The sequence below is a fragment of the Rhinopithecus roxellana genome, chromosome 6, assembly GCF_007565055.1.
Source record: "Rhinopithecus roxellana isolate Shanxi Qingling chromosome 6, ASM756505v1, whole genome shotgun sequence".
Lineage (NCBI taxonomy): Eukaryota > Metazoa > Chordata > Mammalia > Primates > Cercopithecidae > Rhinopithecus > Rhinopithecus roxellana.
The window spans coordinates 6,128,906-7,245,170 of NC_044554.1; the positions used below are offsets into that span (position 1 = coordinate 6,128,906).

General features: G+C 39.4%; 5 protein-coding genes, 2 long non-coding RNA genes, 1 other non-coding gene and 3 pseudogenes across 13 annotated transcripts; 2 read left to right on the forward strand and 9 right to left on the reverse strand.

Moving 5' to 3' along the window:
- Positions 1-61,653: 61,653 nt before the first annotated feature.
- On the reverse strand, positions 61,654-64,237 carry LOC104678235. Of its 2 annotated transcripts, XR_750151.1 has the most exons (3): positions 64,026-64,237; positions 63,264-63,479; positions 61,654-61,890 (listed from the first exon to the last, which is right to left on the reverse strand). It is a non-coding gene; the product is annotated as an uncharacterized LOC104678235 (long non-coding RNA). The 2 variants fall into 2 exon arrangements; XR_750150.1 differs by lacking the exon at positions 63,264-63,479.
- A 100,671-nt stretch (positions 64,238-164,908) lies between these two features.
- LOC115898539 lies at positions 164,909-165,015 on the forward strand. The gene has a single exon (XR_004058249.1). It is a non-coding gene; the product is annotated as a U6 spliceosomal RNA (small nuclear RNA).
- A 13,762-nt stretch (positions 165,016-178,777) lies between these two features.
- LOC104677427 lies at positions 178,778-180,108 on the reverse strand (annotated as a pseudogene).
- Positions 180,109-208,954: 28,846 nt separating this feature from the next.
- LSMEM1 (leucine rich single-pass membrane protein 1) lies at positions 208,955-219,794 on the reverse strand. Of its 2 annotated transcripts, XM_010382452.2 has the most exons (4): positions 218,767-219,794; positions 214,854-214,985; positions 212,813-212,941; positions 208,955-210,052 (listed from the first exon to the last, which is right to left on the reverse strand). In XM_010382452.2, the coding sequence occupies exons 2-4, from the start codon at positions 214,978-214,980 to the stop codon at positions 209,922-209,924; spliced, it is 387 nt and encodes a 128-aa protein (XP_010380754.1). In that variant the 5' UTR covers positions 214,981-214,985; positions 218,767-219,794; the 3' UTR covers positions 208,955-209,921. The 2 variants fall into 2 exon arrangements, with proteins under 2 accessions (XP_010380754.1, XP_030788224.1); XM_030932364.1 differs by lacking the exon at positions 218,767-219,794 and having other exon boundaries at positions 214,854-215,521.
- A 3,422-nt stretch (positions 219,795-223,216) lies between these two features.
- On the reverse strand, positions 223,217-278,219 carry IFRD1 (interferon related developmental regulator 1). Of its 3 annotated transcripts, XM_030932365.1 has the most exons (13): positions 277,941-278,219; positions 250,042-250,316; positions 245,012-245,116; positions 244,796-244,880; positions 243,842-243,966; positions 241,870-242,027; positions 239,028-239,078; positions 238,766-238,944; positions 238,567-238,675; positions 232,603-232,737; positions 228,102-228,230; positions 227,584-227,679; positions 223,217-224,973 (listed from the first exon to the last, which is right to left on the reverse strand). In XM_030932365.1, the coding sequence occupies exons 2-13, from the start codon at positions 250,133-250,135 to the stop codon at positions 224,884-224,886; spliced, it is 1,356 nt and encodes a 451-aa protein (XP_030788225.1). In that variant the 5' UTR covers positions 250,136-250,316; positions 277,941-278,219; the 3' UTR covers positions 223,217-224,883. The 3 variants fall into 3 exon arrangements, with proteins under 3 accessions (XP_030788225.1, XP_010380755.1, XP_030788226.1); XM_010382453.2 differs by lacking the exon at positions 277,941-278,219 and having other exon boundaries at positions 250,042-250,391; XM_030932366.1 differs by lacking the exons at positions 238,567-238,675; positions 238,766-238,944; positions 277,941-278,219 and having other exon boundaries at positions 224,210-224,973; positions 250,042-250,391.
- Positions 278,220-357,452: 79,233 nt separating this feature from the next.
- On the reverse strand, positions 357,453-494,397 carry ZNF277 (zinc finger protein 277). Of its 2 annotated transcripts, none has more exons than XM_010382454.2 (12): positions 494,180-494,397; positions 414,476-414,677; positions 405,358-405,446; positions 405,003-405,085; positions 382,605-382,696; positions 373,003-373,113; positions 370,625-370,757; positions 364,618-364,685; positions 362,965-363,061; positions 360,908-360,950; positions 359,745-359,919; positions 357,453-358,240 (listed from the first exon to the last, which is right to left on the reverse strand). In XM_010382454.2, the coding sequence occupies exons 1-12, from the start codon at positions 494,268-494,270 to the stop codon at positions 358,054-358,056; spliced, it is 1,371 nt and encodes a 456-aa protein (XP_010380756.1). In that variant the 5' UTR covers positions 494,271-494,397; the 3' UTR covers positions 357,453-358,053. The 2 variants fall into 2 exon arrangements, with proteins under 2 accessions (XP_010380756.1, XP_030789051.1); XM_030933191.1 differs by having other exon boundaries at positions 414,476-414,673; positions 494,180-494,375.
- A 183-nt stretch (positions 494,398-494,580) lies between these two features.
- Positions 494,581-972,230, forward strand: DOCK4 (dedicator of cytokinesis 4). Its single transcript, XM_010382455.2, is given in 53 exon segments — positions 494,581-494,885; positions 695,378-695,461; positions 698,976-699,016; positions 701,004-701,059; positions 705,325-705,421; positions 710,461-710,609; positions 715,275-715,359; positions 722,887-723,038; positions 749,693-749,774; positions 750,616-750,676; positions 752,898-753,030; positions 757,493-757,581; positions 776,739-776,864; positions 790,971-791,095; positions 792,253-792,415; positions 797,069-797,175; positions 817,297-817,453; positions 822,185-822,282; positions 822,397-822,480; positions 822,661-822,761; positions 825,101-825,182; positions 826,847-827,017; positions 831,723-831,915; positions 848,901-849,028; positions 851,150-851,284; positions 858,960-859,058; positions 870,875-870,969; positions 881,709-881,784; positions 884,590-884,690; positions 885,111-885,169; positions 903,958-904,106; positions 905,823-905,908; positions 910,620-910,715; positions 911,604-911,664; positions 916,158-916,251; positions 924,960-925,108; positions 927,514-927,600; positions 929,422-929,526; positions 934,312-934,453; positions 936,139-936,305; positions 939,328-939,414; positions 947,843-948,019; positions 949,139-949,222; positions 953,713-953,832; positions 954,184-954,305; positions 954,631-954,751; positions 956,667-956,748; positions 956,899-957,008; positions 960,114-960,186; positions 962,247-962,360; positions 966,044-966,105; positions 969,591-969,620; positions 969,622-972,230. Coding segments are annotated over 53 exon segments (5,913 nt in total). The 5' UTR covers positions 494,581-494,848; the 3' UTR covers positions 970,051-972,230.
- Positions 545,719-546,250, reverse strand: LOC115898288 (60S ribosomal protein L26). The gene has a single exon (XM_030932670.1). It carries the CDS (start codon positions 546,207-546,209, stop codon positions 545,772-545,774), a length of 438 nt encoding a protein of 145 aa, XP_030788530.1. The 5' UTR covers positions 546,210-546,250; the 3' UTR covers positions 545,719-545,771.
- Positions 871,591-885,486, reverse strand: LOC104677432. Its single transcript, XR_750046.2, has 2 exons — positions 885,378-885,486; positions 871,591-874,001 (listed from the first exon to the last, which is right to left on the reverse strand). It is a non-coding gene; the product is annotated as an uncharacterized LOC104677432 (long non-coding RNA).
- On the reverse strand, positions 958,000-958,920 carry LOC104677434 (annotated as a pseudogene).
- Positions 972,231-972,912: 682 nt separating the features above from the next.
- On the reverse strand, positions 972,913-973,693 carry LOC115898213 (annotated as a pseudogene).
- Positions 973,694-1,116,265: the final 142,572 nt, after the last annotated feature.

Genomic DNA, 1,116,265 nt, shown 5'->3' on the forward strand with positions numbered 1-1,116,265 from the left:
ATATAAATAAAAACAATTGAAGTGTACACTTTGGGTGAATTATATGGGATGTGAACTATGAATATAAAGAAAAACAATTGAAGTGTACACTTTGGGTGAATTATATGGGATGTGAACTGTATCTCAATAGAGGTATTTAAAAAAAAATAGTGGGAATTACGTTTCATGAATTTTGTTGCTGGTGGCACATGATCAGAAAAAGTTTGAGACTACTTATTAGATGTTCTTGATGGATGGGTATATTCCAGACATACCTTAATTCTTGACGTCTGTATCACTCTTACAAGTTCTAGTCTCATCTGTAACTATTGTTGTTCATGATGCCACACAAGTTCTGGTAAAGAAGGATGAAACTATTTCCAATTTTATTATATAGAAAAAATAGGCTGGGCTCACGCCTGTAATCTTAGCACTTTGAGAGGCCGAGGTGGGCGGATCACTTGAGGTCAGGAGTTCAAGACCAGTCTGGCCAATGTGGCAAAACCCCATCTCTACTAAAAATACAAAAATTAGCTGGGTGTGGTGGCACACACCTATAATCCCAGCTACTCGGGAGGCTGAGGCAGGAGAATCGCTTAAACCCAGGAGGCGGAGACTATAGTGAGTAGAGATCGTGCCACTGCACTCCAGCCTGGGTGACAGAATGAGGCTCTGTCTTAAAACAAAACAAAAAGTAAAACAAACTCTTCAGATACAGTCTAAGCAATAAGACGCCTACTAACCTGCATTCTAATTTTCTTCACTAAATTCCAATGTTTTTGGCCAGGCATTTACAGCCCAATAAGATAGACTTGCCAACCATCTAATTTATTTATGTTATATGAATTAACAGCTGGCCTTTTTTTTTCTTTTCTTTCTTTTCTTTTCTTTGCTTTTTTTTTTTTTTTTTTTTTTTTTTTTTTTTTTTTTTTGTCGTTTCCTTAAGTTGGATGCATAATCTGTGGACAAGACTATCTTGGAGCAGGAGTTGGCAAACTTTTTCTGTAAACAGCCAAGTGGTAAATATTTTATGCTTCGCAGTGATACCATCTCTGCCTCAACCACTCGGCTCTGGTGTCATAGCACAAAAGCCGCCATAAACAATCCATTAGTGAATGAGCGTGGCTGTGTTCCAATAACTTCAGTGTGAACTCCGAAAACTGAATTTCATATAACCTTCACATGAAAATTATTCAGGATAACTTTTTTGTTTTTAATCATTTCAAAATATAAAAGCATTCTGACCTTATAAAAACAAATGGCTGACTGAATCTGATCCTGGGCCTTAATTTGTCAACTCCTGTCTTTGACTATAACCGAAGAGAGAGATAACTAAGGAAAACTCCTAAAATAATTATTATCCTTTAAAAACTTATTCCTGACCAGTTGTGGTGGCTCCCATCAGTAATCTCAGCAATTTGGAAAGCCAAGGCGGGCAGATCACTTGAGGCCAGGAGTTCCAGACCAGCCTGGTCAACATGGTAACACCCTCGTCTCTAAAAAAAAAAAAAAAGATGAAAACTTTATCTCATTTTCTTGAATATAGGGCTCCCAGTGGGATTGGTGAGGTGGTAAAAGCTCAGAAAATCACCAAAAGCTTTGCATTTGTGGCTTTTACACTTAAAATCTCTCAAATCTCATTATATACAATTAAAGTTAATTCTGTCATTGACTGAGAACATAAATACAAACAACCCCCTAAGCTGCTTAGTAATCTGCTTGGCAAGCCTGTAAATTAAAAAATTGATTTTCATCCTCCTCAGCTGAGTGAATTTTATAGTCATTATAATCTTGAAAAATAGATGCTAGGGGAAAAAGATCATCCAGCCATTCCCAGGGACCAACATAAAAACTTTCTTCCTTCTTTTCTCTTTTGTCTCTCTCTCTGATTGGTCATTCATAACCTTATACTTCTGAGCACCGCGTTAATTTCCAATACACAGGTTGTAGCTAAGTAACACAAAAATAACCAGTTGAAGAAAAGTGAAAAAGTCAACCTACCAAATTATCATCTTCCACATTTACATAATAGTTTTACTGAATTTTCAAAAACTAGTCAGCATTGCTCTTATACTCCGTTGGGGCCCAAATTTGTGTGTGTGTGTGTGTGTGTGTGTGTGTGTGTGTCTGCCTATACTTCCAGTGGTTTTGCTTCTAGTTGGAAAAATATATTCCCTGTTTCTATTTAGTCATCATAAGTATTAATGGTTTGAAAACCAATATGGATTTTCTAATTAACATCTATCCCCAACTTTAAGTATACATGCCTAGATTGAAAGATATAATTCTGAAATATGCCTTTCTGTTAGCTTTACCACTGTGATTGTGTGAGGGACATCCAGAGACCACAATAATCTAGAAGAAAGACATTTTTAATAAACCAAATGTAACTGTTTTCTTCCTTTCTTCAACTGTTTTATTTTTGGTTAAGATACAAACTTAAATACCAATCACAATAGGAAAAATGTATTAAAACTAGAAGAAATTAGCACCTTCTCCAAGCACAATTTAATATAGCAACAAGAAAGCAAATTATATTGATAAATCACACTAGGTGGCAATTGGGTTATGAATCATGCCGTATTTGATTCTACTGTGGGACATATGTATTTGCATTCATTTGAGTGAAAATTCCTATGCCTCTTTTCCAGAGGTTTACTGAAGTGTATTTTTATTTTCCTGGCATCATCATCCTTTTCTATCTTTCCTTATTTCTTTCTCTAGGCTTTTTGGATAAATTTAGAATGTGTTGTAACCATGGTGAGTCAGGCATATAATCAACATAAAATGAGTTATCAGGATGATTTTTTAAAAATATTTTTGATAATCCCTTCAATACATTGTGACATCTTTATGAAAATGGTTAATAAAATTTTAAAGCTAAATGACCCTTGGTGGGAAGAAACATAAAACGAAAGTTTGAGGGTTGGCATATGAATTAGACTCCAGCATTTTTGGGATTCAGAAAAACTAACAGGGAATACTGAATTACGAATTTCTTCCCTAGGCAAATAAAGCTCTAACTTTAGGAATTTCTGCAAGAAAACTGCAGCTTTGCATTATTTTCAGTCTGAAGCCAAAATATTCTTCTGAATGTTGGCTTTCAAGCTTATATAATATTTGTAAAGTCATCAGATACCAAGCTTAGGGATGTTGTACACATTTAATGTAGATATATTTTAAGTCCTCCAACACTGGCGAAGATGCAAATGCACATACATTTCTTTATATCCTTTTTTCCTCCTTTTTTTTAACATCAACAAAGCAAAGGCAAACAAATGGACATACGTTTAAGAAGTTAATTGAAGGCCAGGCGCAGTGGCTCATGTCTGTAATCCCAGCACTTTGGGAGGCCGAGGCAGGTAGATCACGAGGTCAGGAGTTTGAGACCAGCCTGGCCAACATAGTGAAACTCCATCTCTACCAAAAATACAAAAAATTAGCTGGGCATGGGGGCGGGTGCCTGAATCCCAGTTACTTGGGAGGCTGAGGCAGGAAAATCACTGAACCCAGGAGGCAGAGGTTGCAGTGAGCCGAGATTGTGCCACTACACTCCAGCCCAGTGCAAGACTCCGTATCAAAAAAAAAAACAGAAGGAAGATGTTAATTGAAACAGAATCTCTAACTGTTCTAGTGATTAAGGAAAAAAACCCAGTTTTTGAGATATGGCCATCTAATATGGAAGTGCTTGAATAATCATGTTCTATATATGTTTTCTCTCAACCCATGTATTCAAGATATTTATGATTGACAGCTCTGCTATACAGTTCAAAGCTCTAACAGTAACTCAAGAGAAAAATAACCATTTGATGATGGTCTAAAATCATGATCAAGAGTTCTCAAACTTTTTTTAAAAGCCGGAAATCCTAATTTTAAACAAAATCATATACAGAATTCCCAGGATAGAAAGTATATTTTTTAAAATAAGAGCTTATTTCATAAAACACACAAGCAAGTAAGATGGATTATCTAAATCAGAGGTAACCTATTGAGACTAAAATGCCAAATCAGGCCCACCACCTGGTTTTAGACAGCCCATGAGTTAAGAATGGCTGTTACGTTTTCAACTTGTTGAAAACTATTAGAAAAAGACTACTTCTTCTTCACATGAAAGGTATATAAAATTCAGATTTCAGTGTCTATATGTAAAGTTTTATCAAAACATAGCTATAGTCATCTGTTTACCTATTATCTATGGCTGATTTTGCATAGGCCACAGGTCAAACTTGAATAGTTGTGACAAAGAGGTTATGCTTTACAAAGCAAAAATATTTATTATCAGTCCCTTTACAGAAAAAAACTGCCAACTTCTGCTGTAAACTAGGACATTTTAGCTCACTTCCCAAAAACACATTTTACAACAATTTACTTTCTTGTAACCTTTGGGTATTCTATTACTCTGCCAGCTGCACATATCATGAGTATTAGTCATCATGTCTACTTAAAGGTAGATTCCATCAATGGTCAGTTGCATATGCGCTTGCCCAGCTCTGTGCTTGGCCCTGTGGTGAGTTCTGAATGAATATAAGTTGTAACCTCTATACTCAAGTAGCTTAAAATCTAGCTCAAGAGAAAACAACGTGATTTTCTGCATTGAATCAAATGTGAAACTCAACTAACAAGAGCAAATCAAAGTGAAAATTGGAGACAATGGAGACCAGTAAAGAAAATAATTTCAAATTTGAGTACTGAAAATCCCTGTTCTTTTTTTTTTTTTTTTTTTTTATTATACTTTAGGTTCTAGGGTACATGTGCATAACGTGCAGGTTTGTTACATATGTATACTTATGCCATGTTGGTGTGCTGCACCCATCAACTCGTCAGCACCCATCAATTCATCATTTATATCATGTATAACTCCCCACTGCAATCCCTCCCTCCTCCCCCCGCCCATGATAGGCCCCAGTGTGTGATGTTCCCCTTCCCGAGTCCAAGTGATCTCATTGTTCAGTTCCCACCTATGAGTGAGAACATGCGGTGTTTGGTTTTCTGTTCTTGTGATAGTTTGCTCAGAATGATGGTTTCCAGCTGCATCCATGTCCCTACAAAGGATGCAAACTCATCCTTTTTTATGGCTGCATAGTATTCCATGGTGTATATGTGCCACATTTTCTTAATCCAGTCTGTCACAGATGGACATTTGGGTTGATTCCAAGTCTTTGCTATTGTGAATAGTGCTGCAATAAACATACGTGTGCATGTGTCTTTGTAGTAGAATAATTTATAATCCTTTGGGTATATACCCAGTAGTGGGATGGCTGGGTCATATGGTACATCTAGTTCTAGATCCTTGAGGAATTGCCATACTGTTTTCCATAATGGTTGAACTAGTTTACAGTCCCACCAACAGTGTAAAAGTGTTCCTATTTCTCCACATCCTCTCCAGCACCTGTTGTTTCCTGATTTTTAATGATTGCCATTCTAACTGGTGTGAGATGGTATCTCATTGTGGTTTTGATTTGCATCTCTCTGATGGCCAGTGATGATGAGCATTTTTTCATGTGTCTGTTGGCTGTATGCATGTCTTCTTTTGAGAAATGTCTGTTCATATACTTTGCCCACTTTTTGATGGGGTTGTTTGTTTTTTTCTTGTAAATTTGTTTGAGTTCTTTGTAGATTCTGGATATTAGCCCTTTGTCAGATGAGTAGACTGCAAAAATTTTCTCCCATTCTGTAGGTTGCCTGTTCACTCTGATGGTAGTTTCTTTTGCTGTGCAGAAGCTCTTTAGTTTAATTAGATCCCATTTGTCAATTTTGGTTTTTGCTGCCGTTGCTTTTGGTGTTTTAGACATGAAGTCCTTGCCCATGCCTATGTCCTGAATGGTACTACCTAGGTTTTCTTCTAGGGTTTTTATGGTATTAGGTCTAACATTTAAGTCTCTAATCCATCTTGAATTAATTTTCGTATAAGGAGTAAGGAAAGGATCCAGTTTCAGCTTTCTACTTATGGCTAGCCAATTTTCCCAGCACCATTTATTAAATAGGGAATCCTTTCCCCATTTCTTGTTTCTCTCAGGTTTGTCAAAGATCAGATGGCTGTAGATGTGTGGTATTATTTATGAGGACTCTGTTCTGTTCCATTGGTCTATAGCTCTGTTTTGGTACCAGTACCATGCTGTTTTGGTTACTGTAGCCTTGTAGTATAGTTTGAGGTCAGGTAGTGTGACGCCTCCAGCTTTGTCCTTTTGACTTAGGATTGTCTTGGCAATGCGGGCTCTTTTTTGGTTTCATATGAACTTTAAAGCCGTTTTTCCAATTCTGTGAAGAAACTCATTGGCAGCTTGATGGGGATGGCATTGAATCTATAAATAACCTTGGGCAGTATGGCCATTTTCACGATATTGATTCTTCCTATCCATGAGCATGGTATGTTCTTCCATTTGTTTGTGTCCTCTTTGATTTCACTGAGCAGTGGTTTGTAGTTCTCCTTGAAGAGGTCCTTGACATCCCTTGTAAGTTGGATTCCTAGGTATTTTATTCTCTTTGAAGCAATTGTGAATGGAAGTTCATTCCTGATTTGGCTCTCTGTTTGTCTGTTACTGGTGTATAAGAATGCTTGTGATTTTTGCACATTAATTTTGTATCCTGAGACTTTGCTGAAGTTGCTTATCAGCTTAAGGAGATTTTGGGCTGAGATGATGGGGTTTTCTAAATATACAATCATGTATATCTGCATGTCATCTGCAAACAGGGACAATTTGACTTCTTCTTTTCCTAACTGGATACCCTTGATTGAAAATCCCTGTTCTTAAACCATTCCACCTTGTTGCTTGACCCTTCCCTTTCTCCCCTCTCCTCTCTCATTCCCAGTTCTCTCCATCTCCATCTCTAATGCAGAGGACTTGGCTATTTTTCTTCCTTGGATGCTGCAACCCATGCCTTCAAGGTTCCACCTTTCACTCCAAGCGCACCTTATCAAGATTTGTTCCCTAAACAAACATGATTCTTTCCCTAAGAGAAACTTTTATGCCACCTGTTATGATAATGCTTAAAAAACAACAAAATGCATTTCAACTGAGCAGGGGAAGGAAGAAGATAAGCACCCTTGGTGAGAGAAACATAAGCAAAGGTTTGGAGACAGAGGCATGGGGCAGTGAAGAAACAAGCTAAAAAAGAGTGGAGTTTCAATACTAGAGGTTAAAAGAGTTAAAAGAAAGAAAGGTCAGAGAAGCAAGTACGATACAGCCAAAGGGCCAGGCAATGAAGGTAAAACTTAAGAGACAAAATCAAGAACCAAAGTACATTTTTGAGCACAGGAATGTCCTGATGAAAGTGGCACTTACTGAATATGAATATTGAGGCTGGATTCAAGGGGACACACATAAGGCCAAGAAGTCAGATGGGAGGATGTCATAATAATCTAAATGTAATATGGTAAGATCATGGACTACACAGTGAGAACAATAGGGATGAAGGGGAAAATGGCTATACAAATTTTCTAGAGAAAAAAATCTATGTGATATAGCTTTCAGGAATGAAGGGATGGAAAAAGAGAGGATTATCAGGTTTAAGCCTGAATGTCTTGAAAAATGGTAGAGATGTTATCAAACATATTACTACCTTTTAAATAAATGTGTAATGTCTTTCCTGTTTCCATAAAAGAATTTGATCTTATAGAAAAGGCACATAGTCATATACACAGGGAAATAAAGTTAAGACAGAGATCTAAGTTAATACAGAAAAAGGAAACTGAGGGTGATGTAATTCTCTAAGTATTAAATTTAGCTCTGACATTCCTTGCAGGTGACGCAGATAGCTTCACAGCTGTGTAACTTATCTATACTGTTTTCTCCAGAGACTATTACTTGCCTAACTGTAAGTCCTGAAACAAATGACAACAATCTTTACTATGCTGGGTAATGTAATAGATATGGTTTTAGTAGGGGTTGCGTAAAGATGTAGAAGATGCTCTTTATATGTCTGATCCATTGATCAACACCTCAGAAAACCTGGGAGAAGGGTGTTAAGTCAGTTTTGTAAACACTTTTCTAAAATAAATGAGGCTGATATGGATTAGGGAGGGTGAGAATTGAGACTGGTGTTTGGATTCATAATTAAGTGTCTAAAATTTTGTCCTATTAATTTTGAGTAGAGTTGCATTATTATATTAACAATAGAGAATATTTGATATTATTGTTAATATCCAATTTCCTTCTACTTCCTCTACTCTATAGTTCTTCCCAAAGCAACAGAAAATTCTTGTATTTCATGGAAATCCCTACTATCTCTCTGTCCTACATCATAAAGAAAATTAAGACAATGTGGCATTTATTGAATGCTTATCATGTGCTAGCTTCTGCCCTAAATACCTCATAAATATGATGTCATTTAAAAATCTCACCAACCCTATCAGGTATGTAGTTATTATCTTCATTTACAAAAGAAGAAAAAGAGGCAAAGAATGATTTTTAAAAGTGCCCAAGGATGAATGCTACATGTATGCCTGTGTAGATTGTGCACTGCACAACTCCAGGGTGTGCCATTCTAAACCCTACATTATATGTACCCTACAGCTGCCTGCCAAGGTTACAGAGCTTGCCTTGCCTTGCACTGTCAAGGTCACACAGCAATTGGTACAGCTAAGGTTCTAACCCAGGAACTCTAGCTGCAGACCTACTTTTTAACTTTTTTTTTTTTTTTTTTTTTTAGAGACAAGGTCTTGTTCCATCACCCAGTCAAGTGCAGTGGCAGTGAGAGGTGACAATGTGCCAGCAGCCCTTGCTTGCTCTAGGTACCTCCTCAGCCTCGCGTCCTCTCTGGCTGCGCTTGAGGAGCCCTTCAGCCCACCGCTGCACTGTGGGAGCCCCTCTCTGGGCTGGCTGAGGCCGGAGCCGGCTCCCTCTACTTGCAGGGAGGTGTGAAGGGAGAGGTGTGAAGGGAGAGGTGTGGGCGGGAAGCAGGGCTGAGCATAGCGGGGAGCCAGCCAGCGGGAGTTCCAGGTGGGCGCAGGCTCCGCGGCCCAGCGCTCAAAGCGGCTGGCCGCTGCCTCAGGCCCTGGGCAGTGAGGGGCTTAGTACCCGAACCAGCAGCTGTGGGGGGTGTACCAGGTCCCCCAGCACTGCACGCCTGCGGGCACCATGCTCAAATTCTCGCGGGGCCTCAGTCACTTCCCTGCAGAGCAGGTCTCCGGACCTGCAGCCCGCCATGCCCAAGGACTCCCACCACAGTGGGCTCCGGCACAGCCCAAGCCTCCCTGACAGGCACCGATCCATGCTCTGTGGAGCCAGATCCCATCAACCACCCAAGGGCTGAGGAGTGCAGGCATGCAGCATAGGACTGAAGAGCAGCTCCGCCAGCTCGGAGAAACAGGATCCACTAGGCAAAGCCAGCTGGGCTCCTGAGTCTGGTGGGGACTTAGAGAACTTTTATGTCTAGCTGGAGGATTGTATATATACCAATCAGCACTCTGTGTGTAGCTCCAGGTTTGTGGATGCACCAATCAGCACTCTGTATTTAGCTAATCTGATGGGGGCTTGGAGAACTTTTAGGTCTAGCTGGAGGATTGTAAATGCACCAATCAGCACCCTGTGTCTAGCTCAAGGTTTGTAAATGCACCAATCAGTGCTCTGTGTCTAGCTAATCTAGTGGGGACTTGGAGACCTTTTGTGGCTAGCTAAAGGACTGTAAATGCACCAATCAGCACTCTGTGTCTAGCTCGGGGATTGGAAACACACCAATCAGCACCCTGTCAAAATGGACCAATCAGCTCTCTGTAAAATGAACCAATCAGCTCTCTGTAAAACGGACCAATCAGCTCTCTGTAAAATGGACCAATCAGCAGGATGTGGGTGGGACCAGATAAGGGAATAAAAGAGGCTACAGCAGCGCCAACCTACTCCTGTCCCATTACACATTGTGGCAGCTTTTTTCTTTTGCTCCTTGCAATAAATCTTGTTGCTGCTGACTCTGGGTCTGCACTATCTTTATGAGTTGTAGCACTCACTGTGGAGGTCTGCAGCTTCACTCTTGAAGCCAGCGAGACCACAAACCCACCAGAAAGAGGAACTCCGAACATGTCCGAACATCAGAAGGAACAAACTCCAGACACACCATCTTTAAAGAACTGTGACACTCATTGTGAGGGTATTGTGGCTTCTTACTTGAAGTCAGTGAGACCAAAAACGCACAAATTCCAGATACAGCAGGATCATAGGATCATAGCTCATTGTAGCCTCAAACTCCTAGGCTCAAGTAAGCCTCCTGCTTCAAGCTTCCCAAGTAGCTCGGACTACAGGCACACACCTCTACACCCAGTTCTGGTAGAAGGAACTACTTCGCTAAAACTAGGCTAATTTTAAATTTTTTTTTAGAGACAGGGTCCCACTATGTTGTTCAGGCTGATCTCAAACTTCTTGCCTGAAGAAATCATCCTGCCTCAGCTTCCAAATTTTTGGAATTACAGGCATGGGCCATCATACCTGGCCCTTACTTTTAATTATACTGATCTAAGAGTATTCCCTCCATTGGGTACGAATAAGTCTTATCATACCTAATCCAAGACAATGCCCTCCATCGGGTACTAATTAGTATTATCATACTAATCCTTGACTATCCCCTTTCACATAATTCAAACCTCCATGGCAGGAATAGTCTTGGATTAGTACAATAATAGTAACCCCTCCATTCCTCGTTAGGAATGTTAGGAATACCAGTCCCTCGAAGTTCACCATTGGTAAGTTCTCAATTCTGGCAAGGTATTTTAGTATTATTTGGGGACCACTCATCATCGGTCTTATACTTCATTTAAAAACAACATTCAAATAACTAGGACTGTGACCAGCACATCACTGGTAGACGTTGAGAACAGGAGAGGGCATTCTTTAAGCTAAAGCAGAACTCCATCAAGTAAAGCAGTTGCTTTCCTTGTATATTTATAAAATGATTTTTTTATGCTAGGAGGATGTTTGAGATCTCTTTTTATCTCTTAGTGCCAAGATAGCACAGAATAAAACTGTAGGAGAAGATAAAGAAGAGGCTTATTAATAACATGTACTCATAACAATAAATATACATTATACTGCACTTGTTCTTGGCCGAAAATATTTTTATTGATACTTAAAGTGAACAAACAAAAACAATACGACTGACTTCAGCTGCTTCTGCCTTCAAATACAAGCAGAAGAATAGGGAGTTTTAATTTCTAGAAGAGAAAGATGCACTCTTTAAATAGAAATCAGCAACTGAGCTAAGGAAGCAAAGCCTCAGCAGTGTTAACATTCAAAATATCCACACAAGTATTCTTTTAGGGTGGAGACACCAGGTAGATGGTCTTTTGTTCAGAAAAACAGTTTAGAGTATTGCAATAAATGGAGTTTGTCAACCACAGCATTATTGACATTCTGGGCTGGATAATTCCTTTTTTGGGGTGGGGGACTGACTTGTGCATTGTAGGGTGTTCAGGAATATCCCTGGCCTCTCCCCAATGTGACAGTCAAAAATATCTCCAGACACTATCAAATGTGCCTTGGGGGGCAAAAATGATGCCAGTTGAGGATGCCTGGGATGGACAAAGGTAATTCAGAAATAGATCAGGATCAGAGTTGGATTGGCCCCATCTGGTGTTTCCAAAAGTCTAGTCCTTGGACCAGCAGGATTGCCAGTACCTGGGGGCTGTTGGAAAAGCAGAATCTCAGGCCCCACACCACACCCACTGCTACAAGTTTGAATGTTTGTCCCCGCCCCCAAAAGTCATGTTGAAACGAATCCCCATTGTAATAGTATTAAGAGGATGAGAAATGCAACCATGGTATTTAAGAAGCAGAACATTTGGGAGGTAATCAGGATTAGATAAGGTCATAAGAGTGGGGCATAAGTGGGTTTTATAAAAGAGAGCGAATCCTGAGCTAGCAACTCAGCCCCCTTACCATGTGATGCCCTGAGCCACCTTGGAGTCTGCAGAGAGTCCCCAGCAGCTAGACAGCCCTCACCAGATGTGTTACCACAACCTTGGATTTCCTAGCCCTCGGAACTGTAAGAAATAAATTCTTTTTCTTCATAAATCATCCATCTCAACTCTTCAGTTAGAGCAACAGAAAACAGACTAAGACCCACTGAATCAGAATCTATATTATGATATAATCTCCAGGTGATCCATATGCATATTAAGTTTGAGAAGTACTGCTCTATCTGTATTAAAACACAGTCATTTCTGAAACCCTGTATGTATAGAGAGAAAGAGTTAGCAGGATTTCAGGAAGCTCAAAGAAGTGGAGAATGACAAAGGACTGGAGAAAGAGTGAAGGGAGGAAGAATATAGTAGTGGGCAGACATTTTCTTTTTCTCTCTCTTTTTTTTTTTTTTTTTTTTTTTGAGATAGAGTCTCACTGTGTCGCCCAGGCTGGAGTGGAGTGGCACAATCTCAGCTCACTGCAACCTCCGCTTCCCAGGTTCAAGCGATTCTCCTGCCTCAGTCTCCCGAGTAGCTGGGATTACAGGTACATGCTCCACACTTGGCTAATGTTTTATACTTTTTGGTAGAAACGGGGTTTCACCAGTAGGCAGAAATTTTCTAAGGCAGGTGAAGACCTCTGGAAAAATAACGCTTAATGTTCAATTAAATTGTGTACTGTGCTGTGATGCAATCCCTACTGCACTTTCCATTTCTGCAAACCTAGATTACTACTCTGCTGCATACAAGAGCCTATATTTATACGACTTTGTGGGATTAAAGATAAATGGGCTATTCCATGTTTATGTTGATGTGGGAGGCACACACAGGAGATCAGCTACAGGAGGCAAGACACAAAGGAGATCAGGAGTACAGTGGAAGCAGGAATTTAAAGCAAGAGATGACTAGGAGAAACAAGGGCTCCAAAATCTCTAATGATATGGGAAGGGGCAGGGAGGAGGCTGGAGAATGGGAGATGCTGGCTCTCTATGTGGAATGGGAGCTACAGCTATTTTCATGTTAAAGGAAGAATGACTTGCCCTCTCCTTTCTTGTTAAAGGTAGAAAACCCCATACAGAAAGGGGAGCTTGGTACCAGTATCTGTAAGTTTGTATCGAACTCTCTATGTCCCACAGCTGGGTTATCAAACTTGGTTACTTACTGATTCTAAGGAAAGGTGTATGTACTTCCAGAAATAAATCTTCTTAGGCCCCTGTTTTCAATTAATCTGTATTTGTAACTAAGTAATCTGTATACATAACTAAATTCTCCATATAATGCAATTCCAAACATGGATATTTTAGTAATGATCTTTCCATTAACCTCAATATAAACAAGGGAAGATGCAGAACAAATGACTGACGTATTTGTGCCATGGCCTTTCAATGAAATGGATGCCTTGGATGAATAATGAGATGATATTTGGAATAATAGCATGAAATGGTTTGAAAAAAATCTATTGGTGCAAACTTTAGCATGTCAATCAAAAGTACTAAAATATTCATTAATTATTGTGAACAATCTCCCTGCTTCCTCTCACTCTGCCCCAGGAATCAACTGTTTTAAACAATGTAAGTCAAATTTCATGTTGAAGAAATGTTTGTTTTATAAACAATTTCCTTTACTCCTATTTTTGAAAACAGTTTGACAGTTTCTTTAAAAGTTAAACATATACTTACGATATGATCCAGCCATCCCACTCCTAAGTATTTACCCAAGATAAATGAAAACATATGTCCATATAAAGACTTGTACATAAATATTCCCAGCATTTGTAACAAGCCCAAAACGAAAGAAAAAGCACATTTCCATCCATAGGTTAATAGATAAACAAATTGTAGACTATTCATCCAATGGAATACCACTCACAATAAAAAAGGAGAGAACTATTACACATATTAAGAACATAGATGAATCTCAAATTAATTGTGCTGAAAGAATTCAGACCAAAAAAAAGAGCACACACTGTATTAGTCTATTTATATAAAATTCTAAAAAATGTGAACTAAGTTATAGAAAGCAGATGAGTAGTTACCTGGAGAATAGAGGAGTAGGAAGAGAATTACAGAGGAGCCTTAGAAATATTTTAGGGGTGTATTAGTCCATTTTCAACTGATATCAAGAAGTGCCTGAGAGTTCTCATGAGATCTGATGGTTTTATAAGGGGCTCTTCCACTTTTTCTCTCCAGCCATGGTGAACTGTGAGTCAATTAAATCTCTTTCCTTTATAAATTATCCAGTTTACTGAGAGTTGGATACAAATACACAGTTTATTGGGTAATTTATAAAGGAAAGAGTTTTAATTGACTCACAGTTCACCATGGCTAGGAAGACCTCAGGAAACTTAACAATCATGGCAGAAGGCAAAGGGGAAGCAAGGCACCTTCTTCACAAGGCGGCAGGAAGGAGTAATGCCGAATGAAGGGGCAAGAGCTCTTATAAAACCATCAGATGTCATGAGAACTCACTCACTATCGCAGGGACAGAATCGGGGAAACTGTCCCTGTGATTCAATTACCTCCACCTGGTCTCTCCCTTGACACATGGGGATTATGGGAATTATGGAGATTACAACTCAAGATGAGATTTGGGTGGGGACACAAAGCCTAACCATATCAGGAAGTAATGGGTATGTTATCATCTTGATTATGGTAATGGTTTCATGAGTGTACATGTATGCCAAAGCTCATCAAATTGTACACTGTAAATATATGCCATTTATTATATATCAATTAACCCTCAATACAGCTGTAAGAAAAACATTAAATCAAACTGTTTTAAATGATAATCAGCCATAAATTAATTACAAAAAGAAATATATGTGCTAAATATATTTAATGTTTTTAAAGCAAAATTGAGCTGCACTTTTCTACTTTCTGTGAATCTTTTCTTTTTTTTTTTTTTTTTTTTTTTATTATACTTTAAGTTCTAGGGTACATGTGCATAACGTGCAGGTTTGTTACATATGTATACTTATGCCATGTTGGTGTGCTGCACCCATCAACTCGTCAGCACCCATCAATTCATCATTTATATCATGTATAACTCCCCAATGCAATCCCTCCCTCCTCCCCCCTCCCCCCTCCCCATGATAGACCCCAGTGTGTGATGTTCCCCTTCCCGAGTCCAAGTGATCTCATTGTTCAGTTCCCACCTATGAGTGAGAACATGCGGTGTTTGGTTTTCTCTTCTTGTGATAGTTTGCTAAGAATGATGGTTTCCAGCTGCATCCATGTCCCTACAAAGGACGCAAACTCATCCTTTTTTATGGCTGCATAGTATTCCATGGTGTATATGTGCCACATTTTCTTAATCCAGTCTGTCACAGATGGACATTTGGGTTGATTCCAAGTCTTTGCTATTGTGAATAGTGCCGCAATAAACATACGTGTACATGTGTCTTTGTAGTAGACTAATTTATAATCCTTTGGGTATATACCCAGTAGTGGGATGGCTGGGTCATATGGTACATCTAGTTCTAGATCCTTGAGGAATTGCCATACTGTTTTCCATAATGGTTGAACTAGTTTACAATCCCACCAACAGTGTAAAAGTGTTCCTATTTCTCCACATCCTCTCCAACACCTGTTGTTTCCTGACTTCTTAATGATTGCCATTCTAACTGGTGTGAGATGGTATCTCATTGTGGTTTTGATTTGCATTTCTCTGATGGCCAGTGATGATGAGCATTTTTTCATGTGTCTGTTGGCTGTATGAATATCTTCTTTTTTACTTTTTTCTTCTGTAACAGGATTGTAATATTATTATATTATAATAATTGTAATAATACATAATAATTATAATACAATCACATAATTGTAATATAATATATATTGTATTACAATTCTGTTAGAGAAGGAAATAGTAGTGCTGGTTGCACCCATCTTGGATGTGCTCCTACAAAGAACACACATATACACACACACACACACAAACAGGTATATGTACATACACATTTGGCAACCTCAGGATTATTAAGATTATAAAGAAATAATAAAATTTTAGGTGCAAACTAGGGATTTTGTGTGTCAAATAAAACTCTAGTCAATGAGTGTCATCAACACTTAACATGAAATCAAATAACCCTCAGAAATAATAAACCCTCTCCCAATTTCCCACACATTAGAGAGTACTATCTTGAAGCAAAGATACCCCATAATCTTCTGTTCTATGGAATCCTCTGTGGCTTCCTTTTTACCACTTATATTCTACCTTCTTTTCTGTTTTGTTCCCTAACCTCCTTTATTTAATTCTCTTTAGTCTGCTGTGCTCGTGAACTACAAATCAAAAGTTCAATTTTTTCTTCCTCATTCTCTTCCCAGGCTTTTTCTTTCCTGTGAGAATTGATGTCAATCAAATGCTTATAAAACTCCTTTCACATAGTTTGTTTTCAGAGCAATGCCACACTTAAAAGCTTGCTAGGATTTGCAATAGAGTTTTTCTTGCTCATCCCGAGCACATGACAGACACAAGGATCATTGAGTGTTTGTGTATTCTCCCTTACACATTCTAAATGATTTAAAATGAAAAAATATTTTCATGTCTCTCAGCTGAGGCCTTAAAAGCCTATGTTTTATTTCTGATGCTGAAGAAGGTCTGGGATTATCTCTCTTGGGCCTGGATTTCCATTCTCAAAGTATCATATAATGGATTTTTTAAAAGATGATCATTAGATTACTAATTTAATTAGTAGAAGACTAGACACCAAAATTTATGAACTGTATGTATTGGTCAGGGTCCTCCAGAAAAACTGAACCAATGGGAGATAGTGCATATATATAGGATGGAATTTATTAAGTTGTTGTTCAGGCATTATGGAGTCTGAGAAGGTTCACAGTCTGCAATCTATAAGCTAGAGACCCAGGAAAACTGGTGATGTAGTTCCAAGGTCTGAGAGCCTGAGAGCCAACAGTATAGATTCCAGTCTGGGTCTAAAGACTTGAGAGTCAGGAGCACCAACAGAGGAAGACTGATGTCCCAGATCAAGCAGTTCAGCAGAGTCAATTAAGCTTTTCTCAGCCTTTTTGTTCTATTCAGGCCCTCAATGGACTGGATGATGCCCACTCATACTGGGGAGGGTCATGTGCTTTACTCAATCTGCCCATTCAAATGCTAATGTTTTCAAGAAACATCCTCAGAGGCACAAGAGGATGAGAAATAATGGTCAGCCAGCAGCCCATGACACTCATGACCCAATCAAGTTGACATGTAGAATTAACTATCACAATGTAATATGATGACGTAAGTGTTGGTTTGGATTTTGAATAACATGGATATTGAGATGAGGCAAAGAGTAGAATAACTGAGTCATCTGGTAGCAACTAGTAAGAACCACAATACTCCTGTTAGCCTCACAAAAAAAGGACACCCTCTCCCATTATGGGTTTGGGATAGCAGTATTCTCTTTGGCCAGCTGTGGACACTTATCTGTCTGCTGAGATAGTGACTAAAGAGGCCACAGCCTCTGACTGAAAGAAGTATAACCCAGGATCCTGGCACCCTTCAGGCTGTTTAGACTGTAGCATGGACCAAATACCACCCAGCTAGAGAGACTGCAGGATGCACCTCTTCCTGAGGAACACTCCCACTTCCTCCCAGGGCCATAGGAGGAAATAACAAGACATGCTTTTAATGTGAACATATATAGTATGACTGCTCTGTTATAAGGCACAGCCTAACAGGAAAACATCCAAAGTCACAGCCCCTGGCCACCATCAATACAATCCACAAGCCAATCTAGATCCTTCTGATTTTCCTTCAAAATAATAATTTCATTAATGCCCATTACTGTAACCAGCCCAGGCTATGGTTTTGTCATGTGTAGATTAAGTAACTATCATATCTTGAAGGCCTGCCACATGACAGGTACTTCACATACATCATTATTCTCACAGTCACATTGAACTTAATAATAAAGCTACTTTATGGATGAGGAATACAGTGGAAAGCTGTTTTTGTTAGGCTGACACACCTTCCTTTCCCACATCTTCTTTTGGGGCTTCTGCTCTGCCCCATTCCTGTGATGCCAATGACAATGCTCTCATTCCTGCTCCCAGACATATTTAGATCACCCTCTGGCCACTGAGATGTCCCGGGGTGAGACAGCAACAACAATCAATCACACAATAACAACAGCTTTGTGCTGGCAACTATTCCAAACACTTTAAATATTTTAAGTCATTTACTCCTTACAACAACCCTATGATGTAAGTCCTATTGTTTTTCCCATTTATCAGAAGAGGAGACAGAGGCACAGAGATTCAAGAAACTTGCCTAAGGTTGTAAGTTAGTCTTTTCTCAAAACTTAAGGACTTCAGTTGGGTGCAGTGGCTCATGCCTGTAATCTCAGCACTTTGGTAGGCCAAGGCGGGTGGATCATGAGATCAGGAGTTCAAGACCATCCTGGCCAACATGGTGAAACCCCCATCTCTACTAAAAATACAGAAATTAGCCGGGCATGGTGGCATGTGCCTGTAATCCCAGCTACTCGGGAAGCTGAGGCAGGAGAATCACTTGAACCAGGGAGTCAGATGTTGCAGTGAGCCAAGATTGTACCACTGCACTCCAGCCTGACAACAGAGCGAGACTCCATCTCAAAAAATTAAAATTAAATTAAAAAAAAAAACTTAAAGACTTCAATTGTGGAAAGAGCCCTTTTCTCTTTGGCAATGAAGAAGACGTAAGCACAAAGTTATGAATAGTCACATCCCTTACCCCACTGTGAAACTTTCCCCAACTTCCTTAGAGAAGAAGAGATAATTCTGGCAGGTTTCAAATCTCTAGTTCAATTTCTTGAGTTCCCCCAGCTGTCTGGGTTCATGTTTTCCCAAAGCTTGGTTGTTCAGCTTTGTGAGGCCAGTCCAGTAATTATGCAAGAAATTTCTTCTTTTGTTAAATCTAGATTGAGTTGGAATTCAATTACTTGCCATCAAAAGATTCCTGATTTATACAAGAAGTAGGCTCAGAGAGGCTAGGTAATAAAGGTAGCAGTACTACCAGGCTTTTCTGATTGGAAATGTGCTCTCTACTCCATTTGACCACATCTTCTCCTTGTAAGCCTCCTCAGCTGGCCTGTTATCACAGGATCTTGCCATTTCATTTCCTTCTGTTTATCACTGCACAATTAGCCTTTCTTTTCTTTCCTTTTCTTTTTTTTGAGACAGTCTCACTCTTGTCACCCAGGCTAGAGTGCAACAGCACGATCTCGGCTCACTGCAACCTCTGCCTCCCAGGTTCAAGTGATTCTCCTGCCTCAGCCTCCCAAGTAGCTGGGATTACAGGCAAGCACCACCATGCCCAGCTAATTTTGTATTTTTAGTAGAGATGGGGTTTCGCCATGTTGGTCAGGCTGGTCTCGAGCTCCGGACCTCAGGTGATCCGTCCACCTTGGCCTCCCAAAGTGCTGGGATTACAGGTGCGGGCCACCGCACCCAGCCACCTGTCTTAAACATTGCTTTTCAGCACTCTTAAATTTATCCAAAAGTTTTCAATGTTTTCTGATGCATCAAACCCAAACCTCTCTGCCTAGTTTTCAACACATTCCAAATCAGGCCTTATGTAAATTTGAAAACTTTTCTACCATCTTTCACCCAAAAAGAACCTAGACCAATCAATGTCATTCACATTTCTGTGATTTCTTTACTCAAGTCCTTTCAAATGACAAAAAGTGAACCCATTCAAGACTCAGTTCAGGAAATCCTGACTACTCTAATTATCATTAATTTCTTTAAAAGTATCAGAACTACTTTGAAAACTAATTTACAAGGGTAAGTGGAACCAGAATATTTATCTTCACATCTACGCATATGATATGGTTTGGCTCTGGGTACCCACCCAAATTTCATCTTGTAGCTCCCATAATTCCCATGTGTTGTGGGAGGGACCCAGTGGGAGATGACTAAATCATGGGAGTGGGTCTTTCCTGTGCTGGTCTCTTCATAGTGAAGGAGTCTCACAAGATCTGATGGTTTTAAAAATGGGAATTTCCCTGCACAAGCCCTTTTCGCCTGCTGCCATCCACGTAAGATGTGACTTGTTCCTCCTTGCCTTCCACCATGATTGTGAGGCCTCACCAGCCATGTGGAACTATGAGTGCAATTAAACCTCTTTCTTTTGTAAATTGCCGAGTTTCAGGTATATCTTTATCAGCAGTGTGAAAACGGACTAATACAATATACTTTCATTTCATTTGTTAACTTTTCATGAAAGTATTGCTAATCAGGAAATGTAAAATAAAAGTTTGTAGGAAAAATATCATAGAATCGATTCCATCTTGAGTAATTGTGAAGCTTATTTCCTTTGAAACTTTCGTCTTCTAGTTAAGTGACTCTTGTTTTATTTTCTGTTTGGTGACAAACACATCAGAAATCAGATAAAAATCCATCTGCATGGGAAAAAACAAGGACTATGATTTTCTCCAAACATATATCTCTTAACTGAGATATACTGTCTTTCCTGCGAGAATTTCAAAGGCTTTCCCCTGTGTGAAATCTGCTGCTTCCCAGTGGTGGTCTTCAGGGAAGCTGGGCTTGCATTCCTCCCATTCCAAAGCAATTCACTCTTGAGCACACTCAGGAGTTCTGCAATCCGAGTAAGTGGAAAGTCACAAAGCACACTGATGACAGGCAGAACTCTACCTCCTGTTGTTTCTAAAAATGCTATTTCTACTTTATTTTTCCTGAATCTTGGAAGATATGTTGTAATTTTTGGTTAAAGTAAAAACTGTTTGAGTCTTTGACTTCATATGGAACTTAAATGGGTTAATGCTCCTACAAGCCTTGTTTGGCTTTTTCTCTAACTCTCACAATGTCCAAATGTGATTTATAAAAGGAAAATTAATAAACATCTAGAAGACAATAAAAGAAATAGTCTCATGCCTTCAGGATGAGAAATGAATTTCTGCAACAGGACACAGAAAAAGTACTAACAATAAAAAAAAAACTGATGAGTTTGACTTTTTTAAAATCTAAAACTTACGTTCATCATATGATACAGTTAAGACAGTTAAAAACACACACACACACGCACACACACACACACACAAAACAGCCACAGACTGGGAGGAGATATTTTACATATACTATCAACAAATTAATAAGAAAAAAATAATCTGTTTTTAAAATAATGAGTAAAAGCCTTGAACAAGCACCGCACAAAATAGAAAATCCAAATAAACATCAGCTTTGTGAAAAGTAGTGAATTTCATTAGTAATCAAGGAAATGCAAATAAAGATGAAATATCGGTAATCGCCTATTTAAATAGCTAAAATTAAAAACTTGAAACACTATATTTGAAGAACTTGATCACTAGAATACAACACTGATGGAAGCATAAATCGTTACCACCATTTGGAGAAACTTCTTGGCATTATCTACAAAAGTCAAGAATATTCATCCTATGACAAAACAATCCACTTGTGAATATACAATTTAATAGAAATATGTGCACAAAAGTGTTCATAGAAGCATTATTCATAATAGCCCAAACCTAGCTATAAATGCAAATATCCATCAGCAGTAAAAGAGATAAATTATGATATGTTCTATAGTGGAATACTCTACAAAAACTAAAACAAATAGCTACACCTAACAACATAGAAGAATTTCAAAAATATTGGGTGGAGGAAAAGCCAACACACACACACAGGTGCTATGTGACTATATTTATAGGATGCTAAAAAATTAGGCAAAACTAAACCATTAAGTTAAGATAGTGGTTGCCTTTAAGAAAGAGAATACATTGAGCTGTGCAGTTACAATTTGTGCATTTTCTTCTACATGTATATTAAACTTTGATTTAAATATATTAAAAAAATTATTGGTACTGGGAATTAGAAAATCATCAGATTTCTCAGAAGATTTTCAATAGACTAATCTCACTGAAGGGCTGATTTAAAGTTTTTATGTAAAGTGGAAGTGAAAAAATGGAGGCAGTTGGTATCCAAACATTGAAAAAAATGAAGCAATCAGTATCAACTCACCCAAATATAAATTATAATAAGCATATTTGTTTATGTGTACATTAAACTTGCTTGCTCCTCAATGTTTAATTTAGCTTTAGTGCAAATCTCCACAAAGATGGTTCCTATTGTTTTAAATTAACCATAGTAATCCATAAACTCAATAATGAACATCCATACTCTATCTACAGAATTGAGAGGCATTTTCAGTTTTGTGATACAAATGGCTAATCTTGGATGACTTTGTTGGTTTTGGCTTTGAATTAATGGTGTGTCTGGCTTGAAAATTTGTTTTGTTTTTGTTTTTGTTTTTGTTTTTTTTTATTATACTTTAAGTTCTAGGGTACCTGTGCATAACGTGCAGGTTTGTTACATATGTATACTTGTGCCATGTTGGTGTGCTGCACCCATCAACTCATCAGGACCCATCAATTCATCATTTATATCAGGTATAACTCCCAATGCAATCCCTCCCTCCTCCCCCCTCCCCCCTCCCCATGATAGGCCCCGGTGTGTGATGTTCCCCTTCCCGAGTCCAAATGATCTCATTGTTCCGTTCCCACCTATGAGTGAGAACATGCGGTGTTTGGTTTTCTGTTCTTGTGATAGTTTGCTCAGAATGATGGTTTCCAGCTGCATCCATGTCCCTACAAAGGACGCAAACTCATCCTTTTTTATGGCTGCATAGTATTCCATGGTGTATATGTGCCACATTTTCTTAATCCAGTCTGTCACTGATGGACATTTGGGTTGATTCCAAGTCTTTGCTATTGTGAATAGTGCCGCAATAAACATACGTGTGCATGTGTCTTTATAGCAGCATGATTTATAATCCTTTGGGTATATATCCAGTAGTGGGATGGATGGGTCATATGGTACATCTAGTTCTAGATCCTTGAGGAATTGCCATACTGTTTTCCATAATGGTTGAACTAGTTTACAATCCCACCAACAGTGTAAAAGTGTTCCTATTTCTCCACATCCTCTCCAGCACCTGTTGTTTCCTGATTTTTTAATGATTGCCATTCTAACTGGTGTGAGATGGTATCTCATTGTGGTTTTGATTTGCATTTCTCTGATGGCCAGTGATGATGAGCATTTTTTCATGTGTCTGTTGGCTGTAAGAATGTCTTCTTTTGAGAAATGTCTGTTCATATCATTTGTCCACTTTTTGATGGGGTTGTTTGTTTTTTTCTTGTATATTTGTTTGAGTTCTTTGTAGATTCTGGATATTAGCCCTTTGTCAGATGAGTAGACTGCAAAAATTTTCTCCCGTTCTGTAGGTTGCCTGTTCACTCTGATGGTAGTTTCTTTTGCTGTGCAGAAGCTCTTTAGTTTAATTAGATCCCATTTGTCAATTTTGGCTTTTGCTGCCATTGCTTTTGGTGTTTTAGACATGAAGTCCTTGCCCATGCCTATGTCCTGAATGGTACTACCTAGGTTTTCTTCTAGGGTTTTTATGGTATTAGGTCTAACATTTAAGTCTCTAATCCATCTTGAATTAATCTTCGTATAAGGAGTAAGGAAAGGATCCAGTTTCAGTTTCTACTTATGGCTAGCCAATTTTCCCAGCACCATTTATTAAATAGGGAATCCTTTCCCCATTTCTTGTTTCTCTCAGGTTTGTCAAAGATCAGATGGCTGTAGATGTGTGGTATTATTTCTGAGGACTCTGTTCTGTTCCATTGGTCTATATCTCTGTTTTGGTATCAGTACCATGCTGTTTTGGTTACTGTAGCCTTGTAGTAGTAGTTTGAAGTCAGGTCGCGTAACACCTCCAGCTTTGTCCTTTTGACTTAGGATTGTCTTGGCAATGAGGGCTCTTTTTTGGTTCCATATGAACTTTAAAGCAGTTTTTTCCAATTCTGTGAAGAAACTCATTGGTAGCTTGATGGGGATGGCATTGAATCTATAAATAACCTTGGGCAGTATGGCCATTTTCACGATATTGATTCTTCCTATCCATGAGCATGGTATGTTCTTCCATTTGTTTGTGTCCTCTTTTATTTCACTGAGCAGTGGTTTGTTGTTCTCCTTGAAGAGGTCCTTGACATCCCTTGTAAGTTGGATTCCTAGGTATTTTATTCTCTTTGAAGCAATTGTGAATGGAAGTTCATTCCTGATTTGGCTCTCTGTTTGTCTGTTACTGTTGTATAGGAATGCTTGTGATTTTTGCACATTAATTTTGTATCCGGAGACTTTGCTGAAGTTGTTTATCAGCTTAAGGAGATTTTGGGCTGAGATGATGGGGTTTTCTAAATATACAATCATGTCATCTGCAAACAGGGACAATTTGACTTCTTCTTTTCCTAACTGGATACCCTTGATTTCTTTCTCTTGCCTGATTGCCCTAGCCAGAACTTCCAACACTATGTTGAATAGGAGTGGTGAGAGAGGGCATCCCTGTCTTGTGCCAGTTTTCAAAGGGAATTTTTCCAGTTTTTGCCCATTCAGTATGATATTAGCTGTGGGTTTGTCATAAAGAGCTCTTATTATTTTAAGGTACGTTCCCTCAATACCGAATTTATTGAGTGTTTTTAGCATGAAGGGCTGTTGAATTTTGTCAAAAGTCTTTTAGGCATCTATTGAGATAATCATGTGGTTCTTGTCTTTGGTTCTGTTTATACGCTGGATTACGTTTATTGATTTGCGAATGTTGAACCAGCCTTGCATCCCAGGGATGAAGCCCACTTGATCATGGTGGATAAGCTTTTTGATGTGCTGCTGAATCTGGTTTGCCAGTATTTTATTGAGGATTTTTGCATCGATGTTCTTCAGGGGTATTGGTCTAAAATTTTCTTTTTTTGTTGTGTCTCTGCCAGGCTTTGGTATCAGGATGATGTTGGCCTCATAAAATGAGTTAGGGAGGATTCCCTCTTTTTCTATTGATTGGAATAGTTTCAGAAGGAATGGTACCAGCTCCTCCTTGTACCTCTGGTAGATTTCAGCTGTGAATCCATCTGGTCCTGGACTTTTTTGGTTGGTAGTCTATTAATTATTGCCTCAATTTCAGAGCCTGCTATGGGTCTATTCAGGGATTAAACTTCTTCCTGGTTTAGTCTTGGGAGAGTGTAAGTGTCCAGGAAATTATCCATTTCTTCTACATTTTCTAGTTGATTTGCGTAGAGGTGTTTATAGTATTCTCTGATGGTAGTTTGTATTTCTGTGGGGTCGGTGGTGATATCCCCTTTATCATTTTTTATTGCGTCTATTTTATTCCTCTCTCTTTTCTTCTTTATTAGTCTTGCTAGCGGTCTGTCAATTTTGTTGATCTTTTCAAAAAACCAACTCCTGGATTCATTGATTTTTTGGAGGGTTTTTTGTGTCTCTATCTCCTTCAGTTCTGCTCTGATCTTAGTTATTTCTTGCCTTCTGCTAGCTTTTGAATGTGTTTGCTCTTGCCTCTCTAGTTCTTTTAATTGTGATGCTAGAGTGTCAATTTTAGATCTTTCCTGCTTTCTCTTGTGGGCATTTAGTGCTATAATTTCCCTCTACACACTGCTTTAAATGTGTCCCAGAGATTCTGGTATGTTGTGTCTTTGTTCTCATTGGTTTCAAAGAACATCTTTATTTCTGCCTTCATTTCGTTATGTACCCAGTAGTCATTCAGGAGCAGGTTGTTCAGTTTCCATGTAGTTGAGCAGTTTTGATTGGGTTTCTTAGTCCTGAGTTCTAGTTTGATTGCACTGTGGTCTGAGAGACAGTTTATTATAATTTCTGTTCTTTTACATTTGCTGAGGAGTGCTTTACTTCCAATTATGTGGTCAATTTTGGCATAAGTGCGATGTGGTGCTGAGAAGAATGTATATTCTGTTGATTTGGGGTGGAGAGTTCTATAGATGTCTATTAGGTCCGCTTGGTGCAGAGATGAGTTCAATTCCTGGATATCCTTGTTAACTTTCTGTCTCGTTGATCTGTCTAATGTTGACAGTGGAGTGTTGAAGTCTCCCATTATTATTGTATGGGAGTCTAAGTCTCTTTTAAGTCTCTAAGGACTTGCTTTATGAATCTGGGTGCTCCCATATTGGGTGCATATATATTTAGGATAGTTAGCTCTTCCTGTTGAATTGATCCCTTTACCATTATGTAATGGCCTTCTTTGTCTCTTTTGATCTTTGATGGTTTAAAGTCTATTTTATCAGAGACTAGGATTGCAACCCCTGCTTTTTTTTGTTCTCCATTTGCTTGGTAGATCTTCCTCCATCCCTTTATTTTGAGCCTATGTATGTCTCTGCATGTGAGATGGGTCTCCTGAATACAGCAGACTGATGGGTCTTGACTCTTTATCCAGTTTGCCAGTCTGTGTCTTTTAATTGGAGCATTTAGTCCATTTACATTTAAGGTTAATATTGTTATGTGTGACCTTGATCCAGCCATTAAGATATTAACTAGTTATTTTGCTAGTTAGTTGATGCAGTTTCTTCCTAGCCTCGATGGTCTTTACATTTTGGCATGTTTTTGCAATGGCTGGTACTGGTTGTTCCTTTCCATGTTTAGGGCTTCCTTCAGGGTCTCTTGTAAGGCAGGCCTGGTGGTGACAAAATCTCTAAGCATTTGCTTATCTGTAAAGGGTTTTATTTCTTCTTCACTTATGAAACTTAGTTTGGCTGGATATGAAATTCTGGGTTGGAAATTCTTTTCTTTAAGAATGTTGAATATTGGCCCCCACTCTCTTCTGGCTTGTAGAGTTTCTGCCGAGAGATCTGCTGTTAGTCTGATGGGCTTCCCTTTGTGGGTAACCCGACCTTTCTCTCTGGCTGCCCTTAAGATTTTTTCCTTCATTTCAACTTTGGTGAATCTGGCAATTATGTGTCTTGGAGTTGCTCTTCTGGAGGAGTATCTTTGTGGTGTTCTCTGTATTTCCTGAATTTAAATGTTGGCCTGCCCTACTAGGTTAGGGAAGTTCTCCTAGATGATATCCTGAAGAGTGTTTTCCAACTTGGTTCCATTTTCCCCCTCACTTTCAGGCACCCCAATCAGACGTAGATTTGGTCTTTTTACATAATCCCATACTTCTTGCAGGCTTTGTTCATTTCTTTTTCTTCTTTTTTCTTTTGGTTTCTCTTCTCGCTTCATTTCATTCATTTGATCCTCAATCGCTGATACTCTTTCTTCCAGTTGATCGAGTCGGTTACTGAAGCTTGTGCATTTGTCACGTATTTCTCGTGTCATGGTTTTCATCTCTGTCATTTCGTTTATGACCTTCTCTGCATTAATTACTCTAGCTGTCAATTCTTCCACTCTTTTTTCAAGATTTTTAGTTTCTTTGCACTGGGTACGTAATTCCTCCTTTAGCTCTGAGAAGTTTGATGGACTGAAGCCTTCTTCTCTCATTTCGTCAAAGTCATTCTCTGACCAGCTTTGATCCGTTGCTGGCGATGGGCTGCGCTCCTTTGCAGGGGGAGATGCGCTCTTATTTTTTGAATTTCCAGCTTTTCTGCCCTGCTTTTTCGTCCTTCTTTGTGGTTTTATCTGCCTCTGGTCTTTGATCATGGTGACGTACTGATGGGGTTTTGGTATAGGTGTCCTTCCTGTTTGATAGTTTTCCTTCTAACAGTCAGGACCCTCAGCTGTAGGTCTGTTGGAGATTGCTTGAGTTGCACTCCAGACCCTGTTTGCCTGGGTATCAGCAGCAGAGGTTGCAGAAGATAGAATATTGCTGTACAGCGAGTGTACCTATCTGATTCTTACTTTGGAAGCTTCCTCTCAGGGGTGTACTCCACCCTGTGAGGTGTGGGGTGTCAGACTGCCCCTAGTGGGGGATGTCTCCCAGTTAGGCTACTCAGGGGTCAGGGACCCACTTGAGCAGCCAGTCTGTCCGTTCTCAGATCTCAACCTCCATGTTGGGAGATCCACTGCTCTCTCCAAAGCTGTAAGACAGAGTTGTTTGCGTCTGCAAAGGTTTCTGCTGCTTTTGTTGTTGTTGTTGTTAACTGTGCCCTATCCCCAGAGGTGGAGTCTACAGAGACAGGCAGGTTTCCTTGAGCTGCTGTGAGCTCCACCCAGTTCCAGCTTCCCAGCGGCTTTGTTTACCTACTTAAGCCTCAGCAATGGCAGGCGCCCCTCCCCCAGCCTCGCTGCTGCCTTGCGGTTAGATCGCAGACTGCTGTGTTAGCAATGAGGGAAGCTCCGTGGCCGTGGGACCCTCCCAGCCAGGTGTGGGATATATTCTCCTGGTGTGCCCGTTTGCTTAAAGCGCAGGATTGGGGTGGGAGTTACCCGATTTTCTAGGTGTTGTGTGTCTCAGTTCCCCTGGCTAGGAAAAGGGATTCCCTTCTCCCTTGAGCTTCCCAGGTGAGGCGATGCCTCGCCCTGCTTCAGCTCTCGCTGGTCGGGCTGCAGCAGCTGACCAGCACCGATTATCCGGCACTCCCTAGTGAGATGACCCCAGTACCTCAGTTGAAAATGCAGAAATCACCAGTCTTCTGTGTCACTCGCGCTGGGAGTTGGAGACTGGAGCTATTCCTATTCGGCCATCTTGCTCGGCCCCGAAAATTTGTTTTTAAAATAATAAATATTGAAAGGTGAGTTTTAATTGTCAATGCACATACAGTTTATCTCCAGTTCTAATAGCAATAGAGCTTCAGTATTCATACTCTATTTTTCACATTCTAAGGGAGATGATCCAGCAATACCTACTGTAATTTAAAAATTAATATAAGAAATATACTCCATTGTAAAAATTAAAACAGGGAAATAGCACAAAATAAACTTTTATTCAAGAAAGTAATGAATAACTTTGCTATGTTTCTAAGTCTGGTTTTCTTATTAGAATAACTATTCAGTCTTCCATTTTGGAACTTGCTTACTTTCTCTTTATATAACAAAAAGCTATTCCCATTTAATTAAAACCTTTCCATTAAATAGGTGACCTTTCACTTCATAAGACTTGGCACTAAGTTTGATTCAGATTCCAAGTCTAAAGCACTCTCAGCTGAAGGCAAAGAAATATTTGTGAGCCTGAGCTTCAGAGAGAGGTTCCACACCACTCTCTACATTAAGGTTCTCTGCCTTAATCAGTTGGGAGGGATTATTGCAACTCTAACTCACAAATTTGTTGAAGAGTGTTAAGTCCCATGGTCATAAAGCCATCAAATAAATATTTTAAAATACTAATTAAGGTTTAAAATTCACAGAATCACAATTTCTGAAGGTATTCTCAAAGTGAAATTCAAGGTTGGATGTATTTTGAAATTTACCAAAAATGTAAACTTAACAAATAAACTTTTTCATTGCTATAGGATTAAGATTACTGGGTTAACAAAATTATAAAAACCCTGGAAGTCAACCTAGGCAACACAATTCAGGACACAGGAATTGGCAAAGACTTCATGAGGAAGATACCAAAAGTAATTGCAACAAAAGCAAAAATTGACAAATGGGATCTAATTAAATGAATGAGCTTCTGTACAGCAAGAAAACCATCAACAGAGTGAACAGACAACCTACAGAATGCAAACTATGCAAAAATTTGACAAAGGTCTAATATCCAGCATCTATAGGAAACTTAACCAAATCTACAAGAAACAAACAACCCCATTAAAAAGTGGGCAAAGGACATGAACAGACACTTTTCAAAAGAAGACACACATGTGGCCAACAGCCATATGAAAGAAAGTTTCAGCAAGGATTGCTGGCAAGATGAACAGGAACAGCTCTGGTCTGCAGCTCCCAGTGAGATCGACGCAGAAGGTGCGTGATTTCTGCATGAGGTACCCGGTTCATCTCATTGGGACTGGTTGGACAGTGAGTGCAGCCCAAGGAGGGTGAGCTGAAGCAGGGCGGGGTATCGCCTTACCCAGGAAGCACAAGGAGTCAGGGAACTCCCTCTCCCAGCCAAGGGAAGCCATTAAGAACTGTACCATGTACTACAGCCCAGTTACAGTGCTTCCCCCATGGTCTTCACAACCCACAGACCAGGAGATTCCTTCCTGTGCCTACACCACCAGGGCCCAGCACAAAACAGAATGGCCATTTGGGCAGACACTGAGCTAGCCACAGAAGTTTTTTTTTCCTACCCCAGTGGTGCCCAGAACACCAGCGAAACAGAACTGTTCACTCCCCTGGAAAGGGGACTGAAGCCAGGGAGCCAAGTGGTCTGACTCGTTGGGTCCCAACCCCACAGAGCCCAGCAGGCTAAGATCCACTGGCTTGAAACTCTCACTGCTAGCACAGCAGTCTGAGCTCAACTTGGGACGCTCAACCTTGGTGGAGGAAGGGGCGTCTACCATTGCTGAGACTGGAGTAGGCAGTTTTACTCTCACAGTGTAAACAAAGCTGCCAGGAAGTTCAAACTAGGCTGAGTCCACGGCAGCTCAGTAAGGCCACTGCAGCCAGACAGCCTCTTCAGAGTCCCTCATCTTTGAGCAGGGCATCTCTGAACAAAAGGCACCAACCCCAGTCAGGGGCTTACAGATAAAACCCCCACCTCCCTGGGACAGAGCATGTCAGGGAAGGGGTGGTTGGGGCAGAGATTCAGCAGGACTAAATGTTCCTGCTTGGCAGCTCTGAAGAGAGTAGCAGATCTCCCAGCACAGCATTCCCGCTCTGTAAGGGAGAGACTGCCTCCTCAAGTGGGTCCCTGACTCCTATGTATCCTGACTAGGAGACACCTCCTGGTAGGGGCTGACAGACACCTCATACAAGAAAGCTCTGGATGGCATCTGGCGGGTGCCCCTCTGGGACAAAGCTTCCAGAGGAAAGAACAGCCAGCAATCTTTGCTGTTCTGCAGCCTCCACTGGTGATACCCAAGAAAATAGGGTCTGGAGTGGACCTCCAGCAAACTCCAGCAGACCTGCAGCAGAGGGGCCTGACTATTAGAAGGAAAACTAACAAACAGAAAGAAATAGCATCAACATCAACAAAAAGGATGTCCACTCAGAGATGCCAGCTGAAGGTCCCCGATGTCAAAGACCAAAATTAGATAAATCCACAAAGATGGGGAGAAACCAGCACAAAAATCTGAAAACTCAAAAAACCAGAACGCCTCTTATCCTCCAAAGGATCACAACTCCACACCAGCAAGGGAACAAAACAGGATGGAGAATGAGTTTGACAAATTGACAGAAGTAGGCTTCAGAAGGTGGGTAATAACAAACTCCTCCGAGCTAAAGGAGAATGTTCTAACCCAATCCAAGGAAGCTAAGAACCTTGAAAAAAGGTTAGATGAATTGCTAACTAGAATAACCAGTTTAGAGAAGAACATAATGACCTCATTGAGCTGAACTTCGTGAAGCATACACAAGTATCAATAGCTGAATCTATCAAGTGGAAGAAAGACTATCAGAGATTGAAGATCAACTCAATGAAATAGAGTGGAGACAAGATTAAAGGAAAAATAGTGCAAAGAAAGAAACAAAGCCTTCAAGAAATATGGGACTATATGAAAAGACCAAACTACATTAGATTGGTGTACCTGTGTAGCAGGACAAGCCACAGACAAAACCCCTCAGACACCGAGTTAAAGCAGGAAGCAGTTTATTTGGCTGGGAGCATCGGCAAGACTCCCGTCGCAAAAGCTGAGCTCAGTGAGTGAGCAATTCCTGTCCCTTTTAAGGGCTCACAACTCTAAGGCAGTGCGGGTGAGAGGGTCGTGATTGATTGAGCAAGCAAGGGGTACGTGACTGGGGGCTGCATGCACGGGTAATTAGATCGGAACAAAACAGGACAGGGATTTTCACAGTGCTTTTCTATATAATGTCTGTAATCTACAGATAACATAACCAATTAGGTCAGGAGTCGATCTTTAACTACCAGGCCCAGGGTGTGGCACCAGGATGTCTGCTTGTGGATTTCATTTCTGCCTTTCAGTTTTTACTTCTTCTTTCTTTGGAGGCAGAAATTGGAAATAAGACAACATGAGGGGTGGTCTCCTCCCTAACTTGAAAGTGATGGGGAGAATGAAACAAGCTGGAAAACACTCTTCAGGATATTGTCCAGGAGAACTTCCCCAACCTAGCAAGACAGGCCAAAATTCAAATTCAGGAAATACAGAGAACACCACAAAGATCCTCCTTGAGAAGAGCAACCCCAAGACACATAATCATCAGATTCACCAAGGTTGAAATGAAGGAAACAATGTTAAGGGCAGCCAGAGAGAAAAGTCAGGTTACCCACAAAGGGAAGCCCAACAGACTAACAGCAGATCTCTCAGCAGAAACCCTACAAGCCAGAAGAGAGTGGGGGCCAATATTCAACATTCTTAAAGAAAAGAATTTTCAACCCAGAATTTCATATCCAGCCAAACTAAGCTTCATAAGTGAAGGAGAAATAAAATCATTTACAGACAAGCAAATGCTTAGAGATTTTTGTCACCACCAGACCTACCTTACAAGAGCTTCTGAAGGAAGCACTAAACATGGGAAAGGAACAATCAGTACCAGCCACTGCAAAAACAACAAATTGTAAAGACCATTGATGCTATGAAGAAACTGCATCAACTAATGGGAAAGATTACCAGCTAGCATCATAATGACAGGATCAAACTCACACATAACAATACTAAGCTTAAAAGTAAACAAGCTAAATGCCTCAATTAAAGGACACAGAGGGAAATCTGGATAAAAAGTCAAGAAACATCAGTGTGCTGTATTCAGGAGACCCATCTCATGTGCAAAGACACACGTAGGCTCAAAATAAAGGGATGAAAGAAGATTTATCAAGCAAATGGAAAGCAAAATAAAGCAGGGGTTGCAATCCTAGTCTCTTGATAAAAGAGATTTTAAACCAACAAAGATCAAAAGAGACAAAGAAGGCCATTACATAATGGTAAAGGGATCAATGCAACAAGAAGAACTAACTATCCTAAATATATATGCTTCCAATGCAGGAACACCCAGATTCACAAAGCAAGTTACTAGAGACCTACAAAGACACTTAGACTCCCACACAATAATAGTAGGAGACTTTAACACCCCACTGTCAATATTAGACAGATCATAGAGACAGAAAATTAACAAGAATATCCAGGAATTGAACTCAGCTAACCTAATAGACATCTACAAAACTCTCCACCCCAAATCAACAAAATATACATTCTTCTCAGCATCACATTGCACTTACTCTAAAATTGACCACATAATTGGAAGTAAAACACTCCTCAGCAAATGTAAAAGAACAGAAATTATAACAAACAGTCTCTCAGATCACAGTGCAATCAAATTAGAATGCAGGATTAAGAAACTTATTCAAAACTGTGCAACTACATGGAAACTGAACAACCTGTTCCTGAATGACTACTGGGTGCATAAAGAAATGAAAGCAGAAATAAAGATGTTCTTTGAAACCAATGAGAACAAAGACACAACATACCAGAATTTCTGGGACACATTTAAAGCAGTGTGTAGAGGGCAATTTTTAGCACTAAATGCTGACAAGAAAAAGCAGGAAAGATCTAAAATCGACACCCTAACATCACATTTAAAGGAACTAGAGAAGCAGGAGCAAACAAATTTAAAAGAAGGCAAGAAATAAGATCCAAGCAGAACTGAAGGAGATAAAGTCACAAAAAACCCTTCAAAAAGTCAGTGGATCCAGGAACTGGTTTTTTGAAAAGATCAACAAAATATATAGACCACTAGCAAGACCAATAAAGCAGAAAAGAGAGAAGAATTAAACAGATGGAATAAAAATGATAAAAGGGATATCACCACCCATCCCACAGAAATACAAACTACCATCAGAGAATACTATAAACACCTCTATGCAAATATGCTAGAAAATCTAGAAGAAATGGATAAGTACCTGGACACATACACCCTCCCAAGACTAAACCAGGAAGAAGTGGAATCCCCAAATAGACCAAAAATAAGTTCTAAACTTGAGGCAGCCATTAATAACCTACCAACTAAAAAAAGTCCAGGACCAGATGGATTCACAGCCAAATTATACCAGAGGTACAAAGAGGAGCTGGTAATATTCCTTCTGAAACTATTCCAGACAATAGAAAAAGAGACAATCCTCCATAACTCATTTTATGAGGCCAGCATCATCCTAATATCAAAACCTAGCAGAGACACTACAAAAAAAGAAAATTTCAGTCCAATATCCCTGATGAATATTGATGTGAAAATCCTCAGTAAAATACTGGCAAACTGAATCCAGCAGTAGATCAAAAAGCTTACCCACCACCATCAAGTCACTTCATCCTGGAAATGCAAGGCTGTTTCAACACACACAAATCAATAAATGTAATCCATCACATAAACTGAACCAATGACCAAAACCACCATTATCTCAATAGATGCAGAGAAGGCCTTCGACAAAACTCAACAACCTTTCATGCTAAAAACTCTCAATAAACTACGTATTGATGGAACATATCAAAATAACAAGAGCTATTTATGACAAACCCACAGCCAATATCATACTGAATGGGCAAAAACTGGGTGCTTTCCCTTAGAAAACTGGCACAAGACGAGGATGCCCTCTCTCACCACTCCTATTCAACATAGTATTGGAAGTTCTGGCCAGGGCAATCAGGCAAGAGAAAGAAATAAAGGGTATTCAATTAGGAAAAGAGGAAGTCAAATTGTCTCTGTTTGCAGATGACATGATTTTCTATTTAGAAAACCCCATTGTCTCAGCCCAAAATCTCCCTAAGTTGATAAGCAACTTCAGCAAAGTCTCAGGATACAAAATCAATGTGCAAAAATCACAAACATTCCTATACACCAATAACAGAGAGCCAAATAATGAGTGAACTCCCGTTCACAATTGTTACAAAGAGAATAAAATACCCAGGAATACCATTTACAAGGAATGTGAAGGACCTCTTCAAGGAGAGCTACAAACCACAGTTCAAGAAAACAAGAGAGGACACAAACAAATGGAAAAACATTCCAGGTTCATGGATAGGAAGAATCAATATCGTGAAAATGGCCATATTGCACAATGTAATTTATAGATTCAATGCTATCCCCATCAAGCTACCATTGACTTTCTTCACAGAATTGGAAAATACTACTTTAGAGTTCATACGGAACCATAAAAAAGCTTGCATAGCCAAGACAATCCTGAGCAAAAAGAACAAAGCTGGAGGCATCATGCTCCCTGACTTCAAACTATGCTACAAGGCTACAGTAACCAAAATAGCATGGTACTGGTACCAAAACAGATATATAGACCAATGGACCGGAACAGCGGGTTCAGAAATAATGCCACACATCAACAACTATCTGATCTTTGATAAACCTGACAAAAACAAGCAATAGGGAAATGATTCCCTATTTAATAAATAATTAAATTTAATAAACGGTTGGGAAAACTGGCTAGCCATGTGCAGAAAGCTGAAGCTGGATCCCTTCCTTACACCTTATACAAAAATTAACTCAAGATGAATTAAAGACTTAAACATAAGACCTAAGACCATAAAAACACTGGAAGAAAACCTAGGAAATACCATTCAGGATATAGGCATGGGCAAAGACTTCATGACTAAAACACCAAAAGCAATGGCAACAAAAGCCAAAATTGACAAATGGGATCTAATTATATTAAAGAGCTTCTCCACAGCAAAAGAAACTATCATCAGAGTGAAGAGGCAACCTACAGAATGGGAGAAAATTTTGCAATCTATCTGGTGACAAAGGGCTAATATCCATAATCTACAAAGAACTTAAACAAATTTACAAGAACAAAACAACCCCATCAAAAAGTGGGCAAAGGATATGAACAGACACTTCTCAAAAGAAGACATTTATGCAGCCAACAAACATATGGAAAACAGCTCATCAACGCTGGTCATTAGAGAAATGCAAATCAAAACCACATCGAGATACCATCTCACACCAGTTAGAATGGTGATCATTAAAAAGCCAAGAAACAACACATGCTAGAGAGGATGTGGAGAAATTGGCACGCTTTTACACTGCTGGTGGGACAGCAAATTAGTTCGACCATGGTAGAAGACAGTGTGGCGATTCCTCAAGGATCTAGAACGAGAAATACCATTTGACACAGCCATCCCATTACTGAGTATATACCCAAAGGATTATAAGTCATTCTATAAATACACATGCACACGTATGTTTATTGCAGCACTGTTCACAATAGCAAAGACTTGGAACCAACCCAAATGCCCATCAATGATAGAAATATGGAAACTGGATAAAGAAAATGTGGCACATATATACTATGTAATACTATGCAGCCATGAAAAAGGATGAGTTCATGTCCTTTGCAGGGACATGGATGAAGCTGGAAACGATCATTCTTAGCAAACTACCACAAGAACAGAAAACCAAACACTGCATGTTCTCACTCATAAGTAGTAGTTGAACAATGAGAATACATGGACACAGGGAGGGGAACATCACACACCAGGGCCTGTCAGGGGGTGAGAGGCTAGTGGAGGCATTAGGCATTAGGAGAAATACCTAATGTAGATGATGGGTTGATGGGTGCAGCAAAACCCCATGGCATGTGTATATCTATGTAACAAACCTGCATGTTCTGTACATGTACCTCAGAACTTAAAGTATAATTAAAAAAAAAAAAGAAAGAAAAAAATCTCAGCATCACTGAGCATTAGAGAAATGCAAACTAAAACCACAATGAGTTACCATCTTAGACCAGTGAGAATGGCTACTATTAAAAAGTCAAAAGATAACAGATGCTGGCGAGGTTGTGGAGAAAAGGGAATGCGGCCGGGCGCGGTGGCTCAAGCCTGTAATCCCAGCACTTTGGGAGGCCGAGACGGGCGGATCACGAGGTCAGGAGATCGAGACCATCCTGGCTAACACGGTGAAACCCCGTCTCTACTAAAAAAAAATACAAAAATCTAGCCGGGCGAGGTGGCGGGCGCCTGTAGTCCCAGCTACTGCGCAGGCTGAGGCAGGAGAATGGCGTAAACCCGGGAGGCGGAGCTTGCAGTGAGCTGAGATCCGGCCACTGCACTCCAGCCTGGGCGACAGAGCGAGACTCCGTCTCAAAAAAAAAAAAAAGAAAAGAAAAGAAAAGAAAAGGGAACGCTTACACACTGTTGGTGGGAGTGTAAATTAGTTCAACCATTGTGGAGGACACTGTGGTGATTCCTCAAAGATCTAAAAGTGGAATTACCATTCAATCCAGCAATCCCATTACTGGGTATATATCCAAAGGAATATAAACCATTCTGTCATAAAGACACATGGATGCATATGTTCAATGTAGCACTCTTCACAGTAGTGGAATTAGCAGCCTGTTTGAATGGAAAATGGATTATAATGGAAGTGGAATGGAAAAGTGCTTGTTTTAAAAACAACAATGCAGAATTTTAATTTTCTATTGCAAAAATCTTGACATTAGGAAAACAATCTTGAAAATATATTAGCTTAAAGTAAGCATAGAAATTTTTCCTGGTTTAATAAATATTAGTGTTAACTTCTTCCTTGGAACAACTAGATAAAACACATTTTAACAACTCTAGATTATACCATTTATGCTTACATCTTAGTATATATGCATCGTACTTTGCACATACAACATCCATTTTTAAAGAGCAAGGTGAAAATAAAATAGTAGCTAAAAAGCAGAAAAGACAGTTGTTAAATTCAATGAGAGTATTGCATTAGAATAGTTGGTGTGAATCTTTCATTTTAAGTGCATACTAAGGAGGCATTAAAAGATTTCTAACCACCCAATATTAGACACTTAGGTTGCCAAATATTTATGTTTTTTTTCTCTCTCTCTCTCTGAAGCCCAAAATTTTATGCAAAATTTTCATTTGCATTTCAGGCAAAATTTCAAAAACATTTTGCTTTTAAAAGACAATCAGCAGTCTGTTCCTCCAATCTGCAGGGGAATAAATGTAAAGAGTTCTCTGAACTTCCATCTCCATTATCAATAATCACCAAATTCTGCAGAATATATTGGCTATAGTTTTCATGTTTGTCTCACAAACCTTATGTTGAAATTTGATACCCAATGTTGGAAGTGAATCCCTTTTGGAAGGTGTTTGGGTCACTGGGGGCAAATCCCTCAGGAATGACTCAGTGCCTTCCTCATCATAAGGAGTGAGTTTTCATTCTATGAGTTCATGCAAGAGATGGTTGTTAAAAAGAACCTGGCACCACCCCACGCTTCTTGCTTCCTCTTGCCGTGTGATCCCCAAACATGCTGGCTCCTCTCTCCCTTCTGTCATAAGTGGAAGTAGCCTGAAGCCCTCACCAGAAACAGATGCTGGCACCATGCTTCTTGTACAGCCTTCAGAACCATGAGCCAAGTAACCTCTTTTCTTCTCTGTGGCCCAGGTTGGAGTGCAGTGGTGTAATCAAAGCTCTCTACAACCTCGAACTCTTGGGCTGACATTATCCTCCCATCTCAGCCTTCTGAGTAGCTAGGACTACAGGCATGTGCTACCATGCCTATTATTTTTTCTTTTTAATGGAGATGAGGTCTCTGGGAAAACTATGCTAAGACTTGACAACACCCTGAGAATCCATTTTCATAATCTATAAAGAGATTGTTTTCTCTGCTGAAATTAACTCTCTCAAATATGCTATAAGCAAATTAACAGGAAATATGTTCTGCCTGTTCTCGGTTATACACTAGGCAAATGCAAAGTGACTATGGGCCAAATTCTGTAATATGTCTGGCTTATTTCACTTAGCATATCTTCCAGGTCCATGCATATTGTTGTAAATGACAGAATTTCGCTTTTTGGAAGGAACAAAGGTTGAAGAGTTTTCCTTTGTGTGTGTGTGTGTGTGTGTGTGTGTGTGCTTGCATGTGTGTGTATACAAATTTTCCTTGTCCATTCAGTCATCAGTGGATACTTAGGTTGATTCCATGTCTTGGCTACTGTGGATAATGCTATAGTGAACATAGGGATGTGGATATCTCTTCCAGATACTAATTATATTTCCTTCAGATATATATCCAGAGATGGGATTGCTGGATCAAATGAATGATAGGTTAATTTTTAATTTTTTGAGGAAACTTCATACTGTTTTTTATAATGGCTGCACTAATTTACATTCCCACCAACAGTGTACAAGGGTTCCCATTTCACCACATCCTCATAAACATCTGTTATCCCTTGTATTTTTTATAATGGTCACTCTAACAGGTCTGAGACAATATCTCATTGTGGTTTGATTTGCATTTCCCTGATCACTAGTAATGCTGAGCACCTTTTCATATACCTATTGACCTCATTTGTGTATCTTCAGGTCTTTTTCCCATTTTAAAATCAGATTGTTTGTGTTTGCTATTATATTGTATGAGTTCCTTTTGTATTTTAGATATTAGCCCTTTATCAGATATATGGTTTGCAAATATTTTCTCCCATTCCCTAGGGTACCTTTTCATTTAGTTGATTGTTTCCTTTATCAAACAGAAGCTGTTTGGTTTGATGCAGATCTACTCGTTTATTTTTTCTCTTGTGGTCTGTGCTTTTGGTGTCATATCCAAACAACTCATTGCTAAGACCAAGGACAGAGAATATTTTCTCAAGTTTTCTTCTAGAAGTTTTTGGTTTGGGTTTGATATTTAAGTCTTTAATTCATTTCAAGTTATTTTTTTTGTGTGATATAAGACAGAGGTCAAGTTCATTTCTTTTTGCATATAGATATCCAGTTTTCCCAACATCATTTATTGAAGAGATTATTTTTTCTGCATTGTATGTTCTTGACACCCTTGTAAAATATTAGTTGACTACGTATAGGCATGGGTTCATTTCTGGTCTCTCTATTCTGTTCCATTGGTCAGCGTTTCTCATTTTATGCCAGTACCATACCATTTTTATTACTATAGCTTTGTAAAAAACCCTAAAATCAGAATGTCTGATGCCTCCAACTTTGCTCTTCTTTCTCAAGATTGTTTTGGCTATTTGGGGTTTTTTGTAGTTTCATATGAGTTTTAGGATTGTTTTTTCTATTTCTGTGAAAAGTGGCATTGGAATTTTGATAGGGGTTCTTCCAAAACATGGGATATTTTTCCATTTATTGGTGTCTTCTTCAATTTCTATCATCAACATCACATAGTTTTCAATATACAGATCTTTCACTCCTTGGTTAAATTTATTCATAAGGATTTTGTTGTTTTTGATGTTATTGTAAATGACATAATTTGTTTTTTTTTTTTTCAGATACTGTGTAGACATGCAACTGATTTTTATTGACTTTGTACCCTGTAGCTTTACTAAATTTCTTATTTCTGTAGTTTTCTTTGGTGGAGTCATTAGGGTTTTATATAGATAAGATCATATCATCTGCAATCAGAGGCAGTTTAACTTTTCCCTATTTGATTTGGTTGCCTTTTATTTCTTTTTCTTGCCTCTTGCAATTGCTAGGACTTTCAGTACTATGTTGAATAGAAGTAGCAAGAGTGGGTATCCTGACTTGCCCCTAATCTTAGAGAAAAAATTTCAGCTTTTCAACATTGAGTATGCTGTTAGCTGTGGGCCTGTTATATATGGTCTTTGCCATGTTTAGGTATATTGCTTCTATACCCAATTTTTAAAGTTTTTATAATGAAAGAATGTTGAATTTTGTCAAATGCTTTTTTTTGCACCTACTGAAATGATCACATGATTTTTATCCTCCATTTTGTTAAAGTGGTGTATCATACTTATTGATTTAGTATATCATACCACCCTTAGATGCCTGGAATAAATTCCATTTGATCATGGTGTATGCTCCTTTTAATGTATTGTTGAATTTTGCTAGTATTTTGTTTGCTAGTAATTGAGAATTTTTATATCTATTTTCACCACGGATATTGGCCTGTGATTTCCTTTCCTTGTAGTATCCATATCTGGCTTTGGTGTTGGGGTAATGCTGCCCTCATTGAACAGGTTTGGAAGTGTTTCCTCCTCTTCAATTTTTTGGAAGTTTGAAAAGAATTGGCATTAATTGCTCATTAAATATTTGGTGGAATCCACCAGTGATACCATTGATCCTGTTCTCTTCTTTACTGGGTAGTTTTTAATTAACAATTGAATCTCCTTACTCTTTACTGGTATGTTCAGATTTTTGTGTTTCTTTATGAGTCAGTCTTGGTAGGTCACGTGTTTCTAGAAAATTACCTATTTTCTCTAGGTTATCCAATTTGTTGATATATAATTGTTAATAGTAATCTCTTATGACCCTTTGTGGTTGGATGATATCAGTTGTAATGCCTTCTCTTTCATTCATAATTTGATTTGAATCCTCTCTTTATTTCTTGGTTATCTAGCTAAATTTGCCGATTTTGTTTGTCTTTTCAAAAACCAAAGTCTTCATTTTGTTAATCTTTTATATTGTCTTTCTAATCTGTATTTTATGTATTTTTGCTCTCATCTTTATTACTTTCTTTATTCTGCTAAGTTTCAGATTTCTTCTTCTTCTTCCTTGAGGTTTAAAGTTAGGTTATTTGAGATCTTTTATTTTTCTTGATATAGGCATTTATCACTATATTAAGAACTGGTTTTGCTGCATCCCATAAGTTTTAGTATGTTGTGTTTCCATTTTATTTGTCTCAAGGTATTTTTAAAATTTCCTTTTGGTTTCTTCTTTTTCCCATTGGTTGTTCAGAAATGTGTTGCATAACTTCCACATATTTGTGAGTTTTCCATTTTTCTCCTGTCATTGATTTCTAGTTTTATACCATTGTGGTCAGAAAAGATACTTGATATGATTGCAATCTTCTTAAAAAATTTTAAGACTTGTTTTAAGTCCTAACATTTGATCTTTATTCTGGAGAATATGTAATCTGCTGCTGTTGGATAGAATGTTCTATATTTGTCTGTTAGAGCCACTTGGTCTACAACATTGTTTAATTCCTCTATTCCCTTACTGATTTTCTGTCATTGTGGAAGGTGGGTATTGAAGTCCCCTACCACTATTGTATTGTTATCTATTTCTCCTCCCTCCAGTTCTGTTAATATTTCCTTTACATATTTAGGTACTCCAGTTTTGGGTACATGTATATTTACAATTGTTATATCCTCTTGATGATATGACCCCTTTGTCATTGTATAATGGCCCTCTTTGTCTCTTGTCACAGTTCTTGACTTAAAGTCTATTTTGTCTGATATAAGTAGCCACCCCAACTTTCTTTAGATTACCATATGCATGGGATATTATTTTCCATTCCTTCACTTCCAGCTTATGTATGTCTTTTTTTTATTTTTTAATTTTTATTTGCCAAATTACACTTGAGACCTATGTGTGTCTTTAAGCTGAAAGTGAGTCTCCTATATGCAGCATAGTTGGATCTTGGTTTTTAAAATCCATTTGGCCACTCTATGTTTCTTGATCAGATAACTTAATCCACTTATGTTTAATTATCAACAGGTAAGGACTTACTATTGCCATTTTGTTGTTTTCTGTTTTGGAGTTCCTCTCTTCCTTTCTTCTTCTTTTGTTGTTTTCCTTTGTGATTTTATGACTTTTTGTGGTGGTATGCTTCGATTGCTTTATCTTAATTTTTTGTGTATCAACTACGGATATTTCCTTTGTGGCTATAATGAGGCTTATTTGAAATATTTTATAGTTATAACATTTTATTTTAAGCTCATAATAAGTTCAATCACATCAAAAAAATTCTATACTTTTAATTCTCCCCACCAACTCACATTTCAGGTTATTAATGTTACAATTTACATCTGTTTAGTATTGTGTATTCATTAACAAATTACTGCAGTTAAAGTTACTTTTAATATTTGTCTTTAAACTTTTACACTAGAGTTGAAAGTGATTTACATAACACTATTTCAATATTAGAAAATTCTGAATTTAACTATATACACTTGCCCCTCACTGTTTGTGGGGGATTGATTCCAGAACTTTCTGTGGATACCAAAATTTGCAGATGCTCAAATCCCTGATGTAAAGTGGCATAATATTTGCATATAACCTATGCACATTTTCCCATGTTAAATCATCTCTAATATACCTATAATACCTGATAAAATGTAAATACTATATTAATAGTTTTTACACTGTATTGTTTAGGGAAGAACGACAAGAAAAATGTCTGTACATCTTCAGTACTGATGTGATTCTTTTTTTCTAATATTTTAAATCTGAGGTTAGTTGACTTCACAGATGTGAAACCCAAAGATACAGAGAGCTGACTGGATTTACCTTTCCCAGTGAGTTTTATACATTCATATGTTTTTACATTGCTAATTATAATTGTTTCATTTCAGATTGAAAAAATCCCTTAACTCCCTTTAGCATTTCTTGTAAGGCGGGTCTAGTAGTAACAAACTCCCTTAGCTTTTGTTTGGGAAAGTCTTTATCTTTCCTTCATTTCTCAATGAAGAATACACATACATGCATTGACAACTTTGCTGGGTATAGTATTCTTGGCAGTTTTACTGCTTTCAGTATTTTTAATATATGACCCTACTCTCTCCTGGCCTGCAAGGTTTCTGATGAGTAATCCAGTGACAGTCTGATGGAGGCTCCCTCATATGTGATGTCACTTTTCTCTTGCTACTTTCAAAATTCTCTCTTTGTCTTTGAATTCTGCCAATTTACTTGCTATATACCTCTTTGAGATCAACCTATTTGAGAATTTTTGGGTCTAATGAATCTCAATGTCCATTTCTCTCCCCAAATTTGGGGAGTTTACAGTCATTATTTCTTTAAAAAGACTGTCTCCCCATTCTCTCTCCCATTCTAGGACTCCCATTATATGTATATTGTTTTGCATATAGTGTCCCATAAACCCTGTAGGGTTTCTTCACTGTTTTTCATTTTTTTGATTTTTTACTCCTCTGGATAATTTCAAATGATAAGATAAAATATAATTCTCTCCCACTTTAACAATATTTTAACTGTTTGCGTAGATTGTTTGGAGATGAAAATGGAGATTATCAGGGGTTTTGGCTTCCTGCTATTGTATCAGTTATCTATTGCTGAGTAACAAATTACTACAGCACAAAGACCCTGGCCCGGCTGGATTCTCATCCGGAAGCTCAACTAAGGAAGGATACATTTCCCTGCTGATGTTATTGGAAGCATTCATTTTCTCTTTCTTGTAGCTACAAGGTCCATGAAGGCTTACTGTTTAAAAATAAAAAGGTAGAGAGAGAGACAGTATGCTAGTAAGACAGACTAACATGATATAATGAAATCATAGGAGTCATATTCCATCACCTTTGTAATATTTTATTGGTTAGAATCAAGTCAGGTTCTGCCTGCACTCAAATGGAGGTGATTACCACAGGGAGGCTCAGTTAGGGTGGGATCTGCCTACCTGCTTGTAAGTGGTTGTTGGCAGCATTCAGCTTCTTGTGGCTACAGCATGCATCGCAACTTACTTCCTCAAAACCAGCAAGAGGAGAGAGGGAGTGAGTCTGCTACCAACATTGAGTATTGCAGAATGTAGTATAATCATAGGAGTAATGTAGCATCACCCTTCCATATTCTGTTCGTTAGAATGCAGTCACTGTTTTTGCCCACACTTACAGAGAGAGAATTACATGTGAACACCAGGAGGCAAGAACCATGGGGGTCATCTTGGATCTTTCACTCTTTCCCAAAAGTCACTAATTGCTTCTATTGGTCCCTCACATCCTATCTTCACACCAAATGGAAGTATTGGAAATCCACCAAACATGGTACCCACTTTCACATCTCTGAGCCTTTGTACATTCTGTTTCTTCTAACTGAAATGTCATTTGGTCCACTTCTAGTTGTCAATGCATGTATGTGTTTGTTAAGTTTCTTAATATTCAAGAACAAAAGCCAGCCCTGCCCTCAACCCAGCTGCCTGTCAAAATACTGGGTTCTACTTCTATCAATAATACAGATTCTACTTCAGGTTCTTAGCAGAGCATGTAAATTTGGCCTATCTGCAGCAAGAAAAGCTATCTATGGGAGGTTCCAGGAAATATGAAACAGGGTCTGTGTTCCTCCAATCATATTTAATTATAGTCTTGACTTAATCTTTGATTCCTGATCTTGAATGCAGTCCCTACTTCTTTCTAGCTTTAACTCTTGTATTTCTATTTTTCACCTCTTCCTCATGCACTTCATACCTCTCTTCTTTCTAGCTTTAGTTAGAACTGCTTGTGAACATTCAGAGCCCTGCTTCCAGGTCAAGCCTGGGCCAGGTCTACAGACTCATCCCTTCCCAGCATTTCCCCACCCAAAACTCCCCACCTATGAAAACCAAAGAGTCATTTTTTTGGAGGGTCACATTAACTTAATCTGCACCCTACACTACTGGATTAATTAAATTATTTACTCAATTAATGTATCTCAAGTCTTTACCCTCTGCAGATGTTTGATATACAGTGATAAACAAGACGCAGTCTCTGTTCTGAATGACTCATAATGCAGTTAGGGAGACATATATGAGCAGATAATGTTTGTCATGTACTACAGAAAATATTTTCATACAAAGGCATGGAATCAAGCAAAGGCCTCCTGGAATTAAGGAAAGAAAACAATGGACTGTGTCTAGGTATGAAGTGCATGAGGAAGAGGTGAAAAATAGAAATACAAGAGTTAAAAAGTGGGTGACCACTTACCAATATATTTTTTTAAAAGATCAACTTTTGGGGAGACAGCAGTCACAAGATCCTCAGAGTGCAATAAAGAGTGCTATAGTTAAGCAACCCAGATTTCTTGACAAGGCTTGGAAGAGTTAGTCCCAAACATGAGAAGAAATTTACCGTTAAGCGCTAGATGAAGTCTAAGATTAGATCAGATTACAACAGCTAACTGTTGAAGTTTGGCATCATTCACTTAAAGTGTGTAGGTGATTTTAAAAGCTTTACAAAGGATGTTTATGAGTAGTAATTAGAGATAAATTTTTTTTAATTATAGTTCTGAAGAAAAATTGATTGTATTTCCTATCATCTCCATTTACACACAAGGCAAATACATATGTAGCTTGCTAAGTCACGGTTTAAGACATCACCTTTTATTTGGAGAAAAATATATGGATTACAGAAGCAATGACTAAGAAGAAATATTCAGGTACCCTTCAATTTCCAAACACATGAAGATATGCTAAATTTTGCAAAACCAAGACCACAATTTAAATCTGAAAGAGTAATGAAAAAAGTAAACAATCATTTTTATGTTTAAAGTGCACAAAAGGGCAATAAAGAACCTTTATTCAAATAAAATACTGTATCGTTCATGAAGTGGTATGCAAACCATGGCTATGATAGAAAAGGAGTATGTTTTGGAGTATGACAAGGATTTTTTGAATAATAATGTCTGTACTTAATAGCTATGTGATTTTAGACAAGTTACTGAACCATTTTTTAAAAGTTTACTTATTTTTTTCTCCAATGTTTTTATTGTAGTAAAATATACAGAACAAAATTTAGTTTCTTAACTATTTTTAAGTGTAGAGTTCAGTGGTATTAAATACATTGATAATGTTGTAACAAAAAGAAAAAGAAAAAGAAAATTGGACCTTATCCTGCAGACAGTAAAGAGCCACAAAAGATTTTTTAATATAAAAGCTTAAAAATATATATATTATTTTTTGGAGATGGAGTCTCCCTCTGTCACCTGCTGGAGTGCAGTGATGTGATCTCAACTCACTGCAACCTCCACCTCCCAGGTTCAAGTGATTCTCCTGCCTCGGCCTCCCGAGTAGCTGGGATTACAGGCTTACACCACCACACCAGGCTAATTTTTGTACTTTTAGTGGAGATGGAGTTTCACCATGTTGGCAAGGTTGGTTTTGAACTCCTGACCTCAAGTGATCTGCCCACCTCAGTCTCCCAAAGTGCTGGGATTACAGGTGTGAGCCACCGCACCCAGCCAAAAGCTAAATATTTTTAAATGTTGTTTGAAGAAGATAACTCTGGAAGAAGCTATCAAAAAGCTAATATAATATTTCAGGTGTAGAAATAGAGACTGAACTCAAGAAGCATTTTAGAGTTTCAGATGATAAAAGCTGACAGTCTCTGAATGAAGAAGAGAGAGGAGTCTGGAATAACTTCGAAGTGTTTCTCTTAGGAAAATGCCTGGAATACAGAAACATGAATCAAGATGTTTCATGTTGAAAAAGAGATGCAGGCTTAAGAAGAAAAGCTCAGAAATGTGGAATCTTACATAAGATTGGATATAGTTTGAGCTCAAGCTATTTGCATTATTCTCTGCTTAACCTACAGAAGTGGATGTCTCTCCAAGTTAGGTTTTAGAAAATCTAGGAGGTGAATGATAGAAAGTGATTTCCATCTATCTTTCAAGGCATGAAAGCCTTAGATTAAAGTACATCTCTCTTGGCACACATAACATGGCTTTCCTAAGTGGCGAAAAATCAGTGACCTTTCTTATAAACCATGCATTCTGCATTTGAACCTCTGGGTTGAATTGTCTCCCAGGCAAATGAAGATGCTGTGTCAGTGCATTTTTTAAATCCCAGTGCTTTAGTCAGGCTGATTGTTTGTGAGTTGTGAATGTATAAAAACATCTGAGTATAGGAAGCATTTGCCATTTCAAAATAATAACTCTTTGTTAACTACTGCTTATGTATAGTAAGAGTAAGATCTTTAGTGGCAACTTACTTTCATGGAGGATCAGGTTTGTTAGCTTGAAAATTATCAGCCCAGTTCAAAGAGAAATGATGCAACTTACCACACACTGCATGTGAATACGCCATTCTTGAAAATATTGGTGTATGAAAGAAAGTATCATATTTATAGCCAACATTACAGCCATTCTAGAATTAAGGAAATAGCAATAATATACTATCAATTACATTTTCATTGTTAAATCATTATAACAACATTGAAGAATATATATGGAAAGTAAAAAAAAAAAAAAATCTGTAATCCCACTATCTTTAAAATAACTTACAAACTTTTGAAATGTTTCCTTTCAGTCTTCTCTACATAATTGTATATAATGACAATAGCCTGCATTCTATTTCCTATGCTCATTTTCCACTTAAGATTCTAATTAAGGCATTTCTATTATTATCAATTCTATCAGTTGCATGATTTTCTACCCCAGAGATCCACCCTAATTTACCTAATATGATTTTATCAATTTGTTAGATTTTTTTTCTTCCAGTATTTTTCCTGTTGTAGACAATATTGCAATGAACATCTTTCCCAACAAGGGTTTTCCCTTATTTTACCTTGCTTTTAAAAAACAAATTTCTATAAATTGACTTACTAATTATAATAGCATAAGCCTTTTCACGGCTCTTGGTTCACAGTGCCAGATTGCTTTTCAAGAGGGTTGCGTCAATTTGTCTTCCCACCTGCAAGATATAAAAGTACCATTTTCATGACATTTTCTAAATCATATCCTTTAATTAATTTGAATGGAAAAATAAGTTAGTTTGTCTTAATTTACATTCTATGATTACTACCAACCACAAACATTTTTACTGTTTCCTTAATAGTTCTATTTTTTATTCTTTGATGAAATTGTATTTATGCATTTGCCAATTATACTGGGATACTACTTTTTTCCTTCTAACTAAATGTGCTTTTTGTATGTAATCTTTAGCTCTGATTATATATACTAAAATCTTTTTCTTTGTCTGCTATTTTCTTAATGGTATAATTTTTAAAGTTGTTTAATAATTAACTAGAACTGTTATATATAAAAATTCTTCCCAACAAATCTAATAATATTTTTATACCATCATGGTGTTCGCATAATTGCTTCTTTATTCTCAATCACCACCCTTATTTGTCTTGACAGGACTCTACAAGATTACTCCTAGGACTTTTGCTATTCCTTTAGGGCTGACTTATTTCATCATTCCAAATGTGTTTCCCATAATTGCACTCAGTTCTTAAAAACAACATGAAAACCCAAGTGGATGTAAAAGGAGCTGTAATATTAGTTACATATTAATGTACATTAATTCATATCCTTAGAGATTATAATTTTAAAACACATTCAATAGACACAAAATTATATTGAACAGCCAATATACTCTCAAAACACAAATACATCAAATAGGAATGTTTATAAAAATGAAAAATTAGCATTTATTTCAGGTTTACCCACTAGCAGATGTATTTTCAATGTCTATCCATTTGTACAAGTGTGATCAATACCCAGAGGAAACAACACAACTGCCAGGCAAAATGAGAAAATCACAGATCCAAGAATCAGAAAACCTGAGTTCAAATCCAAGCGTTGCCAATTGGCAGCAACTGAGTGAACTTAACCCCGTTAAACCACATCTGTCTTCTCATCTATGAAGTATAATAATAGCTTCATCTATGCTCAGCACAGGGAGTGCTGCATACTTCATTCCACATTCTTGCATTGTCACTATAAGGCAGGAATTACAGCTCTCCAAGGAGAGCTCCTCTGACCTCATTATTTAAACAATCATCTCCCCCTATACACCACACTTCCTTTCCCTCATATTTGTTGAATAAGTAAATAATCTATAGTAACTGTTGCTAACCTAGGTTTCTAATATCATTTTTCTAAGCTATTTATAATTTCTTTACAAAGTTATTTTTATGGGCAAACACATATTCTAAGTGATGACAGACCTGTTTATTTTTTCATTTGTTATTTAACTGGTAAATGAGAGAAACTTTGATCAGGAAAACTTTAGCAATATGCTTGAATTCCTCCACACAGTTAAAAAAATGCTATCTCTTTTAAGCTAGACTGTCAAATCTACTCTTGTTTATTTTAAATTGAGATTAAACGTTAAAATGTTGAGACATCAGATTATGCATTCAGTACAGTCTTGAGGCATCATGCTGAGTCTCTGGTGAAATACCCTAAGCTGGACATTAGTCCAGATTAGCATGAATCCACAGATTCATTCATTCATTGAAAAAGCCTTCAAATCCAATTTGTCCATTGTCTTGTAAAAATTTACCAAAATGGGCAATACATTTTGATCTTATGAAGTCAAGTGGGGGAAAGAGATGTAAGAGAAAAATTTTCTCATGTGGTCAAATAGAAATGACAGCTTTGGAAAGAGAGAAAGCAAAGTCATTTTTCTAGCTCCCCCACTTATCAGCTGTGTGACTTTTAATAAAATATTTAGTCCCACTAAGCCTCAGTTTCATTCCACATTTGTAAGTGGCAATAATATTATTTACCTTGTGAGGCTGTGAGAATTGAACACAATCAGCATGTGAAGTGCCCAACACAATCACTTACCTAATGGAGAATCTCAATAAATTAGCTCCTTCCCTCCATTCCTTTCACAACTAAGGTAGTGTGATGATTTCAGAGGGCTGGGGTTGAATCCTGTCTCCCACATGACCTTGGGCACATTATATAAGTACTCTGAGTCCACTAAGTGATCGGTAATTAGTTACTGGGGATAGTGCCAGGTTCCTAGATTTTTCACTAAGTGAGAGCATTTATGTGCAGTTCTTAGTATTCTGCCTGACACATGCTAAGTGCTCAGAGAGAAAGCTTATTATTAGTAATAATAACAACTATGTAAGTAAAATGACATTGAAGAACAGTTGGAAGGGCTAATTTCTCCCTAAGCTGATTCTGTTAGACACAAATTTAATGGCAAAGAAAAAGTAAAATTCAGTTTTTATCAAGAGTCTCTTTCATTTACATATTTGAGAGTGCTGTCATAGCTTTAGGAAATGCAGAAGGCACTGTGGGTAGCGGGATTTGTACTTCCTTTACTTTCCCTATTTTCAGCAATGAGTACATATGATCTCTACAGTCAGAAAAGGGTTAAAAAAGAAAAGCAGAAAGTAGCAAAAAAATATTCAGAAAAAAAATGGGTTGTGGTAATGCCTGATATAAACCAAGCAATGCATTGTTTTTTCTAGGCTGGTGTGTTTACATGATATATGTAGTCATGCACTGCCCTGGAATCATCCTACCACTTGTACATTTTTGAAAATTCTAAGCAATAGCTCCCAGGTTTACCTTTATTACAGAGGCAATCTTTGCAACACTGGTTAATTGCTGTACGGCTTTCTTGTGAAGATTCAGGTTTTGGAGAGGTACTGCTAGATGAAAATGAGTCGCATAGAGCTGAAAAATAAAAACAGTTTCAAAGTATTTAAGCTTTTTTTGATTTGTTTTTGGCTTTTAAGTAACAAGCTTTTGCCTGAAGTTTAAACTCTAAAATAGAAGTTTTTTCTACCACTTTAGTAAGGCCGCTGATGAAGTTGAGTAAGTTGCCTTATTTCCCCACAGCCATTAAGAATAGACCGGTCCAAAGACACAGACTCTGTGATCTATGAGCACATGATTCTATGATCACACTCTATATATGGGTCCTTGTATGGGACAGTCCAAACTCCCACTAGTCTAGGTGTTTAGTAGTTTGAAATGGCAGGCACATGTTTTTATGTTACAAAAGAATACAGCTCACAGTTCCCTCTAGAAATGATGACACTTCTATGGGTTCCTGGATACAGCAAAATTTTTGGTTGGTCAGCTTACTTTCCAAAATATATTAGAGCAAATCTTCTGCCCGATTAATAAAAAGATGTGTCAGCAGCCAAAAAGACAGACAGCATAGGTAGAAAATCACAGATGTAACTCCAGCAGCCTATGCTATGGTAATATGTTAAACTGCACAGAAATTACAAAATTACAAAAAACAATTAAAATCCCAACCACCATTATTTTCAGTATTTTTCAATGTTCCAAGTTATATGTCACAATTTTAAACACTTTAAAGAAAAAAGTATGTATTTTGTTCTGACACCACTGATCCTAACTATGCCCCATTACATTTAAAACAGGCATCAAGGCACCTAAAGTGTGGGACCAAACAAATTGGACACAGCTCAGTTTTCTGATTCAACAATTAAGGATTTTTAAAAACTTCTTTACTGGTCCAGGATATCCCTCCATGACGCAGTATTGGACCTGCAAGTCGAGATATATGAAAGTCAGAAGGGAGCGTAAGTCTTTTAGTTGAATGTTACCTGCTGTTTCAAAGCCACAGTGAGATACTGGAGAGCCGGGACCTGGTTTCAGATCAGACCTCCAGGCTCATCTCAAGAGCCTTCAGTATTAGAAGTCACTCAACCACTCTGAAACTCAGTTTCCCCATAAATAAAATGAAATAAACCAGGATGAACTCTTGAGGTCCTTCTCATTTTTAACGTTCTGTGATTCTCTGACTTTGCCAGTACCTAAGTTCTGGCCAGATTTCTGGGATTTGGCCCAGAAATATTTGGATAAGCAATAATAATAATTTATTCCTTCTATCTACCAAAAACAAATAAATAATAAAACACCAGACATGAAAAAAATTATAAACAAGACAAAATAAAGTGTAGTACCATCTCCTGTTATTTATACTTAATATTTGTAATAGTTTGTGGTGGAAGTTGTCAATAACCACCTTTTCTCCAGATTGATTTCTTCTTGCTCATCACCATCCTCCATTTCTCTGAAGGACACAACCCTTTTTGTTTTATGTTCATCTTTTGTGAAAGTCTTTTCTAGCTGGGATTTCAGTCCTTCTCTCATTCTCCTTCTACCTTTATGATTGTCTCTCAGACCTGAGTTTCTCTTCTTTTTCCCCCATCTTAACTTCGTATTTACCATAAAGTTCAGCCCCGTATTTTCTGCTTTTCTTTCTGTGTATTCACTTGCTTGGAGAAATCACACTTTCTTATCTAATAGCCAACCTTTTCTATGTCAAAGATTCTCCAACTCATATCCACAGTGCAAGTTTCTTTACTAACCTATATCCAACTATTATATAAATATTTACGTATCCTGACATCACATCATTCTAACATGTCCAAAACAAATTCATCATTTCCTTTCCTTCTCTGCTTGCCAAGAAAAATCCAGGCTAAGTCCTATCTCCAGTTCTTTCATTTCATTAATAACACTGATCTTCTCTCAAGAAACTAGCCTCAAAAACTTTGGACATTTCTTTGTATTTTGCTGTGGTTAAGGAGAAATAAAATTGCTTAGGTTCAAATCATAAGCTAGTCATCTACTAGCTTTGTGATCTGGGCAACTTATTCAACCTCTCTGTGTCTCAGTTACATTTGCAAACTTGAGGGTGATAATGATACCTACCTTATAGGTGTAAATTGTTAATATACTGTAAAGTGTTTAGCACAGTGTTTGTCATAAGCTAAGTGTTGAGTAAATAATAGCTAACCAAGTAAGCAAAACAAAACAAAACAAAAAAACACACCAAGGATGGTTAACTTCAGGAAAAGCAATAAGGAAATATAATAATGATACACTATGTGTGGTTCATAATAATTGTGTCATGATAATATAAACACTGTATATGGACTTGACCAAACGTTGTGAAATAGCAGGATAAAAAGAATGGAGGAGGGGAAGCATCTATGCAGTTGGGAGTGTGCGTGTGTATGTGTGTGATAGTCTGTGTCTGAGAGAGATGACATAAGAATGCTAAATCATCATCTTCCAGGATAGAAAGCCAATACGTAATACCTATAACAAAAAGGCCAGGAAGTAGCAATAAACATAAATTATTGAGAAATATAGGGGTAAGTACTAAGAGAAAACTGACTAGAAGCAGGAATCAGGGTTGGGATGGGGTATATCTGAGGGTTACTCTTCTTTCCTTGAAACACTATGTTTATGTATTACTCAACTAAAAAGAAAAGTTTAAAAAGTAATTCATTGTATCATGGAATGTGCGTTTAGAGGTCACATAAATCCTAGGAAAAATGCTGAAGCATAAAAAACCTATTATTTCTATATTTTAATTTCCTACACTATAACTTATAGTCCATGCTAAATGTATAAACTGATTTTTTAAATGCTTAGAGAAATTTGTGATAAATTTATAACCAAGGCCTAAGAAAGGTAGGAATGTCTGAGTGACAGCTTAGTCTGGGAGGTATCATGAAATGCAACCATGACCTCCGAAAAATATTATTTATCACTGTCAGGAACAGAAAATCAGGTTGCAAGACTAAATCTGACCCACAATTTAACAAGTAGGGTTTCTTCAAGTGTGAATATTTATTCAAATGGTGGTCAGGCCCAAGATGGGTTTCATAATATTATTTAAAATAATTTTGGCTAACAATCTCTTCCATTAAAGCATAACACTTGCCATTTTTTCTGCCTTAGATCTCCATCAGGTATCGGTGCCACCAACATAATTGGAACAGTACTTATAAGAACAAATTATTTGCAAAGTAAATTACATTTCACTAATTAAAACTATAGCTTCAGCACAGTTAAAAAAAAAATCTTCTAAATACGTGCTGCTTCGTAAATGTAGGTGGGTTTGTTCTTTCCTAAAAAACTGAAATCAATCGAAGTGATGATATTTTATAAGGGTAAAGAAATTCAAAACCTCCAATTAATAACTATTAGTAATTAATGGTTTAGAAAATGATTTGTTAAAATTACTTAAAACCCAATTTGATAGTAGTAGGAGCAGAAGAGTCTTAACTTCAGAATGCCTCAGGGCTAATTTCTGCTTTAAGGCCTAGTTGGTTCGGTGAGCTTTTGAATATCAGTCATATATCAGAACTATGAAAACCCCACTCTGCTGTGGAGCTCAGAATGGGTGGGGTGGCTTTTGTGAATCACTAAGATGCTAAGGGAAGTGCTGGTTGGTAAAACAAAGGGTATCATCACAGAAGATACTTAGGACCAGCTCTCAAAGTGTACATTTAAGCACTTGTAGCTTTGCTTCTATATCTGTCATATATTTAAGAGGAAAAAATAAGTTAATCAAGGAACCATAGCATCCTAATATGTGAATACATAAAAATTAATTGAACCAAAAAAAAAAAAAAAAAAAGTGAGTGCTTCTACAATCAATGCTCTAGTGCCTCCACAAGAAAGCCAACAGGCTATGGCAGGACTGCTTTTCAGGCTCAGGTTTCCAGGCATGCTGACAAGCATGTTTCTGGAGACTGCCATGAAAGAAATTTGTTTTCTCAGATGTTTCCTGCCCCCAGTCTAAGAAATTAGGCTATGAAGTATCACAGTCAATGAAGAAATTTTTACAATTGCTACACTGTCTAAAAGTCACACCATCTTGGTTCCCCATTCTTGCCCTTCTCCGTCAGTGAAACAGTATTAAAAGAACTTCAAATTTGCTTCTGTGATCCCCACATTAAAATCTGCATTTGTTCAACCATTGTGGAAAGCAGTGTGGTGATGCCTCAAAGAACTAAAAACAGAACTACCATTTGACCCAGCAATCCCTTTATTGGGTATATGCCCAAAGGAATATAAATCATTCTACCATAAAGACACATGGATGTGCACGTTCATTGCAGCACAATTCCCAATAGCAAAGACGTGGAATCAACCTAAATGTCCATCAGCAGTGGACTGAATGAAGAAAATGTGGTACATATACACCATAGAATACTATGCAGCCATAAAAAAAAGAATGAGATTAGGTCATTTGCAGGAGCATGGATGGAGCTGGAGGCCATTATCCTTAGCAAACTAACACAGAAACAGAAAACCAAATACCACATATATTCACTCATAAGTCAGAGCTAAATAATGAGAACACATGGACAGAAAGAAAGGAACAACAGACACTGGGACCTACTTGAGAGTGGAGGGTGGGAGGAGGGAGAGGTTCTGATACGGTTTGGCTCTGTGTCTCCACCCAAATCTCACCTTAAATTGTAATAATCCCCACATGTCAAGGGCAGGACCAGGTAGAGATAATTGAATCATGAGGGCAGTTTCCCCCATACCGTTCTTGTGATAGTGAGTGAGTTCTCATGAGATCTGATGGTTTTATAAGGGGCTTCCCCTTTCCTTTGGTTCTCACTTCTCTCATCTGCCACCATGTAAGATATACCTGTTTCGCCTTCCACCATGATTATAAGTTTCCTGAGGCCTCCCTAGCCATGCAGAACTGTGAGTCAATTAAACTTCTTTTCTTTATAAGTTACCCAGTCTTGGGTATGTCTTCATAGCAGCATAAAAATGGACTAATACAGGTTCAGGAAAAATAACTATTGGGTACTATGCATAGTATCTGGGTGAGAAAATAACCTGTACACTAGACCCCCAGGTCACGAGTTCACCTATATAACAAACCTGTATATATACCCCTGAATGTAAAATAAAAGTTAAAATATTTTTAAAATTAGGATAAAATCTGCATTTGTTTAAAACTCAGGCTCAGCTCTAAGGCTATGGAGGTTTAAAAGAAAGAAATTCATTAACAAAGTGATGCATTCATACTTAATTCTCCAAATTTACTGCTCACTGTAATCAACTGGGGAGCTTTTAAAAATGCACATTGTGGGCCAGACACAGTGACTCACGCCTGTTATCCCAGCACTCTGGGAGGCCAAGGTGGGCAGATCACCTGAGGTCAGGAGTTTGAGACCAGTCTGGCCAACATGGTGAAACCCTGTCTCTACTAAAAAATACAAAAATTAACTGGGTGTGGTGGCATGTGTCTGTAATCCCAGCTACTCAGGAGGCTGAGGCTGGAGAATCACTTGAGCCCAGGAGGTGGAGGTTGCAGTGAGCCAAGATCGCGCCACTGCACTCCAGTCTGGGTGACCACAAAATGCACATTGTGTGTCATACCTCCAGAGATTCTGAAGTACAGCCTGGGCATCTGAACTTGTGTTGAGGTGAGTCTAATGTGCAGCCCCTGATGAGAAGTGCTGCTCTGGAGAAGCAGTGCTCTCAACACTACAGAGTTGACTTCATGTTCATCATCTTCATAAGACTGTGTGCTCTTTGAGCAGAGTGGACTGGTTTATTTTCTGTCTACTTATTTGGCTTCTATTTTGTTCAATTATTTGCAAAGGTGACTCCAAGAGAATAATGCTGCACAAATGATTTAAGGAATGCTAATTAAATGACCCATCTATTTCTGATCCTCTACCAGTGGTTTTCCTGAGTTACAGACAAAAGAACTCTACCTTATATCCATGAGAAAATATTTCTTAGGATAAAAACTGTTGATAAAACTCAATATGAAAATCATTATACATTTTGTGCTTTTCATTCCAGAAACTCAACTCCATTTTAAGGATCACCTTTTTACTATCCATAATGAGTTCCTTTGGAAAGAAAGTTAAAAATTACCAATTGAGCTAAAAGAATGGTGGGGTCAGATATCTGGTGTATTTCTACTTGGTTTCGAATGTCTAGCAGTTTAGTATGGTATTTAACAACCTAAAGGAAGACTTTAACAAATTACCTGGCTTGGTCGTATTAATTTCTAGAATTTGATACTCACCCTTATAATTACCATGGCAGAGCCTTATTTTAAGAGCTATGGGAGGTCACTAAGTAACTTTAGTATAGTAATGACATTGTTTCCTCATAGGAACTTGGAAGCAGACCAGATAGAAAAACCTAAGTTCAATTTTGAGCTACTGAATTTGAAATGTCTTTGAGACACCCAAGTAGAAGTATCAATTTAGTTACTTGGCTGTGCTGTGAGAGGGGAGGTAAATTTGCAAGTCTTTATAGACAGAAAATAACTGACGTTATGGGCAAGATGAAGGGGCTTCAGGAAAAAAAAGAGAATGAAAAGAGTGAGGAACTACAACATATATGGCCATATACGAGAGAATTTCAACTAAAAGGGAAAAAATACAACAAATTTACCTTAATCTCTTCCATATTTCTAATGACTTCTTGTATAATACTAGCAGTGGAATTATATGGTTTGTAACATATGTAATATATGTAGATAGATATAGCTCATACGGCTTATCTATATCACTGCATCTCTTCTGCCTAGTTATTGAAAAGAATTGAGTTTTTATAGTAAAGGTGACATCTTTACTAATAAAATTGTATCATTTAAAGAACTGATCCCATGGCTACCACTGGAGCCTTTCAAAGTTCTTTGTCCCCAGACTTGCACTACCATTGCAGCCATCATGCTACATATGAGACTATGTGACTAAAAAAGGTGATTTTTTTTACTAATTAAATCTATTTAGATGGTGAAAAAAAATTAAGAGCATTTAAAGTTTCCTGATTCATACTGATGTGGTTTTAGAAACCAGCACTAAATATGATCTTTGTCAATTTGATCGATAAAACATTATCCCATTATCTCAGGCAACTATATGAAATAATTTATATTATGGAAGTGTAAATGGTATTGCTACGTAAGTGAGACCAAGAGACTCTCAAATACAGATTTGGGCTTAAACTGAGACCATGCAGAAAATACAGTAAATATCCAGTAAACTCGCTGAATTAAGTTGATATCAAAGTATGGCTACTTGTTTTCAGAGAACAAAGATTTTCAAAGAGCAAAGATTCCAATAACTGTTTTCTTGGCTGTGTGGGGGAGGTCCCAAGACTCCTTAGCTAATTAGTTCTGGTAGAGTCTCTCAGAAATCTTTCAGCTGGCAGGGACTTCCAGGATGCAGCTCAGGGAGATGGGAACTCGAAAATGGTGATTTGTTTTTTCATTTTTTGTTTGTTTTTTAAGCTGAGAATTTCAAATCCATTTTATTAATGTTCTTAACATTGCTTGTAAAATAAGCAAGCGTTGCCTAACATATATTTTGGTCAACCAATTAGTATAAATTCACAGGTAAATATATTGATATGCACTCTATTTTCTGGTTTGTTAACCCCAAGAATAAAGCATCACGTTACTGAATGTATCATGATTAAGTTCAAAGCCTTTTGGCATCACTGTCTTATCTTAATGTGGCTAGATCCAGATTCATTCCAACTGATGTCTTTCTAATAGTAATGCACATACTTTTCCTAAAAGAATTGCAGTCTCTCATAAAATATTTTTTTAACTGAGTCCACTGGAGATATTATAAACTGAAAGCATATTTGTAAATAGGGACTGTGTTTTAAAATTGGCTCCTGTTTTGTAAATTATCTTCAATTCTTGTTATTTCCTGCTCCCTACTGTCAGAGGCATTTGAACCAGAGCAACTCCATCTCTAATAGGGGTTGAGTAAAATAAAGCTGAGACCTACTGGGCTGCATTCCCAGGAGGTTAGGTATTCTTAGTTACAGGATGAAACAGGTCAGCAGGACTAGAATCACAAGATACAAGTCACAAAGACCCTGCTGGTAAAACAGGATGCAGTAAAGAAGCCAGTCAAAACCCACCAAAATCAAAATGGTGACCTCTGGTCGTCCTCACTGCTTATTATATGCCAATTAGATGGCATTAGCTAAAAGACACTCCCACCAGCACCATGACAGTTTACAAATGCCATGGCAACGTTCAAAAGTTAACCTATCTGGTCTAAAAAGGAGAGAGACCCTCAGTTCTGGAAACAGCCCATCCCTTTACCTGAAAATTCGTGAATAATACACCCCTTATTTAGAAATAATAAAGAAATAACCATAAAAATAGCCAACCAGCAGGCCTCAGTGCTGCTATGACTATGAAGTAACCATTATTTTATTTACTTACTCTCTTAATAAACTTGTTTTCACTTTATGAATTCGTCCCAAATTCTTTCTTGAGTGAGATCCAAGAAGTAAGTGGAAAGGGGTCAGGATCGGGACCCCTTTCCGGTAACACTACCACTTCACTTAAAAGGCAACACATCTACTTCTATAGAAATTAAAGAACTCCCAATTTTCGCTCAATCAAGCTTGTTGGTATTGCCTGCTATAAGCCTGCCCCAGCATTTGTCTTGATAGGTTGCCTCAAGTTTGTATCTGGTTGCTTTCTTACGTGCTTGGATTTGAATCCTAGCATCACCCTTTACAACCTGCATGATCCCAAGAAGGTTATTCAACCTCTCAGGTGCCACAGTTTCTTCATCAGTACGCAGGTGATACTAATTGTTCCTATCTCACATAGGCAATTAAGCGAGCACTGCACGTATTATGATAATCGTTTTGCCTGGTTGTTTCTGTTATTGCTGTTGTTACTGGTTGTCATTTATTTGCTTGGGTTCACATATCCATAAACACATGAATTAAAATTCAGTCCCCCTCCTTCCCTACACACACAAATAGATAAGCCATAGAATCATCTCTCTTCCCCTCTTCTTCTCACCCTCCACTTCACCCTCCTTCCTCCCCTCTTCCCTCTCTCCATCTCCCTGGTGGAAGCAAGGAGAATGAATCTGAGAGCAAGCCTGAGACTGGAAGACCAATTGGAAAACTAGACCAACCAGCCCTAGGTATTTGTGAGGGGAGGGATTACCGAGTACAGAAACAGGAAATGCATTTATAGCATGAGAAGCATCAATAGTACAGTCTACGTTTTTCATGCACCTTTGCACCTTTTAAAAAGCACATGACGTTGGGACTGGGGACTGGGGCTATAATTTCCCGATCTAAAGGTCAGGGAGGGCTTTGTGGGAACTGGGATGGCCACCTGGGAGCTGGGTCCCCTCCGCGCGGGTTACCTTAATCCGGGAGTGCGTGCGCTCACTGACCAGGGCCACGAGCCGCACCGCCAAGGCTGCTCCTTGCAGCTGGCTGTGCCTGGACCGCTTCGTCCGCTACCGCTACTTCGAGCCAGGCGACCTGCTGAACAAGGACATCTGACTTCCTCGGGTTAGGTCCCAAGACGAGGAGCGGGAAGCCGCCTACTCTGGGGTGGAAAGGACTGGGGTAGGGGGTAGGAGCGAGTCATTGTCATATCTCCCTCCTAGGCGTTTTCATCAGCATCACAAAGGGACCCAGCTCACCTGGGGAGGGGCGGGACCCAGGGAAAGTACAACGCCCTTCTAACTGGCCACCTTGACCCCAAAGGCAGAGCCTACTGCTGCCACCCTGAATTCTTAAACAGGTAAACAAAACCTCTTCCTCTATGCTCATCAGTACGAATATTTCCGTTAATAAACCTTACTGCTGCTCCTCCATCCTCTTAATAATAATAAAAGACAAACCATTGTTTTTGACTTGTGTTTTTCCCGTGCATTCTCTTATGTTCTCCTTGCTGGTGTTCCCGGCTGTGGGACTTCAGGTCGAGGAGTCAGTTGAAGCCTTTCTTCCCTTCATTGCTCCTGCCCCGGGTGCTTCCAGACCCCTCCTTCAGTGCCAGAGCCCCACCCTTATATTGTGAACTTCTTCCAATGTCTCATCAGTTTCCAGCCAGAATCCTGACTGATCCTCCTATATTTGCCTTAAATTCTTTAGTTATGTAGTCTGAAATTCACCTACCAGCAATAAGCTTCCTATTTAATGCAGGCCGGGCGCGGTGCCTCACGCCTGTAATCCCAGCTCTTTGGGAGGCCGAGGCGGGTGAATCACCTGAGGACAGGAGTTCCAGATCAGCCTGACCAAGACGGTGAGACCCAAGATGGTGTGGCCAAGATGGGCGACAAGAGTGAAACTCCATCTCAAAAAAAAAAAAAATAGAAAGAAAGAAAAAATAATACAGATACTACTGCATTGGTAGGCGGTCTTTTCTACCCAAATTAGAATTGTTCCATCATCCCATATTTTCCTAAAAATTTAACACAGTGGTTTCAGAGGGAAGCTAGCATAGTGGAATCAGGGAACTGTGGAGGAAAGGTATTGGGCTGCAGGTATCATAGGCATCATAGAAGCCAGGATCAATGGAAAGGAGTCCCAGTCTCCAAGAATCACTTTCCTACCTTTTCAGGTCTGGTCTGGGTGGAGTGTATTTGGCTTGCAAAGCTGGATAAAGTATTCACTTTAGTAATGCAAGCGCTAAAATGTTACAATCAAATATTTTAACAAAAAATAAAAATTTTAAAGCTAATTAAGTCTTTATCAAAATCTTCTGCAAAACACTGAGGGAAAACTCCATTTGTAATAGACAGTAAAACCTGATAATCTCTTTTCACATCTGCCCTTGTCAGTGTATGTCACACTATAATTGTCACCCCAGATCCTTCCCTCCCCTACTTCACACTTCCTAAAACTTTCCCCTACAACCCAAAGAGGACAGCTATTCTTTTGGTTTCTCAAGCATGTATTCTCTCATCTGCTGGAACTAAGAAAATGTTGGTTCTTGTTGTAATTCATCCTAAGCGTGAAAAGTTCCTTGATAAACTTTTGTCCAAACTGTCAATAAATAAATGTGTCACTAGAGAATAAAAGGAGAAAGAAAGCAGACTTTATCTTTTAATAAGACAAGGAAATTGATCATCCTGTCTTCCTAATTTGCTATTTCTTCATGGTTAGTCAGTCGCTTTGCAATTTTTCCAAGACGCAAGACACATAGTTCAATCTCCTTCCGATGAGAGCAGTGTCTAGTTGTATTCTGAGAATTACACAATGTTTGATTTTTACAGTCCATGATACTAACGACTTCATAAGCACCCTCAGTTCCTAAAAATAAACAGATAGATGAAGAAAAACAAGGATATACTTACTTGCAAGAGACTTCAAATATAAAGCTTTGTGGGAAAATATTGATGAGAATGGCCCATGGTAGCAAAATAGTTATTAATCAGATTAAAAAATATATTTCAGAAGGGACTGACAGGCTCTGCTGGTACACCTCACTTGGTGCAGAAAACAGTTGACCTCCCTTTGGACTACATAAGCCCAGCATTATTGGACAATCCCAAGAGAGAGCCCCATGCTGGGCTTTCTAGAAGATCAGTACTGAACATCATACATGCTGGATGTTCTGCCATTGCAGGCAGGTGAGGGCCACTGGGGCATAAATCTTAGGCACAATTTCTCAGGAGGCAACCCATACCACTCCATTCCTATCTGAAATCCACATCAAGGACTTCTACTACCTTCCACTTTCAGTGACCTCACCCAGGGCCATTTTGGAAAACAACATCATCACTCTTGCAAATTACTTTTTTCTAAGATGATTTTCCTCTGCCTGAATCGTCTTACTAATTATTTCACTTTTAAAAAACCTGTGCATTGTATGTAATTTGTAAGCTTCATTATATGTTCAGGAACAAGAAAAAAATCGAAAGGTAGAGGGGAGAAGAGTAAGGAGGGTGAGAAGAGGGAAGAGAAAAAAGGAAGAAAAGAGAGTGGATATTTTCTGTGTTGTCCTTGTCCTCCACTAATACAGACACTTATCACCACCATGTCCAGAACAGGCACAAGAGAAAGAGAAAGGAGACAGGGAGAATTGCCCTTGAGGTAGTAATTTATTCATATAGTTTCATTGTCATCCTTTTTTGGAAGGATCCCACAATGTTTATCATCAGCCACGAGCTTCTTCCTACTCTCATATCTCTACTGCATTATTTCCAGTTAGATGTCTCCCTATCACTTCAAGGTAACAATTTCTAAAATCATTTTCACTGGCTTCATCTCAATCAGCTCCCTTTCCCTGCGTTCACATTTCTATTAACGGCACCACAACTTTCTAAATCCCTCACAAACTCCTTCTGTGCCATCATGGGCTCCTCCTTCATCTTCTCTCCTTTATACCAGCAGTGTTTTTCATCTTCCTTACATTATCTCTCTCCATCATTCCTTTCTTTTTTTTTCTTTTTTTTTTTTTTTTTTTTTGTGAGACGAACTCTTGCTCTGTCGCCCAGGCTAGAGTACAGTAGCACGATCTCAAGTCACTGCAACCTCTGCCTCCTGGGTTCAAACGATTCTCCTGCCTCAGCCTCCTGAGTAGCTGGAATTACAGGCATGCGCCACCACGACTGGCTAATTTTTGTATTTTTAGTAGAGACAGGGTTTCACCATGTTGGTCAGGCTGGTCTGGAACTCCTGACCTCATGATCCGCCCACCTCGGTCTCCCAAAGTGTTGGGGTTACAGGCATGAGCCACTGTGCCCAGCCCACCATTCCTTTCTTTTGATTCTTATCCATCAGGCCCTTATCATTTTATGGTTTTAAAGGTGAATGCCAATAATTTCACAGTTTTTCTCCAGGCTCATCCTGCTTGAGGATATTCTGAACTGAAAGAAGAAATTGCTGAAGAAGATAAACTAAAAAAAAAAAAAAGTGAAAATAGTAATAATGATAATAATATGAGTTAATATTTCTTAAGCACTTTCTATTTGCCAAGTATTTCCTAAAATCCCTTGAGACGAATTACCACATTTAAGGCTCACAGCAAACTCACTATTTGCACCTTGCTTTGATCAAGCAGAGAAAAACAAGAGTGGATATTCCATTTTCATGGTGTACTGGGAGTTAGAGGACCTGCACTCAAGCTCTCAAAATCATTATTTCACAAATGAGAGGGCAGAGGATATAATCTCTAAATTCCCTTTCTTGGAAATAACCTAAGTCTATCCCAGCATTGAGACGAGAAATTTGGCATGAAATAGAAAGGGAATCATGGAATTCTTCAAATTCGATTATATTTTTTAGACTAGAAGGAGAAACTAATTCATTCATCAAAAAAATTCATCCAACAAATGTTCATTGAGCAGTTACTAATTAACACTGGCAATAGATAGTTGTTTATGCCATTTCATGCTGGCTTCTTATTCACTCAAATGTTTCCCTTACTATTACTAAAGCCTTACCTGCGGTAGACAGCAGGCCAAGGAAGAAAAGAGCAGAGAAAAGGTAATGAATCTTCATGGCAAGGTAGCTCTGAAACAACAAAGTGTCTTAAAAAGGTAAACCAATATAAATGGAGATGACTTTAGAATCAGAGCTCCTGTATTTAGAAACTTTCATGGGTGAGCAGGACTTTACATGTCTTAGTTTCTCTCAGATTTCTGGGGAGCCAACTTCCCACAAGCCTTGTATACCTCCTATTTGTTTAGATCCCATTATGACATGTGCAGCCCTTATTACATCTTCACAACACTCCTGGCTTAGCCATTTCCCTCCACAGTGTCTCAGTGACCTGCCATCAGGGCTTAACCTCTGGGCCTCTTATCCCTTAAAAGATGTCTAACTTGATGGTCCTGTTGGAAGCGATACCTCTTTACCTGACCCGATTTTCACTCCCTCCACACAGGACCAGTGCTGGCCCTTATTCTTTGTACTCCTTTCTTGGACTGCTCATCATGTTCACCAAGATCAAGGCTGCCCTTGTTAATACTGACATAAGGTCTGGAGCTGACTTGAATCTTCACAGCCCTCAACTCAACATCCGCTCCTCCTGTTCTAAGTCTGGCAAACATTGTTGAAAATCATCCTGTGACTATGCTAATGTTTCACTTTTATCTACTGTTAATTGGTTCTGTCCCATGTAGCTGCTCTCCCACTAAGTGTGATTTCCATGACGAAAGGGATTGTATCTTCTCTGATCCTGTGCCTAGCACAGTGTCTTAACATGGTACATTTTCATCAGAGTTTCTGGAACTGTTGAACTGCCTTTCTCCACGCTTCTGGGTTCTTTTGTTGTCACTCTTTTTGATTCCTCTCACCTTACAGTGGCTGTTTATATCAAGATTAACCCACCTCTCTGCTTTATTCGCACTATTACTTAAAACCTTCTCCTTCTTACTTTCCTGAAAATATTGAGCCATCACTTTTATATTTCTTCATTTCACCTTCTATTTACATTAAAATATCTGTCTTTACCTTCATTCATTTCTATCTTTTCTTTCAGAAGAGATGACACTTCTGCCTTCAAAAAACTGTCATCTTCCCAGGCTTTCTCTCTCTGATCCTTTTCTACCATTTCCCTCCATCTCAAACTTCAGAATCTCATTTTTCTCTCCAAGTTCATAATCATTAATTCTCACTGTGGTTGGAGAAAGAGAAAAAGGAAAGTCAATAAACAAAATGGAAAACAACCCTTGACCCTGCTTCCCCTCTGGATTCAGTCCAATTTCATGCCCATGTTACACTGACAAACAATCAGAGGGAATGGTTTATGTTGCATTTCATTGACCACTACCTATTCTCTCCCAACCTTCTGCCATCTAGACTCTGCTCCCTCATTCTATCAAACTTACCCTCAGGATTCAGCAGTGAATAAACAAACCAAGGAGTTCGTAGTTGTTATGCCCATTGATTAAGATGTCATCGTTACTTTTGATACTAGTAAGTCTGCACTTTTGGAACTCCAGCTTCTACCCTGATTTTCTCCTACCCTTTGTCTCAGTCTCCTTTTCAAACTCCTCCTCTTCCTGGAAAGGTTACCCCAGGCTTTGGTTTCAGAGCTGTGCTCTTCTGTTTTTACCTCTCCCTAGACATCTCCTATGCTGACTGCTAACGCTATCACCTTTGGTGTAAACTCCAAAATCTTGCTTGTACATCTCCAGGCCTCATCACTTTTCCCAGACATCTGTCCCTTGGTTCCATCTGATTATATCCCATAATCTTTTCCAGATCCATCGGATTGAATTTACACTCAATGGAACCTCAACAACTGATATATCTTAGATCACAATTGCTTCAAACATTCCTGCAGATGATGAAGTTAGGTTTAATGTTGGACATAGATGGCAAAGGCAACACTTAATACAACATTAGAATCTCTAATGCAGGAAATTAATAATGCAGCCTTTAAATTATGATTACGTTTTATCGTAGATTCTCCTAAAAAGAATTTAAGACAGCTTATTTAATAGACACACACAAGGTTAAAATGGTATTATAAAATTGGGATGGAAAAAATAAGATAAAATCACAGGTAAGCTATAGATGAACCACAAATTTTGGTTGCATTTGTTGCAGTAAAAATAGGAATGGACACTTAATAGTTACAGAAGTCTCAGAGGCATAGCATTAAAAAACATTTCCATTACTAAGAATAAATACAACTCTTTTTTTTTTTTTTTTCTGGCATGGAGATTTGAGAGAAATTTCTCCCAGGAGTTCTCTTTGAAAAGTCAGTTAGTGATATGGATCAATATAATTGCTTATGTTTTAAATAGCTACTTATTATTGCATTCATCAATGTAAACAGATGGCATAATGTCAAAAAAGCATTTCAATAAAAGGCTATGTGATATTAAATAATATAGTCCATGTTTGCAACTCACTGAGTATTTGGGTCAATCGAGAGTGACACATGGAAAACATTTAGCCTTTCATAAGGAGCAAGTAAGAAATTTAAGGGGTGAAAAGGCTGGCCAGAGCTGGGGAGTCGAACCTGAACTAAGAAGCCAGAAAGCAAGGAATCAGAAATGAGAACACTCCGTAAGACTGAGGACTAAGGCATGGCCATCAGTTAGCCCTCAGGATATCAGTTCAGACAGCCTATTATCACAACAGAAATAAAACTTTACAACCTGGCGCAGTGGCTCACATCTGTAATCCCAGCACTTTGGGAGGCCGAGGTGGATGGATTACCTGAGGTCAGGAGTTTGAGACCAGCCTGAACAACATGGAGAAACCCTGTCTCTACTAAAAATACAAAAATTAGCTAGTCGTGGTGGCGCATGCCTGTAATCCGAGCTACTTGGGAGGCTGAGGCAGGAGAATCGCTTGAACCTGGGAGGCAGACGTTGCAGTGAGCCGAGATCGCGCCATTGCACTCCAGCCTGAGCAACAAGAGCAAGACTCCATCTTAAAAAAATAAAAAATAAAAAAGACAAAAAAAATCTCTACAAGCAAAGGAGTCACAAAGTCCTCTTACCTCTCCACCCTCACTTTCTCCAAGTGGACTCTACAGTAGCCACAGTACACCAATAACTACTGTCCTTATTAATTAGAGAACCTTCCTATCCTACCCTTGTACTTCCTGCTAAGGAAGGAGCCAATTCCAGGGCACAACCATTCTGCAGCCTTGGAAACAGGTAGTGGACTGTGGTGAGAAGTCTACTGGAAGTTCAATCAGAAGGACGAATGGTGATTTGCCAGGCACGGTGGTTCACACCTGTAATCCCAGCACTGTGGGAAGCAAAGGTGGGTGGATATCTTCAACCCAGGAGGTCGAGACCAGCCTGGGAACACAGTGAAACCCCATTTCTACAAAATAAAAATTAAAAAATAGCCAGGGATTGTGGTACATGCCTATGGTCCCAGCTACTCAGGAGGCTAAGGAGGGAGGATCACTTAAGCCCGGGAAGCAGAGGTTTCAGTGAGCCAAGAATGCATCACTGCAGTCCAGCCTGGGTGACAAAGCTGACCCTGTCTTTAAAAAACCCTAAAGAAAAACAACAAAAAAAGGAAGGATTCATGGTGATTATACCATTAGTTGGGAAGGAGGAATGAGGGCAGATACATGGGTAAGTACTGCCATTAGGATAGGGTTAGCAAGTAGATTTGTGTCTACTTTTTCAGAAAAAGTACTCCATAAAGTACTCCATGCAGCCTGGAAGCAAACTATAAAGGGCAGCATGGCAGCTCCATGATCACAAGGCTCCTTTGTCTTGTTGCTCCACTGCACACAATACCTGGATACCACCTCATGGTCCTCAATGACTACTCAAGCTCCAACTATCTGCTTGCATTCCAGTCATCAGGAAGCAAGATGTGTGAGGAAGGACACACTCCTTTTTAGGGAAGCTTCCTGAGTTGCACATGACACTTTAACTTATATAATTTTGACATGGAGACATCACAGAACGCTTTTATGAAAGATTCAATGCCATGATACAGACAAACCATCTAGCTTAGGACAACCTTGTAGAATGGGGTCTTCGGTGAAACACCATGTAAAGTGCCAATTTCAAGGCCTTATTGTAGTTTCAAAGGCCTTAAATCAGAAGAGCCATCCCCCATTTTAAAATTGACATTTCTCTCCTAAGTAAAAATTCACCAAAAAATTTTTATACTAAAAAGGAAATAAAAGTATGCTGCATTAAAATTCAGAACTGGGAACATCAAGCTATTAGATATTTTAGTTCTGTACTGTATTTAATTAAGATGGAGTACCACAGATGAGAGAGAGGGAAAAAAAAGAAATCTAAGAAAAGAGGTGGATGAACATTCAGTATTCATCCTACTCTAAGGAACAGAGTTAAGCAGATTCACCAGTATTACTTTGTTATCCCTACACACAGAAAATTCAACTATTTTTGAAATGATTTTTAGTGTCCTGATTTCAAACTAAAAAAGAAACAGCCTTTACAAAATGTATGGCCCCTAAATGAAAAGCAAATTTTAATAATATTAATCACATTATTTAAGTGGTTTCCACTTGGGTACCATAAGAAAATTCTGAATAAACTTAATAAAGAACTCTGGACAAAGAAATGGCAAAGATGACAGTTGTTTTGCAAACATGATGGCAACTGAAGTTCTGCCTACACTCTATAGCAGTGTCTGAACTCTCATATTACCTTCCTTCACTCGCTTTTCTGCTATTTTTAGTATTATCCCAAATAATGCATTTTTCCCCTAGACTCATCAATATGATGATAAATCGTAAACATACAATGCATTAAGCAAAAACAACATCAATTAGCAAAAGGATGTGAAGAGTATGATCCAATTACACAAAGTTTTAAGACCTTACATAAAGTCTATATTGCTTATGGGCATACCTTAGTATGCTAAATATAAAAACATGATGAATACCTAATTTTGAATAGTAGTTATCTCTAGTGAAGGATACACCAGAGACTTAATACCAAAAAATATCTTATTTCTTAAATAAATGAAGCAAATTGGGCAAATTATTAGTACCCATCCAAGTTGTGTGTGGGGAATACAGATATATCCCTCTCTATATTTCTGTTTGTGTGATATAATTTATAATCTTAAGTACATAAATTAAAATGAATAAAACATTCTAATCAAGAGGCTACAGAAACAATAACAAAATAATTTCAGGGAAAGAAGAAAAAGGAATGTATAAAGATTTAAAAGAATGAAACAGAAGTCGAGATATTCCAAGATGGCCGAATAGGAACAGCTCCACTCTGCAGCTCCCAGTGTGAGCAACGCAGAAGACAGGTGATTTCTGCATTTCCAACTGAGGTACCAGGTTCATCTCACTAGGGCTTGTCAGACAGTGGATGCAGCCCATGGAGCAGGGCAGGACATAGCCTCACCCAGGAAGTGCAAGGGGTCCAGGAATTCCCTTTCCTAGCCAAGGGAATCCATGACAGACAGTACCTGGAAAATCGAGACACTCCCACCCTAATACTGTGGTTTTCCAACGGCCTTAACAAATGGCACACCAGGAGATTATATCCTGTGCCTGGCTCAGATGGTCCCATGACCAGGGAGCCTCACTTACTGCTAGCACAGCAGTCTGAGATTGAACAGCAAGGTGGCAGCAAGGCTGGCGGGGGGTGGGGGGGACGGGCGTCCGCCATTGCTGAGGCTTGAGTAGGTAAACAAAGCGGCCAGGAAGCTCGAACTGGGTGGAGCCCACCGTGGCTCAAGGAGGCCTGCCTGCCACTGTAGACTCCACCTCTGGGGACAGGGCATAGCTAAACAAAAGGCAGAAACTTCTGCAGATGTAAATGTCCCTGTCTGTCAGTTTGAAGAGAGTAATGGTTCTCCCAGCATGGAGTTTGATATCTGACAATGGACAGAGTGCCTCCTCAAGTGGGTCCCTGACCTCTGAGCAGCCTAACTGGGAGACACCTCCCAGTAGGGGCTAACTGACACCTCATACAGTTGGGTGCCCCTCTGAGACGAAGCTTCCAGAGAAAGGATCAGGCAGCAACATCTGCCATTCTGCAATATTTGCTGTTCTGCAGCTTCGCTTCCACTGGTGATACCCAGGCAAGCATGGTTTGGAATGGACCTCCAGCAAACTCCAACAGACCTTCAGCTGAGGGTCCTGACTGTTAGAAGGAAAACTAACAAACTGAAAAGACATCCACACCAAAACTCCATCTGTACATCACCATCATCAAAGACCAAAGGTAGATAAAACCACAAAGATGGGGAGAAACCAGAGCAGAAAAGCTGAAAATTCTGAAAATCAGAGTACCTCTTCTCCTCCAAAGGAACACAGCTCCTTGCCAGCAATGGAACAAAGCTGGACAGACAATGACTATGACAAGTTGAGAGGAGAAGGCTTCGGACGATCTGTAATAACAAACTTCTATGAACTAAAGGAGGATGTTCGAACCCATCATAAAGAAGCTAAAGTTTCTGGAGGGGGAGGAGCAAGATGGCCGAATAGGAACAGCTCCAGTCTCCAACTCCCAGCGCGAGCGACACAGAAGACCGGTGATTTCTGCATTTTCAACTGAGGTACTGGGGACATCTCACTAGGGAGTGCCGGACAATCGGTGCTGGTCAGCTGCTGCAGCCTGACCAGCGAGAGCTGAAGCAGGGCGAGGCATCGCCTCACCTGGAAGTGCAAGGGGGAAGGGAATCCGTTTTCCTAGCCAGGGGAACTGAGACACACAACACCTGGAAAATCGGGTAACTCCCACCCCAATACGGGGCTTTAAGCAAAGAGGCACACCAGGAGAATATACCCCACGCCTGGCCGGGAGGGTCCCACGCCCACGGAGCCTCCCTCACTGCTAACACAGCAGTCTGCGGCGATCTATCGGCAAGGCAGCAGCGAGGCTGGGGGAGGGGCGCCCGCCATTGCTGAGGCTTAAGTAGGTAAACAAAGCCGCTGGGAAGCTCGAATTGGGTGGAGCTCACAGCAGCTCAAGGAAGCCTGCCTGTCTCTGTAGACTCCACCTCTGGGGACAGCGCACAGCTGAAGACCAACAGGGGAAACAGCGGGGGCCGGTGCAGACGCGAACGACTCTGTCTGATAGCTTTGGGGAGAGCTGTGGATCTCCCAACTCGGAGGTTGAGATCTGAGAACAGACAGACTGCCTGCTCAGGTGTGTCCCTGACCCCTGAGTAGCCTAGCTGGGAGAAATCCCCCACTAGGGGCAGTCTGACACCCCACACCTCACAGGGTGGAGTACACCCCTGAGAGGAAACTTCCAAAGGAAGAATCAGACAGGTACACTCGCTGTTCAGCAATATTCTATCTTCGGCAACCTCTGCTGCTGATACCCAGGCAAACAGGGTCTGGAGTGGACCTCAAGCAATCTCCAACAGACCAACAGACAGTCCTTCTGACTGTCAGAAGGAAAACTATCAAACAGGAAGGACACCTATACCAAAACCCCATCAGTACGTCACCATCATCAAAGACCAGAGACAGATAAAACCACAAAGATGGGGAAGAAGCAGGGCAGAAAAGCTGGAAATTCAAAAAATAAGAGCGCATCTCCCCCTGCAAAGGAGCGCAGCCCATCGCCAGCAACGGATCAAAGCTGGTCAGAGAATGACTTGGACGAGAGGAGAGAAGAAGGCTTCAGTCCATCAAACTTATCAGAGCTAAAGGAGGAATTACGTACCCAGCGCAAAGAAACTAAAAATCTTGAAAAAAGAGTGGAAGAACTGACAGCTAGACTAATTAATGCAGAGAAGATCATAAACGAAATGACAGAGATGAAAACCATGACACGAGAAATACGTGACAAATGCACAAGCTTCAGTAACCGACTTGATCAACTGGAAGAAAGAGTATCAGCGATTGAAGATCAAATGAATGAAATGAAGCGAGAAGAGAAACCAAAAGATAAAAGAAGAAAAAGAAATGAACAAAGCCTGCAAGAAGGATGGGATTACGTAAAAAGACCAAATCTACGTCTGATTGGGGTGCCTGAAAGTGAGGGGGAAAATGTAACCAAGTTGGAAAACACTCTTCAGGATATCATCCAGGAGAACTTCCCCAACCTAGTAGGGCAGGCCAACATTCAAATTCAGGAAATACAGAGAACGCCACAAAGATACTCCTCGAGAAGAGCAACTCCAAGACACATAATTGCCAGATTCACCAAAGTTGAAATGAAGGAAAAAATCTTAAGGGCAGCCAGAGAGAAAGGTCGGGTTACCCACAAAGGGAAGCCCATCAGACTAACAGCAGATCTCTCGGCAGAAACTCTACAAGCCAGAAGAGAGTGGGGGCCAATATTCAACGTTCTTAAAGAAAAGAATTTTAAACCCAGAATTTCATATCCAGCCAAACTAAGTTTCATAAGTGAAGGAGAAATAAAATCCTTTACAGATAAGCAAATGCTTAGAGATTTTGTCACCACCAGGCCTGCCTTACAAGAGACCCTGAAGGAATCCCTAAACATGGAAAGGAACAACCGGTACCAGCCATCGCAAAAACATGCCAAAATGTAAAGACCATCGAGGCTAGGAAGAAACTGCATCAACTAACGAGCAAAATAACCAGTTAATATCATAATGGCAGGATCAAGTTCACACATAACAATATTAACCTTAAATGTTAATGGATTAAATGCTCCAATTAAAAGACACAGACTGGCAAACTGGATAAAGAGTCAAGACCCATCAGTCTGCTGTATTCAGGAGACCCATCTCACATGCAGAGACATACATAGGCTCAAAATAAAGGGATGGAGGAAGATCTACCAAGCAAATGGAGAACAAAAAAAAGCAGGGGTTGCAATCCTTGTCTCTGATAAAACAGACTTTAAACCATCAAAGATCAAAAGAGACAAAGAAGGCCATTACATAATGGTAAAGGGATCAATTCAACAGGAAGAGCTAACTCTCCTAAATATATATGCACCCAATACAGGAGCACCCAGATTCATAAAGCAAGTCCTTAGAGACTTACAAAGAGACTTAGACTCCCATACAATAATAATGGGAGACTTCAACACTCCGCTGTCAACATTAGACAGATCAACGAGACAGAAAGTTAACAAGGATATCCAGGAATTGAACTCATCTCTGCACCAAGCGGACCTAATAGACATCTGTAGAACTCTCCACCCCAAATCAACAGAATATACATTCTTCTCAGCACCACATCGCACTTATTCCAAAATTGACCACATAATTGAAAGTAAAGCACTCCTCAGCAAATGTAAAAGAACAGAAATTATAACAAACTGTCTCTCAGACCACAGTGCAATCAAACTAGAACTCAGGACTAAGAAACTCAATCAAAACCGCTCAACTACATGGAAACTGAACAACCTGCTCCTGAATGACTACTGGGTACATAACGAAATGAAAGCGGAAATAAAGATGTTCTTTGAAACCAATGAGAACAAAGATACAACATACCAGAATCTCTGGGACACATTTAAAGCAGTGTGTAGAGGGAAATTTATAGCACTAAATGCCCACAAGAGAAAGCAGGAAAGATCTAAAATTGACACTCTAACATCACAATTAAAAGAACTGGAGAGGCAAGAGCAAACACATTCAAAAGCTAGCAGAAGGCAAGAAATAACTAAGATCAGAGCAGAACTGAAGGAGATAGAGACACAAAAAACCCTCCAAAAAATCAATGAATCCAGGAGTTGGTTTTTTGAAAAGATCAACAAAATTGACAGACCGCTAGCAAGGCTAATAAAGAAGAAAAGAGAGAGGAATCAAATAGATGCAATAAAAAATGATAAAGGGGATATCACCACTGACCCCACAGAAATACAAACTACCATCAGAGAATACTATAAACGCCTCTACGCAAATCAACTAGAAAATCTAGAAGAAATGGATAATTTCCTGGACACTTACACTCTCCCAAGGCTAAACCAGGAAGAAGTTGAATCCCTGAATAGACCAATAGCAGGCTCTGAAATTGAGGCAACAATTAATAGCCTACCCACCAAAAAAAGTCCAGGACCAGATGGATTCACAGCTGAATTCTACCAGAGGTACAAGGAGGAGCTGGTACCATTCCTTCTGAAACTATTCCAATCAATAGAAAAAGAGGGAATCCTCCCTAACTCATTTTATGAGGCCAACATCATCCTGATACCAAAGCCTGGCAGAGACACAACAAAAAAAGAGAATTTTAGACCAATATCCCTGATGAACATTGATGCAAAAATTCTCAATAAAATACTGGCAAACCGGATTCAGCAGCACATCAAAAAGCTTATCCACCATGATCAAGTGGGCTTCATCCCTGGGATGCAAGGCTGGTTCAACATTCGCAAATCAATAAACGTAATCCAGCATATAAACAGAACCAAAGACAAGAACCACATGATTGTCTCAATAGATGCAGAAAAGGCTTTTGACAAAATTCAACAGCCCTTCATGCTAAAAACGCTCAATAAATTCGGTATTGATGGAACGTACCTCAAAATAATAAGAGCTATTTATGACAAACCCACAGCTAATATCATACTGAATGGGCAAAAACTGGAAAAATTCCCTTTGAAAACTGGCACAAGACAGGGATGCCCTCTCTCACCACTCCTATTCAACATAGTGTTGGAAGTTCTGGCTAGGGCAATCAGGCAAGAGAAAGAAATCAAGGGTATCCAGTTAGGAAAAGAAGAAGTCAAATTGTCCCTGTTTGCAGATGACATGATTGTATATTTAGAAAACCCCATCGTCTCAGCCCCAAATCTCCTTAAGTTGATAAGCAACTTCAGCAAAGTCTCAGGATACAAAATTAATGTGCAAAAATCACAAGCATTCTTATACACCAGTAACAGACAAGCAGAGAGCCAAATCAGGAATGAACTTCCATTCACAATTGCTTCAAAGAGAATAAAATACCTAGGAATCCAGCTTACAAGGGATGTAAAGGACCTCTTCAAGGAGAACTACAAACCACTGCTCAGTGAAATAAAAGAGGACACAAACAAATGGAAGAACATACCATGCTCATGGATAGGAAGAATCAATATCGTGAAAATGGCCATACTCCCCAAGGTTATTTATAGATTCAATGCCATCCCCATCAAGCTACCAATGAGTTTCTTCACAGAATTGGAAAAAACTGCTTTAAAGTTCATATGGAACCAAAAAAGAGCCCGCATTGCCAAGACAATCCTAAGTCAAAAGGACAAAGCTGGAGGCGTCACACTACCTGACTTCAAACTATACTACAAGGCTACAGTAACCAAAACAGCATGGTACTGGTACCAAAACAGAGATATAGACCAATGGAACAGAACAGAGTCCTCAGAAATAATACCACACATCTACAGCCATCTGATCTTTGACAAACCTGAAAGAAACAAGAAATGGGGAAAGGATTCCCTATTTAATAAATGGTGCTGGGAAAATTGGCTAGCCATAAGTAGAAAGCTGAAACTGGATCCTTTCCTTACCCCTTATATGAAGATTAATTCAAGATGGATTAGAGACTTAAATGTTAGACCTAATACCATAAAAACCCTAGAAGAAAATCTAGGTAGTACCATTCAGGACATAGGCATGGGCAAGGACTTCATGTCTAAAACACCAAAAGCAACGGCAGCAAAAGCCAAAATTGACAAATGGGATCTAATTAAACTAAAGAGCTTTTGCAGCAGCAAAAGAAACTACCATCAGAGTGAACAGGCAACCTACAGAATGGGAGAAAATTTTTGCAACCTACTCATCTGACAAAGGGCTAATATCCAGAATCTACAAAGAACTCAAACAAATATACGAGAAAAAAACAAACAACCCCATCAAAAAGTGGGGAAAGGATATGAACAGACATTTCTCAAAAGAAGATATTCATACAGCCAACAGACACATGAAAAAATGCTCATCATCACTCGCCATCAGAGAAATGCAAATCAAAACCACAATGAGATACCATCTCACGCCAGTTAGAATGGCAATCATTAAGAAGTCAGGAAACAACAGGTGTTGGAGAGGATGTGGAGAAATAGGAACACTTTTACACTGTTGGTGGGATTGTAAACTAGTTCAACCATTATGGAAAACAGTATGGCAATTCCTCAAGGATCTAGAACTAGAAGTACCATATGACCCAGCCATCCCACTACTGGGTATATACCCAAAGGATTATAAATTATTCTACTACAAAGACACATGTACATGTATGTTTATTGCGGCACTATTCACAATAGCAAAGACTTGGAATCAACCCAAATGTCCATCTGTGACAGACTGGATTAAGAAAATGTGGCACATATACACCATGGAATACTATGCAGCCATAAAAAAGGATGAGTTTGCGTCCTTTGTAGGGACATGGATGCAGCTGGAAACCATCATTCTTAGCAAACTATCACAAGAACAGAAAACCAAACACCACATGTTCTCACTCATAGGTGGGAACTGAGCAATGAGATCACTTGGACTCAGGAAGGGGAACATCACGCACTGGGGCCTATCATGGGGAGGGGGGAGGGGGAGGGGGGAGGGGGGAGGAGGGAGGGATTGCATTGGGGAGTTATACATGATATAAATGATGAATTGATGGGTGCTGACGAGTTGATGGGTGCAGCACACCAACATGGCATAAGTATACGTATGTAACAAACCTGTACGTTATGCACATGTACCCTAGAACTTAAAGTATAATAAAAAGGAAAAAAAAAAAAAAAAAAAGAAGCTAAAAACCTTGAAAAAAAAGTAGATGAATGGCTAACTAGAATATACAGTGTAGAGAAGACCTTAAATGACCTGATGGAGCTGAAAACCATGGCACGAGAACTACGTGATGCATGCACAAGCTCCAGTAGCCGATTTCATCAAGTGGAAGAAAAGGTATCAGTGATTGAAGATGAAATGAATGAAATGAAGCAAGAAGAGAAGTTTAGAGAAAATACAGTAAAAAGAAAAGAAACGAAACCTCCAAGAAATATGGGATTATGTGAAAAGACCAAATCTACATCTGATTAGTGTACCTGAAAGTGAGAAGGAGAATGGAACCAAGTTAGAAAACACTCCACAGGATATTATCCAGGAGAACTTCCCCAACCTAGTGAGGAATATTCAGGAAATACAGAGAGTACCACAAAGATACTCCTCGAGAACAGCAACTCCAAGACACATAATTGTCAGATTCACCAAAGTTGAAATGAAGGAAAAAATGTTAAGGGCAGCCAGAGAGAAAGGTCCAGTTAATCACAAAGGGAAGCCCATTAGACCAACAGCAGATCTCTCAGCAGAAACTCTACAAGCCAGAAGAGAGTGAGGGCCAATATTCAACTCTCTTAAGGAAAATAATTTTCAACCAAGAATTTCATATCCAGCCAAACTAAGCTTCATAATTGAAGGAAAAATAAAATCCTTTACCAACACTGAGAGATTTTGTCACCACCAGACTTGCCTTACAAGAGCTCCTGAAGGAAGCAGTAAACATGGAAAGGAACAACCAGTACCAGCCACTGCAAGAACATGCCAAATTGTAAAGATCATTGATGCTAGGAAGAAACTACATCAACTAACAAGCAAAATAACCAGCTAACATCATAATGACAGGATCAAATTCACACATAACAATACTAACCTTAAATGTAAATGGGCTAAATGCTCCAGTTAAAAGACACAGACTGGCAAATTGAATAAAGAGTCAAGACCCATCGGTGTGCTGTATTCAAGAGACCCATCTCATGTGCAGAGACACACATAGGCTCAAAATAAAGGGATGGAGGAAGATCTACCAAGCAAATGGAAAACAAAACAAAGTAGCGGTTGCAATCCTAGTCTCCAATAAAACAGACTTTAAACCAACAAAGATAAAAAGAGAAAAAGAAGGCCGTTACATAATGGTAAAGGGATCAGTTCAACAAGAAGAGCTAACTATTCTAAATATATATGCACCCAATACAGGAGCACCCAGATTCATAAAGCAAGTCCTTAGAGACCTACAAAGAGACTTAGATTCCCACCAAATAATAATGGGAGATTTTAACACCCCACTGTCAACATTAGACAGATCAATGAGACAGAAAGTTAACAATGATATCCAGGAATTGAACTCAGCTCTGCATCAAGCAGCCCTAATAGACATCTACAGAACGGTCCACCCCAAATCAACAGAATATACATTCTTCTCAGCACCACATCGCACTTATTCCAAAATTGAACACATAGTGGGAAGTAAAGCACTCCTCAGCAAATGTAAAAGAACAGAAATTATAACAAACTGTCTCTCAGACCACAGTGCAATCAAACTAGAACTCAGGATTAAGAAACTCACTCAAAACCGCTCAACTACATGGAAACTGAATAACCTGCTCCTGAATGACTACGGGGTACATAACAAAATGAAGGCAGAAATAAAGATGTTCTTTGAAACCAATGAGAACAAAGATACAACATACCAGAATCTCTGGGACACATTTAAAGTACTGTGTAGAGGGAAATTTATAGCACTAAATGCCTATGAGAGAGAGCAGGAAAGATCTAAAATTGACACCCTAACATCACAATTAAAAGAACTGGAGAAGCAAGAGCAAACACATTCAAAAGCTAGCAGAAGGCAAGAAATAACTAAGATCAGAGCAGAACTGAAGGAGAGAGAGACACAAAAACCCTCCAAAAAATCAATGAATCCAGGAGTTGGTTTTTTGAAAAGATCAACAAAATTGACAGACCGCTAGCAAGACTAATAAAGAAGAAAAGAGAGAAGAATCAAATACACGCAATAAAAAATGATAAAGGGGATATCACCACCAACCCCACAGAAATACACACTACCATCAGAGAATACTATAAACACCTCTACGCAAATCAACTAGAAAATCTAGAAGAAATGGATAATTTCCTGGACACTTACACTCTTCCAAGACTAAACCAGGAAGAAGTTGAATCCCTAAATAGACCAACAGCAGGCTCTGAAATTGAGGCAATAATTAATAGCCTACCCACCAAAAAAAGTCCAGGACCAGATGGATTCACAGCTGAATTCTACCAGAGGTACAAGGAGGAGCTGGTACCATTCCTTCTGAAACTATTCCAATCAATAGAAATAGAGGGAATCCTCCCTAACTCATTTTATGAGGCCAACATCATCCTGATACCAAAGCCTGGCAGAGACACAACAAAAAAAGAAAATTTTAGACCAATACCCCTGATGAACATCGATGCAAAAATCCTCAATAAAATCCTGGCAAACCAGATTCAGCAGCACATCAAACAGCTTATCCACCATGATCAAGTGGGCTTCATCCCTGGGATGCAAGGCTGGTTCAACATTCGCAAATCAATAAACGTAATCCAGCATATAAACAGAACCAAAGACAAGAACCACATGATTATCTCAATAGATGCAGAAAAGGCTTTTGACAAAATTCAACAGCCCTTCATGCTAAAAACGCTCAATAATTCGGTATTGATGGAACGTACCTCAAAATAATAAGAGCTCTTTATGACAAACCCACAGCCAATATCATACTGAATGGGCAAAAACTGGAAAAATTCCCTTTGAAAACTGGCACAAGACAGGGATGCCCTCTCTCACCACTCCTATTCAACATAGTGTTGGAAGTTCTGGCTAGGGCAATCAGACAAGAGAAAGAAATCAAGGGTATCCAGTTAGGAAAAGAAGAAGTCAAATTGTCCCTGTTTGCAGATGACATGATTGTATATTTAGAAAATCCCATTGTCTCAGCCCAAAATCTCCTTAAGCTGATAAGCAACTTCAGCAAAGTCTCAGGATACAAAATTAATGTGCAAAAATCACAAGCATTCTTATACACCAGTAACAGACAAACAGAGAGCCAAATCAAGAATGAACTTCCATTCACAATTGCTTCAAAGAGAATAAAATACCTAGGAATCCAACTTACAAGGGATGTAAAGGACCTCTTCAAGGAGAACTATAAACCACAGCTCAGTGAAATCAAAGAGGACACTAACAAATGGAAGAACATACCATGCTCATGGATAGGAAGAATCAATATCGTGAAAATGGCCATACTCCCCAAGGTTATTTATAGATTCAATGCCATCCCCATCAAGCTACCAATGAGTTTCTTCACAGAATTGGAAAAAACTGCTTTAAAGTTCATATGGAACCAAAAAAGAGCCCGCATTGCCAAGACAATCCTAAGTCATAAGAACAAAGCTGGAGGCATCATGCTACCTGACTTCAAACTATACTACAAGGCTACAGTAACCAAAACAGCATGGTACTGGTACCAAAACAGAGCTATAGACCAATGGAACAGAACAGAGTCCTCAGAAATAATACCACACATCTACAGCCATCTGATCTTTGACAAACCTGAGAGAAACAAGAAATGGGGAAAGGATTCCCTATTTAATAAATGGTGCTGGGAAAATTGGCTAGCCATAAGTAGAAAGCTGAAACTGGATCCTTTCCTTATTCCTTATACGAAAATTAATTCAAGATGGATTAGAGACTTAAATGTTAGACCTAATACCATAAAAACCCTAGAAGAAAACCTAGGTAGTACCATTCAGGACATAGGCATGGGCAAGGACTTCATGTCTAAAACACCAAAAGCAACGGCAGCAAAAACCAAAATTGACAAATGGGATCTAATTAAACTAAAGAGCTTTTGCACAGCAAAAGAAACTACCATCAGAGTGAACAGGCAACCTACAGAATGGGAGAAAATTTTTGCAGTCTACTCATCTGACAAAGGGCTAATATCCAGAATCTACAAAGAACTCAAACAAATTTACAAGAAAAAAACAAACAACCCCATCAAAAAGTGGGCAAAGTATATGAACAGACATTTCTCAAAAGAAGACATGCATACAGCCAACAGACACATGAAAAAATGCTCATCATCACTGGCCATCAGAGAGATGCAAATCAAAACCACAATGAGATACCATCTCACACCAGTTAGAATGGCAATCATTAAAAATCAGGAAACAACAGGTGCTGGAGAGGATGTGGAGAAATAGGAACACTTTTACACTGTTGGTGGGATTGTAAACTAGTTCAACCATTATGGAAAACAGTATGGCGATTCCTCAAGGATCTAGAACTAGATGTACCATATGACCCAGCCATCCCACTACTGGGTATATACCCAAAGGATTATAAATCATGCTGCTATAAAGACACATGCACAGGTATGTTTATTGCGGCACTATTCACAATAGCAAAGACTTGGAATCAACCCAAATGTCCATCTGTGACAGACTGGATTAAGAAAATGTGGCACATATACACCATGGAATACTATGCAGCCATACAATAGGATGAGTTCATGTCCTTTGAGGGACATGGAGGAAGCTGAAACCATCATTCTGCGCAAAGTATTGAAAGGACAGATAACCAAACACCGCATATCCTCACTCATAGGTGGGAATTGAACAATGAGAACACTTGGAGACAGGATGGGGAACATCACACACCAGAGCCTGTCATGGGATGAGGGGAGTGAGGAGGGATAGCATTAAGAGATATACCTAATGTAAATGACGAGTTAATGGGTGCAGCACACCAACACGGCACATGTATACACATGTAACAAACCTGCACGTTGTGCCCATGTGCCCTAGAAGTTAAAGTATAAAAAATATATATATTTAGTAAACCATACTGTAAACAGATGTGCTGTCATCTATCCAGGCTTGATTGTTCCATTTATAGAGCACAGGCAGAATAGATTTAGCATGGATTTTCAAAATGATAAACGAACATTGGCTTCAACTTAAAGTCACCAGCTGCATTAGCACCTAGTAAGAGAGGCCTCTAGTCCTTTGAAGCTTTGAAGACAGGCCTTGACTTCTCTCTAGCTAAGAAAGTACTAGAAGGCATTTTCTTCTTCCAATAGAAGGTTGTTTTGTCTACATGAAAAATCAGTTGTTTAGTGTAGCCACCTTCATGAATGATTTTAGGTAGATCTTCTGGGTAACTTGCTGCAGCTTCTACGTCAGCACTTGCTGTTTCACCTTGCAGGTTATGTTATGGGAATAGTTTCTTCTTTCCTTAAGCCTCATAACCAACCTTTGCTAGCTTCAAACTTTTCTGCAGCTTCCTCACCTTTCTCAGACTTCATTGAATTGAAGATAGTAAGGGTCTTGCTCTGAATTAGGCTTTGACTTGGAGAATGTTGGGGCTGCTTTGATTTTTTATCCAGACCACTCAAACTTTCTCCGTATCAGCAATAAGGCTGTTACACTGTCTTATCATTTGTGAGCTCACTAGAGTAGCAGTTTTAATTTTTTAAAGAACTTTTCCCTTGCTTTCCCAACTTGGCTGTTCAGCACAAGAGGCCTAGCTTTTGGCTTATCTCAGCTTTTGACATGCCTTCCTCACTAAGTCGATTGCTAGCTTTTGATTTAAAGTGAGTGATAGCAACTTTTCCTTTTACTTGAGTACTTAGAGGTCATTGTAGGATTATTAATTGGCCTAATTTCAATATTGTTGTAACTCAGGGAACAGTGAGGCCTGAGGAGAGAGCAAGAGATTGGGGAATAGCTGGTTGGTACAGCAGTCAGAACACACACAACAGTTACTGAATATGTTCACCATCTTATATGGGCGTGGTTCATGGCACCCCTAAACAATGACAACAGTACCACCAAAGACCACTGATCACAGATTATCATAACAGATATAATAATAATGTTTGAAATATTGCGAGAAATACAAAAATGTGACACAGAGACTTTAAGTGAGCACATACTGTTGGAAAAACGGCACAAGTAGACATGCTTTATACTCAGGGTTGCCACAAACTTTCAATTTGTTTTTTAAAAGCATTATCCATAAAGCACAATAAAGAAATAAAAAGAGGTATATCTTTATTATTTATATAATTAAAAAGAAAAAAAGAATTTTTTTTTTTTTTTTTTTTGAGACAGAGTTTCACTCTTGTTGCCCAGGCTGAAACCCAATGGTGCAATCTCCACTCACCGCAACCTCCACCTCCTGAGTTCAAGTGATTCTCCTACCTCAGCCACCCGAGTAGCTGGGATTACAGGACTGTGCCACCACACCCAGCTAATTTTTGTATTATTAGTAGAGACAGGGTTTCTCCATGTTGGTCAGGCTGGTCTGCAACTCTCGACCTCAGATTATCTGCCCACCACCGCCTCTCAAAGTGCTGGGATTACAGGTGTGAGTCACCATGCCTGGCCAAGAATTTTTAATGTAGGAAGTAACATCACTTTTCATCAAGATTTTCCGTATGAGGTTTTTTATTTAAATATCTCACAAGACTTCAAGGGCTACAAAAATATTGCTCCAGGTACTGCTACTTAAGTTTAAAATAATCTTAAAATGAAGTAATCGTGCACTATATGTGTTTGTTAGAATGAGGAAATCATGCATTTTGTTTGTTCCCTGTTTTAGCATTAACTAAAGAAAATAACATTGCTATTACTTCCAGTTGAGTTGAACTTACAACTTGGACTGCTTTAATGTTCTTAAACTATTATTCATAAATGATAATAAATGATTTGTAAACAGTGGTTCTATAAAAAAAGTATATCACCAAAATAACTTGGGAAGTAAATTAGTGGGTATGTCTCATCAACAGACTGCTTATGTACCATAATGACCATTTTTGCAAAAGTCATGATCTCTTTCTTCTCTGTGTGAGTTGACATGGTGGGTGATAGTTACTAAGTTAGAGTCAGATCTCAGTGTGAACTCATGCTCTATTTAATCAGTCTTTGTGCCTTAGTTTCCTCTGTAGAACTAGTTGTTCTGAGAACTGAAATAACTTTGTCAAATATAAAGCACGTACAGATGCAACCTAACAATATTAACTGGTATATGAGTATATTTTAACAGCTCAGCATTGACTGCCTCTGGCATGTTTTCCCTGATTTTCATGGGGGATTAACACAGATACAGGAATCACGTTTCATTCCAAGCAAACTTCTTGGTGACTTTGAAAAGTACTGACTCTTTTTGAGGCCCACCTCCAAATAGCATCACATTGGTGATTAGACTTTTAACATCTGAATTTTAGGGAGATATAAACATTCAGACCATGGCCCGCATGTAGAGCCGTTTTCCCATCAGGGCACCTCACGAACTAATAAAGTCTTCTAGACACCCCTGAGAGGAGCTCAACTCAGCCAGTCATTGCTTCTCTACAAATCCCAGTAACATCAGTCTTCTCTCCTAGAACTTAACATATTACTTCTATGTCACTTTCACTTCTTCACTCCAGGTACTTGGACTCATATCTGGATTGCTCATGAACAAAACCCAACCTTTAAAGGCTCAGTCTTTTTCAACAATGCATTAAGCTGAGAAACAAAACAGGCTGATATTAGGTTCCATTCCCATCTTACTGTCCACAGAATTCCCCTTGATTGTAACTCAAACAATGAGAAGAAAGGTAGGAAAAAAATGACCCACGTATATCAACTGCATGGATGAAGAGTGCTTAGTGGGGATTTGAGTAAAGGGTCTCAATATATAATTTATAGGCCCTCTGGGGGTAGGAGTAGAGTTAGGGGGAGGTTAGAGAAGGTATTCTGGAGATAATTTCACAAAGTTATGTTTTGAAAGTAGACAGTTTTCTAGATGTATAAGAGGAAGAATGGCATTCCAGGCAAATGAAATAGCACAGGGACAGAGGCTATTCTTCCTCTTGTGACATAGAGTGTTCTGGCAACAATAACAGTGTTAAAGGTATAATCACACTGTGAGGTCAGTGGGGTTGGCAGGAGATAAGACAGGTGGAATGGCAAGGGCCAGATCATGAAAGGCCACATAGGCTAAACTAGGCAGCTTGGATGTGGCTCCATAAGCAGTGTGGCACCACAGGGAAACTCTAGCTTCATAAATGGAGCTAGAGGGGAGGGAAAAGGCCACAGTCACATGACGACTTTGGAAATAGAGCCTTTAAATTTTTCCTTCTATAATCAGCTACATTACTAGATGTGTGACGAAAAAATATCAATTCCTGATAAATTGCATTGCTGTATTTAGCAAATATCTAGATAAAATATCTATCTTTAACAACTGGCACTGGGAATGTGAGTTCTTGCATCCATGGGAGTCATTGAAGGTATTAAGGACAACCACTATTAAACAGCCTTACTTCAAATCCAAGCTCTACTCATTCTTTACCAGCTGTGTTATTATGAACAAGTTACTCCATTTTCTAACCTCTAAAATGGAGGTAATAATATTATCTAACTCATAAGTTTACTGAGAGGATTAAATGAGATGGAGTATCAGTTTCCTAAGCTGCTGTAAGAAAGTACCACAAACTGGTTGGCCTAAAACAATAAAAATGCATTGTATTACAGTTCTGGATGCTAGAAGTCTAAAATTAAGGCATTGGTAGGGTCATGCCCCTTCTAAAATCTGTAGGAGAGAATCCTTCCTGCCTCTTCTAGCCTTTGGCCTTTGCTGGCAATTTTTGATGTTCTTTGGCTTGTAAATGCATCCCTCCAATCTCTGCCTTTGTCATCACAGGACCATCTTCTCCCTGTGTGTGTCTCTCTTTTTCATATAAGGACATCAGTCATATTGGGTTATACTACTCCAGTGTGACCTAATCTTAAGTAATTACGTCTGCAACTACCCTGTCTGCAAATGAATTTACATTTGAAAGGTACTGGTGCTTAGGACTTCAGTATATCTTTTTGAGGAGAAACAATTTAATCCATAAGAAATGGTATCTGAAAAGCCCTTGGCACTCAATAAACATTTACTATTATTGTTAAGGAAGAAGAGAGCAACAATTATGATCCACATTTACACTGTGATATCTTGCACTTGGCAGGTACTTTGTAAAGATCGTTGATATGGTTTTGTATGAATTTATATTTTTATTTTAGGGGTTTAAATAAGCTCAGTGTGGCTTTCCATCAAATTAGAAACAGCATCCTTAAGTACAAGGAATTATCATCGTCTACTTCTCTTGTGTGATCCAGAGTTGACAACGATATCATATAATAAGAGTTTAAATGCCAAGCAAATGAATTAACACACCTTATAACCACAGCTCTATTGTTTTTGAAGTATGCACAATGTTATTAAATTTATTAAGCTGGTTATTAAGCTTATTTAATTTATGTTTAGAGGGAAAATGTCTGAGAACCTCACTTTCCTTGAGGTGAGGATGCTTCTACTTTTTCAATAGCAGAATCTCTAACTAATATATAGAATTTAGTAAGATTTCTATGGTCCTGACAGGCTTCTCTATCAGCCATACCCTTTCCCACATTGTTATACATCTGGCATTGTTCATTTTCTATTCCCTAAAATGGAAAGGAGAAAAATGTCTTTCTTTGTTCATTTTGATAGTGATTTTGATAGTGACCTAATCATTTTGATAGTGATTTTAAAATACAAAAGATGGATGGGGACATACAAAAATTGAATGAAATCATAAGATTTATCAAGATGAAAATTTTCAATTCAGAATTAAATGGCCTTAGAGTGCTCTGAAATTTGTTGTAAGTAGAAAATCAGTTCAATTATCAGATTGGAAAGTATATATAAAAACACTTTTTATCAAATTCTTGTTATATTTTCTTAAATGTACTTTTAAAAGTTACTTCCAGGATAAACTGCAATTTTGTATCTCAAATGTCTTTCAAAATCAACTTATGGTAAAGGACAGGCTGCAAAAAATTAGGAACAGTACATTGACAAAGCAAATGTTAAATAAGTAGATTTAACCATTATATGCTAGCTTGAAGTAAATATATAATGGAAAGGCGCAAATTAGAAAGGATGGAAAAGAATGTGAAAAAGAAGAAAGTATTTGTGTCTTCTGTTTGGGAAAAAAACATAGACATGGGAATTCAAGTAGAGAATGATGACCAAGCAGGTATAGTAAAACATTTAGCTAACAAGAGAACTTCCACTGAATGGGAAGTCTAGGAATGTCTGAGGAGGAAGCTGGAGAAAGCAGCTGGAGTATGAGGAAACTGTCATCAAGAGGGGGAAATCCTGCATCAAGGAATTTATATTCACTGTTATTAGCTGTAGGTAGAATTCTAAGGTCAATTAGGAGAACCAAAGCTTAGAATAAAAATGCACTCTCTTAAAAGGTACAGGGCAGTTTATCTAAATATAATCAGATGTTTATCTTTTTTAAAACTTTGATCTCCAGTGGATTACAGACTTCGTTCTGTCTGTTAGTGTCCTCTGGTAAGCCACAGAAGCTCTCTAGATTCCAAATATTGCCATTGATCATTTGTTTCTCTTTGGATGGTTCAGGGTGCACAAATCTAAAATCTAAAATTATATTATTCTGAATGTATGAATTTGTTATTTTAATGGAGACAGATATAAATCAAAATATAGATATGTGATTCTGTGAATACATATACACTGGAGTAACATTCAAAATATTTTACAACCAGTTTAGCATCAACTAATTAGGACAGAGACTGCTACAAATGCCCAGTATGGTCATGCTAGTACATGCCTTCTGAATATCAGCTCTGCAGGGGGGAAAAAAGTAGTAGATAGATAGACAGACAGATTTGAGTGTAAATGTGGCTACTCATAACTTCCACTAAACCAAATCTATATTCACACCATAAAAATGCAATCTGTGTGTTACTTACTGTTCACCCGGTTGTAATTTTCCTTAATTGTAGACCTAGTGAATAGGAGGAAATATATAGCTTCTGGGAAGGAAAGAAGGGGAGAAAGAATGGGGCAACTGCACTTATGAATCATAATTCCTAGCTCGTAGCATAGGTCCTCATTAGACTATAGATAGAACTTGGAATTGCTTGATAAGTACATACTTAGTTTCATCCTCTGACTTATATGGGAACTAAAGACTCTCTTGGGGAAAAAAAAAATTTGAATAACAAGTTATGTTTACATGTACACAGTTCAAAGACTCAGCTGATGGACCAGGGCAAGAAGCAGGCGAACTGAGAGAATCTAGGCGTGCCCTTAAGAAATAATTCCCCCTTGGCCGGGCATGGTGGCTGCTCACGCTTGTAATCCTAGCACTTTGGGAGGTGAACACAGGCAGATCACTTGAGGGCAGGAGTTTGAAACCAGCCTGGCCAAGATGGCAAAATCCTGTCACTACTAAAAATACAGAAAAATTAGCTAGGCTTGGTGGCAGGCGCCTGCAGTCTCCGCTACTCGGGAGGCTGAGGCAGGAGAATCGCTTGAACCCAGAAGGTGGAGGCTGCAGTGAGCCGAGATTGTGCCACCACACTCCAGCCTGGGTGACAGAGAGTGACTCCATTTCAAAGGCAGGCAGGCAAGCAAACAAGCAAGCAAGAATTCCCCTTTGCGGAAGGAAGAGTCTGGCATGGGGCCATATTTAGCTGGAAGGGAAAAGTGGTCTTGGATATACACTGCAGCACCATGTAGCTGTCAGGCAGAGTCCTGGGAGAAAAAAAAAATGTAGCCTCTGGACTCTTCCAAGAGGGGTTTCTGAGCTGCATCCAGCATTACTTCCTGTGGGACCTGGCAATTACTTAAACTCTCTAGGTTTCAGCGTCTTTATCTGTAAAATGGGGATGGTAATGTTAACAGTCCCTGTCTCCTAGGGTGGTTGTAAGTACGGATGTGGGAATTGCATGTAAAGCCATTACAGAACCTAACACATGCTAACAGTTGTTACCCGGAAGCTGAGGTACACTCTGAAAAGAAAAGCTGAATTGTTTACTGGTGAAAATCTAACAACGATAAAAATAATAATAATAATAGCAACAACAATAACAACAGTCCCACTATATTACGTATTATTTAGGGATACAGCTAAGGGTGCCCCACCCCCAGTCCTCTCAGGCTTGTATTTTTGTTTCCCTCCTAAGAGAATAATTTAGGCTGAGTTTTAGGGAATTCTGGGCTTCCCTCATTCTGGGGGAGAATGTGAAGCCTTTGATTTGAAAACCAAGGGTCCCAGAGCTGAACTGTCTTGGGGACAAGAACTCCTTGCATTAAAAAAGATGAGAACAACCTACCTGAGGGAGACAAAGAACACTGGAATACACCTGTTCCCCAAATCCCACGCATCAAATTTTTAATTAAAAAGAATACACTATTATCAGGGAAGATGTCTTTGTAACAGTTTAAAGTTGCTCCATATCACTTTCTAAAACAGGTTTAAAAACATTCCAACAAAGAAAAGGCCAGGACCAGATAGGTTCATAGCTGACTTCTACCAAACATTTAAAGAAGAATTATTACGAACACTTCTTAAACTTTTCCAAAAACAAAGCTAGAGAAAACACTTCCAAACACATTTTATAAGATCAGCATCAATTTGATACTTAAACCAGACAAAAACACTGCCAGAAAAGAAAACTACAGGCCAATATTCCTGATGAACATCAAAGGAAAAGTCCTCCATAAAACATTAGCAAACTGAATTAAGCAACACGTCAAAAAGATTATTTATCATGACCAAGTGGAATTTATCTCCAGTATGCAAGGCTGGTTTAACATATGCAAATCAACCAATGTGATATATCACATAAACAGAACAAAAGATAAAAAGCACATGTTCATCATAATTGATGCAGAAAAAGCATTTGACAAAGTTTAGCATCCTTTCTTGATAACTTTTGTTTAAATTATTATACTTCAAGTTCTGGGGTACGAGTGCAGAATGTGCAGGTTTGTTACATAGGTATACAGGTGCCATGATGGTTTGCTGTGCCCATAAAACCACCATCTACATTAGGTATTTCTCCTAATGCGGTCCCTCCCCTGGCCCCACACCCCACAACAGGCCCCAGTGTGTGATGTCCCCCTCCCTGTGTCCATGTATTCTCATTGTTCAATTCCCACTTATGAGTGAGAACATGAGGTGTTTAGTTTTCTGTTCTTGTGGTAGTTTGCTGAAAATGATGGTTTCCAGCTTCATCTATGTCCCTGCCTAGGACATGAACTCATCCTTTTTTGTGGCTGCATAATATTCCATGGTGTATATGTGCCACATTTTCTTTATCCAGTCTATCATTAATGGGCATTTGGGTTGGTTCCAAGTCTTTGCTATTGTGAACAGTGCCACAATAAACATACGTGTGCATGTGTCTTTATAGTAGAATGATTTATAATCCTTTGGGTATATACCCAGTAATGGGATTGCTGGGTCAAATGGTATTTCTGGTTCTAGATCCTTGAGGAATCACCATACTGTCTTCCACAATGGTTGAACTAATTTACACTCCCCCAGTGTAAAAGCATTCCCATTTCTCCATATCCTCTCCAGTATCTGTTGTTTCCTGACTTTTTAATGATCGCCATTTTAACTGGCACAAGATGGTGGCATTGTGCTTTTGATTTGCATTTCTCTAATGACCAGTGATGATAAGCATTTTTTCATATGTTTCTTGGCCACATAAATGTCTTCTTTTGAGAAATGTCTGTTCATATCCTTTGCCCACTTTTTGATGTGTTTTTTTTTCTTGTAAATTTGTTTGAGCTCCTTGTAGATTCTGGATATTAGCCCTTTGTCAGATGGATGGAGTGCAAAAATTTTCTCCCATTCTGTAGGTTGCCTGTTCACTCTGATGATAGTTTCTTTTGCTGTGCAGAAGCTCTTTAGTTTAAGTAGATCCCATTTGTCAATTTTGGTTTTTGTTGCCATTACTTTTGGCATTTTAGTCATGAAGTATTTGCCCATGCCTACGTCCTCAATGATATTGCTAGGTTTTCTTCTAAGGTATTTATGCTTTTAGGTCTTACATTTAAGTCTTTAATCCATCTTGAGTTAATTTTTGTATAAGGTGTAAGGAAGGGGTTTTCAGTTTTCTGCATATGCCTAGCCAGTTTTCCCACCATTATTTATTAAAATATGGAATACTTTCCCCATTGCTTGCTTTTATCAAGTTTTTCAAAGGTCAGATGGTTGTAGATGTGTGGCATTTCTGAGGCCTCAGTTCTGTTCCATTGGTTTATATATCTGTTTTGGTACCAGTGCTATGCTGTTTCGGTTACCGTAGCCTTGTAGTGTAGTTTGAAGTCAGGTAACGTGATGCCTCCAGTTTTGTTCTTTTTGCTTAGGATTGTCTTGGCTATACGGCCTCTCTTTTGGTTCCATATGAAATTTAAAGTAGTTTTTTCTAAATCTGTGAAGAAAGTCAGTGTTAGGTTGATGGGGTAATCTGTAAATTACTTTGGGCAGTATGGCCATTTTCATGATACTGATTCTTCCTATCTATGAGCATGGAATGTTTTTCCATTTGTTTGTGTTTTCTCTTATTTCCTTGAACAGTGGTTTGTAGTTCTCGAAAAGGTCCTTCACATCCCTTATAAGTTGGATTCCTAGGTATTTAATTCTCTTTGTATCAAATTGTGAATGGGAGTTCACTTATGATTTGGCTGTTTGTCTATTAGTGGTGTACAGGAATGCTTGTGATTTTTGCACATTGATTTTGTATCCTGAGACTTTGCTAAAGTTGCTTATCAGCTTAAGGAGATTTTGGGCTGAGCTGATGGGGTTTTCTAAATATACAATCATGTCATCTGCAAGCAGACAATTTGACTTCCTCTCTTCCTATTTGAATACCTTTTATTTCTTTCTTTTGCCTGATTGCCCTGGCCAGAACTTCCAATACTATGTTGAATAGGAGTGGTGAGAGAGGGCATCCTCGTCTTGTGCCAGTTTTCAAAGGGAATGCTTCCAGTTTTTGCCCATTCAGTATGATATTGGCTGTGGGTTTGTCATAAATAGCTCTTATTAATTTGAGATACATCCCATGAATACCTAGTTTATTGAGAGTTTTTAGCATGAAGGGATGTTGAATTTTATCGAAGGCCTTTTCTGCATGTATTGAGATAATCAAGTGGTTTTTGTCATTAATTCTGTTATGTGATGAATTACGTTTATCATACGTATTATCATATGCATATGTTGAACCAGCCTTGCATCCCAGGGATGAAGCTGACTTGATCATGGGTGAAAAGCTTTTTGATCTTCTGCTGGATTCGATTTGTCAGTATTTTATTGAGGATTTTTGCATTGATGTTCATCAGGGATATTGGCCTGAAATATTCTTGTTTTGTTTTGTCTCTGCCAGGTTTTGGTATCAGGATGATGCTGGCTTCATAAAATGACTTAGGGAGGAGTCTCTCTTTTTCTATTGTTTGGAATAGTTTTAGAAGGAATATTACCGGCTCCACTTTGTACCTCTGGTAGAATTTGGCTGTGAATTCATTTGGTCCTGGACTTTTTTGGTTGCTAGGTTATTAATAACTGCCTCAATCTCAGAACTTGTTATTGTTCTATTCAGGGATTTGACTTCTTGGTTTAGTCTTGGGAGGGTGTATGTATCCAGGAATTTATCCATTTCTTCTAGATGTTCTAGTTTATTTGCATAGAGGTATTTATAGTATTCTCTGATGGTAGTTTGTATTTCTGTGGGATCAGTGGTGAATTCCCTTTATCGTTTTTTATTGTGTTTACTTGATTCTTCTCTCTTTTCTTCTTTATTAGACTGGCTAGCAGTCTATCTATTTTGTCAATCTTTTCAAAAAAACAGTTCCTGGATTCATTAATTTTTTGAACGGTTTTTTGAGTCTGTATCTCCTTTCATTCTGCTCTGATCTTATTTCTTGTCTTCTGTTATCTTTTGAATGTGTTTGCTCTTGCTTCTCTAGTACTTTTCATTGTGATGTCAAGGTATTGATTTTAGATCTTTCCCATTTTCTCCTGTGGGCATTTAGTGCTATAAATTTCCCTCTATCACTGCTTTAGCTGTGTCCCAGAGATTCTGGTACATTGTGTCTTTGTTCAGACCTGAATTTGAAAGTGACAGGGAGAATGGAACCAAGTTGGAAAACACTCTTCAGGATATTATCCAGGAGAACTTCCCTGGATAATATCCTGGTTTCAAAGAACTTATTTATTTCTGCCTTAATTTCATTATTTACCGTTTACCATTTACCAGTAGTCATTCAGGAGCAGGTTGTTTATTTTCCATGCAGGTGTGCAGTTCTGAGTTTCTTAATCCTGAGTTCTAATTTGATTGCACTGTGGTCTGAGAGACTGTTATGATTTCTGTTCTTTTGCATTTGCTGAGGAGTGTTTTACTTTCAATTATGTGGTCAATTTTAGAATAAGTGCAATGTAGTGATGAGAAGAATATATATTCTGTTGATTTGGGGTGGAGAGTTCTGCAGATGTCTATTAGGTCCACTTGGTCCAGAGCTGAGTTCAAATCCTGAATATCCTTGTTAATTTTCTGTCTCATTGATACATCTAATATTGATAGTGGGGTGTTAAAGTCTCCCACTATTATTACACAGGAGCTTAAGACTCTTTGTATGTCTCTAAGAACTTGCTTTATGAATCTGGGTGCTCCTGTATTGGGTGCATATATATTTAGGATAGTTAGCTCTTCTTGTTGTGTTGATCCCTTTACCATTATGTAATGGCCTTCTTTGTCTTTTTTGATCTTCATTGGTTTAAAGGCTGTTTTATCAGAGACTAGGATTGCAACCCCTGATTTTTTTTTTTTTTCTTTCCATTTGCTTCGTAAATATTACTCTATTCCTTTATCTTGAGCCTATGTGTGTCTTTGCACATGAGATGGGTCTCCTGAATACACCACACTGATGGGTCTTGATTTTTGATCCAGTTTGCCAGTCGGTGTCTTTTAATTGAGGCATTTAGCCCATTTACATTTAAGGTTAATATTGTTGTGTGAGTTTGATCCTGTCATTATGATACCAGCTGGTTATTTTGCCCATCAGTTAATGCAGTTTCTTCCTAGCATTGATGGTCTTTACAATTTGGTATGTTTTTGCAGTGGCTGGTACTGGTTTTTCCTTTCCACATTTAGAGCTTCCTTCAGGAGCTCTTGTAAGGCAGGCCTGGTGGTGACAAAATCTCTCGGCATTTGCTTGTCTATAAAGGATTTTATTTCTCCTTCACTTATGAAACTTAGTTTGGCTGGATATGAAATTCTGGTTTGAAAAGTCTTTTCTTTACGAAGGTTGAATATTGGCCCCCACTCTCTTCTGGCTTGTAGGGTTTCTGAGAGAGATCCACTGTTATTCTGATGGGCTTCTCTTTGTGGGTAACACAACTTTTCTCTCGGGCTTCCCTTAACATTTTTTCCTTCATTTCAACCTTGGTGAATCTGATTATTATGTCTCGGTGAAGCACTTCTCAAAGAGTATTTTTGTGGTGTTCTCTGTATTTCCTGAATTTGAATGTTGGCCTGCTTGCTAGGTTGGGGAAGTTCTCCTGGATGATATCCTGCAGAGTGTTTTCCAACTTGGTTCCATTCTCACCATCACTTTCAGGTACAGCAATCAAACTTAGGTTTGGTCTTTTCACATAGTCCCATATTTCTTGGAGACTTTGTTTGTTCCTTTTCACTCTTTTTTCTCTAATCTTGTCTTCACACTTTATTTTATTAAGTTGATCTTCAATCTCTGATATTCTTTCTTCTGCTTTATCGATTTGGCTATTGATACTTGTGTATGCTTCACGAAGTTCTCCTGCTGTGTTTTTCACCTCCATCAGGTCATTTATGTTCTTCTCTAAGCTGTTTATTCTAGTTAGCAATTCCTTCAACCTTTTTTGAAGGTTCTTAGCTTCCTTGCATTGGGTTAGAACATGTTCCTTTAGCTCAGAGGAGTTTGATATTACCTACCTTCTGAAGCCTACTTCCATCCATTCGTCAAATTCATTCTCCGGCCTATTTTGCTCCCTTGCTGGTAAGGAGTTGTGATCCTTTGGATGAGAAGAGGCATTCTGGTTTTTGGAATTTTCAGCCTTTTTGCACTGATTTTTCCTCATCTTCGTGGATTTATCTATCTTTGGTCTTTGATGTTGTTGACCTTTGGATAGGGTTTTTGTGTGGATGTGCTTTTTGTTGATGCTGATGCTATTCCTTTCTGTTAGTTAGTTTTCCTTCTAACAGTCAAGCCCCTCTGCTGCAGGTCTGCTGGAGTTTCCTGGAGGTCCACTCCAGACCCTGTTTGCCTGGCTATCACCAGCAGAAGCTGTAGAACAACAAAGATTTCTGCCTGTTCCTTTCTCTAGAAGCTTCTTCCCAGTGGGCCACCCACCAGATGTCAGCTGGAGCTCTCCTGTATGAGGTGTCTGTCGATCCCGGTGGGGAGCTGTCTCCCCATCAGGAGGCACTGGGGTCATGGACCTGCTTGAGGGTGCAGTCTGTCCCTAAGCAGAGCTCTAGTGCCATGCTGGGAGATCTTATTCTCTCTTCAGAGCTGGTAGGCAGGAACGTTTAAGTCTGCTGAAGCTGCACCCACAGCCACCCCTTCCCCCAGCTGCTCTGTCCCAGGGAGATGGGAGTTTTATATATAATCTCCTGATGGGGGCTGCTGCCCTTCTTTCAGAAATGCCCTGCCCAATGAGGAGGAATCTAGAGAGGCAGTCTGCTACAGAGGCTTTGCCAAGCTGCGGTGGGCTCCACCCAGTTCAAACTTCCCTGCTGCTTTGTTTAAACTGTGAAAGGGAAACCACCTACTCAAGCCTCAGTAATGGCAGACTCCCCTCTCCCTCCCCACCAAGGTTGAGCATTCCAGTTCAACCAGACTACTGTGCTGGCAGTGAGAATTTCAAGCCAGTGGATCTTAGCTTGCTGGGCTCCATGAGGGGGAATCTACTGAGCTAGACCATTTGGCTCCCTGGCTTCAGCCCCCTTACCAGGGGAGTGAACAGTTCTGTCTTGCTGGCATTCCAGGCACCACTGGGTTATAAAAAAATTCCTGAGGGGACTGGAGCAAGATGGCCAAATAGAAACACCTCCAGTCTCCAGCTCCCAGCACGAGCGACACAGAAGATGGGTGATTTCTGCATTTTCAACCGAGGTTCCAGGTTCAACTCACTGGGGAGAGCTGGGCAATCAGTGCTGTTCAGCTGGTACAGCCCGACCAGTGAGAGCTGAAGCAGGGCGAGGCATCGCCTCACCTGGGAAGCTCAAGGGGGAAGGGAATTCCCTTTCCTAGTCAAGGGAAACCGTGACACACAATACCTGGAAAATCTGGTCACTCCCACCCTAATACTGCGCTTTACCAAGGGTCTTAGCAAACGGCACACCAGGAGATTATATCCCACACCTGGCTCGGAGGGTCCCATGCCCACAGAGCCTCCCTTATTGCTAGCACAGCAGTCTGCGATCTAAGTGCAAGGCAGCAGTGAGGCTCGGGGAGGGGCACCCGCCATTGCTGAGGCTTAAGTAGGTAAACAAAGCTGTGGAGAAGCTTGACCTGGGTGGAGCCCACCCCAGCTCAAGGAGGCCTGCCTGTCTCTGTAGACTCCACCTCTGGGGACAGCGCACAGCTAAACAAAAAGCAGCAGAAACCTCTGCAGATGGAAATGACCCTGTCTGACAGCTTTGAAGAGAGCAGTGGATCTCCCAACACCAAGGTTGAGATCTGAGAACGGACAGACTGCCTGCTTAAGTGGGTCCCTGACCCCTGAGTAGCCTAACTGGGAGACATCCCCCACTAGGTGCAGACCAACGCCCCACACCTCACACAGTGGAGTACACCCCTGAGATGAAGCTTCCAGAGCAAGAATCAGACAGGAACACTCACTGTTCAGCAATATTCTATCTTCTGCAGCCTCTGCTGCTGATACCCAGGCAAACAGGGTCTAGAGTGGACCTCAAGCAATCTCCAACAGACCTACAGCTGAGGGTCCTGACTGTTAGAAGGAAAATTAACAAACAGAAAGGACACCCACACCAAAACTCGATCAGTACATCACCATCATCAAAGACCAAAGGCAGATAAAAACACAAAGATGGGGAAGAAGCAGGGCAGAAAAGCTGGAAATTCAAAAAATAAGAGTGCATCTCCCGCTCCAGAGGAACGCAGCTCATCGCCAGCAATGGATCAAAGCTGGACGGAGAATGACTTTGACAAGTTGAGAGAAGAAGGCTTCAGTCCAGCAAACTTCTCAGAGCTAAAGGAGGAATTACATACCCAGCGCAAAGAAACTAAAAATCTTGAAAAAAGAATGGAAGAATGGATAACTACAATAATCAATGCACAGAGGGCCATAAACGAACTGACAGAGATGAAAACCATGACACGAGAAATACGTAACAAATGCACAAGCTTCAGTAACCGACTCGATCAACTGGAAGAAAGAGTATCAGTGATTGAGAATCAGATGAATGAAATGAAGCGAGAAGGGAAGTCTAAAGAAAAAAGAGGAAAAAGAAACGAACAAAGCCTGCAAGAAGTATGGGACTATGTGAAAAGACCAAATCTACGCCTGATTGGGGTGCCTGAAAGTGAGGGGGAAAATGGAACCAAGTTGGAAAACACTCTTCAGGATCTCATCCAGGAGAACTTCCCCAACCTAGTAAGGCAGGCCAACATTCAAATTCAGGAAATACAGAGAATGCCACAAAGATACTCCTCGAGAACAGCAACTCCAAGACACATAATTGACAGATTCACCAAAATTGAAATGAAGGAAAAAATGTTAAGGGCAGCTAGAAAGAAAGGTCCGGTTACCTACAAAGGGAAGCCGATCAGACTAACAGCAGATCTCTCGGCAGAAACTCTCCAAGCCAGAAGAGAGTGGGAGCCGATATTCAACATAATAAAGAATTTTCAACCCAGAATTTCGTATCCAGCCAAACTAAAATTCATAAGTGAAGGAGAAATAAAATCGTTTACAGACAAGCAAATGCTTAGAGATTTTGCCACCACTAGGCCTGCCCTAAGGAGACCCTGAAGGAAGAACTAAACATGGAAAGGAACAATCGGTACCAGGCATTGCAAAAACATGCCAAAATGTAAAGACCATCAATGCTAGGAAGAAACTGCATCAACTAACGAGCAAAATAACCAGCGAATATCACAATGACAGGATCAAGTTCACACATAACAATATTAACCTTAAATATAAATAGACTAAATGGTCCAGTTAAAAGACACAGATGGCAAATTGGATAAAGAGTCAAGACCCATCAGTTTGCTGTATTCTGGAGACCCATCTCACATGCAGACACACATAGGCTCAAAATAAAGGGATGGAGGAAGATCTACCAAGCAAATGGAGAACAAAAAAAAGAAGGGGTTGCAATCCTAGTCTCTGATAAAACAGACTTTAAACCATCAAAGATCAAAGGAGACAAAGAAGGCCACTACATAATGGTAAAGGGATCAATTCAACAGGAAGAGCTAAGTATCCTAAATATATATGCACCCAATACAGGAGCACCCAGATTCATAAAGCAAGTTCTTAGAGACCTAAAAAGAGACTTAGACTCCCACACAATAATAATGGGAGACTTCAACACCCCACTGTCAACATTAGACAGATCAATGAGACAGAAAGTTAACAAGGATATCCAGGAATTGAACTCAACTCTGCACCAAGCGGACATAACAGACATCTACAGAACTCTCCACCCTAAATCAACAGAATATACATTCTTCTCAGCACCACATCGCACTTATGCCAAAATTGAACACATAGTTGGAAGTAAAGCACTCCTCAGCAAATGTACAAGAACAGAAATTATAACAAACTGTCTCTCAGACCACAGTGCAATCAAACTAGAACTCAGGACTAAGAAACTCAATCAAAACCACTCAACTACATGAAAACTGAACAACCTGCTCCTGAATGACCACTGGGTCCATAACGAAATGAAAGCAGAAATAAAGATGTTCTTTGAAACCAATGAGAACAAAGATACAACATACCAGAATCTCTGGGACACATTTAAAGCAGTTTGCAGAGGGAAATTTATAGCACTAAATGCCCACAAGAGAAAGCAGGAAAGATCGAAAATTGACACACTAACATCACAATTAAAAGAACTAGAGAAGCAAGAGCAAACACATTCAAAAGCTAGCAGAAGGCAAGAAATAACTAAAATCAGAGCAGAACTGAAGGAGATAGAGACACAAAAAACCCTTCAAAAAATCAATGAATCCAGGAGTTGGTTTTTTGAAAAGATCAACAAAATTGATAGATTGCTAGCAAGACTAATAAAGAAGAAAAGAGAGAAGAATCAAATAGACGCAATAAAAAATGATAAAGAGGATATCACCACCAACCCCACAGAAATACAAACTACCATCAGAGAATACTACAAACACCTCTATGCAAATAAACTAGAAAATCTAGAAGAAATGGATAATTACCTGGACACTTACACTCTCCCAAGACTAAACCAGGAAGAAGTTGAATCCCTGAATAGACCAATAGCAGGCTCTGAAATTGAGGCAATCATTAATAGCCTACCAACCAAAAAAAGTCCAGGACTAGACGGATTCACAGCTGAATTCTACCAGAGGTACAAGGAGGAGCTGGTACCATTCCTTCTGAAACTATTCCAATCAATAGAAAAAGAGGGAATCCTCCCTAACTCATTTTACGAGGCCAACATCATCCTGATATGAAAGCCTGGCAGAGACACAACAAAAAAAGAGAATTTTAGACCAATATCCCTGATGAGCATTGATGCAAAAATCCTCAATAAAATACTGGCAAACCGAATCCAGCAGCACATCAAAAAGCTTATCCATCATGATCAAGTGGGCTTCATCCCTGGGATGCAAGGCTGGTTCAACATACGCAAATCAGTAAACATAATCCAGCATATTAACAGAACCAAAGACAAAAACCACATGATTATCTCAATAGATGCAGAAAAGGCCTTTGACAAAATTCAACAGCCCTTCATGCTAAAAACTCTCAATAAATTCGGTATTGATGGAACGTATCTCAAAATAATAAGAGCTATTTATGACAAACCCACAGCCGATATCATACTGAATGGGCAAAAACTGGAAGCATTCCCTTTGAAAACTGGCACAAGACAGGGATGCCCTCTCTCACCATTCCTATTCAACATAGTGGTGGAAGTTCTGGCTAGGGCAATCAGGCAAGAGAAAGAAATCAAGGGTATTCAGTTAGGAAAAGAAGAAGTCAAATTGTCCCTGTTTGCAGATGACATGATTGTATATTTAGAAAACCCCATCATCTCAGCCCCAAATCTCCTTAACCTGATAAGCAACTTCAGCAAAGTCTCAGGATACAAAATTAATGTGCAAAAATCACAAGCATTCTTATACACCAGTAACAGACAAACAGAGAGCCAAATCGGGAATGAACTTCCATTCACAATTGCTTCAAAGAGAATAAAATACCTAGGAATCCAACTTACAAGGACCTCTTCAAGTAGAACTACAAACCACTGCTCAGTGAAATAAAAGAAGACACAAACAAATGGAAGAACATACCATGCTCATGGATAGGAAGAATCAATATTGTGAAAATGGCCATACTACCCAAGGTAATTTATAGATTCAATGCCATCCCCATCAAACTACCAATGAGTTTCTTCACAGAATTGGAAAAAACTGCTTTAAAGTTCATATGGAACCAAAAAAGAGCCCGCATTGCCAAGACAATCCTAAGTCAAAAGAACAAAGCTGGAGGGATCATACTACCTGACTTCAAACTATACTACAAGCCTACAGTAACCAAAACAGCATGGTACTGGTACCAAAACAGAGATATAGACCAATGGAACAGAACAGAGTCCTCAGAAATAATACCACACATCTACAGCCATCTGATCTTTGACAAACATGAGAAAAACAAGAAATGGGGAAAGGATTCCCTATTTAATAAATGGTGCTGGGAAAATTGGCTAGCCATAAGTAGAAAGCTGAAACTGGATCCTTTCCTTACTCCTTATACGAAAATTAATTTAAGATGGATTAGAGACTTAAATGTTAGACCTAATACCATAAAAACCCTAGAAGAAAACCTAGGGAATACCATTCAGGACATAGGCATGGGCAAGGACTTCATGTCTAAAACACCAAAAGCAACGGCAGCAAAAGCCAAAATTGACAAATGGGATCTAATTAAACTAAAGAGCTTCTGCACAGCAAAAGAAACTACCATCAGAGTGAACAGGCAACCTACAGAATGGGAGAAAATTTTTGCAATCTACTCATCTGACAAAGGGCTAATATCAAGAACCTACAAAGAACTCAAATAAATTTACAGGAAAAAAACAAACAACCCCATCAAAAAGTGGGCAAAGGATATCAACAGATATTTCTCAAAAGAAGACATGCATACAGCCAACAGACACATGAAAAAATGCTCGTCATCACTGGTCATCAGAGAAATGCAAATCAAAACCACAATGAGATACCATCTCACACCAGTTAGAATGGCAATCATTAAAAAGTCAGGAAACAACAGGTGCTGGAGAGGATGTGGAGAAATAGGAACACTTTTACACTGTTGGTGGGATTGTAAACTAGTTCAACCACTGTGGAAAACAGTATGGCAATTCCTCAAGGATCTAGAACTAGAAATACCATATGACACAGCCATCCCAATACTGGGTATATACCCAAAGGATTATAAATCATGCTGCTATAAAGACACATGCACACATATGCATATAAAGACATATGCACACATATGTGTATATGCACACATATAAACATGCACACATATGTTTATTGCGGCACTATTCACAATAGCAAAGACTTGGAATCAACCCAAATGTCCATCAGTGACAGACTGGATTAAGAAAATGTGGCACATATACACCATGGAATACTATGCAGCCATAAAAAAGGATGAGTTTGTGTCCTTTGTAGGGACATAGATGCAGCTGGAAACCATCATTCTCAGCAAACTGTCACAAGAACAGAAAACCAAACACGGCATGTTCTCACTCACAGGTGGGAACTGAACAATGAGATCACTTGGACTCTGGAAGGGGAACATCACACACCAGGGCCTATTATGGGGAGGGGGGAGGAGGGAGGGATGGCATTGGGAGTTATGCCTGATGTAAATGACGAGTTGATGGGTGCAGCACACCAACATGGCACAAGTATACATAATGTACCCTAGAACTTAAAGTATAATAAAAAAAAAAAAAGAAAAAGAAAAAAATTTAAAACTGAAAAAAAAAAAAAATTGCTGCAGCTAGCTTGGTGTGTGCCCAAATGGCTGCCCTGTTTTGTGCTTGAAACCCATGACCCTGGTGGTGTAGGTACCCAAGGCATCTCCTGGTCTGCAAGTTGGGAAGACCATGGGAAAAGTGTGATATCTGGGCAGTAATACATCCTTCCTAATGGCACAGTCTCTCACAGCTTCCCTCAGCTAGGGAGGGAGTTCCCCAATCCCTTGTGCTTCCCGAGTGAGGTGACACTCCACCCTGCTTCAGCTCACCTTCCATGGGCTTCACCCAGTGTCTAACCAGTCCCAGTGAGATGAGGGTACCTCAGATGGAAATGCAGAAATCACCCACCTTCTGCGTTGATCTCACTGGGAGCTGCAGACCAGAGCTCTTCCTACTCAGTCATCTTGCCAGCCACTCTTGATAAAAATTTTTAACAGTTTAGTATAGAACAAAAGTTCCTCAACATAATAAAAGCCATCTATGGAAAACCCACAGCTAACATAATCAAAAAAAAAACAAAAAACAAAAGCTTTTACATTAAGATATGGTACAAAGATTCCCATTCTCATCACTTTTATTAAACATAGTACTGGTAGTACTAGCAAGAGCAATCAGACAAAAAAAATAAATAAATAAAAGGTATCAAAAGAAGAAAGGAAGAAGTAAAATTATCTCTATTTGCAGATGACATAATCTTATATGCAGAAACCCCAAAGATTACATGCACACCCACCAATGGTTTCAACTAATAAATGAATTCAGTAAATCTACATACAGGATACAAAGGCAATATAAAAAAATCAGTAGCATTTCTATACAAAAATAATGATCTAGATGTAAAAGGAATCAAGAAAACCAACCCATTTATGATAGCATCAAAAAAATAAAATACCTAAGACTAAATTTAGTTGAGGAGGTGAAAGAGTTGTACACTAAAATAATATTAAACATTAATGAAGGAAATTAAACAAAACATCAATAAATGCTAAGATATATCACTTTCATGGATGGGAAGAATTAATATTCTTAAAATGTCCATACTACCCAAAGCAACATATTTAACACAATCCCCATCAAAATTCCAATGGCATTCTTCATAGAAATTTTTTAAATCCTAAAATTTGTATAAAATCATAAAAAAATTCCAAATAGCCAAAGCAATACTGAGAAAGAAAAGCAAAGTTGAAGGCATCACATTTCTTGATTTTAAATTATATTACAAAGCTATAGTAATTTAAAAAGCATAATACTGGCATAAAAACAAAAACATAGACCAATGGAACATAATATAGAGTACAGAAATAAACTTAAACATATAGGATGCTATGGTTTGAGTGTGTTCCCCAAAAATTTCTATGTAACAAGCCTCATCTTCAGTGTAACTGTATTGTGATGTGAGGCATACTGGGAGGTATTTATTTGGATAATGAGAGCAGATCCCTCATGAATAGACTAATGCCATATTTCAGGAGTGAGTGATTTATCATTCTTACAGAAATGGATTTGTGCCTGAGAGAGTAGATTTTGCTTGTTTGTTTGGTTTTTATTTTTTTTGAGAAAGGGTCTCTCTCTGTCTCCCAGGCTGGAGTGCAATGGCATAATCTCGGTTCACTGCAAACTCCACCTCCTGGGTTCAAGTGATTCTCCTGCCTCAGCCTCCCGGAGAGTAGGTTGTTATAAAGCAAGGTTGTCTCTAGTATTTGGCCTCTTTTGGCGTGCCTGCTTCCCCTTCTGTTTCTCTACCATGTTATGATGTGGCACAAGGCCCTCAACAGAAGTCAAGCAGATGCTGGCACCATATTCTTGGACTTTCCAGCCACCAGAATTGTGAGCTAAATAAACCTCTTTTCTTTGTAAATTAACAAGTCTCAGGTATTCTGTTACAGGAAAACTAAATGAACTAAGATATATGGACAACTAATTTTTAACAAGGGCATCAAGAAGACACTATGGGGAAAGAACGCTCTCTTCAATAAATTGTGGTGGGAAAACCAAATTAAACTGGACTCGTATCTTATACCATACTTAAAAATCTACTTGAAATGGATAAAAGACCTAAATGTAAGACCTGAAACCATAAAACTCCTAGAAGAAAACTTAGGGGGGAAGCTCCTTGACACTGACCTGCAATAATTTTTTGATCATCACATAAAAGCTTAAGCTACAAAATCAAAAATAAGGAAATGGGACTACATCAAGCTAAAAAACTTCTGCACAGTAAAGAAAACAATCAACAAAATGAAAAGGCAACATATGGATTGGGAAAAAATAATTGTAAACCACATGTTTGATAATGGTTTAATATCTAAAATTTACAAAGAACCCTTATAACTCAATAGCAGAAAAACAAATAACCCAGTGAAAATATGGGTAGAAGATCTAAACAGACAATTCTCCAAAGATGACATAAAAATGGCCAACAGGTTTATGAAAAGGTGCTTAGTATCACTAATTATACAGGAAACACACATTAAAACCACTGTGAAATATTGCCTCACACTCATAAGGATGGCTATTATCTAAAAGACAAGAGATAAATGTTGGCAAGGGTCTCGAGAAAAGTGACACTTAATACATTGTTGGTGGGAATGTGGATTGGTACAGCCATTATGGAAAACAACACGGAGGTTCCTAAAGAAATTAAAAATAGAACTATCATATGACCCAGCAACCCCCCTTCTCGATATATACCCAAAGGAGGTGACATCACCACCTTGTAAAGATATCTGCACTCCCATGTTCATTGCAGTATCATTCACAATAGCCAAGATATAGAAACAATATAAATGTCCACTGATGAATAAATGGTTAAAGAAAATGTGGCATGTGTACACACACACACACATACACACACACACACAGTGGAATATTATTCAACCTTAAAAAGAAGGAGATTCTGCCATTTGCCACAACATGCATGGACCTAAAGGACAAAATGCTGAGTGAAATAAGCCAGATACAGAAAGAAAAATATTGTATGATCTCACTCGCCTGTGGAATATGTTTTTAAAAAGAGCTCAAATACATAGAGCCAGACAATGAAACATGGGTTACCATGGGTGGGGGGAGTGGCAGGAAATGGGGAGATGTAGGACGAAGGATACAAAGTAGCAGATATGTAGAATGAAAAAGCCTAAAGAGCTAATAAACAACAGGAGGACTAAAGTTAATAAAATTGTATTGCCTTAGGGATTTTTGTTAAATAAGTAGATTTTGGCTGTTCTTGTCACAAAAAGCAACTGTGTGAGATGACAGATATGCTAATCTGCCTCACTATAGTAACCATTATACTATCTATATGTATCCCCAGATTGTCTCTTGGATAGGTTTCCAAGGGGATTAGTTCCAGGACCTCCATGGATACCAAAATCTGCAGATGCTCAAGACCCTGATATAAATGGTGTATTATTTGAATATAACCTAAGCACATCCTCCTGTATACTTTAAATCATCCCTAGATTATTTATAATACATAATACCATGTAAATACTATGTAAATAGTTGCTATGCTGTGTTGGTTTTAAATTATTTTTATTGTTGTATTGCTATTTATTATTATTATTTTTCATTTTTTTTATCAGTGGTTGGTTGAATCTGCAGATGTGAAACTCGAGAACACAAAGGGCGAACTGTATACTCAATAAAAATTTTTTAAAATACAGGTTTTAAGAACCAGCTTGGGCTTTATCACAGGGTTGAGGAAACAAGAGCGACCTAGAGAACAACTGAGGCCCCATAGCACTGCCAATGGTCTGAGTCACAAGTCAAGGATGTCACAGAACCCAAGAAGGTATGGGTTTCTTCTAGAAGTTAGAAGATGGAACTGGGATCAAAGTCAAACAAAATTGAGTTCTGTTTGATCAGCATCCAGAAACAACACAAGAGTTGGCTGACCAACCCTAGATGCATGCAGTTTGCTGGCTTCCTCAACAATGGGGCCAATAAAAATCTCGCCCTCTGAGATGGGTCACTCTCATGATATAGGGTTTAGCTTGCCTGGAAGGATTGGGAAGAAGGAAGGAGTTTGCAGAAGATCACTTTTAAAAGACCAGAGTTATAAATTGTTTAAATTATTAATCTAGAAGTTTATTATTTTGAATTTTTTCCCAATGTCATGCACTGGGAAAAAATTGGGATATAAAAAATGATGAATGCTAATAATAACTCAAAGCCACTACTTTAAATTATTTTAAATGTCATAAGCAAGTTTTCAGAATTAGTAAGTCAGAAACGTATGCATGTTTCCATCAAGAGTTAAATACATAGTTTGGAGTGAAAATGAACAGCTATGAGACGTTTAATTACAAAAACATTTTTTGTGTGAGAGGATTCACTTTTGGTCTTGAAATGTAAAATTTGGCATTTTTATTTTTAGTCTACTTGGTGTCCTTATGTGACCAGTGAGTTTATGTGTAAAAACAGTTACCATGGTGACCAGAGACCTCCCTTTCTAGTAGATGAAATGTGAGTAGCAATGTTTTAGACCCATTGTTTTCAACTATGTTGCTTTTAAATGTGTCTTCCCTCTAATATTACAGCACAAAGATGATCCACAATGTACTTAAACTCTTTCCTTTTAATATTAAGATGACTCAGCCACCCTGTCCTGTAAATAATAAGGTTGCAACATTTACAGATTACTCCTGTCAACTAAAAAGTGTTTAAAGTGAAAATTACCCAGTTCTGGCAGACATTCATGTGACCTAAGGTTTGATTTTTTTCTTAGGATTTATAACCTCGACAGTTAATTTTGCAGGTCTCTTTTAAAGCCTGTCATTGAGCACAAATTGACATTTAAGCAGCTTTTTAAAGCTCTAGTATAAAAATGTTAACACCATCTGGTTTTTTTCCTATTAACATCACCTATTATTTATTATCATAGTCAGAGAAGTGAATCATTAATATTCCCCTTTTCAACATTTTCTTGGGAATTGGAGGCAGTGGAGAAGACAGGACATCCTCAAATTTATTTCCTTCTTTAAAAAGAAAAAAGTAAACTACTTAGGTTAACATTAAAATCTTTTGTAAAAAAAAAAAAAAAAAAGACAACGCAAAATGAAGACAAGCCACCACTGGGAGTTGCAATACATTTAACAAAGGGCTAGTGTCCAGAGTATAGGGATGTTAATATATACAACTACAAATTATTAAGGAAAAGGTAAACCGCCAGTATGACAATGGGAAACGATATGAACTAGCAACTTGCAAAAGAGAGAGTTTGAATGGCCATATGAAAAAGATGCTGAATCTTTCCAGTAATTAGAAAAAATCAGATTAACACAATGAAATGCCATTTTATGCTCATCAGACTGGCAAAGATGTAAATGTCTAAGGGAGGAGGATAGTGCTTTGAATTAGTTTTGTGTGCTCAATATTTGCTGGGCTCTCACTTCCAGTCCAACAACCACAATACTGTCCAGCCAAATGGCTCCTGGGCTTGGAAGGTATGAGCTCTGGCCAGTCCTGAAGGGAAGAGATGAGCCCAAGGAGCACCCAGGGACCCAAGGAGAAAGTCCTAGGAAGAAGAGCAGACTAGTAGCTGAGACTTCTAGGGAAAAATTGGCCTGTAGAGAGAGATCTGTGGTCCCTGGGTAAGGACTGCTATTCTTTCTGTCCCCTGAGGAACTTCAGAGGAGTCATGCAGGTACCCAAATCTTCCCTGTCCTAAAAGATGGAAGAACACCCTTAACTGGCATTTGTTTTGTTTTGTTTTGTTTTGTTTATGGCTTGTATTAATTTTATTTTTTTAACTCTAAGAGCATAGTGTTTAGCTGATCTGAAGGAATGCACATTTATTACAAAGGGCCACAGAGGAATATTGCAGGGGGACATCAGTCACATCACCATAGAACCCAATCCATTTGGAAAGAAAAATGGTAAGACCTGGGTTGACAAATAGTGGGAAAGTAGACAGGAGCTCACTACACATGGTTCATACTATCTGTAGTCATATACAAAACATCATCAAAACTGGGAAACATCTTCCGTTACAAGATGAAGTCCGTGTATCCTCACTTCCCCAGCTATGTTATTATTTAGAAGAGTAGGTGTCTTGAAATCCAAAATTGGTCATGCACACACACACACACACACACACCACACACATATGTGTGTGTGTGCATATATGTGTGTGTGTATATATATATATATATATATATATATATATATATATATATATATTCACAAGTTTTGGATAAGACCAGGCCATTACTTGTTCAATATCTCAAGCCCAGAAAAATCAGTTAACTCTTGAAGGAAACAACTTTAAACTGTATTGAATTCAGCTGCTTCAATTCAACAAGCCCTGATAGTTAAGACCAAGGATATCAGAGAGGTTTTTAATAGTGTCTGTCTATAATAAAGGAACGGTTCAGCAGGCAGATGAATACCATCTGGGAGCTGCTCAGCTAAGGAAACAATGAGATGCTGAATGGTACTTAGGACCTATTTGTGGTATTTAAAGAACACAGTCGAATTCGTCTATTGAAAAACAGATGTGAAGAGAAAGTAGAGGCATTTGAGACATTTAAAATCATTTTTCTAAGTAATCCTTGCATTAAAGGAGAAGTTACATCTAAAATTACTGTTAAAAATGAGCATCAGTGAGAGGACTGCATTTCCTGTCTATGGCATGGGGCCAAAGCAATACTCAGTAGAAATGCGCAGCCTTAAGTGTATCTTTTAGAAAACAAAACAGACAGAAAATGATGTGTTAAGCTTTCAACTAATGATGATAATAAAAACAGAACAAAAATTATAAATGAATTTTAAAAGATAAAAACACAAATAGATTAAACACAAAGTAACCCCTCAAATGTAGACTGGATTAATTAAGATAAAGTTAGTTCTTTAAAAAGCCCAGTAAAACTCAGAAGCCTCTGGCAATTCTCTCCAGAGAGAGAAAGAAAGAGAGAGGGAAGACCAGAAATAAGAATGCAAACATAGCCAAGGATACAAATAATACTTGTGAAACCACAAAAGAATCTATCTAATACTTATATCAAGAAATCTAAAATTTTAGAGGAAAGAAGTATTAGGGATGCATAGATTATTAAAGGAATATTGGAGAAAATGTACAACTGAATAGCCAAATAGCTATAGAAAAGAACTGAAAACTTAATTTTAAAAAATCTACTCTACAAAAAAAGGCATCAGTCCCAGACCATTGTGTGAGTGAGTTCTACAACCTTTAAAGGAAATATTTTTTTTTTCAAGTTTTACTGAATTCGTTTCAGGGAATTGAATTGATAAAAAATTTCCTTATTTTTTCTATAAAGTTAGCACAACACCAAATTGAACAAAGACTATCCAAAATAACCTTTTTCTAAACCTCACATATGATTATAAAAGGAAAAGTCTTCTTAAAAGATTACAAATCAAAAGTAGGAATGTATTACAATAATAATATATCATAACCAAGTAGAACTTTTTATAAGAATGAAAGGGTGGTTAAATGATTAAATAAGAAATGTATTCATTTTTTTTCAATGTATTCATTTAATTTCTTATATAAATAAATGAAACCAGAAAATCTATTTGATTCATGCAATAATAGGTGCTGAAAAGGGAGTTGATAAAATCCCAAACTACTCCTGAAATAAACTCAGTATATTAGTCCGGGTTCTCTAGAGGGACAGGACTAATAGGACAGATGTATGTATGAAAGGGAGCTTATTAAGGGGTATTGACTTACATGATCACATAGTGAAGTCCCACAATAGGCTATCTGCAAGGTGAGGAGCCAGGAAGCCACGCCAAGTCCCCCAAACCTCAAAAGCTGGGAAGCCAACAGTGCAGTCTTCAACCTGTGGCTGAAGGCCCGAGAGCCCCCAGCAAACCACTGGTGTAAGTCCAAGAGTCCAAAAGCCGAAGAACTTGGAGTCTGACGTTTGAGGGCAGGAAGCATCCAGCACAGGAGAAAGATCAATGCCAGAAGACTCATCCAGTCTAGTCCTTCCACGATCCCCTGTCTGCTTTTATCCTAGCCACACTGGCAGCTGATTAGATGGTACCCACCCAGATTGAGGGTGACTCTGCCTCTCCCAGCCCACTGACTCAAATGTTAATCTCCTTTGGCAACATCCTCACAGACACACCCAGAAACAATACTTTGCATCCTTCAGTCTAAACAAGTTGACCCTAAATATTAACCATCACACTCAATAATCTAGGAATAGCATGAGAGTAGGAATAGAATGAAAATAGCATGAGAATTTTTGCACATTGATTTTACATCCTGTGATTTTGCTGAAGTCGCTTATCAGCTTAAGAAGCTTTTAGGCCGGGCTTAAGAAGTTCAACCATTGAGATAATGGGCTTTTCTAGATATAGAATCCTGTCATCTGCAAACAAAGATAGTTTGACTTCCTCTCTTCCTATTTCAATACAGTTTATTTCTTTTTCTAGCCGATTGCCCTGGCCAGAACTTTCAATACTACATTGAATAAGAGTGGTGAGAAAGGGCATCCTGTCTTGTGCTTCTAGAAGGGAAATGCTTCTAGCTTTTGCCCATTCAGTCTGGTAATATTGGCTGTAGGTTTGTCATATATGGCATATATGGTTCTTATTATTTTGAGGTATTATCCTTCAATACCTAGTTTATTGAGAGATTTTAACATGAAGGGATGTTGAATTTTATCAAAGGCCTTTTCTGCCTCTGTTGAGATACTCATGTGATTTTTGTCTTTAGTTCTGTTTATGAGATGAATCACATTTATTGATTTGCATATGTTGAACCAAGCTTACATCCTGGGATGAAGCCTACCTGATTTTGGTGGATAAGGTTTTGATGTGCTACTGTATTCAGCTTGCCAGTATTTTGTTGAGGGTTTTTGCATTGATATTCATCAAGGATATTGGCCTGAAGTTTTCTTTTTTATTGTATCTCTGCCAGGTTTTGGTATCAGGATGATGCTGGCCCCATAGAATGAGTTAAAGAGGAGTCCCTCTTCAATTGTTTGGAATAGTTTCAGTAGGAATGGTACCGGCTCTTCTTTGAACCTCGTAGAATTCAGCTGCGCATCCATCTGGACCTGGGCATTTTTTGGTTGGTAGGCTATTTATTGCTGCCTCAATTTCAGAACTCATTATTGGCCTATTCAGGGATTCCATTTCTTCCTGGTTCAGTGTTGGGAGGGTGTATGTGTCCAGGAATTTATCCATTTCTTCTAGATTTTCTACTTTATTTGCCTGGAGGTGTTTATAGTATTCTCTGGTGGTTGTATTTCTGTGGGGTCAGTGGTGATATCCTTCTTATCATTTCTAATTGTGTTTATTTTAGAGTCTTCTCTCTTTTCTTCTTTATTAGTCTAGCAGTTTATCTATTTTGTTAATTTTTTCAAAAAACCAGCTCGTGGATTCACTGATTTTTTGAAAGGATTTTTTTGTGGCTCCATCTGCTTCAGTTCAGTTCTGATCTTGGTTATTTCTTGTCTTCTGCTAGCTTCAAGGTTTGTTTGTTCTTGGTTCTCTAGTTCTTTTAGTTGAGATGTTAGGTTGTTAACTTGAGATCTCTCTAGCTTTTTGATGTAGGCATTTAGTACTATAAATTTGGCTCTTAACACTGCTTTAGCTGCATCCCAGAGATTCTGGTATATTGTATATTTGTTCTTATTAATTTCAAAGAACTTGATTTCTGCCTTAACTTCATTATTTACCCAAAAGTCATTCAAGAGCAGATTGTTCAACTTCCATGCAGTTGTGTGGTTTGGAGTAAATTGGTTTTTTTTGTTTTTTGTTTTTTGAGACAGAGTCTCGCTCTGTCACCAGGCTGGAGTGCAGTGGCATGATCTCGGCTCACTGCAATCTCCACCTCAAGTAATTCTCTGGCCTCAGCCTCCCAATTAGCTGGGACTTCAGGCACGCACCACCATGCCCAGCTAATTTTTGTGTTTTTAGTAGAGACAGGGTTTCACCATGTTGGCCAGGATAGTCCCGATCTCTCTCTTTTTTTTTTTTTTTTTTTTTTTTTGAGACAGAGTCTCGCTTTATCACCCAGGCTGGTGTGCAGTGGCGTGATCTCAGCTCACTGCAAACTCCATCTCCCAGGTTCATGCCATTCTCCTGCCTCAGCCTACTGAGTAGCTGGGACTACAGGCACCCACCACCACGTCTGGCTAATTTTTTTTGTATTTTTAGTAGTGACAGGGTTTCACCATGTTAGCCAGGATGGTCTTGATCTCCTGACCTCATCATCTGCCCCCCTCAGCCTCCCAAAGTGCTGGGATTACAGGTGTGAGCCACCATGCCTGGCCAGTCTCCATCTCTTGACCTTGTGCTCTGCCCACCTTGGCCTGCCAAAGTGCTGAAATTACAGGTGTGAGCCACTGCGCCTGGCCTGGAGTCAATTTCTTAATCTTGAGTTCTAATTTGATTACGCTGTGGTCTGAGAGACTGCTTGTTATGATTTCAGTTATTTTGCCTTTGCTGAGGAGTGTTTTACTTCCAATTACGTGATCAATTTTAGAGTAAGTGCCATGTGGCAATGAGAAAAATGTATATTCTGTTGTTTAGGGATGGAACATTCTGTATATATCTATCAGGTCCACTTGATCCTGAGCTGAGTTCAGGTCCTGAATATCTTTGTTAATTTTCTGTCTCTATGATCTGTATATTATCAATGAGGTGTTAAAGTCTCCCACTGTTATTGTGTGGGAGTCTAAGTCTCTTGAAGATCTCTAAGAACTCACTTTACGAATCCAAGTGCTCTCATATTGGATGCATATATATTTAGGATACTTAGTTATTCCTGTTTAATTAAACCCTTTACCATTATGGAATGCCCTTATTTATCTTTTTTGTGGTTTCAGGTCTGTTTTGTCAGAAACTAGAATTGTAACCCCTGCTTTTTTCTGTTTTGCTTTTGCTTGGTAAATTTTCCTCCATCCCTTTATTTTGAGCCTATTTGTGTCTTTGCATGTGAGGTGGGTCCCTTGAATACCACACACCTATGGCTCTTGGCTCTATCCAGCTTGACATTCTGTGTCTTTTAATTGGGACATTTAGCCCATTTACATTTAAGGTTAATATTGTTTTGTGTGAATTTGATCTTGTCATCATAATGCTAGCTGGTTATTTTGCAGACTTGTTTATGTGGTTGCTTCACAGTGTAACTGGACTGTGCACTTTAGTGTGTTTTTGTAGTGACTGGTAGCAGTTTTTCCTTTCCATATTTAGGGCTTCCTTCAGGAGCTCTTGCAAGGTAGGCCTGGAGGTTATGAATTCTCTTAGCATTTGCTTGTCTGAAAAGGATTTTATTTCTCCTTCACTTTTGAAGCTTAGTTTGGCTGGATATGAAATTCTGAGTTAGAAATTATTTTCTTTAAGAATGTGGAATATTGGTCCTCAATCTCTTCTGGCTTGTAGGGTTTCCACTGAGAGGTACACTGTTAGTCTGATGCACTTCCTTTTGTAAGTGACCTGGCCTTTCTGTCTGGCTGCCCTTAAGATTTTTTCTTTCATTTTGACTTTGGCGAATGTGATGATTATGTGTCTTGGGGATGGTCTTCTCATGGAGTATCTTATTGGGGTTCTACGCATTTCCTGAATTTGAATGTTGGTCTGTCTTACTAGGTTGGGAAAGTTCTGCTGGATGATATCCTAAAGTATGTTTTCCAACTTGGTTCCATTCTCCCCGTCTCTTTCAGATGCCCTAATCAGTTTTAGATTTGGTCTCTTTACATAATCCCCTATTTCTCGAAGGTTTTGTTCATTCCTTTTCATTCTCTTTTCTCTATTTTGTCTGCCTGTCTTAATTCGGAAAATCAGTCTTCAAGCTCTGAGATGTTTTGCTCTGCTTGGTCTATTCTGCTGTTAATACTTGTGATTGCACTGTGATGTTCTTGTGTGTTTTTCAGCTCCAATGGGTCCAATTCCTTTCTAAGCTGGCTATTTTGCCTGTCAGCTCCTGTATTGCTGCAATTCTTAGCTTCTTTGTGTTGGGTTACAACATGCTTCGTTAGCTCAGTGATATTTGTTATTTCCACATTCTGAAGCTTACTTCTGTCATTTCAGCCATCTCAGCCTCAGCACAGTTCTGAGCCCTTGTTGGAGAGGTGTTGTGGTCATTTGGAGGAAAAACGGGCACTCTGGCTTTTTGAGTTTTCAGCATTTTTGCATTGATTCTTTCTCATCTTTGTGGCCTTATCTATCTTTGATCTTTGAGGTTGCTGACCTTTGGATTGGGTTTTTTATGGGGTTTATGTTGCTGATGATGTTTTCTGTTCATTTGTTTTTCTTTTAATAGTCTGGCCACTCTTCCATAGTACTGCTGTGGATTTCTGGGGTCCGCTCCAGACCCTAGTTACCTAGGCTTTTCCCTTACCTGGAGGTATCAGCAGGGAAGACTGTGAAACAGCAAAGATGGTAGCCTGCCCCTTCTTCTAGAAGCTTTGTCCTGGGTGGTTCTGACCTATTGCTGGCCCAAACATGTCTATAGGATGTAGCTGGAGACCCCAGTTGAAAGGTCTCACCCAGTGAGCAGGAACAGGATCAGAGACCTGCTTAAAGAAGCACTCTGGCTGCTTTTTGTTAGAGCAGCTATGCTATGCTGGGGATCCCTTCACCCCCCAGTCAGTTTGGGCTTTCCAAGGCGCATAGGCTGGACCAGTTGAGAAGCCCAAAAAGCCACGGTGGGGCCTGCCCCACCCCTCAGGCAGTCCATCCTAGGGAGTAATTATAGCTCTGTCAGCCCCATAGAACACAGGTAGGGGTGAACCAGAGGCCATGGCTGGGAGGACCTACCCTGCAAGGAGGAGTGGATCAGGGTCCTGCTTAAAAGAAGTAGTCTGGCCACGCCTCAGCAAAATAACTGTGTCATGGTGGGGAATCGCTTCTGCCCCCTTGGCTTGGACTCTCCAAAGTCCACAGACTGGAATGACTGAATCGTACAACCAACCCAGATGGCAGCCCTCCCCTCTGCTGGGCACTCCATCCCAGGGAGAGATCAGAGCTCTGTCCATAATACATGTGGGTGTGTGTGACTGGAGGGCCCAACTGGGAGGTCCTGCCCAGTGAGGAGGAATGGATAGGGGTCCCGCTTAAAGAAGCAGTCTGGCCACAATCTAACAAAGCTGCTGTGCTGCGCTGCCTGGGGGACCCTTCCTTGTCCAGACCATCTGGACTCTCCAAAGTCAGCAGGCCAGAATGGCTGAGCTGACTAAACAGCAGAGATGGTGCCCACCTCTCTCCCTGGGGACTCTGTCCCTTTTCAGGCAGGCTCCATCCTGTTGCTGGTGGCTGGCTGAAATTCCAAGCCAGTGGGTCTTATCTTGTGAGGTGTTGTGAAAGTGGAGCCTACAGGATGACGCCACTCAGTTCCCTGGATTCTGCCCTCTTCCTGGGGTATGTGTGGACCTCCCATCTTGACTTCGTTGTAGACGCATTTGTTGGGGTTCCTGGGGCTGGAGTATGTAAAGCTCCTGGGTCTCTGTGCATGCCTGAGCAGCTGCTTGCCAAGACGCCACACAGCTCTGTGTGTTGGACCCAAGGCCCTGGTGATGTGGGCTCACAAGGGAATCTCCTGATCCTAGGGGTACAAATATCCATGAGAGAAGTGGGGCTTCCCAAGCCTTGGAATAAACAGCATAAGAAATGTGTCAGACCTATGAAAAAAAATCAAAACTTTATTAAAAATGTTTAAAGACTTGATTAAGTGGAACATCACATTATGCACAGTATGTTTCTGGATATACTATTTTTTTCCAGTTGTGTAAGTAGGGCAAATTATTTAACCTATGTCTTCTTTCCCTTGTCTGTGAAATGAAAAGGAAAACAGTATATATTTCATTGGGTTGTTATATGGATTAAATGACTTAACTTATGTAAAGTATAATGTCGTTGTCTGCTATTATCACTAATAAAAATATATCAAAAATAAAAGTACATAGTTAACTTATGTAAAGTATAATGTCATTGTTTGCTGTTATTAGTAGTAAAAACAAGTCTTCTCAATTTATAATTTCAATGCAGTTTTAAATAAAATGCCAAAAATATTTTAATGGATCATGAAAAATTAACTCTTTAGTTCATCTGCAAATATAAATGTTAAAAATTACCTATGAAAATGTATGAGTATGAGAGGGAACTTGCCCTGCATCTATTTGAAAGCATACTGTGAAAAACTTTGGTAACTCAAACAGTGTAGTATTTATTAAAACAATAAACATCATTAATGAATAAAGAATACAATAAAATAAAAAGTCTAAGCAGATTCCTTTATCTGTATATGTGGGACTTGGTGTAAGATAAATGTAACATTTCAAATCCACGGAAAAAGAATTGACTGTTTAAAGAATTTTATTGGAACTAATAACTATCTATTATATCTTTATCCAACACCAAATACAAAGATAAACTCCAGATGTAGTCTCTACTTAAATGAAAAACCACAACTATAAAAGTATTAGAAGAAAATACAGGGAAATAAGTATATAACTTTAAGAGGGAGGCATTGCAAAGTATCTTAATCAGAGTTCACTTGAAGATAACAGAAATTATTCTACCTGGCTTAAGCAGAAAACAATTTAACACAGAGAGCCTAATACCGAGAAAATTAACAGAAAGGATTGAAGGAGCATGATTTAAGTAGAACTTTCAGAAAAGATTTCCAAACATCACTTCAGATCTGGCTACCAAAATAAACATAACTCTTCTGTGATCAGAAAACTCCAACAGCAGGAAGCTGGGGAATCCACTAACACTAAGACCACTCTACCCTAGCCCTTCCATATTAGCCAGATGAATTCCCATCTAACGGATTTCTTGATAGTCATGAAAGTAAAGATAGGAACTGGGACTTCTACTACTGCTGCCTCTGAAAATCGAATGCACCACCCACTCTGCTTGCCTGTGGAAATAGCTAGAATAGCAAAGGCATAGACGTACTCTTCACTTCCACCTTCTAAATGTTGGCAGGCAGGGAATTGTCTGCTAGATATTAGCTTACATGAAAAATTCAAGCTTTGATGGATTTTGTGAAATTTAGTTTTTATACATTGTAGTCTTTCTACTTTCTAGCCTGTATTATGAAGTAAAGCATACTACAAGCCGGCTGGAAATTTACCAAGGGAGTCAATTTGCAATTCCTTGTACAATAAGAAAGAAAACTCAGAAGCTATAAAAGGGAAGATTGATGAATGAACTACATAAAATTTAAACTTTGATATATAAAATAAGTCATAAAAAAGTAAAATAAAGCAAAACAATAACAATACACAAGCAATATCCTGGGGGAACACGTTTGCAATATATAGAGCAGATGAACATCAATGCTCATAATGTATAAAGATGACTGCATCACTAAGAAAAAAACACAATAGAAGGATGAACAGAGTATCAGAACAACCCATGAATAGAAAAAGAAATATACACAAATGATAAACACATGAAAGGATTCTGAACCTAACCAGTTAAGAGTGAAATGCATATTAACACAAGGCAATATGATTTTGATCAATCAGATTAGACAAAAAATATTTAGTTGCTGACATACAGTGTTGATGGAAGTATTCATTAGTATTATCTTCTGGACAGCCATTTGTCAAAATTTCTGATATATGACAAAATTTTAAATGTACATGCCATTTAACTGAACAATTTCACTTCTAGGAATCAGATATCCAGAAATCTACTTAGTAAGGCATCATTTGTGATAGTGAAAAATGGAGACAACCTAAATGCTTTCATCAAAAGGAAATAGTGTTAAATAACTTAGGTACCACCACTCTATGAAAATAATAAGTAATCAGCTTTTGATATCTATGTCTATTCATTCCTGGAAATAGACACAAGATTTCAGTACAGGGACAGATCAATTGTTACTCACAGTAATCACATAGGTTCCCCCTTGGTTCCAATTCTTTCCCTTTCTGAGATGGTATAATGAGAGTCAGATAGATATCATCATATATAGAATAGGGTCTGTACTGTACGTGTGAGGAACTTCATAAATATGAATCTGGGAGTTTATGCAGAAGAGGGCAGCTAGTCCCCAACTTTTGTCCTGAGAAAAGAAAGGAAACCTTTGCTGCTCAATGTAAACAAATTCTCCTAGGAGCAGAAGGGAAAGAATCCTAGGTTCTTATCATTTAGAATATAGGTAAGTGTGCCCGGGGGGAAATTAAAACAAGCATCTCTCAGTTTACAACCTTTAGAATGTCTCCATAGTTTGAGGAAGATAGGTTTATTACGCTTTGAATGGAAGCAGATAGCTCCGGGTCTAATACACTTGTACACGAGGAGCAAAGAGATCTGAGGAGTTGGGGACGTGCTCAAACATGTCAGTTTCCTTTGCTCAGGAAGCCAACCAAGCAGAAACATGAAATACTCTCTTCCCGACAGTAAGTAGATGAATAAATGTAGATTTGTGATAGTACCACCCAGAGTAATAAAAATATAGAACATTCGATGAAAAGCCAAGAAATAGAACAATGTAGTAAGTATAATCTTACATATATGAAATTAGTAAGCCAAAGATTAACATGACTAGCTCTTGGGAAAGGGAATGGATGTAGTAGTTTTTAAAACGTAATTTTCACTTTAACTATTTACACTTATTATTTGATTTGGGGTAGAACTAGGGGTGATTTTTAAATTTTCTTCTTTATTTTTCAGATTTCTTATAAGAAATATATATATTTGTTCTATAATTTCAACTTTTTGATAGTCAAAAACATTTCATTCATCAAATGTTTCTTACACTTCAAAATAGCCAGGAGATTAATAAATTGTGTCTGTTATCATTTACTATGTAATTAGGTTTCTCACTTATTCCAAAAGATAATTGGTACATCATTGTTGATGGAACAAGCTTCTCTTCTGGCATCTGTTTATCAATGTTTGTTTGTTTCACAATAACTTTTTAAAACCTCATCCACTTAGCAATATTTATCAAGCATCTATTACATACTTGGGATTATAAATAGCACTGAGGTTACAAAAAATTGCAGTTGGTCCTTCCTAAAAAGCTCACAATCTTCGGAGAGTAAACATCCTGTGCTAAAACATATAATTCCCTGATTAACAATGGCATGGGAAATAAGCATGGTGTGCGCCATGCACAGGGAGGCTAAAGAGAAATAGGAAATGTTTCACAAACAGCTGTCATTTGAAATAGTTCCTGAAGATACCAATCACATCACATGGCAGCTGAAGGGAATCAGAACATCAGGCAGTTATCAATCCACTAAAGAATATTAAGAAGCAGCTTAATCTCTATTTGTTATCTGATTTTTAAACCGAATGAGATAACACAAGTTTCCAGCATATCAGAGAAAGTTAGTTCATGAGGAGATAGAATATGCATGTGATTGAAATGGGTAGGGTCTCTCAAATTGTTATTAAGTTGGGGTAGCTGTCTAGGTATATAGTATTCTTAACCAACTGGTTAGCTGCTTAAGCTGTCTAGGTATATAGTATTCTTAACCCTTAAGTCCTGTGTAACATAGATGTGTTTTTTGGGTTTTGTTTTTGTTTTTGTGACGTCTCGCAATGTCGCCCAGGCTGGAGTGCAGTGGCAAAATCTCTGCTCACTGCAACCTCCGCAAAGTTCAAGCGATTCTCCTGCCTCAGCCTCCAGAGTAGCTGGGATTACAGGCACCCAGCACCACGCCTGGCTAATTTTTGTATTTATAGTAGAGATGGGATTTTACCATGTTGATCAGGCTGGTCTTGAACTCCTGACCTCAAGTGATCTGCCCACCTTGGCCTCCCAAAGTGCTGGGATTACAGGCATGAGCCACCATGCCCAGCCAGATGTTCTTGACAAAATTAAAATAGAGAATAACTTGGTGGTTAAATTTTAAAGTTTAATTTCCTTTGGTTCAGGGAAAAGAACTGGGCTACTGCTGTGTCTACTCTTCATTACCCCAACAGAGACTCAAGTGAGGGGGACCCAGTGAGAGCAGGGGAGTCAGAAGAGAGTGAAGCTTAACTAAATCAGAATTCTCAAAATGTGCTCCTCAGACCAATAGCCTCAGCATCACCTGGGAATGGTTGGAAATGCAAATTCTCAATCCCCACTCCAGACCTACTAAATCAGAATCTCTCAGGGCGGGGCCCATCCATCTGTGTTTTACCAAGTGCTTCAGTAGTTCTGCTGCCCACTGCACACTCAAGTTTGAGAATCACTGCACTAAAGTAAGAGCTCATTCATAAACATGCCAACAGTTACTGGCTTTAATTTCACCTGCTACCTTCAACTTATGTATTAGTAAGAAGGAAACATGGCACACAGGAGAATTTAAGCAAGAAAATTTTTTTGCTATTTTTCTCAAATAAATGTATGCAAATATTTAATAGAGGGTACACGAGTAAACATACTCTTTTCATTTTAAATAAAATAGACCTGCAAGTGGTGGGATGAATGTTTCAGTCCTATTGCCTCTTGGGCATCAGAGAATCAATGGAAGCTGCAGCAGGACCAGTCTTCGCAATGATAAAGCAAACAATCCTGGACTTGTCCTGACTTGAGGAAACCAGGGTGACACTCCTTGCCCAAACACATGTCCACCATCCACAGGCCACATGATCAAAATTCCATCATGAAGACATTTTTTCCTGCTTAAACTAAGCATTCTCTGAGTATCTACACTTACTATGCAAATCCCTCCCACATTCCGCCACCCAAAGAACACCTTAAATTGTCACCAGTTTGATTCAACCACGGATTCATCAATCATAACCTCTTCTGAAATGAGAAATCCAGAAAGGAGTACACAGCCAGGTATATGGGGAGCAGAATAATGTAGCTAAGCGAGGTGGGGACATCAGTCATCGGAAATAAATTTCAACTTCTTCACCCACGTAAGACCCTGGATTCTTTGGAGTCTAATTCTGGCCTAACTTTAAATAAGCCCTCCACCCCTTCAGTGCCTCAAATTTCCAGCTGTCTAAAGTCTTTCAAGTTTAGGGTTTTAAAAATACTTGGTGGTCTTTGAATGTTAAGTAGGTAAAGAGGAAAAAAAAAACAACTAAATTTAGAGTGTGTGGGAGCTGGGCATTCTGGCTAACTTCACTCATGACTCCTATTACCAGTGCCAGTCTAAAGACCATCTAGAGTCCTGGGTGAAGTCAGGGAAGTCGTTCGTTCAACACTCAAATACGGTCTCCTGGTGACAGCTTATTTTACCACAGTGAAGGAAAAGGCTGACTAAATTGTAGTCAAATATTAATGGATGCTCAAAGCTTTGAATTATTTTTGTAAAAATAGAGATACAAATAGTCTCTATTTTTATAGAGACGAAACTGTGGGAGGAGGCAAGTGTTATTTTCAGTGACATTCACTACCTATATTGTTTATTTCAGATACTTAGCCTCCTCATATGAAATATTCTAAGACAGGAAGAAAGAGTTCCTTATATTTTATTACAGAACTGAGTTAAGTGGTTAATTAATAACTTGGGGCTTTAAACCACTTCCCCCACTGCCTAAATGAAGAAAAAGATGTCTCAAGGTTTTCTTTTTTTTTTTTTTTTTTTTTTTTATTATACTTTAAGTTCTAGGGTACATGTGCATAACGTGCAGGTTTGTTACATATGTAAACTTATGCCATGTTGGTGTGCTGCACCCATCAACTCGTCAGCACCCATCAATTCATCATTTATATCATGTATAACTCCCCAATGCAATCCCTCCCTCCTCCCCCCTCCCCCCTCCCCATGATAGACCCCAGTGTGTGATGTTCCCCTTCCCGAGTCCAAGTGATCTCATTGTTCAGTTCCCACCTATGAGTGAGAACATGCGGTGTTTGGTAAAAAAACAAACAACCCCATCAAAAAGTGGGGAAAGGATATGAACAGACATTTCTCAAAAGAAGATATTCATACAGCCAACAGACACATGAAAAAATGCTCATCATCACTGGCCATCAGAGAAATGCAAATCAAAACCACAATGAGATACCATCTCACACCAGTTAGAATGGCAATCATTAAGAAGTCAGGAAACAACAGGTGTTGGAGAGGATGTGGAGAAATAGGAACACTTTTACACTGTTGGTGGGATTGTAAACTAGTTCAACCATTATGGAAAACAGTATGGCAATTCCTCAAGGATCTAGAACTAGATGTACCATATGACCCAGCCATCCCACTACTGGGTATATACCCAAAGGATTATAAATTAGTCTACTACAAAGACACATGTACACGTATGTTTATTGCGGCACTATTCACAATAGCAAAGACTTGGAATCAACCCAAATGTCCATCTGTGACAGACTGGATTAAGAAAATGTGGCACATATACACCATGGAATACTATGCAGCCATAAAAAAGGATGAGTTTGCGTCCTTTGTAGGGACATGGATGCAGCTGGAAACCATCATTCTTAGCAAACTATCACAAGAAGGTTTTCTTTCTATTCCTGGTAGCTGAGTTCTGAAGAGATAAGCAACCAAAACTGCTAACATCAATCACTCTTAGGGAGATAAACTGCCTGACGTTTTGGGGAGCCACTTACACTTGTATAACACCAAAACCCAAGGAGCTTGAAACTCCTGTCAGAGGTTATTGTGCATATACAATCTTTAAGTATTTACTGTTGCCACTCCTTAAGAAAAGAAATAAACACAAAGAGTTACACTTTCCTGAACCTACATACTGCAGCAGGGAGAGATCAAAGGAAGCCCGTACCCCACCCCACCCCACTTTCCCCCCCACCGCCCCCCTGCAGCCTTCTCAATCCTAGCTCCATCCAGTACTCGATCTCATTGCTGATTCCCCACACCCACCCACATACCCAGAACTCCTATTCCTCAGAAAATGGCAGTACCATCCACCTGTTGCTCAGGCCTAAACCATACGAATCTTCCTGAATTCTTTTTCCCTCGCCAACCCACCACCAAATCAATCAGATCAGCCAAGTCCTGCCTTGTATGATCCATGTGTGAATGACCAATACGTACATGTCATACCCAACCACTTCTTGCCACTTCTATGACAGCCTCTCTTTCCCACCACCAACATCTCTCATGGGGACCCTGACAGGAGCCTCTTACCTGGCCCCTTAGGAACTGAGTCATCTTTTAAGATGTAAATCAGATTTTGTGACTACTCTGCTTCAAACTCTCCAGCAACTTCTGAGGATAATTAGAATAAATTTCAAATTTTCTATCATGGTCTGTAAGGCGCTGACTGTCTCTTCATCCTCACTGTGTTCTACTTGTCTGTGGTGGTTCAGTCAGGCTGGTAGGGAAAATATTAGTTATAGAGAATATACACAAACCCTTTTGGAAAGCCTGGGGTTTTTACATATAATACTTGGCTGAAGGCAGCCTTGTCCCCTTAGTTATGTGGGGAATTAATCTAACTAGCTTATTTACTCACATGGTCCTAAGATTAACCTTTGATCTACCTCAGGTGCTTAATTGGTTTCTACTCATGAAGTCCGCATTACTCTCTAATGATGTTGACTCAAGCCTTTGTCAATTAATCTTTACTGAATAAATGCGAGTCTCACTGGCTGGTCAGGCCACGGTCAGTCCCAACTGTTTTGTTTTTTTTTTTTTTGAGACAGAGTCTCGCTCTGTCGCCCAGGCTGGAGTGCGGTGGCCGGATCTCGTCCCAGCTGTTTATAGCACTCTTCTGCGAGTCTGTAAGTGGCACGGATGCTCTGCCAGACTGGCAAAGCAGAATATCTGTGTTAGCGTAATTTATTCATCCATCGTTGGGTCAGGGTCTGTGGGACAGATCCCCGCACTTGTTCACTCTGTGCAGACTCTCCAGCTTCACCAGTCTTTTGGGGTTTTTGGTCCCTCAAACCCACCTGGCTTATTACCTTCTTAGGACCCATTCCCAGAAAGCTGGTTCCCCAGGTCTTTGCACAGCAGGCATCTTCAAATCATTCAGGTCCCAGCTTACATGTCACGTTCTTAGAGAAGAATTTCCTGAAATGCCTCTCCAACCCCATCTACTGTTGCTCCCCTGACTCAACCACATTAGAACCTTATTCTTTTCATTTTTCTTTGGACCACTTACCATACATGAAATTCTCCTATTTTTTTTAAATATCTGTCACAGTAGCAAAGATATGGAATCAACCTAAGTGTCCATACACAGATGAATGAATAAAGAAAATGTGGTACAAATACACAAAGGCTATTCAGCCTTTAAAAAGAAGTATGTCCTGTCATTTGCGACTACATGGATGAAGCTGGAGAACATTGCATTAAGTTAAATAAGCCAGCACAGAAAGACAAGCCCTGTAAAATCTCACTTATATGTGCAATCTAAAAATGTCAAACTCGTAGAAGCAGAGAGCAGAATGGTGGTTACCAGAGGCTGGGCCTACGGATAGGGGATTGGGGAGATGTTAGCCAAAAGATACAAAAGTTCAGTCAGATAGGAGAAATAAGTTCAAGAGATTATTGTACAACATGGTGATTATAGTTAATAACAATGTATTACATACTGGAAAATCATTAAGAAAGTAGATTTTAAGTGTTCTCATCATAAGAAAATGATAAATATGTGAGTGAATGCATTAATTAGCTTAACTTAGCCATTCTACAGTATATACATTTAAAAACATGTCATACATCATAAATATATGCAATTTATATTTGTTTAATTAAAAATAAAAATTTTTAATATATATATAAATAAATATCTGTCTATCTATACTTGACTGTAAATTCCATGAACTCAGGGACCTTGTTGCTACACACCCTAATTCCTAGAGCAGGGCAAAGCATAGAATGGTCCTTGATAGATACTTGTTGAATTATTGAATAAATTAGAAAATTATTCTGACTAAACTCACACTATGGAAGTTTCCATCATATATGTAATGCTAAGAACAGTCAATTCAATAGGTATTTTTATGTGTCTACCAAGAGCCAGGCACTATTCTAGGCATTTCATTGGGTTGGCCTGTATTGTCCAAGTTATGTTAATAAGGACGTGTTTTTGATCACCGATATGCATTTTAAATGTTCCCTGAAGAAAAAACTCACTTCAGGTATACAGTCTGTGCCACTCACAAGTCTCAGCCTGGGCATTGCTACTGGGGCTTCCAAAGGCACTATTAGAAAGCAAAATCTTACCATCACTTCTGGAAAAATAAATCACAGAGACCTTTCTGAAGATGGAGAAATGGCATTTTCAGGTATCCAAGAGTAAGAGTCAAGTCCTAGGTCTGCCATTCACAATGCAAGTAAACTTGGATGAATTACCTTATCCCTCTGTGCCTCAGTTATGCATCATTTAAAAAGAAGAATATTAACATTTTTCCTGCCTACATTATAGAGTTATAGCAACTAAGAACACTGAATACATGTCATCTAATATTATAAACATGCACATGCTCACACACATACAGAATGAATAACAATCAAACAGTAAATAATATATGGATTATGCTTACCATTTATAATCAAGTAATTTATGTTCAATGCAAATGATTACTCTCACTAGAAGTAAGAATAGTTAGATCTTTCCAAATCCATTTGTCTAAAAGGGATTTCCCAAACACAGCTTCCCATTCATTTCTTTGGATCATGTTTTGAGATGTCCATAGGTAGTAGCTATTCTCCTTCCTAAAAAGAAACTAAACTCAAAACACAGACTACCTAGGGATGCAGTGACATGTTCAGTGGCCCCCAATTCCCAAATTATTTCTTTCTGTATCCACTGATAGTGACAGGAGCCAGGGAGAAAAACTGATACACTGGATCCCAAGTGTGAGTGCAATATGCAGACAGCTCAGGAGAGTCCACTCTGATGGAACAGTCTATGTGGATAATTCTTAGGCCTCTCTGGAGGTAGTGTAGATACACATAACCTATGGACTTCTCAACCGCGATAGTTTTTCCAGCTACAGATTTGACAACGGGAAGAAGAGAAAGTGACGTTTTAGAACTCTAACTCTAGTAACTGATATAGTTTGGATGTGTGTTCTTACCCAAATCTGACATTAAAATGTAACACCCAATGTTGAAAGTGGGACCTGGTGGGAGGTTATTGGATCATGGGGGAAGATTTCTCATGAATGGTTTAGCACCATCCCCCTTGGTACTATTCTCTCAATAGTGAGTGAGTTCTCCTGAGATCTGGTTGTTTAAAAGTGTGTAGCACCCTTCCTGTTCACTCTCTTGCTCCTGCTTTCACCATGTAATGTGCCCACTCACTTTTTGCCTTCCGTCATGATTGCAAGCTTCCTGAGGCCTCCCCAAAAGCAGATGCCAGGACTCTGCTTCCTGTACAACCTGCAGAACCATGAGCCAATTAAACCTCATTTCTTATAAATTGCCCAGCCTCAGGTATTTCTTTATAGCAATGTGAGAATGGACTAATAAAATTTTTGAGAAATATTCCTAGGCAAAATTCAAATAATATTTTCTAAATGCTGTCTCTTTACTATCTCACCTTGGAGGATAAAGCTCATGCCACTTCATCTTTCCAACTCAAAGTCATTTGTAGTTCATCAATTATTAGGGCTCTATTTCATTCAGCTCTTACTTGGGGCTCCTTCTTAATTATTTCACAACTCTGGAATATAAACTATATAAGCATATGTGAACATCAACTTAAAAAGGAGACCTTTCAACAATTTTTGCACATGGGCAAGTTTAAGCATTGTACCATAAAGGTGCCTGAAATGTGTAAGGATAATAAGAATCTTTAAAGGAAAAAATTAAAGGTAATTCTATTAAGTACCTATTAGATTTGCATGAGAATACAATCTAGATATTAGGATGTAACCTTCTTTCTGTCTTAAATACCCAAGTCAATCTTCTTTAAACTCACTTGTTAGACCACACAGGGCTACACCATGAGAATGGCTTCTGAGTGACCAGAGCATATGAAGAGGTTCTTGGTGGAAGAATGAAGATTTTTGGTGTCTGCTGCTGATTGCAGCCATAGGCTGGTTCTGCAGGTTGTTTCAGATCTGTCCTCTGAGTTCTTCGGGGTCTGCATCCAAATTCCAGAGCCTGTGTTGGGTGGCTATTAAGCTAAACATCTATCAGAATCCCAATCCCTACATGCAGAATTAAATATAATACACCATGTGTGGTTTCTTGTGTGTGTGTTTCTGAGGAAGAAGGACAATAGATTTTATTAGAAGTTAAAAACCACTTGATATGGTTTGGGTCTGTGTTCCCACTGCATGTTGAATTGTAATCCCCAGTATTGAGGAAGGGTCCTGGGTGAGGTGATTGGATTATAGGGGCAAATTTCTCCCTTGCTTTTCTGGTAATAGTGAGTGAGTTCTCACGAGATCTGGTTGTTTGAAAGTGTGTAGCACTTCCTCCTTCCCTCTCTCTCTCTCTTTCCTGCCAGCCAAGTGAAGATGTGCCTGCTTCCCCTTTGCCTTCTGCCATGATTGTAAGTTTCCTAAGGCCTCCTCAGAAGCAGAAGCCTGTGCATCCACAGAACCATGAGACAATTAAAAATGTTTTCTTTATAAGTTTCCCAGTTTCAGGTTGTTCCTTATAGCAATGCAAGAATGAACTAATATACCACTAATTTCCATTATCTATGCTAGCCTAGTTACTGAATTCTCTCTGGTTTAATCCATCACTTTGCTTTAACTCAGGCTTCAGGGTTCACAACCTCTCTGGCATGTCTGAACAGCTCATCTCCTTCCAGCTCTTAAGTTTAGCCATCATCTCTGGGCACTTTCCTGTCTCACTCCCTTCCTGTGCCTCCCCTCTTCTTTGTACACATTGCTATAAGTATTTATCCTTGGTCCCACCCAATGTCAATATGCAAATCCCTATTTCAACTAAATGTGCTGATCTTTAACCCAGTTCTTATGACTCTACTTACTATAAAACTGTTTTCTCTCACTGATTTTAAGTATACTATCCTAAATGGATCATATTCACTTGCCACTCAATGCTATTGAAGAAAAAGAGTGTGTGTGTGTGTGGGTGTGTGTGTATGTGTAATAAGAACTTTAAGTACTTCAATACAATACATTGTAGTTGGCTTGTAGAATTGGTCAGAAAAGGACTTCTTTTTGCTAAACGTTTGTGCTTTTAAACGCAACATAAACCAACCAGGAAGCGGGTTTTGTAACTGCAGTCACAGTCTGTAAATGAATTCTTGACACTGGGCAACAGATTTAGGAAAATATGGTCCCTCAGGCATAGCAGGTAACTACTAGGAAAATTCTACTAAATTTCAGTATCGGAATAAGCATGTAGATGACCTGAAAAGGTCCTATCTGCAGAAACTAGCTATTTTGTTCCAAACTCAAGAGAAAGTGTACCTTTAAATTCAGTAAAGGTCATACATAGTTGTCTCTCATTTCTGGCCTATGTATAATACACCAATGACATTCTATGTTGCCACAATGCGTATTTTTCCCAAAGATAGAAGCCATATGATCAGATGATTAAAATGGAATATAAGTATATGTATTCACAAATTGTAATAATTATCTTATCGTTTTAAATAATGTCTTTGTTTTACGCAGACATAGACCCCCGAGATTCCTGTCCTCTAGTTATTCAATCAAATACTATCCAGGTGCTGCTGTAAAGAGATTTTGAAGATGTAAAGTTCCAAACTGGTTGACCTTAAGCTACAGAGAATCACATGAGCCCTCTAAAAGCAACATTTTCTCTGGCTGCTAGCAGAGGATGAAATCAGACAGATTTGAGCCTGAAAATAATTTGATGCACAATTGCTGACTCTTAAGACAAAAGGGGTCACATGCAAGGACCCAACAGCAACTTCTAAAAGCTAAGAGAGACTCCCAGCCAACAGCCAGCAAGGAAACGGTGGCCTCAGTCTCACAATGGCAAGTAATTAAAGTCTACCAACAACCTGAATGAGTCCCCGCAAGGCCAACACCTTGATTTCCACCTTTTGAGACCCTAAACAGTGAACTCGGTCAAGCCATGTCAAATTTCTGACCTACAGAACTGTTACTTAATAAATTAATGTTGTTCAAGCCACTAACTTTGTGGTAAATTGTTGCACAGCAATAGATAACAATACACTATCCCGATGTGCCATGCTTCTTTTGTCTCTAACATTTTCATGCAGCTCTGTACAAAGATTCAAAATCTGACTCACAAAGGGAAACACTGAGGCCACTAGGTGACCATCAGAAGAGCTCTTCTGAAGATCATTTGTTGGGTTATGATGATCTGTATAGGAAAATGACTCACTCAACTTTAATAACAAGCCAAAGTAGAAGAATCAGTAGAACCGTCTAACTAAAATGACTAACAATCATTTTCTAGATGGAAATGCATATTAGGAAGTTTTAACGTAGGTCTCTGATGAAGTTAAATGCTTATTTTTATAGTACACGATTTTACAATAAAAGCAAGTGATTGTAAAAACAAAGGGACAGAACTACACTGGATGATTCTGTGAAAACCTAAGAGTGAATTCATACCTACGGGCATGCAAATTTGGTTTTACCACTGCCGCCTAGACCATCTCAACATTACTTGGCTGGGCTTACCTTTATCCGGATTTCTGCCTCCCTCTCAACAGAACAAATATAATTGGAGGATGAGAAAACTGGTAGTCCATGGGGACCACAGAGAAAGTACATTAATGAGAATTCCACTGGGAAAGCAGTACAAAGCTGTCTCTACTCATAGTCTGGAAATAGCATGATTCTCCAATTAAAAATTAATCAAGTGAATAAGACCCTGCAACACAAAACAGCAAAAGAAAATTAAACATCTCCCTAGGGGAAAGCCTACAAAGTCATAAAAAATTAAAAAATAAAACTGAATATTTGCAAATATCATTTACAAAGTTAAGGTTGTTGATGACTCACTCCCATAGCAAGATCACAAGTCCCTTATGCACCGAAACCACCACCCGGGGGATGGAGGGGGCAGATAACAAAACACAGACTCTGAGAACCCATCCTCCACGGAGGGTGCTGACTCAGAAGGCCTGGGATTCAGAAGGTCTGGTTTCAGTAATTAGGACTAGTAACTTGAAGGGATTCTGATGGGCATCTGATATGAGAAGCTCTAGCAGCAACTAGGTTCCTCACAATTGTCTAGCAAGTTAAGTGCTCTCTCAGTACAACACATTGCTTATTGTACTGCTTATTCAAGAGCTGAACTTGCATTTGTGAATTATTCAGACACTTTCCAGTTTTCTTATCCAGTTATAAATGAGATCATCCTAAGCAGAGCTAACCTTAGGATAAACACTGGTGAATAAAACTTTTCCTGTTGCTATTTCCTTCATTTACTAATGAATTTAACAGATAATGAGAAGCTATTATGTGCCAGGCACCTGACAAAGTCCTGACGATTCAATGACAAAGAAGTAAAAATAGCCCCTGCTCTTGTGGCATTCACAACCTAGAGTCTTTAATAAGCAAATATGATAAAATACAATAAGTGGCAGGTTGAGAAAAATACGAGGAGAAAGTGTTCCTGGCAGTGGAAACAGCTTGTGCAGAACCTAGAGTTAACAAGGAAGCTTAGTATGGTGGAGAGGAGTGCATCTGTCTGTGAGTGTATGTGTGTGCGAATGTGCACAAAGGTGTTGGGGAGAATAGTAAAAGATGAATCAGAGAGGAAAGCAGGGGCCAAATTATGTCCCCGTGAAGGTAATCTCACTGTGGCAAAGTGTGTTGGTAAACTTTCTCAGGGCTGTTATTCAAAGGGCTCTGACCATATCAAGACAAAAATAATAAGGCTAGCTACTGTGACAAGGTGTGTTTTAAGGACACCAAGATTTTCTAACAGCTTAACACTTCTTGATACAGCAGTTCCCGTGTAAATTCAGAAAAATATATGACTCTTTGTTTTCTCTCTTTTCCCATATAACATGAAAGAACCCATTTCTCTGATCACTTTCTGGTGAGACTGGTGCAGCAGATAGTGGTCCATAAAGACAGCTACTATGTACCTTGGCATATTGCCAATATTGTCAGGCTTCCAACTCACAATATTTATAGACTTTAGAAGTCATGCTTCAATGTTCACCCAGGGCAACAATCTCTTGTAAGTTTTACATATTCTTTTGTGGGGCAGCATCAGATAGAACCTCAACTTCCCATTAGGTGGCTTACTCCAAATTTAACAAGCCAAGCTCATCCAGTTCAAGGCAGAGCTTTTCTGGACTGAAGGTCTGAGCTATAGTTCTAGAAATTAATAATTTGGTGTGTGAAAAAGAAATGGAAGAGATAATCCAAGATACACAATAAAAAGAAAGTTTGAAAGTGACAGAAATATTTGATTTGTCAATAAGGAAGTAACAGGTGACATTCAAGGGAAGGAGTAATGTCAATATCTGGACCAATAAAAGTTAATTAACCCCTGGTGAATTGAGGAATTATATAGATATCAGTCTTAGCCTGGATACTAGATGTATTTCACTTGCTCTTCCAGAACAAATTTATTCTCCACCCTGCTCTTCTCTGCTCTGTGCCTAGGGACTGGCTTGTTGATGAATTGCATCATGAGCTGTGTTGCCGTCTGGCTTACAGCTGAGTTCAGCCAATGGGTGGCACTAGTAGATCAAAGTGAGGGAGAGGAGGTGAGACTAGGGCATCTTTTTCTCTGGCTATTGTTTGGCCCTTTTCTTGTACCAAAAGCCACAACCCCCCATCAGATCAACTCTGCTATAGCCTCTCTCTCTCTCTCTCTCTCTCTCTCTCTCTCTCTCTCTCTGTGTGTGTGTGTGTGTGTGTGTGTGTGTGTGTGTGTGTGTGTGTGTGTCTTCCATCTCTTATATATGTATATATCAGTTCTACTTCCTTCTCTTGCTGCCTCAGATCTAGGAGGTAATGACTCCCTTCTGTTGCTAGCTTTATCATTCCTTACCAGTTACTTTTGACCTTGCCTACCCTGCCTACATCTTTGTAAATGGTCCTTTCATTGAACTATTTCTGTTACTCGGTTTAAGTGGGCCATTTATTTCCTGTCTGGATCCTAACTGATACAGCCTGCCACTGACTGCATGCTTCTTACATTAGCATTGGAGAGTTAGCCTGACTTTCAGAGGTAGTTAAGACAATAACAATTGTTACTAAAAGTTAGATAGAAACTACAGTTCACTAAATGTATTCAGATGTTATCTCACTTCTCATTCTTTATCCATCACAATTAAAATGCAGATCTTACCTGCTCTAATGGAATAATAATTATAGATGATAAATGTAAATATAGATATTTACTACCAGATCCAAGTCTAAATCATATTCTTAAGAATTCAAGGCTGGGCATGGTGGCTCAGGCCTGTAATACTAGCACTTTGGGAGGCCAAGGCAGGTGGATCATCTGAGGTCGGGAGTTCAAGACCAGCATGGCCAACGTGGTGAAACCCCATCTCTACTAAAAATACAACATTAGCCAGGTGTGGTGGTGTATGCCTGTAATCCCAGCTACTTGGGAGGCTGAGGCAGGAGAACTGCTTGAACACGGGAGGTGGAGGTTGCAGTGAGCTGAGATCACACCACTGCACTCCAACCTGGGCAACAAGAGTGAAATGTGTCTCAAAAAAAAAAAAAAAAAAAAAAAAGAATTTAGGAACCCAAATTTTGTATAGTGTTAAAGTTAAATGAATTAGAACTTCATTATATGAATTGGCTCTATTTCCTTCATCTGGACTCCAGATTTTTCAATTTCACTGATACTTATTTTTGAAACTTCATTTCTAATGGCAGACTTCTAAAGGCAGGAAAGGTGGGGGTTTGAGTCAGAAATTAATTATGGTCAGGTAAATATTAAGACCATATTTTATAATGACAATTGAATCAATGAAGAGTAGAAATCTGCCAAACCAATTGTTTAGTGGCATATAGATAAATCAACCACCATAATGACTATTTTCCCTCTTTTTAACAACTTATTTCTTTTTTACATAGATATAACACAAATATCCTTATTGTGTAAGTAAGCAAAACATATGGGAAAATATTTTTAAACTTTTGTAATTCTAAACAAAAAACAGCAAAGATAAAATATTTCTATAATAAACTAGATAACGAATTTCATAGGATACTCAATTCCCAAAATAAGTAACTCCATGATGAGTGTACACAAAAGAGTTGAGAAATATGTGAATATATAAATACAAAATATCTGAGCAGTTTGTGCCTTTATATGGTAAGGATGTTGTTGAAGGCCCAGAAGAAGGATTTCTGTGTTAAAATTCAGGGAGTTTGGTGGTCTTCCCTTTAAGGTAAGAGAAGGTGGAACTGAAAAAGTTAGAATGCAACTTAGATGACTTCTGACACAGTGGGTTTCTTCCCTCATACCCAGAGAGCCAAAGGGCTTGAATCAGTGAATATCAAAAAGTGAAATATTCAGTGATTAAATGAGAAAATCCAGGTCTCCTTCTGATATATGTGTATCAAACAAAAAAATTACCCCCAAATAAATCACATACAATAAAGGTCTTATCTCCTTTTAGGAGAGAAACTCATCATTGGAAGATATATTTCAGATGTAAAATAATGAAATATATGACCTGCAGATATAACAGCATCAAAAGAACCTCAATTTCCCATTGAGTGGCTTGCCCCAAATTTAAGAAGCTCTTCCAATTCAACATAACGCTTTCCTGACCAAACTCATTCAGTTTGAAATAAAGCTTTTCTGAACTGGAATGATACTTTGAACTATAGTTCTAGAAAGAAATAATTTGAAGGTGGGAAAAGGAGGTGGAGGAGATCATTCAATATGTATAGTACAATAGAAAGAAGGGAAAGTGTGAGGGTAAAAGAAACATTTGTCAATAAGGAAATAATAGGTAACATTCAAGGGTGTAGGTTTACTAGTGGGAGAAGGCGTGTCCCAAACTATCCTAATGAGTGAACAGAAAAAAAATGAAAATGGTAATCACAGTCTACAGAATGGAAAAATAAGTGGTTGAAAGAAGGAAAACAAGCATCATGTTTGATCTGTATCAGCAGTCCCCAACCTTTTTAGCATCAGGGACCAGTTTCATGGAAAACAAAAATCCTTGAAATATTCTTTCAGGTATTTCATTTTTCATGGCCCTAGTTTGTATTGGGGGAAGGGGTGGGCGAAGGTTTGGGGATGAAACTGTTCCATTTCAGATTATCAGGCATGAGTTAGATTCTCATAAGGAGCATGCAATCTAGATCCTTCACATGCACACTTCGCAATAGGGCTCACGCTTCTGTGAGAATCTAAGAATCTAATGCTGCCACTGATCTGACAGGAGGTGGAGTTCAGGTAGTAATGCTTGCTCACCCATTGCTCAACTCCTGCTGTGCGGCCCGGTTCCTAACAGGCCACGGACCAGTACCAGGCTGGAGCCATGGGTTGGGGACCCCTGATCTATATGGCACTTTAAACAACTGATTTGGCAGATTTCTGCTTTTTTTTTTCTTTTTCTTGAGACACAGTCTCTCCGGAGTACAGTGACACAATCACAGCTCACTGAAGCCTCAACTTCCTGGGCCCAAGTAATCCTCCTGCCTCAGCCTCTAGAGTAGCTGGGACTACAGACACATGCCACAATACCCATATATATATATATATATATATATATATATATGTATTTTTAGTAGACATGGGGTTTCACCACGTTGGCCATGCTGGTCTTGAACTCCCGACCTCAGATGATCCACCTGCCTTGGCCTCCAAAGTGCTAGTATTACAGGCCTGAGCCACCATGCCCAGCCTTGAATTCTTAAGAATATGATTTAGACTTGGATCTGGTAGTAAATATCCATATTTACATTTATCATCTATAATTATTATTTCATTAGAGCAGGTGAGATCTGCATTTTAATCGTGATGGATAAAGAATATATAGATAATATATAATATATATTATATGTGATATATTATATCTATATATTATATAATCTATGTATTATCTATATAATATATAACATATAATATATAATATAGATTATATAGATATTATCTAAAAAAGAGAAGAAATGGAATCAAACCCAATATAATAATATAATATTATAGATAATATCTATAAAATCTAATATAATATATAATCTATATAATCTATAGCTATATATCTATATATAATATATAATATATATTTTATATTATCTATATAATATCCATATCATCTATATCATATATTATATATCTAAATAATCTATATATTATATATCTATATAATATCTATATAATCTATATATTATATTATATAATATCTATATAATCTATATATTATATTATATATATCTATATAATCTATATATTATATTATATATTATCTATATAATATCTATGAAATCTATATAATATAGTATATATTATCTATATAATATCTATATAATCTATATAATATAGTATATATTATCTATATAATATCTACATAATCTATATAGTATATTATATATTATCTATATAGTATATTATATATTATCTACATAATCTATATAATATATTATATATTTCATATGTAGCTAGATATATATTATAGATATATATTATATATTATATATATAATATCTATATTAGAGAGAGAGAGAGAGAGAGAGAATTTCACCATTTCACCCAGGCTGGTTTCAAACTCCTGGGCTCAAGCGATCCTCCCACCACAACCTCCCAAAGTGCTGGGATTACAAGTGTGAGCCATCATGCCCAGCCAATTTCTGCCCTTAATTGATTCAATTATTTTTAAATATGACCTTAGATATCTACCTGACCTTAGATATCTACCTGCTCATGATTAATTTCCAATCATTCAGAAAGTTTGCTTGTAAAAAGGAAAAATCCCTATTTTGTGCTCCTTTACACTCCTGGGACCTAATAGCTAATGCCTGGCAAACGGGCTCTCAGACCTTGTCTATCCAGTCAGTACTAATTCAACCAATGATAGAAAGGGCTTAAGATTGGGGAAGGTTTTTTTCATGTGAGGGATGAACTGTGTATGTTTGAAGGCAAAGAGAAGGAAGCTGGTAGAGAGGAGAAATTGATCATATTAAAAGAAAGACCTTGATTTAGAGGGAAACATGGGCAAAGGTCACCAGAAGCAATGGTCGAGGATGGCGGAAGAGCCTTCATAGGGCCTCTCCCATTATTTCTAGAAATCCTTCTTCATTCCCATCAATCCCCTTTCCTCATTCCCATCAATCTTTCTTTCCCCTCAACTTTGCAGTCTTTTCATTTCTTCTATTTCCTCTCTCCCTCACTTCACTTCTCTCCCTCCTACGCAGCCATAATATAGATGTGAAATATAAATAAATGTTAACTTTTATAAAATTACATTAAGTTTTATGACTGTTCTTAAGCTAAAATCAGGTGAATTGAATGTTCTATATTTACATCTAAAATTTTTTAATGTGGCTCTGGAATAAATATTTTTCCTTTGGTTAAAAGGCAATATTCTTAAAACTTCACCCCAGTGTAGACTCTCAGTAAAAGAATTTGCTTTTTAGTATAGAAGGGAGTCCTTTGTAGCAGAAAGCATTATGTTATAATCTATAGCACAGGTGCAGAGTCAAGCTGACCTGAGATAAATTACAAATCCACCACTGTCTGGCTGGGGGACTTTGGCAAGTTTCCCTATCTCTGAAATGGTGCTATCATTTTCCTCTATAGAGTGGCTCTAAGTTTTAAATGAGGGAATGATGGGACGTTAGCCTAGTACCCTGCACAGAGTAAACACTCAATAAATAGCAACCATTGCCATTATTAGCTGCTATATCCTGAACTCCCTGAAAAACATCAATAAATTTTTTATTAAAGATAAATTAAACCAAGAAAACATTCTTTCAGACATTTAGTTTTTTATGGTCCTAGTTTGTATTGATAAATTTACCATTACTTTTATTCTCGTTATTCTCATTTAGAATGAAAAAAAGAGAAGATATGGAATCAAACTCAGTCTCCTGCTAATACACACAGTTAACTGCCAATTGCAGCCAGCTGCCCCCAAGATGTAGCAGGGCTGAGAAAGTGAAAGGTGCCTGTGTTGACGTGACAGCTCAAGTGATAAATAAGCATATCACTTTTAATTTAACTTCCCAAGCACTCGAGCTGTCACTCAAGATCATTGTTATGCCAATTGTCTGGCATTAAATATTGTTATGATTTCTGACATCAAATCCATAATAGAACATTGTTTTAGAGTGACAGTTCAGTGGAAAATTCCCAGTAATTTCCCCCTGGCGATCTGGTCTGGTGAGGTTTAATTAAAACGGCCAAATTACAAGCTGCCTCAGAAGGTTTTATAATGAAATTGCTGGCTGGCCTTTAGTGATAATGGTGCTACAGAACATTGCTTATTGTCACATGAGCTTACTTGGATATGAAAGGATTGGTCATTGATTCAGTAATGGAAGCCAAGACTTTTTATTGCTGTCATTTCTGCTGCTTTTACTGGTAGTGAAAGTAGGAGATTTAAAGTTTCGTTTGTCCTCATAAATATGCCCAATCATGGAATAGCAAGGCAAAGGACTGGAACTTTAAAGGTCATCTACTTGAAAATCTATTGAAAGCTAGATAATGTAAAATCCTAAGGACATCAAATAATATTCCAAACACTAACAGAAAAAGACAGCTTGGTCTAGGCTCAAGCAAGTCATTTCAGAGCCCTCCTGTCCAGTTTGCCAGCTGCTCAGTCCCCAACTGCTTGTATTACAGAAGAAGAGGCCAGCCAGAGCTTCAGTTCTGTTGATGAGTAAGGTTGTAAATGGGGCATCGGGCTTCTTGCTTCAGCAACCTTTTGTTCCTCAGGGACTGCTCTGAAATTTCAGAGCTGGAAAAGCCTATCTAAGATGATGATTACTCCTTTCATCCTAGTGACATTTGCTCAACGTCTTGCTAATGTAACATATATTCTTCCATACCTTGCTTTACTCTCTTCACGCACCTTTACTGAAGTCTTTGGAGGCTTCAATCTGCTTTTTCAAAATAGTCTCAATCTTCTCTTCTCTCTTAATCTGCTCAAACTGGCTACCTAGACATCAACCAAATAGTCCAACACCACCCTTCTTCATTTCTGTAGTCGTAATGCTAGTATGTTGTTTATAGTTTTGAAACATATCTTTATAGATTAAATGAATACACAATCTCAGATTCAGATCAGAGTGTGAAAAATAAGCACATAATCAGATTTTAAACTTTGTATTATAGTAAATGGATTTAATATAACTCCTTTGAAAATATATCTGAAAACTTTTCCTCCCATTATATAATTCTTCTTACATTATATATTTACATTATATATAAAATATATAATTATATAATATAAGAAAAACTGTAATGTATAATGTACTATAGTTCTTGATACATTATATAATGTCCCTTAGACATTACTTGTCAGGAATGACATTGAGCACACATGGACATAAACACGGGAACCACAGATACTATGGACTAGTGGAGGGGGAAGGTATGGAGAGAGGTGTGGGTTGAAAAACTACTAATTGGGTACTATGCTCACTGCCTGGATGCAAAATAACCATGTAACAAACCTGCACATGTATGTAAAGTAAAAGTTGAATTTTAAAAATATATGTGTATGATGTACTAGAAGTATGCCTGGCACCAAGGAAGCACCTTCTCAGGAATGTCTAAGATGGCATTATATTCTTCAATGTACTCTTTATTGGGAGCAAAGAGTAAATTTAAATCCTTAGACTTAAACTGAAAGAAAAATATATAGGCAAACTATATTATCATACTTGTTTTAAAAAATGCAATCATGACAGTGAGAATTGTCATAGTGGAGTATAAAGAGAAAATTTAGTCTGAGAACATTATCTACTGGCACCAAAACTTTTACTTGAAATCTAGTGAGAGTCACTCAATTATTTAAGCAATACATGTGAAAAGAGCTTTGATTGACAATGGACACTAAATTACTCTAAACCTTTTACTCATTAAGAAAATAGTTGCCCATTTGTAGTTCCATCATCAAACCTTGTTCCAATTTCACTTTCTCTCATAGTCATAAACACATCATAGAGACAACTCTGGAACTGTATTTACCTAGGTTTCAACCCATCAACTTCTATTTACTGTGTGACTTTGGGCAAGTACCTTAGCCTCCCTGAGCTTCAGATTCCTTATCTGTAAAATTGGGATGGGTAAAAACAACACTTACTACACAGAGCTCTTGTGAAGATGAAATGAGTTAATATGGGTGATATTACCAATCAGAATGGCTATTATTAAAAAGTCAAAAAAACAACAGATACTGGTGAAGCTGCAGAGAAAAGGGAATGCTTATACACTGTTGGTGGAAATGTAAATTAGTTCAGCCACTGTGTAAAGCAGTTTGAAGATTTCTCAAATAATTTAACACAGAGCCACCATTCAACCCAAAATAGTTCAATATGCCAAAAAAGACACATGTGCTCATATTTTCATTGCCACGCTGTTTACAATAGGAAAAACATGGACTCAACCTAGGTACCCACCAATAGTGGATTGGGTAAAGAAAATGTGGTACATATACACCATGAAATACTACACAGCCATAAAAAAAAGAATGAAATCATGTCCTTCACAGCAACACGGATGGAGCTGAAGGCCATAACTGTGAGCAAATTAATGCAAAAAGAGAAAACCAAGTACCTCATGTTCTCACTTATAGATAAGAGCTAAACACTGAGCACACATGGACATAAACATGGGAACAACAGACGCTGTAGACTCCTAGAGCGGGGAGATATGGAGGGAGGTGCGGGTGGAAAAACTACCTATTGGGTACTATGCTCACTGCCTGGAGGCAATATACCCATGTAACAAACCTGCACATGTATTTAAAGTAAAAGTTGAATTTTAATAATATATGTGTGCGATGTACTAGAAGTATGCCTGGCACCAAGTCAGCACTCCATCAGGGCTGACTCTGCTACTCTAGGATGTGAATGCCGCAAAAGCAGGAGCTTGGTCTTCACTGTGTCTGTCTGCATCCGCAGTTCGGGGACAGTACCAAGCACAGAGTACATGCTCAATAAATATTTGCTAAATGAATGAACCAGAACATTCAAGTATAAAAATGAACCACAAAATCATTTTTCTTTATCACTTTTTTATTTTTCCATTTAGTATTAAATGCTTACTGTGTACATTTTCCGAAAACATTTCTGTTGATGAAATCCACACAAACAAGGAAAAGAAGTCATAGGAATACGGACTCTATCAACACTGGGAAATTCAAAAAATTGTAAATTCTACCAATATTAATTCTATAAGAAAATGTAGTCTTTAAGAATTGCCGGGCCGGGTGCGGTGGCTCAAGCCTGTAATCCCAGCACTTTGGGAGGCCGAGACGGGCGGATCACGAGGTCAGGAGATCGAGACCATCCTGGCTAACACAGTGAAATCCCGTCTCTACAAAAAAATACAAAAAACTAGCCGGGCGAGGTGGCAGGCGCCTGTAGTCCCAGCTACTCGGGAGGCTGAGGCAGGAGAATGGCGTAAACCTGGGAGGCGGAGCTTGCAGTGAGCTGAGATCCGGCCACTGCACTCCAGCCTGGGCGATAGAGCGAGACTCCGTCTCAAAAAAAAAAAAGAAAGAAAGAAAAAGAATTGCGTATGGCTCCAAGTTGCAGATGCAATTAATGCAAACAAGAAGAAAAATGTATTTAAGAATTTTATTCCTAATAACTAACGCCTAAATGCATTTCTTCCTTATTCTTCCTTGAAATAAACTTGTAATAGATTATTTCTATTTTTCATAAGATTTTTAGATATAAAATCCAGTTGGTGCACCATGATTTACTTCACTATTTGGTATTTCTACAACTGTATGTAAGTAAGTAAGGACTGTTATGCTAATTGCTGATCAACTACAATTGGATCAGAAAATGCACACCAACATAAAGACAAATATTGCATGTCACATTTATATGTGGGATCTATAAATCAAAGTAATTGAACTTACGGACATAGAGAGTAGAAGGATGGTTACCAGAGGCCAGGAAGGGTAATAGGAAGGTGGGGGTAAGGAAGGTGGGGATGGTTTATGGGTACCAAAAAAATAGTTAGAAAGAATGAATAAGACCTACTATTTGATAGCACAACACAGTGACTACAGTCAATAATAATTGTATATTTTTAATAACTTTAATATATTAAAACTAGATTGTTTGTAATTCAAAGGATCAATACTTGAGGCGATGGATACCCCATTCTCCATGATGTGCTTCACATTGCATGCCTGTATCAAAACACCTCATGTCCCCCATAAATATATGCAATTGCTATGTACCCACAAAAGTTTTTTAAAAAAGAATATGCATACCAGTCAGAAAGCTCTCTAATTCTATACACTGTTAATTTAAATATGTTTTTAACTACGTACTTTGAGTTACAAAAAAAAGACTTATAACCATGTTTCCCCAAACTACTACTATTTTCTATTCATCAAAAATAGGTCAATTATTTATTCTATTTTAGTCATCCACTATAGAAAATACTTGCTGAGTGCCCACAATAAGCCAGGCCCCGTGCTAGGTATTGAGGATATAGACAGATACGGCCCCCGCTGTCACCGGATTTACAGTCTAGCTCATATTACAGAGGTAGTTTCATACTTGTATTTCAGATTTTATTTTTACTTACAATATTATGTAAGTTTATTTATTTTCCATTGTTCTGAGAATAGAAAAATGAACTCTTATCTTAAAAAGTGTCTGACCTCAGCTGTTTCCACCAGTACAGTTTTTTCAGCCATCATTTAATTATTTCAAGTCACCTGAAATTATCACAAACCAAAGGAAATTACTAGTTTCAATAACTCACAAGCCTAAGTATCTGTGTTCAAATAGTCTCTGAGACTAGAATTCCTGTCTATTTTGATATCCATGGATTGGAGAGGAAAGAAAAACCTAGTATTGGATTAAATGTAAGAAATTGATGTTGACTGGCAGGAGGGCAAGTCTGAGGCTCAGAGTATGCAGACCTGCAGTCACATCGCTGATGCTGGAGAGTGAAGGAGAGTTGCAGTTCTTTGAAATTGTTCGTGAGTGAATAAATAAGAAAAAAAAAAATTCTTGAGTTCTTTAACAAATAATTCTTCATTAACATATTCATTGACATTATTCAAATACTACAAGTGTGGTTGTCCAAATGCTTGAAAATAGCTTTTTGGACTAGGGACTTCATTAGAATAAGCTATCAGCTTCCCTTATCTACAGCATTAATATCTATATCAAACACATTTTTTAATGCAAAGATAAACCCGTTCTGCAGGTCAGAATTATCACCAATTCCAATGAAGTCTGTTAATGAGGTGCTTGTTCTGTAGAGTACTATTCAAACCAGTAATGCACATTCCATGTAGTTTATAATGACTTTTTTTATTATGCAATCAAGAGTATTTGCAGGAACAGCATACACTTGTCTGTTTACCATGTCTCTGTTTATTTGTTCACCGATTTATGAAGTGCAATGCATTGCAAAGGCTCTCTTAGTAATTATGGAAAATTACTAAGGTTTCTCTGTATAGTATTTCTCATTATACTATAACAAGAATTTACAGAGAACTCAATTATGTAAACTAAAGATTAAAGTTTTTGTCCAAGTGATGATAAAAAGCTTGGGAAATCCAGTATAAATTTCAGTCAATTCAGAAAAAGAGAAATTCACCGTTCAATGGATCATGTAGACCAGTGATTGGTAATCTTTTGGGGCTCAAGGACTATTTTGAGAATTTAATGAAAGTTATTAATTTTCTCTCCAGAAAACCTAGACCAGGTGAAGAACTTCTGGTGGAGGGGGAAAAAAAGACGGTGATTTTTCACTTATCAAGCCATTATCCTACATCATTAGGTAGTCCCCAGTTGCCAATGCTTTCTCTATTTCTGGGCTCAGCTGTTTCTACCAGCACAGTTATTTTAAAGGTTCTACCTGAACTGTAAGTTCATCATTATAACTTGAATATAGGTTTGGACCCCAGAAGCTTGCTTTACTACTCCTCTCACCTGAAAGCTTCCACAATTTTAATGTTCAGAAAAGGAAAGCTCCTGAGATGCCTTATCACTAAGAAAAGTGTCCTTAGACTCTCTTGGCCTTTCTGAGTGGATACTTCATATCTTTATTCTATCTTTCATCTTTTAAGTCTGCAGCTTCTCAATGGTCATCAGTTTTCCCCACACTGGTATGTCCCTAAATCTGGTCTCAGCACTCCACCCCACCTTCCCTTCCAAATGTTCCTCTTGCATTTTCCAACATTCCTAATCAATAAATTCCACTGTATCTTTAATAGCTTCTCTGAACATTCCTTTCTCCTCTTGCCTTAAATATCTACTGAGAACACTGCTTCCTCTGCAACCTGCTCAAGTAGAGACCAGTCACTGCAACCTCCCCACCCGGCCCACACGCCCTACCCAGCATCTCACATACACATACACATGCACATACATATACACATACACATGCACATACACATACACATACACATACACATACACATACACATACACATACACATACAGGGTTAGAAGGTGAATTATCCTTCATGTTTCCCATTGCAACTTCAAATATTTCTTCTTCCTTCCTATAGAGCTTCCTGCTAAAGCTCTGAAACTCATACAGGCCAGCTATACCAGCCGCTCTACCTCCTCAATGCTACCATTTTATCTCTCAGTTACTCCCCTTCTTTCTTTGACAGGATTAGATCCTGGATTCTAAACCAGAGTCTTCCTTATCACTCCCCACTCTGTCATCATTTTTAGTGAGGACAACATCCACATGGTTGACCCATCACACACCCCAGTGTTTCAATTTCCTAGCCACCTCAATTTCAAGACTGTTCCTTTCACAGTCTCAGCCAGCCATAACCACACTGTGGGTCCTGTCATTATCACCTCCATAATCAGTTTCAAACATCCCATTTCTGGTCACCACCTTCTATTTCTTTGAGCTTGCTTATTCTATTAACCACTCACTCCACTGCTACACTTTTCCACCTAGACCACCATGTATCTTTTGCTGACATACACCCAACTCCTGTCTTTATTTACCCTTTTTTTTTTTTTTTTTTTTGAGACAGAGTCTCATTCTGTCACCCAGGCTGGAGTGCAGTGGCACGATCTTGGCTCACTGCAACCTCTGCCTCCCAGGTTCAAGCACTTCTCCAAGTACTTGGGATTACAGGAGCGTGCCACCATGTTCAGCTAATTTTTTCTATTTCTAGTAGAGATGGGGTTTCACAATGTTGGCCAGGCTGGCCTTGAACTCCTGACCTCAGGCAATCCGCCCACCTCAACCTCCCAAAGTGCTTGGATTACAGGTGTGAGCCACTGTGCCTGGTCCACTTACCTCTTTTCCAACCTTAGATGCTATGGTTCATCATTACTATCATTCCCAGGATGCTCTCTCCTTCCAGTGTACTATCCTAACAAAACCCTGGTTGAACCTGAATACTCACTTGTGTTTTGAATAATGCTAGGGAAAGTAATCTTAAAGTCACTAATACAAATCTCTAATGGGCACACAATACTTCCTGGAACATCTATTATGTTTATCTAATAAGGTCACTTTCCCACTCCCTAAGACAATTATTTCCTACCTCTCCCTCTCCAAAAAACTTCTACACCCCATCTCCTTTTCATTCATACTTGATGACCTTGACTCATACTTCCTGAGAAAAGAGATGTCATTCAATGGAAATTCCCTCACCTTCTCACTTCCATATATAAAACCTGCTTGTGTCAATACCTGTTGCAATGGAAGAAGTATCCCTCCTCCCCTCAAAAGTTAATCTTCCCGCTAGGCTCAGATCTCATCACGTCACTCTTTTGAATGAGGCAGGGTGACCCCTCACAAATGTTAATACTGATGTGGATGCCAACAGGCTCATGAATCTTAAATGTCAGAAGAGAAACTGCTCAGTCTAAACAGTAATCCAAATCTAATACACTTCCCTAAAGTATCATATCTGGCTCTTTTCATGGAGCTACCCCAAGACACAATTCATATATACCAGCCATGTGGTAAATCTGGAGTCCTGGCAGTAATTACCTCACTTTCCCCCCAACAGATGAGGCGCCCATCTTGTATAGGAATGACAACAAGCCAATATTTCCTGTCTTCTGGGGGCTGCGGCAGCAGCCTTTCCTGCTTGGAAAGGTACAGAAAGACTTGGACCAATCTTTATAATATTATATTCCTATTTTATGGAGTGCTATGGTATGAATGTTTGTGTCCTCTCAAAATTCATATGTTGAAACTTAATCCTCAATGTGACAGTATTAAGAGGTGGGGCCTTTGGGAGAAGATTAGGTCATAAGAATGGAGGTCTCATGAATGGGATTAGCGCTCTTGTAAAAGAGCCCCAAGAGACCTAGTTCATACTTTCTACCATGTGAGAACACAATGAGAAGGTGCCATCTATGAAACAGGCCCTCACCAGACATGGAATCTGCTGGTGCTTTGATCTTGGACTTCCCAGCCTCCAGAAATGTGAGAAATTACTGTTGTTTATAAGATACCTGGTTTATGGTATTTTGTTATAGCAGTCTGAACAGATTAATCATCTAGTTACTTTCTAAATTCTTCTAACATTTGTTAGAATCAAGATTTTTAGAGTCAATGAGGACATTAGAGAGTATTTGTTCAACCCCCATTTTAAAGGTTCAGCAAAACAGAGAGATTAGGACAAATCACAGGTTAGATAGTAGCGAGGTAGTGAACACAGTAGCGCACACAGTATGAATCATAATCTCTAAGACAGATGTGGTTTCCACTGGGCTATTTGAAATTGTGAGCTCCTTGTAGTACTAATACCCTAAAAGTACTATGATGTGAGCATCTGACAAAAAAGCTGAGAAACAGATTCATGGGTTCACCTTGTCAATTACATATAGATACTCAAAAGACACCCACAATACCAGACTAGAAACCATTCATTAGTGTGTCAAAGTAACATTCCAGGAGTGTACCAACCCATTAGCTATTTGTATATTACTTCTCCAGAACAGTCACCTCTATCATGGCCTTATTGTAAAAGGATACTGAATTCTAAAAGACTCTGGATTTAGAAGCTGCCTTTACACAGTTGGAGATAGCCTCAGTCTCCTGGTGTTTAAGCAAACCCAGGGAATTTTAAAAATTAATCTCATTTCATAGTTCATCAACCAGCCACCAATTAAACAAACATATACCAAGTGCCTGCTATTGTCAGGAACTGTGTGAGATGCTGGGTTTACAGTGACAAATGTGATATAACTCCAGCTGTTAGGAACTCAGAATCTGGCAAGAATGCCCTAATGACACGGTCGTGTGGTACCGCTATCTTGGAAGGCTAGCACAAGTAATTTGCTATTAATAACAAAGTACTAAAGTTGATGAAATGTTTACTTTTTAAAATTTACTATAAAAAACAGATTATTGTCCTTATAACTTTGTAGTCACTGTCATTGTGATGCACATTATTTAGTAGGATTAAAGAGCTAGAGTTACAAATCATAAACTACAAATAATCCACATACTATCTTGTCTTTGCTGCAGCTCACCATCTGGGTAAATCAATGGGGGTGTATCAGCAAATAAAAATTATCTATAACATGTCCCAGTAGGAAAAAGTTGACAAGCGTGAGTCTAGAGGCCAATGGGAGAGGGAGACACACAGATAAGCAATAATTACAAGACAGACTGTTAAGTGCTGTAATAAGCACTTGGTATATGCATAGGAAGCTGTCAGCATGCAAAGAGTATCTAATACAGTCTTAAGGGTAAAAGAGAAAACTGTGCAGCTGGGAGAGGGTGGGGTTAGGGTCAGAGGAAACCATACAAGATGTAGCTATTTTGGGATAAGACTGATTAAGGTGGGCAGAAACAGGAACTGAATTGGGACAGCTTAGGCAGATCACAGGCTGGGGACCTGGGTCTCATACATCTTAAAGCAAAGCAGAATTTGGAGTTTAAGTTCTCAAGTTAAACTGGAGAAACCCGGCAACGCTCACAGTCCAGTACACAGGCTGCAGTCAACTTTCAGAGGTACAAGGACAACAGGGGCCATTCAGGCTGCACAGCACAGCCAAAAGCATAGTGACATGGGTCAGAAGTCAATATTTGGGCTTAGCATTTGGAGAAATAATCTGGAAAGAGAGTCTCTGCAACCATTAGAATATGCAGGATCACAGAACAGCAGGGGCAGGGTGTAAGTGTGAGGCCAAGATAACCCTGTCTGACCTGTGCACTTGCCATAAGCTCTGATTTGGGTATGTGGAAGATAAGGGCTAGCAAGTGTGTACAGCTCCAGAATCAAGCAATTAGAAGATGTAGAATAAAAATAATACAGCAATATCTCCACCACTGAAAAGCTGCCTAATAAAGGAGAAAGAAACAGGTAAGCACACAGGCTCTAGAGATGCTGTGACAGAGCTTGTACAGGTGTAGAAGAGTGCAAAAGAGGAAGTGGTTGATTCAGCCTGGCAAGAAAGCCCTCATGACACATTCATGTGGTTGCATAAAGGTTTTGAAATGTAGGTGACTAGTGACTAGACTTGGAAGATGAGTAGGTGTGTGCGTGGTAGACCTCTGAAGGGCCACTGGGAAAGACATTCTGAGCAAAGGGAAGCTGCAGCATGAGCAGGAGTCAATTGCACACATAGAGCAGTCTGGATCATCAGGGACAGTGTCTTAATCCATTTGTGTTGCTACAGAAGAGTACCTGAGGCTGGGTTATTTACAAAGAAAAGAAGTATATTTGGCCTACAGTTCTGCAGGCTGCAAAAGAGGCATGGCACCAGTATCTGCTCCTGGTAAGGCCTCAGGAAGCTTCCAATCATGGCGGAAGACAAAGGGGGAGCAGATTTGTTACATGGCAAGAGAGGAGGAGGAGGAGAGGGAGAGAGATTGAAAGAGAAAAGGAAAGTGCTATGTTCTTTTTAATAATCAGATCTCATGGGAACTAACAGAGCAAGAGCTCACTCATTACCTCAAAGATGGCACCAACCCATTCATAAGGGATCTGCTCTCATGATCCAAACACCTCCCACCAGTCCCCACCTCTAACATTGGTGATCAAATTTCAACATAAGATTTGGAGGACACAAATATTCAAACTCTATCAGTTAGTATGTGGACAAAACATTGAGTCAGGATGGATTTCATAATTTGTGGAGTAGTGAGGAGATTTCTGAGCCTGAGACTCTGCACAGAGAGCAGGGTAGAGTGGGACTAGTTTAGATTTTATTGTGTAAGTCACTAAAGTTATTTTAAATTTTCATTTAACAGTTTTATTAAGATATAATTCACGTACCTTATGATTCACCTATTTAAAGTGTACAATTCAGAGAGTAGTGGTTCTCCCAGCACAGAGTTTGACATCTGAGAACGGACAGACTGCCTCCTCAGGTTTTTGAGCAGATAATAAATGCAGATTTAGTTTCAGAAGGATGACTCTGACATCAAGATGGGGAAAGAATTGAAATAAGTAGGACTAGAGGCATAAGAGTCTAATAAAGAGATTCTAGCAAAGTTAGTAATAATATACAATTGAAATTTGCCAGGAGAGTACATCTTAAATATTCTCACTGCTGAAAACAAAAACAAAAAATTAACTATATGAGGTTAAAAGAGAGAGAGAATAAACCCGTGACATAGTCTATGTTTCTGTCAGTGGTTGCTTAGGAAATATTACAAGTGAAAGAGGCCCGTCACTCCAACTACTTTGTAATATCACGGTCTTGACTTCACATTATTTCCTCTAAAAGTTGATCATAATCTTAACAACCATCAGGCCACGTTTTGAGACTCTTCCAAAGGAAGACACCTCTTCTACACCCACCAAGTTCTTTGCCTGTTCTTCCCACTTCCATCCACCCCAGTGATATTTCTGGACACAACTAGTGGCAATCCTGTTTTTAATGCATTAACAAGGATTAGGCAATTAATTGGCTCTAGAAGGTGAGAAAGCAAGAGGGGTCTAATAACTCCTGGTTTCTGGCTGGGGTGGCTGGTAAATAGTAGTTCTTCTCACTAGTTAGGGGAAAAGGAAGTGTAGTTAGGAGAAAAGGAAGTATTCAGATTTAAGCACGTTGACATTGAAGACATCCAGGAAAAGAAGTTGGCAAGTAGGTGGATAGGAGTCCCTATCGTAGCACTTCAAATTGTCTACTTCAAGTGCTTAAACTACACACCTGCAGAAAAGCTTAATTATTTGCTCATTTAAATATCTAGAACTTGCCATCCTCCTGCTCTTTGCTATAGTAAATAGAGTTTGAAATTAGGAAATTGGCCCCAATACTCAGTGAAAAGAAATTTGGAGGAAGTATCTCAGCAAATGATAAAGAATACCTATGCATTTCCCCAATTCTCTTCTGTTCTTTGCTGGTGAGATACACCATGTTTACAAAATCTAAAACCAATCAGCGACTTCCCCCGATACTTGAATTCATTTGTTCACTCAGTTATTCAACAGAAATGCATCAAGTATCAGGTACTACTCAGATGCTCAAGACGCAATTTATTAAACAATTGACATGGTTTCTGCCCATCTTATCCCCCGCCATGGAGGTGTCTCCATGATTTTTCTCACTCACAAGCTATTTTTCTGGAAAAGACAGTCATCTAGCATCTGGAAGTTGCACTAGATAGGAAGATTTTATTTTATGCATCAAACAATTTTTAATAATTATTTAAACCACCTTGGAAAAACATTTTTAAATGGTTGGTAGTTCTCCTAGAATACTAAATTTCATGAACAACATGAAAAAAAAAATGGTTACAAAATTGTTTAAATCTCCAAAGAATACAGTGTTAATTTTCTAAAGTAAGATAAGAGTTGAAAAATCCTAGTTTAAAAATGGAAACTCAAAATAAAATGTTAAATACAAAACTGTAAACACTGCAGCACTGTTTGCCTCTGGCTCAAAAAGCAAAAAAAGCAGGGCATTGAGAGGGAGACACATTGATGTTCGTAAGGCTTTTATTTAATGGTGCAGTTTCAATGATGAAAATTACTAAAACCCAGATAAGACTGTTTAATCAAAGAATAATAGCACTTTGCTAAATTCTTATTGAAGTTTAATTTACATACAAAATTTTCTCATTCTGAGCAAACAATTTGATAAGTTTTGACAAATGTATACAGCCATGTACCCCATCAACATAATAGATATAGAGCAGAGGTTAATAGAACTTTTGGTAATAATGGAAATATTCTATATCTGGCTTGTCCAATGTGGTAGTCATGAACTACATTGGCTATAGAGCACTTGAAATGTGGCTTGGGGAATTAGGGTACTGAATTGTTAATTATTTCATTTTACAGCACATAGCATTTTCTTCACCCCCAAAAGTTCCTGTTGCTATCATCTTGCAATGTTACTCTAGTGCCCTCTACTGACAAAACGTGGCGTTCCACTAGCTGGCCAATAAATAATAGGATGCAACCTCACTATTACAAAGCAGGGAATAGAAGGGTAGATTTGAATAGATGACTGGTCTGATAGGTGTGCTTAATTTTGATGAATTTCAATTTATCAATTTTCTTTGTCCTTTTTGTCTTACCTTAGAAATCTTTGACTAAATGTTTTCTCTTAGATTTTCTTTTAAAAGTTTCATAGTTTAGCTCTTACATTTAGACCTATCATCCAACTTGTGTTAAAAATTTTATATCGTGGCCAGGCATGGTGGTTCATGCCTGTAATCCCAGCACTTTGGGAGGCAAGGTGAGAGGATCACCTGGGCAACATAGGGAGACCCCATCTCTACAAAAAATACAAAAGTTAGCCAAGCATGGTGGCATACCCCTGTGGTCCTAGTTACTTAGGAGGTTGAAGCAGGAGGATCACTTGAGCCCAGGAGTTCAAGGCTGCAGTGAGCTTGATTGTGCTACTGCACTCCAGCCTGGGTGACAGAATGAGACCCTATCTCTAAAAAATAATAATAATAACAAATAAAAAAATTATATGGCTTGAGGTAATGATATTTTTCCATATGGATATCTAATAGCTTCAGCATTTGTTGAAACACATCTTTTCATTCCCCATTGAACTACAGTAGCACATTTGTCAAAAATCACTTGACTGTACACATACAGATCTATTTCTGAACTCCCTGGTTTATATATCTATCCTTACACCAATTAAAGTATTTTGATTATAGCAACTTTATAATAAATCTTGAAATCAGTTACTGTGAGTCTTCTAACTTTATTCTTTTTCAAAATTGTTTTGGCTCTTCTGGGTAGTGTGCATTTTAATATAAACTTTAGAATCAGCTTGTTAATTTCTGTTAAGGAAAATGCCTCCTGTGATATTTGAGATTTTATTAAATCTATAAATTAATGAGGTTAATTGACATTTTAATTCTATTGCATCTTCCAATTCATGAATTCAGTATATCTTTCCACTTATTGTAATTTTATAAAATGTATCTAAGCAATGCTTTATAGTTTTCCTCAGTTGTTATTCTGGAATTAGACAAACTCACAATTCTTACCCTTTCTGGTTCAGAGGTTAAACTTTCGTTTGTCTTTCATCTGCTTTTCAATACTTTCTAATATCTTTAAATAGTTTTTTTTAATTATTTAACAAGTTTTTATAATTATCTGCTTGGAATTTGTGGGATCACTTCACTCCTCCAAAAGCAAACTCCTTAAATATGTTGATAAAAACGAAGTCTAAAGCATAGATTAGAGTTCTTCTTGGCTTTAAATTCTATCAACTTTCTAGTCACATCTGGTGCTTGCATTATGATGTCTTTATTTTAGTCAGCTAAAGCCCGAAATACAAGAACAAAATAGACAAAGCAAGCTCATTTTCTATCAAGCTTCTTATATTTGTGAATTACACAGATCAGAACAGATTAACCAACCAGAAAACCTAAAGATGTCGTCATTCTCTTGAAATATTAGATTATAAAGCACATAAAAATCCTCATGGAAAGCGAAGTAGTGAGGAGAGTACAAGTAAATATTTCACAATATTATCAAATGTGTTTTATTTCTCACTTCCAGTAATTCCTTCTACTATGCAACTATTTTCCCCAATTTCTCTGTTCAGAAAACAGCAAGAGCGAGGGGGTCTCATATTCACTGCCATGTTCAGTTTTGTGTTGTTACAGAAGAAATGAAGTTGGAAAGAAATTAGTTAATACTAAGTATTTGAGAACAAATTAGACTTGAATATTCTGGCAAAAACAATATCCTTATTTAACTTAATTATTCAATTTTATTTTTTAAATATTTTACTAGTTGATACATGTACATAGTACAGCATTCATAAAGTACAAAAAAGTCTGTCATGAAAAAGTTTCCTTCACTCATTTCTCCCCACCAGCAAGTTTCTTCTCATGTTTTCTTCTGTAACTTTTATAGTTTTATTTTTTATATAAAAACACTTGAATCATCTGAAGGTATTTTTATGTAAAGTGTAAACTGTGGATCCACTTTGGTTTTGTTTCCAGGTGATTACTCAATTGTACCAATACTATTTGCTAAATAATCTACATTTCCCTTTACTAATCTGAAATGTTGCTTTCATCATCTGGATATTGAGGACTTTAAAGCAATAAAATAATTTCAAACTACATACACCTCTATTTGCCTTTTTTAGATTACTACTTAATTTTACATTGTTTTTGGTATTAGGTAGTAAGCAAAGAGAAATTTTAACTTAGAAAAAATATTTTTATAAAATTTTCTAAATGATTCATCAGTTTCCTATGATTAGTATTTATAGAATACTTACTACATAACAAGCAAGTCACTGGGTAGGAAGGAAATGGAAGTGTTTATATATTTATTTATTTTTGAGGGTCTCACTCTCTCACCCAGGCTAGAGTACAGTAGCGCTGTCACAGCTCACTGCAGCTTCAACCTCCCAGGCTGAAACAATCTTCCAACCTCACCCTCCTGAGTAGCTGGGCCACAGGCATGCAACACTACACAATTGCTTGCTTAGCTGTATGATTTTTTGCAGAGACTGGGTTTTGCTAGTCTTGGACTAGCTGGTCTTGAACTCCTGGCCTCAAGCGATCCTCCTGCCTTGGCCTCCCAAAGTGCTGGGATTACAGGTGTGAACCACTGTGCCTGGCTGAGTTGTTCATTTTGATAAAACGTTTGCTCAAAACCTATCCTATGATAGACTATCTGGAAACACAAACCATCAAGAGGTTTATCTCTGGGGAAGTGACTTAATTTTTATGGCATACCCTTTGTTCACTTTTTGAATTTTATGTCCTGTCTGTTACTTATTTTGAAAGTGTTGATTCTAAAATCCTGTGGAGGGACCAAGATGACTGACTAGAAGCCGCTGTGAACCGCTGCTCCCACTAAGAAGAATGAAACCGGTGAGTGGATCCTGCACCTTCGGCTGAGGTATGCAGGTTCTCTCATTGGGACTGACTAGGCGGTTGGCATGATCCACAGAGAACAAGGAAAAGCAAAGTGGACCAATGGCCCACCCGGGAGCTGCACAGGGCAAAGGGAACTCCCAACCCCAGCCAAGGGAGGCGGTGAGTGATTGTGCTACGTGCTTTTTCCATGGATCTGTGCAATCTGGGATCAGGAGATCCCCTCGTGAGCCCAAGCCACCAGGGCCTTGGGTCCCAAGCACAGTCCCAAGTGCAGACACGAGGTAGCCGTTCAGGTCGCGGCCAGTGGCAGCACACTGGAGACTGCCTAAGACACCCAAGTTGGTGGGGTGGGCGGTGGGGACAGCCGCCATCACTGCAGTTCCAGTCGGCCGTTTTCCCCTGCCGGTGCCAGGGAGACTGGATGATTTGGACGGGGAGGAATTCCCCACGGTACGGCTGTGGCAGACGACGGCCAGACTGCTTTCTTAGGTGAGACCCGGATCCATTTCTCCTCGCCACACAGGGACTCCTTGTGGGAATTTCAGCAACTCCAGCCAGATGTTTACAGACAGAGTGCTGATGTCCTAGGACTGAGCCCCTGCAGGGAGGAGTGGCCACAGTCCCCATGGTTCAGCGGACTTAGTCTTTCCTGCCTGCTGACTCTGAAGAATCCGGGCAGCCCAGAAAAGGGGTGTTCCCCACAGTGCAGTGCATCCACTCCGCCAAGGGGCAGCCAGAGTGCTTTATTAAGCGGGTCCTGATCGTGTGTCTCCTGACTGTGTGAGACCCGCCCCCCCCCCAACAGGGGTCACCAGACACCTTATAAAGGAGTGTTCCCACCAGCGTCAGGTGGGTGCCTCTCTGGGATGGAACTCCCAGAAAAAGAAGCAGGCAGCCATCTTTGCTGTTCTGTAGCCTCCACGGGTGACACCTCCAGGTGTGGAGTGACCTAGGTGAATAGGGTCAGGAGTGGACCCCCAGGAAACCATAGCAGCTCTATGGAAGAGGGGCCTGACTATTAAAGGAAAAATAAATAGAAAGCAACAACAACAAAATGAAAAAGATGCCACAAAAAAACCCATCCAAAGGTCGGTAGCCTCAAAGATCGAAGGTAGATAAGTTCACTAAGATGAGAAAGAATCAATGTAAAAACGCTGAAAAATCAGAAAGCCAGAGTACCTCTTCTCCTCCAAATGACTGCAATACCTCTCTAGCAAGGGCGCAAGCTGGGCTGAGGCTGAGATGGATGAACTGACAGAAGTAGACTTCAGAAGGTGGGTAATAACAAACTTCAATGAGCTGAAGAAGTATATTTTAACCCAATGCGAAGATGCTAAGAACAATGATAACACATTACAGGAGCTGTTAACCAGAATAACTAGTTTAGAGAGCAACATAAATGACCTGATGGAGCTGAAAAACACAAGACAAGAACTTCACAATGCAACCACAAGTATCAATAGCCAAATAGACCAAGAAAAGAAAAGAATCTCAGAGCTTAAATACTGTCTTGCTGAAATAAGACAGGTAGACAAGATTAGAGAAAAAAGAATGAAAAGGAATGAACAAAACCTCTGAGAAATAGGTGATTATGTAAAGACACCAAACCTACAACTGATTGGGGTACCTGAAAGAGACGAGAACCAAGTTAGAAAACCAAGTTAGAAAACATACTTTGGGATATCACCCAGGAGAATGTCCCCAACCTAGCAAGATGGGCGAACGTTCAAATTCAGGAAATCCAGAGAACCCCAGTAAGATACTCCGTGAGAAGATTATCCCCAACAAGCATAATCATCACATTCTGCAAAGTCAAAATGAAAGAAAAAATCTTAAGGGCAGCCAGACAGAAAGGCCAGGTCACCTAAAAAGGGAAGCCCATCAGACTAACAGTGGAACTCTCAGTGGAAACTTTACAAGCCAGAAGAGATTGGAGGGGTTAATATTAAACATTCTTACATGAAAGAATTTCTAACCCAGAATTTCATATCCAGCCAAACTAAACTTCATAAGTGAAGGGGAAATAAAATCCTTTTCAGACAAGCAAATGCTGAGAGAATTCATCACCACCAGGCTGCCTTGCAAAAGCTTTTGAAGGAAGCACTAAATATGGAAAGGAAAAACTGCTACCAGCCACAGCCACTACAAAAACACAATAAAGTACATAGACCAGTGACACTCTGAAGCAACCACATAAACAAGTCTGCAAAATAACCAGCTAGCATCATGATTGCAGTATCAAATTCACACATGACAATACTAACCTTAAATGTAAATGGGCTAAATGCCGCAATTAAAAGACACAGAATGTCAAGCTGGATAGAGTCAAGACCCATCAGTGTGATGTATTCAAGAGACCCATCTCACATGCAAAGACACACATAGGCTCAAAATAAAGGGATGGAGGAAAATTTACCGAGCAAATGTAAAACAGAAAAAGGCAGGGCTTGTAATCCTAGATTCTGACAAAACAGACTTTAAATCAACAAAGATCAAAAAAGACAAAGAAGGGCATTACATAATGGTAAAAGGTTCAACAAAAAGAGCTAACTATTCTAAATATATGTGACCCCAATACAAGAGCACCCAGATTCATAAGGCAAGTTCTTAGAGACCTACAAAGAGTCTTAGACCCCACACAATAACAGTGGGAGACTTTAATACCTCACTGTCAATATTAGACAGATTATAGAGACAGAAAATTAACAGAGATATTCAAGACTTGAACTCATCTCTGGATCAAGTGGACCTGATAGATATCTACAGAACTTTCCACCCAAAAACAACAGAATATACATTCTTCTCAGTGTCACATGGCACTCACTTATCTAAAATCGATCACATAAGATCACATAATTGGAAGTTAAATACTCCTCAGCAAACGCAAAAGAACTGAAATCATAACAGTGTCTCAGACACAGTGCAATTAAATTAGAACTCAAGGTTAAGAAACTCACTCAAAACCACACAGCTACATGGAAATTGAATGTTCTTGAATGACTTTTGGGTAAATAAGTAAATTAATGAAGAAATCAAGAAGTTATTTGAAACAAATGAGAACAAAGAGACAATGTACCAAAATCTCTGGAACGCAGATAAAGCAGTGTTAAGAGGGAAATTGATAGCAATAAATGCCCACAAAAAAAGCTAGAAAGATCTCAAATTGACATTCTAGCATCACAACTAAAAGAACTAGAGGACCAAGAGCAAACAAATCCCAAAGCTAGCAGAAGACAAGAAATAACCAAGATCAGAGCTGAACTGAAGTAGTTACAGACATGAAAATCCCTTCAAAAAAATTAATAAATCTAGGAACTATTTTTTTGAAAAAATTTTAAAAATAGATAGACCACTAGCTAAACTAATGAAGAAAAGAGAGAAGAATCAAATAGATACAATAAAAAAATTATAAAGGGGATATCACCACTGACCCCACAGAAATACAAACAACCATCAGAGAATACTATAAACACCTCTTTGCACATAAACTAGAAAATCTAGAAGAAATGCATTAATTCCTGGACACATATACCCTCCCAAAGCTTAACCAGAAAGAAGTTGAATCCCTGAGTAGACAAATAACAAGCTCTGAAATTGAGGCAGTAATAAATAGCCTACAAAACAAAAAAAGCCTAAGACCAGATGGATTTACAGCTGAGTTCCACCAAAGGTACAACTAGCTGGAACCATTCCTACTGAAACTATTCCAAACAATTAAAAAGGATGGACTCCTCTCTAACTTATTTTATGAGGTGAACATCATCCTGATACCAAAACCTGGCAAAGATAAAACAAGAAAACTTCAGGCCAATATCCCTGATCAATATCAATGCAAAAATCATCAAAAAAATAATAGCAAACTGAATCCAGCAGCAAATCAAAACCTTATCCACCACGATCGACTCGGCTTCATCCCTAGGATGCAAGGTTGATTCAACATATGCAAATCAATCAATGTAATTCATCACATAAACATAACTAAAGACAAAAACCACATGATTGTCTCAATAGATGCAGAAAAGGCCTTCAATAAAATTCAGCATCCCTTCATGTTAAAAACTATCAATAAACTAGGTGCTGAAGGAACATACCTCAAAATAATAAGACCCATTAATAACAAACCCACAGCCAATATCATACTGAATGGGCAAAAGCTGGAAGCATTCCCCTTGAAAACCAGCATAAGACAAGGATGCCCTCTCCCACCACTCAAGGATGCCCTCTCCCATCACTGCTATTCAACATAGTATTGGAAGTTCTGGCCAGGGCAATCAGACAAGGAAAGAAATAAAGTATATTCAAATAGGAAGAGAGAAAGTCAAACTATCTTTGTTTACAGATGACATGATCCTATATTTAAAAACCCTGTTCTTCCAACCCAAAAGCTTCTTAAGCTGATAAGCAACTTCAGCAGAGTGTGAGGATACAAAATAAATCAATGTGCAAAATCACAAGCATTTCTATACACCAACAACAGACAAGCAGAGAGCCAAATCATGAATGAACTCCCATTCACAATTGCTGCAAAGAGAATAAAATACCTAGGGATACAGCTAACAAGGGACATGAAGGACCTCTTCAAGGAGAACTACAAACCACTGCTCAAGGAAATCAGAGAGGACACAAATGAAAAAGCATGCTATGGTCATGGACAGGAAGAATCAATAATCAATATCGTGAAAATGGCCATACTGCCCAAAGCAATTTATAGATTCAATACTATTCTCATTAAACTACCATTGACATTTTTTACAGAATTAGAGAAAACTATTTAAAAATTTATCTGGAATCAACAAAAGAGCTTCTATAGCCAAGACAATCCTAAGCAAAAATAACAAAACTCTAGGCATCATGCTACCTGACTTCAAACTATACTACAAGACTACAGTAACCAAAACAGCATAGTACTGGAACAAAAACAGACACATATACCAATGGAAGAGAATAGAGAACTCAGAAGTAAGACCGCATATCTACAACCATCTAATCTTCAACAAATCTGACAAAAACAAGCAATGGGGAAAGGATTCCCCATTTAATAAACGGTGGCAGGGAGAACTGGCTAGTTATATGCAGAAAAATGCAACTAGACCCCTTCTTTACACCTATACAAAAATTAACTCAAGATGGATTAAAGACTTACAGTAAAACCCAAAACTATAAAAACCCTAGAAGAAAATCTAGGCAATACCATTCAGGACATAAACATGGGCAAAGATTTCATGATGAAAATTTCAAAAGTAATTGCAATAAAAGTAAAAATTGACAAATGGAATCTGATTAAGAGCTTCTGTACAGCAAAAGACACTATCATTGGAGTGAACAGACAACTTACAGAATGGGAGAAAATTTTTGCAATCTAACCTTCCGACAAAGTTCTAATATCCAGAATCTACAAGCACCCTAAACAAATTTATAACAAAAAAAAAAAAAAAAAAAAAAAAAAAAAAAAAAAAAACATTAAAAACTGGGCAAAGGACATGAACAGACATTTCTTAAAAGACATTTATATGGCTAAGAAACATATAAAAAACAACATCACTGATCATTTGAGAAATGCAAATCAAACCCACAATGAGATACCATCTCCTGTCATGCCAGTCGTAATGGTGATTATTAAAATGTCAAGAAACAACAGATGCTGGTGAAGCTGCACAGAGATAGGAATGCTTTCACACTGTTGGTGGGAATGTAAATTAGTTCAATCGTTGTGAAACACAGTGTGATGATTCCCCAGAGGCCTAGAACCAGAAATACCCTTTGGTCCCATAATTCATTACAGGTATTCACCCAAAGGAATATAAATAATTCTATTATAAAGATACATGCACGTGTATGTTCACTGCAACACAATTCACAACAGCAAAGATGTGGAATCTACCCAAATGCCCATCAATGATAGATTGGATAAAAAAAAATGTGGTACATATACACCATGGAATATTATGCAGCCATAAAAAGGAACAAGATCATGTCCTTTGTGGGGTCATGGATGGAACTGGAAACGATTATTCTCAGCAAAGTAAAGCAGGAACAGAAAACCAAATATCACACGTTCTCACTTATAAATGGTAGCTGAACAATGAACATATAGACACAGGAAGGGGAACAACACACACTGGGACCTGTTGGAGGATCAGTGGGAGGGAGAGCATCAGGAAAAATAGCTTAATACCTGGGTGACGGGTTGACAGGTGCAGCAAATCAGCATGGCACATGTTTACCTATGTAACAAACCTGCACATCCTGAACATGTACCCCAGAACTTAAAACTATTTTTAAAAAAGAAAGAGGGAAAAAATCCAATGTGTTTCATAAATAATTTGTAACATTTAGTGGATTTTTATATCTCATTAAAAGTCATTCCACATTGTAGCAAGTTAATAAATTCTAACACACTTTCTTGTTTATTTATCTTAATTTTTTTCAAAGAACAGAGCTTGCTGTTTGACTCAATTTGCCAACCAGCATAGATTGTTATTGGATGCAGAGGATCTTATGACCCTTCACTTCTTCTTAATTAACCATGAGAGCTCCACAGGGAGAATTCTAGCATTCATCTCTACTTGAAAATCAGTCTATTTGTACTTAGCACTAGCTTCTCCAAAGCTCTCCCATGACTCTCCACTGAGTCCTACATCCCATGTTCATGCAGCATCTCAATCCCTATGTCGACAGAGATTAGAAGACCATTTTTCATCTAATTCCCTTGCCCCATAGCACTCACCTCTGTCAATGAGAGTGTAGCTGGGAGGAACTCAGCAAGGTGCTGAGGAAAGCTGGAATGAATCCTCTGTGAATATTAAATATACTGAGATGAAGCACTGAGAGAACACCTGATTAGCTACTGTTTCAGTAGCTTAAAATGAATTAATTTTTTGTCACATTCAGGTTCTAGGATAAACGAGAAGATGAGCGAAGCATTACACAAGACATTTGCTTTGTGGTTGTGTAAAGGAGTAGCCTAACACAAGGTGTAAATGCCAAAGGCTTACTCAGTCTGTGGTCAATCTCAGAGGTGTTTGGATCATGCTGCAGCGTGGGGAGGACTGAAAAATGGCAAGACCAGAGTAGAGAGATCATTTAGAAGACTGAATTAAAGCAGTAAGTGTGGGATAGAAATGACAAGAAAACGATTAAGGAGGAAGATCTAAAACATAATAACCAGGTCGAATCAGTAGGACCTGAGGACTGATCGGCAGTTTAGAGAAATTAAGAACAGGACCCTGCAGTCTGTGACTTCTGGCTCTATTATTAAGAATTTTGGTGTAGTAAGACTAACAGAAATAGCAACTGAATTGTTAGCAATATTGGATTCGTAGTAATATTGAATTAGTAGTAATATCTGTTGGAAATAGTGAGAGATAGGGATGATTCCCTGGTTTGGAATTACATGACTGGTAAGTAGAGTTACCTTTCTCTGGTAAACAGAGAAAATACAGAAAGAAGAACAGGTTTGGGTGGGAGGAGGGAAAATGAAAAAGATGCTGAGTTAGAGGAGCTTGGGAAGCATGCCGTTAGAAACATGGCACAGGCAGATGCATAGGTGAAAACTGCAGGCAGGAGAGGAGTTGAAGTGTAGCGGTCCAGAGCTGTGAATGGTCACACATGTTAGTAGTTGACAGTATCAGTAAATGAGAAAAGAGAACCAGGAAAAATATGTAGAATGTAGGAAAGGGGGAATGGAGTGAGAGGGAAGACCAGAGGGCTTACAGGGAAACAAGGGCAGCAATAGTGACACAGAAGCAAGGGAAGGGAGAGTTCTAGAGAGAAGGATCTGATCAGACACTGCTTCCTCACCAGATCAACCCAAGCAAAGTTGTGTCCAGAAATGCATAAGATTTGAGAACTTCTCTAGGACCTCAGGCTCAGGTCTCAAAGAGGATCCCCTGGGGCACACCAGGAACCTCCCACTAGTCTTCCTGGAAGCTGCCCTGATAGCAATGGCCAGAACAGAGCAGTCCCCTTCTGCATTCATATCTCGAATCAGCCAGAAGTTTCACGGCTCCTACAAAGCAGAGAGAAGAGTTTATCCCACTGTTCATCATATGGCCCATGTCAACTTCACAGCAGCTGGAAAAAATGTAAAACTCATGGAATCATGGAAGGGTGACAAAACAACCTGCCTACTAATAAGTTAGAGATGATAGTTATATGTTGGAACTGTAAAGTTCACACTCTCGGATTCGTCTATACCATAGTGGTAGAGTAGTAATGTCTTCTTTGTAAAAGCAAATGTTCTAGATAAAGTTTACTATTTTAGAAAATAAGCATTTTATTTTAGCCATCTTTTAACATAAATCTCATCAAAATTTTTCTACATTCCCAATACATGGTACGCTGGATATAATATAGTCTTGCTTGCAAACACAAGATCATCATTATGATCATTATTTCTCATGGTAAATAATGGAAAGGATGAGAAGAAGTCACATTTATTGTTCACCTACTATGTGTCTGATATATAATACTTAACTTCCTTGAACCTATGAACTAGGCATTGTTATCTCCATTCTACAAATAAAGACCCTAAGGCTTAGAAAGATTAACTTGTCCAAAATAAGATATATTTACCCAAAATATGTATCTAGTTGTGTCTGATTTCAAAACTTTTCTATTCCTCTTCCCACAACTCTCCCCCAATTTTACCCCAACTTTTGGAAGTTGTTTTTTATAACCATTTTTTGCTACGGGGGCCTTTAAAGACTGTTTACCTCTATACCAAACAGCCCAGTTTGCCGAGATTTTAAAAGACGATTTCTCTCCCTCCTCCCTTGCTACCAATGAACACTTTCAATATATCAGCTTTAGCAGTAACCCCTCCCTTCTCCTAATATGTTTTTTTCTAAAACCTAGGCAACTTCCCAGGGAAAATCAAATTGCCTATCTTATTAAATGAATAATATAATACTTGAGAGAGAGATTCCTATCTCTTCTATGAATACTGTTTTCGTCCTTTCTTAGAGACCTTTTAATACTGTCAGATTTATGGCTGTATTCAAGAAGGTTAAAGTTCACCAAGGTCTAAATATTAAATAAATTGCTCTCTGGATTTGCCCAACAAGTCTTCACCCAATCACTAAACCATATGTGGGCCATGGTGATTAGTCCAGAGGTGGGCAGGTACCCAAACCAAACAATCAGAACTTTTCCTGGGGATTTTTCTGGCTGGACTTAGCACAAAAGAGACGCTCTTGTCACTGGAGCTATTACATTATGAGTGTAGAGCTTTTCACCACTTTATGGAACAGCCTACTGTTGTAGTGAGAATAACTACCACTCACAGAGAGAACAGAGACCAAAGACAGAGAGAAAAAGGATCTAGACAGCCTTTGTCTCTGGATCCAATTATTCCTAGCTCTACAACCACCACGGTCTTATAAGCATATAAATGTCCCTCCCTTTTATTTTTCTTAAGCTAGCTATACTTGTCTTTCTGTCACCTGTCACTGATAGATCCTTGACCAACAAATGTGGACATTAACCAAGAACAGTACTTCTCAACTTTGTCTGCAAATTACAGTCTTTAAAAAACTGGGGAGTTTTTTAAAGTCCCAATGCCCAGGCAGCATCCAAAACCAATTAAATCAGAATTTCTGAAGGTGGGAACCAGCCACAGGTATTTTTGTAAAGCTCCCCAGGGGAGTCCACTGTGCATCCAGGATAAAAATAACTGCTCTGGAACAGCTTTCACTGTTCCATAAAAAGTGGCTTATCAAAAACCAGCAAGAAAGGATGAAACTTTGGAAACACTCTTATTAAAATAATGTTTTATTTTAAAAGAAAAATTGCTAGTATTCCTTGTGCCCCTCAAGGCATATTGAAAATCATAACTGGTGCAATAATACTAAAAATGTTATATAAAGTTTAAATCTAGAAAGTGAACAAACAATACTGTCATCTTTGGGAGAAAATATGATTGTCCACACAGAAAATCCAATAAAATATGTAGACAAATCATTAGAATTACTATTAGAAAAGTGACTTGATACAAAATCAACACATGCACAAAGTGTCAATTCTCTCCAAATAAATATGTGCAATCAGTAGAAATGTCCCAGGACTTCTTAAAGAACTTGGCCAGCTCACCCTCATGTTCACTTAGAAAAATAAGGGACCAATAACAGCCAAAACAACTTTGGTACTGTTTACAACAAGTAGGGGACGTGCCTAGCAGATATAAAGTCTCTCTCTCTTTCTCTTCTTAATTATATTTTGTACACACACACACACACACACACACACACACACACACACACGTTCTTATACCATGCGTATCTACTTTGACTCCAGAGATTAAAGTAGTATGCTACCAATGCAGAAAAAAAAACTGATTAATAACAAAGAATAGAAAGTCCAGAATCAGACCAACACATATCCAAAAAGTTGGTAAGTAACAGAGATAGAATAACAAATCAGTGAGGCAAAAAAATGAACTATTTAATAGATGGCACTTTGCATGGGGGAAAAAAAGATTCCTATTTTCACAAAAGATAAATTACAGAACAGGAATTAAAGATCTAAGCTTAAAGGCAAAATTTTAAACATTTTAGACAAAAAAAATGAAGAGTATTTTTATCACCTTAGGATAGGGAAGGGATTCCTAACAAAATTTAAAAGTACAAAATACAAAGAAACACACTAATAAATGTGACACTTAAATTTAAAACTTCTACTATATAACACAACACTATAAAAAGATATAAGCCACAAACTGGGGGGAAATATTTGTACTGTAGAAAGCCAACAAAGAATTAGTATCCAGGCTATGTAAAGAACTCCTGTAAGTCAAGAAACCTAACAGAAAAATAGACAAAAATTGGTGGGAATGGGCAAATTACAGATGAAACCCCCTCAACAAATAAATAAACATATGAAAACTATAAAGTGTGATATATTTTATACTCACCAAATTAACAAAAATTTAGTAACATGACAATCACAAATTTGAGGAAGGATATGGGCAAAGGGAAACTCTGAAAAACAAGTGTAAGCATATATTGCCACAACCTGTTAGAAATGTTTGAACTTGTCCTAAAATTCAATAATTCTATCTGAAATATATGCTAGGGATACTATAGCCCATATGGACTATGAGAATGTGCAAGTATATTCACTGCAGCATCATTGGTAATAGCAAGAAAAGAAAGAAATGAAACAAAAAAAATCAACTTATGAATAAATTATGATATATTTATATTGAAACTATACAACTGTTAAAATGAACTAGAAATGCATGCATTCATATAGATAATACACAAAAGTATATTATTTATTCTTGTATTATAAAAAATATTCAACAAACTAGGAATAGAAGGAAGTTACCTCAACTTGATAAAAGGAATCTATGAAAAACCCACAACCAACCTCATACTCAGCAATACAGGAAAAGGAAACTCTCATCAGCAAGTGGAAGCGTGCATTGTCACAACCTTTTAGAATTCTTTGAACTTGTCCTAAGATTCAATAATTCTATTTACTTAATTATTAACTTGATGTTTTTCCCCTAAGATTAAGAACAAGACAGATGTCCACACTCACCACTTCTCTTCAACATTGTACTGTAAGTTCTAGCCAGAGAAATTAGGTAAGAAAAAAAAAAAGGCATCTAGATTGGAATGAAGAAGTAAAACTATCTCTCATTACAGATGACATAATCTCGTATACAGAAAATTCTAAGGAATTTATTAAAATCAAGACTAATAAACAAGTTTGGCAAGATTGCAGATAAGAGATCAATATATAAAAATCTACTGTTTTTCCATAAACTTGCAATAAACAACCAAAAATTAAATTAACATAATTCCATCTACAATCACATCAAAAATAATAAAACGCTAAGGAATAAATTTAATGAAGTACAAAGATTATAAACTGAGAACTACAAAAGTTGTTTTAAAAAATTAAAGAAGATCGTGCTCGCTTCGGCAGCACATATACTAAAATTGGAACGATACAGAGAAGATTAGCATGGCCCCTGCGCAAGGATGACACGCAAATTCTTGAAGCGTTCCATATTTTTTGCATTTTAAAGCATTTTTATAGTATACGATTTTGCCTAATAAAGTATTCTCATAGCAAAAAAAATAAATAAAATAATAAAAAATTAAAGAAGATCAAAATAATCGGAAAAATCCTATGTTTATAGACTTAAAAGCATTGTTAAAATGGCAATACTCCCAAATTAATCTACAGATTCCATACTTACCAGAATCTCAGCTGACTTCTTTGTAGAAATGGACAAGCTGATCCTAAAATTCATAAGGAATTGCAAGGAACCCAGAATGACCAAAACAATCTCAAAAAAAAGAACAGAAGTAGGAAGACTCACGTGTCCTGATTTCAAATTTTAGTACAAAGAAATAATAATCAAGACAGCATGGTACTGGCACAAGGACAGACATATAGATCAATAGGTTAGAATTGAGAGTCCAGAAATAAATCCATATATCCATGGCCAGCTGATTTTAGGCAAGGGTGACAAGATCATTCAATAGGAGAAAAAAAAATAGCCTTTTCAACAAATGATGCTGGGACAACTGGATAGCCATATGCAAAAGAATGAAGTTGGACTCTTACCTCATACCATATAAAAAAATTAATTTAAAGTAGATCAAAGATGCACATAGAAGAGCTAAAACTAGGAAACTTAGAAGAAAACAGAGATAAATTTTCATGACCTCCTTGGATTATGCGATGAATTCTTAAATATAACACCAAAGCATGAGAAAGAAAAAAAATAGTTAAACTGGACTTTATCAAAATTAAAAGTTTTTGTTATACAAAGGATATCACAAAAGTGAAAAGACAGTCTACAGAATGGAAGAAAATATTTGCAACCTATATATCTAATGACACTTGTGTCCAGAATATTTAAAGAACATTTAACAATTTAATAATAAGGCAAATAAACCAATTTAAAAATGAGCAAAAGAGCTGAATAGAAATTTCTTCAAGGTAGATATAAAAATGGCCAATAAGCACAGAAAAGATGCCTAATACTATTAGTCACCAGGAAATGCAAATCAAAACCACAAGACACTGCTTCATACCCACAAGGACAGCTAGAATTAAAAAGTCAGATAAGTACAAGTGTTGACAAACGTGGAGAAATAAGTACCCTCATACATTACTCATGGGAATGTAAAATGGCACAGCCTCTTTGGAAACAGTCTGGCAGTTCTTCAAATGATATTGGTATACAAAAGAATGGAAGCATGTCTACACAAAAACTTGTTCATGAATGTTTATAGCAACACTACTCATAATAGCCAAAGGTGGAAACAATCCCAATGTCCATCAATGAACAAATAGATAAACAAAATGTGGTATATCTACATAATGAAATATTATTTATTCATGAAAAGGAATGAAGTACTGATACATGCTACCACATGTATGAACCTTGAAAAATTATGCCAAATGTGTGCTGAGTGAAAGAAGCCCAGCACAAAAGACCACATATTACAGTACTCAGTTCCTATGAAATGCACATAATAGGAAAATCTAAAAGACATCAAGTAGATCAGTGGTTACTTCCAACTAGGAAAGGAAGGGGTGGGGAGATAAGGTGGTGATAGCTAATGGGCACAGGTTTTCTTTTTTAAGACAAAAATATTCACACTCAGTTGGGTGTGGTGGCTCACATCTGTAATCCCAGAACTTTGCAAGGCAGAGGTGGGAGGATCCCTTGAGCCCAGGAGTTGGAGACGAGCCTGGGCAATGTAGGGAGACTCCACCTCTACAAAAAATAAATAAAAATGTTAACCTGCTGTGGTGCTGCATGCCTGTGGTCCCAGCTACTCATGAGGCTGAGTTAGGAGGATTACTTGAGCCCAGAAGGTCCAGGCTGCAGTGAGTCAAGATCGTGCCATGCGCTCCAGCTTGGGCAACAGAGCAAGACCCTGTCTGTCTGTCTGTCTGTCTCTCTCTTTCTATATATATACACACACACACACACACACACACACACATATTCATATACACACATATACACAATATATACACATATTCATATTTTTTTAAATTGACCATGGAGATGGTTGCACATATCTGTGAATACACTAAAATGTTTTTAATTGTATACTTTCACTGGGTGAATAGTATGGTATGCGAATTATCAGTAAAGGTAATGAAAAACTGCCATTTAAATAACTTGTAAGATGTTATTTATGCCATAATTCCACTTATTTAGAAACACACAAATCAAATTTTTTTAATGTTTAAAGATAGAAATACAATATATGTCTTAAAATTAATTTGGGCAGAAAACAAACATTTTAAAATAATGAGTTAGCTTGAGAAAGATTTTTAAAGTGAGTAAACTGGAGAAGATGCAAAGGGAGCTTCAATCACATCTGTAATGTTATATGAAAATATTAAGCAAAAGAAAAATAATTCTGCAAAAGCATTGTGATATTCTCTAAAATTTTTAATAGATCTTTTTTGTTGGCTTTTGTTAGGGCCAATTGACATAAGCAGCAATTATACTAATTGCTAAGCCAATATTTGTCTCTTAAGCCAATACTTGTTTCAAGAGAAACCAAGTCTATGAGATCCCTCTACTTGGTATATTTTGAATAGAAATAAGGACCTGGGTCTAGAGTTAACGAGGACTTGCTGTACTTTACATCCTTTAACCTTTTTAGTCTCTTTTCCAAACTTTTTTCTCTTTCTACCCTATTTTTCTCAAGTGCTTTGACGGAAAATAGATGTAATATAACCTAACAAGTATCTGACTAATGCAAGGATTTTGTATATTATCTTCTTTTAATACAGTCTAAATTCTGACATTTTCCCCCCACAAATTACCTGGCTATAGGCTCAGTCTCAGTCTGTGTTGTTGTTGAGTCAGATAATAACCATGGGTAACCAGCATGTAAAACATTCTGACTTAGCAACTGTAAAACAAAGAATTTGGTTTGCTAGATATCTTGGTTCCTCAACATGGGAGTAACAACTCTTCCAGAGTGTATGAAATGCCTTTTTCAAACTAAGAGTTAAAATCCTCTCTAGATCTCCTATCACCCTAGACTAGTAATTTCAGCGCAAAGGCCTCCCAGATCTCCCATCTCCTCTCATTCCCTTTTCTCTCTTCCACTCTTCCACATGCTGAACATGGTTCTCATGGTTGATTTATCAACTTTAGACCATGTGTATCTATTGCCTTTCTGCCACAATAGGCAAGGATTCAGCACACACTATTATCCACCTTTCCTTCCTCTTGCCTCCTCATTTTTGATATTTACATAACTATTTTAATTCATCTATTGCTTATCTTTATAGTTTTAGTCATTAAACTATTTGAATGTATTCAACTCAATCTCGACTCCGGTTTGTAAAATGAGAATATTAACACTCTTCCTTGCCGTCCATCTCACCTTCCCCTTCTACCTCCCGTCCATTGACAGCTGCCTCTTTGCTTTTCCCTTTTCAAAGTTGATACTATTTATAGTCTGTTCTGTATTCATAATTGTGTGTTCCATAATTTTTAAATGTCAGCTTCTCAACTCAAGTGATTTCCAAAGAAAGATATTATGACAGGGTTAATTTGCAAGTATTGTTTTGGCTTAAAGGGAGATTTTAATGTAGTCATTTTGATGCAGCTTCATCAAAATGTAAAAATTCTCTATTGTTTAAAACAAGAAATAGAAATGTATGTGGTAGACTCTCCTAAGCCTTACCCCATCTCTGAACACAGGAAAGGATAGGAATGGGGTGAGGCTATTTATGATGCACAATGCTTGATCTTAAGAAAACAAATGCTTAATATGATTTGCACAGTAGGCCACCTCAAAAGTGTCATGTACATTTTGTCTTCCCCTGATATTGTGAAGGCATATAATCAGAGGAAAATATTGGAAAACTCAATTATTTCCTAAGTTTGAGGCAGACTAGACGGCCAATCTAAATGAGAATAATAGCAAAACCTTACAAGAGAATATGTCTAACTATGCAAATACCCCTATGGGGAGATGTAGCAAAATTACAAAGAACAATGCTTTATAAAAATAAAATCTTGTCTGAAATGCCAGTGCTAAATCTCTTCAATAAAATATAAGCTTAAGATAAAATACTAGAATTTCTCATTCATCTCGTCTTCTGAGAAGGCTATAAAAGAATCATTGTTCTCTTTATACACATACCAGCCCACCCACAATTTAAGTGACTCCCCTGGAGCCATAATAAGGGTGCCAGTATGTTGCCACTAGAACCCAGTCTCATAAAGTTTGAAAATTGCTGTAAGACAAAAATCAGCCTTGGATCCTGTACCACAAATTTTAATTCTCAAAAATGTCAGAATACATATTCCTGTAGCAAAACTCCCAGTCTGCATTATGGTGAGGCTTCAGAGTGTTTGACAGTTCATTCAACTGTCCTCCCACAATGTTCAGCATTCTGTTAGATAAGTTAGATTTAGTTTCCCTTCATGAAAGGAGGGAAGTGGACGCTTCCTTGTGCAGACATCCATCTGCCTATGTCTTGGCAGAGTATTTTTGAAAGAGAGAAAAAGAGAAAAAAAAGATGTTAAAAAGGAGTGCAATCGTTGTAAAAAATATTGATTCAATTGAGACTGACTTTCAGATTAACATTTGAGGCTGTAAATTTGCTTAAGACCTCTCAAACAGAGTTGGCTGCTGCTTCTGCTTAATTTTAAAAACAAGAATTCCTGCCCAAATCTCAGGTGAATTAAGAGCACTCACAGTCAGTCAAGTCAGCATGGAAGCAAAAAATCAGTCGAGTTTTAGATACCACGTCAAGCAAGAATTGCTTAGCAGAAAACCTCCATGACTGTCTGGATCTCACATTTAATACAGAACTCAAATGGGAGACCGAAGGGAGGGGTGGCATGGAAAGCTCCCGGAACTTCTACCCTGTTCAAGTAGACCAGAAATTCACACACAAGAAATGGTGAGTTTCCCAATCAGAAAGGCAGAAATGGAAATAAAGAGGAAATTGTTTTGGGGAAAGAAACATTCTAGAGTGAGTTGCACTGACACTGAACTGTCACCAGGACACTGGGGTAAAAGAAGAAACATTCCAAACATGAGAATGTCATTCATTTTTGCTGGGCTATGTAGGGGAAGTTGACCAATTCCAGTGAGCTCTTAGACAGTAGACTGAGAGGGTGAAGGAGAATCCTGTGGGTAGTCAGGGACCTTCAAAAGTACAGCTCTCTCTGCATCAGCTAAGACAGCTCAAAGAGTGAAGATCAATTGGTCTGGGAAGTAAAAGTAATCCTGTAAGGGATCTCATTAAGCTGTGACATATTAAAGTGAAGGACAAAGGTACATAGCAGGCTCTGGTGTACGCACACCTAACACACATAAACCCTTCCCATATGAATGTGGACAAACCCAAGGGGTGCCCAAGGGACCCAGAAATTTCTCATGCTATCCTGATGCCACAGCTCAGGATTTCCTTCCCCTCTCAAAGGCTGCTATGGGAATCTACCTTTCTTCCACTCTGAGTTAGATGAAATACTTAGGGTTCATTAAATAGACTTATTCTCTAATATGTAAAAGTCTTGTTTCTATCCACCGTGTTCACAGAGTAATCAGAAGCTCTTATGTGTAAATTAACCTGATATGATCTGAGGGAAAATGGAAGGTTAGGATGGAAGGAAAACATAAAGGGATGTCTTCTATTTCATCATCTATAAACCAGGAAAGATGCTCATCTACACAGCTTATTACCACCTAAAACTGGTGGGTGGGGGGCCATTCTGATCCCTCTTCCTCTAGAAGTAATGTACAAAAATATTTTAGGAAATATTCCCTTTGTAAAATTTCCACTACATAGGTTTATTCTTCGCAAACTTCAGAAATGCCATGTGCAGCTGTGGACTAAATGGGCTCCAAAAGAGTTGTGCAACATGGTGGCCCTGAATACCTTGTACCCCAGGATTCATTTTTTACTCATATGGAAAATATCTTCATTGCACATCTACTATGTGTCAGGCTTTTTTCTAGAGGCTGAGAATACAGCAACACAAATGGCAGAGTCCCTGCATTTGAAGATTTTTACATTCAACAAACAAGTAAATGATATATATATAACCTCAAGCAGCAATAAGTACTGTGAAGAAAAATAAAGGTTAAGGAAATGGGCAGGGAGGAGAGCAGGTCAGTTGCTTTAGAGAAGATAATTAGGTAAGGCCTCTCCAAGTGGTAATAGTTGAGCAAAACCTGAGTGACGTGAGAGAACAAACCAAAAGAAAAGTGTAAGTTTTATTAGAGGTGTGATGGAAAGCCATTGTAGGGCTTAGAGAAGGACAGTGAAATGACTGATGGTGTTTTATAGAGACCAGTCTAGTTGCTGTAAGAAAAATAGACTTTAGAGAATCAAGAGAGGGTACAGGGAGACCAGTTAGCAGGGAACACCAGTGAGAGATGACGATGGCTCAGACAAATGCAATCAAATAAAGGTGATGCATGACGAGAGTCAGCATATACTTTGAAAATCAAGTGTATGGCTGATGGATTGAATAGAAGGAAAAGATGAATCAAGGAAGTCTTTTAAGTATTTGGCCTAAGCAATTAGATGAAAGGATGTATCATGCACTATAGTAAGAAAGACTCCGGAGGAGCAAGTTTAGGGGAATGGAGAGCCAGGAGCTTTGTTTAGGATATTTTAAGTTTGAGATGCCATTAGACATTCAAATAGGGATGTCATAGGCCGTTGTGATGCAAGCAAACCCCAAAATTAGGGCTCCGCTAGGATGGTTCTTGGCTTTGCACCGGAAAGAATTTAAGAGTCAACCGATAAAGTGAAAGCAAAGCAAGTTTATTTGAGCAACAGGGTACAGGAAAATGGTACTCCATAGACAGAGCGGAGCTGGCCCATAGGCAGAGTAGCGCACGTGGACTGCTGGCTAGCTATATTTATAGCCACTCCTTAATTATATTCTAAATAAGGGGCAGGCTATTCATGAATTTTCTAGAAAAGGAATGGGGAGTTCCTTGAACAGAGGGTTCCTCTCCCTTTGAAACCATATGGAGTAACTTCTGGGCATTGCCATGGTACTTGTAAATTATCATGGTGCTGGTGAGAGTATCTTTTAGCATGCTAATGCTTTATAATTAGTGTATAATGAAAAATGAGGGCAACTAGAGATTGTTTTTGTTGTCATCTTGGTTTTAGCTGGTTTCAGCCAGTTTCTTGAACTCCCTACCTAGTGATCTACCCGCCTCGGCCTCCCAGAGTGCTAGGATTACAGGTGTGAGCCACCACACCCAGCCTCAGTTTCTTTACTGCATTCTGTTTAGATCAGCAGCCTCGTGACTGGGGTCATGACCAGTACCTGGAAAACAAGTCCTGCTGATCTCCCCTCTCAGTTGGATATGCAAATCCAGAGCTTAAAGTAGAAGTCAGAACTGACTGGAGATATTAATTTGGAGGTAATCAACCATGTGTAACATACCCCCTTCTACTTGACCAATAAAGCTTTGCATTCTATTTACTTTCCTGTTGAGGAAAGGTACCCATGGAAGTTTAAAGACTTTCCACAAAGAATGGAGTTTACTAACAGTGAAAGATCCTCCAATACTTTCTTATGAGCACCATCCAGAGCTTGTTCCAACTGAGCTTGTTTAGTTGGAAGTTGTTCAAGTTCCTGATATATATGTAATTTTAGAAAGGCATTTGGCACAAGGTATACATTATCAAAACATCTTGGTGCACACCATAAATATATACTATTTTTACTTGCCAATTAAAAAATTTTTAAAGAAATGCTTTTGGGAAAATTGCCCTCTACTTACCTGCTTACAGTTACCATGTCTCCCACCTGGCCACACACACAGCTATGGCTAATATGAGCTCTTATTGGTACTGTGATTCCTCATGAGAAAAATCAGCTCATTCTATTTGCCCTCCTTTCCATTTTCCTTTTAGTGTTTAATAAATCCACAGAGTGGATTTATTAAAAGGACTCAGATATCTTGCACAGAAACCAATAATGGAGATGTAGCCAAGACTCAGGAAAGACCTAGAACCAGAAATAGGAAAGTCATCAGGACTCTCTGTCCCTCCTTTCTGTTAAGTATCTGTGTCAGTCTTTTTCAAGACAGATGCACTCTCCCTATTTTGTGGTCTACATGGAGGAACATGGCCACCCACAGGTAAACCCAAGTTCACATGCATAATAGACTATATCACTGGCTTTGATTCTTCTCACCACTCACCACTCATCCCTTCAGTCATATCCATGCCCTGTGCCATATAACTGCAGCTCCATCAAGGGGGAGAGTGCATTGGGGTCAGTCATTCACTTATTTGGCCAACAGAATAGGGCAGAAGCAAAAGCGCCACTTCCAAGCCTAGCTTCTATGAGATCCGTTACATTTCCACTGGTATCCTTGTACTTTGGGCATTGCCATAAGGACTTTCCAGCGTAGGCCACTAGTGCCAGCATGAGAATAAAAGGTACATGGAATAGAGCTGCTCAGCTGGACCCAGACTAGATCAGCCAAATCCCTGGCAAGCACACACACATGAGTGTAAATAAATGATGATGGTCATGTGACCCTGAGATTTGTGGGTGTTTTGCAGCATTACTGCTCCCAGAGCTAAATGACACACGTTACAGTGATAGTCACCCCCAGAGACTATCTTATCTTCATCTGAATCCCAACTTCACTTTCTGAGGAAAGAGACTATAGTGGATTCAACTTGGATCAAGTGTCAACACCCACGGCTGGGGAAGGTATTCAAGGCTGCACATATAAACATGGCTATCAGTAGCCCATCCCTGTGGATCAAGAGAGAGTTCCCAAATGAAGGTGGAAATGTGGTGGTTATGGCGAGCTGAGCAGGCACCCAAAAGTAGTCAACTTCTACTTTATGTACAAAATGCTTCCTAGAGCAAGAACTGCCTTTAGGTAAAAATTGTTTACCATGACAAAAACTGTCTCCTGCAAGAAAATTCTGATCCCATAGGCAACTGAACTTTGAAGGGAAAAAAAAAAAAAAAAATGAAAAACAGCCATATTCTTTAAAAAGGTAAGATAGAGAGCAAGGAGAAATGTTTAACTGCAATAAATCACAAGCTTTGGGTATAATTTGATCAATGGTTTGCAAGGAAATCAAGGATGAGGTAAGTAATTTCTATTCCTTGGCACTCGTTCTTTTGTGAATCCATAAGCCTTGACTGCTACCAGCCATTCCATGCAATTGGCCATCAGGCATAGATCTGAGCCTGGCAAAGGATAGAGACTAGTCTCTTAGTGAATAAAAAAGATCACAACCATTCAAATTTAATGAGTACAACATAGGTAATATTAGACCTTTACATAATCACAACCATTTCAAATTTAATGAGTGCAACATAGGTAATATTAGACCTTTACTTGAATGGTGAATTTAAAATCAGAGAGTTATTACACTGCAAAAAATGGATTTATTCAAGTCAGGTGATTCTGTCTCCTCTAATCACCCTTTGGGAAGATATAATGAGAACTTGTAGGTTTTGAACATTCAAATTGAAAAAATGTTTATAATAATGTACATAGTTTTGTTTGCATCTACTGTTTAAATTTCTCTGATTACCAACCCATTTCTTAAAATGCTAATATGAGGGTGGAGATTATATTTTTACTTTATATGTCACTTCCAGAGAGGAAATAGCTGATTATGTTTTTACCCACTTACAAATAGAAGCATCCATATATACATATATTTAAAATACCATTATTATTACACAGACCACACGTGAAATTTAAATGGAATAATACACATAGTAAATTATAGCCAAATGGACTATGAACACTTCTTTGTTTTTTGTTTGTTTCGTTGGTGTTGTTTTGTTTTTAAGACGGAGTCTTGCTCTGTCGCCCAGGCTGGAGTTCAGTGGCACAATCTCAGCTCACTGCAACCTCCACCTCCGGGGTTCAAGCGATTCTCCTGCCACAGCCTCCTGAGTAGGATTAAAGGCACACACTACCACAACCAGCTATTATTTTTTATTTTTAGTAGATACAGAGCTTCACCATGTTGGCCAGTCTGGTCTCAAACTCCTGTCCTCAAGTTATCCACCTATCTCGACCTCCCAAAGTGCTGGGATTACAGGCATGAGCCACCGCACCCGGCCCTATGAACACTTCTTTGAACAACTGATATAATTCTGAAAGCATGATACTTGCCAAAAAATATGCTTACTGAAGGATTCTATTTGGAAGCAATTAATAATCAATAATAGTATCATAATGAGTGCATTTGTGGGGGTACATGGTGTCCTATCAAATATTTGCCAGGCAAGCAATAAAATTTTGACCAAATAATCTAATTTAAAGAGAAGGGTAAAAGAAAATTGAGATGAAATGAAAAGCTGTTCCAAATACTTTATAAGAAATCATATTGGGACCAGAGTCATCTAACAGCAGCTGCCACTCTGAATTTCGGTTTCCATGCAAAACTAGAAGAGCTAGTCTTCAGCTTGTACTTTTTCCTAGGCAAAAATCCCTGAGGCAAGTAAATTCAAAGCACTTGTGAACAACTCTAAGGGTGAGTTGGTCTTACCCTCTACCCTAGACCTACAAAATCTGATTACCCAAATGGATTAAGAATCTGTTTTTAATAGGCACCCCAGGTGATTCTGTTGTACAGCTAAATTTGGAAACCATTGCTCTGGAGAGAAAAATAGAAAGCTAATGCTGACACAATTGGTACATCTGTGATGGCACTGAAGCAGGCATTCAGAATTCTCAGGAAATGCCAAGTCAGGAATGGCCTTTTTGGCTCAATACCCCACCCTTTTGCGCCTCCCTCCTAGGAGCTAAGAATTTTCCCTTCTTTAAACATCACACTTAGGCAATGTGGTGCAGTCATGGTGCATGACTCCCGACAGTCTCTGCAGCCCCTGTGTGCCCTGAGAGCTGGGGGAAGGTTGGCACTGATGGAAACAGCATGACTGAGAGGTGGACAGGTAGAAAGTGCTGCCCTTCAATGACATAATCCTTTGAAGCTCAGGTTGCAGTTTAAATCTTTCCTTAATGTGAATAAGGTCAATTGATTTCCTTTCTTTAAACTACCTTTCTAGCATAGGATTCTAAAACTTTTTTAACATCTTAAGTGAAAACTAGATCCATCCAATGATGTGAATGATTTGGAATTAAACTGGAGTAGAGTCCAAAATGAACCTCTAAATTATTTAATCTCTAAATTGTGTATTTATTGGGGACTGAACTACAAAGAGGAGTAACTGACCACAGGCATGGTTTATCTTTAAATGTGTTTTAAATCTATGTTTGTGCTATTTTACATCTGAAAAATTAAATGCTACATTTAATTCACAAACCCTTCCTTGTGTATTGATTTTTAAATTATATCACCATAACTGCACCATGTTGCCTAAGTGACATTATGCTACATGATAAACTGCTAATAACGAAGACCTAAAAAGAGTCTCCACCTGTCCATCAGGTTTCAGAAGAGCGATCAAGGCAGCACTTGTGCTAAACTGTGCTTAAGGTGCCATGACTCTCGATAGTGTCTGCAGCCCCTGTGTGCCCTGAGTACCGAGGAAAGGTTGGCATTGATAGAAATAGCATAATTGAGGGGCAGACAGGTAGAAAGTCCTGCCCTTCCAATCATTAAAAAATCAGGAAACAACAGGTGCTGGAGAGGATGTTGAGAAATAGGAACACTTTTACACTGTTGGTGGGGCTATAAACTAGTTCAACCATTGTGGAAAACAGTGTGGCGATTCCTCAAGAATCTAGAACTAGAAATACCATTTGACCCAGCCATCCCGTTACTGGGTATATACCCAAAGGATTATAAATCATGCTGCTATAAAGACACAAGGACACGTATGTTTATTGCAGCACTATTCACAATAGCAAAGACTTGGAATCAACCCAAATGTCCATCAGTGACAGAATAGATTAAGAAAATGTGGCACATATACACCATGGAATACTATGCAGTCATAAAAAAGGATGAGTTCGTGTCCTTTGTAGGGACATGGATGCAGCTGGAAACCATCTTTCTCAGCAAACTATCGCAAGAACAGAAAACCAAACACTGCATGTTCTCACTCATAGGTGGGAATTGAACAATGAGATCACTTGGACACAGGGTGGGGAACGTCACACACCAGGGCCTGTTGTGGGGAAGGGGGAGGAGGGACGGGGGAGGGATAGCATTAGGAGATATACCTAATGTAAATGACGAGTTGATGGGTGCAGCACACCAACATGGCACATGTATACATATGTAACAAACCTGCACGTTGTGTACATGTACCCTAGAACTTAAAGTATAATAATAACAAAAAAAAGAAAGAAAAAGAAAGTCCTGCCTTTCGGTGACATGCTCCTCTGAAGCTCAGGTTGCAATTTGAACCTTTGCTTTAATGTGAATAAGGTCAATTGAGTTTAAGGAACCTATATTCAGGGATCTAATCATCTTTAGATTTCCAACATAGTTGGAAGGACAAAATCTACCTCTCTGACCTTTGTACACTGCTTTTGATGGTCACCAAGAATAATGCAGGCCACGGCAAAAAGAAGAGCCTACAGAGTAGTGGAAACAAGTAGACATATAACTTATATATAAACACACACATGTACATACACAAACACAACAGTGTATGCCAACGTGGCAGGCAGGATGCAAAGGAAGCCAGAGGCTGGGTACACTGCAGGAAGAAAACAAGAAAGGCCAGTGGGGCGGAACTTACCCAGTTCTATTTGCAGGAGGAATAAGAAGCCACTTCTTAAAAGCATTCCTAAGACAAAGGAGAATAAAGTTATACAAACGTGGTCCAAGAGCACTAGGTCAGTATGAGAAGGAAAAGGAGATTTAGGGACAGTTATTTGCCTGAGTCACAGCAAAAAAGCCTGGAATACATGAAGTGAAAAATAAAAGATTTCTTTCACTAACTTTTCAGTCAGGTACAGAGCATGAAAAACAATACTCCTCCGGCCTGTGTAACAGAATATGAAGGAGTTAATCATCACTTCTCACTTCTAGGGAATGTGGAGCTCATCAGAGCAGAGGGATACAGCAGCCTGGGCATGAAGTTGGACCTGCCTCCTACTGGAATCAGGGAGATGTGGAAGAGAATGACAGAGGGAGGAAGAGGGAGCAGTCTGGCAGAGACTGCTAGCTCCTAAGCTCATGTGAGGCATCTATGGGGCTTTCTGAACCAGCTGGAGAAATCTGAGAGCCATCTCCATTTCCACAATTACAGACAGGAACAGAGGTAGAGAAATACCTTTTTTTCTTTCTTACATTATGACCTCATAGTAACCTCCATGAACGCATGATCTGGGGAAATAGGAGTCATCCATTTTTTAAAGAATGTGGTGATATATCAAAGATGACTTACATCTTGATCTAGCATGTGGCATTATAGATGGATAAAAGGAGACACATTTATCTATGTATACATACACACATGCACGCACATGCATACATGTATTATGGTTGCGATCGTGTTTAAGTATAGACACATACACTCTTTTCTTACTTTATTAAAATACTGAGTTTACTTCACATATATATTTTTGTCTCCCCATCACTTCCATGTCTGACCCCTGCTACCATTATGTCATATCGCAACATTCCATACATACTTAAAACCAAAGGGTGGAGTTCCATCTTTAAAAACCAAAAAGGCATTTTGGACAACACATTCTTGGCAATGGAACCTGGAAAACATTTATTAAACACAGTAGGGAAAGCTCTCACTCTGCATTACAGAGAGGACAACCAGATATCAACTGTTACAGAAATGAAATGAGATGAAAGTTTTTTAACAAATTGTTTAAACTCTTTTCTTAAAGTGACTTCCTCCACTGCCAGAGATCTTGAATAGCCTCCTGGTTAGTTACCTGGAAGCAATTCTTCACATAACTGATGAGCTTAGCTTCCACTTTAGGAAGAGAACTGCCTCGTTCTATACTTGCTTGCATTTTTGCTTTAATGTCTTCTACAGGACTAGGTCCTTTTGGTGTTTCAGGAGTTTTTTTATTCCTGTTTTTTTGTTTTGTTTTGTTTTTTGAGATGGAGTCTCACTCTGTCGCCCAGGCTGGAGTGCAATGGCGCAATCTCAGCTCACTGCAAGCTCCGCCTCCCGGGTTCACACCACTCTCCTGCCTCAGCCTCCCGAGTAGCTGGGACTACAGGCGCCTGCCACCACACCCAGCTAATTTTTTGTATTTTTTAATAGAGACGGGGTTTCACCATGTTAGCCAGGATGGTCTCGATCTCCTGACCTCATGATCCATCTGCCTCGGCCTCCCAAAGTGCTGGGATTACAGGCGTGAGCCATGGTGCCCGGTCTTGACCTTTTGATCTGAGTGTTGGTGGTTTTAAGTCTTTTTCCATTCTAGTTTCATTTTTGTGCATTTTTGGCTGGTATATCTTAAATAGATTTTTTCACTGGAGATTTTTCTTCAGTTTCCTCATCATCTTCCTAATGATCATCATCGTCTTCACAGCAGGTTTTACTTTTTCCCATGAAACCCTGCTACCACCTGCAGGAGCAGATCACTTTCCAGATATACTTAAGAGTTTCACATCCTCCTCCTCCTCATCTTTTGACTCTGCGTCTTCCTCCACAGCTACTAAGTGCTGTCCACTAATATGCACTGGCCCTAAACCACACTTCAATTGTAAGACCACAGGTAGTGGTATTTCAAAGCCCCCAAGGGAAACTGTTGCCTGTACAGACATTTTCAAAGTTGCCAGTGTTACTTTAATTGGACTACCTTTGTAATTCATTGCTTCTGCTTCAACAATGTGCAATTCATACTTTGCACCAGCCCCTAAACTGATGGTTCTTAAAGATAACTGTAGCTCATTTTCATCATCATTCACGTTAAAGTGATCATCTTTGTTGGCCTTTGGTTCACAACTGAAAAGATAGTTCTGGGGCCTCAAGGGACTCATATCCCTGTTCATCGAATCCTCCATGGAGTGGTGGCATGTACTTAGGTGAGAGAGAAGGCAAACAGAGATAAATGACTACTGCTCCAGGGAACAGCCCCGCAGAACAGAATCACGCCCAACACATACATTCTTATACACTTTTTTCTTTTTTCTTTTTTTTTTTTTTGCAGAAATAACAACTATTGCTGATGGATTTGATGACAACCCAGATGGTGGGTGGTGATGCCATTTCCTGAGTAGGGAAAACCGGGAGAGGAATCAGAGTGGGTCGGAGGAATTATTAACAAGAGTTCAGTTCAGGACTCATTCAGTTTGAGATGAAAATGCTAAGTATGCAATGGATGCACTATGTGGGGTTCAGAGGAGAGACTGTAGGAGATGTCAAATGGAGCATCATCAGCATTTAAAGTCATGGCCCCAAATGAGCTCCCTATGAGGAGAGGGTAGATGGAAAACAGAAAGCAGCCTAGAACTGAGCCCATGGAACCCTAGTTTTGTGGCTGGACTGAGGAAGTGGAAGAATGAGGAAACTAAGCTTTATGTTGAATTCAGTTGAATTTCATAGAATTGTGTCTCTCCAATTATGGTCCTTGGTTTACCCTAAGGGAAAGGGTTTTATGATCAAATTATATGGGATATCTCTCATATACCGCTCCCTCTGGGAGTTTCAGAGGACCAGAGCAATACTTAACGATGAAAGATTCTGAGATATCCTTAAAGGAAAAAGTTAAATTTTAAAAGAGCATTTCTTTAAGTCAGGGGTTCTTGGAATGCGATCCCCAAACCAGCGGTATGAGCATCACCTGAGAACTTGTGAGGAATGTTCATCCTCAGCTCCCCATAGACTTACAGAATCAGAAGCTCTAAAAGTGAGACCCTGAAATCTGTATTATAATGACCTTCCACAGTGACTCTGATGTGTGATTCAAAGACCACAGTCCCAAACATTTGGCCATTTTTATTTTGTTGACAAATAAGCACTTTCCAAAATGTCCTAGTTGGAAAATATTGTTACTGCAAACCCCAGTTTTAAGATCTTTAGTTTAACAAACTTTAAAGTGCAGAATCACTATTAAGAATTAAGTTCACAGCTGGGCACAGTGGCTCACACCTATAATCCTAGCACTTTGGGAGGCTGAGTTGGGTGGGTCACCTGAGGTCAGGAGGAGTTTGGAACCAGCCTGGCCAACATGATGAAACCCCCATCTCTACTAAAGACACAAAAATTAGCTGGGTGTGGTGGCCCACACCTGCAGTCCCAGCTACTTGGGAGGCTGAAGTGGGAAGATCGCTTGAACCCAGGAGGCAGAGGTTGTAGAGAGCCAAGATTGCACCACTGCACTCAAGCCTGGGCAAAAAAGCAAGACTCCATCTAAAAAACAAACAAAAAAAAGAATTAAATTTACTATCTCACCTTTTATATATTTGTTGCTAAATCATCATGCCCCAAAATATTTCTATCCATTAAAAAGTGGCTTTTTGCCAACAAACTACACTTGGTTATGTGCCAGTCTATGATATATTTTAAAATATGTTTTATTTTGTTGTTGTTGTTTTTGAGATGGAGCCTTGCTCTGTCACCCAGGCTGGAGTGCGGGGGTGTAATCTCAGCTAACTGCAACCTCTGCCTCCTGGGTTCAAGTGATTCTCATGCCTCAGCCTCTCCAGTAGTTGGAATTAGAGGTGCAAATCACCATACCCAGTTAATTTTTGTATTTTTTAGTAGGGACGGGATTTCACCATGTTGCCCAGGCTGGTCTCAAACTCCTGACCTCTAGTGATCCACTGGTCTCAGCCTCCCAAAGTGCTGGGATTATAGATGTGAGCCACCATGACCAGCTTCAAATACGTTTTTAAATTTTACAAATATAGTGATCCCTTTTGCCTTCCTAAACAGATCAAATTATCTACACCTGCACTATCTAATAAGTTAGCCCCTGACTATATGTGGCTGTTTACATTTAAATTGCCTAAAAAAATGTTAACAGTTTCTCAATCACACTATCCACATTTCAAGTGCTTGATAGCCACGTGTAGCTCACAGTTACCACATCAGCAGTACATATCTAGAACATTCGTTGAACAGCACTGGTTTAGATTATGAAGAGTTCCTCGCTTTTGTTACCAATGAATCCCTCATAGCCAGCATTTTTTAGAAGAAAGCAATTGTGATATGTGAGTGTGATCCTTGTTTTTCCAGAGGACATCAGTCTTGATGGAGAAGATTAGGGAAGGGCAATGAAAAACTCAGCTAAGAAAATCAGTGGTCGGTTGGGTGTGGTGACTCACGGCTGTAATCCCAGCACTTTAGGAGGCTGAGGTGGGCAGATCACCTGAGGTCAGGAGTTTGAGACCAGCCTGCCAACATGGTAAAACCCCATCTCTACCCAAAATACAAAAATTAGCTGGGCGTGGTGGTGGGTGCCTGCAATCCCAGCTACTTGGGAGGCTGAGGCAGGAGAATTGCCTCAATCCAGGAGACAGAGGTTGCAGTGAACCAAGATTGTGCCACTGCACTCCAGTCTGGGCAACAGAGCAAGACTCCATCTTAAAAAAAAAAAAAAGAAAAACAGGAAAAGAAAAGAAAGAAAGAAAATCAGTAGTCTGGAACTTTAAGCTCAAATGTCTCCCTTATTTTTCTACAGAGTCTTAGGTATCTCATGCTCCAACCCCATTGAAGATCCCCTCCTGTTGCCCTTGAAATCCGCTCCTCTCACCACATAACAGCCTGGTCCAGCCATCACCCCTTTACCACCACTGCTGCTGCTGGTGTCAATTCTCACTGCCATTGTCATTCTCACCACATATTCTGGCCATTCAGCATCTTTGAAACCCCCTTTTCTGCACTTGGGCACTCCCACTTTATGAATCCATGCTTTCTTAAACTAGATGCCTTCCCCTTGCTAGTCTCCCTTGCAGTCTATGTAGAAGCCTTTGACCTAGGCTCCACCAGTCAGGTGCATCCATGGGAGATTTCGATTTGGGAGAAAGCAATACAATTAAGGCACCACTCAGGCACTATGTGATAGCATGCCGGTGAGGATGGCAGAGGGTGGCCACAGAGACATTCTGCTTTCAGCGGGAGCAGCAGCAACAGTCTGGAGGTAGTGCCCCAGGCTCAACGTCAGCAAGGCAAATTCCTGTCCTGGCTCAGCATGGCAGGAGGGCCGCCACCAGAACAACCCACTGATGTGACTTGCATCTTATTCCTGGCTATAAAACATCCAAAGCCCCATTCTGTGGCTTCTTGGAAATTCTGTGAGCTATCTTTTAATATGTTCCTTTTCAGCTCAAATTAGCAAGAGTGGGTTCTGTTGCTTGTAAATAGCATCCATAGCAGAAATTCCTACCCAAGTTGGAACGAGTTCTCTTTATAGCATTTACCCACACACATTGATTATATGGCTTGTGTCAGACTCTCTGCCAGAGACTGGAGATACAAACATATAGGGGAATTGTTCTCAAGGGGCTTAAAATTCAGGCAAAGAAACAGATCAGGACACCAATAAGGACTTTAAAATACTGTTGGTGGTCGTGACAGAAATACAAATGTGGCATCGTGGAGACCTGAAGGACAGGAAGGAGGAAAGCAAACTGGGGAAGTCTTTTTTTTTTTTTTTTTTTTTTTGAGATGGAGTCTCGCTCAGTAGCCCAGGCTGGAGTGCAGTGACGCAATCTCAGCTCACTGCAAGCTCCGCCTCCCGGGTTCATGCCATTCTCCTGCCTCAGCCTCCCAAGTAGCTGGGACTACAGGCGCCTGCCACCACGCCCGGCTAATTTTTTTGCATTTTTAGTAGAGACGGGGTTTCACCGTGTTAGCCAGGATGGTCTGAATCTCCTGACCTCGTGATCCGCCCACCTCGGCCTCCCAAAGTGCTGGGATTACAGGCATGAGCCACCACGCCCAGCCAAACTGGAGAAGTCTTTAAGGAGAAGATGGCTCTTGAACTGAGTTGTCCAAGATAAACAGGTGTTGGACAGGCAGACAATAGGGCAAAGGAAAGGAAAAAGCACGCAACAGGGGGAGCAGGCTGCTTCAGTCTTCCTTGTTCTGGAAGCAATGGTAAAAGCGCATGGTCAGATGGGGACAGGAAGGAGTCAGGGCAGCAAACAAGGCCAGAGAAACCATGAAAACAATAGTGTCATTTGAGTGCCTACTGCTTACATTGTTCTAACCATTTTACATTGCATTAACTCATTCATGCCTCATTACAACACTAGGAAGTGGATGACTCTATCAGCCCTACATTATAAAACACTAAGGCAGGCTGGGTGTGGTGGCTCACACCTGTAATCCCAGCACTTTGGGAAACTGAGGCGGGTGGATCACCTGAGGCCAGGAGTTTGAGACCAGCTTGGCCAACATGGTGAAACCCCATCTCTACTAAAAATACAAAAATCAGCCAGGTGTGGTGGCAGGTGCCTGTAGTCCCAGCTACTGTGGAGGCTGAGGCAGGAGAATCTCTTGAACCCGGGAGGCAGAGGTTGCAATGAGCCGAGATTGTGCCACTGCACTCCAGTCTGGGCAACAGAGTGAGACTCCATCTCAGAAAACATAAAATAAAAAATAAAACACTAAGGCAGAAAGGAGACTTGCCCAGGTTACACACACCTAGGGGGCAGCAAGAAGAAAGGTTTTACCCCATGACACAGCTCTAGAGTCCATACATGTGCAAGTTTGTTGTATAAATTGCGTGCCACAGGGTTTTGGTGTGCAGATTATTTTGTCACCCAGGTAATAAGCATAGTACCCAACAGGCAGTTTTTCGATCCTCACCCTCTTCCCATCCTCCACCCTCAAATAGGCCCTGGTATCTGTTGTTCCCTTATGTCCATGTGTACTCAATGTTTAGTTCCCACTTATAAGTAAGAACATGTGGTATTTGGTTTTCTGATCCTGTGTTGGCTTGCTAAGGATAGTGGTCTCCAGCTCTATCCATGTTGCTGCAAAGGACATGATCTTGCTCTTTTGTATAGTTTCATAGTATTCCTTGGTATGTATGTACCACCTTTTCTGTATCCAGTCTACCACTGATGGGCATTTAGGTTAATTCCTTGTCTTTGCTATTATGAATAGTACACTAAAAGCTTTTAAGCAGGTGAGTGGAATGATCAGACTTGTGTTTTAGGAAAAACAAGTTATTTACAGAACAAGGCAGTCTGAGTATGGGTAGCTAAGCAGAAAGACCCGACTCCACTTCCCACAATGCACACACACACATCCCTCCTCCTGGAGCCTGCCACACAAACTAGGACAAAAAAGCAAGCTTTTGGGAAAGGGATTCAAAACCAAGGAAGAAACAGCAACTCTTAGCAGAATATCTCACAACAGACTTGAGCCACAACCATGGTTCCTGACTTAGCAGCTTTGTGACCCTAGGCAAATTATTAGGTTGGTGCAAAAGTAACTGTGATTTTTGCCATTGAAAGTAATGGCAAAAAAACACAATTTTGCACCAACCTAATACTTCACTGATTTAAGCTTCATTTTTTTCTGTGAAAGTGGAGAAACAGAATGAAAATCCCTATTCCAAAACTCTGGGAAGAGGTCAGACGTGTTTTCAGAATTCAGATTTCTGGATGATAGAACAGTAACATGTTGTATATACCATGTATTATGTAACGCACCCAGCGAGCTCTGAAGCACTCCTCTGTAATCAAATTCATTAACATTTCTGCAGCAAAACATACATATTCACAAGAGGGATAAATCAAAACTAGAAAAAGTCTCACATAAGTTCTAGTTAGGTTTTTCTGTCAAAAGATTTCAGGTCAGGCTCATTTCACATTCAAATGAATTATGAAAAGCTTGAGGCTTTCAAAGATTTTTGAGTTTCCAAATTGTGAATAAGGGATTGTGCCCCTCTTATTATACTATATTGCTTTAGAGCTGTTGTAAGAATTAGGTGAGATAATGCATATAAAGCACTTAGGTTCTGTTATCCCTCCCAACTGTCAACGAATGTGACCCAGGATCCCAGCTACAGAGCCCCCATGCCTCCACTCTGCCATTTCAAAAAGAATTCAAACTGGAGCTGTTTTCATCCCCTCTTTTCACTGTGGGTTCTAATCTTTACTGCCTGCGAGCCCTACCACCAATCATAATGCTTTCTCCCGCATTTTTCTTGGAAATTCTAGCAAGTTTTCATGCAGTCGGGCCCCTCATGAAGTTCCCAAGTTCCTAAGGTGAGTGCTATAGACCAGCGCACCCCACGTGCCTCGATGCACTGGCCTGTCTGCAGGACCATTCCTGGGAGGTGTGGAGCTGTGGCGAATCACACTGTGAGGGAACTTCCTTTCATCCATGATATTTTTGAAAGCAAAATGTTGTTAAAACCAGGAAAAGGGATCATTACATTTTACTAAATATGGGAAAGATACAGCAGGGGAATCACACAGAACTTCAGCCAGGCAGTGGTCAGCAAGGAAACGTTTATTGACTGTGTTGCAGGCATGATGCTGCTAGGCCACCTGCCCCACCCTTAAGGACAGCAAAATTTCTATCCCTTCTTCTCCAACCCTCCACTATACTCCTTTATCTCTATCAGAGCTTTGCTGAAATCAGTATCACTCTCATCCTCATCATCCTTCCATGAATACAGTGCTTTAAAACTTACTTAGGACTCACACACACATCACCTTGTTCTTGCCTCACAGCTGCATGGGCTGTTATGATTAAACCTGTTTCACAGGTGAAAAAACTGGAGCTTTTGGAGTCTGAAAGTTGTTACCCATGTCTTTATCTTTCTCTTCTATGGGACACTGCCTCCTCAGCAGGCAATTTTCATAAAATGCTGCTTGCTCCAGCAGAGACCCTGGAGACAAAAACATCAAGCAATCCTGAGTAATGCATATCACACCCACAGACCAAGCCATCAATGGCATTTCATGTGTTTGACTGGACCAACTCAGGAGGCTTCCCTGGACCGGCCATTAGGCCTAGGGTGTAGAATGATCACAGTTCACCTGTCTGCAAAGAGGAGGAGAGCTCCTGAGTGTTGACATTTCCATCTTCATTACCAAGAACAGCACCTCCCACACCCTGACTGACTATCAGATTTACCCTGGGAAATGTTTTAAACTCATATATCCAGGCCAGTCCCCAGAGATGCTGAGACCATCAATCTTAGGTAAAGGCTGGGAACGTGTTCGTTCTTATGTGCCCCCAGATGACTCTGGTACAAAGGCAGTGTGGGGAACCACTGACCTAGAAAAATCAAGAGACACATATTACAGACAAACCACTTTAAACATACCAGATCCTAATTTCTGGCCACTTAAAATGTGGCCACACCAGGGACAGAAAGGAAATGACTTGGGAATATTCATGCAAACAGCTGTAATAAATATTCACTTTGGATAACTTTTGTACAAATGACATAGAGATGTTGTGAAGGAAGTATTTAAAAAATTAGGTGGAATGACAAATGAATATTGGGTATCAATAAGATGCTCTCGGGTAGATTTGCATGAAGGCCTGTTGCTCATTCTTCACCTCATTCTCTTTTTCCCCACTGCCTTGCCTTACCGTCCCCAAGTAGCAGCTTATTTCAGTTGCAGGATAACACTTCAGAAATCAAATGGAAACCGAAAAATTACTTCTCTGGTTAGCATCTGTTTGGCAACATGTTTACTGCCTCTATTCAGCCCTGAGCAACTGCCAGGAAAGCCAAAAAGAGGGCAAGAGCTCTATTCATCTAATTATTTCAGCAGAAGAAAAATGTGTTAATTAACTGACCTTAATAATTCATATATATTTGAACCAAGGGATCATTAGACTTGCACGCAGGGCCTGGCATCTGAATAAAGGATCACTGGAAAAATCTCACGGGCAGCCTCATTTTGGAGAGCTGATCTATTTTTGTTTTCTCAAGAACAGATCTACTGCCTCCAAAAATGATTGAAGAACTTTTCTGCAAATTACAGGTGTGCAGTAATACCTTGATTCCTCCAATTTCCTTAGCCCCTCAGGGGGATGCGAAATATTTTTAGAATCACAACAGCCTAACATATTAATTGGATTTTGTTATGCTGGCTGCTGATTGGAACATTATACAGTAAAGGGGAATGTGACTGTGTGTGTCCTCTATAGACTTCCAAATAAGAATGAAGAGTGACAAGAATGAGGCTTGCTTTGCTGGGGAACTGACAGAATCATTCAAATCACAGTTCCCTATCAAATATGCTACTGTGCAGAAACCAGCCCGGGAAGTATTGTGACAGGCCTCAGCTTTTGAAGACAGTCTAAGGAAGAGAAAGGATGGTGATAATTTTATTCTCAAACATAGTGGGACCCCTGGGCAGGTACGCTGTTTACATTTGCCTTCCTGGAGTTTTGGCAGGAGGAGTGCAGGCCCATTTTAAACCCACAGATAGAAAGGCAAAAGTGAATCATGGTGCATTTGCAATGGAAACAAATCATTTTCCAAAAGCATTTATGAAACAATTACACAGGCATCGTAGATGGAACAGCACATAGATGGAGGCTATGAGTCTATTTCACAGAGGACAAACAAAAAATGACAAAGAGTGGCAGGAGGTTCTCCAGAGGGTCAGCAAGACATGGCAGTGATGACAAAGACACAGCTGCCATGGCGGCCGGGCCAGAGCACCTGCCCCCTGGCAATGACTCTGGCCCATCAGGCCAAGGCTGTCACTGCAGTGTGTGCACTACAGCTGAGCCCCAGAGCCAGCTGCAGAGCAGGGGGATGCCTGTCCTTGTCAGAGGCCCCAGAGGAGGTGGGAACAGGCTAGGAGCACTGCCAACATAGGACCCCAGGTGTCCGTGGGTTCCAGGGTGTTACAGGTTGAATTATGTCCCTCCTCGCAAATTCATGTGTTGAAGTCCTAATCCCCAGTGCCTCAGAATGTGAATTTATTTGGAAATAGGGTCGTTGCAGTTAAAATTAGTTAATGAAGTCATCCTGGGGTGGGATATGCCCCTCATGCAAAATTTATCCATTTATAGAAAGAATGCCATGTGAAGAGGCAGACATACACTGGGAGAACGCCATGTGAAGGTTGGAGTTACTGCTACAAACCAAGAAACTACCAAAAGCTAGGAGAGAGCCCTGGAATAGATCCTTCTCTAGCACCTTCACAGGGAGCATGGCTCTGCTGACACCTTGATTTCAGACTTCCAACCTCCACAACTGAGAAACAATAAGTTTCTGTTGTTCCAAGCCATCCAGTTTGTGGTACTTTGATACAGCAGCCCTATGAAACTAAAACACTGGGCCATCAAGCCTATTTCTCCATCTATAAAATAGGGTTGCTTAAATAGCACCTGTTCATAGGATTGTTATGAGCATGAAATGAGACAATGCTGGTAATGTGGTTAGCTCTATCCTTGGCATATAAAGGGCATTCAATAAAAGTGAGTTAGCTACTGTTTAAGGGGCTACAGAATCAAATTAGCAAAATAGTGGTGATGGTGGACATCCATCTGTAATCTTTACCCTCCTAGGTTTTGTTTGTACATCCCATGAATTGTGATACATATTTTCTATCACAATGGCTAAAATATTTATCTGCATGGCTGATTCACAAACACCGCAACTCTCAAATTCTTCTTTCCATATCACTGCTTCACTAAATCACTCCTGGCTTTCAACTCCTCCACCAGCCCCTCTCTCTGCACCTTCCTTACTCCCTATATCTCCATCCATCTCCGCCCACATCCTTTTCCTCTTTTCCCTTTCTGTTTGCTGTGCCCACCTCCAGCTATAAATCTTCTTTGCTCTCCAGCTGCTCTGCCTGGAGCAATCTCCCATTGTGGGCCCTCTCCTCCTTTCTCTAAGCCCCCTCTTTCATCCTACTTTCTGCTCAAAAAACCCATCCACATCCAATTATAGTGAATGAAAATGGGAGGCAGGTTCCCACTCATACCTAAACATCAACTACCTTCTAACCCTAACCCACTCACAACTGTTAAAAATAAACCTTTAAAACACAGACTGAGTCATATTAATGCAACCTCTCATTGCACCACAAGGAACTGTGTCTCCACACCCTGCACAGAAACGCTGCATGTGCATGGCAGGGAGGTGTGTGTGGATGCCAGTTCAGGAGAGAGAGCTGCTGGGGAAGTGGCCTGAGCCCCCTCACCTTCCCTGCCCTGCACTGGTGTCTACTAGACACCCCCAGGGAAAGGCAGAAGTAGAGCACCCAATAATTCATCTGTAAACGCACAGAAAGAAAACCACACCACACAGGCAGTCCCTTCCTCCCTCACTACTCTAATCACCATGAGTCAACCTTTTGGGATTTTCCTCCCACCAATTTTAGAAGCAGCAGCCAAGATATGAGTTGAATCAACTACAGCAGTGCACAAGTTTGTGGTGAGAGGAGCTCTTCTACTCTTTACCAACATCTTGTTATCAACAAGTAGATAGTAGATGGTTCTTATGTTTGCCTGCCAGCACCTCCCAGTTTCTTTTGAGGAACTGTTTCTTCCCTGTTCCATATGAGTCTCATGATGCAATTAAGCACAAACATGCACACAGATACAACTGACCCAGATTGGGTCAATAATCATACCTCATTGCCCTGACCACAGTGACTGCCTAGGTCAGGGCAATGAGGTACGCCTAGGAATAGGCATGAGCTATTATGACCCAATGGAGCCCTTCTCTATGTAGGCAGAGAGTGAGAGAAGTGCCTTTTCCCACTGGGGCTGGTTGCTAAACTGGAAGGATGTTTCCATGGGATTTTCATTAACTATCTTCCTCATTGCATTAGGAGAGCTTGCCTGCAGGAAGAGGACAACCCAAAGAGGGAGGGCAGAGGAGAGACTGACAGACGCCCACACAAAGCTATAGCAGCAGCATTGGAGCCTCAGGATCCAGTCAAGCTTAAACCATAGCCACCCCCAACGCACCCTCAGTTCCAGAGTTGCAGGAGTCTTATTTAGCCTGATTGGAATAGGAGTCCTGGTACTTACAACCAGAGCTGATATTTAGCTTATTTACATCCATATGGTGGTAATGATACAGAAGGGCTGGGCTCTCCGCTAAATCTCACCCTTAAGCCTTGAACCACACCCTAAGTGAAAACAGCTGACCCTGTTTTTCATCAAAATGTTGCCTTTTTACCTGCCCCACCCCTATCCTGTGTCCATAAAAGACTTCAGCTGGCAGAGCAATACAAGTCGCTGAGTGTCGAGAATACAAGTGGCTAAGCAGTGAGAAGAGAAGCAAGTGAGTGTCAGAGACTAAGACAGATGCAGCTAACCTCAGACAGCGTGGTTCTGGAAAGGGGCCCCAGCAGAAGACGCCAGGTTTCAGAGAACAATTACCTTCCCATCCCCTTTCCAGCCCCGCTTTCTGCTGACAGCCACCCACCGCTCAATAAAGGCTTCTGCATTCATCACCTTTTAAACAGTTCACGTGATCTGATTCTTCCTGGACACCAGACGAGAACCTGGGTGCTGAGAGAGCAGGGGCCACCACCCTGACCCTCCACTGAGCTGGTTGGCACTTGGCCATCCCTAGACGGCAGAGCTGAAAGAGCACTGGTTGTAATACACTTGGATGTTGCTGCAGGGCCCGCACAGAGCCTGATCGCGCCAGAGAGGAGTGACCAGCCAGTTTCAGTGTTCATTTGCTCCAGTTCTCACACTCACTCTCACACGCTCCCGCGTGGAGTGGCCAGCAGCAGGCTGAGTGAAACAAGCCACTCCAGTTCCCACCTGCGAAGGGGGTCACGTGATCTTTCCCATCTCATCATCTACAGTTTATGGTCAGCAGCCATTTTGACTGTTATTGGTTGTTTAATATTTTGATAATCACCACAGCTTTCAGCAAAAAAGTCCTGACCCATTGGAGTAGGTGGTTAGCAGTGCTACCGGGCTGTGAGTGGGCAGCCTCCATTCCCTGCAGCCTATGGCTGCCTCTTTAGAATTTCTTCCTCCCCAAATCCCACCACAACAGGGGATGAGACCTGAAAACTCTCTTCCCATCCCTGAGATGTGAGAAGGAGAGCTGCAGGGGCAAAACTAAGCTTTTATTCCTTATCTTGACTAGTCCCTGGCTAGAGGCATCCCAAAAGACAGGACACAAGACTCCACAGGTATGTTCCATAAGGAGATCAGAGCAAAGTCAAGGAAGATGAAAAATGACTGTTCAGAGAGCAAAAGTTCAGAGAAACAGTGGGTTCTCCTCCTCCTGGGAAGATGGCGCTGCCCATAGAAGGATAAGTACAGTTTTCCCTTTATAGGAAGACTGAGCTATGAGTGGGAGGCTGGTGAGCATTCCACACGCTATGTACTGAATTGTGTCCCTGCAAAATTCACATATTGAAGCCCAAACCCCCAATATGATGGTATTTAAAGATGAGGCCTTTGGGAAGTAATTAGGTTTAGATGAAATCTTGACTGTGGGGCCCTCATGATGGGATTAGTGCCCTAATAAAAGGAGATACCAGAAAGTTCTCTCCCCCTGTCTCTCCTGCCCCTCCTCCCCTCTCTTTTTGTCTCCCCACCATGTGAGGACACAGTGAGAGGGCAGACAACTACAAACCAGGAAAGGGGTCCCCACCAGAAACTCACCACACTGGCATCTTGATCTTGGACTTCTGGCCTCCATAACTGTGAGAAAATAAGTTTCTGTTGTTTAAACCACTCAGTCGATGGTATTTTGTCATGTTAACCCAAGCTGACTAAAGCATCATGAAACCAAGAACCTGGCCGAGTATATGGGATTCTGAAAGCAATGGAGCAACCCAAAATGTTGAGAAAACAAGCCGAGAAGATGGTTCAGCCCTTCAGCCATGCAGGTGAGAGCAGGGGTACCCTCAGAATTTTGCTGAATGACCCCAGGCTGCCCCGGCTTTTGTCTACAATGATGTTCTGTTAATATTTAAGCTCAGTGTTTGCTGACTCCACAGCATCCTCCCAACCAGGCAGGAATTTCAGCCCCACAAAGATGCTCTACAAACCCTCAAGAGGAGTCCTCAAAAGCTACCCCACAGGTTCTCACAGATTGGTAGGAACAGAGCAGCCGTCCCTACACACCTGCCTCCATGGCTCCACCTTCCCCATGGCTCCTGCATGGCCTCTCCACTGTCCTGCTGACTTCATTCCCCAACGGGCCTCAGCAGTTCAGAGGCTGTTTATGTAAAGGACACAGGGCAAGAGTGGCATCTCTGTATTATGCTCAGCTGTAGAGCCTCACCAGCCCCAAGGTGTGACAGGCTTTGGGCCTGGATTAGGGCCACTTAGGCTGACTCAAAACCAACACAAAACTCTAAATCTTAGGAAGAAGAGATGAGAGTCCCATTCCATGGCTTCTTGTACAAACTGATCCATCTTCTCCCCAGATTTTAAACACCAATGCCACAATTCACCATAGCAAAAATATGGAATTAACCTAAATATGGAACTAACCTAACCCATTAAGTGTCCATCAATGGATGACTAGATAAAGAAAATGTGGTACACATACACAATGGAAAACGATTCAGCCATTTTTTTTAAAAAGAATGAAATCATGTCTCTTGCAGCAACATGGATGGAACCAGAGGCCATTGTCTTAAGAAAAAAAAGTCAGATGCAGAAAGATATCACATGTTCTCACTCATAAGTGGGAGCTAAATAATGTGTACACATGGACATAGAGTGTGGAATGGTAAACACTGGAGACTTGGAAGGGTAGGGGGCTGGGCAGGGGTAGATGATGAGAAATTACTTAGTGAGTACATTAGGTAACATACATATGTATGTTATTTGGGTGATGGATACCCTAAAAGCTCTGACTTTACCTGTATACAATCTATGCATGTAATAAAATTGCACTTTGGCTCTTCCAAGTCAGACATAAAGTCCCCTTACCTCTTTGCCCAGAGCAGGCACGCTGATGCCTTACAGCAACACATTAAAAGGAACAATTCAACTCCTCTAACTCTTCAATTAAAGATCTAGTCCCATGTGACTCTACTTACTAAGCATACAGCTGTCAGTTTCTCTCAAAAGCAAGCAAAAGGCTCAGGGAAAGTATCCTATCAGGGCACCTTGTTATACAAGTAAAGGCAAATAAATGCAGGAAGGGGAGTTGTCACTGACCCCCGTGGGCCAGATATAGCCACATCTCTGTTCTAGTCCAGGCCTTGTGACATAGACACACCGTTACCAATTCAGTTACCATTCAGGTACTTCTCAGAAAAGAGTTGAGGAAAGCCAGTGGTGCTTGGCAGAGCATAGAGCGTGGATGTTAACAGTGGCCAATTGCCTAAAGAGAGCATGCGAGAGAGACTGACTAGTGTAACATGGGAGAAAACAGTCAATCCTGGGGAGGGAATTTGACCAAGCTGCCAGCCAAGATTAACAGCACAGTTCCTCATCACCCATCAGAGGGCTATGCTTGATTTCCCAATACCCCTTCTCAATATGTTTCTCCCTCCATATAAGACTCTTACAAAGATATGGGAAGTTTCAAGAAACAGGACTTTTAGGGGACTCATCTCCTTTCCCCATTCCAGGAGACACTTGGCCAGCCCAAGCCTGCAAGGAAGGTACATTCAACAATGGGAGTAATTTGCCGTCTTTCAGGAGAATGAAATACTGGGTGCATTGTTTCCTCCAGGCCCCACCAAGAAGAGGGGAACAGAGGCCCCTTATCTCATGCCTCAGCCCATCATACTACCTCCCTGAGAGCTCATGCATGTTTGTTTTTCTGGATTCTGGAACCTCTACTTGGAGCTTTGCAGAGTTCCATTTGTATCCCTGGCTTTGGCTCTTACTTTACAGTTTTGCTGCCATCATCAGGAAGACTATGGGCAAAAGCAATGGCAGTTCACTGACTAGATAGACAAGAGGGCTCAGGGTCTTGGAAAATTTTGCTTGGTGGAGAGAAACACAGAATACAGATGCATACCCTGGAGAGGCATCTTAGCTCTGTTAATACTCAAAGCATCTTTACGAAAATACATTAAAGGTAAATTTAGACTAAAGTAAGGGCTATTACAAACAGAAAATTTTACGGGTCTGCTAGGAAAATGAACATTTGGAAGTTACTGAGAGAAGCCAGTCTGAGATATGTATTCTGTGGATACAGATAAAGACTGAATTGTCTGGCAGATACCACTGAGATAGAAGAGATTATAAATTGAAATAGGGGCAAAAATACCCTGAGTGATGTCAACCTCAATGATGATATTGATTTTATTGCTTAGAAAAGTATTAACACCGGCATGGTAAATAAGACTTTCTTACAGCATGAAGAAATTACCCCAACAGGGTGACACCCTTGTCACCTATGAAAAGTAGGTTTCCCAAAATGCCAGGTAGTGGGAGGTGGGCTGTTCAGAGGTTGTTTTCCTAATCCAAGACTTGCCAGGCAGGGTAAGTGGTGGTTCCTGGTGCCCTGCAAACTCCATCCACTCTCTCTTTTCAGCACCTCGTTTAACCCCGGCTGCCCCTCCTGCCTCTGCCACTGGCCTCACCACCTCCCATGCCACCTGTGCAGGTTTGCCTCCTCCACCACCACTGCCATTCTGAGATCAGCAAACATTCAGGATAGTAGATCATCATCTCAAACTCAGAAACTAGATCTATGATCATCCTCCCATCTTCTTGTCCTCCTATCTTCCAACTCAGATCTACCTCTTGGCTTCGTTTCTGACAACAGCACCTCTGTTCTCTCAGTCACCCAGACTTTAAACCACCAAGTTACTTTTGACTTTTTCCTTCATTAGCCCTGCCCCTAAACCCACTGTGTAGGGGAGAATTAACCTTACCCAAGGGCTTTAAAATGGCTAATGAAAAGCATCCAGCACTCGCTTCCTCCACAAAGAACAACCAAAATCGCAAGTAGATAATCACACTGCAAATAGAACATCTAAAAGAACACTGAAATTCAACAGAGAAGTGACAGGAAATACCAGAGGCATAAAAGGAGAGGGAAGTGAGGTGGTCAGCTGGGAGCCCAGAAAGGCTCCCCAGTGCAGGGAAAGGGTAAGTGAGACATCCCCAGCAGTCCACATTCCCACCACGAACTCTAGCAATCTTAACTACAGGAGAGCCCCTCAATTCTTGGGTCCCTGAGACTAGCATAGGACGCTCTCTAGAGGCCATATGGCAGCAGTACTCCAGAAAGGGAGCTCACACTGAATTCCACATGCCTGAGTGCTAAACAGCTGCAGCATGGTACCATTTTGAGAGCCCAGGCCCCATCAGACTGAATACTGCCAAATAGTCACTGCATCTCCACATCCCTGCAGCCCCACTGACATCCCCTCATGTTGCCCAGGCTGCTCTCAAACTCCTGGCCTCAAGCAATCCTCCTGCCTCAGCCTCCCAAAGTGCTGGGATTGTAAGTGTGAGCCACCATGCCTGGCTAATTTCTTTTTAAGTTAATCAATTAGCCATGTGTCCAGCCAAGACCACGTGGCAAGTGAAATATGTAATTCAGATTTGCTATTTGATCCTAAAACTCAATAGAAGTATGCAAATTAACACTGTGATATTAGAAAATCAGGAAAAGAAAATTTACCACAGTGAAATTTAATAAAGACAGAACTTGGCTGGGTCCATGCTGGCTGGTCGACTTTATACTTTCTCATAATACCAGTTTCATATATGAGCTATCACATCAAGCATGGATTCAAAACACAGATTGGAAACTTTAGACCCATATATTCAACTGCCCACTGGACATCTGCTGTTCCTCTCAGAATTTGGTCAACCTCAGATTGGAATTTATCAACTTCCTCACCCACAAAGCCTGCTTTTCAGTATTCCCTCATCTCCGTGAACAGCACTCTCATCTACCCAGAGGCCCAAGCCAGAAAACTGAGAACCATGTGTGACTCCTCCTTCTCCCTCACCCACTTATCTAATTATCACCAAGCCCAGTTGAGCCTCTAAATATCTTCTCCGTTCCCAGTCCTCCTGCTCCAAGTGGTCATCACCATCTGACAACTGGCTTATACATTTCTGCTGGCTGATCTTCTGGCTTTCAACCTCCTGCCTGCTGATCTTACTGCCTCACCTCTTAGCCCTTCTAATTCTCCACGGTGCAGCCAGAGTGATTTTTTTAAAAGCACAAGTATTACTTTGTTATTCTCCCTTAAAGCCTTTTAATAATTTCCCACTGTCCTGTGGGACCCAACTCCCACACACCATCAACACCTGACTGTCTAGCCTGATCAGGCACTACTTCCTCCTCCTACCTGATGCCCCAATTATTCTGAACTTCATCCAGTTCCTCAAATGCACTACACTTTATTTCTTAACTCCACGTTCTTATTCTATTCCTTCTACCTGAAACACTGTTCCCTCCTCTTTGCCCAGCTAATTTCTGCACATTCATTAGGTCTGCTGACTGTTCGATTCTTCTGGGAAATATTCTGTACATATTGGGTTTTCCAAAGATGGCTATATCAATATCTCTCATTCCACATGCTCTTTGGAGCTCTGAGCTTCCCATGTAAGGAATCCAACCATTCCAAGGCTGTCATGTTGTGAGGAAATCCAGGTCTCATGAAGAGGTCATGTGTGGGTCCTGCCCAGGGGCCAGATATGCAAATGAAGACACCTCCCATGATGCTAGCTCCCAGTCATTCAAGTCTTCCTGGATGAGGTCCCAGGTGGTATAGAACAGAAGAACTGCCCCACTATCCCCATCCCAAATTCCTGACCCACAAATGCTCTAAGTGTAATCAATTGGTGGTATTATGCCACTAAGCTCTGGGGAAATTTGTTGCCTAGCACTAGTAACTGATATGCTTTCTCTTACCACCCAGGCCTGGATTAGACTCCCTTTCTCTGGATTCCCAGAGCATCCTGTACTTTTCCCATCCTAAATTTCCACACTGAATTATCATTGCCGCCTTGCTCATCTCTACCCCACACTAGATATGAAGCCTGTAAAGGCAGAGACCACATTTACCTTATGTACCTATATATCCCCAGCACTCTGCACAGGGCCTGGCACAAAATAGGCAATAAATAATAGTTGTCTAGCAAATTATCAGTAAGGGAGTGCCACAGGAGCATTAGAAGGATTGCCAAAAGCATTGCCACAACAGGAGAAAGCAGTCCAGAACATGCACCCTGTAGAATGGGTGTGTCATCTTCATGTAGGAAAGCACCCCAGGTCAGTGTGAGAGTTAACAAGAGCCTGAGCCCAGTTCCACTACAAAATCAGGTTTCAATTTGTGAAATTTTCATGAAAGGAAGACAAGCTGTGTACTGGAAGAAAGACCCAGATAGCAGAAAGGTTACAAGGTCAGGGCTATGGCTCTATGTGGCAAAGTACACTGTGAGTTTAGACACAAAGGGACAGAGAGAGAAACAACGTCTGGCCGACCTTTATCTAAGGCCTGAAATTAAATATTAATCATAGAGCCTGACCCAAATCTATTGAGGCTACAGCTGAATCCTCTTTTCAACAGAGGCCTTTGTGGAGCTCAAAGGATGTAGGGAAAAGGGCCAGGGTGTCACACAGGGGAATGATAAAAGGATCAGGAAGATTCATTTATTGAATAAGGAAAAATTAAAGGAGGTTAGCATAGGAGTCAAGGTTTTATTCAGAGAAACTAGATGGAAATGTAAACACTTTAATTCCATAGTCAAAGTAAAAACCTAAAGAACAAGGAATATTTTCTAATCTTATTTCCTGGTTAGAACTATGGCAAATGAATTGAAGCATGTTTTATTATATGTAAAATAAGTATTACTAGCAACACAATCACGTTTAAATCAGCAAGGAAGGCTGAGCATTGGAATAAAAATGTCCTTAGAAGCAACTAGAAATTCAATAAATTGTTTTGACAATAAGGAAGACCTTTTGAGATTTTCCTTTTTTCAGTTCCAAGATTTTTTTTCCACAAAGGTACTAACATAAAAAAGAAGCTGTTAATTAAAAAAAAAAAAAAAAATGGCCACATGCAGTGGCTCACACCTGTAATCCCAGGACTTTGGGAGGCCGAGGTAGGCGGATCATGAGGTCAAGAGATCGAGATCATCTGGCCAATGTGGGGAAATTCCATCTCTACTAAAAATACAAAAAGTAGCTGGGTGCAGTGGTGCATGCCTGTAGTCCCAGCTACTCGGGAGGCTGAGGCAGGAGAATTGCTTGAACCCAGGAGGCAGAGGTTGCAGTGAGCCGAGATCGCACCACTGCACTCCAGCCTGGAGACAGAGCAAGACTCCATCTCAAAAAAAAAAAAAAATTCTGAGAAATGCAGACATGATGTACTTGCTAGAAGACATTCTATAAGCAGAGAGAACTGGGGTCTCACAGAGGTTTCCAACTGATTTTTTGAATTTGCAAAGCTTGTGTATGATCAAAAAAGAAATCCAACAAGTATAAACGGATATAAAATACAAACTAAGTCTCTAAAAGTGTTCTTTTAATACCCAGTTTTTTTCTGAAAATTAAAAATCCTTGAATTTATTTTGGGCCTACTTCAAGATACATTAGGAGTAAATTTCTGCGTTTGTGCCAAGAAAAAAAATCTATTTGATCAATGTGTGGTGTTATTACAGTCACTTTCTATCTTAATTTTACTCTTCTTAAGTTACTTTTCCTCCTCTCAACATTTTGAGACATGACCATGGCAAAATCCTACCACCTAGTGGAAAAACTCTCCACTCTTTACTCTAAATCCACTTCAGAATTTAGAATACATTAGCTATTAGCCATTAACTACACATGTAGATCACTTTTAAAACTTACTTTTAAGAGAATGAGCTGTTCAAACATCTTTAATCAATGAAAAAAAAAAGTGTAAATTTCAGTACCAAAAACTTCAGCAATGTTACCATTTCCAGAAAGACAGTATACTTGAACTGCAGATCGTTATTAGGACTTTTTCCATTTTTATGTTCACTTAGTGTTGAGAACATTAAGATCTAGACACAAGTGGGTGACATCAGGCACAGTTTTAATTGCCCTGTTCATATTAAGCATGATAAATTCGTATCCACACCAGTCTATGGCAGTCATTCAAACTGAGAAAAGATATCTTTTCCAACAGGTCTGTGAAGCAAGTCCCATTCTTTTAGTAGATTTTGAGGTTGCAATTTTTTTTTGATAAGGAATAAACAACAATTCTGTTTATTCATAGATACAGATTTTCCAATGCTTTGTTTAGTTTGATTACCCCATCCTAGGCAATAGTCTTGAAGGCACAAAACCTGCTTTAGAAATTATGGACTGAGGCAGTAGAGAAGAGAAGAGAAAGAGAGGGAAGTCAGAAAGTCAAAAATTAAAATACATAAACAGCTATGAGGAAGAATTTAATATCATATGCTATAGATCCATAATGTGTTTTTAATTTCTAATCACTCAGAGGAACTATGGAAAACCACCATATTCACCCATAAAATATCCTTGACCGCCAAAAGCAGAATCCTGGGTTAAATATCTGACCCAATATGGGTGGACTTTCTTTTCTTAGGTCAAAAATTAAGACCAAAGAATAAGTTGATATGGAGTCAAAGAAAATAAAGAAATAGTCAAAAATCAATCAAGATTCAACTAAAGGTGAGTGCTAAAATAATTGGTAGTAAAAACTACACCTAGGAAACTGATACAACATGGACGTAGGAAAAGCTTGAAAAAGGAAATGCCAAGTATACTGGGTCAGAAGGCAACCATGAGAAAAGAGTAGGCCTAATTTAGAGCATAACAGTCGCTGGGGGGTTAGCGAACCATCCACTTATAAGCTGGGTCTCCTAAGACCAATGCAGCCTACGCTCTGCCTTCACATCCATGGCTCCTAGATCACCATACTCCATTTTAAACACTTTATTTGCTGAGGAAAAAATGAAAATTGGAAAGCATCCAAAGAAAACTAAAATGACCATAGAAGGACAGCTTTTTAACAAAGACAATCTAAATGAGTTAAAGATGGAAAATCTGGTTAAAGGACAACAAATGCAAAGAAGAAAGAATGTAGGAATGAAAGAATGTAGTGCACATTCAAATTTCTAACAGAAAGGATGAAAGCAGGCAGACAAAAAAACTAAACCCGGAGTAGTGGCACAGCCCGGTGGCGCAGTGGCTCACACCTGTAATCCCAGCACTTTAGGACGCTGAGGCAGGAGGATCACTTGAGCCCAGGAGTTCAAGACCAGCCTGGGCAACAAAAGCAAGACCCCGTTCCTACAAAAAAAAGTTTTTTTTTAATTAGCTGGGCATGGTGTCACACACCTGTAGTCTCAGCTACTTGGGAGATTGAGGCAGAAGGATTACTTGAGCCCAGGAGGTCAAGGTTACAGTGAGCTATGATAGCACCATTTCACTCCAGCCTGGGTGACAGGTCGAGACCCTGTTTTAAAAAAACAAACAACAAGAAAATAATTAAACCTGGAGAAACCATAATGTGAAGATGTTCAGGGTCTTGGGCAAAACAAACCAAAAAGACCAAGACAGTGTAAATAACAGGGAACATAGCAGAGCTTTATGATGAAGTGAGGACTTACTGGCTGGGTATTTCTTTTTCTAAACTTCGTAAGTCAGGAATTGAGCTGAACACTGCAGAAAATGTCAGGAACACACAGACTTTCTTGTCTGCCAGTATTATTATAATCTGTAAACTAGAGCAGTTTCTTAGGTTGCCAACCTGTGCAGTTGCCGAGGACACTGTGCTTGGTTTAGTACTCTGCTACTGCCATCTTGAAATTATTAAGAATTTATAAACACGGGGCCTACACTGCATTTTCAGTTTGCACTGGGCTCCACAAATCACACAGCTGATCCTGCACTAAATTCAGACTGTAAAGAATTCCACCACAGGCCAGGCGCGGTGGTTCACGCCTGTAATCCCAGCACTTTGGGAGGCCGAGACAGGCAGATCACTTGAGGTTAGGAGTTCAAGACCAGCCTGGCCAGTGTGGTGAAACCCTGTCTCTACTAAAACTACAAAAAATTAGCCAGGCGTGGTGGCAGGTGCCTATAATCCCAGCTACTGGGGAGGCTGAGGCAGAATAGCTTGAACCCAGTAGACAGAGGTTCCAGTGAGCCGAGATCGCACCACTGCACTCCAGCCTAGGCAAAAGAGTGAGACTCCATCTCAAAAAAAAAAAAGAAAAAAGAAGAAAAAAAGAATTGCACCACTACCAGCAAAATCTCTTTTCTCCTACGTCTGAAAACAAAACAAAACGCACAAACAAAAACCAGACAAATTTGAGTAGAGAGTAAAGCAAGAAAAAGGACAATCTATTCACCCCCTTTTCCTGCAAGACCCCCTTTCTGTCTCACCTGCTGACTGAGCTCCCCCTCATCATCCTTCTCCTGGACAGCAGCTGCAAGGTCAAGGAGAGTGGACCTTGACTGGACGAGCTGCATCATCAGAGTTCACTAAGCAATGCATTCCTCCATAAAGGTCACTACAAGTTAAGAAAAGCTTTCCCTGGTCAACTTTCATCTCTAATCTTTCCAGGTTAAATCACTCTTCATGAAGAATCCACAATCCACCTTTGAGGAGTAAAGAGATGCATTTGCAAATAAGAGAAAGCCTAGGAAAATTAAAGGTTTCTTATCCCCAAGCAATTTTAATAAGGAGGAAACTGTAGGAAATACCTATGTATATAAATACATTCCTAAAAGCTACTGTTTCCTTATTCATTTATTCAAAAAGCCTTCTGTCTGCCAGACACTACTAGGCACTAAGGTTTCAAGGATGAAAAAGGGAGACATGGTCTCTTCCCTCGTGGTGGTTACAGCCCAGTGGAAGGCTATCTATAAACCACGAGTACTCTAAGTGTTTCACAAACACGTGATCCCCTTTCAAACACTATAGAGTCAATGTTATCACCCTCATTTTCAGAGAGGAAGGAACTGAGAGAGAGGTTAAGTTTCCTTCCCAGGCCACAGAGCTTTTAAGAATCAGAACTAAGATTCTAATCCAGTTCACCTGACTCCAAAGTCCATCTGGTGCCTGAAAATATCGGGGTAGGACTCCTTGAGGAAGCAAACCCAAAAACATTTTAGAGCGTCTGTTTGAGAAGAGTGGATACATACAGGAGGGATGTTGAAATGAAGGGATTAGAAAGAATATCCCAAACAGAAGGGACACTATGAACAAAGACATTGTGGAAATAGCATGCTATAAAGAACCTACAAAGCAGGATTTGAGAACTATTACACATTTTTGACTAGGGAGGGTATAGATTTACATTTTTAAGAAGATTATCCTAATGGCCTTGTGGAATAGGACTTGAAAGAGACAAACCCAGAGTCTACGAGACCAGTGGGAAGGCTGTTGTGATCATTTGGACAAAACGCAATTATGGGCTTAAGTAGAGCATAGACGGTACGGGTAGGGAGGAAGAGATGGATTTCAGAAATATTTTACAAGTTGGAAAGGGACAAATTGACTAGATAGAACATGGTCTCCGGTTAGGAATAGGAAATTGTACTAAGGACAGAAGTCAGTTCTTAAAACAAGCAGTTTACTTCAATCTGAGTCTTAAGGAATAGCTAAAAGTTAGGGTGAAGTTGTGGGTGGTTCTGTAGAGACATCCAGAGAAACTCTCCAGATGGCTCTGTTATTCTCTCTAAAGGTAGGGTGACCAACTGTCCCAGTCTGCATGGGGCTGAGGGCTTTCCTGGGATAGCAGTTAGCTTATTGTCTGCTCAAGGAGATGTCTGCCCTCCCCTGAACCATTCCAGCTCTTATTTTCTGGGTCATACATTTGGGCGCTTAACCATGTCTTCTTTCTTATTTTGCCATTGTGTGGTAACCTTGCTTCCCCACTTAGAGATAAGATCCATGAGGGATGCACGTCTACGTGATGAAAGCATCAGGAGCTTAATAAATTCCTAGTGCTTCACGGGAAGATTCTTCCCAGAAGAGGCCTGAAGATAAGGTTACCTTGTGCAGACCTTCCTAAAAGTGGGATCAGAGAGCTCCCTTCTGAGAAAAATTCCTCAAATCCAAAAGAAACATCAGCCCCTCGCTAGAGCCAGCAGAAGGTCTTGTCTGGGCCTCAGACCCTGCCTTCCCCCTTCTTTCTGCAAATAAAAACATTAGCCCCTCTCATAAATCCAGTGCTTACCAAGTGCTAGATATCATTTTGTTCAATTGTCACAGCAAGTCTGCGAGATATTATTCCCATTTTATCGAGGAGCTGATCAAGGCCCAGGGAAGGTAAATAACTTAGCCAAAGTCACACAACTTGTGAGCAGCAGAGCCAGATTCAAAGGCAGGTCCTTCAATTCCAAGTCCACAGTTTTCACCACTGTCTACGTGGCCCTCTTAGCCTGCTCATGGCCATTTCCTCCAGTTGCAGCTCCCAGTTGTTCTAGGTCAGTTGCCACCATTTGCTCTCCCTCCAATATCCCACACATACTCTATCCTCTCACTTGCCTTCTTTCTTTCAAATGGACCTCCTTCACTTCAAGTACCCAACTGCCACCAGGTGTCCCTCCTCTCCTATTAGTGAACACCACTTTGCTCTAATTGCAAATCAGAGGCAATGCAGGCAGCCTGGAAACTCCTCCTAGCTTAATTCATTTAAACAAATTCACGATAGTGAGCAATGTACTAACATGCTGGGGATGCCCAGACCAGAATCAAACAAAGGGTACAACACAAATACATAATTACAAGGCAAAATCTAAGAGGTTCGAATGAAGTTCTAGGCTCAAAAGAAGAGTGAATTGCATCAAGTTGGAGGGAAAACAATTATAAAAGATTCCTTTGTGACTTCTATCAAGTAATATGGCAAGAACCTGGGTTTTCTAGCATCTCCACGGAAGGTTTTCTTTAAAAGGTCCCAGACTGAATGTCAAAGGCTGCCTCATGTCTTTCATCAGTGTTTTCCTGAGTCTATTAAAAAACTGTTTTTGAGCCTCTATATAAGTTTACAGTAATTCAGAAGCTGACCCTGACTTACGAATATTAAAGAAATTTGCTAGGTTTGGGAAGGGGACAAAGAGTAGAGTTCTAATTTAGTCTGATTCTGGCAATATTGAAATCATTTTAGGGAATGACAAATTAGACATTTTTAGCAGTGGAGAAGCCATAATTGAATTATTAACTGGTTTTCAATTGTTTGGTCTGCTCCATTTGTTCATTAAACAATAAATGCTCTGTGGCAGCAGCACTCCACATTCAGAAAGAATGTTTCTAATGAAATAAGCCTGTTACAACTCATTTCTTTAGGGATTCATGCATGAAAAATGAATCAAGTTTCAAAATTTAAAAGGGAACAGATGAGGCCAAGAAATGAAGAATTAGGATCATGACTCTCTAAATTCAGGACTGCATTTTTCACAGATCATTCGTTCTTTATCCACTTGGGAAGACATGAAATATCTCATGCCTGCCTCCATCTGAGAAGACTTCAAACACTGCCACCTTGCAGGTGGGCTCTATATTTCATGCCATGGCTGCTTTCTCTGTTCCTATGCACCTTCACATCCTACTCCCCACACTGCTAGCCAAAAAGCAAATGTCTACAGAAGAATTCCCAGTTATGTTAATGTTAATACTAATCTTGAAGGGGAAAAAAAAAAGAGAGAAAACAAAGAAATGAAACAGAAGTAAATGCTTCTGTGAATTTCTTTCTGACCGATTACGTGACTTCTTTTGATTTCCCTGAAGTGGTGAAGGAAATTCAAGGGCAACACAAGTTTTGTCCAAATTGACTCTTTTGCAAAGACAGAAAACTCAGCTAAATTTAAGACAAATTTTATTCTTTGCTGTTTTAGGAGTTGCACTGTACTACATAACAGCCTATCACTGCTCACTTTAACATTTGGTTTTGCTCCTCAGCTCCTGAGGAATAAATCAATCACTTGTCTCAGTTCACGGCACATGACTGTCATTGGTTCCAATTGATTACTGAATATTTTAATATTGGTTGATTACATTTTTAATCCCACTAAATCTGAAGAGTAGAGTTGTTTCTAAGTCCCTTATACGGCTAGATCAAATAAGGGACATCTGCCCATCCCAGAAGGGAATGTCAATCTTCTCCTATCACAGGGTCTAGAAAATGTCTTCAGAAGAAGACTCAAGACTGGAAGTTCCCACTCAAAATGATGGGACTTGGTGGATCCTGATGTAATTGATGTGGGTGGGATCAGGCGGGGGTGAGTCTAATGTGTAGCTACTCCCTTAGGCAGAGACCGGAGCAGCACTACTTTTCTCAACCAGATCTTCCCAGGCTCTCTTGGGGCAGTATGTAGAGCAAGCCCCTTGCCTGGACTCTCCTCTGGTCCCTCACCCTTTAGGGTTCCCAGGTGCTTGCTCACACCTGCTATCAAAATAGCCCTCAACAGCCCCATAAACTGGAACCTAAGCTCTGTGCGGTTGAAGAGGTCAAGACAAGTGGGACCGGAGGTACAGGAATGGGATGGAAATAAAGAGAAAATAAAAATGAGTGAGGGAGGAAGTGACACAGGCATGTTCTGAACACATTTGGGGGTTCTTGGACAAGAGATTACTAGTGTTGCCTAAACACTGAAAATAATATCTACAGAATGGACCCCCTCTTTAATACACAATTTAAGTTCACTTAATTTTTTAGTGACTTATAAACAACACAGAGACTGAAGGGCTTTGTGCCAACTCCCTTATTCTCACCAACAGCAACACCCTCCCATGATACAGAAGAAAACGCTGAAAGTCAGGGGAATTCAGGAACATGATCAAGGCCACACTGTTACTCCTGCATAGAACCAGAATCAGAACCCAAGCTTACTCTGAATCCATTATCAGTCCAGCCACCCAAACTGAGCACCAGAATCATCACAGCAGCATTTCATAACAGGAATTCCTAGTCCCACCCCACGCCTGCTAAGTCAGAATAGCCAAGGTCACGGTCCAAGAATCAGGGTTGTTCCAGCCTCTCAAGTGATACTCGGATGGGCACACTGAGGAACTGCTATTTATGATTCATGATTACAGATCATTACTGGTTGCCTGTACATGGCTTATTTGCACGACCAGATCGGAAACCTCTTTGAAGGGTCCATGCCTTCGCCGCCGCTGAGACCCCTTGTAGTATCCAGCACAGGACAGCACAGCACGGCCCCACTGCTGGGCACAGTGTACATGCCTAGTACCCATTTATTAAATGGATTTTTGTTCTGTGTTGAATTACATTTCAGTAATGTTTTCCCTATGTAAAAAAAAAAAAAAATTACTGAGACGTCTTCATCTTCACCAAATACATGGCTGCACGGATTCCAGTAAGAACATTTTTATTTTTCCTTAAAAGAAAATACACTGCCTGACCACAGTTCTAAGGCTCTCTCTTTTCACAGCTTCTTGGGGGCAAACTCATTCACAGAGGGGATAGATTACCAGGCTTCTCTGATGATTGATCTCTTTTGCTTATCCTTCTCTCCTGAATATAAATAGGGTCATTATGTTAAGCTGGAATAAAATTATTTTTATGCCCTGACTCAAGGAGAACTTGTTTCCATTAATTTTTTTTCTAAGCAATAAAAATTTGTTATAAGATGATGGTTTGCACAATATATTACAAGATACCTCAGTTAGTCCAAATGACGTGCGCACCAAGATTCTTCCCTTTTCCCCAGGCTATTTTTACCAAGAACAAAACAGTTGTTTTGTGTTATTTTCATATCTCCTTGTTGCTTTGTTCTTGCTTTGGGATTGGTGCCCATTGACAGAGTCCTGGCCACATGATCCTGGTCTATTCCTGAGTGATAAGTACCCTGTATCCCTTAGGTTGCTGCTCAGTGGCCTTACTAGAAGCCAGGGCCTCCTAGTTCCAGGTAGCTCCAAGACCCAACAGCCTCCATGTGTCACAGTAGTGTGTGATAAGTGGTATGCAGAGCTGGGCCAGCACCTATAGGTGGTTACCAAGACAGAAAAGTTTGTGGGGCTATAAGAAGATTCTTCCGGGGTCCTCATGGCAGAATACAAAGTACACAGCTTGGACCTAGAGTCAAAAGATATGTGTGATCCTCCCATAATGGCTAGCAACATCAGGAAGGGCGTGCAGATAAAATCTGTTAGTAGAACAATCATCTCTCTCTCAGCCTTTTGTGAACACAGCCGAAGTCCAAAGAATAGTGCAAAACTCTGTTATCTTTTCCTATCAGGACATGTCTTGGTTCAGCTGTCCCTTCTATTCCTTTTGCTTCTCCTGGGCCTTACCTTTAGTGTCCCACTTCCTCCTCCCAGTGCACCCTGTGGGTCAAGCCCTTAGCCTAGGGCAGACAGACAGGTTCCTGGCTCCAGCGCAGGTAGGTGAATGTGGATCCTTATGTTCTTCAGACTAGATCATTTGGAAAACAACAAACCCTCCTGCTTATACTGATCACCTCTTATACTGTAACTTAACGAGTGATTTTGCTAAAAGACTCTCACACCATCATCCGTGGTCAGAAGAGATCAGGGTGGCTATCATCTTAAACCATGGCACAAAAACAATTTTTGGTCCTTAGTCTCACCAATAGAGGTTTAAATGTAGCCGGTTATTTCCACTATGCCACACCTACTACTTTTAACAATATCATATCATTATAATAACAACTAACATTTATTGAGTTAGTCCTTTATATTTTTAAGTCCTTTATATGTATAACCTCCAAAAAGAGGAAAAAAATGACTTATCTGACACTATTTTATGTTGTAAAAACCATAAATTTCTCGGACTAAAGGTTATCACTGAGGATGAAATATATCCACTGTTTAGACAGAAAAGGTAGAAAAGTATAATAAGAGCATACAGAAAGGAAAGAAATAAGTGATTTTTTCAAAGAACTGTTGCATCAGATCATCAGTTTCTGAAACAACTTTACAACAAATCGTGATAACAATGATTTTGGCCATACTCCATCAATAGTCAAAAAGGATTTTCCAGTAATTGCAAATTTCTCATTTTAACAATGTTCTGCATGATAGCTATCAATTTTAAGAAAAAGAGTATCAATACAAATGGTTTTTGAGTGCAAAACTGGATAAGCAAAATGTGTTGTGTTTATTTCATTAACTATTTAGTGTTATAAAGTGAATGTTTAATATCCTAGTAAACCCAAATGTTTTTGATCAACCCAAAATGATAAAATCATAATACATTCTTCAATTGACTGGTAGAATATTTTTATATTAAATAAAAGATTTTCTAAGACTCATGCTTTTTAAGCTCATTTATTTCACACTGTATCTTATGTCATATGCTGTGTGTCTTACTTTCGTTGCTGGAACTAATGCAGGTTCCCAATATTCTAACTACATAATTTCCTAGTGTAATTTAGCAAAGGCCACAAACCTGCCAGATTTCTTCCAAATCAATCAGCAGGGTACCAAAGGGGTTTTTTCATGAGAAACAAAGTAAACGAAGCTTATATAATTACATATAACTGTCCATCTCCTTTCTTTATCCTGCACTCTTATGGAAGCTCCTCTAGAGTAGAGTGATTTGCACAGAGCAGGAGCTTACTAAACATTAGTTGAATTAATTAGGCTTTCCCTTTCAACCTCCAACCCCACATAACCAGGTCCAATGCCATAACTACTGCTCATGTTTTCACCAGCAAACACTAGACAGCAACTAGCTCTGGGGCCCACCCATTGCTGTCCCTGGGGAAATAGAGTTAAATTCTAATCACCTGAGCAGAATCTGTCTTATTGAAAAGAGTAATCACCTGGTTCCCTTCAACACATAAAACTCAATGAATTTCTCAGGCTTTCCCAGGCATCTGTAAAGGTGCATGAGGTGTCATGAACTTCACTGACACAGTGAACTTGTTCTGGTAGCAAAGCTTCTTCGGTAAGAACCTGTATGTACATAGTCAAGTTCTCTTGCGTTCTGTTGATTTTCCTCCCTGCTAGCCGCCCACCCTTAACCCCATTAAAGATGAAGTGTCCTACCATAAAAGGGGGCTGAGACAAGTTCACCCCTTTTTAGTTCCTATTCCCATGCCCACTTGCCTTGGAGTTGATCCCATCTTGCTGCAGAAAGTGGGCCCCAGGGATGGGTTCCCTGACCAGATCATCTGTTGCCTGAAGAAGTGCAGTTTCTCAGTTCCTAACCCTGTACACTCCTAGGAAAGTAAGAAGCTCAAGGTGTTAGCAGTTGCTCTCAGAAAAATAATTTCTTTAGTTTTGTTCCGAGTCCAGTTGGTTGAGTCGCTTTACAATCATGTTGTTTATTCTCTTAAGATCATCTATGTCTTTTCCTTCAGCTGTTAGTCTTCTTGACACATCATCCATCTTTTTTCCAGTTTGAACTTCAAAACAGAAAACAGACTGTGTTACATTGGTTTCCACTGTGTTCCACTGAAATTCATCAGAGCCCCGCACTGGTGCTCAGCGGATGCTGAAAGACACTCTTGGCAAATCCCCTGTTCCCGTATCCATGCATGCCAGAAGCCCAGGAGAGAAACCGGTGAAGACTGAAGTTGCCTAGCCAGTGAATTGTTTTTACAACCTCTTGGTGCCAGCCTAGGCTACCTTTGGCAACTTCACACCAATTATGGCTAAGAAAGACCTTGCTGTGAGCAACCAAAGGAAACTGTCAGCATGTTTGATTGTCCTCCTAGACGCGATTGCTATGCTGCTTTATTTTGAGACCCATTCTCAGAAAAAGGTTTTCACTCCTTATTTGAGAAATTACATACTTTGGGTTCCAGCCTATTTTGACCTAAGTCTGCTTGTTCTGAATTACCAGCCCAAAATGAATGTGTAATCATTCCCCCTCAGACCACCCATTAGAATGGAAAAACAATATTTTCCAAATACACAAGACCTTTGGCAATAAGATACAGAATGGAACACTTTGAGGTTGCTTATCAGAGTTAAATTTTCTAAGATGGCTAGAGGAAGGATTTAAGGTAATAAACTTAATGTATCTAACACAGAGCAATTGTCCAATAAAAAGACACTCTTCTTTATTCACCTGATCTTTCTGTTTCTCATTTAATATGACTTTGTCCTCAATAAAAAACACTCAAGGCAAATATAAAATAAATGTTATTCATACAAGTGGAACATAGTGATGTTGATAAAGTACATAGTCTCTGATGTCAAGTGGAGTGTCCTTGAGCCCCAATTTGCCACTTACTAGCAACATGACCTTGGACACATTAATAGGTCTCTCTAAACCTCAGTTTCAGCATTCATAAAACCAAAATAATAATGGAATTGGCCGAGTGTGGTGGCTCACACCTGTAATCCCAGCACTTTGGGAGGCCAAGGCGGGAGGATCACCTGAAGTCAGGAGTTCGAGACCAGCCTGGCCAACATGGTGAAACCCCATCTCTACTAAAAGTACAAAAATTAGCTGGGCATGGTGGCTCACACCTGTAGTCCCAGCTACTTGGGAGGCCGAGGCAGGAGAATCACTTGAACCTGGGAGGTGACATTGCAGTGAGCTGAGATCACACCACTGCACTCCGGCCTGGGCAACAGAGTAAGATTTCATCTTAAAATAATAATAATAATAATGGATTCTACACTACAGAGTTGTTACAAGGTTGTGAACAAAGAGGTATCAAGGGCTTAGCACAGTGTCTGGGACAGAGTAATGACTCAATATATAGCATTTGGTATTTTTCCCTCAATCTTGCTACTTATCTCACAGAAAAAAAGAATTTGGCGCGGGGGGGAGGTGTTTACATGTCTGTAGACATACCTAAAATTTCCTAACAGTTTAACTTGGTTATTACCCCCAGGCGGGTGTGGTAGAATGACATGCCCAGCATTAATTTATGTTGGAGTAATGGTTCAGAATACTAGCCCATGTGCTCTTTCTGGCATTGCTGGTTCAGTAGCCAAGCCTCCCCTAACTGATCATCAGTTGCAAGTTTGCAACTATTGTAAAAATAGTTCACATGTTAGCTTCTAAATGCAAAAGGGCATCAGCCAGGTGCAAGAGAAGCAATTAAACATGACCCCTCCCTCCCAGTCCCTTTTTCTCCAGAGGCTAAAGACCTTCAAGCTGCAAGGAGGGAGGAATTTTTGGGGGAGGAAATGGGATTGGAAGTGGTGAAAGGGTCATCATGAACTCTGCCCACCTGTCTCCTCTCATCGTCATCACCACCTCTGCCTCCTCTAATCCTGAATGAGATTAAATTAAGCCCTTCCAAAAGCTATAAAGCACTCAGGGGTGAAAGAAATGACAGTGCAGTACACCCAGGCAAAAAGGTATCAAAGATGACACCTTCCCTTAGGCTCCATCTACTCGTAAGTCATCTGGAAGAGAATCAAAATAATTCCAGATGAGAGGGGAAACTTCTGGGCTCCGTGGAAAGAGGCAATGCTCAGCACCCCTCCCACATCCAAGGTCCACAGCACCACAGGTGGACAGCACCCCTCCCACATCCAAGGCAGAGAGGGTGGCGGCGCTGGAGGCTTGAAGGATCCTTGACTGAGAAGCTGAGGTGGGGAAGTCTGAGTCACCACTCAAGGTCACAACATGCATGACCCAGGCCAGGAGCAGACAAAGCAGGTTATATTAGGAGCAGATTGCCTGAACATGATCAAACTGGAAAGAAGCCACATTTATACATCTCCAACACTGTCTCTGGGGCCTTAAACAAGCCCTCAAGTTCTTCTCATTGATGTCTAGGATGATATGCAAGTGAGAAAACGTGGGAGCGAGTTCAGTTCAAAGCCTCAATGTGACTATGTGTTATAGATCTGAATTTAGTGGAGAAATCTAGGCATTGGATAAAGTAAAGCTAGAATCAACCAGAATAAGTTGCCTTCCATTGGGCAGCTAGAGGCTCCAAGTGAGAAATTAAAGTGCTACAGAATTATTCAACATACACATTCATGGACTTCTGGCACTGTGGGCTTCTGCGGTGGGTTTGTGCCCAAGGGACCCTGTCCTCAGCCAGCAGGGTTCACTCGAGGCATTCCTTCTTTCAATGTAAGCACTGACCACCAGGAAGCATTGACTGGAGGGTGCAAACTCTGCAGGAGCAAAGTCAACCAGCTATGAATAAATGCATACAAGTAATAAAAAAGAAACCTGTGGTGGTACTTACCTATTAGAAATATCACGAAAAAAACCAGTGCCAGGCTGACAATCAGCACAATCAGCAGCCCCACAAAAAACAGACTCCGGCTTCCATTTCCTGAGTTTGTGCCAAGGACTGGGATTTTGTCCTCTAGAGCTAATACAAAACAAACAAAAAACAAGGACAAAAACTGCTCAGCATACAACTTGTCAGCAGAACTGAACAGTACCCCACTGTTAGACCATGAGTAATGGATACACCCAGTTTCTCTCTGACAAGCCTAGAAAGTGACTTCTGTTTTAGGAATGTCTTTGGGCAGAGACAAATCTGTGAATTATTTACCTTCTTCTCTTGGTATTCAAGGAATAAGCAGGGTTAAGCTATCTCCTTAGACCTGTTTGGAAAGTTCTTTGAAGACTGTCTTAACACTGAAATAGCAGAACATGAATTTTTGTGTGTGGGGGGAGGGAATATAGATGTTAAAGGCTAAGAGTGATAGAAGTTCTATTACCCTTTCCCAAAGTAACCCAGGAGTAAAACAGAACTGGGTGTGGGACACCTATGCCGGGTGGAAGACTCAGTTGAATGCTCTGGGATATCTCCCTGGAAACTTCTTTTATTATAGGAATAATCAGTTAAGCCTACATCCATTTAAACAAAAACGGCCCTGACCTATTTTAGTTTCTTTTTTTTAAAATTTTATTTATTTATTTATTTTTATTTTACTTTAAGTTCTAGGGTACATGTGCAAAACGTGCAGGTTTGTTACGTATGTATACATGTGCCATGTTGGTCTGCTGCCCCCATTACCTTGTTGTTTACATTAGGTATATCTCCTAATGCTATCCCTCCCCTCTCCTTCCCCACAATAGGACCCGGTATGTGATGTTCCCCTTCCTGTGTCCAAGTGATCTCATTGTTCTCTTAAAGCTGTCTTCTGGATGGATATGCTCTGGAAGCAAGGTTCTTTTAAATGCTTTGCAGTTGAACTAAGAATGCAGTTACATTTTATCAACAGCTTGGTTCACTCAAACCAAGAATTGTCTGCATTTAATCACCATTTTTGCAAGGTCTACTTGCCTAATAACACCCAGATTAAATTGAATAAGCAACACAGAAACCTGGGGTAGTGGAGATCATTGGATTACTTTTTGCATACTCTCCTACGCTGAATTGGTTCCACTCACTGTGCCACGTGATTATGAACAGATGGGTGGCTAATGTCCCATGCCTTATAAGTACATCCTATGCCATACCTTTCAGTCACTTTTGCTTCCTAATCAAAGCAACAGTGTAGGCTGATACCCAACTTCTACTTCTATTGAGACCGAATGCAATAAAAACAGTTGAAAATTTGAACTTATTAAAATGAAGAAAAAAGGAGGAACTTAGAAAGGATTTAGACAGGAAATGATAGATATAACATTGGGACAATAAGTTTAGAGTGTATATGAAACAAATGGCAAGTGAGCAATTAACACTGGTGTTTGAATGTCAGCGTTTAAGCTAGAAAAGATGGCGCTCAGAGTGATCTGACAGAGCTCATTTATAATATTTAGGAGGCAAGATACACATTTAATATTTAGCAGATGTTATTTTGCTTCCCCTACCCCCTTTTTCCAACCCTTAATTGCGCAATTTGTAACTTGTAAGTAGAAAATGCTCTGGTTTGCGCATTCTCTTGGCAAATCTGCTATAAAACAACACTCTGGTGGGAAGCAGTCCCCATCGGTAACCGAGCCATGGTCACTGGGAGAGGGATGAGCGAGCCTCCAGGAGTCCAGCTTTGCAGGCTCCACCCCTTTCCAGAGATCTGAGGCCCCAGGATCTCAGAATATTTGAAGTCAAGGGTTCAAATCTCGTGTTGGAGCCAAGAAAGCCCATAATCCTGTCAAGTGTTCAGAAAACAAAAGCAAAAATTCCCTGACAACAAATAACATTTCCAGTGCCAACCTCTTCCTAATGCCCACTCCACCCCCACCACATCCACACATCCAGTCAGCAGTGGCTATTTTTAGGTAGCCTAGAAGCTAGGAAGGACCGCTCTTGCCTTCCCCAGCACACATACGGAACAGATGCTGCGATCCGGCTGGACAGAGGTTTAATTTGTTTAAGTCATTTATGGAATCCACCACATAAAGCTTTCCATCTTCCTGAATGCCACAGGTACCAGTGTCCTGGGAAGAATGAGTCATTGTCCCTGGAAGAAAATACTGATGTTAAAAACAAGAGGTTGGGCTTGTGAACTCAACTTCACAAGAAGCACAGCCATCAGGAAGCCAGACGGGCCTATGAAGAACCACCCACAAATACTACTTTCAGCTAAGGGTCTAGAGAACTTGGCTTATCCAGAAACAAAAATTTCCTTCTGTGGACCACTTTGTAATCGTTCTTTTTGCTTTGCTTGCCAGGAAGCTCACAGTCAAATGTGTGGCCCAATTTTAAGAATTGTACATCTGTGTACACCCTGCTTCTCTGCAAATGCTCTTTTCTCCTCCTCAGATTTCTCAGTTCTGCCTATACTTTCCCTGGATCTGTTTTTTGTTTTGTAACTGATTTTTAAATTTTTCTCTTTTATTACATTGTTCATATTCTGGTGAGATGCCTCAAATCCTTTACGCAAGAAGACTAGGTACATAAAATTAAGCTAGTCAGCAGTGGCCATAAAACATTCTGAAAGAAGAGAATATTACCATGAACCATTCTAATTGCAGGAGGCTTTAATAGAAAATTGCAATTTTTATAGCTTCCCTCCATATGGCATATAAGTCCTTCCCTTCACACATTTCCTTTCGCCATAAGATGCTGACTGTGAGTCCCCAGGACAACAATCTTAGCAAACTTAGATGCTATAGAGAGAAACCCTGCTAGACTTCAGGACCTCCAAGATCTCTTCCACCTGGGTTTCCCTTAGATTGAGGTCACTTATGTAATAAATAGCTTGAGGTTTATTAAATATTAAAAGTAATATTCTCTAATGACAGCACAACTGCAAGCAACACTGAAAAGCCTGGTGAGTTTAAAAGGTTTACGTGGAGATGTATCTCTAGCACAACAGACAACTTGTGGCCATTTAATTGTGTGAAAAGAAGGCTCTAGGAAGACAAATTTCAATTACTATAAAAGCTTTTCCTTTCATGGTTATCGAGTCTAATCATGCTAGAGGACTTTTCGATCTAGAAATGGTGTTAGATGTGCTTTAGCCCCCATCCTTTCTGCAAATGAGGAAATGGAAGCTCGGCGAGGTAAATGCCCAGGATCACACATTTGCCTGGTAGCAGAGCTGGAATCAGGCCTTTTGTTCAGCGTTCACTGAGTCTTGCTTTGTGCTACTTTTCTTGTCTATATCCCTTCCTAATCCTGCCTCAAGACCCAGCTCAAACATCACTTCCCCTAAGAAGACAGAACAAACCTGTCTTTCCTTTGCCTTTGTTGGATTCTTTACATTCTTCTATCAGAACATCTATAGTATTTTATTGCACTTATTTGCTTACATCTTTGATATCCCCCGATAGACTGAAAACTCCTTAGAGTAGGGACCAATCCTATTCTTCAAATTCCCAGTGCCAGGTTTAGAAGTTGGTGACCTGTAATCCCAGCACTTTGGGAGGCCGAGACAGGCGGATCACGAGGTCAGGAGATCAAGACCATCCTGGCTAACACGGTGAAACCCCGTCTCTACTAAAAAATACAAAAAACTAGCCGGGCGAGGTGGCGGGCACCTGTAGTCCCAGCTACTCGGGAGGCTGAGGCAGGAGAATGGCGTAAACCCGGAAGGCGGAGCTTGCAGTGAGCTGAGATCCGGCCACTGCACTCCAGCCTGGGCCACAGAGCGAGACTCCATCTCAAAAAAAAAAAAAAAAGAAGTTGGTGACTTACGTTAAGATGGAACACCTGAAATGTTTATTTAGGATTTAAATCTCACCATTTTCAAAAGAATTGGAAGCAGTTAATAATAAATACATGAACAGAAATAAGATTGAGGATAAAAATCCTCATGTAATGTCTATCTGGACTCTATAAAGTCAATGCGATAAATATGGTGCCTGTGCATATTTGACAACACACTGTGTACTTCCTGTTATTGCAAAAATTTCCTTTAAAACTCAACTACAGAATGAAGAGAAATATAGAGTTGGGAGAAACCAAATTCAGAAAAAAAAAAAGTATACACCTAAAGAAGATATGGGGGAAAAAGTATCAGACATTTACTGAGCAACTTAAACTATAGTCTAAAATATTAAACAAACAAGAAAAACAAAAACAAAACAAAACAAAACAAAAAAAAAAAACAGCAGTTTCCCAGTAATACCTAAAACTACTGGTACTTGTGAAAAATATGCTACCAGAACCCTAGCTAAGAAAGTGAGCTCAAAAAGTCGTGAACTAAAATATTTTTTAGAATTAAAGCTAAAAAAGTATGTTTCACTTATCCTGAAATTATAATTAATAAGAACAAACAATTCCCTGAGTTTTCAGATAAGATACTACCATAGCACTTTATTGATATTACTGAATTCCAAATATACTTCATAGAGCATTCCTATGACTTGATATGACAATTTTAAAAAATTAAAAAGCAGCAACAAATAGAGTGAAAGAGCTTTAGAATCTTATCCTTTTGCAGATAAATCCAAGGCCCCAAAATATTCACTCACGCATAGTCACAGATTTTAAAACAATTCTTTTAGATGTGTTTTATATTTTATCATTTATTTATACTAATATTTGACGAAACAGTAATATTTGACCAGGAAAAAAAGTTTTATGTGCCACATCACAGGGCCATTGTTCCACACACAGCTTCTATTTTAGGTGTGGTGACTGAAGCGTGGTTCATTTTTGGATCTCTGACTTAATAGCCTTGAGCCTTAGCTTCCCCTTCAGGAATGTATCTGCTGTTGCTTAAGTTTCATACTGAGGCTTAATTAATGTTTACAAAATAGAGACCTAGCTAAAAAATCACAGCCACAAAAACTGACTTTAAGAGTACAGCTAATAAAATCTCCAAATTACTGGCCTTGCTATCTACTCAAAAGGTGACTCCAAAAAAACTAAGACAGCAACCTAGTGAGCCATGATGTGCTCTGAAAGAAAATGTCTGCTTTAGAGTGAAGTCACAATGTAAATATATGCTATTCCAATATTTTTTTAATGAACCGCAACATGCAAGTGGAAAAATAAAGAAGTAGCACAGAAAACTGAGCTGGGTGCTGTTCCAGGGCTCCAAGAGCCTGCAAATGACTTGCAAATGACTCATGAGTCTGCTAGTAAATGGATACAAGGTCACATGGCCCTAAAACCAGGCCCCACAGCTGTTTGACACCCAGTAGTTGCTATCTTTGGCATCTCCAAATGAGGGCATCTAGGAACAACCAGCAAGCCTGGAGAAGCCAGTGTTACTAGCTATTCTTCATCACACTAACTTGACCCTCCTTTTCAACAGCAGTGTGTAAATTTCTTATTCACCAAGATTGGCTAAAGCAGAATCCCCTTAACAGAACCCTTTTTTATACTTTGACTGGAAACATGTAAGTAATTTCATTTTCCTCTGGTTTAGATCACTGCTAACAGTTGATTTTTTTGTCATTTAAGAATTATTTTGCTATTTACAAATAAATATTCCGACAAATAAAGATAATTGTCTATGAAAAATTGCCTTGTGCTTTATTTTTTAACCACAGGTGCTTGGTATCAAACCATAGAAATAACTCACACCAGTATTGTTTGCCACAAAATCAGAATAGTTATAATAGGGCATAATTCAAAGCTAATAAGCAGTTTTATTGAATAAGTCATGGTAATTTGTTCTTTAATTTCATTTACGAGTCAATGCCTCTTCATGTTCAGGAAGTAATTTTTAAAATCAAGTCTAAATCATTTCTATCAAAATTGAAAAACACAGCACATGCAACAAAAACTTCCCAGACTCAATAATACTAATTCAGTCTCAGTAGAGTAATAGCATGCAAGTTACTTACAAAAATGTGAGCTTTGACTGCTAGGTTACCAGAAAAACAAAACAAACAAACAAAAACTAATTGTTCAGAAGCAACTACAACAAAACGTTTCTACAAATTCTGTAGTTCTCTCTTTGCCTTTCTTCAGCATACAGGTGCTCCTATGAGGCCCATAAGCCCCAGCATGAAACTGTTGGTCTATATTTAGTCTTAATTTAGCCAAGCAGAGTAAGATTCCAAATCCTGACTTTTTCCATAATGTCTAAGATTTTTAGTAAACATATTACTAAAACTATGCTTTAAAAAGAAAACAACAAAAAAACACCATGCTCTGATTTAGTTGGTAACTGATGAGATTTTTATTGAACTGAAGTTACCGTCCTTATTTGGCTGAAGCAACTGTGTAAGCTGACACCACCTTTCCAGCACTCCCGCTATGGTATGTTTCCATATATAAATATCCTGTAGCAGGCAGAAGCTGCCATTATGATGACTGACTTGCAAACACTCCAGACAAACCAGAGAACTGCAATAAACAGGGACAGAATATGATTATGACATCAATAACAAGGATGATGGCAGGTCAGAGGCCTAGTGCTTCCAGTAGCTACAAAAAGCAATTGTGAGTGGGCAATTTCATGGCTACAGACCCACCGCAGGTGAAGGAAGTACTCCATCTCATCAGCTGCCTTTCCTTTACAAAGGCTTTATTCTGTGAGTGTTTGCACATCCTCCTTTCTCAGGAATATCAAACTTCCATTTATGTGGTTCCCTCACATACATGCCAAGGAGCTTCTGCCCTCTGCTGTACATAAAAGATGCTACAGTGATGAGGAGACCAACTATCCCAGCAGGATACTAACAGTGAGGTTGTACACAGCTGTGCAATCCTTTATCATCCTCACTTTCATTGCCATGGCTTGACGGACATTATTCATCTTTGAAACACTTTTCGTGTCAGTGAGAAAACGTGTTCCACAAAATTTTCTTTGAGTTGGAGTCTTGCTCTGTCACCCAGGCGGAGTGCAGGGGCATGATCCCAGCTTACTGCGACCTCTGCCTCTGGATTCTCCTGCCTCAGCCTCCCGAGTAGCTGGGATTACAGGCATGTGTCACCATGCCCGGCTAATTTTTTTTATTTTTAGTAGAGATGGGGTTTCACCATGTTGGTCAGGCTAGTCTTGAACTCCTGACTTCAAGTGATCCACCCACCTCAGCCTCCCAAAGTTCTGGGATTACAAGCATGAGCCACCACGCCCAGCCCAAAATTTTCTTTACACCTATATCCCATACGGACCTCACTCTGCTTTGGGGGGAAGAGGAATGTCATTTTTCCCCCCTTCACGCTACCTAGTCTAAGAGGGAATGTCATTTTCTCAAGCCTCATCTGTACCCAAAGACCAATTCTTGGAGGAAGACAATATAACTAGTAACTTTTCTCAGAAACATATGTTAAAAATCTATGTCATATTTCTCTGAATAATCAAAATGTTCATGTTAGCTCTTATCATGCTGATTTTAAGAAATCTCCCAACTACCTGATCTGCCTTAAGCCAGCTATCCTTCGAAGATATAATAGTAGTAACTGCCTCATTTTGGGGCATTTACTACTTTTCCTCTCTCCTGTAATCTTCTAACTTTGTGGAATATTAACCTCCTCTGAAGGGGGAAGAAAATGGAGACTAAGGAATTTAACTGTTGAGGGATACACTGATTGCAAGTGGCAGAGATGAGATGTAAACCGAAACCTCCCATTCAAGTTTGAATTCAACTATACACCAGTGAGGGGGATAAGGCTGCCTCTAGACCAGTTAGACTTCTGGAGAGCCACTTAAGAACAAAGCAAGACAACCGACTTCATTTTAACTATAATGTACCTGCAAGGCCACCTTTAAGAAGAGTTTTGGGGCCAAGCGCGGTGGCTCACGCCTGTAATCCCAGAACTTTGGGAGGCTGAGGCAGGCAGATTACCTGAGGTCGGGAGTTAGAGACCAGCCTGACCAACATGGAGAAACCCCGTCTCTACTAAAAATACAAAATTAGCTGGGTTTGGTGGCACTTGCCTGTAATCCCAGCTACTCAGGAGGCTAAGGCAGGAGATTATACCATTGGACTCCAGCCTGGGCAACAAGAATGAAACTTCATCTCAAAAAAAAGTTTTGGGTCACAAAAAGAAATATTCTCATGTGAAGTGTCTAATCTAGGGACATTCTCAAGCATTTGCTTTTTCTTTCATATATTACATCTCAGGTATCTAAATTCACTCCCAGGAAATTTAGTACCCATCAAAGAGGAGTCACAGACAATGAATACTTCAAAATGCTTGAGCCTCAAAATAATGAAAGTAGGCAAAATTAATCAAGAATCAAGCAATGGGCCGGGCGCGGTGGCTCAAGCCTGTAATCCCAGCACTTTGGGAGGCCGAGACGGGCGGATCATGAGGTCAGGAGATCGAGACCATCCTGGCTAACACGGTGAAACCCCGTCTCTACTAAAAAGTACAAAAAACTAGCCGGGCGTGGTGGCGGGCGCCTGTAGTCCCAGCTACTCAGGAGGCTGAGGCAGGAGAATGGCGGGAACCCGGGAGGCGGAGCTTGCAGTGAGCTGAGATCCGGCCACTGCACTCCAGCCTGGGCGACAGAGCAAGACTCCGTCTCAAAAAAAAAAAAAAAAAAAAAAAGAATCAAGCAATGAACAACTAGTCTATCACACAGCATTTTTCTACATTCAAAAAAACACAAGCATTCTTACACACTCAACACCCAGCCACCCTTGTCTAGCAGTTACCACAAGTTTCATAAAGTCACCTGCATATAAATTCAACACGCAGATTAACACTCTATACCTTCTTCCTCCCAAAAGCCCAGTAAAAAAGCAGGAGTACAAATTACAAAACCAGAAAAATTAAAATAGGAAGAAACAATATGGAAGAGCTCAACAAATGTATTGAACATGGTAAGAAGAGTGGTAATCTGCCTTAGCAGGGCTATCACAGATGAGTGGCAGTGGGACTGACTCTGCAGAATTCAGGGAGGCCTAGGATTTAGAGGCAAGAGTGAAGTGTGGAGCTACACAGAGACAAGTAATTTAATGCTAGCCAAAAATAAAATGCAGTACAAATTGGAAAATTGCCTTAGAGAAATATCCCAGACAGAAAAAAAAAAAAAAAAAAAAAATACAGCCTAAGATTCAATTTGGGAGCTCCAATATGTCATGGTGTTCCAGAACAAAGAAAATGAGGAGGAAGGGGAGAGATCAAGAACTTAATATTTTCCAGGTTGCCAAGCCCATCAAAGAACAGTATCATGCAATTTTAGAATGCTAGAAACAAAGAGATTCTGAAAAAACAAAGAAAAAAAAATAAAAACTGCATCAGATGTCCCAAGATTTTGCAAATTAGAATAGAGCAATGCCTTCAAAATTCTGGATTTGATTACACTTGTCAAAACTTCCAAAAATTCCAAATTTGATTTTCCACCTAGAATTTCTTATACCATGCAAACCATCTTTCAGAAATATGAAGTCACTAAATGACTGACTGATCTCTCACGCACTCATTCCCAAGTAACTACTGAAAGAAGTGTTCCATGTTAACAAAGAAGTAAATTAAGACATGGGATCCAGAAAATGAGGGATCCAATTCAAGAGAAAGAAAAACAAATCCTCACGAGAGTGCTGTCTCTGGAAAACTGCTGTACAACTGGATGAGAGAAATTAGTCTAGATTGAAACAAGTACAGAATAAAGAAAAGTTGTGACAAATTTATTTGGGACTGTTTGGGAAGAATCAATGATGTGCATAAAAAGCCAAAAAATAAGACAATTAACTCCAAGATAAAATGTTGTATGAGAATGAAAATGTAAGCACATTAAACTAGTTTATGAGTGAACATACAAGTATGATCACAGTTATGCAAACAAGTACATGATCTAATCAAAATATTAGAAGGATGTGAAAGGATAAAAGAAATTTTCACCTGTCTTAATAGTAAGTTGACAAATGCCTAAAAAATAAATGGCTGTATAATCATATTATTTAGAAAACTAAAACCAAAAACTGAAGGCTGAAAAAACCGAGTCAGAAAAAACTGAAGGCTGAGTATCTCCTGGGATGGGACTGAGGAATGGGAAAGGATGGAGCAAGGGGCTTTCCGTATTAGCCTTGAAGTACCATTAAACTATGTTCAGCCTGGGTACGGTGGCTCATGCCTGTAATCCCAACATTTTGGGAGACCAAGACAGGTGGATCACTTAAGGTCAGGAGTTCGAGACCAGCCTGGCCAACATGGTGAAACCCCATCACGACCAAAAATATAAATTAGCCAGGTGTGGGGAAACACCTGTAATCCCAGCAACTCAGGAAGCAGAGTGTATACAGTGAGCCAAGATTGCGCTACTGCACTCCAGCCTGGGCAGCAGAGTGAGACTCTGTCTCAAAAACCAACAAAAACCTATGTTCATGTAACAGTTCGATAAAAATTCATTTTTATTTATAATTACATATACATACATATATGCAATTGAATATTTAGAAGAAACTATACCATTTGCAATCTCTTTTCCATGGTTCTAACCTACTTGGAATATAACCAAGTGACAGCATACAAACAAGTTCTAGATTCTAAACCTGTTTTCCACTGTACTGTAACTGGGGGATGCAACTCAGTAACAGTGACTCCATACGACAGCAAATGATTTTCACCTAGAGGGAGCACCAGACTTCCAAGAGTTGTTGGATGTTGGAGAGGAACATTAGTTTGGAAAAAAGATCTTAAATGATTTTGATACTTCTCCCTACAGTGTATACGCTTCCCTACCCCTCACTGTGACCTACAGCAAGAGTATCAAAGAAACAAGTCTATGGATTTGAAATGGCACATTGCTTGCATTAGGTATTTCAATCTAAAGTTTATTAAATGTGAATGTGCTGTCAAAATGCTTTTCACAAAATGAAAGAAATATACCTCATGGGCAAACCAGCAGCAATATTCTTTTACCGTCTTGCTTTTGAGACAAGTTCTCACTCTTGTCACCCGGGCTGCAGCGCAGTGGCACAATCGCGGCTCACTGCAGCTTTGACCTCCTGGGCTCAAGTTACCCTCTTGCCTCAGCATCCAAGTAGATAAAAGAGTACAGGCACACACCACCACACTCACTTTTCAAATTTCTGGTAGAGACAAGGTTTCGCTGTTGCCCAGGCTGGTCTGAAACTGGGCTCACGCCATCCTCCCGCCTCAGCCTCCAAGTGCTGATTACAGGCATGAGCCACTGCACGTTGCCAAGCAGCAAGATTCTCGAAAGTCAGAAACCTTAATCCCAATTACGTATTGCTACATTCTTTTCATCTACTTTAATGTTCGCAAATATACACATAAAGTTTTGTCTCCCTGCCCACCTGGCCTAGTCATTATGGACTCTGTACCTCAAAGCCATAAATAATGTTTCTTCTATTAGAAGAGAAGCACTTTCGGTGTGAAAAAAATCTTTATTTCAAAGTAAAATGCACAAAGTCTCATACAGCAGATAAAATCAGTGTTACTGCTCTCAGACGTTAAGGTTAGCAACCTTTCTGGCATAAGCTAATTCATCGTGAACTACCAATAGCTGAACTGAATGGCTTTTAAGTACAACTGTAAGGTCTCATGGCATAATTCCTTTTGTTGATGCCAGTGACAGGATTTGAAAAGCTACACTCCATTAAAAATTAAAAATACGGCAGCTTTTCCAGGGAACTAGATCCCAAAATTGTATCCAGAACTCTTGTCTAAGATATTAAGTTAAATATCTTGTATGTATATATCATTATAGTAAATCAGTATTTTTGACAACCACAGTGTAAGAAATTAAACTTTGGCTAATAGTTTTCCCCATCATGAAATCAAAGTTTTTTGCTGTCTTCGTGAATAAATTATGACCAATTATGACATTACAAACACTTTATACATGTTTACTGATTTACAGAGAATATTTAATAATCAGAACTCACCAGTTTCAATACTGTACATTAAATTATAAGCAATATAACTCCTACTACAAAAGTTATCTAAGTTAATCCAAGATAAAAACCATCTCTAGAGTTTAAATACATTGAAATAGAAAAAAAATAGAAATTAGAAAATAGGCTTCAAGTTCTGAAAATCTAGAAGAATTCTCCAACATCTGCTCTCTTATCTCGACATTTGCTTCTAGCTTTGGTTCGAGCTTTGAAGGCTGCAGAGTTATATAAATGCTGAAATGAAGAAAAGGAAAAACATGCATCAGTAAGATTTAAGATATTCATATAAAACTGAAAAAGGGTAAAAGTCACAAAGAAATGAACTAATTTGAACCTATAAACCTTTAAATGTTTATAAAATACACACAAAGAATGAAGGAGAAAAATAAAGAGTTAATGGGGGCCAGGTGAGGTGGCTCACACCTGTAATCCCAGCACTCTGGGAGGCCAAGGTGGGTGGATCACGAGGTCAGGAGATCAAGACCATCCTGGCTAACATGGTGAATCCCCGTTTCTACTAAAAATACAAAAAATTAGCCGGGCGTGGTGGCACAAGCCTGTAGTCCCAACTACTCGGGAATCTGAGGCAGGAGAATTGTTTGAACCCGGGAGGCAAAGGTGGCAGTGAGCCGAGATCACACCACTGCACTCCAGCCTGGGAGACAGAACTACAGTTCGTCTCAAAAAAAAAAAAAACCAAAAAAAAAAGTTAATGGCTATTCCATATTCAGAAAAGCACTAATCAACTTGCAAAACACCAAGAAAATAAGACAATTTCAAAAAACAACAGTGAAATAAGAACATCAACATTTAGTTTCATCCAAGAAAAGACAAATCATGACTAATGTGGAAAACAGTCCTACTTGGCTGTCAATTAAAAAAAACAAGGAAAAAAGTGATGAGGTGCCATTTTAATACCAATTAAATTTTTTAAATTATAAAACGTGAAGGTGTCAAATCTTTGTGTAACAACTACGTGCCTTCATTCATTGCTAGAGACAATTTAAATATTGTCTCCAATATTAGAGTAACTTTGGAAGGTAATCTGGCAATACATTATGCAGGGGATTTCTTAAAAAAAATTATTCAAAAGAGAAAAGTATGTAAAAATATTAATGTTTCTTACAAAACTTAAAATGCCATACAAGAAACAACTATGTGGATATAAAACTGATAAAATATGCAGGTTCTATAACATGTAATTAAACACTTCACACCCACCAGAATGGCTATAATTAAAATAATTATTAGTGAGGATGTGGAGAAACTGGCATCTTTCTCCACTGCTGATGGGAATGTAAACTGGTGCAGCAGCTATGGAAAAGACTTTGGTGGTTTCTGAGAAAGTTAAATGTAAAACTATCATCTGAACCAGCACAATTCCACTCCTAGGTAATACCTCCCAAAATTGCAAACAGCCTTTCAAAAAAAAATTTTGTATGTGAATGTTCAGAGCAACACTATTCACAATGGCCAAAAGATGCAAACAGCCCAAATGTCCATCAACTGTTACAATGGATAAACAAAATGTGATATATATCCATACAATGGAATATTATTCTGCCACAAAAAAGAATAAAGCTCTCTGATTCATGCTACAACATGAACTTCCAAAGCATTATGATAAATGAAAAAAGTCAGACACAAAAGGTTGCATGCTATACAATTCCATTTATATGAAATCTCCAGAAAAAGTAAATCCACAGAGACAGAGAGCAGATAAGTGGCTGCCAGTTGCGGCGGGTAGCAGAAGGGAAGTGACTGCTAATGAAGAGAGGGTTTTCTTTTGAGGTGATAATGTTTTGGAACTAGAGTTGCACAGCTTCAGTGAATGTAATAAGTACCACTGAACTGTATACTTTAAAATAGTCTGTTATGTGAATTTCATCTCAACACAAAATAATATATACAAATTAAGGATTTCTGAAATGTAGGTTCGTGGTGGTGGCTCATGCCTGTAATCCCAGCACTTTGGGAGGCCAAAGTGGGTGGATCACCTGAGGTCAGGAGTTCGAGACTAGCCTAGCCAACATGGCAAAATCCCGTCTCTACTAAAAATACAAAAATTAGCTGGGTGTGGTAGTGCACACCTGTAATCCCAGCTATTCAGGAGGCTGAGGCAGGAGAATCGCTTGAACATAGGAGGCAGAGGTTGCAGTGAGCTGAGATTGCAACAAAGCAAGATCCTGTCTCCAAAAAAAAAAAAAAAAAAAAAACCAAGAAATGTTAAGTAAAAATGATACTAATTACTATTTAATGCTACAAACCCTCTTAAGTTTCCTCATTTGTAAAATGAGTCTGGTACTTCACTTAGTAGGCTATTATCTGACTATAAAAGGACTATGTAAATCCTTATTCTTGAACATAAAAACTCCATAGAATAAAAAGAAACAAAATATGAACATCATTCCTATATTAAGATAGGATTATATGTAAAATATATATATACATATTACATTTTAATGTGTTGTCAAAATATGTTTCATAAAATGAAAGAAATATACCTCATGGGCAAACAAGCTGCAATATTATTTACTCTGTTTTCCTTTTGAGACAAGGTCTCACTCCTGTCACCCAGACTGACATATATATATATGTGTGTGTACATATACAAGTGTATTATGTGTGTGCATATATTTATACACGTGTGTGTGCGTATATATATATATATACATGCGCCCCCCCACTCTAAATGCTTTCTGTATTTTTAGTACAGCTGTTCTATATGAAACATCATGAAAAACTAAAACTCCCAATATAGGCAGACACAGGTAACTTGGTGAAACCAGACAGAATCAAAGCTTTGGTGCACTTAGTTTTATTAAAAATAAAAACAAAACCTACCCTTTCAAAACGAGAAATCTTCATCGTTTTAAGTGTTGCAGCATCAAGCATCACTGGGGGTCCAAGTTCAAATACATTTCGAAGGAATTCATTTGACTTATGTGAAAGAAAAGGGGGTATAGCTCAGTATTAAACATTATAGCTCTTTTTCACCAGATAGAGTGACTCTGATTCAAACAGAAGTTATGTGGAACCTACAGATACAAATTTAGATCACTTATTTTCTGTTTCTCAATATGAGAGCAAATTGTTTTCAATGCCTTGAATCCAAGAAAGCTATGTCAAGCTATTTGCTTTCATACAGACATCGGTGACAGTCCACCCAACTTTAACAATACAAAGAAAAAAAAAGGAACAGCTTCAGATTTATTCAAGTCTACTTTCAAAAATAAGTTTACTGTTTTCTAACATGTGGAAGCACTCTGGATACCTAATTCATTTCAAAAGCCAATTAAGTGAGCTACATTCAAGACTGCTCCCTACTTTAAAAGCAAATATGTAGAAAGGATGAGACTTACCTGTAAGTGGTACTGCATCCCTGATCCAAGAACCTCCTTAAAGGTGTCATAGGTGTGTTTTTTTACCCAGCAATCAATATACATGCGTTCAGGACCAAATTTAATGGTTTCTGTTGGAAAATCCCGTTCCTAGCCAATGGAAGAACCAAAATTACCACAGGCACTAAAAAGGCCCAAAGGGATCTTATGTAAACACAATTTCTAAACAGCCATATACGCTGAGATAAATGAACAATATGGCTTAAACTGATACTGTCATACCTGAGATGTAGACAAACTATTGCTATCCTGTATGTAAGGGTATAGAATTGGTCTAATTTTGATAAACTTGAAGGCTCAACTGAGTTTCAATAACTATTAAGGCAAAAAACCACATTGTTGAGAACACCTTTAAATTTCAACATGTCTCAACAAACTTAAAAAAAGGTCAGGTGTTTTTAATGGCCTAGGATGGGAAAGGGAAGAAAGTTGCAAACAGTCAGGAAAACACAATGGCACCACAAACGGGGTGGTGAAATGATGAGCAGCAGGGATCCAGGGAAGAAAGTGAGGGTAAATAGGGTTAACTGACCAAGCAAAAAGGAAAGGTCCAGCAACCAGAGGGCTCCAAGAGGTTCAGGCTAGGTTTATAAGAAAATAAGAGGTAACACTAGAATCTAAGATTTAGTAATGGAACAATTCTGTCAGAAGACCATTTCAAAGGTATAACCAAGGGAGTGCAGCCCAAATGACACGGAAATAAAAGTTAGATGGATAAAGAAAAGTCAGCTGGAATAGTGGCAGAACTTGTTAAGAAAACTGGTTACTTAATTCTTTGGTAAATCATGACTATGTCAGAGCAACCAAGAAGGAAGAAGCTGACTGCCACAGGGAGAGGAGAAAGGAGACAGAACTTGAAGGACAAAACCACTCCACCTGCCTTCCAGACATCTACCTCAGCCCCTTCTCACTCAGCAGACAAAGTATATAATGTAATAGAAAAGACCATCAACTCTAGACAACACAGACAGGCAATTTGCGGGCTTGTGATTTCATCAAGTAACTTAACCTTGTTGAGTCTGTTCCTTTGCCCGTAAAATGGGGCCATCTTTACCTACACTGCATGAGGGTTATTACAGGTGTAAAAGAGGACATGCATGTGAGGCAAACACAGTGACCATCTGGTGCATAACATCAGCTCAAAAATAAATAAGTAACAGCACAGTTATCTTATTTTAACCTTGTTTATTTCAGAAAACATTAAGGCACCACGAAAGAACTATTTCCCACCAACCCTCTATAAAGTCATCAGCATCCTTACCTATTATTGTCTCTCCTGGTGGTAACAGAGATAGACTTCTGTCCCTCCACAATTCAAGGTTAATCCCAATCTTTTACATATATAGTCAATCCTCCATATCTGGTTGGTTCTGCATCATGGATTCAACCAACCATGGATTGAAAATATTCAGGGCCAGGCGCGGTGGCTCAAGCCTGTAATCCCAGCACTTTGGGAGGCCGAGACGGGTGGATCACAAGGTCAGGAGATCGAGACCATCCTGGCTAACACAGTGAAACCCCGTCTCTACTAAAAATTACAAAAAACTAGCCGGGCGAGGTGGCGGGCGCCTGTAGTCCCAGCTACTCGGGAGGCTGAGGCAGGAGAATGGCGGGAACCCGGGAGGCGGAGCTTGCAGTGAGCTGAGATCCGGCCACTGCACTCCAGCCCGGGCGACAGAGCGAGACTCCGTCTCAAAAAAAAAAAAAAAGAAAAAAAAGAAAATATTCAGAAAAAAATTGCAACTACACTGAACACGTACAGACTATTCTTTCTTTTCACTATTCCCTAAACAATAAAGTATAACAACTATTTACAGAGCACCTACATTGTATTAAGTATTATAAGTAATCTACAGATGATTTAAAGTATACGTGCATAGGTTATATGCAAATACTACACCATTTTATATCAGGGACTTGAATACTCAAATTTTGGTATCTGAGGGGGATCCTGGCACCAATGCCTCATGGATACTAAGAAACAGACTACATTTTCAGATGCTCCTTTCTCTACTGGTTCCTTCTCCATAAATTGTCTCTATTATCTAGAACAAAACAAAACAACAAACCTTCCCGCAATCCACCACTACATTCCAACTATCAACTCTCTTCCCCTTCCTATTACAGCCAAGGTTTTTAAAATAGTCAAGGCATACCATCTTCACTTAATCACTTCTCACTTTTCAATCCACTTCAATCTGGCTTTTCCCTCATCAGTCCACTGAAGCTGCTCTTATAAAGGTCACTAAGGACCTAATCGACAGACCTAAGTGAAACGGTTACTCTCTCACTTGACCTATCTGTATATAGGATTGGGCCACGCTCAAAGAGCACAGAACAGTGGGTTCAAATTTCAGCTCTGCTACTTAACTATTCTTTATTCCTTTGGTCCCCATTTCTCCTTTAAAAGGAGACAATTCTATTGCTTAAGAGGTATAATGAAATGAAATAAGAAAACTATGGCAAAACACCTAAAATATTAAGTGCTCACTGATTTGAGGAATGCATGAGCCTCAAGAAAGGTTTTAAATGAAAAGAAATGGTGTGGCAGCCACTACGACACCTAAGATGTTTACATCTCCTTTGTGGCAGTTGAGCAACTTTCATTTAAAAGACCCATCTGAGAAGCTGGGTACTCCAGAAAAAGTTAAGTTCCAGTGAAAAGAAAAAGAGAAACAACCCTTAGCAAGGTTCTGAGGACAGGACTTTCTCAGGCAGGTGCATCGAAGCAGAGGCTGGAGAGACAAGGGAGATCCTGAGATGAAGAAAAGAAGGTGGGCAGGTAGATCACTATGGGATAGGAATGGCTTCCATTTAACAGTGTCTGAGGAATACGCAACAAGGGGCTGTTAATACCGGTGTAGGCTGAAATGTCACTTGTGTCTTCCTCTGAATAATCAGTACTGAGTGCTATGGTTGGCCCAGTTTGAGGGCCAGTAGAGACTCTTACAATCTACTACTCAAAGGTGACGCATCAGGGCAGAAAACTTGAAATCAGGTCCATCCAGAAAATCTAGGACATGTCATCATATTTTTGAAGACTATAGTATCTCAAAAAAAAATCTAAATATAGGAATAGTTTATAGTTACTTAAAGAAAATGGCTTACTTTAGAGATACTGCCACACTAATTGTAAGACTAATTTTAATTCTTAATATGGATACTTGCTCTAGTTAGGTTTTTTGTTTTTTAGACTATAATATCCAGAGTAAATATAAAATACTACTATAATGTGATAAGTCAGCATTAACCAAAGTATTTAAATCCCAAAGGATCTAATTTGTATCCTAGATTTTACTTTTCTAAAAATAGATTAAAATTAAGAAAGTAGGGTACATGTAAGAATTCACTGGAACATATTAAAACTGGATCTGGTGTGGGGTCGCACTATCTCCAGTTTAAATTCTCATTTTAAATTTTCACACACACATCAAGTTGAATGACATTTTGAAGATACTCTTAAAATAACTGCTATATCAAATAGCAATAATCCAAGAAACACACCCTTTAAATCCAAAAAATATTTACCTGGGTTACCAAAAACAATTATTAAAGTTTTCAGTTTTCTCCAGTGAGACTATCTTTTGTCTTATAGTTCATTTTAGCCATGCATTCTAAACCAATTTATTTGTCATATAGATTGAAACAGGTTTGAGAATTATAAAAGAAATTCAAGCATCAGATAATGATTTTAAGTGGCCTTGTTAAAATGCTGGGTTTTGTTATTTCAGTTTTTAGCCTCCAGCTTTCCTAGAAAGATCATGAAGACCTCTGGCACGGTGGCTCACACCTGTAATCCCAGCACTTCAGAAGGCCGAAGCGGGTGGATCACGAGGTCAGGAGTTCAAGACCAGCCTGGCCAAGATGGTGAAACCCCGTGTCTACTAAAAATACAAAAAATTAGCCGGGCGTGGTGGTGGGCACCTGTAATCCCAGCTACTCAGAAGGCTGAGGCAAAGAATTACTTGAACCCGGGAGGCGGAGGTTGCAGTGAGCTGAGATCGTGCCACTGCACTCTAGCCTGGGCAACAGAGCGAGACTCCATCTCAAATAAATAAATAAATAAATAAACAAACAAAAGACAATGAAGCTGGGTTGGAGTCTAAGGGATAGGCAATAACTTACTAAATTCACAAAAAATACTGTACACTAAGAATGTATATGCTAAGCACCACTGTTTAAATGACAAATACACCAAGGTCAAACACATTTCTATCACTATGAGTCTTCTGATTTAAAAGAAAAAAAAAAACTAAAATAAAGTATCTTTATACATCAGCATTAATTTTCCTTTGAAAAAAACAAAAGTCTTCACTTACATTGTTAAAAACCTGCTAGGCTGTAAAATGAGATATTATTTTCAAAGGTGAAATTCAATCAACAAAACGGCCCAATTGTCAAGTTCAGCCTGAAACAATCCAATTTCAAAATGAGAAGCTATTACAGCATTTAAGAAGCCTACCTCCACTGCCCTCAGGACATCTCTGAAAACTGACCGCTGCTTTCTCTTGTCCACTTTGGCCCGATGTTTATTTCCATCTGTTGCCAAGGCCCTAAGCATTTGCGTCAAGGACTCCATGTCTTCATAAAAAAAGTCCTGGTCAAGAAAAGCAATTTTGTTTCCTTTATTGTTTTTCTTTTCTGACCTCATATAGAGCTAACAAAGAACAGTCTACCTTTGGAAAATATCTAGTTGCATAGGGCAATGTAAATCTTCATGGTGTTTGGGGACTAGGCACACATAAACACATATTTTCATGAAATAATCGAACCCAGAAATGCTGACTACAAGATGATGTACTGCAGCAAAACAATTAACATTTCTCTTCCAAGTACATGCATCCAACAAATACTTCTTGTGTTCCCACCATATATGAGACATTACTGGGATTTCAAAATCCTGTGAGAGACAGATACACCAATATAGCTTCCACCCTTGGCTTCCCAATCCCCAAACCAAATATTCACAGAATTCCAATTATTCTTATCCCAAAGGCATAAAGCTACTAGTAGTGCTTTTAAAGTACCTACCTTCTAATTTACTGCCATATTTCAAATAAGCAATAAAGCACATAATTCAGGTGATTAAATTATTTAAGGCAAGAACAAGTTTTAATCCCTTTCTGGGGCACAGCTGAAAAATGTATTGAAATTTGCTGTGACCTCAAGCAGATTACGGGCTTCCTTGTCACAGTTAACGTGGCTATGCATTTAAGAAGTCTCTTTTATTTGTGGTGTTTTTATGCCCTAACTCCATTTTACAACCACACTAAAAACTAAAAAATGAGTCAAACTTATTTAGCTAATCAAAACTAGAACAGATAACTTCTTACTAAGAAGCCAGGAGATGGGCAATCTCCAGTTCTAGTTTATTCATACATGTTTAACATTTATTGCATTAGAGGTTAAGAATCATTTAACTTATTCAATTAAAATAACAGCTCTTCTGGACCTTCTTGGTTTCTTTTAATGTCTAAAATGAAAAGGATTATTACACTGGTGAAAAATAAGCTTGAAATTAATGTGACAGATATTCTAGCTTTTAAGTACATAAATATCTTCTTGTCATATTTCCAATTACATATTCTTAACTATTCCAACAAATGTTTTCCTCTAATGTTCCAATTCAACCTCCTATATCTAAGTTAGAAACAATACCCATTAATAAGATGCAAAGTGGGTATTAAAATAGACCAAACTGTGTTTAAATTCCAAAGAATCAGCTTGCATCATAACAAGATGGGAATAATTTTATTTATAAAAAACAAGTACATTTCAGGGACTAGCAGTCTCCTACTCATTTTATTGGCTACTTGTTCTTTTACAGTATTCTAAATATATGTGTGTGTATATCTGTATATGTAAAGGGTTTTTTAATTTGTATAGAAGAATAAATCAAAATTTAAGAAAATTCTATACATTATTTTAATTTGTTCTAAGAAGTGAGAATCACTGCCAGTGATTATCAACTGGGGATGTTCTTATTTCCCACTGGACATCTGACTACATCTGAGACATTTTTGGTTGTCACAACTAGGAGAGGGGGGTGCTATCGGCACCTAGTGGGAGAGAGGCCAAGGATGCTGCAAAATATCTTTCAACGCACAAGACAGCCCCCACCCCTACAACAACAAAATATAACCCAGCCCAAAATATCAATAGTGCATGCTGCGGCTGAAAAACTCCACTGTAATATAATCTTAGCAATGGATAAAACCCAATCAAGTTTAGTTTGTGAATCACCAAGTTCAATATCCTATTAAAACTTGAAAAATTAAATGCTAAGTATTTTAGAAAAAAGGCTCTAGAGAGTACTTGGGCATTAAAAAGAAAACAAAAAGGAAGGAAGGAAATAAAATGTAACATGTAACTAAGAACAGGCCATAAACAGCTTTCAAAAGCCTATTAATTGGAGTTTAGGATAATTATATAATAGAGCTGTACCACTCTGGGGCAAATAAAAAATGAGCTCCCAGAGACATAAATAAATTATCTTAATATTCTCTTATCAATAATAAAAAAAAATAGCAGTCATTACTACACAACAGGGTCAAAAATCCTAGATTAGAATCTCAAATCTACTACTCTCCACACTAAGTTTTATAAATTACAAATCTATCTTATCATCTGAAAAAAAGATAGTATCCACCCTCTCCAACAATGGTTGTAAGCATTAAAAAGACATAAAAATAAAATCCCCAATAAATTCTGAAGCATTAACTATTATATCGATATTCTAGATTTGGAGGCATACAGAACTCACATTTTTAAAAAAATCTGTGTAGCAATCACAACTATATGAGGCAGTTTAATATCATACCTAAGACACAGGTTTTGCAGTCAGAACATCTAGGTTTGAATCACAAGCATCCGCCACGTAGATCTGTACAACCTGACAGAACTACATTAGCAATCTCAGGCTCCTCTTATGTAACAGTTATCACCACCCACATCTCATAGGTTTATTATAAGGAACTATTAGAAATATATAAAACAGGCCGGGCGCGGTGGCTCAAGCCTGTAATCCCAGCACTTTGGGAGGCCGAGACGGGCGGATCACGAGGTCAGGAGATCGAGACCATCCTGGCTAATACGGTGAAACCCTGTCTCTACTTAAAAATACAAAAAACTAGCCGGGCGACGAGGCGGGCGCCTGTAGTCCCAGCTACTTGGGAGGCTGAGACAGGAGAATGGCGTAAACCCGGGAGGCGGAGCTTGCAGTGAGCTGAGATCCGGCCACTGCACTCCAGCCTGGGTGGCAGAGCAAGACTCCGTCTCAAAAAAAAAAAAAAAAAAAAAGAAATATATAAAACATAGGACATAAACATCCATTAAGTTATAGATCTTACTGTTATAAATAGCCTGTTTGAATCTAACACAATATAAATACAACAAACTGGTCAGCCGAAGATAATTATTTCAAAGCAAAATAAGTTACCAATTAAATGGTTTCAAAAGTTGAATGGAATTAGGATGAAATGAAATCAAAGAAAATTTCGGCAAAAGTTCAGGCAGACAGGGTGAGATGCTTAAGGTCACAAAAACTAACCATTCCCCAAACTATTATTTCTATACAGAAGTCACTGGAACACTCATTATAAACAAAATAAGCTGGGTCTTGGATAGCTAAGTATTAAGAAATCAAAATCATACAAAAGCCTAATATTAAAGTAATACTTGAGGCCAGATAGTGGCTCTATATCTATAATCCCAACACTTTGGAAGGAGGAGGGAGGATTGCTTGAGGCCAGAAGTCTGAGGTTGCAGTGAGGTATGATCCTGCCACTGCACTCCAGCCTGGGCAACAGAGTGAGACCCTGTCTTTAAAAAGACTTACTTATTTCAATTCCTACTCATCAAGGCAGAATATCTTTGTCAAGGTATGGGGATATTTTTACACAGGGTCAGTTATTATACAAACAAGGGCAAAAAACAAGAAGAATGCTAAGTTGCTGCTTCCAAAGTATAAAATCTAGGTGATTTCAGATTTGGCTCCCAGGAGTATATTTGGTCTTTTATTATCTTTTTTTCTCTCTATGCTGTAGCACTTCCTCTGTCCGCCCAGCTGGGGAATGGAATGGGTGAGACTTGGAAAAGGTCTAACTAGATTTTGTTAAATTTTCCCAAGTTGGGATTGCACCAGCAATGGCTCCCAAGATCTTAATTCTGCCCACCAAATAATGTCTCTCTTATATTAAGTTACTCTCAAGTTCCCAAAAGGCCACTAGCAGACTACTGCCAAACGCAATACTCAATTCAACCAACATTCCAAGTAACAGCTACCACTTATACTGTACCTATCATGTGTTCTCAACAACTCTATGAGGTTGTGACTAATAATTTCTCCATTTAATGATAAGGACACTGAGGCATAGAGAAGTTGCCCAATATTATCCAACTAGTAAGAGAGAAAGAGATCTAAAGGTAGGCAGAACAGCTCCAGAGTCTACTATTATCTAATTGGTTATATGGCAAACATCCATTAATCTAGAACTCTCACAAAGGAGTAATAATTACTAATTTCAACTTTGAACAGTTTATTATTATTATTTAACTAACTCATTCATTAAAATCCAACCTATAAGTTAGCTCTTCGAAAGTTTTTTTCTAAGTCTCTCAGGCAGAATTCGTCACATCACTAGATTTCAAAGTTAATAACATCAGAAAGTGAGTTAGCAAAAGGACTTGAATAATTCAAAACTCATTTGCTGTATGAACCCTATTTCAAATCTGTCCATGTTTTTCACTAACACTCTAGATTTCATTTTTGAACACCCTATAACTATCTCCCAACCAGCACCCACATATAAAAAGCTTATTTAAAAAAAAAAAAAAAAGCAAATAAAAACACTAGGTTCTATTTTGTAACCCAGTTCATTTTTGCCCTTGAACAAAAATTCAAGTCAAATGAAGTATGTCTGGATGAGTTCTCCTGGTTATCTTGTGTAATTTATTAAGTTAGAGAAAAGATATGTGGGTTTGTATGTGTGTACGTATATATATATGTGTCTATACATATAATGTTTATACAAACTTAAATTCAACACGTATAATTAAAACTGCATTATGACTTCATTTTAAAAATGCATTTCCAAGGAAAAAAATGAAAAGAAACTGCCATTTCTGGCCAGTAGAAGAATGTAAGTTTAAAAATTGGGACATCTGGTTTCCATGCCTTGAGGTTAAGAAGGTATCAACTAGCTCAGTAAAATTAAATTAATTGCTAAATTTGAGTCCAATTTCTCACATAAGGAGAATTATTACCTACTGACAACATTAACTTACTTTCCATTCCTACCTACTATCCCTCCAACAAAAGGAGTGTAGGGGAGGAGAGAGTCCCTTCACACACAAAAATTTTAAGACTGTAAACTTTCTTCAATACAGGCCTAGAATGGAATGTGAATGACTGTACACGGCAGAACTGTATTAATCCTGTTTGGGACTGTTCACTGTTAAATAACTTCTTTAAATGCAAAAAAGTTTCATTCTGAAAATATACTCTTTCTCCTTAAATTAAAAAGCAGCTAGTAAGTAATTCAAGGTTGGCAATAATATCTACTATTTAGTTACCCATTTCCCAAATGTTTAGTTTTCTTATTGGATCCTTCACAGATTCAGTGTGAAGGCAGTCAAACCTGCTTCTCATTTCTAAATATCAGCACAGTATCTGAATCACGTATCTTAAGAATAAATTCTCCCTTCCAATGGTAAGATTTGAGGCATTCCTTTATCTTAGCAATCCTTAAAATAGAGATGACAAACTAAGGCTACCAAATGACCCAGTTTGCCCAAATTAAAGGATTTCCTGGAACATAAGATGGTAAGCACTAAACCAATGGGTACAAAGCAAACTGGGTCGGCTGATCAAACTATCACAAACTCAAATCCCTTCGAGAGCCAAGCCATGGTAACTAACATCCGTGAGTGAACAAGTGAATGGGTAACTGCAAAGCACATGTCCCAGTCTAATGAGCAGTGTTTCTTTCCATCTTTGGCTTAGAGAAGTTACTGAACCCATCTCATCCCAAACCTATGATGACTTAATATTTTATTCATTTGTTTGATATTAATTATGAAGTATCACACGCCTTCACTAGCTTGATATATCGGGTATCTGAGAAATCCAAGCAGTTCCATACAGATTACACTAGAAAAAACTCTCCATGAGCATCCCTAAACTGCAGTTCTACAGACAGCAGAAATTAAGTATAATGAACCACAGTCAAACACTGCTCTACCAACCCCTACTGGTTTCCGCTCTCTAAAGTATTATACCACCACTGCCAAGAAGCAGGGAAATAAATCACTGGGTTCTCAAGCTGGCCACGTTCCAAAGTTATTGTCCAATTCTCAATTGCAAGGTAATGATGGAACAATGGGCCTTGTGACACAAGCTTTTTCCTCTGGCCAGTTAGATACTTACACTCTCTATTCCTCTGGCCAATTCAAACAGAAGTGCCAAAGATTCACCAGCAGCTATTCTCATGTTTACATCATCACAAGAGAGGAGGCTTGGAAGCTTATGGAAATGCCTAAAAAACAGTTAGTCATTACTATGTGAATACAACCAATTATGTCCACTAAATGTTGCTTTTATAAAACATGAAACTAAAAATACATACATCTCAAGCTTTTTCTTCACTTCATTGATTGGGCATATGGTCAGCAGTAGTGTCCATGCAAGAAGCGAGCTGATATGAAGCACTGTATTAGGGGTGCTGCAAATAACAGTAGTGTCTTTCTCTTTGAGATAGGACTTAGTGAAGATATTTTCAAAACATTCCAGAGTTGAGTATAGTTCCTAACACATAATAATATGAAGTAAGATAACCACCTTAAATTAGAAATAACCACAGATAACTAGAATCAAAGGTTTTTACTTACAGTAATGTCATCTGTGGCAATAAAACAGCAAACACCAAAGCAAGTTGCACACTAAAAAAAAATATATATATATAGACATTAATGATTTTATTTCTTATTAATTCTACATCTTCCTGCTTTTATAATTCAACGTGAAAATGTTCTCAGCAACATGATATATTAGGTCCCAAGCATTGTATATAAAAGAGGTGAGGAGAGAAAGAATACTGAACTAAGATCAAAGGAAGTGCATTTCAGTTCAAGCTCTGCTACCAAATTCACAGCATGACTTTAACAAAGTGATTCTGTTCTTCTTCGGTCTTCTATTGATCCATAAAATCAAAAGCATGCAAAAGAATTACATAATTTCTAAAACAATTGCAGCTCCATAATCTATGATTTAAATTACTGAATTAATTTTATGAGTCTATGTCAGTAAAGCATTCTGAAAGGGTGAACTATCCCCTCGTTTCCTTTCTGTATGCTTTACAGGTGCTTACTGGATCATTTCAAACTTCAACTGTAATTCAAAGATAGAAAGCTCAGACATATGAGATAAAGAAGCCTGCCCTCTCTATTAAAAAGCCTTTAAAACACATTACAATTCCACTGGTTTTTTAGCTGTTATAACTATATTCTTTTGTCCTTATGAAGACTCTACTATGAAAACTTCTAAAAGAAATCAGCTTCCAAGAAATAAGCACACAGGAGCAGAAATTTCATAAAACGTAAATAGCTGTCTTCAAACTTCCCACCCAATTAATTAATTAATCCCATTAATTCAAATTTCACTTATTCTGGATTACGCTGAAAAAAGGCTGGGAATCATATAATTGCCTTTTGTTTGCGGAGGGGAAGGGCTAAACAAAAGTGAGCACACTATATGATTAGAAAGGTAAAGCTTATCGAATAAAACACTTAGAACACAACACTTACACAAGCCATCTACCTGCAACATAAACAGAAGCCTTCAATTCTCAGAAAATTTGTTTTAACAAATTAATCTGTATAAAAACAGAATTGGTAATCTGAGATTTTATTATTCTCCATTTCCCCTTTCTCCACATTTTGTTACTAAAATTCCCTCATATTGTTCCAAGTATTATTAAAGCTTTAAGTCTTTAAAGTCACCATTGGCATCAGGCCCAGGTTTCAGTCAGTTCTGTTCCGGTACTATGAGGATATCTGTGATATTAATCTGCTTGGTGTCACTATTTTATTTTCATTATATTATCCTGGTAAAAACTGAACACTGTTAAAATTTAAAAGTAGCCGAAGCATTAAAGGAAATTTTCAATCCATAATCCCTTCTGCTAAGTAAGCAGCAGAAGCAAGGCTACATGGTTCCTTTTGATGACTCTAAGAAAAACAGCCAATTAAAAACTAGAACTGGCTGGGTGTGGTGGCTCACACCTATAATCTCAACACTTTTGAGAGACTAAGGCAGGGGGATCACTCAAGCCCAGGAGCTCAAGGCCAGCCTGGGCAATACAGCAAGACCCATCTCTACAAAAAATTTAAAGTGAGCCAGACATGGTGGCACATGCCTATAGTCCCAGCTGCTCAGGAGGCTGAGGCAGGAGGATAACCTGAGCCCAGCAGGTGGAGGCTGCAGTGAGCCATGATTGTGCTACTGCACTCCAACCTGGGTAGGAGAGTGAGACCCTGTCAAAAAAAAAAAACAAAAAAAAAACCCTAGGATTGCCTCAATTTAATAAGGATTTCACCTGCTAAAAAGGGAGACTAACGTTTTTTAAAAATTCACAGCAACTCGGAAGTGTGAAAAAGAAAATGCCTTTAAATGAACAAAAAACTCGCATACAATCAAAATTAAGTGACTGCTCCAAAAATCTACCCAGCAGAGTGTCTTCTGTCATTCTAGTACGAAATTATACCCATAGTTCCACATGATTTAAAAGTTGCATATATTCACCCAAAAAGAAGAAAAGAAAAAGTTAAGTAGCAAAAGCTAATTAAATATTTCAGGATTACTAACTACTGGAGGGCACGGAGATTACTATGAAGTTGCCAAACTCCAATTTCTTTGCCTCCAGGGCAAACAGCTAGACTATTCCCAGCTTCCACATGGCTGGTAAGCCAAGGAACTAGATGCAAAAGTGACATGCTCTGTCTGAGTCTGTCACCTAGCTAACGTGGCTGCCATATGGAGAGAACCTAGAGGTGGGTGGAGCTGCAATGGAGGCCTGGGGTTCCAGCCAATTTGCATTGGGTGGTGATGATAAGAAGAAGAAATACATTTTTACCAAGCTACTTAGACAAAGATTAATGTCACTTAAGTAATACCAATAAGGAAGCTGATTTGGATAATCAATATTAAAAGTATTAAAATGTTTCAAGCTTAAACTGATTCACTTGTTTAAAAAAACAGTTTAGGATTACGTTATTTTTCCAAATCCACTAAGACCACATCAGACGTTTCTGCGACAAAGTAAAACATGTCCATATGATCATTTGTATCACTTACTGCCACACTAAAAACAAAATATAAAACCCCCAAAACCCAAAATCTAAAGTCAAGTGTTACAAGAGGTAAACATCCAACAATCAGAGAATGAAAGCTTTCTCAAACCACAAAATTGGAAGACTATTTCGCAAGTCAGAATTTCAAAGTTTCCTATGTCTACCCAAATCCATAAATATAAAATTAGCAGCAGTGTCTGGCTTCGTCTCCTAGGCTACAGTTCGGTGGCATGATCATAGCTCACTGCTGCCTCAAACTCCTGGACTTACAAGATCCTCTCTCTTGCCTCAGCCTCCTGAGTAGCTGGTATGGTACTATAGGCGCACCATGTCTGGTTATCATGAATAGACAGATGTACAAATGTAAATATCTTATACTTACAGTTTGCCTAGCGTGGATACTAGCCGACCCATCACAAATGATTTTCTTTAGGATTGGTCCAAGAGTTTTCAAAATCTCTTCACTTTCAATGCCAGGGCCCAGCTGAATACAAAGAACAGATGCTAATGCTGCAGCTGCGCGTTGCTCATCACTCTTACCTATAAAAGCAGCCAAGATGCAATCACGATAGTCTTTTCAGTAGACTCACTTACTAAGACAGTAATTTCCCAAATTTGATCAATGACAAAATAGCATTTACCATTTTTGAAACCCCATGCTCCAGGCTTTGATGCAAGTTACAAACTTAGGCTAAAGAGCTCAAACTATAGAGACAGACAGACCTCAGTCAAATCCTAGATTCCACTTAGTAGCCAAACGATCATCGATTAATTACTCTTATTCTCTAGGGTTCCTCATCTGTAAAATGGAGATTAATATCTATCTTAAGGGAGTATTTTAACAGTTCAACTAAATGTGTTTCAAGCCAATTTCTGTCTTCAAACTCCTTAATGTACTCATATAAACAGTGCTCAAATTGCCCTTGAATTAATCTCCTAAGTATTTCAGGTGTACACAGTCCATCAGGTAAACCTTCAGGGTTTCCCCACCAACATTTTTTTAAAATAAATACGGGATTAAAAATAACTCTTTAAGACCATAAAAAATACATTTATTAACTTTTTTTTTCTTTTTTTGAGACACAGGGTCTCACTCTGTCACTCAAACTGGAATGCAGTGGTGCAAAAAATACACTTATATAAAGGTAAATATAAATTAACTCTTGAGAACTGTATATACCACAGGTGAGGTGTGGGGCAAATACTAACCTTAAACTATTACCTGATAAATTAAAAATGTAAAAAATATGCAAGCTAAAATGGAATTTTTAAAGGTCATCTAGTCCAACAACCATTATAGCATACAGTTTGAATGTAAAACACCTTTAATAGAGCCATTGTGTTATCTTTAAAAAGTTGGGTCTGCTATCAACTATACCAATAACAAGATATATAAGCTTAGATCCATCTCAGTTTTCCTAGGCCTTTCTTTATTCTATTCAATGGAAGAGGTGAATTTGATCAAAGGTTTCACTTACAACAAAATTTTTTACTCTCAGGTAAAATGAGAAAAATAAGAATATAAAGCTTAGTTCATTCAATTTTTTAAAAGTGCATTTCTACATTTTTGGTGCTAGAATATTTTGCTAATAAAATAATGATAGTGGAAGATAATTATTTTCATAATGTTCTTACTTGGCTAAGTTGGCAGACACCAAATCTTGTTTTGTTTTATTTGTTATAATAGAAACCAAGTATTGTTTTGTTGCCCAAGTGGTCTCCAACTCCTGGCTTCCAGCGACCCTCCCACCTCCGTCTCCCAAAGTGCCAGAATTGCAGAGGTGAACCATCATGCCTGGTCACAAGTCTTTTTAAATTTGGTGGTCCTAAATCTGATAAGTCTGGTAACACTGGACTTTAAGGTCTGACAACATTATCTTTAAGATCTCTCTTTGGTCTTAAAAGTTCTATCACTGTAACAACTTGAATTCCAGAATTTCTATTACAAAGTTCTAGAATTCAAGTATTCCAAGGGATATCCTGAAAATGATGTAATTTACAGGTATAATCAATGTTTTATATAAGTGCGAGGGAAAATGAGCTAGATGTCTGACACACTTTCAAGTTTTTCTGGTAACAAGAGAAAGACCATCACCTCTACTGATACAAAAAAGGATGATGACAATCTACCCCAATCCTTCTTAGTTTCAAGCTTTTTTTTTTTTTTTTTTTACGTAAAACAAAAAGTTCTAACAAGTCTCATTTTGAACTATAACAAGATGGTGTACTCCTTAACTATTAGAAAATTTTAAGAGTGGACCAGTGTTACAGTGCTATTACTGAATGTTACCAAAAAGAAGATAACATACTTCTTATTAGTTCTATGTCTGTGACTCAAAAATAAGGGACATTACCTTTTTTCAGGCAGCGTTCAATGCTATCAGTTAAAGTCATTCTTCTTTCCAGAATAAATTCATACAGCATTTTTGAAGCCAGTGCATTTTTAATACCTTCAAGAGCTGCTTGCCTTGTCTTTGCACTATTTAACACCCAATGTAAGAGAAAGAAGATCCAGTTGGAGTATATAATAAATAACTTTTTAAAATCTTATTTCCTTCTAAACTTTATGTATAGATTTTTTAAATCTAATTCTCATCAAGTTCTAACCATTTGTCAATAATATAATTTAATTTCCATCTATGACTCACCTTATTACACAAAACACTTAAGGCCGCTTTATATCATGGCATTTTTTTTAGTTTGATTGCCACAACTTTAAATGCCTACATAATATTTTATCGTTTCAATGTATGAGTATAGTTTCAATGTATTATTTTCCTATATTACATATTTTAAGTAAATTTACACTTTTTAAAAAACTATAAACGTCTAGAATTGCATCTTCAGGGCTTTTTAATTCTATTAAGGTCAGTTCTGAAGCTATAGTGAAGAAAAACAATCTAGCTTTGACATTTTTTCATATCATAACAACATTAGTGGACAAGCAGCTTAAAGCAAGTTTTCATTATCATTTCTAGTTGAAGATTAACTTTTAATTCAACAAATTCATTTATATTATAATCAAATAGAGTTATGTATGTGCTGTTATGCTAGAACAATTACTAATCTGACTCAATCTAAACTCTAATGGCATGTTACCACACACATTAAAGTCCAATGGAACAAGAAACATGATCCAAAGTAAACAAATTAACCTTCTGGAAAAATAGATTGCTATTATCTGAGAGCTGCACAAATTATATATATGTAAGGTAGCTGATTAGAATCACACAGAATAATCCTTTCTCTTAGCTTTTGACTAAGATCAAGCGTAGAATCACACAAAATGAGTTTCCAGTATTGCCTACCTCTTATCCAGGGTCAGGTCAATTAATCCTTTCAACTTGTACTCTAGGTCTTCTTGAGTTCCTTCCTCATCAAGGACTTCTGGTCCTAAGAAATAATATAAACTAGCCATCATAATGTCAAAGAAAAAAAGGGAACAATAGTATACCTTAGCTACAAGAATTCCTCCACCTGAAACATTTTATCTAAAGTCACAAATTTAAATTTAAAACTCATACCATCTTCAGCAAAACTGGAAGGATCACTATAACCACTGCAATGGCTCATTGTTTCAATTGATGCATCTTCATCACTAAAAGGTTGAACATTTCGATGCTGGCCACCTATTAGGTAAAAGAGGAAAGAGATAAGTTATTTTATTGGCATATATCTAAATATTTAACTTTGGAATTTTTAAGTTTACTTAAGAGAAATCCAGTAATAAAACCACAGACTCATATAAAAAGAGATAATTTTATCACAAGTGAACATACTTAAATATTCTTAAACTAAGTCAGTTCACCTAATACGTATTTCAAAGCACCAATGATATATCAACTATACGCATCAGTCCTCTAACAAGAGGCATTCTTTTTTTTTTTTTTTCGGTCCCTGTCGCCCAGGCTGGAGTGCAGTGGTGCGATCTTGGTTCACTGCAACCTCCACCTCCCGGGTTCAGGCAATTCTCCTGCCCCAGCCTCCTAAGAAGCTGGGATTACAGGCAAATTTTTTGTATATTTTTAGTAGAGACAGGGTTTCACCATGTTGGTCAGGCTGGTCTCGAACTCCTGACCTCATGAACCACCCACGTGATCCACCCACCTCGGCCTCCAAAATGCTGAGATTACAGGTGTGAGTCACTGCACCCCCAGCTGAGGCACTCATTTTTTTATGACACCAAAACTGATAGGAAGGTGGGCGGTGGCTCCTGCCTGCAATCCTAGCACTTTGGGAGGCCTAGGAAGGTGGATCACCTGAGGTCAGGAATTTGAGACCTGCCTGGCCAACATGGTGAAACAGTCTCTACTAAGAATACAAAAATTAGCCCAGCATGGTGGTGCACGCCTATAGTCCCAGCAACTCGCGAGGCTGAGGCAGAAGAATCGCTTGAGCCCAGGAGGCAGACGCTGCAGTGAGCCGAGATGGTGCCACTGCACTCCAGCCTGGGCAACAGGCCAAGACCTTGTCTCAAAAAAAACTGATATGAAGATGAAAAAATTATTTCCAGACCATGATTTCAAATCATGAAGACAATGAAAACAGATCCAGAAATAGAGTGTTGTATCATAGATAATCATAAGAGTAAGACAAATACATTTTCCAATGAGAATGGCTGGGCTTAGCAAACATGAACTGGTGAATAGGTTTTTAGGTTACACATGTCTTATGTTAAGGGGAATTAAGGAGTTAAGACAGGGTAGTTTTAAAGACAACTTAAAGTGAAAGAAGAAAAAAAGGCTTAAAATAGAAGTTTTGGTATTTGATATAGTATAAAAGCCTATCAGATAAACTACCTTTAAGGGAAAGGTTCTATACAATGTGCAAGAGTTTAAAAGTACCAATGCTGGCTGGGCGAGGTGGCTCACACATATAATCCCAGCACTTTGGAAGGCTTAGGCTGGCAGATCACCTGAGGTCAGGAGTTCGAGACCAGCCTGGCCAACATGGCAAAACTCAGTCTCTACTAAAAATACAAAAATTAGCTGGGCCTGGTGGCAGGCGCCTGTAATCCCAGCTATTTGGGAGGCTGAGGCAGGAGAATCGCTTGAATCCAGGCGGCACAGATTGCAGTGAGCCAAGATAGCACTATTGCACTCCCTGCCTGGGCGACAAGAGTGAAACTCTGTCTCAAAAAAAAAAAAAAAAGTACCAATGCTGTTACTAAAAAAAATAAAATCTTTTTAAAAACTACCATCTTTCCTTCAACTTCATTAACTTCAGGAATAAATACACAGTCACTTAGGGATTTTGCATTAATAAAAGGCCTGCCAACTCATGCACTACAATCAGCACTGAGTTAAGTCCCAAATTCTGCCCTAAAAGTGACAGTGAGTCACCTGATTAACCTCTGAACCTAATTCCCTTTCAGTAAAATCAAAGTTCCTAGTTCCTATGTTCAAACGTCTCCACCCTAAGGGTTTTGTTTTTTTTTTTAATGCTCCAAATTTAAGCCTGTTACTGTTGGGCTGGATTTTTTTTTTAAAGGAGTTATCTTTTTTTAAAATCAAAACAGAGAATTTAGCAGATTTTTAAATTAACACAGCAAGCAAGTGGCCTTCAGATTTGCTTGCGTGGTGCCAAAGTAGTAAACCATAAAGATTAAGTAATGAAGCCAAAATCTCAAAATTTCTTAGAGTGCTTAGGACAGGAATAAACAAAGACCTATGACATCATACTCTATTTCTGCATCTATCTTCCTCGTGTTTATGACTGAAGTCATGGCAATAGATGAGTGTCATCTGATTAATTTTATTAACATTTATTCACAAGTCAATTCACAGTTTTTCTTTTTCATAGCCTATTTCTGAGAGTATTCCTCCTATGCAGCTCTTACTCTGGTCCCTTAACTCATCAGTATTAATGATTTCTAAGATTTGAGGGAAAGAAAAAAAATACACACATACAAATATCAAGAAAAAAAAACCCTGTATGAATGTCTGATATCTAGGTCAAACTCACCCACGCTGTGAGCCTAAGTACCGTGAAAGAGACGGCACTCTAGGTACATAAATTATTTCTAGAGGGCTAACAAGGTTTTGTTCTTTCTTGAAAACATTCTCTTTAAATTAAGTGCTATGACATACCTGTATAAAAGAAGTCAATTTTATTACCTTCCTAAAACTCTCCACTAACATAAAAAATAGTTTAAATGGAAAAGTCATTAAAGTAATAATGACAATTTGGTTATATAGTGGAGACCTCATTTGAATCCCATTTCTTCTAGATGTCATTTAAAAATACCAATTAGGTAAGTGGCTTGTAAGTAAGCAAAAGTTTGTGTAATTTTCCATCTCTTCTACTCAACTATTATTTATTAATTGTTTATTAAAGACGTAAAACATTCACATGGGACCAAGTTAAAGTTTCAAAAAGTAAATCTCACCCCATCCCTTTCCCCAGTTCCACTTCTGAGAGGCAACCACAGTTAACAAGTTCTAGCACATACTTCCAAAGATATTCAAAGCATGTATTGTGTTATAAATTAATCAAAGAATAATTTTCCATTTGTTTACATATGCTAAAATTCAGTGGCGAAATGGATCTTTTCTACTAAAATAGTGAAAAGGTAGCAGCAATAAAGTTGATGAAAGGTCACAAAAGAGCCTTGAGGCAAAATTTAAAAGGCAATCCCCGCACAGCCACCAGAGGCCTGCATAGGTACTGTAAGCACAAAAAGGGAAGGAGGCTTGCCCAGAAACTTTAGACGGGAATAAAGGTTTGTGCGTGATCTAGGCCATTACTAATATCATTACAACTTTCAAACTTTAGCTTTCAAACTTTTCCATTTCATCAACAAAAGGGTAAAAGAATAAAACAAATATCTTCTAGAAAGAATTAAAATGTTTGATTCAGATGAGGAAAAGCTGAAACACAGTGGTAAGAAATATCCTCAGACCAGGCACTGTCCCAGCATCGTGGGAGGCTGAGGCAGGAGGATCCCTGGGGACGAGGGACTTGTGACCAGCCTGGCCAACATAGACCTTGTCTCTACAAAAAATGTAAAAAATAGCCAGGAATGGTGTCACATGCCCATAGTCCTAGCAACAGAAGGCGGAGGTGGGAGAATTGCTTGAGACCAGGAGTTAAGACGTTGCAGTGAGCTATGATCACACCACAGTGCACTCCAGTCTAGGCGACACAGACAGACTCCCTTCCCCTTAAAAAAAAAAAAAGTATCCTCAATTCAAGTAAAGCAACCAGAGGCCACAATAAACTAATTACATATTTTACATCTTGATAAAGAATGAATTTCATCAACATGGAGAGCATTCAAAATAAAGAGGCACCTAAAAAAATGGAAAAGATTGCTGTTTTAAGAATCCCTCCCTATGGTCAAGTATTAAATGTTTAATACATGATCACGAGTTTTTGAGCTTTCTAAATGCCAGTTTCCAAAAACCTTTACCAACATAACCCGCATATTTACTTTTCTTGTGAACAAAGGCATATCGTTCTGAGTGGCAGCCGTGGCAGAGTGACAACTGTGTTCAAAAATACCTAACGGCTAATAGTTCCAGTGCGATAACGTCGGAGAATACTCCAATATTTAACTCCTGTTTAAATTTCTAAATAAAATATTACCCAGGTTATTTAATACTCGATTTGAGTTTATTGGGGTCTCTCCTAGAAGGGCCTTCCAATTCCAATTGGAATCCTTTTTCTTAGCCATATGGTAAGTAGAAAACCATAAATTCAGTTACGCACCTACCCATCCCACCCAGGAAAAACTTCAACTTCGTAGCGAGGGCACAATAACCTCAACTTTTAGCAAACTGTAACCTAAGCTCCCCAACACCCTGCCTCTCTGGGGCTCACTGCAGAGAACATATAGAATGCAGCACAAAGGAGAACGCGTTTCTTTCCCCCGTGAGCAGGAGGTCGCCTCGGGTGACCGCAGAGGTGCTAGAGGTTCGGGGCTTCTGCAGGTGCCAGTTAGGGGCAGGAGCACAGCCTAGGGGGCAGAAAGTGGTCCCCCCGCCTCCGAGGCCTCCGCCTGGCCAGGTGGACAGGCGGGACGGAAAACTTCCCCGAAGCCTCTGCGTCACCCCGGGCCCACAGCGCAAGGCCCACGCCGCGTGACGCAAGAGCCCGTCCAAACCTGCCGGACGTTTGGCATCCCAGGAGCTCCATACTGGAGCCGGGGCTCAAAGGCGGCCAGTGACGGCATGGACCCAACTCCCTGTTCTTCCCCACCCGTGGTCAGGGAGAGATCGGGAGAGATCGCCGCACAGAAAGGAACTGAGAATAGTTCCTTTCCCGCCCAGCTCCCGGTCAGCCCCTGTTCCCACACACTCTCAGGCCCATGGACCCATTCCTCCCCGCCCCCACAGCCGGTGCCCAAGAGTCCGGTTCGCACGCCACATCTAAATCGCGCGAGGAGCGGCTCCCAGGGCACGCTGGGAATTGTAGTTCAGTGGCCAAACCACACACCCTGGAAACGCAAACGTGTAGCGCAGAGAAAGAACTACAACTCCCACCGTGCCCAAGAATGGGAGACTCGCCAGCCCGGCCGGCAACCGGGATGCCGGCGGCGGGGATACCCCCTTACCTGCTGTCGCCGCCGTCGCTGCAGCTGCTCCTGAGCCGCCGCCGCCAGCACTGCCACCGCGGTGGGGAGTGTTCCGCTTCTTGTTCTTCGGCATCGTGGGACGCCCGGTGCCGCCTAGAGTCGGAGCTTAGCGAGGATCAGCCGATGGAGCTGCACTTTTTACTCGTGCGTCTGTGCGGCGGGCAGCTGAGAGGCGAGTCTTCGGCTAACAACAGAGGCGAGAAACGGCGGGGGTAAGAGTGGGCGGTGGCGGCAGCAGAAATCCCCGTGAAGACCTGTGATCGGAAACGATACATGTTTCTCTCTAGCGCGGGAGCTAAGGCGGGGCAGGCGAGGCCTCGACGCCTTAAGTAGCAAGACCGCCGCCTGACGTCACCATATGGGCGGGACTTGAGCTCTCCCCAGCCAATCCCTGCACACCTCCCCGCTAGACTCCTCCTTCGGGCGGGGCGCGGATCCTGCCTACAAATCCCATGCGGCCAGTCTTCCGTCCGCGCCCAGGGAGCCTGTCTTCGTGGCCTCACTGAATTCTGGGAAACGTAGTAAGGCTGGGGCCGAGGCCTCCTTCCAGCCCTCTGTTCCCTACGGGCTTTTCTGCCCACTTCCTTTTCTCCTGGTGACCCCACCCCTGCCTCCGCTCGGCCCCCGCCTTGGAACTGGGTGAGGTAGGCACCGGCGATGCGCAAGTGGGGCGAGTACGCCCGATGACGGGAGTCGGCTTCTAGCTGGCAGCTATGCAATCACCTTTGCTTCTCTTTCTCCGGAGGCTGGTGTTCTCCTTCACCTTTCCCCTACTTCCCTGCGGCACCTGCCAGGCACACAGCCCTACCTCTCCTGGGGAACATTTCCATGGTTTTAGTTTTAACTAGTTCCATGAACTAGTTCAGCCATCATCAGTACTGTACCTGTAATTGGACCATGGTTCAGGGTTATGTGCCCCCACCAACCCCCCAAAAAAGGGATGCTTTCGTCTACTTAGTTGTGGAGTTCGTGTATATCTCAGATTCTAGACTAGGAATATATGGCAATTCAGCGTTGTGGGTTTCTATACAAGAATGTGTCCCTTGATAATACTACCTGCCAGTTGGGAGGTCAACTGAGGATAAGAGTTTCTGAGAACTTCACAGCTGGTAAAACAAACATAAGTTATACATATCAATAATCGCAGTTTTGGTTTTTTTCTCAAGACTCTCCTAGATCTCTGACTTCCTTGTTAGGACATTTGTCAAGTATTTAGAGCCTGTTATTAGGTTCATATACTATGCTTATGACAGATCAAAGTCCCTGACTCACCTCAATGTAGGTGAGTCATCTGCCACTCCACCGCTCAGCTGAGCTGTATTCGTCTATTTTCAATTGCCTGTAGCACATTTCCACCAGAATGTTCCACTTGTACCTCAACCCCACATCTCTGAAACAAATACTGTATTTCCTTCTTCCTGTCTTCCCTTTGTTCACTGTACTATTTATTATCCTCCCGTATGTTAAATTCCAAAACTCAAATTCACAGTCTTTTTTCTCTTTGATACACCCCCCCCTCCCACACACACACACACAAAGCAATTAGTTTTAAAGTAACACTCTTAAATTCCTGTCCTATTCTGTGATCACATGTGACCTCAGTTCATGCCTGGGCATTTTAAGCGACCTCCCAGTCTTTTCTTCCATGTTTCATGCACAGTAATGCTGCCAGATTTATTTGTGTATCCTCTGTTTTACTAATCCACCTGCTTTAATAGTTGCTCAAAAACATTCCATGGTTCCCATGACTAATTTTTAAATGCCAACACTCTTAGCCTGGCCCTGACTCCCTTTCTAGCCTCATCTTTCACTGCTTCCTCATACAGTCCTTGTTCTTCAGCCAAACGGGATGCTTTTCATTTCCAATACACAGCTCTGTTCTCCTACCTCCATTTCCTCATTCATATTCTTTCCTCTTCTTGTAATGCCTTTCCTCCCATCTTCACCTTAAGAAATTTTATCCGCCTTTCAAGAGGTAGCTCATGCTGCCACCTTCCTGAAGCCTCCAGCCAGAATTGTTTCTTCCTCCTCACAACTCTTTAACACTCATCCTAATAATGCCCTAATGGCACTTACTACCTCCCCACAGGGCCTACTCAAAGATGCTAAAACGGGCAACATTTCAGGGTTGCTTTTACTTTGTTTAATCCTGAAGCAGCCAGTAAACTGCACAGAGCACAGAAACCAGATACAGAGGCAGGTTGCCGGGGAGGAAGCAGCTCGCACTGACTCCTTGTATCTAGAGGCACACTGCAACTCAGTGACAGGGCCTACACAGAATGAGATGTCTCAGAATTGTAGACTCAATAACTTTAATAACCCTAGGCTCTTCACCATCCAGAAACAACTTGTACTATACATAAGGCAACAGTTTTACCACTCTGGAGGCACATCACCTAGGCCTAAGGTCCAGGTTCGAGCCCTGGAAATGTGTGCTTTGCATTTGGGGCAGGGGCTTTTTTTCCAAATCCTTTCACATCCACTTAGTTTTTCTTGGGCAGGCCTGGCCATGGCCCACCACATCATATACATACTTGTTTTACATTTATTTGTGAACACATGTGTCATCTCATGAAATTATCAGCTTTCCAAGAACAAAAATCTTTTTTTATTTTAATTTGTTTTTTTTCTTTTTTCTTACTTTTCTTTCTTTTTTTTTTTTTTAAATTTGTAGACCCAAGAACTTGAAAAAATCTTGGTTTCATCATTTCTGTATCCCTCATGGCACAAAAAGAAGTGTTACATTTGAAATTGAAATTATAGTCAGTGTATATATAGTTAAATGAACATTTAAGAAATAATTGTTGACTAGATTTTTCTGGATCAAGGAAAGGCAGAAATGTATCACTACATACATACATTCTGGATCAAGGAAAGGGAGAAACTACTTATCACTACAAACGTGAAGTATAGCCTTCAGTATAATGAATTCTGAGAGATATTGTACTTTTGATAAAATTACCTTACTACAGTTTTACTTCTACAGTTTAGCTCTAGACCAATGCAAATATCACAAAGATTTAGCCCAACTCCTCATGGGACAGTGGTCTTCAGCTCCACATACTGTTTTGCATCATGTTTAAAGAAATTAGGAGACTCCAAACATCAAGTCACTAAATGATTACAAATACCAGAAAGGAAGGGGAAGCAAGAAAGGGAACAGGAAAAGGGGCTTTCTCCAGATTTTGCCTTTTTCTTCAGGAAAGATACGCTCACTAGAAACTTCCACCTACATGTTGACCAGAACTGTGTCACAAGATGATCCCTAGCTGCAAAGAAGTTTAAAACACAAGTCTTTTTGGTTGGGCTCATTGGCAAACAAAATTGAGGTTCTATTGTTAAGAATGAAGGGGAAACCATGGATATAAGGTAGACAAATAGCAATGTCTGCCTCATGTACCAGTAGGCAAAATTCTCTCATGCTCTAGTAAAAAAATATCACGTATTTGTTACCAATATGACAATATGTGCTACCTCAACATTTAAGTCATTGTAAAATATATTCTCTTATAAAACAACTTAGTTTAACATTTCATTGAACAGAAATCACCATCAGGGTACGTATACTCAAGTATTGCAAAAATAAATTTTACATTAATCAGAATTTAGGGGCACACTCGAGAAAAGTTCTAAGTTCTCACGGAGTCTGTGCGTTGATGACTTTGATTCAAGAACAAGTAATAGAGATAAGATTCATATTCATACCTTCCTTGAAGGCATAAACATGAAAGGTTTTCTTTGAATGACTTTAGTCATGGCCTCCTTGGGATTCTCTGCATGGCACTGAGCAGAAATAATGCCTCCCAGATCCTCCATGTAGGGCTTGTCAGAATCCATTTCTTGCCTATATCTCCCAAATCACTTCTCTCATCACCTAACAGTCCCTTTCCTAATGCCATATCAAACTCTTAGCAGGTCTCTGAGCTCACCACTCTCAAGCGTCCAGACCTCACCTAGGTTTGGCACCTGCCTCTCTCCGTATTGCATCTCCTGCCCCTCTTTTCACCCACTGCACTTCAGCCACGCTGGTCTTTCCCAACTCAAAAACACAAAGTTCATTCCCTGCTTAAGACTTTTGCAACAGCTCTTCCCACTGCCTGAATGATCAACCGGAGCTTCCCACAGTTGCCATTCAGATCTGAGCTTAAATGACACCTACCTGAAGAGGCCTTCCTACTCTCCCACTCTTCCACTCTCCATTCTAAGGTCACATCCTCACCCTACCTACCACCAGCACCTCCACCCTGCTTATATTCTCCCAAAGTACATCTCACTACTTAATATTTTTTTGGCCCAATCATTTTTGTCTCTCCTACTAGAATGTTAGAATTACAAGGAAGGAGATCCTGTCTGTTTTATTCACTGTTGTATCTTCAGTACTGGAACAGTACATGGCACTTAGATATTCAATTAGTATTTACTGAATGTTTATACCACTCCTGAGAAGAATAAGTGTAAGCAAAAGAAGGCGAAGCTGGCCGTCCTGAAATACTGTAAGGTGGATGAGAATGGCAACATAAGTCACCTTCATCTAGAGTGCTCTTCAGATAAATGTCGTGCTGGAGTGTTTATGGCCAGCCACTTTGGCAGACATTATTGTGACAAATGTCTCACTTATTGCTTCAGCAAACCAGAAGACAGTTACTTGTATATGAGTTAATAAAAGACATGAACTAACAAAACACATTTACTGAATGGATAAATGTATTAATAATTAAATGTCCCTCCTCTGCCTAGAACATCCTTCTCTACGATCTCCCCATCATCCTTTAAGTGACTGATCCTGGGCCGCTAATCCTGGGCCCCCCAACTTGTCTGATTTAAATGTCTTTCTTTTTTGTTCCTGTAGTGCCTTCTTTAGACTAGAGTTAATTATATGTATTGTAGTGTTTTATTTTACTTCTTTTTTTCAATATATATTGTAGTTCTTGATTACTTGTCTGTTTTCCCCTCAGACACAAGCTACAAGCTACATGTGGCCAAAGCCCAGTTTTGTCACTTCTGAAACACACATGTAGCACCTTTGTGCAAATTAGAAGCAGAACACCAAGCCTGATGAGTGTTTATGGGCTGGAATCCAGTCACCAGTCTCCCTCCAGCAGGGAACAACCTATACATCTGTACATAGTGGCCCAGTAGACAATAACTGTATATGTTTAATTAAATGAGGGAGTCAATTTCCTCTGTATTTTAGCAGTTTTCTTAAAAGCAAAGGAACTAATGTGGGGAAAAGGATGAGGCTAACATTTATTGGAAGTCCACACTGCCACTGTTCTAGACTGTTTTCACACCTCTCATGTAATCCTTACAGCAACCCTACACAGAAAAGATTCGTTTTACCATTTCGTGGATGAAAAAATGAGCTCAGAGAGGTTTTGCAACTTCCCCAAGGTCGTACCAATGGTAAACAGTGAGTCTGTGATGAAAACCTAGGTCTAATTGATTCCAAGTTTGCCCGTGGCTTGCTTTGGCCATATGGGAACCTGACTGCTTGTTCCCAGGAGTCATGGGTTTTCTTGTTTGCTTTTTTATAATTTCAACTTTTATCTTAGATTCAGGGTATACATGTACAGGTTTGTTACATGGTTATATTGCATGATGTTGAGGTTTGGGATATGAATGATCCCGTCACCTAGGTAGTGAGCATAGTACCCAGTAGTTTTTCAACTCTTTCCGCCTCCATCCCTTCCACCTCTGGTAGTCCCCAGTGTCACTGTTGCCATTTTAATGTCCAGAGTCATGGGTTTTATTTGCAATCCTGCGAAAAAGGCCCGTTGAAGCTAAATCTTGCCTTCTTCCCCCTTTTCTTAGAGTCTCTTCACCCCTAGTATCAGTATACTGGGGACATTCAATTGTTGACTGCCTGGTGATTGTTTGCCAGTGTAAGTTTTTTCTGATATTTATAAAGCTTTAGCAGAACTTTATTATTAAATAGTAATGTTATTCCATCAAATAATTTTTTACATGGATTATCACTTGTTATGTTTTAGATTGCATTGTTTTCTTAATATGTTTGCAATTTTTGTTTTATTGCCAAGAATGGTGATAATACAGCATGCTAAATTTGAGATCCCTGTTTGCTAAGAAATGATACAGTGGGCAAATTTAGTTAGAACTTTTCAAGGCTGTGGATATATTTTGTTTGCTTTTTTCTTTTTGTTGTGTAGAAGACACTTCTATGTGGTTTTCAGTTTTGAAATTACATACACTTTCTCTAATGAAATTTCTGACAAAAGACAGTAAATGTTTAATTGTCTTCTAAAACTGGGATGTTGCTTATCTCATAATACTGCAGTATTATCAATAATAAAATATGAGACTGTGTTAGCAGGGTACTGTGAGCCATAAGTACCATGATACACACAGCCAAACTAGGATAGTTATGACGCATTGTGTTGAAAGAACTTTTTATGGCAACAGCATAAGTAGGAATTATCTTTTTGTTGAACATAAAGATATCATTGGACTTTTCCATTTGGATATCCTGACTCTTCATACCAAACATAACTAAAATCAACTTGTTCTTTACCAAACCTCTCTACATTCTACAACCAGTTTTGTTTTATTGTCTGTTTGTTTTTGTTTTTGTTTTTTTGTTGGGGAAGGTGTTCGCTTTGGGGTTTTTTTTTTTTTTGAGACAGTTTTGCTCTTGTCGCCCAAGCTAGAGTGCCATAGTGCAATCTCAGTTCACTACAACCTCCACCTCCCAGGTTCAAGCAATTCTCCTGCCAAAGCCTCCCGAAGGATTACAGGCATTCACCACCATGCCCAGCTAATTCATGTATTTTTAGTAAAGATGGGGTTCACCATGTTGGCCAGGCTGGTCTCGAACTCCTGACCTCAAGTCATCCACCCACCTCAACTCCCAAAGTGCTGGGATTACAGGCATGAGCCACCACACCCGGCCGTTTTGGGGGGGGGGGTGCTATTTTTGAGATGGGTCTCCCTCTGTCATCCAGGCTGGAGTACAGTGGTACCATCACAGCTCACTGCAGCCTTGACCTCCTGGGCTCAAGCAATCCTCCCATCTCAGCCTCCTGAGTAGCTGGGATACAGATGCATGCCACCACACCCACCTAATTTACTTATTTATTTTTGTAGAAATGGGGTCTTGCTGTGTTGTGTTGCCTAGGCTGGTCTCGAACTCCTGTGCTCAAGCAGTCCTCCCACCTCAGCCTCCCAAAGTGCTGGGATTACAGGCATGAACCACCACACCCAGTCTACAACCAGTTCTTGTTCCCAGCTTTCTCTGTGTGGTAGTACTAATCTTACCGCCAACAACCAGAGAATCTTACGTAGTTGAAAATTTCTTAAGGGGTGACCTACTTCACACTCCTGCCTCATCTAGGAAACCGTTGACAACATGATTAAGATCCAAGGTTCTAACTCAGTATTACAGGGTTCAAATCCTGGCCATACTATTTGCAATGGATTCTTGAACAAGTAACTTCACTCTTCCATGCCTTGGTTTCAATGTGGTTAATGATAGAACCTATTTCATGTGGCTGGAATGAGGAATACATGAAACAATACATGTAAAGCACTTAGCCCAGTACTCAGCACATAGTAAACAATTAATGTTAGCCATGAATATTAGTAAGCAGATATTTATCCATTTTTTCTTAAACTCTGCCAGTGCTAGAACTCACACAACTCTTCAGGGCAGCTCATTCTAACAGTGGATATTTGTCATTTTTAGAAAAGTCTCAATTCCTTCAACAGACATTCCTCAGGTGTTCACTATGTATCAAGCATGTTCTAGAGCATGAGAACAAAGGGATGACTGAAAACAGTGTTTGTCCTCAGAAAGTCCCTAGTCTAGCAACAGAACTCAGTGCCAGGTGGCCTGTGGCTGTCCGTCCCTCTCAGCCCATTTGGAAGTGACTCTTGTTTCTCTCATGACAGATCAGCTTTCACTACCCACCCCCAGGGACATGACCAAGGAGGTTCCTCCTCTCTACCCCTAAGCAGCGAGTCCATAGGCTCCCTAGAGTGTTCAGTCATCTCTTCTGGGGCAAGTCACCTAGCCGCAGTGAACCTCCATTTCCTTATCTCGAAATGGGAGTCAATAATCCCTGCCCTATTGATGTCACTGGATTATCATAAAAATGACATCATTATGTAAAGGTCTTTGTAACCTCCCAAGTACTCTATAATGATGAGATACTACTTATATTAAACCAAAGAAAGAAATGACTCTCCTAAAGATGGCATTTTAGACATCAGTAAGCAAGGGAAGATCTTTTGGTTGGGAGCTGATAAAGTGGTTAAGAGGAGAAATTTACTAAGCCCCAGATCAGACTTATAAGGACAAGACTAGACTAGACTGAGTCAACCACGCCTCCAGCATTGCTCCTAAAAATCTTATTGGAGGCCATATATTGTGCTGGAGGATCACCAAGGTTTAGGTCCAGACAGACAGAACTAGAGTCAAAATGCCTTATCAACCACTTACTAGTTTGATGACTGTGTGCAAGTTCCTTAATCTAAGCTATATGAATGAGGAGTATATGAAACAGTACATGTTAGCCATTAATATTAGTAAGCAGATATTTATCCGTTTTTTTTCTTAAACTCTGCGAGTGCTAGGAATCACACAACTCTTCAGGGCTGCTAGTTTCAACACTGGATCGTCATAATTTTTAGAAAAGTCTCAGTTCCTTCAACAAACATTTCTCAGGTGTCCACTATATACCAAGCATGTTCTAGAGCATGAGAACAAAGGAATGCCTGAAAATAGAGTATTTGGCCTCATAAAGTTCCTAGTCTAGCACAGGAGCTCAGCATCATTTGTAAATCAGATTCTCTCTCCTTGGAATTCAGAATTAGAACTGAGAGACACTCGAAGAGTCTGGACTGTCTTCTGAGCAGAGAATAAAAAGTAGGTATCATCTGCCCACCACAGACATGAAAAAATAAGAAAGAAAGTTTGCAGAGAGGAGAGAATGAAACAGGAATATAGAGAGAAGCAGAGAAAGAAATGGATCTTCCCATCTAGTCATGAGCTTCCACTTCCAGGTAGGCAGAACTGCCAGAGACTCAACTGAATTCCTGCCTTAGGCTTCCAGGGGACACCCTGAACTTTTTTGTTTTGGTTTGGTTTGGTTTTTTTGAGATGGTGTCTTGCCTCTCACCCAGACTGGAGTATAGTGGTGCGATCACAGCTCACTGCAGTCAGGTGACCCTCCCACCACAGCCTCCAAACCCACTGGGACTACAGGTGTGCACCACCATGCCTGGCTAATTTTTGTTTTTTGAGATAGGATCTCACTCTGTTGCCCAGGCTGGAGTGCAGTGGCACGGTCTTGGCTCACTGCAACCTCTGTCCCCCAGGTTTAAACAATTCTCCTACCTCAGCCTCTCAAGTAGCTGGGATTACAGGCATGCACCACCATGTCCAGCTAATTTTTGTATTTTTCGTGGAGACAGGGTTTCACCATGTTGGCCAGGATGGTCTCAGATCTCTTGACCTCGTGATCCGCCCACCTTGGCCTCCCGAAGTGTCGGGATTACAGGCGTGAGCCACCCCACCTGGCCTAATTTTTGTATTTTTTGTAGAGTCGGGGTTTTGCCGGGTTTCCAAGGCTGGTCTAGAACTCCTGGACTCACAACACTGCCCACCTTGGCCTCCCAAAGTACTAGGATTACAGGGGTGAGCCATTGCACCCAGCCTGAACTTTTAAAATAAACTGTTTCTTATGCTTAAGTTAGGTCCAGTCAGTTTTTATTTCTTGCAAGCTGGGACAGTTCACAGTTTCTCCTTAGCACCCCTCTGTTTTCTTGATTAGTGTCTCTTGGAGTTCCAGAAAACTGTCCAGGCATTTGCAAGTGGGATTTTAAAAGCCTATCTTTTACACTCAGATGAAAGGCAGTAGGAAGTAGGAACAGATTCTCCAACACTTTGGAGGCATGTTAGCACCTTTCTAAATTATGGAAGAGTGAACTGCCAAATTTCATTCATCATTACTGATAATTATTGTGAACCAATCCAGCCAAAAGAATTCTGAACAGACACTTTAAAAACCTATGCCAAATTAAATTGACTGTACCAGGCTTATCACATTGAAATATTTATTTTAAATAGTCTTAAAATTATAATTATGTTAATTGTTTTATTAAAATCAAGAGAGAAAACTAACCATTTATCAAACTGCTGAGACTGCTAAAAGGTTATATAAATAAGACACACTTAGTAAATATTTTCATTCCATTCAAGAAAGGCTTTTGTGGCCGAGTACCATGGCTCACACCTGTAATCCCTGCATTTTGGGAGGCCGAGGCAGACAGATCACTTGAGGTCAGGAGTTCGAGACTAGCCTAGCCAACACCGTGAAACCCCATCTCTACTAAAAATACAAAATGAGCTTGGTGTGGTGGTGAACGCCTGGAGTCCCAGCTACTCTGGAGGCTGAGGAAGGAGAATTGCTTGAACCCAGGAGGCAGAGGTTGCAGTGAGCCGAGATTGCACCACTGCACTCTAGCCTAAGCAACAGAGCAAGACTCCATCTCAAAAAAAAAGAAAGAAAGAAAGTCTTTTGAAATTAATTTGTTGCAGACATCATTGATTTCCTGCTGCAGATCCATCTTACTCTCTTCGTTATTCTTAGAACCCCAATTTTGTTCAGATATCCAACCTCCTTCAAGTGGCCATGTGCTTCAGGGGAAGGCTAGACCTACCCCAGCTCCAGAGGTTGGGTCATAATTGATTCCTCTTATAAATGGTTTATTCTTGGGCACAGAACACAGCTCTAGCCAGTGAGGTGTAAGAGTTGAGGGCTTGAGGGAAATATTTCGCCTTCCCAAGAGAAATACAAATGAACAGATGGTCTTATCTTTTTCTGGGTGTTGTCATTTGTGACCATAAAGGCAAACAAAGCTAACACCAAGAATAGCAGAAGAGAAGGGTAAAAGAACATACATGAGGTTTTTGAGTCACCGAATTAACCAACAGGCACCACCTACTATCCCCTACCCCTAGACCACTTATGTGATCATAATAAATGCCTTTAATATTTAAAATAATTTAAACTTGAGATTTCTGTGGCTTGGGGCTGAAAAGCATCTTAACTGGTACTGTTATATCTAACAATCTCTTTAAAATGATGGTACCATTTGGCAATTTCTAACAGTCTTATATGCATTCAGAAATAAGTAAAAATAATCGTGCAACTATCCCCCTACTTCCCTTAAAAGTCCCATATGTTCCAAGAAAGAAAATGTCTTTGAAATCTTCACTCTTGTCACCTGCTGTTTTGTACATACAATGTACCAACATAGGACCCTGCCCACTTCATTCCGCCTCCACAGAATTCTGTCCAGGGACACTCTGTTAAAACTGTATTTGGAGAATTTCCTTCCTTCTATGCCCACTATTATTGTGTATGACTGCTTTTTTGGGCTTTTTTCACTCTCTTGTTCTTCTCCATCTTTGGTTTCTGAATTAAGAGTTTTCATTTCCCTTAGTGGTCCTTAATAGGGTTGTTTGTTACTGTTGTTGTTGTTGTTGTTGTTGTTGTCAATTGGCATCAGAACTTGTTTTAACCGAAACATCTTTCAACAGGAGGAATCCATTTTCCTGTCAATGTATCCCAGGTGGCTAACTTTCATTATGCTCAGGTCGATGATTCGTGAATGGTAGTTTTCCTTCTAAACAAGCGTTGCCATGATGGGTGAGTAATGGTACGTTTGCTATATTCCAAAGACTGAGGGAATAAAACAGATTCCACCCACATGATAATAAGGTTAATTTGACTTGACATATATAGATTAAAGGTTTTTTATTTGTTGGCTTGATTTCCATAGCCTAGTCTTTTTTGGCTAAGGAGGTATCTTCTAGTCCCAAGTTATTTCTATTCATGCATCCATTCAAACAAATTTGCCTTTGTCTCCAGGTTCTGTTTCTTATGATAAATTTTTAGAAACCGCAGGCTGATCAAGAAACTCTCAAAATAGGAAGTGAACCAACAACATTTATACTTATAGCTCTTTATGTGCTTGAGGCAACATTCAGGAATATTCTTTCCCTACCCTTGTTCTCTCAAACTCTACCTCTTTACCTTAATCTACCTCTCTCCTCACCCTCTGTATTTTTCTCCTCAAAGGTATGCATAGTGCTTCCGTGCCATTTTCACAGCCCTATGCGCTAGAAAACCTGCCTACACGTTTGCTTTTAAATGAGGTAGTACACTTTGCCAGCTTCACTATTTTCTTTCTTGAGCTATTATTCCTTTTTTACCCAAAAATTTGGCCCCATTTTTTATGAAATCAGTAGTTATGATTTGACACTTAGAGAGATACAAGCAATTAAGTAATGTATTCTTTTGAAGTTCTTCAAAGATGACATTCATTCAATAAAATCCCTAGCTGTGATATTTATCCCAAACTCCAGAACCGCATATCCAATTACTGTCTTCTTCATTTTCTATCCCACAGACTGGTCAAATTTAGCAAATGAAACATGTATCCACTCTACTACCCCACTCTTACCTGTTTCTTCTTTGGCATTATGCATCATGGTTAATGGCTCTACTATCCATCTCAATATGCAAACCAGAAACCTAACCTCATTCAGCATGCTAAACCATTTCACATCTAAAATATGTCTACACCCTGTCCTTTCCTCTCCTTCCCACTGATATTACCAAGTATTACTTAGCCTCTTAGTTCACTGTCCCACCTCTAGTTATGCCCTGCTCTAAGCTAACAGAATGATCTTCCTTATCCCATCCCTCATCCCATTACCATCTCCATGAAGACTTTCCAGCCCCCACTTTCATCCCTGCAGAATGGATTGCCTTATCTAGTGTGGCCCCTAGTGCTGTGGAGGGATTTCCATTATGGGGAAGTAACATAGCCCTTAGTGGTTACAAGGTACATTTTCTGAAGACAGAACATTAGCATTTGAATCCTGGCTTTACCACTTACCAGCTGCAAGTTACCAAATCTCTGTTCCTCAGTTTCCTCTTCTATAAAATAGCACTAATCAATAGTACTTCTTGGGGTCGATGGGAGAATTAAGTAAGATGATACATGCTGGCACTTAGCGCATGCCTGGCACATGGTATTGATATACACCCAATAAGTTATCATCATCATCATCGTTATTATAGAAAATCTACGACTTTCACTGCACTAACTTGTTTATATTTTTCTTTACTAGGCTTTGAGTTCCTTGTACCTAATTCATCTTTGTAACCCAGCACCTAGCACTGGCCTGAAAAGTAGGAGACACTCCATACGTATTTTTTGATTGAATCATCAGGTTACTGCTTGGCTCATAACTCCTCACTGGCTCCTGATTGCCTGCGGAATAAGATTCATACTTTTTCAGCTTGGGCAACATAGTGAGACTCCATCTCTACAAAAACATTACAAAATTAGCTGGGCATTAGCTGGGTCACACACCTGTTGTCCCAACTACTTGGGAGGCTGTGGTGAGAGGATTGTTTGGGCTCTAGAGGTTGAGAGAGACCCTGTCTCAAAACAAAACAAAACAAAACAAAACACTGTACTCTTTAGCCTGATTTATGCACCTATTCAGCTTAATCTTCTCCTATACTCTAAGCAAGATCACTTGCAGTTGCTTGGACATTTCCTTCAACCAGGAATGTCTTTCCAAGCCCTTTCCCCAAACTTGGTGAACATTTTTTTATATATAAGTCCTTAATCAAGTATCTTTTCCTTTAAAATCATTCCTGACCCTTTTATAGGTGGCCAGCAAGTCTAGAAACATAGGCACATACATAATAAATGGTTTGTTGGTTTTATACTATAATATACAATGAAATAATATATTTGCATTGCCTGATTTCATGGCCACCCTGTAGCTAGAACTGATCCCTCCTCCTCCTTCACGCCATTAGCCCCTTTTATGAAACACTGATTAGCTGGGACAGAATATAGCACACAGAGGTTCTGCTTTATTCATCTTTGTATCTCAATCACCCAGCCCCATGATTGGCACAGACAGGCACTCAACAAATATTTGTTGAATTAATAAAATGTAAGTAAATATTTATGGATCATCGTTGAATAGGCCAAGAAAAACTGCCACCCATTTAATCATTGATAGTGAATATCCCTAATCCCCCTACATTCATTTTCATCACTGCTGCTCTGGGTATTCAATGAAGCAAAATACTTGGCATGTGCCTTGGTGACCTCATTTTGCATTTGTTGCATTCAGCTTTCATTCATGGTTAAAACATGTTTCTTGAACAAATATTTTCATTTTTAAAAAAGGAAAATTTTGGCCGGGCGCGGTGGCTCAAGCCTGTAATCCCAGCACTTTGGGAGGCCGAGGCGGGCGGATCACGAGGTCAGGAGATCGAGACTATCCTGGCTAACACGGTGAAACCCCGTCTCTACTAAAAAAATACAAAAAAAAACTAGCCGGGCGAGGTGGCGGGCGCCTGTAGTCCCAGCTACTCGGGAGGCTGAGGCAGGAGAATGGCGTAAACCCGGGAGGCGGAGTTTGCAGTGAGCTGAGATCTGGCCACTGCACTCCAGCCTGGGTGACAGAGTGAGACTCCTTCTCAAAAAAAAAAAAAAAAAAAAAGGAAAATTTTAAGGAAAAGTATCTGCTTTAATCAGTCAACATTATTTGAAATTCTTTTTCTTTAAGAAGAAAAATATTCAGCCCAGCACGGTGGCTCACGCCTGTAATCATAGCACTTTGAGAGGCCAAGGTGGGCAGATACCTGGGGTCAGGAGTTCAAGACCAGCCTGGCCAACATGGTGAAACCCCGTCCCTACTAAAAATACAAAAATTAGCCAGACGTGGTGGCGCATGCCTGTAATCCCAGCTACTCGGGAGACTGAGGCAAGAGAATCACTTGAAACCAGGAGGCAGAAGTTGCAGTGAGCTGAGATCATGCCATTGCACTCCAGTCTGGGCAACAGAGAAAGACTCCATCTCAAAAAACAAAAAACAAACAAACAAAATATCGATAGAGTAATAGGCATATAAAATATTTCAAAATTAATGATATAATGAAGTATGAATGTTGAATGTTCATTTCAGTAAGAGCCAATTAAAACCTGACCAGATAAAAATATTTCTGTTAAGGTCAACTTGAATTTATACTGGCTGTTGGAGCTCATGTATGTGGTTGCAGTCAGACCATGTGGTGTTTTCTACAAGCACAGGCGCGCACACACACACTCACACACACACACCTGTAGCAGATTCCTGTGGCTCAGTTTTGGACTGGCAGAATCCAAGTCAGTCTCTTCTTAGCAAATTCTCCAGTGAAATAATATTCCTTAAAGATGACATTCAGCTAGAAAAATAAATGTTTAACGTGACGGTTTCATGACATAGTCTGTGAAATTGAAGACAGCCCCTGGCTAATGATGATACCCACGTTGTCAGATCCATGTTTTGCAGTCAAACACTAACTGATCTAATAAGGGAACCATTTAGAGGTTCTCTCTGCTTTAATAATGACTCATTGTCCTGGGAATCTTCACTCTCTATGAGAATAAGCCCTGGAGTGGCTCACAATTTAATGGTCACTATGACAACTCTGAAGCTTTCAGAGATGCTCTGGTTCTGTCGGCGGGTGGTTATGTGTTGATCTGATTTTGAAGGAGTGTTGCAGTGGAGAGGTAATACCGCCATCACTTATTGAAATCTAAAGTAAAATTATTGCCATCCAATAAAATATTACTCTGTTCACCATTAATCCAACCTATAAAAGGCATCTTGCAATATGAGCCGTAATGTTTAGTCATGGCACAATAGTATCCAGGCTAGGAGTGCCGAGTTGGCATTTGAAACCTCTCAGAAGAAGTTGTTAAATGATATAGGGTGATCAAAAAAATAATTGAACACTTCCAAAATATATTTGTCAGTAACCAGGTAATTCAGAATCATGTATGAGCCAAAGTATGAGTGACCTTTTCAAGGTCTATGGAAAGTGTTAGGTTGTGATCATGTTTATATTAATATTTGTACATGTTCAATTCTTTTTTAATCTTTCTGTACAATAGTATGAGTGTGATATTAGTATATAATCTGAGATCCAAACATCCCACAAAATGGGATTTAGTTGGTCTTTGAAACCCCTGAAGTTACGTGCAAAAATATTGTGTAGTTGAAAGTTAAAATTACTTAATTTTATCCCATATTATAATTTGTCTTTATGTAATAACATGGAATCGATAAAAATTTTCATTAACAAATTTTACGATGATGTAATTACTTAATTGCTAAGTTAATCTTTAATTTAGAGTTTAATAAACTTCTACAGTTTTTAAAGTACATAGTAGACATATTAAAAATGTGTTATCATATTAAGTACAGTTTATAACCTTGGCTGTTGTGGCACCATTATCATCACTCCTGCTGTGGGACCCAGGGCCATTCCTAGCCCATAGAAAAATCTTTCTAATTCATACAGATTTTAAGAAGTCTCCTAAATGCCCTTCTTTTGGTGGGAATGAGTCAGTCCTGCAGTGAGAAGCATTGTTTAGTATGTAGACTTGATTTCAAACTCTTTTCATGCTCTCAGCTTGGTACCTATGTTCAGTGCACAAAATAAGCAACTATACACAGCAGCCCCACTGGGACCTCAATGAAAATGGGAATAGACTATGACTCTTCAATACTTTTACTAATTAAAATACCTCAAACAGAGAGCAAGACATGCTCATCAATTAAAAAAATAAGACACTCAGCCAGGCACAGTAGCTCACACCTGTAATCCTAGCACTTTGGGAGGCCAAAGCAGGCTAATCACTTTGAGCTCAGGAGTTCAAGACCAGCCTGGGCAACATGGTGAAACCCTGTCTCTAAAAAAAGAAATACAAAAATTACCCAGGCATGGTGGCTCATGCCTGTGGTCCCAGCTACTCGGGAGGCTGAAGTGGGAGGATAGCTTGAGCTGGGAAGTGGATGTTGCAGTGAGCCAAGATCACGCCACTGCACTCCAGCCTGGGTGGCCGAGCGAGACTCTGTCTCAAAAAAAGAAACTATTTAGTTGTGAAACTGCTTTTACAAAAATTATAACTGAGAAAATTACGACAGCGAAAGATATCACCTAACTGACTCCATCTTGCTTCTAACCTCCAAGCTGTCCTAGTTAATTCCTGGGGGTAGGCAGAACTAACTTTGGGAGGAACTTAGTTTATAGTTTAACTTTGAAACAAAGGATGATAACAGCCCTTTCCCAAAACAAACCCCCTTTCTGCCTGGGGACTAGATTGCCCTTGCAGGATTAACACATTAGCCACATGATTAGAAATTATGGTTTAGGAGTATGGAGCTGGAGGCTGCAAGATTCTGAACCTCCCCAAATTGCTCCTGGAGATAACAACACTGTTGTAAAACCTAAAAGCAGTGCTTGAGGCATTTTGCAGACCCTCAGTGGATCAGTACTCAGTGGATTAGCTGGCACCACCCAGATGGATAAACTGGCTCATCTGGTCTTCTGGCCCCACCCAGGAAATGATTCAGCACAGGAGGACAGCTTCGACTCCCTGTGATTTCATCTGTGACCCAACCAATCAGCAAACCCCACTTTCCAACCCACTACCCACCAAATTGTCCTTAAAAATGCTGATGCCTGAGTTTCTGGGGAGACTGATTTGAGTAATAATAAAACTCCAGTCTCCTGTACAGCTGGCTCTGCATGAATTAAACTCTTTCTCTATTCCAATTCCCCTGTCTTGATAAATCGGCTCTGTCTGGATGGCAGGCAAGGAGAACCCATTTGGAGGTTACAGTTGATTCTATGATCCACATGTTTTAACAGTTTAATATCTCTGAAATTGAAAGGTCTTACAGTGCCATATCCATTCTGACAATCAGTAAATTGTATATAATGAATATATTCATTGAGAAAAAAAGATTAAAGAAATGAAATAATCCTTCTGTTTATATTGTGTTTTCCTCAGAATAATAGGTCATTTCCTACTTGGAAGATGATACGGTATAGGTCTACCAGAGTATTTTCCCTTGTCCTCTGTTTTCAAAGACTCCTTAGACTAAAATAATCCCTCTTCAACCCCAAAGCAGTTTGTTTACACTCTTGTGACCTTATATTCTGCTTTGCACTGTAAGTGTATTTTACTTTTCTCACCTGCTAAACCATAAGCTCCTACAGTGCTTGGCCTTTCGACTTTTCTCTTCATTACGCCATTGGCCAGCAGTGTGACCACATGGAAGCATTACAGACTCTGAAGCCAGGGTGATGTGTGTCCAGATCTAAGCCTTGCTGTCTACTAGCTTAGTGATCTTAGGCAAGTTATTTAATCTCTGAGAGTCCCAGTTCCTCATTTGTAAAATGGGAATAGTCATACTTAATCCATGGAATTGGTTCAAAGGTTTAAAAATGAGCCAAGTTGTAAAGGATTGGCACTTGGCAGGTTCTTTGTAACTGATTATCACTTTTTCAGGGACAGCATAAATTTTGGAATCAGATTCAGATCCTGGCTTGGTCACTTGATATGTCTCTAACTACAAGTTACTTCTCTAAGTCTCAGCTCTAAGTGCCATGAAGGTCAAGATCTTGTCTGTGGTGTTTACTGTTGTCTCCTTAGTATCTAACACAGATCCTGACACATGGTTGTTGAATGAACCAATACATGAATGAAAAATGAAGATAATTTCTTACCACACTATTGTGAGAATTCTAAAAAATGTACACTCTCTACCACTTACAGTTAAAATGCCCACTACACAGTAGGCCACAATAACTGATTTTTGATGCTCAAAACAAATGAATATAAGAAAATAGGATACATAAAGTCCCTGGGCATTCATGCCTCTATATTTACCATGTAATTATAGGAGTAGGCAATAAGAGGACGTGGCTAAATGGCTGGCCTGATGACTAATATCTTCTAGTATTAAATTGTGTTCATACCGCCAACACAACACTATTAAAGGCAGCAAGAATCACTTGTTTGTTTAGTAAATATGTATCGAGCACATAGGATGTGGAGGATGCCAAAATGGATGAAATATTTATGAACAAGTACATCTATGTCAAGGACAGCATGTGGAGATGCTTGCTTTCTAAGAATTGAGGCCTCAGATGACTGGAGTTTCCATTATAAAGAAGATTCCAAAAAGATCATAATGAATAGACTGAATGCTTGGTAGCCCCTTTCTTTAATTCAAATACTACTTTCATAATGGTGACATTTCTGCTTCCACTCGTTTAGGCAGAAAGAGTAATCCCAATGACCTTTGGTCATCAATGTAGATAGTAGAGAAACAGATTATGGAGGTTAGGACAAGGGAGTTTCCTACTGCCCTGGATATTTCCCTCCCAGTATTGCAATAGGATGGGAAGGAGGACTGCATAGATGTGAGGAATAGGTGGCGGGATGGTGAACTGCAGTTGTGAGTCTAAAGATAAATGATCACACCACACTTCATCCAGAACCTGGCTTCTAGGTGATTTCACCTAAAATATTCCAAACTGATGCATGTCATGCTTGTTCTCCAACATAGATAAGAGAGTAGACGCTGTAGGTAGTAGTAAAGTCCTATTTCTCAAGAGGAGAAAAAGTCCTGAACCGTTATGCTGAATTATCAAATTTGAATTTTGTTACCACATATTTATATATTGAGACCAATCAATCTTAATTCAATATACATAATATGACATATAGTTAAAACAATAGTATATGTCTTCATATAATAATTTCTAGCCAAAAGAGCTAGACAGTAACCTCCTAGCCTAGCCTTAAGCTTCCTTAGCTCCCTTTGTGCCCTGTAAAGCACTAATAGTATAAGTAGCTTTCTGGACATAACAGGAAACACAGGATACTGGTAGTAACAGCAATATAGCTTGAAAAATAATAAGCAGAAAACGTTCTAGGATCAAGGACACATGAAGAAAAGAAGGTGAAAGGGAGGGGAGGAGAAGGATGAGGCAAGAAAGAAGAAGAAAGGAAAGAAAGAATAAGTTCCATTCATCTCAAGGAGTAATTATGTAAAACCTTGAGCCAGAGGAGCTCTGAGGAATGGTCCTTCCACCTTCACTGGCCTTTGGGGAGCCTCTGTATCACTTAGCTGGGGAACATGGTGCTGACCTATATGAAACTCGACGCTGGGAGAATCTTCTACATCAGGCCCCAGGCTGTATGAGTACCCCAAGCCACTTCTGGTAGGGTAGCAAGCCGCAATAGGTGATCCTTCTGGCTCCCTAAAGGGAGGACTAAAGTCTAGTCCACCCACTTGGTCAATCCCAAAATGAACAGAACAGAAAGGGGATGAACAGTAGTTAGGAATAAACGTGTGTGGAAGGGAAGCAGGGAATTCTTCCCATTCCTGGACATGGGCTCATGAAGGTTTATTTTGGGTAGGCCAGATGTGAAAGACTTCTCTATTTTCTAGTGTTCCCAAGGCAACAAAAATCAGGACTCATGTCATTTGTGATGAAAAGGAAGTTTAGACTTTTACCAGGTTCTCCTTCCTAGGTACTTCTGAAAATCCCCAAGGAATGCTCACCTGTTCCACACATCTGCCCTCGCTACTGCTTGTCCCCTCAGCTAGGAGCAAAGAGCTAGACTGCTGCTCCAGTCTTCAGCAGACCACCCCTGGCCATCTCAGAACCACCTTCCAGGTTGCCACCAGCCTTCCCTGGCTGCTGTATTCCCAGTACCGACACACACCCATCCCTGAATCCCCGAAGTACCACAACAATCAGGAGGCTTGGGATAACAGAAAGGAATTATGATACAGAAAACAGCATTTTCCTAAAAAAGAATCGGGCTCCCAAATCCTTCACCTGCCTCAGGTTGCATCTTTTCTACGTTGCTGATTACAATTTTTTGCTATGCTTGGCTCCTAACTCCCTCTGTGGAATGATAGTGGGCAGCTCCAAGTCCTTTTATCCAAAAGAAGCCCTTGGGGCTCTGCAGGTGCTGTAAACCCCACCACACCTCTGATTTGTATCTGCCAACATGGAACAGATGTGGAGAGGATGAAGAAGTAGGAAGAAGTTGAGAAGAAGGGAGATGAGAAAGATCTGACTGAAACAGCAGCACTATGCTCTATGGCTCAGAAGTGTCTTCTAATAGCAACATTCTATATTTTATTATATAACAACTTTTCTCATGAGTTATCCTCTTATAAGAAAAACTGAGGGACTATCAATAGAAAACTTCACCAAGCTGCAATTTTTGTAACATGACGTTGCAGAGTATGTTCTTTTTTTAGGAAGGTGCTAGGCCTGCCTTATCCCAAAAGAAAAAAGAACATGGTAAGACTGCCTTGTTTATTGAGATTACTAAAATATTAAATTGATATCATGAGTCCAATTTTAGTGTGTCTAAGTGAGAATCTGTTGAAGCAGACGGGACATTATGGGAAGAAATCTTAGAAAGTAAAAATTAGATTTTTCATACACAGAGTAGCAGCTGCTTAGATAGCAGGAAAATCCTTAGAAGCCATTTATCAGGCGGCAGTGCGGTGAACAACAATGAAGACAACTCTTCTTTCAGATGAGAGAATGGTCCAACACACCTCTGTGACTGCAGATGACAGCATGCTGTGTTCCAGATATTGGAACTATCAAATAACTGATGTTCAAGGGTTTATACTTCTGAATGAACATTCTAGACTGCAAATTGCCTTTGACTTAACGTGACCAAAAGCAGAATTCTGAAGTGTAATCACATGCTGGATGTGCCCAATGACTATGATACAGAGTGATGTGTGCATATGCCAGTGGTTTCTATAGGTACAAGACGTGCCAAACACAACTGAATAGACAGGTCTGAGATTAGGCAAGTTCTTTAAAGTACAAAAAGCCACAATTGGGATAAAAACAATGCAAGAATATGGGTGATAAACAAGAAAGTACAATGGAGTAATTGCAACTAAGGGTAGATAGGTCCAAGAACCAAAGAGTTCAAACATTTGTAAATGATTTCCCTGCTTTTGGACAGACAGGTCAAAGTTACTTTTCTGAACTATAAAGATATGTTGGGAGATGAATTTTAGAGGAAGTAAAGGGCCACCCCAAAGTAAAACTGTCAAGTTGATAAAGTCTGTTGTCATGATGACAATAGCTTTTGAGAAGAGGATTGACATGATGTCAATGTTTTGTTTTTAGGAAGATTAATCTACTGGTAATAAGATGACTTGAAAGGGGATGGGCAGGGTGGATTCAGGTTTTGTGTGTCTGAAGCTAATACCAGCTTTAAAAGGGTAGGGGCTCTGTTTAAGGAAAATAATACAGATTCAAGTATACAAAGTTGCTAGAGCCCTTCCCAGAACCTTTGAATGGCTTCATGCAAGGAAGGGAGTCTGAAGGTTAAGTTTCCTTTCCTTCAATATAAACCACCTCATAAGCAGATGATAACTAAGTCACTAACGCTCTTACCCTCATCTTGCCAGCCACGCAAGTGAGAACCCCAGGAGTCATCTTTTATCCTTCATCTTATTTCCTCTTCAGTCACCAAGCCATGCCCATTTAATTTCCTAAATATTTCTCAAGTTCATTTATTTCTTCATTCTTAATGCCAGTACCTTAGATCTACCTGTTGCTGCCTCTTAACTACTCCATTGCAAATAGCTTTTCCAAACTGGTTCCCTGTTTCCACCCTGCTTACCTCCTAGAGACCTATCCTTCACCCAGCAACCCAGAATACTCTACCTGTGGGTAGGTCTGATAATCTCACACTTCTGGTTAATACTCTTCATTAAAGCTTCATCAGGAGAAGGTCCAAGCCTCCACAGCATTATAAGCAAAGCGTGTGTGATCTCGAACCCCTTTGTCAGCTCAGCTCTTGCTTTGCACTTCTCACATGTCAACACAATACTGCATTTCTGGCAAATGCCTTGAAAGTTTTTACATCTGGACTTTTGGTTCCTGACTGATCTCTTGGCTGAGAATTATCTCCCTTTTCCCTCATCCCTCCTCCTTCCAAACTCTCTTTACCGGGCTCACCTTTTCCTGGGGATCTTCATAGAGACCCACCCCTCTGCTCCAATCAAGCTAGTGACGTGCCCTCCTCTGTAATGCCACATACAGTGCTCCATCAAGGCACTCAGCACCCTGTGTTAAAAGGACCTGTTTATAGCTGCCTTTCCCTCTCCTCTCCAGTCTGTGATCTCCTTGGGAATAGGAGCCACATCTGATGCATTTTTGTATCCCCAGCACTTCGCAGAATGTGGGTCTCACTAGATATTTTTGAATGAGTGAACAAATTAATGATGAGATCGAGCACTACATGAGTTATTCTCTGTGATAGAGTATAGAAAGATAAGAGATAGTTCTGGGGTATGTCTAAGCTTGTGAGTAGGAGAAAGAAAAGAAATCAATTAAACACAGGAGACAGAATAATTAGTAAAAGGGATCAATAGCTATCGTTTATGTTGTTTTTCTATTTATCATCAAGTTAAGTTTATACAATGATGCATATTACTTTTTAAAAATGAAATAAAGGAGTTTATTAGGGTAATTTAATTGCTAAGCTACTGAGACAAAAGGACCACAAAATAGAATGATGAAAATGTAGTGTAAATGTAATTCTCTCACATGTAAAAGTCCAGTGGTGATCAGTTTAGGACTGGCAGAGGAGCATTGCTGTCCTCAACATGCTAGCCCTGCCACCTTAACAGCAAGTGCTTCTACTATGGTTCGAATGAGTCCCCCAAAGTTCATGTGTTGGAAACTTAATCCCCAATGCAACAGGATTGTGGGGTGTGGCCTAATTGGAGGTGTTTAGGTCATGAGGGCTCTGCCCTAATAAATGGATTTATGTTATTATCTTGAGAGTCAGTTTGTTATGAAAGTAAATTCAACCCCCTCTTGCCTTCTCTTGCACACTCTTTTGCCTTGTGATGCCTTCTGTCATGTTTGCAAACCAAAAGTATCTGAGACAGGTCTCGTTCAATTTAGAAAGCTTATTTTGCCAAGGTTAAGGACACACCTGTGTCACAGCCTCAGGAGGTTCTGACAACATGTACCCAAAGTGATTGGGGTACAGCTTGGTTTTATACATTTTAGGGAGACATGAGACATAAATCAGTGCATGTGAGATATACATTGGTTCAGTCCAGAAAGGCGTGACAACTCAGAGCGGGGGGCCTCTAGGTCATTGGTAAATTTAAAGGTTTTAAGGCAGTGGGTTGGAGGAGTTATTATCAATAGAAAGAAATGACTGGGTTACAATAAGAAGCTGTGGAGACTAAGGTTTTATCATGCAGATGATGCCTCCAGGTAGCAGGCTTCAGGGAGAATAGATTGTAAATAGATTGTAAATTCTTATCAGACTCAAAGAGTCTGTTCTATCAGTAATTACAAAAAGGATGAGGGCATAATGTGACATGTCTGGATCCCACTTCCCATCATGGCCTCAACTAATTTTTCAGGTTAACTTTGGAATCCCCTTGGCCAAGAGGAGGGGTCCATTCAGATGGTTGGCAGGACTTATAATTGTATTTTTGGTTTACATGATGCGGCAAGAAGGCCCTCACAAGATGCGGCCCCTCATTCTTGGATTTACCAGTCTCTGGAACTATAAGCCAAATAAACTTCTTTTTTTTTTTTTTTTTTTTTTTTTTTTTTTTTTTTTTTTTGAGACGGAGTCTTGCTCTGCCCCCGGGGCTGGAGTGCAGTGGCCGGATCTCAGCTCACTGCAAGCTCCGCCCCCCGGGTTCCGGCCATTCTCCTGCCTCAGCCTCCCGAGGAGCTGGGACCACAGGCGCCGCCACCACGCCCGGCTAGTTTTTTTTTTTTTTTTTTGTATTTTTAGTAGAGACGGGGTTTCACCGTGTTAGCCAGGATGGTCTCGATCTCCTGACCTCGTGATCCGCCCGTCTCGGCCTCCCAAAGTGCTGGGATTACAGGCTTGAGCCACCGCGCCCGGCCGCCAAATAAACTTCTAATGTTTATAAGTTACTACCCATTCTGTGCTATTCTGTTATAGCAGCACGAAACAGACTAAAAGCTTCCAACCAGTGGTGAGAACAAAAGACGAGTGACAGGACAAGTAGTCAGCTTAAGGGAAGGCATAAGTTGCCCCCACTCCTGGCCAAGTGCCCATTCTCAACTGCAAGGGAGACTGGGGAATGTAGTTTCTAGCTAAGTCTCCACAGCTAAAATATGAGACAAGTTCATTTTTATTTTTATTTTTTTAAGGACAGGTTTCACCCTGTCACCCATGCTGGAGGGCAGTAGTGTAATCATAACTCACTGTAGCCTTGAACTCCAGGCTCAAGTGTCCTCCCACCTCAGTCTCCCAAGTAGCTGGGATTACAGGAGTGAACCACCACACCTGGCTGAAAGTTTTATGCATGAAAGGAAGGAGAGAGGAATACCAAAGACAAGTGGGCTGCTGTAAAGTCTTTTGTTTCTACAAAATGAGAAAGAAAAAGAATGTTTTAGCAAAAGCCAGATTTCATGGGATTAAGAGTTTTGGGGCAGCGAACAAATGAAGATGAAAAAGTGCAGATATTTATTCAGATTTAACAGTAAACAGAGAAAATAGGATGATGACAAGAAATAACTAGAGTAATAGGTGGTGGTGTTTTTGTTTGTTTTGTTTTTCTTGAAGGTGTAGTGCCCGAGTGTATTAGTCAGGGTTCTCCAGAGAGACAGAACTAATAGGATATATGAAAGGGGATATATTAGGGGGATTTGACTCATATGATCACAGAGGTAGAGAAGTCCCACAATAGGCCGCCTATCAGCTGGAGAACCAGAGAGCTGGTAGTGTGACTCAGTCCAAATCCAGAACCCTTAAAACCAGGGAAGCCAACAGTGCAACCCTTAGTCCAAGGTCAAAGGTCCAACAGCCCCTGAGAAGCCTCTGATGCAAGTTGTAGAGTCCAAAAGCCAAATAACCTAGAATTGGATGTCCAAGGGCAGGAGGAGAAAAGGTGTCCTGCTCCAGAAGGGAGAGAGAGAGAATCTCCCCTCCTTCTACCTGTTTGTGCTAGCTAGGACCCCAGCCCACACTGGATGATGCCCACCCGCATTGAGGGCAGATCTTCCTCATTCAGTCCAGTGACTCCCAAATCAATCATCTCTGGAAAACCTCAAAAACTCAGAAGGGATGCCTTACCAGCCATCTACACATGCCTCCATTCGGTCAAGTTGGCACCTAAAATTCACCATCACACTGAGTATGTTTGAAGATGTCAGTGAAGAGAAAGATAAAAAACTGACATTTGGCTGGGCATGGTGCCACAGCTATAATCCCAGCTACTTGGGAGGCTGAGGCAGGAAGACTGCCTGAGCCCAGGAGTTTGAGTCTGCAGTGAGCTAAAATCATGCCAACACTGCAATCCGGCCTGGGCAACAGAGTGAGATGCTCTCTCAAAAAAACAAAACAAAACAAAACAAAACCTGACAATCACCCAAGTGCTGTAGAATACATATTCTTTTCATCAGTACATGGAGCATTCTCCAGAATCGACCACATCTTAGACCACAGGACAAATGTCAATACATTCAAAAAGGTAGAAGTCATATCTCATATCTTTTCTGACCACAAAGGAATAAAACGAGAAATCAATAAAACAAGAGGAACCTCAGAAAATACAGAAGGACATGAATATTAAACAACATGCTCGTGAACTACCAATGGGTCAATGAAGAAATTAAGAATTAAAAAATTTTTTTAAACAGGCCGGGCATGGTGGCTCAGGCCTGTAATCCCAGCACTTTAGGAGGCTGAGGTGGGTGGATCACCTGAGGTCAGGAGTTCGAGACCAGCCTGGCCAACATGGTGAAACCCCATCTCTACTAAAAATACAAAAATTAGCTGGCGTGGTGGCAGGCGCTTGTAATCCCAGCTACTTGGGAGGCTGAGGCAGAAGAATTGCTTGAACCTGGGAGGTGGAGGTTGCAGTGAGCCAAGATCACACCATTGCACTCCAGCCTGGGTGACGAGCGAAACTCCATCTCAAAAAAAAAAAAAAGAAAAAACAAAATACTATCATAATCTTTACCTTCCCTTCACCAGACACTCCCTACACAGCAAGCTGACTCTGTGCTGACTTAGAAGCTCCAGAGCACCAGATTACCTTAAGACAGCACAGTTAATCTACAATTTACAAGTATGCCTGCAACAGAACTCTTTCCACCTGGAGAGCATCTCTAGACAATGGCCACTTTACAACCTAGCTCTGCCTGCAATGGTGCCAGCTCGACCGCGGGGTAGATAAGACACCATAAGTGAGTCAAGTAGACCCCCACCTGCTGGCTCCCTCCCCTGCATGCTGTTCATGCCAAGTCCCCTTTTAAAAGCCCCTGCTGTCTGCCCCCAAAGCAAAGCAGTATCGTTAAAGGGAAGAACCTGTATTTCTTCTCATAAGCTAAGCTTTGGAATAAATCACTTTCTTTATACCAGATCCGTTCTTGTTAATTGGACTCTGCAAGCAGCGAGCAACTGAACCTGCATTTCAGTCACAGTATGGCAGATGCCTCTTCAGTCACACTGAATTCACACTTGTCCCCTGGTGGCTGGAAGAATCCAGATATACATGATAAATCCATGGAACACATACATGAAAAATGGAGTTAACAAAGCATGTCGATCTTGAAAAGATGTTAGATGAGCAATCCTGTAGGTGGGACCCTACATGGCCACAAAGGGCCAGAGGTTTTAACTACTTTGATTTTCTACCAAGAGCTCATGCTTCCCTCCCTCTATCCTTCCCTCCTCATCACCTTCCCGACCCACTATTTGCTTTTAATTTTCTCCATGTCCTCCTGCATATGATCACCTTCTGGTTTTTGTTTAATCTCAAAGAGACATTTCTAATCTCTGCCAAGGTACCCACCACTTACCGGGTTAAGAGCATGGGCTCTTAACTCAAAAGGCTTGAGTAGCATCTTAGTCTTTGAGCAGTGTAACATCTTTAAGCCTCTGTTTTCTCATATGCAAATGGAGATGATAATACCTACCTTGTGATCAGCTTCTGAGAATTAAATGGGAGGTCCGTGTAAAGTTCTTCGCATAATGTTGGCACCTAGTGATCACCAATAAATGTTAACTTTATGTAACAGTGCTACCAGATAAAGCAGCTGACATCAGCCCAAAGCCTGACCAGTTCAGGCTATTGGCTCAAGTAAAATAATAAAGGAACATCAAATACTGGGATGAATTACACACATCCCTCTGGAACAACCTTTAACTATGTAGACCTTGAATGAACCAGGAGCCAGAAGGAGTGCAGTCTGGTTTTAACAGCAGTCAGCCTTGGTAGGGCCTCCTGGGGTTGGCCTTCACAACAATAGGAAGTGCTGAGTCATCCTGCCCCGGGGGTAGGGTGGGGAAGCAGGCAGAAATCCTTCATGGCAGGCCTCCGAGCAAGCATTCCAGGGCCTACTCTGTCCACTCTGGTCTCCTGACCCATTTACAGCTGACCTTCTCTTTGTCACAACCCTATTTATTCTCCCATCTCTCGCCCACTGATCCAACTGGTTTTTTTCCTTCTCTGGACTCAGACCTCCTGATCCCAGTTCTTGAAGTGCAGCCAAATGGTCAGGTGTTCTTATAAACACCTGAAAATTTTCTCCTTTGAATCAGGGGATGCCCTGAGCAGGAAAAGTACTAACTTTCTTGCTGGGAACATTGCTCCCGTTCTTCTTTTAAGAGTTAAATAAGAGGGAGGAAAAAGCAAGTAAAAGATCTGCACAAAGTGGAAACATAAAAATGAAGCTAAGGGAAAAAATTAGATGTGTTTTCTAGAAGATAGATGGAGCACAACTCTGTTATTAATTTCCTAATCTTGTCTGTGCAATCCAAGGGCATTGCCAGAGTTGTACAGATGGCTCGCCATCTATTCTGTTATAAATTTTCCCCATAATAAGTATCAATTTTGGTAACTAATTGACCCTAGCTTTCTGCTATAGGACTGTGAGATGAATGGTTTGTTCTGATTGTCAGGATGCAGAGCTCTGCAGCAGACTGCAGGTGTCATTAGTTACAGAGCTGGTCAACACAGAAAAGGAGCAACACAGGAAACACATTTCAACATCTTCGGTCACTGGGGAACCTGAATTGGCAAAAACACTTGCCCTTTGAAGTCTTGAATATACCATCCCCCACCCCATGTTTCCATCTAAGCCCCCCACTTCCTGTTTCCTCCCTTGTCAAATGTGGAGTTGTTAGACGTCTCATGCAGGAGGACTGAGTGGTCATACTCAGTCCCCACTGATTCTCTTGCAACCTTGACCACAGCCCCTGCAAGCAATAGGAGGTGGGAGGGGCTGGGCAGCTCACAGAGCAGAAACCACCATCTCTGCATTTCCTTCCCCCTTAGGTACTAATCTCTGAGATTGCATTCTCCCAGCCAGTGGTCACTTTCCACCCCTCAGGTGATGCAAGCAATAGTCATCCCATTGTGGAGGCACCCACAACCTGACTATGAATCTTTCTCCACACTGATCCCTGAAAGTGGCTGTGGCATGGCTGAGGTCCCTCCAGAAGTGCCTTTGAAGAGGATGCTTTCCCAGCAGACAATGAGGGCTGCTCTCTGGTTCACAGAGGGCACACTATTGGCCCATTTCCTGATCTCGAGATTGTTCTTCTTGGCCAACATTATTCAAAGCTTGCCTTCTGTTCACCAGGTCCTGAAAGTTCCGACTTCAACATTTGTGCTGAAGATCAGGCCTCTAGTTTAAATTCTTACTCATATTTGTTTGCAGACTGATTTCTTGTTTTAGACGGTGGGTCTGTGTACTCATATTAATTCTTCTGGTTGCTAATGAAATGAACTGACATAACTTATTTTATTTAGTTAGATTTGTGTTCTTATTGAGAATCAGGACAGAATTGTGGAAGGATAATTGAGAATTTTTAAGCTACTAAGGGTTATTTAAGTTATTATTTTATTAACTTTTCTGATGATAAACTTACTGCAAAGTCATTTTACAAGATATAAAAAGCTGGGGAAAATTTAAATCACCAAGATAAAAGCACAATAATCTCACTACCCAATGGCAATGATTATTCATTTTGATGTATTTCCTTCCAATCTTTTTCCCCTACAATTTTTAGTAGGAATAGTAGGTCTATTTTTGTTCATAGCTCATTCTTCATCGAAGAATGGACACTGTACAAGGGGTATGGCATACATATTTGCTAGTATTTCCAACAACTCAGAAAAATAGGTGTTGCTAAAATTGTGGAAACTGAGTCTCAGGATGATGAATTAGTAAATTGTTCAAGCTAGGATTTAATCCACATTTGTTTTACTCCTGGGGCTAAATGCTTTAAGAAGTGAACTCTAAACCAAAGCCTTTCGGTGGATATTATGGAAACAATGAAATGCTAAGACAGGGCTGTGGAGCGGTTGATGCCATTCTTAGTGATAGTCAGATCTCTCTAGTTTATTGTTAAACCAGATCTACTGAAAGAAATTTCTTCATCTATATGTAGCCATTTTTTAAAAGAGATTTATTTCTCCATGAATCCAAACTATCATTGTAAGCCGACTAGAAAGGAATGGAGAAACTCCTCTGAAACATCCACAAAGCAGCCCAGTGGGAAGTACACTAAAAGGGAGAGGAGAGTAAATCTTTGGCAGTTTGGGCCACCTTCAACACAGCACAAGCCTGGGCAATATCATGGCTGCCGGAGACTGCCAGCTACAGATGAAGCCAGGACAGCAGGGTCCAGGGCTATTGCCCAGATATAAATAGAAGTCAGTGAAGACAGGCATGTAGTTGCAGTTCTGCTAAAAACATCTGGGCTCAGATAAAAACATATATCAGGCAATTCCTTTGCTAGTCCTGTGCTAGTTTTGGGGCATTAAAATAAGTACGCACAAAGAATGACTTCGCTTCCTTGCCCACAGGGTGTTTCATTCATTCAACAAATATTTATTGAACACCTACGGTGTGCCAGACATGTTCAGGCTATATGTATACATCCGTGAACAAAGCAGACAGAGATCCCTGCTGCGTGTAGCTGACTATTGAGTGGGAAAAGACAGACAATAGACAGTAAACACAATTGAAGCAAATTGTGCAAATTCCACAGCCTGCCGTGGTTGCAGTAGAAAGAGCAAGCTTTACTGGGGAAGCTCACAAGTCCAGGATCAACAAGAAGAGGCACATGGTCTCTCCATCTGATATTCATTTTAAGCTCATTTGTTTCCAATGTCTGTGTGTGCTCTCATTTTCTTTTTAATTTTATTATTTTTTTAATTTGTAAAATCTCTACATTGCTCAATATATTTAGAGCAGTATCACCGCCTCTACACAAAATATACAATTCTATATATGTATTTTATCTATCTATTCATCCAGTCTTTTGTGCCTAATCTTGGTTTTTGTTTTTGTTTTTGTTTTTGAGACAGGGTCTCACTCTGTTGCCTACACTGGAGTGCAGTGGCACAATCAGGGCTTACTGCAACCTTGACTCAAGCGATCCTCCCACCTTAGCCCACTCAAATAGCTGGGACTACAGGCACGCACCACCATGCTGGGCTAATAGACAAGGCTTCACTATGTTGCCCAGGCTGGTCTCAAACTCCTGGACTCAAATAATCCACCCACTTCAGCCTCCCAAAATGTTGGGATTACAGACATGAGCCACTGCACCCAGCTGAGAACTTTTCTTTTTCATAGCTGTTTCGTTCTCTATTTTTGTGGATGCACCATAATTGATTTAACAAGACCCCTGTTGATGGATATTTGTTATTGTTTTTCTCTCTTTTTTTTTCTTTTCAATTTGTATGGGTACATAGTAGGTTTATATATTTATGGGTTATGTGAGATATGTTGATACAGGCATATAAAGCCGAATAATCACTTCAGGATAAATGAAATGTTCATCACCTCAAGCGTTTCTTTGTGTTAGGAACATTCCAATTATACTCTTTTAGTTATTTTTAAATGTACAATAAATTTTTGTTGACTAGTCACCCTGTTGAGCTATCAAATACTAGATCTTATTCATTCTAACTATATTTTTGTAACCATTAACCATCCTAATTTTCCTCCCCACCCCCACTACCCTTCCCAGCCACCAATAACCATTATTCTATTTTTTATCATCATCAGTTCAATTGTTTTAATTTTTAGCCCCCACAAATGAGTGAGAACATGTGAAATTTATCCTTCTATGCCTGGCTTATTCTATTCAACATAATATCCTCCATTTCCATTCAGTTGTTGCAAATGATAAGATCTCATTTTTTATGGCTGAATAGTACTTCACTGTGTATGTACCACATTTTCTTTTTTTTATTTTACTTTAAGTTTCAGAATACATGTGCAGAACATGCAGGTTTGTTACACAGGTATACATGTGCCATGGTGGTTTGCTGTACCTATCAACCCGTCATCTAGGTTTTAAGCCCCACATGCATTAGGTTTTTGTCCTAATGCTCTCCTTCCCCTTGCCCTCCACTCCACAACAGGCCCTGGTGTGTGTTGTTTCCCTCCCTGTGTCCATGTGTTCTCATTGTTCAATTTCCACTTATGAGTGAGAACATGCGGTGTTTGATTTTCTGTTCCTGTGTTAGTTTGCTGAGGATAATGGCTTCCAACTTCGTCCATGTCCCTGCAAAGGACATGATCTCATTGTTTTTTATGGCTGTATACCATAGTATACCATGGTATATATGTACCACATTTTCTTTACCCAGTCTATCATTGATGGGCATTTGGGTTGGCTCCATGTCTTTGCTATCATAAATAGTGTCGCAATAAACATACACGTGCATGTATCTTTATAGTAGAATGATTTATATTCTTTTGCATATGGGATTGCTGGGTCAAATGGTATTTCTGGTTCTAGATCCCTGAGGAATCGCCACACTGTCTTCCGCAATGGTTATACCAATCTACATTCCCACCAATAGTATAAAAACATTCCTATTTCTCCACAGCATCACCAGCATCTATTGTTTCTTGGCTTTTTAATAATTGCCTTTCTGACTAGCATGAGATGGTATCTCATTGTGGTTTTGATTTGTATTTCTCTAATGCTCAGTGATGATGAGCTTTTTTCCATATGTTTGTTGGCTGCATAAATGTCTTTTGAGAAGTGTCTTCTATTCACGTCCTTTCCTCACTTTTTGATGTGCTTGTCTTTTTCTTGTAAATTTGTTTAAGTTTCTTGTACATTCTGGATATTAGACCTTTGTCAAGTCCGTAGATTGAAAAAATTTTCTCCCATTCTGTAGGTTATCTGTTCACTCTGATGATAGTTTCTGTTTGCAGAAGCTCTTTAGTTTAATTAGATCCCATTTATCAATTTTGGCTTTTGTTGCAATTCGCTTGGTATTTTCATCATGAAATCTTTGCTCATGCTTATGTCCTGAATGGTATTGTCTAGGTTTTCTTCTAGAGTTTTTATGATTGTGGGTTTTACATTTAAGTCCTTAATCCATCTTGAGTTAATTTTTGTATAAGGTGTAAGGAAGGGGTCCAGTTTCAGTTTTCTGCATATGGCTAGCCAGTTTTTCCAGCACCATGTATTAAATAGGAAATCCTTTCCCCATTGCTTGTTTTTGGCAGGTTTGTCCACAGATCAGATGGTTGTAGATCTGTGGTGTTATTTCTGAGGTCTCAGTTCTGTTCCATTGGTCTATATGTCTCTTTTGGTACTAGTACCATGCTGTTTTGGTTACCGTAGCCTTGTAGTATAGTTTGAAGTCAGGTAGCATGATGCCTCCAGCTTTGTTCTTTTTGCTTATGATTATCTTGGCTATACAGGCTCTTTTTTGGTTCCATATGAAATTTAAAGTAGTTTTTTCTAGCTCTGTAAAGAAAGTCAAGGGTAGCTTGATGGGAATAGTATTGAATCCCAGTGTTTTCTTTAGTAGTTTCAAAGTTTGAGGTCTTAGATTTAAGTCTTTAATCCATTTTTATTTGATTTTTATCTATAGCAAGAGATAGGGGTCCAGTTTTATCCTTCTGCATATGGACATCCAGTTTTCCCAGCGCCATTTATTAAAGAGACTGTCCTTTCCCCAGTGTATATTCTTGGCACCTTTGTCAAAAATGAGTTCACTGTCGAGTGTGTATTTATTTATTGGTTCTGTATTCTGCTCCATTGGTCTATGTGTCTGCTTTTATGCCAGTACCATGCTGTTTTGGTTACTATAGTTCTGCAGTGTAATTTCAAGTCATGTAATGTGATGCCTCCAGTTTTGTTCTTATTATTCAAGGTAGCTTGTGCTATTCTGTGTATTTTGTGGTTCTGTATAAATTTTAGTTTTTTTTTTAAATTTCTGTGAATAATGTCAGTGTTATTTTTATAGGGATTGCATTGAATCTGTAGATTGCTTTGGGTAGAATGCACATTTTAATAATATTGATCCTTCCAATCTATTAACATGGAGATGGATATTTGGATTGTTTATAATCACTTGCTATCGTTTTGAATTTGTAGAGATTCTTAAAATTAGAATTGCTCAATCAACAGGTAAATGCAAATGTAGTTTTATTAGTTAATTCCAAATTATTCCCCATAGGGCCTAAACCATAATGATGACAGTACCTATTTTTCCACAGCCCCACCAACAAAGTATATTAGCAACCTTTTTGAACTTGCCAAACAGATGAGCAGTAAGATTTTTAAATGCTTTTAATTCACTTTTTTCTTAATATAAGCTAGATTGAGTAGCTTTTCACACATTTTAGGGTCATTTTGTTTTTAAATTTTCTTTCGGCTTTAAATACCCAGTTCATTCCTTTTGTTTATAGTGCCTCTTTTTAGGAGTTTTCCTGAATATTCTGCTTGTTAATTTTTCTTATGTAGTTTAGAATCAACTTCTCTCACTCCAGAAAAAAAATAAACGGTACTTTTAATGTAATGACAATAAGTGTATATATTAACCTGGGAGAACTGGCATCCTCATGATGCTTCATTGTCTAACCCAAGAATATGACATGTCTTTCTACTTTTGTGTTTCACAGGAGTGCTTTAAGGTTTTTCTCATATCTGCTTAGCACATTTCTTTGTACTCATTTGGCAAAACCACAACAGGATGCAGCTGAACGTTGCTGGAGAAAAGCCCACGATCATGCTGACTGGTCTTACTTTAAAATTTACTACTGCTAACTGCAAGCAGTGCCTTCTTGCCGCTAGGCTGTCACACTGCCTTGTCCTTCCATCTCCAGCTCCTTCAGACAATCATTCACAGCTTCTCCCCCGACCCTTCTCCCATTCTCATTTAGCTGATTGTCTTGTTTTCTACCTCACTAACAAAACAAAACAATGCGGCCGGGCGCGGTGGCTCAAGCCTGTAATCTCAGCACTTTGGGAGGCCGAGACAGGCGGATCACGAGGTCAGGAGATCGAGACCATCCTGGCTAACACGGTGAAACCCCGTCTCTACTAAAAAATACAAAAAACTAGCCGGGCGAGGTGGCGGGCGCCTGTAGTCCCAGCTACTCGGGAGGCTGAGGCAGGAGAATGGTGTAAACCCGGGAGGTGGAGCTTGCAGTGAGCTGAGATCCGGCCACTGCACTCCAGCCTGGGTGACAGAGCGAGACTCCGTCTCAAAAAAAAGAAAAAAAAAAAAACAATGCAAAACATCAGAAGAGAACTTCTGCCATTTCCCATATGATAATAATGCCAGCCACCCAAATTCAAATCTCTCCATATACCCTCTCTCTGCACAAAAAAAGTACAGCTCAACAAAGAGAGCCAATAAAAAATAAATAAATAACATGTACCTTCAGAATAACTGGGAGACAAAATAATTGAAAAAGCTTTCAATTTAGATGTGAATGGAGGAGACATTGAAGAGCAGGAGTTGCTCCAGAGCCTACCCTAGAACAACACCAGTCTTGTGAGTATTACACGGGAGAGAGGAGAGAGCAGTGGGAGAACCTCAAGGATATCAGCTGGGGTTCACATCTCCAGGAGAGGGGAGAACACAGGTCTCAGATCATGTGTTGTTTCACCCTCTTCTGCATGGCCCACTGGGGAAGGGCTGATTTTCCCCAAGCATGTGTGCTCTACTTTGGCCACTGCAGAGGGACTAGGGGATGCCTGGGAATGTCAGGGTTCCACCAGGCACCGGGGTCCCTTCAGCAGCCCATGAAGGTCTGGGAGAGGTGTAGGGGCCTAGTTTCCATGGCCGAGGGCTCTTTGGGATCCAGTTGATGGGGTTGAATGAAAGCCTAGAGAGATGACAGTCACACTGGGGAAACAAGGCAAACAACAAGCAATTAATAAGCAAGACAGATTGTTACATCTTATGTTTACTCACTGGCATGATAATTTACTTAATTATGTAGTAGAGACAATTCAGGAATGCTATAAGATATAATAAGTTGCTAATCATAGGATGCAGGGGGTAAATACAAAAGATGCTTGAGAACAGACAAATGTTATAAAGTAGAGTCACCAGGTCATGGATATCTTGATGAGAAGCAGGGGATCTAAAGCTAGATTTTTATCTCTGGCATAAAAGTTGTTGAGGAGGCGTTTGCCAAATGGACCCAAAAACGAGAGGGATGGAGGATGTATACCTGTGACCCACAGGGTTTGTCTGATTGGCATGTTCTAAGAAAGGTCTCAATTTAGCCAGCAGAGGGCAAGAAAACAAAGAAACCATTCCAAGATTTATGACCTGAAGATTGTTTGGAATAGGATTGTGTAGGTGTCTAAGCAAAAACAAATCACGAAAACAATTACAAATCTGGCTCTTTTGAAATAACATATTTTAAAACTACATATCTAAAGAAGAGATTGACTACTGTTGGTATTGCAATAAATTCATGCTCTTTTATAAAAAGTCAGAATTTCTTTAAACAGTGCATGCCTTTATAGATCCGTAAGTGCTTGACAAAATATGGGGATCTCTTTGGAATATTTAACCTAATATTTTAAGAAGCATTTGTATTTGAAGATCCTAGGTACACTGAAACATCTATTTGTAAACATACATAGCAGTGATTTATTTTTTAAACCTCAGAAATAGGCTTTTTTAAAGAATGAGAGTCTGTCATAAAGGTAGCATGTTATGACATTTGTTAAATAGATGAATTATTCAAAACAAACATGTATGTAGTCTATCAAGTAAGAAAGAGTGAGAGAGAAGCACCTGCACTTTCCCATAGATACAGGGCAAATGCAGGGTTAGACGTCAGCAAAACCCAGAGGCCAGTGGCCATGTGTCTGCTCCCTCCGATGTCCATCAGCTCCTCCTTTTATGCCATGCCCTACACCCCAACCTCCATTGCTAAAAGTATACCAACCATTCAAATAAAGTTTCAAGCCCACAGACTCCAGACCCAGGTAGAGAAACGGCCGCAGGCTTCTATAAGGCATTCTAAATGTGCTGTTCATACACTTAATCTGGGGTGACAAGAAGATAAAAAAATCCTCTGGACTGGAAGCCTGGAAACCTGGATTATTGACATTATCTGGTAAACTATTGAAACTCTCTGGTCCACAGTTTTTGGCTTTTCTTTTAAATATACAAAATAAAGATGTGAAGTTAGATGATCTCAAAGATTTCTACGAACTCATAGGTCCTAAAATTCTATTCATTTTATTCCCAGCTTGCAGTTCTCCATCTCAGCTAACGTGGGAACTGATAAGAGTGTAGGATGCTGGTCTCCACTCAAGAAAACACATAATTTAAGAAAGAAGTCTTGAAGACTCTAGGAATAAGCTTCACAAATAGAATTTCAGACTGAAAGCAGATAATAAATTTATTTTATTTATTTTATACGCTAGATGAGAACGGCGATGTCCTTCAAACCACACATTTAAAGGCCAACTTCAGTTGTGAATACAGGCTGCTTTTACACAGCGCCGGGCTTTACTGAACTATACTCCTTAGGGCTGTTAGGGCACTGTGCAGTCGAAGTGGCAATCAAGAAGGCAGCAATTAATAGAAGGTAGGATGGCCAAATTCTAATACTCCTCCAGGCAGCAGCGTGGAGATGTGTTACCTCCTACTCAGACTTACGACCATCTGTAGCAGCTGAAACACATTCAGCTCTAACTAACAGAACATTCAAGTGCAGAGGCTTAAACCTTAAGAAACAAGAAGTTCAGAGCTAGGCTCTTCCAGGTGTGGTCAGCTCTCAGGGGTCTCATCCACAGAATTAACACCTCATGGTTACAAGATGCCTGCAGCCTCACATAACAGCTCCATAAAGCAGGAAGGGATGAGAGTGGGCAAGTGTAACTTTCTTCTCATGCAACTCTTGCTTTATCAGGAGGAAATTCTTTCCCCCAGCACACTTGCTCTTATATTTCATGAGCCAGAACTAGGTCACAGGCCTTCTCCACGGCAAGGGCACAAGACTCCTTTTCCTGGCTTTAATCAGTCCTGGGTTCATACCCTACGGCTGCAAAAGTGTATTTATTATTGCTACTCTTGGGCCCAAGAAGAAAGAATCCTGCTTCCAAAAGTGAAATGGAGGAAGGATGCTTATTCAGTGGCCAATTAATCTTTTCTTCCAAATGATTTCACAAAAAGCCTAAGGATGGTGTTTCTGTGCTAGATTACAATAATGGCCAGATTTAAGCCCAACTGTGGCACTGAGAGATTGGAAATAAGAAACAGCTGTTGGTGGAGTAGGTAATCAATGCTATTTTTGTCTCATTGAATTGAAGTCAACTAACCTGAGGTAGCTGGCATTCTTTGCACACCAGGTTTCATAGATTTCTCCAGTGCTTTTTCTGATCTTTTATGAGATAGGAATTCATAGGCTGGTAATTGATTCATTACCAACTCACTGCTGTGATTACAGGAGGGAAGAGCCTAATGATTTTCAGTGAACAAGATCCAGAGAATAAGACTACTTTTCTATAGTCTAGGAATCTTTGGAACTGAGAGAAAATTAGCATTTAAGAGTAATTTATAATGACTTTAGTAGAGAATGGAGATAATAAGGCCAAGGTCAAGGACATGAGTCTCGTTTAGACCAAATTTTGTTAAAATCAGACATCCATCACAGTCCCATCTAACCAGCAGTGGCATACTCTTGATCACATGAAATCTGAGAAAAAAAGTAAGACCATATCAGCAAAACTCCCAAATGGAGGGGAAAAAGCCAATTCTAATGTATGTACCAATGATAATATCTAAAAACCATACTGTCAGTATATATCTAAATAAATTAAATGAATTTATGTCTTTTTAACATTTGAATGTTTTCTCTCCTATTTTGCACATTTCCCTGCTTTGATGAAGTCCTAGAAGATTAAAGTGCACATTAATGCCACAACCCAAAACAACCTCTGGCATTCAAGCTTTCAAGTGCTGCCAGTCTAGTCACGCAGAACCATTGTTTGTCTCATTTTGTGTTCTAATGAAGAGCAAACATTGGCTTGTAAAGCTCTTTTTCATTATGGGAAACCAGAGAAGTCAATGGGGGAAACACACCATTGTGCTTTCCTTTTTATATCCATGCCATTGCAATACACACCCAAACTCCAAGTTAGGGCATTTGTCTATGATTGCCTGGATTTTTCTACTTGAACAAATCCAAGTTAGTTTTTGAATGTGTGAGCAACACCAACTTGCTTTTCCTGTTGTTTTCCTTTTTCTCACTTCACTTCATCTTCACTTCACTTAAACACCTTTGTCTTAATCAATTGGGGCTACTATAACAATATGCCATAGACTGGGTGACTTAAACAACAAACATTTATTTCTCACAGTTCTGGAAGCTGAGAAGTCCAAGATCAAGGTGCCAGCTGCTTGGGTTCTGGTGAGGGCCCTCTTTTGGGCTTACAGATGGCCGCCTTCTTGCGGCATCCTCATAGTGAAGAGAGAAAGAAGGCCCTGGTCTCTTCTTCCTCTTATAAAGGCACTAATCCCATTCATGAGGCTTCACCCTCATTACTTCCCAAGGGCCCCACCCACTAATACCATCACATTGGGGGTTAGGGCTTCAAGATATGAATTTTGCAGGAGACATAAACTTTCAGTCTACAGCACCCACCAGAGGACTTTTAACATATTTAATTTCTACTTTTTCCCTTTATTGCTTCATTTATTGTATTTGTTTTTTCCTTCTGTTGAAAGAAGAATCTATGTTGAGTAGGCTGCCAGATTATTCCGGAGAACTGATTGAAGATATTTCCTCGGGAAGATTTTCTTGGCAGACAGACAAAATGCATCCTGTATGTTTCTGCAGCAGCCCATAGAGTGCAGCACCGCACTACTCAGTCCCTCCCAGGACGAAAGTCTATGAGTTGTCAAATTAATTTCTTCTTTCTAAAATGCATAACACAGTTCATTCTGGGCTTCTATCTGTTCAAGAATATAGAACCAGAACTTTAGACAAAGGGATTTTAATTGCATGCTGATAAAATGTCAAAACTATTGCATAAAGTAACTGTGCCTTTTTTTTTTTTTTTTTGGTACAATGCCTCAAGGATTATGAGAGAGATTTGCCCCTGTGAGTGAAATCCATTTTGTAACTCATCAGAAAATCTTTAACCTATGAGCTAATTCTTATAAACTCCTCTATAAGCCATTAGACTGTGTCTTTCCACCTTCTGGATCGCACAGTTATACAATAAGCTAAAATGAGTGGTCTGCAAATTTGGTTAACCCATTGCTAACTTTAAGTGGTGATTTTTACCTCCCTGTGAAAATCTGAATGATGAATAAGGACTGTTACTTGTTTGGAGAAGTTGCTTATTTCACAGGACACAGCTGTTATGCCTCATGTTAAACTCTGAAGAAATGCATCAGAAGGTCACCTTCCAGATTCGTCCTTCCCACTTTAAAAAGAAAATACCCAGAGAGGACAACGAGGATGTGGCTTGACTTTCAAGGCCATCCAGTGAGATAAAAGAGTTTCTCCAGGTGATGGTGGGAATTTTCAATCAATGCATAGGTATTACCATTGGTACCCAGAATAGTTGGGGGGTGGGGGGGCCAATGCTACTGGGTTTACAGAACAATTGCTAAGGCACCAGCAGGATACCAAGAAATACACAATCATCTTCCCAAAGACAAGTTTTTACTTCTATCACAGACACAATCTCTGAGGCAGCGATTACTGAGAAGTGGAATACAAAAAAACTAAGGCATTTTTCACTATCTTTAGTATTTAAGAAAAAGGGTCCCCAAATATTTCCATTTGAGATGATAAAGTGCTCTTCAGTCACTTAGCTTACTCTTCAGTTCAGATGACTCATCATTTTGATTTCAAACAGAGTTCATATATGTCTGTTTTTAAAAACTAGTTCAAAAAGTCTGAAGTTAAAAAACTAAACCAAATACTCATTATTCTCATGTCAAATTACAAGACTCTTGGTGACTGGTTTTTTTTTCACATGTAGCCTGGAGCCCTTGAAAACCTCTAACTGCCCTGTTAGGTTCTCCAGGATACACAGACGTTGCCTCATTATTTTAGTTAATAGTGATTGCAAATAAGCCCCCCAAGTCATTTAACTATGTGCTTATTACTGCGTTGAAAGAACTCCAAGTTAGGTCCTCATGTAGGTAAAGGAGTTCCCTTCACATATATGTGTTCCTAAACTTGTCAAAGATTATAGCAAAGCAATTTAAAGCTAAGATAAGGGTAACTCTCAATACAAGATTAATTTGAAAATGCTTAAACAAGCTTTCTTATTGACGTCTAGCATACATACAGAAAAGTATAAAAATATTAAGAGTATAGTTCAATGAAGAAACACTATGAAGGAAATGGATCAAAGAAGTCTTTACTGAAGGAACTGTCAGCCTACAATGAAATGTTTTAGGGGGAAAAGGAGGCTGGTGAAGGGACTGCCATGAGACCAAAGTAAGAAACTTGTCACATGTCCCCCAGAGTTTGAAGAACACAGAGATTGTTACCTAATTCTCACCCAAAAGGGTGTGAACCGAGGGACTGTATGGAGCTGCCAGAGGAAGAACTGAGAACTGTGGCTGAGCCAGCAGCATTCCTTCCAATGGTGGAAAGGGTGTTTGCTTTCCATGGACCAAATTGACATCACAGAGGGCCATCAGACCAGAACCATCTTCAGAGGACCCTGCTCAAGAGGATGCCTACAGGGACGAGGAGACCCTAGGTGAGGACTCTGGAATAGGACTGGAGGGGAAGTCATAAGAAATCAGACACAAGGACAGTACCTGGGTCAGAAAATAGTGTAATGAGAAGATCCTTGGTGGGTGGTGGCAGGGGGAGGGCTATCCTCAGAAATACCCCAGGAGAGAAAAGAAAGCCTGGCATTTGGACATCCCTATAACAAGTGCATTTCTTTTTTGTTTGTTTGTTTTTAGAGACAAGATCTTGCTCAGTCACCCAGACTGGAGTGCAGTGGCACAGTCATGGCTCACTGTAACCTCAAACTCCTGGGCTCAAGTGATCTCCCACCTCAGCCTCCAGAGTAGCTAGGTCTACAGGCATACACTACCATGCTTGGCTAATTTTTTTTTTTTTTTTTTTTTTTTTAGCAATGAAGTCTTTCTATGTTGCCCAGGCTGGTCTCAAATTCCTTGCTCCAAGTGATCCTCCTACTGTGGCCTCCCAAAGTGCTGAGATTATAGGTGTGAGCCAGCATGCCCAGCCCACAAAGGCCATTTGATCTCTGAGAGACAACTATAAAGAGCATGAGCTAAATTAAAAGGCAGGAGCTTCTTGTCCTGCTATCCTCTTCCATGGTCAAATCCTAGAGGAGACAGAGGCAGGGAGTGAGGAAGGGAAAAGTTAGGCCCCTATGTCCCTCCCCACTGCTGCTCTGGGCAACTGCAGGTCAGATCTGCAAAGGGTAGAGGTGGGGATATGAGGTGAAGTTTTCATCTGAACTAGACTTTTAATACCTGAAAAACAAGACTGTTCTAATAACTGAAAGAGACCAGAAACAGAGGGCATGTGCCCAAGATGTCCACAGGGCAATAAAAGGAAATCCAACACAGTCTGTTTGAGAGCAGCTCATTCCATAATGTTAGTTTGAACATCCACAGGCAATCATTGAGAAAAGCCTATTGGCCATCACAAAGTTGATCTGCCACTTACGAATGTTTGGATTCTTAGGCAGAATTTGGGGTGAGATGGAGAAGCTTTTAATTAGTCAAAAGATAAGTGCAGTGTGACATCAAGTTCTTCCTGCAACTTCAAAGCAGGAAAGGTCAAAATGACAGCTTGGACATCTTAACCATCCTAAGAGTAGCCAAAAGTATTTATTAAGTGTAGTCTAGGTTCTCTCTAGGAGCTTCTTAAGTAGGAATCATCTGCTTCACAGGTTATCCCTTACCTACGTGGCCCTGTCTCACCACACCATATTTCACTCCAGGGGCCTCACTTTCAGAAGCATGTAGCCCAAGAGTAATATAAAAATTATAAACAGAAGGAGAATCAAAGTCTTGAGAAGTGAGCCAGTGGAAGGAACCTGGGATGTTGAAGTCCATTTTGTGAGCTGTGCCCCTGTCTCAAGAAAGCAGTCATTGTGTGCCTTCAGGTGGCAAGCCCAGGTACAGTGCGAATTTTGGCAAGTAGATGTGTGTTTTGTCTTTGGAGCCTTTGTATGGAAATGACTTCTAGCTGTCTTTTGGGAGACATTACCCTAAGTCTTAACAGGCTGTCATTCCAGCCTGGGAGCTCCCTCTCTTTGAAATGTCCAGTGTCAACAAGTGCATGATTCCTCAGACATTAAATTAGAACTCAAAGGTGAGCTAAGAAGCAGGCAAGAAATAGAATTGCATGTCCTAGGGCCTTGTTCTCCTAGGTCTGCCTTTCAAGGAAGAAAAATGTTCAGAATTGGCATATGGGAGTGAATGGGATTGTGGCTTCCAATGCATAGTAAGGTTGGTCAGAGCCAGAGAAACGAATCTTGGTAAATCTAAACAGATCAAATAGAGTTTAACTTAATCATTTCAAGATTTTTTTTTTTTTTAAGATCCTGAATTCCCATATTTCAGTTGACATCACCAACTTGGAATTCTACAAAAATATAGGGGTTTCTGGTCCCATGGCTTCTTGGCCTTTGCAGGGAGAATAGTCAACAGCACCAAAGCAAGGCCACTGGAGTCCCAGACAGAACCATTAGCTTTTTCTCATTAGCCATTCAGCCATCTTCAGGATGTCACAATTGAGACCTGTGGGGTACACTTATGAAATGTAGGAAAACAAGACTAAAAACTCTTTGGCAATGTTTTTGTGAAGTAATATCTTAAATCTCACATTCATCTAAGAACTTTGCCTCCCACTTCTTGTTCTTATTTTTCATAGCATCTGTAGCATTTCAAGAATAGGCATGAAAAATAAACTCCTTTTATGCCCTTTAGAAGAATCATTTCAAAGTCTGCTTGGTAGAGATACAGCAGTGATTTAAAATGGAATATCCACCCTAACTAGTCTTTTTGTGCAGGGGTGATCCACCACCATTATTAGAGGATTTTTGAGCTGATTTATTTTCCACCGGTAGTGGTGATACGTTTAGACTCATCCACTCAAGACTCCCATAATGAGCACATTTCTCAAGGCAGCCAGTTAAGCTTAGAAGTATAATAAAGCCCTGAAGAAGAGAAAATCCACATAAAGAAATAATAATTATTAATAATATTTATTGAATTATTGGTATGTGCCAGGACCTGTTCTAGTGGTTTATTTATATGCATAATTGCATTGAATCATCACAGTAGTTTAATGAGGTAGGAACTATATATCCCTCCTTGCTATGGATGAGGAACCAAAGGTACAGAGAGGTTACATGACTATTCCAAAGCCAAACAGCTTGTAAGTTTTGCCATCTGGAGGCTACCCAGCGGGGACTGTTATTTTGTATTTATTAGCACTGTGTTCCCAGTAAGAGTACTTTCTGGACACAATCAATTAGCTCAGATATGTGCAACTCTAAAATTTCCCCAAATGCCTACCCCTGCTGCCAAGCATTTAACCTTCTGAAAACAGTGTCACAGAGCCAGGTGGGTCTAAGTTAATGAAAATCTTGAGAGTGAGTTCAAGTTTTGCAGTTAATATTTCTGAATGTGCACTATCCTGTTGGACATCTTCAAGTAATAGCTAAAACTGTGTCTTAAGAGCAGGTCAGTTGTGTGATTTTCCTCTTTTAGACCACTGAAAAATTTAAATGTGTCAGTTATGGGCTGATTACAGTTCACTGTTCAGTTTCCTCTAAGTATGATGTGCTTTCCTACTTTATTACACCCACTCTTCCTTCATTGCTGGCTTCATTATTGGCAACATTCACACCAAGTACTATCCCATTCTCCTCCCGCTGCCCACCTGAGACTTCATTCCTTCCATTGACACCTTCCTCTGCTCATTTCACCCAACATGGGCCAAGGTACAGGGTCCTAACACTGTTTAAATCAATTTGGATAAAAATTGTAGGTTTGCCTTTTTTTTTTTTTTGAGACAGAGTCTTGCTCTGTCACCCAACCTGGAATGCAGTGGCACGAACATGGCTCCCTACAGCCTCGACCTCCTGGGTTCAAGCAATCCTCCCACCTCAGCCTCTGTAGTAGCTGGGACTATAAGTGTGCACCACCATGCCCAACTAATTTTTGTAATTGTTTGTAGAGACAGCTTCTCCCTACATTTCCCAAGCTGGTCTTGAACTCCTTAGCTCAAGTGATCCACCTGTCTCAGCCTCCTGGAGTGCTGGGATTACAGGCATGAGCCACCATGCTTGACCTACAAGTTATAATTTTGAATCAAGCCTATTAAAATCAGATTTCTGAAACAAGATGGGCATAAAAAGCAGGCTGTTGGGGTCAGGTTGCTATACCTTGGGCAGGGTGGTCCAGGTCTGAGAGAAACAGAAGCTCCACAGGCCTTAATATTTGTGGGGCTTAGGGCCAGAGTAAAAATTATTCTTTATGCTTGTTTCAAGATATTTTATTAAAATTCAAATGAAAATACTAATTATAATGAATGATTATAAAAATGTTTATTGTGGTAAAAACATAATGTGAGATTTACAGCTTAACCATTTTGAAGTGTACTTATACAGTAGTGTTAACTGTATGCATCTTGTTGTCCAACAGCTCCCTGGAACTTCTTCATCTTGCAAAACCAAAACTCTATATCCATTGAACAACAGCTACCCTTTTCCCCCTCCTCCAGCCCCCTGGCAACCACCATTCTACTTCCTATTTCTAACAGTCTGCCTACTTTAAATGCCTCATATCAGTGGAATCATGCAGTATTTGTCTTTTTGTGACTGGCTTATTTCATTTAGCGTAATGTTCTCAAGGTTCATCTATGTTGTGGCATGATTATCCAAATTTTAAATCAAACTTGTGAAATCAACTTGATGTTTTAATTTAGTTTTTTGAAAATATTATGAAACCTCATTAAATATATTTATAAAAGTAAAGTTACTCACAATTTTTACAAGCCATGAAAGTGGGCCCCTCAGAGCCCCCTTCAAAGAGAAAAATGGCCATGAAGTGTGCAGCTATCTACAGTCTTGAGCTACAGAGACTTTAGGATTTACCTGAGTGTTCAAGCTGAGGCTACACTCTTCCCAGGGAGCTATTGGAGGCTGCAAGGCAGGGGTAAGAGAACCAAACCATTTCTGCTCAATACAGGACTCTTCTACTGGCAGTCTTTGTGCCTGAGCTCCCTGCGGGGCTGGCCAACACTTTTTCAGAGATGTATTGCAGTCTGAGGGTCCTCCTACCCCAATTCCCCTCCTTCCCTCTCTCCATTCACAAGTGTCAGACACTTGTGGTCTGAAGGCTTCTCATGCCCACTCCTCTTCCCTCCTCCTTTTAATCTTTCATGAGCATTTCCCAGATAAATCTCTACAGTTCTGACTCTGTCTTGCCATGTGCACTCTGGAAAACCCAAACTGGTACAATGTTCTAGCATTCTGTTTCCATTTAGTTGACAATGTGAAGAATTCATATTGCACTTTGCTCATGTTACAACAGGCCTGCGTATCTACAAATTTTTTAAGTAATATGAATTAATATTACAAAATATTCCTTGGCCACCATATACAATTTTTGTGAATACTGTGCTCTGGAACCACAGATTGGAACATGAGGAAAAGTAAGAACATGGACACTTGGCTTTACTGAAAAATATTTTATTGTGCAATAATGTATTGCATTTAGGTTATCTGAGAGGAAGCATTCAACATATTAATTGATTTTATCTTCTCTTTTCTAAGCATTTCTGCTACACAAATTCTCACATCAAAGGTTCTTTTTTTTTTTTTTTTTTTTGAGGTGGAGTCTCGCTCTGTCGCCCAGGCTGGAGTGCAGTGGCGCGATCTCGGCTCACTGCAAGCTCCGCCTTCCGGGTTCACGCCATTCTCCTGCCTCAGCCTCCCGAGTAGCTGGGACTACAGGCGCCCGCCACCGCGCCCGGCTAATTTTTTGTATTTTTAGTAGAGACGGGGTTTCACCATGGTCTCGATCTCCTGACCTTGTGATCCGCCCGCCTCGGCCTCCCAAAGTGCTGGAATTACAGGCATGAGCCACCGCACCCGGCCGTCATCAAAGGTTCTTAAAAGTACAATTCTATATTTATTTTGGTTTCATCATAAAAAGTCCACTACCAGCCAAGATGGAGTAACAGAAACCATATTTACCCTCTCACCTTAAACAACTAGGAAAAAATGGACAAAATAAATGAAACTATTTTCCATACTGGAGAACAGGCAGCAGGGCCTTGCTCTCTGAGAGAAAAAAACAAAAACTAAAAAGGGAGGCCTACAGTTGTACCAGTTTACTCACTGGAGGCAGTTTCTAGGCTGCAGTACAAAAAGGGGAAACCCAAACAGACCCCAAAAGTCTTGCTGGGTTGCAAAGCAGGTATTGTCCAAGGCAAGTAGAATTTTTAAGACAAATTACCAAAAAAGAGGGAGCTTCTGAAAGAGAACAAGCAAGCTCCAGAGATCTACAGAGGAGTGTGCTCAAGTATTTGGCTGAGTACTATTCTATGTGTGTGAAAGGAAACTACCCAAGGCCAGCAAAGGAACCACTGGAAATGAGAAGGCCTAACGATTCCAAGAGCTCACACAGGGCTGAGCATGGTTTGTGTTGCACAGGCCTGAGTGGAAAAGTCCTGCATGACATGGGCATTGGATAGAGTCCTCAAAAGTATGCCACTTTAGTTGGAGGGCTAAATTATCCTAGACTGAATATAGCTATGGACCTGCCCTAACAAAGATTATAAGAAAGATTTGAAAGACTCCAACTGATTCCAAGTAACTGTGTGCCAGAAGAAAATGTTACACTATTTAAAGGAATACAGCAAAATCAGATCTTCAAAAATGTTCAATACCCAGTCATAAATTATTAGCATGCAAAGAAGCAGGAAAATATTATCAATAACCAGAAGAAAAACTATCTGTGAAGCAAAGAAAGAAAAAAGACTAAGAAATACACACAGCATCAGTGACTGTAAGCAATATTAGGGATTATAACAGATGTAACTGGGGCTTATATTACACATGTTAGAAAAAGCGTGGGGATATTTGATGACAGATGATCAATTTTTTTCCGAATTTGATGAAAACTGTAAACTCACAGAATCTCCACAAACCCCAAGCAAAACATGCATTCAGAAAACAATGCCAAGACAAATTATGGAACATTATGTACGGAGAACAAAGATAAGAATGACAGCGAACTTCTAATCAGAAATCATGTAAGCTGGAAGAGGCTGGAACAGTATCTTCAGAGTACTGACAGAATAAACTTTCAAGCTAGAATCATTTACCCAACGAGAATATCAGATAATCAAAAGCTGGGATAATTCATTGCCAGTGAATTTATAAAAGAAATATTAAGAGAAACTTTACAGGCATAAAGAAAATAATATTCATTGGTTTTATCAAAGCATATCTTCTATAAATTGATATAAACTCCTAGAGATTAAAGTCATACACACATATGTCTTACATTTTAGAAAGTATGTATAACACTTAGCCCAATTTTGCCAAATAAACAAAAAACTCAATTCTCACCTGTAAAATTTACTTTCTGTTCGTTAGTTTAAAGAATTGAGAGAAGCAGAAATTAGTTTACTATTTAATTCACTGAAAGAGAGTTTACTAGATGAAATACATTGAACCTATGAAAATAGTATGTAGATTTTATAGGCTGAGTATCTGCAAGTAGATCATAAAGCCTGACCTGATATTAAGCATTTTCTAGGATATTATCACCAAATTTCTAAACTCACAGGGTCTCACTTTGTTAACAATCTGATATTAGCTGCTATGTAAAAACAAAATAATTTATTATAACCAAGACCATCTGCCAAACGATCATTTCCAAAATATAAAACTCCAATACCATTGTTGTAGGAAGTCTTTATAATAACCCCTAATGATCCTTGCTGCGTGATATTCATGCCCTTCTGTAATACCTCCTTTGAGCGTGGGCTGGACTTAATGGCTCACTTTTAAGAAATAGAATATGGCAGAAGCCAGGCACAGTGGCTCAAGCCTGTAATCCCAGCACTTTGGGAAGCCGAGGCAGGTGGATTACCTGAGGTCAGGAGTTTGAGACCAGCCTGGCCAACATGGTGAAACCCCGTCTCTACTAAAAATACAAAAATTAGCCAGGCGTGGTGGCATGTGCCTGTAATCATGGCTACTCAGAGGCTGAAGCAGGAGAATCGCTTGAAATCCGGAGGCAGAGGCTGCAGTGAGCTGAGAGCATGCCACTGCACTCCAGCCTGGGTGACAGAGTGAGACTCTGTCTCAAAAAAATAAAAAATAAAAATAAATAAATAAATAAATAAATAAATAAATAAATAAATAAATAAAATATGGCAGAAATTATAATGTCACTTTTGAAATTAAGTCATAAAAAAGACTGGCTTCTATTTGACTCCTCTCCCCTCCTTCTCCTCTCTCTTTTTCTCTCTCTGTCTTTTTCCTCTCTTATCACTGGGTGTATGGAAAGTCAGCTGCCATGTCATGGGGCAGCCCTATGGAAAAACCCAACTGGCAAGAAATTGAGGGCTGCAAACAACCACATGAATGATCTTCAGAGCAGACCCCATATCACTACCAGTTGAGTTGTTAGATAAGACTACAGCCCCAGTTGACAGCTTGATTGTAACATTGAGAGAGACCTTGAGCCAGAGGCACTCAACTGAGCTGTGCTTGGATTCCTGATTCATAGGAATTATTTTAAGCCTCTAAGGGTTAGGATAATTTATTACACAGCAGTATATAACTGATATAGCTATTATTCAGTAATTTAAATACTTATTCATGAAGAAATATTGATGACCCTTTCCACATAATATAGGGGAAAATAATTCTACTTGCTACTTGGTGCACTACGTATTTTTATGGATCAGCCAACAGACCAACATGTGACAAGCTATTACGTGGAGATTGAAAATCTGGCACCATGAATTATTCAACCATTGTCTCCAACGAACGGTCTGACACAGAGGTTAGATTTACCAGGAACCAAAGTAACACCTGCACTATCCAATTCTTGTTACCATTTTGTAATCTTCGAGAATTATTACGTTGTTTGAAAAGTGTTCCAGAGTATCATCTTTAATTGTGGATGCCAGGTTCAAGTTAAACAACTTTCTGCCCACACAAATGGTAGAATTACATGATGACTTACTAATTCTCCCACTAAACAGAGCTGTACACAACCCTTTGACTATCTGGCTAAGATAGCTCTTTGGGGACTAATAACCTAGGGCTCCCTGGGACCTAATAATTATATCAGACTAATATATATATATAAAACTCCAAATAACATCTATGCTGAAGCCATGAGACAAAGAAGATGGTGATGAAAATAACATTGGTAGACAGTTTAAAGTTTATAATATTATACTATTTGTCATTCATAGTTTCATTTCTCACCAAAAATCTTGTGTGCTAGACATGATTACTATTACAAGCCCCTTTCACCATGCTACACTCTGCCTTGCACATAGAAGAGTTTGATAACTCTAGAACAATTTGCCTCAGAGTGGTTGTTAACCTCCCAAACTGTGAAATGCCTGCATAAAAAGTAAATCGTTCCATCATAATGAGAAAAACCCTACTATCCTACTGCCTTCCCAACCTACCCTAGGCTGGAATTTGAGATTGTTTCTATTCAACATTGCTTAAGAAATTTTTTTTTACTCTGACTTAATGAGCCACATTCTCTGAGCCAATGGCTACCTTTCCTACCAACACCATAAAAAAAATTGATCATATTTGTTAAGGGAAAAGGCAGTCCAATGATATGGTAATGAGTGCCGACTGTGGAATGTTCATCTCCTGCAGAAATTTATGGCCCCATTCACCACAGCATCATACGCCTCCTAGAGAAAGAAGCAGTAGGTAGTTTATTCCTGTCTGGAAATTGATGTGTAGCCAGGGGTAGCATGTGCACATTCACATCTGCCTAAAGCAGGATGTAAAATGTGCCCATGAATCAAACATACTCTAGTATTTTTAAATCACAGAGAGTCCGGACTAGCTGCAAGAGGCAGGCTTTTATAGCTAGGCTACACTTTGCTGAAATACTAGCCTTGATCTGTTGCTGCCCCATTCCTGGGACTAGATGGTCTTTGTGGGTCCTTTTGGCTCTAATGTTGTAAGATTTGTGGATTAGCTAAGTTGGCTTAAAGAATCCTCCTGAACTGTGTTAGCCATGTATTGGATCTTTGATATCATCTGATATTTTTCACTCACTTTGGGTTAGGAGAGATAGTGTACATGGAAGAATATTACAGATTGACTATGACCAGCAAAGAGTCATCAAAATTAGTTGGGAGAAAAAAAGAAAATGTTTGTATGAGTAAGAAAACAGATTACAAAATAATGTGTTTGGGCAAAGACCACTAATGGTGTCCCAACTTCCATTCTCTCCTATTTCCTTTATATTAGAACTCCTGCTTTTAAGCTGGATACACGACCATCTGAAACAAAACCGTATCTCAGTAGCTCACCAGCAGATATGGTTATATGTCTAAGTTCTGGCCAATGGAAAGTAAGCTAAAGTATTATGTGCAACATCTGGGGAGTGTCCTGCTAGCCAGAATTCAGACAAGATGCCTCAAGCAAAAGTAGCCATCCTGAACCATGAGGTAGAACTCATATGTTGAGGATGGCAGAGCAACAAGATAGAGGAGCCTCGATCCCTGCCACCGTGAAGTGTCATGGCAGCCAGAACTGCCTCCAAACTTCATTTACCTGACAGAAAAATTAACTGCTCTCTTGTTTAAATCACTACTATTTTGGATTTTCTGTCACTCATAGAGGAATTAACCTTGCTAACAAACCAGAGATATGTGTATCCCATTTTAATAAAATTATGTAGGTGTGTATGCTACATGTGTGTACATGTGTGCACGTGTGAGTATGTGTGTGTGTGTTGACTCTCACTCAGCATCCATTCTCCCCTTTTAATATCATTCTAATTTCCTCGTAGGGAAATTGTCTGTCTCCCACTGCGTGATGCTATTGTGGGATGGTCAATACACTTGCCTATCCTCTCTCCAGGTAATTCAAGGGGGTCTCTGGAGGTCCCTTTCATCAGGTCATTCTTCTCACTGCCCTGTTTCAGTGGGAGGTAAGTTAGAATTTCTTAGACCTTGGTCCTTAATCCTCTCCATTTCTCAGTTGTGCTCCCTCACAAAAGATTTATTATCCACACCAGCTTCTATGACATCTATAAACAGATGATTCTCAAAATGCCTTCCCAGCCAGCCTGAGCTTCTCCTCTGAATTCTGTACTCATGTATTCATTAGTACCCTGGCAGAAATGGGTGATACATTCAGACTGAAACAACTGGAGTAAGTGGACGGGAAACAGGGACATGATAAAAGGTCATGCAGTATTCTGGAACAAGCAAGAGCACATCCAGAACCTGGAGAGAAAGAGAGGTAGAGAAGTCACCTGACAAGGGCTATGGCCTATGGTTCAGAGATGCAGCCAGCCCACAGCAACCCTGCAGGGAGGAAGTCAGAGAGATAAACATCCCCCGCATTCCCTTTCCTTCTCTGATCTGCTGGAATCCCCCACTGAACCAATCCAGTATGAAGCCAGAGGCAAAGGGAGTTTGTTGATGCAGGTCAGCCTCTCAGGAACCAGAGCAGGGTGGAGGAGGGTGGAGAGTAGGTCTGGAGAGGCAGACAGAGAACGTGCAGCACACCCACCTATCCACTTGCCTACTAAAGATTTTGTGATGTCTCAAGGCACCTCAAATTCATTGTGCCCCACATCAAACCATTCATCTAACCCCTCCCTGGATTTAGCCAGCGTAGTCCTCTGTCATTGTTCCCAATCTTAGGAAATGGCACCATTACCAATTTAAGCAAGCCAGAAACCTGGAAATGATTCCTGACCCCTCTCTTTCTCCACCCACTGTCAGTCTATAGCCAAGTTCAGCTGATTTTGTGTAACCTACCTCCAGCAAAACAAAACCAAACCCACTCTCACCGGGTACTTTGATCCTTAAGAAAAGCAGGGCAAGCAAGGCAAAAAGCCAGGGCAGGCTCACTGAGTGGTCCCTCCTATCTTCTGCAGCTGCCACATCCTTGTTTCTTGTAAGCCCTGTTCCTCAGCTTCTCTTCAATCCCAAGACCACACAACATAGCCTTCTTGTAAAGCCTCTTTTTGCTTAATATAGTTAGAGTTAGTTTCTGCCGCTTGAACAAGAGCCTTAATGAGTAAAGTAAAAGATTTAATTAGGAAGCTAACTGAAAAAGTATTTTGCTCCTCAAATGTGTCATCCCTCTTCAGAACCTACAGGACATCTGAAACCATTCTCTATTTTTAAAATAACTTATCCGAAAAGAAGTAATTAAAGATAATTCTGTTAATTAAAAATGGTAAAGTACCGCTATGTATAATTCAATCATTGCCATGTGCCCATATGTTAACAATGGGCATCCCTCTGAGGGGGAATTAGAGGTGATTTGCACTTTTCTCTTTGGGTCTCTGATCCTCATGTTTTCAACTGTGGGTAACTGGGTTTTAAAAGTAAGTAAACATTATCTTAAAAGGTAAAGTGTAGTGTATCAATGCTGGAATAATAGTAAGGAAGCTTTGATACTGTATACTAAGGTAAGTAGCAAGAAAGCAGCTATTATGTAATTGCTTTTAAGTACAAAACAGGCCGGGCGCGGTGGCTCAAGCCTGTAATCCCAGCACTTTGGGAGGCCGAGACGGGCGGATCATGAGGTCAGGAGATCGAGACCATCCTGGCTAACACGATGAATCCCCGTCTCTACTAAAAAAATACAAAAAACTAGCCAGGCGTGGTGGCAGGCACCTGTAGTCCCAGCTACTCGGGAGGCTGAGGCAGGAGAATGGCATAAACCCGGGAGGCAGAGCTTGCAGTGAGCTGAGATCCGGCCACTGCACTCCAGCCTGGGCCACAGAGCGAGACTCCATCTCAGGGGAAAAAAAAAAAAAAGAACAAAACAAAGATTTGGCTTTTGCATGGGTGTTCCCACTACACACACATACACACACACACACACACACACACACACACACACACACAGGGTAGCCAAAGTCGTCATTCAATAGACATTTATTCATTTATTGAATGTCTATTTATGTCTAGGCACCTTGCACTTGCACGTCTTGGAGATACAAATGAGTGAAGCATAGCTTTCATTCTTTTTTTTTTTTTTTTTTTTTTTAAGAGGGAATCTTGCTCTGTCACCAGGCTGGAGTGCAGTGGCACGATCTCGGCTCACTGCAACCTCCAACTCCCTGGTTCAAGTGATTCTCCTGCCTCAGCCTCTCAAGTAGCTGGGATTACAGGCATGCACCACCATGCCCAGCTAATTTTTGTATTTTTAGTAGAGACGGGGTTTCACCATGTTAGCCAGGATGGTCTCAATCTCCTGACCTTGTAATCTGCCAACCTCAGCCTCCCAAAGTGCTGGGATTACAGGTGTGAGCCACCATGCCCAGCCGGCATTCATTCTTGAAATGCTTAGAGTCTTGTGTAGGGTTTATCCAAAGTGTGGCCTGTGGACCATCTACATCAGAGTCACCTGTGTTGACTGTTAAATGAAGATACCTAGGAAATTCCCCTGTGTATTTCCCCTAGGAAAGAACACAATGCAGATGACAAGCTTAATTTTTAATAATATAAGGAATTAAACTGGAAAAAAGACAAGGAACTGGGATTCCAGTCAGTGTAAGACAAAAGCATTCAATAACATAATCCTAGAGCTTCCCAACTTACTAGTTTGTAAATGATGTGTCATAATGACAATATTATAGACTTATACCATTATAAGAATATACATGCTAGAGTTAAAAGCTGAATGCTGGCAGTGTCCATAGCTTGAAGGAATAATTAACATATTTATTAATTACCCTCCTGCTAATCCTTCAAGCAGGTTCATTATTTGATCAACAGATTGTACCTCCATTGTAAGTAATCTGTGGACAATAATAAGTGAAGCTGAATTTTTTTTTTTTTTTTTTTTTTTTTTTTTTTTTTTTTTTGAGACGGAGTCTCGCTCTGTCACCCAGGCTGGAGTGCTGTGGACGGATCTCAGCTCACTGCAAGCTCCGCCTCCCGGGTTCACGCCATTCCCCTGTCTCAGCCTCCCGGGTAGCTGGGACTACAGGCGCCGCCACGTCGCCCGGCTAGTTTTTTTTTGTAGTTTTTAGTAGAGACGGGGTTTCACCGTGTTAGCCAGGATGGTCTCGATCTCCTGACCTCGTGATCCGCCCGTCTCGGCCTCCCAAAGTGCTGGGATTACAGGCTTGAGCCACCGCGCCCGGCCTGTGAAGCTGAATTTTTATGGTTATATCTGAATTAGGAATGACTTACATTTCATACTAGGGAGCCATATTCAACTGACTGTATATTAATACTGCCTTTTGGTCATAAAACATCTAGAAAACTTACATTTAAGCTTTTTAAAAAAAAGTTGCAATGGAAATGTTAACAAATTGATTATTTAAAAATTATAACTCCCTGTGCTGCTTTTACCCTGCTTTAATTGTACATAACTCATTCATCCATGCATCTATTTATTTATTTATTCATTCAGTCAATCATTCATTCAAACATTCATATACAGAGCATGGCAGATAGGTATGAGAAACTGTGGAGGTTCAAAGGTAATTAAGCTCGTCTTGCAAAAAGTTTACAGATAAGACATGTGAAAGAACAGATGTGAGAGATAGCATGTCATAAATTAAATTAAAATTTAAACATGCAAAACACTAAGGGAGCCTGGAGGTGAGAGAGATGGCTGTCATTTGGGTTCACCAAGGCTGCCTTGCCACTAACAGCTCAGATAATGAGGGATGAGACAGGCTCGGCAGCAACTTGGATATGGGAGTGAGAGAATCAGGGATGCTTGGAGTCTGGGTAGAAAATAGGTATAATGGGAAGATGGAAGTCAGGAAGAGGAATAGATTTTGAGAGAGGAAAGATGAATTCCATAAGGACTATGTATTAGTCCATTTTCACATTACTATAAAGAACTGCCCAAGACTGGGTAATTTACAAATAAAAGAAGTTTAATTGACTCACAGTTCTGCATGGTTGGTGAAGCCTCAGGAAACTTAGAATCATGGCAGAAGGGGAAGCAGGCATATCTTACATGACAGCAGGCAAGAGAAAAGCGAGCATGTGAGAGCGCAGGAAAAATCGCCATTTATAAAACCATACAATCTTGTGAAATTCACTCACTATTATGAAAACAGCATGGGGGAAACCGCCCTCATAATCCAGTCATTTCCCTCACTCGACAGAGGGGATTACAGGTCCCTTCCTTGACACATGGGGATTACAATTTGAAATGGGATTTGGGTAGGGGAACAAAGCCAAACCATATCAGGCTGAATCTGATATACTACTACAGTATTTATGGAAAAGTGACAGCAAGCACAGAAATTAGGAAAACTAGTCCTGGGCTCTGGAGAGATCACAAGACTCAAGGTAAGGTGACGTACAAGTCATGCTCAAAGCTCTACTACTAACTGGAAATGTGGCTTCAGTTGCATCATTTAGCCTCTTTGGTTCTCAGTTTCCCCTTCTACAAGGTGAAGATGCAGTGCTGAACCCAAGTCTCCCACAGTGTGGTCTGCAATATGATTTTAGGTGGTCCACATGGAAACTTCAAAATATGTTTTACCACTTGTATTTACGTTGATGTGTTTTAGAAAAAAAGATTGCCGAGGCCTGTCATAGTGGCTCACATCTATAATCCCAGCACTTTGGGGGGCTGAGATGAGAGGATCACTTGAGGCCAGGGGTTTGAGATCAGCCTGGGCAGCATAGCAAGGCCTCACCTCTGCTAAAAATTTAAAAATTAGCTAGGTGTGGTGGCTCATGTCTGTAGTTTCAGCTACTTGGAAGGCTGAGGCAGGAAGAGTGCTTGAGTCCGAGAAGTCAAGGCTGCAGTGAGCCATGATTGTGCCACTGTACTCCAGCCTGGGCAATAGAGCAAGACTCTCTATCTAAAAGAAAAATGATTGTCCAACAAACTCTTCATTTTGCTGACACTATTTCTTTGGCTAAGTGAAGTGGGAAAGCATACTGATTTTTTAAAATAGTAAATAAATAATACATGCAGTAAACTGATAGAGTGGAAATGGTGAAGTTCATTTGCCAATGATAGGGTTGAGAAACCAAAGTTCAGGTTGTCAAGAGGATACTTCATACTCAATAGTCCTAAGATCCTAGGTTTTATCGCATTGTCACAGGTAGAACAGGAATAGATAAAACCATCAAAGGGCCAGGCACGGTGGCTCACTCCTGTAATCCCAGCACTTTGGGAGGCCTAAGTGGGCAGATCACCTGATGTCAAGAGTTCGAAACCAGTTTTGCCAACATGGCGAAACCCCGTCTACTAAAAATACAAAAATTAGCTGGGCATGCAGGCGCACACCTGTAATCCCAGCTACTCGGGAGGCTGAGGCAGGAGAATCGCTTGAACCCAGGAGGCAGAGGTTGCAGTGAGCCGAGATTGTGCCACTGCGCTCCAGCCTAGGTAACAGGGCAAGACTCCATCTCAAAAAAAGAAAAAAAAAAAAAGACCATCAAAGGAAGATCATATGAGAAATGAAAGGGGCTTAGGGCAGAGCACTGAAGATTTTACATTAAGAAAGAAAGAAAGAAGGGAAGCAGGCAGGGGACCAACCAGTCCTGTCAGCAGTGTTGGATGGAGCTGGGGGTAATGTGAGCAGAGAAGGAGGAGGCAAATTGGAGGGTCAAGGAGCTGCCACCTTGGCTCTTTGCTCTCAGAGGTGGGATGCTAGAAGCTTATCCCATGTAGAGGGAGCTGAAGGTGGCGGAGATGGACCAACAGTTTCTCATTCTTCCTGAGGACTTCCACATGCCAAGCAGACATTCTCTGATCTTAGGATTCAGTAATCTGAGGGAAAGGGATGGGAATTGCATTATGCCATTCTTGCATTGCTATAAAGAAATACCCAAGGCTGGATAATTTCTAAGAAAAGAGGTTTAATTGGCTTACAGTTCTGCAGGCTGTACAGGAAGCATAGCGCCAACATCTCACAATCATGGCAGAAGATGAAGAGGGAGCAGGAGCAAGAGAGAGGTGAGGAGGTGTCACACACTTTTAAACAACCAGATCTCACGAGAACTCAGTCACTATTGCAAGAACAGCACGAAGGGGATGGCATTAAAGCATTCACGAGAAATCTATCCTCATGATCTAATCACCCTCCCACCAGCTGCCACCTCCAACATTGGGGATTATATTTCGACATGAGATTTGGGCGGAGACAAGTATCCAAACTATATCAAGGACATAACTGCACACAACAGAACAACAAACAAAATCGGTCACTGTATCTGCACCTAGTCTTTCAGGTATGGGTAATGCGTTCCAGCTGATATTTCACTGGTGCCTGCAAAGTTCCAGATGCTGTTCAGGATACTGAGGATTTAGAAATAGTTTAAATGCAGTTACTACCCCAAGGAGCCTACAGCAAGGGGAGAAAAGCAAACAGGTTTATAAATAAATTATAATTCAGTGTGATGGGTCTAACTATAAAAGCATGTGTAAGGAACAGGAGTAATAAAGAGGAGAAAGTGAGGAACTCTGCTTGGATGAGAATAGAAGGATGGGTGGTCAGGAAGAACACCCAGCTAGATGTACATGACCTCAAGTCATAAAGGAAATCTTACATTTTATATCACACACTCTGTTTAAGATTTATTCATTCAAACAATATTTAATATTCAAACAATATTTATTCATTCAAACAAGATTTATTCATTCAAGCAATATTTACCGAATGCCTATTATGTGCCAGGCACTATTCTAAAGCAGCCAACAAAACTGACAAAAATCCCTGCTCTTATGGAGCTTATAAGTTAGTGAGGGTAGACAGATAACAGGTAAATAGCTACACAGTATGTGAGGGTGGTAAAGGGCGGAGGAGCTGGGCACGGTGGCTCACACATGTGACCCCAGCATTTTGGAAGGCCAAGGTGGGTGTATTACTTGGGGCCAGGAGTTTGTGACCAGCCTGGGCAACATGGTGACACCTCGTCTATACAAAAATAAAAACAAAAATAAAAGATAACCAGGCATGATGGCACGTGTCTGTGGACCCAGCTACTTGGGAGGTTGAGAGGAGGATCACTTGAGCCCAGAAAGTTGAAGCTGCAGTGAGCTGTGATTGTGCCACCGCTCTCCAGCCTTGGCGACAGAGACAGACCCTGTCTCAGAAAAAAAAAAATTGCAATGAAGAAAAATAAGATTGGAAGAGAGGATCAGGAAGGCCTGAGGGAGAGTGATTGTTATTTTTTAAAAGATATTCAGGGGAAGCCTCACTAAAACAGAATATTTGAGCAAATCCCTGAAGGAGATGAGGAAGAAAGCCATGTGGACATAGAATAGTGTTCCAGGACGAGGGAACAGCAAATGCAAAGGTTCTGAGGTGGAAATATGGCTGCTGGTGCTGAGACAGCGCGTGCCTGGTGGTTCCAAGGTAGACGCTTGCCCGGTGTTTCTGAGGCGGACGCGTACCCGGTGGTTCTGAAGCAGCCACGTGCTCCGTATTTCTGAGGCGGACGCGTGCCCGATGGTTCTGAGGCGGACGCGTGCCCGGTGGTTCTCAGGCGGACGCGGACACGTGCCCGGTGTTTCTCAGGCAGACGCGTGCCCGGTGTTTCTGAGGCAGCCGCGTGCCCTGTGTTTCTGAGGCGGACGCGTGCCCGGTGTTTCTGAGACGGACGCGTGCCAGATGTTTCTGAGGCGGACGCGTGCCAGGTGTTTCTGAGGCCAACGCGTGCCCGGTGTTTCTGAGGCAGCCGCGTGCCCGGTGTTTCTGAGGCAGCCGCGTGCCCGGTGGTTCTGAGGCGGACGCGTGCCCGGTGTTTCTCAGCCGGACGCGTGCCCGGTGGTTCTGAGGCGGACGCGTGCCCGGTGTTTCTGAGGCGGACGCGTGCCCGGTGGTTCTGAGGCAGCCGCGTGCCAGGTGTTTCTGAGGCCGACGCGTGCCCGGTGTTTCTGAGGCGGACGCGTGCCCGGTGTTTCTGAGGCCGACGCGTGCCCGGTGGTTCTGAGGCAGCCGCGTGCCCGGTGGTTCTGAGGCAGCCGCGTGCCCGGTGGTTCTGAGGCGGACGCGTGCCCGGTGTTTCTCAGGCGGACGCGTGCCCGGTGGCTCTGAGGCAGCCGCGTGCCTGGTATATTGGGAGAACAGCACAGAACAAAGTGAGTGGGAGCAACGAGAGCAACAGGAAATAAATTAGAAAGTTAAATCAGCTAAGTTAAATAAGTAATAAGTTAGGTAAGTTAGATAACCGGTTAGAACCAGTTCCAATTGAAGATAGTATGAATGAGAAGCCTCTGAAATATCATTGGATTGAATATATCCAATGGGAGTGGGCTCTTTGAATCTGGAGTTTATTAAGCAGGTATCTCTTGAGCATGTGCTAGACATTGAAATAAGTGCTAAGGACATAGAGGTGACCCCAGACACAGTTATTCTTGTCTTCAAGGATCTCAAAATTAGACAAGTAAGCAAATACTGACAATACATACATAACTGCAATGATAGGGTAGTTATGGTGTGCTAGGGAGGGTGTCAAAGGGGCACCTAACACAGTTATCCAGAGTAGGGGGGATCAGGGAAGTTTTCCTACAGAAGTGACCTCTAAGCCAAGACTTGAAGTAGAAGCAGTTTGCTCCACAAAGGAGAAAATAGTCTGATTTCTTGACAAGTGTGAGAACCACTGTGCTCCCAAGCCATCTACATAGACCTAGGATAAGAAACAAGCTGGTCATTTACATGGGGTTGCTGCTTTTGAAGGCACTGTCCACGTATTATTTTACGAGTCCTTCACGACGATCCTGAGAAGTAAGCAGTGCAGGGTTATTATCATCATTTTACATGTGACCAGGTTGAGGTCCAAAGAAATGAAATGACTCCCCAAGGACCCAAGACCGGTACCTGCTGGAACCAGGGCCTGAATGTGGTTGATACATATGCAGCACTTACTATGTGACTGGCAATATATTAAGCACTTTACAAGCAGTAATCTATTTACTTAGGACAAAAATCGTATGCCATCCCCATTTTACAGATGAGGAGACTGAGGCACAGAGAGGTTACACCTTGCCCAAGGCCACAAAGCTAGTAGGCGTTGAAGCCAGAATTCAAACTCAGTCATCTGGCATGAGAGCACTCGATCATACCCTCCATACCATATTGCCCATAGTTAGAAGAATTTCAGTCATTACTGAGACAAAAGAGGTACACGTGTATAGGTGTGTATACGTGTGTGTATGTATATATGGGGTGGAGTGAGGTGGGACAGGTGTTCTTTCCTGGTAGTGCTGAATTACACCATTATCGCTATCATCTTATCTATATTGGGATGGCCAAATGGGCTTTATAAATGAAATGTGTGTTCATTTTGTATAATCTTGTTTAACTAGGAGAAACTTCTCTTATGAAAGGGAGGGAGGGATGGCTTGGTTTCTATGACCTGGGAATTGTCTTGAGGTTCCTCTAGTTTTGTTGCCTCCTCCACTCATAAGCTTTCCAGATCCTGCAGAGTGTGTACAGAGAAGAGTCACATACCAGATGTCACAACGCAGGGATCTGACTGCTTCAGAAATACACTGGCAGTGAGACATCCCAATGAGGGCTGTTCCCTTTAAACCCGTTTCTCGAGGTGGGCTCTGAGGCTGCCATTCCTCAAAACATTTATGTAACTCATCCACTCAGAGGTGGACCCTATGACATGTAGAGAATGTTCATCCTTACAGCAAGGAACTGTGGGAATGTCTAAGGGACATTCATAGCCAAGTCTATTAATAAGGTTTTCATTCTTACCAACTTAATTGAAGTCTAATTTCTATACCATAAAATTTGCCTATTGTACATGTACCAATCAATGACTCTTATGAATGTAGAGTTGTACAGTCATCATTGAAATCCAGTCTCAGGATGTTTCCATCACCGCATAAAGCTCCCTGGAGTCCATTTACAGTTAATCCGCACTCCCATCCTCCAGCTTTAGGCAACCACTGATCCTATTCCATCTTTATAAATTTACCTTTTCTAGATATTTTGTATGAATGGGATCATACAATATGTGGCTTCTTCCACTTTGCATTATGTTTTCAAGGTGTTATAGTATGTATCAGTACTTTGTTTTATTTTATTGTTGAATAGTATTTCATAAGGTATGTACATTTTGTTTACCCATTCACCTGTTGATGGGCATTTAGGTTGTTCCTAGTTTTTGGCTATTATGAATAGTGCTGCTATAAACATTCACATGCATGTCTCTATGTGGACATGTTTTCATTTCTGTAGAATACGAATTTTATTTTATTTTATATTTTATTTTATTTTATTTTATTTTATTGAGACTGAGTTTCACTCTTGTTGCCCAGGCTAGAGTGCAATGGAGCGATCTTGGCTCACTGCAACCTCTGCCTCCTGGGTTCAAGTGATTCTCCTGCCTCAGCCTCTCGAATAGCTGGGATTACAGGCATGTGCCACCATGCCCAGCTAATTTTGTATTTTTAGTAGAGATGGGGTTTCACTGTGTTGGTCAGTCTGGTCTTAAACTCCTGATCTCAGGAGATCTGCCTGCCTCAGCCTCCCAAAGTGCTGGGATTACAGGCATGAGCCACTGTGCCTGGCCAGAATAAGGATGTTTAAGTGTGCGATTCAGTGGCTTTTAGTATGGTCATAGAGTCATACAAACATCTTTATTATCTAACTCTAGAATATTTTCATCATCCCCAAAAGAAACCCCATACCCATTAGCAACCACGCGTTTTTTTTCTCTTCCTTCCATCCCCTGGTAACCATGAGTCTGCATTCTGTTTTAATGGATTTGCCTTTTCTTGACATCTCATATAAAAGGAGTCATGCCATGTGTGTGGCCTTTTGTGACTGAATTCTTTCACTTAGCATAATGTTTTTGAGATTCATCCATGTTGTAGCATGTGTCAGAATTTTTTTTTTTTTTTTTTTGGTCGCCCAGGCTGGAGTGCAGTGGCATGATCTTAGCTCACTGCAATCTCTGCCTCCCAGGTTCAAGTGATTCTCGTTCCTCAGCCTCCCAAGTAGCTGAGATTACAGGTGCAAACCACCACCATGCCCGGCTAATTTTTGTAGTTTTAGTAGAGACGGGATTTTGCCATGTTGACCAGGCTCATCTGGAACTCCTGACCTCAAGTGACCCGTCTACCCAGACTCCCAAAGTGCTGGGATGACCATGCCTGGCTTAGTATTTTACTCTTTTTTGTACCAGGTAACGAAGTATTTTATTCTTTTTTGTACCAAATAAAGTATGGATGTACCATACTTTTTTTTATCAGTTCATCAGTTGATGGTCATTGAGTTGTTTTTACTTTGTGGCTATTATGAATAATGCTGTTATGAACATTTGTGCACACGTTTTTGTGTGGACATGTTTTGAATCCTCAGTTCTCTTGGGTATATATCTAGGAGCAGACTTGCTGGGTCATATGCGAACTCTAAGTTTAACTTTTTGAGGAACCGCTAAACTGTTTTCCAAAGTAGTGGTATCATGTTACATTCCCATAGGCAATGTATGAGGGCTCCAATTTTTCCACATTCTCAGCGATGCTTGTTATTATCTGTATTTTTTCTTAATAGCCTTGCTAGTGGGTGTTGAATAAGGTTTTTACCAAAGTTTTGGCAAAATTAAGTAAAACTAACACCACCATCAAGAACAAGAAAAAGAATCCCAGAGGTTAATAGCAATGTAAAAAAGGAGTTCTTGTGTGGCACATAATTTGACTATTAAAAATTCCCAAATAGTTGCTCTATAAGAGGCTGGAGAAACTATAGCATTGTATATCTGAACATGGCTTTCAGTGGGACTATTTAAAGAGCAACACTAATCTCTCCCCACTTCTGTCTGATCATACAGAGACTTTGGAGATTCATAGGTGGCACATATGCAGACAAATTAGTAAGACCCCTTTGGAGGGTAATTTAGCAATAAAGTTTCAGAAGTGTTAGACCCAAAAATTTCAGCTCTCAGAATTTATCCTAAGAAATTTAGAATTTATCTCTGATTCTGATCAATCAGAATTTATCTCTAGAGACACTCAAAATTTATGCACAAGGATGTTTATTACAATATTATTTATAAAGACATTACCAAAGAGTTTAAATCCTTGAATCTTTACATCTTTATTCTTATCGACATTTTTCAAATGTTCTATGGTTGCTTTATATAATTAAAGCAATTCAGTGTAAGTGTTATTTCTTAAAAACTCTATTCCATCCTGAAGGTCTAGTTTAAAGATGCATCTTTCTTCATGCCTTCCTCAGTCATCCAGTGGTTCCTCTTCCTTGGCATTTCAGGTGCATCTAGGTCTGGGTCTAAAGCAAAATACAATAAGAGAGGGATTGCTTGTAATGTCAGAGACCTGTCACTAAAAGTGACTTACTAACCAGTTTTCTAACTATTCAAGAAACTAATTATATTTCTTTTGCATATTTAAGAGTTGTTTCTGAGATCATCAATAAGTGGGGGGAAAAATTCTTTTTCTAAATTAGGCTGTGAAGATTTGCTTTTAACCAGCTGGTATGCTGGTTAAGAGCGTAAGATAGCAACATCCCTGAGTTGAGCCTCTGGAGTTTACTGCTGGTTTACTCCTGTAACTAAGGAGAGAAGCTATTAAATGCATACAGTGATCCATGGCAAAATCTCAGAAGACTCCTCTTCTCTGTAGTGAGCTAATCAAATAATAACAACCTTGTAGTAATAGTTATGCTCCAGCAGCCATGCAGCTTCCCAGAAAATACTTATTCTGGGTGCATTATTAAACCTCAGAGCATTACACATACTTCATGAGCAGTTTCACTAACAGGTTTTAATTGATAAGTTGGAATATTTGCCTCATACAGGGAGAAAATCTGTCAAAGGAAATTAAATGTGTGTATGTGTATACATATATACATACATATATATATTTATTACTATAGAATTTGGCATCATTTTATCATTGACACTAAATGCCTAGGCAGACAGCAAAGAGCCTCAGAGCATGCTTTTTTTTGGTCCAAATAAATAATAATGGATAATTTGGAAAGTGTTAATTATGTTGAATTACAATTAGTAATATCTAAGTATGGGGTTGTTATGTGATATATTTCATTTACTGTTCAACCAACTGCTTTAATTATAACTTTGGTTATGTTTTCTGCACTAATAAAAGAAAAATATCACCTGCTCTACTGGATTATACCAATGGCACAATAATGTTAGGAAGCAATGAACCTTAGTAGAAATTCATAAAGAAAATTTACATATACCACAATCTAAGAATATTTTAGAAAATATTGTATCTATATATTTGAATGGACTTGTAATAGGCAAGTAATACCAGCAAACATTCCTCTGCTTTATAAAAATAACAATAAAATGTCATTAGCAAAGCCATCACAAAAAAACTTTATGAGAGACAGAAAATCAGAGAGAGAAAGAGAAAGAAAGAAAGGAAAAAAAAATCAGAAAGACAAAATTCCAGATGTCAGGTCCTGGAACGAAATGATGTTAGAAATGTTCTCCTTCCCAGGTAGGTCTCATGGCTCATATCTATATTAATGTATATGAATCCATATTGCTATCTTTTTATTCTTTTTGATTAATAGTTGAAATTATTAAAACTTTTTTTCTCTTAGCTATAAGCACAAACTGAGAAGTATTAGTGAAATGTTAGTAAACCCCTACCTTGGAATCTTATGTCAGGGAAATGGCCCATGGGGCTTGAGTCAGGTGACTCTGGTTAGAAAGGACAAAATGTTCTAAGGTCTTTCTTGGGCCAACAGTAATAATCTCACGTGTAGTGTACCAGAGACTTTTGATTGATAAAGATGGCAAAGGACTGGGAGGCTTGCTAAGTGCACACACACAGAGTGAAGATTTTTCAGAGGCCAGGGTTTTAAAAAACTAAACAGGAAAAGGAGCTGTCCCCACTGAGTCCCTTACAATCATCCAGACACTGGATACTGGGTTTAACCAATCTTAAAACATGCTTTTTGAAGTCAAGAAGTAGAATCGCAAAAGAACAATGCCAGGTGCACCACGTGTTGCCAGCTTAGCTGACGGGTCCCTGTCAGAGGGCTTCCTGAGGGCAGCCAGGTCAGACCTGGCTCAGCAATTCATGCTTCCTGCAACTGTGTCGAGAGATTGCTCTGCCAGGCCTGGGAGAATGACACAGAGAAAAGCATCTGCCATGCCCCCTGCCGTTTCTACTCAGACGACCCCCACCTCCACCCCCAGGTTGTAGAACAGTAGACCAGGAAAAATATCCTGCCCCCAGGTCTGAGCATAAAGAAGGGAGTGGATGGCTAGTCTAGGTCTTTGAGTTTCAACCACTGCACCCCTAGTTAGGTAGACTTCTCTTTAAGGTGCAGATGCTAAGATGACTCCATTCTGATGACTGTCTATATCAAGGCCTCCCACCCTCAGGGAAATTGGGTGAGCTGTTCCTGTTGATGAAGCTATGGGGCTCTCCTATGGGAGATACCAGTATTAGCATAGGGGACTTGGTGCCTAGATTGGGGCTGACTTTGGGGTAGGTAGAACAGAGACTTCTTGAAGCTCTCATGTAGACTAATCCAAGTCTCCTGGAAGTGGTTGCTATGTCTCAACTTCTCCCTGGCCCAGTGTGACTGCCCCTCATGGTCCTTCACACTGGGGACTTCTCCATATTATACCTTCAGCTTCCTGGCCCAGGAGGGATCCTTAACAATCTGTTACCTCAAACAGATGTAAAACCCAGCAATATAGTGATACTAAAAAGACCTCAGAGACCAAATCCTGGTGAAAATAGCTTAGCCCATGTGAAGATCCCATGATTCTAAAAGATACAAAGAATTCACTTCTGAGCTATTAATGTCCACTGACTATTTGTCCAACACTGATGAAGGTGTTGGGGATTCATCATTGCATGAAAGAGATGAAAATTCCTGCTGGGGAGAAAAATAAAGTAGGGAAGAGGAGGACAGAAGGGGGATAGAGTGGATTGCAGTAACAAATAGGGTGGCCAGAGGTTTCACTGCGGAAGTGCTGCATTTGAGCAGACTTGAAAGAGGTGAGACTGTGAGTCATGTGGTACCAAGAGGAAGAGCATTCCAGGCAGAAGGGACAGTGAGCGCAAAGGCCCTCGGCTGGGAGCATGGCTGGCTTGGGCAAGGAGTGACAGGGAGGCTAATGTGCCAGAATCAGAGTGAGCAAGAGAGAGAGCCGGGGAGAATGAGGTAAAGAGGGGAATGAAGTCATGTGGGGCCTCACAGGACCTGAAAGGACTTTGGCTTTTGCTCTGAGTGAAATGAGGAGCATTTTGAACTGAAAAGAGAAAAGTCCTGACTTTTCCTGTTAGGAGTCCTCTGCCTGTGATGGCTCAGCTCACAGCACTTGCCTGGTTTGCCTGATGATACCCACACTAAGTGTAGGTGAAGCCTCGGAGAAGGAAGAAAGAAAGTAGAAAGAGCAGCCAAGCAGGAGGAGCAGCAATGGGCACAGGAGTTGAGGGAGGTTGTGATTTGGAGCAGCAGGGGAAAACATGGAGTCCACATTTGCTGACAGTGGAGGAGTACTATTGAAGAAACAGTTTATGTGCAAGGTGTATAAGGAAAGTAAAATACACCTTTGGTAAAAGGATTATAAGGAGGCATAAGAATGTAGATTTTTACCTACATTAAAAGTTTTAAAAAATTTTTGTTTTGAAAGTTTAAGCAAGTTTTAAAACATTAATTGTAAATAAAATTCTGTGTGTAAACATATTAGCTAAAGTTAAAAAGGTATCATCCAATTTTTCTGTGAACAGGACATTAAAGTAAAAATGCAACAGGTTTTTCTTAAAGCACCAACCTGCTCTTTAACAAAAATTATAAAATGTTAAAAAGAGTCTATAAAATCTTACCTTATGGTCAAACATTAAAAATTAGATAAATATGTCTCCAAGGTTTTATTAAAATTAAGTTTAACATTAGTAACACACTAATATAAAGATAAAATTTAGCTTATCTAGTATAAAAATCATACAAAAAGCATTGTTAAATGTAAAATGGTATTTGGCTTTCTTTGGTTTAAAAACTAATAAAAATAGGTGCTAAAAGAAACATTCATTTTACTAGAAGATCATAAAAGTTAAAAACTTAAAACAAATTTTGGCAATTAAGACAGCATACCAAGATGCAAATGCCTGGTTGAAATGGATCAAATATTCCATCTGCACGTTAAACAAAAGCAATTGTTATGCTCGTGCACATGGCAGGCCAGAGGCCCTGGTTGTCCCCCTTCCACTACGGTGGTCCTCCAGTCAACCAGTCATGGGCTGCATAGTAGCTCTTTTCCAGGATTCTACAGCCTGGAGTAATAAGTCATGCCAGGCTCTCTCTGCTATATCCCAAAGTCCGGCACCCTGCAGGTCAACCCCCAAGGGCCATCCAGCCTCCGTATCCCAACACTAAGTTCACTTCATATCTCTCACGACAGGGAGTAAACTTAGCATTCCTTGGAGACCTGAAGGGATGTCATGAGTTTAAGAATTTTCAAGAGCTTATCAATCAGTCAGCCCTTGTTCATCCCCAAGAGGATGTGTGGGTGTATTGTGGTGGACCTTTACTGGGCACTCTGCCGAATAACTGGAGTGGCACTTATACTTTAGTCCAATTGGCTATCCCTTTTACCCTGGCATTTCATCAACCAGAAGGAGGAAAAATAAGACATCGTAAAGTGAGAGAAGCCCCTTATATGTCTTTTGACTCTCACATTCATTTAGATGCAATTGGAGTCCCATGAGGAATACCAGATCAATTTAAATCTTGAAATCAAATAGCTACAGGATTTAAGTCAAGATTTTAGTGGGTGACAGTTAATAAAAATGTAAATTAGATAAACTACATCTATTACAACCAACAGCAACAAGCTTTTCATGAGTTAAAAGAAAAACTCAGGTTGGCCCCAGCCCTGGGGCTATCTGACCTGACAAGACTTTTTACACTCTATGTGTCAAAAAGAAAAAAAAAATGGCAGTTGGAGTTTTAACCCAGACTATAGGGCCTTGGCCAAGACCAGTGGCCTATCTCTCAAAATAACTAGATGGGGTTTTCAAAGGTTGCCCCCATGTCTAAGGGCCCTGGCAGCAATGTCCCTGTTAGCACAAGAAGCAGACAGGCTAACTATTAGGCAAAACCTAAACATAAAGTCCCCCCGTGCTGTGGTGACTTTAATAAATACCAAAGGACATCATTAGCTAATGAATGCTAGACTAACTAGATACCAAAGCTTTCTCTGTGAAAATTCCCACATAACCATTGAAGTTTGCAGCACCCTAAACCCTGCCACCTTACTCCTGGTATCAGAGAGCCCAGTTAAACATAACTGTGTAGAGGTATTGGACTCAGTTTATTCTGGTGGGCCCAACCTCCAAGACTACCCTTAAACATCAGTAGACTGGGAGCTGTACATAGATGGGTGCAACCAAAGCATGAGGAAACTCATCACAGGACTCATTTTCCTTAAAATTTAGACTTGTACAGTAAGGACTTCAACTGACCTTCCTCAGACTGAGGACTGTTCCCAGGATATACATCAAGTCACTGAGGTAGGACAAAAGATTGCTACAGTCCTATTATTTTATGGTTATTATAAGTGTAGCAGGACTCTAAAAGAAACTTGTTTGTATAATGCTATTCTATCCAAGGTATGTAGCCCAGTCTCTAAATGTTATGTTTGTGAAAGAACTGTAATAGGAGATCAATGGCCATAAGAAGCCCAAGAATTAGTGCCTACAGACCCAGTTCCTGATGAATTCCCGGCCCTAAAGAATCACCCTGATCATTTCTAGGTTCCAAAAGTCTCAATTATTGGACGACATTGCATAGCTAGAAAAAGGAAAGAATTCACTCATTCTGTAGGATAACTTAGTTTCCTAGTACAAAAACAGTTACATGGTGGAGTTCAAACCACACAGATAAAAATCCATTCAGTAAATTTCCAAAGTTGCAGACGATTTAAGACCACCCAGAATCCCACCAGGACTAGATGGCACCCACGAGGCTATACTGGATATGTGGACATAGAACCTACGCTAAGCTGCCTGACCAGTGGACAGGTAGTTGTGTTATTGGCACTATTAAACCATCTTTCTTCCTACTGCCCATAAAAACAGGTGAGCTTCTGAGCTTCCCTGTCTATGCTTCCTGCAAAAAGAAAAGCATAGCTATAAAAAAACTGAAAAATAATGAATAGCCTCCTAAGAGAATCATACAATATTATAGGCCTGCTACTTGGGCCCAAGACGGCTCATGGGGATACCAGACCCCCGTTTACATGCGCAACCGATCATATGGTTGCAAGCTGTTTTAGAAATCATCACTAATAAAACCGGTCAAGGCTTGACTGTTCTAGCCCAGCAAGAAACTCAGATGAGGAATGCTATCTATCAAAATAGACTAGCTCTCAGCTACTTGCTAGCAGCTGAAGGAAGGGTTTGTGAAAAATTTAACCTTACTAATTGCTGTCTACACATAGATGATAAGGGGCAAGTAGTTGAAGACATAGTTACAGATATAACAAAACCGGCCCGTGTGCCCTTGCAAGTGTGGCGTGGATTTGATCCTAAGGCCATGTTTAGAAATTGGTTCCTAGCACTAGAAAGATTTAAAACTCTTATAATAGGAGTTATAATAGTAATAGGAAACTGCTTACTGTTCCCTTGTTTGCAACCTGTACTTCTTCAAATGATAAAAGTCCTCATCACTACCTTAGTTCACCAAAATGCTTCAGCACAAGTGTACTATATGAATCACTATCAGTCTATTGCACAAGAAGACATAAATAGCAAAAATAACAGTGAGAACTCCCACTAATAAAAAGTGAGAGTCTCAAAGGGGGGAAATGAGGGAAGAGAGAGACCCTCTCATATTGTTTTATATTGTTTTATACTCAGAAAAGGAAAGAGAAGTGAAACTAAAGGTAGGTAGCCTGGTGCCTAAGAACCAGACCTGAAACCAGGCCTGGGCCTGCCTGACCTAAGCCTGGTAGTTAAAATTCAACTCCTGACCTAGCAGCTGATGTTATCTGTATATTCCAGACATTGTATGGAAGGACATTGTGAAACCTCCCGTTCTGTTCTGTTTCACTCTGACCACCGGTGCTTGCAGCCCCTGTCACGTACCCCCTGGCTTGCTTAATTGATAACGACCCTCTCATGTGGACCCCCTTAGAGTTGTGAGCCCTTAAAAGGGACAGAAGTTGAGCACCTGAAGAGCTCGGATTTTAAGACTCTAGCCTGGTGATGCTACCAGCTGATTAAAGTCACTCCCTTCACTATCTCGGTGTCTGAGGGGTTTTGTCCACAGCTCATCCTGCTACAATTTGAGGCCAGGAGTTCAAGAACAGCCTGGCCAACATGGTGAAACCCCGTCTCTACAGAAAATAAATAAATAATAAAAGTTATAAATCAAGCCAACAAACAGTTAATTAAAATATGTTCTCTTCTCCTACTTTGAAAAACTTTCTTAATGACAAAATAGAAAAAAGATAAGTATAAAATGTAAAATTTGGTGAAATATCAAACATGATAAAATTAAATTATTATTGTGCATGTCTGGGTGGTTCATTGATAGTCCAGAGATGTTGAGAAGAGCAGTAAATAAAGACATTTAATTCACAGTGTATTTTATATTTTTTCCATATGTTATTTTTTCTTGTCTTCATTTCAATAAAATCACTAATTATGTAGTTATAAGCAAGATTTTCACATAATTTGACTCCTGTAGATAGTAATACCAAATTAGATAATAATTCTTGAGTAATTAAAGTTTTAGGTGTTTTTTCTTAATTAGTTTCAATTTGAGGAAACTGCTCTGCTGAGGCAAAAACAACTGGGCTTGTCCATAACTTTTCAAAGTAACATTTAGATTAGAAACAAACCATAAAATTTACATATCCTGTTCAAACTTTATAATGGGGTCTTCACTGCAGAACTTATTACAAAATACTTTAGTTTCATCCTATAGATCACTAGCACTCAATTGCCTGTCTCTCTGTCTCTCAAAGAAATATTTAGATCTATACAGCTTTTCTTAAATTTCAAAAATTTTGGGCTGGGCACAGTGGTTCACACTTGTAATCCCAGCACTTTGGGAGGCCAAGGTGGGTGGATCACTTGAGCTCAGGGGTTCGAGACCACCCTGGGCAACATGGCAAAATGCTGTCTCTAAAAAATAAAATAAAAATGTCAGTGCTTATAAATTATAAAGCAAACTAGAAGTAGCATATGTCCTTCAGTGTTCTACTCAAAGGACTCAAACTCTCAGAACTTGCCCAGGTCTTCCTGAAGTATGAATACCATTGTCTTCTTTTAAATTAGGAGACTATGTAAATCAAAATAAAATAAATTATGAAAAAGCATCTGTAATACCTAAAAACCTATTATTACAAAGATTGATTATGTGGTTTTAGAAAAAAAAGGAACTCTGAAGTAAATTGACACAGGTGAGGATGTGGTCAACATAATGCAGTCAGCAACAAACTAACTCTTCCTTCAAAATATCTCAAATCATAATAGAACTGAAGATGCAATAGCAAACAGTTTCACGGAACTGCTAAGAGCACGCAGGAAAACCCAAACCAGCCATCTAAGACAGATAGAGATGAATGCATATAGTTATACAATAAAACTTTCTCTAAAGGAGTTACTAGGGGGAGAAAAATTTCAAGTCTCTGAAGAGAAGGTAATTAATCCAATTCTTTCAATGAACTTGAGTTTCTCCTTGCTACAATGTTTCTGGAATATTTATGTGGTTGTAACCTTGACGGTGTGGTCATCTATTTATAATATAGCAGCAAGGGTCTGATACAAAATTCTAATACCCTAAAAGTACATCATTAAAATGCTTTATATAGAGTAAGAATTTGAAATTCTGATTACTCACTAAAGGGATATATCTTAAAGTTAATTCAATAAGGGAAAGTGGTTATAAGGGAGAGAGAAAAAAGAAAGAAAACTGAAGGTCAACTGTAGAAAGAGGACTAGATGAAGTGAGCACTGAGTGGATTGACTTATCAAGGGAGACCTATGTTCTTCATAACCCCTATGCTCACCTCTCCTAGCATGTAAATCACATTGTGTGACCATGGCCTTTTTATTTGACTGCCTCACCACTGTACTATAAGCTTAAGGATAAGATGATGACTATTATGTTTTCCATTATGTCTCCAGCAATTCCACAAGGTCTAATGTACAGTAGGTACTTACTGGTAGATGTTAACTGGATGGATGGATGGGTGGGTGGAAGGATAGAGAGGGATGGAGGAATGGAGGGGTGGGTGGATGGGTGGATGGGTAGACAAGTGGATAAACAGATGAACAGACAGATGGATGGATAGATAGGTGGATTATACCATACATCTGTGGTGTCAAGAAGCTGCAGATTCCTTGGCGACAATAATTGGGAGTTTCCTCATATCCATGGGAAGCTCAGCTATCAGTGTCACAGCCACAGCCACAAACATCTCTCAGATCTCAATTAGTGCTAGTTGGTTAATACTGATATAGTAGTTAAAGTGTATGCTGTGAAAAAATTCAGGGAGTAGTTTAATTAGAATTTCAGCTTTAGCTGTTGACGGTGAAGCAGGAATGCTTTCTCCCTGAGTTACCCTGGGGAGGGGATTCTCCATTTCTGGTTTATAAGACCAGTTATTGAATTGTACTACAAGGACATTTTCATTTAAGAAACTTATTTTCAATTAGGGTAGTGAGTGGTATAAGGGTGAGAATGGTAGAGAATTACATGATAGATGCTGTCTGTCCAATGGCAATGAAAGGATATTTGACTGACTGCCCTCTGATTCATGTGAGTGTAAACAGGTCAACCACTAGGATTCAGAGTAGGCATTGACTTAATGACTTATTGTGCTTTGTTGTTTAGACATGTGAAGTAATGGAATAACTGCTAGAATGAGAATGGCATATACGAGGGCCAGTATGTCTCCTAATTTGTTAGGGATAGATCCTAAGATTGCATATTCAAACAAAAAGTACCACTCTGGCTTAATGTGGAGTGGGGTATTGAGGGGGTTGGCTAAAGTGTAATTATCTGGGTTGCTCAGGAAGTCGAGCAAAAATAGTACTAGAATTATTAGAAGGAGGAGGAGAAAAATTAAACCTAGAACATCTTTGGTTGTATAGTGGAGCGGGGGAAGTGATTTTGTCAGGGTCTGATGAAATCCCTGAAGGGTTGTTAGATTCTGTTTCATGCAAGAATAAAAGGTCAACAGTTGCTAGAGCTGTAATGACGAAAGGTAAGATGAAATGGAAGGCAAAAAATTGTGTAAGGGTGGCTTTGTCAAAAGAAAATTCGCCTCAGATTCATTGTACAAAGTCAGTTCCAATATATGGGATGCCTGATAGTAGATTTGTAATTACTGTAGCGCCTCAGAATGATATTTGGCCTCATGGGAGCACGTAACCTATGAATGCTGTTGCTATAGTTGTGAATAGGAGAATAATGCCAATTTTTCAGGTTTCTAGGAATAGAAATGACCCGTGGTATAACCCTCGGCCAACCTGTAAAAAGAGGCAGATGAAAAATACTGAACCGCCATTAGCATGAAAATAGCGGACCATTCATCCATAGTTTACATCTGAGCTGATATGAGTGACTGAAGAGAAAGCAGTTGAGGTGTCTGATGAATAGTGCATGGCCAAAAATAATCCTGTGATGATCTGGAGAATTTGGCAGGCACCAAGAAGTGAGCTGAAGTTTCATCATGTAGAAATGTTGGATGCTGTGGGAAGATCAATGACTGAATAGTTAATAATTTTTATTAGCGGGTGTCTTTTGCATGTATTGGTCATTAGTATTCTTATAGTTGAAGTACAACGATGGTTTTTCATATCATTAGTCATGGTTATAGTCCATGTGGGAATAATGGTACATGCTTATTTTTATTAAGTGTTCTCTTGGTTATAGAGTTTGTAGGTTTTTCTTCTAAACCTTCTCCTATTTATGGAGGCCACTAATTATTAGTGGTGCTGTGGGTTGTGGTATTGTGTCGAATTTTGGTGGGGCTTTCGTGGGGTTAATAGTCTTTTTGATGTATTTGGGTGATATGATGGCTGTTTTAGGTTATACTGCGGCGATGGCTATTGAGGAATACCCTGAAACACAAGGGTCAAGTATAGACATTTGAGGGGCTTTATTATTAGGATTATTAATAGAGTTGATGTTGGTTTGGTGAATAGTTGAGTACAGTGGGGTGGTGATCACGATTGATTTTAAAGTGTAGAGAGTTGGATAATTTTTGAGTAAATTCTTACTCTATATAAAGCATTTTAATGACGTACTTTTAGAGTATTAGAATTTTGTACCATACCCTTGCTGCTACATTATAAATAGATGACCACACCATCAAGGTTACAACCACATAAATATTCCAGAAACATTATAGCAAGGAGAAACTCAAGTTCATTGAAATAGTTGGAATAATTACCTTCTCTTCAGAGACTTGAAATTTTTCTCCCCCTAGTAACTCTCTTTAGAGAAAGTTTTATTGTATAACTATATGCATTCATCTCTATCTGTCTTAGATGGCTGGTTTGGGTTTTCCTATGTGCTCAAATAATATTATTATTAACTGATCCCTCCTTAATTCCCCAGCCCTTATGATTTTTACTCAAAGACTTTGAGGATAGGTAAAGAGTTGGATAATTTTTGAGGGTAAGGGGGTGGGGTTGTTGTGTGAGGATTCTGTGGGTGTGGCTGCCTTGTACAGTTATGGGTATTGATTAGTGGTAGTTGCTAGTTGATCATTATTTGTTAGTATTTACATTGCAATTGAAATTACTTGGGGTAATAGATTAGATAATTAATAGTAGCATTAGAAGGGATGGGATAAAAAAGAAGAGAAAGTAGAGTTTAATTGGGCCTTTTTGAGTAGACACAGTAATGGATGCTGAAACTTGGATTTGTGAGATGGTCTTTGGTATAGACTTTTCTAGTCAAATTAGGTCTAGTATAAGTGAAGCCACATTTTGGTTTGTGAACAGGCTTCAGTTGGGGGTTGAACGGTGAGTTGTGCCTGAATAAAAACCTAGTATATTGGAGAAGCTGAATGTCTGTAATGGGTACTTTAGTTTGAGGTTATTAGTTATGAGATTAAGCTCCATTGCTAGTAAGAGGCCTAAAGTGGGTACACCTAGGGCTTTGAGCTTTAAGTGGAGTGGTATAGTTGTTTGGGGGGATGAATCAGGAATAATACTGTTGGTGATGAGGAACCCAGTAAAGATACTGCTGAGTGTTAGGCGCTTAATTGAGTTAATTAGGAAGGGGTTATTTTTGTTAATAATAATCAGAGTTGTGAAGCGAGGTTATCCTATGAGAGCGAAGAAAATAATACAGGTACTATAGACAGCTGTAAAGGAAGTGACACTAAGAAAGGGCTAAGGTGTTGGTGTATGATGTATTTGTGGTTTTGATAATAAGGTCTTTAGAGTAAAAGCACGTGAGGAAAGGCATACCTTTAAGTGCAAGGCTACCAATAATAAGGGAGGAGAAAGTGAAGGATCAAGTGTTGAATAGTCCTGCGATTTTTTGGATGTCTTGTTTGTCATTGAGGTTATGGCTGATGGAGCCTGAACATATAAATAATATAGCTTTAAAAATGGCATGGGTGCAGATGTGAAGGAATGCTAGATGTGGTTGATTCATGCCGATTGTGACTATTATAAGGCCCAGCTGACTTGAGGTGGAGAACGCTACGATTTTTTAAATATCATTTTGCGTCAGAGCGCAGATTGCTGTAAATAAGGGGGTAATGGCCCCTAGACATAATGTAAAGGTTTGGATTGATAGATTATTTTCTATTAAAGGGTAGAAGCGGATGAGCAGGAAAACTCCTGCTACAGCTATAGTGCTGTAGTGGAGTAGGGCTGAGCAAGCACAACAGCTTGCTCAATTCCCAGTGTTCACCTAAAAGGAATTCCAAATATTGGAAGAGAAATTTTGGAAGTCCACATCTAAAAAAAATAGAAAATATACCACTTTCTCATAACTAGCAACATTTTTCAGGGATAGTTCTGGTCAGGATCAATGTAATTTTGTAAATAAAATATTTTATTATTTTAACAGTGTTACTGAGAAATAACTCACATGCCATATGATTCCCCCACTTAAAGTACACAATTAAGTGGGTTTATAGTATATTCACAGAATTGTGCAACTATCACCACAATGAATTTTGGAACATTTTCATCACCCCAAAAAGAAATCTTATTAGCAGTTACTTCCCATTTGTCCAGATCCTGGAAACCACTAATCTGCTTTCTCTTTCTACAGATTCCCTATTCTGGACACTTCATATAAATAGAATCATATGACATTTGGTCTTTCTTCAATTAGTGTGTGATGTTTTCATTCATCCATATTGTAGTATATATTAGCACTTCCTTTCTTTTTATTGCCAAATAATATTCTATCATACAAATATATTACATATTGTTAATCCATTCATCAATTGACGAATGTTTGGATTGTTTCCACTTTTTGGTTATTATGAATAATGCTACTATAAACATTCATGCACAAGTTTTTGTGTGGACATATGTTTTCATTTCTGGTGGGTTATATATCTAAGAGTGGAATTGCTGGGTCATGTGGCAACTTTACGTTTAGTGTTTTGAAGTACTGCCAGACTATTTTCCAACGTGACTTTGCCATTTCACATTTCCATCAGCAAAGTTTGAAGGTTCCAATTGCTCTACATTTTCATTCACACTTGTTTTCCCCTGTTTTTTTGAACAGAAGGCAGTCTTGTAATATATGCAAAGTCTGACTACTGGGCCCTTCTATTTCCCTTTATTCTCTCTCCTTCCTAACCAGGTTTTATTTCAAGTATGCAATGCCCTCCCTGGGCAGTGTCCCTTCCCGCTCCCATATACTATTGTGACCTAAATTCTAAACCACTGATCCCTCCTTAATTCCCCAGCCCTTATGATTTTTTACTCAAAGACTTTGAGGAGCATCATATTCAAGCAGCACAGGTAAGCAAGCCAAAACAATTTCAAAATAACTCAAGTTCTTTACATGATTTCTCAACACTGAGGAAAGGGTTGGGGTATGCATGTAACAAAGTACCCCCATTTTTCTAAACAAAAGAAAACAAGTTTTCTTGAAAAGAAAATGTTGGGTTTTAAAAACATTTTTTTTCTTTTCTTTTTTCTCCATTTCTCCCTGTTCCCCACTTCCTATTTAGCCCTTTAGTAATACAATTATAATATTTTACCTCCCTTTCACCAGACACTCTCTACAGGGCAAGTTCATCTAACTATGTGCTTAGAAGTTCCAGAGTAGAGCTCTCACTCACCAGGAGGTTGCCTGGACAGTCAATCTACAATGCAAAATATGCCTGCTACGAAATTATTTCCTACTTGGAGAGTTTCAGCCACATTTACAACCTTGTTCTGCCCACAAGGACACCAATGCTCACCAGCTCGATCACCTGGTAGATAAGGCACTAAAGCAAGTTTTGTGGACCCTCACCTGATGCTTCCTCTCCTGCTTGTCATTCATGCTACACCCTCTTTTAAAAGTGCCTGCTTTCGGCCGGGCGCGGTGGCTCAAGCCTGTAATCCCAGCACTTTGGGAGGCTGAGACGGACGGATCACGAGGTCAGGAGATCCAGACCATCCTGGCTAACACGGTCTCTACTAAAAAAATATAAAAAACTAGCCGGGCGAGGTGGCGGGCGCCTGTAGTCCAGCTACTCGGTAGCCTGAGGCAGGAGAATGGCGTAAACCCGGGAGGCGGAGCTTGCAGTGAGCTGAGATCCGGCCACTGCACTCCAGCCTGGGCGACAGAGCGAGACTCCGTCTCAAAAAAAAAAAAAAAAAAAAAAAAGTGCCTGCTTTCTGCTCCAAAAGCAAAGTGGTACCCTTAAGGCAGGAAGCCTGTACTTCTTCACCCTAAGCTAACTTTGGAATAAAAACATCACTTTCTTTATACTAGACCTCACTCTTGTTAATTGGACTCTGCAAATAGCAAGCAACTGAACCTGTGTTTCAGTTACAGACACAAAGGTGGGTGGCCTAAATCCCTTTCAAAGAAGGACTGACTTCCCAGCTGGGGGTGGGTGAGATGGGGTGTGCAGTGAGCTACCTCAGAGGCCTCTTCCTTTTCAGAGCAGCCCACGTTCTATGATGAAGCCCACTGAAAGTGTGCAAGCACATTCATTCTGGCTTGGCACAGAACACTCCCTCTATAGCTCCCTGCCAAATTGGCCAAGGCTACTTTCAGCCTGTACTGCAGTTCAACTTCTTCCTTTGCCCAATCCTTGCCGTCTTCTTCCCTTCACAGGTGTTGATTCTTAATAAATACCTTGCACTTCAAACTCCATCTCAGCATTTGCTTCCACAGAATCCAAGCTATGTGAGTTGGTACCAGGAGTGGCCCAAGAAAACGGGCAATAAGATAAGGTTGTTGAGCAGTCATCAGTTGCCTCTGGGTGGCCATGAGGACTGGTAGCAGGAGGCACACACATAGCCCTGGAGCAAGGTGGCACTCCAGTTGTTAAAACTTTGTGAATTTGGAAGGTGTACTGATGGAAGGGAATGAACTAGCTGGAGTGATTCTGGGCATTTGAAGTGTATGGAGAAAAGAGCAGCTGCAAGGATAAGGGTATTGGATGGTGACTGCTAAGTGCCAGTGATGCTATACAGAGACATAATGAACATTTAAGGGCTGAGTAATAAGCTTTTGGAAGCCAGGTGTGAAAGCCAGAGGGCCTCTGTAGATGCATACACAGAAGCTCTCATTTCCTCAAGAAGGGTGGAAAAGCCAAGGAATAAGTTCGGAAGGGTTGATTCTCCAGACTCCTCAGAACTTCCTAAGCCCATTGACTACAGATGTTGCTCACCTACATTATGTGAAAGGAAAATAAAATCTTGGGACCCCAAATTCACTGTGCCAAAGGGAAAGTTAAGCTTACAAACTGAATGACATAAAAACTGCTTTACTTTTGTTCCCAAATAGATAGCTGTAATTTCACGTGCTTACTTTCTTTTATGTAAAATGTAGATCTACTAAGCACAAGATCAATGCATAATTGACTTTTCCCTCCACTTTTTCCTCTGCACATAAAATGTAGATTCACTGAGTGCTAATTAGAGCCTCAGAAGAATGTCACCACTTGCCTCGTTGCCTACCCACTCCCCTCCTTTTTTCCTTTCCTTCTTCCCCTCCTGCTCACTCTTTCCCCTTTAAATATTGAAGTCCTCAAAACCCTTTTTGGGAAAAGCACAGGAGACAGGATTCTACTGTGACTTGGGTCTCTTTTTCCTGGGCACATCCTAAACCTTGCCAAAATAAACTTCTAAATCAATTGAGTTGCCTCAGTCACTTTTTGGTTAACAATTATGAAAGTACCTTTCATCCTCCCACCCCAGAAGACAATTCAGAAGCCTCTCCCTCTTCTTCATATGATATTTACTCGGATAACTGCAATGGGAAAAGGGGAATATCTAGATATTTTGCAGACTGCTGGAAACAAAATTTGAGTAGACATCGATACCTAGAGACCTGAAGCATCACCATAACACTCTTGTTACAGTGAAGGTATTTGGGAACTAGGTAATAAATACAATTTAACCAAGTTCTGGTTTAATGGTCTACTGTGTCTGTGAATCACCCTGTGATCAGTTCCGCTGTCACCAACTGTACAACTAAAATGGACATAATTGACAGTTGGTGCAAATCCCACATAGAGCTCTTGGTCTGTGAGGTAAGAGTAGGCTATTATAGCAGGAAAGACTAAGTAAAAGACTCTGAACTTCTTCTGCCCACCCCCACACCCACCACTCTAAAATAGTGGTATTGTGAGAAAAAGCAGAGATTAATGCCAATCTTAAGGATCAAAAAGATGTAGACACAGTGATTCCTAAAATATCTCCCTTTAATTTGCCAATCTAGACCTTGAGAAACCGAATTGATCTTGGGGGATTACTATAAATCCAGAGTCAGCAAGCTTTTTTCATAAAGGGCTTGATGGTAAATATCTTAAATTTTGCAAGTCATAGAGTTTCCTGTTGCAGCTATTAAATTCTGTTGTTGTAGCATTGTATTAGGGTTTTCTAGAGGGACAGACCTAATGGAATATATATATATATATATACATAGGCCAGTCTCTCTTTTCACATTTTTCTGCTTGCTTATATTCTAGCTGCGCTGGCAGCTGATCAGATGGTGCCCACCCAGATTAAGGGTAGGTCTGCCTTTCCCAGCCCACTGACTCAAATGTTAATCCCCTTTGGCAACACTCTCACAGACACACCCAGGATCAATGCTTTGTATCCTTCAATCAAGTTGGCACTCAGCATTAGCCATCACAAGAATGGATAATTTGTAAATGTGGTTGTGTTTTTTTTGTTGTTTTCTTTTTTTTTTTGGTTTTTTTTTTTTTTGAGACGGAGTTTTGCTCTTGTTGCCCAGGCTGGAATGCAATGGCACAGTCTTGGCTCACCGCAACCTCCACCTCATAGGTTCAAGCAATTCTCCTGCCTCAGCCTCCCAAGTAGCAGGGATTACAGGCATGCACCACCACCCCCAGCTCATTTTGTATTTTCAGTAGAGACAGTTTCTCCATGTTGGTCAGGCTGGTCTAGAACTCCCAACCTCGGGCGATCCACCGCCTCAGCCTCCTAAAGTGCTGGGATTACAGGTGTGAGCCAGTGCACCCAGCCTGTGGCTGTGTTCTAATAAAATTTTGCTTACAAAAATGGGTAGAGGATTGGACTTGGCCTTCAGGCTTGAGTTTGCTGACTCCTGCTATAGACTACAACAAACACAACTAAGTAGTGTCACCAGTTATAGCCATCAGGCAATATATAGTACTATGGTTTGAATGTGTTTCCCAAATTTCATATGTTGGAAACTTAATCTTCAAATTCATATGTTGATTGGAGGTGGATCCTTTGGGAGATAATTAGGATTCAAGTTCATTGGGGTGGGGCCCTCATGATGGGCCTTCTAAGAAGAGACAGAGAGGCGTGAGCTGGCATGCATGCTCTTGCCCTCACTATGTGATGCCTTCAGTCATATTGTAACCCAGCAAGAAGGTCCTCACCAGATGCCAGCGCCATGTTCTTGGATTTCCCAGTCTCCAAAACCATAATACATAAATTTATTTTATTTATAAATTACCCAGTCTTAGGTATTCAGTTATATCAACAGAAAATGGAGTAAAATATATGATATCTTTGCTAGATAAAGTATATACTATTAGATATATGGCATGTGGTCACTGATTTGATGAATACATTCCTTTTTATCACAGTCAAAAAAGGGAATTACAAATGATTCACGTTCACATTGGATGGGCAATACTGCATATTTTTCAATTTTGCCCCAGAGCTATGTAAATGTCTTCCCTCTATCATGATGTACTATGAAGAGATCTGGTCTACTGTGCTCATGAACCACCCTGTGATTAGCTCCCCTGTCACCAACTGAACAACTCAGATGGACATAATTGGCACTTGGCACTACTCCCACATAGAGCTCTTAGTCTTGTTCTGCGACATTCCACAGAACAAGATATTAACTTATTACATGAGGCATTATGTTGACAGGACCAAGTGAGCAAGAGGTGACTAGCATGCTGGGGGCTGGTAAGACATGGGTGGTGGGAGACAAACTCTTTGAGTGTACAGGAGCCAGCTGTATCCATTAAAATGTTATGGTCCAGTGGTCAGGGACATGTGGGCACCCCCTCCTAAGGAAAAGACAAATTACTGCATGTTTTACTTCTGACCACAAAGAAAGACACACTATGCCTAGTGGATCTCTTTGGGAACTGGAGGCATCATATTCTATGGCTAAAAATATTTCTACAGTCCATATACTGAAAGAGGTGAAAAGCTGCTGGATTTGAGAGCTGCAAAACAGGAAAGGGGTCTGCAGCAGGTCCAGGCTGCAATGCATGCAACCCTCCTGCATGAGTGACACGAGTCAGCAGATCCTATGGTGTCACAAATGTCAGTGATGGGAAAAGAGACTATGTGGAGTTTGTGACAAGCCCCAGTGGAAGAATCACTATATAGATCCTGGGGTTCAGGAGCAAGGCCATGCCTTTTGAAAAACAACTTTTGGTATACTCCTGGGTCCTGGTACAGACAGAATGTCTGACCATAGGATGGTAAGTGACCAAACTTCTAGAACTGCCAGTTGTCAGTTGGGTCCCGTCAGACTCACCATGTCATGATATTAGACTGGCCCTGCAACAGTTCTTCACAAAATGAAGAGGTATATCCAAGAATGAGCATAAACAGGACCAGAAAGCACAAACAAGCAGCATGAGAGGGAAGACAGACCCCCATGGCACCCACCACTCCTGCACCAGCTTGCCTTCTTCAGCTCACACTTGTGGCTGCATGTGTGATTCTGTACAACTAACTAAAGAAGAAAACTCAAGCTTGACTTATGCATGGGTCAGTACGTGCATGCATTTTGAAAACAGACAGCAGCTGCCGTTCAGCTCCACTCAGGGTGGCCTTGAAAGACACTGGCAAAGGAAAATCCTCCCCATGGACGGAATTTTGGGTACATATGGTTATCCACTTTGTGTGGCAAGAGAAAATGGCTCAAGGGTAGAATCTTTTTTTTTTTTTTTTGAGACAGAGTCTCACTCTGTTACCCAGGCTGGAGTGTAGTGGCGCGATCGCCGCCTCCTGGGTTCAAAAGATTCTCCTGCCTCAGCCTCCCGAGTAGCTGGGAGTACAGGCACCTGCAACCACACCTGGCTAATTTTTGTATTTTTAGTAGAGACAGGGTTTTGCTGGCCAGGCTGGTCTCAAACTCCTGACCTTAAGTGATCTGCCTGCCTTGGCCTCCCAAAGTGCTGGGATTATAGGCGTGAACCACTGTACCTGGCCAGGTAGAATCTTTATGAATTTACAGATGGCATCAGATGGGCCAGCCAGCTGGTCAGAAGCCTGGACAGAAAATAATTAGAAAATCAGGGACAAAGAGGTTTAGGGGGAGCATGTGTTTAAACAAATGAGGACAAAGTGTGGAGGTGTATCAAATGTTACCATCCACCAGATAGTGTCCATTACAGAAGAGGCAATAAGACCCAAGTAGAAAAAATGCCCAGACTAGCCTCTGTCATCAGCTATCCCGATGCTGGTGCATGGATGAAGTGGCCACAGTGGCAAAGATGGAGACAATATCTGGGCAGTGCCATGGACTTTCCCTTACCAAGACTGATCTGCTGCTGGGTTCCACTTTGAGTAGAAAGAGAAATGGCCTAAGGTTGACTATCACCATGGCCGAATGTCCATTAACAGAGACCAACATGGAGCCCTTGATATGGTATAATTCCCCGAAGAGACCAACTGGCCAGTGTGGCAGCAGGGTGACTACACTGGGCCCCGTCAATCCTAGAAAAGCAGTAGTTCAGGAATATACACACTCTGGGCACAGATTTGATTTTCGTACCTGCAAGCCTCAGCCAACACTATTGTCTAGGGGCTTACAGTGTGCTTGACCCAATGGTATGAGAGCCTGCAAAACATCGCATCAGACCATGGGACCCCCTGCAGAGCAAAGGAGAAGTAGGCTGGGCCCACGATCCTGGATTCACTGGTTGCAGCACATACCACACCTCCCAGAAGCTACCAGCCTGCGGGAGCATGGAAACAGCCCACAGAGGGCACAGCTGAAGCACCAGGGCCATGGCATTCCTCTGAAAGGATGGGGTGCCAATCTCTGGGATGCAGGGTATTCACTGAATGAAAGTCCATTGTGTGCTCTAAGAGAACGGACACATAGGATCAGAAGCAAGGGTGAATCAGGGTGGGCCACCCACCATTCCTCTCGGCGACTCAGCCTCTGAGAGACTTTGTGTTTATTTAGTTCTGGGCTCTGCAGGGTTAGAAAACCTGGCACTCAAAGGAGACACACTTTTTTGTCAGGGAACATAACAAGAGTCCCTTGAATTATAAACTATGGCTTGCACCTGGGCAGTTTGGACTCCTTGTGTCCAGGACCAGCAGGAAGAGAACTTACCATCTTGGCAGGAGTGATTGTGGCTGACCATTGGAAGGAGGCAGGCCTGCTGTTACACAATGGGAATGAGACAGGGAGATCTATGGGTGGAACACAATTGTGACTGTAAACAGTCAAGTGTAGCAATGCTGGCCTGCAAAGGGCATGGTGACCAGGCGCTTAGGCCTCTTCAGGATAAAGGTCTGGGTTACAGCACTAGGTAAGCTCCTGAGTCCAGCAGCGGTGGTAGCTGAGGGTGAGGGGAATTGAGAAGAGAGAGTGAAGATGGAGCCAATGAATATTATTTACAGCCTGAGACCATCTGCAGCAGTACCGCCTTCTTCCACATTTCCTCTGAGGAACAGAAGCCCACAGAGCAATGGACAAATTGTGTCACAAATGGCCTGGGAAATGTAAATCTGAGCCCTGGCTTGGGAGAATGTGGTAGTCAGAGACATGCCTACCTTCGTTTCACCCTTGAGAGTGCAGTGAGCAGACAGCCTTCGGCCATCAGACAAGTTCGTCAGTGTCTGTCTCAACTTTGCAGAGACCCCCTTGGCCAAGGTCACACTCTTCCTGGGGAGCCCACATCTGGAGATCGAGTAAGGCAGGAGTGGAAAGGCCTAGCTCTTCTAGCCTGCTGGGCTCCCCCTTATCCTCCCACCGCTGTCTGTGAGCGGCCGACTCACTCTAGGGCCAGGGCACCACACCAGACTGCAGTTCTTCCTTCTGTTTCCTCCCTCTCCCTCCCAGCCATCACTAACCAGTCACTTGCAACCCAAACTCCACTGCAGTGTCGGCTTCTGAGGAACCCAACCTAAACAAGAAGTATATGAACCACAGCAATAATTCTTTGGAGTCCCTTTTTCTCCCCTCTCCCATCGACTTCCTTCCTAAACTTTAACTGCTCCAGTCTTCTCCTTTTAGGGATTCCTCAAAGTACTCTGACATTTTCCTCAGGCTGCGTTATTGAAAGTGAAAGTGAGTCCTCAGACTTCACACCCACCTGGCAGAGAACCATCAGGCTCCATGACAGAGCCCTGCCCCCACCTCTTTTGTGTTTCGTCTTCCATATTCACTGCCAATCTCCTGGGAAGGGGAAGCTGTGGACGCTCATAAGTTAACTTTTGTTGCAGTCACACATGTCCTACAAGTGTAAATTATTGCCAAGGGTCTAAAGAAGTATACCCCCCAAAAGGTATTTGCATATTGTTTTTAGAGACAAGGTCTCTCTGTTGCCCAGGCTAGAGTATGATTATGGTTCACTGCAGCCTTGATCTCCCAGGCTCAAGCAATCCTCCTATCTCAACCTCCTCAGTAGCTGGGATTACAGGTGTGCATCACCATGCCTGACTAATGTTTTATTTTTTGTAGAGACAAGTTCTTGCTATGTTGTCCAGGCTGGTCTTGAACTCTTAGACTCAATTAACCCTCCTGCTTCAGCCTCTGTATTTGCATTTTTTAAAAAGTTGTTAATGTAAAGAATGCCTCTCTAGCAGACCTTTACACACAATAAAGTGATAACAAGGTTGCTCCTTCCCTCTATTATTCCAAACACTCCTGTTTCTTTGCCTGCCACTTGGCTTCCTCAAATACCAAAGAGCATTAAAACAACAAAAATAACAAAAGACTGAGTCCTTGTTAAATGCTGGTCCTTGAGCTGGGCCTGTTACATTCCTCCAAACCTCTCACCAACTTCATTTTAGATAAATGGCTGAGGCTTGGAGAGCCTAAGTGGCTCCCCCGGGCACATGGCTCAGAAGTGGTAGAGTGAGAATATCCACTCAGCTGTTTTGACTCCAAGTGCCCAGCCCACTGGAAGACAAGGAAAGCCACTACCAGCTGGGCCCAGACACAGGCTGCCATTAGCAACAGCTCAACAGCACACCGCAGAAATCATCACACACTTCATTGCTGAATAATGATCAAAGGTATTGTCCACCAGTTAGGGCCTGAAAAAATATGCTGGACAGCAAAGAAAATATTCGGGTGGGATGTTCTCGGATCAAAAGGAGAATTTCTGAATTTTTAATTTTCTTACACAAGCTTTAAAGCAACAGTGAAGCCCTCTACATGTGTGAGTGCTGTGAGCTAGAACAAGGGCTCTCCATCTGGGGATGGCGTTAAGGGGTGGTGGAGAGCTGCTATTTGCTAAATGTTAGTGACTTTGGTTGTTTTAGATGTGTACTCAGGGGTAATGACAGGGATGATCCTAGTGAAGTGGCAGTTTGCTTCAGGGAATGAAAGCTGATGAAGGCAAAGCACCTAAGATCCACCTTCCCTCTAATGTAATATTGGTATTATTTGTGAATTCCAGTCCCTCTGGTGGTAGCAGTTTTAGGAAAATGTGGGAAGTGATATTTCAGTTGTTCATACAACCACCTCAGCAAGTACAGCTCCCTGGAATGTCCTCTGTGAAAGTGGCATAGATTTAAGGACAGGGTAGCATGGTTGTGACCCTGGGGATATTCAAAATATTCTAACCCTTATGGTCCACTGTAAATTCTGCAGTTCCCCAAAGAGGCCATGCAGAAGTGACTCCTGGAGGCAGGCAGCAGGAAGCTGCCACCTTGTGGTGGCCAGGGGGGCAGGGGGCAAATTTCCCTATAGTGTGACAACCCCTCCGTGCCCCCACCAGGAGTGCCAGTGTCTGCGACTGCTCTGATAGCAGTGGTGAGGGTGCGAGGTGGAGGGAGGAGAGGGTACACAGAGGACAACTTCAGGTGTAGCAATGAGTGCAAATGACATTTTGGAGATCTGCAACAGATGATTGTGATATGAATCTATCTGTGGTTTCTATCACCAAAAGCACACTAAATTCTTCCATGATTTACTGCCTCCATTCATAAAGGAAGGAAATGCTAATTTTCAGTTTGTTCATGAAAATAAAGCTGTCATTTTTTTCCTCTCATTCACAATCATAGACTCCTTGAATTCTAACCATGGACCCCTTTGGGGAGGGTGCAGGGACCTCAAGCTAAGAACCCCTAGTTGAGACTGCAGCATAGACCCAGCCACTTGTTTGTCACATTGTTCTCTAAGACATCCAAGACTGGAGTTCACTGAAGTCCTGAGTTGTGTACACCAGCAACTAATGTCTATTATTTACCTAAATGCATATCATCTCAAGTCTTCCTCGGAGGATAAGGGGGGCGTGCAAGTGTCCTGGTTTTCATCAGGGCCCAAATCATGGCCCAATTTCCAAGGAAACAGAAAACTCTTCCTGTTGTGTAAATTCCCTGGGAATCTCAGGTGTCCCTAGGGACCACGGAATTGCTTTGCAGACACCATGGATCCGGGCACTCAGCGAAGTGGCAGCTCCTTGTGGCCGTGTGTAAGTCTGGGAGCAGTCACCAACTCCCTTGGGCATGGCAGAACCGGAAGGGTGACTTTAATAGAATCCATCTGCTTTGGCATCGACCGCACATGCCATGAAGAAGAATGGCTGGCATCTGCTCCTTGACTATGTTTGTAAGAGTTGTACATTCTTACAGGTCGCTTAATGTCTAATTATCTCCTGGTAGAGAGTAGGACTGAAAACAGATTATTTTTCAGATGTGGACCTTTAAATAAAAATATGTAGAGATTTTGATGATGGCATGAGTGGAGTAAACTGGCACTAACACGTTTGGAATATAAAGTGAAAATCAAATTTGGTCGTTACCATTTACTATATTTAAATTGCAGCTATTATTTCATGGAAGGAAAAAGTAAACAGCTTCCACCTGGGACATCAAATAATGTTGCTCTGAGCAAATGTCAACCAAGAATTTTGGCATAGTCACCAGTAAACACTCAGACACTTTTCCTGGCTCTTGCTAAGTCTCTCTGAAACTCCAGAAGTAGTTGTAGCTGAAGGCAATGGAAAACACATGCCCAGGCCTTGACCTCTATGCTTCATTCCTTCAATGTTTCATTCCTTGACTTCAAGCTTGCTCTGAAATTATCTGCACAATATAGCTCCCCTTTAGGCTGTTTATTTCACCGTTTCATTCTCTTGGCAGTGAGGTGTTGAAAATATTCCGAACAGTGTGGCATGCAAGAGTACAAACCCCACTGGGACTTCCATACTCTGTAGATACTGTATAAGCATATTAACAATAGCACCTAGGAGCCCATAATTGGCTTTCTGTGAGCTGTGGCTTTGCCTATAGACTTGTTGACCACTACTGTCTGTTCAGCAACTCCCAACAGTGGAACAAGGATAAGTTCCTTCATTTCTATTCAAAATCCTGCAAGATAAAATAGACCTGAGTCTTTGGGGGCTAATAAGATTTTGGAGCCTATTATTCCACACTTAATCCCTGCTTAAATCATGTTTCTCCTTATACCTCATCAATACCCTTGCCAAACTCAAAGTCTATACAAAAGGAGAGAAATGAACCTGAACTAATATGACATCAGCATGCAATATGCAGAGAAGTAGGCTGGGAGAGAAACTGGTAATTATGTTCAGGCTTAGTGATGATTAAGATGATAATGATGATGATAATAATAGCATATTTATTAAGTGCCTGGTATATGCTGGAAACTATATTATTTCTGGGATCTCCATATTATCCCATTGGTTTATATGTCTGTCTTTATGCCAGCACTATGCTGCTTTGATTACCGTAGCTTAGTGATACACTTTGAAATCAGGAAGTATGAGATTTCCAACCTTGTTCTTCTTTTTCAAGATTGTTTTGCTGATTTGAGTCTCTTGAGAGTTCATATGAATTTTAGGATAGATTTTTCTATTTCTGCAAAAAAATGCTGTTGGGATTTTGATAGGGGTTATGTTGTGGAAACTATGTTATACACTTTGAAAGATATCCAATCTATTTCTTATGACAGCCTATGACATAGATACTATTATTTTTTTCCAAAATACGCAGAAAACTGAGTCACACAGATGTTAAGTAACTTGCCCAAGGGTACACAGTGAGCTAGAGAACTAAGTTTGCACCTAGGCAGACAGATTCCAAATACCATCTACTTAACCATGATCCTGCACAGGCTCCCAACTGATGATTTGAGAAATCTAAAAACTTTCTGCCCTTCTACTGTACAAGGGTGCATAAAGCAGATGCAGCTAGTTGTTCAACAATATCCATTCTCTCTTTAATAATGAAACTACTGAATTTGGGTTGGCCATATAACCACCCAGCTGGTGACCACATGTCCCAGCATACTCTGCAGTTAAGGATGGCTTTGTGATTAAGTTCTGTCCGATGGGGTATGAGCAGAAGTGATTTGTGCAGTTACATGATGTACACCTATAAAGAAACAGGCATGCACTCCTGTGGCTCCTTCCCCATTTCCAGTAATTGGGTTGGAAGTCCCATGCAGTGATGGCCTGGCAGCCCTACTGCCATGGACTATCAAGACTGTGATGGAAAATACAAATAGACTCTTGGTTAAGTCATATGTCCTTGGGTCTTTTTGTTACAGCAGCTTAGCCTAAAACTGATTCATTCTGTGGCAATTCTAATTCTATTAGAATTAGATTTTGGGGGAAGGTTCACTTGGAATTTTTCCATTGGGAATACAGCATAACGAAGTTTTCAAACACTTATCCAAAAATAAGAGTATCACTTTGTGTATATACTATTCAATGCTTGCTGGTAGTTGCTTTTTTAACTTTCTTAGTGATTTTTAGGTTATACGTTCCAATCTATTAATAGTATCTTTTTATAAAGACATTGGCACTGAGTTGTGGAAATCAGGGCATGTGCTTTGAATTTCTTTCCCAGTAATAGTAATGAATGTTCTTTCTGTCTACGTTTTTCTTTTACCTGTTCCTATGATCATCTGCTTTTGTTGGTGGGAGTGCCTGTCTGGAGCTGGGGATTTGACCCCAGTATTGAGTACAGGGCCTGGCCAACTGGATTATCGCAGCAGCAAGATCATGGTTGGGCTGGAAACACCACCTGCAACAGCTCTGACAAACTGCTACTTCTACATATTGGCATGGTTGATGAGCTTCACACAGAATGCATGCTAGGTCCATGAATAAAGCTCAGACTTTATTCATATTGGTGACATCAGAAACTCTCCCAGTGACTCACACATGGCAGAAGTTGGAGAGATCATTCCTCAAATTCATTGCCCAGGTGTAAAGTCACGTGATATTAGAGTCATCCTTAGGAAGAATATGTTTGGTGCAGTTCATGTGAATACAGACTTTTAAAAACTTTTTTATTAGGAAAATTTTCAAACATATTCATCAGTAGAGAGATAGGTGTGATGATATTCATGTCCACGAATATCTTCCTATAGACAAAACCAAGTTAAAAAGAACATCAAGAGCAGCTTTGAAGAGGAAAAGAATTTGAGAAAGGGCAGACAAAGGAGGGTGTGATACAAGAAAGGGGCTGTGCTCAGTCGAAGGTTCTTTGTAAGGTGGACGACAAGGGCCACCGCTTAGCTTGCCTGCAACATCCCTGATACTGCCCACAGGGTTTAAGGATGAATTAATCATAATAAAAAATTAATATTTATTGAGCCTTTCCTATGTGCTGAGCACTGTTTTACAAACTTATGAGGTAGTCATTATTATTATGCTCATTTTACATATTAGAATATTAGGAGTTTGAACCGTTTAACTTTCTCAAAGTCCCATGGTTGGGGATCAGAGTCAACATTTGAACCCAGGACTTTTTGACTCAAGAGCCTGCACTCTTAACAACATACCTGTGTTTATTAAGTCTAGTCCGCAGACTTTTGGACTCAAAATCAATTGGGGCACTTGTTAAAAAGGCAGATTTCTCACCCTCACCCTAGACCACATGCATCAGAATACCATGGTGTAATATCTAGAAATATGCATTTAAAATAAGTGTTTTTTTTTAGTCCATCAGAGTTTAAGAACCATTGTTCCATGATATTCTGGAGGTGTAGTCTCCATAAGAGGTACTCTGAACTCCCTTGATGAATATATAGACACCATTATTCTAATGGATTACGTATACTATAAATATACACAAATAAAAATATTAAAGTATCCCCTGGGTGTGTGAACTCCACCCTACATTGGGAACACTGGTTTATAGTCAATACAGTATGAATTTGTTATTCTATTTTATCATGTCACAAATATCAGAAGTCATAAATTAGAATTAGTTCTCACACAGGAATTAAAAGTCAGGAAATCTCATATAAACATCAGGATTTCTGATTTCTTTGAAAGCCAGAAGATTTGGCCACCTGGGCCCGTGTTTCTGCTATAGCAACTGGCAGGGCTGCTTAGGGAAATGGGCTAGAGCTGAGGAGCCAGTCCCTTGCGGGGGGCACACACGTATGCCTCTGGGGTCGCTGTAGTCCCTGCCTAGCTCACCTCACTTACTCGTATTAATTATGATGGTGGGCACTTCAGGCTTTGAAGTCAGATCTACTGCCTAGACATGAGGATTTCTAATTCTAGCCTAACATGAAGTTTAGATAATCTTCATCTCGGCGTGTTGTGTGCTGCCAGGTCATTTTTACCCCCTCAACTTTGAAAGTTAATCATCTTAGTTGACTCATATACATTTGATGTTTTTGTAGGCTTCAAATGCTAAAAATAAAGTAATTTTACAGAGGCCAACCCGAGCACAAGCCCACGATTATTGTGTGCAGCATCGTGGTAACTTGTTTTAATAACTTAACCTGGGTTGTTTCAGGAGCTGAGGATAATAATATGCTATTGAAAGAAGGAATTTCACTAACCAAGACATTTAAAAAACAAGATTGGCCGGGCGCGGTGGCTCAAGCCTGTAATCCCAGCACTTTGGGAGGCCGAGACGGGCGGATCACGAGGTCAGGAGATCGAGACCATCCTGGCTAACACAGTGAAACCCCGTCTCTACTAAAAATACAAAAAACTAGCCGGGCGAGGTGGTGGGCGCCTGTAGTCCCAGCTACTCGGGAGGCTGAGGCAGGAGAATGGCGTAAACCCGGGAGGCGGACCTTGCAGTGAGCTGAGATCCGGCCACTGCACTCCAGCCTGGGCGACAGAGCGAGACTCCGTCTCAAAAAAAAAAAAAAAAACAAAACCAAGATTAACATTGTCATTGGTTTCAAGGGAGATTTAAAAAAAACCTATGTTGTCACTTTCCAAGGAAAGGAAGAGTGTGCAAAGATAAAGCTATCCTTGAAATTAATGAGCCAGACTTCTCTCCAGAGCTTAAGCCATTCCTTGATTGTAAGACAAAAATAACTATTTCATTAGTGTTTTTGAATTTCACTGGTAAAGGAGATACTAAGTTTCACCCTGAGGTTTGTGTTTATCCATTTGTTACTGGATTACCACTAAACTCTATTGTGGCCTGCCTCTTCACGGCACATCCAAAAAGAACACAGAGTTAACTACAGAAGCCTCAACAACAGATTTTTATTGAGGAACTTTTTTTCTTAGTCGCAATGAATTTTATTAGAACGAATAATCTCCTAAAAATAAATTAATATGGTTAAAATTTCACACTGAACAATTATTAGAGATTTTATAAAAGATCAAATTGTTTTGATAAAATTTAGACCTACAAATATATGTCCAGAAAAATTGGATTTGATAGAAACAATGTTCACAATAGAAAATTTGCAATGGCAGAAGTTTTATAATGGATGCAATTTGGTACATGTATTAAATCCTTCCTGTATAATATATACAAAATAAAATTACATTTTTTTGGGAAAAAGTAAAATAAAAATAAAAGTAAAAAGTATTAGAAACACATTTACTAGACAGGAAAGGAAACTGATCAGGGAGTTAAACTGGCTTAATGGAACTCACTTCAGAAAATTTATTACATCTGCATTCATAAACATGGAGTCCAAGGAGACCATGACTGAAACACCCCTGTAGGATGGGTCAAGTCCATACTCTGGGAACAGAATGCCTCTGCTTCCCACTAGGAGGAAGTATCCTGAATCCATTAGAACTCAGGCACAGGTGTGGAGACTCCCTGGCTGAATCTACCCAGACTCCACCGCCTACCATTTGAGAGAGCCATGCCTGGGCACCGCCCACTTTTCTAGGTGTCCTTGCAATTCCCTTCAAAGTGGGTGACTCCCCAGCCCAGGTTCCTTTGTTTACACAACTTTCCCTGCCTAGCAGGTCTTCCCATGTTCTGATTCCTCCCCTTCCTTCAAGACTCAGGTTCTGTGACCCCTCGTCGCCTCCCATGTGGCCTCCATTCCCTACAACACAGACCTTCCTCTCCTCATAAACTCCTCTGGCCAAAGTCACCCATGAACTCCTTGTAGCTCCTTTCAGCCAAGGGCAATCCCCATAAAGAAACACAGCTAGTGGCCATTATCAGCCTATATCAGCCAGCTAGGGAAAGAGTGCCTCATTCCTGAAGGAGGGAGCTGGGCAGTTTCCACCATTTGCCTCAAACTCAGCAGGACCAAAACCAAACTCATTCGGTCCTGACCATTCTTCATACAAATTTTTTCCTGATGGCACTGCCTCAGTTGAAATTCTCATGACCTCCTGACCAGATTAATCTACCAACCTTCTTGTTGATCACCCTGGCCTACCCCAGTTCATCCTTCACACTATCACCAGTTAGCTAATTGTTTCTTTTCCCCCATGTGTGTATTTTTTTAAATTGTGGTAAAATATACATAGCGTAACATTTACATTTTGAATAGGCAAATGATCTGAACAGATATTTCTCAAAGAAGGTATACCAATGGTCAACAAATATATGAACAAAGCTTAACATTACATCATCAGAGAAATGCAAATCAAAACCACAGTGCAGTATCATCTCATCCTGTTAGGATAGCTGTTACCAAAAAGACAAAAAATAACAAACGCTGGCAAAGATGCAGAGAAAAGAGAACATGTACACATTGTTGGTAGCAATGTAAACTAGCACAGCCACAATGGGGAGCAGTATGGAATCTTCTCAAAAAAATGACAAATAAAACTACTATATGGGCCAGGTGCAGTGGTGGCCCATGCTTGTTATCTCAGCACTTTGGTCACAATGAATTTTATTAGAATGAATAATCTCCTAAAAATAAACTAACGCAGGCGGATCACTTGAGGTCAGGAGTTCAAGACCAGCCTGGTCAACATGGTGAAACTCTATTTCTACTAAAAATACAAAAATTAAGGCCGGGTGCGGTGACTCAAGCCTGTAATCCCAGCACTTTGGGAGGCCGAGACGGGCGGATCACGAGGTCAGGAGATCGAGACCATCCTGGCTAACACGGTGAAACCCCGTCTCTACTAAAAAATGCAAAAAAACTAGCTGGGCGATGTGGCGGGCGCCTGTAGTCCCAGCTACTTGGGAGGCTGAGGCAGGAGAATGGCGTAAACCCGGGAGGCGGAGCTTGAAGTGAGCCGAGATCCGGCCACTGCACTCCAGCCTGGGCGACAGAGCGAGACTCCGTCTCAAAACAAAACAAAACAAAACAAAAATTAGCCAGGCGTGGTGGCAGGCGCCTGTAATCCCAGCTACTGGGGAGGCTGAGGTAGGAGAATGGCTTGAACCCGGGAGGCAGAGGCTGCAGTGAGCTGAGATTGTGCCCCTGCACTCCAGCCTGGGCGACAGAGTGAGACTCTATCTCAAAAACACAAACAAACAAACAACTATATGATCCAGCAATTGCACAACTAAGAATTTATCCAAAGGGAAGGATATCATTCTACTGAAGAGACATCTGCACCCCCATGTTTACTGCAGCACTATTCAGAACAGCCAAGATATGGAATCGACCTAGGTGTCCAACAACAGATGAATGAAGAAAATGTGGTGTATATACTCAATGGGATACTATTCAGTCATAAAAAAGAATGAAATCCTGTTATTGTGGCAACATGGATGGCACTGGAGGATATTATGTTAAGGAAAATAAGCCAGGCATAGAAAGTTAAACACCTAATGTTCTCACTCATATATGGAAGCAAAAAAAGTTGATCTTATAAAGTGTAGAACAGGCTGGGCTTTGTGGATCATGCCTGTAATCCCAGCACTTTGGGAGGCCAAGGCTGGTGGATCACCTGAGGTCAGGAGTTCAAGACCAGCCTGGCCAACATGGTGAAACTCCGTCTCTACTAAAAATACAAAAAATTAGCCAGGCATGGTGGCGGGCAACTGTAATCCCAGCTACTCAGGAAGTTGAGGCAGGAAGATCACTGGAACCCAAGAGGTGGAGGCTGCAGTGAGCTGAGATTGTGCTACTCCACTCCAGCCTGGGTGACAGAGCGAGACAAAAACAAAACAAAACACAACCCAAAAACCAAAACACAAGCAAACAAAAAAATAAAAAGGAAATAAAATGTAGAACAGAGAACAGTAGTGGGTGGGAAGAGTATAGGAAAGGGAGGGATAAACAGGTTCGTTAAAGTATAATTATAGCTAGATAGGAATAAGTACTAGTGTTCTATACCACTGTAGGATAACTATAGGTAACAATAACTACAGTTTCAAATAGCTAGCATATTCAACATTCCCAACACAAAGAAATGATACACGTTTGAGACGATGGGTATGCTAATTACCCTGATCTGATCACATTATATGTATTGAAACATCACTATGTACCCCATGAATATGTAGAATTATCATACATCAAATAAAAAATTAAATAAAAAAACGCTTTTAAAACTTACCATTTTGATCAGTTTTGAATGTGTAACTCACTGGTATTTTTTTTTTTAATTAATTGAGACGGAGTCTCGCTCTGTTGCCCAGGCTGGAGTGCAGTGGCGTGATCTTGGCTCACTGCAAGCTCCACCTCCCGGGTTCACGCCATTCTCCTGCCTCAGCCTCCCGAGTAGCTGGGACTACAGGCGCCCACCACCTCGCCCGGCTAATTTTTTGTATTTTTTTAGTAGAGACGATGTTTCACCGTGTTAGCCAGGATGGTCTCGATCTCCTGACCTCGTGATCCACCTGCCTCGGCCTCCCAAAGTGCTGGGATTACAGGCATGAGCCATCACACCCGGCCAACTCACTGCTACTAATTGCATTCACAATGTTATGTATCCATCACTACAATCTATTTCCAGAATGTTTTCATTAGCCTAAACAGAAACTCTGTAACCATTAAGCATTAACTCCTCATTCCCCATCCCCCATCCCCTGGTAATCATCTATTTTCTGCTTCCAGAGGAATGTTTTTAAGGAAGTCACCTGCACACCATGCCTTGTTCAACAAAATATCCTCAAAGTCCTCTTTGCCTCTCCCATGCTGAATGCTCTGCCCTCTCTGACCCCTTCAGTCTCTGTCCAGTCTCTTCACTGCCTTGCTGGTCTCTCTCACTCCCACCTTGTCCCCACGTATCACTCAGCACCAGCTTCCAGCATGCCACCTTCTAGATCCCACACAGCAAAGTGCAGTCTGGCTCCTTACCTGGCTTTTGATTCACAGGCAGTACCCTTCCGGGACTCTTGTGAATCAAATTCTCCCAACCCCATGAGATGGCCCACAAATCTATTGTATAATAGAGGGGAGATGAAGAAGAGACCAAATGCAGTATTTGCTTATGGCACCCAAGACTATTTCCAGCTGACAGCCTGACATTCCCGTCTTCTTTTCTTTGGGCTTGCTAAATTTGAAACTGCATTGGCAGCAGACCCATTAGTTTAGACATATACATTGGACTGGGTAAGTATGGGGTGATAAGTTAAGCTGAGGCCTGGATGATAGGAAGACATTACTGTAAAGAGGAGGGGCAAGAATATACGGAGAGAAAAACATGCAAAAACACTGAGGCAGAGAACAGTGCAGTTTCCTGTCCAAGGAGTGGAAGGAGGCCTGGTTGCCTGGGGAATAGTGGACACTCCAGAAGATGGCATGGGACAAAGTGGAAGATACATGGTAATGTAGAGGCTGGGCATAGCGGTTCACACCTGTAATCCCAGCACTTCGGGAGGCCGAGATGGGTGGATCACTTGAGGCCAGGAGTTTGAGACCAGCCTGGCCAACATGGCGAAATCCTGTCTCTACCAAAATTATAAAAATTAGCTCAGCATGGTTGCACATGCCTGTAATCCCAGCTTCTCAGGAGGCTGAGGTGGGAGAATTGCTTGAATCAGGGAGATGGAGGTTGCAGGGAGCCGAGATCGCGCCACTGTACTCCAGCCTGGGTAACATAGCGAGACTCTGTCTCAAAAAAAAAAGAAAGTTTGGACTTGATTCCATGTTCTCCGGGAAGCCATTTGTATCAGTTGAGAAGCTTTTATTGCAAGTAATAGAAACTCCACTTAAAAAGTTCAAGTAATACAGGGGAGTTTATAGCCCGACTAAATGAGAAGTCCAGAGGAGGACAGCTCTCAGGTGAGGGCTCTGGCTCCTTCCTCAGAAATTATCTTGATTTTGCTCTTCTCTAAAAGTTCTTGGGCTAGTTTCTCTCAATAGCACTTGATGGCTTTGGCAGCAACTAGGGTACATGTTTCTTTTTTCATAAGGAAAGGGAGTCTTAGTTTCTCTAAGTCATTTAACAGAAATCTTCAGCTTCTCCCAGATTGGAGCAATGTGGACTGGCCACAGTGACCCAGGTTTGCTATGCACCTTTGTCTTGGGTTTAGTTACTGCCCATCTCTAATCCCATAAGCCAGTCTGCAGGAAGGGTGAAGTTATTACTCTAGTCAGCATTCTCCTCCCCCTGGAGGTAGGGCTGGGGTCAATTCCAAATGGCATGGCTGTTACTTAATGAGGACAGAGTGGCTCCCCAAAGAATTGGAAACTAGAAAGAAAGGAGAATTGATGCTGGGTAAGTAACCTAGAAGGTCCATTACACCACGGGAGGATTTTTTTTTTTTTTCAGATGGAGTCTCGCTCTGTCTCCCAGGCTGGAGTGCAGTGGCATAATCTCAACTCACTGCAGCCTCCACCTCTGGGGTTCAAGTGATCCTCCCACCTCTGCCTCTCAAGTAGCTGGGATTACAAGTGTGCAAATTTTTGGACTTTTAATAGAGACCGGGTTTCACCATGTTAACCAGGCTGGTCTCAAACTCCATGGGAGGACTTTTAAAAATCCACTCTAGCTGTTACGAAGGAACACACTGGAGGGTCCAGAGACGAAGGAGGGAGGCCAGTTAGGAAACTGTTATAGTAGTTCAGGTAACAGACCATGGTGGCAGGGACTGAGATGTGTTTTGGAGATAGAATTGACAGGACTTGGTGATGGATGTGACGAGGGAGGAGGCAGTTTTGGCAGACTGTGAGGAGTCTCAAACGCCAGTCTTTGGAGTTTATCTTTTAGGCAATGATGGAGGTGTAGGAGTGGGTTGTTTTTTTGTGACAGTAAGAGATTAATAATGTTTGCTTTTTACTTTCACTTTCTTCCCCTCTAGAATTAAAAAGAATTTATGAACAATTTACTACAGCATATTCTTTTGCTCTTGTTTTCCAAATGAATAAAACACCAGTAACTATGATCTTACTAGAGTGATTTCCTGCTCACCAAGTCAATTGACTGAGAATATCCTCAAAAATTGTTTTTTTTGCAGTCTAATTTTACAAGGCAAAAAGAGCATAGCTTCACTTAAATCTTAGAACATTGTGAAGTCAATATGAACTTTGCTGAATGTTTTCAGTTTGAATTTAACATGCAGACTGTTGTCGTCAGGAATCGAACATGCTTTAGCCTTTCAATATATCAATTATAAGGCGTAAGAGTTCAACTGCAGCAGTTTAATCCTTTAAGTACCCATCATCTAAAACATAGTGAGGGAGTTGAATTAAGCTTCAAGAATGTAGGGTAGCTATTTTTGCAGACAAAGCAAACAATATCTGAAATTTGATGCCCTTGATGGAAGTGGATGGAGTGTGTCAATTCTGCATATACATGTAGCAAAGTACTGACATTAAAACACTTATTCTTGTCCTGATTGCATGTTCTAATCCATCCTCTCAAAGAATTGCTTTTCCTCCATTCATTAAAAAAGGTCAGGACTTGGCTTTGTCTCATTGTAAATTCTCATGTATTGTATTGTTGGAAGTCACTTTGTTGTGCTTTTTTCTTTTGGCAGGTCCTCATCTCTCTGATCCTGTTTCCCATCCTCTCTTTAGCCTTGATGAAAATTCCTGGCTAGATACCTTGTAAGATTGTATCTTCATTGTCAAGTGAGATGACACATAGAAAAGCTGTGAGGACCACTGAGCCTTACATAAAATATTTTCTTCTGTGGTGACGCAACACCTAGAGTTGTAGCAGTTACTGTCATGATCTGCCAGATCTTTTTTGCGTTAGTTTCCTCAGTCTTTGTGTGAGGCCCTTCCCCTACCTTCAGAGGATGCTGAATCAATGTGTGAGGCAGGCTGGAAGTGCCAGGGAATTAATAATGCCCCTGGGAACAGCCCTCAATTCATGACCAATGGGAATGGGTGAATAGCCTAGCTTTTTTGCCCCTTGGTGGCAGTGGTGGTGGGCGGTGTTGCAGGGCAACAGTAAGAATAGTGTTCTGTGCAATCTCCCAGAGGTCCTCAGTGAGGTTGAGCCCTAGTTCCCATACCAGCAACTTTTTCCTTAATGTACAGTTTCATGGTTTGGTTTTTTTTTCATTTTTCACTCTCCTATTTCCTGAACTGGTATATTCTGGGTTTACCTCTTAAAAAAATGACTTGCACTAAAATTCTTTCTCAAGGCTGTTTGTGGGACTCAACAAGTGAAGACCCTAGTACTGATGGGTTTTCAGAAAGTCTATGTCTAACTAGCTCACAGTGATATCCAAGCCATCAGCTCTCTGGCTTCATTTTGTCCAGCCTTAGTTCCATGTGAAACATGTCTACTCTGCCTCCTGAGTGGAATTAGTGTATTTAGTGGTAACTTTCCAAGAGGTAGTTTCATGGTAATCCTGGCCACATCCACCATTTGCTAAGAGGCTGTGTACCTTCCAGAAGAGCCAGCTGATAAACGGCCAAGCAGATGGAGATGAAATATCACCTTTATTGCTAATGAAGATGATATTGCAGAACATGGCTTACTGCTGTGGGCAAGCGAGCTTCTTAATACTGAGCCCCCAAATTAGGCACTTATGTATATACATAGTCAGACAGTGTTGGACAATTCCAGCCTTCCAACTGCATGGGGAAGACCCTTCCATCTGATGTTTGTACAACGGTGGGGCAGAACAGGCAAATCCCAAAGAAATAAAGAAGGAAGGGACCGAAGCACAGATGCCTAGTTCCTGTCCTTCAAATTTCTAGTCAGAAAATTCACTCCTTCTGTCTTGTAGAAGTGAAAGAGGGAGCAGAGAGAAACCAAGAATGTTATGTAATGGATTCTCTTTCTCGTAGAAGCAAAATACTGTGGAAAATGAGTTTCCCCTTTTCCAACACTCCTCAGGTTTTTGTTCTCTTTGCTCATTGGGCTTACCCACTAAGCTAAGGCCAACCAAGAGTGTGACCACTTCCTTTGCAGGAGGTCTATCAGGACAGTGCTGCTCCCACCTTCAGGAGTGCATCTCCCACCGCCCCCACCTGAATGACAACTACTCTGTGTACTCTCCCAGGACTGGTGGTGAAGAATGTAGCTATTGCTCTCAGAAGGCAATTCACTGATGGAAGTAATTCCAGGGCCACGCTGAACCCCAGCTGAAAGTTCCCAATTTCATCTTCCATTCCTAATTATGTCTAAACATGTTCACAACAGTATATCAGAAGTTCTGCAAAGAGATAATATGGCAATGTAAAGTTGCTTCAATAAAAAACATTCCAGTAAAATGTTGATGTTTCAAATTTAAAAACAATATTGACCATTGTGAATCTCTCAGGGAGAAATTAAAGTACAAAGATTGGATTCTCTTGTCCGAGTTAAAGTTAGAAGGCATTAGAGTCTAAAATTCATCCTTCCCAATTTCTGATTCTGCTCATTCTGAACTAGATTCTTGATGCTGGAATACCACTGTGGTTTCTTCCAGCAGCCTGGACAGTGTCTCATTAGAATCGCTAGTGTGGCTTTCTTCTGGAATTGGAACTTGAAGTTAAACACCAAGTTTCTGGTATATCTCACTTTTAAAAGAGTATCATGAAAGCACTAACCGCCAACAAAATTAAACAAAAGAAAACGAATCAATTCCAAGATCTTCTGTAATGATGCTCCCAGAGCCCTGCATTTTCCACAACAGAGACTTAGTGGCATCCTGATTTTGGATTCCCCAGGATGCTAGTGTTACCTGATCTCCTTGATCTCTGAACTTAAACCTGATTGGGGGGAATCCTCCTGAAGACGTTAACATGCTTTATCTTTCCTAGAGGAAGAATCCACAGATATTTATCTCAGGGTAACATATGAGACATTTGCATTCTTGCCGAGTTGAGAAATAGGTCTGTTTTGACTTTTTCTTTCCCATTCTGTATTTTCATTTTGAGCCCTTTCTCTTCAACATCCCCTGACCCAGGGAGTTTGTGCTCTAAATAATGATGGCATGGTTTCCACACTCTCCTGTGTGCTCACTTCCCAGTTCTTTGCCACAGTGGCTCCTGTTGTTGCCTTGGTCTTTGGAACTGCCTTGGCTTGTGAAGGCTGGCTTCTAAGAACAGTTTTCTCTTCATTCCTTCACTTGTTTCAGCTGGAAAACATCCTCAGCCTATTCCTGAACTAAAACTGCTCTTGATGTTTCTGCAGCTTGAATCCCTAGGCATACTGGTTGGAATAAGGCTCGGCTATGAATGATAGAAAACCTTAAATAACTGTGGGAAGGTAGAACTTTATTTCCTTCATATAAATGTGTATTTCAGCATTCCAGGGCTGTAGAGTCCTCCACAGTGTCAGGGATCCAGATTCTTTTGACATTGATGTCTCACCATGCATGACTTCGACTTCACTGTCCCATATGCAGATATCTACATCCTAGGCTACAGGAGGTAGGAAGGGATGAAAAGCATAGCAGAGGGTGCTTATGGCCAGTATCTTAAGGAAGACTCCTGGAAGCTGTCATATGAGACCTCCTGCTTATATCTTGTTAGCCGCAATTTAGACAGGCGTACCCTGAGCTGCAAAAGAAGTGCAATTCAGGATAACTGAACCTGGAAATGTAATTTTCATTTTAGTTAGCTTTATATTCAACCACACTTTATTTTATTGAAGAAAAGGAGGATGGATATTGTGAGCAACTGGACTAGACTAGTTGCACTGGGACCTGGTGAGGACAGACCTCTGCTGAGCCCTCAGCATACAGCCATCCCTTGCTTTCAATCTGTCCAGGTTCCAGCAGTACTTCTGCTTTTTTGGCAGTAGTGGATGTGTCCTAGTGCTTGGTTTCTCTCTAGGCCTTTTAGGGAGAAATAGTTGAACTTGTTACAGTATAACTTACTTTTTACATTGATCCCTTTCCTTCCCTAATGTAAATAGGTCTAATGCTAGTTGTAGTTTCTGATTTTTTTTTTTAACTTTCTCTTCTTTCTGGGCCAGACATGTGCTTATGTAACATTTGGTTCTAGATTTATTTAATGTGGACTTCAGTTGTGATAGATAAGTCAGTAGGTTTTGGTCTGCCAAAAGCAACCATTGTCCAAAAAATCTTGGCCGCCCTCACCTTTCTGAGTTAGATAATCTTAACTGGCATGCATTTTCTGATTGGATTAATAGCTAATCTGAGTTTGGATTCCATTTATCACTGTCCTGCTTGGCTCTCTTCTGTTATCTTTCATCTTGTTGCCTTAATTCTGTCTTAATTCTAAAAATTTCTCAGGCATGTTTCCTTTGGGGCACAAAAAGCTCTTGTATTCCTATCTATAATTACAGTAACATCTGGAAATTCATCCAATAATTCCTTGAATGTTTTGCTTTCATCTGATATTTCCTCTCAAACTGTCCTGACTTTCCTGGTACACTTGGTATCACTGTCCCAGTCTTTAAAGAGCGGTTCCCAGTGGTTTTTATCAAGGAGTCTCTATCTTAGAGCTACATAAAGAGTCCTTCGCCAATAGTGGCCTATATTCTTGCTCCATCTAAGAGTCAGTACAGTTTGCTGAGATTTTGCTTCTATTCTTGTTAGATTTCTTTGGGTCCCAGTTGCCATTTCTGTCCCCAGATAAACCTGAAAATGTTTAGCCACTTAAAAAAACAACTGCCAATATGAATTAAACCCTAAGGACAACATCTTTTCCATTTTATGTGTTGGTCTGTTCTTCAATTTCATTTTTCCTTTTATATCTATTTGACTTGTTCTCTATCGACTTTTTCTCCAAAAAAGCTTTCTCCTTCCCAAGTTTAATTACTCTTAGTTTATTGTGTTCTCATTCTTCCATTGCTCCTGTCCTAACACTGAAGCATGCTCTAAAAACCTCTTCAGACATTCCTTGATGTCCTGAACAAGAACTGATTCCTAGAGACAGACTGTGGTAGGCACAGTCTAATTGCCTAGACTAATTGCCTCTTTAATCTTTGGTTTTAAAACATTTAACTTAATTGAATCTTTAACTTAGGCATTTTTCATTATAATACAGGCTCCTATATCTTTGTTTGCTTAGTTTTCAATGAAAGCCTTCCATGGTATCTGCAGAGAGGGAGGGGTAGAAATCTAGAGGTGTGGTCAGAGTCTATGTAATTAACAAACACAGTTGAGTTAGGACCACATGGTGGGAGGAGGCTGGCTCTTAAGTCTCTGGACAGGCAATATGACTCCAAGATTAGTTTTGGGGTATTACCTACACAGACTAGCATTAATAATTGAAAACCAGAGCCTCAGACTCTAGCATTCCATAGCACATATGCTGCATAAAGAACACACTGTAGGACTGGGCGTGGTGGCTCACTTGAGATCAGGAGTTTCAGACCAGCCTGGCCAACATGGTGAAACCCCATCTCTACTAAAAATACAAAAATTAGCAGGGCTTGGTGGCAGGTGCCTGCAGTCCCAGCTACTCAGAAGGCTGAGGCGGGAGAATCGCTTGAGCCCGGGAGGCAGAGGTTGCAGTGAGGCAAGACTGCACCATTGCACTCCAGCCTGGGAGACAGAGTGAGACTCCATCTCAAAAATAAAATAAAATAAAAATAAAAACCCACTGTAACGAAAGGTCAGAAAGGCCTTTAGGAGGGTGATTAGGCCATGAGGGCAGCCCTCATGGATGGGATTAATGACCTTACAAAAGGGTTTGCTATAATTTCAATGTTTTGATGTTCCCTCCAAAATTCCTGTTGAAACTTAATTCCTGCTGCAACAGTGTTAAGAAATGCGGCCTTCAGAAGGGTGATCAGGCCATGAGGGCAGAGGCCTCATCACTGGGATTAATGACCTTACAAAAGGGCTGGAGGGAACTAGCTAGGCCCTTTTGTCCTTCCATCCTTTTGTCCTGTGAGGACACAGCCTTTGTCCCCTCTGGAGGATGCAGTATTCAAGGTGCCATCTTGGAAGTAGAGACTGGGCTCTCGAATTGGACACTAAACTAAGATCATGGACCTCCCAGCCTCCAGAACTGTGAGAAAAAAAATCTAATTGTTTATAAATTACCCAGTCTCAGGTATTCTGTTATAGTAGCCGAAATGGATGGAGACAGTGGATGATAATGGAACATGTTAAATAATATACAGAAGATACAATCATCCAAATCCAGAAAGCAAGACAAATAATCCAATTGCTTTAACAAATAAGTGGCATTTAAAAAAAAAATTGTGAATCATTATATATTAAAAGACCCTTAAGAACCATACCAACCAAATACAGTGCATGGATCTCACTTGGAACCTGATTAAACAAACCAACTGAAAAAAGACTTTTTTTTTTTTTTTTTGAGATGGAGTCTTGCTCTGTCACCCAGGCTGGAGTGCAGTGGTGCAATCTCAACTCACTGCAACCTCCACCTCCCACCAGGTTCAAGCAATTCTCCTGCCTTAGCCTCCCGAGTAGCTGGGATTACAGATGCCCGCCACCACACCCAGCTACTTTTTGTATTTTTAGTAGAGACGGGGTGTCACCATGTTGGCCAGGTTGGTCTCAAACTCCTGACCTCGTGGTCCGCCCACCTCAGCCTCCCAAAGTGCTGGGATTACAGGCGTGAGCCACTGTGCCTGGCTGAAAAAAGACATTTTTAAAAACTTTTCATTTTGAAATAATTTCAGACTTTCAGAAAAGTTGCCGTAGTACAAAGAATCTCCACATACTTTTACCTAGATTCCCTAAATGTTAACATTTTGCCAAGTTCACTTCATTATTCTCTATATACCCATGTTAATTTTTTGGGAGTAAGTTGCAAACAAAATGCTCTTTTACCCCTAAATACTTCAGTGTGTATTAATATTTCCTGAAAACAAAGACATTCTCATTCCACAGTACAGCTATCAAAATCTGGAAATTAACAATACCATAACATTTACTACAAATCTTATTCAAATTTTGCCAATTGTCCTGCTAATGTCTTTTGTAGCAGAACAAAAACTTTTTTTTTCTTGGTCTAGCATCCAATCCAGGATCATGCTATGCTATCTTTAGTTACCTTTAATCTCAAATAATTTTTCAATCTTTGTTTTTTATGATCTTAAGATTTTTAAGAGTAAAGGCCAATTATTTTGTAGAATGTACTTCAAACTTGGATTTCTTTTTTTGTTATTTTTCCTTTTTTGAGACAGAGTCTCGGTCTGTTGCCCAGGTTGAACTGCAGTGGTGCGATCTTGGCTCACTGCAACTTTTGCCTCCTGGATTCAAGCGATACTTGTGCTTCAGCCTCTTGAGTAGCTGGGACTATAGGTGCGTGCCACCATGCCTGGCTAATCTGTGTATTTTTGGTAGAGATGGGGTTTCGCCATGTTGGCCAGGCTGATCTTGAACTCCTGATCTCAGGTGATCCTCCGCCTTGGCCTCCCAAAGTGCTGGGATTACAGATATGAGCTATCATACCACTCAAACTTGGATTTGACTGTTTCTTCATTATATCCAAGTTATGTATTTTTGGTATAAATCTACAAAAGTGATATTCTGCCCTCCTCAGTGCATCTTATCAGGAGGCACACAATATTTATCAGTAATGAAACTGATAATATTGTAAACACATATTTTGAGACAAGTGGGAAAAACTGAAAACAGATGATATTAAGTTAATGTTAATTTTTTTTAGGTGTCATAATGGTATTGTGGTTATGTCTTTAGAAAGTAGTATTTAAATGTTAGTGATAGACATGTTGCAGGGAAAAGTGAAGTTAACTGGCTTGATGTTTATTTCTAGAGAATTTGGCCACCCTAGGCAGAAAGCAGTAATGATAATACAGTCAGCTCTTGATTGTTCTAATATAATGGCCAATTTGCATATACAGGTCTTTGACCATTTCTTCTTTCTTCTGTGGCCTTTCGTTTGGTCATTACATTTACAGGTCACTCAACATAGTACAGAAAGGACATTCAAATTTTATAACTTGTTGGATGAAGAAGGTCCTTGGGGAGGAGACTGAAACTACTGATAGAAAAATCAGGTTTATAAATAATATGAACTTTTCATTTCTTTGTAATTGGCATATCCTTCTATAGATAATTATGAATTTAATGAAATGAGCTCATTTAAGATGATCACACAATAAAACTTGATAGCCAAAATACAAAGTCTTCATCTTATTTTCCTACTTCATTTTCTTTCATGTTCTTAGTAAGTGCATTTTCCTACTTTAGTTTTTGAAAAGAACATTCATTTTTGAAAAGTTTATTTCACCAAGGACTAATCCTTTGCTGATGTCCAAATTTAAATTATTCTTTCATGTCTGTCTTATAGGAGAAAAACATGAAAAATTGCTTCTGTGGTAGTTTCTTCTAGTTTTTCAAGCACTCTTGTAGTAGCAACTGGTTCAAAATACTGCTTTGTTTCAAGGCATACAGTTTAGATGTATCTTCACTGATGATGGGAACATTTTCATTTTGTTCCTGAACTGTCAGGTCACTTTCACTGTCAGATAGTGTACACAGGAGAGTGTCATTTTCATAGGTTGGAAAATAATACCTGAAAACAACCACAGATACAAAGTATTAAATTCCAGACTAATACATTGTTCAGGTGGCTGAATGTACACATTTACTATAATTTTGCCAAGTATCCTTGCCAACAATTTCATAGCATTTTGCAAAGGCTATATTGGAGACAACTTCTGATTGCTTTCACTTTGACTTTTACTGGCTGACATCAACCTTACAAAATCTACTATCTAGATTTGGTAAACCAAGATCGTGGACCTCCCAGCCTCCAGAGCTGCCTCTGGAGATGCCCGCTGGCCACTTAGCCTCTGCTTGATCATCTATCATGGTAAGAAACACACGATCTTCGGAGGGAGCTGACCCCAGTAGTGGGTAGCTCTAGTTGTTTGATACACCTCCTATGAAGCTAAAAATGACATCTCTCTTATTTCTACTCAAAGGTCCTAGTTCTTCCTTATAAGTTAACAAACTTCAAATATAGTTATTTTTTCAAACACAAATTCTTCAAATACTTGAGAATAAAAAGCTCTCCCTTGTGTTTTGTTTTCCAGCCTAATCATTCCTTCTTTCTAGGTAATCACAAAAGGAAACACTTACGGAATATAAAGTTTGTTATTCTGGTTTCTTCTCTGAATACACTTTGAAGTTACTTTTGGAATACTACAAATTTTAATTTATATAAGAAGGATTATAAGAACAGGATACCCTCACAAGTGTGGGATTTTCTGAAGGAGAAAAACTAGAACTTTCTGGTTAAAGTTCTGGGGGAACTGACTTATTCCCTAAGAGCAGAAGGAGCTCTGGGCAGCTAGAACCCCACTAGCCTCTCAGAGGAGCCCTTGACTGAGGTTATCCAGAATGATGTGAGAACCAGTCCAGAAGGTTCTTGGCAAAGGATACTTGGGAACCAGTCCAGAAGGTTCTGGCAAAGAATACTTGGGAATCCAACAACAGATGACCAAGTGCTTGATTTTTTCAAGTGCCAATATACAAAATATATACCAAAAGTCCTAGCAGTGTACAAACTCTGACACAGTAATTTTATTTCTAGTAGTTCAGCTTAATTCAATAATTAGATACGTGTGCTAACATGTAGGCATATAGGTATTTACTGTATCATAATAGCAAAAAGTAAGAAACAACCTAAGTATCTAACAGAACAGATTATATCCATACAATGGGTATTTAGCAACCATTAGAAAGGATGCAACAGATGGATACTGGCTAGAGAAATATATTTACAATATTTTGTTAATAAAATATACTTTAAAAAATCTGTATCTACTTCATCTCTCTACGTATGTATCTATTACCATATCACAAATACTGAAAAATACTTGGTTTCATTTGTAAGAGGGGGATTATTTTAAAAATAAGCATTTTGAAGATTTTTACATTTTCCCTACACTATACTGATGTATACTTTTTATAATAAACATGTATTCCTTTTTTTCTGTAAGTTTAAAGAAATTAAATAAAGGGACAAAATCAAAGGGAGTAAAGAAGTGCACATGTGGTTTTGCAGTACGTACTCCAGTTGATCCCATGTCTTTCTATCAGGGAGCAGCGAAGTGTGTTTAGTTTCTTCCATGTGAGTTCTTAAGTCTGCTTTGGATTTGAACTTCACATGGCAGCCATAACATCTGCATTGGTGAACTTGCCTCCGAATAAAATTGACCAGTTTCACTTGCTGATAGAAATTTAATCCTGAAAATGACAAAATACAGAATCATTAGACAACTGTTCAGACCCATTTTTTGCACTGTTATAATTTCTTAAAGGAGCCACTTATTTTCATTAATCAACCTGAAGAGGTAGTACAATTATAAAGCATAAGAGATACCAAATAATAACAGCCCATATTTACATAGGACTTATGAGCTAGGCACTATTCTAATAATTTTCTGTGTATTAATACATTTAATCTTCATAAAACTCTATCAGATAGGTAGTCTCATACCTACATTACATATTAGGAAACTGCCCAGGGTCGCATAGATAGCTGTCAGCTGCAAAGCCCATGTGCTTGACTACTAAGCTAATTATATATACAATGTATATACATGTCTATAAGAGCAGCAAAGTAACACATCCAAGGACCCAGGAAAACAGTGATGGAGCTGAGATGTGAGAAATAGGTTTTTTACTGTCTTAGATCTATTAGCAAGTCAGTACTTTATTTATTTCGTAATGCCCCAAATCCTTCTATTGTTGTGATACTGAGAATGATACATTTGGGTACACCTACAACAAACAATCCTAGCTATACTGCTAAGCAGTGCAGTAGGCATTTACCATACATTACTCACTCCTCGTAACATTTTTCTGACCCGAGGCCCAATGTCAGATAGCCAGTAAATGCCAGAGCTGGAATCTGAACTCTAGTTTGACTTAAAAATCCATATTCTACTAGCCCCTTCCAATTTATGATATATTATTAACCACTAATTTATATTCCATTTGAAGCACTTGTATATGTAGGAAAGAGGAAGAAGGAGTATATGAAACAAAAAACCATATTTGACTATTATGGTTGAGCATCACTGCTTCACAGAGAGTTCTGTCAAGACCATATACAGAGAGACATGTTTTGGTGGTGCACTCTCCAATCGTAGCTACTGAACACAGGCATAGTTTACAGGATGGTTTATAAAAAATGAAGCATCACAGAAAAAAACTTCTGAATCAAACTTACCAAGTTCTGACTTTATCTTGAGAAGATCAAATTCGTGTGCATCCTAAAAAAAGGAATGAATACATCTGTAAGCAAATGAATTATTTAATCTTTCAGGCTGAAGTTATAAACAACTTACTCATATGAGTTTAGAAACTCAGTCTGAGTTCAGTGTCTTCTACTTTTAAAGTCTTCTAAGTCTAACTACTTCCCTCCATACCCAACTTCTTTTTACAGCATAGTGCAAACAAGTCATGTCAATCAGTTAAACCATTGTAATTGGGCTGGGCATGGTGGCTCACACCTATAATCCCAGCAGTGTGGGAGACCGAGGCGGGAGGATCACCTGAGGTCAGGAGTTTGAGACCAGCCTGGCCAACATGGCAAAACCCTGTTGCTACCAAAAATACAAAAATTGTCTGGGTGTGGTGGTGGGTGCCTGTAATTCCAGCTACTCAGGAGGCTGAGGCACGAGAATCGCTTGAACCTAGCAGGCAGAGGTTGCAGTAAACTGAGATCATGACACTGCACACCAGCCTGTCACAGCAAGAGTGACACAGCAAGACTCCATCTCAAACAACAACAACAACATTATAATTGCTCATAGCTTATATCTATAGTTTTTATAATTTACAATGTATCTGTTTTGTAGTCTTCTAAAAATGTAGAAGTCTATGTATGAATTCTACAGTGTGATAAAAGTGTAGGTAAGATATGTTTCTATTGTACTGTGCATTTGGACTAGAATTATGGATATAGGTTCTTTGCCCCACATAGGTAATTTTTACAAATTCTGCTTTTCATTTTATGCTGTCAAATACACTGTTTAAACCTGAAAGTTTCTCTTCACTCACACCTTCCTATAAATCACACTTTCTTGTTATTTTTACAATGCAGACTTATTTTTTGCTTGTTTGACACCTGCAATTGTCTGTGTAAATGTTTTCACCTACAATCTCACAGAGGATAAAGACCATTTAACACATTGGGATGGCATTTAGTGTAGCACCATATGCAGGATAATTAGGAATTGGTGATGTTATCACTGAAAGTGACCCAGCAGAGGTTAAGGACACCTGTCAAGGATGCCGAAAAGGTAATCCCTACACAAGATAGGCATGCTAAGGCTGCCTTCAATACAAAGACATTAAGATATTATGAATTACATCTAAACACAGGAAATTATACACACATACTAGTGGGAACCTTTTTCAGAGAAACTAAAATCAGGGAAAAAGGTTATGGTCTTTTGTGCACTTTCTAGGTCCTTATTTTACTAAACTAAGAACAGTATTTCTGAATAAGGGTGAGGTTAAAGTGGGTGAAAGTAGAGAATATGGTCCACTATTGGCAGAGGTGGCTGCAGGGAGGGGAGAGAGAGATACCAGAACCATCCATAATATTTTTCTATTATAATCACCCCTTTGCCCACAAGCTGTGATACTGTCATGAATCATTAGATGTTCCTCTTCCCTATCCGCCTTGTGCAGCTAAGGATCAGAGTGTAGGGTGTGTGTCCTCTCTCAGGTATACTGGGGTGAAAAAGGTTTAGAACTGCTAGCTCCAAGCTTCACTATAACATACAAATGGCATCTAGAAGGGAAAGCCCACACTAGGAATGCTCCCTAATTTATTCTCTCCAAATGCTGGCACCTGAAGGAACTATAGGATCATGCCCTAGACCCTCTCTACCTACCCTCCTTTTTTCCCATTCCTCCGGGGGCTTTTAAATGGCAATGTTCTCCCTTCTTGCTCTCCTATTCACCAGCACAAGAAGCACTGGAAAAAAGACTCAGAACCTGTTCCACCTGCTGAGCTAGAATGATCTTGTAAGCATCTCAAAGGTGAGATGGCATCAGTGGTCTGAGAAATCTCACACTAACAAACAGCTCACTCAGGTCCGGTCAACTGTACTAACTAAATTGCGCTGAGCTCTGGTTCTCCCCGACAGCCCTGGCCTGTCTCTTCTGTTTGGAATAATGATTGAGAAACTAAAGTATAAGCAGATGAGGGTGCAACAACTACCAGCTTTCTCCTGTCAGAATAAAACAAAATTCAAATAAATACAGGTATCTTACCTCCATGTGGACATACAATTTCTCAATTGTTTCTGCTTGCTTTTCACAAAATAAGCAGACGGCAGAGGCAGGGTGTTCTTCCCAATCAGACCAGTCGCTGAATTAAAAAAGAAAAGAGAAAATACAGAGATTCCCTTCATTAAGAGAGTATACTACACAGTGACTTGTTATTACTTTCTCCTTACTAAGAAACCCTGCCAATCTCTTTCAACTCTGACATTTTGGTAAAGACTGTCACATCATATTATGACTCTCTGATATAGCTTTTGAAATTCAAAGCAGCATCATGAAATTAATATAAATAGCGAACAGGTGCTGCTCCATTTTCTCCTATTTGCCATTCTTCTGAGTAGCTATCTCAGTCTAGAGTCAGAGGAATGTCATCCTGAGACAATGAGGTTTAATTTGCAAAGGAGACATTTCAGCAAATGTGATGCTCTCTCTCATTAACCACAGCCACTGAGTGCACACGCTGTGAGGTGTGATGCTGGGAATGTGTGTCTGCACGAAAAATAGTGTATTTTACAAAGGCAAACCGTGTCTCTTTCATGAAGGAAATACTGATTATTTAAAACCGGGCAAGTGTTATATCTGGTGGTAGACAGCGAACTCGAACAGGATACAAGATCCCTTTTACCACTTTGCCTGCTCCTTGCATTTACCTTGTTGAAATACTACCAACTTCTTACCATTCCCAAACCAGGAAAACTGCCAGGAGGGAAGAGTTGTGGAGATGAGGAACACCCATGCAAACTCAGATGAGAGAATTTCTCATGGCAAGCCCAGAAATGATCACTGATAAGACTCTCAAGAACAACCTAACCCAATTTGCACAGAAGCTTCCTGATTAGAAAATAGGAAACATTTTCCTTAACTCTATCCATCCAGGAGGGAGCCACCAGTCTTGGCCCAGGTCATAACTTACTATTTATAACCTTTCGTGTCATTAAAACTTCAACATTCACCCATTAAATACTCCAACTAGTATGTTTTAATGGGAAAGATGTTTTTATTTCAGTCTGGAAGACTCTCTGCCTGAATCTCTATGCATCAAGAAAATTCAGCAAATGGCAGCTCTCTACCTTTCAGCTTTACTTCACTATTAAAATAATAATAATTTAAAATCCTGAGAGAGAAAAAAGGCCAAAAAGCTTTGACTGGAAAGAAGATGAAAAATAAGAAACCCTTTTAGGTTGAAAAGAACATTTCTCAAGCTTATAATTTCAAGCAAAGAAGCTGTGAATGTTTAAAGTTAGTCATCAATGGCCTGAACACAGAACAGGATTAACTTCAATGCAGTTACATTCTCTATTCCAATGACAGTAACATGGAAAGTTCAAAGATCGTATCACTTCAAGGTCTGAGCACCAACTGAGCAGGCAAAGCATTTCGGAATGCATTTTTCTCTGAATTATATATTACTTGTGTGTTCAATCAATAGCTTTAATTTAGTTGGAATAACAGTGTCTTTAGGAATTTTTATGTCAAAGTTATTTTGAATTCAAGTTTCTGCCACATTACATGAAGGGATGCATGGCTCAGAGAAAGTATTTTTTCTTCTTAGGTTCCCTCTTCATAATTTAAACCAAACTAAAGCATTGTCTTCTTACTCCTGGAACACTGCAATTAACTAGCAGCAATAACAAGTCTTACTCTTCCTGATGGTCCAGCAACTCCCGATCGTCTTCCAACTGAACTTCTTCCCATGATTTTCCAAGTTCCTTTGTAGGAAGAACAGAGGGATGAGACAGATTGGGGGAAAGAGAAGGGACAGAGTATGCAGAACTTCGAAAAAAAATCAAAACCAAAAAAATAAACAAACCACCCATGTTTACATGGTTTTGAAACAGTACAAGTAGGATATACAGATGGTCCCCAACTTATGATGGTTTGATTCAACACTTTTTTTTTGACTTAATGACAGTGCAAAAGCAATACGAAGTTGAAACCTTAATGTGATAATTTTTTAGAGAAGTAGCAATATCCTTTCAATCAAGTTCTGTTCCCTTAAATTTGAACTAGTGTTTCTCAACCCTCAAAGTGTATTAGAATCTCTGGGATTCTAATGGCCTTGTTCACTGTTACATTTCCAGAGCCTGGCATATAGTGGGTACTATTACTATAAACTATTTTTTGAGTTGCATTAGAAAGTAGAATTCAATTTGTTAGAACTAAAAAATAAAAAAATACATTTGAGGTCAATTTAGATTATACCTCAAAAGGTTTTTTAAAGGTGATTAAATGAGTGAGTTACTGTCTATAAAGAAATAGTACTAAGCATGAGTAGGTGCTCTAGTACCTACTCAAATCCCTTTTATCCCTTACCATCAGTGGAAAAGTTCCACTCTTTTTGGGGCTATGTCTGGCAAGCCTAGTCACAGTGCTAGCAAAACTTTATGGAGTGATGAGTAGGAATGATTTATTTTGGCCCAATCATTTCTTTTGTTCCCCTTGGGCCATTTCTTCCTCTCTTCTTGCCCTGTCTTCTTTCTATCCAGTCTTCCCATTGTGCCACGCAAAAGCAGACAAGTGTCACAAAGAGAGAGGTAGGAACACTCATGGATATGTTTTCAAGCAGCTAAGCTACGGTTAGAATCAAGCCCACCTGACCTGCTACAAGCACAGATAGCTTTGTTGTTCAATATCCTTCTTTTGGAAAAACACAACCAAAATTCCCTCAATTATGGACTCTTTTTCCCTCAAATAAAGGTATTCATCTAGCTAAAAACAAAGAACTATGAGTGCCATTATGATTTAGGGGGAGAAAGAAAATCCATAATTTATCAACTTAATGAGAGGTTTCGAAGCTGTCATTATCTATCAGCTAAATGATGCGTACATTTAAATATACAGAGATCTATCATAACGTCATTAGAGAGGGTTAATTTGGACTCTATAATGTGCTTCCCAGAGTCATCATGAAGTGTCTGAACCTCATTACAGAACACCAAAAATGGCCTCAACACTACCAACAGGATGCTTGTTAGAAAGTTGGGCAATGAATTAAATCTTTCATGCCTTACTTGGTTTTTCTGTACTTGGACTTAAGGTCATGGTTTTACTGATGCAAGGTATTACTAAATTATGGGCCTTCTGTGATTTGATCATTCTGAATGATAAGGGCAAATGTTGCTTGTCAATGAGTATTTTGAGCCAAAAGTAACAAAAAATATCTTCCACTGTTAAACTTCTAAACTCAAAGCATTATTTTGCAACTTCCTCAGTGTTAGGTATAATATGTAGAGATTTATCTAGGCCATACAGCATTAACCACTATCCCACCTGAGAGGAAAATGAATGTCCATGTTTACTAGTATATTCGAAAAGAAGTAATTTGCACATGACAGTGGCCCAGTTTCCTAGAGTGCTCTGCTTTGGTACAGTTAAAGATATGATTTATTACAGAAACAAGACCCAAAGCAAAAACAAAAAACAAACAAAAAAAAAACCCATGTAACTCTCTAATTAAGACACTGTGCCTGCTAATGAATCATGTCAGGAAAGCAAAGAATGTAAGAAAAACAAAGTTTGGAAGGCATATCAGTAAAGATGTTCAGACACCCCCTCAAAGCCCTGCATCAGATGGCTCATGAACAATGAGAGGGTGGAAAAAAACATGGAAGAAAAAGATCCCCTTCACCCATCACACTTCTGCCCTAATACATAGTCACTTACGGGTGCTTACACAAAACTCCAGAAACAGAAAATGTTTTAAGCGTAAATAACTTCACTAGGGAGAACTACGAAAAACTATGAAAAATTAGTTAAAAGCCTACTTTTGTTATAAGTGGTTTTGTATACTTTAAGAATAAAAAAATTTAAATCAAAGAATGATAAAAATCATGGCAAAACCAATTCTCTTTAGAAAAACTCAGGGTTTGAAACATGAGCATCGTAGGAATACGTAGCTGAAGCCTTGATGTTAAGCAGTCTGTTGCCCTCTGAGGAAAAGGTTATCTGAATATGAAACTAACTGGCACCTTACCCCCAACCCATCCTCACTACCTGCTGAACTCTTTTGTTTGTGAGAAAAGAAAGCAAGAATTTGAAGTAGATAATTCAGACTATGCAAACGACTTTTAATGTTTTTGCAAGTCTGTTATTATTCAGAAACTGATATGAATGATTAAGCACAGAAATTATCTCATCTAAGAAGGAAAACGGAACTTGTCAATTTGCTGAGCTCAGAAAGCCAAAAGCAGCCCCTCTGTCCACTGGCTCTCCTACTTCTGCTGCCTATTAGAGTGTATCTTGCCACGGATATCCTGGATGCTCCCATCACTGTTGCACTGGCAGTGTCTACGGCGTTTGAAGTGGAGTGAGGAGCTCTGTGTGTGAATGACTCAATGACTGCATATATTTGCTATAGGACAGGTCAAACGCTGACTTTTGATATACCATCACAAAGAGTTCAAACTAACATGCTTACGTGGTGGTCTTCCATACCGACTTCTGAACTCTTTGAAAGTAGTGACTCAAATCAGCCTTTCTATCTACAATATTTTTTCTTTCTCTTCTAGCATCTGGTACCTGGAAGGCACTCAAATGTATGTAGAATGTATGATGTCAATAAAATAGATGTATAAATACTGATTACTAATATAAACAATTCTATCTTTTGCTCACACTCATGTCAGCCTTTTCCCTCAGAGGGATAACAAGGGAATATACATATTTTTTAAATAAAATATTGTCATTATTGTTTAAGTAAAATTTTAGAATTTATTCTTCATATCGATTTATTATTCATGTTGTTTGCGTTAAATATTATTCTTTAATGAGGTCTGGAATAATACTAAAATGATACTGAGAAGACATTGGCATTTATTTTTCTCTACCTCTACTCTTAGTATTTGGGACAGTTTTTTATACACTTATTCTATATATTATTATACTTTTAATTTATAACAGTATTCCTTCAAATATTCCTAGAATGTTACTACGGCTGATAGCTCTGGTAAGCACCCCTCTAGTTTAGCGCATGGGTATGTCTTTAGTGAAGCCGATAGGCTTCTTCCCTCCTTTTCAAAGGTGTTTACATCATTTCCACAATGCTAAGGCATCATAACACATTTTAGGGTTTCTTTTTTTGTTAATCATTCTTAGAGTTTTTGGTTATTTACCTCAGCAAGAATTTCACATAGGAATAGGGAATAGAAAACAGGGAACAGGAACAAGAATCAGAGTCGGGCTAGGAAGACTAAGATTGTGGAGCAGAGCCTTAAAGTGCTGATTAAAGTCAGCTTTACTTTGACCTTGGCTCACTTTTCAGTTTATTACAAAAGAGAATAGGCAAGGGTGGATGAACAGATCATTATGAACTCATCACCATTACTTGGCCAAAATACCCAACCCAAAGCATCAGATGTAGGTACTAGTCTTGTCTCAATTGTAAAAATGAAGGAAACTGATGCCCGGGATAAGTAATTTGCCCTAGCCATGTGACCTTCGGAAAATTAGCCTCTCTGTGCCCAGTCCCCTTACCTATAAGAGGCTTAATGACAATACCTGTGTCATAAAAATATGATTCAAATTAAATAATTCAATATAAATACCTAGGATAGTGCCTGCAGATTATAAGTAGTCAAATAGCTGCTAGTTAAAAAAAGGACTTCTATCAATATGACTCTAAAGTTGTAATTTAATTGTCATTTTGTACATTGTTAAAATTGTACATTGTTACTTTCTCTTGAAACACTTCTCTAAATCTGTGGTCCATGCCACATCAAATCCTTGCCCTGTGTGAGCAGCACAATCTAGCACGCTCATCTAGAGATGGCTGGCCCTGGCAGATGATGTCAGTTTTGACAGCTACCCTACTTGATGCCCAGGAAATGAAGTATCATACTTTTCTAAAAGTGCTGGCAGAATAAGAGTGAGCAAATCCTTTGAAGTCTCCTCTAAAAGGTAAAAACCTCCAGCTATATAATGTTCTGCTAGTCTCAAGCTCTTCAACATTAGTTTTAAAAGAGCCCCAGAAGGAAGAACTATTAAATTGCTCCTATAGCTAGATGCAGTAGCTGAATATTTCTTAGAGCTAGCACTGAAGTCCACTCCCTATTAGACTGGGCTGGGTCCTGAAGCAGCATTTGCTCTAGGAAGTAATGACTGAGTGATTTCAAGAAAAGATTGAAGGGCCCAAAGGGTACATTTGCCTTTAGCTGGTTGTAAAACATTTGTAGAAAACCACGGCAACTTCTTAGAGTCAATCTTCAAACACATGTTAAACTTGCTTCTCAAGGGGAATTTTAACACTACAAGGATTAGTTAGAACTGACAAAATTCCACCCTAAAACAGAGATTTCCAGCATAATTCAGGATATGCTTGTTTCTATCTAATAGATAAAATGGCTGATTATATTCAATTAGCCTTTTGTGACCAGTGGGTTTGGGTTTTAATTCATTTACATTGAGAGAAAAAAAAATTTCCATTTGCTTAAGAAAAATGCCCATTCAAAACAGAACTCTCCATTTTTCTTCCAGTTCCTCTGGAAAGTTACATAACCTCTTCTTTTATATGAGTAGTCACACACATTTGTCATATATAAAAAATACATAAAAATGTATGACAAATATATATATTTTAAAAATCAGTAGATTGAAGGCAGGCCCAGTAAGACTCCCCAGTCATTGTTGTGTATCATAAATACCCTCCCATATTTCCAAATGCCTCTCCCCCAACCCCCACTGTCTCCATTTGAATGCCTCTTCTTGAAATCTACAGAGGCCAGCAAATGGCATTGAGGTTTCTGGGGAAGGAGAGCTATCAATACATTTAAAATCCTTGGCATGGTAACCTGGTTAGTCTACCCCATAAGCCAACAAATAAAAATCCCATTTCATGGTAAAATGGTTTGGTTTCCTTGAAACTTCCCTTAAAAATAAGCTGACTGAAGAGAATGATAAAGATACACACCCATAGGGGTGAAAGGGAAAGAGCAAAGAGATTGTTTTTAAAGAATTATTTTGCATAGCACCTCACACATCCAGTACTCAACAGTTTCTTTTGAACAGAATACAGAAGTCTCTCTGGCCAGTGTGGTAGCTCACACCTATAATCCCAGCACTTTGGGAGGGCGAGGCAGGTGAATCACTTGAGGCCAGGAGTTTGAGACCAGCCTGGCCAACATGGAGAAACCCTGTCTCTACTAAAAATCCAAAAATTAGCCAGGTGTAGTGGTACGCACCTGCAATATCAGCTACTGGAGAGGCCGAGACAGAATTGCTTGATCCCAGGAGGCAGAGGTTGCCGTGAGCCGAGATCATGCCACTGCACTCCAGCCTGGCCGACAGAGCAAGACTCCGTCTCAAGAAAAAAAGAAAAAAAAAAAGGAGTCTCTGGTCCCAAGTTAAAATATATTACATAAATGGGGGATGGTATGTGGATATCCAAATACTGTATTTTTTTTTTTTTTTGGTCAAGATGACTGTGAGTTCTAGAGACATGACATTTTTACTACATAAACACTGTCAAATAAAAGACAAATCAAATCTAATGTCTTGTACTCTAACCATTTTAAAGCTAATCACTACTTGAATGTGCCCCTCAATTACATTTTGACCTTTGCATTAATTGCTTATTCAAATATTAGTTGGTCCTCAGAAAGATTTTGTTTGCAGTACTGCAATCAAATTTTAAGTTATGAAAAGAAAGCCTTACCAAATAATTGATGACATAAAATCGGTCATATTCTCTGTTCTTAGGATTAATCTTACGATGCTGTTTTTTCCTCATGTGATCTTTAAGTGTATTTTTGTCCCTGAAGGTCTTCTCACAGTACAAGCACTGTAAACTACAAGAAATACACAAACACTGATAAACAAGTCTCTTGCATAGTTGCTGCAATAGTCCTTCACTGAGTTTTGCATTTATTCATTTTAGGTCACACAGAATCTTCAAATGGGATATACCATCCTTGTCAGAAGCCCCCCTCACTTTATTCATTTGGCTTTGTAGAGTGCATACTATGGTGTATTTTTTAGTTAGCTAAGCTGACCAACTTGGCTCTTTAGTTAAGACTGTGACAAAGATAGGTCCTATCCAAAAATCATTTTGGTTCTTTACTAACCGAATTACCAATTCTAAAGTAAGTATGTAGGTATGTTCTTCATATAATTATAATGACTTGCACTGACTGCACCCAGTGTATATAATAATTACTGCATGGTTTGGGATATCCTGTGAGCTGATTTGCAGGGTTTAATTCCTTGCTGCAGTGCCAGCCAGCTGGGGGACTTGGTAAAGTTACTTGCCTTCTCTGTTGCCATTTTCTGATTTCTAAACTGAATACCAACATTTTAGAGATTTTGAAATGACAATTTCATATATAAATTTATTGAGCACTCACTGTGCACTATGAACTGTGCTAGGTATTTATTCATGTATGTGAATAAGATAAATAGTAGCTGTTACTACCATATAATTCTCATATACCTTCTGCTCGAATATTTCCACTGACTGGGCATTCATTACCTAATAAAGCAGCAATTACCAGTTTTGAGCAGATTATTAACAAAATGTCTTTCTCATACTAAGCCTGACAGTTGATACAACATGTATGATAACTGCTATTCAGTAAAAAGTAGAGAGCTCTGCTTTCTGGAGCCACACAGTGTCTAAGTATAAATATCTTTTACATGGGAAACTCTCAAATGATTGCAATCTGTTATTGTTTCAATTTTGAATTTGTTTTTATCTCTACTAAATACCTTTTCATCAATTTCTTATGCCAAAGAATATATTCCAGGGCATAATAATATTCTTTTGTAGTATATTCTGTTATGGTTGACAATTTATGGGTGATAAGCTGATTACAGATATTCATTATTGCTAATCCTGCTAGAAGGCACATTTGGTGTTATGTTATAAATAGTCATTTAACAAAAGGGTGAAGGGACTCGATTTAACATAGTGCTGACATCAGAATTTGAATTTAAAACTTTTTATAATTAATCTGTATTACTTGCTACCTCTTATTTATTTATTTTTTTGAGACAGAGTTTTGCTATTGTTGCCCAGGCTGGAGTGCAATGGCGCAATCTCTGCTCATCACAACCTCTGCCTCCCGGGTTCAAGCGATTCTCCTGCCTCAGCCTCCCGAGTAGCTGGAATTACAGGCATGTAACACCACGCCTGGCTAATTCTGTATTTTTAGTAGAGATGGGGTTTCTCCATGTTGGTCAGGCTGGTCTCCAAATTCTGACCTCAGGTGATCTGCTCACCTCGGCCTCCCAACGTGCTGGGATTACAGTTGTGAGCTACTGTGCTTGGGTCTTATTTTATCTTTAATGTTGTTGCTCTCAATGCTGTGGGTTGAAGCACCACACGTGTTAGTATTTTATTTAAATAAAAAAAAACTGGGTTCTCAGAGAAAAAATTTTGGGCTCTTTTCCTAGAAAAAAAAGTGGATACATTTTTGAAAGTCATTTTGGTGACCTAAATAGAATTTTCTTCCCTATTTCAACAGGCTAAGCTCTGGATATAGTTGCCAGAATATGACCTTGAGAAAATGAAGTATTATATACAAATGTGAACGAAAACCAAAAGGGAGAAGAATACATACAGTACGCTATGTTTCACACAAAATTAAACACCATGCCATACTTTGACAATATATTTACCTTACTAAATACGTAGACGAGTTACAGTGAAAAGTAAAGGAATTACAATTCCAAAATTAAGAATAGTGGTTTCTGGGGAAATACTAATGAGGAAAGGCACACAGGGAGATTCAAAGGAATTAACAATGCTCTATTTCTTAGGTTAGACAGTGAGTATATTCTTCATATCCTATATAGCATATGTTGTATGATATGTATATTGTTTGGTATATATGACATAGTGTATTTGAAAAATTCAAAAAACAACAAAGGGCAATATGATCTAGACAAAATAAGGACTGTTGTATAAAATGAGAACTCCTCCAACATGGGAAACTCCTGCTTCTTTAATTGCTCTATTAAATTAATTTAAAAAAATTCACAACAGAGTCCAAGATTAAAAGAGCTTTAGGCAGTGTTCCATAAATCAGTACCTACTTGTCAAGCTTTTTCTGTAATGTACACAAAAATTCATTGCAGTTTACAATGTTGTCTGGCAATCCAATGTTGAAAGCATGTTCTCTGGCCATGTGGTTCAAAATAACAGATCTAGGAAGAAATTTGAGCAATTAGGATTATTCACAAATCATCTAAGAACACATTTGGGTTGGAATAGCATTCACATAATAAAAACACTAATTAGAAGTATAAGCAAGTGCTAAGCACAAACGTTTCAGCTACTAAAGAGTGACATTATAAAGTATGTAAGTGTACAGTCACATCAGTTCTGTAAAGGGAAACCAAAGTGTTCCACTATCTGCTGCTTGGCTACACTCTATAGAAGAATCAGGTTCTGTCCTTTAAACCAGGGGTATTGGTCCATGGCCTGTTAGGAACCAGGCGGCACAGAAAGAGGTGGGAGGCGGGCAAGTGAGCATTACCACCTGCACTCCTGCCTCCTGTCAGATCAGTGGTGGCATCAGATTCTCACAGGAGCGCGAAGCCTATTGTAAACTGTGCATGCGAGGGATCTAGGTTGTGCACTCCTTACGACAATGAGAATCTAACGCCTGATGATCTGAGATAAAACAGTTTCATTCTGAAACGGGTCCCTGGTGCCAAAAAGGTTGGGGATCACTGCTTTAAACTATTAAATTAACTGTGCTGCTTCTACTTTTCCAGTTCATCATGGAGAAGAGTAAGAGGCAACTGCCTAACAGAAATACAATCTGCTCTGACCTAAGATCACAGGCATTTAGCCAGTGGATCATCAGACAATGACCGGGAGCCCACAGTTAACAGGTCCAGTGTATCACTGGACAATGACCCGCAGCCCACAGTTAACAGGTCCAGTGTATCACTGGACAATGACCCAGAGCCCACAGTTAACAGGTCTATTAAATGCAAGGGCTGTGATAACCTGCAACACAATGACCAACTTCTTGATTAACTTACACAGAAAAGGACAAATGTAATTACGTAACTTTTACATAGCAAAAAAGTGTACGTGTACAATATATTCTACAGAGTTTTTCTCACAACTTTAGTTCATAAAATAAAGGTGACTGTCTTGGAAAGCCTCATCAGTATAAGCACTATTGATAGACTCTGCATAGTGAGATATTATATGGTTTTATCTAGATTATTTAGACACTTACATGGTCCCCCCCCAAAAAAATGCTTTTAGTGTTTTTTTTTCCCCTTGAGAAAGTGAAATAAAACAAACATTTCTATAAAAATGTTTGTTGACTTTTTTTTTTTTTTTTTTTTTTTTTACTATGTAAGGGATACATTTATTAGCCTTGTGGTTAGTATGCTCATTTGTCTCACTGCCTATTACTGATAACTTTGACTAAAACTACTTGTTGGCGTAGTTCACTGTACCTTTCGGGCCCACAAAAGTTTTCCCAGGGGCAGCCCAGACAGAGCTAGATCTTGCCAGGGGTTCCAGGCCTGAGGCTCAGGCTGTGGAACAGTTCAGGTGAAAGCGGAGCTGGGAGCCTCTTGTAGGCAGTGTGGTAGGTATGTGTGTGTTTTGGGGTGGGGAGAGGGTGTCAGGCAGAGGGTCGGAAAGTTCCCCCTATCCCCAAGGCCATGTTGGGGTAAAGTACAGTGCCTCTGGATCCAGGCAGGCTCTCCTAGAGTGGCCAAGTCATAGTTAACATCTGCCTAGAACTTCCAGATGAAGATCCAGAGTCTAGATTGTGCCTGGGTGCTGTCAGAAATAATATCTGACTCAAGGCGTATAGGTGGGTTGGGAGGTTTCCCTCACCCTCAGGTTCTCTAGGATCAAAATGTCTTGCCATTAAGAGTCACACTGAATGTACTCAGGGGAGCCTAATCCTGCTCTCAACCTCTTTGGGGCCCAAGAATCTGGCATCTAGAGTCTGAGTTATGAGATGAGAGGCCAGTGGTTGGCTCATGGGGTAAATGAGTTTGGAGGCTTGGCCAGTCTCGAAGGGTCTGTTCAGGTAAGCCACAGTGGCTTCTGGGATCTAAAAGGATTGGTTTAGCATGGCTTTTGGCTGCAGCCGGCAGCTTGCTGGGAGGGATGTGGGTGGAACTGATTGACAGTCCTTAGAACTTGTTTCCAGGCTTAGCTAGGCCAGGCCTTCTTGACTTCAAAGTGTTCCCCCAACAGCAACCAAGCCTGTCAGGTCTACCCAGGGCTTTCAGGCCTGACACCCAAGCCTTGGAATGGACCAAGATACAGTAGCTGGCTCAGGAGGTATAAGTGTACTAGGAAGGTCCCCGTGATCCCAGGCTATGTTGCCCCACTGAGAACAAGCCCATGTGAGCCTAGGCTTGCTCTGAACTTTTTGGGGGCTTGCCAGCCAGGAATACAGACATTGAAAGTGAGGGAATGAGGGCTAACCAGCTATCTCAAAGCAAATAGGAGTGTTGGGAGGCTACCCTGGCCACATACTTAATTGCTACCATCCCTAATGCCTTCTGGATCCAGGACAGTTCTACCACAGTGGGCCAAAATTGAGCCAGGTTTACCAAGGGTTCTATGACTGACATCTAAGAGTTGGAAGGGGACTGAGTGAAGGCAAAGTCAGTGTTAGGAAGAGAGTTGGTTGGGTTAACAGTCTTCAATTGGTCCTATGCTCTGATCTGGTGGTCCTTGATGTCCTCTCGTTTTAGGGGAGGTTCCCCTAGGAGTGGCCTATCCTTAGCCAGGACTACCCAGGGTTCTAAGCCTGATATCGAGGCTCTGAAAGGGGGGCCAGGTACAGATGGAGCTGGCAGCAGGCTCAAGAAGGGGCTGGCTGTCCTCTCCAATACTATGGTGGTTTATTTTACATGTCAATTTGACCTGGTTAAAGGATGCCCAGATAGCTGGTAAAAACAGTATTTCTAGGTGTGTCTGTGAGGGTGTTTCTGGAAGAGATTAGCATTTGAATCAGCAGACTGAGTAAAGAAGATAGCCCATACCAATGAGGTGAGGCATCATCCAAGCCTTGGGGGCCCAGATAGTTGAGGTGGGAAATTCATCTTCTCTTGTCCCTAGATACTCAACTTCATGGTTCTAAGGCCTTTGGACTCAGACTGAACTTACCATTGGCTTTCTTGGATCTCCAACTCGCAGATGGCATATTGTGACACTTCTTGGACTCCATAACTGTGTGAGCCAATTTCCATAATAAGTCTCCTCTTATATATCTATATATACTATTGGTCTTGTTTCTCTGGAGAACGCCGACTAATACAAGTACCTAAGTGGTTTGCTAGCTAATTCGAAATTAGCTTGATTCAGCCTACTAGTCTGAGGTAAGAAGGGAGGGAAGGCTTCACCCTTCTAGCCACAGTTGCTGGTTGGTAAAGGCCCAAGAAAATCTTTGGGGCTTTGGAGTAGAGATGGCACCTTATGTGATCTGCTTCATATCAGATTTTGAAGTCCTTTAATTCTTGATTAGCCAAGATGATTCCTCAAATTGCCGAATTATTTCTTTAATTTTTAAATTAATTCCTAAAGTCAATTTGCTTTAATTTCTGGGAAATTAAATGTATAACAGTTTAAATTATTATTTCAACTCCTTTCTTTATAAGCTTAATTTTATTATTAATGACCTAATTGTACTTTGACAACCATTTTGTTTTTTACTTTCAGTGCAATATTCAATAAATTACATGAGATATTCAAAACTTTATTATAAACTACGGCTTGTGTTAGGCAATTTTGCCTACCTGTAGGCTAATGTAAGTGTTCAAAGCATGCCTAAGGTAGGTTAGGTATATTAAATGTTTTTTGACTTATGATATTTTAAATGTACAATGACTTTATTGAGATGTAACCCCACTGTAAATCAAGGAGCACTGGTATTATATTTTTTCACATTCATAATGGTCCTCAAAAGCATGTAATAACTATAAATACATAATATCTTTTGGGCTGAGGTGAAGTTTTACTTAAAAAATTATTTCATGTACTTTTCCTTTTCAAATATTCTTTCCCTATACTTTAGGAATAAATATTTCCCTACATAGTGCTCTCTGATCTCATTTTTTTCCTGGTTTAATACTGTTTGTTATCAGTTTTCACTAAACTTATAAATGTGATTTGGGCAAACAGGATTAAATTAAAGAAATAGCTTTGAGAGAAGCACTTCTGGAACAGTGGGGCACGGACCTCCGAAAATCTGCTCCTCTATTAAAGCAACAGTAGCACTGGTGAAAATGGTCAAAATCAACTTTTTAAGGACTCTGGAATTAACAGGAGGCATGCAACAATCCAACGAACATTTATTTAAGAAACATGGCTCAACTGTGGTAAGAATGGTGAGCTCTGTGATGTTTTAATTTGCCTCATCTCATTCTATTCTCCTCCCCTTAGCTCCACAATAGCCTTGACAACAGCAGGCTGAGAGCCACTGGAGGAGGCAGAATACAAGTGGGCTATTCTGAAAGAAATGTTATAAGAACTGTTACTATTCAGCCTATATGGCAGATGATGGGAAAAGGTCCATTCACAGGGTTTGTCTTTATTTGACAAGATTCAGTCCACCCATTGAAAAAATTCTCACCCCTAGAGCATTTGCCAGAAACAATCAGTGACAATTTTGTAACATCACAGCTCCCTGAGGCAATACTAATTGGAGCAAACAATAGGCCAAAAAATTTAGAAGGAAAATCTGGGTAATGTGGTGTCTATAGAGGACTTTGAAAGTTGACATTTTCCTGGGGATCTAGAAGGCCATGCACATGTGCCGGTCTATATATGCCCCAGAAAAACCTGTGAAGATCCTAATCTCTCACCTCTGGTTAACCTTGAAACTCTACACAAGCAAGAAGTGGAGGCTAAAGCAGAAATGTAAACTGATGAAGTGTTGAAGGTGTGTCCCAACCCACATACAAAGCCCCTTGACAAAGGGCAGAAGATATAATGGTTTAAGGAATTTAATGAAATCTCGGTCTGATCATTAGCTGAACACTAAGCTAACTCTGCAGAGACTTCAGAGGCTACACATTAGCAATAATATGCACTTTGCAGAATTAGTCCAAGAAAGTCACTAAACACACTAAAAGTAACAAAAACCCTGGTGGGGTGGAGGTGGAATCCGATTTCCAGAGTTGCCACATTATATTACTTAAATGTTGAGTTTGCAACAAAAAAATTACAAGACATGTAAAAAAATGAGAAACTTTGGTCTATATACACGGGGGAAGAAAGCAGAAACAGAAATCGCCCCTGAGAAGGTCCAGATGTTGGACACAGTAGACAAAGACTTTAAGTTAGCTAATATGAATATGTTCAAAAGAACTAAAGAAACCCCTGTCTAAACAATCAAAGGAAATTATGAAAATGATATCTTACCAAACAGAATACCAATAAAAAGATATAAATTATTATGTATTTTATTTTATTTTATTTTATTTTTTTTTTGAGACGGAGTCTCACTCTGTCGCCCAGGCTGGAGTGCAGTGGCCTGATCTCGGCTCACTGCAAGCTCCGCCTCCCGGGTTCACGCCATTCTCCCGCCTCAGCCTCCGAGTAGCTGGGATTACAGGCGCCCGCCACCTCGCCCGGCTAGTTTTTTGTATTTTTAGTAGAGACGGGGTTTCACCGTGTTAGCCAGGAGGGTCTCGATCTCCTGACCTCGTGATCCACCCGCCTCGGCCTCCCAAAGTGCTGGGATTACAGGCTTGAGCCACCGCGCCCGGCTTGTATTTTATTTTTTTTAAAATGCTGCTCCATAGACATAGCAGAGACGTATCATAGGCAGAGTGGCCAAGAGTAAGCCAGAAAGTTTTTTTTAAAAGACAACCAATAGAAATTTTGGATTTGAAAAGTACAATAACTGAAATAAAAAACTAACTAGAGGGGCTCAAAAAACTTAAGCTGGAAGTAAGAATCAATGAATTTGAAGATTGGTCAAATGGGATTTTCCAGTCTTAGAAACAAAAGAAAAAAACAAAACAAAAAAATACAGAGCTACAGAGATCAAGCTTACCAACATATGTATAACAGGATTTCCAAAAGGCGAGCGAAGAGAGACAGAGAAACAGAGAGACAGAGAGAAAGGGGACAGAAACAAAATTTAAATAAATAATGTCTGAAAAACTTTTCAAAGTTGATGGAATACATTAATTTAAACATCTAAGAAACCCAATAAACTTCAAGTAGGACAAATCAAGATAATTAATCCAAGAAAATCACTAAACACACAAACAGGAACACAAATTATGGTGGGGCAGGGTAAGAATCTGATTGATGATCTCTGTAGCTGTTTATTTATTTTTTGTTGTTCTTTTTTCCTTCTGTTCTGAAGACTAGAAAATCTCAATTGAACAATCTTCAAATTCACTAATTCTTACCAAGAGCTAAGAGATCCTTATCAACACATGAACTGTCAACAGGCAAAGACAGAGAGATCTTGAAAGATGTAAGAAAAAAGTCAACTTCTTACATACAGGCAGGTGGTGCTCAGTAAGTGATTTCTCGCCAGAAATCAGAAATTATGGAAACTAGAAGGCAGTAGAATGTCATATTCAAAGTGCTAAAGAAAAAAGACTGCTAATCAATAATTCTGTATCCTGTAAAACTATTCCTCAAAAAAAATGGAAGAAAAAAAATGAAGGAGAAATCAAGACATTCCCAGATAAACAGAAACTGAGAATTCATTGCTAGCAAATCTCTCCAACAAGAAACTGAAGAAAGTTCTTTAGGTTAAAAGGAAGGGACATTAGACAATAACTCAAATCTACATAAAGAAATCAAGATCACCAGTAAAGGTAATTATGTAAGTAAATATAAAATACAGTATAATTGCATTTTTAGGACCCTTTCTTCTCATATCTGATATGAAAGATAACTGTATAAAGCACTAACTAGAAAACATGTTCATGAGCTGGTAATATATAAAGGGATAATTTGTATGACAACAATAGCACAAAGGAGTGAGGAGGAAACAAATTACATTGGAGTAAAGTTTTTGCATATTATTGAAATTAAGTTGTTATTAATCTGAAACAGATTGTTTTCAAGTGAAATGTTAATTACAATCCCCAGGGCAACCACTAAGAAAAAGAGTTCAAACTCCATGGTATAAGAAACAAGGGAACTAAAATCATACACTAGAAAATACCTATTCAACACAAAAGAAGGCAACAATAGAGGAGAATAATGAGAAGACCTAAAACATATTGAAAACCAATAGCAAAATGGTAGAAGTAAATGTGATCTTATTAATAATGACATTAAACACAAATGAATTAAGTACTACAATGAAAAGGTGAAGACTGGCAGAATGGATAAAAAATGACCCAACTGTATACTGTCTATAAGAGACATACTTTAGATTCAAAGACACAAACAGGTTAAAACAAATAATGAAGTGTGTGGAGGAGAGGAGAAAAATTAGATGTATGGTAACAAGAAAGTACTCATTACTCTATCCTTGTCTGTTATCCACCTCCTTCTTCCTTTCTATTTTTATGTCCCAATGCTGGGAGGACACAAATGTATGCCTGCAACACTGCTAATACAGTGCATAAGTGGAATCAGGTTGTGTCTTTAATCTTACAGGCTGAGCTTTTCATAAATAAAAAGAACCGATGAAGGAAAGGTGAAGTTTTATAAGAACTAGACACTATTTATCTTTCTCACTGGTTATTTTAAAAAAAATATACATTTACTTATGCCAGAACAATGGCATAAGTCAAGACTACTGAGGAGCTCACGTAATTCCTATGTGACCCTACTCAATAGAGAATGCAGATAAATTAGACTAGAAGAACAGGAGGATTATATTAGGAACTAGAGAAACACCAATATTTAATATGTTCAAATATGAATACTGTAAGAATTTAACATTATATGGATATTTCAAATCACATCAATATCCACATTCATCACTAGAACTTTACAGAAAACAAAAATATCATTTGTAGCTTCCCACATGCCAATACGAGAGATCTCTGACAATAATCACATGCCTTCTCACTAGGTCAATAATTACCTTAACATAAAATCAGAAATATCTTGTTAAAACATTGTCAGTAGTAATGTTTGGTAATTTTTCTGATGGTGGCATGGGTTTTCACTGGTACTTTTAAGTTAACTTTTAAGACTGGCCTTTATTGTTATGCCCATAAAGTCCTTTGAAATAGAAGAACAAAGTTAGAAGTAGAATCAGTGGCTGGGGCACAGATTTTTCTCTATGCTAACTGATCCGAGAATCAAACCTTTACCACTGGTGTTTTGAACATTAATGCCTCAACTAAACTCTTTCATAAATTCCAATAAGTAGCTACCTTCTCCTTTCCAAGGTTTTTCACATAACAATGTCAGTTACTGTGCTGGTCTATGTTTTCACTAAAGACTGCTTTCTTTCAAGTTAGCAGAGAATGATATTTTTCTGATTGTCCACTGTATGCTGAATCAGTGAAATCATCCTAAGTTCCTAGAGGTTACAACTTCATAACTTGTACTTAAGTGAATGTACATTTATAAACATTACTGATGCATAATAATAAATGTATCTGGTCTTTGTCTCTTGTTCCTAGCACAAAGTTTCTAGCAATTTTTCTAGTGATAGGAGTATATTTATTATTATGCAACTGAGGAGACTCCTGGTAGGACCCTACATAGCTTCCAGATGGGGAATGGTCACCATAAAGACCAACCATATGATTAGAGGGTTAGGACTTTGAGCCAGTCAGTCCTCCAGAGAGGGGAGGGGGCTGCTGCTGGAGTTCAATAATTTAATCAATCATACCTATATAATGAAGTTCTAATAAAAACTCGGGATACCAAAACTCAGAGTGGGTTACGGGTTGGTGAATTCCTTAATGTGCTAGGAGGGTGACAGGTCCTAATTCCTTGGGAAGAGCAATCAGAAACTCCTCATTCAGGACCCTCTCAAACCCTGCCCAATTTGTCTCTTCATTTGGCTGTTTCTCATCTGTATCCTTTATAGTAAAACTGTAATCATAAGTACAGTGCTTTCCTGAGTTCTGTAAGTAATTCTAGCAAATTATCAAACCCATGAAATTATCAGTGGTAACCTCTGACTTTATAACCAGTGGTCAAAACTTTGGGTAGTCTTGGGACCACATGAGTTTATGGTGGGTGTCTAATGTGAAGGCAGTCTTGTTTGAGCCTGTGCCCTTAAATATGCAAAACTTGATGCTAATCCCAGGTGATTAGTGCCAGAATTGAATTGTACTGAACCAGCTGGTTTTGGACCAGCTGGGATTGGTGATAGAATCACCAGTGCCCCCACTTCTTTTTTATGTCTTTATTTTTAATAATCAAAAGTGAAAAGTTACCAGTGATTTAGAGGAAACGAGTTAGTATATGGAGGTGCATCTGCACTAGTTTGCTGCATATGGTCTTGCCAGTCAGCCAATTTTAAAAGCCCTATAATATTAAATATAAATCTGCTTCTGTCATTTTAAGAATTTATACCCCTCTGCTGCTTAGAGCAACTACAGTCCATCTTTGATGTTGGGCATATTTTTAAAAAGTACTGCTTATAAACTAAAGGGTCCTGAGCCAACACATATAACTTAATTTATATAACCAACAGTTAAGGATGTTTTGATGGGTTTCCAGATTAAAAAACAGTAACATTTAAAGATGCATAATGGCAAACCTGTTTCCAAGGAATTCTTCATTGCAAAACATACAAATGCCATGAAAATTGGTATCATTTCGTTCTTGCTGCTGTTGTTCCAGAATTTCTTTCTGGAAAGTAGAAACAGATTTATGATATTACCTTAATGCACAACTGGTTAATAAAAAATGTCAAAGTCTGGATGGGAGGAAACTGGGCTGCAAGCATAAAGGGAGTATATAAAAGTTGTCAACATTTCAAATTTCTCCATTCCTGTTTTTGCATTAAACTCCAAGTCTGTCCCATAAAATGCTTACAGAACACTCCACTTGAACAGCTATGTGGAAATTAAAATCAACAAGGTTTTACCACCTTTGCTACTCTGTCTTTTCCAGTGTTTTCCCATCCCCATCCTCTTCCAAAACCAAAACTGTGGTGGGATCACTGACTTGCTCTTTTTCCTAATTCTCAGTTTGATTTGTAATCAGGTTCTGATCAATTTTTCACTTGAGCTATCTTCCATATAACTTTTCTCCACTATTCCCAAGGTCACTCCCCGGAGTTCAGTTTTTATTCAGTCATTGTGGGTTACTATAAATAAAGTCTCCTAAAGGGTCTACCTGATTTCAATCCCTTGTCTATCATAATCATCCTCTTTTTGCTGCTAGAATTTTTCTTAATATTTTCATGCATAATTAACTTGTTGCACCTCAACTCAAATAATTTAAAATATGCTCTGACAATATCCTGCTCTAATCAAGGTGGTTCCATATGTTATTTTTCCTGAGGTCACTTCCTTTTTCTTTTTCACTTTCACAAATCTTATCTGCTAATCAAGATCCTACTTGATTCCTGTTTCTATAATGCAACCATTTCTGGCCACAGTACAACAGTTAAGAGCTCAGGCTCTGAAACATGGAGCAGATTTGGATTTGAAATATGGCTCTCACGTATAATTGATATTTAACCTCTTTAATCCTCAGTTTTCTCTTTTTTTCATTTTTTATTTTACTTTAAGTTCTGGGATACATGTGCAGATCGTGCAGGTTTGTTACATAGGTATACATGTGCCATGGTGGTTTGCTGCACCCATCAACCCATCATCTACATTAGGTATTTCTCCTAATGCTATCCCTTCCATAGCCCCTCAACCCCTGATAGGCCTTGGTGTATGATGTTCCCCTCCCTGTGTCCATGTGTTCTCATTGTTCAACTCCTACTTATGAGTGAGAACATGTGGTGTTTGGTTTTCTGTTCCTGTGTTAGTTTGCTGAGAATGATGATTTCCAGCTTCATCCATGTCTTTGCAAAGCACATGAACTCATCCTTTTTTATGACTGCATAGTATTCCAGGGTGTATATGTGTCACATTTTCTTTATCCAGTCTATCACAGATGGGCATTTGGGTTGGTTCCAAGTCTTCGCTGTTGTGAATGGTGCTGCAATAAATACACGTGTGCATATGTCTTTATAGTAGAATGATTTATAATCCTTTGGGTATATACCCAGTAATGGGATTGCTGGGTCAAATGGTATTTCTGGTTCTAGATCCTTGAGGAATTGCCACACTGTCTTCCACAATGGTTGAACTAATTTATACACCCACCAACGGTCTAAAGGCATAAAAACCCTAGAAGAAAACCTAGGCAATACCATTCAGGACATAGGCATGGGCAAAGACTTCATGACTAAAACACCAAAAGCAATGGCAACAAAAGCCAAAATTGACAAATGGGATCTAATTAAACTAAAGAGCTTCTGCAAGCAAAAGAAACCATCATCAGAATGAACAGGCAACATACAGAATGGGATAAAATTTTTGCAATCTAGCCATCTGACAAAGGGCTAATATCCAGAATCTATAAGGAACTTAAACAAATTTACAAGATAAAAACGAACAACCCCATCAAAAAGTGGGCAAAGGATATGAACAGACACTTCTCAAAAGAGGACATTTATACAGCCAAGAAATATATGAAAAAACCAAACAACCCCATCAAAAAGTGAGCGAAGGATATGAACAGACACTTCTTAAGACGATTTTTCCAGTGTTCCCCATTAATATATTCTATTTCTACTAACTACATGTAGCCTTTCTACTCTAGTAAGATTTTCTTTCTGACCAATATTGTGTAGAACTGGTTTTTTACAACACGACAGCTGAAAGGGATCTCATGAAACTATCTACTGACTCCCTATAAGAGATGTTAGGGGATTTGTTTAAAGCTACATAGCTACTTGGTACCATATTTGGTGCTATTTTCATGATACCACATTTACTTTTTCCTCAGAAGGTACCCACTGTAGCATATGTAGATACAGAGCTTAGAACAATGACCTTTTTATTTAGTGAACAAACAGCTTCAGAAGCCAGGGGACAGTGATCTGGAGAGGTAGGGCAGCATTAAAATCTTTCTTACAAAATACCCACATGGAAGCCTCATTAAGATGAGTTCAATATCAATAAGCTGCTCAGCATTTGGGGCTTAGAACACTCTAAAGTAACAGAAGAGATAATATATGCAAATATAATTATTCCTTATTTCTAGTTTAATTAGAAAAAGAGGAATTCTAGGATTTCCAGGTGACAGACATTTTAACTTGATATTTGAAGTTGGTTAAGTTTTGCACAAGATCGTTTCTAAGATAATTCTCATGCTTTTTCTGCATTCCAAATTCAAGACACAATTGAACCTGTTCTATATGACACAGGGTCTTTGCTGTGAACAATTACTACCATACTGTATCGTAATGCAAAAGTACTATATTTTCAGGATCACTTTGCAAATTACTCTAAATTGTTGTGCTCTTTTGGTTTAATTTTATTCTCTTTCTTTTATGGCCATCTATGTTTGTCTCCCGTCATTCACTGTAGCTTTTTCATCCCTGTTAGTGGGTCTACTTCTATACCCACCAACTGGCTCCCCCATCTATACCTCCTCGCCATTAACTCTCCTCTGTTTAGAACTTCTGTTCTTCCTTTTAACCTAGAACAAAACTATAGGGACTCAGGGACTCCCAAAACTCAGCTAAGGAAAAACAGATAATCAAATTCTAACAATAAAATTAACTCAAATATGTTTGGTACCTAAGAAATATGTAGCTTCCAGTATCTTCCTCAGATGAGCTTCAGGGCAGTTATTTTCATCTGGTAGGGTTTGTCTCTTACTATTGAGCTCTCTACAATTTGGATCTACGGAGCTTACCAAATACCAGATGGATGGATTTATAGGAAAGACTTCCCCTGTATATATATTTTTAAAGTATGTTTATACAATGCATGCCTAGAGGGATGGAAGACAAAACTGACTGTAAATGCATCTTTAAAAAATTAGTCTGGAAATATGTAATGACACTATCTGGAAGTAAAACTAAAACTGGTAATCAATAAAATCTTTAGTAACACCTTAACGGAGCCTTGTTTTTCTATTGAATAAAATCCACAATATTTAGCACGGCATTCACAATACTTTGTACCTGATTCCAACCTAGATTTTTTGTTTTTGTTTTTTGAGACAGGGTCTCGCTCTGTCACCCAGGCTGGAGTGCAGTGGCACGATCATGGCTCACTGTAGCCTGGACTTCCTGGGCTCAAGTGATCTTCCCACCTCAGCATCCCGAGTAGCTGGGACTACAGGTGCACACAACTATGCCCGGTTAACTTTCTGTATTTTTTTTGTAGAGGCAGGGTTTCTCCATCTTGCCCAGGCTAGCGTCGAACTCCTATGGTCAAGTGATCCTCCTCCCTCAGCCTCCCAAAGTGCTGGGCTTTATAGGTGGGAGTCTCTGTGCCTGGCCTCTAACCTAGGTTTTTAAAAGTCTTCTCTCACATTTCTTCCCCATACAACCTACATTATAGGGAAAAGCAAGAACACATGTCATTATTTACTTGTGTATTATTCTCAGTAGCAGTTCTCAACTACCTACTATGATTTCTGAAGCCACTCAGTGGCCTGGAGTAATCATTCCCTCTTTTGCCCATCTTTGCCTATTCAAGGGTCAGTTCAAACGCTGTATCTTTGTGGTGAGTGGAAAGAACAACAGCCTGACACTTAGGAGTTCTGTAGTCTTGTCTGTTTTTGTGTCAAAGTAGCTCTTAATGTGGCCTTGGGCATACCACTTCTCTAGGACTCAGTTTCAGCTGATCTCTAAATTGCCTGTGAAACATTCTACAGATCATTAAAGTGACTTTCCCAGACCATTTTTGTATTAGAAATGATACTTCCTTTTTTTTTTTTTTTTTTTTTTTTTTTACCAGTTTTAGAGCATTCAGTAGGCATCCACATTGCTTGGTCTTCAGGAAAACTGTGTCCCAACCATCTCTACTCATAGAAAATGAGCTCCTCTATGCCATATGCACACAATTTCGTATAGTAGATTCTCAATAAATACATGATGACTACATTTATACCTGAGGTGCAACAACATACACACTACAAATGTATGTGCTCTATTGAAAATCAAAATGACTTTCTCAAAGGAAAGGGGGTTTATAACACACTTGATTATCCCCTACTGACATATGGTTGGCACTTACTATTTAGTTTTATAAGTAAAATGAAGAGCTTCCCACAGCAACAGTAAGTTGATAATTTGTTTAAACAGAGAATGGTCTACTACATATGTAAACTATTCCAAGAAATTTACCATTGATTATGATTTTTAAAAATCCTAAAGTTTTCTTTTAAACTTACAACACACAATTTTTACAAAATATATACAGAAATACATAGAATTTTACTTGCTATAGGACTAGGGACTTGGGGATAGGTTTTTACTTTTAAAAAATCGTTTTTTACTTTTAATACTATAAACACAGCCTGGGCAACATAGAGAGACCTCCATCTTTACTAAAAATAAAACAATTGGCCAGGCATGGTGGTGCCTGCCTGTAGTCCAGCTATCCAGGAGGCGGAGGTGGGATGATTGCTTGAGCCCAGAAGCTTGAGGCTTCAGTGAGCTGTGATCATACCACTGCACTCCAGCCTGGGCAAGAGGCCTGGGCCCTGCCTGAAAAAAAAAAAAAAAAAAAAAAAAAAAAAAAAAAAAAAAATTAAAAACATACTTTTTAAGGGCACAAATACAGTTTGTTACTAACATGACATTTTGAGCAAAATAGAAGATGCAAGTCATAGGGAAATGAACTAGAGTGATAATTATAAAGCCCAACAGCTAAGGAAAATGAAGTACATTGGTATAGAACATAATTACTTTTGCTTCATTTATAAAAAAAAATTAAGAATTAAAATAATGATATCAAGGTTTTCCTCATTTCCACTCTAATAAAGTTTAGTCTACAAAGTGCTTTTGCCTTATAAATTTCTTAAAATAACACCAAAGATATAATATATACTTTTGACCATTTTTCACTTACACATAAAATATGAAAATAAAAAATATTTTAAACATGCAACTATTATGTCTGGAACAGTTTTCATTATTGCATTGTAATCAATTCAATAAATTAAGGAGAAGAAAGCTCTCCTTTATTTGTTGAAATTGGCTTTGCTGACATAGCTATGTCATGCCATTCTAAATGAATTAGTAAACCAGGAAGCTAAATAAGACAGGTAGCTATCCCTAAATTTTGCTACTCTTCTATTTTTAAAAATTTTTTATTATGAAAAATTTCACCAACACAGAAAAGTTAAATGAACAGTACAATTAACATTCCTATACTCAATATTTACATTCAGTAACTCTGAACATTTTGCCTGTTTCTTTCTCTCTCTTCACATGCACATGTACATTTGTATGTTATATACTTTGTTTTGGCTGCAGTATTTGAAAATAAGTTGCAGACATGACGATACTTTACTCTTAAATACTTCAGCATGCCTCTCCTAAGAGTAAGGACATTCACCTATGTATAACCACAAAACCATTATCATCACAAGTAAGAAAATCAACAGTAATTTTAAAATAGCTGGAAGTATCCAGATAATACTTAGATTTCTTCAATTACCCCAAGAATGTCTTTTAATGTTTCTCCCTAACCTCTACTCAAGACCATCCTAGGTTCACACATTTCATTTGGTTGTTAGGTACTCTACCTCTAAATCTTAAATTACAAAACAATCCATCTGCCTAGGACTCAGGCTCTGATGCATAGACAATTTTTTTTTCCAAACTAATAGTCTTCCAAAGTATATGAACGACTCATAGGAAAACCTTGTTAATGTTATTATCTCTATGTAATCAATTCAAAATGTATTCTACCAGATAATAAGCTCACTGATGGCAGAACTGTTTTATTCATCTTTGTAATCTCCCCTGTGCATTATAGACAGGGTGCACAATAACTGTTGAATGGAGTTGCTGTGTTTCCCATGGCTTCTATTTCTTCAAAACTTCAAGTGGTTAAAAGGAGTCTAGGTAGAAGATAGTCACATTATCACTATGCCCTAGCACCTTTAATCCTATTGCTGTTACCTTACTAGGATGTGAGAAAACAAGACAGTTTTACATTCTGTGCATCATTCTTCTGTGGTAAACATACTGACAACTACTGATCAGGCAAAAAAACTGAGTAGAAGCTACTTGCGCAATGAAGAAAAGTATTTTTTTTCTATTTCCTTCTCTCCTTCTTCCCTTCCTCCTTTTCTCCCTCTTTTTTTTTCTTTCCCTTACTTTTTCTTTCCTTCATAAAGCTTAGCATCAGATAGACTTAGCTGTGGCATACGTTTGAAGTCAATTATGAATAAAAAAAAATCAGGAGACACTCCATAAAAAGCACCACAAAGATGTGCAAATCGAAGATGTGCCCATCTACTTTGTGGTTTTATGTTTTCTAAAAAAAATTCATGCTGGCTATATATCAAGTTTTATTCATTTAGGTTTATTCTGGGCTATATACTAGGAAAAGGGAGATGAAGAGCATGGTGCAAACGTTATATGTTTGAGCCTCTCAAAGAAGCTGATAAAAATCAGATAAAATTTTCATTACAAATATGCTTAGATAAAACCATAGTAGTAAGAATATAAGATCAACTTATGTGCTAGGCAAAGAGTCATAATAACAAGCTATATATGTTTTTCTAATTAGTGTAAAATGTCAAGTGTGACAGCAAAGGGGTCAATGCCTAGTCTTTCATCTTTATTCATAAGCTAAAAGCAGAGAAAACATTAATAAAACAGCAGATATAGCAGATGGTACTCAACATAGTCATAGGGGATTGACACGAAGGTAGAAAAAGAAAATGTGAGTTAGGTTGAAAATTATAAAAACCAGTCAATTTATGAAAGAGCAATTTAAAAAATGTTTATTTAGGTAAGAATTTATACACAGCAAAGTAAAAAACTGATGCTTAAAGTGACAAATCCAATGGAAATAACCTGCATTAACACACGAAAGTAAAACCAAGACTGATGTTATCAGCTATGGTTATCATAAACATTTTATGGATACTCACAAGTAATTGATCTACAATAGTTTCTTGGCTAAATGGATATATGAGTGGCTATGAGAGAAAAAGGCACACTCCTCAGGTTCCTTCCCAAACCAGCTTTAAAGGCAGCAGCATGGCAGAACCAGCTAGACATTCTCAGCCTAGGAGTCCAGTGGCACTCCTCCAATAGAGAACACAACAAATTTCCCCATGAAAACTATAGCAGTGGCCCAAAGGCTCCATGGCAAGGCAGCAGAATTTCCTATTTCTCCTGCTTTTTATTTTAAGAATAATGGATTAACTCTGAGGTATATGGGATTATTTCACTTACACCTCCACTTTGTTTTAATAAATGTTTCAGGCTGCTACAGAACAAAACAGAAATTGGAATAAAAGAAGAAAGAAAAAAATATGGTGGGCACCTCAATTGCAAACAAAAAATAAAATACACACACACACACACACACACACACTCTCAAACCTAACCTAAAGGTAGGCCCTAATGTGGCCCTCAGCTTTGGCAGACAAGGGAAACACACCAGATAAAGGGCTTGTGTGGAGAATTTGGATGGCCTTTGTTGTCTGTTCCTAAGAGGTAACTTATTAATCCTTTGAATTTCCTGAGTGACTGGAGGGTCTGTATTTATGGTGGGCCCTTTAACCACACCTGATAGTTTACATGACATAACTCAGGATGGGAACTGGCCATGCCAGAAAGACCAACCATGCGATTAGTGGGTTGGGCTCTGAGTCACATAAGATCAGCCTCATCTCCTGGAAGGGGAGGGGAGCTGGAGATCTAGCTCAATCATGTGACCAATGATTTAATCAATTACACCTACTCAATGAAGCCACAATAAAAACTCTGGACACCAAAGCTCCAGTAAACTTTCTCGGTTGGGATTACTCTGGGTATTGTTACGTACTGATGTGCCAGGAGGACAATGCATTCCTAGGAATGATGGCAGCTTTGTATTTGGGAATCTCCCAGATCTCACCCTATGCGTCTCTCTGTTTGACTTGTTCTGATTTGTATCCTATTGCTATGACTGAACTGTAATCACAAGTATAGTGCTTTTCTGAGTTCTGTGAGTCATTATAGCAAACTATTGAACCTGACAGAGTTGTGGGGACCTCTGAATTTGTAGCCAGATGGTCAGAAGTAAAAGTATCCTGAGAAACCCCCAATTTGTGGCTGGTGTTTGAAGTGAGGATAGTCTGTGGAGGGCTGTGCCCTTAACTTGTGAAGTCTGGCCTGTCTAGGTAACTAGTGTCAGAGTCATTGTGGGTACATAATAAGTGTATGTATCATGGACAATATACTCAAGATTAATAGAAAAAACAACATAGGGCTATTTCCAATATTAAGCCTAAAAAAAGCTAACTCTCATTACAAAGCACACCCTCAAACTCAGTGAAAAGAGTACAGAGGGGTGGGGTATGGGTTGTCATGATGCAGTACAGACACTTGTTGTCTCCTGACTGTTTAAGACTATATAGAGAAATTTCATAATTTCATAATTATGAAATTTCTCTATATAGTCTTAAACTGTCGGTCTCCAGTCTTCCTCAATCGTCCCTGAGCACAGTTTTTGTAAGTATTGGGTGGTTATAATCTCGAATCTGTCTTTCTTCCATTCCAATATCTGGAATGTTGCTTTCATAGACTCTCACATGGATACAGAGGCACAGGCTTCAGGAGATCATCAGGAGGAGATATTTGGGTTGACTCTTATAAAAACTGCATAGTCAGTGATGGGGTTCAGAACATGTCACTCCAAAATATGGCACCTTGGAATAGCAGAAGCAGGAAGCTCACTTTTACCTCCTCCTTCCCCTTTCCCCCTAAAGTAGATCATAAAGCCTTCATTCAAAAGGTACCCTCTCTTATACCTGAGGGAAAGGAACAACATCCTTCTCTCTGAAGACACAAGGATAAAGAGAAGAATCTGAACAAATAGGTTTTACTAAGTCCTCTCCAGTTTCTTACCAGATCATATCCCCCTTGTCTAATCATACTTCCCCACAATGATCCACTTCTTCATCAAATTTAGCATAAAAATGCACAGATTTCCATTTCTTTGGGTCTTCATTTCCTTATGAAGGCTCTTGAGTCGAGTAAAACATACTAAATACATTTGTACGCTTTTCCTTCGTTAATCTGTCTTTTGTTTTACAGGTCTCAGCCACGAAACTAGAGGTGAGTGAGAGAAAACATCTTTCCTCTTCTACATCCTAAGCACAGACTAGAACTTGCATGAAAAGTCATTTAACCGTTACTCAAAAATCACTGAAGAGAATAGACACACACTAGACCACAGTCCACTAATCCTCATCCACCCTCCTAACACCAACTACTGGCTTCCAAAGTTGTACCTCTTACATATCATGATCATAATTTTTCAATTTTTTTTTTTTTTAAAGACACAGTCTTGCTCTGTTGTCCAGGTTGGAGTACAGTGATGCGATCTCGACTCACTGCAGCCTCCACGTCCTGGGTTCAAGTGGTTCTCGTGCTTCAGTCTCCCAAGTATCTGGGATTACAGGCATGTGCCATGACACCTGGCTAATCTGTAAATTTATTTAGTAGAGAAGTGGTTTCGCTATGTTGGTCAGGCTGGTCTCCAACTCCTGGCCTCAAGCGATCCGCCCGCCTCACCTCCCACAGTGCTGGGATTACAGGAGTGAGCCACCTACATCCAGCCATAGTCACAATTTTTAACAGATTAAATTTTAAGTTAAGTGTTACCAGATGCCTAGCCCTTATTGGGTGGGTATCAGAAAACTATCCAAAGAACATCTGGCAGTGAGTGACATAATTTGCTGGCATATACTCCAAAGACAAACTTCTGGCAAAATGGATATGAAGATAACCAAATATAGCAATTTATTGATACAATAATTGATAGGTAAGTCAATACCAAGATTAAATATCAAGCCATATTAACAGGTTTTAGAATTTATGACAACTAGCTGACAGGGTCAATAGTCTCTTGAAGCTATACCTCATTTAGTAGACAAATACATATATATGTATTTGGACATATGTATACATACTAAATACATACATATGTATGTATTTATCTTTTAGAACTCTATAAAAGGAAAAAGAAAGCATCTACCTCAGCGCTTAACCACTAAGATACTAATTAAAATCAAGCAGGGGGAGGAGGAGTTCAATTTCTGCTTAGGAAATAGATACAAGAGAACATCCTATCAATGAGAAAAAGCTTAATAATCAAAAAAATTCAACTGGGAGGCTGAGGCGGGTAGATCACTTGAGGTCAGGAGTTGGAGACCAGCCTGGCCAACATGGTGAAACCCCATCTCTATTAAAAATACAAAAAAATTAGCCAGGCGTGGTGGTGCGCACTTGTAATCCCAGGTACTCGGTAGACTGAGGCAGGAGAATCCCTTGAATCCAGGAGGCGGAGGTTGCAGTGAGCCGAGATCATGCCACTGCACTCCGGCCTGGTGACAGAGTGAGACTGTCTCAATAAATAAATAAATAAATAAATAAATAAATAAATAAATAAATAAATTCATAACTTATTTTGAGTCTGAAGAGCTGAAGTCACAAGGCAACTAGACAAATTGACTTCTAACAGACAGCCTCTCTGAAGAGAGACATGAACACATGAACTACTTCTTTCACCTTTGGCAGAGCATGGGAGGAAAAGGGAAGTAGGAAGACAAAAGCTTGTATTTTAAATAATTCCTAAAGGCAAAATCCCTGGGAGTCCTAGACACAAGGGGTCCAACTCCCCCCATGGGCTTCCTCCAAGTTCTCAGGAGAAAGACTAGAAACAGGGCAAAGAGACATGAACAAAAGCCCTTTGATGGTGAACAGGCACACACCTCAGCTTGCTTCTGGGGACCATTCTTTAGCACACAAAGGCTATAAGCTGCTGGGAGAAGGACCCAAATCCTGCACTGCAAAGTAGATGTTGGCTACTGCTGGGGATGGGGTAAAAAATGTTGAGAAATAATATAATTATTCCTGAGTTTTTCTTCTCGATGGTATCTGAATGTGTATTAGCGTTCTGGGGTATAAGAGCTGGATGTAAGGACAGGCCTAAGAGAATCTAACATGCAAGTTCTGCAATGCACTTTCCTTAGAACATTAAAAAAAAAAGTTAAAGGCATTTATTTGGTGTTAAAATATTTAAATATTTAAAAATATTAAATAGTAAAAAATTAAATATTCAAAATACTTAAAATTTATGAAAATGAAGGTCTTTTCTTTTAAAAGACAGGGTAGGTCAGGTCTGGAAACAACCTGATAGAAAGGTGGCTGGAAAAGAAGGTAGATGAGGAGACCTACAGTACCACCCCTTGGTCATTGTGCTCCTTTACCTAGGGACCAGTAAAGATCTAGAGTGCATTCCCTTTTTGCTTACATGCTGGGATTATAAAAGAGCCTCTCTAGAAAAGGGAAAAAAACATGAACATTGGCTGGGGGCGGTAGCTCACGCCTATAATCCCAGCACTTTGGGAGGCTGAGGCAGGTGGATCACCTGAGGTCAGGAGTTCAAGACCAGCCTGGCCAACGTGGTGAAACCCTATCTCTACTAAAAATATAAAAATTAGCTGGATGTGGTGGTGCATGCCTGTAACCCCCGCTACTCAGGAGGCCAAGGCAGGAGAATCACTTGAACTTGGAAGGCGGAGGCTGCAGTGAGCCGAAATCACGCCACTGCACTCCAGCCCAGGCAGCAGAGTGAGACTCCATCTCAAAACAAAACAAAACAAAACAAAAATACATGAACATGCAGAAATACCAGAGGAGAGAAAATCTTAAAGAGCAAGCAGTTCTAAAACAGTTTAGAATTTAGGATCAAAGTTTTCAGCCATTAATTAAAGTTCAGGATAGAAAATAAATAGTACATAGTCAACAAAATGGAAACTTGAAAGTAATAAAAGTTACAATTCTCATTAATCAGATGCAGAAAAAGGTCTGTCCTGTTGTTACAAAGGTGTCACAAAGTACTAGCTTTCTTTTGAAGTGACTTATTTACAATACCAGGACCCAGACTGCAGGTCAAATGGCAGAGGTCCCTAATACATACAGAATGCTGATGAGCCTCTTCTCTTGAAGAGTGTGAGCACTCAGAGTCTGTTAGTACAAGCACTGCAGACACTGGACAGGCATTCCTTTGAGGACTGACATCAAGGCATGCAGAGTGGTATATCAGTCATCAGTAATTAAAAAGAGGGACCAGGCTGAGGCAGGAGAATGGTGTGAATCCAGGAGGCAGAGCTTGCAGTGAGCCGAGATCGTGCCACTGCACTCCAGCCTGGGTGACAGAGCGAGACTCCATCTCAGAAGACAAAAAAAGACAAAAAAAAAAAAAAAAAGGGACCAGAGATGCTTCTTTACTATCTAGTACCTATATTCCATCAGAGTAAATACATACAAAATATAAAGCAAAGAAGGTTTTTTGGTTTGTTTTTTGGTGAAAACAGTTGACTTGGATACTTCAGTTAAAACAAATTTTATTCAGTAAAAACTTCCTAAAGGCTGATTAAAAGTTTAGTATTATATTGCGCACCGTAGTCTATGACTTCTATTTGGTCATAACCTCAAATTCAGAATAGGTTTAAATCTTTCCTACCCCCAAGAAAGGAATTTCCGACAAATTAAACAATCAATATAACTTTTCAGTATCTACTTTCCAAAACATTGTAGCTGATAGCTAAAGTTAATCCTCCACAGAAGGCAATTTTTCCCAAATCATTTCAGCTATATAAATTACTCTATATGTCTTTAGCTTCCCAAAGTACTTCCAAAGCATTCATTTGCCTGTAGTACCATTCCAGAGGCTTGTCTTCTCTAAAAACTCTTCCCTTCCCCTTCAAAAAAGCCATGAGCTTATTATTATTATTATTATTATTATTTTTAAGGAATGGAGTCTGCTTTGTTGCCCAGGCTGGTCTCCTGAGTTCAAGTGATTCTCTCGCCTTGGCCTCCTAAAGTGCTGGGATTACAGGCATGAGTCACTGCGTCCAGCTCCTGAGATTCTAGAGAAGAGCATTCCAAGCAGAGCAAACAGCAAGTACAAAGGCCTTAAAGCTGGAAACAGCTTGGTGTGTTTGAGGAACACAGACATAGCCAGTGTAGCTGGAGTACAGTGAGCACAGGAGAAAGTGGGTGAGAGAGATGTGGGAGAGTGGCTCAGAGAGGCATGTGCCAGATCCTTTGAGATCTTGGTAAAGAGTCTGAATTTTTATTCTAAGTAAATTTGAAAGTATTGGATAATTTTAATTACTAGTTACATGATGTGAATAAGTGAACACTGTCTAAGTTACTGAGTTTTCAAATTGTTTCAAACTGAGGCTGGCTAAAGACCTAATACCATCTTCTCTTGTTCTGTCTGCCATTTCTTATCTTTTCTGACAGTAAGATGGCATTTTCATTTTAATCCCACTCAGTATTATGGTGAAATTATTTTTTTCTATCACATCTTTTATTCTATCTGATGTAACATTCAATATGAGGAAATTAAAAGTATAAAAAGTTCAGTAAATTTCCACTAACTTAAGGATTAAAAGACAAGTTTGGTTAATAAAGTAAAATGGAAACATGAATAAATTTTTTGTACAGATAATGATGTGCAGCTTCAACAGCTTTCAGAATGGAGTCTGCCTACGACTGAGTTAAATATTTTGGAAGCCCTCACACCAAGGGTCAAATAAAAAGCTACTTTTTCCCACCCCCAAAATTCTTTTTTAAGTATCAAAAGGGTCACTGAATAGCATTGGGAATGACTGATCTGTTTGCCAGAGTCTGATCACTTGAGCATTTGAATTTATGTCAGCAATATACTCAAATCATGTATTAAATAATACTTAATATACTTAAACACACACCTCTGCATGTAGAAGGCAGGGATAATTGTACTAAAACAAAAGTTATTAATGGCAAAATACAGTTTCTTTAAAAATAATCAATAAAATCCACCTTTCTCAGCATTTTATGAGAGATGATAGAAAGTTAACCTTGTGACATTAGAATCTTAATACATAAACGAGGAAAAGCCATCCATGTCAATGACTGAAATAAGACAGTGAAATATAAAATATAGAGAGAAATTTCTTAACTGGAAGATGATATACACCCCCAAATCCATGAGATTTGATCTGACTAATATTTCACCTTCTTGAAAGATATCAGTACCTCCCACCGTTTCTGAATCTGCAATGATAAAGACAACAGCCATCTGCTTGCTATACAGCATAGAAATACAGTATTTTTCTCCTACTTTGAGTCTCACTGAGATAGCTTTTGAAGAGTATCTTCAAAACAGGACAGAACATCTAAAAAAATGAACTAGGAGATTAAAAAATGAGATGAATTTAATCATTCACATGGAATATATCATCACAATGAAAAAAGGTAGACGTGCAAGATAAAATGAAAATGCAAGAGTTTAACACACAAGAAACTAGAAAAGCCAAATTCCTGTTTGTATTAAATGTATAAGAGAATTTCGCTTAGGTGGGAAGAGAAGGACTTCAAAAAATTCAATAGGTGGACATGGGAGATTACAAAATACCCATCTTTTAGATGAAAAAGGAAAAAGAAAGCTATCAGCATGGCATGACTCAGTATAGTATTAGCAGCCTGAGGAAGTACTTCCTGTATACTTTCCTGTATTTCCAAGGTCAGGTAGAGTTTTAAAAGAAAATATAAGAAGCTTAGGCCCAAGGGAATAAGAAATTCCTACCTACTACTGAACTAAGATAATAGGAAATCAGATTTTATTTAAAAAATTATTTACAATGAAAACAGAATATTATTATTTATTTGTCCTGTTCAGCCATTTTCATTAATTCTAACAAATGTCAATTTAGAAAATGTCACATTTGGCTGGACAGAGTGGCTCACACCTGTAATCCCAGCACTTTGGGAGGCCAAGGTGGGTGGATCACCTGAGGTCAGGAGTTTGAGATCAGCCTGGTCAACATGGTAAAACCCCGTCTCTACTAAAAATATAAAAATTAGCTGGGTGTGGTGGCACACACTTGTGATCCCAGCTACCCCTCGGGAGGCTGAGGCATGAGAATTGCTTGAACCTGGGAGGTGGAGGTTGCAGTGAGCCAAGATTGTGCCACTGCACTCTAGCCTGGGTGACAGAGTGACACTGTCAAAAAAAAAAGCCACATTTGCTTAAATAAAGATCAAATGTGATAAAGTATCCTGGTGCAATTAGAAAGAGAATGGTGGTTGCGGTTGGAAATTTAGGAGTTTGAGTTGCTTCCCTTTGTATTTCACACAGTGTATAACGATGGTTGTGTGCATGTTTCTTACTGTCCTTGACCTTGCATTTCCTGTTAAACGGGTAATATTTCCTGCCTGATCTCACTCAACCAGTATATATACAAAATGTCACGTAAATTTTAAGTCCTTGTTGAAGATGCTCAAAGTGGTAAACCTTAGCACTCAAAATAATATTGTTTCAGATTGTGATTACTATTTGTTTCCCAAAGAAAGCAGTCATCAATCTGAAGGTTAAACTTACTCAATGGTCATTGCAGTTAAACTGATCTCTGTTGCACTGTTAATAACAATGTTACATTCAATGGGAAATATCATCTTATATTTAAGAAAATGTTATTCTAGATGCAGTTTTAGAAATTGTATGTATTGTGCCTGAAAGATAGGAATTATGCAAGAAAGGTATAAATATAAATTGATTTTTTTACTTCGAGTTTGTTGGCATACAGTAATTTGATCCTTTACTGAAAGTCTCTAAAATCTATATTTAAAAAAGTGGCATGAGGAAGAACAATCTTCTCAGTGGCAGATATGTAATTTCATTTTGTTGTGGCTTGATTGTGGGGAGAGGTGAGACACATGAAGCAGAATTAAAAACAGAAAAAACTGTTTCTCTCCTGAAGATAAATTTGTTATATACGTTAAAACTTTTATAAAAATTTGTAGTTGTCATGAATGATATCTCTGACATTTGAAATAGTGATTAAAAAAACACCTTCATACAGTTACCTTTCCCGTTTTCCCAATTTAGTTAAGTTACATCTTGCTACTGAGAGCTTATGAATACCACACATTTTCTCCTGTAGACAAAGGAAAAACTGAGGACTTTTTTATGTTGAAGTGCAAAGTGTAACGCAGTAATTATAGATGTCTGCCTTAGCTATATTGTATCCTTGTTAATTAGGGATATTTGACTATATGGCTTTATAGAAATACAAGCCAATACTTCAGGATTAAATTTCAGTTCATACTTAAAGAGCAAGCCTCAGAGAAGATACAAAAGTTAATACAACAGTCTGAACTGCTAAGAGGCAGCTTAGTAAGGAGTAAGGAAGACAGATTTTAAAATAACTAACTATAATTGAAAAGTCAAATAAAATAGTGTGTTAATAGAACTAGAAGAGGTTATTAATTTTGACAGGTGGCATACAGGAAACTTTTGGAAAATGTGGCAGTTGAGCAATGCCTTGAGGGATATGTATCTACACAGGTGGGGGTTGCCATTCCTAGTTCATGAAGTAGAATCCTGAAAGTACCTAACATACTTGATAAATGTGAGAAAAGTAATGTTTATACTACAGTGTAAACTTCACAAGGGCAGGGACCATTGCCTGTTTTATCCACTGCCATATCAATAATATTTATAAAATATCTAGTGCAAGATAAATATTTGTTGAATAAACAAATTAATTGGACACTGGACAATTTAGGGAAAAGACACTGGAAAGGCAGTTTGAGCCCAGAAAACCTTGAGAACATGAAGATAATAAAGAACAGTGCAGGTTTTTGAAGAAGAGAATAGGGCCAGGCACAATGGATTGCTCTTGTAATTCCAGCACTTTGGGAGGCTGAGGCGGGAGGATCCCTTGAGCCCAGGAGTTCGAGACCAACCTGGGCAATATAGTGAGATGCCATTGCTACAAAAGGATCACTTGACCCCAGGAAGTAGAGGTTGCAGTGAGCCACTGCACTCCAGCCTGGGTGACAGAGGGAGATCTTGTCAGAAAAAAAAAAGAATAAAGTGACTTACGTTATTTATTAATATTAATATTAACAGATAATCAATTACTATTAATCAATTAATAGCAATATTAATTAATTTTAATAATCATTTACTATTAACATTCTGGAGGCAGTGTCAATTGCCTGAAGAGGTAAGTCTATAGACAAGGTAAGTATGAGTATGGATGTGGGACTTGGGACTCAGCTGGACCTGGTAGGATTTGACAAATGACTTAGCTATAGGAGTGAGAAAAAAAAGAATCAATTAAACATGCTTCTAGAGATTTCCAAACTGAGTGACCAGGAGAATGGTGGTGTCATTATGTAATAAAAGGAGAACAGGCAAATAGCAAGTTTTGGGGGAGGAAAAAAATAAGTTCTGTTTTTAGGCATATTAAAGTGCGGACTGGAAATCCAAATGGAAAAGTTTCATATGAGGAAATATAGATTTGGGGTTCAGAAGTGAGCCAGGATGAAAGCTATGGATGAACTCTATTAATGAATATTTACTCTGACTGCCTGCTCTGCACCAGCACTAACATTTAAGCCACAGGCATAACAGTGGTAGCTACATGGATGTGCATGCCCTGAACTGGGGATAAGATCTTGGGAAACATACGTATGCATATTTAAGAGAAAAGAGGGAAAAGAACCACTGGATGAGACTAAGCTAGATTGATGAGAAATAAGAGAATGATGCACCAAGATCAAGGGAGAATTTTTAAAGGAAGCCAAAGGGAAGTAGGTGTACAAGCTATTGAAATCCTTGAGAATCTTCCTAATTCTGTAGTTTCCTTCAGAATACGGATGAAAATGTTCAAAGAAGTGTCAAGTAGGAATCAAGCTCTTCAAAAAGAAAACTGGGAACACATACAAATCTTGTAAATGTCAAGAAACCAGTGAAATCTCAAAGAAAGTGGAAAAAGAAATATGGTTCTAGCATAAAATCTGCTACTGTAACTTTCAGTGAATCATTTAAACTCTATATACCTCCAGCCACTCACATAGAAAACAGAGTTTTGTTTGTTTGTTTAAAATGAGGTTTGGGGAAAAATAACAATATGAACTTAGGAGTATAGGGGGGACTAGGAAGGATGTTTACACGTACGACACAGTTTCTGCCCTGAAGTTACAAAGTCATTTTGAACTAAGAGCAAACCATACAAAGGTACTTAAACTATATACCTTTTACTTAGAGTTCCACATGAAAGAATAAATACTGAAGAACAATACATATGCAAATCATCATTAATGCAAATCAAGTCAGCAAATGCCCTACTAATACTCTAGTTTGAGGGTTCTTCCTCGTGGACTTGAGTTGAGATCCTCAAGTTGAGATTCTCAAGATCCTCAATTCAAGGTCCTTGAGTTGAAATATTGAGCTGGGGTCACTCAAACACTGACTACATTATACATCCATTATCATAAAGAAGTTTGATTAGTTTAAATTACATGTTTTAGAAACTAGACTGAAATTCTCATTGATAAAAAGTTGTTTGATAAAGTATAAGTAGTAGCAACATAAGGAAACCACCACCAAGCTGTGGTAGAGTGAGGGACTTCAAAACCCTCTGGCTGTATAATCTTCCTAGGATGAGTTCTTGCACACTATGGGTCAAGGGCATAAACATCTTCAAGAGCTCCAATGCATGATGAGAAAGCGCCTCTCAGAAATGGTATACCAGTTTACATTCTTAAAAGCAGCTGAAAAAGTACTTGTCTCTTAACATTCTTGCCACCATTTAGTATTATTATTTTCAAATCCTGTTAACTTGACAGAAGAAGAAAAAGTATCCTGTTACTTTTGTTTCATTTAATGATTTAGGCTTCTTTCTGGACATGCTTCTTACTGATTTGTAAAGTTCTTTCTATATAAAAGAGAGAGATCCTATAATCATTGCTAACACCCACAGAAGAATCACCCACACTAACCTCATGCTTCCATGCTAGGTAGCATAAAATTGTGATGAACTGGCTGATGGCAAATTCAGCCTGTCTTCCTGCTGCTTGGCAAGCCTTTTTTACTTTCTGTTGATCCTCTAATCAGAATTCCAGTGGCGGGCTATTGTAAACTGCCTCTGCTTTTCCTAAACTTCAATCCAAGCCTGCATCCCCTCCCTACACATACTTGTCAGACCATTAGCACCCAGGACAGAGAGATTCCCAGAGCCTAGAATAATAGTACCAGACACATGAGAGGCCAAATAATTACTATGCTGGCATGGCATGGCTTAAAAGGCATGTATCTAGAACATTTGGTTTGAAACTCTAGCTCTGCACCTCATTCACTATGTGTTCCTAGGCAAATTAAGCTTCCTATGCCACATTTTACTCATAAATAGAACGGCATTTAATAGCCACCTCACAGGGTGCTATGAAGCAAGAACCAAATACAAGGCATGGCTTGTGGCTGATCATCAGTCATTGTTAGCTTACTTCCAATCCCCAAGTTGGTCTGATCTTTCTCAGGGTTTGACAGCTTGAAATGGATTTATACACAGTTACATTTACTCTTTTCTTCATGCCACTGATGGGCAATGAGGGTACATTAATGGGTCTTTATTACTACAAAATCAAGTTTCTGGCACTGAAGGATTTCCACAATTTAGCTCCATTTTACCTCTTCAAATTTATCTCATACTACTCCCCATAAAAAATGTTCCACCTAAGCCAGAGTAGACTTTTACTCGATTTTTCTGAATACACCTTGAACATTTAGATGCATATGTGTCTGTCTTCCCTTCTCTACAACTCTCTTAACTATCCAAATCCTTCTCATTGTTAAGACACAGTATTATTACTGTTATTTTTATTGGCTAATATTTGTTAAGTGCCTTCTATGCGCCAGGTAGTGTTCTAAGTGTATTACATGTCACTTAATCTTCATAAGCCCGGCAAGATATTTTATCATTATCTCTACTACCAAGATAAGAATACATATTTATCTTTCTTCTCCAGACTGTACACTCTTGTATGATATGGACTATGCCTTGTACTCTTGTACTTCTTTGTACAGGCATCTACTTAAGCAGAAATTCAATGAACATGTATGGATTAATTGCTTTTTTATTCTTATTTTGCTTCTGTAAGCTGGCATAATGCTCACTTTTATTAAATGTATCACTTTATCAAACTGTAAAGTAAAAAAGGTAACTTAAATGCAGTATATGTAGGTATTTTTTTTTTTTTTTTTTTTTTTGAGACGGAGTCTGGCTTTGTCGCCCAGGCTGGAGTGCAGTGGCCGGATCTCAGCTCACTGCAAGCTCCGCCTCCCGGGTTTACGCCATTCTCCTGCCTCAGCCTCCCGAGTAGCTGGGATTACAGGCGCCCGCCACCTCGCCCGGCTAGTTTTTTGTATTTTTTAGTAGAGACGGGGTTTCACCGTGTTAGCCAGGATGGTCTCGATCTCCTGACCTCAGTGATCCACCTGTCTCGGCCTCCCAAAGTGCTGGGATTACAGGCTTGAGCCACCGCGCCTGGCCATGTAGGTATTTTTAGAGACCTAAGTCCATCTACAGACATATGGTAAAGATTCTGCATGCTAAAGAACAAGAATGGCTGAAGTAGTAGGGTTTGAGTTCTTATAAATAAATCCTTGATGGCTTTTGATCATTCTTAAGGCCATGGTTAGCAACAGTGAGAAAATTCATGTAAATTGAAAATTATGAATAAGTGCACACAAATAACATTCATAAGACATGATAGTACATTTACCCTTGTTTTGCATATTTCATAAGACACTGCTGTAAGGAGAGAAGAGAAACTCAGGAAGTCCCATTTCTTTACTGCTGTTGTTGTACAGGAAAAGCATAACTTTATCACCTTCCCATACTGAAAGAAAAAATCATTTGGGATGTCTACAAAATAAAACGTGCTTCCAGGGACTTTCTTAAATTATATGACTATGGTAAATAGTATTTATTTTTCTCCTAGATCTCTTGAGGATATAGCACAAATATTTAAATCATCTCTCTCTTATAACATATTTAGCCAAGTCCAAAGATACAAGAAAGATTTATGAGAAATCACTGAAGGAACAGCAAGTCAACCTCAAGTAATAGTCGAGATTAAATCACAAATGATGAGAACCCATGTGCTTTTAAACAAAATTAACAATTAAAAAAATTATTTTCTGATGAACTAATGCAAATAAAAATTTTTGGCTGGGCATGGTGGCTCACGCCCGTAATCCCAGCACTTTGGGAGGCTGAGGCGGGCAGATCACGAGGTCAGGAGATCGAGACCATCCTTGCTAACATGGTGAAATCCCGTTTCTACTGAAAATACAAAAAATTAGCCGGGCGTGGTGGTGGATGCCTGTAGTCCCAACTACTCGGGAGGCTGAGGCAGAAGAATGGCATGAGCCCATGAGGCGGAGCTTGCAGTGAGCCGAGATCGCGCCACCGCACTCCAGCCTGGGCAACATAGTGAGACTCCATCTCAAAAACAAATAAATAAAAAATAAATAAATAAATAAATAAAATAAAATAAAAATTTTCATGCTTGTATGTGCTATCATCTTTTTTAAAGGTTAAAGATGCTGAGGTTTTCAAATGCTTATGGTTAAGGCTGAAAACCAGAAAGGCTACTATGTAGATTAAACCATATGCTTAATTCATAAAGGGAAATTAAAAAAATGTTAGTGCATAGCACATTCCAGTGAAGGGGAGAAAAAAAGGTTAATCAATTCAACTCAATTTTAGCTGAGGGCATTTTTCCACGACTACTGAACCCTAGCATGTGTCAGGCAGCTAAAATTACACTAAAATGTGTAAGTTCTGTTGTTATTTTAGAGATAATCCAGGAAGCAAAACAAAGCCAAAAATTCTCTCTGCATTTTCAACATAAAATGCTTTAATTTTCAGTCAAGTGTATATACTTTTTTCTGTTTTAAGACCTTTTTGTATTGTCTCCTCTTTTACCTATGTGTGAAAGTTTCCATAACAAAAAGTAAAAAAAAAAAAAAAAAAAGAAGAAAAATAAATATGATTTTATATGTATTTATATGTATTTTCAAGACACTATTCACCCTTTAAAAACAATTCTTACCAGTCTCTGCTTCTGAAGCTCTTCTCTAAGAATTCTATCTTCTGGTAAAACATCACATAACAAAAAATAATTCTCTTGTTCTTCTGTTGAGAGATCAGGAAAACAAATCAGAAAAAAGATATTTACCATTTTTTTCCCAGAAGGACTTATTTCTTAAAAAAATACAGATGTGTGTGTCTATTAGGATCTCTTTGGCAAAGAACTGTTTTAGCTTTATTCGAGTTAGGCAAAATAAACACATCAATTTAATTTTATCTATCATGAAAGTAAAAGCAATTCTAATATAAGACAGTAAGATTATTCCTTTGAATTTTTATACTGAAGGGAAGAGATGGTAGCCAGGATGTACACTTACCAAATGGAGCCGTGGAATTAATTCTTATCACACTGCAAAAATCTGTGATAGGCTGTTCAGTGAACCTTTTCCTCCAATATAAAATGTACCTTAGAACAATACAAAATAAGGAATGATGAGAAGATTCAATACACTATTTGCTTTAGAATGACAGGAATCTATAAGCACATTCAATTATCCCAAAGCATCAAATCAAATGTTAACTTAAAACAGCTTTTCTAGCAGTTTTTTGTGAATACAAAGGCAGTGGAGCATTATAGAAGTATCAAATAAAGATTTAATGAAAAGGAATTACCATGTAAGGGCATGAAAACAACTAAACTTTACTATCCCCAAATTCAATAAACAGACATATAGGAAAGTTAAAATGAAATATTTTTATGTGATAATGAATTTTTCTGAAATAGCATCTAAATTTATATGTCTTTAAAATGCAATAATGATTAAATAGGCTATGACACACACTCTGCAATAAAGAGAAAACTGAGTGGTTATCTTATATATCCAAAGAACAGAGGTCAGAAGAAGAATACAATAAGAAATCAGTCTAAAATCAATATCAATATAACATAAGATAGAAAAGTTCCATATGTCCACACTGAGTCTGACATGAGGCAAATTTAGACTTTGGAAAAATAGCCCAACTTACAATTCTTGTATCTAATGAGCAGAGTTAGAAGCAGCATACCAGCTAAATTAAAAACCAAAGCCTAACACCCAGACCTACATATGTGATGAAAGAGGGAGTAAGATGACAAGATTTAACAAGTGGTTCATCTTTCCATTTATCTAACAAGATTTATATTGGCAAATGCAGTCTTATTTATTGAATGGTACCAGGAAGAGAGTGTTATTTTCATAGAGAGAAAGGAAAAGGAAAGGTTGACTCTATAGCTCCCAATTTATCAGGTCACACAACTGAGGGATAAAACAAGTAACTTACACCAAAGAACCAAAAAAAAAAAAAAAAAAAAAAAAAAAAAAAAAAAAAGAAAAAGAAAAAAGAAAAAAAAAAGAAATGGGACTTATTGAAATAGATGAAGAATATGGAAAGAGTAGAAATGTGGACATTTTAAATGGCTTGACGTAGCACATCTAGGAATGTTCTCGATATAGTAGGTTCACAGTAAATGTTTTAAAGAAGTAGAGAATTTGAAGATTCCTGTAAAGTTCTCTAAGTAGTCCCCAATTCCCAATATTTTGTCTCCTTTTTATTATTAATTTTTTTCTTAACATTAATTTTCCAATACCATAGTGCTCTATGGAAAGGGCATTTGTGTATTAGAAGTCTGTGCTAGAGAGCAGTCTGGGAGAAAGAGAGAAACATGACATGAGCTGACATCAAATAAAAATACACTGAACGAATATAGAATATGTAAGAAAACAAAGTCAATGAATAGTGTATAAAAATAGAATCCCATGTTTAAGCTTTTCTTCTCCTGTACAACCATACTGTTAACTTTGATGGGTAAGGGGTGAACCCTTTTCTTATAAAACAGTGCTAACTTTTATTCTAAGAGACCTTAAAATGGCAATCTTAAGCTCCCATTGAGCCTTAAACCACAAATACATAAATGATGCACCCTAATCTTTGGCTAACTCACAGGCTTCCATATTAGAAATCTCAGAAGAAGGCAAGTGTATATCGGATCCATCACAGCAGATAAATAGAGAAAAAGTACCTACAAAAGGCTGGGACATTATTTCCTTAGCCATCCTGGGCCAGCTTCAACACCTTGTACTCCTCAGTCTCCTACATAGCTACTCCTAGTCTCTATCTTTCCATTCCTTACTAGTTGCTTTCCCCACCACCCCATGGTAGAGAGGAAAAAAGGGGAAAGAGAAGACAAGAGGAGGCTTAAGAGAATAAAAATGAAATTCCTAGTCCTTTTCTTATTCCCCCCTCAGCACATTTTCCATTACAAAGTGGTGACAGGGATGAAGGAACACAGTATAACCTGTATTAGAGATGCCAGGAAGAGAAGATGGATTATTCTTCTAAATTGAAATATAGACATCTATTTTCACGATTAATCAAATTTATACATGGTAGAACCAGGTGCTAAGATAACTGTCTTCAAAAGACAGGAAGGCCAAGTTCCCTCTGGAGGTTCCTTATGGCTATTGCTAGAATACACCAAGGAGAGGATCGTCAGTCCTGGTTGCCACTCCACTGAGGACTATCTGGATGGTATCCTCTAGACAAAATGGAGAATAGTGGTCAGTCCTATATAATTGGTTCCATTTTGGGTCTAGAGGCTGTTGTTGAAAGGCAGTGATAATTCCTTGAATACACAGACTACTTTACTTTGGAAAATGTTCACAGTCTTAAAAGTGTCTGTGTAAACCATGTGGAACAGATGACCAGGTAAGAGCTTGGATCCTCGTGAACAGACTGCTCTTTGAATTATTAAAGACTTTTTTTTTTTTTGAGGTAAGATCTGGCTCTATTGCCCAGGCTGGAATGCAATAGAGTGATCTCAGCTCTCTGCAACCTCTGCCTCCTGGGATCAAGACATCCTCCCACCTCAGCCTCCCCAGTAGCTGGGACTATAGGCACGCACCACGACACCCAACTAATTTTCCTTTTTGTAGAGATGGGGCTTTGCCATGTTGCCCAGGCGAGTCTTGAACTCATGAGCTCAAGCAATCTGCCCGCCTTGGCCTCCCAAAGTGCTGGGATTACAGGTGAGAGACACCGTGCCTGGCCAATGACTTTTTTTTTTTTTCTTAATGGACAATCAATACTGTTCCTTGCTTATCTGCACAGATCTTATGCTAGACGCAGTTTTGCTTTTTAAATTAAGACAGTGGTCAAAGTGTCATAGTTGATGTATTAATTACCACCCCAGAGGCAATGGTGAATAGAGAAGCAAGGACTTTGAATTCAAAGGTATGAACCTGAATTTAAAGTTATTTAATCTTTCTGAAACTCAGTTTATTCATGTGCAAAATAAATTGTTGATAATTAAATAGAATAATGCATGTAAAGCACATTGTCCAAAATTCTGGGTGTTTAATATATGACAATTATTACTATAAGAAAAAATAACATATTTAAATAAGACTAAGGTAGTGAAGAATTTATGTTTATCCCAGCGAAATAATGAAACACACAACAAAAACAATAACATTTTAGCAAACATTGGATGAAAAAGACAAAATAGTTATATTAATAGTGTCAGAGGGCACATATAGGTGGCTAAAGTGGTAGAAGAGAAGAATGATGATAGTGACAATAATGACAATTATTAGCAGCTACTATTTAATGAGTCCTTACTTGCCCAAGGTCAATTAAAATGTTAGAATTGAGATGTGAACTTTGTCTCTCTGACTCCAAGGCCAAACTCAGTCTTCTACAACACAGCTCCTCGAGTGTCATGTCGGGACAAATCAGTACAAGAAATGCAGAAAAGGGAAGGCAGGGACAGGAAAGAGCCCCTACAATTAAAGTTGTAATAGAGACTTGAAGCATTTTTTCCCCTCAGAGACCAATGAGGTCACGTAGAATGCTTTTCGACAAGGCAGAACCAGAAGTACAGAAATGAAGTCTGAAGAGAAAGAGAATATTTTCCCTTTCCGAAAGGCATACTACTTAACAGCAGCCCTCAGTCTGAACTGCTCCTAAATTGCTACCTAAAGGCTGAAAATTGACGCCAGCTGTTTGGGGCTGTTTTGGAATTGCTTAACTAGGTAGGAAAGGGAGCAGAGAAGTTCCACTACAGAGGTAACAGAAGCCTGATTCCAATAGTCAGTGGGTCTCAGTCTCCAAAAACTTCTATGTTTGAATACTGTCTCTTTGATGTCTGAAGAGAAGAATCACATGACATACTTATTTTCCATCAGAGTTTACTTCAAGGTGATATGCACAAGGGAAGAAATTACTGACATCAACGCCTTAAAATCACGGGGAGATTCTGTCTAGCAGAACCTCAGTTGCCCTCCTCAAATAGGAAGTGTTTCCCATGGGATAAAGCAGGTAATAGGTTGGTACAAGAGGAACAAAGTTGTCATTTGAGTGGTCTCTTCCTAACCAAAACTTGGGTGACAACAACATCAGAAAAAAAAAAATCTGTTACAAAGTCAAATATAACCATAAACCACCATACAACTTAAAATTAGGCATCATATCTTACTGTGGTATACTATAGACATCAACAACATATATTTTGACCTACGTCTAAATTTGAGTAAAGAAACATCCTAGTCATTAAACACATAATAGTGGTTTTTAAGCTTATAATTAAGAGGTGTCAATATATACGTTTCCTTTCGGATGGTATGGGCATTCAGATAAATTGTAATCAACTGAGTGATAGCATAAAGATAGCAGATCTTCAGTGCATGCTTCTTGTGGCATTTTTTTCCCACTCACTAGAACATATTGTTCAAATTTAAGAGATCACTTAGTACTTCTCTTCTGTATTTTTCCTACTTCTCTAGTTTACTGAAAGCTACAATTGCAGCTACTCAATATATAAAGGCCACTAAGAAATAACATGTGGTAGGAACTCTATTTGGATGAGTTATCAAAGTATTTCACACTTCATTAAAAATCCATAAAAATAATTACTAGGCCATCAGCAAATACTTTTTTCTTCCAAAGGAACTTCAAATCACATCTCATGGAATTGTCTCACAAAAAATTCTGTTGCAATAGCTTGCCTGCCCAGCCCCACTGTAATTGGTATGGTTATTGACATAGGCATAAAGGTTTGAAATATGGTTGTTAATTAAGTAGCAGTGAATGTGTGGAATTTAATATAAAAAGCATAAGAAATAAGAAGTTAACATTTATTTTCCAGAGCAATTTTATCTACTGAATAAAGCTAGCAAATAGCTCAGTATAAATAACTATGTTAAATGGACTCAATGGAAAGATTTTTATTTTTGTTTTTATTTCTAATGCCCCAGGAATTTTTATTGTTATTTAATAAATAAATATAGTATGAAAACTTACAGCTTACTTCTTGTAAACCACAAGGTAAGTCCATCTCTTATTATCACCTTTATTACTTACTGTACTCAGAAGTCACAATTCCTCTTGAGTTCTGAGTGAATGTGTTCATGCCAATTGAACCTCTCATGTTCCCTCCTCCCAACCCTGTATCTTATATCTTGTCTTCTAAAATTAGAAACAAGTTACATGATATTGAGAAGATTTCAACTTAATTTTGATTGTAACAATCAATACTTGGATTGTTTGGGAGAGGAATTTTTAGTTTCCTTAAGTAGTAGGAGGTTATTATCTAAAGAAGACTAGATATAGTCAAAGGTATTTAAAAGCAACAGAGTTTACTCAGATATATGCCTGATCAATTAGAATTAATCACATTTTTACTTGCTGAGAGTGCAAATTTTACTTAATTAGAAGGAGAGTTGACAAGGAAAATCTAGGTATCCATATTTCAAATACATGTTAATGATATGCTTTAGAAAGTACTTATATCAGATATGCATCCTTTTCTTTTTAATTAAAGCATCCATTTTACTCTATATCTGCATTTAAAGCATGAATAATCCAACACTCAATTACTGACTCCTAAGTCCCGAGACCTAGTAAATAATTCAATTTTCCTGCCCACGTATGGATAATAGAACAATGACATTAGTAACAATGATACAAATAGACAGATTGATTAGTACAAATAGAGCTACTCAACTATGATACATAAGCACAATGGAGAATACAAACTCTGATTCAGACATTCCTCACATACTTCAGTGGCAGAGGAGAAAGAAAAATCTTAAACTATTCAATTACCACTGGTAGTTAATCACATTCTTCTGCAATTCCTGAAGGAAAATTTGTGTTTATATGATAAAAGGGAATAAAAGAATAGTTTCATGGCCAGGCACGATGGCTCACACCTGTAATCCCAATAGTTTGGGAGGGTGAGGTGGGTGGATTACTTCAGCCCAGGAGTTCTAGACCAGCCTGGGCAACATGGTGAAGCCACAAAAATTTAAAAACATAAAAAATTAGCCAGGGGTAGTGGTGCAGGCCTGTAGTCCCAGCTACTTGGGAGGCTGAGGTGGGAGGATTGCTTGAGCCAGGGAGGTGGAGGTTGTACTGAGCTGAGGTTGTGGCACTGCACTCCAGCCAGGACTCAAAAAGAAAAATAAAGATTTCGCATTAAAGAAAAGCTGACTAATAGAAGCCTTGGGAAAGAATAACCCATGTAGTATTTCTTTCAATGGTTGAGTATGAATTAGAAGATCTCTACCCTAAGAAGTGTCTCAAACAAAATCAACAGATCTAACTACATATAACTGGGTTGCATATATAACAAAGCTCCCAGAATACTCCGAGAATGAAGACATATACACACATATATTTTAATTGCGAATAAAGAATAACAAATGATAATGAGGAGCAGAGAGTATGTCCTATGAAAGCATGTAAGGAATCAGTTTATTTTACCAGTTGGCAACATATATCATTCAATTAACTCTCCTCCTATCTCTGCTCCCTGATAAGGCAACACCAAAATGTATTCAAAAATAGTAGTGCTGAGTCGATATAAGGCAACATACACAGAAGGCACACAGTAAATATTCAGTATTGGTGCTAGGCAGGGGGAAGAACATAAGGACAGAGATGAAGGCTAGAGAACAGTTATCATTACTTCTGTGGGTATGCTGGCTATCAACTTAAACCATCTTCCAAAAGTTTAGATTATGTAGAACCTTGAATGAAATTTTCTCAAAAGCTACATTTTACAAATGATAATTGGATTTTTAGATTAGCATGAATACAAACGGAAGACTCAAACGATAGTTGCAGAAAACTAAGATTTCAAATATACCCTTGGTATACAAATAAAATTTTGCATTTTATCTAATACTTATCAGGTACACATTATGTCTCAGGCACTAGCAGATGCTACACATACTCTTATTCTTCTTTTTCTTTCTTTTTTTTTTAAAGAAAGGCAGACTGCCACATGCAGCACCTCATTTGGATGTGTCTGGAATCTTGGAAGCTTGATTACCCTATGTTCTCCTACAAATGGACTTGAGAGCTTGTCTGGAGGTTCCAGCAGGGAAGCGCAGCTACTCGTGTACCTTGACCAAAGACTGGTCCTCTTGCAGCGGAGATGGTTGTCCTCTTTGAGAACACAGCTTTGAGAAGCATGAACACGGAGTGGTGAGGGAGGAAGGGGACAGCCACTTAGCCAGCCAGATCAGTCGAATCAACCCTAGCAATTAATGGGGTGACAGATGTCGCAGCCAGATCGCCCTCATATTCCATACTTTGTTTTATGTAATATTCAATAACCGTGAGGGCTGGTGTTACCCTCATTTTATAGATGAAAAAAACCAATGCTTAGAGTAGCTAGGCAGCTTGCAGGAAATCACAAGATTAGGAAGTGTGAAAGCCTGCACTCAACCCCAGGCTTGCCTACTTTCATAGTCAGCTCTTAATAATACAGCTTGCTGTTCTGCAAGACCTATCATGAGAAAGAAGTTGTTTGCTAGGAGTGTTTTATATGGCCTGGGAGAAACAGAGTTTAGATGCAGGGGTATTGAATGTCTGGGCTACTACAATGTTTTATGGGGAAATCAGGACAGAATACCTCAAAATGGGATGCTACCAGATACACCAAATTTAATGCTTTCAGTAACTGTATAGGGAAGGTATTTCTCTTGGACAACTACTTCCAGAAATTATAAATTGGGAAAAAAGGAATCAACCTCATCACAACACTTAAACTGAGATTTGTTTGGGCAGTATCCTTTCGACTTGAAAGGATCCAAGGATCCCATTCCCAAACACTGCCTTTTCCGTGTCCTGTTGCCAAGCCTATTCTGGAATTACTGGAAGGACCCACTCAGAGAATGTCTATGGCCTAAAACATGAGACATAATCTGGGAGACATCAATAAGATCTACAATGTCATGGAATGCTGCAAAGGGGGTATTATCTACTCTTTGGAAAGTTCATCTCTTTAGAGAAAATAAATTAGTGGCCGGGCGCAGTGGCTCAAGCCTGTAATCCCAGCACTTTGGGAGGCCGAGATGGGCGGATCACGAGGTCAGGAGATCGAGACCATCCTGGCTAACATGGTGAAACCCCGTCTCTACTAAAAAAAATACAAAAAAAAAAAAAAAAAAACCAGCCAGGCGAGGTGACGGATGCCTGTAGTCCCAGCTACTCAGGAGACTGAGGCAGGAGAATGGTGTAAACCCGGGAGGCAGAGCTTGCAGTGAGCCGAGATCTGGCCACTGCACTCCAGCCTGGGTGACAGAGCGAGATTCCGTCTCAAAAAAAAAAAAAAAAAATTAGTATGTGACATTCTCAAACTTACAGACTCAAGAAAAATAATGCAAAGATTTTTTTAAAGTCTAAGAAGTTGGCTGGGCACAGTGGCTCATGACTAATCCCAGCACTGTGGGAGGCCGAGGCGGGCAGATCACCTGAGCTCAAGAGTTCGAGACAGGCCTGGCCAACATGGTGAAACTCTATCTCTACTAAAAACACAAAAATTAGCTGGGCATGGTGGCAGGTGCCTGTAATCCCAGCTACTTGGGAGGCTGAGGCAGGAGAATCATTTGAACACGGGAGGCAGAGGTTGCAATGAGCTGAGATCGTGCCACTGCACTCTGGTCTGGGTGACAAGAGCGAAACTCTGTCTCAAAACAAAAACAAAAACAAAAACAAAAAAGTCTCAGAAGTACAAAAGAGTTGTAAAGTTCTTTTTTAAGTGTAAGGAGAAACCTAAAAATGAATATGAATTTTCATATTTGTATAGGAATTATTTTATATATAGATTATGCCACTCCTTTAATAAACAATACATTTAATTCTCTTTCTTAAGAGACAGGGTCTCATTCTGTCACCTAGTCTGGAGCGCAATGGTATAACCATAACTCACTGCAGCCTCGAACTCCCGGGTGCAAGCAGCCCTCCTGCCTCAACCTCCCAAGTAGCTGGAACTACAGGTGCATGCCATTGAGCCTAGCTAATTTAAAAAAATTTTTTTTAGAGCTGGCATCTTGAACTCCTGGTCTCAGGTGATCCTTCCACCTTGGCCTCCCAAAGTACTAGGATTACAGGCATGAGCCACCACACCTGGTCAAATTTAATTCTTTTAAGGACAAAAACAGAACTTACCTTTGGAAATCAGCAACCAACTTGATATCAGCTATGACAATCTTATGCTCAATAATCATATGCTTCAGAAGTTTGTCTTGTTCAGCCACAGGAAAATGTTCTTCACAGAAAATACAAGGCACAGATGGAGAACCTTCTAAAGTGGTGGTGCCACCTGGACTTTCTGGCAGGGAAAGCGGCTCCAGGATACAATCCTTACTGTCTGGAAGAGACCAAAAGAAAAAAAAAAAGAAAGAAAAGCTGAAACCAACTCTTCATATGGATGATTTCCCACCTCCTGCATTAAAAACATCCTAAAGATATTTACATGTCTCCAAAAGGAAAAATACATAGTGCTAGAGAGTAGGATACTTTATTATTATTTTAAACAGCGTTTGCAGCCCAGAGGCGGGGAGTATTGCAAAGCAGCTCAAACTCCTCATTTGCTTGCTTGAATAGGGGAAACCCATTTGTCAGGGCAGCTGTTCAAGACTTCTTCTTGGACACTGGCCAATGGCAGCAATTCCTGGGGTACTTGCAAGGGGGAAGGCTGCAACACTCTGGGTTAAGGTTCTAAGGCTCAATTGTGACCTACGGCTGAGAATCATCACACCAAGGGAAGTAAATGGTATACATTAAGGCTACAGATGATGCCAGGCCTGTCTTTTAAGCTGCTCCCGTCGCACCTGCAAACTCTTTCCTGTTTCTTGATTATTTGTCACAAAGAAGAACAAAGCTCTCACACTGGGTAGACACAGTATGTGCTGGGTGGCCCTCATGGCAATTTTCTATGTTGATTTATGTTTATCATTTGCCTATTATACAAGTATGTATTCAGGCTTCTGTGAACATAGATGACTGCTCAATCACTAGACATATGTGATGTGGTAAACATTTTTCCTGGCTATATTATTCCTCTTCCTAATATTATCTACAGTATCTTTAAGAGCTAAAGTGTGTAAAGTCTGTGTCTCTCATTTCAGGGCCTAAAACCACAGCCAGTTGTGACAGTAGCCCCCTTTAGTCTGCCAGAGTGGATGTCTAGACCTGTCACCTTATACAGGCTATTTAGTAGTTAGCAATCAGGAAACTGGGGTAAACAAACTAGGGTAAGGCCTCTGGCATTTGCAGAAGGGCAGGCAACCTTCAGAAAGAAAAGAACTTTCTTCAGAAAGAAAGACCCAAAAACTATGCCACAGACAAGTTTTTAGAATTAGGTTAATATTAGTTCTCCCATTAAAGTTTCCTATTCTTTTCTTTCTTTGTCTTCTTTTTAAAGGTATTCTTAATTTATGAATTAATTGAATCAGTCACTGGCACACTGGTGACCATGGCTTAAGAATTATGTCAGTATGGTGGCTCACGCCTATAATCCCAGCACTTTGGGAGGCAGAGGCGGGTGGATCACGAGGTCAAGAGATGGAGACCATCCTGGCCAGCATGGTGAAACCCCGTGTCTACTAAAAAAAATACAAAAATAAGCTGGGTGTGGTGGTGCACACCTGTAGTTCTAGCTACTCAGGAGGCTGAAGCAGGAGATCGCTTGAACCCAGGAGGTGGAGGTTTCAGTGAGCAGAGATCACGCCACTGCACTCCAGCCTGGTGACAGAGCAAGACTCTGTCTCAAAAACAAAAAACAAAAAACAAAAAAACAAAAAAAGGGATTATATGAGCAATGTAAGAGGGCAGCATTCATTCATTAACTCAACAAAAATCAACTGACTATCTACTGGGATGCTCAATGTTGTATGATATGGTCATTGCCACCAAGGTTAAACTGCTCATAGTCTGTTTGAAGGTACAAGTAAGTTAAAAATATAAAGAGATGGAGAATGTACAGGGTTTACAGGAGCAGGGGTTGGGGGGTCACTCAACTGAGGTGGAGAAGGAAGATGTCCCATAGAAGAGGGCTTCTAATACATCACTCAAACATACTCTAGTCACATTAAAGTATGCTAAATCAAACTGTTTGTCCTTGTTCACAAAATTAATATCAGAGAAGGTGAGAATACATAGGATATACATGACAGCAGGGAGACTATTTAAAATACATTAGCCCTTTAGAAGCACTATTAACAAAACCGGTGTTATCAATTACCATATTTATTAAATTAGGTAATGAAATCAAGGAGTTCTGGAATTTCTAGAGTTCTTCAGTTGTAGGTAATATTTTTTAGTAGTAGGTTAACTTTCGTAGGAATTTAAACTCAAATGTGAAAAACAGAATGGGGGAAAGAGAGATAAGTATTATACTTATGAAACTCTATGATAGTATTTTACATTCACTAGTATATAGCTACAAAAGGCAGCATATTCTAAATAAAGGTAATATTAGTAAATATTACCTGCCATGTAGGAAATAACAAGTACTATATTACATCCTTTCCACAAATTTAATTGAGATATATAGAAATTTATTGGTTTGACTGCTGAAAACAAGCCTATGGTATTTATAATCATCATCAACAGCACAACTAACATTTATCAGCTACTTGCTATTTGCAAATTACCTGCAAAGTGTGTTAGGACATTTTCCTAATTAATTCTAATTATCTTATTATCCAATCTTCCAGATGAGAGAATTAAGATTTAGAAAACTTAACTAAGTTTTCAAAGTCAAAATGTTAGTCAGTAGCCTAAACATTATGAGTTGAGCCTAAACTCAAACACTATGCTATTCTGCTCCCTGTACCAAATGGCATTTCTCCAACTCTGTTTCTTCTTTAGTATGTATGTTTGGTGCTGTGAATTTATATATATACATTTATAAGCTACTTTGTATTTATATGTACTCTGCCAATGTCCTCCAGTCTCCCTGATACCCCATAGTAATTCTTATACAAATCTCAATGGCCCACACTGTCTAAAAATCACTAGAGTACAGTTCATGTCCATAATTTTCCTTATTTTTTCCCAAGGCTTTATTGCAATCTCTCTATTATTCCTCTGTGGTTCATCTGTTTTTCCCTTTTGTATGTCTAATGCTCAGTTTATCTTTTTTCAAATTATTCCTAAGAGAATGGACCTAAATATTCACACATACCAGAACCAAACTGCCTGTGGTTACTGCAAAGGTCTAGAAACAAAATCATGAATATGCAAATTTCATGCATGAGAAACTTGTGGTTTGGGAGGTATTAAGTTGTCTTTCCCGGCTTGAGTTACTATGTAACAGAGTCTCACTCTGTTGCCCATGCTGGAATGCAGGGCATCCCAGCATTTTAGGAGGCTGAGGCGGGCAGATCACGAGGTCAGGAGTTTGAGACTACCCTGGCCAACACGGTGAAATCCCGTCTCTACTAAAAATACAAACATTAGCAGGACATGGTGGCGCAAGCCTGTAATCCCAGCTACTCAGGAGGCTGAGGCAGGAGAACTGCTTGAACCCAGGAGGTGGAGGTTGCAGTGAGCCGACATCATGCCATTGCACTCCAGCCTGGGTGACAGAGCAAGACTCCGTCTTCAAAGAAAGAAAAAAAGATAATAAAATAAGAATAAATAAAAAAAGAATCCAGTGGCCTGGAATAGCTGAAATAGCTATCGAATGGCTGGTATTTTATAAATATTTGCTGAATGAAGACATGAAAGAATAAATAATAGACCACAGGTACTCAGTTTCTAGGAAAGTCCTGTTTCAGGGAACACCTGTGGCTGTCTTTAGGGGAACTTTTTCTGCCTGATATTGAGGGTAGTCCAACTATATTTACAGCCAGATGTTTAGCGCTATGGGCCTTGGTGTAACAGGCCCACTAGTAAATAATAAGCAATGATGTAAAAATTACATTGAATTCTAAGATAACAATAAATATTGCTGAGAGTAATAAAAGTATGTTACATTTAATTTGAAAATTTTGAATTCTTTTTTCACTCTTCATGTAAGTATACTCCCTAGTAAGCAAGGAACAAGTGGCATTTGGAATTCAGAGTAAGTAATACCACTCTACCAGAGGATGTTTATGTGAGATAGACCTGAATCCTGAATACATTTTAGCTTAGAGAAGTGGTTTCCAAATTTGAGTTTTATCACCTGGAGAGCTTTTTTAAAAATACTGACTTCAAGACCTTACTGTAGACTTAGAAAAGGTAATTTTTACCAAGGAGTAGTCCCTAGACCACTGCCTGGAAATCAGTGGTTCAGAGGATGATCACACGAGGATTGTGTGAATATCTTGATCATGTAACAGTGTGGGTATTTTAAACCTAAGGATAAGTCCATAACTAGGTGACATGGCCTTGTTTCAAGGCTTATTTGATAGTCTATTCTGTCCAACAGAGAATCTCTAAATTACTAAGCAATGGACCAGCAAACATAATTCAGTAAGATTTGTCTGACAGATTACTTCCAGCTGTCACTGCAAGTGTCACATTTATATCTTACTCCATGTTAAAGACAATAGAAGCTGGGTGCAGTGGCTCATGCCTGTAATCCCAGCACTTTGGGAGGCCGAGGTGGGCGGATTACTTGAGGTCAGGAGTTCAAGACCAGCCCAGCCAACATGGTGAAACCCCGTCTCCACTACAAACACAAAAAAATTAGCCGGGCGTGGTGGTGGGCGCCTGCAGTCCCAGCTACTCGGGAAGCTGAGGCAGGAGAATCGCTTGAACCCAGGAAGCAGAAGTTGCAGTGAGCCGAGACTGTGTCACTGCACTCCAGTCTGGGTGACAGTGAGACTTGGCATCAAAAAAAAAAAAAAAAAAATCCAACAAAAACCAAAAGACAATAGATACAGAAATATATAATCCTCTGCCACAGGGACCTTGAACCCTAAAATACAAAAGGAAGTAAATCACTTCTATCCTATCTCCTTTTAGCAAAGAGGCAAACATTTTGGAAATTCTGCTTTGGTCCCAAATCCACTTTGCACATGTGTTACACATTAACAACAAATTATCTGCTCTAGTTCTCACTTTGAACAGCAACTCTGTTCAAATGAACTGTAAAAAACACCATTCCAAGGAAGTTGAATTTTTGAGGAGATTCTATGCTGATTACTAACATTTTTATTGATTCTGGGGAAGACCCTCAAAGTGTCAAATTATTATTCTAGGGAAGCGCTTCTCAAAGTTCTTCAGTGAGCACATAAATCACTTGGAGGTTTTGTTAAAATGCAGATCCTGATTCAGTAGGTGTAACGACCATGGAAATGCGCCATTCAAAGCTCCTGCTGCCATGAGCATAATTGACAAGAGGACCTCAGGTGTGGTGCCCTGAAATCCCATTTACACTGAAGCTAAGCCTCCCACAGGCTGCTCTGAGTCAATGAAAAGGGATTAATATCCAGCATACAGCTGACCCTCGAAAAACACGAATTTGAACTACGCACATCCACTTAGGAATTTATTTCAGTAGAAGTTTTTATCTAGTGTGCCCATCTCTCCTGCCTCCCCTTCCACCTTGTCCATATCTTCAGCCTCAGCCACCCCTGAAACAGCACAACCAATCCATCCTCCTCCTCAGCCTCCTCAAATTGGAAGACAATGAGGATGAAGACCTTTATGATGATGTACTTCCACTTCATGGGTAGTAAATATATTTTCTCTTCCTTATGTTTTAAAAAAATATTTCTTTTCTCTAGCTTATTTTATTGTTAGAAATATGGTATATATTCTATACGGTACATAGAAATACGTATAAAATACATGTGAATTGACTGTTACATTCCAGTCAACAGTAGGCTCCAAGTAGTTACATTTTGAGGGAGTAAAAAGTTAAATACAAGATTTTCGACTGGGCAGGGAGCTGGTGACCCTAATCCCTGAATTGTTCAAGGGTCAACTGCATATTAAAACCTACAACTCAATAGCAAAAAGCCCAAATAAACCAGATTAAAAAATAAGCAAAGAACTGGAATGGACATTTCTTCAAAGAAGACATACGAACATCCAACAGGTATATGAAAAGGTGCTAATCACTAGGGAAATGGAAATCAAAACCACAATGAGATATCATCTTGTACCTCCCAAGATGGCTATTATTTAAAAAAAACCCAGAAAATCACATGTGTTGGCAAGGATGTAGAGACACTGACAACCTTGTGTACTGTTGGTGGGAATGTAAAGTGATGCACCTTATGCTATCAAAACCAATTTGGAGGTTCTTCAAAAAATTAAAAATAGAACTATAATATGAGCCAGCCATCCCACTTCTGGTTATTTATCCAAAAGAACTGAAAACAAGATCTCAAAGAAATATTTGTACTTTTATGTTCATTGAAGCATTACTCAGAATAGCCAAGAGGTAGAAATAATAGATGTATGGACAAAGAAAATATAGTATTTAAATACAATGAATAGTATTCAGCCTTAAAAAGGAATGAACCTTGAAGATATCATAAGAGAAATAAGCCAGTCACAGCAGGAAAATGACCTACATGATTCTACTTATATGAGGTATGTAGTCAAACTTACTGAAGCAGAAAGTAGAATGGTGGTTGCCAGGGCTGGGGAGAGTGGGGAAAAGGGGAATTACTGTTTGATGAGTATGGAATTTCAGTAATGGAAGATGAAAAAGTTCTAGAGATCTGTCGTACAATAATGTATATACACTTAATAGTAGTGTACATTTAAAAATTTGTGAAGAGGATAGATTTCATGTTATGTATTTTTTTAACCATAATTTTAAAAAATGGAGAGGAGGAGAGAAAAGTCAGATGACTTTAGTCAAGGCTGGAGGAATCATGGTCCCATTACTTTCCATTAACCAACCCTGACCAAGCTATTTAACCTCTCTTAGCCTGTTTCCACAACATAAAATGAATTAATCAAAATGTCCACCCGATAGAGTGTTCCACCCAACAGAGTTGTTGTTCTAAATGTTAAACAAGGAAATCAATGTAAAGCACATGAGTGTCTGACACACATGCTCAATTATAGGTTAGTTCCTATTACTAATCCTGGTAATAATGAGAATGGTTTTATGTTTGAGGATGAAGAGAGATGGGCATCATATGCACTGATATCTATTAGCAATTCCTATGGATTAATTCAAAATACACACTCTAGGGCCCCAACACAGATATAAATAATTAAATTACATAAGAGTGAAGCCCAGGTTAGGTTGTGCACAAGTAATTGCGGTTTTTGCCATCCCTTTCAAAAAACAGAATAAGCCTACTTCCCAACTATCTACTTTTAGGTCCTGACTATACTGTTGAAATTCTAAGGCTTTTGCATTCTGTTCATCACTTTGCCATTTCTGCAGAACATTAAATTAAGAGAAAAGGGAGAAAACACAAGGAAATTTTTGATAATAGACATAAAGGAAAGTGAGGGGATTTATATGGATAGCCTCAGTTTTCTGAGCATATGAGATAAGCTCCATCCATATTTAACCCAAGACAAGGGTTAAGAAAAGGGGGAAAGATGTGGAACTACCACTATGGAGAATGCAACTGAGACAAAAGATAAAAAACAAATGATCCTACAACAGTCCTGAAGGCCTAGCTAAGTTAGCCTGTTGCGTTACTTTTAGTCAAACATATGTTTTAGCAATAGATTTGTATTTGGTGCCTAAAAGACTGATTTTTTTTTTTTTTTTTTTTTTTTTTTTTACAATATCTGTACTGGGTTTTCAAACTATGTAGTTCTATATAAACACATACACATAAATAAATATAATGATGAGACAAACAGGCTATTTTAAAATCATCTAACCTGATGCTGCTCAACATAACTTTCTGTGATGAAGAAAATGCTCTATATCTACTCTGTCCAACAATGGTAGCTATTAAGCACATGTGGCGGTTCAGCATTTAAAACGTGAATAGTGAGACTTGGGAATTGAATTTTAATTTAGTTTTAATTTAAATTTAAATAGCCACATGTGGCTATTGACTCGTCTATTAGACAAGACAGATGGAATTTATGCAGATGTTCTTAACCTGAGGTCAGTGGGTACTTGATTCAGAGACTGGGGTTTCGGGAGTTCAGTGGGAAACTATATCAATACCGTGTGTAGTGAATTTTTTTCTGGGAAGAAAGTCTCTTGATTTAATATTAATGGATTCTTCACTGGGCGCAGTGTCTCAGGCCTGTAATCCCAGCACTTTGGAAGGCTGAGGTGGGCAGATCATGAGGTCAGGAGATCAAGACCATCCTGGCTAACATGTCTCTACTAAAAATACAAAAAATTAGCCAGGTATGGTGGCAGGTGCCTGTAGTCCCAGCTACTTGGGAGGCTGAGGCAGGAGAATGGCGTGAACCTGGGAGGTGGAGCTTTCAGTGAGTGGAGATCACGCCAGCTGCACTCCAGCCTGGGAGACACGGCGAGACACTGTCTCAAAAATAAAATAAAATAAATAAAATAAAATAAAATAAAAATTAATAGATTCTTAAAGGGTTCTGGGGACCCATAAAAATGGAAAAATCATGTATCCTGTTACTTATACTATATTATTCTATCATTTGACCTACCATTTTTATTTATAATGTCTAAATGAATAGTGTCATTCAGTTGGGATTTCAAACAACAAAATAACTTACTAAAATAACCATCATTCTAGTTATTCTCATTTTGCAGTCAGAGCAGAAAGAGACAGCCTGAAGACAGAACAGGCAATAGTTAATACACGGCATAATATGGAAACTATAGATAAATACCCTTGGTAAACATAATTCTTAATATCTGGTTATCACAGTGCCTGAAATCTCCACCATTAAAGTTAACCCTTTGGACGACTGTTTCTGGAAGTAACATGTTACCTTTATATAAACACAGCAATTTACTAATAATAATTGCTATAATTAATTTTCTATAATTTAATTAATAGGAGTGGGTTCTAAAATTATGGGGTTATGTATTCTGGAAAGTCTCTAATAGGGCTAGATAATTGCATTCTGTCTACAACAAAAATTTATTTGAGAAAAGGCAACAAATTTTTCCAGAGACTCAGGAAAAACAACTCTTTTGCTTCCCCCTCTGCTCAAATTTTTATTTTTACACTCTCATTCTATAAAGAAAACTCTGCTTTAGGTGTTAAACTTTGTAGCATCTTTTATCATCTGATAGTTTCTAGGGAAGCCCATTTGTTCAATTTATAAGCAAGTATAAGCAATAGCAAAGATGAGACAAGTAAGGGCTGAGTAAGAACATTTGGCAACTATCCTACCATAATATTACAGCTATTAACATGTCCAACCTTTCTAGAAATACCCACACATTTCTTTCTTATACATTCCTAAGATACTATCCATCCATCCATCCATCAGATTGCCCCATGATAGGCTGGTTATTTCCAAATCTATTCTTTTTGTCTAGAAAACTCTCAATGAGTTCAGGAGCTACTAAACAATTGACTCAGCAACAAACCATTTGGTAGACTTCAGGTGGACCTCTTGTAGAAATGGCTTGATTTCCCATCCACATTATGGGTGAACTGCAGGTTTAACAAGACAATACTGATGAAGCTCCTTTCCCTCTTACGTCAGCAAATCACTGCAGATTCCAAGATTTTAACTGCTGCCCCATTTCCATGTGGCATTTCTTAGTTTCAAACTACCTAATGATGAAAATGTGGTCAAACTTCCTTTCTCAAGCAACTTGGTTAAAAAGTGGGAAACTAATGGTGCACTGGTTAAATTTCTTGGCTACAGATTATGTATGTTTCTGGTTTATACATGATACCTTCTTACCTTAATCAATTTCACAAAGAGGAATCAGTGATGTGTACATTAATAATGCAACAGTAACAATGATGTGGAAACAGCTTTTTGAAATATTATAAATTCATCATAGAAATAAATACTAGGAAAAGAAAATAAATGGATAAAAACAAATCCCTCTTTATTAATATAAATTATTGACGCATTTGTAGATTTAAATCAGACGAGATTTCTAGTGTTAAAAAATATGGTTTAAAACATATGGTTAAGTATGTTCAGTTCTGTAGAAATACTTTCTATAACTCTACTGTTTAATGCCAATGAGATTTAGAATCTAAAAGGAAATGAAGGATGAAGGGCCATACTATATGTTATATGCTTACTTTACATACTCTTTCACATCAAAGACATTTCATTTTCACTACTGCTTTCACTCTGCACTACTGAAGACACTTCAGAGCATTCAAATTAAGATGACTATGAGTTCTTACTTTGATAGGGCCAGGACTAGGGATGCTGCGGCTCTAAGTAGAATTCAAGGCTGGGTGTATATTGTGTTCTAAGAGGCGAATACTAAAGGAACTAAATTCTTCATGTTATTTCCTTTCTAGCAGTAGAAGGAGCAGACATTAGGGATTTGGGAATATAAATGTAGAATGACTTTTCAACAGTAAAGGGGAAAATAAGCAAAAAAGACATAAAATCCTAACCTTGGTTCTGGTAAATCGAATTAATCAGAATAACCTACAAGTTAGTGATCCGAACAGGAGGGCCAATGTAACAAAAGCCACTGATAACCAAAAGGCTTTTTGGCAAGACCAGGGAAACAAAGTGACTGGTGAGTGCTTTTATTTATTCAATTCTATAGAGGAAAAGATAGAAAAGAAGGGAAGGTAAACTCTGACACAGCTAGATTTGACTGGTTATCGGCCTGTGTTATACTTTCTAAATAAGTGATGCCCAGTGGAAATTTCACAGTACATTAACAGAGGTTGGATTTAACCTAATTTAATTCATTTGATTTGACAGAGCATTACTTTGGAAATAGTAGTCCTAGTTAATACTTTAATGAAATGAGTTGGCAACTAGAAAATTGTAAATCACCTATCTGATGCCCCCTATTATAATTAATGTTTTTAATAGAATCATACATTTCTGAGTTATGGGGCTAAGATTATCTCTATTTACAAAATTAAGTAGCTATGACACATTTTTATTTTACTGTTTTATGTCTTAATTCATTAACATGACCAACATTTTAATACAATAGTTTTGTTTTTACGGAACAGGTAAAGAATGATTTTTTTTAGGTCTATAAAAGTTAATAAAGGCAGGGTGCTGTGGCTCATGCCTCTAATCACAGCATGTTGAAAGGCTGATGTAGGAGGATCTGCTCAAGACCAGCTTGGGCAACACAGCAAGACCCAGTCTTTACCAAAAAATAAAAAATTATCTGGGCATGGTGGCACACACCTGTGGTCTCAGCTACTTGGGAGGCTGAGGTGCGAGGATTGCTTGGGCCTGGGAGGTTGAGGCTTCAGTGATCTGTGATCATGTCACCTCACTCCAGCCTGGGTGACAGAGCAAAACCCTATCTCAAAAAACAAAAGCAAAATGAAAATTAATACAAAATAAACTTTTGAAAGTACCATATAACCAGTGATTTAAATTCTTATTTTTGAACATGTGAATTTCTCAAACTTTTCTAATTATATATATTTCTCATACTATATATTAATATATATAATTGCTATAGAGCAAGACTCAATGATTTGAAAATGAAAACTAATAGTCTTTTAGTTCTAGCATACGAGACAGAAACTTTCTTAAGTTAGGCAAGTCTTAGCTGACGCTCATTTTATCACAATTTTATGAACATATTTCCCTAGAAAGTAATTCTCCCTTCTAGTTCACTTTCAGGCAAAAGGCTGTGCTAGGTACTGAGGAGCAAGCAATTGAAGAACAAAAATAGAGCTACCCTACCCTCAAAGAACCCACATCTTTTTTTTTTTTGAGATGGAGTCTCGCTCTGTTGCCCAGGCTGGAGTGCAGAAGAACCTACATCTTTTCCATCAGAGAGGCTGGTCATGTTCACAGACACACCTAACACAACTTTATAATGTCAGGGAGCAAGATGGTCGAATAGAAGCCTTGACCGGTAATCCTCCTGGCAGGAACACCAAATTGACAAACTACCCACACACAAAAAAATGCACCTTCATAAGAACCAAAAATCAGGTGAGCAATCACAGTACCTGGTTTTAACTTCATATCCCTGAAAGAGGCACTGAAGAAGGTAGGAAAGATAGTCTTGAATTGCTCATGTCACCCTTCCCCTATCCCCCAGCAGTGGCCATGTGGCCTGGAGAGAGAATCTGTATGTTTGGTGGAGGCAGAGTGCAGTGATTGTGGGACTTCGCATTGGAACTCAGTGTTGCCCTGTCAAAGCAGAAAGCAACACCAGGCAGAACTCGGCAGGTGCACATGGAGGGCGCATTCAAACCACCCCTAGTCAGAGGGGAATCACCCATACCAGCGGTCACAACCTGAGTTCCAGCAAGTCACGGGCTAAAGTGTGTTTGGGTCCCAAATAAATTTGAAAGGCACTAGGCCACAAGGACTGCAATTACCGGGCAAGTCTCTGTGCTGTACTGGGCTCAGAGCCAGTGGATGCGGGGTGCATGTGACCCAGTGAGACACCAGCTATGGTGTCTAAGGAAGTGCTTGTGCCACCCCTCCCCCAACCCCAGGTAGTACAGCTCGCAGCTCTGGAGACCCTCTCCCTCCACTTGAGAGGAGAGGGGACAGCAAAGAGGACTTTGCCTTGCAACTTAGATACAAGCTCATCCACAGTACTACAGGGAACCGGGCAGAGTCCTGAGGCCCCCATTCTAGGCCCCAGCTCCTGGACCACATTTCTAGACACACCCTGGGCCAGAATGGAATCCACTGCCCTGGAAGGAAGGACCTAGTCCTGTCAGAATTCAGGTGACTAAAGAGCCCTTGGGCCCTGAATACTTAGCAGAGTACCCAGGCAATACTTGCTGTGGGCCTTGGGTGAGACTCAGAGATGTGTGAGCTTCAGGTGTGACCCTGCACATTCCCAGCTGTGGTGGCTATAGGAAGACTCTTTCTGCTGAAGAAAAGGAGAGGGAAGAAGAGCAAAGGGGGATCTGGTCTTGTAGCCTAGTTACCACCTTAGCCACAGTGGGGTAGAGCACCAAGCAGACTCTAGGTTCCTTGATTCCAGGCCTTGGCTCTTGGACAACATTTCTGGACCTGCCTTGGAGCAGCAGGGAGCCCACTGCCCTGAAGAGAGAGTCTCATGCCGGGCAGCATTCACCACAAGCTGACTGAAGAGCCCTTGGGCCTTGAGTGAACACAGGTGGTAGCCAGGACAGTACTTGCCACAGGCCTGGGGTGGTGGTGGCCATGGGGAGAGATTTCTCTACTTTTGGAAAGGGAGTAGAGAGGGGAAAAGACATTGACTTGTGGCTTGGGTGCTAGCTCAGCCACAGTAGAACAGAGCACTAGGTAGATTCCTACAGTTTCTGACTCTAGGCCCTGGCTCCTGGATGGCACCTTTGGACCCACCCGAGGGTGAGGGGAATTCACCATCCTCAAACCCAGAAACAAATCCATACATCTATAGTGAGCTCATTTTTGACAAAGGTGTCAAGAACATACATTGGAAAAGGCCAGTTGTCTCTTCAATAAATGGTGCTGGGAAAATCGTATATCTATATGCAGAAGAATGAAACTAGGCCCCTATCTCTTGCTACATACAAAAATAAAATTAAAATTGATTAAAGACTTAAATCTAAGACCTCAAACTATGAAACTACTGAAAGAAAAACATTGGGGAAACTCTCCAGGACGCTGGACTAAGCAAAGATTTCTTGAGTAATACCTCGTAAGCACAGGTAGCCAAAGCAAAAATGAACAAATGGAATCACATAAAGTTCAAAAGCTTCTGTACAGCAAAGGAAACAATCAACAAAGTGAAGAAACAACTCACAGAATGAGAGGAAATGTTTGCAAACTCTCCATCTGACAAGGGATTAATAACCAGAATATAATCAACTCAAACAACTCTATAAGAAAAAAAAAATCGAATGATCTAATTTTAAAATGGGCAAAAGACCGAAATAGGCTTTTCTCAAAAGACACACAAATGGCAAACAGGCTGGGCGCGGTGGCTCAAGCCTGTAATCCCAGCACTTTGGGAGGCCGAGACGGGCGGATCACGAGGTCAGGAGATCCAGACCATCCTGGCTAACCCGGTGAAACCCCGTCTCTACTAAAAACACAAAAAACTAGCCGGGCGAGGTGGTGGGCACCTGTAGTCCCAGCTACTCCAGAGGCTGAGTCAGGAGAATGGCGTGAACCTGGGAGGTGGAGTTTGCAGTGAGCTGAGATCCGGCCACTGCACTCCAGCCTGGGCGACAGAGCAAGACTCAGTCTCAAAAAAAAAAAAAAAAAAAAAAAAAAAAAAAAAAAAAAAAAAAAAAAAAAAAAACAACAAACAAAAAAAACAAATGGCAAACAGGCATATGAAAAGGTGCTCAACATCACTGATAATCAGAGAAATGCAAATCAAAACTACAGTGAATATCATCCCACCCCAGTTAAAATGGCTTTTATCTAAAAGACAGAAAATAACAAATCCCAGTGGAAATGTGGAGAAAAGGGAAACCTCGTACACTGTTGGTGGGAACATAAATTAGTATAGCCACTATGGAAAACAGTATGAAGGTTTCTCAAAAAACTAAAAATAAGGCCGGGTACGGTGGCTCAAGCCTGTTATCCGAGCACTTCAGAAGGCCGAGGCGGGCGGATCACCTGAGGTCAGGAGTTTGAGACCAGCCTGGTGAACATGGCGAAACCCTGACTCTACTAAAGATACAAAAATTAGCCAGGTGTGGTGGTGTGCGCCTGTAATCCCAGGTACTCAGGAGGCTGAGGCAGGAAAATCGCTTGAACCCGGGAGGCAGAGGCTGCAGTGAACCAAGATGGCCCCATTGCACTCCAGCCTGGGTGGTCTCAACAAACAAACAAACAAACAACTATAAATAGAACTACTATGTGATCCAGCAATCCCACTGCTAAGTATATACCCAAAAGAATGGGAATCAGTATATCGAAGAGATATCTGCACTCCTGTTTGTTGCAGCACTGTTCACGATAGTTAAAATTTGGAAGCCACCTAAGTGTCCATCAATGAAGGAATAAAGAAAATGTGGTATATACAGTAGAGTACTATTCTGCCATTAAAAAGTGAGATCTTGTCATCTGCAACAACATGGATGGAACTGGAGGTTATTATGTTAAACGAAATCAGCCAGGAACAGAACGACAAATTTTGCATCTTCTCACTTATTTGTGGAAGCTAAAAATTAAAACATTGAGCTCATGGAGATAGAAAATAGGATAGTTACCAGAGGCTGGCTAGTAGGGGGTAGGGGGAAGGAAGTATGGTCAATGGGTAAAATCATAGTTAAATTAAATAAATAAGATCTAGTATTTCATAGTACAAAAAAGTGACAATACTCTATAATAATGTATTGTACATTTAAAAATCACTAAAATAGTAAAATTAGAATTTTTGTAAGACAAAGGATAAATTCTTGAGGTAATGGATATTCCATTTATCCTGATGTGATTATTATGCATTGTATATGTGTATCCAAATATCTCATGTATCCCATAAATACATAAACCTAGTATGTACCCACAAAAACTTTTTAAAAATAATCAAAAAAGAATGTCAGAAGCATCAGAGGAGAAAAAAGAGCCAAGTATAATTTTAAGATAGCCCATATATAGCAAGTAAGATACTAAAGCACTGGATTCATGTTCTCCATTTCCAGTTACATGCCTGCCTGCTAAGGCAGGTGGTTTGGCCTTACTTTCTTCAAGTTGCTTGGACCCATCAGGATTTGGGCTGCTTTCAAAAAATATAGCTATAAGCAGTCTTTAAAAGGTCCTGTGAAACACCTGAGATTCAGTCATGTTCCGGACACTTAAAAAATATAATTCTCCAATTTATTTGTCTACTGACAATTACTCTTATGTTCTCAGTGACATTAAGTATCATAAATCCCATCTCCATGATGCAACGGAATCCTCTACAAATATGTGACCACATCAGAAAAATCACTTGACTTCAAAGAGGAAGGATGAGGGAATAAAATGATGCTGGACAATAAAACAAGACACAACAGATTTTATTCTTAGCATTTCGGATACAGTATTAAATAAATCCAAAAAGTGACAGCAATCTTGTATCTCTGAAAGAATAGGTGGTCTAGTTTACACAAATGGTACATGTTGCAAATTACTTGTAACAATTAACAATGAATTCTGCCAGCATTTAATCTGATTAGAACTGGCTTCAATGGAACGTCTAAATGGAACTTTACTGAAAATGATATCCTAATGAATACCATTATTTTTATTTTCAGGCAACAATTTTCAATTCTAACAGTATGTATGAATCATCTTGAGAGCTTTTAAAATATGCTGATATTTTTTACACAGAGATTCTAATGTAATTTCTTGATGGTGGCTGGGATACGTTTTGTATTTTATTTTATTTTTTACTACTCCCAGCTGCTTAGACAGAGATATGCTTTATGTGAAGGCACAAACCACTGTTCTAATGAAAACTTGATATGATCAATTTCATAACTTTGTAAGTTAGTATAAGAAGATAAACACTATGTGGAATAAGAGTTAAAAATGGTTTCTGTTTTTAGGGAAACATATTACCTTTTCTACAGGTTTTGGAAGAAGAAATATTTTGTGATAGATATTATATTTTGTAGACAGCTGATAAAAAAATAAATGATATTTATGAAGTGTAATTAGACTACAGTCTTTATTAATATATGTTCCTTTGAGTCTGCTCATATATATTTCATAAATTGAAGAATAGTGTCATAATACAATAGAAGTTGTATTGGTTCATATGTATTTTTGTCAGCACAATAATGGTTTGAATCAATCAGGGTCAAGCTTTCTCATTATTTAAACCAAGCCTGAGCAATACATACAGATCTTTAACACAACTCCTGAAAATTCTAAGTCCTTCCTTACAGCAAATAGGGACATTTTCAAGAAAGTCAAGAATGAGGATGAAGACCCCTCAAAGGCATTTCTTCCTGGGTTTTAAAAACACCTGACTGACAGAGGTCTATACCCAGGGTTAGAGATTTAATTTTGATGAAACTGACCTCAACTCGACGTAAGTGCCCCCAAGGACCTAAATTTTGAAGAAAGAAGCATGAATCCTAAAATTCAAGGATGCAAAGAATCAACTGGACTATGATTGTGGATGCAAAGCCAGTGAAGAATTAACCATATTACTCTTTTTATTGGGATTACTTAACTGGACTGATTCTGGATGCAAATCCAGTGGAGATTTAACCATGTTGCTCTTTTTATTAGGATTGCTCTGGTTCCAAAGTTCCATTGGTTTTGAATGATCTGTCCCTAGCCCTCTCCTCCATATGATCTCTATTATTCTTATTGTGTGATTTTTGTAGAATGCAAAGTTTTTCAGCAACACAGATATGGTATTACAGTAGAAGTACCTGAACATAACAAAGTATTTTTAGGGTAGAATAATACACTAGGACAGACAAAGGTATCTACTGGCCAAGTCTGATAATACAGCTTAGCTTCTAGACTTTGATAAACCCTTGGTAAAGAGGGTGGGATTAGGGAACAAAGGCATCCCACATATTGAAAAAGTGCTTCTGGTACAGTGTATCACGGCTTACAGCTAGGAAGGACCTAGAATCAAAAACCCACTTTAGAGATAAGCAAGCTATGACCCAAAACCTTTTTCTCTACCAAGCCATCCTCTTTAGTGAAGTGCTACAAGTCTTCTTGCATATGCCAATGTCCACTATGATAAATGACTGGCTATCTTAGCTGTTTCTGCCTCACGTTAACAACCAAGTCAACAATGAGGCTTTGTACCTCCCTGATGCAGTTCCAGTGTTTTTTCCTGCAAAACAATAAGAAAATAGTGTTTGGTTTACCAAAACATGCTTTACAACTAATTGTACTAGAATAATTTATTTCCCCCCAAATCCAGACACATAAATGCCATACAGTGAGATAAACATATCAAATGGAGAAAGGTAATATAGTATCACTCAAGATTCCCAGTCTTGTGATTTGGGGTATTCACTCATGGAAAAAAAAGACACTGATATCAAAGAGATGTAGTCTTTTATTTACAGCACATTGTAAAAAAAAAAAAAATCCATTGTATTTTAAAATTTAATTTGATAACACATCCTAGGAGTAAGATCATGAACACATTCAAGGTCTTGCCATTCATTGTACATATGGTTCTATATTAATGACTAGCAAGAGTCAATTATATTTGAATACTGACAAATCAAGGTTTATCAGTCAGGTATTGTCATATTAATGCCAGATAACAAACTGTCCCAATACACAGAAGCTTAAAACAGCAAGTGGTTGTTTAGCTTACACTTCTGTGGGTTGACTTCATTGTATAAAGATGTAGTCTTAAAAATGAGAAACCCCTCAAAAAATCTAGATTAAAACAAAATGCCCAACTGACTGTTTATCTAAAGTTATTAAGTGGCAATCAATGAAACCAAACCAGATGTTTATACAAAACACATAAACCAGATAATCAGTAATCTTAATAAAACTGAGAGTAAATCAAAATAAGCAAGCCAAGGAACAATTATATGCATTGAAAAAACACCATGGTTTTGGTATATTTTACTTTAATCCGAAGGTAAGTAGTTATCATGATTCTAAAATATTTTCTACTTTGTGCTTTTAATTTTAAATACGCAAAAAAAGTTTCAGGAACAATAATCTATACACTTTTTTTTTGCACTTCTTGTGTTATAAAATCATTCCAAATTTCTAGTGTTTACCAAATGATCCTATGTGGGATAATGATCTAGTGTTTACCAAATGATCTCATACGCAAACAGAGAAAGACAAAAAGCAACACATTGTAAGTTCTTAAGGAAGATATAGATAATACTAATTAGGAATTCCAAGCTCCTAAGAAAAACTGTTCTTTACCTGATGGTAAGTCCTATTCAAACTAAACAAATTAAAAAAAAAATTAAGCCCTACAGCTTTTCATTTCAAAACCTGATTCAAAATACTCAGTCACTAAGCTGTGTTTTGTGTGTGTGTGTGTGTCTGCATGCACGTGCACGCAGGCATATGGTATATTTTCCCCCTACATCTAAAATGAGTTTTTCTTTCCTGAAGGTCAACTCCGCTTCCTTTCCATTTTTGTACTTTCACACATAGTCACTTTGTCTGGACACTAGGTGAAAAGCTGTGTCTCACTGAGAGGTATTTTCCTTGATGGATTTGATTTATAGGAAAATTAAACTCACTTTCATAGCAAATTGTCATGAAGTACCTTTGACTTTCTAGAAAAGACACACAAAATCATTCAGATTCATTTGAACGGGTCTTAACTGGGCCAGAGTTAACAAAAATGCATAGCTGTCTCTATAAAAGAAAAGGGTTAGTTCCTGATGCTTGAGAATTTCACTCGTCTGTGGGAGCATCCAGGGAAATCTTGGTGAAGGTCTCGGCTGGGGCAAGCTGCCACCCCTGCTGTTTTGAAAGGTCAGTAGGCTCACATTATCTTTCTGGAAAAAGGAAATATCAATACTAGAGAAAACTTTCTTTCCCTCCACGTCTCTCAGCTCCAAAGGCTCAAACCTTCTACTATTTTCCTAGTCAGTCAATATTCCCTATCAGTGAAAGGCGCATTAACAAAAAGGAATGGATAAAATGGAAAAGAGAAGAAAATGAAGGACACTTTTAGAAGTAGGCAAGAGAAAGAAAAAAAAGGCAGCAAAAGCTAACCACGTTAGCAATTATTAAAGGGTTGTTCATTGTCCTTTTTGTATTCCCACTTTATTCTCCAATCTTTTCTCATTCTTAATTCTGATTCTATACAGCCTAAAGCATTTAAGAAATAATACCTTTCAAATAGAATGTGATAATTTTCAGTAAGATAACTAAAGTTAAAACATATCAGGAAAATGTTTGATTGCTGAAACTGATAAAGATGAGATCGGCATCAAAAGATACTAGCTTTACCAAATCCCAGCAGTCCAATGAACACTGATTATTGATCATATATGATAGCCACTAAATAAAATACAGAAATGTAAAATAAGTTATTTCAGTTGTATAAAATAAGCTAAGGGAACAATAATTCTATTTAACATATCCAATATACTTAAGAATACATTAAGAGACTATAGTAGTGGTTAGAGTCTTTCAGAGCAGAAAGATGCTTTGCTCTGAATCTCACTGCAAGCTGCCATTTCTGCTGCGTTCTAAACCAGTGATTCACAATTAGGGAGAGGATATTGTTATAATAATTTGGGAAGCATTGTTACCACTCCCACTCACCTTCCTGTGAAAACCACTGGAATGAACAAACTCTTACTCAAAAAGGAATAAAGAACAGAAAGTTTATGAATATCAAAGAGATGATTCCTACGGTTATTAGAATATAAGTGTGCATTTTTTGATGCATTCAAGTATTATTTATGAACTTCAGGAATGATTTATTTAAAATTTAACATTTACGTGACACTGATAATTCTGTAAGAGAAGACCCAGAACTATAAATAGCCCAGGGATATTTCAAAACCAAAAAAACCATAACATTGCTGGTATTACTAGTTTTTGGTGAAGAAATTGTTTTAGTAGTACAAGAAAACTTCAAAGGTTTCAATAGGATTTTCTGTGCTCCACATACCTAAATTTTATAATTATTTTCAAAAGTCAGTTTGGTTGTTATGGTATGCTGGTGAGGTCTTCGAGTATCCTATCTGAAATCTCAGAAGCTATTGCAGCTCTTACCCCACTATCGAAAAAAATAAAAAATAAAAAGTCTTCATTTCTTGGTTTTTGAATTTATATTTAGTGATAATCCTGGACCAATGTTAGTAACCTGATGGCCAGATAGTAACTATACTGCAATCTTAAGAATGAAAAAGTAGGCTGGGCACTGTGGCTCTTGCCTGTAATCCCAGCACTTTGACAGGCTGAGGCAGATGGATTGTTTGAGGCCAGGAGTTCGAGACCAGCCTGGCCAACATGGCGAAACGCTGTCTCTAATAAAAATACAAAAATTAGCTGGGTGTGGTGGCCGGTGCCTGTAATCCTAGCTAGTAAGGAGGCTGAGGGAGCAGAATCGCTTGAACCCAGGAGATGGAGGCTGCAGTGAGCCGAGATTGTGCCACTACACTCCAGCCTGGATGACAGTGAATGAGACTCTGTCAAAAAAAAAAAAAAAAGAATTAAAATGTAAATGTAAAAATGTTATTCATAGGAATCAGTTCCCTCTTTCTGCAGTAAGATCAAAATACTACTCACAGCTTCTATTTGTCCTTATTATTTAAAAGCACAGCAGAGCCAACAAAGTATCTGCCTCCAGTAGTTTCTTTCTGGACCCTTCTTTCCTACAGAGAGGCACCCAGTACTGTTCTCGGTCTTTTACCATCCTCTCTTATTCAAAATGTAAAGGAACAGCTCTCAGTGAACTTCTGTACTTTTTGGTTGACCAATGTAATACTTTGATTAAAACTCTTACTAAATTATTTTGACTAACGCGTATAGTGTTTTGAAACAATTTTCTGAATAAAAAAACTGAACACATAGTTCACTGTAAAACTTTCAAGTAAAGCGAAAAGAAAAAATACCCATAATCTCACCATTCAGAAATAATCACCATTAACATTAAGATGATGATTCTTCACATGCAGGCATACTTCACTTTATTGTGCTTTTTACAAATCGAAGGTTTGTGGCAACCCTGCACACAGCAAGTCTACTGATGCCATTTTTCCCCAACAGCATGTGCTCACTTTGTATCTCTCCGTCCAATTTTGGTAATTTAGGCAACATTTCCAACTTTTTCATATTATTATATCTGTTATGGTGATCTGTGATCAGTGATATTTGATGTTACTAATTGTTACGTAATAGTTTTGGGAAGCCATTGTACCCATATAAGATGGTGGGCTTTAAGATAAACGTGCCTTCTTACTGCTCCACTGACTGCCATTCTCCCCTTTCTCCTCCCCATTCCCTGAGACACAACGATATTCAAATTAGGGCAATGAATAATCCTACAATGGCCTTTAAGTGTTCAAGTGAAGAGTCTCAAGTCTCTCACTTTAAATCAAAAGCTAGAGATGATTAAGGTTAGTGGAAAAGGCATGTAGAAAGCCAAGACAGATTCAAAGTTAGGCCTTTTGTGCTAGCTGGCCAACTTGGGAATGCAAAGGAAAAATTGTTGAAGGGGGCTGAAAGTGCTACTCCACTGAATGCACAAATGATAAAAAAGCAAATCAACTTATATGGAGAACGTTTTGATGAAGGGAGAAGTCAATAAACGCAACAAACTTCATGGTTGTCTTTTGTTAAAAAATTGCCACAGCCACCCCAACCTTCAGCAACCGCTACCCTGACCAGTCAGCAGACAAACACTGAGCAGACAAACACAAGACTCTGCATCAGCAAAAAGATGACAACTCACTGAAGGCTCAGATGAGTGTAGGCATTTTTGAGCAATTAAGTATCTTTTAATTAAGGTATGGACATTATTTTTTGACATAATACCATTATTACACACTTAATATGTGCAAACATAACTTTTATATGTACTAGGAAGCCAAAAAAAATCCTCGCTTTATTGTGATATTGTCTTTATTGTGGTGACCTGAAACCAAACCCTTAATATCTCTGAGGTATACCTGTATATTTCAACATATATTTTTATTAAAATTCTAAAAAATACTTTCTTGATACATGTTTTTTTCTCCATTTAATATGCTACAAATAACTTTCCACACCACTGAATATCCTTCTATAAAATTACTTGCAAGAACCAAATATTCTAACATTGAAACATAACACAATTTGTTTAACCGATTCTCCAGGTTAGATGCTTAGGTTGCATACATTTCTTGTTACCATAAATAAAGTTGCAGTGAAAACACCTGTACTTAATTTTTTGCCATTTTTAAATAATTTTCTTGAGATAAATTATTAGAATTAGAATTTCTAGGTCAAAGAGTATGGACATTTTAATGTGGATTACTTATATATTATGTTGTGGCCAAAGAAAGTTTGGGCCTTAGCATTTAGGAGGTATGATTAGTAGAGGGGACCAGATATCTTAATGGTTGACTTTGAACATAAACATAATTTCATTCTCTCATTCTGATACAAAGAGAGTCAGAAAACACGTTCAACAATCTCTCCAGCCTCAAGAGCTCCTTATTTCCTTCTAGGGCAGAATAGCCTTAATAGAGCTGTATTACAAGTGTGACCTATTCCTGGGTGGGGATGCAGTCTCTTCTCAAAAGCTTCTTTCAGCAAAGAGGCAGGTTAGAGCTGAGAGGAAACAAACTGTTTTACTAAGGGCTGTTTTTATTTTTTTATTTGTGGAATAATTTGTTTAAAACACCTTTTCTTCCCTTGTCCCATCCTCTTAAGCTTAAAGACATTTCTGCAGTACTTTTTATTAGACAGTAACAAAGGGCAGTTCTCCTTTTAAAGTAATCTACAGTGATTATAAATAATTCCATAATACAAGTTAAATTCCTGAGCTTGAGTAGCTGGTATAAATAAATAATCCACTGTTTTTGACAAGTGGTAAATGGGTCCGTAGGACCAATGACGAATCAAGGACTCCAGTGGTAGTTCTCAAAGTGTGGATCCCAAACCAGAGCATCAGCATCACCTGGGAACTCTAATTAGATATGCAAATTACTGGGCCCTAGCCCTGGACCTAGTGAATCAGAAACCCTTGGATGGAGTCCAGAAATCTGCATTTAAAAAAGTTAACCAGGTGAGTCTGATGCAGTTTAAGAACCAATGGTGTAATGACCTGAGACAAGATCTTGAAAAACTCTTAAATTATTTCATAGGATTTGAAAGGTGCAAGACAGACAGATGTCAAAAATGTGACTAGAGGGGAAGACTGGTCAGGGGTAACTTGCTATATTATAACAATGTCTGGACTTTATAAAAAGTATTTCAGCTTTCCCCAAAGAGTGGTTAGGACCAGAATTACTCGGGGCAAGACCTAATTAATTGAATTCTAGGGGTAGGGCCCACAGCAGGACCCCAAGGTGGAGAAGTAAAATTTCTAGGTCAAAGAGTATGGACATTTTAATAGGGTTTACTTATATATTATGTTGTGGATTATGTTGTGGCTAAAGGAAGTTTGGGTATTAGCATTTAGGAGTTGCATTCTAGGCAAAAGTATAGGCCAGGGCAATGGGTTTTGAATATTAGTGTACATAAGCCAATGAATATTAGTGTACATAATCCATTGGCTTATGCACACTAATATTCAAAACCCACACTGCCGTGGCCTACACTTTTGCCTAGAAAAGGTCACTGTGGCTCCAAGGAGCTGGCACCCTCCTATCTAGTCAATGTCAACCTTTGCTTTGAAATTCCAAGATACATTTTATGTTTTCTAAGTTGTTGTTTTCATTTATATTGTTCAGTATTTTACAACTGAAACCTATGTTTCTAGAGGTGAAGATTCTGACAGAGAATTTATCCTTTTGAATAGAGGTAGCTCTGAAGAGCAGGGCCTGAACTTTCATGAAGCCTGAGAACCCAAGACGCTGTAACACAAAAATGTGTATACGTATATATACATTTTTCAGGGGACAGTGTTCACAGCTTTCAACAGGTTCTCACAGAGATATGTGATGCTCATGAAAGTTTAACAAAGCCAAACCCACAAAAAGCCCACTGGCATAGAAAGCAAATGATATCTGCTTACAATGGAGACAAATACTGCAGAAAATGCTGACATTGCAGAGCTGTGTATTAACTACACACACAAATGCAAATGAACAGCATGTACTGTATAAATCTGAGGAGTGAGACAAATCTGAGAGGCCACGCTGCCCAGTGTGATGATCTGGAGCTCCAAAAGCTGGGGCTTTCATAGTTGAGAGGCTTTACTCTCTTTAAGGTCAGACTGATAAAGAAGAAGGCCTGTTTGTATTAGGTATTATGCTAGGAAGTTTACATGTAGTCTCTGATTTAATTATCAGAAATGTCCTATGAGGAAGGTAGTTTTATTATTGTTAAGTAGTAAGAATCATAAACAGTTTTAAACTCATCCCAACGGGTCAGTGAGAATTTAATTCCATTACCACATTTCTGAATCATTAGCAACAGCCTAATTTAATGACTATACTGCCATAGCTAATGGGCCCCAAGCCCCACACACCCTCCTGCTTCTGACAGTCGGCCGGTCCCTAACCTCTACTAGTCTCAAAACCCTGAACAAGATCAGCAGTCTGCTTTATTCAGAAAAACTGTGCCTCACAAGTACATATCTCCACTGTCCAACAGTAAATCCAGCTTTCTATTTCACATACTGAGTAGTGGCCTTTCCTTGACAAAAAGGTTACACAAGGTTACACAGCCAGTAAGAAATGGAGAGGACTGGAATCCAGTCTGACTTTGATGGAATCCATCAAAGTCTGACTCCAGAGCCCAAGTTCATTGTAGCTCATAATACACTCCCTGAGCAAATATCTTAACATTTGCATTATGATGGAGAAACCTCGGTTTTCCCCTCCTCCTCTTGACAGCAGGAATGTTGTTAATGAAATATAATATATATTTTATTACTGCTCTGTACTATTTTTATTATTTTTTTATGGACACTGTGACTAAGTCCCTATGAAGTTAGGCAGTATTATATATCAACTTTTATAACCAAAAGTATCCATATTTCTAATTGGAACAAATATAAAATATAAATTCTTAAATGCTATGCTTTGAAGAGTTTCTAAATAGGAAAAATGGCACATTTTTATACTATCAAGACAAAATATTTTTCTTAAAGATACATAGCCCTCTATAGTGTTTATAAAATATCCTGAGAGGCAATCCTACAGAACAAGCTTTTTGTCATAAATTATCTTTATTTATATACTTAACTTATTAGCCTTTAATATATCAAAACAGAAAATAAATCATGTAAATCATGTACTTTTTTCATAAATAAATAACTATAGCAAACAGACAAATAATCCCTATAAAAATTGAATCTAAAAATACTGTTTGCTATGGGAACTTAAAGTACCAAGTTCTTTTTGTAATGACAATATCCCATACAGTGCTCTCTTTCTGGCTTGCATGCTGAGATTTAACATAAAGCTGAAAATTCCTGGCTAGCAGCTTGGCCATTTTAAGATCCATTAATCTGGGCAAGCAGTCTATACACGTGGCTCAATAATCTTCTTTTTTTTCTATTGCTTTTTTAAATGTCTCAGTAATTTGGAAGACAGGGCATGAAGAAAGATGAAATCTACAGAGGCTACAAAACTAGAAGGGCAGATTGTAGGAAGGAGGAGAGCTATTAAATGCAGGCTGGGTGAGAGTAGTGTAAAGAACTCATTGTAGATAAATAGAAAGTAATGAGTTAAGGAACACCAATTTCTATAGAAAATGAGTACACCCTAGGTACTCATATGCTACAAGACACAGAACAGAAGAATCAATGCTTAGTAGAGGATAATACTCTAAACCTTTGGCACAGTGCTTCAAAAACTAAACCATTCTGAAATGTTTAGTGCCTTGGTATAAGTCAAAAGATGCTATTTAAAAACCAAATAATAAACTTTATTTGGAACAAATGGTAGTTCAGGTCACCTTGCTTTAAAAATGTTTTCTATTATAGAATATTTAAGTGAAAGTGAGCTGAATGACATAAGAGCTTTGACTAGAGGCTTTGATATTCAAGAGGATTAAGCAAATGAGCAATGGTATCTTTTAATGGAGACAAGATTATGAATAAATTCATAGAAACAGATACACTCCTAAATGGATCACAAAGGTTAAAAAATTTAAGAATTTGGGGTGAAACGTTATGTGGCAGCATTTAGGGAAGAAGCATGAAAATAAATTAGGGAAGAAGTTAACACTAAAAAGGGAGTATTTTTTCCATCATCAATTCCAGAGTTATCATTCTTTCCTCCCAGAAAAAGCCAGAAATGATTGTCAATACAGGCTCAAATAAAATAATAGCTTTTCTTAATCTGAAAAACAAAAAACATAACCAGAAAGTAGATAGAACTAGGCATATGAAATGCCATCCATTGCATTTATGGGATGTAGCAAATTTATTTCTGAAAGAAATAAGCTGAAAACCAAATTGTTGTACGTTTGATAAAACAGACTTTAGAAAAGGTAAAAGGATGGACAGTCTTGAAGTATGTACTTTACTATTGAAACTTCATTCCCATCACTTATGCATCTGGTCGAAGCTGATGACACCAGATAACCGATAGAACAAGGGAAGCCAAGTAAGGAATTAAAAGAATCTAATGCAGAGAATGATGGAGATCTATAGAATTTATGAACTGACCAACGGCTGAAGTTTTTATGGTGGCTGGGATCTTCCCAAGCTGTCTGAGCAAACCCATAAACAGAACCACTGAAGCAAGATCTAATAGAAACGAATTAAGGGTTAGGGGACCTATTGTCATGAGTTCTGATCTTTCTCACATACATTTCTGTGATTGGCTTTGAATGACATTAACAAATCTATCAAATCTTGAAATAACTGTTAAGACTAAAAGAAAAAAACCATAAATTTGTAAGAAGTGAACCTCAGATGAAAAACACAATCACTCAATGTTTTATTCATCTCGAAAGTCAGAAAAGGTAGCAGAAACACTAGAATAGGCCCAACTATTTCTATCACTTGTGCTCTCCGCCTAGCCCACCTCCCACTCCTGATTTCATTCCCATTTTGCCCTAGATTTAGGAAATTAACACGTTCCTTACACTCTGAAATGGAATTTGAAAATTAAAGTTTAACTGGTAACTAAGGCTTATCCCTTCCTAGAAATAACACCCTATAAGAGCAAAACTGAGGGGTTTATTCAAGAATATACATTGATGTTACATCATGCTAGGAAAAAATTAGAAATGACTCAATACCCAACAATAATTAAATGAATTATAGAAATTAAGCAAGTTATTAAAATGTGTTTTGAGAGATGGAGTAGTATGGGAAAATACTCAGAACATATTGTTAAATGAAAAAATATAGAAAACCGTATTTATAATATGATATCTATTTTTTAAAAATATGTGACACATTTTTAAACAAAAGGAACTACCAAACAAAGCAATGAAAGTTAAACTGGAGAGGGTAAAGGAATCACTTTTGTCTTCTTCCTCCTTTTAATCTTTCTGGTGCTGTAGAAGCATTTTTTTGAGACAGGGTCTCACTCCTATCACCCGGGTGGAGTGCAGTGGTGTGATCACGGCTCACTGCAGCCTCAACTTCCTGGGCTCAGGAGATTCTCCCATCTCAGCCTCCTGAGTAGCTGGGACCATAGGCGCACACCACCATGCTGGCTAATTTTTGTATTTTTAGTAGAGACAGGGTTTTCTCATGTTGCCCAGGCTGGTCTTGAACTCCTGGACTCAAGCAGTCCACCCACGTTGACCTCTCAAAGTGCTGAGATTACGGGCATGAGCCACTGTGCTGCCTGTAGCTTTTATACTCATATCTCAGGATGTTTACCTGATAGATGAACTTACCTACTTGGTAAATCTTCTAACAGTTTTTCTCTCCTAATGTATTTGTATGTCAGAGATTGCTTAATTCATGTATCTATTGATAAAGTACCTGGGACACTACACAAAATCCTTTTATTCCTTTCTAGAAAGAGCATGCTAGAGGCTGAAAGTCCAAAATAAGGACTGCTCAGTTTGTATGAGCTGTTACTTTTGTGCATGCATTAACACATTTGTAACTTTTCATCCTAATTTCTCTAGTAAAGCCTTGAACATTAAAAATCTCTCCTAAAGCTGCCTTTTTCATTTTTATTTTTTTAAATAAAAGTCTTTCGGACACTGCAAACAAAACTACGAAAAGAAAACAGTTAATAAAATAAAGTCACTGGACGTGTCTCTGAAATTAAGAGTTCTTAAGTAACCTGTTTAGTGGTTAATTTAGATAAGGCATCCTCTGTTAAAGTAATAAAAAGAAATCTTTGGGAAGTATCTGTGGCTTAGGTTCTTTTCTATAGATTTGGGGTCATGGCATTCTTTACTACCATGTAATTTTTATCCCTAGATTTTACTCTTATGCTAATTAGAGTTAGGTGAGTGTTTTAAAGAGAAAACTGACTTTCCTTCTAATATTTGGAATATACTAGTAACAAAACCTCCATCAGTTAGTCTTTTATAAAATACAACAGAGTAATAAATCTTGACTCAGTTTAATTCATGCAAAAATATAAAAATTCATTGTGTTTTATTTTATTATATTTGGGGGTAATGAAACAAAATCAGAACATCTGCTGGTATGTTAAATATCTTTCTAATTAAATCCAGCACTGAATGAATCAATTCATTAGCAACAAGCCTGGTTTATTATCTCATTAATACAGATGGTTAATATCAGTAAGGGAAGAGAAGAGAACTTCAAAAAGTACAAAAACAATTGCAAAGTGACATGGGTATCAGGGAGAATACTATTTGAAGTAAAGTATTAATAATTTAGCTTTTCAAAGATTAAAATGAAATCAATTCGCTAACATGGAAAGGGGGATATTTATAAAGATACTTTTTTTTTTATGTCACCAAGGCAGATGATAGCATAAGGGTAAATACGTAGACAAAAATGTTCATTGGAACTACAGAAAGAATTCTCTTGGTGCCAAAGTAATAAAGCATGTTAAGAACAATTTAGAAGTCTGTATATAAATGTTAAATAAGAAATTTTCCCCATAGATAAGATTATTTTAAACTTCCTATTTGTAGGCTTGCCCATCTTGACACACAGCAATTAGCCAATAAAAAAGTAAATTTTTAATTGCTTAAAATTAACATTAATACATAGGAAAAATGATTAAAACATTTCATTTATCCACAGGCCACTTATTTGGAGAACTTAAATCATAATAGCAGCACAGCACTAGCAACAGGGGTGCAGATAGAATACAGCATGCCCAATTAAATCTGAATTCTACATAACCAAAGAATACTTTTTTTTTAGCATAAGTACATTCAAATACTATACGGCTTTGAGTACAAGTGTATCCTGTGTAGTAGTTAAGACATATACAAGGTGTGTACTAAAAAAAAGAAGCATTGTTTATTTGAAATTCAAATATAACTTGACATCATCCCTTATTATCATTTGCTTAATCCAGTAATCCTAACTAGGAAGAAAGCAAAAAAAAAAAAAAAAAGGCTTCTGTGTACTCAAATTAGATGCTAAAATTCATGCACTTACCTCACAGAAGGCTCACTCTCTCAGGACCTACAAACTGGCAACTCTCATGCCAAATTTACCTCACTGATATATTTTATTTGCTATGCAAAGTATTTTGATTTCAATTAGTTACCATCATTAAAATGAAAAAAGTAGACATAAAAAAGCGATTTCATATTCGGCTTAAAATATTTGGCAGCCTGGGCAACATAGCAAGATCCTGTCTCTACAAAGAAGAAAAACATTAGCCAGGCCTGCAGCCCTAGCTACTTGGAAGGCTAAGGCAGGAAGACCACTTGAGCCTAGGAGTTCAGGGTTGCTGTGACTTACAGCTGGGCCACTACACTCCAGCCTGGGCAACAAAGCAAGACTCTGACTCTTAAAAAAATAAATAAATAAATAAAGTAAAATAAAATAATAAAAATTAAAAATTTGAAAATTGTGATAACACTGGGAGTGATTTTCCACTTTTTAATAATCGGATCTAAATGGCTGCCTCCTTAGAAAAGGTATGTTATTGTTTGCCATGACCCTTACCACTCCCTATTACTCTAACATCAAGCTGAAGGTAGTAATAAATTTAAAGTGGTCACAATTAAATAAAGTCTAATAACAACAGGTATTACTAATACCTAAAATCTGCTAATGAAGTGTAATACCCGTTGTTTTTAGACATCATCTAATCTTATTTTCTATTCCACTTCCCTCATTTCTGTTACCTGGCAGGTCCCTTGTAGGCTCTGAGTTCATGATCTGACTTCTGCTATAAACATCCATTTTATACCCAGTTCTCTCTTGCACCCATTAAGATATGGAGAGAAGCTGAAATACTGCTAAAGTCTATTTCTCCTGACAGTTTTTAAGTTTGATGAAGGCAGGAAGCCTGTCTGTTTTGTTTACTCTTCTGGTTCTACCACCTAGCACAGTGCCCTGCACAAAGTAAATGGTGGGTAAATATTTGTTCGATTAATTGTCACCAGGCAAGGAGAATCAATAACTATGGAAACAAAAACCAAAAATATAGAGCAATTTAGAAATATCTGGTGTGGCGTCAGCAAGTAATACTGTATGGATTATGTTGATAGTCATCAATACACAATGTTTGTAGTCAGTGAAGTATGTAATCCCACTGAAAAATAACTACTTAGCATAATAATCTTCAGAAATCTGGTAAACTCCTTATACAAAACTTCATAATGTTTTCTGAGATGTTTCCAAATAAATTAAAAGTCATTATAATCCATTCCCCATGGAACAAACCTAGAACTGTTTTGTATTTCCCAATTCTAGCCACATTTCCCCAGTGTGTTGAATTTTGGATGGGTATGAAAATGCAAAGAGAAGAAAGAAAAGAACAGATTTTCTATATGGTCTATTTCTAACAATTCTGAACAAAAATTATGGTACTAAACCTCCCAAGCATGCACAGAAACATTCTATCCCATCCCCTAGCTTTAAACTTTATTAATGTGGCCAGCACACTGGTTTACCCCTATAATTCCAGCACTCTGGGAGGCTGAGGTGGGCATATCACCTGAGGTCAGGAGTTCGAGACCAGCCTGGCCAACGTGGTGAAACCCCATCTCTATTAAAAATACAAAAGTTAGCCAAGCATAGTGGTACACATCTGTAATCTCAGCGACTCGCTAGGCTGAGGCAAGGGAATCAATCACTTGAACCTGGGAGGTGGAGGTGAGCCACTTACAGAGCAAAAGTGAGCTGAGATGGTGCCACTGCACTCTAGTCTGGGTGACAGACTCTGTCTCAAAAAAACAAAAACAAAAACACAAACAAAAAACAAAACCCCAAAAAACTTAATTAATGGACTTCCCTGGAGATGTTCTTAAATGGCTGACATTAGTCTTCCTCTTTCTAGGTCCCTGGTAGGTGGTAACTTTAAGGGATTTTTGTTATTTCTATGTATAAGACATTCAGGAAACAAATTTGGGACACAGAAATTGCTGAATTTCAAAATAACTGATAGTTGAAAGAAAAGGACTAAATATTTCAAATCAAAATTATTTAGGAAAATCCATGATTTATGTTTGCCATGCCTATTATATGTAGAAATCTCTTACACAACCATTCAAAAAATATTTATTGAAAACCTATGGTATGCTAAGCACCAAGCTAGGAGAGAGGACTAGAGAGGTGAAGACATAGATTCTAGTCTCAAAGAATGGGTAGCAATACAAGCAATTATAATACATGACATTTGTTATAAATAATGGTATGTGCAAGGTCGAGGGAAAATCCAGGGTGAGGAAAGCACCTAAATCACAAGTCAATTATGTGAACCAAGACTTAGGGACAAGTACAAATACATAAAAGGAGCAAGCCCAGTGTGGAAGCACAGGGCACTTCAAGGGGCATACGGAAGGAAGGCAGAGACAGCATATTCACAAAACTGAATGTTGTTAGTATTGCGTGATTTGACTCCAATAAGGAAGCACTTGCAACAGCCCAGGTGAGATACAGTGAGGGTCTGAATTAGGGCAGTGATCCTCAAGAGGACGGGGCACATGCCAGGTGCTTATTATATCAGGCTTACATGGGTAATGGGAATTACTGCATTGCTACTGATTCCTTGGAATAACTGACATCTGGATTCCTGATCAAAGGATTCTTGCTTATCTTGATTTCTGAATCCTGTTTAGCTATTTATATTAAAGTCTGACAGGTGGGATTTCAGGTCTGGCCAGACCACCAACAATGTAACTTCTTCAGGCTCTTTTCCCACATCCTAGCATAGAGGTGGTCCAGCTTTTGTGATGAAAAGCAATTCTTATACTTAACTTTAAAGACTGTCTCAGAGACTTAAATTTCTGCCTGGATCTTCAACTTCTGGATCCTACCTGCCTCTTAAAACTTTATGTGATAAAGTTAACTTGTGTCCTTTTTGCAATTCTCTATTATATTAGCTTCCTATTTTTTGCTAAGTCATAGTTTCCAAAAAATCATTTTTTTACTGTATGAGTTTGATGTGTTTAAGCATAAAAAGAATGAATTATTAACCACAAACAGAAAAAGCACTATTTAAAAGACTTCTTTCAAAAAGGTGAATACTTGTCAGCATCCACACAATTGAAATATATTAGCTTTCCATTTAAGAAACAAAAATAGAAGAAAAAATACACACTTTTATAGTTGAAGTCATTACCTACTACTATAGAGTAAATGGCAACCACTTGTTTTTTTTTTTGTTTTTGTTTTGTTTCTTTGAGACAGGGTCTGGCTCTGTGTCCGAGGCTGGAGTACAGCAGCGCGATCTCAGCTCATTGAAGCCTCAAATTCCCCTAGGCTCAAGCAATCCTCCCTTTGGAGCAGCTGGGACTACAAGCCCATGCCACTGTGCCTGGCTAATTTTCAAACATTTTTTGTACAGGCGAGTTCCCATTGCCCAGGCTGGTCTTGAACCCCTGGGCTCAAGCAATCTTCCCGCCTTGGCCTCCCAAAGTGCTGTGATTACAGCCATGAGCCACTGCACCTGACCTTAACTTGGCTTTTTCTTACACTTGTTAATAACAGATAAATAAGGATTAGGAAACACTTCTTTTCATTAGCTAATCTGACATTCTGTAATGCCATATTTATTTTAACACAAATTGTTATTCAGCTAATATTTCATAGCATAAATAAATTTAAAGGCTATAAAAAACAAACAGCACAGTAATTTCCAATCATGTCAATACAACCCCAGACACACACACAAACTGGATGTGATGTTGTTGCCCACTACAGCACTGCCTATCCTGTACACCAGTGGTTCCTGAATTGTATCACGCATTTGAATCACCTGGAGAGGACTTGTTTAAACAGAGTATTGGGCTCCATTCCCAGAGTTGCTGATTCAGTAGGTTAGGAGTATGGCATGTCAATTAGCATCCCTAACAAGTTCCCAGGTGATGCTGATGCTGCTGAGGAACCATATTCTGAGAACCATGGCTGTATACCAACATGTGATATGTATGTGGGGAAGGCGATGGTGTCGCAAATGTGGTTTATTGCTTTCTAAAAAGCTTCTCTAAATTAAAGATTCAATGCTAGTTAGACAGTTTAGAAAGTTAAGTCTTGATCATGGGAGAGATTCCAAAACACTGATTTCTTTTAAGGAAAGAAAATAGTGTTTCATGGCTATTTTAACAGAGATGCTCTGTGGGAGAGCTTAAGATGTTGTAGTTTCATTAGCATTATCCAGTGTTGCTATGGGGACAAACTAGAGAGGAGTCATCAGTACACAAGTGAATGAAAAGAGGGGAATTGATGAATAATAATAATGATGATAAAAGAACTTTAGCATTTCTGAAGAAATAAAGCAAAGTCACATTGTACAATTTCTGGTATTTCTATAAATTAAGGTACAAATTCTCATTTAATAATAAGATATGATCATATATAGATCTCTCCATCTTTAGAAGATGCATAATCTCTTTACAATTCAGGGAAGAAAACAAAAACAACATCTTTTTGAAAGGATGAGAAGGAAAAGTGGCAGAAATAACATTGTGGGATTTTATTATGTACAATAAGGCATGATGGCCCTGAGGCTGGGGGCTACATGGGAAGGATGAGCTATTTGCCCAACTGGATATGGGGGACAGAAGGCTCAAGTAGGTAAAAAAAAAAAAAAAAAACAAAAAAAACAAACAAACATAGTTCAGGAGATGAGGAAGGGAGAAAGATAGGTGGATGGCCTGCTCTCAGTTTTTCAAATAATGAAATTAAGAAGAGTGAGAGAGAGAAAAAAAGAACATGAGAGGTAGATTTAAACGGGCTGGGGAGCAAGCATCATTAGAAACTGCTTTTAGTGACACGTGGTTGTATGCATCGGTTTGCTTATGGTTTGGAATGATACTTGTATTAGAATTTTAGACTCAATTTTAGCAAAAGAAAATGCTATCTCCATGGAAGTTTCTCCACATTTTCATTTCAAATTTCAGCTCTTTGATTTTAGAAGAAAATCTAACAGTAAAATTCTTAAATTATTATATTTAGACAACAGAGGACCAAGATTCACCATACCTGATAGTTGATGTTGAATGCCTAGCAATACAGTCTTCAAAATAACTCCCTTTTGAAGCCTTTTCCATTACAACCTCATCTTTGAAGATGTCAAAATCCTATTTACCTTTTCCCTGGGCATTCCTTGTTAAACATACCTGCTTATCAAATCCATTCACAAGATACTACTTATCAAACCATATTGTGATTTGCCTGTTTACAGGCCTGCTTCCTCTCTGTGACTTTCTCAAGGACAAAAGCCATGTTTTATTCATCGTTCTATCCCCACTAGGTGGCCCAGTTCCTAAAACACTACATCTAGGTTCTTAGGGAATACTCTTTTGTTTGTTTCTTTGTTTATATACCCATTGACTATACAAAGTCTGAAATGCTGAGTCTCTTTTGTTTCTTTTACTGGATCTCATGGTCAGGATTTTCACCATATGTTGTCACTGCACTTCAATACAAAGGTCTAATTACTCTTTCATCTGAGGAGGGTACTTCATTACTACTTTTCAGATAAGGAAACAGAAGCAGGGAGCTATCAAATGTTTAGTGTCAGGTCCAAGGGTATCACTGGTAAAGAACATTGTAGGTCCCCAGATTCCAGGTTTGTTGATTCTACCCCATAGAATTCCTTTCCAGGAACTGGGCAAAGTTATTTTTATCCTAGAGACATTATGGGCATATTATGTATAAGTACCTTTTAGCCAGAAAAAGAGTTTTACTTGTTTCTTTTGAAGTTTTTCTTCTTTCTGTCTCAGTGACTCAAGAAAACCACAGCTCTACCCTTGTACTGGACGCAGAAAAAATATTATGTTATCCTGCTCCATTCATTCACTCTTTTAAGAATATGCTTAAAGAACAACGGGGCTCTATGGTGACAAAGGCACTTTATTCTCAGTTCAGTATTCCACTCAGCAGCCTTGTTTTTCTACTTCTTAATTGCAATAAGCTACCCTCTTGCATCTCAAATGTAGTTGAAATCCAAAGGAAATAAGCAAATCAATGGAACTTTCATTAACTGTATACTTCTTAAATAACATAGTAAGAAAAATATAAATAATGGGGCTTTGCTATACATGTAGTTCAGGAAAATGTACCAGTTCACATATTGTGCATCAGCGTAAAAAAGTTAGGCCAAAAGGCATAAATGGAATTGAGAAGTTATGGCACAAGACTGGGTCAGTCTCACAAAAAACTGATAATTGAAGTGGCATTCCTGAAAAATCTATCCTCCTTACTTGCTGCTGATGCATGAAATCATATCTTTATCAATCCATTTCTTTGGGTTATGTACAACCCTCTCTTATAAGCTGTCTTTAAAAATGAGATATTACTGAGAGAGGCAGTGCTTGTGTCACTTAAAATCTCAGTATGAATTTCATAGATCTACAAAATGAAACTTAAAAATGAATCAATCAACAGAATACATCCCCTTTGCTTGGCACTGCACTTCAATACAAAGGCCTAATCCCTCCTTCATCTGCAGAATTTAATATCTCATTACTACTTTTCAGATAAGGACACAGAAGAAGGGAGCTATCAAATATTTAGTGTCAGGTCCAAGGGTACCACTAGTAAAGAACATTGTATGTCCCCAGATTCTAGGTTTGTTGATTCTACCTAGAATCCTTCCCCATTGGGGAAAAGAAAGATAACTAATTTCAAGGAGCTTCCAGTGTAATTTATGAGACAAAACATATACATACAAAACAAAAACGCAAGTAATAGTATTTCATTGACTGAGTAACAAATGAGTTGGTATTATTATTAGAGAGCAACATTTCCCAAATACTTGTTTAAGTTATGGAACTCTCTTCCAAGTTATCTCACACAAAATCCCATTATATAAAATCTATATGAGCAGAAACATTTTGGTTAAAGAGGGTACAGGGAGGCTTCAGCGTGCCATCTGTGCCAATTGTCCTTCATCCCCAATGAGGCTCCTTGGATCTGAGGCATCTCTGGGATTAGAGTTAAAAATCATTAAATTTAGCACATAAACATGCAGCAAACTGAAAAGAAAAAAATTCACTGCGGGTCTGACAAGTAGAGGAAAGCTCCAAGTGTGGATTCTTCCTCAAGTCAGTTTTTGAAGGCTAGGCAGGATTTATATGATTGGAAGAGAGGAAGAAACAAGAAATGTAAAGAAAAAGGACCTGAGCAATATGAAGGTTAGTGAGAAATAAAGGTGGGTGGAAATTATAAGCTAGAAAAGTAGGCATAAAAGCTTATATTTGTTGAGAAAGAAAATAGGAGGCTCTAGGTTTTAAAACTTGGGAATGATGTGATGCCTCTTCAAGGCAACTTGAAGAAGGGAGACTGGTAGAAGATGCAAAATGATTTGGATACAAATTAATGTTTAGTGGTGAGAGGGGCACTCATTTTGCAACTCACACCAACATTCTTAGCAACACTTTCATCAATTGGGAGGGTTGGGGAGGAAGCTTTTCTATCTCTTTGTTCACCTCTCCCCACAGGAGGAGCAGGTTAAAAAATAAAATATTATCAGGGCAGGTTGCCTGAAAAACACTACTCTCAACTCTGTCTCCTGTTTCCTTCACTTTGACCACTTGTGCTTGAACACATTATCCAGGTCCCTCTTTTTCAGGATTCTCTCCGGCTTTCTACTATCAACTAAGTTTGCAAAGCTATTCTTATACAGCTATCTGGTTTAAGTATCTACTAAGCAGACCTCTCTCTTCCAATCCCCGAGGCATGAAAGAGATCAAATGGCTCATTTAACACAGTACAAAGTCACACCTACTAACATAGTTTAAGAGGGAACCCCTAATTTTGAGTATTAAAGCCAATATTTTATTACTCATTTTGTTCATTGGACCTATGTATTTATTGGTTAAAACACAAAAAGCAAAACATCAGTAATAAAGAGCCCTCCTGCCTCAGCCCATCCTAGCAACATAAAATTGCTTTAGACAGAAAACTGTGGAGACTCCAAGGCTTTAGCTGGAAGGACTCAAAGCAGCTCAGAACAGTTGAACCTCTGGTCTGTGAATGTTAGGGTGACAGTTTTTGGACCACAACTAGTATTACCCATGAGTGAGAAAAGAATGTGAAGTCCAGTCTAGACATGCAGAATTTGGAGTTAACAGTACAGGCTAGTGAACACACAAAAGAATCAGCAGGATGGAAGTAACAGGCAGAACCAAGAGCACAGATAACTTAGTAAGAAAAGATACATCAATCCAGATTGTGTTTTATAAGGCAAATTTCTTCCATGAAGAGAAGTTCCTGGAGAGAAAAAGTATGAAGGTGTCCCATGTACAAGATGGAAAAGAAGAGCTAAGAATTCAGGGAACATTACATAGTCACCAAAAATGATGACTATCATTTTTGAATGTATAGTTAAATGTACCAAGATATATGACATTAAACCTAAAACAATCAGACTAGGAAATAGAATTTATGGAATGATCCCACTAAAAGAATGTATATATATATACATATAAACATCATACATGTTTATACATATACACACAGAAAAGTCTGGAAGAATTAGATACTAAAAGATTAATAGTGATTATCTCTCGGTGGTAGATTTATAATTTTCTTTCCTTTTCCTTTATACTTTTTGGTGTTATGTAATTTCATTTATTGATGTGTTTGTTATTAGAAATGTATTATTATAATTGGAAAAAATAAAGCTCTGTTTTTTTTTTTTTTTTTGAGATGGAGTCTTGTGCTGTCGCCCAGGCTGGCGTGCACTGGCGTTATCTCGGTTCACTGCAAGCTCCGCCTCCCGGGTTCACACCATTCTCCTGCCTCAGCCTCCCGAGCAGCTGGAACTACAGGCACAAGCTACCACGCCCAGCTAATTTTTTGTATTTTTTTTAGTAGAGACGGGGTTTCACCGTGTTAGCCAGGATGGTCTCAATCTCCTGACCTCGTGATCCGCCCGCCTGGGCCTCCCAAAGTGCTGGGATTACAGGCTTGAGCCACCGCGCCGGATCAAAGCTGTTTTTTAAATGTTTTTAAAGCTCTCCTATTTTAGTTGTTTTATGATTCTGTTTTCTCCCCCTTTGTTTTAGCACTTGTTCATTCTTCTGACCCTTAATTGAGCTTCCTGAGATTTTAATGCTTGTTTTTCTCTTTATGAAGAACAAAAATAAGTAAAACCAACCAAATATAAGACCTGCCCCCCTCAACCCCCACCCCCTAGTCAGAGCCACATCCACTCTCCTAGATGAGCCAGTCTATCTCCAGTCATGATCAACAGGCATATTCTAAGACTACCTGCATGTACTGCAGTCATCTTGGAAACATATTAAATTTTCTTATTTCCCTGACAACTTGAAGCACAGGCTCTTGACTTCACACTTTTCATAAAATACAAATCATTACCCGACTCTCCAAGGTGGAAATTAAACTTCTACATTTACCTTCTTCTGTATTTGTCCATTGACACCTATTGAGTACCCAAAAAGTATAAGGCCTAATTTGAGGCTAAAGTCTTTTTCTTTTTGAGACAGAGTTTCACTCTTATTGCCCAGGCTGAAGTGCAATGGCATGGTCTTGGCTCACTGCGACCTCCACCTCCTGGGTTCAAGTGACTCTCCTGCCTCAGCCCCCCAAGTAGCTGAGATTACAGGCACCCGCAACCACGCCTGGCTAATTTTTGTATTTTTAGTAGAGATGGGGTCTCACCACATTGGCCAGGCTGGTCTCAAACTCCTGACCTCGGGTGATCCACCCGCCTCCACTTCCCAAAGTGGTAGGATTACAGGCACGAGCATCTGTGCCTAGAAACATAAAGTCTTACTATGTTACAATGATTGTCCCACCTCAGCCTTCTGAGTAGCTGGGACTACAGGTGTGCACCACCATGCCTGGATAATTTTTTTTGTATCTTTTGTAGGGATGGAGTGTTGTCATGTTGCCAGGCTGGTCTCAAACTCCTGGGCTCAAGCAATCCTCCCACCTCAGCCTTCCAAAATGGTGAGATTACAGGCATAAGCCACTGTACCTGCCCTTACCTTTTATACCAATGTAGTCCCTGGACCATTATATTTTTGAGAACAACCTGTACATTATTTAGTCACAGCATAAGGGGCAAAGAAGGAAAAGAGAAGACTTTCCCTTCCTTCAGTTGTGGAACCATGCTTATCAAAGGAAGAAGGTGTGTGTCCCAGTTTTGGATACTCTGACATTGGCTATTATAAGATGTCCAGTGATATGCGCTGAATTGTGTCTCCCTAAAAAGATAGCATGTCCCAACCCACTGTATTCAGAATATGTCCTTATTTGGAAACAAGGTCTTTACAGAGGTAATCAAGTAAAAATGAAGTCATTAGAGGTAATAATCCAGTATGACTGATATCCTTACAAAAAGGAAAAATTTGGACACAGAGACACACACATAAAGGAGAACACCATGTAAAGGTCACAGCAGAGGTTGGGATAATACACTATAAGGAATGCCAAAGGTTGCCAGCAAATCACCAGAAGGTAAGAGAGGGGCATTGAACTCATTCTCCCTCACAGCCGAGAAGAAACCAATTCTGCTGACACCTTGATCTCAGACTACCAGCCTCCAGAATTGTGAGGCTAGATCACAAAACTTTTGCGTTTAAGGCACTCAGTTTCTGATAATATGCAATGACAGCCCTAGAAAACGAACATATCCACAACAACCAGGGAACAATGGAGCTTCTCCCTTGCAATGGCCTAGAAAGGACATGAGAAGAGGATCTAAGAGGTCACAATAATATAGAGCCATGGTAAGAGAGAAGGGTGGTTGCAGCTTCAACTGGCATTCTCTGTCACCTTTACCCAGTTGCCCTGGCACTCAGAATCTATGGATTGATCCCAAAACAATGTATGAGCTGACTGCTGTCACTGTCTTAGGGTAGTGGTAAAGGAATAACTGAAAGGAAGAAATGATGACTTGAGGGTCCATGAGCCAAAATGTCCAGGAGAAGAGTAGTTACTAAGAAATCAGAAAGCCAAGCACAAGAAGTTTCTGAGGGGAAGGCTAGAAAAGAAGAGTAGACGTGAGAAAAAATATTATTTTGGACACTGTAAACCAACATTTATTCAAAAGATATATAATTTGATCTTTTCTGTACCACTAAACTGGGTATTCAAAGTAGAAAAAAACCACAGGATTTGTGCTACTTTTCCTAGTTAACAGAAGGTGGAACACATTACATTTCATTTTTGAAAACTGTTCATAATTACTTGATGAATTTTTTCCTAATTATATAAATAACTGTATATTATGAGGCTTTAAAGTACTAAATTACAAAAAATTATGTTTAATGCATATATCAAGGTTATAAACAGAAAGTGTACGTTACTGCATGTCAACAAATCACATGATCATAAATTCTAATGTAAGTTAATAAAATAGGCAATAGGTGACATGAACAGATGTCTTCAGGTATTGTAAAAGAAAGAGGTAATAGAGAAATCTATATAAGTATATGATACTTAAAAAAAAACTGGTTAGGGAAAATACATCTAACTTTTTTTTTGCTCTTTTTATTTCTGTGTATATTTAAATTTATGTCTACTAACTTCTCTGCTTTAATTTTAAAGAAGTAAAAATCACTGAGATCCAGAATGTCAAGGTCTACTTTAGTGAACAGAAGTATATGCAATTTAAATTATAATAAAAAAAATTGTGCTTAAAACCTCAGTAGGTTACATAAGTAGAGAACCTACAGGTGAGAACTGCTTATTCTGAGAAATATGGGTAAAATATTTAGAAATATATTTTCATTAGGCTTAATAGCTCACTGTCATAGGAAGTGCATCTTATTTGCACAGAAAGACTATTACAGTATACATATTTCTTACTTTAAAAAATATATTTAGTGAGTACAAGTGCAGTTTTGTTATGTGGATATATCTCACAGCAGTAAAGCTTTTAGTTACATTATCTGAATAGTGTACATTGTACTCATTAGGTAGTTCCTCATCCCACTCACCCACCTGAGTCTCCAATGTCCATTATTCCACTCTCTATGTCCATGTGTATATATCATTTAGCTCCCACTCATAAGTGAGAACGTGTGGTATTTGACTTTCTGTTTCTGAGTTATTTCAATTAAGATAATGGCCTCCAGTTCCATCCATGTTGCTGCAAAATAAATGACTGCATTCTTTTTTATGGCTGACTAGTATTCCATGGTATATAACACTATATTTTCTTTATCCAATCATCCATTGATGGACACGTAGGTTGATTTCAATGCTTTGCTATTCTAAAGAGTATTGTGATAAACATATGAATGCAGGTCTCTTTATACATGATTTCTTTTCCTTTGGGTAAATATCCAGTAGTGGGACTGCTATATAAAATGATAGCTCTATTTTTAATTCTTTGACAAATGTTCAAATGTTCCCCATAATGGTTGTACTAACTTACATTCCCATTTTCTCTGCATTCTTACCAACACCTGTAATTTTTTGACTTTTTAATTATAGCCATCCTGACTCATATAAAATGGTATTGCATTTTGGTTTTCATCTTCACATCTCTGATGATTAGAGAACTTTTTTTTTTTATACGCTTTTTGGCCATTTGTATGTCTTCTTTTGAAAAATGTCTATGTCCTTTGTTTGCTTTTTAAATGGTTTTTTTTTTTTTTTTTTTTTTTTTTTTTCTTGTTTAGGTGTTTGAGTTCCTTGTGGATTCTGGTATCAGTCCTTTGTCAGATACACTGTTTGCAAGTATTTTCTCCCATTCCATAGGTTGTCTATTCATTCTGTTAATTATTTCTCTTGCTATACAGAAACTTTTTAGTTCAATCAAGTTCCACTTGTCTATCTTTGTTTTTGTTGCATTTGCTTTTGAGGTCTTAGTCATGAATTCTTTGCCTAGACCAATGTCCAAAAGATTTTTTCCGAGGTTTTCTTCTAGAATTTTTGTAGTTTCAGGTTCTTATATTTAAGTCTTTAATCCATATTGGGTTAATTTTTGCATATGGTGATAGATATGGGTCCAGTTTCACCTTCTGGATATGGCTGTATAATTTTCACAGCATTGTTACCTATTGATCAAAAAGGGTATCCTTTTGTAGTGTATATTTTTGTCAACTTTGTCAAAGATCAGTTGAATGTAGGTATCTGGCTTTATTTCTGGGTTCTCTATTCTGTTCTATTGATCTATGTGTCTATTTTTATACCAGTAGCATTCTTTTTTGGTACTGGTATAAAAAAGAGTGGTACTTAGTGGCCTTGCATTATAATTTGAAATTAGGTAATGTGATGTTTCCAGCTTTGTCCTTTTTGCTTAGGATTGCTTTGGCTATTCAGGCTCTTTTGTGGTTCCATGTGAATTTTAAAATCCTTTTTTACAATTTTGTGAAAAATGACATTGATATTTTGATAGGAACTGCACTGAATCTGTAGATTGCCTTAGGCAGTATGGTCAATTTAATGATACGGATTCTTTTAATTCATGAGCATGGGATGTTTTTCCATTCATGTGTGTCATCTACAATTTCTTTCATCAGTGTTTTATAGTTTTCCTTGTAGAGATCTTTCTCCTCCTTGGTTAAATATATTCCATGTATTTTATTTTATTTTGTTTTTTGGTAGCTATTATAAATGGGGTTGACTTCTTGATTTGGTTCTCAGCTTGACTGTTATTGATGTACAGAAATGCTATTAATTTTTGTATGTTACGTACATCCTGCAACTGTACTGAATTCATTTATAAAATCTAGGCATCTTTAGCACCTATCACAAGCAAGCAGAAATAATTTAACTTCCTCTTTCCCAATTTGGATGCCTTTTATTTCTTCTGATTCCTGATAGCTACAACTAGAACTTACAGTAGTATGTTGAATAACAGTGGTGAAAGTGGGGATACTTGTTCTATTTCTTAGGGGGAATGCTGTTAATTTTTTCCTGTTCGATGTAACACTGGCTGTGGGTTTGTCATATACTGCATTTATTATTTTGAGGCATATTTCTTCTATGCCTAGTTTGTTGAGAGCTTTTATCATGAAGGATGCTGAATTATACTGTATACTCTTTCAGCACCTATCGAGATTATCTTTTATAAAATTTTAAATTTTTATGGGTAAACAATATATGTGTATATTTATGGGGTACATAAGATATTTTGATACATGCATATGGTACATAAGAACCACATTAAGGGAAATTGGATATCCATTCACCTCAAGTATTTATAATTTCCGTTACAAATATTCCAATTATACTATTTATTTTTTAAATGTACAATAGATTTCTGTTGACTGTAGTCAACCTATTGTGCTATCAAACACTAGATCTTATTCACTCTATCTAACTATATTTTTGCACTCTTTAACTATCCTCACCTCTCTGCCACCACTACCCTTCTCAGTCTCTGGTAACCATCACTCTATTCTCTATCTTCATGAGTTTGCTTGTTTTAATTTTTAGTTTCCACAAATGAGTGAGAACATGTGGTTTGTCTTTCTGTGCTAGCTTATTTCACTTAACATAATGTCCTCCAATTTCATCCATGGTGTTGCAAATGACAGGATCTCATTCTTTTTATGGCTGAATAGTACTCCATTGTATGTATGTATCACACTTTCTCTAGCTAGTTGTCTGTTGATGGACACTTAGATTACTTCCAAATCTTGGCTATTGTCAGCAGTGCTGCAACAAACATGGAAGTGAAGATTATCTCTTTGATATACTGATTTCCTTTATTTTGGGTATACACCTAGGAGTAGGATTGCTGGATTGCATGTTTTTAGTTTTTTGAACAACCTCCAAACTGTTTTCCATAGTGGTTGCACTAATGTATGTTCCCACAGTGTATGAGAATTCCCCTTTCTCCACATCCTTGCCAGGATTTGTTATTGCTTGCCTTTTGCATAAAAGCCATTTTAACTGAGGTGAGATAATATCTTATTGTAGTTTTTATTTGCATTTCTCTGATGATCAGTTACATCGAGCACCTTTTCATACACCTGGTTCAGCATTTGTATGTCTTCCTTTGAGAAATGTCTCTTTACGTCTTTTGCTCATTTTTTAATAAGATTATTAGATTTTTTTTTTCTTTCCCCAATAAAGTTGTTTTAACTCCTTGTATATTCTGGTTATCAATCCCTTTTCAGATGATAGTTTGCAAATACGTTCTCCCATACTGTGGGTTTTCTCCTGACTTTGTTGATTGTTTCCTTCACTGTACAGAAGGTTTTTAATTTGACATGATCCCATCTGTCCATTTTTGCTTTGGTTGCCTGAGCTTTTGGGATATACTCAAGAAATCTTTGCCCAGACCAATGCTCTAGATAGAGTTTCCCCAATGTTTTCTTCTAGAAGGTTTATAGTTTAAGGTCTTAGATTTAAGTCTTTAATTCATTTTGATTTGATTTTTGTTTATGGTAAGAGATAGGGGTCTAGTTTCATGCTTCTGCATATGAATATCCAGTTTTCCCAGAATCATTTGTTGAAGAAACTATCCTTTCTGCAATGTATGTTTTTGGCACCTTTGTCAAAAATGAGTTCACTGTAGACGTATGGATTTATTTCTGGGTTCTCTATTCTGTTCCATTCCATTTCTGGGTTCTCTATTCTGTTTCATTCTGTTTTTATGCCAGTACTATACTGTTTTGGCTACTATAGCTCAGTAGCATTTGTTCTTGTTTTCTTAAATTTTTTTTTTGTGGGTACATAGTATGTGTATATATTTTTGGGGTACATACTTTGATACAGGCATACAACGTATAATAGTGACATCAGGGCAAATGGAATATTCAACACCTCAAGCATTTATCTCTTCTTTGTGTTTCAAACAATCCTATTACATCTTTTATTTTAAAAGGTACAATTATTGTTGACTGTATCACTCAGTTGTGCTATCAAACACTACATCTTATTCAATCTTACTGTATTTTCGTATCCATTAACCACCCCTTTGCTGTGTAAAAGCTTTTTTAACTTGATGTAACATTGGAGTACAGAAATCTCTTTGATATCCTGTCATTTTGTTACTTGTTTTCTGATTGTAGTCTTATTTGTAGTCTTCCCTTCATTCTTTCCTTTCTTCTAGTCTTCCTGTTCATAAAGGTGATTTTCCCTGGTGGCACATTTTAATTTCTGGCTCTTCATTTTTCGTTTATCTGTTGTAGGCTTTATGATTTGAGGTTATCATGAGGCTTGCAAATAACATCTTACAACCCACTATTTTAAACTGATAAGCTAACACTATGGTTGTACAAACACACTAACAAAGAAGCAAAGAGAAAACCAATAAAACTCTACACTGTAACTTCTTCCCACTTTTAAACATTTTGTTGTTTCTATTTAGATCTTATTGTACTATCTATGTCTTAAAAGTGGTTATAGCACTTATTTTTGATTGGTTCATCTTTTAGTCCTTCTACTCAAAACACTCAAAATATGAGTAATTTACATACCACAATTACGGTTTTATAATATTCTGTACTTGTCTGTGTACTTACTATTACCAATGACTTTTGCATCTTCAGATGATTTCTTATAGTTCATTAACATCCTTTTATTTCAGACTGAATAACTCCCTTTAGCATGTCTTGTAGGACAGATCTGGTGTTGACAAAAATCCCTTAGCTTTTGTTTGTCGAATTCAGAATTCTCTGGATTAACAGGCAGAGCCTCTTGTTCTCTTTTCTTACCTTTCCCCAAACAGAATCTCTCTCTCCATGCTGAGCTCTCTGGAACTGGGGGAGGGGGTCACAAACACTCCTGTGGTCACCACCACAGGGACTGTGCTGAATCAGACCTGAAACCAGCACAGTACTGGGTGTCACCGGACGCCTGTGGCAACTATTGCCTGGCCACCACTGAGTTTTACTCAAGGCCCTAGGGCTCCTAGTCAGCAGTAATAAATCCAGCTAGACTTGTGTTTTTCCCTTCAGGGCGAGGGGGTTTTCTTCTGGTCAAGGGTGGGTCTAGAAATACTGTCCAGGAGCTAGGGCTTGGAACTGGAAACTTTAGGAGTCTACTGGTGCTTTCTTTTCCTGTGGCTGAGCTGTTACCCAAGTTGCAAGAGAAAGTCCTTTTTACTCTTCCCTCTCCTTTCCTCATGCAGGACGAGTCTTCCTCTGTGGACACCATAGCTGGGAATGTGCTGGGTCACACCTGATGCCAGCACAGTACTAGGTCTCGCCCAAGGTTCACTGGTGAGTAGTGCCTGGCTATTGCTGATGTTTATTCAAGGGTTCTTTAGTCAGCAGGTGATTAATCCTGCCTAGACTAGGTTGTTCCCTTCAGACAGTGGGTTCCCTTCTGGTCCAGTATGTGCCTAAAAACGTCATCTGGATGAGATCGGGCACGTTCAGGGTGGTATGCACCAAAATCTCAGAAACCACCACTAAATAACTTATTTATGTAACTTAACACCACCCGCTCTCTAAAAATCTATTGAAATTAAAAAAAACAATTAAGTAAAAAATGTCATCCAGGAGCCAGGGCCTGGAGTGGGGGCTTTAGGACTCAGCATGATGCTTTATTTTACTGTGGCTGAGCTGTATCCAAATTGCAAGACAAAGTCTTCTTCACTCTCCCATTCTTCTCCCCTCAGACCAAGGAAGGAGTCTCTGTGGGAGCTGCAAGCTGTGATGCCTAGGGTTGGGGGAGGGGTGACATAAACACCTCCCTGGCCACCACAGCTGGTGTCTCAGTGGGTCGCATGTACCTCAAGTTCACTGACTCCAAGTCCAGCACAACACAAGGATTTGTCCAGGAATCACAGTCCTTGTGGCCTAGACTGCCTTTCTGATTTCTTTAGGACCTCAAAGCACTGTAGCCTTGCTGGTGGGGCTAGCTGGAACTCAGGTTCCAAAGGCTGGAATGGATGGTTCCCCCTGGCTACAGGTCTGAATGTTCCTTCCATGGGTGCTGGCTGAATTCTGCCCTGTGTTGCTTTCCACTGTGACAGGGCAGCACAGAGCTCCAATGCAATGTCCCACAATTACTGTGCTCTCCCTCCCGTAAACACTCTCTGTGCTAAGCTGCCATTGCTGAGAGATGGGGAGAGACAGATTAGACAATGCAAGACTGTCTTTCCTACTCTATTCCGTGCCTTTTTCGTTGATAGGATGTTAAAACCAGGTACTGTGATTCGCTCACCTAACTTCTGGTTCTTATGAAGGTGCTTTCTTGTGTGGATAGTTGTTCAATTTGGTGTTTGTATAGGTGGGGATGATTGCTGGAGGGTTCTATTCATCCATCTTCCTCAGCCTCTTCTGCAAGTGGTATTATTTATTTTTGATGTGTCGTTGGATTCTGTTTCATAGTATTTTGTTGAAGATTTCTGCATCTATGTTCATCAAAGATATTGGTCTATAGTTTTCTTTTTTTGTTGTGTCCTTGCCTGGTTTTGATATCAGGGTGTTACGGGCTTTGCAGAATACGTTAGGGAGGATTCCCTCCTCCTTGGTTTTTTGTAACAGTTTTGGTAAGCTAGGTACCAGTTCTTCTTTGTATATTTGGTGGAATTTAGCTGTGAAACCATCTGGTCCTGGGCTTTTTTTGTTGCTTTTAGGAGATTTTTATTACTGTTCTGGATTTCTGTTTTTTCCTGGTTCAATCTTGGGAGGTTGTATGTTTTTAGAAATTTATCCATTTCCTCTAGGTTTTCTAGTTTGTGAGCATAATGTTGTTTATAGTAGTCTCTGATGATCTTTTGTATTTCTGTGGCATCAGCTGTAATTTCTCTTGTTTCATTTCTGATTGTGTTTATTTGAATTTCTCTCTTCTTGGTTAGCCTATTGAGCAGTCTATGAATTTTATCTTTTTTAATAGAACTTTTTGTTTCATTGATTTTTTTTTTTTTTTTGGTTTCAATTTATTTTAGTTCTGTACTGACTTGTTACTTCTTTTCTTCTGCGAGCTTTGGGTTTGGTTTATTCTTGTTTTTGTGGTTCCTTTACATGAAACATTAGGTTATTAATTTGTGATCTATTCTTTTGATGTGGGCATTTAATGCTATAAACTTTCTTCTTAGCACTGCTTTTGCTGTGTCCCAGAGGTTTTGGTATGTTGTGTCTTCATGTTCATTTGTTTCAAAATTGTTTTAAATTTCCATCTTAATTTTGTCATACTGATCATTCAGGAACAGGTTGTTTAATTCCCATATATTTGTGTAGTTTTGAGAATTCCTTTTGGAATTGATTTCTGGTTTTATTCCACTCTGCTCAAAGAGGATACTTGATGTGATTTTGATTTTAAAAATTTACTGAGACTTCTTTTGTAGCCTAACATATGGTCTACCTTGAAGAATGTTCTATACACTAATGAGAATAATGTATATTTTGTGGTTTTGAGGTTGAAAGCTCTGTAAATGTCTGCTAGGTCCATGTGGTCTAAAGTCCAATTTAAGCCCAGGGTTTCTTTGTTGATTTTCTGTCTGGATGATCTGTCTAGTGTTGTCAGTTGTGTGTTGAAATCCCTCACTTTACAGCATAAATGTTTCTAAAATTGCCTTTTGGGTTGTAATTTGAAAGATTAGATTGTGTTTAATTTCTAATATGGAAAGTAAACAGTGAAGGAGGACTTGTAGAATTTTATGAGTTACCAAAATTCAAGCCATTTGCCATAGCATTCACAATCATTCTAGCATTCCATTTTAAAACTTACTGTGAATTGTACAACATGGGTGTTTCATTAATACCAACTAATGAGGACATTTTTCCTCTCCTATACTTACATGTTCAACTATAATAGGATGAAAGGAGGAATTATTGACCCAAATTTTTAGAAGCGATATTAGGGACTTTGGCTATCTAACTGATTCAACCTCTAAATATAAGAAAAAAACTAAAGCCCATAAATCTTCAGACTCTACCTGACCAGAGTAATACCTAAGGTCTAATGTAATCAAGGGATAGTACCTGAAAAATAATCCATTAGGACCAAATTTCAAGAGACTATTTACATTACATATGTGCTAAAACAAAGGGCTACTGGTCCTATTTGTATTTCTTTTGATGTGCTGTGATTTTGGAAAAATCAGCAGGTAAGTCAAAGAAATCTTGAAAAAGGAGAACAAAGTTAAAGCTCTCACACTTACCTGATTTCCAAACTTACTAAAACGCTACAGTACTTAAGATAGTGTGGTACTAGCATCAGAAAAGACCAATATAGATCAGTGGTAGAGAATTCAGAGTCCAGATATAAACCCTCACATATATGGTCAATTGATACAGTAGCTTTTTCAACAAATGGTGCTGAAACTGGATATCCATATGCAAAATAATAAAGCTGGATTACTTTCTTAAACCATACACAAAAATTAACTCAAAACTGATCACAAACCTACATGTAAGAGCAAAACTATAAAACTCTTGGGACAAAAACAGGGGTCAATATTAATGACCTTGGATTAGGCACAGCTTTTTTGGTTAGGAAATGAAGAATACAAGTGATTAAAGAAAAAAAAAAAAGACACATTTGATATAATTAAAATGAAGAACAAAAGAAAAACTTTTGTACTTCAAAGGACACCATCAAGAACATGGAAAGACAGCCCACAGAATGGGAGAAAATATCTGAAAATCATAGAACTGATAAGGGACTTATCCAGAATATATAAAGAACTCTTACAAACAATAAAAAAGATAAATAACCCAATTTAAAAATGGGTAAAGGATTTAAATAGACATTTTCCTTCAAAAGTTATATAAATAGGCAATAAGAACATGAAAAGATGCTTAATATCATTAGTTACTAGAGAAGGGCAATTCAATACTATAATAAGATACTACTGCATACCCACTTGGGTGGCTATAGTAAAAAACTAATAACAAGTGTCGGTGAAGATGTGGAGAATTAGAGCCTCAGACACTGCTGGTAGAAATGTAAAGTGGTACAGCTGTTTTATAACAGTTTGACAGTTCAAAATGTCAAACATAGTTACTATATGACAACAGGAATTCTACTCCTAGAGAAGTGAAAACATGTCCACCCAAAAACTTCCTTATTCCTCTATTTACCACAAAATAAATTTCAGGCAGACTAAAGACCTAAACAAAATATCAAAATATAAAAGTACATTAAAATAAAATAATGAAAAGTTTAAAAATAATATTGGAGCAAAAAATTTTTTTCTAACTATGACATAAAACACAGTAGTACACAAAAGATTGATCAATTTCGCAAAAAGAAGAAAATAAATTTCTGCAGGCAAAAAATAGACAGCTATCATTAACAATGTCAAACAATAATTAACAAACAACAAACAGAATAAATTATTTCCTTACTATATAAGACACTCCTTCAAATCAATGTTTACAACTTAATAGAAAATGGACAGAGGATATGGACAAATTGGTTATAAAAAAGAAAATACAAATGGCTCTTATATATAAGATGCTCAGCTTTCCTTACAACAAACATGAAAATTAGATATAAGTGGATATTAGGATGCAAATATATACTATGTAAAATAAATACAAGTAAAAAGTAAATACAAATAAAAATTATAATAATATGAATTTTATAATATAAATAATAGTCATGTAGGATATTATTTTTCTACCACTGGACAGACATACATGAAAAACTTTGTTAATATGCTGCATTCTCAAGGACAGGCATCTCTACAAATTGCTGGCAGTGTAAATTAGTACAGTTATGAATAATGAAAATTTGGCAACTGCTATGGTCTGAATGGTTCCCTTAAAATTCATACGTAGAAACATAATCACCAATGTGCTGACAGTAGGATGTAGGACCTTTGGGAGGTATTTAGGTCATGAGGATGGAGCTTTCATGAATGTGACAGTGCTCTTTAAAAAGAGTCCCCACAGAGCTGCCTTGTCCCTTCTGCCATGTAAAGACACAGCTAGAATGAACTATGCCCTCATCGGACATCAAATTTGTTGGTACCTTGATCTTGGACTTACCAGCCCCTAGAACTGTGAGAAATAAATTCCTGTTGTTTACAAGCCACCCAGTTTACGGTGCTTTGCTACATGAGCATAAATGAACAAAGACAGAAAACATTTGTCAAAATTTAAAAGGCACATATAATTTAACCCAGAAATTCTACTTTTAAGAAATACAAGGACGGTTACTGCAGCATTCTTTTAAACTTCAAAAGGAAGCACAATAATGTGAATGCCTATTAATAATGAACTGGCTAAATAAAGCACGGTAAAGTAGAAAAAAAAATTTTAATCAGCAGGCAGATTTTGAAAGATATTAAATATTTCAAACTACCAGTGAGGTGATTCTAAAAAATCCTGTACTTAAATTACCTAAGTAACTGAAATAGAGGAAAGCAAAAGAGCAGTTAGCATAATTGAAAAAAAAAAAAGTAGCCAGAAAAGCAGTAAGAACTTTAATTTACACTTTCATATAACAGACCTAGTACCAAAAAATTCCAAAAAATTTTGAAAAGAATACAACTAGAAAAGTTGTATTAATAACAAGTTGTTCTCAGTTTTCAATTAGGTTCTCAATTTTCAAATGAGAATACTGGAACCTGTGATTTAATATTTAGAGTCTCAGAATATTCTGTGCATAAAACTGTTAATCAAAATATAATAACCATGTAGTCAATTTGAAAACCAAAACCAACTACTCTAACAATTTTAAGTGCCTCTGCTTTGAAAAAAGAGCACTACCAATATGCTGGTAAGGGAGTAATATTATTGTATAACGATAACATGCTAAGAGTAAATAGATCTAGGAGTTCCCATGACAGTGCTGCTGCTAGAAACTAGTTGTATGCCCTGTGGCTTTTGCTTTATATGCTAAAAGTAGTTGAGGTGATAAAATGAGATCAACCATGCAATGATGCTCCGAAAACTATGACTTGCTAACAATGTGGGTAGGACTGTGGAGGAAAGCCAATGTAGCACTGGCCCTGCAAGGACAGTATCTTGCAATGGTCAACAGGCAGAGAAGAATAAGATGGAATCAGAGATGACTCAGCTTCTGCACTGGACATATAGCAGGCAGATGTCTAATCTCATCCAAGTGCCAATCAGAAGTAACACTGACATTTACTGGGCATCTGAACATAAAACACAAGAGCAAAGTGCATCACAATCACAATCCCAATCCCAATAGGATTGTGAAATCCATATTTCTGAGCTGAAATCAGAAACTGATAATGAAAATGAAGCATTAACAAGATAAAACAAGAAAATTCTGGGTGGAAGTTTACCTTTTGGGTGGAGGAAAGGAGTCAGCAAGAACATTTCACAGAAAAGTTGAAGGTGAAATCTAAATGAAATCTTAAGGAATGAGCAGGAGTTGGTGAGGTAGGCAGGCAGGGAAGAGATTACTTTAGGCAGAGAGAATATACGAATTAGGGTTAGACTGGTCAGGAAGATAATAAATATAAACTTTTTCAAAATATGCAGAGATAACGAGAGTAGATCATTCAGAAAACCTTAGGCTTTTAGAATTACTGGCCATCACTCTGAAGAGTACAAAGTACTCCACTGACGACAGATAAAACTTCAGCATAGTGAGGTAAATGGGATAGGACCTGCACCACCATATTCTTGACTTAGACACTGCAAAAAACATTTGATACACAACTGCTCTAATGCAAAACTGATATTAAATTGCCATCCAAATATACAACTCAAGGGGATCTTGAGGAAAGTGCATCCCAGGGACCAGACCGTTTCAACCCTTGCTCATCCCTTTCTTTTTATCTTTTTGAGACAAGTCTCACTCTGTCGCCCAGGTTGGAGTGCAGTGGTGCGATCTCGGCTCACTGCAAACTCCGTCTCCCGGGTTCACACCATTCTCCTGCCTCAGGCTCCCGAGTAGCTGGGACTACAGGCGCCCGCCACCACGCCTGGCTAATTTTTTTGTATTTTTAGTAGAGACGGGGTTTCACCATGTGAGCCAGGATGGTCTTGATCTCCTGACCTTGTGATCCGCCCGCCTCGGCCTCCCAAAGTGCTGCAATTACAGGCGTGAGACACCGCACCCGGCCGCTCATCCCTTTCAACGCCTAGATTATCATCAACTGTAATGTGTGTTATTGTTTGGGTATAGACATATGCTTGCACTTCCAGTAACCTCAGAGAAGTGGCCTCAATTCTTATTACTTCATTTGTAATCTAGCTTTCAAATTAATTCAAAGTAGGTATATCATCAACTCAGAACAGGTACTGGAGAGGACACAAACCATATGAAGTGTTAATGTTCAAGTGATCTCAGACATACTACTTGATTAGAATTCTTCAAATAGACACATCTTGCCCATTTCACAAGGTTTCTTTGGTTGTCTAGCTGGTATCTTGCTTTTTTTCCTTGCAATTCACTTTCTGTTTGTCTTCTCCTGAAACTTTAATCTCAATTAGACTGACTCCCAATCCCTATTTTAATTCCTCAGATCTCATTATCTACTTTTAAAATAATCTGTTCAGTCTTTCACATATGATACTTATGAGAGAAGGGCTCTGAGATAACTTTCAGTTAAGGGAATATATATATATATATTAGGGGCACTTCCCAATACTGTTGCTGTTTTCGCCAAGGGAGGTAATTGGAGAAAATAAAAAATTTTAAATAGATACTTCTTTCCTCATGAAGTAGAAAATACTATTTTGTCTGTTTCTGAAATAACAGGCTAGATTTTTCACTGAAAATGAACTATTTCAAGTTAATATGCTTGCTAGTCAGAAAGAATACATAAACTGTAAAATGATCAATGGAAAGATTCTTTGAATTAAGAAAGTTCTGTGATTGTGTTGATAATAGTACTTGATGTAAAATAGTACTATGCTGGTACCCTCTCTTGTTTTCAGAAATAAAAGGGAGACATCATGTTAACGAAAACTTAAAGAATGTCAGTAAAAGCACTCAGAGGCAATAGAGTATCTATTATAATAAAAAGTTATCAAAAAAAAAAAAAAAAAAAGGGAGGATGGGGAGATGGAAGGAGCCAAAAAACAACCTGAAAAATTGCAACCCAGCATTAGGACCAGATGGCATTCATCAGAGACTTCAGAGATAACGGAGTTACTCATAAAACATGCAGTTTATCATGAAAAAGCACTCCAGTGGAAGACTAAGTATTACCAAAATTTTGATAAGGGTGACCTTGGATTTATCAGTTGCACAGAATAAAGAATTTGCAGTAGATATAAATGTAAGTTTTCAATAAGAGAAAAATTATAGGACAAACCAGCATTTCCCCTTTCTGGTTTATCACACTAAACTTTACTCCAATTAACACATTGACATTTTAAGAGTTTCTTTTTAAAAAAATTTTACACACACACATCATATACAAACACACAATTTTTTTTTGAGACGGAGTCTCGCACTGTTGCCGGGCTGGAGTGCAATGGCACTATCTCAGCTCACTGCAACCTCTGACTCCAGGGTTCAAGCGATTCTCCTGCCTCAGTCTCCTGAGTCACTGGGATTACAGGTGCCTGTCACCAGGCCTGGCAAATTTTTTGTATTTTCAGTAGAGACGGGGTTTCACTCTGCTGATCGGGCTGGTCTTGAACTCCTGACCTTGTGATCTGCCTGCCTTGGCCTCTCAAAGTGCTGGGATTACAGGTGTGAGCCACCGTGCCTGGTCACAAACACATGATTTTAAAGACACAATCACTCCTCTATCCCAAATCCCAAATGAGGAGAGGTCTTGTTTAAAAATTCTTTTAAGTTTTGTATAAAATCTGGAGCTTAATTAGGAATATCTGGTAAAAATAGGCATGGATCAAAACAAAAATACAGAATTGCAGGAGTATTAATATATGGCCATTTTTAATCATGGAAAAGCTATGAGCTGTAAAATTCCTTAGAAATAAGAAAAGCACGACTTTGAAAAATGTACTCTCATTTAGAAAATAAAGCAAATTTAAAAGTGCAGATTTCCACACAAAGTCAAGTGTGCACTCAACAATGAGGTTTAATTACTTGATCTGTGACTCTTAGACGATTCTTCTAGTGTGAAAGTCACACTTCAGAAGTGGTTATAAGTAAGGGAGAAAAATAAAATCCTCAGTTATTTCTGTTCTCTGGTTGAGAAGCGGCAAGAGATTAAAGTAGCAGGGCCAATTCTGGGAGACTTGCATGAGACATACTTTCATTTTGGGCTTTTTCCTTTAACATAAGGAAAATCATAGCTGATTTTTAGCTGGGCATCCGGTTTGGACTACACAAGGAACATGTCCAGTTAACAAGTCTCCTAACTATCCTGCCCTGCCCCTATATCCATTCTCACATTAGTATGGCCACAGGCTATTTCTAGTAGAGATGAGATTTCACCTTGTTGGCCAGGCTGGTCTCAAATTCCTGACTTCAGGTGATCCACCCACCTCGGCCTCCCAGAGTGCTGAGATTACAGGCGTGAGCCACTGCGCCCGGCCAGCCACAGGCTGTTTCTATACAGCAAATCTGATTCATATTACTTACCCACTTAAAGCACTCTCCTCATCATGTAGGAGAAAATCCAAGTTCTTTCGCATGGCCCACAAGGCCCTTTATAATGCAGTCCTTGCTCCCTTCTCTAGCCTTGTCTCCTACTCCATTGCTCCATTTTAGGTTTTGGTAAAAAGCAGGTGTAGGGCATCCCAAGCCCTTCCTTAAGTACCTCACTCTATCAAGAAGGCATCCCCATCCTTGGCCACCTGGCAAAGACTTATGCCTAGGAATCATCTCTTTGTGAAGCCTACCCTAACCGCCCAGACAGGTGAATAACACAGAAATCTGGGATAAGTTAACTTGCTGCTTCAGTGCTGACTCTTTTACCGCACTTCTGCATTACTTTCCTCTACTAGACAAGTGGCTCCTTCAGGACAGGAACTTGTCTTGTTCTTTTTGGTGGCTTTAGGGCCTAGCATATAAGTAGTGCTTAATAAATGCTTGTTGAGACTCAGAGCTTGAGAATATCAAAGGTGTCATTTTTTCTAGGGAAAATTGTCTGTGTGACAATAACTGGAGAGATTCTACTAAATGCTTTTGGAGAGCACTTGGCCTCCTGGAGAACAAAGACCCACATGGCCATATAAATAAGGGCTTAGCTGATTGGACAATTTCTTATAAGTTGGTTATGAGATGCAGTATTTTGTTTCATTTTATCTACCACTGCTTCTCTCTGGAGTCTGCAGCTTTAAGAAGAGTTTCTGAAATGTCCTTGTATAGCATCTGACTCTTCTTTGCAGTGTTGTATGCAAGCTGCTACTCTAGACTATGCTACTCTGTATCCATCTACCTGCCTGTTAGTATTTCCTGGTCCTCTGGTCTCTCTCACTTCTTCCATGAGGCCAACCATAATTACTTATTTCAAACAAATATGTTCTCTACCCCTTCCTCAGAGCTTAACCTAGTTACTGGTACTAGTTACTCTTCGCCAATTAGACTATAAGCTCAAAGAATACACAACTATATCTTGTCCTTTTAAAACATTTCCCAAATTGACTTCTTTCCATGTCACTAGCAAACACTCTATATTTAGATTAAATGGTATAAACACAAAAAGCATCCTTTCATGCAGGATGTTAATACAGCACTGCTTAATTTATATAACCCTTTAAATTTTGTAAAATAACCTCCTAAACACTTCATACCTCACCAAAACTCTGTGAGGTAAGATTATTTGTTTTAGTTGTAAGAAAACAGAAGTTCAGGGAGTGTGATTTATCTAAGGTCACACAATGAATATGTCAACCTGATTCTTTTGTCCACAAGTTCAATGTTCTTTATACCCCACTGTGCTCTCAATCTTTGGATAAGACAAATTTCAGGGGAACAAAGAACAAATTTATAGTGATCTGTCAACTATATAAGCAAAAGAACTTAGCATATACTATGTACAATTTGATTACCTGAAACAATAAAAGGATGGTAAAGAAATAAGAGTGTTAGAAAAGCCCGGCATAAAAGACCATGCATATTTAATATGCTCCACTCAAAACGTCTGGGGTGACTTTCTAGGAGGAGTTTAATATTTATGGGAATGACAAGGTCAATGCGTAAGGCCTAACATCCATAAAGTCAAGCAATGCATGTGCTCACCAGCTTAAAAAAAAAAAAGGCCTCTCCTCTTCCAGAAAGAACATGCATTCACCTGTGCATATACCTGTTAGCCAAATGGAACAGAAGACTATATAGAAATATGGGTGATATATTCAATAGAAGTAGTTGGTTGAATGATAACTCACAAAATATGTTTACCTGGAACCTCAAAATGTGATTTTATTTGGAAATAGGGTCTTTGCAGATGTAAGTGAGGATCCTGAGAGCATCCTGAATTAGGGTGGGTCCTCAATCTAATTCCTTGTTAGAGACAGACAGGGGGAAGACAAAGAGATGCAGGAAAGGAGGCCATGTGAAGAATGAGGCAGAGACTGGAGTCATGCTGCCAGAAGCCAAGAACACTTGGTACCACCAGAAGCTGGAAGAGGAAAGGAAGGATTCTCCCCTAGAACCTTCAAAGAGAGCGTAGCCCTGTTGACATCTTGATTTTGGACTTCTGGCCTTCAAAACTGTGAGATAATAAATTTCTTTTATATTAAGATGTGGTTCATGGTAATTTGTTACAGGCAACCCCAAGAAACAAATACAGTATATGACAGATGAACTATTAGAATTAAAATTTCTCTCTCTACAAGCTGATAATGAGATTTCCCCAGATAACTAAATAGGATAATATGATTAAAGCTACAAAGACGTATGTAGCTAATTCAGCTACACAATAATATAGCCATTCAGGAACGGCTTCACATTTAAAAAACTTAAGATTTGAAGTATGAATATGACTTTACCAGAAAGAGAAATTATATATATTTATAATGAGGGTTACAATATTACAAAGTATAACTTATAAAGAATATAACTGTTAAATTAAGTTTAGCCTAAAGCTGCCTCCTTACATAGGTTTGGTCAAGTTTTCTCCCTACATGGTGAACTGTAACCTAACTAGATGTGTAAATAGACAGTAATCTACTCTTGTGCCAATCATGCAGTTTTGGCCAATCACAGGACAAAAACTGTTTAAATTGCATTTAGGCAAAGGCTGATAGCTAATCCAGCTGTTTCTGTACCTCGCTTCTATTTTCTGTCTATAAATCTCCTTTGACCATGAGGTAGCATGGTCAAAGATTTTTTTCTCAGAATCTGCTGTAATTCTGAGGAGTGCCCAATTCAATTGTTCTTTGCCAAATTAAACTGTTAAATTTAATTTGTCTAAGGTTTTTCTTTTTACATAATTTAAAAAAACAAAAACACGTAGCCTGCAAGCATATGAAAATGTGTTTGAATTTCTGATGTATGAGTGAATTTCACAGCAGGATCAACTAATTTCATGCAAGGATCAACTAATGTTGACCTGGCGATAATTTTGATAACTATCCATAAATAAGATGCATTCAAAGTCTGATGTACTAACGTATTGCCACAAGAAATATTAGCAAATGTAATTTCAGAAAAAAGTAACAAGCAAAGAGGGCAATGCAGCTGTGTCATTTAAACTCTGCTTGCCTAAATTGGTCTACTTTGAAACTACATTCAATGTACGTGAGAATCCGGAAGAAATGGAAATTTGCCAGTTGGCTCTGAATATTGCTAACAGGAGTGAATAACAATGGGTCCTATGAATCATTTTGAAGCTGTCTCAAAAAAAAGCTTTCACTAAAAAATTCCTCTATATCATACTAGTTTTGGATTTTACATCAAAGAGATGCCTAGATTCATCATTTAATTAATAAACAGTAATTCAGAAACTGACATTTCTGACAATGACACCACACACAGACAATATAAAAAAATGCAACTAACCTACATTCTTCAAGTCAATGAAAGCTGATAGAGGAATGTGAATTAAATTTTCATAACCTTAAATAATGCATTTAAAAGCTATGGTTACCTGACTTAATAAGAAGCACAGGCTTGAGTACTCTGGAACAGTAGGTCAGAAAATGGTTACTTAGGAAACTTTTTTGTTGTTTTTCAATATTCAAACCCTAATTCAAATGTACTATCAAAGGAACACTAGAGAAACAAAGACATTCATCTGAAGAGTAAATGTTCTCATATTGTGCTAAAGTGATAGGTTTTGTTTATATAAATATTAATTTCAATGATACATGGAACATTTTCAAAACAACTCTGGCTTCTTGTATATAATGGAGAAAATGCTCCTTAAAGGATGCTACTTCTCCCTGAGGCAGAAAAAATACCTGTTTCTTGTATTTATCCTGTGATTTAGCATCCCATATTTATTTTCTTACTCCTAGGGCATAAATAGGAAACATATAAAGATGAATGACAGTGATTACTATTACAGACACAGGATGAAGGATCTTTTCTGTAGATATTTACAGATGGAACTGTTTGGGATTGCAAAATTCTTAATAAATAAGGGGGAGGTAACTCTGATTAGCATTTCCCAAATTAAATTCCATGGAACACTAGAAACCCATGAAATGTTAATAGATGTTATTTGAGAAAAAAGTAGTGATAGTCAACTATCTGGGAAGCAGGATTTAATATTTATCTCTTGGACAGTCACAAAAATTAGCACACTAAAGTCCTAAAGTAAAACAGTCAGGTAACTTTAAAGCAGTATTTGCAAATTATTTGCTCAAAAAATTTTCTTCATGTAATAAGATATCATAATACTTTTCTCCCTTATAATTCTATGGAGTCCTGGAATACTGTCCCTAAAAACATAAATAGTATACTAAATTTACAATGGCCTTGCCTAATTCAATAGCATAGTGAAAAAAACAAGAGAACATGAATTTCTATTAAAATATCTTAAAAGCATGAAATGAATTTCTTTTCAGTCCATTATCTAAAGGTCTTAGTTCGTCTTTAATTTTTAATTCATTTAGGCTCCATGAACATGTAAATATGCAAGGTTGGATGTACTCTGGGATTCACACAAAGGAAAGAAAAACAGAATTGTGCCCTATTTGTAGACAACTATAACTACTGACATCTAAAAATATAAACGGGAAAATTATTAACATTATAATTGAATGTGTTCTATCAATAGATGCTAAGATATTTCACAAGGAAAAATAATCAAGAACAGGGATCTTTCTCTGCAGCAAATCCCTTGTACTTTAGAGGTCATGAAAAATAAAGGGTATTATTACCTTATACTTGAGAATTATATTACAACTGGCTGATTATTCAGGATAAATGAGCTGAGGGTTAGAAGTTCAGTGGCCATATGGGCAACTGTAATGACTTGCCTGGCACTAAGCCCCTGCCAATACCACTAATCAGCATGGCAGAAGTCCCTAAGCCCACCATTGGTTTGGCTCTGTTCCAGCCTCAAGCCAATGGCTCTGCATCAACCCAGTTTTCTTGGCCTCATCTCTACCTGGTTCTAGGATGCTAGTCACTGGACACATGACTGACTTCTTGAAACCAAACCTCAACTTTAATTCCTTTTCCAGTAATAGAGCTCTTAATCTGTTGCCCCGATTCTATCACTTCTTGACTTGATGCCTCAACCAGAATCCATCTTCCTCTATATTTGTTGGTTTTATAATTTTCTTTTTTAGGGACAGGGTCTAGCTGTGTTGCCCAAGATGGTCTTGAACTCCTGACCTCAAGCAATCCTCCTGCCTCGGCCTCCCATAGTGTTCGGATTGCAGGTGTGAGCCACCACCGTACCCAGCCCTAATTTTTTTTCAGGACTTTTAATGACTTGAGTCCTCTCCCTAACATCCAGTTTACTTGTAGCTGTGTCCTTGCTACTGAACAAAGACTCATTGACCATATTTTAGTCATGTTCCTCTGAACCCTTTTCCTGACTAGGCCCTGTCCTTGCCAGACCTGTACAGTTCAGTTTTATCAAGAATCCTGCTAAATCAGTTTACAGAGAATCCCCATCCTCAATATCTCACCACCCTCAATAGCTGACAAAATTCATCATCTCTCACCATCCCCCAGGTGATATCTGATTACCCTGGCCTGCCTTCAGCAAGAGTCCTCCTTTATCCCTGATGTTTCCTCTTAGTGATTTTCCATCTCCCAAACCCTCCAACCTATTTCTTGGGTATAAATTCCCACTTTTCCATGTTGTATTAGGAATTGAGCCCAGTTCTATACTGAAGTGTCTTTTCCTCACAAGCTTGTCCAATCCCTGGCCCGTGGGCCACACACAGGGTCCAGGGTGGCTTTGAATGCAGTCCAACACAAATTTGTAAACTTTCTTAAAACACTATGAGTTTTTTACAGTTTTTTAAAGCTCATTATCTATTGTAAGTGTTAGTGTATTTTATGTGTGGTCCAAGACAATTCTTCTTCCAATGTGGTCCAGGGAAGCCAAAAGATAGGACACCCCTGCTCTACTGTTAAGAGTTCCTGAAGAAAATATTTTTTCTACCAGTTCACTGTCCAGCTCTAGTTTTTCTTTAATACTACCTGCTACCAGATCTCTCTACTTGTCTATATTCTAATTGATGCCTGTCTAATCTCTATGGCGTACTCTGCCTGCAGTCATCTGGGCATTCTAAATGACAGTGCCCAAGCAGAGCCCAACTTATTAAAGTAGACAGAATCTTCACACACAACTCGCTCTGTCCCAGCACATTTTTCTAATCTCAGAAATTTCCTTACAGGACTCAGCTATCCTCTGACTTTATTAACAAGGGCAGAGCTCTTTCCTTTTGAATGTGACAAGGAAGATTGCAACCCTAATTGCTTCTGAAAGCCTTCCTATGACTACGGTTGTCCATAATACCTAGTTTAAAAAATTCTAACCAGAGAATTCTGGGTCAGCAAGACAGTGGAACAGGAGGTCCCCTGCTTGTATCCCTGCTGCTCTCAAAAAATTTTGCAGCCATCCCTGGACAAACGCGCCTTTGTGGGAGCCTTGGGATTTAGGCAGGAGTTTCTAAAACCCCAGTGGAGCCTAAAAACCTAGAAGGGTCATTATGAGAGGGCAAACCTACAACCAGGTGGCAGACTCATGAACTGTGATCTTGGCTCTGGACTTGGAAATGACCCTGTCTCCCTATGGGCTTGGCTACAGCCCCATTTGGATTTGGGCCTCTTCCAAAACTATCCACCAGGGAGTCTGGAAAAAGTCACACATACTAGTGTCTAGGGAGACGGACCTGTTAACCTCAGTCTCTGCTGTGGACCCTAAAAGGACCCTTTAACTTGGCTCCAGGCCCTCTCAGCTACAGTCCTAGATCAGTGTTCCTGGAACAAAGACACAGAGGGAGACACACCATTCTGAGTCCCCTGGGCCAGCTTGCACACCTCAGTCCGACAGCAGATCCTGAAATGGCCCCGAATCTCATCTTCAAGCCTCAGCTGTGGAATGAGAGCAGTGCTGCCTAGCCAGGGATCAGCTGGGAGACACGTTGCATTAGTCAGGGTTCTCTAGAGGGACAGAACTAATGAAATATACATATATATAAGTTTATTAACTATTAACTCACACAATCACAAGGTCCCACAATAGGCCATCGACAGGCTGAAGAGCAAGGAGAACCAGTTCGAGTTGCAAAACTGAACTTGGGAATCCAATGTTCGAGGGCAGGAAGCATCCAGCACGGCTTAAAGATGTAGGCTGGGAGGCTAGGCCAGTCTCTGTTTTCACATTTTTCTGCCTGTTTATATTCTAGCCCTGCTGGCAGCTGATCAGATGGTGCCCACACAGATTAAGGGTGGGTCTGCCTTTCCCAGTCCACTGACTCAAATGTTAATCCCTTTGGCAACACCCTCACAGACACACCCAGGATCAATACTTTGTATCCTTCAGTCCAATCAAGTTGACACTCAGTATTAACCATCACACAAGCCTATTCACATCGCAAGGGCAGGCTTGCAGTACTCAGTTCCACAGCAACAACTAGAAAAATAATAGAAAGGATCAACAGAACTGAAAGTTGATTTCTGAAAAAGATACACAAAATTGACAAACCCTTAACTAAGCTAACCAAGAAAAAAAGAGAGAAGCCTCAAATACATAAAATCATAAATGAACGAGATATCACAACTGATACCACAGAAATACAAAAGATCGTGAGGGTACTATGAGCAATTATATGGCAGTAAATTGGATAACCCAGAAGAAATGGATAAATTGTACGCACATAGAACCTAGCAAGACTGAATTATGAAGAAAGGGAAAATGTGAACAGCTCAATAACAGGTAAGGAGATCAATTCAGTAACAAAAACTTTCCCACGAAAGAAAAGCCCAAGACCTAACGATGTCACCGCTGAGCCGGACATTAAAGATGAACTAACACCGATGCTTCTCAAACTCTTCCAAAACACTGAAGAGGAGGAACCCTTCCAAACTCATTTTACAAGGTCTGCATCACCCTAATACCAAAGCCAGACAAGGACACTTCAAGAGAACAAAATACAGGGCAATATCCCTCATGGATAAAACACTCAACAAAATAGTTGCAAACTGAATTCAACAGCACACTGAAAAAATCATTCACCAGAATCAAGTGGAATTCATCTCAGGGATATAAAGATGGTTAAAAATACATGAATCTATAAATGTGATAAACCATGTTAATAGAATGAAGGACAAAAAAAAAAAAAAAAAATGACTATCTCCACAGATGTGGAGAAAGGATTTTAACAAAATTCAACATCTCTTCATGATTAAAAGTATAGAAGGAATGTACCTCAACACAGTAAAGGCCATTTATCAGGAGTCCCCAACCAGTACTGGTTTGTGGCCTGTTAGGAACTGGGCCACACAGCCGGAGGTGAGCTGCATGTGAGTGAAGCTGAGCTCTGCCTCCCATCAGATTAGTGGTAGCATTAGACTCTCATAGGAGTGTGAACCCTATTGTGAACTGCGCACGCAAGGGATCTAGGTTGCACACTCCTTATAAGAATCTAATGCCTGATGGTCTGTCGCTGTCTCCCATCACCCCCAGATGGGACTGTCTAGTGGCAGGAAAAGAAGCTCAGGGCTCACACTGATTCTTTATTATGGGAAGTATTAATAATAATAGAAATAAAGTACATAATAAATGTAATGTGCTTGAATCATCCCAAAACCCAGTCTGTGGAAAAATTGTCTTGGACGAAACCAGTCCCTGGTGCCAAGAAGGTTGGGGACCACTGCCATATATGATAATGCTACCAGGGGTCCTTCCTCCCAGAACTCCCAATATGGTGGCAGGCTGTTTCCAAGATGGTGGCAAGCCTCTTGTTCTCTGACCTGGGGTTCTTGGCCTCACGGATTCCAAGGAATGGAATCTTGGGGCATGTGGTGAGTGTTATAGCTCTATTAGAAGCCATGGTCATGGAAGAGAACTGTGGAACCCAGCAACTAGTGTTCAGCTTGATTAGGATGAACGCAGGCACTTAGCCATGCAGGACAATGGCAAGCCTTTAGCCTGATCGGGAGTGGCAGTGGGTGCCTCAGGAGCACAGCAGACACCCTGCTGGATCCGGAGGGGTGGAAGTCAGCGGCGGGTCTGCGACAGTGGGAAACAGCAGTAGTGGATGGCGAGCGAAAGCTCAGCTTGAGCCATAACAAACACGGACCAGAAGAATGTGCAGTTGCTAGATTTAATAGAGTGAAAACAGAGCTCCCATACAAAGGGAGGGGACCCAAAGAGGGTAGTTGTTGCTGGCTCCAATGCCTGGGTTTATATTCTGATAATTGTCCCTTCCTCTGTGCTCTCAGGCGATAGATGATTGGCTATTTCTTTATCTCCTGTTTTTGCCTAATTAGCATTTTAGTGAGCTCTCTTTACTACCTGATTGGTCAGGTGTGAGCTAAGCTGCAAGCCCTGTGTTTAAAGGTGGATGCGGTCACCTTCCCAGCTAGGCTTAGGGATTCTTAGTTGGCCTAGGAAATCCAGCTAGTCCTGTCTCTCAATAAGGCCTTGCTAACATACTCAGCAGTGAAAAGTTAAAAGCTCTTTCTCTAAAATAGGGAACAAGACAAGGATGCCCATGCTCACCACCTCTATTCACCACAGTATTGAAGCCCTAGCCAGAACAGTTAGACAAGAATAAGCCATCAAAATCAAATGTTAAATTTTTTTGGTTTACAAACAATATACTCTTATATACAGAAAACCCTAAAGACTCTACCAAAAAACTGTTAGAACTCATAAATGAATTCAGTAAAGTTGCAGGATACAAAATCAACAGGCAAAAATCATTAGCATTTCTATACACTAACATACTAATTGAAAAAGAAATACCATTACAATAGTGCCAAAAAAAAAATTTTAGGAATAATTAACCAAAGAGTTGTAAGATCTGTATAGTGAAAACTATAAAACACTGATGAGAGAAATTGAAGAGGAAACAAATAAATGGAAAGATATGCCATGCTTATGGATTAGAATAAAATTAAAATGTCCACAGTACCCAAAGTGATCTACAGGTTCAATGAAATCTCTAACAAAATTTCAATGACATTTTTCACAGAAACAGAATAAACAATCCTAAAATTCATATGGAACCACAGAAGACCAGGAAACACCAAAGCAATTTTGTGCAAAAAGAACAAAACTGGAGGCAACACTCTACCTGATCTCAAAATCTGCTACCAAACCATAGTAATCTAAACAGCATAGCAGCTGGGTTTGGTGGGTTACACCTGTAATCTCAAGACTTTCGGAGGTCAAGGCAGGAGGACTGCTTGAACCCAGGAGTTGGAGACCAGACTGGGCTAACATAGTGAGACCTCCCTCTACAAAAAATTTTAAAAATTAGCCGGGTGTGATAGTGCACACCTGGTAATCCCAGCTTCTCGGGAGGCTGAGGTGGGAGGATTGCTTGAGCCCAATAGATCAAGGCTGCAGTGAGCCATGATTGTGCCACTGCACTCTAGCCTGGGAGACAGAGCACTCTAGCCTGAACAACAGAGTGAGACTCTATCTCAAAATGAAAACTAAAATCCAAAAACCCAGGTACTGGCATAAAAATAGACACACGGACCAATGAAACAGAACAGAGAACCCCGAAATTAATCTGTGCATATATGGTCAACTGATCTTTGATAAGGGTGCCAAGAATACATAATGGGGGAAAGGACAATCTCTTCAATAAATGGTGTAAGGAAAACTGGATATCCACATAAAGAAGAATGAAATTGGACCCTTATTTCACCGCCTAACAATCAACTCAAAGTAGATTCAAGGCTTAAACCTAAGACCTGAAACTGTAAAACTCCTAGAAGGAAAAACAGGGTAAAAGTTTCTTGACATTAGTCTGGTCAAAGATTTTTTTGTACATGACCCCGAAAGTACAAGCAACTAAAGGAAAAAGCTAACAGGTATATAAAGAAATGTTCGACGTCACTAATCATTAGAGAAATGCAAATTAAAATCACAAAGAGATATCCCCCGTTAGGATGACTATTACCAAAAAGACAAGAGATAAACATTGGAGAGAGCGTGGAGAAAAGGCAACTCTGTACACTGTTGGTGGGAATGTAAAGTAACACAGCCATTATGGAAAACAGCATGGAGGTTCCTCAAAAAAGTAAACATAGAATTACCATATGATTCAATGAATCTAATTCTGGGTACATATCTGAAGGAAATGAAATCAGTGTGCCTATGAGATATCTGCACTCCCATGTTCATTGCAGCATTATTTACAACAGCCAAGACAAAGAATCAAGCTAAATGTCCATCAGTGGATGAACAGATAAAATGTGATGCATATATATACACAATACAATATCATTCAGCCTTATAAGAGAAGGAAATCCTGCCATTTGTGATAACATGAATGAACCTGGAAAATGCGAAGTTAAACAAGACAGACAGAAAAAGATACATACTGGGCGATCTCATTTGTATGTGAAATCTAAAATGGTCACATGAATGATGATGGGTACCAGGGGCTGGGGGAGGGGAAGATTGGAGAGATGTTGGTTGAAAGATACAAAATTTCAGTCAGGAAAAAGTTCAGGAGATCTGCTGTATAACATGGTAACTATTATTAATAACACTGTACTGTATACTTGAAAATTGCTACGAGTAGATCTTAAATGTTCTCACCACAAAAAAATGGTAAGTATGCAAGGTTAATTAGCTTATTTTAGCCGTTCCACAGTGTATATTGATACATATATCAAAACATCATGCTGTACATAATACATACTTTTAGTTGTCAATTAAAAAATTCTAAAATACAAAACAAAAAACATGGGCAAGTTACTGAAGTCTAGTGTGGTTCTTCATTATCGCTTCCTTTGGCAAGGGCTCCTGACTTAACTTTCCCTCTCCAGTATATTGTTACCTGATTAAACTTTGATCTTGTCATCCCTTTTCTTCAAACTTGCAAGACCCAATAGGTTCATTTTGCCCACTGCCCAGAGTCGATTTATCAAGACAGGGGAACTGAAAGGGAGAAAGAGTTTAATTCATGCAGAGTCAGCTGTACAGGAGACCGGAGTTTTATTATTACTCAAATCAATCTCCCCAAATCTGGGGATCGGAATTTTTAAGGATAATTTGGTAGACAGGGAGTCGGAAAGTGGTAAGAGCTGATTGGTCAGGTCAGAAATGAAATCACAGGGAGTCGAACTTGTCTTCTTGTGCTAAGTCAGTTTCTGGGTGGTGGCCATAAGACCGGATGACCCAGTTTATTGATACGGTGGTGCCAGCTGAGCCACTGAGTGCAAGGTCTGGAAAATATCTCAAGCACTAATCTTAGGTTTTACAATAGTGATGTTATCCTTAGGAACAATTGAGGAGGTTTAGAACCTTGTGGCCTCTAGCTGCATAACTCCTAAACCACAATTTTTAATCTGGTGGTTAGCTAGTCCTGCAAAATGCAGTCTACTTGCCAGGCAAGAAGGGGGTTTGTTTTGGGAAAGGGCTGTTATCATCATTGTTTCAAAGTTAAACTATAAACTAAGCTCCTCCCAAAGTTAGTTCAGCCCACATCCAGGAATGAACATGGGCAGCTTGGAGGTTAGAAGCAAGATGGAGTTGGTTAGGTCAGACGTCTCTCACTGCAATAATTTTGTTATAATTTTTGCAAAGGCAGTTTCAGTCTGCATAATCAAGTTCTAACATCTGAAACAGTACGATCTACTTTCAATTTACATTTCCAAACCTCTTTTCCATTGCTGCCATTTACTTATTTTCTCTAGGCAAAATGAATTGACTTCATACTTCTTGTATATGCCCTTAGTTTTTCTATTGCTCCCTCCCTTTGTATAGGCCTGTAACTCTTTTTCCTTGTTTCTGCATGTCCAAATATTATTAAACTTCAAGGCCCAGTACCACCTGTTGGGAATAATCTCTTTTTTGCAAAACTCTGTCTATATCGCTCTAATGTTCCCCAGCACTTTCTGCCTTCTTATATCCTCCCTATTAGGTCATAAGATCCTTGATAGCAAGACCAATGTTATTCTCATCTTTGTATTCTACAGCATTCAGAATAAAGAAGTTTGCACATAGCAGTTGCTGAATAAAATTTTTGAATGAATGAAGCCTCAGTTCTATCAATAGCTCTTTCAGATTTGCACTGTTCGTTATAAATGCAAAGGAGAATGAGACAGGATGCATCCTAATAATCAATCTATATTGTCTCAGAGTAAAGGATCCAAGAAGACATCTACTGCAGTGGTTCTCAGCCAATTTTCTCAACTGATACACCTGATCAATAACACACACATGTGCAACTAATTCTTCAGGACATATCCAGATTTTTCATTTTCTTTTTACAGACGCTAGGATTGAATTATGTGGGCTCTCTAGCTATAAACCTACCTCCTCTTTCTTTTACTGATATTTGGAAGATGGAGTTGAAACGATGCTAACATAATCTCACTCCCTCATTTACAAACCAGGAAATCTTAACCAGGAGTGCTAATGATTTCTCTAAAATCACAGTCAAGTCGGAAGGAGAAGTGAGATTAAAATCCTAGCGCTTTATGAGGCTGAGGCGGGTGGATCACTGAGCTCAGAAATTCGAGACCAGCCTTGGCAACACGGTGAACCCCATCTCTACAAAAACACAAAAATCAGCCGAGCATGGTGGCACACACCTATAGTATCAGCTACTCAGGAGGCTGAGGTGGGAGGATGGCTTGAGCCCGGGAGGCAGAGGTTGTAGTGAGCTTAGATCATGCCACTGCACTCCAGCCTGGGCAAAAGAGTGAGACCTTGTCTAAAAAACAAACAAACAAACAAACAAACAAAAAAACTACTTCTTTTGATTCCTTGTCCAGTGAGTTTTTTGCAAAACTGTACTACAACCACTGCTGCTGGAAAAATAGCTCAATGTCCCAGTACATTATTAGCATTACTTTCCTTCGTGAGTGGGTGCATATTTAAAAGGCATTCAAAAGTCATTCATAAACTGGCTTGAAAGAAATTCAAATAAGCCTGCAGACTCTCACCTTCCTTTCTTTCCCCTCCCCTCCTTCATTTGAGAAAATCAGTTGTATGGTGCCTTGGCAAAGACAGCTTGATTGATGTTATGTTACAGTTCAGCAACAGTTCCTGCTATTAATTGCTTTATAATGGTAATTACGATTAGCGGGTACAGGATATTTTCTTTTCTAATTGGCTATTACTGGTGAATAGAAGCTTATTACATAACAGAAGACTGTGTTAAATAAATAACCACAATTACAATTCTGAGGTCTTTACTAGTAAAAAAAACCCACGAATCTCTCTATTTGGATAAAAGCACTAAAAAAAGTTTTTTAAAGGCAGGGCCTCCGTGATTACTTGGGGGGAGGGGAGAGTTCTTCTTTCAGTTAAGAAAAAACATGAAATGAGGACAGTATTAGAGAAACAAGGAGGCAACACAAGAATTTCCTTTCTTTTTTTTTTTTTTTGAGACGGAGTCTCGCTCTGTCGCCCAGGCTGGAGTGCAGTGGCCGGATCTCAGCTCACTGCAAGCTCCGCCTCCCGGGTTCACGCCATTCTCCTGCCTCAGCCTCCTGAGTAGCTGGGACTACAGGCGCCCGCCACCTCGCCTGGCTAGCTTTTTGTATTTTTTCGTAGAGACGGGGTTTCACCGTGTTAGCCAGGATGGTCTCGATCTCCTGACCTCGTGATCCGCCCGTCTCGGCCTCCCAAAGTGCTGGGATTACAGGCTTGAGCCACCGCGCCCGGCCTCCTTTCTTTTAAAAATAAACACATGTAAAAGCTTTAGTGTGCTCAGCGCCTCTGGCAAGGCATGCATATCACAGATTCGAAAGTGTCTACTTCTTCCCACAGTGCTATATGGAATTAGAAGGGACTCTCTGATTAGCTCTGGTGAGACAGGGATGCAGAGCCCACCAATTACACTGAGATGTCCACATGGATAAGGCTAGGGGTTCTTCATTTGTATTCCATATAGAACCCAGCAAGGGGCTGATTCACAGTTGCCAAACACCACCAAATGCCATCACAACATGACACTGTCCCAGAGGATGAGGTTAAAGGTATATTTAACAGTTCCTGTCCTTACAGTTTATATATTGTATAATGTGGGATTTGTCTTGATTTCAGCTTTAACGTTCTTTGATTAGTTTGTAATCATTTTAAAGTTACATCCAAGCTTTTGTAGTAGCAGCAGCAGTAGCAGCAGCAACAGCAGCCATAATAGTAATAACAAGGTCCTATTATTTGCTCAAGGTCATACAGCTTTTAGCTGACAGCTCCTTTTGACTCCAGTTTATCCAAGTCTAAAGCTTGGACTTGTACCCGCTACTGCCTCTTGAGACAGACCTTTATCAGTAGCATCATTTGTCCCTATATTTTCATAGTGCCTCAAGATTAATAGAGCACTTTAATGTACACTGCCCTCAGCAAACCTCCCAATAATATCAATATCATTCTTTTTTTCCTGATGAAACTGAGGCTCAGAGAGGTTAAAGGATTTTTGCCAAGTTCACATTGCTAAAAAGCTACAAATTCACATTCAGAATCCAGGTCTTCTGACTCTTATTCCAGTTTTTCCTTCTATACATTTTACTGATTCAATACTGTACATTGATTATTTTAAATATTCTACTCATGGAGAAAGCTTAATAGTATCCCACATTATCCTATAAAACTTTAAATATTTTACCACTTGTCAATTGTTGACTCCCTCTTTCCCATACTCCTTTCACCCCATGAAGCAAACGTTTAAATCCTGTTTAGCTCTAGAAAACTTTACTTGGTTCCTACAGCCAAAGATATCATCCAACCCCAGCTGCCTATGTTGCAGATAAATGCCACTAGTCACAAAGATGATCAGTGAGATATAAAGAAAAACAGAAGACTGATCAGTCAAATCTATCACCACTTCTGAAAAAGCTGCTCTGTTCACCTTTGGGTCAAGTTGGTCAGTCGAATATACTTGTTTCAGCATGAGGCAGCAAGTCTTTAAGGTACTGTCAATGAAATGCCAACTCACTCAGCGTCTGAGAAGTTTATCAAATAAGTCAAAACTGAACCCTAAGTTTGTGGCAAAATTCTCTAAGAAGAGCTAATAGAAACATTTAAAGATTTAATCACTGGAGATAGCAGTTTATACACACTGCTTGTTTCTATATACTCGTGATTTATATTTAGAAGAGAGTATGATTTCTATTATATGAATATGATCGACATCCTCTTTACAGTTTTTCCAAACGGAAGTGTATGAGTGTGTGTTGTAAAGGGCAGCACCATTATTTTGCACGAATGGGAAGGTCAAGGTCAACACAATAAGTGAATGTAATTCGGTATCTGACCCATCAAATCCCTCAATAATAACCTGCTCTTCAAGTGCAAAAGACATATTAAAATCACTTGTATCACTTCTGGCACATATGCCAAAGATGTGCCTATACCTATGACTGAAATAACAGTCTTAATTGAAGACCAGACTATTATATCATCTCACCTAATCATTTCCACATCCCAGCAATATAGCTACAGTATTACTCATTTTACAGAAGAGAAACTAAAGTTCAGAGGTTTACCAGAATCTGATCCTAAGTTGGCCTGATTTTAAAATCTTTTCACTATTCCATACTGCCTTTCTAAAGTAATATTGGCTTTAGAGCATATTTATGTGTGAGAAAAGTCTGTTTCAAACCTCATTCAATGGAATTTAGTTACTATGAGACATCATGACAACCGTGCATAGGATAAAAGTCTTTTTTCAGTTATTGTGTGACCTTGGGCAAGCTACTCTTTTCATCAGTTTCCTCATTTGTAAATAAAAAGCATAATATGACTACCTAGGGGTTGCTGTGAAGATGAAATGAGACGATACCTATAAAAGCATTTGAAACAGTACCTGGCACAGTTAGTGCTCAAAAAAATGTCAGCTGTCATATGCATCATCATTATTATAATATCCCTTTTAATAAGAGCTCTTCTCTAAATATCCTACAAGTTGGGTCCCATTGATTTGTCATAGGAAAATGAAAGAATGCTTTAAAGAAGGCCTCTTCAGAACCTTATACCAAATGTATTAGTCAGTTTTCATGCTGCTGATAAAGACATACCCAAGACTGGGCAATTTACAAAAGAAAGAGGTTTAATTGGATTTACAGCTTCACGTGGCTGGGGAAGCCTCACGATGACGGAAGGCAAGGAAGAGCAAGTCATGTCTCACATGGATAGCAGCAAAGAGAGCGCTTGTACAGGAAAACTCTTCTTTTTAAAACCATCAGCTCTCATGAGACTTGTTCACTATCATAAGAACAGCACGGGAAAGACCTGCCACTGTGATTCAATTATCTCCCACCGGGTCCCTCCCACAACACATGGGAATTCAAGATGAGAGTTGGGTGGGGACACAGCTAAACCATATCACCAAACAAGACCTACGAGAGTAGTTTCTATAATTCTTATCTTCTCTGACATCCCTCGGCCTATACCTCACAAGGCAATCCCAGTATACAATGTTACTTGAGTTTCTTGATGACTTTGAGTGTCAGTGCATGTGTGAGGGTGGGGAGCTGGGTGTGAGTAGAGTAGCACTGTATAGAAGTGAGAAAAGATACAGAAGATAATATAAAGGCTTGCAGAGCACACAGTTGTAATACTAGTATGTAGCACTGACAGACACACTGACAACCCCCAAATTCCAGGAAAGCATTGACAGCATAAGCAGTTTTATCACCAACACATTCCTAAGCTTCCTCAGGGTTACTCCACAATTTAGATTGCTTCCTAAGTGAATGCAGTCTCAAAGAGCAGGCAGTTCTTGATAGGCATATCTTTATAATGAAAGCAACTAATACTTACTGAGGTCTGACTTTACAACAGGAAATATGCTGGGCTTTCATAAATATATAAATATGAAATAATCACAATAACTGCAAGACAGGTATATACGGATATTTTCATAAATGTGGCAGCACATATAATAAACCTGTTACACAACTATTAAATGTCAGAATTGCAATTTAAATACAGTTTTGCCAAAATAAGATCTAGTCCTCTTTCCACTGTCATGTCAAATATATGAGACTGTACTTAATGGTTTATAGAAATAGAATGACAGCCTGTAGAAAATTGGTAACAACCATATAGATAATGAAAGACAGAATTCAAGGTCCTTATGGTAGGTCATTCAGTTACAGGCTTAAAGTTATAAAGGCCAGATCTAAAGTATTCTTTTAAAAAATGTAATTATTATTTAAACAACATTAAAACTTCATTAAAAAAAACTGAAAAACTACCCTTAAATGCTAACTATGATCACCTTGACAGAATATCATCTTCCTGATATTTTGCATTTTAGCTGGTATGCATACCTTTCACAAGCATAAAACATCTACTTAGTTTTTTATTCTATTTCAGTTCCTCTGCTTAAAATAGTTGCCAATCTAAATGCCTTGAATAAATTTCAAGCATATTCTAACATTAGACTGTTACACAATGTTTACCGTATGCAGCTTTGATAAACACTGGATGTACAAAAGTGAAATAAGACAAGTCTTGACCTCAAGAAGTTCACTGTCCACTGGGGTAGACAAAGTTGCCAAAAAATAACTACAGTGTGACATGGTAAGTGGATAATGGAGATATGGGAAAGGAAGCAGGGTGACTGAAGATGAGGCTAGACAAGTAAATTAGAATCTTAAATGCCATACAGAGAACTTGGACCTAATTATACATGCAGCAGAATTACACTGAAGCTTTAAAGTGGAGATCCATAAATATATTTGTTTTACAATGTGGACTGAAGGAGGTAAAGTCAAGAGTCAGCGAGATCAACAGGAAGGTTTTGCAATCGTGCAGGCTAGAATGCCATTCTGGTCAAACATTTATTAAACATTAACAATAAGCCAAGAACAGAATCAGGCTGACAAACACACATACAACTGGTTCTCAAGAGCACTTTCTGGGGTATGGGAGATGCAGGTAGGTAATTCAGCAGTAATGGTGAGGGTTAGTAATGGAATTAGAATAGTGGCTATAGCAATGAATAGAGGGAACAGGTTCAAAAGATACTTCAGGCACAGAAAAATAAGGCTTGCTAACTGATCAAATTCAGTACCTGAGGGCGAGTTAGGAATCAAGGATGCTTCCTAGGTTTCTAGCTTAGACTTGATGCCATTTATTAAAATAGGAAATACAAGTATGAGGAGTTTACATCACCTGCTACCCTTCCCCCTTTCTTCCAGAGACATGACACATGAGATAGTAAGTTCTCTAGAAGATAAACATTACCAAAATCATCAGATAATATGGTCTCCAGAATCCAAGCATTACCCAAATCATCAACTACTAAACATGCATTCCGAGGGAAAAAAGTTGACTTTCACAGAATATTACAATATGGAGATACAGATTAATACTGTCAGAAGATACAGCCTCAGTCACAAAAGCCTCCTAAATGTATTATTATTAAATTGTGCTATCTTGCTGACTTTTAACTAAAAACAGCAAAAGAACAAATGCCAATAACACCGCGTGAGGGATGCTGAATCTATTTATTATCTGTTCTTAATTTTAGGAGACAAATTGAAACCTTGGTTACTCTTCAAATGTATGTAAAGCAGTGTCCTTTAACCCTTGACCTAGTCGGCTGGGCATGGTAGCTCACGCCTGTAATCCCAGTACTTTGGGAGGCTGAGGCAGGTGGATCACCTGCGGTTAGGAGTTCGAGACCAGCCTGGCCAACATGACAAAACCCCGTCTCTACTAAAAATATAAAAACTAGCTGGACATGGTGGCAACCGCCCGTAATCCCAGGTACTCGGGAGGCTGTGGTAGGAGAATCACTTGAACCAGGGAGGCGGAGGTTGCAGTGAGCCAAGATCGCGCCACTCCACTCCAGCTTGGGTTACAGAGCAAGACTCTGTCTCAAAACAAAAAACAAAAAACAAAAATAAAAACAAGCACAAAAGAGACTTGACCTCGTCAATTTGGGGACCTTCTTGGAGAAGGATGGAGCCGCAGAAATGTGGCAACACAGTGGTCTCAGTGAAAGTGTTGCACCTGCCTACACCCCACCCACTGACTCACTCTAGCAGAGATTTTGAGGAACTGCAAGGATTTCTATAAAAAGTCTTCCTAGGCCTCACTGTCCCAGGGTATTAAATGCACAGACTAACATTTTAATCAGAGCAAGAGGAAAATCTCTTAAAAGAAGCAGTTTTCAAGAAGTCAAAAAGGTGTATGACTTTTTTTTTTTTTTTTGGAGACAGAGTCTCGCTCTGTCGCCCAGGCTGGAGTGCAGTGGCAGGATCTCAGCTTACTGCGAGCTCCGCCTCCCGGGTTTACGTCATTCTCCTGCCTCAGCCTCCGGAGTAGCTGGGACCACAGGCGCCCGCCACCTCGACCGGCTAGTTTTTTGTATTTTTAGTAGAGACGGGGTTTCACCGTGTTAGCCAGACTTTTTAAAATTTTATTTTTTATTATACTTTAAGTTCTAGGTTACATGTGCACAACGTGCAGGTTTGTTACATATATATACATGTGCCACGTTGGTTTGCTGCACCCATTAACTCGTCATTTACATTAGGTATTTCTCCTAATGCTATCCCTCCTCCATCCCCCAGCCCCACCACAGGGCCCGGTGTGTGGTGTTCCCCATCCTATGTCCAAGTGTTCTCATTGTTCAATTCCCATCTATGAGTGAGAACATGCGGTGTTTGGTTTTCTGTCCTTGGGACAGTTTGCTCAGAATGATGGTTTTCAGCTTCATCCATGTCCCTACAAAGGTCATGAACTCATCCAAAAAGGTGTATAATTTTTACAGGGCAAGACATACTTGATAACCTAAACCACTGCCTAACAAAAAATATACTTTTAATATAAATATTTACACCTAAAATTTATAACACACTTTGTTGGCTTTGAAAAGATTTTGTAAAAAGTAACAGAATGATACATAAAAGTTATTAAGCAGAATTTTTAAAAATTTTTTTGTATTTTTAGTAGAGACGGGGTTTCACCATCTTGGCCAGGCTGGTCTTCAACTCCGGACCTCGTAATCCACCCGCGTCGGGCCTACTTAGCAGAATTTTTAATGATAATTTTATAAGAATGACATAAAAATATCAACCATTAATTTCTCCTATTGACTGCTACAAGACAATGAGAATACTGGGTAGTTCTCACCCAGGATGAGAAATGTTTTTATGTTATAGATACTGCAAATTCACTACTACTCAACACTTTTGTTGAAAACAAACTGGAACCAAAAACTAAGCTTTCTATCAGTTACTTAATCCACTCGTCATTGAAACATTGGTCCTGGATTAATTATTTCCTCAAAGTTTGTGACAATATGGGGGAAAGAACACTCATATACTTCAGGTGGCAATGTATGCTGAATATATTTTAAGAGGAAAGTCTGACATTTATCAAAATTTTAAACTTGCATAACCTTTGATCCAGCAATTTTCCTCCAAAATATACACCCAGTGGGCAAGAATATATGTACATAAAGCTGTTCATTGCAACATTACTGAAAAACTAAAGTCCCAGTACATGTTCATTTTTAAGGGAATGGCTAAAGCATGGCACATTCATATTTTGGAATATGATGGGCACAGTCCTTAAAAAAGAAAAAGGAAACAAATGTACTGACGTGGAAGGGTTTCTATGATAGACTGCTGAAAGAAAAAAGAAGGTTGGAGATCTTTTAGTTTACCTAGATTTATCCTTTTTATTAAAAAAAATCAAACTGTACAGATGGGTGTCATATAAGTATAGGTTGGTAACAGAATACGGATTGTAGGATTAAAAGAAAAAAAAAGATTATGTTGGAAAGATTAGGTACCAAACTCTTACCATTTTATACTCGGGAAGTGGTACTGCAAGGTGAAGGGATTTTCTTTTTTTTTTTACTTCATACACTTCTGAATAGTTTGAAATGTTTTAAAAACGTTTAAACGTTTAAAATTTAAAAATAAATACTTTTAAATATTTTACATTTTTGAAAGGCATACCTTTTTTTTTTTTTTTTTGAGACAGAGTCTTGCGCTGGAGCGCAGTGGCGCAATTGCGGCTGACTGTAACCTCTGCCTCCCGGGTTCAAGCGATTCTCCTGCCTCAGCCTCCCGAGTAGCTGGGACTACAGGCGTCCGCCACCACGCCCGGCTAATTTTTGTATTTTTATTAGAGACGGGGTTTCACCATATTGGTCAGGCTGGTCTCGAATTCCTGACCTTGTGATCCGCCCGCCTCAGTCTCCCAAAGTGCTGGGATTACAGGCATGAGCCACCGCGCCCAGCCAGTTTTTAAAATAAGTTAGACTGTGAGATAAATTCACCAAAGAGTGTATCTTTTGATCTCAAACTGGTAGCCCTCTGGAACTTTGAGAATCTAGGAAACCTTAATAATTTGTTACCATCCAATAGCCCAATATATAACCAACTCAATAATAAACCATTAGGGTGTTAAACTCAATATTTAACTCAGGAGACTACCAAAGATTTGTTTGGTAGAGGTACTAAAATAATTTCAGAGTAGGGAGTTCCACAGTTGGGAAGTGGGAAAAAACTGCACTTCATCTCTGTGCCGCTGAGGTAAATATTTAAGATGATATCAATTTAACTGTGAAAGCAAAAACAAATAAACCGAAAAACAAAGTCTCAACAATCTGAGAACCATATTTAAGCCCCAAACCATGTTCATCAGAAAAAGACAACTTGTGCTAAATTACACACCAAGGCAAAAATGGGGTGGGGGGAATGGGGGAGGGATAGACTAAAGGTAAAAGAGTCCTAAACACAATCCCCCTGCAGCTTTCAAAATTTGGTTTTTTATTCCTACAGTGGATCAGAGGACAACTTGAAAGTCAGGTACAGCCAAAGTTGTGATGATTTTCATAACCCTTTTCAAATGTTCTTTGAAGCCACGAGTGCGAATTATCTTATCACTTTCCTTTTCTTTCTCTAAGGACCCAGAGACTGGGAAGATCTCTCAGGCTCCACATCCAAATCTGGAGAACACCCAGAGCAGTTAACTATCGACAGGGAGGTTGTGAGATACTTTCCCTTCAGAGGACACTTCAGTCACAAACTGGGCAAATGTGTAGAGTGGAGAGCACTGACCACCAGTCTGCGACTGGAGAGTCTACGGAAGTCTAAATAAAACACATCTGCAAGGTCAAACCAAGCAAACCGAGGCAGTGTACTGGTGAGGAAAAAGAGCTGCTAATCCCAAAGTTATAAACACACGCGCGCAAACCAGACCTGAACCAAACCCACTCAGCAGGTAGCGCAAAGCTGGGAGCTCCAAACCAGAAGACAAACGGTCAGGGAGCTTCCCCGGCGGAGAGGAAGGCCATTCCAAGGCATTTTCTCCGCCCTCCCCGGGCAGCCCCAACAAAGTAGCCGCTCCCGGCTCCACCCCATCCCGCTGGACCACCACCCGTGGGGCCCTGTTGAACCCAGGCGGCCCAGAGCTAAAGGGCTCCTAGGGTCAGACCAGAGGTCCGTTGCACTCCCGGTCATACAGAAAGGAAGACATATCAGCCGCACCTCCGGAGCACCGTACTCACCCCCATAACCTACACCCCCGACTGTGCTGCAGCTCCCATCACGGTCTTCCTCCATTCGGACGACAGCCCCCTGGGTCTTGGAAGCAGCCATTACCCGGCAGAGAAAAAAAGGGAGGGCCGCAGGGCGGGGCAGAGGCGGGGTGGCACCAATAGAAACGCGACTGGAGGTGAACTCCCCGTCGACGCGGTGTTTTCTCCACACCTACGCCGCCCTCTGGGCCAATAGGACGTAACGAGTAAAACTGAATCCCCGCCTCGAACCGCAATTGCCGCTCCCACTTCCGGGATGGGGAGGCCCAGAACTACAATTCCCAGCGTGCCGCGGGGCCCCGGGACGGGAGGGCTGGACTAGGCGCTGACGGGCGGGGGTGCGCCCGAGAGTGCCCCGGCGTGTTCGCTTAGTTCAGTGAATCAGAACAATGACTGCGCCGCCGGGTCCCCAGGAGCGCATCGGAGGACTGTGAGCAGCCGCCGCCGGGAGAGCTGCGGGCGGCGCAGTGTCAACGCTGGGCTCAGGAGCCTTCAGCGCAGATCCTGCCCAGCGCCCGTAGCCCGCGCGAAGCCCCCGGGCTCCGGCGCTGCAGCGCTGCTCGGGGACTGTGCATTGTTGTGAACCGGAGAAGGGGCGCGGGGATTACAAAGCCTGAAGACCCCGGAGCCCCTTCAGCCATGTGGATACCTACGGAGCACGAGAAATACGGCGTGGGTGAGTCTCCGCGGGGCGAACTTTTATTCTGCTCTGGCCCGAGCGAGTGCGCATTTCTCGTCCTTGTCCCCGCGCCCCTCTCGCTCCGCCCGGCTGAAAATGCCTAATCCTGGCATCGCGCAGCGGGTACGGGGCTTTGCCGAGCCAGCTCCAGGCAGAGGGCTGCGCACCAGGCTCTCGCCCCGCACCGCCTGCTCGGCGCGCCCCGCACAGATTCCCAGAGCGCCGGGACAGCTTAGGGGAGTGCGCGGCCGGCCCGCTCGCTTCGGGCTCTGCCTGCGGAGTTTGGAGTGGCGACTCGGCGTGTGTGTGTGTGTGTGTGTGTGTGTGTGTGTGTGTGTGTGTGTGTCCTGTCTCTGTGTGTGTATGTGTGTGTCAAGTTGGAAGAGGAGGCGAACAGGGTTTCTCTCCTTCCTAACCCTTCTTCCCCAAAGCGACAGGGAGCTGCAACGGTTCCCCAGGGTGGAGAGGGAGACAACAACACTTGGACAGAGAGAACACCCCCAAAACAGTAGGGAGGCGCAAACCCTTCCCTCTGGCTCGGATCGACATTCCCGGAGTGTGGAATGTGGCAGGGTCCTGGAGAGAGCCGCTCTGACAGGCTGAGCCCTCTCTGACCCTCCTCCCTCCCTGCGATCCCGGGTTTATGGGGTGTGTATGTTGCGGGGCGGGGGCATTGGTAAATTTCAACATCTGCGCCGCTCGGTTCTTTGGTCTTTGGAGGAGAACGGGTATTTCAGCAGTGTTTTTACTTCTGGCCACCCTCTCGACCCTGGGTGAGCGCAGTGGGGGCGGTGTGGCGATACCGGGCTGCTGAGTGATAATGGGGAGGGGGATAGGAAAGCCTGGTTCTTGGGGGCAGGGAGATAGCTTTTAGGAAAGCGTACCCTGACACTGGCGTTCGGAGAAAAAGGAACAGGATAGCGCTCGCTGTTCTGTGTAAAGGTGAACAACAAAGGACATTAATGTTGACTGATGAATACAGGAGTCTCCCTTCCTTTTCCTCCTCCCATTTCAGGCGGGTTACAGTTCCCGTTTTTGTTGTTTGATTTCAGCTGGGTCGCCCCTTGACAGTTACCCCTTTTAGGGTTGAGACTATTAAGAAACCAGGCTCTCCCCGACAAGCCTGCAGCCGGCCAAATGCAATTATAACCTCCCAGAAGGTCTAACAGAGAGAAAGCATTATGGATTTTACTAACACTCTTTATTTCCTATAATGCCCTGTTCTGCCGACTGGTGTACTTTGTGTGTGTGTGTGTGTGTGTGTGTGTGTGTGTTAAAATTGAGGACAGATCTAGTGATTTAGATGATGTGTAGGTATCTGTTTATGTTCTAAATTCGTTTTCCTGCAATTTAAAGAATCTGGAAAGCCTTCCCAGGGAGTCGTAGTCCGAGGGGATTTTTGTTTTTTTTCCCAACTTTGCCTGGGGATAGGACTTTGGGGTCCATTGAAAGGACTGTAGGATTCACCAAAGTCATTCCCACATTTCACATTAGCTTCCATTCTGTATTGTGACTGATTAGCAAGACAATAGTTTGACCTGAACCCACCTTTGGGAAAGGTTTCCAGCTTTCCCTCCTTCAAAGTGTCAGGGGAGTCTTTGCCAGCCTCTTTACTGGCAAGGAGTAGATGTTAGTGGTTATTATTTTCCTTTTCCTCACTCCCCTTTTTTTTGGGGAGGTAGATTAACCCTTGCTAGGAAAATGATATTCCCTTTGCTGGACTGGTGAGGGACCAGAGGGCATCGCCTCCTAAGCGGCTTTAACACTCAGTGCAGGAAGCTCAGATCCATCCAGGCAAAACTGTCCTGCTTGGAGTCGATCCCAGATGTTGCTCTCTTCCAAGTGTTAAATTATACAGATTATGGATGGGATTTATTTTCTTGATTTCTTCATGTGCCAGGTCACAGCTGGGGTGCTGGTATCGATTAGTTCCTCTCTTGCCTTTCTTTATAAGCTGTGGGCAGAGGCTTAAAAACCGCTGTGGGATTTCCTGGAATGGCAAACCGGATATTATCAGTCAAATGTTTTGGGCTGCAGCAGACACCTCGGTTTTGGGTGGTTGTGATTTGATTGCAGAGTAGGGGAGGCAGAAGGGTGTGCTCACAATTGAGAAAAAGAGGTTGAATGAGATGAAGGGCGAGAGCAGAGAGAGGGTCTTCTGCCCCAAATTACTGCTGTTGTTCTCAATATCACATGTGCCAGAATGTTAATTAACCTTTATTACTAATTTTTGAGCATTTGGATTGTGGAATCCTTAGCTGTTTTTTTAGAATCCATCTGTTAGGCGTGTGTGTGTAGTGAAATTTTTGCTAGGATACTTATGTGTGGACTTTATTTTTCAACATGGAGAGCACTGTTTGTAGCTGCTTATGTTGCAAGTTGTTTGTTTTTTTCTTTTAACCTTAGTTAATGTTTGTATTTTTCTCAGTAGTACTTACAGATGTTAAAGAAAAGATCTTATGGGCACAGATCTTTTGTTACCAGGTGTAGTAGTAATTCAGTTTCTTCATTCTTTGAAATAAATCAGTCTTTGTAACAGAATATGTGAAGTTTTAGTATAAATTATATATTTCTGCAAAGGTACGTTTCATATACTCTCATGTATGAGATAATTATGTTTTTATATACTTATGATTAAATTTCAAGCAGCATACTGTAAACATGGGTAAAATTGCTTAAATTGTATGCCTGTAATAAAATGTATCAGAGATGGAAATTCTTTTTCATATCTGATGTATGGGCCTGCCCCATTTAATGAATGATTAAATTCATTAAAACAATGAATACTCAGTCATGTTTTGATTTTATGAAAAGGTATAGTGATGAAGTTATAGTTCTGAGGAACAAGGAACCTTGTCTTTTAGAAAACATATTAAGACGCACAGTGATAGGCAATTTCACCTTAGGAGATTCTAGTTAGCTCTTGATTCTGGGCTAGACACTGCTGCCAGCTGTGTAACCTTAGGTAAAATCTCTTAGCCTCTCTGGGTCCCAGCGTCTGGGGCACGTATTAACTAAAGCCTTTCCTGGTACTAATTTTGTAGAGCTCTTCCAACTAACTGTGTCTTTTGGTTAGAAAAACATCTTCATTGTATTGAGACTGCTATGACAGAGACACTTTTGTTGTAACATATCTCACATGGTTTTTAAGTAAGATCAGAGGTAAGCAAACGCTACCTGGCAAGCTGCCAGAACTGAGGTGCTGGTTACTCTCTTTCTCAATTTGATTCTCTCTCTAGCAGGAGCTCCATGGGCAGTGACTGAAGCATTCTGCTTTTTGTTGTTGTTGTTGTTGTTTGTTTGTTTGTTTTTTAAATATATTGTCCTTGACAAATAATAATTATATATTTTTTAAGTTTCCTTTTTTTTTCTAGTTTAGAGACACGGTCCTGCTCTGTTGCCCAGGCTGGAGTGCAGTGGCTATTCCTAGGCGCCATCATAGTGCACTGTAACCTATAGCCTCAAGCTCCTGGTTGATAGCCTCAAGCTCCTGGCTGATCACCTCAAACAATATTCCCACCTCAGCCTCCTGAGTGACTGGGATTACTGACATGCACCTTCTTACCCAGCTGTATATATTTATGGCGTATGGTGTGATATTTTCATATATGTTTACAGTTGGAATGATTAAATCAGGCTAATTAACAAATTACACCTCATATAATTACCATTTTTTGTGGTGTAAAAACCATTTAAAATCCATGCTAGCACTTTTGAAGTATACAATGCATTGTTATTTATTATATCTCCATTCTGTGGATATCACCTCACATCTTTTAGAATGACTGTATAAAAACAATGAAAGGTAACAAGTATTGGTGAGAGTGCGGAGAAAAGGGAACCCTTGTGCACTTGTTAGTGGGCATGTAAATTAATACAGCTGTTATGTAAAACAGCATGGAGGACCTTCAACAAACTAAAAATAGAATTGCCATGTGATCCAGCAATTCCCTACTTGGTATATATCCACAGGAATTGAAATCAGTATGCTGAAGAAATATCTGCTATCCCATGTTCACTGAAGCAGTTCTCAAAATGTCTGAGATACGAAAGCAACCTAAGTGTGTGTCATCAGATGAATGGGTAAAGAGAATGTCATATCTATACACAATGGAATATTATATAGTCTTGAAAAAGGGGGAAATCCTGTCATTTTCAGTAATGTGGAGGATATTAAGTGAAGTAAGTGTAAGCTGGCACAGAAAGATAAACACTGCATGATCTTGCTTACATACGGAATCTAAAGAAGTTTACTTCATAAATATAGAGATTAAAGTGATGGTTGCCAGAATCTGGGGGTAGAGGGTGGTTGGGAAAAGTGGAGATGATGATCAAAGTGTACAAAGTTTCAGTGAGACTGGAGGAACATGCTTTAGTGATCTGTTGCACAAAATGCTGACTAAAGCATTCTTGATTGCATACTCACTAATTTCCTCAGATTACCTCTACCTTCTGCATGCCCTCATCTGTTAGCACACCCCGTATTCCTCCCCCCGCCCTACCCCACCTTAAAGTGGTGGGAATTATTCATGGAGGAAGCTAAGACCTTTGCAGATACGTTTTTGCGTTCATTTGTCCAATAGGCTTTTATGCATAGATTCACAGGTGAGTCATGGCATCTTCCTGAGCTGAAGGCTGCACCCCTCAAACCTAGCCAGATGTTTTACATGTGTGAGCTTAGTTAAGCTTGACAGGAGAACATGGGCTGGATTGATCGGTGCAGAAAATCCATGAACCTTTATAAGAAGCAAAACTCAGAACAAGCTGATCTGAAGTCACAAGTGTCATTTAAAAAATAAATTGTATGGTGTGAGTATCACTCAGTTATCAGATAAATTCCTGTCTTCTATTTCTCTTGAAGGGGTTTTCGAACTCATCTGGGTGGGAATCATGTTCCTTTTTAAAGCCCCTTCTATGTTGGTGGAAGATGCACCTTCTCTTATTCATACAGGATTGTTAAGTGTCATTCACCTCAGAAGGGTGTATTAATGGTAGCATATATGTGAGAGAGAGCGTAATGAGGATGTATTTCCATTACTCTTAGTTTTTTGCAGTTTCTTAGCTAACAGTTTCTTAAAATGTTTTCTATTAGTGATCCCATGATGTATCTACATAGCACGTAGAGCTAAATAATGATCTGCTGCTTGGGATTGTTTGTGACATTTAGAGCGTGACACAGGATTCTAAACTTTAAGTGGGACTAGAAGAGGAATGATATATACTTCCCAGTAAAATACCACTGAAGGGCCATGCAGACAGTGGGATGGCAGCTCATGTTCTTGATCTGGCCTCCTATGGGAATGGCCTATAAAAATGTTCCCCTCTTTTGCTTATTCTCCTAAGTAACAGTTCTTCACAAGGCCCCTGAAGCCACATAGAGATGCTACCCTTCTTCTATGGTCTTGTTGTTTTGTGTGTGTGTGTGTGTGTGTGTGTTTAGAGGCTGTTATGGTAGATACCACAAGGGAGATTATAAAAATTTCAAGAAATTTAGGTTTTCCTATCTCTAGCTCTATTCCTTTCCAAAAGGAGATAACATTTTCTGAGTTATGTTTGATCCAATATGTCTAAGTTTCTATCATAGTGACTTCATGCTCTGAGTATATATGTCAGAGGAACATTAAACGCTAATGAAACCCTACTAAAATGCTGTAACTGTAACATAGTAATACAATGTTTTACTTAAAAAGGGAAATTGTTTTATCTGAGTCTACCCTTTGAAGTTGAATAGTAATTTCTATTTAAGAGATGAGAAAACAGTTTCATAAAGGTTAAGTGACTTACTCTAAATTAGTAGCTTTTAATCTTGTTTAACTATTATCCATAAGAAATATAGTTAATTTCCTGACCTAGTATATATACAACTATCCCCCAGTACCACCCCACACACATATAATTGAAACAGCACTTGCTCATACTCTGTAATGTTCTATTCTTTTTCATGAAAAAAAATGCTGGTCACTAAATTGTCTTATTAATGGGTCCTGACCCACAGTTTGAAAAACACTGCTTTAAATGCTAATTTGTGATACCAGAAGGACTGCAACTCAAATCTTACTGGGTTTCTGTGGAGTTTGTTTCATGACATTGGCAAGGAGTCGAAAATGGTGGTTGTTGTTGTCTCTGATAGTCAGATATGTGTGTTTATTTTAACAAAGAATTTAATTATACTTTTTTCCTTCAATGTAAGTCAAAGTCTGTAGTATTTCTTACTAAAGATGGAACAAATGTTTAAAGCCATCACATACATTGCATACGTTTTCTCTTTTAGTACTTGTATGTCTTCCTACTAGGACCTTTCTGACAAGGATTGTATAATGACCAATATTGGGCTTTTCTATATCATGTCCTTTAACAACACTCTCTGGTCACTATAACAGAAGAATAAAGATAATGGATTTACTGAGGTACTTTGCCAGTTGTAGGATTACCACTCACTATTCTTTTGTACCATTTTTTATGTTGCTGATCATTATTAGAAAGACAAGGCAACTTGTATAACTTATTTTACTAAAAAACTGAACTGTATGCTTATTTGGCTACAGGATATAAGACAAAAAATAAGGAATTAAAGTTCCCCAAGTCTAGCTTCATTTAAGCAACTTAAACTTACTTAAGGAACAACTCTTGGACTCTGGCATTTAAAAAAATTGTGCCAAGATGACATTGGGTAACTACTAAGTAAATAAAAATCACCAAAAAAGTGGAATGCCTTTGGTAACGTAATTGCAGTAAAACGGATATGCAGTTCCCTGAGAAATGTATGGTAATCATGATCCTTTTGGAAACTTTTGTATAACTTTTATTGGAAACTACAATATAAAATAGCATTTACGGAGCACTTGCTACATGTAAAGCACAGTTCTAAGAGTTTGTCCTATATTGTCATTTAATCCTCATGATACCTCATGAGGGAGGATTCAGTTATCACTCATATTTCACAGGAAATTGAGTCATAGAGGGATTAAATAACTTGTTTAAGGTCACACTGTAAATGGTGGAGCTAGGATTGGAACCTAAGTTGTCTTGCCTAGAAACTGTTCTCTTAGCCATTATGCCACATTACCTAGTATAACAGTGGTTAGCAGAAGTTTGAATCAGTAATCCCATCCTTAAAGTTTACATGACAAAAAAAATCAATAGCAACAAAAAGCTTTATGCACAGAGTTGTCCCTTGCCATGTTGTCTGTGAAACAACTTACATGACCATGTAGTCTTTAAATCAGTTTTGGTTGTGAGCACATTGGAGCATCAGACAATCATGAAATGAAATATTTTCATAAATAACACTATTTCAAAAATATATTCCAGGTATCTAGTGTTAAATGACAAAAGAAAAGTATAGACTATGATTAGAGCTACATAAAATGTGTAGCATATAGAGAAGAGGCAGTCAATGCACAGATGAGAGCAATGTTTTTGTTAGAATATAGAGATTATCAGTAAATTCTTTTTTAAAAAAACTTTGTTTGGAAATAGCAGTATTGAATTTTAAATTACACATTGTTATTTATGAAGGAAGAGGTGGCATAAAAATGAGTAAAGAGAGGCATTGCAGTAACTGAGGTGAGAGATAAGTCCCTGAATCAGGTTAGCAGTCATTGTCATGGTGAAGTGTGGATAGATCTGAGAGATATTTAGGAAATGAAAGCAACATGGTTGGTCATCACATATAATGAATTAAAGAAAGGAAGAAGTTTAGGATGTTGTCTTAGCTCAGGATACTATAACAAGTATATCATGGACTGGATAGTTTAAACAAAAGAAATTTATTTTTCACAGTTCTGCAGGCTGGGAAGTCCAAGATCAAGGTGTTGGCTGAGTCACTTCCTGGTGAGGGCCTTCTTCCTGGTTTTCAGGTGGACATATTCTTGCTGTATCTTCACATCGGTAGGGGAAGGGGGTCATGGGGAGGAAAGGAAGCAAGCTTTCTGTCATCTCTTCATATTAAGGGCACTAATCCCGTCATGAAGTCTCCTCCTCATGGCCTAATTACCTCCCAAAGGCCCCCATCTCCAAATACCATCACATTGAGGATTACAGTTTCAATATGTGAATTTCGGGGGGATATAAATGTGATTTATAGCAGATGTCTTCCTGTTTCTGGCTTGGGCACCTAGATGAATACAGGTGCCATTCAACAAAAGAGCCAATTTTTTTTTTTTCTGGGCAGGTCAGGCTTATGTAAGATGAAGACTTTTGTTTGGCCACCTTGAGTTTGAGATACCTGCAATTTTTGAGATATCTGCAAAACATTCAGGTGATGAGATCTAGTAGAAATTGAGTCTGCAGCAAAAAAGAGAAGTTCTGTGCTGAAGAGTGATTAGAGATTATTTGGCTTATGAGTGAAGGCCGAAGTAATGGGTCTAAATGAGACTTTGCTAATTGCTTTGACTTTGATTCTGTATAGTCTGCCTGTTCATTCTAAGTTTTAATGTTACAGACCCCAAATTTCAAAGAGCAGTCATCTCGAGGCATTTTATTAATATGGGTACAAAGGATTCTAAAGTAAGAAATATTAGCTGTCCATTTAGAGTTGGTAGTAAACTATGTTTTATGGTCTTTTCTTGCTTCCCTCTAGGGCATTGCCTGGCTAAGGCGTTAGTTATTTCTATGTCTGTGACAGTTTTCTCCCAAATAAATATTTCATGCCAGATTGTGCACGTTTGTGAGATTTCTCAGTAAGGATGTTGAAAAACAGTGCACGAATAATATTTCAATGAACAAGATTTATACATCCCTGAAACAGCATTTAAGAACACCGACACATCTAAAAATGGAAAAGATTCTTCAATATATAAAGCAATAGATTTGTACATGCAGTTTTTTTTTTTGTTGTTGTTAGATATATAATACCTCTTAGGAACTGCAAGAATTCTTAAAGTTATACTATGGTACTCCTGAAAAATCAGTGATTTAAAGGAAGGAATTCTAGCTTATGATGGCACTAGGTTCCCTTCCCCTCCTGTAGACTTTCCTAACTAATCAGTGAAATAACAATAAACTCACAGAAAGAGGCAAACATTAATGATATTAAAAACTAAATCTCACAGAAAGTCTGTTGGCAAAATTCACGTGAAATTTCCCTAAGGCAGGTGGAACTGGATGAAGAAAACCAATGTTTTCTTGGTTTTCAGTGATACAGCGTGGTGATTGTAGTTAATAATAATATATATTTGAAATTTGCTAAGAGAATAGATTTAAGTATTCTCACCACAGGAAAAAAAGAAAGGGAACTGTGTGAGGTGCTAGATATGTTAATCTGATTGTAGTTATCATTTCACAATGTATGTATGTATATTTAAGGTGATGTAAATATCAGTTTGTACAACTTAAATATATGCAATTTGTATTAGTTAACAATACCTCGATAAAGCTAGATTAAAAAAGAGAAAAAAAACCTGTTTTTTTTGGCTTTCCCTTGTTAAGCAGAGAGGCCTCAATGACTGGAAAGATGACAGGAAGACCCATTGCCCCTTCCCCACTCTCTGTCACCAGCTTAGAGACCAGGTCAATACATCCAACTTGGAACACCCCATTTACTGCCAGAAGCATCTGTAATCTTGTCTTTTCACCCCATCTTTTTACTTCCATTGAGAGATGACCACTCTCAGAAATGAGCGGGACAGGAAGATGGGTAGGTGGGTGGAAAAGGATCTATAGAAGATGCCACTTCACCATTGAGAAGTGTACTGTGGTCTTCATAAGGACAGTGATTTCCTGGGTGCCTTCAAAGTATTGCAATAACAAAGCTTACTGGATAGTGTAGTTTTTCTGGCAGAGTATTGGGGACAGAGAAAGAGGTGGGGGATAAGAGATGATTTCATCTGAATTGCCCTAAAACCATGGTACATGGCATATAATAACTTACAACTGGGAACCTGGCTTGGAGCTGTACACATCAACTAGCCTTGAATGCAGATCTGAAAGTGGAATTGAACCCATACCTTTATTTTTAGCTCAGCCTTAGCACTGTAGAGAGGTTCGAGATCCAGGTTGCCTTAATCAGTGATCACATTTGCATCTCTGTGGAAGAGGGAAAGCCACTAAATCTGGACAGGCATCTGTCACTTAGCAATGGACAAAAACATGGCTGTTTCTCAAGAAAACAGGAGAGTGAGGAAGAGGGGAGAGCATGACATTTACATGGGAGGCTTTTGGAAACCACTAACACATGTGTATTTGTTCTCCTCCCCCATTCGTGTCCCCTCTGAGTGTGCCAGAGAGAGAAGGTTGGTGGGAGGGTGGTTGGTGGGAACCCTTCTGGATATGAAATTTGAAAGTTTTTCTGTTTGAATTTGCTAACAACTTACCTCCCAAGTTGTGAAACATTTTCCTAAACCAAGAAATTTGCTGTTTATTAGACTATCAATTGGACATTAACCAAAAATTTCTCCCTGAAGGCTTTAAGCAGAAATGTGGAGATTTGGTTCTATGTCTTATTTTTTTTTTTCTCCAAAATGGAATCATCTCATCTGTTGTTGGCAACCAGAAGTAGGCAGGTTTTGGGAACATGGGGATGCATGTACATAAGGCAACTGAAAATAGCCCCAACTGAGATCCTGCATGAAACATTATTCACTATCCTGGGGAGAGGAGAGAACCTGTTCTCCATTCTCCTCTGGTAGCCAAAGTAGGTTGAGGAGCTTGTGAAGCTGCCTTGATAACAGGCTCAGGGGTTAGCCAGGGTCTCAAAGAAATAGGAAAACCCAAAATTTCAACAGGCAGTCCTATAAAGTATGAAGAGTAAAGAAACCTCTCAGGTTTTCTCCAGTAGTCTGGATGAGACATTAAGCATAAGATTTGAGGATTCCTAAAAAATCACACACATAGTAAAGGTTTGCTCCAGTTTGTTTGCTAGTTTATTTTTTGAGATGGAGTCTTACTCTGTCGCCCAGGCTGGAGTGCAGTGGTACAATTTTGGCTCACTGCAACCTCTGCCTCCCAGGTTCAAGCGATTCTCCTTTCTCAGCCTCCTGAGTAGCTGGGATTATAGGTGCCCACCACTGTGCCCAGCAAAATTTTGTATTTTTAGTAGAGATGGGGTTTCACCATGTTGACCAGGCTGGTCTCGAACTCCTGACCTCAGGTGATCTGCCTACCTCGGCCTCCCAAAGCACTGGAATTACAAGCGTGAGCCACTGCGCCCGGCCTCCAGTTTGTTTTTTTAGGAGAACTGTATTTGCATTAATTGTATGTAAAATCTCCTTTAATACTGTCATCCATAGTTATGGAAATTGATTCTGAGGACTAAATATTTATGTTCTTTGCCCCAGGTTAGGAGATATCATATGTATACCATGTAGAAATTATTGTAATGAATTTTAAAATGGGAAAATACTTGTGACAGGTGAAGAATTGCCATACACATTACCTGTAATGTTCTTACAACCAATTGTTATAATTGAGGAGATGGCTTATTTTTAATTTCATACTTTCTAGTGATTTCTTAAATTAGCATGCATTTCTTTTATAATCAGAAAAGAATTATGTAAGTTCTTCTGTAAGCCGAACGTTATTTCCTTTGTGGGGTTTCTTTTCAGGATTAGAGGTTGGACTGGTAGAAGTTGCATCGGGACAGCCTGAATTTAGTTTGTCATTTATGTACAGAAAGTACTCTTTCAAAATTTTAAAGTAGCTTTCCTTGTTATACTAGTTTGACTGCCTGTGATGTCACTGCTGTGTTCCTTTTCCAGTAACCGCAGTGAAGATGTGCTTTCATATAGCTGTGGGGCACAAGTCTTTGAAAGAGAACTCTAATCGCTCTTTTAATTTGTTGAAACAGCTTCAAATGAGTTCACCTAAGGTAAAAATTCTGTTCTCTCCATGAAATGTTTGCTTAGAAGACTGATGTTGGTGTCACTGCTCACTTTTCCTTTGTTCTATAAACTCTGCCCTGTTGGACTGTGGGCCCAGGGATAATTTATGCAGGACAGACCTTTGAACATATAAAGTCAACAATTTGAAGAAGTTTTATTCAACAATTACAGAATAATAAAAATAATTGCTTATTTATGGGTGCTATAAACTGAATGTTTATATTCCTCCAAAATTCTTAAGTTGAAGCCCTAAATCCCAATATGGGTATATATGGAGTAAGGAGGTATATATGGATTAAATGAGGTTGTAAGGGTGGGTCCCTGATCTGATAGGATTTGTGTCTTTATAAGAAGAGATCCTAGAGAGCTCACATGCTCTCTTCATAGGTAGCATGAGAAAGGGCCACGTGAGGGTGCAGCAAGAAGGTGGCAATCTGCAAGCCAGGAAGAGAGTCCTCACCAGGAGCTAGTCCTGCCAGACCTTGATTTGGGACTTCATCCTTCAGAACACCGAGCCTGTGGTACTTTGTATGCCAGCCCAAGCAGAAGGGTTAAAGATATTTTAGGCATTGTAGGAAGAGGGATATAAAAAAATAGAAGCAGAATTCTCAACCTCAGTGTAATTAATGTAGTTAGTGTTGGCCCTCTCTGTGGTTTGAGATCTGACTCCCCAGGCCCACCTCTGGAGGCACAGACTTAATTGAGCTAGACTTTTTTTTTTTTTAAAGACATGGTCTGTCTCTGTCGCTCAGGCCGGAATGCAGTGGTGTGATCATGGCTCACTGCAGCCTTGATCTCTCAGGCTGAAGTGATCCTCCTGCCTTAGCCTTCTGAGTAGTTGGGGACTATAGGCATGCACTACCACACCTGGCTATTATTATTTTCACTTTTTGTAGAGACAGGGTCTCACTATTTTGCTCAGGCTGGTCTTGAACTCCTGGGCTCAAGTGATCCTCCTGCCTTGGCCTCTTAAAGTGCTAGGATTACAAGTGTAGATGACTGCTCCCATTTGAGTTAGATTTTTTGATGGTAGATATTGACTAATAACTCTAGGTATATGTTTATTTGAATAATGGCATTTTTGCAAAGTTGCTCACATTGTCTTGAGTTGTCACATCACTTTGGGTACCTTCAAAGCAACCAAAAGAGGTAGAGTCTTCAGATGCTTCATTTCTTTTTGCTACAGTTATTTATAAAAACCTAGGGTGACAGGTTTAATCATGTAGGTTAGCATTTTTAAAAAGTAGATGGAAGTTTTATTATATGAAACTTTGGTTTGGGGCAGTTGGGTTAGGGGTACTTTGTTTTTGCAAGTCCTGGCTGTTGAATGTCAGGTCCCTGAAGAGAATGAAGCAATATTTGGTTCATTTTTTTTTTCTCTTTCTACTACCCTTAAATATGTGTTTCCTGAGAGTAGCTAGTACATTCCTCTAAAGATTTACTTGTTGCATTTTTTTTTCTTAGTGACAAGCATAAGGGCATATTTTATGACATGTTGGTAGAAAAACTTCTGTTGGATGATTATTTATGGGATATGCCTATGATGTATAAGGCAATGTGGTAGCTTGATAAGCATCCAGAGAGATATAGAAGTGGATGACTGGACAAGGGAAGGAGCTAGATGGTTTTCTAGAAGGAGCTAGAAGGATAGTTTTATCTCATTTACTTTGAACAACCACTTCTTCAAGATAGACATTACCCTGATTTTTTTTTTTTTTAATACACAGTAAGGGAGTGCATAAAGTATCACAGATAAATCAGTATGAAAGTTAAGACAGATATTTCCCCTTCAAGCTTTAAAATGAAGATAAGAACTTGGGATGGTGATGATATTATTCACTTGTGCACCTGAAGAAACAGCCCTGAGGATGAAAGGGTGTCTCATATCCTGGAAGACTCAGAACTTCTACAAAAGAATAGAAGTTGCATATTGAGATACTTCCCATAGGAGTGAGTCACCGGCTGCTAAGATTGCCCAAGATAAACAGCTGAGTGGAATCACATTTTAAATATCTGGAAAACCTTTTTCCTCTTCCTTCTGGGTAATTTCCCCCTCCTCTCCTTCCCCTCCCCCTTGTCCCCTCTTATTCCTGTCACCTGACTGATGTTAAGTATCTTGGAAAATGATTTATCTTTTTGTGTGTGTGATTCTTTCTAAGACTGGGCAGAGGAAGAAGGATGGATTTAGGATTGATTCTTCTGCTTCGAGAGATTTTGGGAAGGATAAATAGAAACTATAGTATATAATTATATATATATGCACACTATATATACACACACACAAACACTGTATATATACTATACTTACTTAAATTATACTATGTTTAAGTTATATACTATATACTATATAATATTAAAGTATACATATATAATTATATATATTATGTAAGTATATATAGTATGTAATATTATATAGTATATAAACATATTCATATTTAAATTACAGAAAAATAAGAGTGGACAGGCAGAGGAAAACCCGACTTTAAGATGAATGCTAACCAAGGGCTGAGCCTATGTGATTGGCCCCGTGCACACACTCCAGCCTTACAGCAAACATAGAGAGGGCCAGTAATTTGTTGCAGGGGACCCACCTGTGAAGGGCTGCGATTCAGGCACTCATCTGTCTCAGCCTGAAGCATGTGGTCCCTTCATGGTATCAAACATGTTTGTACATAAGACCTAGGGCCAGAATCTGGAGGCACAGCCCTAGGCTTTGGGGTTCTATGGACAGTGCTGAAGAAATTGCTCACTATACTTTACTTTTTAAATAAGATACTAGTGTTAATACCAGTATTGTGTGAAATAAGTCCCCATGTTGTCTTTTTACTCTAACATTAGTCTCTGGTAGTGATGGTCAGTCAGTGTGCTGACTGCTGGTGGGTGGGGGTGTGGGGCACAGTGGTGACAGAGGGACCACTAGGTGCCTCAGGAGATAGGGATGGGTGCTAGAGGGGTGGGGAGAAATAGGGAAATAAGAGCCAAGGACCAAACAGTGCTGAGTTACGTGAAGGGAATAAATGTGTACGTCTTTGAGTGAGGATGGACCAGGAGCAGGGAGGAACCCTGAAGTGAAAATAAAATTCATGGCTGGTGTGATGGCTCACACTTGTCCCAGCTACTTGGGAGGCTGAGGCAGGAGGGTCACTTGAGCCCTGGAGTTTGAGGCTGCAGTGAGCTATGATTCCACCTGTGACTAGCTACTGCACTCTAGTCTGGGCAACATAGTGAGGCCCTGTCTCAAACAAATAAACAAAACAAGAAACCTGCAGTAACAGGGATACCTAGAAGGTACGGGGCTAGAAAAAAGGGAGGATTCCCATTCATTGGAGGAGCAAGAGAAACCCTGAGCTCTGAGGCTTGTGGTTCTGATATTGGAAGCCCTTGCTGTACTGGGACCTAGGGCTTCACATTCTGCTCCATCTGTGCTCAGAGAAGCCCTGTCCTGCCAGTCCAAGGAACTGGTATGCTCCTTGGTGTGCTGAATAGGTGCGTCTTTGGTCTGAATTATTGCTGTAGTCTTCTGATCGTTCTCCTTTCTGCATTCTCCTTTCTCTAGTACATGCTTTGGACTTAAGCCACAAGTGACCTTTTTCATAAAGCAGATTTGTTGATGTAGTTCACTTGTAAAACTCAAAATCTTTAGTTTTTTTTTTTTTTTTTCCAGTCAGGGTAGAGTCCAAAGTCATTTTATGGTACACAAGTTCCCTCCTAAATCGGCCCGTCTGCAGTCTCATCCTGTGCTGGGCAGTTCTTTCTCTCATACTCTGTCCTCCATCCTACGGAACCACTGACTCCTCAGAGATGCCAGGCTACTTGAGGACTGTTGCCTCTGCACCTGCTGAAATGCTTCCTGGGCTGACCATCCACCTTCCCGCTTCTTTACCTGAAAAACCTAACTGCAATGTGTCTTCTTTAAGAGTGTCTGTTTCTGACTCCTCCTGGTAGACGACTGCTCTACCTCTGTTCCTGTTCTGTGCCCTGCAGCTGCCTCTCTTAGGGCCTTTGCTACTGCTATTTTGAAACTGTCTGCCTTTGCTTACAGTCTAGGGAAGCCCTTGAGGCCAGAGATGCTGTATTGTTCAGCTTTGATTTCTCTAGAGAGTAACACAGAGCTAACCTGTAGTAAGTTCAGTAAGTGTTAAATCAATGAATGAATGGGTTCCTTGGATGAGGGAGAAAGCCCAAAGCTCACTGTCTTGTAGTTATTTGTTACATTTATATATAATTTTTTATACATTATACATTTTTATACAGGATGTATAAACCAGGCTTTGTTGAGTAGATGAGGGTATCCTGACCGGGGCCTGGCAACCCCCTGACATCCCAAAGTATTGACACAGAGGAAAGCAAGTATTTGTGAGGAAAGTGATAGAATTTATCAGAAGTATATGAAATGAATTACATAAAATCTGAAACATACATTGTGGTTCTGTTTGTCCTGTGACCATGTAAAATTGCCGTTGAAAAAACACAGAAAGCCGTGCATGGTGACTCATGCCTGTAATCCCAGCACTTTGGGAGGCTGAGGCAGGTGGATTGCTCGAGCCCAGGAGCCCAGGAGTTTGAGACCAGTCTGGGCAACATAGAGATGCTATCTCTAAAAAAATAAATAAATAAATAAAAAAGAAAAAAGAGAGAAAGAAAGACAGAAAGAATGAAAGAAAGTAAAAAGAAGAAGGCTAGGCTGCTATGTCATGAAGAGACCTACCGCCAACCACTGAACTTCAGCCTAAATAGGACTGTATTGTTTTGATTGTATCCTCTGTTCTTGGTATAACATTTGCTACATAATAAATTACATAACATATAATAAAAATATGCATGTTATTTGAGTCAGTGTGTGCAAGTGTAAATTTTTAATAGGGTGTTTACACCTGAAGTCTCTACAAGAGCATATGACTGCCAGACTCCGTTTAAATGCCAGAAGATGCTCAGATACATCTGCCTGTCATATCTTCTGGCCACCATGTAAAGGTCAGTTGTAGAAAATCTTCTGTCCGATACTGGATCTTAGACATTTTTACTGTTTTCTGTAAGTTTTGGGTGTTTTTCCAGCCTTTTAGTGATTGCAATTTGTAACAAAAATTTCCTACCACTGTTTTTTTTTTTTTCCAGAATAAGAGTATCCTGAGATAGCAAGGCAAGCTGTTATCCAAAGACAGAAACAAAACTCCTACCAAATATGCAATTAGCCGTTGCTGAGAAAGAGCATTTTCACTCCACAGCATAACCAACACAAAATACAGAAATATATGGCATGCTGAAGAAATAGACTACAGTTGTTATTTATAGCTTCCCATTTTAAATTTTTGTTTTCATTAGAATAGGCTTATTCACTAGAACATTGTGTTGGCAGTGATCTGTCACACACGTGTGTGGTATGCTCTGCGTATGGTGGCTGGTTTTGGGATGTCTCATCTGGGAAGCAAGATACCCTCTTTCTCATTTACAGTGGTGTGACATGGGCTACCAGGAACCCTCATCATTGTTCTTACTGACTTGATACTGAGCAAATATGAATTCAGAAAGATAAAATAAGTTTAGTAGGATAAAATGCTTCGTTTATATGATGAGGCTGTATGTAAGTGTTTATTTGAAGAACAACAACAACAAAACCCTTTACTGTGAAAACCAAGGTTTGAAAACCACTGACTTACAAGGCTGGAGTATTGCATGTAAATTCTGTTACAACAAGGTCTGAAGTTACTACCTAGATTTTCCTAATGAGCTGACATCTTTCTACTTTAAGTGGTGGTGGGGAAATCTTCTGGATTGGGGGTTATGAATTGTCAAGGAATTATTGTATGTTCCAGACACGTATGCCATGCAGCACAGTTTGCACCATTGATGTAATAAAGCTCTTCATATCTGAAAAACAGTTGATATCATCATTCTATAAAGTGCCTCGTTGAAAGGGTTAACTCCAGTTTATCTTATGAAAGAGGCCAGGATTCTAATTTTGGTTCTTTCACAACTGTATGAACTCAGGCAAAGCATTTATCTTCTTAGGGCCTCAGCTGTGAAAAGACAGTTGGATGAGGTGATTTCCAAGTTTCCTTGAAATTATAGAATTCATTGTAAGCTCGAGAGTCTCTTGGGCACTGTGACTAGATGTCAGTGGAACTGTCTGAAATATTCTCTGAAATGTTTTGGTTTGTGTTCAGGTAACTGAAGGTGAAATGTATGAGATGTTTACTGTTTGTGCTGGTCTCTTCTACCAGGCAGTTTTACTACATTTGCAACATTATGTGTTATCTTGAAGCTCTTGGGCAATTCCCTGTAGTATTTGGTTCTGTGAATTTTGGTAAGTAGTTGATAGCTATTGTATAAAACCACTCTGCTTCCCTAAGTCTTTCTGTCCTTAACAGAGAATTGCCAGAGCTATTAAGTTATTTAAATAAGTTAACTAAACCCTATATTTGATTTTTGAGTCACATGGTACCAATTCAAAGAAAACATTGGTTAAAGGGGTCCATTTGGAAATAACTTATTTTTTCTGAAAGACTTCTTTCCTTTTTTAGTTGTGAAAAAAAGGGATGAAAATACAATATTACACTTAGCTGTCAAATGGAAAGTGATCATTTTAGATCTCATTTTACATCCAAATTATAGCACTCACTGACCATACTGTGCAAAATTGGTCAGATTCCATTGACTGGTTGCGTTTACTCCCCTAATTGGAAAAAATGACAACTATTAATCATTGTGACACAAGGCAGAATATCATCATGGCGTGACATTCTTATTTTCCACCTGAGAGATGGTGGCTTCTGAGTGCAAAAGCAAACTCTTCTTTCCTACTTTCGCTTGCCACTTCTTTTTTGGTTTTGGTTATAGTTCTCTGGAGTAAATCAGACAAAGACTTGTAAAAAGTGGAGGATGCAGAGGCAGAGCAAGAAAGTGTTCCTTCATTTTTATTCCCCAGACACAGCTGTGAAAATGAAAATGGGACAGGGAGAGAAGAAAAATGTCATAAGAGAAGGAAATGTGGCTATTGCACAGACAAAGACATTTGAAATTATTTGCATGTAGACAATTGATGGAGATAATGTCTTCTTAGGCATAAGGACTTCAAAATGACTGAACTCTGAAGTTTTATTTTTTTTCCCTCCTAGATTAACTCAAAAGAGAAGTGTTTTCAGCAATTTGCCAGGATTTCCTATGATAATAATTTTCTAGTTATAGAAGTAATTATGGTTGTAACACATGAGTTATTTTGGTATCGAGCTTTGTAATTTCTTAGTTTTTTGGTATACTTAAGATTTATTTGGGCGATTGCATTTTTTAAGGAGAATTGAAAAGAAAAAGGTAACTGATAAATGCCAGTCTATCTCATGCTTGGCTTTTGAAAATATTTCTGGTTTTTATTTTTCTCTCTAGATATCAATACTAATGGCTTTTAAAAAGAGAGAGAGAAACAAAAGTGTTTAATTAGTGGTTTATTCTTCCTCCCTGGACCATCTATTTTTAGTAGCCATGGCATATTTGCTGGATGACTTTTGTTTGTCTAATAAATAAGCAACTTCTTTTATATGTCCCTGAAATTTTGTTACCCTCCAAATACAGTTCTTATAGTACTCTAAAGGAGAACTGACATGTTTTGTTTTAGTGCTTCCCAGTAGGAAAATTATGTGGCATATCTGGTGAACCTTAGGTCCAAATGCAGTGGTTTCTCTGTGGCTTTCTCAGTAAGGACAATGAGAAGATTCTTTAATTTCCATTTCTACCTCAGTACTAATGTTAATTTATTTCAAGTTGTTAATGCTACCATATTTTGTGATGATACAGACTACTATAAGCAGTACCTTGTTTTATAATAATAGTAAACCTTTATTGAACTCTTACTGGGTGTCAGGCCCTATGCCAAAGTCATACATGCATCATTCATTCCGTGCTCATGACAACTACATGATATGGGTACTATTCTTATTCACCTTCTTACTAGTGAGAAATTTAGGAACAGAAGTGTTCTAGAACCTGTGCAGGATCCCAAGGAAGTTGAGTTGTGGAACTCTGATTTGCTTTCAGATTCTGAAGCCTGGTTTCTTAATCACTGTGTTATAGTGTCTTCCCAGTCATGTTTTCATTGCTCTTTGTTTTGTTTGGGGTGTTGGTAAAGCTCTTTGTTTTGTAAGGGGTGTCTGTTACCATAAAGCTAAGCAACTGACAAAATTCATAGAAAGTATTGAAGTACAGATTCCCTCTTCTGAGACCAAGTAACTCCACTGGGATGCAGGGGTGCAAGGTGGCTGTTGGTGCAGAGCCAGGGCTAAAGGTTGGTCAGCCTGTGATCTTGAAACCTCTGCTAGGTCTACTCCCAGTGGAGATCCCCAAGGATGTCCCAGTGAAGTTGCCCCCTGGCCTAGCCCAGCATTGTTGCAGGACTCATCAGAAGGTAGCGTGAGCTGAGACTCAGCCAAGCATGGTGTGCTTCCAGAAGCCTGGGGCTTCAGCCGTCAGCCCTAAGTGTGCAGCTGTGATGGTCCTGCCACCAAAGTGACCCCTACCCTCAGCTGCAGCCAGTGATGGCAGGCACCTTCCCACCTGGCAGTAGTTCCCAGCTGATCTATAAAAGACTGGATTCCGCTTAGGAAAGGCAGTTTAGGACTGTGCATTCATTGATGTGGGAAGGAGCAGATAGTGAGAATGGAACACGTTAAGTAGAGACCTTCCTATCCTTTAGAGATGGACCTGTGGCAGTACAAGGGAGAGCTAATTATAACACCATTGTGTCACTCAAATGTTGTGGTCAGACTGTTGAAGGTGTCTTTTATTTCAAGTGAACTTCTTTCTTTTTTCTTTTTTTTAAACTGAGGGTGACCCACGTTCTGACTTCCTTTTGAAGTCATCAGGCCTTATAAACAAAATCAGACTTGAATGCTTAAGTCATCCCTTTCCTGTTTGTAGACTACTACCCTATTCCACTTTTTCCTGTTTGGATGCTTTCTTACTTGTTCTGTTTGATCCTTTTAACTCTTATGAGGTAGACAGAGAGGGTTGTTCCTGTATTCATGATGAAACAGTTAAGACACAGCAAATTAAGTGACCAGTGCTGTTTGTTTAAAGAACTTAGTTTATTCTTCTGGGTACTTATTTTCCACATCTGCAGAACTGTGACCATCCTCCACATGATTTATAGTCCATACCGAGTAGTGGATCAAACGAACTCCTGCCAGGCAGTCACCAGCTTCTGATGAGAACAGCAGCACGCAGCCTGCACTTCAATGCTGCACTCCCAAGATCAGCTGTGGCCCCCACACTGCCATTGCTATGTGTACCGGCTGCTCTGTGGTTCAGTATTATTGGTTTCCTATAGATTCCTTATTTTTTAAATAGCCCATGTCAGTTTCTTTCTTTTAAGTCTGGGAAGGGTCCTAAGCTTTAGTTTCCTGTTCTGTAAACAGGGATGATACTACTTGCCTTGTTTATCTACCATGTGATTATTATGATCAAGTGAGATTATTTTTGTGAAGCCATATAAACTATAAAGTGCTTTCCAAGCATAAGGAATGACTGTGGATGACCTTGAGTTTCAGATGGAGGTCAGGAGCAGTTAAAGTAATTGGTTGTGATACCATCCATAATCTCTTTTCTCAATACCCTCTGCTAGCTCTAGCGGGGGGGGGGGGGGGGGGAGTGAAACTGTAGGAGTCACACAGGTGTTATTGCTAGAAACTACAAGAGCGGAAAGGCTTCTCAAGCACCCTGGGAAGGACTTAGCTCACACTTCTGGGAACCAGTGTCCAAGGCGTGTGACCATAGGAACAGAGACTCTCTGTCAGGAAGGAGTCACCAGCTGATTCCAAGGGCTGGGGTTTTTATGAGGAGAGTCAGTGCCATCCTGCTTGGAATCAGTCAAAAGGAGGTTAGTAGCTTGTGCCTTTTGCTCCAAAAGGAAAAAAAAGAAAAATGAATGACAAGTTGCAGAGTATGCACTGTTAAACCTCAGATAAGTTAGTTAGCCAAGGACTAGACTGTAATGCTCCTGGGTGAGGGCGGGGCGGAGACTACAGCTCTGTACTGTGAAGAAGTTGCCCAAAGCAGCACCTACGAGAGGTGCCTGCAGATCATACAGAGGGGTGCGTTTGGGAAAACCTGACCCTGCCCACTTATATTACAAGTGGTATTCACCTGTGTGGCTGTGTGTGTATGAGTTCCTCCTTTGTGCCAGACACTGTGCTAGGTGCTAGGTCTACATTGGTGTGTGGAGGGTTTTCAGCTCTCACAAAGCTGAGAAACTCATGCATCTGTTAAATACAGGTCCGTACATTAGGCTTGTGCAGTGTGCTGTGGGCACAGAGATGAAGAGTGAATTCCAAAGAACTCAAACCTGTGTAGAGAAGTCAGAGAAAGGGTCACTGATAATGGTCCTAGGAGAGGCAGGGTGGTGTGGTAAAGGTCTGCACAGAGGAAAGGGCCCTCAGACCTGGGCAGGTGTGTCCACCCTGGAGAAGGTGATACCTGAATTGAGTTGAGAAGGTACGGTAGGAATTAACTAGGTGAAAGAAATAGGAGAGGGCATTCCTGAATAAAGAAACAGCAAAAGCAAAGGCAAGGAAGCCTAAAGGCTTGCAGGAGTGGCTGGGGAACCCACATGGATTACTCCCATAAACGTTGCCATTATCAAAACACTGCTACCTGTAGCTGACACATCACCTCACTCCAAGTTAAATCAGTGGTTCTCAATCTGATTGAACTACCCAACCCTCACCCCCACTCCCAGGGGTGTTTGGAAATGTGTTGCTTTTGATAAATGAGTGATTGGACAGCCCTCCTGGCATTTGTTGGACAAGACCAGGTATGCTACATGGCCGTCAGAAGGAAGAACTGCCCTGTCCCACATGCCCATGTCATCCTTTTTGAGAAACCCAGGTTTAAATCCTGGCAGACATAATCCTGTGAAGTGATGAGACAGTGAGTGTGTTTACTGTTTTCAGCTAAGGCATGAAAGCCAAGGTCACATAGTTTTTAGGCTGTCAGTAGAGGCTGGAATGCTTTTCTCATCAATACCTTTTGTTTGAAATTTCTTTCGCCCTTTCGGTTTCCATGTTTTATTGATGTCCTGTTTTATAAAATTATAGGTAATGCCTTATGTTGATAGTATCTTTATTAAGAGCTAACAGTTCTCCTTCTCCTGTTCCCAAATGGAGGACCTTCCATTAAGACATAGTTATGGCCTTTCTTTGCCCTTTCTCTCCTTCCCTTTTCTACCCAATTGGCAATTGACTGGTGAATTTGCAAGATGAGACTGAGCTGGCCTTGCTCATTCCCTCCTTTCTATGGAGTTCTTCCCTCTGTAGAGAGACTGCCTTCTGATTTGTAAGGTTAGTGGCAGTATGGGAGGCCTACATGTTTATGACCTAAACTTAGTCTAGTGGAGTGTAGCTGGGCCCTGTGTACAGTGATGCTGTTTGTGTCCTGCACGAAGGGAGCAAGTGGCAGCTGGAAGCCAGCCAGAATTCCACTGGGCCCAGCCAGCTGTGCTGGGGCCCAGGCAGTTCCTTTTGCTCATTTGAACAAGTGCATTGTATAGTCCTGTGGCCACCCTGTTGCATAGCTCCAGAGGCCACTATTGTGTTCTCATTGTATTCTGTGTCTCGTGGTTTAGGTCTTGATAGTGAGCCACATGTCTGCACACATAGCCGTGTGCTTTCATGCAGAGTTTATTGGCCATAAAGCTGACTTCAGTTTGACCTGCTTCTTCTGTCTCTCCAGTGGGTGAAAGGGATGGTATTTATTACTTTTTCTGGACCTGTAGTTTCCTTAGTGACAAGAGGCTTTGCTCCTTTGTAATCTAATTTTGTTTCTCTCATACACATACAGTTAATACATGCTTGTGACTAAAAGTTCACACAGTATAGACAAATGTAGCATAAGAAACTGAGATCTTCCTTCACCTCCTTCTCCCACTCTTCTTCCTGAAATCGATCATTAGCCAATGCAATGCTAAGGCCCCTCTCAGATCCTTTCATATTCTGTTGGTGTATGTAATTTTAAAAATGCGATCACATTATTTGTGTTCTATAACTTGCTGTTTTTAAAAATATTTCATCATGGAGAGATCATTCCATATAAGTACATTATAAATCTAGCTGTCTTTTAAAAATTAATTTGTTTCAAAATTTATTTGAAAAATTGTATATAAAAACAATAATAACTGTAAGACTTAAATTTGACTGCTTCTGCATGCCAGGCACTATTCTAAGTCCTTTACAGGTGTCACAACAACTCTATGGGGTAGGCAGTGTTAATACCATTTTTCAGCTCAAGAAACTGAGGAATAAAGATCAGGTAACTTGTCTAAGATCATCCTGGACAAGTATGTAAAACTGGTATCTGAAGGCAGGTAGTGTGACTCTAGAATGCACAGTCTTAAATGTTATACTTGACAGCATTTGGTATCAAATTCAAAAGGTAAAAAAGGTTAGTGATACGGTGATTGTCGAGGTTCCTGGCCCTGTGCTCCAGTGCCTGGAGTTCTCACCCTAGAGGCAGATCCCTTTGGGTATAGGTTCTCAGGCTGTCCTGTGGACTTACTAGCACAGAATCCTCAGGAAGTTGTATATGCTCGCTGAAAATGATTTTACTTTATTCTGTGAGATGCAAGTGCAGGTACTGTTCAATCCATTTCAATCCTGTGATCCTGCTTCCTGTTACTCTTTCTTGTTAGGAGTTGCATACTATTCCACAGTGGGAATGTATCTTCTGGTTTTCAGTATCATGCTTTTTTTTTTTTTTTTTTGAGACAGTGTCTTACTCTGTTGCCCAGACTGAAGTGCAATGACACAATTTTGGCTCACTGCAGTCTGGAACTCCTGGACTCAAGTAGTCCTGCTGCCTCAGCCTACAGGCACAAACCACTGTGCCTGGCTAATTTTTAAATTTGTTTATAGAGATGGAGCCTCAATATGTTTCCCAGGCTGGTCCCAAACTGCTGGCCTCAAGCTATCCTTCTGCCTTAGCCTCCCAAAGTGCTGGGATTGTAGGTGTGAACCACTGGACCCAGCCCCAGTATCATGCTATTCCAAACAATGCTACCTCAAAGTATTTTGCACTTATATTATATGTAAATATATACAATCATATAATTACACATGGGTTCATATCTGTGTAGAACATAGTCTTCAGTGTGGAATTTCTGGGTCAAATGGGATGCACACTTACTATTTTTATAGATCATGGCAAATTATCTTCTCAAAAGGCTGTATCATTTTATATTCCCACCAACGTACTTGTTTCTTCTTTCTTGCCAACATTGGATATTATCTCTAATATTTTACAAGTCTGTAAACAAGTCTGTGATGTTAGTATACCAAATGAGCAAAATTAACAACATTTGAAGTTATTTTTAGCCTATCCAGTCTTGCGAATATTCACTTGCTCAAGAAGAAAAGTCATGTGTAAGCCATTCTGCAGTTACTACCTCCCGTTTTTACTAAGAAATGTCTTCCATACTTTTGCCTTAAAAATGCAACTATTGTGAGCCATTTTCATCAACTTCAGGAAAATGACTGCCACGTCACCAACATGGGGATGCTTCCTAGAGGGGCAGGTAGTTACGAATTGGGAGTCTACTTTTAGCCCTTTAATACCTAAAGCAGCCTGCTTTGCCAACCCCTGCCCCTAAGGTGGTGGAGCAGTGCACAGCCACAAAATGCTGTTGGCACTGTAGGGACCCCAGCTACTCAAAAGAAGGATGCCATCATTGGGACAGTGCCTCATTCAAACGTACATATCTACAGGCAGGGAGCTCATGCTGTCGTCATGGCACTGGCACAGCTCCTTAAGTGACTCTCAGGCTGTACTTTTATCATGGGCACCCTTCTCTGAGATGATTTTCTAAGGAGAAGCCAGTGCCTTTAAGTCCATGCCCACAGATTCCATTTCTGAGTACTTTGGCTCCAGAGAACCAACTCACACTTCCTTCCAAATTTGGAAAAGGAGGATCTCAGCCTAATCTCCCTGGCAGGTGGCAGGTTGTGCTGTGTGGACCTGTCGGGGTAAAGGTTGTCTGCAGAAGTGAAGAGGATATTTTTACGTATAAAGGAGCACTGTGCTTCTGTTTTTCTGAAATCTTTGGTCCTCTTATGCTTGTTGGGTTGTTTGGGAGAGCAAGGTTCTCCTGAGTCGTTTTGCAGCTGCTGGGGGTTTCTGGGTTGAGGGGGGCTAGCTCCTTTTTTGTCTGGTTCTGCCTCTGCCCTACCGTGTGCTTAGTGAATGCCATTTCTCTTTTATGGTCTGTTTTCTGAATGATGAACTATGCCTACATGGCACTGACAGCTGCACCATAATTGACTTTGAAGCTATTAATTTTTAGTTTTTGCTTTGGAATTTTGTTTTCCATTTACGTTCTATTTTAGACTTTTGGACTTAGTATCCGGTGGAATAAGAAACTGGTGCTATGTGTGCACCCAGCCCCACTCCACCCCATTTTAAAACTAGATTGACAACTTGTCAGTTTATTAACAACATGTCAGAAGTTGGCATAATATGAAGATTCAAAATGGAAAAGTGCTTATGCTAAAGTGATATGACCCTAAGTTTAATATTCATCATACCTCTGAAGAGTCTGTTTCACTGTGTATTTCTGATTTTGAGGGGTTTTAAATAAAGCTGTACTAATCTCCTACATCTTGACAGTATAACTACCATTTTTATTTCCATATTTCTAATTAAGCTGGGTTTTTCTAGGGTGTGAAAGAAAGGGTTTTGAGGTGACCTTATGTGTCAGAAAAATCACATAGTGATTCTAGAAAAACTTCCTTTTGAAGCAGCTGTGTTCTCCTTGAAGGAATTCTTTGAACGCCAGGCATGTTTAATTCACTTCTGGGTTTTTGTGTGCATGTAGCTGGGTTAAAAAAAAAAAAAGTCTTTTGTGCTGGATGCTTTGCTGAAACTCCCGTAACAAATAATGATATGTTACTATTGTATTTTTCTATAAGACAATGCTACTAGAGAGTTCACTTAGAAGATTTTTTCCTGTGGTCACTTTTTTTCTTTTAAGGTACAGGCCCTGTTCCCCAGGCTGGGGTGCAGTGAATGATCACCACTCACTGCAGCCTCAACCTTCCAGGCACAAGTGATCCTCCCACCTCCGTTCCCAGAGTAGCTAGGATTACAGGCATGTGCCACCACACCAGGCAAATTTTTATTTTTTGTAGAGACAGGGGTCTCCTTATGTTACCCAGGCTGGTCTTGAGCTCCTGGTCTCAAGAGATCCTCCTGCCTCAGCCTCCCAAAGTGCTGAGATATTAGGTGTGAGCCAAGTGCATCCAGCCTCCATTTCTATTTCTGTTAAATAAATAAGCATCTTAAGTAGCTTTTTGAGTTCGTCACAACTTTTGAGGAATTGGCTAAGCTCAAACACAGTTTTTTAAAATGTTCATTCTGTGTCCCGTCATAGGTTCATTTTATATCTGAAGTTGCTGTGTCTTTCAGGAAACCTTTGTAATAGGTATTGTCCTGGTTTCTCATGGCTTGGTTAGCCTATGAGGATATGCACAAAAGCTTCTGATTTGGCAGCCTGCATCATGTGCACATTTATTCTGTATCTGAGCTCATCTTCTCTGGTTCTGAATAGAGGATGAACGAGAGGAATGAAGGGAAGTATGATGAATGAGGCATAGAAAAAATATTTTTATTTTTTGGATCCCTTTTTAAAAAAGTGTGCAAAACCAGTCATTTCCATGTAACTAGCTGCTATCGGAAACCAAAAAAAAAAAGTGCTTGTCATCACAGTTGAGGCAGCTTCTCTGTCGGATTGGAACTCAGGTTATGTTGGTGTGTGACTGGTTTTGACGAGTGATGTGAGGAAACCATGTGTTTTCAGTTCAGCTCTTTTCCTAGCACTGTTATTTCATGGTGGGTATTTCCTGGCTACATTGCAGGGGTGGGAAGCAGATACGAAGGTATAGTATTTGACAAAGCAAGTCTTTTGAGCAGGTGTGGCTGGGAGAGAGAGGGGCTATTACTGATGATTTTTTTGATTTCTCATAGCTCCCCACCCCCTTTTAGCTCCCCACTCCTCTTTTTTTCTCCTTAACTCTCTTATAGCAAAAACAGTTGATTCATTTAAAGTATAAAATTACTTGAGACCATTAAAAATTGAATAAGAAGAAAGGCATACTGTAAGCCTCACTTCAGAAGTACAAAATGAGTGATACAGCCAAAGTCCTTCTTAGATCTTGAAGCAAGAACATGACAACTCTCTTAGTGCATGCACTGCTGTCACAGGACATTGCATTTCACCTGTAACTGTGATGAAAGAAAATGAGACCAGAACAACCTTCAGAAAGGTCTCAGGGAATGAGAGAGTGATACTGATGTTAGTAAGCATTTTGGGATTCTTCTACATCTGGATGCTGGGGACTTAATACAATTTGTTTATTGGATTGATTATGGTCCCACAGCCATGGTACTAGCATCAAGAAAGTCCCAGGGGATGGGTATAGGTGTGTAGCCTGTGCTAAGCAGATGAGAGCTGGTGGCCAGTCATGCCCATGAGATTTCCCATGGTGCCCATATAGCATGAAGAAGAACAGCCTTTCTGCAAAGCAGGTGTCTTTTCCTTTAAGCAAACCTAATGCTGTGTGGATAAAGATCTAGACTTCCTATAAAGATTGACTCTTTTTTTTTTAACCTTATAAAAGGGCTTATTTCAGATTTCTCTTAAAAAATCAGTAGTCTCCTATAGCATTTGACATATCAACTATGAATTCACAGAAATTGGTTTGCAAATCCATAAAGATATTTTAACAACAGCTACCATTAAACGAACAGTTCTGTTTGCCAGGTATCAGGCTAAGTGCTTTTAAATGCATTATTAGCTTCTCCACTCATCACAATAGCCTTGGTAAGTAGGTGCTATCATTACCATCTATGTATTTCAGAAGAGCTATCTAAGATTCAGAAAGGTTACTTGCCTAAGATCACACAGGTATAGTAAGGGGTGATAGCACACTTTGAGCCCAGGGCTGTCTGATTCCTGCGAATTAACTCTTAACAAATACCTCAGCCTAGTCTGCTGTCTGTAACAGCAGGGACAGGCACCACTCTGCAAGGATTATATAGATTTCCAATGTCTTTCCCCAACTACTTGTTCTGGCTATATTTTGTGCTCTGGAGCTTGAGTTTTGGAAGTGATGACTAGAATTAGAAGTTGGTTGGCAGGAGAATTATTTTCTTCCTACCCTCATTCTACCTCATTATCCTTGTAACCTAGGGAACTTATGTCACTAGAGGACACCATGGCCAAGATCTTGAAAATGGCATGTAAGGCTGCTCACATGTCAGTGATCAACATCTGTGCAGTGATTTCATTAAAAACAACACCACACCAAACTTGTTTTTATATTATATGCAATTTCAACACTAAATACAGTACTTTCACAGCAAATGCAGTTGGTTGAAAGAAATAAGCACTCAAGAGACAGCTTACTGTAATGAGTCAGTTTCCATATTGTTACTGAGCAGGACTTGGTGTTAGTAGACTCTAGGGGGTAAAAATTAATGTAATTAAAATATAGTAATTGGCAGATTTGTGCAAACTACAGGTTTTTCTGTTTTGATCCTGAAGAAGCCAAATAAGGGCATTGTGCTTGTAGTTTTTTTCCAATACATTTTTCTGTGCCAAGAAATGGGCCACTAAAAATTTTATATTGTTATTAATAATGAGAGGTCACACAGACAAGAGCTACATTACTGTAGGAGGGAAGAACAAAGCTCCCAGTTCTATGTTGTCTTTGGAATCACAACCAAATAGAGCATTGTAAAGTCAAGTGGAGACCTGCAGACAGGTTCAAGGACCCAGAGGCTTTCTAATGGGTACACATTGGATGAGGGTGATAATAAGAGGTATGGGTGGATTTAAGGAATTCTGTTTCCAGATCTCAACTTTCCTATGTTCTTTTTCTTTAGTACCTGTTCTCTCCTTTCCCAATAGATCTTCTTTCACTCAGTAAGAGAAAGGTCAGTCTTCCACACACCCGTACTTAGTAGGGTGCTTTTTGGATTGTGGGGTAGAAAAACATCTGCGCTCCAAACAAAGGAATGATTGAAATAATGGTGTCGGTTGATAAAAATTAATGACTCTAATGACAGGATAACAAATACTTTTGCAATTCAGGTGGCATCCAATTCTTTATTTTCCACAAAATTGAGAAAGGACTTAATTGACTTGTCAGTTGATCATTAAAAATAATTTTGATGATAGATCACCCTGAGTTTTTTTGGCATTTGTCCCAGAATGAAATCAAACTATAAAGGAAAATTATTATAGCACACTTAAATTTCCATGTAGTTATTTGTGTGAATAAGTTTTGTTAGCCTTTAGATTAAAAAAGGGGATGGGGGCAGATAGGAATAAAATTGATGCACATTTTAGCAGTGTTCATCTGCAAATGCATAAGCTAATTGGAAAAAGAATCTCATCTGTCTCATTAAGAGAGAGATTTTAAAAACTAATTTTCTTAATCATTTATAAAGATGTAATATTTATGTTTTTATCAATTGTATACAATAAATAACAAATATAAATCAATCCAGCTGAAAAAAATATGAGAGTTTTATGGCCACAAAACCTTCTGAAAATTCACATTTGTGTACATATGTCAATTTCTAGTAAGTTAGGCTTATATATGATGTATACTTAATTTAGAGATATATAATAGGATGATTAATACAACCTTCAAACATAAAAATATTTTACCTTAAGATAAAATTTTGTGAGGATAGTGAAATGGAAATACAAAGGCAGGGCAAATCAGGGAAAAATTTCTGTTACACAAGAGCTTTTTCAGGTTTTTTAAAACATGTATAATGGTAGAGAGCAAACAGCTTGGTATTTTGATTCAGTGGATACATTTTAGAGACTCATAGTTTAATTTTCAAATGTCATAATAGGACACTTTGGATATCCGTTTTTACTGTTTAAACTTCAGATGAAGAAATGATTAAGATGTCACATTAAAAATGTCCCAGGGGAAACATAGTGGCCATAATTATTTTAGTAAGCATGCAAAAAAAAAAAAAAAAAACTAAATAAATAAAACAAAAACAAACAAACCAAAAACCCACTTTTTAAAACATTGAGATAAAACATCATCTAGTGAGAATGAGAGATCAGTCGTCTGGGAGTAGAATATGGAAGTGAGAGCTCTAAAATCAGATGGTATTACAGGTTTCTGGAGCCATTTGGGGTCATAATGAAGGGGAGGGTTTTGGGAAGAACATCTTTCATTATCCTAAGGTGGTGATGAGAACTTTTAATTAAAATAGTAACAATAATACTTACTGTTATTATTTAAAATCCTGCCTTTATTCCTTGTAATCATGATTTCTTCCATATACATACATGGTGGTGTGTATATGTGGGGTGTGTATCCGTGTGTGTTTGTGTATGTGCATGTGTAATTACGATGTGATGATAAAGAGGAGATTTTTGGTCCTTTTATTAGATAAAGGCAGAAAATCAGTAAGCTTGTGATTTTGTGCAAGATTACTCCACATACCTTTTTTTTTTTTTTTTTTTTTTTTTTTTTGAGACGGAGTCTCTCTCTGCCGCCCAGGCTGGAGTGCAATGGCCGATCTCAGCTCATTGCAAGCCCCGCCTCCTGGGTTTACGCCATTCTCCGCCCGGCTAGTTTTTTGTATTTTTTTTTTTAGTAGAGACGGGGTTTCACCGTGTTAGCCAGGATGGTCTCGATCTCCTGACCTCGTGATCCGCCCGTCTTGGCCTCCCAAAGTGCTGGGATTACAGGCTTGAGCCACCGCGCCCGGCCGCTACTCCACATACCTTTTCATGAAAGAATGTCAGCAACTGACCCTTGAATTAAGTAGTGAGTTGGATGAGTTGAATGAATTAAAGCCCTTAAGAGAAAAAAGCTCAAGCTAGAAAAGGCAGAGTGTGTTTTGAGGATTGTGTCAGTTTTTTTCAGATTGTGCGTGTGAGAGAACGATTTCTGGTTTTGGATGATAGGAGCTACCTCAGGTTGTGTACTAACATCTGATGGGATACCACAGACTCTCATAGCCAGCCGAAGAGTTGAAGGTCCGCAGCTGGTCCAGGTGGAAGTCAGCAGATGGAATGGTTCATACCTGGGTAGACCAGGACAGAACAGGACGCAGGTGGAGACTCAGGAGGGAATTGCTGCAGAGATGGGGAGGTGGGGAAAGGCAATGAGGAAGGAAAACCCTGCATGGGAAGGCTGGAGTGGTCATCTCTAAGCGCTCCTTGTGGGCTACCTGCCCGGGGCTGATCCGCCCGTCCAGGTCCTGTCAGTGCCTCGCTGTTTTCAGGCCACACAGGTACTCTGCTTTCTCTCTTATGTATTTTGGTCACTGCATTGTTGGACATAATGCTGCTTAGGTAGCCTTTCTTGCGGGCTATTTTCCACATAGAATTGCCAATGAAAATGTTTGGCTGTGGGGTTTGCTGGGCTAGCACCTGCCCTTGGGCATTTCCAGGTTTTTCCTCAGCTGGCGTAGCTGTGACTACAGCCTCCTGCAGGTCTTCATGCTGTTTTCAATGTGTGTCCTCGTCTTTGGGAGCAGATGATTCCTAAATATTACCCAACTAATACCTACTTGGAAAGCCACACTAGATCCCAGTGGAACCCTTTTGAACTAGCTGCTGACTGCCTTTAAAAGAGCAGCGCAGGCCTCAAAGCCACTTCTGTTTGGCTCTGTTATTAATCTCTTCAGGAAATGATTCCTTAGGGAACCAGGGTAAGAGGGCCTGCTGCCTGTAAAACAGCTGCCTCGCCACTAAGTCTTTAGAAAGAGACAATGGAAAATAATTTAGTACAGCAAGGGCTATTGTCTGGAAGTGACATTTCTCTCCTTCCATTGAGTTGAAACAGTTGTGTTGAAACATGGAAAAATAATTATAAATTGGGGAGGGGTTGGGGAGTCATCCCTTTTGCTGTTTCTTTCTCATACAATGCACGAGGGAAATCATGCTTTTTAGCGGTTTGTTTTCTCCCTGGTGTTTGGATAGAATGTCTGTAAAATCTGACGCTAAAGTAATAAGGCAAATGTATAGAATGTTAGAGGGATTACACTGGATTCTGGGTATCATTGGGTGGCTTTTGAGCTGTTGACATGCCAGATGTCTTTGGTACCAGTGAAATGATAAATGTCTGTGTGAACAGACTGGCAGTCATGAAGGGCTCACACGAGGTGATTAAGCTTATTTCTGGTTTGTTCAGATCTGAGACTGTATCCTGTGGGTTCTGGTCTAGTCACGGGGTCTTTCATTACATAAGGTTGTCATTTTTACCTGTGCATCTATATAGCAGAAAATAAGATTTAATACTTTTTGTTTGAAAATTTGGAAATAACAAAAAGTGTAAAGAAAAAGTATCAAAATCTATCTAGAACCCACTGCCAGAAATAACCTACTATTCTTCCTGGCTTTACATTTTTTACTTATGTATTTGATATATCCTTACAGTAACAGGATTATATAATGTTTACCATTTGGCATTATGGTTTTTCCACATAATGACATATTGCTCATGAATTTATTTCTACTGCAGAAGATAAATACTTGAAGATGTGAATTACTATAATTTTAATTAATTAGTGTCATCTGGTTCTGGAGGGAACAATTGCCCTCATTTTTACCTCTGTTTTTAATACTGGCAGTAAGTATCTAAAAGTCACTGGTTCTCTTGATATGAAGGAAGTGGAGATTACCTGGCTTGTATCTGAAGTCAGATATTTTCTAATAGTTCACTTCCCATTGGAAGTAGAGAACAAGTTTTTTGAGAGATATGGCCCAAATTCCTTTCTCATGGGGAGATAAAATAGGACCCTACAAGAAGAGATAAAACTTCTGGTTTTCTTATTCGAGAAGTATTCTTATTTTTGTGGGCATTCCCTCTGGCCAAATAGTTGTTAGCCTTCTAGGTAGAGGATATTTCCCCAGATTGCTATAAAGGATCCCAAAATGCACAGCACAGGGAACGTAGTGGAATATTCGCTTTAAATTACATCTGGGCATTGTTATGGACTGAATTGTCTCTCCACCCCTAATTCATATGAATCGTAACCAAGCACTTCAGAATGTGACTAACAGCCCCTTTAAACAGGTGGTTAAGTTAAAATGAGGCCTTTAGGGTGGGCCCTAATCTATTCTGACTGGGTCTGTATAAGACGAGGAAATTGGACACACAGGGAGACACCAGGGATGCGTGTGCACAGAGGGGAGGACCATGTGAGGACACAGCAGGAGGCCAGCCATCTGCAAGCCAAGGAGAGAAGCCTCAGAGGTAACCAGCCCTGCCAGCACCTTGATCTTGGACTTCCAGCCTCCAAAACTGTGAGAAAATAAATTTCTGTTGCGTAAGCCACCCAGTCTGGTATTTTGTTATGGCAGCCCTAGCAAACTAATAAGACAGCTAGAAGAATTGTTTGAAATATTTGGGAATATATTTTCTAGCTGTAATTAATAATGTGGAGAAAATGTTAATGTGGATATGAAGAAAACACCTTAGCAAACAGAGATGCAATAGGGGGGCAGGGTACCTGGGTATGTGCAGGTTTATGGTAAAACTTTAGTTCCCATATCATGTGGTTGGTTCACCATGTTCCATTACATTATTATGCTGTATAACATACACCTATGTAACATTATGTGATTTTTCCATGGATCAAATATTATATTAAAGATAAAGTGAGCTTCAAATCCCTGACAAGTAAAAAAAAGATAAAGGAAAAAAGTTAGATATAAAAAAGAAAAAAAAACGTTTTTTACATGGATTATATTTAATGAAATAAAATATGACATGGTTAGAATTCTTATTACAATTCATTTAAATATTGCTTTTCCTTTCAATAGCCATTCTATTCTGTGAAGCAGATTGTAATTGTATTCATTAGTTATTTCTTTATGGAAAATAGGTTAATTATTTTTCCATTTAAAAGGAAAATTAATATCAGAAGTGAGCCATTCAGCCTTGGCAATGAGATATGAAAATGTGGAAGCTTAAGCTATTGAAGCGTGATGCTGAAATATTTAAGCTTTGAAGAAGGGTTGGGACTGTTTGTGAAAGTTTTTCTAACATTTAGAATTGGAAATATTTATTGTGTCCTGGAAAATAAGTTGTGGATGTTTGGTGGAAGCAGGTCTGATCCATGTTCATGTTAGTTTAGCCTTCCTTGTGTGTGTGTGTGTGTGTGTGTGTGTGTGTGTTGTGATTTGAGAGATTTTTCACATTGCTGAATTATATTTGAAATGCATGGCAGTGGTTATAAGGTCTGACTGGAATCATTGCGCTAAAAGAGCAATTTTTTTTTTTTAGCATGTATGGTGCTACTTCTGAGTGTATACTAGCCTCTGAGGCAATAGCTAACCATATTTCTGTGTATAGTATCTCAGTATCTTCATAATTGTTCATAGGCAGTCATTTTGTCTTTAAAATTTCTTAGATTGCTTAAGTACTATGTCAAGTTTTGTGGATACGTACAACTCTCCTTAGCATCCTAATTAAAAATATTTTTAAAGAAAATTTTAATAAAATATGTTAAATAATCCTTTCCCTCTTAGAGTATTCTGAATATAGCTTGACCATTTCTGTAGCTAATGAAGGCCATCATTATGAATGTAATTCTTGTTCTGCCTATAATGATGTCTTTGGAGCTATGGAGATAAGTATGGTCTGCTCCTATAGTAAGTAACTGTAAATATATATACCCTTTCTGTTTTTGTAGACAGGGTAATCTGTCACCCAGACTGGAGTGCAGTGGCGTGATCATAGCTCACTGCAGCCTCACCTTCTTGATCTCAAGTGATCCTTCCATCTCAGCCTCCTGAGTAGCTGGGATTATAGGCGTGTGCCACTATGCCTGTCTAATTTTTTTTTTAATTTTTAATTTTTTTGTAGAGATGGGGTCTTACCATATTGCCCAGGCTGATTTTGAACTCCTGGGCTCAAGCCATCTTTATGTCTTAGCCTCCCAAAGTGCTGGGATTACCGATGGTCACTGTGCCCGACCATATATGCTCTTTCAATATTTTTCTTGCCTTTTATTTTTTTCTCTCTTCTCTTTTGTCATAAGACCATCACTTATAATTGTGTTTGCTGCTTTTTGCAGCCTCATTCCTCTTTCAAATTTTGCTTTTACTCTGCTTGTGAGAATGGAGATAACAGTTGAACTTATAGGGGTTGTATAAAAATCAGGAACCTGAGAGGCCCAAGAAATTCTGTTTCAAGAAAAAGTGTTGGTGGAGTGTGTAGTAACTAGTTGAAGTTGCACAACTGTTCAGATGAATATAACTTCTCTTGGGTGCCTATTGTAGGCAAGCTCCACCCCAGTGGCAGGACTGCTCGGCTCCCTGAATTTGAACTGGTGAAGCACAAAGGTGATTTGTCACCCTCCTCCCTTATCAGCCATGACATTTAGATTTTGCAGTTAATAAAAATGTCTGCTTCTCTTAGTCTTGATATGTATGCTGGAATCGAGGGCAGAATTCTCACTAAAGGCTACACGAGAAAGGTGGAGTGGAACAAGAAGGCCTTGGATGGTCCACAGATGCATAATTGGGATTCATCTGCCAAATTCTTCATCCCTTAACTAGTGGCATGATGTTTCTCAGAACTTTCTTTGTGAGTCAACCACAGAATAATTTATAATTCCCCCACCCTCATAGAAAACGCTTCCTTTGAAACATCAGATATTTGGGTCACAAAATTCTCAATTTAATCCCTCAAAGAATTAAATGATTCTTTTCTGAGTGGCATTTCAGTTTTTGTCTTTAAAGTTTCATTTTTCAAGCTGTATTGCCACCAGTTTTGCTTGGACAGGTATAGCTTTGGAGCAATGGCGTATTAGTCCATTCATGTACTACTATAAAGGAATACCTGAGACTGGGTAATTTATGAAGAAAAGAGATTTAATGGACTCACAGTTCCACAGGCTGGACTAGAAGCATGGCTGGGGAGACCTCAGGAAGCTTTCAGTCATGGCAGAAGGTGAAGGGGAAGCAGACACAACTTACGTGGCTGGAACAGGAGAAAGAGAGTGAAGGGAAAGATGGACTTTAAACAACTAGATCTCATGAGAACTCACTATCATGAGAACAGCAAGGGGGAAATTCACCCCCATGATCTAATCACCTCTCACCAGGCCCCTCCTCCAACATTGGGGATTACAATTCCACATGAGATTTGGGCAGGGACATAAATCCAAATCGTATCAAATAGTGCTAATACACATATATGTGTATTTTCCTAAAAGGACCACCCAGGGTGCTGATACTGTTGTTAAGTTGGCCATGCTTAAAATGTAATTTTACATGGACTTCTGATCCAAACTGGGACAACAGATGTACCTGATTTTCCCCTTCAGTGATTGACAAATATAGCTGTAAGTAGAATTCAAAATTATTCTCTTCATCCACTATGGTCAGCATTTACCTGGCCTAAGTCCTTATATTACTCCTTATATTACTTACTTTATGTGTTTTGAGACAGAGTCTCACTGTGTCACTCAGGCTGGAGTGCAGTGACATGATCTTGGCATCTTGACTCACTGAAGCCTTGACCTCCCAGGTTCAAGTGATTCTCTTACCTCAGCTTCCCGGGTGGCTGGGACCCCAGGCATGGGCCACCATGCCTGGCTACTTTTTAAATTTTTTGTAGAGATGGGGGGTTCTGCCTATGTGGCTCAGGCCAGTCTTGAACTCCTGGCTTCAAGCAATCCTCCCACTTTGGCATCCCAGAGTGCTGGGATTTACCAGTGTGCCTGACTCGTTAACTATGGTTTTAAAGGAACTCTTTGTATGTGTGCTGGCAGGTTACCCAAAAGGAGTGACTTTGAGACTTTAATTTACATAGCTCCAAACAACATATCCAGGTGAAAGCACAGATATCAGAATAGGTATGACGGATCTAAGAGCCAAAGCATTTCATTCTCATTCATTGTAGTCCAAATGAAAGACATTTGAATCATTCAGCATTTTGAAGAATTTTTAAAACATGCTTTTAGATTGTTTTACAACAAAATTAATGATGTAGAGGTAGTCTAAAAGTGATGAATACCTGATTTTTACTAGTTAAGTACCAGAGAGCCTTTATTTCAAACTGGGAAATTATTTTAAATACTTACATGCCAGAAATTGTGACATGTGGTAGATTCAATGATTCAAAAAAATGGATACAGTTTTCAAATTTTAATTTAGATGTAATTGTGATTATCACTGTATTTGTATATTGAAGTGAATACATTTTAAGTTGTAGACAATTGTTATTTAGAGGTATGAAGGATAAGAGGGAGCTGGTGGGAAGTTTGCTAGCATAGGAGAAAGTAAAAAGAAGCTTCAATTTTATAATGATAAAATCAAAAGTCTTAAAAAAAGTCTTAGAGATTATTTAGTATAGTACTTTATTTTTTTCTGAAGAAACAATCAAGACACATACTAGTTAATTGAGTTACTTGAGTTTACTCAGGTTGGCTTGAATTAGCAATTAAGGAAATAGTACAAAGGCCCAAAGCATAAACTCTAAAGGATGATGATAAGAATGAGGGATGGGCAGTTTTGATTATCAGTGTCTTAAAGTAAGTTCCTTGAATACGTATGACACCATCCGCACCAAATGTGAGTGTGTGTCTTTGCTGCTCCTCCTTCTGCCATGAGCATTTTAAAGTAATGGACAGAATTCCTAATATTCTTCATGGCATTCACAGATTCTGTAATCAAGTGAGTATTTTCATGGCTTTTTCCTGTCTTTTACAAACTTTTTTTTTTTGTAAAGGTGGGACTGACCACTATACAGCTGTGCATTGGGGAGTCACTGGTGACGTCAGCCAAGAATGAATTCAGGCCATCTGGCTACAGGCCAGAAGCTTTGCCAGCTTAGCTACTTGACCACCTGCTTCTGTTTTTCTGTTCCACTTGCAAATGGAGGGTGTTTGTTCTTTTCCTGGCATCAACATCAATTTAAAAACATTCTTTGGAAGAAGTTGGAAAGGGGAGGCAAGAAGTTGATCGGTGTTATTAGTTTTGTTCCCTGAAGAATAGCATCTCTTAATTGAGATGCTGGGACATTGGTCCAGCCATAGGCCACTGGCTGAGAGGAATTTTCTCCACTAATGAATTCTTTTGTACTTCAGAACTATTGGAGATGTGTCTGATGGCAACCTTGAAAATTACAAACCATTTATTTTACTTTTCCTTCACTATACAGCCCCAACAAATACACAGTGGATTTCATCAAAGTAATGAAAATTTAAGCTGGGCACGGTAGTGTGCACCTGTATTCTGAGGTACTCTGAAGGCTGGGGCAGGAGGATCACTTGAACCCAGAAGTTCAAGTCCATCCTGGGCAACATGGCGAGACTCTGTCTCTTAAAAAAAAAAGTAATAAGAATTGAAAACAGATATAGTTACCAGAATTTATTCTTCTATGCAACTATTATTATCCACTTTAACCATTTAACTGGTTTTCAGTGATACCACCATTATCAAGTAAAAACGTTAGGAATTTCTTTTAGTCCAACGAGGTCAGGCTCTTTAAAAAAAAAAAAAAAAAAAAAAACTTTAATAGTTCTAGCTGGGTTGTTATATCCAATTCCCTTGGGAGAATTGAGGTTTAAATTTAAAATAAAGGCTGGGCTCATGCCTGTAATCCCAGCACTTTGGGAGGTTGAGATGGGTGGATCACGAGGTCAGGAGATCGAGACCATCCTGGCTAACACGGTGAAACCTCGTCTCTATTAAAAATACAAAACATTAGTTGGGCATGGTGGCGGGCGCCTCTAGTCCCAGCTACTCAGGAGGCTGAGGCAGGAGAATGGCGTGAACCTGGGAGGCGGAGTTTGCAGTGAGCGGAGATCGTGCCACTGCACTCAGCCTGGGTGATAGAGCGAGACTCCGTCTCAAAAAAAAAAAAAAAAAAAAAAAAAAAATTTAAAATCAATCCTCTATGAAATGATTAGATTTGAAATTCACTGTAGGCTCTGAAGGTACCTCCTGTGACATGATACGGGCAAAGTAAATGTGTAAGTCTTCCAAAGCGATTACTTAGAATAACATACACACATACACAGAAAATAGTAATGAGAATAATAGAGGACAGGAGGAATCTTTTGGAGGTGGTGGATATGCTTATGGCATAGATTGTAGTGAGGGTTTCATGGGTGTATACTTACCTCCAAATTTACCAAGTTCTATACATTAAATATGTACAGCTTTTTTTTTTTTTGTCAGTCATACCCCAAGAGCATGTTTTTTCTTTTCTTTTCTTTTCTTTTTAAAAGAACAAAACACTTATTCTTGGCGTTTTTTTCTTTATTCTTTAATGGCATAGTTCTAGGTTATTTCATACTTAAAATATGCCTTTTAGTTTCCCAAGAAACCTAGTTCAGATTGTATAGTGGACATTGATGTTTAAAAGCTCCTCACTTTCTTTGCCTCTTATAGATATGGCATTAAAAAGAAGCAGCAGCAGTTAGCATGGGATTTTCCTCTTAGAAGATGAGAAAAGATGTGACAGAAATGGTTGGGGACGATGGCCTGTTCCCGTCACTCCTCAGTAGCAGCAGTGGTGCTTGTAGGATCATGATAGTGCTAGAGATACAGAAAGTGGCAGTTATTTGGAGGGGGCGAGGGATGTCAAAGGGGTCCCAAGGCTTGACACAGGATGGGAAACGTGACGAGGAAGTTTAAGCAGTAGGGTTCTTTGATCAACTTTGTGTTACTGAATGATTCCTAGGTATTCTCATTTACCTTGATCTACTCTAACAGAATTTATCCTTATGTTTTATTCAGTTTCTTAGCAAAAGTTAAGTACTTCTTGATTTTTTTCCCCTTACATTACTGTAAGAAATGTACTTGATATTTAAATATCAAGATAAAAGAAGGGAGTAATAGTTATCATCTTGGCATTTGTAACCCAGGGAAATAAATATGTAAAACATGGAATCACCCTAAGTGTCCAAAGAGATGGGATACACAACACACACACACACACACACACACAGACACACACACACGTATACTGTTCCACCATGAACAACAATAAAATCATATCATTTGCAGTAACATGAATGGAGCTGTAGGTCATTATCTTAAGTGAAATAAGCCAGGCACAGAAAGCCAGATATACCGCATGTTCTCATATGTGGGAGCTAGAAAATCTGATCACATGGACATAGAGCATGGAAAGATAGATAGGAGAGATTGGGAAGGATGAGTGGAAGGGAGAGGGGAGAATGAAGAGAAGTAGGTTAAAGGTTACAAACATGCACAAATATAGAACAAATAAATTCAGTGTTTGATAGCAGAGTAGGGTGACTGTACTTCACAAAAATGTACTCTGGTGATGGACACCTTAAATACCCTGGCTTGATCACTACATGTTATATACATGTAACAAAATTTCTCATATACCCCATAAATTTGTACACATAAAAATAATTTTTAAAGAGATTAACTTTGTACATGTGTAGTGGGCAATTTTTTCCTTCTAGCCATAGATTGAGGCCCAAACTTGATATTCTAAATAATATTAATATTAACTAGGCATTTTCTGCTGGTGCTAGTTCTTATAAAGATAACAAACTTTTACTCCTTAATGGGTAGTTCTCTGTTTCACCAGGTTGTAATAACATGTCCATTACCAGTAAGAGACATTTTCCCAGTACTCTGCAGTGGAGCTCAAATGGAGCGTAGTTTATATTCTGGCTTTGCCACTTACTAGGTATTTAAGCCTTAGCTTCCTCATCTATGTAATGAAATAACAGTACTCACTTCAGGATGGTCATGAAGATTCAATAAGTAAGGTATGCAATGCATTTAGCATGATGTCTGGCATACTCAATGCCTCAGAAAGGTTTTTAAAAATTATTGTGTATTGAGTGTAAAACAGGCTCTCTGACTAATTCTAAGATTGGTGAGATGACAGACTTTTCCTTCTGTTGAATTTTAGATAGAACACAAAGTCGTGTGTGTGTGTATAGAGTGCATAAATGAAGCAGTACATACTTAGGATAGTTCCTGACACAGAGTAAGTAATCCAGATAGATTAGAGAATAACAGCTATGAGTATTATTATTAATTCAGTTTTTAAACATGTACAAAATGTGTACTTTATTACTATGGTTATGTGCAGACTTTAAGGCAATTTTATATATGTATATATATTTAAAGAACACTAAGCTTGCTATATAACCAATAAAGATGTGCAGGGTGATACTAATATGATTAGAATACAAATGCCTTCAAGACAAGGTCTATTTTTTTTTTTTTTTTTTTTTTTTTTGAGAGATAGGGTCTTACTCTGTCACCCAAGCTGGAGTATAGTGTATGATCATAGCTCACTCCACCTTCAGACTTCTGGGCTCAAGCAATTCTCACACCTCAGCCTCCTAGAGGCATGTACCACCACACCCAGTTAATTAAAAAATTTTTTTTGTAGTGATGGTGTCTCTCTATGTTGTCCAGGCTGGTTTTGAACTCCTGACCTCAAGCGGTTCTCCATCTTGGTCTTCCAAAGTGTTGGGGATTATAGGCATGAGCCTCTGGGCCTGGCCAAGACTGGGTCTTTGTGTGTTTTGTTTACTGCTGTCTTCTCAGGGACTAAATGTGTGGTACATAATAAATGCTCAAAACACTGGAATGAAAGGATGGATGAATATGTACTAGACACATATCAATGTGTGTGCTTGCTTAGCCCCTTGCAGTTCTAACTGATCATGAATTTTTCCGTGGCATAAAGGTTGACAGTATAACTTCTGTCACCAGACAGTTCAAATTTACTTACTGGCTATGGGTCTGGGGCAATTTACTTACCTCTCTAAGCCTTAGTTTCTTCATCTGCAAAATGGGGTAATAATTATTTCATTGATTTATTATGACTCTTAAATTAATGAATATTTGTAAATCACTGAGAAGAATATCTGCTTTGCCTATACTATGCTCTATGTAATTGTTAAATAAATAATTAAATAAATGATAAGTCAATAAATGCTAATTGTGCCAGGAATGTGCACACAACCGGAAGACAACCATTCATTTGCTGACATTGGCATGATTTTGGCTTAGGTCATAAAGAGCTAGGCCAAATTTCTCTTCTAGGAAGTTATACCTGCAAAGTTGGAGATTAAGTCAGTTCGCTATGAGAAAGGAGATTTATAGCCCAGGGAAGAGGGTAGTCATTAGAGGATGCAGGCAACAAAGATGCCTTGTTGGCCAGGGCATTGATGAGAGTGGAACATGTTGTGCACAGAGGAAGGGAGAAAATGGGGAGGGAACGGAGGAAGGTAGGATGCTGGGGTATGGGGGTTAGGCCATGTCAGAGTGGTTGCCCCAAATCCATTCTTTTTGTTGGTTTGTCTTATAAATTGAGTGAAACTCTGTCCTTGTAAGACAAAGGACATGATGTGATTAGTCATTCCTAGTAACTAGCTTGCCATGTCTTAATTTATTCCTTTTTGGTATGTGGTTAATTGTTTAGGAAAAACCCACCTGTTGTTGTAGGATATGGCAGTAGAGGCAGTAGCAGCTACAAAGGAGGATAAGTTGACGTCTGGCCCCCCATACTCAGGCAGTGTTATGTTGCATACAGTATAATGAACAAAGAAATCTGTTACAAAGAAGTGTCTGCCTGTTTAGTGGAAAGTCAAGTATCTTTGGATAGTTCAATAGTGTTTGAGAACATTATATGTTAGGGTTTAAGTAGGTGACTAGATAGAAAAGATAAAATCGTGTTTACTGTGGCTTCATTTTTCAAGGTAGAGAAGGATGCAGTTCATTTTGAGAAGGTTTCCTTTAACATCAGGTAAAGTTTAGCCAGATGAACTTTGGACATTGTGTGAACCAGTATTCTTTTAGTTGAAAGTGATAAAAACCCTCCTCACAGTAGTCCAGGGGCAGAGGTTATGTGGAGTTTCTTAGGAGTCCGTTGCTTTTGCTCCACGTTTACATGGTTAGGATTTTGGATAAAAAAAGAGAGAAGGAAGTGTGGGTGGGGGTGTGGGGGAGGAGAGAGAGAGAGAGAAAGAGACAGACAGACACCCTCTTCCTCCCAACATCTATACACAAAACTAAGTGAAAGGGCACAGGTCCTGCTTGGGTCACATTCCTACTTCTGGATGTACTACTGTATCCAGGGGGATGATGAGAGATTGGTCCAGTCCCAGTCATGTGTTTCCTCTGAGGCAAGGGGGCTGGGGTACCATGGGTGACAGCCCAGCCCAGGCCCTGCAGAGTGGAGGAGGGGAGGCTCTGCAGGGGAGGAGTGCTGGCAGGCAGAGACAACACTTCCACTCCAGGCAAATGAATGGCAGAGTGTTTGTTATTCAGGAAACCACTCCTCCAGAGCTCTGCTCTCTTGATGCCAGATAAATGAGGTTTCACACTATTTGGAATTACTTTCTTTGGGAACACGCAAAATAAAACTTGTGACACATTTTTAAAAATTACATTATCATTTTTTAAATCATTTTTTTTTTTTGTACTTATACTATCATACAAAGGGAACCTTTTCTACAAGCTTTTATACAAACACAGTAGTAACAGTGCACTCCCATTTTTATCCTCCAAATCTTAAGATCTTGGGAAGTTGAAACCAATCTGGATGGGGAGTAGTGAGTTCAGAATTCTCTGTAGTTAGGATGCTCAGGATGTAGGCTTTTTGTTATCCTTTACTTACAGTCACAGTGGAAAAAATTACCTCGACATAAAGGTTCTCCAGTTTTGTTATGCCACATTAACCAAGATGTGTAAATGTCGTAAGTGAACTGTTGATATTGTTTAAGTGGTCCAGAGAGACTGTACCAGAGCTCAAGTCATCTCCAGGAGAGCTTAACCTACCTTCCTTCCATAAATAAAGCATCTCTGACATCACATAAATCAGCCCAACCTCTCTAGTCAGTACAGACTGCCTTTTTTTCCACCCTAAAATACTTTGCTGCTTGACATTGGAATGTAGAAAGAATATGCTGCTTTTGTGCTTCACAGGTTGATACAATGATAAAGACAGATCCCAGGATCAAAGCAAAATTCTCTGGTTACCCTTTCTAGTCTAATTAAAATTTTTAGGAAGTGTAGCTTTCTATTAGGTTTTTCATGCCAAACATGGAAAATCTATGTATCTTTCCTTCCGGTTACTATGTGCCTGGCCAGATTGTTTCATGCTGTTAGCATCCAGGTTGCTGGTACAGTGTATGAAATTTTCTTGCATGGATTTTGCAGTGGGCATACATCCTATTCAGTTTTTAAAACAAGTGCAGCAAGTTTTAAAGCAAGTCCACAGACTTTTTTTTCTCCACCTTTTCTTTTATATTGGACTTATATAGGTAGTAACAAATATGTTCAGTGTTCTAGAAATATTTGTATATGGGGTCTATTTGAAGACTGACTAGCTGTTGCTAGGTAGACATAACAGGAAAGGAATCAGTAGGAAATTTGCCACTTACAAACCTTATCTGTGCATGTCTGCTTTAAAGGCTAACTTAATTATTAAAGGCCTGTGACTCACTTGAGTTAAGTCTTTCTGCCCCCCTGCAAATAGTAGTTAAATGTCTATACCGGAGAACAAGAGGTACAGGGCCACAATGGTGATCCTGATGGGGGACCTCGAGTCCTGCTTGATAGAGCTCAGAGTCGATGTTGGTCCGTGAAAATATTTGCTCAGTCTTCATTCTCAGGAAAAAGTGATGAAATGTAAACTGATGAATGCAGTGATAGGATCTTTAATAGAGGCTATAGCCAAGTACAAGTAAGTCGTTTAGAAAGATAAGTGTATAGAAAGCTAAAGTTTGACAAATTAATTGTTGTTCCCTGCTGAAGGAACATTCTGTTTTCTTTCCTGCAGTGGCCACTGACCTCTGGCTATGTCTATGGGGGTGCCTGCTTAAGCAGACAACCCAGGGCTGTTCAGATTTCTGGGTAACCTCTGACTGCCATGTTCAGAGTCTTGCTGATTTACTGAATAGATTAAGATGCTTTCCAGAGATTGGGCCAGCTTGATAGGCTTTCTTTGTCTTAGTTGCTCCTCCCTCAGAGCTTGCCTCAAATCATCCTCTTCAGGGAAAATTTCCCCCAATAATCCCATGGAACCTGGTGTGGTCTGTACTGTCTTTGAATTCCTGTGGCATTCTAATACTGTTAAGAGCTAGATATCATACTGTTCTCTTATTTGGTTCTCTGGCATTGTGTGAGTGTACATTTGCCTTCCCAATTAAATTATCCCACCAATTCAATTTGCAGAGTGTTTTCAAAAGAAATATTTTATCATCTCATTTGATATTCACAAAAGTCCTCTGAGAGAGGTACAGCAGGAGCCTCTGTCTACAGATGAGCTGAGTCACAGAGTCAGATATACATGAAGCCTTTGCTTCGACTGCAGTGCACTGAGATGGACAGAGGGGAATACAGGTTGAGTAGTGTTTATCTGAAATGCTTGAGACCAGAAGTGTTTCATATTTCAGATTTTTTTAAATTTTTAAATATTTGCATTATATTTACTGGTTGAGCATCCCAAATCTGTAAGCCTGAAATGCTCATTGGAGTGTCATGTTGGTGCTCCTGAAATTTTGGATTTGGGAGCATTTTGGATTTCAGGTTTTGGGATTTGGGATGTTCAACCTGTAATAAGTATAATACACAATGCTTGTTGTAGAAGCTTACATCCTGGCTACAGAGGGAAGGTGTATATAGTTACCCCAAATTGTGACTTTATTTAGTGGAAATATGGGAAAACAGAATTGTTATTGGGATAGGGAAAGCGTCTGGGGTAGAAGGATCATATAAGTGCTAGATCCCAACAGATGGGTAAGACTTGGACAGAATGTGACACATCCTTGTCAGGGAGACAACTGTCAGAGCAAAAGAAATATGGAAGTATGAACTGTGTTTTGACAGGAGGAAGTAGGGCCGTTTGTCTGTAGTTGAGGAGTGTGTTTAGAGAAATAGGAAAAACAGGTCAGAAACTCAGGATGGAATCAAATAATGGAGGACTTATGCCAGACCACGTTGGGCTATGAATGCATTTAAGGATGGGAGTGATGGTGATAAAGGTGGTGGACGTGCACCAGTGAGTGATGAGGATGAGAAGGGTTGAGGGACTGCTGCAGACGCTACCTGATAGGGGCCTGAACAGGGATGATTAGGGCGGGAGGAAGAAGAGATGCAGATGTGAGAAAGATTGTGAAAGGACAAAAGGCAGCCCCAGTCAAATAATGGGATGGTGGTAGGGTTTTGTAGAGTGGTAGAGACTTGAAAAGATGCTAGAACATCATTTTATGAAACGATAACGTATTTCTAGAAGGGCATATTTGCAGTGATATACTGATAGGGAGGATACAGAAGGCATTTGGTTACATTCACAAGTATACATTGTGACCGACTCTTTGGCTTCTGTTACGTCCTTCATAGCAATCAACACAGGCCACTTGGTAAATACTGCTGGCTTCAGTAATGGGATTCTTTTAGTTGGCTTGTAATAACTTAGATGAAGGTAGGCTGAACCTTACCTGCCGTGTAAACCTTAAACTGTGGTAATAGTAAAAGACAATGGGCAAGGAATATTTAAAATACTTATGGAAACAAATGGTTTTTAAGTACTGTCAGGAGCTTGAGAAACATCCATTTATAACCAAACAATTGAGAAGCTCATTAAAAATAGTTTTTAGCCATTTATTGCAAAGCTTCTCTAACTACTTTTATTGAAATACCCTTTGAAATTTGCTAAGTATATTAAAAGTGATCGTTTCTTTGAAATTTTCAGTATTTGACACTGATAACATTAGTAAAAGAGATTTCTTATATATGAATAAAGAGGATTTCGTATTTTAACAGCATTGATTGCCCAAGTATTATTTTGAAAAGTAAATGCAATGCTATACGTATATAACTGGTATCTTGAAGATTGTTTTATGAACCTTATCAATTCTTATATTTGATCAAAATTCATTGTGTTTAGGAATTCCAAGGACTATTTAAAAAAGCACAACAAAAACCAAACAAAGGTATAACTTTTCCACACAGATTCAGTGCTAGATTTACTCTTGTGTCTATATTCGTACTTCATTTGTTCAAAAAGTATTTATTGAAAATTTCATACTATGTACAAGCAGTAGATGCTAGGGATACAGAGATGAGTAAGACTGTGAGTAGTACCAAGTCCATATAGGTTTCTAGCTAGAAACCTGAGCATCACCCTAGTAAATGGTTCCTAAGTGTATTATTCCCAAGACCAGAAGCATCAGCACGATCTGAGAACATGGAGGTGCGGCTCAGCAATCTGTTCCTGCAAGTTCTCCTAAGTGATTCTGATACAAGTTTAAAGGTTGAAAGCCACAGAATTTTAACGTGGGCTTCCATGGAGATAACTGCATTTCAGTATTATTATAATCAGTATTGTATTATATGCTGCATTTCAGGTATATATATAGTTTCTATATATTTTATGCATTTAAAAACATTTTGAGGAGAATGTATAGGCCTTACTAGACTCATCCTCTCCACTGTAGCCAAAGAGACCATCCTTATGTGCTAATCATTTAAATCCTTAAAATCATTGTCATTGGTCACACGGGATCAAGTCCAAATCCTTTAGGATGGCTTGCAAGGTGTTTTCATGGCCTGGCCCTTGTTTGCTTTTCCAAGATCTCCTCCTATGCTTTTCAGACATGCCCTGTGCTGTAGCCTTAGTGGAAGTCATGCCACACTTCCTTGATTATACCAGGACACCCAAATCTGTGCATTGACAGCTCTCTCCATCTGAAGTATCACTCTGTTTCTGCCTTCCCTGGTAAACTTCTGTTCATGCTTTTGGTCTGTAACCAGATGTTCATCAGCATCCCAGGGGAGAGTTAGGGTGCTCTAATCCCTGAACTGTCAGTTTCCCTTACATTATCTCCAAATAATTATTATAAAAATTATTTGACTATAGATTTCCTATTTTAAAAATCTTTGATACTAAATGAAGATCTTGCAAATGGATTACATAGGTATATAGTTGCTACAGAGTGGTGCTTTTTTTTTTTTTAAACCCTTAAAATGTTCATACCTCTGGAGAGGAAGCCAATAGCTGGCATAGAATCTGGCCAACAGTGTACCATGTCCAGGGCAGGAAGGGGAAAATGACGTCTCCCATGGCCGCTACAAGGTGGGTATTGGATAAGCACTCTGTAATTATTCTCATTGCTTGGTTGCCAGGCCGTTGGAGGCCAAAACACATTTGAGGTTTTGTGGTTTGAGCTGTTATCCTCCCACAATACTGTGAGCTGCTCTCAAATGACGGGAAAGAAAGATGACTAGGGCTCAACCACAGTGAATAACTTAAAAAAAATTTGAGCCTCACCTCCCAATATAAAAGTCATACATACTCATAGAAATCTAGGAAGATAGGAAGAAGTATGAAGGAGAAAAATTACATGTTTCCCTGTCTGCTAATGAAGATAACATTAAAAGAACTTTTTTTCATGTATGTTTTTAACTTTTAAAATCAAGCTATATGTAATTTTACAATCTGATTTCCTTTTTATACTATAAACTTGTCTCATAAATTCTCAATACATATTTTAGTAGTTACATGATATTTTATTGAATTAATTTGTCTTTGCTTATATATTCTGATATGAAAGGTTAAGGTGGTTGTCCATTTTCTTTCTTTGTAAATAAAACTACCTTGAATACATAGTGAATAATTTGTGTGGGTGTGGTTTTTTGTTAGTCTTTTAGCCAAGTATATAATTAAGTATGTCAGTAATTTCTCCTGAACTTCATTTATTTAACATTAATCAAATATTTATTGAGCACTAGAATAATGCTGGGTAGCACATCCTTACACAAGAATGTAGAGAGTCTCCAGATCTGCTATTTGTGAATACTACATCATAGAAAGTAGCATTTGAACAATTTTATGTGGCTTTTGTCTCTGTTATAGAATGTCATCTTGGTAAGATAAGAAAAGAGCAGACTTTAGCTTTCTGGTTCACTAACCAAGTGTTTAAACATGAATACAGTTTATAATTCTTCAATTCCATACCATTTTTAGCAAATTATAATATAACCCCAATGTGATATTTTTCTTTTCATTACTTCTAAGAAATGCAAACATTTTTATAGATTGTTCATGAAATTACATCTCATAATTGGCCGCTAACTTTCACATATGTAGTTCTTTTAGACTGAGAAGGATGAAGGAGGACTGAAGAGAGAACTAATTTTTACAGTGTCTGTGTGCTGAACAGAGTGCGAGGGAGGCCATCCTGAGAGTTTGGTGTTGAGATTCCCGTTATAGAGATGAAGAAGCTGAGGCTCAGCAAAGTACAATTTCAAGGTTGAGTAGGTTGGGTAAGAGACTCTAGTGTGTCAGCCTCCAAAGCCCATGCTCTGTTACATCTAGGGGTCTCGAGGTCTGCGAGCCCCGTGAAAACAAACTGGGCTATGATTCCTGTGTGGAATGATGTCATAATTCTAGAATTTTGCTGTCCACATATGGCTCTTTATTTTTAAATTTAAACTAATTAAGTGTAAATAAAATTAAAAACTTAATAGTTTCTCTACTGCACTATATACACTGTTCAGTGCTCGGTTGTCACATGTAGCAAGTGGCTGTAGCAAGTGGCTGTCACATTGGATCGTGCAGATTTAGAGCATCTCCATTATCACAGAAAGTTCTTTTGGATGATGACAGGCTGCCTCTGGAAAAGTCCTTAAATACTACTCTCCTTTACCTTCATTAGCAGAATCACTGACAAACTCAAATACTTCCCTGGGACTCTGACTCACATCTTTTGAACTCTGGGGTCCACACTGTCCACAGTCTGGGACTCCTGACTGAAGGAGGGGAGGAGAATTTGAATAACCCACTGGTTGGTGATTGCAGCAGAACCATATACTAGTTTATATGGAATATTACCCAAAAACATTTCTTTGACTATGACAGGCCTTGAGAAAAGTAGTGATTTCTGTTTCTTTACATGAGAATGCTATGAACTCTGTATTTCCAGGTGCAAGTTACTTTTTTCACATATTCTTAATATTTACTCAACACCCATTTTTTTTTTTCTTTGTTTCAAGTTTTAATCAAAGCTTTTATATAAGATTACTTTATTCCTGCATCTTCTCAATAGTTTCTTCCTTGTATTTGCCCTTTTCCTTTCCTACTTGGCGAGACTTGGCTTTCCGTTCAAGGATCTTTTTGCGGTCTTTGTCCAGTTTTAGCCTAGTGATAACTACCTTGCTGGGGTGGATGCCTACATGGACAGTTGTGCCATTAGCCTTTTCCCGCTGCACCCGTTCAATGTAGATAACATATTTCTTCCTGTAAACCTGGACTACTTTGCCAATTTGCTGACCTTTATAGTGTCCTCGTACAACCTGAACTTCATCATCCTTTCGGATGGGCATAGATCGCACGTTGTACTTCTGTCTCAGCTCTTTGGAAAGAGGGGAAGACATAATCTTCCTGCGAATGTGGGAAGGTGCATTGAAATGCCTTTTGCGATTCTTGCTTCGGTCGGAAGTCACAAAGGGATTAAATTTCATTTTGGCCGCTCCCGCTTCGGTGATGGCCGCAAAAGGGAAAAGAAGCTCAACACCCATTTTTAATTCAGTTGTGGAAGGGTAAACCAAAATGGGGAGGAATTAGTGGGAATCAAAATTCAGGGTATATATACTCTGATGCATTTTGAACATATTAAACTAATCCTTAGTAGTCTCCTCAGGAAATTTTAATGATACAGGGAATAGACTAAGGACTTCTTTTGGGGATACATAAAAGAGATTTTAACCTACTGTGTATATATTTGGTTATGGCTTTTAAAAGTAGTTGTGGAAAACAGGTCACTTTGATGGGTTAAACAGTATCACGTAAAAGAAAAAGCACTATGCTGCTGATCTCTAAAAAGCCATTTAACCTCTCTGAGCTTTATCAATTTTCTTGTCAGTTTCTTCATCAATAAATTCGAATAATAACATCTTCCTTGCTTGTCAAAGTCAATAGAGACTCAATGATATCATGAATATGGAAGTGTTTGGGAAACTACCAGTGAGTCATGTGCTGTGCATATGTCGATGTGATGTTGTTTTGTTGATCCTCTCTTTTCTGTACCTGTTTTAAATCTGAAGAACAGCAAGGTATTGTGTCAGGCCAGAGCTCCTGAAGAATGCTCCCTGCTATTGCATGCCTATGGCCTGGCTGAAGTTGCAGTGCAGGATCTTGTTCTTTCTAAAGGGGCAGTAGTAATGAGATTGACGTAATGAAAAATACCTTGAGTAGGAGAAGTTCTTGATGCCATGGGCTGCATGAACTGTCTTCCCTTTGTCAACCCCAAGCCAGTGTTCCTGGGAGATGAAAGAGTCTTTATCTCATGGAGGAAAACATATCAGTGTCTGTCTTGGTAGATCTGTAGCAGAGGACAGTTGTCTTGATATATTGTAGACTGTACTGTAGGTATCAGCTGCCATCCTGATTCAACAAGGGAGAAGGAAGTTGTCTAATACCTGTGAAGCGTGGAAGGACATTGTGACAAATGTAAAACATCACTGTAGAACTTCACATTAATCTGTATTTCAGAAAGCAAGTGCCAAGAAAAAGGAGTCAAACAATGTCTAAGTAGCATGGAGTCGTGCTCTTAGTTGTGAAAGCAGCAGTCTCTTGTTCAGTGGTTATTGTAATTCTCAGACCTATGCTTTCTTCAAGTATGTTGTTTAAAGGTTATTTATTCTTTTCACCTAAAAACGTATTTTTAAAAACCAACAGTACAGTAGCTTATGCCTGTAGTCCCAGTACTTTGAGAGGCCAATAAGAAATAAAAATATGAGCTGGACATGGTGGCAAATACTCGTGGTCCCAGCTACTCAGGAGACCGAAGTGGGAGGATCGCTTAAGCCTGGGAGGTCAAGGTTGCAGTGAGCCCACATCAAGCCACTGTACTCTAGCCTGGGTAACAGAGTTAGACCCTGTCCAACAATAACAACAACAAAAATTGCTACATCATTGTTTGTACAAGAAGTTTGCCATTCTGTCGTAGTTGTCCATTTTTTATGATTGCTAGCTTTTTTTTTTTTTTTTTTTTGAGACGGAGTCTCGCTCTGTCGCCCAGGCTGGAGTGCAGTGGCCGGATCTTGGCTCACTGCAAGCTCCGCCTCCCAGGTTTACACCATTCTCCTGCCTCAGCCTCCCCAGTAGCTGGGACTACAGGCGCCCGCCACCTCACCCGGCTAGTTTTTTTGTATTTTTTAGTAGAGACGGGGTTTCACCGTGTTAGCCAGGATGGTCTCGATCTCCTGACCTGGTGATCCGCCCGTCTCGGCCTCCCAAAGTGCTGGGATTACAGGCTTGAGCCACTGCGCCCGGCCTGATTGCTAGCTTTTAACTTAGAGGCTGACGTTGCGGAAATATTGCTACTTTCTATCCTCTGAAGTACCTGGTGTGATGCCTTGCACACATTGCTTGCTTGTTCAATAACTGGGCTTGGTAGAAATTGGAGGGTGATCCTTTTGTTTCGCTAGGACAATGTGTCCTTCTTACACATCCCACATTCTATATTGGAATTGGCAATTAATTTTCTAGTTGGAATAATGTTATAAATAATGGGTTGGTTCCCAGAATGGTCCACCAAATTAACCCATAATATGGCTTAGCTCATGAAGAAATATACATGATGGAGAAACAAACAACTGACTTAGAGCTAAATTTTACACAGCTAAAAACTTAAATTGATAAGCTGGGAACTGCCTATCATTTTAAAAATATAATTTCAGATTATTATTATATTTGTCCAATTTAAAGTTATTTCTTACATCTCCAAGTATGAGCCTCCTCCCTTCATAGGAACATTAACCTTAAATCTAAAGTGTAGCAGCTGGTGGACGTGGAACTAAATTTAATTTTGTCTACTTATATGTCAAAGTTGTGCCGACTATTAAAAACACTGAGATTTTAGTATTTTCCTTCCACTTAAATGTATTTTTTAAATGGCTATTTAAAAAGGTTCAATATGCATTTTAAATTACCATTTACAATGGTGTTCTTTGATTCATTTACACTGGTTTTTCTTTGTCATAAAGAGAATTACTTAAAAACTCAGCAAGTCAGTACATCATGGTGGTAACAAAGGCTTAAGTCTAAGAATTTATTGTGCTGCATTCTGCAAAGGTAAATACAATTTGTTGTAAAATAATATTGAGATATGAGACTATGATATATTACTCATTTGCCATTCCAAACTTTGTCGTCTGCAATTTACTTTTGAAAGTGACAGTGCCATTCTGTGTGACCACTGATCCTATTTGTTACATGTATTTGAAATGGTTAAACACAAAAATATGTTTAAATTTTTATTACATGATAGATTATACCTTTACTCTTACAGGCTCTTAGTTTGAAGAAATGTTCATTTTTTTTTTCACATTTTACTACTTAAGATATGTTTGTTGGCTTAGTGTGTGGAAATTATAAATGTACTCTTAATAATCAAGACTTTAGACTGTATGCGGTGGCTCAAGCCTATAATCTCAGTGCTTTGGGAGGCTGAGGCAGGAGGATTACTTGAGACCAGGAGTTTGAAACCAGCATCAGCAACATAGAGAGACCCCCATCTCTACAAAAACAAACAAACAAACAAACAAACAAAAAAGTCAAGAAATCCAGACTTTAGTATGTTTTGAGTGGTGGATGAGTTTATTTTTGGGATTTAAAATCTATGGCAGAGACATTTTACTGCATATACCCTTTTTGTTCATTTTCAGTTGAATCAAGGAAATAGAAACCTTCTCAGTGCTGCAAGCTAAGAATTGCTGTGCACATTGCCTGCCTGTTGGACTCTGTGACTTGTACCCCATCACACCACAGAGCTGTATCTTTAGGAGGCGTGCTGTGTGGCATGTGGGTCCAATTATCATCACCATGACTATTTCATTTGATGGGAAATCTGTAGTAAATCAAGAATATTAAGTCTGTTTGTTAATATTGAAGTCCTTAGCAGCCAGCTGTGCTGAAACTGTTTGTTGCTTATATTTATAGATGAGTTGAATGCTAATACTCTCTGTCGTGGAATGGTCTTATTGTCCATTTTCTGAGCTTGTTACATAGTAAATGGAAGAATTATTTTTTCTTCAGCTTCTCTAAAATTAAAGTTGAGCATGTGCCTTTATGTAAGTATTCTTTTATGAATAGAGCATTTGAGAAAACAGCATTCATTATTCATTTGTATGTCTTTTAATGAATTTTAGGTTTTTTTTTCTCTCTGTCTCAAATGCAACTAAGCATCAAGTTATTGCGTATTAGCTTCAGTGAGCTAGAATTAGTGTGTGTGTGTGTGTGTGTGTGTGTATGTGTGTTTAAATAGCAGTTTGGTGCTTTAGTTAAAGATACATGGTTCTACATTCTGCTTTTGTGTGGCTGCTCTTCCTTTCCCTCATGCTGAATCTAAAGCCAGATACAAGTTTTTTGTTTTTTTGGTCATCAGATTTCTGTAGGTGATTGGGTCATTATTAATCTTCATGTTAATGTGTGCCTTTTTTTTTTTCCCCCACATCTCTACTTCTTGCTGAACTTTTCTCATTATTGAAAAGAGACATTCATTTAAATTAAACAAAAACAACGGAGCTCTCTGAAAGAAATGCATTCAGAGACCCACAATAGCAGAACTTCGTGTTTGCCAGATTTAACCTCAGTATCGAAATGCAATGGGGGAAAGATGTACCACTACAGCATATGACTCAGAGATGCTTATGGGCGACAAGCTCTAGACCCAGTGGTATCCCTCTGAATTTCCACAGTGCCTGCCTTCACAGCGAACTAAAATTTAAATGGACTGTTTCTTACCCTAGCTGTGTGACAACTGAGGTGCTGTGGGTATGCCCCTGAGTCACTCTCCTTTTTACTGCTACTATCTATCATATCTGGAGCATTCAGTTTTTTAGTTAGGTGCTGTATGGAGTACCTAACATGCATGATTTTACTGGCTTCCTACAGATCTATGAGGTAGATGTTGTTACTGTTGCCATTCTATACATGAGGAAACTGAAGCTGCAAGAGGCTAATGTAGCTACTGAAGATGGGCCACCAACTCCGGGTTGGATGCCAAAGCCCTAGGCGTTAACCACTAAATTGCCCCAGCTGTAGGTATAAATCCTCCCCCTTGTAAAACTGCTTCAGAGCTGTGTATTACATCATATCTCCTAGGAACTGGCTCCAGGGTGTGATAAAAGTATACAGAATTAAGTTACTTCTCCTATCATGGAAAGTCACTTGTTTTATGTTTGTTGTGCTGAGTGGAGATAAGGAAATGCTGCTCACCTTCCACTTAATAACCAGAAAACTCATCCTTAGGAGATGCTTGTGGCTTAAACAAACAAACCTTCGCGAGTCTTTTAGCATCCCCATTCTGGTTGGGGCCAAGTAGTATCTTGTAATTAAGCTATGGGGATTATGTTGCTCTTGCTGATGTTTCCAAGAACGTGGGTAGGAAATGGTGTCTGATGTATAGAAGTCCTGAGAAGGGACCATGGTTTCACATTGGGACTTTTTAAGTTTTGGGGAGGTTGAGGATGGTGTTTATTAAGTCACCTTGGCGCTTAGCTGTGAGGACTGCTGGAGTGGAGGGCTTGGAGCTGTAATAAAAACTGGAAGAAAAGGATGGCAATGGATGAGCTGAGCAGATGTTGAAGCCACCTCGGGGAAGATCTGTGAATGGGATTAGGATGCTGAACAGTCCAAACCTCAAGAGGTTTGCAAGGCAGACAAGGATTGACTTGCTTTTGAATAGGTGGACTTTGTCTCAGTGTTTGAAGAAAATAACTTGACACAGGACTACGTGTGAGGGTAAAGCAAGACAGGATGAGGTGATCTCCAAGTATGAGGGGCATAGACAGAATCGGCAGACTCAAAGAGCTTGGAGCGGGGTGTTGGCAGACAAGTGCTCATTCTTGATGGATGTTTCATTGATTAAGTTGAGGCTGTACCTGTAAATTACCTAGTCATTGGCTAATTTGTACCTTGATATTTCTGCCAACCATAATAAGACAATATACATTTACCACTGCAGTTGCATTAGACATTTTGGGAGATTTTTGATTAGAAAGGTAGAGTTAGGGTCTTAGAAGGAGAAATTTCTCAGGCAGAAAAGCATTTCAAAGCATGAGCTTGGAGTCAGACCTAAGTTCAGATTATATCCTAGGCTCTTACTAGTCTTGTTATTTTAGGAACATTACTTCTCTAAGCCTATATTTTCTTTTCTAAAATGGTGGACAATAATAAGACTTTCCACAAAGTGCTTTTGGAAGGATTCAGTGAGACAATGTGTTGGAAGCAGCTGGTACCTTGCCTGGCCCACAGTAAATGTTCAGTAAATGTCAGCAGCTGTTGCCTTTCCCACATCCTCCCCATCCTTTAAGCATGTGGCAACTGAACCTGGCCCATAACCTTTTTCTAGGGGCTGCCTTTGGGGCATATTTCAGAGCATGAGGGCTTCTTCAGAAGCCTGTTGATAGGAAAAGCATATCAGGTGTTTTGGCCTGGAAGCTCATTCCTGCTTCCTCTGCCAATATTTTTCATCCATTTTCCAGATGAAAAGAATTCAGAAAAGAGGCACTAGAAATAATATCTCCTGGTGACAGATGAATTTTATTATTCCTTTTATAGCTTATGTGAACTTGCATTCTCTTGTCCATGATAGGATGGTTGACCTTCTCTTCTTTGCTAGTCTTCTTTTATTTTCCGTAAAATAAGGATATGTTGTATGTTTTTTATAATGTTGTCTGCTCCTCCTTTTTTTTAAACCTCTTTGTAAGTCATTTCTTTCTTCCCTACAGAGATTTTATGAAGACCTTGTATTCTCATACACAGAGGGGTTATCAGACCCATGTTGGCGTGGTAACAGAAAAGTTATCACGTGTGCCCAGAATCTTACTCTGAAAGGCCCAGTTGCTGAAAACGTGATTGTCCTGCATTTTTTTCTTCCCTAGAGCTGGCTTATATCAGCCTATGGGCTGTTTGCTTGAGCATAGAAATGGTGGTATATTCAAGTGGGAAGCTGAGAAACCATAATGACGAAGGGATGGCAGTGCCATCCTCTTGCACAGCCTGGGAATGACTGCGCAGCTGCACCATCTTTTATGCCATAGGCATTAATGAATCATAAGTCCCTCTTGAAAAATTTCCATGGAGAGTTTCTATGATGTATGTGCCAGAAAAGAGATGTGTTAACAAAGCACTTCTTAAAATGGTATTTTTTAAAAGTTCAAATAATAGGAACAGAGCAAGATGAAGCAGTCAAGCTTGCAGGAGGGAGCAGCATGCTCAGTGGCCAGAGACTTCACCTGAGTTCCAGAAAATCAGATTTCAGGGCTATCGGTGCATTATCATATCCACAAAACATTGGAGTTCATGTTACCTGTTTTGTCCAGTGGTTTGTGTGTTCTCTTCTCACTGAATTGGATTTGACATTCAATTTGAATTGACAGTGAACTTCGGGGTAATTCTTTTCAGAAACCTGAATCATTTTAGGATCTGGGAAGCATAACTCTGTGGCAGGGACTCTTAACCAAAAAGCCCATGGATAGAATTCTAGGGTCTCTGAATTTGGATGGGGGGGGGAAAACCCCTTTATTTTCACTTTTCCCTAACTGAAATTTAGCATTTCCTTCAGTTATGAATATAGACAGCAAATAATGATTGTATTTGAAATGTGAAATCGTGCTTGTGAAACATGCTACTGGCCCCTAGATTTTATGCTAGTAGTCCTATTATTCAGTGTTATTAATGGAGAAGCACAAAACAACTCTATCAGAACTTTGTTTTCTAAGGGTTAGATAACTGTATTTCATTTTAATTGTTTTTCATTGTAATTACATGATTTTTATGCCTTTAAAAACATTATTCTGACCAGGAGTTCATAAGCTTCACCAGCTTTCCAAAGGGGGTTGGTTCTATGTTAGTCCTGGCTCTTAGCCATTCTTCTGACATCTCCCCTGTCCCTCGGCCTGCACTCTGGAGACCCGAGATGTGGCTTTGAAAGGCCCAGCATCAATCACTGGAATCCCTATTATAATCTTGACTCCAGCAATGAAGATTCTGTGGCCATTTGTGTCTATGCTTTTCATGTCTTAAAGGAGGAGGCTTTCTTTAGCTTTCTGTCTTTCCAGGACAATGCTGTCTACACAGACTTCCAGTGGAAGATGTTGATTCAGTGACAATTTACTAGAAAGCTGGGTGCTGTGAAAGCAAGACACAGAAGGCAGATAACATCAAGCCGTGGGAGTGTGGAGGAGAGGGAGAGAGTGTGTGTGCTTGAGCAGGGGGGGATGATAGGAGGCCTGAGGGGAGAGCTGGTAGAGGCTGTGAAATGAGATGCGGAAGTAGAGAGTTGGGTGAAATAATGAGGAGATGGAGAAGTAATTAAATTGAGACTTTCAAGCCTCCTCCTGGTGGAGGCTTCTGTTTATCAAAAAAAAAAAAAAAAAAAAAAAAATCTACGTTGGCTCCTGGGAATTGTTCCTGTGTAGTTAAGGATGTATTCTTCACTCGTGTCTTCAATTACTTGAATTCAGTATGGAGGTTTTGTGACTCAGAGCTTACCTCTCAGATAACCGCCTTATTTTTGTGATAGTTGTGGCCAGGTCTTCTGATGCAGTATTTCTAGATTTTATACTGAACACAGGAAAGTGGGCAAACTTTTCGATTATAGGAAATACCTTTGAGGGTATTTTGAGGTATTGAGCAAAGGGTGAAAACAATTTCACAATAAAATATTTTTAGGCAAAATATCTGATAACTGTAAGAATGTTGACTCTGTTAAGCCCAAAGGGAAATGTTACAGGTCAGGTGGATCCAGGATAGAGCTTAAGGTGGCAGACATGCACTAATATAAATGTCTGTGCTTAAAATGTAATTCTAAGAGACTAAAAAAATTGTCTATTCTGGTACTAGTAGAACCTAGATTTGGATCTCCTTGAAAACTCCCAAAACATATCTTACTTGCCATTTAGAAAAGATAGTTTTAATGACTAATTAGACTTATGTGGGTTGTAGTCTCTAAAAACCCAATAATTTACTGTTTACCTGTGTATGTTTCTAAGGACAACACTGAATTCAGACTGAAGATAATCTAAATTAGGTACCAGACAATATCTATAAACATTATTATATAAGAACTCTGTTACCTTCAAATAATTTTAATATCTGGATTAATATGACAAAGTGTTGCCTAGTATATATTACTAGGAGTCCTGCTTTAAAAAATAAATACATGATAGTTATATATCATTTGTAGGTAGATGTATTTATAAGGTGCTTTGGGACTTTTAAGGAAGTCACTTCTCTTAAATATTTAAAACATAATTTTTATTTGCATTACTGGTTTCCCTAGCATATCCTTTCTTTAGAGAAAATAGCATCAAATTTTGGATACTGTTAAACTCATCTAAATTATTACAAATTCTTAATTTCAAACTTAATGAAGAAATTAGATGGGATGAAGGGATATTGAAGCCTCCTAGATCTCTGTTAAATGTTCTTCCTCTGCCAAAGTTCTTTTTTTGAGACAAGATCTTATACTGTTGCCCAGGCAAAAGTGCAGTGGTGCCATCAGGGCTAACTGCCTCCTTAACCTCCCCGGGGTCAGGTGATCCTCCTGCCTCAGCCTCCTGAGTAGCTGGGACTATAGGTGCATGCCACCACACCCAGCTAATTTTTATAGTTTTTGTAGAGATGAGGTTTTGCCACATTGCCTAGGCTGGTCTCAAACTCCTGGGCTCAAAAGATCTGCCTGCCTCAGCCTCCCAAAATGCTGGGATTACAGGCATGAGCCACTGCACCTGGCTTCAAAGTTCTTTTAGTTATACTGGTAACAAAGCAGCTTGTGGGGCTTTGAAATTCCTCTATTTCATTTAACACTTCTGAAATCACAGTGACCAGGAAGGAGGGGATCAAGTTTTGCCAGCTTGTTAAAGAAAGCCTTGGAAAGCCTCTTCTAGGATGACCATGCTGTGGGGACTTCTGTAGCTTTTGGTTGGAGACTTTGAAACTCCTCCCATGCCAACCTTAGAAAAAGGCTGATTTAATAAAGTCTTTCTGGCAAAGCATTTAAGACCCAGCTACTTTTCAAAGCTGAGTTCCTCTGTAAAGTCACCTCAGGTTCTTGCTACAAAAACCAATCTTTGTTCTAAGCGTTTGATGAGTACTGCCATGTTGTGATTTTAGATGTTGGATCCTTGGCTTTGTTGTGTGGACTTCTGACTTTGGGAGGTGTTTTATCCTGTTAGAATATTATCTCTTCCGGTGTATTTCTCTCATTTTCTATATCACACAAAAACATTTAAGCACATTCTAATAAAGTATGCAGTTTAAGAGAAGTTAGATGACATTGAATAATAGATTGTCATAAATATATTTTTACATACTTGCTCTCACACTCTCCTCGACCCACCCATTGCCCCATTTTTTTTCTTCCAAGTAACTAAGTTCTGTGACTTGAATGCTGTGACTTGGACTTTATTGGTGAAGTCAGATGACAAAAGAATTTCCATGCAAATCATGTTTCCAGAATCATCCCTCAAGTGCATGTATGTCTAGTGGAATGCAAGGCTTACTAGAGGGAGGATGAAATTTGGTGATCGTTAAAGGAAATATAAAAATCCTGCTTAATGATCCTGTTAGGTTTTTATACAGATTAACTGTTATTACACAAGAAATGGTATGTCCATTCAGAATTTCTCATCCTCTGAATAGCCAGCTTTAGCACTATAAACTGGGAAGAATTCTGTTGTATCTCTGAATATATAATATTGCATTAGTGTGAACCCCACGGCCCTTTTCCTAAACAACATATGCCTGCATGTGGCTCAGTTTTATGTGAGCCAAGCCAATCTTAGGCCTAGCATATGGGAGTTTATTAGTATGTGTATGTTCTTATGTTGTTTAAGAGAGATTTTAGGGTCTGGAGAACTGAGACATGGCAAGTTACAACAAAGCTTTGCTTAGGAATTTGGTTCAGGGATCTCAGTCTAAGTCTGAACACTTATGCCTATAAAATATCCTCATTGCAGATCTTGAGGCAAATTGTCTTTGGTTCACATTTGCTTTTTTTTTCTGTGGTGCTTGCCTGATGCTTGCTAACCTCTCTAGCACCTGCTGCCTTTGTACCTCCCTAAGGTGTCCAGTCCCTGCTTTGGAACCACCTGCAACTTTCCTCCTTTTTACAACATATTGATAGATATTTTTTCATCATATAGGGAACCGCTTTTAGAGAAGCATCAGAAAATTTCTGCTTAAGTGTAGTATTTTAAAAAATTTTAACAAGCAAGAGTGTTTCATAACCCAGTGGAACAAAAATTTCTATTGATGAAATCCAGGCATATTCTGGGATGGGATCCCTCTTAACACACCTCTCTGCTCGCTTTGTGTCAGTAGTCCTGGTAGGACTGTGTTCCCAAGCATCCCAAGGAGAGAGTGCATACCACAGTGTGCTTTAGAGATATGGTATTTTGGTGCAGAGCGTAATTACAGGATACCTCTGATAGAAAGATGTTTGCAAAAACTGCTAGGATATTTTCTCAGCTGTGCCAGAAATCTGGGTAGATGAGTGTTAGAGTATTAGCTTTGGCATGGAGGTGCTGACCTGCAAAGCTCTGTTGCCGCTGCCCTGCGTCCTTGCTGACCTGGCATCCTGGAGAGACCCTGGTCCTCCTAGATCTGGTTGCAGCTGTGAGCTGGGTACCTAGTGCCATCTGTCTGGGCAAATGTAGGAAATGCCAAGTGAGCTGGCAATTTTTTGTGTGGCCTTTGGATCCTCACTCAGCCATATGGTGCTAAAATGTCACACCGTTGCTGAGTGTGGGCCATGATGGAGAAGGCTAGATAGAGAACACACACTTCAGATAAAGAAGCTGCTGAGTCTGTTTATTCCCCAGCAACTGGCTTATCACTTTGCTGCTTTAACCAACATTTACTGAATAGTGCTTAGTTCATAGTGGACTACTTATATTGTGTGAGGTGCCAAAAAAAGAAAAGAAAATACTCAGATGGTTCTTATTGGCAAGGATTATGTCTCCTGTGTCCCTGTATCTTGTATGTAATACTGTCACTAGAGGAAGGTGAAATGAAGGGATTCCTCCAATAGAATTTAATGGGAGGAAACTACCTTAGAAATTGAAGAATGCCAAGGAAACTGAGTCCCCCAAAAGATTATAGTATCCTTAAATTGTGATTGCAGAGATATTACCAAGCCCCATACTCTTTCCACTTCAGCTTCTTTCTGCTATATTCTGGCAATTGCACTTGTTGATGGGTTGACATAATGCCTTGAAAAGTTTACAATCCAAGTAGAAAGAGAAGACATAACAGGAACTTACAGATGATCCCAATCAAAACATCTGCAAGTGCTAAGTGATTGAGACCAAAGGGAATGTGTAAGTCTAAAGGGAGAAAGGAGGAGATGAGTGATGTGGTTCAGATGAGGTTAGCCCTGGCAGGCTTCCTAGAGGAGATGGGTTTGGCCCATGTAGCTCTTCTTAGTCCCACTCTCAGGAGACTTTACATAAACACATTTTTCTCCTGGCACAAGGCATCTGACTGGTTGGAAAGAACAGGAAGACGAAGAATAGATGCTTGAATTCCAAGAGGCCCTCCCATTCCTTATAGTTGCAGGGCCGCAAGTTTTTAGATGTGCCCCCAAATGCATAGAATTAAACAAATATATCAGATACAATTTAAACCTAGGTTAAAGACAAGTCATTTCTTATATTGGATAGAGAGTTGTAGCTTGAGAGACTTTTTCAATTTAAATTGCCTTTTCAATTTAAATAACATTTGCTTGCCTTGGTTTATAAATATTCAAAGAATTGCTTTGATTTTAGTTAACCATATTTGACCATATATAAGCTCAGCTATTTGAGGCATTTTAAACAACCAGTTTCATATGGCAATTTTGTGGCCTTTCTGGGATGGAGGGACCTGGAGCTAGCCTTTTCCTGTTTCCACTGCTGTGGAGGTCTTGTCTGTGTCTGGGATTCAGCCCAAGGTATTGTGATCCTATGGTGAATTGCTTGGAGTGGCCCAGAGGAGATATTCTTTTCCTTTTTTTTTAAACCTTTTTGTTTTGAACTAATTTTAGAATTACAGAAAAGTTGCAAAAATCATAGAAAGAGTACCCTTACCTAACTCACCCACTTCCCCCAGTGTAAGCATTTTACATAACTATAATAAAATTATTTTAGTCACCCCCACTTATCCACCCTTAGAGAAAGCCTCACACTTATTCATAAAAAGACATATGTACAAAAGTGCTTTGTTTCCAGGTACAACCTAATGTCTAATAAAAACAAATAGATAAATATCGTGTGCTGTGCAATAGTAAAAATAAATAAATGTCAAATGCATAAAGGAAACAAGCAAGTTGCAGAAGAGTATATGCCTTATGTTTCCACCTACTTCAGGTTTAAAAGTGTACAAAGCAATACTAGATACTGTGTGTGCATGTGAAATAACAGTGTAAAAACTTACACATGTATGTGAATGATACACACAAAATTCAGGATCCTGGTTAGTTCTGTAGTGGTAAAGAATACATGTGAGCTTTCTATTGTACGTGTAACATTTACTTTTAAAAATTGAGTGGTAGGCACTCTGGGGATCATTATATTTTTTCTAAACCATTCAAGGACTAAAATGTTTGATTTAAAAAATAGTAAATAATACTAAACAAAAGCTCAGCAAGGCCATTCGTTAGGAATGCATTAGTGATGAGCTTTCCTGAGACAGTGTTGTACCTGCTGAGTTGAAAGGCAAAGGAGTAAGGCTTCAGTTGAATTCTTGGCTCTTCTACATGGGTTAGACATTCAACGTGTCTTGAGTTTCCTGGGTCACCTTTTCTCTACCTGTGAAATTTCCATGACTGCCTTTACAAGCCTAACATACAAAAGTGAAAATTCAGAGCTACACAGCTCTTCAATAATGATGCTAGAAAAGGTGGGCCACGTTGTTTGTGGCCCTGCACTCTGCCAGGGTTGACATCCCGCCAGCCCCACTTTCTAGCTATGTGACCTTGCCTGAGTTATTTATTCTTTCTATGCCACAGTTTCTTCATCTGTAGAAGGGGCTTAATAATAGTACCTACCTCATCGGGACAGTGTGAGGACCACCATGAATTAATGCATGTAGAACGCATAGAGCCTGTTTCTCCCTCTCCCATCTGGCTCCGGACTCATTGTATTTGCTCTTCATAGAGTTAAATTACTAGGTGCCTTAAATTTGAATTAGTTGCAAGTAGTTAAGAATTGCAATGAGTGAGGAGATGTTACATTTTAAAAGTGTGGATGTCTGGCCTCTCTTGATCAAATGGAGCATTTAGTAGGACTGGCCTCAGTTGCAATCTGGCAACTCTGCTGTCCCTTGTAAGTGGAAGTGTCCCCAGTTCAGTGTAGTTTCCAAAACACTCTCATGTCCTCTGGATACTGAGGCAGCCTGTTCATTGTCATTTATTGTCCAACAGACATTTGCACCAGTGACATTACCTGCCAGGCCCCCATTAACATTTGAGTTTGCAACCCTAATTTAAAGAGGTCGTAGTGATGCAAAGAGGGAATTGGATTATGCATCAATCCATGTTCTCCAGAGAAATAGAACCTGTGGGAGATTTTACATATGTATCTATTATATCATTTCTATATAAGGAAATCCTTGGGCAGGAGTTGATGTTAGAGTCTTGAGTCAGAATTTCTTCTTCAGGGAAACCTCAGTGTTTACTTTTAAGGCCTTTCAACTGATTGGATGAGGCCCACTCACGTTATCAAGAATAATTTTGCCTTTACTTTAAACTCAGTTGATTGTCAGTGGTAATCACATCTATGGAATACCTTCACAGCAATACCTCGATTAGTGTTTGATTGAGTAATTGAGTACTATAGTCTAGCCAAGCTGACACATGAAGTGAACCATCACAGATTGCAAGTTTTTGAGTGGTCTTCTGATAACTGTGTGGCAACTGTACACTTTTCTGTTCCTTATGGTAGAGGATTGCCGTGGGATTGGGGATTGAGATTTTTCAAAGGGGTTGAATATAGAAAGCTCGGAGAACTTCTGAGATTTGCAATTAAAGCTGCTGTGTGTGTGCCTCTGATTGGACAGGCAAGATGTTGGTGATTGATGATGCAGGATGCTTCTCTGAGTAGAGGGTGACAGAGATGCTGGGTTTGGTAGTTCTGGGTGTGTCATTCAGAGTTGAGAATAGTCATGTGTAGACTCTGGATTTTGGAAGAAGACAAGGCATTTAGGAAGACATTTTATCTATTTTTATTTTACCAGCTGTAGAGCCTCATGCTAACCAGATGTACAGGTGTATGCTCTGCCTGCTCAAGGTCAGGTGTGAATGCAGGTTCTGAAAACATCTCCATCATTAGGTATTAATGCGGGTTCTGAAAACATCTCTGCCATGGGGCTCTGTGCATTGGAAGGTTGCCAACAAGGCTTAAAAGGAATTCTCCCAAAGCTTTCTTTGATTCTTCGAGATTTGTGCAGAGCAGCTATAGAGAGGCTGAAAGGCAAGGAAAAAAAATTCTTCCGTGTATGTTTTTTTTTTTTTTTCTGCATTTAAAAAATGCATCAGGTAAGATTATTTTTTCTTATGTGTATTTTTTTTTTAGTTTTTTTTTTTTTTTTTTTTTTTTGTCAGAGGGAGCAGGAGATCTGAATAAAGCCTCAAGACTTCATTTCTGTATGTATTTTGAGAATTCACTACAACTTAATATACTGAAATGTGTTTTGTTTCCATGAAAAACAGTAGACTGACCAGAAGATCCAAAAATATTAATTTTAAGGAATGACCCCAAAACCCAACAGCTCAGCCTCCCAGTTTTAATCTTAGAAAGTATGTTTTTGTGTGGAACATAGTCAACTGCTGAAGACGGAATATATCATCAGCTCTGGGTGTGGTCTGGATATTGCTGCACTGGAGTGAAGAACAGGGTCCTCCACGTTTCAGAGTTCCCCATTCTAGGGAGAGCGTAGAACCTTGTGTCAGTTGGTTTGTTATTGTGACCAGTCTTTTACATGAGTATCCTTGGTTTTTCATGGGATAATTCCAGCTGTGTTTTTATTCTTGGACTAGATCACCAACTTTTGGGAAGGAAAAGTCATGAATCTAGACCTGGGACCTGTGTTGTTCCATCTTGGTTCTGTTGGTGCCTTAGCTTTGAGGCCTTAGGGGATGTCTCTTTTTCCTCATCTTAACTGCAAGGGGATTGAGCTGGATGGTAACTAAAATTCTGGAGATATTGTATTTTCCTTTTTAAACTGCACCTTGGCAAAAATTTTTAGCTTGGTTGGAGCTCCTCACAGTCCCTCGATTCTTCTACTTCTTCTTCAACTAATATCCACTCTTTATTCAGTGGAGGCTTGTAGTCTGTGACATGCTAATATCTTAATTCTCCTGCCCTCTTCAAACCTCCTATTCTGCTCTTTCCCTTTTACTGTAAAGATAATGATTTTTTTCTGTCTCTTTAATACATTGTCATTGGTCCCTTTAGTTTTGTCACCTTGACTATATATATATATATGTTTTAGGAAAACTTTTAATTATCACTGTCAATCTGTAAAGCACTTACTATTTTGTCACCCCTGGTTACAGAAGTATCAGGCTGCCACTGAATTTGCTAATTTGATACTTTCCCTGTTCCCTCTCATTTTAGGTTAGCTAAAATGAAATCCCATCCTCACATTTGTTAAGGTTAGACTTGGATATTGCCCTTTTCCTAAGCTCTGTTTTAGTCACACATTGTCCTTTATATTTTAAAAAATATACTGTTTATGAAATTGCTGCCTAATAGACCAGTGGGAGTGCCTTCTGTTGGGATTAGTGGTTACTGGACCTAGAACCCGTTTTTCCTTGTATTAAATAGCAAACAGATTTGCTTTGGGAATTAATGTCTTTGTTCAAAAGACTCAGCCCTTTTTGGGGGTATTTTTTGTGCTTGCTACTTTCAGTAGATTTTTGTTGATAGAGTGGTAGCCAGCCTCCATACCATTTGCAGTTGTTTCCTAGATCTGAGAGGCCCTGGTTCTTAATGTACACAAATTGGTTACAGGAAGATTTGCTGCTACTGTTGAAGCTACCAGTTTCTTATCTCTTTCCTGACTCTTGGTACCAATTACTGCCGTAGTCTGCTCAGGCTACTATCACAAAATGCCACAGACTTGGGGGCTTAAAAAACAGACATTTATTTCCTACAGCTCTGGAGGTTGGAATTTCCAAGATCAATGTACCTGCACAGTTGATTCTTGCCTACCTGCAGAGGGGTTAGACCAACCTGCAAAGTTGAAATTACAATGCAGATCCACTTCCTGGCTTGTGGACAGCCACCTTCTCACTGTGGCTTTTTCTTGGTCCTTGTGCATGGAGAGAGATCTTTCTCTGCCTTCCTTTTCTTATAAGAGCACTAATCTCATTAACAGGGCCCCACCCTCAGGACCTAATATAAACCTCATTACCTACCAAAGAGGCCCCATCTCCAAACTGTCACATTGGGGGTCAGGATGTCAACATATGGATTTTTGAGAGACACAAACATTTAGCTGGTAACAGGAACAGAGAATTATGGGGGAGTTGGGTATGGGCAGGCGTGTCGTTAATAGCTCTGATTGCCTGGCGTTTGGGAACTGCCCTTGCCTTCTTCCTGTAGGCTGTTCTGTCATTTTGGTATTCATGCTTGGTCTCAACATGTGTTGCCTGAGTACATAAATTGTAAAAATTTCTTCTGCAAATACTTTCTTGGCCATTCTTCTTCATCTGTATCTGAGAGACTGTAACCTAGGCTGTGTAAGTAGAGACAGCCTATCAAGAGTAAGGGCAGTAATTGTCCTCCCATACCATATGTATGCCGAACCAGTGAGAGCATATTGTGTCCATTTTCCAACAAAATACTTCTGTAGCCAGATGTGACAACGTAGTAACTACTTTACAGATTAATAGTGATAATTAAGAGTTTTCCTAAAAACTATACTCAAGGTGACACAACTAAAGTGACCAATAAAGATGAACTGAAAAGATAGTAAAATCATTGTCCTTAGAGTAAAAGGGAAATAGCAGAATAGGAGGTTTGAAGGCAGCAGGAGAACGGACAAAACATATTTTAGGAAGGTGTTGACAAATTGGAGTGGACCCAGAAGTAGACAAAAATTTTAGCAAGTATGTCATATGGGAGATGATTGTAGAGAAGAAATTATTTAATCTAGAGGTGGATGATGATGATAATTGATTATGATCATAGCTAACATTTACTGAATGTTGGTTGTGTGCTAAGCACTGTGCAAAAGACTTTATGCATATTATCCAATGTAATGCACACACAGAAAGCCTATGAAGCAGGTATTATTGTTAGCTCTATTTTACAGATGAGAAAACTAAAATTATAAAGAGGTGTGAGTCAGGTCAAGGTCTCTCAGCTAGTAAATGGGAGACTGCTGCTGGGCTGAAGAGTGTCTGGCTGCAGAACCTTGGCTAGGTATCTCTACTTTTGAGGACACTTGTCGAATATAGATAAGCTATTAGCCATTGAAGAGGGGTTAGGCCAACCTTATGTAAAATATTATCTTACTGTGTTTTATTGCATTTGAGATACCACTGGCTATAAAATGCATCATTATTTTATTTGCCTTTAAGAAAAATTGCTGCCTATTAAAGCTATAATGCAGAATTGATGGCAAGCCTCCCTCTGATTTTATAGTTGTTAAAATGTGTAAAAAGCATGTCTTAGAATAGATGGAAAAATGTTGTTCTGTGTGTGATCTGGGACCAAAGGACCAAGCAGCAAGGGAGATTTTAGCTCAAAGAAATGCTTTGCAACCTCTCAAGCTGTGGAGAAATGTAACCTTCCCTGACAGAGGCCTTGACACATAGCAGGGGCTCACTGTGAGGTTCCCTGTTGGGCAGGTATTGAGACTGGCTGGAGGATCTCTCTGGGATGATGTAGAGGGATTTATTCAATTGAGTAGAAGGTGAAATAAATTATCTTCTAGAATCCTTCCAAAACTTTTAATGAAATATAGCATACAGGCATCACATAAGCAATCATAAAAATTATTTAAATGTGGTTGGCAGTTATTTGTCCCAGTTATCCATAGCAATATGTATGACCCAATACCCTTTCTTTCTTGCTGTCTTCTCTCTCTTCTCCTCTTTTGGCATTCTAAACATTGTTGGTAGTTGCCCATTTTTTCCTCAGGTAAAGTTCAGATTTTTTGGCTCAGTATTGGAAGCATTCTGCCTTCTCACCCAACCAATCTTCACTGCCTTTTTGCCTCTCCCAAATTCTATAGCTGAATACCATTTTGCTTTCCCATTGAAAATAAATGAGATATCATAAACAGAAGCTCCTAGCACAGGGCTGGCATACATATAGCCTTCTGGAAAATGTCAGCCCCCCCACTTTTCATTTTTCAAATTATCCATCAGTCTCTGCTTTCAAAATCCTATTCATCCTTCAAGACCCAATTTAAATGTGGTCTGCTTCCAAAAAGCCCTGCCTGATCACATAAACTAGAGGTAATTTCTATCCCTTCCTGACTCCTAGTGTGTTTTGTTTATGCCAGCCTGATAGTAGTTACAACATTTGACCTTGAACTCTAGTTATTTGTATCCAGTCTTTTGTCTTCCGCCTAAGTATAAATCCTGAGGGCGGACACAATTCTGTTTGCCACACCATCCCCCAGTAAAGGGCTTGACACATAGGTGTTACACGTGTGTGAGTGAGTGAGTGAATTATGGCATTTCGTAGCAGATTTATCTTCTTATTATTGTCTGGATTAAGGTAATAAAAATTATTTTGTGTTCCCTAAGTGCTTGTTCCCTTTGTACTTGTCTGTGGGAGTGGGATTTCTGGCATGATGTTAGGTTGAGTGATTTACAAGTTACTCTGGGATTGCAAATGTGAAGTCAACCACAGAGAGAAAAATCTACAAGATAATGGCTTTATGTGTGTTGCTAGTCCTTCATAGTTTCTATGTTTCTTTTGATATTAAAACATATTAGCTATAAAATGAAACAGGTTTCATTCTTTTCGTTCTGAATATCTTCAGAGATTTGAAATTTTACAAGCTATTGATTTGGGTTATAAGCCACACTGAGGCCAAAACTTCTGGGAGTGTATTTAATTTTCACTACATCTTTGGAAATTGGCCCAAATAATTCCCCTTTCAACCCATGGCACTGGTGTATGACACAAGAAAAATCTGATTAGCTCTTGATGCTTGCCAAATACTTGGTTTTCTCAGTTTGGCTAAAGATTTAGATTATCATTTGGGGCAGGTGGCCTGGAATTAAGAAGAATGTGAAAGGGAATCAATAAGGGTTGGTTTCTCTTATTATTTCCTGTTGGCCTTTCAGATATTCCACCAGGAAAGCAACAAAATTCAATTTTTTTATCATTAAACTTTGGGGTAATTTGTACTGGTTCAATTTATTTATTTATTTTTTGGTGAGAGAATATATTACAATTTAATGGAACCCTTGGAAAAAAGAAATAGAAAAAGCTATTGGTTACCTGTTTTTCTTTTTTTTTTTTTTTTTCAAAGTTTTGGTGTTTGAATTTCTGTTCTAGATGGTATTTAATTCCTTGCACAGCAGTCTGCAGGCAGCTTAATCAAGGCGGCAGCATAGTCAAGTGGATGTGATACTGAATGCTTGGATTGATGGCTTTCTGTTGATTAAAGGACATAGATTATATAGCTAATACGAATTTGCTTTAGGGAATAAAATTTAATAAATAAGTTGGATTATAATTGGGTATTGGAATGAATTTATCATGTCTTATGTAGTCTTTCCATTCAGAAAATAATTTTTTTCTTAAGTACCTACAGTGTGTATGCCACTGCATCAGGGAAGTATAATGAGAGGAAATATGAAGAGATGAATGCTTAGTTTTGACAAAAATGTAAAGAAGACTAAAAAGGTAAAGCTTAAATATATTAATGAAAAGCTATTTATTTCCATGGTTTTAACTATTTTAAAATGACTTAAAATTCAATCTATATTTATCAATAAGCTTTAATCATATTTACTTGAAAAATATACCAGCTTTCAATTTAGTAATATAAAAGAATTAATTTAAAGAGCCACAATCAGGATAATTATGTCTCAGTTAAAACACATTATGCCTTACTTAAGGCAAAATTAAACTGACTAAGGATTTAGAAATAGTAAATTATACAGAAAGGATTTTATTGATTAAACAAAACATTGTGGGGTTTTTTTTGGTATATATACAACACACGCACACATATACATGTTTTATTGGTGAAATAAATTTTATAGCAATCATGGATGAATACTGGTTAAGGAAATTACTGAAGTAAATGTGTTTTATTATGATGTATTGCTTTTATTCTGAGAAATGGAATATGCCTCATTGAAGCATAGCATTTTCTTATTAAATAGGATAATGCTTTGTGGCACTTTGAAACCCACCTTGATATACTTAACATTTTAGAATCCACTTCCTTATTTTTCTGGTCTTAGATATTTTACTGTTTGTTTGTTTGTTTATTTGAGATGGAGTCTCCCTCTGTCACCCTGGCTGGAGTGCAGTGGTGCGATCTCGGCTCACTGCAAGCTCCGCCTCCCATGTTCACGCCATTCTCCTGCCTCAGCCTCCGGAGTAGTTGGGATGACAGGCGCCGCCACCACGCCCAGCTAATATTTTTGTATTTTTAGTAGAGACGGAGTTTTACCATGTTAGCCAGGATGGTCTCGATCTCCTGACCTTGTGATTCGCCCGCCTCGGCCTCCCAAAGTGTTGGGATTACAGGCGTGAGCCACCGCGCCTGGCCATTAAGTTTGTATTTTCAGGGTTATTTAAAGATATAAGTAAAAACACTTTTTATAGCTTCCACAGTTTATTGGGTCAATCTGCCATATTGAAATCAGATGCTTGTGGAGGAGATTGAGATGTAAGGTTTTGATGGTTTGGGATAGGGAGTTTACCTCTCTCACAAGCTGTTGGTGTCACTGCTGGCTTTCCATGCCTCAGAGAGGAAGTATTGCTATTGTGGTGAAAGCTCCACCCTGTTTATTAATCTGTCTTAACTCTATAAACTATGGACTCTGAGACTTAGTCTAATTACAATTGAAATGATTCTGAAGCATTGTAATGCAGTGAAGTAGTCAAAGTAATATGAACATTGCATTTACATTGTTCTGAATGTCAAATTGACATCATTCTGGCCTCCTACCATGGCACAAGTTTTACTAAATAATAGCTAATCTGACAACATGTGGTACATTCCAGTATTTTATTTTCCATTCTATTTCATTCCATCCCACTCAATTCCATTCCAGTCTGTTAAAAAAAAAAAAAAAAAAAAATCATTTCACAAACTATTTCAGGAAGCCTTAATATAAGATAACTCACAGTTTGAGAAATACTGGTTCACTTAATTAATAACCACCTGCCTTTTTATAGCACTCTTCCAAAGAAACAGTCTTTGTCCTTTATAACCATACATCCAAACAGCCATTTTATTTTTTAATTTTTAAAATTTTCTATTTATGTATTTATTTTTTGAGGCAGGGTCTCACTTTGGCACCCAGACTGGAGTTCGGTGGTGCTGTCTCGACTCCTTGACCTTGAACCTTGACCTCCCAGGTTCAAGCAATCTTCCTGCCTCAGCCCTGGAGTAGCGAGGACTACAGATGCATGCCACCATGCCCGGCCAATTTTTGTATTTTTAGGAGAGAGACGGGTGTCACCATGTTCCCCAGGCTAGTCTCAAACTCCTTAGCTCAAGTGACACACCTGCTTCGGCCTGCCAAAGTGCTGGGATTACAGGCATGAGCTACCATACCTGGGCCAAGCAGCCTTTTTATAGCTTACTTTTTTCATTTAGGCAAAGAGGTATAAAATCAAAGAGCCTAAATAAAAGATTAAGCAGGAAAGTGTGTTCATTTATATGAAAAATCTCATAACAAGAACGGAGGGAAACAGTAAATTCTCTCTCAATCAGCCCTGGACTCTATTTTGGTTTCTGTCTGGCTAGGAAAAACTATCCCTGCGAAATGCTTCTGCATTTGAAGGTCTCAGAAGCGTCTGCAGGCACCCACTTGGCCACTGTCAGTATAGCTTGTCACCTCTCCTCAAAACACTAGAGAGATGTGGTATGACCTGTATCCCTATTCTGGGATTTAGGTTGGAATGAAGACCTAGAAGTCTCAGAAGGACTTCAATTAGAGAAGAGAAAGTTATTCTAGAATTTAAAGGGAATTGGTCATCCTGAAATTTGAGATTCTAAATTTTAAGAGCCCCGAATACCATTATCTGGATTCATCCATTTCACTTCTGTCCATTGTCAGTTCAAATTCAGGAGTGAAACTTAGAATTCCTGACAAAGAGGAAAGACTGGCTTGTAGGAGCCTCCTTGCTTAATGAATCCTGCAGCGAAAGTGGGCCAAGTGCCCAAGGAGAAGTTTAAACCAGGAGTAAATTTCCTAAGGCCAGAGAATATTCTGTCCATCCTTTAATAACCTTTTTGCATGTGTCCCATGTTCCCTCCTACTTTGTAACCAAGGATATTGAATGGAGGTGAAATAGCAAGACCAAAGGCCTTTCCCCACCTCCCCCAGCCCCTCTTTTCTAGTAAAGCATTTGTTTAACTGCCTTACTTGTATATATGCATGCCTGGTCTCTACAGCTTCCTCTTTTAAGGTCCTTTCAGGGCAGGTATGCAATCAATCTTTGTGTTGTTTCTAGATATCATCTCTGTGTTAATGTTGTTGATACTATTTTTAACATTGCATCCTTTGTGTGAGCTGCCACAAGCCTGGGATGACCAAATGTCCTGTTTTTATCTCAGATTTTTCCTGGTTAAATTCCATTCTTTTGTCTGTGATACCTAGAAATCCTTTTGGGATGGCAAAAGGATTTGTTTCTGCTTCATTAACTGTGATGAACCTAAATTCAAGCACAACTGTGCCTTTGAAACAGTGTGACTTAAACCTCTTCAGCAATCCCTGTAGTTAAGACTAAGCAACCACAGAGAAAATGTCCTCCGGCTCTAAAGTAGGGGGCCAGTTTACATGGATTTATGAGATCCTATCAAAGTGAGAAGTAACCTTTGTGGGAGTCCACTGTTTTCCTAATGGTCTAAGGACTGCCAGCCTCCCACCCCATGCTCCTTTCATCCTTGCCTTCAATGCAGATATTAATAAATCAGCCCGAAATGAGATTTTTGAAAGCTTTTAGGCTCACTATGATGATGCTTATATGAAGAGGTCCCTTTTTTCTTCTGTCTGACTTAGTCTTCTGCCTCCAGACCCTGCGTATTTTCCCTGTAGGACACTGGTGTCTTTCCACGGATAGAATTTAAAAGCATCTCCTCCCCCCACAATACCAGTAGTTCAGTTTGAAACCGTGAAGTGTGTTACAATCCCACTTTATGCTTTTCCCTTCCTCTTTTTTTGTGTCATTAGCGTTCATGTCTGTCTCTCCTATTACATCTTTAAGGGCAGGGACTGTGCTATATGATTTTTTTTTTCTCTTTCTCATTAGCTGGCATGATTTTTGACTCATTATAGGCACCTGATAAATATGTTATAACAAAAAAAGTGAATAAATAATGTATGTATCACATTTTAGCTGTTTCCTGCATTGTAGCATGCATGCATACATTCACTCTACCTTTGATTCATTTAGTCAAAAAACATTTATTGAGAGGTATTGTCTTAGGAGCTGGGGATGTGAGGAGAAATAAGACATGGACACCCTTAAGGAGCCCATGGTTTATTTTATGTGAAAGTAGTTGGTTTCCTCTCTCCTTGTCCTGTAAAACCAAGAGCAACTAAGTTTCACATACGGGTGAAGGATCCACCCTGGTGTTTTTGAGTTGGCATCCCTGTATCCTGGCTGAATTGCTTGCCTTCTTTTGTCCTTCCCAGGTACACAGGGAATCACATGGCTGCATGTACTTGACACTGTAGTCATCACGGAGTGATTTATTAGTCATGGGCCACAGCACTTTTAAAACAATCTCAAGTGCTGAATGGAGAGCTGATCTCATCTTGTGGGCAGCATATATCTCATGCTGTGAGTTTTAGATTATTTCAAAGAACAGAAGCCCCCTCAAAAACTACAAGAAGCAGGATCATATTTGTTAGTTTTAAGACATATTTATGGCATACGGCGGGCCATTTCTTTTATATCATGTAGGTTTTCACTATTATCAGCCTCTGTATTTCTATGCCAACTTGACATTGCGAGAAATGGCCCTATTTATTGTCTAAAATACTGGAAGTCAAATGGATTTATTTTTGGTAACTTTTACTGATGCAATGACTTGACATAAAATAAAGACTCTGTTCCAGAGACTGTGAATTACTGCCCATGTGAATTCAACTTTGAATGCCATTAATATTTTACTGCCACAGTGAACAAAGTTGTTAAATTTAAGTCAAGAATTATTGGTTCCTTTTGGTAGGATGCGTCTGTGTTTTTACTCAGCCTCTGTAATTTTATTTTTCCCCACATTTACTAACTTAAAACATGACCTATGTTTATTTTGAGAGTGTAGACCAGTATTGAGGAAGTACATACTCAGAGTGTATTTTTTCTGATTCAACCTGCTCTTGAGATTCCTTTATAATTTGTATATTATTTGGAATAGTGATTTTGACATCCTTCATCACTAGCTTAATTTTATTTGCTTTACGTAGAATCTCTTGCTTTGCTTAGATAGAAAAAACAACTGACAAAAGCATCACGTTATTATACTTATTGGGAGAACCATGACATCTTGTTTATATTAACTAGCAAAAGATATTCATGTGAGGAAGAGAAATATAGGAAGAGAAATATAATGTAGGCATCTTAAAGTATAAAGAGAAGTGTTAAGAGACTCCCTGTCATTGGTGAGCATAGTGAGTGTCTATCCTTGAGCTTTGAGAGTTACCACCTGTCAGATGGCACCAGGAACTTTTTTGACCTGGTACCCACTTCATTCCAGGCTCATATTGGCTCTCCCCGATGGGTACCTGCACTGTTACACAGCCCCTATCCTCATCCTGTAGTGCTCCAAGACTGGGATGCTGTCCAGGCCTGCAGCTTCCTGGATTGCTCTTTCCTTCCAGGTTGCCAGGTGACCTCTTACCCAACATTCAAACTCAGCTCAAATTTCCCTGAATGCGGGAAGCCTCTCCTGACCTTTCCAGGCGGAGTTAAAAGTGGCTGCATGTCTAGATGTGTTCACGGCCCTGTTCATTTGGATAAGGAACCCCAAAGACTTGTCACTGGGGGAATGGCTTTACTGAAAGTCCAATATTATGGATATGTTAATGCATTTGCTTCTTCATTTTATCCCATTATAAAAGGTGTGACAGAGGATTGCATTTTGAGTTAGGTGCCATGAGATCTAGTCTCTGTTCTGCTGCTAGGGTAAGTAACTTGGGGGAAATCACAACCCCATAAAAGGAGGAACGTTGTCCTCCTCTGCTGTTTATAGATCTCTACATATGAATGAGCTTCAAAGCTGCTTGGGATCTTTTGTTTTTTTCTTTTACTTACATTTGAAATAATTATAATTATAGACTCACAAGAGTCTACTTCCACATGAAGAATTTTATGTACCCTTCACTCAGCTCCCCTAATGGTGACATCTTATACAGTTATATCAAAACCAGTTTATTAATATTGGTACATTGTTGTTAAGCTAGACTATATGCCTTGTACAGTTGTAATCATTTTGTACACACACTAGTGTGTGTGTGTGCGCGAGTGTATAGTTCATTGCAATTTTGTCTCATGTATGGTATATGTAACCACAATAATCAGGATACAGAATTGTTCCATCAAACAAAAGATCTTCCCTTATGCTGCCCCTTTATAAGTGTGCCCATCTCTCCACTGTTCCCTGGCCACTGATAAATACTTGTGTGTTCTCCATCTCTTTAATTTTGTCATTTCAAGAATGTTATATAAATGGAATTATACTGTATATAACCTTTTGAGATAATGCCTTGGGATCCATTCAAGTTGTTATAAAGAGTTCACTCCGTTTATTGCTGAATAGTATCCTGTAGTGTGCACCAGAGCTTATTTAACCATTCACGCATTGAAGGACATTTGGGTTGTTTGCAGTTTGGGACTATAAAAATAAAGCTGCTAAGAACATTCGTGTACAGTTTTTTTGTGAGCACCTAAGTTTTTACTTCTCTGGGATATATACCCAAGAGTATAGCTGTTAGGTTATTATATAAGTGCATGTTTAGTTTTATAACAACACCCAACCTGCTTTCCACAGTGACTATCTATTTTACATTTTTACTAGCAGTATATGAGAGGGATCAGTTTTTAAGGGGAGAGTAATTTAACACTGAGAAAGTCATCTGGTTACAGAACTTAGAATCTTTTAGGATTGGGGAAAGAGAGTACTGGAATCTACCCTTGCCAGAAGATATTAAGGGACTCTTTAAAATGTGTGTTTATGGTGCCGTTTGTCTAACTGAATGTTGTTTTAAGTAAATGAGGCATAAGCTTAGGCTGCCCTCCACCCTCACCCCCAGACGGAGTCTTGTTCTGTTGCCCAAGCTGGAGTGCAGTGGCGCAATCTCAACTCACTGCAACCTCTGTCTCCTGGGTTCAAGCAATTCTCCTGCCTCAACCCTCCTGAGTAGCTGGAATTTTTAGTAGAGACAGGGTTTCACCCTGTTGGCCAGGCTGATCTCAAACTCCTGACCTTGTGATCCGCCCATCTCGGCCTCCCAAAGTGCAGGGATTACAGGTGCTAGCCACTGCGCCCAGCCAAGCTTAGGCTTTCTTTACAAAGCATATATACTCATTGGCGATGTCGTATTGGTATTTTTGTTGTTGTTGTTTCTAATGTTTTCATTAGCAGATATTCAGTGTGAGACCGCTGGTACCAGACACTAAGAGGGGAACATGATCTAATATGAGGAACTGAAAGTCAGGGAGATAGTGTTTAACTCACCACTCTTACTCATTTTAGCTGTAGGTATTTTTATGAACTTTGCCTTCATCTCTAATGTGGAGATGATAATACCCAATTCTCTGGACTGCTGTGAGGACTAAGTAGTATAAATAGCATGATTCCTGATTATGATATGCACCCAGAGAGCCAGAGCCTCTGTTCTTGAAGATTTCAATGTTATGCCATTTTGATTATTTTTTATGTTGATTAGAAATAGCTGATATTTTCACTCGTTTTGCAGAAGAGAGAAAATTCCATCGATGATTCTTCAATAATAAGAATAGTGAAGGCCAGGCACCGTGGCTCACGCCTGTGATCCCAGCATTTTGGGAGACCAAGGAGGGTGGATCACTTGAGTCCAGGAGTTTTGAGATCAGCCTAGGCAATATGACGAAGCCCCATCTCTACAAAAAATTAGTCATGCGTGGTGGTCATGCATGGTGGTGCATGCCTCAGGCACCTGGGAGGCTGCAGTGGGATAATCACCTGAGACAGGGAGGTCAAGGCTGCAATGAGCCATGATCATGCCACAGTACCCCAGTCTGGGTGACAAGTGAGACCCTGTCTCAAAAGAAAAAAAAAAAAAAAAGAATAGTGATAATGAGCCTGCTATTTATTGAGAATATATTGAGTGCAGTGCTGTGCTTGGTAAGTGTGAATTACCTGTTTCACTTAAGGTTTTTAGCAAATCTATGACTAGATACTCTTACAATACCCGTTTTTCAGATAAGGGAAACCAAGGCTTAGAGAGTTAAATAACTTAATGAAGGTCACATATCTTGTGAAGCTGAACTTGTAACCCAGTCTGTCTGTCTCTAGTTTTAATCATGTACCTGTATCTATTCCTTAGTGTGGATTGCTTCTTCAAAGGCCGTTCTCTGCACGGTATAAATTATAACTGAAGTGACTTTATACTAAGCAACACCGGATACACTGCTGCATTCATTGGGAGACAGCCTGTAAGAAGTACAATTGCGCTTTGTCTATAGGTCAATGGAAGCAACCACACAAACAAAATGACCTTGCGTTTCAGAAAGAAAGACTCTGAATAATGTTGGTATTTTTTAAATAGCTAGTTTGGATTTTTGAGAGGCAAGACAATTACTCTAAATGACATGATAGAGAGGGTTTGGGATCATCCTGATGGGGCCGGTGGGGGGGAGCATTGTCTCTGAAAACATATGATTTTCCCCACACACTGTAATTTAATTCACAAAGATATTATAGAAAGTAGTGGATATTATAATTACCTGAGAGTAAACTGACTTATTCCTTTATTCATTCATATGTAATTTCAAATTTAGTGAAGCTGTGGGATTTTAGGCTTGTTGTTTTCACAGTGGGGCCTTGGTTAACTCAGTGCTTTAGGGCCATGCTTGAGACTTAGGGCCCTGAAGTATTCTTATGAAAACATCTTTTTGATACATAGTAAACCAAACTCATGTTTACATGAATATCTCATCTAAGTCTGTTATTTATTTATTAGCACGTGAATAGATTCAAATACAGCCTATGTTTTGAGAGTTTAAGCAGGTTATTGTTAGGAAGGTGGTAAAAAAAAAACCAATTATATATGAAATGTATCAGTAAATGTATTGCCTTAGTGAACGTGGGTTCCTTCAGTGAAAAATAAGCTAAGTGGTTTTCTTAAAACACTATGGGCCAGGCACTGCGCTAGACAGTTGATGATACATGATTTCATTTTATCCTTAAAATAGCCTTATGAAGCAGTTAATTATGTTATTCCCATTTTATAAAAGAGGAAATGATATTTCACGTCACATGGACAGTGAGTGGGTAGGCCTCTCTTCACTTATTACACTTCTGCTTCTAAGCCGTGTTCTTTCCTATATTACACTGGAGGAAGGAGAAAAAGAGCTTGTGTTTGGTCCTTGGCAGGGTGGAATATCCTCAGTGTGGCTGTAAGGACATGGGTAGAATACTCTAATCAATTCATTTCTTATTTAAATAGTGACAAAAGTATGTCCATGTTAACCATTTCTCACTTATGCTTTATATATAAGAATGAGTTATGGAGAATGTTGCTTTCTTGTGTCACTTAAAATGTTTGGTCAAGCGATGGTGACTCATGCCTTTAATCCCAGTACTTTTGAAGGACAAGTCAGGAGGATCGCTTGAGACCAGGAACTCAAGACCAGCCTGGATGACAAAACAGGATCTCTCCTCTACAAAAAATAAAATAGTCAAGTGTGGTGATGGAATATTGTAGTCCCAGCTATTTGGGAGGCTGAGGTGGGAGGATCTCTTGAGACTAAGAGTTCAAGGGTATAGAGAATGATGATTGCTCCACTGCATTCCAGCCTGGACAACAAAGCGAAACCCTATCTCTAAAAAAAAAAAAAAAAAAAAGTCAGTTTTTTCATGATCAGAAAAACTAATAACCTATCCTCATGATACGCTTCTGAACTTCTGGTTACAGCTAGTGCCAGGGCAGAGTAGTAAGCGTGCCATATAACTATAGACAGTCCCTCTGTTACTTCTAGTTAGATCCCTTTTATCTAGATAGAGTCTGTCTATTAAGATTTAGGATATATTCTTTAGTTTTTAAAGCAGACTTTTCTTCCTTATGATAGCTGATTCTGGGAATAATGGAAAATAATTTGCCTGCCTTGAGTTGTAGCAGAAGAACGTGATAGAAGATAGTTCAAGGCTGTAATGATTCCAGAATATACAATTTACCATGGGTATTACACAGGTAGGTAGTAGAAAATGTATTGAGCAAATAGTTGATACATTGGATAGACTCGTTTAGAAAATTATTTCCTCTTTTATGCAGGGGCTAAGAGATTTCTTGACTTGATAGCTAAAATTCCAGATACTATTCTTTGCTTGAATGATTGAAATGACTGGTATAAACTGCAATCACTTAACTAGACTTTTATTTTGACTTTGAGTCAAAGATGTGTTCATGGTCCTTTTTATAAAGGCTATGAATCTTCATGTTACTTTTTTGTGATATATGTTAAATTTCTTTTTCTTTTTTTTTTTTTTTTGAGACGGAGTCTCACTCTGTTGCCCAGGCTGGAGTGCAGTGGCCGGATCTCAGCTCACTGCAAGCTCCGCCTCCCAGGTTCACGCCATTCTCCTGCCTCAGCCTCCCGAGTAGCTGGGACTACAGGCGCCCGCCACCTCGCCCGGCTAGTTTTTTGTATTTTTTAGTAGAGACGGGTTTCACCGTGTTAGCCAGGATGGTCTCGATCTCCTGACCTCGTGATCCACCCATCTCGGCCTCCCAAAGTGCTGGGATTACAGGCTTGAGCCACCGCATCCGGCCGTTATATGTTAAATTTCTTATCCCTGTGTTGGGGTTCAGAAACCCATATCTGCAAATATGGCACTTTGACATGCTGAACTGAAGAAGCCTCAAGGTCCTCAGCCACCATCTCTCCCAAAGCGTAGGATGAAGTTAAAGTTCTTTATCTGACTAAAATCCAGACCCAACAAGGAGATCTTCTCCATCTTGTTAGACCAAGAATGTAACCACACCTGAATGGACCTTTTCACTAGATAATGTCTGATAATCCCTGCTCCCTGATCCATTTATTCTCCCTTGCAATCCCTTTAACAGAATTCCTCTTCTCTCCCTCCTATTTTCCCAGGAAGGCATAGAAGCTTCTGACTGTGGTTGGGGTTTTGCGGTTCTCCCTGTGTATACATTAATAAAGTTTGTATGCCGTTGCCCTGAGTAATTCGCTTCTGTGAGTTAATTTTTCAGCAGACCTTCAGAGGGGAAGTTTCCCTTGGCCTCTACACCTGCATATGAGAAAACGGGAAGTGATCTTGTTCTTGATTACGTAATTAGGGAAACATAGGCTTCAGTGTATAGTTGATAACTTAAAGATAGTTACTTATAAGATAAAAACAATGTTTCAGCTTTCAAAATACTAAAATTAATTAAAGCAGACAAAAAACTGGTCTTTATAACAACATAGAAGATAAAGTATATAGCACATAAGCATGCAACAAAAGGATGAAATAAAAATGACAAATTCATATGTGTCTGTCATCTCAATAAATGCACTTGAGCTAAACACTAGAGGGTTAAAACTCAGATTGAGCTTTAAAAAATCCAACTAAATACTGTTTATAAGAAGCAGTCTTGGCTGGGCATGGTGGCTCACGCCTATAGTCCCAGGACTTAGGAGGCCAAGGTGTGTGGAGTGCTTGAGGCCAGGAGTTGATGACCATCCTGGGCAACACAAGAAGACCCCATCTGTGTTATTAAAAATGAGGAGGAGGAGGAGGAGGAGAGGAGGAGGAGGAGGAGGAGGAGGAGGAGGAGGAGGAGGAGGAGGAGGAGGAGGAGAGGAGGAAGAGGAGGAAGAGGAGGAAGAAGAGGAGGAAGAGGAGGAAGAGGACAATCTTAAAACATAATGACTCACCTCTAAAGTAGTCAGATTCATAGAAACAGAAAGTAGAATGGCAGTTGCTAGAGGCTGGGGGGACAGAGGAAAGAGGAGTTAATGGGTATAGAGTTTCAGTTTTGTAATCTGGAGATCTCTTTCACAACAATATGAGTATGTACTTAACACTGTTGAACTGTATACTTAAAATGACTAAGATAGTAAATTTTGTTTTGTTTTTTTACCACAATTTTATAAAAATACTAACCATAATGACCCACCAAAATTAAAAATAAAAAGACAGGATAAGATCTATTAGCAATGGCAAATGAGAATCAAGTATGACAATATTAATATCAGACAAAGCAGAATCCAAGGGAAAACTTAAATGTGGAATTTTTGCAGCATTTTTTTTATAGTCAGAAGTAAATGTAAATCAAATACTTATAGAAGTAACTGGAGAAATTGATTTTAGTATATAGAATTCTAAACTATATACTCTGTAATTCAAAAAGAAGAGAGTATCATCTGTGTTTAGCAAGAGATCAGATATAATTTTGCACCAGGAAGGTCGTGACTTTGATAAGAGCAGTTTCAATGCATGAGTGGGGTCAAAACCACTGGTCTGTCAAAGAATAAAAGGAAACCAGAAAGGGATTCCATAGACCCTGAATATCTGTATGTTGGTGTATGAGCATTCCTGCCTAGAGTTATTTTCTCTGCTGTCTGCAAATGAAATCTAATTTTTAGAAGTTAAAAGCATTCAATTTGTTACTCTTCTCTATCATATTAGAGTGAGGTGAAGATTTCCTGGACAAGGGTGATGAAAGAATGTGGCTCGGAAGCCTAGAAGGGAAGGTTTCTGAAAGTTAAAGAAAATTGAACCTAATGCTAAGAGGTCAGTGATTGAGAGAACATAAAGTGGACAAAAGAAAGAAGGAACCTTGCCCCTGTGGATTTGTCTAAAGCTATGTTGAACATTTTGTTGTTGGAGATGGACCTTTGGAAGAAGCACTAGGAGCCTGTGCTCAGCAGAACACATAGGGGGATGTGGAGAATCTAATAACAGGATAGCATCCTGCTACTCTCCCTAGAAGGAAGAAGACTTCTTGGAGATCAGACTCTTTATCCAAGGATACAGAAAATATCGTATCTGGTAGAGAAATACCTTGAGACAGGAAGGGGATATGAGATTTGGAGTCAGGCTGACCAAGTTCAGATCCCATCCCTTCCACATATGAGATGATGGAGAGTTATTTAGTTTTGCAGTTTTATTATGAGGATATAACATATAAAAATATCTAGCACTGTGTCTGGCATGTAGTAGGTACTCAGAAAATGACACCTGCTAGGTAATAAATGTCTCCTTTCTGCTAAGATGACTGAGAGCATGGGGTGAATTCCCTTGATGCCAGTCTCCTGGGCTGAATCCTCTGTTCTCAAAGAATGAAAAATGTAAAGGTACTTCCCAATCCCCCTACAGTCAAATGGCTGCCATGACCTAACTTTGATAATTATGTATTTCAGGCCTTGGGATGTCTAAATGTTCCTCCAAATGTTAAATTATTCTAAAATTAGCAAAGACATGTTGAAGAAACTCACAAGATCATGGAATCAGGCCTCTGAGGTCATATTATTCAGTAGATATATTGCTTATGAGCCTGGAAGGAGAGGTTTGCAATTTTATATAGTGTAATGTAGTATTTGCTCTTGGTATCAACCTAAATTCCTAAACAGATGTGTATATATCTGTATTTATGTGTATTGAAGTCTGTATCGTGAGGGTGAATCATTAGAAGTTGACTTGATATCAAACCAGGTTTATATAATTCAGATGTGTCCCCAAAATTTGTCCTCTTCTAGATATGTTCATTTACTTTTAGTATGACTAGCAGGAACGTAGGGGTTTTAGTGTCTGATTTTGAGGATATAAACACAAAAAAAGGATTTTTTCTTACTTGTCTAGATTACTAATCCAGACAGAATGTAAACCTCACCCAAAATTTGTGAAATTTGAGACCAGATTTCTTTTTCATAGCATTACAACATTACTTTAAAACAGTGCTACTAAACAGTTTTATCAAATAATTACAACAAATGACATGTGGCCCAGTGGATGAAAAAAATTCTGCAGTTATTAATAGATGTTTTTACAGTTCAGAGCTTTAGCTGTTATTTGTTTAGTAATGGTGGTGTTTGTGCATAGGCTTTGAGGCAAGGCAACTAATTAGGAATTATCTGTAATAATTTAAGTAAAGCTTAAATTATTAAAAAGAGCAATCTAACCATTTATTGAGCACTAAATATACTCCAGGCACTGTGCTACCTGCCTTTGTATAATCCTTATAGCAGCTCCATGAGATGGGTTCCATTATTATCCCCATTTTATAGATAAGGGAACTGAGACTCAGAAGAATCAGTGACTTCCCCAAGGCCAAAGAAGGGTGGACCTGGGATGTGAACCCAGGTTTCTAACTTCAGAACTCAGACTTAATAACCACCTAGTTCTGTTTCCTTATGAAAGGGCTGTGTCTTCAATGTTTGTTTAGGGCATAGTTGCTTGGATTTGGCACACATGTTGCCATAGAACCTATATTTCAATCAGTGTTAGATGTTTGGGTCAATATTAATATGTTAGAGGTGTCTGAGTGCCAACAGCACTGTAGATCGAAAGCCATCCTGAGATGGTGTTGGACTTTTAACTTTGGATGGCCAGAACTAGTCTTTCCTCAGTGTTGTCTTGCCTTGGACATATTTGCCCTTTCTTGTACCCCTTCACCTACTGCCTGGACTGGTGGGGATCTACTGCCACAGCGGGGTGGGGGCACAGGCTAAAAGCGGTGGGGTAGGGTGGAATGGGGCGGAGGCTTCTATCTGGCAAAGCTTCTGGGATTCTCCATGTATCCAATTCTCTGTCTTCCTCTGCTTCCCTCCCGCCCTGCTGTTTTCACTTCTTGTCTTGGAGAATGAGTCCTTTTGGATATCTCTCCTGCTGCTCTGGGTCCTTGATGGAATGACGTAATGACTTGGCCGTTGTCTGTGGGTGATTTTACTGCCAACAATGATTGGAAACAGGGAGCTAAAGTGACTAGCTCCGGTCCCATCCCTGCCCCTTTTTTTTCACATAGATACACAATTTCATTAGAAAAAGATGAAGATGCGTATGAGCTATATGTAGGCCACTGAATATTCAGACTTATAGGGAAAGGCACATCTACATTTTGGGAAAAATGAAGAAGTTTTGAGTCTTCTGGGTGGTCATTGAAGAAACTGGGCTCTGACTCTGTATGTACAACAGATGGAGAGTTTGGGAGCATGGCAGGGGTGAGCTGGAGGACTGACAGTTTCTCCTGCTTCCTCTTCCCTTGCCAGACAGGCTTGTTTGCCAAACTGGCTTGTTTCATTCATGGATTGAGGACAGGCTAAGGACTTGGGTTGAAGGGGTTAGAAGAGAAGATGATCTTAGCATCTTGGTCTACATTACTGAAGGGAAAAAGGTAGGAAGGGGAGTTTGAAGTATGGAGAGAAGTCCCAGTGGCCTCTCAATGGTGAGGTACAGAAGGAAGGCTTTTTTGGCAATGGTTTCTATATAGTCATTGAGTATTAGTTACTCTGTATTTATATGAAGTGTGAATTTTATTTTGGTGGTATCTTTGGGTAGATTGAGAGGCCAAAATATTTATCTTGTTTTCAAATTACTCTGAAATCTCACTTCCTTACTTTATCGTCATCTTGCCTGTCTCTTCTTGAATGATTTTCATTTGAAGCAGTTCAATTAAATCTTGTGAAGTGTAACAATAAATTATTTAGTGATTCCTATAAATTCTCTAAAATATAAGAAGGAGAAAATTGAATATAGCCCAAGTACGTGCCAGGGATTTTTAGAGAAATGATTTCTTCAATCTTGTCTCCTTGGTCCTGTTGTTATTCTTTTATAAATAAGAGGTCTCAAGGGGAGGAGAAAAAAATACAGGAGAAAAAATGTATATATTATAAACAAGAGGTCTGCAAGAAGATCAGAGATTTTTGTGGAAAATGGGGATGGTTCAATAAGCAGAATGAATTTCCTTACACAATAGCTCTGTATTTTGTGTAGAAAATCTTGCATGGATTTTCCTGGCTCTGGAGGAGGAGGCCATTCTTTCTTATGGTGATATGAGAAGAAAGGTTTTATTTTATTTTATTTATTTATTTTTTTTGAGGCGGAGTCTCGCTCTGCCGCCCAGGCTGGAGTGCTGTGGCCGGATCTCAGCTCACTGCAAGCTCCGCCTCCCGGGTTCACGCCATTCTCCTGCCTCAGCCTCCCGAGTAGCTGGGACTACAGGCGCCCGCCACCTCGCCCGGCTAGTTTTTTGTAGTTTTTAGTAGAGACGGGGTTTCACCATGTTAGCCAGGATGGTCTTGATCTCCTGACCTGGTGATCCGCCCATCTCGGCCTCCCAAAGTGCTGGGATTACAGGGTTGAGCCACTGCGCCCGGCCGAGAAGAAAGGTTTTAAAGAGTTGAGTGGAGAGAGGCTTTTAGAAAGTGCAGTGATTGACTCAAGGTAAAGGAAGAGGCATGTCATGAAGCTTGGTCTTAGACCTAAGCTTCTATTTGGAAATCAAAACCATAAGTCAGTTCTGCCATAATACAAATGCTGCTCTCCTAAAAAATCACCATGCCGTACAATAACACAACAAAACCACAGTACTTATGAGGCAAACAGATGCACCATTCAAAAACGTAATCAGCAATACATTTTAAAAAAAGAAAAGGTGGCCGGGCACAGTGGCTCATGCCTGTAGTCCCAGCACTCTGGGAGGCCAAGGCAGGTGGATCACCTGAGGTCAGGTGTTCGAGACTAGCCCGGCTAACATGGTGAAACCCCTCTCTACTAAAAACACAAAAATTAGCTGGGCGTGGTGGCTGGTGCCTTTAATCCCAGCTACTTGGGAGGCTGAGGTAGGAGAATCGCTTGAACTCGGGAGGTGGAGGTTGCAGTGAGCCGAGATCACATCATTGTACCCCAGCCTAGGCAACAAGAGCGAGCAAAACTCCATCTCAAAAAAAAAAAAAAAAAAAAAAAAAAAAGAAAAAGAAAGAAAAGGTAGGAACATGGTTGTACACATGTTAATGGTTATGAAATACACAAATACTACAATAAATATGACACTTTGATTTTAGAAAGACCTGAAGTTTATTTATGAATGAGGGCTTTAGAGGGCTGCAGCTTGTGAGTTTTTGTGAAAAGCTGGGAGGAAAGCTATGGGCCTCCCAGAAAGACTGTTAACACCAGGTATCAATGGGTGTAGCTTACAAAACAGGCAGTGAACAGATGGTTGCTGGATGTTTTAAGGTGTGTACACAGGTGTGTTTTGTTTGTTGCTGCATGGGTTGGTTCACCTGGGAGTCTTCAATTAGTGTTTCTTTCAGAGGAAACACACTAAACAAACATGAAATTTGTGTTGTGCTCAAATTGTTCCCTTTTAAAATCAATTGCATTAGAACAAATTTGTATTTTCAAAACAAGCATTAGAGAGAAGTGACTCTACTGGCTGGGTGCAGTGGCTCATGCCTGTAATCCCAGCACTTTGGGAGATGAAGTGGGAGGATCACTTGAGGCCAAGATTTCGAGAACAGCCTGGGCAACAACAGCCGACTCTACGAGAAAAGAAAACTGTACAATAAATTCTTTTGACTTTGTTTATTCTCTTTGATATTTACAAAAATATAAATGCAAGTCCTTTAGAGTCTAAAGAGTAGGCTTTTCACTCTTAGTTGTGAATATGTTATAAACAGAATTGTGGCCAGAGCTCACCCTTACTGCAGTTAACAATGTGATGTTTGCAGTCACTTGCTAATCTTAGGTTTCCTCTTCAGTGACACGTATTATTTGTGGGGAAAATGGGGCAAGGATGGTGGGGCAAGCAGTTGCTTTTCTTTGATGTATGATCATAAGGTGAGCATTTTTTAGTAAAACTATGTATTCAAATGTCCATAAGGGATGAATGGATAAACAAATTGTTTCTATATGATAGACTATTATTCAGCCATAAAAAGGAATGAAGTGCTGATACATACTACAACTTGAATGAACCTTGAAAACATTATACCAATTGAAATAAGTCAGATGCAAAGGGTCACACATTATATGATTTCATATATGTGAAATATCCACAATAGGTAAATCTATAGAGACAGAAAGCAGGTTAGTGGTTGCCGGGGGCAGGGGAGGGGAGGGTGGAGGGTATGAGGAGGGACTGCTAATGGGTATGGAGTTTCCCTTTGGGGTGATGAAAAAGTTTTAGAACTAGATTATGGGGATGATTGCACAACCTTGTGAATGTACTTAGTGTCATGAGTTGTACACTATTTAAATGATTAAGATGGTAAATTTTCTGCGATGTGTATTTTACCACAATTTAAAAATAGGCTGAGCATGGTGGCTCATGTCTGTAATTCTGGCACTTTGGGAGGCCAAGGTGGGAAGATCAGTTGAGGCCAGGAGTTTGAGATCAACCTGGACAATATAGCTAGATCCTTTCTCTACAAAAAGTAAAGAATAATCTGGGCACTGTGACTTGTACCTGTAGTCCTGCTACTCAGGTGGCTGAGGCAGGAGGATCACTTGAGCCCAGGAGTTAGAGGCTGCAGTGACCTATGATCACGCCACTGCACTCCAGCCTGGGCAAAAGAGTGAGACTCTATTAATAGATAGATAAATAGATGGATGAATAGATGGATGGATGAATTGATAGATGGCATATGTTGAATCTCTGTCCTGGGCATGGCACCATGCTTAGCACTGCAGAAGATGCAGTGAGGAGTGAGGCAAGGTGCTATCTCCAAGGAGTCTGAAGCATATTTGAAAGATGAGATAAACAGAACTATAGTTAGACTGCAAGATAGAAATGAAATGTGCCATGGAGGAGGTGAGAACAGTAGGCTGCAGGTGTCCAAAGCAGGAGTGCACCTGTTCTGGAAGAATCTAAGTGATGTTCTTTCAGGAAGTAGCACATCAGATGGACTCACTGGGTCTCAACTGAGTGTCACCTAGACAGCACTGAAAAATATTTTTTCCTAGGCTAGGCCCTATTCAAATTAAGTAAAAATCTCTAAAGGGAACAGCTTTGGATTTTTTTTTTTTCTGTATATATTTTTTAAAGATTGCCAAGTGATTCTTTTATGCAGCCATTGGTGCAAACCACAGATTGAAACAACAGTCGGATATAGATAGGTGTATTCTGGGCAGAGGGAGTTTTAGGGGCAAATGCCTAGCTATTCTGCTTGACTAGATACTAGGGTAAGCCAGAGATAAAAATGTCTGCAGTATTGATAGACTGGAGAGAGGGAGGCCTGTTGGGAATGGGTTTTCATGGTCTATAGTAGGTGCTCTCAAGGTGGAGACTAGGGGTCCCTGAGACCCTTCTGGAGAGTCTGTAAGGGTAAAATTATTTTCATTATAATTTTAAGATGTCTGCCTTTTTACTTTGGATTTGATGTTTATGTCGATGGTGCAAAAGCAATACTGGGAAATCTTCTGGTGCCTTAGTGTGAATCAAGACCCTGGCACCAAACTGTAGTGATTGTATTTTTTACCTCTTTTTGTTCTTGCAGAAAAAAATAGGAGTTTCACTTAAGAACGTCCTTGATGAAGCGATAAAAATCTCAGTCCCTCGGGTTCACATCTTTTTAATATTCTGTGGGATGAGATAGGAAGCACACATAAATTACTTCTGCTGTGTACTAGAGAATTCTGCTTGTCTTGAGGAAAAACACTTCCACAAATATCAGAGTGAAAACAAGTGAACTAGCCACTTTTTTCATGGAACATCATTTTACTTGGTAGACTGATTGACACACAATAGTTATTCAGGCTTGGGTGTTTGACAGACATCTTTTGGAAATGAATAGAGAGAGCCTGTCACTTCAAGGTAAACAGTTGACAACATTTATTGCCAATGATAAAATTTGAACTTTTAAGGAAAAATGCAAATTTTGGAAAACACGTATCTTCCATTGTGAACATAATGGCATACCAACACTTTTAGACTTTTTACTTTTATATTGTATAATGAAATGCATCAACATTTGGATGATCTGTATTACAGGTAAACCAACATTTTCCAGTATTAGTGGTGGGGAATGACCGTGTCATGAAGGCTTGACCAGGATGGGGACAGCTCAAGGAGGCAGGATGGCTCATTGTTCATTTCTTCATTCAGGAACACAATGAAGTCGGTTGAGTTTCCTAGGATTTGGCCCCTGCATTGGGGATGGTTGGAAGAAAAGCTAAAAACCACAGCTTCTTCAAGCCCAGTGAACTTAAAAAACGGTAGTACTTTTAAAGAAACAAGGAATTCAAGGGAAGAGCTGTTTGTGGGGTTAGGGGTAAAGAAAAATGATGCTTTGCCAAAATTTCCTAAATTTATGTCAGGCTGGGTGCTGATATACATTTTTAAAAATCCAGGCCAAGCATGGTGGCTCATGCCTGTGTTCCCAGCACTTTGGGAGGACAAGGCGGGAGGGTCACTAAGGCCAGAAGTTTGAGAACAGCGTAACAACATAGCAAGACTGTCTCTACAAAAAAAAAAAAAAAATCAGCCCAAGTGTGGTGGTACACGCCTGAGGGACGAGGATTGTTTTGAGGCCAGGAGTTGGAGGCTGCAGTGAGCTATGATTGCACCCCTGTACTCCAGCCTGGGCAACAGAGCAAGACCCTATTTCTGAAATATATACATACATATTTTTTAATTTAAAAAAATTCTTTTTAAAATTTTTGGAAAATAAGCTAAACATATTAAAACTTGTCTACTTTTATGAAGAGTAAGATACAAATAAACCAATTTTCAAATATGATTTTTTTCTCTCCTTACCTGCCTCAATAATCATAATTTCCCTTTAAAAAAAATCTTTTATGGTCTACAATTTAGTCCTCTGGCCTACTGACCTTACTGTCAGAACCCCTGATCTTGTGCAGAGTTGCCCTCTCCTCCTCATCACAGCTGTTTTACCAGGGTCCTAATTCTTCTGTTGTTCCTACACACTACATATTTTCTTCCTTGGTCTTAGATACCAGCATTTGTATTTGGGAACTCACGAACAGATCTCTTTGGCTTTTAAACTGCTAGAACTTGGCCAACACCCCGCTTTGCCTCAGGAATTTCGTAATAATGGCTCCTTTCACCATAGCCTCTGACCTAATTTGTTGTTGTTCTTTATTTGCATGCTCGTTTTTATTGAATATGCAGTAGTATAATTTCTCTTTCCTATTAGTAATCCACCCCTGCCTTCTAAAAACCCTAGATGGGAAAAAATCCGTGGTTTCCTGAGTACACAGTCAGCTCTTTCACAACAACAGCCTGTCACGTCGTTGAAGACAGTGCTGAGGTCAGGGATATAAGACTTGAGGTGGGAACTGGAGTAGAATATGCAATTTTTCTGTATGGGCAAGTGGGAGAGATGAGAGGCTACTGAAAGGTACCTGAGGAGGAGTCAAGAGCCAATGAGATTCAGAGACCTCTTGCGTGAGCCTGTTTTTCTTTGCTATAAAGAAATACCTGAGGCTGGGTAATTTATAAAGAAAAGAGACTTGTTGGGCTCACAGTTCTGTAGACTATATAAGAAGCATGGCTCCAGCGCCTTTTTTTTTTTTTTTTTTTGAGATGGAATCTCCCCCTATTGCCCAGGCTGGAATACAGTGGCACAATCTCAGCTCACTGCAACCTTCGCCTTCTGGGTTCCAGCCATTCTCCTGCCTCAGCCTCCTGAGTAGCTGGGACTACAGGTGCCCACCACCACGCCCGGCTAGTTTTTTTGTATTTTTAGTAGAGATGGGGTTTCACCACACTGGCCAGGCTGGTCTTGAACTCCTGACCTCATGATCCGCCCACCTCAGCCTCCCAAAGTGTTGGGATTACAGGTGAGGGCCTGTCAATATAAACTGGTGGTTTTCAACCAGTTTGTAAGATTGAAGTGTTTTTCTCAGCTTGATATAGATACACCTGAGACCAGGACTCCTGCCTATGTCCTAAGTAGAAGAAGGCAGAAATAATGAGAACAGAGGCCCTTCCCTACCCGCTCCACACACAAGGTGGGTCAGGTCATACCCCTAGATCCTCATACCCACTGCTCAGACCTCAAGGCATTGCTGTCCCACTTGAGATGGCTTTTTTCTTCCCCAAAGTCCTCACAACCCCTCCTGGGTGTCATGTGATCTACTTGAATGCTGTCAGGCACTAGCTGTTGAGTTTGTGCCAGGACCAAATGCCCCATATGTGATGAACTAAAGAGACCACTCTTCCTGTACCTCAATGACATCACCTGGGGTGGGTGCTTTTCAGAAATGACCACACCCTGTTTCTGATATAGGTCACCTGCACACCATACACTCCACTCAAGGGTGGACATCCAAGGGGCAATGGGGGTTTGGGGATTCGTTAGAACTTGGGCAGGGATTCTTTTTGCTGAGGTACAGGTGCATTCTGAATGGGAAAGACGCAGGCAGGGAGTGAGGGTCCACACATTTCAGTGGGGAGGGGAGTTGCCCTTGTGGGACAGCCTCCTCCTGCAGCCTGTGAGCCACCCCTCCAGCTGACCACCAGTCTCACTTCCCTGAGCAGTGGATACTGTGTCTATACCGGAAGTGTCTGAAGGAGGGTCCTCAGAGCAGCCCATGATGGGGTTGAGGAATCTTTAATCTGAAAGGCTACAATCCGGAAGTCACTCCAGGCAGAGATGAGGTCTCCCCTGAAAGCAGGGCCACCACCTCTCTGGCTCAGAGATTCCTAGATGATTCCCCCATGTATGACACTTGCCAGATTTGTCCTTTATGTTGCCTCCTCCCGCTGATGAATGTGGCCTGAAGATCATGTTCATCATATGGCTCCTCCCTGAACAGACCCCATGTCAGAGCACTGATGCAGGGGTAATAACATGTCAGTGCATTCTATCCTATTTAGTTATTTGGCATACCTAGCCACGTCTTTGAAGACTACGGCTCTAAGATGGATGGGCAAGTAGTAGATCTATAAATATATCACCCTGGACTTAATCCACAGAGTGATGAATGTGAAGGGTTGTTTGCATCCCACTGCACAAACCCATATGAAATACTCATCTCCTTGGACTTTTAATCAAAATTGAATTCTGCAAGTGTTAGCAATGTTTTTAAGAACAGATTTTTTAGTATTTAAATTTTTTACCTTTACTGGGAAGTTATCTGTTAGGATAATACAATTTAATAAAAGAAAACAATACTAGGAGACTTGGAAACTCCTATTCATATTTGGCAGTCCTTTGGCTTCTCTGGGAGGGCATCCACAAATGACTTTGCTTTTGGATACAATGCTGTGTTCAAAGATGATTTTACTGCAGCCTAAAAAAAGTGCTATATATAGAAATGGACTCTGGCTACTCACAAATATGTAGCAGTTGTCCAATAACTACCTTCTCTTCAAACTTCTTAAAACTTGAGGACTTTCCTTTTCTTCAGGGGCACACTATCCCTGAAAATCAATACGTTCTTATTTTTAGTTCAGTAGTTTTACCTTGAGAGAGCAGGTGGCCCAGGAGTTTCTATCATGAAAGCAAGTTGCATTTATGTGAGAGGTGGATTGCCTGCTTTATAGAGCATTTTCTTCAAAAGAGCAGTCCTGCTTTTTCTACTTTAAGTTTCCCATATATTTTTTTCTTCTCTGTGACTTATTGGGGGGCCTGTGGAGGAATTGAGTTGGCCAGTGCTCTGCGTCCTCTGAAAACCTAACTGGAGGGGAGCACTGTAGTTAGCACTTGCCTTGGGTGGCACTTGGGAAGGAATCCGTGGATTGTGTGTTTTTTTGGGGGGGCGAGGGTGGGGATATAATGGGAAGAGGGCAGTGCTGCAGTGCTCATGAGTACCCAGCATGCTGCTTCTGCCATAACAGGGAAACCCCAGCTGCTGGCCATGCCAACTGGTGTGGCACCATGTGGCTGGGGAGTTTTAGTCTTCCCCTAAGGGAAGAGAACATCTCTTATTGAGGTGAATCCATCAAGAGAGGCAAAGGTACGTTCCTCTTACCTCCATCTTTTGGAATGGGGTTAGGATAGGGGAAATTTTCCTCCACGGCTGCTCTTCTTCTCTCCCAGTAAAAAAAACTGGGCCAGATACTGGAAGAGATTGGTCACCTTTACATCCCTGGTCCCTGGCAGCGCTCAGAAATAAGGGGTCTGGCCAAAATCCCCTACATTCTACTTACACCCCTAAGAAGCAGGATTACAATATTCACTTTCAATGTCCATTTTCAAGGTTTCTTTAGCAATTGTTGGGTTTCCATTGGCACTGAAATGCAATCGTGTGGGTATTTTGACATTTGTCTTTGGTAAATAGAAAGGATGTAATTAAAGGTCAGATCTTGAAATGAGTTTTTAGTTTATTTTGGTATATGTGGAAACTTGCTGTGTTTGGTCAATGTTCCCTTAATGATCTAAGTTTTAAATACCTTTTTAATTATCTAAGTTTCACTGGGGTCTGCAAATTAAAGGAGTATAAATAAATGTCTTATTGCCAGCAGGGTGACCCAACAGTATCCTCAGAGGTCTAATAAGAAGTAGTGTAATTAACGGTGTAAAATATTACACTCTCTTGTTTATTAATTGAGGTAGAAATGTTAATTCAGAGGGAGAGTGAGTGTCTCCTTGGCTTGTCCTATGGAGTTTAAAGTCAGAGCAGGCTAAAATGAGGCCTTTGTTTAGATCAGTCACTTTTTATTCCGTTCCTAGAAGGATATGTATCACTCTAGTATAGTGTTTTGTTTGACACCTAACAGATTATGTAAAGAATATAAATTTAGAACTCGGGTTACTATTTTTTATTAGAGAGTGTTATTTATTTTTGCAAGCTCTTTAGGGTTCAGGATAGCTTGCAGTGAAATAATATCTTCAACATATATTTAAGCATGTAATTTCGGAAATGTTTGTATTATACTAATCTTAGGCTCTTATAATAAGTTTAAACTCAGAATTTTTGTGTGTGTTTTTCTTACAAAAAGGAAAACTAAGAAACTTTGGTAGCTCCATTGCCCTCTACAAGGCACTTTCCATATTCTGAAATAGTTATTGTTGTTGCACATGGAGTCTGGGTAATTGATGATTTCTTTTTTATGGGCACTCCTACCTCTGCCAAATTTAGGATACATTCCTCAGGCTGACATTTCCAGCCGTTGGCTTGTGGCTTTACTAGGCCCTGTCTTCGTTGGTAACAGGTAATCAGCACATCACCAAAGTGAGTGACTGGTTGCTTTCCAGATGCTGTATGTAATTCTTCCTACCTGAGGATCTTGGTCATGCCTGGAGTAACTTTTTTCTGTTCTTCCCTGACCTTCACTCTTCAGAATTTTATGCATCCTTCAGGGCTCATCCCAGGTGCTTCATCCATGTCGTGTCTCCTGTTTCCTTCAATTGAATAAAGCATCACTTTTCTCTTATAGTCTACATTATTAGTTCCTTTATAGAGTGGTTGCGTTCGTCCGCTGGAATTGCCGTAAGTGGAATTTAAGCCACTGGGTGGCTTAAACAAGATATTTATTTTCTCATAGTTCTGGAGGTTGGAAGTCCAAGATAAAGGTGTCCATAGGTTTGGTCTCTTCTGAGAGCTCTCATTTTGTCTTGTGGACAGCTGCTTTCTCTCTGTGTCCCCACATGGCCTTTGCTCCGTGTGCCTGCCTCCCTGGTGTCTTTTCCTCTTCTTAGAAGGACACCAGTCGGGCTGGATTAGGGCATGCCATCCATATGACCTTGTTTAACCTTAGTTACCCCTTTAAAGACCCTATCTCCAAATACAGTCATCTTCTAAGATACCAGGAGTTAGGACTTCAATATATGAAGTTTGTGGGAACACAAGCCACCCCATAATAGTGGTTATTTGTATACATTATATGTCTTCTCCTCTTTCCTTTCGCCCGTTAGACTGTGAGGTATTTGAAGGCAGGGCCTTATACAGATGGGTTTATTAAGTCTTAATATAATGCCCATACATAATAAATAGTCTCTAAATATCTGAAGTTAATTTTAATTAAATCAACACCTCACAAATTTAGTGTAGTTATTAGACTTTTATGGAAATGATCTATAGCCACACATGCTACTTAAAAAATTACTTTATAAATTTGGCAAAGTGCTGCCAAGTCATTTATAAAACAAAACATGGCTACTCTTCTTTTTTTTCCCCTTCAGACTTAAGTGATACTCATTGTTCTTTTGCATACGTATCTTCTCTCATTCTTATAAACTCAATGTCAAGAAAAAGATCAGGATGGAACTTACCGTGTCCACCTCCTACATCCGCACAGGAATCTTCATTCTCTGCATTCAGCTGGCAAATGTTAAATAAAGCTTGGATGTAACAAGCCAATTCATTCAGCTCTCTGGGGCAGTAACCTCAAAGGCGACATCAGGAAGCCGTGCTACTCAGAATTGGATATTCCTTGGGAATACTTATGAAGTTAACATTGGCTAGGCTGGGAATACAGTAACTACCATTTTGAAAACATACGGGGTTTAAAGCATTTCTGCCATCCATCATGGTGTAGATTCCTGGATGCTCCATCACATACATGTCTAAATGTCAAAGCAGAATCTTTGCTGTGTGCTAGAAAGAAAGCCTTGTTTAGCTACAGCCACCTTAGCACCCCATCTCTGTGTGTATACGTATTGCTCAGAAAGGTCTGGTTAAATTCTCAGCTTTACTAACATGGTGCTGCCCTGCTACCTGGTTGTCTGATTTTCCCTGTATTACGAATTGTCCTCATCAGTGGTTTAGAATACAGTTGTTTGAGGCAGATTGGAGTATAAGCTCAACCTGTCTGATAAATAGCTTTTATTAGAAACCTGCCTAAGAGAAAGAATTTAGTGTCTGCCTAAAGGACTTGTGTTCATTCGTACCTGCAAGTACCAGGTTCTCATAAATTCCATTGTCACCTCCCCAGAGCTGTAGTTAGTTGAATGTTGTGCACTATTCTTTTGCTTCAGGCCACAAAAGGAACAGCCAAACAGAATCTGTTGTGGTCCGTTACCCCTTACATGCCTTCCCATCCCTTGATAGAAGATAAAGGCTCTGGCTGGGTGTGGTGGCTCATGCCTGTAATCCCAGCACTTTGGGAGACTGAGGAAAGAGGATTGCTTGAGCTCAGGAGTTCAAGACCAGCCTGGGCAACATAGTGAGATCCTGTCTCTATAAAGATTTTTTCAAAATTAGCCAGGCATTGTGGCTTATGCCTATAGTCCCAGCGACTTGGGAGGCTAGAGTGGGAGGATTGCTTGAGTCCAGGAGGTCCAGGCTGCAGTGAACTGTAATTGGTAATTGCGTCACTGCACTCCAGCCTAGGTGACAGACTCAGACTCTACCTCAGAAAAAAAAAAAAAAAAAGAAGAGGAAGTGGAAGAAGGAGAAGGAGGAGGAAGAAGGAAGAAGAAGGAAGAGGAAGAGGAAGAAGAAAGAAGAAAGAAGAAAAAGGAAAGAACAAAGAAGAAACCTTCTATAAGAATTTTTGTTTTTTTTAGATTTGTTGTCTTTAGGTCCTTGCTTCAAGGAAGCATAAACCCCATTTGAAATGTAGTTTATCCAAGTTAACTCATATAGTTACAATGTTCACATTTTGATTTCACTCTCATGATGATTTAAAAACTTCTTACATTTTAAAAAAAGACTTAAGAAGTTATAAAAGCAGCATAGAGGGGTCTCATTACCCATTATCTTGTGGTGGCTACTATTTTTAAAAAATATACTTTTATTTTAAAAGGAGTTTGGATTTTCACACCAATTTTTAAGTTTGTTTCCCTAAACATATTCCTATGTTCTTTATTGTAATTTTCCATAACTTATTAAGAGAAAGATTAAAAATAAATAAAGGCAGATAAATAAGAGAAAATAACTTAGGAATCTGTCCTCTATGAGTTAACCTAAACCTATTTCAGATTACTTTCCAAGGTGATGGTGACTGGGGAGTTTTTCCACTTGGGTACAAGAGCAGAAAAATGCACTCAATATGGTTTCTGACATGTTTCTGACAATGGCCAGTATCTTCCTGTTTTTTATGATCCCAGCAGCATATGAAGCTACTAGTCTTTAAAGGATAACCTAAAATGATGCTTTAATCCCTTTCTTGAGTCATAATAGCTACTCTTGAATGTATACCATCCCCCAGCATTACTGATCTCACCTTTGAGCTCATTTACTGCTTATTATTGATATATCATTTAACATTGGGTTAATTATATACTACCTTATATTTTTCCACCTATTTTTTACTCTCAAGAGCTGTGAGGTATTTGTTGTTGAAACCATTCACTCTATGGCATTCTCCCTACCCAGATTATAAACATTTTGAAACTTCTGCCTTATGCTTTTTATATTATTTCTATATTCCTTAGCACAAATTTAAAACACGGTAGGTCATTTGGATATTTTTCTCCTAAAAAATCGTATTTTATACTTGTCCATTGAAATTATACTGTCCAATACAGGAGATGAGGCGGGGTGGGAAGCCAGTTCCTTCTGAAAACTGATTCTCAGAACTTGGTCGCAGCCAAGGTTGATGTTGAGTTTTGGCACTTCCCTTGCAATCAGAGCCAAGTTTCATAAGCCATGGCCTGCAATTATGCCTAAAGAGGCTGTAAAGGTTCTGAGTTGGGAGATTTTTTTTTCCCGTTAGAGTGGAGGGCTGCACTCTAATGATTAGTTTGCTAATGGAGAGAGCATGGCTGGTTAATGAGGCATTCTATTGCAGTGATGTACTTAAAAGTAATTCAGTAATAATTGCTGCATGTTATGATTCATATTCCAGGAACACACAGTAGCAATAACACATCTGTTGTGAAAGTACCGTTATAAGATTGAGAATGCATTAACCTACCTAATCCTGTTCACTGCTGACCACTATGGTAAGAAAAAATTCAAAATGAATGTCTCTGCAGAAAGAGATCTTTCTGTGTGGCTGGGCAAACATTGGTCCTCAGCAGGGAGAATATGATTGAGAATGGGAGGTGGGAGTTTGGTTTTACTATCCCTGTTGGAATAAAGCTCTGGCTGGTAGGTGGTCCCCCAGAAGTTAAGCCTGTATCTTGTTCCTGAAAGGATATGCAGGACCAGGTTCCAGGTCTCAGAGAAGGGGAAAGATTATTGAGGATTATTCTTATTAAAGAATACTCATTAATTTATGTTTTTTTTTCTTTCTTTTTTTATTGAGACAAGGTTTCCCTCTGTCGCCCAGAGGGGAATGCAATGGTATGATCTCAGCTCACTGCAACCATCGCGTCCCAGGCTCAAGCAATTCTTGTGCCTCAGCTTCCCAGGTAGCTGGGATTACAGGCATGTACCACCATGCCTGGCTATTTTTTGTATTTTTAGTAAAGACGGGGTTTCACCTTGTTTGCCAGGCTGGTCTTGAACTCCTAGCCTCACATGATTCATCCTCCTCGGCCTCCCAAAGTGCTGGGATTACAGGCATGAGTGACTGTGCCCAGACTGTTTATGATTTTTAAAATTCTATATAGATAATCTTTCACCAATCTATGCTTTCCCAAGATAGAACCTTTGATTTTAAGGGCTAGGATCAAATATACTGCAGCCCTGATTTCCCTAAGTAAATAAAGCTTCTTCCCGAGGCCCAGGAGATCACACTCCGTGGATTTCCCCCTGGCTCTCAGGAACATGGGGTTAGGCCTAGAAAGGAGGAAGGAAGTGCTGTGGAGTTGTGCTTAGCACTTCTCTGGGCTCCAGTTCTCATTCATTTTTCAGTACTTCCATGCCTACCATCTTGTTAGAAAAATTCTATCCTTTTCTTGCTTTCCATTTGTGTCCAAGTTTGGGGATCTTTATATGAGAATTGAAAAAAAACATAAAAATGAATTATGTGCTGTTTTCCTATAACTTGATGAGAAAATGAATAAACAGTGATTCATAAGTTTAAGAAATGGAACTGTTTCATGTGACTTGAGTTAATTTGTAGATATTTTAAGTGAATTCTGTAGTGTCAGGTAAACTCAGACATGTCAAACAGGTGACAAGTCAATATAACTAGAGACAGAGGTCTAGGCATCTGTGGGGTTCAATAAGAAAACTCCTAAACATTTTTTAAACTTCTTATTTTACTCATAACTTTAAAAGTTTATTGGTGTAAACAGAATTTTTAAAGGGCTAGTCAATTATGTAAATGGTAATTTTTGACATAAAGTGTTTAGAATGCTTAAAGTAATTTTTTTTTTTTTTTTTTTTTTTTTTTTTTTTTGAGACAGAGTCTCGCTCTGTCGCCCAGGCTGGAGTGCAGTGGCCGGATCTCAGCTCACTGCAAGCTCCGCCTCCCGGGTTCCCGCCATTCTCCTGCCTCAGCCTCCCAAGTAGCTGGGGCTACAGGCGCCCGCCACCTCGCCCGGCTAGTTTTTTGTATTTTTTAGTAGAGACGGGGTTTCACCGTGTTAGCCAGGATGGTCTCGATCTCCTGACCTCGTGATCCGCCCGTCTCGGCCTCCCAAAGTGCTGGGATTACAGGCTTGAGCCACCGCGCCCGGCCTTAAAGTCATTTTTAAAAAGTGCTTGGCATATATTAACTCAGTTATTCCTTATGACACTCAATAAAGCACATACCTGTTGTGGTTCATTTGGGCTGCTGTAACAAAAATATCATAGACTGGGTGACTGAAACAACAAATATTTTCTCACTGTTCTGGAGGCTGAGAAGTTCAAGATTAAGGCACCAGCAGATTCAGTGTCTGGTGAAGGCCTGTTCCCCAGTTCATAGATGGTACCTTCTCACTATGTCCTCACATGATGGAAAGGGCAAGGGAGCTCTCTGGGGTCAGTTTTATGAGCTCTGTTTTTTAAGGGCATTCATCTTATTCCTGATGACTCTACTCTTACAGCCTAATCACCTCCCAAAGACCCCACCTCATAATAGTATCTGATTGAAGGTTAGGATTTTAACATATGAATTTTGAGGTGACATAAACATTCAGTCCATCATGGTACCTTTCCCAAGCCACACAACTAGAAAATGGCAGGGCTGAAATTTGCACCCTGGCATTTGGCTCTAGAGTTTTTCCTCTTACTGACTATTTCCATGGTATACCTACTTTAAGCTTTCACAGTGTTTCTAACTTTCTTTACCCAGTTATCCAATTTCTTAGTCACTTACTCATTAATCTTTCATTTATTGAGACCCACTATTAATTAGGCATTGTTAATGGATATGTTTTCTGTCCTCAGAAACATCAGCCTGGAAGTGGGAGACAGATAGATACATAAGCAATCCCAGAGTGGTACAGAAGGAGTGCTATAGCAAGAACCGAGGGAGGTCTGGCGGATGGGGGAGAGATCCATTCTGCCGGGGAAAGCGGGCGTGTGATTCTTAGAAAAGGTCTCAGAACTGACCATCCTGGCTAACACGGTGAAACCCTGTCTCTACTAAAAAAATACAAAAAATTAGCCGGGCGTGGTGGTGGGCGCCTGTAGTCCCAGCTACTTGGGAGACTGATGCAGGAGAATGGTGTGAACCTGGGAGATGGAGCTTGCAGTGAGCAGAGATTGCACCACTGTACTCCGGCCTGGGTGACAGAGTGAGACTCTGTCTCAAAAAGAAAAAAAAAAAAAAGAAAAGAGAAAAAAAAGGTCTCAGAACCTCAGCATTTAAATGATGGGTGGAGGATAAGGGCTGAGCAAAAAAAGACTATAAGAAAAGGTGATCAGCAGGTATTGAAAGCAGAAAGTTCAAGAATGAACTACAGATCTATTTAAGGGCAAAAGGAAAAATGAGTCTATGTGCCAGCGTGAGAAAGATAAAACAGTTATGGTTGGAAAGTGAGGTAATGGAGTTTAAAAATACCAAGGGGGAGGGTTCTGAGGGGCTTCATTGTGTGGAAAATCATAACAACACTTAATATCAAATCCAACTGAGGGAATTGCTTCAGGAAACTGGCACTGGGTCATGACTTTTCTAGGTCTGATTGGTAGCGTTTGTAATAAGCTCTTTTATTGGTCTCATTTGTCTTTTGCTGTAAAAGTACTTGATGCTGAGCAACCATGTGTACAAATCAAGCCTTTCTTCTTTATAGCTTACATTTTACCCCTCCGGGGACCAGAGCTATGGAGTAGACCGGGTGACCATTGTCTAGATTCAGAAGACATTTTGAGTGATATATTGTAGATGCCTTTCTTAACTAGCATGTGAAATATATAGTAAATCAGCATGACCTTACACTGGGATAATGGAGCTGAATTTATACCAAGGATCTGTCTGCCTGTGATAAAATTGCTTGTTAATTCTGGGTAGATGACATTTTTTCTGATGGGTTGTTGACCATTATAATTTCCATCTTTAGAAGTGGTTTCCAAAGTGGAAATCTCACTCTATGTGTCCCCCCTGCACCCCTTCCTTCCATAACACACCCCAGATTCTGTTCCTAGGAGACTCTCACAATAGATGAATGGATGTTTCCTATAAACTTCTCAGTGTTGGCTGTTCACTTGGTTATTTAAGTCTGAATTCAAAGCTCAGAGTTTGGAATATAACCCATTCTTTAAGAGTGGAGCTTATTTTAAATGCTTTCCTTAGCCCTGATATCTTTTGGGTGATGTATGTGTGTGTGTATCTGTATCTATGTCTCTATACAGATATATAACTTTCATTATTCATAATTTCTGACCTCATCTTTGCCTTTAGTAAATACTTGAATGTCTAGTATGTTCCAGGCCTGAGGAATATGGGAGTCAATGTGGTTTGGTTCTTGAATTCACTGAGCTCTGAGTCTAATCAGGTTGATAGAAGTGTACCACATGTCTAATGCACTTTGATATATGCAATCCTGGATGTTGAGTGAAAACTACTCGAAGTACGTAGCCATCTTTTGTTTTGTGGAGAGTCAGGAAAAGCTTTCTCGTAGATGTGGTGGTAAGAATGGGTCCCTTGGGCTGAACCTTAAGAAAGGAACAGCTCTCTAGCAGACTCAGAGGGAAGGATGGGGTCTTTTCAGGCTTAGGTAAAAAACTGGAGCATCTGTGTCCACTTGCCTCTGCTGGATAATGAATTGGCTTTCGATAGCTGTTTCATCTTCTTCCCAAAGGGAATGGTAAATTTTATTAACTCAGCATCCAAATGCATATCTATTCCAGTGAATCTCATGGGAGTGCCAGAGATCTCAAAACAGTAATCTCAACAAATTTATCTTTGAGGAGAATTATGTGTAGTTATTTTTTAGAGTTACCTAATTTCATGAATGACTGTACGTAGTTTCTAATAATACCTCAACTATATCAAAATGTTACACGAAATGCTTCATACATAGTATAATATTCCTATGCACAGTTGGAAGGAGGTATGATAGTTAGCATATGGAGGTTTGCAACACAGCTCATTTTTATTGCCAGAATTTATTTTTGTTAAAATATTTCATGGGGTCTAAAAATAAAGGTATGATTATAAAATTATAATAAGCCGGAACATTAAGAGGATAAAATACTATTTGTGAGTTCTTCTTTTGCAAATATTTATCAGTGTTTAATTTGGTAATAAATCTACAAAAAAACACAACCTGCTCATTGTTTTTAATTGGTTTTTAATTTATTATAGTCTACCTACAGTTATGTCATTAGTAATGTGGTATAGTGGGTTCAAATACCATCAAATATATTTATAAATTTGAGGGAGGGGGTCGTTTTATCTTCTACATCATCTGTCTAGTTAGCTATCTAATTACATCTGTTATTTTTCTTGTATGCACATATTATGAGGTTCCTGGACCAACTTCATACTTGACTTTTCTGAATGATGTGTGTATAAGGTCAGTGAACCTATATGAAAATGTTTATTCATGAATTCAGTCAACCAACTTATCAATTTTCATGAATACTGACCATGTGCTATGATGGTTGCTGAGTTGCCAGCAGAACTGTTACCCTTCCTGACCTCATGGGACTTACAGTGAAGTACTGGGGACAGGCACTGAATGAGTAAACACAAGTAAATACATAATTATCAGTTGTGTTGGGGAACACAGTAAACTTTTTTTTCTGTTTAAGAGAATAAAGAACTACTGTAAAAGAGGGGCGTGTGTGGTGGGTCGCATTATAGATACGGTTATCAGGTCTGGCCATTGCCAATACAGTGTTTCTCTGGACTAGTTTTTTTTTTTTTTTTTTTTTTCTAATCCAAGACAGGTTCTTGCTCTATCATCCAGGCGGACGTGCACTGGCATGAACTCAGCCCACTGCCACCTCTGCCTCCTGGGCTCCAGCAATTCTCTCACCTCAGCCTCCCAAGTATTTGGGACTACAGGCATGTGCCACCAAGCCCGGATAAATTTTTGTATTTTTTTATAGAGACAGGGTTTCACTATGTTGCTCAGGCTGCTCTCAAACTCCTGGGTTCAAACTATCTGCCCACCTTGGCCTCCCAAAGTGCTGAGATTACAGGCCTGAGCCACCGCACCTGGCCTCCTTGGACTACTATTAGTTGACCTTTCTGGGCCGCAAATGGGGTAATTAAGTATTCAGAATTTAAACTTCTTTTCTTTTGCATTTTAGGTGTTGTAAAATGTCTCTTAGATTATATAAAACAGCATATGTTAATTTGGGTCTAGTATTTAAATTATGCTCATGAGATATAATTTACATATAATTATATAGGTATATACTCATGAGATATAATTTAGATATAAATTATGCTCAAGAGCATAAGTTAAATGCTAGACCCAAATTAACATATACTGAATTTTACATAATCTATATAATTATGTTAAATTACACATAATTTTACATAATCCAATTACATAATCACATAAGTATTTACATAATCTATATAATTACATAATTACATAAGTAATTATATAGATTATGTAATATTACATAATTACTTAATTTCCATAATCTTACATAATCTATAGAATCTATATATTATATAAAATAGTACCTATTCACTGCAAAAGGAAATTTTATATATATAATTTAACTATAAGATATATAATTTATAGGCTGGGCTCTGTGGCTCGTGCCTGTAATCCCAACACTTTGGGAGGCTGAGGTGGGGGACTCATGAGGTCGGGAGTTTGAGACCAGCCTGACCAACATGGTGAAACCCCATCTCTATTAAAAATACAAAAATTAATCGGGTGTGGTGGTGCATGCCTGTAATCCCAGCTACTCAGGAGGCAGAGGCAGGAGAATTGCTTGAACTCAGGAAACAGAGGTTGCAGTGAACCAAGATCACACCGCTGCACTCCAGCCTGGGCAACAGGGTGAGACTCCGTCTAAAAAAAAAAAAGATATAATTTTAAAAAATCGATATAATTTCTTTAGCAGCAAATAGTTTATTTCTAGAGAATTTGAGCAGAGGTGTATGGATTATCCTTGCATTTTTAGTGCATATGACTTTTCATTTCAGTGTTTACTCACATTTATGCTGTTGCTGATAATTGTGTAGCATGGAAACACTTGAGACGTGGAGTGAGAGAGAAGGAAGGCATTTCTTGAAAGACTGTACTATTTGTATGTACCACTCTAAAGCTCTGGTTATATAACAAATCGTTGATGCTGAAACACACAGTGGAATCCCTTGAATTCTACCAAGGAATTTGGCTTTCTATGAAGAACTCTGGTGTCGTAAACTCTGTTAGGATTGGGATTTACTTTGACATTCTGGCATTCAGCATTATCTCTTGCATCTCAGGGTAGTAGTAGGAAATTCATTAATGAGTTATTTTCATAGGCCCAGGAATGACCAAGTTCTGTTCATGCATATACCTGTGTGATCATTACAAACAATACTCAGAATAGCAAAAGTATATATGACTAAGCACGTTACTATAAAAATATTAGTCAAACATATGTTTATTCTACAGAAGGCCAGTATCAGAGGCCCAGGGAACAACCTGAATCTTTTTTTTTTTTTTTTTTTTGAATCAGGATCTTGCTCCGTCACTCAGGCTGGAGTACAGCCTCGACCTCTCAGGCTCAAGCGATCCTCCTGCCTCTCAGCCTCTTGAGTAGCTGGTACCACAGGTGCACACCATCACACCCAGCTAACTTTTAAAAAACACTGTAGAGGTGAGATCTCACTATGTTGCACAGTCTGGTCTCAAACTCCTGGGCTCAAGTGGTCCTCCCACCATGGCCTCCCAAAGTGCTGGGATTATAGGCATGAGCCACCACACCCTGCCAACAGCCTGAATCTTTTTCATGCTTCTCCTAGAACGTTTTAAATTTCCATATGTTCAGACCTTCTCTGGGATTTGGAACCAATCCTTTTCTTAGCCAAGAAAGTATAAACATCCTTAATTTGGTGGCTTGAGGCTGGGTACCAGTCCTCCTCTATCACTTCCTCTCTTCTGGGTGGGTACTTGGGTTCCGTTAACTTAGTTTCTTCTCTTTTCCTGTGAACTGATAGTTGGCTTTTTGTGGTAACCAGGCACTGTGTTCCATTCCCAAGCTCTGCTTTGATGTGCCCCATCTGATACGTATTCTGTTTATTCTGTATTAAGGCCTTGCATTCTAGAGACAGAAATTCTGCCCCTGAGCCTTGCTGCTCAGCCTCTTTTATGCAGACAGCCTACTTCTCTGCTACCGTTCTGTTCTGTGTTCCCCAGTACTGTGTCCTGTAACCCATTGCCAGAATGTCCAGTTGCCCTTTTCCATGCTGGCTTGGCTTGTAACATTCGTTAGCTTCTCACAGGGGCCTTTACTAAGCAGCTACATTTTGGTCTTTGGGTCTTGGCAGCACCAAATCCCACTCATTCTGGAATGCCTCATTTCCATTTAACACAGTCCTAGCTCCTGGGTAGAATTCAAAGGCGTTCGATTCTTCGTGTCTGATGACATATTTATTGAGTACTAGCTGTGAATAAGGCAATACTTTGTGTTGTGACGAAGAAATAAGTGAAACTTGATCCTTACTTCCAGAACCATATACTTAAAAGACCAAAATAAAATCAGTACATGTTACATCATGGGTTAAATAATGGCCTGAAAAGGCCTGGCACAGTGGCTTATGACTGTAATCCCAGCACTTTGGGAGGCTAAGGTTGGAGAACTGCTTAAGCCTAGTAGTTGAAGACCAGCCTGTGCAATAAAGTGAAACCCGGTATCTACCAGAAAATAAAAAATAAAAAAATTAGACGAGCATGGTGGCATGTGCATGTTGTTCCAGATACACAGGTGGGAGTGTCGTTTGAGCCCAGGAGGTCAAGTTTACAGTGAACCATGTTCCTACCACTGCATTTCAACCTGAAGAACAGAACGAGACCTTGTCTTAAAAAAAAAAAAAGAATGCCCTAAAAATATCACACACACAATTTTATATAGTTGAGGAACTTTCTTCAAAAGATCCTATTTATTTATTTATTTATTTATTTATTTATTTATTTATTTATTATGAGACGAAGTTTCTCGCTCTTGTTGCCCAGACTGGAGTGCAATGGTGCGATCTCGGCACACCACAGCTTCCGGCTCCCAGGTTCAAGTGATTCTCCTGCCTCAGCCTCCTGAGTAGCTGGCATTACAGGCATGTGCCACTATGCCTGGCTAATTTTTAGTAGAGGCTATTTTTAGTAGAGACAGGGTTTCTCCTTGTTGGTCAGGCTGGTCTCAAACTCCGAACCTCAGGAGATCCGCCTGCCTCAGCCTCCCAAAGTGCTGGGATTGCAGGTGTGAGCCCCTGCACCTGGCCTAAAAGAACTTATTATACCTTCCTTTTTTCTTTCTTTCCTTTTTTTTTGGTACAAAGTACTCTTAAATTCATGAAAATTGCTTATTCAATCTTCTTAAGGGAATTTACTGAAATGCTTTCATTTCATGGTTGTGTTTTAAAATTTCTTGCTTTTATTTTGTCCTACTCTGCATCAATGAACTTTATATAGGTATATCAAATTAGTATGCATGGATTAGAAAAGATACCATTTTTTGATACAGTTATTACTTCAACAATTAAGAGAAAGAAGACTTCCGTGAAATGTTTGCTGAATTCTCTGTTCGTAGGAATCAGAGTCCAATAACTTTAAGAAATGTCATGGGTCACTTAGTTACATATTCTCTCTCTTAATAGATTAGAGTTTTGAGGTTTGACTCCCTTTTGTGTCCTGTTCACCATTTCTCTTGATTTAAAACTAAATCTAAACTAAATATTTCTTACAGCAATTAAAATCCCTTACCCTCCCCAACTTCTTCCCTCTTAAGGCTTTTATTTTCCTTTATGTAACTTCAAGTCTTTATCTGTTCCTCAGTGATTCAACATTGCCCTCTCCACTCAATTTCGTTGCCTTTCTTTGACTCCTCCTTGCTCATAATCCATATGAAATAAAGAAGCCAAATGTCTGCCCTATACCATTGAAAGACTGATCAATGGTAAGTAAGGTAGAAGGATTTTTTCAGGATTGCAGATTATCCTTTTGCTGTACAAAAGTTCACAATAAAAGTCTTGTATTAGGCTATTCTTACGTTGCTATAAAGAAATACCTGAGACCGGGTAATTTGTAAAGAAAAGAGGTTTAATCAGCTTATGATTCTGCAGGGTGCAGGAAGCATGGTGCTGGAAGCATGGTGCTGGCATCTGCTTCTGGGGAGGCCTCAGGGAACTTCCAATCATGGTGGAAGATGAATGGAGGAGAAAGCATGTCGCATGGTGAAAGCAGGAGCAAGGGGTGGGGGAGGTGCCGTACACTTTTAAACGACCACATCTATCATGAAAACAGCACCAAACCATGAGGGATCTACCCCCATGACCTATACAGCTCCCACCAGGCCCCAGCTCTAACACTGGGGAATTACAATTCAACTTGAGATTTGAGCCAGGACAAATATCCCAACTCTATTAACTCCCTAGTTTGGTCATTGCAATATACTGTTAAGCTATGGTCAATTTCAAGTTTCAAAACTTTGTTTGTTTGTTGGTTTTGTAATTTTCAACCACATATGATTAATTTTTTTTTATCTCTAGGTATGCATCATATTTTAATAGGCAGTAGTCATTTTTTGAATTTCAAGTTTGCTACAACTAAGTTGGTGTCATTTGAAAAGTATTCTTTTCCAATTTGAGTACTGATAGCCACTAGAGATTCCCTGGATGTAAACTCAATCTTTGGAAGATGTTTTGACCTAAAACTATTGTGATTTGATGTAACTATCATTTGGGAAGGAATGGGCTGGCTGAAATGCAGTTCTATTTCTCATAGTCCACTTTTTTCTATGTAGCTTATCACTGTGTCACAAAAGAAAATTCGCTGTTGCTCATCCCTGAGCCCTGACCTGATACCATTGTAATTTTTTTTTTCTCTGTGATGACTGTTAATTTAACCAATGACAGACCAATGTTACTGAAGTAAGGAGTGTTTTATTTTAGTGGGATTAAATGAATGCTAAATTTGTTTTTGAGACAAAAATAACATGATGTGCTTTTGAAGAAAACCTATTGATATATATTTTAATGTAAATATTTGCCAATCAGCTGCCATTATTTTAGTGTATTTTTATGCTTGCCCTGGGTAAGTCAAATGGCCTCGTAATATCTAAGCTCAATGTGCTTTTCTAAGAAGTAGTCTAAATTTTCTGTGTTTAAATTTAAAAAATAAGCATTTTAGACGGTTTTGGTGCTTTTTCTGTTTTTTTTTTTTTTTTTTTTTTTTTTATTTTTTTTTTTTTTTTTGAGCGGAGCCGTCTTCGCCGGGGGAGTCATGGCCGGATCTCGATACTCCCCTCCGGTTTACGCCATCTCGCCTCCCTCCGCGTAGCTGGACTACAGCCCCGGCACTCGCCCCTAGATTTTGTATTTTGTATTTTTTTAGAGACGGAGTTTCACGTGTTAGCCAGGATGGTCCATCTCTGACCTGTGATCCGCCTCTCGGCTCCAAATGCTGGATTCGGCTTAACCGGCCCGGCTTTTTTTTTTTTTTTTCTTATTTCAAGATCCATTAATTTTTAATAAGGCCTAAGTGTGGTGAATCCTTTTTATCTCAATATTCATAGAATTTTTTTTTTTTTTTTTTTTTTTTTTTTTTTTTTTTTTTTTGAGGCGGGTCTCGCTCTTCGCCCGACTGGATCAGTGGCCCGATCTAGCACTGCAGCTCCGCTCCCGGTTTGTGCCAACGCGAGCCTCCCGAGTAGCTGGACTACAGGCGCGCCACCTCGCCCCTAGTTTTGATTTTTAAGACGGGGTTTCAACTGTGTTAGCCAGGATGGTCTCATCTCTGACTCGTGAATGCTGGATTTGTTTGCGCCTCCAGGCTGGATTACGGCTTGAGCCACCGCGGGCCTCATAGATTTTAAAAGCAACTTTATAAACTAACTAATATTAATGGTGTAAGAGTTCTTCCTTAAACAGATAAAATGCGGATTTTTTTTTCACTATGAGGTTTGACTATAAGTTCCTCGAAGTCATTTGCTTATGCGCATTCCATTTAAAAGGAACAATACTTTTGCTGACTGTGAGCTTTACTTTGGGAGTGTTTTAAGACAGGGAAAGCAGCCTTGCTTCTTAGAATTGTTGGTCCACATGAAGCCACCAGTGGGGTGTTCATGACTGGACTGCAGTGTGCTGATGTATTAATATAATTGTTTTCCCCCCTTTAAACATGTGATGACTTTAAATGTGTCCCAATATTAGGTAGTGGATTATTTTCATGAAGAGTATAGTAATGATGATTTGTAGACTAGCTTAAATAATAATTTAAAACAGTTAATTGCCCAGAAAGAATTACTTAACAGAGTTAACAGGAGCAGAGATTTATGGGGAATGGGAGGTGGGGATGTGGGCATTGAGAAAGAGCACATGTGCTAGGCGCCACTTCATGTTTATGTGTGATCAGGTGGTCATGAAGCAATTCCAGGGTAACATTGAGCCTACTTGTATTCTTCCAAGCAACAGCGTGACTATCTGCCTATTTAAGGATGCAGCAGCACACCTTTCTTTTCTGCATTCTGATATAATTATCTCCATGTGCCCCCAAATCTTCCATAATGATGCCCATATGAGAGCGACAAAAAAGATAAATCTGTTGATAAACTGAAGTTTGGTTTCTCTTGACACTTTCAGTTACTAGGCAGGTAAAGATTTCAGTATTCTGTTCCCACTTCTCCCAAATGCCCACTGAGAGAGCAAAACCTTTCTGACATCCTGAGGTGTGGGAGGGTGTAATTTACTGGTGCCCAGAGCCTGCTGTCTGTACTTTTCATTCCATCTTCTTAGGGAAGAAGGACAGTGCAGTTTCAAAACTGGAATAGTGATTATGGCCTTTTGATCTATAGCTGCCTGTTGGGCATGTTAAAAACGAAAAGGAAGAGAAGTTTAATGCAAATCACAATCTCTTTGTGGCAGGGTCATCTTTGGCTGTTGCACACTGTAATAGCCTTTGGAGAAACTGTTTTTCACTTGAGTTCTTTTAGACATTGCTTTGAAGAGACTTGATGCTTCAGGCCCAGAGTCCTCGTGCGAGGCCAAGGTCAAGCAGGAACCCAGGTTCTTTCTGTTCAGGTAGAGAGCCTGTCACGTCATTAGGTTGTTAGCAAGAGTTTACTAATACTTGAGATCAAAAGTTTGCACACGTCAGCTCTGCAGGGAGCTGTTCTGCAGACATATAATTGAATTCTAACATCTTCATCTATTAGAAAGTATTGGTAAAAATATTTCACAGGATTGTTGAGGGGATTAAAAAATAAACTGTGAAAACCCCTAAAATAGGGCTTAGTGCATGGTGGGAACTTGATAAATGTTCATTTATTTAGTGGCAGATGAAAGACCAGTGTGGCAAATGTACTGCGTGGTGGATAAACAAGAGGGAAGATGTGAATATTAACTGTGATGGTCAGACAAGGAATGGTTCATGACAGTCCCTTGCATCTTCATTTGTCAAACAAAGTTACTATACAGCCAGCCTGGGTGGGAGTGTGGGATATTGAGAACAGGGCTCAATATTGAGAAAGTGGTCCTGGGTTTGTTAACGCTGACACACAAAAGCCTCTGTAGTTTGCTTGCCAAGTGCTCACCTGCACATGTGTGGTTATCTGGTGAGACAGTGAGAGCATCACACCTGGTACAGGGTGCAGTGAAACTGACATGGTCAAATGGGGATAAAGAGAAGGCTGATTAGGTTGTCTTCTGATACTCAGAAACAAACACCAGGCTTATGAAATAGCCTGTATGGGTTTCATACTTTTCAGTTCTTGATGCCTTCAGAACGTGCAGGAAGGATTATGGGTGTAAGTTGTGGATTCTCATTCATTTCAAATCTCAGGAGGACACAGTGTTAACTAGGGGCATCAGTGGGTACAGCCTTCCTCTCTAGGTGAGGAAAAATCTGAGAAATACCCTTGTGAGTTGCCTCTGCTCTTTTCAGGGCTGGTATCTTAAATTCTTTTCACATTGGGCCCTGCATCTGTTCCTGCATCCAGGTATAGTGCTGAGTCTGTGGGAAATTATAACCATTCGTCAATGTGATAGGGTCTCTATCGGTAATGTTGTGGCACCAGGAGTACCTATTCTAGCAGGTAGCCTTGAATATTCTAAAAGCCTGTTTTCTGTTCAAGAGTATAGGAGTATTGTACATCTTTCTAGAATTCCGAGAGGCCTTAGGTGTGCAGGTAGGGCAAGGCTGGAAGTCTTCCAGAGTGAAGAAGGCCTAGGAATGCCCAGACATCTCTCCTCCTCTCTGCCTGACTTACCCGCAATCCAAGCTAATCTTTGCTGAGCCTCATGTTCAGATCTCATGTTTATCCTTTAATTCCCATGTTACCGCTCTTTCTTCTTAAGGGGAGAAGCTGGGATATTTGCTGATAGTTGTATCTTAATTATGTCTGTGAATTAGTTGGTAGGAACATGGGAGTCAAGTCAATACTAAGTCTGTGAAGCAATGTGAGTGGCAAACTGGGGCCCTAGTACACAATCCCTGGTGAGTCTTTCCCTTATTTTATAACAAAGACAAGAGACCTTCCTTTACCTTGGAGGGCTCTATTTGAACAGTACCTCTTCAGTCTAATGTCTGTGCCATCACTGATGATTCGTAAACAGACCTTTGTGGGTGTGCTTGAGGGTTAGGGTGTTCGGTGAATGTGAGCCTGGTAGAGTCAGGGGGGCCCTGCCTTGGAATCTGGAGAGAGAAAATGTGGTGCTCCCCCTGCCACCTCTAGCTCTTTGGGCCAAATAACGTTATTACCCTGAACGGCAATTGATTTACCCATAAAATGAAGAGTTAGATTAAAAGATCTCTAGTTTTGAAATTCTGTCTCAATTGTCACAATTTGCCCATCCATTCAGTGCATGTTTATTGTGATTCTTTGCTCCAGGCACTATGATTATAGCTTACCTAGAATATAGTTTATAGAATCAAAATACGTTGTTTACTTCTTTCCATGAAAAATAATCTGTCTAATCTTTCAAAATGAGCTTGTGTATTTAACCTTTTCAAAACCTAACCAATTTGCCCTTACTGCAATGTAGACAAGTGTTTTCAACTTCAAAGAGATCATAGAGTCTCTTATTTTTCCAGATTATAAAATATGGTTACTTACATATGCAGATGGCTAGATTATTTCAGAAATAGACAAGAAGGGTTGGTCTAAACAGATATTTTTGGAATGTTAGAGGTGAATTGACTTTTCCTATTTAGCTTTCATACAGTTTTTACCTCGTGAAAATATGTTTATATCTCAATGATTATAGGATCATAATCCATAACCCTTTATTGTACAAATGTCTAAATGCATAATTTCTTCCCCCAATCTCAAAATATAATTAGAATCAATTTAGCTGACAGAGTTCAGGTTTTGATATCTTATTTTATATTTTAGTTATTTATCTTTTTAGAACCTCTAATGATACCATATAATTTTCCTTTATAGCACTTACCACCTATGATAATTATGCATTTATTTGTGTGATTGATTCATGCTATCTCTACCTTGAGACTGGAAGCTAAAATAGAGTTTCCAGGGGCTTATCCTTGAAAGACTAACTCAGAATCTCCAGAAAGAGGGTCTTAAGAATATTTTGTGATTCTTCAGTTGACACCATAAACCCTGATTTGGAAATCTCAGGTAGCAAAAACTGATGCCAGCTTTCAAGATTTGGATTAGTTGAGTGAACGCATTTAACACTATATTAGTCAGTTCTCACACTGCTATAAAGAAACACCTGAAACTGGGTAGTTTATTTTTTTTAAAAAAGTTTAATTGGCTCATGATTCTGCAGGCTGTACACAAAGTGTGACTGGAAAGGCCTCAGGAAACTTTCATCATGGCGGAAGGGGAAGCAGGCACGACTTACATTGCTGGAGCAGGAGGAAGAGAGAGAAGGGGAAAGTGCTACATACTTTTAAACAACCAGATCTCATGAGAACCCGCTCACTATCATGAGTAAGGAGGAATCCATCCCCATGATCCCGTCATCTCCCACTAGGAGATTACAATTCAACATGAGATGTGGGTAGGGAAATGAATCTAACCCATATCAAGCACCAAACCATAATTTAGTATATGATTCATATGTCCTTTGGAAGGACTTCTGGATAGAAGTTAAAGCCACTGGTTTTAAGTTGTATATCCTTGAAAGGTCATTAAGTGAAAAACTGTAACTAATATATTTATAAAAATGGAAAAATGGATGGGTGATTTGTTGGTGATGGGTTTGTTTATTTCTTCTGGTAGAGAATGGGAAGTCGGTGTCAGCAGGGCAAGGTATAATAAGTGGGTAAAGTTTTTTGTATAGATTATATATAGCAAAGGTGTTCTTAAATTAAAACCTAATTTGAGGCCCTAGAAAGGAGGAAAGGTAATGGATCTCTAGTTTCAGGCATCAACCTTCTGGAGCATCCCTGGCCAATAAAAATGAAATGCAGGTCACCACAGTAAAAAGAACTTTAAAAAGTAAAAAAAGGGAAAAATAGGCAAAATTAATTTTGATGTTATATTTAACACAGTATATCTAAAATATTGTCATTTCAATATGTAATCAGCATAAAAATTATTAATTAGGTATTTTATATTCTTTTTTGGAACCAAGTCTTCAAAATCCAGTGTGTCTTTTACATTGACAACATATAATAACAAGCGTTGACAATGTATTGAGTGCTTACTACCTGCCAGCTGTTATTATAAGCTCTTTAAATGCATTACTTATTTAATCCTTTCAGTCACCCTATGAGGTGGTAGATACCAGTGTTATCCCCATTTTATACATGAGGAAACTGAGGGACAAAGGGGTTAAGGAACCTTCCTAAGGGCACAGAGCAACTAAGTGGCAGAGCTAGGATACATTCTCAGCAGTGCAACTCTAGAATGTTTGATGTTAACCAGCAGACTCTCCTGCCTCAATTAACGCAATCCTGCCTGATAGGAAACTGAATGAGTGGAAATTTACCAAGGGGATTCAAAGCTAGTAAGTGATTTAGCACATGTTTAAACCCTGTGCTCTTTCCCATAGTACTAATAGAAAAAAACAGGAGGTCATACTGGCTGCTTTGATCATGATTTTGTCACTACCGAATATGAAGACTTAGATATGTACAGAAATTTTCACTTAGGAGTTTGGGTATTTCTATGTGTATGTATATATGTGTGCAAATAAGTATTGTCTTACATGTTTTCCAAAAGAGGATAAGAAAATCCATTAATTATTTAGGAGATACATTTCCTGATCTATAAACATGCAACCTTTCAAAGAATTATAAGGGGGTATTTCAGTTGCCAGAATAACATTTTAAAAGGTTTTGTAATTCTGTTTATTATCTGGTGGTTTATCTAGCCATGGACTGAATGTTTAAACTTGAAGAAGAGTGACCATGTATTAAAACTTCACTCTAAAACGGATCCTCCAGCCAACAGTGTGACCTGCCTGAAGATGTGATGTTATGCTTCTATGCTTTTGCCTGCAAACTCACCTAGTTGTGCTCCCTGTCTGCATGTGAGGTCTTATATGGGACCTTGTCCCACGATCTCACTGGTCACCTGCTTGTCTACTGCCTTTCCAGCCTATTTATTTAAAAATCTCCCCTTCACCACTGTTGGGTATGTACCTCTTGCTAGAGACACCACTGTATTTCTGACTATTTCTATCATAGTTTTTATCACCTTGTGTTGAAGTAGTAATTACAAATCCCCCACCTGCATGCCACTCCATGGATCTCTTAGAGATGTCTGAACAGGGCTGTATTTCATTCACAATGTGTCTCCTTTGTCCCATAATTGACAAATGGTCCCAATACAATGTTAATATGATGGTCTAGGTCTCAGGAGTTAGGTCCCTATTTCTGAATGGGGCTGGAAAGAAGGACTTAGGGAAAAGTGAGACTCTATTTAGGAAGAAACCCAAAATGAAGCTGTCTGACAATTTTGTCTCAGGGTACATAGTATTTTAGATAAGGGTATCTTTTTTCCTTTTCTTCAAGGAAAAAAATTTAAAGCTGAAATTTCTCATTTTTTTTTTTAGATATTTTATTATTTGTTTTTGACACTTTGTACTTTAAGGGTACATTCCAGAGCTGCAGGATATTTCGCTTTGTCATTATTGAATCTGAAGACTGTCACGTCTGTATAGGCGTCTTCAGTGAATTTGGGCATTTTTATGAGGATGTCTATTTGTGTGCAAATAAGCATTTCCATGTGTGTCTTTCAAAACAGAGCAAATCTAAATCTAAAGATAAATTTCAAGTTTGTCCAGGACATCCTTATGTTATATTGATTCCATAAAAACAAGGGAATGTATTACCAAGAAGTTGAAGAAGAGATGGCCTACATTAGGCACCTGATTGTCAGAAGGGGTTATCAAGAAAGTAGACAGTTAATACGTAAATCGGTCCTGATTGAATTAATTAATCAAGAGCTACAGGTGTTGAAAAGAGAAATGAGTGCCTGGAGAAGGACATCATCTAAATTGGCATCTTGGAATGTTAAGAAAGGAAATAGCTCACCACAGCCCTAGTCCGGTGGGCTGCCCTGTCTGCACCACAAAATATAGAACTCTGAGACTCCTGAGGGTTAGCTCAGTTTTTCTGTCTTTTCTTCCTTCTTACCCAGAGTTCAGCATGCAAAGTTATTCATTAAAATCCTGTCTTTTTCTGATTTGTTTTTTCAGGAGTGGTGGGGGTGCTGGTAGTGACAGAATTTTCTGGTTGTCCTAGGTGGCTTTGCTTTTCTATCCTGGTGCTACTGACCGTGTAAACTTTGACAAAATTCCCTTCTAATCTTTGGTTACTGTTTAATTCCCCTACATGTGCTTCAGAGTCAACATTTAGTGTGCTTGGGCAGAATGGCCTTGGCTCAGCATAAAACTCTGTCAGAATCGGTTAGATATGACTTCAGAGTTGGGTTTTATTGACATTTTACATGCCCAAGTTGATTTTGGAAATTGCCTCTGTTACCACATCCTTACTTCTGATCCTAATGGGAAGCCAACATTTGCTAGATTTTTGGCAACCACTGGTTTAACAGGAGAAATCTGTGTCTTATACATGACTGTATTGCCACAGTTTTGAGTTTTGACAGTAGGGAGAAGGTAGGTACTCAATAAATATTTATTGAATTAATGAATTTTGATGTTCTCAGTTCTGATTTTGAAATGTTTTCTGTTTCATTGACTCTCATGTTAAGAACCTTTCCCAAACTTAGTAATTTAATATAAAAACTATAATTCTAAAGAACAAAGAGAAAAAACAGAGAAGAGACAGACACAGACGTTAACTGGCGCATGACTTATGGTCCCCATATTTAAATGGGCATTAACTGTGGTGGGTTAGTTTTTCTGGATTTCACTTTCTGCCTTATTTATTTTGGAAATTTGTACACAAAGATATACAAAGATAGTGTAGTATATATTCACATATATTTTGAACTTCAAGAATTATCCACATTTTGCCAATCTTATCCGTGTCTGACTTTTCTTTTTCCTGTAGTACATTTAGGCAAATCCTAAATATGGTATAATATTACCTCAGAATACTCCAGTATACATTTCTGAGGATTTTTTTTTAACCAAATTGTCATGACATGTAACATAAGGAGTAATCATTTCAAGAATTAATATCCTATACAGCCAGCCCATATTACAATGTTTCTGATGTTTTCAAGGATGTACTTGCTAGCTCTAGAGACTTGATTAGATTCTAGCCTGTTTATTTCCTTTTTTTTGGCAAAAATGTCTCATAGCTGGGGCTGTGTCTTTTTTCCTACAAGAGAGACACGTTGTCTGGCTGTCCCTCTTTCAGGGACACTGCTGAAGATACCTAGATCAGGAAGTTCAAATGCTGTCAGCCTGATCCCATTTGAAAGTTCTCTATCAAGCTTTTCCTGATGGATTTAGCATCCGTTGATGATCACTGTCAAGATCCATTGTTTATCTTAGGAATTAGAAAAATCACAATTTTCTCATTGTGATTCTGTCATTTCCTGTACATTTATTGGGTGAATTCTTCCATTAAGAATTTCTACCCATCTACTATTTGATTACCTTGAAATACACTTTTTATGGGAAAGGCAAGATAAATGCTTGATACTTTCTCCTTATTTATAACTTTTTGGAATCATAAATTTGTGCCCTGGCAATCAGCAGTAAGGAATAATTGAAATTTTCCTATTAGTATCATTATGAACTCATGAGTTTTTATATATTAGATGTCTTTCAATCTAGTGCATATTTTTCCTCTTAAATTGCCCTATCTTAGGTCACTTTGACCTCTGTTTCTTTCTGACACAGCCAAGTCAGTTTCTGATGGGCTATGGACTTAAAATCGCTAATCTTGTTTACTGGTTTATGAAAGGTATTTGAAATGGCTGTCTGAGCATCCTGACCCTTTGATTCAAGCAAGTATCGTGGGATTGAGGAGAAGCTGTGAAGTTCTTTGCCAAGTGTTACCATATTAAATCTCTTCATTTTGAGGAGAAAAGATTAGAAGATAGCTTTGTGATATGATCTGCGTGGCAGTTTCTGATGCTGAAGTGAATATGCTAGAACAATTTTCTCATAGAATGGGATATGGTAAGAGCACTGTTCTGAAGTCAGACAGCCCTCGCTCCAAATTCCTGCTTGACCACTTCTAAGCCATGCAACTTGGCCCAGTAACTTACTTACGTTCTGTATGTTTTAGTTTTTTCATTTTCTAAAGTACATATACATGGTAATAATACCTGCCTCTTAGAATAGCTCTGTGGTTAACTTGAAGTGATAATGGTGAAAACAGCCAGCACAAAGCCGGTCACACGGGAAGTGCCTTGAAATGGTAGCGTAACAATGGTAGCAATTCATGTCCCTGTGATTTGGCATTAAATGTGGATATCTGTTACTTCACTCTGTACAAACATGAAAGGAGATTTTCTAAGAAAACAAGGATTTTCTTTCGTTTTCATTATGCAGGTCTTGAAATTTCCTGCATTGCTCTATTTGTGGGAACTGAAATAAACATTTTCTCAGCCCGAGGATCATATGACTGTTTCTTATTGCTAGTCAGCAGCATAAAACCTCAGATGAAAGTATATTAACTCAGGGTCTGGTAGAACTGGTCAGCAAAGCTAAGCAGACTTTATTTAAAGAAAATGCTCATTCCCTTTTGCTGGACACACAACTTCTAGGATCCATGTATCATGCTGCTAAGTAGTGGCTTTGGGATGCCCTCCGTATAAATGAAATTTTCTAGTCAGCTGAAATTCAAACACTAAACATTAAAATATTTTAGTAGCTGCTGATATAAATTGTACTGAAATGTAACTGTTTTAAGCAGAAGCAATGTAAACATCTTTTCACTTTTTCTTTATGATTGCATCAGTCAGCTGTTGCTCCATAACAATCAATCCCACAACTCTGGCTTAAACTAATTTTCATTCATTCTCATTCTCTGTGATAGAGATTGGCTGGGCATGTTCTAGGCCAGGCCTGACTGCATGACTTCTACTTCATGTTGCAGGCCTGTCTGAGTTTAGATCCTCACTGTGGATTAAGCTTAGGTCTGTTCTACAAATGTTTATTTTGAGGGCCCAATCCGAAGGAAGCAAACCAGCGAAGCTGTTCCTGTGGTTGTGGCAGGAGTACAAGAGGGTTAGCCCAACTGTACAAGCGCACTTCACCTGTCAACTGGAATCACATCTGATTCCATTCCGTTGGTCAAAGTAAGTCAATCACTAAGCCTAACAGCAGAGCAGGGAAGTATACTTATTCCATGAGGTGGTTAGGGAAAAGTGATTCTTTGCCAAATACTAATCTAATTTACCATACTAAACTAAGCCTTTGGTATGATCCTCTAACAAGTTTCTATGCTATATGTAGTTATTATTCATACCTTTAATATCCCTGCCATCAATTCCGACTTTTCATCTTGTTCATTTTATGCCACAGAAAACCATGTCTTTTAAGAACTGTGTTCAGGTAAAGACAAATTCTACATTAAGATTTTAAGGCCTTTTGGGGAGTGAAGCTTTCTTTTCATAGCTATTTTGAATGTTTGGTAGCCTTTTATTTTAGTTTTTTTTTTACCTTAATCATTTCGTTCCAAAAAGAATCAGAGATGTTGCCAGAAATTTGACTTCTGGGTATAAGGGGTTAAGCTCAATATGTAAAGGTAAAAACTTCTAGGAAACAGATGTTAATTCATTATGTTGTAGTAACTGAGTCATACATTATACTATTAATTATATATTTTATATTCTAATCTTATATCTGTAACCCACTCACAGAACAACCAGGGGAAAATTACCTAATCTCTAGGTACCTGTGTGTAAAACCAATGGAGATGATAGATGTGAGAGCCTGAGGCAATTGTGGTGGTATTCACATATCAAATAAAATTCTTTTCAACTATGTTAAGATCATATTAATAACAAATTCTACTGATTCCTAATTCATAATTAATCTGCCTAAACTACATTGAAATTTACTTTACCTTAGTGCAGTTGATGGAAAAAGGGATTATTTATAAAATTTATGTTGTGAACCCTCTGAAAAGAAGTACATTATTAAAATGAGAATATTTATTTGGGGCTACAATTAATGCTAATCATAATTAGTGTTAATTTCAAGTATGCTTAATCTATTCAAAAAATAGACCCAGTGGACTTTAAATTAACTATCTCTATAATACATTAAAAGTAATAAAGTGGTTTTTATTTAAACACATTCTAGAATAAATGATACTTCTTTAATTTAAAATTTATTTCTGGCTAGTCACATGGGTAGGATTTTACCCTATATTTAAACCTATATATTTAAATATATAAGTTTAAAAAATTATATATTTTTCAGATGCATGAATAGCACTACCGATCTCAGTTGCTTCTGATATAAAATGTCTCAGCAAGTACTGTGGCGATTAGTATTTTTCTCTGCTTTCTCTTTTTCTATATAGTAAACTATAAGCCTTAAATCGTTAAGTGTAATGTAATCTGAGGAGAGAGTGAGTTCACTACTGTCCGTAAATACCTCTACATCTCCTTTAGTGGAGGGTTTAATATTAACAACACATTCTCTGTAGGCTTTTCCAGTTTCTTACAGGAAGAAAAAAAGAATTTTGTAACAAACAACAATTAAGAAATTTATTCCATTTGCTGGGAAATCCCAGCCTGCCTAGGGGTTGCCAATCTTATTATCCCCCAGTAAAGGAGTAGGGAAGGTAGATTTTGTACCACAGCAACCACCGTCCCCCCCCCCCCCGCCCCCCCGCCTCCTCCACCATTTCTAGCCATTCTTCCTTTTTTTCTCTGGCTTTCCTGTGGAATTACCAACTTCCTACCTGGCTTGCTGCTAATTGCCCAGACCCACAAATGGGGGCATGGTGGTGACTGTGATTTCCTCTACTGACATTATGATAATGTATGAAACTCTCAGGGTTAACTGTGTATTTGAAATTTCACTAAGCCTGATTGCATTAGCATAGATTTCCTCTCCAGTCATGACACAAGTTTTTAAAAAGTTTTCCATGACAGGCGCTGTACTAAGAACTCTACGTGTATAATGTTATGTAAGTCCCACGACTCTCCATGGTAGGTGCTCTGATGACATCCATTTGTCACATGAGTATTCTGAGGCTGGGAGAACCTTCAGTGACTTGCCCAATTTGTCACAGAGCTGGTAAGAGGCAGAGCAGGGTCCCAACCCAAGTCTGTCTCTGGACTCATGAGCACTAGGAGATCTTGCGCATTACTCTGTGATCCTCTTCTTTTGGTCTTCACATCTTATACTATGATACCTTAGGTAGTTTTCCCTCTTATTCTTGAGCCCCAAGTCCAATTTACCATCTTTCTTTTTGACCCCTTCAAGAGAACAGCTATAAATAAATTATTTAATTTAATCAGCATTTATTAAACATCAGCTGTGTGTGGAGTATTGACGGGCACTGAAACTACAAAAATTTGTTTATTTTCCTGTCTACAAAACATTTGAGATAACTGACAAAATACATAAAATAAGAAAGGGATAAAAATAAGTTGCAAGACCTTTAAGACATGATGACTTTCCTCCGGGGACCTTTCTAGAAGAATCCCACTTGAGAGTGGTTCTTCATGTTCTTATTTTGTCTCCTTGACCTGCTCTGTGGGACATAATGAGTGTTCCCATCTGTACTTTTCATTTCAGGCTTCCCTCGAGGACTCTGTTCTCACCCTGAGTCTGGGATGAAAGCCACCCTGATTTGTGACTGTAATAATCAGCTTCTCCTAAAAAGTTTGTAGTGTTAGGGATATCTTCACATAGATTGTCTTGTTTCCATGTGAAATAGTGTCTTAGAGCCCTGAGAAGTAGCTGTCATGTGGAAACGGAGTCATGCTTGCCTGTCTTCTGTGTGTCTCCTCCAAACCTCACTAGTTCCTTGAATTGCCCACAGGATTCACATTCCTGTATGACTGCGGATTCCTTCTTCCTGTTTCGATTCTTCTTTCGTAGGCTTTTTGCACCACTACCCGCCTTCCTGTCTCAGTATTTTTGTTACTGGCTTATCCTTGTCTTCTCATACGTCGGCCTCCTATCCATGGCCTGTGGGCTACTTGGCGGACCCTCTAGAAGTGTACCTCAACAGTTGTTCATGTACTTTAACAATTTCTTTTATATTGTTGAGCAGATGGAACGATTATTTAGGTCTCTTCTCATTCCTCATACCCCACAAATCTACACAAGTGTTTAGTGACGTAAGTATAAATATTATTGAAACATCAAATATCTTGCTGTCTCCATCCACTTGCTAGTTCACAGCATTCAGGTGACAGTGGCTGTTTTTGTAGAGCCTGAGGAAAATGACATAAGATGTTTTCTTTGACAGTGGTTGTCTCACGTATTTGGATATACCCATTGTGTAAATATGCGCTGAACGGAGGAGCTATGTCATCCATGCCTAACAGGGGTGAAAACAAAAGTCTACCATAAGGTCTGTCTGCCTTTAGCCAAATGGGAAGTGATGTTTCTGCACATTGTCGCAAGTACATAGCCAACCATGACCTCTTCTTGAGCAACTTAAGCTGGCACAGGAAATCTGAGACATGACTAAATGACGTGTCAGGAAAGAAGAATTTCTGAAATGTTGTTTAAACAAAAACTGGCAGATATGTAACATTTCTCTATCAATGCAAGAAAACATTCTACATGAAAAAGGAAGCTCAAAATTTTGTTTATATAAAAACTTTTTTTAATGACTTGAGTTTTGTTAATGTTTATCCTTTTACATAGGGTTGCTAAAGTTAGCGAATACATTACAGGATACCCAGTTAAATTTTAATTTCAGGTAAACAACAAATAGATTTTTAGTATAAGTAGGTCCCATGAAATGTTTGTGACATATATATATACTAAAAACTCATTCATTAATCTAAAATTTATATTTAGCTGGGCATACTATATTTTGTCTGGCAACCCTCCTTTTAAGAAAAACTAAAAGTCCATATTTACCTAATAGGTAAATTAGAATATTGATTCTTTTTTGAATGAAAATAATATATTTTTTTAATTGCTCTAACTTTAGTTCCTCTAATAGACACTAATTTAGATATCTAAGGAACCATAGGAATTTAAAAGCTGACCTATCAGAAATAACTTCAGCTACATTAGATTAAAATGAAGAGATGGAATCTGAAATAGGAAAGTAAGATTTATATGCATTATTCAGCCAAAATCTGTTTTTCTTTTATTTCTATCCATTGCTCCTAAGTCTGTCCTCTGGGGGCTGTAGAAAATAATGAAGATGATGATGTTAATGATAACCAGCACTTGCTGTGACCAGTTATGTGCATTATTCTATTGGATTTAATTTGTTTCATCTTTATAACAGCCATGTGAGGTAGGTGCTTTTCTGATTTCCATTTTACAAAATAAGAAACTAAAGCACAGGGAAGTTAATTAGCTTAACCATAGCCACATCTGTCTGTCAACTCTTAAAGTACCAGAGCTTTCGTAGTTTTAAAGTTCCCAGTTCCTTCTACCATTTCTTTTAGCACAAGGTCTCTAGACCCCTTTCTGTCCTCATTCAACTCTCAGCTTGCTGTGGTTTGTCAGTGCCCTGAAATATGTTATGGCCAAAATTTAAAAGTATACTTCATAGGTCATATAATTTACAAGTAGCGTACAGCAGGATTTTTAATGGCCTTGGTACTAAAGTTGTATTTCAAGTAGTGACCCATGGATTACCTGAGTTTTGTTTCATTCTAGTTTTTGAATGGGGAAGGTACTTTTGCATAATGCAGTTGGCTCAGATTGACCTTTTAGGTAAAACTTCCAGGTTCTTATCTATATAAAATGCAGATAAGCAAAATCTCCCTCAGTTTCCCCATGCACAGTTTGCTTTTTTTAAACAGATGTGCAGGAATTCACCTGTATTTGTATAGCTTTTAGAAATTATCTCATTTTGCCTTATTCTTCCTGCCTGCTATCATATTATATATTTATTTTTGTTTGTTTGTGTTTTGAGACAGAGTCTCAGTCCTTTGCCCAGGCTGGAATGCAGTGGCACGATCTCAGCTCACTGCAGTCTTTGCCTCCTAGGTTAAAACGATTTTCTTGCCTCAGCTTCCTGAGTAGCCAGGATCACCGGCACACGCCACCATACCCGGCTAATTTTTTGTATTTTTAGTAGAGACGGAGTTTTGCCATGTTACCCAGACTGGTCTCGAACTCCTGGCCTCGAGTCATCCACCTGCCTCGGCCTCCTAAGTTGCTGAGATTACAGGTGTGAGACACTGCACCCGGCCATATTTTATATTTCTTTATAATATATCAGAAAGGCAGTACTGGTCTATGTTTGGAGCAGAGACCCAGACTCTGCAAGAGATATGTGTGTAAGTGAGTGAGCTCCCTCCTGTTTCTCATCTCCAGACGTTCCTATGCCTCTGCTTTCTTCCAGGTTGGCTTGAATAGACATCCAAGGGGGTGACGTCAGCATGTCTATATTGTTTGACCATTTCAGCTTTGGGGAAGAAAGTTGGAGCTGCGTTACAACATTTCTCTCCCTTAAACTTGACAAACTCTTAAATCACCTTCCTTTGATATTCCACAGTGATCCTGCCTTGTTAAATAATTTTTTTCCTAAATCGTCTATGTGTCATGCCTGTAGCTGTAGCTTTGGTAAAGTTTGTTTCCAAAATAATAAGACTTATAATACCTTGTTCTTGGTAATCAAGAGTTAATAAAGGAAAAAGTGTTTACCTGGGGGAATTGTAAACCATTTGTATTTCATATAAAAAATGACAGCTTTAGTGGTCTTGGATGTAGCTGGGAGCAGAATGTATTGAGAGAAATGGGGTAGAGTATAGTGAGACAAAAGAGGCCTCTCTGTGTTTGTTTTCAAGGAAAGCTCAGATTTAGAGGTAAACTAATTAAGCATCTTCTAACATTTCAAAAAATAAGAGAGATAAAATCTTATTCATGCACCTGATAGTTCTAAAATTTTATGAAAAATTTGATGAATTTATGTATATTGAGTTGATTCATGTATCAGTATACCATTTAGTAGAGAACAATTTTCTGTGTTTTGCATCATTATTAATAATTAGTGCAATTAATATCTATGCTGATACATTTAATAAATATAATAGAATTTTACTCAGGCTTGTATTTCTTTTTTTTTTTTTTTTTTTTTTTTTTTTTTTTTGAGACGGAGTCTCGCTCTGCCGCCCAGGCTGGAGTGCAGTGGCGATCTAGATCACTGCAGCTCGCATCTGGTTTAAGCCATTCTCCAAATGAGTACTGGACTACAGGGCCGCACCCCCAGTTTTGTATTTTTAGTAGAGAGGGGTTTCACGGTTTCAGATGGTCTGTCCCTGACCTTGATCCGCCTCTGCCTCCCAAAGGCTGGGATTCAGGCTTGAGCACCCGCCGGCCCGGCTTGTATTTCTAATAAATACCAAACACAAAGTGATCAACACTTACTACTGTCTTTCTGGGACCGCTTGATGTGTCTTAGCTATCTTTTATACATTAAATTTATTATGTTTTTAGTAACCCTATTAACTGATAAATTTACTGATTATAATTTTTATTAAAACGAATAACATTTTATAAAAATTTGAGAGCATTATTCAGAAAATTACAAGTGCTGTATTATCCAGTGCTTTCTAGCATCAACATTCACCCTAGAATGTTGCCATGATACTGTATTTAAATAACTGGCATGTTAAAACACACACACACATTTTAATAAATCATAGGTGCTCTTTGAAGGTAATCTATTACACACTATGGTTTAAAACATGATTTTATAATGCATGATACCACAACTCACTTTGGAATGCGTATGAATGATTTATTACTGAAAGACTTTTTCTAAATACGTATTCCATCACTCTTAAGCACACAGTAGAAATGATGCGTAATTTTCTGTTTTATAAATAATATATCTTTAAAAGACATGTTAGTTTCTATAAATATTTAAAATATTTTTGTAGTATAAAAAGCATAAAATGAAAAATGTTCTAATTTGGGTTTCATTTTATATGATGTCTTTCCCATAGTAGTCAATGTAAATACTATTCTATTTTTGTCTTTAATGTTCAGAAGAAGCCCAGATATGTTGTGGTTTTTGCTAGTATGATATTCGGCTAACTTTTATAGCATTTTTCCTTTTTGGATAACTTAATTTACCATGTAATTGTCCATGCTGGGGTGGAGCAAAGATTTATCCAAAAGGTTACTTTTATTAGAAAAGTGTACTGCTTTAGGGTTTTGAACTTCTGACTACTGGCACAGAGTAACCTTATTTGCTGAGTATCAGTTGTCATTCAATTACTCTTTCCCTGTCTCATTGGCTTTTCTCTCCCTGTTTCCCATTTTGACTTCATACTGAATAAAATCAAACGTCTAAGTACTTTACTTACTATATACACCTTGCCATTTATATGTAACAAGTCTCTTGCAGGAAAGAATGTTCAAATGATGCTATCTTTGTTTTATGCTATTGGAAAATATACTTGTCAACCTTTAAGAAATAGTATATTCAGTCAACTCTTGATTAAACGTAGTATTCTTTCCTGAAAAATAAAACCCAGTGCTCTGTTTAATTCTTACCTACATTATAGTCTGAAAATAAGACTTATGACAAATTGGTTGTAAGCTTAATTTCAATTTTAAGTGAAAAATGATTTCTTAAAAAAACTCATTTTGTTTCATAAAACCCTGAACATACTTTATGTAGAATTTAGTGCTCATTTATAACCATAAAGGAATAATAATCAAACTTCCCAACAAGATGAGGTTTTGGGGAAGCATGAATTAAACTGGCTACCTGGAGAATGTTCAAATATTGCGAAACATATTTTGAAAATATCAAGTGGGCCTTAGGGTGGAATTCCATAAATAATCAAAAAAGCCAGATGTCTTTGATCATGAAATAATTTGTGGAAGTGTGCCAAGGTGTTCTAAGCTTTCCTCATCTGTTTTTAAAATAATCAATTTAATGTGAAAATGGGTTCCAAAAAATTTAATACTTTTTGCCAAATTCAGTTTGTCTTTATTAACTGATTCCCCAGATTCTAAATTAATGAAGAATATGATTTTAAATATTTTAAGGACCCCCCCAATTCTTTTTCTTAGTCAACTCAAACCAGCAAACATTTATTGTGTGTTTACTATAAACATAGTGTTATACTTGTTTCAAGGGGATATAAAAGTAAAAAAAAAAAATACTGTTTACCTTCAAATTACTGCAAACTATTCCAACAAAATAATTTCATGTAGTATTTTATAAATAAAGTTCTTTAAATGGCTACCTGAAAATATTTTTAGCATTAAAGTCAACAAATATTTTAGGTGTTTTTCTTCACTGTAACAAATTCTAGGAGAATATAGAAAAAGTGTCAAATGTAGCTCTTCTTTTTAACAAAGTAATTTTTTATAATCTAGCCTGAAAGATAAGATAAAATATCAGATAGTGTAAGGACATCAGTAAATGGTAATTGTTTTACAATTTTAAGTGCTGTAAAAGCTCACAAAAATTGGAAATTAGTAGTCACTATATTATTTCAACACTTCTTTTGGGCTAGAAGAGCTAATTCCCATAATAGTAGTTATTCCTGTAAGTTTTTTTTTTTTTTAAATGAGGACAAACTTTAGCCCTACTTATGTTTGCACTATCAAAAGTTTCGTTGTGACTATGCATGTGAATGGGGTAGTGTGTTTACATCGAGGTTGAAGTACTTTGTAATGAAAATCTTTGGTTCAGAAATTAATGTTGTCATATCAGTTTTTGAGATAGGCTCAAATTCTGTTGTTTGCTGCCAATGAGTATGGCCCAAAATTTGGGAGCTAGTTGTATTTAGCTATACAGTCAGTATTCAGTGAGTTGTATCTGAATTTCCTGCTAAGTTATATAACTTTTCAGAGGAAAGTCTTGGTCTTAGTGTTACGGTCTCTAACTTCTCTCCAAGTCCTCCCTCTAGATGATGATTCCTCTACAAACTGTCCTCTTCATTACCATCAGTGCTGCACCAGCCAAAGCAGGGAACTGCATGTGAGGCTCCCAATAGCTCTCTGTTGCCTGCAGAAAACATTTCTTAGCACCAGCAAAAAGTCCCTCCTCCAGTCTTGCCTCTCTTTCCCTGCAAAAATTATTTTCATGAGCAGGCCTCTACATTTTGTGTGTTGTTGGTACTTTCTCCTGGGTGAATACCTTCTTAAAAGAAGTGCCTGGCTCAACTATTAGGTCTTCAGTGTCTTTCCCTGACCCCACTGTTATATTTTTCCACAATCAGTGTTTCCACATTTATTATAGCGTAGTACAGGTAGTGTATCAGGAGAGACCAATCAGGGACAGAAACCACAACAGTTACTTGAACAGAGATATATCAATATAAAGAATTGTTAGCTAGGTAGAAAGATGATACTTAGCAAACTGACAAGGCAGGAAGAGAACCCTAAGGGATCAAGTGTGTTTCAACTGCAGGAAAGAGATTGGGTTATTTGAACACAGAAACTTGGAGGAGGAACCCTGTAGAGCTGAAATAGATCTCTGAGGAGAGAATGCCGCTCTACTAGTGCTGCTGTAGCTGACTTTAGAAGATGGTCCCTGTGGGCCTGGGATGCAGGTCTTTAAGGAGGGTTGGCCAGCCAGCTGGTGGTGAGATCTCTGGGTAGAGGCTGGGGTCAGGATGAGGCTGGTTTTACAAGTGAGAAAATTGGCCAACTGGATTGAAATGCTGCTAGAGAGAACTGCTTCTGCCCAGATGAAGTGTTGCCTGGGTAACACAGGAACCACAGACAGACAAGAGGCAAAATGGAAACATCCATAGACAGGAAGGAGTATGTCCCTTCTCCCTTCTCAGCCTTGCAGTCCCCCACTGGTATCCCTGTGGCAGATCTAGGAGCCAGCAACTGGCAAAGCAGAAATAAGGTTTGCAGAATTGTTAGCCCAGCGTCACAGAGGAGGATGAATTTGTAGCTGAGAGATAATGGTTTAATAACTGACACAGAAGAATAAATGCCTTCTTCCTGTTGGGCTATGAGCCCCTTGATATAGGAGTTGTGTCTTGTTTGTTTCTAGTTCCCAAATATCTAAAATCTAAATCATTTTATAACTCATTTGACAGTGAAAAAAAATCTGACCTGTGGATTTAATATTCGCTCATGTTGCTGCAAAAATATTAATCATGCCTGGATACTCACCCACATCTGCCTGGGAGGGTTTATAATACATGATATGTAACCCAAATTATTTTGTAAAACCTGGAGATATTCTTTTTTATTTTTAATGTGAAAGTCATTTATGTGAAAGTACCCAAACAGGCTTATTACATGTAGTCAAAAGGCATGCTAAAACTCATTTTAGATACAACTGTTTTTTCTCTTTATTTTTTTTTTTTTTTTTTTTTTTTTTTTTTTTTTTTTTTTTTTTTTTTTTTTGAGACGGAGTCTCGCTCTGTCGCCCAGGCTGAGTGCAGTGGCGGATCTCAGCTCACTGCAAGCTCCGCCTCCCGGGTTTACGCCATTCTCCTGCCTCAGCCTCCCAAGTAGCTGGGACTACAGGCACCCGCCAACTCGCCCGGCTAGTTTTTTGTATTTTAGTAGAGACGGGTTTGCCGTGTTAGCCAGGATGGTCTCGATCTCCTGACCTCGCGATCCACCCATCTCGGCCTCCCAAAGTGCTGGGATTACAGGCTTGAGCCACCGCGCCCGGCCTTTTCTCTTTTATTTTTATTGGACATGTAATCATTATATATATTTATGGGATACAGAGTGATATTTCAATTCATGTACAGAATGTATAATGATAAATTGGGGTAATTAGCATACCCATTACCTCAAACATTTAAAATCTTCTAGTTTTCTGAAAATATGTAATAAATTATAATTAACCACCTTCACCCTACAGTGCTACAGAACACTAGAGCTCATTCCTCCTATCTAGTTACAATTTTGTATCTGTTAACCAGCTTCTCCCAATCCTCCGTTCCCCCATCTCCTCCCCAGCCTCTGATACTCACAGTCCTACTCTCTACTTCCATGTGTTCAAAATTATTTTTAGCTCCCATAGATGAGTGAGATCATGTGGTATTTATCTTTCTATGCTTGACATATTTTGCTTAACATAATATCTTCCAGGCTTATCCATGTTGCTGTGAATGACAGGATTTCACCCTTTTTTATGGCTGAATAATATTTCCTTGTATATGTACACAAGGAAATATTATTCAGCCATAAAAAAGAATGAAATCCTTTTTTACATTACATTTTATTACGTGTAATAATACATGTATTATTTTACATTACATTATTGTACAGAAAATATATTTTCTTTATTTGTTCATCTGTTGAGGGACATTAAGGTTTATTCCATATCATAGCTGTTGTGAATAATGTGACAGTAAACAAAGGGATGCAGGTATCCCTTTGATATACTAATTTTCTTTCCACTGAGCAAATACCCAGTAGTGAGATTGTTACTGGCAGGGAATCTGTACATGACTGCAGCAACCTCAGTTCTTGGCTCCTCAAGAAGAAAGAACTTGACAGAGGGACATAGGCAAAGTGAGAGACCTAGGCAGGTTTTAGGACATAAGTGGAAGTTTATTAAAAAGCTTTTGAGTAGGAATGGAAGGAAGTAAATTATTCGTGGAAGAGGGCCAAGCAGGCGACCTGAGAGATCAAGGGCACTGTTTGACCTTTGACCTTGGGTTTTAGACATTCGCATGCTTCTGGGGGTGTTGCGATCCCTTCTTGCCTGATTCTTCCCTTGGGGTGAGCTGTCTGCATGCACAGTGGCCTGCCAGCAGGTGGGAGGGGCTGCATGCACAGTGTGATTACTGGAATTGTACCCATACTAACTTGAGGCATTCTTCCCTTATCAGTGTAAAGTTCCCAGAGGAAGATTGTATACCAGTAAAGCTCCGCCATTTTACCTCTTAGTGTGCATTTGTGAGACCACTTGCTCAGCTTCTGAGATCTTAGGAAGCTGCTGATCACGTTTCAGTTGTTGCTATCTATTGGGAGATGGCCACTTCCTGGAGCTGGCTGCAACCAAGTATTATTTTAGAGAGACAGTTTAACAACCTCCTGACCATCACTTGATGGTTGCCTGAAATTCCTGGTGGCAGGAGCCAGGTGAGGGGCTCTCCTGGCCTGCTCATGTCGGCCTCACTACCTTCTGTAACAGGATTGCTGGATCATATGATAGCTCTAGTTTTAGTTTTTTTGAGAAACCTCTGTACTGTTTTTCCTAGTGGCTGTACTACTTTACATTCCTGCCAACAAAAGAATTCCCTTTTGTCTGCATCCTCAAAACCTGGAGAAATTCTAAATTACACAACACATCTGACCCCAACATTGTCAGATAAGGGATTAAGGATCACAAGGTCTAACAAGGTCTAATAAAATGTCTTGTGTAGTTTAGTAAAGATTCCATGAATTGATAATAGAGTGTTTACTAATTTGTTGTTGTGTTATTTGGCAAGCTGATAATCTGGTTATGGATAGATTTTTTTTTTTTTTTCACATGTGAAATTTCTAAAGAGGTGATAAATCTATGAGCTCTTTCTAGTTACTGAGTACATGGAAATATCATGGTTTATTGGAGCTTTGGAAAAGGATATGGTAGCTCTTTTGATAGAGCCTCAGAGAAAGAAAACAGAAGATGTTTTGAATTGCCGGTAGCTATGGTGTTCAAACAGGTTATGACTCAGAAAATAATTTTCACACTGGTTTGCAGGAAGATGAGTTCAGCAAGGTGAGGGATATTTTACTTCAATCTATGATAGTCAAGAAATTTCACTAAAATTGTAAACATACAGAGGAGGAATCTGGAGTTGCATTGGTTTAATCTTTTTAACTAGAAATATGAGATAATTCTTTACCCTTCCTTTGATAAGATTTTGATGGTAATTTCCTAATAGATTTTTTTCTGTCAGTGTCGCATATTGCTGTTGTTACATTTTTCTAAAGCTACTGTACTTTTAGTTTTCCCTCTGATAAGGCAAGGACATGCAAGTAAGAAGATTTTGGCAGGTAATTGTGAATAAAAATAAACTGAAAGGTTAGAAAATATTTTAAAGGATTATACTTGTATTTCTTTGAGAAGATTTAAGACTGCTCTGAATATGTAAATAATTTTACAATATGTATTGCATTCCTATTGGAATAGAATCATTCCAATTCAAGTAATAATGGAACTTTTTAACTTTTAATTTTTTATGTGTTTGCATTCACGTGACAGAATAACAATTTACAGTTTAAATCAGTTAGGGTCTGTTAAACTTCAAACTACTAATATTAACCTTAATAATACTAAGGAATTCCTTTTGCTTCTCTTCGGTCAGCATTGATTGGGTCTTTCAACATGTTTAGTACACTCTGCCAGGTACTGTGGAATATACATGAGGGAAAAGTCTGAAAGATAAAAATGAAGGAGAAATTAAGTAATAATTAAGAATAGTAGAAAATATCTGTGTCTGAGTTTTTACATTCATTGCCAGCATCAGATATCAATAAAGGTACAAGATATCTCAGGAGGAGAGCTCTGTTGTGGGCTGAGGCAAGGATAAAATCATATTACAAGCAATGCTAGTATTTTAAAAACAAAATGATTTTGTAGAACGAATTGGTTTTCTCCTACTGTGAGGTAACCCAAAGGCACTATTGATCTGGTTGCAAGGAATTCTGTATAGTCAACTGTCTCCTGCCAACCGCTTTACTTAACAGCATTTGCCTGAAGCCCCCCCCCCTTTTTTTTTTTTTTTGCTTTTTAGGTAGGAAGAGGTTTAGCTGAATGGTTCACATCTCTTTGGTCACTGTCACTGCTTACCTCATGCCCCTTCAACCCAGCCATATACATGACACCAACTGATTCTTACACGGTCACCTGAACAAACTCATGAAGCTGCAGGGAATAGGAGGAGGAGGAGAAAGGCAGGGCCAGTGTGCCTAAGACTTTTCCTTTTCCCCTAGGTTTAAGCGATTTCTTTTTATGTTCGCTTCCTAACATGAGCTGTGTCTCATGACCTCAATTTACTTTTATTTTTAATTCTATAGTTTTTTTTAGTAGTTCATTTTAATTAAACTTTGTTACCAAAACAACCCATGGCTTCAAATACAGTTTTCAAATCTCCGTCTCTGGATATGCCTTTTTCCTGGGCTTCAGGAATCTGAATATTCAACTACTCCTTAAATACTCTCAGCTTGTCATTCCACAGGTTCTAAAATTCAGCATGAATAAAACTTAACTCCTATTTCCCCCAGAAATGTTAGGTTGGTGCAGAAGTAACTGGGGCAAAAGTAAGTGCGGTTTTTGGCTTTTTTTTTTTTTTTTAATGGCAAAAACCGCAGTTACTTTTGCACTAACCTAATATATCACTTCCCATAGTTACTCTCAGTGAATGGCATTATCATGCGTGTGCTTGCTTAAGCCTGAAGTGCTGAAATCATAATATCCCTTCCTTCTTCCTCCCACCCCTGTATCTAAAGGGTTCCCATTGACTTCTAAGTCCACATCCTAAATAGCCTTTTAATCAGTCATCCCCTAATTAACTGTTGTCTTTACGTTCATGTGGCTTGAAGATTCCTGCCTGCTACTATAGCTGCTTTCTGCCTCGCCTTATTATCCTTTCACCTCATCTAATCCATCTTCCACACTGCCATTAAAATGAACTTGTTGAGCTGTGATTCATCCTTGACTGCTCCAAATCCTTCAGTGGCTTCACCATCATCTTCTGGCTGAGTAAAAATATCCTGTCAAAAACTGACCAGCTTTTCCTTCCACGCTGATGCCCCACCTTGACTCGGTTTGTGTACTGTGTGACTCTCTTCCCGTGGCTGCACATGCCCTTTTGTTTCCATCCTTTGCTCTTCCCTCTTCCTTGCCTGTTTGACAGTTTCTAGCTTGGCACTTTCTGTTTTAGGAAGCATTTTCTATTTTCCTTTATTTTTCTTGTTTCTTTTTTAATGCAATGGATCTGTTTCAACGGAGAGGCATTTACTGTTTACTGTCACTGAATTGTGTACTCTTGATCTTTGCTCTGATACCAGTCCATGCTCTTGTCACCATATATCTACCACCACCACCACTAATTGTAACAGCAACAAGAACAAGGAAGCCAAGTTTTTAAGAGAAAGCTCTTGTGTGAGGCTGTTTGTACTGTATATGTGTTATCTCACTGAGTCCTCAGAACAGCCCTATGAGACAGGTGGGTACCATTGTCTTTGTCTTACAGGTAAGGAAACTGAGAACGAGAGAGTTTTAGCCGATTTTCTCCAAGTCTTCCAACAAGAGGTAGAAATGAAATTCAAATAAGTTTTTCTTACTGTAGAGTCCTATCTAGTAACAATGATATGATGCTACTTACCTCATAAAGGCAAGAATATGTCTTTCATTAATAGTTGGTTGAGTGAGTGCTTGAATGAGAAGATGACCAAAGGCGTGAGTGTTATAAAAACATTTAGCCTACAATGCCAACAATAACTCAATGTTCTCAGAAGAAAAGTACTGAGCCGTTACCTGCCCAGTGAACAAAAGTTTGCTTGGTACACAAACTTGGTGTTACGTAGACGGCTTGGTGTACAAGCCGTCATTTTCTGGCAGTACTAATGTCAGGCAACAGATAATCATTTGGGCACTCAGAATCGCCAGTCTGTTATTCAGGATATGCAAGAGTGCATTTTAAATGTCAGGCACGTTTACTTCTTTGAGGGAGGCACATTTTATACAGGAGTGAAGAATTAGAGATAGAAGTTGGAAATTCTTCCTAATGATATCATTCATTAATATTTCTCTTTTTTGTTGTTTTTAAATGTTTCAGCTGGTTATTTTCATGTTAACTCATTAAAAAAGTTATTCTCTGGCGAGTCACTTGGGGACAATCAGAAGAGACAGAGATCCTACATCTGAGGGCTCTCTGAATCCTCAAAAAGTACCTTGGGACATTATTTCAATCAGAGTGTGAATACCCACTAAGCGCAGGGCCTACAAGGGGTGCTTGGGGATGCAAGATGAGTGAGACTGTCTGTCTCTAGAAAGATGAGTCTCGCTGCAGCCGATGGGAATGTCAGAGAAGATATTTTGATCTTTAGGTTGCCTTATAGGTTTCTCATTGCCTAAGGCAGAGTAATAGTAATAATTTGTATGCATTTGCAATGTGTCAGGAGCTGTGCTAAGCACTTGATGTGGATTCTTTTGTTTAATTCTCGCCATAAGTTTATGAGGTAGATATTATTACCTCTACCTTACAGATGAGGAAACCGAGGTTTAGAGAGGGTAAATCACTTGCCCACATTCACATACTTAGAAGGGATGGAGCTGGAATTCACACCCAAAGCCAGTGTACTCTTAATCATAGTACTATGCTACCTTCCTATGTGACCCAAAGCAATCTGGGGAACTATAACCGTCAGGGTCATTACAGGGTGCTCTGACATTGTTTTATCTTTTCAAGGAACCAACAGGGGATGCAAGTACTCTTACCACTTTACAGTTGAAGAAACTGACCCAAAAGGATTTTTCCTGGACCAAAGTCATACTGCTGTTATACTTGATTATGAGGACAACAGTGCAGTCTTCTGTGCAAACTCCCCAGTAGCAAGTAAACAAACAAGAACAGCAGATTATTTGTGAACAAAGCAATCTGGTGCTTATTATACATTTCTTCAATCCATTTTTCTTTTCCCTTATTGTGTGTGAAATGCATACTTTTCTTGACTCTGTATATAATTACATACCTGCTTTGAGATGAACACTCAAGTGCAGTGATTAACGGGCTGGGATTGGACATAGTCACCCTGCAGTCTAAGTTTTTCAATATCTTTCACCAAAAATGCTAATAATTAAACTGCCAGTGGCAACAAACAGCCAAGGTTTGTGCTGATAGGTGTCTGCTGTAGTTGTCCACGGCAGTAATGTGGTAAGCATTGAAGTGTTTCCTGGAGATTTCAAGTGGTAGCCTTTGAGGGTGTGTTTTGTACGTCTCTCCTGCCCTGGGGAGCTTTCCTGTTCCCCAAAGGTACTGGAAGGAAGTCAAAGTTATAAGTTCTAGAAGAGCTGGCAGGAAACTCATCCCTGCCTGTTTTCTACAAGTAATGCTGCTTCCAAGCAGGCAGCAGCCCCAGTACTTTACTGTGACATTTACAGTATTCTTTTTTTTTCTTCTTTTTTAGCCCTCCATTTATCACCCAATGAGAATGTAAAAGACTTTATTTTCTCTCTAGTATATTTTTTATCCCTTTAAAACTTAGCTGAAGTCATACCTTCTTAGGGATCACCACCCTGGCTGAATCATCCCTATCCTCCTCTCTCTCTCCTATCTCAGATTGCTTTTAATTGCCCTGGCCAACCATCCAGGAAGAAGCACTGCCTTAATGGCCTTTCTGACCAGTACCTCGATGTCAATGTCAGGATGTTGATGGTTTGTTTGTCTGGTATCATGGCAGTATCCAGTTCAAATCTAGGAGTAGGAACCATTTTTTTTTTCTTAAGTAAAGGTGGTTTTTTTTTTTTTTTTTTTTCCTGATTATAATTGTGTAACAGTTTTTTTGGGTGTTTTTTGAGACAGGGTCTTGCTCTTTCTGGAGTACTATGGCACAATCTCAGCTCACGGTAACCTCCGCCTCCCTGGCTGAAGCAGTCCTCCCATTATAGCCTTCTGAGTAGCTGAGACCACAGGTGCCTACCACTATGCTCAGTGGGTTTTGTTTTGTTTGGTTTTGTTTGGTTTGGTTTGGTTTGGGTTTTTTGGTGGAGATGGGGTTTTGCTATGTTGCCCAGGCTGGTCCCAAGCTCCTGGGCTAAAGCAATCCTCTTGCTTCAGCTTCCCAAATTACAGGCATTAGCCACTGTGATTACAGGCATGAGCCACTGTGCCCAGCCCATTGTATAACAGTTTTAAATAAGATAAAAGGAATAAGATAAAAGGAAGAGACATGAAGTCATCTTTAAACTCGCCACTTGCAGGTAACTAGTATGTTAATTTGGGTTCTCCAGAGACACAGAGCCAATAGATTATATATATATATATATATATATATGGAGAGAGAGAGAGGTGTGTGTATATATATATAGCTAATATATAGCTATATGAGAGAGGATTTATTAGGGCAATTGGCTTATGCAAAAATGAAGACTGAGATGTCCCATGATAGGCCATTGCTGGAAAACCAAGTAAGCCAGTAGAATGGCTTAGTCCAAGTCTGAAGGCCTCAGAACCAGGAAAGCTGAAGGTGTAACTGTCAGTCCTGAGGCTGAAGGCCTGAGAACCTGGACTTATGTCCAAGGACAGCAGAAGAAAAGTGTCCCTGCTCCAAAAGAGAGAGTGAGCAAAATTGTCTTTCTTCTGCCTTTTGTTCTATTTGGGCCCTTAGCCAGTTGGATGGGACCCACCTACAGTGGGTGAGGGTGCAGTCCACTGATTCAAATGCTGTTATCTTCCTGAATCACCCTCACAGACATGCCCCAAAATAACGCCTTATCAGCTATCTGGGTGTCCCTTAATCCAGTCAATACCTAAAATTAGCTGTCACGACCAGAGTTAACGTTTTTGGGCATTTGGGTATGAGTCAGTGTATGTTGGTTGTGTCCTTGGACAGAAGCTCCATTCTGGACACTTGATGTGATACCATGTGGTGATGCCATGGCCCTCCCTTACGTTTTTTGATCCTTGGACAGAAGCTCCATTTTGGATGTCGGGCATTACATCAAATGGTGATTGATGTCGGTGACTCCTCCTTAATAATTCCACCAACAGTGTTTGTCTTATTGCATAACTTGTAACTTGAGGAAGAAACCGTCATGACACAAAAGTGTCATGGAGATGAGCTAGTGTTGAAATGGAACTTGGAAGTCATCTATCCTTGTGGCTCCAAATCTAGCTGTGCATGAGAATATCTGGGGGACTTGTTAAACTGCTACCATCCTAGGCCAATTGAGCTAGAATCATAAGGCTGGAACCTGAGAATAATAAATGCCCTTGGGAATTCCCATACTCAGCTGAGCACCATCTGGTAGGCTGGAATTGGAGAGCCAGTTCACTGATTTTTAAGACATAGACATGGTACCTTCCCTCATGGAGTTGAAGTTCTACTAGGTAAGATAATGAAATAACAAGTAAATAAAAATAATAATTAAAATTGTGGTAAGTGGTTTGAAGGCAAGGCACTGAGGGAGAATAACTTTCGCTACTGTGGTCAGATAGAGCTTCCCAGAGAGAGAAGCAGTCTCAGGACTAGTAGGCTGAGAAAGAGCCAATCGAAGGAAGTGTGGAAAAGAGGCTTCTGGCTGAGGAATGGCACTCCAAGACATGCCAGTGTGAGAAAAAGCTTGGCATGTGTCAGGGATGGAGGTAGCAGTGAGTCTGGAATGTGGCTAGAGAGGGGAGAATGCACAGAGATCTTCGAAGTTGTTTTAATTAGTTACTCAACAACCCTAGCTGGTAACTGGCAGAATGTAGGCTAGAACCTACTTCACTGATTGCGTGTCCAGTGAATGTCCTGTATGCTGCTGTATTGGTCTTTTCGGCTAGCATAACAAAATACCGAAGACTGGGAGGCTGAAACAGCAGAAACTTATTTTTACAGTTCTAGAAGCTAGAAGTCCAAGATCAAAGTGCCAGCAGGTTCGGTTTCTCCAGAGGCCTCTCTGATGGGCTTACCGATGGCTGTCTTCTCTCTGTGTCTGACGTGGTTCTCCCTCTGGGCACATATGCTCTTGATGTCTGTTGTGTGTCCACATTTCCTCTTATAAGGACACCAGTCACGTTGCATCATGGCCACCTTCATGCTCTCATTTTAACTTATCACTTGTTTAAAGGCCTCATCTCCAAACATAGTCACATTCTGAGGTATTGAGGTTAGGATTTCAACGTCTAAATCTTGAAGGGGCGCAGTTCAGCCCATAATATCTGCTGTTGTGTAGTCGGCAAAATCCCCTATTTGTCCTAGGATCTAGTCTAACAAGACAAACGCCTGTTTCCCACTTGCTACTGAGACCAAGAGGGAAATCTGTATTACTTTCTTGGATTGAAATAACCCTAAACAAAACAGAGACTTAGTGTCCCTGCAAACTCTAATACAGATGGAGGAATGGTAAGTAGTGTGGAGCTGGTTTATGAAATTTTTGCTCCCCTGGCTGGGAACTTTAGCAGTTTCAAAACCTTTCCTTTCCAGAGAGTCCTGTGTCTGCCAAGGCCCTTTGATGCAGACGGTAGAACCCATCCTAGATGGCTTAACTGGGATTTACTATGGGATATTGGTTGGTTTATAGACTCTTTGAAAGGATGCAGAAACATGCTCTGGGCTAAATTTCCATGAACATTTCCTAGAACCACCCCCACAGGATTAGTCTGACAAGAGAGCTGCTGCTGCCGCCAACCCCACATTGCTTCTGCTGTGATCCACAAAGCTGCTGCCATGTCTCACTCCAAAACCCCATACCCCTGCCAGCACCAGTGCCAGCAAAATGGGTGCCTTGAACCTGGCATGGTTCCTTACATAGTTAATTTCCAAATCAAAACTCACGTCTGTTGGATGGAATCTGTTCTCACTAGGCTGCACTCTAGCTGCAAGGGAGACTTGGGAAGGAAAGACACACAATATGGAGAGGTCTCAGAGATAGCCCCTTCCCTTTAAAAAAGGAATAGAAAGAAAAGGACTTGGGGTACCCAAAAATATCATATGACAGATGTCCTCTGCAGCCTCCCTTTTCAAGATGTGCTCATATTTTACATGTCCCAATCCTACCCTGATAACACTATAAAACATAAACAGGATTTATATTCATTGTCTTTTATATCTTTGAGGGGTACAGATAAGATAGAAAAACCTTAAGTTGGAAGATAAAGTCTTGAGTCCCATCAATAAATTCCTTTTATTCTTATGATTGTATACAGTCCCGACTTACAATTTTTCGACTTTATGATAATGCAAAAGTGAATATGCGTTCAGTAGAAACTATACTTAGATTTTGGAATTTTGACGTTTTCCTGGGTTGGTGATATGTGGTACAATACTCCTACATGACATATTCCACACTTTATTATAGAATAGGCTTTGTGGTAGCTGATTTTGCCCAACTATGGGCTTAATGTAAGTGTTCTGAGCACATTTAAGGTAGGCTAAGCTATGATGTTCAGTAGGTTAAGTGTTTTAAATGCATTTGGACTTACAGTATTTTCAATTTACAATGGGTTTATCAGGACTTAACCCCATCATAAAATGAGGAGCATCTGTGTTGTATGTGGTAGAAGGATGATAGAAGGCCACGAATTACAGGCTGGTGTATAGCAAGTACAGACATAGCGTTTTTGATTCCCTATGCTTCTGTCTCTTGAACGGTAACTTTAATCTTCAGGACGGTCTTTTGCAGTTTGGTCAAAGAGGAAGCAAGATATTGGAGATGCCTTCACTTAGTGTGGTTTATTTTAAACTGGGAGATTCTGTGTGCTTTGTATCTTTTAGGAGGACTCCACCTTAATTTTCTGCTTATAACTTCTCTCTCTTTTTGGGAGGCAACTGTGTGTAGATACACAGCCATGACTGAGTATTCATATGATGTAAAAGTAATGAAAGTGGCTGGGTGTGGTGGCTCACGCTTGTAATCCAGCACTTTGGGAGGCTGAGGTGGGTGGATCACGAGGTCAGGAGATCAAGACCATCCTGGCTAACACGGTGAAACTCCGTCTCTACTAAAAATACAAAAAATTAGCCAGGCATGGTGGCACACGCCTGTAATCCCAGCTAGTCAGGAGGCTGAGGCAGGAGAATCGCTTGAACCTGGGAGGTGGAGGTTGCAGTGAGCCGAGATCATGCCTTTGCACTCCAACCTGGGTGACAGAGTGAGACTCTGTCTCAAAAAAAAAAAAAAAAAAAAAAAAAAGTAATGAAAGCTATTGTACTATCTAGAAGGGCACAGCAGAAATCATAGAATATGTGCTTCTGTTGATGCATACATTTGCAGACAGGATTGTTTTAAGTCGGCCCTTGGCTATCTATCACTCATCACTGTTTTTGGTACTGGAGATACAGCAGAGATAAAGATGTATTAGCACATCTTGATGGTCACTACAACATGTTCATCAAGAGATGCTATATAAGTCACTAGCTAAATATAAAAAACATTGACAGCTGCCTTCACTTTGGAATATAAGATTTAAGAAATTAGCATTATTTTTACTGGAGAATGAACTGTCCCTTTGAATTGTCTTATTAATGTTCGGAGTACTTTTTCCCATTTCCATGACTTACATTCTCCTGTTTTGAAACCTACTTTGCTTTACACAAAGTGAAAATCGCTGTGTTTTTCTTGAAGCTGTTTAGGTCTAAAAGTTTTAAAAATATTGAGGTTGGTGGGAGGAAAAATGGTGGTCATAATTATAAGTATTATTATTAGGACATCCTATATCTTAGGAGTGTCCTACACATGGTATTAACTAGCTCACCAAATGAATAAATGAAGGAATGAATGAAAAAACATACTTTGGAGTCAGATCTGGATTTCCGTTTCTGCGCTGCTACTTACTAACTGGGTTATCGTCATCTCTTTAAGCTTCAGTTTTCTCATCTGTGTATCACATAATTGTACCTACTGCATAAGTCTGTTTTGAGAATTAAATAATGTTTGTAAAAAAAAGTGAGATAATGCTGGTCTGACTTCAGTTTAAGCACTCCATAAAACATTTCCATTACCACCACTGTTATCACTTTATTCCCAGTGAAGATTCCCATAACAAAGACACTGGGAATTTCTCCAACAAAGGAACCTGTTGACATTTTTAAAACCATGTACATCTTTTGTGTGTGTGTGTGTGTGTGTGTAACATTGTTAACATCTTCCCAGAATATTTTTCCACAAAATAGAATTTAGCAAATGGTGCTATGAATCAGTTACATTTATAATTATTTTTAAAGGAAAAATTGGGTGTGTTTAAGAGTTTATTAATAATGTGGCCATAGAGAGCTTTTGAAGCATTTGCTGTGTGTGCTGACTCTTGCTCCATATTAAACGGAAGGATGGAGCGTTAGAAAGCGGATGACAGAAAGACATGTGTAGCAGGCCCAAGGCCGGTGAAGGAAAGCCTGCCTGGTTTGGGTCTTGCTCCTGGGCATCTGTCTTGAGCTACCTTGTGAACCAAAGCCTCGCACTCCAGGACAGTCTTCTTAATGTGGCTGTCATTCTTTCTGGCAGTGAATGTCTGTGTGGTTTAATTCTGTGACTACCTGGTCATGTGACCCACCTTTGCAATCCTCAAGGGTATGGGGCAGGGCAGCCGGGACAGGATGAGGCTGTTTGCAGTGGGGGGCAATAGTCACTTCTGTATTTGGGGTTATAGCCATGAATTCATCATGGCTATACATGATAATTACTGGAAATGCTGATTTACACATCTGTGGTCCTCATCGCTTTAAGGGAAAGATCTCCATAGATGGAGAGAAGAGGGGGGGTAGTTTTTAACTCCATCATTTCCCTTATATATTTGAAAATATTCATGTGGAAAAAAAGGAATACGAAAGTAAAACAGTAGGACATGAGGGATTACCAGTTATCTCAAATACATCTCTGTTTTCTAATTTTTTATTGTGGTAAAATATACATAACATAAAATTTACCATCTGAACCTCTTTTAAGTATACATTTCACTGGTATTAAATACATTCATAGTGTTGTGCAAACATCAGTCCCATTCATCTTCATAATTCTTTTCATCATGCAAAATTGAAACTTTGTACCCATTAAAAATAACTCCCCATTCTCCCTAGCCCCAGTCCCTGGCAACCTCCATTCTGTTTTCTATGTTTTTGACTACCCTGATTACCACATGTGAGTGGAATCATACAGTATTTGTCTTTTTGTGCCTGGCTTAATTTCACTTAGCAGAATGTTCTCAAGGTTCATCCATGTTGTAGCATATGTCATAATTTCCTTCCTTTTTAAGCCTGATTATTATTCTAGTGTGTGTATGTACCGTATTTTGCTTATCCAGCCATCTGTTGATGGACACTTGGGTTGCATCTCCATTTTAACCATTGTGAAAAATGCTGCCATGAACATGAATGTGCCAATATTTCTTTGAGACCCGATTTTCAATTATTGTTGGTATATATCCAGAATAGAATTGCTGGATCATATGGCAATTCTATTTTTAACTTTTTGAGGAACCATTATACTATTTTTAGAGAACTTTGTACCATTTTACATTCCTCCCAACCGTGCATAAGGGTTCCAATTTCTCCGTATCCTCACCAACATTTGTTAGTTTCTGGGGTTTTTTTTTGATAGAAGCCATTCTAATGGGTATTAGGTGGAGTCTCATTGTAGTTTTGATTTGCATTTCCGTGAATTGATGAACTCAAGCTGTTCTTTTCCTGTTAGATTTTGCTTTTGACCTTTAAATGGCTTAAAAATCAAAGATGAAAGCTTATCTGTTCTTTTTCTCTTCAAGGTGCTGGAAATGAAATTAGCTGGCTCTAGGAGCTGGCAGCCCTAACTGTAAAGTGTGTCCTATGAACTTGGTGTCAAGCTCTTGCAGTTCCAAAAATGAATATCATGATCCTTCGAGCTGCCACCTTGGATATGCTTTTAATCGTTTCCATTATACCAATGTTTTCTAAGGTTTTTTCATATAAACTACTTTAAAATATTTTTATTGGCTCTTAAATGTTCATCTTTCTTCTTGTTCTGAGTTTGTATAGACTTTGAGAGCAGTAATTTTGAGTGATTATATTTGTACAGTTGGATATGCTATCTGGAAAGGAATGTCTCTTAAGTCTTAGACAAAGCTATTGGAAAATGTCTCTATAACTGCTTATCAGTCTCCACATTCCATGGCTTTTTTCTCCCCCTCTTTTGACATGTCCATGTTTTCCTAAAATCTTGAATCAGTTTTTATATTAATAAAAAATTATTGCATTAGTCAACTATCTCTGTTAAATTCACTGGAGAGACTTCTTTGAGGAGACAAGGTTGGATATCTGGAATTTTCTGATTTTGTCATATCATGAGTTGGTGAAATATCATTTTTACTGTTAAATGAAAATGAAGGGAAATATAGGATGATTATTATCATACTTTGACAGGTGAAAGAGTATGTTTCTAAATTCTGCCATGATGATTTTATATTCATTTTATTTAAAAAATTTGGAAATGTGGGTGAGGTGCGGTGGGTCGTGCCTGTAATCCCAGCCCTTTGGGAGGCCGAGGAGGGTGGATCACAAAGTCAGGAGTTCGAGACCAGCCTGGCCAGCATGGTGAAACCCCGTCTCTACTAAAAATACAAAAAATTGGCCAGGCATGGTGGTGTGCACCTGTAATCTCAGCTACTTGGGAGGCTGAGGCAGGAGAATTGCTTGAACTTGGGAGGTGGAAGTTGGAGTGAGCTGAGATCGTGCCACTATCCTCTGACCTGGGCAAAAAGAGTAAGACTATGTCTCAAAAAAAAAAGGAAATGCTACAGTATAATTTTATGAATGTGAAATTATTACATGTGCTTCAAAGCATTATTGTAGCTTCATTTGCCTCTGAATTTCCCGAGTGGTTGTAACAAGGTTGTCTTCCTGAATCTCTGCAAATTTAAGTCAGCTTGCACTAGGAAGCCGCAGATGTCCTTAGAGTTGAGTTTAATCTTGACTCAAATCAGCTTCTCCTCCAGAGCTTTGACCTATGACTTAGCAAGAGCTTTTCTCTCTTCTTTCTGCCTTCACTTCCCAGTTCCCAAAAGACCAGTTTTCAGGACAGTGTGATCCTTAGAGATATGAGAAGAGAGACAGGAAGCAGGCTTTGATCTTTGCCATTGTGTACCTGTAGAACTCACTCCCAGATTTTTTTTTCCTTTTTCTCTCTCCTTTTCTTCTGTCTAGCTGACTTCATTGTCTTCCTGCTCATATTCTGTCTATGACCCCTTGTAAGACAGCAAACAAACCCACAATCAAGGCTCTTGCCTGATTGAAGCCCTGAGAATTGGCTACATGAGGCCTTTGCTCAAGGGACTTAATATTTAATGTGTTCATGATTGGGTTAATAAAACAGGGAGCAGGTGACAAATTTAGTCTATGGAAGCCCCATGCAGAAAAGTGAGCATTTGAGAGGGCTGGAAAGACATATCAGAGATTCTCATCAAACAGGGTGGTTTAGATGAAAGGTCACAAATTAAATTTAATGTGAACTATGCTAATATAATTCATATTAAGAATATAATTTAAGTATATTACATTATGTCATCACTTCATATTGCTTTTGGAACCTACTTGGAGTAGAAAAGCAATGTTTGCTGTTCCTTATAACAGAGGCTTTAATGATTTATTAAAAACAAATAATTACTAGGCTATGTACATTGTAAAAGTACATTTCCTGAGGTGTGGATAAAGAGAAAGGAATAAAAACAAGACAGAAGAGAGAAGCCACGATAAGGTGCTTGTCACTGCTACTAGAATTCCCTCTCTCCAAAAAGTTTTCTAAACATTTTCCAAACATTTTGACTTTATACCATTCATACAGTTTCTTCTATATTAGTGAAACTCTACTGGTTAAAAAAAAAAAAAAAAAAAAAAAAAAACCTGTACTTCCAAAATATGTATTTTTATTTACAATTTATATTCATATACTACAAATTCTTATTAAGCATAAAATAAAGCACTTACAAAAACAAATGTTTTAATAGGATGAGATAAAGCTAAAATAAACTCTTTATCTTGATTAAACCTGCTTCATTATTATTATTTTTATGTATTTATTTTATAAAGACAGGGTCTTGCTCTGTCGTCCAGGGTGGGGTGCAGTAATGTGATCATAAGCTTACTGCAGCCTTGAACTCCTGGGTTCAAGCGATCTTCCCAACTCAGCTTCCTGAGTAACTAGGACTACTACAGGCACATACCACCAAGCCCAACTAGTTTTTAAATTTTTTTGCAAAGATAAGGTCTTGCTACGTTGCCCAGGCTTATTTATTTTTATTTATTTTTTGCGACAGGGTCTTGTTTTATCACCCAAGCTGGAGTGCAGTGGTGCCATCATGGTCCACCACAGCCTTGAACTCTTGGGCTCAGGTGATCCTCCCACCTCAACCTCCAGAGCAGCTGAAACTACAGGCACCTGCCAAACGCCTAGCTAATTTTTTGTATTTTTAAGTGGAGATGGGGTTTCACTGTGTTGCTTAGGCTGGTCTGGAACTCCTGAGCTCAGTTGATTCACCTGCCTCAGCATCCTGAAGTCCCAAAGTGTTGGGATTCCAGGCTGAGCCACTGTGCCTGGCTTTTTTTTTTAGAGATAGAGCCTTGTTCTGTTGCCCAAGCTGGTCTCAAACTCCTGGGCTGAAGTGATCCTCCTGCCTCTGCCTCCTGAGCCACTGGGATTACAAGAGTGAGCTACCTTGCCCAGCAAATATGCTTCATTATTTTTAACCTGAGCTTAATTCTTTGTGATACAGGGATTTTAAGTTTCCAAGTAAGTTATTATCTTTTGCCTCGTTGTTATAATTTATATACAATAAATTGCAACCATTTTAAAGTATACAGTTTGATGAGTTTTCACCTAAGTAGCTTATTTTGATATTTTAATAGCTGATGTCTAATATACCATATATAGTTATGTTTAATAAAATATTAAAACTATATATTAAAAAGTTTTCCTGATTATTTCAACCTTGTATATATAATTTGTTTTTGTCAGCTCTTTTTAAGATCTGATTAGATCTTCAGTTTTTACTTAGATGGCTGACTAAAGTAAAACCACGGAAGTGTCCATTTTACCAGTTTTGGTTTGCACATGCTTATATTATTAGTGCTGTTTTAATACATGTTTTCTTTCCAGGGATCTTTTTAAGCCATTTGTCCATTTTGTAAATGAGTTCAGTTAAACCAGGATAATCTTGTTTGTAAATCTACTTAGCCGGGCCCAGGTGCACTCCAGTCTTTCACAATATGCTGAAAGTGAAGAACTGAGTGTGAACACTTCCCTCGGGAGGAATTCCCCTCTTCCCTCTGAATGCCTCATGGTTCTATTACCCTGTCATGTAGGAAAGGCAGCCATGAGAATTCATATAATAAACATTAGGATAGCTTACACATTTTTAATATAGTTTAGTAGTTTTAACATATATATTATTATGTACTTAATGTCTATTACCTATTTTATGTGCATACGCTTATTTTTTACAGAGAAATTTTAATAAGTTCTCCTGTGCCTCAGTGGCTCATCTTGTGGACCTAACTCTATCAACCATTGTCAGTTTGTTATTTACAATAAAGCACATAATATCCCTTTTCCAAATAACATCTTACAGGGAGGCTAATTATGTAAAAATAAGCTGAGCTGCTCTTCTTGAAAGGCGGTTGCAGAGCTGAAGTCTACCTGGTCTCATCAGCTGCCGTATCCCATTCCCACCTGCCACTCTCCTGCCTTCCTATCAAGGCTTGCAAAGCACACTTGGATTCAAGATAGGAGGAAAAGTTTCCTCTGATAATCGTATTAGGTATCATTGTGCTTCTCCTTTGCTAGCCTTTTGTTTTTATCTTATGGACACAGATTCTTGACATTTCTTTCCTTATTTTCTTTAGGAAAGGTTTTTTGTTTTTTTGTTTTTGTTTTTGTTTTTTTTTTGGAGACAGAGTCTCTCTCTGTCACTAAGGCTAGAGGAGTGCAGGGGCGTGATCTCAGCTCACTGCAGTCTCTGCCTCCTAGGTTCAAGCGATTCTCCTGCCTGGGCCTTCTGAGTAGCTGCGTTTACAGGTGCCCGCTATTACACCCGGCTAATTTTTGTATTTTTAGTAGAGATGGGGTTTCACCACATTGGCCAGGCTGGTCTCAAACTCCTGGTCTCAAGTGATCTGCCTGCCTCAGCCTCCCAGAGTGCTGGGATTACAGGCGTGGGCCTCTGCGCCCAGCCCTAGGGAAGTTTAAAGCCAATTCTCTCTCATCTTTTGCAGTACAACAGGTCCTCAAATAACGTTTCATTCATTGTTGTTTGCTTATGATGAGGAGGGAAAAAAAGGTCGATTCTCAGCTGTGGGCACTCTTTGTGTAGAGTGAGCACATTCCCCACGTCTTCATGGGTTTTCTCCAGGTATTCCCATTTCCTTTCATATCTCAATGATGTGCACGATAGGTTCATTGGCGTGTCTATAGGGTCTCCATCTGAGTGAGTGTGGGGGGCTGTGAGTGCACCCTGTGATGGGATGACTGTCCTGTCCGGGGGTTTCCCTGTGGAATAAGTAGATAAATAATGATCTTCCTTGTTTTTATTAATCTACCTTAAATGTATGTATAGCTCACATTTATTTCCATGTTGAATATTAGAAGAGTTTTAGGTCGTTGTTTAGAAGTTTGGTGATGTTTTTGTGACCAGAAATATGCTGCAGGAACTTAACATTTGTTTATGTCAATTAGTCTTTGGTAAAATTGGTTTCATTATATGTTGTTTGACTGACTGAAAGTTGCAGTTTCTAAGACCTTATTGATGATGGTAAGGACTCACTGTATGTAGAAATACATGGACTGTAGAAATACTGTTTGTAGAAATTGAATAAATTTAGAATACAAGGCCTACTTTTGTCTTCACCTTATTTTCTTACCTTTATTTACTTTGCTTCCTATTTCTTCAATTTATATTTTCTTTTTAAATAAAGCAAGTTTATTTTAACTTTCTATATTAAGTGTATCTTAAATTACTTTAATCCTTCTTGGAATAAGTACAAAGGGCTTTGAAAATATAGCCTATTTTATTGTTGCTCATAAATGAACCTTAAGATTTTTGGAATAAAAGTTCTAAATAAATGTAAAATAAGTTAATTCCAAATTAAGTGAATGACTTTCGCTTAATTAAAAGGATTTGGGTGCATAGGTGAATAAATCCAACATTGCATGAAACATCTTTTTTTCTCCCTACAAGAACTGAAAAATACATTGTTGTATTTCATTATTTTGTAGATTTTCTTTTTTTTGTCAGTAATTCCTAGTTCAGAGCCCGGTTTAGAAAAGAACATTAGGGCTCTCTAAGTTGGAAGTCATTTAATATAGTCATGATTTTTGTGGTGTCTTTGGCTATAAGGTCAGTGTTTTAATGCTGAGATTACTTGGAGAGTGAACGTTCTTTTCTCTAGAAATTGGGGTCACTTGTGGTAAAGATACATGGAGAGTTAGAAAGGTGTATAATGACAGGTCTCATCATTTTGAAATTGTAAAGCAGTATTAAATAACCTTTATCCAAGGAATATAAGGTTTTGTCATCCCAAACTCAATGCTGAGGAAGTCATTATTTTGTGACCCTGTTCTGAGGTGGAGGTATTTATTTCCTGTACCTCAGAGTTCCAAATATGTTACTTTGGTTTTTATTTTATTTTTATATTTTGTAGAGTTAGGGTCTCACTATGTTGCCCAGGCTAGTCTTGAACTCCTGGGCTGAAGAGATCCTCTTGCCTTGGCCTCTCAAAGTGCTGTGATTACCAGCGTGAGCCACTGCACGTAGTCCCCAATACATTCCTTTGTTATTTCATCCCTGCTCTTCTCAGAGGAGTGCTTCATAAGAAATGCCCAGAGACTTTACACAGTGGGAGTTAGAGAAGCTCAGAGGAGACCTCCTGGACATTTGTTGTTTGCCTCCTCAGCAACCTGTTGCTTCCAGGAACAGCTCCTATCTTCATTTGCCACTTTGCACTCTCTACTCCTCACCTGTGTGCTTAGGTAAGGTCCCAGCCTGTATGATTAGCTCATGGTGTAATTATGACAACATTGCTGACAGTGCCTTTCCTGTGGACATTTCTTCCACAAGTTCTGATAGACATAGCTGGTTTTGCAAGGTCTGGTAATCCATGCAGCCATCGAGTGGGAAAGCAAGCAAAATTTTAAATAAACTATAAAAATAAAATCTCATGTTTTATACGTTGAGTATTGTCAGGTGTTTGGAAAGAGCCCTTTTAAAACTATGACTATGCTTTGCAACACTTTGTAATTAAGCTGGATGATACTTTGTTGGGGTTTTACAAGTTAGTGGTATTCGCCTTCATGTGAATGGACAGAGTCAGTTCTTGGACTTCTGAGAAATAGGGGTCAAAGTGGGGAAGAAGTGAGTGGAATAATTTTTTTTCTTACAGAAAAAAACCTTTTAAAGATATGTGTATGCACTGAGTCACAAAAATGCCACAGGCAAGGCTGCTTTTCCTTTGCCTTGTGTTTGGTCTTGTGGCATGATGTGCTGCCGTGAAGTCTGATTGTGGCACCTTGCTTGTCCTTACCTTGAACTTCAAATTCTTGAACATGATCTGAGGAGTAGGATATAAACAGCACCCCAAGGTCTTGCATGTGGCCAAATATTGTACTATAATTAGTAAGGATTATGGCCTGTCATTGCCTTTCCTGAATGATGGCTGGACAGTAAGAATTAGCACTTTATTAGCTCCAGGTTTTCAGTGGTTAAGAGAACAGAGTCATATTATGTGTATGTTCTTTGAAAGAATAATTGGAATGAATAAACACTGGACAAGACAAAATTTAGCATTTAACTGGTTTTCCACTTGGCATTTTTAACTCGGGGGAGTTTGGTGAATTAGAAACCAGAACTACAAACTGGAATCATATTGGTGTGTTCTGTCCATTGCTTTGAAAACAGACTGACTTGATATTTGATATATATTATTTCAACTTTCTTGGGCCTTAGTTTGTAAAGCTGTAAAATGAGAATGTTGAGAGGAAGAATTAAGAGTTTAATAATGATATTGGAGAGGAGTGTGAAATAAATGCAGAGACATTTCAAAGGGGGGTGGTGGGAGGGAGTGGATGTACAAGCCCAGCTGCTTTTATGTGAGGAAGCAGCATTATTGCGGGTGGGTGAGTGGGAGGCAGCAAATCTTTTTGTATAACAGTTCAGGGATGGGTCTGGGGCATTACAACATAATGTAAAGATACAGATGGTAAATTGGTATGTTGGAAACAAGTCTGACCCAACGTGGGCCTGGGGATCCTTCACTGAAATAACATAACTTTGTAATGAATTTCAAAGAAATACAGAATAGAAATCCGTAATACGTTATATGCCTGAAGTCAGGGGAAAGAAGGAGAAACAGGAAAGAATATTCAATGAAACTCCAAAATTCTACCAAATGCAACATTACTTATATCTGTAGAGTTTTCTATAAGAAGAGTATTGGGACTTGGAGGTTAAAAGGTAGATTAAAAATATATATGTGTGTGTGTGTGTCTAGCTACATATATATGTATATATACACACACATACAGTCAACATTCTATATCCACTGGTTCCACATTCGTGGATTCAACGAATCACATATCAAAAATATTTTGTAAAAATTGCATCAGTACTGAACATGTACAGTCTTTTTTCTTCTCATTATTCCCTAAACAATATAGAACAATAATTATTTGCATAGCATTTACATTGTATTAGGTATTATAAGTAATCTAGAAATGATTTAAAGTATTTAGGAGGATGTTCATAGGTCATATGCAAATACTATACCATTTTATATAAAGAACTACTTGAGCATTTGTGGATTTTGGTATCTGCAGGAGGTCCTGGAACCAATCCCCCACAGATACTGAGGGACAACTGTAAATAAATATGTATAGATATAAATCTATAAATATCAATAGATATCTGTCTAGTTATTTAGCTAGACTTCTTTAAGGTTTTAATTAAAATTAAGTCTTCTGAGAAACAAATTGGAATAGTCTTTGGAAGATTTAAGAGTATCTTTTCATGCTTTTTTAAAATGCCTGAATATTTTCTACAGCAATAGGAAATCATCTCATGTAATAATATAGTATCATTTGAGCAGCTCCAAAGATTCTTTCCTTCATGCTCCCAAGTTTTTATTGAAAATATCTTTGCAGCCAAGAGCAAATTAGTTTTTTTATTATTAGAAAATGTCTTTCTTTTCTCTGATCTCCTGACCCATTAATGGCTTCTCCAAAAATGATTGCAATTATTTTTAGGTATCTTACCTCAGAAATTAGCATCAAAAGTTGTTGAGCCTACTAATTCTTCCCCTAACTGCATTACTCTCCCTGGCTCTTCTTTTCAATAAAATAAGTCATTTAAAAATAATCTGTAATTTAGTATCATTATAATTTTCCACCTAAAAAAGTCTAATGTATGTGCAGAAACTTTAAGGCCTTTTGTAATCTGGTGCCACCAAACCTACCCTCCATCGTATTAGTAAATCCCGCTGCTGAAATGTCCTACCTCATCCTTATCCTCTGAGAGAGTTTTTAACCCTCCACCCCAGACACTTCATTAATTCCTAATTAATGCATGAAACTTTTCTTGACAATGCCTAGCCACCAAGATTGTGCTATTCCATTTCCCCTTGCTTTGTAAACTTTAAAAGTAACACAGGATTTTTTAGTATTCCACTTATTTGTTCTAGATGTAAGCACAGTATTGTATAGTACAGTAGTACTGTATAGTATTAACATATATGTGTGCCTATTACTGTCTTCTTTGTTTATTTTTAACTTTGAGCAATGGCCATATTTTACTCTCAGAACCATGCACCCAATGGTCCATACTGCCAGGTCACAAGAGATTTTCACAATTCATTGATTTATCTATAATGCCATTATCAGAAATTATTAACTTTGAAATACTAAGCTAAACAAAAACAATACATAGATGTTCTAGCTTCAGAATTTGGATTTTAGTAATACTTGACAATTTCAATTTGTCTTGACAACACAAAAACTTATGCAGGCTTTCAAATCAGTAAAAAACCAGGATTGAAATTAGCAATTCTCCTAATGTAAAAGTTAACAGTGAAAGAGTTAAGTATACACTGGAAGCCAGAGCTTTCTCTCTTGCGTGCTTGCTGTCTCTCTCTGTCTCTCTCTCTGCCTCTCTCTCTGTTTCTCTCTCTCTCTCTGTCAGACTCTTCAATGAGTTCCAACATTTGAATTTTGTCTAAAAAAGTATTATTGGGACTACTGTTATTTGTCATTTATATCAGTGACTACCTTTAATCTTTCTGTCTAAATGATTGTTTACCAATATGGAAGACTAATTGAAATTCAATACCTAAAAGTATTTCTGGGCTAGTATAATGTTATGTAATCTATGTGGATTAGACAGCATACTAACAAGGTTGTTGGACAAGTAAATACCATGTTTAGGATTGTGGTGATTTGTGTATAGTTCATTTAAAGTCAGGGAATCAATCCAGTGACCTTAACATTGGATAGCAAAAGAGCCTTCTCCTTAGTCCAGGGAAACATTTATCTCAGTTGGAGACCTCCCTTAAAACTTAAATACAAACAAGGCTGGTCCAAAGATGACCAGTATTTTAAAGTGTTTTAGGAGAGGCCTCTTTAAATTCTGGGGGAAAGTGCTGGATTTTATTTGTGCTGCTGAATGTCTCCTTTTAGAAGGAAAGCTAAAACAGACACAGTGACAAATAAAAGGAGAGGAAAATAACCAGTTTTGAGTGTTGCTCTGTATCAGACACCATGCTAGGTGTTGAGACAGTTCCTCTTAAATCCTTAAAATAGCTACCTAGTTTGAGTACACTTATCATATAGAAAAAGAAATGAAGCTCCAGAGGAGTGTATCATGTGCCCTGGGTCACAAAATCAGTAGTGGTGAAGCTAATATTCAGATTTAAGTCACCAAGTCTCCAAACACCAAACCTTCCCGGCACATTTGACTTGATAGAGCTTCAGTTAGATGTAATTTTGAGCTCTGTTTTTAGGTACATAAATATTTAGGATTGTTAGGTCCTCTTGATGATTTGACTCCTTTATCATTGTTCAATAATCTTTGTGCTAGTATTTTATGCCCTGAAATCTACTTTGTCTGATGTTAATATTACTACTCCAGCTTTCTTTTGGCTAGTGTTAGCATGTTAACTTGTGCCTTTATATGTGAAGTGCTTTCCTTGTGGACAGCATGTAGTTGAGTCTTGCTTGTTTAATCCAATATGACAATCTCTGCCTTTTATTTGTGGTATTTAGACCCGTTTGCATTTAATATGATCATTGATGTCCTGAGATTTTAATCTGTCCTCTTGCTATATGTATTCTGTTTGTCTCATTTGTTTTTTGTACCTTTCTTTTTTTTCTGTCTTCTTTAATACTATTTTATTTTAACGATTATAATTTATTTCCTCTCTTCGCTTATCAACTGTAAGTCTCTTTTTTTTATTTAATGATTACTTTAAGGTTTTAACATACATCTTTAACTTGTCACAGTTTACCTTCAAGTGATATTACACCATTTCACAGTAGTATAACAAGATTACAATAATATACTTCCATTTCTCTCCTCCAAGCCTTTATGGTACTGCCATACACTGTATTTATATAAGTTGTAAACTCCAGAATATATTATTATTTTTGTTAGAACAGTGAATTCACTTTTAAAGTGACTTAAATAATAGCAAATTCAAAAAAAAAAAATATTTACCCATGTAATTACCACTTCTGGTGCTCTTTATTCCTTTGTGTACATCCACATTTCCATCTACCTGAAGGGCTTCCTTCAGTATGTCTTGTAGTGCTGTTCTGCTGGTAGTGAATTCTTTCAGCCTTTGTTATGTCTGAATAAGTTTTTATCTAACATTCATTTCTGAAAGGTATTTTGGGGGAGGTAGGGGAAGGGAGAGCATCAGAATAAATAGCTAATGCGTGTGGGGCTTAATACCTAGGTGACAGGTTGATAGGTGCAGCAAACCACCATGGCACACACGTTTACCTGTGCAACAAACCTACATGTCCTGCACGTGTACCCCGGAACTTAAAATTAAAAAAAAAAAAAAAAGATATTTCTACTGGATGTAGAATTCTAGGTTGATGGGTTTTTTTTTTTTCTTTTTCTTCCAGTGTTTAAAGATGTTTCTCTACTTTCTTGCAGAGATTGATTCTTGATTGTATTATTTATGAGAAAAAAAATCTGTCATTCTTACCTTTATTCCTCTGTACTTAATGCGCATTTTTCTCTTGGTTTTTTTTGTTTGTTTGTTTGTTTGTTTGTTTTGTTTTTTTGAGATGGAGTCTTGCTCCATCGCCCATGCTGGAGTGCAATAGCTTGATCTTGGCTCATTGCAGCCTCTGCCTCCTGGGGTCAAGTGATTCTCCTGTCTCAGCCTCCTAAGTAGCTGGGATTACAGGCACCTGCCACCACACTGGTTAATTTTTTCTTTTTCTTTTTGTATTTTTAGTAGAGATGGGGTTTCACCATGTTGCCCAGGCTGGTCTCGAACTTCCAAGCTCAGGCGGTCCACCTGCCTCGGCCTCCCAAAGTGCTAGGATTACAGGGCATGGTGGCATGCACCTGCAGTCCTAGCTACTCAGATGGCTAAGACAGGAGGATCCCTTGAGCCCAGGGGCTCCAGGCTGCGGTGAGCTATAATCACGCCATTACCCTTCAGCCTGGGCAACCGAGTGAGCAAGACTCCGTCTTCAATAAATTAATTAATTTTCTCTGTGTTTCATTTTGGATAGTTGCTAATTTTATCTTTTCAACTTCATTAATCTTTTGTTCTTCAGTGTCTAATGTTAATCCCATTAGTAGTTTTGTTTGCTTTTTCCATATCACATGATAGTTTTTACAAAATCTCTAAAAATTTGATTTTGGTCTTTCTAATGTCTTTTAATGTCTCTATCAAGTGTTTGAATGTATGGAATACAGTTATAATACTATTCCAATGTCTTTGTATGCTAATTCTAACATCTGTATTAGTTTTGAGTCATTTTAGATTGATTGATTTTTCTTCATACAAAGGATGATATTTTCCTGCTTATTTGCACTTTTGTAGAATTTTTATTGTGTATTAGTGGATTTTACCAGTTTAAGTAGTGAATATTTTGAGTATCTATAAGTACTCTCAACCTTCCTTCTGGGGTTCTCTTAAGTTAACTTGATTCTCTTGGGCGTTGCTTTTAGGTTTTGTTAGTTGGGACAGAGTAACATTTAGTCTGGGGCTACTTTTGCATTAAAACTGAGGCAAACTTTTCTCTTCCAAGTGTCCCACAAATTATGATGTTTTCCAGTCTGACTAATGGGAACAGGCCCCACGTGAATTTCAGGTACTATTCCTTCTAATCCTTCAGAGTGATTCTTTCCCCACAGTCATGTCGTTTCCTCATATTTGTTCACTGGTTAATTTTTTCTGGGATACTTAAGGTAGAACCTTTGCAGATTTCTGTGATTCTTTCTCTTTGTAGCTTTTTTTGTCTCTGCTGCTGTAAACTCTAAGCTGCCTTGGTCCCCTCAGACTCCCAACTCTTTTTCCCTCAGCTCAGGGAGTTGGATGGGCTCCATTTTGGTTCCTCCAGTGCTCCATGGCCTGGACCCTCTATCAAGGGAGTAAGCTGGGGCAATCATAGGGTTGACATCATATGTAGCCCCTCTCTCACGGAAAACAATCTTGGAAAACGATTGTTTCATATATTATCCAGTTTGTTGTCATTATTGTTTTGAGACAGGATCTCACTCTGTCACCCAGGCTGGAGTGCAGTGACAAGATCATGGCTCAAGTGATCCTCACACCTCAGCCTTCCAAGTAGCTTTTTGGTTGTTTCAGGCAGTGGGTTAAATCCGATTTCTTTTATTCCATCTTGATTGATGCAGAAGTATTAGGTAGAAATGTCCACTGAAGGGTTTTCTTTTCTTCTCCAATTTGGCAGCATTTTTAGGAGACTATTTCTTTTTATCTTGGTTTTTACTTTTTTATTATTGACCTGTATCTTTTATCATAAGAATACAGTTGTTCTAAATCTATTTTTTCAATTGTCTGAATTTTCTTAAATGATTCAAGGCAGAACAAATGAAGACTGCTGTCTTTTGAGAATTCCAGAGTTGTATAGATAGTGGGTATACTTGTATAAATCTGGTTGATTATTGCCTTTTGTGTTGTATAGATTATAAGGTAGAATGGGCTAGGATTGCTTTTTCTCCCTGCCAGTAAAGTTCCCAGAATCCAATAAATGCCAAGTATATCCAATAAAGAAACAAACAAACACAAATGATAAGGAGGTTTTGAGTTGACAAGCTTTTCTGTACAGTTATTATTTAAGGGATAGGGTGTTGAACAATGATTTCTCTAAGGAGCAGTTCCATATGCCATGACTATATAAACTTATACATTGTAACTAAAGGGAACTTGCATTCTTTCCACTCCATGAAAAATGTACTGTTATTTTCTTAACTTCACGTTATGAGGCGTGAATTTAACAAACTTTTTTAGGGGGTTTGGCAAATGGCAATTGACATATATTCCCTCATTTTTTAAATGGTAGTATTTGCTATGGCTTTGCTTTTGATGACTGTTAGTCAACTGTTTCTCTCTTGAACAAAATGGTGTGCTCTCACCAGCCTATCACACATCAGACTTAGAGACATGACATTTGAATTTATTCATTTCTTGTTATTTTAAGAATATCCTCAGAAGTTATTGGGCAATTACTGTCTTTCAGGCAAGTTTCAAGTGTGTATGGTGAAAAGACTTGATCTTTGTTCTCAGCCAAGGAGCATTTAGTGAGAAATAATCATTATAACACATTGTGATAAATTATTTGCTGAGTTGTTCATGTGTTTTACAAATATTTACTGAGAATCTGCTGTGTGCCAGATATTAATACAGGGTGTGGGTTTATAGCAGTGAATAATTCCCTAGTGTCATAGAGCTAACATTTTAATGAGGAGAAAGATGATGATGTGGAGGGAGTGGTGGAAGAGTGGAGAAAGTGCTATGAAGATAAATTAGGGTAAGAAAATGGAGCTTGTCAGCGGAAGGGCGTTGCTTCTTTACAGTGGTCAAACTTTTGTTGTAAGGTGACATTTGAGCCAAGACCTTAAAGAAATTGAGAGGACAAGTCACTCAGATATCTGGGGGAAAGTGTTCTAAACAGGGGCAGATACAAAAATAAGAAATGATGAGTGTGCCTGCTGTGACTGAAGAACCAGAAAGAGTCCAGAATGGCCAGTGGAATGAGCAAGGGGAGAATGGCAGGAGGTGAGCTCAGCAAGGCAGAGAGAGGTGAGGAGAAGTTGTGGCTGGACTGAGGAACCAGATCACCTGGGGCTTTATTGGCTGTGAAAAGGATGTGAGTTTTCATTCTGAGTGAGATTCTGAGTAGAGAAGAGACTTGAAGGGCTTTGGGGTTAGGAAAAAAAAAGTTTGGGGATAGTGCAAGAGAGTTGTATTTCACGAGGTGAGTCAAGAGAGTTGTATTTCATGAGGTGAGTAAGAACATGGTGGGATCAGGGGATTTGAGTAGGTTAATACCTACCCAAAGGTAGGTAGAGGAAGGAAGAATTTGATTTTAGACCTGCTATGTTTGAAGGACATGTTAGACACCAGTGGAGATGTCAAGTAGATACTTAGATTTATGAGTTTAGAGTAAGAGATGAATTTTGGGCTGAAGATAAAAATTTACTAAGACATAATTTAAGTAGAAAAACTTACATACCTTGATGAATACTAGATAAAAAATATCTAAGATCATCCAATACAAATCATTTTTATGGAAATGGAGAACCTAAAGCCCAGAAAAGTAGAATGAGGTGTCCGAGGACACAGGTTTTTGGCAGAATTCGTGTCATTTGATTCCTTGTCTACTATTTCCAGCCCAGCACACAGTGTTTTATTCACGCTGATATAGTTCAGAAATGGGGGGAACCTTACCAGTACAAGAGCCAGGATAGTAAACAGTGGTATAAGGCAGAGTTTAAGAGCACTGACTCTGGAAAAAACTTCCTAGGTTTATTCCTCATTCTCCCACATTCCTACTGAATGACCTTGGTTAAATGATATAGCTTCTCTGTGCTTCAGTTTCCTTATCTGCAAAATGTGATTGATAACAATAGTACGTACCTCACAGAGTACTTGGGAACTTAATTGACAGGACATAAGTAAAGCATTTAAGACACTATGTTAAGTGCTATCCAAGAGAAGCTTCAGCTATGATTTATTGTTGTTATTATAGTTATTATTCTAAGTCACTCATTGGGAGATCTTAAAAAAGTCTTTTCTTTAAACTTAGTTTCCCTAGCTCAAATGAAATAATAAAGTCTTCCAATTGCTTCCTCTTTAAGATTCTTATTTCAGAATGGAAGCCAAGAGCTTTCATTACAACTTCTTGGGACCCAGAATTAGCTTATCTAGGGGGTATTTAGATACTATGGAGAAGTCATATTGAGATCAAATATTCTCAAATCCCCTTTATCCAGGGCTGCCTGTTCATTCCCTGACATTTGCATGTACTGGTGCTTGTAATTGATTGGTAGCATGCTCTGCTTTATTGGAATAGTGTGTTCTTTTAATTGATTGTGTTCTGTGAGAATGGCTTAGCTGCCTTTTCATTAACATTCATGATTCTGTGACACTTCGTTCTCTCCATTGATAGCTTTATGGATATCTTTTTAATAGAGGTTTAATCTTGCCTTTAACATTTTAGGCAATGTCTTGGTTATCTACACTGTAACATCTCATTGTTGTATGCTTATGTTATTAATTCATCATTGTGTACTAATCAAAACAAGTAAGCTCCTGTTTTTAACACCCCATTCTTTGTGGATAACAGTTGATTTGTGGCAGGTTCTAGATGAATTGAATATTATAATTTATGAGTAAAGTTGGTGAATTTTCCAGAGGGAATAATGAGATTATTGATTAAGTTTTTTTTTTGTTTTTTGAAGGAGATTTAGTAACAGTGTCAGTGAAGAAGTATGAAAGTCTCTCTTTATTTCACTGGTTGGTATGTGGTTATTTTCCTTTCCCTGCCTGTGTTAGTTCATTTTCTGTTGCTGTAACAGAGTACCTGAGACTGGGTAATTTATACAAGGAAGAAGTTCATTTAGCTTGCAATTCTGGAGGCTGGGAAGTCATGGAGTGGCCACATGGGGTGAGGGCCTCATGCGGTGTCATAACGTGATGGAAAACACCACATGGTGGGAGAACTTGTGGGCAGGGCGGTGCAAAAGAAACAAGCATGAGAGGCTGAGCTTGCTTTATAACAACCCGCTTTCATGGTAACTAACTTACTCCCATGAGATTAACACACTCTCATGAGAAAGACATAAATCCCTCTTCATGATCAAATTACCTCTTCCAGGCCCCACCGCCTCCCAACTGTGCCACGATGGCAATCACATTTCAACATGAGTTTCAGAGGGGACAAACCATATTCAAACCATAGCACTGCCTGACATGCTAAGTGTCAATCTTGAAGTAAATCAAGTGAGTTAACAGAAGCAAGTTATCCCAAGATGATTCGTCATGCAGATAGTAAGCAGTTGGACAGCAAAGATTTAATTTTGTATAAATTATGCATATCAACTAAATCCCATTTTTTCCCCTGACTTATTTGCTCTGTTTTTTGTCATTCATGGTGGCAATCACGGAACTTCTACTCAGCACGTGTTGGTCTTCTAGCCTCTCCTCAGACTTTTATTAGCCTTTGCTGTCTTGGATGTGAATTTTGTTCAATATTGTTTGGTAGGGCTTGATCCTTCCTCAATGTCTGCAAGACATTGAGAATATCCTCTTTCACACTTTCAAGATGATCTTCCTGTCCTTAGGCAGATAAGACAGGAGCTTGGAGCAAAGTGTCTTCTTCTCCTGGTCGCTGATTCCTCTGGACTACAATGATGTCTGTTCTATAAACATTTATTGAAATACTGTTCTAGTAGTGGAATAGGGTTCACTAAATGAGGAATAAACATCCTCAGATATTAAAACTCTGTCACCTTGCAGATGACTATTATTTTCATTCCATCAAAGGACTGGATAATCTTTTTTTTTTTTTTTTTTTTAAGAAATGATTTGCTATGTTGCCCAGGCTGGAGTGCAGTGGCTGTTCACAAGAGTGGTAGTAGTACACTGTAGCCTTGAACTCCTTGCCTCCAACAGTCTTCTTGCCTCAGCCTCCTGAGTAGCTAGGACTACACATATGTGCCACCTCACTCACCTATCAACTGGAGAATCATTACATTGGCAGCTGTGTTCCCCTATATGCCCATAGGCTGACAGTCTCATTCCAGTGGGGTACAGCTTAACTGTCCAGAAGTATGCTATTTTGTGCAAAAGGGTCCAAGCAAATATCTTCTCTTTGCCATAGAATCACAGAATTTTAGGGTTGTGGGGGGAATGGGGTCATGGAAATAATGTATATTTGGTCCTTCATTTTATTGATGAGAAGAGGAAACTCGTAAGTGGGAAGTATCTTTTCCAAAATGTAAGTTAATGGCAGAACAGGAACCACTTACTAAAAAGTCTTTTTCAATCCTGTGTTACCCCCATGGTGAAATGGAACAAGAAGCAGATGGGTAGAGTAGAAATGATATTGGGTTTGGAATCTGAAGATTTCGATTTTATGCCCAAGTTTATTGTTAAACAATAGTTATATGATTTGGCATAATTAACTTCCAGCATTTTTGAAATTGTTTTTTATCCGTGGAATGGTGAGTTTGTCAAAGACCCCACCAACCTTCATCTGAAATTTGTTGTGTATTCATATACATTGAATTACAGCATATTGTTATACTTAAAATCTGTTAAAGGTTGTGATTTGATTAAAATGTTGGCTAATATGGAAATATACCATGACCCTATTTTCTTCTCTCCCCTATTTCCTTGAGGGCAGAGGAAATACATTTTTAACTTCATAATTGTATATTCTTATCTACTCCGACAGCTACACCTCAGGGTCTCACCTCTCCTGAAAAGAATTACAATAATTGGGCATTCTGTGACCTTCCTGTCACAATAGATGGGTATTTGAGACTCCAGAGGATTTTTATTAGTAGGTGTTCAACAGTATTTCCCTGTTAAACCCAAGAAAAATAGTTCATAAGACATCTCAACTCAGAGCTGCATCTGAGCCTGAGCTGGTATATGTTATCATTGTCTTACCAAAAAATTGTATTTGATCATTTGTCAAAAATGTAAAAAAAAAAAATTGGGCCGGGCGCGGTGGCTCAAGCCTGTAATCCCAGCACTTTGGGAGGCCGAGACGGGCGGATCACGAGGTCAGGAGATCGAGACCATCCTGGCGAACACGGTGAAACCCCGTCTCTACTAAAAAAATACAAAAATCTAGCCGGGCGAGGTGGCGGGCGCCTGTAGTCCCAGCTACTCGGGAGGCTGAGGCAGGAGAATGGCGTAAACCCGGGAGGCGGAGCTTGCAGTGAGCTGAGATCCGGCCACTGCACTCCAGCCCTGGGGCACAGAGCAAGACTCCGTCTCCAAAAAAAAAAAAAAAAATTACCTCTAAATCCATCACCCAAAGATAGCTACTTTAGACATTGCATATACTTAGAGTTGTTAGTCTTTTTAGACATTGCATATATTTTGACTTTTTAAATGCATGTTCATAAACATATACATATGTACAAATTTAATGCACAATGTAATGACACATTTTTTAATGGCGTAATACTGCATGAACTATTTTAGAATCTGCTCCTTTCATTTAATGATACTTTTTTTTTTTTTTTGGTTCACTCTGCCTTAGCATCTACCTATTTACTGAAATGTGTATTGGGTCACTGTGCCTAATAATGTATCTATTTATTGAAATGTATTTGTGGGTTCACTGCGCCTCGGCATCTTCTGTACTTACTGAAATGTGTGTGTTGGTTCACCGTGGCTCATCATCTACCTATTTTTTGAGCTGTGTGTGTTGGTTCACTATACCTCAGCATCTATGTATTTATTGAAATGTCTGTTTTGGTTCACCGTGCCTCCGCAACTATCTATTGAAATGTCTATGTTGGTTCACTGTGCCTTGGCAAATGCTACTTCTTGATCAATTTTTCATGTGGTTAAGTTTTCTTCTACAACATCCTTCTTAATGCTGTCTAGTATTTCTTCTGTGTGGAACACAATTATTTATTTAATTAAGCCATTATTATTGTTCATTTTGAAACCAAAGTACAGTGTCTACATATTGTAGAATTTCCCCTGTTTGTATCACTTAAATAAGAAGATGTTTCTCTTTAGAATTCTGATGAGTTAGAAGGTAAGATTTCATAGTACAGAAACTAGAAATTTAATCTCTACTGCTTGAGAATCTTGTTGGAGAATTTCCATTTAATTGCTTTTTGTTGTTTAATATCAGTTTCATTAAATTTTCTCTAAAGCATTTTGACCTCGCTTAAAATTGGGTCAGTATACATATAGAGAGAGTCTGTTTTCCCAGGTAGTAGGTTACATGCAAGGTAAGTCATAAGTCTGGGCCCCAAATCACTTACATTTTATTAGTAAAAATAGCAGTATGAATAAGGCAATTGCAATAGAATAAATGTGTTGTGTGGTACGGTCTGAAAACTTAAATGCTAACTGAGGCCAAGCACGAGTATGGAGGTCTGGGTGAAAGTTATAGGAATAATTGGAGACTGTGTTCTCCATCTAAAGGGATCAGGTGTTATTTAACTCAAACGAAGTTATTAACATGGGAAATAAAGACCTGGAGTAACTAGGTTCCCTGATCTTTTTAGGAAAAGCTGAAATGAAATTTTTTTTTGAGAAAAACTCCTAATTCTTAAATGTTGGCAGCAGTTATAATTGTTTTTAAACATAGTTCTGTCCAAACAGGAGATGTCTGTGACTCTGCTCTAGCCCATATGCCTAGGTAAAGCTGGCTCTGGGGGCAAGTGGTCAGCAATTTGAGAGTCAGAAAATCCTTCGGAAAGAGAAGGCTTTCCTACATTCATCATTCTGAGGTTAGTTTAAGAATAGGTATAATTTATTTAAAAACCTAAAACTAAAACAAACAAAAAAAAAAAAAAAACAAGACTTCAAGTAGGCAATTACTTAAGGGAAAAAGAGGAAAAATGATAGTTTATAACTAGATTTATGCATCTTTAAGCGCCCCCCCCCCCCCCGCCCTCCCAAATGAAATCCTCTTTAAAACCTTCAGTATTCTACATATCACAGAAAGTGCTTGGTAATTCAATGTTATCAGCAGGAATTGTGGCAGGGTTCCTTCCGCTATAGGTAATCAGTAAACATCTTTTCATTGAAATAATAATGGAAGAGTTGGAGACAATTCCGACATCACTTAAACTTCAGTGTGGTATGCATTTGAAGTGTGTGTTGAAATATGGATGATAATTCTGGGGGATCTTGGAGATTCACTGAGCCGGAAACAATATAATATATCATGATAAGAGAGTGTTAATACTCATAGCTTCTCTGTTCTGCCTCCTCCAAGTCCCTTTCCTGTTATTCATTTGGTACTGTGAAAAAACTAGACTACCTCTCAGAAGCAAAGGAGCAGCGTAAAGTGAACATGAACGCTTCCATGGGTAAATTTGCTGGTATGCACCATTTCCTAGGCCTAGAAGATAGCGACGTTCGTCTAATATGTTGCCTTTTTAAAAAAGTTCCTGTTGAGTTGGAATAGACATGATCTTGCTTGTAACCATAAAACATTACAGTTGGTAACTAAAGAACAAGGATTTAAATCAGCTCTGGCTGGCTCCAAAGGTTATGTTCTTTCCCTAGAACCAGAGTGTGACTTCTTTGAGAATTATCTAGCTTCTCCTAGCATTTTGTTTTTTTGTTACTTTGGTCACTTGGAGGAGAAATGTGACCCGCTGGTGTTGGTTGTCAAGACACACACTTAATAACACTAAGGGGGTAGCCTGTCCTGGGTTGAAGCTCCACAGCCAGTGGTGGCACGGGAGTGACAGTACTGTCACCTCCAGACTGTCCTTGACCTCACTTGGCATATTGATCTTCAGCCCTGATCCAATTATGTGGCAGGGTGACATGAGTATTTGTCATCACTCAGCTGCTTTCATTGCTCCTCCCTAAAAAGATTTTGAGGACTCAAAAGTCTCCAAAATAGAGATGACCTATTGATATGCCTGCTAATTAATTCTTCAAAAGCACTTTGACCTCAACTCCATATTTTTTCCTCTGTGCACATTTATGTGGCTTTATGGCTTCCCAATCCCCCAAACAACAAATAATGGCTTTACATATTTTTAAAAAATGAGATGTATTCATTTTATAAAATCCAAGTAACATAGAAAAATATAAAGAAGACAGTTACAAAGCACCTCCAAATCCTACTTGACAGATATAAAATGTTATGATTTGGGGAACATCAGCCTCTTCAAATATACGGATAAAAGGATGAATGAGTGGATAGGTAGACAGGCATGAATACTTTTATAACAATGCTAACATGCTGTGCATGCTATTTTAAAGTTTAAAGCTTTACATTTAATAAAACAAAACTGGATACCTTTTAACTTCTGATTAATTGCATCATAAAAAATTAGGAGGTTGGAGCCATAATGGTATTATAACCATTAGAATGGCTGAAATGAAAACTACTAAAAATACAAGGTTTATATGAGGATATGGAGCAACTGGAACTTTCATACAGTCCTGCTGGAAATGTAAAATGATATAGACCCTATGAGAGAATGTCTCTTATAAAATTAAATTTACCCCTATCTAATGATCTCGTAATTCTGCTGGTATTTATTCAAAAGAAATGAAAACCTATGTCGACAAAAAAGTGCAAGATTTGTCAGAACCCATCAAACTGTATACCTAAGATCCGTACCCTTTGTTATATATATCTCAACATAAAAAATTTAAAAGCAAATGAAATTGAGACATTTTAGATATTACATATTGTCTCCCTGTTATGAAACCAGAGAAGATTAACACACTTGTGCTTTCTCCCACCTCCCCTTATGTTGCTTGTGTTATTTTTTTCTTTTTTTCAGGTTTTACAACATTCATTCTCTGATCTGCAATCATAATGCCCCGGTTGTTTAGTCTTAGTTCTATATTTAAATGGCTTCTGTGCTCACCATTAATCTTTTTGCCACAGTTTTTCCATGTCTGATTATTTATTTTTATTCATTTCTTGTTTATCCAAATTTTCATTGTCACGTCCTTTGTTTTGGTTTGTTTATTCTAAGGAAAGACTCATGGATGTGCTATTTCCTGAGTTTTTATGTGTTTACAGATGCCTGCCTTTTGTTTTTATGCTTGAATTGCAGATTAGCTGGATTTAATATTCTTGGGTCATACCTGTTTCCTTTTTTAAAGACATGTCTTCTGATATTGAATATTATTGTGAAGATATCTGTAGTCAGCTTTTTTTCTTGTCTTTCTCCCTCTAGTAGATAACTTCCTTTTATATTTGATACTTGAAGTTTTTTCATTCTTTTAAGATCCCAGATCAAAGAACAGTTTTTTCTTTCTTATGTTCAAAAATTTATTCAAGTTATAGCTTGATTTTTTTAAAAATTATGTTTAAATTTTTGCTGGTGTTGGAATGTCCTTTTGATCTGCACATTGACTTCTTTATTCTGGAGAGCTTTTTTTAAATGAGTGTTGTAATTTTCTGTAGTGACTGGTTTTGTTTTGTTTTTTAATATGAACACTTCTGTGTTCGGAACAACAATCATCTTTACGTTTGTTTACCTCAATTCTTCATGTATTTACCTTCTCTCTCCTTCCTTTAATTTATTTGTCTTTCCTGCTGCACTCAGTGATTATCTCTCTACTCCATGCCATTAATTAGATTTTCACTTCCTCTGCCCCTTGCTATTTCTAATTTGTTTATTAACTGCATAATACTATTGTTCTGTTTTCCATGCATTTCCTGATTTCTGCAATCTTCCCTTTTGGTCTTTTGTTCTATCTTCTATCTTTGGGTCCTTGTTTTATAGAATTCATAGTTTTATGAAGTTTTTATGGAATGTGGCATATTCACCAAAAGTCTTCTTATGTTTCTGGGGTTATATTTCTTACAGTCTTAGTTTACATATGTCTTTGCATGCTAGATTTTTTTTCTTTTTTTAGTATATTTTTATAATTGTCCTTATTTCATCTCACTCATACATAGTGGAGGCCACTCTCCACATCATCTGTGTGCTTTGACCATGCAGAAGTGAGTTCACTTGATCCTAGTTCTACTTTATCTGGGACTCATTTGTCTTCCAAATCCCCACCTACCATTTAAGGACTGGCTATTAGCTTTAATGCAGTGCTTTTAATCCAAGGGCATGAGGGTAGGGAGAACTCAGCTGGAATGGAGGAAAGTTAGGGGTCCTGGGTCTGGGTTGACCATCTCCGTGTGTCCAGGACTTTCCCAGATGAAGCATGCAAAGTCCCACATCATGAGAAACTTACTCAGTCCAGAGCGTAAAAAGATGGCTGGTTACTCCATCTTTCTCCTTTGTGTCTTTTTTGTTTGTTTGTTTGTTTTGTTTTTTTGAGACTGAGTCATTTTTTCTGTCTCCCAGGCTGGTGTGCAGTGGCAAGATCTTGGCTCACTGCAACCTCTGCCTCCCGGGTTCAAGCAGTTCTCCTGCCTCAGCCTCCTGAGTAGCTGGGATTACAGGTGCATGCCACCACACCCAGCTAATTTTTGTGTTTTTAGTAGGGATGGGGTTTCACCATGATCGCCAGGCTGGTCTCAAACTCCTGGCCTCAAGCGATCCTCCCGCCTTGGCCTGCCAAAGTGTGGGATTACAAGCGGGAGCCACCGCGTCTGGCCAAAGTTTTTTGAATACCCTAGGCCCCTGCCCACTCCATGTAGCCATGCATGGTTCAGCTTGACTCCGACTCTGCTTAGTATCTTGGAATGTGATCAGGGTGCCTTGGTACATACGAGTCTAGTCTCAAGGATTGTTTCTTTCTTTATAACTTTCTATTCCAATTCAACTTCTCCAGTTTAGAGAATTTAAGTGAGGATGTTCAGGATTTAGTCAGCTGATCCTTTTTCCTCATTACCACGTGTGGGGCAGAGGACACGGGCCCGATTCCGAGCCATGCTAGAGTTTTATTCCTTTCCTCCACCTGCCACTTTTCAAAAAATAGCATATAGTTAGTGTCCTTTTCTTGCTTAGTTCCTTTAAAAATATATTTAACATTTTTTATTAGCCATTTGAAGAGGCAGATTCAGGAATCGTATTTGATTCCACTATGGTTACCTGGTTCATTGTAAAACTGTGGTTATCTCAGTCAGTCAGATGATTTAGCCTTGTGTATCGTCTCTTTCTCCTTCCATCCTGCCCTCAAAATGCACACATGAACAGCTCTCTCTGTATTTCCCATATGAGTATGCAAGTGAAAACATTGGGTTTGAGAGAGCTGAGAGCAAAAACCCAATCAAAAGCACAATAGATTAGCCCATGAATTGAAAATGTGCTCCTTTCTTGCAGGATTTGTATGTTTAGATGCTATCATTTGAGAACTCTTATTTCTAGGTATTGCTTCAGATTGAGCACTATATTTCACATGGAAACATTAATGGTGATGTGGCTTTTATGCTGAGCTTACTAGTTCTCTTAAGACTTATTTCTTTAAGAATAAAGATTAGGATTCTTTAACAGGGATGTGGTGGCTCAGATTTCCAAGGACTGTGTTACTTGGGGCAATGAGTGTGAATGTTGGAAAACTAGTGCCGACTCTCTCCATCCATGTCCTTAGCAGAACTGTTTTAGTAATTTTGTGACCGTGAAAGCTGGTCAAGCAGTCATAACCCATGAAGTCAAGAAAGGTAAGCACAGTCCTAACTGAAAAGGTCAGGAAAACAGTGATACAGCTTAAACGAGGATAAGGTTTGAGTTTTGAATGAAAGTGAGAAATCATTGCAAATAAAATTCAGAAAGTAATTTAGGGCACACCTTGAAAAGTATTGCTGAATTCATTAGCAGTATGTAGCATGTGCTATTAGAATAAAAGGCATTTACTGCTACTCTCCCTGAAGAGGGATTTTTGCTTGGTTTTATTTTGCTTTTTGTAGTGGGGTTGGGAGTATTCAAAAATCCACATAAATTTGAAGTTTTATGCTTTTTCACCTTTCTTTTCTTTAAGCCTCAAACAGTAGGTAATAACAAGAAAAATGATTATTTTTATATTTGTTTCTGTTAGCCCATTTTTTTTCTACTCTAGAACAATGAAGAAGTTTGGCCTATTTTTAGATTATGATGCATCTGTCTGCATATTATATTTCACTTGGAATTATTTGCTTTATATTGAGCTTTTCAGAAATATGTGCAGTATATAAATTGGAAATTTAAAATATACTGTATCTCTTACTAGATTGTTTGCTTACTCAGATTATTGCTAAAATAAATAGATATATTTAGTGATTGAAGTCAGAAGTTATTACAATGAGCTTTATTTTATTTACATTTGTTAGCTAAATTAATTAGCACTTTAATGCCTGTTTTTCCCTTTAGGAATGTTGTAAAAAGATAATTTTTTCTTTCCTCAGAGGTTAGAATGTCTTTTTTGTCATGGAAAGTAAAATATAGGAGAGAAAATTATTCAGTGGATGCTTAAATGTTAATTCGAAACTAGAATAAAAGGTAGTACATTTATTATCACCTCTTTCCTATCCCTCCACCTTTTTAAGGCAAGTGTGGGGCTTTGGGGAAAACGAGCCAATAAAGATAAACAACATAGAATCACAATGATATGGCTGGAAATAAAATCTGGCCTACTTTTCAGCAATTTCTTGCTCTTCTATATGGTGTTCACATCATGCATAGGAAACTGACTTCTACACATTGTTGTGTAGGGAGGAATTCACAATAAGACAGACCCTCCATTGGTTCCTTACAACAAATACCAAAATACAAAAAGGCCCTTTTTAAAAAATAAAGCAAGCAGCCTGAGAAATGGAAGCCAAGGACAGCATTTATGTGAAACATCATTATAGTGATATGTGAAAGGTTCTCCTAGAAATCTAATCCATTTATTTGTATAAATAGCTTCTTAATTTAATTTGTAGTTGATAGCCATGCACTTCGGATTTCCAATTTAAAACCAGCAGCACCTTGTACCTAATTAGTTATCAAACATTTTAGTTGAAGTTGGCACAGAACTTTTTTAGTTTCTGTGTTCGAGTAGATATTTTTGTATATTCTCTTCCTAAATATTTCATAATGTTAATGCAGTTGAGGTTGGGTCAGAATAACAAAATACTGACTTTTCCTCCAAGATGATGTACACGTTGTCACCCATCACATTTTTCTTGCTATCAAAATTTTCTAAGCTTGCTATGACCTACTTAAGGGTCTTATGACAAGATTAAAAATTCTAGGGAATTTTGTTCCGCAGACAGCAGTGGATTCAGCGCTTTTACTTGTATTTTCCAGCTTTGTTCCTATGGAGATAATGGCCAGTCTTGTCATGCAAACCCACTGCCTTCTTTTTTTGGTAGACATGCTTTTTGTTTTGACTCCCAGGAAGCAATACCATTTGAATTGTTTGTTGGACTTTGTAATGTACTGTGCCTGTATCTTTCAGTATTTCATCAGGAGACACTTTATTGACATGTTCACCTCACTGTAATTCTGGTTTGTCAGCATTTCTCTTATAAATCTGTATATTTCAGGGGTTCATTTAATAGTTGTAAGAATGTTCTGGAGTAAAGCAAGCACTTCTTCTGTGGCAATAAGATTAATTTGAAGAGGCTTGAAGTGATGAAATACACGTAGCAAATTCACCTTGAAAAAAGCCAATAGATGAACTGCAGCTCAAGAGAGAGAAAAGAAAGAGTGGTGGGGAGTGAGGGAAGAGGCTCGAACTTGATTAAAGGTTAGGAATCAGTGCACCCAATGAAAGGTTATAAGAACTGGACCTGGTTTTCTTTCTGAGAAGTCTGTAGGAAGATATGATCAGTTTTTAGTACTATAAAGTTTATATGAGGAAGGACAGATAAGAGGGAGGGAGGGGAGGAAGGAAAAAAGGAGGAGAAAACTGGGAAGATAAGAAAGTGGAATTAAGGTTTCCTAAAGAAACAACAACAAAAGTCTCTGGTGTCTCACCTTCACCAGGGGAGAGAGTGATGCTCAACTCCACTGAAACGCAGCAGACAAGACAGGGAGCGGAACGACTATGTGAAGGATGTCTCAGTTGGGCAGGCAATGCACTGGGCTGAAGGCCCTCCTTATTTGCTAGGTATCTGAACCAACCCCTCTTTCCACATCCTTGGATCCAGTGTCATCCTTTCTTGCTTTTTTGTGATTGCTAGTATCTGCTTCTTTGACCTAGTAGTAAATAGGTAATGGTAGTATGATGCTCCTGCTATTTGTATAATCTTCCTGCTGTTTTTCCCTCTGCCCTATTCTGACTGGTGGTACTACGTGAAGAGGACCGACAGGCCTAGTTTCACCATGGTACACTGCAAATCACAAGAGAACATGGACCAGTGACTTCTGCCTTAAAAGGCATCATCCTTGTCCTACATCGCACCTCTTCCTGAGTATTTGCCATAGATTGTGGCCAGTGCTTTTACAAATGGCAGTTCCCCAACATTCAAACTTGATTTTAAAAAGTTCATGAACTGAGAAATCTGAGGAGCTGACTTTGACTATTGCTGCAGCACCTGTTGGGTCCACGAGTTCACTGTATCATCACAGCTCTCTTCATCCCTGTGTAAAGACTTCTAGCAAGCTTTATCCATGTGGCTCTAGCCTTTCATCTGTCTCAGAGCTCAAAGTCCCAAAAGATGAAAGGCCTTTCTCACCATCTCTGGTTAAAGTTTGAAGGAAGAGTCTGTTAAGACTTTTCTCATTGCCCAAATGAGAGGGTGTAGAATGTGTGGGGCCTGTAACCCTCAAACTATAGGAAATAAATATAATATTAGAAAAGATGAAAGGCAAGGTGCACCAACAGTATGCGTTCACTACAGCCACCTTGCTCCTGTTTCATGATTTTTGTAGTTTCATTGTGGTTTAGAAATACTTGAAGGATGTTAACCCACTATTTAGCTGCATTAATTGAGGCGGCACTAACACAGCCAAGTGGGTTCTTCATAGTTGACTTTGAACAGGAATTTTGTTTGTACAGTTGAATGTATGTCTCAGATTTGAGCATTTGCTGTTCAAATCCAACGTGAATGCCTATCCCACCCCTTTTCTCAGTCTTGAGGTGTGTTCTTCTTAGAAAACAGATTCCTTCCTGTATGCTTGCTGTTACACTCCCAAATGCTAGTTTAGGATTAAAAGGTCATCTTTTCTGTAAGATCCTGATCCTCTATATTGTTCAGTAGGAATCTGCAGCCAGCATTTCAATTGGAGATGTGACATGCCAGTAGCGGAGTTCTTGATACCATGAAGTTTTTCCCGCAAATGTAATGGTTCTCCTATGGAACTACTTTGCTTCTATTAAGAAAGCAAATTCAAGTCATTTTGAATCAGAAAGTTACATTTGCAATGATTCAGACATTCAGATCTTTTTTGAAATATTATAGCTATTTAATTGTCATGAATATTCAGAAAAACAGTGAATCATGATACTGTTTCATTTTAGCTGTATTTTGCACAAATAATTTATTTCTGTGATACATCAGTAGTTTATACTTCTACTTCCAAGAATTAAGTGGCCTCAGATTGTTTCGAATTAGTATCTCCTTCTGTCGACACACGCAAACAAACCACCTGGTGAGTGCAATTACCGTCTCCATTAACACTGCTGTCTGTTGGAACTAATGAATTTCCATGTAAGTTCAAGAGTGACTGCTGGCTGACATTTTAGATTATTCAACCACAGTGACAAGTTCTGTCCTTTAAATTAGCATGGAGGTTCAAGGGTTACTAACAGTTCTCATCCATCCTCAATTTGACTTTGCAAAAGATGTTGCAAACACCAATTGTTGGTCTTGTGCTGCAAATGGATGGTAACATTTTATGAATTATTTTTTCCCCATTTTATTTTCCTCCCTTTGAGGCTGTTTAGGATTTTCATTTTTATAAAACAGTTTCATATCCAGAACCTACCTGAAAGAAGCAATTCTTTGCTGTATAATTTGAAAGGTTAAAAACATTCTTTCTTCTCTAGGGTTGCCAGGAGACTCAGATATGCTGGGGTGGGAAGAGTGGATGTGCAGTCTTCACATGGAAGGTTTAATTGAGATTTTGTTTTCTCGGAGTGGTCATCCAGCCTTTCTGTACTTGCACATTCACAATGATTAACTTATCAGGATGTGTTGGATCCAGTGGACCCCAGTGATGGAGCACAGAACCAAGGAATGAGCAGGCACATTTCAGAGCTGGGTGCCACCAACTAAGTGATGGATTTTTCAGGCGCAGCTGGAAGGGGTCAGATACTGAGAAACAGAAGAAGAAAACCTCAAAATTGTACCTTACTTGCAAAATAATATTGCAAGACAAGCACTACTGGGTATCTGATTTATATCTGAGGTAGACAGTAGGAAAGTTCTAGCCACAGCATTAATTATTATGTTTAAATAATTAGAGAGTGGTCTAAAAAATAATCAGGACCATGCGAGCAGATTTGAGCAGTGGGATGATTGAGTGAGAAATGCTTGTTGTCTAATGCTGAGAAAGAAAAGGACAAAGGGAACCCAGTGAGGCAATTAGAGATTTTTTGTAGCAAGACTGAGACATCAGCAACCTGTGCTCAGTTTTCAGTGCAGCTGACTGTATTAGAGAGCAGAGCACTGCTGTCTTGCTCTGTAGATGATGATGAGAAGTGTTCATTCATCTCTGAGTTTCCATTTTACTTGATCCAAGTTGTTGAGAAAGCTTTCCTTTGGAGTTGAAGTTTCTCCTATTTGATAATTCTTAAAGAGACTAGCCAGATTGTTTTAAGTTATTATCTGGCAATTACAATTCAGCCATTTCATTGGGCTGATAAACCTTTAGTGCTGAGATTATGCTAGTGAGATGATGTAGTTCTGTGTTTGCAACAGTGGGGTAGCGGTTTTCAAACAAACATTGATAGGTCCTTTTGATGCAACGTCTGATCTCCATTCTGCCAACAAAATACTTTCCCTTTAGGAAGAGGAATATATATTCTCAGAGCAATATGTAAGGAAGATGTAAGAAACCATTTCTTATCTTTGCTTTTACCTATTAGATTCTCAGCCCTCAGAGGGCTTGGATTTTGAACATATTAACATATTCCTTTGTTGGAGCCTTCTTCAGGTTAATCTTTTTAAAAAGTCGATTACCACTTGCCATTGCCTTCTCATCCCTCTGGGACCTGTACTTCATGCTCTAGTGAGACTTAGCTACCAATAACTCCCTAGATGACTTGGTATTCCTTTCCTTTCTCTCTTGCTATCCTTTTCCTCATTTAAAACTCAAGTTCAGGGCGATCTTTGTCATGGAGCTTTATTGTCTCCCAGATGTATCGTTAATCCTCTTCTATGTACTACTCTGTACTCACCTTTAGCTCTGTCCTTCTCAAATGGAATGGTAACTCATTGGTTTCATGGCTCTCTCCTTCACCAGAACTGTGAGTTCGGAGACAAGATTATGATTTACTCCCCTTGTCTCAGCTTCTTTTCTTGGTATTCAAATCAGTACTTAAGAAATGATGTTGAAGGAAATTGTGTTTGGAGAAGGACGTCAAATAAACATTTGAAAAATAAACCCAGTCCCTTTCTTTTTTCTATTTTTCTGAGCCTGTGCCTTGATGGCTCTGTACAATCAAAGCTCTTTGGTACAGCCCAGTTTCTTAGCAGGTGAGTCTTCCACTTATTTTGAGTTCATTAACTGCTTTGACCAAAATAACAAAAGCCAAATGAGCTGATACGTATCATTTGCCTATCAGTTTGGTGTAAACGATTTTTTATTAGTTAATTGAAATTAACTAAAAACATGGGTAAAGGACTGGGCAAGGTGGTTCACGCCTGTAATCCCAGCACTTTGGGAGGCCGAGGCAGGTGGATCACCTGAGGCCAGGAGTTCGAGACCAGCCTGGCCAACATGGTGAAACCCTGTCTCTACTAAAAATACAAAAATTAACCAGATGTGGTGGTGCACACCTGTAATCCCAGCTGCTTGGGAGGCTGAGGCAGGAGAGTCTCTTGAACCCGGGAGGCGGAGGTTTCAGTGAGCTGAGATCACAGCACTGCACTCCAGCCTGGGCAACAAAGCGAGACTCTCTCTCAAAAACAAGAAAACAAAACAAAAAAAGGAGTAAAGAAAGGTAGCCTGTCTCTATACACAGTTCCTTTTTCTGGGCCTAGAGGCTTGAGACTTTAGAATTCTACAAGAGTCTCAGATTTCTCCAATGTATTTGTGAGGTTGAATTATGTTATTATTTATCCTTTTTAATAGTTGTCCCAAATGATAAGGTACCATTGAGTAGCAAATGAGTTCATCCAAGCTCATTATGTCCTTACCTGGCCCAGCTGAGCAACATTTTCTGTTTACAGCTGAAGACCGACCTCCCATCTCCAGTCACTTTCAGTCATTTCCACTCTCTTTAATTTGAACTTTTGTTGCATTTCCAATGGAAGTTCAAGGTGCCCTTGAAGTGAGATGACCAGGAGAATAATAGGCAAGGGAATGGAAGTTGGAGAGCAGGAGTGGAAAACTCTTTCTGTAAATGGTTCGATAGTATATATTGTAGGCTTTGGGGGTCGTATAATCTCTGTTCCAACCACACCACTCTGTCATTATAGTGCAAAATCAGGCATAGACAGTAGATCATTGAATGAATGTAGTAATCTTTCAATAAAACTTTGTGGACACTGAAATTTGAATTTTATATAATTTTTACATGTCACAAAATATTACTCTTTTAAAATTTTATCTAAGGATTTACAAATATAGAAGCCTTTCTTGGCCCACAGGCCTTACAAAAATAGGTGGCAGACTGGATGTAGCTGGTAGGCTGGTATTTGTTGACCCTGTAGTAGGGCAGCGGTCCCCAACATTTTTGGCACCAGGGACCAGTTCTGTGGAAGACAATTTTTCCACAGACAAGGGTGGGTGGGGGGGATGTTTCAGGATGAACTGTTTCACCTCAGATCATCAGCCATTAGGGCATTCAATTCTCAAAAGGAGCTTGCAACCTAGATCCCTTGCATGTGCAGTTCACAATAGGGTTTACACTCCTTTGAGAATCCAATGCCACTGCTAATCGGGCAGGAGGTGGAGCTCAGACAGTAATGCTCACCCACTTGCTGCTCACCTTCTGCTGTGCAGCTGGGTTCCTAACAGGCCAAGGAATGGTACTGGTCCATGGCCTGGGGGCTGGGGACCCCTGTTGTAGCAGACAGGTGTACAAGTGGTAATGAGGCCCTTATTAAGCTCTCCTATGTGTTTGATGATATACTAGTGTTAGAGTTCTGGGAACTCAAAGTTTAGTGGAAGAGTCTGTTGCTTGTGCAGATAGAAAGCTGACTGCAATGAGAGGGGTTTGCATTGGGTATCATGGGAGTTCCAAGGTGGAGCCCCGGGGTTGGGGGAGTTAGCTGTATGCTTGTGTAGGAGTAGCCAGGGAAGGCTTTCTGGTGGAGGGGACACCCTCTTAGTTGAATCTAAAATGATCAAACAGTGAATGGGGCTGTTCTCAGCAGAAGGAAACACATGAGCAACCTGGAGTTAGGAAGCAGCATTATGAGTGATAGGAACTACCAGGATCTGGTATTGCTGATAAAGAAAATAAAAGATAGTGAGAGACGAGGCCCCAATTAAGGCAGGCAGCTGGGCTAGGCCACAGAGGCTTAGCACTTGATTTCATTAGTCTTGAGGCTCCATTGAAGGGTTTTATGTGAGAGGAATATGATTGACTTTGTTTGGATAGGTCATACCGGCGCCCGAATAGAGGAGGAATCAGAGGGGCTGAGGCAGGAGCTATCATTAGCTAAGGTGGCTGAAAAAGGAACTTATGACATTGATAGAGTTGGCTGTCCTCTCCTTGGCCAGTCAGCACTTTAAGACCAGAAGTTAAGAAGTCTCGTAGGTCTCCCTGCTAAAATAGCCCAGGTGCACAGTGAGTAGCTACTCTAACCCATGGTATAAATCGGAACGGAAGCTGGGTCTGTTGTATTCCTTGTCCTTATCCAGGGTATCTTGGAGCTTGTGGTGATTTCCCTTGCATAGAGCCTAATTGGAAGCTCAATGAGAGCTTAGAGAACTCAATGAAAATGAGGTAGAAAAGGCAGCTTTTAATTATTATTATTATTCATCCCTGAATCCCTAGCACCCAGCATGATGCTAGCATATGGTAGATGCTGAGTGAATATTGAGGATTTGGCTTATGTCAGCATTTGGAAGACATCTGTACTATCATCAATGTCACTAAATACTTTAGGTTGGTCTTCAACATTTCTGTTGATTAGTGCTTTCTCAATGACCAGCTGTGTTATGCAAACTAAGTTTCTTAACTTGGAAATTTGGTTATTTTGTGAGTGTATTTAGTAGCATGAAATAATGAGAAAGAAGTTGTCCTTTCCTGTGAAGTTCTGTAGCTTAGAATATAAAAGGTAAGACATTTAGTTCAGAAAGGTTTGTATTACTTTGTTAATTATACATTATGCATAACCAAGAACAGGCCTTGGTAGCATTGTTCATTAGGGCCCCAAATTTGAAAATAACCAATGTCTGTCAGTATACAATGAAGAAAGAAATTTTGTTATTTTGAGGAGAGGTATGACATGATCTTCCTTAAGTTTTAGAAGAATCACTCTGGCTCTCAGTGGAGAATTGACTGAAGTCAAGGTTTCTGAAGCAGGAAGAGCTTTAGAAGGCTGTTGATTGTCCAGGATACTCATGATGGTAATTTGACTAGGTTGGCATTGGTGTAAGGGCAAGAAATGGCCAGATATATACTTTACAAGTAGAGGACAGTATTTGTTGATGGGTTAGGTAAAGGATGTAAGAGAAAGGAGGCAAGAAAGGAAGTAAAGGACTTTTGGCCTGAGCAGCTGGAAGAATGCCTTGACCATTTACTGGGATGGAAGGCTAACAATAGAACAGATTTTGGATTGTGGGTTGAGTAGGGTGGGACAGAGAGTTCAGGAGTTCGGTTTAGTAGAGGTATTAAATAAGAAGTTGAATATACTAAGTATACTAATCTGGTGTTCAAGGGAAAAGCCCCAACTAGAAATATCAATTTGGGAGTCTCAGTGTTTAGATGATATTTAAAGCCTGAGATGATATTTAAAGGCTGAGACAGGCCCCGTGTGATGCTTGAATTATCCAGTATAATCTTTACATTTTTAAGGCAGATTGATGATTTTTATTAGGTCATTTTATGTGAAAATTGAAAGCACTGCATCCTTGTATCACCTCAAAGATGCATACATAAATAGTCTTTCTTGAAAAACAAGTTGAGATGAAAAACAGAATTCATGTATACACAATAAACATTTTCTTGCCACGGAAAGCCATGAACAAAGCAGTTTAGGAAGGACACGCATTGAACAGCATTTATGACTGATAAGGAAAAGAGACATGTTTCTGTACTGCATCACTCAGTCTGCTGGCTGGCAGTAATGTGAAATATCAAAGTTTTATTTTTCTAAATGACATGAAAAGAGCTAGAATATAGATTAAAGAGTAAGTATGTTTTTGAAAATAATTTTTGTTGATTTCTAAAAGACATACAATGAATTGATGAGGATTTTCTTTATCGATTTTCAAGTTGCAGAAATAATGCTGCACAAGGTATGCATCCCCTTTCCAGGGACAGAGCACAAAATGCCTGTCTCTTGTTTCTCTTTCATTAGTATTCTAGTGGTTGGATTCCAAGGACAGAGTTTTTAAAAACAAACAAACAAAAGTCCATCAATATAACTGATTTAAAAAATAATAGAAAGGCTAATAACCTAAAACCTCTGGTCTCTGATCCAGAAGGCATGTCATCTAATGTTGTACTTTCTTCATGAGCTTTTGCTCCATGAGAAGCAAAGGATGTGTTTTTATGAGGGGGAGTGTAACTTTGCTCTGTCACCCTGTCTGGTTGCCTTGGATGCTCTTTACAACTTGAATAGGAGTAAACACCAAATCTCAAGGGTTTAAGAAACAGAGGCTTTTGCCAAAGCTCTCTGCATTAACTCAGCACCAAGTTCAGGTACATCTCACAGCTTCAGTGCTTCTCCCTACACATGCTTCCCTCAGCTTTGTAGAGCAACTCTGGAAATCATTCATGAAGGATATGTAGAACAGGCTTCTCAGCCAGACACAGTGCCTCACGCTTGTAATCCCAGCACTTTAGGAGGCCGAGGTGAGCGAATCATGTGGGTCAGGAGTTGAAGACCAGCCTGGCCAGCATGGTGAAATGCCATTCTCTACTAAAAATACAAAAATTAGCTGAGCATGGTGGCGGGCACCTGTAATCCCAGCTACTCGGGAAACTGAGGCAGGAGAATCGCTGAAAAATCACTTGAACCTTGGAGGTGGAAGTTGCAGTGAGCCAAGACCACACCACTGCACTCCAGCATGGGCAACAGAGTGAGACTCCATCTCAAAAATAAAAAAAGAAGAAAAGGCTCCTCTTTGACTGAAGTGGTACTTGAATTTTGGGGGCAATTTGCAGGCCTTTGGCTTCCTTAGCAGGAAATTGCAGCCCAGGAACCAGAGTTTGGATGTTAAGAAAATAAGCATTTCATTAGAAACATTTACTGATGCTAACTACTTGCCAGGTGATTATAGGAGTAGTCAAAGAAATGGTCAACATTGACAGCTCATGTGCCTTTGCTGCCCAGGTATGCCCATCACTGTGCTGAACACCATCCCTGTTCTCCACAGGACTCGTTCCATTCCCACAGAACTCTGGGAGGCAAATACTGTTATCACCCCAATTTTACAGTCTGAGGAAACTGAAGCACAGCACAGTTAATAGCTGGCTGGGGTCACATGGTTAATAAGTAGCAGGAATGGGATTTGAACTCACTTTATGCAGAAGCCTGAGCCATGCTCCTCACCACTGCTCTCTGCCTGCTCCCCTCTCAAGGAGCAGTAATTACAGCTGGGACAGCCATCAGCTGGTCAGGGGCGGAACCCTCTCCCGTACCACCATTGAGCTTTGTGACCTTTGGCAAACTGCTTCTCTTCTCTGGGCCCAGCTTTCCTCGTCTATAAAATACAGATAAGAATACCTACTGCAGAGAGTTGCTGTGAAGAGTGCTTGTACTGAGTTTGTGGATACTTCTGGCTCAGTACATAGAGTGGTATCCAGTCTGCGGCAGATGTTTAGTCAACATTGAGTAAGTGATTATACTGTGCTAAACACATACCACAGCATCTCCTGGGGGGAACTGGATAGGAACAGAGGAGATTACATATAAAGGGGAAAAGGTAAACCTTTCTGTTCTAGGTATTTCTCACACTGTCCTGGCACAGAATATAGTACCAAGTTAATGTCCCTGCTCATGGTTAGTGGTCTTTTGCAGTTTACAATTTTGATATTAATTGGAAGCATCAATAATCATATGCATGTGTTTTCAATAGAGCATTTAGTATGCCCTTCACATGATATTGGGCTTTCTGGGGTTTGTACTGGGCCTATGCTGTAGTCTGTTAGTGGTGGAGATTAGCTGGCTTGTGTAAACTGGGAAAGCAGGGTGAAGAAACTCTGGAAGAACCCGTAGACGGTCCTTTTTGTGTATAGTTGTGTTTGACAGCTGTGAATGGTTTGGGAACCCTCTGAGGAAATATTAGACTAGAACTCCCCTTGCAATAAATAAATTAAAAGACATAAACTTGAAGGAAGCTGTTGAAAGATGGGGAAAATTAGCTTCAGAGGAGACGTGGGAGAATTCATGGAAATGATGGGATCCTTTTTGGATGAAATACTGTGCTTCAGCTGGTGCTCAGATTCACGGAGTGGATCATCTGACTTGCCCATGGGAAGGCGTTAGACTTCCTCCTGCACTATAAATGGCCTCAGGAATTTTTATTCCACTTTATGTGTAGAGCTATGGATGAAATTCAAGTATCACTTCTTTTCTGAACTAGTCAAAGGATAAATAGGTATTGTTTTCTATTTAGTTTCATTTGTATCTACCCCTTTTCTTCACTTAGGTGTGGGCCCTTTGAGAACAGATACCTAGTCTCCTATATAGATGAAATCTTTCATATCTCTGGTATTTACCTCATCTATATAAAACACAGCTAAGAACTAACAAGTAAGTTTCTGAACTAGCAAAATAGATTTGCCAAAGTGTGCTAAAGCTCCTTATATTCATCGGTAGCATTTTATTGATCCTTTTTTATGCTTAAATATAAAAGGCTGATTGCTGGAGCAAAATAGTTTAGAAGAGAAAAATCGTAATGGCTTTGGGCATCAGCTTTTGTCCTCTGTGTACTGTCTAGTGTTTGTCCCCCAGCAGGGCTGGACATGATAATGGGCCATCTCCCATCCTCACTTGGCCTCCACCTTTGTTCCAGCTGCTGTTGTTGACCCTCCAGAACTCTGGGGAGAAATGGGCAGGAAAATGAAGTACAAATACTTGGATAAGTATAGAGAAAATTTAAGGAGTTATGTTGAGAAATTCCAAATGAAATTTGGATTAGATCATGTATTAGGATTAGATCATGTTTTACCAGAGTTTTGATGGTGACAGAACATGAAAGAAACATCTGAAGCCAGGCCATTGTGATTAGCAGTGACCACACCTTTTCATTATATTCTAGCTCCCTGAAAAGCCCACCTTTAGTTCACTTATTAAATTTCCTTCATTTTTTTTTTTTCTTTTAGGGTACCAGTGACTCTTTGGCATAGACAGCAAAGTCAGTTTTGGCCTATCTTCTGTGCCACATGGTCTTGCAGTGCTCTCAGGTTTTAGTTTCTGAAGGTATGATCATTTAGTCAGAGACTAGTCTTCAAACATGATTGACATTTCCCCTTTTCCCAAAACAAATGTAAATTCTAAAATTGGCTTTTCACGAGGCCAATTGGGATAAGCTATAGACTACATGAAGGGCATTAAGTGTTCAGACTGATATTTGTTTTCTTTTGTTTTATGCTTTAACAAGCAAAAAGACCTGCCATGGCTGGGGAATAGTGTGAAGGTGAACTTTTTTACCTGGGGGGTTCAAGATTGATGCACAGTGAGTAGCTTGATGTAAGTTACTTCTAGCAGGACCAAACTAGATTTTGGAAAACTGACAGAGTGATCTATTATTTCTACACATGTATGAGGATAAAAAAGGTTCAGTCTTGTGGCAAAGAAAGGAAAATATTAGCTCTTAACTCATCTGTTTTGAGGAGATCTTGCTTAGCCTGTCCTGTTTGCTTATTGTGTCAGAACTCAGGTGGGTGCTGAGCAGGTGGTGATTGAGAAACAGTTAGTACTTTTATATATCTGTCACACAGCTTCAAACACAATGTAGGAAAGTTTTTCTGCATAATGCTGGGTATTTTTAATTCTGCAGCTCCAGTTGTAAATTGGGATTTTCTGCCATAATATGACTTAGTTCTAGACTTAACTCCTAGGTAAGCAAACAAACAAGTTGACTTTCCTACTTGCCTGTGTTTTTAGGAAGAACTCACAGCAAAATGCAGAAATTTTTTAAGACTTCGTCCTTTAGTAGGCAAATCTGCTATTCTGGATTTATTAAAAAGTTTAAAAATTGAACATTTAGTACACTAAAAAGACCTTAAAACTCAGTTATTAAAAAAGTTTTCAAAAAGTATCTTAATTTTTTAATTGTATTTCCTTTAGCTGTAAGAGGTAAAGATAGGAAAGATAGCAGGGATATTTATTTATTTATGTTTGAATTTTACCAGAAGCTGATAAACTCAGAATTTTTAAGCATATTATTTTGGGGTCTTGATGGCCTGTGGTCAGTGTTTTGATCCATTCACTTAGATTTAGAAATAACTAAATTATTCATTTATATAGATTGCTTTTTAACTTCCAGAATTCACTAAAACTATATTCATATTAACCCATATTATTAATAGTGAAACTATTAGTAAATTGGCAATATAGTTATAAGATACAAATATATGTTAGTAATAACAAATGGCTATTAGCAGAGGCTATAAAATAAGATAGTTCTTAATTACAGTCATTAGTAAAAGGAGAAAAAGTCATATCTTACATGTACTTTTCATACAGGTATACCTTCTTCTAGACATACTTAGGAATTTGAGCTCTTGATTCTTCTTTTTGTTAATGGAAATTATCTGTAAATTCCTGCACACCTAGGGAAGAATATGTCTCATCCTCAATTTAATTTTTGAATGTTGAGTATATTTTTGGAAGTTTTAGATTGTATTCCAAAAAATAAAATTCTTTGAATTGTTTAAGATTCTTCTTTGAATCTTCTTATCTTTGGGCACTTGTTATTTCGCTTTGCATTGGCTGGCTTGCAATGTTAAGGGTACCCAGTTTGTATGTGAGCACCAAGGGCATGCACATTGTCAGATTTAGTTCATGGACAGGCCAAGTCACCTCAGTTGATGGTCAGAAAAATAAAAACAAAAGCAAAATTATCATTTGAACCAAAGAACTGCAGTAGATGGATTGTTCCTAATTACCCTATTGTGAAATCAGTGACTGCTTTTGGCCCTAACACCAGACCTGTTGTTTGTTTTTGAAGGTATTTTGGAAAATTTATCTCATTTGTTTGGCAAGTTTCATAGCAGAGAGCAAAGGAGAAATATTTCTGAAGATTTTAACCCTCCATGAAAAAATGGGGGCAGGGGCAGGGGGGTGGGGGTGGTGTAGGGAGTTTTTTTTTTTTTTAAGTTTCTTTTAAATAGTGTAGCTTTTTGCAAACAAAGACAACCCATATTTCAATTATTGTAGACAGCATCTGAAATCAATAGTTAGCTGAAATTTACACTGGGAAGAAAGGCGTGGAAAGCAACTGCTTCATTAGCTTATAAAATTGGAAGAGCAGAAGAACAGAGGGCATGATTCTCAGGGGAGCCTGGTGGCTTCTAGAAACCCTGAGGAAGAATTTAAAAGTTCATTTATAATTGATAAGTGCTGAGTTGGTAATGTTCATTTTTTTCCTGATTCCCCGATTTGGCTATTAGAGTTTCATGAATTATGCCTTAACTTGTCGTTAAAATCTCTATGATAAACAAGCAGCATTTTTTCCCTTAATATCTTTTCTTTTTAAAAATAGTCATTGACGGGCGCGGTGGCTCAAGCCTGTAATCCCAGCACTTTGGGAGGCCGAGACGGGCGGATCACGAGGTCAGGAGATCGAGACCATCCTGGCGAACACAGTGAAACCCCGTCTCTACTAAAAAAATACAAAAAACTAGCCGGGCGTGGTGGCGGGCGCCTGTAGTCCCAGCTACTAGGGAGGCTGAGGCAGGAGAATGGCGTAAACCCGGGAGGCGGAGCTTGCAGTGAGCTGAGACCCGGCCACTGCACTCCAGCCTGGGAGACAGAGCGAGACTCCGTCTCAAAAAAAAAAAAAAAAAAAAAAAAAAATAGTCATTAAGAGGAAGCAGAAAGGCTTCATAGAGAATTTGTAAAGTGGAAGTAACAGAGTTTTATTAGTTTCCTAGATAACATAAGCCACATGAATACCAGGTTTACAAGTACCTTACATAGAATGGTGTGAGTGTTCCTATAAGGCCTTTCTAGTCCCAATACTGTGCAAGTCTGAAGAATGGCTGACCTGGGCTCAACCCAGATCCCAGAAGACATGAGTGTTCATTCCCTCAACTCCCATTGGTCAGGTAGCTACTATGTTTTCCATAGGGGTTGGGATAGGGTGTGGTTGAGAGATTGGTGTTCTCAGTACAGCTACATTCCCTTGGGGAACAGGGAAACGATGGAAGAAAGCAAGGTGTGTTCATAATTGTCCAATCTCTCCTGGGGCCTGTGAACAGTATGGATGGATCACCAGGTTGTGGCAAAGTTGAGGTGAGGCTTTTCAGGAATCAAGGTTTTCTAGGAGGCCAGGAGGAGAAACACAGTATAGAGGAGGAGTCAGCTCATGTTCATTCTGTCTCTACGTTTGCCAAGACCGCTCTACCTCTCCCATACTATACTGCCTCTACTATGTATAAATCCCTCCCATCACCCAATTTTCATTACGTGTGGAATTGTTATTTCAGTTGTTTCATCGATTAAGTAGGCTATTATGAGGTAGCTTCAGAATCTAGTTACTGATTCCAAATAGCCAACTTTATAACATTTCCAAAACGTAAATCCTTTGTAAAGATGCTCATTGTAGTTTGTAGCCAGTGTCTTATTTGAAGTAAGATTTTAATACGTAAAATCTGTTAAACATAGTTCTCAGTACAGTATGCCACAGAATTAGTAACTTCTGATACTTCTGTGAATATCAGTAAGTCCTAAGACCTTAGTTAAAAATAAGTGTTATTATACAAAATGATTAGGAAGTCTAGATTCCTACCAGAAAATTAAACAAATATATATCATTTTACCCAGATTCCTTTATAAGTCACTGATAATTGCAGTGAAGATAGAGGGTTTGATTCAAACCTGAAGATGAATACAGTTAATTGTAAGACCCATCCAATTTTTCTTGAAAATATTGGCTGAAATCGTTCAAAAGCTATCTTTTTCACCGAACACCCATATACAAATTATTTGGTTAAGGAAGTAATATCTAAAGAGATCATGCCATGTATGAAAATTGGACAAAAATGTTCATTTGTTTCCATTTTCTGAAATAAATGAAATGTTTTTCATTTTCTGAAACACTTGAAATTTCACCTGATACACTGAGTAGTTGGTTCAAGGATGCCTATAGTAGTGGTATTAATTTTGTACTTTATATTAAAGAAATCAAGACTAAGCTAAGTATATTGTATCCACTTCAACAAGAACCCATTACAGGTTTTGATTGCAGTTGAAATAATCCAGCTGTGTCTGAATAACCTTGTGAGAAAATATCATGATTAGAAATGGCTGAGGTTGCAAGGCAAAAATTATCAATGGATGTTATGAGGTATGATGAAAAACAGTATATTTGCGTAGTCTCAAAGTATCTTCCCTTAAGATACTTGTTACTTACAAAGGCAAACATAGTAACTGTACAGTGGAGAAACCTGGCAGACACTTAACCAAGTGATCAAGGTTAATATCAGCAGTAATAAAACCTATCACCATCATATACCTCCTAATGAGATACACCAAGCAGGGCACATCATCACTTCTGTGATATTCATGCCAAAAATGCATATTCTACATTTAATCTTCAGGAAACACACCAAAATTTAGAGATACTGTACAAAATAAATGGCCAATATCCTTAAAAGTAGCCAAAGTCATGAAAGACAAAGACTGAGAAACTGTCCAATATGGGAGGAGACTAAGAAAATGTAACAACTAAATGTAATGTGCAATCCTGGACAGGACAAAGATGACATTAGTTGGACAAGTGGTGAAATTTGCATATGAACTGTAGAATAGTTAAAAGTATATGCTATAGTTTAAATGTTTTTTGTCCCTTCCAAAATTTATGTTGAAAGGTAATCCTTTTAAAAATTCAGGTGTTGCCAAAAAGACAATATTAAGAGGTGGGACCTTAAGAAATGATTAGACTGGGAGACCGGGCGCGGTAGCTCACGTCTGTGATCCCAGCACTTTGGGAGGCTGAGGTGGGTGGATCACGAGGTCAGGAGATGGAGACCATCCTGGCGAACACGGTGAAACCCCATCTCTACTAAAAAAAAAAAAAAATACAAAAAAAATTAGCTGGGCATGGTGGCGGGCACCTATAGTCCTAGGTAGTCCTAGCTACTCCAGAGGCTGAGGCAGGAGAATGGTGTGAGCCCGGGAGACAGAGCTTGCAGTGAGTGAACATCGTGCCACTGCACTCCAGCCGGGGTGACAGAGCGAGACTCCGTCTCAAAAAAAAAAAAAAAAAAAAGATAGGACCATGAGGACTCCTCCCTTGTTAATGGGATTAAGGCCCTATTAAAAGAGGCTTCAGGCTGTGTTTGGGTAGTTCACATGTTCTTCGTCCTTCCACCATGTGAAGACAAAGCAGGAAGGCTCTTACCACAATGCCAGTACCTTGATCTTGGACGTGCTAGCTTCCAAAACTGTGAGAATTAAATTTCTTTATAAATTACCCAGCCTGTGATACTCTGTTATAGCAGCACAAAATGGACTAAGACAGTGTATTTTTTCAAATTTAACTTCCTGGTTTTGGTAAATGTACTTTATTTATTTAAGATCTTCACATTTGCTGAAGCTTATTTAAGAATATATCTTATACTATTTGTGTTACTTTTTTCTTTTCTTTCTTTCTGTTACCAGAAAGGGGTCCTGATCCAGACCCCAAGAGAGGGTTCTTGGATCTCAAGCAAGAAAGAATTCAGGGCAAGTCCACAAGGCAAAGTGAAAGCAAGTTAAGTTTATTGGAGAAGTAGGGAACTAGAAGCCCTGAGGGCTGCTAGTTGGCTATTTTTATGGTTATTTCTTGATTATATGCTAAACAAAGAGTGGATTATTCATGAGTTACCAAAGAAAGGGATGGGCAATTCCCAGAACTGAGGGTTCCTCCCCTTCAGACCATATAGGGTAACTTCCAGATGTTGCCATAACATTTGTAAATTGTCCTGGTGCTGGTGGGAGTGTGTTTTAGCATGCTAATGCATTGTAACTAACATATAATGAAGTGAGGAGGACCAGAGGTCAATTTCGTTGCCATCTTGGTTTTGGTGGGTTTCAGTTGGCTTCTTTAAGGCATCCTATTTTATCAGCAGTGTCCTAATGACCTGTATTTTAGTCCTGCCAACATCCTAACTCATCCTATGACTAAGAATGCCCAGCCTCCTGGGAATGCCACCCAGTAGGTCTCAGCCTTATTCTTCCCAGCCTCTGTTCAATATGGAGTCACTCTGGTTTGAATACCTCTGACACTTCTTTTTTCTTCCTTTCTTTTCTTCCTTTTCCCTTTCTTCCTTTCTTCTGAGACAGGATCTCACCCTGTTTCTCAGGCTGGAGTGCAGTGGTGTGATCATAGCTCACTGCAACCTGGAACACCTGGGCTCAAGCCATCCTTCCACCTCAGCCTCTTGAATAGCCAGGACCACAGGCACATACCACCATGCCTGGCTTATTTTTGTAACTTCCTTATAAATCTGAAATTAATTCAAAATTAAATGTTAAAAAAAAGTCAGTGGGCTTAATTTTTTCCCACATAAGAACAATAGAACTAACTATAAGTGTATCTGTTTGCTGTGTATATTTAAACATCTTGGGCCGGGTGCGGTGGCTCATGCCTGTAATCCCAGCACTTTGGGAGGCCGAGGCGGGCGAATCACGAGGTCAGGAGATGGAGACCATGGTGAAACCCCGTCTCTACTAAAAATACAAAAATTTAGCCGAGCGTGGTGGCGGGCGCCTGTAGTTCCAGCTACTCGGGAGGCTGAGGCAGGCAAATGGCGTGAGCCCGGGAGGCGGAGCTTGCAGTGAGCCGAGATCGCGCCACTGCACTCCAGCCTGGGCAGCAGAGCGAGACTCCGTCTCAAAAAAAAAAAAAAAAAAAAAAAGAAATCTCTGGCAATATAAAACACAGAGGTGTAGAAGGGAATGCTTTTTGGTAGGAGAGTACATCAGTACTTTAAGATGGTGTGTGGGGGGCCTGGGTCTCTATCCTCCCGTTCACTTTTGTGGTATTTGCTAAACAATTAAGAGATCCTCATTTCTAGGTGCTCTGCTGGTTGGACTACTAGTCCCTTCCTTAAAGATGTGTTGTGTTTTATTGAGGTAACAAAATTCCTACCAATAGTAGAAATTGATAAAATTGATAAAAATTAATAAAATGGATTAAATGCACATAGAAGAAGTGCTAATTGAATGACCAAGTGACAAAATCCAAGCACCTGAAGGGTTATCCATCTGCACACTCTGAACTGTGTTTTGTAGCAACCAAAAAATGTGGGAAACTTGTTCTTTCTCATGACTTAGTAACTCAACACCAGTACAAAGTGTTATCTTCACCATTGTATTCCTAGTGCCTAGCACAATACTGGCACATGGAGAATAACCGTTAAATATTAATTTAATAAATGAGTCAACTGCACACCTTGGTGATTTCATCCCATTTATATATTCAACTGACACTCGTTGAGTACCCACTAGGTGTCATGCATTTTGCTGCGTATTGGGAACATAAAGGAGCCCCAAAAGTAGAGGTGCTGAGTGTAATCAGTGTTGGAGGGACGTAAATGGGATTGGTGTGGTGGAGTTAGGGTACAGGCTAAGCCTTCCTCGAGGATGGAGGGACGTAAAGTGGACTGGTGTGGTGGAGTTAGGATACAGAGTAAGCCTTTCTTGAGGATGTCAGGCCTCTGAGCCGAAGCTCAGCCGTCAGTAACCCCTGTGACTTGCAAAAGCTTTATTGCTCATATAAAGCCTGTTTGGTGGTCTCTTCACATGGACGCACGTGATAGAGGAGGATGCTTGCATTGTTTTGAAGAAGACCTGTCAAGGGGACAGGAGTAAGAGGCCCAGATGTCAAGTGGAGGGAAAAGCAATTGGAAAGGCATAGATAAGAGAGGTTCAGTGGGACTGTTGAGCAGGGAGTTGTAAAGGGCGAGATTGGGAAACTATGTAAGAGCTAGATTTTGAAAGAACTTTGAACTTTGTTCCTTTGTTTCTCCATTGAACTGTTCACTGGCTCCCCTGTCTCCTTGAGAAATAGTTTTTGACTAGGTGTCAATGGCCAGAGCCAGTAAAATTTAGTATTTGTTCAAAATTGGAAATTGGCTTAGTCATCAGAGCAAAAGGGGGAGTAGCTGTAGGAATTTCAAGTTTGACTTCTTCTGAGTGGAAGGCAATTTGTAGGTAATAATCTAGCAGACCTCTTAAGAAGTCAACACTAGGAATGGGAGTCAAAATCCACATTGGGAAAAGGAATACGTATGAGGAAAAATCAGAAAAATAAATGCTTAGTTGTATGAGGAAGATGAGTGAGTGGAGCTGACACAGGGCTGAATATTATACTGGAGAGAACATTATAGAAGAGGATGCAAAAAGAAGCTGGGTGCTTTAAAGTGCAGTGTATGGAGGCTGGGTCCCTGTCTTCCAATTCATTTTGTGACATTTGCTAACTTTTTTTGATGACTTTTGTAATACTGGGCTGGCCTGCCATGTCCCTCCAGTGCAGGGTGGAGACGGCACTGACATTTGGATGTACCACTTCAATTCTACTGTGTTACATGTTTTGTGACTTTGAGTATTAGTATTCAAAGAGAGAAATCAGAAAAAAAAGGAACAGAGGGATATAACATTCTTTTTCTCTTCCCTTATAGAAAAAAACTAAAAGTAACCAAAAGTAAGCAAACTTAATCCTGTATCTTAAATAATCTTAGTTCTTAATCTTAAGTAATATTATTTGAATATTAACCATCTCACATTGGAAAAAGTTGGCTTTTCATTTATTTTTACCAAATATTGGTAGAGGATTAAATACAATTGATTGGAAAATGATATTTTATTAAAACAGTTTTTCATTTGGATTGTGAGAAAACCAATTGCCTTCTGTAACTTCTTTCTCCACTGGGACATGAAGACTGTATTATAATTTTTTCCCACCTGGTGCTATCTATTGTACCTTGCACAAATAATACTGTTATGCAGAGTGAATGGTAAAAACTGCATCTGCCTCCCTTCCTAACTCTGCCTTAGCGTGTTTGGAACATCCCTCTTAACCCCATTACTTTCCTTATCAGTCTCATTGCCAAAGATGGTTTTTTTTGTTGTTTTTTTTTTGCTGCTTTATCAGAAAAAGCAGTAGTATCAGCCTTTTTACCTCTTGAGGTGCTTAAGCCTGAGTCTTTCTAAGTTTAGCTTAATAACGATTTCCAAGAAACTGTAATAACAGAACAGAGAAAGGGTGTTTTATTTACTGTTACAAATGGCAGGCTTATTTTGGCTTTTGAATCTATGGCAGATTCAGATCTAGCTTGCAAATTTCCAGTTAACAATTATGATGGAAAAATGTTATTATTTCATATTTCCTTACACATCGAATTCTCATATATTTGTTTGATCCTTGTGACATCCTGTGAGGTAGGCCAGGCAGGGGAAGTCATCCTGTGCTAGCAAATGGAAGGACCAAGGACCACATGGTTCATAAGTGGTGGAGATAAATCCCAAGCCTCCATCTAATTCACATTGTCGCCCTTTCCTAAGTGCTAGGAGGCTTTTGAAGTAATTGTTTGGGCTTTCTCTCATCTCTTCTAGGATGCTCCTTTTGGCTGGCAGTTGGCCAAAATCATAACCTTTTTATCATATTACATTGTTTTTAAAAGTATGGATAGGTGGATGCAATAATTAGCTTAATTTTTTTTTTTTTTTTTTTTTTTGACCTTCAGTTCTTCTCGTAGCCACTTAGGAAAGAAAGAGGACCTTAGCATTTGTGACATGAAATCCACGGTGAAGAGCCTGTTTATGACCCTTTGGAGAATAAAATGGGTTTATTTATTGCCATAGTGACAATGTCTTCAAATCTGAATGTGGAAAAATTCCCTCGTGATGTTACTAATTCTCTTCCTTGTTTGCTTCTTCTTCTTTTTTTTTTTTTTCCTGTTTCTCTATCTCTAAAATGAGTATTGGAATGTCTGTCATAGAAGGTTAGAACTAACACATGAAAAACTTAGCATAATCCTTAAGATAAAATAGTAATGCAATCATGTTATTTTTTCTTCTCCCTTAAAAAGAGGACTTTAAACAAATTGGGCCAGAAGTAAATTCTGAATCGGGAGTGCTTGAAAGCTTGTAAGAGGCTGAGTCTCTCAGGAAGCAGACCCTGAGATGGAGATTGGCTTGCAGGGTATTTAGCAGGAAGTCCTCTCGGGGTTCACCCCAGTGCAGTGGCGAGGAAGGAAGCAGAACTTGACAGAGGGAGGAGTTGATCTGTGATGCAGGCCTAGTGACAGTCTTAGTCACTTAAGTGGGAATGGCCCTGCAGAGTTGTACCAAGTTGTAGTGCCAAGGCCCAGCCTTCACTGGATGTGAGCCACCCTGAGAAGTAGCCCCGGCCTTGGGCAAAGCAGCTCTCTTCAGCTGAAGCCATCCCAGAAGGGTGCTAGGGTTCGAGGACTGTCTACCCCAGCACTCCCAGCCATAGGGAGAGTCACTGATTTCCAAAGAAGGATCTGGGAGGTGCATCACAGTACCTACCACCATGCTTTGTCTTGGCCTTGTGGTTCAAGGAGGATGACGTTCTGCAATCCCTGGGAGAGCTATCTTCTTAATAGTCAAAGTCAGCAATGTATTTTCAGGTGGTACCTTTTAATATCTCAGAAACAATTTTGTACCTTTCATTCAATATGCTTCTGATATTTCAAAGTCACGTAGGCCAGAAAGGAGTTGTGTGACATGTCTCAAAGGCTGACCGTGATAACTGGCATAAGAATGCAGTCCTGCTTTTGAGTGTGCATATTTTTGTGCCTCTTAGGTGAGCCTGCAAGGTATGTGAGGCCTATGGGCACAACCTAGTACCACATGAAGGCAGATCCCAAACATGTGGCAGGTCTGAGGGCCAGAAGATGGAACACAGCATTTCTTTATTCTCCCCAGTGAGTTCTTTTGAATCACAGAGCAGTATCCGGGAGATAACACTTCATCTCCACATAGTCCTACTGTGACACAGGCAGCCACCGGAGAGTTCCTTGTGGTTAGGAATAACCAGCTTGCTTCTAACTTCATCTTCTGGAGGGGAAAAAACAAAAGGGAATAAAGAAGAAAAACAATTCTATGCTATACCTTCAAAATGATAGTACCAAAAGAAATCTCCAAATGACTCTGTCTTTCCTCCAGCCCTGTCACAGACAGCTAGAAAACAGGGAAGTACCTTGAAATAGACTATTGCTTTGTTTTTTTCCACCACATTTTATCTTTCCCTACAGCGGGGTTTTGTATGTATGTAGAAGAGGTGACCCCTTTTCCTTTTCCATCATAGTTCACTATTTCATGAAGTAAAGTACCTGAGAAAAATTTAGTTCTTCTTGGTCAGGTGTGGTGGCTCACCCCTGTAATCCCAGCACTTTGGAAGGCCAAGGCAGGCAAGTTGCTTGAGCTCAGGAGTTTGAGACCAGCCTGAGCAATATGGCAAAACCCCATCTCTACAAAATATACAAACATTAGCCAGGCGTGGTTGCACACGCTTGTAGTCTGAGCTACTGGGGAGGCTGAAGTGGGAGGATGGCTTGAGCCTGGGAGGTGGAGGTTTCAATGGGCCGAGATCATTCCGCTGCACTCCAGCTTGGGCAATGGTAAGACTCTGTCTCAAATAAATAAAAAAATTTTTTTAAAAAGAATTTAGTTCTCCTTAATCCCTTTCCTTTTTCTCTGTTTCTTCCAAACCTTACCTAGGTTCTTCAGAAATTCTACCCCTTTATCTCTTTTCCATTTATGAGCCCCCCCAAATAATCCTCGTAAAAGTTGGTAAACCTTAATGGATCCTTCCATGCCATGCCAGAGCCGTATGTGAAATGAACATGGATGTAGGAAGGAACCAGTTTGAAATGTCCTCTGAGGTCGTGACACAGAATTCCTTGAGAATGTCTACAACACCAATGCCTGCTCCATCACTGCCTTCTGATGGACACTGCTATGTTTTCAGCACCAGTGTTCAATATTTTACAAGCACTGATATAAAATTTTATATTTAGTTTCTGGTGCAGTCAGCTTATTTTTGCTGTGAAAAACAAGTTTCCTTTTGCCATGAAATAGGATTCTGTGGGCTAGCCTCAGAACTTGAGAAGAGTAGCTTTGTGTGTTCTGTATTGTAAGCAGTTGGCTCATAAGTGACCTTTTAAACCATGTTCATGAGTTGGAGATCCTTTTAGCAGAAAGATGAAGCCAAAATCTGACCTGAAGAGAGAAGTTTTCCTTCCTTTGTATCACCAAAGACAAAACATTTTCATGATTTCTTTCCTGCATTGTGTTCCATTCATCTTAGATGGTCAGCCTGTAAAGGGCAAGGGCAGCCTGTGCTGGGCTGGAATTGACCTTTGCCGAGTAGAATCATTTTGAATATTATTTTGACAGTGATGAGGAAGGGTATGTTATTGTCTGTAGTTTAGAGCTATGTAGTTGACTTATAATAATTCTTTTGTTGTTTGTTTGTTTTGGAGATGGAGCCTCACTCTGTTGTCCAGGCTGGAGTGCGGTGGCGCGATCTCAGCTCACTTCAACCTCCGCCTCCCATGTTCGAGCAATTCTCCTGCCTCAGCCTCCCAAGTAGCTGGGATTACAGGCACCCGCCACCATACCCAGCTACTTTTTGTAGTTTTAGCAGAGACGGGGTTTCGCCATGTTGGCAAGGCTGGTCTCGAACTCCTGACCTCAAGTGATCTACCTGCCTCAGCCCCCCAAAGTGCTGGGATTACAGGCATAAGCCACTGTGCCTGGCTGATAATTCTTAATACTTTGTTTTGCTTTAAAATTTTAAGTCATGGACTCCTGTGATTTTCTTTGTATTCCGTTAAAAAGTTTTAAAATGTGCATTGGTTCTTGGCATGAGCAAATAGCATCACTGAAACTAAGAAATGAGTCCCCATTTCACTGCATCATTTACCTTCTTTTTATCTTCCTCATAGAAAATTAGGAGTGTGTCTGAGACTGTTTCTCACGGCTATTTAATTCTTAATAAACTGTCAATAGGTACTGAACTGATATCATTATATAAAGGAATGATGACACTGTTAGTAATAACAGGCAGTTGGTTAGGACATCTTTCTCAAAATGGTTATGGTATGAATTTAGTGTTTTCAGCTGACAGTTTTTAAGGACTTACCTATAAACTGGGTTTATATACATATAAACTGAGTTTATTAATCCAAGTAAATTTTTCCATGGTAGCAAATGGGCAGAGAAGAACACATCACCACAGCAGTAGTTTTTATATGCAGTTTAAAATTGTGCTCTCAGGGCCAGTATGACTAAAATAATAGAACTGAATATTTATATTCCCAGCTTTACCAAGGATTCATTCTCTATAATTGTTTCCTGTAGCTACTAAGGATCAATTTATAAGAAACTGTTCAATTTATAAGAAGAATAAGAAAAGGAAATTGAGGGATCAAAACGCTGTGTAGGCATCTTTGGTAAACCTTGATAGTATTTGGGGGAAAATGCCCTTGGGAAGTATATGATGAGTAAACTTTTGTAGAAAGAGACAGCTACTTTATAATAACTGGTGACAATGCATTTTCAATTATAGACATGTTTCATGTAGAAACACTTGGAGAAATTTAAAGGGGTTTAGTTGAAAAGTTGTTTCCAAATGGAATTTGAAAATAGCAGATGCCTTAAGTGTATTTGACAGAATTGCATATTGAGGCTTCATTAATGCATACATGGTGTTTGGATATCTGCTTTGCTAAACTGGTTTTCCTTAGTTTATGATACATTATATGCTACCACTGAGAAACATGAGCCAACCATATTTTCAAATTCTTCGCTCTTTACCTAGAACTGCCTTTCTCTTTCATAACTTGAAGCCTAAACATTTTTCCTGAGTATAGTATCCATCCATCTATTCATTAGTACACAGCAAGGTGGAGTTACTTGTCTAACTCAATGATTGAGAGTGACTTGCCATTTTAGAAGATAAAGATCGAAGTCATTCCTTGAACTATATCCTGAAAAATATTCCTCTCCAATATGATCTGCAGTTTAAAACTTATTCCTTAGATACTTTTAGTTATGAGAAGAGTCCCTGAGGTTGTCCAAATCCATTAAAACCTAGGCACCATTTCTCAGTGCCTTCATTCATTCATTCATTCATTCATTCCATGTGTTTGTACACCGTTCTTATACTCAGATGCTCATGCTGGCTCTTGAAAGATGAATGAGAAATAGTTTCTCTTCCCAAGTAGAAAGACACAGATAGACGAAGTGCTGTAATATTATGTGATGCCTTACTATATTTGAGGTGTGGTCAGAGTGTCCTGAGAACACAGATGAGGGAGTAATCGCATTCCACGTGGACCCACGGATGACAAAAAGGAAGGAGTAGCATCAGGAAATCTTCTAATGTCCTAACCTTGGAGCAAAGCCTTAAATTAAAGCTGCTTTGCATTTCCCAGTGTAGGAGTGAAGAAGGCAACCCCCTAAAAAGGGAATAATAGATGTAAAAGCACTGAGGTCTGCAAGAAAAAGCTTGATGAGAATTTGAGTGTGACTGAGCATAGGGCAGTGTGTGGAGAGTTGGGTTGGGTGTGAGCCTGGAAAAGTTGGAGAGCAGTTGATAAGGGCCTTGTGAGATGCTGAGAGCAGGCTGTCTCTTCTGCATTATCAGATGGCTGTTGCAGGTGGAGACAAGTGTCCACTTGATTACAGACAGTGATTACACAGACTAGGCTGGTTTGGACACAGAGTTCTTTGCTAAGTACTATGCCATATCACTGCTGAGCTGAAAGTCCTCTTGCAGACTCAGAATTTGAGACTGGCAGGGGAACTTCAGTTCATTTGTCTAGCTCCTTTGTTTTATAGAGGAACCATCTGAAGGCCAGTGAGATTAGGGAACGTCTTTGCTTACCTTTAATGTTTATTACGTATTGCATATTACATAGCTGAATAGTCAAATCAGAATTCACCCACATAGACTGTTTGGATAAGAAATGAGATAATACGTGGTTATGGCTTAGACAAGCTGTCATCCCAGTTTTAAATAACTCCTATGAAAGAATGAGTTTTCCCAGGTAATGCAGTTTTTGGTTCTTAGAATTTAAAGCACACTCTTAAAAGAACCCGACTGTTGAAGACAAGAGCATTTAATGGTAATGACCACACCTTTAAACCACACCCTCATTCACTCACCCAGTGATGATTTACAGTGAGGATGTGGAGATTCTGAGAGGTTGATATCCTGACCCAGGTCACACAGGTAATAAGTGATGAGATTGGGGTTCAAATCCATGTGTCAGAATGCCAGCCTTGACGCTATTTTCCTACACTTGAGCATCTTGAGGATGGAACTTGGATCACACCAACATTTAAGAGGAGGGCTAAGAAAGAAGGTCTGGAGAAGGCTGACGGGTGTGACAGAAGCAGTAGAAGATTCAAGAGAGGAAAGACTCCTGGAAGGCGATATGAATGTGGCCACATTGAGGGGACTGGAGATCTTAGTAAAGCAATTTCAAAACACAGCTAAGGCTGGATTGCAGGGGCTGAGGAATGTGAAGAAATGAAGTCTATTAGTGGTACTGCTGTGTTCAAGAAAGTGATGAAAAAGAGCGGAGAGCCAGAAGTGAGGGAGGCAGCCCTGGGTGTCCGAGGGTGTTCCTGAGTGGTCGGAGCTGTATGCGCAATTGTGTTGTGTATAGAACTGTGTTGGGAAGTCCATACGCCAAGACTTCTAAGAGAACCATCAGTAGTGCAGAGTTTGGAAAGGCAATTCTGAGTGTACGTTTGTCTTGAAGTTTTTTAAATTGCAGTCAATCTACTGTCAGTTCAGTTGCTGATCCCTTGTAAGAAGAGGTCTCTGAAAGTTAAATGAAGTCATCTGTCAAGATATATAGATCCTTGATTGTTTTGCCAGCAAAAAGCTGTTTGCACGTCGTTATGAGGCTATATGGTATTCGTGGTTATAGTTAGAAAATGATATCATAAATTAGTGCTTGGCTAAATGTTCTTAATTGGTTTCTATCCATATAGTTACTTTGTTCTGTCTCATGGACTTTGGGTTGTGTTTTCTGTCCTGTGTTTTGACCTCTACTGTTAATTTTGTTTTGAGATCATAAAAGAGCATGAGATTTCTCTAAAAGCTCATTACTTATTGGTATGTTTTCATTTTTGACAGATGAGTGTGTTCCTTTAGGTTTTTAAAATATACATTCCCAACAGTAGCAATAACTTATTTTGGGGATTGGAGTTATATCTAAATCTCACTCTGAAGCAAAATTTTAAGTTTCCCTCCTAAAATTTTGGCCTTTTAAGAATCATTTTCTTTTGATGTGAATTGTGAGTTGATTTCAGTGTGCATAGTATTTCATAGGAGATGTCTTCTCTCTTTTTGTGTGTTGAAACGCATTTTCTTTATTTCTCCATCTTTTCCTCATTTCTGACTCAGGCTTCACTTACTACTCAGGGAAGAATCACTGAGCTTTATTCTCTCTATAATTCCTGGAGTTGCCAGAAAAGGACTAATCTATGTGTACTTTCTCTCTGTGGGTACAACATCCTAGCCCTGTTCTGCCCTGCAAAATGTTTGAGAAACCAATTAATCTAAACCATTAATCTATAATTAATTGTGATCCCCCTCCCCATTCCAAGTGGTATTGTGCAAGTGGGAATTGTGGTGGCTGTGTGTTTAGACCTGTAGGAGGGCCCAGTCATTACTAAATAAAGTGTCTCTGTTGATTATGGCACAGGAAGACTGCTTTTATGCACCCCATACTATGCTAGGCTCTGGGCACATAATGGTAAGCAAATTGATGCAGTCCCTTCTCTTGAGAAGCTTATAGTTTATGGAAAAGAAATCTGCTCCAAACAATATAGCAGAAAGGTAAACCAAGCCTAATAATAAGCAGGAGATATATTCCTCATTTATTATTGAACACATATTTATTAACTACTATGGGCCGGGCATTTGGATGAGGGAGTGAAGAAAGCAGTGAAACAAAAGGATCACAGTCCTTTAAGGAGCTCTCAGGCAATACCTTTGTTTATATCTATTATTGGGTGATAGCATTGATATATTTTATATTATTTTAATACATTTCATATATTTGAAATGCATATTTGTAATACTGAATCTGACCAAGAAGTTGGCAAAGTATATGAACTTAGTGATTTTCTTAGAAAGATATAAAATTAAAATATGACAGAGGGTTCCAGCTATCAAATTATACTTCCTATTTATATTCATTTTTCCTAGTCAATAATATTTAATAATAAACTGTAATGGACATGGTTGTCTGCATATATTCTATATCATTTTTTTACAGTTATTGCCAGTTTCCGAGGAACCGTTCCATATGGCCTGTCACTGGAAATTGGAGATACAGTTCAGATCCTGGAGAAGTGTGATGGTGAGTAGCCTTATGAACAACCTCCTCAACATACGACTGTTTATAAAGTCTACAAATTCTCTCCATACCGCTGTTAATCTCTGGAACTTTTCCAATAGTCACAGCAAGTCATTTTTGACAAAATTATTTCCTGCATTTTCAGTGTTTGGCTAATGGAAAGACATCATTTCCTATTTTAAAGCTGATTATAATATTATTTCCTTATAGTCATTAGATGCAAACAGAGAAAGCAGTTGAAGCTACCATATCTGTGGGAGTTCTTGACTCAGTGCCAAACTAGAAGGTTTTTCTCAGAATCCTCAGGATCTAGTAGATCCCACAGCACAGGAAGAAGCAGAGGCCCAGAGCAGACATGGCTTACCTGAGGTTGAGTAGCCAGATGCCTCTGGAGGGCTCCTGCCCAGACCAACTCTGCTCCAGACCTATAGTTTCTTCCCCTCAAACTTGGAATAAAATTATTCAATGCACTTGAATAATATTAGTAGAATATATTGTCTGACCTTGTATGATTATTATTAATTTGTATAGGAGGTAACTCGTTTACGATACCTAATAGTTCTCAAATGTTTCCATTCCTGTTCCATGAAACATCCTGGAACACTAGTCCTTAAAAAGATTTCTGATCAAAAGACTACTTTTTTTTTGTTTTTTGTTTTTGTTTTTGTTTTTTGTTTTTCTTTGAGACAGGATCTCCCTTTGTCACCCAGGTTGGAGTGCAGTGGCGTGATCATGGCTCACTGCAGCCTCAATCTCCTGGGCTCAAGGGATCCTCCTGCCCCAGTCTCCCAAGTAGCTAGAACCACCGGGATGCACCATTATGCTTGGCTAATTTTTTTATTTTTTATTTTTTCTGGAGATGGAGTCTCACCATGTTGCCCATGCTGGTCTCAAACTCTTGGCTTCAAGTGATCCTTCCCCCTTGGCCTTCCGCAGTGCTCAGATTGCAAGCATAAGCCACTGCACCTAGCTTTTCTGCTTCTTTTTTTCTTTTTTTTTTTTTTGAGATGGAGTCTTGCTCTGTCACCCGGGCTGGAGTGCAATGGTGCGATCTTGGCTCACTGCAACCTCTGCCTCCCGGTTTCAAGTGATGCTTCTGCCTCAGACTCCTGAGTAGCTGGGATTACAGGCACATGCCATCACACTCAGCTAATTTTTGGAATTTTTAGTAGAGATGGAGTTTCACCATGTTGGCCAGGCTGTTCTCGAACTCCTGACCTCAGGTGATCCACCAGCCTTGGCCTCCCAAATTGCTGTGATTAGAGGTGTGAGCCACCGCGCCCGGCCACCTAGCTTTTCTTGTTGACAAAATGACTACATTTAAGAGCCCCATTAGTATATCCCAGAATACCCATGTTTTTCTTCTTACGAGGTTTTCCTTACTAGGAATTTACATTATGATGACATTTTATTGTATCAAGATTTATTATAGATTAAACGGTATTCCCCGAAACAGAACTACTACATTTAGTTAGAGCCTAGCATTAAATGATGGTGATATTGGAATGTTTATTCTGTCCACTGTGATTGATACCTTAAAAAATATAATAAGGTTTTCTATGTTATTACCAGATATATTTTGTCTGTTTCTACTTTGTATACAGATAAATATAAAATTTATTTTGAATTGCTGTATGAAACTGGGCTCCGTATTTAATAGGAGGTATTTTGTAATCTAAAATTTTTTCTGTATAGTATAATTGGACAGAGACCTCTCTATGACATTTTTGCAATTCTCAAGAAGTTTTGGTTTTTGTTAGAATAATTATTTACAAAGGGATGTATTTCTTGGATCTGTCTTTATGGCAGCTGATAAACCCTGAGATACAGAGGTTCTGATTTTCAGTTCATTCTACTCTCCTCAGACTGATTTTAAAACTGGTAAGGGACGATATTTTACAATATATCCTTTTAAGAAAATGTATTATGAGGAGGAAGAATGCTTAAATACAAAGCTCAAAGTATGTTTTGTATTAAAATTTTAACTAAAATTTAATTATTGAAAAAATTCTATTAGGCATAATATTTACTACATAGGATAATAATTTTTTTTGCCAATAAGCAAAGTGGTCTTTACACTTGAAAAAATACAATATATATGCTGATTTGTTTTAAACTATAAAAAGACATATAAGGACAGCGCTGCAAAATTGATTCAGAATTGCTGGGAGCTTAAATCCAGCAGTCCTTGAGCCCACTTATTGGCAAGGCATGCGACCTAAGACCCCCAAGATACCTGCAACCTTGGATAGTACTGAACCTTATACATCATACAGTTTTTTCCTTTACATGTAATAAAGTTTAATTTATAAACTAGGCACAGTTGACAATGACTAATGATAGAATAATTACAACAATATACTGTTCACAGTTTCATGAATACAAGATTCATTTTTACCTAGATTTTAGCAACCTCAGTGTATGGTTTTTTTCTTTCCTTATTAAATTCAAGAACTTTCACCTTTTCACTTAAAGCACTTTATGGCTTCTCTTTGGCACTTTCCAGTTGCCAGCATCACTACTCTTGTGCCTGGGAGCCGTGATTAAGTAAAATAAGGGTGACTTGAACACAAGGACTTTAAAACTGTGATCCTCAATCTGATAACCAAGAGGGCTAGTAAATAACGAATGGGTGGGTAGCATTGACAGTGTGGATACGCTGAACAAAAGGATGATTCATGTCCTGGGCGGAACTGAGCGGGCAGGCACGGGATTTCGTCATGCTACTTAGAATGGCATGCAGTTTAAACCTTATGAATTGTTTATTTCTGGAATTTTCCATGTAGTATTTTTGCACCCTGGTTGACCATGAGTAACTGAAACCGTGGAAAGTGAAACCGCAGATAAGAAGGGCCTACTATAATAGTTACTCTACAGAATCAAAATGATGCTGAGCTTTTGGTCAGCCATTGTGCTGATGAAAATGTGCCAGTTGACTCTGGCAGTGAATGATGGCTTTACTCTTCGTATGATATGAGACTGATCTTAACCCAAGATGGTGGGCTTAAGGATGTGCAATTCACATCATGTCTGTTGGCCAGGTACTCTTATTTGGTGGCAGAGTCTGGCCTTTGTAGTCAGGCAAGTAGAATTTGGAAATGTATGAAATCTTGTGCAGATTCTTGACTTTCCCTGTGACATAATGTGACCTTTCGTAAAATGGGAAGAAGTGGTGCTCAGAGAGGTCAAGTAACTTGGCCAAGATTAAACAGACAGTAAGAAGCAAAGCCAGAATTGAAGCCCAGTGCTCTGATTTTAAAGCCTTTATTCACATTATGGATATTTCTGTTGTTTATAAAAATTTTCGATACAGTTTTTTTAAAATGGTTTTATTAATAGAATTCTTATGTGTGCTCACTCGAGCTATTTTGTAGCCTAAGGCCAATACTTACCATATTTATCCACAGAATCTTTACATGTATGGTAAAATTTCATGGCAAAGAACAGATTGATTTGTCATTATCTTTAAAATATTGCAATGGTTTATAAAAATATGACCATGATTATTTTTCCACAGGCTGGTACAGAGGATTTGCCTTAAAAAACCCAAATATCAAGGTAAAAATTGTTATTTCTAACTATAATTATGAAATATATTAAGAAATATAGTTATTTAAATTATTTCTTTATGCAATTGAAATTACAGTTGGGACTCAGTTGAAATGCCAAATGATAATGCAGATTTTCATAATTTTGGAAATTCTTTTGAACTTGGATTATAGTTAAGATATGCTACTCAAATGATAATCCTATTTAGCTCTTGAAAATTGTACTGAGAAGACCTTAATAAGCTCATTATATGTAAACAAAATCTTTTTGAAGTAGTTTCTCAGAGAGCTAAATTAAAATTCAGGCAGGGGAAATATATATTCCAAACGAAATATTAAATAGCAGTATTTAACCTTTATGTTTTCTACAATATCATTTGCAAAATATTGATTTGGAGAAACAAGTATACTTAGCGGCATGTTAAGAGTCCCTTTGGGTTTGGTGGGCTGAAGCCAGGAAAACAATATTATTTAAAAACCCATCTTTCTTACCATTTCAGGCAGAAATTAAGATTCATTATCCTTGATACATTTCTATAAATCCTCAGGAATTATAACAAGAAGTAATGTCATTTTTGTTTTACCTTTTATTTGTATAGTTTGCGATTTTGACACTAATCCTTACTAATATCTGTGTTTTTCTATCTTACTCTAATCTCCTCAGTCTTCACCTCTTTTTCGTACATTCTCTAATATTTTCACATCTGTCATATTTTTTTTTTTTGGTTTAATTCTAGCTTCAGGATTGTAGATAAGAAATTGTATTTTCATTCTCAAAATACACTTTTGCCTTTTTCCTTAAATATGCCATTTTCTGGGTCATTCAACTGTGTTTAATTACTTCACATATTTTAGGTCATCCTAAAGGGGAACCGTAAGGTACAAAAGAGTATACAAATTTAATTTTTTAAATACTTTAGTTCTCATTTAACATTGTTTTTATATATCTATGAGACACATGCAAATATAGCTTCAGTATTTAATGAATTCATTTAGACCATGTTTGAGAAGGAAACTTAGTATGATTTCTGTGTTATTTCTGTCACTTCTAATAAACCTCATGTCTGACTTTTCCTGATTAGTTAGAGTTACTCTATTTGTTGATCCCACCATATTGAAAAAAAAAGTGAGTTTTAAAAATCTGCATATATATTTTTTTACCACTATTGAATGGAAAGAATTTTGCTTATTAAATTTTATTTTATACTTGGATCCACAATGGTGATATGTATATATTCAAATGACATTTTCTTAAATATTTAATTGAGTTTGTCATTTAATTATGCATTAGAAATTCTTCAGAGGATAATTGCCGTTTAATGAACAATCAAATTGATGCTCATTTTTTTGTTGTTGTTTCTTTCAATTTCCCATTTAGAACAAAGAAACAATTTCTTTGCCCTATCATTTCCCTGCAGTAAAAAGCTTCAAGCTAACTAACATGGCTTCTTTTGTTTGGTTTCTGTTCCATCAGAATGGCAGTATGCTGATTAACTGCTGCTGAGTTGTCATCAAAAATCTTCCATAACACAGAATATACATATTATCTCTAGATTCACAGTGATATTTTTTGTATGTATATTTTCAAGAGAAATATGAGTGTTTTGGGGATAAAAAAAGAACTACCACCAGAACAAAGAACCTTTCAAAACTATGCAATACATATTTTAAAAACTCTTAGTATATGATTTTTATGTAGAATTTATGAAATTTCCTTATTTTCTGTTTAATAAACAATATATTTTCTGAGCAAGATTAAATTTTTTTTGATTATATTTGTTTAGAATGTCTCTAAATTTGTAAAGTAGTTAATGGTAGAAAATGAAAGGATGGATCTTAAGCCACAGCAGATTTCATCCAAGAGAATGTGGTAGAGATGTTGCTATTCCCTATTCCTGATATTGTCATGGTTGTATGGCTGTATCTTATACAAATGACTTGTGAAACCAACCCTGCCTTAACAGCTGGCATCGTAACCTTCATGTTTTCTTTTCCAGGGTATATTTCCTTCCAGCTACGTTCACTTGAAAAATGCCTGTGTGAAGAACAAAGGGTAAGAATGAGTTTTATTAGTAGTTGGAGGATTTTCACAGAACCTTTGCTTCTTTTGGAATTTGAAAGGCATAGTAATTGTCTTGAAAAATGATCTGTAGAAGATCATACCATTGTCTGTGTTCTTTGTTAAAGATATGTTGCATTAAGACTGTTGGTGGAGAAAATTAAACAACCCCATCTGTGCGTGCTGGACAACAGGATCTGAGGGATTGGAGGTCTCTCAGTGTCCACAAATCAGGGAATCAGCCTACGCTTGAGCAGAAGGAGTTAGTTCTTTTTGGTTTCTTGCTACTTAGGGAAGCATGTCAGTCAGACCCATTAAATGCTATCATATTATCTCAAACCCCAGGAATTTCCTAGGTTCACCACTGATTATAAGATGCATAGTGTGTCTTTCTCTAAATTGGCATAATAACATATTCTTGTGTGACCACTTCACAAAGCCATTATTCTGTTTTAGAGAATGTCATTTATATGACACTTTGAGCTCATTGATCACCTAGTATTTCTAATACATTAAAAAAATTTCTAGTCTATTTCTAAAAGGATGTGAAGTGGCAGTCACTTTAACATAATTCCTATAAGATATAGCAGAGTAAAACAGAAGAGCTTGCCTGTTTAAATAGTTAGCATGAGCAGATCATTCATTATAAGGGGCCATGGATTTAGACACAAACATTTGTGTCAGTGTCACACGGGCTGTTCACATGGTCATTGCATAATTTTCATCTTATGCCAACAGAATACAGATTCAGCCATAGAAATTATATTTTTTTCTCAAATAGTGATAAATAGCAATTTGTTATTTGAATTCTTAAAGCATAGTAATGATATTTTCCAACTCGAGTCTCATGACAGAAATTCCAAAGAGGCTATTCAAATAGATGATTCTTAATTTCCCCCCCAATAAAAGTATGGTAGTAAATTTCAGTTCAGTGAAACAGCCTCTGCAGTGGCTACGAGTCTATGGTATAAATACTTTGAGAGTTCCCTACGTGGGTAAAACTTAAAGAATCTCAGAAACCATTACTCTACATGTCTTATGTGTGTGAGCTGCTTTAAGCATGTTAATAGTAGTAGTCAGTATCTATTATTGAATAATAATTTATTGAAAATTATTTTTCAATAATCTATTATTGAATAATAGATTAAAAGCATAATTCTAATTGTAATAATTACCACTACTACTACTGATCTTTTAAGAAATGTGTGTCCTTCAGAAGTGTGCAGCTATAATGCACCAGAAGCATCAAGCCGAGTTGTTGGTCCTTTTGAAACTTTCCTACCAGGCTAGATGTGACACCATTCAGCCCTCCTCCAGTAAACCAGAGGATACTTCAGAATACACTCCAGCCATAGTGCTTACTCTTTGTTCTGATCCTTCTGTGCTAGTGATCTGGGCTTGGCAAAGTGAAAATGCCATGGGCTACCCCGTTCCTTAAAGTGTCCGTTTGAACAAGCCTGTGCAACCAGTCCTCTTTGCTGCCTTTGTCCCAAGCCCAACCCTGACCTCCCTCAACTCTGCAGTGCAAAGGGCATCATATGCTCTGACCAAGGAAGAGAAAAGAGAGAATGCTATGCTAGCAAAGATGATGTCAAGCATCTCTCTACTTAATCAAAGTCTATCCCTCAAAGTGAGTTGGGGTAGGATATGATTTTTAAATAAGTACCTCCTTTTTTAAAATCCTGGTCAGTAACTGGTGTATATCTGATCCCCTTCCATGAGCCCCAGGAAGTTTAAATGTGGGTAAAGGTACCTAAAAATTGGGTTGTGTAAGTTTAAGACTTTCTTATGGGGTCTCCACCTGACACCAGGTATGATGGACATTGTGCAGCGGAAGAGCAGAAAAGCCCAACACATTCGTTTCTAAAAAAGAATTATTGGAATTGACTCAGGCCCTAGGTCTTGGGCTGTTACTGGAAGAAAAACTATGGCCTGAAAACATCTGAGGGCATGTGTTGCCAGATGACTGCTTTCCCAGAGAGGAACATCTTTGGGGTTTTGGTATTACCTGTCTTATTTTAAGTAGATTTACGTCCCACTAGGATGAAATAATGGAAAAGTCCATCCCGGAATAACTGAACAAAATATAATTTCAGAGGTAACTACTTAGACTATTTGAACACTGATTTTGGTTTTGGAGTAATTAATAGAAAACAGTCACCTTGCCTAAAATGGCAATTTTGTACTTAAAAAATTAAATTTTGCTTGGACAACCCCCAATCAACTTCTCACAGATTGAATTGTGTGTATGTTCTTTCTTGTGTCTTCAGATCAATGTAGGACTGATGGAGGTCAATTAAATTATAGTTTACGGACAGTATTGTTTAATTCTGTATTGTTTAATTCCTACTGAGGTCATGTCACTTTTTGAATGTTAAGTAGGATGTCAAGTTTTCCTGAAATTCAGTGTTTCCTCCTTGACCTTGTATAGGATCATTTTATAATCTCCATCTCCAAAGATTCATCATTTAAATTGCAACAGCTGCTTCAAAAGCAAAACAAATGTACTATCATTTAAAAATATCATATGCAGACTTAATAAAAGGTTCTGTATCTGTCACAGTTTATATATTACTGTTTACTTTTATTTCTAGTTTAAAGTCCCAGTTTTACATTTTCAGCTGTGTTTAAGCTCTAGAAAGAAGGAAAATATTCATAGGGCAAGTATTTTAGCAGCACTGTGAAATGAGGAGATGAAACTCCGTTGGGAAAAGAATCAAGGCAAGATTTTAGTTTCCATATGTCTGACAAGAAGATTTTACAAAAGACAATTATACACACTTTGGACATAACATGAAAAAGGAATCACAGAACAGTTGTTAGCCTCATGCTAAGAAGTAATTTCCCCTTGATCATTAGACAACATAGTTCTGTGTCTAATATGTCATTACTTTCTATCTATTAGATGTTTTCTTGAAAAAAATATACTGAAATAAAGAAAATAGTCTCAATTAGTATATCAGTTGCTCTTTTTGGGAAGCAGTGGTAGTAATAGCCACTTAACCACTTTCACCTGCACACACACACACACACACACACACACACACACACACAGAGAGAGAGAGAAAGAATTTGAAAAAGGAAACTGGAGATGAAGATTATTATATGCCAAAGGTAGGATACAGAAGACAAATTAAATCTTCTCAGCCGGGCATGGTTGCTCACGCTGATAATCCCAGCACTTTGGGGAGGCTGAGGCGGGCAGATCACAAGGTCAGGATATCGAGACCATCCTGGCTAACACGGTGAAAACCCATCTCTACTAAAAATACAAAAAATTAGCCAGGCATGGTTGCAGGTGCCTGTAGTCCCAGCTACTCGAGAGGCCAAGGCAGGAGAATGGCGTGAACCCGGGAGGTGGAGCTTGCAGTGAGCTGAGATCGCACTGCTGCACTCCAGCCTGGGCGACAGAGCGAGACTCCGTCTCAAAAAAAAAAAAAAAAAAAAAAAAAGAATCTTCTCTTTTATTTCCCCCATTTCCTCATGCATATTCTCAACTTCAGGACCACCATACACACCCTACTAGATATTGATATAAATTGTTTCCAAGGATAGTTTCTGACTTTTAGAGAAGAAATGAGAAGACTATGTTACTCTAATCACAAAGAGGAACATTTTGGAACGAATATTCAAATATCGGTGATGTCATAAGCCTTTAGGTTCTATGCTGTATGATAACATCACTTAGAGTACTAATCATTTTTCATGGTCCTAGTTTGCCAATAATAAAAATGAAGTGTTACTGAGATCAAGGGAGTGTTCAGTTAGTATCTTGGTGTCTAGTTACTTATAACACCGAGTTAGTTTGGATGCCCACAGCCATCAATCATGTCCTGATGATTAAATGGTGTTCCTTTTACTCTCTTTGAGTCCTGTAGTCATAGCCCTTGGAAGGCAAAAGTCACCTCACAGTTTATGCAGCGTAGTGACCTCATGTTACAGATGAAGGCTTTTGGCCTCAGGTTAAATGAGTTACTGCCTAGCGGTGAACTGGTACTGGAGTGGAACTCTTCTGATGTTGTTCCTTCTTCACCACGCTGCTCGAACTTCGTCTGGTTGAAGTGGCTGGTCGTTCTGGTATTGTCCTCCCGCAACCCATGTAGCATTCCTCACATTAACTTACAACCAGATCCTGGTTACTGTCTGCAGAATGAACAATAGCTAGGCAACTTTCTTTCCTAGTTATCTTTTAGAGTATTTAAAACAAAATTGTTGTCTATGGTATTTACATATATACTTTTTCTGTTTTAATTTCACAGACAATTTGAAATGGTTATTCCCACTGAAGACTCTGTTATCACAGAAATGACATCAACATTGAGAGACTGGGGAACCATGTGGAAACAACTCTATGTGGTTAAGTAGCTTTTTAATGACACGATTTTTTGGGTAAAGAGTTGTTTTAAGAAATACATGAACATGAGTAAGCATTAACTAATATAGCACCTTCTGCAAGTCTCTAGGACTCCTTGGGGATATAGATATTAACAAGACAGTCTTGTTGCAATCTCTGTGTCCACTGAGCATGGGTTTTGTAAGTTATTTTTCAATACCACAGGAATATAAAAGATTATTTTTCTGGCATCTAACCAAATAGGATGGTTTACATGGACTATTGTTGAACCTCCTGAATATTTTTAATTTTCAGGGAAAAATAAAATTCAAGACAATTTTGATGGCAGTGGTATTTTATCAAATTCAAATTCTATAAGTAATTCAAGTATACTGTAAATGACAGAATTCTTAGCTAGTATCAATGAGAATATTCTAAATATACTAGAGAAAACAATGTTTCTTGAGGGGAAGAAGGATCTGTGTTTTGGAGATATGTAGTATATATTTATTTACTTATTATAAGTAATCACATTGGGAACTTATATGGCAAATCCCATGGTAAGTACTCTTTGATGCAGTATCTTCTTTAATCCTTATTACCACTCAAAGAAATAATAATGATAATCACATCCAGCTTATAGATGAGAAGAATGAGGCACAGAGAGTGAAGTAAAGTAGTCACCCTAGATCAAGTAATGGGAAAGTGGCTGAGCTGGGGTTCTGGTGTGAGTGTGGTGCTCTCACTCTGAACCCCAGGGTAACTGCGGAAGTCTAGGGGTGGTGAAGTATTGGGGAAGACCCCATGCTATTTCTCCTTTTATTTTTAAAGAAATTTGTAGAATAGTTTAATCATTTGAAGGGATGAATTCAAAAAACAAACGTGTACTTATCCTGACAAGATGATTTAAAACAGCCTGTCAAAGAAAAAATCCAAATTAGTGAGGGACACTGGCAGAATGATAGTGTTTATTGTCTGTTACATCTAAAATGCAATAGGGTATTTCATCGAGACAAGAAAATCTTACAAAGTCACTAGTGAAAACCCTTTCATGTTGGACTTCTCTGATTAAACCCTCCTGGAGCTGGTAGCTTTAAGACTCACTATGAAAATCCACAAGACAACGTTAGATGAATTGGCAGAGCATAGGTTTTGTAAATACAAAGTCAAGATAACCAAACTCGAGGGCTCTGTGCTAGGGAAGTGCAAAGAAATGCAGATCTCCTTTTTAAATTTTCTTTTTTTTTTAATGTTGGAAAGAATTCAACATCCAAGTATTATTTCACTTAAAGTAACATTGTGCTTGGCACTACCATGGAAAGAGAAACTATTTGAAATGCTGAAACCACTGCATTCTAAATACCTGACTTCAGAGTTATAAAAATAATGACAGTGTGAGTGTTGTCAATAGCTGAACTAGAACACAAGCACTTTTCCTTTTATGTAGCTACTAGTGGGGACCAAAGTTGAATTTCCTCTGGATTCTGCCTTATCTAGCTATTTTCACCTGTGTTCGAGGTTTCAAATATCTATTTTGGGGGCAGACTTTGTTGGTTTGAAAATCTATATGTTGTAAACTCTACAAGTAACCTCCTCTCCTCCTAGTGTTCTGAGTAACTGGGAAAGAGATACTTACCTAAATGTTTCCCTGGACACTGGAATGGTAGTCCATTAGTAATTGGGAAAGAGATACTTATCTAAATGTTCCCTGGACACTGGAATGGTAGTTACATTAGAAACAAATACTAAGTTTAACTCAGAGGTATTAGATTTTTGACACCGGGAGTGAAGCTACCTTGGCCATGTCAGACCTTTGGTTTCTCTTTTCCTGACGTCAATGTTTTGTCACAAATGTTTTGGTTCAAGTTCCTCATGCTCAAGTGTGTTTAGGTTATTGTCCATCCTCTTTTCCAACAGTTTTAAGGCACCTAGCTTCTCTACTGGAAGATGTTTGATGAGGGCCATAATATTTTATAAATTGTTAGCAATTTATATGACAATGCTTGGCATAAAAGCACATGGTGAATGCTTGAAACATGCTAGTTGCTCTTTAAATAACATTGCTAAGGACCTAAATAATGGTCTTTATAAATACCACTTAATAATCAGTAATGTAACCATAAAAAGTCTAGGAGAAATATAGTAGCCATCTTTTACTGAATACTTTTGTGCAGGCCCTGAGCTGGACATTTTACATCTCTCTTTCCTGGGGCTCTGCCAGGCACTTTTTATTCTTGAATCTTATCAATGATAATTTACCTAGGGTCTCATGCTGAAGCCTGAATCTAAATCTAAGTCTGTTGCTGCCAAAACCTGTACTGTTTTCATTTTAAGGCAAATAAAAGCTCATCCCTTTCTAAAATACTAAAATACTCTCAATTAACTTTTTGCTGTATTTTTTATATATTTCCAGAATCTCTTGATATTATTTTATTCTAAGGGTTTAATATTGTACCCTACCTGTTTTCATTTAGCACTAAATCAAAAGCATTTTTCATATAGCTGAATAGCCTTCATAATTATCCAATATTTAAAGAATCATGATTTTATGACTAGATGTTCAGTTGTAGACCTTTTTCTTACACTAGTAGGGCAAGTTTGCTGGCCAGGCCTGCAGTATGTCAGCGTTCTTGCCACACCTGGGTTTTCTTCCTTCAGTGGAGAACTGACCAATTTTCAGCTTTATAAGGGATCCTGCAACCTTTTCATCTTAGTGTTCTTTTAAACTTTTAAACTTAATACTAGAGATGACATCACAGAAAATCAAGTCCATCCTACCAAACAACTACAGAATGCCTTTCCCAAGAGAAGGCAGGTCATTTTCTCCCTGTGACAGTCAGTTCAGAAAGGTGCTGTCTCTCTTCTTTGCTATATGAGATTTGACTGGTTTAATAACTTGCTTATATAATTTTATTGACTTGGGTGGACTTTTCCTTCCTACACTGACTTCCTCAAGTGTTTCTTGATCTTCACTGCTTATTATTTTGTATCGCCTATACACAGCCTACCTCTTGAGATCCACAAAAATTAACATGTTTAAATCAAGCTCTTCATTCATGTATTCTCCAGCTGCTAGGGATACACAGGCAGACGGCCATTGTGATTGAGCACTTACAGCCACAGGGAGGACATGGACACTGAGCAGTTAATTACAAGAGTATTGTGTTACAGTGGCCTTGTAATGGCTTGTATGGGAGTGTATAACATGAGTTAAGAGTGAGAAGCAATAGAAGAATGGGCTCAATGGAGTGCTTTCAGAGTTGAGAGAGAAACAAGATGATTTATATTGAACAGGATCAGGGATGGCATCCTGGAGAATGCTTTTGGTTCCTCTGGCTAATTTGTCTGACCTGCACATCACATGAACATTCTTCAAGACACCAAGTACTGAAAAAGCAAATAACACGTCACTACTTTTTAAAATAAAAAATATGTGACGACTGAATGTCTTTATCCATCACCCAGAATTTGATATCTCCGGCAGTTTACAGCTCTAGAAGACTTTAGATGGATGATAACCTCAGTACTTTCATATCACTACTCATGAAGTCCACTCATAATCTTTGAAGAAAGTAAAAGCATAGCTACTGGCTAAGAAAGACAAAGGGTAAATACTTAGATAAGATTTACTCTGACCGGGCACGGTGGCTCATGCCTGTCATCCCAGCACTTTGGGAGGCCGAGGCAGGTAGAACACGAGGTCAGGAGTTTGTCCAGCCTGGCCAAACATGGTGAAATCCTGTGTCTACTAAAAATACAAACATTAGCTGGGCATGGTTGCGTGTGCCTGTAATCCCAGCTACTGAGGAGGCTGAAGCAGGAGAATCGCTTGAATCTGGGAGGCGGAGGTTGCAGTGAGCTGAGATCACGCCACTGCACTCCAGCCTGGGGGACAAGAGCGAGACTTCATTTCAAAAAAAAAAAAAAAGATTTACTCTATTGTCTCTGGGGTAACGGATATATATTTTGGTTTTGGGACAGAAACAGTATTTGTAGAGGGCGCATTCTGGACCAAGCCCAAAACAATAACAGTACTCTGATACTAGTAACAGCTAATACTTACATATTTTTTCTGGGTCAGGCATCATTCTCAGAGTTTTAATAACTTATTAATCCTCACAACAACCCTGGGAAGTAGGTACTATAATACCTGTTTTACAGATGAAAAAACAAGCACAAAGATGTTAATGAATTGTCAAAGCTTTTTCAGCCAGTAAATGGCAAAACTGAAATTCAGGTTGAAGTTGTTTGGCTCTAAGTAAGTTGATGTTCTCTGCCACTGTGCTGTAGTGCTCTCTGCACAGTTGCCACCACTAATCCATAAAACAGCCTTGCAGAAAGAATGTGCTGCCCATGTACAGACGACAGAATTGATACTTAAAGTCTATAACACTAGTAGGTGTCAAAACCAGGATTTTAACTTGTCTGCTTTCCACTAAACCACAGAGCTTAAATGAATTTCACAGGAGATTATCTTGAATCTCCACGATTGTTTTAAAAGTAAGAAAGAAAGCATTACCTTTTTAAAAGTCTAAATACTGGCCCAATAATAGCAGTGCATATCCATCAATGAATGAATTTGTGTGCCCAACTTCTGAAAGGGGATCCAATAAAGTATTGAAACCAATGTGCAAGAAATATAATTGGAAACCAATGTCTTCCATTTCATCAGCTTTAGTTGCATGCAGCCATGGCTCAGAGAAGGGAGAAAAGAATGTGAGCAAAAGTGATCAGGGAAGATTTCCTGATGGAGGTGGAAGTCAAGCCAAACCTTCTGGGATAGTAGCATTTGAGTAATGTTTAAAAAATAAATAAAAGGAGCTCCTGAGAAGTAAAGTTGCATTTCTGGACATGAGAGCAGTGTTGTGAAACTTAGATGAAGTATATAGAGAAGGCAGCGAGTGTGTTTGAGGACAATGAGCGAAACAGTTTGTCTATTAACAGACATCTGTCCAGAGTGGCAAGCCCATAGTGGAAGGGGCCCCTTCCCTTTCCTTTTTGGTTACCCCACAACTCAGTATGGAGACTGACTGCCAAATCTCCACGTGTTTGTATTTCTTAGCGAAATGAAGGCGATCTCTTCCACCGGCTGTGGCACATCATGAATGAAATCCTGGACCTGCGGCGGCAGGTGCTGGTGGGCCACCTCACCCATGACCGGATGAAGGACGTGAAGCGCCACATTACTGCTCGCCTTGACTGGGGCAATGAGTGAGTATTGAGCATCACAGGGCGGCCTCTAGTAGGTGAACACAATGGAAGTAACATAGGCCTGAGCCAGAACGTGGTAATGTCACTGGAAGCAATCCTATGGGCTTTTTCATGTTTCTTGTTTTTGGAGGCTTAGTGCGAACTCTCATTGATAGAGCCAAGAACCAAGAACCATTTCTTCTCAAGCTGGTATGGGCAATGAAATGTCGTTTGTTGTGTAGTATCATATGTGGCCTGATGGTGTGGACATGCTCATGGAAAATGAAATGTTCACAGCAATGAATTAGATGTGGCTTCTGGCTAAAATGGATCCTATTCTCAAATAGGCTTTAGGTTTGGCATGTGGATTTGCTTTTAAAATATATCTCTTCCATAACATGGTAATAGGTCACCAGTATAATCTGGAGGGAGACACAGCTAATATTAACAGCTTCTGAGAAAAGTCTTACGACAAGTGCACTGGTGGGGCCTTTTATTGTTGCTGTGATTAGTCCTGTACATACATATTAGCTACTTTGAGGAGCTGCTTGAGAGAACTCAGCGAAAAGCTGTTCTTGACCAATATTTATTTTTAAACAAAACCGTAAGTGACTAATTTAAAATACCAGCCATGTACTGAAATGGTAAATCTAATCACTGAAAGCTCTGACCAAGGCTGATATTGTACTAAATGCGAATATTAGCATAGAAGTGAGAAATTGTAATAAGCCACCTTTGACTGAGATCCTAGGGTTGCATGAGGTTTGGGTTTAAAGCAGTGATATGGTTCCTTAATAACCCACATGGCCATATCCTCCCTTCTTTTCCTGTCTCCAAATCCCCATTTGCTATTTGGACCTTCAAAGGATCTTAGGGCAACAGAAAAAAAAGGAAAGCAGACAGAAATGAAGAAAATGAGGGGAAGTGAACCACGGGTAAATTTGCCTCTTCCTGAATGTAGAAAAACCAATTTGAAGCAGAATGCCACTTCCCATTACCATAGGAAATCACTTTGTCAGAAGCCAGGTTTGATTCTTCCCAAGATGTTGCACACTCTGAATGTGAATACCCAGACCTACTAACAGATTTTTAAACCTCCATCTCACTCAGAGGACTTCTGGTATTTTGTTGAATAGGATGTGCCATTCATCTTTTTACAGACAATGAATAGAAGAGCCCAATTGATTTATCTCTAGAAGATTCATTCCTGTGAGAAATGAAACAGGTACAAATGTGGAGAGGCAGCAAGAACACAGGACTGGGAGCTCTGCTTTCTTAGGACCTGAAGCAAACTCCTTAACCCTCTTCATGTCAGTTCCTCATCTGTTGAAGGAGGAAGTTGAACTAGAAAAGACGCAAGGCCCCTTTCAGCTCCAGGATGACATTTAAAACACACAGCACCTCCTAACAGATTAGACTTGCCAGCCATTTACAGGGAACTTCCCATCCTGCCATGGGAATGAATTTCACAGGAGATTATCTCGAATCTCCATGATTGTGATGTGAGGTGGAATGGGAGTGGGAGGGGTCCGTTGGAGCGAGACCTGTGCTGCCTAATGTTTATTTCTTTATTGTTTTGAAAAACCTTTGAGGATTCTCTGAATTATTTTGGGTCTTAGTCATTATGCTGGTCCTCATTTCAAGGACTAGTTTGTAAATTGGAAGAAAGTTGAGGGAAGTTAGCTTATCCAAAATAACATAGGAATGTAGATCAGGCAAGAAAATGATACTTCTTCAGTTTTATGAAAGAAAATGATGGCAGAATGAAAAGAAGAAGGAAGGAAAAACATTAATTATGACTGAATCATGATTCAGTTTTTGACTTACGTAAGTTCTGGCTTGTACTTTGGGCAGTTCTGTGGCTAACTTATGGTAAGTCGGTAAAACATTGATGCATGAAAATGAGCAGTATAATTTATTTAGATCGTCTTCAACTTCATGAATTTTCTGAGCTATGATTCTGTTTTCTTTGAAATTCTTTGACTGTTTATTTTAAAATAACTTACAGTACAGAGATTATGAATTTACCTTATTCCTTTAAGTATACATTTGTTTTCTTATTGAATAGTGCTCATGGAAAGCAAATTAAGATAATCTCTTGCCTATTAAACTAGATGAAATTGTCCTGCAAAATAAGCCAGCAGCACATAAATCTCTGGATGAACATCAATTAATAATGTGTTCCATCTCATGTTGTATATCAAACTATTGAAGAGTAGTGAAGAGAAGCCCTCTTGATGTGGGAAACTTAGGAAGAAGAGATCATTAATCTCATTTCCGAACAGGGCCAGCAAAAGAATTGGTCTTGCCTAGGAACCTCAGACAGCACTAAAATAATGGTACATGTTTCTGTTGCCCATAGAATCCTACAACACCATGTTCTTTGACTTTTCTGCTAAGATTATGTGGGAGGAGGCAATCAGTTAATCCTTTCTTCTTGGTCACAGAGTAGTTTAGTGACTGAGTTGATATAAAACATGATGCTCTCCCTGTGTGATCTCCTCTCATCTTCTCTCTCCCGTGCTTGCCTCATTTCTCCTTATTCTTTGTAAAGCACTTCTTTGATTTTACTCTGTAGGCTAGGAAACCTCAAACCATGGGAAGATATACCTAGGAATTAACAAAATCAAATAGAAACAAATAAGATTCTTCATAACCAGGATGCCAGGAAGCCAACAGAAGCTGAGCAATCAAGACTATGGGAGAAAAATACTTGTAGATTACAGGTTTCTGAGGCTGCAGAATTTCTGCATTCATTCTGCAGCCATGTAGGTCACCTGTGTTCACGTATCTTAGCTTCCTCCTGCGTGTGACTGATGTCTGAATTTCCAAGTTCAAATTCTCAAAGAGGGAATCTTATTGATAGCCAATGTCTAATACTCCTGTTTGGGCTGAGCATTTTATACCAGCCTCTCATAAGCTGCTGGCCAGCCTTTGGGTTATTTGTCCTTAGGTCAGGTGCTTACCCATGGTCCAGTCAGGTGCGGCTTAGGAAGGGGAGATGGTCAAATGACTACCTTGTCTACCACCACCACTCTCAGCAGAGAATGTGGGTGGAGCAGCTTCTGATAGAAGGAGCTATGAGTAAGACAGGTATCACACATGGTTATATGCCCTCTTTCCTTTGCTAAATGATCTTCATCAGCAATATTGACCCAGTGTCAGATGATAACTTACACTGTAGTACAGTGGTTCTCTTTCAGAAGGGAATGGAGAATGGAGAATAGACCCTATCAGAATCCCTGGTGAGATACAGCAAGGGGGAACATGGACATTTTGAAAACAAATCACGGTGCTTGTTGTGAGTTAAAAATTCAACTAACATTAAATAATGGGTGTGTGAATTTTTCTCTAGGTTTCCCAAAGAGAAACATCATTTAGGAAAATTGAGAAACTGTTTTAGTATCTGAAAGACAGCTCCTACTGTCAAGGAGGTGACAGCTTTCTAATCTTCTTAAGAACAAATAGCCCTCAGGGTAGCTGGGGCAGTGCCTGGCTTGAAGTAGGTGCTGAATTAATAAATTTTACTTATGAAACCTTAATGAGATTTTTGGGGAGGGCATGGAAGAATTTCAGGTTTTTTTAAATACAAAAGTAAGCAAGCTGTGGTTCTATAATTGGAAGTGTGATGCCAGAAGGCTTCCGTGTTAGAAAGAGTGGTGATGTGAAAGGGATTCAGAACAAGTGATCCTCAGAGAACTGAGCATGCGGTCTTGGATGTGGTGGTTGAGAGGCTCTGTTAGAGAAGAGGGTATCTTGGCCTTGATCAATAGGGCATTACACAGGCATTGTGTAGCCTTTGAAATGATTATGGAGGGTTAAGGAGATGAACAGAACTGTGTGGCATTGGTGTCAGCATTGTAATGTGGGTGCCCTGGAGGGGATTATGCTAGGAAGGTCGCTAAAGGGAAGCTAACCAGAATAGAATTAGACTCATGTTCCTCTGTTGATGGGAAGACATCACAAGTCAGTTGCCACACTTGGTACCTCTGAGGCTGGATATAACCTTAGAATACTTCTCAGCACAGCAAGCCACATGTCAGCCACAATGAAATCTGACATAAAGGGTTAATTTAAACTCTTCTGCCGGCCCAGGCCCACAACTCATTCCCCATTTCCATTTCCTGCCTTTACTGAGTTTTTCCTAATGACTGACCTCAGAATTTGCTGTAAATAAGGACCATGCACAAGTTGCCAGAGATTCATATAAGAAATGTGTTGCCTCTGGGCACAGCTAGGTATACTGGTGCTAGGTAAAATTCTAAAGGCCAAATTTCCCTCCCCTCAACTCCAATTTCTAGAACCACATGATGTCTAGCTCTAGTTTCCATTCACTCCAGTGTGGAAGGCCTTCTCTTGTGATAATTTGAAGGGTGCTGAAGGCTTCACACCATATGGTGCTGAGGCCCCCAGTGGCAGGAGCACTCCACTGAGAGTGCCAACCCATCCCTCCTGGATTTGCTTGTCTTTCTCACCTTCTGTGTTTCAAGTTTTGCCCAGTGTCCAGCCAAGTTATGTTGTCTACCCCAACTGTGGTAACAAGTCACACAAGGTAAAAACTATGGGTGAGAGAAGCATGGTGGGTGATATACGTAATTTCCAAGTGATGTAGTAAAAAACAATTGTTTTTTAACGTATTTTCATGGAGATAACTTTTCCCCCAAACTTTTGCAATTTGTTTTCTAGACAACTGGGACTGGACCTGGTGCCTAGGAAAGAGTATGCAATGGTGGATCCAGAAGACATCAGCATTACTGAGCTCTACCGATTGGTATGTGCAGGAAATCTTGGCTCCCAGCCTCCCTGCTAATTTTCTGGTTTCCATGACACTCCTCATACTTGCTTGATTTTGTAAGAACAGGATGTTCCAGGATTAATTTAGAGAGAGTAAAAAGACTTGAGAGCTGAGGTGACCATGCCCTCAGTACAGTACTGAGACACTTTACCTGTCTAAGAATAACGTGGTACTCTCCAGTGGGCCCTCAACGCCCAGGCACCAGGAAGTCAATACAAAGACGTTTTCAGTTCTTTTGTAAATCTTTCTACTTTTTGCCTAGTCTAGTGAAATGTTTACAAGTCACGCATAGTTATCTGTTGTGTTTGAGGACCATGCTGTGACTAACGGTGTCTAGTCTTAGCTCAGCAGCGTGTTAACCCTCCTCCTGCCCCCATTAGCTCTATATACATAGTGTGTGTGTGTGTGTGTGTGTGTGTGTGTGTGTGTGTGTGTGTATACGTACATAATAGCACTATATACACCACCTACTGAAACAGTCTCCTCCTTAGTCTTCAACTGCTGGACTTACACCCACCCTTCCCAGACTCCAATCCATTCCTAAGTACTGAAGCCCGTGAATCATCCTAAAATATTTGATCATATTGCCCATCATGGTCTCACTTATGACTTGAGTTTTTTTTTCTAGTTACATGGTAAGTTAAAGTCCTGTTTTTTTGCTTGGCATCCAGGTTCCCCAAATCTGGTCCAATCTGCCTCTGTTTAGCCTTGTATTCTTAAATAATTGTATGAAATGTACCTAATATCTTGATATTAGCTAAGTTCTGAAAATCCAAAATCAGAGAAGAGGTGGTTGGGATGGGCTTTCAAAGACCATCACCCTAAGCATAATTGTACTTTGATCTCATTACTGCTACTTCTTACCATAAAGTTCAAAGAAGGACTGCCTATCGGAAATAGTAGACTCCTTTTTGGATGATCCTGCCTCTTTTGACATATCTTTCCAAGCTTATTTTTCTGATAATAATGAGATATTCTTAACCTGAAGATTATCCATATCTGAAAAACGTGTAGGAAAATTTCAGTAAGTCCACTGGGGATGTGTCTGATTTAAGAAGGCAGTTCTTAATATTGCTTTCAGATTTTTCCATGATCATCAAATTGATATTCAGATTATCTACACTTCATTGTGTCATTTGGAATCAATTCCATTTTTTAGAGGATATTCTTTATGGTATATTGAATTTCTTCAGAGTGGTGTTGTGTGCTGCTTGCCTTCATGACATCAGTGCTAAACAGAGTATCTGGCATGTAGTGAGAACATAGTTAGAGGTCAGTTAGTGGGAGGCGAAGAAGGAAAAATAAGAGCATTCCACATTAAAGTCATCACTGCCTCTTAGCTTACATAACAAATATAATCTGTACAGTTTGTCAGTCATATCCTCTGATGTGGCGTCTTTATTTTTGTCCATTTATTTAACTTATTGAACATCATATGCTGTCACTTTTAAGAACATCTCTCACTTAATTTTTAAGTTCCTTTAGGGAATGCACTGTATATACCGCTATATGTTCAAGATAGTCTTGTACAGTGCTTTTGCACTTAGTAGGCACCCAGTCAATGCTTTGGAGATCATTATGGTATCATGAAAAGACTGTGGATTATTGGCTCCAAACAAGTACGTTTGCAATCTGTCTCTTTCTTTTACCAGTTATTTGGGTCTTGGATTTATTATTTAATCTCTCAAAGCCTCAGTTTATTCATCTACTAAATGAGGAAATAATTACTTTCATGTTTATTATGAAGATTAGATAAGAAAATATATGTAAAATGCCTTTCCTTGACAGATAATATTTGCACAACACGTAAGCATTTAGTCAGTTTTCATTCCTTTCTTTTCTTTATTTCATCTGCATTGGAGAGCCAACAGGGTAAAAATAATTGATGCCTCATATTAGGGTTAGATTTGGCTGTGTCATGAAAAAATAAAAAGTAGAAGGTAAAACATGATGGAAATTTATTTCTTAAAGTATACAAGTTTAGAAACAGGAATTTCTGGGTTTGGTTGTGGTTTTATGGTGTGAAAAGGAATCTACAGCCTTATCTTTCTATACTGAACATGGCTTCCATCACCAAGAACACCTCTAAGTGCAGTATAGCTGCAAGAATTCTAGCCATCATATTTGCATTCCAGGCAGTAGGAAGGAGACAGGTTTCTCTCAGTTGATTCAAATACTTTAATGAACCTTTCTGGAAGTTCCACACAACACTTGGACTTACATTTTATTGGCAGAGCATAGGCACACCCCTGTATTTAGTTGAGTATGTCAGGTATTGGATGAATAACTGATGTCTGACACAAATATATTTTATTTTCCTGAGTTTGAATTTGTGCATATGTAATTTTGTCTCTTCTTTTCATGTAACATTATATATGGGATGGCAAATTGATTTCACCTCTTTCGGCATTCCAGTTTATTGGTGGTGGCTGCCTAGAGTGCAGTGTTGATAAGATTCCAGGGTCTCATCGATTAGCAGTGTTGGCCTTTGGTGGGAAAGACAGCAGGGGATATTTTAGTATGTTACAGCTGAGATCCTAGTTCAAAGCCTTCATTTTACAGATGAAGAAAATAAAACGTGATTTGACATGAAAACTTATTTTCTCCTCAGTGCTGGTTGCACTTGACTGTTTCCAAAACAGACAGTAGCCCAAGAACAACTCAAATAATTATCAGCTTCAGAAAAGCACGTGCTTTTCTTTAAGACAGTTTCTTTTTCTTCCTTTTTTTCCTCTTCAACTTTTATTTCAGGTTCTAGGGTACATGTGCGAGTTGTGCAGGTTTGTTACATAGGTAAATGTGTGCCATGGTGGTTTGTTGCACAGATCAACCTGTCACCCAGGTATTAAGCCTAGTATCCATAAGGGAGTTTCTTTTTCAAGTTTCTGTTTCTATCCTGGCCTAGCAATAATAAGATTCTCTGTAGCCCTGGTGTTTTTCTCTGTTCAACATGAAAGTGACTATTGATTTCACCAGGGAGAGTTGGGAGGTACCATCACCAATCCCTTGTTGTTGTTTGGCAGTTCATTGTCACTTTGGGTCGGTTAAATGGCCCAACACAGAGGACATTTGATTAATTGTTGCTGCTTTTCTTCTTTTACTTCTTCCTAGTCAGTGTTATGTTTGAAACACAAGTCTTTGCATCTTACCAAATTCGTATTGCATCATTAGAAAAAAAAGTCTCACTTTAGGTTCTTGATAGCCCTGTTAGCAGATCTTTCTCACCTAATTGTGTTCATGTAAGCAGGAAAAGTGCTAAACCTCACAGTGTTAGCATATGTCCACTTAGATATTTTGGTTTAGTGCCAAAGGCAGGATTTCAATCCTTCTATAAATAAAGGGAACCTTATTAGCCAGCTTCTCTCCTATTTGTGCCTGCAGGTTTCTATCTTTTTGGAAACCTTTCTTGGTTTTGTAAGATCATGCATCTGCTTACTCTGCAATCCTTAAAAGGTTAGAGTAGCAGATCTCAGATGGAACACAGTGGTTCTCACATGCAATTTCAACCCAAGGGGATATTTGGCATTGTCTGGAGACATTTTTGATTGTCACAACAGGAGATGGGAAGGAGAGATACTATAGGCATCTGGTAGGTAGAGGCTAGGAAAAGCTGCTAGATGTCCTACACAGCCCAGGACAGCCCCTATAACAAGGAAATATTCAGCCTAGTTGTCAATAGCCCCGAGTTTGATAAACCCTGATGTAGACAGTTCATTCAATAATTAATGCATTATTTGAAGATTAAAAATTTGAGTCAGTTAAATAAATCTTTAGGATGAATCTGTTTCTTCCCCTAATCAAAGAGATAGTTCAACTGTTAAGCACAGAGTAACTGGTAGGTGCATTTGTAGTCACAAATTAACTCAAGCTCTTGAAGTGTGAACCTGACTTTTTAATTTTATTGTAATAATACTTTCACAGAGATTTTTTAGCAGTTTGCCAAAGTACTGAATTACCAAGAGAAAAGAAAGTAATCATAACTTACTAAGTCCAGATGGGTCCTAGACCTGAAAGAATGGTGGGGATGGGAAGAGGAGTATTTTCAGTGCTGGAGTGTGCCGGATATGAGGGCCCATGTTAAATGTGCAAAGGGCAGAGTCAGGCAGGCTTATTACTAGCATGTATTCAAAGAACAAAAGTTCCAAGGCCATCATTACTCAAAAGACGCAACAATACATTGTTTAGTTTGCTGTGATTTGCATCTGTCTGCACATGATCCGGATCAGTGATTCTCAACCCTCATTGCCCATTAGAATCACCTGGGGAGCTTTTAAAACTACCGGTCTCTGGACCCCCCCCCCAGCCCCTAGAAATTCTAATTTAATTGTTCTGAGATAAGACCTGGGCATAAGTATCTTTTAAAAGCTCTCTTGGGGACTCTAAAGTGCAGCCAAGGTTGAGGACCACTGATCTAGATATACTGGATTCATTGCACGAGTAAAGGAGCTAATTTTTTCTCCTTAATTCTTAGTGAATGTCATGATTGATGCAGGGAACTTTGCACTGTTTGAGGTTAAGAGCGGATATCTCCTTAAGGTCTATTATTTTCATAAGGTTTTTACATCTGTTTCTGTAGCTCTGGCCTTTAGTAGTCATTCAGTTCTTCATAGTAGCTTGTGCTCTGTTACCCTTTTAAGTAAACATATGTTTTTCTTTTAAGTAAATCAGTAAATATGGTAGCAATTCTGACGGGGTGGAGGGGGGATGGGGATGCCTTGTGAGTTAGAGATGTATTTTTATGAACATATGATGCCACTTTTGCCACAGTTAAAAAAAAATTTGTTGGCCGGGCGCGGTGGCTCAAGCCTGTAATCCCAGCACTTTGGGAGGCCGAGACAGGCGGATCACGAGGTCAGGAGATCGAGACCATCCTGGCTAACACGGTGAAACCCCGTCTCTACTAAAAAATACAAAAAACTAGCCGGGCGAGGTGGCGGGCGCCTGTAGTCCCAGCTACTCGGGAGGCTGAGGCAGGAGAATGGCATAAACCCGGCAGGTGGAGCTTGCAGTGAGCTGAGAACCGGCCACTGCACTCCAGCCCGGGCGACAGAGCAAGACTCCGTCTCAAAAAAAAAAAAAAAAAAAAAAAAATTTGTTAAGGCACAAAGTAGAGCAACCTTTACAGAAAACAAGCCAAAATCGTTCTTCTTTCCTACAGTTAGAATATTTTTCTTTGGGAGTTATACCTGATATAAATGACGAATTGATGGGTGCTGACGAGTTGATGGGTGCAGCACACCAACATGGCACAAGTATGCATATGTAACAAACCTGCACGTTATGCACATATACCCTAGAACTTAAAGTATAATAAAAAAAATAAAATAAAAAATAAAATAAATAAATAAAAGAATATTTTTCTTCAGGAACCTGTGTTTAGTAATTATAGCCCACACATGCCTCAATGCTTAGGTCTACTTTTAAAAATGACTTACTTACTCTCCACTTTTACAAAAGAGATTCCCAGTGTACCTGTTGAGTATACAGTGATTATAGATGAATTTAGCTGAATTTTTTCTACCCTTTGCTTCTCAAGTAGTTCAAAATAAAAGTTTTAACTTTTAAGCATGAAAAAATTCTAATGATTTTATGTTGCGTTAACACTTGTAAATTTACATGACATTTTGGCTTCAAAATTTGGTCATTCAGTAGTTTTTGAACTCAAAGGCGTAAAAAGATAGCTAATGTAGACATGAGGTCATTTATACTTCAACAAAGGCTGTGGCTCTGTTACAATGAAATTGAAATCCCATGAACTATTTTTTTAATTGTCAAAGTGATCCAAAAGAGGTAGTTTTTTAAAATTAGTCTGTGCTATGAAAGTGATAATCTTCCACGTTCTTAGCACCTGTTCTATTAATACACAACCCTGGCCACATATTTTTTCCTGTACTCTTATCCTGAGTCAGTATTACTTGAAGTATGGTCCAAGAAATGGCTGGACCATGAACTGTTGGTCCAACTTTACAAATGACAAGTAAATGATTAGAAACCTTTATGGCATTTGACATTGCCATGGCATTTTTATTGTATTTCATGAAAGAATCAGTCTGCAGCGAGTCACAGGGAGAAACAACCTGGTCCCTCACTGCAAGCAGTTTGAGGAGCTCTAACCTAGATAGGTAAATTCTGCACCCTCCTTAACTCTCAGCTAAAGTGCCATTTTCCCAGGACACCTGCCCAGTCTCATGTCAAATTCCCACTTTTATACTCTCGTCATAATCTGGATCTTTAGGCCGGGCGCAGTAGCTCACACCTGTAATCCCAGCACTTGGGCAGGCTGAGGCAGGAGGATCGCTTGAGTCCAGGAGTTCAAGACCAGCCTGGGCAACATGGTGAAACCTTGTCTCTACAAAAAATATGAAAATTAGCTGGGTGTGGTAACACATGCCTATAGTCCCAGCTACTCTGTGGGCCGAGGTGGGAGGGTCTCTTGAGCCTGGGAGGTAGAGGCTACAGTGAGCTGAGATGATGCCACTGCAGTCCAGCCTAGGCAACAGAGAAAGATACTGCCTCAATAATAATAATAATAATAATAATAATAATAATAATAATAATAATCTGGGTCTTTGCTTCATTCGTCACAGTGCAGTTTTACATGTGTATGTGTGACAATTTTGTTAATGTCTGCTTCCCTTGGTAGATAGATGCTCTGTGAAGGTGTGAACTATTTCTGTTTTTGCTTCTCATTGTGTTCCCAGGGCTTGGTACCTAGCAGATACTTGAATGTATGTTGGATGAATGATCATCCCCATATTATCCTCCTTCCTCGACTTGTGGATGATTCTTTTTCTCCCTCAACATGTGGGAACTCACATCTTGTCTTGTTGCCCAAGTTGAGCCTGCACTGGCTGTATTGAGGAAGGGACTCAAGGTGGACACAGATGCTATTCTTAGCTTTAGACACCTTTCTGGCTTTCCTAGGTCTCTCCCTATAACTCCACAGCAGGTTAGAAACTATGATTTGCCACAGCCTGTCTCAGACAACTACCACAACTTTACAATTTAATATCACCTAAAAGAACTTTTAATTATGAGTAATGAGAAGTTATAACTTAGACATAATTTAGTCTGTTCTTTAAAAAGATGACTAATAATTTGTTCTCATCTTGGGAGTTGATAAGGGAGCAAAAGAATCCTTTGAACTTCCTGCTTCCTGAATCTACTCAGTGAGTTGTTATTTTCACATTAATGATTTTAAAAATTCTTCAAGCAAGGTTCCTTGATAATCTATAAACTTCACAGTTTCTTATTTTAGAAGTTGGAAGAAAATTTGAAATTTAACATCCAAAGTTAAATTGGATGTCTTCCGGACTATTTCTCTGTCTATAGTCCAAAAGACATAGAATGTATATTTTGCTGTGGATTTAGATACCAAATCCACAGCAAAATAAAAAGTATGGCATAGGACATGACAGTCACCCCATAGCTAACTAGTTTGTTGGGTCCTATTATTTCCTTCAGTCCATGCTGATCATGTTTTTGTTGGGGGGTGTCATTCAGATGGAACATCGACATCGGAAGAAGGACACCCCAGTGCAGGCCAGCAGTCACCACCTCTTTGTCCAGATGAAGAGCCTCATGTGTTCCAACCTGGGAGAGGAGCTGGAGGTCATCTTCTCACTCTTTGACAGTAAAGAGAACCGGCCAATCAGGTACCTGCACGTGGAGATAGGGTTTCAGTGTCTCCCCTATGTTAGAATGGTGCATATTTGTGCTTCGCAAGCTTTAAGATATATGATCTTGTATACTTTTTACTCTATCAGCCTCAATTTTCTCACCAGTAGAACTCTGAGTTTCTAAGCTCCCTGTTCTTTGGATGTTTCTGTGAGGGATGATGAATGCAGCATTCTTTGAAAAATTCAGAAGGGCTATAGAATCAGAATAATCGATATTAGATGGAAGTATGGCATGGATATCAAGTCTGTTATTTGTTTTAATTATTTTGTATTGGCAACATGAAGCAAATACAGATTCTCTGGAGAAGTTTGCTTATCACAGTCAGCATGCTGTATCTTTCAGATTTTCAGTAAACCATTCTGTTATTCTTATCCTATCTGGATCAAATGGTTTAAAGAGACAACTAAATACTTAGAAACCTTCCCATTAAAGTTTCAGAGCTGTGAGATGAAACCAATTTTCACATATTTCTTTTTCTTTCTCAGTTCTCTGAGTCTTACCTATTACAGTTCTCTTTTGGTTCTCTTTTCTCTTTTAGTATTTAGGAAAAGACATATAGTGTATCTTTTCGTTGTTACTCGGAAGTCTCAACTCTTATTAAAACTTTTTTGTCTAAAATTTTTAATATTTGTTTTAAAGTTAAGCACAAAACTTGCCATCTTTTAGATTAAAAATTTCACAGTTAAATTGAGAATTCGAATTGAATCACACAAATCACACATAATGACCCAACTGTACCATGCTTTAAAAAAATACTTTTCAATAAACAGTCACAATTTTAGGCAATACCGAGTCTCATATATACACACTCGCATATATATACACACACATATATACACACACGTATATGCATTCACATATATATACACACATGCGTGCGTGTACGCCCACACACACACATATAAGTGTGTATGTGTGTATGTGTGTGTATATATATATGTATCTTTTTTTTTTTTTTTTTTTTTTGAGATGAAGTCTTGCTCTGTTGCCCAGGCTAGAGTGCAATGGTGTGGTCTCAGCTCACTGCAACCTCTGCCTCCGGGGTTCAAGTGATTCTCCTGCCTCAGCCTCCTGAGTAGCTTGCCCAGCTAATTTTTGTATTTTTAGTAGAGACGGGTTTCACCATGTTGGCCAGGCTGGTCTCGAACTCCTGACCTCAGATGATCCACCCACTTCGGCCTCCCAAAGTGCTGGGATTACAGGCGTGAGCCACTGTGCCTGGCCTATTATTTTATACACAGAAAATAATCTTGGAGTAATTCTTTTCTGGTAAAGTAGTTTTCTTTTTCTAGGGAATATGTGTGAAGTTTTTTAAATGCAGTTACAATCATAAAATCTTTGTTGAATTAACTTATATCTTAGTCATTATCTACTAGTAAGTGTACTTTTTATTTCTTGACAGTGGACTATGACCATAGAATTTAGAAAGTGGTGTTTTTGTGCACCAGGGACAAAATTTATGAGGTGTGGAAATAGCAGTGGTAATACAGTTTTAAAATCTACTTTCTACACTATTAGAAGAAATGAATCAGTGTGTTAAAAGAACTTTGCCTCTTTACAAATCAGCACTACTAAAAAGGGAAGTAAAAGGCATAAAAAACTGATCCAAGTTACACTTTAGAAATGTGGAAGATTATTTAGAGATACTTGTTTATATGTTGAAGTGTGTCTGGTTTATGGGTAGTGTAGTTTACAAAATCTTTATAACATTGTCTGTATAATATGTGATCTCTTTAATATGCTTTATAAACTATATGGAATGTAAAAGGAAGAACTGAAGTTATTCTTTTGCTCATTTCTGTTAAAGTTTTTTTTGTTTGTTTGTTTTTGTTTTTGTTTGAGACAGAGTCTTTCTCTGTCACCCAGGCTGGAGCTCAGTGGCACATTCTCGGCCCACTGCAACCTCCACCTCCTGGGTTCAAGTGATTCTTGTGCCTCAGCCTCCTGAGTATCTGGGATTACAGACACCCGCCACCACGCCCAGCTAATTTTTGTATTTTTAGTAGAGACAGGGTTTCACCATATTGGCCGGGCTGGTCTTGAACTCCTGGCCTCAAGTGATCCCCCCACCTTGGCCTCCCAAAGTGCTGGGATTATAGGCATGAGCCACTGTGCCTGGTCAGCTGTTAAGCTAAAGTTTTTGTGGAATACAAACTCCCCTTTGCCACTAGTGCTCAAATTACATTATCATAGGATTGTAGTAATGTGGGATTAATATTAGCTTGTCTCTAAATGTCATCTCATTGTAAACATTTTCCAATTTTCTCAAACATTCTAAGTAGGTATTGATCTTCAGAGTGCCCCTTATTTTATTCCTATATCCTTAGCAAAAGTAAGATAATAACCCAGGTACAGGGTCTGCCAAAATGGTTCAAGCCAGGAGCTGTATAGTTTTTCTGGTCTGTGATGTGGCTGGGCTGCCATGCCTGCCTACTTTCCCTGGGTCTCTCCCTCCGCTTTTCCCTCTCTCACTTCTGCCTTCACCCTCCCCTTTTGTCACCCTCCTCCCCATCCCTTTTCCTCCTCCTCTCTCTACCCCCTCCACCACATAAACACACACACACACACACACTTACACACTCCTTCAATATCTCACCTGATCTGTAATGATCCTAGGAGAAATCAAGTCAATCCCTTCCTACTGCTTCTCCTTACTGCGTTTGGTTATCTGTGGCTCTCACCTCTCAAACTCACGATCACCATGAAGGTAATTGGCCAAAGAATAAGAATCACAGGCCGGGCGCGGTGGCTCAAGCCTGTAATCCCAGCACTTTGGGAGGCCAAGATGGGTGGATCATGAGGTCAGGAGATCGAGACCATCCTGGCTAACATGGTGAAACCCCGTCTCTACTAAAAACTACAAAAAACTAACCGGGCGAGGTGGCGGGTGCCTATAGTCCCAGCTACTTGGGAGGCTGAGGCAGGAGAATGGCATAAACCCGGGAGGTGGAGCTTGCAGTGAGCTGAGATCCGGCCACGACACTCCAGCCTGGGCGACAGAGCGAGACTCCGTCTCAAAAAAAAAAAGAAGAATAAGAATCACAATATATGCTTACTAGATGTTTGGAACAGCCTCAGATTTATCTTCTTGATGTTTCTGAGGTCTCAGGCCACACAGTGATTGTTTTCTTTTAGGAAGTGTTCAAAACCTTGTAATGAGTCAGTTTGGTTCAAACTGCTGGGAACACAGGGCAGTTCACCGTCCCTGCATGAAGAGGCCTTAGGATGCACAGATCTGAAGACTGGGCTTGACTCTTGTCTCTGCAGTTGATGGTGACTCTGCAACCCTGACCCCTTTACTTCCTTCTATTTTTTTTTCTTTCATCTTGGAACTGCTAACAGTTCTTGCTGCCTTCATCCCACCTGGCATAGGTAATGAGTATCAAATGTCTGCATCTTCTCAGAAAAAAGTACTGTGAATGTGAGATGTGATTTTAAGGCATTGTTATATTTCTTCTTATTTATGAGTGTTTTAAAATTTTGTATTTCTTTTAAACTTTTTATTTTAGAAAAATTTCCAACATACATAGAAGTAGACTATTGTAAGGAACCCTTATGTACCCTCCACCAGCTTCAACAACTATTAACAAAGTTTGATCTTGTTTTAACACATTCCTTTCCAATTTTTGTCTTTACCCTAGATTATTTTGAAGCAAATTTCTGACCTCATAATATTTTCAAATGTAAAAAAGGGAACTCTAAAGGAATTATCATCTAACAAATTAATATGCCTTTAACATCATCAAATATTCATTTGCCATTGGATTCAGATTTCCCCTATTGACTCATAAATATTGTTTTACAAATTGTTCAAAGTGATATCCAAATAAAGTCCATATGTTGCAGATAAGTCTTATACATAAATTTCAGCTCTAGCTTCCCTCTTCCTCTTAAATTCCTGGAACTTACTTGTCATTTGGTTTATTTCTTTTTGAGAGTTCAAAGTCTAATTGCAAACACTGAAAATCAGTGGACAAAAGATAGTATAGTTAAGTGAATGCTTGTGTTATTAACTAGGAGGGTTAGTGCTACAATTTACAAAAAGTAAAATGCCAGAGGAAAAGAAGTCATTATACGAAAAAGACACTTGCACACTCATGTTTTTAACAGCACAATTTGCAATTGTATTAGTATGGAACCAGCCCAAATGCCCATCAGTCAATGAGTGGATAAAGAAAATGTGACATACACACACACACACACACACACACACACACATATATATATGTGCGCCATGGAATACTACTCAACCATGTAAAGGAATTAAATAATGGCTTTCGCAGCAACCTGGATGGAATTGGAGACAATTATTCTAAGTGAAGAAACTCAGGAATGGAAAACCAAACATCGTATGTTCTCATTCATAAGTTGGAGTTAAGCTATAAGGATGCAAAGGCATAGGAATGACATGATAGACTTTGTGAACTCCAGGGAAAGGGTGGGAGGGGGTGAGGGATAAAAGACTACACATTGGGTACAGTGTACACTGCTCAGGTGAAGGGTACACCAAAATATCAGAAATCACCACTAAAGAACTTCTTCATGTAAAAAATTAAAAAAAATAAAAACCAGAAGGACAGAGAACTAGAGATGTGATAAAACATATGATAAGTGTTAATGATAGAATCTAGATAGTATGTATATATGTGTTCACTAGAAGTTTTTTTATTTCTTTATATTTAAAAGTTTTCATAATGCTAAAAATCTTAAAAAAAAAAAAAAGTAAAATGCAGTCTAAATGATCTTTGTGGCTTCAGTCTGGCCATTGATCACAGAATGTTACCTTGTCCAGGTACGGGTGGAGGGAACAACATGTGTAAAACCTGTAGAGGATGGATTAGGAAACAAGGTGTTTATTCCTCACATAAGACAGATAACTGGTTAGTACTTTGAAAAAAAAAAAAATATATCCTTTAAGAAGCAAACAGCCAGCATTTATTGAGCACTAACCATCTGCCATACTCTGTTCTAAGTGCTTTAAGTATATTATTAGCACCAATTTTATAGATGAGGAAGCCAAGGCACTGAGAGGCTAGAGAAGAAGACCAAGCTTCTGTAAGTGGCAAAAGGCTGAGCAGAGCTTCAGACCCCATGCTCTGGCCCAAAACCTGCCCTCTGAACCACAACACCAGCAGTCACATCAGAATCACTGCCTAAGTGCTTCAGTATTTGTCTGAAAGTTTCCATAGTTGAACAGGATTTTATTGGCCAGAATTGGAGCTTTAGAGACTGAAAGTCTTAATAATAAATTGTTATGAATTCTTGATAATGGTAATTCTGAAATTGATATAGGGCCTCAGAAATCGTCTGTGCTATAGAAGTTGGGTTTTAAAATTGAGTCCTTCTCAAAATACTTTAAGAATAGCAAAGTGGCTCCTCTAGCTACCCATGATGTGGAAAGGAAAGAAGGCCAAGAAGAAGAAGGTGTCCCAGACCCCTGCTGTCTTGAAGAAGAGGAGGTCAAGAAAGTGATACATCCCCTGTTTGAGAAAAGGCCTAAGAATGTTGTCATTAGACAGGACATCCAGCCCAAAAGGCACCTCCCTGGCTTTGTGAAATGGCCCCGCTATATCAGGTTGCTGTGCCAAAGAGCCATCCCCCATAAGTGGCTGAAAGTGCCTCCTGCAATTAACCAGTTCACTCAGGCCTTGGACCACCTAACAGCTACTCAGCTGCATAAGCTGGCCCACAGGTACAGACCAAAGACAAAGCAAGAGAAGAGGCTGTTGGCCCAGGCTGAGAAGAAAGCTGTGGCAAAGGGGATGTGCCCACTAGGAGACTACCTGTTCTTTGAGTAGGATTAACACTGTCACCACCTTGGTGGAGAACAAGAAGGCTCAACTGATGGCGACTGCAGATGACATGGATCCCATTGAGCTGACTGTCTTCCTGCCTGCCCTGTGTCATAAAATGAGGGTTCCTAACTGCGTTATCAAGGGGAAGGCAAGACTAAATGTCTAGTCCACAGGAAGACCTGCACCACTGTTGCTTCCACACAGGTTAGCTCAGAAGACAAAGGAGCTTTGGCTAAGCCAGTGGAAGCTATCAGGACCAATTACAATGACAGATATGATGACATCTACCATCACTGGGGAGGCAACATCCTGGGTCTAAAATCTTTGGTGCACATTCCCAAGCTGGAAAAGGCAAAGGCTAAAGAACCCACCACTAAACTGGGCTAAATGTGCACTGTTGAGTTTTTTGTACATAAAAATAATAATTCTTAAAAAAAAAAAAAAAAAGCAAAGTGGCATCAATTCTTTATGCTAGTGATCAAAATCTTAGATTAAGTACTTAGATGTGTCCAATACAAAATGAGCCAGCCTGTAAAAGTACTCCCTTTCTCGTTCATTCAGTAGAATTGTGAAGCACGTAGTATCTCCTCAGTACCAGCAAGAGTGCGTTTCCTGATAAGAACTTGTCAGTGAAGCTGGACCATATTTAGAAAGCCCACTAATTTTATCTCCAAACAATTACTGAATATCCCTGAAGGTGGCCCAGTATGTTAAGCCTGCAAAGTGTGTTTTGGACACCTCTCGCAGTGACTAAAGATTCAGGCCCATTCCAACGGCCTCCTGCTCAAACACACCTACTCCAGGCCTCTTTTCCAGTTTACCTTCCTCACTTGTTTATGTCACATCACCAGCCCAGAGTCTCCTGAAGGCACAGCCACATTGGAGCAGCAAAAATCACATACTTTTATTTGAGATGTATACAGTCTTGACACAATTTCTCTCTATAAAAGATAATTATTAGTTTTATAAAATGAGTTTTCCAGATTTTTACATGAGCCAATTGTTCTTAGAGCATATTTATCTGGTTGAAAGTTTATGATTTCCCCAGCCCTCAAGAGTATTGCTGGGAAAGGGAGGGAATCATTTCTCTGCAAATCATCTGTAATTTTATTACATTCATTTAACACTTATGTAATGCTTATTATATTCCAGGCACCATTCTGAGCTCTTTAAGAAATATTAATTTAATTAGCCCTTGTAACACTCTATAAGGTAGATACTACTAATATCCATGTTTTTATAGATGGGGAAACTGAGGCACAGAGAGTTTTTTTTTTTTTTTTAAATAACTTGCCCAAGGTCATACAGCTGATATGTGGTGGAGCTGGTATTCTAACATGGCAGTTTATGTAGGAATCTGTATTCTAAATCACTGCTCTTCACCCATACTCATCATGTACAATATCTGTAAGATTCTATATTTTTCATCAACCTATTTTTACTCACCATTGTGTAATAAGGGGTCTGTCGAGGGTTTGTGGTTTTAGGAAACTAGAGTAGGAGGGACTTGACCTCGTCAAGAATTGACAGGAAAGATCCAGTAGTGAGGGAGAGGGAAAATCACTGATCGCCCAAGGTCCCTTAGGAGGCATCAGGAAACAGATTTGAGTTTGCAGGTGGGGAGATTAGCCATGGGCCAGAGAAAGGAAGAGACAAAAGAATGCAGACGTGCATAAACTGAGGTGTAGGATTGGGCATATGAGTTTTTGTTACATAAAAGCAAACTACTTAGCATTATTTGTTACTGTGTCTCCTTTAGCTTGCATTTAAAATTGGCTTCTGTACTACGTGGTGATAGAGTCATGGTGTTTGTTCATGCTTTCCATAGGTTGTGCAGCTACGGATGTGTACATTAATTCTTATCTCTGCTGTTTTGGCATATGTCAATTAATCTACAACAGACAGTAAATTTTATGGACCAGTGAAAACAACGCTGTTTACTGGTTGACTACCTCCCTTATAACTTTCATTACTTTGTTTACTGATGTACTCTAAGCCTTCATTAGTTAAAGTTGTAAATTTGTCTTGGGACTAATCTATTAATGTATTGCATTCTCATCAGAGAATATATTTAATAGGACCTGAGTGCCGCCAGTTGGTACTCAGCTGGCATAGGGCTGCTCATGCATGCGAGCTGCTGGCGTGAGCTTTTATTTGAGAAAATAGCAGCAGGGTAATACTTCTGGAAAAAGTGTTATCCCGGTGATTAAATACAAAAAGTCTTATCCTAGTAATTAAGTACAGATGAGGTTTACTGTCTGCTTGTGACTTATTCACATACTTTTGTGAAGCTAGGTATTTTTCCTAACATCACGCCATTAAACTCTCCATTTTTCTTGAAATAGTTCCTTTCCATATAAATTTTATATTGGCTACAATTACCTTCTATTTCGTATATCATTCCATTCTATCATTTAAGGAAAGGAAAGTAATGAATGCAATTGGTGAGGTATAAATTTTTTTTAATATGGAAATATGGATTCATACTGAAGTCTGAAATACATCTGGATATCTCTTCATCCCCAGGACACATACCTGTCTGTCATCTTGTGCTGGAGTCAGATGGCAAGAGTTCAAGTCCTGGCTTTGTCATTTAGTAGCTACATCAGCTTTGGCAAGTTAATTCATGTCTCTCAGGGCTGTTAACTTGTCTGATAAGTAGAGATAATAATAGTGCTTTCCCTATGGGATTATTGGAGGATTAAATTTAGTGTAATACTTTCCACCTGATAATTGGTCAGTAAATCTTAGTTATTAGAATGATTGTTTTTAAAAAATAATACAGGAAATATACTTAACCAGAAATAATATGTGTTGGTTGCTCTTGAAGCCTTAAAGAAATATGTTCCAAGGAACTGGTTTTTTTTTTTTAGGTATATGGTATTATAGTTATGCAATATTTAGAGACCTACTAGTAAACAGGTAAAATGGAGTCAGAGGTATAAGATTTGCTTTAAAATACTTCAGCAATGGCAGAACAAAGAGAAAGAAAAAGCAAAAAGGAGAAAATATAAGAAAGTATGTGGAGAAAGTAAGACAAAATTTCTTGGTTATGAATTCCCTGTGATAGGTATATGAGCTCTTGGTTGAACTTCTAGCATACAGTATATATAGCTAATGAATTACCTGCTTAAAATTTATTAATGTTTTCTGTATGTAGGCCATGAAGCAATGAGAAAAGACATTTTTTTCCCCAATCTCTTTAAAGAACATTGGATTGGTTTAGTCACTAGCCCCATAGATGATGGTCTGAATTCCATTCTGCCTAGAACAATATACTCGTTATATGAACTGACAGTTATGTTTTTCATAATGTATTTAACAAAACTTAAGAGGAATGTTTTCCTAATGGACTAGGACATTCAGTGTTATATCATACATACATTATAATAATATTCCCCTTGAAGCATGAGCCTTGACTCAGACTTAAAATAGGCAGCTTTTAGAAGATTAATAAAGATTCTGTGAGAGAAAATACCTTGTATACTTAAATTCTTAAAGGATTTTTGCCTTACAGGCAAAATCAGTACCATCTTCCTAGAAATTCTGAATACATATAGGTTTATCCTCCCAAAGGTGAGGGAATTCCAGTTGTAAGAATGCACATCACCTCTACCCATTTGCTAGTTCATTCACTCACTATGAAAGTGTAGGAGGAGTAAGTGAAGTGTTGTATGCCAGCTGTATGAGGTCCTTTGAGCGTTTGTAGAGGTTTAAAGGTGAATCCTGAAGCAATGGCAGAAGCGATCCAGACACAAGTGAAGGAATCCACTTTGAAAAAGAGGAAGGGCGCTTCTTTTATTAATGTGCAAGATGAGGGAAGTGAAATGGGTGTAAAATGCTGAGATGGAATCAAGAGACTGGGTCTGTGGCCTTGATCTTTTTTAAGTAAAGGAGGAAACAAGACCAGCTGCCATTGGAGAGCAAAAGAGAGGACAGAGAGAGCTGAGGACTGAAAGTGAGTTGTAGGAGGAAGGTAAGCAGATGTGAAGCAAATGTGTGATAGGGATCCAGCAATGCAACCCCTGGGCATGCATCTAAAGAAATGAAACCAGTGTGTCCAAGAGATACCTGCACTTCCATGTTGACTGCAGCACTATTGACAATAGCCAAGATGTGGAGTCTGCCTAAGTGTCCATCAACAGATGAATGGATAAAGAAAATGTGGTAGATATACACTTTGGAATACTATTCAGCCTTAAAAAGAAGGAAACTCTGTCATTTGGGACAACATGGATGTACCTGGAAGACATTATGTTAAGTGAAATAAGCCAGGCACAGAGAGACAAATAGTGCATGATCTCACTGACATGCAGAGTATAAAAAAAATTGAACTCATAGTAGTGGAGAGAAGAAAGGGAATTACTAGGGGTTAGGAGAGGGAATTTTGGAAAAAGAGGATACAAAATTTCAGTTAGATAGAAGGAATAAGTCCAAGAGAGCTATTGTACAACATGGTGGTTATGTTTAATAGCAATGTATTATATACTTGCACATTGCTGAGGGAGTAGATTTTAACTGTTTTCATCACCAAAAACAAACAAACAAACAAAAAAAAAATGTGAGGTAAATCATATGTTTTACCTCACGGTAGGTTAGCTTGATTTAGCCATTCTACAATGTATACGTATTTAAAAACAACATGTTTTATTTAGAATTGATAAATATATACAATTTTTATTTATCAGTTCTGGGTTTTTTTATTTTTTTATTTATTTTTTTAAAGACGGAGCCTCACTCTATTGCCCAAGCTGGAGTGCAGTGGTGTGATCTTGGCTCACTGCAACCTCTGCCTCCTGGGTTCAAGCGATTCTCCTGTCTTAGCCTCCAAGTAGCTGGGACTACAGGCATGTGGGACCACGCTCGGCTAATTTTTTGTAATTTTAGTAGAGATGGGATTTCACTGTGTTAGCCAGGATGGTCTCGATTTTCTGACCTCATGATCCTCCCACCTCGGCCTACCAAAGTGCTAGGATAACAGGTGTGAGCCACTGCACCCAGGCCGTTTATTTATCAATTCTAAATGAATAAATAAATAAATAAATGTTTAAAATATGTAAATAAGTGTGAAAAAGAAAAGTGTGATAGGGAGTAAGTGAGTGCTCATAGAATTGTTGAGTGCAATGAGGGCCACGCCAATGGGAGACATCTGAAATTGCTGGTGCATCCAGACTCCCAGGTTAGCTTTTGCTGGACGTGCTCAGCAAATAGGGATCAGAAGCAGGTGATAAGGTTGGAGACTGAAACATCATAGGTGGAAAAGAATGAGAAAATTGAGAATTTTGTGTCACAAGGAAAATCTAAGAAGTTACCATCATAGCTTCCAATGGGTGAGGCTGATACAATCTAATAGCCTTTTCCATTTTAAAAGGAAATGAAAGAACTGTGCTTCTTTAGAAAAGACTGAGTTGCTAGGAAAGTTTTTCAAGAGTTTACAGAAAGAATTGTTGGGGAGAATTGTTATTTGGCCCAGACAAGTAAAAAATGCTAATATTTTTGTGTATGTATGCTAGTACATAACACAGTTAAGACAGCAGATATGGCTTTTTAATTCCCTACACTATGCTAGTATTTCTCATTTCATACATCATTGAAAATTTATAGCACGATCACAGAAGTTCAGCATCTATATTGTTATATAAATTATGAGCATATATTGTTTTGAACATCAAAAATCATGGGCATAAATACCTTTTTGTAGTTTCATGTTATAAAATCAGCTCAAAAATGTGACGGCTCCAAAGCAGAGCAAAGCAGAGCAATAATGTAGGGAAAATGTCTGAGTGGCCAGACGTGCAGGGAGTACAACTTTGTTTGAGAACAAAAATAGATGGAGACGGCATTCAGAGACCCTCCTTGGATTGTGGCAATATCAACTATTCCATACGGCCCAGAGCATTTCCTGCCATGTCTAGACATGCTGGCACAGATTTCTCTGTGGGTGTCTGCCTGCCTGTCAGTGACCCGCAGCGACCTTCCCTCGGGCCCCCTGTTGAAAGGCACTCCTGCTTTCCACCCTCGCTCTTCTCCCTCATTTGATTGTTCCAGCAGGTACGTGAAATGTGGGATTGTTGTCACTTCAGAGTTAATCAGGTTTGTGGTTTACTCCCCCTTTGGTCACACTTCTGTGTCACATTAAAAAAAAAAAATCACAAATAATTGCTTTAGAGATGCTGTGATGTCAATAATGGGAGAGTTTTAAATATGCAATGAGCCAGGAGGAGGATCTAAATTAATACAAAACAAGCAAAGAAATGCTTTATTTATACTGAGAGCACCCAGAGTAGAACTGATTTACTTTTTTCTCTGTAGCATTTTAAGAGCCATACAATTCTAGTTGTTTTTGAAGTTGTAAATTACTTCATCGTTATAATGTGTTATTATAATAATAGGTGGCCAGAAATTCCAAGTTGCAGAAAACCAAAAACTCACAGAGTCAGTGAACTCAGAACTGACTTTCTCTTTCCCTTTCACTCTAAGCTCTGATTATTCAAGCTACTTGTCTCTTTTTACTTAAATAGTGCAGGATTTTAGAACGTGACCAGAAGGTCCTTTTACCCCTATTCCTGTGTTTTGAAAGTGATGATTGATGTTCTTTTCACTAGGATTTGGATCATCTCTGTCTTTCTTCCTTTGCCGTATGTCTGCTACCCATAAGGTATTCAGAATTATTTCGCTTTCCTGAGTTCCCTACAGGATAAGCTATGGTCACACATAACAACCCACCTCACAAGGACTTCTTTGGTATTCAATGCCATTTGTGTTGTAAGATGGTTCAACATTAACAAAGGAATTATTAATGATGCAGTTCTTGTTAGTTGCTTTTCCAAAGATAAGACTTTGCCCACTCATCATCTAGATGTTCTCAGCATCTTGTGAGAGTGCCTGACACAGGGTTGGGATTGATGCAGTTAGAGGAAGCTTACAAGTCTTACATTGTTGTTGAGGGAAAGCATTAAGAGATCATGCCATTATTATCTTAATTTTTGCTATCATCTTTCCACTATGGTGAGGATGTGCTTATTAAGAAGAGAGAGTGCCGGGCGCGGTGGCTCAAGCCTGTAATCCCAGCACTTTGGGAGGCTGAGACGGGCGGATCACAAGGTCAGGAGATCGAGACCATCCTGGCTAACACGGTGAAACTCTGTCTCTACTAAAAACTACAAAAAACTAGCCGGGCGAGGTGGCGGCGCCTGTAGTCCCAGCTACTCGGGAGGCTGAGGCAGGAGAATGGTGTGAACCCGGGAGGCGGAGCTTGCAGTGAGCTGAGATCCGGCCACTGCACTCCAGCCCGGGTGACAGAGCGAGACTCCGTCTCAAAAAAAAAAAAAAAAAAAAGAAAGAAAGAAAAGAGAGTACTCAAAGTGTTGAGTGCATCAAAAATGTTTATAGAGTTGTTTCATGTTACACTGTGCTAGTAAGAACTGTGCTCTCAGCCCTGTCTCTGGGGAAACGTCATTTGCAAACACTGTCATGCTTTAAAAGTACATAAAAATTGTCAGATAAATGTATAGCATCTTCCCCCAAGTATTTCCATGTAGACATTTTGGACTACAAGTTAAACAGAGACTGCATCTTTTTTTTTTTTTATTTCAGTTGAGCTTTATAAAGTTCATACTCTTCTTGTGGAATTGCTGATGTTCATTCTTTCATTCATTTATTTATTCAGCAAACAATTCTTGCTGTCCTTCTCAGGGCGAGACACTCATTTGGACATTGGGAACATATCATTGAGTAAAACAGGAATGAAAAATTCCTACCTTCACGCCATTTATTAATATGTTGTAGGACGATTTGACATTAACAAAGGAGTTATCAGTGATGCAGTCCTTGTTAATGCCTTTTCCAAAGATAAGACTTTGCCAGTAGACAGAACTTATAGTCTACTGATGTTCAAAATATTCCAGGAAGTATTTTTTCCAGGTTGTTTAGTTATATAGTATACCTCTAAGGTTTTTACTTGAAATGAACTTTGAGATTTCTAAAGTCTTCTGAACTTAGAGTCATGGCTATCTTTCTTAAATCAACAGTCAATCAAAATCATTTCCTTAATTGACCAGTTTCTGTATCATCCCTTTGTATGGTACCCAATATGCAATTTTTATTTTACAAAAGTATTTCACATTTCTTAACAGTCAATCAAAATCATTTCCTTATTTCACCAGTTTCTGTATCATCCCTTTATATGGTATCCAATATGCAATTTTTATTTCACAAATGTATTTCACATGTCTAAAGCAATGGTTCCTAACTTTTTCAGTACCAAAGATTTCTTTTTAAAAGTATATAAACGATAGACTTCAACAGAAAATAATGTACCTATTCTCATAAGCATTAACATTTTCCTATCAGTTAAGAAGCTCTGTAGCTCCCAGGTTAAAAAAGCACCTGATCTTCAAAAAATATAGTTGAATGAGTTATCTAATTAATAAATAGTATTTAATGATGCCTTAGATCATTTCCATTTTTTAAAGTTATAATGAATATAAAGAACCTATCAGTAAGCTGTTGTGTCCATCAGTAAAAGCTATTGGAAGACAAATTTGATTTTGGCTTGTAAACAAAAATGTATCTGAAACAGATCTCAAGTCAACTTAGTTTATTTTGCCAAAGTTAAGGATATGCACCTAGGAAACAGGTCTGTGCCTTTCTCCGAAGATGAGAATATTGAGACTTCAATATTTAAAGGGGAAACGCAGGCTGGAGGGGAAAGAGAAAGGTGGTCGCATTATTGAATCCACATGTTGCAAGAGAAAAGGAATAGGTAGGGGAATAGTCAATTATGTATTCATCTCATGCTCAGTAAATGAACACTTTACAGACAATAAGGTGAACATAGAGTAACTACTTGTGGAGATATTTAACCTGTTATCTGTAGCTCTCTGCTTAGGAGCAAAAGGAAAGGCAGCTTCTTGCATGACTCAGCTTTCAGCTTAATCTTTTTCCCTTTGGTAGAGTGAACTGGGGATCCCAAGTTTTTATTTTCTCTTCACAGATGTAATTTCATGAAAAAAAGAAAACCTCTTTAAGATAATAAATGCATGAATGATTTATTATACTTACTGTTTTTGCAGAGCTTGAATTACATGGATTTTTAGTACTTATTCTGGGTTTATTTATGACTTTTCTGCCTTTTTAAGAAACTGCGTGCTTCAACTCAGTACTTATAAAGAGCTCAGGTTTACTTTAACATTCCTTATTATAGATACCTTCCTAATGAAAAGATGTTAGAAAGGTCAGAATAATTTCTGAATATAAATCAGAGTGATTCTTTTCTCATGAAATGTCAAAATACAGTGTTTCCAATGATCAAATGATAGAAATTCCCAGAATGATAAGCAGAACGCATTCTCCCTACATACAGGCTTTCTCATTTCATGCTCCCTATTTCTGTTGACCAGATCCTATCTCTGCCTACTTTTGGTTACTTCTCTAAGGAACTCGTTTTTTAGTGAAATTCTTAATGAGTTCTCTAGAGAGAGATTCAAGCAAGTATTTTTCTCAGTTTAGTTATACAATAGACCTTTTTCTAAGGATTTTACTTGAAACGAACTTTGAGATTTCTAAGTTCTCAAGTCTTCTGAACTTAAAGTCATGGCTGTTTTTCTTAAATCGATAGTCAATCAAAATCATTTCTTTACTTCACCAATTGCTTAATCTGGTAATAGTACAGAAGATGTGAAACAGCAGCTGATCTGAACATTATTTATAATTTTAAAGAGTATTATATTCCTTTTCTTATTGAATTTTACCTTCCTAAAAACTCTTCCCTATAATTTTACCTTTCCTAAAAACAAAGGTATTTGTTTCAGATATCTTTATTTTTCTGCAAAGACAAATAGCACGAAGTGCTTTACAATCATCCTGACTAATAAGAAAGAATTGGCTTGTTTTTCAAAATTGGCAATGGAATTGGCTATAGCTTAAAAATGTGTCTCCTGTTGTATCATTCAACTAAACCCAAATTCTTTATGTGCTGACAAAGCCATCACATCATTTGGTTGCACAGTCCTCAACACTCAATTATTTGTAAGGTGAACATGGGCTTGAGCATTAATATTTTTAAAAGAAAACATCATCTATCTCCTCTTTAGGTAAACTCTGGAAACAGTTGTATCAGAAGTCTTCCTCTTTCCATTGCCCTTTAATCAGAAGAGCTCATGACTCTAACTTTGCTTTAGTTTTAAAATTAGAAGGTACATTAATAATCTTATCTGGGAAGACTTGCTTGAGAAGTTGCTTTCATTTATTGCCAAGGAAAAACTCTGTCATTTGTGTTGTCATGTGGTTGGGAGGAAGAGAGGAAAACTCTTTGACCCTAAGATACCAGGCGTACATTGCCTGTTTTCTGTTATACATGACTATCATAAAACACAGTCAGCAATTCTGATTAATTAAGACTAGGGCTGGGCCGGGCGCGGTGGCTCAAGCCTGTAATCCCAGCACTTTGGGAGGCCGAGACGGGGGAATCACGAGGTCAGGAGATCGAGACCATCCTGGCTAACACGGTGAAACCCCGTCTCTACTAAAAAATACAAAAAACTAGCCGGGCGAGGTGGCGGGCGCCTGTAGTCCCAGCTACTCGGGAGGCTGAGGCGGGAGAATGGCGTAAACCCGGGAGGCGGAGCTTGCAGTGAGCTGAGATCCGGCCGCTGCACCCCAGCCTGGGCGACAAAGAGAGACTCCGTCTCAAAAAAAAAAAAAAAAAAAAAAAAAAAAGACTAGGGCTTTTGGGTAAAAACAGTGGTCTTTTAACATAGCTGGGCTTTAAACAAACAGGAAGCTTTTGGTCCATCCTGACTCAGTCAATCAGGATCTCCAGGGTGGGGCCTGGGCTTTATACAGCTCACCAGGAGAATATTGTACACAATCAGGTTGGTGCAAGGGTCTTGTTTCGGTTCGAACCCTGAGAGCGCAAACAAACAACACAAGACAGTGTGGAGGAACACGCTGTACAGAGCGCCTGGGTGCAGACAGGCCGAGGCCTAAAATGGCGTCAGCCCCAAGTGAGGACGGAGCAGGGGTTTTATAGTCCTCTGTAAACAAGAAGTGTCCCAGTCTGACATGACAGCTACGTAGTACCCAGGGCGGTCTCCCGCTCCATCTTCAGGGGGTATGTGGGTATGTGTCTTCCGGCCAGCTCTCTTCCTGCTTCTGCTATCTTGCTGACTCACGCTGCTGGGCCTTGCACCTTGGGACTGGAGGAGAATCTTTCAGTTGGAAACCGCTGAATTAGAAGGTCCATGGGTCTCTTCTGTTTACCACTGATCATTCCCTGTACATAGGGCATCTATTCGAATGTTCTTCATCTCTGCCATCATGAGCACCAAAGCTCCGTAGTCCAGCGGCCACTGCAGAGCTGCCAGCACACCTTTCAGCTGCTTCACAAAGTATCTTGCCTGGACAGAGGTAGCACCAGTTTCTTGGAGGCATAAATACAGCAATTTATAGTACAGCCTGAGCTTTTTTGAATTGTCCTTTGCTACTCATTCTAGGAGAGAGCACAGTAACAGCTCTCTTCACAGTGTTAGGGAGGAAAGTAATTTTTTCTTTAACCCTCTTAAGTTCTTAGTTGGAATGGTCCTCTTTATCAAAAGACAAAAAGAGAAAAATAGAAGTTTACTAACATGTATATTTCATACATTCATGAGGTATATTAATACCTAGGGAATGAGAAATTCTCAAAGAGGTGGCTTTGAATTCCAGCTTATGTAGCATCTTCAAGAAAAAACAGTAAATTTTGGAGAAATGATAAGAGCCAAGAGGACTTGAAGTCTCTAGGGGAGGCAACTTCTAGGAAGGCAAATAACTGGCAGACAAAGGCTAGTTGGTAAAGAGTGTTGGTAGGGATACCTCTGGTGCCATCTCCAGGCCTGTAACGTTTAAAGTTGACATCAGTGGTTAACCTTTGTTCTCCCTGGTAGAAGAAGGGGCAGGTCCATGACCATGCCACCCTGAATGTGCCTGATCTTGTTTGATCTCAGAAACTAAGCAAGGCCAGGCCTGTTAGTACTTAGATGGTATAAGAGAGGCAGGATTCTTTTTGTTTTTGTAAATCTATGCATTGCCTTTAGGCAATTAGAGGGAAGGCAGAGAGCTTTCCAGTACCTGCTTCTTAATTGCCTTTAGCTCAACAATTCTTATGCCAAAGAGGCATGTTTTGGGGTGCCATATTTTGGTCTCCCACAGCAGATTGTTGGACGTATCTTACACTGTCAGGCAATCAGAAAACATTTGACAGGGCCGGGCTTGGTGGCTCACGCCAGTAATCCCAGCACTTTGGGAGGCTGAGGTGGGCTGATCACGAGGTCAGGAGATCGAGACCATCCTGGTTAACAAGTGAAAACTACTAAAAATATAAAAAATTAGCCGGGTGTGGTGGCAGGTGCCCGTAGTCCCAGCTACTTGGGAGGCTGAGGCAGGAGAATGGCATGAACCCAGGAGGCGGAGGTTGCAGTGAGCCAAGACTGCGCCACTGCACTCCAGCCTGGGCAACAGAGCGAGATTCCGTCTCAAAAAAAAAAAAAAGAAAGAAAACATTTGACAGAATGCAGGAGAAGCAGTGAAATAGAAACAATTCAGATCACCTTACATTTGTATTCTATTGCCTTTTAGGGAGAGGCTCTAGGGTCAGCACTGCACTGTGGAACCATCCTCTTAGCTCTTCTCATTATTTCTTCATCCATCTTACCACCCCTTAGCTTCTGGTGTGTCTCCCTTCACACCTACCCAGTGTAGAATGGGTGTTAATTATTATCCTCACACTCCTCACACAGCATAGTTAATTTTTTTTTTTTCTTTTTTTTAGACAAGGTCTCATTCTGTTATCCCAGCGCTGGAGTGCGATCTCAGCTTATTGCAGCCTCCACCTCCTGGGCTCAGGTGATCCTCCCATCTGAGTCTCCTGAGTACCTGGGATCACAGGCATGCACCACCCCACCTGGCTAATTTTTTTTATTTTTTGTAGAGACAAGGTTTCACCATGTTACCCAGGCTGATCTTGAACTCTGAGGCTCAAGTGATCTGCTCGTTTCTGCCTCCCAAAATGTTGAGATTTCAGGCACGAGTCACTGTGCCCAGATTAGCATAGTTCAATTTAAGACAAATGACTGCTTTTTCAAATATGTTACATGGGTTTTTTTTTGTTTTGTTTTGTGTTTTGTTTTTTAAATTGGTTTATATGAGTATAAGAAAAAAATGACAGTTGTTTTTCCAGTCAGTTTAATAGAACATGACGGTCTAAATGTTTTCTCTCTTACTATTGTTCTTCTCGGAGACCATAAATCTATTTCAATGATATTTAACTGTTGAAAATTAGTTTACAAGCGTTCTTTGTAATTTTTGTGGATTGATTAGCTTGCTAATCTTTCTCACAACATGTTTAACCGAAGATATTACCCAGTCATATATTTTTGGATAAAAGTACATGTTGTGTAACTTTTGTGTTCATTGAATCACTAAACAGTTTTACTTCTTATGTGAGGTGAACTATAAAAGTGATAAATATAAATCCATGCAGAAAAATATAACAATTTTTATGTGAGTCTATATGTATTTCATATAAAATATCAAAAGTTTTGATATTGGCCTCCCCAACTGAAGGGTTACTTCTACTGAGTGGCTTACAAGGAGGCACAGAGGACAGAAGCATCCTACTGAGAAACAGAAGAGAAGCCATCAGGACCTTCAGATCCCTACTGTGCCTCCTGTATTATTTGCATGACCAGGAAGAACATTTCTACCACACTATGCTGTGAAACACACTTGTTATAATTAGAGGTCTTTTTGAGTACATCAGAATATCAGTAGTTCAACTGAGCAGTTGGTCACAGGTATAATCTCTGTAAACACAGATATGTTGTGGCTTTTTTTGTTGTTGTTTGACTTCATGCAGTTTTGTTTGTGTATTTATTTATTTGGTTGATTTGTTTTTGTTGTTGTTGTTGTTTTGAGTTTTTTTCCCAGACAAGGACTTTGCTATCTTGCCCAGACTGGACTTGACCTCTAGGCTCAAATAATCCTCCTGCCTCAACCTCCTGAGTAGCTGGGACAACAGGAGTGTGACATTATGCTTGGCCATTTGTACTTATTATGTTTTAATTTTATTAAGAATATTCACACAAAAATCTCTTGGTTTATGTGACATAGTTAGTCTTGCTCTTCTTTGTCCATTTCTTTCTTTTTTTTGAGACATGGTCTTACCCTGTCACCCCATGGAAGTGCAGTGGTGTGATCATGGCTCACTGCAGCCTCAACCTCCCAGGCTCAAGCAGTCTTCCCACCTCAGCCTTCTGAGTAGCTGGGATTATTCAGCTACTGAGTGCCTGGGACTATAGGCACATGCCACATGCTCGGCTGATTTTCTTTCCTTCCTCCCTCCCTCCCTCCCTCCCTCCCTCCTTCCTTCCTGCCTGCCTCCTTCCTTCCTTCCTTCCTTCCTTCCTTCCTTCCTTCCTTCCTTCCTTCCTTCCTTCCTTCCTTCCTTCCTTCCTTCCTTCCTTCCTTCCTTCCTTCCTTCCTTCCTTTCTCTCTCTCTCTCTCTCTCTCTCTCTCTCTTTTTCTTTCTTTCTTTCTTTCTTTCTTTCTTTCTTTCTTCTTCCTTCCTTTTTTGCTTTCTTTGCTTTCTTTCCTTTCTTTCCTTTCTTTCTTTCATAGAGATGGGGTCTCACTATTTTGCCCCAAGTTGGTTTTGAACTCTTGGGGTCAAGTGATCCTCCCAACTCAGCCTCCCAAAGTGCTGAGATTACAGGTAGTGAGCCACCAGGTCATGCCTTCTTTGTCCATTTCTGAGGTGCTCTGTTCTTTCAAAGACAGGGTTGCATTGTAGTAGAAAGCCGAGACTCTCAAATCAGACTCTGGAATTTAATATCCTGGCTCCATTCTTGACTGACCACACAACTTTGGCCAACTTACTAATATCTCCTAGCTGCCACTTTGTCACTGGGGTGACAAATGGGCACGACAGTGGTTTCCATCTCCTACTGTGGTGAGGAGAATTAAGAAGAGCTATGTAAGGCATAAGTCATAGGGTCTGGCACAGAGTACACATTTTCCTTTATGATTTTTCCCAGGGATGCTTATTTATTTTCTTATTTCATTATCCTGATTTCATCAAATGATTGTTGGAAGAAGAAAGGTTATAAATAATAAATAATTGTGATTTATTATTCTTTATTTCCAAAGAAAGAATCATTTTTGATTTATAGTATCATGATTCATAATGATTCATACACAGAATTCAGGTGGACACTAAATTTCTCCTGCAGAGAGATTGCCTCTGGAAGATGTCAGTATATGGGGAAGTCAAATAATGAGTTTTCTCTGCTGCTAATAGTATCAACTCTCATTTCTCAGTGTTTCTAGAAATGTTCTATTTGCTTATTCATTCTTTAAGAAGAGGAAGACAGTATTCTCATTTGAAAACATATCAGTATTTTTTTATTACTATATGTTGAATATAGTAAAAATATAAAATGTTCATGAGGACAGCATTAAATGGAATAATGTGGAATCTGGAGCTGCCGTGACGTTAATATGAGAATCTCAAGTCGGGTCGTGAGGCATCATGGATTGAAATACCTTTTTGCAGAGTTTCATACATTTCCCTACCATAAAGCAAAGGACATGATGGAAAGGTTGGTGGAGAATTAAAGCTTTCCAGTTATTTGAGTGTTACTCTATTTTGTCCTAAAAGATTGTGTTTGGTTAGTCTTATCAAACATCTGGGAATACCAAATCATTCACTAGAAGTTGAAGATACAAAGGTTAATACTCATGGGCCTGTATTCTAGTTGCTCACCATGTAACAGGAAAGAAACATATAAACCTCTCTTCCACTTAGGAAAAAGGTCTAAATGATATATGTAATGGAAGTACGCATATCTTGGAAGGACATTTTTTAAGTTTACAAAAACTAATTTTGTCATCTGATCATACTTACCACAGAGTTGCAATAGAACAGACTTAAAATGGACTGTCAAAAACATATTTCTGTGTGGCCACAAAAGTATGTGCAAAATATTTGGAGAACTTCAGAAGATGTGCCAGAATGCAATATTACTGGCCGGGCATGGTGGCTCATGCCTGTAATCCCAGCACTTTGGGAGACTGAGGCAAGCAGATCACCTGAGGTCAGGAGTTTGGGACCAGCCTGGCCAACGTGGTGAAACCCTGTCACTACAAAAAATGTAAATATTAGCCGGGCGTGGTAGCATGTGTCTGTAGTCCCAGAACTCTGGAGGCTGAGGCAGGAGAATCGCTTGAACCTGGGAGGCAGAGGTTGCAGTGAGCTGAGATCGCGCCACTGTACTCCAGCCTGGGCAACAGAGCGAGACTCCGTCTCAAAAGAAAGAAAGGAAAAAAAAAGAATGCAATATTATTGACTTGTTCAGTTTTTCTCTGGGCATTGAAGGCATACCTTCTGATATTCTCCAAACATTTCAGTGTGGGTGAGTAATTATAATCCAAAGATTCCAAAATACGTTATTATAGGTCTTTTTTTTGTACAAAACCATTTGCTGAGTGATTAGTTGCTGTACCACTAAAGCAGAAGACAAATTGATTTGAGTTGGTGTAACAATAGCATGTCATCAAATGAATAAAAAGGATTTTTTAATTGGCCATAGATGTTTTCCTTTTTTTTTCTTTTTTCTTTTAAAAGAAGTCTAGCTTTTAAAAGAACTGCACATGACTTATTTCTCCATAGTACCCGTTTTCAATCTATTTTGATCTCCCCCTTAAGGCATGCTTAAGCTAAGGTATATGTCATTGGCTTAATACATATTGATATTCTTTCTGAAACAGGATATGATATAGTATAATACTTGCATAATCAAGATTATGTCTAGACTGGTGAAATTAAAATAGTGACAGAGCAAAAAGGATCTCTTTCTGCAATAGAATACTTTAGGAAACATTGTTTTCCAGAATATTGATGAAATGTACAGATATGGAATTAGATTTTATATCAGTATTAAAGTTAAGGTTTTAATATTGAAAATGCCCTATTGACTTCTGTATTTTAATCTTATTGGTGTCCATCATTTTAGACTGACCAAGATAATGTGAAATTTGCTTTGAATGTTTCTGTAGAGGTAATAATGAGGAGCTTCAAACCTAATTACATCTCAAAAAATATAAAGTAGAACATACTGTCCAAGATATAGGAGAGGGGAAAATGCTCATATTGCTTATGTTTTGTGCTAAAATGTAATCAATAAATACGTTAATAGGTAATTGATTCCTAAGAAACAGACTAAATACCATCCTTAAACCTTAGCAGTTTTGATTAAGTAAAGCTGAGTTCTTAAATCTTTTTGGAGTTTTGTGTTTGTTTAATAAAATAGTTTGTTTCTCAAATCTTTTTTTTTTTTTTTTTTTTCTAAGCATGTTTCATTAAAGAAAACTACTGGCTGGGTGCAGTGGCTCAAACCTGTAATCCTAGCACTTTGGGAGGCCACCTGAGGTCAGGAGTTCAAGACCAGCCTGACTAACATGGTGAAACCCTGTCTCTACTAAAAATGCAAAAATTAGCTGGGCGTGGTGGCACACACCTGTAATCCCAGCTACTCAGGAAGCTGAGGCAGGAGAATCACCTGAACCAGGGAGGTGTAGGTTGCAATGAGCTGAGATCACACCACTGCACTCTATACTGGGCAACAAGAGTGAAACTCCTTCTCGGGGGAAAAAAAAGGGAAGAAAACTACCAGAGAACAATTTCAAACCAAAGACCTCTTTGAAACCTGCTAAATCAAGATTCTGACTTCTTTCACTCCTGTTAGCCCAGGAAGGGTATGGAGAAAGTTACCTTGAACTCTTGAGACCAGACTTGACTACTGAGTGGGTGCCCCAGGCAAATGATGGCTTCTCCTTTATCTCAATATTCTAGAAATATTTACTCAATATTTCTCTAGAGAAGAAGAGGAAGTTACCTTATAGCATTCTAGTGGAGTGCTAAGGTTTTGAATTAATACATGGAATAGAATCCTTGCTGAGCCACATACCATCTCTGTGACCTTAAGTAAAATTATTTACTGTTTCTCAGTTTTCCCATCTGTAAAGTGGTCATGATAATAGTACCTATTTCCTAAAGGCATAGTGAGAATAAAATGGGATAATTTATGTAAAGTCCTTGGCAGAGTACCTGTCAAATGGTAAATTCCCAAAAATATATTACCTGATAATAGGTTAAAGTATAATTCTTTTGTCCCAAGATGAATTCTTGCACATTTCCTTTTCATTGATTTTAAATTTGAAATAGTCCAGGCCTGGTAGCTCACGCCTGTAATCCCAGCACTTTGGAAAGCCAAGGCAGGAGAATCATCTCAGGTCAGGAGCTCGAAACCAGCCTGGTCAACGTAGTGAAACCCTGTCTTTACTAAAAAAAATACAAAAATAAGCCAAGTGTGGTGGCACACAGCTGTAGTTCCAGCTATTCAGGAAGCTGAGGCAGGAGAATCGCTTGAATCCAGGAGGCGGATATTGCAGTGAGTCGAGATTGTGCCACTGTACTCTAGCCTGGGTGAAAGAGTGAGACTCTGTCCCCCCAGCCAAAAAATAATAATAATAATAATTAAAATGGTAAATTTGAAATAATAATGAATTTTATTTTACTGTCAAGAGAGCTTACACTCATTTTCCTTGAATTATAGTAAATGACAATTGGATAAGATTAATTTATCTCTGCACCCTCGGTTGTAGCTATCATTCCCAGCCTCTGGTTCGGAATAATATCACATGTGAACTTTAGCTTCAATTGAGGATACTTACAGCAATTTTTATTCTCTTCATGCATGCCTTATTGGCCATCTGTTTTCGGGGGAAAAATATAGGTAATAAAAGTGAAAATGGCCCCATAGAAATATGTATTGGCTGCCCTTTCTCATATGAGAAGTCAAAAATAGGCATAATATAAGTAAAAAGTGAGACAAGCCAAGTATTGATTCTATTAAACATATCTGTCTAGACTTAGATCACCAAAGAGAATAAGTGTTCCAAAACAGCCATAAATTCAAATTCATATGCTTCCTTAGAGATCTGTTTATGGTTCTCATATCTCCTCGTATGTATTTGAATGACAGAACCATTATTATTATTATTATTATTATTATTATTATTATTTTTTTTTTTTTTTTTTTTTTTTTTGAGACGGAGTCTCGCTCTGCCGCCTAGGCTGGAGTGCAGTGGCCGGATCTCAGCTCACTGCAAGGTCCGCCTCCCGGGTTCAGGCCATTCTCCTGCCTCAGCCTCCCAAGTAGCTGGGACTACAGGCGCCCGCCACGTCGCCCGGCTAGTTTTTTGTATTTTTAGTAGAGACGGGGTTTCACCATGTTAGCCAGGATGGTCTCGATCTCCTGACCTTGTGATCCGCCCGTCTCGGCCTCCCAAAGTGCTGGGATTACAGGCTTGAGCCACCACGCCCGGCCCAGAACCATTATTTAAGGTAAGGATCGGGTGATAACATGTTCTGAGCCTTTTATTGGTGTCCTGTTCTCCATTTCTCTGCTTGTTCCCTAGACTGAAGCTACACTGACCAAAGCTACAGCATTTTACATTCTGTAGATGTTGGTTGTGTGCTCATTGCCTGAGGCAGCCAACTATTTAATTCTGTCATTGGAACCAGGATATTGAAATTCAGTTAAAATTTGAAGCCCACAGTAGCTGGTAGATTTTTTGTGGGTTTATATTTGTTTTCTTTTGTTGAACATAAATAGTGTCACATGTACATTACCTTGGATCTAAATGGCATCCATGGCTAGGTGCAATGACTCACGCCTGTAATCCCAGCACACTGGGAGGCCGAGGCAGGCAGATCACCTGAGGCCAGGAGTTCGAGACCAGCCTGGCCAACATGGTGAAATGCTGTCTCTACTAAAAATACAGAAATTAGTTAGGCATGGTGGCATGCACCTGTAATCCCAGATACTCAGGAGACCTGAGGTGTGAGAATCTCTTGAATCCAGGAGACAGAAGTTGCAGTGAGCTGAGATCGTACCACTGTCCTCCAGCCTGGGTGACAGAGCAAGACTCTGTCTCAAAATAATAAAAATAAATAAATAAATGGCATCCGTAAGTATTTATTGCTATGAATTCATGGCTGATCAACAGCATTATTTATGTTTTCATTAAATCCTAGGTGGCACTGTATTTTCTTTTTGGTTATATAGATGAGAGGTTTCTGTGTTGCCCAGGCTGGCCTCGAACACCTAGCCTCTCCTCCTTATGCACAAGAACAACAGGCCTGAGCCACCGCAGCTCCTGGTGGCACTGTATTTTCAAATGCAAGTTCAGTGGGAGTATTTTGAGATCTTCTGTTCGTTTGTAGACCAAAGAATATTTAAGTTTCATTTTTGAAATCTCTGCTTGTGTTACAGATTAGAGACTTATAAGACCATAAAATATGAAGCCTTCTAATAGATAGTTAGCACTCAGAATGTCCTTAATGCTAATTAAGTAATGTGACATAAAACATGAAAAAGAAATCTTAGTTACAAACACATTAAACATGTCATATTTTTCTCTTTTAGTGCATTTATTTCTGCTTTTTGGAATAATGATATTACTGATATAAAATTGTACTCAAGTCTTTCAAAAGTTAATGTCTGTTTGTATATAGGTGCTTTCTGCCTTTGCACTTGCTGTTTTGCTGGTTTTATCAGAAGTGAAGCAAATATTTGTTGTCTTCGGAGCTCTACTAATTTATATAAAAGCAGTGTTGATGTTAAATGAACAACCTAATGTTTAGCTTACCTGTTGTGATGAAGAGTAGTTACAGAGGGATAAATCTTTAACTATTAAACAATTTTTCAAATTGTTAAACGGTTTTTCTCTTGTAGTGAGAGATTTTTCTTGAGGCTGAATAGAAACGGGCTTCCCAAAGCCCCTGATAAACCGGAACGACATTGCTCCCTCTTTGTGGTGAGTGGATCTTGTTTCATTCATAAGGCAGATTCATCCAATTATGATTCATACTATTTAGGAGAAATAACTTACTGTGAGAGAACACAGTGAATTTGCTTTTAAACTTTATGTAAATAACACGCAGATTACATTAGTGCCCAGAATTCTGAATATCACCTTCCAGGATTACTTTAATTCCGTTAGTGTATTACTGCTTCTGTTATACTATTACCAAAGTATAACAATGATTGCCGGACACGGTGCCTCACGCCTATAATCTCAATACTTTGGGAGGCCGAGGCAGGTGTATCATCTGAGGTCAGGAGTTCAATATCAACCTGGCCAACATGGTGAAACCCCATCTCTACTAAAAAATACAAAAATTAGCCAGGCGTGGTGGCGGGCACCTATAATCCCAGTTACTCGGGAGGCTAAAGCAGGAGAATCACTTGAACCTGGGAGGCAGAGGTTGCAATGAGCCAATATTGCACCACTGCACTCCAACCTGGGCAACAAGAGCGAAACTCCATCTCCAAAAGCAAAAAAAAAAACCAGTGATCACGCTCAGCAAGACAGCTGGTATTTAATATGTGCTTAATAAATGTTTAAAGAATGAATGAGTGAGAGATTAAATCAATAATACTTTCTTCTTTAAAGTATATTACTTGGTATCAATTGACCTAAGGTTGATTGTAATGCTATTTTTAGAACAGGATTTAAATCATGTACTTCTGCTACAAACATTCCATTAAGAATGTCTGTGTTCATCTCTTTCTTCTTTTATTTGTGAAAATAAAGTGCTCTGCCCTTTAAGTGCAGCTCATGTCTTCCAAAATAACCAAACTTTGTTTGTTTGTAGGATTTGGGTAGCAGTGAGCTAAGAAAGGACGTCTATATCACCGTGCACATTATCCGAATCGGTAGGTATAGCACTTGTCAGTGCAGTAGGAGCAAGGAACAGAGAGGAGAAATGCCGAGAGGTTTCTATGTTGTGATTTATTTGCTGTCGGAATTAGAAAGATATCAAAGCCAGATTTGAATCCAAGAATCACAGAAGTTGTGAATTGTCCCCTGACCTTCCCAACCCCACGTATGACCTCCTCACCTACCATAAACAGATTCTGGTCTCTTAATATAAGTGATTAAGAAGTTTGTTGTGTTTGATTTTGTTCTGCTAGCCTTCCTAAATGTATTTGATTCCAAAATGTTGTGTTTGTCTGTTAAAATTCTAAATTCTGTTAGCATAAAATGAATTTTTCAGAGCTGAGTTTCCTATAAGTTAATGAAAGCTCTATAGAAATTGGCTCTACATAAATTTTCCAAAGTGCAGAATGCTTCAGAGCGTTATTCCAGAAGGTGCTTCAAAAAACAGGCTGTGAAATAGTGAATACTGAATGTTTTTTTAACTTGTATAATGTCATCAGCTTATTAAGGGGTCTGAGAAGTCCTGAAGGGAAAAATAAATATGCCTGTCTAGCTTTGTTGACCCTAGTTTTCCTCAAATTTGATTTGACTATGAATGAAAACACTTATATAATGTAGCAGAACCCACTTTGATGTTCTGTGATGAACTTGCTCAATGAAACCAGAATGTGTTCCCTCGTTTTTACACATAAAATGCCTCTAAAAGCAGACATTTTATGGCAGAGAAGCTAGGTGAAATGAGGAATGGTGTAACCTACACAGTTTTTCCATTAAGTCTAACCAGTCATTATTGGGAATTTGTTCCCACTTCTTCACTAACTGTACTCCGTTACTAGCCTAGGAATACTTCTGTGAGCTAGTAATACCTTGCCATGCAGTCCTGCAAGGTGATTTATTTTTATAGGCTTTGGTTTTATGTACACGATAACTATATTGTGCATTGAGTGAGACTATAAAAAACATGCTTTCATTCCAGCATAGATTTTCTCTTAAAATCTACTCTGAAAACCTGTTTACATTTTATGCTATTTTTGTATTTGAAGGACAGTAGAAATAACAAGCAGACACTTTTTTGTGTTGTTTTTTTCTTTTTATAAATGAGTCTATGAAAAAAATTGGAAAGAATCTTTGAAAAGGTTGGAAAAGTTAGAACCCATGCTGCTGTTTTCTTATGAGATAAAGCCTGTCTGTTCTTAGGATGGCAGAGGTAGTTTGTTATTTAATCTGTGTTTGTTTAAATTCAAATGTAATACTAATGGTTAAAGTAAAATATGGTTTTATGTATCTTCGTGTAAACATTGCTAAAATTTTAATATAATATCTGACAGCAGTAAGAGAAAAAGTAAACCACTTTTGTTTTCAGAACTTTCTCAAAGATATCTAGGGGTTTGGGGTGGTAAAAAAACATGCAGCAAAGTGAGTATGTGCCCTTCTGGCCCATGGACTTCACTCACTGTGTTATTGCCAAGGAAGCTGCCTCAGTAGTACTGCCCATCACAGGGCAGCCTTTGAAATGCTTGGTGTTTGACTTGTAATTGCACTTTTTATTAACATTGTTATGGTCATTAAGTCATTAAAATGAATTTTGAATCAGAAATTACCTCTCTATCCTTGTCCTCAGTTTTGGGGAAATGAATACTTGTTCATTGTTACATGTTCATGTAACAATCTAAACAAGTTAAAACTTTACAACAGTTAAAACTATTTTGGTGATAACTGAGTTCTGAACAGCCTGAGAGCTGAGGCAGGAGCATGCGCATTTGATCACCTGTGCTTACTTGCCATACTTCAGACAACCTCAGACTACTCTAGTCACAGGTGAAATGTTTGAAATAGTTTTTTTGATATGTAATTTGTTTAAAAATAGAAAATGGAAGAGTCACCATTACTGCCTTCAGTGACATGAACTTCCTGGGATGCCTTCACGAATCTCAGGGGCCAGGGGATGGTTCCCAAACATGGGATCTGTTCTAATCTTTGTGTTTTATAGATGGCAACTGATGCCCAGAATTTAAGCTGCTTACCCAAAGTCACACAGCTAGGTGACTGGAGAAGAGAATCTAGAACTGAAGCAATATCTTCTGTTATGCCCAACCTGGGTGCTCTTTATTGCCCAGTTACATTTCATATGGCCTATCTTATAGCTGTATGTTTCTCTAGCTCAAATGCATCTAATCAAATGGCTCCATGGGTAATGCCTGCTCTTTAATTGAACAGGTCGAATGGGAGCAGGAGAAAAAAAGAATGCCTGTAGTGTCCAGTACCGACGACCCTTTGGCTGTGCAGTTCTCAGCATCGCTGACCTGCTAACAGGAGAGACAAAGGATGACCTCATTCTGAAAGTGTACATGTAAGAAACGTGCACATGCTGGAGGCTGGGGTGGGTACAGGGGTGCATGTGGGTCCTACTTGGGCAAATGCTACTTTACGTGGGTAGAGAAGAACAATGGGTAGTTTATGAGCCATTCCTCAAAAACCCAGTAATCTGTAGACTTGTTGCCAGTGAGCCCACAAGCCACAATTTGCCAGTCAGAAGAATTACTGAATCAAGAACCAATGAGTACAGACAGTTTACCAGTTAGGTAGACCATCTACTATGTGGGATACCACCTTTGAATTTATAAACCTAGCACTTCTTTACCTTCAGACAGTCAGTGTTTTCTTGGAAAGTGAAAGTACTTTTTGAAGTAAATTAATTAGAATTGGGAAAGGAAAGCCCAGATGACTTCCATCCTACTCTAGGTGTTAGTTTGCTGGGCCTGCCATAACAAAGTACCACAAACCACGTGGCTTAACCCATTTGTGCCTGAGGTTGCAATTTTTTAAAATTTTTGCAATCATACCTTGGCGATGACCTGCAGCAGTAGGATATAAATAACTCCACATGCTTAGCGTTCTAATAATGGAATACTAGGCATAAATAGATTTTTTTTTTTTTTTTTTTTTTTGAGGCCAAATCTTGTTCTGTTGCACTGGCTGGAGTACAGTGGTGTGATCTCAGCTCACTGCAAGCTCCGCCTCCTGGGTTCATGCCATTCTCCTGCCCCAGCCTCCCGAGTAGCTGGAACTACGGGTGCTCACCACCACGCCTGGCTAATTTTTTGTATTTTTAGTAGAGACAAGGTTTCACCATGTTGGCCAGGATGGTCTCCATCACCTCGTGATCCGCCCACCTCAGCCTTCCAAAGTGCTGGGATTACAGGTGTGAGCCACCGCGCCTGGCCTATAAATAGATTTTAAACAGTAGAAATGTGTTGTCTCACAGTTCCCAGATCAAGGTATTAGTATAGTTGGCTCCTTCTGAGGGCTCTGAGGGCTAATCTGCTCTGTGCCTCTCTTCTGGCCTCTGGTGCTTTGCTGGCAGTCATTGGGGGTCCATGGCTTGTAGACGCATCACTCTGATCTCTGCCTTCATCTTCACATGGTGTTGATGGCTTTCTCTGGGACCAATCCCCCACCCCATCCCTTCCCCCCCTTTTTTTTTCTTTTTTGAGACAGAGTCTCGCTCTGTCACTCAGGCTGGAGTGTAGTGGAGCAATCTCGGCTCACTGCAACCTCTGCCTCCCAGGTTCAAGAGATTCTCCTGCCTCAGCCTCCTGAGTAGCTGGGATTACAGGTGCATGCCACCATGCCCAACTACAAATTTCTCCTTTTTATAAAGATACAGTCATATTAGAGTGTGGTTCACCCTGATAACCTTCTTATATGAGTACCTCAGTAAAGAGCCTCTTTCAAATAAGGTCATATTCTGAGGTACTGGGGGTTAGGACTTCAACATTACCTTTGTTGGGGGATACAGTTTAACCCGTGGTTCTCTACTAAGAAAGTCACTTGATATATTCCAAATACTAAGTTAAGCGATTTTTTTAAATGCACATGGGTTTGGCCCACACCACCATGCCACCTCCCCACCTCCCTTGGACATTGAGACCTGATATACAGCAACATCTTCAGAGCAGACTCAATAGGGTTTCCACACTCCTGGTTTGAGGACCACACCGTTGACTACCTGCATGAGTGAACTGGCTTTCGTATTCCATTCTGGAGGTTGTGTTAATATACCTAATATGTGCCAGTAGATTTTTCATAGGTGATGGTAACACAGGTGGCCCACTGCCTGTGGGACATACACTTAAAATTGCCTTTTTGACCTCTGCTGCAGGGTTTCATGGATTTTTCTACTCTCCATCCAATGGGACCTATGTAACACATTTAATAATTCATTGACAAAGATTTATCTGTAGTGTATGGTTTAGGACCGGAAACTCTCTTCATCCCTCTTAAAAAGGAAAGTGCCTGTGATGTTGATGTTAAACTTGAAAACTTTTGGTGAAATTAGTGGGTGGTAAAAGTTACTACTCTTTTTATCATGTAGCAACTCTCAATTTCAGTGGTTAAGCTTAAATCCATGACGCCCTTCTTTCCGTGCTCAACTGGTGGTCATAAAACGTAATTTATTTGAGATACTAATGACTGTTAATAACCACCCTTTACTGTGTGCACAGTATGTGTGAGGAACTGTGTTAAGCACTTAGCATGTGTCATGTCCTTTTGTCCTCACAACAAACCCATGAAGCAGACAGATGCTCCTAGCTCAGTTTTACACATAGGGGAACGAGAGTTAAACAACTTGCCCCATGTTGCCTAGCTAGTAAGGAAAGGAAGCAGATTTGAGGTCAGGGCTATCTCGCTCCAACACCTGAGCTCTCCAGTTAGTAGTTTGTGTTTTTCCAGGTGTTATTTCACACCATAGTCGAGTAAGGTGATGATGCTGCTGTTATGTGGCTTTTGAAGCAAACTGAAATTCCTCACAAACCCACTCTCATCATTTCTTAAAGTAGTCTCTCCAGGCGTGAGTAGCAAGTATTGTATTTATCCTGCCACTGGGAAAACAGAGGGATGGACAGTCCCATCATCACCCTTGATTATGCAGCCAGTGGAACAAGACCCATGCATTCCAGCCCTGCCAATGGGAGACAGTCACACTCGTGAAGACAAATTGTTCTGCTGTTTGTGTGTGTGTGTGTGTGTGTGTGTGTGTTTTATTGTCTGCTTTTCCATAAGCATCAAATAAAGTTTTAGGTAATTTTTAATAGAAGATAAATTCCTGAAAAATGCCCATTCAGCAAATGATGATGCTGTTTCAAGAGTAATACTAACCAGTCAAAACAGTCACTGTAGATTAGGAAGGAACTGTGAATTTAGTCAAACATGGGAAAGTGCCTGTTAGAAACAATTTGGGAGAAATTTCTATGTGTTAAGGTGACTGAACCCCCAGCCCCTCTGGGACTCAAATAAAGAACAGTAGCAAATGCCTGCCTGAGCCTGGAAGATATTTTAGTCACGTACTTCAGGAGCTTTTTTTTTTTTTGAGTTTTGAGTTTTGTAGGTTAAAAGCATGAATTCTGGAATCATTTAACTATCTAATAGGAAGCAAGCCGTCTTTCTTTCTTCCCCACTGGGCTAAAATAAGAAAACTGGAGGCAGAATGTGCTAAATGGCAATTTGGTGTCTTACAACTGGACAGGTGGGATGGTTTCATTCCATCTTAATTTTCCAGCCCTCTAAGATTCAGTGCTCATTTTGGTATCCCACTGTTAACTGGCTCAAAAATCACCTCCATCATGTTCATCCTGCAAAATCCTGTGGTGATAAAATAAATAAATATGTAAGCAAATAATTGTGAATTATCTGCCTCAGACTTGATCACTAGGAAACAGGACCTGTACTGTGGGAGATTTTGATTGATAGTGTACAGAATCTTGATATTCAGGCCTCTTGGGAGGACACATTCATGGCTAATAAAGCAGTGAATTTACACATATGTTCAGATGAAGGAAGTTTTCCCCAGTCAATCTGGGAGAGTAGTGGCAGTAAGGATGGATAGCAGAACCACATGCTTACAAATCATTATGAGTTACCAGGCGGAGGGACATCCATCCATCCAGCCCAGCCAACCAGCCATCCATCCATTCATGCCACTGACAGTTTCAAGGTGCTAAAGGAAACTCTGAAATCAGCCAGTCCTAGATCCAGTCCTCAAGAACCTTAACAGTCTCTCAGGTGAACTACACCATGTAAACAAAGATAACATGACCTAATGAGTGATAAAACCTAAGAGAAAGAGGTACAGATTGCTGTGAAAAGATGGAGAGATGCCCCTTGTGGAAGATCTGAAAGAGTAATTTTATTATTCTTTGGTAAATCCTGCCAGTCTTTTGCCAGTACAAGCTGTGTTAATGTCAATTTCATTTTGCTTAATTTGCTGCATTTTGATGCGGGCAAATCTGGTAATGTTACAGTAGGCAGAGACTTGCTAATGAGAACTAATTTACTGAGCATTTATTATATGCCAGGAATTACCCTAAGCCCATGTTTATTTAAAGTTCTAGTATATTATCCGTATTTCAAAAATGGGGAAATTAAGACAAGAGTAAATAAACTCACCTAAAGAACATAGCTTGATTAATAGTGAGAATTTGAATCTGGGGAGTTGAACTCAGTTGGGGCTGCCTTCCCCTGTATGCATTGTTCTCTGAGATTTCTGTCTGTTTTGGGGCCACTTGTAATCTGTGAGTTGTTAATCCCAGCTGCTTCTGTCAGGAGGTAGGTGGTCAGGCATTACCAGATACGGGCATTCTTTCTCATCCTGGGACAACCATGCTAAAACTGACAGTCAGTTGCAGCAGGTTGATGGGGACTCCAAGGAAGTACATTATAGTGGTTACAATGAAAAGGGCAGGTGTACTATGAGGATCACTGCTTGACTGCATGCATCATTAAAGCTTAACAGAGTGTTAATGTTTTCATAGGTGTAACACAGAGAGTGAGTGGTACCAAATCCATGAGAACATCATTAAAAAGCTGAATGCACGTTATAACTTGACTGGCTCCAATGCAGGTGAGTGTATGGGCTGACTGACTTTCCCTATACTTTTCATTCCAAGCCCTTTTTTAGTTATTTGTCTGTGTAGGAAGGAAATTATCAGCCCTTTGTTTTTCTCTCTATTCACTCCCTAGCTTTAAAAATGCTCAATGAACATTCTGGTACATCTTCCTATGCTATGATAGGCTTGCACTTATGACTCCCTATAAAAAATGTGTTCCATTCTTGTTGAAATGAAAAAGATAATCTAAATTTGCTCTTTGGTACCACGTCTTCATACCCCTAAGTCGTTATTGAAAGCTAAAAATTGGCCTGGCACAGTGGCTCACATCTGTAATCCCAGCACTTTGGGAGGCCGAGATGAGCAGATCACCTGAGGTCAGGAGTTCAAGACCAGCCTTGCCAACATAGTAAAACCCCGTCTCTACTAAAAATACAAAATACTAGCCGGGCATGGTGGCAGATGCCTGTAATTCCAGCTACTCGGGAGGTAGAGGAAGGAGAATTGCTTGAACCGGGAGGCGGATGTTTTAGTGAGCCGATATCACGCCATTGCACTCCAGCCTGTGTGACAGAGTAAGACTCTGTCTCAAAAAAAAAAAAAAAAAAAAAAAAAAAAGCTAAAAATTGCATGACAAATATGATGCTTGGATTTGTGACTATTCTGCAGAAATAAGTTTGATAAATAGCAATTTTTAGTGAGGTCCAATAAAAACATGCTTTGCGACTGGGCGTGGTGGTTCACACCTATAATCCCAGCACTTTGGGAGACCGAGGCAGGCAGATCATGAGGTCAGGAGATCAAGACCATCCTGGCTAACACAGTGAAACCTCATCTCTACTAAAAAAAAATACAAAAAATTAGCCGGGCATGGTGGTAGGCGCTTATAGTCCCAGCTACTCGGGAGGCTGAGGCAGGAGAATGGCATGAACCCAGAAGGCGGAGCTTGCAGTGAGTCAAGGTTACGCCACTGAATTCCAGCCCGGATGACAGAACAAGACACCGTTTCAAAAAAAAAGCAAAAAACAAACAACAACAACAACAAAAAACGTGCTTCGGTGCCTATGGCTGGCTTTGAGCTTCGACATTATTGACAAACATACAGATTCACACATTGAAGTTGGCTAAAAAGGAAAGTGATGCTGACTGCAGTGGCATGTGAAGAAAAATGTGTGTGTGCTTGTTCAGAGAGGAACTGAAATATTATATACCACTATAAGTCATATGAGGTACACAGTATTGTACTAGTAACATATAGTATATACTATATTATATAGCATATATAGATTGCATAGCATATATAATGACATCTTTAGGTTTGGTCAGTGACAGAAACTTGGTGAATATTGTTTGTTCTTATCCACCGTTCAGACCCACATTGAAGCAAAACAAAGTATGCAGTCATGTGCTTTGATTGACATAAAGAAACTTCAAATTAAGTAAGTTGTTTCTTGAACTGAATGCGTTGTTTTTTAAGACTGATTTTTAAAAGCACCTTGAATATAGATATTTTTGTTGCAGTCCAAATCACCTGGCAATTAGGAGAACTGGAATTTAAATTCAAACCACTTTTTTTTTTCAGACCCTTGCACATCTTGCTAGACCAAACTGACCCGCAAAGAGAAAATCACTGTAGACAGAGCTTTGTCGTTCAGTTCCGTGAGAGCCATAAGTACCTCTAACTCATACATGTGGCAATGCTTCAGACTGTAATGAGTGGTGAGGTCAGTTTTCTCCTCCTTCTCCCAAGAGTTGGAGAGATAACTTGGGTTTTATTTGATGCAGATGGCCCTTTGCTTTGGACAAAGTCCTGTATCTACCTAAACAAACAAGACACTTGGAGTACTTAATATTGAGGGCAGAGTCTCTAAAAGACTCACAGGAGACAGGAGAAATGAAGTACAACATGGAACTACTATGTATGCTTGTCTTCTCTTTTCCCACAAAACAATTATAATTCTCGGCCGGGTGCAGTGGCTCATGTCTATAATCACAGCACTTTGGGAGGCCAAGACGGGTGGATCACAAGGTCAGGAGATTGAGACGATCCTGGCCAGCATGGTGAAACCTCCGTCTCTACTAAAAATACAGAAAATTAGCTGGGCATGGTGGCGCGTGCCTGTAATCCCAGCTACTCTGGAGGCTGAGGCAGGAGAATCGCTTGAACCAGGGAGTTGGAGGTTGCAGTGAGCCAAGATCGCACCACTGCACTCCAGTCTGGTGACACAGAGAAACGCCATCTAAAAAAATATATATATATATGTATATATGTATATGTGTGTGTGTATATATATGTATATGTATACTTCTCCTGATTGTCTATGGATAAAATGGTTTAATTTCAGTACCCCTCAGTAAGATGGTAAAGCTGCTGTTTTTTAGAGAACATATCTTGTGGAATTCGTTGGTAGACTTCCAGCCAAATCCAGTTCTACTCTAAACCTTTTGGTGTTTCTTGATACCAGTAACCATCATTTTGTCCTTAAATTTACCCTAGACCTGTGCTGTCCAATTCAGGAGGCAGCAGCCATATGTTGCTATTGACAGTTAGACATGAACCTAGTATACCACTAGAATTCAGATATGCTGTAATTGTAAAGAACATACCAGATTTTGAAGACTTGGCCCAATAAGAAGAATGTAAAATATCCCATCAATAATTTTCATATTGATTGCATGTTGAAATGATAACATTTTGGATATATTGAGATAAATAAAATATGCTATTAATTTTTTTCTTTTTTCTTTTTTGACATAGTTACTAGGGAAATTTAAATTTTATTCATGATTCACATTATACTTCTGAGTCAGTGCTACTCCAGGCTCTGTTTAAAGGCTAGCATTTTTTTAAGTTCTGTGGATCACAAACAAATCCGTTACTCCCTGCTCCTTTCTTTCTGCCTATTAATCTGTGAATAGAAGAGTTGGTAACCATTGTGTATCTTGTTCTTTCTCCCTATGAGTCCTGTTAATTTGCTTGCATTTGCCCTCTGTATGGATAAAGAAATCCCAAACTAATCCTGACCTTCTGACTTTTCTCATGTAGTCCCTGAGCTTCCTACCATCATAGATGTGGTCTTGACCCACCGCGATATGTTCAACTGTTGGCTACATGTCTTTCCCAACTCCTTTTCATCTCCCAGCCCTTTCCCACTTCACATATGCCTCATGCAGAACAACATTCATCTGTTATTAGGTTGTTTGACTATATCATTGTCCAAACCCTGAGGTGATACCCAATTGCCTCTTGAATCTTGGTGAAGTTCTCAATGATAGGCTTTGATTTATATCTCTAGATAGACCCTAACATAAGTGATCCTGTATCCTTAAGACCTGTGTTAAAGGTCAGGATTCCAGTTAAACCAAACCACAAATTTCCTTCTGCTTACAGACAGGAGTCTCTTAGAGAGTATAGTGTAGTATTGAAGAGCTGTTTCTCTGCAAGCAGGATATCCTAGGCTTGAATCCTCTAAGGGATATCGGGAAGATTAAAAGAAAAAAATGTATGCAAAGCACTTACCATAGGACTTCGTATATGGTGACGTGTTTAGTGTTAGCTATTATTGTTTACCCACTTTAAAGCCACTATCTGGAATATTCTATCCTTACCTCTTAAGTTGTCTGTCTTCATTGTTTCAAAATGGATCCTGATTTAATCTCCTTAATGAAGACTTTTAGAATAATACAATTGGATTATTGATATGTTGGACCATTGAACGAACAACCCCTTCTACACTTTGTTTCCTTCATCTCCTCTCTGCTGATTTGATTGCTAATATCTCTTCCTGGTTTCTTTTAACTTAATTGTTGGCCTTCTGATTAACTTCAGGAAGGAAGGGAAGCACATTCTGTTTCCTTGGCTGGTTCCTCCGATGCTTAGATGTGTCCACATGTTCCATGTGCTTTGTCAATTTTACTAGCTCCTTATTCTTACTGGAATCCTGAGTGAAACCCTACCAGAAAGTGAGATCCAAACCACCCTTTCCCATGAGTCATACCTTTTCTATTTACAGCCTTTGTACTGAAATGAAAAGCTACGTGTTGTAGCCTTTGCAAAGAATGAAAGAAACCATTGTACCATAAAGCCTTGTAAAAAGGGTTCCCCTTCCTTTGGCAAGATCCATTCCCATTTTGCAGCCTACCGTGATGCTCAGATTCCTAGGCAACCAAATGTATGCTCTTTATACCTGGCTTCTGCTACAAAGCCCTGTTTGCTCTCCTGTCCTTGTGACCTCAGCCCTTCTCTACCCTTCTCTCTTAACCTTGAGGCCCAGCCAGGCCCACACAGCCTGCATCTGTCTGCCTTCTATTTCTCTGGTCTCTCTCTCTGATCCTTTCTAGCCTCTCTCAACCTGAGGGAAACCCAGCCCTAAGCCTCTTCACTCTAAAATTCTGCTCTAGAGAGTGGAAGCTCAGGAAGAAACCTAAAAACTATTTTAAAGAAAAGCAAAACTTATACTCCTTCCCACCAAAGCTTCCACTCTTCAGTCTAGGTAGATCATTGTTCTGTATCCCCTTGATCTACACCCTTGGTTGAGGAATGGAAGTTCTGTGGCCAGCAGATAGGGATTCCAGAGCTGTTCAGCTTCATTATTGAACGGGAGGCACATTAATGGCTTATTTCAAGATAGTGGGAGAAGCAAAAGCACAAGAAATTGAAGAGGGAAATTAGGGTGCCTAATGTTTAAACTGTCACAGCAGTTAGATAATGTTGACTTCCACTGTTTTCTTTCTGGGCCACAGAACTGTTGATTAAATGGAAGCCGTGCACTCAAATGTTTTCAAAAGAATTGATTTCACTCTAAAAAGTACTGTTTTTCCCCACTTTCTCCTGCTATTCCTCAGTCATTGGCACTAACAAAAAGAGAAAAAAACACAGCTTTGAAATTGGTTTTGGAAACAAATTCTGCCAGCTAATTTCCAGGCCCTTTATGCTTCGTTGATGTCCTTCTAGCTATCGGAGTTGTAATCTTGTCTGGTTAATAAAGGGATTCATCTAGTTAACTGGGTTTTTTTCCCCTCTAACCTAAGACTTATGTTGCAAAGGTACATTAACCACTATCTTAGCTGAGTTTAGAAACTGGGAGAAAATTGCAAGTGATGCATTTAACTTTTTAAGATTTTTAAAAAATTGAATTACTATATCTCCATGGTTAGATTTAGTTAGGTTGAGTGGTTTGAAATCTCCAAAGTTGTGCTATTTTATGAATTTTAAATCCAAAGGCAATGTTGTGATAATTTGAAATTCTAAAAATATTCATTAATGTGAGCCTGGTTTAGGTTTGTTGAGCAAATGGTTATTATAAATGTCACCTCTGATAGACAGCAGTTGAATTATAGGAATGTGAAATTGGACTGAGCCAATATGATTTACTGAGGCAAATTAAGTTCTACGTACTGAAACAGTGTGTAAAAATCATTGACAATGGTTCAGTATGTCCTAAGAGAAACTTCAAAGTCTTTTCATATTATCTATGTATTTTTGAAATATTTTCTATAGTTTGCACATATAGCTTACAACTAGAAGAAATCCTATTTGCTATTCAGGTAAGTTTCTAGAGTCTTTATTTTATCTTAGATGAGTTTACGTGGTTGTATTCCTGCCAGCTATACTTTTTAACCCCCACAGAAAGTTAAAAGGAATTACCTAGATAAGGAGACCACAATATATAGCAAGAGCAGTTTAACTCTATTCAGGAAATATATGGCGTTCTTTATTTGGCTGAGTTCAAAAGGAGGCTTTTTGAGAGTGTTAGGTTACATTTTTGGGTCCACACATACCAATGTAGTCATTTTATTCAGTGTTACCAAGTTGGTATAATTCGTAAGAATTTGATCAGTGCACCTGATTTTTGAACATTGAATTTGCTTTCTAGTATCATTAAAACAAAAGTAGTACTTATTGGCACCACCTATTGGTTAGACATTTAATATGTGACCTTTTTGCTGACTTTTGGAATTTCCTAAATATTTTACCATGATTTCTCTTTAAAGTGTTTTTTTGAACTAATTTTATTTATAGAAAAATAGTTCAAAGAATTCATAATTTCCCAAAGGTTAACATTTTACTACATTTCATTTGCATAATCTCCCTCCATTTATATATGTATGTGTGTGCATATAGTCATATAACTCAACATTAATGAATTTGATATAATTCTTAAGGATTATATCAGAGCCTTAATTGTATATGTTTGTGTGTGTATATATGTACATATACACGTATATATGCATGTATACAGACATATGTACATATGTATACATATATACATCTATGCATATCATATATATATATACATTTCTTTTCCTGAACTGCGTAAGAACAAATTGAAGACATGATGCCTCTCTACCCCTGTTTACTTCAGAACATAGCAACAGAACCACAGTACAATTATCTAAATCAGAATGTCAACATTGATATAATACTATTATCTAATCTGCAAACCTTATTCAGATTTTGACAATTTTCTCCATGTCTTTTATAACAAAAGAAAATCCTAGCCGGGTTTGGTGACTCCCACCTGTAATCCCAGTACTTTGGGAGGCCAAGGTCCGTGGATCACTTGAGGTCAAGAGTTCAAGACCAGCCTGACCAACATGGTGAAAACCCATCTCTACTAAAAATACAAAAATTAGCTGGGTGTGGTGGCACGTGCCTGTAATCCCAGCTAGTCAGGAGACTGAGGCAGGAGAATCCCTTGAACCTGGGAAACAGAGGTTACAGTGAGCCACGATCATGCCACTGTACTCCAGCCTAGGTGACAGAGCGAGACTCCATCTAAAAATAAAAAAATAAAAAGAGAAAGAAAGGAAATCCAGGCTATTTTGCATGCAGTTGTCATATCTCTTGTTTCCTTCCATCTAAATCATGCTAATGACAGCAAAGAAAAAATATAGTTCAAAATATGTTACTACATTACACTGTAAGATATTTTTTAAAGTTCATGCAGTATTAAAAAAAAAAAAAAACTAAATCCAAATGATGTTAATGGAAGTAGTGATTAGAGCTTAATTTCATTTTCTAAATGAGCTATGTATGGCTAATTTAGGTAAAATCGCTAGCAATACTGTTTGCAAGATTTGCTGCATAGGAAAAATACGGAAGTATTTCAATAAATTAAAATAAGCAGATATTAAACTACAATCATAGATGCTATTGTAGAGGAGGAAAAATATTTCCTCGTGTATCCTAGGTTCATGGATTAAGCCCGCACAACAAAAGACAGAATAACAAAAGAAAAGTATACACATTTATTTAAGTTCTATGTGACATGAGAGGCTTCATTAGGAAATGAACACCTGAAGAAACAGTTTAATCTTAGTTTTTTTAATAGTAGGTCTGATGAAGAACAGGGAGTTGTAGAGAAATATGAGGGGGGCAAAAAGATACTCTCTAATGGCAATAAACTGGGAGAAACTTAGGAAAGCCTGTTTATTCAGATTCTTCTCTGCAACACTTTGTTTTCAGAGATAAGGGTGTACCTTTCATCGAATCTAGGGAGGGCACCTCTTATGACCTGCTCAGGGGAGAATGTCAGGGAAGGTCCCAGAGACCTTCCAGCACATGGTATCTCTCAAAATAGTATGCCAAGGTACCATGTTTTAGGGTAATGTGTCCTGAACCCCATCACTATGCTCTATATACATTTTTGAAATGGTTTTCAGCCCATGGATTCCTTTGTATTGGTATTGTGGAAATAAAATACAAATAGGTAATAATAGTTACAGCAAAAACAAACAAAGCCTGTTTAAAAACCTAGACATAATCCTCAGTATATACATAATCCTCAGTATATATATTGGAATGTTGATACACTAAATCAGAATAAGAATGGAAACTTTAAAGTGACAAATTCCCCTTAGTTAAAAAGGAAATGTTGAAATCCCTTTGAATGGTCTCATCACTCCTACCAAATGTGGACAAGCCCCTCTCCAGCTTTCATTGCTGGTCAGCGTATTTATTTTGTGGTTAAGACTCAATTAAAGTAAGTAATTTCACATGTCTTTAATGCCCTTTCATTTGACATTCTGTGACATTATGTATTGCTTCAATCTTATGTTCTCTATAACTCTTAGCCATGAGCTAACCACTTATTTAGAGAAAACATAAAAGCCTTTCCCAGAACTTTGAAATTTAGAACTAGCAGATCTGCGAACCAGCAGTTATAATCACAAGATTATTTGTTCATGCTTATCATACCTTTTACATGTTAGAAGGTAGTCATCCCAAGGGATAGGGTTACCCACTTTGAAGATCTCAGGAAGATGATCTTCAGACGGTGAGCCTATGGTCAGACCCTTTCAGTTATCTTCAGTGATGTCAAAATTATATTCTTTAAGAGTTTAAAGAAGCAGTCAACAATAAGCATATTCACAAATTAACAATACTGGCTAAAACTCAGAAACCAAGGTATGACTATTAAGAAATAGAAGTGTTTTCCTTCCTTCCTTCCTTCCTTCCTTCCTTCCTTCCTTCCTTCCTTCCTTCCTTCCTTCCTTCCTTCCTTCCTTCCTTCCTTCCCGCCCGCCTGCCTGCCTGCCTTCCTTCCTTCCTTCCTTCCTTCCTTCCTTCCTTCCTTCCTTCCTTCCTTCCTTCCTTCCTTCCTTCCTTCCTTCCTTCCCGCCTTCCTTCCTTCCTTCCTTTTTTTTTTTGACGGAGTCTCGCTCTGTCACCAGGCTGGAATGCAGTGGTGCGATCCCGGCTCACTGCAACCTCTGCCTCCCGAGTTCAAGTGATTCCCCTGCCTCAGCCTCCTGAATAGCTGGGACTACAGGCGCACGCTACCTTGCCCGGCTAATTTATTATTATTGTTGTTTTTTGTATTTTAGTAGAGATGGGGTTTTACCATATTGGCCAGGATAGTCTCAATCTCCTGACCTCACGATCTGCCCACCTCGGCCTCCCAAAGTCCTGGGATTACAGGCATGAGCCACCGTGCCTAGCCCTCTTTTTTCTTTCTTTTCATTTTAAATTGGCTTTGAAAGTATATCTAAAAGAGGAGATACATCCCAAATTTAAGCAGTAGCAACATTAATAGTGTAAGTGTCTAGTGCTGCAAGATGACAGTGTTAAAGGACAGCTGTAATTTGGGTACTTTGGTCCTACTGGGTAGAGGCTTTAAGTAGAAGCCAGGCCCCTTTCATCATGTAATTAACACATTGTTAAGCAGGCCTCTGGTAGTGTTCACAGCTCCCATTTTCCCATCTGCATCTTGATTTCTCCATCTAACCTGGCTCATTTGTACACACCAGTCTCTTCCTAATATTCTGGCTTTTGCTCCATTAACTCATTATCCAGTAGTATTGTCTCACTTGATACCTCACACTTTCTAGAAATTTGTCTTTCTTTCTTTCCTCTGCTTTGGAGACTTTCAGAGCCTGTCTCTGACCTCCCAGTGTAAATACCTCATCTTAATCAGTCAGGATTTTACTGCTTGGTGTAGCTAGGATGTGCCTCTGAAAAGTTTTCACTGGCTTTGAGTTGAACTCCAAATAGGATATATAGCTTCTAATGTATTTACTTAAAAATGCAATTATCTTATCTTATAGATATAACACATGACATTCTAATGCATAAAGCAAAGCTTAGATGATTAATTTTGTAAATCAAGCACATAGGAAGGAATAGATGTAAAAATTTGTGCTCTGATAATATTGAGGCCCTAGGTATTTCAAAAATGAACAGGTTTTACTGAAAGTGATTTTTGAAAGAATCTAGCAATATCATCTTTAGGAAGTTTTGCTCATACCTCATGCTGTTAGTAATTTTGTAGTACAAGTTTAGAAATTCCACCAATTGTGTTTTGCCCTTAGCCCCCACCTCCCAAACACATACAAAGTATGCAAGTACTGTCAAGAAACAGTGTTTTGAGAGTTCACTACAGAATGGCAGCGTGAAGAGCTGCACCATCCTGTTCCAATAGAACAACCATTATTGATGAAAATCATATTTTCTTTTAGATTTTAAATTAAATTATTTTTCTTATTTATTTGTTTTTAAAAATGAAATGGGGACTCACTATATTGGCCAGGTTGGTATTGAACTGGCCTTAAGCAATCCTCCCACCTTGGCCTCCCAAAGGATTATAGGTATGAGCCACTATGCCTGGTCAAAAATTGTATTTTAAAACAGTACTAATGTCTAGAAATCTTCCTAAGTGTAGACAACAAATAAAGAGTAACTACCAACTCCTGATAAGAATCAAGGGAGCTGGGGAAACTTATGTTACATCTCATTTTCTCCTTCCTGCCTGCACCAGCTCAGTGTGATGAAAATTCCACTCCATACACATGTAGCCAAGAAGATGGGATTCCCTCTCCCTTCACCTTCCAGGCAAGGTATATGGTATCTCACCAGGAGAGGGTAGGCTACTAGCATTTCGCATTTCCCCTGGTCCCAGTTGTATAGCCTAAAAAAAGTAAATGTGTAACCTACTCCATATCGTCGCTTCCCCACCTGTGATGCATGGGATCACTGTGAAAAAAACAACACCCACTAAAGATGAATTGTAATAAAATGATAACAGTTAGCAATCAATGAGGCAGAGTAAGCAAATGCAACAAATGAGAATCATGATCTTTTGAAATTTTAGGTAATTATCAGGAAAAGAGGTAGCAAAAGAGATTCCTAATGAAAAAGAAAACATCATGAAAAAAATGAAATGAGATTTTTAAACCCGTACATCAAAAGAATATTGAGTATGTATATTCCAGCATTACTCAAGGCACTGGTATACAGTTTTTGACAATGAAAAATCTTTGTCTTCTTTGTGTGTAAATTCTAGTGGTTAAAGAGAATAGAACTTCTAAAATTCTTTTTAAAAATGTTATTAAAATAAGAACTCAGTGGACTACTTAAATAGCAAACGAGCATAGTTGAAAAATGAATTAGTAAAGTTATAACTTAAAATATTAGCCAGAATGCTACCCAAGGGGTAAATGCAATGGAATAACCTGAATAAACATTTAAAAGCAGTAAAGGATTGAATGAAAAGACCAGCATACATCTAGTAGGAATTCCAGAAGGAACAAATAAAGTACGTGGATAAGCTGCAGTATTTGAAAAGGTTGAGAGTTTGTAGAGCTTTTGCAGACGATAAAATGTGCAGATGAAAGAAGAAAATGTTATAAGTAGGATAAAAATTAAAGTTATATCTAGATAAATTAAGTAACTTTTGCAGAGGATAAAATTCCCAGATGAAAGAAGCAAAAGTTATAAGCAGGATAAATAAAATTAATGTCGTATCTAGATAAATTATGGTGAAACTGCAGAACACCAAAGACAAAATCAGAAACCAGAGAGAAAATACTGATTACCTAAAAAGAAATAATAGTCTTAGCAGCAGTTACAGAGGTCAGAATATTATGGGATAATATGTTAAAACTGCTGGGAGCAAGTGGCCAACTTTGAATTCTTTACTTGCCGAACTGTTACAGTCATTGCTTGGTATCCGTGGGAAACTGGTTCCAGGATCTCTGAGGATACCAAAATTTGCAAATGCTGAAGTCCCTTACATAAAATGGCATATACTATTTACATATAACCTATGCACATCCTCTCATATACTTTAAATTATCTCTAGCTTATGTATAATACCTAATACAATGTAAATGATATCTAAATGATTGTTATACTGTATTGTTTTTTGTGGTTACTGTTGTTGTATTGTTATTTTTTATTGATTTGATTTTTCCAAATATTTTTGACACCCAGCTGGTTGAATCCATAGATGCAGAGCCCCACAGAACAAAAGGCCTGCCATATTTAAACGGGGGAGTAAAATAAAATTTCAGATAAAGACTTGGAGATTTTACATTCACATCCACTGAAACAACTAGTCAGAGTTCATCATCAGGAGTAAAGAACTGAGCTTAGGCCGGGTGTGGTGGTTCACGCCTGTAATCCCAGCACTTTGGGAGGCTGAGGCGGGTGGATCACGAGGTCAGGAGATCGAGACCATCCTGGCTAACATGGTGAAACCTCGTCTCTACTGAAAATATAAAAATTAGCCGGGTGTGGTGGCACGTGCCTGTAATCCCAGCTACTTGGGAGGCTAAGGCAGGAGAATTGCTTGAACCTGGGAGACAGAGATTGCAGTGAGCCAAGATCGTGCCACTGTGCTCCAGCCTGGGAGACAGAATGAGACTCCATCTCAAAAAAAAAAAAAAAACTGAACCCAGAAGGAAAGAAATGTAAGAAGCAAGTGTGTACAAAGAGAACAGTAAATGTCAGGATAAATCTAGTTAAGCATTGACTGCAAACAGCAACAATTTAAAAATATATCATCATCAGAGTTTGAAAGATCGAAGTTCCCAGATTTGTTCCAGAAGAGAATAGAGCTATTGATTAAATTTAGTCTGTAAGTAAATTACTTATGTTAAACGTTTAAAGAATAGAAATAGTATGTATAATTTCCAGAATTATAGAGACATGAATAAGGGAATAAGAAAACTCAATCCATTTAGAGGGTAGAAATGAAAAAAGAAAGGGGAAAAAAAGCAAATAAAAATCATATTTGAAAAACAAAATAAGAGCAGTGTAACCTCTCCTCTTGACTGAATTACATACTATCTTCTAAAGAATATTACAGAATCTGTCACTTGTTCAGAGCGTTGACTTATTAGTATCTGAGGACAGCACCGTAATCCCCATGTCATTAGGAATTTCACCACCTTCGCATACGTCTAATTGTACATATCGTCTATTTGTATTTCTCAGTTATGTCTTTGTCAGGTCTCCCATGTTAGAGAATTTTTCTCAATACACATATTTGCCTTTGAAACCTTTATAGAACTTAATTGCAATATTTGGATTTATCTGGTGGTAAGTGGGCACAACTATTAAAAGGAATATTTTATTTGTATATGACACTAAGGGGACTTTGACCATTTTTTGATGAAATCTAATTTGTTGATACTCAAGGTAGGGAGGAATGAGAACAGAAACAATGGTAGACATAATGATAGTGGCAGTGGCAGTTGTAGCAGTAGCAGCTGACATTTTTGAGCGCTTCATTTGTGCTAAGCATTACCTAAAGTATTTTGCGGAATTGGTATCATCTTTACTTTACAGATGTGGAAACCAAAGCACACAGAGGTTAAGATTGAGACAGGCACTTGCAACCATATGATATAATTCTTAAACTGCACACTTAATAACAACATGTATTTATCAAATATATTTATCACAGTGTTCCATTTTTGCATTGCTCTACATTCATAGCTACATGTTATTTGGTTTATTAGTGGCAAAATGGCTCATGTATTCTAAAATTTCAGCTGCTATTTAAAAATCATGCTATGCTTCCCATTTTTAATGTAAAATTGCAGAATTTCATGAATTTAAAAGGAGCCAACTTGTAGAATAAATGAGCTTCGATTCTCATGAAATTAGAGCTTCCAAGCAATCAGCCACATTTGGCTTAAAAGATACCAAGCCTTTCTTTCATCTACTACTACTCTGTAAGCTGAACTTAACCATGAATCATATGTTGTTTTGTGGTAGACTCCAGATTAATGACTATGCCTTTTGTTTAAAATTAAATGTTAAGTATTTATCGTTGGGCTTGAACATCTAGGCTGATGTGAAAGTTCACTTTAATGATTATGTTTCTTCCAAGAAGGGGGACATTTCTCCCATAGCAATTTCATTTTGGGCACTTACATTAAGGGCTAAAAAAAGTGACTTAAAATACTATTTACATAAACAAAATTAGGTTAAATTTTATGAAATTAAATTATAAATTAAATTGTATGAAATTTTATGAAATTAAAATTTTATGAAATTCAGATTTAATCTAATTTTACAGGTTGTCATAAATTCCAATAAAAAATTCCCTAAACTTTCCAATTCTTTCCATGATAATTTTTTCTTATTTTAATATTCCTATCATACCCATAATCCATTCTGTTTTATATTCTCTCTCTTTCTCTCTCTCTCTGTGTATGTTTCTTATTTTCATTGTTAGATTATCAGTTCCTTGGGAGCAGGAACACTGTTCTATACATCCTTAAATCCCACTTTCCACCTTCCTCTCAAGCCATAAGTTACTGCTGCTCAGAGTGTGCATTTTGAACTGTGGCAGGAATAAGGTAAAATGTACAGATAAAATTTAAGAAGTTGCCCCAACCCCAGAGATAGCAGATAAGGCCAGGACAGTGAAGTAGGATGATAAGAAAGAAAATGGAAAGAAAAATACCATTCTCCAAACAATGCCCTATGTCATAACCCTGAAAAGACAGGGCTAATCCTCAGGTAATTAGAATGTGTAAATGTTTGTCTTTTTTGCCCCAGCTTTAATAAAGTATAATTGACAATTAAAAATTGTACATATTTATGGCATACAATGTGATGTTTTCATATATGTATACACTGCTAAATGATTAAATCAAGCTAGTTAGCATATCACCCTCACCCTCATTTTAAAATGTTTTAAAATCCACTCTCAGCAATTTTTATGTATACAGTGTATTATTATTAACCATGTCACCATGCCGTACAATAGCTCTCTAGAATGTCTTCATCTTGTCCAGCTGAAACTTCGTCTCCTGTGACCAACATCTCCTGGTTTACTCTCCCCAACCCCCACATCCCCCACCCTCTCCAATCCGGGACAACCATCATTCCACTCTCTGCTTCTGTGAGTTCAACATTTTTAGAAGTAATGTGTAAATATTTGCTGTGTCTCTCCTTTCTAGTGATGAGTAGTTTCTTAGTCTTCATTATGTTATTTCTTACTGTTCTGGCGGCTCATTTATCCAGCCTCTTGGTTGTGGTCATGATAATTAAGGACCACAGTAAAAATAGGATCTGGAGTTTCCTTGATTGGACAATAAATGGAATTGCAATGGCTCTTTGTGGGCTGGTCCCTGTGGACTCACTCTCAGAATCGTGTTTTTTCTTTGTATTCCCACTCTTTGATGTTTCTTAGTCATATGTTTTGGTTTCTTTGTGGAAAGAGTTGATGATTTGGGCAGAGCCAGATACATTGTGATCAAACGCTGTGTCCTGTTAACCTTTGTAATTCTTGATGTCTGTGAATTCTTCATTCTGGAAAAATTAGGGAACCTCCGAATGGCAGTAACTGCCCTCCCCCACAACCCCCATTGTCATCACTTGGCTAGTCAAATGGCATAAATACACTGAGGGCTTTGATCTATATTGCTGTAAACCTTCAGGTTGAAAACTACCATATCTTTCAAACTTTTAGTATGCATCCAACTCTGAAATGCCTGCTTTTCCTTTTCCCCACACTGTTTTGTCTATTGTCCTGTCATTTTCCCATTCCCTTCCCTTCTCCACTGACTGACTTCTCTCTGTCGACTGTCTCCATTAAATGGGTCCTTTCTGTCTTTTTGCACTCTCTTCCCTCTGTGGCCCTTGCTCTCTACAGAACACTGATGTATTTCTGTTTGTTATTACTCTCCCTCCGTCTATGTCTTTTCTAAAACATTTTTTTCTCCTTTACCTGTCTTCTTTAATTTTCTTAAGGATTCACCTTCTCTCTGACCCAATGGTTTTCTTTTCTCCTTATCTTATCCTCTGTAAAGTACAGTATTCAACTTATTTATTTATTTATTTATTTATTTATTTATTTATTTATTTATTTATTTTTAAAGTCACTGCTGGTTAAATGCTACTGGCTTCTATACGGCAAAACAAGAATCTTGGTCAGTTTTCCTCTCTCCAACTTCTATTGCGAATAGCATAATCTCTTTGTTTTTTTCATTACTCTTGAGTCCTTTTCTCTTCTTCCTTTATGTGTACCACATAATGTTGCTAGTGTCTCTGATCAGATCTTTCACTGAGAAGCCCCAGTAAAATGATCTTCACTTGAAAAAATTACAGGATCTTAAGAATTTTGTTAAATTCATCTTATTCTGTACTGGAAAGCGTTGCTCATGTAGTACGTCAGGATTTGAACAGTGTTTCCCCAGCAGGAAGAACTGTTGTTATGTACTGGGTCTGGCAAACACTGATATATACTACAAATACCAGATCCTGGTGATGCTAATGATGATGGCAATGATGTGGGTGAGTATTTTGAAGGCAAAAGGACAGAAGTGGGAGAAGAACAGAGACACCCATGATTAGTTGGGGGTAGAGTGTGAGTCAGGAAGAAATAGCTGCTGGGACAGATGGATCATAACACATGTTCGTTTGTCTTCGTTCTTCTGCCTCTAGGTTTTAAACAGTTCCAGTAGTATCACATAAAGTGCCCAAAAGCTTGTCTGATGATAGTTGTCTCCGTCAAATCATCCAGATGGCTTATTCTCCCCTTCTTCATTTCCCTGGCCATGGAAAGACAGACGCTTTCCATTTTATTGTCATCAGTCACCTAACTCAGAGTGAATGGGATGGAGCTGGAGAGGGAGATAAGGGTTGTTAGGTTTAACTGGGATGCAGATTTGAAGTTCTGAGGATGTGCCAGACTTAATGTAATTCTCGCGACAGCTCTTGGAGACATTCTGTTGGTGCACAAACTGGAAAGTATGAGGCCACAATCATGTCGTCATGTCCCTGTCCTCCTTTTTAGCTCCGATTTGGGCCTCAGGAGAGGCTCCAGTTTCTCTCTGAGCCTAAAGGCTTTTTCTTTTTTCTTTCCTTCTTTTTTTGTGTACAAATTTTCCTGGTATTTTAACCACTCTATTGAAAAACAAGCAAACCAACCAACCAAAAAAAAAAAAAACAAAAAACAAAAAAAAAAACGCTACTTTCATTGTTATTGTTTGTTTATTATTGAAAGAGAGTAAAAGGGAAGATCTTCCTCTAGACATGTGACAAATAAACTTTGCATTTTTTTCATCACAGCAGGATGTCGTTCTCACACCTTTGTTCTTATACAGCATTACAATACTGTAAGTCGTTTTTGGGAATTATAACTTGCACGTGATCTGTGCATCATCGAGAGAAATGTGGTGATAAGTAATGATGTAAATAGAGGATCTAAATCTAATGATGTAGATTTATCATCTTCTTGACTCCACTAAGCAAATTCATCTTTTTTCTTTCTTTCTTTTTTTTTTTTTTTTTTTTTTTTTTGAGGTAGAACCTCGCTCTGTCCCCCAGGCTGCAGTGTAGTGGCGCGATCTCAGCTCACTGCAAGCTCCACCTCCCAGGCTCACACCATTCTCCTGTCTCAGCCTCCAGAGTAGGTGGGACTACAGGCACCTGCCACCACGCTGGGCTAAGTTTTTTGTATTTTTTTTTTGGTAGAGGCGGGGTTTCACCATGTTAGCCAGGATGGTCTCGATCTCCTGACCTCGTGATCGACCTGCCTCGGCCTCCCAAAGTGCTGACATTACAGGCATGAGCCGCTGCACCTGGTCAGCAAATTCATCTTTAAATTGACTTCAGGTTAATGATGACTGAATGTTTTTAAAAATAAGTCAACTTTTACTGGTTTCATTTTCTATCACTAATGTAGTAAATATAGATGGGAGATATTTTTGTCCTTCTTAATTTTAAAACATAGAGGCCAGGTACGGTGGCTCACACCTATAATACCAGCACTTTGGGAGGACAAGGAGGGCAGATCACAAGGTCAAGAGATCGACACCATCCTGGTCAACATGGTGAAACCCCTTCTCTACTGAAAACGCCAAAATTAGCTGGGCGTGGTGGTGCGTGCCTGTAGTCCCAGCTACTTGGTGGGCTGAGGCAGGAGAACCGCTTGAACCCGGGAGGTGGAGGTTGCAGTGAGCCGAGATCATGCCACCGTACTCCAGCCTGGTGACAGAGCGTGACTGTCTCAAAAAAAACCAAAACCAAAACAAAACAAAACATGGGGGAAAGGGTGGGAAGGGGGTGAGGGATAAAAGACTACAAATTGGGTTCAGAGTATACTACTCAGATGATGGGTGCACCAAAATCCTACAAATCACCACTAGAGAACTTACTCATGTAACTAAATACCATCTGTTCCTCAATAGCCCATGGAAATAAAAAAGTAAAAAATATAATAATTTGGCTATCTTAAAAAATTAAAACATAGGCCGGGCGCGGTGGCTCAAGCCTGTAATCCCAGCACTTTGGGAGGCCGAGACGGGCGGATCACGAGGTCAGGAGATCGAGACCATCCTGGCTAACATGGTGAAACCCCGTCTCTACTAAAAAAAAAAATACAAAAAACTAGCCGGGCGAGGTGGCGGGTGCCTGTAGTCCCAGCTACTCCGGAAGCTGAGGCAGGAGAATGGCGTGAACCCGGGAGGCGGAGCTTGCAGTGAGCTGAGATCCGGCCACTGCACTCCAGCGCGGGCGACAGAGCAAGACTCCGTCTCAAAAAAAAAAAAAAAAAAAAAAAATTAAAACATAGGAAGATAAACGAAGAAGGAATGAAAAAGCTGAAAGAGAAGCACCATCTTTGGAATATGCATACAGACATATTCACAATGATACGACATTAATTTTTTTGTACTTCTTGCCTGGAAATTGAGAAAATAATATATGATAAAAAGTGTTTTGCATCTTCTGTATATCCCACTATGGTAATGTCACTATAAAAATAATTTTTTCTACTTTACTGACTACATTCTCTTTTGTTTGTCAAAGTGTCCTGTATCCTGCTAAATTCTCCTCACTAGAAAATCATGTCATCATAAGTTTCTACTGTATATATTAGTAATATAATCCTAGTTTCATTATAATCAGCTTTATTACTTATGTTTCAAGAAAATCTCTATCAGTATTCTTAAAATCCTTAAATTAATATATCTTCAGATTTATGTTTATGCTTTTGATATTTGATAAGCAACTATTCATAGACCTTATAGAGTTTTTTTGTTTTTTTTTTTAAATCCTCCAATTTTGATGTCAGTATTTTTAAGGGCCAGGTGACCTTCGTCTGTTGCTGGAATGAGTGTTGGTACGGGAACATGCTCCACCAAACTGGGGTTGGAGGAGACATTTGGGCTTTGGAAGCCAGCTTGCCTCTTAGAGTTCTGCTCATTTTCTCCACTTGCTATGAACCTCCTTATGAATGGGAAACTCAGATGTTGAAGTTGGAGAAGTGTTATTCAGATATGATTCATATAGATTCTGTTGATTTTGTCAGAATATTAACCCTTAGTTTAAAACCATGATACTCTAAATTTGGGCTTGTTGCAACACATCAGTTTCTCTTTATTCTATTTCTATTCTGTTTTTAACTCAGGTATCTCTCATTTATTTCAGGTTTAGCAGTTTCCTTACAGCTATTGCACGGAGACATTGAACAAATCAGAAGAGAATATTCATCAGTATTTTCTCATGGAGTATCCATAACGAGAAAGCTGGGATTTTCAAATATTATTATGCCTGGTAGGTGACTTGGGATTTCATCACCAACATGATGAAATATGGGTATACTATCTGTTTTTGACATTTGAGAAATTTTTCAAATTGCCAGCTTTGAAGCATTCACATGGGCCATGCTGAAGAATGAAATGAGGTATGTGACTGTAAGTAAGCACATTTTTTTCTAAAATATCCTTCTCAATTCAATTTTAAAACTTTTCGTTTTGTATAAATTTTCGCGTCAGTGATTTGAAGCTCAAAAATATCTTTACATTCTGATTATTCTAAAGTGGTTAACTTGGGGGGGCCATGGCTACATTTCATTATGACCAGGAGAAGAAGGAAAACGGAGATACTGTCCAGAAAATATTTTACTCCGTGATGGAAAACGTTGGTGAAGATGCTTAGAGGATATCCACCATTTTGATAAAAACTTATTGAACACTAGTTAGCCATATGTAAATAAGCAGCCATATGCAAATATTATATGTACTTCTATACCTTTTCCATATCTATTTGTGTGTATGATTTAGCTCTATATTAGTGCCCCCAGGATTCCCCAAAAGCAGAAAAGATGTGGGTTAAGGAGATTTACGATGTGAAATGAATGCCAAATTCATTGAAACTGATGCATTTGGGAGTGGGTCAGTCCTAATCTCTCCACAAAAATAAATTTTTAAAAGCACATCCCTTTACATGCTTATGGAAATTTAGGGTTTTCTGAATGTGTTAATCTACAACTTATGAATTGGATAAGAATAGTACATTTGCTGATGAGGAAGGATGTATATTTAGCAAAAATTGATTTAGTCAGTCAGCAGGCATTGACTGAGCATCAATCAAAACTTTGTGCCAGAAGCCAAAAGTTAAAATGTGAGTTCATTCATTCTGCAAATAAATATTTAACACTTTCTATGTACAAAGGCATTTCTTCCAGATACTGGGGCTATAATACTGAACACAACAGAAAAAACTCATAGCAGTTACTTTGTAATAAGGAAAATTATAATAAATATGTAAGTAAAACATGTATGTTCAAAGATGATGAATGCTAAGGTGAAAACCAGTGTAGGTAAAGGGCTAGGGAATGTCTTAGATGGTAGTGGGTGGAGAGATGGAGATTTGAGTTAGGTAAGAAATTTAGGTGAGAAGGTAGTAGAGTAGAGACCTAAAAGACATGAGGAAGCCATGCAGATAAGAGGATTCCAGGCAGAGCAACAATAAGGGCAGTAGACCTGCAGCCATAGAGGTGTGGCTTGTTTGAGGAACTGCAAGAAGGCCAACTTGATCAAAATACAGTACTGGGGATGGGAGTACAGATTCGAAGAGAGAAGTCGTGTGGACCTTGTAGGTCACACTCAGAACTTTGGCTCTTATTCAGAACGAGGAAGAAAATAGCTAGAGGGTTTGGAACAAAGGTGTGACACTGCTTTGCATTGCCACAGGATCACTGTGGTTGCTGTATAGAGATTGTACCTAGAGGGAATGTGGGAGGGCAGCAGAGAAACAGGGAGACGGGTTTGGAGGCTGTTTGAGCTAATCCAGGTGAGTGGTGATCCTGTCCTCGAGCAAGGTGTTAGCAGTAGAGATGGTGAGAGTAAGACCTGTTCATGCTTTGAGGGGGATTACAGTCCACAGGCAGAGACATACTGTAACTGGAAAGGAGTTGGAGAACACGGCCTGGAGAGCACAGAGGAGGTGTAGAATCTTATTGAAGGAGTCTTGTTAAAATTTCCTGGGGAGGTAACACCTGAGCAGGGTCTTCAATGCTAATGATTCTAGGCCCACATCCCCCCAGTCTTTTCTCAATTGCACTAATAGCAAGTATCTGCTTTAATAGTGAAAGACTATGTGTCATAGCCAACATGGCTGTACCTCTGATGTTTCTTTTGTTTGTTTGTTTGTTTGTTTATGTTTTCTTTTTTAGAGATGGGATCTCACTCTGTTGTCCAGGTTGGTGTGCAGTGGCACAGTCATTGCTCACTGCAGTCTCAAACTCCTGGGCCCAAGTAATCTTCCCATCTCAACCTCCTGAGTAGCTAGGACTCCAAGCACATACCACCACACTTGGCTAATTAAGAAAAAAAAAAATATGTAAAGATGGGATCTCCCTGTGTTGCCCAGGCTGGTCTGTAATCCGTGGGCTCAAGTTATCCTCCTGCTTTGGCCTCCCAAAATGCTTGGATGATAGGCTTGAGCCACAGTACCTGGCCTACCTCCAATGTTAAAAGGAAATTTCTGGCCTGATGCAGTGGCTCATGTCTGTAATCCCAACACTTTGGGAGGCTGAGGTGGGTAGATCACCTGAGGTCAGGAGTTCAAGACCAGCCTGGCCAACATGGTGAAACCCCGTCTCTACTAAAAATACCCAAAATTAGCTGGGCACGTTGGCACGTGACTGTAATTCCAGCTGCTCAGGAGGCTGAGGCAGGAGAATCACTTGAACCCGGCAGGCAAAGATTGCAGTGAGCCAAGATCCTGCCACTACACTTCTGCCTAGGCAACAAGAGTGAAACTCCATCTGAAAAAAAAAAAAAAAGGAAATTTCTATGATCTAAAAATTTTTAATTTCTAAAATTCTGTGAAAGTCACAATTTTATGAGAGAATAGCCTTTTAAAAACTTTTGAAGTTCAAAACCAAAAAATAAAAAGTCTAATTGTCGTTTAGTAATGAACCACTTGAGTTCTAGAAATTTCACCCTGTCCTTAGGAACACAGGTATGACCAGCTGGGGTTATCTTCAAAAATCCTTGGTTCCGTCTATGCCTATCTATTTCTTTGTGTGTGTCTGGACCTCTTATTTTCTTTCTCTTTTCCTTTCTGTCTTGATCTTAATCTTTCTTTTTTTCTTTTTCTTTTTATCTTCTTTCCTCCCTCCTCTATCTTCTTTCCTTCTTCTCTTCCTCCCCCTCTTCTGTTTCCTCCCTCCTCAGAATAGGACTAAGCTACACGGGTTACTGTGGCTTACATTTAAAAACTTTTTGGGCCGGGCGCGGTGGCTCAAGCCTGTAATCCCAGCACTTTGGGAGGCCGAGGCGGGTGGATCACGAGGTCAGGAGATCGAGACCATCCTGGCTAACACGGTGAAACCCCGTCTCTACTAAAAAAATACAAAAAACTAGCCGGGCGAGGTGGCGGGCGCCTGTAGTCCCAGCTACTCGGGAGGCTGAGGCAGGAGAATGGCGTAAACCCGGGAGGCGGAGTTTGCAGTGAGCTGAGATCTGGCCACTGCACTCCAGCCTGGGTGACAGAGCGAGACTCCTCAAAAAAAAAAAAAAAAAAACTTTTTGACATATCCTCTTGTTTTTACAAATCAAGAAATGAGTTTTTTAAGTTATGAATTTTATTATAAAAGGACCTCACTTGTGTTTGGTCTTCTGTAGAAACAAAGAACTTCTACCCTTTTGTCTACAGGTAGAAGATGACGAATAGCATACTAAGTAGTAGTATTTCTTGGTGCTCCATACCTCACCCTCCACAACCAAGAAAAGGGAAAAACAATAGAAAGACCAAATAAAATAATCTTAAATTGTTGACAGTATTTGTTTTAAATGAGGTCTTCTAAACCACCGTTTAAATTCCATGTGTAAGTGCAAGCAAAGAAAGTTGTATCTGACAAGGCACCTGTCATAGCTATGAGACCCGATAATGAGATTGCTATGAATAAAGACTTAAAATGACCAGTGTCGCCCATTGTACCATTTTGTGATTGCTCTACTGAAATTCCTTTATGCAAGGAAGGCTGAAAGAACATCCTGTAAGTTTTCCTGAGATGATCTGACCTAGCTTAGGAACCTAGTCGGCCTGAGCATCTCATGGTACTGTTGTCGAAAATGACTGTTTATAGAACTGTTTACTTGGTGGCATGCTATTCTGTGGCTCTTAAAACCATTCATGATTTCCTTCAGTTGCTATAAATAGCTGGTATTTCCTTTTCAACAACAACAAAAAAATTTCATCCTACTGGAAAGCATATTGATGGACAAATCTAATATAAAAAAAAAAATTTTAGAGCAGAATGCAGCCAGCTGCTTGAAGAATTCCTCAGCTTGGTCTCTGGGCTGTATCATGGAGAAATGGAAAAATATAAATCAAGATGACACTTCACTGGCTGATTAATTGTCCAGGTTCTGCTGTGCTCATGCAGCTTTTGTGTGGCTTTAATGATGGACATGAACTTTCTGTGGAATAAGGCTCGCTTCTGTCCCTTTCTGGTACCACCTTGTAATGCAAAGTCTATACTCTCCAGGAAAATTGTTCTTCCAGACATGTGTCTGTAGTGGAGGGGAGTACAAAAGAGGTTTTTTAAAAGCACTTCCTTCTCTTTCTTTTTTCCCTTTCTTCCTCTGGCTTTTTAATCTTCTATAATAGGAAAGGGAGAGATGTATGTATTTCCTTAAACAACTGAAAGCAACTTTAAAATTCAGGTGAATTTTTTACACTGGGAAACATGCAGTCATTGTTTTTTCCTTTGTTAATTTCAGACTTGTCAATTCATTCTCATCTGCGGCTCTAATGAAAACTTGAGCTGAAATCCTCCATGAGAAAATGTATGTGAACAATATTTCTGATGCCAATGTTACAATGACAGTCTGCAAGCATAATTTTTTTTTCATTGTCTAGATGTGGCCTTCAGAGTTAATTTGCATCTTTAGCATTCTGATAGGGGTCAAAACAGGTGAGGCACATGATTATACCAACAGGACCAAGTTTATGCACACAGTCACTGCCTCTCTGCAGAATGAATTATCTGTGATCCTGACAAGGACAAGAACATACACAAAACTCTTTTCAGTCACAGAATGTAATCAGTGCCAGACTCTTTTTGAAATGGGAAAAACATAGGCACAGCAATTCTCCACTGGTCTCACTATTGTACAGACAGGTCTCCTAGTGTGAGGAGTTGACCTGCCCATGTGCTTCTGAGTCATCATGAAGTCCTCTGGACTATTTCTTGGTTAAGGTTCTGTCGCGCAGCACTTTATTTCTTAAGGTGTCAGACTTCCAACTGAGGAAGAACATTTTCTGTGAGACTCTGTCGCTGCCACCTCCAAGCCAAATACCTCTGATTGAAGGAGTTCCACAATCTGGGCGAGAGAGCAGCAAATTATTTAAATCAGTGCTTTCCAGTAGGAACATCATTTGAACCATGAAGGTAATTTTAAATTTTTTAGTAGCCACTTTAAAAAAATGAGAATAAAAGAGGTGAAATTAATTTTAACCATATATGTTATTTAACCCAAAATATCCAAAATATTATCATTTTAATAGGTGATTCATATGAAAAACTACTGATGAGTTATTTTACACTCTGTTTTCAAACTCAGTCTTTGAAAGCTGGCGAGTATCGTACATATACAGCATGTCTCTTTTCAGCAAGTCACATTTTAAGTGCTCCTTTGCCACAGGTGGCAGCAGTCACCCTGTTGGACAGCCCAGCTCTAAATATCTTAACAGACCCTATGCAAAGCAGGGCCTGGCCTGTTGCGGAGTATCAGGAAGGTCTAAGTTTCCATCCATCAGACATTCTGGAGCAAAGCTGGCTGATGTGTCAGGAATGTCATGGAAGATCTGACTGTCTTCCCTGCACCCCAAATGTCCATTCTTTACTCTGTGATTCTTTCCAGGCACAATTTTCTTTGTCTCCATCATGATTTCATAACAAGCTTTCATGCCTATACCCTGTTTCTAGAGACTTGTTCCCATATATCACTTGGTTCAACTGTCATTCTTTGTTAGGGAACCCATCATTTATACATTTCAGTGCATTCACTTTTAGTAGGTCTGTAAAGCTCCTAACCCTAAAAAGTTTTTTTTTTTTCTTTTTCTTTTTTTTAAACAGGGTCTCCCTGTGTTACCCAGGCTGGAGTGTAGTAGTGCAATCACGGCTCACTACAGTCTCAGCCTTCTGGGCTCAAGTGATCCTCCTGCCTCAGCCTCTTGAATAACTGGGACCACAGCAGATGTGTCACCACACCCAGCTAATTTTTTATTATTTGGAGAAATGACATCTCCCTATGTTGCCCAGGCTGGTCTTGAACTCCTGGGCTCAAGCGATTCTCCTGCCTCAGCTTCCCAAAGTGCTGCGATTACAGGCATGAGCCACCATGCCCATCCCCTAAAAAGATTTAAGTTGAAAACACTGGAGTGATAGAGTTGAGATTTGGGGGCCAGTTTTAATAGTAATCTCAGGATTTATTTAAGTTTATTTTACAAGTGTTATTCAAACGAATCCTCCTTTTTCTTTAGTCTATCATTGATGGGCATTTGGGTTGGTTCCAAGTCTTTGCTATTATAAATAGTGCTGCAATAAACAAATGTGTGCATGTGTCTTTATAGTTCAAATAAGTCAAATTTCTATTTGGTCAAAGTTGACTGAATAATGATTTACAGACTGGAGTAAGAAGAACGTTATAGAGATGTTTATCTTATGTTTAAGAAAATAAACAATTTTGAAGGATATGAACAGACACTTCTCAAAAGAAGACAGTTATGCGGTCAAGAAACATGTAAAAAAAGCTCATTGTCACTGGTCATTAAAGAAATGCCAATCAAAACCACAATGAGATACATCTCACACCAGTTAGAATGGCGATTATTAATAAGTCAGGAAACAACAGATGCTGGTGAGGGTGTGGAGAAATAGGAACGCATTTAAATTAGTTAAACCATTGTGGAACACAGTGTGGCAATTCTTCAAGGATCTGGAACCAGAAATACCATTTGACCCACCAATCCCATTACTAGGTATATACCCAAAGGATTATAAATCATTCTATTATAAAGATATATGCACACATTTGTTTATTGCTTCACTATTTATAATAGCAAAGACTTGGAACCAACCCAAATGCCCATCAATGACAGACTGGATAAAGAAAATGTGGCACATACACACCATGGAATACTATGCAGCCATAAAGAAGAATGAGTTCATATCCTTTGCAGGGACATGGATAAAGCTGGAAGCCATCATTCTCAGCAAACTAACACAGGAACACCATATGTTCTCACTCCTAAGTGGGAGTTGGACAATGAGAACATATGTACACAGGGAGGGGAACTTCACACACTGGGGCCTGTAGGGGGTGGGGGGCAAGGGGAGGGAGAGCATTAGGACAAATACCTAATGCATCCGGGGCTTAAAACCTAGATGACAGGTTGGTAGGCACAGCAAACCACCATGGCACATGTATACCTGTGTATCAAACCTGCATGTTTGTACATGCATCCCGGAACTTAAAGCAAAATAAAAACAAAAATATAAAAAATAAATAGAAGTCACTTTGAGAAAAAAAAAAGAAGTACGCAATTTCATTATTTTAAATATAAATTCTTTTTTTTTTTCAATTTGAGATGGAGTCTCACTCTGTCGTCTGGGCTGGAGTGCAGTGGCACGATCTCCACTCACTGCAAGCTTCGCCTTCCGGGTTCACACCATTCTCCTGCCTCAGCCTCCCTAGTTGCTGGGACTACAGGTGCCTGCCACCACGCCAGGCTGATTTTTTATATTTTTAGTGGAGATGGGGTTTCACCATGTTAGCCAGGATGGTCTCGATCTCCTGACCTCATGATCCACCCGTCTCAGCCTCCCAAAGTGATGGGATTATAGGCATGAGTCACTGTGCCTGGCCAATATAAATATTCCTTACTATGTACTGATAGAGAAATACACATCAAAAGATAGAATTGAAACAGCAGTAAGCCTTCTTTTGGAGAAAGTAGATGTGCACTAGTAAGATTTGATCTTCCTTAAAAATATATCCTAAATCTGGCTGGGCATGGTGGTGCACGTCTGTAATCCCAGCACTTTGGGAGACCACGGAGGGTTGATTGCTTGACCTCAGTTGTTCAAGACCAGCCTGGACAACGTGGCAAAACCCTGTCTTTTCAAAAAATACAAAAATTAGACATGGTGGCATGTGCCTGTAGTCCCAGCTACTCAGGAGGCTGAGGCGACAGAATTGCGTGAGCCCAGCAGGTTGAGGCTACAATGAGCTGAGGTCATGCCATTGCATTCCAGCCTAGGAGACAGTGAGACTCTGTATCAAAATATACATTGATATATATAATGTATCTGTATATATCCTAAACCTAACCAAAGCTTACCACCCTCCAGCCCTAGTCACTGGGCCCCCACACCACTTATCTTAGGCCTGAACCCTGATTTGCGAGGAGATGGTGGTCTTTCAACCAATGAATGCCACAGTGACTGAAGAGAAAGGGAAGCTGAGACTCTAATGTGTCACCCTGAAGTTATATCCCAGCCCTAGATTAGACAGAGGGAGGGGCTGGTACCTCTCAAATTATGAAGCTTACAGTCCCCACCACCCCAAGAGAATAGGACTTCCCCCAATGGGCTGCCAGATCTCCACGCATTGTCCTAGAGTGGGATGGCAACAGGGAACCACATTTTTCCATGCTCTTGCCTCTGTGCAAAACTGTCTGGAGAGTCCATTGTGGTTCTGTATCATGTGCCCTTGCTTGCTTAATTGTCATAAGCAAAACATAAAAAGCTACCTCCCAAAAGAGTTCAATATCTCATAGTACTCTTTTAAAAACAAAGCAAAACAAAAGTGAGAATGACAGACAGAAAATAGAGAAAACCTGATGGGTTTTACTCAAGTGTATCTTGTGTGAAAAACTGGAAATATAATATTAGTTATTTTTTCAGCCTATCCATATGTTTGCCCTGTCTGTGCTCTGCTTCAGTCTCCAGTTACCTGTGAGTCCTGCTCCCATTCCTTCCTCCTCCTTGAAGGTGTCATGAAGTGACAGAAATGTGGATATGGAAGACACATTGTATTAGTTTCCTATAGGTGCTATAACAGGGTGGCTTCACATACATTTATTATGTTATAGTTCTGGAGGTTACAGGATGAGCTAGTCTCACTGAACTAAAATCAAGGTGTGATCAGGACTGCATTTCTTCTGATGCCTCTAGGGGAGAATCCACTTCCTTGCCTTTTCCAGCTTGTGGAAGCTGCCTGCACTCCTTGGCTCAGATCCAAGTCATTCCAGCCTCTGTGTTCCTCATCATATCCCCTTCTCTAATTCTGACCCTTCCCCCTCCCTTTTTCAAGGACCCTGTGATTATATTGGACCCACCCTGTTAATCCAACAGAATCCCCCTATCTCAAGATCATTAATTTAATCACATCTGCAAGGTAACATACTCATAGGTTCCAGGGATTGGGACCTAGGCATCTTTGGGGAGGGGGTATTAACCTGCCTTTCACACACATGAGGGGCCACCCACTCCAGCCATGTGTCTAGTGCATGTATTCCTCTTCATGGTTCCTAGTGGTGGTTTTCTGGCTCATACTTGAATATTTGTATTGACCAAGAACACATCATCACATTGTCTCTCAAAATGACATGTTGGACCAGTTTCCCTTTCTGCATGGAACTTCAACATTTTAAAATTCAGTTAATTTTATTGTCTACATCTTCCTTCTTGTGATGGGTTCTGAGTCCTTTCTTCATATTGTTTATGATCTGGATGATACCATTTGTGTCTGTCTCTGTCTTGTAAAGATGGTCCCTAGAACTGTGATCAGTATTTAAAAACTGGTCTGACAAATGCGAAGCAACACAGGACTACTCCCTTCCTTGCTCAGGTCACTTCTCCTGACAAAGGCTGAATTGCAGTGGCTTATTTGATGGCCGTTCTCACGGCATGGAATTACAGGTTTTCAGAGGTAATGTGGGGTCACCGATAATACCGAGGGCACCTTTCTTAATCCCTACACTTTCATTTCCTCATCTGCAAAATGGAAATGATAGTGCCTTTTTTATAAAGTTGATATGATAATTGAATGAGATGTTCTACTTCTAGCATTTTGCAAAGTACCCAGCACATAGTAGGTACTCAATAAAGTGTACTGCTGCTGCTGTTGCTACTAGGACTCTTACTACTGCCATCATCATTAACAACATCATCAACGATAATCTGAGTTCACAAAAAACCTAAGTCATTTACACATTTTCTTTTTTTTTTAAAAAAAAAACTAAAGGGCAGGAAATTTTATTTGGTTCCATAACTCTTAACAAATATCCAGTGTGTGTGTGTGTGTGTGTATACGCAATACACACACACACACATATATATGTGTTTGTATATATATGTGTGTATATATTATATATATATATATATATATATATACATATATATACACATATATATATAAAATAAAGCTGCTGGGATGGTGTACAGTGCTTTACATGCTGTGGTGATCATGCACTATATGCCTTTATCCAAGGAATTCCTAAGACAGAAACAAGGATTACAGTTGGAAACTCTTACCCATCTAGGTACTGATGGGTAAGATGGAAACTTGCCCATCTGATGGAAACTCTTACCCATCTAGGTCAAGCTGTTAATGGACCCATTTGACTGCAGTCACTGAACTCTTGAGTTTGTTCCCACTTTTGTGACCTTATCTTTGTCTTGTCTACAGTGGTATTTTGAAAGGCGTTCATATGTGTAAAGGCTCCCTAGCCAGCAGGCCTGCTAAAGAGAAAGAAAGTGTGGTGCACATCAAATTTTCAGAGTAATAAATTTGAGAGGTACAAGGTGTTAATAAACATTGTCAGGGAAATAGCTTTTCACACGGGTGTTATGGCTCCTTTTTATACTGACTTGATGGTTTCTCTCTTAATTACCCAAGATGCTTTCTGAACACCATTTGGACTCATGAGTTTTCTCCAGAGTCAGCCTCAAATGTATTGATTTTAATTAGCACTTGTTTCAACTTGATCCTTCTGCATATTTTGGCAAAACGTGGCACCTTGCAGAATTGGAACATAAGCAAGCTGTAAAATTCCTGGGAGAGGCACATGGAGAATGTCATCCAGGAGAAGTGTTCTTCTTGTCGTGTATTCTCTTTTCAAAGAAATCTGGTTTTAGTCTAAAAGATTTGCAAAAGATAATGGGGTTACAGGGATAGTGACAGTTAAAGAACAGAAAATTAAAGCGTATGTATAAGGAGTTTGATTTTGTAAACGTGTTATTTTCAGGAGGTTCTTTTGTAAGGCATAGAAACAGCATGATATAACAAAGTAGTGTTGTCTCTCCTACCACCTCTCCTGTCCCCACCTTTACTCTATTCTCATTTTAATAACAAAAACCTGAGACCCAGAGGTTTCTGATATCCTGTATAGACTGATGTCACACACCGTAGCAGTAGCAGAGACTAGAACCTGTATCTCCTTATTCTGATTGTCCTGTGAACCTACTGCCTTTAGTGTATTTGAATTCAGAATCTCTTTTGTGAAGAAGAGTTAGGAGAATCCAGCTATGTTATGAGCTAAACAGCCCTTGGGGATTGGCCTGAGAAGCTAACGCCCTTTGGAACCTTACTCCTTTGTGAAACACACCGTAGCCTACTCAGGGCGCTCATCTTCTCATGGGGCCTTCTCTCATTACCCTGTTGAAAATTTTAACTCTCCCTCCATCCCCATTCAATATTTTGTATCCTCCTCCTTACTTTTATCCACAGTGTCTATTATCACTTAGCATGTTATATATTTTACTTACTTATTTATTTATTTTTAAGGAGTTACCCCTACTAGAATCAAGACTCTGGGGAAATAATTTTTGCTGTATTCACTACTGAATCTTCCTGGCTTGTAATAATAGTATCTAGCACACAGGAGATGCTCAAGAAACATTCAATGAATAAATACAGTACATAAAAAAAGAATTTTGTGATGCTGGCAGTTACAGCCCTCATTTTCACTCCTTTGGGCCTAGCCTACAGACAGAGGGAAACAGGTTACCTTGCAAACCTCCCTTATCACCTCTTGCCTTTGCTGGAGTCTGAGGGGCCCTGTCCTTTTAGCAGATAACAGTGGAAAGCACCTTCCCAAGAAACACTTACTCTTTGTTTTGCAGGACAGTTAATCCCTGTGTGGTTTGGACAAGCTAATTATTCATTATGAGAAATTCCTAAGGTAAAAACCCCCGTAGCTATACTTCCCATTAGTCAGTGTAGGTTTTACAGTCTATTTGTAAGCAGAGCTACTTATGATGTGTCACTTACTCCAAGAAGCAAAAGAATTCTGTTTTTAGCCAATATATTTTGCTCTAAAGTATCTTGATTTGAGTGTTGTTTTTTCACCTGCCAGATCTGTTCATGGAAACATTATTGTCAAGAATTTCCTCCCAAACCTCTTGTTAAACTAGTGTGTGCAGACCATTGTGTGTACCAGACCTATTTTTTGTTTGTTGAAGTCAGTTGATTCAGGGGACAAATTTTGGGGGTTTGCTGTTGATTCTATAATGGAATTGTTAAATAAATAACATTAAATGTGGCAGTACAGAATACATGTAGTAAAGTGAAATGGGTTATAAAAAGTCTAATAAACATAAAATGTACTGGTCCATTCTCTAAAAATTAATAAAGGACATAGTTAAAACAGAAAACTTTCAGAGCACACAAATACAATGTTTAAAGTGTTGAATGTGTTGCTTTTCTCCTGGACTTTAAGTTCATTGCCTTCCCAAGTTGGTTTGTATGAGCTGTATAAGAGTACTAGAAATTCATAAGCCAGAGACCTCTGTGTTGTTTCCACTAATGTATGTTTTATATGCATTTTATATTCACCCTTTGTAAAGAGTGACTAAGATGTAATTCTTTTTAGAACTTAGTTAGTTTTTCTGTTTTATGGCCCACCTGTGTCCTTGTCAGCCTAGGTCATTTGCAAATGATGCCATCATAAAAAGTTGGTCTTTATGGAGGAAGATGATCAGGTACACTGATAATCTCCCATGGTCCATGGTATTGAGGAACTAGGGTACTTCCTTGTCCACACTTTGATGAAGAAGTTTTATAAAACTCCTAATTGTAGACATAGTTGTCTGGTTATTTTACTTTCTAGTAATTTGCTTTCTTACGGGGAAATTTTTTATTAGAAAACAGAGTATTCAAGGTCAGGAGATTGAGACCATCCTGGCTAACAATGTGAAACCCCATCTCTACTAAAAATACAAAATATTAGCCAGGCCTGGTGGCAGGCACCTGTAGTCCCAGCTACTCAGGAGGCTGAGGATGACGGGAACACAGGAGGCAGAGCTTGCAGTGAGCCAAGATTGCGCCACTGCACTCCAGCCTGGGCAACAGAGCGAGACCCCCCCCTTTTTTTTTTCTCAAAAAAAGAAAAAGAGAAAAGAAAACAGTATTACTTTTGATTTTTTTCAAGTGTCTGAAATCTGTGTTAAGTAAAAGTAAATTCGACCTTGCCATCTCACCATTTACCTTTAAAAACTTTCTAGTTGTGCTTTGTTAACTTATTTCTCACTTCTCTATGCATTCATTATTTCCCCCTAGTTTAATTCTTATAAGAGAGGTAAAAACATGCTGTTAGCACATTTGCCTAAGTTTGCTAGTTGGCATCAAATTTCTCTTTTTATATCTTGCAATAATAAGAAAGGGTTGAGATTTTTAAAAACTCAAGTTTTATAAATCACCAGTAGAGAAGAAATCGACAGTATATATGCACATAGGATGTGTCCATTTGAATATAGGGCCTTTCTCATTTGTTTTATAGCTTGATGGTATGAAATATTAAGCTGAGTTTGTTTGTATGACTGAATTATTCTACATCTGTGTTCATAAAATGCTAATCTGGATTCTTCCAGCAGTGAGATCATTTTGTCCATGAATTGTGGAAAAGATTTAAGTTGTAATTGTATCCTTTACAGTTCTATTATTTTACTACATTTAGGTATTTCTTCTACCCTAAATTGCTATGACTATAAAGTAATAAGACTGGTTTCTCTGAGCCACCCCTGCTAGGCTGTCATTTTACAATCACACCTCATAAATAAAATGAGGGAAATATTGAAAAATGGTGAGACTTGACAATACCTTCCTACTTGGTGCCAGTATTCGCCTCCTAGATACACAATTACAGCATTGCTAATTCAGAGTAGCAGAGGCTGGCTTTTATTCTTCTCAGATGTTGGCAGTGAGGGTGAGGACACTCTTATAAAATTATAAAAATGCAAATATATTTGTACTTTTATATGTATGTATAACCATATATTGTATAAAGTTTTCCTTGATATAGCACTTTATTACATTTCCTAATATATATAACATGGTTTTAATTTTCCTTTCCTTATAGGTGAAATGAGGAATGATTTATATATCACTATTGAAAGGGGAGAATTTGAGAAAGGAGGGAAGAGCGTGGCCAGAAATGTGGAAGTTACGATGTTCATTGTAGACAGCAGTGGCCAAACCCTGAAGGTGTGTTAATACTTGATATTTCCAGGTCAAACAAGTCTGTGTAATTGCTTTCACTTAATCTTTAATGTGATCAGTTATTTTCTGATTTGCAATCAGTTAATTTCTGATTTGCATTATTTTCTATCTTATTTTTCTCCTTCACCCCTGTGTAGTTTTCTTTTTCCTTTTTTTAAATTCACTAAAATTCCTTTCAGAAAAGAGAGCAGAAAAACGCAGTCTTCATGCTGAAGACAAGCCAGGAAAAAAAAAACAGCAACAACTTTTACAGTTTGCTTAATTAATTGTGTCAATAATTTTCTTATAGCAGCTGTTACTTAAAAGCAGTTTTTTTTTCCTTTTTTTTTTTTTTTTTTTTTTTGAGACAGAATCTTACTCTGTCACCAGACTGGAGTACAGTAGTACGATCTCCGCTCATTGCAACCTCCCCTTTCCAGGTTCAAGCAATTCTCGTACCTCAGCCCTTCAAGTAACTGCGATTATAGGCATGTGCCACCATGCCCAGCTAATTTTTGTATTTTCAGTAGAGACAGGGCTTCACCATGTTGGCCAGGCTGATCTCAAACTCCTCGCCTCAAGTGATCCTCTCGAGCCTTGTCTTCCCCAAATGCTGAGATAAATGCAGCATAGTTTTAAAGCCATTTCATTATTTAATCCTATATATTTTCTTTCTGACCAAAATAGGCATGAAGACTAGGGTACTCCTTACTAATTGGGGTGAGAAGAGCAGGTGTTTTTATGGAAGAAGTAGTTTTTATGAGCCCCTTCTTCATGGAGAAATACAGCTGCCCATTTAAATAAGAAGGTTGGTCCTGGGGCTTAGTGAGTCACCTACTAAGGCACAAAACAGGCTTTTGACTACTGCAGATTGGGAACTTTGCCAAGTAGTTGAACTCCAAGTGGGGCATGCAGTCGACCATCTCCCACGTATCACCCAGGTCTACCCTTGGCACAGTAAATCCTTGGAGACCAGCATCAGAATTAAATAGATACACCCTGCTAAACAGCAACAGGTACAGAAACACATGGCAAAGGACCAGTGAGGTAATTTCCTATGAAGTGCCATTTGAGAGGCAGGCAGATAGAGCAAAGTGATTGCTCTGCCTTTTCAAAAGATCTTTAGATGAAGCTCTCTTTAACCTGTGTGTTCCCTTTGTTAGGATTTTATCTCCTTCGGCTCTGGGGAGCCACCAGCCAGTGAGTACCACTCCTTTGTGCTTTATCATAACAACAGCCCCAGGTGGTCTGAACTGCTGAAACTTCCCATTCCCGTGGATAAATTCCGGGGCGCACACATCCGCTTCGAGTTTCGGCATTGTTCCAGTAAGTATTTGGTGGCATTGACTGCCTGTCTCTCTTGTGCTGGAGTATCCTGCTTACTGGGCTGTCATGAAGATGTGGGTTGATCTTAAATTGATTACTTTTGTAAAAATCAGTTTGTTCCATTCTAGAAAGATTAGCCAGAAAGGGAAGGAACAGTGTTAAAAACTAAACTGATTCTGGTGGGCTCAGGCAATCCTAACCATTCAAGTGTCTCCAGGAGCTGATCCAGCTCTCACACAGATTGGGAAAACCCACTAGGACCTTTCATGGCATGTGAAGTCACTGGGAAAGCCTTTGGTTGGCTTAGATGCATATCTGATTTGTGTGTATCTGCATCACTATACTATCTCAGACAGTATTCAAATGAGAATCAAATAATGTCAGCTGGAAAAAGGCTTGGAAGTAACATGAAGTAATTGCCTCATTTTACAGATTTTTTTTTTTTTTTGAGACAAAGTCTCCCTCTGTCACCCAGGCTGGAATGCAGTGGCGCGATCTCAGCTCTCTGCAATCTCCGCCTCCCGGGCTCAAGCAATTCTCCTGTCTCAGCCTCCTGAGTAGCTGGGACTAAAGGTGCCCGCCACCACGCCTAGCTAATTTTTGTATTTTTATTAGAGATGGAGTTTCATCATATTGGTCAGGCTGGTCTCGAACTCCTGACCTCAGGTGACCTACCCGCTTCGGCCTCCTAAAGTACTGGGATTATAGGCATGAGCCCCCACACCCGGCCTCATTTTATAGATTTAAACAACCCAAGACATAGAACTGTTACAGGGTTTGTCCACATGGGCATTGCTATCCATAAAGTTATCGCTTCTCAGTGTTTCTATTTAAGTTTTTTTGCATTCATTACCACCCTCTCAAGCCCCATGTCTCTCCCCCAACTACCAGGAGTCCAGGAATCTTCTGATATTCCCTGTGTCCCTGAGGGTATCTTAGCACTGCCAGTATACATTGTGACCAAAGAAGGTTCTGGCGAATCTAGCTTTGGGAGCAGTACAACAAATGAGAGATACAGGAGAATCACATTTTTGAAGAAGCAACAGGCTCCTTTCCAGTCTGGAAGGAATAGGGGCTTTGCCAAAAGATTTGTGGTGACTTCACCTCAGTGCTGTTGTAATTTACCCAAGGTTCGGGCCGAGAAGACTTTATCTGTTGCTGGAATTATGGCATATTTCAGAATTGACTCAAGGAGCTTCGTAAATTATGCTTGTGTGAATGTTGCTGAATGCAGGAAGAGAGCTAGCAGGGTCTTAAAATTCTTCCAAATTCCAAGAAAAGTTTCCTGTAAAGGACTTGAAGTAGGAAAACATAAAGGACTTACAATGGTGCTGTGCTATTTCTTCCATCAGTCTTCGTTATAAATTCTCCCTGGGGCCTAATATGAGGTTTGAGTGTTAAGGTAAGAAAAAGAGAAAATAACGGTGAAATAGTGGGGAAAGAGAGAAAGAGCATTTGGAGATAATTATTCTAATTCAGAACTTGGAAAGTAGAATAAAGGCTATTTTCAGTAAAATCTATTAGATCTCTACCTTCTTATCCCTGTACTTCAAAAATTGTTCATAGGTTTTTTTTTCTTTTAATCTTCCTAATTAAAAGTCAGAAGAAACAGCCAAATGTAAAGAAGGAAAAAATCTTGATAATACCACAAACTATGAATAACCAATGCAATCGTTTTATAAAGTGGGCTTCCAAATATTTATCTGTGTGTTCATATCTTTATTCAGAAACCTCAGTTTTTCATGAAACAAATATTTGTTGAACTCCCACTGTATGCCAGGCGTTTTACTGGGTACTGGAGACACATCAGTGAGCACAAGAAAATAGCCCCTCTCACAGAGCTTTCATTCCAGAGAAGAAAGACAGATTTTAATAGCTGAGAAACTAAGTACATAATACATCAGACAGCAAGTGATGAAGTGCAGTGAAGACTTAAATTGCAGTTAGGGAGTAGGAAGTGATGGTACTGTGTTGCTGTTTTACATAGGGCTGTCAGGAAAGACTTCTCTTATAAGGACATGTGTTGGCAACAAACTAAAAGAAGTGAAGGCCTGAGCCATTGAGACTATTCTTTCTGGGGAAAGAAGATTCCAGGCAGAGAGGACAGTACAAAAGGCTTGAGCTTGAAACATGCTTGGCATTTTCAAGGAATAGTGCGGGGACCAGGAAGGTAGCAGAGGCGCCAGATCTTGTATAGTCTTATTTCATGATGAGGACTGTGCATTTTATTTGAATTGAGAAGAACCACTAGAGGATTTGGAGCGAAGATAAGTCTGGCTACTTTATGGGATAATAGATTATAGGTAGTAAGGTTGGGAACAGAAAGACCATTTGGGAAGCTTTTCTTAGTCTTCTAAGTAAGAGATTTAAAGTGTTCTGCATTACGAGGGTAGTGGTTCAATTCTTTTTTACAGAATATTAACAGATCAGATATGGAAGAAGGAGAAAAGTCCAGAGTGACCCAAAGATGTCGGCCTGAGAATGAATGATCATTTAATTAAGTGGGGAAGACAACAGGAAGAACCTGTTTGGGGAACAAAAATCAAACATTGCATTTTAGACATGTTGAATCAGAGATGTCTATTAGACACTCAAGATGTCAAGTGGGCAGTTGAGTGACCACCAGGTTGGAAACTTGGGAATGAGAACATATAGTTCAGTGGTTGGTCTACTGAGCCAGCACTGGGGGTTGGGGAGGATCCCTGATCTCTGGCATTTGCTGATTTCCATGGTGTAGATACTCCCACCATGGCCAGTTTCAAGCTTCCAACATGACATCACTGAATGTAGAACTGGGGAGAAATGTGCACTTTCAGCTCTTATGGGCCAGTATGATCCAGCTCCAGCACATCACTAATTTTGATGATTTCTAAAGTCCGAGACTGATTGGAGTTCCTAGGTAGTAAGTTTAGAGAGCAAAGGGGAGTCCAAGGATGGGTCTCTGGGGTACTCGCCATATTTAGAGCTGGGAGAATGAGAAGGAGGCATTATAAATGACAATAAGAAGGACTATCTAGTAGGTTGAAGTCCAGTCCAGGAAGAATAGAATCCAGGAACTAAATGAAGGCAGTTTTTCAAGAGAGGATTGATCACATGTGTCAGGTGCCAGTGGTAGATCAAATTAGATGAGGACAAATAATTTGATTTGGCATCATGGAACTCGTTGAACCTGACAAGTTGTTTTAGTGAATCTGTGGTGATAAACGTGAGTTAAAGAATGAGATGGAGGGGAAAGACGGGGAGTAATGGGTATAGACGAATCTTTGGAGAAGTTTTGCTATAAAGGATACAAGAGCTATGGTTGTGCATAGGAAGACTCAATGTCGTCAAGATGTCAGTTGTTCTTAAATGAACCTATGGATTCAAGTTTCTGTACTATCATTGCTGTGGATATCTCTTCCCAGAGATCTTTGGTGTGATTTTTGCTTGACTTTTTAAAAAACATGAATTCTTTTTCCAGTTTCTCTATGGGGTTGAAATTAATGATTTTAAAAGAAAGTCCTTTGCTATAATCACATTTTCAGAGATGTCCTCATATTAGGGACCAGCACCAGCCAGACAAAATTACCGTTTTCTGCATTAGGCTCTACTTCCCTGTGTTTAAATGCCTGGAGCAATTAAATGCTGTGTTGCTAAACATCTTGTCCAAACTTCAGGATTACCATACCTAACTCCTCCAGCTCAGATCTCACTGCATCCGAAAGTTGCACTTTTCTGTTCAAGTATAATGTTCCACTCGTGAAAGAGTGACAATTCAGCCCTTAACAGGCTGCTGGCCCTGGAGAACTCTCTTTCCATCTAAGTACAATGGGAGAGTCAAGTTAACCAAACAAGGTTCTGTTAATGCTTTCTTCATTTTTGGAGGGGGGTGTGGAAAGCTTGGTGGAAAGAACTGGAATGGTACTTAAGGGATCTACAACAAGTTACGGAATATCTATGACCTCAATTTCCCTATTTATAAATAATTGCTAATGATCCTTGCCTTTTCTAGCTATTGTAATTCTTAATTAGGCATCTGAAAACCTCATCACCTCATTTCCGGTTTCCACAGTAGTGAGCCCTTATTAAACTATAGGTTTAATATTCATAATGGCTTTCAACATGCCTAACTTATTCCAAGGAGGTAACTGCAACAGGACTTACTTTCCTTAAATGTGTTGGATATAGGGAAAGAAGTTATGTCATGGACCGGGGTAGAGCTTAGAGATTCCCTTTCGATGGTTAGTAATCAAAACAAAGCATTTCACTTTCATTCATTCACTTGTTCATTCATTTAACATATATTTATTGAGCACCTACTATGTTCCTAGCACTCTTTGAAACAATAACATAAAACAGATAAGACCCCTGCCCTCAATGGGACCTAGGGGTAAAAAGAAGAAACAGGCAATCCACAAATTTTTAAAAAACAATTTCAGATAGCGACTCCCATAAAGAAAATTAGGCAAGAAATGTAAGTTGCAGATAAGGGGGCAGGAAGAGGGGATTAGAGGGTGACTGCTTTATAGAGATGGCCTATCAGAAAAGCTGTGCTCCATTGTGTAGTGGGAACTGTTGTGTATGGGTTATATTTCTCAATGATTATGCTTCTTGACAAACTACGTCCCTGAACATAGATATGCTTAAATAAGCCAGTAATTTTGTTTTTTACAGCAAAGGAGAAAGGAGAGAAGAAGTTGTTTGGGTTTTCTTTTGTCCCTCTGATGCAAGAAGATGGTAGGACTCTTCCAGATGGCACTCATGAGCTCATCGTACATAAGGTAACATCAGTCAGATGGTGGCGATGGGCAGTAAAAAATAGTGCTGAAATAGCACCTCACTATCTTATCATTTTGAAAAGAGAAAAAAAAATAACTGAAAAGAATACTCTTGTAAGATTGCTCTCAGGGAGAATATCTTTTTGAAAGTATTGTTTCTATATTCTGTCATATTCTAGAATATATTTTAGAGATGATTTATTTTTTCATCCTAATTTAGGGGTGGATATTTGGGTAAATCTGTGTATTGTTCTTAAAGTTCTTTCCGTTGCTGTGGTAGGGTTAAGTAAACCTTACAAATAACTTTTTAAATACTACAGTACACACTTTCTTATCTAGGTCTGTATATCCCCAGAAGTAAATTTAGCAAGGTCAGCATTATTATTTTGTCTGCTGTTGTTACTTAGCAGGCAGAGAAGTGGCTGTATTTCATCATGACAACTTTAGCAGTTCTTGTAAATCAAGAATTGTCATAAAAAACATTTGGAACAAAGTGTATTGTAGTAGGCAACAAAAAGAAAACTTGCAAAGGAGGAACCTCTTGTAATTATCTGAGAATACTAGTAATAATGAACTGTAGGGTAAAAAATGTATTTTTAAGTGCACAGGCAATTTTCTCCAAAATATTCCTCCTTTGCATTTCTCCATTTCTGTAACTGTGTAATAGCTAGGCCCTTATCAACTCTCACCTATGATAACTGGTCCTGCTGACCTGGGTCTTGTCTCCCTGTAGCCCAGACATTAGGGTCACTCATCTAAGGAGCAGATCCAGACATGTGACTTCCCAGCTTAAGACCCATTCAAAAGCTTCTTGCTGAGAGACTAAATCCCAGGCATCTCAGGGCGTGCCAACCTTCTACCTCCCTACTGCCTCACTCCTTTCCACTTCCGGCCTCTTGATGCTGCAACCACATCCAGCACTTTATAGTTCTTCACCCTCTGCTGCTGGCTCTTTCTGCTCTTCCCTGCCCTTGTGGCTCCTGGAGTCAGCCTTCCCCTGCCTCTACCTCTGAGTATCTTCTGCTCGTTCCCGGAGACTCCTCTGGGCCATACCCTCCCTCAGGAACTATCCCCTGCTTCCTGGCCCATCTCATATTCTCAGCTGGCCAGTTGCCCTTCCCTGAGCTCCCTGCTATCTACACACATCTCTTACCATTGTTCTCATCACACTTCCAGAACTATCTGTTGATCCCTCAGCTTACCCCGTTAGATTTATGAGCTCCTTGAGAACAACAGCTATGTAGAGGGATTCTGGCCTGTGATAGATGTTCAGTGAAGATTATTGAATGAATAGGAGATTACAAGCAAAAACTTTCTTTGGATTGCTAGTCAAATGAGAGGCAATATTATAACACACCTGGTATTTTCTTTTTTTTTTTTTTTTTGAGATGGAGTCTTGTTCTGTCACCCAGGCTAGAGTGCAGTGGCGAGATCTCAACTCACTGCAAGCTCCGCCTCCCAGGTTCACACCATTCTCCTGCCTCAGCCTCCCGAGTAGCTGGGACAACAGGTGCCCGCCACCACGCCCGGCTAATTTTTGTATTTTTAGTAGAGATGGGGTTTCACCATGTTAGCCAGGATGGTCTCAATCTCCTGACCTCGTGATGGGCCCACCTCGGCCTCCCAAAGTGCTGGGATTACGGGCATGAGCCACTGCGCCCAGCCCACACCTGGTATTTTCTATTTTTATAGAATGTATATTTCAGTGTCTATTTCTTTAATCATTCATTTTCTGTTATTTGTTCAACATGTTTATTGACCACAGACTACAGCCAGGTACTGTTCTAGGTGCTGGGAAAATAGTGGCAAACAAGACAGCCAAATCCTTCTGTTTCTGGCCTTTATATTCTCTCTTCATAAAGTAATCTAAAAGAGCTAACAAAGCTGACAGTGTTAAAATAGAAAGAAACAAAAATATTTTAAAGTGTAGTAACCAGAAAAGCAAACAGAGGAACTACATATACTAGACTGCAGGGATGATCTATTTATCTCAGCTGTAGGTCTGAGGCTCCCCGCTAAGATATATAATATAACAGGCAATGTCTTGAGCTTCAATTTTCAAAAACATAAATGGTACTTCATATAAATGTCTTTGTAACATTAAATCTTAGCTCAGAAAAGGTAAGGCTAAGATAATTAAGACTGAGCGCCCCATTTCCTAATGATATACAGAAGAATGAATCACTTCTATATAGCATATCCCGTTTGGACCCTCTCACCTATGGGTCTGCAGGTGTGTCTTTGGCAGTGCTAGGTTTCCAGTCAAGTCCTGGTTGACTTCTCTTCATGAGCATGAGCCATACCAAGATTCTCAGTTGCTGACTAGAGACATGCATATGCCTAAAATGCCAAAGGATAGGTAGCAGAGCTCGTTTTTCCACGTGAACATTTAGGAGTCAAACAGGTATTAATTCCCAGACAGAGGCCTGTCCAGGTGCCTGTAGTCAGGGCCAAAACTTTTCTCAAATATAGGGACTTTGACTCAGTTGAAGCTCCTCCACAAAAATTGATTTAGTACTAAGAATCCTCATCCATAAAGGGGAACTTATTTGAGCATGAAAAATGTGTCCTCAACCACAAAAGAAACTCAGTATGGTATGTGTAGGCTGTCTAATTTGGGGCAGACCTACATTGTATGGATCCATCAGGAAGCATTCACTCCACAGAAAAAACCCCAGGTAGCTGAGTTTTCTTATGAATAGGGTTATTTAGTATTTCTTATTTACAGAGTTGTGAAATACTTGCCAAGTATAACAACTTTTATTTTTCTTTCTCATACTACTGAGCCAAGAAGTTCAGTTTCAGCTTATGGCCACTTGTAATTTATGATTATGAAACCATATTACCAGCATAATGCATAATCCTTCTTCTGCTATGAGAGGAAGGCACACAGCCTGCTTATCACTGTGCCGCCTTGAATTCGGTATTTAAAAAGAAACGTGGAGAGAGAAGCGTGTTTCAAATTATGAGCTAAAAATATAGCCCATTTAATAAGTGGTGTTGAGATAAATAAAATGGGTATTAGGGGAAGCAGGGAAGAACTGGATTCCTACCTTCCTCTTATTGCGAAAACACATTCCAGATTGAATGTAAGAAATAAAACTGGGCCGGGCACAGTGGCTCATGCCTGTAATCCCAGCACTTCGGGAGGCCAAGGCTGCTGGACCTCCTGAAGTCAGGAATTCGAGACCAGCCTGGCCAACACGGTGAAACCCCGTCTCTACTAAAAATCAAAAAAGTTATCCTGGCATGGTGGTGGGTGCCTGTAATGGCTAAGGCAGGAGAATCGCTTGAACCCAGGAGGTGGAGGTTGCAGTGAGCCAAGATCATGCCATTGTACTCCAACCTGGGCAACAAGCGTAAAACTCAGTGTCAAATCAATCAATCAATCAATCAATCAATCAATCAATCTGTATGAGCCTTAAAAATATGGGTGAATATTTTTATAATCTACAGGTGAGAAGGACCTTTCTAAGGATGTCTCAAATGTTAGAAATCAAATTTAAAAATCAAGTAAATAGGCCGGGCGCGGTGGCTCAAGCCTGTAATCCCAGCACTTTGGGAGGCCGAGACGGGTGGATCACGAGGTCAGGAGATCAAGACCATCCTGGCTAACATGGTGAAACCCCGTCTCTACTAAAAAAAAATACAAAAAACTAGCCAGGCGAGGTGGCGGGCGCCTGTAGTCCTAGCTACTTGGGAGGCTGAGGCAGGAGAATGGCGTAAACCCGGGAGGCGGAGCTTGTAGTGAGCTGAGATCCGGCCACTGCACTCCAGCCTGGGCCACAGAGCAAGACTCCGTCTCAAAAAAAAAAAAAAAAAAAAAAAAAAAAAAAGTAAATTTGGCTACATAAAATTTAAGATATTTATTGATAAAACAATCATAATCTAGGCTGAAAACACATTTCTTTTTTTTTTTTTTTTTTTTTTTTTTTTTTTTTTTTTTTTTTGAGGCAGAGTCTCACTCTGTCGCCGGGGCTGGAGTGCAGTGGCCGGATCTCAGCTCACTGCAAGCTCCGCCTCCCGGGTTCATGCCATTCTCCTGCCTCAGCCTCCCGAGTAGCTGGGACTACAGGCGCCCGCCACTTCGCCCGGCTAGTTTTTGTATTTTTAGTAGAGACGGGGTTTCACCGTGTTAGCCAGGATGGTCTCGATCTCCTGACCTCGTGATCCGCCCGTCTCGGCCTCCCAAAGTGCTGGGATTACAGGCTTGAGCCACCGCGCCCGGCCGAAAACACATTTCAAACTGAAATATAGTTGCAACACAGCTTGTAAAGGGTTGCTTTATAACCCCATAGGTAACCCTTATAAAGGGTTACTATTCCTAATTGACCAAGAGTTATCACATATCAGTAGGAAAAGGAAAAGCTGATAAATGCTACAAACAGGCTATTTAAAAATAATAAATGCAAAGGTATAAAATAAAAGCATGAATAAGTAAAGAAATCCGTTTAAGTTAAAAATTTCGAAACCTTTTTGTCTGTCAGACTGGCAGAGATTTTTAAAGCCCAGAATTGGAGAGCAAGGTTAAGGGAAAATAGTCTCATGCATTTACAGAAGAAATGTGAATAGTATTGTGTTTCTGGAGGGCAGTTTGGCAGTACATAGATAAATTTTAGATGTGTGTATCCTTCAACTCGGCCATCCCACACATCTTGGTATTTTTTGGGAGAAGATAATAAGACAAGGTGAACAAAGATGATTCAAGGACGATCATTGCAGATTGCTTAAAATATGGAAAACATGGAAGTAATTTAAATTGCCAGTAAAATAGATCAGATTAAATTTAGTTATATCCATGCAGTGAATGAAATACTATAGGCCAGGCGCGGTGGCTCAAGCCTGTAATCCCAGCACTTTGGGAGGCCGAGACGGGCGGATCACGAGGTCAGGAGTTCGAGACCATCCTGGCTAACAACGGTGAAACCCCGTCTCTACTAAAAAATACAAAAAACTAGCCGGGTGAGGTGGCTGGTGCCTGTAGTCCCAGCTACTTGGGAGGCTGAGGCAGGAGAACGGCATAAACCCGGGAGGCGGAGCTTGCAGTGAGCTGAGATCCGGCCACTGCACTCCAGCCTGGGCGACAGAGCCAGACTCCCTCTCAAAAAAAAAAAAAAAAAAAAAAAAAGAAATACTATATATGTGGAAATAATGTTTACAAGATAATTTTTTATGCATGGAAAAGTACTTATGTTAATAATTTATACATGCATATATTTAGTATAATACCATTTTTATAAAATTGTTTAACTATAGGTTCTTATGTATATATGTGCATACAGAGATGCTTGGAATGATATCCTTAAATATTAATAATGACTATTTTCACATTGCTTAAATTTTTTGTTAGTGGAGAAGTGTTATTTTTAATATTAATAATTTTTTTTTTATTTTGACCAAACAAAAATAGGAAGAGACAGAAATTTAAACTTAGTCTTGTTTTATACTATTTAATTCTGGACTTTTATGTAAGTAAAGACCATTCTTGTGTCATATAATCCTGACAGTAATGTTTATGGTAAGGTTTTTGAGGGAACATTAATTGTCTTGGATTTTTATAAACCATGTTCTGTGTCATTTATTGACTGGTACTGCCCATGATATCAAAGTTAATGGGAGATGAAAAAAATGCCCTAAAAAATGTGTCTTTAAATCTGGCTTGGAGATATGATGCAGAGAATAGCTCTGGTTTGTAGTAGACTATGGGTTAAAACCTACTTGCTCTTCATGTAAAGTATTAGTTCAAAAGACTTAATCCTGCAGTGAGCTAAGAAGAAATCTGCTGTGTTGAAGGCTGTTAGTATCCTAATTTAGGCCTTAAATTTGTGAGATAGTTTCCCTTTGTAGCAATGGCTGGACTTGCGAATGTGTTCTAAGGAAACCATTCTTACCGAGCTGTTTCAGTAAATACTTTGTCAAGGACCCGAACTCACCTTTTAGGGCAGGGTCTAAGGAATCCTAAGGGAAAAGGTCATTTTCAACGTCACTTGATTGATTACATATTTGGAGTGGTTTCCAATGCAGTAAACTCTGAGATCTATAAAAATCTGCATGTCATAACTCTAGGAGGATAAGTAAAATAACTTAGTCGTCATTAGAGATTTTGTCCTTCCAGGGGCCCCTTTATAACTCTCAAAACATCAGTTATATCTCCAAATGGCTGACAGATAAGTCTAAAACTTCTCTTTGGAATCGCTAGTTTGCTGATAACCGTATTTAATCTTAAGTTTTGGTATTTCATTCTGTTAGAATTATTGTCTTCCTTACCTTTGTAGGAATGTATTTGGCTAAGCTTGTTTCAGCTACCTGCTGGAAAACAAGTTAAAAAAAAAGAATTAAGCAAAAAGTTAAGAAAAGAGAATGAAGCAAAAAATAAAAAAATAAAAAAGAATGAGTGGACGCAAATTTGTTTTCCAAAAGTCAAATCTCTTGAGATCGATGTGAGAATCCAAAAAGAGGGGCCTAGGAAGACAAGTAACTATGTGCTCAAGTCCCCATTCATTCTGACTCATTCTAGTGGAGCAGTTTTAGTCACTGGAAGTACATTATGAAACACCCTCTGGTCCAGTAAGAAAATAGTAATAATACCGTCTGCCTTGGAGAAGTTGCAGTTTTGTAAATTCATCACTGTTGATTGTCAAGTACCACCATGACTAAAGTGGCCGGACTCAACCAAGCTAGAGTTTTGCTTAGTAGAGAATCTGCTTCCTGTAGTGGGGTTTATTGGCTTCCTAATCCAAGGCATTCGAGAAAGAAAAGAGTCAGGTACAAAGTCAGCCAAATAGAAGGTGATGCTGTTTCCTGGTTGGAGAGGGATTAATTTAATATGATTACATAGACAGTAAAAGTCTATTGTGGAGTAACTTATTTCACCTTTGTTACCTAAAAATTTGTCCATAAACCCTTTGCGGCCCACATTTTTCTCTACAAGTTTTCAGGTTCTTATGCTATATCCTAGTCCCTAACTTGGTCCATAGTAGTCCCACAAATACACTTCACTGACCACCACCTTTGAGATGGACTTCTCAAATCCAGGTAGAAGCTACTGTTCTCTGCTTATCTCAAACTTCAGTGTAGCCTTTCCCTATAGTATGTTTGCATTTGCAAGTAAAATGAAAAGATGAGGGGAATCTGAAATTTTAGATAGACTGACGGGATTGCAGTCTAGCCTGCTGCCCAGATTGCACATTCCCCACCAACTCTTCTAAAAGACACCCTGTAACCATAATCAGTAAATCGTAGACAAGCCAGAAACGTATCTGTCCTCCCCAGGCTTGACTGTAGAAGAATTGATCACTTGACTGATTATTTCATTCGTTACACACTGTGAGAGAAATTAAAAAACACCTACAACATTTTAAAATAAATAACGTGGTAAGTTTATTATAAAAACATATCAACCTGAACGGTGGGGAGAAAAGGCTAAGCTATCTTAATAGGTAGCCTTGGTCGTAGCACTTAGGGGTATTTAAGCGACCTGCAGAAAGCCCCTTCAATGCTAACCAATTCATACTGCTACATCTTCAACCCTCCCAAAATGTTCTTCCTTAAGTGAGACCTAACTTTCCTCTGCTGAGAGGGCTTCCTGTATAGCTGCTGGAGTAGAGAGCCCCTCTTCTTAAGCTGGGTGTCTAGTGTCTGGTGGTCAGCTGTCTCCAAATACCCTAACGCTTTCCAGAGATACTCTTTCTCCACCCTCTTGTGAAGAGCTTCCTAGCCTTTATAAGGCTCATCCCATACAGGGCTAAATTCTCCATGTGTCCTAGTTACTGTCTTCCACCAACTTGTATTTTGAGGGCCAATGAGGAAGAGCGGGGAGGACGGAGTGGTGTGGTAAGTCGCTGATTAGTTTCCCACAATCAGCCTAGTTCCTAGTTCGGAGTCTTCTCCTTCTGGTTGACTGTCCAATTTCATGTCCTCTTGTTTTCTTGGCCACTTCAACTCTAGCCACCTCCATTTGCCTTCTACTTCACTATGGCCACACCATAGGCCTTGTTGCCTCTCTACCCATCAGAATCTCCCATTGATTAGATAGATGTGTAGATGGGTGGATGAGTAGATGAAATCATCCAGAACCACTTCATATCAAAAATCATAAACTCCCAGTATTATGACCACAGCCTTTCAACCTTCTGATTTTCCAACTATACCTACTTTTCAGTCTTTTTCTCCTCCAGTAGACCACTTGATTTTCTTCCCATTGTTATCTAAGGTATCTGTTAATGCTTAGTTCTACTGTGCCTGCATAGGAAATAAAAAATAGTCCTAGATCAATCTGGAAGCATTGCCCTCTCCTATCCCCAGCCCTAGAAGAAATTAGGGCTGAGGATAGGAGAGGGCAATGCTGACAGATTGGGGCATTGCTAGAAGAAATTATACAGTTGCTATAGGTTAACGTCTGCCTGGGTATAGATGTGGGTCCATCAACATTGCAGGCAAACTAGTCCTCACAAGAGCTATTTACAAGAGCTTACCATTCTCCCTACCCCACCACTTCCCAGCTACTTAACAGAGAAAACAGATGCCATCAGACAGGAACTTCCTTAACTTCTTGTGCTCTCTCCTTGCCACCTGCAAACTTATCTGCATCCTTCCTTTCCTTCCGGCTTCCTGTCTCGGGGGATGGGGCAGAATTCCTTCGCTTCAAGACTAGTTCTTCCACCTACTTCCTTCAGGATCTCGCTCCCTCCTGACTCTTGTGAGACCCTGCCCCTCCCAATGTCCTGTCTCTTCCTCCTGCATCTCTTCCAGCAGTATTCATACAGATTATAGACATGCTCAAGCCTTATATTTTTTTTAAATAATTTATTTTAAATAGCCACCATGTTCCTTCTTCCCTCCCGTGATGACATGCAGCCTGCGTGAAAAGTCTGTCTTCCCTCACTGTCTCTGCTTCATCATGTCCTCATTGCTTAACTGAAGTTTTTCCCCTTTAGGTCACTAGTGCCCAGCCAGGGGCTAAAGCTACTAGACATTTTAAAAACCTTTCCATACTTGACTGCCCTATAGCATAGAGCACAATTAATAACGCTTTAAAATCCCACACTCCTTGGCCTGACAGTGTGCTCCTGAGTTTCATCCTTCCCCCTCTTTGAGAACTCATTTCCCTTTATGGATACCTTGAATGTTGATGTTACCAGGGGTTTAGCCCTTGGCTGCCATCTGTGTCTTATACTCTCTAGATCCATCTCATCCATTTGGGCAGGTAAGTTATGCTGTTAACTGCCAGATATGTTTTTCTAGTGCAAAACTTTTACCAGCCTACTGAACATCTTCAGTTGGTCTTCCCAAAGACACCACACACTCAGCATGTCCAAAACTGAGCTTTTTGTCTTGTCTCCATCCACTCCTGCCATGAAGACAAACCTTGTCACAGGCTTCTCTTGTCACACTTACCCACCATGTCTAAATAGTTGGTTGCGTGACTGGGCAGTTCTACCTCCTCAATAATACTTTCATCCAAGGAATCTAAGCCAGAGGTGAGTATTAGAACCACCTGAGGTTTTTCTTATTTAAGAGATTGGGGGTAATCCCAAGGCTTTTATGTATTGAAAAATTCCCTATTCCAGCCATACTTAACTATGTATAGTTGCCTCAATATGCCTGTACTTTTTTTAGTGGTTATTTTAAAGATATTTTAAATGTATAGAAGAGTTGCAAAAATAGTACAGGAAATTCCCATATAACCTTCATCCAACTTCTCCTTATGTTAACCTCTTATATAAGCTATGGCATATTTATCAAAACTAAGTTAATCTGGGCACAATACTGTTAACACAGAATTTATTTGGATTTCACAATAAGTTTTCCCACGAATGTCATTTTTTCTGTTCCAGGATCCATTCCAAGATCCCACATTGCATTGAATGGTCGTGTCCCCGTAGTTTCATATGTGTGTTTTTATTCCCCAGTGCCTTTAAGTGTATTGTTTCTTCCCTCCCTTGATTTTTCCTCCCTTGCCTGCTTGACTACCCTTTTTTCTTTACAACTGAAGTCAAATATTCCTTTGACCTCAGATCAAAGACCATCCTTTTCGATAAGGTCTTCCTTCCCTTCCCCAGCAGAACTGGTATCTAGTGGTCTTTATCCCAGTGTTGTAATCAGTATTAATAGATAAATGCGGAGATCAGACATGCATTGCCCTCAAGGACAGAGACTGTGTTCATTTCCTTGTTATATTCTTAATGCCAAACTGAAAGGCTAACAAATATTAGGAATTTAATAAATGTTTAATAATGACATAAAGGACGACTAGTCATTTTGAAAAAGTTCCTAAAAGAAAGGTATTTTCCTCCCAAAAACTATTTAAATCTGGTTTTTATCAACTGGCAATAACAGAGTTTCAACTGGATTGTCTACCATACTGTATTTTTAAAATGTAATTACCTACTTTTCACAAGTTATAGATCCCTTAATTTGACTAATTCCATGAACTCCTGTGCCAGTTTTTAAATTAGTAAATTGTGGATGTGGATCCCTCAATCATATGTCTTGCATAACTCAAATATCATGCTTCTGGAACACTGTCCAGGACTGACCACTGACATTCTCTTTCACATATTTAAGACAGTAGTCAAAAACTAGCCTAGAACATAATGCAGTATTCATTGCTGTACCAAGTGATTTTTATTCTGGAAAAAGAAATAAACTGTGAGCCAAACTACATAATCTCAAAGATGAGACTACTGCTGCTGCTGCAAAGCCTGCATTTTAATAATTCTGTAAGAGTCTGAGGGAGCACATCTCTCTGGCCAGATCTGATTTCAGACTCCAAGTATAGTAAAGCAAAGATGGTTCTCATCTCTCTCCTCTCTAATTTGTAAATTATCTCCATGCCATTCTAAGATAACTTGCACAGATTCCAACATAGCAAATGCAGAGAACTATCCTTCACTATTACAGTGACATCCTTTTGTTCCCCCAGTCCAGTAGCAGCTTCAAGAAGCTGTGGTCACATTGCCTTGTTTCCCCTGGAAAAAAAAAAATGGCTTCATTAATTCTTCCCTCATCCATCTGCCAGCATACATCTGCCATAACACTGGTAACACTTTAACTGTGGTTGTGTCTTCCACAAGAAAACGAGTTCTCTAGTAGAGAGGACACTGTCTTCTTACTCTCATAGCCACATTGCCATCCTCCAGGTCTTCACAGGGTTTGACAGAAAAAATATTCTCTATTTGAAAGCCTAAACTGTTGTTTTACAAGTATTCCTCAGAATGCAAATGATCCATATTTAACCACCCCATCCAGGTTAGGGGTATAGCTGGATTTTACCATGGTAACAAAGCCATCTCTCAATTACATGCGGCACAAGAATCTCACATCTGCAGTTTGGTGCTGTTGAGCCTGTATTGCTCACATTTTTAGGCATTCAAGCATCCAGCCACTATTCTGTTGCACTTAATATTTCCAGTTAAAGCACAGGCAGTGCCAAACCATACTTTTCCAGCCTCATTTGTATGACTTCTTGACTCTTAGCCTTTCACCTAACGGAAAGACTTTTTTCTCCAGTCCATACTCTAGTTCAGAATCTCACTCACAGTAGACCCTTTTCCCACCTGGGGAATTTACTGACTCCCTGGCTGCTTCTAGTATTAGGGAACTGGATAACCTTTTGGCTTAAACTCTATGCAACAGCTATTTCTGCCTTACAAGGCTACCTGTTAGAACCTTATTTGTATTCTTCACTGCTCTTGAACACATTTCTTTCCTATCCCCTCTCATTGAATGAAAGAACAAATGATTTTTAGCTCATTTGTTGTGTTCCTAACCCCCTAGGTTATGCCCCATCTGCTCCCACCTGCCCTTCCTCCCTACTTTATCCAGGTTGTATGATCCCTTTTGCTCCCTGCATGGTTTGAAGACATAAACTAGCCATTTCATTGTAAGATTTGTGAGCTTATTGCATTTGAAATTATTTCAGCTCCATATACCACTCTGAACCCTCTCTCAGGGTGTCTCCCACAAAGATACCTTTCTTTTGAAAAGCTAACCATTTTTTGGTCTTTCTTAGCGATACCTACCATGCAGTATTTTATCTATAAATCAATAAACTTTGAATTCATTACTTGAATTCAAAACTTGGCTAAAACAACAGCAGAGGGAGGCAATGTTATATAGTAGTTGTGAATACAAATTTTGGTTCAAATTCTGACTGTGATACTTTCTAATATTGTGACATTGGGCAAATCACATAAGCTCCTTAGGTTACAATATCTTGCCTCAAAGACTGTTATGAGAAGAGAATATACACACAGTGCAGAGTAGTGCCTATCACACAGTAAGCACTTGTAAAGGGTAGTTGCTTGGATTGCCTTTAAAATTTCCAGTGTTTGTATAATATATTAAGGGTGCATGCTGAAAACCTCAAGGAACAATAAAAGATATGCTATAATATTTTCTGTGTAATAGCTTAAGTTTTTCAGAAATAGATTAAAACCTAACCCCATGTCTAGTATAATCCTACTGGATAAAAAAATCAGCTTTGAACCCCTGGTAAATATATAAAAGTGTTCATAGAGACCAAAGAGTGGTTACACGTTTTGCTTTACTGAATCGATGGGCGGGATTCTCTCCTGCTACTCCCATCTCTCTTAGACACACCCCAGTGTTTTTGCTGAAAGCTTTTGAAATAACTTTTATGTCCAGACTATTGTTCATATTTATTATATTTCATACTTGAGCAAGGGTGATAGAGTTTAGCTGTAAGAAGCTATCAGGATGTCATATAACTCAGACTCAGATGCTGAGGTCTTGGCCCCCCCAGCCTGGGGGAGAAGTGAGAACCAAGGCTGGTGGAACTGACCTGACCACATCACTTTTTCCTGGCCCATGGAAAAGCAGCCAAGTCTTCTACTCATAATACCCGCTAAGGATACAGCATAGCATCACACCTTCACTCACAGAAGGGGTCCATCCCATGGCAACCAGTTGAGCTACATGGGATATCAAGCAGGAATTCCAAGAGGCTGCAGAAGTGCTCCAGAGATGGCAGGCAGTTAGGGGGAGGAGAGTTAATAAGAGATGTATTTACAGGGGCAGAATTTCTGTCAACAGATGGATCAAACTAGACCAGGGCAGGCTCCAAATCCTGGGGAAGAGGCCTGGAAATAGCAGGACAGAGTGTCTGGGCTGGGTTTGGCATGAGACTTAGTCACACTAGGAAGTGGTGGTTAGACACATGGAACACAAATCAGGATAGAGATGAGAGATCAGAGGATGTTTCCAACACTATAGACTAGATAGGGTGAATGTAGAGTGCTGCTCTCATGCTTTGACTTGCCAGGGATGAGATTGAGGGGAGGGGGTCAGTGTTCTAGAGTTCCAGAACATTACTTTGCCTAAGCACTTTTTCTGAAAAAAGCATTTGAAGTATTCACTTTATAATTATTCTTTAAACCATATATGTATGTTTTATGCATTCTTCCGTCTACATGAATTACTTTGCGGTAGTAAAAGAAACCATTTGGAGTTGTAATATTAAAAGAATTATAGAGGCTGTTTATTGTGTTTATATTGGTGTTTCTGTTACTGGGCAGGTGTATTAGTAAGAACATCTTGTCATATTTTGATTCTGTTTCTCTAAATTTGTTAGAGAGGTCTTTCCTAAATATTATTATGAAAACTGTAGCCAGTCCGGTGGCTCACACCTGTAATCCCAGCACTTTGGGAGGCTGAGGCGGGCAGATCACCTGAGGTCAACAGTTCGAGACCAGCCTCAACATGGAGAAACCCCGTCTCTACTAAAAATACAAAATTTGCTGGGCATGGTGGTGCATACCTATAATCCCAGCTACTCTGGAGGCTGAGGCAGGAGAATTGCTTGAACCCAGGAGGCAGAGGTGGCAGTGAGCTGAGATCGCACCATTGCACTCCAGCCTGGGTGACAAGAGCAAAACTTTGTCTCAAAAAAAAAAAAAAAAAAGGTAAAAAAAATTGTGAGTCACACAGAATAGTCTAGAATACTAAAGGGATTCGGTGCTTAAACTCCTACTTGAAAATATTCAAACAAATTCAAAAGAACAAAGTTAATATAAGTTTTCTAATGTATAATCATAATCATCTAAGCTGTACCAGCTATATATCTGTTACAATTTTTTCCTCAAAATTTTAATTTAAAATCACCTTTGTGGCTGGGCGCAGTGACTCAAGCCTATAATCCCAGCACTTTAGGAGGCCAAGGCGGGTAGATCATGAGGTCAGGAGATCGAGACCATCCTGGCTAACATGATGAAACCCTGTCTCTACTGAAAATACAAAAAATTAGCTAGACCTGGTGGTGAGTGCCTGTAGTCCCAGCTGCTCGGGAGGCTAAGGCAGGAGAGTGGCGTGAACCCGAGACACGGAGCTTGCAGTGAGCCAAGATTGAACCACTGCACTTCAGCCTGGGTGACAGAGCAAGACTCCGTCTCAAAAAAAAAATCACCTTTATTATTACAGCATTAAAATCAGTATACAGATAAACCAAAATAAAATAAAATGCCATATTCTCATTACCCAGGTGATGTTAACTATTAGCTCCTTAGTGTATATCATCCAGATATTCTGTGTGGATATTTACACCCAAATGATGTTATATAATGTACTCTACAATTTTTCTCATTTTTAATTTTTGTAGCTACATAGTAGGTGTATATATTTATGGGTATATGAGATATTTTGGTATAAGCATGCAATGCATAATAATCACATCATGGAAAATTGGGTATCCATTTCCTCAAGCATTTATCCCTTGTATTACAAACAATCCAATTATACTTTTGAGTTATTTTTAAATGTACAATTAAATTATTATTAACTATAGTCACCCTGTTCTATCAAATACTAGGTCTTACTCTTTCTGTCTTTTTGTACCCATTAACCATCCCCACCTCCCTGTCACCTCCCACTACCCTTCTCAGCCTCTGGTAACCATTCCCTACTCTCCATCTCCATGAGTTCAATTGTTTTGGTTTTTAGATCCCACAAAAAAAGTGAGAACATGCAATGTTTGTCTTTTGGTGCCTGGCTTATTTCACTTAACATAATGACTTCCAGTTCCATTCATGTTGTTGCAAATGACAGGATCTCATTCTTTTTTATGGCTGAATAGTACTCCATTGTATCGATGTGCCACATTTTGTGTATCCATTCCTCTGCTGATGGACACTTAGGTTGCTTCCAAGTCTTAGCTACTGTGAACAGTGCTATACAACAAACATGGAAGTGCAGATGTCTCTTTGATGTACTGATTTCCTTTCTTTTCAATAAATATCCAGCAGAGAGATTGCCAGATCACATGGCAATCTTTCTTTATAGTTGTTTGAGGAACCTCCACAAACTGTTCTCCATAGTGGTTGTACTAATTGACATTCCCATCAACAGTGTATGAGGATTCCCTTTTCTCCACATCCTCACTGACATTTGTTATTGCCTGTCTTTTGGATAAAAGCCATTTTACCTGGGGTGAGATGTTATCTCATTGTAATTTTGATTTGCATTTCTCTGATGATCAGTGATGTTGAGCACCTTTTTATATGCCTGTTTGCTATTTGTGTATCTCCTTTTGAGAAACGTCTATTCAAATATTTTGTCCATTTCTCAATTGGATTATTAGATTTTTCTCTAGGGAGTTGTTTGAGGTCTTTATATATTCTGTTATTAATCCCTCGCCAAATGGGTAGTTTGCAAATATTTTCTCCCATTATGTGGGTTGTCTCTTCACTTTGTTGATTATTTCCTTTGCTGTGTGGAAGATTTTTGACTTGATGTGATCCCATGTATCCATTTTTGCCTTTGTTGCCTCTGCTCGTGGGGATGCTCAAGAAGTTTTTGCCCAGACCACTGTCCTGGAGAGTTTCTCTGATGTTTTCTTATAGTAGTTTCATAGTTTTAGGTCTTAGATTTAATTTTTAATCCACTTTGATTTGATTTTTGTATATAGTGAGAGATAGGAGCAAGTTTCATTCTTCTGCATATGGATATCCAGTTTTCCCAACACCATTTATTGAAGAGACTCTTTTCCCCAATGTATGTTCTTGGCACCTTTTTCGAAAATGAGTTCACTGGAGGTTTGTGGATTTGTTTCTGGGTTCTCTGCTCTGTTCCATTGGTCTTTGTGTCTGTTTTTATGTCAGTACCATGCTGTTTTGGTTACTATAAGTCTGTAGAAGAATTCAAAGTAACGTAATGTGATTCCTCCAGTTTTGTTCTTTTTGATTGGTTCATGATTTAGTCTTTCTACTTAAGTAAAGAGTATTTTACACACCACAATTACAGTGTTATACCATTCTGTGTTTTTCTGTGTGTTTACTATTACCAGTGAGTTTTGTACCTTCAGATGATTTCTTCTTCCTCATTAGCATCCTATTCTTTTGGATTGAAGAGCTCCCTTTAGCATTTCTTGTAGGACAAGTCTGGTGTTGATGAAATCCCTCAACTTTTGTTAGTCTGAGAAGGTCTTTAGTTCTCCTTCATGCCTGAAGGATATTTTTCCCCTGGATGTACTATTTTAGGGTAAAGGTTTTGTTTTGTTTGTTTGTTTGTTTTTCTTTCCCCTTTAGCACTTTAAACGTGCCATGCCACACTCTTTGCTTGTAAGATTTCCACGGAATAGTCTGCCACCAGATGTATTGGAGCTCCATTCTATGTCATTTGTTTCTTTTCTCTTGCTGCTTTTAGGGTCCTTTCTTCATCCTTGACCTTTGGGAGTTTGATTATTAAATGCTTTGAGGTAGTCTTCTTTGGGTTAAATCTGCTTGGTGTTCTGTAACCTTCTTGTACTTGAATGTTGATATCTTTCTCTAGGTTTGGGAAGTTCTGTTATTATCCTTTCAAAGAAACTTTCTAGCACTCTCTTTCTCTACCTCCTCTTTAAGGCCAATAACTTAGATTTGCACTTTCGAGGCTATTTTCTAGATATGTAGAAGTGCATCATTGTTTTCTATTCTTTTTTCTTTTGTCTCTTCTGACTCTGTATTTTCAAATGGCCTGTCTTCAAGCTTCCCAATTCTTTCTTCTGCTTTATCAATTCTGCTTAACAGAGACTCTGATGCATTTGTCAGCATGTCAATTGCATTTTTCAACTCTAGAATTTCTGCTTGATTCTTTTTAACTATTTCAATCTCTTTGTTAAATGTATCTCATAGAATTCTGAATTCCTTCTCTGTATTATCTTGAATTTCTTGGAGTTTCCTCAAAACAGCTTTTTTGAATTATCTGTCTGAGCTTGTGGTGAATGCTGCCAGACCTGGGACTTACCCTGCTCCCCTCTCATCCAGGGCAGGTCCAGAAATGCTATCCAAGAGCCTAGGCCTGTACTGGGGGACCCCAAGAGCCTACTTGGTGCTCTACCCCACTGTGGCTGAGCTGGTACCTAAGGTACAAGGCTAAGTTCCCTTTGCTTTTCCCTCTGCTTCTCTCAAACAGAAGGAATATTTCACAGTAGTCATCACAGCTGGGAATGTGCTGGGTCACACCTAAAGCCAGGACATCTCAGAGCCCAAGCCCTGCAGCGTACTCCCTGGGTAACACTGTTGGTTATTTAGGGCCCAAGGGGTGTTTAGTTAGCAGGGGATGAATCCTGCCAGGATTGAGTCCTTCCCTTCAAGGAATTCAGTTCCCTTTTGGCCCAGGATGGGTGTAGAAATGTCATCTAAGCCTGGAATGGGGGCCTCATGACTCTGCCCAGTTCCCTATCTTACTGTGGCTGACCTGGTAACCAAGATGCAAAACAAAGTCCTCTTGACTATTCATACTTCTCTTCTTAAGCAGAAAGAAGTGGTCACTTTTGTTGCTGCAAGCTGCACAGCCCAGGGTTGGGGGAGGTATGGTGCCAGATTTACTATTCCCTTACTCATCCGAGCAGGTGTCTCCCTAGGTCACATGCCACCCTAGTCCATGGACTGTAAGCCCAGACTACCACTAGGAGTTGTCTAGGAGTTTCTGTCCTTGTCTCTTAGACTGCCTTTCGAGTTTACCTAGGACCCCAGAGCACTTCAGCCCATGGTAGCAAAACTTGCCAAGAAACTCAAGTTCCAGCTGCTGAGATGGTGATTCGCTTCTGGCTAGGGCTGGTTTCAGTGCTCCCTCCTTGCATGGGCACTGTGTGAGCCCAGAACAGCTCTATTTTCTACTCAATGACAGGGCAGCAGTGAGTTCAATGTAAAGTCCCCCAGTCACTGCACTCTCCCAGCAACTTGCACAGATTCTTTCTCCATGCTGCATATCTACTGCTGGGGGATGGGGGAGGGGTGGGAGATGGGAGAGGGCATCGGAGATTCAGAACGGTCTCTTCTGCCCTCCCCAATACCTTTTTCAGGGATATGAAGTTAAAACCAGCTACTGTGATTGCTCACCTGATTTTTGGTTCTCGTGATAGTGCTTTGCTGTGTGCAGATAATTGCGAAAATTTGGTGTTCTGGGATTGGTGCAGGGGAACAAGCAGTGTAGGCTTCTATTCCATCATCTTGGTCTGCTTCATATTTATTTTTAATCTACCCATTTTCAGTTAATGAGTTTCCAATCACTACATTTTTTATCTCACATGGAACTTAGTCAATGTACAGATTTTTAAAAAGTCGGACACATCAGCAGGTTTGTTCAAATCTAGGACCATATGTTGCATCTGGCTATCTATTTCTTAAATGTTGTTTAATCTAGAACAATCCCTTTTTTGGCAACACTGACTTAAAGAGATAAGACTAGGCATCTTACAGAAAACCCCCATCTTTTGGATTCTCTGGTTTCTTCCCTATAGTGTTGCTCAACATGTTGCTCTATCTCTTGTGTTTCCTGTGATGTGGAAGTTGAATCTAGATGTGATGGACTGGGGTTCAGCACCTTTGGTAAGAAAGCATTGTAGATGATGATAAGTGTCTTTGCATTGCCCTGCATTGGTGTAATGACAGCTCAGTTCCCCCACATGCAGTTATATTTGTCTTCTTGCCAGTAGGAAGTAATCTGTATGTTGCTACATTGGTATCATATGAACATCCGGTTCCTCCTCAACAATTCTGCAGGTTTTGTAGTAGGACGAGCCTCAGACAAAACCTCTTAGACACCAAGTTGTAGAAGGAAAGGCTTTATTCAGCTGGGAGCATTGGCAAGCTACTGCCTTAAAATCCGAGCTCCCCGAGTGCACAATTTCTGTCCCTTTTAAGGGCTCATAACACTTAAGATTTCATGTGAAAGCATCATGATTGATTTGAGCAAGCAGGGGGTACGTGACAGGGGCTGCATGCACTGGTGGTCAAAGAGAAACAGAACAGGGCAGGGAGTTTCACAGCGTTCTTCTATACAATGTCTGGAATCTATGAATAACATCGGTTTCTAAGTTATGAGTTGATTTTTAACTACTGGGTTTAGGCCAGGCAGGCCCACCTGGTTTTGGGCCTGGCGCCGGGCTGCCTGTCTTTGGTTTTACTTCCTTGTTTTTTTCTTAAAACAGGTACTGAGTATAAAACAGTATAAAACAATATGGGAGGGTCTCTCTCTTTCCTCAGTTTTAGCACTAAGCAACAATCCTTGACTAAAGTAATTACAGTAGGGATATGAAATTATATTTTCTAAATCTGTAATTGCTTTTACATGTGTTAGCTGGCATTTACTATGAAAGTAGAGATTTCCCTCACATAGTAGGACTCTCAAATTATAATAACTGAAATATCTTTTCTTTTAATTGCCAGTTTTCAAAGTAAGGAATTGTTTAACGGCTGCCTCAGATGAGATGTTGGAAGAATTTAAGCGTTTTTGAAAAAGTGCTATGGTCACTGCAAATGTGATTTATTGATCATTTTCAATGTATCAGGAGTGTGTTAAAGGCTTTATATAACCTAATTCTTATGACAACACAATGAGATTTTAGAGAAGATAACGGAAACAGTGTATGATTAAATAATTTGATTTGATATGGTCGCTCACATGGGAAGTTACAGAGCTGGGATGCAAACTCAAATTAATCTTAGTCCAAAAATCCATGCTTAATTCTTTTATATAGTTTTTTTGTGCTTTATTTAAAAACCAAATTCTACTTGTAATACTGTTTGGAATGTTTCTCAATTTATAAAACTAGTAATATAAATTATGCTTAATAATTCTTATAAGATCTCTTCGTCTTCCCTTATGTTTCTTTAATATTTTTAACAGTGTGAAGAAAACACAAACCTTCAGGATACTACCCGCTACCTCAAACTTCCCTTTTCCAAGGGCATTTTCCTTGGGAATAATAATCAAGCCATGAAGGCCACAAAGGAGTCTTTTTGTATTACATCTTTTCTCTGTTCCACAAAACTCACACAAAATGGTAATGTATAATATTTTATTTGAAAGCCCTAGTACCTAGTAATCATGTAAATTTTGGTAAGCATATTCAGTAAACACCAAAGTTATAGTTAAGAACTTTAGAAAAATTATGGATCCTTCTGTTTGTGATTTCTAATAAAATGGAAACAAAATGTGACCCAGTGATCTGTTTAATGCATGTCATTTAAGAAGGACTTCAAAATTATCCCAGTATTGAAAAGCAAGTACACAACTTTTCAAATAAACCCTCAAAACCCAGCTGCTTTAAAAAAAAAAAAAAAAAAAAAAGACGAAAATACCAACACCTTAATCTCATGTTTTATAGCTCCATAAACAGTGCTAATTGCAGGCTTTAGAATAAAGGCTGTTTTTTGTTTAATTAGATGCATATTGCTTTTCAGTTCTAGCATTACTTTTTATATCAGTGATTGTTTAGCAAGTTATGATTAATAAACCAAGCTCTTCTCCTTGGCAAATTGCTATGAAAACATCTTCTTTAATGAAGGAAGTAAATTAAACATTTTTGAGTTTTTTATGATTGCCATATAAGACTTCTGGCTAGCACCCTGAATGCTACATTAAATAAGTTATATTAATTATGTTGAGAAGAATCACTTTATAATGAGGTATTATGTCTCATAAAAACCTGTGCCTAAACATGTGTGCTGTTATTAGTTCTTTCTTTCTTCCTTCTTCTGTGTCAGAGAACAGCATTTGTAGAAGGAAACATTTCTTCTTTTAGATCATAGTCTCAGGAAAAAAGCAAAAGGTAACATCAAAATTTTAACCACTTTTGAAACACCTCTCAATTTCAACATGCATTGCTACTATATTTGTATAGGACACCAAGTTAAGATTTGTTATACCAGGCTTTATCAGCATTCAGTAGTTAATGATTTTATTTAAATAAAACTTCCATTGGCATAACTCAATAAATGATTATAAAGCATTTACAAAACCTCAGGTATTTTTTTTATGAGGCCAGTTTACCCCCATAGAAATTATAAAGATAATAAAATCAACCTTTTATTGAGATCCTTAAACAGGAATATTTATTTATTCTATGTGGATTAGTTGTGTGTGGGTAGTAGAGTTTGCATTCATGTTTAACTGAATTTCCCCAATAGGATATTTTGGGTTGTATTACTTATCTATTGCAGCTGTAGCAGCTACCACAAACTTACTGCCTTAAAACAATAAAGATTTATTATTGTTGCAGTTCTGGAGGTCAAATATCCAAAATCAGTTCCACTGAGCTAAAATCAAAGTGTCAGCAGGGCTGCATTCCCCCTGAAATGGAGAGAATCCATTTTCTTACCCTTCCTAGCTTTAGAGGCCACCTGCATTCCTTGGCCTATGGCCCCTTCCTCTATCTGCAAAGCCAGAAGCATAGCATCGTCACATCTCTCTGAGTCTGACCATCTTACATCTTTTAAGGATTCTTATGATTATATTGAGCTGGATAATCCAATATTTTAAGATATTTAATCACATCTGTACAGTCTTCTTTTGCTGTGTGAGGGAAACATAGTCCCTCCTAATTCTTGGAACAGGTTCTTTTGAGGCCATTATTCTGCCTGCCACACAAGTAAACCTGACAATAGATTGTCTTCCATCAAAATATTTGGTCCTACGTACTGAATTTGTGCTAGTTGTAGCGTTTAGGATGTTAGACACAATTATGAAAATAAGGCAGAGAGAAACAAATCCTGAAAATTAGAAGTTGCTACTTTTTAAAAGTAGAGAACATTTTCAGGTAAATATGAGTAAAAGACAACTTATGAAATAATTATATTAAACATCTCACTATATGGAAAGTGGGATCGGAATTCCATGCAATGATTGGCTCATTTTTGGAGACGGATAAGTGTTTCATTCATTATTAGTTTGGCTTTGATTAATCTTGTCAATGAGAAACAGCTCAAAAGGAGCCAGGAAATGAATGGCGTGTTTCAAGAGTTGAGAAGGAGGAAGGAAGTTAGTTGATCTTTCTGAAATTTACATGCTAAACACACATCTCTGTGTCGAAGTAATTTAGTTCCAAATTGGAATTAAATTGCTATGTATTCATTTTTCTTCACTTGGAAAATATACAAATCTTATTTCTACTACAATTCGGCATTTACTAAGTGATATGGTCTCTAGGAGCAGTTTCCTAGAGCAGATTTGCATTTCAGAATTCCCAAAGTGTGTCTGTCTGCACACGCTTTGTGTCATCCAACATGGATGGTGTACCAAGGCCAAAGCACTATGCTGGGCATCTGTGACTGCCAGAACAGGTAGAGATTTTATGGTTTGGAAGATTAGGGGTCATGGCATCCTCCTATTTTATAGCTCTTGATAGGTTAGGTACATAATACACACCTAATAAATGCCTGTTGAATGGAATGTAGAAATTGGTATTTTCTGTGATAGGTTGTAGCTCCTAATTTGCAGCTAACATCCTCAGATGGCAAAAGCAAAAACCTAGGATACAGCAATTTTGCCTGAACTCTAAGTATTTTGCATACATGATTAATTACATCCAGATGTAATCATAGTCTCAGAAAAAAAGCAAAATGTAACATCAAAATTTTGACCACTTTTAAAACACCTCTCAATTTCAACATTGAGCAACATTGCTGCTATATTTATATAGGACACCAAGTTAAGATTTGTTATACCAGGCTTTATCAGCATTCGGTAGTTAATTAATGGGCTTTTCCACGTGCTCCATCATGAGCAGTGTAGAGATTCATCATCAGCCTTCTTGCAGAGAAGATGGGCAGGCTCATCCTGACTCATTTTCTGGACCCCTGTAATCTATTTTCCAGCCCTACTTAAATGGGCACTAGTCCTCATTCTCCACTGCTGCCACTTTGTTGCCAGCATAGCCACCTCCTTCCTCCCCACACTCCTCACATTGAGCAGGGTCCTCATGGCCCCTCCAACTGCCTCACTTTAAAGGAAGGGAAAGAGAACACAAAGGAGGAGTGAGAGCTGGGATGGGGGTGGAGTGGGAAGTGAGGAGTGAATGGCAGGGGAAATGCACGGGGGATTATGAAAGAGAAGATGCCAGGGAGGGGAGGCCTCCTGAAGTGAGATGCAGGAAGTAGGAAGTAGGTGGGAGGGAAGCAGCAAACTGGGGAGAACAATAGAGCTTTGCCTTTGTCACCCTGGGTCTCACTCTGTGGAAATATCTGATATGCCAAATATAACCAATCAGTTTTAAAAAGGTTTCAATCATACCCCAGAGTGTCTGAATTGCATCTGAATAGTCAACATTTTCAGGGTTTTTGGTTATGAAAACATAAATCTCTTTTTCAAAGTTGGTATTTTTAAAATCCCTTTATTTTTCTCATTCTAATTCCTCCTCCTCCTCTTACCCGTGTTTGTTGCAGATAAACATTCCTGTTTGGTACTGAATTCCTTATAGTAAATCCTTTGTGAGGTTTTTCTCTTGAATCTGGCTTTGGTGGAGCTTGCCTTTCTTTCTCCTTGAGATTCTTAATGCTTTTTCTCACTTCTCTTCTCGGTATTCTCTTTTTCTTTCTCATCTTACCTACTTCCTTGGTTTTGGGGGGTTTGGAGTTTTTGTTCCCTCATTCATCTTTCTGTTTCTCAGAAAGTCCCTTTTGGGTTTCTGCTAAAACAAGTGATTTGAAGTGAATTTCCTGCTTCTCTGCCTGGAAATTCTGTCCTGGCTTCTCTCTCGGCCTGTCTAGTCTGGCAACTCCACCGAGCCCTGAGGCCAGCTCTACCAGGTCCCCCTGCCCTGTGCATGCTTGGCACACATGAGCCTTCAGTTCTCACTGCATTCGTTGGCCTCCAGATGCTACATCTCCCTGCATGCTTTGTAGACTAATAACACATGAACACCATCTCCCAGAGCCTTTCTAACTTCTGCCCACGAAAGATAAAATTATTCCCTCCCCAGGTGAAGAGGTTCTCAGGACCTGCTGGACTAAGGCCCGCGTGTCTGTTTAGGAAAGGGTTAAAGAGCTGGGCCGTGTGCTTACCTGGACTCTGGGATGGAAGATGGCCCATGGAGTCCAGCAGCTGCTCTTCTCAGGTTGAGAGCTCCCTGGATGATCTGAGAAATCACTGGGCCTGTTATCATTCTTTTAGTCTGTAAGATTTGGGTCACGTTGCCAAGAAGACCTTTGTTGCTGGGTGGAGTTGGTTGCTAGCAGAGTGCTATGTGCTGGGCACCCAAACAGGAATAAAGCAGGTTCCCAGCCCTCAAGAAACTCTCATCTTTCCAGGAGGAGGCAGAAAAATTAATCAACACATATTTGTCACCTGCCTGCTCTGTTCTTGGTGCTGAGAATACAGGAGGGCCCAGGTTGGCATGGCTTTTTTCTCTTGGAGTTTACAGTCTAGGTGAGGCATAGACGAATACACCAACAACTTACACCAATGGTAAGGTAAGTGCTACTGTGATGTGGAAGCATGGAGAAGGGACAGTTAGCTCGAGATTTCAGGAAAGGCTTCCAAAATGAAGCAACATCCAACCTGAGGACTAAAAGAAGAGTAGGAGTTTGTAAGTCAAGAGCAGTGGGGAGGAAACAGAATACAGTGTAATAAATGCCATCCTGGAGAGGGCTAGTCATAGTTTGTGGGCGCCCGCAACTTGAGTGGCTAGGAAAAGGGAGCCACATGTGTTAAGAATTTTACTTTTACCAGCAGAACGCTTTCATGTGAGGAACTGTTCCCTATTAAGGCAATTAATCCTCCTTTTCTGTTTTGAAAGGTGATATGCTTGATCTTTTGAAGTGGAGAACTCACCCAGACAAGATCACTGGCTGTCTCTCTAAATTAAAAGAAATCGATGGCTCAGAGATAGTAAAGGTATATAGTATTTCATTACTATTTTCCTTGCAGAGATTCATAGAATAAAGAACATTTGGAGGAAAAAGACAGATAGTATCTTATTTACTCATTTACTACTTCTTTATCTGACAGTTTCTGCAGGATACACTGGATACCTTATTTGGAATTTTAGATGAAAATTCCCAAAAATATGGGTCTAAAGTGTTTGATTCTTTGGTAAGTTCAAATTCCCTTAATTATATTTTACCTGTTTTGTCTCTCAATCTTGACTTTCATGAGGCTGGTTCAGAAACATGCACTTAATCATGTAAGAGTTCATTTTAAAAAGAAGCAAAAGAAAAAAAGGAAAACCTTGATTTGCATCTGGTTTTATAAAGCTCAATTTTCTTTTTTTAGGTTCACATAATAAATTTGCTGCAAGATAGCAAATTTCATCATTTTAAACCTGTAATGGACACTTACATTGAGAGTCATTTTGCTGGGGCACTTGCATACAGGTAAGGCCCTGTATCTTGTAATTAGTTTGGAAGTGGTTCCTTTCAAGCTTTTCTCAGCAGAAGAGGTGATATAGGAAAATTTAAAAGGGAGTGTAGGAAGAAATGGAGCACTACTGAAGTGTCTCTTGAGATAGTCTCTTCCCTGCTAACACACCCTTTTTCAGTGGCTAGAACTTATTTTGATTAAAAGGGGAAAAAAACCTCCTGAATTCTATTCCTGAGCCCTATAATATAAAGTCTTTCCTTCTTGTCTCTGTTTCACTGGATATTCTTTGGTCTAAACTGTCTGGCACTTTGGCTGTTAAGAGTCCCACTTCATCACTGTACTCCCTGATGATTATAAATGTTCATAAGAAAGAAATATGAATGGAAAACAACGTTTGCATTCACACCTGCTGAAAGTCATTCATTCATTTATCTGTTAGGATTTACTGAGTGCCAGCTGCTTGCCAGGCGCTGTACTTTATCCTGATGATGTGAAGACCTGGTCCCTGCCCTCAGGCAATTTAGTCATTGGGATCTACTCTTTGACAGGGGCTGCTATTTTAACTGCTCCTCCTTTTCTACCGGCTCAGGTGATGCTGAAAAGTTATGAATAATGTCATCTTTAGCTAGTGCCTGCCTCCTCACAAGGTAGTTGATAATTGCCAGAGGCCACAGCTTCTCTCTTTCAGTTTGACAAATAACACCTTCCCAGTCTGGCTCTGCTTAGGTAGCCCAGGAGTGTACCCCATTGTCTGTCTCCCAGTCCAATATGGTGCTTGCTGTTCTCCCATATTTCTACCTTATACCTTAAGCACCTATGGGCATGCACATGCCTGACTATTCCCTGAGATGAGTTTAAAAAGCATGAAATCAGGTTGATATCCTTCCCCCATCTATGTAATATATAAAGGTTAGTAGGTTATCAGATAAGCATTTGATCCTGTTTACTTGAATATTCCCACCCATGACATGTTAAGATCGACATCTCCAACATCGAAATGAATGAAGGTATTTTCGTTAGACTAGACCATTCATCAGTGTGATTTTTTGCTGAGAGCGAAATGCAACCTCAGGAATAGTTTTGAAACATCGGCCCACTCAGCCTAACAATTTGGGCCCTAGTGTGAGGAGGTCACTGCTTCCAAGTTAAATTCTCTTTGGAAGCTAGAAAACAAGAGTATAATTTCGCACACTTCCGATTGGCCAGGAAAGCAGGATCTTAAAAAGACAAATAAGACTTGTGGAATCCTTTCAGGCTGGGGGTGATCAGAAACTCACTGGCATATTATCTTTAAAAATAGCACTCCACCAACATCCACCTGCTGGCACATCCAAGTATTCTCCCCTGGCCCAGAGAAACATTGCTGGGTAAACTGTTTTCTAGAAACCAAGAACTGGCTCGGTGCAGTGGTTCTTGCCTGTAATCCCAGCACTTTGGGAGGCCAAGGTGGGCAGATCATTTGAGGTCAGGGGTTCAAGACCAGCCTGGCCAACATGGTGAACCTGGCCTCTACTAAAAATACAAAAATTAGCTGGGCATGGTGGTGCATACTTGAATCCTAGCTGCTTGGGAGGCTAAGGCAGAAGAATTGCTTGAACCCAGGAGGGAGGCAGAGGTTGCAGTGGGCCAAGCCACTGCACACCGGCCTGGGTGACAGAGCAAGACTCTGTCTCAAAAAAAAAAAAAAGAAAAAGAAGAAAAAAGAAACCAAGAACTGACCAAAGTTCAAGGTGGTAAGACTGTAATCTTGAGAGTTGTTCGCTGTTGTTTTTACATTTTTTCAAAACGGGGGAAAAAAAATACCTTGGCCTTTCTAGAAATTCTCCTAAGGCACATATTGACATAAGCCATGTTCTTCTCACAGGTCAGAAAATTGGCTTGATAAATCCATGAGGTGTGCGTAGCAGTGGGGAAGCATTGTCTCCATCCCTCTTCTCCACCCCGTTTTGCCTGCAGCCTAATGATATTGCATCCAGCTGTTTACATGGTCACTGGAAAAGAAATCCCAGTGAGCAATTTTACAGTATTGACCATGGCAGTCATACTGCCAGGCACTTGGTTGGCCAGAGTCCTTTTCTCCAATATTCATGTTCACCCATTTGGAAGCATTACCAGAAATGCAGGACTATGGAATATGTCCAGATTGAGTGTTGTTTCTCTCTTAAACTTTGAAAAGGGGTGGCAGTGTTGATCTGCAGATTTAGTAAAATTATTGTACAGCAGATTGACAGGAAAATGCGAGAACTGTTGGGAAAAGAAGCCTCCTCATGATACAGTTAAGCATTGGATTTGTTGGCATTTAATTGAGAATTAGACCAATTCTACATTCTGCACATTTTCCCCTGTATTTTAGAGATCTCATCAAAGTGCTCAAATGGTATGTGGACCGGATCACAGAAGCAGAGCGGCAAGAGCATATCCAGGAGGTGCTGAAGGTGATAACATGCTGTTGATAACAGATAGCAGAGTCTAACAAAGCTGTTGCATGCTGATGCTTAAACTAATTGGTTCCTCTACACAGACAGTAATGGGTGATGATATATTACTGACATTCCAATTCAAGGATCTTAATCAGTTTGTGGCTGCTTGAGAGCTGATGAAATTTGAAGGGGGCTTTGCCAGGCTAGTCTACTGGAAACTGTTTGGGGTTGAATCTTTGTTCCTCTGGGCTGTAGAGCACTTGAAGTGAAGTCTAAGATGAGCAGGAGAGGGAGGGTTTATGAGAGAAGACTATATAGGGGCAGTTAAGCTTAGAAGTTCCTGGCTCTTGCCGGGTGCGGTGGCTCAAGCTTGTAATCCCAGCACTTTGGGAGGCCTAGACGGGCAGATCACGAGGTCAGGACATCGAGACCATCCTGGCTAACACGGTGAAACCCCATCTCTACTAAAAAATACAAAAAACTAGCCAGGCGAGGTGGCAGGCGCCTGTTGTCCCAGCTACTCGGGAGGCTGAGGCAGGAGAATGGCGTGAACCCGGGAGGTGGAGCTTGCAGTGAGCTGAGATCGCGCCACTGCACTCCAGCCTGGGCAACTAAGCGAGACTCCGTCTCAAAAAAAAAAGAAGTTCCTGGCTCTTGCTTCCACCAACCTGACAGAGACCATCGGAGAACCATTTATGTTAAATTTTAAGAGCAAATAGGGTGGCTTAGCAGGGATTATAATGAGGAAACCTGAGACTTGACTGGGTCTTGTGGTCTCTGGGTGCTATATGCTCCCTTGTCTGTGGAGATACTAATCCCTTACTTGCAAACATGTTGAAAAAGAGTACAAATTCTTAAAGGAACTGTCCAGTAACAGCCCTGGTAGTCTCCTGATTCCTGTTGTTGAGGACCATCCTATTTGGTGTCAGTAGATTTAAGTAGACAATGTATACATTTTATAAAACAAGGATTTTGTGAATTATACATTTGTAATTTTGGGCTGAATGAAGGTAAAATGCTAAGTGGCAAGAGTACTACTTGTCAAAACAAAATTATTTTTTCAAAAACAGTTATCTTTTTGTTGACTAAATTTAAAGAACATCTGAGGGTCAAAAACACTTAGTGTTCATCATGCTCCAGAATGACAAAGTGTTTGTTATTTTTTTTATTTTTTTAGACGGAGTTTTGCTCTTGTTGCCCAGGCTGGAGTACAATGGCGCATTCTCAGCTCACTGCAACCTCTGCCTCCCATGTTCAAACAACTCTCCTGCCTCAGCCTCCCAAGTAGCTGGGATTACAGGCATGCCCCACCATGCCTGGCCAGTTTTGTATTTTTGGTAGAGATGAAGTTTCTCCATGTTGGTCAGGCTGGTCTCGAACTCCTGACCTCAGGTGATCCGCCCGCCTCGGCCTCCCAAAGTGCTGGGATTACAGGCATGAGCCACCACACCCGGCTAAAGTGTTTTTAAATTTTCTATACGTTTCTCTCACTAAGCATCAGAGAAAAGTGGCTGTTCCCCGTAAAAGTAAATACTATTCAAAAAAGCCTCACAAGGCCTTGGTGTTTACATGAATAATTTGAAAGTTTAATGCCATACCATAGTTTTTATGCCATGTCATTGTTAAATAAATACTCTTTGTCTCCTTTGAAGCTAACTTTTAAAAATTGTATTTTTAAGGCACAAGAATACATTTTTAAGTATATAGTTCAATCTCGAAGGCTGTTTTCCCTTGCCACTGGTGGGCAAAACGAAGAGGAATTCCGCTGCTGCATTCAGGAGCTTCTCATGTCAGTCCGTTTCTTTCTTTCACAAGAGAGCAAAGGGTCTGGAGCATTATCTCAGTCACAGGTAATTTCTTTTCATCTATGCTCAATAGAAGAAAGCGATAAGTGCAGTTTATTTATTTTTACACAGCAGTGTAATCAAATGTTTTCTCCACCAGAAGTCAGTAGCTCCAGTTTATATTTGTAGCTTAACCAACTTTATGAGTAGACTTTTAAAATTCCCCTACCTTCTGTGTACCAGCTGAGCAGAAGTGGTTTGCCTTTCCCTTCTCTCTCTGCATGGAGAGGCTATTGGTTTGCATCAGCTTCATTTCCAGTTACCAGAACACATACTGATGATTGGACATGCTGTCACCACCAGCCCTGGGGAAGGAATTTCACTAGAGCCAATCTCTTGCAGTTCTTTTCCCCAAGCCTCTCACTGCATTTCAATCTGTCAACTTGAGAATCATTATATTGGACTCAGCTAAGCTGCATGTTGTTTTGTTTTATTGAACTTGACCCTAATCATCCTGGGAGTGATCTTTTAAGACCAGTGCAGAGCTGCTGCTGCCAAACTCTATTACTGGAAATGGCCCCACATGTTTTTTTTTAAGAACGGGATCCATCTACTTCCCAAATAGCATGGCCTTGAATATGTTCCATGAGGTAATTCTGAATATTTTCCCTATACTTTCTCGATTCTTCTTGTATACTTTTAATTCTGATGACTTGGTTAAAAACCTATCAGAAGGAGAAGCAGCCTCTTACCATGCCCTAGAGGTTAGAGAAACTTGTAATCATTGAGAACTGGGACATAAAAAGGGAGACTGGGAGACAAAATTAGATCCTTAACAGTGTTGTTATGATTTGGTGCTATGTGATGTTCAGAAAGCAAAACACCAGGAATGCACCAGCCCTCCGATAATGTGCTGTATTTTTTCTGAATGTTTAGAGGTCTATTCTTGTTCCTCTTTTCTTTATAGAGGTGGACTCTTTTTTTTTTTTTTTTTTTTTTTTTTTTTCTTTTTGAGACGGAGTCTTGCTCTGCCACCCAGGCTGGAGTGCAGTGGCCGGATCTCAGCTCACTGCAAGCTCCGCCTCCCGGGTTCACGCCATTCTCCTGCCTCAGCCTCCCGAGTAGCTGGGACTACAGGCGCCCGCAACCTCGCCCGGCTAGTTTTTTGTAGTTTTTAGTAGAGACGGGGTTTCACCGTGTTAGCCAGGATGGTCTCGATCTCCTGACCTCGTGATCCGCCCGTCTCGGCCTCCCAAAGTGCTGGGATTACAGGCTTGAGCCACCGCGCCCGGCCTAGAGGTGGACTCTTCTTCCATCTGGGCAAGGATACAACTCAGGCTCTTTTAAGTGTTGTTTTGGCCTTTGCAGTCAAGAGTACAATCACTGCACTGTGGGAACTTGCCAGAGACCTCAGTGTCAAGTTGCCCACTACTAGCTAAACCCTGATGACAGCACTTGATATTTAAGCAGGATAATCCAACAGGCTAACCGTGCATTCCTTTAGACCAGAGTTCTTAGAAGTTTACTATCTCTACAAAAGTAATTCAGAATTTGAGTTTTCACCCTGAGATTTTTTTTTTTTTTTTTTTTTTTTTTTTTACCGTTTATCGGTTACAGAGATGAAACTTGCCTAATTCACACCTGAAAAATATTTTCTTACTCTTAAGAGTAACTGTAAGGCATGGTTTCTTCTTAGAGATTCAGGAGACTTTTTTTTTTTTACCTTAATTGTACCACTGGATCCTGGAGGTCCCCCTAAGGTGGCTTGGGCCACCGGGGTACAGCAGAGTGGAGCAGCTCGCTTTCACCTCTTCAACACGCTGACTCCCACTGCTCTTGATTCTCTGAGCTCTATCCCACAGCAAATTTTAGAAACAAATTTAGCACCTTCAAAGAATCATATTTGATATTTTTTGCTCTCAGCTTTTAATCAAGAGATAATATGTAAATGTGTCCATAAAGTTTCGGAACATCTTTGTAAACTCTGCTGAAGTCATTCTCTGTTATTTTGTGCAGTATCACTTAACCTGTATATTTTGATGTGATAATTTATGTTTAGTTTGATGCTAAGAAAAAATCCATATAAAATGATAAAATGGTTAGTTTTCTTTATTAAGCAATGAGAACTTTGCCTCTTTGTATTTGGGGAAGACAAGAAATGCCACACACCTCTGCCCATACCAGGTTCCCTTTTGATCCCATGCACTCTCTGCAGAGGCAGTGCTACTAATTCAGTGGATTCAATGTGTTAGTTTTCTGTATAACAAATGACCATAAGCTTAATGGCTTTAAACAGCACTCATTTATTAGCCCACAGTTCTATAAGTCAGAATTCCAGGCAGGCTTGGTTGGGTCCTTTCCTTAGGATCTCCTAAAGTCAAAATCAAAGTGTTGGCTTTCATGTGTTATCTGGAGGCCTGGAAATGAATTTACTTTCATGATCTTTTATGCTGTTGGCAGAAATGTTTCTTTGTTTTCAGAAGACTAACGTCCCCATTTCCTTGATGGCAGTCAGCCAGTGGGGGAAGGTGCTGTCAGCTGCCAGAGGCCACTTGCAGTCCTTGGCACATGGCTGCTCCATCCTCAAATGTAGCAACAGTATGTCAGATTCTCCTCATTCTTTGAATCTCTCTGACCACTTCTCCTGCTGGTTGGATTGATGGGAAGCTACCCCACAGATGTATCCATCCTGGTCCTACCGGGTAGGTTCATTTAGTCCTCCTGTCCCAAATGCAACTTGCTAATGACACTGTTCTTGTTAGCCCTGTCCTGGAAGGACTAAGGACTAACCCAGCTGGTACAACAGTGATTCTTAGCTTTCCATTTCATGGACACACACCCCCTACCACAAGATCCCTAAAAGAAGAAGAATGTCAGAAGGAATAGAGCCCAAACTCTGCTAGACGATTCCCAATAGTTATCTTTCCCTGTGTGTCCTGGCTACCAGGAAAGTCAAAATTAAATTGTACTTTTATTTTTGCTTGCAGTAAAAACAATCAGCTTGCCCTGGCACAGCCGTCTTCCTGCTGTCATCACAAGATCCTTGTTCCTTTTTCCTTTTTAATCATCCTATTATATGTGTATCTTACACTGTAGGCACATCAGATATCTTTTTGAAGTCAAGATGTATAAATAAATAAATAATGGATAAATTAAGGGATACCTGAGGAAAATCAACTTAGTTGACTTTTCAGTAATCAGAAAGCTGGGCTCATTTTATTTAACTTCACTGGTATGAGTCAGCTCTCTGCAGGGTGACATGAAGGTTATATAAATACAGGCTCTAACAGAGAATACCAAGTTAGTAACTTTAAATATATTCAAGTAAATCTATAATTTTTAAGAGCCAAGGGCCATCACTGTTTACTTATAGCACCTGAAGTATTTTGATGGCTCTGGCATCAAAAACAGATATTGGCTCTTCTAGACATTTTTGCTGCTGCTGTATAAATAAATAAATACTAAAATTCTTAAATTTGAGTTTGAGTCTGTGTTTGAATCATCAGCACATGTAGACACGACCTACTTTCTGATGGAGCCAGATCTTATTGGTACGCCAACTAGCACTTGAATCTCAGCATATTAGAAACACGTACCTTCCCTGACTAGGTACAGTTGAAGCTAGTCGACTCTTCTTCCATTGCCCTCCTTTTATGGAATTTTAAAAGGCTGACTTTGTTTGTTTTGATGTATAATCCTAGCCGAATTTTTTAAGTATGCCCTTTGAGATTTGATGTGAGCATCTTTTTTCCCCATAAGAAATGATTATTGGGTTTTTTATTTACATAAAAATGTTGTTCTTAGTCTGTACACACAGTTCTTAGTTTAAAATATATCTTGAAGATCTTGTAATGATCTTTTTGTTTTACAAGAGATGAAACTAAAGCCTAAATGATGAAACTAAAGGGTGCTCAAATAACTTTCCAAAGTCACAGAGTTGATTGGAAGCAAAGCTAATACTATATATAACTTAGGTCTTCTGATGCCCTGTCCTGTGTTTTTTCTTAAATCAGAAATGGAGTGCTTTGGAGGAACTAACATGTTTGGTTTTTTTTTTTTTTTTTTTTTTTTTTTGAGATGGAGTCTCGCTCTGTCGCCCAGGCTGGAGTGCAGTGGCCGGATCTCAGCTCACTGCAAGCTCCGCCTCCCGGGTTCATGCCATTCTCCTGCCTCAGCCTCCCGAGTAGCTGGGACTACAGGCGCCCGCCACCTCGCCCGGCTAGTTTTTTGTATTTTTTAGTAGAGACGGGGTTTCACCATGTTAGCCAGGATGGTCTCGATGTCCTGACCTCGTGATCTGCCTGTCTCGGCCTCCCAAAGTGCAGGGATTACAGGCTTGAGCCACCGCGCCCGGCCAACATGTTTGGTTTCTTAAACATGAATGAGATTTAAGTGAGCGTTTCAGAAAGCTTCTTCCAAAAGGAATGAATGTAAGTGACTACAATCCAGGTCTTGGTTGAGCATTCTTTCTATTCAATCATGATGCACTTCACTTATTCTGTGAGGCTTTTGTCAATCCTTTTGCTAATGTCAGTGATTTTCCAAAATTTCCCAGTTTTTATTATGCTGCTCCTTTGTACATTTCAAAAACTGTCCTATTCTGCTGCACTTTTTAAAAATTTACCTTTTAGCTTTAGGTAACAGAAACATTTCATACTTGTATTCCTATCATTCAAAAATACTTGCCACGGTCCTTAAACTCACTGACGCTTTGCAGCATATTTCTCATGACATATCTGGGAGTTCATTTAAATTTCTTCTTCTTTTTAAGGCTGTGTTTCTGAGCTCTTTCCCCGCCGTGTACTCAGAACTGTTGAAGCTCTTTGATGTCCGGGAAGTGGCTAACTTGGTCCAGGACACTCTGGGCAGTCTGCCGACCATCCTGCACGTGGATGATTCCCTGCAGGCCATCAAACTGCAGTGCATTGGCAAAACCGTGGAAAGCCAGCTTTATACCAACCCAGGTAGGGTGCTGAGTCTCTTGGAGGAAATTTTGCCTCTAAAAAGCCATTTTGTGCATTGTAGCCATTGGTCAGCAGAGGCAATTAAAAACAAAAAACTTAAAGGCACTTTCTCAAAACCATTGTTTATTTGGGTGGTAAATGTATTTAGTAGTCAAATACAAAAGTATGGCAATTAAAACTTTATTTCTGGAAATAATGAAAACTAATGATTAAATTATTGTTTTTTATGTTTGATGGGATTTAACACTTTCCTTCAGAGATACTTATAGGTACCTGATAGGATCCTTATTTGTCTCTTTTGTTTTTAAAAGGTTTTCATCAGTTTGCATTCTTTTCTTTTTTTTTTTTTTTTTTTTTTTTTTTTTTTGAGACGGAGTCTCACTCTGTCCCCGGAGCTGGAGTGCAGTGGCCGGATCACAGCTCACTGCAAGCTCCGCCTCCCGGGTTCACGCCATTCTCCTGCCTCAGCCTCCTGAGTAGCTGGGACTACAGGCGCCCGCCACCTCGCCCGGCTAGTTTTTTTGTATTTTTTAGTAGAGACGGGGTTTCACAGTGTTAGCCAGGATGGTCTTGATCTCCTGACCTCGTGATCCACCCGTCTTGGCCTCCCAAAGTGCTGGGATTACAGGCTTGAGCCACCGCGCCCGGCCACATCAGTTTGCATTCTGAAGCTATATGAAACTTTGCATTATTGTTTTTTACTTTATCCCAAGAGCAAGTGTTCAGTTACTTAAATTAATTTTGTTATAATAACTGTTAGTAAGTTCCATGGCCTCTTGTTTTCTTCTGCTTTTTTTCTTTTTTCCCGAAGAAATACCAGAGTGACTGCTAATCTCATTTTAAAGTTTATTTTAAGAAATTTAAATCAGCCTCCCAAGTAAAAAACTCAATAAAATAAATTCCATTAAGAATTATTTTCCCTGAAAGGCACAGTGGCTCACACCTGTAATCCCAGCACTTTGGAAGACCAAGGCGGGCAGATCACTTGAGGTCAGGAGTTCAAGACCAGCCTGGCCAACATGGTGAAACCCCATCTCTACCAAAGATACAAGAAAAGTACCCAAGTGTGTTGGGAGGTGCATGTAATCCCAGCTACTCGTGAGGCTGAGGCAGAAGAATTGCTTGAACCTGGGAGGCAGAGGTTGCAGTGAGCCGAGGTGGCGCCACTGTACTCCACCCTGGGCAACAGAACAAGACCCTGTCTCAAAAAAGAAAAAAAGACTGATTTTCCCATATGAATGTGTGTGTATGTATAATTTTTTGAAATAGTTTTATATATAGTAAACAAGTTTTTACATATTTTCTTATAAAATATTTTGTATATACATTTAAGAATAGAGCATAATACTGGCAAATCATTAACAAATCTTAACATTACCACTTATTTGCTTTAGATTATTATTATTTTTTGAGACAGAGTCTCGTTCTGTTGCCCAGGCTGGAGGGCAGTGGTGCAATCTCGGCTCACTGCAACCTCCGCCTCCCACATTGAAGTGATTGTCCTGCCTCAGCCTCCTGAGTAGCTGGGATTACAGGCGTGTACCACCACACCCGGCTAATTTTTGTATTTTTAGTAGAGATGGAGTTTCACCATGTTGGTCAGGCTGGTCTCGAACTCCTGACCTTTTAATCTGCCCACCTCGGCTTCCCAAAGTGCTGGGATTACAGGCGTGAGCCACCGCATCTGGCCTTGCTTTAGATTTTTTATTAAGAATTCATCACAGATATACTCAAGGTCCTCCTGTCTGGGCTCCCACTTCCTTCATAGAAATTTCCACTATCAGAGATTATGGTTCCTATTTTCTATTCCTTTATTACATAGCTTTAAAAATATATTATATGATTTTTTCTTCTTTACAAATTTTTAAATCATTTCATCTTTAAATGATAACACTACATTGTATGTCACTCTTTGGAGTGCTTTTTTTGATTAATATTATACTTATTGTTTGTTTGTTTTTTTGAGACAGAGTCTTGCTCAACCACCCAGGCTTGAGTGCAGTGGCACAATCTCGGCTTACTGCAACCACCATCTCCCAGGTTCAGATGATTTTGCAGTCTCAGCCTCCTGAGTAGCTGTGATTACAGGCACCCACCATCATGCCTGGCTAATTTTGTGTTTTAGTAGAGATGGGGTTTCACCATGTTGGCCAGGCTGGTCTTGAACTCCTGACCTCAGCTGATCCACCCACCTTGGCCTCCCAAAGTGCTAGGATTACAGGCGTGAGCCTCCGCACCCAGCCTAATATTATACTTTTATATTTTTCCATGCCACTAGATATAGCTCTACTTTGTTATTTTTTACTGTTGTACGATATTCCACTGTATGAACATACCACCGTTAATTTATTTTTTCTCCTGTTGAAGGACTTTTGAGATGTTTCTAATTATTTTTTCTGAAATAGCACTTCAAACAATGTAAAAGAAAGTTCAACCTTCCGATTTCTCCCAATGAAAACAAGAAAAGATACTTCTTATAGTGGTTTTCTGACTCTGCTGCTCAAAGCCCTAAGGGTTCTGTACAGTGACTCGGGAATCTCTCCAGGGTTGGGAACAGGGACTGTACAGGGGATGTAGGTCCCAATGGAGCACCCTACTGTAACTCAAGCACCAACCCTGCTTTCACCACACTAAGAAAAGTTCACTCCTGTCTCAGAGGAATTGCTGATTTCTGCCATATTTCTCCCACAATGACCAGATAATTCTTTGTTAAGTTAACGTCTTACACTAAGAGAGCAAGACAGTCATCAAAATTGTTTTCAAATGTAAGGAAAATATTATGGGGGTTTGTGTTCATTGCCTCTGAGCAATGTAATCTGTCTTTGGACCCAGTTCCTTATTGGTTCCTGATGCTCTGTAGGCAATAGAGAAATCAGGACTAGAAAGATACACAGAGGAGAAGCTGCTGCGATGCAGGATAAAGAATGTTGGGTCCCATGGGAATTGATGAGAACATATACTATGGTAAGGGATGGAAGGACTCATGAGACCCAAGAAATGTTGACCCTGCAGGGTCTGTGTCAGTACCCTAGAAGAGAGGCTCAGGGCCAGTGCAGGGAAGCTGGTAATTGTGGATATGGTGGCATGGAAGAGGAAGAGAAGAAGAGGAAACCCTGTCTGCTCATGTGTGGGAAGCTCGCCATGGAGGATGATTATGGAGAAGCAAAAGTGGCTCACGATCAACAGAATCCTTATCTCACGCAGATGTTGAACAGAGAAAAGGCTTCTGTCCCTGCTGCAACAGGACATGGCTTGGCTTAGTGTTTCCTGACTCATTGAAGAGACTGTGATGTATAGATGGGCCAGGCAGAACACATCAAGAAGGAGCCCATCTTTATGGGGAAAACTAGAAAGTGTCCCTGAGAGCCTTCCAGGGCTCCGAGTATCTTCTATTTAAATCACATGGGACTACACAATGCTGCTAGGGAAACGTGGAAAGTGTTTCTAGTGACTTTGGCATTCTAAATCAGAAACTGTGGACTTAGGGGACTGATGGGCATATTTATGTTGTCTAGTTGAAAGAGGAGATGTGGGAAGGAAAAGAAGATGTGAAATGCAAACAGCAGGCTCCACAGACAGTGTCAGAGAACAGGACGTGATATCTTGGGTTGTGGTTAACTGGAGAGTGTGATCCTGACAAGGGCCTGGGTACATTTCACAAAAATAGGCTGATTCTGTCTGACTGGAGGGGAGAGAAGAGGGACAATATAAAACTGTATAACTAAAGAACTATAATAAAAGAGTGCCCAGTAGTCCACTCAAAATAAAAGGTAGAAGGGTTAAGCCTAATATTTCTGACCTTCCATTTAAAAAATTAACACACACATACACAATTTTTACAACAGCTAAGGGTTCTTTGGGGGGATGGGGAACTTGGGATTGAATGCCCTAGGTTTTATCTTGTTTCCAAAGAGATAGCTGTATACAAACAACAAGGAATGGTTAAAAAAAAAAAAAATTATTTTATTATAAACACAAAACAATAACATCACCAAAATATGGAAATAAGACTCATTTTAGATATAGTTATAGTGTAGTCATTTCCCATTGCCGCTGTGACAATAATCGCAAACTTAGTGACTTAAAACAACACAAACTTGGCCAGGCACAATGGGTCATGCCTGTGATCCGAGCACTTTGGGAGGCCGAGGCAGGAGGATCATCTGAGGTTGGGAGTTCACGACCAGCCTGACCAACATGGAGAAACCCCATCTCTACTAAAAATACAAAATTAGCCAGGCCTGGTGGCAAGTGCCTGTAATCCTAGCTGCTCGGGAGGCTGAGGCAGGAGAATCGCTTGAACCCAGGAGGCAGAGGTTGCACTGAGCCGAGATAGTGCCATTGCACTCCAGCCTGGGCAACAAGAGCAAAATTCCATCTCAAAAATGAATAAAATAAATAAATAAATAAATAAATAACTTCTTATCCTACTGGTCCATAGGGTGGAAGTCCAAAATTATTCTCAATGGACTGAAATTAAGATATTACCAGCATCTCTAAAAAAAAATAAAAAATAGTCAGGTGTGGTGGTGCATACCTGTGGTGCCAGCTACTCAGCAGGCTGAGGTGGGAGGATCATTTGAGCCCAGGGGGTTGAGAATATAGTGAGCCATGATCACACCACTGCACTCCCACCTGGCTGGCAGATGGAGACCCTGTCTCAAAAAAAGGGGGGAGCAAAGAGTACAGTTGGCTCACATTTTAAGAAAATGAATTTCAAAACTTTTTCAGACCTTAGATGTTACAAGCCCATCAAGACATCTAGAAAGTTCTAAAAGTTGACATTTTATTAGAATCCTGTATTAGTCAGATTTCTCCAGAGAAACAGAACCAATAGGGTATGTGTGTATATACGTGGAGGAAGGAGGGAAGGGAGGGAAGGAAGGAAAGAAAGGGAAGGAAGCAGGAAGGAAGGAAGGAAAGGAGTCATAAGGAAATGGTTTACGTGATTATAGAGGCTGAGAAATCTGCAGTCAGTAAGCTGGAGACCCTTGAGAGCTGATGATATAGTTTCAGTCTGAGACCAAAGGCCTGAGGAAGCAGGAGAGACAATGGTATAAGTTACAGTTCAAGTCCAAGTCCGAATGCAAGAGAAGACCATTGTCCTAGCTTGAAGACCATCAGGAAGAGAGAGCATATTCTCCATTACTCAGCCTTTTCTTGGATTCAGGCCTTCAGCAGAGTGGACAAGGCTCACCACGTGGGGAGGACAGTTTGCTTAAAACTCTGTCCAGCACTTCCAGCATTATTCTCCTGCAGGAACTTCCTCACAGACACCCAGAAAAATGTTTAACCAACTATCTGGGCACCCCATGGCCCAGACATGTTGATACATTAAAATTAACCATCACAAACCCCAAGGAGAAAAAAGCAGAGGCATGCAAAGTAACACACATGGCTGCAGAATAGTCATGGTTGAGCTTAGAGTAGAAATTAACACATAGAGAAGACAGAAAGAAGGACATATGTGAATGTCAGCACCACAGAAAGGAATGGAATGTTGTCCTGGGAAGATTCAAGACAGGTTGTGTTAAGGGTCTCTGGGCAGCCTCACAGCTGGACAGAGCGGGCAGGAGGACTGAATCACCCCCTTAGTCACACCCTCGGGGTCAGATTCTAGAACATCTGACCAAACCTGAAGGACACAGATAACATTTGGAATCTAAATAGATTGGTATCTGATGTCTAAATAATCTGGGGTCCAGGTGGACTTATTTAAAGCATTAAAAATCAGCAACTCATTTTTCCCTTTCTCCCCCAAATTTTATTCTTCCTATTTGCTGAAGGCCATGAATAGAAGAGTCTAAATAGTTTTGGAGAAGACAGCTTTGGCAATGACAAAAGGGTAGATTTGATGTGGAGGGATTGTTGGAGAAGAAGGGTGCGTGGAGGGTAGCAGAGAGACATAGTTCAGGGCATGGTAGTGAGAGGTCAGGAACAGGGTCTCCCGGACTTTGCAAGGTCAGATTCTGCTAGAGCTGTGGGTTTCTTTTTTTTTTTTTTTTTTTTGAGACCGAGTCTTGCTCTGTCGCCCAGGCTGGAGTGCAGTGGCCGGATCTCAGCTCACTGCAAGCTCCGCCTCCCGGGTTTACGCCATTCTCCTGCCTCAGCCTCCGGAGTAGCTGGGACTACAGGCGCCGGCACCTCGCCCGGCTAGTTTTTTATATTTTTTGGTAGAGACGGGGTTTCACCGTATTAGCCAGGATGGTCTCGATCTCCTGACCTTGTGATCCGCCCGTCTCGGCCTCCCAAAGTGCAGGGATTACAGGCTTGAGCCACCGTGCCCAGCCAGAGCTGTGGGTTTTACATTCACTTTGCATTTGTCACCACTGCTTGGTACTTGATTTGTTTAGCAGATGTCTGGAGGTAATGCTGAGCTATTTTCTTGCTAAAAAATAACTATATATGTTTCTATTTTGGAAGAATTGAACAGTTTATCAGGCAAAAACCCAGCACAGATAATAGAAGTGAGTATAAAGACCTAAAGGCACTGATCATGTACCGTTGGTGAGAAGATTGCTGGTGTGACTTGCTTTTGCCTACAAACTAAAAAATAAGTGTTTTAGGATAGGTATTTTTTAAAGTAATGAAGTGTTTTTTTGTTTTGTTTTTGTTTTTTTTTTTCTTTTTGGCAGAAACTCCCCAGTCCCCATTAAGAATTTTGTGGATTTCGGCTGGGCGCGGTGGCTCAAGCCTGTAATCCCAGCACTTTGGGAGGCCGAGACGGGCGGATCACGAGGTCAGGAGATCGAGACCATCCTGGCTAACACGGTGAAACCCCGTCTCTACTAAAAATACAAAAAAAAAAAAAAAAAAAAAAAAAAAAAGAATTTTGTGGATTTTATACAAAACTGCAATAAAAAATTAAGGGAAAGAAAGAGAAAGATAGACTATTACTCTGTTTTTAAAGTATACCTAAGAATTAATGCCCTCCCCAACACTTTAGGCCATAATATAAGAAAGGATGTTTGATAGGTTTTTCTGTTAATTTGACAACTTCAGGAATAAAATCTTACTACAGTTGATGGGTGCCTAGTAGCTTTTATTTCTTAGAACTGTAAAGTGCAGTTTAGTGTTGGGTTTTATTGCATTGCAAGTAATTAAATTTCTTTTATTCTTAAAAATGACATTTGTTTAGAACTTTTCTGCTAGCCAGGGCTTGCAAAATACAGAGTCCTTATAAAGAATAAAGTTGTATAAATAAGGGCTTCTTTCTTCTCTAGAAGCAGAGTAATAATGCAGGACCACTGGAAAAAAATGTACAGACCTTAGTTTTTTTCATATAGAATTTGTGATGATGATCCAATATAAAAGTATATTTTCAAAAACTACCTGGGACCTCAAGAAAGCCTTTGGCTAAAAATCATTAGTGTTCTGTTCCTTCAGTCTCTATCCCTTTACTCACCTCCCTTCTTCCCCCTTACCTGTATTCCCCTCTGTCTCCCTCTCCCAGGCTTTTCCAAAGGGAAAAGACTCAGCGGTGAACGCCTTTCCAGGTGTTCTTCACCATCAGGGAGCTCTGAAAGCACTTGCTAGAAGTTTAACAGTTTCCACAGGGTTTCGGGCTCTTTTCTTGGATTTTATGAAAGATTTGCCCACATAATGATTTTGGGTTTTCTGTTTTTGTTGTTGTTGTTGTTGTTGTTAAAGTTTAAACGGCTATAACCATGTTTAAGTGGATGTTCTTAATGAAGAACCTAGAAAGATGTATCTTTGAAAGATAGTTTCTACGTCTGTCTCTAGACAGGGCAAAGATAAAATTAAGAGTTTTAGGTAACACCTCACCCTGCACATAGAACTTAAGATGAAAAATATGCCTCACTGAAATCATAGTTGCCCCTAGGTTTTCAGTGTGGATTTTGAAAACAAATGTAAACTCACATATTTTGGAGTCACAAGACTCCCTTTCAACTTAGTTCTCTTACTATGTTTCTGAACTTTTCAATGCTGATTGACAGTATAACAAGCACATTACTGGGGAAAGGGTGATACCTGTATTATTTCATTTCTTACACGTCACTCATCCACATTTGCACAGATTTCCAGAGGGATGGGGAGCGTGTGTCACAGGCAGCTGCCATGGCTTGCAAGGTAGTGGGAATCGCTGTCTCCCGGTGCTCAGAGCAAGCACCAGCAGATGGAGTCATTGTAAACTAGACTGATAATGGGCCTCCTGCACTCTTCCTGTTTAAGCTCTGTTTAAACCTGAAGACAGAAATGCCAGGCTCTATTTCAGTAGCCTGTAATATCCAGTAGAACTCATGATGGAGTTCATTCATTCAAGAAATATTTATTATGGGCAGACTCCATAGTATTATATTAGAAATATATTATGGTGGAAATACTATAACAGATTGAACCGATAGAGTCCCTGCCTGATGTCTGTTTGCAGTAAAGCACAAAAGAAGATGTCGAACAAGTAATTATAATATGATAAAGTACAGCAGCATTTGTGATGGGGCAAGTTTCCAGGATGCCATGTAGCAGGAAAATCTGAGCAAATCTTGGGGCTCATTCCACCTGCTTAGCCTCAGTTAGTGCCATCCATGTGCTGACCCAACTCTCACGTTTGTATTTCTAGGCCAGATCTCTCCTCAGGGCTCCAAACTGGAGTATCCAACTGTGCTCTTAATATCTCTCGTGGATATTTCACAGGCTCCTTAAACTCAGCATGTCTAAAATGGAAATCTCAGCTTTTTTCTCTCTGAGTTTACTCTTCCTCGGCTCAGTAGGTGGCAGCACCATCCACCTAGAAGCCTCAGAGTCATTCCTTCTCCCTTTTGCCCTTTGTCTCTGTCCATGGCCAAGACACCTCATGTGAGTCTGTAACTTCTCCACACCCCCACTGCCTCCTCTCCTGTCCAGCCGCACTTGTTCTGAGCTGCCTCTGTCCTTTCTTTCCTTGTTTCCTGTATTTCCTTTCGCCTACCCATCTATTAGCCAAAGTTACCTTTAGAATCATACCAGATGATGTCACTTCCAGCTCCTACTCACATCCCACTTCTATTTTATTGGGGGACACGCTCCAGAATTGATCTTCCATGCCCCATGATGTGGCCCCGTCCACCTCTCTCATCCTGTCTCCTTGCTACTTTTCTCTGGAATCCACTTTCTTCAGCTCCTGCCTAACAGAGTTAATTCCCACTTATCCTTCATGGTGTAGTCTCTTATTTTCTCAAGAAATCTTGATGCCCCACCCACTCAATTATCACTTTTATAGTACACTGTGTTTTGCTTCTTGAATCACCTAGCACAATTGTAATGAAATAGAGAATTGGGTATTTCATTGATTAATGTCTGTTTCCCTCCTCCACCCCAGAAGGGAAAACCCCAGAGGCCAGGGACTTTATTTGCTTTGATCACAATGATATCTCCAGCTTCTCTAACAGTGTCTGGTGCAAAGTAGGTGCTTAATAGATGTTTCATGAACACTAGGTACTGACTGAGTCATGGGTTAGGGATCAGGATACAGTAGCAAATGCTACTAAATAGCCGGGCACAGTAGCTCACGCCTGTAATCCCAGCACTTTGGGAGGCCGAGGCAGGTGGATCACATGAGGTCAGGAGTTTGAGACCAGCCTGGCCAACATGGTGAAACCCTGTCTCTACTAATGTAGCAGGACAAGCTGCAGACAAAACCCTTCAGACACCAAGTTAAAGAAGGAAGGGCTTTATTCGGCCGGGAGCATCGGCAGGACTCACATCTCAAAAACCAAGCTCCCAGAGTGAGCAATTCCTGTCACTCTTAAGGGCTTACAACTCTAAGGGGGTCCGTGTGAGAGGGTCGTGATTGATTGAGCAAGCAGGTGGTACGTGACTGGGGCCTGCATGCACCGGTAATTAGAATGGAACAGAACAGGACAGGGATTTTCACGGTGCTTTACCATACAGTGTCTGTTAATCTATAGATAACATAACTGATTAGGTCAGGGGTCGATCTTTAACTACTAGGCCCAGGGTGTGGCGCAGGCTGTCTGCCTGTGGATTTCATTTCCGCCTTTTAGTTTTTATTTCTTCTTTCTTTGGAGGCAGAAATTGGGCAGAAGACAATATGAGGGGTGGTCTCCTCCCTTACTAAAAATACAAAAATTAGCCAGGCATGGTGGACCGCACCTGTAGCCCCAGCCAGTTCAGAGGCTGGGGCAGGAGAATCACTTGAACCTGAGAGGCAGAGGTTGCAGTGAGCGGAGATCATGCCACTGCACTCCAGCCTGGGCAACAGAGCAAGACTCCATGTAAAACAAAACAAACAAAAACACTACTGAATAAATGATGTGTTTTTAAAAAATCTTATTGGAAAAGCAACTTTTGAGCTAAGAATGAGCATATGACAATAAAACAGCGTGTGGCAGGGCGGCTATGTAAGGAGTCCCAGGCCAGGAGGTGGCACAACTACCAAAAGTAAGATGTACGCAGTACATGTGTCTTGCTTTAGGAAAGATGCCTGAGGTGGAGGCGTTTAGGGTGCAATTAAAGCCAGTGGGTGGGATCTGGGAGCTTAATACAGGGATCATCTGTAAGCCTTCCACTGTTGCTTTCCTCTGTGATCCTGATGTTGTCTTCATGAGAACGTAGCCCACTGCATCTGCAGTCCTTTCCTCTCTGAGTTCTTGTTGTCTGTATTCCAGTGTCTGAAAGGCTTGTTTGCAGGTTTTGTGACTGGCTGTGACTTTGGCAGTTCAATTCCTGGTGGCTTTGATCACAGAGGCCCGTCCCAGCTCTGATGTCAGGCTTTCTGTAGTCCACAGTTCTGCTACATGCAAAGCTGTGCTGCTGCATGTCCTTCTGCCTTCCTTGTTTACAATCTCCCCCTACTGAGGCCGCCCCACAGCAGTGCCCGTGTCCAGCCCATGCTAGAGCCCAGTTTGTGGAATGTGATGGCCAACCATTGTGTGTTGCCACGGGACTCAAAGACCTCACTCTCTTGGTGACCAATGCTGACTTCAGGGATCCCTGTCTAAAGCTTATTGATAGAGACCAAAGTATGACTCCTCAAAATTAACCTAAAGGAGGAAATCTACCCCCATTTCTTAGCTTCCCTTGCTCCTTCCTAGTCCCGCGTCCAGTGGGGATTACTGATGGGAGCTGGCTGTATATCCACTCAAGTGTATAGCAAAAAAGTAAATGAGAGTCACTCCTTATACACTCAAGGAGACATAAAACACCGTGAGCTTTATCTGAGATGTGGAATATGAGTGAATCAGCCCTTTCAAGGAGAGAATCTGCACAGCAGATTCTATTGTTAAATGCATGGAAAGTTAGTGAATGTTCAACTTGGGTTGTTTTATGGGGGGTCTTATTTAATGGGCCTGGTTGTTTTCTTTTAAAGGTAAGAATTAGTATATCAACCAGTCAGCTTGTTTGGCATTTATCCATGCATTCTATCAATTGCCCTGGCTGCCATTGCCCAGGTAATGGAGAAAAAGCGAATCTGCAAGCTAGATTGTTATATATTTCTTTTTATACATGCCACCCACGAATTATTTGTCTACCTTCCTTACTTTTTTGCAGTCGACATTTTCTTAACAGTTGGCTGCAAATTGAATTTCTAGAAATCAAATCCCCCTAGCTGAAGGAACATATCAGATAAGCTTTATCTTCCTTTCTAATGAAACATTACTAGGCAGTGACTCCTGGCACTTAAATTTTCAGGGTTTTTTGTTTTTTTGTTTTTTGTTTTCCTGGTTCTTTTTGTCAAGTAATTGATTTGTAAGTAAGTATTTAAGTTCCTTGGTGAGGCTTACTGTTTAAAGAAGGCTTGCAATGAATTATTTTACGAGTTTGGATTTGCATATTCCATATGTATTTGTTTTCTTAATGTATAGAATGCCTGTGCCTTATGTTGTCTGTTTTGATGCTAAACCTGAGGCCAGACCTCAGGTAACCCAGTGGCAGGCACCAAAAGAAATAGGAGACTCTGGCTAAGCGTGGTGGCTCAGGCCTGTGATCCTAGCACTTTGGGAGGCCGAGACAGGTGAATTGCCTGAGCCTCGGGAGTTCAAGACCAGCCTGGGGAATATGGTGAAACCCCGTCTGTACTAAAAATACAAAAAATTAGCTGGGCATGGCAGTGTGTGCCTGTAATCCCAGCTACTCAGGAGGCGGAGACAGGAGAATCACTGAAACCCAGGAGGTGGAAGTCGCAGTGAGCCGAGATTGTGCCATTGCACTCCAGCCTGGGCAACAGAGCAAGACTGTGTCTCAAAAAAAAAAAAAAAAAAAAAAAAAGAAGGAGAGAGAGAGACACTTTCCCAGTTATGGATGCTTTATTTGCACTTCTTATGATTTTTAGTAGCATACAGAATCACTTTTATCTATAGATAGAGGAAAAAAATTGAAAGAGGAAGAAAAGAGAATAACACTTACATAGCACTCATTGCATTCCAAGCACTGCTAGCTACTATGATCCGTAAAACAATCCCAGGAGGAGTTACCATTGCTGTCCTCGTTTTACAGATGAAAACACTGAGGCTAGTCTTTCACAGAACTGGAATTCTAATCTAAGCAGTCTGATTCTTGGGTCCTCAAGTAGAAAGAAGGCAACAAATAGGGATCTTGAACAGGGTCAGTGGTGCAAGTCAAGTAGAATTTTTAATTTTGATCAAATGTAATTTATCACTTATCTTTGATAGTTTGAGGTTTTTGTACCTGTTTAAGAAATCTGTGTCTAACTCAGAGTCACTAGGATTTTCTCCTGTGTTTTCTTTCAGAACTTTTTTTTTTTTTTTTTTTTTTTTGAGACGGAGTCTCACTCTGTCTCCCAGGCTACAGTGCATTGGCACAATCTTGGCTCACTGCAACCTCCACCTCCCAACTTCAAGTGATTCTCCTGCCTCAGCCTCCCTAGTAGCTGGGACTACAGGTGCGTGCTGCCACGCCCAGCTAATTTTTTGTATTTTTAGTAGAGACAGGGTATCATCATGTTAGCCAGGATGGTCTCGATCTCCTGACCTCGTGATCCACCCGCCTCAGCCTCCCAGACTGCTGGGATTACAGGCGTGAGCCACCGTGCTCGGTTCTTTCAGAACTTTTATACCTTTAACCTTTGCATTTAGGTCTATAATCTATCCCAAGTTAAATTTTGTATTTGGTGTAAGGTAAGGATGGAGGGTTTTTTTTTATTTTTTAACATATGTGTATCCAATTGTTCTAGCACCATTTGTTGAAAAAACTTGTTTCTGCATTGAATTACCTCAGCATCTGTTAAAGAAAAAAAAATTTAATGACATTTGCTGAGGATGGTGTTATGCACGTCCCTGTGAAGAGACCACCAAACAGGCTTTGTGTGAGCAATAAAGCTTTTTAATCAACTGGGTGCAGGTGGACTGAGTCCGAAAAAGGAGTCAACAAAGGGAGGTAGGGTGGGGCAGTTTTATGGAATTTGGGTAGGTGATGGAAAATTACAGTTACAGGGGTGTTCTCTTGCGGGCAGGGGTGGGGGTCACAGGGTGCTCGGTAGGAAGCTCCTGAGACTCATTGTCCAGGAGAAGGAATGTCACAAGGTCAATTGATCAGTTAGGGTGGGGCAGGAACAAATCATAAAGGTGGAATGTCATCAGTTAAGGCAGGAATTGGCTATTTTCACTTCTTTTGTGGTTCTTCAGTTGCTTCAGGCCATCTGTATGCATATGTGCAGGTCACACGGGGTATGATGGCTTAGCTTGAGCTCAGAGAACAGTAAGGCAGGTTTTTTTCAAGGTGAGGGTCATGGTGATAGGTGTGGGGATGGCTACAAAGGGATTTTGCAATAGGGAGAGAGATTGGGCTAAATTTCTAATATAGCATGGGTAAGTGGGACTTTATAGCCAAGGAACAGAGTTGGAGTGTGTACACAGGAAATTATTAAGAGGAAATATTAAAGATAAGGTGAGAGGTGGGGGCAGGGAGTGTGCAGATTCTGGTTAAACTGACCTAACAGGATTCTTGCTGAGGACAGGGCAAGGTGATCAGATATCACCTGAGGATGGTAGAGGATGAGGAACCCAATCAGATATCAAGGGTGTTATCAACTTTATATTAATATATTGTTGGAATTGATTTACTAAAGTTTTGAAAAGAGTTTTTGTATCTGTAGTTACAGATACTGTGTGGCAGTTGACTTGCAGACAAGACAAGGCTGAAATGTGGGCATGGTGTGTGTGGAGTTAGGGTAGAGCCAAGGAGCAAACTAATTTATTGCACAGAACCTCAGAAGACTCAGGTAGGCTTCAGAAAGGATCAGGAATTGAAAATATCGGGTAGCTCTGAAGATGAAATTGATTAATTTTCATATGCATTGCACCCTTCATCTTCAGAGAAACTGATCAGCCCAAGAGAAACCATCTCAGATACTGAACTCTGGGGACCCCTGCCCTAGTGGAACACCTATCTTCCCCATCCAACAGTGATGCTTCATTTGTTCACAAGCTTGCCTAGGCATACAGAGATTTTGTGATTTCCAGTTAGCATTTTAGTACCTTACTTGTAAAGATGAATGGACAAAGAAGGATCAGATATTGGAGAAAAGCCCCTAATGTGAAAAGCAGAAGCCAAAATAAACAAAGAAAAAAGTAATCCCAGCTCTTTGGAAGGCTGAAGCGGGTGGATCATCTGAGGTCAGGAGTTCAGGACCAGCCTGGCCAACATGGTGAAACCCTGTCTCTACTAAAAATACAAAAACTAACCGGGCTTGATGGCACGTGCATGTAGTCCCAGCTACTGGGGAGGTTGAGGCAGGAGAAACACTTGAACCCAGGAGGCAGAGCTTGCAGTGAACCGAGATTGCGCCGCAGCACTCCAGCCTGGGCAACAGAGTGAGACTCTATCTCAAAAAAAAAAAAAAAAAAAAAAGGAAAAAGAAAAAAAATAGTAACTAGGAAGAAAAAGATAGTTTAGGGAGCAAAACTGTTACCAGAAGAAGGGTCTTGAGTGTGAGATGTCCAGGTTCTTGGCATTCTAAACAAAGAATTGGGCAAAACATGCAAAGTAACAAAGGAATGAAACACAGGAACCAAGCAGCAAAAACGGGAATTTATTAAAGCGAGAAATACTCCACAGAATGAGAGTCGGCCCGAGCAAGCAGCTCTAGGACCCAGTTAGAAAGTTTTCTGGGTTTGAAGTACTTCTTTTGAGGTCCCTTATCTGGATGAAGGATTTGGTCTATGGCTAATTAGATTATGGCTGAGGTGAATTATGGCTGAGGTGAATTGGCGCCCTATGCAGATGAAGGGATGGTGTCTGCTTGGCCTGTGGTCCATCCAGGGCACTTTCCCTTTCCATCTGAGAGGTGGTGAAGGGGAGAGTTGCAGGGAGAGGAGACTTTGATACTTGTTACTCAGACATGGGGAGTGGGGGGTGGGTTTCCTTTTGGTTCAGCTTTTGGAAGTTTGCATTAATAGGCCTTAAGGTCCCTGCCCCCAGACTCAGGTGTTTTCCCTTTTTATCCAGCTTTGAGAAGTCAGCATGAATTGGCCTTAGATTCCCTGCCCCAGACCTTAGTGTTTTTCCTCAGTTCAGCTTTAGGAAGTCAGAACAAATTGGCCTTAGATTCCCTGCTTCCAGACCCTGTTTTCCTGCCTCAAAACAAATTTTGAAAAATCTCGGATTTCCTCAGGGAGAGAAGAGAATACATCTATGAAACAAGAATGGGAAGCTCTGAAAAGAGAACATTCAGAGAACTAAACAGGAATGGCTGCATAATGAAAATACAAGACCTATTGTTCAAAAGTTAAGAATTTCAAGGTGGCAGTAGCATTGCTTACACCAGGCATGGGGTCCTTCTGAGCACAGGGACCTGTGTGACTTCTCAGGTTACACAGCCACCACACTGGTCCTGGGAGGAAGAAAGCTCTTAGAAATAAAATAGCTGATAGCATAAATAATAAAACGGAATACATTATTTGGAAGATAAGGTATGGAAATTACCAGGAAGTTGAACAAAAAGAGGGGAAACATCCTAGAAAAGCAGAAGATAGCTCAAGAGATTCAGTGTAAATGTAGTTGAATTTACAGGCAAAGGATAGAATAAAATAATCCTAGAAATAATTCAAGGCAAATTCCCAGAACTGAAGAACACAAATTTATAGATTGAAAGGGTCAAGGCAAGTTACATAATCATGAAATTTTGAATTACCAGGGATAATTTCCCAAAAGCTTTCAAAGAGAGAAAAACAAAACCAAGCAAAAATCCAGTCATGTACAAAGGTTTAGAAATCAGAACAGCAGCAAAACCATAATGTTAACTTAGCCAGAAATTGTGATATAACCATTTTGAGAGGCTTGGGGGAGAAAAGGCAGTGTATTAGTCCATTTTCGCTCTGCTGATAAAGACATACTCAAGACTGGGTAATTTATAAAGAAAAACTGGTTTGATGCACTCACAGTTCCATGTGGCTGAGAAGGCCTCACAGTCATGGAAGAAGGGGAAAGGCACATCTTACATGGTGGCAGGTAAGCAAGAATGAAGCCAAGTGAAAAGGGAAACCCCTTAAAAAACCATCAGATCTCATGAGACATATTCACTACCACAAGGGCAGTATAGGGGGAACCACCCCCATGATTCAATTCTCTCTCACAGGGAATTATGGGAGCTACAATTCAAGATGAAATTTAGGTGGGGACACAGCCAAACCGTATCAGGGGTTAAAAAAACAAAACAAAACTAAGTCCTCATCTACCATAGTGGGAAGTCAGTAGGTGGTCTATCTTAATGAAAATTCAGGAAACAGCAAGAGAAGCATGTAATTTAGAAATTTAAAGGTAAAACAAACAATTCTAAAAAGATATCTATTTCACCTAAAAGTATCAAAGGCCTCCTGAGCATAGGAATTGTGCATTAGGGAAAGGAACTGATGTTTTTCAATATAAACCTTGCAGAACTAACACCTTTGTAACTACATGTGTTAATAATTTAACAACTAAAATTGAATTAAAAGTAGATAAGGATTTGCCCTAGGTATTGCGTGGGACTCCAACAGATGTGACACTAATGACTCTTCTCTCTTCAGATTCCCGATACATTCTTCTGCCTGTCGTGTTACATCACCTCCACATTCACTTGCAAGAACAGAAGGACCTGATCATGTGTGCACGTATCCTTAGCAACGTATTTTGTCTCATCAAGAAAAATAGCTCAGTAAGTAAATACAGGTCATAGTATATAGTTCCCATCAAATGGCTTCTGGAAATAACTTGTAATTGTCTATAGAAACCGCACTAAAGAGGAAGCCTCTGAGACTCACTTTTATTTCCAGCTGGGCTGGACTTTTTGCTCCTCTTTGGAAGGAATTTTTTTAATCTTGTGGGATTGTGTAACCCCAAATAACCTGGGTTCCCCAAACTTGTATTTCAAGGAAGAACTGCATACTGAGTGAGAAAAATTGGAAAGCTCAAGGCCTCCCACACGTGTCTTTAATCTTGATATGATGACTGCTCTGTGGCAAGAATAAATTACTTCTTGCAATGTGAAGTTGTTTTTGATCCATTCTGTGAAAGGCCACTTCATGATACTCAGAACTTGGCTATGGTCCTTGGGCTGAGTCCCCTGGAAATTGCAGAAGCAAAGGACAGCTCCAGGAGATTAGGGGTATCTTACAATACAACCATTACTTGGCCCCAACAGTGATCTCCAAATTGTTATGGATTTGGGGATTCCTATCAATGTGCTTGACACTTGATGCAATGCAATTGCGTTAGAGAATGCACTGCAAAATGAGAAGAATCACATGCTTGCCTATAAATGGGACAACTCAGAGTATTTGTATTCATGGCTCAGAGGTCTGGTGTGAAATCCACATATGGAGAATATCCTGTTCCACTTCTGCCAATATGCAACTGTTAAGTAACCATTTTGCTCATTGGTAACAGGTTTTATGGAGCAGAGTTTGGCAATGAGTGCCAAGAATCCTGTTTCTCTGCTTCCCTATTACCTTTAGGTTACAGTTTCCCCAATTTGTCACTTACGATCAGCTTCTGAAGATCAGTGAGCTGGGATGGGAACTCAGTGGAGTTGTTGGAGATAGAGCCCCAGTAGCGTGGGAACAGAGTTGGCATTTGAGAGAAAAAAGCTAGAAATTCTGCCTCTGGAAGTATAATAAGAGGAACCTGCATGAAACAAAGCAGTTGACTTTTTCCCACCGCCATGATCCAGGCCCCAAAGGTGATCTGGAACTGGACAGAACAGTGGTGACAGAAGGCATGAGTTCAGTTTTAAACCCCACTCTATAAAATTCTACAAAGAATAACTATGCTATGCCTAGTTAGAATCTTTTTTCCAAATTATAATTGCTGAGAGTAAAATGTTAAGTTAGATAGTTCACTGCACAAAACCAAAAACAGCAGAAGAGAAACAAAAAGAAATCACCTCCACAACTTCTGCTCTCTGTAAGACATTCAGAGCAGAAACCAAGTCACTGGAGGGAAAATCTTGGTAGTTTTCTTGCAAGTGTAAGAAAATTTATCATGAGATCCTGGCCAAAAAACTCTTTCAAACTCATGGTTTCTAAGAGTATTTTTTACAAAGAGTGATCTCCTTGGTTAGGAGCATTTGTACATAGAGTTTTGTTTTGTGCAGGTGGAATAAGAACCCAATTCCACATACAGTCAGTGCAGAGCAATTTGGGTTTCTCTTTCAAGTCCTGAGGTGTGGATACTATTACCTTTGCATCGGAGAAGCAGTTTCCACATGGCCACATGACCTTAGATCCACTCTGTAGCTACGGGTATTTGGGCCAAACACCATTTCCTAATATTTACTTGCAAAGATTTTTACACATCATTTTTTATAGGAATAGCCATTTGTACTTAAAATAGAGTTTTGGAAAATGACCGATGTAACTCCAACGATGAGAAAAGTAAATATAAGCACAGTCTGGAACCGATAAATTATAGACCAAGAACCAGAATGGACTTGCAGTGAAGATTCAGGCTCAGAGAGGCACACTGACTTGCCTGAGATCACACACCCTTTTGGGAGCCTAGCTGGTGTTCTGAGTTAGTCTGGTGTGTCTGGTGTGCGTTCATGATGTCACCCACCTTTTTACTTATATCTCAGGTATCCATTGCACCACTGAGTTGTGTACTCTTGGGTAAGCCATTATCTTCTCTGTGCCTTTGTTTACTGTAAAAGGAGATCATTCACTTAGGTGAAATCCAGGTCTCTCAAGTTCTCTGACTCTTTGATTTCCCCTTGTCTGTTAGATTGAAGTGCATGTTAAACCCCAATTTCCTGAACACGTTATTTTTTTTCTCTCTTAAGGAAAAATCTGTGCTGGAGGAAATAGATGTGATAGTGGCCAGCTTGCTGGATATTCTGCTGAGGACCATATTGGAGATCACCAGCCGACCTCAGCCGTCCAGCTCAGCAATGCGGTTCCAGTTCCAGGATGTCACTGTAAGATCATAGAGCAGATGGCACGTGGAACAGGGCCTGGTTATGCTTGTTAAAGCTTCAGTCACATTGCAGGTGGCTTGATGTTATAATCTGGAAAATCTGACCTTAGGAGAGTAACCCATGAGCATTTCAAAATCATATGAGGTTACCTTAATTTTACAAGGAAACCAAAATATAAAGCATGTTTGTTAAAGGAACTTGGAATAAGCAGTTTTTAATTGCAGAAAGCCAGCTTTGATAATAGTCATACCTTGTCCAGTTTAAATTAATCCCAGATTTTATATCCCAAGTCAACTTGATAACTTTTTATTTTCTTATCATCCATCAAATTGCTTGAGGAAATGAGAAGAGTGAAACAGAGTAATAGGAGTCAGGGGCCCTGAGTTTTCATTCCAGATTTTTCAATCTGACTAGTCATGATCATAACTTTTCTCGGCCTCAGTTTCCTTAGCTAGGAAATGAGAAGGTTGAAATTGGCAATTTTATTTATTTATTTATTTATTTTTGAGATGGAGTCTTGCTGTGTCGCCCAGGCTAGAGTACAGTGGCACAATCTTGGCTCACTACAACCTCTGCCTCCTGGGTTCAAGCAATTCCCCCTGCCTCAGCCTCCTGAGTAGCTGGGATTACAGGTGCCCGCCACCATGCCCAGATAATTTTTGTATTTTTAGTAGAGACAATGTTTCACCATGTTGGTCAGGCTGGTCTCGAGCTCCTGACCTCAGATGATCCACCCGCCTCGGCCTCCCGAAGTGTTGGGATTACAGGCATGAACCACCATGCCTAGTCTGCAATTGGCAAAATTTAAGGTGCTTTGAAGTGCCACTATTTTGAGTCTAATATTGTATCTGTATTTTATATTCATGTAAAACATTAAGAAAAAATATTAAGAAATAATATATCTAGCAGTTAAAAATGTGTATCTATTTATGTATATACAGGAATACAAAATGGTATAGCTACCATGGAAAATAGTGGCTCTCCTATATATACTATAATATACAAGTTATGAACAGTGCACTTTCTCAATACTCTCATCAGCATTTGGGGTTGTCTCTATTTGGAGTGGAGAGCATTCTGATAGCTATGTAGTGGTATCTTATTGTGGTTTTAATTTTCACGTCCCTAATGGCTAAATGATGTTGAGCATCTTTTCACATACTTATTTGCCATCTAAATATCCTCTTCAGTAAAATGTCTTTTCATGTCTTTTTGTCATTTTTTTAATTGGATTGTTTTTCCGCTGTTGAGTTTTTATTTCTTTTTATAGTATGTGGTTTGCAGGTATCTTCTCCTACCCTGTAACTTGTTTTTTCATCCTCTTAACAAGCTCTGCAGAGCAAAAATTTTTAATTTCGTGTAAGTCCAGTTTATTAATTTCCTTTTATGGTTCAAGCTTTGACTCTTTTTGCCTAGCCCTGTATCTTAAATGTTATCTCCTAGTTTCTTTCCTAAAAGTAGTATAGTTTTATATTTTACGTGTAAGTCCTTAACCATTTTGTATGTATCAGATAATTCTAACAGTCTGACATTGCAATGTGGACATCTATTATCTTTTTCATTCAATTTGAGATTTTCTTAGATCTTAATAGGATGTGTTATTTTCTCTTATGGCCAAGACATTTCTATATTATAAGGTTTTGGATCTTACATAAACCTTCTGTTTTAGCTGGCTTTATGTGACACCACTCATCAGGGGAACGGTGAGTGCCTACCAGTTATGGTGAGACAGAGATAGAAATCCAGCTTTGCCTCTTGGCTTCCATTGACACCTGAGGCAAGAGGGCTTCTTGTTACTGCTGATTGAGGTGGAAGTTCTGGTTCTGCATGTGGTCTCTACTGACAAAGTGGTGGGAGTGGCTTTGTTACTGCTGGGCCATAGTAGCCATCCTGACTCTCTACTAGGCCTCTTTGATACCACCTCGGTGGGGAGGGAAAAAATGTGACTTGTTACTGCCAGTTGTGGCTGGAAGTCCAGGTTGCTCCCATTGTTTTCATGACCCATGGGTATGAACATACCTGCTCCCTATTTGACCTTCTCTGGCTCCACTCTAGGAGAGATGTTGGGGCACCTCACTACATCCTCATGAGGGTGGAAGTCTAGGCTCCTCACTCAGCCTTTGCAGTGAACGGGTGACTGAGGCCAAAGTTTTCTGTGGTGTTCAGCTAGAATAGAGCAGTTGTGGCTAAAAGTATTGCCCTGCAGGGCTGCCCTTTCCTAGTCCTTTGGCTGGAGAAATAAGGTTTTTTTGGGACTTTGTCTTTTGTCTGCCAACTATTGGTCTTTCACAGTTGCTGGCCTCTTCAGCCGTGTGTTTGAAATATATGAGGCAAAAAAGAAAACCCAAAGAAATCTACACCATGCCCTTCCTCAGGTCCCAAGGTTCTTGGCCAGTCTGCCCTCTCTCCCCTCCTGTCAGAGTCTTTTTCTGTTTGTTTTATATTTGATATTCAGGTTTTTAGTTGTACTTAGCAGGAGGAATAGGGGAGAAGTGTGTCTATACTTTCAACCTGGAAGAGGAAGGATGTCTCTTTCATTATGGTTTTGATGGTAACATTTTAATTGTTTCCTAGCAATATAACTCTTACATAGTTCAAAAGTTATAATGGCACAGCAAACAAAATCATAGCAAATGCTGGACATGGTTAAAGATTGCCTGAGATCAAAAGCTAAAACATTTTTTAAACTGCTTTCTATTGACGTGCAGAGTGTACAAGGTTGTTGTGCATCAAATCTCTGTGGCATACATGTGGTCTTCAGGTCATATGGTGTAATAACCAATGCTAATTAGGAGACTTCAGGAAGTCAGTGAATCAGGTCTGTGGGTGGAGGTGGGGTAGGGCAGGCAGAGTGATTGTCCCGTGTACTAAATTACAAGAAAATCACATGAGGAGAATCCTTCCTGCATGGCTCTGTGGTACCCCTTGCTGTATGAGAAACCAAACTCCCAAGGTATGTGGGGTGAAATTTTCCATGAAACACACACATAAATTATTTGACATCTTTGCTTTTATGCTTGAAGACTTTTTTTTTTTTTTTTTTTTTTTTTTTTTTTTTTTTTTTGGAGAATACTCAGACAAACCTAGCTTGATTTCTTCTCTGCCATTGCACTGACTCTGATGTTGGTCAAGTTATTAATGTCTCTAAGCCTCTGTTTCTTTGTCTTTAAAACAGAGAAAATAGGCCGGGCTCAGTGTCTCACGCCTGTAATCCCAGCACTTTGGGAGGCCAAGGCGGGCGTATTGCTTGAGACAGGGGTTCGAGACCAGCCTGGCCAACTTGTTGAAATCCCTACTAAAAATACAAAAAAATTAGCCAGGCGTGTTGGTGGGTACCTGTAATCCCAGCTGCTCGGGAGACTGAGGCACAAAAACGGCTTGAACCCAGGAAGTGGAGGTTGTAGTGAGCCGAGATCACACCACTGCACTCCAGCCCGGGTGACAGAGCGAGACCGTGTCTCATAAATAAATAAATAAATCAGAGAAAATAGTTGTACTTATCTCAAAGTTAGTGTGAGGATTCCTCAGATCTGTAAAGGTGTTTAAACAGTATCTGCTCTGCTAACTCGACCAATGCTGGCCATTAGTCATTATGGTAGCAGCAGCAGTCACAGTCATACCATGATTGTTGCAGATGTGCTTGATGTATTGTTGTTATAATAATTCTATGGCGAGAAATATGCCTTGGTCATTCACAAAATCCATTCTCTGGAGACTGAAGATCTGTTGAGTTTCTTTATCATTTTCTCACAGAGAACAGGCTTTCTGAATAGGGAGTCTTTACATGACAGTTCTACATTGAGCACCTTTTCATTCTGTGCAGACACATATGGAAAACTGCCCATGACAGGTAGACACACTGTGAGTAAACGCAGATCCCACAGTGTGCCATGATGAATTCTTGCAGTGTTCTGTAAGCACCATGATTGTTACCCTGCCTCCCAGCCACACCAGCGTGAGCACTGGCTTCTGCTGTATCATAGTTCCAGATAACAGAGGCCTTACTTTTACAATTTAAAAGGATTGTACTTTTTGTTTTCCCACCAACTGTTTTTTGAACTTTAAAATGCTTTCTCTAGCGAGAAAAAAAAAAAAAAAAAGCACCATTGTGATCAATTCCTTTCAACAGTCTAATTATAGGTAGAAGCAGATTCTATAAAGCAGTACAAATGACCACTTGCCTTGCATTCTCAACTGATGGAGCTCCAGAGTTCCTTACAACTATAAATGCTTACTTGTTCATAACTCTGTTAAGTACCATTTATGGAGCAGGTGATTCTTCTGGGCATAGGCCAGGTCTAAGACAGCTACTCTGATGTGTTCATCTAAAAATTTCATGTGTTGTCGGTTTGTGATTGGGGTATGGAAATGGGTCTGGGTTAATTCTATAAGAAATATGTGGAAAAAATAATGTATATGTATAATAGCTTTCATGAAGACAGTTGTAGCCATCCAATACCCGTGCTATACAGAATCATTTACAGAAATTCTCATTATACTCAATCTATACATAAAATGGCTACTGAGGACTACTGAGTTTTTAAGGTGATTTATATATAAGAAAGTATCACACTGCAGCTAAGTACATCTTGGCCACTGATGGCTTTTTATTTCTTTTTAACAAATTATAGGTCTAGGATTTTCATATCGATACATTCTTAAAATATCTTAAAAACAAAGAAAATTACATTATGGATAAAATATACATTAGTAATTGGACGTCACCACTAAAAGACTTAGTCGTGTAACCAAATACCACCTGTCCCCCAAAAACCTATGGAAATAAAAAAATTTTTTAATTAATTAAAATTTAAATTTAAAAAATAGAGCAAAAAAATATATTATGGATAAAATATACATTAGTATATTTTAGTAATTGGACATGTAGGCCTCCTAACAGAGTTGAATGTGGTTGGAGTTCCTAAACAGTGTAAGTGAATAAATGACATTGTAGAGTAGATGTTGGGATTGACAATAATCATCCTAAATGCCTAAGGGATTATATGTCATGGTTATAAGTTATTGCAATGGGCCTAAGTCAGGTATGACAAATAAAATCATAAATCTGGATTCAAACAGGTTGTTCCCCTATGTATATTGACTGTAAAGACTTAAGATGAAAGTCTATTCATTATTGCATACTATTTCTTATTACTAAATTTACAACAAATAATATGTCATTTTTCCCACTTCAGCATATTTCACTATTCACAGGATTGTGTGTTGAAGTAAATGTCTTAGGAAAATTAATCTAATAGCTGTATTGAAGACAATGTGAATATGATATGGAAAAACTAAGAGATGGAAAAGAGATGAATGGGTTTCTGCTAACTAGATTTGCATTTTTAAGTCAAGGCATATTAAGAGAAAGGTAAAAAAAGTATGAACCTTAGTTATCAACTGTTGGATTCTAGTATACTTACTAATATTTTAATTATAACCAAAAAAATCAGGTGTATTTTCTCTATACAATCAAATAGTCTGAGCAGAGGAAGATGAGTCACTGAGTACCGACTTCTAGAACCAGAGATGCCTGGGTTCACATCCCAGTCTCACAATTCTCAAGCTGTGGAACCTGGGGTAAATTTCTGAATCTTAAGAGATAATTATCTTTTCTTTAAAGTGAAGTTGATTGTGTCTCCCCAACAAGGCCCAAACAAGGAATGAACTCAATAGTATAGTCAAAGTATGGTAACTTACACATAGTGCCATTCCATAAATCATGGTGTTGTCACATGTCTTTTTTATTTTATTGAGGTATAATTGACATAAAACAAATGACACCTGTTTGAAATATACAATTTTAGTTTTGACATATGTGTATTCCTATGAACCATCACCACAATCAAGATAGCAAATATGTTCATCACTTTCAAAAGCTTCCTTGTGCCCCTCTTGATTGCCTCTCTTTTGCTTCTCCATGCTACCTCATCCCCAAGCAACTACTGACCTGCTTTTTATAGTAACTTATCCGTTACTGTACGTAACTTTGCATTTTTTAGAATTTGATATGAATGGAATCATGTAGTACATAGTTATTATTATTAATCATATAATACATAGTTTTTTGCGGGGGCATTGGGTCAGGGAATTCTGTCTTCACACACAATATATTGTGATTTTGATTTGCATTTCCCTAATAACCAGTGTTGCTGAACATCTTTCTACGTGCTTATTAGCCATTATTATATTTTCTTTGTCACTTTTGAATCTCTATAAATGATTTAAAAATTCTATATGACATTTTAATATACAAGTTGCCACATTTTAAAATTACACTGGGCCGGGCGCGGTGGCTCAAGCCTGTAATCCCAGCACTTTGGGAGGCCGAGACGGGCAGATCACGAGGTCAGGAGATCGAGACCATCCTGGCTAACACGGTGAAACCCCGTCTCTACTAAAAAATACAAAAAGCTAGCCGGGCTAGGTGGCTGGTGCCTGTAGTCCCAGCTACTTGGGAGGCTGAGGCAGGAGAATGGCGTAAACCCGGGAGGCGGAGCTTGCAGTGAGCTGAGATCCGGCCACTGCACTCCAGCCTGGGCGACAGAGCGAGACTCCGTCTCAAAAAAAAGAAAAAAAAGAAAATTTCCACTTCTCAGGGCTTTTAGTCTCTACTTACAAAGTCTGTAGTCATTTCCATGTAAAATCTAAGAAACCAGTTCCCAATTAAATTGCACTTCTGTAAATATACAGTTAGTTACCAGTGATTGCCTCTCCTATTGTATTTGTTTTGTTTTAAATGTTATTACTCTGTTTAAAAGTAGATAAATTCTTTGCTGAGCAAAAAAGGTTGCATTGAAAATGCAAGCACTGTAAATTAGAAGTTCATTCAAAAATGCAAGTGATAGCAATTTTATGTAGGTCTTCAAATCTATGGATGCTATGTTTACTTTTTTATTGTTAATTTTTAAGAATTAGAATTTGTGGTTATAAATCACATAGACCCCAAGGACAAAAAGAATGGCCAATTAAAAAAATTATTTTCAATCCTCCAAGACATCTGAATGACACTATTTTTTAAAAGGAGATTGAAATGAACATTATGCAAAGTATGGCTTTCATTATACCCTGTGAGTCAGCAGATCAACTCTCTGATGAGTTGGAGGAGGTCATATGAATTCAAAAATGGAGCATGAAGCTACAGGAAGGGCTTTGGATGCAGAAAGACTGGGGATAACTCCAGCTCTGCTACTTTCTAGCTGAGTGACTTGGGGCAAGTCATTAAGCACATCAGAAACTACATTTTACCTTCTTCAAAAAGGTATTATATCCCCTACCTCATAGTGTTGATATGAAACTTAAATGATATAATTAGTGCAGACATTTTAAATGCTCAGTAAATGATCATCACCCTCAGTGCCTTACCTTCTTTAAATGTGTGAAGTTAGTTCCCAAGTGAAAAGCTTCCACCCAAGTTAAAAAAAAAAAAAAAATCGTCTCTAAAATTATAAATTTCTGAATACCAGGTAAATAAATGGTAATCATCATAGGGAGAAGTTTTGGCTGTGATATTTTGGGTAATTTAGATTAGGAAGACTTCACAGGGCAAGTTTGGATCATAGTGATTTCATTTTAACATATTCTCTTTGAGGACAGTTCAGTGTAAGTTACTGATGTTCTTTTATGTCCTTACTAAAAGAAAAAAAAAATATGCTTTTTTTTTTTTTAAACTTAGGGGGAGTTTGTTGCTTGTCTCCTGTCCCTATTACGACAAATGACTGATAGACATTATCAACAGCTTCTTGATAGTTTCAATACGAAGGAAGAACTAAGGGTAAGTGACTTTTTAAAATTATTTTCTTTAACATATCTTTTTAGTTTCTCTTGTTTTTATTCATCACTGTTCAGATAAATCCTACACAATTGCTTTACCTGTTTCCATTAAGTTCTAAGCAGTTTTTTCTCAGTCTCATCCACAGATCTGCTCATCTATATTTGCTTTTAACGATTTCTATTACTCAGGCAAAGCTATTAACTCTCATTTCAGAGAAGGATATAGGATGTGAAGTATCTGTCATCAAAGTTCAATAAACTAGAAGCAGAATAACAGAACTGAAGAGATAAAAACAAATAGACTAACTCTGCGAACTAGAAATATTGCCTTAATAGGAGCTAAAGGAGAATATGTAAATATGTTCGCTCATTTCATCTCACTAAAACCATAATGAGAAGTTCTGGCTACAACTTTTTGACTAGGGATACAGAGTTGTATTTGATATTCTGTATCAACTATAATCTAATCAATATGCTGTGCTACTCTGACAAGCTGACATTAAATAGGAAATATGGATGCCAGGTTTATAAAAATCCGGTATTTACTGAGATTTGCGGAAATGTAATGCATTGGTTTCACGAAATGCTTGATTATTCTTAGAGGAATGATATGATCCATCATCTTCCTTATTTACTTTTATTTCTCTTCCATCTCTTCAGTTTTCCAGACAACTTTAATATGGAAACCATCATATTGGAAGTGTTGCTTTTAAGCTGGGTGGTGGAGAATTACAGGACCAAAAGTACAGTTCCGCTATGACATGTGCTTGATTGGAAGCCTTCCCAGTGCCTTAGGGGAAGAAATTACTGATTTTTTAATATAGATAATGCATAGGGGTAGCTTGTCTTTGACTTTAACTGAAAAATATTGTATGATCTCAGAAAAATCTTCCTGTTGTTACCTTAGAGAAGCTGACAAGCTGAGTCATATAACATGAAGAATCATTTGTGGCAGATATAATCCCTCAGCAGTCAGTCATTTGGCATATGGCATCATGTTTTTCGTTCTTATGTTCAATCTTTTTTCTTTTTTTTTTTTTTCTTTTTTTTTTTTTTTGTTTGAGATGGGTTTTACTGTTACTCAGGCTGGAGTGCAGTGGTACAATCATGGCTCACCCCTGGGCTCAGACAATCCTCCTGCCTCCGCTTCCCAAGTAGCTGCGACTACAGGCACATGCCACCACACTTAGCTAATTTTTAAATTTTTTTGTAGAGGCGGAGTCTCACTGTGTTGCCCAGGCTGGTCTCAAACTCCTGGCCTAAAGAAATCCTCCCATCTCAGCCTCCCAAAGTACTCGGATTACAGGCATGAGCCACCATGCCTGGCCTTTCATTCAATTTTGAGTTTAGAATTTAAAATGGATAAAAGGCCTTAGGACTTAACCACTCTGAGTACAGAAATCTATAACATCAAAAGGAAGATGACTGTGCATTTATGCATTTATTAACTTTCATTAGAAATTGTATTCTTAACACAGTTAAAGAATCGTTAGGTTTTACTTAAGGAGTCTGTGACTTCATATTTGAAAATTTCCCATAGGAAAAGCCTACACATTTTTATGCAGCCTGGAAATTAAAAAACAGCAGAGAAGCATAAACTGAAAGATGTGATTAATTATCCAGATGTTGAGTTTTATGCTTTGGTATTCATGTTAGCAGTAATGAAACAAATGGAAATAATGAATAAAATGTTTTATGTAGACTTTTCTCATTTCAGGCAGCCAATGCACCTCTTCAAAGGACAATTATATTCCCCTCTCAAAATTATTGAGGCTGGCAGGGCACCGTGGCTCAGGCCTGTAATCCCAGCACTTTGGGAGGCCAAGGCGGGTAGATCACCTGACATCAAGACCAGCTTGACCAACATAGCAAAATCCCATCTCCACTAAAAACACAAAAATTAGCTGGGCATGGTGGCGCGTGCCTGTAGTCCCAGCTGTTTGGGAGGCTGAGGCGGGAGAATCACTTGAACCCGGGAGGTGGAGGTGGCAGTGACCCGAGATTACACCGGTGCACTCCAGCCTGGGAAACGGAGTGAGACTCTGTCTCAAAAAAAAATAAAAAAATAAAAATAGCGAGACCTTCTGACCAGGAGAATTATTTAATGATATTAATTACTTAATCTGCCATTCAGGAAGTGGATATTGAGCAACTCAAGCATGGCAAGCGCTGTGCACCATGTACTAGGGACGTAACCAGGCACAAGATGTCCTGTCCCTGTAGGGGAGTAATCAGACCAATAATGGGCATTAGCACCCTAAGTGGTGAATGTGCAGGGTAAGCATGTGGTGCTAAAGAGCATGTGGGAGTTGCTGCCAACCCAGACTCAAGGCATCAGGAAACTTCCCAAGGGAGGTCTCAGCTGAGAACTGAGGTTAGTAGGAGTGTGCTAGATGTATATTTGGCTGGAACATTCAAACGTCTCTACTAAAATATCACCTGAATGCCCCGACTGACACAGCACACTCTCTACCCCACCTCTATAACACTTATTAGAATCGGAAATATTTTTGTTTATTTGTTTGTGTGTATTTCCCACTGGGCCATGAGCTCCTTGATGTCTGAAGCTTTGTCTGGCTCACTGCTGTATCCTCAGATTCCAGACCATGCCTAGCACATAGCAGGCATTCAAGAAATAGTTGTTGATTGTTTGATAGAATATAGAGTTTAAGGCTGTATGAATGAGTGTAGACTCTGTTTTGAGGACATTTTGAAGCTTTTGAGGGTTTTAAGAAGGGAGAGACAAGATCACATTTGAGGAAAGAAAGACCTGTCTGGTTGCACTATTGAAAATGCATTTGGCCAGACATGGTACCTCATGCCTGTAATCCCAGCACTTTGGGAGGCCAAAGCAGGAGGATCACTTGAGCCCATGAGTTTGAGACCAGCCTAGGCAATATGGCAAGATCCTGTCACTATGAAAAATTTTTAAAAACTAGCTGGGTGTGGTGGGACACGCCTGTAGTCCCAGCTGCTCAAGAGGGTGAGATGGGAGTATCGCTTCAGCCAGGGAGGTGGAGGCTGCAGTGAGCTGTGATCACACCACTGCTCTCCAACCTGGGCAATAGAAGGAGACCCTGTCTCAAAAAAAAAAAAAGAAAGAAAGAAAGAAAAGAAAAGAAAGAAAGGGGATTCACTGAGGTCAAGATGAGAGGCAGAACTCTGTAAAAGATTTGAGGTAGTAACCTAAGCTAGAAGTGACTGTGGCTTGAAATAGAGGTGATTGTGGAGATAGATTCTAGGGACATTTAGGAAGTTGAATTGGCAGGACACGATGACTGATACTATTAAAAAGGTGAAGGAGAGGGAGGAGTTGTATATGACTCCTAGGCCTTTTGACAGTTGGCTGGATGTTGGTGTGGTGCCATTCACTGCATGAGGATCCCAGGAGGAGTTAGGTGTACAGGTTTGGGAGCAAAGGTAAATTCAGTTTCAACCTGAGTTTGGCCACCCGAGGGACATTTAGATGGAGTTGTTTAGTAAGTTGTGTCTGAAGTTCAAGAGAGAGAGAGATGGGTTGTGGGATGTAGATCCGGAAACTATCAGCCAACTGACATCATGGGAGTAAATGTGAACATCCAAGGAGAGTGTAGAGTTTGAATGGCCAAAGGACCTACATAGAATCCTAAGCCTAAGGAGGGAGGCATGATAAACAGCGCCTGCTCCTGCAAGGAGGTCAAGTACCATCATGAAAGGTTCCCTAAATATTGTTGGTGAACCTGATGGGCAGTTTCACTGATGAGGGTGAAAGCCAACTTGTCATGGATTGAAGAATAGAAAAAAAAAAAAAAATAGAAAATGATACAGTGGATTGTATGCAGTGTTTCAAGAAGAGGAGGGATAAGTTTGGATGTGTAGACTGTTTTGATGAATACTTATGATGGAGGAGACTTAAGCATGTGTAAATATATTCATGATTAGAGCTGGTGGAGAGGGAGAAGCTGAAAATCTAAGAAAGAGGTACTAACTTTCAGGGAGAGGTCTCTGAGAAGGCAGCAGGAAGGGACAGAATTATCCTTGACTGGGAATAAGATTCTTACACTTTTCCAGTGTAAGAATGAAAGAAATAACTGGAGTGAATGCAGGCTAGAGGACATATATTTAACTTACTAAAGGCTGATTAGTCATCTTGGGGTTTTTTTGTTTTTTTGTTTTGTTCTGTTTTGTTTTTGAGAATGAGTCTCACTCTGTTGCCCAGGCTGGAGTGCAGTGGCGCAATCTTGACTCACTACAACGTCTGTTACCCAGGTTCAAGCAATTCCCCTGCCTCAGCTTCTCAGGTAGCTGGGACTACAGGCATGCATCACCATGCCTGGCTAATTTTTGTATTTTAGTAGAGATGAGGTTTCACCATGTTGGCCAGGATGGTCTCAATCTCCTGACCTTGTGATCTGCCTACCTCAGCCTCCCTAGTCATCTTGTTTTAATCTGCATTTTAAAAGTTCACATATCACCTTATAAAAGATATTAATGTTTCCTGTGCTCAATTGTCTTTGAAACCAAATATTTCTAGTTATGTTCCTGAACCCTACATTGTAATATTTTCAAAGATAATAACACTTGTCCCTAGACCCTTATACAAAGTCCTTAGTACCAATTTTACTTCAGAAATCAGAATTTTTATGATTTCATAAAGATAATGTGGTACATATATAGCACCTCCAATAAAATCTAGAGTGATACAAAATGTTCACTCCATATGTGATAAATAAAGACTATAAATCATTCTGGTCAGGTTTTGCTGCCAAATGGATTGTAAGAGCAAAAAATTTTAGAGTAATTTTGGGTTTTGATATTGTAGTAAAGGAAGTGAAGACCTCTAAGCAGCAGGCATTTTATATGCAATTTAGTATGTATCAGGCACTGTTCTAACCAGTTGATTAATATTAACTCAGTTTAATCCTCAAAAGGACCCCATGAAGTAGGCCCCCATTATTTTATTGCAGATACCAATTGTTGATTCAACAAACATTTATTGAGCATCTTGATTAGACGTTAGGGATATCAAGACTAATAAAAGCCTGTTATTAAGGCCATCTAAATCATTCTTATAAGTAAGCATTATGTAAACTGCAGTGATATTGGCTAACAGTTACAGAACACCTCCTCACCCTCATCCCACAGCCATGAGCCAGATGTAGTGCTTACCCCACATTTCATCCTCTCCCTGCCTCCCCCGCCATGAGATTGACTGATGCTATTATTGTTAAGTAATTGGGAGAACTAGGAATTCTATTAACATCCTGAGCTCTTTGCTCAGGCAGCTAAACTCAGCTTTTCCCTAAACTTCAATAAACTTTCTTAAACCAAAATCTTTCCTATCAAATTATATAAAATTTCAATTGTCAGCTCTTTAAAGATAATAAAGCAGTTCTAGTCATAGAATGGAGATGTCTAAGAAAGGCCAGATTAGTAGAAGGAGAGTTATTTGGGGTTTTGTATGTATATTTAGGTTAGAAAGTAAATAGCAGGTAAAGTACAGTTAATAGGGTGATATTTAATGGAAAATTATAAGTGATATTGAAATTGGACACCACAAATTCCACAAAACGCTACTGTTTTAAAAAGTAATAAAGTGTAGTTACCCTCCTCTCAACCCCCAATGTATCCTAATCCCCAGAGGTAGCTGCTGTTAACACTTAAAGGTATAACCTTGTACACTATTTTGTATACTATGTATATATGCATATATATACACACACATACACATATTTTTAATGGAATCATACTATTTATGTTGACCTATACTTTTTTTACATGATAATATCTCATTATATAGCCCACTACCTTATTCTGTTGAATCTCATTATATGAATGCTACATAATCATTTCTGATTTTTACCATTAGAATGGGTCTTGCAGTAAACATCTTGATACACCTCTTTCTCTGGACTTGTACCCATATTGCTGTAGAATAAATTCCTAGAAGTATAATTGTTGGGTCACAGGATGTATACATTTTATATTTTAATTGATACTTGACCAATTATATATAGAGATTTTCACATGAATATTCATGTTGTTTTTTATTCCTGATGTTGCTTTTTCCTTTCTTTTTAACAATTCAAAGAAAGGTAAGGTTTGTCTTAGCATTTTCCAGTGGTTCTATAAGTCAAAATGAATTTTAAAAGTATGTAGCTCTCAGGTATCTGCTAAGACTAATGGTCTTTCAACTCCATTCTTGCCTGAAGAGCCTGGATGCCTCCAGGGTTACTGCTGAAGTAGCTTCTGGCTTCCTGAGCAGTGTGCCACTTCTCCTTCTCGGTCCTCAGGTTCCTACTTGTGTGTGAGAGCATGAGTCACCGTGTCAGAACACAAGTATGTGGCAGCAAAGACCCGAGGGCTGGTACTCTGTATTGTTTTTTTCCTTCTCTAGAACATATTATTATTTTAAAATGAACAAAAGTCAACACTAGGTAGTGATTAAGATTTTTTTCCTCCTCCTGTCATCAGTAATGTTTTATTATACACCCACATTGTACTGTAGGCTACAGTTTTGTCCATATCCTTGGCATTTCATATATATACAGCAGTGAGACTCCTGTGCTTTGTTGATTATGACTTTTCATAGAACTATGGGAATCTTGCTATAAGCACAAGATTATACATGAGCTGGAAGTTAAGTACAGCACGATTATTATTAAGTACAGCATTGTCTCCTATATACTGTCCCACTAGCTTTCAAAAATTATATCTGATCATATATATTGATTAAAGCCCCAATCCAGCTTTAAAACTCTGAGTACTTCCCATTCCTTACAGGACAAAGTCCAATCTCCTTATCATGTTGTTTCTATCCTCAGTTTACCTTCCAACCACATTATCCTCCACCCCCTTCTGAACACCTTTCAGTCACTCCAACCACTTCAAACTACTGTTGTATTCCTTAAAAACCAAATATATAATTTTTAATTCCTATGAATCATTTTTTTTCTATCTGTAATGCCTGTTCTACCACCACCTCACTTCCATTGCCTAATGTGTACCCCTGTTAATCCCTTTTCTGATTCAGCTCACCCTACAAATCCCGCTCAGATATCACCTTCTCGATGAAGCCTTCCCAGGATACAGTCCTCCCTCTCTGATAGCATGCAATAATGCACTCTCATTATTTGCCACTTCCTTGTGTTTTTGATGACTGTGGGCCGTTGAGAGTCGAGACCATGTCTTGGTGTCCTAAGCACAGAACCTGGAACATTAAATCTTTGTTGAAGGAATGCATGGTCTTAATATTTCTGCCTGCTTCAAAAGATTTTCAATATAATTATTTTGACTTATCTTTATTTGAATATATTGATTACAGAAAAATGGTTATATAGCTCTAAAAGATTGAAAATCATTTGGGAATTATTTTGTATAAGGTACTTAAAGATTCCATTTTAAGAATATAAATTTCAATGTGATAATGATTATTAACACCCTTTAATTGAATTCAAACCTCACATCAAGGGTATTACTCATTTGAAATTTGTGGCAAATTTTTTTAATGACATTTGACTATAGTCTGAGGGTCTGTCCTGTTCATTGTTCTTGAAGTAAGAAAAAAATGTCCTACTCTGTGTAGCAGCCTCATGATGCTTTGTTTTATGGATGTCTTAACTCATGTTTCATGAACTCAGGATTCATCTCTCTGTGTCTTGCCAATTCTGTTTCACAAGCCTAATTTTTGTCTTGTGTTAGATTTAAAAAAAATTTTAGATTCAGGTGGTACATGTGCAGGTTTGTTAATGAATACTTTGCATGATGCTGAGGTTTGGGCCTCAGTTGAGTCCATCACCCAAATAGTGAACATAGTACCCAATAGGTAGTTTTTCAGCCCTTTTCTTTCTCCCTTCCTCCCTTCTTTTGCAGTCCCCCATGTCTGTTCCCATTATTATGTCAGTGTATATCCAATGATTAGCTCTCACTTATAAGTGAGAACACGGTGTTTGGTTTTTTTGTTTCCATGTTAATTCATTTAGGATAATGGCCTCTAGCTATTTGTTGCAGCAAAGGACATGATTTTGTTCTTTTTTGTGGCTGCATAGGATTCCATAGTGTAAATGTACCACATTTTTTAAGCCAATCCTGTCTGGTGTCTTTCTTAATATCATAGTATCATATGTAAGCACAAAACAGTTTTCATATGGTACAGTTAAAAAATCTAAAACACAAATTTGAACCTCTCAAACGTCTGCATAAAACCCCTCAATGTCTCTACAATGCCTGCAGGATAAATGTCCAAACTCCTGACTATGGAAAAAGTTATGAAATTTTTCAATCTTTTATTTATCCCTGTTTATCTTTAAGCCCTATGTCTTGCCACTGCCCCTTGTAGTTCAGGCAACCCTGTGCTCTCTCTTGCCTCTGAGGCCTGCAGGTGTTGTTCCCTCTGTGTGGAATACCTGACCTTCAGACTTATTCACATTTGCAAAGCATGCATGTATCTGTGTGGTTTTTAGATTAAGATTTATCTCTGCCACTAAACTGTGAACTCCATGAAAGCAAAGAGCACGTTTAACGCACTTACTATTGCGTGGCATCTTCCAGACACTCCATAAACACCTGCTGCGCAAATAAATAAAAGAATGTCTCTTACCAGGTGTCTCCAGCATCTAACACACTGCCTGGCACATAGTAAAGCACCCAATATTTATAAATCAGTACATGTCAGTGATCATTTCTAAAATCATAACAACTGTTCCTACTTTGTTTTGTATTTAAATATGGGACTTTTACTGTTTTGGAAGACTTTCACAAGAACTTTCTTACTTGAACCTCTCTCTTACTTGAACCTCTGCAGAAAAAACACTTCTATAAAGTAACACCTCCCTGTTTCTTTTTTATTCTGAACCCTGATTTGAAGAATTCCAATAATACAGTTTGTGGTTAAGTGACCCTGTTGTGCTGTATGATGTAAAACAGAAAAAGAAACTGTTCCCATTCTGCCAGGTTTTAAATGGTAGCATATGAAACACTTAATTCTTTGTGCTGTCCAAGCAGGAATATTATAGGCATGGCAACGTTCTTTTTCAGATTATAAAAAGAATCTGTGACTTACTTAGTTATATGTACAAAATAACCACATCTATCTATGCAAAAACACATTTTTAGTAAAATGACCAGAGTTGAAAAGTACTAGGAGAGGACAGTCAAGGAAATACCACTGTATTTTGGGTGGGAGGGAGGAAAATGTTAAAGAATCTAGCATTGAGGTCATATTGCTTTCGAATATTGAAACTGAGTTTGGAGTAAACCCTGTTGCATGGCAGTAGACAAAGACTTGCTAAACTAAATTACATGTAAATACTAAAATGGAAGGTGTTCGTGTTATGACAACATGATGTGATGAAACATTTACCTACATTTTAGAAGTAAGAAAAATGTGGAGATGCCTTTTGAGTAACTAAGTGATCATACTGATTTTTTTAATTTCCTCTAACAAGAGACCTCAAAGCTCCCACATTTTACAAGTATGAGAACTCACTTCCAGAGAGGTTAGACAAATTGCCAAGGTTATTGAGCTAGTTAATTGCATAGCCAGGATTTAAAATCTAGGTTTTCTGATCCTCATTATTATGCTCTTTTATTTTTCTTACAAGGTTCCTACTATCGAATGTGTTTGGTTTTATAAATATCAACGAATCTTGAATGGATACTGTAGAAAACTACTTGAGACACTGAAAAGTTTTCTTGGGGGAAATAAAGATTTATGTAAATTCACAGGCATTGGCAATGTCACATGCTGCCTCAGCCTTTTATTGTGGGAGATAAATGGGACTAGGAAAATGAGATAGCACAGAAACAGTTCATCTATCCCCAACTCCTCCACCTGCAATACTGTTTCCTTTGTCCCCAGCACTACAAAAGAAAACTCAAGTTGCTAGCTGGTAAAATAGATGTTTTGCCTCCTATAGCCAATCTTTTCAGCCAGTATTTTTCCTGCTTGCAACTGACAGCACAGTCCCCCACCCCACATACCACATACACACACACATACACACCACCACTACCACTAAGAGTGCTGCCTCCAGTTTCCAATTCTGTTACAACTTTTGAGGCAAGAAGATAAAACTTCAACATTTTATAATTTATTTATACTATTCCTAACTAGTTGTTGACCATAAAGCCAAAGAATCTCCACTTGAATGACTTTCATATCTATCTAAGCAAATGCACCAAGATAGGAAACTGAAGTGGGGTATAACTCTTTCAAAGATAAATGCACAAGCCATTTTTGCAGGGATTATATATAATATATATATACACACACACACATACATATATATGTGTGTGTCTAAGTGACTCAAAAGAATCAACCGAGAAACCATTAAAATAAGTTTCAGAAATGCATTAGAAAGGGCTTCTCACAGTTTTAGTAAGCTAATGACCTACTCTCCCAAGAGAGCTAGAATGTGAAGTGTTGCCCAAAATTATCTGACCTACAGTGAAATACATTTGGGAAACTCTGCTTCCAGTGATTCTGGAGACATGGACCGGATCTGTCTAGCCATTTAAAGATGGATGACCTAGTGGGCATGTTTCCACATGGCGCATACTACATATCAACATATGTGTGTTGATGCCAAAGAAGCTAAAATAAGTTGTTGTCAAAATATTTATGGGCTTGATTGAAGTTGTTAGCGTATATAAAAAGAAAATAAAGCTACCACGTGGGTTTTACTTTTTAGATTTTTTCTGTCTTCTGTTGACGTGAGTGACAACCATAATCTTACATTCAAGCAGCTTACATGTTTAACTTAATGTGTCATTGTATTTGATAAATAAAACTCTGGTGTTTGGGGTTGCTTTTTATTTTTGAAGCAACACCATATCGTTACCTTCAATCAGATTGTTAGAGAAATGTAGTTTCCTAGAATCACTTAGGTTACAAAAAGCTCTTTAAGTTTTCTAGTTAATAAATCTAAATCAAAGCTAGATCGAGCTAATCCCTTTTTGAGTAGGGAAAGCTCATTTCATTCATTGTGTGTGGTACCTTATCTCCTTGATTCCACTTTAAGTATCATGTGCTATAGCGCATTTGACCCTATTTCTTGTAATGTTTAAGGAAGTAATATTTCCATGTTTGATGATAGCTTCTTGTCAAGAGTGTTTTCAGGTGATCAATTTAAAGATAACATCTCAGTAAATACTACTACCATCTGGCATGGCATCTTTCTGAGGAATATATTGATAATCTCATAACTACTAAGCACTCCTCACTGGGCTTGACTTAGCACATATCCTCATTTGAATGTATTCTGCATAGCACACTCTGGAAAATTCACTCAAATTCTATAAACCTGCATACATTCCATTAATACTGCATCTCGAGAATGCCCTGTAAGAAAAATAGGTTTTTGTTTGACATGCTTTTTGATAAGCATAACTTTCTAAATTTTGACACCCACTTAAAGTAAAGCAGAGCTGAGCCAGGACTCCTGCAGGAGCTGAGCCAGGACACTGTTCTCCTGCATTGAAAAGTTCTGATGTTTAAGACACTATAATGGAAGAAAGGGAATGTATTTCTGTGTTAATCTTCTGTTACAAGTTTTCCACTTTATTTTCAAAACCCTAAATTGTTAGAACTTGTGGAGAGAAATAAAAACTCATTTTCACTGTGCCCAAGAAAGAAAAGAAAACATTTGGGTGGGTTTGAGTACTGAGAATGGGAAGGTTTATGACTCCTTCCCTTGGGCAAACTATTAAACTTATGGCTCCCTTCTCTATAATTGCTTTGGAAATGGTAACAGTACAACAGTACTGCCTGTGTATGCGCATATGTATGTTGACAGTTACAATAAACCAATAAAATGATCTATTTTCTCCTTATCCAAGGATTTCCTGCTGCAGATATTTACTGTGTTCCGAATATTGATACGCCCAGAGATGTTTCCAAAGGACTGGACTGTTATGCGCTTGGTTGCTAACAAGTAAGGCATTTAAGTTGATGATAATTGCAGCTCAATGTATAGAGGAAGAAGAGAGTACAAAATAATCTTTTTCATTTGATCTCAAATGTGAAGTGGTGGGTTTTTTTTTTTTTGTTTTTTGTTTTTTTTGCCTCTGAATTAAGCCTTTTAAAAAAATATTACCACTTGTCTTGAACTACTGTTTCCTTTATATATATTACCATCATTCAAAAATCAAACAACATAATAGCATATGCATTGAGAAGTTCTGTTCCCATTGATCCTCTACCCCTAGGCTGTATAACCACTTGTATTTGTTTCTTACATGTCCTCCTAGTGTTCCTTTATACAGAGACCAGCAGGTAATGTAATATACACACTGTTCTGTATAACACTCTTAGAAATCCTGGCAACCATTCCGAATTAATAGATAGAAAGCCTTTCATTCTTTTATGTATTTTCCTTTACAGCTGAATAATATTCCACTGAATGGCCATACCATAGTTTATTTAACCAATTCTCTGTTACTAGAAATTTGAATCATTTCTGATCTTTCTTAATTCGTCTTAACAAAATACATACATTAAGCATCTGCCATTTACTCCACACTGGGAATAAGACATGACCCTTGAGGTGGACACATGGAGATTGAAGTTCTTTTATTCATCCAAGTGGTATGGCCAATAGACAGCTGAAAATATTGCCCAGAGGAAACTTCAGAACAAAACATAGGCATTTGGGAGGTTATTGACATAAAGTTGATATCGGAATCTCTAGAAGATGATAAATTCAGTTTATATTAAGCATATCCAGCATGATCTGAGAGCAATGCTAGAAGAGAGAGGAGCCAGGAAAGGGTATTAGGGCAGTCGGAATGGCAGGAACTGATCCTGGAGAGTACGGTGTCATGGATTTATCTGCTCTCTCCACTTCCTGTCTCCATAGTCTCAGGATACAGAATGGAAAAGTGCTCTAGGAAACTGGCCTGGTCTTCACTTCCAAGCTTGTTATTTACCCTATTTCATTAGCATTCTCATTCTCACTCTTCAAGCCCACATTTGCCTGCTTCCCCTTCTTCCTCTTATCCGAACGCCAACACCCTCATGCTCAGGATGAAGGTTGGATTCTCTAAGCTTCTATCCATAGGCCACGGTCGCCCTGTGTTTTCTCCAGATGGCAAGCTTTGGTGGTGGTGAGAGCTGCAGGCATATAGGATTCGATTTTGATTATATATGCTCAATATGGCTTCTGCTGCAATATACATTTTTAGACTTGGAGGTGTTAGAATGATGTGTTAAAAACTTTGTGAAGTAACAAATAGTATAACATAGCATATTATATTTTACATAAGTACAGAAGCAGCTTTTCCATTTTGAAGACTAATTGAGACTGTTGAAATAACTCTCTTTAGAATTTAACATATTTAATTTGATATCTGTGAGTAGAATCAACTATCTATTCATTTGGATGTCCCCATGCTACAGATTTAGGTGGGAGTTTTTGCTCATGCATCTGGCCTTATAACCAAAGAGCAAGCATTCTGGGTACCTGGAAAGGGCTGTGAGGTAATCCAAGGAGCCAGATGGGAAGAGGTCCAGGCTATGGACATCATCATCATGCAGCATCAACATTTGGTCATTTTGCCTGACTCATGTGCAGAGGAATATTTTGGATTGAATTAAAATTTCAGTGGTAGAAATTCAGACTGAAAGTAACATTGACATTTTATTCCTTACATATACAATTTCTGCTTAAGCTTGCCTAAAATTGTGACAACCGTGTGGCTTTTTGATATTAAATACTGCCTCTCTCTGCCCCATCTTCACTCCAATTTTGAAGACCTTATGGTCACACAAGTGGATAGCAGTCTGAGAAGTATAGATTCTGCTTTTGAGTAAACACACAGTGTTCAGAATTTTCATTTACAGTGTTAACCAAATAGGAAGATGATTTTGTTAGAGATGAGCTCTGTATAATACATTTAAACAGGAGATTATTCCCATAGCAAACCCAAGAAATGTGCCGTCACTCTTTGCTAAATGTAGTGACTTCATTCCATTGCCACCCGTGTGAGTGCTGGTAGGAGTATGGTGCTGCCTCTCCACTGGCAATGGCTGGTGGCTGCGAGTCCAGCCTCATTCATGGAGAGAATTCTAGACACTCCAGTGTCTAGAGAGACCACTGCCAAGTTGGAGCAGCCAGTCTGCTGCATGTTCTTGCTCTTGCCTCTTCTTTCCTGTCCTCTCCTTTTTTAATAGTCTAACCATTCTCCTCCATTCAAGTCATGAAAGCAGATGAGGTTTGCTTTGCTTCATAAATGCAGCATAGTCCAGAAATTAGCCCTCTACTATTTATGCTTTGTGAAAAATATTAACCCATATAGTATTGGTAGAAAACTAGATTTCTGAAAGATGGTAAGGACATCTTAAATATGTTAAAGAGCTTACACTAGGAAGAAAAGGTTTCCGCTTGGCTAAACCATGTTGAAGCACGTTGCAAGAGCTACATCTACGTCTCTGAAGTTGACCACCTTTTCTTCCATAGTTTCAATTTTCTTAGACAAACATTTGTTCAGGGCCTCTCAACGTGGCATTTTAACTCAAACTCCCACTTCTATTAACCCAGTCGTGTGCTTAATGCATGTCAAATTGATAGCAGATGGCTGAGAAGTCACCATTGCCCTACCCTTGAACTCAATTGACTTGCTCATCCCTCAAAATGAATGTTCTTTTTTGTGTTGGTCTTTTCTTCTTGTGTTTTCAAGTAAATTAAATGCCTTTAACTTTCATCTATAAGCTGTGTTGTTCCAAATCTTGTAGCTTGCCTGCTTCGTGTGAAGCTCTGCCAGAGTTTGTGACCAGACACCTGGTGATTTGTATGGTTCTTTATTTTTTTCTACCTGCATGCCTAATATTGTATAACATAGCAAGTGTGCCCACTCACAATTCTGCAAGGGCAAGAAGCATTTCTTCTCTTTCTTGTTTGCTGCAGAGCTATCTCATGACCCCCTGTAAGTTCTTGGTAGATGTTTCTGATGAGAACAACTGCTCAACCTAATAAAGAAGAAACATAAGGAAGATGAAAATTAAGTACCAAAAATACAGGACACTTTGAAACAAGCTTCTCTCCACCCCCTTCCCATACACATTGTGAAATAAAGTACAAAAATAAAGTCACAGCTTTATACATATTTTCAAGAAGAAAAATCTTGTAACATACTTGCTTACTGAGGAAAGGAAAAACTCTCTCGCTCTTCAGTTGAAATTTCAGGTCTTTATTTTGGTTATCTTGTGTGCGTATTGGCCTCAAACATATCATACATTAACCAACTTGGGTTTCAAATGAGATCTACATAGCCAAAAAGGGATTTGTTAAATCAAAGTTTCTTAGAGAGATTGTCCATTCATTTACTGACCCATTTATTCAGCCAGTATTCTCCAGTGCCTAATGTTTAAAATAAGTACTATAAAGACAAAGAGCACAGGTCTATGAGGGTGTTATGAAATGAACATTGTTCTGGACTAGTACAGGAGGGGTCTTTCATGAAGGAGTGAAGCTTGAACTGAAAGCTAAGCAGGGGGTAACAAACCGCAAGGGAAGAATGATTCTGTCAGTAGGAATATCATCTACAAAGGCCCTGTGGTCAGAGTAAATGTGGCACACTCAAGGAACTGAAAGACTGTTAGTGTGGCTGAAATGTGGGGAGGGAAGGAACCAGTAAAGATGAGGTTGGTGGAGGAAGACAGAGCCCAGATATTGGTATGCAGAGAGACCAAAGAGAAACCAGGGAGAACCAGTTAGGAGCTTACTGCAGCCATCCAGGTAAGAGATGTTGATGATGGCTTGGACAGGCGGATAGCAATGAAGGTAGTAAGAAGATTGGTTTGGGAAATAAGGATGATAAGACTTGCAAGTGACTGGGTGTGGGTGGGAGAAAAGAAAAGTAATGGAAGATGTTCCTTAGATGCTTGGCCTAAGCAAAAGGATGAATTGTGACGCCATTCACCTAGGTGGGAAAAATGGAGAGAGGAGTAGCATTGAGGATGAGAGAATTGAAGAATTCCATGTTGAACATAAGTTTGAGGTATATTAGATTTCCAAGTGGAAATGTAGAAGGGAAAGCTACACATGCTTGCATGGAGCTCAGGGATGACGTTGGGGCTGGACATGTATGTTTGGGCTCCTCAGCATATGGTCAGGATTTGAAGCCTTGGAACTGAACAAGAGCACTGAGGAAGAAAGTACAGAATGAAAAGAGAGAGACAGTACTGAGTCCTGGGGCATGCCAACATTTTAAAAGTCGGGAAGTGGAGAGGTATCCAGTGAAGAAGACTGAAAAAGAACAGCCTGTGATGTAAGATGAGAACCAGTGAAGTATAGTGTCCTGTGAAGAAAGCATTTCAAGAAGGAAGCAGTATCTAGAGCTGCTGGGAGGTTGGTGGTGATGTGGACAGACAACTTGTCCCGAGATTTGGAAGTGCGGTGGATAGTGGTGACCATGACAAGTGTTGTTTCAGTGGAGTGGTAAAAAGGAAAACCTGATTAGAGTGAATTCAAGAGTGAATAGGAATTGAGAAACTAAAACAGCAATTACAGGAAGAGTTTTGCTATCAACGGGAGCAGAGAAACAGGGCTGTATCTGGAAGGAGATACTAGGACTGGGATTCTTTTTAGAATATGGGATATTACAGCATGTTGATTTACTAATAGGAATGGCCCTGTTAGTAAAAGACAGAAATATTGGTGCCAAAGAAAACAGGGATAATTAAAAGAGCAATGTCCTTGGGCAAGCAGGGATGGGATTGCATGTAAGGTTGCTACGTATGCCTGCCCAAGAACTATCTGCTACCTGTCCATGACAAGCTTGCACATAAAAATAAATCATCAGTGTAAGCATGCAGTATAATTAAACTGACATTGTTTTTTGTGGTAAGACTTTCTCAAGGAAGGAAGCTTCCCACACTTAGAGCATCATTGATCTAGTGCACATAAAGAAAGCTAGGAGCATTGACAGTTTATCCATAGTAACAGGAAGGAAGGTGGAATATGCACTACTGACCCTGAAAAGTGGTAGAGTAGCTAATCTGCTGAGCATCCACTGACACAGCTACTATTGTTTTGTTTTTGGCTTGTTTAATTAAATGTAGTTATCCTTAAAGGCTTTTACTGTTCAGGGAGAGAATAGATATTTATTTTTTATCAAAACTATATATTACTATGCTGAATGTGCCAAACTTGAATAGTTGTAGCAAATAATGACAAAAAAATTGCTTGCACAATCCATCTCCTCCAGGTGAGTTGTGAGGAGTTGGTAGAGAGAATGAATGCATGAAGGAAAGGCTTTCTTAGGGTTTAAGCCTAAAAGGTCAAAACAGAGGCTGTTGGCCATATGAGTGGTTTTCTACCAGTACTGCCCAGTGAAGTGCTGGTAAAAAGAGTTTTCAGAGTCGCTCCATGTAAATCCTTTTCCATTCTTTTTGCTTCATCCACACTGCATGCCCCATTGACTGAAAACAAAATCACTCCTTTCTCTGCTTCCCTGCTTTAGCTGATTCTGTGCCCTCCACTTAGATCAGCTTTGCCCCTAATTTCAGTCTGTTCAAAATAGCTTAAAAATAAAATAAAAGTTGTATAAACTTCACATTTTAGAGTCATCTAATATGGCAAACAAGTATAACAAAGCATAGACTCAAATGTAATCATAAGGCCACAGTCATTTAACACACACTTACTAGTCTCCACCCCTGTGGATGCCGTGGCAAACAAGGCCAAATTCCCAGATGCCATTGCTCTCTAAGTCCCAGCCCTTCCTTGTCTTCTCTTCCATGTGTAACACCAGTCCTCAAAATAAGAAGGATGACCACATGCATCAGAATCACCTACTTGGGCCGGGTTGCAAACCTCCCAAGCCATAGGTAGTGGTAAGACCCTGAAGTCTTAAGCATCCTTTGGGGTGATTCTCATGCATGCTGAAGTTTGAGAACCACTAGTTTGGATGCATTCCCACATTGGTTATCCAGGAATTTCATCTCCCCTAAATGTCTTTGTGTTGATTTTTCGCTGCCCCAATTAATCCACCAATTCCTACAATTCCCTGGTTGTAGGGAAATTGTTGGACTCCAGGTTCAGATGTCCTTAGTTTTTCATTATATACACATCAATATTGTCCAGACCCAGTTTATCCACAAAGGTATTTCTCTCAGTCCATGTATGATTTTTGGGCTTGTGTTTGAGCAGATTATCAAATTGGAGTAACTAAAAAAAAATTATGGGAGATAAGCTTTCCTGGGTGAGAGTGAGAGGGAGAAATAGGGTTGCTTGAAGTTATTTCTTAAGCCCAAAATGAGATGGCAACTGTAAAACCATAAAGCAATAACTTTAATTTCCTGTACACCAGTTTCTCTTTTAGACGTAAGTTTTATCATGCTGTGCCTGTAGATTATGATTGTCAGAAATGATCCTAGTGCATGCCTTGCTGTGGCAGTAATCAGTAATTTGGGCCACGCACAGTGGGGCCAAGGAGGGCAGATCACTTGAGGTCAGGAGTTCGAGACCAACCTGACTAACATGGCAAAACCCCATCTCAACTAAAAATACAAAAATTAGCCTGGTGCAGTGGTGGGCACCTGTAATCCCAGCTACTTGGGATGCTGAGACAAGAGAATCGCTTGAATGTGGGAGGCAGAGGTTGCAGTGAGCAGAGATCATACCACTGCATTCCAGCCTGGGTGAGGGAGAGACTCAGTCAGAAAGAAAGAGAAGAGAGAGAGAAAGAGAGAAAGGAGGGGAGGGGAGGGGAGGGGAAGGGGGAGGGGAAGCAAGGAAGGTAAATAAAGAATAAACCAGTAATTTGGCCATTTGTGGTAGCAGATTAAAAATCTTTTTTGACTATTGAGTTGGAACACTGAGATTTGCAATATCCCCATGTTCAAACACTGAGTAATGAGTGAAAGAATGAAACCAGAGAAGCCACATGGTTTTGGATAAATTGAAACAGGTAAAGAACGGTCCCTAAACACCACAGGTATCCACTAAAATGAAAGAGCAATAATGTATAAATGCCTCTGGCTGACTTAGGGACCTGTGTGTTAGGAAATGGTCTCAGTGATGAGTTACCATAGAAAGCTCTGGGAACTGCCTTGGTGGCTTGGGCTGAATGTTATAGGTAGGAAAGAAAAGCCTTTGAACAGTCATTTTAAGATCTTTCTAGCCCTGAGCAGTCATATTTTTGGAGGCCCTACTCCTCATCCTATCAAACACTAAGTAGACCCACATGCCACATTGGCTACAATTTTGCTGAAGAAAAAATTATAAGTATTTTTTATATTTGCTTCTTAATTATTGGCTTATCAAGTAAAATAATTTAATTTTGATTGGCTGTGATTTCTCAGCATTTATGTATACTATATTTAGGAATTGTAAAATTATAAAATCTATAATTTAAAAAAATTGCATAAATATTGGACAATTAATGAAAGTTATCGTGTCCCTTTCTGTGGACATGTAATTATTCATTATTTTTACTTTTTATTTTGCAGTTTCAATTTGGTGCATAACATTCTTTCAGGTCTCAATGTTTTCGAAAGTCCCTAAAAGGCTTACAGGCCCTATGCCCTGTGCCTCTTTCTGCCTAATGGTAAGGCAGACCTGATAAGAGGGTGAGGTGTTCAATCTAGAAATAAGAACTGCAGGCCCCATATGAATCGTGCTAACATTCCAGAAGTCAGGAGAATGCTGAAGCAGAATTTGTGGGAATATTTCTGACTCGGGCCACTCCAGAGCCTTGCTCTTCATTGAGTGGTTGCAAACCAACAGCATTAGCATCCGCTGGAGCTTGTTAGAAATACAAAATCTCCAGTCCCACTCCAGGGTTGCTGGATCATCTGTACTTTAACTAGATCACCAGGTACCTGTTAAAGTTTGAGAAGCACTGCTCTAAGGTAGAGCAGTGGTTCTCAGCTCTGGGTGCACCATAAGAATCACTTGGGAGTTTTGACAATCTTGATGTTCTGATTGCAGCCCAGACCAATCAGAAGTCTCTGACGATGTGACCCAGACATCGTATTTTAAAAGCTCCCAGGTGATTCTAGGGCCCAGGGCAGGTTGGAGCCACTGTTCATTGTAAGGCCACGAGGTTCCATGTTGTTTACCAGCAAGTGTACTTCAAAAAGCCACAAATATTTTTTGTGTGTTTGGGATCCACCATGTAAATAACAATTTGGTAATCTTTGCCATGGAATAAGCTCTCTCCCTTGGAAGATTGAGTTTGTTAGCTCCTTTCTGTGACATTTGGCCTGACAGTCCAAATTCCAGATATGTCACGTTTCACTAACACCAGAGGTATTGTGTCTGAACATCAGTCTAAGCTGAAACTGTGGGCCACAAGGTGATTTTTAATGTAAACCTCAGGTGTAGTGGGACTGTGTATATTTCTCCGTTGAACATCAAAGCAGAAAGTTTGTGCTTATAACCGTATGTTAAGGATACAGATTTTTGTTTGTTTGTTTGTTTGTTTGTTTGAGACGGAGTCTCGCTTTGTCGCCCGGGCTGAGTGCAGTGGCGCGATTTCAGCTCACTGCAAGCTCCACCTCCCGGGTTCACGCCATTCTTCTGCCTCAACCTCAGCTGGGACTATAGGTGCCCGCCATCACGCCCAGCTAATTTTTTGTGTATTTTTGGTAGAGACGAGGTTTCATCGTGTTAGCCAGGATGGTCTCGATCTCGTGACCTCATGATCCGCCCACCTTGGCCTCCCAAAGTGCTGGGATTACTGGCATGATCTACCGTGCCCGGCCCAGATTTTTCTTCTTTACACTTAGAAGTCCAATGATCTTGCTAGATGCTAGGCAAGAACAACTTCCTTGCCTGATAGCCTTTTATTTTCTGATGATTCAGCTTCAGTTTCATATAATAAAACTTGAGTAAAATACTTTGGAACATTAATGATGTCTTCAATTATCATTTATTTTTCCAGTGTCTATGGGAAATTGGCACATTATACCATCATTTGCAGGTCATGTTTATCTTTGATATGACTTTGTCTGATGATACCTGCCATTTAGGGGACTGAAGAAATCATAAGATTTCTCAATCTCATAGGTTTTTCTTATACTTAAATTTAATAGTAAGATTCACTGAAAGGTGCATATGACATATATAAAATGCACACCCATGTAACAATGCCTGTTCATGGTAGAGCAGATTCCCATGAAATTGTGGTTTTGTTTCCTTTTCGTTACCTTGAACTTCCACATTTAACCATCAACTTACCCTTGTTAATGTTTCCCTACCCCACGAGAAAGCTATAATAGTGAGTTTCCCAGCAGATAACAATAATGAATATTTGTCTTTCAAAGTCTATGTTTTTCTAATTAGTAAATATAATCTTTATTAGCAAGATAGCCAAGGTATGAAGTTGATCATGTATTTTGTTTTCTTTTGTTTTTTCATTTTACCTAGGGTGACATAAATACATCCTCCAATTCCAAATCCCATGAAAAGAACTGAGGCTTTATCATATCACACACTCATTGCACATGCATCTTAGAATTTTAAGGTCAAAGAAATTTTAAATATCAACAGTTTATATATTGGTCCTCAGTTTATAGCAGCTCAGGGGGTGGCTTATCTTGCTTTAGTATAATGTTGTATTAAACATTAAGTGAACCAATTAGAAATATATTCAACTTTAAATATTTATCTTCTGGTTATAAAAATCAGCAGATTTTGAACAAATTGCAGAGCTCTAGAACTAATCACCAAATCCTTCTTTTTAAAATCTCCCCAGTAAGCTACCTGTGTCTGTATTGGTCAGGCTTTTCCTGATTTGTCCAGCCCTGGAGATGACCCTTTCTCTGAATGTCTGTAACACTCTGTCGGTTTCGCACAGCTTAGTACTGGGTTATAGACAATTTCACAGTCTATAATTGTTTCTTTAGTGGCAGTCTTGTCGCCCTTAAAGAGGGAATCCGCTTTCCATAGCTCTCCCATGCCCTCTAATACCTTAAGCAGGGGAGAACAGAGAGAAGGCTAATAAATACTCAATGTATTCTATTATTTTTTCCTATCCATTTTGTCTTTGGGCTCCATTTTTTCCTCTGTATTTTAAAAAGCATGACTTTCTTTTATGATAATCAAATATGGAATGTTGCCTTTAATCCTAGCACTTGAGGAGGCCCAGACAGGAGAATAGCTTGAGGTCAGGAGTTCAAGACCAGCCTGGTCAACACAGTGAGACCCTGTCTCACAAAAACTGAAAAACCATTTGGCTGGACACAGCAGCAGGCACCTGTAGACCCAGCTACTTGGGAGGCTGAGGCAGGAGGATCACTTGAGCCCAGGAGTTCGAGGCTACAGTGAGCTGTGATCATGCCACTGCACTCCAGCCTGGGCAACAGAGCAAGACCCTGTCTCAAAAACAGAAAAATATGGAATGTTATGTTTGTAGTAAATCATTTTGTTTTGTTTGGAAATTAACAGAAAACATTACAAAACATCAAGGTAATAATATATTTCTGTCTGAGTCACATGAATTCATAGATCTTTTATGTATCAGTTTACAAAGGACCTGACTTCAGTGATAGATTCCTTCCCCTTTTTTTGACCCATCATCTCTTTTTTGTTTCAAATATGAATTATTTAATATTGCTCCAGATGCTTACTGAAGGTTTTATTTTATCTTAGTAGCTTTTTATTCTTGTATACTAAATGATTTTCACTAATACGAAGTTTTCACCTTGACATTTTTTTTTTATCACTAGTGTTATTATTACAACAGTTCTGTACCTCTCAGATGCACTTCGTAAGAACTTCTTAAATGAAAACTTTGATTATAAGGTAAGCATTCATTTAGATGACTCTCCTGCTTGGGCTAGAAGAATCACATTGTATTATAGGAAATTACCTAACATTCTCTTGGGCCATGTTAGTTTTAACTGTGAGTAATATTAGAATAGTTTTCATTTTATTTGTGAACAAATGAAGGCTGTAATAATGCTTATCGACCTGGGAAATCATAGCACTTAAAAGGAGATAGTTTTTTATTGTTACTATACATTTTAATTCTTGCTCTTTTCTGTATGATCCCTGTTTATGACAAAGGAGACTTAGAACATAGTGTTTTTTTACTTTTTAGAAATGGAGTTTATATGAAGAAAACATATACAAAGTAGATCCTTTAGTTTCTTATCTCTCTGTCTTCCCATTTTTTTAGAATGAATTAATGAAAAGAAAAAATGAAACATTGGTAAGGTTCTTTAAGGCAGAACCCTCTGTGTATCTAGGATATAATGTGATATGCCTGGGTGCCTACAAATTCTTGATATACTATTTTTCAAAGAGCAAATGATAAACAGCAAAGATGAGCAGTGCCTGTCTTGGCTTTCTTCCTGAATGGTGGTTCTTTTTTTTTTTTTTTTTTTTTTTTTTTTTTTTGAGGCGGAGTCTTGCTCTGTCGCCCGGACTGGAGTGCAATGGCCAGATCTCAGCTCACTGCAAGCTCCGCCTCCCGGGTTTACGCCATTCTCCTGCCTCAGCCTCCCGAGTAGCTGGGACTACAGGCGCCCGCCACCTCGCCCGGCTAGTTTTTTTGTATTTTTAGTAGAGACGGGGTTTCACCGTGTTAGCCAGGATGGTCTCGATCTCCTGACCTCGTGATCCGCCCGTCTCGGCCTCCCAAAGTGCTGGGATTACAGGCTTGAGCCACCGCGCCCGGCCTCTGAATGGTGGTTCTTTGTTTGGGGCATCTTTGTTCTTACTCCGTTCTTACATATTTCATATTAAACATTTTTATAAAATTTCCTTTTTGGATAAGAAAATACAAAAAAGCACAAATACAATAAAAAGGGAATTTTAACAGTTACATAATATTTGTCTACATCGTAGCTTATAATATATCAAAATTTCATATTTCCTTCTTATAAATTACTCATTTTATGTACATTCTTAATAAAACTTGGCATATATCCCTAATTATTTCTTTGGTTCTTTTTTTGTTTCTGGTGTTTTTGTTTTTGTTTTTTGAGACAGAATCCTGCTCCGTTGCCCAGGCTGGAATGCAGTGGCACGATATCGGCTCACTGCCACCTCCACCTCCCAGGTTCAGGCGATTCTCTTGCCTCAGCCTCCAGAATAGCTGGGATTACAGGCGCACACCACTATGCCCGGCTAATTTTTTTTTATTATTTTTAGTAGAGATGGGGTTTTGCCATGTTTGCCAGGCTGGCCTTGAACTCCTGACCTCAGGTGATCTGCCTGCCTCAGCCTCCCAAAGTGCTGGGATTACAAGCATGAGCCACCGCACCCGGCCCTTAATTATTTCTTTAGACAAATCTTTATTAGTGGAATTGTTGAGTGAAAGGTTGTACCAATTACCTTTGATTGCCTCTTTTCCTGCAGCTAGACCAACACTAGATGAGATTTTTTTTCTGACACATAAAGAAAAAATCCTGTTTGCTTTAGTTTACATTTCTCACTAGTTATTACTTGTTGACTAGCTACTAGTTACTGATCAAATTTCATATTTTTGTGAATTGTTCTTGACTGTGTGTGTGTGTGTGTGTGTGTGTGTGTGTGTGTGTGTGTGTATGTGTGTGTGTTTTAGAAAGAATCTCTCTCTGTCGCCCAGGCTGGAGTGCAGTGGCACAATCTTGGCTCACTGCAGCCTCAGCCTCCAAGGTTGAAGCAATTCTTTGGCCTCAACCCATCGGGTAGCTGGGACTACAGAAGCATACCACCAGGCCTGGCTACTTTTTGTATTTTTAGTATAGGCGGGGTTTCACCATATTGGCCAGGCTGGTCTCGAGCTCCTGACCTTGTGATTCACCCGCGCTGGCCTCCCAAAGTGCTGGGATTACAGGCGTGAGCCACCGCACCTGGCCTGTTCTTGACTGTTACTCATTATTTTACTTAGGGTTTCATTATATTCTTTTTTATTTGTAAGAGCTCTTTATATATAACAGATACTGATTCTGTGTCATATGTCTCCTGGTTTGTTGTCTTTAATTTTACATGGTGTCAGTGGAGAAGTGTGTTCTTTCCATTATGTCCTTTTTTTTTTTGCTAAGTTTATTTCAGGGAACTTTATTCAGATCTCTTTCTGATTCTGTTTTTTGGTATAAAAAAACTTAAAAGATTTGCCTGGGCAGGGAATTTTTATATAATGTCTGAATTTAAAGCAATTAGCATATCTGAGGAAGTGTATGCATTTTTTACAAGTTCTACGCTAAAAGGAGTTCCAAAAATGAACTCACACAGGAATAAAGAAATCCATCTCATACCTCATCTTCTTGGAGATACTCAGACATATTACAAGAGAAGTCACACATCTACCTTTTAGGATATACCAAAAAGCTCATGAAACCTGGAATACAGCTTTGGCGCAATATACACCTAGATAATAATAGTACTTATTTATTTAGTTACTTCTTTGTTTTAGAAAATTTCAAGCATATGTACAAATAGAATAGTATAATGAACCCCCATGATGTACCCATATCCGGCTTCATCTGTTATCAACTCATGGTCAGTCTTACTTCAACTATACCCTCAACCACTTTTGAAGCAAATCCAAAATACTATGTCACTTCACCTGTCAATATGCTTGTAACACCATAGTATTGAAATATCTTGTTCTTGTTTTAGATCTGGGATTCCTACTTTTACCTCGCAGTCATTTTTATAAACCAGTTGTGTCTGCAGTTGGAGATGTTCACACCTTCCAAGAAGAAAAAGGTGTTAGAAAAGTAAGTATCAATGTATAATCAGGTGAGAAATGTTGCCTCTTAAAGAATATTTAGTTCAAATGATTCATAAATTAGAATGCCCATAACTGGAAATCACACAGTGAAGAACCAGTGACCAGGGGGTCAAGAACAGTCTTTTCTTGACGTTTTAATATTTCAAACATGTTTACACATTGTTTTGACCTGGCTCTTTCAGGATTCAAAATGTCTATAGATGCAAAAAATTATGAAACAGATCTGTTTTACTAAAAGGTTTACATGAGGATTTGACTTAGAGGCATCGTGACATGTATATTAAACATCTTTAATTAAAAACTCCTTGCCTTTTAATTCAGAATGATAGATTGTATCCTAAAGACACACAAATACTTCTTTGTTCTGGAGGTGTTGTATCAGGTTTGGTTTTTTGTTCTATTTCAGGTATGGTGACATGCGGGTAACAATGGGTTGTGAAATTTTCAGCATGTGGCAAAACCTGGGTAAGTGAGGAAAAGAGGAGCCACATCTACTGTAGAGTTCCTCGCTGTACATTGAAGTGTACAAATGAAGAAAGGCAATTTACCAGTGACACCATTTGAAACCGAATGTCTAAATCAATAAACATCTATAGAAAGTAATTGACACTTTGGCATTGAATAAGGTTACAACAAATTCTTTAAAATTGGTCTCTAAGAAAAGTCACCTTACCTTTGTGTGTTTCATTATTAATGAATGATAAACTTTATAATCTAGCATTGCTCCAACATTACACATATTTCCAGCGATGAGGTAACCTTTCAGAATTTGGAACTGTAACAACTCAAAATTTCTAGAACTCTGAATTGAAGCTATGAATCATAATAAATTTAGGTTAAACTTCATGAAACGTTGACTTGAACGTCACTACTCTTAAAAACTTGAAAACATTGTCCTATATTATAAAGAGTATAGCCAAAGGATTTTAAAAGCATCTGCAGTTGCTAAGAAACTATTGGATCCAATTTTGTTAATCTGCCATAGCAGATAGAGTATATTATCCCAGAAAATTGATGGCGCAGATCTGGTCGCATAGAAAACAATAATATTTGGAAAACAAATTGTTTTAAAATTGATTGGCATAAGGTCCCTTTCTAGAGATTTGTAACTTATTTCATTTGGTATGTTAACTATGCAAGTTTTTAGTATTCATTTACTGTTACTGCATCTTAATGCTCCTCTTCTATTTATTAAAGAGATTGACCTATTTGAGTTGAATATGTAATGACCTGAAAGTATCTTTTCTCTTGGGCTCATCCAAGCACAACTTGGAGATGGAAGGATTTATTTTCTGTGAATGAAAACAGAACCATTATTGTTTTACTTCCACTCATGTTACAGACTGATTTTTGAGCTGAATCATTACAGGGTGATTTTTTTTAATAGGGTATGTTTATTCCTCAAATATACATAGCAACTTGAGGGACTTTGGTATATATAATTAAGCCCAGTGTTCAATGCTTGCTGGTGATTTCAGGAAAAAGAAAAAAAAAAAAAAATGAAGCCGGGAGCAATGGCCCATGCCTGTAATCCCAGCACTTTGGGAGGCTGGAGCAGGCAGATCACTTGAGGTCAGGAGTTTGAGACTAGCCTGGCCAACATGGTGAAACACTGTCTTTAATAAAAATACAAAAATTAGCCAGTTGTGGTGGTGGGCATCTGTAATCTCAGCTACTTGGGAGGTTGAGGCAGGAGAATCACTTGAACCTGGGAGGTGAAGGTTGCAGTGAACCAAGACTGCACCACTGCACTCCAGCCTGGGCGACAGAGTGAGACTGACAAAAAAATAAGAGTTATCATCTTGAAAACAACCTTCAACTATGTAAGACCAGCCAGAAGATATCATGGTCTGTCTTTAGTTGCAGCTCAAAAATAGTTTTCTTATTTGAAGACTGCTCTTCTTAGTCTTCAGGTTTTTCAGGTTTCATTCATTCTTTGTGTCCTTGTTTTTTCTAAGGAAGATCAAGGCCCTTGTAGTGTCCGTATTGCATTCAACATTAATTTAGCAAGATTTTTTTTTTTTTTTTTTTTTTTTTTTTTTTTTTTTTTGAGACGGAGTCTCGCTCTGTCGCCCCGGCTGGAGTGCAGTGGCCGGATCTCAGCTCACTGCAAGCTCCACCTCCCGGGTTTACGCCATTCTCTTGCCTCAGCCTCCCGAGTAGCTGGGACTACAGGCGCCCGCCACCTCGCCCGGCTAGTTTTTTTGTATTTTTTAGTAGAGACTGGGTTTCACCGTGTTAGCTAGGTTGGTCTTGATCTTGTAACCTCGTGATCCGCCCGTCTCGGCCTCCCAAAGTGCTGGGATTACAGGCTTGAGCCACCGCACCCGGCCCTAGCAAGATGTTTTTGAAAGAATGCTGCATTGAATCTGTTTGAATGCACTTGTGGTTGTGTAAGCTCTTTTCTGGGCTCAAATCATGAGAGCAGGACAGATTCTGTTGAGTTACAGGAATGTTAAAAAAACATAGCCAGTTCCTGTTCCAGATGCATCTCAGCATTGCCATCGATGGTTATTTCCACATAAACCTGTATCCAAACCATAATAGCTATGCATTTAGTCCCATGACCCTTAGGCTGCTAAGTAAAGCTGTCACATGTAATCTCCCTAAACATGTCACTGTATACTTCATAAACTTTTATCCTCTGTTTTGTCTTTCTTCTAAAATGAAACTATTTCTGCCTCTCTGGTTTTTATGTTAAATTACTTCTCTGTTTTTCTCAGAGATCTAGAGAATATGGAAAATTTCTGGAGCATATCATCCCTATAATGCACTATTTTGTTATAATGTAGCATCAGCATCCTTGGAAGCTTGTAAGAAACGCAAAATCTCTCACTCCACCTTAGACCTACTGAAACACAATCTCTGGAATTGGGGCACGGCAGTCTGTTTTAGCAAGTTCTCCAAGTGATTCTTACGTACTTAGCTAAAAACTGAAAAGCACTGCTTTAGTTTATCCTCTTTCTGTGTTGTTACAGCCCTAAAGACTTAGCTCTAGCACAATCTTAAGACTCTTTTAGAAAAGGCTCCTCCTTTATACTCAACTTACAGATTCCCAGCATGACATGGTTCAAGCGTGGGGTCAGTGTAAATTTTCATTTCATTCCTTGGTTACTGCATTATTTCCCAAGAGTTGTGTCTAGACTTTTCAAAGACTTCCCAAATATTAGGTGAATTTTAAGGTTTGTTGCTGTTGTGCAATAGCTAGAATTGGAAAATATTCGGAAATGTTAAAGCCTCCCTTCCAACATATATTTTTATAAAATGAGGAGAAGAATAAGTATTCAGAGTGATATTTTGATACCCCTTATAGGCCTTAGATCAGCTTGTTACTTAGGAATATCAAAATACATTTGTTATCATTTGGTTTACTTATAAATATGTCATGTTGAGAATTTGAATGCTATAAGAGAATTTATTCAGGTAATTATAAGCTTGCCATGTTTTAATGTAACAGTCCAATAAATTCAATTTGACTAAGTTTATGAAGCACTGGATATATGCAAGTATTTTGGAGGACGTGAGAAAAAATGTTCTACACCTATTAAAATCTTAGTTTTAAAATCTTATATTTTAAAATTTTGTCCAGTTTAGTTGGAACTATGAGAAAGCTTGACAAAGACAACATCATCATGTTTTAGTAAAGCTAGTAAGCTTTTATGATTTCATATATCAAGATCCTCAATATTTTTAATAGATACAAAATGCAGTAACTTTTAGAAAATAAGATGAAGGGAGGAAATGCCAGGGTCACTTAATGTACTTTTATCCACTTGAAACTATCTAGTTGGTCTAATTTAGAAATACACATTTTACTGGATAATACTTTTAAATCAGATTTGGTCATTGATGTTTACCTCTGAAGTGTTGAAATTCTTCCATATGCTGGAAACGTTGTTTTTTTCCATTCCACTGAGGACAGGGAGGGGAAAGACACATGTAATTCAGTGACTTGTCTGCTTTTAAACTTAAAGCTGTAGAATTTTAAAATCTGATCATTATATCCCTTAGCAACCTGTGAGCAATTTTTCAACCCTGTGAGACCTAGAACTGCTTACGTTTACAGTGTTATTTTTAACCATAAATCATCTGACTAACAGACATTTAGTTGTGTGTGCTTGACATATTTTATAATTCTAAAATTATATAACAACTTATCTGTAGTATTAAATGTGCTTTTATAATGATTATTTACATAAAGACAGTTTAACCTTTGTTCTGAATAAGTAAATATTTGGATCCTTTAGTATATTTGTAGTTCACACAACTGGAGGAAGCGAGTTCTAACTTCTCTTCTGCTGTCCCCTCAGTCTTGGAGTTTTTGCAAGCAGAGCCATGAGCATCCATTTTTACGTCTACCAGAATGAATCCGTGGCTCTGTTAGTTTGTGCTTCAGCCCTAGTTCTGTGAGGTCTGGTTGGGAACATAGAAATAAAATCAAAAGGTTTTGTTGTCTAAAGGCAACAAATAGTCCTCCACAGGTCAACAAGGCAGGGCTTCTCTTCTTCACTTGTGAGACAGCAGTGGATCCTGGGGACAGAAAGGCTTTGAGCTCTTGCCTGGAACCTTAAGTCGTGCTGCCTGTCTCCAGTGCATACAGAGCACTGAACACATCATCCTGCTCATATAATTAATGTTTAGTTTTAAAGTATTTTTTAATTGTAGTAAAATACACAAAACATGTACATCTTGGCTTGGTGCAGTGGCTCACACCTGTAATCCCAGCACTTTGGGAGGCTGAGGTGGGTGGATCACGTGAGGTCAGGAGTTCGAGACCAGCCTGGCAAACACGGCAAAACCCCGTCTCTGCTAAAAATATAAAAATATAAAAATTAGGTGAGTATGGTAGTATATGCCTGTAATCCTAGCTACTCGGGAGGCTGAGGCAGGAGAATCGTTTGAATCTGGGAGGCAGAGGTTGCAGTGAGCCAGGATCGCGCCATTGCACTCCAGCATGCGGGACTCAAAATAAATAAAAATAAATGTACATTCTAACTACACAGGGCACAGCTCAGTGATATTAAGTATATTCATACTTCAATGCAACCATCACCACCATCCATCTCTAGAACTCTTTTCATCTTGTAAAACTGAAACTCTATACCCAATAAACAGTAACTTCTCATTCCCCTGTTTCCCCAGCCCCTGGTACTAACATTCTACTTTCTGTCCCCTTCTATGAATTTAACTACTGTAGGTACTTCACATAAGTGGAATCATACAGAATTTATCTTTTTGTAACTGGCTTATTTTGCTTAACAGATTGTCCTCAAGATTCATTCATGTTGTAATGTATCGAAATTTTCCTTTTTAAGGCCGAATAATATTCTATTGTATGCATATACCACATTTGCTTTATTCATTCATTCCTCAGTGGACATTTGGGTTGCTTCTGCCTTTTGTCTATTGTGAATAGTGCTGCTATGAACATGGCATATAAAATATCTCTGAGATCTGACTTTCAGTTCTTTTGGGTATATAGCCAGAAGTGGAATTGCTGGATAATATGGTAATTCTATTGTTAATTTTTTGAGGAACTGTTCTCCACAGCTGCTGTAACATTTTACATTCTCACCAACAGAGCACACACATTCTAGTTTCTCCATTTTCTCTCCAGAGTTTGTTATTTCCTGGTTTTTTGACAGTAGTCATCCTCATGGGTATGAGGCGGTATCTCATTTGCAGTTTTGGTAAAATAATGTATTTTTGAAGCATCAAAGCCAACTAGTGATAAGTAAACACCTTTTCTTAAATATGGTATTCCTCAGCGTTTTCATTTTCTAAGTTGAAGGACTAAAAAATGTTCTATCAAGAGCCGTGGTGGAGGAAGGCATATATTTTCCCCCAAAACTTTACCCATCTCTACCCCTACTTGCAAGAATAGAGAAAAAGGTTAGTCTTTACTACTGTGTTCCAGCGTTGGCTTTTATCTTTCTTCAAGGTTAAGTTTTTCTTTCTATTTTTAGATGAACTAACATTCTTACTAAATATAAAGTGAGCTCTTTGTTCCACATTTGCAAACACAGCGTCTTGTAACTGCTGTAGAAAAAAAAATCAATACTTCCCTAGCAGGCTGTTCTGTGTACTTAAATATAAAACTCCAACAGCCCAAGTAGCAGGTGCCCTAAATACTTCAAAATAAGACCATGTGGCCGACAATTAGAGATAGAGAAAGTATACTAAATCTATGGTGTAAGAAGAAGTCATTTAAATGAAGTTTATTTTGCTGTTGCTGTACATAGCTCAAAATTGCTTTGCTGGTTCTGTAGGAATTAAATTTTCTGTGGTTGGAGAGCCTGTTCAGGTTTGCAGATTCCATGTTCCCAAAGTATGTTTTCAGCAAATAAGCTATTCTCATGCATTCCTGCACAGTGACTTAAATGTAGGTGTGGCTTCTCTGACCTTCTTACTGTCAGTGGAAAAATCAGGCTACAGAATATAGTAGATGGACTTTGTTTGAATTGTGATTGAAAGAAACCAGCTATACATGACATGTTTTAAGACCATCAGAGGAAATTTTAATATAGGCTGGGTTTTAAATTAATTCAAGGAATTATTATTTGTTTTTGTTAGGTGTGATAAAGGCATTCTGATTCTATATTTGTAAAATGTCCTATCTGTTAAAGATGCTTACTGATGTGTGTACAAGTAGACTGATACAATGTCTCAGGCCTGCTTTAAAGTACTCTAGAAAAAGAAATAGTTGAGGTATTAGGTAAAATGGGAAGGACAAGGGTCTTGATAATTATTGAAGCTAGGTGATGGATGTATGGAGTTTTATTTTTTTTAATTTTTTTTTTTTTTACTATTTTCTGTGATTTTGTGTGCATTTGAAATTTTTCATATTAAAAAAATTTAAAGAAGAAAATTTGTTTGTAAAATATCATAAGTGGAAGAGATTTTTTAAATGAGATTCAAAAGTACTCAAGCAAGTGCATGCTAATATGGTCTTCATTAGAGAGGCCAAGGGATGCCAGGCTCCGGAAAGACTGAAGACCAAGATAGTAACATAGAAGCTCTGAATCTCATCTCCAACTCAGGCATGGGAGAACTATTTGGGCTGGCAGGAAATTCAGTTTCATTTTGTATTCCCTCTCTCTTCCATCCTCCTTTTTTCACACACACCCAAAAGCTGTGCAAGGGTTTATTAGACAGAGTCAAGGCAGCAGAGAGAGCATAGCTGGGGCTCTGCTGGGGCGCAGCCTCTGTGACTGGACTTTGAGCCCCAGCAGCCATCTCCTGGAGCAGGGTTGTGGAACAAATGCAAGACCTGTTAATCTCAGAATTTGTGAGCCTTTGCCCTAACAGAAATTTTCTTCCCCCTTTTTTCTTTCCCCCAACTCAATTTCCAGAACATCTTGATAAGCTGTTTAGTGGGTTTAGGCTTTTTAAAATGACAGTAAGAGTGATTGAGTTCAGGTTGCATGGGTTTTCTACTCTGACAAAAATAACTGAGGGAAGGAATTGCAAATGCTAGCTGCTAGTTACTGGCTGGAATTGTATATGTTGATAGAATGAGGAAAAGATAGGGAGAGCTATGAATTTATATTTCAGTGAGTTTGTCAGTCTTGAAAGTATTTATTCTGGCTGGGCACTGTGGCTCACGCCTGTAATCCCAGCACTTTGGGAGGCCAAGGCGGGCAGATCACAAGGTCAGGAGATCAAGACCATCTTGGCTAACACGGTGAAACCCCACTACTAAAAATAAAAAAATAAAAAATAAAAATTAGCCAGGTGTGGTGGTGGGCGCCTGTAGTCCCAGCTACTGAGGAAGCTGAGGCAGGAGAATGGCATGAACCCAGGAGGCGGAGCTTGCAGTAAGCTGAGATTGTGCCACTACACTCCAGCCTGGGCAAAAGAGCGAGACTCCGTCTCAAAAAAAAAAAAGGATTCTATTGGGCAGTAAATATACAATTAGATTAATAAAAAAGTTTCTTTTGAGGTGTTCCTGCTCTGATGAAAACTAAGCAGTCCTTTGGGAAAGACAAAGGAATATCTAGGTCAAAAATAAAGGTAGGAATGCAAAAGGAGTTATGAGCCACATTTCTTCCTCACACATAATGGGTATGAATAAGTAATTTAGAGATAGTGATGATACGGCCCTGATGAATGGAAGAACACCACGGTTTTTGGTCTTGCACCGATTTAGATAAAAGGACACACACATGTGGAGTGGTTTTAAGGAGCGAAAAGTTTAATAGGCAAGAAAGAAGAAAACAGCTCCCTTGTACAGAGACAGAGGTAGGGGGGCTTGAAACAAAGACTGCGTGAGCAAAGGAAAAATGGTCAGTTATATCAGAGGCTGGAAGAGGCGATGTTTGATTTGCATGGGCCCAGGGGATTGGTTTGACCAGGTGTGTCATTCACATAGCCCGCAAAAAACCTGGCCCTCCCACCTTAGTCCTTTAATATGCAAATGTGGGTCGCCATGATGTTCTGAACACGTGGTGTTATCTGGAGGTGGCCATGACACTTGGCACAGGTGGTGACAAGGAGAAAGCAGGAATCGCTATATTGGCCATGTCAGATGGACCTAGTTTTTAATCGCTGGTATTCGCATGTTGGAGTTTGCCAGCCTGGCTCTTTAGCCGCCTTTTCTGTTAGAGAAGAAAAGTTTCGGGTGGTTGCTTTTTATTGCAGGAAAATTTTCACCGAGAACCTTTACCCCTTCTATCTGCCTAAAAGTTATCTCTTAATAACTCCTGTATTATTCCCCCTTTAAAGAGAAGTAAACCTAACTGCTCTTATGGGATGTTGGATGACGATTCTTTCTGGCTACTTCCTGTTGAAAAGGGGTGTCGTGTGGGGGAACAGGAATTGGGCCTTCTCCTGAGGTTGATTTAAGGGTTTTTGGAAGAATAGCATGTCTGTGTTTGGCTTTGTTTGCAGCACTGTCTGGAGTTTAGTTACCTTTAGGCAAAAAAAGATAAATTTTTAAAGAAGATTTAAAATACAGGGTTAGAATATGAGCATTAAGATTACCACCATTAGTGGGGGTCCTATAGACCATAACTGACAGTAGAGTTTGACACTTGTTTGTTACACCAATGGATTGCAGTACCGTTTTGCCTTTACTAGATGTGCTGTACATTACCAGAAACATTAATGTAAAAGGAACATTTTTCTTGAGGAAAAGCATGTGTTTCCCCCTTGACTTGCCATTAGAGAGTAATTTTAGGCTTAGGCTATTTTTGTACCTTGCAATATGATTGGGAGAGATATGTTATTGTGTGGCTAAAATAATTTTAGCATTAATTTGACAATTTCTTTTCTTTATTTTTAATAACTCCCACAGACTCTACAACATACTTAAACTTTCTGACTTGTTCTAAACATCTTTCCTTCAAATAACCGGTTGTGTTTTTTTTTAGGACAAGTATTTACCATAAAAATCTTTCCTTGTATAAAATCTTTTTTTAATAACCTTCTTAAGGTTATTAAAAAACCTAGCTTAAAGTGTATTGTATTATCAACCTTTAGTAAAAAGCCCTATTAAACTTAGTGATAGTAAAACTTTTATACTTACTTTTTATCCCTAACTATAACTTTTGCTATAAGCAAAACAACCTTGAGTAAATCTTTCCTGTAATTATTAATCCTGTTATAAGGATGATAATCAGGCAAAATATTACAGCAATTAGAATTTTTCAACCAGAATTCCACATTGTGGGTGACACAGTGTATAGTTTTAGTGCAAATAGTAGCAGGACGATAACAGTTCCCATAAGAGTGGCATAGTAAATAATTTCCATTTAAAATTATTTCTTTACTTGCCAAGATATAATCTCCTTCGTGGATTTATAAAGTTACAAATGCAATCCCATGTATAATTAAAATTTGCTTGCAAATATGAGTTTAAAAGAAGTTTTAATATTTGGTGGTGAACTTTGAGAGGAAAGGTTAGGTAGGAGTGGGATTAAGATGAATAGCCCTTACTTAGTTGCTTGTTTTTTTATGAGTTCTAGCTTAAGATTTTCTATTTCTTCACACTGATGTTTAGGACATTCTCTGGGCTGTCAGGGGTTGCTCCCTTAGCTTTTTAGGCTTTGACTTGAGTGTGATGTATCCAGAAGTTGATTTCTGTAACTTTTATTGCCGAAGGGATTGAAAGAAGAACAGCGTAGGGCCCTTTCCAGCTTGGCTTATGGAAGGAGAGAGAGATGAGAGTTTTTGCTAATACTAAATGTCCTGGGTTGAATAAAGATGGCTCTATTTTCTGGGGTTGGGCTTCTGCTAGTTGTGTCAATTTTTGTTGGAAGTAATAGAGAAGTTACATGCTGAACCAATTTAGAGGTTTTCTGCCTGAAAACAATATCTGAGCACATTAATAAGTTTTATCCTTTCCCAAGTGAAAAGATTGATGAAGGATTTTAAGAACTTTCCATTGGCTGGAGACTGGCAAATGGAGTTTGCCATTATTTGACCATAGCAATCTGAGGGCTGGAAAGTATGCCCTTGAGAAGTGGCCTATTTTATTTCTATAGGGAATACTGAAGTTTAATTTCTTTTATGGAGCCTTCCTAGATTAGAAGAGGTTTGAAGCATGTTGATGCCTTGCGGCTTCCTTGCCTTTGACCAAGCTGCCTGATTAGTCCATTTATTTCCTTTGGCTACTTCACTTGTTTCTTTTTGATGTCCCCTACAATGCGTTCTTGCTATTTCTTGTGGAAGAAAAACAGGATAATAACCTATTGATTTTCTGGTGATATTTTATAGGAGAGTCATTAGTGGTAAGAGGATATCTTTCCTTTCAAATGGCAACATGAGCATGGAAAATTAGGAAAGCATACTTGGAGTTAGTATAAATGTTAGCTACCCTTCCTTTGCTTAATTCAGGTGCTCTTGTAAGAACTATCAGCTTAGTGAATTGAGCACTGTGCCTGGGGAGAGACATTATTTAGAGTGACTACTGCTTATCCTCCCTTACGTATTTCTTGTTTTACTGGCTGTTAGCTAAGAGTTTTCCCTAGAGGACAGTAATTCTGCCACATTATGTGGGGTATAAACAGTTAAATTATTTCCTAGGGTTAACTTGGAGGCTTTTTTGACTATTATGACAATGGCTTGGAAGCATGTGTATGTAATAGGTCCTCCTAACTGCAACTAAGATTGAGAAAAATATTGGATTAGAGTTTTTCCTGAGATACCCCTTATGGTCTTGCTATGGGAAGAGGGGAGGCCTGGTTTAGAGAGGAGAAAAGAAAGAGACTGGCTTTAATGTTTAGAAGGAGGTTTACTTTCCTTGCTTTAATTATCAGAATTACTCAGAGCTCTCATGCTATAATGGCAGTTTGAGCCGCTGGAGCCAGGGCTTGAGCCCTAGGACCCGTCAGTCCTGCTGGACCATCTGTGAGACTGGTCCTGAACCCAGTGACCTCCACCTCTGGGGGCAGTTCTGTCTCCAGTGGTCTCCACCACAGGGCTGGATAGGGTTGAGATGGCTTTTTCTTGCTGCCTGGGCATTCCTTGCCCTGGCCTGCCACACTAATAGCAACTAGCAGATGCACTTCGGGGATCCTGGACTTAGCAAGCCTGCAAAGCTGCTGCTAGAGCCTTGTCCTTCTCCTGAGCTTTTTCTTTTTCCTTTCGGCCTCCTTCTGGTCCCTATTATGAAAGACCAAAGTAGCCACCGTTAGGAGGCTTTCTAAGGTGCTGTTTGGTCCCATAGCTTGCTTTTGTAGTTTCCTTTTAATATTGGGAGCTGCCTGTGTAATAAACTTGTTTTTTAGAATGAGCCATCCCTTGACTGAATTGGGGTTAAGGAGTTGTATTCTATTAGTGCCTTTCTCAGCCTTTTCATAAAGGCTACAGGATTCTTATCTGTCTTGTGGTCTATTATAGACAGTTTAGAGTAATTAAGAGGTTTGGCCCTGGTTTTGCACAGGCCTTCTAAAATGCATATTAAAAAGTACTTTCTTTTTTTCATTTATTTCCTGATTTGTTGGGATTTCAATCAGAAGTGTTTACTGGAACTGCTTCCCTCCCAATTGGGAATGGTGTTTCTACAATTTTTTTGCTTTCCTTATTTGTTTTCTTCCCTTTTGTGGTATTATGGGAAATATATTGCTCACCTCTGAAATTGAACTGCTTGCTTTTTAGCTACCATTAGGTTCCAGTTTAGGAGCAGTATAACATCCTTCCTTGTGAGGTGAAATACTTGAGTTAAATTTTGGAAAACTTCTGTATACCTATTAGGGTCTTTGGAAAATCAGCCTAAGTTTTCCTTTATTTGCCTAAGGCTCTGTAATGAGAAGGGAACTTAAAGGGGCCCCAAATAAGGGGGATTTTTAGATGGTTCCCCTGGAAGTTGCTTTTTTAATTTTGGAGAACTTTTTCCCTGGCCCTGCCTGATAAGATTGCTAAAAGAGCTGGGTTGCAAAGGTTTGGTAAAAATGCCATGTCCTCGTGCAAAAGAAAATGAGTTGCTTTTCTCTTTAAAGTTCTGAGGTTAAGGAAGTTCTGGTGTTTTAGAGTGCACTTCAGAGGGGTGTAAGCTGAAGATAATTTATTACCCATTTAGAAAAAGAAATAAGAATAAAAGCATTTTTTTAGTCTTCTTCCTTTCCGTATGACCCAGGGTGGAGGAGAAGACGGAGAATTCTCCGACTGTTTTCCCTTTCTGGTTTTTGGATCTTGGCACCATGTTAAATCTGTTGCCCATGGTTGAAGGCATGGTCCTGCAGGTCATGGAACTGGATGAACTAAGTGATAGATGGGACTAACCACGCTTACCCACGCAACCTTAGCTTGTCCACCTTGTGTGATTCCCCTTTGACTTCCTATATTTGTGATTTGGCTGGCCTTCTAAAAAATGGATCTTGGAGAGACTGTGTTGCCTTTGGGCAAGGCTTCTTTAACAGAGGACATGTGCTAGATTGCCTACTATTGTGGCCCATGCTAAAGCACTTACCTTTAAAAAAAATGGTTCCAGTTAACTTACGAACTTAAAATCCCCTACTAATTAAGTACCATTTTAATAGGAAACACTATAGGTGCCTTAAAAGAACGTAGAAACCAGGCCGGGTGCAGTGGCTCAAGCCTGTAATCCCAGCACTTTGGGAGGCCAAGATGGGCGGATCACGAGGTCAGGAGATCGAGACCATCCTGGCTAACACGGTGAAACCCCGTCTCTACTAAAAAATACAAAAAACTAGCCGGGCGTGGTGATGGGCACCTGTAGTCCCAGCAACTCGGGAGGCTGAGGCAGGAGAATGGCTTAAACCCAGGAGGCGGAGCTGCAGAGCTGAGATCCGGCCACAGCACTCCAGCCTGGGTGGCAGAGCGAGACTCCGTCTCAAAAAAAAAAAAAAAAAAAAGAACGTAGAAACCAAGTGGCCGTCTTTTTGCTGATGGAAAAATATTGAGACTAACATTTGGCTACAGAAGATATCTTACTCCCAACTGCTGAAGGAAGAACTTTCCTGTTCACAGAAGTAGCAGTAGAAAAATGTAAAAAGGAAAAGTTGCAAAGCTTCAGTGTACTGCAGAGAACTAGCAATGTGTCATGCATTAGTGAGAAACAATTAACTTACATTTGTTGAAACCTTGAGAGAGAGGAAAGAACTACATGACTTTGGTGATGTAAAGGGACTTTTAGATGGGCACAGGTCTGAGGGTTGTGTTTGGAGCTGTATTTCTGGCTAGATGCCCAAAGCACTTTGATCACTTTAACTCACACTGACACTCAACCCAAGGTAAAATCAGCCCGCCTCCTGTGATAGAGAGGCATTCTCTGATGGTGTAAGGTCACTGGGGAGCACCCATTCCCAAGAATGGGGGACATCCCAGATGCCCCAAGGTGCAGCTAAAGGAGGGGGTGAGCATCTTGCCAGTGGAGATCATGAGGACCTTGGTCCCCTAGGGCACTCAGCATACAGGCCAAAGGCAAGGATATCCAGTTCCTAGTGGAGGCGGATATCTGAGATAGCCTTGGGATTGCATCACAGACTGTGGTTGAGAAGTTGATGCAAAGCCCTCTAGGTATCTTCAAGATAGAAGGTTGTTCAGACCAGTGGTCTCTGTCAAGGGTACGTTTTCCAGGAGGATGGAAATTCCAACGGAATTCAGGCTTATGAAGGTCTTAGCACAGAGCTTCCCATCTCCTCCTTATCACCATATTGGTCTGCAGAGGGTAGGCAGGATCCTGTTCAGAGGGCCTTTGACAGAGAGTACTGGTGCTTACATTCTAACTAGTATAGCAGAACTCTGCTGATTACATGTGACAAAGTCAAAGATCAAAACACCAAATTAATGTTAAAGAAATACATTGTCTCTGGGAGCTAGGAAGCCCACAGGTGGATCTGGCTTCAGGCATGACCATTTTCAAGAGGACACACATCAGAGCTGGCTGTTTCCCAGCTCTCCTTTGTTCTGTGTGTGGACTTTAACCTCTGTGTACTCTCAGGCTTTCTCCACTCCGTGGGAAAATGGCTTCCATCAGCTTCGAGCCTATTTCCTCTTTTCAAAGTTCCTTTTAGAATGTCACACAGAGCCACAGATTGTTCCTGCTGGGTGATGTGCCTATCATGAACCAGTCCCTGGGGCCAGGGATGAAGCTGGGTTTTGTTTGTTTGTTTAAAGAAGTCCTTATATTTCCCAGCTGTACTTCATTCTGGGCTTCCATGATCCTCCTGCCTTAGCCTCCGAGTAACTACCAGGAGTGCCACTGAACCCAGCTGAAGCTGGCTTTTTGGCAAGGCCCAGGTTATATGCCTACTCTTGAGGCTGGGGCAGTAGAGTGAGGACTCCCCAACCCCATCCCAACCACATGGAATGATGGATTAATGTGGGACAAATGACACATGTGATTGCACTCTCCCATCAGAAAGAGAAAAAAAATCCCTCTTCATTTCCACGCCTTAAGTTCCTAATTGGCTTCCTTGCATTTACTCTCAGACAACTTTAAGAGGAGAAATTGGCAATCCTTGCCAGCTCACCTTGTCTCTCTCTCTTTTTACTTTGTAATTCATTGTAATCAGGTTTTCATTTGCATTACTATTCTGCCACATCTAAAGGCCTGTAGTGAGTCCCATCCCTAGGATAGTATTAAGAATTCATTGTAGAGCCAGCTAGCTGGGTGACTTTGGGCAAGTTGCCTAACTTCCCAGGATTTTAGCTGCCTTCTCTGTAAGTGGGAGGTTGATAGTTCCTACCAACTGGAGTTGTTGTAGGGAGCAAATGAAATTACACATGTAAAGCACCCAGAGCAGTGCCTGCCATAGGGAGTGCTTACAAGTACCAGATGTTATTAAGGAGTCACTGCATTTGACAACCTTGCCCCTCTTTGCTTCTGAAAGCCTTCTGTTCTCTATCATTTCCCATTGCCTCTTTCCCACTTCCCCTTCCCTAACCCGCACCATGTCCCTTCAGTCGGCTCCTCTCTTGTCCCAGCACATGTGTGCCCAGGCTGTCCTGTTCCAAAGTGTTCCTTTTGTATTTTGCCACAGGTTTCCCCCATGTGATTTCATTCACCTTGTTTACCACTGAGAGTTCTGAAATAGTACATCTCCAGCCCAGGCCTCTGTCCTGAGCCCCAGACCAGGCTCTTTGACAGCTGCTAGAGTATTCAGTGTTAGAAGTACCTCAAACATGCCCCAAACTGAAGTCGTGATCTTGCCTCCCATCTTAAGTTGGCTTCTGCTTCTATAAATTTGATATCATTTAACAGCAGTGTTTACTCTCACTCACGCTCTTGCCCCTTTTCTGTATTACTATGGCTGCTGCTTTTGAACCAATCTTTGTCATATTTATTTGGATAACCTACTTGGCCCTCCAGCATCTGTCTCCCTGCTACAGCCCATCTTCCACACTCTCCCAGTTATTTTCATACAAAATAAAGCTCTAATCGGCCACCACCACCCACAGCTGAACTACCCAACTTCCTCTTCCACTCAGCTTAGCTTACAAACCAAGCCACCCTCTTTGCCAACACTTCCCTCACCCAACCCTGACCCCTGCCACACTGAACTTCTGAGCGTGACACACCATGTCTGGCTAACTTTTTGTATTTTTTGTACAGATGAGGTTTCACCATGTTGCCCAGGCTGGTCTTGAACTCCTGGACTCAAGCAGTTCTCCTGCCTTGGCCTCCCAAAGTTCTGGGACTGCAGGTGTGAACCACTGTGCCCGACCCTTTGTTTTTTCTTGATACTAGATTTGTAGCTTAGCAATAGCCCAAATACCCATTGTGATTTAGCTATTTACAAGTATTTCTCCTAATACAGTGTTTAACATACACTAGACATTCTTATTTCTTGAGTCACTCAATGAATAATGACTGAATGAGTTGATAAAATGGAAATACAAGGCCGGGCGCAGTGGCTCAAGCCTGTAATCCCAGCACTTTGGGAGGCCGAGACGGGTGGATCACAAGGTCAGGAGATCGAGACCATCCTGGCTAACATGGTGAAACCCCGTCTCTACTAAAAAAATACAAAAAACTAGCCGGACGAGGTGGCGGGCACCTGTAGTCCCAGCTACTTGGGAGGCTGAGGCAGGAGAATGGCGTGAACCCGGGAGGCGGAGCTTGCAGTGAGCCAGGATCCGGCCACTACACTCCAGCCTGGGTGACAGAGCGAGACTCTGTCTCAAAAAAAAAAAAAAAAAAAAAAAAAAAAAAAATGGAAATACAGTAAACACATAAAATATAGAATAAGGTACATTTTTATGATCTTGACATTCCCCAAACTTACCAAACTGTCTATGAAATGAATAATTTGTTCCTTATCAAAACATGTACAAGAAAGAAGTAACCACTACTGCTTTGTCTCTTTTTGTGTTTATAGTAGTGTTTATAGTAATTTCAGTACTTAAAAATTCAAATCATTTCTTTGACTGCTATAATGCCTTGTTGAGGAAAGTTGATGTGTAGAGACAGAAGATACCATGACCTCTCTGGCTTACAGACTGTAGGGAAGTTTTTCTAAATTCTCTTCTCTTACATTGGTAGCATATGCAGTATTGCAACATGGCCCTTCAAATCTAAAATATTCAGTTATGTGCAGTAACAGGTACCCTTCTGTGTCATCGAGAGAGGGAAGAAAGTTTTATCATGATGGAAATGCTCATATTCTGAGGATATATTAGAGAGTGAATACTTGAGGGTAGAAATAATCAAACAACTCTTCTTGATGCTGGATATTTTAGCCTAAAGGAAAAAATAATACATGGGTTTAGCTTTGAAATGTTTCAACAGTTTCAGTGATTGTCCAGAAGTCATTGTGTGCCCACTTCCCTCATGTGTTCATCTATTGCCAGTGTTACTTTCTGTGCCAAGATATGAAAAACTTGCTATTGACTTAGTCATGTTCTTGCTAATGTCCCATAGCACTGAAAATAAGGTGATTATGCAAAGATGGGGGCCCACCTTCCAAAGACAGTGGAGGTTTCCCAAGGCACTTACAATCCCCAAAAACAGTGAATTCACAAACATCCACATGTTTTCCCAGCTTTCATCTCACTCATCATTTTAGCTCCTCCCCAGATTCTTTCATATTCACGTTACTTAAAAAACCCGTCTAAGCCAGGCGCAGTGGCTCACGCCTGTAAACCCAGCACTTTGGGAGGCCGAGGTGGGTGGATCACCTGAGGTCAGAAGTTCAAGACCAGCCTGGGCAATATGGTGAAACCCCATCTCTACTGAAAATACAAAAATTAGCTGGGCGTGGTGGTGCATGCCTGTAACCCTAGCTACTCAGAAGGCTGAGGCAGGAGAATCACTTGAGCCCAGAGGCGGAGGTTGCAGTGAGCCAAGATTGTGCCATTGCATACCAGCCTGGGTGACAGAGCAAGATTCCATCTCAACAACAACAACAACAACAACAACAACCCTCTAAAGTCATTTATAGTATACCTATGCACTGTGAATCTGCAGTGTCACTGGAAAATTACCCTCCTTCATGAAGTCAGCTATCTTTCTGCTCAGCCTCCCAACTTGTAAATTCTAAGTGGATGCTCTTATTAGCATGTGCTTTCAGCCATGATGCTGAAGGTTAGCTCTTGAACGTATTTTTCATAGCATGCGGTAGTCATATTATAGAACTAGAAACTTATGAGATTTAACAAAGATGATTAGCATAATGGACTTAACACTCACTAGCATAATAGACTTAACTTTCACCTGCTACATGAAACCATCTGTGTCCATACCATTCCCCACCTTCCTTTCCTCTGAATTATCAGTACCATACCTTTTAGCGCTTGGTAAAACACCATTGTGGGTTCATTATTGTTACATTTTAGTCTTTTCACAAAATGTGTATATTCTTTTGGGGGGACCACTATTTAGATTTTTATGTAAGTTGTGTATTTATTATGTTAAGAAAAAACACAAGGGGCCCAGCCCGGTGGCTCATTGCCTATAATCCCAGCACTTTGGGAGGCCAAGGCGGGTAGATGGCTTGAGCCCAGGAATTCAAGGCAACGTTGTGAGACCCCATCTCTATTTTTTAAAAAACAGGCCAGGCATGGTGGCTCACACCTGTAATCCTAGCACTTTGGGAGGCCAAGCTGGGCGGATCACCTGAGGTCAGGAATTTGAGACCAGCCTGGCCAACATAGTGAAACCCCATCTGTACTAAAATACAAAAATTAGCCATCCATGGTGGCGTGTGCCTATAATCCCAGCTACCCAGGAGGCTGAGACCAGATACTTGCTTCAACCTGGGAGGCAGAGGTAGCAGTGAGCTGAGTTTGTGTCACTGCACACCAGCCTGGGTGACAGAGCAAGACTCCATCTCAAAAAAAACACTCAAGAAGAATTATATCATACAGATAAGAACCACCTAACCACCTTTTTACATATACAAAAATCACCCATAATCTCACCATCCAGAGATAACTTCTGTGGTTAACATTAGGGATGTAATACTCTAGACTAAGATAGATAGATGTGTGTGTGTGTGTGTGTGTGTGTATTTTTTTATTAAAATTATTCCTATACATACTGTATTGCACTTGCTTTTTGCTTTTTCACTTAATTATATTGAAAAACTTCACCTATGTTATCTTTCTTCAGCCTTATTTTAAATGATCACATAAAAATTTTAATGTATGCCTATACAATAATGTACATAACCAATTCCTGATTATTTATATAATTTGTAATTGTATCTCATGGATTATTTTCTTGCTTGAGGAGACAACTATAATTGAATATATTTGTAGCAATAATGTTAAACAAATTTTATGATATTAATTTCTGAAATCATATTAAGATTGAATATATTGAAACTCAAATATTTTTCTCACTCTAGGAGAGCACAAGCTTCATTTTATCCCTGCCCTGATTGGCCCCTTCCTAGAAGTGACCTTGATACCCCAGCCAGATCTTCGGAATGTCATGATTCCAATTTTTCATGATATGATGGACTGGGAGCAGAGGCGGAGTGGCAACTTTAAACAGGTAGGCAGAAGTGCTCCTCAGAAGAGTTGGAAGACTTTCAGGTCTCCTGAAGCATCTGTGAACTTCCAGATTCAACTCTGAGTTGGGAAATGAACACTGGGCCAGCAGACCTAGATTCCAGCCTGGCCTATCCACTCCCAAGCCACACAGCCGTGGATACTTCTCACATCCTGTGTTGTCCTGAGCCTCCAGTGAAGCCCTGAAAACCATTTGATTCCTTTTCAGCTGAAAAATTTTGTGATTTCCCAGATCTGTATTTAAGAACTTGCAGAGACTTTATTTGCACCCAGTTGGACACAGAGCACACAGAGCAAAAGAATCGAGAGTTAATGATTAAACTCATTGAGCTCTCAGTGGTCTGCACATTGTATTTGGCGAATCGCTTAGCTTTGAGCATTTGATTCACAGTATGTTTTATTGCGCTTTGCTTGAAGCATTGAGAATTTAAAGGAAAGAGCTGTGGAAATTCTTACAAAGGAAATTCCAAGGGAATGAGCTTACCATTTCTCATTGACATAGGTTCCAACAGTTATGCTCCAATTTTGGGAAAACAGGCATTCTTATTACAAAAGCAGATCTCTTAAGGAATCCATTGCTTTTGCCCTGCCAGGTCCTTCATTTTGGAGATAGTAGGCCTATTGTCTGTTCACACACTCACGGCACAAACCTGTGTGCCCACAGAGTTTGGCACTTCCTCATGCTTCTCCAGAAGAAGCCTCCCTCAAATCTCAGGAATGGTTGTCAACTGCTCAAGCAATCTGACTGCAGACATGGAACCCTCCTATTGCCGAAAGCATGGGTGTTTCGCCTGTATTGGTATACACATTTATTTACAAGAAAGCTGATAAATGAATGAAAGACTATTTAGAAATTGTACTTAGGAAAGAAAACTCCACTTTCCTTCCCCGTTGTCTTTACCTCTTGATTGAAATTTGGTTTAAAGGAATAATAATTGGACTTAGTCTTTTGACAAAGTCAAATATTCCTCCCAGTCCCTAAATGTTTTAACTCTCTCTGGCCATAGAGAAGTTTTTCATTTTCTGTCTCTTCTACCTCAGATAGATATAGATGAAGGAATATTTTTCCATTCCTGATATTCAAGTTCCGAAGGATTTACATCCTGGGAAATATAAATGTTTTGACTACAGTTTTCAGGAAATATGTCCTTTCTCTCTCGCTGCTTATTGCTGACTTAGACTATTGCTATGGATCTACCATCTGTACGTGGGTAAGGCAAGTTCTCAACTTCAGCAAAGATCTAGTGCAACCTCAAACTGTTTTGAGAAAGAAAATAGATGTAAAACACATCAAAGATTTAAATTAATGTATGTGGATATGTTAGTTTCCTGATGTCCTTATATATAGTGATGTTTAAAAAAAAGAAAAAAGAAACAGGACTTGCCAGTTTTTATAGCTCTTAAAAAAGAATTCAAACATTTAAACTGGGCTGCAAGCATTTGTGTTTGAATCAACAAATAGATAGATGTCTTTGGCAGCAATAAACGCTACCCAGCCGGGAATGTGAAGTCAAGTAACTCTATCTAGATTAGTCCCTTAGAATTCCAAAGAGATGCCTGCTATTAGCCGTGGCCGATAATGTCACTTTCACAAAATTTACCATGGCTTTTTCCTTGGCATAAATAAATATGTTTTAACTTGCCTAGAAATCCTACTTGTGAAGGGGAGGAAAGAGAATAATATTTGGGTATGTTTCAGGTGGAAGCCAAGCTAATTGACAAACTGGATAGCCTGATGTCAGAAGGCAAAGGTGACGAAACATACCGCGAGCTCTTCAACAGTATGTGAGTAATATGTTTATCTCAAGTTGATTCTATTCTGGGGATTTGGTGTCAGTACTGAGCCTCTCTGCACCACGGTAGCTGAGAGCTGCAAAGACAGCTTAGGTCTCACAGGAGTGCTTTGTCTTCATGGAGTGTGAAATAAAGGATAATTGCCTAACTCTGGCGAATGGATCTTATTATGTTGATGATTAGGCATGTCTTCCTATTTTAATCTCTGATTAGGACAGGTTGCATATGTTACATAACAAATCTCACTCTTTTCATGCCTGATAATTTTAAAACCATTGCTGCAAGATAATGATTTTAAGTGGGGTTATAAGTGGGAGAGGGCAAAAGGGGAGTGATTGTAATGTTTGTGTGCACTTCTTTCCAAAGCAAGATACTGATGCTGATTTGCTGTTGGAAAATTAACCTAGCTTGCATTTGTTCTTCAACACCTGATTTAATTCATTAATACTGATTGTTCACTCAGCATTAATTGCTTCCTAAATGCATTTTATTAGAATGTCTCAGAAGCAAATCACTTTTAGTAAATTCTGTATTTTGGATTTGTATGGAAGATAGAGAAATAATGGAATGTTGTAAAGAGACTTTAAGGTTGCCCTACCCATAGAATCTGATCATAGCCACAGGATGAATTGCTTGTACCAAGTATTCATGTGTTGTGTTTAAATGGCCAGAAGATACAGTGAGAATGTTTTAGTGCTTTGGGATTTCATTTCTGGCACTTGTTTTCTCTACAGTTTCCTATGGATCTTAGTCATTTTCAAATCTAACATATGTGCTAAGTATTTCTTTTTGCAAGAAGAATTTGCTTATTGTGCTTGAAAAATTTTTGCAGTTCTTTCAGAAGTGCAAAATAATTCAGTAACACATTTTTCTATAACAAAATATATTTGTGTTTGTATTTGTGCCCAAGTATCACCCAAAACTAAGTATCAGTGCTTTAGTATTGATGGCCAGGTCCAAAACTTTGTAATTCATTTTATGATCGTGAATTTACAACAGTAGAAACATTAATATATAGGCTTGAGGAATATTATTAGTGACTAATAGGTTAGATAGATTTTAGCATGCCTGATTAAAAATTATCTTGAAGCTTTTAAGAAAATTACATTAAAAGGAAAAGCCAAGAAGGGTATAGAGATTTCCTGTGGTGGTGGTGGGTGATAAAATATATTCTTTGTACTGGATTCTGAACAATATCATTTTTTTCTGGTATGGTAATTAAACCAGAAGTTTTCATAATTATTCACTGAGACCATTCATTCTAGTGTACAAAGCTTCAGTCTTTTATGACAGCTTGGAGTTTAGCAAGAATTCTGATTAAAATCTCATGCAGTATAATAAATTGCTTTTGAAAACTGCTCTCATTTCAGTTACTAGTCCTTGGTTTGAACAAAGAACCAAAATGAGAAAGCACTCAGTGAAATGAATCTCTTGAGATTTGTGATTAATTATTTATAACAAATTCACAAGATTAATAAATACTCACATAGTTCTTTAGTGCCTCTTATCTACTTTAATAAAGGCTTGATAGTATGCAATTTCAATTGCTTGTGTATAAATATGACTTTGAAATAGAAGATGTAGCTCGACATTAGAATCAAACCAATAATTAAAATATTAAGCCTCTATAATTAGGACTATTTTAAGGTGTCTGATTCATTCAACAGAGATTTTTATACTTTTGTTGATTTTTAGGATATTACTAGAAATGCTACTATAAATAATTTCCTTTCATGCTTTTATGATCAGCATATTGGGAATAAATCAAATCTAAAGTGATACTTAAGTGTCATTACTACCTGAGCATAAGAAAGAAGGTGCAAATATGACTTTATTTCAGGAAACAATAAATTACTTTTTTGGCAACAGAAATCACAATGAATTAGTATAATCACAATGAGTCACTGTACACTACGTGAATTAAGAACACATGCCATTATATGGTACAAATTCTCATTTGTTCTGTGTAATTCATGTCTAAAACTTCTTAAAATTTGTTCTGAAGCTGAAAAGCTGTAAGTAGTTCACTGCTTTCTAAATTGTAGTGCTTGCCAAAATGGCCCGCTTGGAGTAAAACTTTACATTTGTCTAGTACCTTCCTTCCTAAAAACTCAACTCGTCTTTCCCTAAGCCCAAACATTATCTGCATTAATGCATACTACATCTTTTTGAAATAAGTTTCAAAAAGATGTATTCATTTTGATAACACTGAAATTCTAGATTATAGACACCAACATGCAATATCCAGAAGAGAGTATCACAACTAAATTCTGCTTCCCCTGGCTCCACTTGATTCGCTCATTCCACTGTATTTACTGGGCACTTCCCAGGGCTGGGCATGCAGCAGTGACTGTGCTGTAGGAGCACACAGTAGGTCTACCTACAGTCTTGGGGGTTCCAAAGGGGCTTTCCAGAAGAAGTAACATTCATCTCAGGTCTTTCTTAGTCTTTCACTCTGCCTTCTCCTATGTAGTTCTAAACAATTCAGTAAGACTCCACATTATTTCAAAGATTTTTAGTGATCACACATTTAATTACCATTTGGAGACAGAGAATTCACTATGTGACACCGTACCTTACATCTCTAACTCTTCTCTTTGGATTAAAAAGAGCATGTACAGACACAGTTGTTATGTATTAGAGTGATGACTTCTACATAACCCTGTTATGATACCAAGAGAGGGAGATTGAGGGTCAAATCCCCGACACACACACAAATTTCTTTCATAGAGTGAAAACCTGGTGAGCAGTGTCATCCCTACAGGGCCATTATCTTGCTTCCCAGTGTTAGGAATTTCTGTTGCACAGAACAGAGCAGCCTTATCAATTAGCAATGAGAAACCCCTTTTCACTGTTATTAGGGCTCCCTATATGCTCAATGTGGGCACATGGGCGTTATCATAGAGCAAATGAAAATAGCCACTCTCACCCAGGTTACCTAGAAAGACTCTTGTCTTTTTGCTGATAGCCTCTCTTTCTCAGTTTGTATCAGGTAAATGGAAATGGCAAGCTTCCCTAGAGAGGGAACAAGGCTGTCTGAGCACACAGATGATCTGGGTTTTAGACTCAGTCCTAGCATTTGGTCTTTAGTTAGTCAAGGAAACAGGCTGTGCATAACTTTGCCTCTTCTTACAAGATGATTGTGTAGTTCTTACTGCATCAGAAGTCTGTGCAAATTAATGAAACTTATGCCCATAAAAGAAGTCTCCATGTATTTTTAGAATTATTACCTAACTTGAGTTCTTTGTTTTTCAGCCTCTAAAGTATGAGGTGTAGGCTGTCACGGGGAAATTTCTACATCATTCCGCGTTGCTTTTTGGCAGGCAGATTTTCATTTGAGTTCAATACAATTTGCAATTTAAGCCTGAAACAGGTGCTGCTCAGAGTTTTTAAAAGAAAACACATTTTAAACAAACTAGGGGACCTTCCCCTGCAGGACTGGTCAGGGCAGATTCCATGCCTTCCATACGCAGTCTCCACCCTTAACCTAAGAAATAGTTTAGAATTAACCAGAAAAACAGGATGAGGGATGCATAGGAAACAGAGGAGGAGACAAGACAGAAGGCTGGGCACTAGAATGCCAATAGCAAGAGAAAGAGATGGGGGATGATGGAGAGAAAACTTGGGAGAGAACATAGCCACAGACAAGAGAAAGCTTTGACAAAACAGCTTTCTTCTTGAATGTTTATTTTTGAACTAAGTACATATATGATATGCTTAGATTGTGCTTGTAAGAAATGTTTTCTCTCTTATTCCTGAAATTAAGATGAAAGACAAATAAGATTCTAGACAGAAATGACGATCATTAAATTTCGAGGGGTAGGGAAGTATCCACATATTGCCATGCTTATGTTCTTACTTTTATCTTTTGGGGAAAGTTCAATCATAAAGCCTTTGCCAAGTACTGTGTTAATTTGCTGAGAGGTGGGAGTGAAAGTAACACAGATTCTAATTATCATGATTGTTATTATTTTGTGTTTACATAGTACCTCTGCTCCAAGGTGCTTAGGATTAGGGAAAATGTAGGAGGAGAGATGTAGTTCGGTACTTGTCATCAGTCTGCTCTAACAACCACACAGAAAATCCTCTGTGATCAGTGACATAATGAATGAAACTGTTGAGTGAGTGCACAGATAGTACAATATGTATTGAGTGGGCAAATGTTAAGTGAAAGGAAAAAACGCAAAACGTCATACCGTCTGTACAAGGATTTTCCTGTAGCAGTTGCATTGCAGTAAAATTGCTTGGATGAAGATGCATTCCACTGAGAGGTAGGAAAATATTTTTATGTGAATAAAGCAAGATCTTGCTTAAAAGTAAACTTGGAGGCACTCCTGTTTTTGCTTTTTGCAGTGTTATGTGATGTGGTAAGACGCAAGCCTCTGTTAGTGTAAGAGAGAAGCTAGGAAAAAATGTCTTTGAGCTGTGAGATGCTTGTATATTTTGAAAATATGATTATATGCATGTGTTTGTATTTTATAACTTGGATAATCTGAAAATCAATTTGCTTTGTCAATGCTTCCTGGATTAGAATTCCACTATTTGGTCCCTATCCTAGGTAAGACATTGTTTGCAAATTGTGCTACTTGTGAGATGTTGCAGTGGTTGCTAAGGCATTTAAGGTACTGATGAAAGTAAAGTGGTTGTCATGGTGACTGATAAAAATAAATGTTGAAAATGCCCCGGGTTCTTTCTTTTCCAGTCTACTAAAGAAAATTGAGCGGGAAACATGGCGGGAAAGTGGTGTTTCATTAATTGCTACTGTAACTCGTCTAATGGAGAGGTTGTTAGATTACAGGTAAGCCAAGTTGCATGTTTTTGTGAACTCCAGTTCATGCTAAACTCCAGTTAGAAAATCAAATAGAATACAATCAGAGTTCCAATCTTGTGTATCATTCAGTTGATTATCAGACCATGGAACCTGGTGTACTAAGATAATGAACTTCTAACCAGCTGGTTCAGAGCTGTTAATTTGAGCTTTTGCTTCTTTTTTGTTGCTTTGTTTTGTTTTTTGACAGTTCTTTCAAAGTCTTGGTGAATTGAGAGGATTCTCAGAGTCTCTGAGAGTTCTCAAAAAAAGAATCTTTATTTTGTTATTTAAACTTAGCCCCTAGAACCAGTAGAACCAATCCATTTTCGGGTGAAAACAGTGTAACGGAGAATTGTACAGTCTTGCTATTCTCTTAAAAAGGGGACGTGGGTGGGATGAAACTTACACTGTCACCTTCCGTAGACCTATGTTTTTTATTTTTATGTTATCTAAACTGTTAAAGTAGTTCTTCCCACTTAAATACATGGTGGTTTGGTTTTATTTTAGGATTGAAACCCTCATTCTCGTTGTTAATGGCCAGGCTTACCAACCACTTCTCATCCCACTGTAGAAAGCGTACAATAACACACTTTCACTCTAACTTCCTGAGCCCATGTCCATTGAGAGGGAGCATAATCTTGACATGGCAATGCAATTCTTAACGGAAGCTGATGCTCAGGAGTCTCTGACTCCCCAGATTCCCCAGAGATTAGATTATCAGTCCTTGGAGCATGCAAATTGCCTCTGGTCTCTAAAAGTGGCTTCTTTTTTTTTTCTTTCTTTCTTTCTTTTTCTTTTTTTTACCCCAAAAAGAACAAATTGTGTTTGCCCCTAGGAAGGAAGTTCTGAGTTCTGACTATTGCTTTTTGTTTTTAGGGACTGCATGAAAATGGGAGAGGTAGATGGCAAAAAGATTGGCTGCACAGTTAGCCTTCTGGTTAGTAAACTATTCCCCTTTTTTTCCTTTTCTCCTAATACTGGTATTTTTTTCCCCAGAAATACTATGTTTTGTTTGTGTTTAACCTGCAATGTGATGTTTCTTAGAAGAGTTATTTCTAAATTTACAAGTGTTTTTAAGAGAAGCATAGTGAGCTACAGGTTAAATTAAAGACGAGGAAATCCTCAGTCCCCGACATTACAAAGTACATCCCCTGCATTCCCCACAGCCCTAATAGGAGACCCCTGTGGGATCCTAGAGTGATGCTGTTTGGTTCCCTGGTTGCACTACTTCACCCTCCTAGCGTCTTGTTGCTGTCCTAGGAAAAAGCACTGTGTCCCCTGTTAGAGGTCTTTCTACTTTTGTGTCGCAGTTTCTTTCTGTTCTTCTTTTCCTTTCTCACAAGAGTGATATGCAGTCCATATTTTCTTAAATATTAGTGATCTCTTCTTTTGTGAACAAATGACAGTTTTCTATTTAACAACGCTAATTTTCACTCTAGCTTTTTTGCAAATTGAATTCATAATAGCACTTTTGTTAAGGTTTGCTTTATAACTAGGATGACCAAGCAGGACATATTTTTGAGAGTAAAATTAAACATTCTGTAAGGATAACAGGCTAATCCAAAGCTGTCCTGGGCAAGCCAGAATTTATATAAAATGTCACATAACTAACTATTAAATAGAATGGTATTCTTACCACAAAGCAAAGGAGTGGCCCTACATTTAGACATTTATTTTTCATATTTTAGCATAAGTCAAATTAATGTTTTTGATAAGTTCCTTTAATCAGATCTGAAGTACAGGAAAATGTGAAATACAGGAAAAGTCTAGTTCTATATTTATGAATCCCATGGTTTCTTTTCGTTATATTTTGTAGAATAAATGAATCCTCGCCATCTATTACATTCTAAGTTCTGCACAGTTATCCTTATCCTTACTCTGATCATTTGAGTTCCTCACATACCATGTTGTTCTCTATTTGCTTGCACCTTGAAATTCTTTTTTGTCCCTACTTTGATTTTGTCTTTTCTTAGCTCATCAGTTTCTATCTTTTGTTTTGTTTTGTATTACTTTGTCTACTTCTGTCACAGTCCGTCTTCAAAGCTCAGGGCTTCTGCTTTCTTGTGACTGTCTTTTCATCTATTTTCCTCATTTTTTGCTGCACTGCTCCTCATCTCTGAGTCTATGATGGTATTCGTCTTTATCACACCTACTGCCTCCTCCACATTTTTAATATAATTGTTAAATCTCCACCTCCAATATTGGTCCCTAAAAAGAGTGAAACCTAAGCATCCTCTATCAGGCCATATCTTGTTCACTTTCTTCCATAATGTTTTCATTAGACCCAACGGTAGCCTGTAGGCCATCAGCCCAGGCCCACTGGGCCAGACCATTGACCTCTGCTCTCAATACTCATTTCTAACCTTGAACATAGTCATTCCCTCTCTTAAATGTCCTAGTTGATTCTCCAGTTTCTTACCTGCTTTTGCCAGCCTCTTATCACAGTCAAGACCTTCAGCCTGAGTTTCTCCAATGTCTCTGCTTGTATGTCAGTGTTGGGAGAAAAGCTAAGTGCTTGATAAGCTTTAGGTCTTCTCTGTCTTCTTAACCCTGGTTCTGCCTCAACTCCAGGCACAAAGTCTCGTGAATAACCTCAAAGCCTTTACCTTTCCCCAAAGTAATGCTCTCCATTCTTCCATCTTCTTTCACAAGTACCTTCCATTTGGAGATGAACAAATAAATATAGACCTTATGTTCATTTCCACAATTGGTATAAAAGAAGAGATCACTTCTTTGGATGAAAGAATTAATGCTCTGCCCTTAATGTATTTACTCTAGTCTCCCAGTAGGAATACACCTGAGATTTAATATAGTATAATCAGTGGCCACATTACTAACCACTTGGGACATTATTCTGATAGCTTTGCACTGACCAAGAATAGTCCTTCTAGAAAATTTTAACACTTTGAAAGCTCTACTTATTTCAGACTAGCAGAAGAATACTTATTAAAGAACCAAAAATATCACTTTGAAGCTAATCTTTTTAGCCTCTACTCCACATGGAAAGTTCTTGATTTTTTCTAGTAGCAATGTGGTTCTCTTCCATTACTCACTTCCTCTTAGAGACTTCTCTTAACTCTTTGGAAAAGTCAATTCCAGATTGTCTTCAGAAGAGCTTTGGCATCCCTTACAAGATCGGAGTTAAATTGGTTTTTTTAAAAAAGTAATATTTGATATGACTAAAACTAGGAAATGTAATTATTGTTTTGTTCTTCGTGTCACACACTTTGTCAGACATTTGAAAGATTATCATCTGACTGGAGATTTTTTTTTAAGAGAACTATTTATTTAGAGTGATTGCTTGTTTTGTTCTCAAAGCTGCTTCTTACCAGAAAGCTATTAGAGCAAATCATCCTTTAATAATATAAAAACCTGCTGTGGAGTTGTTAGACTTGTGTTTATGGTACAACAATTCTTGCTAATTAAAATGATTTTGGTTATAATAAGAGAGACATGAATAGCATTATTTACTGAACTTTTTAAAGAATGCCAAGATCTACAGGAGACAAGAGTAAAAGAAGGAGGATAATGGTATAAATTGGAAAAAAAATTTATGTTGTATTTGACTTAATATCAGTGTCTCAAAGTTGGAAGAGTCTTCAGATTGAAGAACGGACACCTATTAGGTAATGGGCAGAAAGTACATTTGATAGCAGATCCTTAGGCTTCAATCCCAAGTGCCATTTCAACAGCCACATTTGCTAGGTTGGTCCATTATTACCAAAGCCCTGTCTAGCTAATCAGCTTTAAAACGTTTTTAGAATTCCTGGTCTTTCCTCCTTAGAAAACCCTGTCACTCCCTCAAGTCAACAGATTTATTCCCTCATCACTGATTTCCCCTTCTTCCGCACACCAACTAGCATCAATTAAAACAGTAACAATAAGTAGTGATAGTAGTTCAAGTGTCTCCAGCAGAGATTTCATAATGCACAATGATTTGTTCACTAAATATGTCTTGTTTGGAGAGTGACAATATTATGCTTTTACTAGAACCCAGCTTCATTTATATTCACTTTTATGTTGACTAAGTTCAGTGAGGACTCATGTGCTTTATAATGTGGTGAAGAATTAGCTTTGGATGCTTCTGAGTATGCCTTTAAAATGCCAGCCTAGGCCAGGATCAGTGGTTCATGCCTGTAATCCCGGCACTTTGGGAGGCCGAGGCAGGTGGATCACTTGAGGTCAGGAGTTCAAGACCAGCCTGGGCATCATGGCAAAGCCCCATCTCTACTAAAATTCTTAGTTGGGTGTGGTGGTGCACACTTGTAATCCCAGTTACTCAGGAGGCTGAGGCAGGAGAATCACTTGAACTCGGAAGGCGGAGGTTGCTGTGAGCTGAGATTGCACCACTGCACTCCAGCCTGGGTGACAGAGTGAGACTCTGTCTAAAATGAAATAGCCAACATAATGTGTCCAGGTAAGTAAAAGTTGAGTTTTTGTTAAAAGCATTTTAGAGATGTTTCCTAAGATCTAAATACTTCTTAGGAAACAAAATATTTTCAGTAAGCATGTTTCTATAATAATAATTTGAAATAAAATCTCTTAGTCCCTTTATGTTTTGGACATAAACTAGAAACATTTGAAGTCCAACACGTAGGAAATGCAGAATAACATCTTAAAAATAAAGAGCCTTTTTATTTACTCTCCTTCACATTCTTTTACATTGCTTTTACTCATCCTTACCTGTATGTCTTAGAGACTTTTTTCTTTTTTTTTTTTTTTTTTCTTTTTCTTTTTTGAGACGGAGTCTTGCTCTGTCACCAGGCTGCAGTGCAGTAGCATGATCTTGGCTCACTGCAGCCTCTGCCTCCTTGGTTCAAGCAATTCTTCTGCCTCAGCCTCCCAAGTAGCTGGGATTACAGGTGTGTGCCACCACACCCAGCTAATTTTTGTATTTTTAGTAGAGATGGGGTTTTACCATGTTGGCCAGGATAGTCTCGATTTTTTGACCTCGTGATCTACCCACCTTGGCCTCCGAAAGTGCTGGGATTACAGGCATGAGCCACTGTCCCCAGCTGAGACTTTTTTCTTTAGAGCAAAATATCTTTGAAATTTAAAATGAAAGAAACTGTCCTTTGAATATAAATCAACAAAGTTAATAAATGGGTTAATCTGTTACATATTCTTAATTTTTTTAGTTGAACAAGCTGATTGTTCATTGACATTTAAACTAACAAAAAATCATAAAAAGTAAAGAAATAGGAATCAGGGATAATAACCTGATAATAGCAAGATACCAACTTATCCAGTAATTGCTGAGAAATGACTGACACTGTCACTGAGCCACCTTACTTCATTTTTAGAGATACTTACATGGAAAAATGCATCAGTTCACTTGGCTTCAGACATGGAACGTTAGCAGAGTAAAAGGCAGATAATTGTAGGCCAGACTGTTGAGGAACTATCCATACCTGTACTTTTATTTTACAGAACTTCTATAAGACTGAACTGAACAAGGAGGAGATGTACATACGCTACATTCACAAACTCTATGATCTGCATCTCAAAGCACAGAACTTTACAGGTAATTCTGTCTTTTGGCTTAGATTGGGGAAGGGGCTGGTATATTAAGCGTGATCATTCCTATGCTTTTTATGATTCAAGTGGAAGACTCAAACATTTCTACTTTAAAATTAAAATTTATTTTTAGTTGAATATATATTTCTGCAGATTCTATATATATCATATACATGATACATATAGGCACACATATAGGTTGTTTAACTATATCTCTGCATACTTTTTCAGAGGTTGCTCTTGGGATTACAAAATACATACATGACTTCTTACAGTCTGCTTATAGTTAAGATTTTACCACTTCAAGTTTGTATTAGTCTGTTTTCACACTGCTGATAAAGACATACCTGAGGCTGGGTAATTTATAAAGAAAAAGAGGTTTCGGGAGGCGAAGCTTGCAGTGAGCCGAGATGGCGCCACTGCACTCCAGCCTGGGCGGCAGAGCGAGACTCTGTCTCAAAAAAATAAAAAAAAAAAAAAAAAGAAAAGGAGGTTTAATGGACTTATAGTTCCACGTGGCTGGGGAGGCCTCACAATCACGGTGGAAGGCAAAAGGCACATCTTACATGGTAGCAGACAAGAGTTTGTGTAGGGAAACTCCCCTTATAAAACCATCAGATCTCGTGAGACTTATTCACTATTATGAGAGCAGCATGGGAAAGACCATCCCCCATGATTCAACTACCTCCCACCTGGTCCCTCCCATGACACATGGGAATTGTGGGAGCTACAATTGAAGATGAGATTTGGGTGGGAACACAGCCAAACCATATCAAAGTTAAATATGGGAATTTTACAACTATGTAGGTCTCATTATCCTCCCCACTGTATGTTGTAGTTGTCATATGTACTACATCTACATACATTGAAAGTCCCATCAGATGATGTCATAATTTTTGCCTTTCAATAGTCATACCTATTTTAATGAATTTAAGAGGATAAAAATACTTTTTTCTAGTTACTCAGATGTTTACCATTTCTGTTATTCTTTCTGCATTCATGAAGTTCCCAGGTTCCTACTGTTATTATATTTTTGTTGAGCCTGAAGAGCTTGTCCAGTGGTGAAGAAGCTTCTTGGTTTTCCTTCATCTAAGAATGTCTTTATTTTACCTTCATCCCTGAAGGATATGTTTGCTGGATATGGTATTGTAGGTGAACAGTTCTTTTGTTTCAGTACTTTAAAAATATAATTCCACTGTGTTCTGGCCTTCATGGTCTAACGAGAAATATGCAGTCATTTAAATTACTCAACTTTGAGGCTGGACGTGGTAGCTCATGCCTGTAATCCCAGCACTTCGGGAGGCCAAGGCAGGTGGATCGCTTGAGCCCAGGAGTTACGGACCAGTCTGGAAAATGTGGCGAAACCCCCATCTCCACCAAAAATACAAAAAATTAGCCAGGCATGGTGGTATACATCTGTAATCCCAGCTACTTGGGAGGCTGAGGTGGATCACTTGAGCCTGGGAGGCAGAGGCTGCAGTGAGCCAAAATCACACCACTGCACTCCACCCTGGATGACAGAGCCAGACCCTGTCTCAAAAAATAATAAAACTAAATTACTCATCTACATGAAATTTGTAACTTTTTTCTAGTTGTCTTCAGGACTTTATCTTTAGTTTTCAGTGGTTTGATTATTATGTGTATGGGCATGGTTTTCGTGTTTAGTTTTAACTTGTTTGGGTTTGCTGAGTTTCTTGGATCTGTACATTTATTTCCTTTACCAAATTCGGGAAGTTCCCAAGCATTTATATCCTTAAATGTATTTCTCTACCAGTTCTTCTCCTCAATTTGAGGACTGTAATGACATGAATGTTGGGCCTTTTGATATTGTTCCATAGGTTCCTGGAACTCTGTTCATTTTTGTTCAACTTTTCTTCTTCCTTTTTTTTCAGATCACTAATGTCTATTGATTTAAGTCCACCGATTTTCTTCTGTCACTTCATTCAGCTATAGAGCCTTTCCAGTGAAATGTTTATTTTTGTTATTGTATTATTCAGTTCTAAAATTTCCATGTAGTTATTTTCTTTTTACAACTTCAATTTCTTTGAAAAGAATGTCTATCTTTTTATTTATTCAAAAATGTTCACCTTTACTTCGTGGAGCATGGTTATAATAACTACCTCATAGTCTTTGTCTATAATTCTAACATCTGCATCAAGTTGGGGTTGACATCTTTTCATTGTTTTTGCCCTTTGAGAGTTGTTTAGTTTTTTAAAAGTCAGATAATTTTGGATTATATTCTAGAGCTTTTGAATATTATGTTCTAGGACTCTGGATTCTGTTAAAATCTTTAGGAAGACATTAACTTTTTAAATTTTAATAGATAGAAGTCCTTGTTATATTGATCCATTGGTTTGTTCTACACTTGTGCACCTTGGAGATGAGTCTGACTTCATATACAGAATTTAGCATCCCTTTCTTGAGCTCCCTCCCCTCTGTAATCCTCCCCATTCTTCCTGTTTCCCAAGAACTTCCTTTCCTAGTACTCTGGCTATATAGCCAAGGCTTGATCCTCTTCATACCATGATGCTCTCTCTGCAATTGGTCTCTCTGTGAGCAAAGCAGTGAAAGAAAAGAGCTCATAGAAGGCACTACTTCCACTGCCACTGCCACTGCACCCACTGCCACCCCTGCATTGTGCAGCTTTGTTTCTGAGACTCAGAGTAAGGCCAGAAATTTCTACAGAGCTTCACCCCACAGGCGATCTTCTACCCAGTACTCCGACTAAAGGAACTTTCCTTGGAGCTTTTTCTGTCTGTTCCCATTTGCAGTTCCAGGAAACAGGGAAGTCTAAGCCAGGAGATATGGAAGGCAAAAAATAAAAACAGAATTAAATGTGGTATGTCATTCTTTGAGTATTAGTTTTTTTCCTCAGGCCACCTGCTCTTACTTACTTTTCAGAGTCCTCCAATAGTTGTGTTATATAGTCTCTCCAGGCTGTTTAGTTGTAAACAGTGGAGAGAGAGGATGGAATGCATGTACTCCATCTTAAGCAGAACCCTTTAATTAGATTTGGGAACTACGAATCTTGGTCTTTTGCCACACTGTTCTTCCAAGGAACTCCTGAATCATGGCTCCTCCCCCAGCTTTAAAAGAGTAAGGGAATCCTTTCTGAAATGGTACTTGTGTTCCCAGAATGTACACATTCCTCTAGCTGAGGTTCCACTGTCTCAATTAGTAACATCACTGTTTACTCAGTCAGAAGACCCTGGTGTATCTTTGACTTTTCTAGCCTCCCTCAAATAATCATTCATGAAGTTCTATTAATTCTGTTTCCTAGAAATCTCTCAAAACCATTTCCTTTTCACTGTTCCCATCTTCACTGCCTCAGTTAGACCTTCATCATTTCTCACCTGACTGCCTCTGGACGATCACAAGTTATTCTTTGGGACAGGAGTCAGCAAACTACAACCTACAGGCTAGCTACCTTATTTTGTAAGGGAAGTTTTGTAACAGCTCACCCATGCCCACTTGTTTATGTATTGTCTGTTTCTGCTTTTGCGCCACTGTGGCAGAACTGAGTAGTGGAGGCAAAGACTACAGCCTAAATTATTTACTGTCTGGCCCTTTAAGAAAAAGTTTGCCAACTCCTTCCCTAGATATCACTCTTTTGTCAGTATATGTGTTCTACAAAATAAACTTCAAATTCTTTATTCAAGGTCTGTTGTAATTGAACCAACGCCTGTCTATTCAGCCTTATCTTACCACTTGTACCACATACCCTCCTTTCATCCTTCAGGATTAGCGCCTTTGCCCCCTTTTCCGTGCAGCCATCCCCCTCCTGAAGTTATTTTTCTTCTCTTTCTCTCACTATCTCCATGCCCCACAATCCTCCTGTAGGCTGAGTGATTTTTCCCATCTCTTTTTTCCCATTGCATTTTTTCCAGATTTGTTTTGTTTTGTTTTTGAGACAGAGTCTCACTTTGTCGCCCAGGCTGGAGTAGAGTGGTGCAATCTCGGCTCACTGCAACTTTCGCCTCCCAGGTTCAAGCGATTCTCCTGCCTCAGACTCCTGAGCAGCTGAGATTACAGGTGCCTGCCACCGTGCCCAGCTAAAGTTTTTTGTATTTTTAGTACAGACAGGGTTTTACCATGTTGGCCAGGCTGATCTCGAACTCCTGACGTCAGGTGATCCACCTGCCTCAGCCTCCAAAAGTGCTGGGATTATAGGTGTGAGCTACCATGCCCAGCCCCAGATTTCTATTAAAGTACCTATCAAACTTTTTTTTAATTAATAATTGCATATTATGTGATTATATATTATATATTGTGTATGTACATGCATGCATGTGTATATGGATAATCTTCAGTTAAAGGGTCCTTTGAATACAGTAATGATATTTTCTTTTTTTGAGACAGGGTTTGACTCTCTTGCCCAGGCTGGAATGTAGTGGCACAATCTTGGCTCTCTGCAGCCTCTGCCTCCCAAGCCCAAGCAATCCTCCCACCTCAGCCTCCCAAGTAGTTGGGACCACAGGCACATGCCACTACAGCCAGCTAATCTTTTTTTTCGGTAGAGACAGGGTTTTGTCATATTGCCCAGGCTAGTCTCGAACTCCTGAGCTCAGAAGATCCATGCGCTTTGGCCTCCCAAAGTCCTGGGATTACAGGTGTGAGCTACCACGCCTAGCCCACAGTGATGTTTTTCTTACTTTAGTCTTCTCAATTCTTAGAATAGTGCCTAGCAATGTGAGATTTAAATAAATGCATCACAAATTAATGTACCCTTTAATTATTAAGTATTAACACCTGATTAGCAGATTTTCTTTCTCAATATTGGTAATTCTCAATTCAAAAAGAAAAAAAAAAGTAAACTTTTAAAAAAATTTTAAAGTTCATTGAAAAAAACACGGGAGGGAAGTGAGGATAAGCTACTCCAGATATATAACATATATTTTGGTTCTCTGAAATAAAGTCCAAATTTGTCTGATTATATTTCAAAAACGGGTAAATCCCATTTGTTTACTCAACTTGCAGTGTTTATGTTCCCCAAAGTCATAAGAAATCAGTTCTTTTCCCATGTAACATTTTATTCTTCTCTCTTATATCTTCATTTCTGTCCTTGGAGACAGTGAAATTGATGGGGAACTTTTCTGTCTTTCTAGGATTCTGTTTAAGTGAGTTAACCCTTTTCCAGCCTTTTGTGACAGCATCCTCCATTCCTAATTCATCTCTACTCTTCTCTCTCTCTCTCTTTTTTTTTTTTTTTTTTTGCCTATTGGTGTCCTTGTAATACACTTCTCAAAATGGTAGAATGGGATTAATAAAAATTTACTACTGCTTCCTCTAGACACGTTTTTTCCTCAGATACATGTTGTCATTTTCCCAAATCAAATTCTGAAACAGGTGTAATTTGTCTTCACATCTTTTCCATGCCATCGCTCAGTCATTTGTCAGTTTAATCTGATTGCCTGCCAATGCCTTCTTTTCCCAGGCTTTCCCGGGGCGCCTCACCCACACCTGGCATTCCACCCATCCCAGGACCTTACAAGGGCAAGCAGATTGGGAAAGCATTTGGGGACTGGAGACGTTCATTGCTCTTTTTGATTTTGTGGGGGTTGTTTTTGTTTTTGAGACAGAGTTTCACTCCTGTTGCCCAGGCTGGAATGCAATAGCGCAATCTTAGCTCACTGCAACCTCCACCTCCTGGGTTCAAGTGATTCTCCTGCCTCAGCTTCCCGAATAGCTGGGATTACAGGCGCCCACCACCATGCTAGCTAATTTTTTGTATTTTTAATAGAGACAGGGTTTCGCTATGTTGGCCAGGCTGGTCTTGAATTCCGACCTCAGGTGATCCACCTGCCTCGGCCTCCCAAAGTGCTGGGATTACAGGTGTGAACCACTGTGCCCGGCCTCTTTTTGTTTTTTAATTGTGCATAACATTAAATTTACTGTGTTAACCATTTTTAACTGTACAGTTCAGTGATATTAAGTATAGTCACACTGTCGTGCTACCATTACCACCATCCACCTCCAGAACTTTAACTTTTTTTGAGATGGGGGTCTCACTGTATCACTCAGATTGGTCTTGAACTCACATAATCCTCATGACTCAGCCTCCCAAGTAGCTGGGACTACAGGGGTGTGTCACCTAGCTAATTTTAAAATAAATTTTTTTAGAGACGAGGACTCACTGTGTTGCCAAGGCTGATCTTGAACTCTTGGCCTCAGCCTCCTGAGTACCTGAGACTATAGGGGCAGAACTGTTCTCATCCTCCCAAACTAAAACTCTGTACCCATTAAACACTAACTCCCCATTCCTCTTACCCCTGGCCACTACTATTCTACTTTCTGTCTCTGTAAATTTGACTTTCATTGCCCTTGAAGTCATCACTGCCTGTGGGTAGCTGTGGGAAGGACATCATTCAGTCTTCCTAATCCTTTGAAATGATCAGTTAGTCTCTGGGGTATTTTCTGAGTACTCACATGCTGGCAGATACACAAAGAAATTTGAGTGACAAAGAAGATAACTCCTGAGCCGGGTCATTGAGAGAAAGTAGGCGTTATTGGTCATTGAGAGAAAGTAGGCGTTATTTCCACTAAAGGGGAAAGAAGGTCTTGCAGGTGCAAGCTGTGAGGCCCTTAGGTGTGAATCAGAGAGGTATGTGAGAGGAAGCACAGCTTGTTTGGATGACAAGAGCAAAGAGTGTGGATGCGAGAACAAAAATACACGTAGGGTTTCCTTAGATACTTAGCATTTATTATAATGATACATGGGGAATTAAACATCAGGAAGTCATCTCAGGGATGTCAGAGAAAACTAGATGCCTATTAAAATAACAGCACTCTTCTGAGGATCTGGTTATTATAATTCTTGTGCAATCAGAGCAGTCTTCCATGGCTACCTATGTTATGGTGATTCAGCTCTGTGTCTGCATCCACCAGTTAACTGACACCCTTTAGTGGCTGCTTTCTCTATCCGTCTCACATTCAATCCCATAAAGAAAGAGACGAGCAAGAGTGCATGCAACAGAAGGCATCCCTGTCCCTGTCGGGCAGCTTTCTTGTGCCCAGCTGCCTCTGGACCACAGTGCATCTTGCTCATTCCTGGAAAGTGGATACTGGAGTCTGGGGGCTCCAACTATGAGGACTGGGGCCTCAGCAGCTACTGAAGCTTCTTAAAAGAGATGGAGGTGGGCTCTTTCATACCTGTACTACATGGAGAGCCAATGGGAAAATGGAGATAGAGAGACTGGTAAGAACCAGATCATGAGCAACCTTCTCTGTCACTGTAGGAGACCTAAATTTATTGTTTGAGCTACTGAGAGTCATTGACTGGTTTTAACCAGGGAGGCAACATCATCGTTTATTTGCATTGAAAGAAGTTCATATTGGTAACTGCAAACTGAGTGGAGGGGGATAAGAGACTGCTGGTGGATTAGGAAAGCTTTCACAATAATAATTGACCAGCAGATTGTATAAGCTCACCAAATGTAATTGAAGAGAAAAAAGACCAGAGCTTGGGATAGGGGCCCTGGCCCTTCTTACTGCAACTATCTTTTTTACATGGAGATGGCCACATCATAGCATTATAACTTAGCATGTCACTTTAGGGCTTTATGTGTAATTACCCTAAAGGCAAATAAATGAAGAAAAGGAATTACCATTGTTGATACCATCTGAAAAGCTATCATTATGTCTTTTGAAAAACCTATGAGGTGGAGTTGAATGGACTAATAACCTAAGTATTTGTCCATTTTGTTCAATTTAGTAATTGAGTTGGCTATTATGACATTAGAGGAAAAATTATTATAGTCCTTTATCAGTGACAATTCTGGTCCGCATTCTTGATCTATTTGGCTATATTTACAGTTCAGGAAAATGAGAGACCTGCAGAATGGCAAGTATTCTGTCAAATACACTATCTGCCAACTATACTTAAATCCATAAGTCATCTTTTCCACTTATGTGCATATGGAAAATCACCCCTTGCTTCTGCAGGAAATTCAACCATATCAAGCACATAATGATATCAGTAGTCTTTACAGAAGATTTGTGGGGCCATCTGGGGCGAGCCGGTCATATCACACAGCCTGCAACAGTTCATTCTCTCTCTCGCACACAAATACACCCACACACCGACACACTCCCCCGACTCCTCATCCAGCACTTCCACCCTCTCCAATTCCTACCCTGTTGCTAGATTTTTTTCTTTCTTTTTCTTTTTGTCTTCACTCAGCTCCCCTCTGGCTTCTTTGCCCCTTGTAAATTCTGCCTCCATTCTGACCCCCGCTCCTCACCAGTTTTAATTTTTCAGCCTTTTATTATTCCAAATAATTTGCCATTTTTTGTTTCCTAAGCCTGCTCTTTGGAAGATGCTCATAGTCCCCAAGGAACTTACTAGTGAACTCTCCCAGCAAACAAAGGCCTGTCTCCCCACATCTTTGAACCAGCAACAGCAAGATATCCTTACACATTTTTATTATGCTGTAGTATACAGACATTTTAGGGAAAACAAAAACAAAAGGCAAAAACAGAAACAGAAAATACAGGGAAACAAAAGATGAAGTACAGATCTCTGATAAGTCCAAGTCCATCATCCAGGGGAAGTCCTCGTTCATTACCCTACTGCTGCATATATTCTGGACATTTTTCTGCTATATCACGAAATTTAGAAAATAGTATTTTTTTCCCAGTTTGTCAGAAACTGGCCACATTTGAAGGAATGTGGCTTGGGGTCCTGTCTCAATCATTGCCTTCCCACGTGACTTGCAGAAGCTGCATATACCCTCCTCTTATATGATGAGCTACTGGAATGGTCTGATCGGCCCCTCAGGGAGTTCCTGACCTACCCCATGCAAACAGAATGGCAGCGCAAAGAGCACCTGCACCTCACCATCATCCAGAACTTTGACAGAGGCAAAGTAAGTGGCCCTGCCCCACCCGGGGTCCCTCCTGGGGTGGTGGTGTTGATGTCCCTTTCCCTTTCATTTCTAGTGTATGAATGCCCACCTCCTTGAGCAGGGATCCTCACATTTTAACGTATATTAGAAACACCCAAGAGCTTGTTAAAATGGGGATTCCTAGGCCCCACTCCTAGCCGTTCTGATTCATTTTGATTTTGAATCAGCCATTCTGATTCATGGCTTGTCGGGCACGAGGCTGGGGAATCCGTGATTTTAACAAGGACCCTAGGAGAGTCCAATGTGCATGACCTTTTCATTACACTTTGATAAACACGGATTTAGAGATTTTGATCGCCAGTAACATAGTCCATTCCTGGCTGCTTTAGCAAAATACCCTAGACTGGGTAGCTTATAAACAACAGAAATTTATTTCTCACAGTTCTGAAGGCTGAGAAGTTCAAGATCAAGGCCCTGGCAGATACAGTGTCTGGTGAGGGCCATCTTGCTGTGTCTTCACATGGTGAAAGGGACTGGCTAACTCTCTGGGGCCTCTTTTATAAGGGCACTAATGCCAATCATGAGGGCTCTACCCTCATGACCTAATCGCTTCCAAAGACCCCATTTCCTAATACCATCCCATGGGGGTTAGGATTTCAACATACGAATTTGTAGGAGACCCAAATGTGCAGACCATAGCACACAGGTATTATATTCTCTGAAAAACCATTACCACCCTTCACAGTCTCCCAAAATTGGCATGCATTCTGCCCCATTCTACTTTAAGGTAAAATATATGAAACTTAATTTGTTTAAAGAATTTTGTGGCATCCCATCATATACTTAAGAGATGCCTTGGGGTGTTGAAAAAACCTCACTGACCTCATAAGGCAATTCAGTATATCACCTCCCTCCACTTCCTCCCCCTCTTCAAGGGCTTGTAGTAGTCTTTTTAAAAATTCATGAATCTGACCACCATTGTTTATTGAATGTGAACACTTGTACATGTCTTAGACTCAAATATATCTTCCAGATTGCGAAGGTTAAACAGAAAATTAAAATACAACCAATGGCTGTAATTCTTTTACAAAATATAATTGGGTACACGTAAAAATTTGATGCAAGGAAATTGCTTCTTTCACATCTTCCTTTATTATTTATCTAGCTACACTGACATATCATTACATGAATACCAAAAAAAATGTTTTTGTGCCCTCCTGCTGTAAAGTTTCCACCTGTGGGATAAGGTGGTACAAACTCTCTGGATTCATGTATTGGTCCATCCCCAGGAGTTTGTGCTAGATCAGGGGTTACAAACTATGGTCCACAGGTCACATGACTCACTGCCTGTTTCTGTACAGCCCCAAAGCTACAAATCTCTTTTACATTTTTAAATGTTTGAAAGAAATCAAAGGAATCATAACATTTTGGGACTTGTGAAAATGATATGAAATGCACGTTTTAGTGGCCCTAAATTCTTATTGGAACACAGCCATGCTTAATTGTGTCTATGACTACTTTGGTGCTATAACAGCAGAATTGAGTAGTTGTGACAAAGACTATATGGTCTTCAAAGACTAAAGTGTTGACTTTCTGGCCCTTTGCAGAAAATGTTTGCTGACACCTATACTAGATCAAAGAATTTTATACATTTCTGCTGAGAGTAACCAGCTGGGTTAGACCTCTCACAATTTGCAAGCACAACTAAGCCAAGCAAGGAATCCAGGGTACCAGTCACAGATAATTGGGCCTTAGGGGTCAGTGGTAATTCTCTCCTCTGCACTGAGGGCCTGTTTATATCCATCTACTTGGCCATTGTGGAACTGTAGTTATTTCAGGATGATTCTGGAATGACAGCAAAAAATATTGTTCATGCACCATATATTAATGACTGTTGTGGTAGATTATCGTTTCCAGCATTCAAAGGATTTTTAATAATTTACATTTTAATTACATGGTGTTTTCAAGCTTAAAGGCTCAATGATATGATTAAAGGTATGTTATAAAGATTAAGGAGTGGCCAGGTGCGGTGGCTCACACCTGTAATCCCAGCACTTTGGGAGGCCAAGGTGGGCGGGTCATGGGGTCAGGAGATCAAGACCATTCTGGTCAACATGGTGAAACCCCATCTCTACTAAAAATACAAGAATTAGCTGGGTATGGTGGTGCCTGCCTGTAATCCCAGCTACTCAGGAGGCTGAGGCAGGAGAATAGCTTGAACCAGGGAGGCAGAGGGTGCAGTGAGCCGAGTTGAGCAACTCCAGCCTGGTGACAGAGTGAGACTCCGTCTCAAAAAAAAAAAAAAAAAAAAAAAAAAGATTAAGAAGTAAGGCTTGGTGCTCTGAAAGCACTCATGTTCTGACTTTTGGGTAGAAGTAAGTGGATGTTGTCGGATGGTTCCATTGATCTCATTCATTTGTCCACAGTGTTGGGAGAATGGCATTATCTTGTGCCGGAAGATTGCAGAGCAGTATGAGAGTTACTATGACTACAGAAACCTGAGCAAGATGCGGGTAAGGTGCCTGACTGCATCAAGGTGCCTGACTGCATCCTGATCAGGCCATAGCCTCCCTTTGTGATTAGCTTTCCAGTGTGGTTCTATGAAATTAACTGTGGTCTTGCAGAAACCTTTTTTAAGATAAATCCTCTGAAGCATACTTAGCTATTTATACAGAGAAATAGCAAATTGATTTGTGTAATGCTTTTATTTAATATAAAAAAGTGAGTGCTTGATCTGTTTTAAACACCACATATGAAATATACAGTCTAATCCAGGATTAACACTTTTAGTTTATTGTGGAAAATCTCCACCCTGTTTGAAGAGTTTCTACTTACACATGTTTCTGTAACAATATACCATTCTTAGTCCCATAATCTGCAAATCTGTGGGAACGGCTGACCTATTTCTAAATAATTTAGGGCCAAATTCTGTAGGCGTCACCTCTCTTTAGCTTCAGCAATGTGTTTTTATTTGCTGGACTTAGATCAAGATTTTAGCACCTAAGAGCTCAAGGAGTTGAGTACTCTGTTTCTCTGAACCAAATGTTTTATACCTGCTTTGCTCTTAGGTTCAAACAAGTCCTCCTTGCCCTCCAAGTTCTTACTCTTGAGCAACATGAACGTTTGTGTCATCTTGTAATACACAAGATCCTGCTGAGTGTTTCAGTTCCTCGGGGTTTCTAAAGTAGGATCATCAGTTTTTTACATTAAAAAAAAAAGATTACAATATTGCCTTTTAATTTTGAGGTAGCCATTTAAGAGATAATACCATAAACCTATAACAGCTCATAAAATCCCTTATACCCCAACAAGGAATTTATTCAACTGGCAGGAACTGACTCTGTCCTTTTGGCACAGTATTTCATGTCAGCAGTTCATCGATACTTCTCCTAACATGAAAACGAAAGAGAAAAACCTTGTTTTAACTTCAGTCCATCATGTTGACTCTGGCAGGCACTGCAGTTTTATATAAAAACATTGATGTTCATCTCTTGGCATCCTGTTCCTGTGACGAGAAGCGAGGTGATGATGTTTACTTGTGAGAGCCCTTGGGTGCCATAGTCACTAAGATTTTTATAAACCCAAAGCATTACACTTCATGCCAACTGCTCTTTGGGGTGCTGTTACTAGAGGGGGGGATAGAGGAGGAATCTTCAAGTGTAATATTAGTCTTTCTCTGGAAACCCTGGGGATGATAATGCCATGAATGGGAAACCATAAGCTTTATATGCTTCATAGTTTCAACATTGTCAGGCGCACTTAAGAGCTTTCAACCCAGACAGCACTTTGCACTATGGGTCTCCTTTGATTTGGTTTGTTGTTTTATCCTTGCCCAACCTGTGCAAGATCGCACCCTCCAAATGTCCTGAATTACCATAGGCAGGTGGAGGCAAACCCACAGGTAAGTACATCTGGCACGAGAATTCTCTAGAAAGGTTTTGCCTCTAATAATTCACGTTAATTTCTACTTAATTGTGAAGAAAATATTTTTCTTGATAGACTACATGCGTAGAAATAATTTTTCTCTTGGGATAACATGATAATACACTTGATCCTTTAAAGCAGGGGTAAGCAAACTACAGCCTTTGGGCCTAGCAGAATTAAATAGTTGTGAAGAGACAATATGGCCTGCAAAATGTAAAACAGTCTCTGGACATTTATAGAGGAAATTTGCCAATCCCCAACTTAAAGCATCAAAAAGAAAGTCAGACCTTCTTTTCAGCAAACTCAATTAAAATAAAGTTCTCCTTTATATAAAAGAGAAATCTTATTCTATAAATTTGATAGAAACGAAAGATGAGATAAAATGCTTAGAACTTTTCTGTGCTTTCTAGATGATGGAAGCCTCTTTGTATGACAAAATTATGGACCAGCAACGTCTTGAACCAGAGTTCTTCAGGGTTGGATTTTATGGAAAAAAATTTCCATTTTTCTTAAGAGTAAGTAATATACTATGTAATTTGTTTTCATAGTTCTCATATAGATATCCCAATCAAGAAAACTAGGATGTTAGTGACATTTTATATGACAGGTAATAATATGCATGAGACTTTCTTTACACTTTTACTTTGCAGACATTATATTAATCTAGAACGCCTTGTTTTAAATAATTTCTGAGATAGCAAGCAACCCCTTCCTAAATTCAGTATATTTTGTGAGCAATCTTTGATAATTATAGCTTCCCTTATATGATACCCACTATTTTAATTCAGTCTGCAATTCCCATCAAGTTAGTATTAGAAAAAACAGTGGTGGGGCACTGCAGGAGGCTTGGAGTTGCAGAGTATCGAAAGTAATGCAGTTTCACATCACGTGAAAACCCTACCTCCAGCACCATGTAAAGAGTGTTGTTTGGCCATTTTGATGAATTTGTAAAAAGATAAATGTCACCCAGCAAAGAGACCCAATTTATTGCTAGTATAAACTCCATTTCTACAAAGGGAAAACCTTTAGACATTCTAAGATACCTACAAAATAATAAAATATTCAACTCCATTATTTTCATTTTTCACATTCTGCCAAGTAGCGTCTTCTATGCTTGAATATTTATTGAACACTTCAGTATATACACCTTCCTTGTATAAAAACATTGCTTAAAAGAACAAATGTAATTCCCAAGCAACTAAGGAAAGGTATCTAGGATAATTTTAAAATTGAATCAATTTGTTACAACTTTAGTTCTCAATATACAAATATTTTGATGTTTGTTTTTACCTAAATCTTGCCTGTCAGCACATATGACAGGATACTAGGATGGGTGTACTTAGAGAAGAAGAGAAAAATTTCACTTTATTGTTTGTTTAATAATCATTATCTGCCTTTCAGAATGAAAAAGACAGATAGGTAGATCCCAAAATATCCAATACAGGTTCATTTTAGTATCACATGGAACAAATGTTTTCTTTAGTCAATTGAAATGACCATGCATTTGGGTGCTACACAGACATAATGTGCAATCTCCTTGTTGCATTAAAAGAGACTCCACACAGTATAGTGGGCGGTCACAAAGCTGACTCTGCAGGTGGGCCTGCCTAAAAATGGAGGAAATCTTGATTCCTGATGAAAAACAGCAGTAAGTGGGCACAGTGGCACGCTGTAATCCCAAGAACTTGGGAGGCTGAGATAGGAATATCACTTGAACCTGGTTCCAGACCAGTCTGGACAACAGAGCAAGACTCCCAAAAAAATGAAAATTAAAAAATGGCAGAGTCAGAATACATGTTGAATTTAAAAGACTAAGTTTTGGAGGTGTAGCTGGTCCCAAGCTGTTATGAGCAACCCCGCTAAGGACTGCAGATGGCCGGGATCCAGGTTCTGAGTGGAGTGGCACAGTCTAGAGCTATAGCTGCACAGAGGGCTGGGGATTGCACAGCAGGGTCTAGATGCTTCTCTGCCTCAGTAGGTCATCTCCCTCTGTTGGCACAAACAGACATGACACTGTTGGCAGAGTCACATCTGAAAGATTATAATTAAAAGTATAAAGATTAAAAAAAATAGAAGTAGTTTAAGAGTCATAATTTTAAAGAGAGTTTAGCAAATTGGAAAACTGCATTAGCTAATAGAATAAATTTTGTTAAAAAGTCAATTAGAATAAATCAATCTTCTATATCATCCTTCTTTTAAAAATAGCTTTCCTGGGTATAAATGGCATTTGCTTCAAAATGAAAGAGAAGGGTCCCCCTCTATTGGTTTCTAAAGGGCACTACACTCTTCAGAATCCCGGAGCCTGACCTTTTTTTTAAGGAATCAGATTCTAGTCTGTTCTTGAATTTAAAAGCAAACAAATATCAACATTAAAAACTTCCTTTTGGCCAGGCACAGTAGCTCGCACCTGTAATCCCAGCACTTTGGGAGGCCAAGGCAAGAGAATTGCTTGAGGCCAGAAATCTTTTGTTGTTTGATCAATTTCCAAGATAATTTTTAGAACTCAAATACATTTATACAATTTTATGATCTAAGTAGGGATTTTTCCCCTCATGGAAAACGGGTTACTTTTGGCTGGGCACAGTAGCTCACGCCTATAATCGCAGCACTTTGGGAGGCCAAGGCCAGAGGATCACTTGAGCCCAGGAGTTCAAGACCAGCCTGAACAACATAGTGAGACCCTGTCTCTACTAAAAATAATAAAAAAGTAGTTTAGTGGTATGCGCCTGTGGTTCCAGCTTCTTGGGAGGCTGAGGCAGGATTGCTTGAGCTCAGGAGTCAAAGCTTCAGTATGCTGTGACTGAGCCAGTGCACTCCAGCCTGGATGACAGTGAGACCCTGTCTCCAAAACAAAAAAAAGAAAAGAAAATGGGTTAAAGAATACTAACACAGAAGTTCTACTTCTATATACATGCTTAAGAAAATTGAAAATACATATTCACACAAATACCTGTACCTGAATCTTCATAGCAGCATTATTCATAATAGCCAAAACACAGGAACTGCCCAAATGTCTATTAACTGAATGGATAAACAAAATACAACATGTCTATGCAATGATACTTAGCAATAAAAAGAAAAGAAATACTTATATATGCTACAAAATGGATGAACTTTAAAAATACTATGTTAAGTAAAAGCTAGTCACAAAAGGCCAGCACATTGTATAATTCTATAACAGGCAAATCCATAGAAACAGAAAGTAATTTTGTGATTGGCTGGGGGAAGGGGAAAATAGGAAGTAACTGCTAATGAGTATAGGGTTTCTTTTTGATAATGATGAAAAGATTCTGAAATTAAATTTTGTTAATGTTTGCACAACTCTATAAATATACTAAAAACCACTGAATTGCACATTTTTAAAAAGTGGATTTTGTTTTATGTGAATTATATCTCAATAAAGCTATGTTTTTCTCAGAAAAATAAAAGTACTGATAAGGAAGATGCTTTATTTCTTGGAGTCCCAAATATCAGCCAAAATTTCATTTTATTTTAAAATGGCTTCTTAATAGCATTGAATGCCTGCATTCTTAGAGCAAATGCCCCGATTTTTACAAACTGTTATGTATAAGTGTTGTTTTAAAATATATTTCATTTACTAGGATATTTGAATATTTATTTGGGGGCTCCTGTAATAGGCAGAAAGGGATGTATTGTCTTTTATTTTACCAAGCAAATTAATTATCTTTTGAGTAGAATTTTTAAAATACAGCATCAGATATTGTAACTTTTATCTAGAAAGTTTTAAATATAGAATTGTATGGGGTCCACAATTATAGGTAGCGTCTGCCATAACCTTGTGTTTTTCAAAAGATCATGATTTATTTAGGGGTTTGTGGGGAATCGAGGTAGTTTATCCAGCCCAGTTCCTGCTGCATTTCCTCTACCTGCCTGCAGCTGCCCTTTCCTTGCGGAAGAACTAAGCCTCTGCCCATGACTTGTTTCTTACTCCCTCACTGTGGCCTGGAGTTCCTCTTCACGGCATTTTACATAAGAACCTCATAGAGCTGAAAACCATGGAAAACCTTGGGCCTCAGCTCCTCTAGGCCCCAAACTGATCTCTCCTTAACTTGATGATCTCCAGGGCCTGAGATCCCGCAAGCTTTCTTGGTCTTGGTAGCTCCTAGGCGTTTTTCCTGCATACACGAGGCTGTGTTCAATGTAGAAAGAGCCCAGGGTTTGGACTCAGACCAGAATTTCAATCTAGCACACGTGGACAAAGTATTTCAAAACATTAAGCCGTGGCCAGGCGTGGTGGCTCACGCCTGTAATCCCAGCACTTTGGGAGGCCAAGGCAGGCAGATCAATGCCTGAGGCCAGGCGTTCAAGGCCAGCCTGGCCAACACAGTGAAACCCCATCTCTACTAAAAATACAAAAATTAGCTGGACATGGTAGTGCACACCTGTCATTCCAGCTACTCAGGAGGCTAAGGCAGAAGAATTGCTTGAAGTTGGGAGATGGAGGTTGCAGTAAGCTGAGATCATACCACTGCACTCCAGCTGGGGCAACAGAGTGAGACTCCATCTCAAAAAAGACTTTCAGCCCTGGTTCCCCAATTATAAAATGGGGTGGGGTAGGGGACAGTGACTACCTGTCAAGCTTGTATGACTTGAATGACACGTGCAGTGTGCTTCGTCAATGACTGTGCTCAATTACAACTTCATTACCATTAAAATGTCAGCTCCATCATTATCTAATCAGATCATTCAGGTACTTTTGGGAAACCTTCCCATCTTTCCAGCTGTCTTAACCTACCTCAGAAATAACCTTCACCATTCTTACCTGAAGGAGAGCATCATGAATGGCAGAATACTCATACACACACACACACACACACACACACACACACACACACACACACACACACATATACACACAAAAGAAAAAGCAGACAACAAATTTACTTTTCCTCCACGTTGTGAAATTACCCATGTGAATTTGATATGTACTTTATAAAAATAATCTTTACACATGTGCTTATTAACATTTAGAGGGAATACAAGTGTTTTGTTTTTATTCTTTGGTGCTCTGAGAATCCACCCTTTGCGCCTCATGCAAGTGAACAAGAAAGAGTGAGGCATTCTATTGGGTCTTATGAAATGCAGTAGAGAGTGAACTCATGATCTTTATCTGCATTTTTAACAACTGGGCAAACTTTTCAGATTGTTCCAGCGTATTTTTTGTTAGAGTGTCTTGGTATGAGACATGTGGTCAGTTACTGCCAGTGTCATGTTTTTTGACTTTGTCTGTAATCCACTCAGTTATATAGCCCTAATTTCTTTTTTGCTTTCGTCTCCAGAATAAGGAGTTTGTGTGTCGAGGGCATGACTACGAGAGGCTGGAAGCCTTCCAACAGAGAATGCTGAACGAGTTCCCCCACGCCATTGCCATGCAGCATGCCAACCAGCCCGATGAGACCATCTTCCAGGCAGAAGCTCAGTGTATCCGCACCTACAAGGGCTGGACTCAGTGAGATTGCACTGGCTCTTAGCTGCAGAGCATTTTCATGCAAGGTTGTTCAGCCACCAGTCCCTTTTCAACAGCCACATCCTTACTGCTCCCTGTTTTCAGTCATCTTAATTTTAGCTTAACTGTTTATGAATAGAACTTAATTGTTCTATTTATTATCATGATGTCAGTTGAAAGAACTCTCTTGAAAGAATTTTTCCCTTTTAATTAAACCTCTTGAATAGCTCAACCCTGCCTTTAAAGCTCCTTTCTAGTGATTTCCTTTAGAATAAATTTCCTTTGACATATCCTGTGGAAACTGCTTAAGTTCAAGAAAATCATAGTATTATGCTTACTGGCACATATTATTTGCCCCTCCCCCCACCCTGACATTTTTATTTTAGAATGAGGAATGCAAGAGAAAGAGTTACTCCAGCCGGGCGCGGTGGCTCAAGCCTGTAATCCCAGCACTTTGGGAGGCCGAGACGGGCGGATCACGAGGTCAGGAGATCGAGACCATCCGGGCTAACATGGTGAAACCCCGTCTCCACTAAAAAATACAAAAAACTAGCCGGGCGTGGCGGTGGGCGCCTGTAGTCCCAGCTACTCGGGAGGCTGAGGCGGGAGAATGGCGTAAACCCGGGAGGCGGAGCTTGCAGTGAGCTGAGATCCGGCCACTGCACTCCAGCCTGGGCGGCAGAGCCAGACTCCGTCTCAAAAAAAAAAAAAAGAGAGCTACTCCAGTATCTTTTGGGGGCTTTTAGATATGGCATCCTGAACAGCCTTTAATCCGTGTTGTATAATTCATACTCTTATTGTCTAAACACAAACAACTGAACTAAAATTATATAGGTATTAGAGACAAAGGCAGTTCACCCCAGCACTCTTTTTCTGAACCCCTCTGCCTTTTCCTGAAACTGATGGTCTTAAAAAACACCTAAAACTTCCACTGACAATTGTGAATACCATTTCAAAGCAGAAACCAAAATGCAAGACATGCAAGAAAGTACATAGGAAAAATATTTTGCTATCTTTCTTTAAATAAGAAGAGAAGGAAGTAAATATATAAGTTAATATGATACCCCTTTAATGTAATTTTTAAAAATATAAACTATAACTAAACACCCTGCATATGAATACAAGATTTGGGAGAGAAGTTATCACAGATGTGGGAAGGCTAGGGACACAGAAAATCACACAGATAGGTGGAAGTCACTGTCAGTGTTCTAATTTCTGTCTTTGGTCATGGTTGCATAGGTATTTACATGTTATTATAAGCAAACAATAAATTTAAATGGCTCATGCACAGACTAAGATATGTCTCATGCACAAGGATTAGGATTATCCTGAGTATGTAAGGCCTAAACCATTCGCATCTACGTACACACACACACATACACAAATTAGTGATATCTAAATTCAGAGGTCATGAAAATTTCAAGTCATGGAAATTTCAAGCTGATACTTCACCTACCTAGAACTAGTTCAAGACCTGTAGTTTGAGATGTGATTTGCTAGAACTGAGTTCTTGGCATCTTCTTGGTAATTTTTTAAATGACTTCAACTGAAATGGAAACAGAAGATTCTTACCCATCCTCTTCTCTCTGCCATAGTTCAGCCCGAGCCAGACTTCCATGGATTGCCAAGTCAGGTTCTCTCCTTGACTCTTTAATCCTAGATTTGCAGATATATGCTGTGACTCCCATTCCGGAGAGCCAGGAGGTCCTGCAGAGAGAGGGTGTTCCGGACAACATCAAAAGTTTCTATAAAGTGAATCACATCTGGAAATTCCGCTATGACCGACCATTTCACAAAGGCACAAAAGATAAAGAGAATGAATTCAAGGTACCATGCAATTCTTATTACATGCCAACTCCTCAGATAGACTGCAAGCCCCTTGGGGCGCAACCCTTGGTAAATATTTACTCAGAATAGTGTCAAGTGACAGAAACAGAAGGGACTATATAAATCATTTAGTCTTGTGGTTCTGCAGCTCCACGTGTATCAGAGTGACATGGAGTGCTCCCTAACCAAGCAGATTTCTGGTGCCCAGCTCAGGAATTCTGAATCAGTTGGTCTGGGAGGAGGTTCTAAAATCAGCTTTTTTGTAACAATTCTGATGCTGGTGGTTCTTAGACCAGTCTTTGAGAACTCCTGGCTGAAGTCAGTCCTCTCATTCATTTATGTTGAACCAATTGTGGGAACCTTGGGATGTTTATTTTCACATAAAGTTCAATGAATAAAGAATACGTAAGGAACAGAGAAAAGGAGTTCCTGAAGACAGAGAACAGTTGGGTAGACTGCTGGTACGGTGGGTAAGTTATGTGCCATCTTTTGCTGCTTGTTCTTGTGAGAACAGTGTGTAATCAGAACTTCTCAGGACTCCGAGTAAAAGCAAATCTTGGATTCTTTGCATGTGTTGAGTTCTCTGCTCTCAGTAGTTCCAACATACCTTCCTACTTCAGCACCCTCTCTGCCAGAAAGGGGCAAGGTTTCTCATAGCCCCACTGCAGAAAAGGGGCAAAATTGTTCACTAGATAAATTAGAGTCTGCCCCTTTCTTTGCAAACAGTGATATAGTGAGACCCCCCCAGTTTATTTCATACCTAAACGAAGAATGCAAAATTAGCTTATTTTTGTGAGTTAATTGGCTTAGCATTTTTCATTCCTACTTAAGCTAGGAAATGTGCTCCTAACATGATTGTCTCATGTTAACTCACTTAGCTCTGCCTGTGTCTGTTCCCAGTACTCCCGGAAGTATTTCCAGGAATCATTCGAAACCGAGAGGAGATCAAAAGGGGAAGGTTTTGCAGAGTTATGACAGGATTGAATAAAGAGCAGTCCCTTGTGCCCGGAGATTCAATGGGCTAAATATCAAGGCAAGGAGCCCACTGGAAAACAACAATGGGATAGTACTAAAAATATCCATGATCGTTTTCTTGGTTTTTTCTGGAAACTTACATTTTTCTTTGTGACTTCCAAAATCAATTACAGATATAGCCAGTTGATGATATAGTTCTTCTTGCAGTTGCTTTTAGTTAAAACATAGTCAGAAATCCACTGAAATCAGGCAATTGACTTGTTCAAAGTCACCTTCTAGTTACCGGTAGCCCCAGTCCTAGAACTCACATTTTGTGACTTCTTCATTGTTTTTTCCACCATACTACATTTCCTTGTGGTTGTCACTTTAAATCTGTATCAGTAGTGCAGCAATCTCCCTAAAAAGCAATAATAATAAATCTGGCTCCTGATTCCTGTGCTTTATAGCCCTCAGAATCTGGCTCCAAACTGCCCCTCCAGAAGTCTCATCTCCACCACAACCCACTCACCCCTCCTCCCTCTCAGCCTCCGCGACACTCAGCTTCTCTCTTCCTCTCCCGCCAAGCCCTTTCGCAAGCTGCTTCTCCTGCCAGCACTGCTACCCCCACTCTCCTCCTGGCAAACTCCTACTCACTCCTCAGAATGCAGCTCACGCATCGCCCCCTCTGAGAACTGCTGTCCTCCTCCCCCAGGCTGGCGTGTGCGCCTGCATCCCCCTCTGTTGGCCCCCAGAGCCTTGAACATCCCTTTCTCTTCACTCTGAGCTCTTATTCATCTGCTTACCTCCCTGTCAGCACCAGAACACTGCGAGCTCTTGTCACAGGATCGCTCATCTCAGCACAGCTTGGCTGGCCCAGAGAAACTCTTCCATTTTTTTTGTTGTGGTGGTGGTGGTTTGAGTAAATGGCACTATTTCAGGAATTTTGTAAAGTGTATTATCCTCTTGGGAATACACTTGGTTTAAGTAAGAAAGATGAGGCGTAGATACTAAAACCTGGTTGACAAAAAAGAAACCTGTCATCAACAGCAACTCGTACCAAAAGCAGCATGGTTTCACATGTCCCGGGGTTGCTGGTCCTGGCCAGAAGCAGCCCTGGCTCTAAAATACAGATTTGCCTCTATTAACAGCAGTTCAAACAAGCACAAGAAAATGTGGCACAGTAGATTCAGCAACAGAGAGGGAGTCAGAGGTCCTAGTGGGTAGGCTCTAGTGCTGGCTCTGTTGGTAGTATAGCTTTTGAACAAGTCACATTGCTGCTTTAAGACCTAGTGTCTTCAAATTTTTTTTTTTTTTTTTTTTTTTCGAGACGGAGTCTCGCTCTGTCACCCAGGCTGGAGTGCGATGGCGTGATCTCGGCTCACTGCAAGCTCCACCTCACGGGTTCACGCCATTCTCCTGCCTCAGCCTCCTGAGTAGCTGGGACTACAGGTGCCCGCCACCACTCCCAGCGAATTTTTTGTATTTTTAGCAGAGACAAGGTTTCGCCATGTTAGCCAGGATGGTCTCAATCTCCTGACCCCATGATCTGCCCGCCTCGGCCTCCCAAAGTGCTGGGATTACAGTCATGAGCCACCGTGCCCGGCCATGTCCTCATCTTTAACATAGATCACGCTGTGTGGTTCCTAAAGCCTTTGCTTCCCTTAGGACTCTTATTCTACTCTTACATTAACTGGCTGATACATTGACTGGCTGACCCTTCTAGATATAAATGGCTAGATGTTAAGGAGTGAAGAGAGTTTGAATTAGAATTTTGGAGAAATAGCAAAGAAAATAACATATAGCCTATTTTTGTATTTTTAAGCTTGCTGTTTGAAGTAGGAGCTCATTTATTCCACATGGAAAAAAGCTTGATGATATACAATGGAATTGTTAAAATCAGCTTCAGCAGTATCTCACTGTGATAGTTTCATGAGTGCTTGAATGAAGACTAAAGAAAGGCTGATGGGAATAAGGAAAACCTGGTAACAGTGGGTAACAAACACTAGTCATGGAAGTAGCTAGAAAGAAGGGCAACTTGGGGGACCTTAATGTGTTTCGTGTTTTGTAGAGTCTCTGGGTGGAGAGAACGTCATTATACTTGGTGCAGAGTTTGCCTGGCATTTCTCGCTGGTTTGAAGTGGAAAAACGTGAAGTGGTAAGAATCAGAGCTTATTCTCAAGCACTTTCTCATCATAGTTGTTCACTTAGAGTTATGCCTTATATTCATTACTTCTCCTTTGACCCAGATTCTCTGGAAGCACTCATAGTAAAATAGTGAATGTTTATAGTATTGACCGCTATTACCAAGCTGAGAAGGTAAACATTAATATTGTCCTAATGCATCCAGATGGAGGGATTCCTTGAAAACAACTCAATTTGCTACATGTAAAAAAAACTACTCAGGCCCTTGAGTTAGGAGACGTGGAATTCCAGCTCTCCTAATTGCTATAGCTGTGTGACCTTCAGTGCTTATTGTGTCAGACCAGTGCGAATGCTACCTGCTTGCTCTTAATTATCATATCAAAGCTATGAAGTATATATTCTTATCCCTGTTTTTGCAGTGTTTATCAAGAGGTCAAAAGCCTTTGCCAGAGATCACATAGCAAGATGTTGAAGAGAGACTCCAACCCAGATATTTCTGATTCCAAAGCCAATTATATTAATCTCTTCTAGCTATGGTTTTCTTACAGGCTGAAGGAGGCTAATGTCAAGTCTCTGCCCAGTGCCTGATGCACAGTAGGTCCGTGTTGTTACAGTTCCCAGTAGAAAGGGTGGCAGCATATTAGTCTCACTGAGCAGTCCTGATCTACAGTGGGTGCCGCTACAGAACCTGGCAACCACAGCTCCCAAGAACCCTCGGGTTGTAAAATGTGACCGCAGCTCCAGTCCCCAGTTGTGGAGAGCAAGGAGAGCAGCAGCTGAAGGCAGCCACATCCAGGGTGGGACCCCACCCAGCTGTCTGTGCTGCTCTTCCAGCTGACAGCACCTCGATGTCAGCCACAGCCTCGCAGTCTCACAGCCTCCCTTGCTACATCCATTATAGCCATTTATTAACTTTATTTCACTTAGTGGAAATGTTCATTTGTTTCACTGCAGAAATAATGTGTTTGTCATTCATTTCTGAGCCTGGGTCTCACCCTTTCATCGCTGTAGTTCTCTGATAGGAAGTGTGCCAATTGTGCAAATATAATGTAATTCATACTTTATTTAGGTCACAAGCCTATTCCTTCAATCCAGTAGAAAGAACAGCTCCTGACCAAATTGTTTTTCAAGAATTGTTTGTCTTACCTGAAATGTCTCAGCATTGAAACTACTCTCAGCCTATCATGTTCAATTAGGCTAAGGATTTGAAAATTGAAATTGAACTCTATTCAGCAGATTACATTAGTATAGTTGTATTCTTGTCCAGTCTTAGGTCCAGAGTCCCCAAAAACTGGCTGCTTACACGTTGTGCCCTGGTACCTTCCATGGAAGAGGGGAGACTGCTAAACGCAGTGCTCAAAAAGTCTTATGCTTCCCGCTGAATGGCATGGGTCCAACTTAGAGAAGTGTTTTTAATCATCCATCCTGCATTAATGATTCAGAGAGCCTTTAGCTACTTACTACCCAGAGCATTAAATCCTGTGAAGTCTCACCAATGGTCCTAGCCCTTGGAAATGTCATACACACATACAATGCTAATAAAAAATAGCATGCTGATAATGATAAAAGGAGCATTACTAAACACAACCTTTCAAACATCAGCTGCCTACTTTATTAGAATATGTAATCTTATGTTCTGTCAAATGGAACAAATCAAACTCAACTGTTTTGTTCCCTGAACACAACCCACTCTTAACAGCTTTTGTGTTTTTCTCTTGTTCTTGCTGCCTAGAATGTCCTCACTGTCGATTAAAGCTGTTGGTTTCCTGGTTTAACTTCTAGTATAGAAGGTCTTCAAGAACAGGGACAGGTAGTAGGTACTCAATACAAATACATCACGTTGAACTGAAATTCCTCATCTGCAGATGCCAGTGTCTGAAACCCAGAGATGCTTTCATTTGACTCCAAAGCTCATTTGCTGATAATACACCCAAGCTTTTCTAATGCAAGTCCATTTATTGACTGTATTTCACTTAGTGTGAAGGTTCATGTGTTTCACTGTAGAAATATTTTATTTCCTTTTTTGTTTGTTTTTGAGACTGGATCTTCCTCTGTCACCCAGGCTGGAGTGCAGTGGTACGATCATGGTTCACTGCAGCCTTGACCTCCCGGGCTCAAGTGATCCTCCCACTTCAGCCACCCAAGTAGCTGGGACCACAAGCATGTGCCACCACAACTGGCTACTTTTCTGATTTGTTGTAGAGATGAGGTCTCACGATGTTGCTCAGGCTAGTCTCAAGCCCCTGGGCTCAAAGAGTCCTCTGGTCTTTGTCTTCCAAAGTGCTGGGATTACAGGCATAAACCACCATGCCCGGCCTTATTAATGTAACGCATTTGATTAGAGGAACCTGCCCTAGAACCTGCTGGGGGTTATGTAATATACCATATATGGCCCTATACTGCCTTTCTAAAATCTGAAAAGTTCTTAATTCTGAAACATATGGCACCAAAGGTTTTAGATGAAATTGGGGACCTTTATTTTCTAATTCATAGACCTCCTCAATAGCTTATATCAATGCCTTTGAACTGTTGTTTCCTCTGTAGTTTATTTATTATTTTCAAAACCCAAAAAAGTGTTTTTGTCCGGATTAAAAAATAAGATCATTTCAGCTGGGCGCCATGACTCACCTGTAATCCCAGCACTTTGGGAGGCTGAGACAGGTGGATCACCAGAGGTCAGGAGTTCAAGACCAGCCTAACCAACACGGTGAAACCCAGGTCTCTAGTAAAAATACAAAAGATTAGCTGGGCGTGGTGGCACGCACCTGTAGCCCAGCTACTTGGGAGGCTGAGGCAGGAGAATTGCTTGAGCCCGGGAGGCAGAGGTTGCAGTGAGCTGAGATCGCACCACTGCACTCCAGCCTGGGCAACAAGAGCGAAACTCTGTCTCAAAAAAAAAAAAAAAAAAACTAAGCTCATTAAAAAATTTTTAATCAAGACAAACATTTATAGTTTAGAATCCATAAATGATTTTTTAAAAATCCAACTAAAGATCACGATAATATTGTCATACCACATCCTGCCCATCAGAAAACAATGTGCCTGTTTCTAAATACTGTATACCCAGAAGCTAACCAGTCCTCGGTGCCCCCACCGATAGCGCCACCTAGTGCCTGATTACTGCAATAGCCTCCTAAAACATTAGCTTTCCAACCCTTATCCCTGTAGTCTCTTTTTTTTTTTTTTTTTTTTTTTTGAGACAGAGTCTGGCTCTGTCTCCCAGGCTGGAGTGCAGTGGCTGGATCTCAGCTCACTGCAAGCTCCGCCTCCCGGATTTACGCCATTCTCCTGCCTCAGCCTCCCGCGTAGCTGGGACTACAGCTACTCACCTCACCTCACCCGGCTAGTTTTTTGTGTTTTTTTAGTAGAGACGGGGTTTCACCATGTTAGCCAGGATGATCTCGATCTCCTGACCTCGTGATCCGCCCGCCTCGGCCTCCCAAAGTGCTGGGATTACAGGCTTGAGCCACCGCGCCCGGCTCCTGTAGTCTCTTTTGTACTTCGCAGCCAGTGACCTTTTAAAACTTAAGTTATAGCATACAAAAATAGAGAAAATATATAATGATATAATGAACCTGACTTACCCATCATTACTTCAACAGCCATCAAAGAGGCCAATTTTGTTTCATCTACACGTCTACCTGCTCCCTCTCAACTGGACTGTTTTTGAAGTAAATCTCAGATGTCATATCACTTCATCTACAAATATTTTAGTATTCATATTTATTTTTAAAAACCTGAAAATATTGTCACATTAAAAATGAACAGTAATTCCTTGATCATAAAATGTACAGTGTTCGTTCATACTTTACCAAGTCTTTTATTCTGCATTTTAGACCAGCCTGGGCAATGTAGTAAGACACCATCTCAACAAAAAACTTAAAAAATTAGCCAGCATGGTGGGATATGTCTGCAGTCCTAGCAACCTCCTACTCCAGAGGTTGAGGCCAGAAGATCACTGGAGCCCAGGAGTTTGAGGTTACAGTGAACTATGATCATACCACTGTACTCTAGCCTCAGTGACAGTCTCAACCCTGTCTCTTTTTTTAAAGAAAAATTATATATTTTTAGGCTGGGCATGGTGGCTCATGCCTGTAATCCTGACACTTTGGGAGGCCAGGGCAGGCAGATCACTTGAGGTCAGGAGTTCAAGACCAGCCTGGCCAACATGGCAAAACCTTGTCACTACAAAAAATACAAAAATTAGCTGGGCATGGTGGATCACACTGGTAATCCCAGCTACTCAGGAGGCTGAAGCAGGAGAATTGCTTGAACCCAGAAGGTGGAAGTTGCAGTGAGCCAAGATTGTGCCACTACACTCCAGCCTGGGCGACAGAACAAGTGAGACTGTCTCAAAACAAGAAAGAAAAATTTTATTTTTACTCTGTTATTCGAATCCAGATTTAAATAAGGGCCATGCATTGCGGTTGATTGAAATGTCTTCTAAGTCTCTTTCAAGCTATACGTTTCCCCTTGCATCACTTTCCTTATTTTTTTGTTGAAGAAACTAGGTTGTTTATCCTGAAATGTTTCCTTATGTGTGGATTCTGCAGACTGCATCCCAGTGAAGTCATTTAATATGTTTCTCTGTCGCCTGTATTCCTTGTAAATTGGTAGTTAGAACTAGAGACTTGATAAAATGTTTTGCTTTTATTTTCACAAGACTACTTCATACTTGGTGTTGTGTGCTACTGGTTGTCGTGTGTGTGTGTGTGTGTGTGTGTGTGTGTGTGTGTGTGTGTGTGTGATGTTGGCAGCCACTGGTGATCATTGACCAGACCCATTAATCTTTTATGGGTCACAAAATGGTGATATTTTATCATTTCATGTTTATTTACTCATTGGAATACTTCTATAAACAGAAATGTCCTCTCACTAAATATTTGATTACCCTGAGGTACAGTAAAGATAATGCTGTATTCTACAAAAGTGATCAGAGGGGTTTTTGTTTGGTTGGTTTTGTTTTTAGTATCATTAGTAACTCATAAGCATATTTGTTTTGTTTTAATCCATTGCAGTTTTTCTTATTAAATTTCAAAATGTTCCATCTTTGCCTGTTGGGAGCCTCTTCAAAATGGCTCCTGAGTCTTTTTTCACAGTATCCAAGTAGTCTTTGTTACTGAACTAACACACAGGATCTGACTGTCAAATTCCACACAGGACTCAGTGACCCCTCCCAGCATCAAGCTTTGCTAGTAATTTCAAGGCACGCAGGATGCTCAGATAAAGCAGTGAGATTTCTGAGACATCACGCATGCCAGGTCCTTCTTCCCCACATCAGTAATAATTCAGAATTATAGGTGGGGTCCCTAAGTGAGGTTCACAAGGTTCCTCATTCAGAAGCACATTTAAATTATGAAGTGTCAATTATGAAACATTCCATTTTCTACTCCAGAGAGTTAGTTGTAAAGCTTCTCAGGGACATTCTGTGATCATGCCTCATGGATTCTGGTTTATTTACTTAAAGAAATCCTTTGACCAGGGACTTCCCTCTTGGGCATTCCGTAGATAACATCTCTTCCCCCTAGCAATTATTTTTAGTCTGTTTACTTGAAGGTTCAATTGACAAAGAGATAAGACATAGTCACCAGTCTTTTCTGTCCTCTAAGGACATTCCCCAGTAAAGAAAATGAATGGATCACAGGCCAGATACTTTCATGTTTGCTTCCCAGATAGTTGAAGGACTTCCTGGTAAGACAGGTGGTCTAGGATCACTTGAACGTCTCCTGCCCTAGACCTGAAAGCAGCTATTTCTCCAATGACTCTTTATTCATTTTAGTGGTAAACAGTATTTAGAGATTGTAATCTGAGGGATGGAGGAAAGTAATTCTTGGTGAACACTCTATATCACGTATCTTTGCACACTTCTTTCACCGTCCCCTTAGATTTCCCTAGAAGTGAATTAATCAAAAGTATCCCCACTGTAACTATTGATTCATGGATCAGCAATGGGATATATAATTTACACCCTGTCTAGAGGGGATAACTAGTCTTAGGAATACTTATTTCCGCAGTATCTTCTCCAACACTAAGTGTTGTATATTTTAATCTTTCCAAATAGACCAAAATTATACTGGGGTTGGATGTTTTGTTTCAGCATTTTTTGAATGCTAAGTGAAGATATGTTTTCATATATTGATGTACTCTATTTTCTTGTGTGAATGCACCACTCATATCCTTTGTCTCTTTAGTACTTGGCAAATATTAACATTTTGTCTATCCTTCATGTTGGAAATATTTTCCAAGTCGTTTGTATTTTGCCTATGTTTATTATATCTTGTTTTATTTACTTTCTAGAAAATTTGATTTTTAATAGCATTTGAATTTACAAAAATGAAGATTGCTTTTTTCTTATAGCCAAAAGTACATAAAATCTATTGTAACCATTTTTAGGTGTGCAGTACGGTAGTGTTAACTATATATACATTGTTGTGCAACAGATATCTAGAAGTTTTTCATGTTGGAAACCTCAAACTCTGTATTCACTCAACAGCAGTTCTCTTCTCCCCTTCCCCCTAGCCCCTGGGAACCACCATTCTATGTTTTAAGATGTTTTGCTTACTTTTTAACTTTCAGTTACTCAGAGCTCTCAGACTTTTCCTTTATGGTTTAACTTTTGTGTTCATAAAACAAAGATTTACTGTTACAAATAATCTGAAAGTAAATACCCATTTTCCACCATTCAGGTAAAGAAACAGAACATTGCCAGTCATATCCTGCAGGCTTCCCATGCACCCCTTCTCAATTATAGCTCCATCTTCACCATAAAAAGTAGTCACTATCCTGACTTTTATGGTATTCATTCCCTTGCTTAGTTTATCACCTATTTGCCTCTCTAAACAAGTCAATTTGGTTTTACCTGGTTTTGAACTTTATATAACATACTACTCGTGTTCTATTGAGACATATTTGACTCAGTGTTATTTGTAATATTTTTCCATGTTATTGCATGTGACTGAAGTTTGTTTCATTGCTGTATGCTATTCCATTCCATGAACATATCACAATGTTTATTCTCAATGGACATATGGATTTTGGAGATTATGAACATTTTTGTATATGTTTCCTGGTATACACATACAAAAACCTCCTACTCCACTTTTCCTCATATGCCTAGAATTTCTGAATCATAAGATACAGATATACACACACACACATATATATATCTTCACCTGTTTTTCCAAAGTGAAGGTACCAACTTGAACTTCCAGTAGCAGTAATCGAGAGTCCGTTGCTCACAATCTCACTCTCATCTGCTGTTGTCATTTTTATTTTTACCATTTCAGTGGGTTTTTAGTAGTATGTTGTTGTAGTAGTATTTTTCACATCTTTGATCACAAATGAGGCCCAATACCTTTTCATTATTTGTTTACTGGCCATTTGAATTTATTCCTTTGTAAATCGCTGTTTAATTCATTTGCTCATTTTTTATTTGGTTGTTTACCTTTTTCTTACTGGTTTTTAAGAGTCCTTATAAACCCTGAACATGTGCTTTTTGATGGTTACACATGTTACAAAATCTTCTATGTTCTTGCTTATCTTCCATTCTCTTTGTGTCTTTGATGAATGTTCAGTCTTAATATTCTAGGCTTTTTCAGTGTTGGTTTAAGATGATCTAAGTGACCTTTAAAAACTCTAATTTGTTTCCTTGCCTGCATGAACCAATATTTAAATATGCTTCTTGTAATCCTGAATTACTTGATTGCTGAGAGCTTGGCAGACCTTCTCTTCAAGGAGAATGTCAATGGCAATAGCAATCCCAATGACATACATTTGAAGAGCACTTTTACCATTTTCACAATTAGGTCCTCCATACAGCCTGGAATTTTTAAGTCATTATGATTCTATTTGGCTCTCCAACAAATAGATCCTGCAGTATATATTATCTTGTTTTCTATAATTCCCAACTGTGTGCCATCCTGTGCCACCTTATGGTGCTGTTATATATACATATGAGGTTCATATGGCATATGTCCCATCTTCCCAACTGGGCTGAAAGCTCCTTGACATCAGAGGATCCATAAATGCATCTTTATATCTCCCCTGGTGCTTTGTATCAAATAAGCATTGAGAAGGGTGATAATATTCAGGGTCTCTGAATATTTAACCCTTCAAAAGAAAAAAAACTGGTTTTAAAAGACATGAGATGCTTGGATATTATTTTAAGGATTAAATTGGTTGTTGCAGTGCTAATATAGAATTGATGATTATCCAAACCACATTTCAATGAATAAGTATAATTACCCACCCCTTTCCAAACCTTGCTAATGAACATCCCACTTGACTTCCACATCCTTGTCTATTCTACAGAATGGCCCCTGGTAGAGGTATTGATGGAAGCCAAGGGGGAGCGCAGATAATTCAGAACATGGATAAACTACTTTGTCTTTCTTCTTGAATGTCACAAATTCAATATATATTTATGTTCATTTGCTTCTCAGGTAGAAATGAGTCCTCTGGAAAATGCAATTGAAGTGCTGGAAAATAAGAATCAGCAACTGAAGACTCTGATTAGTCAGTGTCAGACAAGACAGATGCAGAATATTAATCCCCTGACGATGTGCCTGAATGGAGTTATAGATGCTGCAGTTAATGGTGGTGTTTCCAGGTACCAAGAGGTAAGGATTAGGTATTGTTTCAGAGAAAGTTTTCAACTGTGAAACCCTTCTTAGGGTTTCATGAATCTTTTTTCAGACTGTGTGCCCATATCAGCACGCAAACACAGGGCTGCAATTGACACAGAGTCCTTTGTTAAACAGAGCAAAACATACAGTCATTTGTAATTGCCCAGTAACTCCATTTTCCCAACATGTTATATTTTGATAATAAAAATGTGTGTGTGTATTCATTCTTGCAGGAGTAAAAGTAGAAAGGACATTAGGATTGTTTAATAAATATCCACCTAAAATAATTTCTCTAAGCAAAGAAGTTCATGGGCATAGAAAAGTCTGATCTGGGCTGGGCTCAGTGGCTCACACTTGTAATCTTTGGTTTGAGACCAGCTTGAGCAACATAGGAAGATCCTATCTCTATTGAAAAAAAAAAAAAAAAAAAAGGCCGGGCACGATGGCTCAAGCCTGTAATCCCAGCACTTTGGGAGGCCGAGGCGGGCGGATCACGAGGTCAGGAGATTGAGACCATCCTTGCTAACACGGTGAAACCCTGTCTCTACTAAAAATACAAAAAAAAACTAGCCGGGCGAGGTGGCGGGCGCCTGTAGTCCCAGCTACTGGGGAGGCTGAGGCTGGAGAATGACGTAAACCCGGGAGGCAGAGCTTGCAGTGAGCTGAGATCCCGCCACTGCACTCCAGCCTGGGCGACAGAGCGAGACTCTGTCTCAAAAAAAAAGACCAATCTTGCTTAGATGATGCTTTAAGTGGACCTTCCATCTGCTCTCTTAAACAGAAAGATACAGTACCCTGGAAGGTAAGGCCACCATCTAGGTCACACTGGATCTTAAGGCAGTTTGTTTTAGGATACAAGCCATATAGCTTATTGATTTGGGTTTGTTCTTTATTTTACCAAGGGTACTTATTGTACAATCACTGATCTTCCTTTAACAATTCTTATGTTTCCATTCTGACCAACCACCTACGCTCGTAATCAGCCCATCTGTCCCAAAATGTGGTTTATAATGGTGTCATTTCCATAAAGATGCCAGGTCTTTAAAAACAACTTGTCTCTGACTTGTCTTGTAACTCCACTGAAGTAGACTGATTCTCCTTTCCCTTTACTAGGCATTCTTTGTCAAAGAATATATCTTAAGTCACCCTGAAGATGGGGAGAAAATTGCACGATTGAGAGAGCTGATGCTTGAGCAGGTAAGGGAAGCAGAAGCCAGTCCCCTTCTATTTTGCCTGGATATGTGCTCGCTTACCTAGAGCCTCCTCTGCATGGTTTCCTGCATCAGTGGTCTAACTGAAGCTGGCAAGCAAGGGTTACAGATTCCTGTAATATATCCCAACTTCTAATTTCTACATTTTCTTCCCACTGTGATGCAAAAATTAATTTAACAATGAGTAGACTATGGCAGCCAGTTACAGTATCTTTTATCCAGAATACTTGGGACGATAAGTGTTTCAGATTTTGGAATATTTGCATATACATAAGGGATATCTTGGGGGAGGGACCTGTGGGGAAAAGAAGGAAAGATCAGACTGTTACTGTGTCTACATAGAAAGAAGTAGACATAAGAGACTCCATTTTGTTCTGTATTTGAGATGCTGTTAATCTGTGACCCTACCCCCAAACTTGTCCTTGCAAGAGACATGTGCTATGGTGACTCAAGGTTTTAAGGATTTGGGGCTGTGCTGGGTGTGCTTTGTTAAACAAGTGCCTGAAGGCAGCTTGCTGGTTCTAGCGCAATGCTGCTCTTTATGCATTAAAAAGGTTTATGGAGATGTTTACATATGCATATCAAGGCACAGCACTTTTCCTTAAACTTATTCAGGTCACAGAGAACTTTATTCATATGTCTTACTGCTGACTTTCTCCCTATAATGATCTTATTATCCTGCCTTTTAAGATCCTATTATACTTCCTTTTCTTTAAGATGGTAAAGATAATTATGAATAAATACTAAGGGAACTCAGAGACGGGTGCCGGGCATGGGTCCTCTGTATGCTGAGCGCGGGTCCCCTGGGCCCACTTTTTCTTTCTCTATACTTTGTCTCTGTGTCTCATTTCTTTTCTCAAGTCTCTCGTTCCACCTAATGAGAAACGCCCACAGGTGTGGAGGAGCAGGCCACCCCTTCAGGGACCCAAGTCAAATAACAAAATTTATTATTTCATATACATCTGATACACATAGCCTGAAGGTCATTTTATATAATATTTTAATAATTTTGTGCATGAAGTTTCGACTACAACCCATTACATGAGGTTGGGTGTGGAATTTTCCACTTGTGGCATCATGTTGGCACTCAGAAGGCTTCAAATTTTGGAGCATTTCTGATTTTCAGTTTTTGGATTAGGGATGCGCAACCTGTGAAACAAACAGCTTCATGTGGTGTCTTAAAACATTCTTTGAACATTCTCCTCCTAGAGACTTGCTATAGGCTTGATGCCAACTCCAAATATGAGTGCATGAATGAATGAGATTGTTACGTAAGCATTATAATAAGGAAGTGGGCAATCAATAGACCTTGCTTTAAAGCAGTGTCATATTTTGCAAAGTAAACCTATAGATTACATGATATGGACAAAACTAGATACAACTCATCATTTTCTACCCCAGAGAAGTGTGGTTTATTTTATTTATTTAGAACCGTCAAGTACAAATAACTGGAATGAGTAATCTGTTGCCTACTGTGTCCCTATTGATAGCTCTCAGCCTGAAAATGGTTTGAAAACCTCTGAGGTAGGAGACATGGTTGGAAGCCTGTGTTAAACAGGAAATAAAGACATCTGATTCCTGTGAAAAGTGGAATATGTGTGATGAAATGTGACAAAGGCATCTCTTTCTACTCAATAATGCCAAATTAATAAGTAAAGCATGCTCTTTGGATTAGAAAATGATGAGGTTGGGTCTGGTTTTCATCCATTTTTTATGCTCTGTAGGCTTAGTCCACAAAACCTAATACTGCCTGGAAAGAGGCAGCCATAGAAGACAGAGAAGAATTACTTGAAGCTGATCTGTAAGGAAATAAAGAATAAGTCAAGTTCCCAATGTGACTCTGGGTGTTTGTAGATACTAGAAGTGAGCAGTTTAGGTCATCCAATACTTAGAATTATGCAATGACTTTAACCTTCATTGATTTTTAAAGATCTGTGTTTTACCTCTTATGAATGGTTCACTTCACCCCAGGACTGTATCTGCTGGATTCAGCCTGACCGAATTATTTCCCCAGAATTAAATGGTAGCTCAGGGTCAAGAAGACTCCCAAGAAAAATAAAACCAGGGAACCTTTATTTCTTCTAAGTCCTGCTTGATTATGTTCCTGAAACGTCGTGGAAAGAACCATGGCCTAGGAAATGTGAGATTTCTATTATAAGACAAGCAGTGCACACATGACTGTCAATGTGACCTTGGCCAAGTCTCATCATCTCCCTGGGGAGGTGGACTGGAGAGGGCACCATCCTTCTCTGGACCTCTGCAAAGTAGTTCAGATAAACTCTGTAGAGGACAGGGACGTGCACCACCCCAATGCTTCTTCCAGGACAGCCTTACTCTGCCTCAGCTGCAGGAAATGTGGCTATCGACAGACATCTCCAGCTGTCAGGCCCTTCAGGGATTGCCTTGGCTGCAGAGAGCCATTTGGCCCAAGGTTGCTACCTTCTCAGTGGTGCACTTCCCAGACTGAGGAAGCAATAGAAAGCCTGGCCATTTGGGCCCAACACAGGACAACTCCAACATATCATTAAAGGTCCAGAGGTTGAGGTAGGAGGATCATCTGACACCAGGAATTCAAGACTAGCCTGCGCAACATAGCAAGACCCCACCTCTACAAAAACCTAAAAACTAGCTGGGTGTGGTGGTGCATGTCTGTAGGCCCAGCTACTTGGGAGGCTGAGGTGGGAGGATCACCTTAGCCTAGGAGTTTGAGGTTGCAGTGAGCTATGATCACACCACTGCATTCCTTCCTGGGAAGCAGAGTGAGACTCTGTCTCTAAAAAGATTAAAATACGAATAAATTTTTAAAAACGTTCCAGAGGTCCCTTGGGTTTGGCAGCAGCTGACAGGACTGCTGTGCAGCCCAACTTCTTTTCTTGTCAAGTCCGGCTTCTGTCCCTCCCCCTGACAGGCATCAATCAATCCCAAGGTACACCCTTATAAATATTATGATCTCCATGCTGGAGTCTGCTTCCCAGCAGACTTGCAACTTGCAACAATCTGTGAAAAAAAGGGAGGTCATCATCTAATGCTAGTGTTTAAAATGGAGAAGACTGGGGGCCCCTATGTTTAGATTCACCTCCTACATCCCTTCCATGTCCTCATTGGCACAGATGTGGCCTCTTCCTTTATGCCTCAGACACACTTCACTCCAACTGTGCCTTTCAAAGGCATCCTTGATATTTGTTATGCAAATGTGCTGGCAGTGGGCAGCATCCAGAGCCCCGTCCCTTAGGGAAGGTGCTGAATGCCCCAGCCCGCCAGGGTCAGTCCTGTTTGACCTGAGCTTTCAACCTAAAATCTTCACAAGCTGCAAAGATTAAAAACAGCAACAATAACAACAAAACCTTGTGGTGATGTAGGATTCGTTTTCCTCCCAGTCTGTGGAATTTGTCCTTTTGACCATGTTAGAATGGGGGTCATTTTTTAAATACAAAAGATAGCTGCTGCTCAAATCAAAAGAATCACACACTATTGATGGTTGAACAAAGAAAGGTTGAATGTTTACCTTCATCTCTTCGGATCCTCACAGCAGGAAAGTTTTTTAAGTAGGACCTGCTCTCTTGTTGAATTATAAGTGAATATGAGTAATTTTTTTTTTGTTTTTTTGTTTTTTTGTTTGTTTTTGAGACAGAGTCTAGCTCTGTCACCTAGGCTGGAGTGCAGTGGCATGATCTTGGTTCACTACAACCTCCACCTCCCAGATTCAAGCAGTTCTCCTGCCTCAGCCACCCGAGTAGTTGGGACTACAGGCATGTGCCACCACACCTGGCTAATTTTTGTGTTTTTAGTAGAGACAGGGTTTCACTGTGTCGGCCAGGCTGGTCTTGAACTCCTGACCTTGTGATCAGCCCGTCTTGGCCTCCCAAAGTGCTGGGATTACAGGGGTGAGCCACGCACCTGGCCAGGAATAATCTTTTTAAACAAAAACAAGCATAGAAACTGTCATAGAATTCCTTTTCGTTTTTCCCATCCTCCCAGGCAGATTCTGAAAGTCTGTGGGAGGGAGGGATGAGCACAGAGGAACCTGATGGGACAGAGAAGGGAATTGTCGGGAGAGGGTGCCATGCAAAGAAGAGATCCTTAGGGGAGAATAGCTGGCCCTCTTAACAGGGAGCAGTGCCCGCCCCTATTCCTTCTCCACCCTGGGAAGAGAAGGAAGTGTCCAAAAGACACATAACTGTTACGAAGCATTGTAATTATAGATCTAAAATACGTGGGAAAGAAGCCTGGGGGAGTAGGAAAATTAAGTCCGAAATCAAAACCAAGTTCTAATCCCCATTTGTCTTTTATCCATGAAGGATTTTTCAGATCCTCAGTTTTTCTTCACCTGTAAAGTGACAACTGTTCCTACCTTGTCAGAGGCAGAGGATTAGCAGTAATGTAAGCAAACTGCATAGTAAAGTGTTCGGCCCATAGCAGGCACTTAGTGAGAGGTAGTCATTGATGTGAGGTTTTTTCCTTATATTGTTAATTAAGGCACAGATTCTGGAATTTGGTTTGGCCGTGCATGAGAAGTTTGTACCTCAAGATATGAGACCCCTTCACAAAAAGCTGGTCGACCAATTCTTTGTGATGAAGTCGAGCTTAGGGATACAGGTATGTACACTTAGGTGTCCATGGCGGGGCAGCCTGACCACTGCCGTTTGCTTGTTAAAGGGATGATGATATATCCAATAGTGACATCTTTTGGTTTTTCTACCAAACTGCACTGTTTTACCAGGGAGCCCTCAAATACAATTGCCTTGTCTGCTATTTGCGAGGCTTTCCTTTTGGGAAAACACAAATGTAAGCGAGGAAAAGCCAAATAATTCTGGAACTTGCTTTAATAGCTCCCTATGTAAAGATTTGATGACAATTAGGATGTGTGTCTAGTATGCTAACCTATCTCATAAGTAATTTTGCCCATATCATTACTGTAATGAGATATTTCCTTTACTATATCTTTAGGAGTTCTCTGCTTGTATGCAAGCCAGTCCTGTCCATTTTCCTAATGGAAGCCCTCGTGTGTGTAGAAACTCAGCACCTGCCTCTGTGAGCCCAGATGGTACCAGGGTAATTCCTAGACGCAGGTAAGTCATATTCCAAATTATCTTACAATTTGGCCTCACCCACAAGATGATCTGGAATGGTTCTCTCATTCTTTATGGCACAATTTGTCAAATACGCTATTTCTTAATGAAATAACTAACCCACGAGGCAGCTGCAGACATCTGCCACTGGTGAAACAGCAACAGCATGAGAAATAAATAAACTCAAACATTTGATTATATTGAGGCAAACAGGAGAAAACAAAATGGGATATATTCTCCCCCCGCTTTGGTTTCATAGCATTCTAGCACATGATAATGACAATTTGGAGACTGAGTTAATGTCCTTTTTTTTCCTCCAAAACAGCCCATTAAGTTACCCAGCTGTCAACCGATATTCTTCCTCCTCACTGTCCTCACAAGCTTCTGCTGAAGTAAGCAATATTACAGGGCAATCAGAAAGCTCTGATGAAGTCTTTAACATGCAGGTACTTAATTAGCTTTTTGTCTGGTTGTGTTTATTCCTTTTCTGTCTCAGTCATGAGTGTTTCTGTTCATTCTGCTGTGCTGATGAACAGACCAACAAGCAAGAACTTGGCTTAAGGACAAACCTTTAAACACTCTTCTTGCTTTATGGGTCTCTAGAGTCTACAAAGACGTTTCTCTTAAAACTGCCCCATCGCTCTAAGATGACATCAGCAAGCGATGGAAAAGCCCAGGTACTCTGCACAGGGTTCCGCTCTGAGACCTGCCCCAAGTTCCTTCTGCAGTCCAGGACTCTCAGAGTGTGTCGCCACTTACTAGCTGCCTCTTAGCTTGCCTTTTTATTTGTTTATTTTACGGGTCTGACTCTGTCCCCCAGGCTGGAGTGCAGTGGTGCGATCTTGGCTCACTGCAACCACCGCCTCCTGGGCTCAGGCAGTTCTCGTGCCTCAGCCTCATGAGTAGCTGGGATTACAGGCGTGCACCACCACGCCCGGCTAATTTTTGTATTTTTAGTAGAGATGGGATTTCACCATGTTGGCCAGGTTGGTCTCGAACTCCTGACCTCGAGTGATCCACCCACCTTGGCTTCCCAAAGTGCTGGGATTACAGGCGTGAGCTACTGTGCCCAGCCCCTCTTAGCATTCCAAAATGGCTTTTTGTTCTTTAAGACGACATGATTTGGCTAGGTGCAGTGACTCATGCCTATAATCCCAACACTTTGGGAGGCCGAGGTGGGCAAACTTGAGATCACTTGAGATCCGAAATTCAAGACCATCCTGGCCAACATGGTGAAATCCCGTCTCTACTAAAAATACAAAAATTAGCCGGGCATGGTGGCACACGCCTGTAATCCCAGCTACTCGGGAGGCTGAGGCAGGAGAATCGCTTGAACCCAGGAGGAGGAGGTTGCAGTGAGCCGAGAGCACATCACTGCACTCCAGCCTGGGCAACAAAGCAAGACTGTCTCAAAGAAAAGAAAAAAAAATACATGATTTGAGGGTCTGTTTTAAAATTCTCTTTACTTAGGTACATGTCAGAAAGTTTCCAAAGTTTTTTTTTTTTTTTTTTAACACAAGAAAAATGCAGTTTTTAGGGATTTTAGAGCCAGTATAACTCCTGCAACCAAACATGTTATTTAAACACTACTAATATGGCATTTATGATAGTTCAGTAAGACTAAGCTGAAATTTTCCTCGCCACTGTCTTTGAAAAACAGGCATAACACATATTTCCAAATTCATGCTTTGAACTTTTTTTTTGAGACAGAGTCTTGCTTTGTTGCCCAGGCTGGAGTGCAGTGGCGTGATATTGGCTCACTGCAAGCTCCGCCTTCCAGATTCACGCCATTCTGCTGCCTCAGCCTCCCAAGTAGCTGGGACTACAGGTGCCCGCCACCATGCCCGGCTAATTTTGTTTTTGTATTTTTAGTAGAGACAGGGTTTCACTGTGTTGGCCAGGATGGTCTCGATCTCCTGACCTCGTAATCTGCCCGCCTCAGCCTCCCAAAGTGCTGGGATTACAGGCGTGAGCCACCATGCCCGGTTAAACTTACTTTTACAGATAACGAGAAGGCACATTTTATGCCTTTTAGAAATACTCACCTATTTTTGGGCCCTAGGCTGGAAGTCTGTCTACTTATACCTCAACCAAGGAATGCGCTACTAACTGGTACAAAGTCACAGTATGTAGCTGAATCTAACACGAAGGCATTCTTTTGGCAGGAGTCAAAATCTCAGACTTTTTATTAATTCATGCAGACTTCTTTGTCTATCTAAGTTATTAAGATTTTTCTATATTGTTAAATGGGCTTTTTTTTTCGCTGATTTGAAAAAGAAGTTGATGATTTTGTTTCAAATATGTCAGTGTTGTGGGCAGCCTTTAATCAGGGTGTGATAATAGCTCCCTGTGTGTTTCCAGCCAAGTCCATCTACCTCAAGCTTGAGTTCTACTCACTCGGCTTCACCTAATGTGACAAGTTCTGCTCCATCGAGTGCCAGAGGTCAGTGCCAGAGTGTGGGGAAGACCAAGGGTGCCCAGAGAACATTCTAGTCCTGGGAACTATGGCCAGCTGCCACGTGTTCAGGCTCTCTTCTCCAAACAGGTGCAGCACCACTACCATGCTGATGATCCTCTCTCCTTCTCTTCCCAGCTTCTCCTTTGTTGTCTGACAAACACAAACATTCCCGAGAAAACTCTTGCCTGTCCCCAAGAGACAGACCATGCAGTGCCATCTATCCAACACCCGTGGAGCCTTCGCAGGTATCCTTGTAGGGTAGAGGAACTAGAAAACAAGGAGGATTCTGGAATTGCTTACATATCTCTGCAGAAACACATGGTAGCTGCCAAAAGCAAGCAGCTGGGCAGTGTCAGACCAATCCAACTGGTGAAGAGTGCACCTCTGTCTGCTGCCCATGGTTAGAAATTTCTGCCTGGACCGTGTTTCTTTTTTTTCTTTCCTTTTTTTGAGATAGGATCTCACTGTGTCACCCAGGCTGGAGTACAGCGGCACAATCCTGGCTCACTGCAACCTCTGCCTCCCAGGTTCAAGCGATTCTCCTGTCTCAACCTCCCAAGTAGCTGGGATTACAGGCATGCACCACCACGCCTGGCTAATTTTTGTACTTTTAGTAGAAACGGTGTTTTGCCATATTGGCCAGGCTGGTCTTGAACTCCTGACCTCAGGTGATCCACCCGCCTCCGCCTCCCAAACTGCTGTGATTACAGGCATGAGCCACCATGCCCGGGCCTGAGCCATATTTCTGATAGGGACACATGGTAGTTGCTTGGCAGTGAAGCTAAAAGGGAAATGGGAAATTTACCCTCCTCGATCTATTTCATTGCTGCTGCTTAAACATTACGCAAAGTAGTTGGGTGAATAAAGTGCCTGTGTGTGTTTGCATGCCCTGTGGATGTAACAGAAGTCTGGGGGAACGTCTTAGACTAGGAAAATACCCTTTTTTTTTTTTTTTTTTTTGTTCAAATCATAGTCTGTGGCTTTATTGCAGCTTTCCTTTAAAATATGTGACTGAGAAAATCCCTATCTTCCTATCAGACTAAAGAAACGACAGGACAGCGATTACACTTTTAAGTATTGGAGGGTTTAGAGCCCTAGATATTCTATATGCAGACTACTCATGTTTGTTTGTTTTAATAAAGACTGGTCCAAAGGCTCATTTTCACAGTAGCTACAGTTTTTCAGTTCCAGGACCAGGTAAAGATGGGCAGCCCCGTGATCCATAAAATCCAAGGGTTAGGACCATTACTTGGTGACACTGAGATGGTCGAGCTGGTCCACAATGAATCTATGCGGGAGGAACTTGGAAGTGGCGGCCGCCTTTAAGGCCTCGAAGGCCTCCCTCCTGCGCACTGCGGCGTGGCCGCGCTCCTGCTACCCGGTCATGTAGAGCATGCTCAGCCAGTAGTGGTTCTCCGCCTCGTTCTCCAGGCGGCGCATCATGTTCTGCTTGGCGCCCAAAGACACGAACCGCGGCCGCCGGTGCTCTCCGATCCACTGACGGCCAGGAATGCGGTTGCGGCAGAGGAGCGCAGTCAGGAACGTGGTGCCCGTCGGTTGCTCAGGACTGGAAAATACCCTTGAAGAGAAGCATTCTCCTGCCCAGCAGTCTCTGCCTTTGCCTAGACCTATTTAAAAGAGCTGCAGTGGATTCCTTTCTGGGTACCCATGAGTATAGGAGCAATTTGTTTGCCTTTGCCATTCTTGAATGCATGAGAAAAGAGGGGTTCAGTCGTCGGCCTTTCCCTGTCAACTCCTCATGGGAGGAAGGCAGCATGGCCCTCAGCCCCTGCCTGAACTTGGTTTTGAAGTGATCCCTGTTTTTTTGAGAGCAGAGACTTGGGCTCGGCCCTTGGGCACTTCGAGAGCCTTGAAGGTTGGTTTCAAAGTTGAAGATTCATGGGTAACCTCTGAGTTTTAAAGATTATTTGGGAATAATTTAGGAGCAGAGAAAAATAGTTATTTCTACGCCAGCTAATTTCTCTGTTTTTCTACACTATCCTGGCAGAAGTCTGTAGCCGCATCTGGAAGTGAATGAGCACGAGTGGGATTTGGCTTGATTGGTTTGTCTTTGCTGATTGTGTGATCCTCCGGAAAGTCCCGGGGTACCGCCTCTGCACAGCGCTGATGTCTTGCAGAAATTATATCTGAGTGCATTTGGCTGGACTAGCTATTTCCCTTTGTCACTCGATGATGCTGCAGGGGAATTTCTCAGTTTGTTGTGCTCCAGGAGAACTTGTTGCCAGCATGGGCAACTCTGAAAGTCTTCTCTGATTAGCCTCCCAAGTTTTCTGGTTTTAGCAAATATATTGCCAAAATTTCAATAGTGCGCATTGCTGTAGTACATCTACTTTTAAGGACTTGGTACTTTCTATTTAATATATTAGGTAAAACCATGTAAAGCTGGCATTTTTATAAGTTAAAAATTGTAGACTATCAACTATTTCATTTTTTTTTTTTTTCTTTTTTTTTTTGAGACGGAGTCTCGCTCTGCCGCCCAGGCTGGAGTGCAGTGGCCGGATCTCAGCTCACTGCAAGCTCCGCCTCCTGGGTTTACGCCATTCTCCTGCCTCAGCCTCCCGAGTAGCTGGGACTACAGGCGCCCGCCACCTCGCCCGGCTAGTTTTTTGTATTTTTTAGTAGAGACGGGGTTTCACCATGTTAGCCAGGATGGTCTTGATCTCCTGACCTCGTGATCCGCCCGTCTCGGCCTCCCAAAGTGCTGGGATTACAGGCTTGAGCCACCGCGCCCGGCCAACTATTTCATTTTTTTAACCTAATAAAGGATTTTTAACATGCAGGGGTTAAATTTCATTTGCAAGTGATTTTTTGAACTAATATTTCTCCTTTAATTCTTATTTCTGTTTTATATCACCACCGTAGCATTTGTATTTATAAAGAACTCCATACAGGCCAGGTGTGGTGGCTCATGCCTGTAATCCCAGCACTTTGGGAGGCCAAGGTGGGAGGACTGCTTGAGCCCAGGTGTTCAAGACCAGCCTGGGCAATAATAGTGAGATTCCATCTCTAAAAAGAAAAGAAAAAAAAAAAGAACTTCATGGCACAACTGCTATTTACTATTTATTTTTTACCTTCCATTTTATCATGAACATTTACCATTTACATTTAAAATGTAATACAAACTTTTCAAACACTCTTTCTCAAAACCTAAGGCTCTTCCCACCCCCTTTTACTTAAATCTAATTAAATTCTTTGTTCCTAGGCTCATCCTATCATATAAAAATTATTTTGAACCAAAAGTTTTAGTGAGGGGATAATCATCTCATTTTCTAGAAGGTTTCACATGTCCGTATATCACATCATAAAAATCAACCCTTGTACCTTTGCAGAGGATGCTGTTTAATCATATTGGAGACGGGGCCTTGCCACGCAGTGACCCAAATCTCTCTGCACCTGAAAAAGGTAAGGCCAGCCGCATGATCAGGCCTGGAATGTGTAAGGGCTTGTTTTATCCTCATGTTCTCCAGTCTTCTGTGTGTCTGTGTGGAAAGCAGTGCTCTAGCGCTTTAATGATCAGGACTAGTATGCTCTTTAGGGGATTAATGAAAGACAGTTATTCATGATCATTTTATCAAAAGCTGTTTTCCTATAAGATTTTAACAGCAGAATCTGAGCAAGATAGGAACGCCTATGTTCAATGGTCTTTTGTTATCATCCAGTGAGTCACCCAGGCAATGCCTCCTCTTCCTGAAACAAAGTTGCCAATTAGGCTCCTTGTTCAGCACAGTGAAAATAGCTTCTCCCAGATCGATTCGGTGGTCCCATCCTTTGTCTCCCTTACAAAGCTCATTCAGCCAACTCATGTGTTGTTTGTTGTGACTCAGATACGGATCTTGTACAATTAAATGCCATTTAAGAATTGCAATCCAGTGCATAATGGAGTGTGCCCTGCCTCAAGGTCACACAAAATGAGAACCAAACACATGGATAGCAGTAAATAGCCAATTAGGATCAGTCTGCAACACAGCAGGAAGACGAAGAGCAGATTAAACACGATTTCCTCAGCTACAGGTCAGGGCTTGCAGCAAGTCACCCATTCACCTCTCTCAGGGTCAAGCCTCAAAAATAAGAGCAGTTCCCCAGACCAATAAATCAAGAGTCATTAATGAAATATTCTGGGAAAGTGCCTTTTAATTGCCCTCATTAAGAAATAAACTGTATTGTCATTTGGGTACACCGATACATTAGAACTTTCCTTGGAAGATGGAAATTAGTGAAGTCTTAGGCCAAATTATTTTAAAACACAAATTTAGCTTTAATGTTACAAGTCACATGTTGATCTTTGTCAGAACTAAGGAATGTGGTATTTTTCTCACCCCCTCTATTAAAGAAAACCACAGGCCGGGCGTGGTGGCTCACGCCTGTAATCCCAGCACTTTGGGAGGCCGAGGCGGGTGGATCACGAGGTCAGGAGATCGAGACCATCCTGGCTAACATGGTGAAACCCCGTCTCTACTAAAAATACAAAAAATTAGGTGGGCGTGGCGGCGGGCGCCTGTAGTCCCAGCTACTCGGGAGGCTGAGGCAGGAGAATGGCGTGAACCCGGGAGGCGGAGCTTGCAGTGAGCCGAGATCGCGCCACTGCACTCCAGCCTGGGAGACAGCGAGACTCCGTCTCAAAAAAAAAAAAAAAAAAAAAGCAAACCACAATGCAAATTTAAAAGAATAGAGAAAAAGAATTTTAAGAGGGGTAACTCCATCCATTAAATGAAAATGAGTGGTAAAATGTTAAAATTCTCAACATGCCCACCAGATGGCAGTGTCTCTACAGGGAGTGAGTCACTGGACCTCAGATTTGATGTAAACCTCATTGCATAGAGGCTATTTACAACCAGCATATCCTGCCCTTATTCCTGCCAGGATTACTCCATATTCCTGCATTTTACCGAAGCACAGAGCAGACAAATTACAAAATAAGAATGATACTGTATTTCAAATCATTTTTTAAGGACATATTTCAGTATAATTCATTGATTTCAGAAAGTTCTTTCCTCAAAGAGTTATCAATGAGATAATGTGGCATGGCTGTTCTTTCCCAAGAATCTGCCAGATAGTTAAAATATTAGTATGTCATTGTCTTCTCCATTTTGAGGTGTCACTTGTCCAGAAATGTCTACTAAAAACCAAGTTTTAAAATAGTCCAGTGACTACATCTTCCGTCTGTTATCCAGCATCTAAACACATGTGTAATTCTCAGCAAGTTTTACACCCCGGTGTAAAGATTTGTAGTTCCCTTTGACAGCACTAAGGGAAATGAAGAGACTTGCTAGCGCCCAGTTAAATGGTAACTATAACTGTTAGGCAGCCAATTGAATAAAGATTTAGTATTCAAGAAGTTTCCTGTTTTGTTTTTCATCCAGTTAATTTTTTCATTCTGGATAATTCTGACTTTCTTCTAAGATCTCAAGCATTGGAAGGGCAAAACTGGACCATGTGTTTTTAGCTGTGTTATTCCCTTCCAGCTGTGAACCCCACCCCTAGCAGCTGGAGCCTGGACAGTGGGAAGGAAGCCAAGAACATGTCGGATAGTGGGAAACTTATCTCTCCCCCTGTCCCTCCAAGACCCACACAGACTGGTGGGTATTTGAAGCATTTGAACAATCACTTTTATAAAATAACTTTTATTGACTACTCCAGCTTGTCCTGAATTCCTGAGAGAAAGGTAGGCATTTGATTTCTGGGATAAAAACCTTAGTAGCTGCGTAATTGCTTGACAATTGTCTCCCTCTTTCCTGAACTTCTATTACACGGGGTCAAACAATGGTCCGTTCCAAGCAAGCCTCTCAGATTTTATAGAGTGCTCTTTACCAAGCCACCATTCTCAAATTCGGGGAGGCACCCTAAACTTGGTAGGTCACGAGCATCTTCTCTAACCTTCACTTTGACCCACTTCATTCTTATCAACCTCTGCTAACTCAGCTACTTTCTTCAGTCTTATTCAGGACTGATGCCAAAGTTTCCACTTGCCTCTAAATAGCTATTGACTAACAGTTATGCTCCACAAGCTTATCAGAGTCATTAACTTTGCATCCGCAGTTATCTGTTGCTTTGAGAGGTCTTTATGCAAGGACTGTATTTCTCAAAGGGTTGATTCAGGGTACTGCCTCCGCTCAGGTGGTGGTTTAAGCAGCAAAATCTTGGCCAGGTGTGGTGGCTCACACCTGTAATCCCAGCATTTTGGGAGACTAAGGCGGGTGGATCACTTGAACTCACAAGTTCAAGACCAGCCTGGGCAGCATGGCAAAACCCCGTCTCTACAACAAATACAAAAATCAGCCAGGTGTGGTGGTACATACCTGCAGTCCCAGCTACTTGGGAGGATGGCTTGAACCCAGAAGACGGAGGTTGCAGTGATCCAAGATGGCACCACTGCACTTCAGCCTGGGCCATTGAGACAAACCTTGTCTCAAAAAATAAATAAATAAATAAATTCTCAGGTCTAACCTCACACCTACTGAATCAGAATCTAAGTTTTTCTGGGGTAAGACCCTAATATCTGTATTGTTATGAAACCTTTCAGTGATCTAGTGATCCTTCTGCTCACTAGATTTTAAGAACCACTGAAAATGGATCTTAAGCTTTGTGAATTTATAGTAATAACAGGCCTCCTTGCCTCCTGAACTTGCTTGGTGACCTACATGTGGGGCCATTTTTTTTTTTTTTTTTTTTTTTTTTGAGACGGAGTCTCGCTCTGTCACCCAGGCTGGAGTGCAGTGGCCGGATCTCAGCTCACTGCAAGCTCCGCCTCCCGGGTTTATGCCATTCTCCTGCCTCAGCCTCCTGAGTAGCTGGGACTACAGGCGCCCGCCACCTCGCCCGGCTAGTTTTTTGTATTTTTTTTAGTAGAGACGGGGTTTCACCGTGTTCACCAGGATGGTCTCGATCTCCTGACCTCGTGATCCGCCCGTCTCGGCCTCCCAAAGTGCTGGGATTACAGGCTTGAGCCACCGTGCCCGGCCTGTGGGGCCATTTTTAAGAGGGACCTGCCCTGTTTTACTAGCTTTGCTTATTCTGGATGGGAGAGTTTTTTCAGCACTTACCTATGTCTATGGTGGATTTGAAGTTTTACAAATACAACTAGCCTAAAAACAAGAACAAAAAATGACATGATTTCTTTCATAGATTTTTCTAGATTGTTCATGTTTCATTTGCTGTAGTCTAGCATCTCATCCTTCTTTACCTCTTTTTAAGATAAACTATGGGCCAGACAAGGTAGTTCACACCTGTAATCCCAGCACTTTGGGAGGCCGAGGCAGGCAGATCACTTGAGCCCAGGAGTTTGAGACAAGCCTGTGCCACATGGCAAAACCCCATCTCTACAAGAAAAAGCAAAAATTAGCCAGTTGTGGTGGCACACACCTATAGTCCTAGCTACTTGGGAGGCTTAGGTGGGAGAATTGCTTGAGCCCAGGAAGCAGAGGTTGCAGTGAACCAAGAGTGCACCACTGCACTCTAGCCTGGGCAACAGAGTGAGACCCTGCAACAAAATACAATAAACTGTGTGCCACTCAATTTACTCTCTACTTGTCAAAGCCCAAAGTCAAGTCACCAATAATTTTTTAAAGGCATATGAGGTCTTCAAAGAAAACAAGAAATAACTTTAAGCTTCTTGATCACCTGCATTAGTATATCAGTATGTGTGCAGAGGCCTAAAATTTATTGGCCAAATTATTTGTATCTCATTCACAATGTACATATATTCAAGCAGTCTCCAATTTAAACCTGGTTGTGTCCCTAAAGTTGAGAACCTGCAAAGCATTTTTTAAGGAGTAATATTGATGGTCCTTAGGTTTCTAGGCCAGTTCGAACCTGAAGACAAGGATACTGATGGAACTATTTTAGGTTGCTATGGGAAATCGCCTTTCCAGAGAAATATTTCTGCAAATGTGCTGTAGTTGCAGGGGCCACCATGGTGGTATCAGCAACTGCCTGAGTCAAAAGGAAGAGGGTCCCAGAGAACAATAAACTTTCTGCCACCATTAAGGCAGGAATATAGTTCCCCATCAGGATCAGCTTCTCCATACAGACATGATTTTCTTCCATAATCATCACCCACAATCAACAGGATAGGAGAACTAATGCTGGTATTAGAATGTGACACGTGCTGACAGCATGATCCAGCGTTCAAGAGTGCAAGAGAGAGGATGCATACCACCAGTGTGATCATGGAGCACTCTTCCTGACCCCTTAGGACCCAGAGCACACAGGTGACCTTACCCTTCCCAAGTTCACTGGCAGGGCTGCCATCCCTTCTGCACTGATTGCTCTCATATTCTGTTCTTATGTCATCATCTGTGGTCACTGTTGTGGGGCTCTGTAACTGTCTTTCTTCCTTACAGCCTTTCAGTAGTTTTGTTATGAGTTACAAACCTCACTGTGACAGCTGGGAGAGTGGCAGCTAACTCTGAGCAACATGCCCAGAGTTCACCGAAACATCTCTGTGGAATTGAGAAATGTGGCTGACCCTCACCCTGTTGACTGTGTCACGGCCAGCCTTTACCATACAGGACTGTGCTTTAGAGAGCTGGATTTGCTATACAAGCGTGCACACAGGAGCAGTGCTATCACACATGCTGTGTCCCACGAGTAGGACTTGGAAAATCTAGAGCGAAAAAGCAAACAGTTCACTCTTCTTGGCCACGATGATGAAATCCATAGAGACCTACCACCAGGGGATAATGGGAAGACCTGAGTATAAGCATTAGGGGAAGAAATGGAAAACCATGCACCTCTTGTATGGCCATGGCCAAGGGTTTTCTACCTATTTGGGGAGTATTGGAGTTGTTGGGGGGAGCTGATTAAATATATTCCCATAGACCTGTTCCAGGCTGCTGGGGTGGCCATGGTGTTCTCATTGGTGCTTAGGCCAAAGACAACAGCTGTTCCCCAAGGACTGCTCCCTACCACCTCACACCTAAAAGCACCTTATGAGACAGAGTAAGCAGTGCAGAAGCACCTGGACTTCGGGAAAATGGAAAGGACATTGGATGAGTTTGGGAACCTGTCATTTGGTCAAAGCATCATATATGCCATGATAACTTTTCGCTGATGCTCCCATATCTTGGCAGTGCCGCCCTTTGTGAGAACCCGTTCTAGATAGGCATCATTTAGCTTCTGCCCCATCCTCACCACCCCCTTTGCTTAGAAAGTCTTTGTGCATTGGATCATCTGTCTGGGTTTAGTAACACAGAGAGCATGTGCAGATAGTCAATCGTCTGGTTTTTCTTAATTGAAATGTTATCTCTCTCCCCATTGACAGCTTCACCAGCAAGACACACGACATCAGTATCCCCCTCGCCTGCCGGGCGATCTCCATTGAAGGTAAAGGCCCGTCTTTCGACTGAGGCTAGAGACTGGCCCAGGTTTCTTTTTCTCTAAGACTCATCCCGGATATATCAAAAGGTGCTTTAATTTTCAGGGACAAGGCAAAGAACATATCAAGCAGGGATGGGGAAGCTGGGTAAGAAAACAACACTGGACTTTCCCCTCTGGGTGCCTCCTCCACGAATGCAGCCATTTGTTTTTCGATGATTAGCCTCATTCTCCAAATGGTAGCAGTGAGAACTTGCAAACTGAAGTCAATGCATATACTGAATTAGGAAAGGAATGTGGTCCTAATGTACCTCCTAGAAAATTTTCAGCCTGGCCTTTTAGTTTAAGGCACATCAAACACACACACACACTTAGATTGAGAAACATCACTATCAAGATCTATTAAATATTCTCTGTGTCTTTTTGCCTTTATCATTAGCCTCACCCATTTTATCAAAGCCAAACCTAACAGTCTCTTTTAATATTTTATACCAAGTTTCTCATTTACATTAGAAATACATACTTGATCATGAAAAACAAGGCAGTAATATGGATTTTTAAAATTTCTAGGGAACAAACTGGAAAGCTGTAAAGGTCAGACATTTGAATTGGTTTGCAGACATGGGCTATTTAACATCTTTAAACATAAAAAAGTCCCTCACGAAGATAAAGAATAATATTTAGTCTCTATCCAAATTGAATCAGACTAGCTTCAAGGATTGTCAGTGTGTGAGAGATTGGTGTTCAGAACAGCTGCACTAGAGGCAAATATGAAGTGTGTTGAAAGAATGATTTTGTACCTGAGTGACTTAGGATTTACATGCTCCATGTCTTTTGTGTTGATGAGCTAGTTCTAGCTAATGTTCAAAAGACAAATTAGCCTCTACAAACACATGGGGCAGGTTGCGATCCAATGCATCTGTGGTGCTAACTATAGTTGCTGATAGAAATTGACAAACTGGAAAACAATTCGCCTCCCTCCGCACAATGGATAAAATTGCAAAGAAGTGTGATTCCCTTGCATTGCCAAAATTTCTGATGTAGAAATTCATGGGTAAGTGCAAGTGATTAGCTCATTTTGTTCTCATTCTGTAATGCAGCTGTTATTATGAAGTACCTGTGACAGCATTCACTCTGGAAGCCATAGCCTGTCACCTTGATGTGATGGAAAGGAAAGCAATATGGCTTTTCCACACTTTTACATTTACCCTTACACAGAGCTCCCACACGTTGCTAAGGAATTATCATCTGTATTTTTCAACTTAATTTTTGTTGGGTAGTAAGAAAATAAGTCTTAGAGATTAATTCTTAAACATTAAAAAGAACCCAAGGGCTAAAAATGTTTGAATAGCTATGAAATAGTCTTAGTTAGCAAGCTGGTATATGCTGTCTTTCAGCAGACCTGTGTATATTTTTACTGGCCATATACAGTCCGAAGCCATGTCTTTATATGTAGGGTTTGAAGGAAAAGAACATAGATCGAACATTTGTGTTATATCTCCTGGGTTACATTAGGGGGTATACTGCTACCATGTTACTAGCTTTGCAGTGTGCTGCCTTAACTGATAGAGTTTAGTGGGGTTTGGGGATTTTTTTCCCCCGCCAGCCATTAAACTATGGGTCTAACCCTACAGCAAAGACTGAGCTGACCTGCCATATTTTGCATTTCAGGTCTAACTTTTGACAGAGGTAGCAGTGAATTGGGAACTCTTAATTGGCCTTCATTTTAGGCTTCTACTAAATGACAGGATGTATATCTACCAGCGTTATTTTGTTTACAAAGAGAGACCAAAGTTAGCTTAAGATAGCATTTCTCAAAGTGTATGCCACAGAACATTAGTTTTCCAGGACATTATGTAATAAGCGGGGAAAAAAAGGTCTGTAGTCAAGTCCGTTTGGAAAACACTGGGCTGAACAAAATTATTTGTATTCCTTTATTCTAAGACTTGAAAATGCGAGTATGTTTTGAATATACACAAGGAGTATATGGTGTGCAGCATTTCCCAGCAGAACCCTCTTTTCACAGAACATCTCTTAGGACTCGTTTTCCTTGGGATACCAGTTGGGAAAGCAACAAACTCAGATGCCAAATGGAGCCAGACAGCTGACATAAATGAAGGAAGGAGGCTGGGCATAGTCCCCACATGGCATAGTGGGAACTGGCAAATTGAAAAGGGACAGCCCCTGCTCAGCTTTTAAAGATTCTCTCTATTAAGAGAATGTGTGCCATTGTAGCCAGAACTTCTAGCTCCTTATGAACTGCCAGAATTCTGGAGTTTCATGTGAAATGTGAAATGTTAAAAAATAACAACTAAATCAGGTTTTTAAAAAACCCTGCTGATGAAACGGCTCACCTCTCAGGCTACAGCCTGGGAGCTGCCAGTTTGCCAGTTCAGCTCAGGAGTCTGGAGTGATGGCTGGAGAAATCAGGTGCAGGACCTTGGGTGCCTCTGCTCCTCCTCCTCAGCTCTCTGGGTCCTCTGAGCTGAGCGTGCTCAGCGGCCCTGGCTCCTGGCCTGCAGCATGCCCTGCTGACCTGGGAAGGCGAATAGGGCCCCCAAAGGTTGTACAGTGTTTTTTTTGTTTGGTTTTTTTTTTTTTTTTTTTTGGCCAGTTCCCTCTCTTCCAAACTATAGGACTAATGTGTGCTTCCAAATTATCTTGGTGGGTACCTTTTTAAAATTATTTTTCGAGACAGAGTCTCATGTGCCCTGGTGGATCACGGCTCACTGCAGCCTCAACCTCCCAAGGCTCAGGTCATCCTCCCAGAGGAACTGGGATTACAGGCATGAGCCACCACACCCAGCTAACTTTTTGGATTTTTTAGTAGAAATGGGGTTTTGCCGTGTTGCCCAGGCTGGTCTCGAGCTCCTGGCCTCAAGTGATCCGTGCCTCGGCCTCCTAAAGTACTGGGATTACAGGCGTGAGCCACCATGCCTAGCTCATGTATCCTCTATCTGAAAATAAGGAGTAAACTGGGCGGTGACCTGAACTCAAGGACTGGTGGCCCTGGCAGATAAACGTCTGGTGTGCATTTTCAGTGCTACAAAGGACAACACTCAAATTTGAGTGTGAGTGTATTAGTCTGCTCGGGCTTCCCCCATAAAATACCACAAACTGGGTGGCTTAGACACCGGCAATGTATTTTCTCAATTCTGGCAGCTAGAAGTCCAGGATCAAGGCGTGGCAGCCTTGGTTTCCCCGAAGCCTCCCTCCTGGGCTTGCAGACCGCCCTTCCTGCAAGGTCTTTGTGTGTCGCATTCTTGGCGTCTCCCTGTGTGTCCAAATGCCTCTTCTTCTAAGGACACCAGTCAACTTGGATTAGGATCCACCGTAATGACCTTTTACCTTAATCACCTCCTTAAAGGCTGCATCTCCTGATGCAGCTGGCTTTGGAGGTTCTGGGGGCCTCCGCATGGGGGCGCGCATTTCAGCGCATCTGCGTTCACGACTCAATACTGTGTCTCCCTCTCGTTTCCTTCTCCCCGGAGCAGGGCTCTGTGCAGTCTTTTACCCCCTCTCCAGGTGGAGTACCACTCACCAGGACTCATCTCCAACTCCCCCGTCTTGTCGGGCAGCTACAGCAGTGGGATTTCTTCTCTCAGCCGGTGCAGCACGTCGGAAACCTCGGGCTTTGAAAATCAGGTGAATGAACAGTCGGTCCCCCTGCCGGTGCCGGTGCCGGTGCCGATGCCGGTGCCTGTGCCGAGCTACGGCGGGGAGGAGCCGGTGCGCAAGGAGAGCAAGACCCCGCCCCCGTACAGCGTCTACGAGCGGACTCTGCGGCGCCCTGTCCCGCTACCTCACAGCCTCTCCATCCCCGTCACGCCCGAGCCGCCCGCGCTGCCCCCCAAGCCTCTGGCAGCGCGATCCAGCCACCTGGAGAATGGGGCCCGGAGGACTGACCCCGGCCCACGGCCCAGGCCCCTGCCCCGCAAGGTCTCTCAGTTATAAGTCACTTTTCTATGTACCTGCGATGCATTCTTTGCCCGTTTACAAAATAAGAAGTATGATGAGAAGACATTTAGTGTAGGCACTTTAATAACTTACTCAGATCCTTCGATGAATGGAATTAAAACTTGCTTATTAATATCATGTTGCACAATATTAAAAGTTGCTGATCTAAAACGCCAGATGTTAAATGAAGTATGGCTGAATTTCATTAAAACGTTTCTCATTTGAAAGTGGTAAATAGTGATAAAGACTCCTTTTGTACCTTTTTATGTTCACTTTTTTTTATATAGTTTAATCTTAAAACCAATACGATATTGTCAGACAATACAGTGTGTGACAATGTTGTATCCTTTTTACTGAATACTTGATACTTGGAGAAAGCTTAAGTCAGTGTACCTCCTAACACAGTGGTCCTTATTTTAGAAGACTTCTGTAAATAAGGCAAGGATTTTGGCTCTTCCCCTGAGCAGATTATCAGTGCAGATCATCAGAATTAAAGTTCAAGCAGGTGAGCAAGACAGTATACTTAAAGGGTTGCAAGGATTGGGACTGGAAATTGTTTTGTTCTTGAAACAAAATGCTTCTTTAAGGTTGCTTTTGCTGTTTGACTGCTGTCTACATTCTTAAAATGCTATTTCGCGAATTGGTTGCTAAATCCCTTACCACCCTGACACCATGGTATCTACTGTATTTCTTTTCAAGGTGCAATTTGCTTCAGAGTTCCAATCAGCTAGATTAAGCAAGAGACTCCAGAAGAAATGTTTACTTGAATTTTGCGCTTCCTTTCTTGATAGTTTCCTATATAAAATTTGTCATTGAACAAGAGCAAGTGCTCAAGTATTAAAGAGGCACAAATGACTGTGCCCCATTAGCAAGAATTCAGGAATCAATACAGGACAGTATTAAATTAATAGCTTAAGTGAAGAAAAAAAAACTTAGTGAAAATGTATTAGCATGATTAAATGGCAAAAGGACTTATCAAAGGCAAGGGCATTAACTTTCAATCCTGCACAAAATAAAAAATTCCTCACGACTCTCCACTTTTACCAGTGGAGTTTGTCTTAGCTGACCTGTCGTCTTTCTGTTGAAGGAGGATTGCTGTAGACTTCTCTAGCTTGAATATTGCAACATAGCATCTTAGATCTAGGTAGGGATGCTAATGCCACAGTTGTAGAAGTGTGAAAAAAGCACCTTGTCTGTAGTAATGTATTTTATATCTTTTTTTCTTTTACTGACTGTTTATAACACTCAATTGACAATAGATATGAACTGTATTTTAAATCATACTGTTAAATATTTTCCCTCTTTTGTTGGGAAGCTCATTTTAGTTTAACCATGTTTATTTCGTTGGTAGCTTACCTGGAAGGCAGTGACCACTTTTTTATATTCTCTTAATGAAACCATTCAGCAGGTATATGCTGTTGAGGCTGGTTATAGAGGTTTTCTATAATAAATGTTCAAGTATTTTTGTATATAACTGGTTAATTTTAATAAGAGATACCATTATGTGTAAAAAAAGTAAAAATAAAAGCAAACAGTTGTTGATGCAGTATGATTGTTATAATTATGCCAAATACTTTATGTATGGAAAAAGAATATTTGTACATATGTGCTTTTAACAATTCTGCCATATTGACTTTACAATTTTGAATGTCGGAAAAATTAATATATGTCAAATATTTATGTTTAGTGAAAGTGTTCATAATTGAGAAAAGGAACATATGCATTTTAGCTTTGTATCTTGTAAGTTTTGCAGTCAGAAATTTTTTCAACTAGCTTTTGCTTTTGATAACACTTTGTGTCTGTAACCACATTCATATATATACACATATATATGTGAAGCTCCATATTTCTGTTGCTTTAAAGAAGTAAAAACTTCCATTTAAATAAGATGACATGCATAAGATAACAAAGCTTCCTTGATTTCCTTTTCCTGTGTAATTTAATAGATTTGTTGACTAGTGCTTGGGCACAGTATAAATCAGTGTTATTTGCTCTTGGAGCCATTTTTTTTAAAAATTTTGGCAGTGAGCAGTTGAATTTATCTTGAATTTATCATGTATGTGTATTTCTGAAGCAGCTACATAGCAGAACATTTTAAGAGATTCTGTTAGCCCACATGTTCATGTTGGTTGCTGCTGAATGGTAAATATTTAATAAAATTACCAGATTAATCTTAATATTTCTGTCTTTACTCCTATCATCAGCATGTCTTTACTTGGAATAGAAGCGACTGTTGATCTTATTATAGTGAGATTTCTAGCCTTCTTTTTTAGATAGATCCTGTTTGTGTTGTCGTGCCCAGATAGATGCATTTCACACTCACTACAGCTCACTTATGCCATAGGAAACAATCACTGGAAAGGTAACAAACAATATGGGTTAATATCCCATAGAGAAGGTAGCATTTACCTGGTTGGCTGACCATTCATTGGCCCTAACCAGAGCCAACTTAAGTCAAACCATCAAAATGTGTTTGCATCAGAAAACTTGACATAAAACAGATAATTCTAAGCATATAAGGGCATGGTTAATGCTGCTTTTGTGACAGCTGTGGTAAAAATCTATCTGCATGCCAACTCTTCTCCCTGGTTTTCATAAAATAATAGAAAATATACATTCAATATACACTGAAAACCCCATTGACTATAAGATTTCTATTAATAAAGCCTGGCTTTTAACTTGGTGAAATGTGTCAATATTGTATTAGGTTTAAGACATTTATGTAACTCAGTGCCAAGAAAACCATTGTCTACAGCTTCAGCCTCATTGAATACAAAAACCCATTGAAAGGCCATTGTCAGCTGGGCGCAGTGGCTCATGCCTGTCATCCCAGGACTTCGGGAGGCCGAGGCTGGTGGATCACTTTAAGTCAGGAGTTCAAGACCAGCCTGACCAACATGGTGAAACCCCATCTCTACTAAAAATACAAACATTAGCTGGGTGTGGTGGCGGGTGCTTGTAATCCCAGCTACTCGGGAGGCTGAGGCAAGAGAATCACTTGAACCCAGGAGGCGGAGGTTGCAGTGAACTGAGATCACGCCACTGCACTCCAGCCTGGGTGACAGAGTGAGACTCTTGTCTCAAAAACAAAAAATAAAGGCCATTGTCAGTGTCTTTCTGATTGTTTCTCAACATTATCTAAGTGACTTTGGAATATTTTTGGGTTGTTTACATTACAACTGAGCCCGTCAGTATTTGGACTCTACAAGCATAATTACAATAAGAAGAGCTCAGTTTCCTACATAAGTAGGTTTCTCCCTGGATTGTTACTAACTGTTCTACAAAACACAACAAAGAGAACAACAAGTTGCGTAGCTTTGCCTTTGTTTTATCTGTGCACGTTGAAAGGTGGTTTGTACCGAAATGAATTCTTACTTATTTTTTAAAGTAAGCCCAGCCCTCATTATGTAAGAATACCATACAATCCCCGTACTTTGGGAGGCTGAGGCGGGCAGATCATGAGGTCAAGAGATCGAGACCATCCTGGCCAACATGATGAAACCCCATCTCCACTAAAAATATAAAAATTAGGTGGACATGGTGGGACACGCCTGTAGTCCTAGTTACTCAGGAGGCTGAGGCAGGAGAATCGCTTGAACCTGGGAGGAGGAGGTTGCAGTGAGCTGAGATTGCGCCACTGCACTCCAACCTGGCGACAGAGTGAGATTCCATCTCAACAACAAAAAAAACAAATACCAGAAAAATCGGTGGGGAAATGTAGCAAAATACCAATCCCCTAACATAACTATTAATATTTTTACATATTCCTTTTGCCTTTTTCTACACATATATATTACATAGTTTTTCTAAATTGTTAACTGCTTGTTCCTCAAAGACACAGTCATCAACACAATCTATTGATGATACAGGGCTGAGTTCATTGCTCCCTACGATAAGGGAGAGAAACCCACCTCAACAGGGCTTTGGTAGTGTCTTATGGCAAAGGGCAAGATCAGATTTTGTTGAAATTCTGGAGTTTTGTTTAAGGTGGATCTTTTAATGAGTAGGCCTTGAGTAGGATTGGGTAAAAATCACAGTGTAATAATTGTTTAGGATGAATACAAACAGCCAGGCAAGGATTTTAAGTGAGGGGGTTCAGAGAGTCTTATGTCAGTTTTAGTGCCACCAGCAATATATTTTTGTGGCAAGTTTTTCAAGACTGGATATCAATGTGTGTTTACTTATTTAATATGTTGGCAGGGGGAGGGAGGGGAATACTGCTACCTTACCTAAAGTTTGAGAAAAGGTTAATAAGTCAATGAAGTAATTTATTTATGGAATCTTGTGCTAAGGATATTGATATCCTGATAAAGGAAATGAAAAGGGGAGATGAAAGGAAAAGTAACAGGCATTAAATTTAGGATGGCACCTACTAAAACACTTCATCCCAGAGAAGAGATTGCTAAGACATTTTAGATTCTCTATTTGTATAGAATACTAGAAAATTCCCAAAATTCTGAACCCATGTACCACTTTACTCATCCAGAGTTTACCTCTGTCATTCACAACCAATTAAGGAGCCAAAAGCCTGGAAGTGAGGATGATGATCTGAACAACCACACTAAACAGCCCAGTCTGCTCACAGAATGAACAGTCTCCATCCAAGAAGATGAAGCTGATGAAGTGCTCATTGTGTTTGAACCTTACTAAAGGGAGACATACCTTTTTGTAAGAGTTAAGGGATGGATGAGATAGGTACCTAGAAAGCTGTGCAAGTGGAAAAAGCTAATAACTCCAGAAAGCACCAAAACCTTTTACACAAGAAAGCAAATGTAACTATAATATACTATATGAGTCAGCTATTTATCATATTTATATAGTTACGGAAATACAAAACATAATTGATCTAGCCCCAAATTATCGTATAATTATATTGGAAGGATGAGGGTAAAGGAATTCATGTATGTGGAGAATAAAATAAATTCTCATGTTCCATAAAGGGATATTAGCAGATAATGCATAAAACTTAATGACAATCAAAAAGTATCAATAAAAGATAACTTTTATTTAGAGATAAAAGGTAAACATTAAGAAATAATTTTAAAAATTGAAAATAGTTGTCTCTGAGGAGTGAAAATGGCCGGTGACTGGGATGTTGCAAGGGGCTATTTTATGCAGTGGCTTTATAGAACTATATGCAAGTATGATAATGCATTTTAAAAGATTGACAAAGAATTATACAATATTTGAATGCCACTACACTGGTTTCACTTCTCTTATTTTATTCTCCTTTATATAAAAGAGCAAATCTGGATCTGGGCCTCTTTGAAAAGGACATCCGGAGTTTGCAACCAGGTGTCTACTGAAAGGCATAGGTGTGGCAGGTAGAAGGAGATGAAAGTGGAGGAGTTTCTGGATGCATATGAAACTCCTACTAGAGCAGAAGTGATTAGCAGTGAGACCAGCTACTTTTAATCCTGTAAGTTTGTGAAGGGTTTAACAGTCAAGCTCCTCTTCTTTAGTAGCAGCAGTAAGGAACCAATAGAAACAATTTTTATACAGAATTCTAAAAGGAATTTTACAGGTATTATTAACAGTTTACAAGTCCCTTTTGTGTCAATTATGTAAATTTTCTCATTCGGATAAAAGCACAGGAAGGTCTTGATATGTCTTAGTGCATTACAACAGTTAACAGTCCCAGGTTATTTCCAAAGGGGAAAAACACTAGTAATTGCATGGTGAGTGTTAAGAGGGCTTGGGTCTATAATGAAGAAATTCGGCAAGGATGTCCTACCACATCCCATTCTCCCTCCCCTCTCTCTCTACATGGCACTACCTCAGCCTCCTGCCTCAACACTCACAATATATCCAAATCATTGTTCATCTAAACCCAGAGAAAGAGGCTCTTCTCTTCAGAGTTAAGCTTTCTACCCATGCATTGATCCCGTCTCATTTGGCCGCCTCCTTGAGGAGAGCTGACTGTGACCTTGCGGCATATTCATCTAGCTAACACAATGGCTAGGTCTGAAGACAAGAACAAATGTAACATTTACCAACCTCAGACAATAGGGAAACTTTCTTCTTTCTTTCCTTTGTATTCCTTTTGGTTAGGCAACTTTTTAAGCTTAAGAATTTATAAAAAGCAGACAGAATTAGCTCTATTAAATTTCAAAACTTCTCTAAGTCTAAGATAACCAAAATAAAAGAACAGAACAAAAAAAAAAAAAAGAAAAAACCACAATTGGAGGAAATATAACAATGTTAATGTCTTCATTCACCCAAATTGATTTAAAAATATGCTATTAAGATACACAGTATTGCAAAAGGGAGAAAATATTTTGATAATTTATAAAAGATGAACCAGAAATAAATATATGGAAAAATAACCATTCTACTAATCAGAAAAAAAACTATAGTCAAATAACATTTGTTATTAAATTAGCATATTAAATTATAATTAAATTAGCTAAATTAGCTGAATGTATAACATTAAATTAGCTAAATGTATTTTTTTTCTTTTTTTTTTTGAGACGGAGTCTTGCTCTGTGGCCCAGGCTGGAGTGCAGTGGCCCGATCTCAGCTCACTGCAAGCTCTGCCTCCCAGGTTAACGCCATTCTCCTGCCTCAACCTCCCGAGTAGCTGGGACTAGCCACCATGCCCAGCTAATTTTTTGTATTTTTAGTAGAGACAGCGTTTCATCATGTTAGCCAGGATGGTCTCGATCTCCTGACCTTGTGATCCACCCGCCTCGGCCTCCCAAAGTGCTGGGGTTACAGGCGTGAGCCACTGCACCAGGCCACTAAATGTACTATTAAATTAGCTAAACGTATAACATGACAGCACCCAATTGTAGAAAAAATATTGTGAAAGTTGTACTAATTGATATAGCTGGTAGCACTAAATTAGGATAGCTTTTTCAGAACAAAATGTGGCAATATGGATCAAGAGTCTAAAGAACAGTTATGTCCTTTGAGCCATATAACTCCATTACTGTAAACCTATGCTAAGAAAATATTTCCAAAATGGAACATGAGTATTAGGATAAACAATAGACAAAAAAATCAAATCATAGAAATGTTAGTCGTAAGTTCTAGGAGCCTTTGGGCAGAGACTATGGGGTTTTCTAGATACTAGAATCATATTGTCTATGAGGACAGAGAGTTTGACTTTCTCTCTTCCTATCTGGATGCCTTTTATTTCTTTCTCTTGCCCAATTGCTCTGGCTAAGACTTCCAGAACTGTGTTGAATAGGAGTGGTGAGAGTGGACATCTTGTCTTGTTCTAGTTCACAAGGGGAATGCTTCTAGCTTTTGCCTAGTCAGCATGGTGTCAGCTGTGGGTTTGTCATAGATGGATCTTATTATTTTGAGGTGTGTTCCTTCAATGCCTAGTTCATTGAGGGTTTTCAACATGAAAGGATGTTGAATTTTATCAAAAGCCTTTTCTGCATCTATTGAGATAATCATGTGGTTTTGTTTTTACCTCTGTTTATGTAATGAATCACATTTATTAGTTTGTATATGTTGAACCAACCTTGTATGCCAGGAATAAAGCCTACTTGATAGTGGTGGATTCGCCTTTTGATGTGCTGCTGGATTTAATTTGCTTGTATTTTGTTCATCAGGAGTCTATGTTGATCGGAGATATTGACCTGAAGGTTTTTTTCATTGTGTCTCTGCTAGGTTTTGATATTAGAATGATTCTGGCCTCACAGATTGTTAGGGAGGAGTCCCTCCTCCCAAATTTTTTGGACTTATTTCAGTAGGAATGGTATCAGCTCTTCTTTATATGTTTTGAAGAATTTTGCTGTGAATATATCTGGTTATCTGGCCCTCCATCCCAGGTCTTTTTCTAGTTGGTAGGTTTTTTGTTAGTTATTCAACTTTGGAACTCATCATTGGTCTGTTCAAGATTTCAGTTTCTTTCTAGTTCAATCTTGAAATGTTGTATGTTTCCAGGAATTTGTCAATTTATTCTAGGTTTTCTAATTCGTATGCATAGAGGTGTCCATAATAGTCTCTGAGGGATTTTTGTTATTTCTATGAGGTCAGTGGTAATGTCACCTTTGTCACTTTTTATTGTGTTTTATTTGGGTCTTCTCCTTTATTAATCTAGCTAGAAGTCTATTATTCTTATTTATTCTTTCAAAAAACTTTGGGTTTTGTTGATCTTTTGTATGGATTTTTGCATCTCAATTTCACTCACTTCGGTTTCAACTTTGGTCAAGTTTCAGGATACAAAAATTAATGTACAAAAATTCGTAGCATTTCTATACTCCAATAATGTCCAAGCTGAGCGCAAACTCAATAATGCAATCCAATTCACAGTAGCCACAAAAAGAATAAAATACCTAGCAATACAGCTAACAAGGGAGGTGAAAGATGTCTGCAGTGAGAATTACAAAACACTGCTAAAGAAATCAGAGATTACACAACTAGAAAAACATTCGATGTATATAGATAGGAATAGTCAGTATTGTTAAAATGGCCATATTGTCCAAAGCAATTTACAGTTTCAATGCTATTTCTATCAAACTATCAATGACATTTTTTGCAGAATTAGGAAAAACTATTCTAAAGTTCATAATAAACTATAAAAGAGCCCAAATAGCCAAAGCAATCCTATGCAGAAAGAACACAGCTGTAGGCATCATATTTCCTGACTTCAAACTGTACCACAAGTCTACAGTAATACAAACAACATGGTACTGTAGAAAAACAGACAGACCAATGGAACAGGTTAGAGAACAAAAAAATAAAGCCACACACCTACAACCATCTTGTCTTTGACAAAGTCAACAATTACAAACAATGGGGAAAGTATTCCCTATTTAATAAATGGTGCTGGGATAACTGACTAGTCATATGCAAAAGATTGAAGCTGGATCCCTTCCTGTGATCATATACAGAAATCAACTCAAGATGGATTCAAGACTTAAATATAAGACCTAAAACTATAAAAACCCTAGGAAAAAAATGTAGGAAATTTTTTTTTGGTATAGGCTTTGGCAAAGATTTCATGATGCAGTTTCCAAAAACAATTCCAATAAAAACAAAGGCAAGTGGGACCTAAAAGAACTTCTGCACAGCAAGAGAAACTCTCAACAGAGTACAGAATGGGAAAATGTTTGCCAACTATGTACCTTCAAAGTTATAATATCAAGAATCTATAAGGAACTTAGATAAACAAGAAAAAAGCAAACCACCTCAATAAAAAGTAGGCAAAGGACATGAACAGACACATCTTAAAGACATACATGTGGCCAAGAAGCATATGAAAAAATGCTCAACATCACTAATCATTAGAGAAATGCAAATCAAAACCACAATGAGATACCATCTCACACCAGTCAGAATGGCCATTAAAAACACAAACTAACAGAGGTTGGTGAGGTTGCAGAGAAAAGGGAATGCTTAAACACTGCTGGTGGGATTAGTTCAGCCACTCTGCAAAGCAGTTTGGAGACTTCTCAAATAACTTGAAATAGAACTACCATTAACTCAGCAATCCTATCACTGGGCATATACCCAAAGGAATATAAATCGTTCCACCACAAACACACATGCACTTGTTATGTTCATTGCAACGTTATTCACAATATCAGAGATCTGAAATCAACCTAGATGCCCATCAGTGGTGGACTGGATATAGAAAATGTGGTATAAATGCACCATGGAATACTACACAGCCATATAAACTAACAAAATCTTGTTCTTTGCAGCAACTGGAGACCATTATCCTAAGTGAATTAATGCAAGAACAGAAAACCAAATACCACATGTTCTCACTTACATGTAAGTGGGAGCTAAACATTGAGTGCACATAGACACAAAGAAGTTAACAATAGGTCAGGTGCAGTGGCTTACACCTATAATCCCAGTACTTTGGGAGGCCAAGGTGGGTGGATCGCCTGAGGTCAGGAGGTCAGGACCAGCCTGGCCAACATGGTGTAACCCTATCTCTACTAAGAACACAAAAATTAGCCAGGGGTGGTGGTGCATGCCTGTAATCCCAGCTACTTGGGAGACTGAGGCAGGAGAATTGCTTGAACCTGAAAGGCAGAAGCTATAGTGAGCCAAGATCGTGCCATTGCACTCCAGCCTGGGCAACAAGAGCAAAACTGTCTCACAAACAAAAAATCAAAGGGGAACAATAGACAATGGTGCCTACTTGATGGTAGAGGGGTGGAAAGTAGATAAGAGTTAAAAAAAAAATTATTGGGTACTATGCTCACTACCTGCGTGACAAAATCATTTGTACACCAAGCTCCAGCAACACGTAATTTACCCATGTAACAAACCCGCACATATAACCCCTGAACCTAAAATAAAAGTTGAAAAAGAAAAAAAAGAAATATCATATAAAGATGGTTCCATAAAATATGATACAATCAATGAAATGGGATATAATATTATTATTTTTTATTTATTTTTTTTTTTGAGACAGAGTCTGGCTCTGTCGCCCAGGCTGGAGGGCAGTGGCCGGATCTCAGCTCACTGCAAGCTCTGCCTTTCGGGTTTATGCCATTCTCCTGCCTCAGCCTCCCGAGTAGCTGGGACTACAGGGGCCCGCCACCTCGCCTGGCTACTTTTTTGTATTTTTTAGTAGAGACGGGGTTTCACCAGGTTAGCCAGGATGGTCTCGATCTCCTGACCTCGTGATCTGCCCGTCTCAGCCTCCCAAAGTGCTGGGATTACAGGCTTGAGCCACCGCGCCCGGCTATATTATTTTTAAGAATGTTTTTGAAGACTGCTAACAAGGAGGAAAAACTAATACATGAAATGAAATAAAGCAAGATTTAAAGTACATGTATGCTGTGATTATGGCCACATTTTTAAAATTGCATGCTTAAAAAATATACCAAACTGATAATGTGAAATTATGGGTGATCATTTCTTTATTTTGAATTTTCCAGATTTTCAGCCAAATAACTATCAGTTTTACAATTTACCTTCCCCAAAAAACATCACAATGGAAATGGAGAGACAAGTAGACCAAGGAACCACCAAGTGAAAGCACTGCCCAGAAACAGGAAAATCCTGGGCAAAAATAAGCAGGAGACGCCTCAGGAGTAAAATAGGTGAGTTCCAGCAGAACCCCAGTGCTGGGTACACTTGGCCAATCTCCTCAGGTGTTGTGTGAACTGGGTGGGCTGATCCTTCTACTTCCCTTCTCTCACACTCAGCAATGGTGAAACCGCCTAAGAAAGAGGTATAATCGGAAGAGGGGCGGAGCAAGATGGCCGAATAGGAACAGCCCCAGTCTCCAACTCCCAGCGTGAGCGACACAGAAGACCGGTGATTTCTGCATTTTCAACTGAGGTACTGGGGTCATCTCACTAGGGAGTGCCGGACAATCGGTGCTAGTCAGCTGCTGCAGCCTGACCAGCGAGAGCTGAAGCAGGGCGAGGCATCGCCTCACCTGGAAGCGCAAGGGGGAAGGGAATCCGTTTTCCTAGCCAGGGGAACTGAGACACACAACACCTGGAAAATCGGGTAACTCCCACCCCAATACTGCGCTTTAAGCAAACAGGCACACCAGGAGAGTGTATCCCACACCTGGCCGGGAGGGTCCCACGCCCACGGAGCCTCCCTCACTGCTAACACAGCAGTCTGCGGCGATCTATCTGCAGGGCAGCGGCGAGGCTGGGGGAGGGGCGCCCGCCATTGCTGAGTCTTAAGTAGGTAAACAAAGCCGCTGGGAAGCTCGAACTGGGTGGAGCTCACAGCAGCTCAAGGAAGCCTGCCTGTCTCTGTAGTCTCCACCTCTGGGGACAGCGCACAGCTGAAGACCAACAGGGGAAGCAGCGGGGGCCGGTGCAGACGCGAACGACTCTATCTGACAGCTTTGGGGAGAGCCGTGGATCTCCCAACGCGGAGGGTGAGATCTGAGAACGGACAGACTGCCTGCTCAGGTGGGTCCCTGACCCCTGAGTAGCCTAGCTGGGAGACATCCCCCACTAGGGGCAGTCTGACACCCCACACCTCACAGGGTGGAGTACACCCCTGAGAGGAAACTTCCAAAGGAAGAATCAGACAGGTACACTCGCTGTTCAGCAATATTCTATCTTCGGCAACCTCTGCTGCTGATACCCAGGCAAACAGGGTCTGGAGTGGACCTCAAGCAATCTCCAACAGACCAACAGACAGTCCTTCTGACTGTCAGAAGGAAAACTATCAAACAGGAAGGACACCTATACCAAAACCCCATCAGTACGTCACCATCATCAAAGACCAGAGACAGATAAAACCACAAAGATGGGGAAGAAGCAGGGCAGAAAAGCTGGAAATTCAAAAAATAAGAGCGCATCTCCCCCTGCAAAGGAGCGCAGCCCATCAGCCAGCAACGGATCAAAGCTAGTCAGAGAATGACTTGGACGAGAGGAGAGAAGAAGGCTTCAGTCCATCAAACTTATCAGAGCTAAAGGAGGAATTACGTACCCAGCGCAAAGAAACTAAAAATCTTGAAAAAAGAGTGGAAGAACTGACAGCTAGACTAATTAATGCAGAGAAGATCATAAACGAAATGACAGAGATGAAAACCATGACACGAGAAATACGTGACAAATGCACAAGCTTCAGTAACCGACTCGATCAACTGGAAGAAAGAGTATCAGCGATTGAGGATCAGATGAATGAAATGAAGCGAGAAGAGAAACCAAAAGAAAAAAGAAGAAAAAGAAATGAGCAAAGCCTGCAAGAAGTATGGGATTACGTAAAAAGACCAAATCTACGTCTGATTGGGGTGCCTGAAAGTGAGGGGGAAAATGGAACCAAGTTGGAAAACACTCTTCAGGAAATCATCCAGGAGAACTTCCCCAACCTAGTAGGGCAGGCCAACATTCAAATTCAGGAAATACAGAGAACGCCACAAAGATACTCCTCCAGAAGAGCAACTCCAAGACACATAATTGCCAGATTCACCAAAGTTGAAATGAAGGAAAAAATCTTAAGGGCAGCCAGAGAGAAAGGTCGGGTTACCCACAAAGGGAAGCCCATCAGACTAACAGCAGATCTCTCAGGCAGAAACTCTACAAGCCAGAAGAGAGTGGGGGCCAATATTCAATGTTCTTAAAGAAAAGAATTTTCAACCCAGAATTTCATATCCAGCCAAACTAAGTTTCATAAGTGAAGGAGAAATAAAATCCTTTACAGATAAGCAAATGCTTAGAGATTTTGTCACTACCAGGCCTGCCTTACAAGAGACCCTGAAGGAAGCCCTAAACATGGAAAGGAACAACCGGTACCAGCCATTGCAAAAACATGCCAAAATGTAAAGACCATCGAGGCTAGGAAGAAACTGCATCAACTAACGAGCAAAATAACCAGTTAATATCATAATGGACAGGATCAAGTTCACACATAACAATATTAACCTTAAATGCTAATGGACTAAATGCTCCAATTAAAAGACACAGACTGGCAAACTGGATAAAGAGTCAAGACCCATCAGTCTGCTGTATTCAGGAGACCCATCTCACATACAGAGACATACATAGGCTCAAAATAAAGGGATGGAGGAAGATCTACCAAGCAAATGGAGAACAAAAAAAAGCCGGGGTTGCAATCCTTGTCTCTGATAAAACAGACTTTAAACCATCAAAGATCAAAAGAGACAAAGAAGGCCATTACATAATGGTAAAGGGATCAATTCAACAGGAAGAGCTAACTCTCCTAAATATATATGCACCCAATACAGGAGCACCCAGATTCATAAAGCAAGTCCTTAGGGACTCACAAAGAGACTTAGACTCCCATACAATAATAATGGGAGACTTCAACACTCCGCTGTCAACATTAGACAGATCAACGAGACAGAAAGTTAACAAGGATATCCAGGAATTGAACTCATCTCTGCACCAAGCGGACCTAATAGACATCTATAGAACTCTCCACCCCAAATCAACAGAATATACATTCTTCTCAGCACCACATCGCACTTATTCCAAAATTGACCACATAATTGGAAGTAAAGCACTCCTCAGCAAATGTAAAAGAACAGAAATTATAACAAACTGTCTCTCAGACCACAGTGCAATCAAACTAGAACTCAGGACTAAGAAAATCAATCAAAACCGCTCAACTACATGGAAACTGAACAACCTGCTCCTGAATGACTACTGGGTACATGACGAAATGAAAGCGGAAATAAAGATGTTCTTTGAAACCAATGAGAACAAAGATACAACATACCAGAATCTCTGGGACACATTTAAAGCAGGTGTGTAGAGGGAAATTTATAGCACTAAATGCCCACAAGAGAAAGCAGGAAAGATCTAAAATTGACACTCTAACATCACAATTAAAAGAACTAGAGAGGCAAGAGCAAACACATTCAAAAGCTAGCAGAAGGCAAGAAATAACTAAGATCAGAGCAGAACTGAAGGAGATAGAGACACAAAAAACCCTCCAAAAAATCAATGAATCCAGGAGTTGGTTTTTTTGAAAAGATCAACAAAATTGACAGACCGCTAGCAAGGCTAATAAAGAAGAAAAGAGAGAGGAATCAAATAGATGCAATAAAAAATGATAAAGGGGATATCACCACTGACCCCACAGAAATACAAACTACCATCAGAGAATACTATAAACGCCTCTACGCAAATCAACTAGAAAATCTAGAAGAAATGGATAATTTCCTGGACACTTACACTCTCCCAAGGCTAAACCAGGAAGAAGTTAAATCCCTGAATAGACCAATAGGAGGCTCTGAAATTGAGGCAACAATTAATAGCCTACCCACCAAAAAAAGTCCAGGACCAGATGGATTCACAGCTGAATTCTACCAGAGGTACAAGGAGGAGCTGGTACCATTCCTTCTGAAACTATTCCAATCAATAGAAAAAGAGGGAATCCTCCCTAACTCATTTTATGAGGCCAACATCATCCTGATACCAAAGCCTGGCAGAGACACAACAAAAAAAGAGAATTTTAGACCAATATCCCTGATGAACATTGATGCAAAAATTCTCAATAAAATACTGGCAAACCGGATTCAGCAGCACATCAAAAAGCTTATCCACCATGATCAAGTGGGCTTCATCCCTGGGATGCAAGGCTGGTTCAACATTCGCAAATCAATAAACGTAATCCAGCATATAAACAGAACCAAAGAAAAGAACCACATGATTGCCTCAATAGATGCAGAAAAGGCTTTTGACAAAATTCAACAGCCCTTCATGCTAAAAACGCTCAATAAATTCGGTATTGATGGAACGTATCTCAAAATAATAAGAGCCATTTATGACAAACCCACAGCTAATATCATACTGAATGGGCAAAAACTGGAAAAATTCCCTTTGAAAACTGGCACAAGACAGGGATGCCCTCTCTCACCACTCCTATTCAACATAGTGTTGGAAGTTCTGGCTAGGGCAATCAGGCAAGAGAAAGAAATCAAGGGTATCCAGTTAGGAAAAGAAGAAGTCAAATTGTCCCTGTTTGCAGATGACATGATTGTATATTTAGAAAACCCCATCGTCTCAGCCCAAAATCTCCTTAAGCTGATAAGCAACTTCAGCAAAGTCTCAGGATACAAAATTAATGTGCAAAAATCACAAGCATTCTTATACACCAGTAACAGACAAGCAGAGAGCCAAATCAGGAATGAACTTCCATTCACAATTGCTTCAAAGAGAATAAAATACCTAGGAATCCAGCTTACAAGGGATGTAAAGGACCTCTTCAAGGAGAACTACAAACCACTGCTCAGTGAAATCAAAGAGGACACAAACAAATGGAAGAACATACCATGCTCATGGATAGGAAGAATCAATATCGTGAAAATGGCCATACTGCCCAAGGTTATTTATAGATTCAATGCCATCCCCATCAAGCTACCAATGAGTTTCTTCACAGAATTGGAAAAAACTGCTTTAAAGTTCATATGGAACCAAAAAAGAGCCCGCATTGCCAAGACAATCCTAAGTCAAAAGGACAAAGCTGGAGGCGTCACGCTACCTGACTTCAAACTATACTACAAGGCTACAGTAACCAAAACAGCATGGTACTGGTACCAAAACAGAGCTATAGACCAATGGAACAGAACAGAGTCCTCAGAAATAATACCGCACATCTACAGCCATCTGATCTTTGACAAACCTGAGAGAAACAAGAAATGGGGAAAGGATTCCCTATTTAATAAATGGTGCTGGGAAAATTGGCTAGCCATAAGTAGAAAGCTGAAACTGGATCCTTTCCTTACCCCTTATACGAAGATTAATTCAAGATGGATTAGAGACTTAAATGTTAGACCTAATACCATAAAAACCCTAGAAGAAAATCTAGGTAGTACCATTCAGGACATAGGCATGGGCAAGGACTTCATGTCTAAAACACCAAAAGCAACGGCAGCAAAAGCCAAAATTGACAAATGGGATCTAATTAAACTAAAGAGCTTTTGCACAGCAAAAGAAACTACCATCAGAGTGAATAGGCAACCTACAGAATGGGAGAAAATTTTTGCAACCTACTCATCTGACAAAGGGCTAATATCCAGAATCTACAAAGAACTCAAACAAATATACGAGAAAAAAACAAACAACCCCATCAAAAAGTGGGGAAAGGATATGAACAGACATTTCTCAAAAGAAGATATTCATACAGCCAACAGACACATGAAAAAATGCTCATCGTCACTCGCCATCAGAGAAATGCAAATCAAAACCACAATCAGATACCATCTCACACCAGTTAGAATAGCAATCATTAAGAAGTCAGGAAACAACAGGTGTTGGAGAGGATGTGGAGAAATAGGAACACTTTTACACTGTTGGTGGGATTGTAAACTAGTTCAACCATTATGGAAAACAGTATGGCAATTCCTCAAGGATCTAGAACTAGATGTACCATATGACCCAGCCATCCCACTACTGGGTATATACCCAAAGGATTATAAATTATTCTACTACAAAGACACATGCACACGTATGTTTATTGCGGCACTATTCACAATAGCAAAGACTTGGAATCAACCCAAATGTCCATCTGTGACAGACTGGATTAAGAAAATGTGGCACATATACACCATGGAATACTATGCAGCCATAAAAAAGGAAGAGTTTGCGTCCTTTGTAGGGACATGGATGCAGCTGGAAACCATCATTCCTAGCAAACTATCACAAGAAGAGAAAACCAAACACCGCATGTTCTCACTCATAGGTGGGAACTGAACAATGAGATCACTTGGACTCGGGAAGGGGAACATCACGCACTGGGGCCTATCATGGGGAGGGGGGAGGGGGGAGGAGGGAGGGATTGCATTGGGGAGTTATACATGATATAAATGATGAATTGATGGGTGCTGACGAGTTGATGGGTGCAGCACACCAACATGGCATAAGTATACATATGTAACAAACCTGCACGTTATGCACATGTACCCTAGAACTTAAAGTATAATAAAAAAATAAATAAATAAATAAATAAATAAAAAGAAAACCTGATTTCAGGGATCAATTCAACAGGAAGAGCTAACTCTCCTAAATATATATGCACCCAATACAGGAGCACCCAGATTCATAAAGCAAGTCCTTAGAGACTTACAAAGAGACTTAGACTCCCATACAATAATAATGGGAGACTTCAACACTCCGCTGTCAACATTAGACAGATCAACGAGACAGAAAGTTAACAAGGATATCCAGGAATTGAACTCATCTCTGCACCAAGCGGACCTAATAGACATCTATAGAACTCTCCACCCCAAATCAACAGAATATACATTCTTCTCAGCACCACATCGCACTTATTCCAAAATTGACCACATAATTGGAAGTAAAGCACTCCTCAGCAAATGTAAAAGAACAGAAATTATAACAAACTGTCTCTCAGACCACAGTGCAATCAAACTAGAACTCAGGACTCAGAAACACAATCAAAACCGCTCAACTACATGGAAACTGAACAACCTGCTCCTCAATGACTACTGGGTACATAACGAAAAGAAGGCAGAAATAAAGATGTTCTTTGAAATGAATGAGAACAAAGATACAACATACCAGAATCTCTGGGACACATTTAAAGCAGTGTGTAGAGGGAAATTTATAGCACTAAATGCCCACAAGAGAAAGCAGGTAAGATCTAAAATGGACACTCTAACATCACAATTAAAAGAACTAGAGAGGCAAGAGCAAACACATTCAAAAGCTAGCAGAAGGCAAGAAATAACTAAGATCAGAGCAGAACTGAAGGAGACAGAGACACAAAAAACCCTCCAAAAAATCAATGAATCCAGGAGTTGGTTTTTTGAAAAGATCAACAAAATTGACAGACCGCTAGCAAGACTAATAAAGAAGAAAAGAGAGAGGAATCAAATAGATGCAATAAAAAATGATAAAGGGGATATCACCACTGACCCCACAGAAATACAAACTACCATCAGAGGACACTATAAACACCTCTACGCAAATCAACTAGAAAATCTAGAAGAAATGGATAATTTCCTGGACACTTACACTCTCCCAAGACTAAACCAGGAAGAAGTTGAATCCCTGAATAGACCAATAGCAGGCTCTGAAATCAAGGCAACAATTAATAGCCTACCCACCAAAAAAAGTCCAGGACCAGATGCATTCACAGCTGAATTCTACCAGAGGTACAAGGAGGAGCTGGTACCATTCCTTCTGAAACTATTCCAATCAATAGAAAAAGAGGGAATCCTCCCTAACTCATGTTATGAGGCCATCATCATCCAGATACCAAAGCCTGGCAGAGACACAACAAAAAAAGAGAATTTTAGACCAATATCCCTGATGAACATCGATGCAAAAATCCTCAATAAAATACTGGCAAACTGGATTCAGCAGCACATCAAAAAGCTTATCCACCATGATCAAGTGGGCTTCATCCCTGGGATGCAAGGCTGGTTCAACATTCGCAAATCAATAAACATAATCCAGCATATAAACAGAACCAAAGTCAAGAACCACATGATTATCTCAATAGATGCAGAAAAGGCTTTTGACAAAATTCAACAGCCCTTCATGCTAAAAACGCTCAATAAATTCGGTATTGATGGAACGTACCTCAAAATAATAAGAGCTATTTATGACAAACCCACAGCTAATATCATACTGAATGGGCAAAAACTGGAAAAGTTCCCTTTGAAAACTGGTACAAGACAGGGATGCCCTCTCTCACCACTCCTATTCAACATAGTGTTGGAAGTTCTGGCTAGGGCAATCAGGCAAGAGAAAGAAATCAAGGGTATTCAGTTAGGAAGAGAAGAAGTCAAATTGTCCCTGTTTGCAGATGACATGATTGTATATTTAGAAAACCCCATCGTCTCAGCCCAAAATCTCCTTAAGCTGATAAGCAACTTCAGCAAAGTCTCAGGATACAAAATTAATGTGCAAGAATCACAAGCATTCTTATACACCAGTAACAGACAAGCAGAGAGCCAAATCAGGAATGAACTTCCATTCACAATTGCTTCAAAGAGAATAAAACACCTAGGAATCCAACTTACAAGGGATGTAAAGGACCTCTTCAAGGAGAACTACAAACCACTGCTCAGTGAAATCAAAGAGGACACAAACAAATGGAAGAACATACCATGCTCATGGATAGGAAGAATCAATATCGTGAAAATGGCCATACTCCCCAAGGTTATTTATAGATTCAATGCCATCCCCATCAAGCTACCAATGAGTTTCTTCACAGAATTGGAAAAAACTGCTTTAAAGTTCATATGGAACCAAAAGAGCCCGCATTGCCAAGACAATCCTAAGTCAAAAGGACAAAGCTGGAGGCGTCACGCTACCTGACTTCAAACTATACTACAAGGCTACAGTAACCAAAACAGCATGGTACTGGTACCAAAACAGAGATATAGACCAATGGAACAGAACAGAGTCCTCAGAAATAATACCGCACATCTACAGCCATCTGATCTTTGACAAACCTGAGAGAAACAAGAAATGGGGAAAGGATTCCCTATTTAATAAATGGTGCTGGGAAAATTGGCTAGCCATAAGTAGAAAGCTGAAACTGGATCCTTTCCTTACTCCTTATACGAAGATTAATTCAAGATGGATTAGAGACTTAAATGTTAGACCTAATACCATAAAAACCCTAGAAGAAAATCTAGGTAATACCATTCAGGACATAGGCATGGGCAAGGACTTCATGTCTAGAACACCAAAAGCAACGGCAGCAAAAGCCAAAATTGACAAATGGGATCTAATTAAACTAAAGAGCTTTTGCACAGCAAAAGAAACTACCATCAGCGTGAACAGGCCACCTACAGAATGGGAGAAAATTTTTGCAATCTACTCATCTGACAAAGGGCTAATATCCAGAATCTACAAAGAACTCAAACAAATATACAAGAAAAAACAAACAACCCCATCAAAAAGTGGGGAAAGGATATGAACAGACATTTCTCAAAAGAAGACATTCATACAGCCAACAGACACATGAAAAAATGCTCATCATCACTTGCCATCAGAGAAATGCAAATCAAAACCACAATGAGATACCATCTCACACCAGTTAGAATGGCAATCATTAAGAAGTCAGGAAACAACAGGTGTTGGAGAGGATGTGGAGAAATAGGAACACTTTTACACTGTTGGTGGGATTGTAAACTAGTTCAACCATTATGGAAAACAGTATGGCAATTCCTCAAGGATCTAGAATTAGATGTACCATATGACCCAGCCATCCCACTACTGGGTATATACCCAAAGGATTATAAATTATTCTACTACAAAGACACATGCACACGTATGTTTATTGCGGCACTATTCACAATAGCAAAGACTTGGAATCAACCCAAATGTCCATCTGTGACAGACTGGATTAAGAAAATGTGGCACATATACACCATGGAATACTATGCAGCCATAAAAAAAGGTGAGTTTGTGTCCTTTGTAGGGACATGGATGCAGCTGGAAACCATCATTCTTAGCAAACTATCACAAGAACAGAAAACCAAACACCGCATGTTCTCACTCATAGGTGGGAACTGAACAATGAGATCACTTGGACTTGGGAAGGGGAACATCACACACTGGGGCCTATCACGGGGAGGGGGGAGGAGGGAGGGATTGCATTGGGGAGTTATACATGATATAAATGATGAATTGATGGGTGCTGACGAGTTGATGGGTGCAGCACACCAACATGGCATAAGTATACATATGTAACAAACCTGCATGTTATGCACATGTACCCTAGAACTTAAAGTATAATAAAATAAAAAATAAAATAAAATAAAACAAGAAAAGAAAAAAAAAGAAAGAGGTATAATCAGGATGTCTAGGATATAATTTAAAGGAGAGGACTGGGGAGAAATACAGGTAAGAGGTAAGAAAACGGATGTTGGCCCATAATGGAATCAGAGTTCCGTGGGGTCAGAGGAAAAGAATAGCAGGAGGAAGAAAAGGATGAGAGTAAGCAGGGGAAGCTAGGTGCCTGGGGAGGAGAGCAGGAGGAGAATGTGCCTGAAAACAGACTGAAACAGAATGGCAGTGCTTTAAGACAGCAGTCCCCAATCTTTTAGGCACCAAGGACTGGTTTTGTGGAAGACAATTTCTCCACAGACAGGTTAGGGAGATAGCTTCAGGATAAAACTGTTCTAGCCCAGATCATCAGCCATTAGAATTTTTTTTCTTTTAGGACAGAGTCTCACACTGTCACCCAGGCTGGAGTGCAGTGGCACAATCTCAGCTCACTGCAGCCTCTGCCTCCTGGGTTAAAGCAATTCTGGTGCCTCAGCCTCCCAAGTATCTGGGACTACAGGAGCCCACCACCATGCTCAGCTAATTTTTGTATTTTTAGTAGAGACGGGGTTTCACCATGTTGGCCAGTCTGGTCTTGAATTCCTGACCTCAGGTGATCCGCCTGCCTTGGCTTCCCAAAGTGCTGGGATTACAGGTGTGAACCACTGCACCCAGCCTAAGATTCTTGTTACGGAGTACGCAACCTAGATCCCTCGCATGCGCAGTTCACCACAGGGCTCAGGCTTCTATGAGAATCTAATGCCACAGCTGGTCCGACAGGAAGCAGAGCTCAGGCAATAATGTTCTCTGGCCTAGTCACTCACCTCCTGCTGTGTGGCCTAGGTTCGTAACAGGCCAAGGACCAGTATCATGGCCTAGGGGTTGAGGAACCCTGCTTTAAGGGCCGTGTTTGGGAAACATGGAAAACATGCTGTTATACACTAGAGGAATGTTTCCCAAATGCCAGTGTTGCCCTATTATGAAGTTTTCACAAATTTTTTTGTAAAGTAAGAAAAAATAAGAGCAACATGATAGGGATATATATACTGTCTTAGATTCCCAATTGCCCCAAGTTGAGAACTTCTCTTCAGTCTACCTTTCTAAGACGTTACAATATCCTCTGCTTTTGAACTATTAGTGATGGTACATGAGAGGATTTTTTCCCAATATCTTTACTCGTACAATTAAAAGTTAACAAACTACAACTGTCTCATTTTTTTTTTCACTGTACTACTTCCTGAAATCTCAGCCTGGGAAGCAAGGGAAGGAGAGCAGAAGTAGAAGCCCGACTCTCCGAATAGAAAGTGGTGTGGGAGAAGACCTAGGGCCTGGGGCATCCATTACTCTAAATAAAGTGAGATGGAACATTTACAGAGACTATTTTTAATACTTTTCTCTGCAAGAGTCAAAACATTTTACAGAAATGAGTTGATTAGTTATCACCTTGGCCTCAAGTATTTCATGGGATATAATTTTCTTGTAGTGATTTTACATCATTTAGTAAGTTTGAACCTGTTTTAATTCTCCTCCATCTCATCATGCTCAGCTGTGATTGTAGACTTTTTAGGCTAAGAGCCTGGGGTTCATCTTGAACTGTGAGCCTCGAGTGCTTGATTGCTGCAGAACTCAAGTCAAAAGTCTTTGAGCAACCCTGGTGTGTGGGTAATGTCTCCAGACACTAATTTCCTTTTCCCCTATATTCCTGTTACTAGCTTTTAAAGAAAATTCCACCATCCTTTAAAGTTGGTGGGAAGCTGTGTGTCATTCAGAAAACTTCTTCAAACCAGATATACAAAATATTAGTGATACAGTGCTGAAAAGAACTCCTGGGTGGCAATAGCGAATGTGCATTTTCTTGAGGTGCTGAAATGGCCTTTGACCTTCCATGTTACTGCCAGAAATGCCCACCAGCTGCCACAGCCAAGACCATCCTGCCACCTGTGAGTGATGCTGAGCAGAGGAAAGTCACCTTCAACTCTGTTTTACAAGTGTGCGCAAGCAGCTGATTCTCTTAGCAGGCGCTTTATCAGAGGCTGAAAACACTAGCAGAATGAGCCCCCTGTCCCTCCTTCTAACAGTTTTATGATCAAGACTAGATTCATCTGGGTGACTAAAGCATTTACTGAGGGCTTACCAAGAGCACACACTTACAGGCATTCATAGAAGTATAATGGTTGCCATTGTTCCAGGAATTTCCTCTTAATTGTGAAAAATGGAGACAAGTATATTATCTAGTGATATATGTATATTAATATCACAGATATGTCTCTGTTTATTAATCACCAAATGAGTGACAGAGCCCATAAAGGTTGACTTCACATAATGTGTACTCATTCAACACATAGGCTCAAACACTCTGCTTTATCATGCTGTTGGGCTGATTTATTCTCTTGACAATAGAACAAAGTTTGGCGCTGATGATCCTGAAGTCCTATTTTATGTTTCCCTGTTCTTAGAGAACAGCAGTCAGCCAGATGGCATGAATCGCTGACGTGCTTGACTCTGACATGAGGCAGTGATACTTAAAGTGTGGTCCTAGGGACATAGCAACTAACACAACAACGTTTCTGCCTTGCAGGTGGCTCCAGACTAATGGGAAGGAAGAGAAACAGACCAGCATCTAAATACAGAGTGATTCTTCTATTAGGCAAAATATCTCCCAACACCATCTAAAATTCTCCTTGACCCAGAAATTCTACCTCTAAGAGTTGATTATAAGAAAATACCCTTATCAAATACACATACAAATATTTATGCATAATCATTGCAATGTAGATTATAATAATGAAACTTTGTAATATTCTAAGTTACTAAGAATGGAGAATGGCTCTAATACAATATCCATACAATGTAATGCTGCTCAGTAGCTATTAAAAATTTTGATGTGGATGTGTATTTGTGTCGTGAAAAGCTATTTATAATGCTATCTGAAAAATTTATGCTATAAAATAGTATTTGTCAACCCACTATCAAAGAATTATATATATACTTAGCAATATATACTAGAATATATACCAAAATTTAGTATTGCTAAATCTAGATAGAAAATTATAGTGGTTTTTTGGGGTTTTGTTTTTGTTTTTGAGACAGTTTCGCTCTTGTTGCCCAGGCTTGAGTACAGTGGCCTGATCTTGGTTCACTGCAATCTCCACCTCCTGGGTTCAAGCAATTCTCCTGCCTCAGTATCTTGAGTATCTGGGATTACAGGCATGCACCACCCCTGGCTAATTTTTGTGTTTTTAGTAGAGATGGAGTTTTACCATGTTGGTCAGGCTGGTCTCGAACTCTTGACCTCAGCACAGCACCCGGCCAGTTTCAATTTTTCTATAATTTGTGTAAAGAAATAAACAGCTTAATAGATGAATAAATGATACAGGCATGATACAGACTAGAAAAGAATCATGAGGATGCTATCGTAATGCCAAGGCATTTAACCTAGAATAGAGTATTATAAGGTGAAGTGGGGGTAGAGAAGGCAGCACAGAGGTGGTAGCCTTTTATGAAAGACTTTGACCAATCAGGAATGACAAGACATGGAAAAGACATCTCAGGAAGAGATACCTGCATAAGCAGAGACCTGGAAGACAGTAGTATGTAGGGGAGAGAAAGAGGATTTTGATTGCAGAAGCATCAGGTGGCAAACAGAGAAGAGACAGAGCTGGAGAGGTTAGGGAAAGACCCAGTTATGAAGGGCATGATATGCCAGGGAGTTTGAACATTTTTCCTAGTGGTGATAAGGAGCCCCTAAAGGATTTTAAGAATGGAGGAAAGACTTGTCAGGCTTATGTTTTAGTACTGCTATGCAAGATTACTCATAGGTGATGAGGGTGGACTGGGAGAAGCGAAGAATGGAAGAGGCAGGAAGACCAGCAAGAGGCTCCTACAGGTCTTCAGTAAGGAGAATCTTACTAAAGGCAGAGAAGCAGAGAGGACAAATAAGAGATCTGCAATAGAAATAATAGGATGTGTCTGGGAGAGAAATAGTCGGCCTGTAGGGTAGATGGAGATGTTCCTGAGGATGCAAATGCGATTCAGGGCACAGGAAAGAGATTGGTCTTAAACAGGAAGAGAGATGCCTCTTTCTCTGGAGCTCTTGGTGTTGAATACAGTTCAACAGTTTTAGAGATACGGTGACCCTGTTTTATCCATGTAGCAGGAAGAGAATTATTTGCTGAGAGTAAGTGAACTGGTAAAGGGGGCCTAAGGAGAGTTGTGAAGGTTGGGCCACACTTGTTGGAGCTAAGGATGTCTAAACATATATAAGAATTCCTGGGCCATGTGGAAGGCCAGCTGAGATTGGAGATCATGAATCTGTGATAGCGCCATTTGGTGTGATTTTGCAACTTTCTCCAACAGCATTCAGTGGCCAAACTCTAGCTTCCAGGAAGGCAGAATGAAGGTTGCCTTCATCTTGGTTCAAAACTTTGGGGCTCTGATAGACTTGGAGGAATGTGACTGGAGGTTTGGATAAGGCCAGATGTGGAAGGATAAAGGGATAAGGAAAGAGGGAGAGCTGAAAGGAGGAAGTGATGGGCCAAGAGTAGAATGTTACATATTGTCATTTTGGAGTAGTTCTGGGTGATCCGTAGTCCAGACAATACCATGGAAATGAGTAGCTGATGTTGAGGGGAGGTGAAAGTTGGAAATCAGAACACAGGGCAGCAAATGACTATAATGTTTGTTGTAAGGTAACTTGCTATAATGGCCTTTGATGTATTTTTCTTTGGAATACCGGTACTTATTATCTTACCTGTTTTATTACTTGCAATTTTCTACACTAAAATATTCTGTTGCTTATGTACTTAAAGACTTTTGATTTTTTTGTTGTTGTTGGTCAAAATACTCAATTGTTTCTTATTCTGTAGAGTCAGAATCTATAGGAAAAATAAAAAAAAAGTGAAGTAAGGTCCCCTGGCTCACTCACTGACCCACAGTGTAAAGTAGTCTTCTTCAGACCTTAGCCTTCATTTGGGAGGCTTCAGTTTAAGGCCTTTGTAGATTTCATCACAGGACCCTTGTTTGGCATGGCTCAAAAGCTTTTCTTCAATAGAAAAGAACTGAATTTTCAAACATTGCTGTCTCCAAAGAACTGAAAGTGAATCAGATAAACTGTGATTGACTCAAGCCCGTGGAGGGACAACCTCTGAGATAGCTTTCCTCATCCGCTGGTCCTAAGTGGGCCCTTCTGTTTGTTTTTAAGTCTCTAAATAGCAACTTGCCATTTCTTTCTACCATTTTTTTATCCTGCTTTTTCTTCACATTCCAGCACTTTTTCACTGACATCACTCCACATATAACAAAAAAAAAATGACATTTCATTAAAAACTGCAATGAGAAGATGAAAATGTTTCTTTCCTCTCCCCAGTTAAAAAAAAAAAAGTACCAGGGAGGCTTAGTTTCACCATCTTGGGAACCTCGTCAAATTTAATGAGCCAAGAAACAGCTGGTGAACCAGATACGTGGATTAAAACCAGGGAATGGTGCCGGTCAGGCATGAGTGGATGCTGAGTAGCAAAAGTGGCCACAAAAGGCCTCGAAGGTTGGATTTTACATAAAGCCTCTTTCATATTTTCCACTACAAGTGGTGTCCAGGTCATTTGTGTCACATTTGAAATTACTAGCTTAAATACCAAGATAACTGGTTTTTTCCATGTAACTACTGGACACAAATTGTGGTGCTAATCAAACAAGACAGCACTGGAAATAATTAAAGTCTCCTATTTTCATTATCAGTTACAACCAGGCCACACTCCCTGAAGCTGTTCAGAAGACAGAAATATGACAAGCACTGTTGTTATTCTGACCTACAGGTTTCCCTGGACTTAGTGACTCATTTTCCATTCATTCAACAATTATTATTAGACTATTACATGTTCATAAATAACCTCTCAGAATTCATTTTTTTAAAATTTAAAAAGAGAATTAACTAACCCTCAGGGTCTCAATGGTATTATTAAAAGGACAAACCACAAATCCCAAGTAACTAGAATTATTATCAAAGTATCAAAGGATTTGTAGCTGAGATGTGACCATTTTCTTGTAATGAGACCAGGCAATGGGACTGGTATGACACTAGAATCACCTACCAGGTCAGACCTTCTGCTGGGGTAACTGATCTGCTGTAAGAGCTAACAGCTGAGCATAGTCTAGATTTTGAAAACACACGCAAAGCCCAAATCTTATGGACATCTCCAATCATGGTTTATGCATGGTTTATCTATGCTTTGGGTTCAGGATGAGAAGGTAGGGGCACCACAGGTCTGCAGGGGAACCAAAGAGCATGGATGCTCAGGAGGCTAACACTGGTGTCTATTAGGCCTTCTCAAGAGGAAAAGAGTGCAAGCCTCTAGACCAGGGTTAGAGACAGCCAATGTCCAGCAGGAGTCAGGATGGGGAGCGTAAAAAGTCCAGTTCTATAAACTGACATTCACATGGAAGACTTGGGCTTAAAACAAAGACTCAGAAGCTTATTCACATAAAACAGGTAAGAGGTGGAAGTGATCTTTTCAGAGAACTGAGAAGCCCATAATTGCCCCCAGAATATCACATCTCAGATGAAAGATGAAGCAGGTACACTGAGGATGCAATTCTGGAGCCTCGTGTAGAGTGCTGGGTAACCCATGCCAGGTCAGGTCAATTGCTAGAGTAAGTCAATGCTAGAGTCAAGGGGTGCGATCTAAAGCAGGAATAAATTTAAAGTATTTTCTGCTTCCAAGATTATTAACTGTGGAACCAAATAGGACAGAAATTTCACCTGAGGTGGGAGGGACACAGGAAATATGTGGAAATGGTAGATTTATCAGCTGGAAAATGCAAAGACGAGACAAATGAAGACTCAGGTGGCTGCTGGCATTTGTTTACTGACTAATGATGCCAATACGAGCTCCAGCTCTTTATTTTCATTACACCCTCCTTAATGAAGGTGCTTTTTTCCTCCTGTGTATTTCTTTGTGAACACAAAATTACTGCTACAGTTTCAGACATCAGAGGTCCAGGTTATAAGAAAGGTGGGGGTGAATGGGGAATGGTAGGAGGAGGAACAAAACGGCCATGTTTACAAAGTCTCTCTGAGCCCTCTTTGCTTTTTGCTTAGGATAGCTTTGGCTGTTCTGGGTCTTTAGTGGCTCCATATAAATTTTAGGATTACTTTTTCTCTTTCTGTGAAGAATGTCATTGGTATTTTGATAGGGGATTGTATTGAGTCTGTATATTGCTTTGGGAAGTATGCACATTTTAACAACCTTAATTCTTCCAATTCATGAACATGGAATATCTTTCCATTTCTTTGTGTCCTCTTCAGTTTCTTTCACTAATATTTTATAGTTTTCATTGTAGAGATCTTTCACTTCTTTAATTACTGGGTATTTTATTTCCAGTAATTGTAAATGAGATTAATTTCTTGATTTCTTGTTCAGGTTGTGCCCTGTTGGCATATGGAAATGCTACTGATATTTGTATGCTGATTTTTTTATCCTGCAACTTTACTGAACTTATCAGTTCTAATAGTTTTTTGGTGGAGTCTTTTTCCAAATATAAGATGATATCATCTGTAAACAAGGATAATTTACTTCTTTCCAATTTGGATGCCCTTTATTCGTTTCTTTTGTCTGATTGCTCTAGGTAGGAATTCCAAGCCCTTTTTTCAACTAGGTCCTTGCTTTATTTCAACTAGGTCCCCTGATATCTCAGTCTGATCAAAAAGTCCTCATCACCCATCCTTGATATCTGATCACCCTGGCCTGTCTTCAGCAAGAATGCTGTCAGGTCAGTTTAGCAAGACTCCCCCTACCCTTGAGATCTCCTCTGAGTTATTTTCCATCCACTAACCGCTCATCCTTCTCATTGGCTGTAAGTCCCCAGGCGTCTTTACTGTATTCAGAGTTGAGCTTGACAAAGCTCCCCTATTGTGATTGTGTTGACACCTATTACAACACTCCTGAATAAAGCCCGTCTTACTGTTTTAACTAGTGTCAGGATAATTTTCTTTAACAATATCTCCCTTTTTTATAAGTAAAAATTTCCCAAATCCCTAAACAGACACCAGAACATCTCATTTGCCAGAACTGTTGCACAGTTATCCCTAGCTGCAAGGTAGGCTAGGATAGTAAACACTTCACTTGGTGAACATATTGCTGCCTTGAATAAAATTGAGTTTCTAATAGCAAGCAAAAGAGGGCAGTGGATATTTGGGAGGCAGTTAATAGTGTCAGCCAGAGACCAGAATGCCATATAAACTAGTACAAGAGAGGATGGTAAAATGGTCATCTCCAATGTAGGGAAGCCTAAGGTGCTCGAGCAGTGGGAGTAGACATCTCCAATCATGAGTTGCTTGAGGAATAATTTGAGATGAAAGTCTGAAAAAGTTCTGAGTATGAATTGTCTGGAAGGCACTGAAAGGAAGAAACAGAATGAACCAAGGCAGGAAGTAGCTAGGTGTTGGGAATGAAAAGAAACACAGGGGAGAAGTAAGAAGAAATGAAGTTGAAAAAGTTTCAGAAGATGAGAGATGAAATCAACTCAACAGGGCCATGATTGCTTTTTGAAAAGTACTTCTCATAGTAGAACAATACAAACAACAATTTCAGAATATTTTATTAAAAATATTAGCTAAAAGGAATTATTAATAATTACCCTCAGTAGATACAATAAGTATTAACTGGGTGAATCCTATAACCCAAACACTATTCCAACTACTTTCTTTGCTATCATCCTAATGAGGAAACTGAAGCACACGAAAAGTAATTTACTCAAAGTCACAGAGCCAGTAAATATCAAAGCTTGGATTATAAACCCACATAGCTCCTATATTCTTTCTTTGCCCCCACATTCTTGATTCTATCTAATGCCTACTGCCTCTCTCCTCTGAAAGGAGCTAATAGGAAGAGGTTGCTTGTTCAACAAGACATTCCTCTCTGTACTTCAGTGAAACAAAGATTGAGTTAACTGTGGAAAAACTAGTAAACTTTCACACATCAGGTGTCACTGATTTGGTAGAGATTGCTAAACCCCTAGTATCCATTTTCTCCTTCATTTTGTGCTAGAACCCCTGTATTTTAGCTGTGCTCACAGCAGAGACTATTTCTTAGTTTCTTTTTAAACTAGGAATGGCCATGTGACTAAATGCAGGCCAATAGCAAGTGATCATAAGTGATGTATGCAAATTCTGGGACAACTCATAGCTGCTTGCCCTGCACTAGAGCCTTTTCCCCTCACTGCCAGCTGAAAATGGGAAGAACTGTAGCTGTGGTCTTGGACCTAGAGACAGAAGTCACACATTGAAGGCAGAGATAACTAGTTATGGAGCAGAGTCATTTACCCATCCTAGAACCTTTAAATTGTTGTGTTTATGGTAGGGGGAAGGACATCCTATCAAATTTAATCTACAGTACTTAAGCATTTTAGAATGAATCCTAACCATTGCATGTAGAATTTGAATTAGAAAATTGATGCAAGGTGTGTCGATAAAATTAAATCATGTTTGCAAGGGCTTCTTTTTGGATTTTTGTGCCACAGTAAGCTGTAGGTAGAAAAGGATAAATCAACACACTTAGTATATTTTTACATATATATGAAAGAATATTTTCAGTAAGTGTTCTCTGCATTTATGTGCATGCACATGTGCATGGGTTGAAAATACTTAAGAATTACATGATGACTTAAAAACATTTTTGAAGGCTATATTCTCCCAAAATATCGAAAGCTGATTAGATCAAATTCACATCTTAAACCATCCAGACCAAACATGTACATTTAAAAGTGATAGAAAATCAGGCTGGGTACAGTGGCTCATATCTGTAATCCCAGCACTTTGGGAGGCTGAGGCAGGCAGATCACCTGAGATTGGGAGTTTGAAACCAGACTGACCAACATGGTGAAACCCCGTCTCTACTAAAAATACAAAATTAGCTGGCCGTGGTGGCACATGCCTGTAATCCCAGCTACTTGGGAGGCTGAGGCAGGAGAATCGCTGGAACCCGGGAGGCGGGGGTTGTGGTGAGCCAAGATTGCACCATTGCACTCCAGCCTGGGCAACAAGAGCAAAACTCCATCTCAAACAATACAATACGATACGATACGATACGATACGATACGATACGATACGATACGATACAATACAATACAATACAATACAATACAATCAGGCAAGGCGCAGTGGCTCACGCCTGTAATCCTAGCACTTTGGGAGGCCAAGGTGGGTGGATTGCTTGAGGTGAGGAGTTCAAGGCCAGCCTGGCCAACATGGTGGAAACCCATTTCTACCAAAAATACAAAAATTAGCTGGGCATGGTGGTGGGCGCCTATAATCCCAACTAGTCCGGAGGCTGACATAAGAGAATCGCTTGAACCTGGGAGGCAAAGGTTGTAGTAAGCCAAGATTGCAACCCTGCACTCCAACCTGGGCATCAAAGTGAGACTTCGTCTCAAAAAAAACAAGAAAATAAAAATAAATAAAAGTGATAGAAAATCAGATATGTGGATTTGATGTTGAATCTCTCTCACCTAGTACAGAAAATTTTGTCTGAAAATGTCTTTTAAAACAGACACAAAAATTTGACCATGTATGTAGCAGATTTTTGTGTTTTGGGGAGAGGATATTACCCAGAATCCAATCCCCACTGCAGTTTGAGGGAAGCCTCCATTGTAGGTCGTGTGGTGGAAAGTGATGCTTAATCTCCCACTTATAAGCCAAGAGTGCTAGACTTTGATTCTCTTTGCTTCTTGGCAGTCAGAGGTCTCTCTAGCTGGCTATATCACCTCTGGACTTTGACTCTTGTTCTAGTGATGCAGAGACAAAGAATAGATAAGAATGTATTCCTGGTTCTTCGCAAGATGGCTGAATAGGAACAGCTCTGGTCTGCAGCTCCAAGTGAGACCAACGCCGAAGGTGGGTGATTTCTGCATTTCCAACTGAAGTACCTGGCTTATCTCTTCGGGGCTGGTTAGACGGTGGGTGCAGCTCACAGAGGGTGAGCTGAAGCAGGGTGGAGGGTCGCCTCACCCAGGAAGTGCAAGGGGTCAGGGAACTCCCTCTCCCAGCCAAGGGAAGCCATTAGGGACTGTACTGTGCACTCCAGCCCAGATTCTGCACTTTTCCCATGATCTTCGCAACCCGCCGACCAGGAGATTCCCTCGGGTGCCTACATCACCAAGGCCCTGGGTTTCAAGCACAAAACTGGGTGACCTTTTGGGCAGACACCAAGCTAGCTGCCAGGAGGTTTTTTTTGTACCCAAGTGGTACCTGGAACACCAGCGAGACAGACTATTCACTCCCCTGGAAAGGGTGCTGAAGCCAGGGAGCCAAGTGGTCTAGCTCAGCAGATCCCAGCCCCATGGAGCCTAGAAAGCTAAGATCCACTGGCTTGAAATTCAGACTGCTATGCTGGCAGTGAGAAGTTGACCTGGGACACTGCAGCTTGGTGAGGGGAGGGGAGTCTGCAATTACTGATGCTTGAGTAGGGGTTTTCCCCTCACAGTGTAAATGAAGTCCCCAGGAAGTTCAACCTGGGCAGAACCTACCGCAGCAGGGCAAAGCCGCTGTAGCCAGACTGCCTCTCGAGATTCCTCCTCTCTGAGAAGGACAGCTCTGAAAGAAAGGCAGCAACCCCATTCAGGGGCTTATAGATAAAACTCCCATCTCCCCGGGACAGAGCACCTGGGGGAAGGGGCGGACTGTGGGCACAGCTTCAGCAGATGTAAATGTTCCTGCCTGCCAGCTCTGAAGAGAGCAGTGGATCTCCCAGCACAGCAATTGAGCTCTGATAAGGGACAGACAGCCTCCTCAAGTGGGTCCCTGACCCCCATGCCTCCTGACAGGGAAACACTTCCCAGCAGGTGTCGACAGACACCTCATACAGGAGAGCTCCAGCTGGCATCTGGCAAGTGCCCCTCTGGGACAAAGCTTCCAGAAGAAGGAGTAGGCAGCAATCTTTGCTGTTCTGCAGCTTCTGCTGGTGATACCCAGGCAAACAGGGTCTGGAGTGGACCTGCAGCAAACTCCAGCAGACCTGAAGCAGAGGGGCCTGTTAGAAGGAAAACTAACAGAAAGCAATAGCATCAACATCAACAAAAAGGATGCTCATGCAAAAATCCCATCCAAAGGTCATCAGCATCAAAGATCAAAGGTAGATGAGGAAAAAACAGCACAAAAATGCTGAGGAAAATTCCGAACACCAAAATGCTTTTTCTCCTCCAGAAGGATCACAACTCCTTGCCAGCAAGGGAACAAAACTGGACAGAGTATGAGTTTGACGAATTGACAGAAGTAGGCTTCAGAAAGTGGGTAATAACAAAATTCTCCTAGCTAAAAGAACAGGTTCTAACCCAAAGCAAGGAAGCTAAGAACCTTGATAAAAGGTTACCGGAACTGCTAACTAAAATAACCAGTTTAGAGAACATAAATGACCTGATAGAGCTGAAAAACACAGCACGAGAACTTCATGAAGCATACACAAGTATCAATAGCCGAATCAATCAAGTGGAAGAAAGGATATCAGAGATTGAAGATCAACTTAGTGAAATAAAGTGTGAAGACAAGATTAGAGAGAAGAGAATGAAAAGGAATGAAGAAAGCCTCCAGGAAATATGGGACTATGTGAAAAGACCAAACCAACGTTTGACTGGTGTACCTGAAAGTAACAGGGAGAATGGAACTGAGTTGGAAAACACTCTTCAGGATATTACCCAGGAGAACTTCCCCAAACCAGCAACACAGACCAACATTCAAATTGAGGAAATACAGAGAACACCACAAAGATACTCCTTGAGAAGAGCAACTCCAAGACACATCATTGTCAGATTCACCAAGGTTGAAACGCAGGAAAAAATCTTAAGGGCAGCCAGAGAGAAAGGTCGGGTTGCCCACAAAGGGAAGCCTATCAGACTAACAGCAGATCTCTCTGCAGAAACCCTACAAGCCAGAAGAGAGTGGGGGCCAATATTCAACATTCTTAAAGAATTTTCAACCCAGAATTTCATATTCAGCCAAATGAAATTTCATAAGCAAAGGAGAAATAAAATCCTTTACAGACAAGCAAATGCTGAGAGAGTTTGTCACCACCAGGCCTGCCATACAAGAGCTCCTGAAGGAAGCACTAAATATGGAAAGGAAAAACTGGTATCAGCCACTGCAAAAACATACCAAATTGTAAAGACCATCAACACTATTAAGAAACTGCATCAATTAACGGGCAAAATATCTAGGTAGCATCATAATGACAGGATCAAATTCACAACTAACAATATTAACCTTAAATGTAAATGGACTAAATGCCCAATTAGAAGACACAGACTGGCACACTGGATAAAAAATCAAGACCCATTAGTGTGCTGTATTCAGGAGACCCATCTCATGTGCAAAGACACACGTAGGCTCAAAATAAAGGGATGGAGGAATATTTAGAAAGCAAATTTAAATGAAAAAAAAAGCAGAGGTTGTAATCCTAGTCTCTCATAAAACAGACTTTAAACCAACAAAGATCAAAAAAGACAAAGAAGGACATTACATAATGGTAAAGGGATCAATTCAACAAGAAGAACTAACTATCCTAAATATATATGCACCAAATACAGGAACACCCAGATTCATAAAGCAAGTTCTTAGAGACCTACAAAGAGACTTAGACTCCCAAAAAATAATAATGGGAGACTTTAACACCCCATTGTCAATATTAGACAGATCAATGAGACAGAAAATTAACAAGGATATTCAGGACTGGAACTCAGCTCTGGACCAAGCAGACCTAAGAGATATCTACAGAGCGCTCCACCCCAAATCAACAGAATATACATTCTTCTCAGCACCACATCACACTTATTCTAAAATTGACCACATGATTGGGAGTAAAACACTCCTCAGCAAGTGCAAAAGAATGGAAATCATAACAAACAGTTTCTCAGACCACAGTGCAATCAAAGTAGAATGCAAGATTAAGAAACTCACTCAAAACCACACAACTACATGGAAACTGGATAACCCACCCCTGAATGACTACTGGGTAAATAATGAAATGAAGGCAGAAATAAAGACGTCCTTTGAAACCAATGAGAACAAAGACACAACATACCAGAATCTCTGGAACACATTTAAAGCAGTGTGTAGAGGGAAATTTATAGCACTAAATTGATAGCACCCACAAGAGAAAGCAGGAAAGATCTAAAATTGACACCCTAACATCACAATTAAAAGAACTAGAGAAGCAAGAGCAAATACATTCAAAAGCTAGCAAAAGTCAAGAAATAACTAAGATGAGAGCACAACTGAAGGAGACAGAGACACAAAAACCCTTCAAAAAATTAATGAATCCAGGGCCGGGTGCAGTGGCTCAAACCTGTAATCCCAGCACTTTGGGAGGCCCAGGCAGGTGGATCATGAGGTCAGGACATCATAGACCATCCTGGCTAACACAGTGAAACCCTATCTCTACTAAAAAATACAAAAAATTAGCCAGGTGTGGTGGCGGTTGCCTGTAGTCCCAGCTACTTGGGAGGCTGAGGCAGGAGAATGGCATGAACCTGGGAGGTGGAGCTTGCAGTGAGCCAAGATCACACCACTGCACTCAGGCCTGAGCAACAGAGCAAGGCTCTGTCTAAACCAAAAAAAAAGAGAGGGCACCCAAGATGGCCAAATAGGAACAGCTCCAGCCTACCTACCGCTCCCAGTGTTAGTGACACAGAAGACGGGTGATTTCTGCATTTTCAACTGAGGTACCAGGTTCATTTCACTGGGGTGTGTCAGACAGTCGGTGCTGGTCAGTGGGTGCAGCCCAACCAGCAAGAGGTGAAACAGGGCGAGGCATCACCTCACCTGGGAAGCACAAGGGGGAAGGGAATTCCTTCCCCTAGCCAAGGGAAACTGAGACACACAATACCTGGAAAATCGGGTAACTCCCACCCTAATACTGCACTTTACCAAGGGTCTTAGCAAACAGCACACCAGGAGATTATATCCCACGCCTGACCCCGAGGGTCCCACGCCCACGGAGCCTCCCTTATCTCTAGCACAGCAGTCTGAGATCTAACTGCAAGGTGGCAGCGAGGCTGGCGGAGGGGCGCCTGACATTGCTGAGGCTTAAGTAGGTAAACAAAGCCACCAGGAAGCTCGAACTGGGTAGCGCCCACCACAGCTCAAGGAGGCCTGTCTGCCTCTGTAGACTCCACCTCTGGGGAAAGGGCATAGCTAAACAAAAAGCAGCAGAAATCTCTGCAGATGTAAATGTCCCTGTCTGACAGTTTGAAGAGAGAGCAGTGGTTCTCCCAGAATGGAGGTTGAGATCTGAGAACAGACAGACTGCATGCTCAAATGGGTCCCTCACCCATGAGTAGCCTAACTGGGAGACATCCCCCACTAGGTGCAGACTGACACCTCACACCTCACACAGCTAGGTACACCTCTGAGACGAAGCTTCCAGAGCCAGAATCAGACAGCAACACTTGCTGTTCAACAATATTCTATCTTCTGCAGCCTCTGCTGCTGATACCCAGGCAAACAGGGTCTGGAGTGGACCTCAAGCAAACTCCAACAGACCTACAGCTGAGGGTCCTGACTGTTAGAAGGAAAACTAACAAACAGAAAGGACACCCACACCAAAACCCCATCAGTACATCACCATCATCAAAGAACAAAGGCAGATAAAACCACAAAGATGGGGAAAAAGCAGGGCAGAAAAGCTGGAAATTCAAAAAATCAGAGTGCATCTCCCCCTCCAAAGCAATGCAGCTCATTGCCAGCAACAGAACAAAGCTGGACGGAGAATGACTTTGACGAGTTGAGAGAAGAAGGCTTCAGTTGATCAAACTTCTCAGAGCTAAAGGAGAAACTACGTGCCCAGCACAAAGAAACTAAAAACCTTGAAAAAATAATGGAAGAGGCCGGGCGCGGTGGCTCAAGCCTGTAATCCCAGCACTTTGGGAGGCCGAGACGGGCGGATCACGAGGTCAGGAGTTCGAGACCATCCTGGCTAACATGGTGAAACCCCGTCTCTACTAAAAATACAAAAAAAAAAAAAAAAAACTAGCCGGGCGTGGTGGCGGGCGCCTGTAGTCCCAGCTACTCGGGAGGCTGAGGCAGGAGAATGGTGGGAACCCGGGAGGCGGAGCTTGCAGTGAGCTGAGATCTGGCCACTGCACTCCAGCCTGGGCGACAGAGCGAGACTCCGTCTCAAAAAAAAAAAAAAAAAAAAAAAAAAAATAATAATAATAATAATAATAATGGAAGAATGGATAACTAGAATAACCAATGCAGAGAAGTCCATAAATGAATGATAGAGATGAAAACCATGACATGAGAACTACGTGACAAATGCACAAGCTTCAGTAACCGACTCGATCAAGTGGAAGAGTATCAGCAATTGAAGATCAAATGAATGAAATGAAGCTAGAAGAGAAGTTTAGAGAAAAAAGAGTAAAAAGAAATGAACAAAGCCTCCAAGAAATATGGGATTGTGTGAAAAGACCAAATCTACATCTCATTGGTGTGCCTGAAAGCGATGGGGAGAATGGAACCAAGTTGGAAAACACTCTGCAGGATATTATCCAGGAGAACTTCCCCAACCTAACAAGGCAGGCCAACATTCAAATTCAGGAAATATGAAGAATGCCACAAAGATACTCCTGGAGAAGAGCAACTCCAAGACACATAATTGTCAGATTCACCAAATTTGAAATGGGAAAAAATGTTAAGGGCAGCCAGAGAGAAAGGTCGGGTTACCCACAAAGGGAAGCTCATCAGACTAACAGCAGATCTCTCGGCAGAAACTCTACAAGCCAGAAGAGAGTGGGGGCCAATATTCAACATTCTTAAAGAAAAGAATTTTCAATGCAGAATTTCATATCCAGCCAAACTAAGTTTCATAAGCAAAGGAGAAATAAAATTCTTTACAGAAAAGCAAATGCTTAGAGATTTTGTCACCACCAGGCCTGCTCTACAAGAGATCCTGAAGGAAGCATTAAACATGGAAAGGAACAACAGGTACCAGCCATCGCAAAAACATGCCAAAATGTAAAGACCATTGATGCTAGGAAGAAACTGCATCAACTAAAGAGCAAAAGAACCAGCTAATATCATAATGACAGGATCAAGTTCACACATAACAATATTAACCTTAAATGTAAATGGACTAAATGCTCCAATTAAAAAACACAGACTGGCAAATTGGATAGAGTCAAGACCAATCAGTTTGCTGTATTCACGAGACCCATCTCACATGCAGAGACACACACAGGCTCAAAAAAAAAGGGATGGAGGAAGATCTACCAAGCAAATGGAAAACAAAAAAAGACAGGGGTTGCAATCCTAGTCTCTCATAAAACAGACTTTAAACCAACAAAGATAAAAAAAAGACAAAGAAGGCCATTACATAATGGTAAAGGGATCAATTCAACAAGAAGAGCTAACTATCCTAAATATAGATGCACCCAATACAGGAGCACCCAGATTCATAAAGCAAGTCCTTAGAGACTTAAAAAGAGACTTAGACTCCATACAATAATAATGGGAGACTTTAACACCCCACTGTCAACATTGGACAGATCAACGAGACAGAAAGGTAACAAGGATATCCAGGAACTGAACTCAACTCTGCACCAAGCAGACCTAATAGACATCTACAGAACTTTCCACCCCAAATCAACAGAATATACATTCTTCTTAGCACCACATTGCACTTATTCCAAAATTGACCACATAATTGGAAGTAAAGCACTCCTCAGCAAATGTAAAAGAACAGAAATTATAACAAACAGTTTCTCAGACCACAGTGCAATCAAACTAAAACTCAGGACTAAGAAACTCAATCAAAACCACTCAACTACATGGAAACTGAACAACCTGCTCCTGAATGACTACTGGGTACATAACAAAATGAAGGCAGAAAGATGTTCTTTGAAATGAATGAGAACAAAGATACAACATACCAGAATCTCTGAGACACATTTAAAGCAGTGTGTAGAGGGAAATTTATAGCACTAAATGCCCACAAGAGAAAGCAAGAAAGATCTAAAATTGACACCCTAACATCACAATTAAAAGAACCAGAGATACAAGAGCAAACACATTCAAAAGCTAGCAGAAGGTAAGAAATAACTAAGATCAGGGCAGAACTGAAGGAGATAGAGACGCAAAAAAACCTTCAAAAAAATCAATGAATCCAGAAGTTGGTTTTTTGAAAAGATCAACAAAATTGATAGACCACTAGCAAGACTAATAAAGAAGAAAAGAGAGAATAATCAAATAGACACAATAAAAAATGATAAAGGGGATATCACCACAGACCCCACAGAAATACAAACTACCATCAGAGAATACTATAAATACCTCTATGCAAATAAACTAGAAAACCTAGAAGAAATAGATAAATTCCTAGACACATACACTCTCCCAAGACTAAACCAGGAAGAAGTTGAATTCCTGAATAGACCAATAGCAGGCTCTGAAATTGAGGCAATAATTAATAGTCTACCAATCAAAAGAAGTCCAGGACCAGACGGATTCATAGCTGAATTCTACAAGAGGTACAAGGAGGAGCTGGTACCATTCTTTCTGAAACTGTTCCAATGAATAGAAAAAGAGGGAATCCTCCCTAACTCATTTTATGAGACCAACATCATCCTGATACCAAAGCCTGGCAGAGACACAACAAAAAAAGAGAATTTTAGACCAATATCCCTGATAAACATCGACGTAAAAATCCTCAATAAAATACTGGCAAACCAAATCCAGCAGCACATCAAAAAGCTAATCCACCATGATCAAGTGGGCTTCATCCCTGGGATGCAAGGCTGGTTCAACATACACTAATCAATAAATGTAATCCAGCATATAAACAGAACCAAAGACAAAAACCACATGATTATCTCAATAGATGCAGAAAAGGCCTTTGACAAAATTCAACAGCCCTTCATGCTAAAAACGCTCAATAAATTCTGTATTGATGGAACATATCTCAAAATAATAAGGGCTATTTATGACAAACCCACAGCCAATATTATACTGAATGGTAAAACCTGGAAGCATTCCCTTTGAAAACTGGCACAAGACAGGGATGCCCTCTCTCACCACTCCTATTCAACATACTGTTGGAAGTTCTGGCCAGGGCAATCAGGCAAGAGAAAGAAATAAATGGTATTCAATTAGGAAAAGAAGAAGTCAAATTGTCTCTGTTTGCAGATGACATGATTGTATATTTAGAAAACCCCATTGTCTCAGCCCAAAATCTCCTTAAGCTGACAAGCAACTTCAGCAAAGTCTCAGGATACAAAATAACAGACAAACAGAGAGCCAAATTATGAATGAACTCCCATTTACACTTGCTTCAAAGAGAATAAAATACCTAGGAATCCAACTTACAAGGGATGTGAAGGACCTCTTCAAGGAGAACTGCAAACCACTGCTCAGTGAAATAAAAGAGGACACAAACAAATGGAAGAACATGCTATGCTCATGGATAGGAAGAATCAATATTGTGAAAATGGCCATACTGCCCAAGGTTATTTATAGATCCAATGCCATCCCCATTAAGCTACCAATGACTTTCTTCACAGAATTGGAAAAAATTGCTTTAAAGTTCATATGGAACCAAAAAAGAGTCCGCATTGCCAAGACAATCCTAAGCCAAAGAACAAAGCTGGAGGCATCACGCTACCTGACTTCAAACTATACCACAAGGCTACAGTAACAAAAACAGCTTGGTACTGGTACCAAAACAGAGATATAGACCAATGGAACAGAACAGAGTCCTCAGAAATAATACCACACATCTACAGCCATCTGATCTTTGATAACCCTGACAAAAACAAGAAATGGGGAAAGGATTCCCTATTTAATAAATGGTGCTGGGAAAATTGGCTAGCCATAAGTAGAAAGCTGAAACTGGATCCTTTCCTTACTCCTTATATGAAAATTAATTCAAGATGCATTAGAGACTTAAATGTTAGACCTAAAACCATAAAATCCCTAGAAGAAAACCTAGGTAATACCTTTCAGGACATAGGCATGGGCAAGGACTTCATGTCCAAAGCACCAAAAGCAACGGCAACAAAAGCCAAAATTGACAAATGGGATCTAATTAAACTAAAGGTTCTGCACAGCAAAAGAAACTACCATTAGAGTGAACAGGCAACCTACAGAATGGGAGAACATTTTTGCAATCTACTCATCTGACAAAGGGCTAATATATAGAACCTGCAAAGAACTCAAACAAATTTACAAGAAAAAAAAAAAAAACCATCAAAAAGTGGGCAAAGGATATGAACAGACACTTCTCAAAAGAAGACATTTATACAGCCAACAGACACGTGAAAAAAGCTCATCATCACTCGCCATCAGAGAAATGCAAATCAAAACCACAATGAGATATCATCTCATACCAGTTAGAATGGCAATCCTTAAAAAGTCAGGAAACAACAGGTGCTGGAGAGGATGTGGAGAAATAGGAACACTTTTACATTGTTGGTGGTACTATAAACTAGTTCAACCACTGTGGAAAACAGTGTGGCAATTCCTCAAGGACCTGAACTAGAAATACTATTTGACCCAGCCATCCCATTACTGGGTATATACCCAAAGGATTATAAATCATGCTGCTATAAAGACAAATGCACATGTATGTTTATTGTGGCACTATTCACAATAGCAAAGACTTGGAATCAACCCAAATGTCAATCAGTGACAGACTAGATTAAGAAAATGTGGCCCATATACACCATGGAATACTATGCAGCCATAAAAAAGGATGACTTCGTGTCCTTTGCAGGGACACAGATGCAGCTGGAAACCATCATTCTCAGCAAACTATCTCAGGAACAGAAAACCAAACACTGCATGTTCTCACTCATAGGTGGGAATTGAACAACGAGATCACTTGGACACAGGAAGGGAACATCACACACCAGGGCCTATTGTGGAGAGGGGGGAGGGGGGAGGGATAGCATTAGGAGATATACCTAATGTAAACGACGAGTTAATGGGTGCAGCACACCAACATGGTACATGTATACATATGTGATAAACCTGCAAGTTGTGCACATGTACCCTAGAACTTAAAGTATAATAATAATAATAATAATAATAATAATAACTTCTCTAATTGAGAAGAAAGCCAATAAAAAGAAAATGAAATAAACAATGCAAGCCAGAATAAACTAACATGTAAGTTTGAATAGTTTAGATACCCATGAAAATGGAACCTATTTTTCCAAGACTAAAGTATAAGAGCTTCTGGGAAGCCTTCTCCCAACTCTAGATCCACACTGCAACTTAGGCCCACTTTTCCAGTACTTGTCACACACTGACCTATAAAAAAGTTAGCTATGTGCGTGTCTAATCTACCAAATTAAACAGTCAACTTTGTGGTACAGGCACTGGATCTTCTACATGTTTGTAATCACAGCACACAGTCATTTGCCAGAAAAAGTATAATGGTTAAGATAAAAAACTCTAGAGTTGTACCAACTGGTTAAATCCTGGCTCTGATATCGACTAATTGTATGACTTTGGGTACATTTCTTAATCCTTTTGGTCTCAATATTTTGTTTGTAAAATTGAGATAATAATACCCGTATTTACCTAAATCATGCTATTGTTTTAGCAGAGATGATACATATAAAATAATTTAGTGCTTTACGTGGTAGGAACTCAGTAATAAAAGATATCATTACTATGACTGTTGTTACTGCAGTAAGTACATGTACAATACAGACTGTTGAGAAAAGGTGGAAGAAAGTCAGGCACCAGAGGACGTGGCCCATCACCTCACCTGTCTTTCACAAAGCCCCAGTACAAATGAAGATGGAAGAGGTTTGAAAAGATCTCCTGGGTCAGACTAATTACTTACAGAGAGAAGCCAAAGGGCAGCAAGATGAAGTGAATTATGCTGAACAGGCATGGAGAAGCCTGATGATGGGGTAGAGAGAACTTGAAATACGAGCTAAAATGTTCAGATTTAATTGAAAGACAACGGATAAAACTAAAGACCAATGTGAAAGAAATTGTTTTCAAGAAAGATTACCTTGCCAACCATGATCAACAGGAACTAGGTGGAGTGAACTAGAGCCTAAGAGACCAGTAAGTGACAGCCAAGTAAAGTAATACAGTTGTCAGGTCTAACACAGAGCCTTTCACTCTTTGCTGCACTAATGATAATTTTTTAAGTCAATAAAGACCTAAATAAATGGAGAGTTAGAAGGAAAAGTACAATGTTATATTCAAAGTTGGTTAGTTGGCATGAACTGAAATGCATAGGCCACAATTTTAAGAGATGAATTCTCAGGATGGCATTCAGCCCACTGTTATAAATAAAGTTTCGATGCTGCAAAAGAAAAAAAAATTAATCCGGGAGCTGGGTTTGTGAAAAGATTAACAAAATAGACCGCTAGCCAGACTAATGAAGAAAAGAGAGAAGAATCAAATAGATGCAATAAAAAATGATAAAGGGGATATCATCACTGATCCCACAGAAATACAAACTACAACAGAATACTACAAACAGCTCTATGCAAATAAAGTAGAAAATCTAGAAGAAATGAATAAATTCCTGGACACATACACCCTCCTAAGACTAAACCAGGAAGAAGTTGAATCCCTGAATAGACCAATAACAAGTTCTGAAATTGAGGCAGTAATAGCTTACCAACCTGAAAAAGCCCAGGACCAGAAGGATTCCCAGCTGAATTCTACCAGAGGTTCAAGGAGGAGCTGGTACCGTTCCTTCTGAAACTATTCCAAAACAACAGAAAAAGAAGAACTCCTCCCTAACTCATTTTATGAGGCCAACATCATCCTGATACCAAAACCTGGCAGAGACAATTAAAAAAAAAAAAAATTCAGGCCAATATCCCTGAAGAACATCGATGCAAAAATCCTCAACAAAATACTGGCAAACTGAATCCAGCAGCACATAAAAGCTTATCTACCATGATCTAGTCAGCTTCATCCCTGGGATGCAAGGCTGGTTCAACATATGCAAATCAAGAAACATAATGCATCACATAAACAGAACCAAAGACAAAAACCACATAATTATCTCAATAGATGCAGAAAAGGCCTTTGATAAAATTCAACACCCTTCTTGCTGAAAACACTCAATAAACTAGGTATTGATGGAATGTATCTGAAAATAATAAGAACTATTTATGACAAACCCACAGCCAATATTATGCTGAATGGGCAAAAGCTGGAAGCATTCCCTTTGAAAATTGGCACAAGACAAAGACGCCCTCTCTCACCACTCCTATTCAACATAGCATTGGAAGTTCCGGCGAAGGCAATCAGGAAAGAGAAAGAAATAAACCGTATTCAAATAGGAAGAGAGGAAGTCAAATTGTCTCTGTTTGCAGATGACATGATTGTATATTTAGAAAACTTCATCTCAGCCCAAAAACTCAAGCTGATAAGCAACTTCAGCAAAGTCTCAGGATACAAAATCAATGTGCAAAAATCACAAGCATTCCTATACACCAATAACAGACAAACAGAGAGCCAAATCATGAGTGAACTCCCATTTACAATAGCTTCAAAGAGAATAAAATACCTAGGAATACAACTTACAAGGGATGTGAAGGACCTCTTCAAGGGGAACTACAAACCACTGCTCAGGGAAATAAGAAGGGACACAAACAAATGGAAAAGCATTCTATGCTCATGGATAGGAAGAATCAGTATCGTGAAAATGGCCATACTGCTCAAAGTAATTTATAGATTCAATGCTATTCCCATCAAGCTACCATTAACTTTCTTCACCGAATTAGAAAAAGCTACTTCAAATTTTATGTGGAAGCAAAAAGAGCCCATATAGCCAAGATAATCCCAAGCAAAAAGAACAAAGCTGGAGGCATCACGCTACCTGACTTCAAACTATACCACAAGGCTACAGTAACAAAAACAGCTTGGTACTGCCAAAACAGAGATGTAGACCAATGGCACAGAACAGAGGCTTCAGAAATAATACCACACATCTACAACCATCTGATCTTTGACAAACGTGACAAAAACAAACAATGGGGAAAGGATTCCCTATTTAATCAATGGAGTTCCAAAAACTGGCTAACCATATGCAGAAAACTGAAACTGGACCCCTTCCTTACACCTTACACAAAAATTAACCCAAGATGAACTAAAGACTTAAATGTAAGACCTAAAACCATAAAAACTCTAGAAGAAAACCTAGGCAATACCATTCAGGACATGGGCATGTCCATGGGCAAAGACTTCATGACTAAAACACCAAAAGCAATGGCAACAAAAGCCAAAATTGACAAAAGGGATCTAACTAAACTAAAGAGCTTCTGCACAGCAAAATAAACTATCATCCGAGTGAACAGGCAACCTACAGAATGGGAGAAAAATTTTGCAATTTATCCATCTAACAAGGGCTAATATCCAGAATCTATAAGGAGCTTAAACAAATTTACAAGAAGAAAACAAACAACCCCATCAAAAAGTGGGCAAAGGATATGAACAGACACTTCTCAAAAGACATTTATGTGGCCAACGAACATATGAAAAAAGATCATCACTGGTCATTAGAGAAATGCAAATCAAAACCACAATGAGATACCATCTCATGCCATTTAGAAGGCCGATCATTGAAAAGTCAGGAAACAACAGATGCTACAGAGGAAGTGGAGAAATAGGAACACTTTTACACTGTTGGTGGGACTGTAAACTAGTTCAACCATTGTGGAAGAAAATGTGGCAATTCCTCAAGGATCTACAATCAGAAATACCATTTGACCCAGCAATCCCATTACTGGGTATATACCCAAAAGATCTTAAAATCATTCTGCTACAAAGATACATGCACACATGTGTTTATTGCAGCACTGTTTATAATAGCAAAGGCTTGGAACCAACCCAAATCCCCATCAATGACAGGCTGCATAAAGAAAATGTGGCACATATACACCATGGAATGCTATGCAGCCATAAGAAAGAATGAGTTCATGTCATTTGCTGGGACATGTATGAACCTGGAAACCATCATTCTCAGCAAAGTATCACAGGAACAGAAAACCAAACACTGCATGTTCTCACTCATAAGTGGGAGTTGAACAATGAGAACACATGGACACAGGGAGGGGAACATTATACAGTGGAGCCTGTCGTGCGGGGGTGGGGGTCAAGGGGAATGATAGCATTAGGAGAAATATCTAATGTAGATGACAGATTGATGGGTGCAGCAAACCACCATGGCATATGTATACCTATGTAACAAACCTGCACGTTCTGCACATGTATCCCAGATTTAAAGTATATATATATATATATAAAAGAATGTATTCCCTTCCATCGAAGTGACCCAATCTGTCATACACCAGCTCCCCAACCCTTCCCTGTACCTTCTCTGACTCCCAAACACTGATCACGAAACTATTCTGTCTTTAACCTCTTTTCTGAATATTCTTTGTCTTACCTAAAAGCTCGCATCCGCTATGAACGCTTCCCATGCAAGTTGCAGCCCATTCCAATGGAGGCTGTGTTTTCTCTTAGACTTCATGTACCTCAGGTCCAAGAGTTGACTTATATGTTCTCCTTAGGCCCTCATGATTCACCGCATTAGGAGTTCACCCCCAAAACTGTATAAATCTTTTTCCAGATCATAAGTTACTTCCATCACCAAATTTGTGTTTGTTTCTGTCTGCACTTTACCCAGTATTGCAGAATTCAAAGCAAAGTTGACCATGACACCAGAAGCACAGCAACAAAATTAAAAATAGATAAGTTGCCCATCACCAAAATTAAGAACTTTTGTGCTTCAAAGCACACCACTAAGCAAGTAAAAAGAGAAGCCACAGAATGACAGAAAAATATTTGCAAATCGTATCTCTGGCTAGGGACTTGAGTCTAGATTGTATAAAGAACCCTTACATCTAAACATCTAAACAGTAAAAGACAACCCAACTGAAAAATCAGCAAAGGATTTCAATGAACATCTCTCCAAAGAAAATATATCAATGGCTACTAAGCACATGAAAAGATGTCCATCATCATTAGTCCTCAGGGATATGCAAATCAAAACCACAATGAGTTACCACTTCACAACAACTAGCATAGCCATAATCAAAAAGACAGACAATAACAAGTGTTGATGAACATGTGGAGAAATTGGAACTCTCACAGATAGCTGGTAGTAAAAATGTAAAATAGCGAAGCCATTTTGGAAAAGAGTCTGACAGTTCCTCAAATGTTTAGACAGAGTTACCATATTGCTCAGTAATTCCACTCCCAGGTACATACTCAAGAGAGATGAAAAACACCCCACACAAAAACATATACATGTGCGGTCATAGCAGCATTTATAACAGCCCAAAGTAGAAACAACCCAAATGTTCACTGACTGATGAATAATAAGCAAAATGTGGTATATCTATGTAACAGAATATTATTTGGCAATAAAAGAGAAAAGAAGCACTGGTAATGCTACAATATGGTAAATCTTGAAAATGTAAATGAAAGAAGCCAGCCACACAGGACTATGTATTGTATGACTTCATTTATATGGGATATCCAGAAGAGACAAATCCATAGAGACACAAAGTAGAGAATGCCAGGGGCTGGGGAGAGGGAGAATGGGGAAATGACTGCTAATGAGTACAGAGTTTCTATTTTGACAAAGGAGGATGTTTGTCAAATGCGAATGTTCTGAAATTAGATGCACAAGTCTTTACATTCTACACTTTAAAAGGGTAAACTTTGTGGTATGAGAGTTAGATCTCAATAAAACCATCACTGAAAAGGAAAAATCACACAGTTGACAACCCCATCCTTCTTGAAGCATCCTGGCTCCCAGGATAGCATACTGTCCTAGTTCTCTCTCTGGCTGCTCCTTCTCAGTGTCCTTTGTACGTTCTATATCTTCTCCCAGGCCCCTAAGTTTCGTTTATTCAACCTTACCCTAAACCCTCTTTTCTGTCTCCCTAGATGATCTCATCCTACTCTCGTGGTTTCTTATAGCAATTTTATGCTAACAGTATTTCTTCTGAGTTCAAAATTTCATTATCAAGCATCCCAATTGATACTTCTAGTTGAATTTTTTTTTTTTTTTTTTTTTTGAGATGGAGTCATGCTCTGTCCCCCAGGCTGGAGTGCAGTGGCGCGGTCTTGGCTGACTGCAAGCTCCACCTCCCGGGTTCACACCATTCTCCTGCCTCAGCCTCCCGAGTAGCTGAGATTACAGGTGCTGGCCACCATGCCTGGCTAATTTTTGTATTTTTAATAGAGATGGGCTTTCACTATGTTGGCCAGGCTGGTCTCAAACTCCTGACTTCAGATGATCCACCCTCCTCAGCCTCCCAAAGTGCTGGGATTACAGGCGTGAGCCACTGCACCCAGCCTAGTTGAATGTCTTATAAGCATCTCAATTTTAGCTTGCCCCAAACCAAACTCTTATGGTACAAAGTAATTTGGGGGATAAACCTATAGCTTCTGAGAATAGCTAGCAGTTATGACCATTGTAGGGGAAGGAAATAGAAGAATGCTCCATCAAACTAGACAAGATATGGACAGCAAGCGATGCTAAGTCAATTCATGCCCTGAAGCCCTTGACTGAATACATGAGCGTTTTAGGTATGTCTGATATCACCATACACACTGGAAAAGTGGGTGTGAATACTTCCAATGAGATGTAGCCTTTCCTATACTGTATCCATATGAACTGCAGGATAAAGCCACAGTCTCTCCCTTACTCATGGAAAAGACACATAGAAATGTGAAATCAGTTTTAAGGCACAAAAATCAGTACAATCTTTGTTTGCAAGAAAGCTCTATGTCATGACTGTATGTTGTAGCTCGGGTGTCCAGGAAACAGACTCTGAGAAAGAGATTTGCTTGCAGGATGGTTCTTGGGGAACTCACAAACAGCATTGTGAGGGATGAGGGAAAAAAAGAATAGGAAGAGAGAAAAGGTGAATCGAGATGTCCTTGCCAAAGAAGCCTCAGTGATCCTGCAGCCAGCTTGGAGCACAGTTGGCCTCTCACAGTTGTCTCAGTTTGAGACAAGGGGGCAGGCCTTTCTACCCCTGCATTGACCAATCATTAGATGACAACTGCTGGGACTCAGGCTACAGCTAGGGTGATATAGCCCAGAGTGAGCTAAGGATAAATATTGGGGGTATGGGTGGGAATGAGGACACATCTGTGAATTATTTGTGCCCACACTGCCAGCAACCAATGCTTCAGTCCTGAAGGGGACCTGAGCCAGGCACAGCAGCTCCACTCCTCTGCTTGTGTTTACTTGGGTCACTGGCATTATCACACCATGTCACTATTGCTGCCAACAATCATGACAGCAAAGCAAGGATTTCAGGCTCCAGATTTCCTTGATGTGAAGCCATTATTGACTGGACAAAGAGAAAGGGGCCTAATTTTCTTTCTTTGGTTTGGAGCAAGAATGGGATTGTTTAGATTCTCAGCAACTGGTTTTGGAAAACTGTTTTCCGGTCATGGTGCTATCATGGACTATAAATAGGTACTCAACCATTGGCCATACTGACAGATGAACTCAGATGAACTGCAAGTTCTGTGCTGAGGAAATGAAAGGGGGCTGCAATGAAGAGGACTCATTCCTATGCAATGAATGGAATGATCTACCCAGGAAGAGAAATGACAGCAGATGGTGAGGTCAGCTTGTTAGCTCTACTTATCTAATTAAAACCTTTACACATACTGTCAGGTAAAAATCAGCTGTCAAAAAGTCCACCTGGTCATAATTGATCATCATTAATAAGTCTCTGCTAGCCACTGCTGCCAAAATCTTAGTTATAATTACATAATCTCAATTAATTAAGAACACAACTCCAACAACTGAGCTTGGCATTCATTACTTCCCCAAAGTGAAATGCAATAACGATTGAAGGCAAAGAGGGGAACAGAGCATGTTATAAGAATGTATCTCAACTCTAGAGCCAGGCACCACCACTATGGTTAGGCTTCTCTATTCAGGCTGAATTTGATTATGACATGTGTATTGTGGGTATAGCAAAATATTGATGAAAACAAATGAGTCTCGAGTTCTTATTTGCCCTTTGAAACCAAATCCCATTTGGGACCTTCTCGTGACCTTTCCTTGAGACATCTTCATCTGAAATATCAATTTGCATAAATCTATTGAGTGAAATTAGCCTTGACTTGCCAAGAGAGAAAACCTGATTTCTGCTCATGCTTCAGAAAGGTAAGGAAGACTGGTTAAGCATTTTCACTGGAAAGGAACTGAAAGAGCTAATGGGCTGTATGTCATGAATTTTTTAAAATATTAAATAATTGCTGAAGTTCTTTGGTATAGCTTCTCTACTTTTTTACGTGACCCACACGTGCAGTTAAAAAGTGCTTTCCTAGTGCAGAAGAGCAAAAACAATATATGCATCTGTTCATTATGCCAGTGCTACAGACCATATACTGTCTTATAAAACACCCTCCCTAGTATTTTAAATATATAGTGATAAATTTTTAAGATAATTGTATCTATTACAATGTGCAATTTCTCGGAAGCATGCCAACATAATTTTTCTTAAAAGCTACTTAAGCAGTTGAAGCAAAGGGGAGAGACACTAATACAAACTAGTGTGGAAGTTGCACCACTAATATCCATCAGAATTTTCAGACATCAAGGAACTAGAAAGCATAGAGAAAAAGGAGATCATGTAAGGGTAATGTGACTAGATACATAAGCTGCTTTCTAAGGTAGGCAAAACTCCCTTTGAAGTCAAAACAGTTTTTCTTACCTAAGAAGCAAAGGATTTAGTTCTCAAGGAATATTATTTGAAATGATGTTAGTTTAAATTAGGTCTCAGTAAGTAGAGAGCAATTATGCCTGTAATTGGCTTTGTTATATAAAATCATACCAACTCAGACCTTAGAGCTCCCTAGATTATATTTTCTCATACAGCAAATTTCTCAGCCTCTGGGCCTGTTTTAACTCCATTGGGATGGTTTTGATATTTCCAGTAAAGGATTTACTGAGAAGTGATGGATGATTTTAGGTAAAAATATCAAAGTTTACCTAATACTTTCCAAAAAGGATTTCGAAGATGAAACGTGTTCAATAATTCTATTAAAAAAAAAAATTGTGTCACTATGTGGGAGCAAATTTAAAATGTTTAAGCAGCTTAGCCTATATTATTTGACCACAAATCAATGTTATATCTTGGGAACTGCATATTAAATCTTTGGCCTTTTTATTTCTATTTTTTTTACAAGTGAGATGTTTGGGAGAGAAATATTGTGATTACAATAGAGTTCTAATATTACTGGGTTTGAAAATAATAATTTTGACTTACTGATCATGTCCCTAAAAGTTTGTGATAAAAATTGAAAGTTAGCTAAGACACAAACTTGAATTCTATGAATTTCAAGTCACCTTGCTAGCATATGAACCTCCCACCTATCTCTAGGCAGAATTATCTCAAGTCCAATATTTTGTTCTCTATAATTGTAATTCATTTAAATCTAACATTTATTTAGCAATCACTCTGTGCCAAGTAATGTGATAAAACTTACTGTGTCGGGCAGGTGTGGTGGTTCATGCCTGTAATCCCAGTACGTTGAGAGGCCAAGGTGGGTGGATCACTTGAGGTCAGGAGTTCAAGACCAGCCTGCCCAATATAGTGAAATCCTGTCTCTATTAAAAATGCAAAAATTAGCTGGGTGTGGAGGCACATGCCTATAATCCCAGCTACTGGGGAGGCTGAGGCACAAGAATCACTTGAATCTGGGAAGTGGAGGTTTCAGTGGGCTGAGATCATGCCACTGCACTCCAGCCTGGGCAACGGAGTGAGGCTCTTGTTTCAAAAAAAGAAAGAAAAAAAAAAAAAAAGCAAAGCAAAAGCCAGGTGCAGTGGCTCACGCCCGTAATCCCCACTTTGGGAGACCAAGGTGGGTCGATTACCTGATGTCTGGAGTTCGAGACCAGCTGACCAACATGGTGAAACCCCATCTCTACTAAAAATACAAAAATATTAGCTGGGCATGGTGGTGCCTGCCTATAATCCTAGCTACTTGGGAGGCTGAAGTAGGAGAATCTCTTGAACCCAGGAAGCGGAGACTGCAGTGAGCTGAGATCGTGCCATTGCACTCCAGCCTAGGCAGAAAGAGCAAAACTCCATCTCAAAAAAAAAAAAAAAAGACACATACACACAAAACAAAACAAAGTCCTCTCAATAATGCCTTGAGGTAAGTTTTGTTATTATCCCTGTTTCACAAATGAGAGGGAGGCAAGGAAAAGTCAGGGAACTTGCCCAACGTCCCTAAACTGTTAAAGAGAAAAGTCAGGATCTGATCCCAGCAATTGGGTCCAGGGCCTGTGCTCTTCACCTCACCTCCACACTGTTGCATTCAGAATCACATATGACATGACTCATGCCATGCTATGAGTTGTACTTCTTTGCAATCTCCATTATATGAGGACACAACGTTAGTGAAAGTTAAAATTTGTCATCAATATAACCCATGAGAAAGTCAGGCATCTGTACAAACATTCCTGTAGCTTCAATGTTGAGGGCAGGCAAAGACCTCAGGAAAATCTTTACAAATGCCAAGGGGGTACTGTATTTAGATTAGGGTTTTTTTTTAATTGCTTTAAATTTATGTGATATGTTTTTGAAACTGCCATCCAAAAGTAGTTAATTTTTTTCATGCCACTGAAAGGGGAAGGGAAAATTATCAGGGAAATCCATTTATGTACATTACCTCATTTCCAATAATGCCAATATAAAAGCATTACTAAATGTGTACATATTGATTCGAAATAGTAAAAATACAATGCAGATATGTTCATGGTTCTTGATTTCATTCAGTATTTTTATTGGGTTGAAGTCCTAGCAACTGACACTTTGGTCTCCATCTTGTAATATGAATTAGTATATGTTATCAGTGTGACTCTACCTGAAGAACTGAGTAGGGAGCATGTCTAAGGCACACAGCTGAATTAACAGTTTCCAACCCCACCCCAGTTTACCTACAGAATGACTAAATAAGAAGTGGTCGGTCCAATTTCATCATTAAGGTGGTTGAAATAGCAAAACAAGTATGATCAATTGCTTCTCAGTTGGTAGCTGATGTGAATGAAATAGCCAAAATTTCCATAGTAGTCCTATTTGGCCATAGGTATACACACAGATGAACTTTCATTTTGTCTATTGATTTTTGATTTTGCTCTGCAGGTAAGGGCAAAGAAGATCAGGCAAAAAAAAAAAAAAATCACTTTATAAATTGGACTGATTCAGACTTGAAAATTAGAAATTTACTCTTACTAGGGTCTAGACAATGACCATGCCAGACAGTGCATCTACATCATAGAAACTAGACAAACCCACAAAGGTAAGGCATGTAACAGGAGGAGACCAAGGATAGTAAGAGAGTAGTAAGAGATCTAAGTAGTAAGTAAGAGATAGTAAGTAGTAGTAAGAGATCTAAGTAGTAAGAGATCTAAGCCATCTGCCCCAGGGAACTCCAGCTGTGGATGCCTGGAGTAGCTAGAACGAAGTATAGGGAAGTAAATTATGATTCTATTTTACTTTTAAGTTTGCAAAGTCCTGTCACATATACTGATATGGTTTGGCTCTGTGTCCCCACCCAAATCTCACCTGGAATTGTAATCCCCATAATCCCCACATGTCACAGGTGGGACCAGGTAGAGGTAACTGAATCATGGGGGCAGTTTCACGCATGCTGTTCTCTTTATAGTGAGCAAGTTCTCATGAGATCTCATGGTTTTATAAGGTCTGGCATTTCCCCTGCTTGCACTTCTCCTTCCTGCTGCCTTGTGAAGAAGGTGCCTTGCTTCCCCTTCACTTTCCACCATGATTGTAAATTTCCTGAGGCCTCCCCAGCCATGCTGAACCATCAATCAAGTAAACCTCTTTCCTTTACAAAATACCCAGTCTTGGGTATTTCTTCATAGCAGCAGAACAGACTAATACATATACTATCTTTTTGATTTTCACATACTAAATGAGTCATGATATTGTTTTCTAATTTACATAAAAAACTGAGGTTCAGAAATAAAGGAAAGAAACTAACATTAACTGGATGTCTGTGGGTCACATGTTCTATGTACCTTACAATATGTGATTCTTATAACCCTGTGAGTTAGAGGTTTGCCTGAAAATGTTCAGAGTATCAGTTCAGTTCATTAGCTGCTCTGTTTCTCTGAGATCTACCTTCTACCTATAGAGACAAACCCTGAGACCACATTTCTACCTCCTGCCACTGATAACTGGCCATGCAGAGCAGGCATGGACACTTGATCCAAGTTCAGGGCATCAAGACGCTCCACCAGGAATTTGGAAATGGCTTTAAGCATGCACATAGACCTGTGAAGCAGCACTGCATGTGGAAGAGCCAAGAAAGCTCATCTGCAGACAGAAGAATGAAGCTGATGGGCTGAATAAGCGTATTAAAAGAAACCATGTAGCCACAGAGATTGAGACATCCTGAGAGAGACAAAGAGGTAGAGAGAAATCAAGAATGGCTGCCTGATCACTTTCCCAGTCTGGATTCCATGTGGCTCAACTGTGCTTCCTGCCCTTGGATTTTGTGAAACGGCTCTGTTAAATCTTAAGATAAATTCCATAGTTTTTGCTTATGCTGGTTTGAAGTCATTTTCTATGATTCATAGACATAAGAGCCTGGTTCTCCAAGCAGGAGGTTACATGGCTCCCGCTGCAGAGGCCAGAAAGCCAAAGTGTCAGGGCACCATTTTGATTCTCACTCATAGATCTGTAAAGGCTTAAATATTTTTCCCAAGTCTTGAGTCACAGCTAATATTCATCAAAGAGCAGAGAATAAATGGAATCCTTGTTGAAGCTTCAGTGCTTAACCTAGATCACTTTGTTAATTTAATTGATAAGCATTGTCATTGAGTCAGTGAGTTTCAGAAGTAAAAGAGACTTCCCTATGACTTCCCTAGCAGATGGTCACCTTGCCACTATGTGATTCAACTCACCCCCAGATGAGACATCATATTCTCTTCCAGAAGAGCCCTGGGATACTTTGATGGAGCCAAAGGCTTTTTTCCTGCAACATTAGCCCTCTGAAAAATCTAACTCTTTGGAACATAATTCTCTCTCTTCCCAAGAACAACTTTTCCTATGTTTGAAGACAGCTTAGTCTGCTTTGTGTCAGACTAAACATTCCTTCAAACATCCTATAGGCCACGGATTCAGGATCACTTACTACCCGACACAGGGCACAGGAGTCATTCTCCATTCTCCCCTGTAGTGTGCTCAGAACCAAAAGTGAGGCTCCAGTGTGCTCTGAGAGGATCCAGAGTATCCTATATAGTTGAGCACACTTTAGAGGGAGTCTTGCTTACAATGATCTGAACTCCAGACATACATGCAGCTTATGGTGCCCTAACCACTCTTCTTTTTTTCAACCTGCTGAATTTACTATGTATTTTATTGTGTTAAAAAACACATGAGATCTACCTTTTTGACAAAATGTTAAGTGTACAGTACAGTATTGTTAACCAGAAGCACAATGTTCTACAGCAGATCTCTAGAACTTTTTCATCTTACACAACTGAAACTCTAGACCCATTGAACAGCAGTTCCTCATTTCCCCCTCTCCCCCAGCACCAGGCAACCACCATTCTCCTTTCCATTTCTAGGAATTTGATCGCTTTAGATGTATCATAGAAATGGAATCATGTGATATATCTACATGTAAGAAAATAGTATTCACCTTTTTTAAAAAAGGAAATCCTGTCATATGCAGCAACACAGATGAAACTTGAGGGTATTATGCTAAGAAATAAGCCAGTCAAAAAAGGATAAATACTGCATGATTCCACTTAATGCACTGATTTTTAAAATTGTGAAGTAAATCCTACATATAAAAGTGTATTTTTATTTGCTTATTTTTAGGTTGTGAAACACATATACCAAAGAGTCTATGTTGCATACTTTTGGTCTTATGAAATAAACAAGTAAGTACACACTAGAGTCCTCATTAACCAGCTTGTTGAGGAACAGAACACTTCTAACACCTTTGAAGCCAACTGTCAACTGCTTCCTGACTGCATCCTTGTCCTCCCCAGGGACACTGGAAGGAAGCCACTATTCTCAATTTTGTGTTTATCATTGCCTCGTGTTTGCTTATTATATAACACACATATCCTTAACAATATGTTGTATATATTATCCTGTTTTTAAACTTCCAATAAATAGACTCATGTTCTTTGTTTTCTGATTTTTTAAAAATTCTGTGTTGTTTTAAAGATTCATTTACAATCCTGCGTGTAACTGTAGTTTGTTAATTTTCACTGCTTCATTTGTCCATTTCCCTGATGGAGGATACTTTAAGTTCATTCTGGTTTCATGTCTGTAAAAAGTTTGTTATGGGTGGGCATGGTGGCTCACATTTGTAATCCCAGCACTGTGGGAGGCCAGGTGGCAGGATCGCATGAGCCCAGGAGTTCAAGACCAGCCTGGGCAACAAAATGAAACCCTGCCTCTACAAAAATAAAAATAAAAATGAAACTAGCTGGGCATGGTGATGCACACACTGGTGGTCCTAGCTACATGGGAAGTTGAGGCAGGAGGACTGCTTGAGCCCAGGAGGTTGAGGCTACAGTGAGCCGTACTCACACCATTGCATTCCAGCCTGTGGGACAGAGCTAGACCCTGTCTCAAAAAAAAAATTTGTTATGAAGATTCTTGCACATGCCTCCTTATGCACATGTCCAAGAATTTTTCTAAGGTGTGTACCTAAAGAGTCAGAGTATGCAGAATTTCATCTTTACTGAAAAATGCCCACTTGTTTTCCAGTGTCATTTTACCAATATGCAATCCCATCAACAGTAAGTGGTCTGTGGTTCCACATTCTTGCTATACTTAATATTGTAGGACTAATGGATTTTTCTAGTCTAATGGGGATTAAAATGGTACCTCACTGTGATATTAATTTGTTTTTCCTTGATTACTAATGAGGCTGAACATCATTTTATTTGTTTATTGGCTGTTCTATCTCCCCTGTGAAACTTCTTTATGCCTTTTCTATTGAGTTGAAATGTCTTTATTAATAAGTGGATTTGCATATTCTGCATTTTAATATGTCATTTTAATAAATTGCACATCTCTTCTTCCAGTGTGTACATTTTTCAATCTCTTTATGATGCTTTTGATCATTATAAATTTTAAATTTCAGTGTAGTCAAATTTATCAGTCTTTTTCACAATGGCTTATACTTTTTAAAATAAGTCTTTCCATATCTGTTACAGAATTATTCTTTTGTAGTGTTTTTAAAAATTCACTTGTTTTTCACATTAAAATATTTGATCTATTTGGAATTGATTTTTCTATATAGGAAGAGATAAGAATACATTTCTATTTTTTAATCCAGCTCACCAGTTGTCCAACTAATAATGGTTTGATTTACAACTTTGCTGCTTTATGATGGTGAGAAAGTGATATACATTCAGTAGAAATCATACTTCAAGTACCCATACAACCATTCGGCTTTTCACTTTCAATAGGTTATTCAATAAATTACATGAGCTATTCAATACTTTAGCATAAAATAGGCTTTGTGTTGATCTTGCCCAGCTGTATATGGGCAAACATACAGATGAGTTTGTTCTGTCTATGGATGGACTTTTTCTGGACTGTTCAACAATTTGTCTCTCCTTGCCTGCACCATTATTGTACTGTTTTTCTTAATATAGTTTTATAGTAAGTTTTTGTACCCAGTACTACAAGTAACCCCTTTCTAGTTCTTTGTTAATCATGTCCAGCATATATTATTCTTGCAATTGCCTATTTTGAAAACTAAATGAAAAACTTTACATTCATCCCTTTCAAAGTTCCTTTTGTTCATTTAGACTATTACTATAGCACACTGAGAACATTTTAAATAATAATTTTGCCATCTGATACATTGTCTAGCCCTCATAACTTTTAATATATTCATCTCATTCATTGATGAAAATTTGGAACAGGACCAAGTACACTTTTCTGAGTCTCCAGTAGGGACGTATCGTTAAGAAATGTAATGGAAAACAAAACCATCACTAGTGAGAAACAGTAATAAAAGAAGAAGACTCCTGGCTAGTGTCCAACCCTTCCAGGTACCTGTGGATGACTATCACCAGTTTAACCTCCCTGGATTTCAGTCCCCGGTATCTAATATGAGCACTCATGGTAATAGGAATTCAATTCAAACAAACGAAAAGGACAGAGGCAAATCTCTTGGAGAAAATAATGGGTGATGAATTTCAGGATGAAACCACTATGATTTATACAGTTTCTTATGTTTAAGATTAATAAAAATAATTTTAATCTGAAAGCATAAAAACAAATGAATGTATCATTGCCATAAAGGAAGAAAAGTTTGTCTTGGAACTCTTTAAGTTTGTTGTTGGTCCTTAATGATCTTGCTTTATGTTTGACAAGAAAATAGGGGCCAACCTTCAGCCCCATCCTCCCAAAGTTACCAGACCCTGCTCCCAGTTTCCTTCCCTATCTCAGTGGAAGATGTCTCTCGCCTCCTGTCAAAATCTGTTTTCTCAATTCCTTTCTTCTTAGAGACTTGCTATGTCATCAATCCCCTTTTTTTTCCAGAATCTTCTGTCTTTTCCATCTACTGGCCTGTTCCCATCAGCATCTAAATAAACTCGAATATTTCCCATCTTAAATAAGGAACACAAAACAAAAATGTCCTTAGCTCTTACATCAACGTATAGCTATTAATATATTATTCAAATTGCGTTTGCATCTGATACATTTTCTGTTTGCTTCCTGCAGTTAGAATTTCAGAATTTCAGAATAAAATGAAAGACCTCCTTTCATTTTGTACTATTTCTGTCCCTTTTATTCAAAACTAATTTTTTGTTTGAGACAGAGTCTCACTGTTGCCCCGGCTCAAGTGCAGTGACGTGATCTTGGCTCACTGCAACCTGACTCCTGGGTTCAAACGATTCTTCTGCTTCAGCCTCCTTACACACGTGTACCACCATGCCCAGATAACTTTTGTATAATTTAGTAGGGATGGGGTTTCACCAAGTTGGCCAGTCTGGTCTCAAATTCCTGACCTCAGGTGATCTGCCTGCCTCAACCTCCCAAAATGCTGGGATTACAGGTGTGAGCCATCGTGCCTTGCCAAAACTGATATAATTTTAAAAAATTATCCAAGTTGCTTTTGTATCTATTTATAAACTTGTGTTTGTTTCTTGCTTTTATGAGACAGAGTCTTGCTCTGTCACCCAGGCTGGAATGCAGTGATGCAGTCTCAGCTCACTACAACCTCCACCTTCCCCATTCAAGTGATTCTCCTGTCTCAGCCTCCCAAGTAGCTGGGGCTACAGGCATCCACCACCATACCCGGCTAATTTTTGTATTTTTGGTAGAAAGAGGGTTTCACCATATTGGTCAGGCTGGTCTCGATCTCCTGGTCTCAGGTGATCCAACCGCCTCAGCCTCCCAAAATGCTGGAATTAGATGTGAGCCACCATGCCTGGTCTATTTTTATTAGACATACCTAGAAATCTCTCCTAGTAAGGCTTTCTCTCCCTTGGGCCTCTTCTGAGGCTGCTATGGAACAATGCCCTTAAGGTTCTTACGTTTGTTCGTTCATCTATCTCTTAGAAAGCCTATGTTTAGGGCTGGGCACAGTGGCTCACGCCTATAATCCCAATACTTTGGGAGGCTGAGGCGGGTGGATCACAAGGTCAGGAGATTGAGACCAACCTGGCCAACATGGTGAAACCCCATCTCTACTAAAAATATAAAAACAACCAGGCATGGTGGCTGGCACCTGTAGTCCCAGCTACTTGGGAGGCTGAGGCAGGAGAATCGCTTGAACCAGGGAGGCGGAGGTTGTCGTGAGCCAAGATCGCACCACTGCATTCCAGCCTGGTGAGAGAGCAAGACTCCATCTCAAAAAAAGAAAAAGAAAAAAAGGCTATATTTAATGTTTAATGGAAAGTGTCTGCACAGCACTTTTAAGATCCTTAGAAGACTTTTGTCTGTTTGAAGAGTCTGAGGCCCCACCTTAAAGCTTTGTGAGTTCTAAGTACAGATTTATAAGTCACGCCCTAAACTCCTCCTTTCCCTTGAGACTACATTTTCCTAACAGCAGCTAGGACTTGATCTTTACCCTGAGGTTCTTTCTTACTCTGAGATCTGTTTACTAGCTGGAAAAACTCACCTGTTCCCTCTTTTTTTTCTAAGCTCTATGCTTTAGTGTCTTGCTTGCCCGTATTTTATTATAGGCAGACAGAGTAAGCCAGGAGACACCTTCAATATTCTGCATAGAAATCTCTTATCTAAGGCTGGGTGTGGTGGCTCACACCTGTAATCCCAGCACTTTGGGAGGCCGAGGTGGGTGGATCACGAGGTCAGGAGATCGAGACCATCCTGGCTAACACGGTGAAACTCTGTCTCTACTAAAAATACAAAAAATTAGCTGGGCGTGGTGGCGGGCGCCTGTAGTCCCAGCTACTCGGGAGGCTGAAGCAGGAGAATGGCGTGAACCTGGGAGGTGGAGCTTGCAGTGAGCCGAGATCGTGCCACTGTACTCCAGTCTGAGAGACACAGCGAGACTCCATCTCAAAAAAAAAAAAAAAGAAATCTCTTATCATTGAGTGCATTAGGTATATTTCCTATTTTCCACATTATCACAGGTGACAATGTTACTAAACTTTCTGCTAACACTGACAAGAGTCCTCTTTCCTCCAGCTTCCCATAACATTTCTATTTCCTTCAGTACTTCACTTCATGTTTCTAAAGGTCCATCAGGCTCCCACCTGCTACCTGGCCCCAAAAATCAACACCACATGTTCTAGCTTATATTATGAAAGCATTCCTTTTTCAAGTGCCAAGTTATGTTCCAGGTATCTATTGCTGAATAACAAACAACTCAAAAACTGAGAGGCATGAAACAACCACCATTTTATCGTACTCATGGATTTTGTGGGTGATGAATTCAGACAGCACATAGTGAGGATGGCTCGTCTCTGTTCCATGATGTCTAGGGTTTCAGACATCAAGAAGCTGGGGGTGACTCAAAGGCCTCAATCATCTGATGGCATTTTATTTATGCTTGGTGCCTTGTAAGGATAGCAGGAAGTCTGACCTCAACCAGGCATGTTCACTGTACAACTTACGTGGGGCCTTTCTAGCATGGTAACTTCCAGGCAGCTGAGCTTCTCACATGGTGGCTTAGGGCTCCAAGAGCAAGTATTCCAGCCAACAAGCTGAGTGGTCCTTTGTGTCCTAGTATCACAGATCATTTAGCGTCACTTCTGCTAAGTCCTATTGTTGAAGGCTTTAAACCCTGCCCAGATTCAAAGGGAAGGGTAAAGACCTCACCTTTCAATGGAAAAAATGTCAAAGAATATAAGACCTTGTTTTTCAAACAACCACAAGTTTTTTGTGTGTTATCAAGTTTACCATATTCAGAAAAGGAAGTCTTCTAAAATTTCGTCACTTAACTAGCACACACTCCTCTTTTAAACCACAATATTTAAAAAAGTATATCCATCTATACATGAGTGGAGTAAGGCATTGTGAATTGAAATTTCAAATGAACAGTAAGTATCATCATGTAGCTGGAGAAAACAGTTCAAATAACTAAGAAGCTGCTGCAATTAGATCTTGACTCAACATTAACCTCAATAAAAATGATATATAACTTGGGGAACAATTGTATTTAACCTTATGAAGTAAGATCAATGCAATTAAGACAAATATTCTCTAGAGGCTGCCATATGACTTGTGATCTCTTATTTAATGTGCCTTAGGGTACTTGGGAAAAGTAAAATTCTCAAAGAACATACTTTAATTTGAAGCTGGTAAATTCTGTTTCCAGAACCAACATTTTAAAACTAAGAATCAGTATGCTAATGCTAAGCATAAAATATTCTAATTATGAATGACTCAATACATAAGATAGTTCTAAGAACTTCATCCTCTTAATTTTTTTTGTAGGGAAAAATTACTGCTGTGACTTACTTATTATGCCTTTCTTATTCTGGAACACAATAAATCCAGAATTTTAATTATAACCTTAATACAGACAATCCCCACCATTTTTTTTTTTTTTTTTTTTTTTTGGAGATGGCATCTCACTCTGTCTCCCAGGCTGTAGTGCAGTGTTGTGATCTCAGCTCACTGCAACCTCCACCTCCCAGGTTCAAGCAATTTTCCTGTCTCAGCCTCCCAAGTAGCTGGGACTACAGGCGTGCACCACAATGCCCAGCTGATTTTTATATTTTTGGTAGAGACAGGGTTTCACCATATTAGTCAGACTAGTCTCCAACTCCTGACCTCAGGTGATCCACCCACCTTGCATACCAAACTGTTGGGATTTGCAAGCGTGAGCCACCATGCCCAGCCAACGATGGTTTGATTTACAATTTTTTGGCTTTATGATGGTGAGAAAGCGATACCCCTTCAGTAAACACTGTATTTCAAGTACCATACAACCATTCTGTTTTTCACTTTCAATAGGTTACTAACTTACATGGAATATTCAACACTTTATTATGAAATGATCTGTGTTGATAATTTTGCCCAACTGTGGGCAAGTGTAAGTATTCTCAGCATGTTTAAGGTAGGATAAGCTGTGACGTTCAGTAGGTTAGGTGCATTACGTGCATTTTGACTTGTGATGTTTTCAACTTATGATGGGCTATCAAGACATAACCCTATCATAGGTTGAAGAAAATATGTACATGTTTTCACTCTTTTCTGCTACATTCTATGCTTACATTTTTAAGTCATTTCAGGGAAAATGATTTAATAGTTTCTTTGTATAGATATCCAAAAACATGTTCTTCTCAGAAGTCAATTTATAAACTGGTATCTAAAGCATACGTAAATTTTAAAAAGATAATTGATTTTAGAGGGCTTGAAAGCCGTAATTTTTTTAAAAATCACTTTTATTGAAATCTAGCCAATGAGTTAAACAGTGAAATTCTTATGACAAACAACCTAGATTGTTTTTAAACCCTTAAGCTAGTTTTCAAACTTGGGAAAATTTTATATATGAAATTGCAAATGGATTATATAATCTATTTAATATTGGACTTGTTTAGTCTGAGGCAAACAATTTTGTATTTAGCAATCACAAGCACAAAAATTGGCAAATTCTTATTGGATATCTTGTGAAATTTAATTTTTAACAGATTATAAAATCGGATACAGGGACAGTCCTACTGGTTGTTTCTGTGGAATACTTGTATTAGTTCATTTGATATCACCTTAGGTATACAGATAATGTTTGATTGTGTGAAGAAGAGAAATAACTAGGCTTCCCAGCACCTTCACACAAGTGGATTCAAGTTTTTAAACTTGGATAGCCAAAGAAGTAATACGAAACCCAAAAGACCACTGCTAAGCCATAAATAGGAGAAAATGTAGCACATGTAAATGATAACTGAGAAATGACTGATCCCGTAAGTACAACAGTGCTTCCTTATCCAAGCAGGATACCTTCCAAGACCCCCAGTGAATGCCCGAAAACTCAGATAGTACCAAATTCTTTATGTCCGATATTTGCCCCTCTGCATGTATACCTATGATAAAGTTTACTTAGTAAGTTAGGCACAAGAGGTTAACAATAACTAATAATAAAGTGGAACAATTATAATATGCCAGCATCACCACTCTTGTGCTTTAGGACCATTATTAAGTAAAATAAAGGTTACTTGAGCACAAGCACTGAACCACTGAGACAGTCGATCTGATAACCCAGACAGCTACTAAGTGACTAATGGGCAGGTAGTGTAGACAGTGTGGATACACTGGACAGAGGGATGATTCATGTCCATGGCAAACAGAGTGGGATGCTGCAAGATTTCATCACACTATTCAGAATGGCATGCAACTTAAAATTTGTGAATTATTTCTCAAATTTTTCTAGTTACTATTTTTGGACCACAGTTGACCATAGGTGATTAAAACCGTGAATAAGGGGGGACAACTATAATTCCAGAAAAGATTACATCAAGCGTGGCAAATGTGTGATACTTGCGCTGTCACTCCCTGCTCCAGAGTCCAGAGCATTTTTTGTGCCAAGCCCAGAAACAGTCTCCCAATGCAAAGGTCCAGGCGGCTTCTGCCTGTTGGCTGGCATTAGAACACAGATGAAACCTATCTGCCAGCTCTGGATGAAATGGTCGTAGTGAACTGAAGACTAGTCATGGGCATAGCTGATGATTTTATCAGTGGGAATATAGCAAGTAAGAATTTTGAGACAATGCTGCTATGATACTCAGCCATGATATGAAGACCAAGAAAAAATTGCAGCAGATTCACGGAGCCAGCACAAAGTAGGGATGTACAAATGAAAAATTTGAATCTTTAGGTCTATAACGTTAAGCAAAATTTTCACATCTGTAAAAAAGGGATGATACCTATTTCTCAAGGTTGTTACGCAGATGAATAGAGATAGACTGCATACGTTATCTTAAAGTAGGTGCTTGCTAAATGTCAGTTCCAGATTCTAGCTATATGGTTTTTAAAGAGACATACAGAGGTTCCTAGAACAAAGTATCTGAGGTGGTTAAAAGGGTGGAAAAGTAAAATCAAGATGTTAATCAGAATTGTTTGTGGCATGTAAGTGAAAAATCAGGAATTCCTACTTGACAGAGGATGACCAACATAGTAATAAGACACTTTTATCTATTTTGAGCCTGGAAACTAGAGCAATGTTGCCCACAGTGCAGTGCAGGTATCAGTGGTGGTTCCTGGTGTTCACTACTGCGTACATATTGGCTGTCTGGCTTTAGATAGAGCTTGAATTGTACTGTAATTTCAACCACTGCCTTTCAACTCATACAAAGCAGAGCATCAAGAAGGAAGAGCCTCGAGAGGCCACCAGGCTCCAAAAGAACCCCTTTCAAATTATTCTGCTCTGTAAGGGTGGGGCTGTTTTCCTAGCAGGCCAGAGGCCAAGAATTTCTCATTATTTATTTTTAAGGCAAACTTTGAAAAGTAATACTGGTTATTGCTTAAGGTAGTCATATAAAGTTTGCTTTTTGTGTACATGAATGAAAAACTATGAATTATATAAAACTATTAATGGTACATAGATGTGGCAGGAATTATAAAAAACATATTTTGTGGTAATGACTAAAAGTTGGGAATGAGCGAACTGAAGTGTGAAAGAAAAAAGGGCCGGGCGCGGTGGCTCAAGCCTGTAATCCCAGCACTTTGGGAGGCCGAGACGGGCGGATCACGAGGTCAGGAGATCGAGACCATCCTGGCTAACACGGTGAAACCCCGTCTCTACTAAAAATACAAAAAACTAGCCGGGCGAGGTGGCGGGCGCCTGTAGTCCCAGCTACTGGGGAGGCTGAGGCAGGAGAATGGCGTAAAACCCGGGAGGCGGAGCTTGCAGTGAGCTGAGATCCGGCCACTGCACTCCAGCCCGGGCGACAGAGCAAGACTCCATCTCAAAAAAAAAAAAAAAAAAAAAAAAAAAGAAAGAAAAAAGGAAAAAGAAGGGTGGGTAATGAGGGAAAAGAAAGTAAGGAGGGATCCTTTCCTTTAGGTAGCCTAAGCTTCCCTGCTCCAGGCCCTGCTTTTGCCCTTGTAATGCCTGCTCTGGGTTGTCGTGCAGCATCCTTTAAAGAAACTGAGGGGGATTCTAAGGATTCAGCATGGTCACTTTAAACAATTACCAGATCATTTAGTTCAATTGCTCTCACTGTAATTAAAAGACAATTCACAGTTCGCAATGTAGTCCCTTTTGACATTTAATTAGGGCTTCCAATCTGCAAAGCCTGAGTGCTATCAATCAAATTGGAGCCAGCAGCAGCAGTGCTCATTTCCACGTAAACAGCAGAGAGGTGGTTGTTACCATACAAGGTCCCTTTTCAATCTGTGATGATTAATCAGGCAGGTTTTTCCAGCAAACTTATTAAGTACCTTTTCCCCAAGCACTGTGTAGCTCAGAGTCTAAAAGGGGTTTTACCTGTTTTAAGGTAAGCAAATGGAAGAGTTTTAACACAGCGTAGAAGGAAATAGATAACTTTTCCTCACCCATTTTGCAAGGGTTGCTCCTATAAAAGAAGACAGATTAACAAGAGAAAAGCATAACAAATTCATAGATAGATTGAGACAAGTTCTTGCTCTGTCACCCAGGCTAGAGTCCAGTGTAGTGATCATGGCTCACTGCAGCCTCAAACTCCTGGGCTCAAGCAATCCTCCCACTTCAGCCTCCCAAAGAAAGCACTGGAATAACCAGTATGAGCCACCAGGCCTGGCCAACAAATTTATAATATTTAATCACAGTTTTATATGACACAGGAGTATTCAGAAATGAAGATCCAAACACCTAGGGAAAAATATTTTTATGCAAAATCTGATGAAAGAAGTGGATAGTTGTAGAGAAACATGATTGGACAAAAAGGTATGGTCTAATGGGGGAAAACCCAGTAAGACTTGCCCATTCAGGTTCTCCTTGGCTTGTCTGTGTAGCAGTCCTTTCCTGTGGGTAGGACAGGACACCTGTTATATAAGGGTCTTATAACCTACTGAAGGGGAAGTAGGTCACAGAGTGACCTTTTCGGGTTTTATGGTTTGCTTTAGGGGAGGAATGAGAAGAGGGAAGGAGAAAGACTTTCTTGTTTCTGAGGCCCTCCTGTCTCCTTCACTCAAAAATACTCAGCATGCCAAGATGCCATACTTTGGGGTATCATGTTCTGACCCCTGACAACTGTATACATAAACTGGTACAGCAAGCACTCTAATGACAGTAAACACAATGCTATGAGTCCCTGAAGAGGCTAAGAAAGGCTTCCAAAAACGGGATATAACTAAGCTCAACTTAGTTTACAAGGATGATTCAGGACTAGCTGGATAGAGAACGAGGGCAATGAGTTCTGCCTAGTGGGAGTAGCTTGTACAAAGGCAGAGACACCTGGAAGAACTTGGAACTACCAGGGCTGGGAATACAATACCCCAAAATATGATACTTTGAAATGAAGGACTTTGGAAGGACTCAGAAGCAAGGTCTTTCTGACCTTCTCCCACCCTCCTGGATCCTCCCCACTACTTTCTCCCTCAAAGCAAGTCATGGAAACCAGAATTTCTCTTCCCCAAAGGCAGGTCGCAGACACTAGAACTCCTTTCCCCCAAAGCAAGCCATAAACCCTAGAAAGGTCACTCTCTGCTTTTGTCGGAGGCATTTGAAACAGACCATCTCCATCTTGAACAGGGGCTGAGCAAAATGAGGCTGAGACCTGCTGGGCTCCATTCCCAGAAGGTTAGCCATTCTTAGTCACAGGATGAGATACGACATTGGCACAAGATACGGGTCACAAAGATCCCACTGATAAAACAGGATGCAGTAAAGGAGCCAGCCAAAACCTGCCAAAACCAAGATGAGGACGAAAGTGACCTCTGATTGTCCTCGCTGCTCATTACACACTAATTGCAAAGTGTTAGCGTGCTAAAAGACACTCCCACCAGCTCCAGGATAGTTTACAAATGCTATGGCAAGGTCCAGAAGTTACCCTATATGATCTAAAAAGGGGAGAAATCCTCAGCTCTGTGAATTGCTGGTACCTTTCCCAGAAAACTCGTGAATAATCCACCCCTTGTTTAGCATATGATCAATAAATAACCATAAAAATAGCCAACCAGCAGCCCTTGCAGCTGCTCTATGGGGTAGCCATTCTTTTATTCCTTTTCTTTTTTTTTTTTTTTTTTTTTTTTTGAGACAGAGTCTCGCTCTGTCGCCCAGGCTGGAGTGCAGTGGCCGGATCTCAGCTCACTGCAAGCTCCGCCTCCTGGGTTCACGCCATTCTCCTGCCTCAGCCTCCCCAGTAGCTGGGGCTATAGGCGCCCGCCACCTCGCCCGGCTAGTTTTTTTTGTGTGTGTGTGTTTTTAGTAGAGATGGGGTTTCACCATGTTAGCCAGGATGGTCTCGATCTCCTGACCTCGTGATCCGCCCGTCTCGGCCTCCCAAAGTGCTGGGATTACAGGCTTGAGCCACCGCGCCTGGCCTACTTTCTTAAAGAAACTTGCTCTCACTCTACTCCATGGACTCAGCCCAAATTCTTTCTTGCATGAGATCTGAGAGCCCTCTCTTGGGGTCTGGATTGGGACCCCTTCCAAGTAACACTTTCTCCCTTGAAGACCCTCATTCCAGCAGAGTCCTGCCCTAAACTGGGGAGAAAGCCATGCTACACAGAGCGGCCAAGGAGAATCTGAACAGTCAGTCCTTGCTGGGTTTCCCCCCTCTGTTATTACCATTAGATCATACCCTTTTGACCAATCATGTTTCTCCACAACTATTCACTTCTTTCATCAGACTTTGCATAAAAACACAGTTCTCCTAGGTCTTTGGGTCTTCATTTCTGAAGGCTCCCGTGTCACATAAAACTGTGACTAAATAAATGTATTATGGCTTTCTCTTATGTGAAAGGAAAATAAATACTCAGGACCCTAATTCATTCTGCCGAAAGAAAAAACTAAGCTGAAAGCTGAGTCATGCAAGAAGCCGCCTTTCCTTTTGTTCCTAACTGTACAGCTACAGATAACAGGTTAAATATCTCCACAGATAGCTACTCTATGTTCTCCTTATCTCATGTAAAATGCTGCTTTACTGAACACGAGAAGAATACGTAATTAGCTATTCCCCTACCTGCTCCTTTTCTCTTGCAACATGTGGATCACCATACCCTCCTGCTCACTTTTCCCCTTTAAATATTGATGCTCTTAAATTCATCTTTGGAGAAAGTCATAGACCACAGACTATTTCTGTGATTTTCTATTTTTTTCTGTGCATTGTCCTTAACCTTGGCAAAATAAAGTTCTAAATTGAGACCTGTCTCAGATACTTTTTGGCTTATACTTGTTAATCTGTCTTTTGTCATAGGCTTGTCAGCTGAGACCTTTATGATAGGTGAGAAAAGATATCACACCTTTCCATCCTTACAGTACCAATGGTAAAATGCAAGTAGACTGTGAGGCTGGAGTACAGGGTTTGCTGCAGGGATGGCAAGAGGGTGTCTGGAGATGTAGGCAGGAGTTAGACAACAATTAAACGTGTTTTTCTCAGCACATGAAAGGATCACAAAAGGTGGGATGGTACCTCTACCATTGCTGCTTTCCTTAGCTGAGATAAAGTTCAACATTCTTAGATTTTCTCGTTTGTGCCAAAGAAAACATTCAAGTTACTCATGATTTGTAAGTAGGGACAAGACCTAACCAGATGAGCACTGTAGAGCAACAGGACATACCAGCCAGCTCCTGTCACTTGATCCCATCCAAATAATTTGTCTCTGGGCTCTCATATGCCCCTCTTCCTTATTTCTTTGTTTCCATTCCTGGGTTCTCTGAATCCCAGTCTAAACAACATGCCTTAGTTTGAGAATTGCAATGTCTCAAGTTTCTATCCTTTGCTCTGAGGATTGAACATAATTGAGACTGCAACTGCTAACAAGACCCCTTTTCTTCGAGAACCTTGTCTCTTTGCTCCCTTCCACCTGACTCCTTAGCTCTGACATCTGGCCACACCCCCTAAACTACACTGAGAATGTCTCGAACGAACAGCCTTTCCTGGTAAGGAAAGTTATTGGCAAACCCTGGATTGCTGCAGCTATTACTCAGTTCTTCCTACAGTCAGGTTGTGCCACAGCCTGGGCAAGGGTTGGTCCTTGTGATCTGGACTCTAGCTCCTGCAGATTAGGTGTATAACAGAACTGCTTTGGACCTGACAGCAAACTCAGCCCTGAGTTGAGCTGCTCAACCCCCCGTTATTCAAGCCCTGAGCCACACAGTAACCCCTTGGTCAACTCTAATTAAGGTTTGCAAACCCTGGCGTCTATAAATTAGTTAGAATAATTATTCTGCTTAACCCATTAGCCCTGAAATGTGATAAGTTTAACGTTGTACCAAAAGATGTACTGGGGGAATAAAACAGTATAAATTACATGGTTATAAAATTACATTATCAGATAAAAAAGCTCAGCTCAGAAGTTCTGCTTCAGGAAAAAAAAAAAAAAAAAAACTAAGAAAATGCAAAACATTACCAATATTGCTGAAGTTTCCCAAGAAGTAGTCCAACAAAGATAATATGCTGCTTTGGCAAGGCATCCAAAAGCTATAGTTAAATGGAAACACCTCAAAGTAAATCCAGTTACCATCACAGTGGCTACACTATCTTTCTTTTCTGGTTGAACTTCATAGAAAACTAAAGATCCTTATGCACTTGGGCTTTCTTAGGAGACATATCATACAAGCAGATTTTAATCTCTGTAACAAATAACTTTAATGTAGTTGGTTAGGTTTGTAGTATTATGAATTCAAACAAAATTAAATTCAGCCATGAAACTTAATATCCTGATTTTATAGACTACTCAACATAACTTCCTTTATTTTTGGCACTTACAAAGTCAATTCACTTCTGTCTGATATAATTTTCAAAGTAAAGCATAAGATTTACCAATTCAATTCTCCTCCTCTCCCAGTAAATTTTAGTAGCATTTCCCTTCAATGATCTTTTGCAATTACATAGTAATGTCTATACAAGTTCCTCCACGTGTTTTGCAAACATTAATTAAGCTTTGCAATACCCCAGCAAGGGAGGAGACCAGCATTACACTCAGGAGTCCTCCATGTGCTGTGATGGTGGTTGGAATGACATTTGTTCCTGTCACTCAGAATCAGCACATGGAGCTCCAACCTGTGGAAGGAGAGGATATACTGATTCTGCCAGAATTAAAAATGACACCATGATGCCTCTGATTGTTTAAAAGAAAATGGGATGAAGAAGTTTCCTATCAAGAAGTTACTCTTTCAGAGCAAGTGAAGATATTTTTATCTCTATGAATAATGGATCTGATTTTTATTAATGTTTTGAAATTAATTTAAGTTTAATGTTCTATCTATCCTACATTCATATATTGTTTTAGTAGCAGGTTTAAGTAACCAGTGAAAAATGAGAAATTATATAGAACATAGTTGGAGAGGTGTGCCATTTTAGACACACATGGATCTCATCCCATCTTCTAAACGTACAAACATAACTTTAGCTTAACAGGCGAATAGAGAAATGGAGAAAAGAATGAACTAGCTGGGTAAACAGGCCATGACATATGGACTGGAGAGATCAAGATGCTTAAGGCTTAACAGATATTTAGTCTGTTAAACTAAGTTAAAATTTACATGGAATTTTTTAAAGCACTTTCTTGAAAACATTATCTTATAAATTATGACAGCAGTCACTTCTGGCCTAGCAATGCAGGCTACTGGCTTCCCAGCACACTGATAGCAAAGCTGCCCTAACCAAGCTACCGGCACTGTCTTAGCATTTAACCCTGGAGGAGTCTGTCACCATCCCTACCTCCTGCCCTTGCTGCCTAGTGCTGGGAGCTGTCTGCTGAGTATGATGCCTTCTTGGTTCTCAACCCTCACTGTGCCTCATAACCACTTGAGGAGCTATTTATTGCAGTAGAGCCCTACCCTACATGAATTACAACACTGTTTCTGGGGATGAGGCTGGCTATGGGCATTTTTTTTTTTTTTTTTTTTGAGACGGAGTCTCACTCTGTTGCCCAGCCTGGAGTGCAGTGGCCGGGTCTCAGCTCACTGCAAGCTCCGCCTCCCGGGTTTATGCCATTCTCCTGCCTCAGCCTCCTTAGTAGCTGGGACTACAGGCGCCCGCCACCTCGCCCGGCTAGTTTTTTGTATTTTTTTAGTAGAGACGGGGTTTCACCGTGTTAGCCAGGATGGTCTCGATCTCCTGACCTCGTGATCCACCCATCTCGGCCTCCCAAAGTGCTGGGATTACAGGCTTGAGCCATGGCGCCTGGCCGCTACGGGCATTTTAAATACCCCCAGGTGATTGCTGCCTGCTGCCCTGGTTAACGCCGCTCAGGGTGCAGTGGTGGAACAACCCATGAGTCAGGTAGAGCAGCCCAGCCTTTCTTGCAAGAAAATGGCTATCTGACCTCCAATCTAAGGAAAGTCCTCCACAAAATCCTTACATGGCCTTTGTCCTTGCCATATTACCTTTTACGGTGCCTATCTTTCTCATGTTTTAAGTACCTGGTTGCTGGCTTGATGCATTGGCCAGCAGTGGAGAGGGGCCAGAGGGGCGGAACCGCTTCTCACCTTTGAGGTCAATGGATATTCCTACAGGGGTGTTATCCCGTCTCACACTTTGCTGATCACTTCTATGATGATTTTCTATGCTTGGGTACCTAGAGCCCATGTTGAGCCAAAGTAATATTGCAGAGGGAAATGAACTCACAGTTGAAGAGAAGGCAGATGCTATACAAATATATGGGCCAGTGGGTCAAGGAATATACATCACAAATATAATTTTCAGAAATATTGCAAAACAGGTCAGTGAGGAGTATCCCAAAGATGTTACCTTGGTTAGCATTTAGCAAAGACAGACATTTTATTTTTTATTCCTATCTTCTAACTACATTTTTTTGATAAGACAGTTTTTTTTTTTTTTTAACATCAATCTAAAGGAAGACAACATGTAATATCAATTGTGTGGGAGAGAGAAGTTATGCTTCAGCTGTGTTTAATACTCTTGATGGTTTTAGATGGTGCCACAGAAACTGCATTAAGTATATATGGAATCACAATGAGGAAATAATTTTGTTTTCAATTCTTTTAAATCTTTTTGATTATACCAAGATAAAAGTCTCAGTTTGTCTTAAACACCTTTCTGGTACTTGATATCTCTTAACACAGCATTTAGGGAACAATGGTAATCAGCTAGAATGTAAGAACATAGTTTAGTCTTCATTTGTATTTATTTATGTCTTATCTTTTATTCATAACAAGCAATGTTTTTTAATTTGTGGTAGTGATTTAAAGCTTCTTTTTAAATCACATTTGTTTAAGAGAATGTGAGTTGATTTAGAGAGATAATAAAACAGGTAGTGCACATATGTAGCATAAATTCTGAAGGATATACTACTACAGCTGAAAATTATTCCACTTTTTTTAAGAGGTGAGGGTGAGCATATTCTTTAAATAGATCTCATTGCTAACTTGAGCTTAGGGCAAATGTAATAAGCATTGTGACTGATTTTTAAAGTGTTAATATTCTAAATCTAAATTTTTAAAAATGTTAATATTTTAAATTCTGAAGGGGATATACTACTATAGCTGAAAATTATCCTTTTTTTTTAAGAGGTGATCATATTCTCTAAACAGATCTCATTGCCAACTTCAGCTTAGGGCAAATGTAATAAGCATGGTGCCTCATTTTTTCAAATATTAATATTTTAAATCTAAATACATCTTTATTATGCACATCTATTCCTTTGTTTTCAAATGGAAGTCCTTAACGTCAAATTTAACCATTATCTATAATTATAATCTATACTTTCCACTTGCTTTTAGTATTCACACTGAAACTATGAGTTTTCAAAAATTCCAAAATTGGTTTTCTAAAGCTGTTTCAGCTTTAGAAAATTGGTTTCTAATGACAAGTGGGGAAAACTATCTGCTTCATACCTATGTGGCCCATTTGTAATTTGGGTTGTTTTGTTCTCAATTGATCCATATGTTCTATATCTATATCATGCTTTTAGGTAATAGATTTTTGGCAGACTTGTTTCCCAATGAAAACTGAGATTGGATAATCATTATGTAGATTTGTACATACAGCATCTTCAACAAAGCAAAAAAAAATGTTTAGAGAAGTGGCAAGACAAAGGAGAAGGACTTTGGGTCTCTAGGGGTGGTAAATTGTAGGAAGGCAAATAAGTGGAATTTCGCTATATATGTTTCTCCGGGGCTGAGAAGTGTCTAAAATTGCCTTTGGTGCTCAATCTGTTCTTCCTGATAAAGAGAGGAGGGACACTTTTACCTTCATAAGTTTATGTCTTGCTTTTAGGCAAGTGGGAGCAAGCAGAGAACATTTCTTGTATCTATTTCTTCAGTTGCCTTCAGCTCAAAATCATCCTTATGCCAAAATGGCATATTCGGGAGTGGCATATTCAGGTCTTCTACAGCACATATTTTCCTTCTCTCTGTCCCTAACCCTTTTCCCTTCCTCTATCATCTCTCCCATCCAATCTAATTGGCATCACACTTCAAGGTTTAGCTTAGATATCACTTTTTGTTTTCATGGTACCCATCACTCCTCTTCCCCAAAGACTGAGGAAATTGACCCCTGGTGCATTCCTATAGTGTCCTGTACTTACCCTGTGTTTCACTCCCTGTTGTAATTGTTTACCCATATCCATCCATTCCTATCCTTTTGCCCCTAGCCCTGGGCACAGTGCTTGATAGATTTGCTGACTTAAAAACAAAACCAAAAAACAGGTCTTAAATCACAGGGGAACACATCAAGGAAACCTCTTGCTTTTTATTCCTGCCCCCTTTTGTCTTCCATTGCATTTCTCAGAATTCACTCCCAGGACAGTGCCTTTTTTATAGTATATGTAATGTTTTTACTGCCCCTACTATGATACTTCTGTGTATCACTTTTGGTAGTGAAGCTTTGGAGCCAGCAGCTAAGCAGTTCACTGACAAGGGAAAAAAAGTAAAAAGGGGAAATTGGAGTCATAGGAAATAAGGGATGGTGGGAAAATCCATTTTCAAAATTTAAAGCTCTAGGAACCTGTTGCTATACATTGTGCCTATTTACCAAAAACTGTCCAGAACATCACTGTACAATATGGAAGCCACTAGCCATGTGTGGCTACTAAATTAAAAATTCAGTTTCTCAGTCAAACTATTTCAAGTGCCTAGTAGCCACATATAGTTAGTGGGTAATACATTACTAAACAGTGCAGGTGTAGAATATTTTCATCATTACAGAAAGTTTAATCAGATAATGTGGGTTTAGAACACAGAAATTTCAACATGGTGATAACCTCCTTTCAGAAAGGATGCACATTAGAATTCCTAAAACCCAGCCAGGTGCGGCGACCCACGCCTGGAATCCCAGCACTTTGGGAGACCGAGGCGGGTGGATCACCTGAGGTCAGGAGTTTGAGACCAGCCTGGCCAACACAGTGAAACCCCATCTCTACTAAAAATACAATAAACCTAGCCGGGCATGGTGGTGTGTGCCTATAATCCCAGCTACTTGAGAGGCTGAGACAGGAGAATCGCTTGAACCTAGGAGGTGGAGGTTGCAGTGAGCCGAGATCATGCCACTGCACTCTAGCCTGGGTAACACAGCAAGACTGTCCGGGAAAAAAAAAAAAAAAACCTAAAGGCCAATTCTACTAATTATTTCATAGGCATACCCTGGATTGGGGAATCAAGTCGCAACCATACTAATTGTCAGTAGTTACTGGAAATTGATAATTTTATTCAGTTTTTCAAAGTCATACATAATTTTTAGAATTAAGTTGTCTAAGGGAAGATTTACTTGGGTACTATTAGTTTTTCCTAAAGTCATTATTAATTCACTATCATAGATTGTTCACTTTTACTCTCAACTTAACTTCCTATAGTAAACTATTGATAAAAGAAACCATGTTTTGATATTTTTCTTATAATTTAGTTGTATGTCATAGTTTGGATTATACCTACATGGACAGGTGTCTTATTTAGAAATTTGAAAACAGCTGCTTAAATGCTTAAAATTTCAGGCCTTGAGTATTAGGCAGTGGGGATGAACAAGACATAGCCCTTCCTTGTGGAGGTGATAATTAGTGAAGATGACAGACTAAAAGAAAAAGTAAGATTTTAAGTAGTGGTATGTTCTCTCTATGAAACTGACACTTTGAGCAAAGACTTAACTATTGAGCAGGAGGTAATTGTGCAAAGATCTAGTAGCAACAAAACTGACGGGTTAAAAAATTATAATTTTCCATCTTCACATTCATAGTCCAGGTCTATGCTAAGCACGTTATCTGCATCATCTCATTATCATTTGTGAATCTGGACATTATTCTGATTACCCTTTTCAGGCAGACTTCCTTTGTTTTGCTCAGAATGGTTACTTTCCAACAGTAGATGTACTTGTGTGGATCAGTAACATCCAGTTACTAAAAGTGAATATTTATTGATGTATTAACAAGATTTTTTTTTGAGACAGAGTTCTGCTCTTTTTGCCCAGGCTGGAGTGCAGTGGTACAATCTTGGCTCACTGTAACCTCTGCCCCCTCGGTTCAAGTGATTCTCCTGCCTCAGCCTCCTGAGGAGCTGGGATTACAGGCACCTGCCACCATGCCCAGCTAATTTTTGTATTTTTAGTAGAGACAGGGTTCCACCTTGTTGACCAGGCTGGTCCAAAATCCCAACCTCAGGTGATCCACCCATCTCAGCCTCCCCAAGTGCTAGGATTACAGGCGTGAGCCAACATTTCCAGGCAAGGTTTTTTTAAAGGAAAGTTTGTTCTCATTTCTGTAGGGCAGTGTCTTAAACTTTGGCTGGTGGATGACTAGATCCAAGTCACCTGGGTTCTTGTTGAAACTACACCCTCCTGGACCCCATCTGGAATCAGAATCTCTTTGACACCTGGAATCTGCTCTTGTAACTACCACGCTAGGTTTTCCTAATGCATACCAAAGAGTTCTATGATGTGGCAGACATTGTTGGTTGTCCACAAGAGCCATTCTCTTCTTAGTCTTATTAATAGAATGCTGATTTTGTTGCTTTCCTGTTGGGAATAAGATGCTTAAGAAAATCGTGCCCGGGTTCAGTAGACTAATCAAGATCAAGCTAAACCAAACAAGGCAATTTCATCTTCTTTCCTGGGGTTGGTTTAGGGACTCATTTTGGACAAAAGATTTAAAAGGAGACTTCTCTGCTGGAACCAGCTGGGAAATAGTTTTCCTTCCTCCTAAGAAGAGGAACACATGCAGAAGTGGAACTTGGTTGTGTAAGGAGTGGATCCCTAGAGCCATTGAAAGCAAATATATAGAGGATAGTGGAGCAAAAGGATGGATAAGACTGCAGGCGTGGCTGAACCTCTCAATCCACCTGGAGTCAGCTCCCTCCAGATTTCCTGTTATGAGAGACAATAACCATCCCTATTCTTGAAACCATTTTATTTGGATATTTTGATGCTTGCCACTAACAGAATGCTAATTGCTACACTGGAGGAACGCTAGGCAGGATTCTTTTTACAAATCATTATACCTTTGGTTGAAACTGAAGTTTTAAAGTGCCAGGTTTTTGTGATATTAGACATTGAATCGAATCAAAAAATATGCTTGACAAAAGTGCGAGAAAATCATCGACAGGCATGGACCTATGCTAAAAAAAAAAATGTTTTGGGAGATGAGACGAAAAGCCATTTTTGAGAGACGTAACAGAAATACTTGGCATAAGCATTAGGTTATAGGAGCTGGTCTCCAGTATACCTGCCACAGTTGCAAAAAGGATATTTGTTAAAGTTTTTGGAGAGGTGAAGAAATGAAATATACACATAACAATGTTTTCAGAGAAAAATCAGCAGTTGTCATAGGTTTCACTGCTCCTTTCTTCTGTGTAGGATACTCCTGAGGTCTGCTCAGATGGGGGTGCTACAATGTTGGCATAGGAGGGACACATTTGTCCTTTCTCCCTTGGGAAACTGACTACACTAAAAAATAAACAGGTGTCCACCACAATGAAATTTGAATCCCCTATCCCAGTGCAGCTGATTTTCTCCGCTGTGACTTTTGTCTCATCAGCCACTCAGCATGTGAGTACTCTGAGATTGGAAACAGACATTCTCATGTAGTGGCCCCCTCCCTCCCTTAACTCACTCTAAGATTCTTTTCATCTAAAATCCTGGGACTTCAAACTCAGATATGATGTCTGAAGTAAACATGACAAAGGAAGCTTAATACAAAGACAAATTCTCATCCTCCTATGTGATGTCACTTGAAAAACAGAAGGAAGGATCTGGAAATGAGCTTTCTTTTGCAGGCTGAATAGTGCCTTGAAGGTTCTGCATTTGCCATAGCACAGGACCATCTTCGTGGTTATTATTAATACCTCCCAATACACTTGAGGGTCTAAGGGCTACCTTCACATATACATAATGAAGAGAATTACAGTAAACACCTGCATAACTTGGTCTTCTCTAAACCCCTCTCATTCTAATTATTCATTCCCCTCAGGCACAGGTAGTTTGGGCTTCAACTCAATTTCCACTTCAAGTATGGCTACATAAAGTAGTACTTACTCACATTCATCTGGTATTTGAGGAACATCAGCACTTTATAAACTCCATTGTGAATACCAGTTGACCAGGAATCCCACAGACATTTTTGTGTGCAACCAGAACCATGACTTGGGTACAGAATAACATACGGTATACTGAAGGCTCTGTGGTTGACGTGAAGGTTTTCAAAAACTTTTGGGGCCAGGTGCGGTGGCTCATGCCTGTAATCCCAGCAGTTTGGGAGGCTGAGGTGGGCAGATTACCTGAGGTCGGGTGTTCGAGACCAGTCTGACCAACATGGAGAAACCCCGTCTCTACTAAAAATAAAAACAACAAACAAACAAAAAAACAAATTAGCCAGGCATGGTGGCACATGTTTGTAATCCCAGCTACTTGGGAGGCTGAGGCAGGAGAATTGCTTGAACCTGGGAGGCAGAGGTTGCGGTGAGCCAAGATTGCGCCATTGCACTCCAGCCTGGGCAATAAGAGCGAAACCCCGTCTCAAAAAAACAAAAAAAACTTTTGGTTCCTCTACTTAGGCACGGTCAGGAGGTAGGTTACTAGTTCTGGAATGTTTTCAAGGGCTATGCTCCCCTGACTGTTTTACTAATATCCAAAACAAAACCTTTTTCTAGTGAAAAGGCAGAGTTATTAAAACAACAACAACAACAACAACAACAAAAAACCAACATTGTGAAGCATCAGTCTACTCTCAAGTAACACTGGTATGCAATTGAATAAAAAACTTCTATGCTAGAACTTGAATAGATTCAATGCTTAAAGATTGATGTTTGGAGCCTGTTGAGCACTTCATTGTCAGTCATCATGTATCAGGAAATTTACATACCGAGGTGCTCTTGCTCTGAAACAAAAAGATGAAGAGGCTTGCATTTGTTTTCTATTGCTACCGTAACAAACCACAACTTCAGTAGCTTAAAATAACACAAGGCCAAGTGCGGTGGCTCACACCTGTAATCCCAGCACTTTTTTTGAGACGGAGTCTCGCTCTCTCACCCAGCCTGAAGAGCAGTGGTGTGATCTCGGCTTACTGCAATCTCCACTTCCCGAGTTCAAGCGATTCTCCTGCCTCATCCTCCCAAGTAGCTGAGATTACAGGAGCCTGCCATCATGCCCGGCTAACTTTTTGTATTTTTAGTAGAGACGGAGTTTCGCCATGCTGGCCAGGCTAATCTCAAACTCCTGACTTCAGGTCATCTGCCCGCCTCGGCCTCCCAAAATCCTGGGATTACAGGTGTGAGCCACCATGCCCGGTCTATAATCCTAGCACTTTGTGAAGTTGAGTTGGGAGGATCGCTTGATATCAAGAGTTCAAGACCAACCTGGGCAATATGGTGAGACCCCCCCCCCCCATCTCTACAAAAAATACAAAAATTAGCCATGTGCATGGTGGTGCATGCCAATAGTCCCAGCTCCTCAGGAGGTTGAGGTGGGAGGATCACCTGAGCCTGGGGAGGTTGAGGCTGCAATGAGCTGTGATTGTGCCTCTACACTCCAGCCTGGGTGACAGAGGGAAACCCTGTCTCAAAAACAAAACAAAACAAAAAACAAAACTCACATAAATTTATTTTCTTACAGTTCTGTAGGTCAAATATCCAGCATAGGTGTCACTGATGTGGAAGAAAGATGTTGGCAGGACTGCATTCCTTTCCGGAGGTTCTGGTGCAGAAGCTGTTTCCTTGCCTGTTCCACCTTCTAGAGGCTACCTGCATTTCTTGGCACATGGCGTCCTTTCTCCGTCTTCAAAATCTGCTTCCATGCTGCTATATTTCTAACTTTCTACAGCTGAGAATGGTTCTCTGCTTTTAAAGACTCATGTAGGCAGATTGGATTCACATGAGCAACCCAGCATAATCTTCCCCCATCTCAAGGCCCTTAACCTTAATCACATCTGTAGCCTTTGACCGTGTAAGGTAACATGTTCACAGGCTTTAGTAATTCAGATATAGGCATCTTTAGGAGGCCATTATTCTGCCCACCACAGGCCACTACACAGAAGTGTGTCAGACTTGTGGTATACAGCAGAATATGTTCTGCTAATGCTCCTGTTTTACCAAAACACAGATGATTGAGAGTTTAGGGGATTACTAAAGTCTGCTCTCATCAGCTGTCATTTCTCAGAGATTTACATTCTAAATTATGCACAGTCTGATGAAAGCCCTTTTGCATCAATGATAAGGTTGTGGCCCTTCGTTCAGCATTACAACTTGGAAATTTTATAGTCTGTGTTGGGAAGCTCATGGTGCACAACGGGAGGGGATGAGAGATTTACATTGATTAAGTTTCTACTCTGTGCCAGGCACTTCCACACTTCACAGTATTTGATTTTCCTGACCCCTACTCTCGTATTTCTTCCACTGTATCATGTTTATGCAGCATCCCCCTTCTGTGGAAATTATCAACACACCTACCAAGGCAAGAGGATAGTGTGGTGGTCAAAGGCTTAGGCTCTGGATTCAGATACACCTGGTGTGCTGAATGATCTGTTTCTCCTCCAGACCCACTCTCCAAACTTCTTTGTCCTGCTCTGCCCAGGGAGGCTCACCTTTACAGTGTGGATATCCAGGCTTCTTTGCCTTCTGCCTTCTCATTGAGTTTGGTCAATAGGAACCACTAACAGGAGAAGAAAAGATGTGATGAGAAATTGCTCAGCAATGTAATCTGTCAGTTCCCTTTGGGTCATAGTTTGGCACTGTCCGCTTTGCTCTACCTAAGACTACAGCTTCTGCCAGGTGCAGTGGCTCATGCCTGTAATCCCAACACTTTGGGAGGCCAAGGAGGGTGGATCACTTGAGGTCAGGAGCTTGAGAGCAACCTGGCCAACATGGTGAAATCCCGTCTCTACTAAAAATACAAAAATTAGCCAAGTGGGGTGGTGCATGCCTATAATCCTAGCTTCTCGGGAGGCTGAGGCAGGAGAATTGCTTGTGCCCAAGAGAGGGAGGTTGCAGTGAGCCGAGATCGTGCCACTACACTCCAGCCTGGGTGACAGAGTAAGACTCTGTCTCAAAAAAAAAAGAAAAAAAAAAAAAAGACTACTACAGCTTCTGCAGGGTATCTCCTCTCCCATGGCTGCAGGTCTTTTCAGGTTCCAGTAAGTGCTCCTCCCTGTGCCGCTGGAAACCTACGGGCCACATGGCTCCCACTGCTGCTAGCCCTTGTGTGTTTCACCATTCCTGGCGGATGCCACTTCTTCCTTGATAAGTACTTCCTTCATTAAACTCTCCTCAGTTACCCTGTTGAAGTGTGCCAACTGTTTCTTGCCAGGCCCTATCTGATACACCTGGGTGTGCCAAGATCTTGTGATCTTGGATGAGTTAGCTAACCTTAAACCTCAGTACTCTCCTATGCAAAATGGAGATAAACATAGCTATCTCATGGAGTCATGGGGAGGACTAAATTATTTATTAATGTATAGCTTAACACAGTGTTTGGCACACAGAAAACAAAGGAATCTTTGCCAAAATAAAGGAAATGAATTCTCTGAGATCTGATAGCTCTATCTGGATACAAATGTTCCACCAAGTAAAATGTACTTTTTGCTCCAACAAAAAAGAGTTATTTCAAACAATTATTTAATTGAGGTCTTTGGATTTACCAATAACTAATTGTCAGTGATGTTGTTGAAGCTACCCAAATAGTCCTCACCTACTGAGGGACGTTCCAATTGAAGCACCTTTAATTTATACTTTGATGTCTCTGGAATTTTCCAACATACCTGAGAATTTACTTTCTAATTATCTGGATATATAATAATTTAAGTAATCTAAGAAGAAAATTTTTAACAATAGAATAGGTAATTTTTTGGAAATATAAGTCTATCTATAAACCTACTTAGACACATTAATTGCTTCTTATTACAAATAACCTACATTGTGATCCATTTAAATGCATAAAAATATTATGGTATTTTTATTTTTTTTTAAACAGGGTCTCACTGTTGCCCAGGCTGGAGTCAGTGGCATGATAGTGGCTCACTGCAGCCTCAACCTCCCAAGCTCAAGGGATCCTCCTGCCTCACCCTCCTGAGTAGCTGGGACTTCAGGTGCACACCATCACACCCAGTTAATATTTTTATTTTTATTTTTAGTAGAGACAAGTTCTCATTATATTATCCAAGCTGGTCTCAAATTTCTGGTCTCAAGTAATCCTCCCACTTCAGCCTCCTAAAGTGCCAGGATTACAGGCGTGAGCCACCACATCCAGCCAATGGTAGAATATTTAAAAGGTCAGTCTTCAAAAGTGGATGCTTATGGTATCAGGGAAAAGATGAAATGCCAAAAAAAAAAAAAAAAAAAAAAAAAAAAAACTACAGAAAATATTTCAGTATTTTGGTACATGAAGATCCATGTTGAGAGAGAAAGAAACAAAGAGAGTGAGAAAGAGACAGAGAGAGATTTGGAATAGAAACTTCCAATGTACTTTTCAGATACCAAATGAAAACACCATTTTCACAGCTGTCAGTGTTGCTGTCACTGGCTTAAGTCTATACTTTGAGGCCGGGCGCGGTGGCTCAAGCCTGTAATCCCAGCACTTTGGGAGGCTGAGACGGGCGGATCACGAGGTCAGGAGATCAAGACCATCCTGGCCAACACGGTGAAACCCCATCTCTACTAAAAAAAATACAAAAAACTAGCCGGGCGAGGTGGCGGGCACCTGTAGTCCCAGCTACTCGGGAGGCTGAGGCAGGAGAATGGCGTAAACCCGGGAGGTGGAGCTTGCAGTGAGCTGAGATCCGGCCACTGCACTCCAACCTGGGCGACAGAGCGAGACTGCGTCTCAAAAAAAAAAAAAAAAGTCTATACTTTGAAAGATCCCTTTCAGAGGGAAGATGAGGCCCAGACGGTATAATCTGTAAGAAGACCACTCTGTATAAGAAATAATAGGAATTTGGTGGTGAGTCAAAGCAGAGAAGGGAACGGAGCCACGGCATGGGTGAGGGATCCTAAAGGAAAAAGAGCTATGACAGAAGGGTCCAGCCATGTATATTTAAGTTGTTCGCCTTGCTGTGATGTAACCACTCTGTTTCCCCACATCTTTTATAAAATCTGCTACACACCCAAATGCTTTATCTGCATGATTTTCCCCAGAAGGAAGGGGGACTGTAGTCCATTTTGTCTGGGTCAGCACACGGCAGAGAAAAGACAAGAGCAGTGGTAAGGGTTGGGGGTGTGAGGGTTAATTTTAGTTGTCAACTTGTTTGGATTAAGGGATGCCCAGATAGCTAAGAAAGCATTATTTCTGGGCATGTCTGTGAGGGTGTCTCTGGAATAGATTAGCATTTGAATCAGTGGACTAAGTAAGTGGGCAGGTACCATCCAATCAGCTGAGGGCCTGGATAGAACAAAAAGGTAACAGAAAATGAATTCTCTCTCTCTTTTGGAGCTGGGACACTCTTCTTCTCCTGCCCTTAGACATCAGAACTCCAGGTTCTCCAGCCTTTGGATTCCAGAACTTATAAAAGCAGTCCCCCATATTCTCAGGCCTTTGGCCTCAGACAGGACGTTTCATCATTGACTTTCCTGGTTTTTGAGGCCTTCAGATTTGAACTCAGCCCTGTTACCAGCTTCCCTGGTTCTCCAGATTGCAGATCGTGTATCATGGAACTTCTCAGTCTCCACAGTTGCGTAAGCCAATTTCTCTAACAAATCATGTCTCAAATATCTATATATATCCTATTAGTTCTATCTCTCTGGAGAATCCTGTCCAGGGGATCAGATGAAAGTGAACTAAGAGGTCAGCAGAAGTGGAGACTCTGAGCAGATATGTCCATAGAAACATGAGCTCTAAAAACATTATGAAAATATCAGGGAGAGCATTATGCATCCCACAGGACAGATGGCAAAGAGACTGAAGCCAACTGTATTTAAATCTGAAAGGGCAGGGTGACCTCAGCTGATATCTGAATTTCAATTTATCAGAGATCCAAGTGAAAAGTAGAAATATAAAATTAAAGCTACTGGTGTCAATCTGTTAGGATAACTATGTTTTGATTGCTGGTATTTTCCTGACCCCATATTTCTATAGTTCTTGCTCAATCTATACTAAAAACAGAATATTTAGTATCAACTTTTTCCTTGATAAAAGACAGCCATTGTTGAAACTCTGTATCAACTGCTGGGAAAATGCTGACATTAGATTTTCCCACATGAGGGCTTTCAAATTTTTTATTTAGTTAGTCATTTACTGTCAGGCATTTATTGGCTTCCAAATCTATGTTGGCACATAAATGACTATAAACCATTACCCTAGCCTATTACATCCCACCTTTTAGGGATTAGCTGCAAAATGCTACATGGCATCAAAGTTCACTATTCAAGAGCACAGTTTTCAATCAAATAAAAAGGCACATGTCCACCATATGCATACACACACACAGACACATATATAAATAAATATATATATATATCCCGTATTTCCTTTTATTATGGGAATTTACATATTTTTCAATGATCTCCAAACCTGTATGTTTGTATTATTGATCACACAGTTGCTAAACTTTCATGGTTTGCCATTGATATGGTTTGGCTGTGTCTCCACCCAAATCTCATCTTGAATTGTAATTCTCACAATTTCCCCATGCCATGGGAGGAGCCAGGTGGGACTGGCAGGTCTTTCCTGCTCTGTTCTCCTGGTAGTGAATTAGTCTCATGAGATCTGATGGTTTTAAAATGGGAAGTTTCTCTGCATAAGCTCTCTTCTCTTGTCTGCTGCTATGTGAGACATGACTTTCACCTTCCACTGTGATTGTGAGACCTCCCCAGCCACATGGAACTGTGAGTCCAATAAACCTCTTTCTTTCGTAAATTGCCCAGTCTCAGTTATGTCTTTATCAGCAGCATGAAAACGGACTAATACAGCCATGATCACAAGACTCTTTGCAGACTTTCTGTGAGGCTTGAGAGTTTTGCTCAATGCTTAGAGCTTTATATTTTCCTCCATGCCAAGAAAATTCATTTATAACATCAATGTTCTAGGCCATTGCCAATGCAAGGCCCCAAATTCTGTTAGGCAACCTCCAGTAGAAGTGTTATTGGAATACCTTCCATACTTATCTCCTAGCTTGTTTAAAGGGTATAAATAATCAAATACGACCCACTTTAGAAAATTAAGTAACTGAGCAATTTAGCATTTTTTCAATGTAATGGAGACGTTTAGTGGTGAGAAAAATTTTTGGTTATCACGCTTTATATTTCCTTGATCTCACTATATGAAAATACCTCACATATTTACTGATCACCTACTCTCCTGCAAACCAGTGTACCCAAGGAGTTTATAGATAAATAAGGAGACAAGTCGGGCAAATCCAAAATATATATTTGTAACAACCTACATGTAATAGCTCATTTTAGGTGTCAACTTGGTTGAGCCATGGTGCCCAGATATTTGATCAAACGTTATTGTGGATGTTTCTGTAAAGGTGTTTTTTGGATGAGATTAACATTTCAATTGGTGGACTCTGAGTGAAGTAGTTGCTCTCCATAATGTGAGAGGGCCTCATTTAATCAGTTGTAAGCCTTAATAGAATAAAGACTGACCACACCCTGAGCAAAAAGGAATTCTGCCAGAGACTGCCTTTGGATTCAAATTGCAACCCTTTTCTGAGTCACCAGCTGGCCAGTCTGTACTGCAGTTTTCAGACTCAGCAAGCCTCTACAATTTCATGAACCAATTCCTTAAAATAAATCTCTCTATACATACACACATCATGTTGGTTTTGTTCTTTGGAAGTCATATCCACAAAAATAGTCTTGGTCAAGAATTTATACTTACTTTGCACATTCATTCTGTGTTATTCCAGATATAAATTTGGGTGTTTTAGATTTATTTTATTTATTTATTTTTATTTATTTTATTTATTTATTTATTTTTTGGATTTATTTTAAAGTAATTCAAGTAATTCTAGTTCCAGCTCAGTCTCCAGAAGCAAAGGTTGCAGCTCTAAGCAGTTGCAACAGGTAGCACTTATGCAACCTTTCATATTCAAAAAAATTTTTTGAGTACTTATTCTGTTCAATAAGTGCTAACATGATAAAGTGATGAATAAAAGATACAATGATCCCTGCTTTTATGAAGTTTATATCCTAGTGGAAGAAGATAGACAACAAGCAAATAAACTTATGCTAGTCAGATGGTGATAAGTGCTAAGAATAAAACTAAAGCAGTTACCCTGCCTTAGGATGGAGAATGATGAGATGAGGCAGATCTGGGCAATTTTATATAGGGTGTTTGGAGTATGTAACATTTGATCAGAGACCTAAATGAAGTGAAGTCATGCAGATTTATGAATGAAAAGAGTTCCAGGCACTCAGAGTAGCAAAGGCAAGGGTTTTGAGCAGAAGTGTGTACAGGAAGTTAGAGGAATACAAGGAGGGCGGTGTGTCTGGAAAGAACAGAATGAGAAAGAGTGGTACGAGATGAAGCCAGAGATGAGTTCCCAGAACTGAACTGTGTGGATCAGGACCTTGTGCATCAGGAAAAAAAACGAATTTTCTTCTGAATGAGATGGAAAGCAAATGGAGTGTTTTGAGCAGAAACTTTACATAATTTAAGTTTTAGAAGGTTCCCTTAGGCTACTCTGGAAACTAGAGTATGTGTGTTAGGGTTGGGGAGAGGTTGGTGCAGGGGTTAGAGAGAAACTGGTGGAAGACTACTGCAAAATCCTACCAGGAAATGATGATAGTGGGAGTAGTTAGGCTGGATATCAAGGGTGACTCCATGTTTGTTTTTTGTTTTTTATTTTTTTCTTTTTTTTGAAAAAAAAAACTTGCTCTGTCACCTAGGCTGGAGTGCAGTAGCGCGATCTCGGCTCACTGCAAGCTCTGCCTTCTGGGTTCACGCCATTCTCCTGCCTCAGCCTCCCGAGTAGCTGGAACTACAGGGACCCGCCACCACGTCTGGCTAATTTTTTGTATTTTTTTTTTTTTTTTTTTTTTTGAGGCGGAGTCTCGCTCTGTCGCCTGGACTGGAGTGCAGTGGCCAGATCTCAGCTCACTGCAAGCTCCGCCTCCCGGGTTTACGCCATTCTCCTGCCTCAGCCTCCCGAGTAGCTGGGACTACAGGTGCCCGCCACCTCGCCCAGCTAGTTTTTGTATTTTTAGTAGAGACGGGGTTTCACCGTGTTAGCCAGGATGGTCTCGATCTCCTGACCTCGTGATCCGCCCGTCTCGGCCTCCCAAAGTTGGGATTACAGGCTTGAGCCACCGCGCCCGGCCTGTATTTTTTAATAGAGACGGGGTTTCACTGTGTTAGCCAGGATGGTCTGGATCTCCTGACCTCGTGATCCGCCCACCTCAGCCTCCCAAAGTGCTGGGATTACAGGCGTGAGCCACCGCGCCCGGGCAACTCCATGTTTTTTGACTTGAACAACTAGAAGAATGAAGTTGACTTTATTGAGATGGAAAATTCTGGGAAAGAACAATTAGGGATATGGGCCAAGGATCTAGTTTTGGACATGTTCCCTGTCACTTAGACATCTAAATGGATATGTTAAGAAGGTAGTTAGATAGAGAGGTATGGAATTCAGTACTGAGATCTGAGCTGATGATATGTATTTGGAAATTGTCAGTGAATAGGCGGTTTATAAAATCATGAGACTGGATAAAATCCCCCAGAGGGTAAACATCAAAATTGAAAAGGAGACATCTGAGGACGGAGTCTTAGGATGCACCAATGTTTAGAGATCAAGAAGAGAAGCATCAAGTAAAGAAGACTGAGGAGGAGCTGCCAGTGAGAAAATGGGGTCTAGGAGGAAAAAAGAAGAAAGTGCTTCAAATAAGAGGAAGTGATCTATGGGCAGGTGAATTAGAACAAGGACTGAGAAGTAATCATTGCTGTTATCCATGTGGAGGTTGTTAGTATCTTGCTAATAGGCATCTGAGTATAGTAGAGGGAACAAAAGATGAATTACAGTACATTCAAGAGTGACATAGACAAGAGAAAATGTAGACAAAAATATAGGAAACTCAGGCCCCACATGGTGGCCCTCAGTTCTTTGGGAGGCCAAGGCGGGTGGATCAGTTGAGGCCAGGAGTTTGAGACCAACCTGGCCAATATGGCAAAACCCGACCTCTACTAAAAATACAAAAATTAGCCAGTCCTGGTGCACCTGTAATCCCAGTGACTGAGGAGGCTGAGGCAGGAGAATCACTTGAACTGGGGAGGTAGAGATTGCAGGGAGCCAAGATTGCGCTACAGCCTGGGTGATAGAGTGAGACCCTGTCTCAGGGAATAAAGAAAAAAAATTATGTATATAATATGAAACTCTTTTTGGAGTTTTGAGGTAAAACACAGTGAAGAACAGAATGCTGGCAGGTTAGATATTTAAGGGCATATCTGTACATTAATGAGAAAGATCCAACAGGGAACAGGCAACTGATAAGGCAGGGGTGATAGGGAATAGAATGGTGCACAAGGTTGGATTTAAATAGGAAAAAAAGGCAAAGTTTTGGGTATAGATGCACATAGGTTGGTAGATTTGGTGGTGGGATTCTTCTTTTTCGTTTTTGTTTTTGTTTTTCTGAGACAGAACCTCATCTCACTCTGTCATCCAAGCTGGAGTGCAGTGGCACAACCTCTGCCTCCCGGGTTCAAGTGATTCTCCTGCCTCAGCCTCCTGAGTAGCTGGGACCACAGGCACGTGCCACCACACCTGGCCAATTTTTGTATTCTTAGTAGGGAGAGGGTTTCACCACCATCTCCCAAGTGCTGGGATTACAGGTGTGAGCTACCACGTCCAGCCTGGAAGCTCTCTTTTGATTAGTCAATGGGTTTCAGTGTAATGAAAGCAATAAGCTGAGTGTGAGGATGAAGGGTGAGGGTGGTAATAGGCTAGAAACTTCGTTCTCTGACTGTGGCTCTCTATTTTCCTCAGTTGCGTTTAAGGAATTTGGAGCAGGATCCTTTTCATCATCTTGTTCAGGCAGAAGATATTTACAACTAAGATCTTTTAGTTTATTTTTGCAAGACATTGACCATAAACCTCAGCCAGCTTTCCCATTACTTAACCTGTCATTCTGCTGCTGCAAGTACCAGGGTCTGTCCAGTCACATTTACTAATGGGAAAACAACTTACGACTTATCTTGCCTTTCTCTGCCTAGACTTAGATAAGGACCTGTGAGTAAAACTGTGATCTAAATGTTGCACTGGCTTTTGTTACTCGTTTCTTGTTCTCAAAGGAATATCAAATTCCCAAAGGAGTTAAGAGCACCTGCTTTAGAGTTAGTATCAAGTGCCGATACTTTTAGTCCATTTCTCTGACAACACACGGGGAAATAAAACAAGTAGCTATTGAGTGCCCATCATTAGTTCCTACATTTTGTTAGTTCCTACAAAAGGAACTAAACTTTTGTAGGATCCACAATGTAAAAAAAGCAGTAATTCTCCACCTTCCATAATTACTGACGGTGAACTTCTAGAAAATCTTATAACCACTAGTATAAATTTGAAATATCCTTTCAAACATGTTCAACTTGATAGTTAAACTGTTATTAATTAAGCAATAATATTTTGGTATGCCAGAGTGTGGTTTAAGCTTCAATGCCAATGTTTTTGTTTCGTTTTGTTTTGTCTCATTTTTTCTTTTGAATTTCTGTATTGTAATTAGGGCTTTTTCTTCCCAGTGCTGGTCCCACTAGAACAGGGTGGGAAAATAGGGATGAGGAAGGAAACTAATATTCAGCACTCAATATCTGTTAGGTACTTTCCAGAGATTATTTAACATTTAAAAGAATATTGTGAGACAAGATTTTTGAGTCTCTACTTTGCAAATTGGGAAACTAGTATAATAAAAGTAGTTCTAAACCACTTGGCATCATAGAGAATTGTTAATTAATGATAGTGCTTCAGAAAATTTTAGAAATAAAACACTACCCAGTTTTACTGCAACATGCCATAAGTCTTCCTGCACAGAAAATCTGCCCACTGTGGCTTGGCCTGGTGTCCTGGCTCTGAGATTGTCTCACTCTACCAGCCCAACTTAATCAAGGTCATTGAAAGCTATTCCCATCTTGCCAGGTGTAAGCAGCTGCTCCAGATTGGTGTTATCAGCAAATTTATTGAACTTGCTCTCACTTTCATCACCCTGTGGATAACTCTGGCCCACAACCAGCCCTTATGGATGGACACCCCTTGATAAATGTCCTCAGGATGACAAGAAGTCACTGATAGCTACTCTTTGATTGCAACTCTTCAGCCACTTGACAGCACTATGATCCGAGCTATATATTACCAGCTTGTTGAAAAGAAATGTCATGTGAAATGGTTCAAAAGCCTTACTGAAGTCTGGAGATATTATATCTATTGCTTCCTCTTTGTCAGGGTGCCAAAGAAAGAAATTAAATTTACTTAGCCGGCTTCCTCCTCAAGGTATGTTGCTGACTTCCCAACTGCTCTTATTTTATCAATTTTCTAATTGATGGATCATTTGTATCTTCCCACAAGTTGAGATTTTTGCATTTCAACTAACAAGCATCCCTAACGCCATATTCTAAAAATATTAAGACACTTTTAGATTGTCTTAGGTTCTATTCTGACTTTCTGAGATATAGAAATATGCCTGTAAGATCTTACAGTCATGAAAATATTCCCTTTTCCCATTCACAAGTGCTGTATTTAAGCCCACTTCAAGCAAATAACTAGATAACTAGATATATTCCAGTTCTGGCTCCAATATCTCAATGCAAATGAGTGTCATTATTCCCAGGATATCCACAGCTTTGTGTAATGAGGAGGATTGAATGTGTGACTATATGTGCATGGATGTGAAAGATGATACAGAAAGAGAGAGCCACACCTTTTGAAGGTAAGGTGAGCTCTTTCCTACCACTATTCCTTCTTTCCTTCTCTTTAGTAAAGTCATAGAGTTTTCTTCCAAATTTTTATATATTCCCAATAAATATAATTCAATCCATAGAACAGAAAACTAAACTTAATGTGCTTATATTTGTAATGATAGGTTTGGTTTTACAGGTTTTCAATTATTCCCAGTAACAATTCATCTCTTTTCCCTGACATCACTTCCTGCATCCTTGCCACCAACTCTTTTTTTTTTTTTTTTTCTTGTTTTGAGACAGGGTCTCTCTCTCTCTCAGTCACGTAGGTTGGAGTGCAGTAGTGTGATGTGGTTCACTGCAGACTCAAACTCCTGGGCTCATGTAATACTCCTGCCTCAGCCTCCCAGATAGCTGCCACCAACTCTTTTGAAATACTATTCAATGTCTACTCATTCCTAGTTTTGATGCTGAATCTATTCTTTTACATCTCTATGTTTCATCATGCTGCTCTTGCTTGGGGAAAGGGAAAAAGCAGGGCTGATAAATACATGGCACTCCTCCTCCATGAACATGGCAGACAGAAGAAAAATCAATCATAGCATGCGTATTTTTCTGAGACTAGTTGGGGCCTCAGCAGGCTGTCTAACAATATTTTAGACCAGGGGTCAGCAAACACTTACTATAAAAAGTCAGATAGTAAACATTTTAGGCTTTGAAAACCACACAATCTTTGTTGCAACTACCCAACTGTGCTGTTAATAGGGGAAGAACAGCCATAGACAATATGGAATGAATGACCATGACTATGTTCCAATAAAGTTTTGTTTATAAAACAGGTGACTGACTGGCTATGATCCAAAGACTTTAGTCTGTAGTTTGCCTGCTGAGGATTGCAGACTTCTGCTTTAGACACTTAACCACCAATCAGAGTTGCCATTTGAAGATGGAATCCTTCTGGAGTTCCTGGGCTAAAGAACAAGATCCAGTGATGTTTCAGTGTTGACTCTTACTTCACCTGTTGTTGATTTCCACCTGAGAAACTGATGTAACTTAGTTTAGTGCCCTTTCCTCTGGTTGTCCAGAAGAGTCACTTTCGGACCACAGAAAGCAACTTTCAGGCCCTGCTCATTTTCATTCTCCTTAACTTTGTCAGTGGTGTGGCTAGCATGGGAACTCCACACATTCTTTTATTTGAAGATATGAAAAGAAATGGTATGAAATGCCTCAAAGTCCTTGCCTGATAATCGGTACTATCAAATACAGCAATTCAATCATCAAAAACTTTTCCCTGTAGGATTAAAAAGAAGCAAAGAAAAACAACAACTAAACAAACCTAAATTACATTATAATGGGATAGGATGAAATGAAGTTCAACTGCAGCCTAGCAACCATCAACTGTATCTCGATTATTTATAAGATTTAAAATGCGTGAAGTAGTTTTACGTGTCCTATTCCTGTGGACTGAATTCTTAGCCAAATGGGCAATTGAAGAGAAGGTAGATATTAGGCATTGAAAACGTAATGGGACACTTCAGGTTAAAATAAAACAAAATAAGACAGGCAGAGACAGAGAGGTCCATTTTTCTCAGAAGAATATTGCTTGAGCGAAACTTATCTCTTTTGTCTTTCAGCAAGGATAATTAACAAACCTCTTAGGATTGTTAACTATTATTATATAATACATCTTTATACTTTCAAAAGAAAACTTCTGTGATTTAAGTGATAGAATGTTAACATGCACCTTCCCTTAGGAAGCTGTCCAGTGGAATCTATTCTCTTCTCTCAGCCCAGCACTATCATCTACATGCTTTTTACTCTCCCCCACGACATCACTACCAGCAGAGATAATAAATGTCCTCTTCACAGATTATTATCCAGAAGAAAAAGCACCAAATACTTTATTTGATCCTTTCAAGTCTGACTTTATATGAAATCTATTTTTATATGTACTCATTACCTTCAAACTCTCTTTAATGTGCATTATCAATTTAGACAACAAAATCTCATTAATTTGTATGTCATCACTTTAGAATTTGAGATAATTTGGGTGGGGAAAGATGAAAGATAATCAGTTCAATATTTATGGGAAAATAGAATTATTCATGATGATGATGAATGCAAACAACTTACCAAAGCAAGAGGTCACCTGGGATTATTAGAGACTAAACTCTTTGGTACTCTTTCAAGGCTCTCCCTACACTAGCGGGAACACATCTCTCCAGTTTTGTACGCTAACTCCACACAACCTCCGCCGTAGCCAAAGCCAAAGAATACCCTGTATTTTCCTTTGTCCCTCCCCATTTGTACTGTTCTCTGTATCGGGAATACCCCTTTCTTCTTCCCCTAGTTCTGCCTTTCAAAATATATTCCTTCTTGAAAAGGCAAGCTGTAATATCAACAGTCTTATGGAACCTTCTCCAATCCTGCAACCAAGACGAGTTCTTGATATGGTTTGGATGTTTGACCCCTCCAAATCTCATGTTGAAATTTCATCCTCAGTGTTAGAGGTGGGACCTGGTGGGAGATATTGGATCATAGGAGTAAATCACTCATGAATGGCTCAGTACCATTCCCTGGGTGATGAGTGAATTCCTGTTCAGTTAATTCAGGTGAGATCTGGTTCTTTTTAAAAGAGTCTATGACCTCCCTCTTCTCTCTTCCTCCCTCTCTCAATATGTGACATGCCAGCTTTCCTTTGCCTTCTACCATGAGTGGAAGGTTCCAGAAGCCCTCACCAAAAGCAGATGCCAGCACTATGCTGGCATCTGTAAAGGCTACAGAACTGTTAGCTAAAATAAACCTTTTCTCTTTATAAATTACCCAGTCTCAGGTATTTATTGCAACACAAGAATGGACCAATACAGCTCTTTTCCAAGATTTTATGATATGCGTTACAGTGGTGTGTTGGTTTGCACCTGTGGTTGGGACACGAACAATGACTTCACATATAGGCAAACACATCTGACTTCTTCATTATGCTTTTATGTAGTCATGCCTGAACATTATATTTTGTCCTCAATTACTTTCCTTTTACTTATACTTTATCTTACTGTTGAGCTATTGTATTAAAGTTTTAAAAATATGTATATAAGTAGGTTATATTACCTATACATTTTCAGATTAGTCAAGGGAAAGTGATGATTTTTTGTGTGTAAGAGTGTTGCTTCTGATATGGTGAAGAACATCTAAAAGAGATTTTGGAAAGATCTGCTCCACTTTCCTTAATTCCTACTTCAAAGAATGATACTACCAGACATCCATTTCCCCAGTTTTGGCAATGTCATAAATTATTTCCCCCACCTCTCTTCACCATCCAATCAATGGCCAAGACCTGTGGGTCTGCCTGTTAAGAGTCCTCTCATCTCCTGGCCTAGCCCCATAACTGCTGGAGATCACCAGGTTCTCATTATCTGTGACCTAGATTACTTCAACTCCACCCATTCTCCAGAGGACTTTTTACAATATGAATCCGATTATGTTAAATTTATATTCAAAATTCTTGGCTGCTCCCTACTGCTCACAGGATAAAAATCTCAGTTTTCTAGCATGCAAACAAAACCCTTCAGGATCTGCCCCTGTGTCCCTATTTAGCATCAGCTCTTATTTAGCCACATCACCACTTACTCCTGCAGTTCTCACCTTATGCTTTCCACTGTGGCAACACAAACTACACGTGGGTTTCTAACCCACTCTGCTCTTATATTCCTCAATGATACAGTACATATTACTTCTACCTTAGATGCCACTTGGAAACCTCTTCTTTAAAAACATCTTAGACTTTTGCAGGAGCACTATTTTTCTGTTTTTTAAAAGCAATTGATTTTTTTTTGTTTGCATCTGTATTTCCACGAACAGTAAGCTCATCAAGGGTAGGAAATATGTCTTTCCTTCCCTATATCCTCAAACTTAGCACAGTGCCCAACGCTAAGTATTCATTGAGTAAATTAGTAAATGAACAAATGCATACACTGAATGACTTTGGTATGTTTGAAATAATCACTGCAGATTACTATGTTGCAGATATAGTTTGGCTATGTGTCCACCCAAATCTCATCTTGAATTCCCATGTGTTGTGGGAGGGACCCGGTGAGAAGTAATTGAATCCTGGGGGCAGGTCTTTTCCATGCTGTTCTCATGATACTGAATAAAGTCTCCTGAGATCTGATGGTTTTTTTTTTTTTTTTTTTTTTTTTTTTTTGAGGTGGAGTCTTGCTCTGTGGCACAGGATGGAGTGCAGTGGTGTGATCTTGGCTCACTGCAACCTCCGCCTCCCAGGTTCAAGCAATTCTCCTGCCTCAGCCTCCCAAGTAGCTGGGACTACAGGCACAAGCCATCACGCCCAGCTAATTTTTGTATTTTTAGTAGAGGTGGGGTTTCACCATGTTGGCCAGGATGGTCTTGATCTCTTGGCCTCATGATCCGCCCACGTCAGCCTCCCAAAGTGCTGGGATTACAGGCATGAGACACCACGCCTGGCCAAGATCTGATGATTTTATAAGTGGGAATTCCCCTGCACAAGCTCTCCCTTTGCCTACTGCCATCCATGTAAGATGTGACTTGCTCCTCCTCGCCTTCTGCCATGATTGTGAGGCCTCCCCAGTCATGAGCAACTGTAAGTCCATGAAACCTTTCTCTTTTGTAAATTGCCCAATCTTGGGTATGTCTTTGTCAGCAGCATGAAAACGAACTAACACAGTTGCTTTTATAGTCTTCCTTCTAATAATCCTCTTTCTCAGTTAAATTTTACTTTCGGGATCTTTTCTAATCCTTTTTTCTTGCTACATTTGCTCCATTTTCTTCCATTTTGCCTTATTCCAATTAATTTTATTCATTCTTTTGCATTTATAGTCCTCTTAAATTAATTCATAAATGATTGGGTTCTCTGTGTTTCTACAATTAAGCCAACTCAAATAAAACACTAACTAGCTGCTTTAATACGAACTTTAGTAAGAATTTTTCTTTCCATTCTTGCAGAAATAAGTTTAAATGAAGGCTGTAGGCTCCTAGTAAACATAGATGTCTCTACTTAGGTAATTTTAGTACCCAATTTACACTTTTAAAGAGATAGCACAGCCAAAATAGATATCTATATTTCTATATAAATATTAATAGAAACACTGTTTATAATAGTAAAAAAGAAACTGAAAGTAAGAAATAATTAAATTTTAGTTTGTAGATTTAATGAAATATTATGCAGCAGTTTAAATGAATGAGTTAGAGTTTTATATGTCCTACATAGACAGATCTTGAGTTATATTTAGCAAGTTTTAAAAAAATGCACAACAGTGAACATAGTATGATTCACTTTTTGAACATGATACAAAGTATATCCCCGTAAATGCTAACATTTTCCTGGGGGATTACAAGAAACTTTAATCACAGTTATTTAGGGGTGAGGGAGATTTTGTGCATGTGTGTGTGTGTGTGTGTGTGTGTGTGTGTGTGTTAGAATGAAGGGTGTGGCAAAGAGGGAGGCTTTACCTCTAATTTTTTGTTTTACTTTAATTGTCTAATACACATTTTTATTTTTATGCCAAGAGTGGAAGTATGGGCCATTTTACTTACACTTTTCTGTGTTAAAATATGTATACATTAGCCAGGTGTGGTGGCTCACACCTGTAATCTCAGCACTTTGGGAGGCCGAGGTGGGTGGATCACATGAGGTCAGGAGTTCAAGACCAGCCTGGCCAACATGGCGAAACCATGCCTCTCTCTATTAAAAATACAAAAATTAGCTGGGTGTGGTGGCACACGCCTGTAATCTCAGCTACTTGGAAGGCGGAGGCAGGAGAATAGCTTGAACCTGGGAGAAGGAGGTTGCAGAGAGCCAAGATCGTGCCATTGCACTTCAGCCTGGGTGACAGAGCAAGACTCAGTTTAAAAAAAAAAAAAAGTACGCAATTAATATTAACAATGAATTTTCACAAGTAATCTCAAACTTTATTGTGTATCAGAATACTCGAAAGTGCTTCTTAAGTAAATTCTAGATTCATACCTCAAACCTCTGAATTAGAATTTCTGAGTGTTGGGAACCTAGGAAAATGAATATCTAACAAGGGCCTCAGATGATTCTGGTGTAGGTGGTCTGAGCAATATTCACTGAGAAATACTGCAGAGTGACTCATCAGTACTTCAGATTCATACCTCTGTATGTCTTCTACATTTTCACTAGCAATAATAATAGTAAATTGTTGTAAAGCATACTGCTTTGCATTAGAGCAAATGCTCAGAAAATGGTGGTGGAGTCTGTCTGTTGTTTGGTTGGTTTTGGAGTTTTTGTGCTATTGTTAACCATTATTAAATTTAGTTTAAAGATGCCTAGAAAAAAGCCAATCATAGGCCAGGCACAGTTGCTCACACCTGTAATCCCATCACTTTGGGAGGCCGAGGCAGGTGGATCACCTGAGGTCAGGAGTTTGAGACCAGCCTGGCCAACATGGTGAAACCCCATCTCTACTAAAAATACAAAAGGTTAGCCGGGCATGGTGGCAGGCACCTGTAATCCCAGCTACTTGGGAGGCTGAGGCTGGAGAATTGCTTGAACCCAGGAGGCGGAGGTTGCAGCGAACCGAGATCGCACCATTGCACTCCAGCCTGGGTGACAAGAGCAAGACTTTGTCTCAAAAAAGAAAAGGAAAGAAAAAAGCCAATATTTAAACTGGGACAATAAATTGTACATTGAGAAAAATTGTTCTTTGAGAACATTTAAAAAACATTGTGTTCTTTCCTAGTCTTCACTGACAATAGCCATTTTTTCATTTGGGATAGCAATTGTGTTTTTAAAATATTTTTAACCTTTTGGTGCTGTTATTTTATTATAAAGTTTAATTTTTCTATTAAATATATAGATCTTCATAATGTTTGGAACATAAATCTTCAAGATTTATGTTGTATGGGAATATATATCTTAAAAAACCAAAAGTCAATGGCAGAATATTATTTGATTTAAAATAGTGTGGTTTTTTTGGAATTTTGAAAGTGTCTTATTACACAAAGTAGGATACATAAGAATATGAGGTGGGCCTACCGTTGACTTTCTGCATTGTGATTCATAACTATGTTTGCCTTTTCTCTGCCAGATGTTTGTAAGTCCTGTGGTCAAAAGGAAGGCAGGAAATATACTGGCAAAAATGGAAGTCAGCCTCTCATGCCAGACATCTGCCAGAAAATGGACCTAGTGAAAGATATCCAACAGCGCAAAAAGTAGCAGGCCAGATTTGTAGTGAGTTATAAATCCATAGCAGCTGGTTCCATTTACTCCATCTCAGATGACATATTTTGGGGCCCCCAGGGACAAGCAGAAAACTCTGTCACATATAACTCCATTAGTCTTCAAGGCACTACACAAATGTCAAAGCTATAAAAGAAAACAAGGCACAAGCCACCCCTCTCTAGGGACTCCCAGTCGTCTTTCCATAGTTGCCTGAATTAGAATTTCTGAGTGTTGGGAACCTAGGAAAATGAATATCTAACGAGGGCCTCAGATGATTCTGGTGTAGGTGGTCTGAGCAATATTCACTGAGAAATACTGCAGAGTGACTCATCAGTACTTCAGATTCATACCTCTGTATGTCTTCTACATTTTCACTAGCAATAGTAATAGTAAATTGTTGTAAAGCATTTTCCTTTTATTGCTTTACAATAAAACCCTCTCAGTGGTGCCTCTCAGTGGACCCTGTCAGTGGTGCCTTACCTGAGGTAGCCCTCACCAAGCAGCCCTACCTGAGTTGTACCTTGGTTTTCTTTTCAAATGTGAACTGCACTAGGCATTTGGACCAAACTGATAAACATCTATAAAAGTACCAGTGGAGTTACATTGAAACAGGATCCCTGTGTTGCCTTAATCCAAAAATTGAACTAATGTGAAAATGTCAGGCTCTAAAGACAGTTAGTAGAGAGATGCTTGTCTTTTATCTTGTTTTATGTGGTGGCAGGGAGGGGATTTTGAAAAATTTATTCTATAATTTAAAAACACCTTCCCCGCCCCCACAAACCCTATCATTATTGAAATGTAAACTATAGAAAATAGCCGGGCGCGGTGGCTCAAGCCTGTAATCCCAGCACTTTGGGAGGCCGAGACGGGCGGATCACGAGGTCAGGAGATCGAGACCATCCTGGCTAACATGGTGAAACCCCGTCTCTACTAAAAAATACAAAAAACTAGCCGGGCGAGGTGGCGGGCGCCTGCAGTCCCAGCTACTCGGAGGCTGAGGCAGGAGAATGGCATAAACCCGGGAGGCGGAGCTTGCAGTGAGCTGAGTACCGGCCACTGCACTCCAGCCCGGGCGACAGAGCGAGACTCCGTCTCAAAAAAAAAAAAAAAAACTATAGAAAATAAAAGCCTGGGCAATATGGTGAAACCTTGTCTCTACAAAAAAAAAAAAAAAAAAAAAAAAAAAAAAAAATACTAAAGTCAGCCAGGCGTGGTGGCATGCACCTATAGTCCTAGCTACTTGGGAGGCTGAGGTGGGAGGATCGCTTGAGCTTGGGAGGTCAAGGCTGCAGTGAGCCACGATTGCGCAACTGCACTCCAGCCTGGGCAAGAGAGTGAGAGTCTGAAGAAAAAAAAAAAAAAGAAAAAAGAAAGAAAGGGAAAAGAAAACCTAATAAAATCTTCTTGTCTGGAAGGGATTGAAAAAATACTTTATCTTCTTCATTTAGGAGATTCTCATTGAGAAAAGTGGAAGCTTCCCTAAGTGACAAAATATTTTCATGGGAGTGGATGGGGGAGAAGATTTTAATGCTTTTTGAAAGACAACATGAGATTGAAGAAGTTGGCTACTCTAATTACTTTATATGTTGAGCTAGGTGGCTGGGCTTGTCTATTGATATTCTCCTATCTTCTCTTCTTCCTTCTCCTCCTCCTCCTAAAATGCTTAGTTCTGGTCTATAAAAACACATAAAACAAAATTGCCCAACAGAATCACCAAGCCCAGCCTGGTTAGTTGTAAGTGAAAACTATCTCCGTGTCCTAGGCCTTATCTCCACCCCATCCCAGTAACCCTAGAATTTTGGGATACAATATTTATATTACTCTTTTTAATAAGAATAGTCTTTGATACAAAACTGTCTTTTCACTTTTAGAGTGTTACTCAAAGGAGCCTTAACTGAGGAGATCTACTTTAAATAAAAAATAAAGAAATTTAATACACCATTTCAACTTTTCTTGGAAAAGAATCATATGCTTCTCAAAAGAGAGCAATCTACTGGCTTCTTACAAGTAGGCTTTGGCTGAACCCACATATCTTTTGAACCTGACAACCCAAAGTAAGTGATTTCTTGATTGATTTTTATACTTCTAACAATGTTCCTCAAAGTTCCTGTTAACTCCCTGAAATGTCACTAACTTGTGTTCTAGGGTCCTGGGGAAGTCTATTTGAAAAGGTAATCTAGAAAAAAGGCTTCTCTTAGCCTAAAGGAGTTAATGCAACACTAGAGAGGAGAAATTTAATTGTGTCTCATCTACAGGTGTTTTAAATTCTTAAACATTTCTCAAATTTTAGCCAGCTGCTAATAAATGAAACAAAGATAGCAATAAACTAAGTAATCTGAATAATAGAGAAAATTTCTTATATTATCAAGTAAAATTTATGTCTTAGGATATGCATTAATTTGATATAAAAAGTTTCGGAAAATATAAAAAATGATAGATAATCTAAAAGCCTTTTGCACTGACATTGTTTAGCCCAGTTTATATATTTTACATTAGACAGGAAAATAAGTGAACAGTAATTATCTGATTATTTAGAAACAGAAGAAAACTGTGTTTTTTTTCTTGAACATTCTTGACAGAGAATGAAATAGTCTTGCAAAGAATAGATATTTTTTCTACCGTTTCCAAAATGCATAGATAAATAGAATTTAAACTTGCTCTCTAATCACTAAAATATTCTTAATGTTGTTTCCATTAAAATGTGAAACTATACAACTGGAAGAATATGGAGTAGAATGCTTAAAAACAACTGCAGCAGAAAGTTAACGTTGGCAACACTCAGTTATGAGCTCTTGATGACAGATACACACTTTTCATATAATCAGGCACTTAAAGAAATCACTTCCCTCTTAAAATTCTTCATGCAGGAAGAGATGTGATCACATACTGCTGTGAGCACAAATGTCTGGGCATTTTCCCCCTTGGCTAATATATTAAAGAATAAGAAACCAACATGACGTTACAAATGAGAGCTTCTCCAATTGCTTCCAGGTGTTCAGGCCAGCCAGCATTCCTGATAGTCCAGACCATTCTGATGCAATTTACAAACATTCCTTCCTGGGAGAAGATGAATTGAGGTTAGTATTGAGCAGCCTTAGATAAATGATAGCAATGCTACGCACCATCATGTTTACAATGCCTTCATCTTTTCTTTTTCTTTCTTCTCTGGCATTTGGGCAAAAGCTGGTTGGTGTGTTGGTAAAATATTTTGCAGATTCATTCTTTCTTTCCTTCTTTCTTTTCTTTCTTTATAGAAATGGTCTCACTTTGTTGCCCAGGTTGGTCTCAAACTCCTGGCCTCATGCAATCCTCCCACCTTGGCCTCCCAAAGTGCTCAGATTACAGGCATGAGCCCCTGCACCTGGCCTTTTTGCAGATTTTGAATGCACCATAAATGCTCTCAGCAAGTCCATCACAATGTTCTAAACTGAAACTGGGGCTCTTGTCCTTAGCTGTACCTTAGTCTACGGATATTTTTCTCCAGGTAGCCCATTCTTTCAAAGTCCCTAAAATCCAGAACAGACTTTGTAAGAAGTACATCAAAAGACATATACAGAGAGCCACAAAAATATAAAGTGTTATTAAAAGAATAATTTGAAAAAGTCTCTAGAAAGATTGTTGATAAGAAAAAAATAGTATTGTAAGTACGTAATAATGAGAAAAATGGCTAAGACTCAGGGATTCTTAAACTATCTTTTGAGCCACTGATGCCTTTGGTGAAGCTTGTGGACCTCCCTTCTCCAATGTAGGAAGATACAGGGTTTTTCCGCCCCCTCCCCCCCCCCAATCTATGTTCACAGAACTGCTCTCTTCTGACTAAGAACACCCCAGGGAGTGAATAACACTGGCTCTTATTTAAAGTGTGAAGTGGACTGAGTTAATGTCGGATGTTCTGCAAGCCTTCTCTCTGCACACACCACCCTCTCTAAGTGCCTCTCCTTTCCCAGGTTCCAGTGTCCATCAATCCCCCTTATTTTGATGTTCTGTCCAGGCTTAATGTCTTTGAGCAACACCCTGTGTTAAAGCCCTTTCCCCCTCTTCTCACCAACCCCAACCCACAGATTCCCCAATTCCATGTGCCCCTCTCTCGGGTTTTATTAACATAAATAGAAACTTATAAAAATGGGACCCATTTTCTGGCAAAGCATATCAGGTTGGGGGTACAGCAGTTTTTTGAATCACCCATGTCACACACACCCCAATATGGTATGTCTCTGTGGGAGTGGTGGAGAGAAATGTCTTTGGCTTCCACTCCTGGCTTCCATTGAAAATTAGTGGGTACGATGAGAGTTGTGATGATTGCCTTGTGGGTGGCAACTAGGTGGAAGCAGAAACAAAGTCGTGTGGTCTTAGGAAAGCAACTGGGGCTTGTTAATGAATCAATGAATTTACACTAAAGTGTGTCCAAAGTGAAATCCATTTTACTTAAAACAGGATTACCTTTTAAAAATAAGATTTATTTCAATGTTAGGAATTAAGACAGCTTGAGTATGGTAATATTTTGAGGCACTTTTTCCATTTAATATGAGGCATATGCCTACTTCTGACATAAATCTGAGTATTTGAATTTACCCATTAACTATAGACTCATACAATGGACTAGGCTTCCCCAAAGAGAAAAAACAAAACAACAACAACAACAACAACAAACCATGGAAAAGTAGGACTCACTTTTCCCCCTAAAATTACCCCACAGAGCAAGAAGCTCCAGAACATAGAGCTGATGTGTGTGTGGAGAACGTCTCTTTCCTGAAAGGAGTAGAGGTATAATTTGGAGAGTTCCAGTCAATATGCTGATACTTACCTGTTGTAGATGCTATCCTAGGAGGAAGGAGAGGAGGGAACAGTGCGGTGATGCAACCTGTTTGCCCTCCCTTTCCCCATCTTTCCACTTCTCAAATTGTGAACAAGGGCAATGGTTGCAAGATAAAGCTAGAAAAATAGGCTGACTCAGTTAAAATGTTGTATTACTCATCTGGAATACTATGAGAAGCTGTTTGAAGGATTTTAAACTGTAGAGATGATATCAAGTTCAAATTTTGGAGAAAAATCACTTTATATTTAACATTCTGGTACTAACTACCAAAGTTCAAATGCTAACTGTTAAAGTTGGTCACTGGCCAGGTGCATTGGTGCCTGTAATTCCAGTACCTTGGGAAGCCGAAGAGGGAGGATTATTTGAGGCCAGGAGTTTGAGACCAGTCTCGGCAACATTAACTGAAACACCAGTCTGTCAACAAACTTGGATAGACTTTGTCACAAGCCGTTGTCTGCTCTGCAAACCGAACAGACTTCGTCTCAGACCATTGTATGTTCTTCAAGTTCATTGAATTCCCCTAAAAATTATTTACTATTCCCCTAAAATTATCCACACTTCCCCGTCTCCCTTCCCCTAAGAAAAAATGTGTATAATCATCAGTACCCCATTGTGTGAGGGGGTAATCACTCTGTGATTGCTCCCCCATGCATATTTAAAAATGTGTATGTCTTTTCTCCTATTAATCTGGTTTTTGTCAGTTAATTTTTCACTGTACCTTCAGAGACCAAAGTGGAAGTTATCCCTTGGTCCCTGTCACAAAATACAGATTCAGGAGAGAAAAGGGTAACAGATTCACTGTGTACACAGGTATGCATACAAAATATGAATTCAGGCTGGGTGCGGCAGCTCCTGCCTATAATCTCAGTACTTTGGGAGGCCGAGGTATGCGGATTACCTGAGGTCAGGAGTTCGAGACCAGCCTGGCCAACATGGTGAAACCCTGTCTGTACTAAAAATACAAAAATTAGCCAGGCGTGGTGGTGCGTGCATGTAATCCCAGCTACTCGGGTGGCCGAGACAGGAGAGTCACTTGATCCCGGTAGGTAGAGGTTGCAGTGAACTGATATTGCACCACTGCACTCCAGCCTGGATGACAGGGCGAGAATTCATCTCAAAGAATTCAGAGGAGGGACAGATGTTTTATGTTTAAATATCTTCTTCACTGGGGAGAAGGGAGATGTGGGGTATAGAAGTAAATATGATTTTGAGGGAAAATGAATGAGCCCAAAGACCAAGGGCCTGGGACCAAGTTTCTCTGGGCTCTGTGGAAGGTGGTGTCACAGGTTATGGGAGAATGAAGAGAGGAAAAGCATGTCAAGCAAAGGCTGTCTTATGCAGGTAAACTATCTCAGGTAATTTTGGAGCTGCTTTCATAAAGAATAGTTGGTAGCCTGTGGTTTGGTTCATCTGTCCTAGATCCTGAAAAGGGACAGGAGCCTCGCAGAAAGCCTGGCTATTTCACCAATGTAAATTTTCTCCACAGATGCAAATCTCCTTCACAAAGGAAGCTTTTCAGGTGTTAACAGAAAAACCAAAGCCTGTAAAATATTTTAAAGAGGTTTATTCTGGGCCAATAGGAGTGACCATGGCCTGGGGAAAAACACAAATCCAAGAAGCTTTTTCAGTGAGCGGTCCTGAGGCAGTGAAGTTACAACTCTGCTTACACATTTTAGGGCCCATTTTGGCCCAAAAAGGTGGCATTATCTTGACACGGGGGTTTACAGGTCATAGGTGAGTTCAGAAATGCTTTAATTTGCAATTGGTTAAAGTAAAGTTTTCTCTAAAAATTTGGAGTCAACAGAAAGGAATATTTTAAGTTAAGATACTCTTAACTTAAAAGTCCATTTTGGGCCGGGCGCGGTGGCTCACGCCTGTAATCCCAGCGCTTTGGGAGGCCGAGGCGGGCGGATCACGAGGTCAGGAGATCGAGACCATACTGCCTAACACGGTGAAACCCCGTCTCTACTGAAAATGCAAAAAATTAGCTGGGCGTAGTGCCAGGCGCCTGTAGTCCCAGCTACTCCGGAGGCTGAGGCAGGAGAATGGGGTGAACCCGGGAGGCGGAGCTTGCAGTGAGGCGAGATTGCGCCACTGCACTCCAGCCTGGGTGACACAGCGAGACTCCATCTCAAAAAAAAATAGTCCATTTTGTTAGTGTTATGATGTCTATTTTTAACATAAATGCTGCTCAGTTGTTTCTGAACTCCAAAGGGAGGAGGAGACAATGAGGCTTGCCTGACCTCTTGTTAGTGATGGAAGAGATCTGAGTTACCCCAAGTTACCAGCATCAAATCCGTACGCATCTGCAACAACTTCAGTTCTTCCCTCCTCGAAAGAAAGAATTCGACTGAGGGACATAAAGCAGAAAAAGAGACCAAGGCAAGTTTCAGAGCAGGAGTGGAAGTTTATTTAAATGGCCTTGGGGCCGGGCGCGGTGGCTCAGGCCTGTAATCCCAGCACTTTGGGAGGCCGAGGCGGGTGGATCACCTGAGGTCGGGAGTTCGAGACCAGCCTGACCAACATGGAGAAACCCTGCCTTTACTAAAAATATAAAATTGGCCGGGCGTGGTGGCACATGCCTATAATCCCAGCTACTAGAGAGACTGAGGCAGGAGAATCACTTGAACCTGGGAGGTGGAGGTTGCGGTGAGCCAAGATTGTGCCATTGCACTCCAGCCTGGGCAACAAGAGTGAAACTCCGTCTCAAATAAATAAATAAAAATAAAAATAAGGCCTTAGAATGGGAAAGAAAGGAAAGTTCACTTGGAAGAGATCAAAGAGGGTGCATGAAGAGTAGAGAGAGGTCCAGTGCCCTGTTTAACCGTGATCCTAGGACTTTCATTGGCTTGCCTCTTTCTCATGATTCTCCCCTTAGGGTCAGCTGCCAGCATGTGCAGAGCCCTCCTTACCCTTGGGAAGTGAGGATGCGCAGTGTGTTTAGGAAGTTGTATGCATGCCCGTCTGAGGGTTTCTTCCTTTCTCCAGTGAAGTGTACCCGGAAGATCATACTTCACCATTTTTGACTCTTAATGTGCATGCCCAGAAATTTCTTCTCCCTCGGGTCTGCCTTTAATTAACACTTTAGTGTTGACAGGTGTGGACCATCAGGAAATAGCCAATTTATCACTATTAGAGAGGCATTGTGATAATTGCTGAAGCATCCGACATTACTAGTGGGTGCAGGGAAGAGGCCTCTCCTGCCCTACTCAGGCCTAACTACCTGTAACGCTCTCATCCCATCATGACCAGGAGCTCAGTTTTTCAGGTTTTTCTGGGGTCCCCTTGACCAAGAGGGGGCCCACTCAGTCAGTTGGGGAGGTTTAGGATTTTAGTTTAGTCTATGCTAAGCTATTCCTGTCTGCAGGGCCTCTGAATAGTCATGTTGAAATATGTCAAAGAAGTATATTTTGGGGTAAAATGTTTTTGGTTTCCTTTACACACATAAAATATTGTATCTTAAATCATCTTTGATCAACTAGACTGTTTCACAACCTATAGGGAAAATAGTTAAATTGAAAAAAAAAAAACTGGTGACAACCCAAATGTTTCTTGTGCATAGTAATACAAAATATATTTTCCATAAAAATGCAAATACACTTTGGGAGGCCAAGGCGGGCGGATCACGAGGTCAGGAGATCAAGACCATCCTGACCAACATGGTGAAACCCCGTCTCTACTAAAAATACAAAACAAATTAGCCGGGCGTGGTGGCAGGTGTCTGTAGTCCCAGCTACTCAGGAGGCTGAGGCAGGAGAATCTCTTGAACCCAGGAGGCGGAGGCTGCAGTGAGCTGAGATCATGCCACTGCACTCCAGCATGGGTGACAGAGTGAGACTCTGTCAAAAAAAAAAAAAAAAAAAGCAAATAAAATTTTTTGTCTGGTACAGTTACAATTGATTTCTACCTTTTAGAAGGGATAATCCTCAAACATGACATTTTAAGACCTATAAAATATTAACCAGTATGCACCTATTAACAAGTTCATTTCAGCAGTTTTGTATCCTACATACACATATACATGTTATTCAAATTTTTATTTGAATTTTTTGTTTGTTTTTTGTTTTTACTTTTTTTTAGACAGAGTCTCACTCTATTACCCTGGTTGTAGTGCAGTGGTGTGATCTTGGCTCACTGCAACTTCTGCCTCCCAGGCTCAAGTGCTTCTCCTTCCTCAGTCTCCCTAGTAACTGGGACTACAGGCACGTGCCACCCCGCTCAGCTAATTTTTGTATTTTTAATAGAGATAGGGTGCAGGGTTTTACCATCTTGGTCAGGCTGGTCTCAAACTCCTGACCTCAAGTGAGCTGCCCAACTCGGCCTCCCAAAGTGTTGGGATTACAGGTGTAAGCCACTGCGCCCGGTCTGAATTGTTTTCAGTATCTTAATAGTTCTCTGATTAATTAACAAGTTAAAGAAAAAAAAAAGAAATGTTTGACATGTCTATATTTTATATTTGGCAAAGTCATAAATGTCCCTTTTTGAAAATTATGGTTTAGCAAGTATGATATAACGGTTCAGGCAAGGGGTCTTCCTGGTTTGACAATAATAAATGCAAACTTGTGATTACGTTTCCGTGATCCTCTGCTGTACAGATGTCACGTGACAGGTGAATTAATCCTTTAAACTCTCACTCCAAAAATCCTGCTCCAAGTAGCTTTTATTAAGCTTGTTTTATTCCTAAAGAAAATCTAAATTTAGTTTAGATCCAAGGGGGAAGGGGAACACAAACCAAAAAGAAAAAAAAAAAATTATATAAAGAGACATGGAGTAAGCATAGAGGGAGAGCTTTAAACTCTCATAAATCTCAGTCAAATTTTTGCTAGGTTTGAGAGAAATTATTTGGCTCACATCCCTTATATTCTCTCTCTCTCCAGGCACTTGTCCCCCGCCACAACCAACTTTTAGAATTTCAATGCGAAGCAGCTCACTGTCTGCCTTCCCCATTTCCTCGTAGCTAATTCTTCCACTCCTGTCCTTCATGCCTTTCTGGGACCACATTGCATTCGTGGGTTTGCTCCCAAGAGCATTTAAACAAAAGAAAATTAAAAGAAGCACTGAAAGTCCAGCCCAGTCCTGATTCATTGCCCACTGGAAGAAGACAATCTTAGCTTGTTGGTAGTACTGCTCATTTTTTCATTTACTGAAAACATCTGGATTTAAGACAAATAAAGCTGTGATGAAATACTTTGAACATCTGGAATCACACAGAAGTTCCCGAATGGAATGGGAAAAAAAGTAAGATAAAATATATCACTGTTGGCAAGGTGTGCTGGCTCGTGCCTGTAATCTTAGCATTTTGGGGGGCTGAGGCGGGAGGATCTCTTGAAGCCAGGAGTTCAAGACCAGCCTAGGCAACATAGTGAGACCCTGTCTCTACTAAATAAATAAAGAACACTATTGTCTTTGTCCCTGTGGGGAGTTTTTATAAGGGCACTGAGTCTTATAAACAACAGCAATTTATTCTTCACAGTTCTGGAGGCTGGGTAATCCAAGATCAACATATCAGTAGATTTAGTGTCTGTGAAGTGCATGCTTCCTGTTTCAAAGATGGATGTCTTCTCACTGTGTCCTTACATGATGGAAGGGGTGAAGGATTTCTCCTGGACCTCTTTTATAGGGACATTAATCTTTATGAGGGCTCCACCCTCATGACCTAATCACCTCCCAGATGCCCCTCCTTCTAACACCATCACCTTGGGGGCTAGGATTTCAACATATGAATGGGTGGAAGGGGCACAAACATTCAATCTGTAGCACCTTGTGTAAATTGTATATCTATGAACTACTTATGTAAATAAAAAATGAAATAAAATATTAAAGGAATAAACTAGAAAAATAATGACTAAGCATTTAAAATATTAATCAACAGTGCCCAACTTTGTTTTTTTTTGTTTTTTTTTTTTGTTTGTTTTTTTTTGAGATGGGGGAGTCTCATATTTTGGGGCATCTGTTTCTGAGCACCCAAACTAGGGCATCAGCCATGATGCTTTATGATGGGGAGGAAAAGGATCATTCCCTTTCCACACCTATGTGTGCTATCAAATGTTATTATTTCACTCTGGCAGAGTAAGTGTTCAAAGTGGGCATTACTTTTTTTTTTTTTTTTTTAGACAAAGTCTCACTCTGTCACCCAGGCTGGAGTGCAGTGGCATGATCTCGGCTCACTGCAACCTCCACCTTCCGGGTTCAAGCGATTATCCTGCCTTAGCCTCCCCAGTAGCTGGGATTACAGACACGCGCCACCACACCCAGCTAATTTTTGTATTTTTAGTAGAGACAGAGTTTTACCTTGTTGTCCAGGCTGGTCTCGAACTCCTGATCTCATGATCTGCCCGCCTTGGCCTCCCAAAGTGCTGGAATTACAGGCGTGAGTCACCGTGCCCGGTAGCATTCCTACTTTTCAATCCTATTCCTCCCAATCTAATACCCCAAAGCTCGGACAACCGAAATGAGGCACAAATCTCAATCATCAAGGTTTATTAAGCCAGCTTTAAGCACGTCTGGGAAAAGCACAAGCCACAGACACATCTGGCTGTTTTTCTGAAGAGGCTCTCAGGAGATTACATATTTATACATTTCCTTAAACCTGGGAAGGAACGTAGGAAGAGGGGCAGATCGGAGGTAAGGCGAATGGTTACATTCCTGAGGGCTTTGGTTAGTGCCTGGTCAATCTACATTTTACAAAAGATAAGGTGAAGGTGGGCCGGGCGCGGTGGCTCCAGCCTGTAATCCCAGCACTTTGGGAGGCCGAGACGGGCGGATCACGAGGTCAGGAGATCGAGACCATCCTGGCTAACACGGTGAAACCCCGTCTCTACTAAAAACACACACAAAAAAAACTAGCCGGGCGAGGTGGCGGACGCCTGTAGTCCCAGCTACTTGGGAGGCTGAGGCAGGAGAATGGCGTAAACCCGGGAGGCGGAGCTTGCAGTGAGCTGAGATCCGGCCACTGCACTCCAGCCTGGGTGACAGAGCAAGACTCCGTCTCAAAAAAAAAAAAAAAAAAAAGAAGATAAGGTGAAGGTTTGAAAATAAAAAGGAAGTAAAGGAAGAGTGAGTTATGCAGGCAGCTCTGGCTAGGTGGAAAAATGAGTCTTGTCTTTGTTCTGCACCTGGGAAGATAAACTTGTACTACGCTATCAGTGTGCAACTGAACAGACTTTAATTTTGGGAAGACCTTAAGTTAAATTGGCATGTCCTTGTTTATAGGAGACCGACAAAGAGCTTATGAATGATGTGTGGGGACAGCCCTTCATAGATGCTTGAGGCCTTTTATCTTTCCATGGGGATCTGGCTGATGCATGTTAGTAACAGCTGTTCCTTTGGAAGAAGGTGTTGCTTAACTCAGCCTCGCGGCTTAACCTTCCCTTGCAATAAGAAGTTTGGGGGTCCTGAGATTTTTTTATTTTCCCTATACCTCAAATTATCCTTTTGTTATCTTCCTTTCCTCTTCATCAAAACTCCTATTTTCAACTTAAATAGCCCTCAAGACCACCTGGACTAGCTGAAATTCTCTCTTTAATATGCTCTCAAAACTTCTTAATCCTTTTCATTCTGCCCAGTTTTCATAATTTTGTTTGATAATCTTGAAGAACTATTTGTTTAATATGAGTCTCTCCACCTAAACCGTAAGTTCCATGAGGGCAAAACTGTTGTCTGTTTTATTCATAATTATATCCTTAACACCTAGCAACGTGCCTGGTACATAGTAGGTGCTCGTTAAGTAAGTGTGGAGTGAATATATTAATTTCCTCAGTATATTGCCTCTGTTCAATGGCTTCCAAGTATGAAGCTTACAGAGATGGCATAGCACCGGATTTTTTTGTTTGTTTGTTTTTTGTTTTTTTTTGTTTGTTTGTTTGTTTGTTTTTGAGACAGAGTCTCACTCTGTCGCCCGTGCTGGAGTGCAGTGGCTGGATCTCAGCTCACTGCAAGCTCCGCCTCCCGGTTTTACGCCATTCTCCTGCCTCAGCCTCCCAAGTAGCTGGGACTACAGGCGCCCGCCACCTCGCCCGGCTAGTTTTTTTGTATTTTTTAATAGAGACGGGGTTTCACCGTGTTAGCCAGGATGGTCTCAATCTCCTGACCTCGTGATCCTCCCGTCTCGGCCTCCCAAAGTGCTGGGATTACAGGCTTGAGCCACCTCGCCCGGCCTAGCATCGGATTTTTAAAAGGTCTTTAAAGTGGCTGGGAGTGGTGACTCATGCCTGTAATCCCAGCACTTTGGGAGGCCAAGGTGGGTGGATCACTTGACGTCAGGAGTTAGAGACCAGCCTGGCCAACATGGTGAAACCCCGTCTCTACTAAAAATACAAAAATTGGCCAGGTATGGTGGCACGCGCATGTGGTCCCTGCTATTCAGGAGGCTGAGAGGCAGGAGAATCACTTGAACCCGGGAGGTGGAGGTGAGATCATGCCACTGCACTCCAGCCTGGGTGACAGAGACTCCGTCTCAAAAAAAAATAAAAATAAAAATAAAGCTAGACTATCTTAAATCCTAACTCCACTACTTATTATCTGTTGCAAGGACAAATGCAAATTAAAAATAAGGCCAGATGCAGGGGCTCACATCTGTAATCCCTACACTTTGGGAGGCTGAGGCAGGTAGAGATTGCTTAAAGCCAGGAGTTCAAGATCAGCCTGGGCAACATAGTGAGACCCTGTCTCTATGAAACATACAAAAATTAGCTGGGCGTGGAGGCATGTACCTGTAGTCCCAGCTACTCAGAGCGAGACTTCATCTCAAAAAAAAAAAAAAAAAAAAAGAAAGAGAAAACATATGTAAATGGATTGTAGCTGGTATCTGCTTGGCTGTGAAAAAGGTTGAGATTTCTTTCTGTCTTTGCAATCTCTTAGCATATTGCCTATGATGGGCATCACATTCTGGTTTAGTGCTTACTCAATAATAAAATTGTTTCCTTTCTCTTCTATCTTTGCTGAGAGATTGGGAAGATATTTTGTTTTTAATTTCTCCAACACTATGTAACCTTAGCCAAGTTACTTTTAACTGTAAAACTGGGCCTCAGTCAGGTGGATCACAAGGTCAGGAGTTCAAAACCAGCCTGGCCAAGATGGTGAAACCCCCTCTCTACTGAAAATACAAAAATCACCTGGGCGTAGTGGCAGGCGCCTGTAATCCCAGCTACTCGGGAGGCTGAGGCAGGAGAATTGCTTGAAACCGGGCAGCAGAGGTTGCAGTGAGCCAAGATCGTGCCACTGCACTCCAGCCTGGGTGACAGAGTGAGACTCCAACTCAAACAAACAAACAAACAAACAAACAAACTGAGCCTCAGTTCCTTTGTCTATAAAATAAGAATTCTAATAGGATTCTTAGAGTCCTAATGGGATTTATAGGATTGTTGTGAAGATTAAAGGAGTTAATACTATAAATCACTTAAAACAGTGCCTGCCATAAATCTAAAACTCAGTGAGCAATGTTTATTATTATCATACAAAAGTGATCACCATAGCAACTTGTAGTATTGATGCTCTGAGACATATCTGCATTTGAAAATAGTATCCTGGAGGCCACAATGTTCTCGATGGGAGTACTAATGTAGGCTCTAACAGGTAGAAAGGAAAATGTTGCCACATATCTAACATCTGTGCTTTGTTGTATGTTGGTTAACTGTCTATTCAAGGGTGAAGGGGAGTTTTGCATGATATATCCTTTACATATTCTGTAGCTTACTTTTGGTTATATTTTAAAAAATTTAAAAACAGTTTATTTTCATTTGTCTTATCAAACTCATCCAGTAACTCAATATGCTCCCTGGTTTCAAATTACCCCTTTTGGTTACATACAAATTCTACATTTGACCATTTCTGTTTCAGCTGCATTTTCAGTATTCTAGTACGGTGTTTTTAATGATTCTCATTTCATTATGTTTCCATTTTAATTTCTTAAACGGATATATATAAATATATATGTGTGTGTGTATATATATATATAAGTAGTAGGAGAAAAGGCAATTTGAAGGGGAAAGCAAACTATTTTACTGATAATACAATAATAATTTGGTAACAAATTATCCCTTTGGGGGTATATGTTAAATTCTAAAGCAATAAAGTATGTTAGCTGCAAACATTTACAATAAAGTAATTGCCAACTGCATAGAGGTTATTTCATTTCAGAAGTTGTAGGTCAGTGTTAGGGCTGAGTTCAGTTAACTGGAGGCAAACGCTTAACATTATAGCTGAAATCGGGCCACATTAGAAGTGCTGTTGTGTGATCACATTTTAGTGTCTATTATGTCTTGATTAAGACTCCCTTGGAGATTCCTTTTTAATGGAATTTGAGGAATTAAAAATGGCTTCACAAATCACTTTTTAATCTGGTGAAGAAAGCAGGGAATGAAAAACATCATGCTGTCATTTTCAAGAGCAGGGAAAGTTGTAAATAAAGAAAACAAATTAGTGGCTAGTTCACACCTCATCAGCTACCTAACAACCTGCTACCAGTTAATTACACACCTTTAAAATGCATGTACAAGAGAAATTATTCAGAAATCAGTTTCTCTAAAGGGGAGGGTGGCAGACAAATACCAAATCAGAACAAGTTTCATTTAACCATTTCGATGTTATAACCAACCACGAAGGGGAAAAATAAATTTTCTCAAGAATTAGAGTCACAAAAGTGCCACCTCTTAGTGTTCTAGCTTCAAGGGTATCCCTGCCTACATTTACTCTAGGTAGGTAAATATTTGTTGAGGACCTCCTAGGAAATGGAGTCTCCTATATCCCTTTGTGAATGATTCCAATCTTTTTGGTCTCTCAGTAGCGTACACTCACTGTTTATCACGTCAAAGTTCAATCTGGAGCTATTAGAGAATAATTACACCACAGAAGACAAAAGCTAAACACTACTACTCTCGAGAAGTTTGGGCCAGGTGTGGTGGCTCATGCCTGTGATCCCATCACTGCAGGAGGCTGAGGTGGGAGGATTGCTTTAACCCAGGAGTTCAAGACCAACTTGCCTGGGCAACATAGCAAGATCCTATCTCTATTTAAGAAAAAAAAAAAAAGAAGAAGAAGTCTGAGCAGTGATGTTTTGAGATGACCGACTAGAGGCACAAAACACTCGGCTCCTCCACAAAGAACCAAAATAGTGAGTAGATATTCACACTTGGAACAGAACATCTAAGACAGAAAGCTAGAATTTAACAAAGTGACAGGAAACAACCTGAGGCACTGAAGGAGCCAGAGGTAAAGTCGACAGCCCAGCCAGGATCAGCTGGGAGCTCAGAGAGGCTCCTCAGTGCAAGGAAAGGGGAAGTGCAAGATCCCCAGTGGTCCACATCCTTACCACAGATTCCCGTAATACTAGCCATGGAAGAGTTCCTCAAGCCCTGCAGGCCCTGAGACTGGCATAGGAGGCTCCCTAGAGTCCATAAGACAGTTTTGCTCCAGAGAGGGAGCTCATAGTGGGTCTCACACCACCCCATCCCTAACTCCCAGGCAGCTGCGGCATGACACCATTTTGAGAGCCCAACCTCCACCAGGCTACATCCCGTCCCAGCACCCCACAGCTCCTGCATCTCCACCTCCCTGGAGTCCCAGTGACATTTCCCCACATCCACCAGAAGGGCTACAGAACTGAGATGCCAGTTGGGCCAGCAGAACAGCAGGGTCCCCAGCAATCTAGCCCATACAGTGTCCTGTATACTGGGGAGAGGGAGATGCAGCACACCAGGGAGGAGGGAGCCAAAGTGCTTATGTCCCACAGACTGAAATCCATCTACCTCAAGCTGTGGTCACAGAGAGCAACCCTAACTCTCCCCAGCAGCAGGGCTGCCATGTACTTGCATATGCCTGGAGTCCAGTCTATCCTTGCCAGCTGCTGCAGCCACTGCTTGTACTGGGAGCCAAAGTACATACTGTCCAGAGTCTGAACCCCACCTTCCTGGGATGGCTACCACAAATAGCATCCCTACCCCCAGCAGGGCTACTGCACACTTGCATATGCCTTCAGGACGGGTTTTTGCTGCCCACTGCCACTGCTGCTATCCCTGCCTAAGCACACTGCCCAAGGATTGGAGATCAACCCACACTGCTCACCACAGCCTGTGGCCATATGTAACATTGATGAGCTTAAGGATAGGCCCACCCAGACTGGAACTACACCCCCCAGTTCCCAAACCTTCCACCTGGGGACCCAAGGGTTACCCCATCCTATCAGTCACCCACATGAAGACGCAAACCAGCAGGGGGCCTATTAATAACCCCAGAACACCTGCCACTGCTGGCACTGTATCATACCTTCCAGAGGCCTGGGGGTCTGGCCTGCCCCACCCACCAAAGCTGACGCTTATGTGGACCAACAGGGCACCTGAAAACAGACCCATCCCCTCAGTGCCCCAAGCACACCACCTGGGAGCCTGGGACCACACCACCCCAACAGTTGCCTCGGGTGCACATGCACACAAGCAAAAGGCCTAACAACAGGCCTAGAAAACCAGCAACCAGCAACAAAGCATGCTGTCTGGAGGCCTGGGGATCTCCCTGCCTCATAACTACTGGCATCTGGGAACTCCTCATGGGGTCCTGAAGATGGGCCCACCCAGCCTTCCATCACCACCACCACCAGCACACACCTGCATGTGCCACCTGGGGACCTAGGGAATGGCCTGCTTAGACCATCACAGACAAAAAAAGAGAGGGAAGGAAGGAAGGAAGGAAGGAAGGAAGGAAGGAAGGAAGGAAGGAAGGAAGGAAGGAGGGAGGGAGGGAGGGAGGGAGGGAGAGGGAAGGAAGGAAGGAAGGAAGGAAGGAAGGAAGAAGGTAAGGAAGGAAGAAGGCAGGAAGGAAGGAGGGAAGGAAAGAAAGGAAGGAAGGCAGAAGAGCTAAAGAAAAGAAAAAAAGAAAAAGAAGAAAGAAAGAGAAAGAAAGAGAAATGAAGGAAGGAAGAAAAGAAGGAAGGAAGGAAGGAAGGATGGACGGAAGGAAGGAAGGAAACCAGGACAGCAAGTGCCACCTGGAAGCCTGAGGGTTGTTCTGTCCTCAGAAAAACCTCACCACAGCTTCCATTTACAACCAGAGCCCAAGATACTGAGAAAATCACAAACACCACTGACTGAGTTTACAGCTGAAGAAATCATATGAGACTACTACTGCACAAACCCACAATCAAACCAAAAGTGCCCTACCCAACCAACACCATACATTCACTTACAGGAAAGTCTTCCCCATGTGTAAGTCAATCCAAAAATAGAAGAAGACACTGTTACACCTGTTGTGCAAATGTCAATGAAAGGAAATAGGAGGTCGGGCGTGGTGGCTCACGCCTGTAATCCCAGCACTTTGGGAGGCCAAAGTGGGTGGATCACTTGAGGTCAGGAGTTCAAGACCAGCCTGGCCAACATGATGAAACCCCATCTGTACTAAAAATATAAAAAAAATTATCTGAGTGTGGTGGTGGGCACCAGTAATCCCAACTACTGGAGAGGCTGAGCAAGGAGGGAAGGAGAATCACTTGAACCCAGGAGGCGGAGGTTGCAGTGAGCTGAGATCGCACCACTGCACTCCAACCTGGGCAACAAGAGCAAGACTCCATGTAAAAAACAAAACAAAACAACAACAACAAAAAACCAAAAAAGAAAAAGGAAACATGAAAAAGCAAGGAAATATGAAACCTCCAAAGGGATATAATAATTTTCCAACAACAGATTTCAAAAAAAAGTAATTTATGAAATTCCTGAGAAAGAATTAAAAATCACATTAAAGAAGCTCAGTGAGATACAGAAGAATGGAGATGAACAATACAAATAAATGGAATCAGGAAAATAATTCACTATATGAATGAGAAATTCACCAAAGAGATAATATTACAAAAAAGAACCCAACAAATCCTGGAACTGAATAAATCAATCAATACAACTTAAAAATACAATCAAGAGCTTCAATAATAGACTAGATCAAGCAGAAGAAACTTGAAAAACTTGAAGAGAGGTCTTTTGAAATAATCCAATCAGACAAAAAAAAAAAAAAAAAAAGAATACAGGAGAATGAGGAAAGGCTATCTGATATATGGGACATCAAAAGTGACAAAATATCCAAATGTTTTGTGTCCCAGAAGGTGAGGAGAAGTTAATGCCATAGAAATGCCTATTTAACAAAATATTAGCTGAAAACTTCCCAAGTCTAGCAAGAGATTTAGACATCCAAATACAGGAAGCTCAAAGATCCCCAGATAGATACAATACAAAAAAGACTTTTTCCTGTCGTATTGTAGCCAAACTGTCAAAAGTCAAAGACAAAGAATTTTAAAACAGCAAGAGAACAGTACCTAGTCACATGTAAGAGAATCCTCATCAGACTAACAATGGACTTCTCAGCAGAAAAATTACAGACCCCAAAAGAGAGTGGAATGATATATTCAAAGTGCTAAATGAAAAAATTGGCTACTCAAGAATACTATACCCAGCTAAATTATCCTTCATAAGTGAAGAAAAAAATAGACTTTCCCAGACAAGGAAAAGCTGAGGCAATTCATCTCTACTAGGCCAGACCTACAAGAAAGTGCATAAAGGAGTTCTGTACTTAGAAGCTAAAGGACCACATCTACTATCATGAAAACACAAGAAAGGATAAAACTAATGAATAGAGAAAACACACACGAGAAAGAGAAAGGACTCAAATGTTACCACTACAGAAAATCACCAAACCACAAAGATAAAAAATAAGAGAGGAAGAAAATAACAGAGGATATACAAAACAACCAGAGAAAAATTAGCAAAATGACAGAAATAAGTCCTCACATGTCAACAGTTACCTTGAATGTAAGCAAATTAAAATTTCCACTTAAAAGATATAGACTGGATGAATGGGTAAGAGAACATGACTTAACTATGTCCTATTTACAAGAAACTTATTTCACGTGTGAAGCCGTAGATAGACTGAAAGCAAACGGATGGAAAAAATATTCCACAAACAGAAACCAAAAATAAGCAGGCGTAGCTATATTTACAGCATATAAAACAGACTTTAAGTCAAAAACAATAAAGAGGCAAAAAGTAATTATATGATGATAAAGATATCAATTCATTAAAAGGATATAAAAATCTTTTTTTCTCTTTTTTTTATTTTGAGACACAACCTTGCTCTGTTGCTCTGTCACTCAAGCTGGAGGGCAATGGCACAATCATGGCTCACTCCAGCCTCAACCTCCTGGGCTCAAGCAATCCTTTCACCTCAGCCTGAGGCACATGCCCTGTACTTGGCTAATTTTTTAAAATTTTGTGTAAGATGGGATCTCACTATGTTACTAAGGCTAGTCTGTAACTCTTAGCCTTGAGTGATCCTCTTGCCTTAGCCTCCCAAAGCTCTGGGGTTAGAGGTGTGAGCCACTGTGCCTGGGCAAGAGGATATAATAAGTCTAAATATATATGCGCCCAACACCAGAACACCCAGAAATGTAAGACAAATATTATTAGCTCTAAAGTAAGGAATAGGCTCCAATACAATAATAGTTGGGGACTTCAACACCCCATTCTCAGCAACTGACAGATTATCTACACAGAATATCAACAAAGGAATATTGGGTTTAAACTGCATATTTGAGATCAAATGGACCTAGCAGACATTTACAGAACATTTCATCCGACAGCTGCAGAGTACGCATTCATCAGCACATGGAATATTCTCCAAGGTAGCCCATATGTTAGAACACAAAACAAATCTCAACAAATGTTTAAAAATTGAAATTATATCATGTATCTTCTCTGACCACAATGAAATGAAATTAGAAATAAAAAACAAAGAGGATCTGTGGAAACTGTACAAATACATGAAATTAAAGAACATGCTCCTGAATGACCATTGTGTTAACGAAGAAATTAAGAAGCAAATCAGGCTGGGCATGGTGGCTCACACCTGTAACCCCAGTACTTTGGGAGGTTGAGGTGGGCAGATCACTTGAGGCCAGGAGTTCGAGACCAGCCTGGCCAACATGGTGAAACCCCGTCTCTACTAAAAATACAGAAATTAGGCCGGGCGCGGTGGCTCAAGCCTGTAATCCCAGCACTTTTGGGAGGCCGAGACGGGCGGATCACGAGGTCAGGAGATCGAGACCATCTTGGCTAACATGGTGAAACCCCGTCTCTACTAAAAATACAAAAAAAAACTAGCCAGGCGAGGTGGCGGGCGCCTGTAGTCCCAGCTACTTGGGAGGCTGAGGCAGGAGAATGGCGTAAACCCGGGAGGCGGAGCTTGCAGTGAGCTGAGATCCGGCCACTGCACTCCAGTCCGGGCGACAGAGCGAGACTCCGCCTCAAAAAAAAAAAAATACAAAAATTAGCCAGATGTGGTGATACATGACTTTAGTTTCAGCTACTCTGGAGGCTGAGACATGAGAATTATTTGAACCTGGTAGGTGGAGGTTACAGTGAGCCGAGATTGTGCCACACCACTCCAGCCTGGGTAACAGAGTGAGACTGTCTCAAAAAAATAAATAAATAAATAAAAGAAAAGGAAAGAAAGAAAGAGAGAGAGAGAAAGAAAGAAATTAAGAAGGAAGCCAAAAATTTCTTGAAACAAATGAAAATGGAAACACAGCATACTGAAACCTATGGGACTAAAAATATACAAAAAAATCAAGAAACAAAAAGTGGGGTTTTAAAAAAGATTAATAATATTGGCAAACCACTAGCTAGACTAGCAAAGAAAGAAAGAAGACCCAAATAAAATTATAAATGAAAAGGAAGCATTACAACTGATAACCCACAGAAATACAGAAGATCATCAGAGACTATTATGAACAACTATACACTAACAAACTGCAAAACCTAGAGAAAATGGATAAATCCCTGGAAGCATGCAAACTACTAAGATTGAATCAGGAAGAAATAGAAAACCTGAACAGATCAATAAAGTATAATGAGATTGAAAACAAATTAAAAAGTCTCCCAACAAAGAAAAGCCAAAACATGACTTTACTGCATAATTCTACCAAACTAATAAAGAAGAACTAATTTCAATTCTCCTCAAACTATTCTGAAAAAGAGGAGAGGTGGGTATTCTCCCTAACTCATTCTATAAAACCGGTATTACCTTGGTACCAAAGTCAAACAAAAACACAACACAAAAAGAAAATGACAGGTCAATAAGCTAATGAACGTAGATCTAGAAATCCTCAACAAAATATTAGCAAACCAAATCTAGCAGCACCTCAAAAAGATAATATACCACAATCAAGTGGAATTTACCCCAGGATTGCAAGCATAGTTCTACATATGTAAATCAGTAAATGTGATATATCACCTCAGGAGAACAAAAGACAAAAACTACATGATCATCTAATAGATGCAGAAAAAGCATTTGATAAAATTCAACATCCCTTCATGATAAACAACACTCAACAAACTAGGCACAGAAGGAACATAACTCAATATAATAAAGACCATGTATGACAAACCCACAGTTAACATACTGATGGGAAAAAGCTAAAACCCTTTCCCCTAAGAACTAAAACAAGTGAGGATGCCCACTTTTACCATTTCTATTCAACATACTACTAGGAGTCCTAGGCAGAGCAATCAAATAAGAGATAGAAATAAAAGGCATCCAAATAGAAAAAGAGGAAACCAAATTATCTCTGTTCACTGACAGCATAATTCTATATCTAGAAAACCCTATAGATTCCTTCAAAAGACTCCTAGAGCTGATAAACAAATTCAGTGAAGTTTCAGAAAGCAAAATCAACATACAAAAATCAGTAGCATTTCTATATACCAATAATGTCAATAATGAAGTAGCTGAAAAATAAATCAAGAAAGAAATCCCATGTACAATGATAACACACAAACAAAACAAAACAAAACAAATATCCTAGGAATAAATTTAAAGAAGGAGGTGAAAGATCTCTACAAGGAAAAGTATAAAACACCGGTGAAAGAAATTGCAGAGGTCACAAACAAATGTAAAGACATTCCATGCTCATGGATTGGAAGAATTAATATTGCAAAATGACCATACTACTAAAGCAATTCCTATCAAAATGCTAATGACATTCTTCACAGAAATAGAAAAAAAAAATCCTAAAATTTGTAATGAACCAAAAAAGAGCCTAAATAGCCAAAGCAATTCTGAGCAAAAATAACCAAGCTGGAGGCACCACACTACCTGACTTTAAAATATATTATTAGGCTATAGTAGCCAAAACAGCGTGATATTGGTATAAAAAGAGAAACACAGACCAACGGAACAAAATAGAGAACCCATAAATAAACTTACATATTTACAGAGAGATGATTTTAGACAAATGTGCCGAGAACATACACTGGGGAAAAGGACATCCTCTTCAATAAATGGTGCTGAGAAAACTGGATATTTATATGCAGAAGAATGAAATTAAACCCCTATCTCTCACCATATACAAAAATCAAATCAAGATGGATTGAGAACTTAAACGAAAGACCCCAAACTATAAAACAACTAGGAAAAAACCATAGCGGGGAATACTCTAGGACTTTGGCCTAAGCAAGTATTTTATGGCTAAGACCCCCCAAAAATAAGCAACAAAACCAAAAATTAACAAATGAAGTTATATTAAACTACAAAGCTTCCACACAGCAAAGGAAACAATCAACAGAGCAAAGAGATAACCTCTTCAATGGAAGAAAATATTTGCAAATTATTTATCTGACAAGGACTAATATCCAGAATATACAAGGAACTGAAACAACTCAACAGCAAAAACACAAACAACCCCATTTAAAAGTTGGGCAAGGATCTAAATAGACATTCCTCTAAGGAAGATCTATAAGTGGCCAACAGGTATAATAAAAATGCTCAAAATCACTAATTATCAGGGAAATGCTAATCAAAACCACAATATCATCTTACCCCAGTAAAAATGACTATTAAAAAATACAAAAAAAAAAAAAAAAACCGATGTTGGTGACAATGTAGAGAAAAGAAAACTCTCATACACTGTTGGTGGGAATGTAAGTTAGTACAGCCATTATGGAAAATGGTATGAAGATTACTCAAAAAACTAAAAATAGAACTACTATATGATCCAGCTATCCCACTACTGGGTATTCATCCAAAAGAAAGGAAATCAGCATATCAAAGGGATACATACTCCCCCCATGTTTATTGCTGCACTATTCACAATAGCAAAGATAGGGAATCAACCTAAGTGTCCACCAATGAATTAATGCATAAAGTAAATGTCATATATTTACACAGTAGTATGCTATTCAGCCATAGAAAATAATGAAATAATGTCATCTGCAGCAACGTGGATGAAACTGGAGGTTAAATAAGCCTGACACAGAAAGATAAACATGGCCAGGTGCGGTGGTCCACGCCTGTAATCACAGCATTTTGGAAGGCCAAGGTGGGCTGATCGCTTGAGCCCATGAGTTTGAGACCAGCCTGGGCAACATGGTAAAACCCCATCTCTACAAAATAATACAAAAATTAGACAGGCGTGATGGCATGTGCCTGTAGTCCCAGCTAGTCAGGAAGTAGAGGTGGGAAGATCACATGAGCCCAGGGAATTGGAGGCTGCAGTGAGCTGTGATAGTGTTACTACACTCCAGCCTGGGCTACAGGGTATGACCCTGTCTCAAAACAAAAACCAGAAAGACAAATATTATCACATGTACTCACATGCTCATAAAAATGTTGATTTCATGGAGGTAGTGAGTAGAATTACAGTTATCAGAGGCTGGGAAGAATGTGGGAGTGTGCGTGGGGGGAAGTAAAGCAGAGTTGGTTAACGGGTACATACAGTTAGTTAGAGTAAGTTCTAATATTCTCTAGTGATATAGGTGACTATATTTAACAATTATGTATTACACATTTCAAAATAGCTCGAAGTAAGGACTTGAAACATTCTCAACACATAAAAAAGGTAAAATGCTGATGGTGATGGATATCCTAAATATCCTGACTTGATCATTACACATTCTATTCATGTAACAAAATATCACATGTATCCCATAAATATGTTCAAATACTACACATCAATAAAAACATTAAAAAGTAAAAATTTAAAAAAGACATTTGAACAGCTTCCTTGTGTGCTTTTTGTTCCACACTACATGTATGTCCTCTTTTAGCTTTATTGTGAATATAAATCAGAAATTATGAGGCCAGATGCAGTGGCACGCATTTGTAAGCCCAACATTTTGGGAGACCGAGGTGGGAGGATCACTTGAGGCCAGAAGTTTGAGACCAGCCTGGGCAACAAAGCAAAACGTTGTCTCCACAAAAATAACTAACTAATTAAATAAAAAAGATCCAGGCATGGTGGCACATGCCTGTAGTCCCAGCTACTAAGGAGGCTGAGGTGGGAGGATCACTTGATCCCAGAAGGTTAAGGCCGCAGTGAGCTATGATTGTGCCACTGCACTCCAGCCTGGGTGACAGAGTAAGACTCTTTCAAAACAAAAACAAAATCAAAACTATCTATATTGGATAGCAAACAAATTTGGGATGGAAACTGTTGAGTTTCTGTTATCTAGTCAATACACATAACCTCAATGAGGAGTTTTGTTATGGACTGAATATTTGTGTCCTCCCTTCCCAAATGGCTATGCAAAATTCTCACCTGAAATGTGATGGTGTTAGGAGGCAGGGTCTTTGGGATATGACTGGGTCATGAAAATGGAGTTCTCATGAATGGGATTGTACCCTTATAAAAGAGGCCCCAGAGAACTCCCTGGCCGCATTTTCTCACTCTGTATCTTTAGTTAACTTCTGTTAAGCCAGGATAAATCATTACCTACATCACTGGGTTGCTTGCAGGCATAACTTACAGAAATTATTTCTATGCACTAAGTCTGTGGTAAAAGTTAATCATTATTATTTGCCATGGTATTTATGAATAGTGACCCATGACATTGGTTTGGTTGCCTGATGAAATCTATTTCCTACAGCATTTTAGTGTAACTTAAGATTTAAATTTTTAAAATCATAATATGCTAGGCACCTACTAAAAACTCGACTTCAATCAGCCTATTTTGAAATTAGAAGCATATGTAGTTTAAAATCAATTAACTGCACAAATAGCTGTTTAAAGTAGATAAAGTTCTTTTGAATAATATTTATAAGTAATTATTTATATGATGTATATCTGGATCATTGAGCATTAATTCATCATTCAGCAACTCTTCAGTGGGAACTACAGTCAAAAGACACACACACACCTACATTCTATAGTTCATAAATTCTTCAGTGGTAGTTATTTGCCCCAAGACCTTCATTAGTTAATTGATTAGGTAGAGGGTTTCATTGGCTCAGGCAGGGAGTGTGGATCTTGTTAAAATTCTTGTCTGGATATTGTGCACATCTCATGGAAAATATTCTTAGTGACTAGTGAGTAATAACTATGCCCTACTTCATGGAGGTCCAATTCAGAATGCTGTTCTACAGCCCTCTCCACCTCCACTGAGAAGTTGCCATTGGTGCATTGAAAAAATGAGTTCATTTACATGATACTGTATCAAGATTAAGAAAATGTGGCACATATACACCATGGAATACTATGCAGCCATAAAAAAGGATGAGTTTGCATCCTTTGTAGGGACATGGATGCAGCTGGAAACCATCATTCTTAGCAAACTATCACAAGAAGAGAAAACCAAACACCGCATGTTCTCACTCATGGGTGGGAACTGAACAATGAGGAAACTTGGACTCGGGAAGGGGAACATCACACATTGGGGCCTATCATGGGGAGGGGGGAGGGGGGAGGAATTGCATTGGGGAGTTATACATGATATAAATGATGACCTGATGGGTGCTGACGAGTTGATGGGTGCAGCACACCAACATGGCACAAGTATACATATGTAACAAACCTGCACATTATGCACATGTACCCTAGAACTTAAAGTATAATAATAAAAGAAAAAAACAATAAACAGCAGGCATATGCAATAAAAAAAAAAGTAAAAAAAAATAAAATATTGGATTCTCTTATAGGTATATTGTTACTATTTTTTTAATATGGCAAAAGTAATACAAACATGTAAAACAAAAAATGTGGAGTACAAAATTTTATAGTCCCATCCCTCTAAGATGACCACTATATGTATATTTTTAAACAAAAAATGCATGATTTTAGATACATTGTTCTGAAACAGCCTTTTATTGATGGAAATCTAGGGTGCTTCCAAGCTTACTATTACAATATTGAAAATGAACATCCTTGAACATATATCATCACATACTTGTGCAAACATTTCACCCATTAAACATCTGAAAGTAGAAATACTGGTTTAAAGGATACCTGTATTTAAATCTTATTAAATAGCCTCCGAAAGAGTTTATCCTGCTCACTTATTCACAAAGCAGAAATGTGTCTATTCCTGCTACCTACTTACCTGCCCTGAATAGTACCACACTTCTATTTCTTTACCACTCTTTTAGATGAAAAATGATAAGTCTTTTTATAAAAGGATTTGAGAGCATTATGGGATTGAGCATTTATTCATATGTTTTGTGTCATTTTAATTTCTTTGCCATTAATTATTGTTTACCCTTCACCCTTATCTCACCCCCATTTCCTGGTTGTATCTTTGGGCAAATCAACTTCTCTGATACTTTGTTTCATTGTCTCTGCAGAGTCCAAATGAGGTACATCCTAAACCTGTGCGTTTTCATGGGTCTTTTTCTCTCGTATCTGATTTCATCTCTATCCCACTTTGTAATGGATTGTTAAAAGATAATTTTTGAAATAAAGGTAAAATCATGACTCTCATACAGAGAAAAAATGAACATGTGTGAAAGATTTTACTTATTTGATGAGAGAAGCAGGCAAATGTTATACTGGATCAAAGGAAAAGTCAAAAGGTACAGATTTATATGGAATAAAGGAATGGAAAAAGGCAAAAGTATTTTTTCCCTGAGAGGGGAGATAAGTTCACTGAAACCCTATCAGACAAGACAGAATGTGTAGTCTATCCATTAACAAAGAGTTGTAAAATAGCTCAGAGATTATAAAGGCTAGAATCTGACTGGCTGGGCACAGTGGCTCACAACTGTAATCCCAGCACTTTGGGAGGCTGAGATGGGAGGATCGGTTGAGGCCAGGAGTTAATGACCAGCCTGGGCAACAGAGAGAGGCCCCAAATCTACAAAACAAATAAACAAACACTTAGCTGGGCATAGTGGCACATCCCTGTAGTCCTAGGGGAGGTGAAGCGGGAGGATCACTTGAGCCCAAGAGTTCAAGCTGCAGTAAGTGATGATCATGCCACTTCACTTCAGTCTGGGCAACAGAGCAAAGCCCTGTCTCTAAGAAAAATTAAAAAGGCTAGATTAGGTAACACAAGGCATGCTGTGTGTAGATAATCCATAATTTTCCATTGAAACACAATTTTTTGTATAGTCTCTCCTCTTTTAATAAAAAATAATCTCAAAAGATTATTCTTGATCGCAAAGTAAGAGTCACATGGTTACAGTCTCGCCAATGCACCACAATGTAGCAGTTTCTCATTGCCCAAAGTATCACCCGAAGTTCTTTATATAATGATCAAGAAAATTAAGAAGCGCAGACACGAAGGGTGAAGTTGGAGCAAAAGTTTAACAAGCGAAAGAAGAAAGCTCTCCACTGCAGAGAGGGGACCCGAAAGAGGACTGCTGTTTTCACAGTTGAATATAAAGGCTTTTTTAAGAAACCGATGAGGGCTGGGCATTTTATTTCCGTAAGGCACAAATTTCTGGTAACCCCGTTGCATCCTCCTAGTGCGCATGCGGGCCTTTAGCTTAAATTACTCCATATTGCTTTGTTCCCTTCACTGTGCATGTGTCAGGGGACGAAATTTTCCATTGCGGGAATGTTTGGGCAAGTCACCCGTGTAGCCTTTCTTATCTGTGCATCGGTGGGCATGTCTTAGGCAAGCCCCCTGTGCAAGTTCCCTTATCTGTGCCTGCAGCTTGATTTTTCAGGCTGTACTTTTGTTTGAAAGAATTCAACCAGGGACCCACCCTAACTGCTGCCTAACTGGTTTCTCCCTTCCTCCTCTCTCAACATTGGCGGATCTGACCTGATTATATATACAGGTGTAGCAAGCAAATTCCTTTACCATAGAGACCTAAAATTTGCTTCGCTGGAAGTTTTTATAAGTAATCTCAGAAAGGGCTTTTAAAACCTCTCATTATTTACTATCCTGTGGCTAAGAAACCAAGGTAAGAACTCATCATCAGATTTCCTTGCAGTTCCTATAAATGAGACAAATTGCTTTCTTCTCCAGGTCCCCAAAAGATGCTAAGACTTTTGGACCTGCCAGAAAGTGACCTTCTGTACCTACCTGGAAGGTAGGGAAACCTATAAGTCAGGTACCAGGTGAGCTTACCCAACAGGACATTGCATGCATTGGTTTCACAAGGTTTACAACCTTGGTTACTTAAAAGAACATGGTCATATTTGGTAAAATGAGCATCATTCTCAAATATGACAACTGGATATGCACATGCAAAAGAATAAAGATGAACTTCTTCCTCAAACCATACACAAAAATTAACTAAAAATGGATCAGAGTCCTAAATGTAAGAGCTAAAACAATAAAACTTTTGGAATGAAATGTAGGGTATAAATCTTTATGACCTTGGGTTAGGCAAAGCCTTTCTAGATGTAACACCGAAAACACAATTGACCAAAGAAAAATTAGAAAATTGTGGACTTCACCACAGTCATGCTTGAAAGGACACCATCAAAAAAGTGAAGAGAGGGCCGGGCGCGGTGGCTCACGCCTGTAATCCCAGCACTTTGGGAGGCCGAGACGGGCGGATCACGAGGTCAGGAGATCGAGACCATCCTGGCTAACACGGTGAAACCCCGTCTCCACTAAAAATACAAAAAACTAGCCGGGCGAGGTGGCGGGCGCCTGTAGTCCCAGCTACTCCGGAGGCTGAGGCAGGAGAATGGCGTAAACCCGGGAGGCGGAGCTTGCAGTGAGCTGAGATCCGGCCACTGCACTCCAGCCCGGGCGACAGAGCAAGACTCCGTCTCAAAAAAAAAAAAAAAAAAAAAAAGTGAAGAGACAATCCACGAAATGGAGAAAACATTTGCAACTCATATGTCTTATAAGGAACTCGTGTCTAATATATATAAAGAAGTCTTACAACTCAATAATAAAATAACCCAAATACAAAATGGGCAAAGCATTCGAATTAACATTTCTCTAAAGAAGATACATAAATGGCCAATAAACACATGAAAACATGTTCAACATCATTAGTCATTAGGGAGAAAAAAAACAAGTAAATCTCAAGGTGATAGGATAGCACTTCATACCCATTAAGATGCTGTAATCAAATAGACAGATAAGAAGTATTTTTGTTGTTGGTTGTGGTGATTTTTGGTTTTTGTTTTTTTTGAGACAGGGTCTCATTCTGTCATCCAGGCTAGAGTGCAGTGGTGCCATCACAACTCAACATTCTGAGCTCAGGTGATCCTCCCACATCAGCCTCCCAGGTAGCTGGGACTCCAGGCGCAGGCCACCACGCCTGGCTAACTTTCCGCACTTTTAGTAGAAATGTGGTTTCGCCACTTTTCACAGGCTGGCCTCAAATTCCTGTGCTCAAGCGATCCACCTTCCTCAGTCTCCCAAAGTGCTGGGATTACAGGCATGAGCCAGTGTGACTGGCCAAGTGTTGTGTAAGGTGTAAAGATATTGAAACCCTCACACACTGCTAGTGGACTGAAAAATGGTGCAGCCACTTTGGAAAACAATCTGATAGTTAAACATAGGGTTGCCATAAAAATGATTAAACATAGAATTACCAGATGACCTAGAAAATCTACTTCTAAGTATACACCCAAGAGAAATGGAAACATGTTTACACAAAAACTTGTAAATGAATTTTTATAGCATCAGTATTCATAATAAGCAAAGAGTGAAAACAGTCTAAATGCCTTTCAATTGATGAGTGGATAAATAAAATGTTATATTTGCACAATGGAATAATATTTGCAAATAACAAGGAATGAAGTAATGATACATGGTAAAATATAAATGAACCTTGAAATGTTATGCTAAGGGGAAGAAACCAGCTATAAAAGATCACATATGGCATGATTCCATCTATATGAAATGTCCCAAATAGGCAAATCTGGGTTGGTGGTTAGTGGGGAAATGCAGAAAGACTGTTAACGGTTGTAGGATTTCTTTTTGAAGTGAAGAATATGTTCTAAAATTGATTGTGGTGATGGTTGCATAACTGAATATACTAAGAACCATTGAATTATACACCTAATTATTATCATTATTATTAATATTATTATTATTTTTGAGACAAGGTCTCAATTTGTCTTCCAGGCTGGAGTGCAATAGCGTAATCATGGCTCACTTGCAGCCTTGATCTCCCAGGCTCAAGTGATCCCCCTATCAGCCTCCCAAGTAGCTGGGACTACGGGCATGTACCACTACGCCTGGCTGATTTTTAAAAAGTTTTAGTAAAGAGGAGGTCTCCCTATATTGCCCAGGCTGGTGTCAAACTCCTGATCTCAAGCAATCCTCCTGCCTCAGTCTCCCAAAGCGCTGGGATTACAGGCATGAGCCACCGTGCCTGGTTGAATTGTATAGTTTAAATGGTTAAATTGCGTTGTATGTGAATTCTATCTTAACAAAACTGGCATGCTAAAAATAACTGAAATTATGACTGTCTACTGTATACTATTGTCTATTGTCTATTATCAGCCAGAGTTGCACCTGAACTCTGATAAATAGAATGGTGTCATAGGCAGTGAAGGCATTGACAAATCTCTAGGAACTTCACATATAGATTTTAGTTTGTAAAGTGTTTGTCATGATTTTACCCATACAAATTTAAACTAGGGAAGTGTAAGTATCTTTTTTAATTCAACAACTCTTTCTATGTAACTCATTAATAATAACACACTGTAGGGATGAAAGAAAGTTTTCTTCCACTCCCTGGGAGTTCAAGAATTTGAGTCTATAAAACAAAACGACAATAGACAGATCAACAGTAGAAAAGGCATACAAATTTATTAACGTGCAAGTGCACGGGAGTCACCCAAAGTGTGCTACTGAAACAAGGGCCAGACGGTTGAAGTTTAAATACCCTCTTCATAGGGGAGAGGGAGTGGGAGATGTAGGCAATTTCAGAGGAAAAGTAAATGATTTTTAGGGGAGAAGAACAAACAATAGCCTGGGAGAAAGTCTGTCTGGGCTTTGGGTATGGTGTCCAATCTAGTCATCATTCCAGCAAGCTAACCTTCTTTGTTTTCTGAGATTATAGGGAGAAGAGCTAAGACAATTGCATTCTGTCTGGAGGAACTTCCTATAGTCCCATAAGGGAACTTCAGAGAAAGCCTCTCCCTCTGCTGTCTGAGAGGCAGAGGACTGTGATTGGGGGACAGAGGATGAGGGTGGGAGAAGGTCGGAGAGACTTTGTTTCTGAGGCTGTTTTTTTTAGTTCAAAGCATGTCAAGAGGCTGGGCGTGGTGGGTCATGCCTATAATCCCAGCACTTTGGGAGGCCAAGATGGGAGGATGCTTGAGCCCAGAGTTCAAGACCAGCCTGCGCAACATGGCAAAACCCCGTCTCTACAGAACATACAAAAACTAGCCAGGCATAGTGGCATGTGCCTATGGTCCCAGCTACTTGGGAGGCTGAAGTGGGAGGATCTCTTGAGCCTGGCAGGTCAGGGTACAGTAAGCTGAGATCATGCCACTGCATTCCAGCCTGGGTGACAGAGTGAGACCTTGTCTCAAAAAAATAAACAAATAAATAAATAAAGGGCTTGTCAAGGCACCATATTTTACGGTATCTTTTTTTGTTTTTAGACCTAATGATATTAAACAAGCCTAATTATTTCTAGCATCTCTCTTTTTAGAAGGTAAAAGACCAAATCTTTGTGACTTTATGGGAGTCCTTTGGGAAATCTCAGAAGCAGTTCTAGTTCTTTGTGGTTCTCAATAAGCTTGAAGAGCACAAGGGGGTTTGGAGACCAAAAATATTCCACTCCTTTGGGACAAAATTACTCTTTTCCTCAAAAAATGGAAACACACAGAGCTGTATTTGTCAGAAACTATGGCTCCTAAATATAGCCAAAGCCACATATTCATTATAACTTTTAGCCAAAGTAACACACTTCTATTTCACAGAGAGACCTGGAGAGTGGATAATTGTTCACGTTCACACCAGCATTTTGCAGCAGACTAGCAGAACTTGTGAATACACACAATACAGCTTGCCTTAGCCATATACATCATTTTTATACACTCCTTAAAGTGGCAGAAATGAGCAGCACATTCATTACAGATCCAAAGAGATAGTCCCATGAAAATAAGAAGTAAAGGGATATAAACTTGAAACTATGAGTAGTAATGAGTGTTTCAGTATTCTATCTTACTATCTTGAGATACTGTCTCACTATCTAATGATTCTCCATTAATTAACTCAACTTACCATTGGTCCAAGGTTTTAAGTTACTTACCTTGAAAATTGTCCTGAAGCTGACATACACAAAACATAATTATTGTTGAAATAAAGTTTATCACAATAATGATTCAGTCTGGGTAAATAGAAATTTATATTTGTAAACATCTTAAAAATGAAGTAGAATTAAGGCAAGCTTATTCAATCAATTAACCTGTTTAAGATTCGGAAAAACTTATCCAAGTAGCATAAGCACCTACATTGTATTATTCTCATTCTCTAATAAATCAAAGAAGACATAAGCATTTTTGTTAAACCAATAATATTAAGCTTGTCTCATTTGCCAAAAATTTATCTAAATCATGTGAACTTGAATTCTTAAAGCATTACTTTGGTTTCTGCAGGAGCTCAAAATAGAAAACAGATCAACAGAAAGGACTAACACACTAGATTCTCTGCTATCTCTCACTTAGCAGAGATCTCTATTCATTTACAGAGATCATCAAATAATCAGATCATAAAAGTAAATTCTCAACCATTACTTCCAGCAATGGGAAATAACTTACTGACAGTAAACAACCCAAAACCAAAAATGTAAAATTAATATAGAGGAGAATTAGAATGAGAAAAAAGGTGAGCAAAGTTCTCTTGCCACCTTGGATTCAATTCTGTGAGCCAAGAAAAGATCTACCTGGACTTACACTGCCCATGAAGTGCATTTCTCTGCCTGCAAAGTTACCTGGCTTTGGTAGGTAAATCCATTGGGTATTTCAGTGGAACTTCCAAAATTGTTAAAAGATAATTTTCTAGAAAAGGTAAGATCATGACTGTCATACGGGTATACAAATGAGCTTGCGTTAAAATTTTTATTTGACTCATTCAGTAAGGAAGGCAGGTAGATATTATAATTGGTTTAAAGTAAAATTCAAAGGCACACATTTCTATGGAGTAAAGAAATGGAATTACAAATAGAGGCAAAACTGTTTTTTTTACCCCATAGGAGATGGGAAGTCAATTGAACTCCACTCTGTGAGACAAAATATGCACGTCTATTGTCAAAGCAACCACAGCCAGACAAAAAGTTAAAGTGATAAAAGCAAATTTTATTCAGGAATCATTGCAATAGGGAAAAAGAGATCTCAGCATAGAGTGAAACCCCATTCTTAATACAACAAGAAAAAGCAGGGATTTATGACCAAGGAAAAGGGCGGAGATCAGAGGATAGAAAATTACTAAGAGGAAACATCAAGGCTATGGGGATTATTGCTACACAGACTTAGGATTCTTGCTAAAGGCAGTCCACTGTGATGAGATAAAGAGGATGAAGGAAGAGGAATTTGATCAGCTATCAATAGTGATCAGATACTAAGGGTAGGGGATTTTTGCCATATTGACTCAACAGGATTCTTGCTAAAATGGACTAGGCAGGGCAAGGATGAGACCAAGGGTGATACTTAGTCTAAAAGAAGATTCAAAAGAGCCTAAGGGGAGGGTCTTTGTCACTTTTAACTTACAAAGAGTCATAAAATAGTTCAAAGATTATGAAAGCCTAAAATCTAGTAACCCAGAGTGACATGCTGTATGTGGATAATGCATTAAAGCACATTATTTTTTCTATTGTCTGCTATGAGGGATGTCTTTATATAGCATTTGTTCTTATCTTCTGTAGACCCCATAAATGTTGAATTGCTTCTCAAATAAAACCTGGCTGTTAAGTGACTAGTTGAGAAAATATTTCTATAGGGTAAATGCAAAATGGCTTTATTAATACTGATAGATAATGCAGCAAGTGGCCCTAAGATTGTCTCTTGAGAAAAGAACTTTTATCTGAGGCCTTTTAATGACCAGGTCCTGGCCTGGTGCGATGGCTCATACCTGTAACCCCAGCACTTTGGGAGGCTGAGGCAGGCAGATCACTTGAGCTTAGGAGTTCAAGACCAGCCTGAGAAACATGGTGAAACCTCATCTCTACAAAAAAACACAAAAATTTAGCAGGCTATAGTAGTGCAAGGCTATAGTCCCAGCTACTTGGGAGACTGGGAGGTGGAGGTTGCCGTGAGCTGAGATGGTGCCATTGCACTCCAGTGTGGGTGACAGAGTGAGACCCTATCTCAAAAAAAAAAAGAAGACTATACTTATCAGACCCAAAGAGACATTAAAATGAGACTGCAATAATGTCCTATTTCCCACTTTGAGCTATGTATTAATCTCTTGAAACTGCTTGCTATTGCTATAAGTAGCTATAAATTAAGCTAATAATACCACACCAGACACTATAGCCCACACTCTGTAGCTAAAAATGTATAGCCAATAACTACTCAGTGTCATTTCCATGAACCAATGAGAATTCCCGACAAGCAACTTTGTATCAGCCCACTCTGCGTCTCCCTTTTTTGCCTTTAAAAATCCACTTGTAACTACTGCTTGTTGGAGTATATTCAGGGCAACTTGAATCTGCACTCTTGTGTTGCAATCTGCAAAGTTGGCCCAAAGAAACTCTACATATATTAATTTTGCTTCAGCTTCTTCCTTTTAGGTTGTTGACACGCTAAAGAAACAAAACAATAACGACAACATAAGGCTATGTGTCTAATTTCAACCTGAAAAATAATTTAAATCAAGTTAAGAGGTTTTTATATTATGGGGTTCAGAACACGTCATCTTAAAGTGTGACTGTAAAAGACCAGAAGACACCACCCGACATAAGCTTCTTTGACATATAATTGTTTTGAGCTGAATTATTTTGGGAAACAGCAGACACAGGAGAAACTCAGAAAACTAGAGTAGAAGTTACCCTTTTGTAAGTGAAATTTATGTCTATAAAGAAAATCTTTATTTGTAAGGGTGTCTCACTCTCAGTACCAGGAAGAGAATGACTAAATCACACTATAGTCTTAATTAATGGAGAAGGGACTGACTTAAGTTTGCATAACAAACTTTGATCTTGCATACTGTACTCTTCTTATCTCCCATAATCAGCCTTTCCCAATAAACTTCTCTTTTTATTTCAACAAAGGATGGTATAAGCTGAAGTTTAAACAACCCTTTTGAGATCTTCTCTTGAGATTTAGCCTGGAGATTTTACTCTTTCAGATTTCCCTGAGTATCCCTTCCATGTATACTGGAGGTATACATGTTATTCAACTTTTATTTATTTTTCTCCTGTTAACCTGTCTGTTTTTATAGAGTCTCAGCTACGAATTCTGAAGGGTAGAGAGACAATTATTTCTCCTCCTCCATGGTTTGATATTAAATTACCTGTTTAACTGATTAATAATTTTTTTCCTATTAGTTGTTTGGGTATCATTTATAGACAATATGCAAAAGAAAATAAATTGCCCACAACTGGGAATAACTGAAGTTATATTCTGAAGTAGAAAGGCCAAAAGTTTCTTAAAGAAATTAAATAATTGATGGCTTCATTTAATAAGTATTAGGGATTATTCTCAACGTGCCAGGTACCATGTGTTATCCAACCAAACTTTGGTTGGCCGACCTGGTGCAGCAAAGGCAAACATTGACACCGAGATTTGCAGTGAGAGAAAGTGAGGCATTTATGGCATGGCATCAAGCAAGGAGAATTGGGCAGCTAACACTTAAGACCCAAACTCTCCCGTGGCTTACAAGCAAGAGTTTTTAAAGGAAGGGATACATTTCAGGAAAGCAGAAGTTACAGGCAAAATCATACGTAATTCAATACATGGAGGTTATACATTGGTTTTGCCTCGAAAGGGAGAATATCTGGAAGTGGGCGCTTACAAGTAATAGAGAAGTTGACAGATTGTTTGATTTACGATTGGTTAGGGAAGCAATGCTTTGTCTAAAAACTTGGGATCAGAAGAAAGGAATGTTAAGGTTTGGTCCATGGGCATGATGACCCTCTCCAGGCCCCTCATGAAGACATTAAGAATAAGGGACAACGATCAGAGTTCAGTCCTCAGTTCTCCCTTATTTGAGGTCTATGTGACGGTGGTCAGCATTTTCCATCTTGTGGGCATACAGGTTTCCGAAAAACAACTCAGGGACATATGTCAAGATGTTATCTTCAGTTTTTATACGGAACCAAACATTTTATGACTCTAACTTACTTGGGTGGCTATTGTTTAAGCTTATTATTACCTTATTGATTAATGGATTATTTATTTATTTCTCAAGGATAGTGTGGTGCCTAGAATTTTCCCCTAAAGGGACTCAAGATTTTTTCTTTATTTCCATGCTCGAGGGATGGGGGAGCAGGACCCTAAGAGGGATATCATGTGCTTACAAGAAAATGCAGTTTCAGCTTTCAAGGATTTTAAATTTTTTGTTTTTTATATATTTTTTGAGACGGAATCTCACTCTGTCACCCATGCTGGAGTCTGGAGTGTAGTAGTACAATCTCAGCTCATTACAACCTTCACCCTCCCCACTACCACCCAGGGCTCAAGTGATCCTCCTACCTCAGCCTCCCAAGTAACTGAGACCACAGACATGTGCCGCCATGCTCGGCTAAGTTTTTGTATTTTTGGTAGAGACAGGGTTTAATCATGTTGCCCAGGCTAGTCTTGAACTCCTGAACTCAAGCAATCCGGCCACCTCGGCCTCCCAAAGTGCTGAGATTACAGGTGTGAGCCACCACGCATGGCCAAGAAGAATTTTAACTTTATCTGCACCAATAATCATCTGTAGATAGTGGCAGGAATATTATTATGATGATGATGATGAGACAAGATCTTGCCCTGTCACCCAGGCTGGAGTGCAGTGGTATAATCACGAGTCACTGCAGTCTTGACATCCTGGGCTCAAGTGATTCTCCCATGTTAACCTCCCAAGTAGCTGGCACTACAGGTATGTACCACATGCCCAGCTAAGTTCTAATTTTTTTGTAGAGATGGGGTCTCATTATATTGCCCAGGCTGTCTTGAATGCCTGGCTTCAAGCAATCCTCTTGCCTTGGCCTCCCAAAGTGCTGGGATTACAGGTGTGAGGAACCACACACAACCAGCAGTAAAAATATTATAATGCAGGTATGCAGAAGTGTCTGGGAGCTGAAGTCCTTAAGACACCTAAGGTCAGCCTTCAAGGAGTTGGCAAGGCCAGGGATGTGTGGAGAAGAGTGCTTCAAGGAGAGTGAGTAACAAGTGTATGGATTGGCTGGGCGTGGTGGCTTACACTTATAGTCCCAGCACTTTGGAAGGCCAAGGCAGGCAGAGTCCCTAAGGTCAGGAGTTTGAGACTAGCCTGGCCAACATGGTGAGACCCCTTCTCTACTAAAACTACAAAAATTAGCCAGGTGTGGTGGTGGGAACCTGTAATCCCAGCTACTTATGAGGCTGAGGCAGGACAATTGCTTGAACCCGGGAGGTGGAGGTTGCGGTGAGCCAAGATCACGCCATTGCACTCCAGCCTAGGCGACAAGAGTAAAACTCCATCTAAGAAAAAAAAAAGTGTACGGTTTGAAAGGCAAGGGAGCAGGTATCATTCTGGAAATTATAAATCCTGTGTAGCTGAAGCATAGAATGTGAGAAGGAAGGGATGAAAAGAAATAAGGAGGGGAAGAAAGCAGGACCAGCCATAAATGAGCCTATTGTGAAAAAAAAGAGCCAGGGCTTTCTGTTGCAGGTGAAGCATTTTAAGCCAGGGAGTTGTGGGATCAAATTTGCATTTTTAGAAAGATGGCCCAGGAAGCAGGTTGGGGGATGGGTTGTTAACTGTGTTTCCCAATGAATACTTCATTCATGATTTAGCACAAAGTTTTAACTGATTCTCAAGTTCCCTTGAGGTATTTCTTTACAATGTTTGGTCTGTAGCTACAACTTGGCTACACTGTGAGTGCAAAGCTGTGACTCTGTGATAGAAGGTGAATGAAAGAAATGGGAGTTGGGGGGACATGATATTTTGAAGTGGGGGTCAACAAACTATGACCTGAACCCAAAGTTTTATGCTGTTATTGTAAAGAAAATTTTATCGGAACACAGCCACCCCTATTTGTTTTTGTATTATCTATGGCTGCTTTTGTGCTGCAACAGCAGAGTTGATTAATTGTGTGAGAGTGTATGGGATGGAAAGCAGAACATATTTTACTGTCTGTTAATGGGAAAAGTTTGCTGACCTCTAATTTAAAGGGTTAAAATTTTGCATACTGGCCGGGCACGGTGTCTCACGCCTGTAATTCCAGCACTTTGGGAGGCTGAGGCAGGAGAATCATGAGGTCAGGAATTTGAGCCCAGCCTGGCCAACATGGTGAAACCCCATCTCTACTAAAAATACAAAAAATTAGCCAGGCGTGGTGGTGGGCACCTGTAATCCAGCTACTTGGGAAGCCAAGGCAGGAGAATTGCTTGAACCTAAGAGGCAGAGGTTGCAGTGAGTTGAGATCGTGCCACTGCACTCCAGCCCAGGCGACAGTGTGAGACTCCATCTCAAAAAACAAACAAACAAAAAAAAAAATTGCACATTAATGTATTTTATTTTTTGATTTATTATTTACTCCCTATATTGAAAAAGGATTTGTCCAAATGTTAAGGCCAGCCCAGTGCAAAATTTCAAACCTTGAAAGCTGTGCTGGTAATAATACTGGTAATAATATGTGAAGATGGCAATATTAATGGCATGTAGAGGATTGTCTCTATGACTTCAATTCTTCTAAAAATCTTCCAAGAAGGAGCAGAAAGATCTTGTTTATGTACTATTGAATTTGATTTTTTTTTTTTTGGTTCAATGAAAGGTACTTGATAACAGATACATTTTAAAATATGCTGCATAACTTTTAGCACCTTGGATTTGAAAATCTCAAGGACAGTAAATGAGTTTGGGGTTGGAGTACTGTAAGCCTGGTTTTTACTGGATTCCTGGTTTAATGCCTAGAGGCTTAGGATAATCCCTTATTTGTGGGGAAAAATGCACAGAAGTATTTGTTTCTTTGACTTACTTTAGCAGCTTCTGAGGATCCCTATTCTAAATAAGCTACTCGGGAGGCTGAGGCAGGAGAATGGCGTGAACCCAGGAGGCGGAGCTTTCAGTGAGCTGAGATCCGGCCACTGCACTCCAGCCTGGGCGACAGAGTGAGACTCTGTCTCAACAAAAAAAAAAAAAAAAAAAAAAAAAAAAAAAAAAAAAAAAAAAAAAAAAAAGATTGTCTTAGATTGCATCAAATAGGCACCTTATAGGACTCAGAATAGGTCATTTTACTCCTGGCGTCTCCTGTAGCCTCCTGTATTCCCACAAGCTTCCTGCTTAACCACCATGAGCTAGGACACCTCCAGATATTTGAAATTTTGGTATGGAGATGCAAAACCCTATTTCATGGTTCAATTTTCTGTAGTGTCTCCATACTCACCTCAGGAGACGGTGACTGGAACATATGCACCGGTAGCATTTATTTAATAAGGACCTCCTTTGGCTCTTATTGCTAAACCCAATGACTAGTTTAAGGCCAGAGAACACTGACACTTAAAAAGGAAAGAGTATATTTCAGTCCTTGATTGAAATTTTCCAACGTTTCTGGAAAAGTCAATTTGGATAACAGTTGGTGTTTCACCTCCTAGTGTTAAACCCGTCTTCCCTAGGCTGTCTTTTTGGACCTGTTAATCAAGTTTCCTGTCTTCTCCAGAAAGCAGCTTAATTGTTTATGTTCTGCAGAAACCCCTCACTGAGAAAGATATTTAATTTGTATCTTAATCTAATATTTTTATGCAGTATGGTAAAACACTGTTACTTGTTACAGTATATTGTCAGCTTCATTACTAGTCTTTTGATAGAATTTCTTCCTTTGATTTTAATCTGACTTCTATTTTTCTGTTACCTCTGTTACAACTTTTAGGTTATTTTTTTGACCCAAAATACCCTTTTCTGCCAGAGAAAAACATCATCATCACCATAAGAACTATTGATTGCATGCCCACAGGGTGCATGTCATTGTACCTGGGGTTTTACCAGGTTTCATTAGCTTTCTTTCCTGGTGCAGCAGAATGGCACTCAAACAATAACAAAATACAAAACCAAAAACAAACACAAAACCCACAAATCAACCTGCTTTGTGTCATTCCTTCTGTCTGGAAGAAAGGAAAACTGGTATTCTAAGGTGTGAACCAGGCACTAAGATGGATCTCAAAAATAGGTGCTTTAATTAGAAATATATTCAAGCCTATAAGTGTATTATTAGCATGACCTTGTTTGTTTCTTGCTGGAATAAATTTCTCTTCCATCCGCCCTTTTCCCTTTTTGCCCCCATCTGCCCTTCTGACAGCAACAAAATCAGTGTTAGCAATGTGCTATTATTTGACATCCTTCTTTTTATAAAATTGAATTTCTTTTGATAAATGTCAGGAGGGGACATACATTCTTCAGTAAAATGAGCTGAGCCTAGAACAGATTTGTCACTGCCACCTCACCAGTCATCTCTTTTGCTTCTGACAAATACAGTATGTCCTGAGCTTGTCTGTCCTTGGTGACCTTAAGGAAATGGAAAAGTGATTCCATCCTTTCTGATTTCAGCATGGTGAATTGTCACAGATGGCAAGTTAGAAATGATTAAAGTGTTTACATATTCTTTCCTTGTTGCTGCCCTCTCAGGGCAAATGTATAGAAGGATGGCAGAACAGAACAATATGAAAGACTTTATGTTAAATAGGACTATTTTGCATTTGGGTTTTGCAATGTTTAATGTTACAAAGATTATTCGTGTTTATTTCACAAATACCTTTTAGTATTCCAATAGAAGGATCAAATTTAGAATAGCTGATCCTTCAACATTGACTCTCCCTCTTTGTAAATCATATTAAAACAAAAAAGAATCACATAAAATAACCTTTAACCTTATTTCTGAGAGTGGATCAGTCTTTGTCTAAGAACATGATGTTATTATTATTATTCTAGTATGAAGACGGTCCTGAAGAGCTGACGGTATAGGAAGTCAAAGTCAGGAAAGAAGGAAGGAGATTTGAAGTTGTTACCCTCAGAAACAGGGGACAATAAAAATGAGTATATTAATGCAGTGCTGCAAGGCATTATCGTATTTTCAGGTAGTTAGTCCTAGAATTAATAGGAAATCGGCTGGGTGCAGTGGCTCATGTCGGTAATCCCAGCACTTTGGGAGGCTGAGGCGGGTGGATAACGAGGTCAGGAGTTCAAGACCAGCCTGTCCAATATGGTGAAATCCCGTCTCTACTAAAAAATACAAAAATTAGCCAGGCATGGTGGCACGTGTCTGTAATCCCAGCTACTGGGGAGGCTGAGGCGTGAGATTCACTCGAACCTGGGAGGTGGAGGTCGCAGTGAGCCAAGATTATGCCACTGTACTGTAGCCTGGGCAACAGAGTGAGAATCTGTCTCAAAAAAAAAAAAATAAATAAATAAAGAAAGAAAGAAAGAAAGAAAGAAAGAAAGAAAGAAAGAAAGAAATAATAGGAAATCTTTCTTTCTCAGATCTGCCTGAAACTCTGTTGTTACTGCACCTTATCTTTTTTTTTAACTTTGAACCAGAAGGTTCCGTGTTAGCAATATAAGAAAGATTTAAATTGGTCTTTACAGAAGGTAAAAATGGATCAATTTACTCCTTTAACAAACTGTTACTAATCTCTGCTGTGTGTAGACGCTGTGTTAGGCATGGAATGGGTAGAGAACTTCACAGAAAAGGTTCTCACTCTCATGGGAGTAATTTGCCAGTAATCAAGTAAATGAATTTGTAGATTATTTCTTAGTTCATTTATGTTGCTATAAAGGAATACCTGAGGCTGAGTAATTTATAAATAAATTGGCTCATGGTTCTTTAGGCTGTACAAAAAACTTGGCTCCAGCATCTGTTTCTGATGAAGGCTTCCAGCTGCCTCCACTCATGGTGGAAGGCAAAGGGGAGCTGTCATGTGTAGAGATCATATGGTGAGAGAGGAAGCAAGAGAGAATGCAGGGGAAGGAGCCAGGCTCTTTTTAACAACCAGCTCTCATGGGAGCTAACAGAGTGAAAACTCACTCATTACCAGAGGACAGTACCAAGATATTTGTGAGGGAGCCATCCCATGACCCAAACAGCTTTCATTAGGCCCAACAATGGGGATCAAATTTGAACATGAGATTTGGAGGGTCAAACAAACAAAACTATAGCAATTATGAAATTGCCACAAGAGAAATACACAGGAAGATATAAAATAAAATAACAAGGAAGACAAACTTGAATAGCAGTAATGAATGCCAGGCATTGTTCTATTTAATAATTCAATAACATATATGTGTGTGTTGATCATGTATTGAGCACTTACCATAAGTCTAGTGATCTTCTAAGTGCTTTAAAAGGATTAATTTATTTAATTATCACAAGAAGTTTTTGAGGAGGGTTGCTATGGACTGAATGTTCATAATCCCTCAAAATTCAAGTGCTAAAACCCTAATTTTAATGTGATGATATTTGAAGAGGGATCCTCTGGAAGGTAATTAGGTCATGAGGGTGGAGCTTTCACTATGGGATTAGTGCCCTTATGAGAAGAGACACCAGAGAGATGATCTTTCTTTCTCTTAGCCATATGAGGATACAGAAAGAAGGAGGCTGTCTGCAAACCAGAAAGAGAGCCCTCACCATATACTGAATATGCTGGCACCTTGATCTTGGACTTCCCAGCCACAGAACTATGAGAAATAAATGTTTATTGTTTAAGCCGGGCAGTACGTAATATTTTTGTTAGAGCAGCCCAAATTGGCCAAGACAAGGATCTTATTATTATTTCACATTATGATGAAAAAACTAGGGCACAGAGAGGTTTAGTAATTTCATAAGGTCACAAAAAAAATAAGCAGTAAAACCAGGATTTATCCCAACTAAACTAGCTCTAGGTCTGCATCCTTAACTATTATTCTTATTACAATCCATCCAGTAGTTATTACATAAATTGCTTAAGTGCTGAATGTTGTGTCAAGTAATTGAAATACAAATATTAATAAAAATGGTGCATTACTTTTAAGAAGCTCACAGTCTAGCAGGGGAGACAGAATAATAATTAGAATACTATGAGATAAACGTAATACTAGAAATATGAAGAAATTATATTAGAAGCACTGAGGATACAATACTACACGCATAGTGTTTATTGTTTTCTTATTAAAAAAAAAAAACTAATAGAGACAGTAATCCATGAGGCAGTTTATAAAGTGCTGCTAAATTTGCTACTAAGGCAAATGGGAAATCAAAGTCCTGTTAATGACTCCAAAATTTGTTTGTAGATATTTATTAGCCCTTATAGGCCAAATTCATTAACCTTCAATTATGCTAGCTTTTTCTTCTATTCCTGCCACACAGGAATAGAATTTGGAAATAAGACGGAAAGAATTGTGTTCAAGTGGTCAATTAAATACTAACTTATACTCTATCTTACGTTATTAACTACTGCTTGGTGAAGTTTTTCTTTTCCCTGGAGTTTCTTTATTCCTTACTTCATTCCTCAATTCTAAATTCATAATCCTAATTCTTGCCTAACATCCCCATATGAATATTTCCCAAATATCTCACAGTCAATATGTTCTACTCATGGTAGTAATATTGTAGTAGCAGAAAAGTGTGATACCTTTCCTCACCCATTAAAGAGTCATGGCTGACACTCCTATAACAAAAGACAGATTAACAAGATAAAAGGATAACAAATTTATTTAATCAAAATTTTATGGTCCAGGCGCGGTGGCTCACACTTGTAATCTCAGCACTTTGGGAGGCTGAGGCAGGTGGATCACCTGAGGCTGGGAGTTCAAGATCAGCCTGACCAACATGGAGAAACCCAATCACTACTAAAAATACAAAATTAACTGGGTCTGGTGGCTCTTACCTGTAATCCCGGCTACTCGGGAGGCTGAGGCAGGAGAATTGCTTGAACCTGGAAGGCAGAGTTTACAGTGAGCCGAGATAGCGCCATTGCACTCTAGCCTGGGCAACAAGATACTCTGTCTCAAAGAAAAAAACAAAAGTTTTATGTGACACAGAAGGCTTCAGAAATGAAGACCCAAAGATCAAGGAAAAAACTGTTTTTATGCTTGGATTCTATGAAGAATGAACAGCCATGTAGAAATGTTATTGGCCAAAAGGGTAATAGACTGAAGGGAAAAACTCAGTAACACTTGTCTGTTTAGATTCTTCTTGGTCTCTCCATGTAGTATTCCTTCTTCCCAGAATGGAGCAAGGCCCTTCTGGAATGAGGGTCTTCAAGGTAGAAGGGAGAGAGTTATCTTACTAAGTTTTACGGCTTGTTTTGTGGGAGAGGGGTTCTAGTTTCTATGACCTCTCTTGGGGAAGAGGGATTCTGATTTATATGACTCACTTGGAGGAGAAAAATGGATGAGAGACAGGAGAGTGAGAGATGGTTAGAGAGACTTGCTTCTGAGGCCCTTCCAATGTCCTTCAGTTTAAAGTACTCAGCACCCCAGGGTGCCATACTTTGGGGTATCATGTTCTGAGCCCTGTCAATATCCTCTCCCAGGCTCTTATGCTTAGATACCTTCCCATCTCCTTCACCCCATAAAATAGATTCTTAGGGCTTCTATAACAAATCAGCATAAACTGAGTGGCTTAAAATATCAGAAATTTATTCTCTCACAGTTCAGGAGGCCAGAAATTAGAAATCAAGATGTCAGCCAGGCATGGTGGCTCACGCCTGTAATCCCAGCACTTTGGGAGGCCGAGGCGGGTGAATCACAAGGTCAGGAGATCGAGACCATCCTGGCTAACATGGTGAAACCCCGTCTCTACTAAAAATACAAAAAATTAGCCAGGTGTGGTAGCGGACGCCTGTAGTCCCAGCTAGTCAGGAGGCTGAGACAGGAGAATGGCGTGAACCCGGGAGGCGGAGCTTGCAGTGAGCTGAGATGGTGTCACTGCACTCCAGCCTGGGTAACAGAGCGAGACTCTGTCTCAAAAAAAAAAAAAAAAGAAATCAAGGTGTCACCAGAGCCACACTCCTTCCAAAGATTCTAGGATCCTTCCTTGCCTCTTCCAGCTTCTGATGACTTCTGACATTTCTTGGTTTGTAACAGCATAACTCCAATCTCTGCCTTCATTTTTACATAGCTTTCTTAACTTTGTCTCTTACGACAATGTCCCTCGTCCATTCCTCCATTCTCTCTCTCTCTCTTTTTTTTTTTTTGGAGATGGTGTCTCACTCTGGTACCCAGACTGGAGTGCAGTGGTGTGATCTCAGCTCACTGCAACTTCTGCCTCCCAGGTTCAAGTGATCCTCTCCTCTCAGCTTCCTGAATAGCTGGAACTATGGGTATGGGTCACCACACCCAGCTAATTTTTATATTTTTCTTAGACATGGAGTTTTGCCATATTGCCCATGCTGGTCTCAAACTCTTGGGCTCAAGCAATTCACCTGCCGTGGCCTCCCAAAGTACTGGGATTACAGGTGTGAGACATCATGCCTGGCCTCCTCCTCCATTCTCATTAAAAGACTTGAACAAACATTAGCATAGTTTATGACAGCTCAAGCTCCCATACTTAGTATCACCACTCCAGTCTCTTTAAGTTCCTCCTTGGCAAAGCTCAAGGCTGCCCAAAAAACGTATTGTTTGTTCTGGCCAACACCTGAAGATAGGGCCCCTGTCTTCTTGTCTCTATGGGAGGGTAGGAGCCTAACTTTGACCAGTACCAGTTAGCAAACTCAGATGATTTCACATGGGCCAACTCACTGTTATGGTTTAGATGTGTCCCCCAAAGTGCATGTGTTGGAAACTTAATCCTAATATGACAGTTTTGGGAGTTGGGGCCATATGGGGGTTATTTAGGTCATGGATACTCCACCTTCACCAATGGAATAATGTTGATTATTTAAATGGCCTGAAGTTGTGCACAAACTCTCTTGCTTTCTTTCACCGTGTGATGTTTTCTACTATGTTATCACTCAGCATGAAGGCCCTTGCCAGATGCTGGCACCATGCTTTTGGACTTCTCATCCTTCAGAACCATAAGCTAAATAAATTTCTTTTCTTTATAAATTACCTGGTCGGTGATATTTTGTTATAGCAACACAAAACAGACTAAGACACTTGCCTTCTCACTTTTTCTAAATTTACACTCCCTGACTCTGCTCCCCACTGTTCCCCTTTCCTATTCTCTCATTCTCTCTCTATAAACAAATCAAAGTTGAGTTCAGTTTATACTGGATTCTCTTCCCTTTTGCAACAGTTAATTACTAATTAAAACCTGTCTTTAGGCAAGGCATGGTGGCTTGTGCCTATAATCCCAGCACTTTGGAAGGCCGAGGTGGGTGAATCACCCGAGGTCAGGAGTTCAAGACCAGCCAGCCTGACCAACACGGTGAAACCCCATCTCTACTAAAAATACAAAATTAGCCAGGCATGGTGGAGCATGCCTGTAATTCCAGCTACTTGGGAGGCTGAGGCAGGAGAATTGCTTGAACCTGGGAGGCACAGGTTGCAGTGAACTGAGATTGCACCATTGCACTCCAGCCTGGACAACAAGAGCAAAACTTTGTCTCAAAAAAAAAGACAAAACAACAACAGCAACAACACCACCCTGTATTTATCACTTTAACTATTATCTGTCTTTGTTTATCTTTGGTAATTATAAGACAGTCTTTTTGAATTTATGGTCCATCCCAATCCACTATGATCTCATCACAATCCTTACTTTATTTATATCTGCAACACACATTTTTAAATAATGTAATGTTCCAATGTTCTGGGTGGACAGGAATTCTGGAAGGAAACTATTCAACCCACTGCACTCTGATATCCAATTAGTTACTGTAGCAAACTGTATTAATTGTTCACCTAATATCCAATGCCCATGTGCTACATGCTAATAATGCTTTTTCAAAAGGACAATGTGATCAGCCCATAGTTATGGACCATGATCAGTCTCAGGTGATCAA

Bases quoted from the DNA above. Each gene is read 5' to 3' on its own strand.
- LSMEM1 (XM_010382452.2), bottom strand. From the start codon at position 214,980: ATGACTCATTCTTCCCAGGACACTGGTACCTGTGGCATTCAGGAAGAT. The intron at 212,942-214,853 runs GTATGTGTGCTG...GTTTTGTATTAG, and splicing joins CGGATCGCAGCATCTGTTCC to CTCTAGAGGACAAAATCCCA. The intron at 210,053-212,812 runs GTAAGTACCACC...TCTGTTTTGAAG, and splicing joins TTTCGTGATATTTCTAATAG to TTCAAACTGGAAAAAAGATG.
- IFRD1 (XM_030932365.1), bottom strand. From the start codon at position 250,135: ATGCCGAAGAACAAGAAGCGGAACACTCCCCACCGCGGTGGCAGTGCT. The intron at 244,881-245,011 runs GTATGAGTTTTA...ATTATTTCTTAG, and splicing joins TTCCAGTTTTGCTGAAGATG to GACCAGAAGTCCTTGATGAG. The intron at 238,945-239,027 runs GTAAGTAAAAAC...ATTATGTGTTAG, and splicing joins TTGCCACAGATGACATTACT to GAACTATACTCAACTCTGGA.
- ZNF277 (XM_010382454.2), bottom strand. From the start codon at position 494,270: ATGGCTGCTTCCAAGACCCAGGGGGCTGTCGTCCGAATGGAGGAAGAC. The intron at 373,114-382,604 runs GTTTGCCATTAT...ATTTCTTCCTAG, and splicing joins GAAGAATTCCTTGGAAACAG to ATCTGTTATTTTGAACCACA. The intron at 358,241-359,744 runs GTACGTACTGCA...GGTTGTTTTCAG, and splicing joins AAGACATGGGATCAACTGGA to GTATTATTTTCCAACCTATG.
- LOC115898288 (XM_030932670.1), bottom strand. From the start codon at position 546,209: ATGAAATTTAATCCCTTTGTGACTTCCGACCGAAGCAAGAATCGCAAA.